This window comes from Panthera tigris, chromosome D2 (genome assembly GCF_018350195.1).
Source record: "Panthera tigris isolate Pti1 chromosome D2, P.tigris_Pti1_mat1.1, whole genome shotgun sequence".
NCBI classification, from domain to species: domain Eukaryota; kingdom Metazoa; phylum Chordata; class Mammalia; order Carnivora; family Felidae; genus Panthera; species Panthera tigris.
Genome location: NC_056670.1, coordinates 70,880,933 through 71,925,015, shown reverse-complemented (window position 1 = coordinate 71,925,015; position 1,044,083 = coordinate 70,880,933). Strand labels below are relative to the sequence as shown.

Genomic DNA, 1,044,083 nt, shown 5'->3' with positions numbered 1-1,044,083 from the left:
CAGGCTCACCCTGATTGAAAGCCACTGTTGGAAACTCACCCTAATAGCTCACATATGCATGCCAGGAGGAATCAGGCTCTGCGTAGGGCCATGCCTCATCCTTATTTTACATCTTCCATATACAATTTTGTATTTGAAGGATAGGATTGGTGGGTTCTGTAGATACTATCCTAGGTGTATTGAATGATTTGTGTCAACTTGGAAATAGTAAGTATTTTGATAAAAAGTAAAGACCAGAGTAGGTTCTTTTCTCTATTTCCAGCATCTAGCTCAGTACCTGGCAAGGAAAATTGCCTTTTCACTGCAGGAAGCTGGGTTTTATCCTTGGGCATTATAACATTGTGATCGTGGTTGCTCCCAATATCACTCCCCGGTGTCCCTGGGGAGGTTATAATCTCTGGCACCTTAGCACCAGGACTTTTTTCATTTTAATTTTTTAACGTTTATTTATTTTTGAGAGACAGAGCACAAGCAGGGGTAGGGGGGGCAGACAGAGAGGGAGACACAGAATCCAAAGCAGGCTCCAGGCTCTGAGCTGTCAGCACAGAGCCCAACACGGGGCTCGAACCCATGAACCTGACACTGTGACCTGAGCTGAAGTTGGACGCTTAACCAACTGAACCACCCAGACACCCTGTCACTACCAGGACTTTTTAAGGCAAGATACTCAAGCACAAAACACAGTAATTAACTTCAACAGAGTGATTTGCTTCAGTCCAACTTGCAGTCCACTGAAGAGCAAGAAAACCTTGCTGCTTAGAGGATAGAAGCCTGGGTTTTGCTGGAGACTCTGCAATTTTGTGATTTTTCACTCAACTGGCTTTTCCTACTCCCTTGTCTCTTGGGCCTACTTTCAGATGACCAGGTTTAGAAGGTTTCCAGCAGCTCCACAGTTTGGATACAAAGTTTATGAGCATTTGGAGGTGGGCCTGGTGTTTTAGAGGTATGACAAAACCCCAGATTCCAACATTCCCCCTGGCTTTGGCTTTCTCAAGCGCCGAGCAGAAACCCACAGGTTCATTCACAGGGAAAGGAACCTGGCTGGGGTGGGCCTCTGGGGAAGGACAGGACTCGGAGGACCCCTGAATCATAGCAGAAATGGAGAGGGAAATGTGCTCTGGGGACATCAGGTTTCCTTCCCCAGCCGGTTAGCATTCTAATCACCTTCTCAATACAACCAGGTCCCCAGGATGCAGGTGATAGAAATTTTAGGAGCTGGAACAAGAAATGACTAATAAAACCCTGAGAGAAATGCCAAGAAAGTGAATAAAAACTGTGACAGGAACAAGATACAAAGCTGCTTGCATTTGGCGATATAAATAAAGCATAAACAAAAACACAGTGATGTGAAAGATACGAGCAGGAGTATCCATAAAAGTCACATAAACTGGCACTGCTCGCTGCTCTGATGGCTTTTATCCCCGTGAAGATTCCCCCATCCAGGCTGCTATGCAAAGAATTCACCATGTTTAAAAGATAAGGGGAGCATTTGGCCTGAGAACACCTTGGATGGGTATATAAATAGGGGTGATCTTTTTTAGAAAACCATTTGACAACGTGTATCATAATTTAAAATCCATATCCCCTTTGAGCCAGCAATTCCACTGAAAGGGATTTACCCTGCATCCTTACACAACATGCCAAGGTCTATGCAAAAGGATTTCTGTCGCAGAGTAATTTGGAGAGGCAAAATCCTTGAAACAACCTGAACGTCGATCAACAGCGAGCTGGTTAAAGAACTTATGGTGCATCCAGACAAGGGAATATTGAGCAACTGTTTGTAAAAAGTAGATGTACATGCACTGAAATTGGAAGTGGTTTATGGTATATTAAGTGAAAAGGCAGGGAACACAACAAAGAAAAATATGGCACTACTCGTATCCATTTTAGAAATGTAGATTAGATGATAGATAATAGATGAAAGATGATAGATAGATAGATAGATAGATAATTGATAGATGATATATAGCTAAACAGACAATAGAAAGATGGATGGATAGATGGATGAATAGGTGATGGATGGATGGATGGATGGACGAATGGATGGACAGATGGATGAATTCTACCTAGATATAGGTTTTACCATGTTTGTGTACTATTTTTACCAGTTGTTTTTTAAAGAATAAAATATAAAGGAAAGATGAACTGTGTAGCTGTTTGGAACCCCATTCAGGGTTTGGCCCCTGCTCTTTGGAGGAAAGGGGCAGGTGCATCCCTGATTCAGGGCACCCCCAGCACCAGAATTTCTCCCTTCATCCAGCGAAGCCCCACACAGCTTAAGAGGCAGTGAGTGACTGCCCCACAGAACCTCTTTCCAGACGAATCGCTGCAGTTTGGAGAAGAAGTACCTTATAGGCACTGTGCATACCATGTGTGCGGGAGGGTTGTTAATAATTCCTCACTTTGTGTTTAGCGATATGAGGTGAGTTATCTCTATGTAGACAGGGATAACCCAGCCCAAAGGGAGGCTGGGTCAGCTCTTTTGGTGACAGGAGCGTCAAGGCTTAGCTTGTGGGCAGGTGCCCACGGAAGGCTCATGGTAACAATGGCCCAGTAATAAACACCATTGGTTACTGAGCGTCCACCATGCACCCCTTCCCCCAGCACCGGGATGGATGGACCCTGTGCACGTGATCTCATTCAGGCCTCACAACCACTCCAAGATGGAATTAATCTAGTTTTGCAACTGAAGAGACTGAAAAGATGGAGACTCGGAGAGAGCAAGTGACTAATGCAAAGTCACATCGCCAAGGGAGGCAGAGTGGGACTCGGGGTCAGTTTCAGGATCCCAGTGTCTCTTTAAGCTGTTCTCTGCCCTCAAGCTTTGTAAGGGGACCATCTTCTGGTCTCTGGGCAGGAAAGCTCACAGGTACTCCCCACATCCCCATTTCATTTCCCTCCAGCCACGCTTGGGGCCATGTCATGAGAGCAGCCCAAGCTGACACATTGCGGCATGAGCTTGTCTTCAAAAGATAATTAGATTACCTCCCTCACCTTAAGGAAAAGAACAGAAGATTAAAAAAGAAATATGACAAGCCATCTGAGCACCCGGACTGCTCCCCCGAGAATCACACTTCCATTTCAGTCCCTCATTCTAGACACGAAACCAATTAAAGTAGTTGTAAGGTACACAGTTAACACCAAGTGACAAAAGCCTGCCTAAATGTTTGAAAGATCTAATTTGCCCACGAACTGTGCCCAGAACAGTATAGCTGGCCTCTTCTTGTCCAATTTTGGAAGTGCCTGGCCCAGTTCCAACTTCAGGGACGCCCAGTCACCCTACTCGGATTCCCTGCCGTGACTTGCTGGGCATCTTCTGTCTTTGGAATGATGACAGCAGACGATGGGAGCTCTGGCCACTGGGGAGGTGGTGGGGGACAAGGGCCAGATCCCTGGCAGGGTGGCTGGCTCAGGGAAATCATTTAGTCCCTGCCTTGCCCTAAATTTTGAAGCTTTCCTGCTTCTGCCCAGGCCTAGAAAACATGGAGACATGGGAAGGAGAGCATATGGCCAAGGCAGCCCTCATCTCAGGGTCTCACACTACTGCAAGCAGTTGTGGTGGTCTCATCTCAGACTGGGGCACCTGCTTTTCAGGGAACACAGGCTCCATTCCTTAATTTGCAAGGCTTTCATTCCAGCTTCAGGAAGGGATCTTCAGAAAATAGTACGCAAATGGAACAGAAATGTACAGCAGGCAGTAAGAAAAAGGTGGTTCCTACCAGACACTTTCTCATCCAAGTTTGGTTCTCTTCTCAGTCCATTAAAAAGGAATCCCTGACACCATCTGTCGTCCGTAAGAACCCAGTATCCGAATAGGAAGGCAACTACAATCTGATCTAAAGCTTATCTGTTTCTGTTCTTCCAAAATGTTTCTGTCCCTGAAGGATCCGTCCAGTACTCAGATAACATCTCCTTACCTTAGAAGGTTTCTCAGCTTGCAGAGCACCTGCTCCTTTGATGCTGCCCCTGGTGGGTGGAGACCTCGTTGCTTATCCCCATTTTGTGGATGCAGCAGGGCAGGCTTGGAAAGAGACCTTTATCCGGTCAGGTCAGCAGCCTGGGAGACGGTACAGCCCTCACTCCAGCTCCCCCAGTGCACCCCCCCATCATGTGACTTTCTCCCCCAGCTTCCTTTCGGCCTCTTCTGGCATCTCCGCTCACTGAGGAATTGCAAACTATTTTAATTGACTATCAGCTTTTGCTGAGTACATCTGTAGACTCGATTCTTCTATTCCACTGAGTTTTTCAAGGCATTTTTTACAGGGTATTAAGTGTTCTTTGAATAACCCCTTCTGTGTTTAGGGGATAGCCAACTTCAGATACTCATCCCTAAGCTGCCGACCGATCTTGCTACATGCAGTTCACTTGCCCATAAGCCTCAGCGTGGGGGATGAACAATGGAGCGCAGAGATGGGATGATGGGAAAATGCTTCCGGGTTGCAAACCAAGGTATGGGGGCAGGGGCAACAAAGGAGGTGTCAGCACTGCCCTCTGGTGGACCAGGTGGCCTCTAGGTGCCTGGTGAGCTGGCCTTGCCTGCCCCGCAGGGAGCCTCACATTCAGCTCTCCTTGCCCACGGGACTCACTCAGAACCCGTAAAGCCCAGCTCACCCAGGCACCATCTGGGGCCTCCAGACCTTCCCAGCCCCCCTCCATTGAGTGCATTCCTAATGTGGTCCCTGCTTGCTCCTTGCCTTTTCTCATTTCCAGTAGAAAATCTATGCTTCCCCTGGGCCCCTCATTCCTCTGTGTAACACAGAGCATCACTTTCAATCTTCCCAGCAGACCAGGAGGCAGGTGCTACTCTCCCAATTTGGCCAATGAGAAAAGAGACTCACAGGTTAAGTAACTTGGAAAAGCCGCACAGATCAGAGGGGCCCCCAGAATCCGAACCCGGGCAGCCTGACTGGAGGGTGTGCCCTGTCACCTCAGTGTTACCCGGTAACCACATGGTTCCAGAAGAGGCTTCCTGCGAATCATACCCTTTTCCAAAGCCACAGAGGGATTCGATCTTTAAGGAAACCTGAGGTTTTAAATTGGTAATCCTCTTGTAATGCGAAGAACTAAAGTAGGTGTCTGGATTTTTTTTTTTTTTTTCTTAATTTGGGATTTACTGGCAGTGAAACAGAATTGTCCTTGAGGCAATCATCGTTGGCGACATTTTAATGAGTTCTGGCGGCAGATTTTGCCTGTGTGTGTCGCGCGTAGGTCCCCGCCCAGGAAGGCTCATTGAGCTTACACAGTAGCCCTAGAGCATTTATGAAGGCAAACAAATAAAGTATGACGGTGACAAGTGCTCTCAGTTTCCTTGTCTGTAAAACAAGGATGAGAAGGACATCGACCTCACCGGGTGATTCTGAGGATGACGTCAGCTAATTCAGGTGAGGTGCTTACAGTGCGGGCACACAGCAGAGCCCTAAAGAAATATATGGTGACATTACTCTGGAGTAAATGGGGTGCCATGATGAATGGGACTGGGTTCACCCAGCTTTAATCTGGGTGACCGGAGGAAGTGTCTCCTAGGAGGCCTCCTCAGATATAAAGCCTACATGTTAAGAAGGCACCACCAGTGGGGAGAGAGAGCACTCCAGACAGGAACAGTGATGGGAAGGGGGATGGTGCATTGGAAAGAGAAAAATCGGCCCAGCAGACCATCACAGAGGGACTGGGGAGAGAGACGGGAGCCTGGAGAGATGCTGGGACCCTGTGGATGCTGTCGGCAGGTGGGCACCATCTCGCATGTGGCAAGCAAAGAGGCAGAGAGAACACAACCCATGCAAGGGGCAGTGGGGCAGGGTCTGGGGTGTCAGACTGCGTGGAGACGAGTGGGAGGGTTGGGGAGGGAGAACCAATGGGGCTCGTTGGTGCCTAGAAGTGAAAGGTGCACAAGCAGGACCCCCAGGCTGGGCTTAAGTAGTCAGGGGAGCAATGACCCCTTTACAGGAGGGAGCAGAGTTTCCAAGAGGGTGGAGAGGAAAAGATCCAAAATTCTCTCCTTAAGCATAGGATGCACACAAACCCCGTCACCAGCCTCCACTCTTGCATTCACATTTCCTTGCCTGTATCCCACTAGCCAGCCGGCCTGTGCCTTCCCTTGTATCCACCTTTCCCCTCTGTTCCTGCTGCCTCCCACAATGGGCTGTCACCTGCCTCGAGCCTCCAGCCTCTTCCCCTTTAGTTCTCCTGAACTCCACTATCACCAGACTCTGACTGCAAGTTACCTCCCAAATTTCTGTCCTACTTTCTCTCCACACGGAGAAGCAGCCCTATTCACTGCCTTCTCTCCACCCACCTCCCACGTTCACCCATTGCCATTGCTTACTCACCTGCAGCTCCCCTCTGGGAACCCCTTCCAAGTCACCCCAGCTCACAGTGGGTTCTTTGTCTTTGGGCACGCACAGCTCTCTAGCTCACCTCACTCGCTCCCCTGTTCATACAGGGGAGCCTCCCTGACCTTGCACTGTCACTTTGCGCATAAGCCTCCCTGACCCAGTAAGGATTTAAATGCCCCCCAAAAGGGAAGACAGTCTCCCCTTCAATCCCCAATGGATGGCAAAAGAAAGAAACTCCAGGGACAAAGTTTCCTGACCTCTCCAAGCCTCTGTTTCCCCAACTGTCAAAGGGTATAAATAATAGAACCTAGCTCAGGGGGTTGCTCTCAAGTTCCTATGTTGGCAACGGTCGCTGCCATTAAAAGAATGACCATACAGACTGATGGTGGCACTGACTATGAAACGGAATATGGTGCTAGGACCCAGACTTGGTGCGTAGTGGGGAACCGAGCCCACACAGCTTGTTTCTGAAAGACTGGATGAACCCAGGCTCCTTCCCTCCCCTCTAAATAAATTCACTGGAGGCCTGCCATGTGATGGACATGATATTTGGGAATCAAAGGAATATAACCCCCGTCCCGTGGAAGCTTCTGCACTTTTCTTGCTCCCCTCTGCCCAGGTCCTGAAGTTTGCAGACTTCACATGGGCAGAAGGTACCTCATTCACACGAGGGAGGCCAGTCCATTAGATCTGCATTTGGGACACAGAGCAGAGTCTATGGCATCCAAAGGGACACTTACTTAGTTCTTATAAATGGGATTGGGGCGCCTGGGTGGCTCAATCGGTTAAGCATCCGACTTCCGCTCAGGTAATGATCTCACGGTTCCTGAGTTCAAGACCCTCATCAGGTTCTATCCTGACAGCTGGGAGCCCGGAGCCTGCTTCGGATTCTGTGTCTTCCTCTCTCTCCGCCCCCTCCCCCTCTCATGTTCTGTCTCTCTCTCTCAAAAATAAATAAACACTAAAAAATTGTAAATAATAAAAAAATGAATAGGATTAAAATTCTTCCGGGTTATAATGCCTTCTAACCCCCCACACATGTATCCTTCTAGACCCCACACATGTATCTGGTTAGGAAAGAGTAAAGTCTTCAAGGACTTCAAGGACTATCTCCCCACCACACACTAAATTGTTTGGAGACAGGCTGCATGTTTACCCAGCCAGTTGGACAACATTCCTCCAGCACTTGATAGAAAAGAGCCATTTCTGCATCGACTCACATTCTGTCACTTAATTGTCATTGTATAGGAGTTCATTAACGTTCCCTTAATTTGTTGTGAAGCGTTAAAAGGCTTTCAGATCTAGTCAAACTCAAAACTAGTTTATTTGCCTTTTATGATGGTTGAAATGATGTGCACTGTAAAAAACCTTATGTTCAACATTCAGTGATATTAATTTCACTTGACTTCATGACTTAAGGTCAAATGCGTTAATCAAGGCTGCCATCATTAGCACAGTTTCCTTTTCTATTAAGCGATTATGATCACTTACTATTAATGAGTCGTGAAGTTTTAATAAATTTTTGCTGGTGTGAAATTGCAAAACAGTAATTATGACACATACTGTATGGATGGCTTGTTCTACGACGTAAATTTGGCCCAATGTTGGTAAAAACACAAAAGAACATTAAGTAATTAATTAGTTGCCGCCATGGGACCAAAATAAGCCTTTAACCATGAAGATAAATGGAGGAAAAATGAAAAGCCTTTGTTGTTCCCAGTGAATTGTTACACCGCAGGAGCAGGCACTCAAAAAGACCTGATCCCCCCAAAATGACATCTTCGCTTAAACCAGAGGACAAATAACTTTGCAAGAATTTTTTGCTTTGAAGTCAATATTTCTGGCGTGGGGCTGATTGCACAATAGCGTGGGGCAAAGGAGGTTTTCGAAACTGAATATTGTTGCAGACAGACTGATGGAAATGGAACCGAAGGATTACTATCTCCAGGCTGGGAGAGGTCCTGTGAGCCTAGGATAGACCTAGAGGCAAAGATTTAACACGGATGTCTGGAGTTCTCTGTGGGGCATGCATGGATGATCATGTTGAAATGCGGATGCCTGGGCCCTGCCCCCAGAGATGTTGGGTCAGTAGGTCTGAAGTGGGGTGCAGGCATCTGCATACATTCAGGATTATTCTGATAGAAGTGGTTGCCAGCCCACACTCTGAGAAATAATGATCTAGAAGCCCCAGGCCACAGCTCTCAAAGCTACACAGGAGTCAAAATGCCAACTGAGCAAATGTTCAAGTGTATGAGGCTCCATATTAAGCATTAGAGTGTAAATGTTCTAGATTGTTTATAACCAGGTAAGAAAGGTATGGTATGTATATAGATAACAAATCTATCACCATCTAAGATTTTCTGAACCCTTGCTTATAATATGCCAGGCACAGAGCTGAGTATTTTACATGCACAATTGGATTTGACATCACGGCAACCCCATTTTATAGATATGTGTTGAGAGAAATCATTGAGGGGGCTTGTAGGCTGGTTGGCGTGTGAACTGGACCCGACAAGTGGAGGGTTGCACCCACTCCCCCGTCTTTGGAATGGGCCTTCCCCTTGCCTTCCTCATTCCCAGAAGCTGCCCCAGGGATACAGCCTGGAAATAGTGGTGTAGTGTTGAGGCCATCTGGTCAGAACCCAGTTAAAACCTCCGTATAAACTTTTAAGAATTGGCAGGCAGGTGTGGAGACAAGTTGCCTTGCAGCTACCCAGAATAATCCTTGTAGGTATGCTGCCTACCCATCTGGAATAGCTTGCCTCTCCTTGGTCTCTCCTTCACCTCTGTGTATGGGGCCAGTTTGTGACACTGAGACACAGAGAGCAAGTAACTTGCCCACACTCACATGGCCGACAATGGGACATGGGCTGGGACATGGGCTCCGTTATGCAGGTAGCAGGTAGTGACTGAACACGTTTTGGCAGGGGAAGAACACAGCCAGGGGCAGACATCAGGGTTTGGGGGCAAAGCCAGGAGAGCCCTTTAGGAGGTAGTTTCAGTTGTCCTTCAAACTGCTCCCTGGAGTGCTGGAGACTTTGGTGAGTTTGGGGTCAATGCTGAAGTAAAGGGATCGGCAGTTCCTTGTCCTGTCACCCTCTCCTCCACGCTCCCCATCCTCACGTATGTATAGGCCACTGGAGAATGCTGTCATGTAACAAAATGTTTGAAAATCCCTGGTATGGGGATGCAGGCAAAGGGGCAGTGGGTAGAAGTGTAGGCTCAGAGACAGTCTGAGAAATGGGACCACGTGCTTAACCTGCTGGCAGAGAGTGTTGGTAGAAAAGTACATCTGGAGGTGGGAGATGTCGTATTTGTTTGGAATCACCTGTGGCCAGTGATTCCTCTAGAAGGCAAGGCAGCCAACCAGTCCCCGAGTGTGGCTGAGAAGGACCTGAGGGTTTGCCATGCCGGGGATGGCAAACACCTGTCTCCAGCCCTGGGACGTGCTCACTGTTGCCCTGCCCACTTCACGGAAGAGGTTCACTGAGTTCGAGTACCGCCACAAGGATCTCAGCTACCCTCATGCAGCACCTACCGCACGCCAGATACCAGCCCAGTACTTTCGGTATCTACTCCTCAGGACAGCCCATGAAGAAGGCATGATTATTTCCCTCATTTTACAGATGAGGCTAATTAATGCATCTTACTCTTAAGTGAGCATCTTGGGAAGTGAGATTCCAAAGCTCGCGTTCTTTCCTCTCTACCTGTGATGACATCGTTAAGACTCAAACCATCTTAGGAACTTAACAACAAAAGATAGGGCAGCATCAGTTACACAGTGTAAACTGGACAGATGGGACCTGCCAGTTATGCTAATTTACAACCCAGCTGGGCCATTCAGGCACTTCTCAAAGCCTGCCACTGCTTGGGGTCACCCCTCCTGCAAGGACAAGCAGGCTGTCTAAACACAAGAATGATGAAAAGGATCCAGAAAACTGAAGTCCAGGGAAGGGATACAGACTCTGGCGGAAAAGGCACAAGGCATTTCCTATTACCACCAAGTATCTTACCACACTGGGTCACTTGTCGAGGAACTGTTTCCTTCCCCTTAACCACTGCATATGCCATTGTGAAGCCATGAATCTTGCAAGAATTTTCTGCAGAGTTCTTCACTAACAAGTCTCAGACCTCACAACCAGGGCCACAGGATCCCTGCCCCTCAGATGCCCATCTGAAAGCTCATCCAGATTTGCCAAGGACAGTGTGAGAACCAACCCCCAGCTGGCAAACGCTGCTGTCTGTGTTCCTTACAAATAAGGTCATTTCCCTTATTCTTGGCAAGACGAGTGTCATCCGGTCTTTACTTCATTAAGTTTTCTTCAATCTTTAACCACACAGGAGGCAAAACTGAGAAATGACTTGCAGACAAAATGGTGCCAACATGGAAACAAAAATAATGAGGTTATAATCTACAAATAGCTCCAAGGAAACATATTTGCAAAGAGAGAGGGGCCGAGATGGCCCATTGCCTAAATTCCAGGGTAAGACCACGATGGGAGGGTTACCCCTCTCTGGCAGAGGTCGCAGAAAAGCTTGGTTCAAGTGCATAAGAATTCACCACCTATGGGCTACACTAGAATGGCCCCTGGCTTCACTTTAAATGGCAAAAACGACAGTTAAAAGCTAATTTTTATTGAGCACTAACTATGCACCAAGAACTCATCTAAGGGCTTCTGAAGACATTTTCTCTAAATAAGAAGAAAATAAGAGGTTGATGTAGGTATCCCCACTTTACAGAATGGCCCAGAAAGGTCATTTCCCCCTGTGGACACAAAACAGCAAATGGCAGAGCCTAGATCCCAACACAGTCTGACTGCAGGAGCCAGCCTCTTCCTACACTGTCACCAGAGGGCTGCTACCAAGGATGTAACCTTTTCAGCAATGAGTGTCCTGACCAGGAAACATCTGAAGGAAGGGAAGGCGGGGAGGTAGCATGCAGGCAGAGCAGTCTGCGGTGGAGGCCGAGGCAGGATGCATCTAGGCAGATCAAAATCTTTAGGCTTTGGAGCCCAGGTGACCAGCGAGGTCCAGGTTGATCCATTTTTCTCAGAACCAGACACTGTGCAACTCTCAACCGCATAGCCTCTGTTGGGTTGATCACTTCTGGAAGTCTCCAAGAGTGGCACAACATTAAATAACAATGGTTCTCTTTGAGTGGCAGGACTGTGGGCAATTTCTCTCTCCTTTAATATAAATTTTAAATGTTCAAAGTTGAGCAACTAGTTCATACAATTAAAAGAATATCAAACTCTACTTTAAAAATATATATTAACCTATTAACTTATTAGCTACGATAAAGACACCCTAGGAAGGTAAGACTTTGCTACCAACATGCATTACTGAACAACTTGTGAAAGGGAGTCCCTAAGTAGATCACCCCCACCCCAGCCTGGCACATACATTCAGGAGTTTCTGAATTCTCTTTCGCCTACTTTCCTATCCTACTTCTCTATCTACTGTCTTTCTTCCTTCCTTATTTATTTACTTCATGCTTGCTTGGTTCTAAGAAGAACCAAGCTTACGTACAATTTAGTCAGATAAAAATTTGAAATGGTGAGAAAAAAAAGAGGCAACAGGAAACAAAGGTTGGGACAGGGCACACATGCCATCCAAATCCTGGCCATTCTCTCAACTGGTCTGTAACACTGACAATAGTAAAGAAAGGAACACTAATTACACTGACACTGATGGTTAGCACTCATGAGGTCAAAAGAAACCCAGGAGAACAACCATTCCTGAAACTATGATACAAAAGCATTTGCTCCAGTGTCCCTCAGAAAGATGAGCCTCTGTGATGCAACAGTGATGGATGTCCTCATCCATGCCACCATGATCCCTCAGCAGTATGGGGATTTCTCCAACAGACACAGTCCAAAGACAGCATCCCAACATGCTTTCTAGAAAATGCAATTCTACTAGGTCTTGCAAGTAGGTCCAGGACCCCTCCTCACCAATGTCTGAGTTAATCCCAATTTTAGGGTATCGTGAGCAGTGGTGGCCAGACCCCAAGGTCCTGAAGGTTGCCTCCAGGGTCTCACCAATGTTTATTTGAAATTTTACTTTTAACGTATTTTAAATATCATAACTATGTAATCAAACCACCTATAAGCAAATGTGTTGTAAAACAAATTTTAACATTTTGGAAAACCACTGAATGGGTGAGCCATGCTGCTGAGTTGATGGGCTCTACCGCAGTCCTAACAATGAAGTCTCGCCATTCACGTTTCATTGAAAAGTGTCCTGAGAAGGCCCGGTAAGCCACCGAAGACAAAAATATTTCCAACTGTGCCCACTTATCCGCGTGATTCAAGACACTCTTAAACCCACAGGAACACAAACTAATACAAGCACAAATTAGGTGGTGGGGGCGGGGGTAGACGAGTCTTCAACTCTCTCCCAGAACTGCTAATTTCAGTTTGGGATTCATGAAAACAACCTCACTGACTGGGAATATGCGGTCCATGTGCATGTGGTACTCTGGATCATGGTGTAGAAAAAGGACATTAGTGGAAAACCTGGAAAAATCTAAATCAAGTCTGCAGTTTAATTCGTTGCATTGTAAGAATATTAATTTAATAGTTTTGAAGAATTAACTGTAGTCACATAAGGTACTAACAGAGTAACTGGTTGATAAGCATACTTCTCTATATACTGTCTTTGCGTCTCTTTTGCAAACCTAAAATGATGTCAGAATAAAGAGTTTAATTTTTTTAATAATCTAAATGTTTTCATGTGTTAACGTTATTAAAAAACATATTGTACATTTAAGTTAAAATAATTACATAAATACATAAAAATGTCATGTGAATCCATTTTATATATTGATGGTCCGTGCAAAATTTCATTTGAAGAGAGGAATCTGTTTATATTAGAGTTTAACATTCTTGTTCCTCTTTCCAAACAGTTTAGTCTAAAAGCTATTATATGGGACTGAACAAGGTGTGTGACCACACCAATGAGATGGGGAGAGCCACAGTGGTCCAGGACGTGGGCAAGGTGCCAGAGACCAACAGGAGTAAAGAGGACACCCATGCTGGGGAGTGGCTTTGTGCATGGTGTTGGATGGCCAACAGGGAAGAAAGGTCATGTAACACAGGTGTCAGCACCTGAGAAGAGTGAGCAGTGCTTCATGTGCAGAAGTGGCCCAGCATGGGAACCATTGCTCAAGAGAGGTGAGAAAGGCACAGGAACAAACCCTAATATAGGTGAGATAGGGGGGTGCAACCTGGCATGGGGAAGCAAAACCATGGGGAAGGCTTCAGCACAGGAGATAATTCTGCATTGGGGGTCAGACCCTAAGCAGGATGAGTAGGGCAACCCCACTGGAGGTCTTTCCTATACGAGGGCACCACGGCACGGGTGCTGTAGCATCAGCGGGGTGAGGAGGGAGGCCATCTTGGGGGGTGCAGTGGCCAGCAGTGACAAGAGATGTTTGTAGTTTACTGGTCAAATTGCTGTATTAAGGATAACATGAGTCACGTTTCTCACTGTGAGAGTTACAAATAGAGAAAGGGGGAGATTAGAATGAACTTTGTGGCATTGAATTGGAATTGGAAGTATTGGTGGGAGCCCATGGTTTTCAACATATAGATACTGAAATAAATATAGGTGTAAGTGGTGTATGTCTGCATACATATGATCCCTTGATCTGCCCATAAGAAGGACTGGAAACAGTGACATCCCCAAAAGCACTGAACACAGATCCTCACCAGATATTGGTTTTAAACACGATTCTCTACTAAAAGAAAGCAGCACCTGGGTGGCTCAGTTAGTTAAGTGTCTCACTTCGGTTCAGGTCCTGATCTCATGGTTTGTGGGTTTGAGCCCCTCGTTGGGCTCTGTGTTGACAGCTCAGAGCCTGGAGCCTGCTTCGGATTCTGTGTCTCCCTCTCTCTGCTCATGGTCTGTCTCTTTCTGTCTCTCAACAATAAGTAAATGCTAAAAATTCTAAATAAATAAATAAATAAATAAATAAATAAGTAAATAAATAAAGGCAGTGCTCCTTGGATAAATAGCTGATTCTAGACTGTAGACAAGATAAGCCTGGAATAGCTTGTGTCAGAAAGCAAGGAAATACACAAAGAATGATGGAGACATGTCAAATGAAGGGGAAATTATTGGTCACTCTGGGGACATTTTTGAATATAGAAATATATAAACTAAAATAAAATAGGAAGCCATGGGTCAATATTGATACAACTGAATGAATGAACTGAAATTCTGATGAGGAATGGGATGTTTGCATTGTCTCAAAGAACCTCCCATAAAGTACTTATTAATTTGAATGGGTGAAGATGTAACATTGCAGTGAGGAAGCTTGACAGATACATCCTTAATCTAACGGTTAGAGTTAACATCATCAGAAATGGGATGAGTCAACACTGGGGTGCCACCTGTTAGGAGGGATGGGAAGAACCTGTGGCACTTCTGTGACATTCCTGCTGGAGATGCATAGCCTACTAATCATGAGGAAACATCAGATAAACCCCAATTAAGACATGTTCTACAAAATACCTGACTTGTACTCTTCAAAAATTTCATGGTCATAAAAGTTTAGGAAAGCCTAAGGAAAAAGACACCAACAGATAGCACAACAAAAATGCAACATGTGATCCTGAACTGGATCTCTTTGCTACCAGAGATGATTCATGAAGTTTGAGTCAAGTCTGAGGATTAGATCGTAGTGATATAGCAATGCTGACTTCCTGGTTTTGGGGTTGTGTTATAATAATGTGGAATAATGCTTCCTATGTGTAGGAAATATACCAAAAAATTATCTAGGGCTGATGAGGTATCACATCAGCCGTTCACTTTCAAGTACATCTGGACAGAACAAGTTATTCTACGAATAAGTTTGTGCTGGTCAAACTTTTTGGTAGGTTTGAAATTGTTTCACAAAAAGTTTTGAAAATCACTGGTGTAACAGAATAGAGGGGCCAGATATCAAGGTTCCAGACGCAGAAGACGAGGTCACTTCATCCCCACTCAGAGCCAATCAAAGAGATACTTGCAGAGCCAAGATTTTCCGTGGAGCATACCCTGAAACATCTAGTACGGACAAATAAGGATTGATGCCTGCAAGATTCACACCATACAGCATTACTGTATGATGTTATCTTAGAATGTTTTTGCAGTAGGAAAACCAAACACCTACCTCATCCATAAACAAGCACCACTGAAAGATCCAGGGGATGCAACGCTAGGTCCCACCTATATGAGCTCGTTACCAAAATTAATGCCAAGATAAGTGAACAAGGTAAGCTGCTGAAGTGGTTTATTAGCTATACAAGAGTTCTTAATCAGTTTTGATTCTGGTGACAATTAAATAGCAGGGCCAGTTGTTCATGAGACTAGTTAGATGACATCATCTGGATCGGTTATTCTAGGTAAGTCCCAAGTATGGTGAATGGCATAGAGTAAATACCACTGTTGTCATGCTCATGCTCGTTGTGATCATTATTATTGTTGTTCTTGGCCACTCCCAGACCATAAAAGCAAACTACCTCCATAGTATAACTTTCTATTCCTCATTGCAGGCATACTCCAAGCTCATTCAAAAGTGGTATCCATCTAATCACTGAAGAACAACTTAAAAAGGATGTGGATGCCAGAAATTGTTTCACTGATGCTGGGAATTATTAACTGATCAGCTCAGCAACCATTTGTACAGAGACTGTGATTTGCTCAGTGGTATCCCAGCGCATGTTCTGGGCAAGCCTCAATAACCGGGGACTACATTAAGTTCACACATGTCGCTCTATAATTGGTTCCAGACAGAGCGTCAAAGGCAAAGCAAAGGCCTGTAAACAGCAATCTAATAGTGCTCCTGGTTTATTTCTCCATCTGTGACTCCTGCAAAACACTGACCTAAAAAATTCAGGCTAGCTGCCTATTGTGGATAGAACAGATATAATTTTAAATGGCGTGCCCAATAAACTAATTGATCTGCTACTAGGGAAATAAAAAAAAAAGTTAACTCGATAATTATTGCCAGCAAAATAACAAACTAGGTACCTTGACCAATTTTCCCACTGATAATAGCTAAAGATGTCAGCAAAAATATATTCTGAACACCTTTTTTTAAAAAAAAGATTTTTCTAATGTTTAGTTTTGAGAGAGTGCAGGTGCACGCGAGTGGGGTGGGGCAGAGTGAGAGAGGGAGAGAGAGAAACTGAGGCAGGCTCTGTGCTGCCTGCACAAAGCCCCACTGGGGCTTGAACCCACTAACTGTGAGATCATGACCTAAGCTGAAGTTGGATGCTCAACTAAGTGAGCCACCCCTGTGAATGCTTCTAAAGTGCACTGATGAACCTGCAGAAAATAATGATCATGAAGGTAAAAACAAACAAACAAAACTAAAGTAAAGGTGTAAAGGTATGAGTCAAGCAGCAAACTAAATAGCTTTTACCCTGGGAGCATTTGCGAAATCAGGTATATTTCAGTGCTTCACAGGGCACCAAAGACAAATTGCAGGGTCCACCTGGGAGGAAGGGAATCGAACAGAGGACCATAACTAATAAAGCCAGATCCCATGAGTTGAACTTTAAGTGTAAAAGTGAATTAAAATAACTCCACTACTTCCTTACTACCAGTGGGACAACTGTAAATGTTATCTCTCTAGAACATTGGAACAGAGGGAAAGAGGAAAATATCCCTGAGAATCGATACTCACAAGTTGGCCCTCACTCAGCTTTTCAGCCAGAATCCTTATGGCCTGGAGTCTGAAAATCCTCAAACCTACAATTTAAGTGATCCTAAATTAACAGCAATCCCAGGCATCCAGCAGAAACTAAATGAAATCCTCCCTGGAGAAAGTCACTTTCATCCCAGAGATAAAGAATTCCCACATAGAAAGTTCCAAGGAAATGAGCAACTCATTTGCTGAGCACACAAGGAAACGAGAGAACAAAAGTAAGAATTGGCAAAGACAAAATATCAGTAACAATGACTTCAGATACTGAAATGATCAGAGATGGAACATAAAATGATTATGATCATAGAAATTAAAAATAAGTTCAAATAGAAGCAGAGACATGGAAACTGTAAAAAATGACTAGGAAGATACAGCAGAAAAGAAAGGTAGTGAAGAAATTATTCAAATTACAGACCATAAATAACAAAGACCTCAAGAAATGTATGAACAAGACATTAAGAAACTGGGAACACAGATTAAAAGGTTTAATATATGTTCAAACTGGTGGGTCTCAACCAGGGGAAGTTTTGACCTCCAGGGGACATTTGGTGATGTCTGGAGACACTTTCTGTGGTCACAACTGGCAGAAGACAGAGTGTATGTGCCACTGTCGTCTGGTGGATAGAGGCCAGGGATGCTGCTAAACACCCTACAATGTTTTTGGACAGCCCTGCACAACAAAGAATTGTGGTAATAGGACTGACTTTGAGAAATCTGGGTCTTTGTGAGGTTCTAGAATTAGAATATAGAGGGAATGAGGCAAAAGTAATAACTAAAGAGGTAAAAGAAACCAATCCCAATGAATCATCCCCAAAAATGTATAAAAAGAAACACACAGATATTAAACTTTAATACACCAAAGAGAAAGAGCAAATATTTAAAAAGCCAGAGTACATTAGGGTTCATTATACCATTTTGTATTCTTAGAAATTTTCCAAATTGTCTTAATTCATTTGGTTTGTTGGAACAAAATATCACACACTGGGTGGCTTATAACAACAGTAGTTTATTTCTCACAGTTCTGAAGTTTGGAAATCTGAGATCATGGATGCCAGCCTGGTCACATAAGGGTTCTCTCCCAGCTACAGAGTTTTCCTTGTGTCCTCACATGGTGGAAGGAGTAAGCAGGTTCTCTGGGGCCTCTTTCTAATGGTACTAATCGTGAGGGCTCCACCTTATGACCTAAGCACCTCCCATACGCCCTGCCTCCTAACACCATCACACTGGGTACTGGGATTTCAACATAGGAGTTTTGAAGGAATGCAAACATTCAGACCATAGCCCATTAAAAAGTGATTTTTAAAAAAGACAAGCCAGAGATGAGACAAGCCACCTTCAAAAAATTGATAGCTAATTTCTCAATAGAAACAAATGGAAACTAGAAGGCAATGATATGCCATCTTTAATGTGCTGAGAGAAAAATTACCGTCAACCTAGAATTTTATACTTAGTGAATATATCTTTCAAGAGCAAGGGAAAGTCACTTTCAGATGAACAAAAATTGAGTTTTCTAAATATAGACCTTCAATAAAGGAAACTCTGAAGGATGTACTTGAGGCAGAACAAAAGGGGATTCACATGACACATTTGAGATTAAAGGAGGAATAATGGAAAGAGTGTGTTTGCATTGAAGCATTGATTGACCAAGATGATAGTGATGATGATCGTGATGATGATGATGAGAGGAGGAGGAGGAGGAGGAGGAATTTAACCTAGAAGGTTAAATTCTAACCAGATGTCTACTGGACAAAAATTGGTATAGTCGTATTATTAGTTGATAAAATAGATTTTGAGACAAAAACATTACTTGGGACCAAGATCTTTAAAACGGTAAAAATAAGACACACAATAGTGATACTGTTTTAAATGTACATGCATCATATCCTCACAGTGTGATATAAATATTGACAGATTACAAGGATAGGTAGATATATTTCTAACCATTTAGAATATTTTGACATATCTTTCAGCACCTGAGAGATTACACAGGCAAACGTTCAGCAAGAATAAAGAGTATCTGAACATGATCAACAAATCTGGTCTAATGGCCATATATAGAACACTGCGCCAGACCAATGCATAATACTTATTCCTTCCAAATACACATCGAACATTTAATAATGTCACCACGTACTCAGCCATAAATAGGGTGACGTACATTCTGGTTACGAAGACAACACTCACATATACTTCTTGTCTTAACGTCTATCCAGTTTAGCATTTATCCTAAACAAAATTGTCCCTGTTTGTACATTGAAGTATATGATTCAATGTATATGGCTAGAATTAGCTGTAAGGCAGGTATCAAACATTTCTAATAACGGTGATCATAGAAAGCATGTTTTCTCCATAAATACATTTAAGTTGGAAGAAATCACAAGAGAAGTTAGAAAACACTCTAAGATGAATGAAAAGGAAAACACAGCATACCAAAAGTTATGGAATGCAGCTAAAGCAGTGCTTTGAGGACTTTTACAGCTATAAATGTCTACAATTTAAAAAGGAGAACGACCTCAAATCAATAAGCTAATCTTCTACCTTCAGGCACCGAGTGAAGAAGAGCCAAATAAGCAGACAGCAAACACAAGGAAAAAAAATAATTAAGATTAGAGTGAAAATCAATGAAATGCTATGGAGTTATTTATCTGTTTAAAATATTTCAGTGGCTTCTCAATGTTTTTAGGATGAAACCTGAATTTCTAGGTCATTCAAGCCTCTTCACATCTGACCTTTGCTGACCTCATCAACATCATCTCTTATCACTTTCCATCCTGAGACCCATCCTGACACCCAGTGATTCATAAGCAATTTCCTGATGATGTATGCCATAAGTGTAATAGTTAGGAATAATCTCTGGAGAGGCGTGCCTGGATGGTTCAGTCAATGAAGCGACCGACTCTTGATTTCAGTTCACGGTCATGAGACTGAGCCCCGTGTCGGGCTCCGCACTGAACACGGAAACTGCTTAAGATTCTCTCTTTCCCTGTCTCTCTGCCCCTCCCCCTCTTGTCGCATGCTCTCTCTCTCTCTCTCTCTCTCTCTCTCAAAATAAATAAACATTAAAAAAAAAGAATAATCTCTGGAGAAATGGGGAATGATTACCAATGAGTATAACATTTCTTTTTGCGGTGAGAAAAATGTTCCATAAGTCATTGTGATGATATTTGCACAACTTTGTTAATATGCTAAGAATCATTGAATTATATACACTATAAATGGGTGAATTGTATATGAGTTCTATCTCCATAAATCTGTCACAATTAAGATTAAATTTAAAAAATACTAAAAGACCCTATTCAGAGGGTAATAAAACAAGTCACAGAATATTTACATCAAATATAACTGACAGAGAAATAGTGCACAGAATATGAAAAGGATTCCTACAAATAGGTAACAAAAAGACAAGAAGTCCAATAGAAAAATATGGGGAAAAAAACCTTTTACAGCAGTAGCCCATAACCATACAAGAAGATGATTAAGTTCATTTGTAATCAGAGAACTTCACAGTAAAAGCCTGGGGAAATATCACTATAACCCACTGGACAGTCAAATATGTGTAAGTTTGACAATACTAAAGCTTGTTAAGGTTGGAGTCCATCAGGACAAAACATATCAGTGGAGACAATATAAATATTTTGGAAAATATTTTGGCACGGTCTAATAAAATCAATCAATCTTCATGTTGGATTGACTTTTTTATATGATTCCTCTTATCACTAGTAGCATTTTTTTGTGTGTGGTTCAAAGTCACCTTTTTCTGATATTAGTATAGCAACCGAGGTTTTTTTATTGTTGCTATTTGCGTGATATCTCTTTTCCATTTATTTTCAATCTCTTTACATCTTTGAATTTAAAATATATCTCGTATAGATAGCAAATAGTTGGATATATATATATATATATATATACATATACATATATATATATACGTGTATATATACACGTATATAGTCAGGCTTCTGACTTGGACAGCAGCAATTCCTTAGGATGGATATATATATATATATATATATATATATATATATATACATATACATATATATATATACGTGTATATATATATATGTATATGTATATATATATATATATATATCCATCCTAAGGAATTGCTGCTGTCCAAGTCAGAAGCCATAGGCCACTCATGTGACAGTTGAGCCATGACAGTGGTTGCTCTGAATTGAGACATGCTGTAATTGTGAATTATTCAACAGATTTCAAAGACAAAATATGGGGGAAAGATAACGTGAAATATCTCATTAGGAGTGTTTAATTAGCTACATATTGAAATGATAATATTTTGGATATATTGGGTGAACCATTAAGATTAATTTTATCTTTTTGCCTTTTTAATATGGCTGCTGGAAAATTTAAAATTACAGATGTGATCTTATATTTCAATTGGATAGTGCTGCCCTTAAAGACTTTTTTTTAAAGATTTTTTAAAAAGTAATCTCTACACCCAACATAGGGCTTGAACTCACAACCCCAAGATCAAGAGTCACATGTTGTATCTACTGAGCCAGCTGGGTGCCCTTCTTAGAGAAACTCTTGTATATGTCTGTCAAGAGACACGTAAAAGAATATTCATAGTAGCATTATTCCCTCTAGCAAAACAAAGCCATAAAAGCTTAGAATAACCCAAAGACCCTTTGACAGTGGAATGAATAAATAAGTTGTAGTATAAACAGAGGAAGAATATATAGGGGTGAAAATAAAAGATCTATAGCTACGTGCATGAATCTCAAAATCCATTCTAACTGAAAGTAGCAAGTCCCAGAATAATTTAGATCATATATCATATCATATCATATCATATCATATCTAATGATTTCTTTGACTTAAAGGTTCAAAATAAACATAGGTGATAAAACACCTATGCAAACAGGGAGAGACACACTAAGGCAAAGGGAAGTTTCTTAACCTGGGTGGTAGCACTCAGGTGTTTTTCATTGTTATTGTTTATCTATTCAAGTTCACACCCTCTTATGAAAGTATAAACTATTTCACAATAAAAAGAAAAGAAGAAAAAAAAAATTCTCTTCTGTTAAAAAAGTAGTAAGAGCAACAATATGGCGGACAATACCTGCGAAGTTGGTAAAAAGGAAGTGAGAAAGACTTGGAGGGCTACAGACCTTGCTGAGCTCCAGGGCCTAGGAATCTTACCTGGGCATTCTTTTGAATAATTTGCAAAATAAAAGGCACTATTACTGGGGGCACCTGGGTGGCTCAGTCAGTTAAGCATCTGACTTTGGCTCAGGTCCTGATCTCACGGGTTCACGCTTGCCTTTGATCCCCTCATCAGGCTCTGTGCTGACAGCTCAGAGCCTGGAGCCTGCTTCAGATTCTGGGTCTTCCTCTCTCTGCCCCTCCCTTGCTCATTCTCTCTCTCTCTCTCTCTCTCTCTCTCTCTCCCTCCCTCTCAAAAATAAATAAACATCAAAAATTTTTTAACAAGGCTCTCACCAATTCTAAAGCAATAAGTGGACTTTGGTTTATAAAGTTACGAACAAGCCTCCCAGGTACCATTCAGGATCTGGGTCAATACAACTCTGGCAATGGGTTCAAATCATCTGACTGTGCCCCAGAAAGCTCTCTCATGACCAGTTCCGACTGCCAAAGTCAGCCTTCCCGTGAGGGTTAATTTCACTTAAGTTCTTTGAGAGAATGAGAAATAATCAGCTTTGAAGCTTTTGATGAACTTTAAATTTCAGTGAGATCCTGATAGCACCTCTGATTTTCACTTCATTTGTCATAATGGAAACTTGTCACACTTGTTGGGTTTTGTTCCTTTGCTTGTTTTTGTTTTCTGGGCTACTTGAAAACCTTGTGAAAGTAGATACAAATGAGGGGATGCAGTTTTTCTGGGAAACTTGGCAGAGAGAACTGGTTTTAGATCATCCGCTGCCATTGCTACGTGATGACACAGGAAACTTTTCAAATGTCAGAGATAGTTCTAGATGGTTCTGTACTAGGAACAGGGAAACCATCAAGGGTGAAGGTGCTTGATCGATTCCTTCTCTGTCTCCTATCCTCCTGATATGCTCTGGTCCAGTTACAGCAAGGATTAAAATGAGAGAAAACAAGCATTTCCAATCCATCCTTTAAATTCTAAGATGGCAGACAGTAAAGGGGGTGTGGTTGACAATAATGTGGAGAGCTCTCCCCTAGAAATTGTCCTACTATAGTGCAAAGAAATGTCTTTCATAGAACACAAAGATATCTACAACAAAACTCATAACATTTTTTTTAAAAAAGAAACTTGTTTCATAGGAAGCCCAGCAGTATCAGTAATAGAATGATCCACCTCCCCTTGTATTTTGGATATCCCAAGACAAAAGGAGCTGAAACTCCTATCCTCCCCGTGTTGTCCAGGGGGAATTTAGACGATAGCTCTAGAAAAGTCTTTTTCTGTCCATGTGCAGTCCCCTTAAAATTGAAGCCCAGCCAGGAAGGTGGCAACAATGATTCTAGCAAATGAAGCTATGGTTATTGTTTTTTTGCACATTTTAGAAAAAAAGGTTATACATCACTCCTGTGGAATAAGCCATGGGAACTTTGAAACCAAACAACTTTCAAGGTGCCTTGTTTCAAAAACAAGAGCTTTTCACTGCCCTAATGAAAAACATTCTAGATTATCCATTTGTCCATTCACCCACGGATCCATCCATCGATCCATCTACCAATCTATCCATTCATCCATACACTCGTCTATCTACCTATATATTTACCCATCCTTCTACCCATCTACTCACGCAAAAAATATTTATTGAACACCTAGTGTGCCAATTGAGTTTTAGGTGTTGGGAATACAGTGATGAACAACACAGGTTTTTGACCCCTTGGAACTAACATCCCAAAGGGGGAAAGAATGGGTAGGGACACAATCAGATACATGAGTAAACAAACAAACAAAAAAGATAAATAAGACTATGATAAATACTATGTGGAATCTTAAAATAGGGTGTGGTGATAGAGAAATGAGGGGGCTACTTTAGCTCGTATGCCTTCCCTGATGAGGTAATATTTAAACTGAGACCAGAGTGACAAGAAGTTCTGGAGGAAGGGTATTCTAGGCAAGCAAAACAACTTGTGCCAAGATCCAAAGCTTGGCCGTGGTGTGCTCAAGAAACAGAAGGATGGCCAGTGCAGGTGGAGCGGAGTGGGTGGTGGGCCAAATAAAGTCCCAGCCTCCAACCCCTGATCTTTAGAATCTGCACCACATTCAAGGACTAAAGGAAAGAACCTGCTTCACCTCCTTCTGAGATCCTTTGTGCCTGACCTGGGGCACATGGGGAAGACGGTGGCTGGGCCAGAGTAGAACCACATAGTCCACAGGGATGAGCCAGCAGCACCAGCTGGAGACCCCAAAAGTCTCCTTCTCCTGATCTCAGCAGAGGAGTTAGCCACACAGGGTGCATTTTGGGAAGCATCTGACTCTCCTTTAAGAGGAGGTCCCATTGGGCAGGTTTGGGTTTCCATTGGTGAATCCGTCACCATGGTCGGTTGAAATAATTACCACCATACAGCACAAGGTTAGATTTGAGGATTTCTGGGAAAACTGCCTCCTCTGCACAGCCCTTCCCTAATAACTGTCCTCCCAATGACTAACCATAACTCCCATTTGGGCATGTGCTATGTGCCCTGAACTGCCCTAAGCAACTTACAATATTAACTCATGTAATCCTCAAAACAACCCCAGGAGCTAGACACTATTCCTATCCCCATCTACATGTGAAGAAACTGAGGCATGGAGAGGTGAAGTAGCATGTCCACAGCTAAGGAGTGGTGAATATGACATCTAAACCCCGACACAGTGATATTTTTCTATTTCATTTTGCGTTTTTAGGTTGTTTTCCCTCGGGCGTTTTGCGTTTGTTTTGTTTTAAACTTAGAGATATTCTTAAAGACTAATATATTACCTTGGTACCTTTGGGGACTGTTGCTTTTTCCCACTCCAACCAGGGCCGTATCAATCCAGGACGGCCAGGCTGAGTGTAGCAAGGGAGCCCTGGCGGGGTCAGTAGCATCTTGACCTGGACTGAGCCAGAGAACGAGTGTAAAATTCTGTGTTTGCGGGGCAGGCAGAGGCCGTAAGGGCTGTATCCGTTCTGAGCTTCGAAGGCTAAGGGCAGGCCCAGCATGCGCATAGGGTTTGATGGGGTAGGTTGATTACAGCAATGGCCCCAATTTTCCACGCCTCCCTATACACATTCCCATTGGAAGAAGAGTTTGCAGTAACTCCCTCAAGAAATGCCATCTACTTCTCCACCCTGGAATCAGGACTGGCCTTATGACATGCTTTGCCCACAACAGAACACAGTGGGAGTGATCTGCCAGGGCGGCCGGTTCTGAGTCCAGGTTTCGGGAGGCCTCGAGCACTTCCCCACTGTCTCAGAACCATGCCACCGCCGTGTGCACAAACGCAACCAGCAGATGAGAGGTCATGTGAGCGGAGCCTCCTTGTCTCAGCTGAGGCCATCCCAGACAGCAAGCCTCACTCAGCTGGTCTGGTAGCTCACTGCGTGCATGAACCAGCCAAGACCAGGAGAGCCATCCAGTTGAGACCAGCCCAAATTACCAACCCCTAGTATTGTGACCCATATAAATGGTGGCTGTTTCCAGCCACCAAGCACGGAGTGGGTCGTAACCCAGCAACAGCTATTTGATATGGTGGGTGAGAAGCAAAGCAGGGAAGTGGATAAACGCAGCAGCATGGCAGGAAGCTCGGGCCAGGCTGAGTGCAAGCAGAAAAGGCATGCGCTGAGGCCCTGGAGGAGACTGGGAAGCCGGACCCTGCTGCTGTGGGTACTGCCGAGGTGCAAGGAAAAACCCCAGGGTCTGGGAGCCACTTGTCTTAACTGGACGGATGGACTTCAGGAACCTGAGAGCCTCTCCGAGATGCACCAAACCAGCTCTTGTGCTGGTCAGTAGCCTTCAGGAAATAGAGCACTTAGGGCTGCAAAGGGAGGAGGATATGGACAGGGTGCCCCGAGGGGGAGGTGGTCAGGCTCCCCAGATGTGCCTGTGCAGCTGGCTGAGACTCAACCCCCTGGCCACAGGCTCAGATCAGATCCAAACCCTGGGCAGACGGCCTGCGGAACGTCTCTGCTAAGTGGAGGCTGCAGAGAGCCAGGGACACCACCAGCCACTCATCTGGGGGCACTTTTCCTGCAATTAGTGGAATGAGAAAGTGCTCCTACCAATCAGAGGATCAAGAAAGAGGTTTGCACTTTGCAGGTGCTTTTCTGAAGTGCCATCTGTTGCCGCTGGTCTCCCCTATCAGGGGCTCAGTGTTCCAACCAAAAAGGATTATAAAAAAGAACTCGAATGGAATTGAACTGGTAACATATTTACGATCGAATGCAGGCAGCGGGCTGGGCCTGTCAGGAGCAACAGGAAGAGGTAGTGACCAGGGGTAGTGCTTAGGAGCAGGTGGCAAGACCGCCCTTTTGTTTTTTGGTCCCTGGTGAACAGTTGTCCCCAGTGAACAGTTGCCAGAGGGGTGAGGAGGGCGGGGTTTGCCAGCTTCCCCTGGGAACCAGCCTCAGCATCCCAGTCCTCCAGAATCCCCCCGTGGGCAGCTGGTCCTGTCGGGGTTCCCCCATCATAACACCACCTCCTCCCAGACATCAAAAACCCAAATCCATCCAGTTTGGGGGGGGGGGTGGCAGCACAGAGGAAACTCACCCTGTGCAAGTTAAGCTGTCACTTTCAGCATCGGACCAGTCATGGGGCATCTGCTGAGGGCGGTGCTCAGGGTCGGGGAGCATCAGGTGTGATCCCTGCTTATGAAGGACTCACCTGAATGAAGGCAGGCTTAGCAGCTGCTGCCCCTGTGATCCTCACTCTCAGAGAGCCCCAGGGAAGAGATGCCTCTACATCCCAGTCTGGCTGCCCAACTCCAGGAGCAAAGACCAGGCAGAAGACCAGGGGACTTCTCTGTCTTTCTCCTTTACCCCCTCGTGGCCCATTCTCTCAAGATCTGAAAACTGGCACAAGGGTCATCACTTTTTATCAGTAAAAATGGCCTGAGTACAACCTACTCATTTCCAGCAAATTACACTCCAGGGAAGCTGGTCTGGTGACTTCTTCCCTTGGAGAAGCTTCCAGAAACATCCGGAAAACGCCGGGATAAGGCTCTCAGGGTGGACAGAGGCAATGGGTGACTCCAGAGGCCTGGGGAAGTCTGTTATAGTAGCTGCTTCTCAAACCAGGAATCACCTGGCATGCTTGTTAAAAAGCAGACTCTGATCCACTTGGTCTGAGGTGAGGCCTGAGAATCTGCATCTCTGACAAGCTCTAGGGGAGGCCAGTGCTGTTGCTCTGTGGACCACATTAGGGCAAGTGCTTCTCAGATCTAGGCCACAGATTTGTCTGGGGAACTTCTTTTTTCTTTTTTTTACAAAACAGCTTTATTATTTTTTTTTTAATTTTTTTTTTTTACGTTTATTTATTTTTGAGACAGAGAGAGACAGATCATGAACGGGGGAGGGGCAGAGAGAGAGGGAGACACAGAATCGGAAGCAGGCTCCAGGCTCCAGGCTCCGAGCCATCAGCCCAGAGCCCAACATGGGGCTCGAACTCACGGACCGCGAGATCGTGACCTGGGCTGAAGTCGGACGCTCAACCGACTGAGCCACCCAGGCGCCCCCAAAACAGCTTTACTGAGACATAATTCATATTCTATATAATCCAACCCATTGAAAGTGTACAACTCTGTGTTTTTTGGGTATATTCAGAGTTGTGCCATCACCAAAATTAATTTCAGAACATTTTCATAGCTCCAAAAAGAAGCCCCATACCCATTAGCAGTCATGCCCCAGTCTCTCCCCAGTCCTAGGCCACTACTAATCTACTTTCTGTCTCCATAGATTTGCCTTTTCTGGGCATTTTACATAGAAGGAATCGTTCAATGTGAGCCCTTTGTGTCTGGCTTCTTGCATGTAACATGTACTCAAAGGTCATCCATATGGTAACATGCATCAACTGCTTTCATTTTTATGGCCAAATAATAGTCCATTGTATGGATACACAACATTTTCCTTACCCATTTAGCAGTTTATGGGCATTTGTGTTGTTTCCATTGTTTGGTGATTGTGTGTGTATAATGCTGTTGTGAGCACTCATGTCCAAGTTTTTATGTGAATGTGTGTGTGTGTTTTCTTTCTTTTTTGAATTGTAATTTAGGACTAGAATTGCTAGAATATGATAATTTTGTATTTAACATTTTAAGAACTTTCACACTGTTTTCCAAGGTAGCCGCTTATTTTTACATTCCCACCAGCAACAAATGACAATTCCAATTTCTCTAACAGCTTTAGCAAAACTTATTATTAATATCTATCTTTTTGATTATAGCCATCCTAGTGGGTATGAGGCATCTCTTTGTTATTTTAACTTACATTTCCCTGATGGCTACCTAGGTAGCTTTTAAAAAATACTTATTTATTATCTGGGGCACCTGGGTGGCTCAGTAGGTTCAGCGTCCGACTTTGGCTTAGGTCTTGATCTCACAGTTCATGTGTTCGAGCCCTGCACCGAGTTCTGTGCTGACAGCTCAGAACCTGGAGACTGTTTCAGATTCTGTCTCTCTCTCTCTCTCTCTCTCTCTCTCTCTGTCTCTCTCTGTCCCTCCCCCACTTGTGCACTCTCTGTCAAAAATAAAGAAATAAACATTAAGAAATGCTTATTTATTATTCGTATCCTGACCAATTGAATCAAAACATCTGGTTATGGGGCCCAAGGGAATCAGTATCTTTTTAAACTCCCTAGGTGTTCTCTTGTGGTTCATATTTGAAAATAAATTAGATCTTGGGTTAGGGTTATCCAGAGAAACATACCTAACAAGCTCTATAGAGATAGAAATAGAAATAGCTCTATCTGGATGGATGGATACATAGACAGGCATAGAGAGAGATTTATTTTAAAGAATTTGCTCCCACGATTGCAGAGGGTAAATCGGGAAGGGAAGAGTTGAAAATCCAGTTCAAAGGCAGTCTGCTGACAGAATTCACTCTGCTTAGGGAAGATCAGTCTTTTTGTGTTAAGACTTTCAACTGATTGGATAAGGCCCCCCAACGTTATGGAAAGTAATGTTTTACTCAAAGTCTACCAATATAAATGCTCATCTCATTCAAAAAAGCCTTCACAGACACATCTAGCATCATATTTGGTCAAATATCTGAGCACTATGTCCTCGCCAAGTTGACATATGAAGTTAACCATCTCATTTCTTATTCTGCAATATTGACTAATGACCTCCTGTCAACTGCCCCAGGCCCTGGGGATCCTGAAGTGAAAACACGGTTTCTGCCCACAGGGAGGTCACAGTATAGAACAGGGACACGCACAGTGTCTACCTCATAGGAGGATCGTGAGGTACAAAGGACAAAATGGCACTATGGCCGCCAGCATCGTGTTGCTCAATGCGATAGGCACTGGTGCCCAGGTCAGCATCTGCACATTAAGACTCAAAGAATAGCAGTACCAGGTGGCATTTTCCTAGGTGTTAGGAATAGTCTTATTTTCAGAGCAATTTCATACACTAAGCCATGGCCACAACCGCCCCCTGGTGCAGTGTGAGAAGCCCTCACCCAAGAGAGATTTACTGCCATAAAAATATTGCCCTGCTGGCCAGGAAAGCCACAGTGCCTGCTGCGCCCATCAGCGGCCCTCTGCCCACAGCCACACACACCAATCTAAGCAAGATTATTAAAACATAAATCCCCATCTCTTGTCTCCCTCTCATTGGGCTGAAGCATCACCATGTTCATTAGTGGGAAATGTGAGGTTATATAATCTAATTTTTATAACTCTCCAAGGATAGTGTGGGTCATACATTAGGCTGAGATTTCAACCTTTAAAGATAAGGGGAATGTCATTTTTATTAAAAAGGACCACAAAGCATAATGAGAATGATTACCCCAAATAGGCAAAATAACCCAGAATCCACAGAAAGGAGTGTTTACAATTCTTTCTAATACTCCGGTCTCTGAAGCAGGAGCACAAATTAAGTAGCTCAAGGGCATTTTCCAGGACTGCCCAAACTGCCCCCAGTCTGGACACACAGATCAGAGCGGGGCCTGGGGGTGGTCTGGAGCCTTGGATCCTGATGCCTGGCTGGTGGGGGGGCGGCTCACTGCTATCTGCACTCCTTGCCTGGGCATGCATGCATGGCTCTGGAAGGAAGTGGGGCCAGGGAAGGGCAGACAAGCATGGCTGTCGCGACACCCCCGCCCCCACCAGGGAAGACAGGGGCGTGCTCCATGGAACATTCAGCATGAGAAGCCTGTGTGATTCTCAAGAGGTGTCTGCTCCAGACCTCCAGGTAGAGGTACTAGCCATTCCCTCCTGCCCCCAGCTACCCCTCTGAGCCCCTGTGAGGTGCTGGGGCAAATGGCAGTGCTCCCAGAATGAAGGTGCCATAGGGTCAGAAGTACCCCCATACACATGGACTCTGAAGCACCAACAAAAGTCATCAGCATCTGGTCAGTCCGCCCGTATGTTTAAGGGATCCCAGGATAGGGTTAATGGCACATTAATTGTGTACAGAAGTGGTAAACCCATCAGTGACGAGATGTTCTTAACCTACACAGTTCCAAGAGATTGAAGAAAGCACTTAAGAATCAAAAGCTTTTACCTGTGAACGGAATACAGATCACTGGTTTCCCTGGCAATCTCAGCCACGAGGGGCCTCAGGATGTAGTAAGCTCTCATACCTGGGCTGCTTCCCTCTTTGACTTTTCCTGTGCCCAGCCCTCACACCCGCAGGCATGGACTGGGAATTCATGAACTTGAAGTCTGACTATTCCTCCACCATCCCACTGCCCTACCTTCACCTCTGTCTCCTGCCTACCCATCTTTAAAGATGTCTTACCCTGCAGGTGAAGCCTTTTCCTGCATGGTCCTCATTGCCTGCCCTTCCCCCTCTCTCACTTTCCCACAGCTCTCCCTGTGGTGTGAGGGTGCTGGGTGCCCATGGCCGGCCTTCATGGCCAGATGCTATGCCACCGAGGGAAGCCACCCAGGCCCCCAGCACAGTGCCCAGCATCCCCGAGCAGGTCTCAGTCATGGTCTGTAGGTTGATTTTACCAGAATCCATCTCACTTGCATGAAAGAGAAGCAAGGAAATGAGCTAAGCACCATAAAACTCAAGTTCCCATGTGTCCAACCGTGCTGGAGACAGTAACAACCTGCCTGCTCTACATCTCAGGAAGAAGTTCAAGGCCCAGGGAGAAGGAGAAGCAATGGATGGCTGAGGACTGACAAGTCGGTCTCAGGGTCTACCCCCAACTCCTCTCTCTCATACCCCAGGGTTGCTCAGGCAGGAAGTCCTGCCTCAGCTAATCAAAATCTTTCTTGTTGCAGTTTAAGCCAATTTCCTGGGCAGCGTGATGCACTTTTCATCAAGGACACATGGGTGGCAATTATCTTTGAGAGTGGCTATTACAGGCAGGCTTAGCAGATGACAGCCTTTTAAGTTTTCAGAAGTGTGTGTGTCTTTATTCCATGCCATATGGACTTCCTGCTCTCTTGTTCTGCATATTTAAAACCACATCTTTGAGAATATCTATTTGAAATGTAAGTAATCCATTGGAATGGTCAGGACATCAAGTAAAACCACGTATGCAACTTTGAACAGTGCCCCACCAAGGCTTAAGCAAAGGTGACCTATGCATCACACTCGGAGCAGACCTGACTGGGGCTTTCTCAAGAATGTTGCGGACCTTCACTTCACTTCTCAAACGCCATAAAGCCTAAACTCCAGAGGTGTCTCATGAAATACAGAAACAGAGGTTTATAACCAGGTTATTCTAATTTTGAAAGTATGTTTCCTTCAGCATTTGAATAATAAATCCTTTTTATTAAGTTGATTTATTTATTTTGAGAGAGAGAGAGAGAAATAGAGAGAGAGAGCAAGTGGCAGAAGAGGGGCAGAGAGAGAGGGAGAGAGAATCCCAAGCAGGCTCCATGCTGTCAGCACAGAACCTGACACGGGGCTTGAACCCATGAACCATGAGACTATGACCTGAGCCGAAACCAAGAGTTGGCTTAATTAACTGAGGCACCCAGGAGCCCCTGAATAATAAGCTCTAAGTACAATTTAAAAAGTCACTGAAGAGAATGTTGTAGAGGGAATTTTGGTAACTCTTTTTCCCAGGATAGCTCCGGGCCCTGAACCAAGACTCTGTGGAAATAAATATTAATGGAGATTCTGGTGTTAAGCAAAACCTTGTGTTATCTTTGCAAAATATCCACAGTGAAACCAAACATCCAAGAAAAAAAATTCTCAATGCTTTAACACTGATCTGGATGGAGGACTGAAGCTTAAATTAGAAGTATTTCCCCCATCGCTCATTTGTGTAGGAGACATGTCTTCTGTCTGGGTGGTCTGCTTTAGGATGACATTAATTTTTTTTTATAATATGTACTTATGGGAACCTCCTCTCTTCCTATCACTCTCCACTTCTCATTAGTGCTGGGTAAGAGTAAAATACTCAAGTTTTAAAATACCCCTTTGAGGCAGGAGGGACAGAGAGCCCTGCTGATCTCTGCTTACAATTCAAAACAAGAAAGTGTTGACATCTCAAAATAAGTTTTGGGGGTTCACCAGTGCAGGCTTCCCAGGACAAGGTGGTCTCTTGCAAAAGCTGGGGCCCCGGCAGGGAAGATGGCATAGTTGTCACCCAGAGTAAGGGAAGGTCTCCTCAAGGTCAGAGAAAAATGACATGAATTGTCTTGGTGGGGGTGGGGAGTGGCTTTGGGACCTCAGTTCTGGGACTCATGAGTTCTGAATGTTTCCTGAATGAAGAACTGGAAACATCTAACTGCGCTTCCGTGAATGACTGACCTGTTTCCCCAATGGTTCCATGGAACAAAACGCCCATGGAACAGCAGCAGAAAGCAAACCAATCCTGGGCAGAAAACCATTGAGATTCTCAAAGGGGATGGGAGAAAGAACAGAAAGTGGTTATTTTTCTAATGGGGCAAGAAAGTATTTTCCATCCAGTTACAATTATTCAAACAAAACTCCTAATTGTTATTAAAAATCAAAGGAATCATTGATCTCTTGGGAGACACCATGGCCAATTCCAGATCTGAACAAATGGGTTTGGCCTTTGTCAGTTCAATAGATATGTGTTTAATTTTAGTGACAATTTTTTCTAAAAAAACTATGTATATTGTCTGGATTTTTCCTTTGAATTTTCAATAAAATTTTTCTCTCTTTGGGATGAGTGGCAAGTCCAGAAATATTAGAAGCAGGAATTCATTTCAAACCCTGGACATGGAAAACAAGATATTTTACTTGTGTCAGGTTTCTAATAGCGAACTCGGTCTGTTAGAACAAATAGAAAAATATTTAAATCAAAATCATTTTATACTAAAATATTCCATTATTCCCTCTCAGCCTCCACCCCCTTTCACTTTACTTTATTGTCTTTATTATAAGAAGCACAAGAAGAAATAAGACGCGGAGGCAAGAAATCCTGGCTCGAGAGAGACAATTGCACTTCCAAGCACAGGAGTTGATCATCCTTTCTTCCTATCATGCTGTTCAAACTCATATTGGTCTTTCTAATTTTAACAGCAAAAGTCAGCTTGGAAAGAATGATCTTCTGCATACTTTCACAATATGTTAACAATTCCAACAGTGAGGAGTCAACCGTTACGGCATACATCATAATCACGGAAACTGCATTAAGAGGAGATAATTATGAATGGAAAAAATATATATTATTTGTGTCTATTAGCAGCTCTGGATGATGGGAATAAGGCCCTGCTCATGAGAACACATGTTCGGTAATTGAGATCTCATTTTGAAGATTAATTGTCCAGTGACAGCTGTCTGAGGCACACTCTCTTGTCACTGACAGAAAACGTCTCCTCTGCGTCTGTCCTTCCAGAGTCCTGGGTGATGGGCCAACAAACAGTAGAGCAAAACCTAAGGGCCCAGGATCACAGTTTTTCAGGAGGCTTTGGTCATGGTTCTTCCTCAAATAGAACATTGCTTCCTCAGAAACTCACTTCCCCACCAGGCTCTTAGGGCAGTGTCCCCCACGAAGGTGCCTTGTGATCCAAATGGTAGACAAGATCATTTTAGGTGAGACAAATGTGAATTTCATTGTAACATAATCACCATGTAGTTAGTTTCTTGCATATTACTAAAAATACAGTTAGCACATCCAAACATAATTTCAGACGTAAGATAACTTAGAACAAAGCAAAGTAACAAAAGTCAGTCTATTTAGCTAAATTTGCAGGTCAACAATAAGTACATGATGGCACGGATATTGCTGAGACAGAGCAGGAGACGTGAAAGTGGCTTGCAAATGACTAAGGTCTGGAAAAAATTGCTGTGAAATTTTGTTTCTCCCCAGATACACAAGACAGAAGCCCCGGCTCCTTTCACTGGGGGAGAGGGCTGGGATGGGAGACGGTGTTTAGACTGCATGTGTCTAATACTCAGATCGAATTCAGATACGTCAGTGGTCTCTTGTGGGCTTAAGAGAACACCCCTTAGCATTTGCAGCGTTGTCAACATGCAGCTCTCAAAATTACACCCAGACTTTGGTTTTGGCACAGAGATGAGATTAGGAGAAGCAAAACAATGAGTGCGTCTTTGAATTCTATGCTGTAAAAGTCCCCCGAAGCCCTACTTCCAGGAATCCTGCTCTCCTGGATCCAGAGACTCGATCTATTATAAGTGCCACGATGTGCAACAGATGCAACAACTGAACTGTAGAGGGCCAAGCCCTGGTTTAAGCCTTTGACCCGGACCACCTCATTCTGACCTCCCTCACTCCTGAGAAGGCATCATTATTTCCACTTTGAAGCTGTAGAAACTGAGGCACAGAAAACTAACCACTTGCACATAGAGGAATCTAGATTTGAACTCAAGTACAAAGCCAGCCTTCTTACCCCTTACAATTGCTACATTGCCTCAAACATGTCTATCACTCAATGCTCGTCCATTGTCAGGTGTCCTGAAATGTGGAAACTCCCAGTGAGGCCCCTGACCAGTCAGCCTCGAACATAGAGGCTGCTGACATACCCCTCGACCGATTGTCCCATCTCCTGAAGGCTGTGTCTCTAGTCGATCAACCACTTTCCAGAAAGAAGTGAAAATACTGTCCAAAAGTGAGATGGTTACAGGCACGCATGGGTGGCTCACTCAGTTGGGCATCTGACTTTGGCTCAGGTCGTGATCTCATGGCTCCTCAGTTTGAGTCGAGCTTGAGCCAAGTTCAAGCCCCTCATATGGGGTTCACTGCTGTCAGAGCCTGCTTCAGATCCTCTCTCCCCTTCTCTCTCTGCCCCTCCCTGCCTCAAAAATAAATAAAGGAAAAAAGAACAGCCATTCTCAAAAAAGTGAGATGTTGCAGAAAACAAATAGGTAATTGTTTTCTCTTTTTATTTAAATTTCTTGTAATAAATTTAATGTCGGATAATAGTATAATAAAACAATTCTGACCACTGTGTCTCATCTTGATCAGGGAAACAAAATACCTTTAGCCTTTCCTTTTGTTTTTGTTTTGTGTGTGTGTGTGTGTGTGTGTGTGTGTGTGTGTGTTTAAACTTGATCTTCTCCCCCAGGCTCCATCACTTCAAGATCAGATATGCCTTTTGAGAAAACATGATTGAAGAGAGTCTCCACCTCATTTCTCAGCTTTCCTCGGCTTTTCCCAGAGAGAGTACCTGTTAGAATGCACAGAGGTGATTTTTCAAATCTACTGTCAAATTGCCTATGAAAAGGACGCTTCTTCTCAAGGTCAAATTAGTCTTTGAAGAATATTTGGGATCACTGAAGGAAAATGACGTTTAGGCATCCTAAAGATAGGTGATAGAAAAAGAACTCAAATCCCTTCTTAGAGTTATGAGAATTAATCACATGCTAAACTTAGGTAATGAGAAAAATATGTACTGTGCAGAGAGAGACACACGCTATCTGCGATGGGCTGGCAGCCGGGCCCTGAGCTGGTTCTGTGCTGGAACCAATGCTGGTTAATGCCAAGTTTATGACATGCACGTGCAGAAGCTGATCGACCAAAGGCCCTGTGTGTATGTGTTTCCAGGTTCCAATAGACCGTGTTAAGGTAGATTGCGGGAAACACACATATACTTACCATGGGAACAAGACAGAAAGCTGTCACAATGAAACACTAGAAGCTCAAATGTCCTTCTCCTGGTTTAAACAAAGGCATGAAAGGATCAAAATAAAATCATACTGTCTATGTGGTTCCAACAGCTTGGGAAAGAACTCCCCAAAACTCATCTCAAATTTAGCTTGAAATTCATCTAGCTTTTGACATTGGCATTATCTCCCATTTTCTTCCTTGTTCTCTTCCATTCTCTGCGTGCCAGATAATCACCAAACAATGGCAACCCCAGAATGACCCCAGTCACCTTGAAATCTGGGTTATGGGAAGCAACCACAAGGATGGGTCCCAGGGAAGGGCACAGCCAAGCTCACGGCTCTGATGCTTTTTATTAGGGCAACTGGCTAACACCCTATAGACCTGTCATTGAAGGCCCCATTCCCATTCAGGACAGTAACAATTGCTGACATCCACATTCTGGAAAATCCATGAACTAAGAATATTTGCAAAGCCCGAACTAACTTCTTATCAAACTGCCTTTCTAGTGGCTGATATGTAATGAGAGCCATCCCATCCACTTCAGTAATAACCTACGTTGACTGAGCATTTGCCGTGTGCCCAGTACTGTGCTAACAACTCTGCTATATTGTCTTATTTCTTCCTTGCAGTGGTAAAGACGTCCATTTCACGGATGAGGAGGTTGAGGGTGAGACTTGCTAGGAGACACAAAGGTGGATCAGGCCTAGGACTCTGCAGGGTAGCAACCTCAGAGCTCACGTTATCAATCCTGGCTAGTCCAAGTCCACCTGAAGCTGGGCCCTGGGGGTGGCCAGAGACAACTACCACTTGCTACACAAATCCTTTAGGAAGGGCCCACCCTGAGGACAGATCTGCCCTGAAAAATGCACTTTCTTATTCACGAGTTCCACAAACATATGAGCATCTCCCATGAACCAGACCCTGTTCCGGACACTCAAGATACAGCAGTGAACAAAAGAGGCAGACTCTATGATACCAAGGAGTTCTAGTGAAAGGCAACAGACAGACAAAGAAGAAAATAATATGTTCAGAGGTGAATGATAAAGAAGAAGAAGGCCAAGTGAGGGGTAGTGTTAGTTCACAGAAAGTGGTCAGGGAAGTCCTTTCTGATGAGGTGACCCTAAGCGGGGACCTGAGGGGAGTGAGGGAGGGAAATGTGCAGATAACTGAAAGCAGAACATTCCAGACAATGGGAACAATGACTGTTCCCAATGAGCTTCCGAGAGCAGTATGCTCGCAGGAACATCCGGGAAGGGAAGGATGCTGGGGTCAGGGAGGCAAGGCAGTGGGATTCTATGACCACTTGCTCACTTAAACGCATGCTGAACACCCACTGTGAGCTTCAGGGCCAGGAGAGAAACACAGAGAGGCAATCCTAGCCTTCAAGAGGTCCCAAGCCCACTGGTGACTTAGGACGCAGAAAGTTGAAAGAATTATTTTGGGAACAAGAGAGAACAAGTGCAAAATGAACTATAAAGGGAATTAAGAGGAATCAGGAGAGATCCTTGTGGCCCAGGAGCATCTGAGAAGGTCTGAAAAGAAGGGGAAATGTTCCTTGACCTTGACGGGTGGCAGGATTCAGATAGGTAGAGAAAAGGGGGACGTTTTATTCAGCACACAGCACAGTGCCAGGCACGTAGAAGACACTCGGTGACTATCGGTTGCACAGACTGAATAAATTAATGAACGAACAGGGAAGCGGTGAGAGATAAAACAGGAAGGCTAATTGGGGTCAGACTTTAAAAAGACTTGAATGCCACCCTGTGTTCTATAAAGAATTAGGGCATTTCTGTTCATTTCAACCTTACAAACAATTATTAATACATTGTATAAATTGTAATCTTTTTTCTCATAGTCACCAGTGTCAGAACACATTGTATAGGCAGCTAGAGCTAAAAAGAAATCCAGCACATGAGTTTAAAATTTTTCTTTCAGTGACTTTGGCCCAACTGTCCTTAATAAGACTGGGCTATAAAAGCTTGTGATCAGATTGCACTTTCCACAAAAGAAATGGGAGGCCATGCAGCACCCAGATCTTGTGAAAAAGAAACTCAAAAATTCATAGATAATTGCCTCGGTAACCCCAGATTCTTACTAATGTTAGGGATGCATGCCAATATAAATTTAAAGCACTGATAAGCCTGTTTCTTGGGATACGTCTGCAGTATTTTTAACACAATCCCTTGTTGCACCAAAGCACTTGAAGGAGACTAGTAAATTACATCACATTGGTTGGGGGAAAACAATCTTTTTTTTGTTGTGGACAAAGTCTCAGGGTAGGTGAGCTGTTCATTTTCCCCTCAAGAAGCAGGGCAGCACGCAAACTTCAGAAATGGACCATCCGCATCCAACTGTCAGGAGAATCAGTTTTGATGCGAAATTGCAACCTGGACTGAAGACCAATATCTTGCATGCCATATTAAATAAAACATCACATAAAGCTTGGAAGCCGTAGGAGAGAGAGAAAAAAAAGTCCGAAAAAATTTAGCAGAGTCACAGATGCCAGTTAAACCTAAGACAGAAGATGACTTCCCAAGATACTGTATTATGGCCTCTTGCCTCTGAAACTGCGTAAACAACACAAGGCATCGAGCTACCCTAGAGTTAGGAACTGTTCTAGGAAAAAAAAAAAAAAGGATTTGTTTATTTGATCAACAGAACTCTCTAAAAGCATCGTCTGTGCTGCGAGAGGTAATTCACAATCAACATCCCTTGGCACCGTTGCTGAATTTATTTAAAATGAAAAAAAAAAAATCGACCACGTTTTGCCAGTTGTTCTGAGAAAACAAGGCCAAGTTCAGCATCTCAGGCTTGCAAGGTGGGGGTGACAACGACACCACGGAGAAAGAAAGGCCAAGTGCAGAACACTAGCTCTCAGCTTTCCTCGTACATGCATCACAGAGCAGTTGCCTCTCCTGCCCTTCCTGTAAGTCTAAATGCACACACCACACTTCAACATGGACTTGGATGGGGGAGAGGTGAGAAGGTTTTCTAGCCTCATACCGTGTGTACACATCCTTTCACCTAAGCAGCCACCAAAGGTGTGGGCACCTCTTCCTCCTTGTTCTGCTTCTGCCTCCACCAATGGTAAGAGGTCACCTAGAAGTAAAGATCTCCCAGCTCACAGAAAGCTTGGCCTGCCTGGGAAAGGTTTAGTAGATTCTTTTTTTTTTTTTTTAAGTATGCAAAAGCCAATAAATGAGTGCCTCCCTGAACCTCCTCAGGGCAATGACTCAAGCCCCAAACCTGAAGAGACAAATTTGATGAATGTTCAGGAGATTAGTGCAGGGACTGCTGTGATCGATCCCCCAGAACCACACGTCATTTGGGATGGAAATGGGCATGTTTCCTGTGCTCTGATGAGGACTTTATCTTCTCAGGTCCAGGAAGAGGAAGAAAAGCTCCACTGATCTCTCTGGTGACTGCATTATTAAAACTTTCTATCTCCCACCATTCCATTTCTTTCTCACTGTCTAGTGACCTTTTTTATTGGATGGTGACAAGAGAGCCTCGTTGCCTTGAACTTCTGATCCATTGCCTTGATTTAGTATTCTATTTGCTCAAAAACATATCTATTGCTCAGAACCTCTGGCAATATGCTGGAAATACATATGGGGAAAATATGACTCTTATCAGCTTAAGTGCTTTGTTTAAAAAATAGCCCAAAGCATTATCTAGCAGAAAATATCAGACATCACACGCAATGTGTTATATCCCAAGAGAAAAGGTCAAGAAAGTGGGAAGGTGGCCAGGTATGGGGCTGCTGTGTTTCCAAGAACACTGGAAAGCTTCAAATACTATGGGTTCCAGCTTGAAGACAAGGTTCTTGCCAGACATATGGGTAAAGGATATATGGGACATAAGGATGTCCCAATTCTTCGTCTTTGATACAGCTGCCCCATTTATATATTTGCTTTGATGAATTATAATAATGGCTCTGAATGGTATAAGAGTGCTTGCAACATATATTTATAGCAAGCTAATTTATTCATCAGATGATCTCCAGGGAAGAGGGCTTGACTGATGGTGTATAAATCTGTGCATGTGAGCAAGCAGTTCCCCTCTACCCCCTCTAATGGCAAACAAACATGCCATTTCCATTGCTGATGTATGGAGTCAGAAGTTCCAGGTCGGCAAATACATCTTGAAAAGTCCAGCTCTTCCTAAGAATGTTTGCTGTGGAACCTAAAACTTGGAAGTGTGTGATTTTTCTAGACAGTTCTGTTGAACTTCTGGTGACCTCAGGGAGAAAGGCAGTGGGTCAGGATCATCATAACATCTGGGGCTGAGGGAACTGTGATCTTCAGGGGCAGCCAATTAGGAAATGAAACCAAAGAATCAAAACTCCTGGATGTTGTCAAGCCTCTGTTTAACATCAGCTCTGACAAGCATGACTCAAGTCCTTAAATGCCTGTGGTAGGAGGTGCTATGAAAACAGCTTTGTGGCTTTTATCCCTGCCCTCTTGGTGATTATAGCGTTAGAGGAAAACCTACTGAGGTTTTCACTGGGGTTTTATTTTTCTCTGAATTAAGATTTGGCAAAGAGCTAGGGAAGGACTTTTTCCAAGATCTTTCTAATCCTAGAAAACCTAAATTTAGCACTTGAAAAATGTTTGCTGGTCAACTATAAAAATCATCTTAAAATTTAAGAAGCAAACACTAGTCAATAAAAAGAAGGGCATTTCTGGCAAAAAAGAAAAAGAAAATAGCAACTATTTCAGATTCGAGGCAAGTCCACAAGTCATATATAAGGTCAAAGAAGAAAGAAAGACATTCATTTCAAGCAGTAGGAGTTCTAAAAATGTTGGCATGAAAGCAACAACCACAAGTACCAGTGGTACTACACAAACTGATCATGGTCCAGGGTTTATAGCAGATCTGCACTCCGTTTAGAGTCCTGGATAACATCTGGGATGTTGACCTGGAATTCCCTGTCTAGGTTGGAAGCCATTATTGAGGATGTTCCTCTGACAGGTAAGGGTCCCAGAGGAGACGGACCTGAGACCAGAGGTTCTCCTGGCCTTTCCACTGAAGTTGCAGCTAAATCTAAATAAGACAAGTCCTTTAGAGAAAAAGAACACCAGATATAAGGACCGCTTCATAAAGTAGGTGCATTCTAGGTTCTGCACTGAAAGGTAGAGTTCAGTTCCCCTATCCTGAATCCAGCAGAAGACCATGGAAGTGACATTGGGCCATTTCTGAGCCTAGGCTTTAAGAGGACTGACAGCCCAGATTCTTTCCTCCTGGAATACGTGTTTGGGGGACACTGAGCCACCAAGCACAGAGTATGGCTACCTTGCTGGAGAGAGCACACGGAGAGGCTATGCAGAGAACGACACTTTCAGACTACATGGAGAGGGAGAGACACTCAGCCATCCCAGCCTTCCAGTTGGCCTTCAGACAAATCCAGTCCCATTTTACTATCACCATCTGAGAGACTCAAGTAATACCAGCAAAAACTTCCAGGTTGAAGCCACACAACCCACTGAACTGTGAGATATAATAAAATGCTTGCGGTTTTAAACTGCTATGTTTTGGAGTAATTTGTTACATAACAATGGATAACTGAAACACAAGGGCATCTGAGTGTTGTTATTTTCACCCATTCATTGAACAAGTCATTTGTTTGTCCATTTGACAAATTTGCTGAGAATCTGCAACATAGTAGGCACTCTGCTGGTCGCTGGAGAATCAGCAGGAACAAGACGTGCCTGGTTGCTGCTCCCTTGGAGCCCCCAGTGTAGCAGCAGAGATTTCCAGGGCCATCAAGCTAGCAACTGTCACCATGTTGGGTGCCTTACAGGGTAAAAGCTAGGATGCTGTGGAAGGAGACGAAATATCCAACACCAAATATAAAATCCACAATGTCTGGTATCTAGTCAAAAATTAAAAGCTACGAAGGAACAACACCCAAAGAAGAGAAAAATCAGTAATAGAAACAAACTTAAGAAGGATACAAATGATAGAATTAATAGGCAAGAATATTAAAACATTTATAACTATATTCCATAACAAGGAGACACATGGAATATATGTTTAAAAGAAGACTCAGATCAAGCTTGTAAGATGTAAAATACAATGAGATGGAAAATACATTGGATGCTACTAATAGAAGGTAAGTTAGGGCAAAGAAAAAACCGTAAACTTGAAGACAGAGAAAGAAAAAATAATCAAAATGAATCCGTGAGAGAGAAAAAAGACTAAAAGCAACAAAACAACAAAAAAACCACAATGATCCATGGGACAGCATCCAATCCTCTGCATAGGGAGGAGGTAGCAGATAAAATATTTGAAAATATAGCCAATGTTTTTCCAAATTTGATGAAAACTAGAAATCCATGGATCCAAGAATTCAAGGAAACTGAAGTACAAGAAATATAAATACCATATATGTGTATATGTATATATGCTTATATCTTATACACATATTAATATATTATATATATATAATATATTAATATGTATTAGGTTGCTTAAAGTAAGATTGAAACAAAATCTTAAAACGAAATAGAGAAAACCGTGTATATTATGTATAGAGGAATAGACATAAGAAAGACAGCAAATTGCTTGCCAGAAGTAATGCAAGCTAGAAAACAGTGGATTGACATCATTCAAGTCTTGGAGAATGGGAGACTGAGAATCTCAACCTAGAATTCTATAGCTAGCAAAAACATCTTTCAAAACCAAAGATAAGAAGCTAAGTCAGGTTTTATCTCACAATTTCTGGTTTCAAAACTGTTTTTCTCTTACCGGAGTTGAGGAAATGAGCTGGGAAAGGCAACCTGTCAATTCTCCTCAAATTGGTCTATAGGTTTCATGCAATCCTATCCAGTGAAAATCTCAACAACCTTGTATTTTTTTTTTTTTTTTGTCCAGAATTGACAGGGTGATTCTAAAATGTATATGGGAAAGCAAAGTACCTAGAAAAGCCAAAACAAATTTGAATAAGAAAAACAAAGTTGGAAGGCTCACACTAAATGATCTTAAGACTTACTATAAGGCCACAGTGATCACAGCATATGGTATTGGTGCAAGATAGACATATAAGTCAATGTAATAGAAGGGTCCAGAAATAGATTTACTTAAGTCTTTTTGACTCTGACCAAGTTTCCAAGGTAGTGCAGAAGGTATAATCCTTTAAACAAATGGTGCCAGGAGAGCTGGATTGTTAATAAATAAATAACTGAATAAAGCTAAAAGAGAAAACTTGATTGAAAAAAAAGACCTTAACCCTTACCTCATGCCATACCCCAAAATTAATTTAAAATGGATGAGAGACCTAAATGCAAATGTTTAAACTATAACAATTTTAGAAGAAAAATTAGAAAAAAACATGTAAGTCATCTTGGATTTTACAAAGATATACAAATTTATTTTCTTTTATTTTTTATTTTAGAGAGAGTGCATGCAAGCAGGGGTGAGGGGCAGAGGGAGAGAGAGAGAATCTTAAGCAAGATCCATACTCAGCGTGGAGTCCAATGCAGGGCTCGATCCCATGACCCTGGAATCATGACCTGAACCGAAATCAAGAGTCAGACGCTCAACTGACTGAGCCACCCAGGCGCCCCAAGATTTCTTAAACAGGACTCAAAAAGTACAAACTTCAAAGGAACAAAATACATAAATTGGACTCCATCAAATCTAAAGTGTCTTTAAAGGACACTATTATGAAATCAAAAATGCAAGCTGCAGCATGGGAGAAAATATTTGTAAAACATATTCTAAAAAGAACTTGTTGGTAAATTATATTAAAAACTCTTACAACTTAAAAGTAAGAACAAAAACAAGTTACCTCATCTGAGAATATCTACAGATGGCAAGTAAGCTCACGGAGAGATGCTCAACATCGTTAGTCTTTAGGGAAATATAAATTAAAACCATGTCGATAGACCAATGTACAGCAACTGGAATTATTAGAATTACAAAGCCTAACCAAAGCAAGCCGTAGCCAGGAGGTGGATAAACTATAACTCTCACGCTGCCCTTAGGAATGTAAAATAAAATCACACAACCACGTCGGAGAAGAGTTTGACAGTTTCTTTAAAATTTAAGTATATAGATACCACATAACCCAGTCGCTCCACTCTTAGGTATTTGCTCAAGAGAAATGGAAGTGTGTATTTCCATAAAGACCTATAAATTAACATTTATAGCAGCTTTATTTGTAATAGCCAAAAACTAGAAATAAAGCAAATGTCCATCAAATTTGGGTATATCTATGCAATAGAATAATACCATTAATAAAGAGGAAGGAACTACTGATATACACAAAAACATAGATGAATCTCAAAATAATTTTGCTGATCTAAAGACAAAAATATCAATTATAGGCTAGAGTATTCTACCCATGTAAAATTCTAGAAATGTGTACATTATACCACTACATTCAATCCATGCTGCCTCTTTGGAAAGCAACTTGGCAATATGTATAAAAATTCAAATGCACCTAGTCTTTAACCTGGCAACTCTACAGATAAAATTTATATTAGAAATAGTATAAAAATAGTAGTATACAAACAACCTAATTTAATTTTTTTATTATGTTTATTTACTTTTGACAGAGAGAGAGACAGAGCATGAGCGAGGGAGGGGCAGAGAGAGCGGGAGACACAGAATCTAAAACAGGCTCCAGGCTCTGAGCTGTCAGCACAGAGCCCAACGCAGGGTTCGAACTCACAGACCTCGAGATCATGACCTGAGCTGAAGTCGGACACTCAACCAACTGAGCCACCCAGGTGCCCCAAACAACCTAATTTAAAAATGAGCAAAGACCGGGGTGCCTGGCTGGCTCAGTCGGTTGAGCATTTGACTTCAGCTCAGGTCATGATCTCGTGTTCCATGAGTTCAGTTCAAGCCCCATGTCAGGCTCTGTGCTGACAACTCAGAGCCTGGAGCCTGTTTCCGATTCTGTGTCTCCCTCTCACTCTCTGCACCTCCCCGCTTGTGCTCTGTCTCTAATATAAATAAACGTTAAAAATAAATAAATAAAATAAAATAAAATAAAATAAAATAAAAATGAGCAAAGGCCAAGCTTGGGTAGATACTTATCCAAAGAAGATATACAGAAGGACAATTAGCATATGAAAGGATGCTCCACATCACTAATCATTAGGGAAATGCAAATGAAAACAGCAAGAAGATATGACTTCACTTCCATTAAGATGGCTATTATTAAAAAACAAAACAAAACAAAACTAAACTAAAATAGGGGGCACCTGGGTGGCTCAGTTGGTTGAGCGTCCAACTCTTGGTTTTGGCTCAGGTCCTGATCTTTCAGTTTCATGGGTTCAAGCCCCACATCAGGCTCCCCGACAGTGTGGAACCTGCCTGGGATTCTCTCTCTCTCCCTCTCTCTCTGCCCCTCCCCGCTAACATTGTCTATGTCTATCTCAAATAAGTAAATAAACTTAAAATAAAATAAATTTTAGAAAATTAAAAAAAACTAAAATAAAACACAAAACAGAAAATAACAAGTATTGGCGAGGATATAGAGAAATTGTAAGCCGTGTGCAATCGCTGTGGAAAGTAGCATGGTAGCTCCCCCAAAACGAAACAGAATCACTAAATGAGTTACCAATTCCATTTCTGGGTATACACCCAAAAGAATGGCAAACAAGGACTCAGACAGATGTTTGTACAGCCGTGTTCACGGCAGCATTATTCCCGGTAGCCAAAAGGTGGAAACAGCACAAATGTTCATCGATGGATGAATGGATAAACAAAATATGGTTTAAATATGCAATGGAATATTACTGAGCCTTAAAAAAGGAAAGAAATGGGGACATATGGTACAACATGAATGAGCCTTGAGGACATTGTTTTAAGAGAAATAAACCAGTCATAGTAAGACAAATACATATGATTCCACTTATATGAGGTACCTAAAGTAGTTACATTCATAAAGCCAGAACATAGAGGCAGAAGCTGGAGTGGGGAATGGGCAATGTTTAATGGGCACAGTGGTTCAGTTTTACAGCAAGAAAAAATTCTGGAGATGGTTGGGGATGATGTTCGCACAACCATGAGAACGTGCTAAATGCCACTGAACTGCACACTTAAAAATGGTTAAACAGTTTTTACACTATAAATATTATCACAATGAGAAAAGAAAAAAAATTACTAGTGTCAGATATTCTTTGCAGTGTTACGTGTGATAACAAAAGACCAGAATAACTGAAGTGCCTGTGAATTTGGGGCTGGTAAAAAAAATTATAGCACATTAAAGAAAATGCAGCCGTTAAAAATAATTAGATGGCTCTCTATGTATTGATGGAAAATGATCTCCAAACCTTATTTGTAACATGAAAACAGCAGCAACAACAACAGCAACAAGAGAACAGTGTGTGCTCTCACCTGTCTAAATAAAAAAGGGGGCTGGTGGTATAGATGCACACCCAACACACGCGTAGTTGCATGTGCAATTCTGTATTTCTAGAAGGCTACATCAGGAACTGGCAGACAGTTGCCTCTGGGAAGGGTGGGGGAAACACATCTTCATTGTCTGAGTTTTCACCATGCTCCAGCGCAGTTGTTTTTGCTTGTTTGTTTGTTTTGTTTTTTAATTTTTTTTCATAAGGGTTAGTTAAAGAGAAAATCACTTGCGCATTACGTTTCATCCTTGCGCAGATCCTGGGAACTGCGCCCCCACACTTAGCTCCTCCCTCTAGTGATTTTCCCCACACGCTCTGCGCCCGCTTTTTCCAGTGTGCCCCCAGAAGACAATAGACCCTTTCCCACCCTCCACAGCTTCTGCTCAGATCTGCCTTCTTCAGAGATCACTTTTCTCTTCTTCCTCTGGCTGCTACACCTCCCGGTGGTGATGGCTGCGGTGTCCACACTTCCCCGCCTGCCAATCACTTCTCGGCTTTCAGAAGTCTGGCTTCTGCTGTCTCCATTTCCCCATTCTGTCATCCCTCCAAGCCCCTGGCCTCTGCCGCCTTCTTGCCAAACCCAAAGGCTTTACTCAGGACTCCTTTCCTCGCCGACTTCTTGGCCACATACAGTAAAAACCACATCTCTGTTGGTGAAATTATCTTTTTCCCTCACTGGCTGTATGCACCACGCGTCTGGGAGCTGTTTGGGTTTGGAGTATCTTCATCACCACCCTGTACCTTCAGCACCAGCTCGATGCTTTGCATACAGCAGGCACTCAACTAATACCCTAACACCCGCTGAAGGAACCAAGCCCTCCTCCCCTCTTCTCACTTCTCCACCTGCTCCTTTTCCTCTCGCAGAGCATCGCTAACTGTGGATGTTCCTCAATGCCCAGGCTGTGCCTTTCTGCCCTTCGCTGTGTCAGCACATCCGCACCGCTTTCCGGTTCAGCCAATGCCATCCCGCCCCACGCGCTGCTCTCCGCCTCCACCTCCAGTGTTTGGTAGAAGCCACTCCTTGGGTGTCTCCTCTTTGCAGGAATTTTTGATTGTTAATCCTCACTTACTCCTCTATCCGGATGGCTCTGCCTGTAAAAGTTGCTGGCGAGGGTGTCTGGATGGCTCAGTCCCTTAAACATTTAAATATAAATAAATTTATTATATTTAAATAAATTTTAAAAACTTAAAAAAAAAAAGTTGCTGTCTCTTCTTCACCCTCCTTGCCCCGCTCCTGCTTTCCAGAGACTGGCCTCAGCTGCTCAGATCCAGTGTCCCGCCCAGATCTCCAAGTGGCCCCCTCACATCCTTCACAGGGCCATCAGATTCATATTTTAAAACAGACCTCTTTCTCAACCACAGCTAGAAATTAAGCTACTCACTTTAAAATGGTTAGTTTTGGGGCGCCTGGGTGGCTCAGTCGGTTAAGCGTCCGACTTCGGCTCAGGTCATGGTCTCACGGTCCGTGGGTTCGAGCCCCGTCGGGCTCTGTGCTGACAGCTCATAGCTTGGATCCTGCTTCAGATTCTGTGTCTCCCTCTCTCTCTGACCCTCCCCCATTCATGCTCTGTCTCTCTCTGTCTCAAAAATAAATAAACATTAAAGAAATTAAAAAAAAAATGGTTAGTTTTACATTATGTCAATTTCGCTTCGAGTTAAAAAATTCCAATTACTGAACTGGTTGTAATATCTTCCTGGTTCCCTCATTAATTAATGAGTTAAATAAAATCTTCACCACACATGTATTTTAAAAAATTAAGCTATTTTACCCTCATGTAACCTGCTTAAATACCATAAATGGTTCCCCACAGCTGTCATGAAAAATGTCCATATGAGCTTGGCGTTCAACATCGTGAGATGTCCATTAGAGCTTTCTGCAGTGATGGGAATGCTCTATAACGGCACTGTCCAATACAGCAGCCACTAGACATGGGTGACAGTTGAGCATTGGCAATGTGGCTAGTGCAAGCAAGGAACTAAAATTTTAACTTACTTAGTTTAAATTACTCTGGACTTACCTTTATATGGCCACATATGGCTGCTGACTACCACAGTGGACAGCACAGACCTGGAATCTGGTGGGCGCTGGCCTTTCCATTTCTCCTACTTGCCCCCAGTGTGAAGCCCTTTTTCTAGACAGGTTGGTCTCTTTTGGGTGGGTTATATCACTGAAGATCTCCATTCTGTGTTTCTCCCCTTCCTCAGACCGCCCTTCCTACTCTCCTCTATGTTTCAAAGCCTATCCATCACCCTGATCCACTCCTTACTCCCCTTCTCCCAGGTTTACTGTCCAGTCAACAGCACTTTCCCTCTTCTTTGTAAAGGTTATTTATTTTGAGAGATAGAGAGAGAGCATGGATGTGCATGGACGGGGGAGGGGCAGAGAGAGAGCATCCCAGGCAGAGCCTGGGAACCTGCCAGCATAAAGCCCTATACAGGGCTTGATCTCATGAACCGTGAGATCATGACCTGAGCCAAAATCAAGAGGTGGACACTTAACAGACTGAGCCACCCAGGTGCCCGACAGTCTTCACGTTTCTTTCCAATGAGATATTTTCCTTTTCAGTTTAAACCCCAAAATTTGTTTCACATGCCCCACTGATCACGGCATCGGGCAGGACGCACAAATGACAAACACAACCCAAGGCAAATTTGTGCATCAAGCCTGGAGAGTGAGAAGCCATGCTTGGGGTAATGAGAAATGCAAGCATTTGGGAGGAAAACACAGTCTTCTGTACGCTGGAATTGGTAAGTCTGTGCTTATATTTGAACCAGCTCAAAAGCAGAGACTGAAAGATGCATAGTACAATGAGGTAAAATCTGAGGTGGAAAAACATAAGGACAGAGTGATACACACAGAGTCTGAGAATATGGACATGGCCTTGGAAAGCCATCAGACTTCCATCATGAAATCTGTTCTCCTTTTAACCACTTATGTTGAAAATCTGCTAGTGTTTTAGTGATGAAGAGTTAGAAATTAACTAGGACTTCAGTAAATATTACAACCACTACTGTTACCACTACTTATTATTTGTTTATTTTTAATTTACATCCAAGTTAATTAGCATATAGTGCAAAAATGATTTCAGGAGTAGAATCCAGGATTCATCTCCTATATATAAGACCCAGTACTCATCCCAACAAGTGTCCTCCTTAATGCCCCTTGCCCATTTAGCCCATCTTCCCACCCAACACCCCACCAGCAACCCTCAGTTTGTTCTCTGTATTTGTCTCTTATGTTTTGTCCCCCTCCCTGTTTTTATATTATTTTTGCTCCCCTTCCCTTATGTTCATCTGTTTTGTATTTTAAATTCCACATATGAGTGAAGTCATATGATATTTGTCTTTGCCTGACTGACTTATTTCACTTATCATAAAACATTCTAGTTCCATCCATGTTGTTGCAAATGGCAAGATTTCATTCTTTTTGATCACCGAGTAATATTCATATCTATCTATCTATCTATCTATCTCACATCTTCTTTATCCATTCATCTATCGATGGACGTTTGGGCTCTTTCCATCCTTTGGCTATTGTCGATAGTGCTGCTATAAACATCGGGGTGCATGTGCCCCTCAAAACAGCACACCTGTATCCTTTGGATAAATACCTACTAATGCAACTGCTGGGTCATTTGGTAGTTCTATTTTTAACTTTTTGAGCAACCTCCATACTGTTTTCCAAAGAGACTGCACCAGATTGCATTCCTGCCAGCAGTGCAAAAGGGTTTCCCTTTCTCCACATCCTCGCCAACATCATTTGTTTCCTGAGTTGTTAATTTTAGCTATTCTGTCAGGTGTGAAGTGGTATCTCAATGTAGTTTTGATTTGTATTTCTCTGATGCGTGATGTTGAGCATCTTTTCATGTGTCTGTTTGCGATCTGGGTGTCTTCTTTGGAAAAGTGTCAGTTTGTGTCTTCTGCCCATTTCTTCACTGGCGTATTTTTGTTTTGGGTGTTGAGTTTGATAAGTTCTTTATAGAGTTTGGATACTAACCCTTTAGCTGATATGTCATTTGCAAATATCTTCTACTCTGTCAGTTGCCCTTTAGTTTTGTTGATTGTTTGCTTCCCTGTGCAGAAGCTTTTTATCTTGATGAGGTCCCAAGAGTTCATTTTTGCTTTTGTCTCCGGAAACATGTTGAGTAAAAAGTTGCTGTGGCCGAGGTCAAAGAGGTTTTTGCCTGCTTTATCCTCTGGAATTTTGATGGCTTCCTGTCTTATATTTAGGTCTTTCATCCATTTGGAGTTTATTTTTGTGGATGGTGTAAGAAAGTGGTCCAGGTTCATTCTTTTGCATGTCGCTGTCTAGTTTTCCCGGCACCATTTGATGAAGAGACTGTCTTCATTCCATTGGATATTCTTTCCTGCTTTGTCGAAGATTAGTTGGCCATACGTTTGTGGGTCCATTTCTGGATTCTCTGTTCTGTTCCATTGATCTGAGTGTCTGTTTCTGTGCCAGTACTATATGTCTTGATGATTACAGCTTTGGAATACAGCTTGAAGTCCGGAATTATGATGCCTCCAGCTTTGGTTTTCTTTTTCAGGATTGCTTTAGCTGTCTGGGGTCTTTTCTGCTTCCATACAGAATTTAGGATTGTTTGTTCTAGCTCTGTGAGCAACGTTGGTATAATTTTGATAGGGATTGCATTGAATATATGTAGATTTCTTTGGGTAGTATCGACATTTTAACAATATTCTTCCACGAGCATGGAATATTTTTCCATTTTTTTGTGTGTCTTCTTCCATTTCTTTCATAAGCTTTCTATTGTTTTCAGTGCATACATTTTTCACCTCTTCGGTTAGGTTTATTCCAAACTATTTTATGGTTTTGGTACAATTGTAAATGGGATCCATTCCTTGATTTCTCTTCCTTCTGCTTCATTATTGGTGTATAGAAATGCAACCGATTTCTGTGCACGGATTTTATATCCTGAGACTTTGCTGAATTCATGGATCAGTTCTAGCAATGTTTTGGTGGAATCTTTTGGGCTTTTCACATAGAGTATCATGTCATCTGCAAAGAGTGAAAGTTTGGCTTCCCCCCTGCCAATGCGGATGCCTTTTATTTCTTTGTGTTGTTTGACTGGTGAGGCTAGGACTTTCAACACTATGTTGAATAACAGTTGTTGCCACTACTTCTACTGTTACTGCTAATAATAATGAGGACAAGGAACAGGAGGAGGAAATACACTGAGAATAGCAGTTGTAGTAAATATCCTGATTGACTATGGTACATGTAGAATTTTTCCTCCACAGTGTGGTCTCGGTTGTTCTCGGCTAATTTGTTGGCTGTCTTTATGAAGTCCCCAGTGAAAGAACATTTCGATGCGCTGTTACAGATAAGTATCTGAACTGAGCAGTCCCTGCCTGACTTTGCAGTCAAAGTTATAGTGCCTGGATCAGATAAAAGCATGAGAGCAGTCAATTCCCCCACAGAACTGTGTCTTAACAAAGCTTATTTCTCTCAGGATAAGTGTAACTCACAGGCTTAAAAGCAAGCGGCCCTGGAGGGTAACGGGTCAGTCTCATAGTCAGAGATGGAGGAAAAGGGGAAGGGCATAACCGTTTCCACCTTGCACAACTATTATGAGGATTAGAGAAAATGCGTGTAACTGCTTGGCATGTGGTGAAAGCTTAACAAATGGTGGAGATAATGACAATGAAGATTATAGGGATTTGGCAATGGAGTGCTAAGGGCCTTTGTGGCCCGTGTCCCTGCAGAAGTGAACTCTGGCTTTGAGGAATTTTGCCAAGCCTATCTCACGGACGCAGGGCCACGGTCCTGGGACCAGGGACCGAGCTAGAAAAAACCCTCTTCTCACCCACAGGTTGCAAGTAGGTGCTGTTGCAGATGGAGACACGGAGGCCAGATCAGGCTTGTGATGCAGTTAGAGGCCACACGGGTGAATGGAAAATTAATTCAAAGAAAAACAAAAGGAATGTAAGTACTGTGAAAAATATGACCCCTCAGGGTAGGCTCCTGTTAGAGGGACACACACACACACACACACACACACAGAGCTACGTACATATGCACACATATGTATATGTGTATGTTGATTATATCATGATGATTAATCGCAATACTCCTTCCTTCTTCCCCCAAAAAGGAAATTCATTTCTTCTAGCTTGGTTATCGATTTTTGAAGAGGGCAGAGTGACAAAGGGACTGCCTGATCAGACCTGAAGTGACCAGAAATGTGGTATGGGTAGCAAATGCATGAGTCGGAAAGGAAGAAAGCTATGCCCCAGCTGAATGTAGCAGTTGGAACTTTCTTTGCCAACAGCCAACAGGAAGCAGCAGAGCCCCATGTAACCTCCTCCTCCTTCTCTCCTGTCCTTCAGGTCTTGAGAATCATGACCCCTGAGCGGATGTACATTGCACCTGTTAGCACTGCCTGTAGCAGAAACTGATGCTAGACTCCTTTTACACTTCTGACCAACCCAGGAGAGCTACTGCCTTGGGGTGCCAGGCCCCGTACCAGGGACTCCTGTCAACTGCCTTATGAGGTGGGTGTCACTGTTGTTTTCATCTTCAAGATGAGGCAAACTGAGGTTCAACCATTTGTCAAAGGCAGTAGCTGCTGAGTGACACAGCCAGGACAGCTGGCATGGAGGTCCCCACTTGTCCTGCTGTGCTGTGCTACATGAGAGGAGTGCCTCCGAGGGCTGTTGCCGTATGGACTAGGTCCTCTGCCTCAACTTAAACGGCCATGCTACCCTCTGGCCGTGCAGCCCTGGTCTGCTAGGAAGTTGGCTTAAGGAAGGGGATATGGGAGAGAGAAGGGGAGTGTCCTGCCTCAGTTTCTCTGCCTCTGGAGATGCCAATGCTTCCCAAGCAGTCTACAGGTTCCTCTGTCCTTAGTTACTCTGTGGAACACATTTTGTATCCTGTTGCCTCTGGGAAACTTTCTTAGCAATTCTAGTCCCCAACCACCATCACCCTATGAATTTCTTCCTAGTAATTCAGTACGGGGACGTGGTGTCTACTTCCCATGTTGACTCGGCACAGTCCTCCTTAAACCATCATGTGGCTGTTCCCGAAAAGCTACTGGGTACTAAGCGAGTAAAAAGCCTGCTGACTTAGACCTGCATCAACCAACATGTTAGCCACCGGAGAGAGATAGTTGGCTGTTGAGCACTTCAAATGTGGCCAGGCTGAATTGAAACGTGCCTTAAGTATCAAACATACTGGATGTCACAGCCTTAGTCCTAAAAAAAGACCATAAAGTTACTTGTCAGTAATTTGTTTATATCTATTCCACGTGGAAATAATACTTTTAATATCTTGTGCCAAATGAAATACACGATTAAGTATAATTTCACTTATTTCTTTTTTACTGCTTTTCATGTAGCTGCTAAAACATTTATGCAGTTGATCTTTGGACAATACGTGTTTGAACTGCACCAATACAGTACTGTCAATGTATTTTCTCTTCCTTATGATTTTCTTAATAACATTTTCTTTCCTCTAGCTACTTTACTGTAAGAACACAGCATATAATACACAAAACATACAAAATGTGTGCTAATTGTGTGTGTTTTCAGTAAGGTTTCCAATCAGTAGTAGGCAATTAGTCGTTAAGTGCTTGGGGGGGTCAAAAATTACATATAAATTTCTGACCGTGTGAGGGTCGGTGCCCCTAACCCATGCATCGGTCAAGGGTCAACTGTAATTTCATATGTAGCTTACATTACTTTTCAACTGGACAGCTCTGACTTTAGCCGTGGCATCTCCCGCAGCTCCTGTCTCTCCTATCCATTCCAGGCAAGCATCTGAAGACTTGATTCTGTTATCATTGGTGCCCCCCCCCCCAAATCTTACCCCCAGGGCACAGCCTGCCCTAACCCAAAGCACCTTCCAGGGGCAGCTCCAGGTACATTTGGCTTAGCTGTTTCCCTCTCAGCATAGGAGACCAGAGGGGAGTCAGGAACAGGGCGGCATTGGGTTAAAAAACCCCAGAAGAATCCACAGAACTCTGGTACGAACTTTGCCTCCAAAGGAGTTTTGAATAATGAACAGGGGAAATAAAAACTCAATTTGCAAAAATAAAAAAAAAAGGAGTGAGAGAAATTAAACTAAATTGAAAAAAATAACTTCCCGGGGCTGACAAACACCAGAGGAGAATTTTCGAAAACATATTATTTTAGTTTCAGGCGTTTACCAGATAGATTGATTTGGTGATAAGGGGCTCCGAAAGCTATTTTCTTGGCTTCAGCAGAAGTTAACCACCTCAGAATGCCTCAGTATTTAGCTCTGCAGCTGACAGCAAACATGTCGGGGAAAAGCAAGATAAATGAACGAACATACTGGATCAGAGCCCCCAGCAATCTGCACAGCTCTATCCCTCGTGGCCCTGATTAACACCAAGGCCAGTTTAGAAATCTCACATTGTTTTTCTGGGAGCAGGACAGCAGCCAAAGTTCAGTGACATGGAACCTGTCGTCAATAGCCCCACAAACGGGCAGGAAAGTTTTAATTGGGTTTTTAGCCAGGCAGACAAAAAAGGAAGGAAGGGCTTTTTTTTCTTTTTTCTTTTTCTTTCCCAAATCTTTTCCTATAAGCTCCTTTCAGCCGCCAGGCCCCAACCCCCAAAACACACATGCTCACGGTTGTCACTCACTTTTGCTCTGGGTAGAAAGCAAAGCAAAATCGTTTATTTATGTTCCTTACCATGAGACCTAGCAAATGACACACTTATAAACATTTGTTCTTGCAGGGAAAAAGAGAAACCTAATTTCTTTTGTGACACTTGTACAACCCCACTGTGTTTGGATATTTTTCTGAGACGAGCAATAAAAGCTCTGTCTTCAAAGGCGGCTTTGTTCTTGCCTTTTCTTGAAATAAAGGTGCTCTCAAAAACATGTCTAGAAAATGCTCATGAATTCCAAATGGCACTTAGGTTCTGGCTCCCCTCCCCCTGCCCAGTCTGCCAGGGTAAATTGCTAATTTCCCGTCAGATCCCAAACCCCAGATATGTAATATTGCTTTTCTAGCCATTAGGGAGAGGGAAATGCCTTTTATTAAAGACTGGAAGATCGGAGTGACAGGTTGGAGGGTCTTGACGGGATTCACAAGTCTGAGTGTGTCCCTGGCCCTGGTTGTTTGGCTTGTGCAGTACAGTTATCATTCTGACCTCTGTCGTACTTTGAGAATATATCAGAACAAAATTCCCTCTGCTTACTTCTTCATCAATCAACAAACCTGTATAGAGGGGGGCTGTGTGCCCTGCTTCTAGAAGAAGACACTGAATAAGCCAGCCAGTTCCTGAGGTGGGCAGGGCTATGGAAAGCTCCACCCCTGGGGCTCAGTGGTTGAACCTGAAAAGCAAGGGCTCCCAGCCTCTGTGGATTCAAGGAACAATGACTCTTGGGATAAGGGATGTTGCTGTGTGAAATACTTAAGCACCGTCTCCGCCATTAGCCCATGGGTGGGCTTTAATCTCTTGTTGAAAATCAAAATACACTCAGTGAGCCATAAATTTGGAAGACAGCAAAACGAAATGGTCACGTGTATAGTGTTTAGAGCCAGAAAGACCTGGGGTCAAATCCCAGCTCTTTCAATTACTGCCCACATGACCTTGAGTCATTTATTAACTTCTCTGTGCCCAACTGTCCTCCCCTGTAAAATGAAAATAATAGCACCTGTGATTATGGTGCTGTGGCATTGATATCCGACAGAAATATACTGAGAGCCCCAAGTTCAAGCCAGGTATGTAATTCAGAATTTTCCAGCAGTAACATACAAAACATAAAAAGGAAACAGGTAAAATTATTTCCTAGCTTTAATTACGTCTTTTGTTTTGCTACCCTGAAGCTCAAATTGTTTCCTATGGTCTACCACAAGAATTCTTTTATAATACCAGAATTCCTTTTCCAAACAGCTTCATGTAGAATCCCAGTATGTGTTAGAATCGGGCCCTGAAGCATCAGCCTTGTGCTGTTAGTAGGAATTTCCCCTTAGGTGCTGACCCTCTCCATGTTTTTAGCCATAGGAGGGGGAAGAAGGGGGAAGCGGAGATACAGGATTAGGTTAACAACAAATACCAGGGCACCCTCCATCATTTTCTCTGAAAGCAGCCCTGCACTACTATATCAGTGTCCTAGGGCCACCATAATAATGACCACAAACCAAGTGACTTCAACAATATGTTTATTGTCTCATTTCTGAGGCTCAAAGTCTGGAGTTCAAGGGCCATCTTCCCCCAGAAAGCTTTAGAGAAGGATCTGCTCCAGGCCTCCCTCCTAGCTTCTGGCAGTTCCTTGGCTTTTGTGGACATAATAGCCTCCACATGGCTTTCTCTTTATGTGCATGTCTATTTCTGTGTCCGTATTCCCCTTTTTTATGAGGACACCAATCACACTGGATTAGGGCCCACCCTACTAACCTCATCTTAACTTGTTTACCTTTTATCTCCAAATTAGGTCAGTTCTGAATTACTATAGATTAGGAATCCCACATACCCTTTTTGGGAGACACGGTTTACCCAGAGCATGAACCCAGACGCATCTTTGCTGCGTCCCCCAGCCCCAGCTAACTCCCACCATCGCCGAATTCCTCTGTAGTTTGTAGCTTCTTATAGCTCTGGCTTGAATCTCAAATGTCTCCATTGCAGAAGAGGGTCTTGTCTTTATATTTCCATAATTAAAGTCCCCAGTTAGATGTTTTTCCCAAAGCAAAGAAGCCATTCACCCCAAAGGAATTTTGACATCACCATTTCTTTCCAGATTATCAGTCTGGGTTTTGAAAAGGCAGGCTGAGTGTTCTTGGTTGCTTCTTAGCTTCAGCCCAATAAGATTTCAAAGATGTTAGGGTCTTCTTTTCCGCTTAGGTAGCCTGCAACATTAATATAAATTTTATTTCATAAGTCCAAATGATTAAACATTTATGAATACAATGAAGTCAGTCAATGAGAATAATGAGGCTGTTTTGACGAACATAAAGATTTGAAATCGGGGTTTATGGAAGAAAATGGCAATCTTCTATCAGCCTCAGCATGTAATTTACTTCTGTATTTGATTTAAGTTGCATAAAAGGGAGAAAATCTTGATTCATATCAGTAAAACTGACACCCTTTGCAGCTTAGAGCACATGTCGCAATCTTAGACGAGTCTTCAATTAAACAGCTACAGTCAGACTTTTATTCAGACCCAGAATTGATTGGGTTAGCACATGTTAACCCACTGGAGGTCGGCAACGTGTGAAAATGTAGCGTAAACCAAATTTGTGTGTGCCGATGTAATTGTATTACCGTTTAGAATATGTAATTTGGAAAATTAAATTTAAATTATTTACAGAGCTCCTGGAGCACTTGTGTAGCACCCTGGGGCTCCTTGGAAGAACATAATTAGGAAATCTCTGACCTCCGCAGCCAGGTCTAAGCTCACCTGCATTTCACTTTCTCCTCCAACCCTATCTGCCTTTGCTCCCCAAACGGGCACTTCCAGCTTTGGGGGCTGATTCCTCAGGGCCCCTAGATAAGGGTTTTTCGGGTGCTCTGTTTAGGCTGCTCTCCTGCTGGAGTCTCAGCTCTCCCCTGACTCGAGTCCTGTCCATTCTTCAGGTTCAAGTCCATCCACTCACCTTCTACCCACCCACTTTTACTTGTTGGGGTCGGGCATCTGCTGGAAACTGCCGAGTACAGTGTGGCTGTAAAGATGAGCAGACCACAAGGCTGTCCACCCTGTGGTGTCCCCAGAAGCATGAGCAGGGAGATGGGAAGAGCAGGCATTGGAATGCAGTAAGGCTGCAGCTTAAGGAGGAAGGTACAGGTCCCTGCAGGACCACAGAGGAGCAAGGATCTCGTTCAGAGGTCTCCAGCACCCCTCGATTCTATAGAATAAAACTTCAGGTTGCCTCCAGTTTTTCACTTTGCTGTTTATGAATTTGTTCACAGGTTTTAGCTTTATTTTATCCTCCTATCCCCTCCACCCTAATGTCTTCGGGGGCAGAGCTTCAAACACCTTTGCATGTACAAGGGTAGGCTCAAAAATGTTCAGAAAATACTTGTTGGCTGATGTTGCTGATCAGTAGGATAAACAAGAAGATAAGCGTGGGTAGGATCAGAGAAGGAGACTATTGTAGGCAAAAGGAATGGCACTGGGGTGCCCAGAAGTCTCTATGGTATAGAACAGAAGGTCACACTGGCCCTCCCAGTGTGGCATCTTGTAGGGACACATCTGGTAGTGCTTGGAGCCCTGACTCCAGTGATGGTGTACCCTTGTTCTGGTAGTTTTTATTCTCTCCCACTTCCTTGAGTTCAAAAGTAAGATTTTGTACCCTTATAACAGATGTGGCTGGCCAGCCCAGAGTCAGTGCTGTTCTGGTAGATGATTAACAGAAGCCTGATTTATAGCACTTGCCAATTTCTTTGGTGTAAATGCTCTTGTCGTAGTTGGGTTTCCAGCTGCCACTGTGATGTCACTGGACAGGTTGTCGGGAAGAGATGCACACCATCCGCCCATGTGAGCTGGCCCAAGCACAGAACTCTTTGGAGTCAATGGACAGGCAAGGGCTTGCATTCAAGAAGGCTTCCGTAATCAGACAGGACATTCTGTCTTTGATTAATTTCAAATGCGGTCAAAAATAGAATATGCAAGAGCTTATTCACAGTACAAGACAGAAAGATTGTATAATGCCTCCCTTCCTTCTGTCTGTTTTGATGAGTAAATAATGACGGACTAGTTTACAGATGAGACAGATCAAAACCAAGAACAAGATGCTGTGCTTTGCAGGACTCTGTGAAGGTCCCATCTCCCAAGGGTCTCATTACATTTGAATTCCAGAAGCAAAGGCCCTTTTAGGATCCTTTACAATGCAGACCAGCTTGTAGAGCGTGGAGCTTGCACAAGTGCAGGTTTCAGCCCCATCCCAACCCCATGCTCAGATCCCAATCCAACAGATCAGCAGTGAGGCCCATGAATGAGCACTAAACTTTAAACCAACGATTCTACAGAAAGACTTCGGGGAGAGGTGTGAGAATGTTCACGCAATAGCCAGCTATGGGCCAGTCTATGTTCTGAGTGTGAGGAAAGAGGGGCAAACAAATCAGATGCAGAATTTAAAATTTATTAGAGGGAAGGTATATTAAAACCTATGGGCTTCCACTTTCCCACTCACCGCACACTCACCCCTATTCTAGCCCTATCCCACCCACTCTTATTAGGGGATCCTTCCTCCCCAGATGCCAGCTGAATCTGCCTTTCCAAGGACCAGAGGACTGGCCTTGGCACATGTAGCTCATTGGAGTTAAGCCCCAGTCCAGGGATGTGCTCAGCCCATTGACCCCGCCATCATCTTGCTGTGGGAGTCAGAGAAAACAGGGACCACACATTCCAGATTCCCAGTAGTTTTCAGAGACACACGCCTTGGAAAGGAGTAGGCTTTGTCAATACACAGCCATCCATCAGGGAGGAAACTCTCATAGAAAGACACTGCCACATCAATGTCCCAATGTCCCACCTTTGACAAGGCCAGTGCAGCTCTTTTATGAGCCACATCGTTTTCCCTTTTCAAGGTCACCAGTTCCCCCTCACTGAGAGTAGCTTAATGGGCTGAAGAGAAATCAAAGGTGGAGGTCTCCAGTGTATAAAAACTGCACGTCAATAACAGTTGTTGCTTTGACTGATGAGCCCGCCTCCAAACATAATGATTAAAAGTGACTTCCATGAAATAGTTATTCAAACTTCTCTTTCAATCCCTGAGCCATTGTCTGCATTGATTTTGAAATGCAAATGGTGGACCTTATTGTTCTGTGTCCAAACATCCTCCTTGGAAAGCCGTTCCTGCCATGGAGGAAGAGCCAATCCTCTGAAGTACGTGCATTTGAAGCCCATCTGCTGGAGTCCTCCTCTGACAGGCACCTCAGGCGTAGACACTCCTAATTTGTCTCTGTCTTCGCCACTGCGTGCCCCCAAATCCATGAATGGGATTCTTTGCTTGCCTCCTGCAATTAATCTCCGCCTCATTGGGAGAAAAACTCCAGCCAGCAACAATGCAGTTTGTGTATCTGCAGGTAGCAGACATCACACCTATTACAAGTGGAGGTGCTGATCCATTGTCCCATCACGAACCCCCTCGGGTTTCTAAAACAAGATCCCTGGCTGAGCAAACAACTGAGCCTGCGCCCTGCAACTGGGCCACCAGGGTTAGTGAGCAATGCACCTGGTGACTCTGGACAAAGCGTCCAGTGGCATCTCATGGCTTGTGGAATCTGTCAAAGCAGGACAGATGGGGCGTAGGTCGAGTGAGGGTGGGGACGAGAAGATGGCTTTTCAAAATATGGGTGTTCGTTGCCTGAGGCCAAACCCACGCAAACTGGTTTTTGGAGGAAATTTAAAACAGAGCCTTTAGAGAAAGTGTTCACCTCCCTAAAACTCCTCTGGGCCTGCCGCTTTGGGTACCTACTCTACCTCTCTGGAAGCTCTTGCTCAGCCTTTTTCTGAAGACTCTTCTATTACTGTTTCAGTAGGGCAGTCTCCTTTAAACCGGATGTACAAACAACGTTCTGTATCGAATTCAGAGTAGGCAAGTCTGTCACTTATGTTGGAGGCTCGCAAGCCCCATTAGCATCTTACACACTCTGGGAGGATCGGTTGACTTCCAGACGTTTATTCTGTGCCTCCAATTCCCTTCAGCCCCAGATGACTGGCTCAAGACAATCATGCTAATTCCACCCCCCGCCCCTTGCTACTGACTGGTTCAGGAGTAGGTTTGTAGCCTCACTCAATCCAACAAAATTTGAGGGAAAGAGAAACGTTAGGAAGAAACAGCTTCCTTCCTCCATTCAGCAAAGGCATCCAAGCCCTCGCCCAAGTGAACCAAGTTAGCCCTGTTACAGAACCCTTTCTCGAGTATGCATTTTCAGTTCCGGTGTCTCTCCTGAGCTCCAGCCCCCCCATTTCCAGGTGCTTGAGGGAATCCCAGCTTCGTGCCACAGAAAAGCCATGGCTGGCATTCAGGAGGACCATTGTCCCCAACCCTAAAATTGTTCCACAAGACTCATGGTTGGATTCCATTTTTGCCACCAAATTGGACTACCGACACTGAGCCTACAGCCCCTAAAACCGCTAGCTGCTCCTTCTGTCTGTCATCTCTGTTGGTCGTTGTCATCACTATTCCTTCAGGAAGGTCCTATAAATCCTTCCAGGAAAAGTTTCCTTCTTTGCAGGCTAGAAACCCAGGGTTTGCTGTCCATTTTTGTTTTTTCCTTTATTCTCCCACATCCAACAAGTTATCCAACCGACACCCTCCCTCATAACCCAGTCATGCTTCTGCCCCTACCTGTGGGCTCTGCTTCCTTGAGAATAAGGAAGACAATTATAACAGCCCCAGATTTGGGGTGCTTTGGGCAATCTCTTTCCTCTGAAATTATCTACTATGTGGATACATTTTCTAAAAGCACTGATCTGACCCCCTCTGTCTGCCATGAAAAGGTAACTCGCTGCCTTTGGAATAATTCCAAACTTTGTTCATGGACCTGCATTATCTAGCACTGAACTTAAATTCCAGCTAAGTAACTTGCTCTACTCCCATTTTCCTGATGCAGCCTCTACAGATGGATGCATCCACTCCTCTGGACTGGGTTGAATAGTATCCCTCCAGAATCCATTTTACCAAAAACCTCAGAATGCGACCTTATTTGGAAATAGGGTCTTTGTAGATGTAAGTAGTTCAGATGAAGTCATACTGGATAAGAACGGGCCCCAATCGAATGATCGGTGTCCTTATAAGAAGGCCACGGGAGACACTGATATAGACCGAGGGAAGACAGTCATGTGAAGATGGAGACAGAAACCAGAGCCGTGTTGCCACAAGCCATGAGACACCCAGGATTGCTGGTTACCACCAGAAGCTAGAATGGGCAAGGAAGGAGCTTCTCCTGGAGACTTCAGAGGGAGAAGGACCTTGCTGCTCCCTTGATATCAGATTTCTAGCTTCCCGAACTATGAGGCTAATGTTCCAGGCTAAATTTCTAGTATAAGCCAGTCAGTCTGTGGCACTTTCTCACGGCAGCCCTTGGAAAGCAACAGAGAGCCTCTCCACAAACCACTTGGTGTTGTCAGACCTGCATGCTTTGGTCCATGTCTCTGGAAAGCCCTTCTCTCCCCTCTTGTCCTTCGACATGTATATGTTTCTCAAGAATCAACTGAAGTATCACCACAGTCATACATGGTCTAGAAGTTCTCTCCCCATTTCCTCATGTATGCCTTGCACGATGGCTTGCCAACTGTCTCCCCACAGACTGGGACCCAGATGCCTCCAACTGGGGGCTCTTCCACCACCTGGTATGACAGGTGCATGGCCTGTGGCAGGATCTCAAATGTAAGAGAAAGACAAACAAATGAATGAGGGTCTAATATGCTCCCTGATAAACAGGTTGTGCTGAGCCTCTTTTTGTGGGAAAAGGTAGGAAGGTAGGAAGGGCTATGCCTATCTGGTCACTCATCCAGGTGAACTTTAAGATAATGTTTTCAAACACTTAAAAAAACATACAGGCAGACCTCACAAGAACCCAAGTCTTAACACTATTTGTTCAATTCTCTAAACAGCTTTATTGACGTATAATTGACATATAACAAACTGTGCATGTTTAACATATACAATTTGATGTTATGACGTTTGTATACACCCATGACACTATCACCGTAGTCAAGAGAATGAACGTACATACCACCTCGAAAAGTTTTCTTGTGTCAGTTTTTTAAGTTCTGGTAAAATGCGCCTGACATCAAATTTACCATTTTAACCATTTTTAAGTTTACCGTTTAGTGGCATTAAGTACACTATCATATTGTTTTGCAAATATCATCTCGACGCACATCCAGAATTTTCTCATCTTGTAAAACTGAATCGCTGTATCTATTAAATAACTTCCCATTTTCCTCCTTTCCTAGATCCTGGCATCCACCATTCCACTATCTGTTTGAAACCTGTTCCCACTCTTGGGACCTCATGTCAGTGGAACCATACAGTATTTGTCTTTTGATGACTGGCTTATTACACTTAACATAATGTGCTCAAGGTTCATCCACTTTGTAACAGGTGTCAGCATTTCCTTCCTTCCAAGGCTGCATAATATTTTATTGGATGTATATAGCATCTCACATTGAATCTATTTTTTAATTTGGGAATAATTGACATTTTAACAATATTGAATCTTCTTCTCTGTTAACAAAATATCTCTCTCCCTATATTTAGAATGTCTTTATTTTCTCTCAGCAATGTCTGGAGTTTCAGTAAAAAGCCTCGCACACCTTTTTGTTAGATTAATCCCTAACTTTCACCTTTTTGATGCTATCTATCATAAATTGCATTTTTGTTTCAATTCTCAATTGTTTGCTTCTAGTAATTAAAACTATAATTGACTTTCTTATATTGATCTTGCCTCTTGCAAACTTACTATACTCACTTATTAGCGTAGGTTTTTCTTTTGGTAGATGCCTTATGCAGACCATCATGTTGACTATGAATAAAAAGGGTTCTATTCATTTATTTTCAATCTGGATAGATTTCATTCCTTTTTCTTGCATTATTGCACTGGCTAGGACCTTCCAGTATTGAATAGATGTGATGAGGGCAGATATCTTTGCGTTTGTCCAGATGTTAGAGGCAAATCAATCAGTCTGTCACCATTTAGTATGATGTTAACTGCATGTTTTCCATAGATGCCTTTCTCTTCCTAGTTTGCCGACATCTTTTATAAGGAACGAATACTGGATTTTGTCAAATGCTTTTTATTACCTTTTGAGAGGATTATATAGCTGTGCTTTTTTTAGTTTGTTAATATGAATTAAATTGATTGCTTTTCAAATGTTAAACCAATCTTGTATTTCTGGTGTGAGCCCCACTTGTTATGATGCATGGTTTTTTGATACATTGTTTGACTCTATACACTAAAATTTTGTTAAGAATTTTTACATATGTGTTCATGAGGGGTATTGGTCTGTAGTTCCACTGCAATGTCTTTGGCTAGTTTTAGTATCAAAGTAATGCTGGTCTAGAACGATTTGGGAAGTATTCCTTCCTTTTCCATTATCTGGAAGCGTTTGGGTAGAATTGATATCATTTGTTCCTTAAATGTTTGGTTATAATTCACCAGTAAAGCCTGGGTCTGGAGTTTTTTTTTTGTTTGTTTGTTTGTTGTTTTTTAAGGAAACATTTTAAATTAATTTAAAATTTAAATAAACTCAATTTAGGGTTATTCAGGCTACCTATTTCTTCTTGAGTGAACTTATTAATTTTCAACCTTCATGGAATTTGTTTGTTCATCCAAGGTGTTATATTTATTGGCATATGTTTGTTCATATTATACCCTTATTATTCTTGTGATACCTGTAGAATCACAGATATGTGGTAAAATCACATACCTCTCATTAATTAATTATTCATTTAACCAGAGGTTTATTGATTCTACTGATGTTCTCAAAGACCTGGATTTTGGTTTCATTGTCTTTATTATTTGTTTCCTGTGCCATCGATTTACACTCTGATCTCTATTATTTCATTCATTTTGCTTATTTTTTGGTTTAATTTGCTTTCTTGCTCTTAATCTGGAAACAGAGGTCATTTAATTTAGGCTTTCTTCTTTTATGGTGTCTAATGCTAAAAATAACCCTATAATACTGTGTTAGCTGCATTCCACAAATGTTGATGTGTTGTATTTTCTTTTTCATTCAGCTCAAAGCATTTTCTAATTTCCTTTTTGACCTTTTCTTTGACCATATGATATGTATGCAGTAGTGTATTATTTAGTTTTCAAATAGTTGGGGATTTTCAAATATCTTTCTGTAATTGATTTCTAAGTTAATTCCACGGTGGTCAGAGAAATACTTCATGTGACTTCAATCCTTTTGCATTTATTGAGACTATTTCATAACCAGAATATAATCAATCTCGGTAAATGTTCCATGCATACTTGCAAAGTATGTGCATTTTCCTGTTTGGGGGTAGAATGTTCTACAAATGCCAATTAAGTCAAGTTGGGTGATACTGTTCAAGTGTTTCATATCCTTATTGATTTTCCTTTCTTCTTCTTCTTTCAATTATTGAGAGAGGTCTGATGAAATCTCTGAACATAATTGTGGATGTATCTGTTTCTCTCTGTAGTTCTTTGTGGGTATGGGTGTGTGGAGGTCACAAGGTTGAGTACTGCCCCGCCAAGGGTGGAGAATAAAAGACCATGGTTGACCATGGCAGGGAAGGGCAGCAGCTAGAGACACTATGGGAGTGCGGGGTGCAAAGAGGAGCCACCTCCCAGTGTCAAAGACAGCAGTGATGTTTTAGGAAGAAAGATGCTCAGTTGGGCTAAACTCTGGGCTAAATGCTTTCCTATTCCTCTAACACATCGGTTCCCAGAGGAGGCTATACATCAGAATCAACTGAGGGCTTATTAACACAGACTTCTGGGCCCCACTAACAGGGTTTCTCACTGCGTAGGCTTGCCGTGAGGCCCAAGAATTTGGATTTCTAACAAGTTCTTCGGTGATGCTCATGGTGCTGGCCCAGACCACAGTTTGGGAAGCACCGATCTAATGCAGCACGCTTTGCCTTCGCTTTGGGCCTTGCACCTGCTCTCCCTTTGCCTTGAGCCCTCCTTTCCCCCCACAGCCTTGCCACCCAGCCCTGGTTACCATTTCATCAGCTTCCCTGAATCTCCACATCCAGATTAGTTGCTTCCTCCAGATGCTCCTAAAACCTCTTGTACGTCTCCACGTCGCATTATGTAGTGATTGCCTGTAACCTCTCATCTTGTCCTCCCTCTGGACTGCTGGGCCCCTGGAACAAAGTCTCTGTCTGGCTTGTTCACCATTGTCCTTCTAGAGCAGAATGTACACTCAAACATTCACTGGGCAAGTAGTGTCTAATTCCTTGAAGTCTTGAGTGGCCACAGTAGCCCCTCACCTGGGCTTTCCAGAAATTCTGTGAACTGAATAGCAATTACAGTGTTGACATTCAAGAGATCTGGAAGTGGGACCAGAGTCTCCTGAGATCATTATTCCTTCTTTGGGTGTTGGATTTGGGCAAGGGGTCCATGGAACAAGGTTGGGATGTTGGGGGCAATAGTCTCAAACGCACCTGCGCTCTTTGGAACTTCTTCCCCGAATGCACGCATCGCACATCACGGTACGCTGTGGGTCCCTCTCAGAGGAGCTGTTTTTGTCATTTCTTACCCCTCAGGGAAGTGTCTGCTTTGTGTTGGCACCACCTGCCAGTCTAAAGACGGATGATCAAAGTTTACCCTTGATGGATAGCTGCCCCCCGATGAAGTGGCACATGATCTGCAGAGGGATCTTCTATAGGAAATGTGACAAATGGTGACAGACGAGGAAGGGAAGCTTCACTTCTGCTTCCAGAGACACCAGCTCTGATGAAACTTTCTGTGGCAGGTGAAAAATAGTCCACCACATGAGATCCAAAGGAAAGAAAACGCCCTGTGCAAATAGCAAAATTAATAACACTATGCACTTGGACGACTTTGCACTTCTCAAAGATTGCTTCCATTTCCTTTTTATAATTACCAGTAAGATAGAATAGGTACTATCGTTCCCATTTCTCCCATGGGTAAACCAAGGCTAGAAGAGGTTAAATGTCACCCCCCAAAATCACATGGTACATTAGGGCGGAGCCAGGGTTACAGCCTGTCATTTGTTTTCGCATCCTGTTCTCCTTCTGTCCACTAATGGACAGTGGGGTGGGAAAAATGCAGTCATTTATTTTACTATAAAGCAGACAAAAAAACAAAAAGGCTGACTGGTAAGAAAGATTTGTTGGTCCACACGCTTTAGTCTCAAGGCTGATTTATGGGAGAAGAACATCATGGGAAAGCATTTGTTTGGCGCTGGGAATTAAAAGGAAGTGTGGTTTTTGTCATTTCAGGTGCACCGCTTGCCACGTTACCCAGCGAGCCGGAGGTGAGCTGCGTGGTAGGCAGGTAGTCTCCACCGCGTGCCTTTGATGTGGCAAGCACCAAAGCTTTTCTCCTCATGCAAAGGGCCTTGCTGAAGCTGTTCACCCCCTCCCAGACTGCAATGCCACGTGCAGCGCTTTAGGGGACAAAGCTGGGGTCCATGTACCAGCCTCAGGCCAATTAAGCCGAAAAGAAATTCTCAGGCTGCCAGAGCAGCGATTATACTTGAAGTGCCATGGGCCCCGACCTGCGGTGGAAAGCCTGCTGGACGCACCCCAGTAATTGGGCTGGTGCACTGGCTCTGTGTCCGAGGCTCTCCTAATGACCAGCGGTGCCGGCCGTTTGCTTGGGAGCATTTAAAACGTGAAAGCACTAGAAAATGCAGTCATTGAGCCCACAAGCCAGGCTCCCCTGGAGGCCGTATGCTGGGCACACACTGTGGATTTTTCAACTAGGTTCAGAGATGTAAAGGTCAAAGAAGCCAGAATTATTAAAGCCAGGCCTGAGAAGTCCTCAAATGTGAAGAGTAACCTTAGATTAGGTGGGAAAAAAAATCATGGGTTTTTCAAGAAAACACAAGCTCAGCACGGAAGAGGAAACAATTATTCATAAAACCCACAGGTTGCAAATGCATGACCTCTCACCCCACCGGAGAGAGGTTCCAAATGGCTAATAGCTTCAGGGTGATTAACTTGTGTTAGATTAACTTCGCGATAGAAATGGATCAAATCCACACAGTTTAGAGGTTACAGAATCATTCTTTCCCACCAACGTATTTTCATAAGCAGCAGAAGTAAGAAAATGCGACCTAAGAAGACAACTTCGTGTTTTGGATTCCATCAATGTTTCCTGAGTGCCTACTATGTGTTGATGAGGAATGTGCCCACTTCTGGGAAGAAGCAAGTTCCCAGGAGTTACCATCTCAGACCGGACGTGCCCTGAGCAAGCGTCTTGATGTAGAGACCCTGACAGTCATTATTTTCACCAATTGGCCTCAACCAAAGGACACATGTTAAACTTTGCAGGCGGCTCCTCCCTCTGAGCCTATCAAGTCTGAGGTGGGGACCAGGCAAGTGTGGTGTTAAAAAGCTCCCAGCTGATTCTGCCAGACAATAGTCTCATTCGTCCAGAGGTGCAAACTGAAGAAGCCTAGACTGGGGAGGGACATGACTAGAGTAAACTAGTGCAGCACGGCTGGGGTGTAGATTTCATAGCACCCGGATCCCACACCAATACACTTTCTCCTGCACCTTACGACCGTTAAACAACATAAGGCAGACTCTGATGCCCACAGAACTGAGCCCCGGCGATAGATGGGGAGAATTCCAGCCGGGCGACCTAAGAAAGTATCTTGGCGGAGGTCAGATCTGAGCTGGGCCTTGACGCATGGGCAGTGGTATTAACAAGGCTATTACAACTAGCAACACCTGCCCCTCCAGCCCCTGGCGGTACTGTGTCCCTACCAACACTCTGCCAGGCAGCTCCCTTCCCTCCTGCTCTGGTTACAGAGGGCATATCTTCTTAACATAACAGCAACTTCTGGAAGAGAAGGAACAACCATTCAACTGGAAAATGGGCAACATACATAACCAGACAGTTCACAGAGAAAGAAATACAAACGACCTGTATACCAATGAGAAGCTGCTCAACCTCATGCATAAAAGAAAGAAATTAAAATCATGCCAGAGATACTATGTCTTCCCCGAGAGAGCAGAAAAAATACAAAACCTTGATAATAGTTGAGAAACCCTGCAGCAAAATGGGCATTGTCAAAATGGGTAGTGCAAAATGGTGTGATCTCTGTGCAAGGCAATCTGGTAACACCTATCAAAATTATAAATGTAACTTTATCAACAATCCCACCTCTGCGTCCATCGCCTTCCTTTACTCCCACACAAAACCACAAAACCAAACTCACATAAATACAGTCAAGGTTGGTCTAGGAAGCATTATCTGTAGTCATAAAAGACTGGAAACGGCTACATAGAGAATAAATAAACAATGGTCCATTCACCCAATGGATCTATCACACGCTAACATAAAATCAAGAACCTGTACTCACATTGGGACATCTCCGCTCCAGGATATATTTTAAGACATCTCCAGGATATACTGTATGAAACAATGTATAAAGTATGCTACCTTTTATGCAAAAAAAGGAGACAAATAGCATATTTGTATTTGATTGGATTTTATGAAGAAAGAATGCATGAATTCTCAATAAATTAATACAAGTGAATGTGGATGTGGCCAGTGAGGTGTGACAGGCAAGAATGGCTGTGAGCAAAATTTGCCTGTGTATCCCTCCCATCAGACTTGGGACACCTGGGTGGCTCAGTTGGTTGAAAGTCCGAATATTTTGGCTCAGGTCGTGATCCAAGGGTCGTGGGATGGAGTCCCACATTGGGCTCCGTACTGAGCATGGAGACTGCATGATACCCCCTGATCTGCATGATACCCCCTGCCCTCACACACGCTTGGCCTCCCCATCATCAACATCCCCACTAGAGTGGGACATTTGTTACAACTAATGAACCTACATGACACATCATCGTCACTCAGAGTTCACAGTTTACCTCAAGGTTCATTCTATAGGTGTTGTGTGTTCTAGGAGTTTAGACAAATGTTATGACATGTATCCATCATTATAGTATTGCACGGAGTAGTTTCACTGCCCCCCAAATCCTCTGTGCTCTGCTTATTCATTCCCACCCCCCTCGCTGGCAATCACCGATCTTTTTACTGTCTTTACAATTTTGCCTTTTCCAGAATGTCTTAGAGTTGCAATCGTATTGTATTTAGCCTTTTCAGATTAGCTTCTTTCATCCAGTTATATGCATTTAAGTTTCCTTTATGTCTTTTCATGGTTTGATAGCTCATTTCTTTTTAGTGCCTACTACTATCCCATTGTCTGGATGTGCCACAGTTTATCCATTCACCTACTAACGGATATCTTCATTGCTTCTAAGTTTTGGCAATTATGAACCAAGTTGCTATAAATGTTCGTGCACAGGTTTTTGTGTGGACTTAAGTTTTCCTTTTGATTTTTGAATGTGAGTATATTATGGTCTTTTAAAAATGATTTTAAAATGTTTTTTTTCTCACATTCAGCCCAAATGTACACCTGTGCCCTGTGATTTCTGTACTTGCCCCAACTCTAGGCCCAACCACCGCACAAAATTGGCCTTTGAAACCTTGGGGGCAGAGATTGGGAGTGTTGTTTAGATCCCTTTGGAAAGTCTTCACCCTCCCCAACTCAAGGGAAAAAGGCCCTTTCTTTGCCCACTGTGCGTGCTCAGGGGAACCTCAGTGTTCACATCCCCTTGCCTTTATAATTCTGCCTTGGACCCCATACCTCGTACCGGTAATTAAAGTGTCACCCTGAAAAAATAAAACACATAAAATAAAATAAAATAAAATAAAAGCACCTTGAGAGCTAACGTTTGGGGGCCACTCACAGCATCCCCTCATATTATCTTCGCTGCAGTCCTGTGATGCAAGCATCACCCCATTTTAGAAGAGCAGATTGAAGCTGAGAGAGAGCCTTCATTCATCTGAGGATACATAGCCAACTCAGCCCGGACTTGGGGCTCTGGGGATGCCGCCTCTCCTCTCATGCGGTAACTTACGACCATCCTGCGTTGAAATGAACGATAGGAGTAAAAAGGAAGAGCAGGCAGCGAGCAAGGGCTGCCATTGACCTTTGCGCTAACCAGCAACACATCTTACTTCATATATTCCTTAGGACAAACGTTAACAGTAGGCATTGTCTTCTTTGAACAACGGGGCACACAGGATCAGAGAGGTTATGAAACATCCCTGGTGGTCACAGGCTAGTGAGAACAGAACTGGAATTCCAGCTGGGGTCTGACTCCAACGCTGCCTGGGCACGAGACCCAGTCTGACCCAGTGCCTGCCATTCCGGGGTTTCTGATTTCTAACTCCAGCTCACTATTATGACAATGGGATTATGAGCCTTTCTGGAAGTGGCATCCACAGCCCCTGCCTGTGCCACGGTCCCCGCACCTGGTGAATCCTCAGCCTCTGGTGGGCATTCCGGGGTCTTTACCCCTGCCTGCTGCCTCTCAATTGCCACTTTTTTTCACTACCTCACTGTCAAAGAGGGAGTGAAGGGGGACACCACATCCAGCTATGTATCATGTCTGGGGCAAGGGAAGGCTGGGTTGCAGGTGCCGCTCGCATGTAAACTTCCTCTCCCCTGCATGTGGTAGCAGCAGCGGGACTGGCCCCTTGCCAGGGGAACCCTGGGACAGAACTGGGGGCTCTAGACACTGCAGATGGTCTGTGCCCCCACAGCTGTTGAATGCGACACAAGGTGTCCTTGTTTCATTGTATAAAGTATGCTTGACGTTAACGTGCCTCGTAATGAGAATGCCAGGGCCCCAGGCAGCGCTCATGCAGGCAGAGGGAGCGTTTCTTCTTTTCTCTTCCCATTTACCGCAGATGTTCTAAATCCCCCTGGACACACTAAGGCTGAAAACCAGAAGGGGGATAATGCAAGTCTTCCCCCGGCTCAGGGACTGGCAAAGCCGGAGCTACAGCGCAGACTCCAGGCTCACGAGCACAGAAAGAACCTGAGGACAGAGTCAGCTTTAAGAAACCAAGCTCAAGAAAAAGCCAGAGTCGAGTAAAAACTGCATCTGTTAGGAGAATTCATGGGGAAAGAAAAAAAAAAGTCTTTACAGGAATAAACATGATTTTTTATTAAAACTCAAAACTTGCCGAGTGTGTGGAGCTTGCTGTCTGACTGTCGTCCGTGGGGAATTTGAAGTTCTGGGGGAAAATAACACACCGAGGAAAAAGTGCTGGATCAGGGAAACGTGGCGCAGAAGCAGCGGAGGCCCAGGAGGCTGGTCATTACCGTTGCAGGAGATGGAAGGTGTCAGGGCTCAGAATATCCGGGGAAGCTCCAGGGGGAAACCTCAGACAGAGAAAGATAGCAGGGGATCCCTTCCTCTGCAAGCACCTCTCCCCTCTGTCCTGCAGTGCTCTGTCTGTAGCTTAGTAGCCGAGTGGGCAAGGGTTCATTCCCCCAGTCAGCACTGTGTGAGATGAGGCCAGCCACGTCCAGGAGCTCACTGTCCCCAGGTGCCCTCGCAGCCGGGGTCAGACTCCATGCTGGACACTCAGTGATCCTGAGCGAGCCCCTGTTTCCTGGGCTCTTAAGATGCTTTGCAAGAAGTCTTTGCTGGGCAGATGAGAAGAGAAAACGTGAAGGCCTTGGGCCTAACACCTGCACATTCCGGAAATTCAGTCTCCATCAGTTCATTTGTACATGCATTCATTGTCAATAACTTAACTGTCTTTATTTCTCCTCCAGAAAAAAAAAAAAACAAAACTTGGAGTATATCCTGTGCATAGCGTTGCTAAACGACAGAAGTTTAATGAAATAAGTGGAACAAACGAAACAAACCGTATACAAAACTCTTCCCGCCAAAACACAACCAAAAGTCTTAGGCAACAGGTGTAGTTGCTCCAAACGTTGCGATTCTGCCCAATTCTTTTGCAATTTCAATCTGCCTTTGTGTGTCCGGTGCTGCCCAATGGGGTCCACACCCTGTGAGTCGCCCCTCTGGTCGTGATGGGGGAAATGGGAAGAGCCTGCTGCATCACCTACCGCTGGCGGAGTGGAGACCCCAAATCCACAGCCCATTCCCCAGGGGAAAACCTCAGACAGCGAGACAGAGAGATTGCAGGGGCTCCTCTGAGCCTCAGGTCTCTTGGAGCTGTTATCTCATGGGACAAATCCAGGGTGGGGGGTAGGCTCTCCCTCCTTCCCTGTGGCACCTGCTTAACTCATTCTTTCCAATCACATCCAGCAGCTGGGCTTTGAACACAGAGAAGGTGAAAGGGATCCCATTGCAAAAGGATCAGAGCCCTGTTAAGTAGCATCTTCAAATCTTTGTTCGCAGATCATTAAACACTTAATCTGGGGTGAAATGGGGGTGTTCTAAACCACTGCTGATGAGGCAACCATCGGACTTTTTTTTTTTTTTTAAGAAAATAAATCTGACGCCGTAGTGACAAAATAAAAACCCCTCACAAAGGGAGATGCAGATATTAAAAGTTGTATTCTGTTGTTTGTTTTTATTTATTTTGTTTTTTGATTTAGGGTGGACACCTCTAGGGACCCGGGGCCTCCCCATCGGGTTTCCTGGGGCTCGGGCTCTGGCGAGACCATGGTTGAGCCCCCACTTCATCCCGGTCTAGGCCACCTGCTCTTTTGCTTCTGTGAGTCCAATTTCTGAAACTTGACTTCCAGCAGGTCCGTGAGCTGACATGCACTCAGAGCCACTTCAGACCAAGGGTTTACAAATCCCTTTTCCCTCGGAAAAGATATCGTCTGAGGAGCTTTCCAAAATTGGCACCATTTGGGACAGTGTGATATTTAGTCTAACAGGCCTCCCTACTCATGAGGCAGTTTCTAAAAGTAGACGAGATTCTGGCTGCCTCTGCAAGAGTCTGCTCCTGCAGGCTTTCTTTTCCTAGGTTCCATGTTCTTCCACAACAAGCAAGACCCTTAGAAGAACTGCAAGCTGCCAAGCTTTCACCCTGCCCCTCCCGCCAGTTGGCCCAAATTCCCTGACCTTCTCTCTATATGGGGGGGGAGGGGGGCGGGTGGCTTAGATGGGTCAGGGGAGCAGGGAGCCAAGAAAGCAGGGAGACCTGAAGAGGCAGAAGGGTGGGTCCCCCTCCCCCAGCAGAGACCAGGAAACATGTCAGATCCCCAGGTCCGACTGCCAAGCACCTCCTTGGGCTATAATTTCTGACTGACTAGAAGGAAATGGGCCACGGGCTCACACTGAGGGCTGCAGCTTGCTGTCGTTGGTCAACAAACATTTTTGGAGCATCTATTAGCATCGCCCCAGGTACTGGGAATCCACTGGGGCACAGAGACCCTGTCGTGATGGAAGGACACAGTGAATACACAAGCTGGGAAAAGAAAAAAAGACCACCAAGAGAGGCTATTTATTCAGAGTTTGTTACAACAAGTCAGCCATGTCACTTGTTTGGCAGGGCCTGGGAGGCCGGCAGAGTGGGACAGCTTTATAGTGGTCAAGGTGGGGGCTTCCTGTGGGCCCTGACTGGAGGCTGCTAGCCTGGAGAAGCTGGAGGCAGCTTACTAGAAGTGGGGCATCCTGTGCGACTGGGTAAGGGAGCATATTCGGCTTTCTTAGGTGGTCCTGAGTTGGGGGGGTGCAGAAATCAGAGAGAACTGCGTGCACTGAGCATGTCCAGACCTCATTGGACAGGCTGCTACAGAGGTGGTAGGTCAGAGTCTTACTGTCATATGTGTCTGGCCGTTGAGTATGTTCAGTCTCACAAACCACCACGACCCTGTGCGTGGCTGGTGAAAATGTAGAATGGTACAACCTCTCTGGAGAAGGGTTTTCCAGATTCTTACAAAGTTTAAACATACACTTACCACATGACTCAGCAATCCCTCTCCTAGGTTTTTACCCCCACAATGAGAACTTACATGTATACGGACACTTGATCACGAGTGATTAGAGCAGCTGTAATCAATCACATTCACCCCAAACTAGAGACCATCCAAATAGTCTTAATCGGGAATGGATAAACAAACCGTCATCTAGCCACACAATAGAATGGTAGGCAGCAATAAAAAGGAAATGAACTATGAGATCCAACACCATGAATGAATCTCACATACATTATGCAAAGGGAAAGAAGCCACATGCTACATGATTCTATTTATGCGACATTCTGGAAAAGGCAAGCCTAAGAGGACAGAAAACAGAGGGGTGGTGGTGATGGAATTATTCTGTATCTTGATTGTGACTATAATACTTCCTGTTTTTGTCAACACTCACAGATCTGTATCTGAAAAGGAGGGGGTCTCACTTTTTCTAGATTATATCAGAAAAACAGAAAAATGAGATGTTATCACTGCTATGAAGAAAAACAAAGCAGGGTAAGGGGAGAGAAAGAGGGAGATGTGGGGATACACTTTAGGTGGGCCATCAGGGAAGTCAGAGGAGGTGACGTGTTTTGTTTTGTTTTTTTTTTAATGTTTATTTATGTTTGGGGGGGGACAGAGTGTGAGTGGGGGAGGGGCAGAGAAAGAAGGAGACACAGAATCTGAATCAGGCTCCAGGCTCTGAGCTGTCAGCACAGAGCCTGATGTGGGTCTGGAACCCATAAACCATGAGATCATGACCTGAGCCGAAGTTGGACGCTTAACCAGTTGAGCTACCCAGGGGCCCCAAACTTTAGATTTTAATTTTTTTTTTTTCAACGTTTTTTATTTATTTTTGGGACAGAGAGAGACAGAGCATGAATAGGGGAGGGGCAGAGAGAGAGGGAGACACAGAATCGGAAACAGGCTCCAGGCTCCGAGCCATCAGCCCAGAGCCCGACGCGGGGCTCGAACTCGCGGACCGCGAGATCATGACCTGGCTGAAGTCGGACGCTTAACTGACTGCGCCACCCAGGCGCCCCAAGATTTTAAATAGCCTGGTGAGCATCAGATGGCTTTGAGCCAGACTCACATGATGCCACTTACACGTGCAAAGGTCTGTCCCGGGTATGTTGTGGAGACCGGAGGGCCACACCCAGGAGTGCGGCGGGACCAGCTAGGTGGTGGCAGGTGACAGTGGCTGGGACCAGGCTGGTGGCGGTGGAGGGCCTGAGGATGGCTGGATTGGGGGCATCGGGGGCGGCAGAGGCAGGATTTGCTGATTGGTTCTCTGTGATTTGTGAAGCAATGTGAGAGAAGGAGGGTGTGAGGTGAGGTAATTAAATGGCATGGGAGGGGGGTGGGGAGAGGGGCCTAGTGAGCCCTGATGCCTCAGGGACTTTGCCTGCGGATCTCAGGCTCTGGCGTCTCCAGCCTCAGTCCTTTCAAAGCCGCAAAGGAAGCTTCCACCCGCTGTCTCAAGGTCTCCACCTGCACCCGCCACCTACCACTCTCTCCTGAGACACGAGAGGGTCTCCCAGGCCTGGACTCGCAGACCAACCTCTGCCAAGTCCACGTCTGCTGTCTTGTCCCCTCAGGGCCCCCGCCCTGGCCTGTTGCTGTCTCCCTCTCCTTCATCCTTCCTGCCTGCATTCTTTCCATTTAAAATGTCCATCTCAACTTAGGCCGTTCCCGATTCTACCTTGCAAGGTAGATTGCGCGTGAAGGGCGGCCCACCCTTCCTCACCCCCTGAAAAGCTCCAGAGTAGCATGAAATTGAGCACCCGGGCACCTCTGGTTGAGAGTCTATCCCTTCCTGTTATTGTCACACCATTTCCTGGGCTCAGGCTCACATCTCTGACCCCCTGGTGCCGGGCTCCTGATGGGTCCTCCGTTCTTCCCTTCTCCACCCCCTCCCCCACTCTATCAGGATACTCTTTGCCACACTTTCACCTACAGTCAGAGCCTTCCTTATAAACCCTGAAGGCCCTTAGCACTTGCAGGATGAAAGGATTGATCTTTCTCTCTTTCTGGCCCCGGGTGACTATGAGATTTATCGTCCAAAACAGGACACTTCTGAGCAGAGGGGATGCTTGGACAACAGCAAACACTGGTAGCCACAAGCACCTGATTCTGGCCTCATCTGCAGTCGTGTCTTCTCTCCACCCCAGTCACGATCCCCCCCCAGGGTGGAAGGCACTGGCATCGGACCGGCCAGACCCCAGACCAGTGTAGGGCCTGTGGGTCATGCTTCTCCTTTGGTCTGAAAGGGCCTTTCTCCTCCCCAGATAAACTTAACCCTGCTTCTCCTTCCAACCTGGCTGTCCCCTCACATATCTGGGAACGTTGGCTGGAGAGTTGCCGGGGTGCCCTCCAAAACCTACTCCCCCTGGTTCTGCACTAATGAAAGCTCTGGCCCTCGACTCCTGCCAGACAAGGCTGCCACCTTGAACAATTCCTTAAGATTTGACACGTCAGTTGTCACGCCCACAATATGGGTGTAACAATGCCTTCCACATCCAGGCTGTCGAGGGCATCAGATGACATCAGGCACGTAGACTATGCAGAGCTGTGTGTAGTGAACAGAGCACGCAGATACTTGTCCTGATTATTTTCTCACACTGCACTGCACACATTACATCATAAAAAGTTTAAAGCCTTGGTTTTTCCCTCTCTACAACTCTTGGTACGATCCTGGCCCCTTAGTGGGTGCCCAGCAATCATTTGAACGACGGATGACACGGGACGAGGGCAGCAGTGAAGACAGGGTTCCTTGCTGGCTGGCTCAGAAGCAGTCGAGTGTCAGGTGGGATAATTGGCTGTTCTTTCTCCAGGGGGTCAGGGAGGAACCAGAATCCCAGGAAGGTCCAAGAGAAGCGGTAACTTATTAGAAGGAGTCCTGGATAATAACTCCATTTGTAGGGTGACCCCTTGAGCTTTTCTTACAACAGTTGCATTGGGTATGCTGTGAGCTCATTAATTGGACACTCATGTCACTGGTCTTTGATGATTGAATATTTCCCCCATCTTTTAGAGCATCTTCTTTATGTGTTTAAATCCCACCAAATGCCACACTTCACTGCTCTTCATCAGCCTTTTCCAGTACGCCTGCTCTCGGCAGGAAACGTGCACTTTCCCACCAACCTGCTGCCCATCATTCCCCCCCCCCCCACACACACCCTGTGTTCTAACAGGTTACAAGGGACTTAGTGGATGAGGGCAGAGTCCTCTCCTTACCCATCCCAAGTCTTCACGGACTGCGTGACCCCCTAATCCAAGGGAGGTGAGAAAGGGAGAACATGTAGGACTCTAAAATAGAAGCAAAAGCTGTTTGCTATTTTGCTAAAGCTGGAACAAGGGGGCCTCTTTTGTGGAGGATAAAAGACTAAAAATCAATGACAGGTTGTCTGAAGATTCACGTTTCATCTTATCTCAAGAAACAACAACAACAACAACAAAACCCCACATAGGAAACAGTTATTCCAGTCTTTATCAGATTTAGTTCAAAGATGTCACTCACGTTGGTAGTCAAGTGGTATAGGCTATTTATTTGAAGGATACTTGATAATCCATTTGTTTATTGATCGAGTTAAGCAAGTGTATATAAACCCTGTCTCCTTGGAAGTAAAAGAGGTCTTACCATTATGTGATAGAGAAGCTCTGTATGGGTTAAAAAGAATTCTGTTGATATATAAAAAAGAGAGAAAGCTGAACAAAACCAAGCACTTCCTAAGCTTGCAATCAATTCAGGAGAATCCAGAAATTTATGTCAAAATGATGGTCTGCAAAAAGAGGAAGTCTTTCTCCTGAAACGCAGAAGTGGAGAGAAATGAGCCAAAGAGCCTGGAAGCAGGGTGGAGGTGGGGGGAGCTCAAGAGAGACTTCCCCCCATTTTTCCTACTGGATGCCTACAGACACGAATTCCTGTGAGGAGCCTGAATAGCGTTGGAGGCTCAACCATAGAGCAGGCAAAGTAAATGTTATTCTGTGTGAAGGAGGAAGCATGCTGGAGAAAAGCCACTGGAGCCTTCTAAAGGGTCAGGTATTTTAGCCAACGGTGAATTTCTGGTTGCTTGAAAAACTTTTGGAAAACAAGCTACCCATGGACAAAGTTGTAAGTCGGTTCCTTTGAGACCTGAGCAAAGAATCTTATACTCAAGTCTGTGTAACTTTTAATGGTTAGTCACATCACCAAAGGCAGCAGGCTCTCTCAGAAGACAACCATTCAAAAAGCTTTTCTCTAATGTTGCTTTATCTTCCACCACTGGCCATCTGGGGCTTTCTGAAATTTCCTGTTTGGCTCCAATGGTCGTAGTAGTGGTTACTGCAGCCACCAGGCAAAGGAGCAGGGCTTGCACAAGGCATTAAAGCCCAGAAGTTCAACGAGGCAATACCATGAAATGCTTTTCTGTGCCCTCCTGACATGGTACCTCTGCTGAGGTGACAAGACAATGCTGGGCTACCAATCACCAGCAAGATCACAGCTCTCTAAGGAGGGACCTTCAAAATATATGCAGACCTCCACCTTTCACCCCCCAGACTGTTCCACCCTGGTCCGAGCAACACCCATACCTCTCAGGCCATCCCCGAATCTTCTTCCTGGTTTCTTTGTGTCAATCCTTGCCGTCTCTGAGTCTGTACTTAACACAGCAAGCCGGAGCAATTCCCTTAAAACTTACTTCACAACTGAAACGGACAGTGTAACTTAGGATGTCACTTCAAAAGGTGGACATATGTCCCCCAGAAAACATCTATGAGAATGTTCATAGCAGCACTATTTGGAAGCGTCGGAATGAGCCACGAGCAATAGAATAGAGCAACACATCATAGTCCGTCCACACATGACACAGCAGGAAGAACAAAGCATCTACAATCACTCCCACTCACAGATGAATGTCACCAACAAGTCTGAGCAGAAGAAGCCAGACACAAGAGAGAACAAACCTCATCATCCACCTAGATGGAGTTTGAAAGGAGACCAAACTCGTCCATGTGCTGGAGGTCAAAAAAGAAATTACCCCCGGGTGTGAGGCTATAGAATAGCAGGAGGGAGAAGTCACAAGGCAAGCTTGGAGGATTCTGGAATGTAGTTCTCCATCTGGTTCTGGCTAAAGAGGATACTCTCTTGGAGAACTTTCATTGAGCTGTACCCTTATGAGGATATATATATATATATATATATAATCTCGATAAAGTATAAAACCTTTGAGATAATTATATAACATAAGATTTAAAAATAGTTATGAAGATAATGAAAACTGTAGCCGCTCATATGCAATGGCTGTAGAATATTTGGTGCAAATTTTGAGTGCTTTGAATCTGTATATGTGAAACAAGTACTTTTTAAATTAAAACAGTTCAGGGTTGTAAAAGAACATTGGCACTGAGAGTGTGAGCTAGGATGTCATGGGAAGTGACTCAAAAAGAGGGCTGAAAGCTGCCATCAGAGCGGAAGAAGGGTAGGGATAGAAGCAGGGAAGGAATTTGCTTTCTTTTACAGAAACAACAGTTCCAGCCAAGGAGATGCCAAATAGGTGCTTGATCTGGGGGCCCCTTGCTAGGTGTGTCTCACTTGGTAGCCTTTACAGGAGCCCATTTGAGCTGGATTGGAGCTAAGGACCTGTGCAGAAGCCCCCCTGAGTTTTCCTGAAGTTACTTTAGGTCATTACTATACTAAGATCTCTTCCTATGGGCGAACTGTTCTCCATCTTTGAATATATACGTATGCATACATATGTATATGTCTGTTGACATGCTAGACATTTGCAATTGAACAAAAAGGCCATATGCCAGCTCCCTGCTCCCGCTCCCCTAATATTCAGAATAAAAGCACCCATGGGAGACAGTGCTTTGGGAACTATTTCTCCGTCTCCTTAGTTGTGACAAGTAATTAGTTCTTTGCTTTCAATACTTCCTTGGGTCATGTTCAGTTTGATGCACCTTAAATAGCAAACCCCTTGAGTACGGTGACAGTAACACAATTGCTGCATGATTATTTTTGGTACGTGTTTAGTCTTTTTATTCTACATGATCTTTTTCAATGTTTATTTATTCACTTTGAGAGAGAGCGCACACGCGTGCACATGTGTGCAAGTTGGGGAGGGGCACAGAGAGAGGGAAAGAGAGAATCCCAATGCAGGGCTCGATCCCATGAACTGTGAGATCATGACCTGAGCTGGAATCAAGACCTGGACGCTTAACAGACTGAGCCGCCCAGACGCACCTCTACATAATATTTTTAATGGCAGTTTTTGAGTCCAACAGTTTTACTAGAGTTGATAAATATCACTGATAGAGTGGAAAGCAAGTCATATGGAGTCGCTGCTATGTTCAAGACCTTCCAAGGGTTCCGTGTCACTCAGAGTCAAGTCAAAGTGTCACTGGGCCCATTCAGCTTTGCCTGATGTGGCCTGTCTTACTCTCTTGACTATTCACTGGGTTCCACATGCACTGGCCTCCTCCATTAAGCCAGGCACACTTTTACCGCAGGGCCCTTAGGCTGGCTGCCTCTCTTCCTGGACGTTCTTCTTCCAGATTTAGGCAGGCCTTCCTTCCTTACTTTTTTTTTTTTTTTGATTTCTGCGTAAATGCTAACTTCTCAGTGAGTCCCTTCTTGCCACCAGCCCTCTCCACTCCCCCATTTGTTTTTCTCTATAGCCCCTGTCACTATTATTACACTATATTAATTACTTACTTATATTTATGGTCTGTCTCCTTCCACTAGAATATAAGCTCTACGAATGAAGAGATTTTTGCCTCTTCTGCTCACTACTATACCCTCAGTTCCTAGGAAAGGACTTGGCACATGGTAGACATTCAATGAACATGCCTCGCAAGAATGGGTGAAGGGATTGACAGATATTCAGAACACCTTTGAGTCCAATATGGCATGCAGCAAAGTAGTCATTTGTGTGACATATTCGTCAACAAAACTGGGCTGTAGGAATTCCTCAAGCCAAGTTAGAAACAGATTGGAACTAATGAAAGGGGGAAGATGTGTATTTCCCTGCATATACCTTGATCTCAGTCTCCCAGAGTTCTTATTTTGGGTACCTTAGGTCACTCCTTCATTCATACAAAACAATACTGGAGTCCCACTATGTGCAAGGCACTGTGATGGGTGCTGAATCCCAGCTAACTGAGCACCTGGATGAAAGGCGCTCACTGATGGATGATGATAATCATTATTAAGGCTTATATACTACTCTGGCATTATCTCATAACATCATCACAAAAACCATTGGAAAGACCAGTACCTCCTGATTTTCTATCCTCATTTTACAAAGAGTTATAGAAGGTTAAGTGACCTGCCTACTGTCACATGGCTAGGAAATGGCAGAATAGGAGTTTGAGTCAACCAGCTGGACTCTGGCTTGTCCTTAACTATGACTCCCTGCTCTCTGTGGAGAAAGGTGGCTTCGGCTGAGTTCTGTAAGCCTCTCAAGGAGCTCTGGGGAAGACTGATGTGGACACAGCTGACCGTTGTAGTACAAGGTCAAATCCAATCATGTAGACACACAGACCCAAAAACCAAAGCCTTCGTCATGGGGATATGGTTGGAAGATGCATTGCGGAGGCTTTTGAGGGAACCTCAAAAGACCAACAGCATTTCAGCAGCAGGGCAGGGAAGTCAGGGGGGGTCGGTGCAGAATTAAGGAGGAAAGAGCTTAAGCAGGTAGGACACATATGTGACAACCCCAGGTGAAAGCAACCCAAGGAGCTTTCCTGACATCAGCCCCCCCCCAGCATGAGTACAATAATAAAGGCTTTTCCAGAGACTGTGATATTGTTGTGAAAAGGGCCTGGAGCATAGTAGGTATTCAGTAAATGTCAACTTTCCTTCTTAGGATGCCCCAAGATGGCGGATCAGACAAAGGAGACAGAAACGGAATGTGGTATTTCTCCTAAGCAGTCCTGGCTGATGAATACTTTGGACTGACTGCTTTTATTCAAGGCGAGAGTCACAATTTCTCCTTGTTGAGTGCTATGGTCTGAATGTTCATGTCCCCTCAAAATTTATATACTGATATCCTAACCCAAAAGATGATGGTGGTAGGAGGTGGGGCCTTTGGGAGGTGATTGGCTCATGAGGGTGAAGCCCTTGTGATTGGGATTAGGGTCCTTATAAAAGATAAGCAAGTTAGAGCAGATAGTGAGCTAGTCCCTCCCACCACATGAAGTCACACTAAAAAGATGACTATCTGGGAAGCCCACCCTCACCAAATACTGAATCCACTGGTGCCAGGATCTCGGAATTACCAGCCTCCAGAACTATGAGAAATATATTTCTGTTGTTTCTAAGATACCCAGTTTATCGTATTTTGTTACAGCAACCAGAACAGATGAAGATGTTGGGGTTAAACCCACTTTAGCGCAATTAGAGAATAAGAGTGTGTAGGAACTAACACCGACCCCTGCTGTCCCCAGTACTCGCATCTTGCAGAGGAGAACATGGGAGGAGAGGTAACTGATCCCTAATCACACAGCTACTTGCTCACCAGCAGTAACTGATTCGCAGTCACAGAACTCGCTGCTGGTGCGCTGAGGAACACAGCAAGGCTAGCTCATGGGTGTGAAAATCACGTCCAGCACAGTGAGGGCAAAGTCATTTGAGGAGATGATGAAAGGCAGTCCGGCACCAAAGGATATCTCTAGAGTCAATGCCTCCCCACCTCTTTACCGATGTGGGTTGGGCAGTCAGAGTCCCATGGGACACGTCTGGCTCCTTCACTTGAAAATGGCACTTCATGGGTTTCTAGGTTCTGTGTTGGAAGCTGTGGTTATACTAGATATTACTGTGCATCTCATCCTGTGCGTTTACGATTTTCCGTGTTTCCTCCATTTAGTCAGGCTGTTCAGTGTCCTAGAGCGCACTGTTTCCTGATTATGCCTCATTTCAAATTTATTTCTCAACCATCATCTGCCAGACTGAATCCCAGTCTCTGGAGAGGCAGTCCTGGGGGACGGTGGGGGGTGGGGGAGTGAGGCATATCCAATGTCCCAAGGGTGTCTAGTGTTTCATCTCCTTACATTCACTGTTGTGGGTGACTTTGTTAGCTTTTGCTGAAGCAGCATTCTGGGGACGGAGATGAGAAGAGCCTGGCTCAGGAAGGGCTTAAGTACCACCAAACAGAAGGAGAACTTGTCCTGAGCAAAGAAGGTGGAAACGGCTGAGGGAGGAGAAGGCGGTGAAGTACTGAGTGGCTGAGGGCAGTGTCCCTGAAAGATAGGACAAAGAAAGTGTCTTGAAAAAAAGGTTTAAAAAACAAAGGATAAAGCAGGTGGAGTGGGGGGGGGGCGGTGCGGGGAGAAGGCCCAAGGCTTTGCCATCAGGCAGACCTGGGTGTGAATCCTGTTCCACTCATTAGCCATTGGCCTTTGGAGTAACTTAACATGTCAGGGGTTTCATTTTCTTGTTCATACAAAGAAGCCAGTGAGAATGTCAGCAGAATGAGTGGGTGATCAGGGCCTGTCCGTAGTAGGATCTCCACTGGCTTGACTGCCCCCTCCCTTGTTCAAGTAAAGAGTACCATTTACCACGCTTGAGTCTATCAGGCTGGAAGTCAGATTGCCCAGAAAATGCTTCAGTTCTCTGAAGCCTGTTGAGTAATTATCTCACAGGCTATGTCAGAGCAAATGATTGTTGCCAGTCCCAATTTCCAAAGATGTAAAACAAGGATGCATTAGAGGTCCCACTTGATGCAAGAAGCCTTCTTACACTACTAGATATTATAGAATAACAAGTAAACTAGTTTGTGAGTTAGATTCTGAACCAGCTCCTTGGGGTAACTTCCCCAGCTGCTGAGCTGGTGAATCCTGTCAGCTGATCCCAAGACCACTTAATAATAACAGCCAATGCCTTCACAGCACTAACCATGTGCCAGGCACTGTCCTAAATACCTTATGCATATTACTCACTCACTCATCTGCAAAATGCCTTGAAGTAGATAGGGTTATTATTTCTGCCTTGCAGATGAAAACACTGAGGCACAGAGGGGTCAAATGATTTGCCCAGGACCAATCCAAGATATGGGTCGAGGTTACTAGGCTCCAGAGCCTGTATGTTTAGCCTCTTTGCTATGCTACCTCACTATGCATCAAGAGCACAGGTCAGGTGAGCCAGATTGGATGCATCACCAAGGTCTGCACAGTGCTCCAGATTTCTGTGCCACCTGGGACTGCCCAGGATGCTCCCAATGCCAAGGAACAAGCCACCCAGACCCTCTTCTCTATTCCAGAGAGAATGGTAGTCTGAAACTGATTGCCATTTTCCCTGCTCCCTCCAGGGCCTCTTACCCCGCACCCGCTTCCTCCATAAGCTGTCCCCTTTGCCAAAGCATTTTTATGGCTGTGTTTCCAGAGAAGGAACCTGAGGCAGAGGGAAAATGGTTGGCAAGCCTTAAACTTGTTCTAAGTTGGCACTTCCTGCCTTCTAACTCAGGTCTTTTATGGATCCTATATTCAGTATACTTCTAAGTTTATTTGGCAAGGCAGTTGAGTACAAGCCACACATCCTTGGGTAGACGAGCAAAGCTCCACTTCCTCTTCCGTAAGCTGAGAATAATAGCAGCCACATCACAGGTAATTGGTGGGATTGAATGGAGGAAGGTACTATTCATCACATTTCTGGAACAATGGCATCATAACAAGTACTTAATAAATGTTAGTCCCCTTTGGGTGGCTATTTCCTTGTATCACGAATATTTTTAGGAACACATAAACCACATCCAGTGAGTTCACAGGCTGAATGAAACCACTCAGAGGAAGCCGTCATCTGTGCAGATCAGCTCCACTGGGGAGGACAGAGAAGGAAGTAAAAGCAGATGAAATGCATCCAACCAACTTCTCTCCCGACAGGGAGCTGAAATCTAGAGCTTAAGGTAACTTTTAAGTTCATTGTAGGTGAAATAAACTTAGAATATTGGCTATATTACTTCCTAAACCACATCCCTAAATGTGTAAAATGGGTTAACTATTCTTTTCTAGTTCAACATATTTTTTCTCAAGCTTCCATTCCAACTGTGGTAGAATTTTAGGCAAGTTAAGAAAAGGCAGCTACTTGAATTTTCTGTTAGGGTTTCTAGTCATTTCAGTCCCTCCTGCCATGTCCCTCATGCACTTTTGTGGGGTGGAGTGATGGGTGTGTCTTGCCCATGTGGAAGGTGCTCCCTGTCGCCCACCACCTCTGTATGTGCTGACATCTCTGGTGATGGCCATCACCACCATAGATGCTTTGACCATCAGCATGTATCCCCACCAGTATCTGCTGAGATAGCTGGTCCTCCACTGGCCTTGGACTTGCATGACCCACAATCTGCTGCCAGTGGCCAAGACCTTCCACATGTGTGAACATGCGCTCCACACCATTACTTTTAATCTAGAAGGGAAAGGGCTTCAACTCTATGTCTAGTTGTTTCTTCTATAGCTTCTCTCTGTCTTCCAGGTAGGCATCTATCATGGCCCCTCTCCACGGCTAGGGACGGCTAAGGGCAGGGGCCCATTGGCTAAATATTCTGTCAAACCTGTTGAGCACTAGACCCTGGGCCATAGGAGTCTCAAAATCCAGAACTGTATACTAATGTATTTTCTTTTTGTATTTCACTTGATTCTTCTTTCTTTGGGGGCCAAGAGCCAAGGTCTACTTTTCTTGATGATCTGTTTTATTTAGGAAGATGCACCACAAGATGATGCCAACAGAGGGATTTCAAGGACAAAGCCCAGAAAACAAAAACAAAAATGGAACCCCATCCACTGAATGTCACATATGAGTCCTTTTTATTGATAAAAAATTATACCATAAGGCTCAGCAATGGCTGCAAGGGGGCCGGCACTGAAAAGTAAGCTGTCTCTTTCTAAACAAAGGAGCCAGGCCTGGGGAGAGAGGCTCTGTGCCCAGCAGAACCTGCAGTGGACAAGATGGCTCCTGAGCACCACGACTTCCGGCAGTGGAATGGTGGCCAAGGTGGGCCCCGTGTTATTAGCGACACTTAGCCGCACAGGGAGTTTGGAAGCAGACAGACTTCAGGGCTGAGAGCTCATTTCTGAGAAAATGCTGGGCTTGCAAGATTGTGACAGCCTCTTCCCCCTCCTTGCCAGCAGTGAAAACAGTGATTCCTCACATTAGTCTGCCTCACTTCAGACCCTCATCCGTCTCCATCCCAATGGCCTGAGATGAACACTGTCCAAAGAGCTTCTTTAAAAGCCTCCCGCAGCACAGACGTGCCAACGCAAGGAGAGGCTCCTTCTCCCTGCTGGAGGTCAGGCCCCACCGTCTGCAAGATTGTGGCTGCCCCCACAGGCCTGTGGCCTCTGCCCATCGGGTCCCGGCTCTGCGTGAGACCTCCCTGTCCCTTCCAAGTCTTTTCCAGATCCATCTCATGCATCTACACGGCTGCTAATGGCCACCCTTTATTCATTTCAGTGGCATGTTTAGTCTCCTCACAGCCTTAGCTTTTGACCTTTCTCAGTCTTTATTGTCCTGTCAAATGGTTTTGGTGGAGATGAGTGCAATTTACTGGGCTCACTATAGAATGCAATGGGCTTTTTTTCTACTCTCTGAGCTGCCAAGATGTGTGTGTGTATTGAGGGTGTGGGGGAGAGGGGTGCGGCTAATCTTTGGCCCTCCTTCCCTCTCTTCCTTCCACCTGCTGCTGGGGGCAAGATGATGATGGTGACCAAGGACCTGAATCTATGATAGGCAGGTAATTTGCCTCTCTAGGCTTCCTAGAGTCTAATTTCTTATCCTGACCCAACCAGGATCTTATTTTAACAGTATGTGAGTGTGTTGTAAAAATTAATCTGTAATCCCATCTGTAAGCTACACTAAAATACTGAAAAGGTAACATGTCTGGATTTAAAGGGCATGACAGGGGCTGTGAGAGGAGTATCCACTTCCTGTGGCTGCTAGAACTACCACAAACTAGTGGCCTGAAACGGCAGGAGTGTATTTTTTTTTACAGCTCTGGAGGCCAGAAGCCCAGAAATGAGTCTTCTAGGGTAAAGTCCAGTTGTTGGCAGTGCAGCTTCTTTCCAGAAGCTCTAGAGGGGGATCTGTTCCTTGCCTGTCCCAGCTCTGGTGTTTGCTGGTCGTTCTTAGTGAGCAGTGGCATCACATCACTCCTTGCTTCTGCTGCCAGGTCACCTTTCTCTGAAGTCAACCCTCCCTTTGCCTTACTCTTATCAGGACACTTGTGATTACATTTAGGGTCCAGCTGGATAATCCAGATCACCTTCCCATCTCAAAATCCTTGCCTTCATCAAATCTGTAAAGTCTCTTTTGCCTGATAACACACACAGGTTTCAGGGATTAGGACTTGGATCTCTTTGGGAGTCATTATTCAGCCTACCTTGAGACCGCTTTGAGCTTGGACCCTACTCAGGAAGTGATCCTTCCTGCCAAAGAGAAGTGGGATGACACATGTACCATTTGCCTGAGCACTCGAGGAGAATATTGACATGATCCAGAAGACAAGGAAGAGAGCTGCAGGGCCACTCCAGTGGACCAACCCATTTGCTGGGTTAGCATGTAACGTTATCAGACAGCATTTTGCAGAGCTTTTTGGAGAGAAAGTGATAGTCACCAAAAAAGTGATGACAATCCCAGTATAAGAGATGAAGGAGTACAAGATTGTGGTAGACATTAATGGTTGCCTACCCAAAAGCCATTCCCACCTTTCTTGCTAGCATAATCCCGATTTTCCTAAGTTGCAACGTACCCAGCTTCAGTGGGATACCCAGCTTCAGTGAATCATCATTGGTCTCAAGTTGGAGCATCTCACAATTCCACGTCCACCTGACCACCAGGGGGGCTCTTGTTAAATGCCGAGTCAGACTCAGGAGGTCTGGGGTGGGTCTGAGACTCTGCAATTCTAACTAGCTCCCCAAAGCTATGGATGTGCTTCCCTTTGGATCCACCTGGAGTAGAGAGGGTCTAAACCAATCACAGCAATCACGTTCCTTGCCAAGGATTGGTTCAGAGTAATTATGTGACCCAGTCTTAGCCAGAGAAAGCTAAGAGAAGATGTGCTGAAGGGCAGAGAGAGATAAGAGAATTGTAAAGAGAACACAAAATATTCTGCCTAAAATTGCCCCTTTTCTTCCCATTTCCTGCTGTGTGAAATGCCATATGCAGAGGTGAGGTCCTGAGCTGTAGCAGCTATCTTATGACCACGAGGGATGCACTTGAAGGTAAAAGCGTATTCACTGAGGAGGGGGAGGAGAGGAACGCCTTTGGGCCATCAAAACAGACTTGTACTGACAGATTTTCTTGCTACATGAGACATGAACTCCTGATGGTTTAATCCACTGGTATTCAAGTTGTCTATTATTTGTAGTTGAATACACCTGACTGATGTAAAACAAACCCAGGATCCTCAGAAGGAACCAACACAACAGGGACAAAGCACAGAGAACTGGAGTCCAGATGCAACCACCAGAAGGAAACTAAGGACCCCCAGTTCTTCATAGTAAGGAGCAACTTTAAATAGCCATCTGAGCCCCACTGCGTGGCACCTCATTGCTGTGCATCTCCGTGCAGACTTCCTATATGGTAAGTGTGCCTATTATTCTCAGCCTGAGTTTGTAACAGAGTCTCAAGAATCCTTTCACTATCTTCTTTCATTATAAGTCACAAATTCAAAATTCTCTTTAAGTATAATGATACCTGAATTGGGTAAATCCTACCTGTAATAATTAGGATTCTGATGCTGACACTGAACTGCTAAACCACTTAAGTCTCACTTCCTCCTTTTATCTGAAAGATCTAAAAGCCCTGTTTTAGATACTTCGTGCGTGTCCTTCTCGGTATGCTTAGTCTGGATAACACCACATCTCATGCACCCACTTTGCACGTCAGCCAGTGCCCCCTTGGCCCCATGCATCACAGCAATCAACCACAGGATTAATTAATCCTGAGTGTGACTTAAGCCACTTTAAAGAAAATCCCAGGCAAAAAGATATAAATACCTATTTTTCCTGTTGAATTGTTTCAATTCCCTCATTGATAGCAGACTTAATTATGCAATACCTTAGAAATACACAAACATCTGCAATTTTATTTCTAAGCGTATATGAAAGACAAAGATATCCATGTCCTGTGTGGTTTCAGGAGCATAATGGCTTTTCTTGACTTTGGGGTGGGGGCGGTGGTGAGAAGGGAGAAAGAATGAAGAAGGAAAAATTAACTCCTTTATTCAGATGATAATGGGACTTGAAATATGTCAAACAACTGAAGGAGAAGACCTGGGACGTTTCATAATGGCGTTTTTAAGTTCTATCCTGATTTTTCTTTTAAGAAACAAACCACCTCGTTCAGGATACGGGTAAAGTATGCCTGTAGCACTGATTAGCTACATAACTTTGAATCTAGAAGGTTACCAATTTGTCTGACAACCCCCCTCCCATCCAACACCGTCCTTCTATTTTCTGAGTCAGCACACTCACTCTTGGAGGAGCCTGCATCTTGCAGAGCTGTCGTTTCTATCAAACACAATGCCCTCAGGGTTTATGCTCATCATTAAAGAAAAGGAAAAAAAAACAAACTTGTTAGAGTATTAGCTGGGCCCAGTGCAGCGCCGTTAAATTAATTTTTAGAGCTGTATCTAGGTCATACATCTGCATGTTGCATATAAACACTCCAGCTAGTTACCTAGTACTTGCTTCTTTCTAAACTGTTAGGGCCACGCTTGACGGAGAATTTCCATTTATTTTGGCCCTGAATAGAGACTGATAGTTCCCCTTCAATAGAACCATGGGATAATTGCCATGTTCTTTCTGAAAGTCGGCTGCCACAAAAATATTTCCAATGATCTTTTTAGGAGACTTAAAAAAACATTAACATTCCTGTTGCTGTTAACTAGCAGTTCTTTATATAGAATCTTTTGATGCCCAAATAATTTATTAATTCTCTACATTGCATTTTATCTTCTGAGTAGAAAGAATGTATTTCATAAGGTCCCCTTAGAGGCAACGAAGCTTCGACACACAGCTCAAACAGCGAAGTCACAATCCACTGTCCTTTGGGTAGAAATTAAGCTTCAAGGAAAAAATAAGAATTCAGTGTTTGGATGGTGGGGAATAAAGAATATTTGAAGAACGTACGGTTCAAAGGATCTCCATGAGAAAAGATTAAGAAAATGGGCAAGAAGGCTGCTGTACCCATTTATCTCAATATGCTACCCTGAGAATTCAAGTGTAACCAAAGCAGTCCAGAATCAGCGAATGAAAACTTTGACCCTACAGGGGTCAAATGCCTATGAAGATTTGTGTGCCATTTTAGGACATGTGTTTCTTGGGGAGCTGGGGTAACCTGATGGGTTCTAACAGCCTTTTTCGAGCTGATTTCTTAAAAATCGAAGGCAGAGCAACCCAGGTAAGCACAGTAGCATTGTCACCGCGTAAGAATCAGGGAGAACCAGCCAGCATGTCCTGAGATGGGTCTACACCAGACACATGAGAAACTGAGACTGAGGAAAAGAGAAGGAACTTGACTAGTCTCATGAACATGCTCCAGTTAAAGGGTGCTGTGTGTCACTTTCTGTTATTGAGGAACCTGTGTGTAAAGAAATTGTGTAAAGAAAAGATTTCCCAACTTAGACTGTACTTATGGTAACAGGACTAGAGATCTAGGAAAGGATTGGAGTGCCCTGTCATGTGATTTGATCTGATGCAAATTGGGATCGCTCATCATAACCTGTGTTTTATTCTACTGGAGCTTAGAATCTCGAACACAGCTTGGTAAACGAGGGTGCAAGACAGAATATTGCACTTAAGATTGCTTCGTAAAAGGTATGGGGGAAGCGGGGGAGAGCGGTGTGCGTAACACTGTCCAAATTAAGTAGTAACATGGACAAGACACTGCAAGGGCTCTGACCAACTTTCTGATGACTTTTTGCACTGGGCTTAGAGAAGCATTCCAACTTCAGTCTGGAGATTTATAAGTCCAAGCAAAGTGGGATACTGACAATATGATCACATCAAGATGTAACTTGTAATTGCAAAGTCACTTTCGATTAGATCACTAGCACTTTTGTGACCCAATGATATGACATGATTAGGTCTGAAGCCAGCCCATGAACACGCAGGACGATTGTGTGATTAACTAGGCTGACTCACGAGCACAACAGGTCACCGGCATCTGAAAGTCTGAGATCGCCTGAAGCAGGGTGGAGCAGAGCTCATTTTCTTTACATGGGAGAACCATGATAACTTCAAAAGATTAGATTGCTCATTAGAATAGGAGATATGTCCCTTCAGTTAGAAGTGTTTCTGTCAGATAGTATGGTAAGGGAACGATGGCCGGAGTTTCTGACTTCATTCTTCCTGCCATTGTCTTGTTGTGAGTTAGTCCCCCGGCAGGTTTGGGGGAGCAGCACACTGTGCTAGATTCTTTCCCAAATCTGCCACTTGAGCTTAGTCAGGTTGATGCTGTAAGCCTCAGTTTTCTCATCTGTAAAACAGGGATTCCAATATTCCTTTCTTACTGATTGTAGGAGAATTAAGTAACATGCATCGTGCCTGGCACATAGTAGGTGCTATTAACTATTTGAACTTTCAGAAGATGTATTTCAAAACAGGATCATCTTCAAGCATTAAATTCCATGGCCACTAATTAATATGAGGGCAAATGTAAATACAATTAAATAACCATTTTATACTTAAACATCAGAAGCTAGTTCCCTACCCCCAAACTGCCTTATGATATGGGGGTCAGAAAAAACCCACAGTATTGACAGAGTCAATGAAAATCGCAATTGAACTTATCACAGTATGTCTGGTAATTATACGGCTGAGAGACACATGAGCTAATTCATTTGCCCACCAACACAATTATGGCCCATGTCAGAAACTGCTAAGCAAATGAGGTCAGCCTATGCAGTGGGTGTCCCAGACCGAGGCTTCAGGAATGGGCTTCCCTCCAAAGTCTCTATAGACAATTTTAGTAACACTATGAAAAATAGTTCTAAAGGAGAAGAATTGGGTCTCTAAGTAGAGTTCCCCCAAACTTGTCTGTTGAGTTAATTGGAGCCCTTATTAAAAACACAGATTCCAGACACAACCCCAGATCACGCTTCTTATCGGCAGGGGTGGAAAACATGGCATCTTGGTCTTTTCACAAGCCGGGTTGGCTTCTGGCAGTGCCCATTAGCACAGGTATACTAGATCGTTATTTCCATTCAAAAGTTTGTTTTCAAATGTTTGTAACTCCAGCAAAGCCCTCCAGGGAATTTCCATGAATTAAAATGAATGTCCGAATGTCATCCCCTTGACCAAGTCCAGCACTCAGTCCCTGCCCAACTGGTCTGGAAATTCACCCAGAAGCCACTTCACACACACACACGAGGCCTGCCTGCTTCCTGGCAGACAACTTGTGAAAAAATACAGGAGGAGTGCATCATTGCTCAGGGCTGCATTCAAACCATAGCCATCTCATTCTGTTTTGTTTGTTTATAACCAGAGTTCTCAAAATGGGGTCACCAGCCTCCGCCTCAGCATCACCCAAGAACTTCTTAGAAATGAAAATTCTTGAGCCCCGTTCCAGACCTATTGTATCAGAAGTTCTAGGAATGGGCCCCAGCAATCCATTTTAACAAGCCCTCCAGGTGATTCTGATTTATTCTAAAGTTTGAGAACCACTAGTTTCCAAAAAAAAAAAAAAAAAAAAAAAAGTTCATTTTCCCACTTATTTCAATACAGTGAACCAATAAGTATTTAACTAGAGAGGCCTCTCGAGCATTTCTTGCGATTTTTTCTATATTCAGTTAGAGGAAGGAGAAAAACCAAACCAACCTCATTTCCACATGATTGACATTCCTGCAAAGTAGCCTTGATTTAAAGACATCAGAATCAGATGATCGGAAACTGATCATTGGGGAAAAAAGCCAGGTTTCTGACTTCACCCCTTTGAACATTTACTTTCATAAGAGACGGTCACCTGCTGAAGTCATCTTTTCCACAAACTGAGGTCTAATCATTACTGTAATGCCTTTTCAAGGTGCAACGGCTGCATAGATTATAAGTGTTTCATGTACATGATGCAATTTGATTCAGTAGCTCAGATTATGAATGGCCACTCAGGATAGTTGTCCAAGAGGTGAGAGGAAAGTCTTAAGCCTGATACTCATTCAGAACATATCTTCCATTGCTCTTTTGTATAGATCTGTAAATATACTCTTACATATACGTAGTCTACATTTACAAGTATATATAATAAATAAGAGTGTAAGATATATGTATAAATACATTCTATATTGAAAGAGAAATGAAAGTTGTATATAAGTAGGCTTTAAACGGGAGACATCCATTACACATGCCCACACAAATACATATATATTTATAAGGAAAATAGTGATCTGTAATACAACAAACTCTATTTAATAAGTCTCTCGCATTGGTTTATAAAATGTAAAAGAACATAGTTAAATGAACAGGAATTGAAAACGCATGATGGATATGTCCCTCATAGCATTTAAATCTCTTCCACTTGATTAAAAATTCCTAGTTCCTCTTCACTGAATTGTTTAGAGTTTTTGAGCAGCCTCTGCCCTGATTAAAACAAATTAGCATCAAAGATCCCCTGTTGAATGAGAAATCATTAATTGAGAAACATGCAATGCTCCTTAATTACCTTTAGAACAGCAAGAGAACAAATAATCTCAGGTTCCAGAGGGGCCTGCCCGCTCTGCGCTGCGGACTCATTTCGTGTAGCTGCTGGAATAAAACTCAAGTTGCAAACACTATTGGGGAATATCAATGCAAGCTTCAGTAAACACACTGTAGATTGTTTATCTAAAATAAAAATATATAGATAACGACTAACAGGAAGAGAGGAACATGTTTTCGTTTCTCATTTGGTTGAGAGCTTTAAAAGTGTTCTTACATATGCCAATATTGATTGAGAAACGATGTGAGCTGTTCTTTCCGATATAAATTTTAATGCTTTGTGTAAAATATTTTATTTACGTAATCACCTGATAAAATTTCAGATACTTCCTCTCTACAGATGAGTAGCTTTATCATTTAACACTGGAGCCGAAAGCACCAAAGTATTAAACGTCACAAAATCCAGCTACAAATGGAAATTCAAACCACGATATGGCAGCTTGTTCATTCATTCCTTTGTACACAGATACAACAATGACAATAGTTTCTTCAGGTCCGTGAAATATGATGTATACCTCCACTTTCGAAATCTAGAAACCATTGAATAATAACCCATGGAAATAGCATTAGGAAATCAAGTGTTATCGTAATGTAGAGAATATCACCAAAGGCGTATACACAGGGCCATGTACACAGTCTTCTGATATGACAGTGGTTTGTATGGGACTGGATCTAGGCTCTGAAAACTTTCTCACAAGTGCCCTGGAAGGAAGGAAGCAGTGTCCTCCTCTTCCTACATTGGGTAAATAAAGCATGTTGAGGCTTGGTCATTCAGCTAAGGATAGGATCTTGCTTTTATTCTAGTTTTCCCAGGTCTCCACTTTAACCACTAGATCATATGTCCTCAACAGTCTTTGGAAAAAAAAAAAAATGACAAAATGGATTCAGTTACTTCCATTTCCTTGGATATTTTTGGTTCATTTATAGTTTATACAGACTGGCTCATGTAACATAAAACACAAAACACCCAAACTGTGCTGCCATTTGAGATTGATATTAATGTGGGTAAGACCCAATTTGGGAAATTTGCACTTAATTTTTAGTGACGTGAAGTGACTTGTTTTATGACTGAAATAAAACTTTATACCAACAGTCATAATAGGTCTCAAACTTAGTAGAAGTTATTAATCATTATTCTTTGTCCTATACTCTACATCAAGATCATAAACTTGACATTGCCATAATTTTTGCAAATATATAAATAATCCCTTAGAGATTAAATTATAAGGGCGATTATCCAGACTACATTAAGAATATGTATACAAAGTAATTTGCATAAGAAGAGGAAGAAAAGAAGAAAGAAGAAGAAGAAGAAGACGATGGCGGAGGAGGAAGGGGAGGAGGGGGAGGAGAGGAAGAAGAAGAAGACTATCATTAACTGTATTAATGCAGTATGGAAGGATATAAACATGGTTGTAATGTTTTGATAAAGTAGGAAAATTGTCATTGTTTTTCCCCAAGGGGTTTTGATGAAGGAATATTCTTTCTTTGGACATTGAACTTTAGGACAAATAGTTCATAATACACTAATGTGCAAAATGTAACCGGTTTATATATATTGCCAAAATAAGAATGACTAATAGAAAGTCTACCACACGGGATCCTCGATATGGTTTAGAAAAGGAAAGCCTTGTCACTGAACATTGCACGTTATATGTAAAAACAAACAACACATCCCTATATGCCTTTACGAATATCTAGTTTGTAGAGCTCATCGTAGGCATTGCCTTCAGAGAAACAACATGATGCCACTGGGTAACTTTCCTTTACAGAAAGGGAAACAAAGCCAACACTGAATTTTTGCACAAGGTCAAATTGGAGCTGACACTTCAGAAATCAGCAAGGAGTGGACATCTCATACTCAGAATTTGTTCCCTCTTCTGAAGAGTTCATCTGCACATAAATGTTGGGGAGATCGTAATCTTTCATTCCCACAAGGCAACAAGCCTCAGATGGACCCAGGGTTCTGACAGGAGGAGGGAATAGTCTTGATACGTAGAATATCCTGTTTGCCATCATCTATTTGTGTTGCAAGGCAGTCCATTTTGGGTTGAAATCACATTGTTTTAAGCTGAGCTGGTCTTTTTATTGGTATCCTTCCAGGCGGCCTTCCTTTTAAGTGCCATCGTATTTCAAACAAGCTGATCTGAAGGAAAAGACAACGGCTGTCAGCGTGTATCGTCACAAGGGAACAAAGATGCACAAGCTCTATTTTAGGTTATGTATTTATGTTTAAAGCATGGATACAGGTATGAGATGTTCGTTTACTTCTGGGGAAAAAGAGCTGACCAGTCAGTGAAGGGTGAGGAAAAATGTGTCACGATGGGACAGAAAATCTAACACAATCTGTTAGTATTTGCTGTAGAATTACCATTTAAAGGTGAGGAGGGTAATATGTGAAATACATAGGAGACATTGTAAAAAAAAGAAAAAAACAAACATCCTGATGCACAAATCTGAATCACCAGGTAACACATACCATACCATTGGATTCTATTGCAATTTGGTTATTTGGGAACTTTGGCACATGTATGTAATTTAGTGTTACCAAAAAGAATTCAAAGGAAAATCATTGCTTGTGACTTTCCTGAATTTAACCTGAACCTTTTCATAGTAAAAGTTGAACACATTTAATTCTGATCTACTTCCATTTCAACATAAACCTATCACAATATCTAGCTGAGGTAGGTGAACAGTTTTATCCCAGTTTACTTATAAATGGTTTAGACAACTGGCCCAAGGCGTTAAAAAAAAAAGAGTAGTGATTTGAGTTTACATTAAAACTCGAATGTGTCCCCGCATGGGACTAAGATAACTCGTAACTGGGAAGCACAAAATTTAAGATATCTCTCAGCGACAGGGGCTATAGATGCACAAAGAACTGTTACAAGAATTTGCTCACTAATGCTATTTTCTAGGCGGATTTTCAGGAGCAGGATCTCCTATCTGACCATACACAGAGCCGGTTTAAAGAAGCTTATGCTTAAACAGCTATCTTGCCTGAGTGAAAATTTCACTTCTGCCAAAAATAAGACTGGTGAAACCTTTTGATGGTTAGTAGAAGACAGAGTCTCTGCAGTGATCTTTGAGAGGTTTGCATTCTTGTTCAGTTAGGACTGCTCTACAACGAATCCTAAAGGAGGCAGAATTATTTCCTCGAGGAAGGATGGGAGCCCCGGGAAGCACAGAGGTCTGAAGGCGACCGGAGTTAGGGGTGGGGGGGAGGGTGGGGGCACGATGCAGTTTACAAAAGCTTATCCAAAATTATAACGTGGCCTCATATCTGGAAAGCAAAATAGTAATACTTGCTGTTTTCACTTGTAGGGCTGGACAAAGTCAAGTGCAACAAAAACTTGGCTGCCCTGGTTATGACAGACACCATAATGCTAAACGAACAGAGAAGTCCATTGGATGTGGAGAGGGAGAAAGGGCTTGGGTTATTGCTGAAAGGGTGCCCGCCCCTCACTTCAACCACTCACAGGTGACTTCTTACAGGAAACTTCTTCAGGGCAGAGAAAGATCAGTTTTGAGCTGAAATCTTCACGTCTCCTGATAGCCACTGACTTACCATCAAAAAAAAAAAAAAGCTGAAGAAGACCATGCTCAAGGCTCAGCTGTTCAGAGAAGCTGCTACTTTTTGTTGTAAAAGAAAGAAGCTCCAGGGTCCCCTCTGTTATACCCACTTTGGGCATATCTTCATCCGGGCCTATATCAAAGCTTCTCTCTTTTTTTCTAAAGCTTCTGGGAGATGCTAGCCAGGTTGGGCATGTTTCTCAGTCCTCTTCCTTGATCTGACTCCTGGGAGGTGTGATGGAGGGCTGCCTGTGAGGAGACCACCATTCCATCCTCTAGGGCACAAGAGGGGCCCGAGACCCTGAGCCCAAGAGGGGTCACAGACCCTGGGTCCAACTGTGGCTGCTGCAGAGAGAGATCCTTGGCAGCCTCTTCTGAGTAACTCAGGACTGAGGTCCAGCAGGGCAGTGGCCCTAATGTAAAGTGAGGACCCAGATGGCAACATGGGGACGAAACCCAAAGCCTGCCAAAGAGCAAGCAGATTTCTTAGAACACTGCCGAGCTAGGCCACAGCTGTACCAGTTTCAGAACCAGGATGGTTACTGTAAGAACGATTTTTGTAAACACAGAACACATGGCCGGGGCGGAGACCCACAGTCATAGCTGGAACTCTGGCCGCTCGCTCTCAACCTCTTGTGGGTTTTGCTCCCATTCTCAGCAACATTCAAAGTGTTCCGCATGCCATTCAAAGACGACGTGTAGAAAAGGTCAATGAAAATCAGGAGAAGAGGGGAAAGAGAGAAAAATGTATTTGGAATGGGGAATTCAATAACACAAATTTTATAACCAAGTCTTAGATGACAGAGGGGCATTTTCAGGTGTTGAAAGCTTTTTCCTGTTGTGATTTTGGAAGGGTAAAAATAAAAATAACAAAACCGTAGTTAGCAGTGGGGGCTGGAAGATCCAGTGTTTTTATTTCAGTAATTAAACTCTTGATTAATAATAGCACACTGCAGCATAAAATGTTGGCTTTTTAAAGCAGGTTTGAACTTTTACACAATCTGTTTTAACATTGGCATGCACATGTGTATACATATATACTGATATGGTTATAAGTCTTAATTTTAAAAATTTGATAAAACTACACTGTTAAATGTACACTATACTGAAAACACTGCTGTCACACCAACCAGATGGCTTGTATTCCCTGGAAAATTATTGAAAGCATTTTGAACTAGAGTGATAACTTCGTTATTTAAAGAAATTCTTCTAACTGTAGATAAAGGCAACTCTTTGGCCCAGTGCAGTGTTTTCCTAATTCGCCTAATGGTAAGAATCACTGAGGTGCTTATTAAGCATATGAATCTCCAGGGTCTAATCCAGTCCTTCTGAGTCTTAATCTCTTGAGGCAAAAGTAGGAATCTGTACGAACCCGGGTAGTTCTTATGATCAAGTGAGTTCCAAAGTCACTCTAGTAACATGACAAACGGGCTTTGGAAGTGGATTTTTCCTTAAGTGTATGCGGGAGAATTAGTTCGTCTGATCCGTTTTCATTTTTCCAAACCTTTTATATAAAACACTCTTCAAATCATAGTTTTATGCTTAGTGATAAAAAGAGGTACGATGTATGCCAACCAAAGGTAAGGATTGGTTTCTTCTTGCCTAATTTGAATGTGAAAGTGACAATGATTGTTCCTGTCTAAATGCTCTATTAAAGCTATATATATTTTGGAAGAGCCAAAGCCTCTAATGACTCAAATATCAAAGTAGTTTTTTTTTGGAAATCTCTATATCCTCGAAATATAGGAACTTGCTCGAGATTTTTATGCAACTTTCACCCGCAAAACCCTACTTGACTTTCAGTTATGGTAAAAAGATGGATGAAAAATTAATAGATGGATTCATAAAATGGTTGAAAACCAGTGGCCTGGTGGCCCCGTGATGGTCCATCCCAGCTACTCAGCGTGGAGGGCCTGCTGTGGGAGTTTGATGCCTATTACCTTCTGGGCTCACAGTGGGTCGGCAAGGTGGGCACCACCTTCCCTCACAGATGGAATGTCTGAGGCTTCTGAAGAGCAAAACTTGCCCAGCACGACACAGCTCAAAGCTGATGCCAGCATCTGTTCTTGGGCCCGTCCGCCAGTCTATACTCTAAATGACTGCAACAGGACTCCAGCTGTACAGTCACGTCTATATGACAGAACTTCCCTCCCTGCACCACCCCCCCAAATGAAATATTGGGAAGTACAGCAAGTATTGATTCCACACTGAAATATGTCCTATTTGAAGTCTTCCGACTGAACATAACACAATAGTATGTGGCATACTCTTTCCTTCTCCGTGTATTACTAAAACAAATTTCCATTTAAAAGCAATTAGGAAACCCCAATCCTCTTAAAATTTATTACATCAATCTGTAAGCACATGCATCCCTTTAAACAAGAATTCTCTGGTTGTCCAAATATCGTCCCCAGGTAAATTTTAAAAATGCTGTTCTATTTAACAAAACCTTTTTCCTCCTTGGAAGAAGAAGAAATCCTAAAATCTAAAGGACCCTTCAAAGTTATTCTAAATGGAAAGGTACCAAATTCCATTAAGATAAAGTTTTGAAGAGAATCAGTTATTTAAGTATAAACTTCTAGAAGAGTATCTGCATCTCCTTGTGAATTGATTTTAAAAAGTTAAAAAAAAAAAAGGGAGCATCTAAATTTAAAGTGTTTGGGATGTGGGGACAAAAAAATTGTGACACAAATACAAAGTGATAATCCCTAAGGTCTTTTCAATCCACTTTACCTGAGGGTGAAGAATTTTGCTGCCAGTAAAAAGCTTTGATACGTCGAGAAGATATTGTAAAAGTAGTCACGGAGGTAGCAATATTTGGCCCAGAAAGATATAGTATGACTTTAACTTCACATTGCATTATGTCCCGTAACTCTCTAAAATTCAAATTTTCAAGTTTTAGGAACCCAGTGGGATTGGAGGTGGATACAGCTTGGCAATTCTTTCTTTGTAACACTGTTTGCTTGGCCTCTCTAAATGGACAGCTGAAATAGATTTTATATATGTTTTTGTGTTTTGTTACATAAGCTTTCTCTCATACAACTCTTAGAGAATTAAACAAATCGGGCATTTTATTTTTAAATGATTATATTTTTGTAGTCACCAGTTTTGTCAATTTATTTTTCCAGGAGAAAAAGCAACATTTAAAGGGTCCAAAAAGAAGCTAATAAAATTACTTGATCGTTTTTCTAGGAGACGTTTACAAACTTTCCTTGCCTTTTTTTTTTTTTTTTTTTTGAGAGATAAAATATCACAGGGAGGCAAAAACAACCAGCTTCACTGCCACCCCCTCTCCCAAAAAAACCCACAGGCTATAGATAAAATTACTCTAAGAATTAGTCTTATTTTTAACGCATAGAAAATAGCAAAATTATCATGCCAACATAAAGAATATATACTATAATTCATAAATGTCTAATTATCAAAACAGTGATAGGCATGGTTAGATGCAACCTAGCAATCTTATATACGATGCAACTACCTATTGTATGGTCATTCCTGTTATATATTACATTCGATCCTCATCAAATTAAGCTGACTATGTATAATGGTATTATGAAATAAACATTGAATATCACAATAGGGTCATATTCTGCTACTGTACAACCACAGCATGCAAGTAACTATGCATTAGCTGTAAACAGTAAAGTGTCATTACCTTCCAGAAATCCAAAGAACATGAAAAGTACATATATAGTACTAAACATCAATTATGTGTAAATGGCTTTCATATTGAACAAAACTATGTTGTATAAAGCAGCTTTGGGTCTCTCTGTCACTGCTTTCTACACATATCTTGTAGTCACCCTGACTACAGTTAAGAAACTGTTAATTCCAAACAAGGTCTGGTTAATGCTACTGAGTTCTGGTGAACGAGAGTCAAAATTAGGACACAAATAAATCTATGTTCCAGTGTGAAGGCTGTTCTATACCATTTTTGCTTTCTGCCATAACTCACATGTTTGAATCATGAAGAATATGCTAAATGTGGGCATTGATGAACTTATTTTTTAAACTAGAAACTTGCTCTCATGACACCAATGTGTTTATGTTAGAAACAAGAATACTGTAGATGCTGGCCAACAAATGCTTGTCCCTACTTGTAGTCTAAGTGAATAGTTGGCAAGAAGGACCCTGGATCATGTGAAAACTTTGGAGGGGTCACCTCTAAAATACTTCCATAATATTTGTAAAAGGTAGATAAAATCGAGCAGCTAGGAGAGGAAGGCCAACCAAAGCTGATCCATTCTTACAAAAATGCAGATGAATCATTTAGGTCTGATCCAATGACTCCTAAGCAATTAAAAAAAAATTACCATACTAGAGCTGAAGCTTGCACACTGTAAAATAACTATTTCAGCTCTCTTCAGGTTTGGTATTACAGGGTTTTTGGCAGGAGGGAAAAAATTGATTGCTGGACAGGCTTTTCCATGCTCTATCAGCTCTGATAATGAGTGAGGCAGTTGGCGTGGATGACAGGAATGTCCTTTTCACTTGGAATTCTAATAAAACCTCCTGTGAAGTTGCATTTACCATCCATCCAAATGGTCTCATTTTGGTCTGTGTTCCCGTTAGGTGGGAAACTGTCCCATTCTCAAACTGAGTGCGGACATGATATGGTCATGTGGAATATTTAAATACATTACCTACATCCCGCTAAATCAAAATCTTGCTTTTACATTTACAGTGAGATAAAACAGCATTTAAAGCCATTGCGATTTGTTCATTTCCTGTTCATATAGAAGTGATTTAAGTTTGCTTATGAGGCAAAAATTGTACAATTCTCATCACTCAGGCATTATAAAATGTCTTTCTTTAAAGTCCTAGGATATAAACAGTTTGGTTTATAGGAATCACATATTTTCCATCTGCATTAAGAAACAATATACATCTTTTTCTGGAGTATTTAAATGTTATCTATGATAAGCCTAGGAGAGTCGTAAAAACTGACTTTGTCGCCCCTCAGTACTGTTACTTTCATAAAAGTCACGGACATTCTCTGGCCACTTGAGTCATCGCCCATTTGGAGGGAAGTGTACTTGAGCTCTGGAACCGTACACAGGTTTGCCTCCATAAAAACTGAGGCCATAGACCAGCCTGAATGGAAGTCATTTACAAAATCAAACATGTCGGAATATCCAGGAGTAGTTTCTGTTTCTCAGACACAAGTTCCTTGACGTGTTGAGAGGTGGTGTTTTCGATTTCGGACTCCTGAAGTCTTGTCTTTACTGTCGGAAGGCTTCTGTTGTGAAATATCTATTAGGGCACTGGCAATTGCGAGGCCTGGAAGAAAAGGTGAAAATCAGTCAACTACGTGGCTAGACCTTTCCGGGATAGTGACAGTGGTGTCTTAGCACCCTATTTTCATTGTTTTATATTTAGTCATCAAATATTTAGCTGTTTATTGGAAGTTATTACGTACCGTGCCCTTCACTTAAAATGTTCTTCAACTTAGACACATGAACTTCACACATGAAGAAGAACAACGATCTAACAAAGTTAACTGACTTTGACTTTGGATAATTAAATTCAGTATGTGACAAAGATATCACAAGCAGCCATGGATGTAACTCCACACCTTAATTCCCGTGTCTGAACAAAGTTTGTACTAGATGTACAAAGAATTTTCAGTGTTACTGTTGTTTTTGTGTGTGTAGAATAAAAACCATTGTGCTAAGATTTTTTTTTTTAATTTTGAGCAGTTTTAGGTTTAAAGAAAAATTGAGCCAGTATTGATACATGACTATCAACCAGTCTATAGTTTACATTAGGATTTGCTTTTTGTATTGTACATTCTATGGGTTTTGACAGATGCATAATGTCATGTATTCACCATTTCAGTATCATACAGAATAATTTCACTACCCTAAAAATCCCCTGTGCTTTACCAGTTTATCTCTCTCTTTCCCCTGAGCCTCTGGTAATCACTAACCTTTTTTAAATGTCTCTATCGTTTTGCCTTTTCTGGGGTATCATATAGTTTCAATCATATCTTTTCTGGTTCAATGGCTCATTTTTTTTTTTATCACTGAATAATATTCATTCATCCATACATTGTATGATGTATACATTCATGGATGTATACATCATACATGAATGTATACGTTCATCCATACATTGTATGGATGTACCATGGTTTGTTTACCCAAGATGAAGGACATCTTGACTGCTTCCAATTTTTGGCAAATATAAATAAAGCAGCCATGAATACCTATGTGCAATTTTTTTATGTAGACGTAAGTTAACAATTCATAAATACCTAGGAGCATGATCATTGGATCACATGGTAAGCCTGGCTTGTAGCTTTGAAAGAAACTTCCTGTTTTCCAAAGTGGCTCTGCCATTTTGTATTCCCACCACCAATGAATGAGAGTTCTTATTGTACTACATCTCTGTCAGCATTTGGTATTGTTGGTGTTTGGGATTTTGGCCATTCTCATAGGTGTAACTGTATCTCATGGTTGTTTTAATTTTCAATTCTGTAAAAACATATGCTGTTAAGCATTTTTTTCATATGCTTATTTGTCAGATGCAAGTTTTTTTGGTGAGGTATCTGTTCAGATCTTTTGCCCAGTTTTAATGGAGCTTTTTGTTTTCCTATTGTTGAGTTTTAAGATTTCATTTATATTTTAGAGAGCAGCAATTCATCATATATGTGTTTTGCAAATATTTTCTCCAGATCTGTGGCCTGTCGTTCATTCTCTTTTTTTTCAAGTGCTTTTAAGAAGAAAGCACCCAGGCAGAGTTAAGTTATGCACAAGCAGACATGGAAGAGACAACTTGATATTTTGTACACATAAGAAAAAAATCTTGAGTGTGATCAGCAGACTATTAACACAAAAGTAAGTCTCTAGCTATCACAGGTAATTGAAAGAATTCTGTTTTGTGACATCATTTAGTCTACTGATTGAGGAGAACATTTGGTAATGTGTTGATGGATAGTAAATGCCTTCTAAACTTGTAAGAGCAATGGCTCCACCAGATACCCTGGTTTATCATAGCTACGCATGAATCATTTTTGTTTCTGTTGAGTCCCATATAATTCTTGAGTAAAACAAAATGTGCCAAGTCACCATACTAACCCAAGAGAACAGGCTGCTTGCTTTAAAGAGGTCACTAAAGGACTTTTGGTTCATTTTCCTGTCTCCAGGGTCTTGAAGACCTGACACTGAGTAGAGCTGAACCAAACCCTGAGCCCTCACAGGCATCTCCTCTATGTGATGCTCTTAGAGAAAGGCCTCACTTTGGATCTTAAGCTATGTAAGATGTCACTGAATTATTTTACTCCTTGTGGGTCAGTCTATTCTAGGTAAGCCTCAACTCTGACCAGGCAAGGATAGAACTCCAGAGGCTTATGAACGGAAAGAAATGCCAAGGGAAACAGACACTGTAAGGGGAGGGTCCACTAGCCTAGGGCAGTATTGCAGAAGTCAAAGGAGGACAGGGTTCAAGGAGTCTGCAGAGGGACCAAATGGGCCAGCAGGGAGGCTGGATGTGGAGACCATTCGAGTTCCTCAAGGAAGATGTTGACGATCTTTGAGTCATGTCCATACCTAACTGAGGAAGGGAGTCCACAAGTTAAGCGGGGAGTGGGGTGAGAGGAAATGTGGCAGTGCATGGAAGAGTCCCATGCTCAAGCCATTTGGCAATAAGGGAACTGGTGCACAGGGGAAGCAACAGGTCAGATGAAATCTGTGTGACTACGTAGAACTATCTGAGTACATATATATTTTTAAATGTTTATTTATTTAGAGAGAGAGAGAGAGAGCATGCATGCAAGTGGGGGAGGAGAAGAGAGAGAGAGAGAGACAGAGGGAGGGAGGGAGAGAGAATCCCAAGCAGGCTCCACACTGTCAGCATGGAGCCTGATGTGGGGCTCGATCTCATGAACTGTGAGATCATGACCTGAGCCAAAATCAAGAGTCGGATGCTCAACTGACCGAGTCACCCAGGCGCCCCTGCATATATTTTTTGAAGGGGAAAAAGAGTTTTAGGTACTTTCGAAAACAGAAGAGAAGGTATTTGTAGAGAAGGAGAAATTAATGGTGCTGGGGAGGGAAGGGACTAAAAAGTTACAGTGATCACGGGCTAGGCTGACAATCTCAGATATTTACTTTTCCAGGGTTGCTGTTAAAGAACCTGCTCTTTCAGGATAATAAACAATTACTCAAATTTCTTAGAGGTAATGCAAGTTCAAAGGTTCAAAGTTTAAATAAAAATCGCTTTCTTGACCTGGGAAGAGCCCAGATGGACTTCTGAAGTGGCCAACAAAGACGTTTTAACCACTTATTCTGCTGTAGGAAATAGTTATTTTGTTATTTCTTCAGGAGAGGAAGCTGAAGCACATGTTTTCTTTTAAAAAAAGAAATCACGGAGCAGGGTTGTGCTAACTGAAAGTTCGGTTCAGGCAGACCTGAAGTTTCTGCAGATCTCTTGGCACACTTCGGTCATAATTCACAACCTTCTGTTATTTCATTCCTGGCACCATCTTATCCAGAGACAGCCAAATATGACAAAGAATGTATGTCTCCTTTAATGTAGACAGAGACCACTTAGGCTAATTTCAATGATCACAGCATCTCAATAGGAAATCGTGTTATTCATTAAACCACTGCGTGACCCAGTCCAAAAGAGCCCTGAAAAACAATACTTTTCCATTTACACGTGGCTGCAAACGTTGCTTCCTTACAGAAGATACATTCCAGGAGAGAAGTAAACAGCGTGAGTTGCCAAAACAGGAAATTCTATGCTAATCCGAAACTGTCACTGTACCTTTGTATTTCAGGGTATTTGCAGTCCAAAGCCTAATTAAAGTAGTGTCTCTCATAAATATCCTGGGTTTGCTAATGATTTGTAAGCTTGGAAACACATTCAGCTGGAAATAATAAATCATAAGCCATGTTTCAGTCCTTAAGTTACAAATAAAATTGCAAATCATGCTTATTTTTAATTTGACAAATTTTTGTTCTTTCCTATGAAAATGGAACAATCAACTGCATTTACAGATCCTGCATAAATGGCAATGTGTATGCAAGAAACCTTGGACTCCTGGAGGCAGTGACGTTTGAGCGTCCACCACATGTGCTCACAGAGGACACTCTGAGGGCCACCGCCCAGCTCTCATCCTCCTGATGGGCCAAACGATGTTTTCGTTCAGATGTAAGCTTGAGTCCTTTACAGGACTACACAGCTTGTGGCACACCATGAGTTATTCCTTTTTATAATACTGTAATTTAATTCTGAACAGCATAATAATCATAATAACTGCATGCATATATGTTTAAGTGTCGAATTATTGGGGATAGGTGTTTATTACTGATTTTGCATTTCTGCGTATTTTAATATATGGAGAACTCTAAAATAACAACAACCACCCAGAAATTGCTACATCCTCATTCAACCTACAGGAGGCCCTGGACACAAGAGTAAACAAGAGAAACAAGGTTCCAGTGTTCCTGAGGTTTCTAGTGTGTGGAAGATGCTTTAAAAGAAGATAAAGTTCTATCATTGCCCTTCAATATACTTTATTGTAGGGAATTTTTTTTAATGTTTATTTTTGAGAGAGAGAGGGAGTCACAGAATCTGAAGCAGGCTCCAGGTTCTGAGCTATCAGCACAGAGTCTGATGCAGGGCTCGAACCCACGGACCGCGAGATCATGACCTGAGAAGTCCGACACTTAACCGGCTGAGCCACCCAGGCGCACCTGTAGGGCATCTTAATTGATTAAAAAAAAAAAGTCAGTCGCTCTTTAAAAAAAAAACAACAAAAACAATATGACTCCTCCCCGCATGTAACATGTACGTGCTGGTGAGAGACTGAACATATAAATAGGCAATGGCCAGACCGTAAAATAAAAACAGAACTCTGGCCCTCAAACCGCAGCAACCTGCTCATCAAAGCACACCCTTATCTGCAACAACTGGGCCAGGAAGCCACCCCGCCATGTGATGGCAAGTCAGACCCCTATGTCTAGTAACAATCTAGGAAGTCAAACAATTACCCCTATAACAACGGGCCCCACCTACCCAACTTGATTAATAACTCACAACTTCCCTAATTTTTGTCCCTGCTTCCAAATAAGGACCAATCAGAAAAAGGCAACTATGCACCTCTAACCAATCACATAGCACATCCGTTTCCAGGTAACCTGCCTCCGGCTTTCCGGTGCCCATTGCTTCCCATCAGGGCACACTTGAAGCCTTCTCTTTTTTCCACCATAAAAGGTTCCCATTTGCCTATTTTTAAGGGTCTGCCGAAATGCAAGCGAGCAATGGTGGATGACTGACTCCCTTCCTGTAGCGAGTTCTGAGTAAATAGCCTCACTTGTTATTTGGTTGGTCTTGGCCTGTTTTCACGCTGGTGATGAAGAGACAAAAAGGTAGCTTGAGATCTTTCCTGGATTTTTTTTTTTTTAACAAGCATCAATAAAACAACAACAACTTAAAAATAAGTTATCCATGTTGCCCTTCGAGGCAAACACTTTCTCCCGTTTAGATTCCCCTGGGAATTTTTTTTCCCCCCCAGGGAGAGGTTTTCTGGTGATGCCCTCTCGCTCCCGGTGCCATAGGAGGAAGCCCATCCTGCAGTGGGATGCGATGCAGTGGCACAGGCTGCCTGCGGTTTGCGTTCCATTAAAATCAGGTCACTCCAGAAGATCATTTTTCAAAACGTCACACAAATCATCTGATGAAATCCACTTATTGTGTTCTCTAGACCTAGCACAGTTCCTTGTTATCAAAGCAATACAATTAACTGGGGGAACAATTCATTATTTTAGACTGGTGGTCTAAAGGAATTTCATTTACCATGTCAAGATGATGCACAGACACTGCAGGCTAGCAGAATTTACATCAAAATATGCCCATAGACTCAATAAAAATGCTGGGGTTTAAATATTTATTATAAACTTTACCTTTTTGCACTTTGAGTTCTTAAACACCAGACACTATGACATTTAGATTATTTAAATATGAATGATAAACCTCATAAGAAAGAAGGTACCATCTTCTGTTTCCTGTCCCGTTTGCTATGGCCTTGTGGTTTTTCAAACTAGCTCCTGCTAACGTGGAACGTCACCCGTGGCTGCTCTGGATGACAGGGCAGGGCAAGCTATGAAGGAGGCAGACTCCTTTGGGGCCATGTAGATTTCCCTCAGAACAGGGGCACAAGTTAGTAGTTACTGGTTTGGATGCCAAGAGCTACCACAGATATTTGGTAAATAAGCAGAAGATATACCCAAATCAGACCTTTCCTCGGACTCTCAGAGAAAAACAATAACAAAGACTCTTTTTTCTATAATTAAGAATTATGTCTCTCAATAAACACGTGCAGACATGCCCTACAAAGAAAGCAATACAAATGACTAACAGCTAAATATTTAAATGGTAAATATATCTTTTCAAGCCACTAAATTTGCAATGAAAACCACCAAGGAGAAACATCAGGCAGGAATCGAGTTGTCTTTAGTAAAACTCTAGTTTTTCCTGATGGAAGGGAAATGGTATTAGTAGACTCCAGCAGTGACAATCTAATCATAAAATTACCGATGTGTGTTTTTTTACAATTATGCAGAACAATTAATAAGTACAGTAATAAACTACTGCACATCAAGTGAAATTGCCTTGGAAAGAACATTCTCACTTTATACACAAACATAGCACTTCCATTTTACGTTTGAACAAAGCCTCAGAAAAGTCATTCATTTTGAAACGTTCTCCTCCCAAGTCTGTGTAAAAGCAGGCACCCCTATATATTTTAATTTTCCAGGAAAACAGCTTCATTAGGCGTGAAAGGTTAATTGCAGGTTTAAGTGGAGCTCAGGGAATGGTGCAAGGTCTGCAGTGAATTGCACAGTCTGCTTCGGGATGACCTAAATGAGTGCTGTAAACTGTTTGCCCTGCTGAAATGTTTTACTACCTCATTTACTATCTGTCTTCTTTTACGGCTTGTATTTGTAGTTCTTCTAAACCTTTAATGGCTACAGTTTTATTTCACTGTAATCAGATTTAAATGGAAATACCATGCTGGGATGTTTAAATGTTTTCCCTCTGATTGTATACAGCTACATGCTACTGATCAGAGTCTTGGCTATCCTTCACGTGATTAAGAAAGTGACTTTGGGAAACTTTGATGTTGCATTGACTCTAGCTATTGTGCAGACTTAATTTAACATTCGGCGTGGCCACCCTTGCCAAGATGCAAGTAGGGCTGGATGCATAATTAGAAAATATGCATTTCCACTTTAATTGATCTGTTGGAAGGCCAGTGCAACTGAAGTCATTATTAGGCAAAACTCCAAAGGTTACACTGTTGAACCAAAACTGAAACACTTCCAGTACTGAAAACATTGGAATGACAAATGGAATGACAAATGGACTAGTCATATTTGTCAGAAGAGTTTAAAGAAATGTTTCCCTTCACCTACTAAAAACCAATGGCAACTAGGGATGTCAATACTTAAAGACAAATTGTTAACTACATTCTGGTTATACGATTTTGTTTGGCCTTTAGCACATCATAATGTTGTAAACTTTCATTTAAAGACACTTGGTACAAGTTTTACGAAATGTAATCCTACTGCTAACACCACAGATGCCACCTTCTAGAACATTGCCAAGCATTCCCTAAATTGTTTATGGACTGTTTCCTGATTGGTAAGAGTATGCTGAGTAAATCATGGACGTTATTGTCTCAAGTCATTGTGTAATGCAAATCCTCATGCTTCTCAACAAGTAAAGCTTCTTTTAGATCTTATCAGTTCAAATTTTAATTACCTAGTAAAAATCTTATTCATTCATTTAAAATATTTTGTGATTTTTTTTTTAGAGGCACAAACATTATAAGCATCAGCCTTGCAGCTACCCTTCCACGTTGTTAAGTAATTTTAAGTACTTTCCAACTGAGAATTCCCTCATCCCAAGCCAACTGGGGAAATATTTTCTAGCAATTTCTTCCTTCAATTAAAAAAAATCTGATATATGATAATTCTTAATTTTAAGCCCCAATCATCTTCAAATTAATTAAAGTGCTTACTGATCACTGGAAAAATCAAACTATGGCAGTTTTGTAATAATGGCAATATTTTATTTTCCACTAGGGAGAGACATTGAATTTTAGCGTTTCTGGTAGTAAAATGTCATTGTTTCCTTTAAATTAAATGAGATTATATGTGAAAATACTTTATAAAGTGTTATAAAAAGATAGTTAATAATTTCAATAGTAAATCAGCTACTACTACTACTAGCAAGAAATCACAATCAAATTGCAAATGTCCAAAAACTCCAAAGTATCAAGAAAGTGTTTGAAGAGCAAATCACTTCATTCAACTATAATTTCTTGAGTGCCTACTATATGCCAGGCAATGCTCTGAGTCTCTAAGAATTTAGCAATTGATGAGACAGAAAATACATAGAAGATTCTACATTCCATGGAGCTTCCATTATAGGGGATCAAACTCATGTATTTTTTTTTGACTGAGCTATTGCAAAGATTAAATGTGAAGGGCTTAGGAAAGTGCCTGGCACATAAGATCTCAAAAATGTCAATCATCATCATCATCATCATCATCATCAAGTGAGAAGTTTGAAGTCAACTAGGAAGCAGTTGACAAAACACTGGGAACCCAAGACTTTGTTGGGTGTCTGGGTGGCTCAGCCGGTTGGGCATTTGACTTGATTTGGACTCAGGTCATGATTTCATGGTTTGGGATGCTCTTTCTCCTTCTTTCTCTGCCCCTCCCTCATTCATGTTTGCTCTCTCTCAAAATAAATAAATAAACAAATAAATAAATAAATAAATAAATAAATAAATATTTTAAAAAAAGGCTTTGCCTCTATACATTAATAGCATTCACTCACTCATTCATTCATTCAACAACTAGTATGTTTACTGTGTGGAATGCCAAATAAAGAACAAAATTTGATGGAAAGGTGGACTCAAAGACTCACAGATAGCATCAGTATAGAACAACATTGCCAGTGAGGTGGTACTATGTTTAGTCCTCAAACCAGAATTATTCTGATACCTTGGAAAATAAAATTGAGAATTTGCTCATAGATGTAGAGATGACTTATATGTGTGGCCCATTCATCAGAGAATAGGATAACGATTGAAAATGATAATGGCAAAATAGAGGAATGACAACACTGAATAGTGAAAGCATTGTTTACATTAATATTGCTTGCATTATTTGACATACTACTAACAATGAACTTCTCCCTACTTTTTAGAGTTAATAAATGCTTTTAAATTGAGTATCTAGGTTGTTTCTCAAGACTATTCTGCTGAAGTGTGTCCAGAAGCTCTTTGTTTAAAAAAAACGTTTATTTATTTTGAGAGAGAGAGAGAGAGAGAGAGAGCAAGTACATGAACCGAGGAGGGGCAGAGGGAAAGAGAAAAAGAGAGAATCCCAAGCAGGTTCTGCACTGTCAGTGTAGAGCCAGATGCACAGCTTGATCTCACATGACATCATGCCCTGGGGCCAAAATCAAGAGTTGGATGCTTAGCCAACTGAGCCACCCAGGTGTCCCAGAAACTTCTTTTTATCTATGCTTCCCCAATGGCCCAAATGAGGCATAGAGCGATGAAGTGACTAGTTCAGGCTCACACAGTTAGTGGTAGTAGTGGGACCTGAGACCAAGCCTCCCAATTCTTTGACTTGAATTCTACTCAGTTTATACCATTAGAAGGAAATTTCTACTTTAGTATAAATGAGTAATGGTTTTGAACCAAATGGGGAGAAAAAAACCCAATTCAAAAATTGCTAGGGGTGTGAAATCAGTTAAGATCAAAGGCTTTAATTAATGCTGATGGTAATAAAAATAATAATAAAAAAAAAACCCTATTCTGTTAACATTGACTGAATGCTTACTCTATGCCAGGCATTGCCCTCAGCACATGATGTGCATTGTTTTACCCATTTATGTAGATAGGAGTGGATGACAACACAGGTTAAATCAATAAACATGTGTTGAGGGTATATTACAGCTAGTGTGGTTGAGGGTGGTTGTCAAAGAGTCATTATCAAACAGCATCAAGCTCGGCAAGCAAGAGCTCCCACATTTGCTAATAATCACACTGAGACAAATTCTATGAAGTAGGCCCAAGGCATGAGGGGAAAAAAGTCAAGAGGAGACTTCCTGGGGGGCGGGGTGGGGGGGGAGATCAAAGATTCCCAGGGGAGGTGGTTTCTGAGTTGAGGTTTGAAAGACAAGAAAGAACTACTCACAAGAAGAGCACAGGCATGAGCAGTGTGGTGTATTCTGGCTGGAGGGAACTAGAACTTCACCAGCATGGAGAGCAAGGGCATTTGCAACTTCAGGACATTTGCTACGAGTGTACCCCAGGTTCAAAAGGGAGACTAGTGAGAAAGAAGGGAGTGGGAAGCATAAGGGGGTCCGTGAGACAGCCCTAGGTACCAAACTTGGAAACGGATGTTTAATCTGCAAGACATAAAAAGCCTTGAAATGATTTTAAGGCGTGGAGAGGCATAGCCAGATCGTTACTTCAAAGAGACACCCCTCGCGGTAGCACAGACGATGGGAGGTGGGGACAAGGCTATGATTATTGAAACCAGACAGGAAAATGGCAGTAGAGAGAGAGATAAAGAATGAACAGGACAGATGTTTTAGGAGAGACTAATATGGGAGATGAAAATAGGGAGGAATCTAGAACAACGCCCAGCTTTCTGGCTTGAGGGAGAGCGTGGCCAGTGCATACTTGAGTGGCCAAGTGCACACCAATTCTACTTACTGGTATATGAAGGAGGAACAGTATATCCAAGGAAGGTGGTGGCTAATTTGTTCAGTTCTAGACATACCGAGATTGGATGACCCGTGGGACACCATAGTGGAGATATCTAGCTAGAAATGCAGGTGGGAAGCTCAGGAATAAAGTCTAGCCCTGAGATACCCAGGGCTTTTACACGGATGGCATCTTAAGACTTTGTTAGTATAGGTAACAGCTGTTACAATCAAGCCTCAAATATCAGTGGGTTAACACGATAGTTCATTTCTCACTATGTAAAATCCAATCCTGAGGTGTCAGGACACATGTGGGGGAAGGAGGAGGTAGTGAATGCAGCAACTGCTCTTTGTAGTTACTCAGGGACCAAGGCTGATGGGGATTCTGCCATCTTCAGTCAGGGGTTTCCATGGTTGCCTTGAGCATTGACATCTAGGTGGCAGGTGGGAGACAAGACGGTAGGAAAGCTCATGACACTCTGCCTCAATGCCATTTGCAAGTACTATTCCCCAGGGAGGGAGGTGCAGATCCCTCCCACCGGGGTGGATAAGTCTGCCCGTGGTAGAAAGAACGGGATAAGAAGGAGGGGGGACCGAGAGGAGAGCACTGGCAATGGAGGAGAGGAGCCCATGAGAAGACAGTATATCCGGAGAGGTAAGAGGAAGGCAGGACAGAGACTGTCCACAGACTCTGTAAGAAAACTAGTCAGAGACTAGTTATAACCTGTGGATGCTGTTTCTGTTTGCAACAAATAGCCAAAAACTTCCATGACAACGATAAGCCAGCTGAGTTTGTGGCTTCCAAGCCTTTCTTGATCTGAAATTCAGAATGTCCCTTGGGAGGTTTCTCTTGGAAGGAAGTGGGAGTAGGTGGTTCCTAAGGTCACTCAGGCTCTACAAATTTATGACTGCAGCTGCCTTTCTTCAGCGGGCCAACAGCAAGGACCCAGACACCACTGCGAGCCCCCTCTGTCGTACATGTTCTTGAGTGGCAGCAGAGTAGGATACCACGAGCATCACTGTGAAGTCAGGGGACTGGATGGGTCCAAGGACTTCCTTGCCGGAAACGTGCATCTGTTCTGGCTGGTTAAGGACCTTTGAAGGAGTGGGCACACTTCTACCAGAGTGAGAACCTCACCAGTACTGGCAGGTATGGTTTGTACTGACCATTGGGTGTGGCTTCTATGATGCCAATAACACTAATCAAGGAACTGGCTCTAAGTTTCATATCAGGGAGGTCAGGAGAATGGGCAGTGTCCAAGACCAGGTGGGATTAACCTGCCCAGAAATCTCTGGGCAACCGAACAGATTTCGTTTTAAATTTGGTTTTTTAACCCTTTATGTTATAATACAATTTTGTATTTTAACCCTGCCTACCTCCAAGACTGGGAGCACCTTAAATATAAGAGCTATGTTTTTACGCATCTTTATATCCCAATGCGTCGTCTAAAATCGGTAATCAATAAATAAGACTTGAATGAGGATTAAAGGATGTCTCGCGGTGCTGTGTGCTGCTAAGGAAGTGAATTCTGATCAGAAGTCTCGGTGTTGTTTTACCTTAAAGGCAGTCAGAAGTATAGGCTGGCCTCTTTAGGTTTCTCCAATCCTTACGCTTAGTCGCAAAGAAGACAGTGAGTGGAGCATGGGTAAAATGCAGGGCAGGGAGGGACCACTGCGGCACCAGTGTAACTATAAATAATCTCTTGTCCGAGAAGGTGACCCAGCGGAGAGTGTCCCGCATGGTGCCACCTTGCTCCCCTTAAGGCCTGACGTGCTTATGCCCAAACAGTGAGAGCCCCACTAGTGAGCATCTTGCTCAGTACCTTGGTCAACACTGTCTATACACGGGCTTTAATATCTGTGGCTGTGGGTACAGTAGTGATGAAAAATTGAAACAGCTACCACACTTGCTTGGCAGCAAAGCATCAGCAATTCCTTTCTCCCTGAATGTCTTTGGAGACACTGAGTATTTTTAAATCAACTCTGGAAGTCCTATCCAAAGCTTCTTTCAGGTCTTGAATGAACCACTTCCCAAAAGGAAAAATCAGTTTACCTTTCATGTTCTGATCTCTCTTTCTCTGGAGATCCGTGCAAAGTCAGAGTCAACACAAAAACACAAATCTTTTTTTTTTTTTTTTTTTTGAGCTCAGATACCTATTTATAAGAAACTAGATTATAATTGTCAGTCAAGGTTAAACAGTGTTGGGTGGTGTTTTGAATCACGCTGCTTTCCGTAGCATTTATATAAGAATACATGAGAGTACAGTAGATAGACTCAAATTTAAAATATCACATAACACATATATACCACAATGAGTATTAAAAGACAAGCTATCAACTAAAAACATATGAAGTTTAGTATTGTCCAAGGTGATGTTTCTACTCCTCTAAGTTCACAGCATCAATTTAATGCCTTCTATACAAAACTCTCAGATCATTGCAAAAATGGGAGGGAAAAAACTAGATACAATTATGCAAATCTCCACTTTCAGCCATTTTGATAAAACGGAAGAGAAAAAATGCTATATAGAATCATGATTTTTCCATTAATATTATTATAAATTGCTCAGACCTTACCAAAAGTTATTACAGATAACTTAATGGCCAAAGGCATTTTAACAAAAACAGATGTGTCGCAGCCAAATTGATCCTTGATAAATCTCTTTTGCTGAAGGAAAAGGCAATGTAGTTGGACAGTGTACTTCCCAAAACAGACTCCAAACCACTCCTCTGGTGTTTGCCAAGTGATCCAAGACCCCAGATAGTGCACATTCTCTCCAGCAATTCAAAACAGGGACTTTGGGGAAGTAGTTTGTTTAAATGACCTCCTTTAATCTATCAGAAGTTAGTATAAAAGAAATCTTCATTCTCTGAAGCAATTTTGAGAATCTGACTGAGCATGTCCCATAAATGCTGACCCTTCTGAGTGAAAAAAGTGTCATTTTGTCCCACTTTGCCTTTGGAAACAATCAAAGTGTCCTCTGAGCTACTGTAAATTGAGAAGTGTCACAAAGAGTCAGCACTAGTGGGAACCTTTCAAACTCTACAGGCAGGTAAATCATAGAGGGAGCTGACTTGAGAATGATCTGGAACTTTCTGATGATGTATCCAGGGGGATAAACATTTCCCTGCATTCATTCCGAGGTATCTGCAGACACGGAGAGAATTCCCATATATTGTTCCACAATCCCTGACTACAGTTTCCTAAATGACTCGCCAAGTGTATTTGTAGAAGGGCTATCTGCTAACCACAGGTTCTTCACAGGGTGGCAGTGAAATGGGTTAAGAGATGGATGGAGACAGAAATTCTTATTCATACATGTCATTGAAGAAGGGCCACTAGCAACAGAATCGGAATGTCATTTGTGAGAAGAGATGGAAGGCTTTGCCTTCTTTATTAGGCATATTCACTTTGGATTATATCTCCCTACTTTCAGTAAGTGCCTTAGCTGGCAGGAAGATGAAGAAACTTGCTTTCAGGTCAATAAAGGAAATCTCTTATGATCAATGGTTGATTAGAGCAGGATCTTCTGAGCAGCAGACTCTGGGCTGCATTCTGTAAAGGATTTTCAAATTAGTCTTACTCTGAGGTCTGGGCAAGGGGCCAGTTCACCATCCAGCTGCCGCTGACTTTCAGCCCAGTGGTTGATGAGTTCCCATAATTAGAGGGAAAAAAAGATTTTTAATAAAGAAAAGAAACTTACATTTTAGGGGAATTAAATCTAAGAAAGTATTAAAGTATAGCAGAAGTATGGTACTATGAGGTTTTAAAAAGTATATCTATTTCAAGACACATAGATGAATGGAACAGGATAGAGAGCCCAGAAATAAACCCATGCATATATGGCCAATTAATCTATGACAAAGGAGGCAAGAATATACAATGGGAAAAGACAGTCTCTTTAATTAATGGTGCTGGGAAAACTGGATAGCTACATGTGAAAAATGAAAGTGGACCACTTTCTTACATCATACAAAAAAATAAACTAAAAATGGAATAGACATCTAAATGTTGAGACTTGAAACCATAAAAATCCTAAAAGAAAATAGGGGCAGTAATCTCTTGGTCATTGGCCTTAGTAACATATTTATGGCTATGTTCCCTCAGGTAAGGGGAACAAAAGAAAAAAAAATATTGGGACTACACCAAAATGAAAAGGTTTTGCCCAGCAAAGGAAACCATCAACAAAACATAAAGGTAACCTACTGAATGAGAGATGTTTGCAAATGTTATATCTGATATGGGGTAATACCCAAAATACATAAAGAACTCACACAATTCAACACCAACCAAACAAACAAAAACCAACCAAACAAACAAAATCAAATGAAACAAAACAAAACAAAACAAAACAACAAAAACAAATAATCTGAATAAAAATGGGCAAAGGACACAAACAGGCATTTTTCCAAAGAAGATGGCCAACAGACACATGAAAAGACACTCAATATCACTCATCATCAGGGAAATGCAAATCAAAACCACAATGAGATATCACCTCACACCAATCAGAGCGCTAATATCAAAAGGACAAGAAACAACAAATGTTGGTGAGGATGTGGAGAAAAGGGGATCCTTGTGCACTATTGGTAGGAATGTAAGTTGGTGCAGCTAGTATGGAAAACAGTATGGAGGTTCCTCAAAAAATTAAAATAGAAATATCATATGCTCCAGCAATCACAATTCTGGGATTATTTACCCAAGGGAAAGTAAAACACTAATCTAAAAATATATATGCACCCCTATGTTTATTGCAGTGTTATTTACAATACTCAAGATATGGAAACAATGTAAGTATTCATTGATAAATAAATGGATAAAGATGATATGAATATATATACTGGACTATTGGAATATAGTGGAAAATTAGTGAGCCATAGAAAAAGAATGAGATCTTGCCACTTGTGACAACATGGATGGACCTAGACAGTGGTAATACATTAAGTGAAATAAGTCAGACAGAGAAAGAAAAATACCTCATGGTTTCACTTCATGTGGAATCTAAAAAACCAAAACAAACAAACAAACAAACAAACAAACAATACCAGAAACAGACTCATAAAGACAGAGAACAATCCGGTGGTTTCCAGAGGGGGAGGGAATGGTGGGGAGAGGTAAAATAGATGAAGGGGATTAAGAGGTACAATTTTCCAGTTATAAAATAACTGGAAGATAAAAAAAAAAAATGTTGAAAAAAAATTAAAAAAAAAAAAAATGGGGCGCCTGGGTGGCGCAGTCGGTTAAGTGTCCGACTTCAGCCAGGTCACGATCTCGCAGTCTGTGAGTTCGAGCCCCGCGTCAGGCTCTGGGCTGATGGCTCGGAGCCTGGAGCCTGCTTCTGATTCTGTGTCTCCCTCTCTCTCTGCCCCTCCCCCGTTCATGCTCTGTCTCTCTCTCTGTCCCAAAAATAAAAAAAAAAAAATGTTGATAAAATAACTGGAAGACACAAGGATGAAAAATATAGCATAGAGAATGTAATAAATATTACTGTAACAACGTTGTACGGTGACAAATGGTAACCACACCTATTGTGGTGAGCACTAATATCTAGAATCCTCAAATCACTATGTTGTACATGTGAAACTAATACAACATTGTATGCCAACTATATTTTCATAATAAAAATTTTAAAGATATTCACACACACGTGCAGAATATATATATATATATATATATATATATATATATATATACACACACACACACACATGCATAATCAGATTTGGTTTTATATTCCTTACTCTGAACCCCCACTTATTAAAGTTGGAGAACACAGGTTATAATTTTTATTTACAATGGTATTCATGACTTGTCCATAAACAATGTAAAGGAGATTTTGAAAGGCCAACTATAAATGACTTATTTATAACTGATTAAGTACATTAAATCCCCCCTGCTTTTACAATTTTTATTATTTTTTTGTAGAAGACTATCTTTTAAAAATGTTTATTTATTTATTTTGAGAGAGAGCAAGAGAGCACACACAAGTGGGGGAGGGGCCTAGAGAGAGAGGGACAGAGAGAATCCCAAGCTGACTCAGCACAGAGCCAGATTCAGGGCTCCAGAGTAGTTCTAAGAACTAATCTGGGATGAAGTAGATTATTTAGTTATTTTAACTACTTTGGGAAAAGGCTGGTTTAGAAGAAGGAAATGGCACAGGATGCCACCTGAAGTTATTTATTTATTTATTTATTTATTTATTTATTTATTTATTTAGAGAGCATGCACGGGAGTAAGGGAGGAGGCAGAGGGATAGAGAGGGAGAATCTGGTTTTTTAAAGCTTATTTATCTATTTTGAGAGAGAGAGAGAGGGAGAGGGAGAGAACAAGCTGGAGAGAGGCAGAGAGAGAGAAGGGAGAAGGGGACAGAGGATCTGAAGCAAGCTCTGTGCTGACAACAGAGAGCCCAAGACGGGGCTTGAACTCACAAGCCGTGAGATCATGACCTGAGTCGAAATTGGATGTTAAACTGACTGAGCCACTCAGGAACCCTGAGAGAGAGAGAACGTTAAATGGGCTGCATACTCAGTGCAGAGGCTGAGTAGGGCTTGATCCCACGATCCTGACCGGAGCTGAAATCAAGAGTCAGACACTCAACTGACTGAGCCACCCAGGATCCCTGCACTTGAAGATAATTTTAAAATATGGAGCACTGGTATTAAAGTGTGAAATGGACATAGTTAATTAACCACAGTCACATCCCCTGGATCCAGGTACATGAGGAGGTATTTCCTTAACTTCTGAAAATGACCAATATTTTAATACGAAAGGCTCTATCCCATATTCTATGAAAGGATTTTAGAAAATACCACAAACTTCACAAGATACTCCTTTACAGGTTATTTAACCTTCCTCAAACATTTATATTAGACTGACATTTGAAAAGAGAAAAAATGTTTTTTTATATACAAAAGCAGTCTGTTCAACTTTCCATCTTTAACATATTGACATGCGTTTTGTTCTCGTATTACTCAAAATTAGCTTTGAGATAAAAGTTCATATTAATTATCCCATAATGTAGTCTAATCACTGCTGACATTTTGAAAGATGTGAAGGCAGCCAAGATATACTTAAAAAGTGGGTGAAAATATTACATGTGTTCATCACAGGAAGCCGATGATGCTTCTCCATGAGTTCATTTCCTCTTAAAGTAAAACCCAACCATGATGGCTAGCGCAAGCTGGGTACAACGACGGATGGTCTGACCTACTCAGACATGGGCTCCTTCCTACTTGGTACTTCTCTGGTTCCTAGATGAGGAGCCAGAAAGATTTGGATGTATTTCAGCTTTAATCTCAGTGTCCTATCGATTCTTATCACTTCAGTGTGACATAAAAATAAGACAGAATGTGTCAAAGTTTTACATTTTAGATTTCCCTTTCTCAATGTAAATGATTAGCTCTAGAATTAGTGAACATTAAGTCTAATCTGACATTGCCTTTTGAATTTAGTAAATGTCGCAAACTTTAATATAAAAAAAAGGTACTTTTACTATTTCACACAAAATTCCTAAATCCCGGTACAAAATATATGTAATCAAACTTAGCATTAACAAAATTTTCCTTTTTAAAAATGTGAGTATGAATTAGCCCCTATAGTTTATTTAGTCGATTCAAAAGTTGAAATTTCTCCTTGTTGAAGTGAGTGAAAATCAAACACAAATGCAGTTATGATATAAATGCAAAGGACAATACTGATTTTGATTCTCTCATGTAATTCTGGTAAGTATTCTACCAAATGGGGTTCCCAGGATAGTTATGTTAAAGAAGAACACAATGATTTAGTAAGTTTGGTGATGCCTTTGCTTCTTAAAATCCTATTGAAGTGAATTTAGACTTTGTTTATAATTATGAAAGAATCAAGCTTACAGGCCATATTTCTAAAATCATTCTTAAAATCTGATCCTACCAGTACAGATGCTTTCCACACACACACACAAACACAAACATATCTGTATGAAGTTATAGATTAAGTCCAAAGGACCAACAAATTGCAAAATATTGTACTAAATTTATACCGGTACTCTGTATTATCCATATGAACAGAAGCAAGATACTCCCTTATTCTAAAAACAAAAAACAAAACAAAACAAAACACACACACAACTTTTTTACTTCTGCTTTTGATGAGAAATTCAAACAAGGAAAAAGGTAAGACAGTGATCATCAGAAACTGAATTTGGGGCCCTTGGTTTGGGATAATTAACTAATCAATATACAATTCTCCTTCTGGAGGACACATAGGACCAGACATTTATTAAAGAACTTCTCAGAGTTTTATACAAGGTAATTAATACAGGCTTCAATATAGAAAATTACTTTTTAATGACTTTCTGTTCAAGTTACATGAATTTTATGTAAGGAAATCTTATGAAGTCTAAGATTTTCTTTCCATCCAAGTTATTAAAATTTGTATTTGAATATAGTCCCTTTCATTAACATTAAATCAGTTAGATTTAATTTATGAAAAAGGACTGCTAAGTTTCACAATAGTTGGTGAAGCTTTAATTTGCATTCATGAAAAAACACAATAAATTAATTTGCTACTTGGAAAGAATTTGACAAATGCATTAATCATGAAGAAACTGAATTCGGTTTTCTTTACTCTTTCTCACAAAGATAGATGTAAGATAAGAGACTACCGATTTAACCTTCTTTCGGCAAAATGAGATGTAATGATAAAACAGGGATAGTCATAGAACCAGAGAATTTCAGACATGGAAGGAATCTTAGAAATTCCCTGGTTTAACAACTGGGGAAAGAACAATTCAGTATCCCCAACTCTCCGTGGGGCGGAGTAGTGAGGAGGGATTATTTTCATTTTTTCCATTGGAAACCACCAAAAAGTTCGAGTTATTCAAGGACTAATTTTGCTTTACTGTGGCTTCAGTTTCCCCTGAACCATGCCACTTCTTGTCCCTGTGGTTTTGAGACTGTAGTTTGAGCTCAGAGATGATGCTGAATCGTAACACGAAACACTTATTACAGAATTTAGATTTTTAAGCAATAGCATGAAAATAGCACTGAAACTATTCCTGACACCTACATGGTGCACTGATTCTTTTGACAAGTCAATGAAATACTGTCAAATACATTTTCAAGTTTGTATCACTGTGAAAAGGTTTGTATAAAGAAGCATTCAACAGCAGTATATTGTATTGCAAATATTTCTCTAATTTGGCTATTTGTCTTTTTACTTGGTTGTATGTTTTCTCCTAGCGTCAAACTTGCTTTCATATGTAGTTCAAGTTATAGATCATCTTTATGACTCCTATGGTTTTCAAATGTTTATTTATTTATCTTGGTGGGGGGGGGGAAGGGCAGAAAGACGGGGAGAGAGAGAATCCCAAGCAGGCTCCGCTCTGTCAGTGCAGAGCCCAACATGTGCTCAATCTCACAAATCTTGAGATCATGACTTGAGCTGAAATCAAAAGTTGTACGCTCAACTGACTGAGCCACCCAGGCGCCCCTATGACTCCTGTGTTTATGTGCTGCTTGCAAGAGGCTTCCCTATTTAGACCACAATAAGGTATTTCTATGTTGCCTTCTATTGCTTTTTAATTTAAATTTTGGTATTATTAAGAAAATACAAAAGAAGTTACTGAAGGCAACAGCAATCACAATATTCTTAGCGAATGTTGAAACCCCATCAATCACTTTGAATGAAATGCAATTCTAATTTTTGATCTACTACATACGTTTTATACATGTGGATATATATATATATATATATATATATATATCTGTATGTATACAGATACATATATATATATATATATATATATCTGTATGTATACAGATACATATATATATATATATATCTGTATGTATACAGATACATTAATTGCTGAGTTGCATGAAGATGTGCATATAATAATTTAAATAATTTAAATCATGGGACCACTTCACCATCATTAGAAGGATTTCAATCCTTAAGTAAAGGCTCTGAACAAAAAAGACTCCAAGTGCCTACAGAATGATCTTAACAAAATACTAAATAGCTCTTTGTAATTCACATGTTGCGTTGAATTGTGGAAATTATTCACATTCTCCCTTTACTGCGGGGTAAACAAACACAGATTATCTTAAAGATAGGAAGAAAATAACCCACGTGTCCACTTATTACACACGGCTTGTATTCCTTGTGCTAAAATCTCTAAATTAGTTTTACTCTGTTGAGTCTTTGTGTCTGTAGAAGTAAATCTAATTTTTTCTTCTCTTAACTTACAACTCTTTTTCTAGATCTTATTCTTCACATGAAAGAGACTGCTTTACTTCTTATTTTCTTATTAATTCTTGAATTTTAAAATCTGTTCTTCATATATTGAAAAAAAGAAAAAAAATAAATAACATTATATCAAAAGCATACTTTTAAACATCCAAAAAATAAATAAATAAAATCTGTTCTTATACTACCACATATGCCAGTATGGAGAAGAATATTTTTGCTAGAGATAATCTTTACAGACTATTAAGAAAGAATATTATCTAGGTTACTTATTTATATATGTAAAGGGGTCATGTTATTTTATCTTAAAGTATACTTAATTTCGATGGGCTATTTACCTTCAGAAAATTTTGATGACGTGAAATTTTAGCTAAATGGTTACAGACAGACAAACCACTCCTGATTTTGGTTTATTTAGTAAAACATATAACTCCCAGTTGACACATTATGGTGTTTCTCTAAAAAATAAGGATTAAAATAAAAATATTTTCCCAAAGACAGGCAATGCTAAACTGCTTATGTATATCCACAGACTTTTTCCATTTCAAGTAAATGTTAGTGCCAACATATTGGCGAGCTCGTGAGACTGGGTTCGGAGAAGTTTCAGGCTCTCGTCCAGCACCAACTTGACCTACAGCCTTGTGTAGTGAGTCTGGCCGTAGCTCAATCAGCTAAGCAAATCTGCACCCCTCTACTCTAGGTGAGTCAAAATCACTGGGGTAGGGAAGCCGTCTAGTGTTTAAGAAACACTTTTCATTCAGAAGTTTGAAACACAGAAAGTTTTGGTTAACCCTGAATTTCGACAATATTCATTTAACCTGTTTTTATTTTACAATACGTGAAAATACAGAGTTATAGAAAGGTTATTACATTGAGGATAATTCCATTTCAAAATGAGGGGATTCGCCAATATACTATACTGACACCACTTAGGAAATCAGACACTGCATGAGGATTATTCATGTTCTCTTTCTTCTGGTATCGCTACTCGGTACACATAGGTGGCACTTGTCACTTGGGGCTTTTTAACCATAAGGGACAGCGTCGGCTAGGAGGTAAATGAGGGATGTCTTCTCAAACCGCAATTCAGGGAAACCTGGAGACCTAGTAGGAGGCGTGAAAGAACTAAAGATCCTTAACTTAAAACATGTTGTCATTGGAGTCTCTTACCTCATCCTTTAAAAAGAAAAGGTTGCTAGTTTCTAAAGTTTTCTTTTTTATCTTTTAATACATATTAGTTTGCAGATAAACTTTTGAGAAAAAAATACCGCACAGTTATGATACACACACATCTCCTTTAGGCTGTGTGTCATCATTTTTTCTCTTCTTTTTGTCGTTTGTTCTTTCTCTGCTTTTTAAAATAACGCCTTTCAGGGGCTCCTGGGTGGCTTGGTCGGTTAAGCGTCTGACTTCAGCTCAGGTCATGATCTCATGGTCCTTGAGTTCGAGCCCCGCGTTGGGCTCTGTGCTGACAGCTCAGAGCCTGGAGCCTGTTTCAGATTCTGTGTCTCCCTCTCTCTGACCCTCCCCCGTTCATGCTCTGTCTCTCTCTGTCTCAAAAATAAATAAACGTTAAAAAAAAATTTAAAATAATGCCTTTCATTCCTGGTTTCCATTACTTTAAAAAGCAGGTGGTGTGATGGCTGGTATTTGACATTCTTGATTAAATAATTGCATTATCTAAACCATCTTCTAAGTTTTCGGGGACCTCCTTTTGTGAAACCACAAAGATGTCTGCTAAAATTTCTCTAAAGCTATCTTACTGTGTGAGCAACTTCGACAGCCATACCATTATGTGATAGTGTGGAACACAGGGAATTTCAGATAGTTTCAATAACCATTTCTGTGATTGTGCTATTCTTCTCGTTTTCGTTCACAGGCAATTTATCTTTAAATATTCCCTGTATATACATCATTTATAGAAAGAAGTACTGATATTTTGATACCTCTTATCATACTCATTTTTTCTCTTAGAACTTTTTTCAGTTGCAATTTTAGTGACATTCTATAAAATATTGAGTCTATATGACTTCTTTTTATGATATTGACTAAAAGACTTCCCTCTTTTATTAATGCTTTCTTCTAAGGTTACAAAGGTGTTTTTTTAAAAAGCATAATGATTTTTTGAGGAACCTCCACACTGTTTTCCAGAGCGGCTGCACCAGTTTGCATTCCCACCAACAGTGCAAGAGGGTTCCCGTTTCTCCACATCCTCTCCGGCATCTATGGTCTCCCGATTTGTTCACTTTAGCCACTCTGACTGGCATGAGGTGGTATCTCAGTGTGGTTTTGATTTGTATTTCCCTGATGAGGAGCGACGTTGAGCATCTTTTCATGTGCCTATTGGCCATCCGGATGTCTTCTTTAGAGAAGTGTCTATTCATGTTTTCTGCCCATTTCTTCACTGGATTATTTGTTTTTCGGGTGTGGAGTTTGGTGAGTTTTTATAGATTTTGGATACTAGCCCTTTGTCTGATATGTCATTTGCAAATATCTTTTCCCATTCCGTTGCCTTTTAGTTTTGATTGTTTCCTTTGCAGTGCAGAAGCTTTTTATCTTCATGAGGTCCCAATAGTTCATTTTTGCTTTTAATTCCCTTGCCTTTGGAGATGTGTCAAGTAAGAAATTACTGCAGCTGAGGTCAGAGAGGTTTTTTTCCTGCTTTTTCCTCTAGGGTTTTGATGGTTTCCTGTCTCACATTCAGGTCCTTTATCCATTTTGAGTTTATTTTTGTGAATGGTGTAAGAAAGTGGTCTAGTTTCATTCTTCTGCATATTGCTGTCCAGTTCTCCCAGCACCATTTGTTAAAGAGACTGTTTTTTTTTTTTTTTTCCATTGGATATTCTCTCCTGCTTGGTCAAAGATTAGTTGGCCATACTTTTATGGGTCCAATTCTGGAGTCTCTATTCTATTCCATTGGTCTGTGTGTTTGTTTTTGTGCCCATACCATGTTGTCTTGATGATTACAGCTTTGTAGTAGAGGCTAAAGTCTGGGATTGTGATGCCTCCCGCTTTGGTCTTCTTCAAAATTACTTTGGCTATTCGGGGCCTTTTGTGGTTCCATATGAATTTTAGGATTGCTTGTTCTAGTTTCGAGAAGAATGCTGGTGCAATTTTGATTGGGATTGCATTGAATGTGTAGATAGCTTTGGGTAGTATTGACATTTTAACAAGATTTATTCTTCCAATCCATGAGCATGGAATGTTTTCCCATTTCTTTATATCTTCTTCAATTTCCTTCATAAACTATCTATAGTTTTCAGCATACAGATCTTTTACATCTTTAGTTGGATTTATTCCTAGGTATTTTATGATTCTTGGTGCAATTGTGAATGGGATCAGTTTCTTTATTTGTCTTTCTGTTGCTTCATTATTAGTGTATAAGAATGCAACTGACTTCTGTACATTAATTTTGTATCCTGTGACTTTGCTGAATTCATGTATCAGTTCTGGCAGACTTTTGGTGGAGTCTATCAGGTTTTCCATGTATAATATCATGTCATCTGCAAAAAGTGAAAGTTTGACTTCATCTTTGCCAATTTTGATGCCTTTGATTTCCTTTTGTTTTCTGACTGCTGATGCTAGAACTTCCAACACTATGTTAAATAACAGCAGTGAGGGTGAACATCCCTGTCGTGTTCCTGATCTCAGGGGGAAACCTCTCAGTTTTTCCCCGTTGTGGATGGTATTAGCTGTGGGCTTTTCATAAATGGCTTTTATGATGTTTAAGTATGTTCCTTCTATCCCAGCTTTCTCGAGGTTTTTTATTAAGAAAGAATGCTGAATTTTGTGAAATGCTTTTTCTGCATCAGTTGACAGGATCAGTTCTACCCTATGACCCAGCAATAGCACTGCTAGGAATTTACCCAAGGGATACAGAAGTGCTGATACATAGGGGCACTTGTACCCCAATGTTTATAGCAGCACTTTCAACAATAGCCAAATGATGGAAAGAGCCTAAATGTCCATCAATTGATGAATGGATAAAGAAATTGTGGTTTATATACACAATGGAATACTACTTGGCAATGAGAAAGAATGAAATACGGCCTTTTGTAACAACGTGGATGGAACTGGAGAGTGTTATGCTAAGTGAAATAAGTCATACAGAGAAAGACAGATACCATGTTTTCACTCTTATGTGGATCCTGAGAAACTTAACAGAAGACCATGGGGGAGGGGAGGAGGGAAGAAAGTTAGAGAGGGAGGAAGACAAACCATAAGAGACTCTTAAGTACTAAGAACGAACTGAGGGTTGATGGGGGGTGGGAGGGAGGGAAGGGTGGGTGATGGGCACTGAGGAGGGCACCTGTTGGGATGAGCACCAGGTGTTGTATGGAAACCAATGTGACAATAAATTTCATATTTTAAAAAAAGCCTAATTAAAATTAATCCAGATTTTGGTTAACAATGCGAGATCACTTTAAAGGACAGCTTAAATCCATTCCATGCACTTTGGGGCTGCTCTGTCCCCTTCTAAGGGTTCTCCTTGGGCATCTCTAGCAAATGAATCTCCTGCCAGACCTGGCTAGCTGGGTTCTTGTGTTCCTCTCAGACTCTGGGTGTCTGTAAGGCAGGTAAACAAATAGATGACTCCCCAGCAGGGGATAGCTGGGTGTCTCAGAATTACAGTCTTAATATTACCCCCTCTTGCTCACAGTCCGGTTCTTCCCATTTCTTTGGAGGTGCTTGGGATAACTTCAGCTTTTGCTGGCTTGAGCTCCATGGGCAGCAGCACTGACTGAGGTGAGGGCAGAACACATTTTGGCCCACTTCCACAAGTGTGCTGGAGTCAGAATGAGGTTCTACCCACTAATGAGCACAGAGGAGAGATCAGAAGACAGCATGCACCCAAACACACCGACTGTCAACAACTGCAACCCGGTAGTTGTCTCTGCATGGAGAAGAGGGAGGTGGACGGTAGAGTCCATGATGTCTTGGCAAGAAAGTGCAAATCCCAAGGGGCACATGTACCCCAAAGTTTATAGCAGCACTTTCAACAATAGCCAAATTATGGAAAGAGCCTAAATATCCATCAACTGATGAATGGATAAAGAAATTGTGGTTTATATACACAATGGAATACCACATGGCAATGAGAAAGAATGAAATCTGGCCATTTGCAGCAACGTGGATGGAACTGGAAGGTATTATGCTAAGTGAAATAAGTCAGTCAGAGAAAGACAGATACCACATGTTTTCACACTTATGTGGATCCTGAGAAACTTAACAGAAGACCATGGGGGAGGGGAAAGGGGGAAAAATTATAGAGAGTGAAGGAGGCCTACCGCAACAGACTCTTAAATACTGAGAACAAGCTGAAGGTTGACGGGGGGTGGGGGAGAGGGGAAACTGGGTGATGAGCATTGAGGAGGGCACCTATTGGGATAAGCACTGGGTGTTGTATGGAAACCAATTGGAAAATAAATTATGCTTAATATATAAAAAAAAAAAAAGAAAGTGCAAATCCCAGGTGCAGGGTCTTTCATTGTAGCTTTTTATAACCTGTTGTGGCATAAAGGACAGTTACTCTCTGCATCACAGGTGTAACTGAAAATGCTATTCCATACTGAAAAATCTGGAGATCCCTAAGCTTCCTAATAATTTTAACATACTACTTCCAAGTTCAGAACTGACTGAAGCTTTGTCTCTACTCTTAAGCTAAACGGTACCTTGTATCTCATTGGTTTCTCTGTTATTTTAAATCAGGACTATTGTTTAGGTTTTAGAATCAAGCTGGCATCCTATCTCGCAGACCTGAGAGGAAGAAACACACTGATTTGCCTTTATCGAATGGATCAAAACATGCACTATCACTTACCATGACATGTGTCATTATCACACACCCACAATGGGCCAGGTACTATCCCGAACATTTTAAAACATTAACTCTCACCCTTCCAAAAATCTTCAACATAGTTGTTATTACCTTATTGTACAGATGGGAAAACAATCTTGAAAAGAGTAAGAGGTTACTAACTCACAGCAAATGGTAGAATCAGAATGAATCCAGGTCTGTCACCCTCCTCTGCCACACTGTCTCTTAATATGTCTGTAACGATCGAGAACAGTGGTTCTCCACGTGTGAGGCTTGCATACGGCTATATTATGAGCAGTCAGATACTGTTACCTATTTGTAGAATCACCAAGCATTCTTCAGGTATAAATGTAGACTAATGTGAGTGTCTTATTGGTGACTTAATGTATGAAGATCACTGTTGCCATGAGGTGGTTTCGAACACTCTAGAAAGGTTCTAAAGAAAAAAGTATAATCTATCAACTTACACAGTAGTTCTATTTCTGGAAAACTCAGTATATATTAAAAGCATTAAAAATGAGTTCAATGTGAAACAAGTTCTAAGTTCAGATAGCAGCTTTTTTTCATAAGTGACCAGCAAGGCACTCACTTTATGGTGGTAAGGGGGATAGGATGATTCTTCACTGTGTGATACTGTCCCATGCTTCACAGGGCATCTAAAGCCACTGCTAGCTCCTTTAAAGCGGCCACAATCATTATGAAAACCCAGAAGGTTCTGCCAATTTCTGAAAAAAAAAGTTTACAGGATAGTATTGCCCCCACCAGAATCACTGTTGTTAACTGCACCTTTGGCTCAGACATGGAAAACACTTGTGGTGGACCAAAGCTGATTCTCCCTTTTCAAGGCCTATCAAAAAATGTGGAATTCTCACCTAAATCTTTGTAAGACTTTTTTTTATGTCAGGTTAGTACATTACTCTGTTTAGTCATTGTATTAGGTATCAATAATATAACAAATTACCCCCAAAATTATATGTTTAAAATAGCAAGCATTTATTCATCTCACAGTTTCTGTGAATCAAAAGTTGGGAGTAGCTTGGATGAGCTCAAAGCATCTCCTGTGGTTGCACCTACGACGTTGGCCACAGCGACAATCACCTGAAGGCCTGACTGGGAATTGCGGACCCACTCAAAACTCACGCACGTGGCTATCAGCGGGAGGCCCCAGTTCCTTCTTGGCTGCTGACCAGAGGCCTCTATTTCTCACCACACGGGCCTCTCTATGGCGAGTGTCCTCATGACTGGCAGCTGGCTTTTCTCACAGCAAGTGATCCAAGGGAAAGAATGAGGAAAAGCGGATGTGTCTTTTGTACCAGTATCGGAAGCTGCACCCTGTCACTTCTGTTATTATTCTGTTAGAAGGGAGTCACTGAGTCCAGACCATGCCCAGGGGTAGGAGATTAGGCTCCACCTTTTGAAGGGAAGAGTGTCCGAAAGTTTGTGAACATACTTTAAAGCCACCATGGTCCGGGCGCCTGGGTGGCTCAGTCGGTTAAGCATCCGACTTTGGCTCAGGTCACGATCTCGTGGTCCGTGAGTTTGAGCCCCGCGTCGGGCTCTGTGCTGACTGCTCAGAGCCTGGAGCCTGTTTCAGATTCTGTGTCTCCCTCACTCTCTGGCCCTCCCTCATTCTTGCTATGTCTCTCTCTGTCTCAAAAGTAAACAAACGTTAAAAATAAATAAATAAATAAATAAATAAATAAATAAATAAAACCACCATGGTCATCAAAGCAAGGGACAAGCTGTCCCTGCTTGTAATACAAAAAACCTAGAGACTAACAGAATTCCTGGGAATCCAATCTAAGCTGGGCACGGGAGTGACAGGAAACAGTGTGAGAATGGCAGTCAGTGGGTCTAGGTTTGAGGTGACTTAGGAAGGATGGGGTGGCACTGAATGAGAACGGCATACTGAGGGACACGGGCAGGTGAACAGACTCTTAGGGCAACTGTAAGTTTCATTTGTTCATCATTTCTGTCTCTGTATCTCTATCTCTCATCTATAGCCCAGAACTCCAATACCTGCATCACCATTTTATCTGAAGGAAAATAGACAAAATTTCACTGGATCTTTAAGTGTTTGCGCTTTTCGATGACAGACTTAGCAGACAATCATTAGACATGTGGAAAGGTTTCAGTATGCCTTCTGTACCTATCACTGGAGCACTCTGAGCTGAGCTCATAATGAGTAGAGCTGTATTAGAACATTCTCCATTCTGGTGCACTTCCTCCAGGCTGAGTGAACCCATCATTTCTTATCAAGTATGTTCTATTTAGCATTTCAGCCAGCTTTCCAACTTAGCTAACTTTCGGGTTCTCTTGTTTACTACTTACTTGTGTTCCCAAGTAGAATCTGAACATCTCATTTGCATAAGTGCAATCTGTTGACCCCGTATCTTTCGAAGATCTGCATGCAAAAACTCAGGGCAATGCTGAATGCCAACTGGAAGGGTGGGAATATTTCCTCCTCCCAGGGAGTCACTTCTGTGAAGTTCTGCTGAGGAAGGGGCATTGGAGCCACTCACTGTCAGGTTCCTATGTTTGCTAATTATCAGGAAACATATCGTACACTCAAACTGTGAAGGAATTTGCAGATTCCTACTGCAGATCAGAGATACAAAACCCGTAGGGAACATGTTTCCTCTGCCTATCCAAATTCAGCTCATCTATCCCTCAAGACCCAGCCTAAGACCAAGCTCTTCTGGTTTACCATCAACTTCACTAAAATTTCTCTCCTGAACTTATTTATTTACTTACTTACTTCTACATCTCTCCTGAACTTCTTGAGTACCTGAAGCCGGCATTACATAATTTGATCCCTGATGGTTATATTGTTTATTATTGTTTTATCAGCTAAGGCTGAGGTAGTTCCTGACCCCTAAACCCCATTACACCTCTACGATAGAAATACTCCTGTGTTAATTTTTAAAAATCCAGTTATTTCTTAAAATTTATTGGGGGGTAATTGCCTTTACATTATTTAAACTTTTCCTAAGAATTTCATAACTGTATATTCTACAAGGAATGGAGCTAGCCCTACTCGTTGTTCTATAGAACACCTTAGAAGTCAAGAAAAAGACACTGGAAAAGAAATTGCTGTAAGCTAGGACAGATGTCACTCAAATCTCAGATTCTGTATTTTATAGCAAGGCAAGAAACATTTTTAAAAAGATTTAAAAATGATAGTAATGATTATTTCTGGAACGTATTATTTACTATTTTAACAATTATTAGAAATAGGATTTCATATAAGAAAAGTCAATCAACCAAAGAATACCTGTTTGTGATAAATATAATAACAGTGATTTTTGTTGCCCCCACTTATTTTGTTGATACTTGTTTTCATGGAGAATACCAGGTGAGCAAACCTGAAATAATAGTCAAGCTCTGCAGAAAATTTTCATTTTAGCATTATTATGAACAGAATATGATTATCATAACTCTTTGGTGAGCTATTTCACAGGGTCTTTGTTCCGTATGAAATAGCACTGGAGAAAAATAAACAGGAGTTTTGTATTTAAAATATTAAACACATATGGACTCTTTACTCCACAGAAAATCTATAATACATTTCAATAACCCTTCTCATTGAAAACAAAACAAAACAAACAGAAAAACGAAAACCACTATATACTGAGCTGGCTTTTTGCATACTTTATTATCATATCTACTCTACACACACTCTAGAAAGTGGGAATTATGGCCTCACCTTCCAGAAGAAGAAACTTAGCATCCCAGAGACTGCCCAAGGTCTCATAGCTCCTAAGCTTGAAGGCAGACTTAGAATGCATCCTACAATATTCCTTTACCATGCTGCAAGGTGACGGCTTTGCCACATATGGGGTACATATTATCTTCACTTGTGTTGCAAAAGTGCAAACTTGGGAGCTCAATTTCTGTTACACACCTGGAGACAATTACTGATGGGGACCAGTCCTGACCTCGGTCCTACAAAGCATTATAAATACTTAACCAAAAGGAAAAAAAGGTGTTGGAGCATGAAGGCAAGGTATCTTAAAGTGTGGAAGGAATACCTCTCTGGGTCAAAGAAAGAGCAAAGAGAAGATTCTGAGCTCCCAGGGCTATCCACTGTCCTGCATCAAGAAGTCTCTCAAAGACACAGGCTCGTTGGGGAGCTGGGATGTCTGGCAGTCCACATCACCTGGATCTCTTCCCCACAGGAATTTTCAAGACTTTCATGAGTTCTAATACAAATGGAATTATGGAATGGAGATTGTTAGGGAATAGGATTTGCTTTACAGAAATGTACAACGCAGCCAAATGCTGTACCACACAGTCCATAAGGTTAGGGAGAGCTGAAATCACAATGCTGTGCTCACCGTCTGTGCAAGTTCCGTTGCTTTGAATGTTATATTTGCAACCATTTTTCCTCTTGCACTATGCTGGTGCATGACCAATGGACTGAGACTATTTCAAACAAAAGGTCTCTGAGGGCAGAGACTGTGCCGACTAACTTGCTGTATGCAGCACTGGTCAGAGCCCAATAGGCATTCTAGGAATTTATAATGTTATTTGGGGTTGGTAATTATGATTAGGCTATAGCTTGAATCTAAAACAATTCAGCAGTAAAATCGGGACTGAAATGTGAGGTCACTGCCTCCCAGCAGTCACATCAAATTACTGGTGCATGAGTTTGACACTGAGATTTTAGGGAAGGAGACTGCCCTTTAAAAGGGTCCATTCAAACTGGAAAGCCTTCTGGACAAACGAGGGAGAAGGAACTGACTCACTAATATGCCTGCAAACATTTTAAGACTGTACTTTAAATGATGCTCTGCTTTGAACAGATAATTGGCCCAATTCTTCCCTTTCTCTGTGTCTGTAACTCCCATTGAAATCAATGAGAATTGCATATTCAAAAGGATGGGAGAACAAAGTTGCAGGTTGAATTAATGGGATAAAAGACTGCAGATCTCTTAAAGCTTGTGCAATTAAATTGTGGCCTCACACAATTCTCTAGGGTCACCAGCAATTTGCTGGCCTAGGAAAGCCAGCTGACTTGGTTTTCGGAGGTGTCACAAGTTATAGAATGTGTTTTCTTAGACATCAGCACGTGATCCTTCTCAGCCCCAAATCTACCTCCTCACTCTAATCTCTCTGTAGGACCTGATACCTGGACATGTGGGGTTTCACCCACAGGCCCTAATCACCAGCCAAGATCATCAGTCAATGGGCAAAATATCCAGTTAAAATTCATGCAAACTAAGCACATGTGGATATCTTATTTTTCTATAAAAATATTTGTCTATGCATTATTTATATCCATGTTCATTATCTGTTGTCTTTCCCAACTAGAATGAAAGCACCAGCTGGCAAGAACTTTTTTCTTATTTATCATTATTTTCTTAGCACTTGACCTGGTTGTAATTGTCAAATATTTTTAATCGTCCAAACACTTACAGGCGTATTTGATTAGATACTCATAAAGCCACAAGCACAATGTTTGTCTGTAAACACTGCAATTGTATGAAATGCAGTATTTGTATGTCAACATTTCTCCTTAAGGGGAAAGAAGGCATTTACTAACTGCCTACTCTATGCTAGTTTGTCCACAAATATTCTTTTTTTTTTTTTTTCAACGAATTGTCACGACAGTGGGGCAGGACAGTGGGGCAGGATTTTTGTATTTATGGCATAAACACAGACACGGAAGCTCCGTGAAATTAAGTAATTTCCCAAAGGACACAGAACAAGGACGTGGCAGAGCTGAGGTCTGAATCCTCTTCTGACCCCTCACCTTAGAAAGGCCATACTTATCTCTCCATCTCACATTTTAACATTTGCAAAGTAAGGAAAGGAAAAGTATTTATAAAACGGAAAGGGTCTAAACCAGTCAACAGTAAGAATGGATGATGACCACGTGGCCGCCAGTGTGGAGAAGGACGAGCAGGTGTACAGATAAGCTGATGGAGCAAAGGGACAGGGAGGAGAAGACCCAAGACTAGCTGTCCAGCAGAAACCCGTGCCACACCCAAGGCCGTGCCCCTCACTCGCTCGCTCGCTGACGGCATGACCACTCTGGTTGCGTACATGGGTGACACAAACAACATATTTCCATCTGCTTTGACTCATTTGTGGCCTATTTGCCACCATCCCCCCAATCCCTGCTCTTTGGTCACACCACCTCCGAATTCCAGCCCTTCCACCTGTTTTATGGACCATATTTCTTCTTCTCCATCGCATGGCCTGGATCTCCTGACACACCATGAAGGGTTTTCAAATGGTAACCATTCCCAATTTGCCTCAAAACCTACTTCAGAGTATGGGTCCACGGTTTGGGGATCACAGTTTAGGGGTATCCATGAACAGTCTGGACATCCAGAAAGGTTTTGCACCAGTTCCGTAACGTCATCTATGCTTTCTGCACAGGCTGACATCTTCCTGGGCTCTGCAGGCTGCTTCGACCCCCCCTTAACCAGGCCACGCTGGAGAGTGGAGCCCTGTTGTGTAAGTGGAAGATGAAAGCTGTCTAGGAGTTAGGGGCGGTAGTAATAACAAAACCGACCATTTACTGTTGATTCTGTGCCAGGTGTTACTTTGGCCAAGCCTGTGACCTGGACTTTTCATTTAATCTCCCCACCACCCCAGTGAGGCAGAGCTGCTGCCCCCATTCGGTGGCTCAGGGAACTGTGGCTTCATAGCAGTCCAGCACCTCGACTAAGGTTTACAACTGGTATGTGACAAAGCTGGGATTTGAACCAGGTATCCTGACCCCAAGCTGGCGTCCTTCACCCCAGCAGCGCCCTGCAAGGCCCTCAGTGAGGTTGCAGCCAGCTCTGGGAGCTGGCACAGGAGAGGGTGATCAAAAGATTCAGGACTGTTTGCGGAGGGCATCGCGTAATTAGGCAATTAGGATCGTGTTCAAGGTACTGACGACAACTGGGGAAAAAATGAAAATTAGGAATCAGTTAAAATATTACTTACATGCATACTTCAACTTAGCCTGGAAAGTACTTTCAGTTTATTCTCTGTCCCACTAATAATTTTTTCTCTCGAGTGCCTGTGTTCTGTGCCAACAGGAGCCAGCTGCCTTCCCACCAGGCAGTTTTAATACGGACCGCCTCACAGTTCTCCTGCTGAGGTAGAAGCAGGGGCCGCTGGCAGGAACTGGGGGAGCTGGACAGCCGAGTGACGTTGCCCAGGTGACATGGCTGAGTCAGTGGCAGCATCCTGGGCAGCCGGCCCTCGGCCCAGGGTTCTTGCCCTGCAGAGCTCGCTCTCCCAGGTGTGGAGAAGGGCCCTTCACCGTTGCCAGAGTATGAGAACATTTACCTTCTTTCGAGATTTCAGGTGAACGAATTTTGACATTTGACAACCTGACATTTCTCCTGCCATTAAACATTCTTTGCATTATTATGATATAACACATAGCTATATGATAATTTCTGTAAGTTTTTCTTACTGTTGCTTATTTAAGTTCCTAATTTTCTACTATTATACATAATGTTGGTTTGCCCATCTCTGCTTTCGATTATGTGACCAAATTTCAGATTGCTTGTCTCAAGTAGATTCTTAAAAATGAAATTACTAAATGCAAGAATATGAACCATTTTCAAGCTCTTGGTACATAGTCCCAATTTATTTTATGGCAAGACTTAAACTGCACCTGTGTTTAGAATGTGCCTATTTCATCATATAAACTTATATATTTAATTTTTCACTAATTTGACAGGTGAGGACTGCCATTTTAATATCTTTTTATTAGCTACTAGCCTGTAGCCTTTTCATATATTTTCTTTGTTATTAGTCTCTTTATCAATTGCTTTTTTGTATATTTTGTCCCTTTTTGTATTGATGTTAGGTTTTCCTTATTTGTGCGAGCTTCCCTTATAATAACCAATGTTTTATCATATTTGTTGGTAATATTTCCCTAGGTTCCCCCTTGCTTAGCTGCCGCTTGATGTCTTTATTGACAATAAAAACATCAAGGACTGGGGTGTCACTCTCTCCCATGGTTCCTCTAACCAGGCTCCTTCTGTCACCCCACTGGATGAGAAGCTGTTTAAGTCAGAGACATGGGATTAAATCACGTGACAGTCTTATGGTAGCACATGAGGTGGGTGATAAGACAGTACATAAAGGAAGAATATCATACAGAAGGTGTGCAGACATAGGAAATGAATCACAGATTATGACTTTCCGGGCTTCAAATTTTCCAACCGAGCATGGAACAGTTGCTGAAATACAGGCAGCTCAACTAAGGAGTAAGGGGGAGAAACACAGGTGGTGTGGGGGGGAAAGCAAGTCAGCAGCGCCTGGAGGGGAACGGTTCCTCATCTACCTGTGTCTCCCGTGTGCTCTTCTTAGCGTTGGGCCCCATCAGCTGTCTGCTAAGGGCTCCTTGGAGGGTGTGCAGGTGCATGACCACACCCTCCTCTCCAGACCACCACCCACTGGCTCTGCTACTTTGGACAAGTCCGTTGTCTTGGTTGAGCCTCCCTGTCACCATCTTTACAGTGGGTATTGCACTGGCTGTGGCCAAGATCCAGTGAAATAATTTAAATGAAACAACCTGTGAACTATACAGCAAAAAGGAGCTGTAATTCAGAATTTTCATGGAAGTTTTGTTGTTATTCAGTATCTTAAAGGAAACATTCATTGACAAGCAATATAAGAAGCCATGTATTTTTTTCAGATGGTAGTTTTGGTTTCTTTTGATTCTTCCTGTCCCTCCTGCTCCCTGCCCCATGATATATGTTTAGATGTCCCTAAAACACAGGCACTAGAGTTACTTATCCTGATTTCTGTGGTTGCCAGCAGAACCTGCTGAACAAAATGTTTCGCTGAAAAATCTGCAGGAAAATTCTGTCATACACACATGCATCCCGTTTAATACACGAAAGGTGAGCATATAATATTAATTAATGACCTTTCTTTGCCGTGTGTGTTGGGGTGTGCTGGTCATTAGGAAGGGCTTCACAAATATGATGCTGACTACTGGCAATGTGCAGGAACCGCCTGGTGTGCAAGCAGGGAAGGTAAAAGGGTGGTGTGGCCAGAAGAGCATGTAGGACATTCTCGGGGTGCGAAAGGGCATGGCGTGGGTCCTGGATGGCTTCTCTGAGAGGCAGAGATGGCTGCTACGGAAAACGACCTGTCAAAAATTCAGCTACCCAGAACCATCAAATTGAGCACTCTTAACATGGCTCTTAAAAGTAAGAGTCTGTGTAAAGGGTATAAGGACAAAGAATGAAGCCGACAATGTAGTAACAACAACCTCTTTGCTCTGTTCTCAAGGTCCTGATCCCTCTGTAGAATATTCCTGCGGTTTAGGCATTCTTCCTCCATGTGAAAGTGACTTGTGGAGGATGAAAAGTCACCTTGGGTTGTCTTTGGCTGCTTTTCTTGCAGGTAAGTGGTGCTAAGGCATAAGGCGAATAAGAAAAAGTATCCTTCAGGGAAACCAAACCCTGCCCAGAGGCGACACCCCTCGCAGTCTCCATCCCCACCCCTCCCCAAATCAGGTTGCAACATCCCAAGAAGAAGCTGCCTTTCCATTTATTTACTTACTTCTAGTGCCCAACTGGGTGAAGCAGGAACTCAGTTATCCTAGGTGGTACCATCTACTTGATTTAGGGCAGATAAGACTCAGCAATGCTTAAAACATCTCTCTGGCCAGGAATCACTGACGGCCCCCCCCCCCAACCCAGAGTTAGCTCTGATTAGCTGTGCATTCGAAACTGAAACGTACATTTTATCTGAATTTAAACACATTCATTACTCTTCTCTTTTTTCAAGGCAAGATTATCATTGTAATATCTTAGAAAATCCTTCTAACAATGATTGACACTTGCTCTCCCTGACCCCATCTCTCTTCCTATCTATCAAAGTGAAAGTGAGAGAGAGAGAGAGAGAGAGAGAGAGAGAAAGAGAGAGAGAACTTCAAGAACATCCTCTCTTTGGCATATTGGGGCATCACAAGCAGATGGGATTTGTGGGAGTGTCGTTGCAGTGGAAGCAATGGAAGTGGAAGCTGGAAAGTGAGGGTGGGATCAGAGTTTCAAGAACCTCTATGCTGAAGAGTTTGGCCTTTATTCTGTAGGCCTTTGTCTTAGGTAGCCTGGTGGCTGATATAGAAATCAAATGTGTTTTAATAAAAGACCAAGATGAAACACTGGTTCCTGAGTGTGGTTTGAAATGAAAAGGCTGCTGTTCACATTTTATATCTAAGGAAACCGAGGCACAGAGATTAAGGCATTTGCTGAGGATATCACAGCTAGGAGGCAGATCTGACCCTGGCTGCATTGAGTTTTCCTCCCGTGATGCCTCCCATGTTTGGCTGACAGAAAATCAGGAAAAAGAGGATGGGGGCCAGGGCAAGGAGAGGCAGAGAACAAGCTCACTATTAGTCACATGTATCATCCATTCATACTATGTCTTGAAAGGATTCCTCCCATGGGGCAATTTTCTAAACAACAACAAATATTTCTGAATATGGGAAAGGAAAAATATCAGTATGGATATGCAAAGGTCTGACACAGGAATCTGCCAACACGGCTCCCCGCTGGCCCTCGGCAAGGGTCTGTCTCACCGGGTGGTATTACCAAGAGAATAAAAGGAAAAGAGTGACTCATACAACTTCCCTACCATTCGGCTTAAGGGGAAAGGGATGAGTAGGAAGAGAGGCAGCAGCAACTTTAGAGGTGGGATTAAGGTGCGTGAGCCATAGCAGGAAAATAGCAAGAGGAACCGGGCTAGCCTCTGAGAGTCACTCAAAGCAGAAAACTAAGTATTTGTCCAGGAAGCATCTACTCACTCAGAGTTTGCCAAGTGCTTGTGGGGTAGACAGAATAATGTTTCCTCACCAAAGATGCCCACGCCCATGTCTTAATCCCTGCAATCTATCTTACATGGCAAAGGGACTTTATAGATGTGACAAAATTTAGGACTTGGCAGTGGGGTGACAATCCTGGATTATCTGGGTGGCCCAGTATCATCACGAAGTTCCTTCAAAGGGGAAGAGGAAGGCAGAAGAGTTGATCTGAGTGGTGTAATGTGAGAAAGACTCCAGCAGACGTTGCTGGCTTTGAAGACAGAGGCGGAAGGCCACACACTGGGGAATGCCAGCAACTTCTATAGAAACTAGAAAAGGCAAGGAAACCGATTCTCCATCCTAGAACCTCCTGAAGGAATGCAGCCCTTCAGACCCATACTAGACTTCTGACTTCCCAAACTGTAAGATAATAAATCTGTGTCTTTGTAGGCCACCTAGTCTGTGGCAGCATTAGGAGGCTAGAGTCTCCTACATGCTCAGGACTGTCCTAGGTGCAGGCAGGGAATCATGGGATAGCTAAAATAATGCAAATGAGGGGCGCCTGGGTGGCTCAGTTGGTTAAGCCTCCGACTTCAGCTCAGGTCATGAGCTTGCAGTCTGTGAGTTCGAGCCCCGCGTCGGGCCCTGTGCTGACAGCTCGGAGCCTGGAACTGCTTCGGATTCTGTGTCTCCCTCTCTCTCTCTGCCCCTCCCCTGCTCACACTCTGTCTCTCTCTCTCAAAAATAAATAATAAATATTTAAAAAAATTAAATAATGCAAATGGACTCAGGGCTCTGGGATATGGATTCACAGCCTCAGAGTTTTCTGGGCCCTAGATGTGCCATCATCCTCCAGGAGATTATGATCCATGGATGACAAGAGAGTTCGTCAGTCATTCCCAGCTCCCCAGCTCCCAACTCAAGCACTTTCCTGTCTTCCAAATAATGTCATTCTCTGCTGCTTCTTTTCTTTAAAAAAATTTTTTTTAATATTTATTTATTTTTAAGAGAGAGAGAGAGAGAGAGAGAGAGACAGAGCATGAGTGGGGAAGGGAGCAGAGAGAGAGGGAGACACAGAATCCAAAGCAGGCTCCAGGCTCTGAGCTGTCCCAGGGTTCGAACCTATGAACCACAAGATCATGACCTGAGCTGAAGTCAGAGGCTTAACCGACTGAGCCACCCAGGCGCCCCTCTCTGCTACTTCTTACAGGAAATATTCTCAGAATTACAAATTCAGAAAATGGAAAAGGAGGAAAAATTCAAGCATTTGTACGGTAATAGGAAAAAATAACAATTTTTAAAAAATGGTTTCTTATGAAACTTACAAATAAGGCTGCATGCCTTCTTTGCCCCACTCACTGTGGCTCCCTGTATACAGAGAAGCAGGCAGCTTGCTGGGTAGTGTGTCAAAACCTGAAATTAAGTGAGTCATAAAAGGACCACTTGAAAACCTTCATAGACCCCTCTATGGGTCTTATCAAACACAGTAAAATGTACTCACATGAAATATATTTTTTTTACAAAATATTTGAAAAGTTTTGCATGATTTTTATTTTTAAAATATTTACTACAAGTACCTTATATAACATATGATTGGCTATGATTATTTAGGAATGATCCTGCTTAGGAATCCTAATGAAATGAGCAAATTAAACCTACAGGTTGTTTGTAAGTACACTGACATATTTATGAGTACTAAATTTTACAATTAATAAAGTTGACACTATACTTTCTTGATATTTCTTTTTTTTTTAATTTTTTTAACGCTTATTCATTTTTGAGGGACAGAGAGAGACAGAGCATGAGCGGGGAAGGGGCAGAGAGAGGAGACACAGAATCCGAAACAGGCTCCAGGCTCTGAGCTGTCAGCACAGAGCCTGACACGGGGCTCGAACTCACAAACTGCGAGATCCTGACTTGAGCCGAAGTCAGATGCTCAACTGACTGAGCCACCCAGGCGGCCCTCTTGATATTTCTTAATTTCAGTTTTGTAGTTTTCTTGCTTTAGAAGAAAATTTTTGTTTTGTTCCTTAAACATTTTCACAGGCCCAAGGCACTGTGCTCATAGCACTAATGGACAAAATGATCCTGAAGATTAACACCACACTTACAACTATAACTGCACCTTTTATTTTTTAATTAATTTATTTAAATTCAAGTTAGTTAACATATAGTGTAGTATTGATTTTGAGAGTAAACCCAATGATTCATCACTTATATAGAATACCCAGTGCACATCTGAACAAGTGCCCTCTTTAATGCCCATCACCTGTTTGGCCCATCCCCCAACCCACCTCCCCTCCGCAACCCTCAGTTTGTTCTCTGTATTTAAGTGTCTCTTATGGTTTGTCTCCCTTGGTTTTTATCTTATGTTTCCTTCCCTTCCCCTATGTTCATCTGTTGTGTTTCTTAAATCCCACATACGAGTGAGACCATATGATATTTGTCTTTCTCTGACTGATTTATTTTGCTTAGCATAATACACGCTAGTTCCATCCATGTTGCTGCAGATGGCAAGATTTCATTCTTTTTGGTCTCTGAGTAATACTCCATTGTGATATACCACATCTTCCTTATCCATTCATCAGTCGAGGGATAATTCGGCTCTTTGCATAATTTGGATATTGTCGATAGTGCTGCTATAAACACTGGGGGGCATGTGTCCCTTCGACAGCACACCTGTATCCTTTGGATAAATACCTAGTGGTATAATTTGTGGGTCATTGTGTAGTTCTACTTTTAATTTTTTGAGGAACCTCCATACTGTTTTCCTGAGTGGCTGCACCAGTTTGCATTCCCACCAACAATGTGTAAGGGTTCCGTTTTCTCCTCATCCTTGTCAACATCTGTTGTTTCCTGAGTTCTTAATTTTAGCCATTCTGACAGATGTGAGGTGGTATCTCGTTGTGATTTTGATTTGTATTTCCTTGATGATGAGCGATGTTGAGCATTTTTTCATGTGTCTCTTAGCCATCTAGATGTCTTCTTTGGAAAAGTGTCTATTCATGTCTTCTGCCCATTTCTTCACTGGATTTTTTGGGGGGAGTGTTGAGTTTGACAGGTTTTTTATAGATTTTGGAGACTAACCCTTTATCTGATATGTCATTTGCAAATATCTTCTCCCATTCTGTCAGTTGCCCTTTAGTTTTGTTGATTGTTTCCTTCACTGTGCAGTAGCTTTTTATCTTGATGAGGTCCCAGTAGTTCATTTCTGCTTTTGTTTCCCTTGCCTCCAGAGACATGTCTAGTAAGTAGCTGCTGTGGCTGAGGTCAAAGAGGTTGCTGCCTGTTTTCTCCTCTAGGATTTTGATGGGTTCACGCCTTATGTTTAGGTCTTTCATCCATTTTGAGTTTATTTTTGTGTATGGTGTAAGAAAGTGGTCCAGGTTCATTCTTCTGCATGTCACTGTCCAGTTCTCCCAGAACCATTTGCTGAAGAGACTGTCTTCATTCCATTGGATATTCTTTCCTGCTTTGTCGAAGGTTAGTTGGCCATACACTTGTGGGTCCATTTCTGGATTCTCTATTCTGTTCCATTGATCTGTGTGTCTGTTTTTGTGCCAGTACTATATGTCTTGAGGATTACAGCTTTGTAATATAGCTTGAAGCCCAGGATTGTGATGCCTCTAGCTTTGGTTTTCTTTTTCAGGATTGCTTTGGCTATTTGGGGTCTTTTCTGGTTCCATACATATTTTAGGATTATTTGTTCTAGCTCTGTGAGGAATGCTGGTGTTGTTTTGATAGGGATCGCATTGAATATGTAGATTGCTTTGGGTAGTATCAACATTTTAACAATATTCGTTCTTCTAATCCAGGGGTATGGAATGTTTTTCCATTTCTTTGTATCTTCCTCAATATCTGTCATAAGCTTTCTATAGTTTTCAGCATACAGATCTTTTACCTGTTTGGTTGGGTTTATTCCTAGGTATCTTAAGGTTTTTGGTGCAATGGAAATGGGATCGAGTCTTGATTTCTCTTTCTGCTGCTTCATTATTGGTGTATAGAAATGCAACCAATTTCTATACATTGACATTACATCCATGAATGTATCTTTTATAACGTACACACACCAAGCGGCAAGAATTAAGGTTACTATGGAAACTACAATACAAATTCTAGCACTAAATTATTACTAATTCAATCAGCCTACTACTGCAACTCCCTTTTCAGTGATAAGATTATCGTTTTCATTTAGGGGGGGGCACCACACTGAAGGATCAAGGGAGTGGACTTTGAAGCCACTGGGCTCCAGTTCTGAGCTATCCTGCTTTTTAGCCGTGTGACTTGGGCCAAGTCGCTTAAGCCCGCTAAGCCTCAGATTCCCCATCTGTAAAATGGAGATGATAACAGCGGCTACCTCAGGAGATTCTGAGGATTAAGTGGGTTGATATTTACAAGGCATTTAGAAAAACGACTGGTACCTAAGTTCCACATATGCATTTTTTTCTGAGTTAAAAAAAGGTATTGGGGCACCAGTCAGCTGAGTGCCCGACTTCACCTCAGGTCTTGATCTCACTGCTTGTGAGTTCGAGCCCTGTGCTGGCTCTGTGCTGACAGCTCAGAGCCTGGAGCCTGTTTCAGATTCTGTGTCTCCGTCTCTCTCTGCTCCTCCCCCATTTGTGCTCTCTCTCTCTCTCTCTCTCGCTTTCTCTCTCTCTCTCTCTCTCTTTCTCTCTCAAAAATAAATAAATATTTGGGGCACCTGAGTGGCTCAGTCAGTTGGGCGTCTGACTTCGGCTCAGGTCATGATCTCGCACTCCGTGAGTTCAAGCCCTGCGTCGGGCTCTGCACTAAGCCTGGAGCCTGCTTCAGATTCTGTCTCCCTCTCTCTCTGCCCCTCCCCTGCTTGCACTGTGTCTCTCTCTCTCTCAAAAATAAAATAAAAACATTAAAACAATTTAAAAAAATAAACATTAAAAAAAATTTTCAAAAGGTATTATTCAGAACGTACTCTGTTCAACTGTCCAGCCCCAGCGTGAAGATGAATACTAGGGCACAACCCCTATCCTTCCGGCATTTAATTATATAGTAGGAAGCATGTGCTGGAGCACAGGTATGAACAAAGGAATCTGAAAATTCATAGGAAAGTTGTTATTTTAATAATGAAAACTGTTTTACCCAGTTATAATTGAAATTATTTAAAACAATTTAAGGATCTCCAAATATGGAAGATAAGATTAATCACAACATAATAGTGCTGTCCTATGTAGTCCACTGTCGTTGCTTTGTGTAAAGGCATACAGACTGCCTGCTCTGGCCCAGGGGCTTTTAAGAGTTTCTTATTTAACTCTTTGAACCTCGCAACAAACTTTGAGATGTGTATAATCACTCTCGTTTTACAAAAGAATTACCAGAGTCTCAAATATGCTAAGGCAGAAAGGAATTTGAATCCAGATAAAACTCTCAGGCTCAAGGCCAATTTTACTATTGCTGAATCAGATTTCAAACTTCATTTGTATGAACCTGACTTTAAAAAACTGTACATTGTTGGGGTGCCTGGGTGGCTCAGTCCGACTTTGGCTCAGGTCGTGATATTGCCGGTTCGTGAGTTCGGCCTGGTGTCGGACTCTGTGCTGACAGCTCAGAGCCTGGAGCCTGCTTGGGATTCTACCCCCTCTCTCTGCCCCTCCCCTACTCACACCTCCGTCTCTCTCTCTCAAAAGTAAATAAACATTAAAAAAAAAATCGCACATTGTTAAATGCATCACTTTACTAGTATAAATTTAAGTTATGTTTATAACTTTTTTAACAGCTACAGTTATAACAGTAAACATTTACTTGTCATAAAGTCAATCTGTGAAAATAATGTGGCTATCGTGATGAACATAAAAAACTTGAAACGAGAGGTTATGGATGATGGCCACAGTCATACTGGTCTCAGAGTCTGATTTATTTGTTTTTCTCTTTGTTGCATAGTTTTTAGAAAATCCTGCATCACATAGTTGTAAATTGGAACAGATTTTTAACAGGTCACCTTGTAACTAGGCTATTCTTCAACTAAGGCAATATAGAAGCTTGAATGACATGAGTGGGAATTAATTTCTATTAAATTCTGTTTTTATTACAATTATTTATCAAGCCCCTTCTATATGTCAGGCATGGTGCTAGATGCCAAGGATTCCATGGTGCACATGACAGACACAGTTCTTGGCCTCAGGATAAGTGCTTTAAATGGGTCAAGAACACTTATTGGAGTGGAACATTTACACAGACGGATTTTTCTCCATAAATATAAATAAATATATAGGGTCTAATTAACCTCTCATGGAGAGATTTTTCCCAGTAGAATTGATACTGACAGGCCATCGATTCTGGGCATCAGACATGGACTGACTAGCCTCATTGGAGGAGTAAAACCAAGATTTTCTCCATCTACTTTCCTTCGCTCACTTACCATTGAATCTCTACTATGGTTTTGGTGACCCTGAGTATTGGGATAATTACTTTAGGGGCTGGGGACCAGCTCCTTTTCTAGGTTGGGTAGGTGTGAGGCCAGGGTTGTAATAATCTTGAGGTTCCTATGAATTTTTTGGACTCTTTGAAAATTAGTCTGCAATTTATGAAATACTGAGAAAACTTCATCCACTCCAGTGATGGATGGTCCAGGATGAAGCTGCTAAGGAAACCCTAACTCCCCCTCGGTATCCAGAACACCACTGAGCAGCCACTGAGCAATATAAGAAACTGGAGAGAATAAGCTTTGGACTTAAAAACAAAAAATTAATTCTCTAAGACAAAGAGAACCTAAGATTGCAGACTTTATTTTCTTTGGACTTGAAGTAATTAAATACTCGGACTTAAAATTTTCTCCAGGGATTTCAAAATGGTAGTGGGTTTATATTCCAACCTTCAGGCATCTTCATGCTGGCAGTCTATTGTCAAAGTATCTTGAATGTGTTTGATCTCGATGAACCTGTTATGTGTTCTCTTGGAAACATGGCTATAGGTAATGGATTTTCAGCCTTGGCTACAGCATAGCCTTGGAGCTAGTTTAACTGATATATGGTTCTCATCAACTTCAGGGGGAAAAAAATCTACACTGTCCGTCAGTGATCCCATAATAATTCCCGAAGGAGCAGTTGTTGGCATTGGGAGAATGGCCAGCAGGAACAGAACTGTCCTGATAGTTTGCTGATATCCTCCCCGGAGGGCAATGACCACACTGCAAGTGAGAAAACCAATATCTGGGTGTGGTGGCCTAGAAAGGTGCTGGTCAGACCTCCTGTGCTGCCTGCCGGCTCTGGCTGCCACCGGCCCCGGGTCCAACACCATGTACTTTGATGCCAGATTCTTCCCAGGTTGTTCCCAGCCGTTGCTGAGCACGGTGGGAGCACCAGTGCAGCCCCATTCCTGTCTGATGAGGGACTTCTCTAACAGGTGAAGGGCTTCAGGACTTTCCTGTCGGCCCATCCAAACTTTAGAAATCACACTTCCTCCGTGTATCCTTCACAGGCATTTCCCTGAAAAGAGACCTTGCACATCTAATCCCATCTGGGCGTCGCCTCCTCAGAGGACTTGAAGGAACACACTGAGGAATGTTAGGAGATAGAAGGAATTTTTACAATAAGGTTTATTCATTTATTTTTGAGAGAGAAAGAGCGAGAGAGAGCACCCATGAGTGGGGGAGGGGCAGAGAGCGAGGGAGAGAGAGAGAGAAAACCCCAAGCAGGTTCTGCGCAGCCAGAACCATGAGATCCCATGAATCGTGAGATCCCACGAACCATGAGATCATGACCTGAGCGGAAATCAAGAGTTGGCCACTCAATCGACTGAGCCACCCAGGCGCCCCAGAATGAAAGCATTTTTAAAGTGTCACGAAACATTCAAAGAAAATGCTTAGGAGACCTCCCACTTGCCATCGTCACTTCCCCTTGTACCAGGTTCCACTGGATGCGTGACACAAACCGTGTCATGATACCCAGTAAGGAAAATACAGAAACCGTGTCATAATACCAAGAATGGGGAAAAACACGGTTTTGCTGTGAGAAGAAAATAAAGATGATTCTTCAGGGAATTCTGACCAGAGCAGATCAAGGTTGAACTGGATCCCAAGACAAAAGGAAGGACATTAAAGGTGATGAACAGGATGGGGATGCCATCACATTTTAAGCTAAAAAAGGAGCTCTAGCTAAACAGTTGGATCTCTTGGCTCCAAAGAAAGTTGCAGGTGATGCTCTGCGGCAGGGAATTTGTCACAGTTAAGAAAGGACACAATTAAAGTAGGAGATATCTCAGAAGAATTTTCCAGGTCAGTATGAATAGTAACAATGTTCCGGAGATCGTGCAAGGCAGCCATGGGAAGGGACAGACTGGAGGCAGAAAACACACCGTTGAGCCTGGTTTGTGCGGTAAACGAAAGGCCAGGCCGAGGAAACCGAGGGCAGACGGAGAGACACCAAGGAGGCGGCTGTTACTCAGCGGACTGTTTATATTTTTGAAGCACGTTTTCAAAGGTTAAAATCTAAGCTGCACTCCACATCCACCTGATAAAAAATGAATGCGTGAGTGTTTTTCAAGAAAAGATGATCGCGCTTTAAATAATTTAACTCCTAAACAATTAATCAAAAAATGAAATGATAGAAAGGAAACATTCACAAATTGTGTCAGGTCATGTTAGTCTAATTTAAAACTTTCATAAGGTACGCGAGAGGCCCAAGGGGATCACAGATTCAGAGGCTACGCTGAAGTCAGAATCAGTTCCCAGATTTTGATAGATTTCAGGCAAGATGTTTCAAAAGATAAGCTTGACACGGACAACCCGTTTCCCTTGAAAATTAAGCTTCTGTGTACAGAGTTCTTCAGGTAACCAATTTCTACTTTCACCTCTGCCTCCAGAAGCAGGTCTCACAGGACTCCACTTCAGCTAAAATCTGTCAAATCCCCTGACTGCTTTTCATTACTGAATTCCTTCTGCAGGTTCTGCCATTTGTGTTAAAATAACAAATTCACATCTGATTGATTTGTGAAGGAAGGAACTGCCTCAGAATTATTCACTGATTTTCTTTAATATACAAACAAGCAGAAAGCGTAGGGGGAAAACACATTTGTGAATTGAGCTGTTTGCTTTTGTAGCTTTTGTAGTGAAAAATATGGAGACGTTCCTTCCAGAGTCTGCTTTTTTTTCCTCTTTCTAATAAGAGGAGGAGGACGGCAACCGGCCCGACAAGCCACTCATCTCCATGCAAGTGTTTCCCTTCCATTAATGTTAATGGAAGTCACTCTTGTGTATCAGGGGGAGAATAGACCCCTTTGTCTTTTTAATTGGTCCTATAAAACAATAAATGAATGCACTGTGTGAGTTCTATCTGGAAATAAATTCTGGCCATCCATACTATGCTGCTTTAAATTTTTTTTTTTTTTAAGAGAAGATAATATGTAGCTTCCTGGTTGGACACTAGCTAGGAACCAAATACATAAAAAAGTACATCAAGATTAAAGGGATAATAGGTAATTTTGCTCTTTAGGAAGATGATGTTACTGAGTGTGTCTGCAGAGCATGGGGCAGAATACAAAGCACAAAGCGCCTGTTAAGTTGAAGCAATTGCAACCGCAATTTAATGGAGGACAAGAAAGCAATTAACAGCGTAGAGTCATTGATGAGAAGGATAGACCTCGAGATTACAATCTTATTAAAACAAAGGCCGGTACAACTTGATTATAATGAGTTAAGTTGAAAGATCTCCAAAACAATCTCCGCGTGCAGATGTGGAAAAGCAAACATAATTTACCCAGTTATCATACTTTGGGCCCATACGCTGCTGATAGTGTTGGGATCTTTCACAGATCAGTATCTCAAACAAACTGGACAGAAGTCGCCTCCAGGACTCAGTTCTGCAGGACGACGATGAGAGACCAAGGGGCCTTCTCTCTGTCACTACTACCTGGTCGAAAATGATGGTTCAAAGCGTGATGATTTTTAGCAGGGACGTTAGGAAGCTTTCTGGAATAGCAAGTTTCTTGAGGGGCAGGAGGTGGCTTTTTTTTTCTTTCTTTTTTTTTTAATTCTTTCCCTCTCTGTCCTTTATATAACATTGCAGGTCAGTGTAAAGTAAGCAGTGGTTTGAGATGAACTGAGCTGTAATCTTCTGACACTTCCCTTGCCGATTCAATATTTTAAGATAAATATCGTACAAGAACAGTGAGAAATGAGGCACCAGAATAAATGATGAAAAAAAACCCTGCCTAAAATCCTGTGATGGGATTTAAGGCAGGCTGCCCCCAAATATGCTACTTTGACATATTGATTACTTTGAATTAAAGTTACTTAAGAAACAGTCAGAACAAGAAGGACACTCTGACCCTCCTCTGTCCCCTGGAAATCAGGAAATGCATTCTCCGTGTGCGGGTACCCTCCCTGCACTTGTAGGGTAGAAGGCATCCTTATCACCAGACACCTAGAAGGCTGTAGAAAGAAATCTTGTTACTTCATTAATTTGCTACCCCAAGCCCAAAATGTGTCTTGTCAAATCTTCACAAATTTACTGTTTTTCTAAAAGATATAAAAGCTGCCTGCTTTGGTCACTTCTTTGAGTCTCATATTTTTATGAGCTCCTGTATGTGCAAAATTAAATTTTTCTCCTGTAATCTGTTTTGTGTCAATTTAATTATTATACCAGCCAAAGAACTGAGAAGAGAAGAAAGGAAAAAAATTTCCTCCCCTACACCTGCAACTGATGAAGTTAACATTTTGGTTCGTCAACCCCTCGGAGTTGATACAAAAATCTTTCTTAAGTAGGCTCTGAAGAACAAGTTAAATAGTTCTTTTCACTCAAATATGCCCCATCTTTTTAATTAACATAGACTTGAGTGAGGCTCAAATTTTCCATCAATTTTTAAAGACTAATTTTATATTTTACACGCCATTTAATAAACTCTCTATGCATATTTTATAAATGGAAACATATCTGCTTCTATTTTTAATGGGACCATTCCATGTGTCCATGTTAGACAAACTGTTGTGTCAAATAAAGAAAAATGTAGCCTAGAAAGAGATGATCTTTATTCACAAAACTTTACATAGTAGGACCAAAATATCAATGCACTCTTACTAACTTTAATTAAAGTCACTTATCAATTTACAGTCCCTCCAGTGTAGGGGAGTCCACTTCCTTGTCGTTATTTACACTGACAAACTTCCTAATTCTTGCCAATCAGGTGATGCGAAATTGCATTCTTTTGTAGCTCTCATTTGGATTTCATTGATAGCTAGTAAAATTGAGCACTATTCACGCTCAATATTTGTTCACCATTAATATTTCCTCTTCTGTGACGTGACTGTTAAATCTTTTGACCTTTGTTCAGTGCATTGTCTTTCTGTGGTTGATTTGTAGGTATTCTTTATATATTTTGGATTATCTTCCTTTATTTAATATAGCTAAAGCAGTATAATGCAGTGTTGAAGCAGTTGAAAGAACAGATTTTAGAGCCAGTCTGCCTGGGTTCAAATTCCAGATCTACCACTTACTGTGGGAACTTGAGCAAGTTTCCTAACCTCTCTGTGCCTTGGCACTATCTATAAATGAGGACGATAATACTACTTGTATCACAGGGTAGTTGTGAAAATAAAATTCATTCATATTTGTAAAGTACTGAGTATCGTATCTGGCACACCGTAAGCATTCAAGGATTACTAAATATCATTATTTGCCAGTTACAGGTTTTTAAAATATCTCCTGTTTGGTAGTTTATATTTTTATATTTCAATGACGTCTTTCAATGAACAGAAGTTCTCTAATGTAGATGAATTAATTTTTTTTCCATTTTTTGAGCTTTTATTTCGAGCTTTTATATCTTCCAAACTCATTAAAATCTTTTGTAGGATGTCTTCTAAATGCTTTGTATTGTCTTTTATATTAAAAATTTTAAGACATGTAGCATTGATTTTGAGCTATGATGTGAGGTAGGTGTCCAATTTCATTTTTTATATGGAGAGCCAATTTTTCAACACCGTTTCTTGGCATCCCCTCCTTTCCCACTTGTCCACGATGCCAACTTTGTCATGAATCAAGTTTCTGGATATGTGTAGACTCTCAGCATTGTTTTAAAATTGGTTCATATACCCGCACTGGGCCAATACCCCATTGTCTTAATTACTATAGCTTCATAATAATTCTTGAAATCCTGAGAAGCAAATCTCTACAGTTTGATTTTCTTTGGGAGTGCCTTAACTAGTTTTGGCTCTACAATCAAAAAAATTTTTCATTGTTTTTTTTTAACATTTATTCATTTTTTAGAGACAGAGGGAGGCAGAGCATGAGCAGGGGAGCAGCAGAGAAAGAGGGAGACAAAGAATCCAAAGCAGGCTCCAGGCTCTGAGCTGTCAGCACAGAGCCCGACATGGGGCTCGAATCCATGAATCATGAGGTCATGACCTGAGCTGAAGTTGGAAGCCTAACGAACTGAGCCACCCAAGCGCCCACTACAATCAAATTTTTATGAGAACATAGATATTTACATTTGTCGGGAGTGGGGAATTCTCTTAATGGAATTATTTTATAATATTCTATGTGGCATTTGAGTTTTTTCAACCACCAATCAGGTAAAACTGTGATTTTCTTTTTACAAAAATGATTTGTTTGGTAAAAAATACAGGAAAATACAAAAACGAAAGTAAAAATTGTCCTACATCCCACATCTCAAGGTATTCACCATTAACAGTTTTTATATTCCTTCCAGACTTTTCTTTAATACATATACCTATATATGGAGGTATATTTATTTACAATTTTTACATAAAAACGTTTCATCCTATGCATTCTGTTTTGTTGCTTGCTTTTCTTTTCACTCAACAACACATTGTAAAGATATTTCCATGTCAATGAAAGTTGTCATAATTTTAAATAGTCAGTTTTGCTGTAATAACATGCCCCACAGTTCAGTGCTTTATAAATAAAAATATTTATTTTTTGTGTACATGGCACGTCTGAGGTTGGGGGTCACCTCCTATGGCTCTGCTTCACATGTTGCCTCATTTCAGGATCCAAGCGGCCCCTATTTAGGACAGAGGCAGAGGGAAAGATCAGGTGAAGACATGTATTGGCACTTAAAGCCTCTTGCACACAGTGCGTTTGGTCTGAATGAGACATGTGGCTGAGTTTGACATTACTGGGGGAGGGCAGGACACTACTCCCACAGGACGCACCGCTAAGCACAGCAGAGGAGGGGTTACAGAGCCCTTTTTCAAAGAAGGGAAAGCAGATGTGGGAACGATCTACCACAATGATGATTATATAGTATTCCATTGTTATCAATCAGATGGTGCAAATTGGTTTTATAAGTCAAATTTGGCATGCATACATATGACCCACATAGTGTTTTCTTTTACAATTAGATTTAAAATCCAATTTCAAACTCCTCTTTTAGAAAAATTGGAAATCTTGCAGCCTGGCTCAGCATTATTTCATGGCAACAAATAGTTAGAGCTGAGGGTGGCTATCCCCTTGATAGTAAATGCTCTTCATTATCTACAGACCCCATCCCTTTCTATTGTCTTATCTCTGACCCACATCCCTCATTTAACTATTATCATGATCTATCTTAGGAATTTAAGTTTTTTATATTTGCCTAGATGAACTGTATTCCCTTCTCGTTAACATGTAGGATATTTCTAACTTTTCATTATTACATAAAAAGCTGAAATCAACAGTCTTGAATCTACCTTTGAATACTCAAATATCTAATTCTGAAGAGAGATTGATAAAGTACATTCTACATTTTGTTAAATGTTGCCAAACTATCCCTCCAACAACGCACGAGCATGCCCCTTTCTTTGAAAACTGCCACAGACGTTGCCTATGATGTTGTTTCCTCTTTGCTTACCTAATAGGTCGTAAATGATCATTTATTATAGTCACAACTTGCATTGTTTAACTATTAGCAAAGTTGAATATGTTTTAATATTCTCACAGGCTATTCCTATTTCTTTCAGTGGTATGAATGCATGCCAATTGCCTGTTCATTTCCTTCACCTACTTTCCTAGTGGCACAATTATTTTTAAAAATTAACTAACCAGGACTCTTTATTTTAGGAATATTGACTCTGTTATAAATGTCCCGAAGTTTGACAGTGGGTTTTAGTCTTTCACTGTGGTTTTGGTTACAGAATTTATGTGTCAATATTACATTCACAGCCATTAGTCTTTTTCTTTGTGGGTCTTCCGAATTAAGTTTGAAAAATTTTTACTTATATTGTAATATTATGTATATACATGTGTCTTTTCATAGTATGTTATTTTACCCACCTGGAACTTATTTTCATGTGAGGAGTGATAACTCGAATACATATTTTTTTAAATACTACGTGGCCAGCTGTCCTGATACCGCCATTGAAAAATAATCCTTCCTCTACTTATTTGATATTCTTTACTTAACATGGCACTAAATTACCACACATATTTGGGAATATTTCTGTATTCTTTATTCTACTGGTTTCTGTATTCAGTCAAGCCCCATACTGTTTTAATTCATACAGCTTTACGTTTTAATATCTAGAGTAATTTTTCCTTTTCCATTATGATAATCATTACTTTCTCTAGACTTTTACTAGATCTTTTATATCATTATCATTTTAAATAAATGTAGAACCATTTTGTCAAGGTATCCTTTTGCTTTGCTTTCTTTGTCATATTTTGCATTATGGTTATACTTGCTTCAGAAAAAGTTGACTTATTTCTCTATGCTCTGAAATAGTTTAATTAACATTGCTATTGTTTATTTCTTGAAGGCTTAAAACAATGTTCCTATGAAACCATGTGGATCTAGCATATTTTAGGGGTTATCTTTAAAATAGCTTTCTGAAGTTATTTTGTGATTTTTGGTCAATGTAAGCTTTCCAACTTGTGGGTCACGAGTTTCTCTATAATTTAAAAGCACAGTACAGGCAGACAATAATCAACAAGTATATGTTACATATTAGGAAGACAATAAACTATCGGGCCCATACATAATGGGCAATATGGCTTTTTTTTTTTCAATCCGTTGATGTGTGAGGGGAATGAATTAGGGAAATAGGGTTCAACGACTATGAAAATGACAGTGATGGTGACAACGATACAGGGAAAATGAACTGCGCTCCTAGATGCACCCTATTTTCTCCTTTTATATTCTGTTTCTTGGTTTATGGCATCCTTACTCACCTGGTTGATCGAGTTAGCAAACATCAAGCCATCTTTCTGCCTTTACTCACGCTCTTTCCTCTGTCTGGTAACATCTGCACTTCCTATTTGATCCACCTGACAACTTTCTCACATCTTTCTAGACCTACTTCAAGCAGCACCTCCTCTTTGAAGGCCTGTATGATCCCTCTTCTGTATATCACCTTTGGTTACAAGTAGGTGTTCCTTCTTTTTGTCTGTGTCACTTTGTGGGCAACTCAATTAAGAGTACTTACCATACTTTATTGTAGTTACTTGTCTAAATGTCTGTCTTCTTCATAGGACGTTAACATCTTTGAGCAGAGTCTAGCTCTTGTTCACCTTCTATTTGCCTGGTATTTGGCCACGTCTAGTACGTAGTAGATGTTCACTAAGTGTCTGCTGAGTGCACAAAGCAGGGTGGCTTTCCTGGGGTGGGAGGGGGGTGGCGGAGGCAGGAGAGATTTCACTGGGCCTTTCTCAGATGGACGAACCACAGGCCAAAAGGGGGAGGAAGTGACCATTAGCTCTTTCTGGAGTGTCCCAGAGCTGCAAATAATGCATTCACATTAGAACAGAAGGATGAGCATAGACTGTCTGTAACATGCTGCTGGGACAGTAGCGTTTTGGCAGCTGGGAATGTACTGTGCTAGAGAAATACTGAATTACAACAAGTACCTCTGTGTGATTCGGCTGTATCCGCAGTGGACCAGTGTGGCATTGTTCCTTCAGTGCACACAACCCCTTTAACCTCTGTGCCTCTTGTTTAATTTCGGGTCATGCAAATTTCTAATCATTTGTGCCAGGGTAATGAAGGTAAAAATGCTCCTTTTATTTCATTTTTTTTTTCAGAAATGATCTTTGGAGGAACCCAGAGAACATTAAGAGTATAACAGCAATTCAAAATAAGAGGCTTCAGATGAAATTGTTTTAATTACGTAGCCCACTTTGGCATACTTCAGTTTTGATCATTATTTTGGATCTCATGCACACGGCAATTTGAGTTTTACTTAAGAAAACAAGTAAACTAGAATTACCACACACAGCTTGTGAGTGAAACCACAGTTACAACTGCGCTATTAGGAGTTGTCTAATTGACCTAGAGGTATAGTAATTAACTACCAGGGGATAAACTAAAAGCTGATTTTGTAGGCTCCAAGTGTTTCCACACAGGCCCCACATGTTATTTCAGTCTGCCAGAAGCAAAAGTCATTATGGTTGCCTTTGTATAAACAGAAGGAGGCGGATAGTTGTGGTGGATTTTAAAAGAAATGATATTGCCACTCTCACTGTCCAGGAGTGTTATGTGGTACGCCAGAGACACCCCACGAATTTGCTGTTAACTTTAACAAAGAGGATAAATATTTCCCTTATAAGACCGCATTCTTAACCATTATAACAATGCAACCGTGGTCAATATGCTGGTAGCTCCCTCAAAAACTAATTTTCCTTGGGGTATTTTAGAGAGTGCCAGAACATTTATATCACAATCCCAGCATTTTGCAGCGGCCTGGTAAATTCTTTGTAATTTTAGAAAAGGAATAAATATTCCCTCGGTACTATACCTTACGTCCACTGTACCTGTCTGTAGCCAATTTCAAATCTCTCAGATTTTTGTGGAGGTGAGACGAAGTACAGCTTACTGGATAAACAGTGACAAGGCCAGCAAGGTCCTGAACAAAGCTCGGTGTGACTTCCCAAAGAACGGCAAGATGAAGGGAAAGCAACATGATGCCAAACTTGTGTTTCAGTCATTAATTTCATGGCCTCTAAAGTAGAGAAAGCCAGCCATCATCTCAGTCCCATTTCTCCAACTACTCGGGACAGTGGGCCATCTACAACTCCTGCTGGTGCATCTTCAAACATTATGCTAATTAGCTTCATTGATTCGGTATCAATTATGTTCAAGGCACGAGGCTTTATATGTAACACAGGAGTCAGCTCGGGGCTTCCTTGCCCCCTAAAGTCTTGTTCAGAGTCCCCTCTATTCTTCTTGCCTCTTTGCTCACCCTGTGGAAGTATACAGTCCTCCCAAAGACTGTGGTTCATTCTTGAATATGAGACTATGGTGGTCTTTTGAATTTCCTTGAATTCTGGCTTCCTTGAGAAACTTTCCTCTGTCCTGTTGACCCAGGCATGGAACACAAGTCCTTCTTTGATTAACACCAAAAAAAATACCCACATCGAGCATTTGTGATCCAAGAGGCATCACAAATATTAGTTTTGGAGGGGGTTCCTAAGGAAGGAGTCACATTTCAAACCATGCCAGCTGCCTGTCCCATTGCTGGCTTTGCCCCTCCCACCTACCTTCCTGGTTGCTCAGCCCCTGCCTTCTAAATCTCCTGTGGGAGCAGCCAGGTCTCTGTGCTCTAAATGCAGGGCAACTCCGCTCCCTCAGGCCTGTTCCCAAAGCGCTTATGCTAATCCATCAACATGCTCAGCAGAACACTGTCTTCCAATTGGACAGTATTCACCCTTCCCAGAAGAACATTGACATATAAAGAAGAAAAACAACTTTTGCTCTATAATCTACATTTAATTTTTCTACCCAATCATCTTTTAATTAGCTATCATTGTTTCAATTTTATAGAAGGGATAGATAGTGCTTACGGAGTTAAATATATTGCTAAAAGTTAGAGTTTACAAAGCCAGAAACCAGCTCTTTTCTTCGGCACCACACCCTTTCGTGAAGTCCTTCCCACCTGTAGACTTCTTTCTCTCCACCTCCCCTGGCTGCCGGATGGTCCAGATAATCACAGTCACCGTGTCCTATGCCCATCTCCCCCCATCTCATGCTTATCATCTTAAAATTCATCTTCTAACCTCACCCATATAGTGAAACTCTGAATTGCATGTTCAGCAGAGGCTCCTGAGTTGACAAATCAGTGGTCTTTCCATATTCTTCATTCTTCTATTCTTGAGGCATTAGGCACAATTGAGCACATTCTTCTTGAAACCCTTTCTCTCTGGGTTTCCAAGACCTACATGTCCACATATCCAACAGCCATTTTTTTTTTCAAGCAACTGGTCTTGATTCAATGTTTCTAAAACATTAATTTTAATAGAAACCATTTTTTGAGTGAACATTTTATCAGTATAAGGAGCATTTAATTAGATCACTTAATTATAATATAGTACAAATATAATTAGAGTTACAATTACAAGCACAAGGGCATAAACTCAATCCCTCTTCTTTCCCAGTTGTACGAGTTTCCTCTAAGTACTTCCCGATGAGGAAAGATTTCTATCAGACTGCAAATCCATTGTAGAATATGCAGTGCTACGACTTATTAATATGGGTGGCTTGAGGGGGCTTTCAGTCTTCTGTAATCTCTATCTGCTTCCTCCCCAAATAAGTAGACAGTACAGTTTAGATGTTATACTTGCTAAGCCCGCTTTCAAAGAGTTCATAGTCTGACAAGATGGATATCATCAGCATGAAACATTGCTAGCCTAGAATCCAACTATTTTTATTATGAGGCAACAAGAAAAGCAGTATTACTTTGAATGACTCTGTATTACATAAAAGTTTTTAACAGTTTCTGTACATATTGAAATCACTGGCGGCTAAATAGGACAGAAAATGTAATGCTAGATATAAATAGTATGAGGAAAAATTAAGGAATTTTTATATCATGATTTTGGAAACTGTAAACCTCCTCTTATTGGGTAAATGATCTTTTATATGAAGATAAACCCTACTCCTGCAGGAGGGAATGGTCACTGGCTGTGTTTGCACTGTCAAGCAAGTTTCTTTAAAAAAAAAGCCATAAAATTTTGCTTTAGTGAAAACTACCATTGAATGCCTTGCAACTTAAGAAATATGCTTCTGAGAGAAAAAAATGCGCCCCGATTCTAGAACACTCAGGGTAAGTATAGCAGAAGAAAACAAACTAACAAAAAACTATTTGATAGGGTTTCAACAGACTCGGTAGACTTGTCCCTATTCACACTCGCATGCGTCTTATTTCCCAGGGTTTTGCTGTCAACCCATATCAGGATGGGGTTGTTTTTCCTACCCTGCCTCAATCCTTCAAGGAGTAAATGTGTGTGCCTCTGCACCACATCTTTGTAATAAGTTGATGGATTAACAATAAGGAATAATAATAAAGTCCCATTTAACCATAGCATACTGTAGACCAGGTAAAACTATCTGATCAACACAACACAGCAGTATAAGTTTTACTAAGAAAAAACAAAGTTCTGGGGCGCCTGGGTGGCGCAGTCGGTTAAGCGTCCGACTTCAGCCAGGTCATGATCTCGCGGTCCGTGAGTTCAAGCCCCGCGTCAGGCTCTGGGCTGTTGGCTCGGAGCCTGGAGCCTGTTTCCGATTCTGTGTCTCCCTCTCTCTCTGACCCTCCCCCGTTCATGCTCTGTCTCTCTCTGTCCCAAAAATAAATAAAAAAACGTTGAAAAAAAATTTAAAAAAAAAAAAAAAGAAAAAACAAAGTTCTACTGGCTTACCTAACAAAGTTAAATGAATCTCATTCAGATAACCTAACTGCCAAAACAAAAGAAAACGGAAGCTATCATTTCTCATGATATTTGAAAGTTACTGTCTATTTTAAGGACAAAAATTCTCTACAAGGAACTAAGTGAGTTATAGTATTTGGAGGAGATGAATTTGAAAGAGAAGAAAGTGAGGGATAAATATCTAATCAATAGACCCAAGGATAGAGGAGTAACTGGTAAGAGATCCAAGTTAATTCGCTGTGAAACTTAATCATTTGCTCCAAACGTGGCACATAATTCTATGTGCCATTTAATTTGACATACTGTCCACATGAAGATTCTGCATGAAAATAATTACATATCCCCTCATGCATTTGCCGAACTCCACATTTCAGAAGACAGAGACAAAGCCATCAAGCCCAGTCCTAATTCTGTTCTTAGACAAAGTTCACAAGCTCAGGCAGTTTAAAGATAACAACTGGACTTCCCACCTCTCCTGGCTTCCAGGACACCACCCCTTACATTCTTTGCATCATTCCCCTTCTTCTTTTTTTTTTTTTTAAATTAAGTTTATTTATTTATTTTGAGAGAGAGAAAAAGAGTGCGAGCAGAGGGAGGGGCAGAGAGAGAGGGAAGAGAGAGAATCCCAAGCAGGCTCTATGCTGTCACCATGTGCCCGACATGACATGGGGGCTGACCTCACAATCACGACCTGAGCCAAAATCAAGAGTCAGACGCTTAACCAATGGAGCCACCCAGGCGCCCCGGTGAATTTTCCCTTCTATAAATGTCCTCACTATCAATTCTCTTCCTTGCCCACCCATATTTTGAACATAAAAAATGGATGCCCGTTTCACATATTGCAAGATTTCATTTACCATTAGAAGAATATGTTGAAAACACGACGAACGTATGATTGTTTTTAAATTTTTGCCCAGGGAAGGTAGAAGACATTTTCCAAAAGAAAATGCCCATCAACCCCGTGGGCTGGAGGTGCCCTCATGCCCACACATCTTGATTTGCACCTTTAAAGCCAAACAGGATTTTCTCTTGCATTTCATGAGTTCCCAGTTGGCATCAGCAGTAAAGAGTACCATCTGAGAGAAACTGACTGACCTCCAACCTGACAACGATAAATGTAGTATCCAAACTGAATAGTCTCATCAGAAACATCTTTCAACACTAATTTGACACAGAGGCAAATAGGCCATTGAGCAAATCTGTAAACCAAAGGTGTCAGATACTAAAAGGTACCATTAGGCTGATAAAAATATCCCCGCATATGAGTAGGCATATTATGGGGCTATATTTCCTGGCACCTAAAGTTTATTGGCTCTTTCTCCAAACCTGACAGTGTCCTTCACGAACTATCAAACATATCATAACACAAGCTATGAAAGAAAATAAAAAGTGTACATTTCTTTAATCTTTTCCGGTAGCAGGTAAACGTAGCACCTTTGGAAAAAAATAATGTGAAATAACAAGAAACAGCAATTTTCAAAAAGATGACTGAGGAAAAAAATCTTATTTTATAGGCACTGTGAGTCACACAAAGACCCTCGATGCACTACCATTACGGGAAATTTTAACAAAGATACCATGAAAATAGGTGATGAATGAGGGTGACAGAGAAAGATTCATACTACCAAGTGCTCAATCAGATGTCTTTGTGTTGGTGAAATAGCTTTAAAAATTAACTGTGTTCTGGCTGGTGAAAAATGGAATCCTTCAACTTCCCAACCTGGACGTAATCAGTTTCTACATTCTTCACGCTACAGAGGCCGCCACTTTTCCCGTGTGCTTTCGTGGCCACAACCGACAGCGATACGGGAGCAGAAAAAATGATAAAAGGGCTGACGAGGGCTTCTCTGGCTCTCCTGTGATGAATACCTTCATGATTCACTGTTCTGACTGTACATAAAGCCAAAAGCTGGTCTTACTTATGCAAACATAGATGAGTGTGCATATCAAAGAAAAAAAGGACAAGACACTTTGTGGCCGTGGTCTGTCTCATCTGGAAACCACCCCCACGCCCCCCACCCAAATAAAACAGACACACCAGAAACATACTATCCAAAACACACTGACCAATTATGAGAATATCACCTTGGCTTTAGAATATGTAACTCAAATACAGATACTTATGTTCTTTAGAATGTCCCTACAGTCTTGGCAAAATTCTACAAACAATCCTTCAGAATCTACTATCCACGTTAGGTCTGGAGGTTACAACGGGCAGATTAATTCCACTACTTATCGGTACTCCTTCTCAGGGTGGATAAATATTCAGCTATTTCCCAAACTCTGCAGTATGACATCGTGGTTGAGTAGGTTTTGGAGTCAGACACGTCAGGGGCACCAGAGTGGCTCTGTCAGTCAAGCGTCTGACTTCAGCTCAGGTCATGATCTCACGGTTTGTGGGTTCAAGCCCTGTGTTGGGCTCTGTCCTGACAGCTCAGAGCCTGGAACCTGTTTTGGGTTCTGTGTCTCCCTCTTTCTATCTGCCCCTCCCCCAATGACACGCTCCCTCTCTCTCCCTCTCTTGCAAAAATAAATAAAAATTAAAAAAAATTTTAGAGCCAGACACATCTGAGCTCACCTCCAGAGGCAGTTAATTGTGAGCTATGTGGTCTAGAACAAGACACATCAGCTCGGAGATAAGAATGGCTCCCCTGCAGAATTGCTGAAAGAATTACTGTGTGACAGTGTATATACGGCACCTTGTGCACTCTCTAGCACATAAATATCATCCTGAAAAGCTTCATTTATATCATCACAGCAGAGGAAGCCACAGTATTTCATAAAAAACTGACTTTTTGTGGGGGGAGAGGGACTCAGCTTGCTGTGCAGGTTAGCTAGCACGGCCCAAATGCGTGTCAGTCCTGGAAACAAAGAGCGATGGGTTATGAAAGAAACGTCTGCTAATTTTGTTCCATATCTGCCGTTCTGCTTCTCTCTGGTTTTATCTACGCCTCCATTTTTATCTTCTGAAATCTCTACTTATTCGTTTAATCAACCATTTGTGTTCATTTGTATTAATTGCCAAACATGTGAGATGTCAAACTCGTCCCTGTTCTGTAAAGGTGGCTAGGACTTAGATCCTGTCCTCTTTGGGGAGTTTATGGCTTGGTAGAGATGACTAGTTTTCACTCACATCTGGTTCTACATATCTTCCTGGCATGTGGGAAGGCTCTACTCCATTGTCCCATCCATTTAGGAGGGGTCACATTACTAGTTCTAATAGAAGTGACATGACATTCGTGGGCTACGACACCCTTGTAAGCCATATGTTAGGAAAATAGCATAATAAGATGAAGGAAACCCAATCCTCGGGTTACTGGATAGAGAACTGCTTCAGTCAGTTCATCGGATGGGATGTGAGTGAAATTTTATCTGTTATTTATTTTTTGAGTGACTAGTGGTTACTTATACCAATTAGTACACACAGAGAAAAAATGCAGAGTAATTACTGTAGAAGGTAATAAATATCGTATCAGAGCATTTGAAGAGCACTTCAGCTGTGAAGACCACACATAGGAGATGCCATTTTAGTCCAATCTGAAAAACAGGTGTCACTTAGCTATCTGACAACAGGGAAGAAAGGAATTTGACAGGGCAGAACTACTCACGAACCAAGGTGGAGAGGTAAGAACCTATAGGGCTTCCTGATTCTCCACCGGGCCACGAGCTAGGCTACAAAGCATGAGAGGACATGCGTGGTCGCTGTCCTAGTGGAGCTGGCGGCCTCATGAGGGAGTCAGACATTCATCAAAGAATTTCAAAAAAATGAATGTTGAGTTACAGCTGTGACAAATAGGCAGACAAATAAGTGGTGTGATGAGATCACAGAATAAGAGGAGCAGATTGAAATAGAGGCCAGAGAAGGTTCCCTGAGGAAGAAGTGACTGAGCTAAGACCTAAGGGAGAACAGGAGTTCACTACATGAATTATGTTGGTGGCAAGAGAGCAAGGTGTGAGGGGACAGGCATCTCAGGGAACCTGGCCTGGGACAAGCGTGGGGAGGCAGGCAGGGGCAGATCTCACGTGACCACATTGTGGATTTTCACCTTTGTCATGAGAGCAATGGAAAGTCATCGAGATATCTTAAACAAGATGACGATGAAATCCAGTATGGGTATCCAAAGGATACTCTTCTCCACAAACTATTGTGGAAAATAAATTGTGAGAGTCAAATCAGGGAAGTCAGTTAGGAGGATATTGGGAAATGTTCAGGTAACAGACAAGGGGCACTTGAGCAAGGATGGTGGCAGTGGGGACAGAGGATGGACAGAAGAGGAGGGATGTGAGAGATGGAGAACTTGGTGACAAATTAGATAAGGGGATAACATAGAGGAAGGTTTCTCATTTGCATGATATAGCGGCTGGCGATGCCATTCGTTGAAGTGAGGTAAGGTAGATAAAGAACTAGATTTGGTGAAAAAAGTTATGAGTTCTATCTTGAATAGGTTGAGTTTGAGGTGTCTTGGGGACAGCCAAGAGGAAATGGCAGAGAAACAGCTCGATCTCTGGGCCTGGTTTGTAGAATAGCGCGTCTCAAATCTGGATATGCCCACAGTCACCTGGGGACGTGGTTATAATGCAGATTCTTACTCGGTAGGAGAGGGGTCCGTGATTCTGCATTTTTAACATATTCACAAGTGATGCCAATGCCACTGATCTACAGATCACACTTTAAGTAGCAAAAGTTGAGGACAAGTCTGGTTGGAGCTAAAACTTATGAGAAACTATAATGAAAGCCTTGGGTGTGGATGGGAGGGCTTCAAGTCCAGAGTGGTAGGAGATCAGGGTCCAGAAATGAGCCTTAAGTGACACTAACTTTTAATGGCTGGATAGAGGTGTATAAGCCTGCAAAGAAGGCAAGTGGGATAGACAGAAAGATAGAGGAAAACCAGAAAATTATACAAGGGAGGTCAAGGTAGGAGAGTATTTTAGGCAAGAGGGAACAAGACTGTTTTGGCATAGGATGGGGCCAGAAGGTAGGCTGGAGTGGACATGAGGAGAAGGTAGGGAGATGGGGTCAGGGCGCACAGTAAATTCTTCAGAGAAACTTGATGTGAAGAGGATAAGAGATGAAGCGGCTGTGGGTGGCAAATGGGGGGTCCTGCGCTTTTTGTTTTGAATGCCGTATCCTTAAGCAAATTCCCTGTTCTGGAGCTTCCGCTGAATCCCTACTTCATTGCGAGTCCTTCCCTGATTCCCTGCAGACTCAGGCCCTCCTGTCACAGCACACCGTGCATGTACCCGTCACATAATAACCCTGCTCCATAGCAGCGGTTCTCAAAGTATGGTCCGCAGACCCCTAGGGTCCTTGAGGCTCTTTGGCGGGGGGCGGGGCAGGGTCACAAGGTGAAAACACTTTTCACAATATTAAGACATTCTTTGCCAAAATAACACTAAGATATCGTTTGCCTTTTTTGGTCGGGTAATGGTACGAAAGGCATGTTGGGTACAACTGTTGGAGTTTCCGCCTGAATCGAGGCAGGGCCACCAAAGTGGAATAGCAGCCAGGTGTTCTCCGTTTGCGACACTCTCCCAGCAAAAACTAATACAGTTTGGCATGAAAATGTTTTAATCCATTAAATCTTGACCGTTGTGGACATGTCCTTTAAATATTCCGTGGGACGAAATGCGGAGCACGCGTAAGGCACTCTGTCCTGTACCACAACGTGACAGGCGTCTCAGGGAAGGCACTTCCAAGACTGTTAGAATGGCCAGCTGAACTAGCTGCACTTTCTCTTACGGGAAGCCATTTTTTTCTCTTACACCAAGGACTGACAAATTATGGTTGTTCAGACTCAGGTATATGGCAGACATTTTCTCAGAAATGAACAAAGTAAGGCCGTCACTTTAAGGAAAACAACGGACAGTATGGGTGGCCAGTGATAAAAAATATAAGCTTCAAAGTGAAAATAAGAATTACGGCATTTGAAAATGTCTCCATTTTCTCATAGAGCACATAGCAATACTATAACCCATAAAAACAAAAGCTCTCTGGGTCTCTAATCATTTCCAGAAGTGAAAACAAATGTTTGAGAACAGCTGTCCTATGTCATCACCTTCCTTTTAGTGGGCAGGCTCCTACAGGGCAGAGACGAGTCCTTCCCATCTTTGAAGGCCCAGTGGCAAAGTGTGATGCCTGCACAGAGTGAACACTCAATAAGTCTTTGGCAGACTCAAATGAGTGGACTACTGCAGAAAATATTCGAAATGAAGGTGAAACTAACGGGAGAAAAAGTAACTTGGATCTGTACTCAAATTTGACAGAAACCTCAAAAGCCTGAGCATGTTTACAAATTTGACGGTAATTTTATGTCCAGGAAATTTCCCGAAGGAAGTAATTTATTCTAAGGCTACGCATAGAGATGTAGCTATGAGAACAGTACAACCCATACTGAGAAAATATATGGATCCGCTTTAAAAGAAAAGTTCTTACAGAACCCCCATGTTAAATTATTTTTACCATGTAACTTAAACGTGTGAAAATATGAATTACACAGGAACTCTTTATGCTTATAGCTCTTAAGCTATACCACCCAAACAAATTTAAAACAAATCTGTGCGTTAAATACAATACTTACAAACAAATAAATTTCAAACCAACAGCATTAATTTAGGGTGCCTGATATTTATTTGAACCTGGATTACTGCTTGCTGTGCAAATATGGTATCAACTTTTGGATTTCTTTTTTTAGTCTGATGTATCTATGCTACTGCCACGTGATGACATTCCTGCCACCACTTTCCTCTGTTTGAGCTTCATTTGTTTGGCACAGTATGAAGTCTTTTGGTTTCTCATGGTGGGTCATTTGTGCACGAAGTTGACCTTCACCAGTTCTTATCTGTCCACCATGGCTCCAGTACACTGTGAATACAGAGGCAGACTCAGGCACTGAGATTGTCCCAGGTAATTATTTAGAATAGATGGTCTAGAATATGCTCATGGAAACACAATGTTTAAAAATCCTTTTAGAGAACGCTTACACAGGGAAGAGTAAAATAGTGATGATTAATGATGAAAAAGTGGAAATAACCCAAATGTCCATTAAAAATGATTAAGTAATTTAGGATCCATCAATATTACAGAATATTATGGGATCATGGTCAATATGATGAGAAATAATATTTCATTAGAATAGTCATAATACACAGCTTAAAAAAAAGCAGGTTATGGAGCGCCTGGGTGGCTCAGCTGGTTAAGCACCTGACTTTGACTCAGGTCATGATCTCACGGTTCGTGAGTTTGAGCCCAGCGTCGGGCTCTGTGCTGACAGCTCAGAGCCCGGAGCCTGCTTTGGATTCTGTGTCTCCCTCTCTCTCTGCCCCTCCCCAACTCGTGCTCTCTCTCTCTTTCTGAAAAGTAAACATTGAAAAAAAGCAGCTTACAATATTTTATATCATTTATATTTTATATCTGGAGGGACAGGGAGGGAGGGAGAAGGAAAGATTCCTCTAGAAAAGAGGCTGGAAGAACAGAAAGTTAATATTAATATGGTATTGTAAGTGATTTCTATTTTCTTCTGTGTATTTTTTCAATGTTCCAAAAACTTGCTACAGTGAATGTGTATTAGCATTTAAAATCAGATACAAAGTGTTACTCTTTAAAAAGAATTCTTATACAAAGCACTTGACACAAAACTACTGGACTTAATAGCTTAGAGACAGGTCATATTTAGTAAGATAACTTCTGAGTACTTGTTATTCGATGTGAACCTAGAAAAACAAAACAAAACAAAACAAAACAGTGAGAATTGATTGGTGCAATTCATGCCTAGTGGTGAAGTGAACTGCAGAGGACGTCTTCCTGAGAGTGGGGCAGTATTATCACAGTCCCACCTCCAAGGAGCTAACAATATTATTATTAATTCTTGTCATACTATACGATCTCTGTGAGAACAATGGAATTTAAAATGAGACGTGATTCTTTGAGTCTGTTTATTATTATTATTTTTTTTGGAGAAGGCACAAATTTTACATAAGTACTCTCTACTTATACAGTCACTGTTCATCATTTAATTATATAGTTAATGCCATGGATTACAATAGTGAGTGCGCAAAGATGTAATTATAGGATAAGTACCTGGTAATTTCTATTCTCTAAAGTGAAGACTGAATGCTAATTAGCTTTAAGCATATTACAGTAGGTGTAATTATCAGGTAATCTTTGGGAATGTGTACCTTTTGGATCAGCACTTATTAAGAAAATCCCATGTAGTTACTGAGGAATGTCATAAAAAGCTGCAGACCTTTGTGCACTGATAAAAAAGAATAATTAGAGACGCTGATTCCACTGTCACCTTATTGGTATTCCTATATCCCCGCTGCTCCCTTGTATTTCGGTCTGTCTAAATGCTCAATTATTCAATATTCCCAGCTACCTGGGAAACCTGGCAAAGCTGAACATGCGATGCACATCTAAGTACAAAAGGCCCGAAGAAGAAGCCAAGTCCAGCAAATAGAGCCCCTCTTCGGCGGTTTTTGCATTTAAATATGAAATCCTAACCAAGTGTCCAGGTGGCGAAAATTTTTGCTTCAGCAGCTGCCGCACCGACTCAGGAATTCAAAAGCAGAAGCCCAACAGATGAACGATTCCCCGTAATATTATCTCTGCAACATGCAATTTGTTCTCAATGATAATTAGATATTTAGAGAGAGCCATAATCAGGAAGAAGCGGCTTAATGCTTTTTGTGGTGGCGGCTGTTTGCAGAGAATCTCCCGACAGCCGGGGGATCCACTGTGGGAGCGACGTGATTCTGTCATTGGAGAGTGCTGGCTCTACAGAGAGAGACGGCCGACACGTTCTGTGCTGTGAAATAAAACCATCCTAAATTCGAACCTTTCTAGAGTTAATTGGTGTGTGTCATAGCTCCCATCCTTGAAAATAGGCCAGGATTCTGTTTGTAAGTGCTTCATAGCACGGATTATCAAAAGAAATATTGGGCCTGATATAAAAAGCAATGAGGTAAAATACAGTTTCAAACGTGTTTTGGAAGGATGACGGCTAACACAGCCAGGTAAAGGTAAGGTCCAGATGGAAAGTGCTATTTTCTTTTGCTTGTTTATGACGGCTGGTTCCCTTTTGCCTCGGCTCTAGAATTGCCACTATCAGAGCTCATATCTCAGTGTGCATTGTTTTTCCTGGTATTTTATTTACAGAATCAACTACCAGGTTCCTTTCTACGAACAGAGTGGACATCAAGCTACTGGAAAACGTCATTCCTGACGCTGACCTCAAACGCCCCACCGCAGGCTGAGTGAAGAGAACAAGAAGATTGTTCTGTACATCTGAAGGGTGCAAGCTATTTCCCAACAGGGCAGAGACCCTCGCCCCAGCGGGATCGTTCATCTCCAGAGTCATAGTTCTCTCTATACCCAAATCCCAGAAGACTCTTTCCTGCTCTCTCCTCTCCAGCGGTAACTACTAAACTGACTATCGCCACTGATGAGTTGTCATTAAAAAAGCAACTTGATGTAAATGCAATCATGTAATACATACTCTGTTCTGGCTGGCTTCTTTCGCTTGACCTTACCTAAGGGAGATTCTTCTGCAGTGCAGCGTGTAGAGATAGTTTATTCCTCTGTTGTGTACTAGTCCTGTGTGGGAATAGACGACACGCTCCTGTTGGTGGCCGTTTGGGCTGTGCTCAGCATTTAGCTATTATAACTACGCTGCTATGAGCATTCATGTTCATGCCCTTTGGTATTCATTTATACCCATTTCTGTTGGGTTTATACCTAAAGATATAATGGGCCTGCTGACTCCTAACAGTTGTAACTCACTCGTACGCATGCGAGCTTTGTTTTTCTAGAAGAGAGTTTTGTTAAGGAATGGGTCTGAGACGGACTGAGAAGTGAGAAAGGAAACGACACCTCTTTTTCCTCTGGGGCTTGTGGGCTGGATGTGAGTCCGTGTGCAGGAGGGGTAAAGGGTGCTTGCACATTTCAATGGGTGTGAAGAGAGGCGTCCAGGAACCAGACGGTGCATGACCACCACCTGCACAAAGTGAGCTCAGGTCTTTTGCCTCAGTAGGAGTTTGGGATTATCAAGAGGTTGCAGCCTTGGACAGCTACGGGCATCTGCTCCCCTGATAGGCCATGACATTGGAAGGCATTTAAAGACTTCACGGGCAAGGGACAGGAACAAGGGACAGCTGGAGTCAGAGGGTTCAAACAACACCGAAGTCACATGGTAACTGTGGTTCATTCATTTGGGGACTTCCAGAAATAACTAGCAGCCCACTGGGGGGCGGGAAACGTTAATGGCTCTCTATCTGGCAAGGGTTGAAGTATTTGTAGACATCTGGTTAATTATAAAACCAGCCGACACTCAAAGGGCTTAGTGCTATTAGCGGCAAAAACCCAACAGCCAGTGGGGGGATAGATGCCACTCCATTCCCCACTCTGCTTCTCACTCCAATGCAGACCCCTCTCTCCCCAAAACTCTCTCTCTCTACCCCTCTGTGACAAAACCAGCAAGCAGTTTTAACCCTGCCTAGAAGGACTCTGAAAGGCTTCACAGAGGAGATGACAGTGATGTATGGCCCTGAAGAGTGATAGGATTTTTTCTTATCGGCTGAAGGCACATCAGGTGAAGGTATACGGCACCTGCTGGGAACCCAGAAAGTTGAAGCGGGAGTCAGAGCCTGAGCGGTGTTTTTCAGACCACTTATTTAGTTTGTAAACGCTGCCCCAGTCTGAATGGGGAGAACCTGAGGGCTAGCTTTATCCCCAGGCTGGCCTCACCTCCAGCTTGTCTGGGCACCCTGCCAGCACTACAGTGTATGTGCGTATTTGCTGAGCTCTGTTTTTATCCAAGACCTTTGGTGGCTCACGTTTCCCACCTCCTAAACCCCTTCCCCAGAGACAACACCTGCTTGTGAATGCTAGGTGCTGAGCCTGTATCATCTACCAGTTTCCGTTTGTGCCCAGGACCTTGGTTGTGCGGGTCTCAATCCAGTGGGGTTGGGGATGGGACCTGAGAGCTAGAAAACGAGTCTGGGAAGAAACTGAGGGCTGCTAGGAGGAGAGGTTTGAATTCTACCTCATCAGAAATGGCTAGCCCTCAAAGACCTGTAAGTGAGAGGACAGGCTGCATGTGTCCGAGGATGTCACATCTAGCCCCGGTGTGGCAGAGGGACGAGTGAGGCAGGGGGGCCGTGTGGAGGCCTGGAGAAGCTGCTGAGTTGTAGCCCAAGGCCAGGGCAAGGTGATGGGATTTACAGCAGATACACCTGGGGAGCTAGCACTCAGCTGAGGCCAAAATATTTCAGCTGTGTGATCATCAGTTTCCACATGTATACAACAGACGCAATGGATGAGAAAGTTAGCCTGGAGTGAGTCAAGGAGTTATCCAGTACCTGGCTTTGTAAACTACAGAAACAGTCTAGGGAATCAGGGGCCAGATCAATACCACCGTTTGACCACATGCAGAGGTTGACGAGGGTTGAGAATGACTCGGATACTTGGGTTAGGCAAACAGAGAGAACACAAGAAAGAAAGATTTGGGAGAAAAAGCTACTGAGTTAAGTGCTGGCCTCAGCGCATCTGAGACCTGGGCATCGGCACCCAGGCAGAGACCACGCAATCTTCAGGGCGCTGCGAATGTCTGTGTCCACTGTCCACGGACAAGGACGGCTGGGGAGGGACACCTGGGTGGCTCAGTAGGTTAAGTGTCCAACTTTGGCTCAGGTCATGATCTCACGGTGTGTGAGTTCAAGTCCCACGTCAAGCTCCGTGCTGACAGCCCAGAGCCTGGAGCCTACTTCAGATTCTGTGTCTCCCTCTCTCTCTGCCCCTCCCCTGCTCCCTCTGTCTGTTTCTCTCTCTAAAATAAATAAAAATTAGAAAAAAAAAAAACTAATTAAAAAGAACCCTTGGGGAAGTGTGAGCTGAGACACAGCTCATGCTCCGAGGGCCAAGCCCTGAACTCTGGGGCGGATGTGCATTTGCCGAGAGGCAGTACGGAGCCTGTGGTGGCCCTGGCAAAAGGATACTCCCGTCCACAGGTGAGAAGTGAGCAGGGTAGGCCGGGGGCAGTGCTCAGACGTGGGACAGCCCAAGCCTCGCACCAGCCAGGCATCACCCTCAGCGCAAAACTCAGGAAGCCCTTGGTAGAGGGAGCCCCTGAAGCTCCTGAAAAGAAGGACAGGCCCTGAGGACACAAGTCCCAGGCAGCCCCACAAACACACGGGTAGGGAGCCCCCGCATCTCTGATTAATAGTCGAGGGGCATCAGGTGATTCAGATACTCAGAGAATATCTGAGTGGGAAGGGGCCTCATAACTACCCATCCAAAACTTGTTCTTTTTGTTTTCCCCCGGGGGGAAAAAAACCCAACACCACCCTCATCTTGTGATTAAGTGCTTGCTGGTCTCTTCTAAGGCAGGCCTTTCACTACTGTGCATAATAAATACTTGGGAGCACAAAGGGCGTCACTACACTCAAGTGCACAAGATAGTTAGGGTGAAAATTCAGTACCACTCAGGCTGGTGACAGGGACACAGCTGGCCTCTAGGCATTTTACCACATTAATCACAAGCTTCTGGGTCCTTCCAGGTCCGTGCCCATTTTAATGATCACTGGTCTTCTCTAGTCAGAGCCCGAGGTTCCTCGCTTTTCTCCTTAGACCACCCGTTCCCAGCCTGTGTCCCAGATCCCTGGGTCCTTCCAAAAGAGGGCTTTCTAGTGTGAGCTACAGATGTACCTCCTGGGCTGGTAGGGGCAGCCAGCCTAGGTAAAGCACTCTGCTTGAGGCCTGGAGCAAGATGATGATCCTGAAATAATTTTGGCTCCTGGTCCAGCATATAAGCTGCTTCCTGTCCGAGGCAGTCGGACAATTATTTGCAGATACTTGTTAGCGTCGCCTCTGGTGTTGGCTTTTACCATCTGGCGAATTTTGATTTCTAGCTTCTGAAGTTTTCTGGCTCCTGAATTCAGTTTTTATTGCTCCATTGTGACCTCAGGCTTCTCCACACTATTCTTTCGACCATTTCCTATCCGTCACCCACAGCCTCTTCTTGGCTCCCCAACTTACACGTGCCCACGAGGGTGTGCAATCTCAGTTTCAGTCTGAAAATGTTCTCCTTGCAGCCCCTTGAACCACAGTTGGGCCAGAATATCTAGTATTCCTCTCAAAAAACAAACAAAAAAAAGCCTCATGGTGATTATTTTTTATTTAAAATTTATCTACTATCTATTTCCAGAAACAGATTTAAAGTCGCTAAATAAGGGTGCCTGGGTGGCTCAGTTGGTTAAGCATCCAACTTCTGGCTCAGGTCATGATCTCACAGCTCATGAGTTCGAGCCCTGCATGGGGCTCTGTGCTGACAGCTCAGAGCCTGGAGCCTGCTTCGGATTCTATGTCTCCCTCTCTCTCTCTGTCCTTCCCCCACTTGTTCTCTCTCTCTCTCTCTCTCTCTCTCTCTCTGTCTCTCAAAAATAAATAAACATTAAGAAAAATAAAAAAAATAAAGTGGCTAAGTAACTATTATTTTATTCTTAGTTCTAGTCATCACAGTTAGGGTCTTCTGCAGTTGATCTGTTTTCTATTCCTTTCAAAGTCCCTAATTTCTTTCCTCTCAATTCTCTCTGCCCTATTATGTAACCTCACTGAGTTCACACCCGCTTTTTTGCTGAAAGAAATCTGCCCTCTGCCTACACCTCCTGCAGAAGGCCCTCCTTGCATTGTGGCTTTGCAGCGCGGTGCTAAGAGCACTGACTGGTAGCTAGTCTGGGTTCCTGACGCTGTGTGATCTTGGATAAGGTACTTTACCTTGGCTTCCCTATCTATACAATTTCAGCAGTAAGTGTGTGGCTTATCCCGTGGGGTTGCTGTAATGTTGAAGTGAGTATGTGAACACATGTATATGAGCGTTTTTAATGATATCTGGCACAGAATAAGTAACATATATGTGACAGCTATTATAATTTTTCTCTTCCTTCTATTATTTTTATGCCTAAAACTCCACATTTTCATGTTCTCTCATCCCTACCACTGAAATCTTCCAATCGTTCCATCAAACGATTAATATCTGAGGAGTTAGAAGAGAAATTTTTCTACATGTGCAGGTCATGTTGTTGTACCAAGGAGCTACCTGTATCACTCATGTATACACAACACAGGGGCACGAGTATTAAATGGAATGGGTATTAACACGACACATACATTATGCATCAGGGAGCGGAGAATCTAGAAACTGGAGAGCCATAATATAATGTCAAATGGGACCTTCTTACTCTCTGTATAAATGAAGCACATCTTGGACGGTAAAAAAGAAAAGAAAATGGCTTGTAAGGTATAAGTTCCCTGCCCCAGATTAATCTGTCCGAACTGGAGACACACTGATCTAATTATCTGATACTCTGCAAGTTTAGACCCCTTTGGCAGGTTCAAAGCATTTGGCTAACATGAGAGAGAGAGAGAGAAAAAGAGAGAGAGAGAGAGAGAGAGAGAGAGAGAGAGAGTGAGAGAGAGAATTTGTGTGTGTGTGTGTGTGTGTGTGTGTGTGTGTGTGTGTGTGTATTTCTTATAGTTCTCTATTTCCTGGGAGAAGAGTTTTCAGTGGCACTTTCTCCTGCCTAAACCATGGCAATAAATAAGTTGTGTTTCTCATTGCAAAGATCAAACCGTGCAACATCTGGTTGGTGGGAATGATGCTTTGTGTCTGTGGTGCGTGGCTAGTGCGTTGAGGCTGGCCAGCACCATCTGAAGTAGATTTAGTGGGGATGCTGTCCTGCATAGCGGACACTGCCTGTTTTTCTGCACATCTGACCGCAAGTTAAACGATTTTCAGGCTAGGCCGGCAGAGCCCCAAAGAGGTTTGCCAAGAGAGCGGTGAGGAGGAAGGGAAGGGCGGGTTTCTCGCCCTGTTCCATTTCTACCAGACCAGCTCCACTTTTATCTGGTAGGATTCCTCCAAAGATCTCTCTTGGAGAAAGGATACTGTCACACCCTTTGAATCCTATCTTTCAGAGTAGCTGTAAGTATCCAAAATATGGGAATGGGTGTCGATTTTCCTGGCTGCACACCTAGGACCTAGCACAGTACTTAGGGTTTTGCCTATATTTAGTAAACACTTTCAAGTAAGTAAACAAAATGGTAAAATCTACTTGCCCAGGAAAAATCAGTGCTAAGTCCCCAAGAGGTTGAACGAATAGCGCTTTTGCAGATAATGCTGTAATTGGTTGAAATATTTAAGGTTAACCATGTAAATTTTTTTTTTTTACTATTTATATTTGGTAGGATTTAAATATTCTCAAACAATGCTTTTATTCCTAAAGTCCAAATAAAATAACTGCATCCGGGTATTACTGTAAGGGAACTATTCGAACACCAGTGCACTTTACTGCCTTGTCACTAACCTAAACCTGACAAAACTGTTTGTACAAATAGGGACTGTTTGGATTGGTCCACCCTGTACTCCCAAATTCTGAAGGAAGAGCCGAGGGCGGGGGGCGGGGGGGGGGCTTCAGTAACCTCCCCACAGACATTGTTGATTTGAGAAAGTTCACAGTCTTCCCACCGTGATCTCCAGAACAGTTTCTAGGGTCTGACCAGACTTAGGGACGTCTAGGTCTGTACAGGCAGCTTCTTTTCCAGCCATGTGTATTGGCTACAGATCTTTTTTTCAGGCTACATTCTGAAAAGAAGTGATCTCTTTATTCACATTAATAGCAAATAAAATGACTACCATTCTGCCTAAAGTGAAGTATAATGCAAGTACCATTCTAGCTTCAATCAGATAGATGCCTTCTTCTCAATTTTGTTCTCATGCTTCTAAGAAAGCCGGAAAAATATTCTATGGTAATAGCAGCTCAGAGCAGCTCTATTACGGTATACCAGTTACTCATTTTAGTTTGCAATTGCTTATAAAGCACAAAAGTTGTATGGTTCTTGGCGTGGATCCATAAGGCAGAAAATTTACAGTGCTGTGCTTCTAATTGTCCTTTTAAAAACTCCTTTTAAAAACTCCTTTTAAAGGGAATATCATTCTAGATAAATTGTTTAGCTGAAATGCTAGGAATGTTTTAAACAGAAAAAATGTTTCCTTTCCCGGAACTGTCAGAACAGTTTCTAATTAAAACATGGTAGGCTTATAGCTAAGAGAATATTCAGAGAGCAAGAGGTTAGAATTCAGTTTACTGATCACTTAAAAACACAAATTACAAAAAAAATGCTTTAAAATTATTTTTTAATGTATACTATCTTTTCAATTAGTTAACTATGCTTATCGCTGTCAAATCTCCATAATGATACAGCAATCATTCATTCATACAATCTTAATAGAACACAGACTGAATTCTATCTTTAAATGAGTGAATTTACATACTAGTCCCTTGACCCTTCCCCAATCTGGAGATTTCATTTCTAAGAGCCTCAAAAATATGAAGCATGATTACAAATCAAGAAAAAAGTAGGAAAGAAGATGGCAGAGTAGGAGGATCCTAAGCTCAACCTCATCCCCCGAATACAACAAGACTCACGTCAACCTGAAGACCGGCAGAATAAACTCCACAACTAAATGTACAGAAGAAGCCACATGGAAGAGGGTAGGAAGGGCGGGGATGCAGTTGGCAAGCAAAGGGACTTGTGGGACTGTCTGTGGGAGGGACAGACACTGGGGCACAGAGAGGGGAGAGAAACAGACCCCTACATCCATAAGCCCACACGGGGAGGATGAATCCTCATAACATTTGGCTTTGAAAACCAGAGGGCCTAATTTGGTGAGTTCGTACAACCAGTCGTATTCAAAACCTGGAATTTAAAAAAATCAGCAGGGTTGGCTCTGAGGGAGCTGGGAGGGCAAGAGGAGTTTGAGTCCCTGCCCTCAAGGAGACAGCACAATAAACAGCCCCCAAAGACACAGCACAGAAGCAGCTGTGTGAAAGGAGCCTGGGGCATAAGGGAGGGATGATTATTTACCAAAGGGACAGAAATTGCTAGGGAACTCCTCTGGAAACAAAGGAACTGGCAGGCACCATTTCTGTCCCCTGTGCTGCCGTGTAAACACATAACCGGCGGCAGGAACTTGCGACCTAACTTGCTTGCTGGCACTGCTGCCCTGCTCCCTGTGCTATGCTTCCACCAGTCCATCCAGACAGACGGCCTGCCTCAGGCCAGGTGCCCCTCCCACCGAGGACTGGGGCACACAAAGCCTGCTAGCCCTGCTTCCTACGGCACCATGCCCTGTGCTGTGCTTCAGCAGATCCACTCTCGCTAACACTCTCTTGGCCAGAGCCCACACAGGGCAGCGTGGCAGTGAGCAAGCAGCCCCTGTAGTGGCCAGCACCACCCCAAAGTGACTCCTGCACCAGAAACAGGGAAAGATAATGACACACACCAGTCAGTCACAGGCCCCAGTGGGCTGGAGGAGACAAGTGTTCTGACTGCAGGCCCTGCCCACCAAGGAAAGCTTCTCAGGGGACACACAAGGAAAGTGCCCTGAAGTTTGGTGCTACTGCATCTCTGGAAAATGCCTCAAGCCCAAGGCATCTCCAGACTGGCCCAATAACATCACAGGGACCATACACTGCTCACAAAAGGCAAAGAGAGCCATTGCAGATAACTGGACTGAAGGAAAAGGTGGCTCAGCCACAACAGCAGGGTGCACACAACATACAAAGGAGACATCCCTGAAGCACCAAGTTCTGATGAACAGGAGACACTGTACAGTACAGGACCTCTTCTTCGTAAGGCCATTATTTTCTTTTTTTTAATTTTTTTTTAAATGTTTATTTATTTTTGACAGAGAGAGAGAGACAGAACATGAGCAGGGGAGGGGCAGAGAGAGAGGGAGACACAGAATCCAAGCAGGCTCCAGGCTCTGAGCCATCAGCACAGAGCCCGATGCGGGGCTCGAACTCAGACTGTGAGATCCTGACCTGAGCTGAAGTCAGACGCTCAACTGACTGTGCCACCCAGGTGCCCCAAGGCCATTACTTTCAAGTGCAGGAGACATAGCTGTCTTTCCTAACACACAGAAACAGAGAGTTAGACAAAATGGGGAGATAGAGGAATGTGTCTCAAATGAAAGAACAGGACAAAATTACAGCAAGAGACCTAAGTGAAATGGACATAAGTAATATGCCTAATAGAGAATTCAAAGTAATGGTCATAAATATAATCACTGGACTTGAGAAAAGAGTGGAGACATCAGCAAGACCCTTAACAATGAGATAAAAAAGAAACAATCAGAGATGAAGAACAGAATAAATGAAAATAAAAATACAATAGCTGGAATAAATACTAGATCAGACAAAGCAGAGGAACAAATTAGTGACCTGGAGGACAGAATAACAGAGAGTAATCAAGCTGAGCAGGTGAGAGAAAAAATAATTATGCAACATGAGAATTTACTTAGGGAACTCAGCAACTCTATCAAGTGTAATAACATTAGCCTTATAGAGACTCCAGAAGAAGAGAAAGAAAAGGGGTGGAAAGTTTATTTGAAGAAATAATAGCTGAAAACTTCCTAAATCTGGGAAATGAAGCAGAAACCAGGTGCAGGAGGCACAGAGATCTACCAACAAAATGAACTGAAGGAAGTCCACACCCAAGACACATAGTAATTAAGAGGGAAAAAAGTAGTGATAAAGAGAGAAATTTAAAAGCATCAAGAGAAAAGAAAGCAGTTATATACAAAGGAAACTCCATAAGGCTATCAGCTGATTTTTCATCAGAAACTTTCAGGCCAGACAGGAGTGGCATGATTAATTCAAAGTGCTAAAAGGAAAAAATCTATAGCCAGTACTCTATCCATCAAGGTTATCATTCAGAATAGAAGAAGAGATAGAGTTTCCCAGACAAACAAAAGTTAAAGGAATTCATGACCACTAAACGGTCCCCACAGGAAGGGGACTCTATAAGTGGAATGGAAAGACCATAAGAGAGAGTAAGGAAAGTAGGAAACACAAAAGCAGTAAAAATAATTATATCTGTCAAAATCAGTCAGGAGACTCACACGATAAAAGGATGTAAATTTTAACACCATTTACCTAAAATCAGAGGAGGAGAGGAGTAAAGAATGGGCTCAAATTTAAGTGACCATCAACTTAATATACACTGGTATATACAGAAGACGGTATACACAAACTGAATGGTAAACACAACTCAAAAACCAGAAGTAGATATGCAAAAATAAACAAAAGGGAATCCAAGTATATCACTAAAGAAAGTCAACTAATCATGAGAAAAGAGAACAAGAGAAAAAAGGAATGGTGAAAAACTACAAAACAAGTAACAAAATGGCAATAAATACATATCTATCAGCAATTACTCTGAATGAAATTGGACCAAATGCTCCAATCAAAAGACATAGGGTGACAGAACAGATTAAAAAAAAAAAGACTCATCTATATGCTGTTTACAAGAGACTTATTTCACACATAAAGACACATGCAGATTGAATGTGAAGGTATGGAGAATCATTTATCATGCAAATGGATGTGAAGAGAAAGCTAGGGTAGCAATACTTATATTGGACAAAATAGACTTTAAAATAAAGACTGTAACAATATGGGGCACCTGGGTGTCTCAGTCGGTTAAGCGTCCAACTATTGATTTCAGCTCAGGTCATGATCTCACAGTTTTTGAGATTCAGCCCTGCATCAAGCTGTGTGTTGACAATGCGGAGCCTGCTTGGGATTCTCTCTTTCCCTCTCTCTCTGTTCCTCCCTCACTCTTGTGCTCTCTAAATAAATAAATAAACTTAAAAAAAAGACTGTAACAAGAGAAAAAGAAGGACACTACATAATCAAAAGAGGGACAATCCAACAAGAAGATATAACAATTTTAAATATTTATTCACCCAAAATGGAAGCACTCAAATACCTAAAGCAGTTAATAATAAACATTAAAGAAGCAATCGATAGTAATAGTAGGGGATTTTGACATCACACTTACATCAATGGATAGATCATCTGACCAGAAAATCAACAAGGAAACAGTGGCTTTGAATGAACACTGGACCAGATGGATTTAGCAGATATAGTCAGAATATCCATCCTAAAACAGCAGTATACACATTCTTTTTAAGTGTACATGTAACATTCTCTAGAATAGATTACATGTTAGGCCACAAAACAAGTCTTAACAAATTCAAAGAGTGGAGCCATACCATGAATTTTTTCTGGCCACAACACTATGAAGCTAGAAATCAACCAAAAGAAAAACCCTAGGAAGAGCACAAATACATGGAGGCTAAATAACATACTACTAAACAATGAATGGGTCAACCAAGAAATCAAAGAAGAAACAAAAAATACATGGAGGTAAATGAAAATAGAAACACAATGGTCCAAAATCTTTGGGATGCAGCAAAAACTATTCTAAGAGGGAAGTTTACAGCAATATAGCCCTACCTCAAGAAGCGCATGTGTGTGCACGCACACACACACACACACACACACCCCTAAGAAACACCTCAAATAAACAACCTGGCCTTACATCTAAAGGAACCAGGAAAAAAAGAACAAATAAAACCCCAAGCCACTAGAAGGAAATAAATAATAAAGACTTAGAACAGAAATAAATGGAATAGGAACTACAAAAACAAACAAAACAAAACAAAACAAAACAAAAATCAAAACAGTAGAACAGATCGATAAAACCAGGTGCTGCTGATTTGAAAAGGTCAACAAAATTGATAAACCTTTAGCCAGACCCCTTGAAAAAAAGGGAGAGAGGATTCAAACAAAATCAGGAATGAAATAGGAGAAATAATAAGTGAATATTACAGAAATACAAAGGATTATAAGAGAATATTATGAAAAATTATACACCACCAAGTGGGACACCCCAGAAGAAATGTTAAATTCCTAGAAGCATACAACAACACAAAACTGAACCAGGGGAAATAGGAAATTTCAACAGATCAATTCCCAGCAATGAAATTGAATCAGAAACAAAAAACAAAAACAAAAAACAAACAAGAAAACCATCTCCCAACACCAAAAGTCCAGAACCAGATGAATTCTACCAAATATTTAAAGAAGGGTTAATACCCATTCTTCTGAAACCATTCCAAAAAAATAGAAGAGGAAGGAACACTTCCACATTCATTCTATAAAGCATGCATTACCTTGATACCAAAACTAGTTAAAGATACTGCAAACAAAGAGAACTATTGGCCAAAGCTTTGATGAACATAGACACAAAAATCCTCAACAAAATATTAGTAAACTAAGTCCAACAATACCTTAAAAAAATCTTCACCATGATCAAGTGAGATTTATTTCTGGATACAAGGGTGGTTCAGTATTTGCAAATCAATCTTCGTGATACATCACATCCATAGAAGAAAGGATAAAAACCATATGATCATTTCAATGGATGCAGAAAAAGCATTTGACAAAGTACAACATCCATTCATGATAAAATCTCTCAACAAAATAGGTTCAGAGGGAACACACCTCAACATAATAAAGGCCATATATGAAAAACCTACCACTGACATCATACTCAATGGGAAAAAAATGAGAACTTTCCCTCTAAGATCAGGAACAAGACAAGAATGTCCACTCTTACCACTTTTATTCAACATAGTAACGGAAGTCCTAGCCACAGCAATCAGACAAGAAAAAGCAATAAAAGACATCCAAACTGGTGAGGAAGAACTAAAACTTTCACTATTTGCAGATGACATGATACTCTATATAGAAAACCCTAAATAACTCAACCAACAAACTACTAGAACTGATAAATGAATTCAGTAAGGTCACAGGATACACACAATATACAGAAATCCATTGTGTTTCTATATGAATAATGAAGCAACAGAAAGAGAAATAAGAACGCAATCCCATTTACAATCACACCAAAAATATTAAAATACCCAGGAATAAACTTAACCAAAGGGGTGAAAGACCCGTACTTTGAAGACTATAAAACATTGATGATAGAAATTGGAGATGACACAAACAAATGGAAAGATATTCCATGCTCATGGATTGTGAGAACAAATATTGTTCAAATGCCCATACCACCCAAAGCAATCTAAAGATTTAATGCAATCCTTATCAAAATGCCAACAGTGTTTTTCACAGAACTAAAACAAATGATCATAAAGTTTATATGGAACCACAAAAGATCCCAAATAGCCAATACAGTCTTGAAAAAGAAAAACAAAGCTGGAGGTATCACAATTCCAGATTTCAAGTTATACTACAAAGCTGTAGTAATCAAAGCAGTATGGTACTGGCACAAACATAGACACATAGATCAACAGAACAGGATAGAAAGTCCAGGAACAAACCCATGATTATATGGTCAATGAATCTTCAATGAAAGGCAAGAATATGCAATGGGAAAAAAAGACAGTCTTTTCAACAAACAGTGTTGGGAAAACTAGGACAGCTACATGCAAAAAAAAAAAAAAAGTGGATCATTTTATTACACCATACACAAAAATAAACTCAAAATGGATTAAAGACCTAAATATAAGACCTGAAACCATAAAAATCCTAGAAGAGAATGCAGGCAATAATTTCTCTGACATCAGCCATAGCAACATCTTTATAATTAGGTCTCCTGAGGCAAGGAAAATAAAAGTAAAAATAAACTATTGGTACTACATCAACATAAAAAGCTTCTGCACAGTGAAGGAAATAACCAGCAAAACTAAAAGATAACCTACTGAATGGGAGAAGATATTTGCAAATGACATATGCAATAAAGGGCTTGTATCCAAAATATATAAAAAACATCTACAATCAATAGCCAAAAACCAAATAATCCAATTAACAATGGGCAGAAGTCATGAACAGACATTTGTCTAAAGAAGACATACAGACGGCAACAGACACATGAAAATATCTCATCACTCATCAGCAGGAAAATGCAAATCAACACTACAATGGTACATCACCTCATACCTGCCAGAATGGCGAAAATCAAAAACACAGGAAACAAGTGTTGGCAAGGATGTGGAGAAAAGGGAACCCTTGTGCCCTGGGGATGGGAATGCAAACTGGTGTAGCCACTGTAGAAAACAGTATGGAGTTTCCTCAAAAATTTACAAGTAGAACTACCATGTGATCCAGTAATGGCACAACTAGGTACTTACCCAAAGAGTACAAAAACACTAATTGGAAAGGATACATGCTCCTCCTGTATATTGCAGCATTATTTACAATGGCCAAATCATGGAAGTACCCAATTGTCCATCGTTAGATGAATGGATAAAGAAAATGTGGTACATACACAATGGAACATTATTTCGCCATAAAAAAGAATGAAATTTTGTCATTTGCAACAACATGGATGGGGTTAGAGGCTATAATTCTGAGTGGAATCAGTCAATTATAGAAATACAAATGCCATATGATTTCACTCATATGTGGAATTTAAGAAATAAAACAAGTGAACAAAGGGGAAAAAGGAGAGACCAACCAAGGAACAGACTCGTAAGTAGAAAGAACAAACCGATGGTTACCAGAGGTGAAGTGGATGGGGGGGATGGGTGAAATAGGTGACGGGGATTAAAGAGTACAATTATCATGATGAGCACTGAGCAGTGTATGGAATTTTTGAATCCCTATATTGTACACCTGAAATTAACAAAACATTGTATGCTAACTATACTGGAATTAAAATCAAAATATAAAATTTCAAAAAAGTGGAAAAGACTCAGATAAGCTTCTGAGTCACAAAGAAAATGTCAGTTATAAATTTCATGCATTTTACTAGGTATGTAGGTATGTTCATGCTTTTAACCAAATAAATAAGAGCCAAAAAAAAATAGCAAAAGCATTGGTGAGATCTGAAGGAAGAGTACATATCGCCTGTTAGGCACTGAATTAAGCATGTTATGGACATTATCTCTTTTGAGCCTTACACTATTCCTAAGAAATACTATTATCCCCATTTTACAGAATAAAAAACTAAATCTAACAAAGGCTAAGTGTCTTTTCAGGCTAAAATACCTAGGAAGTGATCTACCCATATCTGACTACAAATCTGATATTCTGACCATTAAAAACCACACTGCCCTTTCCGTTTAGTTTGTGCCTGTAGGTTCTGGGCTGGGTAATATGAGGACCTCACACATCGTGGTTCACTAGCTTATACTTAACATCTATTGCATTTTACTTTGTATCCAAAATACTCAGTTTTGGTTTTCTACTTTGCCTTTCAGTGTCCCTATGACTTGAATGTTGTGCTAAACCAAGCTTGGTCTTTAATGGTTGGTTTTATCGAGGCCTTGAGCTGAGATAAACTCTCCATCAGTGAGCTCAAGTCTCTTGACTAGATCTCAACTCATGCTGCCACATCTTTGGAATGCCAACAGCCAGCCCTCTAGCCTCCTGTGAATCACTGGCCTCACTTCTGCCCCAAATCTCTTTCTTCCAGTCGTTGGCTAATTCCTGGTCACCCTGCAAAGTTTCCACTGCAGTGTCATGTACTCAGGGAGGCCATCTCTGACTGTGAAATCTAAATGAGGAACCCTTATTATGCTCTCTCATACCATTCTGTATTTACTTCAGTGCAATTATCACAATTTTTTAATGTTCAATTATTTATTTTATTATAATGTTCATTTATTGAGGCGGGGCTCGATCTCACAAACCGTGAGATAATGACCTGAGCTGAAATCAAGAATTGCAAGCTTAACCGATTGAGCCATCCAGGTGCCCCCAATTATCACAATGTTTAATTAGGTATGTATTTGTGTGGTTATTTTTTTGATGTCTGTCACCCACACCAAACCGTAAGCTCCATAAGAGCAGGGACCATGTCTGTTTGTTTGCCCTGAACTAATACCTAGTAAGTGCTCACTACTTATAAATGAAACAAACTATGCAAAACTCTTAGCACATAATAGGTGCTCAATACACAGTAGTAATATGGTTTTATGAATGTTTGAAATTTCCTTAGATCCTTGGATATTTACCTTTGTTCCACATTTTTGTCTCAAGGACTAATATCTTGGTGTAGAGGGATTTCTCTTGAAATCCCTTTCCTGACTGTTCTTAGAAAAACTGACCCTGAACTGGTTCCTCCATTTGTCCCTCAGGATGACCTAACCGCAAGATGCTATCTGACCATCTAGTCTCTCTCCCTCCCCAAACTGAGTAATGATAGTAAGTTTCAATTGTACGAATGTTCGATTTATATAGATTATATAATATTTAATGATTCCTTGCTTGCTAGGATCTTCAGAGTAATTCCAACAGCACGACAACTTTATCCAATTGAAAAAGAGTTCTCAAATTGACTTACGTTAAGAACTTTCCTATTAACATAAAAATCTCTTTAATGAGTTCACTAGCAGAGATGTATAATGCTGAGATGTACAAAAAAATAAATGATTTATTAGTCAACATAATTCAATTTTGTCACCAAGTCCTATCAATTCCTATTTTGCCATAACTCTCACATTTACCAGATATTCTCCTTTTCTACCACTATCTGGGCCCTTACTTGCTTGGATTACTGTAATTTTTTCCTAATTGTCTTCAACTTCTAGTCTTAATTGTGTACATCCGAGTTTGTATAAACTACAGCAAAGCTAATTTTCTTAAAATCCTTCATTTTAATATCAGTCCTTGTTCAGCAACATAATAGTTTTCCAATTCCCACCAGATCAAATTCAAGTGCCTCTGGGGAGTGAGGGCCCTCTGTCCATCTGTCTTAGCAACCCTCCAGTTTCACATCACTCTAACGTCTGACTCTTCTTTGCTCATGAGTCCTTTGGCTTAGATGGAATTTCTCCTTCTATATTATCTGCCCAAGTCCTGCCCATCACTTGAAGATCTCAAGTTCTTCTGACTCTATTTAACTTTTAGTGTATTAGTCTGCCAAGGCTGCCATAACAAAATATCACAGACTGAGTAGTTTAAAAAACAGACCACAGTTCTGGAGACTAGAAATCCAAGATCACGGTGTCAGCAAATTTGGTTTCTCCTGAGGATTCTCTCCTTGGCTTGCACATAGCTGTCTTCTCGCTGTGTCCTCGTATGGCCTTTCCTCTGTGTGTGTACATTCCGGGTGTCTCTTCCTCTTCTTACAAGGAAACCAGTCCTATACAGTTAAGGTCCCATCCGTGACCTCATTTAACCTTAATTACCTCTTTAAAGGCTCTATCTCTAAATATAGTCACATTGCGGGGCTCAGAGCTACAACATACAGATTTGGGGGAATATGATTCACTCCATAACATTTAGGAAGTATTTTTTCTCTCTCATTGTTATCTTTTGTAGAAATGGAAGTTTTATATATTTATTTATTGTCTGCCCAAGGAAATTGTAGTCTCCTTCAGGAAAGTAATTATCAAAATTTTCATTTCTAAAGTTTGTGCATTAGTATTACAGTAATTTCCTTCTCCAATAGTGCCTAGTACTTGAGAAATGGACTCTGCAGAAACACCTGTAAAGCTAAACATCTTTATTTCTTAAGCCAGTAATGGAAGGCAACCTAAAATAAGGCAGGGACCTGAGTGCCAATAGAGAATGCTATCTGCTTCGATTAGTACTGGTCAGTGTGAGAATGGAAACTTCAGCTGAAGGGTAGGTCAATCGGGAAGGTAATCTTCAAAGTGGAAGAACTCAGCCCAGCAAGTACAAGGCGCCTCTGGCTGTGGACCCTGCATTTTAAGAGGCCAGAGAGTAAAGAAAGACAAGATGTGGAGGAGGAGGTCACTGACAGGCAGAAGGGCAACAGATCTTCTCCAGCACGTTGTCAGAAAGCAATCACACCTGCCACCAGGTTGAAGAGTGTGGTGAGCTGCGTAGGAGATAAGGGGATGGGAAAGATACGAGAGAGGAGAATGATGGTACCACCTTTGGGCATTAATTTGTGCTTTCATTTTGGTTCTCCCAGACCTATTGCTTCCGGAAATTCCACTACATATTCAGAACCTTTCTTTTAGCTGTTCTAGCAGTTATTTGTATCTGGGTTAATATCCTTAACTGATCAATAGAATTACTGAAGACTTTCTTAAAGAATCCTCAACATCATTTTTTCCTACCTGAACACTAAAATTAATTAATAGTGTGAAATAGTCCACAGGTGTTCTGAAACTAGTCTTTGAATAAACGAAAAGTTGCCAGTGTACTTTACTAATGGGTAATCAGTGGCGTAGAACCCAGAAAAAAAGCTTTGGAGCAGCAAAGTGTTTTTTTCTTCCGGCTCAAAGGGTCCTCACACTCCTCTTTTTTTCCAACCAGAAACTAGGTTAATTCATAGAATTTCAGACCTGAGTAAGTTAGGGGAAGTATCTTATGGGTGGACTAGGGTGGTAATGAGAGAAAGGCCATAGCTCTTAAAGTCATAAAGTATACATTTTCTCACTCTAAACAGGAGCTTTTTTGATCCTACTCAAATTCACCTTGGATGGATTTAGTAGGATAGAAAATACTCCCGGAGACCCTCCTGCCTCATATTTGCTTCTCTGGGATCCAAGTCGAGGTTCCTGGTCATCCTTGGCTTGGCAATAGTTTTCTCTCATTGTGGCATCACCAGCGACTTACAAAACAGTTTCTCTGCTGACAGCACAAACAGTACTGTAGGAAGGTCACAGACAAGCAAACAGGTAGACAGACAAAGGCATATCTTTCTGAAACCAGCCTTTTTTGGCACGTAGGTCTCAACTGATTATGCTCAGCTGTTACACGGCCATTCTCTCCCATTTCAGGGTACTTATCTTATAATGAGGAAAACAATGAAAGGACACTGAAATATGATCGGAAGGACCTCTTTAAATGGCCAATAAATAGTGCGTATAGCTAGATTTTAAGGAAGAGCAGCTAGGCTGTAATCTTCAAAGATTCCCAGAAAATCCAGGCTTCCCAGAAATTTAGCCTGATTTACATAAACAAATCAAGGAAATGTTTTCCTCATGGATTCTTCATTATTTCTCTGACAAATGCTAGAGAAAATTGGCAAGCTGAAGCATCTGCCTGATTCACGGTTGCTCTTTCTCTGGAGCTCCTGCAGTCAGGATATAACAGTATCTCCAGGAAACTGCAAATATTCACTTTATTTCAATTAGTTTTCTCCACACAGTCCACTGCCTCTTCAGCCAGCGCAGAAAACATGACTTTTAGTATTGCTTAAGCTGCTTGACTTGTGAGATAAGCACTGAACTCCTACCTAGTCATTCCCTAGGAAGATTGGGTTCTTTGTGTCTTATCAGTTTACCTGCTGGTATTTATTTAACACCATTTGTGATGAGCTCTCACTTTTTTATGTTCATTTGAATTTTGACTTGATATTAATTTATCTTTATCTTCTGATTAACACAGTTCTACTTTTGTGACCTAGAGTCACATTTTTCTTTGAACAGGCTCTTCGAAATACGAAACTCAGAATTATATAGTACCCACTTTTGAATAAGACTTTGAAGCTGGCAGAGTCCCTATTAGGCTTTTGAACTCGTAACAAGAGAAAGCTCTGACATCTTTCTGTCAACATTTTCCTGAACCACAAATTGCTCATGCATTAGAAATTCTCCAGAAATGACATAAAAAGGCTATGTAGCAAATGTATTCTCGTAGCGCAGGTCTGCAAGTCAGGGTAATTTCAGAATATACCACATAAGCTGAAAAGATGGCAGATGCAAGAATTGGATTTAACCATAGATGATAACCCAATTTTCTCCATAGGGCTGTAACTCAATAAGTCTTTAATGGCTTCTTAGATAAACAGATGGATGTCATCAAAAGGCACAGGATGATAAATCTGATTGGTGTCTGAATAATTTGCACTGCTTTATCCCCAAAACAAGTAGGAAGAGAAAAATGGGAAAACCCACCCTTAAGCCCCAGCATGGGAGTTTAAATTATTTGATTAGAAACACTTGTATTTTCCCAGTGGCATAATATTGAAAACAACCAGAATGGCAAAGTCTAGGAAGTGCAATATATCTTTTTAATTAGGGCTCTTCTTTTGAAGACTTATACTGTTTAGTTGAGCTGTGTTTATTCTTATTTAGTCGACTCAGTTTATTTTCATACGGATTCCCAAAAATATTCAATTAAAGTCCTTTGAAAGATTATGACTTTCAATTATCTGTGATGGCTTAGAGTTTATACACTCTTAAATCCATGGTCCAATTTCTGCTGGTCAAGCAGTTCCTGATTCTTTGAACGGTCCCCTTACTTGGATGCTTTTCTCATTTAGTTCACTTGTTCATCAGGATCATTCAGTGGAATTAGATTTCAAACGGTTCATGGTTGGAAGCCCAACCCGCGCACGTGTGCACACACACACACACACACACACACACACACACACACACGTCTCTCTCTCTATATAGAATATGTATATATATGTATAGAGTATGTATATATACGTATATACACTTTATGTATATATAAAGAATCTGACCGAGAATCTGACAGATATATAGATAGATAGATAGATAGATAGATAGATATAAAGAATCTGACCAAGCCTTTCCAGGACTGGGACTGTCAAATTTCTAAACACACATGTATAATCTCCGTGAGATTTGTGCAGAGGAATCTAGGAGAAAGGAAATATGCCTTTTGTTGTCACTGCCATTGTTACATTTGGGTTATGAGATTTTGGGACAATGTCATGGTTTTTAAGAATTACTTTAGGAAACTCTTTACCTTGGACAAGGTAGAAGGCTAACTTTTTAAAATGTCCGATGATAAAGTACACAGTTCCTTTCATGTTAGAGAGAAAAGTATCAGATGGGGTGATGATGCTAATGGTTTTTGTCTCTAGTATGAGATACTGCTTTTAATATTTCTGAGAGATGCAGAAGTTTACTCAGTAGAGTTCCGATTAAAAAAAAAACAACTTTCAAAGACAGAACCACAATATTCCTGGGAACCTACTTGAAAAAAATGTTTTCCTTTTATCCACAGAGTCCAAGCAAGTGCTTTAAAATATTTTTATAAACTTCATCTGTTGAAGTTAATTCTTAGCAACTTGAAATAGTAGATTCCTATGTAGCATTTACTATGGGCATTTACTAAGTAGTAAGTTCATAGTACTTTACATGTATTAGCCTATTTACTCTTCATGGCAATCCTAAGGGAAAGAACTGTTAGTATCCCCAGTTTAAAGATGAGAAAATTAAGGCACAGATATATTGAGTAACCAGCCCAGGATCACGCAGCTACCAAATGGTAGAGAAAGAATTAAACCTTAGGCAGTCTGGCTCCACAGACTGTGTTCTTGACCATCTTAATGTTTTACTGTCTTTCATAAAAACCTTGATTGATATATAAAGATATTCATGATTATCAGTAATCAAGTAGAGATGGATTGGTCAGGCCTCACTGAATGTGGAGATAATAGTCTCTGCTTTGGAATCTGATAACTCAGTTATGCAAGTTTGGGAGCTCAAAGAGCACTCCACCAGGAACAGTCTCAGATGACCAGTGCTCACCTTGAATACTTTCAGGATACAGATGGGGTGTAAATTAACAAAACACTTACTTCTGAATATACTAGATATATACTGGCAACCTTATTACCACTTCTTCACGTGCTAATGGGTGTTCTTGTCTTGATTTCGGACAAGATTATGGATTCTACTATACTTTTCTTCTACTAGGCCTCTGTGGATGCTTCTGGTTTGCTGAGCGCAGGGACCTGTCACTAGTCAATTGCGATTAATCCCTTTATTGTGAAATCTGACTATCTCCCTATGTCCCATGAGTATTGTCATTAGGGAGGGGATGTGGCCATAATTTACTACAAAGGGTTTTCATGATGTTCAAAATGCCTCAGTTGACTAAATTTAAATTGGTAACATTTTCCTGAGAAGCAACTTAACAATATGTATTAAAAACCTAAAAAAAAAAAAAAAGGTTCATAGTTACTTGTTTCAGAGCTGGTATTGTATACTAAAAAGTATCAGAGATGTGGACAAAAGTTTTACATAAGAATCTTTATCACAGCATGATTTACAACACCAAAAAAAGGGGGGGGGGCGGGGAGAAGCAGCAGCCTAGGAACAACATAAATAGCCAAGAAGAGGAGAATAATTAAGTTTATGACACATCCATAAAATGCAATATTATGCAGTCATTAAAATTATGTTTCTGAAGAATTTTTAATGACACAGAGAAATACTCATTATATAACATTCAGCAGAAAAACAGAATACAGAGCTTCCTTTAAAAAATGATGCTTCTTGGGGTGCCTGGGTGGCTCAGCCAGTTGAGCCACCGACCTCGGTTCAGGTCATGATCTCGCGGTTCCTGAGTTCGAGCACTGTGTCAGGCTCTGTGCTGACAGCTCAGAGCCTGAAGCCTGCTTCGATTCTCTGTCTCCCTCTCTCTGCCCCTACCCCGCTCATGCTAATAAATAAATACACATTTAAAAAATGTAAAAAAACCAAGATGCTCCTTAAGTAATATATATATATATATATATATATATATATATATATATATATATTTTTTTTTTTTTTTAACCTACAAGTCAAAATATACCTAAGTATACCTAAAATACACCTAAAGTCCTGAGAGGAAATATGTCTTTTGTTCGTTATCTCTGATTTATAAGATTTTGCTTTCTCTTTTCTCAATTTTTTAAAATGGAAATTAACTGTATAATCATAAAACTGGCCGATAAAACAACTACCCAAGAGCTTCAGGGAGAAGAGTTGGCAGACATTTGTGTGTGTGATAGTTGTGAGAGGTGGGAGGAGGTGGGCAGCAGAAGAGAGATGAGGCCTCCCTTTCTGGAAGAAATATCCCAGTTCCCCTGCTCCTTTCTCCATCTCCCTAGTCCTCAGCACCTGTGTGCAAGAGAGTGTGCGTTCATACGTGCACACACATATGCCAACACCTGGGTACCAATCTCAGGTAGCTCTTTCCCACAAAGGTTGGGGAATCCTGGCTACTAGAAGTATAAACAGTCAAATCATCTCAGTGCATATTTTTAAGCAGATTGCTCTGAAGCCTGACTCTGATAATGCTCCCATAATGGGGCTTTCAATTCTACAGGTTGAAACTAGGCTGGAGTATCCTTAGGCATACCTTCACAGACATTTGCAATGCATTATACAGATTGTGACACTCATTGGCTTTTCCTCTTTTTTTTTTTTTTTTTTACTTAACACCAAGTTTCTGTATACCTTCTGCCTTCTATTTAGTGAAATAAAATGATATTAAAATATGGAAACATTGACTCAATAAATGCTCACCTGCTTCCTCCCTCTGCCATGACTACTCAAATCCTTGTTTTGGAAAAAACATGAACCAAGATGAGTAGAATTGGGACATTTGAGGAGTGGAAGAGGAGGGCCATTCTTGTCTGAGGGCACAGTTTAAGCAAAGGCCTACAGAGCTGGGAACATCGGGCTGTGCATGACAAATAGTGAGTATTCTCTTCCTGTGAGTGAAGGGTCTGCAGGTGGTGGTAGGTTAAGAAAGTTGACTTGAGGTCAGATCACAGAGGCTCCTGGTAACATTAGGATGATTCCAAATATCAAAGCTACCACTCAACAGAATAAAGATTTACCACCAAGTATATTAAAGAGAATATACTATGTGCTTTGAGAGCAATTTGAAAGAAGAAACCAAAACTTATTTTGAGCAATATCAATAGGGTGTGAAACCAACTAGCCTGGGAGATAGGAGACTTGGGGTCCCATGCTGGTTCTGCCAATAATCAGCTATGTGACATTGGGCAAAGCTTACACCTTTAGGGCTTCTGTTTTCGTATGTATAAAAATATAGGGATAGAACATATGAATGCATGCATTCATTTACTCAGTATGGACCTGTTGTGTCAGCCACTGTACTGGACCCAGAGAACACTGTGATAAGGAAAGATGGTCTTTGCTTGCATGGAGCTCAAGTCTAGCTAGGGAGGCAGACGGATAAATAATGTTTAGTGTAATGAGTGGTTTAGGAATATATACTCGAATAAGTATATTTAACCTTCCGAGGTAATAGCCTTGAAGGGGGCAGCAAGCAATACAGTGTATAAGCTCTAGTTTGTTTGTATAAAAATCAATCATGCAGTGGCAACATTCCAAATACTAAAAGGAAATTAAGATCTGGAAATTATTACAGTGAGAACCTGTGTAGTCTCATTCTGTGGATATGTTTAAAAATATGAGATGGAGACTGCACAAGGCAGGGGGCTGAACAAGATGAACTCTAGTTGTCTGATCCTGTTATGCTAATGATCATGAGATTGAAAGAGAGGAAAGATGGCCAGTGCAGGGAGCAAAAAACCAATCAGGAACCCTAGGCAGCCTACCAGGCTGTCGCTTCCAGTAAGTGGGCTTTGACCTTGTCTCCTACCATTCTTTTGCTAATAAAGATGGTGTGAAAAAATGGAAGCTTCCTCTGATTGTAAGACATTAGAGATGTTAATGCTTAAGCAGTTAGCTACTTGCTTGAAATTCCGAGATGTGTTATCAAGATGACTTTGAAGCCAACAGGTGACACGTGGAATTCTGCTGTTCTAAGAAAATGTAACAGTGGAATTCACTTTTATTCAACAGCTAACATTTGCAATTAGAATTTCTGGTGATCTTTACAGCGCCAGGTTAACATAGTAATAATTTTAAATACACAAATATGTTTTAATTTTTTAAAAGAATATATTTTTAAAGGAAAAAAAAACATATATATATTTTTTTCCTATGTGAAAATATAGGGATTTCAGAAAGGCAGTTATATTAATCTTTGTGGTCAGAACTCAGGGTTACTATGGTAAAGGTTTGGATTTATTTTTTTCATTAGCATTTTATCGATTGGACCAATTAGTCCGAGCAAGCCTGAAATTCCCAGGATTTCCCAAACTGACATCTGTGCCTTTCTTAAGCTGCTGGTGACACATATGATGTAAATTTACCAATTACCAGACACAGCGATGGACGCGCATCAGCAGCAGCGAAGCCTTGGGTTTGAATCTGAAGTGCTCTGGGACAAAAGATAAAATAATGTTTGATCTCTGAATCACTCTTTAAAATCCCTTCTTTCTTTCTGCTCTACTTTTATTTCTTTTTCAAATCACAAAATAGAGTAAATTAGATGTAAGCTTAACACATTTCATGTAAGTGCCTTTTTCCCTTCGTACTTTTCCATGCTGTTTCTAATATTTTCCTGCCAGGGAAACATTACAGTATAGGGATTAAAGGCACACACGTTAGAGTCAGAAAAAAAAAAAAAAGTGGGGAGGGGGGCTGAAATCCTGAATCTATCAGCTATTACAAGTTTTTGAACCTCAGTTTTTCTTGCTTGCTAAATACAAATAGTAGGATCTAACTTACAGGGTTATTATAATATTAAATGAGGCAATACAAAAATATTACAGCAACCGACTCATAGTAAATACCCAATAAATCCTATATTTTGTGAGTGTGTGTGTGTGTGTGTGTGTGTGTAGTAGTGTGTGTGTATCTTTGCTCATTTTTGGACATTTGAACATCCTGCTGAATATATTTTCTAAACTGAGAAACATCAATAAAGAAAATAATATTTCCATTAGGGGCTCACCCCCTACATGTTCAGTACAACATGTCTGGGTCAACATATTTAAGAATATTTTTAATAGAAAGAGCTTCTTAGCTTTTTCATGGTCTTGGGATTATTAATTTCTTTACACATTTTCAAATTTTTAACAAAAACATATGGTAAAACATTGTCAGTGTAAATAATTAAGTAAATGTGTGTCATCTTGTTTTAAGCTTTTATTAGCCTTGCTTTTCAGGTTGTGTTAGAGGCCCTGCACTTTCTGGAGTGCCTGGGTAGCTCAGCTGCTTAAGTGTCTTGATTTTTGATTTCAGCTCAGGTCATGATCTCATGGTTCATGAGTTCGAGCCCTGCATTGGGTTCCTCGCTGACAATGTGGAGCCTGATCTGCTCAGGATTCTCTCTCTTCCTCTCTCTCTCTGCCCCTCCCTTGTGTTTGCTCTCCCTCTGTCACAAAATAAATACATAAACTTAAGAAAAAGGAGTCCTACATTTTCTAATTCATACACTAAATATGATTTAAAGATGAAAGGCAGAATGAGAAAAAAAATCCACAAACTACAGCATTCCAATAGACAAAATAAAAATGAACATGTAGTTCAGGAATCAAGGGAGAAATTCAAGAGGATAGCACCAAGGCATTCATAAGATTTGCTCATTTTCAGTGTCTTTAATATGTAAACAAGTGGCCTGGCAGAGGTGGCCACAGAGACTTCAACAATAAAATGGCTGAGCATATGGGTCACAGAGACCAGGATTTAAAATAGCTCTACAACTTGCTTACTCCAAATCCTAAGCAAGTAGAATATTTTCAGCAAGTAAAATAACCTTTCTGAAGCTTGGTTTCTTTAGCTGTAAAACAGAGATAATTTCTCCCATGGGTTATAGTAAGAAAATTAAATGGTTTAATATACATAAAGCACCTGGGATAGTGGCTATACATGACAGATGCTCAGTAAATTGTGGCTATATCTGATGTTGTTATTTTGAGTTAAGATATATGTTTTTATTTGTATGTTAACATATCACGTAATAATGGCTGGATGGTTTTTCACCAAGTTTGGAGGCGTGTTTGGGATGGTAGGCCTAAATATATACTAAGGTGTATCTAAGGTTTATCTAAGTATATCTAAGTATACCTAAATATAAGCTAAGGTATATCTAAGTATATCTCAGTGGTATATTTAAGGTTCACCTTGGAAACTCTGAGGAAGAGCTTCAAAGACTGTGACAGTCATTCCCCTGAGCAGCTGAAACTGAGACACAGAAAGTCCATGTGGTTGCTGACTGTGGGAGACCACAAACACAGAAAACAGTGCTTTCAAAATTTGAGCCCCAAACTCAAGTCACCAGGACAGATACCCAAATTGCAACAGCAGCATGTAATATAGCTTGTAGTCTATGATCCATATGCAGAAGAGTCCTGAAAAATACCTTTTATTAACTTTTCACTTTGAAATAATTTTAGACTTACAGAAAAGTTACAAAGGAGCACAGAGTTCTCATTTGCCTTTTACCTGGCTTCCCCTGATACGATTTTATACCATCACAGTAGAATTATCAAACCAGAAAATAAACATTAATATAATACTATTGAGTCATCTACAGGCCTTACTTGAATTTCACAAGTTTTCCCACTAATGTTTTATTTCTGCTCCAGGTTTTAATTCAGGATCTGATTGCATGTAGATGTCATTAGCCTCTAATTAATGTTAATACCTCAGTCCTTCTTTGTCTTTCATGACCTTAACACTTTTGAAGAGTTTTTGTCAGTGTGTTTTGTAGACTGTTCCTCAATTTGGATTTGTTCTGATCTTTTCTTATAATTACATTGGTCTCATGCACTTAACAAGAACAGAAGTGATGTTTGGTCTTCTAGGGCAACATATCAGGGGTGTACAATTCCTTTATGTTTTATTACTGGTGATATTATAACCTTGATCATTTGGATAAGGTCATGTCTGCTACATTTTCTACTGTAAACTTATTATTTCCCCCCTTGTAATTAATAAATGTCTTGTGGGAGGATACTTTGAGGCTTTGCGAATGTGCTATTTTACACTACATTTTCTCCCATTAATTTTAGAGCCCATCAATGGTTCTTGCCTGCAATAATTACTACTGTGGTATTTGTCTAAGATGACTTTTCCATTTCGCTTATTCTTTATATAATCACTAACTAGAATTCTACTGTGAGGAAGAGCTGCCCTTTCTCTGCCACTTATTAATTTATTCAATTTTATATCTATGTTAGTATGGACGCATAGACATTTAATTTATTCTTTCAGTCGTAGTCCAATATGCTATATGTACTTATATGGATATACATATCCAATATGTATATGTATTTATTCTGTTAATATTGTTCCAGCTTTGGGATATGGTTGCTCCTTCAGGTCGGCGCCTGTGTCTTTTCAACATCTTTTCAAGATTTTTTGAAAATTTACTTTTGAACACTGGAGCCGTAAAATGTCCCGAGCCCCTCTTGCATTTTCCTTTCCCCCTTGGAGTCAACCATTTCTCCAAAAATATCTCACTCTTTTTACTGGAGAATGCTGTTAAGAAACCAAGATATGAGTACTAAGAGTGTTCATTGCTACCGAGGTTACCTTTGCTTCCAGGCCTCTCAGAGGACATGTACACTAACCAGCCCCCCATCTGTATTTCCACATATATCTGCATGTATGTGAATAAGTTCTTGCTTCTAATTCCAGTCTAGGACCATAGAACTCATCCTACTCTGCTCACTTTCCTCATAGGGGTATCTTCTTTTTCTCTGACAATGAGAAACCCAGTTCTCATTATCCACAATGCAGTTTACCTATTTGTTCAACTCTAGCAGAGACGTAAAGTAGTGTCAGCGTTGCTAACCCACGCCCCTCCCATTTCCAAAGACTCAAATGTGCTAACTATAATACGATGTTTACACATAGCTATGTTTGCTTTTAGCCTTACAGTATACGGTCACAACATTACTTTGCAAAGTTACTTAGGCTGCTTTTTTCTTTCCTATCCATTCAGTGCAGGTATGCTATTCACTTGAAATACATTTAGGTTCAGTTTTTATGGATTGCATTCCATTTTAGGTTCCCCACATCCTGATTTTATTTCTTTATGTATGACCAAATATGGGTATGTGAAACACTACAATGTTTCTAGCAGTATATAAAAAGGTATACTCAAACAAGCATCACTCCCCGCCTCATTCCTGATTCGATTCCCCCATTTTCATATTCCATTTCCACCCCACTCCCTTTAGGTAAGCCATCTCACTTATCTTTCTTGTAATCTTCTGCAAAATTGAGTAGATATCTGTATATATTTTTTTAAATTTCCTTATTTCTTATATGAAAGACATATTCTTCTATATTCTAGATATTCCTTTGCACTTTATGTTTCTCACTTATTAATATATCCTGGAAATAATTTCTTACCAGTTCATAGAGATATTCCTCATCTTTTTTCTTAATGTTTATTTACTCACTTTGAGAGAGAGTGTGTGTGCAAGTGAAGGGAGAGGAAGAGAGAGAGGGAGACAGAGAATCCCAAGCAGGCTCTGTGCTGACAGCACAGAGCCCAACGTGAGGCCTGATCCCACAGCCGTTGAGATCACGACCTGAGCCGAAATCAAGCACTGGACACTCGACTGACTGAGCAACCCAGGTGCCCCCTCATCTTATATTTACAGATGCACTGTACTCCATTTGTGGATAAACCATAATTTATTTTATTACTTCCCTCTGTGTGCTCATTTAAGTTGTCTCCCATATCATGTGATTACAAACAATGCTGAAATGAATAGCCATGCCCATATATTTTCATATTTCTGGAGGTATATTTTAGGGTCTATTCCTATGAGTGGAATCTCTGGGTCAAAAGAGGGCAAGTGTATTTACTGGCAAATTCCCCTCCAACAGGACTGCTCCAGTTTGCACTGTCACCAGCAATGTGTTGTCGTACTTTTTAAATTTTCACCAACATGATAGGTGAGAAATGATATCTCAGTATGTTTTAATTTGAGTTTCTTAGAAATACTTGTAATGCAGATGGAAAAGGAAGTTGAGGGAAAGCTCAGATGGGCAGAAAAGAGCTGTACAAAGAGCTGAAATGGCATTTGGAGTGCCCTGACAAGAGTATAAGTCACCTAAGAAGACTACGGAACACGGATGATTCTGATGTGTTGGAGAAAGTGAAAAACACTAATAACGCAAAGACGAAAGTGACTCCTGGAATATAAAGCGAAATAGAACATGATCTGGAATGCACTAAGCATAAGACAGGTTTAAAAAGACTGACTTGTTTTTGCATGTAAGGGAAAAGGCTGGTAACAAATATTAAAATAGAGAGATTCAAAACTTTTGAAAAAATCTCAATCTTAAAACAACAGCTATAAAAGGATGATGGTCTAAGCAGCAGAAGCAAGGTCTGGTGACTCATGCCTAGACCACTAAGACAAGGAGTACAGACTCAGATCCTGCTTATATCACCCAAAATGAAGAGAACACTTTGAAACACTCATTTTTAAGAAAAGAGAAGAGGATGGTCTCAGAAATGGTCAAACAATGATCTTAGAAATGACCAAATCATCACAGTGATTTTTATGTATGGAAAAAAAATATCAAAAGACCCAAAGAATCCTGTTAAATGTAGAAAAAAATCACATATTGCAAAATGACTAAAATGACTTGTGACAAATTGTCCTTTAGAATGGGGCTGACACAATAGTCCTAGTCAGCAACGAAGGATCCATTGTTTTAACCTCAGTGCAATTTTTTATTCTATTTCATAAGCCAAAAATTAGGCCAGAAATTAGGGAGGGTTTTTTTTTTCATTTTTAAAAACTGACAAACATATAGAACTAATTTATAGTAAGGTATCTATTAAAAGTACATGGGAAAAATGCTGTTGAAAATATGAAATCACAGCTAGCTTAAGAGCCAGACTCGGGGAAGTTAGCACCAGTAAGGACAGATGAGTAAGAGAAAGGAGTAAAATAATTAAGTACACGTATTGAGTTTCTATTACGTTCTAGGCACCACTTAGGCCCTGGAGATATAACGATAAATAAGGGGGTAAAACCCTTGCCCTTAGCTTCTCTGGGTAAAACAGAGACACTGTAATAAAAATGTGATAGTAGTAAATAAAAACCAAAGGAGTGAACTGAGGATGGAAACAAGTTTCACAGAGGAGGTGACCCCTGAAGTGACATTCTCTTGTTGGAAAGGAAGGTGTAAGTGTTGTGTGTTGGAGGGCAGTCCAGGCAGAGGGACTAGAACATGCATAGGACAGGGGTGTGGTGTGTCCATAATTTCAGAGTGTATTTTAAAAATCACTTTGGAATCCAGCAGTGTGAAGTATTTTATATCTCCCTAAAATCCCATATTTGCAGATAACACAAACAGGGCATAGGGCATGAGAATGGAGCTTAAAATAATGGGATAAACTTCAAAAATGACCTTGAAACATCAGAGACATTAACTGAAATGAACTGGTCCCTTTTCTTGTGCAAGGAAAACAGTAGGTATAAATACAAAATGCAGAATGGCAGAAAGGGTCTGAAGAGCCAGAGTCGTCCTATTGAACTGCGTGGGGGAAGTAACCAGCAGGACAGGGCAGCTGGTTTTAAAAGAGATGTCAGCACCGAGACAATGAGACTGAAGCCAGAGAAAGCCCCCTGGGTTCTAGAATGGTGGGCTCCAAGAAGTCTCTTCAGGTGAACTTCAGTTTCCTCATCTTTCAAACAAAGGGACAGAACCACCTTTAGAATCTCTTTCTATTCCATGATTATTGAGTCAATGATACTTGGGAAGGTTGAAGTACATTCTCAGAGCCACGAGGTGACCCAAGCTGGAAGACACAGGCTGGACAGCACAGACAGAAGGACTGGGAGCAGGTGTTGAGCCTGACCTGGGAGGTGATTTCAAAACTGCCTTCTACCACGTGATGGATTATTATGAGGAGCACTATCAGCTGTTCTCTATTTCTGGAAGGATGAGAACAACAACAAAAAAAGAGAACAGAAGAAAATGGGATCAAATCGCAGTGAAGCCAGTTAAATAACAGAACGAATTAGTCCCAGAAATTATGGGCATGCCTTTTGGAAAAGTCTTTAGAAACTGTCTGTCCAAGATGATTGTGGGCAGGGTCACCAGCTGTGGCCACAAGCAGTTGGATGAGCCAGATGTCATTTCAGTGCCCTTCCTATCTCTGTGTTTTTGCAATTGTATAATAGTATGCATAAATAGAGTAATACCAAATTACCCCATTTATACATTTTATGTATCTATTAATATGGACAACAGTTTCCTTTACATTTTACCAGTAAAGTTTTGAATACAAATGTGATGCAACTTCTCCCCATCACAGCTCTACATTCAGGGCTAATTGCCTCCCAGAACACTTAAGGAGTCATTTTTCATTAAGATGGTGAGCAAGGGGGAAGCAGATGGCAGAGTCATGTTATTGATCTGATGATCTTTGCCTGGTTTGTTGAATAAGTGGAACTGAATGTATGGTCACTGCATCCAGACTTCTAGGGCCTTCAAGGTTCAGTTCAAATTGTGTCAGACAGCAGGTTCATGGGGCAAGAATTCGCTTATTCCTCCAAAGCTTCTGAGATCATTCTGGGGACCGAGTAGAACTCCTCAAACTCCTTCTTTGGAGTCTTACTCTTAAGGAAGAGGATGAGCTCTCTCTTAAGTTTTGCCAGTGCTTTATCTGCATGGCCATCTGATTGGATGCCCGTTAGTTATGGATGTCCATCAGTTATGGATATAGACCTAACTCACATGGGCTACGTTCATCTGCAAACAATAATGTGGATAAAAGGAGGCAAATTATATACTTTTCAGAGGGCCATTAACTCTTTCCCTAAAAGTCCTTAGAGAAAGATGGTTCTGGCCTTAAGTAGTTAATGTTGTTATAATCAGTGTTTACCTTTTGTAGAATTACAACACTGCTTCCTTGGGTACTTGCTCCTTCCTGGGCTTTTCATTAAGAATGAAGGATTTTTCACACCCAACGATGCCTTTGGTAGGTTCTGTGACACGATTTTACAGTAAATGGTAGCAGATTAAATAAGCTATCAGTGTAACATGGAATTTTTTTTTAAATTTTTTTAACGTTTTTATTTATTTTTGAGACAGAGAGAGACAGAGCGTGAGCAGGGGAGGGGCAGAGAGAGAGGGAGACACAGAATCGGAAGCAGGCTCCAGGCTCCGAGCTGTCAGCACAGAGCCCGACGCGGGGCTCGAACCCACAGACCGCGAGATCGTGACCTGAGCCGAAGTCGGACGCTCAACCGACTGAGCCACCCAGGCGCCCCTGGAATTTTTATCAAAACTTGAATACACTCCTTCCAAATGGATTTGCTAAGGAACCACTGGCCCTTTGAAGTGGTCACCAGAAAAATGTTTATATGAAAAGAAGAAATTCCCAAGGCCCTTGACCCACATTTTCTTAGCATTTTATCAGTCTGCTAGTAAGCAGACATATTTTCTCAAGCCCTTTAATTTTCCTTTTTGGATCTAGGGAATTCATTTCTGTCTGCCATTTCTGGGCCTTGGTGGCAAAAGGTGTGCAATGCTGCTTCCTGGCAACAAGGGGATTATTATTGTTATCTCTTCTTGTCAGGTTTTACACTGTGGCATAATAAACAGGAGGGAGGGCTAAATTTTCTCCCTCCATGGGAGATCCGTAGACCTTGGTTCCAGTCCCCATTGAACTATGAACTAGACAAATCTAAGTCCAATTTCTGAAGTTCCAAAAATTCTAAAATTCTCTGACACTCCGGATTACCCATCTATCCTTACAGGATACACCTTAGCAGGAGGTGACCTTCTGCTAAATTCCCCTACATGTATGTAATAAAGCAGGACTACTTAATTCATGGCCAACTGAAAGTGAAATATCTTACTAATTGGAAGATTAAATCAGCTATCAGTGTAACATGGTGTCAGCCATCATAATACTAGGGGGCTGATTTAGGCTTTAGATTTTATTCATACCCACAAATTCTTATTTCATTTTGTTGCTTTGAAGACGGCTTACTGATTCCAGACAAATCTTGATTTTTTCCCTTTGGCTTTGTAAGTTGATTTGTTGAGTTGCTTACTTTTTTTCTATTTTTCTCTTTGACCACAGTATTTATTTGCCAATCAATTGTAGAAATACCTGAACAGAGTGGCAGGTGAAGAAAAGAAAAAGCAAAGAAAAATATGTTGGCCACTCTTTCAGTGCTGGAGGTCTCATTTTTCATATCCATAAATTCTGAGTTTTCATGTGAGTTTGTTTCTATCCTAAAAGTGTTTGAATTAACTTCTAGAGGGAGTGTTTTACTCACTTTACAGTATTTTTAATTAGCCATGTTCACTATTCTTCAAGTTTCTTGTCCTATTCTTTTTTCTTTGTTGCCTTGGCACATTAGTCAACTTCTCTCTGTTAACGATGGCACAAAGAAAAAAATTAAAATCTCAAATGGAAGGATCGTGGCCATGTCACTTCACAGAGACACTAGGCAGTGAAAGAAAAAGCTTATACTATCCCAAAAAGGACAGAGCTAATGGTATTTGACCATAACCACCCCCACTCCTCACTATCCACATGGAAAAAAAAATTTGGGAAGAACCTTATGGTGTGAGATTTTCTGGTTTTAAATTCTGGCTTGCGGCACCTGGGTGGCTCAGTGGGTTAAGTGTCCAACTCTTGATTTTGCCTCAGGTCATGATCTCATGTGGGGATCGCATTGGGCTCTGCACTGACAGCACCGAGGGATTCTCTGTCTCCCTCCTTCTCTGCCCCTCCCCTGCTCATGCTCACCCTCCCTCCCTCCCTCTCAAAAATAAATAAATAAACATTAAAAAACTAAATTCTGGCTCAATAAGTTATTGGCTATGTGGTTGTAGGAAGGTGACTTAACTTCCCCCTGCCCCATAGGTTTATTTTTCTCATCTTTGAAAGAAAAGTGATGATATACTTTACTGGGTGATGATAATTCAAAGAATCGTAATGAACATAGAACAGATTCAAAACAAATGGTACGTGTTAATAATAACACCTACAACAGCAATTGATACTTTTTATTTTCCATATACATTTTGTAAGGTTATGTGTCCTAACTATAATATGTAGACAATATTCTATAAGATTCAGAGTTCTTTTTCTGGTCATAAAGGGTGGAACCTAGTTGTGCTCTTTTAAGCTTAAATAAAATGTAAAAATTATTACACAAGAAAGAAATCAACATTCAAATAATAAAAATAGAATAAGTTTATGATAGGTTTAGTATATGCTACATTGGAAATATAAATTGCCTTATTTTTTGTATCATTTTCCCTAATATTCGGATTTTCCTTGAAACTTAAATCTAAGCAAATAAGTTTTAATATATATTTTTCTTTTTTAAGTTTATTTATTTTGAGAGAGAGAGAGAGAGAGAGAGAGAGAGCGAGCCACCCAGGTGCCTCAAAAGATATTTTCCATCAAAGGTACAATGCTGAGCTTGATTTTAGTCTCTAAGACATGTACTTGAATCCTACATGAATCATAAATACATAAAATCCAGTCTATCAAAAATTATGGGCCTGAAAGTAAAATTATAACCAGTAAATTTTACATTTGTAGCACATATATATATATATATATATATATATATATACACACACACATATACATATACATATATACATATACACATATACACATATACATATATATATACATATATATATATATATATATATATATATATATATATTCTCCACATTTTTTTGGTGAAGTTCTATCATTTAAAGGTAATTAAATTTTATTAATCAGTTAAGTATTTATCAAGCAACTACTAAGTACCAAGAACTTATTAGCTGCTGGGGATTCAAAGACAAAATAAGACATAGCCCCTGCCCACAGAGAGCTTACTACCTGGGGAGAAAGTGAAGAAAAGTTCACAACACCCTAGTGACACCCACTAGGAGGCAGTGAAGAACTGAACCAGGAAATTCCAAGGGATTTCAAGGAGAGTGATGTCATGTTTGCATGGAGGGAACCAAAGTCTTCGTGGTAGAGGAACTGGCTTTCTGAACTGGGTTTTGGAAACTGGCAGCTGAGCAGGAGAGGGCATTTCAAGCACAAGGAACAACGGTGAGTGGGACGGACAACACACACGCTCACGGAATCATAGGGAGAAACATACACGTGGAATTCCAAGCCGGGCAAAAATCATGAAGACATACCATGTGGTCATCTCCCTTATTTTACAGATGGGAAAACAGAGGGTCCAAGAAGTTAAAAATGACAACTCAAGGGCCCCCGGCTCGCCGGTGGGGCTGTGCAGCTAGGCTCTGGCAAGGTGGAGGAGGACCTCACACCCCAGGGTAAATGTCTGGACTCACTTGAACAGGCAATGAAAAGTCGGCAAAGGTTTACAAGGAAGACGGTGATGTGATTAGAATCGTGCTCTCTTTTGGCAGGAGTCCAGTGAGAGGCGCCAGTGCCCAGAAGAAAACTGGAGACAGGAAGAACGGCCAGAAGGAGACGGATGTTCTATCTGCCACAGGGGCAAAATCTAAAAGAGCTTCATGATTATTTGGATGTAAAATGGGAGAAAGAGACAAGAAGGAAAGCAACTCTGGGATTTCAAACTTGAGCCACTCTGAAGCAACGAACTTCACAGTAACAGTGGGGGAGTAGGTGGTGGTAACAGGGAGAGGGGGAAGGGGGAGAGCAGCAGATTCAGGTTGCGATGCTAGTGTTCAACAGGTGAGCAGTGTTGGCTGGAGACCCAGGGTCGGTCAGGAATTAGCTCCCCTGGGAGTGACGAGGGCACAACCCTCGAGGGACAGGATGGAGCCGGATGAGAAGTTGGCTAAAGGATCAAACCTGGGGGATGCCCACCTATATTTAGAAGCAGATGAGGCAGACCAAGAACAGAGGGGTGCTCTACGTCCATTATCTGTAAGTAAATTCTACGTGGGTACCTGAGATAGGCCGCAGAACACCAGTGGGGAGCGTTTCCAGAAGCTGAGGAGGCAAGGTGGGGACTATTCAGCTGTCGAGCAGGACAGAGACATGGCGGCATGAGAACCGAGGAAAGAGCATCTGAATGATCACCATTTTGTTACTCCCTTACAATGACATTAAGCTTAGCAACTGTAGATCAGTATTATTTCAACTCTCTTTCACAGCACTGTCTCCTGGTCCATAGCACCTAACACAATTTGTAATTATGGATTCATTGGCATGATTGTGTATTTCACATTTATCTCCATATAGGCTGTAACCTTTATGGGGACAGAAATTCTGTTTGGTTCACTACCATAAACCCAGTGCCTGGCATGTAGCAGATACTTCTAAATATTCTCAAATGAATAGAAGATAAAATTATTTCCTATTATTGATTTGTGGGCCTTTTTAAAAACAGGTATGTTTTTGACCCAGAGTCATATTTATTAACAATAATCTCAGATGTTTAGCTGTTGCCTGGGCTCTCTGTCTAATTTTATAGTTTATTTTGCGATGCAATACCCATTTTTCTGTTTTCTTCTTTACGAAGATATATATGGTGGATATACATAATACTTGGATTTGAGGTTAAAAGGTAACTACCACGATTTTTTTTTTATAATGAAGTCTTGATATGGCTCAGTAGTTTTATTTCCTTTTCCAGCCACCAATACCAGAGAGAGTGCTAACATTAGATCAGCAGGTGTGTTTCTACAAGTGTGAAGATACACTGGCAAAGTTATGGAAGGAAAACAGAGAGGCTTAAGGAACAGGAAAACCCAGAGGCCTTTGGAAAATGTGAATGAGCTTTAAAAACTGGCTTCAGAGGAAAGAGTACCACACTGAGAACCTGCAGACCTGCAGTCTGTTCCCAAACCATCTCTGGGAAGGTAGACGACCTTCTGCCTCTCACTGGTGCTGTGACATCCCTTTTGCTTACTTCTACAGTGGGGCGATAGGAACTATCTCCATCTTCCAAACATGCTGAGAAGACTGAAAACTAGCCTTCATTAATAACACTATTAAGATATTTTTAAAATTTAAGAATCAGAGAGAATTCTTTTAGTCACTAACCAGAAATATATAGAAATATAGTTTCTTCACTGGTCCTGAGCAGCTGGAAAGGTAAGTTAAGGTACACGTTATCTGCCCTTCCTACACCAAGCTGGTAGACTTAGCATAATCTGTAGTAGAATTTTATAAGAGGATCGGTGTGGGATGCATCCTAGGAATTTACCTCCACGCCATCATTTTATACACAGGAAAATAGGACCCGGAGACTACTACAAAATTTGCCCACGGACACACAGCTAGTCGGTGGCAGAGTTGGATCTAGATCTCAGGACTTGCGACTCAAGTCCATAGCTCACATATACGAGCTGAAGTTTTTTTCCGTTAATGGCAAGCCCCTCACTGCTATCACATACACTGAATCACAACAATTTGGCATGGTATGCACATCGCTGCACTTTACAAAGTTCTGGAGTTAAATCACCAAGAAAGAGAAATCTATCCTTCTTCTCTCCTTAAGCTCAATGCTTATAGAACCTGCCAGGTCCTTTCTCTTCAACTCTGTATATAAAGCTTTTCAGGAAAAGGAATCTCTGGAGTACTCTTGTATGACTGTCCAGAGAAGCACTGTGATGAGGGAGAGTCCCCCATGCTGAGGATGCACATGGTCCTGGATGTGAGTTCTGGCTCATTCTCTCACTAGATGTAGGACCCAGGACTAGTCATTTGATCTCTTTTGAGTTTCAAGGTTTTTTTGTTTTTTTTTTTTGTTTTTTTGTTTTTTTGTCTGTAAAAGTGGGATAATAATAGCTATTTTTCAGAATCATTAAGAGGGTTAAACTAATGACTGTATGGAAAGCACCTGATATAATGCTCAGAACTACTAGTTTGCTTTCTTCTACCTCTTTTTATTTTTATTTTTAATGTTTATTTATTTTGAGAGAGAGAGAGAGCACAAGTAGGGGAGGGGCGGAGACAGAGAAGAAGAGGGAGAATCCCGAGCAGGCTCTGTGCTGTCAGCACGGAGCCCAATGTGAGGCTCAATCCCACAAACTGTGAGCTCATGACCTGAGCTGAAATCAAGAGTTGGACACTTAAATGACTGAGCCACCCAGGTGCCCCGACCTACCTCTTTTTCATTCAATTAAACCAAGGTCTCTTTTTGTCATCATTACCCATGGCACTGTGAGTTGACTATCATTTTAAACATTATACAATATTTCTAGATTTTTCAAAATAATCTGGTCATCCTGCCAAAAGTTCTAAGCCTAAAGAAAAAAAAATCAAAACCTTAGACGTTGCACTGTCTTCTTTTTGGTAATGCTAGCCTCCATCAAATATGAGGCAAGTTCAGGGCAAAATTCTACTTTGAGTTGAAACACATAGCTCCTTTTTGGCAGTGGACATCTGTGCCCCTGAGATTTCTTAATCCAGTGAGAAGAGTTAATCTGCTTGTTATTAGTGAGAATCCATAAACGATGAAATCCATAATCTCCCATCACAAAGTGATGGCAATCATTATCACTTTCAATTTATGCTTTTGAAGAGCTGTATTTACTTTGTCCACATTTCATCTTAATGTGACTCCAAAACTCCTGGGGACCTTGCTGTGTCCCAGGTGACTGGAGTCATGCTTGGTTGTTCAGTGTCATGCAGCATTTACCTGATGTGCCCTGTTTTCATGGGGATGTCAGTGTTTCAACCTCTACTGATGACACTGTGCAAATGTCAACCCCAGAAATCCCACGTGAACCCAAAGAGTGTGGCATGGTTGGCAGCAGTCTCTCTCACACACACACAAAATACAGTCATGAAGCAGCAGGTTTACGGGGGTGGGGGAGCTGGGAACCTAATTAGTCCAGCTCCAGGAATGCCAAAAAGCCTATTTAATATGTTTTGCTTTTACTCTTCTAAGCCACCAAGAGGGAGAATTGCTCACAAACACCTAAATTCATTACATTAAAAAATATTTAGTACATGGGGTAAGCTGAAGGATGAATCTGCAGTTTTCCTTTTGACCGCTGTTACGATGAAAGCCATGGAAAGGACCTCACACATTTTAGATACTTATTACTTGCTAGGAATTACTGACACGCTTTCTGGTGGAAGGAGAATAAAGTCCAACGATAATGCCATATGCTAAAAAAAATTACTAGCTGCTACTTTAAAGAGATGGCTAAAACCTAGCACCTGTGTGTTTCTGAATCATTTATTTGTCAGTACTGAAGTTCAGTTTCGGGGAGAAAACCACCATGCTCCTGGGATGCCTCCACCATCTCCTTGTCCCCAAACTTATCCTTGTCTTAAGTGCCTTTATTCTTGGTAAGGAAGAGTGCATTATGAAAAGTGTCACTCAACATTTCAAAAGCTACATTTCAAAAGGGGCTGGTCAAACATTTTGAGAATGTGCTAAGTACTGCAAGAGAACTTAAAATCTAATGAGTAAGACTAATTAATCATTGAATACATTTGCTAATATTTGGAGACATAAATCTCCCAATAGCCAGGGGAAGGCTCCCGGCGCCCTGTCCTTCACATAGTGGGGATGGGTCGGGAGTCTGTCCATAAAGCTCCCCCTCTACCACTATTCTCGTCAAAGGTATGTACGAACTGCTTTCCACGTGTGCGGCACTGTGACCAGCACGGGCACATAGATGGACTTTCTGTAAAGATATGAGATAAGCCCAACTCTCGGAATGAGATAACCAACGTCACCATTTCCTTTCCAAGAGCCGATATGGTTCCCCAAAAATCATTGGCATGCACATCCTCTCAAATATTGGATTATATTTTGTTACATTTTAATTGGCTGTGTACACACCAAGTATCTTGATGAAGAGCGAAAAAAATAAATAATTTAGTTTGTATATTGGTATCGGTATTTGCTTTGTTCAGGGAAAACTGAGATGTGAACATTAGAAAACCCTCTACAGACACTGACTGTGTTTTTTTTTTAGGGGGGAGGGGTTTGTTTTGCTTGTTTGGTTGGTCGGTTGGTTGCAGTGAAGTCAGGAGTTTTTATTTTAGTTTCCCAACATCTTACCATAAAAACTTTCAAACCTATAGCAAAGTGGAAAGAGAGAATTTTAACAACTGCATTCCCACCACCTAGATTCTACCATTCACATTTACTTTCCTTGCTTTATAATGTATCTGTCCATCTACCCATCCTACTACCCACTCATCAATACTATGTTTTTGATGCATTTCAAAGTAGACTGCAGAGACAGCAGAGAATACTGTATTTTGAAGTAGACTCAGAGTATACCTACTCTTATAAAAATAGCTGGAAAACATTTGTTAGCTTTTTTTTTTTAAACAAAGAACAAATGCATCCTGAATTATGCACACAGATACCCAACATAGCTCAAACTACAGGCTCTGTAAAAAGTATGGTAAGTTAACTCAAGGTTTTGTCTACTGACTGGTTTCAACTCTGCAGACATTTTTAGTACTCCTCAAATGTTGGGCTCTGTGAAGACATGGGCTGTGGATTATAGAGAAATAAGTTCTCTGCTAACAGATCATCAGGGAAAATTACCTAGAAGGTTAGCAATAAGTATGTTTTGGTTCTTTAGCTTTATACTCTAGTAGTTTCCTAATTATTCCTTGAATGTAGAAATAAAGAGATTTCTATATCTCAATTCCTTCATTTACAAAGTGTGTTTTATACATATTGCATGGGCTTGTCCTGAGGATCAAATGTGAAAAATAAGAAAATACTTTGTAAAGAGTAGAGAACTATGCACATCTAAAATGGCATTAGCGTTAGTAATCATAACGCATCGTAACAGAACACAGCTAAGGAAATGGCCCACACTGCTACCTGGTTCTTTCACATCAATCAAAAAGATCTCAAAGGTTAAAAGGACAGAGTATTGGCAGTTGCCTTCACTCTGCCCATCAGTACGTCATCTTGTCAAGGATTTAGAAGAACCTTGGTGTATATCACACGAACTTGTTTTCATTAGCAAAGTGTTTGTTTTGGAAATCATCCCAGCCTTAAAACAATGCTTCCATTAGCTGGGCATGGTACCTATAATTATTCATCTTATCTGACCAGTGCCAAACTATTCTTCCTGCATCCCATTTACATTTACCATGGCGGTTCTGAAAGAAGTGCAAGACGTTCCCTTGGTGTATGACAAAGTACAGAGCATGCTTATTTCTTTCAATGAACATCTACAAATAAGCTTTGGGTGAAAATCCCTGCAACAAGGTATCATCAGATGCCACAAACGACAATGCTAGAGGTGATGGAAACCCTCTGTCCCCACATGGGAAAATTCTGTTACATGAACATCTGAAGTTTACAGGGTATAAAGTAGTGTAGCTTCCATTTTTGTGCCAGGGTGGATACAAATCAAGAAAGGAGCAAGGTCAAAGCTAGCTAGGGAACCAAGAAAAGAAAAAATAAGCAGGGCGGTGAGTTCAACATCAATTACTGTTATTGAGACCTTGCCAGATCTCTGGCACTTTATACTTCAGGGGAATTGAAAAGAAAGACTGATTTGAAATTACCTTAACCCTCAAAAAGCATCCATTTCCTAAGTGTTGGAGAGAGCAAATAATCAGGAGATTGAAAAACTTCACATTGTAAGTAAATGGAATAGAATATGTAAAAAGAGAGAAATAGCACGGTTTGTTATTTAATCACAAGTTACACTCAACATTCTGCATATTTACAATACGGACAACATCACAGCGAAGAGAAGAACTCCCAGAGGACACATACAGTTACCCCCATTTTCAAAATATGCTTTTCATGTAAGAAAAGGAGATTCAGAAGCAAAGGCTGACTGTGCCATCGGATGGGGAGGATTCCCTGGCCCATGAGCTCCAGCTGTCTGGTGCTGATAACAAGGACACATATTCATTGTATGTGATATGAAGCTAGCACCCTCCGACATGGCTACACATTCCAAACATGCAAGTACTTCCTTAATTTGGTTCCATATTTATGAAGCAAACTTCTAATCATGTTTATAACTTTGTATCCTATATGACACACATACTGGGAAAAAAGAAGCTGCCCCGAAGTCAAAAATTTGTTTGCCATGCTAATGAGATTTCTCACTGTAGTTACAACAACAAATTGGGGTGTGTGTGTGTGAACACACATATCCGTGTATATTACACACGAACATACACATGTATTTTACACGTATTTTTAAGAGAAATCCTGGCAAATCTGAATTTATAGCAATGTAGATTTCTAGATCTTTTGGAAAAGTTTGTATTCTAATAAATTCGGCCATGCTTTAAATTAGAACCACGTAAATATCCTCACTGTGCTATGTGGTAGTATTGTTTATTTCTTCTGTTTAGTCCGCATGTTTTGCTCAATTGCTGGTGGTTCCACTCATCTTACCTGACTGTCCAGGAGGAGGGGCACCTGATGATCCTCGCGGCAGACAAAGAAACACAGTCAGAACAGCAGCTCTGTTCCCAGCACACGGTTCAATGGCTATCGGTTTAGGTGCCCCCTGAAAAAGAAAACAGAATTTTAAACTTGCCTAATTGATAGAACATTGCTGTTTTACTTTTCTCCTACCTCTATTTCAGTGTTTTAAACTGTACCCTCCTAGTGGATGGGGATATACAGTGTCTCATTTTTTAATAGTTCAACTGAATATTTTATTGTAGTAATACCTAGTGTTTTCATAGCAGTGGTCATTAGCAGTTAGAGGGTATTTTTTCTTGGGAGGAGGTTAAATATTGGTGCATATTTTTGAAAAGTATTCTTTATTCTATTTTTAGCATGTTATTTTTATTTACTTTTTTTTTTTTTGAGAGAGAGAGAGAGAGCGTGTGCACAAGCAGGGGAGGGACAGAGGAAGGTGGGGGGAGAAATTAGGAGTTGGATGTTTAACCGACTGAGCCACACAGGCTCCTCTGTTTTTTGTTTTTTGTTTTAATTTAATAGACTTCAAAAAAATTTTTTTTAATGTTTTTACTTATTTTTGAAGGAGAGAGAATGACAGAGCATGAGCCAGGGAGGAGCAGAGACAGAGGGAGACACAGAATCTGAAGCAGGCTCCAGGCTCTAAGCTGTCAGCACACAGCCCCATGCGGGGCTTGAACTCACAAACTGTGAGATCATGACCTGAGCTGAAGCCATACGCTTAACCCACTGAGCCACCCAGGTGCCCCTAATAGACTTTATTATTTAGAGCAGTTCTAGGTTTGCAGTAAAAGTGAGAGGAAGATACAAGATTTCCCATATACACCTTGCCCTAACATATGCATAGCCTCCCCATCATCAACAGCCCCCACCCGAATGGTATATTTGCTATAACTTATGAACCTACATTGACACATCATACTCACCAGGGGTCTATAGTTTATATTAGGGTTTACTGTTGTGTTAGACCATAGTCCAGGAGTCTGACATGTATCCGCCATTATGGTATCATACAGAGTATATTCACTGCCTAAAAATCCTCTGTCCTCTACATATTCATCCCTTCCTCTCTACTCCAAACCCTGGAAACCACTGATCTTTTTACTGTATCCATAGTTTTGCCTCTCCCAGAATGTCATATGGTTCAAATCATATCGAATTTAGCCTTTTCAGGTTGACTTCTTTCACGTGGGAATATGCATGTTAAGGTTCTTCCATGTATTTTCATGCCTTGGTAGCTCATACCTTTTCAGTGTCAAATAACATTTCATTGTCTGGATATACTACAGTTTATTTATTCATTTGCCTTCTGAAGGACATCTTGGCTGCTTCCAAATTTCCGAAAATAAAAATTAGGCTACTATAAACATCCACGTGGAGGCTTTTGTGTGAACATAAGTTTTCATCTCCACTGGGTAAATATCAAGGAGTGTGATTGCTGGATCAACTAATAGGAACATGATCATTAGTTCTTTAAGAAACCATCAACTATCTTCCAAAGTGACTGCACCATTTTGTATTATCACCAACAGTGAATAAGAGCTCCTCTGGTTCTATATTTTCACCAGCATTTGGTGGTGTCAGTGTTCTGGATTTTGGCTATTCTAATGGGTGTGCTGTGGCATCTTGTGGCTTTAATTTGAATTTTTTCTGATAATATATGATATGAAACATCTTTTCATATTCTTATTTGCTATCTATATATCTCCTTTGGCGAGGCATCTGTTAAGGTCTTCACACATTTTTAATTGGGTTATTTGTTTCTTTTTATTGAATGTTAAGAGTTCTTGATATACTTTAGAAATAGACCTTTATCAGATGTCTCTTTTGCAAATATTTTCTTCCAGTCTGTAGTTTATCTTTCCATTCTCTTGATATTATCTTCTGAAGAGCAGAAGTTTTTTACTTTGATGAATTCCAGCTCAGTAATTATTTCTATCACAGACTGTGATTTTGGTGTTGTATCTAAAACGTCATCGTCATATCCCAGGTCATCCAGATTTCCTTCTATGTTATCGTTTAGGACTTTTATAGCTTTGCAATTTACATTTAGGTGTATGATCCATTTGGAGTTAACTTCTGTGAAGGGTATAAGGTATGTGTCTATTTTCAATTTGTTTTTCTTTTTGCATGTGGATGTCCAGTTGTTCTAGAACCATTTGATCAAAAGGCTATCTTTACTTCCTTGCATTGCATTTGCTCCTTTGATAAAGATCAATTGACTATATTTATGTGGGTCTATTTCTGGATCCTCTTCTGTTCCATTGATCTAATTGCCTCTTCTTTCACCAATACTATACTGTTTTGATTACTGTAGGTTTATTGTAAGTCTTGAAGTTGGATAGTGTCAGTCTTCTAACTTCAATACTATTTGGCTATTCTGGGTATTTTCCTTCTCCATATAAAATTTGGAGTCAGTCTGTATATATTCACAAAATAACCTGCTGGCATTTTGATTGGGATTGCTTTGAATCTACAGATTAGGTTGGGGAGAACTGCCATCTTGGCAATATCGATTATTCATATCCACGAACACAGAATATCTTTACTTTTATTTAGCTTTTTTATTATTTTGTTCATTAGAGTTCTGTAGTCTTCCTCATGCAGATCTTATATGTATTTTGTTAGATTTATATCTAAGTATTTCATTTTGAGAGGCAGTAGTATAAATGCTACTGTCTCTTTAATTTTAAAGTCTATTTGTTCACTACTGGTATGTAGGCAAGGAAGTGACATGTATATTAACCTTGTATTTTGCAACCTTGTTATAATTGCTTATCATTCCAGGAGTGTTTTTGTTGATTCTTTTGGATTTTCTACATAGGCAATCATGTCATATGAGAATAAAGACAGCTTCATTTCTTTCTCCTCCATATGTATACCTTTAATTTCCTTTTCTTATCATATTGCTTTAGCTACAGCTTCCAGTACAATGTTGAAAAGGAGTGGTGAGAAGGGGACATCCTTGCCTTGTACTTGATCTTAGTGGGAATGCTTCAAGTTTCTCACCATTAAGCATGATGTTAGCTGTATGTTTTTTGTAGATATTCTTCATCAAGTTGAGGAAGCTACCCTCTATTCTTAGTTTACTGAGTTATTATAGTTCAGATAGGCTAAATGCTTGATTATTTCCCCTTATTTATTAATTTTCAGAATAAGTACTTGTTAGCATTCTCCAAACATGACAATTTATATTATAATTATAAATTTATAACTTTTAACATTTCTGATGTGTTTCAATTGATAGCAGTTACAATTTTGTCATTACTAGTTTTGTTAATTGTTCAAATTGTACTATCTTTGAACAATGAGAATGTCTTCAAATTGGTTCCTGAGTTCTTCTGACATGACCACAAATGCCTTTGATAGCTTCCCTGTCTTTTACCTGTCCCAGACCTGCAGTCAGACGTTTGTCTAAGGAACCTTGCTGGGAAATGGTATTAATCCCAGACAAAAGAGGTCTCTATTGCTACTGGGTTGGTTATTGTTCTAGGAAGTTTTGGGCAATAGAGCTCAGGGTCAAAAACTGGGTTCCCAAAGAAGCAGATTCCCTGGGAGACAGAGTTAAGAAGCAGAGGTTCTTATGGTTGAAAAAAAAAGGTGGAAGGAAAAGGAAGGAAGCCTCATTAGACAGAGGGAAAAGGCTGAACTGAGATGCAGGCCCAGGAGGAGACCTGGAGCTAGAATCTTTCAACAACTGGGTTGGGCCAAGTGGGCCAGGCCTTTATACCCCCCCCCCCTTCAAAGATTAGTTACTACTTATCATTGCCCCATGATCATGACCTTGGACAAGGTGTTTCTCTGTGTCACGGTAATCCCAGAAAGGACTGACAGCTGAAGACATCCAACAGAATTCCCAGAAGCTGGGCATCATGTCTTCAGTGAAGGTGGATTTGTGTAAAATATCAATGCGCCCTCCAGACTCAGAAATTTTTTTAAAGAGGAAAGATATACCATGGATTCATAATGAAACTGCCAATTCAAATTTAATCTGTTTTATTTAAACTTCTTTGAGTGTTTGTATCTCTTTTCTTTTATGTCGGAAATCTTGGTATCTAATAATATTGGTAATTACTTTTATGCTACAATACAATTTAAATATAGGATTATATATTACATCTGACAATACAATTAATTAAAATTGACTTCTCTGTAGATTTTATTTATTTATTTTGTCTTAAGTGCATATATGCCACATCTCACTAAGGACATACAGTCAAATACTGCATGTTTCAAATCACTTGAAATAGGTCCTCTCTGTGTGGTTTTGCCACTGATTCCATCCCAACTTAGGTAAGTTTGTGAATTCAGAAGCCGAGTTTGGTGGGATTGCCCCCCTTTCCATTTTTATTTAATATTGCTTTATACTTTTAAGACATTGATATGGTTCCAGGTTAGATCTGGAAAATAAAATACACTTAGAGAGGTCTACTATCTGCTCTCATTCCCATCATGCTGTTCCCTTTTTAGCAAGTGAGTTTTTGTGTGCATGTAAGTTCTCAAATCCTTGGAGTGTATATCAAGGAGTATGACCGCTGGATTGCATGGTGCCATGTTTCATTTTAACACCCAATCCTGGCACGAAAGAGATGTGCTGTAGGCCTACATTTGAATAAATAAATGCACTTCACTCCATTTGACAGGTAGTCTGTGAGCCACCAAGTTATGCAATTTTTGTTGCTTTCTCACAGTTGTTTCCTGTCACCAATGATGTACTATACCACACAGTTTGTCTAATTAAATTATCACAATCCAAAATGTTTTCTTGGCACATCTTTAATATCACTTCAGTGAAATATGTATGTCATAATCACCAGCTGATGCACTTGTATAAATAATATAACCTTAAAGATAGAGTAAATGAATCTATAATGATTATAGTAGTAATAGCTAGTATTGTATTAAGTACTTACTATGGATTAAGTATTCAAAGTTCTTTACACATATCAACTTGTTTAAATCTGACAACTGTGTAAGATGAGAACGCTGACGCAAGGCGAAAAACACTTGCTCAAGTGTATGTAACCAGGAAGTAGCAGGGCTGAGATTTATATTCAGGCAGGCTGCCTCCTGAGTCCATCATTTGAACCACACAGTGTAGTTTATCATATGTGCGCCATGTACAAACATGTACCCACACACGTGTGTGTACACACACGTGCAAGCACACACATATGTGAACACACATACTCCGTGCACACACGTCCAGTGGACACAAGCATGCACGAAGAATTCGGGTTTAAATACAATGTCACCTTTTAAACAGTGAGAATACCATTTTAGCATGGCAAAGGTGAGTTTGGCCATTTCACTGAAAAGAAAATGACAGATGAGACCCTGCTGATATGTCAAAGCAACATCTATGCATAAAGGCAAAATTAGATAGAAGAAAAAAAGTACCACTGGTTTAATTATTAGAACAAGTGATTTGTTTAGTTTTTGTTGATCACATTTGAAATCTTCAGAAGAAATACAGACATTCACCAAGAATATTTTAGAATACTGCCGTTTTCAGAAAGTTTAACGAGGCATTAAAGATAAAATATGTCCCCTTTCATGTAAAACTTAGACTGAAATTTCTGGTGACAACAGTTTTATGTGGTTATAAAGGATTTCTCCTTTATAGCAACATAAATCTCATGTTTTAAAATTATCCTCATACAGATACATTTTGGGAGGTTTCAATATAAAGGTGAAAGTGGTCCTGATGGAAGAAGTAAAGGGCATAAAAATCTTCCAGGAATATGCTGTAAGCCATGTTGCAATACTTGTATCAAGTTGCATGATCTACGCTTTTACAGTTTAAAGCTTACATTTAATTTAACAGACTTATTTTTGAAAATGTTAAGTCAAAATCAGCATAAGTACATAGATATTCTCCAATGATGCAAATATTTAGAGAATAGGCTTGTCATATTCCAAGGCTAACAGAAAAATACTATGAATGTTTTGAGCCATATTTCCAGGCTTCTGAAATTTATTCTAATTTAATAAATGCAAAGTATATGTAAAGGTCAATTGGTTAAAATATACTAAGAGGAAAAAAATGAATTCAGGTTTAAATAATGGGGACAGATCAGAAATATTAAAATCCCCTTTAACATACACCCCTTTAATATACCTAAGAAATAATTTATCCTTTTCTACCATCAGGCAAGGCTTTCTTTTTTGTTTTGTTTTTAAGGTCTCAATGCAATAATTGGAACTATTCAAAATATCCAAATTTATGTTAAAATACTGTATTAAAAATATTAGAAGAAAAAAATTTTATGATTACAACAAGATAAAACAACAAACAAAAATAGTTGAGAAACAGTGGCTCTTGGTTTAGGGCATTTAGAAAAACAAGAAACAATTTGAGAGCACATCAATTGATTGTGTTGTCAGGCTACTTTTATACTGGAAGAAAAGGTTGAACCATCAAGCGCTAATGTGAAATGCACCAACTGGGAGAAGAATTAGTAAAAAATAAATTTCAGGTGGAAAATGGCTTAATTATTTAACATCAGAGACTCAGCAACAAATAGTGTAGTAAAATATCTTGACCACGGAAAAGGAATTCTGCTTGTATGAAAAGCCTCTTGTGTAAAAGTGTCCTTATAATAATTCCCCACTCTTAATTCTCCTAGTGTTGTAGAGAAAACAGTCAGAAATTTCTTTATATTGATAAACTACATTAAAAGAGCTTATAATTCTATTTGCAAATCAAATTGGCTTACAGCTTTTTATTTCTGGCCACAACATTTTCATAAAAGGATAGCAGCAAAAAAACATTAATTATTCATTATATTAAAAATATTAGTGATTAGCACAGCTCTTTGAGACTTCCGCCAAGAATTCACATATCTCCAAAGAATTTGTGACAAATCTCACTCTCAATAAAGAATTTTAAAGGAAAAAACCGCCTTATAGCACTTGAATTTTGCAACAGAAATTAGCAAAACACCACAAATGATATTTCTGATACCTTGAGGTTTGCCAGTTGTTTAGCGATAGATACATAACCATGAATCAAAATCATTTCACAATGACATAACATGTTTACTGAACTGTGTAATTTATCATGCATTTTCCATGGCTGCCTTTGAAAAAGATAAGGCATGGGTTTGCTTGCCCATAGCACTCAGACACTGTGATTTACTTCCAGACATTTTCATATTTGTTGTACCGCAAGAAGCTGGTTTTAGACCGTGCCAGAAAATATCACTGACAGTTATATAATTAGCAGTCCTTGTTTATTAAGGACACAGCACTTTTAGAGTGAAAAAGACTTGTTTTGTTCGCTCTGGTGTTTTTGAAACTATTGTATTCATATTTTCAAGTTCTTGTTTTTGGAGGCAACAATTCTCTGTTATCTCTTCCCATTTTCCAGCTATGGAAAACAAGCAAGTTACCAGAGAAGCTTCTGGAATCATAAGGATTTTCAAGATGACAGTGCTTAAAATTCACAATGATAGAAATGTTCTGTAAGTGAGGCCATTATTTGAACCCAGGAAATAGCCAGGGAAACTGCTGCTCCAAGAATCACTGGATGTTTGGAAGATACCAATGGGCAAAATGGGCTACTTACTTGCTCCTTCCTCCATTGGCCCTCTCAAAGAGTGAGCAAATGAGTGAGTGATTCACTTCTAGACATCATAATGAAGCTGCATCACTGGAAACCCTAACCCCAGCAGCTGAGGATTTAACAGAATTACTTGAGGTCCGTGGACTAGTCTTTACAATGTAAGCAGGGTTTGGTCTAATACTCTAGGCCTCAAAAGATCAAAAAAAAAAAAAACACAGAAAAGAAAAAATGTGTTATTCCTTTCTCAGAAACGTTCACTAGTTTCAAAGTAAGGTGGCAAACTCAAAATCCTTCAAGGCTCAGGTGGGTAATTTAATAATAGCTAACATTTAAGTGCTCATAATATGCTTTGTGCTAGGCTACACGCTTCCGTGAGTTTAATCCTACCCCTTGAGACAGGAACTATCCCCATTTGAAATTATGAAACTGCAGCTCTGAGTGTAAGGAACATAATGAAGGTGGTAGACCTAAAGAAGACCTAAAAGACGAAACCATGACTTGGAACTAAGTAGCCTATCTTCTGAGCATGTATGCCTAACCACAATGCACAATGCCTATAGTAGGTAAGAAGACTGTCTAAACTTCTAGAATAAGAAAACAAGTAGTGGTGGGTACTAGAGTGAACTAAAAAGTATAAGAGTTGTTTTGGGGCGCCTGGGTGGCACAGTCGGTTGGGCGTCCGACTTCAGCCAGGTCACCATCTCGCGGTCCGTGAGTTCGAGCCCCGCGTCGGGCTCTGGGCTGATGGCTCGGAGCCTGGAGCCTGCTTCCGATTCTGTGTCTCCCTCTCTCTCTGCCCCTCCCCCGTTCATGCTCTGTCTCTCTCTGTCCCAAAAAAAAAAAAAAAAAAAAAAAAGTATAAGAGTTGTTTAAAGACGCCAAATCTCAAAATCGTTGCTGTCCAAAGAACACATCTATGGGTCAAAATGGTTTCATGACTTCAATCGCTCTGCGATTGCTGTAACATGGAGTCCAAAGTGGCATTTTGGGATTGCCACGCTCTTGTGTCTACCCACTCATCAAACACCATCTTTTATTCTCCACAAGCTCTGCATTTTTGTCAATGTAAGTGTTCACTGCTCAACAACTGTGCCCAGGGTTTCCAGAATCTGTGCCTTCTGCACTTATAATATCCCTACTGTCTAGGAGATCCTTCCTATATGCCTTCAATTTTTCTGAAATCATTCATCCCTTGAAGCCAACTCATCCATGAATCTTTCCTTGGTCTGAGGTATTGAGTCTCTCCGTCTTTAGTTCTTTAATGGTACCTTTTCTGGCCCTCTTCACTTTCCATCTTGAATGATGCTTGCGTAAATACCCTGTCATCCCACTGGAACAATCTCTTTGAGGAGGGGCCCAGTTTCTTATTTATCTCTACTGCCTCTGTACTCACTTGCTCTCTTTGAAAGGTGCCTGTGCCACCTTTGGGGACTTAAGTCTCCCAATATTTTACTCTTTTATTGATGTATATACTGTATGTCTCTTTTAGCTTCCTGCTCTAAAAAGCCAGATATCATCTTGGATACCTCTTTACCTTACCTATAGTATCTACTGGAGTACATGTTTCACATGGTGAGTAGAGTGAATCAAACAATAAATGAAATTGCACATGGTAGGCATGACTCAGTTTCTCTAAATTATGGATAGTGAAGGGTTAATAAAACACCGAAAAATAATATTAGCTAACATTTGTTGAGTACTCACTAGGTTTCAAGTGCTATGCTAAGCATTTTACATGCATTATTGTGTTATTTTGTTTCATAAGATGAAGAAATTGAAACTCAGAGAGGTCAGATAATATTCTCAGGGCGATACAGTGAGGGAGGGGCAGAGCCAGGATTGAAACTCCCATCTGTCTGATTCTAGTATCTTGGTTTTTAACGACCGCATGATACTGCTAAAAATACAGCCTAAGAAGACAAAGAACTTCTCATTCTTTCAGCTTGGCTATTAATAGTAGGAATGAACTTAAGATATCAGTAATAAAAATTATATGCATATACCTGCCTCGTTCCTGACCAGGGTTCAGAACACTTGAGTTCTTGGACCAACTCTGCTACTATGTAGTTGTGTGCTCCTGGGCATGTTTGAAGTCAATTTCCCCGCGTGACAAATGAACACGTTAGGTTATATGATTTTTAGGGTCCCTTTAACATTCTTCGGCTATGATTTATGGACAATTTCCAGAATGTGTGATGTACCAATATCTAATACTTAGTCTAAGTACAGTGAAATTTGAAATTTCCAATCATTAGTAATTTTTTTCTTGTTCAGTTACTTTAAATGACACATCTAATTTTTAAAACACATTATTACACCATATGATGAATACATCACATAAGACTAAATGGCCACCATTGCATGCCAAAAAAGCAATTAGAAAATTGAATCAAGGAATTAAGGATTAATGTGGGTATGTTATACCTGTCAGCAGCAATAAGTGTTTTGACAAGGATAGAATAAAGTCTGACAGTATGCACAAATACTGATCTGATATATGAGTGAAATATTAAAAATGCAAACAACTGCACATTAATCACTCGAACATTTCCCTACTAAACCACTTTTAATGCTGTTCTTATCAGAATCCATCTATAAATAAAAATGAGTCTTTTCAACAGCATGCACAACTTGGTATTTGCAGTTTAATGAGTGTTTATATTGATATGAAATTTAGTTTTTAGTCACTTTAGTAAAATAGAATTAATTTACTGAGCATAGAATTAAGTCAGCCTGGCAGCCTGGCTCACAGCTAATCAAGTGCGTTGATTCCATAGGATCAACAAATACCAAGACTCTAGTTTTGGAGCACAGATTCTCTGATTCCATTGTTTACACTTGGGGAAAATGAAAGTGAAAATCATATTCTTTATTTACTATTTGCTTTGCATGAAATGATAAGGGGAAAAACACATTAGCTTGCTTTACTCACTAAGAGAAGAATTCATATTAATAAAAGAAATTAAGTTGATGGACACTGTCAAAACCAGGGTTAAACTGCATTAGAAGCAAATTCAAAGAGAATAAAGTATTACATGTGGGAATAGGGAAAGGAATAAAACATAATATTCACAGAATCAGTATGCTGCTCTTGAGATTCCAAAGGATTCCAATTGTAAGCTTAATTTTCATACTGTATCCAATACATTTTTTCTTTGTTGAAATGCCTCTGTATTCAATCTCTGCTCAAAATCTCTTACTACACACACACACACACACACACACACACACACACACACACACACAGTTTATATCCATAGTATAATACCTGGTTTAACTGAGTTTTGCTGTTATTTTAATCGTGTGGCACTGACTTGGTGCTGATAGCAGTGGTTTTACTATTTATTTTTAAATAGGTAGTTAGGTCCCAGAAAACGAAAATATTCTCTCATTTGGAGATCTTATATAATCATGCTTTGCCCTGAGTTAGTCAAGAAATACGAAGGTTAATAGCAAGTGACTTTAAACATACTATCTTTAAAAAGTTGATTCCTGATAGTATTTTTTAAAAGTTGAAATAGATTATTTATTAAATAACTGCCACAATTGGAGTTTAACAACCTGTACTTTTCTCCAGTGCAAAAAGCAACCTACCCACCACACTTCATATATTAATCTCAAATTGGGACCATTCCTTCAGACCTCAAAAGGTACTAAGTGTGAGAGACAAATGTGCCTGCCAAATCAAGTGACTTCCCATCTGGCTTAAGCCCAGCCTTTGTGCCCTGGTTCAGGCCATTCCATCCACCTAGACTGCTCCATCTACCATTTCCGCAAGATCTGACTCAAAACTCATCTGCAGGAAGCCATCCCAGGTCATCCCAAGCCACATCAAGACCTCCTCACTCTACACTATCTCAGTAATGACGAGTTAGCCATTTTTCCTATCATAACCATTGGAGGGAAGTATAATGTAGTGGTTAAGAGAACAACCTTAAGCGATCACTGCCTGGCTCAACGTCCTGCTCTCTCATCCATTCAAGTGTGACCTTGATCAACTCACAGCCTCTCTCTGTGCCTCAAGTTTCTCATCTGGAAAATGGAGTTAACTATACCTTCGTAGTGTTGTTATAAAGATTAAAAAAGACAATAGAGCAGAGATAATATGTTTTCCACCTCTATTAATGGTTTGAAATAGATTTATTAAGAAATTCAGTCTCTAGAAGAGAATTTTCTTGGTGGCTTATTGGGGGGTGGGGGGAGATCTGATCTCAATGACAAACTTCCCACACATGTCACATCAACACTGCTACTGAAAATCTGCCTATTTTTCCCATTTGTGTTCCCTGTTTTTTTTTTTTTCAAGGTGTCTGATCCGTGAGCATTCTGTGCTTCACAGAGTAGACCTACCCTGGCACCTAAGACTGTGCTGTTCAATAAGTATTTCATGGATGGGGCACCTGGGTGGCTCAGTTGGGTAGGTGTCCAACTTTGGCTCAGGTCATGATCTCGCAGTTCAGGAGTTGGAGGCCTACATTGGGCTCTACGCTGATAGCTCAGAGCCTGGAGCCTGCTTTGGATTCTGCGTCTCCCTCTCTCTTTGTCTCTCTCTCTCTCTCTCTCTCTCTCTCTCTCTCTCTCAAAAATAAACCAAAAAAAAATTAAATAAATATTTCATGGATAAGTGGGTCTTTGTTTTTTCTTTCCAAATTGTGTACAAGGTAAATCTCTAAATTTAGTGGCAAAGGTTACAAATAGAAGGTCAATCTATAGCAGATAGATATAAACCAGCAGGAAAGTTGGATAATCAAGATCTTAGTATTACCTACAGGCTGGCCCATTCCCAAACACATTACATCATTAATGGAAAATGTGACCTTAGCCATGCAACTAAGGATCAATTCAATATACAATGTAAACGTGTTAGGCCCCCTACTGGCAAGTGGGGGGAGAGTGCTACAAAGCCCCAGTACCTGCCCTGATGGGGCTTCCTTCAGAGCCATCAAGCTGTCTGCAACTATGACTAAGAGCTAAACCTGCTCACAGAGGTATTCACAAACCCCTGGGGGTGCGAGAGGAGGGAGGGGAGAAGCTACGTGTAGTTCTCCTGGAGAAGGATTTCATCTGATGGAGGATGACTAAGGAGTGCATTAGGAGAATGAGGAAGGATGGAACTTTCTGGCAGAAGGAAAAACACGAATGCAGAGGTGTAAAGGCACATAGCTCATTTGAGAAATTGCTAGTTTACTCTGAATACAGCCTAGGAAATATTAGGTACGCGGAGATGAGAAGACACCAGACAGGAACACTGGGGCCCTCCATGAAACAGGTCCCTCATCAACCCCTTAGCACACTTCCTGGCGGGGAGGACTGAGATCATCACCACTTGCCATGAAAGGCATGCTTGGATGCTCAGATGGAACCTGACATGTGCAGCATGTAGTGGGTCTCCGTGCAACCTTCATTAACATATGGTGCAAATCAACCCAAATGGATACTGGCGAACGTTTCTCCATCAGGAACTCACAGTGCTATTTTCTTAAACTATTGGTCAAGTCTGTTTTACTGAGTGAACATTAAATTAAAACATTTATTCCTGAAACTTCAATCATAAAACTAAATCAAGAAGCACTGTGAAAGCTAACTGTCAGCAGAAAGAATGAAAGTGCAGACATGGCAATATTCTTAATGAGGAATCAAATGTTAATAGATCCAGCATAATAAATGACTTTCTACTATGATTATTAAACCAATCACAGCCTATTATAAGTACAAAAGCATGGACAAAATTCTGAATGAAAGAGCTTACTTGACTAGTTACAAAAACATGTATGTAATTACAATACAGTAAAACCTACCTGGATTTCTTAGACAATGAGTCATTCTAGCTGACAGAGTTTTCCCAGAAAGCTGAACATTAACCCTATAAGGACCAAGAGTTTACTCTTTTAGGGTATTTTTTTTGTAAGTGTGAAATTGCTTAAAATAAATATCCATTTCTCTGCTTTTCAACCAGACTAGAATAGACTAAACACAATTTAACATGGTCTTGATGTTCCATGATCACATTTGGAAAGCAGTTTTCACAATATGCTGAAGATATATGGAGTTGCAAATGTATGGATGAATATGTACATCATAGCTACAGCACTAGGGATTTCTTTTCCTCTTCTTTCTTCTCTTTTTTCCTAAAAACTTACCAACACTAGCTTCCTTTTTGCTTATTTGCCTCTACAGAAGAAAATGACTCATTGTCGAAGAAATCCAGGTAGGTTTTACGGTATTGTAATTACATACATGCTTTCATAACAAGTCAATAAGCTCTTTCATTCAGAATTTTGTCCATGATTTTGTTACTTATAATAGGCTGTGACTGGTTTAATAATCATAGTAGAAAGTCATTTATTATGCTGGATCTACCCATCTGCCAGCAAGTAACACAACCATTTTTCTGTAAAACTCATGCATGAGGCAAACATTGAAGTGAACTTCTTCTCCATGAGTTTTCTCATCCTCACCAATATCTTTTACCCCGTTGCTATCCGTGTGCCATGACCAATCGGGCATTACTCAAAGCACTGACGAATTTCTACATCACCGATCCCACGGACCTCTTGACAGTTTGTAACAATCCTCCTCTGTCCCTTTTAAGTTTGTGGTCAGAGTAGCCTTTCTAATTTCAATAATTTTGAAAATAATGTTCAGGAGTAATCTTAGTATAAAGTCTAGACCTATTCATTAGGCCCAGATGACTTAACCTCATGTAAAGTACACTTGGGTTCAAATCTTATGGGATCTTAGGCAAACGATTTACCTTTCCTATGCCTCAGGTTCTTTATACGGAGAATAGAGTTTATAACACTAATTCTGCAAGGTTACTCTGAGGATTATAAAGGACAATATATGAATAAGGCATTTAGCATAGTACCTAGAAAAAAACAGGTGTTTAAATTTTTATCTTAGGTCAAATGATTTGCAAACACAATTTCTTTTTAAGTCAAATCCAACATAATATCAGCGATGTTATCTGTTCCACCTTAATACCTCCCTTCCCCTCGGTTTTAATGATTCATGGCAGTGTAGTAAGGGAGGTTAATGTGTCCAGATCTTTTCTTATCTTTCCCTGCTGGGCACTTTCATTCGCTCAGACTTAGTTCCAAAGTATGGAACCAGTGCCTGTACATTAAAGTTGGAATGAAGCTCCAAGTTTGCAGGGAAGATGGTAATTGATCAGCCCAAGTGGTAGAAAATTCAGGGGGGGGGGAAGCTATTAAAAAGATAAATATTACAGTGAAACCTTTTGGCTTATACAGCAAAGAAAAAACTACCTTACAGACAGATAAGTTCCTACATGCGCTTGTATTGTCTTTCTGTGGCCTGGGAAGCTTCTTTGTCCCCCAGCTCTCTCACCATTATTTGCTAGATTAAAATTCCCTTAATTTTATAATCAAAAGGGCTCAGAGGGGGAAAAATGAAAGTGGAAAGTACTCAGAGGATGCTTTTGGCAGAACCATGGAATACTCAGTCATCCTGGTCATTCTCAGGGTCTCTGGAAACCATGGGACAGGCTGGCTGTCCCGCCTGTGACCTGAGATATGTAGACTCCTTATATGACCAAACTAGATATATTTGTATCACATTCCTTTTGGCCTCTCCTGTAAATGATTTGCTTGTGTGAACTCCACTACTTCATCAGAGCTTGCTTTAGAAAACGAAGTGTGTAGAAGTGAATCAAATATCTCTCCAATCTTTTTTTTCCCCAAAGCTCCTTTTTCAGTATGACTAAAAATTAATGGTCAGAGTCTGTGTAATGATCCTTCCTCTGGTTTTACTCATGCTGCTCCCTCTTGGTCCTACTAATTATCTGATTGATTAAACTTTTGAGGAGCCTTCTGTCACTGGGCGTAGCCCACTGCACACATCTGGCTCACTACGTTTTCTTTATAAAGGACAGCAGGTTAATTAAAAGATTCATAGGACAAATAAAAGTGCCAAGAGGGAAGGAAACCCAGTTTATTTCCTCACATGCCCTCTGTAGCAGGTGGAATGGTACTCCTCAAATGTTGACGCCCACCTAGAACCTCAGCATGTGACCGTATCTGAGAATAGGGCCTTTGCAGATGTAATTAGTTAAGGGGAAGTCATACGGGATTAGGGTGGGCACAACGTCCTTACAGAAAGAGAAGAGACTATACAGAGGTGAAAACTCCACGTGGAGACCAGAAGCAGAGATTGGAGTGATACAGCTACAAGCCAGGAGATGCCAAGGTTTGTCGGTAGCCACCGGAAGCAAGAAAGAGTCTTGGAACAGCTTCTCCTTCTCACGGCCTCTTGAAGCAACCAACCCCTGCCCAAACCTTCACTTCAGACTTCTGGCCTCCAGACCGTGAGAGGATAAATGTCTGTCATTTTAAGCCACCAAGTTTGTGGTACTTTGTTATGGCGGCAGTAGGGAACCAACAGTCTCCCTGGTCACAATCTGACCTCTAACAGACGGTATGCCATCTTTTTCTGTTTTAGAAATGATCATGAAGTACAATACTGAAATTGTGACTAATACCAATCCCTCAGGGCACTTCTCCTATTTTGAGGTCATTCAAGCTACTTTCGCTTGACAAATAAGCCACATATCACATAGCATGGCAAGCGTCATTGGGAAAATTCACTTAGTTATGGTAGTTTGTGATCATCATAAAATTGATGACATTCGTAAAACTGGAAATACTCATAATATAACTGCTCCTTAGACTGTAGACATAGTGTATGTTGTATGTCAGGTTTCCTAGGAAACATATTCTGAGACTCTGAGATTTGTGTGCAGGAAGTGTATTTGGAAGAACCTTCAGGAACATCCGTGTGGGGTGATGGAAGTAGAGATGTGAAGAGGGAGATGTTAATCTGTGCTGAGTGGGGTGGTCCTTTAGAGTTGTATCAGATTGAGGCAAGAGGCCAAGTCCTCAAACACCACTATGGATACAGGCTGTCCCCAGGAATGCGGCATAATGCTGGGTGAGGCAGCTCCTTTCTGCAGAGGGCCATTTCTGGAGAGGGACCCTCAGCTGTGAGCTGAGAGAGTAATGGGCTATGTCCTGAAGGGAGGGTCGGGGCAGTACATCTCAGCCTTGACATAGTATTCATTGTTCTAATAAAAAATGTCCTTGTTACCCAAGAAAGTGACTTTGGCCACATCCGCATATAATATGTTATGGTATAGGTAAGGTTATTAGATGTGCACGCTTTTGTTTTTCATGGGGTTTTGCAAGCTGCTGTATTACTGTCATCACTAATCTTTCCATAAGAATTCTTGCTCTTCAGGCCCATGGCTTTCCTCTCTAATTTTTCCTATCTTGCCTAGCAACTCTGATGGTTATTTTTCCCTTCAGAAAAGGGCAAAAATTATTATCTCAGTGCTAACTCCATGGCTAGGTCAATAATCTAAAGAACTGAGTAAGCATTGCTCACCCTTCACACTTAGTTTTCAAATGACTCAATGTATCTTATTTTTTGTTAAGTCATGAAGCTTCCAGAGAAAGAGGTCATCCTTATTTTGCATGCAGGCACAGTGGAAGATGAGAAATTAATTAATATTACTGAGGTTTTATAAGGTGTCAAAACGAATGGCAGAGAAAATACCAATTTCTTCTGTTGGCCTGCTAAGTCACATGCTCTTTCAGTAAACTGCAAATTTATATGGCTTTTCTCTAATAATAATAATAATAATAATAAGGAGGAGGAGGAGGAGGAGGAAGAGGAGGAGAATGACAACTATTATTCCTTGAGCCCTAATTATTTATTGAGACTCTCTTGGGCAGAGGGAGTAGGTGAACTAAAAAGCAGTTACTGGAGATTGTGCTAAATATATGCTCCAAATATTAGCAACGTTACAGATTTTTTGAACCCAGAAAATGATTAAGTCATATTTGGTTGTAAAATCTATTGCTACAAATAAACTAAACCCTTTGGGAGGAATATTTCCATCAATACTTCTATATAAAGGTTGCCTCTATCACAGTAAGTCAAGAAGATACATACCAGGGTAGAATTCCTAAGCTTGAGGATGGATACCTGATAGAAGGAACTAGGGTGAGCTATGAGGTAACAAAACTGTAGTACTACAGTGCAGATATCCAATTAGAGAGAAAATTAAGATGATGCTTCCTAATACATATTCCAAACCTAACACCAACTACAGGACTGCTGGCAGTCTCATTCTGTTCAGAGCTAGTAGAAATTGATGATATTACATAAGTAGTTGACAGCTTCATTTCTTAGGGTAAAAAAATAAAGAAGCAGATACTCTGCTCTGGTTCTGACTAGTATAGAACTGAATAGTAATGCAACAAGAAATTTCAAGAGCATAACCATGCTCTGTTAGAATTTAAAATACTGTACAAAATAATTCATTCATCCTAAGATCCTTTCTCTTAAAGTTCATTTATTTGTTTTGATAGAGACAGACAGAGAGAGACAGAGACAGAGTGAGAGTAAGTGAGTTCTGGAGCAGGGGAGGGGAAGAGAGAGGGGGAGAGAGAGAATCCCAAGCAGGCTCCACATTGTCAGCACAGAGCCTGACACAGGGCTTGATCTCATGAACTGCGACATCATGACCTGTGCCGAAACCAAGAGTCAGATGCTTAACCAACTGAGCCAGCCAGAAGTCCCCATCTTACAGATACTTTTTAAGCACATACTTTGAATAGGACTGTTTAAGGCCCTAGGCATACAGCAGTGAAGAAGACAGATAGGATTTTTCCCTTCATGGAGTAAATGGATGATTAAAAAACAAATAAATAGGGGTGTCTGTAGATCATAGAGCCTGCTTAAGATTCTCTGTCTCTCCCTCTCCCCTGCTCTCTCTCTCTCTCTCCCTCTCTCTGTCTCTCTCTCTCTCTCTGTCTAAGGAAGGCCTCTTAGAGGAGGTGAAATGTAAGTGTGACCTGAATGAAGTTAGGGGTGAAGCTATGTGAAGAGCTAAAAGCCAAGGAGAAGTAGCATTAAAGGCAAAGGTCCCAGGGCAGAGGGGGAATGGTGCATTCAGGCACCAGCAAGAAGACCAGCAAACAGACATGGGCAATGAAGGATTTGTCAAAGGATTGTGGTCAAAATGTTAAAACACAGATTTTTGTGGTGGGTTTCCTCCACCCTCTTTTTGCTGCTCGGGTGCAGGACCAGAGTAGACAGAGAACTGGGCGAATTGTCCTTAACCAAGGCTAGAGGAAGGATGAGAGGGTGAGAGGAGATAGGAGCAAGGGAGAGGAGGCAAGGCTGCTCAGTGGATACGAGGAAATATAAGGTAGGGGAAGGAGAAAATTACAATGATGAGGGAGGGTTCACAACTAAAAACGAAGTAAGGTTTATGGACTGGAGGTCCCAGTGGAGATCAAAGACTCTTCAAAATAGAGGTTATAGTAGAGTAAGAGAGCTGGAACTACAGAGGGTAGGGGTCAGAGAACAGGACATAGGAAATCAAGTGTTTGTAGAGAAGCACATGCCCTGCTCTCAGGCCGGGTGGCATCAGGGCCATGAAAACACCAGCTGAGAGAACTGCAGGGGAAGTAGGTTCCTCAGGAAACAGCCAGGTTTCCATTAGAGCAAGAATGGAATTATTCCAATTGGTTGAAATATTCCAATTGGTTGAAAAGGCTGAAACTATTGGGGCTTACCTAATGACTCTGTGAGCTCCTGTACACAAAGTGGAGGACTTTGAGGGGCAAGGGAGAAGTGCACAATTAGGTCATAAAACGAGAGGCACGGAGTGTTACAGACTCAGAGAAGTATACTCAGGAAAGTGAGTTTCTAAAAGTTCAGGAAAAATATCAGTGTACTCCCAGCACTGAAGATTCTAAAATAATATGGCTCAGGGGACAGGATGGTTTAAGATATGTAATCTGAAATAATAAAAAAAGGATAAAGAAGAAATTTTGTGTAGTTTCTAACGGATGGCAATAAGCCAGTGTCAGACTCAACATGGCATCCAATGTTATCCAATGTCGTCCAGCGTAAGACTCAACAGGCCAATGGGGGAGAAAGTTCTTTGAGTAAGGCATGGAAGGACGGGATAGACAGCGGTCTCCTGAGATCCACTGATTTAACTCCAGATAGCAAAAAAGGTCACTTACAGGCATATCCATTATGGTGTGTAAGGGAAGTACTCCCACAGTTGGGGAGGGCACAGACACGAAAGATTGTTTTTGTTTGTTTGTTTGTTTGTTTGTTTTGAGAGAGAGAGAGAGAGAGAGAGAGAGAGAGAGAGAGCAGGGGCAAGGGAGAGGAGAGAGAGAGAATCTTACACAGGCTCCACACTCAGCACAAAGCCAGATGTGGGGTTTAGTCCCACAATACTGGAATCACGACCTGGGCTGATATCCAGAGTCGGACATGCAACCAATGGAGCCACCCAGGAGCTCCAAGATCATTTTCTAGGAAATATTTGCTTCCTTGCATTTCTTCACCAAGAATCATCCAGATAATAAATAGAAGTGGTAAAGGGTAGGTCACTGCTGCTAATGAGACAGAGTTTTCCCACTACAGCTTTAAATGACAACACATTATAGATAAGAATTCAGAGCAATTGGAACAGAGGAGTAAATGTTAGTAGGCACAGCCTCTGATTCAATGCTACCTAGATTCAATTCTTAACTCTACCCCTTAGTGTGTAAACTTGGGTGCATTTCTTAACTCTCTGCTTAGTTTCCTCATCTGTAAAATGGCAATAATTATTGCCTATTTAACCTACTTCATCAGGTTAACATAAGCTGATACTTTTTTTAACGGTTTTATTTATTTATCTTGAAAACAGGTGAGGAGCAGAGAGAGGGAGAGAGAGAATCCCAAGCAGGCCCCAAGCAAGGGACAGAGTCCGAAATGGGGCTCAATCTCATGAACTGTGAGATCACGACCTGAGTTGAAATCAAGAGTCTTATGCTTAACTGACTGAGCCGCCCAGGTGCCCCAAAAAGCTGATACTTTTAAAGCATTTAGGACACTACTTGGCACAGGGCAAGTGTTCAGTAAATGCTAGTATCATTTTTTTGTTTTGTTACTTTTCAGTGGTCTAACTTAACCATACATTTTTACTATAAAAATAACTAATTCTTATAATTCAGCCTAAATTACCCAATTTATTTTATTTTATTTTATTTTTTTGAAGTTCATGTATTTATTTTTGAGAGAGAGAGAGAGAGAGAGCGAGCAGGGAAGGGGCAGAGAGAGAGGGAAAGAGAGAGAATCCCAAGCAGGCTTTGTACTATTACCATGGAGCCCAACATAGGGCTCGAACTCATGAACTGTGTGATCATGACCTGAGCCAAAACTAACAGTTGCACACCCAACCAACTGAGCTACCCAAGTGCTCCGAAATCTTCTAATTTATGGTGGAACATTCCAGTGTTATAAGTGGCTCTGTTGTGACACAGACTTTGAGGACCTTCCTGCAGGTACGCTGTACTATGAAAAGCCAAACTGAGTTTGAATTCTTACAGACCATGTGACTTTAGGCCCAAGTGTCTTCAGCTGTAAAAAGGGAGTAATAATAGTGCCAATAACTCACAGGGTTTTTGCACTGAGTAAACGAGATAGCTTATCTTTAAGTACTCGGTATATTGTGTGGCATTAACGTAAGCATTCAATAAATGGAAGCTATATTATTATTGAGCCCTTTTTTTTCTTCTTAATTAGAGGTACCTTTAACTTTCCTGCTTACTATATTCAAATACCATAAATACCTAGTTTGCTATTTCTATTCCCTTTTTTTTTCTCCTTTCCTACATGCCCTGAATTTTTTTTTAACGCACTAAAATAAAATACTGCATCATGAAAATACCTGTGATGGTCATTTTCGATTTAGAATGGTAATTTCTTTCTCAACCATAGATCTTTGTCTGTTGGGACTATAATTCATGTTGCTGTCAGAGCTGGGGCAGGGGCAGCCAGGGGTCAGTCAGAGACAAAATTCAGATGGCAAGCATTTGAAGAAGCAAGGACAGCATAAGTAAAGAGTTAGAGGATGGATAGTTGGCTAGGGGTTTGGAAGTGATATACATGATGATGGCAGCCATTTTTGAGTGCTCACAGCTTCTCTTGCCCATGCAATGTAAGTGGAAGTGTTGGGACTTGAACCCAGGTCTGTCACGATTCTGTTGCCTGGCTCTTTCCCCCTTCTCCATCTCATCTAGAAGTTCAAAGTCCAAGGCTGAGATCCCAGAGATTCTATGACATTTGAAGAAATGGGACAAGAATAAAAAGAATGTCAAGTTATGAAGAATGTAGAAAGAACCTTCAACTTCTATCCCTCCGTCGGCACTGTCCTCTGGTTCCTGGTGACAGGAGCCAATCTTCCCAACTGTGTTGGTGGAGGCAAGAAGCCACTGGCAGCCCCTCACCAAGATGAGGCTCATCCGGCAGAAGCCATCAGCACCAACCGATTGTGAGAAAATCCTATATGCTTCTCTATTTTACAATGGCTCACAGACAGCTCTCTGAGTACAGTTTTATTTTCAAAAGGACCATGCCCCCTTTCCACAGAACGTAAACACTTTTAAAAACAGAAATATAAACTAATTTCTCCAATTATAGCAAACACAGCCCTCAAATTTTCCATGACGTTAGCCTTTTCTCCCTTTATTTGACTCATAAAAGGGAAGTTAGGACCTATTAATCTCTGTAAATAGCTCTATATTTTCTGAGATCACCTCAGAAAAAGACTATTTGAATAAGATGAAATTACCGTTTGTCAGAGAATTTAATCATATTATTTTCTTGGTGTTCCTTGTGAAGTTGCTTAATGCTTTTGGTTAATAGCAGGTGGTTATAGTGATTTCAAAGTGTCTCTTTCCATAACAATCTCTACTCACCCCTTTTTAAGCATCTAATAGTTGACAAAACTCTTTAAAATCTCACTTGACTCTTATAGCTACTCTGTGGGGTGGCTAGAGGAGAATTTACTATCCAAAGGGGCTTTGAGAGATAAGACACATTATGTGGGAGGGTGCAAGCAGTGGACGTATAAGTAACGTCTCCTGGACTCTTCCTAGTACAGATTCACACCTTCCAAACTGATCTGCTTTCCACACCCTGCTCTACCCCAACCCAACGTCCTTTCTATTGGAGGAATTTTCTTACGATATCATGTGATCTCTGTGATGCGTCGGCCCATCCATTTGTACTCATCTATGAGATACCTGTTCCTATTTATTAAACAATAGTGACAAATAAAATCTGTTGAAAAAACTGTAGATCTCACGTTCTCTCTCCTCTAACAATTCTGTACCCTATTGTAAATATGAAAGATGTAATTTTGAGAGGTCAAAGGGAGACACACATAAAGGAAGGAGGGCAAGGAGCCCTATGAAGGGAGAGGACCACAAACTGGCATCCTTTGTCGTCCTACTTTTTCTCCAGTTGCAAGCAGTTAGTAATGGCACTTACGGAAGCCTCCTAGGGGCTATCCAACCACAGGAAGAAAAGGGAAACAAACAAGCAAACATCAACAAAGAAGCCAATCCGGGTATGTTTCTTAGCGAAAAAGGGAAAGGTGAGGGTATTTATTTTAAGAAAATGGCTTTTCTTGATAGTTTTCACAAAATATGCATGTGGAAAATCTGTGCGGGGATAAGGGAAGGGAGGGAGCAGCAGACAGATAGAGTATGTGGCCAAGTATATATGAACTCACAGCCATGGAATAAGAAGGCAAGTACTGAACTGTGTTTTACAGTTTCCCATCTGCATATTTTCATATGAATTAGAGAAAAGTCACTCAGGCGGTGAGGACTGATGGACAGAAATTACCTGACATCTTAAGAGCTGTCAAGAAGCCATTTTAGAAATTGTTTTCCATGAAAATGCCCAGGAAGCTCTGGTGGAGGAAAAGTTCAATTCTGGAAGCTTCTCCAGTGTGTTTCCAAGAGCTTCTGGTTCCATCTGAAACCATCACTGTAAAACAGTCCCACCTCGGTAACTTTTATTTGAAAAGCAATAGATTGCCAGATACTGCAATACTTCCTGGGTCTGCACCTATCTTACTTGGAGTTTAGGAATTTGTGAGGACAAACCTGATTTGAACTCTCATCATCACAACTCATTCCACTCAAGCAGATGGTCAGACTAAAATTTCTAACGCTTATTGCTGCAAAGTCTTGGTAACAAGACAGTCATTCAATAAATGTTTATTGAGCATAGCCTATGTGCAAGATACTGTAGCCACGCCAGATTTCTTATTACTCAGTGTGCTGTGCCATATAATGAGAGGGTTGGTCTTGCTGAATTCCTAATGAAGAGATGCCTCAGATCTTACATCAACCACTTCCAACAACATAAGGAGCAAACAAGAATTTATTCTGGTTGTAGCTCTTATCTCTACACATTCTTAGGCCGTTTGGCCAGATGGATTTGTTTTTGCTAAAAAACCTTTTGCTTGTTCATCTGTATATCCACGTTTCAGATATGTATTGAGAGGGGACAATCCACTGGGCATGACACATGTCCAGCTAGAGCTGCAGGCCCTGCAGAATTAGGGCAGGAGAATTCCTCAGTAACGATGGATTATCTTGTTGCAGGCGTACTCATGAAGTTATAGTAGCCAACACTTACTGCACTTGCTATAAAATAGGGTCAGCCCTTATATTAAGTGTTTTACCCAATGCAGACCAAGATGAATTCCTATCATGTAACTAAAATTATGGAGCATTCATCATGGAAAGTTCAGAAGAAGTGGCGCTGGGGTGGCATCACTGTATGTGGGGAAATGCCTAAGGAACTATTCCCAGGGTAATCTGACAAGAGGCTGAACTATTAAGAGTATGTCTTCTAGGGCCATCTAGTGTTGAGTGTTTTTCTGCTTTAGCTCTTAGTCCCCAAAACCAGGAAGGAAAAGAAAATATCCCCTGGTTCTGCAGGCCTGACGGGGAATGTCTTGGTGCCATAAGATATGGGGTCTTGGGACAGGTATCCTATTTTAGCTTGAAAGAATATGCTAGCTCAGGAAGGTGGGCATAATATACACCAGGGAGCACGGTGCTGCTCTGTTCTCATTGCAAGCAGCTGTACTTTCTAAATTGATTTTTTTTTTTAATTTTTAAAAAGGAAACTCACTGAAATCTCCTGAAGAAGAGACTGCTAATGTGGAAATCAACATAAACTTGATCATATGACATATATAAACCTTCCTAAAACTCCTCTCTATCCACTTGTGTGTGTCTCTTTCTGCTGGTTCCTATTAAATCCCCACCCGGGGCGGGGGCGGGGGGGGACTGATCTCCTCCTGACCCCTCTGATGCCCTCAACTCAGGTCTACCAAAATTTTTCCTTTCTTTCCCCTAGAGGAGGGAAAACATGTAGAGATAAAGTACCATCTTGCTGTAGGTCTGGTCATTCCTTGCATTTTTTTCCCCTCAAATTCTGTGTGGCACATCACTCTCGTGCTCAAAATACTTTATAAATTGTCACCTTTTGCTTCTGGTCCTCACGTGGTATTTACGGACGAAAATTCTACAGATAGGAAGCCTGAAGAAAGGATGATTGTAAAATAATGCCATGTGCAGAAGTCAGGACTCCAGTTTAAATCCAAGGTCTTCTCCCCGAAACATGCGGTCAACATGTATCGATCTTGTGGTTTCTAATTACATTAGGAATTTGGAGAGGGCCAGTAATGTGACATCACATTTTTTAAAACAAGAATTTAGGAACGCCCTTTTAAATTCATTTGAAATCTCTCCGACGTCTCCAATAGAGACTGATAAGTGCACACGAATTTCACTACTTGCACAGACTGGATTGGGGTGGAGCCTAGCCGCCACTTAATGGCCTAATGTCAAGTTCAGATTTGCAGATAACTCCCCCCACAAACGGACTGGTGAAACAGTAATAAAATTTAGGGAGATAAACATGATGACTACCATCTGAGCTTGTCCAAAGAATGCAGGGATGCAAAACATGAAAAAAACCCTGAGAAGTTCGAAAGCAGCCTCTGGCGAAAATAGGTAGACAGCTGCCACCGTGCTCTGCATCAGGGTAGGGGCAAACTCCGGAACTGCAGCTACCCAGCTATTCGAACCTTTCACTGCAATTGAAATGTCCTTTAGAGTAAAATAATTGACAAGCCATGAAGAATCTCCGCTTTATTTCCTTGATTTCCATTTTCCACAGCGCCTTTCCACACAGCCTTAACAGCTGCGCACAGTCTGCTGTCCTGAGCCGCGGGCCAGGCTTAGTGTTTCTTGAAGCATTCATTCCATTCCGCACGCGTTAGGGCCTTTGTTACCATCTCTGCCCTCCACTCCACTGGGGCTGCTGTGGATCTCTGCGGTCCGCTTCTCTCGGGTGCCGAGGGAGAATCGGCTCTGGGGGTACTGCCTTCGGAGGCAGCCCCATGGGAACATTCTTTAGCCATGATTTCATTGTGACCACTGCTTGAGGCTAGGCTGGGTCTCATGTTTGACCACCTGCATGCTCACTGAATCCAGGGTAGTTCCTCGTGTCAGGGTTTGACAACTGTCTTTGCTCTTATGTCATCTCTTACCTATGCCAACATGTGGCACATGGAAGCCATTCTGTTGACAAGGGAGCTCTCATCCCTTCTCTGATTTAATGTCTATCCTAGGCAGCAGTTTGGTACAGCTGTTAGGATGTTGTGAGAATTCTTTTGTCCATAAGAAAAGTGAAACCCACACCACATTGTGCAATATGTTCATGATGTGGTCATTCCTTTGGATAATCGTCAACAATAACATCAACCAATACCCTGCCTCTGACCTCAGCAGGCTCCGGACTGATGCAACAAAACATAGGAACTACAGTCTCTGAGACCGCTTGAGGCCTGCCAGCATTCTTCACTGAACTGGTATGTGTGTGCTCAAATAACACATTAATTGTAGGCACTAATCAAGCATATTTTAAATTGTGAAATCCCAGAGCACGGGCCAATGTTACGAGTTTTCTATTCCGAGACAGTTCACAGGAGGGTAGCCTCTACGATCGGCAGCCTGAGCTACAACACTTGATTTTCTCCCTCATGGGTTTAGTTGTTTACGCCTTCAATAAATCAATGCCTTGGAGTCATGCTATCAGATTTTAGACTTTGGGCGTCCGTCTAAGGCAGGGATATTGTCTTCTGGAGCTCTGACTTTGGGCATGTTAACATCCTATCACACAGCACAAGAGTGGGACAGACACGATGCCTACTTCTCTACCCAGTTTCACCTATGAATCTGTCAATGGGTATGTTCAGTTTGATAAAGTATAGCTCCATGATGTATGATACCTGAATAGAGGAAGCCAGTGTCCAGCAACTCGAGAGAAATTCGGAAACAAACAGATCTGCAAAAAACGGGATAGTATATTGGTTGATCTGTTTCTCACGATGCAGTGGGGCTACAATCATGGCTAGCATGATCGTCTATGGTTTCCCCAGGAAACAGCAATCCAAGAAGCTAGTTTTTATTAGATGTGTGTATTTCATGTTAGTTCAACCTCAAAAAAGGCTTCAAGATGTTTAAAAATAAACCGAAAGCTAAATCAATAAAAGTTAAAACCTCGTGTTCACAATACTAATTTCTGTGTATAGCCCTTGCTTATTCAGAAAACTTACTTTTTAATGTTTATTTATTTATTCTGAGAGAGAAAGAGAGAAAGAGAGAGAGAATCCCAAGCAGGCTCCATGCTGTCAGTGCAAAGCCCAATGCAGGGCTCAATCTCACCAACCGTGAGATCATGACCTGAGCTGAAGTCAAGAGTGAGATGCTTAACTGACTGGGCTTAACCAACAGGCGCCCCAAGCAAACTTACTGAACAGTGTCTGTGGGCTAGACACTGAGCACTGAGCTTGCCAGGTGGAAAGTCTTTCACAGAGCAAATGATGCCTAAGGAAGTGGCCGTGCACAGCATGGCTAACCGTTCAAGGACTAACTGCTAGGGCCAGGGACCTTCCCTGAGAAAGTAACATTTGGCTCGAGGGCTGAGTCTTAATTTATATCAGTGTGTGTGATGCCTGAGAGAGCTAGGTATGAAGCCTGACAGGATTAAAACACAGGAGTCATAAATAAGAAAAAGGTGAGAGAGAAGGTTGGAAAGGCAGAGTGTGGACAGGTATCAAAAAGACTTCTATGCCAGTTGTAGGCCAAGGATTTAAAACTTTAAATAGGTTTTAGGTCCTTGAAACCATGGTTGGGCAGCGCTGGGGGTGAAAGGTAAGGAAGATTTGGGGGCACGGGTATACCAGGTTAAGAATGCCAAACATATAGGGGCGCCTGGGTGGCTCAGTCGGTTGGGCGTCCGACTTCGGCTCAGGTCATGATCTCGTGGTTCGTGAGTTCAAGTGCCGCGTCGGGCTCTGTGCTGACAGCTCAGAGCCTGGAGCCTATTTCGGATTCTGTGTCTCCCTCTCTCTCTGCCCCTCCCCTGCTTGTGCACTGTCTCTCTCTGTCTCTCAAAAATGAATAAATGTTAAAAAAAAGAATGCCAAATACATAATATAGAAAGTTTACTATATGCTAGATACATTTCTGAACACATTCCGTGTATAACATATTTAATCTCTATGACCACCAATGAGGTAGATGCTTTTCCCCTTAGAAAATGAGGAAACTGGGGCCCAGAGAAGTGAGACGGGGTGACAAAACTATTACGTGGTAGAGCCGGAACAGTGTAACTGCAGAACGCACACTCCTTAGCACAACCCTGCACTGCCTCTCAGAGGAGGCTCTGGAAGATGAGCTCTAGAGACTAAGAATAAACTGCAGAGAGAAAGCACTGAAACCAGAGCTCTTTGCCTCTGACAGACTGCAGTAAGCAGATGTGATATAGTTCAGGCTTATCTGCAATCATTAGGAAAACAAAACAAAACAAAACTTTTAGAAGTCAGTTGTTAACTCAGGAAAATCCAAAACCTTGACATGTATTGCAGAAACCACTCGGTGATTTTTTTCCAAAAGATGGCTCTATCTGCTTTCTGGATCGTGACGAAGGAAGCATTATAGGTCTGGGGCGCTCAGGTAATGGGGCTCCCTGTAAGGAACGCTGTGGAAAGATGGAGACACACACAGCTGGAGGAATCAATCAATATATTCTACGGTAACAAAAACTTACTAATCAGTGCTAGAGTGAATCTGATGGGCATGAAGATGACATTTACTTGATGATTCGTGGAATTTCCGTCATTGTTAAATCCATAGTGATTTTCAGAGTGAGGATCAGAGAGAGACTGAATCTTACCCATGCCCAAAAAGGGATTTACATCAACGAAAACCAGAGTGGCCTCTACTGGGCCTTGTCCTGGAGGCCACCCATGCATGTGGATTGGGGCTATAGAATCAGAGTAGAGTTAGGGCATCTTCTGGTTCCATCTCCTTGTAAACAACTTCACCCCCCACCCCATCCCCCACCCCACCAAGTCCTATCCCTCCACTTTAAACAGAGGCTAGGATTTTGAGAAATGTATTTCCTGGAAAGAGAATTCTGCCTTACAGATGAAAGAAGAGGAGAAAGCTGTTTCTGAGATGAGGTGTGTGGTGGCAAGGACCAGCGACTCGAGTGGGAGAACATGACAGAGTCCGCACACCTCAAGCAACTGCATCTGGGCTTGGTATTTTATAAAATAAAATTTGATTTGGCATATAAAGGACATGGGTGTGGCTGCTATTGAGAGAGACAAAGACGGAGACAGAGGGACAAAAACAACGTCTCAGAAGTATAAAAGAAAGGGCTTGAACTAGGTAAAATGTTGTAAAAACGGTGACCAGGGATGAGTTCTAGAGAGGTACAGGTGGTATAATGTCCAGACCTAAAGAATTACTTGAATAAATTGTATTAGTGGTGAGGGAAACAGAAGAGTCAAAAAAACCTCTTAATTTACTGAGCACACATTTTGAATGTCTGTATTTATTAAGAACTAGAGATACAGACCTGGGTGGAAAAGTTTTCTGACCTCATAGTGAAAATATTCTAGGTAGGCAGTGATGCTATTAACTACAAAAAAGAGTATAATTGGTGGGGGGGGGGAGGTCTTAAGAAAAGATATTAAAGCTGATGAGGTGAATTTTCAACGTGTTGAGTTTGAAGTGACACAAAGGCCTGCGGGTGGAGAGGTCAAGCAAGTTGTTGGGCTTGCAGATCAAGGGAACTGACATCACAGGCAAGTAGAAGGTGGTCGAAGTCTAAAAAGCAGGTACGTTTACCTACAGAAAACAGGTAGAGAAAAGGGGGACTAGGAAGGAAGCCTGAGTAACAACACCATTTAACATAAAGGAAGTGCATCCAGCAAAAGATGTGATGGAGAGGTATGAAAAGATCAATAAAACTTGAGACTGAATGAAGTTATGAAATTAAAGAGAAGAGAGTTTTGTTTTCTGTAATTGCTGCTCTCTTTGGATTCTTCACTGGATGATAAACTCTTCCCAATGACTAGCACAGCATCGGGCCCAAGAGTGGTCCTTAAGATCTATTTTTGAATTAATATCTATTAATAGATGAGTAACCGGCAACACAACATGCTTCAGCCATGTCAAGTAAGCCAAGGACTAGGAAGTATCTACTGCGTTTGCCGGTTAGGAGGTTCTTAGCAATGTGAGGAAAGAACAGTTTAAGGAGCCGGAAAGAAAGAAACATAATAAATAACACCAGCTTTTAAAATGTTAGAAAAATAGGAGTGCCTGGGTGGCTTAGTTGGTTAAGCATCCAACTTTGGCTCAGGTCATGATCTCACGGTTCACGGGTTTGAGCCCGGCATCGGGTTCCGAGGTGACAGCTCAGAGCCTGCAACCTGCTTCGGATTCTGTGTCTCCCCCTCTCTCTCTGCCCCTCTCCTGCTCACGCTCTGTCTCTCTCTGTCTCTCAAAAATAAATAAACATTAAAAATTAAAATAAAAAATAAAATGAAATGTTAGAAAGGTAAAAAACAACCATTAGGGAGGGTATAGCAAACATAATTTCCAGGCACTAATACTTTTTTCTTTTTCAAACCACAGTTTAACTAAAATGGAATTGCATTAATTGGCTGATTGCTGGACTGATAGGAAAATAGAATATAAAATAAAATAATTACAATAAAAGTATTAAAAAACACAGGGTGTTCATCAATATAATGAACGATAAATCATATTTACATCCTAAATAACACAATAAAGCAAAGAAGCTCCAATTGTTGCTTAATCTGAAACTAGTTTAGAAACATAACAACCAAGAGTTGCTTATAATGTGGCTTCATGGACCCAATGGACATTTATTCCATAAAGCTTCAGCATCTCCATGTCTCTGGTTCTTACCCACAGAAACTGAAACTAATGAGGATTGGCTGATTACCACCACCCCCACCCCCACCCCCCCAAAAAAAAGAAAAGAAAGAAAAAAGAATCAAATAAATCCTGGACTTTAGCTTGGTCTTAAGAAGATTTGTTTCTAAACAAGCACTTAAAAGCCCTGGAAAGCAATAAAATGAAAGGCAATTTGCACAGACTAATGGAGCAGCTAAAGGAGGAGGGAGTGGAGAATGGGTACTGTGTAATGGAGGAAAAGTTTTGTTTTGAAATTTTGTTGTAAAATAGTCTCTCCCTGATGATAAAACCTTAGCTAATGACATCTAGACTTTTCTGTTGGAGCCACGATAACTTCAAGTTTGTACAACTGAACGCTAAAACAGGAAACAACGTGACATAAAATATAAGTCATATACTAAAATTTTGTATTTGAGCAAGTAGCCTATGTCACAGGGCTAAATATCTCCCAATCAAAACCAAAATAAAACAATAGCAACAACAACAATAACAACAACAAAAAAACCCACAACACTTTTTATGAGCCATTTAGCTTAGACACTTAATGCTAAGTGCTATTTCAGCTCATGAAACATCTTGACAGTTTTTCTCTTTTCCTTCTTGTTTAAGAGGTGGTTTTATTTTTCTATTTAAACAGAAAAGGTAGAAGAAGAAAACCTAAGATTAATAAGGTCTACCTCAACACGATCACTCTTCGATATTTATCAGTAGGTACACACATGCGGCTAACTCTTTTTTCATATCCTTCTAGCCTAGGTGTACGTGTCTGTCTTTATTAGACTGTAAATAACTTTGAGGTCAAGGGCTGTGTATCACTCACTTTTGCCTGAGCTCTAGCACTATATTTTATACTTAGTGCTTAATAAATACTGGTTAGATAAACAGATGATTATCTTTCAGGTGCCTTCAGATAATTTAGTCTCATGGAATCCACACTAGGAGACTAAATCATGTTTATTATTGCCTCATAAATAATATATATATATATATATTTATGATAAATGTATATTATATTTATAAATTATATATATATATAATTTTATTTTTTTTTTCTGAAAACGTATAACATAGTAATAGTCCAGGGTAATTATATTTACTCCTCAATTCGGAGTCAAAGAAAAACCTTATATTTTTGGTTTTTTAAGTTAGACGAGGAGGTGGAACTTAAACAAGTAGACATTGAAATGAAGACCTGAATATTCTACACGGGTAGTAGTATGATACACAGCATCTAAAAGTGGACTATGAGCTCCTCTTTTCCAATCTGACCTGGGATTTGTGTTTAGAGAATCAATTTCCTTGCAAATTATCCAACAATGTAGTAGGTAAAGGAAAAGTTAGTTAAAGGAAAAGAGTTTCTATTTGACGTAACAGGGAAATAAAATTTGGGGAATACCTGCCATAACCCGCATGTAACTCTACACGATTCTATTATAATTGCCAACAAAAGAGTTGAGAGATATACTATAGATGGAAGTTGCTCATTTCCCTCCCTCTACTCTTCACATGAGTGTGTATGATGTAGATGAAAGAGAACATACATTACAGCTAGAAATATGTGGATGTGAAACACTTATTCATTTATTATTTTTTTTATTTAAGGTGTGCAATATGATGATTTGATATACAGGGTGGAATGATTACTACCATCAAGGTAATTAAGATAATTTATACACGTAGTGAACTTTTTTTTTCAGTATGTGTGATGAGAGCACCTGAAATAGACTCTCTTAGGAAATTTCATATTCAATACAGTATTATTACCTACAGCCATCGTGCTGTACATTAGACCGCTTAACTTATTCATTCTGCATAACTATAGCTTTTTACACTTTAACCATAATCTTCCCATTTTTTACCACCTCCTCCCCACCCCTGATAACCATCATTCTACAATCTGCTTCCATGCACTTGACTTTTTATTCCAGATAAAAATTCTTACCATGTGTATCCCAGCATCTGGCATACAGAAGATGCTCACTAAGTATTTGACGAATGACTGGATGAAGAAATGAATGATAGAATAGGTCTGATTCTTACGCCATTGTTTTAATGGATTTCCCACTGTTTATCATCATTCACGCGGGGCAACAGTCAAAAGAACCTAGTGGTACCATGTAGCCAGGGTCCCCTGGTAGAACAAAGTGGCACATTGTGACAAACTACAATTGGCAGATCAGGTTGTGCGACCACAGGTACAAAGAATCTAAGCAATTTGGCAGGTAGAGCTAGATGTGAAGGGATTAAATTTTGTGCTCAATGAATTACAGGGATAACAAGAATGTTTCTCGTTTCGGAACCACTGTCGCATTGAAGAGGGGTTTCTTTTTGCTTAAAATTGTCTTAGTTAACCCCAAGATTGTAATTCACTGAACCTACTTCTAGAGACTGTTCCCAGAGAACAGAATTAGTCCCATGCTGCATATGGGACAATGCTAAAGGTTCATGGAATCAGCTTGGCTTCCTATTTATTCTGCTCTTACCCAGCATCTGAGATTGAAATATGATTTTTTGAAAGATTTATAAGGCAGGAGGAAATCACTGAGAGATAAAATGTACATCTATTCAGAATGCTACCACTTTCTCATTTTCCAGCCTTTCTGAAATAAATGTGAGTCTAGAGGCTTCTCCCACTATGTTCACTTATTCTTGGCACACATATGTATACACACATTTTTACTTTGCTAAATCCTTCCGGATAGGGGGACAAAGAGAAAAAAATTAGGCTAAAGAAAAAAATCTCTGTTCGGAAATCACCCTCCACTTAAACATATTGACCTAAAGATAGTAGGCTGTTTTGCAACTAAATTACTAAGTCTTTTGGATATTTATCAAGGTTCACATAATCTATAATTTAAGAAAAGCACTAAAGAAAACACAATTAAAAAATCATGAATTCAGAGTACTCTATTAGATGTAGAGACATATCATATATACATATATATACATCTCACATACATACCAGTGAGTGTCTGCATCTGTGGTGAGGTAATTCAATAGCAACTTTATTTTTAGACACTTAAAATGAAAATGCACAAACAGTAATTTCATTACTTTCAAGTAATAAAACTGCACTTCTCTACAATTCAGGATTCTCACAATTTAGGAGGAGGTACTCATCCCCCAGTCTCAGCTCATGAGTCTTTATTACATTCAATTTGATGTGAGATTAAGATAAGCCTGAAAGTATAGAAATGGATCACGGATTGCATACTACCAAGGGACTGATATTTTGGCATTTGTGGGTTTGTTTAATGGCTACTGCCTATTAATATCAGAATTATGTATGCAGATAATTTTGGAAATGTGTTCCTCACATTTTTTTTTCTAACCTGATCATGTAAGTGAATTGTAATTAATATGTGTACCATGGTTTGCATTTGGAAATTTTTTTTCCCCACACGATTATGGGATCTAAATAGCACAATAATTTTTAATAGATTAAGAAATTTAGGCACACAGAGGCTGGAGAGCTCACCTGTGATTTCATATCTACCTGGTGTAAGAGCTAGAACTCACACCTGGGTCTCATGACTAACTCCTGTGTGCTTTCTGACTAAGCTGCACCTTTAGGTGGGCATCGTAAAGATGAGAATAACTTTGTCTAAAACTATGCGAGAGCAGCATCCTTCTCTTCTTTGTGCCTTAAGCTCTTGGCCAAAGCCTTTTCTGAGTCCTGAGGGTTAAGGCTCTGTAGCAACTTCAAGGGCGTTTTAAACAACACTGTGCACAATCACACTGAAGTAAGAAAATACTCAGTCTACCTAGTCTAGATAGTCAAATGCTCTTTTTAACCCTTGAATTTTAACATGACTAGTAGCTCACTATCAAATATGTGGACATCTTGGAATGCTTCTTGCAAAATAGGGACTTATTTTTAAAAATTAAACTCTGTATTTTAATTTTAATAAGATCTTTTGGGGGTGCCAGGGTGGTTCAGTTGATTGAGCATCCAACTTTGGCTCAGGTCATGATCTCACAGTTCGTGGGTTTGAGCCCCATGTCAGGCTCTGTGCTGACAGCACAGAGCCTTGAGCCTGTTATGGGTTCTGTGTCTCCCTCTCTCTCTCCCCCTCTGCCACTCATGCTGTCTCTATCTCTCATAAATAAATAAATATTAAAATACATTTAAAAAAACCAAAAGATCTTTTCGGTAAAATAAGATAAGTAAAATGGTTAAAATGAGTATAGATAATGTATTTTTTTTTTCATTAAAAAAAGGAACCACTCTAACATTCTGATCTTCAGCCAATGGCAAGTTCTGAAAAATCTCTTTGGAAATAAACTTTTCAAATTAAAAAATATATATATTTGGGGGGAGGTAACTTACTTACACACTAAATCAACATCACAATATTTTCCCCACTATGGCTGATATTATGATGACACAAGTAGAATTTTTAAAGGTATTAACTGATTCACTAATTGTACATTCACATTTGCTCCAAAAATTAAGGTATAGGAATATTTAGAAGGCTGAATTAGATCATTCAGTTAATTGATCTTATATTTATGTGCTGTTCAGGGAGTAAGCTGGGTTTTCACTTATTGTATTCAGGTTTTTTTTTTAATAGGATACAATTTTCTATCTTTTACACAAAATAAGACATAACTTTAGCTTCCTACCACCAACATAATGAAAATGAGATTCACCATTATGGGTCACATGAAAAAAATAAATAACTCTTATAAGATTCTCCTTTACAGATTGCACTTGGTTGTCAAAGAATTTTTTTTTTGGAGGTGCAAGATGTTCTAAGAATGTTTGATTAAAGGGAGTAAGAAAAAAAATAAACTTGAAAATGCCTGCTATAATTATGTTTTCTATAAACAGATAAACCACATTTCTTGCCAATACTTATTACCACAATTTGTCCTGTAGGGAGTTTTTTAAAAAAACTACATATTGTTCTTGAGACATTTATTATTTAGTACCATTTTACAATTGCTGCTATCTTGATGTATTAATGGTGATGAATTTTGTTGTAGAAATTTGAAAAATCAATTTAGAAAAGGTTATTTAAATGTTTCATAATAATCTAATACAAAAAGAATGCTGTTTCATAAGGGTACCAAGCCTGACCAGCAGCTATCCTATTGCAATAGCATAAAATCAGATTTTGGTGCTTTGCCAGTGATACAATTCAGACCGCTATTAGTGAAAAACAACAGCAATAAATTTTCAGCAACTCAGCTGCAGTTTTCTAGACATAATACACGTGCTTTTTTATTTTGATAAAAACAAATTAGCTAAAAGAGAAACTTCCTTTGGCTCTCACTTGCTAAAAAAACAAAAACAAAAACAAAAACAAAAAACAAAACAAAACAAAAAAAACAAAAACAAAAAAACAAACAACAAAAAACACACAATGATATAAAAATGCCTGACTACACTGTAGTTAAACAGATTATATGTAAGGAAAAGACATCCTTGCAGAGATGTTAGGGGACCCTCTCGTTAGTTTGAATGAGATAATATTGGGCAGGATGGGCAAAAGAATTCTGTAGAAGTACTCCAAAATGAGATTCCAAGAATATGATAGAATGATAGACTCTAATGGCCATCTGGCTAGGGGGTTCTCTTTCTGAAGAAGAAGACATTCTCATTCATTCTAGCATACTCCTCTACAGAGCTTAAATTAAACAACTAATGCTAATAGAGCACAATCTAGGGTAGGTGAAGCAAAGGTAAATAGGGTAATGCACTTACCCCAGGCTTGAAATAAAAGAAAAGCTTCTTAGAGGAATACAATCTTTGCCACAGTCTGAAGGATGAGCAAGACTTGGTTAAGAAAGGTTGAGATCTAAACAAGGACCTTGTAAACAAATAAGATAATAGATTTTAACCCAACCACATTGATAATTCCATTAAACTTAAATGGTCTAGATAAATGAATTGAAAGTTGGCACTAGCATCTTGGATTAAAAAAAGCAATACTTAATTGTAGGTGTCTACAAGGGACTCATTTTAAATATAAACACAAAAGAAAAGGATTAAAAGTATGCAACCACTAATTAAAAGAAAGCTGGACTGACAATATTAATAGCAGAAAGAGTAAATCTCAGGCCAAAAAAAAAAAATTGCCAGGAAAAGGGAATAACATTATATAATGATAAAAAATAAATTAATCAAGATAACCTAATAATCCTAAATGTGTACAGGCTTAATAACACAATTTCAAAACACATGAAGCAAAAACGGATAGAACTTAAAGGAGCAATAGACAAGATCATAATAACAGTTGGATATTTTCATACTTCTCTCTGAAAGAACCAGAACAAAGGACAGGCCAGTAAGAATATAGAACTAAGAATGTAGAAGACTTGAGTAATATTATCAATGAAGTTAACCTAATTGACAATCTAGAAGTCCACACAAGAGAAAAATATACATTCTATTTAAGTGTATATGGGTCATTCACCAAGCTAGATCATATTCTGAGCCATAAAAGATATATCAACAAATTTAAAAGGATGGGAATCAAACCAAAATAATCTCTGACCACAGTATTAAACTAGAAATAAATCACAGAAAGATATCTGAAAAATCCCCAAATACTTGAAAATTAAACAACTTTCCTTTAAATAATACAAAATTCAAAGAGTAATTCACAAGGAAATCTAGAAAGTGTTTTAAACTGAATTAAAATGAAAATACAACATAATACAATTTTGTGCAATGTAGCCAAAGGAGTGTTTAGGGGGAAATTTATACCTTCAGATGCTTATACTAAGAAGAAAGTTCTCAAATCAATGAGCCAAACTTCCTTCTCAAGACACTAGGAAATAAATAGTAAACCCAATCAGATAGTAAGAAATAGTAAAGATACAAGTATCAATAACATACAAAACAGAAAAATGAAAGGAAAAATCCATAAAACCTAAAGCTGTTTCTTGGAAAATATCAATAAATTTGATACATCTGTAGCCAGACTGTTCAGGGAGAAGTGAAAATATATATCAGGAATGAGAAAGAAGATATTATTAAAGATGCCACAGATACAAAAAAAAAAGAGAGAGAGAGAGAGAGAATATTGAAAAGATAATATAGGAATGCCAATTAATTTGAAAACTTAGATGAAATGACAAATTCCTAGAAAAACACAAACTATCAAAACTCACTAAAGAAGAACATCCCTGTATCTATTAAAGAAATATATTCTATTAAAGAATTAGTTAAAACCATCCCACAAAAAAATCCCAGGGATCAGATGGCTATACTTGATCATTTTTAGCAAACATTTGAGGATGATATAATAACAATTAATACAAACTCTTCCATAAAATAGATGAGGAGGAAACATGTCCTTAATCATTTTTTAAAAACCCAGCATTACTCTGATATCACACAAAGCCTCGACAGATAATAAAAATTAAAGATCAACATACCTAATGAACATAGAGGCATAAAAAAAACCTTTATGACAAATAGCAAATTGAATTCAGCCATATATAAAAAAGATAGTAAGTCATGACTAAGTGAAGACAATCAAAGGCAATGTTAGTTTGACACTAGAAAATCAATCAACTTAACTTACCATATCAAAAATCTAAAAAAGCAAAACCATAAGATTATCTTAAAAATTCAGAAAACCATTGTCAAAAGTCAGCATCTAATCCAGACAAAAATTGTCACCAAATAAAGGAGATTTCCTAAGCCTAGTAAAGAACATTTTAGAAAATCTAAATTTAACATCATACTTAATGGTTGGTAAAAGACTGAGTATTTTTTTCCTAATACTTGAGATAAAGCAAAGATACTGGCTGGCAACATTTCAACTCAACGGTGTATGAGAAGTCCTAGCCAAAGCAATAAGGCAAGTAAAAGACATAATAGGCATACAGATGGGAGAGGAAGGTTTCAAATTATTTGCAAATGACATGACTTTCTACATAGAAAATCCTAAGGAATCTATAAAAAATCTTTTGAGGTTGATAACTTGAGTTTAGCAGGATCATAAAATAAAAGGTCAATATAAAAAAAATAACTGTGTTTCAGTATTCAATGGCCACAAACATTTGGGAACTAAGATGAAAAAGTACCATTTACCATAGCATCAAAAAACGGAATAGGTACAAATTTAACAAAATATTTCCCTATGAAACATTGCTAACATAAGTTAAAGAAAACTTAAACAAATGAAGAGCTATTACCCTGTTTACAGATTAGAAGACACAAGACTGTTAAGATGTCAATTCTTTCCATATTAATCCATAGATTAAACCTAATTCCAATCATAAGCCCAACTGGTTTTTGGTGTTTTTTGTTTGTTTGTTTGTTTTTGTTTTTGAGAAATTGTAAAATTTACTTGGGAATGCAAAAGACCTAGAATAGTCAAAACAAATTTGAAAAAGAAGTACAGATTTTAGGATTCACTCTACTTTATTCTAAGATTTATTATAAAGCCACAATAATAAAGACATTGATGGTACAGACTAGAATCAATAAATTGAACCACCTTTACAGTCATATATATATATATATATATATATATATATATATATATATATATATATAAATTGAACCACACATACATAGTTTGGTGACAAAGCAGCCAGTGTAATAAAGTGGGGGGGGGGGCAAGGAAAGTGCTGGAATGATTAGGTATCCATATGGAAAATAACAACAACAGACACTTAGGCCCTTACCGCACACTATATGAAGCAAAACCAAAATAAACCCAACAAAACAAAACCTCAAAGTGCAAAATGGATCTATATATAGGAGCTAAAGCATAACATTTCTAGAAAGAAACACAAGAAAATCTTTGTGACTTTGAGTTAGATAAAGATTTATTTTTTTTAATGTTTATGTATTTATTTTGAGAGAGAGACAGAGACAGAAGCAGAGAGAAAAGAGAGAGAATCCCAAGCTGGCTTCACACTGTTAGTGCAGAGCCAAAAAGGGCTCCATTTCACAAACTGTGAGATCATGACCTGAGCCAAAATCAAGAGTCAGACACTGAACCGACTGAGCCACCCAGGGGCCCCAGATGAAGATTTCTTAATTTGATATCAAAAGCATGATCCATCAAAAGAAAAGAAAAGAAACTGCACACCATCAAAATTAAAAACATCTACTCTCCAAAAGACACCTGGCAGTTTCTCAGGAAATTAAATATATATTTATTATATAATCTACCAGTAGAGCATCACTCTTAGGTATATAACCAAGAGAAATGAAAATATGTGTCTACAAAAAAGATCTGCACACAGATGGCCACAGCAGATATATACATAATAGCTTCAACTGGTAACAAGACAAAAGTCCAGAAACTGATAAACAGATACATTATGAAATGTCCACACTGAGGAATTCTATTTACTTACAACAAAAAGGAAATACTTCTCCCTGGCACTGGTTTAAATGTGCTACACCGAAAGACATCAGTTTGAAGATTTTTGCAAATGTCATTACCACCATTATAACAACAAATTAGCAACATTTTCCAAACAATGTCCTTCTCAAGTGTAGCCCATTTAAACCAGTGTTAGGAAGAAAAAAAATAAACAGATGAATGTGTTAGCATATATATTTTAGTCATTTTAACATTTGTTTCAGATACTCATTATTATTACTTCATAAAAAGTAATAGTTTAGGGGCGCTTGGGCGGCTCAGTCGGTTGGGCAGCCAACTTCACTCAGGTCATGATCTCACAGATTGTGGGTTCGAGCCCTGCATCGGGCTCTGTGTTGACAGCTCAGAGCCTGGAGCCTGCTTCGGATTCTGTGCCTACCCTTCGCTCTGCCCCTTCCCACTCACGTTCTATCTCTCTCCTTCAAGAGTAAATAAACATTAAAATTTTTTTTAAAGTAATAGTTTAATAATTCATACAGCAAAGATAAATCATATAAGATGGGATGATAAAAGGTATTACTCCTCCAACCTCTCCCCTCCCAGAAAAACCCTCAAAACTAGGGAGCCTATAAATGTAAGAGAAACCTTTAATTAACTTGGGAAATTAAAAGCAACTTTTATAAGGCAATCCTAGTAACAAGACATGCTCAGATGAGCACATAAGCACATAATAAAAAAGAACAAGAAGCTATTTCAGGTATGTCATTGACTAGGCATTTACATGCAGTTCAAATGAAGCTCAAACTAAAATTTGTTAATGCTATTAACTAGATAAACAATATAGTCTTAATTCCGAATTTTATTATGTTTTTATTTAAACTGCAATACATATTGATTGTAGACTGAGCAGAAGCGTAACTATGAAAAGGCAACCACACTCAGAAAAGCCTGCCGCCCTTACCAATGTGATTGAGTTTCAGTTCTAAATACTGGTAATTAAAGGACCCAGCTGCTGTGTTTCTTTGTGTATTCTGGTCAATTGGCCATATTCTTCCAATTTTTTTTCAAGAATTTTTGGAATCTCAGCAAGAGGAATTCATTTACTGGAAAAAATTATTAGACACTTTGAATTTGGTACCCATGAAACCGACTTAAGAATTATGTATGAACAACTAGGGACACCCTTTGGATTCCTAGGTGAATCACTTAAAAGCTGGAAAAATTAGCTGAAAGATTTAGAAAAACAAAACAAACATTGGGAATATTTTAAAAACTTAAAGTTTTCTTCTAAAGATTTGGCTCCAGTAGTTGTAGGAAGAGACAGTTAAATTAGAAGGTGATTTTTTAAAAAATATTCAGTATCGAAGAAAAAAATGCTGAGTGCAGTCAAATGAAATGCATACTATGTACCTGGTACCATAAAGATTAACTCATTCAAGACTTACATCAACCCTGTGAAATTTGTTTTCTAAACAAAAAAGAGGTATACAGAGTTAGGTAAATCACCCACATTATCAATGCTAGAAACAGCAGAGGCAGAATTCAAACTCAGGTAGTCTGTTTCTAGGATCTATGTTCTTAAATATTAACCTATATCATTTAGTACAATTTTATATCTTAATCAATTAAATAATGTCTTTTATATGAAAGTCGACCACTTTTGAATGGCCCTGTTTCTTTGTCAAATTTGCCTTAAGAATTAAAAAACTTCATAGAATTAAACAACAACAACTGTGCAGCTTAATTTATTCTGATGAATTTTAGCGACTTGTAACTGTAGCATGTATTTATTCTTGCTGGCCATCCCCCCCCTTTCATTTTATTAATTTCCTACAGGAAATTGCAAGTTAATAGAAAAAGCAGCACTGGAACGTCCTCACATCCTATAGTTATTAATTAAAGCAAAATCTGGTTCAGTAATTTTGGATACTAAAAATATAGAGTTAAACAAAGCTGACTGCCTCTTGAAATGAAATTTCAACTTCAATAGTCTGTCTAAAAAATTTATGCATTAAAATCCACATCTTCCCTTAAAGAAATTCTCCACAAAATTTTTAGTGAATAAAGCAACTCAATCTCTGACCGTTCCTCTCCAAGACTTCAGAAGTGAAAGGAATCCGAGAAACCCGAAATAAATTATTCAAGTTCAAATAAGTTTCTTTTAAAGGCAGTTAGTCACATCATTCTACTATATTCCCATCTACAGGTTATTACCCACAATCAATAAAGCAAGAAACTGCATAAACTATCTTATTAATTTTATATAATGGTTAGTAAACTTTAAAATACTGTACTATAAAACTTTTAAATGTTTCGGATGGTTTTAGATTACACTGGATAATCTATCGTTTTATGTAGCATAAAGTGTTAGGTAAGTGGATATCATGCTGGGGAAATGCATATAATTTCTGAATGTGAAAATCCATTCCATTGTCGAGTTTTCTTACACAATATAAGGTTATTATTGGGTTGATTTTTAGAATCTAGGTCTTTCAAACCCTCGAACTGACAAACACACCAGCTATGTCTTCAAGCCACAGGTTGCCTGCATGCACATGCACCCCCCTCCTGCTGCTGAAGAAACCAGGATCCTGTCCAGTTAAAGTTGGTTGCCGGTTCCATCAGAATAGATCGAAACGAACTCCTTGATAGTCCCTCAACACACCTCAAGCAAAGCACAGGTAAGAAGGCGATGCCGCAGTGGAGGGAAGTAGATGGAAAAACTAGTGGGGAGCAAATGTTTGATTTAGAACGGCTAGAACACGAGTGGTACGTAACTGCAGATTATCTAACCTTTGTTTTATGCATTTATGAAAATCACCTTAAGAATCGTAAGCGGTCAACAACAAGAACTGCCCTGTGGAAGTAGGTAACTTCAAGACATAAAGAGAAGAATCATGACACTGTTAAAAAAATACATTATCGGGGCGCCTGGGTGGCTCGGTCGGTTGAGCGTCCGACTTCGGCTCAGGTCACGATCTCGCGGTTCGCGAGTTCGAGCCCCGCGTCGGGCTCTGGGCTGATGGCTCAGAGCCTGGAGCCTGCTTCCGATTCTGTGTCTCCCTCTCTCTCTGCCCCTCCCCCGTTCATGCTGTGTCTCTCTCTGTCTCAAAAATAAATAAACGTTGAAAAAAAAAATTAAAAAAAAATACATTATCTTGAATCTACTACAAGTTGCTTTCACAGGAGAATGAAGCATCCAAAAATACGTTCAGATGCCCTCTTCTGGGATTGAGAGAGCTTCCTATAGTCAAAGGACAGACTGACAAGATTGTACATAAGGCAGGCCATCGTGGACTGCTGGGCTGAATAACAAAGGAACATCCTTTTCTACCATTTGTGGGAAGATAGGGAATGTCTGAGAGTGGAATGTGTATGTCCTTGAAGAAAAATCCTAGATTTGCACATTTTTTTCCTAAGAGGCATACAGCCCTGACCTCCATATTCACCCACCTGACCCACATATAAACATATGGTTTGCAAATTATTCTTTAAATATAACCTATACTTGGATAGACTGACCTATAAACTACCTTAGTGTTACACTAACCTTCTTTAATATGAATTCAGATATGTTCTCAAGGAGTTGTAGAAAATAAATTCTTTGCATATTATATAATATTCTCAAGTTGACTCTCCTGTAATTTTAGTATGTTTCTTACTGGCGGGATATGTAGGAGGGAAGAAACCACATCCACTGCATAATATAACAACACTCTAAAACTCCTGGCTTTCATCTTAGGGTTCCTGTGCCTTTGATGTTTGTAGCATGCATGGATTCAAGTATTTTTTATGTCCTAGGAACATGTTAGTCAGGTGAACAATCAAGACAAATAAGTTTGAAAGTGCATAAAGGAAGAGCCTTATCTAGGGAATAGTAGAAAAACCTGGATTTGAGTCCTAGACACCTTTTTAGTTGCTGTGAGTCTTGGACAAGCCATTTAACTTTCTAACCTTAGTTTTTTTGTTTTTGTTTTTGTTCTTACCTTTCTAAAATAATGATAACAATGGTTCCTGTCAGAATTTTAAAAGATAGGGGTGCCTGGGTGGCTCAGTCAAGGGTCTGTGAAGGGTCTCAGTGAAGGGTCTGACTCTTGATTATGGCTCAGGTCATGATCTCGTGGTCCATGAGATGGAGCCCCATGTTAGGCTGTGATGACAGAGCAGAGGCTGCTTACGGATTCTCTCTCTCCCTGGCCCTACCCTGCTCGTGCTCTCTCTCACTCTCTCTCTTTCCCTCAAAATAAATAAGCAATAAAAAAGTTTTTAAAGATAATTATGTGACGTGCCATTCTAGTCTTTTCAGGCTGCTACAACAAACTGAATGGCTTAAACAATGGACATTTATTTCTCCAAAAATTCTGGAGGCTAGAAGTCTAAAATCAGCATGGTCAGGTTGTTGGTGAATTTCTCCCTGTGTCTTCACACAGTCCAGAGAGATCATCTCTCTCCTGTCTCTTCCTTTTTTTAAAAGTTTATTTATTTATTTTGAGAGAGAGAGAGAAGGTGTGAGTGGGGGAGGAGCAGAGAGAGAGAGAGACAGAGAGAGAGAGAGAGAGAGAATTCCAAGCAGGCTCTCCACCATCAGTGCAGAGCCCGATGTGGGGCTCGAACTTACAAACCGTGAGATCATGACCTGAGCTAAAGTCACTGGCTTAACCCACTGAGCCACCCAGGCACTCCTCCTGTCTCTTCTTTTAAGAACACTTCACCTTTGTGACCTAATGACTTCCCAAAGGCTCCACCTTCAAATATCATCACAATGGGGATTAGGGCTCCAACTTAAGAATGGATGGGGATGTGCATAAACATTCAGTCCACAGCACATCCTCGTCACAGTACCGGGCATATAATTAAAACAAATTAAATTGCAGCTATATGAACCTGACACTTTCATTTAAAATGCATATCGATTATTAATTAGAAAAAAAGTATTCCACGGTGCATCCACATCTTATCATATTTGTACCTATTGGCAAGGCAGCAACCCTAAGTCCCAAGGAGATGTCCATAACCACAAAGAAACACAAGGTATAAAACTGCAGAAAAAGGTCTATACAGAAATCTCCTTGGGATTCAATCTGTAGTAAAGATTGTGCTTAATCAAAAAGATACACAGAAAGCCCATTAATTTAAAATGTAAAAAAACACTAGAAAAAAAAAATCATGCCAGAATAAAGCCCCTTCCATACTTGTAATGGAAAGTATACACAAGGGGGGACTAAAAATAGAAGGTGATTCTGTCTGTTCTTATTAACAGTTTACATAGTGATGTTTTATCAGCAAGGTCATAGAAAATCATAAATGTAGTCTGTGCAAAAACGTAGTCCTTGCTCATATTTCAACAGTGGGTTAATTTACTTCTTTCTTTAATGACTCTTGGTAGATTCATGTCATTGCAATATATGTATCCTTTGGGGGAAAAATGATGCACCATTTAAAAATATTAACATATAAATTTCATTGTAAGAGGATTAGGACCCAAGTAATCCTGCCAAATTAATTTAGGTAAGTATACCAGGTAAATAAATCAGCATCTTTTTACTTCTAGAAAGCACTCCAAGCAATTTCAAGTCATTAAAAATACTTTCAGCTGCAACATTTTGCCTTTTAGTGCAGTCTTAATGGTTACATGACAGCATTTCTACCACTAGCTGCATTGCTTTTATGTCCTGAGAGCACAGCATTTTAGAAAACTACAGAGAAAACTAAAATCAGGACTAATTTTTGAAAAAGTCTTCTAAAATTGTTAAATCAAAAATGACATAATAGTTGTAAGCTCCTGTAAATTCTAATTTTATACATTCTTTTTGCTAACCATTCAATGGGAGATGAGCCTTTCCCCAAAAGACTTATACAACTGGCAACAAATTGCAAAAAAGTAAGGAATCCCTGGATAGCATTTTAGAAAAGTTTTACCAATTTTCTGAGTTGCTGATTTATGAACTAGCTTTATAGGCTTGTGACTTAATTTCTCTTAAGTCAACCAATGTCTCATATAGATGAATGTCATTATGTTTCATCTCTATTTAGATTAAAAGCCAAGTCCCACAAGGCAAGAATAGTCAATTATTTTCATTTTATAATGCTATTATGAAATACTGCTGTTTTTTTTTAACGTACTTCTGGAGAATGAGACTGGTGCACCAACATATTTTAAAGTGAATTTCAGGTGTCGGAATGCCAGAAAGAAAATAATGTAATCTCAAAACGTAACTTCAAATGAAGTGTATTTACAATGATTTTGTGTTTTCTCTACTAAGTTTCCTCTAACAAATATGATTCTTTTTTCCCATTTCTGTGCTTACTACTGTAAACTTCTGACAATTAGTTTTTTTTTTTTTTCAAGAAAAGTATGATGAGTTTATAGATTCCATAGGATAAAGATTAGAAGCTTCTCTTCCTGGACAGACTTAGACTTTTAGTTCCATTTCATAAGTCTGAGAGGAATGGCTTCAAACTTCCATGTTGAATGGTGACTCCCTCAACAAAATTGGCTTTTTAAAAGCCTGTTCATAAGACAAAGCTGAGTTCACTGCTTACCATCACAAGAGAGACCTCTTCCTTAACATAGTTTTAGATACCTTCCAGAGAGGGGAGGGCAAGTTGGGATATTTAAGAGGTTTTCTTTGGGTGGAGTGAGGGTGCAGGTTCTGGTTTGAGGCAGGTCCTTCATCAGGGGAGGACCTGATTGGGGTTGGCTAACATAATAATTGACGATAGGTGGACACACAGGTGAAGGGTTCAAAGTGAATCTTGGAGATTAACCAGTCATCTGATGCTATTTACTGAAAGTCGAGGAGTTTAATATTCCTTTAAGTGGATTTTCAAAAAGTTCCTAAAAGGAACAAGAGTGTTATTTGCAAATTTTATCTTTCTGGGCAAGTGTTTCTTGGATGGTAAAATCATGTTGATGAAGACAGAACAGTAAAGTCATATTAATGAAGCAACTGAAAAGTAGCCATATTAATGCAAACACAAAGCTGTGCAGACACAGATATTTTAGTTCTTAACCAGTGTAGTCCATGAACAAGATCGTCCATCCACAGGGGCGCCTGGGTGGCTCAGTCGGTTAAGCCTCCGACTTCAGCTCAGGTCATGATCTCACAGTCTGTGAGTTCAAGCCCCGCGTCGGGCTCCATGCTGACAGCTCGGAGCCCAGAGCCTGCTTCGGATTCTGTGTCTTCCTCTCTCTCTGCCCCTCCCCTGCTCATGCTCTGTCTCTCCCTGTCTCAAAAATAAATAAAAAAGAAAAAGAAAAGATCCTCCATCCACACATTAAATAATTTACGAGTTTAGAAAGTGAACAGTGGTTAACCATGATTTGCATTTCAAATATAATAATATTCCAACACTCTTATTGCAAATAAAGGGCAGAATGATTAAACACAACTGGAAGTACAATAATAAACTGAAATTTCAGAACCTTCTGCACCCACATTTTATTTCCCTCTTTCTCTTCCTGATCTTTACTCTTGTTCTCTCATTTGTTCTCTTCAAGGTGAAGTACCCTACCTAATCTTAAGGTTTTATAAGTTGCCATAAGGACTGTAGTCCCTAAAGGATGTGTATTTTCTCACGGTCAAAAGAGGCAATCATTTAAAGTCAGACAAGAATTAACTAGCCTACCATTACCAGAGGTCTGAGACATTAACTAATGGAAAACACGGGCATTAAAACAAGAGAGAAAGGGCTTTCCATCGCCAGAAGTAAGGACCAGACTAAGGTGAGATAGATGTTGGAAAGCCTTTGGTTTGGGTGCAGATAATGAGCAGAAAAGCAAAAAGTCTTCCATCTAGATCAAGAGCTGGAAACAGGGGTTGAACTTGCCTCTGAGGCAGGTATGGTTCAGCAAAAGGCCTTTCACTTGCATAGTTAAAGAAAATAAAAGTCATTTTCTTAGTTCAGAGCAATAACACAATGAAATAAATGGTTTAAACAATAGACATTTATTTCTCATAGCTCTGAAGGCTGGGAAGTCTGAGATCAGGTGTCAGCATGGTTGGGTTCTGGTGAGAACTTTCTTGTCAGCTTGCAGGAGTTGGCTTGCACTGCCTTCTTGCAGTGCCCTCACATGGAAGGGTACAGAGGGGTAGGCCTCTCTGATCTCTGGTTTCTTCTTCTAAGGGCAGTAATCCCACCATAAGGACCTCACCCTCATGACCTCATCTAAACCTAATTACCTCCCAAAGGTCACACCTACTAATAACATCACATGACGGGTTAGGGTTTCAACAGTGGGGAAACACATTCAGTCCATGACAGTCATAGGAGTCTCTGGTGTAAGAGATGAACAGAGAAGTAACAGAAATAAAGGACAAAGTTGAAGCTTGTCTCTCCTGAACAGAATCAGACTTCTGGGGCTAAGGAAACAGAGGTGGCAACATATATCATTACTTTTCTTCTTTAAGAATGTCTTTCTCCTTCTTCTCTTTGTCTTCCTTTCTCTACTCCCCCCCCCCCCCCAGTCTCTTTCCTTCTTTTACCAGTGAAATTATGAAGAATATGGCAAAAGAGTCAGACAGGCTTCGATTCTTACTTAGGTCTGCCACTCACCTAGTTGTACAATCTTGGGCCAGCTTTTTCTTTCTTCTCTTAGCATCATATTCTTTAACAACAGAATAAAAACATCAGTACCTACTATCTTACAGGTTACTAGAAGGTTTAGAGATAAAGCATGTAACCTGGCTGATACAGTATCTGATTTTAAAAAATGGTAAGCAAGTAGAACCTTGCTTAATACAATCAGTGGTATCTTCTATAGTCTGAATGTATGTGTCTCCCTCCAAATTGATATGTTGAGAGTTCTGACTCCCAATGTGATGATATTAAGATGTGAGGGGTAGAGTCCTCATCATGAGGATTAATGACTTTATAAAAGAGACCCCAGAGATCTCTCTTGCTTCTTCTGTCATATGAGAAGATGACTGTCTATGAACCAGGATGTGGGCCCTCACCACACGTGGAATCAGCCTGTGCCTTGATTTTGGACTTCCCAGGTACCAGAATGGTAAGAAATAAATTTCTGTCGTTTATAAGCCATTCAGTCTATGGTATTCTGTTAGAGCTGCCGAAATAAACCAAGACAGTGTTCAAAAAACTGAGCTGTGTATAACTTGAGGTTGTGTTGTTACAAGATCAACTCAATGACCGAGGTGAACTAGTGCCACAGGTCATCTGGGAGTTCAGTGTCTGCTTGATCCGAATTCCACCTACTCTGGGCTGAAGTTTGGTGCCACCTAGTGGTAATAGCTCTAGCTAAACAATTGATGAGGACAATGGGACTTTCCAGATAGCAGCAGTGACTCCAGGACTCTCCCGGTTACTTGATACATAATTTATTAGCCTGATGCAGAGAGACTGGACTGGGAGAATACTGGGGACCTACTCCCACCTCCTTGCTTCCTGAGATAGGATCACTAAGTTTTCTCTGTCCAGCATCATCTTAGACTCCATGTTCCTACTCTTTCCTGAGGATCTTTGAGGAAAGGGATCAGGTAGAGGACAAGAACCACTTACCAATCATCCGGTGTTTGAATTCAAGTTATTCTTATTTGTATTACTGCTAGGTGCATTATTGCAGGATCACTGCTCTAAAGGTGATAGTAATTGTATTAATATTAAATTAACAAAATGTATTAAACACAAGGTACCTGCAAAGCAAACAGGTATTACATAAAGATGAATAAGACAGAATCTCTGACCTTAAGAAAGCTTACTATCCAGTAGTCAGATAGATATTTGAATAAAATTGAAGCCAGGTAAGTACAGGCATACTTTGGAGATATTGTGGATTTATTTCCAGACCATCATACTGAAGTGAATACTGCAAAAAAAAGTGAATATTATAATAAAGTAAATCAAATATATATTTTTTGTTGTTTTCCAGCATATATAAAAGTTATGTTTAGGGGAACCTAGGTGTCTCAGTCAGTTAAGTGTCTGACTTGATTTCAGCTCAGGTCTTGATCTCACAGTTTGTGGTTTCAAGCCCCTCATCGAGCTCTGTGCTGACAGTGCGGAGTCTGCTTGGGGTTTTCTCTCTCCCCTCTCTCTCTGCCCCTACCTGCTCATTCTCTCTCTCTGTCAAAATAAGAAAATTTAAAAAACTTTAAAAAACATTACGTTTATAGTGTATTAGAGTCTATTAAGTATGCAATAGCAAAATATCTATAAAACAAGGTACATATATTGATTAAAAATACTAATTATTGCCAAAACATGCTAACCGTCATCTGAGTCTTCAGAGAGTCATAATCTCATTGCTGGTGGAGAGTCTGGCCTTGATGTTTGATAGTTCATGACTGATCAGGGTGGTTTTATTTGAAGGTTGGGGTGTCTGTGGCAATTTCTTAAGGTAAGACTGCAGTTTGCCACATTGATTGACTCTTTAGGAAGGGTTTCTCTGTATTTTGTGATGCTGGTTGTGATGCATTATACTCACAGTAGAACTTGTTTCAAAAGTGGGGTCAATCCTCTCAAACCCTGAAGCTGCTTTATCAACTAAGTTGATGTAATATTCTAAATCCTTTGTTTTCATTTCAACAATTTTCACAGAATCTTCACCAGAAGTAGATTCCATTTCAAGAAACTACTTTCTTTGCTCATCCGTAAGATGCAACTCATCAAGCATTAAAGTTTTATCATGATATTTCAGCAATGCAGTCCCATCTTCAGGCTCTACTTCTAATCCTACCTAGTTCTCTTGCTGTTTCCACCACATCTGCAATTACTTTCTCCACTGAAGTTCTCAACCCCTTAAAGTCATCCATGAGGGTTTCAATCAACTTTTACAAATGTCTATTAATGTTGATATTTTGACCTCTTCTCATGAATCATGAATGTCCTCAGTGGTATCTCGAATGGTGAATCCCTTCCAGAAGGTTTTCAATTCACATTGCCCAGATCATCAAAAGAAGCATTGTCTATGGCAGCTATAGACTTATAAAATGTATTTCTTAATGAGACTTGAAAGTCAAAATTATTCGTTTATCCATGGGCTAATACCACTGGATGTTGTGTTAGTAGGCATGAAAACAACATTAATCTCATTGTACATCTCCATCAGAGCTCTTGGTACATTGCCAATTTACATTGGCAATGAACAGTAATATTTTCAATAAATCTATTTTTTCTGAGCAGTAGGTTTCAATAGTAGGCTTAAGATACTCAGTAAACCATCTTGTAAACAGATCCAGGCTTTGTTGTTCCATTTATAGAGCACAGGCAGAGTATATTTAGCCTAATTCTTAAGGATTCTAGGTTTTAAAATGGTAAATGAGCATTAGCTTTAACTTAAAGTCACCAGGTATATGAGCCCCTACCAAGAAAGTCAGCCTGCCTTTTGAAGATTTGAGGCTAGGCATTGACTTCTCCTCTATAGCTATGAGAGTCCCAGATGGTGTCTTCTTCCAATATAAGGCTGTTTCATTTACATAGAAAGTCTATCATTTATTGTAGGCACCTTCATTAATTATCTTAGCTGGATCTTCTGGAGAACTCGCTGCATTTTCGGCATCAGCGCCTGCTGCTTCACTTTGCATTTTTAGGTTACAGAGATAGCTTCCTTCCTTAAGCCTCAAGAAGCAACCTCTCCAAGCTTCCAACTTTTCTTCTACATCTTCCTCACCTCTCTGGGCCTTCATAAAATGAGAGAGAGTTAAGGCCTTGCTCTGAATTAGGCTTTGGCTTACGCAAATGTTGGAGCGGATTTGAACTTCTACCCAGCCCACTAAAACTTCTATCATATCAGCAATAAGGCTATTTCTCCTTCTCATCATTTATGTGTTCACTGGAGCAGCACTTTTAATTTCCTTCAAGAACTCTCCCTTTGCATTCACAACTTGGCTAACTGTTTGACACAAGAGGCCTAGCTTTGGGCCTGTCTCTGCTTTTGATAGGCTTTCCTCACTAGACTTAATCATTTCTCACTTTTGATTTCAAGTGAGAGACGTGCAACTCTTCCTTTCACTTGAACACTTAGAGGACATAGTTGGGTTATTAACTGGTCTAATTTCAATATTGTTGTGTCTCAGGGAATAGGGAAGTCCAAAGGGAGGGACAGAAATGGGAACAGCCAGTTGATGGAGTTGTCAGAACACACACATTTATGCATCTTATATGCATGCAGTTCAAGGCACTCCGAAACAATTATAATGGTTACATCCAAGATCACTGATCAAAGATGATCATAATACTATAAAAAAGTTTGAAATACCGTAAGAGTTACCACAATGTGGGACACAGACACAAATGAGCAAATGCTATTGGAAAAATGGTGCCTATAGTGAAGGGTTGTACGTCAAGTCTACAGGCACCATTTTTCCAATAGCATTTGCTCATTTGTGTCTCTGTGTTAGCAGCATCAGCGAAGAATAATAACGTGAAGCACAGTAAAACAAGGTATGCCTGTAGTTCATTCTAACTGCATAAGTCAGGAAACATTTCAGGTAGAGGGTAGCATTGGATCTGAGGTTTTAATGATAAGTAAGTTTTCAGTAGTGGAGGCTGAAAGAATATATTCTAGAATGAGTAAAAGCAGGGAGGTGTCAATGTGCAGGTGATGTTCCATACAGGAAATAACCAGATCCTCTTATGGTATTTTTAGAGATAACATATGGTTCCAACTTCCATATTTTGGTATGATGAGTGAAAACCACATGGTTGGGTTTCTGAGAGGACACGGTCAGCTGTGTAAGGAAGATGGGCAGCAAAGTGGGGTAGGCAGAGAGATTTCCAGCGGGGGGTTAGATGCCTCTTGGGACAGGTGACAGATGGCAGGAATCTCACCTGGGATAGCTAAGTTCGGAATGGAGATGGAATGGATTTCAGAAACAAGGTCAGTGGTGTGGAGGAAGGGAAAGGATGAGGGGGAAAAGTGAGAGATGACCTGGAAAAGTTCACTTGATAAATGGAAGTATTTGTAGCATTGACTGAAGAGAATTTGCATTGGTTCTTCCTCCTGCCAGCAGCAGTCCTGCCCCAGATGTCCACATGGTTGGCTCCCTCATGGCCAGGTCTTTGCTTGAGTGCCACCTTACTGGCACTTCTTAACCTCTTCATTTTAAGTTGCGACCCATCTTCCTCCCCTACAATGAATACTTCAAACCCCTTTTTTGTTTTACTTACTTACTGTCATAAGACTTATCACTATCTAACTGATACTACACACACACACACAGACACATTCACATGCATTTTTACTTGAGTCTTCCACTGTGATAGAAGTTTCATGCCGCAGGGAATTTTTTGCCTGTTTTGTTCACTCTAGTGTCCCCAGTGTCAGTCCAGCGACTGGTACAGCACATGGAGGCCAAGTGTGTCTACATCCCACACCCCCTCCTGCCACTAATGTACCTCCTGGAGCCTATAAAGATCTGCATGTGCCTAATGAGTATTCCAAGTGTATGATTAAATAGAAAACACAAAACATCATACATGTCAAAGGAGAGATGACAGAAGAAAGGAAAAGTGTTACATTTTAGTGAGAATGAACAAATGAATGAACAAATTCCCCAGGAATGATACAAACAAATAAAAGCTTGTTCCTGCCAATAGCAAGAACTAAATGAAAGTCAATATTGAAACAGGACTACAAGTCAGAATAAACCATCAGTTTTTGTTATTCCTATGTAATGCTTCATTCCAGACATCATTTATTTCAATTTTCTTTCACTGTGTTGTTTCTTGGATTAGTTGTAAGACTGAGCATATACAGAAGCTAATCCAGTTATCTGTATTATGAAAATGAAGGAAATAGGTATAATTCTGATCACTTATGACTTGTGCTACTAAATAAGAATAAAGCTGTGTATCTAACATTGCTGCTGTTAAATGTATGATTTCAAAATAAATCAACAGATATAGTTCAAATTATCGACAAATTGCATATAGAAGTTTCAACCTCTGTGAGAAAAGTTCATTTTGTTGTACTTTTCCAGAAACACCCTTTGGAGGACATGGGCAAAACCACTTAAGATTCACCTTCCTCTCTATAATAATGCTCAGAAGATTTTACTGAGATCATCGATAATGGCTAAAGCCTGGAGTTGTAGAAGTTCTCAGTGTTCAACTTGGATAAGGGTGATTTAACAAGCATTTATTGAGTTCCTACTTCTATGTGTCGGACACTTTGTTAAGAGCAGAGAATTAAAGGATGTAAAAAGTATGGTCCCTTCTCCCACAGACTGTAGTCTAACAGGTGAGAAAGACCTGTCAGGTTAAAATATAATGTGAGCTTTTCCCCTCCCGCTTTCTGAACAATTCAATCCTAAAGCCAGCAGGTGGGGGCAGAGCAAGGAAGGTGTCCATAGCAGGGGCACAAAGTAAGTCACAGTGTGCTAGAACAGGCTGTCAGAGCCCCAGTGAAGAGAAGGTGTCTGTGAAGGAGGGCAGATGTGGATGGGAACTTGAGTGTGGTGAGGTGGGCATCCAAGTGAACGTGGCCTGGGCCATCCCAAGCAGAGTGATGAAGGCATGTCCACAGAAGATGCAGCCTAGCATGTGGTATCAGTACCCCCAGAAGGGTGCAGAGGGAATGGCCAAGCATGGGGATTTTGGTCCTGAGTGGGGCAAGAAGTGTGTCCATGGTGGGTAGGGAGGGAGGTCATGGACTTGGAGTCCTGGTACACAGGCAGAGTGAGGACGGAATCCATGTGGGGAAGGGACCAACCCAGCATGGGGTGCTGGAGACTGTTTTGGGGGAGAAGGGATTCTGCACTAAGGAGGAAATGGCCACTAAGATGGGAGACTGGCTATATAAAAGGGATTGTTATTTGTAAAAAGTAAACATATTAAGGATAACGGAAAACAGGTTCATTGTCTGGTTAGACAAAGGGGTTATAACTATGGAAAGAGCATTAAACCCTATGGTACTGAATTAGAATTACAGCCATTAGTATAAACTCATGGTTTTTAATACGGAGGGAAATGAATATACATGTAAATATATATATATACATGCACATATTTTTTCTAGTTCTGTCCACCCAGACAAAGAGGTCTGGGAGCAGCAATACCTCAACAACATGGGCATCTCTGATACCAGATCTTGACTTCTACCTACCATTCTCCACCTCAAGGAATGAGGACTTCATGGAGAAATGACCGGGACACGGAAAGAATGAGATGAGACCAGAACAGCTTGTGCCAGAAGACAAGGGAGTACTCCAAGAATACGGAGGCTCATCAGAAGAACACAGAAGCCATCCTAAACAGTCTCTTGATGCTCAGATTCCAGGCAATTTGAGCATCAGAGTCATCATAGTAATGGGTTATTATTCAGTGAATACAATTGGAAGCTGTGTTACATGAGTAAGTAAATAATAAATGGAAAGTCTGATGGAGAATGTGAAATGCATATAGTTTCAGAGTCCCTTCCATAAAATACTTATTAGTTCTAAAAAGAAAAAGAGTAACTGTATATTGGAGAAGCCCTGGAGATACCACCTTAATAATTAAAGTGAACATCATCAGTAATGGAACAAATTACAATTGTGCACATCTTGATGGGATGCAATGAGAAGAATATGGGATCACTTCTGTAATATTGCTGCTAAAGATTACATTACCTGAATGTAATCATGAATGAGGAAACGTGAGAAAATCCAAATTGAGGGACATTCTATAATCCACTATAAAATAATTCTTCAAAGTGTCAAGCTCATAAGAGTTAGGGGAAGACTGAGAAACTATTTTAGACTGAGAAAGACCAGACACAATATATGATCCTAGACTGGATTCTCTTGCTATAATTTTGCCGTAAACGATGAAGACATTGGTGAAACCCGAATGGGGTCTGAGGATTAGATGCTGCTAATACAGTGATGTGAATTTCTCCATATTGATGACTGCACTGTGGTTATGCAGGAAAATGCTCTTTTTTTTTTTTTTTCAGGAAACATACACTGAAGTATTGAAAGGATTTCAGGTGGCAATTTACTCTCAGGTGGTGCAAGAAAACAGGTTCTTTTGACATGTAAATTTTATTTATTTTATTTATTGATTTATTTTATTTACTTATTACATGTAAATGAATTATTTATTTATTTTTTGTTTTTTAAAGCATAATGTGCCACAGGGCCTGAGCTTTCTTGCACATCCGGAATAGAGCAAACTCTAATCCCAAATTCAAGTGCCCTGCCTTCTTCAGGACTAGCATCGTAAACTATTTGTACATACTTGCCTAGTTGGTCAACATTGGCTCTAAGCCAGTATTATAACCAATGTCATTATGATTTTTTTCTTGTCTTCCATCAATAGGGCTTTTTTTCCTAATTACCTTTACTGAGATACAATTCACATACCATAAAGCCCACTCTTTCAAAGTGCAAGTGCACAGCTCAGTGGTTTTTAGTATATTCAAAGTTGTGCAACCATCATTACTGTCTAATTTTAGGACATTTTTACCGTGTCTCTCCAAATCCCATGCCCATTAGCAGTCATTCCTCATCTCCACCATTACTATTTTATTTTTAAAATTTAGAAGGGTACTTGTGATGAGCACTGGGTGTTGCAATATAAGTGATAAATCACTAAATTCTACTTGTGAGACCAATATTATGCTATGTTACCTAACTAGAATTTCAATTAAAAACTTGAAATAAAGATACACAAATAAAACTTATTTCACTTTCTACTTGTGCAGAATATAGTGGTACATAGTAGGTAATCAATCAATATTTGATGAATGAATTGCCAGCAATTCAATACATCTGTTAATGATTGGCATCTTTATAGTTATTTCCCATTTGCTCATTTCGATATTTACTTTTTTAAAAAGTGGTCCTCAAGCATCTTATACTAATATAAATTAAGTTTTCGGGGCACCTGGGTGGCTTAGTCGGTTGAGCGTCTGACTTCGGCTCAGGTCATGATCTCACGGTTTCCGGGTTCGAGCCCCACATCAGGCTCTGTGCTGACAGCTCAGAGCCTGGAACCTGCTTCTGATTCTGTGTCTCCCTCTCTCTGACCCTCCCCCGTTCATGCTCTGTCTCTCTCTGTCTCAAAAATAAACGTTAAAAAAAATTTTTTTTAAGGAAGGTATTTCCTCTGACAACCTTATGACAAAAAAGTAGTGAAACACAGGATATTCATAACCATACAATTAGTTGTTTTATAAACTATGTTTAATTTTCATTGAAGACTCACCAACACCTTCCTTTCATGAACAATTCAGTGTAGAACCCTTGAAAAAGGTCAAATCATTATGTTGTGGTAATGGTGAAAAAATGTTTCAGCCTCCACTTTAAAGTAGCTCCTTAAAATTTTAGTACTTATATAGATACAATCATTTATAGAATTGCATTCTTACAAAAACTACTTATTTATAAATGGTTGTCAGTAATATGTCTCTCAAAGATCTGGATTAAATTTCTACAGAAAATAGATACTATCCTTAGAAAGAAATTTCTCAAACTGAAAAAAGACACTTTGATTGTATTATTTGAAGTAAAGTTCTGTGTGTGTATGTTTCAGCCTGTTTAAACTTCAGTTTATTAAGCAGAGGTTATAATAATCTCAACCATCCCTTAAAAATCTGTGTTTTGAATGAAGAAAGAAATGCAAAAATACTCAAGCTAATAAAGAAGAAAACTAAACCAAAACATTACATTTTTTTTTCTTATAGAACTTTCAATATTTCTCCTTTACCAAAGAAGCTCCTGGACTTTGTACAGATAATCTATCGCTCCACAACTTTTGTTTCCAGGAATACGCATCCAATGGAGAGAGAAGGCAGAACACTGATAAATGCCTCAAGGAAGTAAATTCAGATGTATACTGTTACACTTACCATATGCTGCTCTGGATAGGTAAAATGGCAATATGAAGATTTAGATGCTACATGTAATTTATGTTGATAGTGTAGTGATTGCTGAATTTAAGAATTCATTTCAGGGGCCAGTGACACAGTGATTGCTGCTATTGTAGAACTCAGATTACAGATGAGTGATCCATCTAATTCTAACAACATTAAAAGAAAGTGAGAACTGTTCTCTAGACTGTACAGTATACAAAAGAAAGGTGGACATTGTTCAGCTGAAAACTCTGTGAAGAGAATAATGGCTAACTTAAGCAGATGAAGACCAAGGACGCTTGTAAACAGGCAGAGGTCCCAATGGTGATAAAGTTTCATTCCCATCACCTCTGATTACACATTTTGATTGTATACGAAATGATTGGGCACATTATCAAAACAAAATGAGATCATCTGTGAAGCAGTATGCCTGCTAGAATCTTTGGGGTAAATCGAAATGGAAATTATGGCTTGTACATGTGATAAGCCAAAGCAAAGCAAAATCACTCTGAGGACTGGGCCAGAGAACAAAGAGAACTTGGCTATCAGGATAAGCCTTGGAATGGGTAACAAATATCAAACTCTATAACTGTTTAAGTTTGTTTCAGGCATGAAAGAAATGAAAGAAATTACATGTCATGTGTCCAATATCTGGCATTTGAAATCCGAGGGGTGAGTTACTTTCAGTAAAATTACATTACTTTGGTCAGTTGATTCTGACCTAAGTCAAAAGGGAATATTGTCCTGTTAAGGGAGTTAGGAAAGAATCTGAAAATCTAGCAAGGGTAAAATATCAGAGGCTGAAATGACTGCTAAGGTAGGGAAGAAAATCTGGGAGGGGGTGGAAGGTTGGGGTGAGGTAGATGAAGCGAAGAAAGCTGGTGAAGAAAGAGGCAGGTTGGTTGGGCTAAGAATGGATCTGAGGGTGCTTCAGAATAGGTCTAGAAATCCATTTGTACAAAGAATGCCAGGGATCTTAATCTATTGTTTTCACTATAATAAATAAGTAAATTATGTATTATTAGGACTAATGCATACATAGCTATAATAATAAAGAAATGAAATTATTGTTGCACTATATGCTAACTAATTTGGATGTAAATCAAAAAATAAATAAATAAATAAATAAATAAATAAAAGAAGTTAAAAAAATGCCCCATCCTGCAGTGAAATAGAAGATGAAAATTGTAAAACCCCTAACTTACTCATAATAAGCACTCAATAAATAGTGGAAATTATTGTGGGAAAAAAAATGTAAGGGAAGGTTATCAAAAAAGTCGGGATAGTGGCTACCTCCAGGGAGAACACAGGGAGCTTCTCATCTCTCATCTGGGTGGTGGTTTGTTTATCCAGGTGTCTTCTCTAAACTTACATGTGTTTTATACACTCTCCCGTACGAATGACATTCTTCACAAAGGAAACGAGAAAAAGCACACGGAAGATGATGAGTGTTATATTATAGAGAAAAACAAAGCAGGGAGGGGAGGTGATGAGGAGTGTGTGGGCATAAGGAACGGGAAAATACAATTTTAGGTAGGCAGACTTGGCAAGGTCTCACTGAAAAGGTGACATTTCCTGAAGCCGATGAAGGAGTCCATTATGTGGATCTCTGCGGACGGCGAAGGATCTCCAGGAAGAGGCGACAGGAAGTTAAAAGGGCCTGAGACAGGAACATGTCACAACATATTTTCCCTAAAATGACCATGGTTGCTAGTAATCAACTGACAGATTCTTAGACTTCATTGATGTCTTTGACTCCTTAGGGTAGCTTCATGTAAATCACACAGAAACGTGTTCCCTTGGGGCATGGCCAGAGTAAGAGAAAATGTGTCCAGCTGAAAACCCCCAACACTCCTTCCTTTAATACTAATGAAGTTTCTACATGAAGCATGAAATATATACAGGTGAGAAATAGCGTAAAGAAAATAGGTGTCTTTTAATTTTTTCCTCATTTTAAGCTTATTAAAATAAAGTAGGAGAAGATAGGGGAAAGAGAATACAGCTAGAAAAGTAAATGAAATATTACCTTAAGCACAAAATTTCTAAATACACATCCAGATTAGGTCTCTCTGACACCAACATATTCAGTTTAAAAAAAAAAAGTCAAGTTACAAGTTTTTACAGCTAAATGAGACATAGTATCTCGTTCTCCCGAGCTCCCTCTTTCCACCCTTACCCCAGTTTGAATAACGTACCTCTGGTTGAATATACCTTTAACTGAGCTATTGTTTTGCCACTGTTTAAGACCAGATAGCTAACAAGACTGTTTTAGACCACATTTTAAGCAAGGTCTGCTTATTCTTTATCTGTCGTGTAATTAATGCCTTTAATCCTTCTGTATTATCCTTCAGTCATTGCTAATTTAAAAAATAACCCCTTGGTTATGTATTTATTTTGGATATTCTTTTCCAGATTTTAATCCTCAATTGTGTTGCAGTGTTTAAATTGTTCAACCGTAATAGCGGATTTGCATTTGTTTTGACTTTTACTTCAAGGTAAATTTTCTTCCACCGTCCTAGACATTTTGCCCTGGTTCACAAGGCAGGGAAGTAGAAGGCTGGGACCGGCAAGAGGAATGATGGGAAAATAGAGGGTAGGGCAAAGAAATTTAAAAATAGGAAAAAAAAAAAAAGACAAAGGCATTTTTCCAAGTTAAACCATTAATTCTTGGGGCACACGTCTTATTTTTGGAAATGCCGACTTTAGGCTCCTTGGCTCTTTCAGGCAGCTATATGTGCACAACCCCCATTGCCAAGGCCTTTTAGCAGTAAGTAGTACCAGGTGCTGTGGGAGGAGCTCCTGATGGTGGTATCACCAGCTTCTCCACTATAATTTGTGCTGGGGCACAAATTACCGTGGAATCGGTTGTTTACAATTGGGTAACAAAGAACAAAGAGTGCAATCAGAAGCTCAACGGGGCATAAAACCCACAGGGATTTCAACAACAAAACCTGCTAACTACAGGAAGCTTTCTGCTCAAGGTGGATTTGCCATAACATGTGAGCGAAGTTCTCTGTTAAGTGAAGAGCTGGCCAGGTGCAGTTGAAGAACAACCAAAACCAAAATGATGTTCCTCACAGAACCCTTTATGTTACAACATGTGAAAAGCAGATGCTGATAACACATGATCAAAACTCACTATTCCAGATTGCGTTCACAATATATTAGTTCCAGAAATGAAAGACCTTTGAAGGTCATAGCACGCCTGATACATATAAGTTCAGGCGCACGTTTTTTGTTTGTTTGTTTGTTTGTTTGTTTTTTGACAAGTTATTATTGGTAATAGGAAAACTGCCCCAAAGGCAGCCCTTTGCCAGAGGTACAAAGGTTCTGGCAGTCCCTTGGAAAAGGTGGCTTATAGATAGTTCCTGTTTGTTTTACTGTCTCTCATTAAGATACTGCCAGATGCATTAAGTCTCCTATCACTTTCCAGAGACTGGTTTTCTGCCCAGTAGACACTGGTACCATCTTGGTGGGTACAATTTTCATTCTTGTAATTAGTTGTGGGCACTACTAATTGCTTTTCTAATTACCTGCTTGAGAATGCCAATTATCTCCTTGCCCCCACATCAGCATGTGCAATTGGCTAATTAGACCTTCAAGTAGGCAACTAGAAATATAATTAGCCATTTGAGAGAATGATTAGTTGTACTCAATTTTGCACCCATGAAGGAAGGAAGCTTTGGTTTAATTTGTAGTTTATAATGTGAAATAAAAACTGAACAGAACTTGAGGCTTTTTAAAGGAATATGAAGGTTTACAGAACAAGGAAATCTGAAATATACTATTCAGATAGGGAAAGATGTGCCTCTTTTTAAAATGTTTTTTTGGGGTGCCTGGGTGGCTCAGCCGGTTAAGCGTCCGACTTCGGCTCAGGTCATGATCTCACAGTTCGTGAGTTCAAGCCCCATGTCAGGCTCTGTGCTGACAGCTCAGAGCCTGGAGCCTGCTTCAGATTCTGTGTCTCCCTCTCTCTCTGGCCCTTCTCAGCTTGCACTCTGTTTCTCTCTCTCTCAAAAATAGATAAACATTAAAAAAATGTAAAAAAAAAAGGAAGACATCACTGAAATGGTCTCCCAATTTAAGGAACAATTCTATATGTAAGTTCAGAGTTCATTTTGACTGCCAGATCAGGTATCACACCTAAGGTCAAAGGAAAGACGCGCTACTCAACACACAGTATCAACTCAAAGGATGTGCTTACTCCATAGATCTACGGAGAAACATGATTACTATATATAAATCTAGTAAGTAATCCTGCTTTTGATGGGGTATGGTGTTTGTCATATCTTCCAAGGGAAAATGTTATATGCCTGTATTCGTTTTCTGAGGTAGCTATAACAAGCAACCCAAATTTGATGATTTAAAACAACAGAAATTTATTCTCTCAGAGTTCTGGAGACCAGAAGTCCAAACTCAGTTTCCCTGAGCTGAAATCAAGGTGTTGGCAAGACGAGGGGCTTTAGGGGAGAATATGCCCCTTCCCTCTTCCAGCTTCTGGCATCCCTTGCCTTGTGTCTGTTTTTCTCCAATTTATGCCTTGGTGGTCACGTTGCCTTTTCCTCTTCTGGTGTCAAATCTCCTTCTCCATTTTCCATTCAGACATGTGATCACATTCAGGGTCCACAAAGATAACCCAGGATACTCTCTCATCCCTAGATCCTGAACCTAATCACTTGTGAAAGGCTCGTTTCCCAAATAAGATTCACAGGTTTCTGGGAGTAGGATGCAAATATTTGGAAGTGGTGGGTAGGGGAATGGTTTTAGCCTACAACAATACCTAAATGAACCAATACCTAAATGTGCCAGAGCACATTTTCATCAAGAACTTCAAGAAACAACACTCTAGTTTATAACTAGTATGAGACAGAATTTCTAAATATAATACCTGTAGTACATGGATTGCTTTGAAGGTAAGACAAGTAAAATCTAACAAGGGTATTAGAGAAAGTGGGGGCGTCCCTAAAACAAAAAGAAGGATATTGTTAAACAGGTTTCAAATGATACAATAGACATATATTTTCTAAGAGCCAAATAAGTGAAGAATAACATTCTTGGAATTAGCCGCATCACGTGAAAACAATTAAAGCTATGAGCATCAATCTTAGTAGCCTGAATGGGTAAAGTTCACTATATATTGATGCTGTAAATCTCCACTCTCAAGAGCTTAGAAAGTACCATGAATTTATAGTCTTAGATATCATTCTTTTCTTTTTTTTTTTAACGTTTATTTATTTTTCAGACAGAGAGAGACACAGCATGAACAGGGGAAGGGCAGAGAGAGAGGGAAACACAGAATCGGAAGCAGGCTCCAGGCTCCGAGCCATCAGCTCAGAGGCCGACGCGGGGCACGAACCCGCGGACCGCGAGATCGTGACCTGAGCCGAAGTCGGACGCTTAACCGACTGAGCCACCCAGGCGCCCTGATATCATTCTTTTCTTAAAGAATGACCTCCAGTTACAAACAAGGTACAAGACTATTGAATACAAAGACACTTTCAAAATCACTAGCAACTTACACATTGACTTTGCCATTGATTGATATGTTAAAGTAACAAATCCCAGGCTGGGTAACCATGGCAGACCATGTATTAAATATCAACTCATAGAATCAGTTAAAGAACCCTTGATATTTTCAACTTGAACAAGTAACTAACCATGAACAAAAACAAAGATTATTATTTAACCACAATGAGTAGGAGACATATTAATCCAGTGAATTAAAAAGAATGTTTCACTGTTTCTGACCTCGCCTTAGCAAAATTCCCATCTCCAGATAAACATAGTGTTCAGATTTCTGAAGACATTCCCAACAGTTCATCTGTCAGTTTAAAGATTTAACATTTAAGAAACACAGTGTGAAAAGAAACAGGGGATTAGAATGCAGACAGTAGGTCAGATGAATAAACTGCCACCATAGCAACTTAGTATTAGCATGGCCAACCAAAAGAGAGGAGAATCGGGATCTATTATGAGCCTGTAATGAGTTGAATAGTGTCCCTCCAAAGTCCACGTCCACCAAGAACCTCAGGATGTGACCTTATTTGGAAAGAGGGTCTTCGCAGATGCAGTTAGTGAAAATGAGTTCATATTGGATTAGGGTGAGATCTAAAACCAATGAATGGTGTTGTTAAAAGCCATACGAAGACACACAGGGAAGAAAGAAGTTCATGTGATGAAATGGAGAAGATTGTTGGAAGCCACCAGAAGCTAGGAGATAAGCAAGCAAGGATTCTTCTCTAGAGCTTTGAGAGGGAGCCTGGTTCTGCTGGCACTTTTATTTTGGACTTCTGGCCTCCAGAATTATGATAAATAAAGATTACATTTCTTTTGTCTTTAGCGATCCAGTCTATGGTAATTTGTATGGCAGCCCTAGGAAACTGATACAGATTTTGGCACCAGGAAGGGAGGTGCTTCTATATAACACACATCTAAAAATCTGCAAATGATTTTGGTATTGTGTAATGGGTAGAAGCTGGAAAAAATTGGGGGCACTTGATATAAAGAGACCAGATTTCCTTGAAAAGACTGTTGGTAGAAATACAGATACTAAGTGTGATTCTCATGAGAGCTCAGAAAGAAGTGAGGGGAGCTTTAGAGGAGGCTTCTATTATCTTAGAGCATAACATATATTGCCATTAACAGAATGTTGCTAGAAATCTGAATACTGAATGTGAGGTCTCAGATGGAAATAAGGAGTATGTTGTTGGAAACTGGAAGAAAGGCAAAGTGTGGAAGGTATGCCTGTTTCCTTCTTGCTGCATATAGTAAAATGGGAGAAGAAAGAGATAAATTAGGGCACAAACTGTGATAAACAAAAAGGAACCAGAACTTAATGATTTGGAAAATTCTCAGCCTATCTGGATAGCAAAAGCTGAGAAAGCATGCTCTGTAGAGAGCACAAATGTTGTAGCTGGACCACATTTTGTTGAAATTAGATGTCTGATTCATGGATCCAATCAACCAATCTTGGCAGAAGCCAGCAGAGACGGGATTGATGGGGCTATCTCGGAAAGATGTGTGGAGGCCCTCCCATGTGATGGGGTGAACTTCCTGTATTGCACAGGAAACTAACAAGATCTTTGAGAAACTTTTACTAACAGAAACACTGCCAGCTTAGACTGAAAAGTATGGAGATGGGAAGAAATGAAGAATGACTCTGAGGGCAGAGCCCATAGATGCAGATGCCAGAAGGGGTGACCATGGGTCCCAAAGATAGAGCAGTGAGCCAATGAATATTATTCTCAGGCCTTGAAATCTAGTAGAACTTGGTTTGCTGGATTTCAGATGTTTTTGGACTAATGCTCCATTTATTTCTTCCATTTTCTTCCTTTCAGAATGCGACTACATATCTATGCCTGCCCCCCACCCCCCACTATATTCTGCAATTAGATAATTTGTTTTCTGATTTCACAAATCCACAAGTAGAGAGGGATTTTGCCTTAAGATGGATCATACCCACCTATATCTGATATACATGCTGATTTCTGAACCTTTTCAGGTTGATATTTAGATAAGAACTTGGATTTAAAGTTAATGCTGGAATGAGTTAAAACTTTTGGGGATGTTGACATGGGTTGAATGTATATTTCACATAGGATTTTATGAATTTGGGGGGAACCACAGAGTAATTGCACTGGGTTGAACAGTGTCCCCCCAAAACCTCAGAATGTGACTTTAGCTTGGAAAGAGGGTCTTTACAGATATAATTAGTTAAGAGGAGATATACTGGGTTAAGATGTGGTCCTTATTAAATCCAGTGACTGGTATCATTGTAAGAAGGCCATGTGAAGACCAAGGCAGAAACAGAGTGATGTCAAAGAACAACAAACATTCCTGGCAACCACCAGGAGCTAGAAAAAAGGAATTAAAAATTTTCTCTTTCAGAAACCCCAGAAGGAATAAATTCTTCTGGATTCCAGAGCTGTTAGAATACATTTCTGTTGTTTGAAGTCACCTAGTTTGTGGTAATTTGTCATGGTAGTCCTAGGAAACTAACACAGAGCCCATCTTGCAACTGACATATATCTTACTTGTTTGACAATCCTGAGTGTAGGACCGTCTCCTGTAAGAAGTCTTGTCTGAGTCTACTGCTCCATGCACCTTGGGCATACCTTTATCAGAGGACTCAGCGTGCTGTGTTGACATTATCTCTTTATATGATATTTCCTCCACAGTGGTCTATGGGTTTGAGGGAAGGGCTCAAGTCTTTCACTATTTGTATCCCCAACATTTCAAACTACACCTGGCACAAATAAAATGCTTAACAATCCTGGTAGCTAATAGGTGCTATGTGTTTATATAGTCTCAGAAGTTCCACAACCATTGCCTAAAGTTCCCAACCATTGACTTTACAGAAAAGGAAACTAAGGTTCAGAGAGGTTAATCTCTTGGTTGAGCTCACAAAGCAAATAAATGACAAAACTAGCTCTTCAACACAGTTCTGACTCTAAATCACTGTATACTTCTCTGTCATTATCACCTGAGCTGAGGAATTCCTGCTTCCCACCTGTAATTCACTTACAAGACTTAGAGTAACTGCTCTATGAGCTGAAATACATTTGTATCTGAATGTTAAAACCCAAAGATAACCCAAAGGTTGTCTTGATATCTTACATATGTAGGTTCTTTACAATTTATATATATTTTAACATTTATGATTGTATTTAATAATCTGAACAAATTTAGGAATTATTGTCCTATTTTTCAAAATGAGCCTGCTGAGGTGAATGGATGTTAAATCATATGTTCACGGTTATTAAGCTAGTAAGTCTAAGGAACTTGAAACTCTACCTCTGTCTCTAAATCTGAACTCTTTTTATTAGATCACAACTGGACTTCATATCTCTACCAGTCTCATGTAGAACTTTAAGTGCGTTTATCTTTCTCTTTATTATATGCCATCCACACACGCTTAACCATGTGACTGTGTGTTTGTGTCTGTGTGTGTGCATGTGTGCGTATTTAGTATCCTAGTGGCAATGGGAATCCAGAGACTCTAATTTTCCATCCTATTCATTAAGTATTGACAGGGGCTAACAATGCATTACCATCTCCATGAAGCTGTTACTTTTATTTTTTACTTTCAGGAGAAATATGAATCCGTGCTGAACAATATCAAGCAGATCACCAAACATTTTTGTACCCTCAAATGTAGTATCTTTTTTTTAAAAGGACAGGTCCTATACACTGATTAATAAAATTACCTCTAACAAATATATTTGATCAATTAACATGCCAGAATTCTCCTGAACTCATCATCATTATTCTGTCCACTGAAAACTATGTGTCACAGGGGCACTTGGGTAGCTCAGTTGGTTAACTGTCCGACTTCAGCGCAGGTCATGATTTCACAGTTTGTGAGTTCAAGCCCCACGTCAGGCTCTGTGCTGACAGCTCTGAGCCTGTAGCTTGCTACAGATTCTGTGTCTCTCTCTCTCAGTTCCCCATCACCTCTCCCTGTTTGCACTCCATTTCCCTCTCTCTCTCTCAAAAATAAACAAACATTAAAACAATAAAACTAACATGTCACAAAAATATTTGCCCCAATAGCAACATCCTGGGAACTCTCTATGTAGTTATAGTCCTATTTTTATGGCTACTCTTATGTTAAAAGTCACCATTTAAGAACACTTCATTGTCAAGGGTATTGTTAACTTGTAGGCTGAAAATATGAAGATCAGAGAGGTAGAATGATATTTCTAAAGTGCCTGTAGAATGGCCATGGAATCAGTAATAAGACTTCCAATTTCAACTTCACAGCCCTTTGCTCTTTTCCAAGCACTGAAGAGTCATTCTATAGGATGGGCACAGTCATTTTATAATTGGCCGTGTGAGTGGAATCAGATGCTGTGAGATGACCTCAACAATTAACAAATAGAAAACTGTGACATATCAACATTTCTTTTCACCATTATTATTTGAACTGGAAAAATAATCACAATATATTAGGGGTAAAATAATGTTAACTGAACCTAAAGGAGTAGTAATTTCCCTGTTTATTCTTTTGATCCAAAATTTAATATGGGCACTTTGAAAACATCCTTTGATGCACCTACTGAAATTCTCTAAGAAGTATGGTTAAATAAACCATAAAGTCTAGATGTTATGTCCAGGTTCTATGGCATATATCTTCCTTACACACCACTGTGTATAAATCAGTATGAGGGCACTTAAACTCAGACATTTGCAGCCCTTCCATTTTTAGAACCAAAGTGATATTAACTCTTTTTTTAGCCCTTTCTTGGGGTCATGAATCATCATTTGACACACATATCTTAAGTTATCTAAATATATCCGTGGATCCATGCAATTGTCATTTAGGGCAGAAAGGCAACAGAATAAAAAAAAATGTTGTGGATAAAGAGTCAGCTATCAGCTGACTATAACTACCAACTTAAATTTGAACAGTGGAAAAAGACTTTTTTTTTTTTTTAAGGGACTTAAATTGACACCATTTTCCTACCACCACTTTTATACAAAGAGCTAGCAAAGAACATTGAGGATGATCCAGTAAAGAAAATTTTTGCGGGGAAGCAGAAAAGGGGACTTTTCTTTGCTATGAGAAATGAAGTCAAGGTAGAGAGCAAGAGTAGAGTAAATGACTCTTTTAAAGGGGGCATTGTCAGAAGAGAATTCAGAACAACAATAATACTGACTAAAAACAGGTAGAGTTTTTATTATCACTAAATTTTTAGGAAATTCTAACAATGTGAATCTCCCACCACACCGCACTTTGGTACACTTCTCCTGTCCCTGTGCTCCTGAAGTTGAACTGGTTGCAAGATTATGTCCTTTTATCCTTGGAGACAGCTCTTTCTATGTCCCTAGCCTCAGGCTCTCATCGCCTTATGGTCATTTTGCACCTAGAGTTTTCTTCTTCCAATTCATCCTATACAAGCCACCAGGGTAAAAACAAACAAGTTCTGAATATTTCATTCCTCAGCTCATAATCCTTTAATAGCTCTCTATTGCCAACAGAATAAAGTTCAAAACTTAGCTTGTTATTCAAGGCCTTGGTGGCCTCCCTCCCTTTGTACCACCTTTCTCTCCATATGATTTCCAGAAAGAACCATATACTCCACTTCATGTATACGCTCTACTTCTGTGACTTAGTTCACTACTATTCTTCTCCTTACTCTTTCACTGCATCTCTGTCCACATTCTACTCATTCCTCTTCAAAGAGCAACTCACTATTACCTCCTGCATGAGTATCTCCCTTATGTCAACTGCAAGAAAACTCTTCTCTGAGTTTGCCTAGCATTTCGTCTTTCATTTATGGTGTTTGCTATTTTATACTTTGTATATCACGGATTTTTTTTCTTAGCTCTTCTTATAGACTCCAACCAGCCTGGAATACACTTGGCATTTAACAGTTCTACTTATTGTCACTTACAAACTCCTTGGAGTTAGGGCCAAATCTCACTCATATTAGCCATCAGCAACTATCCCAATTCTTTACATGAACTAGACTCTAAATACCTCTTGAAATGAAGGAAGTGTATAGTATTCAGCTACTCATCTTGTGATTGTTGTTGAATACTCTATTCTTGTTTGTCCCTCCTGTCCATGATTCCCTAGGAAAGACCTGCCTGAACAATACTATCTATTCAATTGCATTTAGTCTCCCATCAAAACCACGTTCTCAAGAAGTTTCCTTCATGTTCCAAAGGGTTTAAATAGGCCCAGAATCCCCAAAATTTTTACTTCAAAGCTATTATGATTTTTTCCCTTTTCTGAATTCTCAGCACATATTATTTATATTATTCATTCAGTTCTTAATCATATAGTTCTTTGTTACATGCCTTATATTTTTAACTCATGCATTGTTCTTTTTCCCAAGGGCTAGATATTTCTTCCTAACCACAATGAAATTCTTTTGTGGATGGGGGCCTTGTATTAAGCTCCATTTTCCCTCCCCGGCAGCTAACACAGGGCTAATTCCCACCCCCACCCCCACCCCCGAATGAATGGTTTTGCTGCAAACATGTTGGCTAGAACTTTATACTAAATATCTCCTTCCTTCTTGTCAGTAAACTACAGTTAAATTTAAGTTTGTTAAAATTAATCTTGAAATACATCACATACCATGGAATTTGTGTCAACTAATTTTCCTTAATCTTACAGGATTATTCTGAATTTGGAGATTATAGAAACTAAATTATTTACTTAGCAAGAACTTTACATTTCTTGATATAACATTAAAGTCATAATTCCCTTGCTAAAATTAATCTTTTGAATTTAGAAATATTTTTAAGGGAAATTAGGATATATAAATTATTTTTATTTTGTTATTCAGTTAATAGTAGACATAAAAACTAGTAACAATTTGAAAAAACAATAACTTGTGCTCTTTGTTTACTGGGGTCAGACATTTCATATTATATTTAATTCCTACACATACAATAGGTGGTACATACATTATACGCTTGTTACAGATGATAAAAATGAGACCTTAGTGTTTCACTTAACATGGCCAGGGTCACATAGACACTATGTGTAAAAATAGGTATTCTACTCTTAGTATGACTATAAATCCTGTGTTCAAGTCTGTAGGTTGACTGCCTTTCCAACCAGAAAAAAAGGATCGTTCCCCTTCTCTACTGATAAATGCTTTTCCCGACAACAATTCATTATGCAAATATTCATGCATGCAGAAGGGTTGGAAGGATAGTGTAGTAACCACTATATGTATACCTGTCATTCCAATTCTACAAATCTTAACCTTTTGCTCTATTTGCTTTATCACAACTTTATCACCGATCTGTCCATTTGTCAATCTATCAGTCCATTTCTTCGGAGACATTTCAAATAAGTTACGGACATCAACAGATTTCATTGCTAAAACTTTCAGTATGAATTATTAATCAACGTTCATGCTTATTCTGAGGAGAGTTTTAGTTCAATCAAATGGCACTTAATCAGAGAGGCTTTCAAACACTTCTTAGAAACTTTTTTTGGGTGGCAATTCAAATCTTCAAACTTTCTCTACCATATCGGTCAAAATAGAAATGTGATGTGGAAATGCTGGTTCTCATGTTTGTTTAAATGAGGCAAGCATTCAACTACCTACATCAATTTTAAGCTGGTAGGTCAAGTTTGAAAATGATAGCCCCTTTATGTTGTCTCTAGTTCCTTTGATATACATACATATTTTTTAAAAAAATGTCAGTGATGTCTATGATATCTCCTGTGGCAGTTATAATTCAAGATCGTAAATAATAAAACAATTCATATGCTCTAAAGTTTTCCTAGCTCTCTGACAATTATGCACATATGCACATTATCCCATAGTTACGACACTGCTGTGATAACTTATTTGCTTGATGATATTTGCCAATGAAGTCATATCACTCTCTTAAGGAATCCTGAGAGTTATCTTGGAGTTAGTTTTGTGATGGTGATAAACAAAAGCGATCCACATATTCAGAAAAGTTCATCCTCAGTGCTGACTCCTATCAGGACCTGGGTTTTTGGTAGTATCTATCAGATCATGAAGACAATTGTGCAGGTAGCTATGAGAGACTGGTATTTTTCTAAAATGCTCGTTTTGTTGTTGTTGTTGTTGTTGTTGTTCATTAGGATTCCTGGATAACTGACCTGATCCAGGGTTCCTGCTCTGCCACTAATGCCCACTGGGATGGGGCATTTCCCAGTTGTTATGCTCACTTAAAGTTACAGTGGGCAAGTCCTTAATTACTTTTTTAATAAGATGGACCACAGAAGACAGTCCCATCAGTATTCACTGAGTAGCTCAGATTAGAATGTTCTGAGTTTTGTTCATTCTCCATCCCTAATCTTTCTCTTCTATACTCTTGCCATTTCAGAAAAAGTTACAGAAAACAAAACAAAAGAAAGTGTCCTTTAGAGTATTAGTTCTCAGTGATTAGAGATTCTAACAGTGGTTAGAGACTCAACAGCTCTGATTATAGACCAGCTTATTAAACGGAAGAATTCAGGGTCTTCTTGAGATTAGCTAAATGAAAGTATCAGAGGGGACTGGGCCTGAGAATCTTCATTTTAACAAGCATTTCTCTGGATCTGATACAATTCTAATTTGAGAACCACTGATTAAAACAGACTTCTCCTACTGAGAAAAATCTTAGACGTAAACCCTAGTTATAATGTAATACAAATATAGACAATCGAATGATTTGCTGGTCAAATCTCATTTGAACAAAATCCAGAGGATAGTGAAGCTGTTTGGAAGTGTTTGAATTCTGTTCTTCCTGAAATTTCTAGTTTATAAAAAGTGACTTTACCTCTATGGAATAAATTTTCTTTCTATATCTAAAAGTGCTCTTATTTCAATGTGAGAAACATACCGCACTTTCATACATACTTAATTGTTAAAAAATTCCTAAAGAGTTGTTTTTGTCACATACTTATAATGATTTAGTTTAGTTTTGTTTTGCTTTTACTTTTTCTGGTAGGTACCAGAGAAGTTTCTGGCAAAAGCCATCATGAGATGAAAAGGACTACAAACAGTAATTTCTATTTGATGGTAAAAGAAAAAGGCGTAATGTGATCCTTTATTATCTGTAATATAAACAGCATCCAGTGTGGTACCTTCATTAAAAGTGAATATTTGGGGTGCCTGGGTGGTTCAGTTGGTTGAGCATCTGACTTCGACTCAGGTCATGATCTCATGGTTTGTGAGTTCAAGCACCACATGGGGCTCTGTGCTGATAGCTCAGAGCCTGGAGCCTGCTTCAGATTCTGTGTCTCCCTCTCTCTCTGCCCTCCCCTGCTCATGCTCCATGTCTGTCTGTCTGTCTGTCTCTCTCTCTCCCTAAAAAATAAAAAAAAAAGTGAATATTTAATCAGTGGACAAATTCAACTATTTTGTTCAAAGTACTGCTAGAATCCACGGAGGACTGCACAGAAATGTAAGACTTCTTAACAGCCTTTCAGAGTATTACAGTGTTTTGAGAGAGGTATGATGTGGTTATCAAGAAATATAAAATCAAGAAGTTTATGTGTTCTAGCAGTGGTACATGGAAGTGTGGGAGATGGAGTTGCCCTGAATAAGAAAGAATGGGTTCATACAAGTTTGAACTCAGTCTTTAGAATGAAGACTTTTAGGAGAATAAGAAAAAACCAAGGCTGAGCAAGAGCATGGCACAGAGGCACATCCGGGTTTAATATGGTTAAGAACAGAGGTTTGGCCTGGAATCGCAGAGGGACATGAGGTTGAACAGAGTAAATGGTACTTGATTTCAGAGGCATTTAAATGCCAGACTAAGGAGTCTGAGTTTTACTAGACTGTTCTGTCAAGATTAACATATGCCTTATATAATTGGCAGCAAGGATCTACTTTGAAGTAAGGTCTTGATATCTGATTTTGGTACTGAACTTCCTAGATAACATACTATTTGCTCTTGAACTATCCCATTTATTTTAAAGATGCATTATCTTGAATTCATGACTAAGCTTGGTAACTGACTCCATCACATACTAATTGCCTATGCCATCAAGAAAGCATAAAGCCTATTAATACTCTTTAAATGTTACCTCTAGGGGCGCCTGGGTGGCTCAGTCGGTTAAGAGTCCAACTTCGGCTCAGGTCATGATCTCGCGGTCTGTGGGTTCGAGCCCTGCGTCGGGCTCTGTGCTGACAGCTCAGAGCCTGGAGCCTGTTTCAGATTCTGTGTCTCCCTCTTCCTATGACCCTCCCCTGTTCATGCTCTCTCTCTCTCTCTGTCTCAAAAATAAATAAATGTTAAAAAATTTTTTTTAAATGTTACCTCTAGCATACTAAAGTTCCTTCAATAAAAGAGTATTTGACTTTTTTTGTAGTTTTACTGTCTCCTCTCTTCTAAGCACTTTGCCTTAAACAAATAATTATACTGATTCTTCCAGATTTCTTACACATTTTGAAGTCTACATACTACATTTGTCTTTTTTAGGTTCAAACATCATAGCTTTTCATATTTTGTTACAGACCCTTGGCCTCATGTTTATTCTGTTATATTGGATTATGACTGGAAGCCTATAAAATCTGTAAAAGCTTCATTTTAGAAAAATAATCCAACACTATAATATGATACTTAGTGTAAACATTTTCTGAGTGAAGAGAAAATATTATCAATACTGTTTCCTAAAGTCAAAGTGACCTATTGGTAGTGGAACACTTTGTATACAATGCACAGAAAGAAAAAGAGTACTATTTTATATAAGTGTTTTATTTTAAAAAGATAATATAATAATAGTCTTTAAAAAAAACCAGTCAAGTATTACAAAGACGATTCAATATTTTTAAACTAAACTATTCACATTCACTTGCTAGTAACTTGACAAGCTATGGTTGTATGTTTTTGAAGGGAAAATTTAGAGAGCAAGTATTTTAGAAGTATGTATTTAGAACTGCCTTAGACATAATGTAGTGATTCAATACATATTACTTAAAAAGAGTTTTAATGATTAACTCCGATCACAAACAGGATTTACAATTATTTTCTAAATTATAACATTAAAAATTAACAGATTATTCAAAACCTCAATGCCATTCATTTCTCAACTCCTGTCTAATGACTATTAGTCAACATTATAAAAATGTCATTATTTCATGTAACATCTTTGATGCCTGTGGGATGGGGCTGGGAGGAATAAAAGAAAGCCTCACATCAAAGAATGGCCTCATTTACTATAATCACAACTGAGTAAAATATTAAAAAGTCAGAAGAGTTATCAGTGACACCTGATCTTGAAAAAACAAAATAAGGAAAAAACAATCCTGGGGCATTCTGTCAGTGGTGGGATTAATGTAATATTAATTATAGTAAAGTGTCAACCAAAGATTAAGAGATAGAACTTAACAGAGGAATCAAAAAGCAGCCTACTGCTGGACTAAATTCAAAATAGATACTAGAAAGGAAAATTGGCTTAGATAGAAGTTTACTGAAAATTGAATAGGAATGTGAAACATATTCTACCAAGAGGTGAAACCATCCCTAGCTTTCATTAATCTCCTTTAGGATTTGGCATAGCCAGGTAACTTTCATGCACATTCCAATCTCAAACCTGGGGCTGGAAAAATGGCTGGATGTTCTACATGAGCGCTTATCTGGGGGATATTCTAGGGAGCAATCCTTGAATTTATGTACTTGGGTGGTTCGTGAGTTAGGAATGGTAAATGGGTACTAGGCTCTTGAATCTCAGGCTTACAGGTAAGGGCTGAGGGTCCAAACTTCAAATAATAAGGTAGGAACTCATGAAAGCTATACATTCCCAAAGAACGTCAGGCAAATAAGGAAAGATATGTAGGCAGATAAGATAGGTCAGTCATACAGAATAAAAAGAGTTACACTTAGTGATTTCTAAAGCCACCCATTAGCTTAAAAAGAACTTGGGTAAAATTTTGTATTAGTGTTGAGAATTCACAAGTCAGTATTTGAATATCTTTAATGAAATGTTTTTATGAACCTGGCTTAGAGTTCACCATTTCTCCTATTATAATGAATAAAATGAAGACTGACTTCATGGGCATATGGCCTGTGCAGTTACACAGGGCCCTGTGTTTGGGAGGGCCCCAAGCCTGGTTAAATGCTCTGCTGAAATTCTTGAAATTCTCCATCTTGAAATTCTTCATAATTTTGTACCAAAAGTTTCGGTATATTCATTTTGCACCATACATTATGTACTTGGTGTTAAATACAATCAGTTATGACTGGGTTATATATCAGTACCAAGAGAAAATAAACCAAATACATTTAGCAAAATGGGGTGTTGGCTACAGTAATCCTTTATAAACACTTTTCTCTTCTGATCCCATCTTCCCAAAGTAATTTTCTTGTGTTCTCCTTGTACTACGTTTGGATGGGAAAGTACCTGATATTGGAAGATTTTAACCCTTCTGGGCATATGAATTTTAAAGGGACCTGATGAAAAAGCCTACTGAAGAAGGAATGAATTGCTAATGATGGACATTTAGGTAAATGTTTTTGGTGATGGATTTTTCTCCGCTTTTCATTTTACACAAAATATGCACTTGATTTACTCTTAACGCCTGAGCAGAGAAAAAGAGTCATTTACTCTACTCTTGCTCTCTACCTTGACTTCATTTCTCATAGCAAAGAAAAGTCCCCTTTTCTGCTTCCCCACAAAAATTTTCTTTACTGGATCATCCTCAATGTTCTTTGCTAGCTCTTTGTATAAAAGTGGTGGTAGGAAAATGGTGCCTCCTCAGTATAATACCAACTGAAGCTGCCTATTGGTTGTGGCTGGTTTTTAACCTCAGTCACAAGCCACAATTTCCAAGACAATTTCCCTTTATGCTCTTTTACACCACCCCCAAATCTCCCCTCTCACAGCATAATGAATCTCAATGCAGCTGAATCATGCAGGTCTGATTTAGCCTGCAAAAATGTCAGTCAAAGCAAGCAAGATGTACTCTTTGGCCTTGAGTGCTCTAAGCTGCTATGAATCATAGGTTTAGTTTTTGCCAAATGAAAAGCAATTTCACTTGCAAAAAAATATCTGTGGGGATACTTATGGCTTTTAACTCATAGGGAAAATGTATTAAAATTGTCTAGGGGAAGAGATTGTGCGTGTGTGTGTGTGTGTGTGTGTGTGCGCGTGTGTACGTGTATGTGTGTGAACCTTTTATGAAACCAGAAAAAAAGAACCAGAATTTACTGCATTTGCTTTCAGTTAAAATCTTCTCATTTTTTCAGCTTCAACTAACAGGTGTTAACCATTAGACTAATAAATTGCTTCTACAAATGGACCATATCAATGAGTTAGATTATTTAATAAGGTTCAAATTTTTGTAAGGGAGCAACTCAGATTTCGTTAGGAAGACTTTCTCTGAAATTAATTGCCAAAATATTGAGCAGTATGATATTTTCTCTAACTCCTACTTATAATCACCAGGCATTGTATAAAAATGGCTTTGTCAATACTGCATTCTCTAACTTGGAATTTCTGTTCTTAGGAAAGAAAAAATTTACAAAAAACAAAATTGTTAACCTTCTTTTTCACCTTGGAATCCAATACCATAAATTGCAAGCTCTGTTCTGTTAGTATGGCACTTCATCTTTAGCCACAGAACACCTATAATGGTCAAAGGAGCCTTCATTTCTTACGAGAACTGTCTATCCTGACTTTTAAAGTGCAACTTAAGACATTGTTCAATATGTTCAGTCTATACTAGCCTTCAGCTAATCCAAGACTCCTCTAAACAATGGTTATCTAGTACGGTGGCAGCCCCATTAAGCTGTCTGAAACATCGCTTCTTATTTTTTCCCCCAAGATTGTTCTTGTTATGAACAATTTTTGTAGCACCGAGAAAAAATTGTGAAGGAGTAAGCATTTCAGATAACATTTCAGATTAGGCTATTATAGTAAAATTGAACATCCCAATCAAGTCATTGGGCTTCTAAACTGATTTACTACATCTATGATCTTTTATGGTTTTAACTATCTGGAAAAGACAGAAAACTAGAACTGATTTCTCTCCTGAAAATATACTCAAGGAAGGAAAGCATGGAAAAGGGTAAAGCTGGTATATTAGATTCACAATCTGCTGAAAACATAATAAAAGAGGGCATTTTCTAAAAATGCTGAGAGATGATGTGACCTAACAAGATTAGGAGACAGACTGTAAGCAAGAAGCCTTTGAATGCTTGTGTTGGCTGTGTCTATCTTTGGGAAAATTATTTAATCCTGGTTATTCTTATATTTCTTTCTTTGTAAATTGGGGGTGTAGTTTCTCACCACAGTGCTGAAGTAATAATATCTGACAAATAATGGATCTTTTCTGCTACTGAATGTAATTTAATTTCTACACGATCCAGCTTCTTAAAAAAGTTAATATCATATGTTCCATAAGATCAAAATGTTGAATTTTTTTAAAGTTTGTTATTTTTTTAGGAGAAACATTTTTAATACACTTTATTTACCTTGCAGTAGATATACACTTTTTAAAGGTAGGGCACATATTTTTAAAACACTTGACTTGTAAATCAAAAACTTTTTCTGAACTGCTTTACATTATATTTTTTATATTTCATACCTACAAAGCACATAGGCATATTTTTTTATTTTTAAATTTTTTAATGTTAATTTATTTTTTTGAGAGACAGAGCATGAGCGGGGGAGGGGCAGAGAGAGAGGGAGACACAGAATCCAAAGCAGGCGCCAGGCTCTAAGTTGTCAGCACAGAGCCAGACACGGGGCTCAAACTCACGGACCGCGAGATCATGACCTGAGCGGAAGCCCAACGTTTAACTAACTGAGCCACCCAGGTGCCCCAAAGCACACAGGCATATTAAGAAAACCCATCAATAAATTCTTTAAAAGACTAAGATTAACAATACAAACTCCAAGACATGTTCAGTGGTTTTATTAATGCTTTATTCAAACTAATTGATGTCACCAGAAAAACCTCTAAGTTTTTTTTTTCTCAAATTCTTGAAGCTCACCATTTTAAACAGAAATATATTTTCTGTAGACCGCAGCTTGCTTATTTTTATAATACCAGAGTTTGTTTTATTGACTTCAAATATGTAATTTTCTCAGCTTCAATTATTGCATGTGTGAGTAATAGACATTTAATTGCTAATTTGTTGGAAGATCTATGCCTCAGTATGCTTTTGACATACTTCAACTTGAAGAGGACTGATATTTATTTTAAGTAAGTTTACTCAGTTAACTTTCTCACTGATCTGTTAAAACTATTTTCTTTATGAAAAACAGCTTAGAAAGTATTGACTATAAAAAATGAGACAATTCCATATCATTGATTACATATCTTCAGCGTTTTACTGCCATGCTCTAGTTACCTCTAATTTTCATTGCTTTTAATATGCCATTTTTACTTGCAGCATTATTTTGAAGATTTTATGAACTTATGGGATTTGGGGTTAAAATGATAATTTAATATAAATATTGCTATCAATGTGTTCATTAGATGGCATAAATTTTTAGACTTCCTTATAAAGGTTTTCCTTTAAACATTTTAGTTAAAAAAATTAAAAAAACGGGGCACCTGGGTGGCTCTCAGTTGGCTGAGAGCCCGACTTTGGCTCAGGTCATGATCTTGCGGTTCGTGAGTTCAAGCCCCACATCGGGCTCTGTACTGACAGCTCAGAGCCTGGAGCCTGCTTCGGATTCTGTGTCTCCCTCTCTCTGTGCTCCCCCCCTGCTCATGCTCTGTCTCTCCCTCTCTCTCAAAACTAAATAAACATTAAAAAATTTAAAAAAATTAAAAAAAAACACTTTCAGGTCAGTACAACCTAGATCCAGGTTTTGTGGAACCTGAAATTTTTGGAGTTTTGGAAACTCTCTTTAAGAGAAAGAATATAAATGAAGAATACAGTATTAAATGCCAGTCTTTAGAAGGGTCCTGTGCATATGAGGGGTCTTCATGCTTAAGCTTCATTATCTTTGAAGTCAACCCACTTCTGGGGCAATAGCTGTTCGACTCTTCCATATTTTTCTAAGACATACAAAGAAACCTAGAACATCAGGCACTATGGTTAGTAGTAAAAATAGGAGTGATAACAGCTACTGCCTAAAAAGTGCTTATAAAATGAACTAGGCAAGGAAAGTCCTTTATATGTACGATCTCACCAAATCCTCAGAACCACCCTGTGACCCTGCTATTTTTTACTTTTGTTTTATTGATGAGGAAACTGAGCTCAGATAAATTTAGTAATGTGGCATAAATCAACCAACCATCAGGTGATAGATCTGGAATATGAAACCAGGTGTGAGTATCTCCAAGTTCAGAGATAATGAGGACTAATTGAACCAGAGAACCCTTTCTTTCTTTTCTTGTTGTTTGTATGAAATCTGATTAATATCATTCATAAGTCTATTACTTCTAAATCCTTCCACAAAAGGGCATTACAAATCTTCAGTTTACTGCAAACATATCTCTGAAAGAAGAGTGAACCCTAATGTTAAAGCTGTAATACAAATGTTTACTTACTGGCACTATAGTATAAAGCAAAATGAAGAATATCTTATTTAAATAAAACAAGGATTGTTATCTTTGCTTTATCATTATTTTGTTTATTTATTTACTTACTCATTTTATTATTTACTATTCCCTGGAGAATATATTCAACACATTTTTTTCCTGTATATGCCTATAGCCAATTTTCTAGGCTCATTTAAAAACAAATGCAAATCAAAAAAAATTTAATGTTTATTTATTTTTAAGAATGAGAAAGAGAGTGTGGGGGTGGGGCAGAGAGAAAGGAGGACACAGGATCTGCAGCAGGCTCTAAGCTGGCAGCACAGAGCCCAAGGTGAGACTGGAACTCACAAACCGTGAAATCATGACCTGACCTGAAGTTGGACACTTAACCAACTGAGCCACCCACGTAGCCCAATGCAAATTTTTTAAAAATAATGAAAGCTATGTTTTGCTCAGGAATACTAATGTATACATACCATATACATTGTTTTACAGGAGATACTAGTTTGCCAAACTTCAGTAGCAAAACACCAAGTTGTGAGTTTGGCATCGTCTAGCTCCGCGGTTTCTCGATGCCCTGGGGAACCTGGTAGTTAGTAATGTTGAGAAACACCTTGTTGCTGCCACTTCTCTTCTTACAGGTGACTCTATTGTGATAGAACATTCAAGTCTTTAAGATGCAAGGCCTGGCAGGGGCGCCTGGGTGGCTCAGTCGGTTAAACATCTGACCACAGCTCAGGTCATGATCTCACAGTTTATGGGTTCGAGCTGTGCAGGGGGCTCTGTGCTGAGAGCTCAGAGCCTGGAGCCTGCTTCAGGTTCGGTCTCCGTCTCTCTGCCCCCTCCCCATTCGCACTCTGTCTCTTTCTCTCTCTCAAAAATATATAAACATTAAAAAAAAAAAGATGCAAGTCCTGGCAAAAAGCCTCCCACAAATCCACTGGATATCACTATGCTCTGTTTGATAAATTCTGTTGCCTCTTCAATTATATTGTTGATTTCAAGTGCTGTCTTATTTGCTTGTTTCTTAATCTGTCTTTGGCTTTGTTTATATCTTTTCAACTCTCTTCCAGTCAGTCTGCATGTAACCCCTGTGACTGGCAACCTGAAGAAGAAGATAGCTGGCACCTACTGTGGTTGCTGCAAGTTTTCCAACTTTTCTAGAACAAAAATCCCTCACAGCAGCCAGTCAGTCCACCCTTTACAACCTGAGTGGCTACTGAGTATTCTTCTACCATAGGTCCAGAACTGCAGCCAAACATTTGATCCCACCAATTGTGTCTTCCCACAAACTCAGTTAAATAGGACACTTTTTGAGACTCCTCATTGCTTTCATGCTCTTGGCGAGGGGGTTTCCGGTCGCCATGATACCTCCGAGGCCAGCTCTGAAGGTGATCCCACCCTCCCCCCTCTCCCCACTACTTTCCTCTTTTCTTTTTCCCCATAGAAATCCCACTTTAAAGTCCAATATAAATCACAAGTAGAAAAATATAGCCTCTTGAGAAGATGCAGTTAGGGTTGTCCCTCTGACCATCTGCTAGAAACAGCATGATACTTTACGACAATGTCTAAACAGCATGATACTTTACGACAATGTTAGTACTGAGCACTAACTAGGTGTCAGACCCCATGCCAAGTGCATTTCGTCCTTCCAGCAACTGATAACGTGAGTGTCAATATATTCATGTAACAGAGGAGAACCAAACATACATCTGTTTGATCCCTTCAATCTACTGTAAGAAAGACAATCGCAAAATTTTTCAAAAGCACTTTCTCCTCAACCCTAAGCCCTTAGTATTGTTGGCATCTGAATAAATTTCAACTACAAAAAGTTTGGAAACTGAAAATATGCACTGTTTAGCAATGCTGCGTCTTCAGATTTGACAAACTTATGGGAAAAACTTGCACGATAACAAAGAAACCCATGGGGCGCCTGAGTGGCTCAATCGGTTGAGTGACCAACTTCAGCTCAAGTCCTGATCTCACGGTTGGTGGGTTCGAGCCCCGCGTCAGGCTCTGTGCTGACAGTTCGGAGTCTGGAGCCTGTTTTGGATTCTGTGTCTCCCTCTCTCTCTCTGCCCCTCCCCCACTCATGCTCTGTCTCTGTCTCAGAAATAAACATTAAAAAAAATTCTATAAAAAACAAAGAAACCCGCACAGTTTCTAGTTCTAGTGCAGGAGGGGTTGGCCACCATCATTACTTTGACAACTCTGAAACTGAAAACCAGCATAAATGTCCATGGTTGAAGTAGTTATTTTCCCCATTTAATAGCTCTGAATATTTTCAACTGTATTACGGTTGACAATGTATCACTTTGGTTAATTCCTTTGCTATTATTTGCATCTAATTTAATGGAGACAAGTCATTAAATAATACTTGTTTTTTCATACATTTGTATTTTTTACTTAAAAAAGGCAATTTCAATGTTTTCATTAGTAAGAACAGAAAAGGATGAAAAATGACTTAAGACATAGAACTTGATAAAAGTAATTTATGTAACAACCTTCCGTGGAAAACAAAATACTCTGTTTTCTTGCTAATTCTCACAAGAGCACAATTTTTATGATGAGTCCAAACTTAATAGAATAATGTTACTACTCCCTAATTTTTTAATTAAATGAAATAATTATAAACTGTACAATAAAAGTTAGCTAAACTAACAAACTAAAATCTTCCTTTAAAGTGCATTTATGAGGAAGAGAGAGCCGCTTGATAATGTGAAGAGAACAGGATGTGTATATTTACAATATTCGTGGCTCAGAGTTGCTGCTGACAAGAAAAAAACTGTAGTGGTACATATTCTACTGTAACCAAGGGAACAGTCAGTGGATGAATGGTCAAAAAAAAATGGGACACTCATTTGCTCCTTGGAATGAGAAAGTGTAATTAAAGGACATAAAAATTGCACAGTAGCTTGCAATAGGGCCTTGATATCCTGTCTTCCTAATTCTAATAGTAATGTAGATAAGCGTATCTTATCAAGTCATAAAATAGTAAATCCTAAAGCAAGAAAGATAAAGGGGTTCCCAGCATCTCCAGAAAAACACGGTATAATGTTAATACTAGCCAAAGTGCTTGCTATTTATCAACTATTAGCTATGATTTATATGTATATACATGTTCTCATAACACTTAGAAACATAGATATTATTCTCCTGTTACATATGAAGACCAATGAGGCTAAAAGAGAACAGGCAATTTATTTAAATCATGGAGCCAAAATTGGCAGAGGTGGGATGAAAATCATAGGCTTTGCAGAAAAGGAATAAGAAACATTTTGATATTCAAAATACCGATCAAACAATTATTAACCATGTACCTTTAGCATTTTTACTGGCACTTAGAACTTTTTGGTTAAGAGGAGAAAAACGAAATAATTACAATATCCACAAGAATGTTTAAGCCACTCAATGTCAAAACTACAATGACTTCAAAGGGTGGTTCTGGGATTAGGTACCAAGATAACAAAATTCTTAGAAAGTGAGTCTGATGTGCAGCCAGGATTGAGATCCTCTGTGACATACTAAGTGAAACTGGCCAATAAGAACACGAATTAAATGATAAGAAGATCAGAGTAGGGTGAAATATCAAGGTACAAAAAATATGGAGGAGTAATGATAATGATACAGGCCTTGAAAGATAGGGCTGGTTGGTAGGTGAAAGAACAGATGAAGAGAACTGTAGGGCAGAGAACATGATGAAGAAAAGCATAGGTGCAAGAATGGGCCTGGTGCAATGAAAGGAAAAGTAGTTAGGAGATCTAATTGGTGAGGGTAATAAGGAGAGCTAGTAAAAAATAACTTGTATTTGATGTGGTAGCCAATAGGCGGCTCTCATAAGCTTAAAAATCAGTGGGAGGGAACGGAAAAGGGGGTGCTCTATCATAATAAGTCTGCTCATGACATGTGGGATCAGTAAAACGGGGAACAAGCAAGGTAGATGACTACAGAGTTCCAACCCTTAAGACTAGATTAATAACAGCATTGACAAAAATGGAGCTGTTGAAAAGGAGAGTCAGTGGGGGGGGAAGATAATGGTGCTTATTTCATGTTCACTGAATGAATCAATGACTGATGAGTCTGTCTGGGACTTGCTCAGTTATGAAGAAAATTGTACTGTAGTGATTTAAGACTACAGAGCTGGAGCAAAGGTATGGTAAGGTACAAAGTGCCTATGTTTAATAAATAAATGAGTGAGAACAGTCAGAAGGGATTTACTGAAGCACTGAGAAGTGATAAACTCTCGAGACACTATGAGTCATAAGATAAAGCAGTGGGTCATAAAACCTTCATAATAATTATCCTAAGCCTTGCAATTGTGAAAAGCTTCACAATCTAAAAAAAAAATAATTGTTCAGTGATGTAGAGAGAGCAAATGTTATTACCCATAATTTTCATACAAGTAAATTGCAGCTCAGAGTTTATGTGACTTCCCCAAGGTAATACCACTAGTAATTAGGAAAACCTGCACTCAAGTCCAAGTGTTTTGACTCCAAATTTTGTTCATTAATTAAGGCCAATTTACATAATTCTAGAGAAGATTCAGTCCATGAAGTCATAATGGTCTGAAGAAAGGATTTGTAAAACTTAGATATTTTAATGAAGAAAAATAAGGGCACATAACATTTTTTCCCCAATGATTCTAGATTTCATATATTCACTCTCTTTCTCTCAATAACGGAAAATCAAACTTACCTTCATCACTGCAGCATACAACACCAGGGATTCATTATACCAAAGTTCTATTAAAATGTGACTTAATATGGGAGCTTAAACTATGAGGTAGTAGCTTTCACCATCAGATTTCAAAGAGCAAAATGTTTAGAGTATTGGCAAGGCTGTAGGAAAGAGTCACTGTCATAATTGTTGGTGGGAGTCGCAGATAGTATAACACACGAGAGCAGTGTTTTTAACAAAGAACATTTGCAATGTCTGGAAACATTTTTGGTTGTCACATCTAATGGCAAGTGATGGTTAGAGGCTGGAGATGTTGCTCAACAGTGTACAATGCACAGCCCTCCACAACAAAGAATTATCAGGCTCAAAATGTCAACAGTGCTGAGGCTGAGATACCCTGCTGTATAAAGATCAATTTGGCAATCTTTGCCAAAATTATAAATGTATATTCCTCTTGGCCTAGAAATTTTACTTCTACTATTTTTTCCTACATATACTTATACCTGTGCCAATCCATTCATTCAACAAATATTCATTGAATGCTTCCTCTAGGAACTAGGATTATATTAGGGAACAAACCCAAGAAAAGTCTTTGCTTTTTGGAGCTAGCGTGCTCATGCAGGGTGGGTGTGGGAATTGAAGATGAAACAAGTAAGGAAAACACATAGCATCTTCGAGGATGATAAGATCTTTAGGGGAGGCAAAGGAAGGTTAATAAGACCTGCACAATAATATTTACTGCAACATGGTTTCAAATAGCTAAATATTAGGAAAAGCCTAATTGTACATTAGTGGGGGACTAGTTAAATAAATTATGGTGCTATGGAACACTATGCAGCCATTAAAAAAGTAGTTCCATAAGCATTAATATGTAATTATCTAGCAAAGTGAAGAACACTGCATCTATAAAGAAGGGAGCCCTGATATTAGCACCTGTATGAAATATCTCTATAAAGAAATACAAAAATCCTGGGGCGCCTGGGTGGTTCCATCAGTTAAGCGCCTGACTTTGGCTCAGGTCATGATCTCACCATTTGTGAGTTCGAGCCCCCTCTGACAGCTCAGAGCCTGGAGCCTGCTTCAGATTCTGTATCTCCATCTCTCTCTGCCCCTGCCCCTCTCACACTGTGTCTCTCTCTCAAAAATAAAATGAAGACCTTAAAAAAAATTTTAAGGAATACAAAAATCCTGAAAATACTTGTTACATATAGGATGATGAATAGGTAGGTAGCTAGGGGATCAAGGTGGGAGAATGGTTTAATTCTTTTTACTATATCCTCTTCTGTATCTTTTGATTTTTGAATACGAATGCTATATAATAGGCATTTAATACCTAGCAAAATAATTCAAAATTTTTTCTAAAAGTATCTTTATGCTATAGAATGTTTAAAAAATATACAAACTTATGTATATGTGTATATATAAACAGAGAGAGAGATAGAGATTCATGCATATATTATCTATCCTTCCATACACACACACACACACACACACACACACACACACACTCTACACACGAGTGCATTTTCTTAATTTATTAAAAATACAACATGAATCAAAGGTTTACTTAGAAATCACCTTTGTCCTGGATAAGGGTGGGAAAAGAGTCCCTGAATCCTTTCCTGCCTAGCATATAAAATTCACAAGCACGGGAATCTTGTCTGTTTTTTTCCGTGTTGAATAACTAGTGCCTAGAACAATGCCTGGCATAGATGGAAATCAAATGTTTGCTGACATAATGAATAAATGAATGAATACATAGCCTTACTTTACGCCTACTTCTTTTTTCATCAACTGATAGACTCCTAATACCTTTCTCTGCTTTCAGTCTTTTTCTTTCAATTTATTCCCCATAACGCCACCAGAGGGATTTATCCAGAATACAAATTTGTTGTGCTTTAAAATCTTCTCCAGTTCCCCACTGCCACAGGAGTAAGACTCTCTGTAACATCCACTGCTCCCTTCCCTGCCTCTCACCATCTTTCTTGAAGTCCATTTGCAGCTAGGCTAACTATTCCCTTCTCCCACTTGACTACTTTCTGGAATGTTCTCTCTCCTGTAGGAGAACTCTTACTTTTTTCTTTCCCCCAAGCTCTTGTCTCAAATATTGAGACAATTTTGAAACAAGAACAAGATTAGTTCTCATTGAGACAATTACTCCACTTCTCCTATAATCATAATTAGTTTCTCCTTTCTCTCTGTTCCCACAGAATATGTACATCCCTATATTTTTAAGTCACACAGTCAAGTGTCTATCTCTCCCTCAACAGACAATGAGTGCCTAAGGGGTGAGGCCTAAATTTTATCCATCCTTGCATAGGCAACCTTACCATAATGGCAGGCCTATGATAATTGTTCAATAAGGATTCTTTAATAATTAATGAACACATTAATTATTGGATAAATCTTAACCTTTGATGCAAACTGCATATAGTAATAGGTTTAAAACATATCCACAAAGCAAAACAAAATAACCTTAATAAGAATTAGAGTACATTGTATTTATTACATTATAATTTTTGTGATAACATGTACAAATTATTTACACTCTCACAATCTACCTGAAATTTTATCCAATTTTACACAAATGCCATAAAAAAAAGTAAAGAGCATATTTTAATATAATCCCTATATAATTTAAGCATTAGTGTTTCTATAGACCTAATTTTTATTTAAGTTCAGAAGGACTATTTTGAGAATTTGAACAAAAGTGGGTAAAGATACTTAAAAATTTTTTTTAAATGTTTATTTATTATTAAGAGACAGAGAGAGACAGAGCATGAGCATGGGAGGGGCAGAGAGAGAAGGAGACACAAAATCCGAAGCAGGCTCCAGGCTCTGAGGTGTCAGCACAGAGCCTGACGTGGGGCTCAAACTCACAAACTGCAAGATCATGACCTGAGCTGACGTCGGATGCTTAAACGACTGACCCACCCAGGTGCCCCAAAAGTGGGTAAAGGTATTTAAACACAATTTGAAAATTATAAGCTTATGGATATTTCCACAAGATGGCAAGATAGAAAAATCCTGAACGCACCTCCTCCCACAGACACATCAAATCTCTGCTACAAATAGATCAATTACCTCTGAAAAAGATCTGAAACTAGATGAATGGCTTCTTCAACAACAAAGGATAAAAGACCACACCAACAAGGGAGGAGAGGCAGAGACATAATCTCACCACTTCTTTCTACTCCCCTGCATCTCACCAGCCCCCCCACTTCTCCCAGAGGAGTGAGGGGTGGCTGCCCTACAACAGGAACCCCAACTGCTGTGATCTGCACTGGAGAGACAAGCCCCCAAAACTTCTGGCTTAGAAAACCATCAGGGCTGACGTCCAAGGGACCCAAAATATGATCGGAAACTGAAATCTCCCAAGACCCAGGGATTTAATAAGCACCTAGACTAGGGATGCCTGGGTGGCTCAGTCGGTTAAGTATCTGACTGTTGATCTGGGCTCAAGTCATGATCATGGTTCATGAGTTGAAGCACTGCCATCAGGCTCTGCACTGACAGTATGGAACCTGCTTGGGATATTCTCTCTCTCTCTCTCTCTCTCTCTCTCTCTCTCTCTCTCTCTCCGCCCCCCCCCTTACCCCACTTGTGCTCTCTGTCAAACGAAATAAATGAAAACTTAAAAAGTAAAACAATTAAAATCAAAAGCACCTACACTAAATATGCAGATTCATCTGCCAATTTAAAAGAATATGCAGGTAGGACAGGGGACAGTTGAATCTCTCCCTGGAGTTGGAAGGGCTGAGAGACAACATTTTTTTTAACTCTTCTACCCTACTGGGGGGTAGCAGAGTGGGCAAGCTCAGACCTGACCCACCTTGCTAAGGCAAGTGCGGGTGAGAGGTCATGGCACTATTCTGCTGCCTTGCTGAAACACTCCCCTACTCCTGGCTGGGGCTGGCAAGTGCCAATGGTCGCAGCACTCTCCTGCTTCTGAGATGAAACTGGTGACCGTGGGCACTTGTGACACTTCTCCACTCCCTGGCTGGGGTTGCTAGCAAGAGCAGTCAGGGCATTCTCCCACTCCCAGCCTAAAGCCAGCACCACACACTGACAAGACACTCTCCCACTGCACTACGGAAGCCCCCGTGTGCCCGGAGTCAAGACGTTTTCCCACTGCCTTTCTATTGCTGCTGAGTGGGCCCCACCCCTTATAGATTTCAGCTGCCTCGCTAAAACCAGTGGGTGCTCACAATCCATACAGGGGATGCCTCTCGATCACCTAGGCCTAGTGGCTAAGGTGCTGGTGTTCTTGAGCTCCACAGGGATGTAACAGTTGAAAGAGAGTTCTTGGCATGCACCCCCCCTCCCCTCCCCGGCACTGCACAGGTTAACAGGCTGAAACACAACCACAGTCTTCTTGTGAAAAAAGGCCTATTTACTTAGTCTGGAGCTTCAGCCTAAGGGGCAGGCTTCATGTTTTCCACCCATCTAGAGGCTAAGGGAGGTGCTTAGTGAGAACATAAACAGAGAGACACCATCCTTAAACATCCCACTGGCCTCATTACAGCTTGACAAAACCTCCCCCAAAAGGAGCTGATACATTCTTCTGGAGGCCAGAATCTTGCAACGGTCACCCAGAAGAGACTTCCAGATCTCCTGGTCTGCAGACCAGCAGGGATTAAAATTGCAGCCCACAGGACTATATATATTTGCATACTTTAAAAGCTGCTGCCTGAGTGTCTGGTTTCCATCAGCCTGAAACTAGATGCTAATTGAGATTCCTCCCCATGGAAGGACGGACAGGTCTTAGCACACCCTCGACAACAAGAACATATCAAGAATAAATTAGGCAGTTTAGACAATCACAAAGTTTCAAGAGACAACCACGAGCGAAAACAAGGTTGAACTACAAGGTTTATCACCTGCACAAGGCTACTCCTTGAAGACTGAGAGGTAGCTATTTCAACTAATACATAAAAACAAATACAGAGTCCAGCAAAATGAGGAAACAGGAGTATTTTCCAAACAAAATAATAAGACAAAATCTCAGAAGAAGGCTTTAGTCATATTGAGATAAATAACCTACCTGATAAAGAATTCAAAGTAATGGTCATAATGATGCTCACTGAACTCATGAGAAGAATGGGTGAATATAGTAAAAACTTCAACAAAGAGCCAGAAAATATAAGTACCAAAAAGAACTCACAAAGCTGAATAATACAATAACTGAACTGAAAAATATATCCAGTAGACTGGATGAAGCAGAACAGATCAGCAAGCTGGAAGACAAAGCAATGGAACCTACTTAGACAAAGCAGCAAAAAGAAAAATAATTTTTAAAAATGAAGATAAGTTATGGCACCTATGGAACAACAAGTAGAATAACGTTCATGTTATAGGTGTCCCAGAAGGGGAAAAAGAGTAAAAGGGGCAGGCAACTTATTTGAAGAAATAATGGCTGAAAATGTCTCCAGTCCAGAGAAGGAAACAGATATCTGGGTACAGGAAGGTGAGAGAGTTAAAAATAAGGTAAACCTAGAGATTCACACCAAGACACATTATAATTAAAATGGTAAAAGTTAAAAAGAGAATCTTAAAAGCAGCAAAAGGAAAACAAATTGTTACATACAAGGGAAACCCCATAAGACTACCAGCAGATTTCTCAGAATAAACTTTACAGTCCAGAAGAGAGTGGCATGACAAATGCAAAAGTACTGAAAAGTAAAAAACTTTGAAACAAGACTATGGTATCCATAAGGTTATCATGTGTAATTAAAAAGAAGAAAAAGAGTTTTCTAAACAAGCAAAAGTTTATCACTAGTAAACCAACCTCTTACTTCTTGTAAGAACAGTAAAGATGTATCTTTCAGCTGTAAAGAAATGGCACTTCTTAATAAGAAAACATAGAAAAGAAATAATCTCACTGAAAAAGGTAAATTTACAGTAAAGGTAGTGGATAGATTATTTATAAGTGTACTATAATGATTAAAAGACAAAAGTAGTAAAATTAAATAAAACCATAATGATTAGCTAAGGAATACATAAAATAAAAATATCTAAACTGTGAGATCAAAAACATAAAATGTTAGGGGGTATTTGGAATGTGCTCGACTTTAAGTTGCTATTAACTAAAAATAGACTGTTATAAACATAGCATGATATATGTAAACATCACAGTACCAGAAAGCAAAAACTTATAGTAAATACAGAAGAAAATGAGAAAGGAATCTAAACATAACAATAAAGAGAGTCATCAAACTACAGGGAAGAGAAAAAAAGAAGAAGAAAGAAACAGAGAGGAACTAAAAAAAAAAATCCCAGAAAACAATCAACAAAATGGCAATAAGTATATTCCAATCAATAATCTCCTTAAATGTATAGGGTATTAATACTCCAATCAAAAGGTATAGAGTGGCTAAATGGATAAAAAATACAATACACATCCATATGCTACTTACAAGAGACTCACTTTAGAAGAACACACACAAACTGAGAGTGAAGGGATGAAAAAAGCTATTCCATGCAAATGGAAACATAAACAAAGCTGGTGTTGCTATATTCATATCAATAAAATAGACCTTAAAATAAACACTTTAATAAAAGACAAAGAGGGGCACTATATAATAATAATGGGGTCAATCCAGCAAGACATAATATCTATAAGTAGGTATGCACCCAATATAGGAATACCAAATTACACAAAGCAAATATTAATAGATGTAAAGGGAGAAATTAAGAGCACTATAATAATATTAGGGGACTTTAGCACCTCACTTACATCTGGATAAATCATTCATCCAGAAAATCAATAAGGAAACACCAGCCTTAAGCAATACATTAGACCAGATGAAGTTAGTAGATATATATAGAACATTCCACCCCAAAACAGCACAATACACATTCTTCTCAAGTGCACATGAAACATTCTCCAGGGTAGATCACATTTAGGCAACAAAACAAGTAAGTCTCAATAAATTTAAGAAGACCGAAATCACATCAAACATCTTTTCCAACCACAACAGTATAAAATTAGAAAACAATTACAAGAAAAAACACATGAAATAATGACAAATATGTGGAGATCAAATAACATGTTACTGTGCAACTCTAGGGTCAAAAAAATCAAAGGAAAACATTTAAAATAATCTAGAGACAAAAGAAAACACAAACACAACATGCCAAAATCTATGGAATGCACCAAACACGGTTCTAAGAGGAAAGTTGATAGCAACACAGGCCTGCCTCAAGAAACAAGAGAGATATCAAATAAACAATTTAACTTTTATGCCTAAAGGAACTAGAAAAAGAAGAATAAGTCCAAAGTGAATAGAAGAAAGGAAATAATAAAGATCAAGAGCAAACAAATGAAATAGAGACTAAAAAGATGATAGAAAAGATCAACAAAACTAAGAGCTGGCTGTTTTAAAAGATAAACAAAATTGACAAACCTTTATCTAGTCTCACCAAAAAAAGAGGGTTCAAATAAATAAAATCAGAAATTAAAGAGTAGAAGATACAACTGATACCACAAAAATACAAAAGATTATAAGAGAATACTATGAACAATTTTATACAGTAACAATTTGGACAACCTAGAAGAAATGGATAAATTTCTAGAAACATAATATTCCAATACTAAATCATGAAGAAGGAAAAGATCTGAATAGGTTGATTACTAATAAAAAAAATTGAATCACTAATCAAAAACCTCCCAACAAATGGAAGTCCAGGACCAGATGGCTTCACTGGTGAACCTTACCAGACATTCAAAAAGATTTAATACCTATCCTTTTCAAACCCTTCCTAATAATTGAAGAGAAGGGAATGCTTCCCAACTCATTTTACAAGGCCAGCAATTCCTTGATGTCAAATACAGACAGGGACACCAACAGACAAATAAACAAACAAAACAAAACAAACAAAAAAACCCTATAGGCTCATATCCTTGATGAACATACATGTAAAATTCCTCAACAAAATATTAGAAAACTGAAATCATCAACACATTAAAAGGATATACACCATAATCAAGTGAGATTTATTCCAGGGATGTAAGGATAATTCAACATCTTCAAATCTATCAACCTGATATACCACATTAACAAAATGAAAAATAAAAATTATGTGATCATCTCAATAGACTTTTGAAAAGAAAGCATTTGACAAAATTCAACATACATTTATGATTTAAAACAATAACGAAGTGGGTACAGAGGTAATGTACCTCAACATAACAAAACCATCTATGACAAACTCACAGCTGATATTATACTCAACAGTGAAAAGCTGTAAGCTTTTCCTCTAAAATCAGGAACAAGACTAGGGTGCACACTTTCACCACTTTTATTCAACATAGTATCTTAAGTCCCAACCAGAGCAATCAGTTAAAAAAAAAAAGGCATCCAAATTTAAAGGAAGAAGAAAAATGTCCCTTTTTTTTTTTGCAAATGACATGATTCTATAAATACATAATCATAAAGATTCCATCAAAAATTATTAGAATTAATAAATAAATTCAGTAAAGCTCCAGGATACAAAATTGTTATGCAAAAGTCTGTGGTGTTTCTATACACTAATATGAACTATCAGAAAGAGAAATCAAGAAAACAATCTGGTAAATAATCACATGAAAGAGAAAAATACCTAGGAATAAAAGGCCAAAGAGATAAAAGATCTGGACACTGAAAACTATGACATTAATGAAAGAAATTGAAGATGACACAAATAAGTGGAAAGATATTGTAAGCTAATTGATTACAAGAATCAATATTGCTAAAATATCCAAACCACCCAAAGCAATCTACAGATTCAATGCAATTCCTGTCAAAACTCCAATGGCATTTCTCACAGAACTAGAAAAAATAATTCTAAAATTTATATAAAACCACCAAAGACCCTGAATGGCCAAAAAAATCTTGAGAAAGAAGAACAAAGCTGTACGTATCACAATTCCTGATTTGAAACTGTATTACAAGGTTATAGTAATCAAAACGGTATGGTATTATCATAAAAACAGACATATAGATTAATGGGACAGAATAAAGAATCCAGAAATAAACCCACACATATATCATCAATATATGTCAAAAGAGCCAAGAATATATAATGAGGAAAGGGTACTATTTTCAATAAATAGTACTTGGAAAACTGGAGAGGTACATACAAATGAATGAAACTGGACACCGTCTTACACCATATATAAAAATTAACTCAAAATGGGTTAAATCCTTGAATGTAAGGCCTAAAACCATAAAACTTCTAGAAAAAAAACATAGGAGGTAAGTTCCTTGACAATGGTGTTAGCAGTGTTTTTTTAGATATGACTTCAAAGGCAAGGGAAACAAAAGCAAAAATAAACAAATGAGAGTACATCAAACTAAAAAGCTTCTGTGGAATGAAAGAAACCATCAACAAAATGAAAAGGCAAGTTACTGATGAGAGAGGATTTTTGGAAAGCATGTATCCAGCAAGGAGTTAATATATCCAAAATGTATAAGGAACTCCTACAGTTCAATAACAAAAAAAACAAACAATCCAACTTAAAAATGGACAGAGGACTGAAAAAGACATTTTTTCCAAAGACATACAGATAGCCAACAGGCACATGAAAAGATGTTCAACAATACTAATCACCAGGGAAATGAAAATCAAAACCACAATGAGGTATCATTTTATGCCTGTCAGAATGGCTATAGTTAAAAAAAAAAAAGTGTTGTCGATAATACAGAGAAAAGGAAATCCTTGTACACTGTGGTGAGAATGTAAATTTGAGCAGCCAGTATGGAAAACAGTTTCTCAAAAAAAATTAAAAATAGAACTAGTATATGATCCAGCAATTCTACTAATGGGTGTCTGTCTGAATAAAACAAAGCCACTAAATCAAAAAGATGTATGTACCTTAATGTTCACTGCATCATTAGTTACAATAGCCAAGATATGGAAACAGCCCAAGTGTCCATCAATGGATAAATGGATAAAGAAACTGCCATAGTTTATCTATCTATCTAGATAGATAGAGAGGTAGATAGATATAATATAGATATATAGATGTAGATAGATACACATGTATAGATACAGATATAATTCATACACACACACACACACACACATATATGCAATTCTTATCCAAAGTCCAATGGAATTTCTCAAAGAACTAGAACAAATAATTCTAAAATTTATATAAAACCATGAAAGACCCCAAATGGCCAAAACATTCTCAAGAAAGAAGAACAAACTTGGAAGTATCCCACTCCCTGATTTCATATATATACAAACATATATATGTATGTATTCATATATAACTTAACACTTAACTAATATAAACCTAGAGGGTTTTATGCTATTAAATAAGTCAGATAAAGGCTAATTCTGCATGATTTCATTTCACTTATACGTGGAATCTGAAAAACTAAAGAAATAAATAAACAAAACAAAATAAGACCCAGACTCATAAAGAATGAGAACAGATTGGTGGTTGCGAGATGGAGTGGGTTTGTGGGGATGAAATGAGTGAAAGTAATCAAGAAGTACAAACTTCCAGTTATAAAATATATAGGTCACGGAGATATACAACATGGGGAATATAGTCTATAGTATTATAACAGTTTTGTGTAGTGACAGATGATAAGTAGACTTATTGTGGTGATCATTTCACAATGTATACAAATGTCAAATCACTATGCTGTACACCTGTAATAATATTGTATATAAATTATATCTCAAAGCAGTAAAATGGAAGTAGTAAAATATTAGTGTACAGTTTTAAAAAACTGAACATTGATGTAAATACCACCCAATTCAAGAAATAGAACATTGCCAGGATCCCAGAAGATCCCATGTGTCCTTTCCCATCTTAACCTCTTCCCCTTTTTGTTTTTTTAATTTTTTTTAACGTTTATTTATTTTTGAGACAGAGAGAGAGAGCATGAATGGGGGAGGGGCAGAGAGAGAGGGAGACACAGAATCCGAAGCAGGCTCCAGGCTCTGAGCCATCAGCCCAGAGCCCGATGCGGGGCTCGAACTCACAAACCGGGAGATCGTGACCTGAGGTGAAGTCGGATGCTTAACCGACTGAGCCACCCAGGCGCCCCCCTCTTCCCCTTTTTGATGAGAACACTATCTACTTAGGGAAACAGTTTCTTGCTTTTCTTCATATAATTTTTATAGTTCATTCATTTTCATTGTTATAAAGTATTCTACCAAATGTTTACACAGGAATATATCCATTCCACTGTTGATAGGTATTTGGGTTGTTTGAATCACTTCCTGTTTAGGACTATTATAAACGAGGCAGTTATGAACATCTCCCTGTACATATGAGCACTCATTTCCCTAAATGAAAGTTTCCTAAAATTTGTTAAATTTTTCCAGATCATTCTTTGATGTAGGTGAGGAGGGGACTGTCTTATGTGTTGCAGGATGTTTAACAGCATCCATGGCTTTCACTCACTAGATGCCAGTGGCATGCTCACCATTGTGAAAGCCGAGAATGTCTCCAGATGTTCCCAAATGTTACTTAAGAGGCAAAATTGTCCCAGTTAAGAATCACCATTCCAAGGTAAATAATGAGGAGCAGAATTGCTGGTTTGTGTATTTTTAGATTTGCTACATAGGGCCAAACTGTTCTCCAAAGTACTTGCAGCAGAAGTAACATCAAGGATTTAGCATAATAAGGAGTTCCAAGTATTGGTCCTTTGTAAGACATGGTCTCTCTAGCAAGAATTAAGCTGATAAAAATGGACAGAGTCAACTTTTTTGAAACTCTGGAATCTAATTGAAAACTGTGTCTATCAAGGAGTGCTTAATGAAGAAAGAAGCCATTGAATTTTGGTAAGAAGCATTGTATGGTTTTTGGTTACCTGACTAACATTCTCTACTCCTGTGGACAATGGCCGGTGTTCCTGGTGCTAGGAAAAGCAATATAGACCTTGTTCTCTAAAACTGATCAGCTGACTCCCTAAGGAGTCACACAGAGACTGTCAACACAGAGACTGACCTTCATTTTGCCCCTCTATGTGGAATGGTTTCTGGGTGACATCTGATGGAAACATTTAAAGATATATGCTACCCATTGTTGCCTGGGGCATGGAATAAAGGATGAGGCAAACAGCAGACAGACCCAAAAAGCCTAAGTACGAGGAGGCTGAGGAAGGAAGATTCTTGGGAGAACTGTGAAGAGCTCTGAAGTATTGCAGGAGAAGCTGGAGTGCAACGTGCATGACTAGGTTTGGACCCATGCTCAGAAAAGACTTTTGTCTTTTGAGACAAAATTAAAAAGGCAGGAGGTGAAGGCTAAGGCAGAGTTGTAGGTAGCTTGGCTTAAGCACTGAAAAAGTATCCTAGCTCAGAGCCAATATGCAAAGACCAAGGGGGTTGTTTTTTTGTTTTTTCTCTTTTATTTATTTATTTATTTATTTATTTATTTATTTAATATGTAATTTATTGTCAAATTGGTTTCCATACAACACCCAGTGCTCATCCCAACAGGTGCCCTCCTCAATGCCCATCACCCACTTTCCCCTCCCTCCTATCCCCCGTCAACCCTCAGTATATTCTCAGTTTTTAAGAGTCTCTTATGGTTTGCCTCCCTTCCTCTCTTTTTTTTTCTTCCCCTCCCCCATGGTCTTCTGTTAAGTTTCTCAGGATCCACCTAAGAGTGAAAACATATGGTATCTGTCTTTCTCTGTATGACTTATTTCATTTAGCATAACACTCTCCACTTCCATCCACGTTGCTACAAAAGGCCATATTTTATTCTTTCTCGTTGCCAAGTCGTATTCCATTGTGTATATAAACCACAATTTCTTTATCCATTTATCTGTTGATGGGACATTTAGGCTCTTTCCATAATTTGGTTATTGTTGAAAGTGCTGCTATAAACATTGGGGTACAAGTGCCCCTGTGCATCAGCACTCCTTGGGTAAATTCCTAGCAGTGCTATTGCTTGGTCATAGGGTAGACCTATCTTTAATTTTTTGAGGAACCTCCACACTGTTTTCCAGAGCGGCTGCACCAGTTTACATTCCCACCAACTGAGTGGTGACTACTGAGATAACAGTACAGAGACTTCAGTGAGCATACATGACAAGGAATAAAAACTTTGTAAAACTAGTTTGGAGAAGCCACTAAACATATGGACAATAGCAGCCCTTAGCAATCAACAACAGAAAGCCCTATGGAGAGAGAGCAAATCTATAGGATAGGGTAGATTAGTGATTATTTAGGGCCAGGGGAGTTAAGGAGGGACCACAAAGATGATAGCTAAAGGGTACAAAGTTTCTTTTTAAGTGGACTAAACGGTCTAAAACTGGCTGTGGTAATGACCACACATATCTGTGAATATCTAAAAACCATTGAACTGCACAGTTTAAATTAGTGAAATGCATGGTATGTGAATTATATCTCAATAATGCTGTTTTAAAAATAAATGAATAAAAATAAAAATTATAAGCTGTCATTTTCTAAGTCAGTAAAGAAATTAGAAAATAAAGTGGTTACAGAATGATTTGAATGATTAACTGCTTAAATTTAAATGTTTTCCTGTTGTTAGAACCTGTCAATATAAATTATTGATAGTTACTTTCTACAGTATGGAGTAATTTTTTAATTATACTTTTCTATAGTATTTTTGAGATGCTTGTCTTTAGATGGGATGTAAAAGCACCCTTTTCCCCCAACTCATGTTTTAATCAAGAGAAATTGAGTAAATAGTAAATTTCAGTCCCCCAAGCTGATCCTAAATAAAGAATTTATAAGTCCTGACTTGTTTTCTCAGATACTGAGTTCTATACCACTGTGTCATTTGTTTTCACATTAAGTGACTATCCTATCAATGAATCCTTAACCTTGAACTTTCATTATTACTTACAAAGTACTAGATTTTCTGCAATTAATATGTCTCATCTATATATTTTCAACGACATCATGGATGAGGTCACACAAATCTTAGCAAATCTGCCAAAAGACCAAGCAGACTTTGTGAAGAAGTCAGCAGTGTGGTCTCAGTCAGGTTGAGTACAACTCTCAGACCTAATGATATATCTACTGAGAGTTTTAAAAATAGGAGGGAAGAAGAAAATTGAGGGTTTTTTGTTTTGTTTGTTTTGTTTTTTAAATTCCTTTTTCCGAAACGCAAGGGTCCTTCTTGCTGAGAGGTTGGGGCATTTCAACTGCCAGGTGTCTTACACAAAGTAGGTGCTCAAAAAAAATTTCAGCGAATAAATGAATGTTGCTGATTTCTTCATACAAAACTTGGATACTCTTTCATTACTGTGATCTTACATACTTAAAAGATAATGCTTTGATGGAAGAGAGAGAAAACAGCCTTCTGGGCAAGCTTCCTTGAAATCTCCATCCCCTTAGGAAAGGGAAAACAAGAGGGAAAGAAATGTTCACTATTGAGCTCATTCTTTTTTCTAGGTATTGTGCTAGGTATTTTCCCAATTTTGGCTCATTTAATTATCATGACAATCCTGAGGTAGCCATTCCTGTGTCTGTTTTAGTTTAAGGAAGCAAAGCACAAAGAACTGAATTAACCTACCAACACAAACATAAGAGAAAAGAGGTGGGATTTATAGCAAAGCCTGTCTGACTCCAAAGCTTATTCTAATACGCCACTCTTTTCTTAAAACAAAAACACAACAAGCAGCAAGCAGCAGCAACAACAACAACAAAAACTGTGCTTTTATTTTGTCTATCTCTTTCTAAGTCACTTCAATTCTTTTTTGAAAATCGGACACAAAACAACAACAACAACAACAACAACAACAATTTTTGTCAAAAAGGACAATGCTCTTCATTCTCATTAGCCCAAATGAAGAATTGTCAGCAGTATTTAACAGGGTAAAATTATTTATGGTTTTTGTGTTTTATCAACACACACATCTATATACATACATACATAGAGGTAGAGATCACCAGGTACTACATCCTTTTTCCTAAGTCAAGTCACATACTACCAATGAATGCATGTTTCTGCTTATCTCACCCAAGTCTGTGTGTCTTCACCACCCTTCAAATTGTTCTGTTAGGACACGGCAAAAGGTACCCACAAAACAGGCAAACTAACAAAGTATAATTATGGTCTTCTTTAATATATATTTTAATATTACTTGAGGCCAATTTCAAGCACTTCAAATAATCTATTATTATAACAAAGGTTTTTCTAATAAATACAGCCTTTTGCTATCATTTTCAGCTTTCTTTTGATAATGTGAATTGATTTTTTTAAAAGAGCTCCAAACGCACGGTCTTTGAAACTCTATCTCAAATAGGTCAGAGTCTTACTTCCCTAGTTGTGCTGTACGGCATGAAAGGCTGCCTGTGTTTTCTCATGATTTTACTCCTTGGGGGACCGCCCATGGATCATTTCTCTTAGTAAAAAAAGAATCCATTGACTGAGCCTATCCTAAAGCTAACAAACTGAGCTTTCCAGGGGGAAACAACAGCAAATTGAGTACAGCTATTGACCAGCCATCTGTAGTTAAAAATACAACAAACTATACCTTGTCCAATTTATTCTTGAATTACTGGTCATTTTCATGCTCTGCTGGCATTACTTACTACTTGATAACCTTTCAGACAAGTGGAACAAAAAATTCCAGCTACTATCTTCTGTTTTTGTTATCTTGCATCCAATATATAAGACATGCATTTGCTTTATGCATAGATAGCAAGAAACTGTAATGTTATGTATAATAGATACCTGTTTTGTTATGAAAGAAAGGTGTTTAAAATTGAATAGTTTCATTATACTAATGATGACACAACATTTATATTTATCTTTTTTAATCAAGCGTAATAGGATAACAGAAAATGATATGCACTAAAAAGTAATAAACATAAATTACAAATCATTTTATTTTATTTTATGAGGAGAGAGAGAGAGAGAGAGAGAGAGAGAGAGAGAGAGAGAAAGTGTGGGCAAACAGGGGAGGGACAGAGGGAGAGAGAGAGAATTTTAAGCAGGCTCCACACCCATTGTGGGGCCCAATGCAGTGCTTGATCTCATGACCGTGAGATCATGACCTGGGCCAAAATCAAGAGTCAGACTCTTAACCAAGTGAGCCACCCAGGCTCCTAATTTATTCAGTACTTGAAAAGCTTCTAGACATATTATTTAGGTATGTTGGAAATTAGTTTGGAATTATTTTAATTTAAAATTCAACATCAAGGGTGCCTCGGTTGGTTAAGCCTCGGGAGTCTTGATTTCGGCTCAGGTCATGATCTCACGGTTCTGGGTTGAGACCTCCATCTGGCTCTGTGCTGACAGCGTGGAGCCTGCCTGAGGTTCTCTCTCTCCCTCTCTGCCCCTCCCCCACTTGCACATATGCACTCTCTCTCTTTCAAAATAAATAAACATTAAAAAATAAAATTCAGTGGAAAAATATAAAAAAATATTTTTCATTCATATACTGCTTTTTAGGAAGAAAATGTCATGTAATTATTTTCAAAAATCTATGAGATGATATTAAATGTACTAGAGCTAAAATAAAAGTAAATGTTTTCCTCCAAAAATTTACTTAATATTTGTAAAATAAAAAAAAAATGAAAACCAAAACACAAACATATTTAGTACAAATTTGGCCTTTTTTTGATAAAAAGAATAGGGTGATGAGCAATGTTTGTGGAAAGCATTAACTGAATAAATCATATGTGATAGGTAATGGAAAACATCTCATATATATTCACATTTATTATGACTAAAATTCACATTTTTATTTCTTTAAAGTTTTATCAGAACAATTTCATATGTTCACAATTAGAAAATCCTATTTACTTAAAGTTACTGACTATATCATAAAATGCCTTAGAAATCACTCTCTTTACTTTTTGTATATAAAACATAACATACTAATCAGAACATACCTAATTAGAACTTTGCTAGGCTAACATTTAGGGCAATGGTTCTCACTGGTTTTCACTTGCTCTCACTCATTCATTCTTACAAATGTCCTCTGTGTCCTGATTCACATTTTCTGCATGTGGATGTCCAGTTGTTCCAGCACCATTTATTGAAAAGACTATCTTTGGGGCGCCTGGGTGGCTCAGTCGGTTGAGTGTCCGACTTCGGCTCAGGTCATGATTTCATGGTTCGTGGGTTCGAGCCCCACCTTGGGCTCTGTACTGACAGCTCAGAGCCTGGAGCCTGCTTCGGATTCTGTGTCTTCTTCTCTCTCTGTTCCTCCCCTGCTCTCGCTCTGTATCTCTCTCACTCTCTCAAAACTAAAGATTAAAAAAAATTTTTTTGAAAAGACTATCTTTGCTGCATTGCATTGCCTTTGCTCCTTCGTTAAAGATCAATTGACTATATTTATGTGGGTCTATTTCTGGACTCTCTATTACATTCCACAGATACAATTGTGTATTCTTTTGCCAATTATACAATGTCTTCGTTACTGTAGCTTTGTAGTAAGTCTTGGAGTTGGGTAGTTTCAGGCCTCCAACTTTGTTCTTCAATATTCTGTTGGTTATTCTGGGTCTTTTGCCTCTCCACACAAAGAATCAGAATAATCAGTCTGTCAATATCTATAAAATAACCTCCTGGAATTTTGATTGGGATTGCTTTTAACCTATAGATCAAGTCGGGAAGAACTGACATCTTAACGTATTGATTCTTCCTATCCATGGACACAGAATATCTTTCCATTTACTTCTTTTTTTTTAATTTTGTTCCTCAGAGTTTTATAGTATCCCTCATGCAGATCTTGTACATATTTTGTTAGATTTATACCTAAGTATTTCATTTTGAGCAGCAGTAGTGTAAATAGTATTGTATCTTTTATTTCAAATTCCACTTATTCATTGCTGGTATATAGGAAAGCACCTGACTTTTGTACATTAACCTTGCATCTTTAAATCTGGCTATAATTGTTTATCATTCTAGGAATATTTTTGTTGATTCTTTTGAATATTCCGCACAGACAATCATGTCATGTGTGAAGATAGTTTCATTTCTTTCTTCCCAATCTGTATACCTTTATTTCCTTTTCTTGTCATATTGCATTGCTACAACTTCCAGTACAATGTTGAAAATGGGTAGTGATAAGGGGACCTCCCTACCTTGTACTTATTCTTAGTGGGAATGCTTCAAGTTTCTCACCATTAAGCATTATGTTAGCTGTAGGTTTTTTGCAGTATTCTTCATCAAGTTGACGAAGTTGTTCTTAATTTACTGAGAGTTTTTATGTAAGTTGTACAGGTAAAATAGTCTAACACTTATTTCCCTTTACTTCCCAATTTCAAAAAATTACTTGCTAGCATTCTCCAAACATGATGATTTTTATTATCCTTATAAATGCACAACTTTTAACATTTCTGATGTGTTTCAATTAGTCATAGTAATACTTTTTGTTAATATTAGTTAATTTTTCAAATTTTACTCTCTTTGAACTATGAGAATGTCTTCAGATTGGCTCCTCAGTTCTTCCAATGACAAAAAAGCCTTTGATGGCTTCTTTGTGTTTTGCTTGTCCCAGACCTGTAATCAGACATTTATCTAAGGATGCCTGATGGGGAATGGTATTTAGAGATCTCATTCTGGATATAAGAGGTATATATTGCTACTGGGTTGGTCACTGTCCTAGGAAATTTTAGGTAACACAGCTCAGTGTCATATATTTATTCCCAGAGAGGCAGACTCTCTGGAAGATGGAGTTCTTATGAACTTAAAAAAACAAAACAAAAAAAAAAAAAAAGAAAGGGAAAGTAAGGAATTGGATAGAGGGAAAGGGATAAACTGTGATGCAGACCCATGTGGAGATCTGCAGCAAGAATAGTTTTTCAATAATCAAGTTGGACCAAAGGGTCAGGTCTTTATACCTCTTCAAGGATCAGTTCCTTTATACTTGTTGCCCTGGGAAGCATCAGGACCTTGGGCAAGGCAGCTCTGTTTTTATGGTAATCCCTGAAAAAGCTGATATCTGAGGGTAGTCAACAGCATTCCAAGAAGCAGGGCAACGCATCTTCAATAAAGGGGGATCTGTGTAAAATATCAATGCGCCCTCCCTACAGAGAATTTTTTAAAGATAAAAAATATACCATGAATTCATGGTGATATTACCAACTGAAATTAAGTTTTTTTACTTAACTTCTTTGAGTTTTTTAAAATCTTTATTCTCTTACATTAAAAATCTTGATACCTAATGACATTGATAATTACTTTTATGCTACAGTATAATTTAAATATAAATTATACATTCTATCTGAAAATACAATTAATAAAAATTTATTTGTTTTTTTTTTTGTCAAAAGAGTATATCCCCACTAAGGATATATAATAAGGCTGTACATTAAAAAAATCACTTGAAATAGTTCTGTCTGTGTGATTTTGCCACTGACTCAATCTCTATTTAAGTCAATGGGGGTGGGGTGGGCTCTTTCTCATTTTTATTTAATTATGCTTTGTAATTTTAAGACATTTTTATGGTTCCAGGGTCAGATCTACAAAACAAAGTACACTTCAGTATACTATCCATCCTTGTTCCCTTCACGCTATTCCCTTTTCCTCCCTATCAATAACCAGCAAACATACATACATGCCCTTTAATTTTTAAAAGAAAACATGTGTGCATTTATATATACTTATATTCTCCTCCTTATTAGCTAAATAGTAAGATACTAAATATACATCTATTCTACCTTGCTACTTGCACTTAACAATATTGCCTGAGATCATTTCATAGGAAAATATGGGAACACTATTTTTAATGACTGAATAGTACAATGTTGTATCACACTTAATTCAACCACTCCACTATTGATGGATATATGGACTGTTACCAGTCATTTTTGCTATTACAAATAGTGCTGCAATAGCTTCCTGCATATTTTTTCATGTTTTTGACAGTGGCAGAGAAGGGTTTGCAAGATCGAAGGGTAAGTATATACATATAAATATAGCAAAATTATCCTCCAAAGCCACTATACAATTTCCATACCCCAAAAGATATGAAAGTGCCTGTTTGCTCACAACCTTCCTCTTAGAGAACTGTATTTATTGGCTATTGATACAGTAACAAGTTACTACAAATGTAGTAGATTAAAATAATATAAATTTATTACCTTATGGTTCTGGAAATCAGAAGTCAAAAAATAAGTCTCACTGGGCTAAAATCAAGATGTCAGCAGGACTGTATCCCTTCCAGAGGCTCCAGAGAATTTGTTTCCTTGTCTTTTCCATTTCAAGAACTCTCCACATTCCTTGCTTTGTGGTCTCTTTCTGTTTTGAAAGCCAGAAATCACCTCTCTGACCTTTCTTTCCCTCATCCCATTCCTCTGACTGACTCTGTTGCCTCTTCTTTCACTAATAAGGTAAAGATCTTTGTAATTACATTAAGTCTGTTTGGATAATCCAGAGTCATCTTCGAATCTCCTAATCCTCAATTTGATCATATCTACAAAGTCCCTTTTGCCATGTGACGCTGGGAATTATGATGTAGACACCTTCGGAGTCAATATTCTACCTACCACAAGTATGTTGTCAATCTTTCAGATTTTTTACAATCTTACTGACAATCAATGATGATCTCAGTTCATTTTAATAACATTTTTTATTATGAGTAAATTTGAACATATCTTCCCACGTTCTGTGCCTTCTGAATTTTTTTCCCCTGTGAGCTGTTTATATCTTTTGCCCGTTTTTTGTAGAGTTGTTGGATTTTTATTTCCCTTTCATTTTTTTATTTTTATTTCTGTATTCTGAGAGAGAGGGAGAGGGAACATGTACACATGAGCAGGGAAGGGGCAGAGAGAGAAGGAGAGAGAGAATCTCATGCAGGCTCCAGACTCTCATGCAAGCTCCAGAGCTTGACGTGGGGTTCAGACTCATGAGCTGTAAGATCATGACCTGAGCCAAAATCAAGAGTTGGATGCTTAACTGACTGAGTCAACCAGGAGCCCCTCCCTTTAATTTTAAAAGTTCTTTATGTTCTAGGTATATCAGCCCTCTGTCCATGATATAAACTTCAAATATTTTCACATATTTTATTTTACCTTTTAAGATTGGGGGCCATGGACAATTTTTAATATTTCTTATAAAGTCACTTTATTAATCTTTTCCTTTGTTGCTTCTATATTTTGAGTCATAGGAAATTTTTGGCCACTCTGAGGCTATAGAGCAATTCACCTTTGTTTTTTTTCTAGTAATATATGCCATTTACTGAGAAGCCCATTTTTCCACACTGATTCATATGCGCCACTTTCTATATGCTAAATTTCCATAGATCTATATCTATATTTTTAATTCTATTTTTTATCTTTCTTTCTATTATATCTCTTCCCAATATAATAATTACTTGTACTTGGAAAACAGTCCACCAACAACAAGTCAATTAAAATCAATGACTGAAATTAGAGTATTAGTATTATTACTCACTTTTATTTCCCTAGTGTCTGTCAGTGTTTCTTGCACCATGATGATAATCAATAAATCATTACTTTAAATGTATCAATGAAAATCTTGGACAGTAAGTCTGTTAGAATACTGTATGTTTGGATAGCAAACATGTTTGAGTTTGCCATCTAGATGCAGCAAACCTTATCTGACCCAACAAAAACTGAATGATGGGCAGAGAGGGTATTTCTGACCTGTATTATATAAATGAGGAACTTAAAGCTCAGAAACGTCTAAGTTACTTTCTGGAGGTCACGTACACATAAGTAAAAAGTAGAACTAAAACTGAAATTAAGTTTTCTGACTTCAAACTTAATGTTCTTAGTGTTGGAGGTAAAATGATTACACTATTGGTCTTGATTTCATTCCTCTTTATTTCTCTTTCAATTCTAAAAAAACATTCATCTGAGAGATGTACATGTTACTAAGGTCTAAAACCGATTAATAATGAGCTGAACAAGCTATTCTCCACCAAAAGGAATGCATGAGAGCTGAAATACCATTTTCAAAATCTCAGTCTTAAACATCATTTTAAGAGGGATAATACTAATTACAAGTCTGAAGGTGATAATTTGGTTTAAAAAACATAGTTTTTTATTCAACACTGCAACTGTTTATCTGTCTTTTACCATTTCTATACTTCACTTTTTTATTGTGTATGAAGACTAATTTTTATATATATGAATCTATATGTTAAGATTGTTTTTAACAGGACAAAAATAAGTGATCAAGAAGAAAAACAGCTTTCCTTATTTTGGAATTGTTGGTTCATTGTTTCCAGTGATAAAGAAGGAAAGAAAATAAAATAAGTATGATAAAAAACAGATATGAAATATTAAGAATATGGTCGAAATCCACTATGTTCTTACATTTAAAAAGTGTAAGATCTGTTAAGCAAAGTTTCTCCACTAATATGGTACTATATTTTAGTTTGTTACACAACATATTAACTAGCTGATTAATTTAAGAACATCGACTTTGCCTTTGAGATCTGTGGTTCACCTTGAAAGATTTTCTGTAATATTTGTAATTTAAATCAGTTTCATTTTTTATTATATTTAAAATCATCATAGATGCTAATAAATTACCTTATACATTTTATTGTTACTCTATAATTCTATCATTTAAATATGTATTATGTAAGCTAAAATATATTTGCATTTAATAAATGAACATTCTGAATCTAGATGGAATGCTCATTTCCAGAATTAAGGTTCCTAAGGGATAAAATGAAATTTCTGCTTGTGGAAGCTAAACATAATGCTGTATAATCGATTGGTTCACTTAAAGGCATCGGCCATGCTCCCTGTGATGATAGATTAAGTAAATATGAGAGTCGACAGCGCAAACATTATGAGTATTTTACAGCATATTGTAGTAAGGACTATGAAAATTGGTCCTGCTCTAGAGCAAGCAATATGGGTGGAAATGCTTTATTAGAAATATATTTATAAGGGAATTGAGAAAAAATGCTTATATTAATTATATAATTGTTAAATAAATGGTGATATATGGGGTGAATTAAAACCAAAAGAACCTAGGCTTTTCCAGAAGCAGAAAAGAGTTCCAAACCTCTAAAAATAGCCAAAATTATCATATAGGCTTATTCTTTATGCAAAGAAAAATCTGCATTTGCACATGAAATGTGAAAATTCAAAGTGAACAAGAAGAAACTATAATCCCTAACAATTTACAACAGGAAGACAAAAATGATGCAGCCGATGACTAACACTAAACACTAAGTGGATTATAAATCAGATGAGCAGGATGCCCTCTTATCCTTCCTTAATTGTATAAAACAGCCTTGAAGCTTCAGGATAGGGAACTGTGCTGCCAGGCAGCTTGCCTAGGCATAGGATTCTGTGTTAAACCACACCAGGAGCACCTTGATAACACTGTACTGTCCACAACTCACAGGTTTGACCAACAAAGTTAGTAGGACAGCTAGCATAGGAGTGCTTGCAGGTTTAGGGGCGAGCTATCAGTAAACAGATAAAATAAATAGCTATCAATGGAGACTTTTTTCTTCTGATCTTACTGTATACTGTGCATACAGAGATATGCACAAGTCCCTTCTTTCTCTACCACTGTAAAGTCAAAAACAAGGGCATGTGTAATACAACACATACAATGATACCGCACTTGAGTCATATTTATTACATGTCTTGGTTAAAATCAGACCCCCCAGTAACCACTGGATGATCTTCAAGTAATTTGAATCTATTCCCAACGTTACCACTGAGTTACTGATCCAGTTTTCACACCTGCAAGACCAACATCTTGATTCTCTTTCTTATGTTAACAAAGATGAGGTAAGAACACGTAAGATGAAATGCTTTCGACTATTTGGGAAAATGAAGCACTACAGACATGGAAGGTATTCGAACTGCAGCTGAAAGATCCACAGGATCATCATCCGAATACCAGTCTGGGAAATGAATAAAAACGAATTTGAACCCAAGGCTGTTATCAGTGGAGGACGACATGACACAGTAAGAAAAGGCTATAGGCTGTATTTTCTTTCCTTTCTATCTGTGATAACTATGTTCCTTATCAAAGTGAATACCAACTCCTACTTCTCATTAAGGCTGTCATGTTTTTCACAGTCTCATCTGCCTTATAATTGAAATTCTTATTTTAACAGCATTATCTTAATGTTATTGCTAGCTATGGAATGTCTTGTGAAGAGAGCAACATTAAAGTTAATTTGGCCCTACATCTTTGGTAATGGATACTGTCTGGAACATAATAAACTACAGAGACTCATACTTGGACTGAAATATGTCAAGGTTACTTCCCCAATTATTGTAGTTAGTCATAGGTGGTCCCTAACATGGTTGCTTATCATGCCTCACATCTGACTAATCTCACATTGCTCACGGTCTTTTTTGTTAGAGTGGCAAAAATCAGGATTCCTAATGATGTGAAGTTCCTTTTTCTTTTTTATTCTTAATTAAAATGGGTTATGTACTTCATTTGAGAAATGAAGAAATGAGAAAAATTAGATCGGTACTATAATAGGAATTAGGAAAGTATCCTAGGATTATACTCAATGTATAATTTTAAAAATATAATATACTAAGTAAAAAAATACATCAAATGGCCTATATTGTTAACTTTAGTAGCACCTTTAATTAAGCAAAATCTGCAGTTGTTTTAATTTGAGGTCTATACAACGCTATTAAAGAAACTATATATACAATATGCCAATGAAACAAAACAATTTCACTTAATGAGTTTTTATTTCTATTCACGTATGGTGATTTCCCATTGCTTATTGAATAAATGCCTGTAATAATATAACTAGCAAATACTTTACATATAAATAGGTCAAACCAAAAAAAAAAAAAACTAGTAAAACCTTAGAGATAAATACTAGAAATTAATTTTTAAAATTTAAACATTTTAAACAGTTATTTTTAATGCTAATATGATAAATCAAGAACTCAGAGATTAAATTAAAATTTAATCTTTGGTGCCTGGGATTCGGCTTCAAAATAATCACTAGTGGGGTTTGGGGGAAGAGAGGATAGAGCTGAAACAAGATCGGCCATGAGTCACCACTTGCTAATGCTAAGCGATATGATTCATTTTTCTATTTCTCTGTATGCTTAATTTTTTTATTATAAGTGTTAAAAATTAATCTTCGATATTAATATTTTATTTTGTATTTAATAGAGTTATTTCACTAAAGAGGGCCTCACAGGAAGCTAGAAAAATACAACTATTTTACAAAGCTATTTTTCTCAAAGTCACTTTCTGAATTCTTGTTTTATAGGCACATATTAGATATACCCTGCTTCCTGTCTTTTATTTCAGAATATCCCTCGTTAATGTCTATGCATCTATACGTCTATGGAAAAATAAACATTTACAGATATGCACCCCTACAAATGGGTAGGCAGGCCTCATCTATACGGAAAGAAATTTAGGTCTCCTTAAAATCAAATACAACAGTGACATACCACCACACACCTATTAGAATAAAAAAAATACAAAATAAAATCAACAATACCTGGTGCTGATAAAGATGCAGAGCATTGGGAACTTTTATACACTCCTGACAGGAACACAAATGGTACAGCCACTTTTGAAAATAATTAAATTTAAATATACTTTTGCCATATGACCCACAATTTTGCTGATATTTACCCAGGAAAAATAAAAACGTATTTCCATAGATAGAGCTGTATGCAAGTGTTAATGATAGCTTTATTCACAATAGCCCCATATTGGAAATAATCTAAATTATTTCTAATATAATATAATATAATATAATAATTTAATATAATCACCATCCCTTGGTGATTGGATAAACCAATTGTAGCGCATCCATATAATGGAATGCTACTTGGCAACAGAACAGATTACTGACACCTAAAATGACATGGATAGATCTTGAAGGCATGTGAAAGAAGCCAGATACCAAAGGCTACATAGTACATGTTTCCATTTATATGACTTTCTGGAAAAGGCAAAACCACAGCAACAAATCAGACCAGTGGTTGGCAGGGCTTTGGGGTAGAAGGATGGTACCAACTACAGAAGGGCATGAGGGAACTTTCTGTGGTGGTGAACACATTCTAATTTATTTTTTATTTTATTTTATTTTTTATTTTTTAATATATGAAATTTACTGTCAAATTGGTTTCCATACAACACCCAGTGCTCATCCCAAAAGGTGCCCTCCTCAATACCCATCACCCACCCTGCCCTCCCTCCCACCCCCCATCAACCCTCAGTTTGTTCTCAGTTTTTAACAGTCTCTTATGCTTTGGCTCTCTCCCACTCTAACCTCTTTTTTTTTTTTTTTTCTTTTCTTTCCTTCCCCTCCCCCATGGGTTTCTGTTATGTTTCTCAGGATCCACATAAGAGTGAAACCATATGGTATCTGTCTTTCTCTGTATGGCTTATTTCACTTAGCATCACACTCTCCAGTTCCATCCAACACATTCTAATTTAGATAGACGTGGTCTCAACATGGCTGTAAACATTTGTTAGAGCTGATGGAGTATGGATGAGGCTTTTGATTTTTATAATATACCTTTCTGTATTTTCCAAAGTTTCCATAATTAGAATTTTTGAATTTTCTAATCAGAAAGAAACTAACATTATTTAAAAAGTAATAATGTGTGTTATGACAACTATACTGCCTTGACGATTCAAGAATACATAGGATAGGAATTTCTAGACCACTGACTGTAGCATAAACATTTTCGTGTTGTCTGCAATGTCTCACATTGTGCACTGTACATTTTCAAAATTTTAAATTATTTATTAATTTTGCTGAATGAATGAGGCTATCAAAATTTAATGTACTTTGTTAAAATGTACTTCATTAACAGTTATATGGAACTGCTTGAAATTCAGTTTATATAAGATAAAATTATTTTATTTTTTAAATGTACTTTCTAAAAATTCCCAAAAGCATACACAAAGAAGTCATAATATATCATTTCAAAAAGAGAATCAAGGGCCACATATATATTACATACCTTAAAAATGCAATAATTTTGAAAAAGTGAATATTATAGCAAGAAACTATAAGACAAAAAATTACGTTGTGCTTGTGTAGGGGTACTGGGTAGGCATATGGCAATTCTCTGTGCTGTCCTCTTAATTTTGCTATGAACCCAAAACTGCTCTAAAAATATATTTTTAAAAGTATGTAGGTTTAGTAATACTCAGTATTTATTCACATAGAGTACATAATAATTTACATTTCCTTTTCCCCAGGACAAAAATATGTGTATATAAAATATGGATATGTATACAACATAGTGGTTAAACAACATTTTCCACTGTGGTTACCAAAAGATGTTTTGCCTGTTCATTCAAAATCATCTTTTCTTTTTTTTAATTTATTTTTTATTTTATTTTATTTTTTAATATGAAATTTATTGTCAAACTGGTTTCCATACAACACCTAGTGCTCATCCCAACAGGTGTCCTCCTCAATACCACCACCCACCCATCCCTCCTTCCCACCCCCCATAAACCCTCAGTTTGTTCTCAGTTTTTAGGAGTCTCTTATGTTTTGGCTCCCTCCATCTCTAACCATTTTTCAAAATCATCATCTTTTCTAAACAAAGTGTTTGATTTTTTTTTAAGGGTGGTATATTGTTTGTGTGTTTCTGTGTATTAAAGTAAAAGAAGTTGTAAAACAACTGAGTATTTAGAACACAGGTCTACCTAATTGAGAACAATGACTAAATAAGGCAAAATCAAGCAGTCCCAACTATTTTACAACTCAAATTTCTTTAAGATCTTAAACACTGAATTACTCCCACACCCCTAATTAAACTGTTATTCACGAGAGTAGAGTCTGTGCTCCTATATTCATTTCTGCATTCTCAAAGCTTGACACAGTAGAAGAAACACAGTAAACGTTAGATTAGCAAGAAAATAATGAATTAACAAATTAATCTCGGCTCTCTATTCCTTGAGCTATCCATATTGCCAGACACAGAATTTTGCCTTCACCATCGCCTTCTTACTCCCACTCACATCTAATTTAAAAGGGGTTCTCATACTAAAATCCCAGAATCCCTCACAAACTTGATTCTCTATTCACTTTGCCAGTATCTGACTCTGAGTGAACCCCACCCTTCTTTCCTCACTTCTGATTCTAGCTTTAAGGTCATTATAAGACAAAGTCATTGTCCTTATTGCATATGCTAAGTTCCTTTGGGTTTTTCTTGCTGCTCAGCAATCCTTTTTTTCATCTTAAGATACTGTATTTCATTCATTTCTTTCCTTATTCATACATCTCTTCTCTCCCTCCTCCTCCTTCTTTTTCTCTTCCTCCTTCTTCTCCTTCTTTCTCCTTTGCCTCTCTTTCTCCTTCTTCATCTATTTCTTCTCCTCTTCTTTCCCCCCCTCCTCCTCCTTCTTTACACTATTAGAATTAGTCACATTCTACCAAATAGGCAAGTTCTTACAGGATAAGGGAATTACAGAAACAAAAATAGAGGCAAGGATGTTGGGAGAGGATCAGGTTGTTTGAGTGAGATAACAAGAAATGATTGGATAGAAAGGAACAGACTGGATTGCTGTAGGTTATGGTACCTTATGCAAAGGAGTTTGAATTTTTACCATAAGAGATGATTCCTTGGAGAATTTTGAGCAGGGGGACATAAGCAGATTTGTACCCTAAAAAGATCACTTTGGTAGCACTGTGGAAAAAAGGCTGGAAGAGGGAGGCAGAGAAAGGCAGAGAGACCAATAAAGAGAGACACACAATACATTCAGGAAAAAGGTTTTGAAGGTTTGAAATTACAGCAGTAGCAGTAGGATGAAGTGATGATTTAAAATCTATTTTGGGTGTACAACTGACAGGGCTCCATGACTGATAGATGAAGAATAGGGTAGGACAAATCTTGGATAACTCCCAGTTTTCTGTCTTCACTTGCTATCGAGCCTCTCGTATAAGTGTTCTAAATCTCTTCTATTATTCTTTTTTTTAATGTTTATTTATTTATTTTTGAGAGAGAGAAAGCAAGCAAGTGGGGGAGGGACAGAAAGAGAGGAAGACTGAGAATCCCAAGCAGGCTCTGCTCTGACATTGCAGAGCCCTATGTGGGGCTCAAACCCACAAACTGCAAGATATAACCAAGAGTTGGCTGCCCAACTGACTTAGCCACCTGGACACCCCATTATCCTTAAATCTCACACTTATACCCATAGCGTACTCTCTGCAGGTGACCTTACTTCCAACATTACCACACATGCACACAAAAGATCATCATCAAAGGTAAACTTCTATCACATGAAACTGCTCAAATTCCCTTTAGTCTTTACTCACCATTTTCTTATCTCTCCCAAATAATTCTCTTACTTGTTTCTTTGATCCTCTCTCTGCTTTCACTTCTCCTCTGTGCTAACATACATTTTCCCCCCTTCAATAATTCTCCTAGAGGAACTTTCTCTTGGATCTGCCAGTTTCTTAAATTACCATCTCAACTCCTTCCTTCCTTTCAACATTATCAATGTGAAAATGGTAGTCTAGCCTTGTTGCATCCACTTTCTCATCTTCAACCAGCCTTTTTTGTCTGGTTTCTGCCATTCATTTGACTTTCTCAATAGTCACCAATGACTGCATAATTACCAGATTTCACCTCCCCTCCTCAGTTCCCACATTCTTTGACTGCGTATGAAATGGGTGGCATCTTTTCTCACTTCATCCCTTCTGGCATACCTTCTTTTTTTCAATTTGCGTCTTTCTCAAGCTGTCATTTGATACTTTGTTTCCTTCAATATGCCTCCAGCATTTTAATTATAGCAGTTTTCCTACACTCTGTCTTTGATTCTCTTTTCCCTTCTCACTCCCATTACTTCAAGTGTGTATGAAGAATTCCCAGCATTCTGACCTTTCCCTTTGTCCCAGTCTCGATTTCCATATTCAATTCATTGTTTAGTTCTATAAATTCTGCTTCTTCACAGTTTTCAATATATTTACTTTACATTTTGACAGCAACTAGTTAGGGGCTTAACTTGCTCACATGTTTCTCGTTCTCAGTCATTCTTCAAAACCAGTGATGCTACAAAATGCTCCCAGTATCATTTCTCTAAAATCAATCAGAAAATTCTGCTCAAAAATCTTGTGTGATCCTTGCCATCTCATTTAAATTGACTTTCATAATATCTTCTATCTTGATTCCCACAATTCCTTCTCCAGCAAGCTAATCCTGCCTTCCTACTGCTGCACACACATACAACACTCTTTCCTGTGTCTGCCTTTTGCTCTTACTGGTCCTGCAGTGTGGCGGTCTTTTTGCTCTTCACATTTCAAACCTACTCTTGTCTCTGTTTATTGACATTTTATCTACTTTCAAAGGCCAAGATCTTCCACCATAATCGCTCATGAAACATTTATCAACGTCCTGAGTTTTGAATTCTTTTTTTCCCTATTCTTTGTGTCTATTTTTCTTTTGGCATTAATCACACTGTATTTTTTATTAGACACATTTTTACATGTCTTATATTTCCTTTTGGTCTGTAAATTTCTGGAAGATAGAGACAATGGCTTTCCATATCCCTCTCCCTTACTGCTTTGCAGCAGTTAAGTTTGGTCAACATTTGTTGAACCAGTTTTTCACAGAATAGAGATTTTCTTTCTAAGATAAATTTTCCATCAGGAAATAGGGAAAAATGAAATAATGTTAATTTTGCTTTTGTTTTCTAAGATGCATTGGAGATAAAAAAAAAAGACCTTAAGAAATAATGACTCCTTCTCCATGAAAAATTGCACATACACCTTACCTATATGATATTTAGTCTGCCCATTTTTATATGACATAAATGGTTAATGCACAACCTTTCTTCATACACTAAAAATTAAAAGGGGCTTACAATAAACATGAACAAAATTATAAGGTTTAAGTATCAACAAAGGTGTTTTGTATGAATAGTATAGAATTATGGCCTTGTGTAAAAGGAAAATGTATATTAAGATTTGATGTAAGTTTTCAGATTTAATATCCTAAATTTTTACCTAGTTGCTATTTTATTTTCTAAGAAAGCAAAGTGTGAAAACGTGTACTTGGCCAAAGTATAACATTATTAGTTTCTCTGATTCTACATACAAAATATCTAGCACTACACTTCTAATATCTGAGATATCACTTTATGAGATTTCCATTTGATTTAACAGCATTTTATAGAGTTCTTACAGTCAGTTATTCCCTTGAGGATATAAACCTCATCAGATTATCTATCAATGGAAAGGAAGAGGAAATAAAGGTTAAATTAGTAACTGATTTTACATGAAATGTAAGCAAAAAATGTATTACAGAAACATAAATTTAACGTAATAAAAACTGTCATGGGGAACTACATCCTAATAAAATATTTAAAGAAAACTAAGAAAACAACCATTGCATACTTCCAGACACAAAAAAGTGCTTGAAGGTGACCTAAAAAGTTAGAATAAGGAGACAAAAGCATTATAATAAGCTTTTTGTTGTTATGAGTAATCAGTATTAAGATATTAATATTAGTTTTATGTTACTCATTAAACATTAATAGTTTAACATATATATTATAGTGAGTATTAAAAGTCTTTGACAGTACTCAAAAATACCGTACTGTGCATCACAGATTGTGGAATATTTTTGTTTGCAGTATATGTAATCTGCCCAATCTATTGAGCACATTTTTTTTAATGGGTCCAATGTTTTATGTAAGAGTAGGTGAAGGATGAGAATGGGGTTGGAAATTCAGTCTTTTTTACTCAGAGCTGGAAGACCACCCCCCAAGAATTGCTAAACTGCACTCACAACTTTCTAATAAATTATATTACAGCCTCACTTTGCATAGCCACTTCTAACTTGAAGGACTGCTCTATATAAATAATTTATGCTAGTATTGCTTTAACTGTGATATGACCATACCCTTGAGTGGTGTATTGCTCTGCTGAATGATAGCTAATATGAATACAGGGGCTCAGGGTTATAAGACTTTGTATTGGCCAATGTTTCTGTTTATCATATCAGCCACTAAGAGGTGAAAATGCATACCCTTTTGTTGTTGTTGTTCATCTTTACATTCTTCTCCATCATAGTTTATATTCATTTTAAATGATTAAGATGGGGCACCTGGGTGGCTCAGTCAGTTAAGCATCTGACTTTGGCTCAGGTCATGATCTCGCAGTCTATGAGTTCGAGCTCCGCGTTCGGGCTCTGTGCTGACAGCTCGGAGCCTGGAGTCTGCTTTGGATTCTGTGTCTCCCTCTCTCTCTGCCAGCTCACAGTGTCTCTCTCTCTCTCTCCCTCTCAAAAATAAATAAACATAAAAAAATTTTAAAAATCATTTTAAATGATTAAGAGAAGACAACCATAAAGTTTTAATGTCTCAACAAAAACTTTCATTTACAAATTTTTAATTTTGAAAATATATGAGAAATGTAAATGTATATACATTTAGCTTTGAACTCACTGAATTCTGTATGAAATACACTAGCAGTACTTTACTTATACATAGTTTACCTAGGGCATTTATAAAGCTATTTACTAAAAATTGTAAACAAATAACTTTTTCATGATTAAATAAATTCTGTCTTCTGATCATATTAAATTAGGACCATGCAGATTCCAATAATTTAAGTGTATATTCATACCATGTTGTTAGGCTCTATTCATATCATGTTAATTCTGAAGAATCACCTTCAAATCTTAATTCATGCTCCATTCATTCATGAAATTCAGGACATTCTGTTATGATTCCAAATCTTGTATTTCTAAAACAATTTTTGAAAACATCATCTGCTAAATGGTCTTGGTGATGAAAGGTCTTTCATAATTTTACAATAAAGATATAGGCAATTTGAAAAGACAACTGGGAATCCAGATCCTTCCATACTTTAAGAACTAAAGCTGTGCCTATAAAAATCTCCTATTTATTTTAAATATTTTTCTTGAAATAAGAAATACTCTATCTTCTAAAGCATTTGTTATGAGGAATATGAGAAGATGTGACCTTAACTCAGTTTCTTTCTATCACGAACTGAAAATAATCTCCCTCTTTAAGGTACGTGGCTCCTGGGACCTAAGAGTGACTACGTGCAAATAGGGCTTGTGGCCTGTAGAAGTTTTGGCTCAGGAAACTTGTGCCAGATGTTGCCCTCTTCGGACTGGGAAAGTTCATAGAAACGAGGATAAGGATTTTACAGATGTTTGGTCTGTAAAGATCTATAAAACACCGAGAGGAAAGTCCATATACTTCCTAAAAGAATACGCTTGGATTGTCCGGCCCTCCAAGGGCTAAAAAAAATAGCATAATCAGTGGTAGGAGTCCTTCCTGTTCCTGAGCCTTAGAAGTACAAGAAGGTCAATAAGGAATTGGTGGCTTGACTGCTTCTATACCACCAGCCCATGAACAAGTAGTGAGACCTCAGAGGTTGACAAAACTGGAGTCTCAAAATGATGACCTTTTAAAATAACAAGCGAATGACAGGGAAAGAGCCATCCAAACAAAGAGAACCTCTGTCCGGTAAAACAGAGCTGCTACAGAAGACAAACCGCCATGTTGAGTAAGGTCTTCCCACCCTAAAATAACCAAATTCTTAATACTTTTTAACGCATTCCTGACATTACAGGCAGTAAGGGAGTTGTCCAAGGCAACCAGTCAAAACTGGAAAGGAGAGTAGTAGAGCAGCAAGCAAAGGATAAAGCGGGGCGGCCCTGAGGACAAATGCTAATCTAAGTAACCCAAAAGATAAGAAAGCTGAGCTTGAGATTCCTGCACTACGCCAGGGACCCTGGGAGAAGTGGGTAAAGAATTATGGCAAGCCCTCGGTTTCTGGCAGAAGCAATCTTCTTTGGAGGAAAGCATTCTTTATTTAGGCCAATAGAAAACCCCAGATTAAGATCCAACAAAGAGGAGCTCACAAAGACCGCCAAATACACAAGGAAATATGCCAGAATGGGTGAGAGCCAACAGAAATAAGCAATAGATTTAGGTTTCCAAGGATTTCAGAGAGTGGAATGATCAGATATAAAATAAAAATAATTATGTTTGGAATGACATATGATATAATAAAAACTAGCAAGAAAAGAGACTTTCAAAAACTGCTAAGCATCTTCAAAAAAGAACAAAACAGAACTTTTAAAAATGAAAAAAAAGAAGGTATTGAAAGTAATACAATGGATAGGGCAGAAAGCAAGTTATATATTGCCTAACAAAAAAATGTGTGAGTTGGAATAAGGCCCTGAGGAAGTAAGTCAAAAGAAACACAGAGAAGGTGATGGAAAAAACACCTGAGAGGTTAAGAGATATTGCAGATAGGATGAGAAAGGCCAACATGCATATAATCAGAATCTTGTTGGGAGAACAGAGAAAATGAGGGAGAAGAAAATTCAAAGGGATAATAAGTGTGAATTTTTAGAAGTAAACAAAGATTTGAATCCTCAGACATAGAAACACAAAATATGCCAAGTGGCATAAATACAAGTAAATTCATGTTAGGAAAATCATGGTAAAACTGCAGAATACCAGAGACAAAAGCCATTGGAAAGATGGGCTAGATTAGCTGCAAAGGAATGGTAACAATACTGTTAGAAGACTTCTCAGTTGTGACATTGGAAGCCAAATGCGAGAACAATTTTCAAATAAACGAAATGTGCAAGTATGTCCCTCCCATTGCAAATCAACTAGATGCTTGACAAGGTATATTTTTAAAACATTTCTTAGAGTGTAAGTAATTAGGGAAAACTGAAAAGGGGAGCAGTAAGCAGCAAACTAAACGATTTTATTATCAAACGACATGTGGTAAAGGAATTTCTAAAGGCAAGTCATGGGACAAAGCAAACATTTTGGAAGCAAGCTCTGAATGCAAAGAAAAACAGTGAGAAAAGAAATTGTAAATATGTTAGTAAATTTAAACACATATTGATCATGTAAAGCAACAACGTCAATAATAATGTTTAATTCAACTAGTGACAAACTCAGAACTACAAAAAAACTGCGTCACATAAGATTCAAACTGTTTTTAGGTTCCTACATTGTTTGCAAAGAAGTAGAAGTGTTCATTAATTTCAGACTGTAATTATGCCTGTTAAAAATTGAAGAGAAATTACTATAAAAAGAGCAAGAGTGTATAACATAAAATTGGTTAAAGAAAAAAAATTGAGGAAATTTGAGGAGAAAGTTGAGAAATACTGATTTTTTTTAAAAAACAATCGTCAATTCAAAAGAAGGCCAGCAAAAAAGGGGACATAATAGAAAAGTCAGGAGAAACAGGAAGCAAGGGTAATGTCTGAAAATATTACTAAGACAGTCTGATTAATAGAAAAAAATAGAGAAAATATAAAGTTCTAATAGCAATATCAGAAGGGAAAATATTTATAACAGAAAATATACATTTAATATATTTGGTATAAATAAGAAACAAAGAATGTTCCAATACAAAAATGAAGAAAAAACTGAAAGCTCTTCTAACATCTTCAAATTTTCTGTAATTGATATAGAAAATCTTGCATAACCAGAGTACCATCAATAAATGCTATTAAAATAAAGGAATACATGGGGTGCCTGGGTGGCTCAGTCGGTTGAGCATCCAACTTCGACTCAGGTCCTGATCTCATGGTTGGTGGGTTCAAGCCCCACGTTGGGCTCTGTGCTGACAGCTCGGAGCCTGGAGCCAGCTTCGGATTCTGTGTCTCCCTCTCCCTCTGCCCCCCCCCCTCAAAAATAAATAAATATAAAAAAATTTAAAAAAATAAAGGAGGACAAGGAAATACTGGTCAATGAAATGAATGAGGAGAAATAAAATGGTCAAAGACAATACGAAAATATTCACTCTCACTACTAATAAGATGTCTGATGAAGAAAAGACAACATTTCATGTATCAAAAATTAACAAGACTGTTTTTAGAAATGCTTTTAAAATAATTTTTGACACCGGTGCTAGAAAACCAGAATTCTCATACTTTACTAAAAGTAGTACAAATAGGGGCAATTTTGGAAAGTAAATAAGCAGTGTATCTCAAGATCCACAAAAGGTTATAATTTTTGACCTAATAGGTTTTCTTCTACAGATTAGGATCAAGAGTTGTGTACAAGAATTAATTACAGTCTTATTTATAATAATGTGAAATTGGAATCAAGCTAATTGAAAATAAAATAGGGAAATAAATTATGTTATGCCAGAAAATAATTAATACAACATTTTAAACACAAACCTAGAAGTAAAAAATGTTCACCAAATGAGAAAAACAGAATGTAAAATCAAATATAGAATATACTTTCAATTTTGTAAAAATACGTATGTGCAAAAGGAAAATGTTACTGGGAGGAAATAAAAGTTCTGTCAGTGAGTATTTATGGATAGTGAGATTATGGAAGATTTCAATTTTAACTTTGATTATTTTTGCACTACTTTTTCCACAGTGAGGATTTATTACTTACATAATTAAAGAATCATGGTCAATGTTAACAAAATAATTAAAATTCAAATATCACAAGATGGTTATGACACTTCCAAAAGCGAAAACCCAGGGAAAAGAAAATAAATCACTGACGCCAACCATAGGAACTACTGTCCAGGAAGATGGCGGGCAGGAATGAAATGCCAGAGGGGCTGGCCACTGGCTGTGCCCAGCAACTCATGCTTCTCTGTGGTGAAGCCAGCAGTGCTCTTACCATACAGCTGCTCATTTGTCTGGCCTGGACAATGTGCCTGTCACCTTGGACAAGAGGTTTCTTACATCGTGTACTAGGCTAACTGTCTCAATTCTTCATGACTGTCCGAGTCCCTGGAATCAAAGAATACTACAAAAACCTCAAGTAACTCCATGTTTTGCAAGAAAATATTCCACTGATAACGTTAGGGCCTAAGATGTGTTCCCAGCTTGAACTAATATCAGCATGTTTAAAGAATGGGATAAGAGAGAAACTTTGGGGCCAATCTGAGATTCAGATCCCAGTTCTTGCTCTACTGGTGAACGAATATGTGGTTTCGAACAAAGGTCTTAAGCTCACAGAGCCTCAGTTTGCTCACTTATACCTGATTCTGGTAAACAGAACAAATGAAATTGCTGTGCCTTTTTCCTTAGATTAATGTAAGGCTTAGATTAATGTAAGAAAGTGTATGTAAACAAATGTTGAAGAAAAGAATCTTAAACTCAATTGAAACATTTCAATTTTTCCCATGACCTAGGAAGATCAAGATGAAGCCCCTTACTTTGGCACCATGAATCCTCATTTCTATTGTCTGGAAAGCTCTCTCTAGTACATGCTTGATGAATACCTAAGTGCTAATGTTACAGAATACACCCCACTGGTCATCTACATTATCAAAAATTGAAATGTAGATAAATTAATTACAGTGGGTTAAGAGGTAACAGAGCAGCCCATAATATGTACAATATGAACAGGGTTTTTATTCCCTAAAATGGAAATGATGACCAGAAACATTCATCTTAAATAACTGGCAAAATTTCAAACCTGAATATATGTGAAGTTAGTATGAGTCTAAAAATTGGGAAAAACTAGCCCACATTTTGTACTTCCATTAGACTGATACTATCATTAATTCCTTGTTAAAAAAAAAGGGGGGGGCAGTGCATGCCATCAGAGAAAGGACAGTACAGAATGCTATGCACGAAGAACAACTCATATATCCCACCCTGCTAGATATAACTATTATTAAGAATTTACTCTTTTCCATGTTTATCGAAATTAGATCACAATGTATATACTACTGTGTAACATATAATAAGTTAACAAATCCTTTATTGCTGGCCAGGAAGTGGTTTTGTTTTTCAGTGTTATAAGTGGCAGCATGAGAATAATTGGCTAAAAAAATAATTAGAAATGAAAATAGAAACAAAGAATAATATCCCAGCAAAACTGCCAATTATACTTAAGGACTCATACAAGTTTATACTCCCAGCAAAAACAAAACAAAACAAAACAAAACATGAGTAAGAAATGTACATTTTTAACATCCTCATCACTTCAGTCAAAGGGTTGTATGTTCACTTGCTGGTCATCCAATTGTTTGCTGTGCTCTTAGTCTGACACCAGAGCTAACAAAGCCAGCCAGTCTAAGTCACTTAAAGGGCGATAGATGCTTTTGCCTCCATTTCCCATGGTTTCTATCAGTTGATAAAGAAAGGCACATATTTTGTTGCTTGAGAGACTAAGACAGAATGCCATTATGTATCTCAATGAATAAATACAGCAGCCTCAGAAGTTCTAGAATGATTACAGTGCCATTTGAAAAGATAAAATAATTTTCTTGTTCTGAAATTTTTTGATGTATAATTGACAACACTATATTAGTTTCAAGTGTAAAATATAATGAGCCAATGTGATGATATTTGTATATATTGCAAAATGATCACCATAATAAGTCTAGTTAACATCTGTCACCATACGTATACAATTTTTTTCTTGTGATGAGAACTTTTAAGACTTGTTCTCCTAGCAACCTTCAAACATACAATACAGTATTATTTTTTTAATGTTTATTTATTTTGAGAGAGAGGGGTATGAGGGAGAAAGAAAGAGAGAGATTGAGAGAGAGAGAGAGAGAGAGAGAGAGAGAGAGAGAGAGAGAGAGAGAATCCCAAGCAGGGATTCTATCAGCACACAGCCTAATGTGGGGGTCAATCTCATGAACCGTGAGACCATGACATGAGCCCTAGCAAGAGCTTAATCAACTCTGAGCCACCCAGACACCCCAAATATACAATATATTATTACTAACTATGGTCATCATGCAGTACATTGCATTCATATGGCTTATTTATTTTATAACTAGAAGTTTGTATCTTTGATTCCCTTCACCCATTTTGCACAGTCCCTGACCCTTGGCTCTGGGAATCACCAGTCTGTTCTCTGTGTCTTATGAGCTTGCCTTTTCTTTCTTCCTTTTCTTTCTTTTTTTCCTTTCCTTTCCTTTCCTTTCCTTTCCTTTCCTTTCCTTTCCTTTCCTTTCCTTTCCTTCCTTCATTTCTTCCCTCCTTTCCTTTCCTTCCCTCTCTCTTTTCTTTTTCTTTCTTTCTTTCTTTCTTTCTTTCTTTCTTTCTTTCTTTCTTTCTTTTTCTTTCTTTCTTTCTTTCTCTTTCTTTCTTTCTTTCTTTCTTTCTTTCTTTCTTTCTTTCTTGTTTAGATTCCACCTATACATCAGATCATATGGTATTTGCCTTTCTCTTTTTGACTTATTTCACTTACCATAATGCCCTCAAAGTCCATCCATGTGTTTGCAAATGGCAAAATTTCATTCTTTTTTTAGTTTTTTAAAAATATTTTTAATGTTATTTATTTTTGAGAGAGAGAGAGAGAAAGAAAGAGAGTGGAGGAGGGGCGGGGGGTGGGGGAGACACAGAATCCAAAGCAGGCTACAGGCTCTGAGCTGTCAGCACAGAATATATATATTCCATATATATATATAATTCCATATATATGTAATTCCATATATATATAATTCCATATATATATACTCTCACTTCTTATTTATCCACTCATCTATCAATGCACACTTATGTTGTTTCCATATCTTGGCTATTGTAAATAATGTGGTAATAAATATGGAACTGCAGATATATTTTTGAATTAGTGTTTTCATTTTCCTTTGATAAATGCCCAGAAGTAGAACTGCTGGATCGTATGGTAGTTCTATTTTTAATTTTTTAAAGGAAACTCCATACAGTTCTCCACAATGGCTATACCAATTTACATTCCCACCAACAATCCATTAGAGTTCCTCTCAATACTTATCTTTGCCAACATTTATTATTTCTTATCTTTTTGATAACTGAGCATCTGTTCATATACCTGCTGGCCATCTCTGTGTTTTCTCTAGAAACATCTATTCAGATCCTCTGCCTATGTTTTAATCTGTTTTTTTCTGTTAAGTTGTATGAGTTCCATATAAACATTGAATATTAACCCCTTATCAGATATATGATTTGCAGTCAGCCTTTAGATGTTTATTTAATTAGAAGCCTGGCCCTCAGGCTGCAGCTATGATGATAAACTAATAGGCCTCTTTCACAGAAAGACTGAGCCCCTGAGTTTGTTGCCTCTTGCTGTGGCCTGGGGATGGTAGCTATTTAAGAAGTCTTAAATAGCTACCTTTGGTTACAATCCTGTAGGACTTGTGAATATATGCCCCACTGGTCACCAGAGCCAAGCAATGAAGAGGTGTCCCCTGGTGGCAGCTGCAACACTCAGGGCACCAGACAAGGATATAAACTCCATTCCAGAAGATACCAGCAAGCTGGAGCAAGGAAGAGGGAGAACGCAAAGATAATGTCCACCAGCCCGCATTACTTGAGAACCTCTGTAGCGGCTGTAAGTGCACCAAACCAGAAGCCTGCCCCTCAGGCACAGCTCCACTGGTCTTCAAAGCCAGATGCTTTGGGGGCTCATCTCCCAGGAAATGGTCTTAAAAGTTGGTATGCCTGATGTGAAGTACAAACCCTTCACCCCTCAGGGAGAAGCTCTGGGTTTTTAGTTCTCTCCTGAGTGTGAGTGTCGGGGTGGGGTTTATTTTGAGACTGTGTCTCGCCTTTTCCTACCTGCTTCAATGTGGTTTTCCTCCCATTCACTTGATCTAAAGGGGTTGCTCCACCAATTTTTAGGATTTTTTTTTTGAGAAAAGTGTTCCATATATAGATGTGGAATCAGTGTGTCTGTAGGAGGAGGTAGTAAGTGCAGGATCTTTCCACGTTTCCATCTTGAGCCAGAACTGAAAAATCATTTTTTTATCTCTCTATTTAGACTTTACGATCATGTCACTGGAAAGACTTTCAAAATGAGAACATTATACGAATAGCAACCTTAAAAACGTAGTCCAGAAGGTGATCACTTCTGGACTCATCCCTTCAACTGCTACCGCCCTGGTCTTGCCACCATAATCTAATAGCAATCTACTGCTATTAGATTCCTACAGTAGCCTACTAACAAGTCTCTGTCCTTATATCCTGCCCCAGTAGCAGGAACTATAGGATGATTTACATCACCCCTCAGTTACTGTGTCAGTTTCCTGATGGTTGCCAATGTGAAAACCTGCATTTTTTTTTTTGCCTGAGGGCTTTCTCTGGGCTCCTAAGAAGTAGTCCTCAAACAGTAACTAAAAGGAGTTGGGGAATAAATACTCAGCCCCATTGCATCTGGTGTCCATAGTCTGATGTGTGATTCCCAAGGATATTAACTTCTGGTTGTTCATAGTGGTATTGGCTGCCTTCTATTTCCTTTTTCATGGTTCTATTCCCTACCAGCGTATTCTTCAATCCCAGGTGAACAAATTCGTCTTGGTGTCTGTTTGTCAGGGAACTGTATGAAGACATCTCTCTCAAACTTTTCTCAACCCAAAGGGCAGAGTGATCCTTTTTAAAACCATCAAATTATGTCAGTCTTCTTGCACAACCCTGCGATTGGAAATGGCTCTTCTCTTCACTCAGAACTCAATGTCAAAGTCTTTATAAAGATCTGCAAGGCCCTGTTACCATCTGCCTAGACCCCATGCTTACTATTCCATGAACTTGACAGGCACGCACCACCCTAGGGTTCTTCCTAAGCCTGGAACACTGTTTTCCCTGGGAAACTGCTGCCTGCTTAACTCCTTCCCCTCTTTCAAGATTGGCTCAGATCTCACCTTCAAAATGAAGTCACCTTGACTGCCACCTTCTTCAATATAGCACACTCTCCTCCATATGGACCACAAAGCATTCTCAAAACCCTTATCTTGCTTTATTTTTCCTTTTCCCATTGCACTTACCAACTTCTTAACATATTAAATAATTTTCTATCCCCTGCTATAATATAAACATGAGGACAGAGTTCTTTGTTGTATTCTCTGATGTTTCCCAAGCACTTAGAACAGTGCCCGACACATAGGAAGCGTTCCATGAAAATCTGCTGACCAATTACCATAAATTTTCATGTTATTGCTGGGCGGAGAAAAAATGACACATGTATACTGTAGGTCACACTATTACTGCAAAAATAATCCTCTTTTTAAGATAAGTTTAAAACCAACTAGCACATTGTGTTTCCATAAAAATTAATACCTAAGTGCATTTATTAAATTTTAACACTGTATTTTAATTTGTCACTATAATATGGCAAAATATAATGATTCATATTTGCTAATAGATAATTTAGAGTGTGATTATTCTTGCTACATATATATTTTTTCAGGTTTGACACCTAGGGCTTTATACAAAAGTCTTGTAAGGATTCAACACTCCTCACTCATTAAAAATATAATCAATATATATGTAAAAAATTTTAGGAACACATCTATTTCATAGAATAGGCCATTTGGTATACTGTAGTACACAATTACCTGTAGATGTATCAAAAGTAATTCATTTCATATTGTATCTTACATTTTCCCCTGACTCTACAGATGTGGAACTTAGTGGCACATGAGTCAAATTTAATTTAAAAGAAATCCATTTCTTAACTTACTACATTATGAACACTCAAAAAATATTTACAGAACAGTAATAGCCAGCTAACCTATGGCTTTGTGTTGAGTTTAAACACCAAATTTTAAGAAAACCCAGCAGAGAAATTTTAAAATTACTTTGATTTTTAGGTTTAAATAAAATCCTTAATGTAATTTCAGGGCCTAAGCTTTGGAATTCACTGTGTAAGCAAATCAATAAGCCACACTGTACTGTTACACACATATATATATAAAAAGAGATTTGGAGCAGTTTTCAGTGTACTATAAAAATGGAAAACAAATCTCACATATATATGCATATGTATATGTATACATTTAAGATAGATAACTTCCAGTTAATAGTGTTACAAAATGCTTAGCAAAGGAGAAAATAAAATAAAATGTTAAACATTCTAATTCTATTGTTATTATTTTCTAAAGTAAGTCAGAGGAAGATATTAATGGCCGCTCAGATTTACTTCTGATGTTTAATTTTTTACAGGAAGAAATAAACAAACAATTTAATTTCTAAAAGAATCTACTTAAAACAATTTTTTTAGCTTGCAATTTTTTTAGATCTATGTTGCTGATTTGTTTGAGATGGTTAGACATATACAGCTATAGGGAATTTCGAATATCAGAAATCATAATTATTTACCAAGAGGGAAGAAATCTGATTTTGAATTTAGTATTTGAGGCATGGAGCATGAAGGTACTCAATTTACAAAACTACCACCTTAATAAAGTAAATGTTACATATTACATATTCCCCCAAATTGATCTACAGATTCAACACAAGTCCTATCAAAACACTAGTGGGCTTCACTGCAGCAATTGACAAACTAATCCTAAAATTAATGTGGAAATTCAAGGGACCCAGAAGAACCAAAACAATAGTCAAAAAGAACAAAGTTGGGAGACTCATATTTTCCAATTCCCAAACTTACTACAAAGCTACAGTAACCAAGATAGTGTGGTACTATCATGCGATAGATCTATCAAACATTGGAATAGTATTGAGTGTCCAGAAACAAATCCCCACATCTATGTTCCACTGATTTTCAACAAAGGTCCCAAGATCACAAATGGGGGAAAGAAATTCTTTTCAACAAATAATAAAAAATCACCATGTGTTCCAGCAATTCCATTCTTAATTACATACCCAAGAGAAATGAAACTTGCATGTAAACAATCATGATAGCATTTTTCAGAATATCTAAAAAGTGGAAACAACCCAATTATCTATCAACTGACAAATGTATAAACAAAATGTGCTATATCCATATGATAGAATAGTATTTCACAATAAAAAGGAAAGAAGTCCTGATCACATGTCACAACATGAATGAACCTTAAAAAATTTATGCTAAGGGAAAGAAGCCAGTCCAGGAAAACACATGCTGTTTCCATTTGTATGAAATGAAATGAAAATATAGATTAGGAAAATCTATAAAGACAAAAAGTAGATTAGCGCCTGGGGCTGAGGGAGAGTGCTGGGGGAGATAGGGGAAGTGACTGCTGAACCGTACAGGATTTGTCTTGGGGATGATGAAAATATTCTAGAATTGATTTAGTGATGGTTACACAACTCTGTATATACTAAAACCCACCAAGTTGTACAATGTAATGGGATGAATCGTATGGTACATTTCCTTAAAGCTGTTTCCAAAAAAACCAAATAATGTTACATATTAATAAGTAAAACTTGATTCCCAGATACAAAGGGCCTGCAAAATGAGAATTAGCACGTAAATATTTTTCTTCTCTGACATTTCATTGAAAACAAGTGGTACAAAAGAAATAGAGGCATGCCAACTATTTATATAACTAAGTAATAAAATGAGAAAAATAACAAGACTCCCAACATTAGTAGAATGCTTTAAAGGATACAAAGCACTTGCACACATCGTCCTGCAGCCAACAAATCATAAACCAGAATGAGTCAGTTGTCTCTTCCCCTGAGTTTAAACACAGTGATCACATATAAGGAATAGGGATGATGCCAGTGGTCAGAACATACTCAGCAATGTTCTTGAAGAAACAGTTGGAAAGGTAGGTGGTTAGGCCTCTCGTGGGAAGTAAATGGTGGCCTGCACTAGGAGAGGCCCCACTATCCGCAGTTGTCTGGATAGGTGATGCCTATGTCACCTTTTGGGGGGAGCAGAAAAGCAACAGAAACCAGCCCAGTGTCAGCTCAAGGCTGCAAACTAATGATAGAGTAGCTTTAGAGGTCATCTGGGGGCGGGGGGCAGAATCCCAGAGCCATACATGTTGGAGACGGGACAACCCCTAGGCATTCACTTCTCCCTCCTCAACTGAGTACCTGCGATTACATCAGAGAAAGGCTACCATCTGAGGGGGATAATGTTTGGAAAGGAGGTATTTGAAAGTTCTCTCTTAGTAAAAAGGACATCCATGGCAAATGAGCAGTGGTGACTGAACCCAGGTTATACACTACGGACAGCTGGCTCATACCCAACCACTAAATTGCTTGAAAGAGCACAATGGAGAGTCAAGAATTTTATCCCTCTTCCTAAATGGATCTTAGTACCTAAAGTAAAATAGGTGTACATAGAAAAAAAAAAAAAAAAAGGATACCTCTGAAGAGTGTAAGCACAAGGAAAGAAGGAACAACATTTAAATAAAATATAATGAATGGTTTCAGAAAGATAAGGGAGGGTATTCGAAATATGAAACATCAACAAGCAGTTATGAAGAAAAAAACAGCTGCAGCTATTAACAACAAAATATATCATTGGTGATAGGAAGGCAATGAATGGGCGAAATAGCAGAAAGGATACATCTAAAGACGATGTGGAATGGCAGGTGGCGGAATGCTCCGAGAGGCATCGAGAAGAAATAAAAGAGTACAAATAATGAGAAAAAGTTCAGAAATATAGATGATAGAAGAAGTATCAAGAGCATCTAATAGCAATTCCAGGACAGATTATGGTAAGAAATATTTAAAGAAACAGTAACCAAAGATTAGTCAGAATTACATAAAATTATAGGCCTGCAGATTCAAAGGGGCACAGATTGCCAAATAGGAGGATATGGACACACATCAGAGAGAGATTTAAAAACATTAAGAAACAAGAGAAAATTATGAAAGATTGAAGAAAAAGAAATGGAGACCATTTACAAAGGACAAAGAATCAAACTGACATCAGACTTGGGACAAAAGAGTTATGCCTCTGAAGTTTTGAAGAAGAGAACTTTGAATTTTATATCCAATTAAACTGTTATTTACATGTGGGGACAAAATAAGCATATTGGTAGGCATCTGAAGTCTCAAAGATTATGCCACATAAAAATTCTCTTTAAAGCATCTCTTAGAGGGGGCGCCTGGATGGCTCAGTTGATTGAGCTACCGACTTCAGCTCAGGTCATGATCTCAAGGTTTGTGAGTTCAAGCCCTGCATCGGGCTCTGTGTTGACAGCTCAGAGCCTGGAGCCTGCTTCACATTCTGTGTCTCCCTCTCTCTCTGCTCCTCCGCCACTCATGTTCTGTCTCCCTCTGCCTCAGATTAAATAAACATTAAAAATTTTTTTAAATAAATGAAGAATCTCTTGGAGGATTTACTATAGTGAAATATAAAGGAATGTATGAGTAAGCAAGTAGATATAAAGAGTAAAGAAGGGTGAAGATCGTTCATCGTTACTTAAACATGCCACACTAAAAAAAGTACACCCAGAATATCTGGATTAAAATCTCCAAACAGTATTAACATAGGTAGGAGGAACAGAGGGAGTTGAGAGCACGCTCATGTATTAATTTTGTTTGAGACAGGCAGGGCAGGAATGTGTATTAATACACTTTTAGTGATAGGGAAAATAACCACCACTATGAATCTTGGTAAGTAACGGGTCACCATCAGAAACACAGAAATAGAATATGTAACACTCTGTTTAGTGGAAGGAAATCAATTTATCCAAAAGACACGTGGAAAAAGAGAAGGGTAGTAACTACAAGAACAATGTGTACACACAGACACACAATGGAGTAGCTAAAACAAACGTTGGGAGAACAGTAATTATTTTCAGTGTAAATAGATTCAGGCAGTTAATCAAAAGACAGACTCACAGAATGAGTGGCAAAATAAAAAGTTAATGGTCATTTCTGCAAGGGATAGGTAATAAAACAAAAGGAAACAGACTGGAAATAAAAGAATAAAAGAAGGACTAGTAACTAGTCCTCTAGTAACTAGAAGGACTAGCAAACAGAAACTAAAAGAAAGGAGAGGTAGAAATTTTAAATAAAATTTAATGCTAAAAATGACAATGATAAAGAAGGAAATTAAATTTGGAAAAAATAAAACAAAGAAATGGAATGATTATGAACACACACACCTAACGATACATGGTTGAGCGCTAGTAAGCAGAAACTGACACACTCTGGTGGCGCATATGTATGTTAATTACATTTATTTTGTAAGTTTGTGTTTTCTGGTTCTTTGATTGGTCCTTTTCCTCTGTGGACTATGTATGTATTATTTACATTCATTTTTCTCTTGTGACTTGTGTTTTAGAATGTTTTTTAACAGATGAGGAGAAAGAAGTTGGATTCAAATAGTTGAGTTTACTATTTGTTAAGAGATTTTGTCCTAAGGTGTGCGAGGCAAAGGGCCAGCATGAAATTAGAGCACTTACTGTAACTTGCGTTTAATCATTCTCTCTTCTAATTTCTGCCCAAGTAACAATGGAAGATACACATATAAATTTCTTAATGTTCTAAGCTTCCATTGCCACATGTGATCTAGAAGAGTAAAAACTCAAGTACACAACAGCTAAAAAAATTTTCACAGAGAAATGTCCTCTAAAAACCAGCTCTTTGTATAACATCTACAAGGTCTGATTCAGTTGTTTAATTTATTTCCAAAATAACCAAAATGCTATAGACAGAATCAATTATATTTCTTCCTGGGTTTTCGGAGGAGTCTATTTTTATATCCCTTGCTTTCCTTGAAGAAAAGCATGATTTGAAAATAGCAACATGAAATTAGTCACATAATGGCACTTTTCAAAAAAGGGAATACAATTTTCAACCCTACGGCGCTTCTTAATGTTCCTGTGTAAACACCTTACCATATGTGAAATATAAATAAAAAATAATCAGCATACAACTCCATTACTAGGCCTCAAAATGCTTTGATTAGTCATTAACCATAAATCATAATCTGTGGATTTTTCCTCTCTGGGGGCTATTATTTTCAGAAAATGTTCCATGCGTTATTTCAGGAATCCAGTTCTACATTTACTTGCACATAATGATTTCTCCTTCACCACACTCCATTTCTGCATTTGCAATAAAAGAATATACTAATACAGCCATTGCTACAAATAAAAGCATTCACAATATTCTACAATTCTCAACATTCAAAAAGGAGACTATGTAATTAAAATGCAACTCAACTCCACCCACCGTTTATAGTCAACTTCATTAATAAAGATAAATGTGAATTGTTAACGAAAAGGTGTTGGGCACTCCAAGGACTAAATATAGGTGCTTTGTTTCTTCCATCATACCTGGATCTTAAATTCCTTCAGCTCCTATCTGTCAGAGAAAGGCTGCCAGGTGAGCAGTCTGTCACTCTTGCCTAAGCTAATAGATTCTCCAGTGGCTTCTGTTACAGCTCGTGTCATACCATTAAAACTATGTGCCTTGGAAGTGGCATAACATATGTAGCTGAATCTTGTCAACTCGACATAATCAGACTGTATTTGGCTGCACAAGCAGATGCAGATTAGAGAAGCGACATAAATATGCAAATCACAGTGGTCTTCTCTGCACCACCGGTCCTACCTCCACTGGCCCTCGCAGATACTCCGTTTGTTCAGCTCCTACTTCCAGTGCTACATCAACAGACGCAAAGGGACGGCTGGCCATCTGCTGTCGTTCTCGAAGCAGTTGCTGGAGGGGGGTAAAAATGATTTGTTTAAAATAGGCTTAAAGATACATGAGATTCAACAATATCTGGTTCCATTTTGAACAAATGGTACTCAAAATTTAGGAATCATCTGATACACAGACCTACAGCTAGATCCCAAAAATGAAAATTTGTTTTCTCCCCAGGGCCTGGGTCATAAATCCGCAGAGGCTTTAAACGTATGGGACCTGCAGAGAGAACTTTCCCCCTGACCTCTCTCCCACAGACCTAATGAAATGTACTCAAACGCATTTTGAAAACTCCAGCTGAGGGGTTCTACTTCAGCAAGAAGTGCTACTGTGATGATGGCTATGCCAAGGTTTCCTACTCCAAGTAATGCAGCTTTTGTCTTAGCTGAAAGCAAATAACAGTAAAAATATTTAAGAAAAGATAACAAAAAGTTTCGAAATGTATTAACAGAGATTGAAGAAACATCTTCCTACAAAGGCTAAGTGTGAGAAGTCATCGAGACGCCCGGTCAACTGCAATGGAATCAACACGAATTGCCAATGACAGTATTTATAACTTGATTCAAACCCTCCATGTTCATTATTTAAAGTGAGGAATGGTTGGCAGTTTGCAAAAATTTTGTGCCAAGGTGTCTAAACCACGCCCAGATATTTGCTTCTTTTTCCTTGTGCCTACTCTGGGCTTTACCCAAAAGCTAAAACCAATAAACTAGTAAGTCTCAGCCAACTACCGAGCTAATTTATATTTCTGCCTTTCCTTGTAATTATAATATTCATTAAGTCCTGATAAGAAAAAAATTGATGACCAGCAGTAGATATTGCAAATCTTGCCCTTCTCATTCTACACAGCTAATAAAATTATTATTAAATATTAAAAGTGGATGAGCGATGCAATTAAATACTCTTTCAAATGAGAAGAAAATCCTATCACTGAAAAAGGCAAAATCCTTGAACACAATGAATAGCTTCATTATTCACAGAGATTTTTAAAGATTCACTGGCATTAACTTAAAACATTAACAAATGGTATTTGAATGTAAATGTATGTCGCACTGTGATGCATCATTCATTAAATTCCCTTTAAAAGATGAAGGAACAAAAGCCAATACCTTATGGCAGTTTATTATTTAACATTTTTGTTTTAACACTTATAACCTAGCAGTGACAGTGTTCATGAAGTGAGCATCTAAAATATAGGCGGCGCCTTGGTGGCTCAGTAAGTTAAGCATCCAACTTTGGCTCATGTCATGATCTGGCAGTTCATGAGTTCAAGCCCCGCGTCTGGCTCTGTGCTGACAGCTCAGAGCCTACAGCCTGCTCTGGATTCTGTCTCCCTCTCTCTCTGCCCCTCCCCTGCTGACGCTCTGTCTCTGTCTCTGTCTCTCTCGCAAAATTAAATAAACATTAAAAAATTTTAATAAATAAAATAAAATACAATTTAAGGCCTTGTTTTGTTATTATTAAAAAGAGAACATCTGCATGCCAATATTGATGGAACAGGAAAAATGCAATTATTACTGAGTAATAATTTATGTTCTTAGAATATACTTAAAATTAATGAAGACAATTAAACTTATACTCAAAGTAAAAAGTAAATGATCTAAGCTACCAAATTATTCACTTAATATAACCTAAAAAGGTATTATTAAATATGCAGCTGCTGGAAAATAGTCTTGTTTGTGCCTCTTGTAGGATTGGCCAATAGATCTGAACATTTTATCTATACAAAATGCAAACATAATACTACTTCAAATGCCAAGGGGCACTAAGTGTAGAAGACACCATGCTCTTTGTCTCGCCAATAAAAATATACATGCAGATGCACACAGAGATACGGACACACACATATGCAAATACACAAACTACTTTTCTGATGGTAATGGACAAAAAGCCTTGAGAAAACTGTAACTTTTAGTTGGGGTTTGAACACAATTTTCTTTCTTTCTCTTTTTTAATGTTTATTTATTTATTTTTGAGAGTGAGAAAGAGAGCATGCACAAGCTGGGGGGGGGCAAGGGGGGGGGAGAGAGAGAGAGAGAGAGAGAGAGAGAGAGAGAGAGAGAGAGAGAGAATCCCAAGCAGGCTCTGTGCTGTCGGCTCAGAGCCCAACCTGGGGCTTGAACTCACACACCGTGAGATCATGACCTGGACTGAAATCAAGAGTCAGGTGCTTAACCGACTGAGCCACCCAGGGACTCCTGAACACAATTTTCTAACTTTGTATTACAAAGTTTCTTCATCTGTACTAGTTCTCCTCAGAACACAAACCACATGCCATATAATTAAGAGAGTTTTAAGAAAATGAACAGCTTCTGTTACTTTAGCTTACCTTTTCCCTACTTCTAAAAGTAAAAGGTCTACAAAATATAGTCAATGAATATGTAATACCACAAATTATAATTTAAATCTATAAATATCCCAAATTCACTATCTTTGACAAAAAATAGACTTCTCTGGACTATAACGTATTGTTGTGACCCCCCAACACTCATACTAAAGAAAAAATCAGTGAGTATTACTTTTGTTCACTTAAAAAAATTAGAATACAAAGGTATTTTTAAAGATTCCAATCTGTCTTCAGAGCTTTGAATTTCCATCACTTTTTAAAAGTTGAATGTTTCCATCACTTTTTAAAAGTTCTGCTTTGCAAAGCAGAAGAAAAACATTGTTCTTGCTCAAGACCATAACACTATAGTTGGTAAAAGAAGACATGATAAAAAAAATTAGGAGGTGCCTGGGTAGCTCAGTCGGTTAAGCCCCCAACTTCGGCTCAGGCCATGATCTCAACAGTTTGTGAGTTCAAGCTCATGTCGGGCTCTGTGCTGACAGCTCAGAGTGAGGATCTGCTTCAGATTCTGTGTCTCCCTCTCTCTCTGCCCCTCCTCGCTTCTCTCTCTCTCTCAAAAATAAATACATGTTAAAAATTTTTTTTAAAAATAATTAGGGCACAAAATAGCATAAAGGATACACATAGGGAATTAGCCAAATGAATTCTCTCTGGGCCACTTAGCAGAGGACTAGTTCCAGGACTCTGGTTGACATACTCAGTTTCTGACTTCAGAAAGTGAATGCAAATATTCTGATTGAAACTCAGGAAAGGTAAATCATTGCTCATGAAACACTCTTGCTTGGATGTGATGGCTCTACAATAATGAAGTGGAATAAAGTGAGATTCTCTTTGCTACTAAGTTCTGGTCTCAGCCATACCCTTATCAATGTCCTCCTTCTTGCCAGCTAACATCCGTATGCGTTCCTTCTTGAATTGAGTCCCCTCTGTGTCAGAGCAAAGAAGATGTAAACAGCATGCTCACAACATAAACTTTGTCAAGATTTAGCACAGATGCTGACAGGAAATATAACAGGGCTCTGGAGTTAGAAGGACCTGTGTCTGAATGCCAGCCTTTCCACTTATTAGCTGTTGGAGCTTAACCAAATTATTTAGACTCCTCTAAGCCTCAATTTTGCTCATCTGTATAGCTGGGCTATTAATAGTGCCTATATCTACACTGATACCTCAGAGGACTCGTTTTGAACCCAGCTTCTCCATCCACAAACTCTTGGACCATAATAAAACTACTTGGACATTTCTAACACTTACTATTTCTCTCCACAAAATGGGAATAACAATCATATCATAATTCACCGAAGAGCTAACGCACCGGGACCACTTGACACAGAGGCTGGTATGCTGAGAACGCTCAGTAGGTGTTCTTTGGTGCAATTATTATGTTAAATGTCAAGCGCTGATTTTGTCTTTGAAGATGGCACACTACCACAGGCCGGTTTTCTTCAGTGCTCATGACACATTCTGCTACTCCCTTTTAACAAATGTTGCAAATTTATGAGACAGTTGGAAAACGTAAAATGAACTTAGATTTGGGACTACTTTCTGCTATTGTGACAAAGAATGCCAAAAACTCGACCCAAAAGTTAGGAGGAAATGTAGAGTCCTTTCTTAAGAACTTTTGAAAAATAATTAATTTATTTTGTGATTGTGATTTTTATATAAAATGAAGTTTAACATTTTGTACATCAATAAGAAGCCATAAAACAGATGATCTGTTTTATAACTAATCTGCTATCGCCAATTATTCAGCAGAAAGATAAAGCCAAAATAACAAATTGACCATAATACATTAGATTATAATCATGCTGCCATAAACACTGTTGTGAAGAAAATTTAAAAATGAAAGAGATGCTCTTAGTGTCATGTTTGTTGCCTATAATAACTGTTTTATTATTCAAAATGTCTTATAAAACAAACCATGAAATTAAAAATAATGTGAAAATCCTGGTTTAAATATGGCAGTCAAGAACAGTCCCTGATTCTATCTAATGTAGATCTAATTTTTCCATTCAATACTACTATTTCAAATACTGCATCATTTTTCAAAGTTCATATTAACCACCTTTCCAACCATTCCAAAGGCATACAACTCTCTAGTTGATTTTAGGATAATAATCCTTAAACACTACACAAACAAAAAAGTAACTGTCCCCAATTTTCTTCATGTCCCCCTCCTATGTCTAGGTTCTATCTATCTTTTTTCCCCACTTCCAAAAGTCCTTCTATCCTTCCCCAAGTTTGAATTGATCATCCCATCTATGAATTATTTACTATTTTAATATGTATTATATGTTTAGGCTTTTCTGAAATCTTCTATAAGGAAAAAAAATCTATTTTATTTGTTTTTCTATTTCCCACAGCATTTGGTTGGTAGTCAATAGTATTTGATTAATGAACATGAATGAGTAACTTAGAGTATGAAAACATGTATCATCCAAATGTGAGTGAAGGCAAGTTATGATAAAACTAATTTTAATTATGATTAAGCCTTTAAAAGCATATGTCCCCTGATATTCTAGAATTTATGTCTTATCCTCCAAAGTAAGTAGATATTTATTTTTTTAGAATGGGACAATTTTGTGGATCCAACAAATAAATACCAGGTTTCATATTTTTACTTTATTGCAAATATGAAAAAAATGGCCATAAAGACATCATAATGCATTTATATTTTTAATAGCAGTTCTATTCCTAAGATTTTGGAAAGGCATAAAAGGAGCAGTCAGAATGATTTAATCATTACTCCTGAGCTTGTATACTAAAATAACAAAGTATTTGAATTAGAGATTAAGCAACATTTCATGAAAAAGAGTATTTCTGTTATTAATACAAACACATTTAACATAAAGCGATATAAGCGAACAATCAATTTTGTTCTTTTGCTGTTAGGATGGTACAATGCAATAAAGAGAAGTCACAATATCTTTTTTATCCTTAAATTAGGAAAGCATGATATTCTTTAATTTTATACAATTGAATCTACAAGGCATAAGCCTCAAACTGTTATTCAGAATATTGGGAATCTTTTGCTTCTAAGTCTTCCAGTCTAAAGTTGGTATGAGTACTTCCTGGGAGTGAGTGGCCTGGCATAACATCTTTGTTCAGGTTACTTCAATTACTTTTTTCTAGGCCTCTCCAATCTTTGACCTACTGGGACTATGTTACTCTTGAAATAGTTGTTTACTTAAAAATAAAAATTTTCTGGGACGCCTGGGTGGCTCAGTCGGTTAAGCATCCAATTTCGGCTCAGGTCATGATCTTGTGGCTTGTGAGTTCCAGCCCTGTGTAGGGCTCTGTGCTAACAGCTCAGGGCCTGGAGCCTGCTTCGGATTCTGTGTCTCGCTCTCTCTCTGTATCCCCCCCCCACCACCATGCTCTGTCTCTCGATAATAAATAAATGTTAAAAAAACTAAAAAAAAAAATAAGTAAAAATTTTCTAAGAGCTTTTTCACAAGTATTCACCTAGTTTATTCAAAATATTCACTTCCAGTGATTTTTGAAACTTCTTTGTCAACTGGTATTTTTGCAAATTTGTATTAACTTGCAAAATAAACTTCAGTGACTCTTCAGAAGGGATTTTGTCATTTAGCAGATTCTACTACACCTTAAGTTTATTCAATTTTATTCATTATTTTAAGACAAATATCATCAGTTGTCAAATGGCCATGGCAGATTTTCCAGGTAGGTTGTTTAGGTACACAGGGTTGTTTGGGCAATAATGTGCCAAAAATGAAACCTACCTATCATGAAGCCTGTGACCAGAGGAAGAAGAAAGCAAAAGTGGAAAATGTTTCTAAATCTTCCAAAATATAAAGTTTAATATTACCTCTAAAATGCTAATAGGTTATACGCAAGCTTATAAATATATATTTTATGAATGTCAATGCCTATGTGAAAGTGTATATGTGAATATACATGAAATTATACATATGGTAATTCAAAGTAAATATGTTATAACTCACATTCAAATTAAAGCTAAAACTCTATATAAAAGGCCAAGATAAGGCTTAAATAATACCAGCAAATGAAGGTCTTTGTTGTCATTGGATAACACTTAGAATATAATTGGTATGACTGAAGCATAGTCTTCATAGATTCTGAAAAGGACCTTAGATCTGAAAAGGACCTTATGGAGATTCTTCAACCTGTAGACCACAGACTTTTAAAGGATGAATAGATGAGTACCAGAAAATCTATGCACTAATAGATAATATTTTTCTTCAAAAAAGTTTTTTTTGTAATTTCAGTTGATTCAATAATTTAACTTATTGCTGTCTTTAGAAGCTAATGGCCCCTCATCAGAACCAGAATGTAATTCCACTATTTTCTTAAATTCTTTCAACAGACAAATCTCTCAACATTTATTAGTGCTTAAAAATAAAACAGAATAAATACTGAAAACAAGACTACTTTAGGATTCTCTATGTATCCTTATTTGTTAGATAAGAACTTGAAATATATCCTAAAAGCAGAATGGGTTCAAACATTCAAACAACTATTTCTAACGTTTCCTTTTATTTCTTCATCTAGCATAGTGGTTCTCAAACTTTGGTGTTTACGAGGTTGTACGTGCAACATCACCTATATACTCTGTACTGAATGATTCTGTCTCTACATCAGCCTTACATACTGATTTAAACAGCTTCCGTGTAGAATAACTCTCGTGCAACTCTAAAAATTGTCAATATGATCAAGAGCAGAGTGGCACAAAGCATATGGCCCAATAGTATCACCATCATTTGCATATAATAAGGTCTTAAAAGCTCTCTACTGACAGGAATTAAAGAAAATCTATCTCACATTTACAAGTAGCAGCATTCATGTATAGACTGTCTTGATTTAGGTTAAATTAGGCAATGCGAAAGAAAAGAAAGTATAATAGATCTTCCTTATTCTTATGTATTCATGGTTATGCATTCTTAATTAAACATCATGGGAGCCAAAGCTGTATTTCTTACAGGGCACAATTCTTCCCAATTGAAGATGAAGCCAAGAAAATAGAGCACCTGACAACTGCCTCTCTCTCTCTCTCTCTCTCTCTCTCTCCCTCTCTCTCTCTCTCTCTCTACACACACACACACACACACACACACACACACACACACACACACACGTCACTGTAAATCTGTAGGGAAAGTAGGTTTAATCTAAAAGGGTTAGACCTTTACAAAATTTTATTTTTTCTTACTACAAAAGCTATATCTTTTTTTAAGTTTATTTATTTATTTGGAAAGAGAGAGACAGAGAGCATGAGCATGGGAGGGGAAGAAAGACTCGCAAGCAGGCTCCACTCTGTCAGCACAGAGCCTGGTGTGGGGCTCGAACTCAGAAACTGCGAGATCATGACCTGAGCTGAAATTAAGAGTCTGAGCCTCAACCAACTGAGACACCCAGGCACCCCTATGTCTTAAACATTCACAAGGTTGCTTATCAAATCAGTTAAGCTTTGTATCATTGGAAAGACCTTGGTAGAATCATTCTGGTTAGAAAGATCAAGCTTGTTTGTGGTATGGAGAAAACAAAGAAAAGCAAAACAATATTTCTATCAAATTATCGCATCCACTTCAGAAACTGCTAATATTGCTAACATTTCTTTCAATATTTTGAAATAAGTTAGGATAGAATTGGTAGCTTCCTCATTTCTCTTTTTAAATGAAATGCTAACACGTCCCAGCAGAGCCAATCCCTGGTTTTCATCAATGTGCGTGTGCCTGTTGACTGTTAATTATGAATTCCACCTTGTGAACACTTTCTCAAAAGAAAATCATTTGTATCTAGTAATAATAGTTAATTGTCTATGCCAAACTTTGATAATGCAGATGATATACCTGCGTGTATTTCTTTTTATCTTAGAGTTGGCAACATATTTCATTTAATTCACCAATGAAAAAAGAAGTATGACTGCATGTCATCTCTTCATGCATCAGCAATAAGAAAATAATTCTCAGGAAAGTCTTCCTGCCTTGTCAAGAAATTTCATTAAGGAACAAAAGCAGATTCTGAAGTTCTTTTTTACTTGGCATTCCAAAAGATCAATCTTAAAGGATTTAAACTAAATTTGGGGCAGAAATTTTTACTTCCCTCCCCTCCTCTTTCTTTCTCTCTCTCTCCCTTCCTCCCTTTCCTCCCTCCCTCCCTCCATTCCTTCCTTCCTTCCTCCTTCCTTTCTTTCTCTCTGTATTTGTAAAAGCCCATTCTTAGAACCATTTGATAGAGCGTTCTTTCATATCTTTATCTACTTGGTGAATAAGTTTGGCTATGATCATTCATTCATTGAAAAAAAATTGTACTGAGTTCCTACTGTGTAGCAAACACTTTTTGGGGGAATGCTTATGTAAGAGGTAACTCTTCCGGTTCTCTTCAGTAAGGTTTTACATGCTATTAAAAAATATTAGGGACTCTTCTAGACCATCTACCAGGAGACTGGTGGCAGACAAATGGGGAACATTCTGATGTTGGATGAAGTACTTATGTAACCTGGATTTAAAAGCCACAAAGTCTCATGTATTTCTTGGTGAGCAAAAACTGTAAGATATGTCAAGATGTTGCAGAATATTGAAGATTACTAAAGGAACTTCTAAAATTCGGATTCTTAATCCTCTCTTTGTGACATAGATGGCATCACTGATTTAGACTTTGCCGAAGATGACCTCCCTTCCGAATGAAAGAAGTCATGCAGAATGTATTTATCTAGAAGAGTCAAAACCTCAGCTATTGCTTGATACCATGCTTATTGCCAAATCTAAAGATTACTCTAAGGGCGCCTGGGTGGCTCAGTTGGTTAAGCATCCGACTTCGGCTCAGGTCACGATCTCACGGTTCGTGGGTTTGAGCCCCGCGTCGGGCTCTGTGCTGACAGCTCGGAGCCTGGAGCCTGCTTCGGATTCTGTGTCTCCCTCTCTCTCTGCTCCTCCCCCACTCAGGTTCTGTTTCTCTGTCTCTCAAAACTAAATAAACATTTAAAAAAATAAAAAAAAAGATTACTCTAGGCACTTAAAAATCATTACAGTATGTAGAAGTCTTGTTTGTTCAATAGATACTTAAACAGATAAAAATTACAAAAAAATTCATTGCAGAAAACATACAATGGTAAGGGCAAAGGGAGAGCAGAAGGAGAAAGTGCTTTAGGTATGGGGACAGGTCTCCTAAGAAATGCCAGTTAACCTGAAACCTTGAATATTCAGTCAGGGTACGAATGGATTGCCAAGAGCTCAGTAGTTTAAAATAGAAAAGTGTATTTCCTGCTCACACAAAATCCTCTACAGGGATAGGTAACTCCCCATCTGGTAATTCAGCCATATAGACTGATCCGACCTTGAGGTTCTGCATCTCAGCCCAAGGATTCCTTGAGTCTAAGAGGCTAGTGAATCCTGTATGCACTTTTCAGTGCCTCAGACCAGAAATGACAGGCATCACTTTCCATAAATAGTCACATGGCCCACCCTCACTACACAGAGGCCAGAGAATGTAGGGGAACAGTGGAGAATTAAGTGAATGGGACAAAGGAAGCCAGAAAATATCATTTCAGGCAGAAGGAACAGCAATTGCAAAGTTCCAGAGGCAAGTCTTAATTAAGTTAAGAAACAGAAAGAAGGCTGAGTCTTATTTAAGCAAGGTGGCAAGGAGCAGAATGGCCAAAGGATAATTTTGGCTTTATCAAGGTTCAGAGAAATTGAAGGAACATATGTAAATCATCAGACACCATAGGATCTAAAGAAATCATATTTATTATTTTTTGAAACATCATTTCTTTTTGTATTGCCCATTCTTATGGTGTTAGCAGTGGCTTAGAACAAACAGGCAAAAAAAAAAAAAAAAAGATTTTACCATCCTCAAATATAATTATTTAAGACATAACCCAAAAAACAGAAACAGCAGTTAATCTCAAATACAATGAACCCAGCTCTCCCAATAAGTACCAAAAGGTCAATTTTGTATGTAACCTTCTTTAATACAAAAGGCCAGGTGGTTGTAATTTATCTGAGCAAATCAAAATGAGCAAAAGGATGAGTACTGAAAAGGTCATTTAAAAGCTAGATCCCCAGAATGGATATTTAATACATATTACTTCTCAAAGAGCAAAAATGGGAAACTGGATAATTTCAAATTTTGAAACTTGCGCTAGAAAAAAATCTTCCCCACATAGAAATATCCTCACAGTCATAACTGTGGAATATATTATTTCCCCAAGTTAGAAGTCTAAGTTGTCAGAGAAATGCTTGTCCTGCTTTTCAGAGGAAGAACAAATGAATGCCTCTGACATCCAAGACATGCACAATATGATCAAGTCAACCTTGACAAGTGGAAATATAAAAGCAGCTGATTACAAAAGAAACGACACATTGACTCCGGCCTGTGTGCCTGTAATTTATGACTGGAGGCTCTGGTTACAATAAAGCTCAGATCAATCCTTCAGGAGTGTTTCCCCCCTCTTAAGAATTAATTTACTAAAGAAGTAATTTTTCCTCCCTGATTCTGGGAATCAATACAAAGCTCAAGACTCATTTTGGAACCACAACATGTTAGCTTCTGGGTTCAGAAATTCTAAATGCAATGTAATCCAGTTAGCTTTTACATTTAGTGTATAAGGAGTTCATGTTGAACATTTAAGTACTTTGTGACAATAATTTCAAAGTTCTACAAGACACTTAAATCTTCCTGGAGACATAAGTGACTCAAACACTGGCATTTTCCCCTTAATCGATATGTTAAAAATATTTTTTTCCTTTAAGGAAAATGTGATTATTTTGCTATTAGCAAATGGAGCCATTTTCAAAAGTTCAATATTGAGAAACTGTAAAAATGACTTTTCTGCGAAATGTTTCTTTGTGCAATAAGACATCTGTTAAATATAATGTTTTATTTTTCTTAAAAAAGTTTTATTAAAAATCTGTTTAATGTGTAATTTTGAGAAAGTGAGAGGGCTGTGGGCGTGTGTGAGCAAGGGAGGGGCAGAGAGAGAGAGAGAGGAAGACAGAGAATCCGAAGCAGGCTCCAAGCTATTAGCACAAAGTCCATCATGGGGCTCAGGAACCGTGAGATCATGACCTGAGCTGAAGCCGGACACTCAGTGTTTTAAATATGGAAAGATACCTATTTTGTTCATGGACTAATCAGTATCATAGGTTGATAGGCAGATACCTGTTTTTAATCTTTTGTGAAAGGGGATATGATATAAATATTTTTAAAAACTAATGTAAATCAATTGAATTTTTCAATGTGAAGGGCAGTTTGATGCAGCACAGATTACTCATGACTGAAATAAATTGTCTTTCTTACGTACTTGGAATGGTATGTTAAACCACAAAAATCGAAAGGTAACAAAATCAGTGGTCATAGCAGACTCACTGAAATAACTCATTTTCAGAGTTGGAAGGAATCCTAGAGGTTACCTGGTCCACTACCCCATGAAAGCAGGGCCAAAAGTGCTTTAACTTTTCTGATAGATGATCAACTAGCATCCTTAAATATATCTAGCAAAAGAATCACTTTTTAGCAAGGCAGTATTTTTCCCCCAAAGGTTTCTAACACAGAAAGTTCATTATACAGAACAAAAACTTAACATTCTTGGGATCTTTTTGGATCATTAAAGTTAAATAGAATACTTTTAATCTCACTAAAATTCCTTTAAATATATATTATATATTTGAAATTTTCTTACATGTTCAGATTAAACAATTCCAATATCTTCAATTTTGCATTCATTATTCATGCAACAAACATTATGGAAAACTTCGATGTTCTGGGAAGAAGGCCAGGGACTGGCATTTAAGAGATACGAGAAATAGTGCTGTCCTCGAGGAGATTACTCATAGTCTCATAAAAAGGACAAAATTGTTTCTCATTTAACACGGTTTTCAGCATTTCATTTTTCCATCTTCTTCTTCAAATGTAAAATGAACATAATATTTTGGACGTGACCTGACTAGTGGAGAACGTGGTGCAAATACTTTTCTTAATGTGTTCTAAATTAAAATGCATTTTAAAACATTTTTTTTGTTTTATTTTAACTTTTTTTCTTTTTAGAATTGCTCTGTTGTTGGACCCAATCAACAATTTCAGGGCTCTCTCACACGATCTTTGGTTAAAACAAGTCTTCTGACTCACAATTTCTACAAGTGAGTTTTTTAATCTAAATTTAGAACGTCATAGTGTATATCTTTAATCGTTCATGCTTTAGTGCTGCTATTATCATTTTTAACCCATTTTTCCTTGAGTGCAGGATCATCTTTGATCTTTTGAATGTTCAACTCACATAACTAACAGCTATCCCCATATTACCATTTGTGTTGAGTCTCAACTCGGCTCTCTGAGCAGGTCAGCACGATTTGCTGGCAAAGAGAACAATCAAAACAGTGAGTTGCCTCACTTGCCAGTAATCCAAGGTAAATCATACTGGATTTGATGATTTTATGAGATTTGATTTGATGAGAATGGCTTTCACTTTTTATGTCCCAGAGTTTCCTCCATATAGGGATGTCAAAAGATAGAACAGATAAGGTGTATGGATTTAGAAACATCTGGTTTAATTTCATAGCCCATATCCACCTATCTACTCTGGGAGAAAATAGATGTATGATACCTAAGAAGCCCCCTAGCTGGAACACACCCCCTTTTATTTTCAAAGCTTGTGAAATCATCCTCTTCCCACTGTAAAGATTTATCCAAAACATATCCTCCCTTGACCTTCCCACGAAGTACAGCTTTTTGTATCATATGTGGTTGGATCCTAACTTTTGTACTTTGTATACATATTGTGTATGAGGAGTGGGTCCCAAACGTGGGGCACTGAGAGAAGTGCTTGTCTCCTTCAGTCTCAGCCAGTCCCTCACCAAGGATGACTAACCAGCTTTCTTGGCTCATTCAATCTCATGGTCCAAGAATGCTACCAAGAACATGATTACTTCTTCCTATATATCTTACCTGCTTCGCCTATTGACTGGTACATCTTTTCCTGAATTTATTGGCTTATGGCATATTCCTACTAATAAAACATAGCTAACCATATAATTATTTTGCCTGTACAAAAGACATTTTAATTCTCACCAAATATATTCTATATACTTAATAACATAAATTCTCTTTTTATATTTCCTTCTACCAATTTGTTTATAAATCTCTAAATTTTATAATCATGCTATTTATTTCTTGATTGATGAAAATTTTAAATTGACCAGGGAACATAAATGAACACTTTATTACCTTATTAGGAGTCCTTTCTTTAAAAATGGATACTTATCGGGGCGCCTGGGTGGCTTAGTCGGTTAAGTGGCCGACTTCAGCTCAGATCATGATCTCACGGTCCGTGAGTTCGAGCCCCGCGTTGGGCTCTGTGCTGACAGCTCAGAGTCTGGAGCCTGTTTCAGATTCTATGTCTCCCTCTCTCTGACCCTCCCTCGTTCATGCTCTGTCTCTCTCTGTCTCAAAAATAAATAAATGTTAAAAAAAATTTTAAAAAAGGATACTTATCTAGCATTCAACAAAGAATCTATTCAGCTTCTGGGGTCTCTGATAAGGTTTCCCATAAGTAGCCCTTTCTCATCTACTTGGGATTTTAAACAAGTTAAAAAATAAAAAGTGGAAATAAAGGACATAATATCATCTTTATTAATGATGATATTTATTTCACCTAAATTTGCATATTAAATAAGTCACTCTGCTTCCTTAAGGGCAGCACAAGTGTTAAGGGAACCAAACAGAAAAAGGTGCAGATCACTGGACTTCAGCTATGGCTATGGCCTTCAGGTGCAATTTACTATTCAGGTGTGCCTCTCCCTAAGCAGGTGAGGTGAGACAATGATTTAATTGTACAGACAAGAAATGCCTTTAGAAATTGACGGGCAGAAGAATATTTGCTGTTATTAAGCTACAAAGAAGTCAAGTCCCATGTACATATTATAGAACCTAAGTGAGTTTTAAATGGTTAGTGTTGGGGTGCCTGGGTGGCTCAGTCGGCTAAGCATCCAACTTCAACTCAGGTCATGATTTCACGGTTTGTGGGTTCAAGCCGCACATCAGGCTCTGTGCTGACCGCTCAGAGCCTGGAGCCTGCTTTGGATTCTGTGTCTCCATCTCTCTCTCTGCCCCTGGCTTGCTCACGCTCCCTCTCTCTCAAAAATAAATAAATGTTGAAAACAAAAATTAAAAAAATAAAATATATGGCTAATGTTAGGCCTAGGGAGCCAACACTAGTTACTTTGCCTAAAATTCCATTCTGTACTTCTTTCCTAACCATTTCATTTAAAATGTCAGTCACTGACTCACACAGACCCACACCCACCCCCCCCAACACACACACACACACACACTGCTACTACCCCTCTTCCTTGCTTTCTTTTTCTCCACAGCATTCTCTACCGTCTGCCATGCTATGCCTTCTGCTTATTATCTTAGAGATTGTCTCCCCATTGAGAGTACAGTAGGGTTTTATCTATGTTAAAATTTCAGCATCAAAATGTATTTGGTATCTGGCAGATGTTCACTAAATATTTGTTGAATTAAGGAATTAACTTAGGACCAAGGAGGAATCTATGGATGCATCTTAGAGGTATGCAGTATGAATACAGGCTGAAGGTCTCTCTTCAACATGTGGTCTCAGGTTGTCTCTCATAACATAAGAGAGACAAAATTTTCCTCAGAAGCAAGGCCATACTGATATGCAGTGGCAACAGTCACAATGAAATACGATGACCCGCCTGTTCATCATGCTCACTCGGCATGCCAAAACAGGCATTCTCAGCTTGGTACTGAGGTGAATGGAAACGAAGAGGTTTTTGAATATACAGTCTAGGGGAAAAAGGTACTTGAATAAGGTGCTTGGGGTTGATACCATTACAAATTTCCAAACTTTACAAGAAGGTAACACTGTCTCTTTCATGGATGAGTATGCATTAATACCACATTAACATTTGCTTACAGATTTCTTGCACTTAAACTCACAGGTCATGGATTTTCAACAACTTGTATAGACTTTTAAATTCAGATACCAGTGAGTCTCTGCTGTGTTCTATTTATCTTTTCATTCATTCATTCATTCATTCATTCATTCATTCATTCATATAGAAAGAGACAGAGACAGCAGGAGAGGGGAGAGAGAAAGGGAGAGAGGGAATTCCAAGCAGGCTCTGTGCTGCTAGCACAGAGCCTGATGCGGGGCTTGAATTCTCAAAACCACAAGTTCATGACCTGAGCAGAAACCAAGAGTCGGACGCTTAACTGACTGAGCCACCCGGGTGCCCTTCTGCTATGGTTTTTGACATCACTAAGATCTAGGTTTGGGCAATGTAATTTCACTTGAGATAATTTCAGTAGGGTCTGAGGATTGGTCTACTTTCTTAATTTGGTAATTGTGGGGCCAGTGCTGTGAAAATGTTCTGTGTGTTACTAAGGATTTGTATTCTTTGAAAGTAAGGCCTATGAAAGACTTGCTACGGAGCTAATATGACTGTACTGACTGTGAAGAACAATGCATCCTGGTGAGATACAGACAATCCCAACTCTACCTGTGAATGCAGAATTCTTCTGGCTAAGAGTACAAAGAATATTGAAGGATAGTTTTTGGAGTTTATTTGAAGAATTTTTAACTCACAAAGGCAAAATAATTTTACTTTGGGCTTTACTTATGGTTTTAACTTGAAAACAAATATAATCTTTTAAACTTTAATAATTTTCCCCTAGAAGTTTGCTAAAGTAAGGTTAATATTCAATTCAGGGCATTTCTACATTGTTGGAATTTTATTACTGATGTACCATTATGCATTTTAGTATTTAACGCAATTTAGTATTTAATTTAGTATTTAGTATTTAATGAGTTATTTAATGTGGTCATATAAATAGTTAGACATAATTTGGGATGGAGAATAGACTGCACACAAGTTTCCAGGACTTCCACTGAAGTTGATTTGATACATATACTGTTCTAACCCATTTCAGAGCTTTCTGGATATGAAATCAAAACTGACCACCATGGGTCCCAGGAGAATACTCAAAGAATCAGTGATTGGAATTGGCACCCTTTCTCCTGAAGGTGGGCACAGAGCTGTCTTGACAAATTGCTGATCTATTACCCCAGGGTATATAAACTCTCCCAAGGTTGACCATCATAGTTGAAGTGGCTTATTCTATTGATGAATTGCAGTATGTTCAACTTAAGTCTGCCTCTCTTCCCCTTAGAAACTAATCTGCCTACAGATGATGTGAATTATACTCTGATTTTTCATCTTATAACTTATTATCTGGGAAGATCCCCATGGAGCAAACCATGCCCTAGTCTAGCATTATCCATGACAGGTGACTAAATTTGAAGTTCAGAATTAGCAAGCTCACCAGGTTTATATACCTAATGCCATTTAATTGTTCAAGTTCATATTTGCTTAGAATCCAGGTAGAGAAGGGAATGCTAATAATTGGTCCTCACCCTAGAAACCACCAACAATAATTACACTATTACCCAGTGTCCATTTTTCTATCTATTTCCAAAGAATATCTGCTACTGTTAAATTCTTTGCTGAAGTCAAGATATATCATATCTGAAGACTATCTTTACTGTATCAGCCAAGTCATCCTAACAGAAAAGAAAAACAGTTCAGTTTTGAAGTCTTAACTCTCCTGTAGCTTTAGATTTTCTAACCCTATTGTTTTTACATAATAAGTGAATGAATAAATATTAATTAGGATATCTTATTTTAGCTTCTCTTGCCATTTGATCAAATACAGCTTTTCTTTAAACATTTTGAAATCTATCTCGCTAAAATGTGAGATATGTATATGCTTACCTCCTGTATTCCTTTTCCTGAATGTTATATAGTCTAAAATGACATGATCAATTTTCTTTTTCTCAGGACTTCCACACTCCCGACATGGTTGGTAGTTTCTTTCACTGTTCTTCCTACCTTCTAAGAGCTGTCAGCAAAGCAACTCAAGAATTGATCATATCTTCAGTTTTCTGAGGCATGTGCCTTTTAGCAGATGTCCAGACAGTTTCTATTCCCCTACAATTACTCTATCTTGATACAGTGCCAGTTTTGTAATCTGTCTTGGGACAAAGACAATTTATCACAGGTCATGCAATTATGACTGCACACACTTTCAGCTCAAGGGATATATTTTGGAATTAATTCAAGTGCAGTACTCATTAGAACCACTATCTCTAAAATGTAAAAATCTTATTCATGTGCCCCTTTTCCATTTACTACCCCCTTTCATTGATACTATCTTGGCTCACAAACACCAACCTTCCATCTCAGGTCTATAACAGAACCAAAATAAACAGCTTACTGACAAACTACATGCTTCAAAGCTTCTAAATTTTACCCAAGTCTTTGAATGCTTTCAATAATATTTTATCTTCTCTCTTAATATTAGGTGAGTGACTTCCTTTGGTGAAAAAGTGCCAAATCATTTTCAATCATAAGACAACTGGAGAGCTCTCTGCACAATGCAAGACACTTTGCTAAGGGTGTAGAGAATAGCAAGAAAGAGGAGAGAGAGCTTGTCTTCTAGATTTATATTATCCTTAGGAAATTGAGATTTAAATAGTGAAATGTTAACTTACAATAGAAGATTTTAATGATAAAACAAATCAAAAATGTAAATTTGTGATTACTTGTCAAGTGGGTGGCATAAACAAATACTATGATCTCAGAAAAAGCCAGTATCTCCATGGACTGGACTGGTACTTAAGGCATCAAGAAGTCTGTGAGGCACAGCTGATACTTAAAGGGTGTGTATAGAATTTGAATGAACCATATTATGATAATTAAACAATAATTTGGGTCAGAATAATTCATTTCACTATTATGTTGTATGAGGTGAAAGGAGTCTTTTATCCTTCTTCTTCACACTACAAGTCCCTGCATACTATTCCTGCTCATCTGTCAAACACTATGCATTGTTTCTGTTTCCTGCTTTCTTTCTCTTGGAATCTCCCAAACTATGTCAACTTTGATTTCCATAAATCTTTTTCCACCCTGCCTTTTCTATTCCTTTTCAGTTATACGTTTTTTCCCTTCAAGTACATAGGAATAAGTTTGTGATACCAAGATTTGAAAAACATAACTACATTTGCATCAATCATTCTGTTACATAACTTTCCTCAACATACATTGCAGTAGTTAGTACTTGGACACGCATGGTATTCAAATGCGTGACGTGCCAACAAATACCAATAGAATTCTACTATTGATTTGAACGTTTTAGGCCTTGTTAATTAAGAAATCACCTTCTATCCATAAACAATTTGAAGGGCAACTTGGTCAAGAGTCAAAGAAATACATAGATTATTGGAGACTAAATGAACTTTTATAAATACTATTAAAATAGACCTCAAGATTTAATTGGTCTCCGCAACTTTTCAAACAACTCTTTTCTCCATCAGTAATAAAAGTAACAAAACACAACAAAAATTATTACTCAATCCTCTGAATGCCATAGTTTTCAACAAAACACATGCATGTTTCCTTTCTGAGAATCCAAGTAAAAATTTATAACTTATTTTCCTGTATCATTGTCTACTTGCTTCAAAAAAAGTGAGATCAATTACTAAGCAAATGTTATACCAATGTATGTCTGTTGACCCCCCCCAAAAAAATGAGAGACCAAAACCATATATTAATTCAAGTTAGAAGCTACTGTAAGCTCATCAGTCTAAGTAATATGTACCACAAACATTAGAAAATACAGAGCCAATAAGAGTTTAAATGCTGCCCCTTAGCAATTCTCTTGCTAACATTTCAGCTTGAACTTACAATAACACTTAGGATAATTTACTGTATACTGCTGACTTAAAACATTTAATTGGAAATGATGCAAACATACCTTCAGAGAATAATGTATCAGATTTGGCAAGATCTGCTTTAGTGCAAACAAAAGGAGAGGAAGAACAAGTATAATGTCATTGGACATGATGCCCTCTTTCTATAAAAAGGTCTCTTAGCCCTTTCTAATTAATAGTATTAAAAAGTAAAAAAAAGTTTATGAATTTTCAAATGGATTTTTATTATTATCTATTGATATATCTTTTTATTAAAACAATAATTCCCTTTAGAAATACTATACTTTGAAAATAATTGTGTCTTCACGAGAAGTTTGCGAGGTCAGGCTCCAATTTTCTCAGGGAACAGTAAGTCACAAAGTATATATAGGACTTGCTAAAAAGGGACAAAACAACTGTAGTTTAGAGATCTACTTCTATTCTCCTTGTCTTTCCACTTCAGTAGTGACAACTCTGATCTATGCAAAATTAGAAGCTAGAGACAGAGAACCCACAGCAAATTGATAAAAGAGTATTCGCAGTTCTACCCTGTACTTCCTGCCATCTTTAGAAATTATAGTTATCCTACTAAATGTTTGTCTTTCCTCAAAATAGTACAGCATGATGAATGATGACTTTTATACCAATTTTATTATATATATAATCAAAATAATTTGAAGGAAGAAATGCATAAGAACTTGAAAACAAGAAAACATCAAGGAATATTTCTAGCTAATTAGCAAGATTAACGAAGAACTTCAGTAATTATATTAAAAGATTGCAATTGGTTGGCTTTTTTGGAAAGCTATTTGCTAATAGATATCACGAACAGAAAAACTGCATATATCTTTTGACCCAGTAATTCCACTTTATGATTCTCTGTTAATGAAATAATCAGAGACACGAGCAAAGTTTACAAAATCCTACCTAAGTATAGTTTATAATAATGGAAAATTGGAGAGTGTTTGGTTAAATAAACTGGAATCTCAAAAAGGTAAAATATTACATGACCATTAAAATTATATTTTCAAAGAATTTTTAATGATATTGGAAGATGAAAAGGACATAATCACATGAAAATCAGGATAATATACACACACATGTATAAAATCATATGTGAAATTACATATGATTAAAATAAGGTTGGGAATATATTTACTTTGGGTTGGGGGATGAAGGGAGATGGAATGAGTGGGAACAATACAAATAGTCTGATATTTTGCATGAAGTACAAAAGGTAAAGATCATTGTAAAGTATAATCCTAATTATATCTATATTCATATCATCTATATTGATGCCCATACCTACATCTTTATGACTAAGAGGAAACACAAGAACGTTTTATCTTTAGGGATGCCTAGGTGGCTCAGTCAGTTAAGTGTCTATTTTTTTTTAATGTTTATTTTTGAGAGAGAGACAGTGTGAGCAGGGGAGGGGCAGAGAGAGAGAGGGAGACACAGAATCCGAAGCAGGCTCCAGGCTCTGAGCTGTCAGCACAGAGCCCGAGGCAGGGCTCAAACCCATGAACCGTGAGATCACGACCTGAGCCAAAGTCAGAAGCTTCTGACTCTTGATTTCAGCTCAGTTCATGATCTCAGGGCTTGTGGGATGGAGCACTGCGCTGGGCTCTGCACTGGAAGCATGGAGCTTGCTTAGGATTCTCTCTTTCCCTCTCTCTCTCTGCCCCTCCCATGCTCTCATTCTCTCTCAGTCTCTCAAAATAAATGAATAAACATTTAAACAACAAAAACAACAGAAAGCTTTATCTTTAGAACATGAATTTTAATTCATTTAAATTTATATTTTCCCAGCTTCTCTATAGAACTTCTAAAACAAAGAAAAAGGAGAATATCCATCATTCTTTTTATGCCTCTGAATTGTTTAAACTGTTGCCACAAGTATGTATGATTTGAAAAACAAAACCAATAAAGTAATAAAGTAGTAACTTTTGGTATTTTAGAAAGCTGGTGTATTTGTGCCTATTATTTATGATTCATGTTACAGGACACTACAGGATAAAAGTGGCAAGGAGTAGTACTTGCCTGAGATAAAAGTATTAATGAAACAAGTTTTAGGAGAAATCCTGTATGTAAATAATTACAATTAAGATAAATCACAGTCAGTAGTCAATTATTTATCTTAACTGGTACTATATATACTCTTAATAAAATTTAGGAAACTTACAAGGAGCTACTGGAAGCTAATAGAGCATTAGAAGAATCTTATGTTAACAGGAAACACAACTGCTGATTTAGAACTGGGGTAGTAGTTACCGGTCTCAGAAGTCACTGAAGTAGCTCAGAGGACAATTTTTGAAATCTGATTTCTGTGTAGTTACTTTCATCAGAAATGATCTGGATAATAAAAGTTTAATGATCCAAAGCTGCATGGTAGTATACCTGACTTTAAATTGATATATTTAACTATTTAGACTTCAAAATTAGATTAGATTAGGATTAGGACTACCGTGACATAATTTGCCATCTGGTGGTCAGTGACATACAAATCGGATGCCTTCACTTAATGTTTCGGTGTCAGAATTTTGAAGTGGGCCTAAAATGTGAAGATAATATTGGTACTAAACACATTCATGGATACAACTGAAGTCATGACAGAGAAGATTATTGCGTGATTTGGCAGATAACAGCTGTGGTAGGCTGAGTAATGGCCTCCCGTGACATCCAGGTCCTAACCCCCGGAATCTCTGAGGGCTATTATATATGGCAAAAGGGAGTCTGCAGATGTGATTAGATCAAGGATTTTAAGATGGAGATGTTATCCTGGATTAACGAGAAGGACCCTACGTGCAATCACAGTGTTTGTTAAGAGGAAAGCAGAGAAACATTTGACTACAGAAGAGGCAAAGACAAGGAAACTTCTAAAGCAAGAGGAGACACTGCAGGCTTTGAAGATGGAAGAAAGGGGCCAGGAGCTAAGGAGTGCAAGCAATGTAGCTTTAAAAGTTGGAAAAGGCAAAAACAAACAAAAAAAACCCTTTTCTCCTAGACTCTTTGGAAGGGGTGTGCCCTGACACCTTGATTTTGGCACAGTGAAACTGATTTCCAGCTCTTGACCTCCAGAATTGTATGGGGATAAAAGCGTGTTGTTTTCACCAGAGTTGTAGTAATTTGTTGTAGCATTCATTGGAAATCAATACAATAGCCAAGTGGAAGAAGGCCTGAGGTGGAGCATTACAAACCCTTGAAGAAGAGGTATGGGAAATTAACATTCTGCACTGACTGGTCCTAAATATGACCATATCTGTCAATACACAATACATTATTACTCAAACTAATTTTTTCAAGCCCGAAAAAGTTGTCAAAATTGTTCAGAAAGAAACCAAATAGAATGCACACAGAAACTCTTTTCTGTCCCTAATCCCTGTGACTTGACTAGGTAAATTAGAAGAACAGAAGAGTAAATGCCTTTTATTCTACAGGTGTTTTTAGGCTCTTCCTTAAAGTGTGGCAGAAATCTTAAAATATGTGCACATTTCACTAAACGGTGTAATGTAATATAAAATATTTAAAATGTTAAATATTAACCAAAGCAAGGAGCTACCCTGTGAAGGACAGATTTAGAGTAAAATGAAGCTTGAGATAAAATTCAATAAATTCAACATAATGAAAAGATACCACTGGTCTGACACATAATATGCAGTATATTCCTTTCCTTTATATTTTTATCAATACCTTATGATTTTAACCAATCCTGTTTTCTAGGAAGTAAAGAAGAAAATGTGTACATGTAATGCTAAAAATAAAAATGTCTATTAGTATTTGAATGACAGTAATGTATACTTCCGCTCGAAAAATAGAAGTGTACAGAGTTAGGTTTTTAGTTTTTAGGATTCAGAGGGAAACAGGTAGTCCGATGGTCACAGTTATAGTGAAGTACAAGGGAAACACAAATGCATGTATTAAAGATCATCGGTTTAGTTCAATAAGTATTTACTGACTACAGACAGATCCTGGGGACTATGCTAGACAGTGAGAAAAGAAAGATATGACTCTATCTTTAGAACATGTAATTTATGCCATGAAAGAGAAATCCATAACCAGCTATGGTAGCAAAAGAGATGGGTCATTTAACTCATACTAGAAGTAAGTGAATGGTGGGCTAGGAAGGCTCCCAGATGAATTTTGAAATCAGAGAAGAAAACAGAGATAGGAGGGTTAAGCGGAGAAGGAAGGAGGATAAAGAGAGAGAGAGAAGAAGAAAGATGAGAACACATTAAGCAGAAAGGCTAGAATAGGAAACATACAGGCAAAGAATAAAATAAAAATAAAATATAAAATATAAAATAAAATAAAATAAAATAAAATAAAATAAAATACCATGGAACAGTCAATCCTTTGCTTTCCTTAGAACATAAGGGAATTCAGTGGAAATGAAGTTAGACAGGTAGGCAAGCCTTTGAAGCCCATGTCACAAAAAGTGCTATGTAGGAGATGAGGAATCTAGGTATATTAACTTTTGTTTTTTAACTTAAAAGTTTTAGTGCAAGACACAAAAACTTTATTGTTCATAAGTTATAATATCCTGGCTAATATTTTTCCTTAAAAATTAAATCATGAAGGGTGCCTGGGTGGCTCAGTCACTTAAGCATCTGACTTTGACTCAGGTCATAATCTCACGGTTTGTGAGTTCGGGCACCGCATCGGGCTCTGTGCTGACAGTTCAAAGCCTGGAGCCTGCTTCCAATTCTGTGTCTCTGTCTCTCTCTGCCCCTCCCCTGCTCGTGCTCTCTCGCTCTCTCTCTCTCTCACTCAAATAAACATTAAAAAATAAAGAAAGTTTATTTTATTTTTTTAATTTTTTTAATGTTTATTTATTTTTGAGACAGAGGGAGAAAAATAAGTTTATTTTAAAATGTCTTGACATATATACAAAGGATGTATGCAAGCATATACCTGTACGTATAATATACATATATTGTATATATTACATATACATATATGTAGGATGCATATACATATACAATATTTAAGTATGTTATATACACATGCATGTTTATCTATAAGTTAATGTGTACATTACATATACCCATTAGGTTAATAGCATAATATTATGAACACTCATGAACCCATCACCCAATTCAAGAACTAGGCCATTACTAAAACTTCCATCCTCCTATGTGTTCCTTTCCTATTTCATTCCTCTGCTTCCCCACTCTAAAAGTAACCATCACTGTAAACACGTTTGGTTCTTTTGATGTTTATAAAAATGTCCTCTAGCTACGAATAATACTTTACAGCTTGCTTTTTTCACTGAAGCTTATGTTTCTAGCATTCATCCATGTTGTTGTGCGAGGCTATAAATTATTTATTTATTTATTTATTATTTTAATGTTTATTTTTTGAGAGTGAGACAGAGTGTGAGTAGGGGAGGAGCAGAGAGAGAGGGAGACACAGAATCCAAAGCAGGCTCCAGGCTCTGAGATGTCAGCCCAGAGCCCGATGCAGGGCTCAAACCCACGAATCGTGAGATTATGACCTGAGCTGAAGTTGGACTCTTAACCGACTGAGCCATTCAGGTGCCCCGATAATTTATTTATTTTATTCCCAGTGATTTGCACTAATATAGATACTGGCTCTTCTGTGTAAATTTTAAAATTATCTTTTAGGTTTTATAAAAACCTGTTGCAATGAAAATTTCATTAAATCTATGGATCAATTTGAGTGGAATTGATAACTTCACTATATGGCATTCTTCTATCCATGAAGATATTTCCATTTAGTTGGATCTTCATTAATGTTTCTTAATACAGCTTCATAAAATTGTATTATTTTATAACTTTATATTTTTCTACATAAAAATTTACATATCTGTTAAAATTGTTCTTAAAAGGCTATTTTTATTGCTACTGTAAATGATATTTTTAAAAAATCACATTTGCTGTTTGTAGCATTTTATATATATAAAATTTTTATTTTGTGTATTTAGTGTACTTCTGATCACTTGCTATCTTGTACAATAATTTACATAATTTAAAACAATTTACAACAATTATTCCATATATTCATTTAGGTTTTCAATGTAAACAATTATACAATCTATAAATAATGAAAAATGTATTTATTTGTTTGTGATCTATGTAACTTTTACTTTTTTAGATAATTGCTCTGGCTAAAGGCACGAGTATAGTTTTAAATAGAAGTGGGGATAGAGGGTATCCTTCCCTTGTTTATGATTTTAAAAGCTGTGCTTTGTACATTTCTCCACTGCATTCCACGTTTGCTGTATGCTGGACTTCTACAGATACTTTTTATAAGTTAAAGAAATTTCTTTGTATTCCTAGTTTGCTATTATTTTTTAAATCATGAATGATGTCGAATTTTCTACTGCGATGATCCAATGATTCTCTTCTATAAATAAAATAAACACCAATATTCAGAAGCTGGACAGTGGACAAATAATGGGAAGGATTAATCACACAGTTGGTTAAAGAATGGAGGCTGCATGAAGTTACAAGCACTAAAGGAGGGAGAGCTCTCAAACAGTACGTGTTCAAATGTAGCAGACATATTTTGCTTCTGATTTTTGTCTCTGACCTTTAACAGCCCGTTTGACTTGATCACAGTGCTTTTTATTCTTCTTGATATTGTCCTGCCCTGATATCAGCAACATTATTTTTTAATGCATTTGCTTGATTGAGTTCAGGCACCAGTGTTTTTGAACTGAGTTTGGCAAGGGGTTTTCATTTCTTAAGAATTCACTTTACTCCATAATTCTCTTTATTGTCCCTTTAATTTTATTGGCATGAAATTGTTCTTTTTTTTAAAAGCTTGTTTATTTTTAGAGAGACACACACACACAGAGACCTTGAACAAAGGAGGGGCAGAGAGAGAGATACACACACAGAATCCAAAGCAGGCTCCAGGCCCTGAGCTGTCAGCACAGAGCCAGATGTGGGGCTCAGACTCAGGAACCGTGAGATTCTGACCTGAGCCAACGCAGTGCTTAACCGACTGAGCCACCCAGGTGCCCTGGCACCAAACTGTTCTTACACAGTTGTCCTGATAACCTAGAAGTTAATAGGAAGAATTTGGCTCTCTTCTCTCAATAGTGATCTTTCACAAACAGGAAGCTAAAATTTCATTAGTCTGTAGCTGACTACTGCTCAAGAGATCACTGATCAGCCCATCAATGGCACTGGATAGTTCTTACTGGAAAGCACTCTTCTTGTAGTCCATGTGACTTAAGATCAGTATAATTCTTCATTAACAAGACAAAACAAAACAAAACAAAAACAAAATACAAACAAGCAAACAAAAACCAAAAAGAAGGCAAATAACTGCACAAATGAGCCTGTGGTTTGGATGTGCAATTCTTTTCACATCGGGCAGCTTGTGTGATATTTCTGTTTGTTATTTTTTTTCTTTAAAATTTTTTTTATTATTTTTTTTTAACATTTACTCATCTTTGAGAGACAGAGAGAGGCAGAGCATGAGTGGGGAAGGGGCAGAGAGAGGGAGACACAGAATCCGAAGCAGGCTCCAGGCTCTGAGCTGTCAGCAAAGAGCCCGACATGGGGCTTGAACTCATGAACTGCAAGATCATGACCTGAGCCGAAGTCAGACACTCAACTGACTGAGCCACCCAGGCACCCCCTTTTTTTTGGTTAAAATTTTATTTTTAACTTGTCACTGAGTATACCTCAGTCTATCATGAGATTGCCACTGTTTGATCAATGATTATGAAAGAGCTTCACTATCACAATTCAATGCCTTTGAACTGCCAACTTTAATGATCAGCAGCCTTAGTGTAGCCCCTGACACTTCTGCCAAATAGTAAAAGGTATGAGAGTACTGTTTGAGAAAATCTCGATCTTCTTCTTGTTCCTCTCTGTAGCTATCCTACACAGATTGTGTAAGCACAAAGCACTGATCTGTGGATGTGCACTGCTGGTGGTCATTTTCGCATACATTCACCCCTGGAAAAAGCACTGAATGGAATAGTGCTAATAATGGTAATTTCTGGATAGTTGCTGTTTTGCCTTCTTATGCTGCTACTGGATAGTCAGAAACATCTATAGCACCTTTCCAATTCTACTGAACTCTATCAGCATGCCATATGCTAGGAAGGCTCATCATGCTGAGATGTCTATATGATCTCTCCTCTTGTAAATTTTGTCATGTGTTCTGCTTCAAGGGCATTCAGATTCACAAGATCTCATGAAGATCCTGGGAACAGAAGTCCAGTATTTTACTTGGACTTTTTTATTTGATTTATTCCTTAGAGAATAACTTGATTGTTTTTCATACGTCACAGCATTGGATTAATCACCTGGGTATTAAGTTGGTAAACTCTACATCTCCCCTCCCTCCTCTCTTGGGTAACATTTCTCTTCTCTTTTTTTTTCAAAGGATTACTGCGGTAGTATATTTAAGCTGGGTCCATTTCTCTGATTGTTGTAAAGTATCTGTGAAAGTATCCATAAAGAGTTAATTCTTGTTTCTCTACCACTACAATTAGTTGTTGAACATCAATGTGACAAAGAGCATAAATCAAAACACTTTGTCTGAAAGTTTAAGCTCTACTCAGTGTGATTCAAAGAGGAAAAGTGGGGCAATTTAGAGTTCATCAATTATATCACATTAAATTAGCCTCTATCATTGACTTGGCTCGACAGCCTTCATCTATTTTAATTTACAACAAAAAGGACAGCCAAGTACAGGATAGTAGCAATGACATGGTCAAAGGGAGGCTTTGTCTTCTTAGTTATAAAAAAAATGCTTTGCTTTGGTACCATTAAAATGTTATTCAAGGTCTTTAACTCAACAAAATTTAAGATAGTACAAAATATGGTGCATCCCATAATACATTCACAAACACTGATTTGTAGTGCAATTCTATAACTAACACACTAAAATTTTTAATTAATTTTTGAAATGTATGATATTCTTACGTTCTTATAAAGTACAAACTCCAACTGTGATACGCTGTTAACACGGCAGAATATAACCAGTTCTTTATTCACCATTCTATTCCTTCAGAGATACATATTTCTCATATAATAGAAACAATATTACGTACATCATTGGTGAGGTATCAACCTACACATGACACCAAACAGGAATACTAAAACATTTTTTTTTCAGTTAATTGGAATCGAGGAAAATGTAAAAAAGAGCCAAGGCAGCTTGTGCGGATTTGTCATGAAGTTCTTGCCTTTGAAGTCGAATAATAAAGGCAGATACATGAGGTGGACATGATCATGTTAACTAACGACTCCCGGAGGTGAAGAAAGAGAATATGGAGCGTAGTAAGATGTACCTTTATGCTTGGTAGAAAAGAAAACCAGGGAAGGGATAATTACAATCCCAGAAAGACTATAAGATGTTAAGCCTTTGCATATTTAAAAATGGTATACTGATTTAATAAACAGTAAGTGAACAACCTATTATACACCTACTACTGTGTTAGGTGCTGGAGCTACAAAGGCAAAAAAGACACAATTCCTGCCTTTTAAGAAATTTTGGGAAATTATTGTGACATTCATTCTTCGACTATTATTGTGCTCCTACTAGATGCTGGATATATCAGGTCAAGTAATTTCTTCTTTTATGACTTTTCTCACTACCAACACACAAATATGTAAATTTTTAAACTTAATTTAATATCATTAATCTTTTCTTTGTTTATATTATAAAAATTATAGAAATTATGATATAGGTTTTACATACATATATAGGGTTATCAATACCATATATATGTATTCGACGGAATGTAGATTAAAATACAAATCACATTTATACATTGTGGTTTTATTTAGTTTTTTTTGTTGTTGGTGTTAGTGTTGGAGTTTCTTTTCTTTTTTGCAGCTTATTGAAATATTATTGACAGAAATTGTATATATTTAAGTAATATGCTTTGATACATGTATACATTGTGAAATGGTTACCACAATCGAGCTACTTAACGTATCTATCTATACCTAATTTGCAATAACATGGATGAAATTGTAGGGCATTATGCTAGTGAAGTAAAACCAGACACAGAAAAACAAATATTAGATGATCTCTCTCACAGGCAGAATCTAAAAAGAAAAAAGTCAAAGTCACAGTCACACTGAGTAGAATGGTAGTTACCAGACACTGGAGAAGGTAAAGGGACAAACTTTTAGTTATAAGATGAATAAGTTCTGAAGGCCTAATGTCTCAGCATAGTGACTATTGTTAATAATAATGTAGTGCATACTTGAAATTTGGTAAGAGAATAGATTTTGAGTGTTCTCACTATAAAAAATGGGTTTTACTTTCTTACTGCCTTTCACTTTAAGCAAGATATGTTTCATATTTCCTTCCTAAAAACTTTATCCATGGGGCGCCTGGGTGGCTCAGTCGGTTAAGCGTCCGACTTCAGCTCAGGTCACGATCTCACAGTCCGTGAGTTCGAGCCCCGCGTTGGGCTCTGGGCTGATGGCTCAGAGCCTGGAGCCTGCTTCGGATTCTGTGTCTCCCTCTCTCTCTGCCCCTCCCCCGTTCATGCTCTGTCTCTCTCTCTCTCTCAAAAATAAATAAACGTTAAAAAAAAATTAAAAAAAAAAAAACTTTATCCAAATTAGTTCCACAATGTTAGAACACACAGTGTCTATGAAATTAATGTTATCTATTCAAAATATACTTTCATATATTAAGACATTTTAATCTCTGTATATATCTATATGAAATTTATTAATATAAATGTGTACATATTTACAAATATAACCAATCATAAGAGAAGGTTCAGGTTTGTTGTTGTGTAGACATGACAAATCACTAAACCTACTTTTCAGCTTTGGATTTTTGGCTGAAAAATGGAGATCGAATAGAATACTACCCACCTAGGAGTTTTTTATGAAGAGCAAATGAGTTAATGGAGTTTCCCAAATTCATATTATTCCAGCACTGCCTTTGTAATTTTTATCATTCCCTAATGCCACCTGTGCTATTATTTACCTAGCCTTTGATTTTTCTTTCTTTATTTCGAGAGAGAGAAAGAGAAAGAGAGAGAGCCTGCATCTGGGTGGGAGAGGGGCAGAGAAAGAGGGAGAGAGAAAATCCCAAGCAGACTCTGTGCTGTGAGCAAGGAGCCTGATGTGGTGCTCAATTTCAGGAAACAGTGAGATCATGACCTGAGCCTAAATCAAGAGTCAGAAGCTTAACCGACTGAGCCACTCAGGTGCCCCTCTCTAGCCTTTTAAAATAAATTTACTCAGGGGAAGGAAAAAAAAAAAAAAAAGAGGTTAGAGTGGGAGAGAGCCAAAGCATAAGAGACTGTTAAAAACTGAGAACAAACTGAGGGTTGATGGGGGGTGGGAGGGAGGGGAGGGTGGGGGATGGGTATTGAGGAGGGCACCTTTTGGGATGAGCACTGGGTGTTGTATGGAAACCAATTTGACAATAAATTTCATATATTAAAAATAAAATAAAATAAAATAAATGTACTCAGCTTTTTACTAAGTAAATTTATTTCAAAATAAAACTAGCACCAAAATGAGGCTTCTCCTTGGGATTTCAAAGATAAAAAAAAAACAAAAAAAAAACCAAACTTACAAATGAACATATAATTCAGTATTATTTAATGCCAGGTGCTTATGTATCACCTAAAACTGTATTGGCCACCACTTAAAATCATATTTCCGATTAGTGGTGGCCTGGTTTCCATACTAGCAATACCTAGCTAATATATTTCAATAATTTAGATTATAAGCACAATACAAATCGAAGACATTACCGTTAAGTGGTCACCCAACTGTATGATATTCATAAAAATATTTAACCAGTCCTACTACTAGAGTTCCATAAAACTTCATTCTTTTTTATCTTACAACTGAATATTAATTATTAGGGTGTTAAATATGATGAAGAAGAAACTAAATACATTCATCGTATATTATTAATAATTATGCTATCTGTTTAACAGATGTATGTCATTTATCAGGGTTTGAGAGAATGAACTCTAGGCTAACTTCAATGGAGAGAAAATAGTTAGGAAAGTTAAGTGTTACACGCTCAGAAAAGTGGCAAAGGCCAAATTAAATTAGGGAGAGATTGTAGAGAGAAGACAGAGTAGTGACGAAGCAAGCATCCTCTTCAACTACTTTAAAATTTTTCTTTTGGGGGTGCCTGGGTGGCTCAGTCAGTTAAGGGTCTGACTTCAGCTCAGGACATGATCTCCTGGTTTGTGGGTTCAAGCCCCACACCAGGCTCTGTGCTGACAGCTCAGAGCTCAGAGCCCGGAGTCTGCTTCGGATTCTGTGTCTTCCTCTCTCTCTCTCTGCCCCTCTCTTGCTCCTGCTTTGTCTCTCTCTCTCAAAAATGAATAAAGTTAAAAACAATTTTTTTTATTTTATTTTTGACCTGATCTTTGACCACAATAGGATGTGTGAGTGTGGGCATGTGTTTCCTAGACTGCACTTTATTGGCAGAGATATGGGGTGGGGGAAATGGGAGGGTTAAAGCTGGCAAGGCTCTGGCCCCTTCTCTCTGTTCCCCCTTCCCCCCAAATAGCAATTTTTTCTTGTATTTATTTTACATTTAGTTGTGTGAGTAATTTAGTTCAGACAAAGGATACCGAAGGTAACAAAGAATGTGAAAACCAATGTTCTATTGAAAAGCTGTAAACCAGCCATTGGATAAATAGATTTTTCTGGTCCAATAGCTTTGCTAAATCTCAGCCAATGTTCACTCACATGAAATAGTGATTCATTTATAGCTATTAGAGTATTGGTAATAACCTGACTTTAAGTCCACTTTCACTTCTGTCTGTAATAGGACATTAAAAAAGAAATAGGTGTAAAAAACATTTTGAAATAAGTAGTTACCTCTCCGCTACTTAAATAAGTCACAAAAGTATTGCTATATTTCATAAAAAGAAAGGTTGGTGATATACCTTATTTGAATAAAATCTTCCCTTTTTACTCTGCTACGTATAAAAAAATCCAACTAATTTAAGAAAGAATTTTCCACAGAAATTGCTCCTCAGTACATAAATGTATCAAATTCCAATGGTTTTGCTAAGTGCCTTTTTAAGAATATGGTAGTTTGGAAGCAATAATGTCTATATTTTAAGAGGTACATTGCATTTAAAAGAGGCTATGGAAAAACAAAGACTCGCTTTACTCATAGATTATATCTATGGTCAAATGATAATGGCTTAAGCATTATGCATAAACTGAACAACGAGTCAAAATATTGTTTTCTAAAATATCAACCTTTTCTGCAACTATTATTTTGTTTCATAACCATCCTTTGAATATTATTTATGATGGATCTCACAAAACTAAAAAATCCATTCTACAAATTTCTTATGAAACTATTTTTTAAAAGTGTTTTAACAATCTAACATCTGAGGTCAAAGAAAGCTCCCTGAGGCCCTTTGGTTCATAAGGGTAATAGAATGGCCTTCACATATCCAGTACGACATGTGCTTAGGGTTCATGGCTCTTGACTACGGCTTTGTGCACTGGCAACACCATATGGTAATTTACTCTGCAAGTTCTTGCACTGTCTTGCTTACTGACAATTACTCCTGAACTTCTGGAAGAACAGTTCTGGTTGCAATGAGATTCTTAAAGCAATGAGGTCCCATTGGGCACCTATCAGTTTCACATATTAACAAGTTTTCAGCTATCTGTTATTAGACAAAACTTTGTTTTACTGTGGTTGAGGGCAATCGTGTTTTCTGTAACTGTTCAGGAATTAGGAACTTAAAACATATTATTTTATTCCACTCTAGGGAAGAGTCTCAGAAAATTATGAATCAAAAAGGCTTCATTAGTGACGTTCAGAATTTCATATATATCATTCAGTAAGATGCTTGGCTAAGTTGTGCTCCTTATGTAGAGTTTCTTTCAATTCTGTAGCAGATCCAGTGAAAACTAGAAGATAATTTGGATATCAAGCCTATGAATGTGAAACTGGTTTTAAATGACTCACTTGTAAGTAACTTCACAATTAATCTCATATTTGACATGTGCTGCTTAGGTCACTTGGCTTAAAATATATGCATTTTATAAACATTCATCAAGCACCTACTAAAGTGTCAAGAAAGCATCAAAGAAGATACTAAGGATGAGAGGTAAATAAGACAGAGTCCCTGCCATGCATACTTTTCATCCCAGTAACAAAATTTTGTTATTGCTGCAAAAATACAGATGAGGATTCACGGCATTCCTCCCAAACCCTTCTAATCTCTTATCAGGAAAAGGGCAAAGCTTTCATATTTAGGAAAATGTAACTGAGGTTTCTAATCTGAGATACACCCAGAAACATTCAGACCAGAATGCTCTAAAACAAAGGCTATAAAGGAGGAATGTGTTTGTATAAAGGAATCATTTGTACTACTGTATTTTTCCTCAGTAGGAGATTCTCTGTCTTCATCCATTCAAACATGTGGTTGTAGGTTTTTTTTACCTATGGTGTGGCATGACATTAATAACTCAAAATTACCACAATAACACTTTCTTCTGAGAAAACAGAACAAGTGCTATTCAAATTAAAGGAAATGCTAAGGGGCACCTGGTTGGCTCAGTAGTTAAGCATCAGACTTTGGTTCAGGTCATGATCTCATGGTTGGTGAGGTTGAGCCCCGTGTCAGGCTCTCTGCTGTCAGCATGCAACCCACTTCAGATCCTCTGTCCCCCTCTCCGTCTCTGCCCCTCCCCTGCTTGCTCCTTCTCTCTCAAAAATAAACATTGAAAAAATAATTTAAAAAACAAAGGAAATGCTAAACTTCTTTTAAAAAAGTTACTTAATTATTGTTTTTCTCCTTGTGATGCCTTACAAGAATAGCAGAAAGAGTAAATAATAAACACCATGCCAATTACCCTAAACTCCTGGAAATAAGTAACATAAAGTAACTCAATGTGAAACAAAAAGAAAAATTATCTTCATATTTCACAATTATTTATTTCTATTTGCAACAAAACTATGTAGACTTTCGTCATTGTGCAATTGGTATATAGAAAAGTTTTGCTCTAAGAAATGTAGAGAAAGTAAGGAAGGAAAACTTGATAATTAAATTAAGTGCAAAATATAATAGTTCCATAAATTGTTTTCTTGGACTGAACAAAAGCATCAAAAGCCTAATCTAATGTAAAAATAAATACAGGTCTTTAAAAATAACCAAATAATTATGGTGATGTTCAATGACAGTATTCAATTCATTGCAGAAAATCAGAATATTTTGTATTTACATACAATAGCAATTTTACATGTCTACAAAGACTATCTGACTTTCAGGTACTATATCAGCCACAAACATAAGCTTTTTTTACTTTAAAAGTGATTTTGACATATGATAAATCGTCTAAATTCAGGGTTTCCAGCAGTTTGGATTCAGACCTGTGATAATGATAGTAATTTTAGCTGGTTATGGGATGCTTATTACATTCCAGTACTGTTCTAGGAATCTTGATGTATTATCTAATTTTGTTTTAATAACAACCCATGAGATGATTATTATTGTGTTATTCCCATTCTACAGATGAGAAAAATGACGCATCAGAGAGGTTGAATGACTTGCCCTAAATCACATAGGCAGTGAATGGCAGAGCTGATATTTGAAATGAAGTTTAAAAGAAGTTTGGGTCACTGACGTAGGTGTTCAAAATTCTTTCTTTTGCTATGAAGGATATTTTTAAAACCCCCAAATATCACTATCTTTACTATAACTTAATATATCTTAATCACAACATAATTAGAAAGAGCATAACATTTCACTGGAATTCATTTAGCCTTATGAAAAACTTTAAAAACTATCCTTATTTTTCTAGTTATAGAGTAAAAATATAGTCATAGGACAGTACCCATCTGTGAATTCATGACTGGAAACCACTGATGCACTCCAAGTAAGTAGTCCTATCGATTGATAGTTATCCATTTATCATGTGTGGAAATTATTGTAAAAAAATATTGTAGAATATGCTGTATTCTACAATAGCAGCTACAAATCAATTAAATTACTGAGAAAAAATGAGGAAGAGAACTAAGTACCATTATATGCTAGACACTGACACAAAGAGTATCCAATTTACCCAACAACTCTGAAATGAACATACTGACATTCCCATTTTTATAGATGAGAAAATGAAGATTCAGGGAGGTCAGATCATTAACCCAAGGTCACTGATACAGTACATAGAAGAGTTTTTCTTAGGGAAGTTTTATTCAGAAGTTCATATTTAATTTAAATTATTCTTTCTTATGAATAACACTCAATTCTATTTGAATGAAGGCTAGTAATATTATTATTTCTTCATGTAGATATGCTGGCCCAAAAGATTAAAAAAATAACCTTGGAGGTATAAAATTGGGGAAAAATGAAAACAAAAGCTATGTAATTTTTTGAAATGTTTACTTGCAGTAGCATTATACACAGGCATAGGCAACACAAAATCCTTACAGTGAGTCATTAGAAAAAGAGAAAAACGTTCCCTGCTGTGCTTCGTATTCAAGTTGTACCATGTCTTTAAAATGCACTGATTTTCAAGGGCCCAAGATAAATTATTTTCTTAGAAATATCTTATTAAGTACATAAATATTTTATAAAATACAGTAAAGAAACAATATATTGCCAAGCAGTAGGAAGTTTAAATTAAAACCCTTTAGTCAATAAAAATATGTTTTACAGCAATTACCAAGTTTCAAAAAACCCTTTCCATTCAATTTAACCATAATGTAAAAATTAATGTAGGTTAACAATAATATATAAACAGGGCACAACTACCATGAACAGTATATTGATACTATTCTTGGAATAGTTTTTAACACATTATTAGACAAAAAGTATGTATCAAATATCTAGTTACCTCTCTCAGAATCTAAGTGGGTTAAGCCACATAGTGGCCAATGAAAATTTTCTTGGGCGAGACTTATTTATATGCTATTTCTATGTTATATGTTTTATCAATGTTTTTGAAATCTATAGTAAGTCTTTTCAGAATATTGCTGCTTATACAAATTTCCACCTAGAAATTTGGTTACTAGGTTTTACAATTCTCTGTGATTCATTTGAATTACAATTATTTGTAGTCTCTGGATACTGGAGGTAAATCTGAGTTGAATTTTCCAGCATTACCACTTATCCATTGCATAATCTTATTCGAGTATTTTTATTGGTAAATTACCTAATTAGTGGGGTTGTTGTGAGGTTAGATAAGTAAATATGTCAAAGAGTGTTTAATGTATTAGGCATGCAAAAATTGCTAACTCTATTTTTTTCCATATATCTTGCTTCTTTGTAAGGTTCTTTTCAATATGAAAGAACATTCATATTCATTGTCAGAGGATGTTCGCAAAAATTATAGGTATAGTTTGGAAATAAAAATTGCCTACGGATAATGAAGTTAGGTCTCCAAGAGGTTAAAGGACAACAAATTTGAGACCAGGAAAAGCTTCTTTCTTTTCATGATAATAATTATATAAATGACAGTGCCTTTTCTTTTGCTTTGTCTTCTAGCACAGAGTCAAATCTAACATTTAGTATCTGCACCAATGTTGGTCAGAATTCCATGAAATAATGGGAAAATATTGTAACATGGAATCATGTGTGTGTTGGTAAGGTATGTTTAAACTTTTGTTCATTTATTTTACAGGCACTTAAGTGATGCTAATATGTACCTAATGATAACCCTATGAGAAAAGAACTATGATTGTTTCCACATTCATTTTTTTACAGAGGAGGAAGTGGTCTCCTGAGAAGATTCATAACTTGCTAAGGATTACATAGCTAGTCAAAGGCAGAGTAAGGTTTCAAATCTGAGTGATCTCCTTCCAGAGTCTGTGCTTTTGGTCTCTATTCTAATAATGACTCTGTTGTGATATTTAAGAAAAATGTAGTTCCTATTTTATAGATGCTTTCAAGAAACAGTGTGACTTAGAAGTCTAAAACCGCCAACTGTTCTGCTCTGTCGATGGAAGATTTCCACTGGTGTAGGCATGAGAACATGAAGGTAGTGAATTAGCTAGCTTGTCTTATATAATAATAATCTTCACCACTATACCTATTGTTGTATATCGAGTGCTTACTACGTAATAGGTACATTTCTAAGCATTTTGCAAGTAACTTCTCGATTCTCACAACAACATATGAAGTACTATTATTCTTTTTCTATTCAACACATTAGGAAACAAAGACATAGAATCATAAAGTAACCTGCCTACATTTACACAGTGATTAACTCGTGGAGCTGGTCCTGTATTTAATTTATCCGTCTAGCTATCAAAGAGAACAGAAAGAAAAACCTAAGAGTCTTTTATTCTCACAGTTGGAGTAAGAAAGTGTTAGACACAGAGTCTTAGACCTAAAAAATATCATTGCAACAATGAAATGCTGCATACAAAGTTCACACTCTGTCTGGTCATGAATCCTTCAGTCTTAACCAGTGTATTACATTTCAGGACCAATTTATGGTAAGGCTCCCTGAGACCAGAAATACCTATATTTCTTTTAAATGTCACCTTTACCCTTACAAAGGGAAAAGAGTTACCAATACAAACTAGAGCAGTGGTTCTCAAAGGGGTGGTGGGTAGAGAGGTGATAATAACATAAAAGTTTTTTAAAGGTACATTCACCTAGGTAAACATATTGAACGGGTGACAGGAGGGTAGGGGAAAGAGTAGGAAAAAGGTCTGTGCAACTTGAAAAATTCCCCTTTGTTGACTGTGACATGGCAACCGTTGAATTGAAATCTACCAACAAAAACTCTCAAGATGGTTCAATTCAGTGATCCAGTATAAACACCTTCTATCACACAGAGGGAGGCAGTATATGGCAGTAATTGAGAATGTGACCCCTAGACTCAGACTGCTTGGTTAGAATACCAGTCCTGCTCTTGTGTGACCTTGAATCAGTTGCTGAAACTTATTGCCATAATTTTACTACCTCATAGAATTATTACGAGAAATAAATGAGATAATGGACGTAAAAATCCTTAGCATGGTACTTCGATGAATAACATTATTATTATAGTTTTTCTAATGTTTATTTTGTATTAATACTAATCTATTAACTTTAGGTCTTAGCCTATAACTAACAAATGGCATAAAGGATCAAGCAAATCTAACCTCTTTAATAATCCTATTAATTGACATTCAAAGCTATATACTGAATACTTCAATTCTGTATGTGAGAAAGGTGGATTCATCATAATCCTTTTGCTAGAACTTGTGGAATCTCATTACATGTCTGGAAAGAAGTATATAATGTAAATTTTTATAATTCACAAAGGCTCATCATTCATGGACTGCCATTGAGTCAGAGAACCACACTTGACTTCAAATATGGATATATTAGAAGTATAAATCATTTCTTCTGAAACACACAAAAAAATACTAGCTCAGACAAGTGGTCTCTCTAGGGCAGCATTCAGCCCAATATACACCCAAAGTATCTGCCTGTTGGAGGTTATGGTATACAAATAACTGCCTTTTGAAGGATACTGAAGTGTATTACCACTTGTTTTCTATAATTTACATTTTATATACAGAGCTACTATTTTGCACACATCTCTTTCTTGAACCTACTTTATAATCTTTTCCCATATCACTCCTTAAAGAGTTTAATAAGTGTATTATTAACCCACTGAAAGAGACTTTATCTGAAAAAATATATTGCAAGGTTACAGAGACGAATTCCTAGTAGCCCTGAAATTACAAATTTGGCAAATGCATGGATCCTTCAATTTATCTATATTTTTCATAACTTCATATACCTTAATAATTTTTCTCTGTAGGAGAAACTGAAATGCTTATCAAATATCTCATATTCCTTCTATTTCCTAGACATCTTCCAATTAGGCAGGGCCATGTAACTAATTCTAATGATCGGTGAGTGGAATTGACATCTATTCTGGGCCAAAGCAAAGATGTAAATTCTCCATGCACTCTTTCCACCTGTTCTGATTGACCAGCGAGCCTCTAGAGGTTGATCTGTTAGCCGAGGTCTCTGAGTGACTATGTGGAAGAGAAATCCCTTGCTGATCACCTTTGGACACAACACAAGTTTGAGAAATATGCCTTTGCTGTTTAAAGTGTGAGATTTCAAGGTTAATTTACTATCACGGTAGGATTATAAAGCCTATCTTGACTAATCCAGAAATTGGTACCAGGGGTAGGGCGCTGCTGTAGCAAAACCCTAAAATATGTGGCATTGGATAGTAGTCAGGTTATAAGAAAACTGATACTGGAAGTTGAACAGATAGCAAGCCATGCTATCCAGTGAAAAAACATTTGGTTAGATGTGTCTTTGATAACTTGGGAAATAAATCATGTACCTAGTAAGTTTAAGTTTTAAGGGAAAAAATGAGAATATGGCATTAGTAGAATATGTTGACTTGCATTTGGCTAGGTATTAAAGAAAGCCCTTTAATCAGGAAAGAATTAATCAATTTGCAGAGACATAAAATGCAACAGAGTCCAAAGATTTGAGGCCTTGAAGTATTGGAAAACTAACTGCTGTAGACCTTAAACAGTAAGAAATACAACTGGGAAAGACTGAGTGACAAATGCCCATTAAAATTTAATCTTGTGTCAAAGATCACATTAAAGGCAAAGCGTTGGGCCCATTTTAAAACTGAGTTGGTTTTGATATTATTATCGATCATATATTTGATCATATTATTGAGTTGATTATGATACCTCAAGATAAATTTCAGCTTTGGGTGATGCATCTTAAAATATTTCAGCTAGATAAAATAACTCAAAGCTAAGATCAGACGGAAAACCTTGCCTTTTTACAAAAATCAGATATTCTCAATGCAGCCCACTCAGTCGAGAGAGTGAGATACGGGGAAAGAAAAAAAAAGCAATGTTCCAGATCTGAGAATGATGTCTCTTAAGAAAAACTGTGGGCAGGATTACTGGTACATGGAACTCACTGTAATCAAATAGAGAAGAAGCCCCATGAATTTCGGAGAGAGTTGTACTGCCAGAGGAACCACAAACCTGAAATAAAAACTAACATTACTGCTCAAGACTTAAAATTACGCTTTGGTTTTTAACTTTCTTTAAGAAGGAAGTAGAAAGAAAAAGCTTCATAGCCCCAAGGGTATATTCTATAACCTCTGTTTCAGAGATGGCCAAGGAGTCTAATAGGAAGGGGTACCTTCCTGCGGGTCCATCTAGAGACTATGAGGAACAATAGCCAGTCAGGCTCCCTCACCTTCACAGTCACTACACAGTGAGTTTTCAGAAAGCTTACAGACATGTACCTGCTGCTGGCCTTTTATTCTTTGCATTTTTGGATGGGAGTGTTTACTTTGCTTACCCTGTCTCTCTTCTACTATCTGTTGATTATGGAGTACCTGTTAATTCCCTTAATCTATTTCACTCACCCCCTACCTGCCTCACCTCCGTTATTATATTTTATATCATGGCTATTTACTGTTACATAAATGAGCCAAAGATGCTCTCGGTATATGAGCCCCTAGGTTGTTTATTTCTTCACAATTTATTTCTTATTCTCTGTGAGTTTCCTTGTCATCTTGCCCCTCTGGTAGAGGCCCCCAAGTAGTAGTTTTTAGACAGTCGACTATCTTGAGGGACGTCCCCTGAATGCAAACTTGTCACAGCATTACCCAAATAAAGCTTGTGTGTGCTGCTGGCACCTTGTGATCCTATCTTTATCCTTGACAGTCCCTAAATCCCTGGGATTCCCTAGACTTACTTTCATAGCATTTATGCCATGAGCCTAATTATGCATATTAATGATCCTTTATCAACTTATTTTCTTTTATCCACTCATGCATGAATGTATTTATTCAACAGGTATTATCCAAATGCCTGTGATATGTAAAACACTACGCTGGGTTTTGAGACAATGAAGATAAATCGAGCATGATCAATTCTCATGGAGGCTTATATATGCCAGTAAGGCAGCCACATACAAAAACAACTAACTACAGCAATGGAATAAGTACCACAGAAAATGTATGTAACAGAAACTAAACAGTTCATTTATCTTTTGTTTCTACTTTCTTTAACTGAAATGTTGGTTATAGATATAATAGAAAAAAAGCAGGAAGCTGGAAATGAGTTCAGTATGTGCACATATCTGACATGGATGTTCTTCATGAGTACCTCCCTTCAGCAGTTGCTAAAAGTTATTTAACATCCCACTCTGCTTATCTACCCTTTTTCTTTCCCCCCATTTCCCCTGATTATCCCTTTTATTAATTCCTTCTCTCTCTTCTATATGTTCCTCTCCCCTTGACTTGTGTTTCTTTTTCTTTTTTAATCCATTCATCCACATTTATTCAAAACTTTTCTGCCAAGCAGAAGTGGCAAAAAAGGCTCTCCTTCCTAGGAGATTACAATATAGCATATACTGAGTATAGAATATAGAAGCCGACCACATAGTTACAGCATAGAGTGAAAAGGACTTTAACAGAACTACATTCTGGGTCAGGGATGGCAAATAGGTTTCCTATCCTGTACTGTCCCTAATCAATTAGTGGTGGCTGCCTGGAGCACTACAGTTGACCCTTGGATGATACAGGGGTCAAGTGTACCAACCTCCTACACAGTAAAAATTCTACACATAGCTTTTGACTCCCCCAAATTTAACTACTAATAGACTGCTACTGATAGGAAGCCTTATCTATAACATAGTTGATTAATACATATTTTGTATGTTTTGCATACACATACTGTATTCTTACAATAAAGTGATTTAGAGAAAACTGTCATTAAGAAATTCGTAAGGAAGAGAAAATACATTTACAGTAAGGTACTGTAAAAAATCTGCATACAAGTGGACTCACACAGTCTAACCCATGTTGTTCAAGGTCAACTGTATTTTAATTCAACTTTGATTAATATACAGTGTTATGGGGCGCCTGGGTGGCTCATTCGGTTGAGCGTCCGACTTTGGCTCAGGTCATGATCTCAAGGTCTGTGAGTTCAGGCCCCGCGTCGGGCTCTGTGCTGACAGCTCAGAGCCTGGAGCCTGTTTCAGATTCTGTGTCTCCCTCTCTCTCTGACCCTTCCCCGTTCATGCTCTGTCTCTCTCTGTCTCAAAAAAATAAATAAAGGTTAAAAAAATTTTTAAAAAATATACAGTGTTATATGAGTTTCAGGTGTCGAATATGATGATTCAACCATTCTAAACATTACTCAGTGCTCATCACAGTAAGTGTACCTTTAAATCCTCTGCACGTATTTCACTCACATCCCCTCATCCATTTTCCCTCTGGCAACTACCAGTTTGTTCTCTATAGTTAAGACTGTTTTTTGGTGTGTCCCCCTTTCTTCTTTGTTGATTTATTTCCTAAATTCTACATATGAGTGAAATGATAAGATTTTCTTTTTTCTCTGATTGATTTATTTCACTTAGCATTATATCCTCTAGGTCCATCCTGGTTGCTACAAGTGGCAAGATGTTATTCATTTTATGACTGAGTAACACTGCAGGGTGTGTGTGCGTGCGCACGTGTGTGCACACATATGCATGTGTGTGTACATGACCTCTTCTTTATCCATTCATCTATGGATGGGCACTTAGCTTCCATATCTTGGCTATTGTAAATAATACTTCAATAAACATACGGGTACATGTATCGTTTTGAATTACTGTTTGCATTTTCTTTGGATAACTACTCAGTAGTGGTGGAATTATTAGATCATAAGGTATTTCTATTTTTAATTTTAAGTTTATTTATTTTTGGAATTGAGAGCGCATAAGTAGGGGAAGGGCAGAAAGAGGAGACAGAGAAGCAGGTTCTGCGCTGTCCGCTCAGAGCCTGATGTGGGGCTTGAACTCAGGAACCAGATCATGACCTGAGCTGAAGTCAAGAGTCGGATGTTTAAACTACTGAGCCACCCAGGTGCCCCTCCATTTTTAATTTTTTGAGGAACCGCCATACTGTTTTCCACAGTGGCTGCACCAGCTTGGATGTTGAGCCTCTTTGAATGTGTCTATTGGCTACCTGTATATCCTCTTTGGAAAAATGTCTATTCAGGTCTTCTGCCCATTTTTTAATTCAATTATTTGTCTTTTATTATTTTTTTTGGTGTTGAGTTGTATATGTCCTGTATGTATTCTGGATACTAATCCTTTATTGGATACATCATTTGTGAATTTCAAATTCTTCTTCTATTCAGTAGGTTATCTTTCTGTTTTGTTGATGGTTTCCTTCACAGTGCAAATGCTTTTTATTTTGGTATAGCACCAATAGTTTAATTTTCCTTTTATCTCCCTTGCCAAAGGAGATATCTAGAAAAATGCTCCTATGGCTGATGTTAAAGAGATTACTGCCTATATCATCTTCTAGGAATTTCATGGTTTCAGGTCTCATATCAATGTCTTTAATCCATTTTTAGTTTATTTTTGTGTATGATGTAAGAAAGTGGCCTAGTTCATTCTTATGCGTGTAGCTGTCCAGCTTTCCCAATACCATTTGTTGAAGAGACTCTTTTCTTATCGTGTATTCTTGCCTCCTTTATCATAGATTAATTGACTGAAACAGTGTGGGTTTGTCTTTTTTTATTTAAAAAAAATTTTTTTTAACGTTTATTTATTTTTGAGACAGAGAGAGACAGAGCATGAACGGGGGAGGGTCAGAGAGAGAGGGAGACACAGAATCTGAAACAGGCTCCAGGCTCTGAGCGGTCAGCACAGAGCCCGACGCGGGGCTCGAACTCACGGACGGCGAGATCATGACCTGAGCCGAAGTAGGCCGCTTAACTGACTGAGCCACCCAGGCGCCCCTATTTGTCTTTTTTTAAAGACTTTGTTTTTTAGAGAAGCTTTAGGCTCATAGAAAAGTTGAGGGAATGGTACAGAGATTTCATATAGTCTCTGTCTCCATCCTACATATCCTCTTACATTATCAATATCTCCCACCAGAGTGGTACATTTGTTACAACTTATGGACCTACACTGACACATCATAACACCTTTCCTTTAAAAAATATATCTGACATGATATAAACTAGCACATTATAAGCTAGAACATTCAGGGTTGTGTTCTCATTTCATGCTTATTGAATTATAAATAGGTATAAATACAGCTATATATAGAGATAGAGACAGATATCTCCATTATTCACTCCAGGTCATATATAATTATCTATCATACCCTCCTTGTCTGCAAAGTGAAGTTGCAGAAAAAGTAGAATTATTTAGTTAACTTATAAATAATTTTACATAAATTAGCATAAACTATTAACTCAAACTATTTCTCAATAAATATATACTTCTACAGAAATATTGTTGACTATCTCTTTAATAGATTAACCTGTGTTCTACCCTAACAAAACGTACAGCACCTTTGAAATGATTTTCTGTTCCAGCCATGATTACTTGGAAAACTTACTTTCTTTAGCTTTTGTAACAACAGTACATCACAACAACCTTTCTTTATTGTTACTGTGGATGGCTTCACATGCCAGAGTAAATTTCATCTAAGTTAAGAATTATCCTTAGGAAACTAATTAAATGCTCTGTTAACTTGTTGTTATCGGTTAACAATCACTGAAATGGCTATTGCATTTTCTTTCCAGAAAGACTGATTTAAAAAATTTTGCCCCAAGTTATTTGGGAACAACTACTTAGGTTTTAGAATTTCCTTCCTTGCTTAGAACACTGCCAAGGATGCTGGCTCTGGAGACAGATAGGCTGGGATCCTGACTCATAGTTTATCAGCTTACTAGCTTTTTAACCTTGGGCAAGTTATTTAACCCTTCTGTGACAGGGTTTCTTCATCTATAAGATGGTGATAGCACTAACTTATCTCATAAGGTTTTTATGAGAATTAAATCGAGTAGTATATGTAAAGCACTTACAAAGCCGACTGGCACATAGCAAACACAAGTGTGATAGTACAGCATTATTAATGACATCTAGCCAGGTGTATAACCACAGTAGGTATGGGAATAGAAGTCCTTCGACCTGCATTTTCCCATTCTTAATTTCTGTAATGAAAATATCTGTGGTGAATAAAATGAACAGTGAACCTTGGAAGTTAATATGTCTAGAGTAACATCTGTTAAAAGTACGTTACTGTGTGTTTCCAGAGGAACAAGAACATAAGGCAAGATAGAATCTCTTAAATAGTCTGTTTGGCTTAAGCAAATAAATAACATAGCCCAGGACACAAAATGAGACTTTCAGTCTGAAACTAACGAACATTGCATTGTCTTTGGTCCATGCCAAATATCAACATATTTTAATTTCCAAATTTGTTTGAATTTTGAAGTCAGGGTAGAACATCTATGTAGCTAAGTGAATTTTCTCATCACTCTACAAAAATCTATACTTAGAGGTGAAATTTGTTGATTTAAAAGCATTAATATTAAATCATTAAAAATGATTAAATTTATACAATAAGTTTAGATTTCTGGATATTATATTTTATAGGATTACTATGTTAGTAAAGCAGGCTGACATTTCGAGACTTTCTTCTGCATTTGGATAAGAGTTTTCATACTCTAGTCCTCACTTTATAAAAGTAATAATGTTGAGGCACAGTAGCTGGAATCCCTTTTTTGTATACTCTGGTTATATCACATTTTCTCTTACATTTCTAAAATCCATGATGCATTCATGAACACATGACACAGGTAAAGTCAAGGTGCTGTGTTCCACTCCGTTTAACTCAATAAATACTTACTGAATGCTCATTGCATGGAAGATTTCATTCCAAGTGATATGTAGGATATAGAAGTAGATAAGTAGTCCTGTTCTTAAAGAACTCACAGTAGAGTGGGGAGGGAGTACAAAGAAATGGGCACAAATTATCACTGAGGCTTAACAGAAAAATGTATCATAGTTGGTGAGGTGGTTAGGAAATATGTCATGAAGATGTAATATTTAAATTAGGCTATAAAGAGTGGGTTGGATTTTGATGAACAGAGGTAATCTTAGGCTATTTTAGGCAAAATTAATAGCATATGCAAAATCCTAACAGTTTAGAAATAGAGGCCACTTTTCAGGAAAATGAGATTTCTGGTGTGGTGGGAATATGTAACAGAAAATAATACAGGTGTGATAAGTTAAGGTCATATTGCAAAAGCCTTGCATTCCAGGTTAAATGATTGAGGCTTTCAAAGATTTCTTCTGAATAAAGGGTGCAGGAGGCAAGTAAGCTATTAAGTATTTACAAGAAGTTCACCATAAGACACGAGGCTGCTTGAGAATCAGGACTACGTCTTACTCATCTCTGAATTTCCAGCACTTAGATGGCACGTGGTAAAAGCTCAGTAAGTGTAATGAATGAGTGATTAAATAAACTGGAATAATGAGAAATGAAGAAAGTATATTACTCAAGAAGAGGTTTGTCTACTTCACACAGTGATTCAAGGATCCAGGCTACTTAAATGTCAACTGATACATCACTGTTTATTCATACCTGATCTTCTCTGCTATGGCCAGGTAATGACATTTATCATTGTTGCTCACAGCCTACGTTTTAGGTTTAATAACTTGGCCCTAGTTAACTGTAAGGGGCCTAAGAAATTTGGGAGAACACATGGAATATTTAGTGAACATTACTGTCTCTGCCACAATGCATCATTCTGGTCACCAAATATCACTTTGTTTTCTTCTTTGCACATACAGAATTTCACTCACAGGTACCTGGATCTAGGTTGGAATGACTTGGAACTGGGCTCAGGTTGGTATGTATTTCAACTGGAGTGCCTGAATGTGACTTCTTCATGTGGGCTGGACTTATAACAGCATAGCACCTCCCAAAATGTTTCCAAAAGGAAACATTTGAAAACAAGCATCCATACAGCAAGTGTTCCAGGAGAACAGGACACCAAGGAAGAAGCTGCAGGCCTTTTGTGATCTAGCCTTGCAAGGCACACACATCATTTCTACTGCAGTCTCATGGTAATAAGTAAGTTGCTAAGTCCAGTCCACATTCAAGGGAGAAGAATAAGATTCCACCTGTTGATAAGGGAGTAGCAAGGTCAACTGCAGAAGAGCATTGACTTAAGAGATACGGTGGCCACCACTGGAAAATAAAGCCTGTCACAAATGTTAGTGCTGGTTATATTCATTTGGTTTACTTTTACCTTAGCTAGAATAGTTGCATATAGTTCTTGATCTTAACGTAACTATACTTGACTTAAAAACCAGTGGTACATATAAATGGCTCCCCTACCATTCCATTTCCTTTATCACTGTTTCCTAGAAAATGCTGTGGCCACGGAGACTTCCATGCCTGTCTGGGATTGCAGTCCAACAGCCTTTGCATGCCAATGATTACTGTAATTGCTTCTGTTTCTGAGATTCCCAAGAACCATGGGCCAAGAGTGTTCCAGCTCCCACTACTCATTCTGGGGTAAGGAAATGTCATATGCTTTTCAACTTGATTCTTGATATACATTTTTTCCAGGAATATCAGGTTCTAATGAGTCACTAGTACTACAATTTTTACTCATTTTAAATTATTTAAAATGAAAAGTACAGCATAGGGAATATAGTCAATGATATTGCAATAATGCGTGGTGACAGACGATGACTACACTTATTGTGGAGAGCACTGAGTACTGTGCAAAATTGTTGAATTAGTATTTTGTAGACTAATATAACATTGTATGTTAATTATACATCAAGGGAAATTATGCCAAAAGAGATGTTCTTATAAACAAACTCCATTTATACATTTCATCTAAGAAAGATGCATTACAAATTTAAAAACTAAGTTATAATTAAAACTTGGCATCTTGTGTATACTTCTATCATCAACTAGAATATAACTTCTATGAGAGCAGGAAATGTCTATTGCTCATTGCTATATTTCTAGGATCTAGTTCAAAGCTTGGTATATAATGGGAAGCAAAAAATATGTGTTAGAATAAGTGAATCATTGTACTTATTATATGTAACATTCTATATTTGTAGTGGGTTTTAAGTATTTGAGAGAAAGTTTCAATCTCTTAATACTTTTTATTGCTTAGAACAGTTATGTCTTGTGTTAATATTTATTAAAATTATTAAATATCTCAAATATGATCACATAATGATAAATGTACATGAGAAAGAAACACAAATTAACCTCTAGGTCCCTGTAAGATAAATTAAAGTCAAGCGCATTTGATATGGAGGTGAAAGTGGAGGTGGAAATAGGAAATAAGACATCTGATATTAGTTAAAATATAGCTCATTCATATATATGTGTAGTTTCATCACAGAAAGTTTTCTATCCTTGGAACCAAGAGCTGATATCGAAATTGGAAGGAGACAAAAAAAAAAAAAAAAAAAAAAAAAGCAGTGAGCTATATGATGTGTCCTATTGTGGGCTTTGCATCCCACAGTTTTAAGGGTCTCAGTTTTAAGTGCCTGGTGTTGAGTGCTTATTTTGAGAAGACTTATGCAAGTTAGGAAGGCAAGTGGACCTAACCTGGGCTCGTTGTGAACAGTACTCAATTGTTGGCTCCTCTGTCTTTTTCTCTAAAAGATCTAAGTGCCCCTTTAGTGCAGCCATTGTTTTTAATTCTGTTTTTCCAGACATGACTCAATGTTTAACCCAAGCAGATCTCCAAAGGTATCGGCCAAATGATAAAAACAATGCAAACATATGTACATATCCTTACACAGACACATAGCCTTACAATATAACTCAAGTTATTTATTCAACACATTGTTATGGACAAGATACTAATCTACACAAAACAAATGTATATAAAGATAGAATGAGGTTATCATATATCCATAATTACATAGCTATTAAAATAGAAACTGAATATTCATCCATAATTGCATATAATCATAAAATATGTATTATAAAAATATTTAATTATATGGGAAAATGCTGATAATATAATCATAAAAATAGCAAAATACTAAATCACACTCATAGCATGATCCTAAATTTGGTAAGGTAAAAAACCATGATATTTACTAGGATCACCAAAAATACTGGCTAAATGAATAAAAGAATACATATATACATACAAATCCTTACATACTTACCCTTACTAATAACTAAGTTATTCATTTTGTGACAATTAGAATAAAAAGATATGCTCTAAAATTTTAGTACTGGCTGCCTCTGGAACTATGGGTGATGAAGATTTCATTTTTAAGCAGTTTTATTTTCTAAATTTTCAAAAATGAATATGCATTACCCTTATAATCAGGAATAAGTAAATGAAAAAGGTGTTATGGTGTAGAGAGATGACATGGTATTAATTCTCAAGGAATATATGATTGAGTAGGGTAATGATATACACATAAAATATTTTACTAAATTTTTTTTTAATTCAAGTATAATTAACATACTATGTGGTGAGTACCACAAGAGACAGAGGTGTGATTTTTATAGGGGTTTAGGGAAGTGGGATCACTTATTATATTTGGGATGATTAAGAGAGACTTTTTGTATCTAAAACTAATATACGATTATCTGTCAACTCTACTTCAATTAAAAAAGAAAGAAAGCCTTCTTGGAAGAGGCAGCATTGTATTCAAACCCTGAAAAGTAGATTGTGACAGTACTGTGAGAAGCATAGAAAGTCTTCAAATTCTTCATCAGAAGTTTTTAATTTGGGGTATTCATTTTGTTTAACATTTGAAAGACATTTTAGTTTTGGTTTCATAGCTATATAAGGACAGCAATTTATATCAAATTTCATGTTTTTATATATAGAAGTAAGAATAAAATAGGAATCTAAGTCAACCACAAGGTTGGTGAGATTTCTTTTTTTAATGACATTTAAAGGTAGGCCATTATATTACTCAAGTTTGAAACTACTGTTTCAAATAAGCATCTTTCACTCTGACTTTTCTTGTACCATTCCAACTACCTGCTAGGCATCTCCATTAGAATGTCCCATAACACTTCAATGTCTACCTGCTTCACTCAACGCTAGGAAACAGTTAACACAAATTTCTGGAGCACCTTTCAGTCAGTAAAGAGATCATATTTGCTGTTTTTTTCCCCCAAATCAGAAAAACAAAATATCAACGGAAAATGGGAGTGAAGTGAAAAGCGGCAGGATTTGGCAATAAAGTAAAGTTGCTGAAACTGGGTGTGGTATGAGTAGTCGAAAAAGATACTAAAACATCATAAATTGAACAAATAAGACTACTTCATTTACTATGAAGTCAAAACTTCAACATATATGAAGATTCAGAGAGGGATTTCTTTTCTCTTTTTCTGTCTTCTTCCCACCACCCCCTGCTGCAAAAGGAGATAGGAACACTGGATCAAACATAATTAAACACATACAAAAATTGGCCAATATAACTAATTCAGTAAGTTGGAGACAATAATAACAAATGACTATTTTTTGTTGTTGTTATTTATCAGTAATCACTGTCTTACGTAAAATGAAATCTGCAGTAAGAAAAGTTATTGTTTTGGAAATCTAAGAAGTTGAAATTCTTAACTTCTCAATGTTCAGCTTAAAATTTTTTTTAATTATATCATTGCTCTGGGTTATTTTTATCCTTTAATCATTTTCTTTGTTCCAGTCCAATATGTTCCCTTTTTACATACTATATTCCAAAATGCTATAATTTAAGGTTTGATTTATGAGATTACAAATACAGAATTAATGGGAGATGCTTCTACTAGTAATTACTAAAATAGGCTGTGTTCTTCCCAAAGGAACATAGTGAGTTGGAAAAAGAATAGGCTTTTGGAGTCAATCTCATCTGAAATTTGAGTTCTGCAACTTTCCGGGCTGTGGTCTGGGGGATATCATGTAACCACTGCACCCCCTTTGCTCGTCTTTAAAATGAGGATATCAGGGGAGCCTGGGTGGCTCAGTCGGTTAAGTGTCCGACTTCAGCTCAGGTCATGATCTCACAGTTTGTGAGTTCAAGCCCCACATCGGGCTCTGTGCTGACAGCTCAGAGCCTGGAGCCTGCTTCCGATTCTGTGTCTCCCCTTCTCTCTACCCCTTCCCTGCTCATGCTCTGTGTCTCTCTGTCTCTCAATAATAAATAAATGTTAAAAAAATTGTTTTAAATGAGGATATCAACATTTACCATGTTTCAAGTTATTGTTAACATCAGATGATATAAAAACACCTAGAATAATTCCTGGTTGTCACACTCATACATGGTAGTAGTTTTTATTATCAAAGGAATAATACATATCATCTAATTATATTGTTTTTGGTCTGTCAATCTTTGACTTGTGTCAATCATTGACTCTAGAGTAGAGGTTGTGACCAATAACACTTATTATTCAAAAACTGTATTTAAAGTTAACATTATGTAAAAATCTAGTGGCATTATGGCATTATGTGTTTTTTAAAAGTTAAGTCGGTATGTGAAATTTACTGGACCATCTTGTCCTCTTACCCCTATGGCTACCCTCAGCATAATATCACATCCAAAAATAACTTCAAGTACCCATAAATCCAACTCAAAAAACTTGCAGTAAAGTATCAAAGTTCAGTGACAGTTTCTTTGGGATAAGAAGAAAGAGTTGTATTACTTAAAAACAAACTTCATAAATAATTTTCTTTAAACGTTTTGTTCCAAAGGACCACTGTCCCAATCACTCCTTCTCTCCCCACAGAGTCAGTGGTCTTCTGTTCTCTCCCCTCCCCACACTCAACTACCCATGCTCTCATCTTTGTCTTTAGCCAACATTCTGATGAGGAAAACAATGGATCTTTTTTAGGTAGCTTGGGAAGCAGAAGTATGAATACTTTCCTTGGTACATAGCTCCACAAGTAGACCAGAAGGATCTTGGGGACAAGGATCGTTTTTGTAACTCTATCAAAAGTGTAGCACAATACTTGTCAAAATAATGTGGATATTACTCCTTTTTCTTACATAGCACTCAGTTAATTGCTAATTGATTTATATGATGAGCATCTATCTATCAGATGCTTATCTATTTTTATGATGAGCAACTAACAACTCCACCATGATGAATAAGGATGAAAAGGAGAAATGATGGAAATCTGCTAATTTTGTCATGTATTAATAATTCTTAGAAAAACATTGGATAGGCGATTCCTCAAGAGCTTTTGAACAAAAATAAGGTTTCTAAATAGTCTTTTGGACACCATCAATCTGCCCTCTAGCAGGATTAAGAAACTATCACTCTGCCAAATGCAGCCAGTGCTTTACCATCACACAGTTCTGAGAGTTGCTCTCCCACTCTAAGAATTGGCTAGAAATCATTACTGTCCCTCTCCCTAAGCATGAACATCAGCATGTTCTGCAGTTCCCTAACCTAACTTCTACATAATGGATATTAAAAATTAGTTTAATCCTTAACCTCTTCATCAGGGTAGAGGTAGAGTGGCTTCTAACTAAAATTAACATTAATACTGCTTTTTATTTGCATGATATTTTTAGTATCCAAAATGTTTTTGCACTAATTCTCATATTTGATTTTTTACAATAATCACAGAGTTAACTACTAAAGAAACTGTAAATAACAAAGGTAAGAGATCGACTCAGGATCACACACGTGTAAATGGCAGAGCCAGGGCCAGAACTCACATGTTCTGCCTTCTACTTCATTGGTCATTTTACCATACCTTTTTGCCTCACTCCAGAAATGGAAGGGCACACTTCCTCTCCTTCTTAAAGAAACATATTGTGTTGATAGTACTGCTATAAACATTGGGGTACATGTGTCCCTATGAATCAGCACTCCTGTATCCTTTGGATAAATTCCTAGTTGTGCTATTGCTGGGTCATAGGGTAATTCTATTCTTAATTTTTTTGAGGAACCTCCACACTGTTTTCCAGAGTGGCTGGACCAGTTTGCATTCCCACCAACAGTGCAAGAAGATTACCCTTTCTCCACACCCTCACTAACATCTGTTACTTCCTGAGTTGCTGACTTTAGCCTTTCTGACTGGTGTGAGGTATGGAAAGAGCCCAAATGTCCATTAACTGATGAATGGATAAAGAAGATGTGGTATATATACACGATGAAATACTACTTGGCAATGAGAAAGAATGAAATCCTGCCATTTGCCACAACGTGGATGGAATATGCTAAGTGAAATAAGTCAGCCAGAGAAAGACAGATATCGTATGTTTTCACTCATATGTGGAAGTTGAGAAACTTAACAGAAGACCATAGGGGAAGGGAAAGAAAAAAAAAGTTACAAACAGAGAGGCAGACAAACTATAAGAAACTCTTAAATACAGAGAACAAACAGGGTTGATAGGGGTGGGGAGCGGGCAGCAGGGAAAATGGGTGATGGGCATGAAGAAGGGCACTTGCTGGGATGACCCCTAGGTGTTGTATGTGAGTAAAGAACCATGGGAATCTACTCCCAAAGCCAAGAGCACATTATGGACACTGTATGTTAACTAACTTGACAATATATTATATAAAAGAAAAAAAATATATATGTACCTTTACAAGGACTTAATTTCTCATCAAGGTAAGAAACAGAAACTATCATCTATTAACATGCTTAAAGAGTAATATATCTATGGCACCCACAAAATGAGGTGATTTTAAAGAGATTGCTTGTTAATTATTAGCAAAGACAACACTTTGTTTTCTCTGGTTAGGATGGTGTTAGTCTCTGCAAGTGGAAACATTATTCAAACAAATTACTATTAAATTCCCAATATCTAACACATTGTGAAACAGCATGAGACATTTCATGTACAAACAAAAATACAACTTAAAATATCAAATAATGGCAAAGGAATCCACTGAATTATTTTTCAATGTAGGAAAATTGAAATAAATTAACAAAAAATGATTGAAACTAATTACGCTCATTGATTGAAGCAAAGTTGTTTTCATTTTTTTCAATAGCAAAATGGTAGCACACACAGAGAGTTTACTATGTGACCTCCACAGTTTTAAGCACCCTACATATATTAACACTTAATCCTCATAAAAACACCATGAGGTTATCCTAGTATTCCAATTTTTAAAGATGAAGAAACTGAAGTATAGAAAGGGGAAGTAATAGTCACAAAGTTAAAAAGCAAGTAAAAGAACTGAGATTAAAAACCCAGGATGGTTGGCTTCGGAATCTGAGTTTTTAACTTTTATATTAGCATAATCCTTCTCAAACTATTTTTTGCATATGTCAAATATGAAAACTTCCAGGAGTATAATATATTTTTAAGTCAAAGAAAAAGGAACTGACAAGTTATGAAATCGGAGGACTGTTAACACCTCTAAGTAATAACACCTCTTCTTGTTCTCAGTTTTTATATTCAGCTGGGAATTCAGCTGAAAAACACAACAATGTATACATGAAGTTCAGAAACATAATTATGTATGGAAATTGAATACTTGAAATTTTACCAATGCTGCAGAAGGAAGAGCATTTAATCAAAATCTCCCGACTTGAATATCAATTTTACCTGGTATATCACTGAAATACTTTTGTGCTCCAGTGAAAATATAGATGATCTATTGCTTGGCAGAATGTGTCTGGCCTATTGTTACAAAGTTATGCTTTACTGGAAAGCTTTTGCACTTGTATTAGGTCAATAAAAGAGTCACTGTAGTTCACAAGGAAGAGATTCCCTCATGAAAAGAAATGATGGGAATATGTTAGGAACACAATGAACCGGAACACAGAATGTCAGTTACAAAAGTGATACATGTTGCAAAGTTAGCATTTACCTTATGGTAAGTCATAACAAATTTCTTAGAACTGCAACGAAATACCTTGGTGATATGATCTCAATAAAGAAATCTAGTATTCCTTTATCTAGATAGACTCAAATTCGGTTACATCCCCATCAATAAACATCATATTTTCTTCAGACTACTATTACATTCTGCCAGCAGTATGAACAAGAAACAAAAATTCTGACTTTCAATGACATGACATAAACATCATTAAGTAGGTTAGTACAAATGCTTCTTTAACTCTCGGGTAGAGGTCCAATTTAATTAAGGTTGCTTAAGACTTTTTCTTTCTTTAATCAGAATCAAAAACAAATTTTAAAGGAATACAATATAACGTCAAATATTTATAAATTAATCATTTGAAAATCCATTTTTAGGTAAATTCAGAAGGGATAGCCTTCTTCCATTATGAATAGGAAGTTAGTTCAAAAACCTCTAACACAATTATTACCAAGACATCAGTATGTATGAGGGAAATATTGAAATTTTTTTGAAACTCCTGGGTTCTTTAAAAAAAATTATTTTTTAATATTTATTTATTTTTGAGAGACAGAGAAAGACAGAGCATGAGCAAGGGAGAGGTGGAGAGAGAGGGAGACACAGAATCCGAAGCAGGCTCTAGGCTCTGAGCTGTCAGCACAGAGCCCGATGTGGGGCTTGAACCCACAAGCCGTGACATCATGACCCAAGCTGAAGTCGGACGCTTTACCGACTGAGCCACCAAGGTGCCCCAACTAATTTTTAATAAATGTGCTGAACAGGATTGTGAAAGAAAAAGAACTCTCCACTTGGTTAATCTGAATAAAGTTTACAAAAGGAAGTTGGGGGAAAATAAAAAGGACAATTGACTAAGAGGTGGACAGTGTAAGAAATTCAGAAGGTATCATTTAGTACCTTGGGATTAGTAAGAACTGGGGAGCCACACCACCCCTGGGCTTGGAGAGATAAAGGGAATAAGTGGTTATTGGGAAACAAAGAGAGCCTTTGTAAAAAGTCCCTTGAAAAGATCTGGGACTTGTATGTGGGTATGGGTGCCAGCTCTTACCATCTCTGTGTATGCAGGCTGCTTCTCTAATCCAGAGTTTCCCCTCTGCTTCTCTAATCCAGAGAAACCCCTCAGAGTTTCATAAGTTGATCTGACCAATAAGATGCAGTGGCTTTAATGTACTAGTTCCAGACCTTGCCTTAAGAGGTGTAAAAACTTCTGTGTGTGACCTCTTGAGCTCCTGATCCATCATGTAAAGACACCTGACTACCTTACTTGAAAGAGAGGACCAATTACTCCCAGCTGTTCTAGCCACTACAGCTGAGGTACCAGACATGTTCTGGCTCCAGATGACCTCCCAAGTGAATGCAGTCACATAAGTCATCTCAGCCAACACAACATGGAAAAGAGGAACTTCCCAGAGAGAATCCAGAAAATCCACAGAATTGTGAAAGAAAAAATTATTGTTTTAAGTCATTAGAATTTGGGATTATTTGTTATACAACAGTAGGCGTCAGATATAGCTTGGGTTGTAGAATACAGTCAGCCTGTAGAACCTTGCAAGGAGGGAACTGGTGACATAAATACCTTGATCTCAGACTTTGCATGAAACCTACTGGAAAAAAAGAGAGCCAGGAATTCCACCGCCACAGTACCTATAAGCCAGCTTTAGGGAAGAGAGCGGGATGGGAAGGGATGAAGAGTGGACCTGAAGGAGCATAAAGAATACATCCAGAACACCCACCAAAATATCCATATTCAAATACTCAAAGTATTCATCTCCAGTCCCTCAACTGCATGTATTTAAGATATTGCTCAAAATACTTTTGCACAATGAACTTTCCTGTAGAGCCTACAGCAAAGTTCTTGGAATATCTTTCGTGTTGGTAAATATTTTTACCCTTTAAACGTGTATGTGAATATTGCATATATTTAAAAGCTCTAGAGACAAGACTTGTAAAGAAGGTAGATGGTCAATCTAGGTAAGTACTGTTCAATAGAACTTGCTGTGATGATGGAATTATCCTGTATTTGCACGTTTAATACAATAGCTACTAATGACATGTGGCTATTGAGCACTTGACATGAGGTTAGTGTGACTAAGAAACTAGGTTTTTAATTCTCTTCAATTTTAATTAAACACAAATTAAGTAGCATTATGTGACTAGTGGCTACCATATTGGATAGCTGAGATCTCTTTATCTTTTAATGGAAGAAAACATGAGGTATAGCTATAAACAGCAAGGCTGGTTCTTTATGTAAATCACCAATTATTATTGAAGGTATTTCTAAATAATAAGTTTGAGTTATATTTTAATTGCAGAATGACAGAATTTCAGAATTACAGAAATACAGCTTTCTAAAGCAACCAACACAACTTTCACTAAACCAGAGTAATGGGAGTTAAGGAAGCCATGAATAATCCAAAAACACAGTAAAAACAGTCTGGTCAAAATTTGGTTTAAAGTGAATTGAATGCAAATTTTATAAACTACTCATGACATGTAATATGTAGACAGTGCCCAGCTTCCCCAGCTGTGCAGGATGCTACTCAAGAGGCCTTCTTTTTTCTCACTCTACCCAAGTACTGAGGTGATCTATAGAACTAAGGGGCTAAGAGAAGCTTGGAACACAGCAGTCAAGTTCACAATTCACAAAAAGAATGCAGATACAACTAAAGATTTCACATACTCCTTCAGGAAATCTGCCCATGAGCCACTGGGGATGCTTCATCTGTGGGTCCGGCCCACTGGCCCACAGATACCACCAGCACTTCGTGTGCCTCTCCTACACAACATCACATGGCTATACCCATGGGTAACAAGTTCAAACCTTTGCAGATGGATAAGGAGCATACACAGAGCTGGCCCAACACTGCTGGATTGGAAGGAAGTCCCCATTTTAAGCATTTCACAGCAATGCACTAAGGAAAGCACACAGGAGGCTCTGAGCACCAGACCTGACTTTGTAGTATCAAGAGGAAGCACACGATCTTAAGTTTAATAATTCTTCTCTGCCCCACCCCCATGAGGGAACAGGAAAGTGGAGGGAGGACATCCATAAGAAGGTCCTGAGAAAGCATCAAAATCCCTGGTTGGACTGACTGGTAAAGGTGTTTCTCTCCAGAAACTAGTCACTAAAGACTAGAGGAGGGGACTATTTCTGCAAACTCAAAGAAAGCAACAAAAGACTGTAAGGAACATGAAATATCAAAGGAGCATGACACCACCAAAGGAACACAGTAATTTTCCGGAACTAAATGCAAAAATAAAATGGAGATCTACAAACTGCCTGACAAAGAATTAAAAATAACTATCTTAAGGAAGTCCAGCAAGCTACAAGAGAACACAGATAAATGATATCAAAACAAAACAAAACAAAACAATGTGCAGGCAAAAAGAGAAGTTCAACAGAGAGAAAGAAATCATAAAAAAGAACCAAACAGAGGCTTTGGAGCTGAAGAATACATTGAATAAGATTAAAAAAAATGCAAGAGGGAGAGCATCAATATCAGACTTGGTCAAGGAGAAGGGAGACTCTGTGAACACCAAGAGATACCATGTGAGTCCAGTCAGAAGAGTTTCTGTGGGGGGGCATCTTCATCTGTTCAGGCTGCTATAACAAAATACCATGAACTTGGTGGCTTATAAACAACAAACTTTTATTTCTCACAGTTCTAGAAGCTGGGACGTGCAAGATCAAGGCAGGCAGATTCAGAGACTGGTGAAAGCCTGGTTCCTAGATGGGATGTTTCTCCCTGTAACTTCATATGGCAGAAGGAAGAGGTAAGCTAGCTCTCTAGGGTTTCTTTTATAAGGCCTCTACCCTCATGGCCTAAGTACTTCCCAAAGGCCCCACCTCTTAACGCCAGGAGCACTGATTATGACAATCCAAACTATAACCTGAGGTTACCAGGTTACACCCCCTAGGGGTCAAAATCGCACCCCCACCCCATTGTGAGCCATTTCTGTAAAGCAAGATATTATATAGGATACATATGTAATAATGTATTATAGTATTAACATACAAATAATAATTATACAATATTATTATAATTATATATATGTATATAATACACAAAGGACAAATAATTATTTTTCAAACAAATATTGCTAATTTCACATTAAAATGTACCTGAATGTAAATTACTGCTCTATGGAAAAACACTGTTTTCTTATGAGTTCCTCAAAAAGTGTCTAACGGTCAGAGAATAGCCAAATAGTACAATAGAATTTGACTCTGTATTCCCAATTCAAAATGCTGTATCTAAGAAGCCTAGTTATATGTACTAAAGTTTAATCTATTCTTTTAAAATTATAAACATATATTTTGTATAAAATTTTTAAAAATAAAGTACAGAATGGAGTCATCTTTTTCTCCAAAAGTAACAATGTTAAGAGTTTCTTGTGTATTTTCCTCCAAATGTTGCAGTATATACTAAGGTGTGTGTGTGTTGTGTGTGTGTGTGTGTGTGTGTGTGTGTGTGTGTATGTACACACACACACACACACACTTTTAAGGCCAAAAAGTACTGGCTGAGAGTAATGAGATGGAGTTCTGGCTTGGTTAATTATTAACTGGTTGGGTACTCTTGGGTAGGTCACCTATTTTCTCCATGCCTGTTTCCTCTAGCAAAATAAGTTTTTACTAGAAGATCTTTAAGTACCCTCACAATTTTAGTAATACATGATGCTGTAATATGTTTCTAATAGAAATAATGCCTCAATTGCTCTTCCCAACTTTGTCCCTCACCCCACATCAGCAGCCATTAGCTTCTTGATAACCTTTACTTTAATGTTGGCCACCAAAACAGATCTATTATTTCTAGAGATGTTTTCGCATCTGTTCTTCAGATTCAGTAGTCAAATGACTAAGCACAGATAACATTTCTGGGATAGTGTCCCTAACCTGAACCAATTTACCCATAGCTTTAAAATTAAATAAACAAAAATTCAGAATTTAGTATCTAATAATATATACTTTAAAATGCAGAAACAGTAAGAAGTGGAGTAGCCTGACACAGGGCAAGGTGACCTTGATCCTGGAGTCTTCATCATGCATACGATTACAGTGAGGTAAATAAAAAAGTAAGGAATAAAATACTTCTAAGTGGTTTGGATTCTAACTGTAGAGGTGGAAGGGAGGAAAAAAACGCATATCTTTTTCTACATCTAATAATAAACCTCAAAATGTGAAGAGAACAAAATTTTATATCAAATTTTTCATATGGTTATTTTCATATATTGGAAAGTGATTGTAAACCTTGAAGATAAAAATAGTCTAACTCGAAAAATGCACAACTATTTTATGTCTGAATTTTTTTACTGCAAACATTAAATTGTTTCAAAGCTGTATGCTTATTTATACATGATGACAGGACATAAAAAGTTAATAAGCAAAATAATGACTCACTACCTTGAAAAAAAATATTTTTCCGTGTGTGTGTGTGCGTCTGCGCGTGTGTGTGTTTATTCTCATAGAAAATTAGAAATAGAAATTATCCAAAACCTACATACTATCCTCATAAATTCTAATTGCTCAGGGGCGCCTGGGTGGCTCAGTCGGTTAAGCGGCCGACTTCGGCTCAGGTCATGATCTCGCGGTCCGTGAGTTCGAGCCCCGCGTCGGGCTCTGTGCCGACAGCTCAGAGCCTGGAGCCTGTTTCAGATTCTGTGTCTCCCTCTCTCTGACCTTCCCCCGTTCATGCTCTGTCTCTCTCTGTCTCAAAAATAAATAAACGTTAAAAAAAAAAAGAATTAAAAAAAATAAATTCTAATTGCTCATATCTAATAGCACAGCAAGAAAAATGACATTTGGGATTTTAAATGATGTGATGATTCACTGTCTCTCTGTGCCATGCCTTTGTCATGGGGAAGCTGTTCCTGCTACTAAAAGACAAGTGCGTGGTATTTTTCTCAATCTTGGGAGACCAGCATGTTACTGACTGTGAGGCTTGCTATAGATTAGTATAGGGAGTCAGCAAGTTAGACACTGAAGGGGGTAAGCACCTAGTCACACCTTCAGTGGAGAACACTGGTAAAGGGACAAGAAAGGGGAGCTTAATGAGAATACAAGCCAGGGAAGGATGCTACGGTAAAAAGACTGCCTTTCGATAGGAATATGGTAGAGCAGATCCTCCAGCATGAAAGTGAGGTAAGGCAGGAGTTGTAGGGAAATGGTATCAGCCAAGCAGAGAGACTGTCAATTAGCCAAGACATGTGCCAGGACTCTCAAGAAACTTCCTTGGCGACATCAGAGAAATATATGGGGCCATCGTGTTAAAAGTACCTTCAGAACCAGGAAATGCTTGGTCGTATTCAGTTTTAGAGGAACCTAATCCTAAAGTACATGTACCTCAGCAAGTCCGTTTTGTGTATTCGAATCAATTGAAATATTTTATATCCATTACATGTTTAGTTCTAATTTCCAAAAAGCTCTCCTAAGGACATATGCCACTGAACTCTTTTTTTAAACTCATATAAGTTTTACCCTCTCTAAAAACATATTTTTGTATATTATACCACTATATAATAATATATACCATACAATTTGTTCTATGCCATCACTAATTGTTTTATTTATGTATATCACTCTTTTCTAGTTAAACTTAATATTCTTTAAGAGTGGGTAGCTTGTTATACATTTTGAAACCCATAATCCTAGGGCTGTTCTAGGCATACTAATAGGTACTATATAAATATTATTTTAATGCATTTAAAAATTAAATATAGCCAATTATATTATGCATCTATAAATATTATACTTAAAGTATAAGTAAAATGCTACAAGTTGCCAAGATTATAATATTTATAAGACAGCACACCTTGATGGTCAAAAACACAGGCTTTCAAGTCAGACTAACCTAGATCTGAATCATGTTCTGTGTAGTTACTAGCTTACGACTAAATTAAGTTATCTAAACTCTCTGAACCTTAGTCTACTCATTGGTAAAATGTAAATAATAATAGTATATAGGGTTGTTGTATAAATTAAAGGAGATAATATATGTAAAACACTTGGCACAGGCCTGACATATACTAACAAGGCAACAAGGAGACAACCAGTTTTAAAAATTACACGAAATTTTAGTTTACATTATAATAAAAATTTGAATCACTTCCAGAAGAGACAGTATATATTTCTTCACTTAACATTTCCCATGTTTAACATTATTTAATTTAACACAAATTAATCTAATTTTCTTCAGTTAATGTCATGGATATATCAACTGTTCTAATTTTCTCAAAAATAAGATTTTCAGTAAAATGATTTGTCTCATGTAGAGCATCCTTTTTTATGATATATGAAGATCAATTTTCCATCAAGTCGACAATTCTACCCTTGGAATGATTACGCAGCTGGAATTCACCTTGTATCATTTAAAAGATAACAATTTTTGATGTTTTGAAACTCTATTAGGAGGGATAACATCTAAATTCATAAAGTAGATTGTATTCCCAAATAAGTACTTTACCCCCAAATCCTCAAAAGATAAAGTATTTTTAAGAGGATGTGATTATTCAACACGCTTCAGAGAATCACAATAAGCTGCATGCAGCTGATCAAAGAATACACATGACACCTGCACCAAGTCACATCCCACTCCCACCAATATAATTAGGGGAGAGTTCATTTTAATTGAGCCATCTAGCCCAGCTCCATGAACTATATTATGATTTATTATTACAGAATCTAGATTACATCTGACCATTTATTAAATTTGAAATTTTAGTATGACAGAAAACCATGTGGCTGGTATACAGTCTAATCTAATGTAAACAGACTTGAGTCTCCTGAAATAGGATCAATCAATAAAAAAGAACAGGTGAGCTACAGGGCCAGGAAAACAAAGGCTGTCTGCACATAATCATCTTACTCTTACTACTGGAGCCTGAATATAGGAAGAAGTCTTGCTCACCTATCTTACAGATATTACTGTAGAAGTAATGTAGGTTCTTCAATTTGTATTTTATTAAATTTCACCGTATTGATTTACCTCATTTCTCACGTTTATTACTTTTTAAAATTTAGTGCGTGGTAGAGGAATGCTAAAATTATATACTTAATGCTAATTCAAAATTATTAAAAACATTACTTAACATCTGAGATAGATAACTTAAAATGTTTCTATACATACAATATACAAGGAACAGAAGTTTGACAATTTTTGAAGGTGGGATATAAAGAAAATTTTGGCACAGAATCTTGGAAGAGTTCTGAGGTAAATTAACTCTTTCAGCAGGCTTCTTTCAGCTGAACTTCTTTCAGCAGTTCCTTCTATCCTTCAACTAAAATATAGAAGATTCAGATGCCTGGCTGGCTCAGTCTATTAAGTGTCCAACTTTGGCTCAGGTCATGATTTTGCAGTTTGTGAGTTTGAGCTCCTTGTCAGCTTCTGTGATGACAGCTCAGAGCCTGAAGCCAGCTTTGGATTCTGTCTCCCTCTCTCTCTGACCCTCCTCTGCTTGTATGTGTTCTCTCTCTCTCTCTCTCTCTCTCTCTCTCTCTCTCTCGCAATTATTTATAAATAAATAAACATTTAAAAATAAATAAATAAATAAATAAAATATAGAAGATCCTAGTTTCTCTAGGTAATAATTTATGTGCTGACAATACAAAGAAATGTACATAGCTTCTGCCTCTGAACAGCTGGTAGGACAGAACAATAAAAATTACCAATATTGTTCCTCTCCTACCTTCCCATAACCTGAATCTACTGATTATTCTCCTTTCCCTAAATCTACTCTCTACTGTGTATTTCTATTAGCATTTAAACCTCTTTAAGATACATCCATTAATGTATATACATGCACACAAACTTATATGTGCCCTTACATATGTACCTGCAAACACATAATCCATGTCCCTGAGTCACCACCATATCCACCAAACTACAGCTGCATCTTCGCCTTTGCAGGGAAAAAAAAAAGGATTTGAAAAATACTTCTCTAGGGGCGCCCGAGTGGCTCATTCAGTTAAGCGCCTGACTCTTGATTTAGGCTCTCAGGTCACCGTCTCCCGGTTTGTGAATTTAAGCCCTACATCAGTCGGGCTCTTCACTGATAGCACAGAGCCTGCTTGGGATTCTCTCTCTCTTCTCTCTCTCAAAATAAATAAATAAACATTAAAAAAAATACTTGTCTACCATTTGCAACTACGTGGATGGAACTGGAGGGTATTATGCTAAGTGAAATTAGTCAGAGAAAGACAAAAATCATATGACTTGACTCATATGAGTACTTTAAGAGACAAAACAGATGAACATAAGGGAAGGGAAACAAAAATAATATAAAAACAGGGAGGGGGACAAAACAGAAGAGACTCATAAATATGGAGAACAAACTGAGGGTTACAGGAAGGGTTGTGGCAGGGGGGATGGGCACTAAGGGGCACTAAGGAATGGGTAAGGGGCACTATGGAATCTGCTCCTGAAATCATTGTTGTACTATATGCTAACTAATTTGGATGTAAATTGAAAAAAAATAAATAAATAAAACAAGTTAAAATTAAAAAAAATATTTAAAAAACAAAGAAAAAAGAAATATAAAAATAAAATGATAGAAAACTTATATAAGGCAATACTGTCAAAAATAAATAGAAATAAAAAAATACTTTTCTATACTTATTCCCTTAACTTTCTCACATCTTACTTCTCTAATATGGCTTCCATCCTCACCTCTCCACCAAAATCTCCTTGGCCAAAGTTTCTTTGTCAACTTGTTGGTTTCTTTCTCTGAGGCGTTCTTAGTCCCTACTTCGTCTTCTCAAAGCACTCTTACAATGTCCTTTCCTTACCATGTGACACAATGATGCCCTAATTTGCCTCCTTGGCGGCCCCATCTTAATCTCCTGCACTTCAATGCTCACCTTATACTGAGGACTTCTAAAATCATATTACCAATCCTCATCTCTCCCATAAAATATTATTGTTCCCTAATGGGGTTATAACATAAGTGAATATGTGTAGGTGTGCGTGTTCATATATACATACAACTTGAAAATGAGAAAACCCACATGCAAGGAAGGAATATTTAGCAGTACGAGTACATATGGTCAGGCTTATCTTCCCACTTAGTGAATGGTCCAAGGAGGAATTTGGGAGGAGTTTTTACAGTAGACAAAGGATAAAATCCTAAGGTGAAGGACTTTAGTTATAAGTAAAAGAAAATGTAGTAAGTCTGACAACTCAAAGTGTTCTTATTCCTTCTCCTGACATGATCATTATTGCAGTAAATAAACTGTGTTTTCATTAATTCACAGTGCATCATCATTTGAAGTTTTAAGCATTAATATATGGAAAGCGCTCAAGTTGATTTGGATTATTAGCAATTTGCAGCAGTTTGCTGCCTTAATTTGTCTCCCTTTTCTTGCTGCCACCTATGTGGGTTGGACTTGCCCAAACGGTGTAAAATTAAGCCTCAAAATAATAACATGTAAATCAAAGAAAGTATTTACAAAATTCAGAAAATGTAGTTCCTATAGAATTAGATAATCATCTTGGATTCCACTTTATCCCTAAAATTGTTAGAGCACCTCAAACTTTCTTCATGCCAATACTTAAAGAAACAAAGCAAAAATTAAATAATTTATTCATTAATAAGTATTTAAAAAATTTGGAAACATGTGGTGGTTGCCAGAATGAGAAAAGTAAAACTCATAATCCACTTTTCTTTAAGCTGTATAACAGAGACATTTTCAACACCCCTTAACAGCTTTCAATAAAATAAAATAATAGCCTTGATAATGTATTTTTATACTGATTATTCATGAAGTAGAAACTAAAGTATGTTAACTACTACGTCTTGTGTAAAGCTATCACTATGTTCTGATTATCTATTGCAGGTTAACAAATTATACTAATACTTGATTCAGAATTTTTTGAATGACTGGATGGCCAGATGACTCAGTCAGTTAAGTATCCAACTTCGGCTCAAGTCATGATCTCATGGTTTGAGTTCGAGCCCTGCGTTATGCTCTGTGCTGAAGGTTCAGAGTCTGGAGCCTGCTTTGAATTCTGTCTCCCTCTTTCTCTGCCCCTCCCCCGCTTGTGCTCTGTCTCTCTCTGTCTCTCTCTCTCTCTCTCAAAAATAAATAAACATTAAAACAATGTTTTTCTCAAAATGGCTTCAGTCATACATCTGGTATCTTAGTGTTTCTTAGTGCCTCTCTAGCTCTCTCCCTCCTTTCCTTCATTCCTTTCTTCCTCCTGTCTTCCTTTCTCCCAATCTCTCCTTTTTTCCTCGTCCCCTCCCCCCCATCCTTTTAACTACATGTTCTGAGCTTCTCACAGCTTGGTGGTCTCAAAGAAGACAGACTTGCTGGCTTACTCTGAGCAAATACCCTAAGAGTAAGTGTTCTAAGAGATAAGAAGTGAAAGCTGCTAATCTTTTAAGGCCTGGGTCTAGAACCTAGCATAGTGTCACATGCACTATGTACTACTGGGGAAGACCATTGTAGGGTCCACCCAGATTCAAGGGAAGGGCATAAAATGCCACCTTCCTTTTGAGTAATAACAAAGAATTTGTAGTCTTCTTAAATCTACGACACCTTGTTTGAAGCAATCATGAAAATTATTCTATTTCCTGTCAGTAATGCTCATACTCAGCTAACAATGAATACCAACTACACATAAAGAATGATGCTAAGAGATATGTAAAACAGTCTCTTACTTCAAGGAATTAATATTTGCACTCAAAAAAAAAAAAAAGGAAAATGCAAGTAAAAGTAGTTACTAGTTACTAGTTAAATAACTAGTTTCCAGGTAACATTTTAAACTAGCTAAGGAGAAAAGGAGACTAACAGCAGTGAGAAAAGACTTGTTAGAAATTCACAAATTCTCATTCTGTCTACAACAGCAACACCAAACTCTCCCATGTGTAAATAACTGAAAAACATTCCCTATTTTGACAAATTTTCAATAGTTAATAGAATGTTATTAGCCTGCATATATTATATTCGATTCTGAGGAGACATTTTCAGAGACAAATAGGACGATTTCATTGTCTCCCCCCCCAAAAAACCCAGAGATGATCATATTTATTAGGATTCAAGATACAGTACCTAAACCCAGAAATGATGCATATAAAAAGATGTGATCCCAGGCACACGTAAGATTGCATTAACAGGTGGACGTCGTGAATGATAAACGATAAATAAACATTTATTGAGTGCCTGCTATGTGCCAAGGCATTATACTGTATTGTTTTGGGGTATAAAGGTTAAAGAAATCATCATCTTTGCAAACAAGGAGCTCAGTTTGGTGGAGAGAGCTGAGTAAACATGCAATTCTGTGACAGTAGGACAAGTCCCACAATGGGGGTAAGGACAGGCTGCTACAGGGCGAAGGTGAAATGCTTAGCTCAGAGTGAGGGCTGATATGTCTGGGAAGGCCCTCTGGAGGACAATGATAACTTGCCAGCTGAAAGTCCATCGGAAGGATGATACTGCTGTGACTGTTTGAGAATGAAGGAGGCCAGTTCTGAGTGATGAAGGAATTAGCAAACATCTTTAACAGAGAGGCAAAGATGATTAACAGGTATGGAAAAGAAAAATCATGTTGGATTCAGGGCAAAGCAAGCGTGGCTTTTTGTGGGACTTTGGGGAGAATCTGGGCAGAAAGACATAGTGAAAGATAAACCTGGGGGAGAAAACTATGATCACATCACTTAGTGCCTTTTCTTAGATGCTGAAGAATGTGGAGGGACTCTTGGATAAAATGAATGAACATAATTTCAGAAGGCTACTTACACATGCACAGCCACATATATAAAAGCATATTTGTAAACAGCCAGTAAATATTTGAAAATGCACATATTAGAGCTCAAAAATAAAAGCATGTGAAAGCTTTTAAACATAATGTCATAAATCTGAAGGGTTTTATTTATAAGCCAAATGTGTTTTTTCAATTGCTGGCATTTATTAGATCGCCTGTTGATTTACTGGTTATAGTTTTAGTGTTGTAATTATTTTATGCAGTGACAAGCATGAACTATTACTTAAAGAGGGACTAATATAAAAGATTCTGCCTAATTTTTAACTAGAAACTATATAACTACTCTCTCTCTCTCTCTCTCTCTCTCTCTCTATATATATATATATATATATATATAATTTATTTATTTATTTATTTATTTATTTATTTATTTATTTATTTATGAGAGAGAGAGAGCGAGCACGCATGAGCGGGGCAGGGGCAGAGGGAGACAGAATCTTAAGCAGGCTCCACACCCGGCATGGGGCTTGATCTTACAACCATGAAATCATGATCTGTGCTTAAATCAAGCATCAGACGTTTAACTGATGGAGCCACCCAGGAGCCCATAACTACAATATTAAAATTGGGAATAATAGACTTACCATTTTACTAAATGGAAATTTACATGCACTATAAACTTCTAATCATTCATCTATCATAAATGACCAATAATGATTTAGAAAATAAGACATACTCAGAAAAAAAGTCCATCTCTATCAAAATAAAATTTAGACAAATAGCAAACATTTCCTAACTAGTAGTTTTTAAAATATTTTTTAAGTTTATCCATTATTTTTGGGGTGCCTGGGTGGCTCAGTCGGTTAAGCGTCTGAATTTGGCTCAGGTTATGATCTCGTGGTTTATCAGTTCAAGCCCCATGTCAGGCCCTGTGATCCCAGAGTCTGGTTCAGATTCTGTCTCCCCCTCTCTCTGCCCCTCCCCTGATCACACTCTGTCTCTCTCTCACACAAAAATAAATAAATATTGGGGTACCTGGGTGGCTGAGTCGGCTGAGCATCCGACTTCAGCTCAGGCCATGATCTCGCGGTCCATGAGTTTGAGCCCCTTGTCGGGCTCTGTGCTGACAGCTTGGAGCCTGGAGCCTGCTTCAGATCCTGCGTCTCCCTCTCTCTCTGCCCCTCCCCTGCTCATGCTCTGTCTCTCTCTGTCTCAAAAATAAACAATCATTAAAAAATAAATAAATAAAAATTATATAAATAAATAAGATAAAATAAAGTTTATCCATTATTTTTGAGACAGAGAGAGAGAGACAGAGTGCATGCGAGGAGGGAGACATGGAACATGAAGCAGGCTCCAGGCTCTGAGCTCTCAGCAAGCACAGAGCCCAATTCAGGGCTTGAACTCATGAACCGCGAGACCATGACCTGAGCCGAAGTTGGACGCTTAATCTAGCAAGCCACCCAGGTGCCTCTCTTAGCTAGTGGTTTTTAAGTTAATAACACAAAATGACATAGTCAGTTATTATATAACAATGTAGCCATTACAAACAAACATTTAATCTTTCATGTGCACTATGCAGAATAGTATGCTCTTAAAATGTATGCAGAATAGTATGCTCTCATTCTATTAAGATGCTTTGAGACTACGTGAGACCCTGAGTATACTGATTCATTAAGGTTTTGCCCTTAAAAAAAATTAATGACATTTTATCATCAATTAACAGGAATGGCTACCTATATATGTGTTTCCATTATTCATGTTCTCCTAAAAATTTTCTCTATTCTGCAAGCCCTCTGTCCATGTTCACTTGCACTGGCCAGGTATATTTCACATATCAATGGGAAAAATATGTTACTGAGGTACTACAGAAAAAATGTACATCAGAACCTATTATAATTGGTAGTGTAGGAATTTTCTAGGCATCTGGCTTTTGGCTCTTATCACATTCAGTGAACTCTTTTCTAGTAATTAAAAGTGATGAATGATTTTACCACTTCAAATATAGAAAGGGAAAAATACAAAACAAAAAGTTCCCACTCTCCTTAAACTGTATTAGTCTAAAGGTAAAACAACGATCTGGTAGGTACTTTTGGATAGAGAAATGCTATCTCTACAGCTATGAAAATATGCAAAATTATATGAAAGGTTAAACTGCAAAGAGTAATTCTTTACTAACAGTTATTTAGGATTCTACCATGTGGCATAAATTTATTAAAATCTATAATCAAATTTATTAACAAGATGGCCCTAAGTACGCAGAAAAAATAAATTCCTGTAACTTGTTTTATAAAATCCTTTAAACAAGAAAACCATAGTTTTCTTCATAATTACAATGGGAGATAACTACAGTGTTTATTCTAGTATATATTCTTGGATCATTTGGTTCATCAACGTTAAATTCTACATGAGGTATTTATATACTGTTGCCATATAAGAGGGAAATGATTCAGCATGAACCAACCATTGGTAAATGATGAGAACCAGAAAACTCTTCCAAAGCAAATACAGCAAATTGGTCAAAGGTACTATTCAATCATTTTATGAGCCCTAATGGAAGCACATTTAAAAAACCCTAGCAGGATGCTAATGTAAAGGTCTTCCATCTAATTTCTCATAATCTTTATTTCATAAAACCTTGGTCATCATTTCAAACATACCTTTTCTTTTCATTCATGCCAACTTTGGGAATATTGATCTTCCCCTAGTTTATAAACTGGAGGGTGGCCCATAGCTGAAGTAAGGGCTTGCGGTTAAGTGCTTTTCCATGGCAAACCAAGAAAACACTTGAACTGACTCTCATTCTGCCTGGAACTAAGTGCACTTACTGAGGCACATGTGGATGTTCTTAGCATAAGTGCCACAAGGTCACGTTAAAATGTATGCAGGGTTATAAAATAGGAGACTTACTAGCAATTGGTCCAAAAGCCTACTGCAGAGAGAAATTATTCAGATTGAAATAGCTAAATAATGGCAGAAATGGGGCCAAGTTAATAAAGAAAAACACATAAAACAGCACTCTATATTAAGCTCTTTTTCTTATGAGGCATCATTCAGAGCTTTTAAGATGGCCAATTTAAGTATGCTGTTGAATATTTATTGGTTAAAGAAAGAAAAATTGTAGAAAATATTAAAAAGAAAACAAAATAACAATACAATCCTATTACATTATAACTTCCTCTTTGGTTTCTTTAAATTTTTTTTTAAATCCATGTGTTAATTTTTGTATTCAAGCAAATATACGTCTGTGTGCATGTATGTGAGCTCTATTTGGAGTCACTTGCTTGTTTTGCTTACCTATTTCATCAGTATCAAATTATCTCCCAGACTTGTTACCTCTTTAATCATTAATAATAAATATCTATTAAGTATATTACATTCAAGCAGTAACGTGATTTAAAGAAAATAATCTCGTCACATCAATAAAACTTTATTTACATATAAATCATGATAAGGCAAGACAAGACAAAGCCTCCAAGACTAAAACAAAGAGCATATAGACTGAACTACCAAAATGTTTGGACTATAATGTCCAATTGCATTAGCTCTGCATATGCTAAGGTTTCAAAGTCTTTGAACATATTGGGAAGAAGGTCATTGAACTGATTTATTCTGCGTGTGCACAGCTTAAGTACTATAATAATGAAATCACGTTCGCTTGGAAGAAAATTGTCCAGTGTTAAGTTGCCAACGGCCATGTTAATAAGGCTTTGTACCTAACTTGGCTGATAGAAGCTCCCAGCTCAAATGCTATTAATTTATTTAGTAATTCTAAAACTCACAAGTGAAAGGAGGAGAAGAGATACTTTCCAAAGAAACATAGATAATTCAGGTCTATTGTTGTTCTTCATAACAATGGAGCTTTTAGTTCTATTCTCTAATTTACTGTCACTTTATCACTTTTATCTTCCACTTTAAGTCTGTTTCTTTTATTGGACTATCTATTCAGCTGATAATTCATTTAGACTTTTGAAGTTCTATGCCATAAAAATTCCATTTAACTGCTTCCTAAATAGTGGCTAATCTGTACAAATTTTAAATTTGACCTTAATGGAACAGCTTATTCCTGAAGTTATTAGGACATTGGAAAACAGATCATGTCCTTAAAAGTATACTTATTTTAAAGTTTTTTAATCATTCACAAAATGAATTTTGCACAGATATTTGCAAAGTGTCTCCTTTTGCAATAAAATGCAGTGTCATTTTCCCATCTGAATTCCTTCCACACAGTTCAGAATCTCACTCAAGCATCAGATGAGGTGTCAAAGTGCTTTGTTAACAAACTTATTTTCCAGATGTGGATAGAGCAGGGACAGACGGCCCAAATGCTCTAACATACCTAACAATTCAATTACAGTTATCTTATGGTGCCATCACATATTTTTTCTTCAACAATCAAACAACCTCAGCTGGAAACCTCTAGCAATAACATAAATAAAGGACCATCTGGCTAGAATAATTAAGGAAGGCTGGAAATAAAACATTAATTAGTGCAGTATTTCAAACGACCTTCAGAGGCCTTATTATGAAATTATATCCAAACAGGTAATCATTTATTTCATGTTACTGTTAAATTTAACTAGGCATGAATAAATACAAATACCAATTTTTACTCTTTCAGTGAGGACTCTTGCCTTAAAACGATGATGACATTATATTTCATTTAAATTCAAGCAATGAATAAACAAGTGAAAAAAAATGACACCATGAACTTTAAAAATTTACATAACTCAATTTTCATCAAATTTTAACATCAAAAGGACCTTGGAGATCATAAGATCTCCTCAATTTACAGGTGAGGAAACACAGGCTCACAGAGATTAAATGATCTTCCCAAGGTCACACACCTAAAGAAAAGTAGAGACAAGAGGCAAACCCAGACCTGATCCTCCTTCCAGAAATACTCTTTGCACTGACTATGAGCACTTATATGCAAATACTCAACACAAAGCGTGGTGACTGCTATTTTGCCACTTCACTGAATTAAAACAAAATTTCACAAAATGCACTAATGTACAAAATTGTAAGGCCACACAATGAGACAATATCTAAAGTGATAAATGATCCGGAAAGAGTCCGTGCCGGAGACGATTTGCTGTCCATCAATGGATAACACTACTCTTTTAAGGTAGTTTATTACAATTTCATCCTAATGAAATGCATCAGATGTATATGTGTATCACTGCAAGGCCATGGTTTTTAAGAAGTAGGTGTGCCTCCTCTTGTCTATTTACCATTCTCCGCACTGGAATACCTAAGGAATGAGGGAGTCACGGATGAAAGGGATGAAAGGGAAAAAGCTCCTTGATCCACACGATGGGGGGAAATAGCTTACTGGCAGGAATAGCTGCATTCGACTGGTCCAAGAGAGAGAAATAAATTCTTTTGGTCACTAAAATTAGCATTACTACGTTATCTAACTAATGAAGGGTCCAACACTGACTAGATGGACACTAATTTTCATGTAACAGCAGCCTTTATTATAAAATGCCAAAGTATAGTTTGAAAGGAAGACTAGAAAGAAATAAAGGAACGTGAGAAAAGAATTATACCTACTTCTTAAAATCAGTATAACTTTAAGCCCTTTCAATACCGATCATCCATTTTATACATTTTTTCCGTAACTTCTGATTTTTCTTGGCTTCAATGCATATATAATGCAAGTTTTAAAAGTTTGAAAAAAAAAAACAACAAAGAAGGACAGGATGGACTGTAGCATAATCTAGACAAAAGACCATGGGATCTGAAGGCAGAGATCTGGTTTCAAGTACTAATTTTGCCTTGAGATGCCCAGGTCTATCTTCACCGTCTTCACTCTTGAGCTCTCTACTTCAAACACAGTTGGGTTGGGGTGGCGGGAAATGAGTGGGGCCTCAAGAACAGTTCAATAACAACTCCAGGCGAACTCCACCCTAAATCACTGCCAGAGACAAACAGAGGAATTAAAACCACTAGATAAACATTCAGAGTATGTTTCTCATGTCTGCCGTTGTCAAGCCTCCCAGCAGGCATACTATGGATCCACATGATAGGACGCAGGTCTTTTCATCTCAGTGTCTGTGGCAAGAACCCAGTTTAGTTAAATGCCAAAATTCTTAGCAAACCCTGTGGTGCGTGTATGTGCATTTAAAAAGGGAAATCTCTGAAAGGATATGCATGAAACTAAGAAAACTGGAAACTGTTAGGAATGGGGTAGAACTGTGGGGGACAAAGTACAGGGGAGAAGGGAAAATTTTCAGCTTTATGTTTTTATGGCTTTCTTCAAGAGAGTGTATTTAAAATTTTTTTTTAACGTTTATTTATTTTTGAGACAGAGAGAGACAGAGCATGAACAGGGGAGGGTCATAGAGAGAGGGAGACACAGAATCCGAAGCAGGCTCCAGGCTCTGAGCGGTCAGCACAGAGCCCGACGCGGGGCTCGAACTCACAGACCGCGAGATCATGACCTGAGCCGAAGTCGGCCGCTTAACCGACTGAGCCACCCAGGCGCCCCAAGAGAGTGTATGTAAATTGAAAGAATGTCTTGGGGCTCCTGGGTAGCTCAGTAGGTTAAGCGTCTGTTCTTGATTTCGGCGCAGGTCATGATTTCACGGTTGTGGGTTGGAGCCCTCCACCAGGCTCTGCGCTGACAGTGAGAAGCTTGCTTGGGATTCTCTCTCTCCCTCCCTCTCTCTCTGCCCCTCCCCCACTTGCACGCACATGCACACACAGACATGCACACACTCCTCTTGTAAAATAAAGTTTAAAAATATTTTAAAAAATCAAAAGAATGCATTTTTTCCCTCTCATGAGTAAGTCACAGGTTTAAATACAGAGGTATCCTACATGAAAGTTTTTCATTTAAGTCATAAAATCTCGTTTAAGTGTGAATGGACTAGACAAGCTGGATATATACCTTCTTGTTGTTGAACACACACAAAAAAACAGTGATGAAACTCAACTAAGTGCATTTCGGAGTCTCTTAAAAGAATAAACTATTCAGCCTGTCCATTAGGCTTGAGTGACGAGGCAAAATCTTGATATCTCAGATAATGTCCCTGACCATCTATTCTCTAAATTCAATGGAGAAATAATGTCAGAAGTGGTTATATTTGATTCTGTCTTGCAAATGACTAGTTCAGAGAGGTGAGTGCTTCACCAGAAATTTTAGATTAAATTCAAGATATTTGAAATGATTTTAAGCATAAGCCTACTAGCACAAAGTTTCCTCAAATAATCATGCATGGCAAATGCAGAAATACTAAATATACTTCCCATTTATTTTTTGCTAATAACATGCCAATATGTTGTTTCTAAGCACCTTACGCATAGTTCTCTAAGTGCCATGAAACCTTTAGTAAGGTACCAGATGAAGAGAGACGTTGAGGTGTATTAATAGTTAACATTTATTTCGTATATATCTTGGATTAAATTTTACATTTACTCAGTTTTTAAAAAAATTTTTCACAGCATTGTGAAACAGATACTATGCAAATTTCCACTTAACAGCTATCAAATCTTAACAGCAGTAAATGGTTAAACAAGAACATGAATCCAGGTCTGCATACATTTCTGTACACCACAGGATGAAATTTAGGTTGGAATAAGGCCTGAATAAGAAACTTATTAGCTGTGTGACCTGGAGCAAGTTCCTTCCTCTCTGGGACTCATTTTCTTCATCTGCAGAAATGAACTGAAAATGCCTACCTACATATTGTTGTGGGAATTAAATGTGAGAATGTAGCAGTGTTTGGTGTAGTGGGTGGCCCATGGGTATATTTAGTTGAGGTATGGTTGCTTGTTGTCACAAAGGGATCAAACAACAGACTGATTTTTTTAAATTATTTTTAAAATTTATTTATTTATATTTGAGACAGAGAGAGACAGAGCATGAGCAGGAGAGGGGCAGGGAGAGAGGGAGACACAGAATCTGAAGCAGGCTCCAGGCTCTGAGCTGTCAGCACAGAGCCCCATGCAGGCCTCAAACTCATGGAGTGTGAGATCATGACCTGAACTGAAGTCAGAGGCTCAACTGACTGAGCCACCCAGGCTCCCCACAACAGACTGATTAAAGAACAAAGGAGTATATCTATGTATCATAAAACAATCCTAATGTCATTTATTCAGAGGCAGAGCAGCTCTGCTCCTCCTGGTCAAGCAGGATACCATTTTCCTTGAAAGTCACTGGTCTTTCACTTTCTAAAGCAATGGTTCTCAAATATTTTGGTGTCAGGACTTTTTCCCTTCTTAAAATATATTGTGGATCCCATGGAGCTTTTGTTTTTGTGGATTATTGCTATCAAAACCTAGCACATTAGAAATAAAAATTGAACATTTGAGAAAATTATAAATTCATTTAGAATAGCAACAGTGCATTTTTATAAAAAATTATATTTAGCAGAACTAAAAATTTGGGAGAAGAGTTGCATGGTTTCGTCTGTTTGCAAATCTCTTTAATAGCTGGCTTAACAGAGGCATGAAAAAAATATCTGGCTTAATAGAGGATGATTGAATTCTCATATATGCTTCTGCTTTCATTGTGTTATGACACACATTTTGGTTGAAATACGTGAAGAAAATCCAGATGTACATAGATATGCAGTTGGAAATAGGAATAAGCATATTATTTATTTTTATTAAACAGAAGACATGGATCAGGTTTTACTTTTTAAAAGTTCTGAAGTATAACTTACACATTGTAAAATTCACCTTTTATTACAGTTTTATGAGTTTTGGATGTGGATATATCACACTTTGTTCATTTACCAGGGGATAAGCCTTTGAATTATTTCCAGGTTTTCAAGTTTATGAATAAAGCCACTGTCAATGTTCACATACAACTTCTGTGTGCACATAAGTTCTTGTTTCTTTTGGATAAATATGAAGGACTGGGATTGTTATGACGTACGGTGTATATTTGTTGAACTATGTAAAAGCTGCCTGTGTTTTTCCAAAGTGACGTTACAACTTTATGTTTCCAAAGCGGTGTTTGGAAGTTCCAGTTGTTTTGCATCCTCCTCTGATTTTCTCCTTGATTTTTAGTATGTGTGTGTGTAGTAAGTCCTAGTAATACAGTAATAGCAGTGGTACCATATTGCTGTTTTAAGTTGCACTAAGACTAATGATAGTGAGAATCTTTCCAGGCATGTATGGGGCACCTATGCATTGTCCTTGCTGAAATGTATGTGCAAATCTTTTGCATATTTTAAAATTGTACTGTTTGTTTTCTTGTATGTTGAGGATTTTTTTGTATAGATGTAAGATGTAAGTTCTTTTAGATTTTAGTTCTAGATATAAGTTCTTGGTCATATATGTGCTTTGCAATTATTTTCTACGGTTTGTTTTTCATATTCATTTAGTAAGTCCAAATTACCAGTGTTTCTTAAATCATAATTTTGACATAATATCTAAAAAATCTTTGCCTAACTTAGATCACAAAGATTTTTCTCTTTCCTTTTACGTATTTTATGATTTTAGTTTTCAAATTTGAGTTTATAATCAAATTTAAGTGAATTTTTGCATATTAATGCGAAGTATGAATTGAGGTTTATTTAATTTTTTGCATATTGATATCAAATTGTTCCAATACTATTTGATAAAGAAAGGGTCTACTCATTCTGTATTGAAATACTTTTTAATCTTGGTTGAAAACTGACTGACTTGGTTGAAAACATATATCCATATGTCGATATACTTTTTTGTCAGTTATCTACACTATCCTCTCACCAATGATTACTGTATTTTAGAGGAGGATTTTTCAATCTCATCATTACTGATATTTTGGGCTGGATAATTCTTTTGTTTGGGGTTATACGGTGCATTGTAAATGTTTATCAGTCTCTCTAGCCTCTATCCTTTCAATACCACTAGCAGCCTCTTAGTTATTAGAGCCAAAATGTCCCGAGACTATTGCCAAATGTTCCCGGGAGTGCAAAATAATCCCCCGTTAAGAACAATCTCTTCAGAATAAGCCTTGAAGCCAAGTGTTGTGAATCCTCCAAATTGGTTCTTTCTCAAAATTGTTTAGGCTATTACAGTTCCTTTGCATTTCACATAAATTTTAAAATCAGCTCTCAACTGATATTGAAAATATACTCAAATGTTTTTCAGGATTATGTTAAAGATCATGATTTTGTTATTTTGTTATAAAGATCAAGATTATGTTATAGATCAATTTGAGGACTACTGAAACCTTAACAATATTGATTCTTCCCAGCCACGAAAAAAGTGTATTTCTCCATTTACTGAGATCTTCTTTGATTTCTTTCATCAGGTTTCATGGTCTTCAGCACATATTTTGTTAAATATTACCTAAATATTTCATGTTTTTTGGAGATATTATAAATGTCACTCATATTTATTTCAATTTCTCATTGTTCATTGACAGTATATAGAAATGCTTCTGTTTTTTTGTATTGGTTTTGTATCCTCTCTCCTTGCAAAACTCACTGATATTGAAACCATTAAGTATTATATTACGTAATGTTCTTGTTTTTTTTTATAGGTTTTTACTTTTATTGATTTATAATTGATATACAAAAAAGTACACATATTTAATGTATACATTGTGGTGTGTCTGGACATAGGCATATATCCATAATACCATCACCACAATCAAGGTATTCAACATATCCATCATCTCTAATAATTTCCTTGTATTTGTGTGTGTGTGTGTGTGTGTGTGTGTGTGTGTGTGTGTGTGTGTTTTGGTAAGAACACTTCACTTGAGATCTACATATTTTAAAGTGTACAATATCACATTTAAAAATGTGGATACTATGTTGTGCAGTACATCCGTAGAAATTATTTATCTTGCATAACAGAAACTTTATACTGTTTGAAAAACAATTCCACAGTTTTTCCTCTTCCAAGCTCCTAGCAACCACCATTCTACTCTCTTCTTCTATGAGTTTGACAATTTAAGATACTGCATGTAAGTGGAATTATGTAGTATTTGTCATTTTATAATTGGTGTATTTCACTTAGCATAATGTCCTTTAGTTACCTTCATGTTGTCGTAAATGGCAGAATTTCTTTGTTTTTCTAAAGCTGAATAATATTTCCTTTTATGTGTAATACCACATTTTCTTTATCCATTCATCCATCAGTGGATACTGGGTCACTTCCATATCCTGGCTATTGTGAATAATGCTATAATGAACCTGGGGGTGCAGATATCTCTTTTTCCTTCAGCTATATACCAGAAATGGGAATGTTGTATCATACAGTAGTTCTATTTTTAATTTTTTAAGAAACCTCCATATTGTTTTCCAAAGTGGCTGCACCATTCTACTTCCGCACCAACAGAATACAACGGTTCCCATTTCTTTACCTTCTTGCCAACACTTGTTATCACTTGTCTTTTTGATAATAGTCATCTTAACAGATTTGAGGTGGTTATTTTATTGTGGCTTTGATTTGTATTTTCCCGGGGATTAGTGATTGTGAGCAACTTTTCATGTACCTGTTGGCCATCTGGATGTCTTCTTTGGAAAAATGTTTATTCAGGACCTTTGCCCATATTTTAATCAGACATTTTTGGTAATGAATTGTAAGAGTTTCTGATATACTTTAGATATCTACCCCGTACCATGTAGATATTTTGCAAATACTTCTTCCTATTCTGTAGGTTATTTTTCATTTTGTTGATTGTTTCCTTTGCTGTGTAGAAACTTTTTAGTTTGATGTACTCTCACTTGTTTTTCATTTTGTTGCTTGTGCTTTAGGTGGCATATCCAAAAATTCATTGCCAAGACCAATGTCAGGGAGTTTTTCTCTCATGTTTGCTTGTAGGACTTTTTATAGGTTCATGTCTTATATTTAAGTCTTAAATCCATTTTGAACTAATTTTTGTGAGTGTTGTAATATAGGGGTCCAATTTCATTCCTTTTCATGTGGATATCAATTTTTCCAATATCATTCATTAAAGAGACTATTCTTTCTACATTGTGTGTTTGGCATCCTTGTCAAAGATTAGTTGATCCTATACAGCATGAGTTTATTTCTGGGCTGTTTATTCTGCTGACAAATCTCCAAAATAAGTATATTCCAGCCTCTGAAATTCCAGCCCAGAAGATAAACACACAGTTTATCAAATGGTTATATGATCAAGTTGAACTCAGATTTCAAAAGGAGGCTGTATGTATCATATGGGCAAAAATTAAAAAAAGCTTTATATTCATTTTGTAATTATTCACAGAAAAAATTATCGTTTCTACTGACTTTTCAGTAGATTCTGTTACATTTTAATACACATGTTTCTCAAGTAATTACTTTGGTACATCTTCTAGAACAATGTAAAATAACAACAGTTGTAAGTACAGTTGACTCAACGCAGGTTTGATTTGTGCAGGTCCATTTATTTGGAGATTTTTTTTTATAAATGCAGTACTATAAATGTGTTCTCTCTTCTTTATGATTTCCTTAATAAGAATTCCTTTTCTGTAGTTTACTTTACTATAAGAATATAGCACATAATACATACAACATACAAAATATGAGTTGACTCTTTGTGTTACCAATAAGTCTTCCAGCCAGTAGTAGGCTATTAGTAGTTAAGTTTTGGGGAGTCAAATATATACACTGATCTTCCACTGTGCAGGGGGTTGGTACCCCTAACCCCTGAATTGTTTAAAGATCAAGATCAACTGTAACTGCATTTTGTTCCTATCTTTACAAAGCACACTTTTCAGCATCTCATCACATTTCATTGTATGTGAGTATGCTTTAAATAATGTCAATGTGAAAGTACAAAGGGGAGTCAGTGAAGAAAGAAATTCAAATTCAATTCTAAAGTCTATGGGAAAACAACCAAACCTAAAGTGTTGAAAATGGAAATCCTTACCGTTCTCTTGATCTTACAGGGAAAGCATTAACTCCTTCACCATTAAGTGTGATGCTAACCATAGTTTTTTTTGCAGATGTTCTTTATTAGGCTGAGGTAATTCCCTTCTATTCCCAAATTACTGATAGTTGGGTTTTTTTTTAACTCAAAATGGGTATTGAATTTTGCGAAATGCTTTTTCTCATCAGTTCATATAAATATATGATATTTCTTCTTTAGTAAGTTCAACTGGTAGATTATACAGTTTGATTTTCAAATGATGAACCAGCATTGTATGTCTGCAATAAATCCCATTTCCTCATGGTATATAATTATTTTTATACTGATGAATTCAGTTTTCTAATATTTTGTTACAGATTTTCTAAGTTCATGAGAGGTATGGGTCTGTAATTTTCTTTTTTTGTAATATCTTTGGTTTTGGTATGAGAGTAATAAACTAAAATGAGCTAGGAAGTATTCTCTCCTCTTGTAATTTTGAAAAAAAGATTATGTAAAAGTTTTGTTAATTCTTCTTTAAATGTTTGGTATAATTTTCCATTGAAACCAATTGGGCATAGAGATTAATTTTCAAGAATCACTTAAACTTATAAATTCAGTTTATTTAATGGTTGTTTATAGGGCTATTCAGATTATCTATTTCATCTTGGTTGAGTTTGGTAATTTGTTAGTTAGAGGAATTGATCCATTTCATCTAAGTTAAATTTATGGGCATGAAGCTGTCCATTATATTCCCTAAACAGAAACAGAATCTGTAGTGATAACCTCTATTTTATTTCTGATATCATTTGTATCTTCTCGCCATTTTTCCTAGATTCTCTCTTTCAAGTTAGATTCTAAAGATTTACTAATTCTATTGATTTTTTAAGAACCAGCTATAATAGATTTTCATTTGTTTTCCTATGTTAAGTTTCCTTGATTTGTTTTATCTTTACTCTTTGCTTCTTTCTGCCTGATTTGTGTTTATTTTCTTACTCTTTTTTTTTCTAGTTTCATTACGTAGGAACTTAGACTGATTTGAGACCCTTCTTTCTAACATAAGCATTTAGTGTTATAAATTTCTCTCTCAACACTGCTTTAGCTACATCCCAAATATTTTGATATGTTGTGCTGTTATTTTCATTCAGTTCTAAGCATTTTTTTCTTTGAGACTTCCTCTTTGGCTCACAGATTATTTAAAAGTGTGTAGTGTAATTTCAACATGTTGAAAGAATTTTTTTTCTTTAGTTTTTTCTTGTCTTTCTGTTATTGATTTCTAGTTTGATTTCATTATGGTCAGAATATGTATTCTGTATGATTTCTCTTTAACTTGTTAAGTTATTTTTGTGGTCTAGGATAATTTCTATCTTAGTCAATGTCCCATGGGCATTTGAAAAATGGGTGTATTCTGTTGTTGTTGGAAAGAGTATTCTTACACGTTAATTTCCTCTTGTAAATTGATGGTGTTATTCAAACCTTCTATATCCTTGGTGATTTTTATACTAGTAGTTACATCAATTGCTGGGGTAAGGGGGATGTACAAGTCCCCAAGTATAAGTGGAATTTGTTATTTTTCCTTTTAGTTCTATCAGGTTTTGCCTCATGTTATTTGAAGACCTGTTGTTTCATACACACACACTTAGGATTATTATGTCTTCCTGGTGGATTGATCCCTTTATCATTGTATAATGTCCCTCTTTGTCTCTAGTAATTTCCTTTCCTTTCAAGTCTACTTCGTCAGATAGTAACATTCTACTGTTTTTGATTAATATTTGCATGACATATTTTTTCTACCCTTTTACTTTCAACCTACTTATGTAGATGAATATGAAGTTGGTTTTTTGCAGGCAATATAGAGTTTTGTTTTTTTCACTCCGCCAGTCTCCATCCTTTGATTGTTTATATTAATTATTAATGTGTTAGCATTTAAGGCTGAATTCTACTACTTATTTTCTGTTTGCTTTCATTGGTTTTCTTTCCTCTCTTTCTCTTTTCTTGCCTTCCTTTAAGTTATATGAACATATTTAGGGAATCTGGCTTGATTTATTTATGGTGTTTTGAGTATATCTCTTTGTGTAGTCTTCATAGTGGTTGCTCTGGGTATTATTATATACATATGTGACTTAAAATAGTCCACTGGAATCAGCATTTTACCACTTGGAGTGAAGTGTGGAACCTCACTTCCAATTTTTACCTTTACCTTCCTTTTACCTTTACTTTTAAATATCATTAAATATCCCCACTTTTTAAATATTCAGGCTGCATTATAATTTTAGTTTAAATCATCACAGATTTATAAATCTCATGGAAAAACAGATAGTCTATGATGTATGCCTATATTTTGACTCTATTGATCCTTCTTCCTGATGCCCCAAATTTCTTGCCTTTATCATTTCCTTTCAGTTTGAAGAACTTTCATTACACAACTCTTAAATGGAGGTCTGTAGGACACAGATGTTTTAGTTTTCTTTCATCTGAGAATGCCTGATTTCCCCTTCATCACTGAAGGTTAGATCCTCCAAATATAGAATCCACAGTTGAAAGCTCTTTTCTTTCATCACTTAATATTGTGCCACTTCTTTCAGGCTTTCACGGTTTCAGAAGAGAAATTCACTGACACACAAACTGGCATTGTACATGTAGTACATTATCTCTCTCTAACTTCAATTTTCTATGTCTTCATTTTTTTAAATTAAATTATTATGTTTCTCGGTAGGAATATTTTTCGGTATATCCCACTGGGGTTCAGTTTCCTGGATCTGTAGATTTGTGTCCATTGCCAAGTTTGGTAAGTTCTCAGCTATTATTTCTTCAAATACTATTTCAGCCCACTCTTTCTCCACGCCTCCCGAATCTCAGATGACAGGAATATTTGCCCGTTAGTTCTTATACCACAAGTTCCCAGTGTTCTGTTCACAATTTGAGTCCGTTTTCTCTTCTGAAAGAATTCTCTTATTCTGTCCTCAAGTTCAACAATCCTAGTCTATTATTGAGTCTATCCAGCAAGGGTTTTTAAAAATTTCTGTTACTAAATTTTTAGGTTATATATATATTATAAATTATATATATATATATATAGATAGATAGATATAGATACATACGCACACACACATATATATATACATATATATATAATATATGTATATTAAATATATATTTACTGAAATAACAGTTTTACTAATATATAAGTGACATAAGAAATTCATTCTCTTAAAGTATCAGAATTAGTGGCTTTAAGTTTATTCACAGAGTTTTACAATTATCACTGCTATCGATTCCAGAATGTTTTCATCACCTTCAAAAAATGCCCCATACTGATTAGCAGTCCTCCCCCATTCCCTATGCCCTCCAGTCTCTGGAAACCACTATTTTCTGTCCTTATGAATTTGCCTATTTGGATATTTCACATAAATGGAATCATACAAGGGCACCTGGGTAGCTCGGTAGGTTAAGCAGCTGACTCTTGATTTCAGCTCAGGTATGATCTCAGTGTGTGGGATCAAGCCCTGCTTGAGCCATCGGGCTCCACAATGATGGTGCAGAACCTGCTTGGGATTCTTACCTTCTCTCTCTGCCCCTCCCCTGTTCACTTTCTCTCTCTCAGAATAAATAAGTAAACATTAAAATAACAATAAATAAATGGAATTATACACTATGTGGCCTCCTGTGTCTCACTTCTCTCACTTAAGATAATGTTTTCAAGGTTCATCCATGTTATAGCATTTATTAATACTTCATTTTTTATTACCATCCATTGTATGGATGTACCACATTTTGTTTTTTCATTCCACAATTGAGAGACATTTGGGTTGTTTCCATTTTTTGGCTATTGCAAATAATGCTGTTATGAACATTTGTGAACAAGTTTTGTGTGGGAATATTTTAAAAATTCTCTTGAAGATATATATGTAGGAGTGAAATTGCTTGGTTACACAGTAATTCTATGTTTAACTTTTTCAGGCAAAACCAAACTATTTTCCAAAGATGTTTCACAATTTTACATTCCCACAAGCAATTTTTGGAGGTTTAATTGTTCCACATCTTCAGCGAAACTTGTCTGTCTTTTAGATTAAAGGTAAACTTGCGGGTATGAAATGTCTTACTGTGGTTTTGATTTGCAGTTTTCTAACCACTGAAGATGTTAAGCAACTTTTTAGATACTTATTAGCCATTTTTGTATCTTCTTTGGGAACATATCAGTTCAAATCATTTGCCTATTTTCTGTACTTAAATTTATTTTTTTATTATTGAGTTGAATGAACTCTGTATTTTGAGTACACATCCCTGATTTATCAGATGTCTGTTTTGCAAATATTTTCTCCCATTCTGCAGGCTGTCTTTTTACTTTCTTCATGGTGTTTCTTGAAGCATGGAAGTTTTTCATTCATGAGATCCCATTTATGTACTTTTTTCCTTTATTGTTGTGATTTTTGAGTGATCTATGAAAACACTGCCAAATCCAAGGTCATGAATATCTACCCCTATGTTGTCTTCTAAGAATTTTATAGTAAGCTAGTCATAAAAAGACAAACATCATATGATTTCACTCATATGTGGAATTTAAGAAACAAAACAGATGAACATAGGGGAAAGGAAGGAAAAATAAGGTGAAATAAGAGAGGGAGGCAAACCATAACATAAGAGACTCTTAAATACAGACAAAAAAATGGGGTTCCTGAAGGGGAGGTGGGGGAGGGGATAGGCTAAATGCGTGATGCGTATTAACGACGGTACTTGCTGGGATGAGCTGGGATGTAAGTGATCAATCACTGGGCTCTATTCCTGAAACCAATAACACTGTAGTTAACTAACTAGAATTTAAATAAATTAATTTTAAAAAAGTATTTTATAGTTTTGGTTTTTACATGTAAGTGTATGATCTATTTTGAGTTAATTTTTGTATATGGTATGGGGTAGAGTGTTCAACTTCATAATTTTGCATGCGTACTTCAAGTTATCCCAGCACCATTTGTTATAAAGACTATTCATTCTTTCCTCCACGGAATTGTCTTGGCATCCTTGACAGAAACTGATCAGCCACAACTATTAAGGTTTGTTCTGGACTTTCAATTCTATTCCACTAATCTATATTTACATTTTTTTTTTTGTGCCAGAACCACATTGCTTTATTGCTGCAGCTTACAATACATTTTGAAATCAGTAAGTGTAAGTCTTCCAGCTTTGTTCTTTTGAAGAGTGGTTTTGCAATTGTAGGTCTCTTGCATTTCCATATGAATTTTAGGGTCATCTTTTTAACATCTATAAGGAAGGCAGCTATGATTTGGATAGGAAATGTATGAAATCTACAGACCAATTGGGGAGTATTGCCATCTAGCAACAGTAAGTCTTCTAATTCATAAACATAAGGTATCTTATCAGTGTATTAAGTTTTGCAATTATTTTGTTAAATTTGTTCCTAAGTATTTTATTCTATTCTATGCTTTTATAAGTGGAATTGCATTTAATTTGCTATAGATTATTCATTCCTAGTGTATAGATATACAATTGGTTTCTGTATACTGATTTTTTGTAACATTTTTTTTTTTTGCTCAACTTTCCTACTTTTTCAATTCTTAAAAAGAATTTGTACTTCATTGTTGAAAATTTTTATGATGGCTGCTTTAAAGTCCTTATTTGAAAATTCCAACATCTCATTCATCTATGTTGGCATCAGTTGATTACCTTTTTTCATATACATTGTGCTTTGCTTGGTTCTTGATAAAAAGGGTGATTTTATTATTGCGTGCTGGACATTTGTTCTATTATGTTAAAAGACTCTGGATTCTATTAAACATCTTATGTTAGCAGACATTAACTCTGTTTAGTTTTAGTACTCAGATCTTACCATACTTTTGTAGGCTGTGGTTCTACTAGCATTTTTTCAGGGCCTTAGCAAACTTATTTCGGTCTGTATGGAAAATTTGGTGCTTCTGGGGCTCCCAGGTAGCTAATAATTGTGTTACCTGAGGAGGTGGAAGGGATTTCCCAGGCCTGCCCTTAAGATGCCTCTGTTAGATAAGGACAAGGTGAGATCCCACTATTGGTGTCTCTAAGCTGCCTCCATGTCTTTGGCATGAGGGAGGAGAGTCTTAGACCCTAGAGGACAAAGAAGCTTCTAGGACTGGTCTCCTTGTTATGACTAAGTTCCTTCTGCTATTCGCCTGACCACACCAAATACATGTTTTAAATGTTATTGAAGCAGAAAGTACAACAAAATCTAAAAGTCGTAAGTATACAGTTCAATTGGTTTTTAAAAATTAGATATGTCTGTATAAATAGGATCCAGAATAAGAAATCCTGTTACTAGCAGCATTCTGGGAGGCCCTCTTATACCACTCCCAGTAAATACTACCCCTCACATGCATAGCTACTAACCTGACATATTGGTTAGTTTTGTATTTTTTAAACTTCAAGTAAACTGAATCAGATAGTATTTATTTTTTTTATTTCTGGTCTTTTATTTCCCCACTGGTAGCCACTATGCTTCTGAGATTCATCTACATTGTTACATGCAATTGTAGCAGGTCACAGAGTTTCTTTCCTGTGTGTGCCACCTAGGGTATAAACCATCATTGACTTTTAAAACATTCCAATTGCTGATAAGCATTTGAATATATCAACTTCTGGCTATTACTAACAATGCTATTATGAACATTCTTACATGTGTTTTTAGTGAACTGATACATGCATTCCTACTGGGTACCTAGGAATAAAATGGATCAGTCATAAGGTAAACATACGCATACGCTTAGTTTTAAGGGATATCGCCAAATGGTTATCTAAAGGGGTTCTATCAATTTACAGTCTTTATAGTATTGAATAAGAATTTCAATCGCTACACATCTTTGACAACACCTGAAATTGTCTCTTTTTCATTTTAGCACTTAGTACTGATGCAGTGTTATCTCATTGCAGCTTTATATTGCACTTCTCTAATGACTAATGAATTTTAAATTTTTACATATGCTTATTGGGTATTTGGATGTCCTCTTTTATGAAGTGTCTGTTCAAACCTTTATACTTTTTTTCTACTGGTTTGTCTATCTTCTTTTATTGGTTTGTAAAACTGGTCTTTATTAGTAGGAGTTATTTGCCAGATTTATGCATTGAAACTATTTATTCCCACTCTGTAGCTCTCTGAAACTAAGAGATTGCATCTACTTCTTAAATACTTGAGCACAATGTTTACTTGCATGTAGTAAAAATATACATATAACTTGAAATCTTTCATATTAAGCATTTCTTCTAACTTTTATTCAAATAGTTAAAGATGACAATTATCTAAAATACAATTTTATCAAATCTTTTGGCATATGTAGCTACATTAGGCTTAATGCATTACTAAATTACACGGATTTTTGACATCTTATTTGCTTCCTGTCCGGTGGTCAATTAAACTCATTGTTCCAGTATGAATTTTATCAGTCATAAAATATGTTACCTTTTACAAGAATCTAAGACTATCAAAATCCAAATATATGTATCACTATTCTTTCAACCATTCTGGAAACAGGTCGGTGGTTAATACATTTGATTGAATTCAAGTGCCATTATATACACTAATGAATTGCTACTGTGTAGCACGAAATGGAAAATTCATTTCATTGTAGTGACTTAGAAAATGGTAAGGATAATTTGCCAAAGATAATAAAAGTGCGTAATAATCATGGTGTGTGTGTGTGTGTGTGTGTATATATATATATATATATATATATATATATATATATATATATGTATATATTATATTTGAAGTGATTTAAAATGTTTTAATGGATAAAATTAATCAATTGACTTTTTTTCATAGCTACTAATTTTCAGATCCTGGTATTATTAATATTTTATTAGCAAGATATTACATATAACACTTAACTTTTCTCCCCTTCTTTTCTCTACTATAGTAATGATGACAGATTTGAGGATAATAAAAAATAAAGATAATAAATAAAAATTTATTTATAAGTTAAAAAATCTTTACTCACAGGTAATGCCAAATATGGACTTTGCCTCATGCCTACCATGGGAAATTTAAAAAGTCCCACTTTCTAAGGCATCACTAGTATCAAATTACTTCATAATATCCATGTTTGATTATTTCTGGAAAGTATAAAGGACTTGTTGCTAAAAGTGCTAATGAGTAAAAACAATTATTAACTCATGTTTGCAATATTTACAACTTTTAATATGCATATGTCACACACTCAAATAGGATAGCTTCAGGCACCAATGACAATGAATCATTATTAATTCTATTTGTCTTGGAAACAATTAGAAACAAATGCAAGTAGCCATGTGTTAGTATTACTGTCTGGACTTATTTTTGAATCAAAATCTGTGGCTAAAACATTTCAACTCATGCCTTTGAAATGACTCTAAACTCTTACACAAGAAAAGAATAAGCTTGTTTCCTTATAGTATAAATCCACACATCAAATTCAAACACACAGAAAGAAACTGTCACAGGTGAATCCCAGCAACCAAATCTACAAACCTGTAGTGATAAAAAATACTTACATTAGTATAGACAGAACCAAGACTCACACATCTTCTGTATTTCATGACAGAAGTGGTTTTCCCATTAGAGATATGTGCATTTTTGTAATGAATAATGGACAAGAAGACTATCTCTCAAAAATTTTAGCTTAGGATTTATATTTATATTATTGACTCAGGATTTTAAAGCTTGGTTTTATATTATTCATGCATTATGACAAAAAATTGTGTGCATATGTGATAATATCACTCTTCTCTACCTACTAGAATTTTCTAGTATGATAAATAACAAATAATGGAGTGTATCCCATCACCAGATGCATATTCTCTTTATATTAATGGTTGAGAACTCTAATGGTTTTGATACCAAAAAAACACAACTCAAAGTTGAGTAAAATAAGAGAGAGATGGTTTATGTCCTATGACAAATAGGTTCTTTAAAAATTATAAAACCCTTATGTAAGGAAAAAAATCATCATATTTCTGGTCTCTCTGTTTACTTTGAATATAATACATAAGGAGTTCTTATTTATAGACAACTTGCTTATTCACTGTAGATCATAAAAAAATAAATAAGCATTCATCTTTTTCTTTCTTTCTTATCCTGGTTATAAAGATATTGTGCTTCTTCTGTAGTAACAGTGGATTCACACAATCCTACACTTCTGACCTCATAAGCCTGGTAGTATTATTTATTACTTCACATTTAGATAACTGGATGGTTACTTACCTATATGATCTCCTTACCTCCACCTACTCTCTAAAAGTCTCTTACCCCGTGGGTTTATTTAACACTGTTAACTGGGAACAGTGAATTTTAGACAGATACAAGGCCACACAATTAAAGACCACATTTCCCATCATCTTCTGCAGCTAGTACTTTAAATTTTGAACAGAGTAATGAATGCAACTACCAATACATACTCTTTAAAAATTAATTTGAAAAACTTCTAACTTCTCATTTCTCATGGTCCACATGGGCTAGAATGAAAGATTGTGGCACCTGAGAGCCAGTTTTGGAATATAAATAAGGACAACACTCTAGATCACAGCACAGAATGAAAATGAACCTCAGTTCCTGGATGAGCTTGTGGAACACAGTTGCCCGACTGCCCTGAGCCACTCACCAGCCCTGGGATACCATGGTAGACATATACCCGTCTACCATATTGTTTATTTGAGGTCTCCGTTGCAGCACTTAGCCTTTAATCGAAAATAATATAAATAATCTCAATTATATAAATTATATGTGTATGCTATGAGAAATTAAGATGTGTTTAACTATAGTTTTGTGATATATTTGTATAATACATGATGCATACATTAATGAGACAAATAAAAATTTGTCACACAGTTAGTATGTGACTAAGTTAGTATCTGAACCCAAACAGTCAGTCTGGCTCCATATGACAGAGTCTTAAAATATTTGTAAAGATAAACATAGTAACCAATGGAATAGAAATGAGAGTCCAGAGATAAACCCATACATCTATGGCCAATTGATTTGGGGACCAGGACCATTCAATGAGGGGGAAAAAAATAGTATGTCTTTGAGAAATGGTACTAGAGAAACTTGACAAAAAATTTTAAAAAGGAAAAAAAATAAAAAAGGAGTCAAATCCCTACTTCACACTATATACAAAAATTAACTCACAGTGGATCAATGACTTGAATATGAAAGCTAAGACCATAAAACTCTTAGAAGAAAACATAGGGGTAAAATTTTATCACCTTGGATTTGGCAATAAATTTTCAGATATGACACCCAAAGTACAAAGAACAAAAGGAAAAAAATACGCAAATTAGATTTCATCAAAATTTAACACTTTTATGCATCAAAGATGATTTGCATAAAGTGAAAAGTCAATATATGGGAGAAAATATTTGCAAATAATACATATACTAAGAGTCTAGTATCCTGAATATATTACAACAACAAAAAGACAAATCGCCAAAATGCTTATAAAAAGCATTTTTCATGATTAGGGATGCAAACCCAAATCACAATACCCACTTCATACCCACAAGGATAATTACAAAGTTAAAAAAGTGGGAAAAAAACAAATGGCAAAAATGTGAGAAAACTGGAAACTTTATACTTTGCTGATGAGGATATAAAATGGTTCATTTTGGACTACAGAAAACATGTTGGTGGTTCCTCAAAAAATTAAACATAAAATAAACTATATTAACCAGAAATTCTACTCCTAGGAATATACCCAAAATAATTGAAAACTGGTACTCAAACAAATAAATACACATACACTAATGTTCACAGAAGCACTCTTCACAATAGCCCAAAGGTAGAAAGAGTCCAAATATCCATTAATGGATAAACAATTTTTGGTATACACGCACCATGGAGTACTGACACATGCTACACTATGAATAAACTTTAAAATACTGTGCCAGATGCAAAAGGTCACCTGTATGGTACCATTTATATGAAATATTGATAACAGGTAAATCTATAGAGACCTCTTAGATTGGTTGTTGCCAGGTATCCAGAAGGGGGAGAGGAGCACGGGAGCAACGATGTAATGGATACAGAATTTTATTTTGTGGTGATGAAAAAGTTTCGGAACTAGGGAAAGGTGATGATTGCACATCACTGTGAACGTTCTAACTGACAATGAACCGTTTACTTTAAAATGTTTAATTTTGTTTTCTGGATTTCACTTCATTCAAAAAATGCTTTACAAAATGGACTTGCTTATTTGCTTAATTATATTTCTATCATCAAACCATGAAATACGGAATTTACATGGGGGCAGGAAACATGTTAAACATAGGATTTGGAAATATTTATATGCCAAGGGATTTTCAAGAGTGCCTAATCAAGAGGAAACCATATTTACTGATGATTTCTGATGAGGAAATGACTCTTTCACAGGTGCTGGATGATAGATTCCCTCTTATTCATATGTAAGACCAAAATAATGCCATAAATTAATTTAGAGAAAATATATTTATGTTATATCTATCTATAAATCAGTAATAAAGTATCTTTCTCTGTGACAAATTGCTTATTTTTCTTTCATATTGGACTTAATTTAGTTTGTGTACTATGAGAAACTGATTTGCAAATTTATTACTAATATCAAATACGAATAAGATGAAAAAAAGATGTATGAAGAACAAGTTAAAATAATTTAATTTGCTGCCTGTCTAAGGTAACATATTAAACACTATCCAAGGACTACTTAGAAAATCTATAGTTTTATCTCATTATTGTAACAGAACCAAAAATGCCAAACATAAACCAGAACATATTGAAACATTACAAAAACTAATTCATGAACAGATGCTTAAGCAATATAGAGACCAAAAATAAATTACTTGAGCCAAATTACTGTTAACTCTAAGTACGATAATTACCAGGACAGCTGATGTTTCAAATGAACCTATGCTGCGTTGGCCAATGGGCAATTTATAAAATATAATTATTGTTAACCATTTTTCCCCACTCTAAAACAACTGACACAGGAAAACAATTTGTCCCATAATTTATAGTTTATATATGTCATCGTGTTTAAGAATTTTCTTTAGTTACAATTAACATATTCTTAACAAAACTAGTGTATCTGTGTGTGTGTGTGTGTGTGTGTGTGTGTGTGTGTGTGTAAATGATGATATATATCCAACCTATTTAAGAAGGGTTTATTACCATTGGGTATCTTATTTCAAGTCAGCGTGAGTCTCAGATGGCATGACCACATACCAACTAGTAGGAATTGTATATAATAAGCTATTTGCTCTGCAGGGTAGACTGGGGAAAATTCAGGAGATAAGACAGAAGGTGTGGGGATCAGTGGAGTAAGGATGCACAGTCAAGCATCATCTTTATACTAACACAGGGGCAAGTTTGGACTGCTTGAGAGGCTTTGATTTAGGGGCACTGAAGTTTCCTCAGGGGAAAGAAGAGACTGTTCATTGAGGTAGAAAATATGTACGGGTAAAGGGTCATCTATGTCTCCCTCAGCACTGTCCTTGATTAAATTGCTCTCAGAAACAAGAATGGAGTCCTGGGGACTCAGGGACACGGCAGTTATCCTCCAGGTTCAATTGTGGTACACAAATGGGAAAATACCACAAATTATAAAGTAAATGAAGAATGATATACTATTAACCCAATAAGCGAAACTTTCTTAGTTACACATTGCATACATGATTACTTCAAGTAGACCCCAATTCCAACATCAGAATGTGCTACTTCCTTTAGATAATGTTACATTTTTGTAAGACTGAATTTTCAGCGGCTGCTACGATAACAAGCAAGAGATCAATGAAACCACTACATGAAAATCATGGTATCACATAAAAATCAATACAGAGCAGTGAATGTGTGTAGCACAATCTGATTCCAAGATTTGAGAAGCTGTGCGGTGTCCAGCAGCCACATACATTTGAGTCGTAAGTGACAAAAGTTATAGAAGAATGAAATAAAAGATGATTTTTTCTTTTAATTTGTGTGCATTTTTAAAGCAACTAGTAAGTCATTAGGTTACAAATGCTTGTTGAACTGTTTGAATCTAACCATTTAAAATAAAACTGCTAGGTAACTTCTTTGGGCCTAACTGTGGAAAAGGGACTGATACTGTAAAGGTACTAGAACACAAAAAGTTATGGAGCTTTATGTTTGGAAAATGTAGCTCTCCTGAAAGTTTCCTAAAACAAAGAAACAAAAAAAACTACTTGACAATGAAACCCAGTCCATGAAGAGGGAAATCAAAAGAGTCAGCTGTGGTGAAAAGATTGGTAGTGTGGATCATATCCTAGGAATTCACAGAACAGAGAGTGAATTCAACCCTAGGAATTCATATTCAACCCTAGGAATTCACAGAACAGAAAGTGAATCTTACAAATTAGGACAATCTAAGAAATAGATAATTAACAAAATTGGGAGGGTGGGGAAGGGGAGACATAGAGTGCAGATGAAAGCACTAATATTCTTTTTTATCAAAACATGTAATCAAAATATTCTCTAAAGCTAAAAACATGCAGTTTAAAAATCCATTTGCATCTAAATTCTCAGCATTTTTCATGACTTCTATTTTAATCCTAGAGGAATATTTTAGGTATTAATACCTCTTATGGAAATAACTTTTTTTTATACTCAAGAATTATTTTGGTTTCACTTTAGTTTCCATTTCTTCTACTGAATTAAAGTCAAATGAAATAAAATTATTTTCATAAACGTGGCACCTATATTTACCATCTTTCTTCTTGCCTGTTGTCCTTCCTTCCTTTCATCCCTCATTTTTCTACATATAGAAAATTGCCTGGAAAGTTACTTCCACCATGTTGTGGATGATGACTTCTAGACAGAGATATTTGGATTATTTTTTCTGTCACTCTTACACTTTTTAAAAAATATTTTCAATAAGTATGTATAATTTTTTTAGCAATAATAATGATTTCTCTTAATCAAAAAAAGGGAACAAACAAACAAAGTAAATATGTCAAGATATTAATCTCACTTCATTCTGGGTGGTGGGAATATGAATGATTATTTGCTTCTATGTAATTTATTATATATATTTTTTAATGGCCAAAACAAAAAATTCAGGCAATTCCAAATTTCTATCAGCTCAAGAAATTTGTATTGACAATTCCCCTATTTTCAAATTCATCTACACAACTTCTAGCTAAATTCCCATCATCAGTATACGTGGCTATGGAAGGCATTTGGCTTGAAGAACAAAAATGTACTTTTTCAAATATATTAATATTTTTCTCATTAAATGCAATGTCCACTAAAACTAAAATATCACATAGACCAATCTTACGAGTCCCATGATCTTACTATATTTCTGCCATTTACATTTATGCTGTGATGAGGAAAACAACTATTTTCAATTGCTGCCCAGGCATTTTACAGTCTAATATCCCTGCTCACACCCCGAGTCTGGACACTCAGACAACGATCTAAGCTTAGAATTCATTCCCACCCCAAGTTCCCACTTTGCTTTTTCCAGGGCACCTTTTAAAATAACCACTCATAACTGAGCCCATGGAAAGTTAGTAACCTCCACCCCAACCACCCTATAAATAATAGGTACTTGCCACCCTATTCTGTGTCTCCTCATCGATTGTGACCAGGGAAGGAAGACTATCCCTCCCTGGGCTCACCGTGGCCCACTCACCCCTTACCCCACCCCCACTCTTTCTGGGATCTATAGTAACAAATCTTGTGCCTTTACTTCCTTTGTGTGGATGTAACTGAAACTGTGCCTTCAGATAAAAATGACTGTGGGATTTTTCACGCCCCCAAAGTAGAAGTTCAGATGCTGGGGAACCACCTCCCAACCGGCTTATGCCTCCACATTTCGGCAGGTAACAATCTGCATATTCTTAACTTAATACATCAGCTCTACTTGCTCAATACGTCTGTTTACTGTCATAATTGAATTTATTTTTTATTTTCTGTTTCTTTCTCCTTTTTAGTCTCATTTGAATTAATAAATTCCTCTCCCTCCCCCCACCCTACAATTTCATTTTTCTCTACTGGTTTAGAAAAAAATGAATTTTATTATTTTATTGGTTAAGCTAGATATTTTGACATGTGCGTTTAAGTTTAATGTAATGGATTTCTTTTTTGCCTTGTGAACTTTGTAAGGCCTCAGAATTCTTCAATATGGGTCAACCTCCCTCCTTGCAAATATATTATTGTTGTCGAGTATTTTAGCTATACTTCTTAAAAAGTATTTTTTTTAGTTTTAGATGTTTAAGTAATTAATTTAAATTTATGTATATTAAAATATTTTTTAATTTTTCATTTTAAATTTGAGTTTTAAAACAGGTACATATTCTATGAATTTTAATACATGTATAATACATGTATCGATGTACATACATGTATGTACATACATACATGTATGTACATACATGTACATCGATACATGTATAGATAGTTTTAACACAATCAGAATATAGAACATTCTATTCCCTGAAAAACTCCCTGTGCTTCCCCTTTGGGTTCATAGTCTCCCTGACACTTCCCTCAATATTGATGTGTTCTCCATTACTGTAATTTTTTTAACTCATAATAAATGCTATTGTCATATGTATGTCATTTTCTCCCTTCGAATTATATTTCACTGTGTGGATTTACCAGTTTGTTGATCCATTATCCATTGATTAGTTGAAAGAAACTTGTGTTGTTTCTCATACAGGTAGATTGTGAATAGAGGTCCCATAAACATGCCTTGCATAGGTTTTTGTATAAATATGTTTTCAGTTCTTTAGAGTAAATGCCTAGAAGATTACTAGATCATATGGTAAGTGTATGCTTTGTATAGTTAGCAATTCTTCAGATATACCCACATACTACATTTTTATGCATATCAGACCTTCTCCCTTCTATCTTTTATTTTCCCTCAAGTTTACAGCCTTTAGAATTTCAAATGGTGAATAATCTGTTGGTGTCAAACTCTCTCAGACTTTAAATATGTCTACTTCTCTTTCATTTTAGAAAGATATTTTCACTGGGTAAAGAGTTTTAATTTTAAATTAATTTATTTATCAGTTCTACAAGTTCTTTTTGCTTATATTTCACATCTGCTATGTTACTTTTTATAGTTTTCTGTTATTTCCAGATTTTTTCAAACTCCTTTCCATTTCTTTCAATATAGTAAGCATGGCTATCTTGTAGTATATATCCAATCAGTATTTTAAATCTTCAGTTCTGTTCTACTTATCTACCATTTCTTGTGGTTCTTCCTGATGATATTTTACTTACTATGTGTTTGGTAATTTTTGGTTGTGTGCTGTTTATTTGCCTTTAAACAAAAATGCTGGGAAATCCTTTGAAGTTGGATGAGATATGATCCTTCATAGATTTCCTTATTCTCCTGCCAGAAGGTAGATTTAACTAAACTCAGGGTTCAAAATATTTTGGGATCATGCAGGTAATCAAGGGAGAGTTTATGGTCACAAAATGGCAGTGTTGCAGACTGACTTCCAATTCACACTTACCATGAATGTGCCTCTCTTTGAAGTCCCACTGTAATATGGTGACCATTTTCTATCAGAGTCCCAGTCCTGGGTGGGGCTTTTCTTTGTTCTCCCTTATACTTTGAGGTCAACAAACTAGAAGTCAAGTTCACATTTACGGACAAAGGTCAACAAGGCAAAACTTCTGCAGTACTCCTCTTACTTCTCAATTCTCCCTTTCCCTAGATTTTTGGCTTCTCATTACTATCTGTCAACTTGACTCATTGATGCTTTCAGGAAATTAAAAAAATTTTTCGAGTGTTTTAGAATCCAGTAAAAAGGCTGATCTTAGTAAACTCTCCTTTAAACAGAAGTACCCATGTTACAGGTCCTAATTTTTTAGATAAAATATCCTAAATTATAAAATATGATTCAAATAGTATTAATCAAACTAATATCAATAAAAACTCTTTATGTCTATATGCATTAGATGATAACTGATGGTATTTTAATACTTCACACTATTTAGCTATTTATTTTTGCAAATGTTTATTTTTGAGAGAGAGAGAGAGGAGGAGGGAGAGAGAGCACGAGCAGGGAGAGGCAGAGAGAAAGCGAGAGAGAGAGAGAATCCCAAGCAGACTCTGCATTGTCAGCACAGAGCCCCACACGGAGCTTGATCCCATGAGATCATGACCTGAGCTGAAATCAAGAGTCAGATGTTTAACAGGTGGAGACACTCAGGTGCCCCACTACTTAGCTATTTAAATTGTGTTTTTTGAAATCAATAAAAGGGATGGTATAAATATGATACTTTTTGCCTAATTACAAAAATATTTACAGTAGAGAGATGCCTTGGTGGCTCAGTTGGTTAAGCATCCAGCTTTGGCTCAGGTCTCATGATCTCACGGTTCATGAGTTCAAACCCCACGTTGGGCTCTGTTCTGACAGCACAGAGCCTGGAGCCTGCTTTTGATTCTGTGTCTCCCTCTCTCTCTTTGCCCCACTCCCATTTGTACTGTCTCTCTTTCTCAATAAACATCAAAAAAAATTTTTAAGACTTTTGAAAATATTTACATTAGAATACGGAGAATCTCTTGAAAGACAATAGACTAAAATCCTTCATGAGTAGACTTAACTTAGTAAGACATAAGCTAAATCTATTGAACTATACAGTCCTAAAAGTAATCATCTATCAATTTATGCTTTCTAATATGTCTTCTTCTGTTTAGCTGTAAATGCTTTATCTTGATGATATCTAACAAATAATATATGAATATAATCTAATCAACTTGATATATATATCAAGTAAAAATTTCTCTCCCAATGTAATGCACATATTTATAAACCCAAAAATGCTACCTATAATTAGAAATAAAATTATTTTTCCAACGTTCTTATTATTTTCTTTCTTTATGTTACTCATATTAATCTGCTTATTTAACAACTCAATCTCATGGACAATTAAACGATACTCACAGAGGTATACAAATGTCCAATCCAATCAGTTCCACCTTATTAAGCTCTTTTTCATTATTTCATTGTATCATGAAGTAATTAATAAAAAAAAAGTCCTTTGAAAACTACTGGGTTGTTGGAGAGGATTTACTTTTTGATATATTATCTACATATTTGAAAATTTTAAACGAAGGCAAATTATTATATTTGTTATTATCTTTTCATGGTAATCTCATTAACTCAAAATTTTGTAGTAGAAAGTTTTCATTCTTTCATTTTGAATACTACTTAAGTATATAATCAAAATTGATGATGTTTAGTTGAACTTTGTTAAAAATAGAATTAACCTTGAATTCCATAATTTTGGCATGCCATTCTCTTTAATAATATTTGCTAATAAAATAACTTATTAGATAAGACAACAACTGTTCTAAGAACTTTACCTGTAGCAATTTATTGTTCACAAGAACCCCATGATGTAGGTACTTTTATTTTCTTTAATTCACAGATGAGAAAACTGAGGCACAGGGAAGTTTAATAACATGACTATTATACCCTCCACCTCTGTTCAGTGTAACAAACGTTTGACTATCAGATTGACCCCATTGTGACTTATATTGAGGGTGCCAAAATTTGAGATTCAATCCCTTGCTTTTCTCCAACCCACCCCACTTTGCTCATTTCCCTCTTTTTATGCATTGTTCCAAAAAATGATGAGGATAAACAAAACATTCACTCTCGAGGTTAGTAGGTACAATAAAATACATCTGTGTATACTCCTAAACACAGGAAATAATCTCTCTTTTAAAATGTGAGTTCCTAAAGGACTGACACAATTTTTTTTTTAGGATTGACACAATTTTGATGATGATTATAAAACAGTGATTCACAATACAAAGATTGATTCAGTTATTTTTTAACTGTCAATTACATTCTTAACTTATAATTATAGCTATATTATGTCAACTCAGAAGTTGGGGTAAGATTACCTGTGGATGCAACTTCTGACAGGTCAGAGAAGAGTTTCTTTGGATTTAACTGTGGTCTGAAACAGCACTCTCTGTAAGACACGTTATGGCCATTCTACTGGCAGATACACTGTGCCCCACATCATATCAACAGGGTGCAAGGAAATTAAGGAAGCAGTGATGCTTGTGGAGAAGACCACCTAATTTTGATAGAGTGAGGCCTTTACAGCCTTATTAAAAGCATATACCTTTTTAAAATAACTCAGAATTTACACCAAACATAATACATATAAATTGTTATTCCCTTTTAATATCATTAAAATAACATTAATTTAATGTGTATATTTGAATATATCTAATCACAATTTGAGATTTCTATATCAAATAGAAAAACAATCTTGAAAAAGAACAAAGCTGGAGGTATCATAATCCCAGATTTTAAGGTATCCTACAAAGCTGCAGTAATCAAAACAATATGGTACTGGCACAAAAACAGACACACAGATCAATGGAACAGAATGCAGAGCCCAGAATAAACCCACAATTTTATGGTCAATTAATCTTTCACAAAGCAGGAAAGAATATCAATGAGAAAAAAGATAGTTTTTTTCAGCAAATGGTGTTGCAAAAGAATGAAACTGGACCACTTTCTTACGCCATACACAAAAATAAATTCAAAATTGATGAAAAACCTAAATGTGAGATCTGAAACCATAAAAATTCTAGAAGATAACAAAAGCAGTAATTTCTCTGACATCAGCTATGTCTCCTGAGGCAAGGGAAACAAAAATAAACATGAACTATTGAGACTACATCAAAATAAAAAGCTTCTGCACAGTGAAGTAAATAATCAACAAAATTAAAGGCATCCTACTGCATAGGAAAAGATATTTGCAAATGACATGTCCAATAAAATATCCCACATATATAAAGAACTGCTACAACACCCAAAAAGCAAACAACACAATTTAAAAAATGGGCAGAAGACATGAACAAATATTTCTCCAAAGAAGACATACAGATGGCCAACAGACATATGAAAAATGTTCAACATCGCTCATCAAGGAAATGCAAATCAAAACTACAATGAGATATCACCTCACACCTGTCATAATAGCTAAAATCAAAAAACACAAGAAACAAGTGTTGACAAGGATGTAGAGAGGAAGGAAACCTTGTACACTGTTGCTGGGGATGCAAACTGGTGCAGCCACTGTTGAAAACAGTATGGAGGTTCCTCAAAAAGTTAAAAATAGAATTACCATATGATCTGGTAATTCCAATACTGAGTTTTTATCCAAAGAGTATAAATTCAAAAAGATATATGCAACCCTATGTTTATTGCAGCATTATTTATAATAGCCAAAATATGGAAGCAGCCCATGTGTTCAATGATAGATGAATGGATAAAAAAAGATATGGTATAGATAGATAGATAGATATATAGATAGATAGATAGATAGATAGATAGATAGATAGATATACACAATGGAATATTATTCGCTCATACAAAACATGAAACCTTCCCATTACCAACAATATGGATGGACCTAGAGGATATTATGCTAAATGAAATAAGTCACTCAGAGAAAGACATATACTACATGATTTCACTCATATGTGGAATTTAAGAGACCAAACAAACAAAGAAGAAAAGAAACAAACAGAAAAACAGACTCTTAAATATAAAGAACAAACTATTGGTTACCAGAAGGGTAAGGTTAGGGATGGTCAAAATAGGTGAAGGGGATTTACACTTACAGTGATGAGAACTGAATAATATTTAAAATTGTTGAACCACTATACTTTGCCCCTGAAACTAATATAACTAATTATTTATACTGGAATTAAAAAAACAAATGGATATATAGATATACATAGATATATATAAATATATAGATACATATATCTGCTAGCCATAAATTATGTTATATTAATAATATAAGTACTTATATGCACTTATACATAATCAGTAAACTCAGGTTATACATTAAAAATTGAAAAATACCTAGTAACAATTACCATTTTATGCACAGTGTATCAAACAAAAAGTTGAAGCAATTTTTCAATCTTATTTACTGAGCTTTTAAACTGCTGAGGAACCATTACTGCCAATCAAAAGTTCAAATCATATTCTTTTGAAAGTGAAAGCTGAGAAAAACTAACATGTATAGATTTAACCTGTAGGCATTCTTGCTGAACCTAATTCTTTGAAGAACTTAGGTTTCCACAATAGCAAAATAACTTCAAACTTCCCACAATGGCCAGTAGTATATATTTTTGATATAACAACAGTAACAGTAGCATATATTTTTGATATAATATGTATTTGTACTTTATAGACCTTTAATAATAAAGTATTTAGTTACTGCCCATACATCATAATTAAAATGGCTGAAAATTTGAATGCATGCTTTTAGCAATAACTGTGAATCCACTGTCACATATTTGGGCTACTACAGTCTATGTTTATAATAAACTTTTGTCCAAAAGTATCTGCATGAGTACAGAGTGTTCATGATCCTTGTTATTTGACTTAAAGAGAGCTTTCAAAATGAAAACTCTGACACAGAATTTCACAGTTCAGATCTGCTTTTCAAATTGCCTCTGGGAACTACTTCTACTGATCTTAAGGACTTGTGAACAGCAGAGTTCAGATTCTGAATTATATGTTTTACTCTCAAAATCATCATTGCAGAAGGGTAGTTACAAGTAATGGAAATTGATTGATGCATTTAACATTGCTAATAATACAAAATTTAAGATTTACAAGGCCCGCTTTGATAAATACCATTGGAAAGTGTAAATTTCAATGTAAACTGAGTCTTGAAAAAGTCTAAAAATGCGATGGGGAAAAATTAAAGACCATTTATGACATACAGGTAGACTGTAATTGGAAAGACAGCTGATGTTAAACCAACAGCATATACTGGTTCCCATTAAACCAGTAAAATGAAACTATTCCAGGCAAACATTTGTAATCAACAAGTAATCTACTCAGTGAAATGAGACCAACTACAGTAAATGAAAATCTACAAACAATGGCATCTCTTATCTGAGCAAATGTTTCCCTTGGAAAATGGTTCTATGGATATATGAAGATGGAATAGGGTTGGCAAAGAGTCCCTGACGTTTTTTGAGTAAAGAAATGACATTGAAAAAGTGGTGATTAAGAAAGATTAAACCAGAAGCAGTGAATATTTAATTGCAGAGGTGGTAACTTTGTAATTCTATAAAAGCACATTGTAATATTTATACCAGTGCTATATGATCTTCAGATTGTCAATACATATAAACAAATAAGAATGGAATGGAGGGAAGGATACTAAAATTGGAGTCAAAAGCTTAACTTTAAGTTTAATCTGTATGAATTTAGTATTAACTGAACTCAATCTGTAATATGGGGGTAATATTTTCTGAAGTATCTACCACATAGAACTGCTATCAGGATGAAAATAAATGTTGCCTGTGAAGAAAAGATGAAAACTTTAAAGAATTATATGAATAAGGGAGGATTACTGAATAAACAGAATGAACATATGGCTGTCATATAACAATTATTGTATAACATAACTTTTATATTTTTTTTTTAATTTTTTTTTAACATTTATTTATTTTTGAGACAGAGAGAGACAGAGCATGAATGGGGGAGGGTCACAGAGAGAGGGAGACACAGAATCTGAAACAGGCTCCAGGCTCTGAGCTGTCAGCACAGAGCCCGATACGGGGCTCGAACCCACGGACCGTGAGATCATGACCTGAGCCGAAGTCGGACGCTTAACCGACCGAGCCACCCAGGCGCCCTGATAACTTTTATATTTCTTAAAACCACCAACAGGAGAGAATTTCAACAGAGAAATCTAGAATTTTACCAATTCTGCCTCCAGTTGTATCTTCATAGATAGCAACAAAAACAAAAAATGACAATGCTACTTACTTATTTTAAAAGATAAATTGAGAAGGCATAGTTGATTATGTAAAATAAAATTAAAGGTTAAAAATGACAAGTCCTTCTTTAAGTTGTAACATACATTTGCCTCAAAATTTTGAAAGTACCTAATAAACATCAGGAAATAGGCCAAAATGGAAAATACATTGATTAATAAACAAATTGTTACAAAATACAGTTGAATCTCATTATTTTGACCTTGAGTAAGAAGGCACCAGGAAATATCATTACTGCATTAATATATTTAGCAGTGCAGGAAGACAATGTCCCTCATACTTTGTCATGCACCACTGAACTGTAACAATGCTGACAGTTAGAGAGCCTGTCTCCAAACATTATGACACCATCTTAGTGACAGATAAAGAAGAAAGCTGAATACTGTCATTGTTTCATATTTACTACCACAGGCATAGCTAGAAAATATAAAAATAAGTTAATTTAAGGTATTTGGATAAAATCTTTAATTCTGGCACTTTAGGGAAAAAGGAGGTGGATGCATTTGTTTAGTCTTTTACCATCAGCAATTTACCTTCAGGTCTTCTGTATTAATACTATCATAGGCACATCTATTTGAAAAATAGTGTTCAGTAGCCTTGCTCTATTACAAAGCAATTCATGACAAAGGCCTTTTGCAACGGCAATAATATTTGCATAATAATTGCAAGCACAGAGAAAAAAAAAAAGCTTGAAATGCTACAACCATATTCCAGGAGTTTTCTTTTTCATAAATTAAATTTTCCCAAAAGCACTTCAAAAAGTCAATATTTTATTTCTGAAATTCGTTACTTAAACATTCATTTTTAATGGAATGTAACAGACTCTTGTCGTACCTTGAAAATGAAAAGTAGATAAGAACACTTCTTAATGAATTTTTTTGATTGAATATATTGAACAGGAAGGGATATGTTTTCAGTGTAGCACTAAATTAAGCATGCAGTTCCCATTAACGGTTTGGCAGCTGTGCATTTAATTCTACGAGTACCATGCTGAAAATGTACATTCCTAGAATCAAATATGCAAAGCCTAATCTGTATAACTGCTATCTGAACTTTTGCCTCTCAATTAAAGGGTCTGTGAAAAAAAATATTTCTGAAAAACACAACATCATACATTTGCAAAACGACAATCAAAATCATCTCTAATACATTTCAATTTATTCCAGAACACTCAATGTTCAGAGAATGGATCTTGGACTTCAACACATGGGGATAAGATAAACTCAGATAAAAATATCATCAGTTAACTTCTTTTACACTTTTTTGTTCAAGCCATTATGTATTTAAATTTCTTGCTAGTGTAGTAGAGATCATAACACTCAAATTTTTATTTAGGAAAGCTGAGTTATATAATAACTCATTCTGTAGGGATTAAGATAAAAATAACTTAGAAATAGCTACCACAATATAAAAGGACTGAATATTTTGATGAACGAGATCCATTGATATTTCGCCTGTGTATTTTGTACATTCGTGTGAGTATACATATTAAAATACATAATATATATTAAAAGGTACCTTTAAAAATGTTTTTAAGTTTATTTATTTTGAAAGAGACAGAGAGAGTGGGAGCAGAGAGGGGCAGAGAGAGAGGGAGAATGCTAATCGGGATCTGTGCCCTGTCAGCACAGAGCCCAACATGGGGCCCAAGCTCACGACATGACCTGAGCCTAAATCAAGAGGCAGATTAACCAACTAAGACACCCAGACACCCCAAAAGGTACATTTTTTTAAAAAATTTATATATTTATTTTGAGAGAGAGAGAGAGAGAAAATGTGAGCAGGGGAAGGGCAATAGAGAGAGGGAGAGAGAGAATTCCAAGCAGGCTCTACCCTATCAGCGCAGAGCCCTGAGGCGAGCTTGACCCTATGAACTGTGAGGTCATGACCTGAGCTGAAATCAAGAGTCCGAGGCTTAAATGCCTGACACACCCAGGCACCTCTGTGTTAAAAGATATCTTAAAATATCTTTTAAATCTGGGTGGCTCAGGCTCTTAAGCCTCCCACTCTTGACTTTGGCTCAGGTCATGACCTCATGGTTTGCTGGAGCCTCGTGTCAGGCTCCACAGTGTTAGCATGGAGCCTGCTTGGGATTCTCTCTCTCCCTCTCTCTGCCCTTCCCCTGCTTGCACTCTCTCTTCTCTCTCAAAACAGACATTAAAAAAAAAAAATCTCTTAATTATTCACTGCTCTACCATTAAAGTTCTCTGAAATGTAAAGCTAAATGTTTTTAATCTATATAAAGGTGCATCATTAAATTATTCTCTTTCTAACTGTAGTTACACAGTGGTGTTCCTATTATTAGTAGTTATCTTTGTACATCCCTGTAGAGATAGGCCTAATCCATCATCAAGACCTAGCACATTATTTATAAGTAAGTAAGGCAAATTACTACCATCAAATGGAGACGGAAACCAACAAGCCAGTTTATTTCCAGGGATCAGGCTATGCTTCCTGGTGAATAAAACATGATAGCAATATTCGACCTAGACAATCTCTGTGAGCCAAGACAGTATAAAGAGATAATAACTGTAGTAAATAAACATTTAAATTGATACATGACTATAAAGTTGCATAAAATGGTACTAAATATACATATTTGGTGAATAGTTGTCATGAATACTTAGCCATCCCCTAACATGGAGCCCATATTACATGGAAAATGTTAATTTTTTACAACGTAATATATTAAAATAGCTCAAAATTTTACATTTCTTTATTACATAGACTCTTTGTACACACAGCTCACAATTTAGGAGAAGTATCTTTGAATCATTTAGAAATCAAATGGAAATACAATAATTTTTTAAATAAATAAATTAATTAAGATTTCCACATCTGGCTTTAATAGAAAACAGATTTATGCTCCTGCCAAAAACAATTTGAAAAATGAATAGAATGTATGGAAGAATTGCTTCTGCATATTGGAAAATAGGCACAATAGCACTATTATTCCTGGAAAAAAGAGAAGCAAAAAAATACGCCAACATTTGCCGGGTTTTCTGTCTGCCAGCTTCTCTAATCTATGAAGCAGAAAAGATATCCTAAGTGAGAGCTGACCTAGGAGCAAACGCTCCAAGTTCTGAGTGGGACTCCATATATACGACACATAAAAATGGCTCCAAATATCTCTTTCCATTCCCCCTGAACACCAGAAGGGCCAGGGCCAGGAGTGAACTAGGATATTCTGAAGAGTGAAATGGGCACAATTCACCTCTAGTTAATTTGTCATTTTGGATTAAGTCTATGTTCCTATTCTTACCATTTTTTAATACAAGGTGGAAATCTGAATTTTTCTGTAAAGTTTAATTTTTAAAACACTATTTAGGCCAACAAAAAGTGTTTGCAGGCTTATTATATGTACACACGTCTAGGCTGCAAGTTCAGTTACATGAGTACATTTCATCCTAATACAGAAATCGGACCATAATATTGATGAGGATATCTTTGTTTGGAGAACTTGCACTTGTGATGAGCGCCAGGTGTGTAAGTTAAGTGTTGAATCCCTAAGCTGTACACCTGGAATTAATACTACACTGTCTGTTAACTACTGGAATTTAAAATAAAACTTCAAAAAAAGAACATGCATAAATAACATGTTTTAGATCATGTTTTCAAAATATTTTTAATATTTTATAACAAAATTTAAACATGGTTAAACCACATTTGTATTTAATTACTATTCTAATTCACATGATAGTTGAGTATATTTTTTAGTAAAACTAAAATACCTTTTCTGAAATTTTGTTATAAAAAGGACAGATAGGTATAAAGATAAAAATCACTCTACATTGCATTCACTTCACCTTATTTTTAAGCCATTCAAAGAAGTAAGAATTCTTATAACTATGGCTATATTAGTATTTAACTAGTTTTGAAATCCATGTTTGAATATTATTTGTGTTCTAGGACTTCTGTGATTCACTAGCTTAATTTTCTAGCAAACACAGAAGAAAACCAGGATCTTATTTTAACATAATATAATGATCAGGGCGCCTGGGTGGCTCAGTCGGTTAAGCGTCCGACTTCGGCTCAGGTCATGATCTCACGGTTCGTGGGTTCGAGCCCCGCGTCGGGCTCTGTGCTGACAGCTCAGAGCCTGGAGCCTGTTTCAGATTCTGTGTCTCCTTCTCTCTCTGCCCCTTCCCTGCTCACGCTTTGTCTCTGTCTCAAAAATAAATAAACATTAAAATTTTTTTAAAAAATAATTTAATGATCCTTTAGTAAAATATTTTGATTATATTTACCCCCCAAAATAGACCATTAACTTATTTTCAAAGTAAGATTACATTTGCCTTTGTGTTTGCTGGAAAATTCTTCCTCAATAGAAAAGATGAAATTCTTATTTTCCTTATTTTACCAAAATGACTTAAGGCTCTCAGTTAAGCTAGTGAATCACAGAAGCCCTAAAACATATTATATAAATATATTAACATATTAACCAAATATTTCAATGCTAAATCAACTTAATTACACAGTTTAATTTAGTTTAAAGAGATCATTTATACAGATAATTTAAGCTAAATTAAACTGATTTAGGGTTGAATAGGATATGGTTGTTTTTATAAAATTTTGCTATTATTGTTCATATTTATTGTCAACTAAATAGACAAATAAATAAATGTAAACATTATATATCAGTTATGGTGTATAATAAATTTAACTTGATTTTAAGATACCAACAGTGTGATCCTATAGACAAAGAATGTTTGATCTGAGATATAGTATTTCACATATTAAACTTTATTTTTTTATTTTTTTAAAATTTTTTTAACATTTATTTATTTTTGAGACAGAGAGAGAGCATGAACAGGGGAGGGTCAGAGAAAGAGGGAGACACAGAATCTGAAACAGGCTCCAGGCTCTGAGCTGCCAGCACAGAGCCCGACACAGGGCTCGAACCACGGACCGTGAGATCATGACCTGAGCCGAAGTCGGACGCTTAACCAACTGAGCCACCCAGGCGTCCCTCAAATATTAAACTTTAGAAATAATATTTTAAACTGATATTAAAAATAAATGGGTTAATAATAATAACTAATAATTTCATACTACCTTAAATCTTGACAAAGTAATTTTTCACATACAATCTTGTTTCTCATGTTAAATGTCAATTCATCTGACATTCACAGGTCTACAGGACTGTCTTAGCTTTAGCTTTTACCCAATTCCAACCAAACCACTCTGCAAAAACATCTTCAATGTAAGTTAAGTAAATCTGCCCACTCACTGAACATGATTACTGTTTCTACTCCTTTGTATTACCCCATTTTCTCTACTATAAAATGTTCCATGAAATCACTAAGACATAAAAAAGCATAAAGACCTTCCTTTCCACTAATTACTCATTTTATTTATCTGTGAATGTCACTGTGTTTATAAGCATGAGTTGAAAAAAGTATGTGGATATATATTTAAATGATAACCTATGCCTTTTGACTGCAATAAGAATAATGAGGCAATTCATGTGTGACTCATTTCCAAATACAAACACAATATAAACTATTATCACTGTTACTAATAGCACTTATTACAACTCATAACTGTTTTCTAGTTATAAGATCACAGAGAGAAAAAAATGAAGGATGACTTAAAGACAGTGTTACCATTAGAATTGTGTTGCAGTATTTATGATTGGTGATTGTCACATATCAGTGAAATTCTCAGCCCATTCAAGTAGGTTCACAAAAAATATACCGACATTTTGATTTCAAATTCTAATTATCAATCATTAGTGTTCCATTATAATTAATTATAATCTTTCAACTTGAGGGCAAATTGTAACATTTCAATTGAAGAATAAATCAACTCATAAAATGCTGAGTCATAAAAAATCTGAACAGCTATATTGCTATTTTCATGTCTAAAAAGAATGAAATGAATAAAATGTTATCATGATGGCTGAATCTTAAAGGAAAAATAGCTTTACCTACTTAATAAAATGAGTAGGAGTGTAATATATAAATGCTCATGGGAAAAAAACCTGTTTACTTCTTTTTGCAAAAAATTGAGCTCTTAACTACTGCTTTAACAATTTTCATAACATATTAACCAAATAACAACTTAAATTCAAAAATGAATAAAATACTGGATGAAAGACAGTATAGCAGTTTTTAATAGCTATTTTGATTAGAAATGTAATACCACATATCACATGGAGTTCTAAATTCAAAGTAAAAACATTTCATTTATACTCGATGTTTTCCAGTTATAAATGATTATTTTATAGATGATGTCAGTGTCTCATAATGACCCCTTTTAAACTTAAGAAAGAAAGAAAGAAAGAAAGAAAGAAAGAAAGAAAGAAAGAAAGAAAGAAAGAAAGAAAAACGGGAGAAAAATTCAACACCCAGAGTAACCATAGATGATTTCAGTGAAAAAATCAGAATAGTCACTGTTTTGCAGCAGATTGTGACTGAGAGGGAGCTCTACCTTCTCAGTCTGAGGGGACGTTCCATGGCACTTCTTTGCCCTTCATAAATGTAGATGGAAGTGCTTACACAGGAGTGTTCATTCTGTGAACAAGCTATATGCTTCCTATTTGCTTACTGTTCTGTATGCAAACTGTACCTCAACAGAAAGATGCATAAAGAACTAATAAAGAAAGATTTAAAAAGAAAAATCAAAGGAAGAATTGCTAAGCACCCGTTACCAGAGAACTGAAAAGGGGAGATGACCGAAGGATAAATTCTCAGAACTCTGCTCTGATTTGGACCCATAAATCGCCTGGTGACCCCTTCAGGGACCTGGAGGATTTCATAGAAATAGGGTTACTGAAGAATCACTTCCTTATCCTAAAGTCCCTGGTGACAAAATGCAAATTAAGACCCATCCTGATTCACACTACACAAGCCTCTTCATCTAACCCAAAGGTGAAATTTCCCCAGAGGGGAAAATAAAATGGGCTGAAAATCTGCTAAAATTTAGCTTAAAATGTATATAAAAATATATCAGTAAAATAATATGTAACATTTAAGGGTGAATATGAAATATTAAGTAATATTTTATTTATAAGATTTAATTCATATATGATATCATGTAGTATTTAGAATCGTGAAGCATTTATTGCTTTCAAATATCAAGGATGGGCTAAGTGATTCTTCCTCTTCTAGAAAGATTATAAATCATTCATAGTTATATGAAAGTACAAGTTTTATTCCTTCTAAGTCAACAAAAGTAAATATGAATGATATTACAGCTGATATAAATAGATTAAAAACAAAGATATCTGGAATCTTATTGACTAAATTATATGTTTCAGAATGTATTTCATAGCAAGGTATGAAAACTCATCTCTCGGGTCATTTAAATAGATTAAATTTAATATTTATACAGACATTTTAGCAGCCAAATGTAGTTTGTTTTATGCAAATGCAAGGCAATTAACCCCTTGATTTGAACTATTCATAAATACTCTTATTAGAACTATGAAATAAAGATTCTGACTCCATTTTTTTCTGTGTAATGTTTGGCTGCTAACAGTTTTTTAATTCATTATTGAAGCATAATTGACATACAGTGTTATATTAGTTTCAGGTTTATAACATATTGATTCAACAATTCTATACATTACTCAATGTTAAGCATAGTAAATATAGTCACCACCTATGACCATACAATGTTATTACAATATTATTGACTATATTCCCTATGCTGTATTTTCATCTCCCTGACTAAATTATTTTATAACTGGAAGTTTGTACTTCTTAATCTTCTTGTATTTGCCCACTCCCTCCTCCATTCCCCTCCCCTCCATCAACCACCAGTCTGTTCACTGTACTTAAGACTCTGGGTTTTTTGTTTATGTTGTTTTGTTTTGTTTTAAATTGTACGTATAAATGAAATCATATGGTACTTGCTTATTTTCTGTTGAATTTATTTCACTTAGCATCATAACCTCCAGGTCAATCCATGTAAGACAACCTAGTGAATGGGAGATGTATGCAAATGATTTATTCGATAAGGAGTTAATATTCAAAATATATGAAGAACTTAACAACTCAACACCAAAAAAAAAAAAAAAATCTAACAAATGGGCAGAGGACCTGAATAGACATTTTGCCAAAGGAAAAAAAAAAAACACCACTAACTTGAAAAGATATATGTACACCTATGTTTATTGCAGCATTATTTGTAGTAGCCAAGATATAGAAGTAACCTAAAGATCCAGCAATAGATAAATGGATAAAGAAGATGCGGCGTGTGTGTGTGTGTGTGTGTGTGTGTATACATATATACATATATACATTTTTGCATATATGTATATATATGTGTATGTATGTGTATATGTATATGTGTATATACATACATACATATACACATACATACACTATGCAATATAACTCAGCCCTAAAGAAGAATGAAATCTCGCCATTTGTGACAACATGGAAAGTATATATATTTTTTGAGCAAAATAATCACATACTACCTGGAGAAAAGGTAAGACAATAAATTAAATCTTCACTATTAAACAAGATAACAATAAGTGTGAGCAAAATATTTATTTTAGAGGACAAAATTACCCATTTAACAACAATCTCAGAATAATATAAAAAAGTGCTAACACTAATTTTGGTTCGATGAAAATTTTAGATATAATTGATAAAACTCTATCATGAAAATATAGAAGTACCGGGAATGTTTATTATATGTTGTTGATTAAAAAATAATATAAATTTCCACATATACAATGATCCAAACAATAAATTAGATATATATGTAAATAGACATTTGTGGTGAGGTGATAGGATTATGATGATTTGTTTTGTGGTGTTTTCAAATTTTACTTTAATATTCTCTTTTAATAAAAAGTAATTTTTTTTTTAATTTTTTTTTTAACGTTTATTTATTTTGGGGACAGAGAGAGACAGAGCATGAACGGGGGAGGAGCAGAGAGAGAGGGAGACACAGAATCGGAAACAGGCTCCAGGCTCTGAGCCATCAGCCCAGAGCCCGACGCGGGGCTCGAACTCACGGACCGCGAGATCGTGACCTGAGCCGAAGTCGGCCGCTCAACCGACTGAGCCACCCAGGCGCCCCTAAAAAGTAATTTCAAAATTAGAACCTGATACGTGGTTTACCATCTTAGTGTAAACAGATATAACACTAAAATAAATCTGTTAGTAATCTGCTAAAATCAAAAGTTTAGAATCATTTGATTTTATGCAACACTGTCTAGAATAAAAATAAAATTCAGATCAATTTTGTGTCCCCAAACCAAGCTCTTTGCTCAGTGAAAGTTATGGACCGGCACACATCCAAATATTTGTAATATTCTAAAATGGCATATGGATGGGTTAAATAGGCAGTGGAGATTATTCGGTATACTTGCTGTGATGAGCACCAAGTGTTGTATGGAAGGGTTGAATCACTACATTGCACATCTGAAACTAACGTCACACTATATGTTAACTGGATTGTATAAATAAATATACAAACTTACACACTAAATTAATTAACTTTAAAAGTGGCATATGAGTTAATGTTTCTTAATGGGATTCAGACAAACGATAAAATGAAGCCATACTGTGTTTGAGTTAGAAGTTAAACAATTTTCAAGAACATTGTTTTTTCAGATCCCAATAATTTAGTCGCTTTCAATGTTTACCATAAATATATCAGCCCATATTTGAAATAAACGTTTAACTCCACAATAGAAAAGGGATTACTTTTCCTATAAAACTATCAAATGTAGCAGTAAGCCACACAGATATTCTGAAACAGTTAAAAATCTTCTTAGATACTATCATTTTTTTCTTCTTTTTAAAGTTTTCATTTAAAGTTTTCATTTAAAGTAACATATAGTGCAATATTAGTTTCAGGTGTACAATATACTGATTCAACACTTCCATACAATGCCCTGTGCTCATCACAAATGCGCTCCTAAATCTCCATTCCTATTTTACCCATCCCTCCACCCACGTCCCCTCTGGTAACCACCAGTTGGTTTTCTATAATTAAACCTCTCTTTTTTTCCCCCTTTGCTTGTTTGTTTTGTTTCTTAAATTCCACATATGAGTGAAATCATATGGTATTTGTCTTTCTCTGACTGACTTATTTCGCTTAGTATGATACTCTCTAGCTCCATCCACATCATAGCAAATGGCAAGATTTTGTTCTTTTTTATGGCCGGGTAGTATTTCGTCATGTATATAGACCACATCTCCTTTATCCTTTCATCAGTTGATGGACATTGATTATTTATTTTCTTAAAAACTGAGAGTTGCTCACTGATACAAAGGAAAAAGGACCGTGTTTTCTTTCTTTCAATAGCAGATAGAATTATTGATCATAAATACTCATCTTGCCACCCACTTCTCCCCTCATGTGTCCTAGAAGCCATCTTCCCCTCCTGTTAATTTTGAGCTTGATGATGTTGCTTGCTTTGGTCAGTGAAAGGGCGGTACCATGATATATGCAATGTCCTGATGGAACTTTGAATGCAATTGCATGGTTTGGCTTGACATCTCTGTTCTTACTACCATCTGCCAAAAGAAGCATGTCCTTTCAGATATGTGAGTGCTCCTGTCACAAAAGACTTAGGATGAAAAGAATGTGGAAGAGACCCACACTTAATCTGCAGCCTGGAGCAGGACCACAGCTCACAGCCATAACCGTTATATAACATGAGTGGTTTTTGTTAGCTACTATGATTTGAGAGTTGTTACTATTTAAAAAAAAAGAATGATGTAAAAAAAAGTGGTATCTAGAAGCAGGTGCTGTTACATTAAACTAAAATATGTGGCACTGACTTAAAAGGCTAACAGGTAGATAAGAAGTCAGTATTATTGGAGGCTAGAAATAGGCAATCCTTGTTATACGGTGGAAGCACTTGGTAAATCTATATCTTTTGCATGGTAACAAACTATTTCATGTAAAATCAACATGTGGTGGTGGACAACCAGTTTTCAAAGTACAATACTACTAATGTGAACTAGTTATTATTGATAAAAATTATAAGTTAATATAATATAAAATTGAGCTCAAAAAAGGACTGTTTTGTTTTCAGGAAAAGATGAAAGAAAAAAATTGAGAGGTCAGAAATTCAGTGACATGGCATGCCTTTATTAAAGTCTCTGGTTGGAAAAGATTGTCCCCAGTAAATCCATTCACTTGGACAAAATGTCTAAGGTAAGACATACCAAAGAAAATGCATAAGCTCAAAGAAGTAGCTGTATTTAGATAGATGATAGATAGATAGATAGATAGATAGATAGATAGATAGATAGACAGACAGACATCAGATACTGGCATTTCCTGTAAAGAACTATGAGTAGGCACACGAAGCTGACTGTAATCAAATAAACAGGCAGTAGTAACAATTAAAACAGATGTTTCTGAGGTCTTTGTGGAATCACGAGTACCACCATTCTGGATGAAAAGAGACTATGACTGCTGGAGAAATGAAAAGACCGTATTTAAAATTATTCAACAATAAATAGAAATGAAGTAGTGATATATGCCACAACATTGATGAATGCTGAAAATACTATGCTAAGGGAAAGACACCAGTCACAAGGACCGCATATTGTATGATTTCATTTACATGAAATGTCCAGAATGGGAAAATCCATAGAGATAGATAGTACAGGTGATGCTTAGGACTTGGTAGAAAAAGGAAGTGAGAAAAATGGGGAGTGACTGCTAACGAATATGGTTTTTTGGGGGGAGAGGTGATATAAATGTGCTAAAATTACAGTGACAGCTACATTGTGAATATATAAAAACCACTAAAATCTATGCTTTAATTGGGTGGAATGTATAGTGTGTGAATTATATTTAAAGAAAGTAGTTAGAAAAAAAAGGACCATCTTTGGAGGCCCACCTTCCAGGAAGGCGATAGGCTGAGAAAACTTCTCAATGTCAGGAAACAATGCTCCTTGAATATTTTCATGCATCTGCACAATCAAGGCTTTTGGAAAAAAAAATATATTACTGGCAACCTTGGTTAAAGGGTGACTGAACACTAAACAAATCTTAGAAGCTAAAAAAGGAGACCTCCAAGAAGATTTAGGACTATCCCCCTCAGAGATCTTCATTTATAATCCAGAGCAAAAGTACCTCTCTCCATATCTGGAGGGGAAGGTCACATGTGCCAGCTGGTCTACAGAAGCTCCAACATTCATAATTTCTCTTGTGTTACAAACCCCACTGCATATGCAAAATACATCAGGTTTTCTCTGTGCTGCCTTGTGGAAAAATGAGGCATAGGGGGACAGGATACAGCATCTGTGTGAACGGTCTGTCTCTGAACCACTGTGTGTGTGTGTGTGGGGGGGGGGCACATATATACAAATATATATGTATGTACATGTATACACATACCTATATACATATGCATGCATATGTGTATATATGTATACATATATGTATATGTATATAGGTCTGTGAGTGTGTATAGGTATATGCGTATCTGTGCAAGTACAGTAACATTAAATCCTTCACAGTTTCAGACTCAATACTCAGGCTCTCAAGAAGGTAGATTCGGCAATACCCTCTTCAGATAAGACCAAGCAAGGTAATGAAAACGCAGAGATTTCCCAGAGGATAGAACCAAGAGCTGGGAACAATGAACTAGAGAATTGCTCCCAGAAAACATAAGCAAAGATAGCTTACTCATAGAAGGGGGATGGTAAAACACTGAACCAATAACAGTTTAGAAATGCTGTGTTCAGAGACTGCTGTTATGACTTCCGTCCTTTCCAGTGGAAGTGCTTATTACGGTTACCTTGTCCCACTTCACCACTGATGGTTGAATGTGGAGGGAGACGGGGCTAGGGAACAGGCATTTTTACTTCAACGTTATTAAACAATTAGATGAGACATTTGAGTTTCTTCCTGGAGGAGGTAGCCGGGCAGTGAGTGAATTTTATATATAAAAAGAAGGGAAGTTTGTATGTGTGAGAACGTGTACTGTACAAGATTTGATTATCGTTCCCAAATATCCTCTTGTCCTTTCCCCACTCCATTCCCCATTTTTCTTTTTATATCTGCTTACTGACTGGATAGGCAATGAATTTATAACACAGATAATGGAAAGCACAGATAAATAAATAAACAATAATAAGGCAAACAAAGGTGAATACACACAAAGAAAGCAAAGTGCTAAAGCAAAGAACTGAATATCAGGATACAAATAGGGTGAAACTGAAGAGAAAGCCTGTTGGACGTGATGAACAAAAGTACAGTCCATGTGCCAGGAAAAGCCTACTAATCTTGTTAGGATATGCATTCATTTAAGATTACTCTCTGCATCTCTGTCCAAAAGAAGCACTTAGACCTTTTTGATTTTTGTGGCCTATGGCAATAAATGATTGCAGTCGTTTAACAATCAGACCCTTTATAATTCAGATTTATTCTTACGGCTGGTAGAGTCAATACTTTCAATTTAACTAGCACAACAATGAATTCATTTATTTTGCTACAGTATATTCTCAACTGTGAATTTCACAGTGCTAGAGTAAGCTGCTCCATTAGGGCACTTTTACAGGGAACCAACACTGAGCTGTGTCAGCTATAATTTAGCTTCACACAGAAAATGATAAAAGCAGCAAAGGAGATGGCCCATTGCCAAATGGAGTGTCGGCTAAAACTTCCTGACTGTGGACTCCTGACCTTCCTGCTGGAAGGTTAACAGGCTCATCGCTCATCAATACCCTCTCTGACATTTTTGATTCAAAAGGCTTTGGGAAAAATTATGTGTTACATAAGCAAATTCAATTCAAAACAATGTCACTCAAATTTAAAATCAAAATTAATGACAGCTGTTAAATCTCTGTCAAAAATATATTGCCAAAAAGATAGCCACAAGTGTGTATAGATTAACTGGGCCCAGGAAATATCTTCTCCCAAACATTCAAATAATAAAGAAGAGAAGGAAACTTCATTTGTCTTTCTGAAAGTATTTGAAAGTGGTCTCTATACAAAAAGAATTTAAGACCAGCTGTGTGAGGTCTGGAGCTCTTACACAATTACTGTCAAAGGGCTAAATAATGAAATTATAGTCCCTATGACAATTCAAAGTGTTTTCTTCATTAAGGAAATGAAAATCCAATGACAAAGCAAGGATATAATGATAAAAGACTGTGAATAAATATGATAATCCCTATACTGGTCTAGGTAGCCCTTTTGAAAGATGGTTAGGGCTGTTTGCCCAAGATTATTGCTAAAAGAGTAATTGATTTTAAATAGATCATTCAAATATTCCTCCAGCTTCATACAACTAATAACCACTGCACACAATTCTTTGACATTATTAGAAGATTTTAGCTTATACTTTATATAGATCATAAGCATGTTGATAATTTTTAAATATATTTTATTTTTATGTTATAGTCATGGGCTAATTTTATCCTACATTATTCATTTTTCCCAGTATCCAACATCACAACTCTTAGAGTATCTTAGAGATACTTTTTTTTATTATTTGTCATTTCCCATGACCATTACTGTTCAATTTACTATCAGCTGGAATGATAGAGTCATAATTCCTCAACACTCAATATTAATGGTCTAATCATCTGCAAAAATCCTCTACATGGAAAGTACTAAAAATGTAAGGAAATCACTTTTAGTGGGTTTAAGCCTACCTGAATTCTACATCTAGGATGTTTGTAAAAATATAGTTGGGGCAATGAGATGTCATTAACACGCAAAAAAGAAAAAAAACAGGTTTCTAACACTTTGAAAAACACTAAGAGGAATTGAAAATGGCTATGTGATCAACAATGAAAAGAGAGTAAAACACATTATAAAACATGTGGAAAAACACTCCAGATGTCAAAATTAAACATTCAGACATTCAGATAATAATAAATGCAACAATGTACACAGAATTTGCTTCTCAACCTAATCGTAGGTAGGGCAAAATTCTTAGACTTTTCTCTACTTCACTGCAAATGAACATGAGCATTCTTTAATGCAATGCATTCTGGTTTTAAAGGTTTTACTATACACATAATTGCTCAGATCTCAGTTCTAGCTTAGTAAACAAAATGACTTCAAAGTACGTGGCCCATTAACAATATACATTTTCTAAAATGCAACATTAAGTAGAAAAAGATGAGTATATATTATATACTTTGCCTAAATCTCAAAATCTGGTGTTTTAAAATAGTATATTTTATAAATTCTTGAGATAGGGTATATTTAAGCAATTTTCATTAAAACAAAGAGTTTATCAGGTTCAAGAAAAAAGCAGCAATGTTTATTATAATTCTATTTTTAAATGGCATCTATAAATTATACTGAATTATTCCCTTTAAAATTAAGCACCAGACCTACAGTGCTATATATTGTTTTGAAATATTATCATAAGTTCCCACAAGTTATGGCCACTTCAAAATGATTTATATCTGCTTATTTAGGAATTTAATTTAGAAATGCTTCTAAGTATCTACAAAAAATAGATTATGTCTAAAATGAATAAGCAAGGAAGAGAGAGATAGACATTTTTGTCTTATCAAGCACCCCACTATGAGTAGAAAAGTTATTTGTCAAGAACAGGGTTGAGAAACTTTAACTGGCTTTGATGTACGCATGGGCCAGGGAGTTTCTGGGGCTACTGGAAATCTTCATACAAAAATCAACTGAAAAACATTTGGTGTCCAAAATAATATAGAATTTGAATGTAATTGAGATAGAAGAACATGATATAATGCATTTATCAAGGAATTTCAGCTATATGTTCTGAAAGGTTACAGAAAAAATATAAAAGATTGAGAAGATCTGTTATTAAAATGCTCTTGATAGTGGTAAACCAGACTCTTGATAGAAGTTCATAAAAACAATGTAAATTTGAAAGAACTTACATCAGTGAAATAATACTGGCAACTATAAGCATTTTTCCTGAAAAACATAAAAGCAAGGCATCCACATACTGCATGTATACATGGATATTATAGACATATATGGAGGCTACAGTTTCTTATCAAAAGTAGGAGAAATGGCATCATTTTTTTGTCAGGAATAATTCAGATAATATATATTCTTACATATGGCTTTAAATGATTTATCTAATTCTGTTTCCATTTTTCTTCCTTGCCTGTCATAACTTCTATAATCAGACACAAAGTATTTTTTTGCTTCATCTTTCAACTTACACATCCACACTGGATTCTTCAGTATTTTGAAAACAATGGGTACTTTCATATCTTGCAGTATTTTCCAAGGGCGTTTCCTCTACCCATATTGACATGGAAAAGCATCCTAACCAATTTCTCCATTGAATAAATGTGTGCTTCTGGATAGTTCAAATACTACCACTTTGGTCAGGCCTATTTGTAATCTTCCACATGGTGGTGAATTTTAGTACACTTTGCATGTGCCCACTTCTTTGAGTGTATTTCATCACTGAACTGTGAAGTCCCCAAAGACACTGTGACCCCTACTCATAAAACAATTCCTAGCAAACAACATCCAGTCTTAGGTCTTAAGAAGCTTTTTTATGGCAACGTTTACAAATGTATATATTCAGTCCAGACCTCTTTCTGGAAACCCAGACTTGTATACCCAACTGACTTTCTGTCCAGTTTCCTATATGACCTCTCCCCTTGAAGGCCTCTATCAGGTATCTGAAACTTAACAAGACTAATTAGTGTTTTTGATTGCTGCCTAATTTTTTCTGTCCTAGTTGTTATCATTTCAGGTTGTGGTACCACCATGTACCCAGTTGTTGAAGACAAAACCATAGGTCATTTAGTGAAACCCAGTCTATCTCTTTCCATCACCCATTATATCCAATCTTTCAAGTACTACATACTCTGCCTCTAAAAAAAATTCTAAATTTATCTCTGTCTCTCTATCTCCACTACCATCTACTTAGTTCAAAATCATTATCATCTCTTCATGGATTAGTACTCTAGCTACTAAATTGGTCTCCCTACTTCAACTACCCACACAGTAGCCAAAGCTATCTGATTTTCTTTTAACAATTGAACTGCAATACAATATACATACCATAAAATTCACCATAATGTAGAATCCAATGGGTTTTAGTATATTTGGAGAGTTGTGCAACCATCACCACGTCATCTAATATTAGAACATTTCCATTGCACCAAAAGCAATCTCCTGCCTGTTTGCAGTCAATCTTAATTCCTACATCCAACACTAGGTATCCATTAGATGGATAATTGGATCATTTCCACTTTTTTTTTTGACAACTACGAATAGTGCTGCTATAAATATTCACACACACACACACACACACACACACACACACACACACATCTTTGTGTGGACATTTTTTTCACTTCCCTTGGGCAGATACCTAGGAATGGAATTGCTGGGTCATGTGGTAACTATTTTGAGAAAATGACAAACTATTTTCCAAAACAGCCCCACCACTTTAAACTCCCATCAACAAGGCATGAGACTGCCAATTTCTCCACATCTTTGCCAACACTTACTATTTTTTAAAAAGTAATGAGGGGCAGAGTCAGAGACAGGGGGAGAGAATCCCAAGCATGCTCTGGGCTAGCGCTGCAGAGTCTGACACAGGCCTCATGCCCATCACCTGGAAGATCATGATGTGAGTCGAAATCAAGAGTCGTGCGCTGAACTGACTGAGCCACCCAGGTGCCCCTTATCTGTCTTTTTTATGGTACCATCCCAGTGGTTATGAAATGTCACCTCATCGTGTGGCTGTGTGTACACATTTACTATTTTTTTCATTGTGGCAAGATATATACACACCAGAATTTGCCATCGTTAACTATTTTAAGCATATATTTCAATGGCAGTAATTACATTCACAATGTTGTGTGACAATCACTCTTTCCCAATATTTCTTATCACTCCAGATAGAGGCTCCATACCATTTTAGCAACAAGTTCCACGCCCAGCCCCCAGTCTCATTGTGGTTTTGGCTTGCATTTCCCTGATGGTGTTAATGTGGAGCATCTTTTAAAATGCTCAGAGGTCATTCATATTTGTTCTTTGGAGAAATGTCCAAATACTTTGCCCATTTCTAAAATGGGTTATTTATCTCATTATTAAGCTATAAAGGTTCTTTATATATTTTAGACACTATATCCTCATCAAATATGAGATTTACAAATATTTTCTTTCATTCTGTGGGTTGCCTTTTTGGTTTCTTGATAGTGTCTTTTAAAGTGCAAATTTCTAAAAAAAAAAAGTGCAAAATTTCTTCATTTTGATGGACTCCAATTTATTACTTTTTTTCTTTTGTCACTTGAGCTTTTGGCGACATACCTAAAAAATCACTTGCCTAACCCAAGGTAATTAAGATTTATTCTTCCGTTTTCTTCAAAGAGTTTTACAGTTTTAGCTCTTACATTAATGTCCAAGATGCATTTTTAGTTAAATTTTTGCATTGTAAGGATCCAAATTTATCCTCTTACATCTGGATATGCAGCTGTCCCAGCACAATTTGTTGAAAAGACATTTGTCCACAAATGAATTGTCTTGGCACCTCTGTCAAAACACAATGGACTATAAATGTAAGAGTGTATTTCGCAACTCGCGGTTCTATTCCCCTGATGTATATAGGCCTATATCATTTTATGACAGCACCACACTATTTTGATAACTGTAGCTTAGTAGTAAGTTTTCAAATCAGGCAATGTATGTCCTTGAACTTATTCTTTTCAAGACTATTGTGGTTCCTTTGCATTTTAAGATCAACTTGCCAATTTCTTCAGTAAGCTAGGATTCTGTTATGGATTGTATTGAATCTATAGATTACTCTGGGGAGTATAAAGCAATCTTTTAAAAGCCTAAATCATATTGTAAAATTCATGCATAAAACCTAAAGACTTCCTAGCTTACTAAAAGGAAACCCAAATTTACTAAATTAATACATTCAATAGGACACTCTAAATTCATCTGGGAGAGTGAGATAAATATTCATTAAGAAAGTGACAGTTGAACTGTGATCTGAAAGATGAATAATCATTGACAGATGAGAAAAAGAAGAAACCAGACTAAGGTCAACATTTCTGGTGGAGAGAACAGCATTTGTAAAGACCTTGAAGACTCCTTGATTAGTCTTCCTTGGGATTTATCAGTTTGGTTAATTCTTTTAAAGAATCAACTTACAGATTCATTGATCTCCTTACCGTATTTTCTTTTTTTTTTTAAGTTTACTTTTATTTATATTAGAGAGTGAGACAGACAGGAGCCAGGGAGGGACAGAGAGAGAAGGAGAGAAAGAATCCCCAGCAGGCTCTATGCTATCAATGCAAAGACCGATGTGGAGCTTGATCTCATGAACCATGAGATCATGACCTGAGCCAAGATCACCCACCAGTCAGAAGCTCAACCAACTGAGTGACCCAGGTGTCCCTTGTATTTTATTTTCCAGTTCATTAATTCCTGCTTTTATTTTTATTATTTATTCCATTCCTTCCATTACTTTTTTAATTTCATTCCATCCATTTTACTTGGCTTTAATTTATCCTTTTCCTAATTTTTGATATGGACACTTCATATCACTGATTTCAGCCTTTTACCTTTTTTTTTAATGTTTATTTATTTATTTTGAGTGAGAAAGTGTGTGGGGGAGGGGCAGAGGAACAGAAAGAGAGAATCCCAAACAAGTCCATTCTGCCAGTGAGAAGCCCAACCGGGGCTTGAACTCATGAACTGTTGAAATCATGACCTGAGCTGAAATCAAGAGTTGGACACTTAACCACCCAGGTGCCCCAAACCTTTTATCTCTTCTGATGTAAGCATTTAAAACTACCAATTTCTTGGTAAGCACTACTTTAGCTGCATGGCACAAAATGTTAATATGTTGTATTTTATTTACCATTTGATCCAAAATATTCTTTAATTTTTATTATAATGTTATCTAGGACCCATAGGTTATTTACAGATTCCTTAATTTCTAAATATATAGCAATTCCTATTTAAAGTCCTGTTATTTAACTCTAGCTTAATTTCACCTTGTAAAATAACAGATTCTTTAGGAGTTTATATGTATATATCATATTATAAAAATAATTTAATAATCTAGATCACATAGATAATTCTCACAGATAGAAAATCTAAACTAACAATTTCCACAGAAGTAGTTAACAAAATGTCAGAGTTAGCCCTCTAAAAGGCAAATCCAGTGATTTTCACAAAGAAGTCTACCAAATTTTAAGCAACAGAAATTCCAATGGTATTTACACTACAGTGCAGAAAACTAGGAGGAATACTTCCAAATCTTATTTGTGAAGTGAGAAGCATATTAATACTAAAGGCTGAAAAAGATTACATACACAAAAAGGAAAACTATCGATCAATATCACTTTAGATATTGATGCAAAGCTCTAATTTAAATAGGCAAACAGATTCCAGCAACACATTAAAATAATAATTTATTAAGATCATGGGGATTTATTAAAACACTATAGGGATGATTAAATAACAAATATATTATTACTATACAACATACTGCTTGATTTAAGAATAAAATGACATATTTCCCCAGATATTAAAAAGGCATTTGATGTAAATTCAACATAAATTCTTAATAAAAACATTCAATAGAATGCAAATGTAACTTGCTATCAGGGCGCCTGGGTAGCTCAGTCCATTAAGCATCCCACTCTTGATTTGGGCTCAGGTCATGATCTCACGGTTCATGGGATTGAGCCCCGCCTTGAGCTCTGCACTAACAGTGTGGGACCTGCTTTAGATTCTCTCTCTCCCTCTCTCTATGCCCCTCCCCTCCTCTCTCTCGCTCTCTCTGTCTCTAAGATAAATAAATACACATTTTAAAAAAAGAAATATAATTTAACTGATTCCATGGATAAATAGATTAATCAATCAAGGCAAAAGCATTTTACTTAATGGAAATCACTGAAGACATTTCCACCAAAGTCAGAAACAAGACAAGGGTGTCCACTATCACCATTACTACTAATAACACTAGCCAGTATAATTAGACACAAGAAATAAATCTGAAGTATAATTATTAGAAGAAGAAGAAATAAACCTATTTATTTAGTTAATGTAACTGTATGTCTGAAAAATCCATAAATACGAACCAAAATACTATTCCAAACAATAAGAGAATACAGTACAGCATACAGTATGTTAAAGTAATAAATATAAATCAATGATCTTTATATGTGTTTATGTCTCTGCACTTGATCTTAGCCAAAAGGCTGAGAAGCGATGTGTCTGTATGTCTCTGTATATGTGTGTCTGTGTTTATAAACTTGAAGAAGAATATAAAAAACCTATTTGAAAGAAGCTTGAAAACATTACTTAAAGACACAAAAGTAGATGGTAAGATACTATATTCTTGATTAGGAAGACTGAAAATCAAGGGAGCCAAACCATAAGAGACTCTTAAAACCTGAGAATAAACTGAGCGTTGACGGGGGGGGGGGGTAGGAGGGAGGGGAAAGTGGGTGATGGGCATTGAGGAGGGCACCTGTTGGGATGAGCACTGGATGTTGTATGGAAACCAATTTGGCAATAAATTTCATATTTAAAAAAAAAGGAAGACTGAAAATCATAAAGACAATAGTTCTATCTGAATTTATAATTTTAATTCAATGTCAGTATGTACACCATAGTCTTTTTTTCCTCCAGAATATGACAAACTGTTTATAAAATCTATTTCTAAAAATAATTCTGTAAGGATACACAATAAAATTATGAAAACAAAGAATTATAGCTAGCCTACCAGAGTGAAACTATATTATTTATTACATATAAATTTATAACAAGTGGTAGTGGTGTCTGGACAGAGCTATGAAAGCAAACAGAAAGCACAGGAATTATAGGACTTTAGAATGTGGTAACAAGAACATCTCAAAATATGAAGGGAAAAAAGAACTTATCAGCAGATGGTGACAGAATAAGCCTAATGGCCATCAGAGAAAAGATAAATTTAGATAGAATATTTTAATATGTGATAGATTAAAGATGTTCAGAAATTTATCATTTCTTCCATAATACGGTGGGACAATCTATTTCTTAATACCTTTGAATCTAGGCTGATCCTATCATTGCTTCTGCCCATATAATACAGTGAAGGTGCTGTTGTAGAAATAACAGACGTAGCCTTTAAGAGGAATTGCAGCTGCCACTTCCTCCCTCTCAAAGCTCAGCTACCATACTGGCCACGACAAGGCTCACATGGAGCCTTGGAGGAAAACTGAATCTCTTCGCCAACAGCCCCTGCTGAGCTCTTAGCCAATGGCCCAGTCTGTCATTAAAGTCTTCTTTTAAGAGGATTCTCCATCCCATGTTGGAGCTGCTTCACCTGATGTGCTATCTTGCTGCTATCTCTCCCTCTCTCTCCCGAGCCCTGCCCACATTATAAGCAAACAAATGATTTTTCTTCTGTTAAGCCACTAAGATTTGAGGTGATGTGAAACGATTTACTGGCTTAAAGCAACAATGCATTATCTCTCACAATTCTTTGTGTTTAGTGGGAAGGTATGCTCAGTGTCCGTTGGTGGGTTAGTGTGCTGAGATGGCCGTAGTCAACTGCAGACTCAACCGAGAGCCCACCTGGGACGGAAGGTCCAGCACACCTGGATCCCCTTTCTCTTCTGGAGACATCATGGAGACGTGACAACCTCAGTTGAGGCTACCGTCTGCTGGTGCTGGTTCTCCTTGAAATGGGCCTCTCAGCTGGGGCTGCCTTATAACATGGTGGTTGGGTACTCAGGAATGCTTAAATAGTAAGCTTCCAAGATAAAAAAAAAAACTGCCAGTTTAATTAAGGACTAGGTCTCAAACTGACAAAGCATCACTTCAAACATATTTCATTAGTCAACAGAGTGAGAGCCCCAGTCCAGAGTCAGTATTGAAAGAGATTAAACAGGGTATGAGTATCTGGATACATGGGACATTGGTGGTTACCAAAGTATAAGCCTACACAAAATGTTTTTTAAAAAGCCATAACATTTCTAGAAGAAAACATGGAAAATTCCTTTATAATCTACGACTCAAATTCTAGAAGCCAAAAAGAGAAATTTGAGCAATCTGACGTTAAAAATGAATAACATCTTCGGGGCGCCTGGGTGGCTCAGTCAGTTAAGCGGCTGACTTCGGCTCAGGTCATGATTTCGTGGTCCGTGAGTTCGAACCCCGCGTCGGGCTCTGTGCGGACAGCTCAGAGCCTGGAGCCTGTTTCAGATTCTGTGTCTCCCTCTCTCTGACCCTCCCCTGTTCATGCTCTGTCTCTCTCTGTCTCAAAAATAAATAAAAGTTAAAAAAAAATGAATAACATCTTCATATTTAAAAAAGAAGGTAAAGAATCAATAACAAGCTGAGAAAAAAAAAGATTCCAACTCATACCAGAGAGAAAAGGCTAATCTCCCTAAGTATAAAGAGTTTCTAGAAATAAATAATAAAAAATGAACAAGCTAATAGAGAACATGAACGGTTTGTGGAAAAGGAAAACCCAATGGCTCTTAAACATAAGAAAATATTATTGACCTTATTGAAGGAGTACAAGTTAGAACGACTATGAAATACCATTTCTCACTTCTCTACTGGCAAAACTCCAAAGTTTGACAACATACTCTTCATGCAGTTGGTGGGAAATACAGTGGTAAAACCATACTTTCTGGTAAAAGCTATAAAAATTACAAATGTGATTATCATTAAGCCAGCAATCTCTTCTGGAATTTATACTGTAGGTTTTGTCTGCAAGGCATAAAAAATGACCTATGCACAAAGTTGCAAAGACAGGAACATATAGCAAGTATCCATTTATAGGAGCCAAATTAAACCAGGCTACCATCACACTATGAAATCTTATGTACCTGTAAAAAAAAAAAAAAAAAAGGATAAAGAAGGCCTGCAATTCAAAGACATTCAGGTTATGTTGTTAAATGACAAGAGTGATGTGTAGCTGAGAATGCATATCATATTTCTGTACTCTAAGATAGGAATGTATTCACGACTCACATTTCTGGCATTGTGATGCACTTCATAATCAAGGTCATGTTACATTTTAATTGCGAGAATTTTTTTCTTACTTGGGGATACATTAAAAATGTGTATATTACATTGCATGATGTCTCAGGTTTTAAAACAATATGAAAATACATTTTGTCCAAGAAATGAGACAAATAGGATGATATATTTGCATTTGTTGATATTTGCATAAAAAAATAGGACCCATAAGAAACAGAGCTCTATGGGAACAGGGGGTAAGTGAGTAGACAAAGTTATAATTAGATGTGAAACTTCTCAATTTATATATTTTCAATTTATTCTAATTTTTTTTTTCAAATGAGACTATATCAGAACCCATTGTTCCCCACTTCCCCAGGGGTTAACCACAATGTATTGAATATATTATACAAACCTTAACTTTAATTTTACTATTAGGACATAAGAATGAACTTTGTGCAGCTCCTAAGTTTGAGTCCATTGGTGTGTGCTAGAGGACAGGTTTCCACTTTTAAGTCTTTTAATTCCAGTATAGATAACATACAATGTTATATTAGTTTCAAGTGTTCAATATAGTGATTCACAAATTCTATACATTATCCAGTGCTCATCATAAGTGTACTCTTAATCCCCTTCATCTATTTCAGCCATTCCCCCACCCACCTCCCCTCTGGTAACCATCAGTTTGTTCTCTATAGTTAACAGTCTGTTTTTTGGTTTCTCTCTCCCTCTTTTTTCTTTGCTCATCTGTTTTGCTTCTTAAATTGCACATATGAGTGAAACCATACGGTATTTGTCTTTCTCTGACTTTTTTTGTTTAGCATTATACTCTCTAGCTCCATCCAAGTTAGTGCAAATGGCAAAATTTCATTCTGTTTTATGGTTGAATAATATTCCATTTGTATATATATCATATCTTCTTTATCCATTCATCTATCAGTGGACATTTAGGCTGCATCCACACTTTGGCTATCATAACTAATGCTGCAATAAACATAGTGGTGCATGTATCCCTTTGTATCCCTTTGAATTAGTGTTTTTATATTTTGGGGGTAAACACCCAGTAGTGCAATTCGTGGATCATAGAGTAGTTTTATTTTTAACTTTTTGAGGAACTTCCATACTTTATTCTACAGTGGTTGCACCAGATTGCATTTCTCCCAAGTGCAAGAGGGGTCCTTTTTCACCACAACCTTGCCAACACTTGTTATTTCTTGTGCTTTTGATTTTAGACATCTGACAGGTGTGAGGTGGTATCTCATTGTGGTTTTGATTTGCATTTCCCTGATGATGAGTGATGTTGAGCATATTTTCATGTGTCTGTTGGCCATCTGTATGTCTTCTTTGGAGAAATGTCTGTTCATATCTTCTGCTCATTTTTAAAATGGATTATTTGATTTTTGGCTGTTGAGTTTTAGAAGTTCTTCACAAATTTTGGAGATATGTGCTGCATATCTTTATCAGATATCTCATTTGCAAAATCCCCTCCCATGCACTAGGTTGCCTTTTAGTTTTGTTTTTTCCTTCACTGTGTAGAAGGTTTTTATTTTGATGTAGTCTCAATAGTTTTGTTTGTTTTTTCTTTTTACATTTATACATATCTAGAAAAACCATGCAATAGCCGATGTCAGAGAAATCACTGTGTTCTCTTCTAGAATTTTTATGGTTTCAGGTCTCACATTTAAGTCTTTAATCCATTTTGAATTCATTTTTGTATATAGTGTAAGAAAGTGGTCCAGTTTCATTCTTTTGCATGTTGCTGTCCAGTTTTCCCAACACCATTTGTTGAATAGACTTTTTCTCATTGATATTCTTTCCTGCTTTGTCATAAATTAATTGACCATATAATTGTTAATTTATTTCTGGGTTTTCTATTCTGTTCCATTGATCTATGTGTCTATTTTTGTGGCAGTTCCATACTGTTTTGATTCTGACAGCTCTGTAATATAACTTGAATTCTGGAATTGTGATACATTTAGCTTTTTTTGTTTTGTTTTGTTTTGTTTTGTTTGTTTTCTCTTTGAAGATTGCTTTGGCTATTCAGGGTCTTTAGTGGTTCCACACAAATTTTAGGACTGCTTGTTTTAGTTCTGTGAAAAATGCTGTTGGTATTTAGATTTGGATTGCATTAAACGTGTAGATTGCTTTGGGTGATACAGACGTTTTAGCAATATTTGTTCTTGCAATCCACAAGCATGGGAGGTCTTTTTGTTTCTTTGTGTCATCTCCAATTTCTTCCATCAATGTTTTATACTTTTCAGAGTACAGGCTTTCACCTCTTTGGTTAAGTTTACTCCCAGGTATTTTATTCTTTTGGTGCAATTATAAACGAGATTGTTTTCTTACTTTCTCTTTCTGCTGCTTCATTATTAGTACATAGGACTGCAACAGATTTCTGCACACTGATTTTGTATCTTGCAACTTTACTGAATTTATCAGTCTAGTCTTCCGGGTTTTCTATTATAGTATTGTGTCATCTGCAAATAGTGAAGTTTTACTTCTTCCTCACCAATTTGGATGCCTTTCTTTCTTTCTGTTGTCTGACTGCTGTGGTTAGGACTTCCAGTACTATGTTGAATAAAAGTAATGAGAGTGAACATCCTTGTCTTGTTCCTGACCTTAGTGGAAGAACTCTTGCATTTCCCCACTGAAGATGATAGCTGTGGGTTTTTCATATATGGCCTTCATTATGTTGAGGTATATTTCCTCTACACCTAGTCTGTTGAGGGTTTTTTATCATGTATGTATGTTGTACTTTGTCAAATGCCTTTTCTCCAACTATTGAAATGATCATGTGGTTTTATCCTTTCTATTAATGATGTGATGTTTCATGTGGATTGGTTTATAATACTGAACCACCCCCTGCATCTCAGGAATAAATCCCCCTAGATCACGGTGAATGATTTTTTTTTAATGTGCTGTTGGATTTGATTTGCTAGTATTTTGTTAAGGATTTTTGCATCTATGTTCATCAGAAATATGATGTTCTCTTTTTTTCTGGTGTCTTTATCTGGTTTTGGATCAGAATAATGCTGGCCACCTAGAATAAATTTGGAAGTTTTCCTTCCTTTTCTATTTTTTGGAAAAGTTTGAGAAGAATAGGTATTAACTCTTTTTTTTTTAATTTTTTAAATATTTATTTATTTTTGAGACAGAGAGCAGAGCATGAACGGGGGAGGGGCAGAGAGAGAGAGGGAGACACAGAATCTGAAGCAGGCTCCAGGCTCTGAGCCATCAGCCCAGAGCCCAACGCGGGGCTCGAAAATCACGGACCGCAAAATCGTGACCTGAGCTGAAGTCGGACGCTTAACCAAATGAGCCCAGGCGCCCCAACTCTTTTTTAAATGTTTGGTGGAAATTACCTGTGAAGCCATCTCGTACTGGACTTTTGTTTGGGAGTTTTTAAATTACTGATTCTATTTCATTGCTGGTAATCAGTGTGTGCAAATGTTCTGTTTCTTACTGATTCCATTTTGTGAGGTTATATGTTTCTAGGAATTTATCCTTTTCTTCTCGGTTGTCTAATTTGTTGGCATATGATATTTCATAATATTCTTTTACAAATGTTTGTATTACTATGGTAATTTTGATTTATTCATGGGTCCATTCATTGTTTAGTAGCCTGTTGTTTAACCTTCACGATTTTGTGCTCTTTCCAGATTTTTTCTTGTGGTCTAGTTTCATAGTATTGTGGTTAGAAAAGATGAGTGGTATGACTTCAATCTTTTTTTTTTTTTAATTTTTTTAATGTTTTTATTTTATTTATTTTTGAGACAGAGAGAGACAGATCATGAGCAGGGGAGGGGCAGAGAGAGAGGGAGACACAGAATCTGAAGCTGTCAGCACAGAGCCCGATGCAGGGCTCGAACTCCTGGACTGTGAGATCATGACCTGAGCCGAAGTCGGACACCTAACCGACTGAGCCACCCAGGCGCCCCTGACTTCAATCTTTTTTAATATGTTGAGACTTGTTTTGTAGCCTAACATGTGATCCATCAGAAGACTGTTCCATGTCCAGTTGAAAAGAATGTGTATTCTACTGTTTTAAGATGGAATGTTCTGAATATATCTGTTAAATCTATCTGGGCCAGTGTGTCATTCAAAGCCATTGTATCCTTGTTGATTTTCTGTCTGGATGATCTGTCCGTTGATGTAAGTGGGGTGTTAAAATTCCCTATTATTATTGTATTGCTGTCAATTAGTTCCTTTATGCTTGTTATTAATTGTTTTATATATTTGGGTGCTTTATGTTGGGTGCATAAATGTTTACAATTATTAGATCTTCTTGTTGGATTGTCCCCTTTATTGTTATATTGTGTCCTTCTTCGTCTCTTTTAACAATCTTTGTTTTAAAGTCTATTTTGTCCAACATAAGTATCGCTACCTCAGCTTTTTTTTGACATCCATTTGCATGTTAAATGTTTCTTGATCCCCTTGCTTTCAATCTGCAAGCATCTTTAGATCTGAAATGAGTCTCTTTCTTATAGGCAGCATATAGATGGGTCTTGTTTTTGTTTGTTTGTTTGTTTGTTTGTTTTTATTCAGTCTGTCACCTTATGTCTTTTGATTGTAGCATTCAGTCCATTTACATTCACAGTAATTACTGATAGATATGTATTTATTACCATTTTGTTTCTTATTTTGTGGTTGTTTTTTGTAGTTTTTTCTCTGACCTTTCTTCTCTTACTGTCTTTCATGGTTTGCCAGCTTTCTTTAGTGTTATAATTAGATTCCCTTCTCTTTATTCTTTGCGTATCTATTACTGGTTTTTGATTTGTGGTTACCATTTGGTTAGCATATAACATCTTCATATAGCAGTCTATATAAAGTTGATGTCCACTTAACCATTGAATCTATTCTTTACTCCTCTCCCCCACTCCATGTTTTAGGTATTTAGTGTTATATATATATATATACATACACATACATACATACACACACACACACACACACACACACACACACACACACACACTAACGTTTATTTATTTTTGAGAGCAGAGCATGAGTGGGGGAGGGGCAGAGAGAGAGGGAGACACAGAATCCAAAGCAGGCTCCAGGCTCCAAGCTGTCAGCACAGAGCCTGATGTGGGACTCAAACGCACGAATGATGAGATCATAACCTGGGCTGAAGTTGGATACTTAACCAACTGAGCCATCCAGGCACCCATGGTGTCATATTTTCTTATCTTCTTATTTTGTGAGTTCCTTGACTGATTTTTACAGATTTATTTATTTTTACTGATTTTGTGTTCCCTACTTTTCTGTGTTAAGAGTCTCACTAATGTCCTCCACAATTTTCTCAAGTCCAGTGAGTATCTTTATAAGATCATTACTTTAAACTCACTCTCAGGCATATTACTTATCTCCATTTTGCTTAGGTCTCTTGCTATGATATTGTTCTTTCATTTGAGACATATTCCTCTGTCTCCTCATTTTGCCTATCATGTGTCTGTTTCTGTGTGTTAGGAAAATCAGCTATGTCTCTTCCTGTTTAAAGTAATGGGTGGGGCACACATTTTTAACAAGGTGGCACTGGTCCTCTTCTACAAGGGATGTGCAGCGACTCCCAAGAGAGAGACCTGTGTAGTTGAGGTTGCTGCATAAGTGCATAGGCAGGGAATGTAGTTTTAACAAAGTGCGTTTGTTCTCAGCAAGAGGTCGGAGACACAGCAAGTTTTTGCTGGTCTTTTGGGGGACAGTATCTGCAGCACCCAGATGGATACAGACCTGAATGCAGGGGGTAGAGTGCTATATAAGCAAGTTAGGTAGTGAATGCACTGGTTTTAGCAAGTGGCCACGTGATCATGCTGGGGGGCAGGGGAGAGAAATGGTGCCAGCCAGCTGCCTTTGATCCTGACGAAGTCCTTCAGGGAACTCTAAGATTAGTAACTAATTCTCCCTCCAGTGCGCCCCAGGCACCTTTCAAACTGCTGCTTCTAAGCTATATTTTTGCGGGCTGTTTGTTGTGCTGCCTCTTTAAAGCGTGGAGACTCAGCTTCCTCTCACTACCTGTCTACTTCTTCCACTCTGGGCTCTCTCAGAGCTGAGCCTGCTGATTTTTAAAGTTCCTGACTTTAAGTCCCTTGGGTTGTTAGAACTCAGGAAATTCAGCCCCTGATTTTCAAAGCCAAATGCTATGGGGTTTTCTCTTTCACATGCAGGCTCCCCAGTCTGACAGTCTGTTTCTTAGCACTCTCCACGCCTGAGGCTCCCACCCTCCAGTGGACAGTACCATGGGGATTAGTTCTCCGCCCACTCTCTGGCCTCCATAACCTCTTTGATGCTGCTTCTTCTCTACCTATAGTTGTGCAGTTTGTTCTGCCAGTCTTAGAGTCATTTTACTGGGCTATCTGCACTAATGTGAGTATTATCTAGTTATACCCATGGGAGGAGGTAGGTTTAGGGTCCTCCTACTCTGCCATCTTCCCCAGAAGTCTATTTTGTTCTATTTTTGAACTATGTGACTGTATTACTTATCTAAAAATTAAATGTAATTAAAAACTTGCACAGTAAAATCAATTTAAAAATATTGTTCAGAAGAGTCTACATTTGCTTTTTTCCTACCACATCATATTCTTGCTAAGATAAAATCTGAGTTTGGGCCAAATATTCAACACTTGCTGAGGCCTTTATATTTAAGATCTGAATTCTGGCCAGGAAATTTAGGGTAATATCCAGTCCTTGTAGATATGATCAATGTCTTTATGGTCAATACTAACTGAAAATATTATTACCAAAGTGTTATTTCTAGAATTTAAAATCTTTAATACAATAAAAGCTAGAACATGACTTTAGTAACTGGATATCATATATTGAACAGATATGGTTTATTTTGCTCAATGCTCCTGTACTCGGATTGTTAAGTTCACATTCATTATTAAAATTTTTGGCATTGAAAAAAAAAAAGGTGAAGCTAATTAGAATTTGTTCTATTTCTTGTAAACTTCAATATCAAGAAGGACTTAGCATAACATTCTTTTTCCTCTAGCTGAAATAACACATATCACCAAGATTTAATAGCCTGCAAAAAATATGCCGGCCACTTACTATGTATGACAATAACCTCTGCCAGACGTGAGTCTATGTACCACACACATAAAAAGTTATTCCACTGTTATCATTAACTGCCAGCTTTGAGCATCAAAGTCACCTTCATTTGAAATCAAACATTTATCTTAAGAAAAATAAAAAGTAATTCTAGGCACAATAATGAGGCATATTAAGTAGAGTAACAGCTAGATAAAGGATGATAGTACTGAAGCTAGCCACCAAATATTTCACTCATCAGGTAGCAAGACTGCAAAGGTTCTATGAAGGTTAAACAAAAGGAATCACAGACATTGTGGTTGTTACTTGTTATGTATGCATTATTCTCCTTGCAAGAACTTTCTGGAGAATTTATTTGGTTTCACTGTCCTAATGAAACTTACTGTTATTAAAATACCTTCTAGTTATTCACTAATGAGCAGGTAATTTGCTAATTAGGGGATGTAAAAAATGAGTAAGTCTTAACAAAATAAGGAAAAACTATGTTCTTACACTGATCTAAAATTACACCTTAACATAGAATTTGAACCGGTATATGATTATACTTTTAAATTAAAAATAGGTGAAAACTATCAACAGTGACATCAAAGTGAAATGAATCTTAAAAATTTTTGATGTTTTAATAGGTTATTGGCATACAAGCCATCCCTGTCTGATTCATCTGATATACACTTTCAATTACTATCTATTTTTCTTTATAAAATAGATCCATCAAAATTACATGGAAAACAAATTTAATTAGACAAATCCTAATTATGAATTAATCTCTAAAACAAAATGAGATGTTTTCATCTGGAAAAATATTACCCCAATACATCTAAAAGATGTATTAAAACACAGTAATCTACTTTACCATAAATACTAAAGAAAAAACAAGGTAGCAGTCTTAAAAAAAAAGCATTAACTCTAATTTGTGAAATATTAAGATTATACAGCTATGACCCAAGATATTAATATTCTAAACAATCGTCATCCACCCACATAATTTTCTAGCCACCACAAGATTCTACACTCAATGTTAAAAACCTATGAACTTTTCAGTTAAAAAAAAAATCTTTTTAATATTTATTTATTTTTTATAGAGAGACAGAGCACAAGTGGGGGAGGGGCAGAGAGACAGAGGGAGACAGAATCTAAAGCAGGCTCCAGTCTCTGAGCTGTCAACACAGAGCCCAATGTGGGGCTAGAACTCAGGAGCTATGGGATCATGACCTGAGCTGTCCTCAGACGCTTAACAAACTAAGGCACCCAGGAATCCCAAATTTTTCAGCTGTAAATGGAAGACAACCCAATACTGGGTAGTTGCTAAGCAATATATGTTAAGCAAATAAGGTGTTCTGGGCAAATACATTTTGCACAACCTAGCTGACAGGCAAGTACACGATTTACCGTGTCTTCTCCAAAACTGGATTTCAGCTGCCAGTAATTGGAGTCAGGAACTAGTGTGAATTAATTGGTTAATAATGCATTGAGGCCCTCACTTCTGAGGAAGCCTCCAAGGGTCTATGTTAGAGTCCCTAAGCAGGATTCCTGCACAATCAGCCTTATCTACTTACCTTAGTGTATTTTATGACCTTATTTTTTTAATGTTATACCTTGACATGAACTAGGCTATTATGGCAAAAAAATAGCATTATTTCTAAATATAGCATATATATTTACAAATGCAGTGCTCTAAATACTTTGATATTTTTTGCTTGTTTCAACTGATTGATAAAATAATCTATAGTAATCCATAAAGGTTATAATTTAGCTTCCTTATAAATTCCATTCAGACTCCTCAAATAGTAGACTCAATGGTATCATTTAGAACACAACTACCCTAAAATAATGGTACATTTTAATTAGATTTTGCATTTCAAAGCATTTTCTATATAGAAAACAATTTTATGTAACTTGTATCAATACTCTAAGATAAAAGAATAGCCAAAGGTTATATGCAAATTATTAATTATCTAAAGGAAGCAAAACTGATTTACTGCTTAATTCATGTTAGTTCATCTGTTAGGCAAATAACAATTCTGGAAGTAAAAATAAATTGTCTATTTGAGATAAAGGTTTTATATTTGATGATATAATATACAACCAGCTTCTGAGAATGGTGTATATCTCTCATTTTGAGTAGGAAACTATGGGCCTTATGTAGAATTGTTTAAACAATCATGTATGGTTTTTGAAAGTCAAAGACACTATTCTAGTAATAAACCTCACTAGAGTTCACAATGTCAGAACTTCAGGATGTATTAAGAAGAAATACGTTAATATCTTTAGTGAGGCACTTTAAAAGAAATAGACAACGTATGATCTTGGTAACCCACATTTTACTGAAATTCATGTTCTTTTACAGTAACTTGGCATTTATTTTTATTTTTTTAATTCCAGTATAATTCATAGACAGTGTTATATTAGCTTCAGGTGTACAATACAGTGATTCAACAATTCAATACATTACTCAGTGCTCATTATCATAAGTGAATTCATAATCCCCTTCAACTATTTTATCCATCCCCTAACCCCCTTCCTTTTGATAACCACCAGTTTGTTCTCTATACTTAAGAATCTAGTTTATTTGTCTCTTTATTCATTTATTTACTTGTTTCTTAAATTCTATATGACTGAAACCTCTCTAAGATTATGATTTATCTTGCTGTGTCTTAAAAATTCTTACTAAAATACTCAGTAATTTTTCATCTAAGACTATTGTAAGTTTCAACAAGAGCCATGAGTTTTTGAGAGGCACTCCACTGCAGTGCAGTTTTAAGAATTATTTCGTGGGGCGCTTGAATGGCACAGTTGGTTAAGCGTCCAACTTCAGTCCAGGTCATGATCTCACGGTTCATAGGTTCGAGCCCCGCGTCAGGCTCTGTGCTGACAGCTCAGAGCCTGGAGCTTGCTTCAGATTCTGTGTCTCCTTCTCTCTCTGCCCCTCCCCTGCATGCACTCTGTCTCTTGGTCTCCCAAAAATAAGTAAACATTTAAAAAACATTTTTAAAGATATCTCAGAATTACATAGCTAAAGTTGTATCCTGGAATTCTTACAAAAATCTCTTTGAAAGAATATTCTAAATGTATGACTGCACTGTGGAAGTAAATAGAACAGAAAAAAGATCCAAAAAAGTCAAAATGTGATGTATCATATAAAAGTGAATTTATACATATGAAATGTTTAATTAAGAATTATAAGAATGTATTAGACTTTAAAAGTTATGCCAAAATCTGCCAAACAGGGTGTATATGATATGCTACCACTAGAGGAAGTGATGTGGAAAAAAATGTATGTTCACATTTACTGGTGTATGTTATCAAATAACTTCAAGAGAATACACACACACACACACACACACAACTTGTTAACATTGATTCTAAGGAGGAGAAAAATGAGTGACTACGTAACAGGGATACACATTTTAAATTATGAAACACAGATATGTCATATGTTAAAAATAGATATTAAGACATAATGCAAACAAGTAAAAGGAACAAAATTGATGCTTAATTTGATAGCAGTCTGCCATGTTTACTTCCAATAGGGTGGAGAATGACTTCTAAAAATCTCTTCCACCACTAGAATAAAATGTTATGATATCAAATTACCTGGGAAATGGCAAACGTGTGTCTACAAAAGGAGGAAAAAAATCAAGCCTGTCCCTAGCTACTCAAGGAACAGGAACAAATTGGCCACACAAAAATGAGTTTATAGGGGCCATGAGAACAGTAATACTATTATAACAGTAAAACTGTTATAATATAACAGAATTCAGACTCAGAATAATATACTGAAATGACCAACATTTGCAATATTAGATATTCATAAATGAATCTAATACCATGTTCATTCAATATACTCTAATGGTAGTTCACCTTAAATATCACATTTAAAGTACATGAATCATTTCACTGAATAATAAACCACAATAAACTACAAGTTTACTGATACCAAAAAAACTTAAGAAAATGAATACAAGGTACCATGTGGCAAGAATGCCAGGTAATTTCTAGATAATGATAGTATGTATCAAGTGCCAATTTAAGGCTATGTTCTAGTACAGCTGTGACTCAAGAAGTCACTATATTCTGCTCACACTTGAGTAGTATTCTAGAGTAGAATTGAGTAGTATTCTCCTTCCATTTATTTATTCAATTACTTGTTTATATTGGTATGGAGTCGCTGACATTTATTTTATCCTTTGGGTTATAGTACAATACTACTTGGTTTATTTTATTGCTCAAATTGTTCCAGTTTTGGTCACCGGGAGCTGTCTCTAGTGGCTCCTGTGTCCCTTTGACATATGCCCGTCATTGTGGCACGCGCGCGTGTGTGTGTGTGTGTGTGTGTGTGTGTGCACAAACGTGTATGTGTTTGAGGACTGTGTTACCTTTTAGCATTACAAAACTCAGCTTATGTAGTTCCTGCTCCAGTTCTCCAATCAGCCAGTTCTCCAAATAGCCCTGGTTCCTTTTATTTGAAAGTTGTATTAGAAAGCAAGATTGATGTAAATGATGAACCACTAAATCCTACTCCTCTAACTATATGTTAACCAAATAGAATTTAAATAAAAACTTGAAAAAACAAACAAAATGAGAAAGCTCAATTGGGCACTAGATATGCATGTTGCAGAGAGGTTGTTGACATACCTAGTGGGAAATTTAAAATTTTCTATGCAATATTTTTGTTTTTTATAGGTCCATTCAAACTTTCTATTTCTTCTTGAATCAGTGGTGACAGTTTACGCCTTCTGGGGATTTTCCATTTCATCTAAATTCTTCAGTTTGTTGGGATACAGATGTTCGTAATGTACCCTTAGAATTCCTTTTATTTCTGAAAGGTCAGTAATAATATCTCTTCTTTTACCCTTGATGTTAGTAATTTGAATCTTCTTTTATTCTTGATCAGTCTATCTATTTTGCCAATTTATTGATCTTGTCAAAGAACCAACTTTTGTTTTCACTGATTTTCTCCGTTGTTTTCCTGGTCTCTCTTTCACTAATTTGTCCTCTAACCTTACTATTTCCTTCCTTTTCTCCTTCCTGTACATTTAATTTGTTCTTCTTTTCCCAGTTTCTTAAGGTGGAAGGTTAGGATAAAGAGTGTATCAGGCTAAATGAAATAAGTCAGTCAGAGAAAGACAAATATCATATGATTTCACGTACATGTGGAGTTTAAGAAACAAAACAAACGAGCCTGGGGGAAAAAGAGAAAGGCAAACCAAGAAACAGATTCTTAACTATAGAGTTAGCCATATTGTACACCTGAAACTAATGTTACACTGTATGTTAGCTAACTGGAATTTCAATAAAACCTTAAAACTTAAGGTTAACTTAAAACTTATTGACTTAAGATAATTTTTTTCTTTCAAATAATGTCATGTACAGCTATATATTTACTACTGAACACTCTTTACATCATATACATTTTGGTGTACTGTGTTTTCATTTTCATTCATCTCTAAGTATTTTTAAATTTCAGCCAGTTTTTCTTCAAATATTTTTTTGTTCCTTACTTCTTGCCTTGTGGTCCTCTTATTATGCATATTTTGCTGCACTTACTGGTATTCTGTATTTCTCTGAGGCGCTATTTATTTTCCTTCATTCTTTTTTTTTCCTCTGGCCTTATTTCATAATCTCTATTGCTCTATTTTCAAGCTTGTGAATTCTTTCTTCTGCCAGTTCAAATCTATTATTGAGCCTCTTGAGTAAGTTTTTTATTGTGGTTTTGTACTTCTCAATTTCTGATTTTCCATTAGCTTCTCCTTTTTTTATAATTTCTTTCTCTTTACTGATATTATCTGTTTTTATGAGGTATTTCTATCCTATCTTCCTGTCCTTCTTTAATCATGGTTTCCTTTAGTTCTTTGGGCATATTTACAACAGCTGCTCTGAGGTCTCGGTCTGTTACTTCTGACAGCTGGGTCCTCTCGCAAGTTCTGCTGCGTGCTATTTGTCCTGTATATGCACCACAGTCCCCTTTCTTTGAATGTTCCATAATTTTGTGTTGAAAAACACATTTTAGGTCATAAACTGTGACAATTCTGTGTAGTGATTCTCTTCCCTCCCCCACATAAGTTTTGTTCTAATATGCCTATTTGTTTAGTGACTTGGTGGGGCTATTTTAGTGAAGTCTATTTTCTCTGCAGTGTAGCCTATGATGTTCTTCAGAGGGTGCAGCTTTGGGGATATACACTGTCATGTGGGATGACTGTTTTTTATCAGGGCTCTCTTTGCGAGATCTTTCTGTGAAGCCACGTGCCTGCTTTGGTTATCACACCCAGCTGTTAGCCTCAACTGATTACTCTATTGTTTTTGATAATGCTCTGAGGTTTAAATTGCTCCCTAAACTGATTCAATTAATTTTGTGTCCATTGTAGGGGTAATATTTGAAACTAGCGTTTTACATTTTTTACAACCCCAGGAGAGATCTTCTTAACTTTCGCTGTCACTGGACTTTTCTGGTAAACTTCTAGCAGATTTATGGTGGGGCTCTCAGACTCATCTGCATTGCTTCCCAACACTGTGTCCGTTTTATTCAAGGAAGCCATTAGAGTTGAAGTTCTCCATAGTTTATTTCAAACTTCTTCGGCTGAATAAAATTAAACTCTGTTCTCTTTTGCGCAGTGTTTCCTCAGCTTCCTGGGGCTCACATTCACTTAGTTTTTCTCCAACTTCACAGTATTCTTTGCTGATTTTGTCTTCTGATTTCTCGAGTATCTTAGCTCATGCTGCTACCACAAAATACCATAAACTGAATGACTCAACTAGGATACATTTATTTCTTACAGTTATAGAGGCTAGGAAGCCCAAGATCGAGGTGATGGCAGATGTGGTTGTTGGAGGGCCATATTCCTGGCTTTCTGACAACTACCGTCTTGCTGTGTGCTCATATGAGTATCCTTTGTGTATTGTCATAGAGAAAGAACCCTTTCTCTGTTCCTTTTCATAATGGGCACTATTTCTATCTGAGAGTATCAACATCACATAAGTCCAAGTGCCTCCAAAAGGTCTCTCTTCCAAATACCATAACATTGGGGTTTAGGGCCTCAACATATGAATTTGGGAGAGGACATATTCAATCTGTAACATTAAGTTTGAATACCTGAGGGCTTAATCCTCCTCTTTTGGTGTTACCACCAGTCCCATGTCTTTAAGTACCATTGGTGTACTGAAACTCCCAAATTTATCTCTCCTGCTCACACCTTTTCCTCATGCCAGAGCCAACTCCTGATTCCTTGACTTATCTAATTGGATGAACAATAAATGTCTCAAACGTAACATGTAAAAACTGCCTTCCTTTCCCCAAACCAATTTTACTTTCAATCAACTTCATTTCAATTGATGGCAATTTTACATTTACAGTTGTTCAGGGAAAACCTTCTAGTCATGCTTGGTTTATATTCTTCTGAAGTCATGACTGGTTTAATTCTTCCTCACACCTCCCCATCTAACCAATCATGTTATCTTCAAAACATACCCAAAATCTGATCACTTCTTGCTCCGTTGCCACCTCTTGATTTGAGCAATCATCATCTCTCATCAGGTAGGCTAGTAACCTCTTTACTAGTTTCCCTATGTCCACAGTTGTTTATCTTAGTCTAGTCTCAACACAACAGCAGAATTCTCAGTTTCAAGTCATATCTTTTAAACGCAAATCACTTAACTTCTCTGTTGAAAACCCTTCAAAGGTTTTCCATCTCTCTAAGAGTAAACGCCAAAGTAGAGTTCCAATGCCAATAGTGCATATCAGAATCTATTGTAGACTTTAAAAATAGACTCATAAAGCTGAGCTTTATAGAATTCTGATTTATAGGTCTGGAGGGGGTGAAACAGTGGAGTGGCTCTCAAGGATATATAAATGTAATTTCTTAAGATCAACAGGTGTTTCTAAAGGCCCTACTGAATTGAGAACAACTGTGTTAGAGTGTAGGTACATGGAGGAGAAGAATCCAAGATATACAGGAGTTGCTGTTACTAATATTAATGCATAATGTAACGTTAATCATTATTTATATTACATATCAATAACAGCTAACATTTGTTGAGTTCTGGTAAGGAAAAAGGCAGTACGCTGAGCACTTAGCATGCATTAACTCAGTTAGTACTAAAAACCTTACAAAGCAGGCCCTACCGCATTTTGATTCTAAGACACATTTGTTTTCCCATCTAAGCATCTCTGAAACATGTGTCTTACAGCCACTGAAATCATATAATCACTACTGGCCAGATGGCAGTTATGATATATATGTCATTGCCTGCACAGACACAAACTTGATTATTCAGTCAATGATACTATATGAAACAAAACATTTTTACCTGAATCAAAAAGTGATTTATATAACAAAATTGAACCATGACTGTAAACAAGTTTTAGTAATACCTCACCAATTTATTTTGTTTCTACTTTCCTTTCAATGTATATATGTGAATGATACGTAATAAAATCTCTAAGTAATTCTGTAAGAGCCCTTTCAATAAGTACAAAATAAATGCAGTGAGAGAGTACTGTGTGGTAGTTTAATTGTCACTGTTTTTTCCTTCTAACTGGTACATTAAATAAGGTTGATTGATTGTGTCATATTAGATAAGAATAGATGAAATACAGCATATTCCTCCTACAATAAACGGATTCATAGGCTATATTATAAGTGGTCAATTATAACTATCAACGGTAAATCGAACCTGTTCAAACTCAGGCTATCTTTAAAGTTCTTTGCATGGCTCTGAGAGCTTGAGTTTGGAATCTGACGGACTTGATTAAAAATCAGAGCTCTTTCATTTACTAGTTATAAGCTTTGATAATAGTACACAACTCCCCTCAAATTCCTTATACAGCTAAAGGGGAAATAATATATATCTTGTAACGGGAGGATTAAATACTATTTTTGTTAAATGCCCAATTCCAAAATGTTAGATTGTGCCCTCTACTTTCCTGAAATTTATATATTTGTTTGCGTACAATTATGAAATAACATAATCATTCTTTTTACCAAATACCAATCCCACAACCTGGAGACAATCTTGGCAATTCTCTCAAAATCTCTATGAACTCAATGCATGTGTGTGTGTTTGTGTGTGTGTGATTTGAAATCGGAACATTATAAAACTTTATTAGCATTTCCTAGTGAATAGCATATTCTTAAAATCTGTAGCTTTTCAAGAACTGTGACGGTTCTTGTTTGTTTACTGCTATATTCCTCTAAAAATGTGTTTGGAACAAGAGTTGTTGATTCAATAAATATTTGTTGAATGAAGGAATGAGGTTTGATTTTAAACACATACCTACCTACCTCCTTCTTAGTTTTCAGTTACATAATATCCCATTATTAGAAAATAGAATTATTTCAAGAAGCTTTTTGAATGACATGAAATTGTTGATATACAAAAAACCCTCTATAAATATTTTTGTATGAATATAATTTGAAAAAGTAGGCAGGCTTATATTTTTAGAATATATTTCTATAAATCTATTTAACAAATAGAGCTAACAAATAGATCTTGACTTAACAAGTCAAGAGTTTTTCCTTTAATTTTGAAAGGTAATACCCAAATTAAAAATTATGTATTTTTGTTTGCCCAGTAAAACCACCACTTGTTTTGAAAACAAATCAACATTTAACTTTGGAGAATTATTTCTTTCTCTCTCTCTCTCTCTCTCTCTCAGTCCATGTGAATTTTGTGACATTAAACCCACCCCTCAAAAAAAAAAACCCCACCCTTCAGCTCCAGGGTGAGTGTTTGTTTGTACTGGAAACAGGGTTGCCAGATTGAGCAAATAAAAACATAGAATGTTCAGTTAAATTTGAATTTTAGAAGAACAATGAATTTTTTTAGTATAAAATCACATACCTATACATATACATTGGAGACATATATAAACAGATACAAGTGTGTATATTAGATATATAAGATTTTATGATGAATTAGATTAAAATTTATTGACAGAAATTCAAAATTCTTGGCCATTTCTTAATCTGCATAAATAACTGAGTCTAAATTAGAGATAATAACATATAACAAATAAAAATGATAATTTTAGGCAATTTTTGTATTGCATTAATAAATGTATTGTACAATGCTAAAAATGTTTACCTTATTTTTTTAGAAATTAATTCTATGTACAGTTCTGCAACAGTTTATACTTAGTTCCATACTAATCCCACTTCCAGAAAACTGTTTAATATACCATATCTCCCCCGATGGATGGCACCACAACAAAGTGAAGTGTTCCTTTGAAATTGTGAGATTGTGTACACATATGTGTGAGTATCTTACTGAAAATTTGAAAACTATGAATTCCCTAAAAAAAATAGGGTCTATGACCTTTTGTTTATATCAGCAGTATTTATCAATCTGTCTGGAATATTGCAAGAGATTAATACATCTTTGCTGAACTGAACAAAATGAAAGCACTGTATCTACAATAAGACTTTCGGCAACAGGTATACAGGGCATGAATCAGTTAACTGTCAAGTCATAGGCTCCCATACATATCTGACTTCTCAACTCAAGTTATTTTTATGTAGACTTAGGCTAATTTTTAAACTACGACAATATAAATAGGCATGATGAACATCTGTAATTTCTAGTCTTGTAGGATCAAGTAGAAAAAAATCAAAGCACAGGAATCATTATATTTTGAAATTCAAAAAGAGAAAATGAGAAAAAATAAGTTAATGCCAAGGCCATTAAATGAAAAGAAAGACATTTATTTGAGCGCATGATTTATGTTTAAAAAAAAAACCTTGCTTTTTTGATAAAAGAATATGTTTTATGGAATCTTTATCTAGATATTAAAATGTCTAACATTATATAAAATACAGATTCTTAAAGTACTAACAAATCCTGTAAGAAGTAACATATATAACCTAGTCAATTAATTTTAATTTCTCCACCCAAAATAACATTTTCTCATTACTCTCCATGTAAACTCAGTTAAGTATAACTTAATGATATTATTATTTCTTCTATTTTTGTGCCCCAAAACAATTAGATATTGAAGGAAAGACAATGCATTTACCTCTAGAAAAGTAGTTTGTTACTCAGAGGTACTAGAATCCTACTTCTGGGTTTTAGTTTATTTTTAACTCAAATTTCAGGTTTATAATGCTAAATTCAAATCTAGGTTTTATGCAGTATGATGAAATGTGAAAGAAAGTAGTACATCATGAACACAAGGTCAGTCACTCAGTGGACAATGTCTTATCCTAGGCAATGTTTTTTATTGATTTTTAAGCATTAGAAGAGCATATTTGACTATGAAAGATAAGCAAATAATGTGGTAAAGCTCCATATCAATATATCTTTAAAACTTTTAAAGAGCTATAAGTTTAAGAGAATTAAAGAAGGAAAGTTTTTTTAAAAAAGAAGGAAAAGTTGCTGATACAGGAAATATCACTCAAATACACAGACCTACCTGTAATGTGAAGTTGATTAGAATTAACTTTACATTTGCCTATGGGATCTATTATTCTATGGATTTTACAGTTAGACTTTAACTGAGGCAAACTACAATTACGCTACTCACAATACATTGGAAAAAATGTTTCCAACTGAAAAAAATTATTGCAAATGTTAAGATATGCAAGATATTTTCACTCATGTTAATCAAATATAAGATTAAATATCTCCTCTTTTTTTAAACATTTTTTTAACATTTATTTATTTTTGAGACGGAGAGAGACAGAGCATGAACGGGGGAGCATCAGAGGGAGAGGGAGACACAGAATCTGAAACAGACTCCAGGCTCTGAGCTGTCAGCACAGAGCCCGACGCGGGGCTTGAACTCACAGACTAGGAGATCATGACCTGAGCTGAAATCAGAAGCTTAATTGACTGAGCCACCCAGGCACCCCAAGATTAAATATCTTCAATGCAAGGAGTAATTATAATGTTTTGACAGGTTTCTGCCTTATGATACCTATTAAATACTCAAATTTCACTTTAAAAATGAAGATTATTAATCATAGCAATATTTCAAGAGACTCCATTTAACATATACTTGTTCCTAATAAATACTTATATAATGTAATGAATATTTATCTAAAACTGAATGTACCATTGAAACTAAATGTTTCAATACCTCTGTAATAAGCATAAGCTATAAAAAACCGAACTCATCCTTCTACTGTATTATAACATTTACACGGATCAATATCCACTTATTGTTTCTATTCATTAACATGGCACCCCACCCACATAAAAATGTTCATATCCTTAATAAGGTTATCATAGAAATGAATGTGAAGTTGTTAAATGAAAAGATAAATTAAAATGAAGTCCTTTGTAGTTGTGTTTTTGTGTTTTTTAGAGTCCCTGAATTGTCAGGAGTGTTATTCAAAAAGTATTACATTAATAATAAGTTTCTGTTATTGAAATTATACCACAAAAACAGTATAGATGTGTTTATGAGAAGCCAAAGCTTCAAATTGTTTTTTTTAAAAAGCAACATGTCAGGTTGAATTAAACTATATTAAAATAATCCAACGATATTTTGTTTTATTTTTATTTTTAATTTTTTTAATGTTCATTTATTTTGGGGAGAGAGCATGACCAGGGGAGGGGCATAGTGAGAGGGAGACAGAGAATCCAAAGAAGGCTCTTAACTGTCAGTGCAAAGCCCAACAAGGGGCTTGAACCCAAGAACCATGAGATCATGACCTGAGCCGAAGTTGGATGCTCAACTGACTGAGCCACCCAGGTGCCCCAAGATATTTTCATTTTAAACCAGTACTAATATTTTGAAAGGCAAGTAGTGTATAATTCCTCTAATAATATCACAGAAATATTCAGAAGAGAGACTCCTTCAAATAATTTTCATTTACTGTTACAAATAAATTGCCATTGCACTAATTAATCATAGTCCTCTGAGGCTTACAACAGTTGATGTCTTAATGTTTCAGAGAAAGTGACATATCCACATACAGGAAACATACTGGGGTCTTTCCCTTTTGAGACTATTAGAATTAACCTAATAGTTAAAACTGAATAGAGATAGGATCAAATAAAAATACATTTTTAACTTCATCCAAATAAAGTCTATAAATGGGGTTAGAATATTAGTTACAACTAGTGCAGTTAAAAGTCTTTGGGCCTCTAAGACCAAAATGACAACCTTCTAATAATATAAAATTATTATCTAATAACAGATCTGTTAGTCATCAAAATGGTATCTTTGTGCATCAACATGTAAATGGTTTCTAAGACATTTAGAATTCTCTATTTAAAGGATCTAATAAGAATTAAATTTGAGAAAACACCTCAATACTTTTAACATATGATATTGTAAACATCACATGACATCTCAACAAGATGAATCTTGTATCTTGGTAGAGGCAGCAATTAAATTATTATTATAAGACTCACTACCCAGATGAGTTCTAGAAAAAGGGCTATTATATTGAGGGAATATCAAGAGGACAGGATAATATTAAGAAGGACAGATGAGAACTGGCCCAGTGATCTCTAATCTTCCTATTTCTCCCTTGTTCTTTCCATGTGTAATATATATTCTGAAAGATATTGACTGAGGGTTGATGGGGGGGTGGGAAGGAGGGGAGGGTGGGTGATGGGTATTGAGGAGGACACCTGTTGGGATGAGCACTGGGTGTTGTATGGAAACCAATTTGACAATAAATTTCACATTAAAAAAATTAAAAATAAAGAAAAATAAAATTAAAAAAAAGATCCTTTTCAACTGGATTACTTTTATCGTAGGGTCATGCCAAGTATGTTCTCATTGATGTTGCCTTGACCATTTACAGAAAATCAGAGAGACAGAAATGAACAGATGTATAATTTATTTCTGGGAAGAGGGTTATCAAGTTTGCAAACATATTATAGTTAGGTTCTGAATTTTAATGGATGTTTGAAAACTAAGGAATAATTAAGAAGAATTCATGGCATTGACTAATTATATAACTTAGAATATTCTGGATTAGCTTCAAATCTTCACATATATTATTTTGTATGTGGGGAAAAGATGGTAAGCAATTATACCACTGTATTATATTATTGCACAAAATTATACATATAAAAATATACTGACAAATGCAACAAGTACAGCACTAATAAAACTAACAACAGCATACCCATATTAATACTAATAGACTATAACACTAATAAAAAGAGAAACTTGCTTTTTCATTATATAAGTGTAAAACAATAAACCTATTTCACATTTATGCTCCTCAGATTACTATATTTCTTTGTTTCTTTCAACTAATATACACAAAGATAAAAAAACTGTCTAATATATTTGTATCATTAGTTGTTCTGCAAGAGCATTACTGTTTTTATTGACTTTAGGATTACAGGGAACACATATGATTAATTCTGACACAGAAAGTATCAAATTGAGGTACACTTCAAACATACTAGAATTATGAGATAATCATGAAATAGTAAAGATTTGATTCCTTAAAAAAAAATCTAGGAGATAAAAACCAAAAATATTTATCACTGAGAATTTTCTTTTAAATTGCACCAGAGATCCTTCTAAAAGTAAACAGTTTTTATAACTACTTAAAGAAACTGCAAGTTGCTTAATAAATAGTATTAATATATATATATATTCAATATGAATTCTAACACTATTTACAATAACTGTTTGTAACTAACCAATCTTTCTACAGAGACTGACTTAAAATGAGAGTGGTAAAGTTTGCTGTAAAGCTTAAAAATTCTAGATTGATTTGTTCAATCTTAATAAGTAAAGTTGATTTGAAACTCTGTATTTAAGAGGCATATACTAATTAAGTCACAGTGATTCACATTTACTCAAATCTTTAAACCAAAGATAAGGTAACATTACTGGTACCTCTCTCCGTCGAGAAGCCCAACATGTTTGTTTGATCTTCCATACCACTGCAGCCACCAGCAATAGGGATAAAAAACAACTGGAAAATAAAATACAAATAATTTTTGCTTAAAACATTAGAAACATGTAATGAAATACAAAAGAATACACAGAGAATTTAAAAGTAAATAGAACTAACCACTCCACGTTGGTAAATAAAGCAAAAGTGGATAAATTAGCAATGTTTAAAATGCTCTCAAGTAAAATCAAAGCATACAGTAATTATTTATATTCCTTGTTATACAGTGTAGTCAATCTTTAAGATTTTTTCTGACAGAAGGAGTATAAATTTATAACTGTTAGTCTTATGAAGCAACAGAAATCAATTTAAAATTGCTATTGAGTCATAAAAGCTTGCAACTTTATAAATTTACATTTCAAACAGGTTCATTCACTTTATCTGTATTAGCAACTATTTTAGATATGAGCATATTCCAGTGGTTTTCAATTGAAGACAATTTTGCTCCCTGTTTACCCCTAGGGCAATCTGGCAATGTCCGGAGACATGTGATAATCACAACATTGATAGGGGTACAACTTGGCATCAGATAAGTAGAGATTTGAATTTGAATACTGCTAAACACCCTGCAATGCACGGAACTGTCCCCAACAGCAAGGAGTTATCCAGTCCAAGTTGTCAGTAGTGCTGAAGTTGAGAAACTCTGGCCCATGCTAAAGTTTACACTAAGAAATAATTCAGTCACAGTGTTTATAGGTACGGCTTATACATATTAGGTACAATATAGCCATAAGCTATGAAAATGTGGGATACTTTGTTAACAGTGGTTTGAGACTGGCAAATCTCAAAATAACAGAATTATGTGAGTCTGATTAATCGGTTCCAACCATGTAGCACTGTTTTCTCTCCCTTTGCTCTGCGATCGAACGTTATGCTGTGAAAACACCCAGAGATGAGTAGACCCGGACCACTACAAATTCACTGGTTACAGGTCACTACAAAAAACCTTATCTTCATCCTTAATTGATAATCCTTGTATTCTTCAACTGATTCACTCATAAGCTGTGTAAATCTTAACATTTTCTACTTTTGTTAATTCCATAATATATTTTTTTTCTCCCTGTTTCACTTGAAGAGAAGATCTTAGAATATTCTTCAAGGATGATAACAAAGGCAATTCTAGCACCTATCCTTTGAGTGCTGAACACATTCCTGATACTGTGCTAAATACATCACATTGATGCTTGGATTTAGTTTTATAAGAACACTTCTGGATGGAATATATGATTCCTATTTTTAAAAAGAAAACCCCAATGCTCAGAAAGTTCAAAATAAATTACTTATAGTCCCAAAGGAAATAAGTGGTAGAGTCAAAATTCAAATCCACCTATGTACGCCTCAGACTCTCTCCTCCCCATCTGTTAAGCAACTCTGATCTTGCACACAATCTCATAAGAGTTGTATTTCCATTTCCATTCTCTAATCTGTTATCCAGTATCAAATAAAGTGGATAAAAAAAGAAAAAGAGAAAAAAGCCTGTGATCCTAATCTTTTTAACCACTGAAGTGCCTTTTGGTCTTAGTAATTATCTTGTCCCTAATATTTATACCCTCTGTTTCATCTTAATTTTAATTTCCACAAGTGCGCAAGTCCCATATCTCCTGAAAAAAAAAAAAAAAAACAAACCAACTACCCTATTTTATTGACCCTATCATTTCCTCTAGTTTATTATGTGATCAAGGTAGGCACCTCTATGTCAATTTCCTCATAACCTAGTCTTATTTAACTCCTTGTAATCTGGCATCTGCCTTATATACTAATAAAGTTGTTACTATTAATAATGATTAATATTTATAAAATAGTCAACATTCTAAAGAATACTTTCCTCAAGGTGGCTTTCTAAAAATGAAATAAATAAACTGGTCTCTTCTCTATTAACTGACTTTCACTTCTCAATTGACAACACTAGCCACCCATTCTTTAAAACTTGTTCTTAATACTTTATTTTCTGTTTTAAAGTTTTTATTTAAATTCCAGGTCCTTAACATACAGTGTAATATTAGTTTCAGGTGTACAATTTATTGATTCAATACTTACATACAACAGCCGGTGCTCATCACAAGTGCCCTCCTTCATACCTATCACCTATTTAACCCACCCACCCCCACCCCCCTCCCCTCTGGTAACGCTCAGTTTGTTCTCCATAGTAAAGTCTGTTTCTTGGTTTGCCTGTCTCTTTTTTCCCCTATGATTATTTGTTTTGTTTCTTAAATTCCACATGAGAGAAATCATATGGTATTTGTCTTTCTCTGAGTTATTTCCTTAGCATAATACTCTCTCGCTCCATATATATACTTACTCAACATCTTATTTATCCATTCATCTACTCGATGGAAATTTGGGCTCTTTCCATAATTTGGCTATTGTAAATAATGCTGCTACAAATATTGGGGTGCTTACATGTCTTCAAATTAGTATTTTTGTATTCTTTGGGCAAATACCTAGTAATGCAATTGCTGGATCACGGGGCAGTTCTATTTTCAACTTCCAGTTTGCATTCCCATCAACAGCGTAAGAGGATTCCCCTTTCTCCACATCCTCACCAACATCTATTATTTCTTATGTTGTTAATTTTAACTATCCTGACTGGTACGAGGGGGCATTTTGTTGTGGTTTTGATTTGTATTTCCCTGATGATGATCATGTTAAGCATCTTTTCATGTGTCTGTTGGCCATGTGTATATCTTCTTTAGAAAATGTCTATTCATGTCTTCCCATTTTTAATTAGATGTGTTTTTTGGATATTGAATTCTATCAGATCTTTATATATTTTAGATACTCTTTTCCAGATATGTCATTTGCAAATATCTTTTCCCATTCCATAGGTTGCCTTTTAGTTTTATTGATTGTTTCCTTCACTGCACAGAAGCTTCTTATTTTGATAAAGTCCCAACAGTTTATTTTTGCCTTTGTTTCCCTTTCCTAAGGAGACATATCTAATAAGAAATTGCTATAGCCAATGTCAAAGAGGCTACTGCTGTGTCATCCTCTAGAACTTTTATGGTTTCCTGTCTCACATTTAGATCTTTCATCCATTTCAAATTTATATTTGTGCTTGTGTGTGAAAGTGGTTCAGTTTCATTTTTCTGCCTGTTGCTGTCCACTTTTCCCAACACTATTTGTTGAAGAGACTCTTTTTTTTTTTCCCTCAGATATTCTTTCCTCCTTTGTCAAAGATGAATTGACCATAAAGTTGCAAGTTGATTTTTGGATTTTCTATTCTGTTCCATTGATCTACGTGTCTGTTTTTGTCGCAATACCGTACTATCTTAATCAAACTAGAGCGTTGTAATATAACTTGAATTCCAGAATTGTGATGCCTACAGCTTTGCTTTTCCTTTTCAAGGTTGCTTTGGCTATTCGGGGTCTTTTGTGCTTCCATACAAATTTCAGGATTGTTGTTCTAACTTTGCGAAAAATGCTGTTGGTATTTTGATAGGGATTGCATTAAATATATAGATTGCTTTGGGTAATATAGCCATTTTACCAATATTTGTTCTTCTAATCCATGAGCATGGAATGTTTTCAATTTCTTTGTGTCATCTTAAATTTCTTTCATCAGTGTTTTATAGTTTTCAGAGTATAGGTTTATTACCTCTTTAATTAGGTTTATTCCTAGATATCCTATGGTTTTTGATGCAATTGTAAATAGGATTGATTCCTTGATTTCTCTTTCTGCTGCTTTATTACTGGTATATAGAAATACAACAGATTTCTGCATGTTGATTTTGTATCCTGCAATTTCACTGAATTTATCAGTTCTAGCAATTTTTTGGTGGGGACCTTCAGTTTTTCTACATACAGTATCATGTCATCTGCAAATAGTGAAAGTTTTAATTCTTCCTTGTTGATTAGGATGCTTTTTATTTCTTTTTGTTGTCTGACTGCTGTGGCTAGGACTTACAGTACTATGTTGGATAAAAATGGCGAGAGTCGATATCTTTGTCTTGTTCCTGACCTTCATGGAAGAACTCTCAATATTTCCTTGTTGAGGATGATATTAGCTGTGGGCTTTTTATATGTGGCCTTTATTATGTTGAGGTGTGTTCCCTTTAGCCCTACTTTGTTGAAGGATTTCATCAAGAATGGATGCTGTATTTTGTGAAATGCTTTGTCTGCATATTGAAAGGATCATACAGGGTTCTTATCCTTTCTTTTATCAATGCGTTGTATCACACTGATTGATTTGCAAATATCGAACCACCCTTGCGGCCCAGGAATAAATCCTGCTTGATGGTGGTGAATGATTCTTTTAATACACTGTTGGATTCGGTTTGGTAGCATTTTATTGAGAATTTCTGCATCCATTTCATCAGGGATATTAGCCTGTAATTTTATTTTTTAATGGAATCTTTGTCTGGTTTTATATCAAGATAATGTTGGCTTCATAGAATGAATTTGGAAGTTTTCCTTTCTTTTCTATTTTTTGGACTAGTTTGAGAAGAATAGGTATGAGCTCTTCTTTAAATGTTTGGTAAAATTTGCCTGTGAAGCCATCTGGCCTTGACTTTTGTTTGTTGGGAGATATTTAATTCAATTTTTTTTTTTTTTTTTTTTTTTTTTGCTGGTTATTGGTCTGTTCAAGTTTTCTATTTCTTCCTGTTTCAATTTTGGTAGTTTATATGTTTCTAGGAATTTATTCTTTTTCTCCGGGTTGTCCAATTTTTTGGCATATAATTTTTCACAATATTCTCTCATAATTGTTTGTATTTCTGTGGTGTTGTTTGTTATTTCTCCTGTCTCATTTGTGAGTTTATTTATTTGGGTCTTTTTTCTTTTTGATAAATCTTGCTAGGGGGTTATCGATTTTATTAATTTTTTTGAAGAAATTATCTTATTGGTTTCCCTTCATCCTTCCTGACATAGTACAGGGTCAGTGAAAGTTGGCTGCATTCCAGGTTTCCTCTTTTAAATTATGGACATTCCCTAAAAGCCAGTTTACATCATGCTGTTGTTACCTTCTCTTGCTCTCAGAAAGCGCAAGCTCAGTTATCCTCATGGCCTCAGCTATAACCTTAATTGGAATGATTTCCAAACCTTTATCATTAGACCTGCCCAAATGAAAGCATCTTGTCACTAAAGGTGAACTAACATTTATTTCAGATGCCCTCCCAGGAAAGAAATTCCCAGCAAACTCTGTAATCCAGCCCCTAATCACTCATCAAAGCTGAGAAGCCGCTGACTCACAAGCATTCTATTTTTAGCTAGCTCAAACTAGAAAAATGTTCTTCTATTAAGCTCTTTCTAACTTTTATCAATCAATGCTGCTTCTGCCTTCTGGGTTATATGTTAAAACTTCTTTATATATTTGAAGAAGCCTACAGGATTCCTTCTAGTTCACTAGTTCTCAGTCAGAAAAGTTTTGTACTCCAGAAGATATTTGGTAGTGTCTGGAGACATTTTGGTTTCACCATTTGGTGGACATCTAGTGGGATGCTGGTAAATGCCTTACAAAACACAAGTCACCCCCCTCCCCCATAACAGAGATTTTCCCATCTTAATATTCCAATAGTGCCATGAAATCCTGTTCTAGTCTGAATTATTGCCATTGTTGTATCCCAGATTAACACTGTAACTGTTAAAATGTGGTAGTAAAAAGTAAAGACTAAGAATCCATTTATCTGAATTTGAGTCCTTTAACATGAGATATATCACCTCCAATATACTGTGCCCAATCTGAACTCATGAATAAAATTCATAATAATAAAAGACACAAACATCCATTGAGTAATATGTACCAAGTACGGTTATGTGTTTTACATGGATTATTCAATTACCACAATCACACATGATATACCATGTATACTGTTATGAACTTATTTAAAGATAAGAGAGCTAAGTCATAGAGACTCTAAATAAGTTGCCTAAGTTACAAAAGTCTTAAATTGCAAGTTCTCCCTTTCTCCCAACTTCTTTTGATTCACCATTTCTTTTCAGCTAAAATGTAAAAACACATTCAACTTCAGAATCCCTGTGCCAAGGGGCGTCTGGGTGGCTCAGTCAGTTAAGCCTCCAATTTTGGATCAGATCCTAATCTCACAGCTCAGCCTCTGAGTTCGAGCCCCGCCTCAGGCTCTGTACTGACAGGTCAGAGACTGGAAACTGCTTAGGATTCTGAGTCTCTGTCTCTCTTTGCACACCCCCACTCCCACCCCCATCCCACTCACACTCTGTGTGTGTCTCTCTCTCTCGAAAATAAACATGAAAAAAATAATAAAACCAAGATGATGTCAACAAATAGGCAAAACAATAAAGTTTTCACAAAATTTTAATAATCTCCAATAAATATTAGAAACCTAGCGAAATATACCTCAGTCCCTGGCATATAGTAGTTGTCATTAAGTTTTTGTTAAATGAATGAAATTCATTCTTCAATAGATTGAAAAATCTGTAATTGTTTCTGATATTAGATGTCCTATTTGGCATTTTAATCCCTATAGCAAGGAAATATTTACAAATATTTTTTTTTTATTTCTAATAAACCAAACTGCAAATAAAAGTTATAGTCCCTTTTTTAAGGGACCATAAAAACAAAGATTCTTGACAGATTTACCCAGCATTGTTGAAAACTCATTCTTTCATGACTATCAGAAAATGCTAGTCCATACTGACAATCCTGGAAACCTTTAGAATGACAAAATTTCCATCAGTCTTCATTACTTGATAGAGCAGTGCCCTGCACACCGCCCTGTTCTTTCCACTGGTTTCCTTATGCCCAATGGATGCTCAGTGAGCGAGAAATAAACTTTTATTAAATCATGTGACTAAGATTTCTGGGTTTATCTGGTCTAATTAGCTTTTCCCTAATATCTCTTTTAACTCAAAGGTCTTAATGGGTAACATCAAGTATTAGCATCCCTTAATCTACTATGTGGCACTTTGGTCAGAGAAAAACTAGTTTCACTGCTTTCTTTCACATCTTCTTTTTTCTTTCATATTATACAATAGCTCGTACTGCTCCTTAGTATAGATATGGGTTGGGGGGGCACGCAGGAATAATTGGGCATTCACTTCTTAATAAAGTCTGCTGTATAATAATGCCAGAAGATCTGAAAGGTTCAACACCCTTTAGTAAAATCCTCCTAATGGAAATAGAAAAAAAAAAAAAAACAGAAATGAAAAGAAATATAAAAAGGCAAGTACATGAGCTACAGGAATAAAAAAGAGAAGCGTAGGAACTTAGGGAGAAATATTTCAATAATTTGATTTTAACCTTCATAAAATGGTCATTATGGAAAGGATTCTTAATATGAAAAACCATGGAACTCATTAGGTATTCTCATTTAGTGAAAATTAAAAAGAATTCAATAAATGTAACACAGTGTGGTATAAGGTTATATTGTAAAGCAGGTTTCTAGTGACAAAGAAATATCCTCTGGTGGTAATCTAGTTGGCCAAATGCAAAAAGAGATAATATTGTCACTATTTTATAGCAATTTGAGGTTAATTGATCATAAAATTCAAGTCTTAAATACATATTTTAAAAGATGGTTTGGGCATATTAATCTTTTATTCCACTGAAAAATGCTACAAACTAGGGAATTGTTTTGAAATATAGAAACATATTATTTTAAAAAGTAGTTTACCTCCTAATAACTGCTATTCCAGAAAATATCTTTCAAGGGTTTTAAAAATACCTTCCTAACACTTGAAAGATGTTTTTTTCTTATCAACTAAAATATTAACAAAGTAAATTGCTAACTTAGAATGCAATAAAAACTCCATATTTAAAAAATTATTTGTTTTAGTTATTAGATTGGCAAAGATGAAAAATCAACAAGGTCTAGTGGGTAAAGGTGGAAAAACAATGTGTTCATTGCAATAAATTGTTACGAATTTTCTGAGGATTGTTAAGCAAGAGTTAATTATACCTTAGGATGCATTGTCAGCTAAGATGATTTCAAAGGCAAGAGACAGAAATCTAACACAAAATGGTATAAACAATATCAGGACTAAATGGATTTTATACTTCCTGCTATGAAAATAAATTGTGTTCTCCCAAGATTCCTATGCTGAAGTCCAACATCCAATGTGACTATATTTTAGAGATAAGTAATTTAGGAGGTAATCAGGTTAAATGAGGTCATTAGGGTAGGGTCCTGATTCAACAGTATTTTGTTTTCAATTTTCTTTAAATTAAAAAAAAATGATGCTTATTTATTTATTATTTATTTTTTTTTTTAAGAAAGAGAGCAAGCCAGGGAGGGGCAGAGAAAGAAAGGGAGAGAGAAATCCCAAGCATGTTCCATGCTATCAGCCCAGAGCCCCCACGCAGGGCTTGAACCAACGAACTGTGAAATCATGACCTGAGCAGAAATTGAGTTGAATGGTCAACCAACTGAGCCACCCAGGTGCCCTAGGATTAGTGTTCTTATAAGAAGATACCCAGAGAGCTTGCTTTTTCCTTTTTTTGTTCTTCTCTTCTCTTTTCCTTTTCTTTTATCTTTCTCTCTCCCCCTCTCTCTCTCTTCCTCCTTCTCAACCCCTCCCAGCCTTCCTCTCCCTCTTCTTCCATTGTGCACACACTGAAGAAAGGCCATGTGAGCACACAGTGAGAAAGTGGCCATTGGTAAGCCAAGAGGAAGCCTACATCAGAAACCAACCACTCCAGCACCCTGATCTTGGACTCCTCAGCCCCCCGGACTGTGAGATAATAAATTTCTGTGGTTTAAGTCACTAGTCTGTGTAGTATTTTGTATGGCAGCATGAGCAGAGGCAGATTTGGGTACCAGGAAGTGGGTGCTGCTTGTAACAAATGTCTATAAATGTGGAAGCAGCCCTGGAACTGAGTAATGGGTAGAGGCTGGGGGAAATCTGAGGAGCATGCGAGAAAAAGCCTTGATTTCTATGAAGAGACTGTTGGAAGAAATGGATGATGTTAAAAGCAGTTCTGGAGAGAGCTCAGAAAGAATCAAGTACAGCTAGAGAGAAGGTCTCTCTTCTTAGAGAATGCATAAATGATCACAAACAGAATGTTGATATACATACATACAGATGTTAAAGACCATTCTGGTAAAGTCTCAGATAGAAATAAGCAACATGTTAATAGGAACTGGAGGAAAGGCCATCCTTGTTATAAAGTGGCAAAGAACTTAGCTGAATTGTGTTCCAGTGTTTTGTGGAAGGTAGAATTTACAAGCTATAAAATTGGATATTAGCAGAGAATACTTCTGAGCAGAGTATTGAAGACAGAGCTTTGGATCTCCTCATGGCTTATAGCTAAATGCAAGAAGAGAGATGAGTTGGAGAAGGAACTGTCTAGAAAAAAAGGAACAAGAACTTGGAGGTTTGGAAAATTCTCAGCTTAAACCATATTGCAAAATCTGAAAAATCATGTTCTGAAGATAACATTAAAGGGTGTAGCTGAGCAACCATTTATAAAAAAGAGATCATGGGTATGATTCAGGGACTTAATCAGCCATCTCAGCAGAACCAGGAATAGAGATGAGATTTTACCAGCAGAGACACTGTGAATGTGAACTGAAGGGGGCAGAGAAAACAAAAGGGAATGAAAGAAGGGTGTCAGGCTTCTTGGATTCTACAGATTGGGACCATGGAGCTATTTATTCAGTTGGGAATGTGCTTTACCCTTTAAGAAAAGGGAGTGATCCTAAAGTTAAGTAAGAGATCATCAGGGCAAGACTGGTTGGTTGTTCCTTAATCTTCAAGGGTGGGACCTCTGTGGGGACCAAGATGCCACCACCTAGGGATAAAGGGGGATAAAGCTGCAGCACAGTGCTGCAGGGGCAGGGCCACCTCACAATGCTAAGAAGGGCGGGGCCACTCCGTAGAGCTGTGTGGTGACACTGTCACCCCAGTGTATCTGGACGAAGGGCACTGAACCAGAGGATTATTCTCAAATCTTTGACATTTGGTGGAATTTGCCTTGCTAGGTTTTAGACTTGCTTGGGACCAGTTCCCCCTTTCTTCTTCAGATATCTCCCTTAAGAATTGAGAATGCCGACCCAACCATGGTATTTTGGAATCATATAAATTGTCTGGTTTTACTGGTTCACAGGTAGAGAAAATATTGCCTCAGGATGAATTGTATCCTAAATCTCATCCATATCTGATATACATGGTATTTACATGAGGCTTCAGACTTTAAAACTTTAGAGCTGATGTAGGAATGAGTTAAGGCTTTTGAGATTGTTGGGATGGAGTGGATGTATTTCGCATGCAAAAAGGACATGATTGTGGGAGGCCACAGGCAGAATATAACGGATGAATTGTATTCCTCCAAAATTCATATGTTGAAACCCTAAACCTGAAAGTGATTATATTTGAAAATAGGGACTTTGGGTTGTAACTGAGGCTAAATGAGGTCATAAGGGAGGAATCCTGAACCAACAGAATTAGTGTCCTTATAAAAAGAGACCCCAGAGAGCTGGCATTTTCTCTCCATCTCCTTGCATTGAGGAGAAGCGATGTGAACGCACAGCAAGAACGCAGCCGTCTGCAAACCAAGAATTCTCACACCAGAAACCAACAATACTCGCACTCAAATCTTGGACTTCCCAGCCAGCAGGACTGTAGGATTTATAAATTTCTGGTGTTAAAGCCACTCTGTCTGCGGTACGGCAGCCAAGCCGACTAAGACACTCCTCAAGGTCAGAAGGAAAAAAATAACTGCCAGGTTTGGACTGATCGGCACGCTGGCTACATTGCTCTCTGATTCTCCGAACTCTACACTCTACTGTGCATCAGCTCTGGCCTCAGGCCCGTTTCCCTCTTAGGAATACAAACGGATGCAGGAATTCCAGGACTCCCATTACATACCATTCGTTACACATGGCTACTCTTCACCTATCACATGCCTATTGAAGTTAGGCACTAACTGGCTTTAGGCCACCTGTGAAGCTAGTGAGGGATCAATCCCACTCAAATAAATTCATTGCTGTATACCCATAAGGAAGGAGTTAAATGAAGGCTGAGAAATAATCCATAAAATATACTTTAGATGTCATTTATGTAAAATTCATAGGAAAATACCCAAATGAACTCCCTCCAAACTGCTAACAGATTTACAAATTTACAGAGCATCTTTGATAAATCCTTCCTTGAAATAGTTTACATAAGGTAGGGAGAAACAACATCTCGTAAGGAAGATCCTCCTGGTTAACTCCTCCTGTTACAAATAATCTACCTGGATAATACCTTAATCTCCCAAACTTACAACAGAAATTGATTAATGGTCAATGTATACAAATGCTCTTTTCTGCACCCAATTTTTATTTAAAGCACACCTTAATGAAATCATGTGGTTAGGGTAAATGTTTTAATTATAAGATTTCCTTAATATTTTAAAAGTAGGAAATGCTCTTCTTAAAAAAAAAACTTTTCTAGACCATCAGTTCTAGTTTTCTAGAACATAACATACCCAGAAATATCACAAGCACACAGCTCAGTGAATTATCACAAAGGTAATATACCCATGTAACCAACATCCCAATAAAACAATAGTAATTTACCCATTCCTTCCTCCTCAAAGGTAGCTCTCATGCTGATTTTTAATACCGTAGTTTGGTTCTACCTATTTCTGAACTTCATACAAATGAAATCCTACAGTATTTGTTCTTTTGTTTCTGGCTTCCTTTGTTCAACACTATTGTTTGGAGTGACATCTATATTGTTCTTGTAGGATTAGTTTGGTTTTTTTCTGTTACCCCATATTTTTTCCTTTATACGGCTATATTCTCCATTCCGTTATTTTTGGGTATTTGAGATATTCTCAGGTTTTGGCTATTTAAAACACACTGCTATAGCTATTTTTGCATGGCTTTTGATGGAATGGAATTGTGGGACCACACAGTATGTGTGAATTCCACTTCAGGGTGCAGTGTCAGCTTGTTTTCAGTTGTTGCCCCAGTTCCTAGACTATCAAAAGTGTGGAGAGTGCCAGCACCCTCTCCAACATTTGGTTCTTGTTTTTGCTTTGCTTTGTTTTTTGTTTGTTTGTTTATTTGTTTCTTTTAGCCACTGTAATAGGTATATGGGAAGTAGAATTATACTGTGGTTTTAATTTGTATTCCCTGATGAAAATTAGGTTGAGCAATAAACGTTGGCATTCCTTGTCTTGCTAACAAAACTTACGAATGGTCCACTTCCGTCACAGCCCTCTCTACTTGCTGAGTTTGTATTCTACTGGGAATGTTGATACTCCCTATAACAATACTTTGTTTCAGCCCATCTGTAGGCTGTGGTTACAACGCACTGGAAGCTCAGAAGCATTTTCAGGGCTGTTTGAGTCTGTCCTTCAGGTTCAGTCTGGGGCCTAAACCCACTTCTAACCACCAGCTCGGTCTCAGATTCTTTGGTATGCTAATTCGGATCATAGCCTCATAAGTCCCAGAAATTCATAAACAACTTAGGGGATGGCTTTTTTTCTTTCTGTTATTTCCCAGATCCTTTCTGGTTCCCTGGGCTCCACTTTTTATCCTCTGCTCAGAAACTGCCCAGTTCTGTGATGGTGCCACATTCTGTGCTAGGAGGACAGAGAAAAGGAAAATTAGCAATGGCGTTTGTCTTGGCCCTCTTGTGACCACAACTCTACCTTATATTAAGGAAGATTCCTCTCCCTCCGAGATTTGGCTCTTCCAGCTTCTCATTCCTAGCCATTTTTGCTGCAGCCAATGTTACTCCTGCAAGGCTGCTTGGGATCGGGGGTGAGTGAATTAAGGACAAAGAGGAAAAAATGGAAGGGGGTTCTCCACTACTCACTCTGAGCTTTAAGTGTTTCCTTTGCAGGGGCATCTGGGTGATTCAGTGGGTTAAACATTGGACTCTTGACTTTGCTTCAGGTCATGATCTCACAGTTTTTGGGTTTGAGCCCACGTTGGGGCTGACAGCACAGAGCCTCCCTGGGATCCTCTTTCTCCCTGTCTCTCTGGCCCTCCACACCCCCTTCTCAAAATAAATAAATAAACTTAAAAGCGTTTCCTTTTCTACACCGTAACTCAGAACTAGGGGATATTTCCAGAATGTTTCTTGTCTAGATCTCAGTAGTCACTCTGAGTTTTCAGCCTGCATTTAGTTTCAAGTCAGGGGATACCAAAGGAAAGTAACAGTAAATTCCCAAACAGTTCAGGGGCACTTTCAATTCTGGTCTTCTCTGATCTTCCTGCTGATACTTACTTTTCAGAATTATCAAATAGCTGCCCCTAGATTTTATCCAGGTTTTACAGTAGAAATCAGTGGGAGATTTAAAAAAAGATGGATATTTACAGCCTTCAACTTAAAGTCACTAGCTATATTAGCCTTAAGAAGAGAGTCAGCCTGTCCTTTGAATCTTTGAAGCCAGGCATTGATTAACTTATTCTTTCCAGCTATGAAAGTCCTAGATGGCATCTTCTACCAATCTAAGGCTGTTTCATCTACACTGAAAATCTGTTGTTTAGTGTAGCCACCTTTGTTACCTATCTTAGCTAGATCTTCTGGATAATTTGCTGCAGCTTCTACATCATACTTAGTGGTGAAAGATTAAAAGCTTTTCCTCTAAAATCAGGAAGAAGATACCTGCTTCTGCCACATCTATTCAATGTGGTAGTGGATAGAGCAATTGACAAGAAAAAGAAATAAAAGGCACCCAAATTGGAAAAGAAGAAATAAAATTATATGTTTGCAAATAATAGGACCTTATATGTAGGAAACCCTAAAAGTTCTACAAACACAAAAAAACTTAGAATTAATAAATAAATGCAGCAAAGTAGCAGGACACAAAGTCAACATAAAAATGTGCTGAAGTTCTATACACTAATTTCTGAAAAGAAATTAATTAAACACCTCCATTTACAATAGCATCAAAAAGGATAAAATACTTGGGAATTAATCAAGGAAGTGAAAGACTTGTACAATAAAAACTACAAAATATTGCTGAAAATATATTAAAGACAAGTAAACAGAAAGACATTTCACATTCATGGATTTGAAGACTCAATACCTTCAAGATTTGACACTATCCAAAGCAATCTACACATACAGTACAATCCCTATCAAAATCCCAACAACTTTTTTTTTTTCAGAAATGAAAAATTCATCCTAAAATTCATATGGAACCTCAAGAACCATAGATAGCAAAGAAAAAAATAGACAAAAAGGAAAAAAAATCTTGAAAAAAGAACAAAGTTGGAGGAGTCATACTTCTTGACTTCAAAACTTACAACAAAACTATAATAATCAAACCAGCATTTGACTATAGGCCAATGGAATACAATAAAAAGCTCGGAAATAAACCTCCGTATATCAGATAAAATACTCTTGTGACAAGAGCGCAAAGACCATTCTATGAAGATGGGACCATCTTTCAACAAATGATGTTGAGAAAACTGCATTGAAATCAAATGCAAAAGACTAGTTAGACCCTTACCTAATACCACACACACAAAAAATGAATGCAAAATGGATCAATGACCTGAACACAATAGCTAAAACTATAAAACTCTTAGAAGAAAATATAGGACAAAAGCTGTACGACATTGGTTTGGCAATGATTGGATATGACACCAAAGACATAGACAACAATAGAAAAAATAGACAAAATGGACTTCATAATAAAAACTTCTATTCACCAACAGAAACTATCAATAGAGTGAAAAGTAAGATACGTAGTAGGAGGAGATAATTGAAAATCATATATCTAATTAATTATCAGAGATTAATATCCAGGATGTATAAAGAGCTCCCACCATTCAACAAACAACAACAACAAAATAAACAAAACAAAGAACCTGATTCAAAAATGGGCAAAATATTTGAATAGACATTTTTTTACAAAGAAGATATACAAATGGCAAGCACACAAAAGCATGCTAAACATTACTAATCATTAGGGAAATGCAAATCAAAACTGCAATAAGATACTACCTCACACACATTAGATGGCTACCATCAAAAACAAACATAAAAAATTATAAGTGCTGGTAAGAATACAGAAAAATTGGAACCCCTGTGCACGGTTGGTAAGATTTTAAAATGGTACAACTGCTGTGGAAAATGGGAAGAAGGTTCCTCAAAAAATTAAAAACATAAAGGAACAGAAAGCAAGGTCTTGAGTACATATTTGTACACTCATGATCATAGCATCATTATTCACAATAGCTAAAAGACAGAAACAGCTCAAGTGTCCATCAGCAGATGAATGGTATATACATACAATGGAATATTATTCAGCCTTGGAAAGGAAGGAAATTCTGATAGTTGTTACAATAGGGATGAATCTTGAGAACATAATGCTAAGAGAAATAAACCAGTAACAAAAAGATTAATACTACATGATACCACTTATATAATGTACTGGAGTAGTCAAAAATCACAGAGACAGAAGGCTAAATGGTAACTGTCAGGGGTTGAAGGAAAGGAGATGGGAAATTATTATTTAATGGCATAGAGTTTCAGTTTTGTAAGATAAAAAGAGTTCTGGAGATGGAAAATGGTTATAGCTGCATAATAATATAAATGTACTTAATATCACTAAACTGTTCACTTAAAAATGGTTAAGATGGCAAATTTTATGTGTATTTTATCCTAATAAAAAATTGAGAGAAAAACAATAATTCATAAAAAATTAATAATTCTAGATTGTCTGCCCCTAAAACCATAATATTAAAATGAAAAAATATGAATACAAAGTTGACAAATATGTACAAGTAACAGAGTGAAATAGCACTAAATCTCACTTAATAATATGTAGATGGAACGTGAACATTGAAAAAGAACATATGGGAAAAAATACTAAGTTCTATTCTAATGGGCATCTATAATATACTGACTCCAATGATCTGAAAAACTCCATTATTATCAAGCAGGTGGAACATTTACCAATGTTGATCATATCTTTGACAACAGAAAAAAATTGAAGAAATACAGAAGTATCATAAAGGTCTTTCACTGATTGAAGAAAAGCCAGTAAAAAAGACACACTGAAAAAATCCTACACATTTGGAAATTCAAAGACAGACTTCTAAATAATTCATGTGGAAATCATAAAAGAAATTAGAAAATACTTTGAATTACAGTTAATAAAAGTGCTATATATTAAACTCCATGGAATGCAGCTGAAACAGAATATTTTTTAAAAGTGGTACACCTAAATGCATATATTAGAACCATATAACTAGAAATTAATAAGCTTGATTACATGTTTAAATCAAAAATTTGGAAAAATAATACAGCAACTCCATAAAAGTAGAAGAAACATAAGCAGAAAACAATGAAAATAATGAATTAGAAAACAATAAAATATGGAACAAAGCCATGAAATGTGGTTTTTAAAAGGACTCCCAACACTGTCAAAGTTCTTAATGGCTTATCAAGAAAAAAATGAAATGGAAAAAGAGGCAAAATTCACAATGAAAAGGGAGACATAATTCTAACATAAGTTCTGGAATATTAATATAGGAAAATATATGCCAATAAATTCTGAAAATAAAGTGGACAATTTCCTTAAACAAAATTATCAACTACGTCAAGAAAAAATAGAAAACCTGAGATGTAAATACTAATGAAATTTCATGAGAAACTGCAAAATCTAAAATTCAAAGCATACAAAAACAAATTTAAAAACCTTACCAAAATTCATATGGTTTTACAGGGCAGTTCTACCAAACCTTCAAGTAACAGACAAATCTATTGTGCCAACTATTAAAATGTGCCTCCCTGATCCCTGACTACAAAGAGCACAATTAATCAAAGGCCCCCACCATCTTTAGTCAAAGGCTGATACTGGGAGAGGCAGAACTCCTCTGATGAGTGATTTGGCTTGCAGAGTGCACTGAAATCTCAGGCTCTTTCACTCAACTACCTTTTCTTCCTGTTCCACTTCACAAAGGTCAGTTCAGCATTGTGGTCTAGAAGATCCGTCACCTTCTCCCCTGCTCTTTCCTCTGCAGGAGTTTCCCCTAATGCATTTACTGTATATTTAATCCCATCTTGGGTCTGCTTCTCTGAAGATTTATCTGGGTAATCAGGAGGTAAAAAGGGGATTTGGAACTGTCTCCCTTCTTCCTTGGCAGGCTAAAAGAACATCATCAATGTTAGTAGGGTGGTTGAAAGAATGCTTCCATTGCTAAAGCTTTCACCAGTGGGAATGTAGGGAAACATCTTCAAAAGAGTGTGGGTTGGCTGATTGCTGCTATGTTGTATTAATACGCGCAGTGTGATAATGAGAGACTGAAGGCCATTAACAAATATTAGTAACTAAATATAAAAGCTAGAGAGTCTCTTTTATAGCTTTAAATGAAGCCCTTTTCTTTGACATTGGAAAAGCCAGTATGGATGATCAGCAGGATAATGATCTGGTTGTTAGAGTTGCAGAGCCCCAGAGATGATCGAATGTTCAGCCAGAACAGTTATCTCATGCAAAGACAAGGGCCATGGTTGGGAAAACCTAGCCCTTAAAATATGGGATAGGAATATTTAGAATGATATATCTCAATGAGGGCTTCTAAGGAAACTTCTGTTGTTCTACATCTCCCTTCCCTGGTAACAGAGACAATAACTACATCCCTACCAAGCTGCCATCACCTCCTCTCCTGTTTGCCAGACAGATAACTAGAGTATAATGACAGCATAATACATCTTGGCCTGATAAGAAAGGGAAGGTATTATATACTTGAAAGAGCTATAAGAATAACCTAGAATGTCCTGGCAGGAACGAGGGGAGCGTGATGGGAACTGGATTTTGGTGGTGTCTAATCAAGAGAGATGGCAGGTAAGACTGGACAAGCAAGAATTCATGAATTTGGGGATATATTCTCAGGACCACAGGAGATATAATACCCCACTGAGGACTCTTGAGGATGGAGTGACTCTTAGAAGCCTGGAAAAAACAATGGCCAATTGAAAGTGTAATGGAAACACCTGAGTTGCCCAAGCAGATGGATGAGAAAGGAACAAAGAAGTTGACAGAGGAAATGTTCTAGAATGGACATATTATGTAAGACCAGAAGAACTACTAGTAGACTGTGTTCCATAGGGCACACCACTCACCAAGGCTATTACAGAAGGAATACAATGATGAGGGAACATCTGCTTCACTAAGAAGTTCAGTGGTGGCTTTCTTCTACAGACTAGAGCTGACATCAGGAGAGGCAGTCTTGGGGTAGGCATTAAGTAATGGGGACCCAAAGTAAAAGATGCCAGGTGTCAGGGAATCCATGGCCCACAATTACCATAATAGTCAGTAAGTCTGTTGGAGCAGCCAAGGGGGTTAGCCCACAAAGAGCTGGGAAGATGATTAAGAATGTATGGTCTCCTCAGGGGAAAACTAGGTGGACAGCCAACACTGGTGCTATTTAACATTTAGTTTTATTTTAAGCAAGAATGAAGAAACAACAGGCTAAGAATTGTTGCCCCAATAGAAAAATCATGACCCTCTGCTCAGTTTCCAGATGAGCTAATTTACAAATCCAGAACCCCATGGAGAGAACAGGTGGCTGGGTCCATAGAAGAAAGGACATCTTGAAACATCTTGAAAAGTGTATAAAATGATCCTCAAAGGGACCTTTGTATGATCTTTCTATTTGTGTATATTTGGGTATACAATTACATACAGGCATATACATGGTTACATATATAATTCACGAGGAATAAACAGATATTTTGATTACTATTAGACATAGGTTGAGAGATGATACTCTAGATACTCAAGGACTAAAATGTCAAGATGGCCCCTTGTTAGATTTGGGGTGTCTTTAGGGGTCATGTAATAAATTCTGGCTAACTTCTGGCTCACAGTGGGCCAACTGTGTCTATGGATCCACCCAGCAATAATTTCCTCAGTTTTAAAATATATAATTAGAACGTAGGTTAGAGTAACCTCTACATTGTGTCCCTGGTCTGGGAGGTATTATCTATCAGAGTGGGAAAGACTGAGTGGCAACCTTTAAAACTACTCTCCATCTGGTTAAGATGGTAAATCAATAGCATTATATCATCCCAGTGGGATAGTGAAAATATGCACCATCATTAAAATTCCAAATGGTGCAGGGGCAGTATATCAGTATATCAGTATATCTAAATGGTACAGGGGCCTACTACATCTCCATTGAATTTACCAGGCTTAACTTCTTTTACAATAAATAACTTAGACTTTTCAGATTCACAAAGACTTTTCTCTTTCAGATACCAGAAAAAAACACTTATTCTTAAAATAATGCCTTTCAGTTTTCTAATCCTTCATTATGTTATACTACAGACTTTCACAACAACAAAATCCTTTAATTCTATATAAGAAAGGACTGAGATTTCCACCTACTAACTAAGACCTACTTATGATAGTATAGAAAGCTAAGATCAGAGCCAGGCTATGCCTATAAATGATCTCCCTACTACTTGCCCAATTATACTTACCATCAGAACTATGCCTAACATAAAGGTAAAAACTGAAAGAGTTTGAGAACTGGCCTCCATAGAATCATGGCTAAACTGAAAAGCTGGCACATTCACCTCTGCTATTTCAGTAACTCAGTTAGAAACAGCAATAGCAATAACAACGGCCTGATTGAGGATTTGAAGATTGTCCAGAAATGCTGACCTGTTGAAAGCTCTCTTTTAAAATTTAGCAGTGGCCTTATTTAAAAAAAAAAAAAAAAAAAAAAAAACCTTTAAAATATTCTGTCCATGTTTTTTCTTAACAATAAGATTTTAAAACTAATTTACATTTCACTACTGAAAGAAATTTAAATGACAAAAAAACACATCAAGTATATTTTATCTCACACAACAGTTAGAATATTTTATTTCACTTTGCCCATGATGACAACATAATAAATAGGATCATCTCTAAGACATGGTACACATTAACACTAGCCTTATTTTACTTAATAAAAAGGCTATTGAACTTAAATATGCATACAAATTCAAAAGCTTAAAATAAAACCCTAAACACTTAAATAATTTACATATAATCAACTTTGTGAATTTTTATACAGAGCTGAACTTTTCTGTATATTTCTATTCACGCCCTTCTGCATGGAAAAAGTTTTATTTTGATGCAGTAAATAATGCTTGTTTGATTATAACTTCTAATACTTTCCCAAAACACACTGTAACTTAGTTAATAGCCCTAAAATCCTTTTATACTCAGAAATACAAAGTCATAAAACATTCAATATATTTAAGACACTTTCTTATTTCATTTTTTAAGGGGAAAATTTTAAGTAGGCACACATGTTAGTGATAAATATGTTTATACTGTTAAATTCTCGAAATTACAACTTTTAAAGGGACATAGACAAACATGATTGTTTTCAGGGCAAAGTGACCGATGTAGCAAAGGTTTTGACAACAGAACTGGATACATAGGGAATATGTAAATTGGAAAAAAGAGCTTAGAAAACTGAAGGGCTATAAATGCAGAAGAGAGATTAGACTTGCTATGTGTTGGACCGTATGGATGAATGAGAAGTGGTATTATGGGGAGACAGATTTCATCTCAATTACAAAGGACAATTAGTTATCTGAAGATAGAAAATGTTATCTCAGGAGATGATGCATTTTCGTCATTAAAGGCATTTGGGCATAAGCTGGATGAGGGGTTGGGCAAATTATGTCCGCAGGCAGAATTCAGCCCACCAGCTGCTTTTGTAATAAAGGTTTATTGGAACAGAGCCACTCCCATTTGTTTCCTTATTGGCTATGTCAGTTTAGTACTGTAGCAGAATGTTTGCATCCATGCAACAGAGACAGTACAGCCCACAAATCCTGAAATATTTACTATCTGGCCCTTCCCTATGGGAAAGGCTTTAGGAATTTAAGTATTGGAGGGGTGTCTGGATGAGATAACCAATAATGGTTACTCTGGCATTTAAGAAAGTGCTTAGCATATCAACCATATCAAGGATCTGGTTGTACAGGTTTCACTGCATAAGGCAGTCCAGCCAACTTGGTGAGTAGAGTCAAAATTCATACTGCACTTGGTAAAGTTGTATGCCATAATGTAGGGCTATGTCTGCCAAAATTGTCTAATTTGCATGAAGGCACCCAGCGCACCAGCACAACCTGTACATATAATAATCATATTAACAAAAGCAATATCCCTTCCTCTACAGATGATCTAAGATGCCATAACACAGATATCCTATCACTGACTCAATTTTTCTCCCAATCCAAGGTTTCTTTATTTACATCCCGTGGAATTAATAATAGATGTTCCCCAAAAAGAGTTTTCACATTTTATGAAGTGCTACAAGCTCTACCTTCTTTTTAGAAAGATACGTAGCAAATTAGCACATTAAAATCTCTAAGGAAAAAAAAAAATCTTGCAATGTCAGAAGTAATGTCACTTACAAACTAAAAGAGCCATATTTTCCAAACTTGTTTAATCATGGAAACGTTTTTATGAACTTACTGTTAATATCTCAAATAACTAATATTTTAGGGATGATGCTCTATTCAAAGTTGTATTTAGTATTTCCAGATTAGAAGCTCATTGAGGACAGAAAATGTACTCTCTACAGATTTTTAGCACATTGCTAAGCACATATGATAATTACCTGACAAATAATTGAATTAACAGTAGGAGATGTACCTAATCAATATGGTGACTATGCTGCTAATTTCATTAATTAAAGTAGGCTTTAATTACTTATGTGACAGGAACACAAAGTTATCTTCTTTCCACTGATTCCATTAGCATTTATATAGTCCAACAGCAAAATAATCTTGAAAAGTACATTTCAAGTATGGTTCTTCTGCTCTGTTACATATTTAACTATATGAAGCTATTCAAGACACATCATTGATGTTTTAAGGTTAAAGACTTGATAAATTACCAAACAGGTTGATAGAACATTATCAGAATACAGGTTTAATAAATTCGAAGTCAGTAAAAGCAAATTACCTGAAGAAGGTGACAAAAAACTGCACAAGATCCATGATTGTGTTGTGTTGTGAGAATGCAATCTGCAAGATCAAAATAAAAGAAAGTTTGAAACTTAATCTATGTTGTTCTCCAATATCTGTGGTGAGTTTCATGGCATTTGTAAATAGAGTATTTTTAAATCGTCAAAAGAGTTGTATCATTATATTATAAATCATATATGCTGAAATCAAAACTTCATCTAGAACATCCAATAAAGTCAACAACCGACAATGATGGCCTTTACATAGGCTATTACATTAAATGATTTTAGAAAACTATTATGAAATTACTTCAAGAATGTATGCTAAGTTTCATGTGCAATTCTGATATTAAATGTGCATAACTAAATAATGTAAATGAGTTTCTACATTTAATAATGATCACAGTTTGTATCAGTACAGGTAATAATTGCTTATAAGCCAAAAAAATAAATTTCAACTCTGTTAAGGATATGGAGAATTTATCTTTATGTATATATTTATATGTATATATACATACAAAGACACACACATATATATTTTAAGTTTATTTATTTTGAGAGACAGCATGTAGGGGAGGAGCAGAGAGAGAGGAAGAAAGAAAATCCTAAGCAGGCTCCATGTTCTCAGCACAGAACCTGACATGGGGCTTAAGCTCACACACAGTGAGATCATGACCTGAGCCAAAATCGAGTCGGATACTTAAGCCACTGCGTCACCCAGGCGCCCCCCTCCCATATATTTTTGTCAAGACAAGCTATATGTGTGCATACAACTATTTTGTCATATTCTACTCAGAGAATAATATATGTCACTTCATTTTATAATTTCATGTTATTAAGAAATGAATTTTGAGGGGTGCCTGGGTGGCTTAGTCAGTTAAGCTTCTGACTCTTGATTTTGGCTCAGGTCATGATCTCATAGTTTCGTGACTTCAAGCCTGGAGTCGGGCTCTGTGCTGACAGTGTAGACCCTGCTTGGGATTCTCCCTGTCTCTCTGCCCCTCCCCTGCTTGCACTGTCTCTGTCTCTCTTAAACAACTAACATAAAAAAAAATAAAAATAAGAAAGAAATGAATTTTGAGAGGGGAAACTAGTCAATAAACTGAAGTTGTTCTACATTTCTGCTAACATAGATTATACTGTAACACAATTCTCAGGAAGTACTGTATAGTGTATTAGTCAATAATGCAGTATCTAAATGGAGAATTTCTGATTTTGAAATCTACCTTTCCACTTACTAGGTGTAAATATTTTGGAAAACTAACTTATTTGTGTCTCAGCTGTCCCATATGTGAAAGGTCAAAATAAAAGTACCTACTTCATAGTGCTAGAGGAAAGATTAACTGAATTAATAAAAATAAAATTCTTGCCATAATATCTGCTACGTAGCAGGTATAATAAATATTATTATACTTTTACATCATGTATAGAAGAGATGGTCAACATAAATGAATTTTCCAAGACAGCTGAATCTAAACCATCAAGGTACTGAAATCTTTTTCCTTTAATAATCTTTTATGAAAATCATTCAAAACCATGGCAGTGAATTTTCACTTCCAGTAAAAATGGAGTAAAAGGGATATCTTTACTTCCTTAAACAACTAGAAAACTATACAAAGTTTTTGAAAATAAATTTTAGACATTGGACAAAAGGCAGAGGAAGATATAATCCATCAGGTAAAGGACTACAAAAGAGATGAGCCTTACAATTATCCAGCTTTCAGTGCAAAGAAATAACACCAAGGAATTTAAATGGCAATCTAAATAAGGAGTATCAGTATTTCTTATATAAAATAAAGAATTATAGTCAGTTGAGAAGATGGTTAAATTTGTGGTGTATACAAGATGTTTTAAATATAGTGGCATTCATTTCCAAAAAACTTCTAAGCATTTGAAGAATTACAAAGCACTTATACAGAGACTGAGGAAAGATAATTGCTGTAGGAGATTGGTTATAGGTGAAAATGTCTTAAAAAATTTAAGAAAAAATATTTTTTAATGGAAAAATTACAAATGAATTTTCTTCCCAGGTGACTGTCCGTAAGAGTAAGTTGGGAACGGATCTTGCCCTTTCTGGGCCTGCATTATTAAGTACCTTGGAACAAAAATATTTTTAAGACAAGTAAACAAAACACTAATACACATGAAAATATCTACAATATTCTACATTTTCCCAAAGAATGTCTGACTAAATAAAGTAGGAGTTAAAGGAAGGACCTACAAGTTATAATCATGAACTAAAGCACTAAAACATTTCAAAACTTCAACTATATTATCTACCTATACCTATTAATATAAAAGAAGAAAAAGCTTTCACAAGAAATATGACTAATATTTTGACTCCAGCTTGTCTGTAGAGGATAATCTGGGATTCCACTAGCAGGGTGATGAGATGCCTAGACTTGCCAAATTAACACATTTTCCAATATGCCAAAACAATAGCTGCATTTCTTCACAAATTAGGTGACAGTGTAATGCTTGAACATGAAGTAAAGTACTGAAGTAAAGACCCTGACCAACTTTTGTTACAGACCACACTCTACTACCTTTCACAATGAGGAGCATAACGATGGGATAAAGAATTGATGGCGGAGGTCTGTGTCAGAAAGTGTATGTGAAATACAAACTGCCTTAAAAACAGAAGCAAGAGAGACCCTAAAGTAACATATCTGTTAACATAAATGCACCCAAGAGGAAATGCAGACTTGGCAGAAGCAATCTCTGTACTCAGCGTATCATCGGGGTGCTTTTGCCTCAAGTTGAAAGTATCCCGTATCGTCTGTTCAAAAGGGAAGTCAGCATTACCAAGCACTGTGCAAATCTTTTAAAAGGTTGCTCCCCCTGAGACTTTCTACAGGAAATTCTACAGGACACAGCCTGCGGAAAACACTGTCAGACAGCTCGCACGTAGCCAAAGGCTTAATAATGACATTGGACCGATTTTAGAAATGGAAGGCAGATCCAAGGAGCATTTGATATCATTGGTGAACAAAGCCAAGCAGACACTAATTCAAGCAGATTCCCTCATATGAGGTGCCAATTTATTCATCCATCGCATATTTCACTTAGTATCTACTACATTCTGAAAACCACACCAAGTCCTTGGATGCATCAGTGAAAAATAACATCAAAATTCTTAATGGTGTTGGTGAGGGAGGACAAAAACAGTAATAATAAACTACATAGTGTATTAGAACTTGGTTAAGTGCTAATGGGGGGGAAAAACATTAAAAGTATCCTGTATTTTGGTAACATAGCATGTCAACTATACTTCAGTTTTAGAACATATCCTATTTTTTATACTAACGTATATAAGACAAGAAATCACTCCTTGGTGTGTAGAAGTGTGCAAAAGTGCTGGGAAGCGACAGGAGGAAAGGGAGGGGTAGCAGAAAAATATGAAACACAGCATTAGGTTCAGATGCATCTTGCTGTCCTGGGTTTTTCTCTATCTAGAACAGAATCCAGCAGCTCCAGGATCCTTTCAATGAACCTGGAAGGCCCACAGGGAAAGGAATAAGGATAAACAGAGGGAGAACCATTCTAAGTGAAGCTGAGCAACAGATCTTCACGCGGCTGACTCTGTATCATCCAGATAAGACCCCAAATATCACACTTCTCTCAAACACTCTCTGAAGTAGGTGCCGTCCCCCTTACTCCATATCTTGTGTGAACTTATTTCTTCTATACTTCAATCTGAAACTATCTTATTTTACAAGTTATGATCATTAATTAAATCATTAGTTAAAATGTCTTTCTCCACTAAAACGTAAGCTCTGTGAGAATAGCAGCCTTGTTCATCTTGTTCATAACCCTGTTCCAGTACCTAGAACAGCATTTGGTACCTAGCAAGCACTTAATAAAACTTTGCTGAAAAAATGAATACATTTAATAGCAAAATTTAACAAAAGAGTATTCTTAGGACTTCATATAGTCTTAAGATCCATGAGAGGAAGCTGGTACAGATGTTATTCTGAAAAACATTTTTAAAGTTTTTATTCATTTAAATTTCTTTCATAAATCAGTGTTCATACAGATTATAATTGCCTACTAATTACAGATCATAAAATACTATTTTTACTTATAAAATTGACATTTATTATAAAGTTCAGGAGTTTTGTAAAATGTGATCCTTGGATAAAAATTTTTCTTTATTTTTAATCAAAGAAAAATTTTATAAGATCTACCATTTACAATTTTAGCTACAATATTTTAGAACCAAGATATCAAAAATGATTTCTTGCTATGTATTTTTACCTCAGCTTCTTAATTTCAACAGTAAACATCTTTAACTATTCTTAACTATGTTGGTTTCTATACATTTCTCTCAGGTGAATTAGATCAGACTACAATCTCCTTATCCAATATAGGTTGCATTACATGAAAAATTATTTTTTAAACCAAAAAAAAAAAATTAGGCTGCCTTAAAAGAGTGATCATTTAGCCAATTTTATTTAAAAAACAGTGAGTCAAATCAATAACAGTAACAACACCCTAAATTTGTAGTGTCCCTGAGAGTATATCTCCTGAGGATACAGAATATTTCTGACCCTAAATTCTATAATGGTCTAATTGGAAAGATTTCTATTGGTTGATGCCATTGCTAGAACATGGCCCTTTGAAGATAATCAGTATGTTCTATTTTGGTTCTGTGGTCATTCCCATGAAAAATATGACAAGTTTATTCAAGGTGCATTTAACGTTAGTTTTAAACTTTAGCCAGCATAAATGCACCACCGAAATTCCTTTTTCTATAAGGATGTTATTTAAGATATCTAATAATTATTCAAAGAAATTTAATCAAAATTAAGAGATTAATTATGGGAAAATGGGAAAATCTCATAATATCTTAATTTTTCTCATGTTTTTAAAAAGCCTCCAAACAATTTAGTGACATGCTAAGAAACAGAGTTAGCTGAAACTATGGCAACAATGATGATAATATATTTTGATCATTTGATCTTACATTGAAAATTCATATTGAAAACATGTCTAAAATCTAAAATTTGAATTTAAGATATGCAATATTTTTCATTAACTAATAATAATGATCAACATTTTGAGTTTATGATTTGATGAAGAAAGCTGCATTAAATGCCTTTGGATACAGAAGGAGATTAATAGCTTGATATTTACCACAAATGTCAGAATTTGTAAGAGAGAAAAAAATGTTAACTTGAAGGACAAAATAGTGTGTTTGTGCAAAATGTCAGCCTGCCATAAATAAACTCTGATATAATATGGGATAAACAAAAATGAAAATATAAAGGGATGTGCTGAAATTATCAAGTTCATCTAACAAACTGAAATTAAAAGAGCAGTTCTTCAAACTATTATTTGGATCACAGTCTTTCAAAATGCTGACATAAAAGCATACTTACATAATGGAAGTTAGTCACCGAGTCATGTCAACGACAAGCTATGTTTCAGGCAAGCAATTCAAGATCTTGAGTTTTTATTTAATCAATTTTTTCAAGTAAATAAAAGCAGACTAGGGTTTAAATTAGCTATTACTGGATAAAACCAACTATGACAATCTATTCCAGATCAGCATAAACTTCCTACCGATAATTAGCACTCTCCTTATTAATATAATATGTACCATTCCTTATAAAGTAATGTTTCAAAATACAGGGTTAAATGTAAAATGAATGTAATAAAACCTATTTCTGGATAAAAATATGTGGGATGAACATACAGACAAGTCTGTCTAAATATTACACATATTGATCTGATTATAAATTCTTGAATATTGTTTATAAAATTTAATGGGTTTAATTCTTTTTTTTTAAATTTTTTTTAACGTTTATTTATTTTTGAGACAGAGAGAGACAGAGCATGAACGGGGGAGGGGCAGAGAGAGAGGGAGACACAGAATGGGAAGCAGGCTCCAGGCTCTGAGCCATCAGCCCAGAGCCCGACGCGGGGCTCGAACTCACGGACCGTGAGATCGTGACCTGAGCTGAAGTCGGATGCTTAACCGACTGAGCCACCCAGGCGCCCCAGTTTAATTCTTTTTAAAGCAAATTAATTATCTTTCCTCCTGGCATGAATGCAAAAACTTACCTGGTTTCTCTGTCTTTACATCATACCCCTCTGGTCACTCCTCACCTAGCCGACAAAATGCTCTTTTTAAAAATGAAAAAGGTTTCTGTAATCCCCCTCTTCACAGTTCCACACTCCCCTAACTAATACTGACATCATTATTAACCACAGTCCATAATGTATTCAGATGTCCTTTCTCTACTCCAGGATCACATCCAGGATACCAGATAACATTTAGTCATTCGTTATGTCTCCTTTGGGTCCTCTTGGCTATGACAGTTTCTCAGACTTTCTTTCTTTTTTATTATTTTCACAGTTTTGAGGAGTAATAGTAAGGCATTTGGTAGAATGCACATCAAGCAGCATTTGTAAAGTGTTTTTCTTATGATTAGACTGAGGTTATGGGTTTTTGAAACGAAGAGCACAGAGATTAAGTGCAATTTTTGTCACTTCATACCAAAGGTATAGACTATCAGTGTGACTTATTTCTGCTGATGGTAACCTTGGTGACCTGGCTGAAACAGTGTTTGTCAAGTTTTGGTTTCTCTCTGTAAAATTACTCTTTTTTACTACTTTCCCATATTGTACTCTTTGGAAGGAAGTTCTTATGTACATTTAAGTGGGAAATTATAGGCTACCTTCTTTGGTACATGCTATCTACATAAACTATTTGGAAACATTGAGTTTGACCATTTATTTATTTAATGATTTATTTATATCACTATGGACTCGTGTATATCTATTTTTACTTTGCAGTATGATCCAATATTACCTTACTTTGTTGTTGAAACTGTTCCAGCTTTAGCCATTGTGAGTTCTTTCATTTGGTTCTTGTGTCCTTTTGACATATTCCCATAGTTGTGTGTTTTGTTTTCTGTTTTAATGCTTCCTTACTTTCTAGCAGTACAAGATACTCCAGGATCACCTGTGTATTTGCTACACTAAGTCCTTGAATCAACTATTTCTTCCAAGGAGTTTCTTTACATGAGGATGGTATCAGAAACCAAACCCTAGGCAGTAGGTTTGCTTGTTGCTACTATGTTGTCATTGTCTCTAGGCTGAGCCCACAGAACAAGGAAATATGTGTGTGCGTGCTAACCTGTGTATATACACACATATTTATAAATAGTTCTATACATATAAGCATCTGTATCTATATGAAGCTAACCATGAGTTCATACTGATGTCTGTACATGTTTTTAAGATGGCTTTCATCAGACAGAGGAATATTCCATATATTCCATATATATTCCATATACAGTAAAACCTTGGATTGCAAGTAACTTGTTCTGTGTTTCGCAAGATGAGCAAACATTTCTAATAAATTTTAACTTGATAAATGAGCCATGTCTTGCAGTATGAGTAATACGTGATGCCAAACATCACATGATCACAATTGAGCCAATGGTACTTCCCCCCCCCCCCTCTTTCTCTCTCTCTCTCTCTCATTCACTGCAAGATTATGGGTGATTGTCTCCCATGCTCAGATGCTTGGTCTCAGGCCATGGTGTTTGGCAGAAGTCAGTGATTTTTCAGAACATTGGAAAATGCCCACAACTGGCATTACTGTATTTTTTGTCACTTCAAAGCACCTACGGACAGGCCTTTGCTTTTCCATACAAGAGTAAGCTTAGGAATGCTTTGCTTAATTGTAGGTCAGGCTGCCTGCAGATATAGACCCTTTCCTCTGCTGCCTTATTGCCAGTTATGTTAAATACAGTATATGACAAGAGTTTATTAATATTGTACTGTAGTCAGTATACAATAGCCCCCAAGCCGAAATGGTTGAAAATAAGCACAGTAAGAAGAAGGAGATAATTACGATGGAAGTAAAGAAGGAAATCATCAAGAAGTACCAGTGAGGTATGAGAGTGGCCAAAAGTGCAAGATTCTATAAGTCTACGTCTGCATTACGTCTGTGGAGGAGGAAGAGGAAAAGGCAGAAGAATCCCTCACTGCAAATGAGATTATGGAGATGTGTAAAATGTGGGAAACAGTGCCAAATTTTGTAGAAAAGCACACCCCAGTAAGGCTGTGGCAGTGCAAGCAATGAATGTATTTCATGACAATCCAGTATCACGTTTCCGTGAAATCCTCAAAAGGAGGCAAAGGCAAGTGTCCTTGGATAGGTTCCTTGTTAAATCTTCATGAAAAGAAAAAGATGCCACTGAGCCAATAGATAGCAGTGATGCTGATAGTGAAAGTCGTCCTACACAATAACTTCCTCTCTCTTGTCTCCCTCACACCAGCCACAAAGGTTTTCAAAGGTGAATGCAGGTTAATTTGTTTATTTTTCTTTATATTTTGTATTTTCTTTATTATTTTATACTATACTATAGTATTGTAATCATTTTTATATGAATATTTTTAGGTTGTGGAATGAATCATTATTTCTTATGGGGAAATTCGCTTTGATATACAAGTGCTTTGGATTACAAGAATGTTTCCAGAATGAATTATGCTCACAAACCAAGGTTTTACTGTATGTTCCATATATATTATAATATGTTATATTATATTATATATATTACATTAATATATAACTAATAGCATATATATACATACATATATATACACACACATATACCTATACATACATACACAGAGAGAGAGGCTGGTTCTTCTAAAAGATCAATAAAGTTAGTAAGTCTCTAGTCAGATCAAGAAAAAAGAGAGAAGTCACAAATTACCAACATCGGTAATGAAAGATGGGACATTATTATAGACCCTACAGAAAAGGATAAGATAATTTTTCAAATAAATTAATGCCCATAAATTAAATATCCTTGACAAAGTGGAAAACTTCATTGCAATACATGAAATATTATAGCTCCCTTAAGAAAAAATAAATAACTTAAATAGTATTATAACTATTAAGCATATTAAATTTCTCATTTAAAACCTTTAAACAACAAAACCAAAACACCAAATAACCAACTATAGGCATATGATTTCATTGGAAAATTCTAAATATTTAAGTAAGAAGTAGCATCATATCTACAAATCTTTTAGAACATAGACAAGGAGATAACACTTTTATTAACATTTATTTTATGAAACCAGCATTACCCTGATAACAAAACCAAACGTAAGAAAAAAATCTAGACAGAAATATCTTTCATTAATATGATAGAAGAATAAAATCCTCAATAAATATCAGCAAACTGAACCCAGCAATATATAAAAAGGATAATAAATCAATGCCAACTGTGGTATATCCCAGAAATGCAAACCCAGTTCAAATTTCAAAATTAATCAATGTAGTTTACCAAGCCTAAAGACTAAAAGTGAATTACCAAAAAATCATTCTAATAGATGCAGAAAAAGTATCTGAAAGAATTCAACATCAGTCTTAATTCAAAAAAAACTCAGTAAAATAAGTGTACAAGAAAACTACTCTAAAGAACTTTTGAAAACCCTTTAGCTAACATAGTATGCAATGGTGAAGGATGGAATGCTTTCCTTTTGGCATTGGCAACAAAGCAAGAATGTCTGCTTTCACAACTTCTCAATACCACACTGAACCTCTTACCAGTGTGATAAAACAAGAAAAAAATTTTGGAAAGAACTGTAAAGGAAGAAATAATATTCTATTTTCAGACAGCATGATTTTTAATCCCCCAAACTAATATAAATAATAAACGAATTTAATAACTTCATGGAATACAAAATCTATTGCATTGCTACATATGAAAAATAAACCATTGAAAATAAATAACAGTATCAAAAACTGTGAAATTACTTAAGTCTGATAAAATATATGCAAAAACATATGTTGAATATTATAAAATACTAACAAAAGAAATCAAATTAGACCTAGGTAAATAGAGATATACTGTAGTCATGAATTAGAAGACTCAATAGAATTATGATGTCAATTCTGACATATAAATTTCATGCAATCATAATCAAAATCTCAGAAGAATTTCTTACAGAAATTAAAAGAAAAGGAGATTCTAGTATTATATGGAAAGGCAAAGAAAGCAGAATAGCCAAAACAATTTTGAAAACAAGAACAAAACTGAAAGACTCACACTATCTGATTCAATAGTTACAAAAAAGCTATTGTAATCAAGGCAATATGAACTGATGAAAAGATAGACACATATCTGAATGGAAAAGATAATCTAGAAATAAATGCACACAAACAGAATCAACTGATTTTTGACAAAGTTTCTAAGGCTATTCAACAAAGAAAAGAATACTGTTTCTGTTTAATAAATAGCGCTGAAACTATTAGACATCCAAATATAAAAAGTAAATGTCAGCCCATACATTGAAACATATAAAGCAATTCAAAATGAATCATAGACCTTAATGTAAAAATTAGTATTATAAAATAAAATCTTAAAAATTATAAAATTGCAGGAGAAAAATCCTTTTTAACTGCTTTAGGCAGGGATTTCTTAGATATAACACCAAAAACATGATCCACTTAAAAAGAGAAACTTATAAATTGGATTTTACTAAAATTAAAAATTTCTGTTCTTTGAAAGAGTGTTAAAAGAACAAAAAAAACCCCAAAAAAACAAAAAACAAACAAACAAACAAAAACCCAAGAAATAATCTGGGAAGAAATATTGCAACACATCTGACAAAGGACTTGTATCCAGAATATATAAAGAACTCTCAAAACAGTAGAAACAGTTAACACATTAGTCTTCAGGAAAAATCAAATTAAAAACAAACTACCATTCACATAGAATAGCTAAAATCAAAACAACAAAATTGACAACACCAGGTACTGTTGAAGATAGAAGCAACTAGAATGCTAATCCATTAGCAATGGAAATGCAGAATTGTGCAACCATTTTGGTAAACAGTTTGGCAGTTTCTACAAAAGTAAACATACAATTACAATATGACCTAGCTGTCCTACATATAGATAAAATGAGAACATACACTCACAAAAAAAAACATGTATGTGAAAATTTATAGTTGTTTAATTAATAATTGCCCCAAACTGGACAGAGCCCCAAAATTCATCAACTGGTGAGTGGATAAATAAATTATTATATATCCATCCATGGTATACTATTCAATGATAAAAAGGAATAAAATGTTTACCCAGACATCAACTTGAGTAATCTCAAATATACTGTAAAACAAATATATGCTATTTAATTCCATGATATGAAAATTAGAGAAAGGCAAATCTATAATGACAGAAAGTAGACCAGTTTCCTACTAGGGTCTGGGGCCACTGAGAAATGATTAACGGAAATGGTATGCAAAGAAACTTTTTGGTTGATGAAACTTTGATATCTTGATTGTAGTGGAGATTACATGATTGTGTATATTTGCCAAATCCATAAAACCATGCACTTCAAATGAATACATTTGACTGTGTGTAAATTATGACTTAATAAAGGCAAAATTTTTAGAAATACTACTGAAATAGGACTATAAGTCTATATACCATGTGATGCAAATTTTATGACATTTTATAAAAGGTAAAAGACCTTAGCTAACCTATTCCATGGTATTGTTGCCACAGCATTAATTTTGTGGCCAAGTAGCTCATGCGGCCCTAAACTGACATTAGTCCCTCTTGTAAGCGTGAGCTGTACATAAGGGCCGACAGAGTCATAACTAAATGTAAGTTCCTATATGACTTCCTCATTGGCCTTTGTGATAAACAGTCTCCCTCTGCCTCGCAGGACCTTTTCGTTGTACTCCCCTTAGACAAGACCCCCCACAAAACCTTCCAAAACCCTTCCGTATAGTTTTGAGTTGACCAGTCCAGCCTTAGCCTGGGAACCTCAAAGCACTCCACTCATGGACTCTAACAAAGGTCTGTGCCCCAGGTTCTGCCGCTCCTACTGCCTGCACCCTGCCTTGACCTTTGCACGTGGCCCCTCAAGGCATGTCATGCATTTACTCCAGGACCTGTACTAAACTTCCCTATTTCAGTTCCCTGATGGTCTTTTTTTGAACTAAGCTCATCATCTTACACTCCAGGGCTCCACTTAATAAATGGTCTTTTTAATAAAGTCATAACACAAAATTATAAGGACAGAAAATAGATCAGTGGTTTTCAAGGTTAGTAGTGACAAGAAAGACTGACTATAAATATGCTATACGAGGGACATTTGAAGAGTGATGGAAATATTCCATAACTTGCTTGTGGTGATGGTTACATAACCGTATGTGTTAAAACAACTAAAATGGACACCAAAATGATGATATGCAGATTTTAAAAGTGATAAAAATTTTATAAAGCCATCTTATATCAAATATTATGTCATATTTTACATCATATTATTAGTTACATCAATAAATGTGAATGTCCTTAACTCGTCTATTTGAGAAAAATATTTCCAAATTGTTCCACAAAGCAGGATCCAACTAAATGCTATAAAAATATATATACCTAAAATAAAATGATTTAATATGGCTACAAGTGAAGAGATTAAGAAAAGTTTATCAAACATATGAAAACAATAAAGAAAGCATAGAAAGAGATAATATTAGACAAAGTGTAAGTCAAGCCAAGAAGCACTAAACTTGAAAAAGAAGGGCACTTTTAAATATTAAAACCAGAATTCATAGCGGGATGTAATACTCATATTTGAAGACATGATATTACTAATAATCATAGCAATGGATCAAATAACATAACACTCTATGACGAAACACCACAGGAGAAGAGAGGAAACATAGATAGAAAATACTAATTAAAGAGAACTTAATTCAACAACAATATGGCAAACAATATTCTGATTACAATGCATTGACTTGAAATTACAAATACACAAAACAAAGAGCCTCTGACATATGGAAAAAAAATTTTTTTTAACTTTCTGGTAGTCAAGTCTAAGTAGGAGAGGGAAAACAAATCAAAATTATATGATTTCTCAAAAATAATGAAAAAACATGAAAATAAAGGAATCTATGATGTATTTAAAGCAGTGATACTATAATTAGAAAAATTAAAGAGTTAAAATAAGTGAAAACCTCTGCTGTAAAAAGCATAAGAGGAACCACAGAGTAAACCAAAAGATAGCCAAGGAAAAATAAAAAGAAATCATAAAGCTAAAACTAAACATTAATGATGCAAAAATAGAACAAGACACCTAATTAAATCAAAATCCTACTTATGAAAACAACAAAAGGGGAAAACTGTAAGGTAAATTCATCAAAACAAATGGAAAAAGTAAAAATATACAGTAAAATAAATGAAAAGGAAAAAATAACCACTGAAAGAGAAGAATATTAAAAAAATACAGTTTAGGACGCCTGGGTGGCTCAGTAGGCAGGGCATCCGACTTCCGATCAGGTCACGATCTCACGGTTCGTGAGTTCAAGCCCCATGTCAGGCTCTGTGCTGACAGCTCAGAACCTGGAGCCTGCTTCAGATTCTGTATCTCCTCTCTCTCTACCCCTTCCCCGCTCACACTCTGTCTCTGTCTGTCTCCAAGGTAGATAAACATTAAAGACAGATTTTTAAAAAAAGAATACAGTTTAATCTGTAGACCTCCAAACAGAAAAAAATTCATTATCCTATTAAATATACAGTGCATAACCAGACTAGACTCCATAGAAGAAATAGAAAAAGTGTCAGCACAAATTTACCAAAATAAAATGAATCCATAAAAAGATTTTTATCACTATATTATTTTTTAAACTTCAAATTTCCAATAATATACAATGAAAGTACATAATCTAATGAAAAATTATTATAGTATTAAGATTGCAAAGAAAGAAAATTGTTTGCTCTACAATATATAAAAATCACAGCAGTTTATAAAATCAAATTTTCTTATAATGACAAATATCTAAAAATATCTATGGGGTCATATGGATATTAAAAGAACTACTAAAAGAAATACAATATTAAAAACTAACATTAAATTTTTTTAAAGAGTTTAATTAAACTTCAAAGAAAAATTAATGACTTTTTAAAAATAACTTCTATAGGGGTGCTTAGGTGGCTCAGTTGGTTAAGCATCCCACTGGCTCAGGTCATGATCTCACAGTTAGTTCATGGGTTTGACCTCCACGTCGGGCTCTGTGCTAACAACTCAGAGCCTGGAACCTGCTTTGGATTCTGTTTCTCCTTCTCTCTCTGCCCCTCTCCCACTCATGCTCTGTCTGTCTGGCTGTCTCTCTCTCTCTCTCTCAGAAATAAATAAACATTAAAAAAAATAACTTTTACAAAAAAGTTGAACTTCTTGGATTTATTTTACAAATGGAAAGATTAAAGATTCTTTACAAGACATTTTCTTTGAAAACCGTATTTTACATTTAGGCCATCTTATCCAATTCAAACAATTTTACTGCTTATAAAGAATAGTATTAGTTGTAATATCTATTTTTTTAAATTGTATTTATTTTGGGAGAGGCAGTGACAGCACGAGTGGGGGAGGGGCAGAGAGCGAGGGAGAGAGAGACTCCCAAGCGGGCTCTACACAATGTGGAGCTCAAACCCAGGAAGCCATGAGATCAGGACTTGAGCCAAAACCAAGTCCCACTACTACCCAACTGAGCCACCCAGGTGCCCCAATGAGGAATAATTTACATGAGGAGTTAACTAACTTTTTCTGTAAAGGGACAGATAGTAAATACTTTCAGCTTTGTGAATAATACGGTCACTGTTTTTAGTACTCAACTCTGAAATTATAGTGTCAACTTGATATATCTTCCTGCTCCGAACTCCAGAATATCTATACTTATCACAACCAATTTTATTTTGTAGCTGTTATAAATCTTTCCATTTCTCTCTATAAAAATATTTAAGTATTATTTTATATATTCCTCAATTTATAATTTCTGATTAGTATAATTAATATATTAGGTAATGAATAAAATTAGTTAACAATTTCCAATACCACTTCTTGAAATTATGCCAACGTAGGCTTAACGACAAAGATTTGAAGCTTTAAAAATAGGAAAACATATGTTTGAAAATATGTGATAAATTCCTCAAGCCTACAACTATTTGGAAAACAACAACAAATAGCAACAACAACAATAATAATAACAGGAGGAAGAGATATAAAATAATGTGTCCTAGGGGTAATTTGAGAAAAAATTACATGCCTATATCAGCACATTTGTACTATAACCCTTACTTTTCAAACCATATGCATAAAACTTACTCTTTTTCTTTAATATCTACTTATCCAATAGCTTTCCACCTTATGTTTTCAAATGACTAATATTATATGTTCAAAAATGCTAATACACTGTGATAAAAATTTACAGACATCAGCATTAGTATTCTGTTCTTTTCTATTTTGTTCTGTATAAGTTAACCATTATTAGGAAGGGGATATACCTACTCTACTATGGAAATTAGAATTGCAAATTGAAGAATGATTCCTAACATCATTCTCATAAAAAAAAATCAAAACTAAATTATGACATCAGTTTGCAGATTGACTTAATAGTAAATTACCAAATCCCATTTACTCAGAAACAGGTAATTTAGATTCAATCTAATTTAATTTAATTTAAGTGGTGATGTATAAGTGTTGATGAGTAGCACTATTGTAAGAGAATACAAAGTACTTAAGCTCAGTGCACTCTTTTTGTTTTTCAAGTTATTAGCACTGCAGTTATAGTAGTAATTTTTTCCCTTTTTTTTATTATCAAGATTCAACTGCATGGCATTACAAGTCATAAAGAAGAACTGTTACCAAAATAAAATCTCACTTAGGAACTGATGCAAATCAACTCAGTAGCATGATTCCTAGCATTTCAAAAGAAAAAAAAAATTGTGCTTAATTATTATTTATCTATCATATTTATCATATATTTATCATATTTATCATATCTTTTTTATCATATAACATTGCTGCTATACATGTCACAGTCACAAAATTTTTAAGGATATTTGACCGTTAAAGTGGTTGGCAATCTAAAGTATAAAATACTCCATTGAAGACAATGAAAAAATTTTTTAACACTAGAATGATTTACATTAAATTGAAACAGCCTTCTTAAATATATAAATTAACCAAATAATACATTAAAATGGCAGAGGCTCCCAATGGCCAAATTAAAATCGGAATAATTGTGTACAAATAGTCACCTACTGAAAATTTCCTACTCTGGTAAATGTGTTATGATCTGACAGAAAAAATAAATCATTGTCTTGATTTCTAGAATTCCAGAAGTATAAGATTTACGATGCTATATAAGAATTAAACTTTTATAATACATATAACTCAATAATACCATGTAAAAGAAAAAAGTTTGGTACAAAACTTAAGAAAAATAAAAATCCTCAAGAAAAATGTTGAGGACACTTTCATAAACATTAAAAAAAAAAATCACTGGGCCGGTAGATTTTGGCAGTAACAATGTTTTCAGAATGAGAGGTCATAATTTGTCCTTTAACTTAGCAATTATGACATTCTTTACCCAAATAAAGACTTTATACCACAAGGACTGCTTGTTTGTCATACAATTCACACTAAAATATTTTAAAGAATAATAAACTAATTTATTAAAATTTTTAAAAATTTAATGGTATTATTGAGGAAAAGGACAAGAGATGGGTAAAAAACAAAAACACATTTGATATTACAACTTGCAATAAAATATACATTATTAAAAAGAGAAAAGTACAACTATTTTAATAAAAATGTAATACAAATACTATTATTTCAGTCAGGATCTTTACATAGTAAAATAAGTTTATTTTTTTTAAGTTTATTTATTTATGTTGAGAAAGAGAGATTGAGGAAAAGAGAGAACACCAAGCAGCCTCTACACTGTCAGTGCAGTGCCCAACACGGGGCTAGAGGTAAGGAACAATGGTATCGTGACCTGAGCCGAAGTTGGACGCCTAACCAACAGATCACAAAGCACCCCTATAATAAAATCAGTTTAAACAATTCTGTACTTACTTTTATTTTCACCCCATGTCTAAAGATAGATCCACATTTGTAATATTTTACATAGATATATGTAATATTCCATATTCATTGATAACATCCAGTTCATTAATTGTCAAAAAGAATTTGAAATCATTTACTTCTATATCCTCAAAATGCATTAAACTCTTTTTATTTCATGAATTCTCACTTTCCAAAAAATCTGCCTATTTAAAACAAGTATGCAAGTGACAATAGTTTGAAAGTCCCTAATAAGAAACTTTTCACATAATTACCATTTTGTTGGCATCATTATGGTGAGAACATTAATTACTCTCAGAGCAACTTTCAAGTACATAACAGTGTATTGTTAACTACAGTCACCACCATGTACATTAGCTTCCTGGGATTTACTCATCCTACAACTGAAAGTTTATACCCTTTGACCAATATGCCTTCATTTCCAGCACCCCTCAACTCCTCAGCCCCTGGCAACCACCACTCTACTCAGTTTCTATGAGTTCAATATTTTTTGACTCTATGTATAAACAAAATCATACATTTGTATTTCTCTGACTGATCCATCTCACTTAGCATAATGCCTTCAAGGTCCTTCCATGTTGTAGCCAATGGCAGAATTTCCTTCTTTGTCATGGTTGGATAGTATTCCACTGTATATACAGGCATACCACAGTTTCTTCATCCATTCCTCTGTAGATGGACACTAGGTGGTTTCCATTTGTTGGCTACTGTAAATGATGCTGCAATGAACATGACATGCAGCTATCTCTTCAGATATACACCCAGAAACGAAACTGCTGAATCATTTGGTCGTTCTATTTTAAAGTCTTGAGGAACTTCCATACTGTTGTACATGGTAGTTATATTAATTTACATTCCCACCAACAATGCATCCTCACCAGCATTTGTTCTCTCTTATCTTTTTGATAACAGGTGGGAGTTGATATCTCATTATGGCTTTGATTTGCATTTCCCTGTTGATAAGTGGTAGAGAGTACCAAACAGTTGCCTATTTGTTAGTCTTCTTTGGAAAACTGTCTATTCAGTTCTGAACTGGTTGTTTGGAGTTTTTTTGTCAGTTTGTTTGTTTTTTGTTTTTACTAGTGCCTTGTAGGAGTATATTTTGGATATTAATCCCTTATCAGATATGTGATTTGCAAATATGTTCTCCATTCTGTAGGTGACCTCTTCATCTTGTTGATGGTTTCTTTTGCTATGCAGGAGCTTTTAAGTTTGATTTTCAGGGGCCCTGGCAGTCAGCTAAGTCTCTCAGTTTTGAAGAAATGTTTCAGATGTGAAAGTTGCTATGAAAGAAATTAATGTTCTTATCATAACAACACTAAAATGGTAAATATCTGGGGTAAAGAATGTGCTAACTAACCTTGTTTTCATAAACATTTTGTAATATATACGTGTACTAACACATTATACTGTACACCTTAAATTTACACATGTCAATTATATCTTAATAATGCTGGGGAGAAAGCTGACAAACAAGACAAAACAATCCATTTCTCTGTTTTTGTTTGCAACAAGGTACAGCTACCTTCAGAATAATGTCTGTTGTTTTGTCCACCACTTTTCCCAAAGTACTAATGGAATCGGATGATAGCCAGAAAAAAGGACATAGAATGGTGTGGTCAGAAAAGAATGCTCTATGTGACAAGCTGAAATGTAAGTCTAACTCATCTCATTTTCTACTCATATGAGAACATTTTAACATTTTAAAATTAGGTAATTTTCAGTGTTTTTATCATTTAAATTCAACCCCCTAAAAAAGAAACTTTTCATAAATCAGACATACATCAATTACTACATTCTGAAACCTTTTTAATGTTTTATTTATTTTTGAAAGAGAGAGAGACAGAATCCAAAAGAGAATCCAAAACAGGCTCCAGACTCTAGCTGTCAACACAGAGCCCGACGTGGGGCTCAAACCCACGGACTGTGAGATCATGACCTGAGCCGAAGTTGGACGCTCAACTGACTGCGCCACCCAGGCGCCCCATTAATTACTTCATTCTAATAATTAAATGGTATAAAAATTTCTTCATCAATTTAACAATGTAAAATCTTATAGTGTGACTGTAAGACTATTGAATCATTAAGTATTAGAGATAATCAGAAAGCCACATGTATCTTCTTTACAATATTTATGACTATAATAGAGCCTTTACTCAGTTTTGGAAGTGGAATACTCACCATTAAGCCTGGCAAACCATTCTTTGGACAACTCTATTCATCAGAAATTTTGCCTTAAACTGCATTATATTTCTCTATAACATCTACTGATTGATTTTAGTTCTATTTTCTAGGATTCCATAGAAATTCTATTCCATGTAAAAGTTCACTTCATCAATTCTTCTTCACATGATATAATTTCCATCTGTAGTTTACCTTTTCTGGATGTATCCTAGTTTATTAATGTCCCTATTACTGTGAGGCAACCAGGACCGGATGTCTTCCATATGCTTACACTACGATGAAATCAAGCAGGTTTTTGTGACTAGATCACGAACTATATTTTTGGGTATGTTACTGTTGGAAATGCCTATTATGTATCAAATGGGCAGATAAGAAAGTTGCTTGTTATGCACATCTAGTGTTTGTAAAAAAAAAAAAAAAAAAAAGGCCTGGGTTTAGGTATAAATTTAGAAATAATAGTTATCTAGTGACCTGAAGATTTCCATCTGAGAAATTTTCAACATCGCTCCACCAGAGTCATTTGGTGACCATTTCCCATATCCAGTGCTTTTCAGAACAGCCATCAGCCCTAGGCCTGAAGATTTGCCAAGAATTTCAAATTATCTTCCAAAGCTTATTTTAAAAATATAATAGAAATGAGCAATGTCAAAGGAGAATGAAAAAACTCCATTTGGGCTGAGCATTTCATAATGTATATAAATGTTAAATCACAAATCACTATGTTGTGACCCAAAACAAATACAATACTGAATGTCAACTATACTTCAATTATACATGAATAAGTAAATAAATCATATTTAGCAATAAAAGATATAAAATATAGAATATATAGATATATGAATAGAACAAATTGGCACACTGGAAAACCAGATGGAGGAGGAAGAAGTAGAGATAAAAAAACAGAAAATTTAAAAGAAAAGCTAAGAGATAGGGAGAGGGAAATAAAAATTTGATCTGATATTAATATCAATATTATTAATATATAATATTAAGAATCTCAGAATGGCAAAGAAAAATGGACTGGAAGAAGTATTTGAAAGCACAATGGAGATACATTTCCTTGAATTAAAAAAAAAAGATGAATGGCTGAAAATCTCACATCTAGACATATTAAAGTAAAATGAAAGGAGATCAAATAAAAAAAAGTTAAGTTTATTTATTTTGAGAGAGATGAGAGAGCGCAAGCAGGGCAGGGGCAGAGAGAGAGAGAGAGAGAGAGAGAGAGAGAGAGAATATCCCAACTAGGCTCTGTGCTATCAGCACAGAATCTGACTTGGGGATCGATATCACTAACCATGAGATCATGACCTGAGCCAAAATCAAGAGTTGGATGTTGAACCAACTGAGCCACCCAGGCACCCCTAAAACAAAAAAATTCTTAAGGGAGAGAAGAGATGAAGTTTCAAAAAGAGTATATCACATAGTAATAAGAATCAGAATGACACAGCATTTTCAATATTTAAATCTGAGATGACATCTTATTAATAAAATATATAGCCTATAACCTGGCAAGAAATTACTTTATAACTTCTTCACATGTAAAGGCCTTTTCAGTTTCAGATGACTGCTTTTATTGACAATCAAAAGCTTTTCAGGCAAACAACATTAATTATAGCTAATACTGACTAAGCATTTACTATAAATGTTGTATGACATGTATTATCTTTTTAATCTGTGAAACTACCCTAAGACAGTGTATTAGGCAGAACTGTATAATGGCCCACAAGATTCCCAGTCTCCAACGTACACGCCCTGTATATCCCTTCCCTGGAACTCATGAAAATGATGGAAAAGGTCACTCCCTTGATTAGAAAAATATAGTGGCCTTCTCCTACTGCTCCTGAACTTTAAAAGTTCCCTTTTCTGCTCTGTAGGCAAGAAGTAGAGATTTCTATTGCAACTCACTTTCTCTGCACCACAGTGCTCACTTCCGGGGTTGGGGCTGTCTTGAGTTCAGGTCAGGGAATTCCAGCGGGGAAAACGGTAATCTCACCAGTTCAGTTGTCTTTAAATTCTAATACTCTTCTTTCATCCGCCTATTGATGATTACTTTTCAGAGACCCCAAATGGCTATCTCATGCACTCTGGCCAGATATTTTGGGTTGTGTTTGGTGGGAGAAAAATGTTGCCATGCATTTACACCACCGTACATCTTTCCCGAAATAGGAATGCTTCCAAGGACTGGTCCAGTAAACTGCCTTTTATTAGTTTTTATTAAAACTACCCTATGACTAGGTTTTATTAAAAGTTCCTCATGTACTTCAGAACTGTGCCAATTATGTCATTGTTGTATGATATGTTCTGTCACACGTACATATCGACACACAAACACAAATGTGTTGTGTAGAACCTTTATCTTAGTGAAATGATACTAATATGGTTTATTCCTCATATTCTATTAACTAGTGAGAGTTAAAATTGGGTAAAATCTCTGCAATGAATTTGTCTATACACACACACACACACACACATGCATGCACAAACACAGACAAATGCCATAGATTTCATAGACATCTTTAAGTCATTAAAGAGTGAAATAGCATGGGATTAAGGATGATTCAAACAACGCAGAAGATAGAACTGCAGACAGAGAAGTATTCATGTTAAGAGAAAATTACATGGAAAGAAGCATTTATAGTGGCTAGAAGAAAGAACACCTGAATAGATTACTAATTTAAATATGAAATTTCCAATACCTTTACATCAATAAAACCATGGGTACTATACTGTCTACTAGGCTGAAATCATTTGTATTTCTTTTTTTTTTTAATTTTTTAATGTTTTATTTATTTTTGAGAGAGAGGGAGACAGAGTGCGAGCGGGGAAAGGGCAGAGAGAGAGGGAGGCACAGAATCCGAAGCAGGCTCCAGGCTCCGAGCTGACAGCACAGAGCCCAACGTGGGGCTCGAACTCACAAACCGAGAGATCATGACCTGAGCTGAAATCGATGCTTAACCAACTGGGCCACCCAGGCGCCCCAAAGCATTTGTATTCTATTGGAGAAAATTCATTTGCACTACTGTTGGACAAGAATTTTTTGCAATGCTATCATAAGACAAAACTCATTTGCATCTCTACTGGATCTTTTATAGGTATAACTATCAATCATTTAAAAACTATACATTATTTCAAAGAAAAGCAAATCAATCAAAGTTACACACCCTAGAGAGTCAGATAAACCCTTGGGGAATATTCTATATAACACCTCGCATAATACTGATAAGTTAGACAATAATCATTTTTGCCTATTTCCAAGTTTTCTACAATCTTCCCTAAACACCTCCTTTCAAGTCATAAATAATCTCCAGAAAGTATTCTTGGTCCCCAAAGGGTTGATTTCATGGTGTTTTCACAGCAAGAATTGTTAATCAACATAAATACAATCTTGTAGGCTCATCAGCAAATCGAAAGTCCTTTGTTATTAAGCTACTACTAAGTCAAGAAAATTAATTTCTGTAAATCAAAAAGAAAAAGGTCTTCATATATCAATTAGAAAACGGAATATTACAAATACCACAATATTCTCATACAAATAACGCCACACTTTGAGTTTTCTCACCAGTTCATGTGGTCCTACATAATTATAATTCCATTGGATTGTGGAACAGTAATGTTTCCATTAGCTTATACATGTTGAAACTACATATTGTACATAAATAAAGGACTGTGTCATCTTCCAGTGGATCCACTACTTCTTTATCATCACACAGCATCCCTCTAGCTCTAATAACGCATCTTGCTTTAAACTTGACTTTGCCTGATTAATAGTGCTCTTTTTTCATAAGGTTTATATAGAACACTTTTGGCATACTTATACTTTCAACCATTTGAATTATTGTATTTAAAGTAAGTCTATTTTAAGCAGGTTTTTTTTTTCAATCCTATGTGACTGTTTTAGGCTCTTACTTGGTAAACATCATCCACAGAAAATTAATGCGATTACTAATGTAGTTGACTTTATACTTCTCATCTATTTACTTTTTATTTGAACCACCTTTATGTAACTTTTTCTTTCATACTTCTTTGTGAGCTCATGAAATGTTTTTATTAGTCAATTTAACTCCCTGATCAACTTGTTAGTTCATTCTTTGTTTTATTCTTCTTCAGATTTACACTAGAAATAAAAAAAATTAAAGATTCTTAAAAATTTACTACTTTTTACCATTTCACTGATACTGCTAGACTACTCTAGTTATAGTTAGCCCTACTGCTGTTTTTTATTGACAAAAATTTTAATGTTTGTTTATTTTTGAGAGAGAGAGACAGAGACAGAGAGAGAGACATGGAGAGAGGGAGACACAGAATCCAAAGCAGACTCCAGGCTCTGAGCTGTCAGCAAAGAATCTGACGCAGGGCTCAAACTCACAAACCATGAGATCATTACCTGAGCAAAATCGGGCTCTTAACCAACTGACCCACCCAGGTGTCCCATAACCCTATTGCTCTTTGAATGATTGTTATCATGTATTTTTTGTTCTACACATATTTTAAACTTTATGAGCTATTTTTATATCAGTATTCACTGAAGTTTACCTATTCGGTTATTCTTCATTTACCATCATATTTCTACGTATATATCTGAGATCTCTTTCCTTTGGCCTAAGGTCCTCTATGTGGTACTTCTTTTGGCATCAATCTATTGTCAGTAAAATCCTGAAAATGTCTATATTTGACCTTGACTTGGAAAATATTTTTCTAGTCTATAGCTGGCAGAGATTTTCCTTCAGTGCATTAAGATGTCATTCATTATCTCCTGGCTAATGGTTTCTTTTTTTTTATTTATTTATTTATTTATTTATTTATTTATTTATTTTTACATTTATTTATTTTTGAGACAGAGAGAGACAGAGCATAAATGGGGGAGGGTCAGAGAGAGAGGGAGACACAGAATCTGAAACAGGCTCCAGACTCTGAGCTGTCAGCACAGAGCCTGACGCGGGGCTCGAACTCACAGAAAATGGTTTCTATTTAGAAGTCACCTGTCAGTACTGGGACAAGAAGACTGGACTGACCATGACATACTCACAGAGATGGGAGGAGGGAAAGTGGAAACATGCAAGTCCTCTTATGTTCTAGGCGCAAAACTCACACACCCTACCTCAGCCTCAATGCAAGAAACTGTAAAATCACACAAAATAAAAAAGGTGTGATTGCCAGAAAAGGTAAAGAATTTTGGGCAATAATGTAATCCACCACAACTACATTCTAATTTCTCTCTTCCTCTGGTCTAATCTGTGAAACCCATATATTAAGAAACTAATTCTGTTGATTTGATTTTTAATCCTTTTTTTCCATTTGATTCTTATTATTAAAGATATATTTCCTTAATGAAATTCTCATTTTTGGTAACATTTTTCCCCAAAGATATTAATCATAGATATTTTAAAACTGATGAACTCTTGTTCACCATTGGGATCTTTTTCTCTAGTCTTTTCTTTTTACTCTTGGACTTGATCTTTTATTCCCATCTCTCCTAATGACCAGGAACTTTTAATCCTTCACTTGACACCATACATCAAAAATGGCAGATGCAGTGGATGTTAGTTACTTTCAGAAAGGTTCTTCTCTTTTTCAGAAAAGTAAGGAAGGACTGATTACCTTGATCAAATCAGGGAATGAAATAATTTGAGGCTATCTGCTGTGACCTTACTTATAGGACTCAGCACTTAAGGTGACACAACTCAAAGCCTAGAGCCTCTGCCAGTGTCTCGTCATTCACCTCAGCAGGAAGAAGAGGATTGGGTCTGCAATCCAATTCTCACCTCCCAGCACCAGGAATAGGAGCCTGCTACTTGTGCACTGCCCCTATCCCTGCGGAATTCACATCCCAGTGTATGACAGAATCTTCTTATACCAGCTAAATGTATCTACAACGGACAGCTTTCTCTGGCCATGGAATTGTGTTAAGCTGATACATACACATAGCAAAAAGATACAGCAAATTGTGGTATAAAAACATCATTAGTGCTTATTCATAGAAAAGTGAACCAAAATCCTAATACATGTTTATATTTGCCTCAGTTTGCCCTTTTTGAAACATCAACTCCTTGACATTTACCACGTTTTTCAGTATAATCTTTTCCACGTTTACTTATTTTTGAGAGAGAGAAAGAGACAGAGCACGAGAGGGGTGGAGGCAGAAAGAGAGGGAGACACAGAATCCGAAGCAGGCTCCAGGCTCTGAGCTGTCAGCACAGAGCCTGATGTGAAGTTCAAACTCAAACTGTTAGATCATGACCTGAGCTGAAGTCGGACGTTTCACCAACTGAGCCACCCAGGTGCCCCTATACAGTATAATCTTTAATTGAAATTTTTATTGACATAATTATAGATTCACTTGCTGTTGTAAGAAATAATACAGGGAAAGGCCTTCTACATTTTGCTCAGTTTGCCCTCAAAGTAATATTTTGCAAACTATGGTATAAGACTCTAGAGATTAACATTTATCCTACTCATTTTTCCCTGATTTTACTTGTACTCATTTATGTATTAAGTTCCACACAATTTTATCACATGTGTAGCTTCATACATCCAGCGCCAGTCAACATACTGAATATTTCCAACATTACAAGCATTCCTGGTGATTCCATTTAAAATTCATATCTCCCTCTCTCCCACCCATGCTTCATCTCCCACCACAGTCCTACTCCTAGGCATCCATTGGCTTGTTCTCCATTCCTAAATATTGTCATTTAAAAATATTAACCAAATAGTATCATACAATATGTAACTTACTGTGACTGGCTTTTTATCACTCAGCAAAATTTCTGATTCACCCAGAGTGTTACATGAATCAATAGTTTGGTCCTTTTTATTGCTGAGAAGTATTGATTACATGAGATATATGTACCACGGGTTGCTTGACTATTCTGCTGACAGATGACTGCATTTTGGGGCTATTACAAATAAAGGTGCTGTGAACATTTGTGTACAGGTGTGTAAACGTTAAGTTTTCATTTCTTGGGGATAAATGTCCAAGAGTACAATGGCTATAGTATTAAAATTCCGTATTTAGTTTAATAAGAAACTAACGCATTATCTTCCCGAGAAACTCTCCATCTTATATCGCCATAAGCAAGGTAAGAGTGATCCACTTTCTCCATACCCTTGAATGCATTTGGTAAATCACGTTTTTTTTTTTTTTTTTTTTTTAGCCGTTCTCATTAATTAGTGTAGTATAAACCTACTGATATTTAATTGTGCTTTTAATTTTCATTTCCCTGATAGTTAATGATTTTGAACCTCTCTTAATATGCCCATTTGGCAAGTTTATCTCATTGCTTCATGTCTTTGCCAATTTTCTAATCAGCATGTTTGGTTCCTTTAAGGCTGAATACTGAGACTTCCTCATATATTCCACATAGAAGTCTCTTCTTGGAAATGTGATTTATAAATATATTTTCCCAGTGTATAGTTTCTATTTTAATCTTGATATGGGCCATTGCAGGGCAAGTTTATAATATTAATGAACTCCAATTTATCATGCTTTCCTTTAATAAATCAGGCCTTTGGTGTCAAGTCTAAGAATCCTTTGCTCAGCCCTACATCCTGAAGACTGTTCTCTTATTTTTTTCTAGAATTTGTGTAGCTCTCAGTTTACATTTTGGTATATGCTTCATTTAGAGTTGACTTTTGTGCAAGGTGTAAGGTTTGGGTTCTGCTGCATTGTTTGCCTATATATATGTTCAGTTGTTGCACTACCATTTGCTGAAAAGACTACCCTTTTCCAATGAAATACTTTTGCCCCATTGTAAAAAATCAGTCAAATATATTTTTGTGGATCTATTTCTGGGTCCATCAATCCTATACTCTCTCGATTGCTGTACTATGTAATAAGACAATATAAGAAAGAGTAATTTCTATGATTATTATACTTAATGTAGTAAGACAATATGAGAAAGAGTAATTCTTCCCTCTTTATTTTTCTTTGTCTAATTTTATTAGCTATTCTATGGCCTGTACCCTTCCATATAAATTTTAGAATAAGCTTGCCTATATCTACAAAATGTCTTCCAAGGATTTTGATAGGAATTTCATTGTACCTATAATCAATTTGGAAAGAATTAGTGTAGTTGTTATGATGAATCTTCCAATCCATGAATATCTCTCCATTTATTCAGGTCTTCCTTGATATCTTTCATCATTTTATAATTTTCAGCATGCAGATCCTGTGCATGTTTTATTAAATGTATACTCAATTTCATTTTCTCTCCTTCTCTTCGAAGCAACTATAAATAGTACTGTTTTTAATTTGAATTTCCAGATATTCATTGACAACGTATAAAGATATACTATTAGAGTGTTTTCTTTATCAAGTTGAGGAAATTCCCCTCTATACCAAACTTGCTGGGAGAGTTCTTTGTATCTTTTTTTTCAGATTCTTTTAATTAAGAGCAACATGTTACAAAACAGGCCAGCAGGTTCATCAGAGAGAACACAGGAAAAAGAGATAATAAAAGCCTACCTGAGTTTGAGAAAAAATAACAACGAGCCCCCCAACTACCAAACTACTCAGGCCTAAATTTAATTGGATCAGAACTGTGGAGCAATTAATGCCCTGGGGTACCGCTGAACACAACAGAGGAATCAGGGGCAAATTAGGGCTGACTAGCAGATGGTTGTGATACCAAATGTAGCACAGAGCTTAACAGAGAGATCAGGGAGGGAGACAATCAAAGAGAACAATGTTAAACCTCATGGGGAGTGTGCCCATGCCAAAGGCTACACCCTTTGAGGAATATCGCCACAGGCTTCCCATTGCAGAATAGACTTCACTAAAATAGTCTAGTAAGGTCAAATAAATAAACACACAACAAAGGAAAATCAGTAACGAAAGCTGACACAATAAATATCCTAAAATGTACAGCATTCAACAAGAACAACAAAGTACAAAACATGTAAAGAAACAGAAAAGTGTAACCCATACACAGAATAAAAAACAGGAAATAAAAGCTGCTTATGAGAGGGCTCAGATATTGGTTTTAACAAAAATATCAGAGACGTTATTATAAATATAAGCAAATAGCTAAAGAAGGCCATGGTGAAAGAGGTAAAAAAAAAAGATGTGATGACAATTTTTCATGAAATAAAGACTACCAATAGATAGAAATTATATAAAAAGAATATAATGGCAATTCTAAAGTTAAAAATAAAATAAATGAAAATTTCACCAACAAAGTTCAACAGTAGATTTGAACAACAAAAAAATAATACAAAATAAAAAACGAACTCCCAACATGTAGTTCAATAGATATTATGCGATGTTAAGTACAGAGAGAAAATAATGAAGGAAAATGGAAGGAACTTCAGAAAAATGTAGATTATTAAGTATACCAACACAAGTATGATGGGTTACCAGAAAGACAGGAGAGAGAAAGCAGCAGAAAAAAATATTTGAAGAATAATGGCTGAAAACTTCCCAAATTTGATGAAATACATTTATATATGTATATATATATATATATATATACATACACACCCAAGAAGTGTATATATATACACACACACACACCCAAGAAGTTAAATAAACTCCAAGGGGTATAAACACAAAGAGAATCTCAATAGGAAACATTACAGTAAACATTCTGAAAGACAGAGACAAAAGTCTTGAAAGCAGCAAGAGAAATATGTGTTGGAATAAGGGATCTTAATAAGATTAACATATGACTTCATATCCAAAACAATGGAGGCTGTAAGACAGTGGGATGCCAAGTTTAGAATACTTAAAGGAAAAAATAGTCAACCAAGAATCTTGTATCTAGTCAACTTTTTTTTTAATGAAGGCAAAATAGACATTTTTAGATACATGAAAACGTAGAGAGGATGTTGCTAGCAGACCCACTTTACTAGAAATACTAAAGTAATTTCTTCAGGTTAAAAGAAATTGACTCCAGCCAGCAATTCAAATGAAAAAACAAAAAGCACCAGTAAAGGGAATTATGTACATAAGTATATATAAAATACAGTATAGCTAAATATTTCTCCTGTCTTAAGTGATTTAAAAAGCAGTTGTATAAGACTATATATATAATTATAATGTTATGCCTATAACTTATGGAAATGTAATTTACTTGACAATACAAGAAAATGGGTGAAAATCTGTATTGGAGTAAGAAAACGATATCAGATGGTAACTCGAATCCTCAAGAATAAAGAGAACCAGAAATAAGAAGGTTAATATAAGAAACTCTATAAGCATACACTTGTTCTCCTTTCATGGCTCAGCTTTTTTAAGAGACAAAATTATATAAAGTAATAACTATAACAACATATTGGGTTTGTAACATACACGAATGATATAATAGGCATAATAACTATAGCAGAAAAGGAGGGAATATGGAATAGAGCCATATAACAGGAGAATTTCTATATCTCACTGGAATTAAGTTAATTCAAATCTGAGGTAGGTCTGGCAAGTTAAGGTATATATGGTAAGCCCTAAAACAACAACTCAAAAATAAAAAATTTACTGACAAAACAATTAAAGGAATCAAAATGCTACGAAAGAAAATAGTGACTTAATGCAAAAGAAAACAGTAAAGGAGAAACAGAGGAACAAAAATGGTGAGACATACAAAAAAACAGTAACTGAAATGGTAGACATAAATTCAATACATCACAACCTTAAATATCCATTCAAAAGGCAGAGATTGCAGGCACCTGGGTGGCTCATTCAGTTAAGCGCCCAACTTCAGCTCAGGTCATGATCTCCTGGTTCATGAGTTTGAGCCTGTGCTGACAGCTCAGAACCTGGAGCCTGCTTCGGATTCTGTGTTTCCCTCTCTCTCTGCCCCTTCCCCACTCATGCTCTGTCTCTGTCTCTCAAAAATAAATCAGTGTTAACAACATTTTAAAGAAAAAAAAAGGCAGAGATTGCAAGGCTTTCTCTGGTGGCTCAGTGGGTTCAGCATCTGACCCTTGGTTTTGGCTCAGGTCACGATCTCACAGCTTCATGGGTCCAAGCCCCATATCAGGCTCTGCACTGGCACCATGGAGCCTACTTGGGTTTCTCTCTCTCTCCCTCTCTCTCTTCTCCTCCCCAACTTGCAATGCCTGTGTCTCTCTGAAAATAAATAAATAAACTTAAAAAAAAGAGGCAGAGATTGTGAGACCGGATTTGAAAAACAAAAATATACAAAACAAACTGTGACTCTGACTACATGCTGCCTACATGAGATACACTGTAGATCAAACAAATATAAAAGGTTGAAAGTAAAAACAAAAATAGGAAAAGACGTATCATGCAAAAAACAATTACACAGGAGCTGAATGGATATACTAAATAATCGACAAACAGCAAAGAAATAATATCTTGTTACATGGCTTACTAACAAGAGAAACTTCTGTGTGGGAAAAATATTCCAAGAATTATTTTATATACCAAGCAATGCTTCTAAATCACTACAACACATCTCTTTTGACACTGGTCACCACTATAATCAAATACTATTAGATGAAATGCAGGAGAACAGGTGTTCCCTAAATTTCAATTTGATAGAGACTTTCATATTGGTATTCCTAAAATAGAACAAAGGAAAAAGTGAGCCAGAGACTTCATAATCCTCAACATTCTAGCTTAAAGGGAAGGATAGCAGAAGAACACTTCATTAGACGTTTAATAAAAATAGGCTACACAGTATGTGTGGTGACTTGGATTAGTTTTCAGCAACTAAAACTATGGCTCCCTTTGGCCATGACTGGAATATATTTTCCCACCATGTATACTGGGTGCGGCCTCTCTGACTTGCTTTGGCCAATGTAGTATATGGATCGAGATTTAAAAGTATTTGCCCTGTTTATCTGGTCTTATGTGATCCACTCTTAGGAGACCACTTCCTCAGGACCCACTACCTCTTCATCTGGGCACCAGAATGAACATGCACGGAGTAGACACAAACCCAAGCCATAGTCTTAAACTTGAATCAGAGACATCCAGTGGAGCTAAACCTAAATCAGATGTACTACAGTGTAATTGCAGACTCAGAAGGATAAAAATAAGTGCATATTACAAGCTGAGAAAGAGAAGTAAAAATCAAGTTGATAAAAACTGAGAAGAAACTGAGGGTTGTTGGGGGGTGGGAGAGAGGGGAAAGTGGGTGACGGGCATTGAGGAGGGCACCTGTTGGGATGAGCACTGGGTGTTGTATGGAAACCAATTTGACAATAAATTTCATATTAAAAAAAATCAAGTTGAAAAGGAAAACGAAAGAAAGCACAGATTAAAGCTTAGAGGAGAGAAAAAGCATAATACTTTCAAAGAATTGAAGGAATTATAGTATTACTAGATTGTGGAACTCAGAGGAAAGTCTGGTAAGATGTGGCTAAACACATGGACAGGACTAACTTTTGCAGCTGCTTAGAAGCCATTTTAAGCAGTTTGAACTTGATCATAGGGTTATGAGATGCCTTTGAAGGTTTTTAGAAGTAGGTATAAACTGATTCAATTTGCATATTAGAAATATAATACTGGTTACAGCATGATATATACAATCAATGTAATATAATGATTGAAGGAAAACAATATTTAGGACAAGAGAAATAGGTGCTGCCTTTAATGGAGTCACTGGACATTTCAAAGAAAAAATTGGAATACTGTCAATGCAATTAGTTGAATGTGTGTGTTGTATGTCTGTACACTAAAGAATAGATTGAGGCCAACAATCCAAGCCCAAGTCTGTGGTTCAAGCAAAAGTGGGTGGGTGTCTGAGACAAGCAGCAATGGATAATAAGATGTACGAGATATACTGGAACATACATGCAATGCCTGAACTGGTAACACTGATATATAAATAATCTGTACATAAGTGACCATTGAAACTATATGGTAAATGAAACCAAAACAGAAGATTTGTTGTCTAAGAGCAGAATATCTCAAATGTCACCCTAAGGAACACAGGGATCTAAGGGATGATAGAAGGAAATACTTAAAAAATAAATAAAATTGGGTGAGAAAGGAGGAAGGAAAATTAGGAGAATGTAGTGACATGGAAAGAAAGAAGAGACAGTGTTCTAAAAACAGGATCAAATAATGCTGCTGACAGGTCAATTAAGACTGGAGCAAGAAGGGATACCTGGGTGGCTCAGTCGGTTAAGCATTCGACTTTGGCTCAGACCATGATCTCATGGTCCATGAGTTCGAGCCCTGTGTTGGGCCCTGTGCTGACAGCTCAGAGCCTGGAGCCTGCTTTGGATTCTGTGTCTCACTCTCTCTCTGCCCCTCCCCCACTTGCACTCTGTCTCTCTCTCACACACAAATAAATAAACATTAAAAAAAAAGACTGAAGCAAGAAGCTGAAAATTTAGGTCTATAAGTTTTCTATGTCCTATGCCTCAGTAGTTGCAAAGGAGCAATATGAGTAGAAATCAGATCACAGTACAGTAAGAAATAAATTTTAAATTACAAATTGACAATGTGGATTGCAATAATACATTTCTTCCTAATATGTAGTATAGTGCCTCAACATACTAGGCATACAATTAATATTTATTGACTTGAATAAAAGTAAAGAAAGAAAAACAGACATTTTATTATTTCTTCCATTTTTTCAAGTTTTTATTTAAATTCCAGTTAGTTAACATACAGTGTCATATTACTTTCAGGTATAGAATTTAGTGAATGTACATTATATACAACACCCTGTGCTCATCACAAGAGCCCTCCTTAATCCCCATCACCTTTTTAACTCATCCTCCCACCGACCTCCCCTCCGGTCACCATCAGATTGTTCTCTATAGTTAAGACTTTGTTTCTTGGTTTTCTTCTCTTTTGAAAAACATTTCAATTCAGAAATACTCCTAGGAAAATATTTCCTCTCTTTGGTAGGCATTTTGAAATGCTTTGGATTATTTAAACAGATCTACCAAATTATGTGCAAAATAACAAAAAACTGAAGTTGAAACATCCTCTTTGGGAATAGGTCAATAGTGATCTTGAGGATGATAGTCTTATTAATTTTTTTGGCTGGCAATTCAGAATATACAAAATTCCTTTTTTAAATGTCAGATTTAAAAAAATAAATAAAAATTATAATAAATACAACTTAGATTTAATTTTCAGAAAAATTCTTCACAGTCCAAGGCTTCAGCCAGATGATCATCAGAATTTTCTTTCTAAAATGCACATTTCATAATTAACTCTGCAAATACTTTATCATTTTGTTCCAAGAAAATTTTTCTGCCACATTTCCTCTGTACTAACAGCCACACTTGTATACCCAACACCACCACCCTGATCACCGAACACCATCACGTTGCTATCATACAACCTGTTTTCCAACCATTAAAAATCAATGTGCTCCCTGATGAAAATTACTTAATCATAACTTTGAAAACCCATTCTTCTTATCTAGAATTCCCTCTCATGTAATATCCCTTTTCTGAACTCCTAGTTATCCTTCAAAACCTTGCTTCAACATAACTCTTACTAAGAACTTTTCCTGCTTTAATATCATCTCTGTAAAAATCACAGAGAAGGAAATATAATCTAGAACTCTCCAACTCATAAATATCTTTCACATCCATATCAGTGACAAATGGCTGATACAACAAATGGCTCAGAGAACATTTTATGACCTAAACAAAACCAAAATATGCCCCTGGACTCTATATAAAGATACTAAGAGAGTCTTTTCCCTTTCATCTCTGGGATAGCTAAATTTGGATGCTATAAATGCAACCAAAATAGAATACAACACAGTCAACATACATTGTGAAACTCAGTCAATTCAATAATCATTTATATAACACAGTATAAAGGATGCCAAGGGATATAGTTTTATATATAGTATCGTCATCTACAAATAGTGAAAGCTTTACTTCTTCTTTGCCGATTTAGATGCCTTTTATTTCTTTCTATTGTCTGATTGCTGTGGCTTGGACATCCAATACTATGTTGGGTAACAGTGATGAAAGTAGACATCCTTGTCTTGTTCCTGACCTTAGGGGGAAAGCTCTCAGTTTTTTCCCATTAACGATAAGGGTAGCTATGGGCTTTTCGTTTATGGCCTTTATTACATTGAGGAACATTCCCTCTAAACCTACTTTGTTGAGAGTATTTCTCATGAATGGATGTTAAGAGATGCAGTTTTGGGAAATACAATCAGAGGTGAAATTGGGTTCCTGGAAGTTCCCAAAGGCATTTCCTCTGGATGCCCTGTTTTCTAAGCCTACAATGTCCCTTGTTTTACTTTAAAGGTAATTTAAAGCTGTATTTCGATATCTACAACTGAAAGAATGCTTATTAATATATTCTGTGAACTACATAAGGGTAGAGACTACATTGTATCCTATTCTATTCACTAGCAAAATGTCTTATATATGATTGAAACTTAGAAATGGCTTGAAAGTGTAGCCAAAATTTTATACAAATGTTCAACAGCTGCCATTTCTGTAAGTACTACTTTATAAGTTTTTCACTTATAAAGTTAAATAAATTTTTATAAGTTTTTCACTGACTCAAAACACAGAAGCTACTTTAATAAGCAACAACCATTACTATGTCTTTTTATTTTGTTCATTATACAGTTCATAACATATAGAGTTCTATTATCATACAAGTAAGGTTCATCCTTTAATAACAAGATTAGACTCAAGTTGGATCAACCTAAATGAAGTATTTTTCTACTTTCCTGCATATCATTAAAAACTTCTCCTTATTCAAGTATTACCTTTTAAATTGATCTGTTCAATCTATTCAAATATATGTGCAAACATTACTACTTAAAGTGCTTAAAAGAATTGTGATGGAAAAAACTGCCACATAAAATTATGAAAATACTATTGATATTAATTCATGCAAAATCTATGTGAAATGTTTGGCTTACATGAAAAGATATTTTGTTATGCAAACAACAAATAATTAAATATTAAACTCTTCATACATCTTTTATGTTTTAGCATGTAAGAATTCAAAGAATTAAATTGCAGACAGAAAGGCTAAAGTAACCTGAAGTGCTTTCTTTTAACTATATTCACAATGTTCTCTCCCTATACAGTAACCCTATTGATACAAGTATTAAAATAAATTAAGTAAAAGTGATCATAAAAGTTAAGTGTTACTTTATCTCAAAAACAATGTTTGCTTGTTAGAAATATCACTGATACAATTCTGTGAAAAGAAAACAGTGATATTTATTTTTAGAAATTTCTTGGTATCTCATGGTTATATGGATATTTTTCAATAGAAATTAGTTTTTTTGCACTTTTTTTATTTCAGCCACTTTTCAAAATAACTGCTTCCATTGAGTGTAGTTTGTAAATATTTATGAACAATTTTATCTACGGATTGTAAATTTTCTCATAACTTGCAGCTTGGAATCCACAGTAGTATGTACTTTTGAAATCTAAAATACATAGACGTATGTCTACAACCTGACTATCATTTACCTACAGTTACTTGGAAGCTTAAATCTAAGCTACTAAATAAAACATGTTACAAACAAAAACATAAAACCACATATACAGTAACTATATATAGTCATAGTAATATATATAGTTATATATGTTGTATATATAGTGACTATATAGAATTATAGTAACATATATAGTTACTATATATGTGGTTCACTCATTTGGTGAACAAACCTATGGACAGTATATTTATTCATATTTACATAATTTATTCATAATTTATTCATAATTACATGTAGAATATCTACCTCCTTCCAAAATGGAGGGAATAAATTTATCCTTCTGCAAAAACAACAAGTAAAATAAATAAAACATATGAAACGATATCAAGCAGTGTAGGACAGTAATTCCTGAGTGGAGAAAAAAAATGAGGTGAGCATTTAAATGTCACAGATTATTGTGATTTTGAGGCTGCATCAAAAGGACAGTGAACACATGTGTATCCCAGAAATTTTCTGGAGTTGAGGAGATAAAACTGACAATCTGCAGAGGCCAAGGTAGCTAGAGTTTATAGGAAAGTATACTAGAGAAGACAGAACTTCCTAGAGTGCTATGGAGATTTTCTGAGGATCCCCTTGAGTCGTCAGGTGAAGATTACTTACTGACAAAGAAACTATCCAACATTGGGGAAAAATCCATCTGAAAGGAACAGAGAAAATAATTCTCAAAACTCACACAGAGTTGGGAATATTTCATGGTCCTGAGAGTCAGAGTGGAAAACCTTATAATTCATACATCATAAAATACAGTACCCAAAAGAACAGAGCCTCAGTAATGAAAAATTAACACCAGGTTAAGTGCTGCTTTGTTCCTACCTAACAAAAGTAAGCCTTGTAAAGACATTTTTTACAAGAAAATTAGCTCCATCCCAAAACAAAGCTAAAATTTATTTAACAAAATAGATACATACCTACCACCCAAAAAGGTAAAATTCAGAATGTTTCGTATCTAATCAAAATATGACCCATAAGGAGCAGGAAAATAAAACAACAGAAAAGAAACTCAGAAGAGATACAAATTATAGAATTTGTAGATAATTTATAGAAGAGTTATAATAACCATATTCCATTTATTAAAGAAGGCAGAAAAAGAACAGAGTATGTTAAATAGAGGCATGGAAGATATTTTCTAAAAAACCTTATCAGAATTCTCAAGCTAAAAAATATAATATCTGAGATGAAATATACACTGAATGTGATTAATATGAAATTGGACACTATAAAAAAGATTAATAAATTTCAATTACAGGAAAAGAAAATATCCCAAATGAAACACAAAGAGAAAAAAAAAGAATGAATAAAAAACAGAAACAGAGCATTAGGAAGCCAAGGAACAATTTCAAGCAGTCTGATATACATACAATTGCAATTCCCAAAGGAGAAGAAAGGCGTAGTGGAAAAAAACAATTGAGAAATATGGTTTTCCAAATCTGGTGATGAGTATAATTTTATTTGTATATAAAATTCAGTAAAACCCATCCACAAGAAACAAGAAGAAACCAAACTTCTGTACACCATTATCAAATTGGCCAAAAAGAGTGAAAAAGAGAAAAAAAAATGCAGAGAGAGGAAAAAAAACCATCACATACAAAGAATAAGGTTAAGAGCAGATTTCTCATTAAGAACAATGCAAGCCAATGGACACTGGAGAAACATCTTTGAAAGGAAAGAAAGAAAAAAGCTACAGTTTAGAATTCTTCAACCCCCCCCAAAAGTGAAATAAAGACATTTTCAGAATACACAATGATATAATTCATTGTCAGCAGATCTACACTGAGTGTGTAAGTCCTTGAGCCCCTTAGACAGCAGGAAAATGATACAAGATAGAAATCAGATTCTACAAAAAGGAAAGAGGAAAGATGAATTTTTTTATTGTTTTTTTAATTTTTTTTAATGTTTATTTTTGAGAGAGAGGGCACACACACACACACACACACACACACACACACACGCACACGCACAAAAGGGGGAGGGGCAGAAAGAGAGGAGGACAGAGGATCCAAAATGGGCTCTGTGACCACAGTGAGCCCAAAGCAGGGCTTGAGCTCAGGAACTGAGAGATCGTGACCTGAGCCAAAGTTGGATGCTCACACGACTGAGCCACCCAGGCACCCCTTAAGTTTAATACATTAAAAAAATTGAGTGATGTAACACTACCTGTAAGTAAACAATGAAAAATTTAAGAAGTACAGTAAAACCTTGGATTGTAAGTAACTTGTTTTGCAAGTGCTCCGCAAGACAGACAAACATTTCTAATAAATTTCAACTTGATAAATGAGTGATGTCTTGCAATATGAATAGTACGTGATGCCGAACATCATATGATCATAACTATGCCAATGGTTATGAAATCTGCTTTGATACATGAGTGCTTTGGATTACAAGCATGTTTCTGAAATGAATTATGCTCACAAACCAAGGTTTTACAGTATATGAATAAAATAACACAATATGGAACTGTAGCTATAAGCCAACAGACAGAATAAAATGAAATCATAAAAAAATGCTCAATTTAAAAAGGCAGAAAAAGAACAAGGAATAAAGACCAAAAGAAAAATAATAAACAAATAATAAGATTTAAATCAAAAGATATAAATATAAGTATGTCACATGTACATGGTTTAAGATTGGAGAAACTCCATGCTGTCTAAAAGATACCCACTTTAAATATAAAAGCAAAAATAGATTAAAATAAAAGGATGAAAAATGATACAGCATGCTATAGCTTACTAGAGAGGGAGTCAAGAGGGAGGAGTAGTAGGACGATGCTATGCTTGCTTCATCCCTTGAACACAGCTAGATAAATATCAAATCATTCTGAACACCCAAGAAATCGATCTTAGGACTAAGAAAAAAAATGGAAGTATGAGATGCGAAGATGTGATCTGGGGCCCACAAGAATTGTGTGTGCTATGGAGGAGAAGGAGCCCTGATCACAGAGAGAGGAGAGAGGGCGAGAGACAGCAGAGTACAGGGGACTGCACAAGAAAAATACTTTCCCAAAACCACCGACCAGGAAAACAAGAGGAGCTAATTATCATGAATTTTTAAAACCAGTGAAACTCAAAGACTGAAGTTTTAGAAGCCCATGCCATGGCCGGTGTGGAGCCTGGCAGGCACAGGAGTGCTCCTGTGGAGGAGGGCAGAGGCCCTAGTGGGGACAGAGCAGTCTGAGGATCCCCTGGGTCACACCTGGAGAGATGGTTTCCCTTCCTGGAGTGCATTTGGGAGAGGTAACACTAACTCTCAGAAGACAAAAGAGCCATTGGGCAATACTGCACTGCCCCATTCCTTAGCATAGGAGAAGAGACACCTGCTGAGGGCTGTTAGCCTGGACACCAGCCTGGTCTGACCCTTCCCCCAAGGAACAGTGTGGGTCACCAACACACCAGATCCCTAGAATTTGGAGTTTGGAAACTCAGCCAGTGTGGCTGTGGTAAACACAGGTGCACTGCACTGCTGGGCAGGCAGACAGCCGAACACAGGGTGAAAGCGGGAATCTAAGGGAGGCATGGGACACATGAGGGGAGACTGTTCATTGTTCTGAGGACTTCCTGGACAGTGGCCGATGCAAACTCCCCTTTCCAATGACGAGCACACAGGCTGGCGACATTTTTCTCCCTTGCCCATTAGTACAAACTGACTTTAGTGAGCAGAACAGTGCCCACAGCAGAGGCCTAAGCTGCTTAGCCCAAGTTCCACCCTGCTGTGCTCTGCAGGTACGTCTATACTAGGACAAGTGTGCCTGAGAGCCAGAAAAGAAGTGGGTCCCTGCCCCAGAAGACCCACAAAAACCTCCTGCGTGGACCAAGTCTACTGACCGTAGAGGGCTGCAAAGCCAAAACACAACAGCAGAGCACACACAGCATACACCACAAACTTCCTGAAGCACCAGACCTGGAAAGCATATGACCTAATAAAGTCATTACTCTCAGAAACAAAAAACATATGAGGCTTTCCTGACACAAAGAAGACAGAGACCTAAACAAAACGCCAAGATGGAGGAATTCATCCTAAAAGAAAGAACCAGAAAAGGTCACAGCCAGGAATCTAATTGAAATAATAGATGTAAGTAATATCCCTGATCAAGAATTTATTTTTTTATTATTTTTTTGAAATGTTTATTTTTGAGAGAGAAAGAGCACTAGTGGAGGAGGGGCAGAGGGAGGTAGAGAGAGAATCTGAAGCAGGCTTTGCACTGTCAGCGCAAAGCCTGACTTGGGGTTCAAATGAACAAATCATGAGATCATGACCTAAGCTGAAGTCAAACACTCAACCAACTGAGCAATCCAGGTGCCCCCTGATCAGGAATTTAAAACAACAATCATAAGGATCCTAGTTGGACTTAAGAAAAGCATAGAAGACATCAGGCAGTCCCTTACGCAGAGATAAAAGACCTAACAGCTAGTCTTGCTGAAAATAAAAAATGTTGTAACCAAGAAGCAAAACCAATTGGTTCTAGTGAACACAAGGGCAGAAGAAACAGAAGAATTTATAAATATCATAGAAGGTAAAATTATAGAAAATAATGAAGCTGAAAAGAAGAGGGAAAGAAAAATATTGGATCACAAAAGTAGACATAGGGAACTCAACAACTCCATAAAGCATAGTAACATTCATATCATATGAGCCTCAGAGAAAAAGAGAAGGGGAAAGGGGGCAGAAGGTTTATTTGAGCAGTACAAAAAGACTGAGATCATACCATGCATATTTTCAGACTCCAACGCTCTGAAATTTGAAGTCAACCAGAAAAAAGCCTGCTTGATATTCTCTCTCCCTCTCTCTCTGCCCCCCACCCCACTTGCTTGTCTCTCTTTCTTTCTCTCTCTCAAAATAATAAACTTAAAAAAAGGAAATTAGACAGTTTTCACCTTAAGAAACAAGAAAAGAGGAACAATTTACTCAAAGTAAGCAAAAGAAAGGGAATAAAGAGTAGAAATTAATGAAATTAAAAAAATAGAGAAAATAAATGAAACCATCTGTTCCCTTAAAAAAAATCAATGAAAGTGACAACTCTCTAGCCAAACTGACAAAGGGGAAAAAAATAGAGAGAGGAGAAACAAATTATGAATATCAGAAATGAGAGTGATGACATCACTAAATAACATGTGAATATTATTAATCTTTTGCCAATAAATTCTACAAATTAAATCAAATGGGAGAAATACAACTGGGAGACACAAATCGATAGAGCTCACTCCAAAAGAAATAACCAGAAAAGCTCTAAATCTATTAAAGAAATTGGATTTTTAGTTAAAACCTTCCCACAAAGAAAGGTGTATTAGTCCAAATACATTGTGTTGAATTCTACCACAAATTTAAGAAAAAATAATAATAACAATTACACACAGATATTTCAGTAAATTACAGAGGAAGTAATATTTCCCATTCATTTTATAAGACCAGCAGTACAATGATACAAAGTCAAACAACATTACAAGAATAGAAAGCTATAGACTAATAGCCCTCATAAATATAGGTATAAAAATTCTTAACAAAATTTTAAAAAAGCAAATACAATGATGCATGACAAAATAAATGACCAAGCGGAGCTTATCCCTATATAACAAGATTGATTAAACATTCAAAAGTGGATTGGATTCAAAAGTGGATTTCAATTCTATTAGCAAATATATACTAAATAAAATAATCTTACTATTTTATATTTAATAATTAAAGTTTATTATAGTCCCAAAAAACACACATACTCATATGCTTTAATATGACATATTCCTCAGAACTAATGCAATGACTTTATTAATCATAGAGTAGGAATTCAGCTCTACTCATTTTGACCATCACAACTGGACTCTAAATTTTATTATTTAGGGAGAGTGGAATATTTCAACTTTATTACACATTCAGGTTTGGCTCCTAGAATATATTACTAGTATGTTCTCAAATGAAAATCCAATTTAAAAAGTTAATATTTAGTCATTAAATATTCATTAAAATTCTATAGTAACTATGTAATTTGCTTAAAAATGAAATAATTAGATAACCAAGACATGAAGAACATAAAAAAAAATTAAAAATGTAACAATTGTATCAATTTTAATTACTACTTAATAAGGTTAATAGATGAGCCCTTTGGTTGCCTTTGAACATAATTTCAATTGGCCAAGGGAAATCTGATTCATATTTCTGTATAAATCTTAGAAAATATAATGATATATCTAACATCATCAATGTCAAAATTTTTTAAAACTATATGGAAATATTTCCAGCATTTTTGGACTATAACAGTGTTGAAATAAATCACCATACAATGAAGAAATAAGTTTATCAAATAATTCCCATTACTGAGTAGTAATTTATAATATTTCTTGAATAGTTAAGTAATTTCCTTAATTTAGACGTTAAATTAGCCTTAAAAGTAAAGACAATTTTCTCATAAATATATGACTTTTAAAAATACTGTGTTCCCACAAATCACATAGAAAGTAATATTAAAAAATAATAATAATCCAGTTAAGAAATGGGCAGAAGACATGAGTAGATATTTTTCCAAAGAAAACATACAAATGGCCAACACACACATGAAAAGTTGTTCAACATCACTCATCATCAGGGATATATAAGTTAAAACCGTGATGAGATAACCTCCTCACACCTGTCAGAATGGCTAAAATTAACAACACAGGAAACAACAAATGTTGGTTAGGATGCAGAGAAAGGGGGAACCCATTAACACTGTTGGTGGGAATGCAAACTAATGCAGCCAATCTGGAGAACAATATGGAGGCTCCTCAAATAGTTAAAAATAGAACTGCCCTATGATACATCAATTCACTACTGGTATTTATCAAAAGGATACAAAAATACCGATTCAAAGGGACACATGTACTCTGATGTTTATAGCAGCATTTTCAATAATAGCCAAAGTATGGAAAGAGCCCAAATGTCCATCAACTGATGAATGGATAAATAAGATGTAGTATATATGCATGTATGTACGTACACATACACACACACACACACACACACACACACACACACACACACACAGGAATATTACTCAGCCATCAAAATGAAAGAAATCTTGCTATTTGCAACAACATGGATGGAGCTAGAGTGTATTATGCTAAGCAAAGTAAGTAAGTCAGAGAAAAGATAAATACCATATTATTTCACTCATGTGGAATATAATAGATGAAAAGATGTACATGGGTGGGGGAGAAGAAAGAGAGAGGCAGACCATAAAACAGACTCTTAACTATACAGAACTGAGGTATAGTTCTGTATACCTCAGAATATACCTCCCTCCATGGAGGGAGGTGGGTGGGCTACATGAGTGATGGGTATTAAAGAGGGCACTCGTGACGAATCACTAGATTCTACTCCTGAAGCCAATATTATACTGTATATTAACTAACTAGAATTTGAATAAAAACTTGAAACCTAAAACTAAAACCCGTACAAACATTTTCAGTCACAGATCATAAACTGTCATTAATATAAAAGGGGAAAGAATAATCTATAATTTTTTTGAGAGAAGAATATGTGTGGATGTGTGCATGTATGTGAACAGGGGAGGGACAGAGGGAGAGGGAGAGGGAGAGAGAGAATCTTAAGCAGGTTCCACGCCCAGCACAGAGCCTGACATGGGGCTCGATCTCACCACCATGAAATCATGACCTGAGCTGAAATCAGGAGTTGGACACTTAACCAACTGAGTTACCCAGGTACACCATGTAAATTTTAAAAGTTTTTAAAACATAATAACCTAGCACAGAGCTTGATATGTATGAGATATTCCAAAAAATAATCTGAATTCCATCTAATCAAATAACCAATCATAAAAGAATCAGTATATGAACAAATTCCAACATTACAACATACAGGCTTTTCTTTCATAAAAGCATAAATTAAGAGCACAAACCCTGAATATTTCAAGATAGAAAGAACTTCCTAAATGTTTTCCTAGCAATAAATCTAAAGCCTTTTGCAGCCTATCACTAAACACAATAAAAACTGAAATATACAAAGTGAAAGATAAAAAGAAAGAAATATGTACATATATAGCATTAAGAAATCAATAGTGAGAGGCAGTGAATCTTAAAGAACTGTTAAGTTGCTTACCTTAAATTTTTAATGAAAGTTTAAATAATGTTCAGTATATAATAAAGCAAAAATGAGATTCTAAAGACAGCAAATAATTTTAAGTAGAGTTGTAGGAAGAGAGTATCTAACCCTCAGGTGAAATACACACTTAATCAAAAAACCCAATCTAATTATTTCAAGTGTTGATGCATTTTTTTAAATGTTTATTCATTTATGAGAGAGACAGAAAAGAGCGTGAGGGGGGAGGGGCAGAGACAGAGGGAGACACAGAGTCCGAAGCAGGCTCCAGGCTCTGAGTTGTCAGCACAGAGCGCCACACAGGGCTTGAACCCATGAACCCGTTAGATCATGACTCGAGCTGAAGTCGGACGCTTAACCGACTGAGCCACCGAGGCGACCCTTGATGCATTTGTAGAATATGATTTCACTGAAAAATTTGTACACCGATTGATTCAATATCATAAGTATGAATTATTTTTATAAACATTCAACGTACCCTTTTTTATCAAGGGTGCATACATTTTTCATGTTTTTTGAGAAATAAAAATCTTATCCATATCATTACTTTGAACAAAAGTAGCACTGTTTTTGTAAAAAAAAAAATATTCAATGGTCATTATGTTAAATACTATTAACACTTACCTGTATTTTAATAGGCCAGGAAAAGTTGCTGACATACACATAGAATGTAATGTTAGGATTGCTTCTGAAGTTAAATTTTTCATAGGAAAAACTATCTCTGTATTCCTTTATATTAGTCTTGGACACTATAGGAGTCTCCTCCCCAGATATTGTTCCAGCTAAAATGTAAATAATAAAATCAAACTGTAAATTTTCATATTAGGAAAAAAGGATATTTTAACTTAAAAATAGATATTTACTTAATTTTTATAACTACACTTATAAAAACAATTATCAAAATAAACTTCTTTAGTATTTACAGTGACAAAGGAGAAATAAGATTAATCATAAATGTAATGGAAACAGTATAAAATTATTTTTTTAAATGATACCACTGATTAAGTAAGTGCTATGGACAAGGCACTGGTGAAGAAACTTTCTATTCTTCTCTGATAACAATTTTACCCCCAAGGCATTCCATCTCTTTTTTCAAATTTAAACCTGAGCCTCAGAAAGATTAAAACACTTGCCTTAATTTTCTAGCTACTGAATTGGTAAATTTCTCTTTGGAACTCACGTATCCATTAGCCCCAGACACTGAATTCTTTCTATTCACTACTCCACAGAGCCTCTCAAAACAAATCAGGACATATTTCACATGTCTCAGTCCAATTAAAACATAGAAAAGAAATCAATTTATTTGTCTTAACCACAAATTGAACCATCACTACTTTGAATAAATTGAAACGAGGCTATAATTTAAAACATGGGATAAATGTTCAATTAGTTAAACACATATTGCATACTCAATAAATATTTACTGAAATTAACCAAATGGAACAAAGCATTTCCAACAATCTTACCAAGCCCTCTACTTTAACAAACTGTAAAAATATTTAGAATTAGTATACTGGGCAACTGAATTAATTTCTAACTCATCACCTATTCCAAAAGCACCTGGGTTGCTGTTTTAAAAAGCAGGTTTCATGAACCCATCTCCCAATCTGATAAATCAAAATTTCCGAGATTTGGTTTTGGGAATCTGAAAGTTACAAGTAATTTCTTGCATGATAAAATCATCATTCTAATCTAATTGTAGAGGTTTGTATATTTTTGTTGACAGATTTTAGAACACTTTTGGAGTCAGTTTATTATGCCAAAGTAATTTTCAAATTAGTAATCCAAGTTTTCATGAATTCTTAATTAATGAAGCTCACAGTCCCAAGATTTTACTATAAGGTGGACACCATTGTAGCAAAATGTGTATATATTTGCCCAAACTTCTCATTTTTTTAACACATGTAATATAGGTTCTAGAATTGCAAAGACTATCTCACTCTTGAATTCTATGTCTCCATGCTTCTACATATTAAAAGAGCATAATGACCTAAGAATACATATATTTTCTTTCTTTCTGTTTTTAGTAGGCTCCGTGCACAGTGTGGAGCCATAGTATGGGGCTAGAACTCACGACCCTGAGATCAAGAGCCCAAGAGCTGAATGCCCAACTGTCTGGACACCCGGGCACCCCAGAATCCACATGTTTTCTTTAAAGAGGATTCCAACACATTGTGCAACAGTATAGCTTTGATACAGAAAATAAAAATCAATAGAATTTCTTAGTATGTAAATACAAAAAAAAGTGAGCATACTTTTTCATAATCCAACAGACAGTTTGTATTTCATCTTGGTTCTATTTTTTAAAAGTCTAAATTTTCAAGTTCTAAAACTTATTACAGAAGACATATTAAGGAGAGGGTTTTTTTAACCCTTTCTCAGCACCAAAGCTGACAAAGGTGTTGGTATATTTCTAAGTTTGAAAGGAATAAAAACCTATTAATTCATCAACATGCACAGAATTTGTCTTATATCAATATTAAGGTTAATAATTAAATTTATAGCTTCATGATAGTGAGTCAAATAATTGAAATCACAGTCCCAATCATTAAAGAAGTACTCTATCTGAATTAAAACCATAGCAATTCATAACAATGTCTTTTTAAAAAATTAAGTGGTGTATAATATTTGTTACCCATCTAATTTAATTGAATAAGGGACAAAGTTAAAATAATGAAACTTTATTAATAATGCTACTTATTACTTGTACCTGAACCAGCACAATTATTATGACATATATATTTTAATTTCAATTTTTTGAATTAACAAAAAAAAGATCATGTTAGAACATCTTCCATATACAAACAAATGTAAAAGATGTGACAACAAAATTCTCTTACCTGTTGAACCAACTGACCATGTAATGTTGAGATTAAAGTTGTTTGATGCATTAATCGAAATATCCAAATTTTTGTTTGACTACCAAGAAAGAAAATATTAGGGTTACAAAAATCAAACTACACTAAATAACGTTTTATGTTTTAATTATGCCCATGCTACAATTCACAGACTGGATACATTTTGTCAGTATTCAACCAAGTGTAGATGTCAATTACACCATTTTAATGAAAAAATATAGGTGATAAATTCAAAGGTAGTTTAAAGTTTCCATTTATCTTCTCTACTATAATCTAGCCTTCTGTCTGTAAGCCAGGGGAGCTGTAATTCATTGTTTGTATTTTGATTCTCTTGCTTACCTGTAGTTAATATGTAAACGGTACAGGTTTTAATTAGTCCAAAGTAATTTTACACCAATGTAAGATTGTTGTTTTATTGAAAAACTTTTTGTTAGGTATTTATTGTATTACTACACACTGGTTTTTTACACTTTTTTTGTTTATTTTCTTTTTGAAAGAGAGACAGAGTGTGAGTGGGGTAGGAGCAGAGAGAGAGGGAGACACAAAATCTGAAACAGGCTCCAGGCTCTGAGCTGTCAGCACAGAGCCTGTCATGGGGCTAGAACTCATGAGCCATGAGATCATGACCTGAGCCAAGGTCAGACACTCAACCAGCTGAGCCACCCAGGCGTCCCTTATACACACCTTTTGTAGTGAAAAAAACAAAAAACAAAAAAACATAAATTACATAAACTAGAACTTTCAGGTAAAAATGGATTAAATTAAATCTGTTGTCAAAATGTAGGAAATGAATCAATAATTAAGGCATCTATTTATTATTATCTTTTATTTAGGATAAGTAGGAAGCCCTGACCACATATTAATTTCACTAACTGTTCCAAGTTGAGTATATCTTTAACTATGAATTATATTTATAAAATTACGTATAATGATATTACAAGCATTCTTAGAGGCAACTCTCATGCTTAGTTTAGCACCCTACAGTTTCAAAGAAAATGTGTCTGAGCTATTGGCTTCTACTAGACAAGACAGTAGATATAAAACAGAAAGCTGTGACATTTGGAACCAGTTGATATTTTCAGGAAACTGAAAAAGGAGAGGATGGTCAAGAGAGAAGCAAACTAAAATTATGCCTAATCTGGACCTACACATGTGATACTATGGATCATATTGTGGAAAAATGGTATTCACATTCCAGATGTTCCAAGTATAATAAAATTTCTCATGTCTTCAAAGAAGTACGTAAGTTTGTAATCGCTATTAAACATTCAAGAGGCCAATGGTAAAAAATGAAATTCTGATGCACACTACAACATGGCTGAACCTTGGAAATATTAGGCTAAGTGAAATAAGCCAGACACAAAAGGACAGATATTGTATGGTTGTACATGTGATGTACTTAGAATATACAAATTCAGAGACAGAAAGTAGAATAAAGGGACTGTGGCCAAGGGAAGAAATGAGGAATTATTGCTTAATGGATACAGAAATTCTGTTTGGAATGATAAAAAAAAAATTGATGATAGATAGTGGTGATGGGTTGCACAACACTGTAATTGTACTTAATGCCACCGAATGGTATACCTAAAAATGATTAAAATTATAAATTTTATTTTATGTATATTTTACAATGAAAAAGAAGTCAATGGTGATTACGGTGCATTTATAAAATCTTTCTTATTACAGTGAACAATGGGGTTTCTGACATTTCTAATGTCTTGGTTAAAAAAAACACAAGATAAGTAAAAAGAGGGTTATACTTAAAACATTATACTTTAAAATTCTTATTTAAAAGTCAAAATGTTAAATGTATTCCAAAGAATATAGACACGTCTTAAAATCTAAAGAATAAGGCATAACATTAAATGAACTGTTCTACTTTTTGAGAAGAGACCCTACTTTACTGTAAAAGAAAAATTTAAGAAATTATATTATTTGTTGGCAAGTCCAATAAAATACTTTAGAGAAGCTAGCAAATGGCAAGATATATTTTGAGGTTTCATCTATTTAAAAAAACTATTAAAATATATGATATGGACTTAAAAGATAGATTAAGATATAATTAAAAAACAGCAAAACAAAGTGACATTAGTAAGATGGTGAAATAGGAAGTCACAGCCCTTATCCTCCATAAAAACACCGATTTAACAATGTTGTATGGGCCAAAATAACTTTATGAAAGAATCAAAAGCTAGTTAAAAAGTTCCAGTACCAAAGATTAATATAAAATGAAGAATAGCCACCTTATAATCAGTAAGAAGAACAATTTCACTTTACCCATTTCAGCCTCTGCCCCAAGGCGGCACTCAGCATTATAGAGAACACCTTGGCTTTGACTTCTCCCACAGGGAAGAGAGAGAATGTAGCATATATCCAACATCCCTGGCCTTTCATTGCACTGCCTAAAGGATCTGTTTCTGATTTACCTCACCCAGAGCACTAAGAGAACAAGCATAGTTTGGACATCTGACAGTAGCTAAAAATAAAGAAAGTAAGTGGGTGGCTTACTGCTGCTGGCATGGCTCCTCAAGATTAGGAGAAGGTGCACAACCTTGAGACTTCTCCTCCAGAAAGGAAGAGAATGGAATGTGCATCCAACACCATGAATTTTCTGTGTACCGCCCAAGGGGAAAAAGGCAGGCAGCTCACTACAGCCAGAATTGCTCTGTGAAACTGAGAGAAGGCGTGTAACCCTAAGACTACTCCGCTTCGAAGAAAAGGAAAAGTTGTGGAACATGATTAATCACAGAAAAGGTTTCTGATGCTCCCAGTATCTTCTAGCTGGGCTAACTGATGGTCTTTCCCTTTGAAGCCAGTCAATAAAGACTGGGAAAAGTAGTTGTTTCTTCAAAAGCACAGACACCAGTGCAAAGCTACAAGGGAAATTAAGTATGGGAGAAATATGACATAACCAAAGGAACAAAATAAATCTCCAGTAACTGACCCTAAAGAAATGGAGATCTAGAATTGTCTGCCAAATGATTCAAAATAATTGTATTAAAGAAGTAATAAGGAAGGAATAAGAGACCAAAGAAAGATAATCAAATGAAACCAAGGAAACAATATATGAACAAAATGTCAATGCAACAGACAGGGACAGAACTATAAAAAGGAACCACAGAAATTCTGGAGCAGAAGAATACAATAAATTAACTGAAAAATTCAATATATAGTTTTAATGACAAACTTGACCAAGTAGAAGAAAGAATCCATGAACTCAAATCATCTGAAGTTAACTAGCCAAAGGAACGAAAAGAAAAGAGAAAGAAAAAGAGTGAAGAAAGCCTAATGGACTTATGGAATACAATCAAGCAAAAAAAATTATATATATATATATATATTACATATATAATATAACTAATATATATATATATATATATATATATATATATATATATATATAATATAGATCTTAGAGAAGAGAAAGAAAGGGGCAGAAATTTATTTATTTAAAGAAATAATGGCCTAAAATGTCCCAAATCTAAGAAGTACAAACATCTAGATTCATGAAGCTGAAGAAAACAAAAGGAAGATGAACATAAAGAAATCAAATAAAATTGTTAAAAGTCAAAGACAGGATTTTGAAAGCAAGAAAGAGTAAAGTTACTTATCATATACAAAGAAGCCCTATTAAAAGTTTTGAAAGAAAAAATGTACCAAAGAGGAATACTATTCCTGGTAACACTGTCCTTAAAAAAACTTGAGACATGAAGACTTTCCCAGAGAAACAGAAATTGAGGGAGCTCATCATAACTAGATCTGATTTATAAAAAAAATGTTAATTGTTATAAGATCAATAACAGAGTGGAGAGAGGGGATAGACAGGTTAAGAGTATAGAGTTTTGGCATGTGGTTGAAGTTAAGTTTCACCAGCTTAAAACACTGTTTTTATTTATTTATTTGTTTTTTAGGTTTTATTTTTTCATATTTGAGAGAGGGAGAAAGAGAAAGAGAGACAGAGACAGAGTATGAGTGGGGGAGGAGCAGAGAGAAAGACACACAGAATCTGAAGCAGGCTCCAGGATCTGAGCTGTCAGCACAGAGCCCAACATGGGGCTTGAACTTATGACCAGCGAGATCATGACCTGAGCTGAAGTCGGATGCCTATCCGACTGAGCCGCCCAGCCGCCCTAAAACAGTTATAACTATATGTAAAATTCATGATAACTACAAAGAAAATGCATACATAAGATGCACAAAAGAAAAGGAGCAAGAAATCAAAGCATACAAAGCATATCACTACAAAAAAAAAACAATAAAAAACAAAGCCTTCAAGAGTGAAAAAAGGAACAACACACACACACATACACACACACACTAACTATAAGACAGACAACAATTAACAAAATGGAAATAGTAAGTCCTCTCCTATCAATAATTACTTTAAACATAAATCTATTAACCTCCCCAATCAAAAGATATAAAGTAGACAGGTGGATTAAAAAAAACAATACCCAACACTATGCTGTCTAAAAGAGACTCATTTAAGATTTATAGACACTTATGGACTAAAAGTGAGGGGATGGGAAAGGATATTCCATGCAAATAAGAAACAAGAGAGGGAAGAGTTAGCTATACTTATATAAGACAAAACAGACTATAAGTAAAAAACTTTAGCAAGAGACAAACAAGGACACTGTATAATGATAAATGGGTCAATTCATCAGAAAGGTATAACTATAATAAATTGTATATATATATATATATATATATATATATATATATATATATATATACATATACACACACACACACACACACACACACACACACACACATACCCACTATGATAGCACCTAAATATAGAAACGAACATAGATACAACTTAAGGGGACAACAGATGGAACAGAATAATAGTAAGAGGCTCCAATAACATCCTTTCAACAGTGGATAGAAAGAGAAAATCAGTAAGGAGAAAGTGGAGTCAAACAACACTCAGAACATGTACTTAACAGAGACAGAAATATAATTCCACAAAGAGCAGCGGAATACATATTCTGTTCATGTATACATGGGATAGTCTCCAAAATATATCACATTAGGTCACAAAAAAACTCTTAACAAATCTAAGATGACTGAAAATGTATCAATTATCTTTTCTGACCACAAGGGAATTAAACTAGGAATCAACAGCAGGAGAAAAATTGGTAGTTCAAAAACATGTAGAAATTAAATAAAACATTTCTGAACTAATGGATCAAAAAAAGAAATCAAAATGTAGTGTGTGTGTGTGTGTGTGTGTATATACATATATACAAATGTGTGTGTGTGTGTGTATATATATATATATATATATATATATATATATATATAATGGGGTATTACATGGCAATCAAAAAGAACAAAACCTTGCCATTTGCAAGTACGTGGATAGAACTAGAGGTTACTATGCAAAGCGAATTCAGAGAAAGACACATATCATATGATTTCACTGATATGTGTAATTTAAGATACAAAACAGGTGAACATAAGGGAAGGGAAGCAAAAGTAATATACAAACAGGTAGGGGACAAAACATAAGAAATTCACTTAAATATAGAGACCTGAGGGTTGCTAGAGAGGTTGTGGGTGGGGGGAGATGGGCTTAAATAGGTAAGGGGCATTAAGCAAGACACTCGTTGGGATGAGCACTGGATATTATACATAGGGGATGAATCATTGGAATCTACTCCCTATATGCTAACTACCTGGATGTAAATTAAAAAATGAAAAATAAATAAAAATAAAAATAAAAACAATTAAAAAAATAAATTTATATAGAATCATAAAAGACCCCCAAAGCTAAAACAGTCCTGAGAAAGAAGAACAAAACTGTAAGCATTAAGTATCCTGATTTCAAAATATATTAGAAAGCTATGGTAATTAAAAATAGGGTACTGGCATAAAAACAGACATATGGTCCAACATAATAAATAGAAAGCCCAGAAATACACCCACACATACATGGTAAAGTAATCGTCAATGAGGATGCCAAAAATATACAATGAAGAAAAGGACAGTCTCTTCAACAAATGGTGTTGGGAAAACTGGATATCCCCATAGAGAGAATGAAATTGTATCCTAACTATCTTAGTGCACTAGGGCTGTGATAACAAAAATACCACAGACTAGCACATGGGCAGTGACTACAAACAGAAGAATTATATTTCTCACACAAGTGGAGGCTGGGAATCCCAAGATAAAGGTGCTGGAAAAGTTGGTGTCTGTTGAGGCCAACTTCATAGTACATAGACAACCCTCTTCTCACTGTGCCCTCACATGGCAAAAGGAGGTGAGGGAACTCTTTAGGGCCTCTTTTGTGAGGGTACCAATCCCATTTATGAGGGCTCCACCCTCATGACCTAGTTACCTCCCACATGTCTCATTTCTAAATAGCATTACATTGAGCATTAGGATTTAACACATGATTTGGGGGCTGGAGGCGGGGGGGGGGGACACAAACATTCAGTCTAGAGCACTTATCTTACACCATATACAGAAAACAACTCAAAGTAGATTAAAGAGACTACGTAGGAAAATGATGTCAGAGTAGGAGGACCCTAAGCTTGTTTCTTCCCACGAACACAACTAGATAACTATCAAATCATCATAAATACCCCAGAAATCAACCTGAAGACTGACATAACAAACGTCCCAACTAAAGGGAGAGAAGAGGTCACATCAAAGAAAGTAGGAAGTGTGGAGATGTGGTTTAGGGGAGAAAGGGATAGCAGGTGCTATAGAGGGGAGGAAGCTGTGGTCATGGAGAAGAGTGAGAGAGAGAGAGGAACATGCAGGAGAACACACAAGGAGAACATTTCTACAAAGCTATTGCCTTGGAAAATGAGAGAGGCTGAATTTCATGAGTTCTTACAACTACTGGGGCTTAAAGTCTAGAGTTTTAAAGGTCACTGGGCTTGGTGGGGATGGGCCCAAAGGCCACTTGGCTGCTCCTTGAAAGAAAGCAGGCAAACAATCCAGGGAAAATCAGCATAGAAACAGTGATCTGAAGAACACCTGGGGAATACAGCAGGAGGATTATTCTGTCTTCATGGATCTCATCTCTAACAGGCAGTGTTTATGGAGACACTTCTCCAGGAACAAAGGAACTGGCCATTTCCCTTCATTGCCCCTCAGTAGAATCACAGAGCAACCTGAGGGAAGCACCCACACTGGCTGTCTAACTTGCTTATACCAAGTCCCACACCCCTGCACTCTGACAGGACTGACCTTCTCAGTCAAGCTTGCCTCAGTCCCAGTGAAGCAGGCCCCTTCTCGAAGACCAGCACAAACCCCCTACCCACACCATGTCTCCCGATTAGAGTTCTGCAGGGCCTCAGTTCTGGTGGAGATGGTGTCAGGTCTCTTTTCACCTAGCTAAAACTTGCCACATTCAGACCAGGGACCAAATACTTTCCACAGCAGGCAACAAGAGCCTCTACAAAAACAACTGGCCTAAAGGATATAACAGCCAAAACACAATAGCAGAGGACATTCAGCACACATCAGAAAAACTTCCTGAAGCCTCACACTCTGGACACTACATGACCTGTTATTCATAAGCCATTACTTTAAGGAGGAAGAGACCTAAGTTTCTTTTCTAACACAGAGAAGAAGGCAGAGACTTATACAAAAGGCCAAGATGGAGGAACTCATCGCAAATGAAAAAACAAGATAAGGTCATAGGCAGAGATCCAAGTGAAACAGGTATAAGTAACATGCTTGATGGAAACTTTAAAGCAATAATCATAAGGACACTCACTGGGATTGAGAAAAGTATAGAAGATATTAGTGAGACCCTTACCACAGAGATAAAAGAGTTAAAAAAAGAATCAATCTGAGATGGAGAGATTGGTAACAGGCTTGATGCAATGAATAGCAGATTGGAAGAAACAGAAGAATGATTAGTGACCTAGAAGACAAAATATTAGAAAATGAAGCTGAACAAAAGAAAGAAGTATGCAACATGAAAGTAGACTTAAGGAACTCAGTGACTGCATCAAACATATTAACATTAGTGTTACATAAGTCCCAAAACAAGAAGAGAGAGAAAAGGGGGGCAGAAAAATTACTTGAATAAATAATTGCTCAAACTTCCCTAATCTGAGGAAGGAAACAGACATCCAGATCCAGGAAGCACAGAGAACTTCCATAAAAATCAACAAAAGCAGGCCATACAAGACATACAAGACATACTGTAATTAATTTTACAAAATATAGTGATAAATAAAAATCTTAAGAGCAGCAAGACAAAAGACGTCCTTAACTTAGAAGGGAAGATCCATAAGGCTGGCTGGAAATTTCTCAACAGAAACTTGGCAAGACAGAAGGGAGTGGCATGATATGTTCAAAGTGCTGAATGGGAGAAATCTACAGGCAAGAATTCTCTAGGTCGTAAGGCTTTCACTTAAAAGAGAAGAAAAGATAAGGAGTTTCCAAGATGAAAACTAAAGGAGTTAGTAACCACTAAACAAGCCCTGCAAGAAATATTAAAGGGGCCTCTATGAATGGAAAGGAAAGACCAAAAGTGACAAAGACAAGAAAGAGTTAGAGAAAATCTCCAGAAACAACAACAAAAAAAGTAATAAAATTGCAATAAATACATTTCTGTCAATAATCATTTTGAATGTAAATGAAAAAGATATTGATGGATATTATTTTTTTATTCATTCTGCTGCCTAGAGGGGACTAATTTTAGACCTAAAGACACATGCAGATTTAAGGTGAGGGGTTGGAGAAACATTTATCACGGAAGAAGGTGTCAAAGGAAAGCCAGAGTAGCAATACTTATATTGGACGAACTAGACATTACAACAAAGACTGTAACAAGAGACAATGAAGGACACCATACAACCATAAAGAGGAGAATCCAACAAGAAAATATAACAACTTTAAATATTTATGCACCCAACATGAAAGCACCCAAATATTAAAAAAACTATTAATAACAAATCTAAAGGAAATAATATATAATAATACAATAATATTATAGGACTTTAACACCCCACTTATACCAATGGACAAATCATCTAAACAGAAAATCAACAAGGAAAAAATGGCTTCGAATGACACACAAAACAGAACATTCCATCATAAAATAATAAAACATACATTCTTTTCAAGTGCACATGGAACATTCTCCAGAATAGATCACATACTAGGTCACAAAACAGGCCTCAACAAATATAAAAAGACTGAAATCATACCATGTATCTTTCCTGAACATAATGCTATGAAGCTAGAAGTCAACCCTAAGAAAAAAATTGAAAAAAGCACAAATACATGGAGATTAAACAACATGCTACCAAACAATGAATGGGTCAAAGAAGAAATCAAAGGAGAAATTTTAACATACATGGAAACAAATGAAAATGAAAACAGAATGGTCTAAAACCTTTGGAATGCAGCAAAAGTGGTCCTAAGAGGTAAGCTTATAGCAATACAGGCCTGCCTCAAGGAGAAAGTAAAATCTCAAAGAAAAAACCTAATCTTATACCTAAAGGAGGCAGAAAAGGCACAAATGAAGGTGAAGCAGCAGCAGAAGGGAAATAATAAAGATTAGAGCAGAAATAAATGATATAGAAACTAAAAACCAATAGAACATATCCATGAAACTAGGAGCTGGTTCTTTGAAAGAATTAATAAAATTGGTAAATCCCTAGTGAGATATATCAAAAAGAAAAGAGAAAAAAAAACCCAAATAAATAAATCACAAATGAGAGAAGAGAAATAACAACCAACACCACAGAAATTCAAACAATTATAAGATAATAATATGAAAAACAAATTGGACAAACTAGAAGAAACTGATAAAATCCAGAAACATATAAACTATCAAAACTCAAACAGAAAGGAATAGAAAATGTGAAGAGACCAACAATCAGCAAAGAAGCTAAGTCAGTAATCAAATACCTCCCATCAAATAAAAGTCCAAGAACAGATGGTGAAGTCTACTAAACACTTAAAAGAGTTAATACCTACTCTTCACAAAATATTCCAAAAATAGAAAAGGAGGAAAACCTTCCAAATTCATTTTATGAGGCCAGCATTACCCTGATACCAAAACCAGATAAAGACAAAAGAGAGAACAACAGGCCAATATCTCTAATGAACAGAGATGTAAAAAGTCTCAATAAAATACTAGAAAACTGAATCCAACAATACATTCAAACAATCATTCACCATGATCACATGGGATTTACTCCTGGGTTTCAAGGGTGGTTGAATATTTGCAAATCAATCAATGTGATACAAGACATTAATAATGCAAAGGATAAAAATCATATGATTATTTCAATAGATGCAGAGAAAAACATTTGACAAAGTACAATATCCATTCATTATAAAAAGCCCTCAAAAAGTATGTTTAAATGGAATATACCTCAACATAATAAAGGCTACATATGAAAAATCCATAGCTAATATCCTCCTCAATGGAGAAAAACAGGCCTTTTCCTCTACAGCCGGGAACAAGACATAGGTACATCTCACCACTCTTTTTTAACAAAGAACTCGAAGTCCTAGCCACAGCAATCAGACAACAAAGAAATAAAAGTCACCCAAATCAGCAAGGAAGAAGTAAAACTCACAACTTGCAGATGACATGATACTGTACATAGAAAGCCTTCAAGATTCCACCAAAAAAAATTGCTAGAACTGATAAATAAATTCAGTAAAGTTGCAGGATACAAAATCAATATACAGAAATCTGTTGTATTTCTATACATCAATAAGGAAGCAAGCAGAAAGAGAAATCAAGGAATTGATCCCATTTACAAATGCACCAAAACCATAAAATACCTAGGAATAAACCTAAGCAAAGAAGTAAAAGGTTTGTACTCCAAAAACTATAGAACACTTATGAAAGAAACTAAAGATGACACAAAGAAATGGAGAAATGCTCCATGCTGATGGATTAGAAGAACAATTGTCGTTGAAACGTCTATACTACCCAAACCAGTATACACATTTAATGCAATCCTTATCAAAATGCCACCAGCGTTTTTCACAGGACTAGAACAAACAATCCTAAAATGTGTATGGAACCACAAAGACCCCTAAAAATTTTGAAAAAGCAAAGCAAAGCTGGAGGCCACAATTCCACACTTCAAGTTATATTACAAAGCTGTAATCATCAAGACAGTATGGTACTGGCACAAAAACAGAAACACAGATAAATGAAACAAAATAGAAAACTCAGAAATGAACTCACATTTATATGGTCAACTATTCTTCGCAAAGCAGGAAAGATTATCCAGTGGAAAAAAGTCTCTTCAGCAAATGGTGAAGGGAAAACTGGATAGGATAGCCACATGCAGAAGAACAAAATTGGACCACTTTTCTACACCATATACAAAAATAAGTTCAAAATGGATAAAAGACCTAAATCTGAGACAGGGAACTATTACAATCCTAGAGGAGAGCACAGGAAGTATTCTCTTTGACATCAGCACTAGCAACTTTTACTAGGTATGTCTCCTTACCAAAGGGAAACAAAAGCAAAAATAAACTATTGGGACTTGATCAAGATAAAAAGCTTCTGCACAGCAAAGGAAAGAATCAACAAAACTAAAAGGCAACCTACTGCAATGGGAGAAGATATTTGCAAATGACACATCTGATAAAGGATTAGAATCCAAAACTTATAAAGAACTTATCAAAGTCAACACTCCAAAATTAATAATCCAGTTAAAAAAACAGGCAGAAGAAATGAATAGACATTTTTCCAAAGAAGACATAGATGACCAACAGACACCCGAAAAAATGCTCAGCATCATTCACCATCAGGGAAATACAAGTCAAACCATGATGAGATACCTCCTCACACCTGTCAGAATGGCTAAAATTAACAACACAGGAAAGAACAGATGTTTGTGAGGCTCCAGAGAAAGGGGAACTCTTACAATCTTGGTAGGAATTCAAACTGATACAGCCACTCTGGAAAACAGGATGGAGGTTTCTCAAAAAGTTAAAAATAGAACTACCTTATGATCGAGCAATTGCACTACTAGGTATTTACCAAAAGGATACAAAAATTCCGATTCAAAGGGATACATGAACCCTGATATTTACAGCAGCATTATCAACAATAGCCAAAGTATGTTAAGAGCCTAGATGTCCACTGACTGATGAAGGGATAAGGTAGATGTGGTATACCTATACAATGAAATATCACTCAGTCATCAAAAAGAATGAAATCTTGCCATTTGCAACAACATGGTTGGAGCTACAGTGTATTATGCAAAATAAAATAACTCAGAGAAAAACAAACACCATATGATTTCACTCATGTGGAATTTAAAAAACAAAACAGATAAACATGGGGGGGAAGAGAGAGAGGCAAACCAGAAAACAGACTCTTAATTATGGAGAACAATCTTAGGGTTGCTGTAGGGGAGGTGGGTAGGGGGATGGCTTAAATGGTGGTGGGTATTAAAGAGGGCACTTATTGTCATGAGCACTGGGCGTTCTATTTAAGTGATGAATTGCTAAATTCAAGTCTGAAACTAACATTACACTGTATGTTAAATAATTGGAATTTAAATAAAAATGAAAATGGACACAGGAACTGAATAGACTTTAAAAAAAATTTTTTTGGGTATAGCTGACAATGTTACATTAGTGTCTGTGTATAAACGTGCATATACTGTTTCAACATCTCTATGCTAACCACAAGTGCGGCTACCATCTGTCACCATACAACATTATTATAATGTCATTGACTGTATTCCCCCTGTTGTACCTTTGATTCCTGTGACTTATTCTAATGAAGACATACTGATGACCACAGAAGGCTGCCCAACATCACTTTTTATCACAGAAATGCTAATCAAAACCATAATGAGATATCATCTCACACTGGTTCAAATGACTATTACCAAGAAGACAAGAAATAACAAGTGTTGGCAAGGTTGTGGCAAAAAGGAGACTCTTACGCACTGTTGGTGGAAATGTAAATTAGTGCAGACACTATGGAAAAGAATATGGAAGTTCCTGAAAAAATTAAAAATAAAACTACCATATGATCCATCAATTCCACTTTTGAGTATTTATCTAAAAAGAAAACAAAAATGATTTATAATACCCAATTTATGGAATGTATATAAGTGTCCATCAATGGATGAATGGACAAAAAAGTTGTGGTATAAATACACAAGGGAATAGTATTTTGCGATAAAAAATATTTTGCTATTTGCATCATGGATGTAACTGGAGAGTATTATGCTAGATGAAATAAGTCAGAGAAAGACAAATACCGTAAGATCTCACTTATATGTGTGATCCAAACAAAACAAAACCAAACCCTGATCTTAGAGATACAGAGAAGAGACTGGTGATTGCCTGAGGTGGGGTGGAAGGGTGGGTGGGGGAATAAGGAATTACTATTCAACAGATGAAAGTTTCAGTTATGCAAGAAGAATAAGTTCTATTGTACAACATAGCATCTACAGTTTACATTACTGTATGTGAACTCTTAAAAACTTTTAGGAGAGTAGATCTCATGTTAATGTTCTAACCACATTAAATAAAAAAGAATGATTCAAATATTTCACCAACATCTTCACTTTTCTAACATCTTCATTTGAAAGAGTTATTTTCAGTTTCAAAAGAACTAAAAGTCCACCAAAGTAAACCAAATGGCTGATATTCCCATTCCTTTGACTTTTTAACTATATTAGGTCTCAGATGGATGGGAATGTATGTGTTACTTTCAAACAAACTTAGAGCCTTTTCCTCTGATTACTGATAATTATTCTTTCATAAAGTTAAACTTCATCAAGTTTTAAAATTATAACACTGATGCAGTAAATTGATTGAAAAAAGTACTCCATTATGCTAAGTGAGATAAGTCCAACAGAGAAAGACAAATACTTGTAAGAATATCATTTATATGTGTAATCTAGAAAAGCCAAACTCATAAAACCCCTTGGGGCTGGGGCTTGGGGAAATTGGGCAGATGTTGTTTAAGGATAAAAACTTATAACCAGTAGATGAGTAAGTCCTGGAGATCAAATGCACTGCATAGTTATTACAGACAATACTATATAATATACTTAAAAGTTACTAAAATTAAATTTGAATTAGTCCCACCACAAAAAAGAAATGATAATTATGTAACATAATAGAGGTGTTAGCTAATGCTATTATGGTAATATTGCAATATATAAATGTATCAAAGCAACATATTATACACTTTAAACTTATACAATGTAGTATGTCAATTGCATCTCAATAAAAATGATAAAAAAGAAGCCAGTATTCATCTAACTTAGATAAACCAGTAGATTTGTTTAACAGATGAGGAAAATCTACTACTGTGTAACAATATATAAGAAAAGGAACATATTTAATATAACATGTTTTTAATGCCTGGGTTTTATTTTCAAATAAGGCTACCCTGAGTTTGAGAGCATAATTACATGCACAAACACTGTTATAAGACTGAAAAAATAATAAAAATGTATAATTTAAATTGTAGGACTTTGCAGAATCTGAAATATTAAACTCACAAACTCCCTAGATTACAAGGATACGTAAGTTTTATGAAAAGAAAAAATTAACAGGATTAGTCTTTCTTCAAAAGCCCTGTAGTATGATAATTCTGAGATGCAGTTAAAATTACAATAAAAATGACAAAAAATTTATAGCCCTAGATAGTAATATAATAATTATAAAAGTTAAATTATTTTCTCACCTGTTCTGGGTTCGCTATGAAGTTTATGGCAGTATGGTGGCGATCATCTTCCTGTAATAAGCTGAAGGTAAACTGATAGTCAATCAAAAGGCTATCTGTGGGGAAAAAAAATACAATCCTGATATGCACTTTTACAAACTATTTGATAAACAAAAGTTAGGTGAAAACATACTGCATATCAGTATTAAAAATTATTCTCATTAATTATTAGTGGCCCACTCAAGATTGACAAAATAGAATTCTTTGTCATCGAGCAACAAAAAGCAAAATACAGATATGGAAGAAGTCCTAATTCTTTAAAAATTATATGTATTACTTCTGTTGTCATTACAAAAGTTCTACAAACACAACAGACATTCTGGAAACTACACAAAAGTAAAAAATAAACTAAAAGTCAACCATAACCTTACAACTAGAGAAAAATATAGGCAACATTTTGGTGCATTTTATTCCATTCAAAATTTTGTAGATAGAAAAACAGACAGGAAGACATTTTGGTACCCTACTTTCAAAAAGTCAAAATTTTTTGAAAACATGAACTTTAAATGATAAAGAATATTTCATCACATACTAAAATGCATTTATTTGTTCCTTTATTATTATGGTAATTTTTATCTTTAGCATTTTTAAAATGTCCCTATGATAAACATCATTCTACAGAAGTGACTCATTAACAATTGACAAAAAGAAATCGGAGTAAACAATTATTAATTTTGTTCATATATAATGTTGAAACCAAGGTGAAACATTTGAATGTTATAATATATATCATGAGTAGCTTCATAGGCTATATAGGAGTGAAGAATTACTCATTAATGTTAAACTGCGACCTTTACAAAAACATTTCAAATTATTTTACAGACGACTTCTATGTTCTGGATATATATCTTTCACGTTATGCCCTCAGCCATTACACACTATTAAAATAAAAAGTAAAGACAGGTATAATATCACTGAAATTATTGTTAAAATTATCAAGGCATCATTCTTCATGTTGTTTACTATATACTTTATAAGGTCCACCTCATGTATTACCTGTACAATTTACTGTAAGGCAACACTTCGTCCTTCTCAGAATTTATATGAGATAATGAGAATTATGCAAAAGGTCATATTTCCAATTTTCACCGTACTGCCAGAAACTATAGCAGCAAATTCAATAGGCCAGTGTGTTCTAGGCACAGGGAACACAACAATAAATAAAAATTTCTGCCCTCGTGAAACTTACATATTTTATTGGATGGACATTAGAAATCAGTAAATAACCTAAGTATATAGTATAACAGATGCCAATGAGCGTTTTCAAGAAAAATAAACTAGCATAAAGGAAAGAAATTGCTGTTGGGGTAGGGGTATGGTTGCAATTTTGAGAAGGAACACTTAAAGATCGAAGATAATAGGAATATAAGCCATGGAGTTTACTGACGAAAATACAATCCAGACAGAGGAAATGAATACAAAAACCTAACAACAAACAACAAACCCCAGAAGTCTTAATTAGGATTCTTGTAAAGAAGCTGTGGCAAGACGCAGCCAAGAAGTGATGGTGGCGAGGGTGACAGCAGTGGAGGTCACAAGAAGAGGTCAGTCACTAGGAATGTATTTGGTAGGTACAACACACAGGTTTAGTTGAATAACCGGATGTAGCATTTGAAAAAAAGAAAGGTAAAGTTTTTTGATCCAAGAGCATACAAAATGAGAGCATTAACTGAGACGAGTAAGAAGACTAGGTTTTATTTGGGGGGAGTCGGAGGAAAAATATGAGCTTAGTTTTGAAAATGGGAAGGTTGAGATACTTACTGAATTTCTACGTGATCAGCTGAATTGAGCTCAACAGTTTGTTTCAGAGAGGACAAGTTGGAAATTATCAACATTTTAGATGAGATTTGATACAATGAAGCCAGGAAATCAACAGTTAAAGAGCAGAATTGCAAGGGATAAGCCCTGAGGCACACCAATGCAAATAATCAGATCCTCAGGAGGAGCCAACAAAGGAGGCTGAGAGAGCAAGCTATGAGATAGGAATAAAACCAGAACTTAGTGTCTTTTTGTTTAAAAAAGAGAATAGTGTTCACCCCCGTCAGTTGCAGTGGGCAGGGGTTGAGAGAACTGCAATATTGAGGACAGGTAATATCTATTCAAAATGAAGGAAAAATACGACTGAGGAAATGTAAACACTTCAAAACTAATTTCAAGAATTTGCATAATTATACGTGTGTGTGTGTGTGTGTGTGTGTGTGTGTGTGTGTGTAAATTTTTTTTTTTGGGGGGGGGGGCTTGAAACTAAGTATTGAGAAGTCAAGAGTAGATAGCTCCTTGGAAGTAAGGACTGGGGCACTGGACACCTACGTAGCTATAAGCAGAGGCTGAAATGCCCCAAGCGCACAGACTTTCTTCTGCTTTTATAGACTCTAGCCTGTGCCACAATCGTGCCCAATCGAATTCTTTGCCAGGCATTCAACTTTGATTTTACTATTCTCATTTACTGGAGTTGGAAGTACAAGGCAAGTATAATGTACATTATATATGGTAATGATCATTCCTAATGTCAGCTGGGCTAAAAAAAATAAGTCTGAATCCTGGAACGAACCTAGTAGGAGTATCAGTCGATTCAAGTGACTAATAAGAGTACCTATCAGTGAATGATAATTACTAATTTTTTTAAAAAAAATTTTAAGTAGGCTTCATGCCCAGCACAGAGCCCAAGACAGAACTTGAACTCACGACCCTGAGATCAAGACCTGAGCTGAGATCAAGAGTCGGACACTTAACCGACTGAGCCACCTAGGTGCTCCCAAAATGTTCCTTTTAAAGCTGCTTAAACCAAAGTCTTCCAGAAACCAAGTGTGCAATTTTCTACTTAACTAGGAGATGACCTACTTCTACCCCCACCAGTTTTAGTCATTTTGCTGGTATATTTTTAGGGGGGGGGTTACAAATGAGTAATTACCTGGCACTTAAAACATGTATCTTAATGCTGAAATTTACTCTGAAATTCTTAGCTAAATACAGTACAGGACATAAAACACTAACATTTAAAATGTGTACCACGTTTATGCAAATGTACATAATCTGAAAAGAAGTTTTTATATTGCTTTAATGAACCACTTCATTATGGTATACAAAATAAGAAGTCCCCTTCCCTTTCTTTCCCTTCCTTGCCCTTCCCTTATTCTTGAACTACTATGCAAAGGGCTGCATTCTGGTAATTCTTTCCTTCAGGTTTATTTTTATTTTAATATATATTTTTAAGTGAAAAAAAGGAAGTCCTGTTTGATTATGAATCAACTCAATTTGTTGCATTATCCATAGATACAGAGTAATGATGAACTAGCAGGAGGGCTAAGTGTGAACAAGAGAGGTGAGAGAATTAATTTTTTTTTTTAACCCAATATAGTTAACATACAGTGTTAAATTAGTTTCAGGTGTACAATACAGTGATTCAAAAGTTCTACACATTCTCAGTGCTCCCCAAGTTAAGTGTACTGTTAACGCCCTTAACCTATTCCATCCATCCCCCCACCCACCTCCCCTTGTTCTCTATAGTTAAGAGTCTGGTTTTTGGTTTGTCTCCTTTCTTTTTTTTTAGTCTCTTTTTATTTTTCCTTTGTTCATTTGTTTTGCTTTGTTTTCTCCAATTCCATATATGAGTGAAATCATATGGCATTTGTCTTCCTCTGGCTGACTTATTTCACTTAGCATTATACTCTCTGGATCCATTCATGTTATTGCAAAAGGCAAGATTTCTTTCCTTTTTATGGCTGAATTAATATTCCAGTGTATACATATACCACATTGTCTTTATGCATTCATCTATTGATGGACACTTGGGCTGCTTCCATACTTTGGCTATTGTAAGTAATGCTGCAATAAACATAGGAGTGCATATATCTTTTTTAATTAGTGTTTTCATATTCTTTGGCTAAATACCCAGAAATGGAATTACTGGATCATATGGTAGTTCTATTTTTATTTTTTGATGAACCTCCATACTGTTTTCCACATTGGCTAACACTTTGCATTCCCACCAACAGTGTTAAGAGGGTTCCCCTTTCTCTACATCCTTGACAACACCTGTTGTTTATTGTGCTGTTGATTTTAGCCATTCTGAAGGGTGTGAGGTGATATCTCACTGTGGTTTTGATTTGCATTTCTCTGCTCATGAATGATGTTAAGCATCTTTTCATGTGTCTATCGGCCATCTGTATGTCTTCCTTATAGAAATGTCTGTTCATGTCTTCTGCCCTTTTTAAATTAGATTATTTGCTTTTTAGGTGTTGAGTTGTGTAAGTTCTTTATATACTTTGCTTCTCCCATTCACTAGGTTGTCTTCTAGGGAGAACAACTTCTTAAATTAGGAGAAATTGCATGTTTTTATACTGATTGGCATAAATACAAATTTATAAGAAAGGGAAAAATTGATGAGACAGGAGAGAGAGGAGAAAGTTTAGAATGATGTCCTTGGGTAGGTAAAAGGCAATGAGCTCAGAACTCATGGCCCAGTGGTGCATTCCCTAGGTTTGTGGAGTATGGTTTGTTTGCTGTTTTTGCTTCCTATATATCCCCACCTCAGTGCTAGAGCATCTGCAATCTGGAAACATCAACAAACCATATATATATATATATACACATATATATGGTTTTATAAATATATATAAATATTATATATTATATAATATACATTTTATAAATATATAAATATAAATATATAAATAATATATAAATATATAAACATATATTTATAAATATATAATATGTATATTATATATTTATAAATATATTATATATTATACAATATATATTATTATATATTATACAATATATAAATATATAAATAAATATATACAAATATAATATATATTTATAAACCATATTCATCCTGCACTAAGGTGAGCAGAGTTGGAGCCTGTATTGCTGCAAGAAATATAGCAAAGAGTTAAGTTTTACTAAACCTCAGTAGCATTCACAACTTTCAAATGATATTATATATACTGTGAAAGTATATATAATATATATACATGAAAGTACATGCACTATACTTTGAAGTGTAATTGAAATTTCATAATTAAAAAAATATAAACTGCATACTGCATGTTCAAATATATTAGATTAGAAACAATTATCTGAAAACTTTGTGGATTGAAAAAACAAGAGGGATATATTTCACAACTTTAAGAAATCATACACACTGTATAAATCAATCCTCTGATTTCACAGACTGAACCCTGAAGTTTGGAACACCTATAAAGAATACAGCTAGCTTTTAAATATCTTGGCTAACGGGGCGCCTGGGTGGCTCAGTCAGTTGAGCGTCCGACTTCGGATCAGGTCATGATCTCACCGTCTGTGAGTTCGAGCCCCACGTCAGGCTCTGTGCTGACAGCTCAGAGCCTGGAGCCTGTTTCAGATTCTGTGTCTCCCTCTCTCTGACCCTCCCCCGTTCATGCTCTCTCTCTCTCTGTCTCAAAAATAAATAAAACATTTAAAATAAATAAATAAATAAATATCTTGGCTAACAAGCAGCAATCTGTGATAATTCCAGGAAAATCAGAAGTTCTCAATTAATTTCCCAATTGTATCTAAAAATGAAGTCTACAAACAGAAGTAAAACAGATGCAAAAACAGTCATTCTTCTTTATTATCTCTTTCACTTTTTGTATAAACTTGATAGGCCTTAAAGTGAATATGATCCTAACTGTATAGATAAGGAAGTGAAAACAAAGAGAAAAAAGTTGACATCTTTGATTTTGTTAGTTTGACTAGCATCGTGAGAAGAGAAACATATCATTTTATCACTATAGATTAGGTATATGTAATAATTTAACATGAGTAGCTGTCTAGTCATTTAAAATATCTATTCAGTATGCATCAAAAAAAGGGAAAATCTAAAAAAATGCAACAAATGACAGATGGAGGAAATAACAATGAAGACTACAATAAAAAGGAGCTAAAATATTAAAACTGTAAAAAAACCAATAAAGTAATAAAATAACAGTAAAATTAAACAGAATAATAGAATCAGAAGATAAAATAATTAAAATAACATAAAATTGAATCAGTGCCATATAGGTCAAATCTGAAAAAGCCTCCCAGAGAAGAGATGAAAATCACTCAAAAAGAATAATAGGCATAGAAATTTTGAGTATATGCATGACTAATGTTGTTAAAGCAGACACTGTAACAAATTGGAAAAAGCATAAATAATATACACATATTATATACATATATATTAAATATACGATAGAAAAGACCTGTTGAAGACTAAAACCTAAATATTGAAATACCTGACATAAAAGATAAAAAGAATCCAGCATTATTCATAACAGCCCCAAAATAAAAACAACCCAAATGTCCCTCAGTTGGTGAATGGTAATCAAAATGAATTATGTCCATGCAAAGGAATACTATTTTGCCATAGAAAGGAATGAAGTAGTGATCCTTGTTTAACGTGAATGAATCTTAAAACATTATGATAAAAATAAAAGATGCCAGTCACAAAAGGCCACATATTCTACAATATATATATAACATATATATATAATATATATAATATATATATTTGTTTACTCTGCTATATATAATATATATTATATATATATATATATATATATATATATATATATATATATATAATAACAATCCATAGAGATAGAAAACAAATCCATAGAGATAGAAAGAAGATTTGTTAGGGTTTGGGGGAAGGAAGAATGAGGAGTGACTGTTAATATGTACTGGGTTTCTCTTAGGAGTGGTGAAAATGTTCTAAAATTAGATCATGGTGATGGTCACACAACTTTCTGAATATACTAAAAACCACTTTTGTGTACACCTTAAAAAGAATAAGAGTTGAGTATCTGAATTATATCTCAATAAAGCTGTTATTTAAAAAATACTACTGACATGTGGGCACATCCCTGTGGGCATGTGCACACATTATACATACACACACATTCACACAGACAAATGAGTTATTTACAAAGGATGATAAGTTAAGATGCCAAGTTTTCTAAAGTAACAATATATGTCAAAAGGCAAGAAACTGGACCAGTTATTTATAGAATATGTATATTCAACCATGCTGTCTACACAGAAAAGCAACATAGTGATAAATTTCAGGCAAGCAAATGTCCTAAAAGCACATGATCTATATATTATTCTCCTGAAAAAAAAATTACTCCTGCCCATTCTAAAACGAAGAGACAAATACAAATAAGGAAGCAGCATAACAAAAAGGTCTGGCAGTGAATAGATGACCAATTTCAAGTTAGAATAAAAGAAGAAAACAAAATTATCTTTTTATGGCTAAGATCAGATTGTTTACCAGGAAATATAAAACTAACTATAAGTTAACTATAAGTTTAACATGTGGCCAGATATAATATAAAAATATAAGCACCTACAACTCTTATTTGGGGGCTATTTTAGTAGATTGGTGATTATGCCTACCTCTCCACCAAAAAAACAAAAAACAAAACAAAACAAAACAAAACAAAACAAAAAACACACTTCATTAACAATTACACAATTAGCTTAATATCTAAGATCTCCAGACTTTTTTAAAATCCTTAATTTTGCTTATAACAAAGCTGTCCTGGGAGTATAGTGTTTACATCCTATAAGTCTTTTTGAAAATTGAACACAAAAAACCTGATACATAATTAAAGTACATATGGAAATTGAATTCTAGAATCATGTCATGAGGGATAATAACAGAAAGACAATGAGGCAGGTGAAAATGTAGTAAGTGGATAAAATATTAAATGGAGTGCACAAGATTTCCGTGAAAGGCAGCAACAAGGAGAGGTGGAATACTGCTTCAGAGGAGATGAAATTCTTGAACAGGTAAAGAAAAGCAATTATTTGTCAATGTCAAAGGGACCAAGGCAGATACTATTCCCATGCCTAATCAACATTACGAAAGAAAAAACATTCAGATCTTCCCTTGGAGAACAGCAAGGTTTCAGGGCACAGTAAGTTTCAATTAAAGCAAGACGGTGGAGTTCCATAATACTCTCTAGAGTACTATGCTAAGCTAAAGAACTCAGAGAAAAACAAACACCATATGATTTTATTTGTATGTGCAATTTAAAACACAAAACACATGACCAAAGTGAAAAAAAGAGAGGCAAACCAAGAAACAGACTCTTCACTACAGAGAACTATAGTTACCAGAAGGGAGGTGGGTGGGAGGATGGGTTAAATAGGTGACAGGAATTAAGGAGTACACTTGTGATGAGCACCAGGTGTTGTACAGAAGTGCTGAATCACTATATTGCACACCTGAAACCAGTATTACACTGTATGTTAACTAACTGGAATTTAACTAAAAGCTTTAAAAATAAGATAGTAGATATATATATATAGATAGATAGATAGATACACACACACACACATACACACACATACACTTGGTGACTTAATTTAAGAAATACTTTTTTAAAAAAGGAAAGAAAGAACAACACCCCAGAACCAAATGAGCATATGTAGCTCCCATATTTTGTTTTCTAAATACCATTCTCCAATATAAAAAACCATGGCTTCCTGGAAAAATGGTTGATTCCAGGGTAAGGGCAGGAAAAGTACAAGGTGAGTCTGAAATATCTTGCAGTGCAAGAAAATAAGAAAGCACTCAGAAAATGATGGAGTCATGCCAGAAGGAAGCAGGAGACAATTTGAAGTATTCCCAATAGCCAAATCTAGGAAACAGCTATAAAATAATAGTAATTTATTATAAGTCATAAAATACATATCCATAAGGCAATACTGATATAAACAAATAACTGAATAAACAAATAACTGAGAGAAAAGGAACAGCTCTTCCTTATTGCAGAAGAAATGAATGCAGAAGAAATAACACAACAGAAAAATCACCATTTGGCAAGCACATTGATAGTAATTCTTTCAGGTTAAGAATTGTCAATGCATGGTAAAAATAGTGGGTGATAGTATAATGAGAAATAGGATATTTACCTAATTTCAAAAAATTTCCTCATAAAGTACTCATTAAATACGAAAAAACAAAAACAAAAACCAGTAGCTCTAGAGTGAACAAAGTGGTACAAAGTGGTACAGTTGATTAACAACTTATCAAAGATAACAGCATCAGTGATGGGAAAAACTGGTATCATATGCTTCCTGACAGGATTCACTGAGAAAGACACATCACTTCTGTGCTATCCTTAGTAAAAATGCATAACCTGAATTTAATCATGAAAAAACATCAAATACTATAAATATGTGTCCAACACCTTCCGAGGGTCAAGATCATAAAGAAATATTTGCAAATATTTGTAAACCTGTAATTACTTCACATTAAAAATTTAAAAGAACTTTTTAAAAAGCTGCATATATGTCTCAAGTTTCATCCATGACACATATTTCAGGATTTCCATTCATCTGTCAATGGAAATTTAAGCTGTTTTTATGTGCTGGCTATTCTGAATAGTGGTGCAATGAACACTAGAGTGCTATTATCTCTTTGAGATCCTGATTTTAATTCTTTTAGATAAACACCCAGAAGTAAAGCTGCTGGAGTTAAATGAAATAAACCAATCACAGGAGGATAAATACTGCATAATTCTATTTGTATAATGTATCTAAAATAGTCAAACTTATAAATCAGAGAGTAGCACGGTGGTTGCCAGGAACCAAAGGAGGGGGGCAGCAGAGAATGGCTAAAGAAAAGACATAAAGTGTCAAATACGCAAGGTAAAAAAGTTCTAGAGATTTGCTCTGCAGCATTGTCCCTACAATTACCAGTACTGTGTTGTACACTTAAATTATTTTTAAGAGGGTAGACTTCATGTTAAAAATAAAACATAAAATTTAATTTTTAAACTGTCAATACAAAAAAAAGAATAAAATTATCTGAAAACTATGGTACACTGATAGTTACAAGAGAGCAAAAAAATGGCATAAAGATATTTTAAGGATAAATTAAAAATTAATGAATAATAAAGAATAATTTTGAGAAGTATTTCCTTTGTGATCTGATGTTTGGAGAAGAAATAAATACACAAAATGTGTGTATTAGTTTCTTACTGCTGCTGTAACAAATAACAACAAATTCAGTGGCTTAAAACAACGTGAATTTATTCTCATAGTTCTGGAAGTCTGAAGTCCAAATGAAACTTACATAGTAAAACAAAGTTAGGAGTGGTTTGTTCTGGAAGCACTCAATAAAAATTCACTTCCTTGCCTTTTCCAGCTTCTAAAAATTGTTCATTCCTTAGCTCATGGCTCTGTCCTCTTTCCAACCTCTTTTTTCCCATGATCCCATCTCCCAGTGCTGTAGTCAAATATCCCTCTGCCTCCCTCTTGTAAGAATGCTTGTAATTACACTGGGTCCACAAGAATGCTCTCCCCATATCAAGATCGTCAAGTTAATCAAATCTGCAAATTCATGTTTACCATTTAAAGTAAAATATTCATAAATTTTAGGGATTAGGATATGTACATCTTTGCGGAAGGAAGGCTGAATAATGCCTTCCTTTATTTACTTATCTATGTACATAAATAAATGACTGGGGAAATATCCAATGCGATGTTAGCAATAACTTTCTCCGGGTAAAAGAATTATTAGCAATTTTAATTTGTCTTGTTTCTTTTCTAGAATGAACGTGCATTACTACCATAATTGGGCCAAAAAAAAAGGAGATTTTTAAAAGTGGTGCTCAGAGGACATTTTTCTTTTGATCTTTGATCTTTAACATGTTTTTCAAATGATTTACACTTAAGGATTAGGTAATTAGATTTATATGGCTATATATCTGTCTAAAAATGGCATATCTCATTTCTAATTCACTTCGTAGGTATAGGACAAAAAAACATGTAAAATAATCTATCTCTCTTGCTAATCTTCTATGACTAGAGCAAACCAAGGGTTGAATTCCAACATGCAGTAGCCAATTTTTTTTAGATAGTTCAGTCAGTACTGGACTAGCAGTCATGGACCAAAAAAAAAAAAAAACTGGCTGCTATTTACTGGGAAGAATTAATAACATGTTACATACAAAATTAAGGTCATGAATAAAGCACAGCATCAAAAAAAGGAGTTATGCAAACAGAATATCAAGAGGAAAGCCTTGAATATGTACAAAATACTTAAAGAGGTCAGATATTACAGCAAATTAATGATTAATTGGAAACGATGACTAAAAATTTAAATGCTGCAACAAAAGATCTTTTGAAAGAGATCTTGAACTATAAAGAAAGCTTCTGAGGACATCACATATGTGAGGTGATGAAAAGCAAATATTGAGTATTTGTTTTAGTTTTTCAACAAAAGCTGCATGAACTATTGTATTTTCTGAGAAGATAATAACCAGTGGAAAAATCATCAAAATGTATATTAGAAAATCTATATAATCTGAGATGCAGGAAGGCAGACATCAGGTTCACAAATGAAAGTGATCTTGACTTGTGTATATCGATGATACTGTTCATACAAATTTCAGCTCAGAATAATTATTATATAAATGTTGAATTGTTTCAGAAATTTTTAATTTGGATATTCTGAGAAAGAAACTGAAGCGTTATTATTTGCTTTCTCATCAATTCATACTGTGTTTCACTTTTAATGGAGCATTCTCCACAGTATCTGAGGAGATGTGAACTGCAATCAGCCATTCACCGACTGGGTTATGTTATGTAGGTTAACTAACCTTAGTGAAATATGATGCTTCAATGGGTATATAAAACTGCCTATCTTATAGGATTATTCTATGGGTTAAACATAAATATGCTAGTGTGTATTTGGCTTAGAAAAGACCATCTCATAAAATGAAGGCATTCAATCAATGTTATTTCTATTTCCTTATTCACCATATTGGCTCTGAATGAATTCTAAAAACTTCCAAAATATCAAACAGATTCTCATATGTATATTTATATATAACTACATATTTATTCATAAATATATGTTCATGATCTTATATATTTGGTTCTATGTAGTTTCACTGTAAGCATCTTTGCCACAATCATATTTGTTGCGTAATTGGCCATAATGCAGATTTGCCATAAAAGATAAAAAAAAAAATAACAGGTGACAGTTTGGTTTGACAGTCTTTTTTTTTTTTTTTTTTTGGTTTTCTCACCTGGTGACAGTTTCGTTTCATTTCTCCATTGATTCAGTGCTCCCATTTTAAATCTTAGCCCTCATAATGGTCTATACATTGAGCCTGCGATTTCCACAGGACTTGGGAAAACTATCAACGGATATGTGACAAGACGGCGAGAACAAGTAACAGTGTAGAACACTTTCACAGCACAATATAAAGCCCAGTTACCAATGTGCATCCCAGTATTTAGAAACTGATATCTCTCTTAATGAAGGAAAAATTTTAGCAAAAAGAGAAAAGATGTGATACTAAATGAGGAAACAAGTCAACAAGCAAAAAAAAAAAGTATGAAAAGCATGAACAAAAGACTTTGAAAACAAGTACTTAAGGACAACCAGCAAAATAAAATCTGTTATTTATACAGTATTGCCATGAATCTGCATACATTTTAAATGTGTTCAAATATTTTATGTTTCACAATAATTTTTAATTTTCTTAAAAATTTTCATGTTTCATTATGCCCTTTTTAATTAATGTCCCTCTTGGTTTTTTTTGTGATTTTACCTTTTATAACAAAATTGACTTACAGCCAATTAGTTATATGGTGAAAATGTTTGCAGCAAAGATGCTTATGATGGAAATATTGGACACATATATTTAGCCACCCTGAGGGTTTGATAAAAGGATGCACCTAGACTTTGACAAAAATATCAAGGATCCAAATATGAGTTTTTAAAATGTTTATTTATTTATTTTGAGAGTATGTGAGTGGAGGAGGGGTTGAGAGAGAGAGAGAGAGAGAATCCAAGCAAGCTCCACACACAGCCCAGAGCCCGACACGGGGCTCGATCTCATGACCATGAGATCATGACCTAAACCGAAATCAAGAGTTGGACTCAACCGACTAAGCCACCCAGGCGCCTCGAACATCCAAATACATTTTAAACAGTATCGTTTGTATAAATACCTGTATTTGCCAACTTTGACAACTATTTAGTAAATGATAAAATTTGTGTGAATATAAGTTCAAATATATTCACAGTCTCAGTGGTTCATACTTTACATGTAGCACCAGAAACGGGCCTCAGAAAACGAGCTAAAATGGCTTCTTTCATGTGCTATTGCCCTCATCAAGCTGACACATTGCAAGCAGACTGATTATCTTAAAATTAAAATTTAATATTTTAGTCTCCTCCTAACACCCTGCAATGGCTCCCATTTTTCTTACAATAAAGGTCCAAATCCTCTCATGTTCTATATAGCACCACATAATTTAGATCCTGCCAATCTCACATACTTCATCTCCTGCCTCTCTTCACCTAGTTCGGTGTGTTTCTCACAGGCCATGTTCTTTCCAACCACAACCTTTGTGCTTGCTGCCCCACTGATTCTACATCCCCCACCTCCCAACCCCACATTCGCACATCCACACCACCCTTCTATGCAGTCATCTTCACATCAAAGCTCCATCATGCTCTTGCCTGACCCAGTCCTATTCCCTGTCCCACAAATTAGGTCAGGTTCTCTTGTAATATATTTCTGAAGCCTCTACAATTCTCATTCAGAGTTCTTATGACAATCACATATCTAGGCAATTGTATAACAGATATAAGACCTATTTTCCCTACAGCTTTATAAGCATCAATGGAGCAGAACCCATTTTGTTCACCATAATATCCCCAGAGTCCACCAAAGTACTCAATAAATATATGTTCAATTAATAAACAAAACTGAGTCAATTCCAATAATGAACTCTCTCACCAAGCTATAACAGTGTAACTCTTCAGTAAATAAATTAAGGAGAAAAAAAAAATGTCACTCTTGTGAATAATGAAATAATGAAATAATAATAAATTGTTCTCTACAAGAAAAACATTCAATAAATACTAGTTTTTCTTTGCTTGCTGAACAGTATTATCCATGCTTAAAATTATTAAGATTTTCTATTGAGCTTGGAACATTTAGAATAATTCCAAAGGTAAAATCTGAAAGTTGAACATTTGCTAGATATGAGAGAAAAAAACACAGATACTTTGTTGTTACTCACAGTCTGAAAATGACTGATTCTGTGGCCCTGAATATACACTTAAACTCATTAGGTCTTATTTTTTTCATTAATGAAAAAAAGAAGATTGATGATGATTACCAATGCTTATACATCACTGATTCTAATGTAGGGGCCTTCATATAATGTGGCGCGACTTCTTCAGAAGCCAACTTTCTTTGCTTCATAGTATCTTTAAGCAGCTGAACTATTATTCATTACTCTGTAATGACATATGGGAATCTGCGTAGATTTTATTTGAGGCAAATGTTCCATAGACTATGAGAAAAAACAAATCTTGAGACTCATTTTTATTCAAACGAATGCCTGATGCTTAAAGTTAATATAGATTTGTACTACTTTATGTAAATACATTTAAAAATTAATGTAAATTAGGGACACCTGGGGGGCTCGGTTGGTTAAAGCGTCTGACTCTTGACTTCAGCTCACGTCATGATCTCACAGCTGGTGGGATTGAGCAGCACAGAGCCTGCTTGGGATTCTCTCTCTCCCTCTTCCCCTCCTGGCTCACTGGAGCTGTGCACATGCTTTATCTCTCTCTCTCAAAGTAAATAAATAAACTTAAAAACTAAAAAAGTCAATAAATAAATGTAAAGCCACTTTTACTTGATTACCTATAATATCTCCGAACATTTTTGGTCAAATAAAAATAGTTGCCTATATAGCCACAATATATGCATATTCACTTATGTGTTGATAATTTATATATGTTCTATCATTATGTATTTAGTTAAAGCCTGCCTAAAAGATACAGAGTTTCATAAGTATGGGTTCCAACAAGAGAAGGTCCTAAGCCCACACACTTACATTCTATTGAATAAAGAAAACCTATGTTTACATAAACAATTAACAAGAGAGATAATTTCATACTGTGTGTTAGGATGAGGGCAAAAATGGTTTTGTGAGTCCATCTTAGGTAGGAGTGGAATAGTGGCTAAAGTATCTGAGGCAGAAAAATGGTAAATGCAAAAGCCATGATCTAAGGTTTAGGATGATCTAAAGTTTAGGATAATTAAAAACAAACAGATTGAGCCATTAAGAACTTTTATAAAAATAACATTACTGCCATAAAAACTGCCCAATGTTCAGGAATCTAATCCTGGACTCTACTTTGTTCACCGATTCCTATGCCAATATGGGAACCAGTACTGTTAAAGTTATATTATGTCTGGAACGATCAAGTGGGCATTTCTCACTATTTTTCTTTTTCATAATTTCACTGTGTATTCTAAAAGTGTATTATTTAAAATAAAATTAAGGTAATTAATTTTAATGTATATCCTTCAAAAAACTGAACTGAATAAAATTCTAATTGGAAATTCATAATTAACCAAAATCAATTTGGTTAAATACGATATTTTCAAATGAATACTTCTTATTTAAAAAGACAGTATAGATTTTTAAATGTTTAGATCCTCTTTTTATTTCCTTCAATAGATTGTTCTATTTTATTCATATAAAAACATGTGAGATAATTTTATTACTAATTTTCGTTACTCTAGTTTTATTACCTGTGATCAAGAGTATGGACTATAGACCCAGAATGCTGGATGGAAACTGGCTTTGTCATTTCCTGGCTCTGTGATTTTATAAAAATAAACTCTCTCTACCTCTGTTCCCTCAAACAAAAAAATGTTGATAACTAGCATACCCTTCTCATTTGAAGATTAAAAAAGCTAATAAATATAAAAAGCTTACACTAGCCTGGTACAGTAAATGCTTAATAAATGTTAACTGGTGATATCATTATTTTAAAGTCAGGTGGTTGTTTTCAGGTGGTTGGACAAAAACTGTTTTATTTAATAAATAATGCTAAATAATGAGGTAGATATCAATGAGAAAAAAGTTGTTTGCCATAATATTATATACATTATAAGCTTTTATGTACAATCATTCTCATGACATGATGTATTTAGAAAGGCATGCAGTGCCTTCATTTGCCCATTCAGCATCTTTATAAATAAGGAGCTATTAACCCTTGCTTAAGGCAGACAGAGCCCCACACCGGGTTATGTGGCTTAGTAAGAAAGATAAGTACAGGATACCAGCGCCCACTCTCTCTTGTAGCTAGGAACCTTTGCAGAGGGCACAGGCTGCACAACTCCCCTTGGGAGCGCTGGTGGCAGCTTTTCAGGCATTTTTATTGATTCCTTAAACTTTATTTCTACAGTGAGTCTGTATTAGTTACATGACTAGAAAATTTAACAGTTTCATTACAAAAGATTTGCCAAATACATTTTTCATCTCTCTTCTAGATTAATTGAATAGAAAAATTTTCTCATCAGCTATTTTTAACTTTTTCATAATTGTGCTATACTGCCCTTCATTTTAAAATATGTTAAAATATTAAATAATTCTGAAATAAACATCTAAAAATTACTGGGATATAAGCTTAAAGAAATTTAACAGAAACACTGATGAATCACAGAATAAAGGTTAAAATCCAACCATGTGGTTAATTTATGTTTTCTCTGATAATCCTCAATCCATCATGTCTTCAGTCTGTGAAATGAAAGACTTTAGATTCTCTGTGTTTATCTAGGTCACTTCCCTATTTGCAGATGGACCATCTAGATCCTACTGAAATAGCTGTTTGATGTATTGATCTATTGATCAATGGCTAAAAAGTTATAGAAAACACTAACAAAATACATTATATTTAATTTAAAATGGGAAAATTCCTTTATTCCCATTTTAGAACAAAACACAAAATAATCATGTTAAGTATAAGGTTAATTCAAGATTTAATTTCATTGTTTATATGACATAGCATTTTAGAAAATTAAATTGAGATTGATACTCATAATTTAAAGCTATACTAACATTTATTAGAGTTATCTCTCATATATCAAACAAAGAAAAAATTCAAATCCTTAAATAATATGCTTATAACTAATCTTTCAGTACAAACCATAAACACTAATAAACACTAAATATATCAATAATAACCTACAGAGTTTACAGTGGTATAAATGGATACATATTTAATTATTTTAGTAATATAAACTAACATGAGATGTGATGAGTGGCAGAAGCAAGCACTGAATGTGACAGTAATTAAATTCCTTACTCCTTTTAAAAGAGAGAATGTATTATTATGATCACAAAATTGTATCCTGAACTCTAAAGAGCAACAGAATTCAAAATAAAACAGTAATTTTTCAAAAATTAAAAGGTGAAATAAGCCAAAATATTTTTCGTTTTAAACTGAACTTTAAAAAAAAAAAAAAAACAACTAAGGTCTTCCTCCTTAGTAGAGAGGCAAATATCCACACCTGTCACATGGGAGACCGGGGTTGAGCACCTGAGTGGCTCAGTCGATTAAGTGTCCAACTCTACATTTCCCACTCGGGTCATGATCTCATGGTCGTGATATCCAGCCACGTGTGGAGCTCCCCTCTGGGCATGGAGCCTGCTTGGGATTCTCTCAGTCCCTCTCTCTTTACCTCTCCCTTACTTACATATATGCGCACCTGCTCTCTCTTGCTCTCTCTCTCTCTCTCTCTCTCTCAAAAATAAAGTGTTAAAAAAAAAAAAAGACTACTAAGAGCAGGGGCACCCAGGTGGCTCAGTCAGTTGAGCATCCTACTCTTGATTTCAGCTCAGGTCAAGATCTCATGGGGAGATCGAGCCCCAGTGATGGGCATTGCGCAGAAAGCGCAGAGCCTGCTTCGGATTCTCTCTCTCCACCTCTGTCTGCCCCACTCCTGTTCATATTCTCTCTCTCTCTCTCTCTCTCTCTCTCTCTCTCTCTGTCAAAAATAAATAAACTTTAAATAAATAAATAAACAAACAAACAAACCTACTAAGACTGTCTAAAGGATACAACTGCTGGTATATTACTTTCAATTAAGTTAACACCACATTGCACTCAATTGCTTTAAGCCACAGTGTGGGCCTGCATTTTAAATTTCACTCTGATCTTTAAAATCAGTATAGTTTCCATTAACACTATTACAAGAACTACTGACCTTTTCTTTAAACACCATTTCTTTCAAATGTTATTAAGCTTTAAGGGTCTTCTAACAAGTGACAAGGCTGCCATCTAGTGCTTTATGACTATTCCTTTCACATTTTTAAGAAAGTTAGAATCCTACATAATCGAAAGATGAGCTATCCAATACTTGGTGACCACTATTCACATGTGGCTATTGAGTAATTGAAATGTGACTGATTTGAATTGAGACTGCAATAATTATAGAATTCAAATTGTATTTCAGACGTAGTTTGAAAAAAACACTAAAGACAAAAACCTCATTGATGATTTTTATACTGGTACATGTTAAACTGACATCTCAGATATGTTGAGTTAAATAAAGTAGACTATTAAAATTCATTTTACCTGGGGGTGCCTCAGTGACTCTGTTGGTTAAGCGTCCTACTCTTGATTTCGCTCAGGTCATAGTCTCATGGATGGTGAGAGTGAGCCCCGAGTGGGGCTCTGAACTGACAGCACAGAGCCTGCTTGGGATTCTCTCTCTCCCCTCTCTCTCTGCTCGTCCAACACACGCATCCTCTCTCTCAAAATGAATAAACTTAAAAAAATTAATTTCACCTGTTTCCTTTAACTTTTTTAATGTAGCTACTAGAAAATTTAAGGGGCTCCTGGGTGGCTCAGTCAATTAAGAGACCGACTTCAGCTCAGGTCATGATCTTCCAGTTAGTGGGTTTGAGCTCCACATCGGCCTCTCTTTAGTCAGCACAGAGCCCTCTTTGGATCTTCTGTCTCCCTCTCTCCCTGCCCCTCCCCTGCCTTGCACACACACACTCTCTCTCTCTCAAAATAAATAAGCATTAAATTTTTTAAAATTACATATATGGCTCATATTATATTTATATTGGATAGCATTGATCTAGAAGAAAAATTATCTTAGTCATAAAAAACAATTTGAGCATCAGTAAGGTTAATAATTGAAAATGGATTTAAACATATTAAATATGTATGAGTCCATAAGTTTATCATGAAGAGAAACCTCGTCATGTTTGAGAGATACTGAATAATTCTTTACTTTGAAAACTGGTAAGTAAAAACAACTAATATTACATTTATCATGCATTTCCTATATGAACTGTATCAATGAGTAACCATATAACTGATGAGAGGAAATTTATTTTTAGAGAAGTTTTCTAATCAAGAAATAAAGAAGGTATTGAAATATCACTTTTGCAACACCTAATCAATTACAATCTAAACACTGATCATCAGTGTCTGCTAAGAACTACGTGGGAAATAATGTTAATAAGGAACAATAACAATTAGAGGCACCTGGGTGGCTCAATCAGTTGAATGGCTGACTTCAGCTCAGGTCATGATCTCAGAGTTCATGAGTTCGGGTCCCGTGTCAGGCTCTGTACTGACAGCTTGGAGCCTGGAGCCTGCTTTGTATTCTGTGTCTTCCTCTCTCTTTGCCCCCCCTCCCGGCTCTCTTTCTCTCTCTCTCTCAAATAAATAAATAAACATTAAGAACTTTTTAAAGAAACAATAACAATTAAAAAGTATATAAAAAAGAAATTACTAAATGACAAGACCCCAAAATTTTCTTTGAATTCAGCCAACCTTTAAAGTTCACTTAATATTTAACTATTTCTGTTTTAAAAGGGGTCATCAATCTACTCAAATTCATTTTTAAAAGCTATTACCATAATTACATAATACGAAAATGGAAAATAAAAACTAAAAACTTACAGTCAAACATCATTTCATTAGAAAAAAAAGTACAATGATAGTCTATATTCATTTATACTGAAAATAATCCTAAATAGAACATGAACAACTAATATTTAGCAGTGTTCCAAAAAACAATATTCCATGCCTATGTTTGGTTTATCCCAGAATTAAAAGATATTTAACATTAGGAAATTTACTAATACAACTTCACACATAATAAGGTAAAGGAAAAAGTCATTCATAATAAAATCTTATAGAACACTAATGTGGATAACTTTTTTAACTTGCTAAAGGAAATGTTCCATAAATTATTTCAAACTCTCTACTTGATGGTCCTGCCTACTACCATCACTTTGACTCAGCACTTAGAGATCACAAGTGTCCCAGTAAGGGGTTAAAAAAACTTTAAAGATATAAGTATTATCAGCGGAGCTTTCTTTTGCTTACATTTTCATAGTAAATGTTTTTCCACCCCTTCACATTCAATTTTTATGTGTCTTTAGGTCTGAATTAAGTCTCTTGTAAGCAACATAAAGATGGGCCTTTCTTTTTTATCCATTTAGTCACCCTATGTCTTGACTGGAGCATTTAAGTCCATTTCCATTTAAAGTAATTATTAATAAGTATGTACTTATTGCCAATTTGTTACTTGTTTTATGATTGTTTTTGTCTTCTTCTCTGTTCACCTCTTGTCTTACTCTCTTCCCTATGGTTTAAAGTTTTCTTTAGTGTTATGCTTGGATTCCTTTCCCTTTACTTTCTGTGTATCTATTATAGGTTTTGACTTGTGGTTACCATTAAGTTCACATGTAACATCTTATGCATACAGCAGTCTATATTAAGTTGATGGTTGCTTAAGTTTGAACCTATTCTAAAAACACTAAATTTTTACTACCCTCCCACATTTTATGTATATGGCATCATAATTTACATCTTTTTCTTTCGTGAATCCCTTGACTGGTTTTTGTAAATATAATTGATTTTTCAGTTCCTGTGCTTTAATATCCATATTGGTTTCATAAGTGATTGATCTACTACATTTATTATAGGTTTATATTTACCTGTAAATTTTTTTCTTTCATAATCTTACTCTAGATTATGACCTTTTCCTTCCACTTGAAGAATATCCTTTAATATTTCTTGTAAGGATGGTTTAGAGGGGATGAACTCCTTTAGCTTTTCTTAGAGAAACTCTTACTTGTTTTTGTTTGTTTTGTTTGTTTTTTGTTTTTGTTTAGAAAAATTTCTTTCTACTCTGAATGACAGCTTTGATAGATAGAGCATTCTTGGTTGCAGCTTTTTTCCTTTCAACATTTAGACTATACCATGCTACTCCCTCTGGCCTGCAAAGTTTCTGCTGAAAAACCAGCTGATAGCCTTATGGGGTTTCCCCTGTATGTAGCTGTTCTTTCTTGATTTTTTTAAATCTTTTTGTCACTTAATCATTATGCATTTTACTTTGGACCTCTGTGGGTTAATTTTGGGGGTAAGACTATTTATGTTGAACAAAATAGACTTTAAACAAATACTAACAAGAGAGAAAGAAGGACACTACATACTCATAGAGAGAACAATCCAAAAAGAGGATATACCAATTGTAAATATCTACACACCCAACATGGGAGCACTTAAATACCTAAAGCAAATATTAACAGAAATAAAGGAAGAAATTAATAGTAATACAATAATAGTGGGGGGGGGGATTTTAACACCCTACTCACACCAATGGATGGGTCATCAAGACAGAAAATCAGTAACAGTGGCTTTGAATGATTGATTGAACCATAAAGTCCTAATAGATAAATTCAGAACACTCCATCCAAAAAAAACAAAAACAAAAACAAAAAGAATACACATTGTTTTCAAGTGTACATGGAATATTATCCAGAATAGATCACATATTAGACCACAAAACAAGTGTCAATAAATCAAAAAATATTGAAATCACATCATGCATCTTTCCAAACACAAGGGTATGAGACTAGAAATTAATCACAAGAAAAAATCTGGATAGAAAAGAAATACATGGAGGCTAAACAACATCCAACTAAACAATGAATGGATCAACCAAGAAGTCAAATAGGAAATAAAAAATACAAAGAGACAAATAAAAATGAAAATACAATGATCCAAAACCTTGGGATACAGCAAAAGCTGTTCTAAGAGGGAAGTTTATAGTAATACAGGCTAACTTCAAGAAAAAAAAAATCTCAAATAAGCAACCTAACTTTGCTAGAAAAAGAACAAACAAAACTAAACCAGAAGGAAGGAAATGAAATGATTAGAGCAGAAATAAATTTAAAAAGGCTAAACAACAGAAAATATCAATGAAAAATCAGGAGCTGGTTCTTTGAAAAGGTAAACAAAATTAATAAACCTTTAGCAGACTCATCAAGGCACATAAATAAAATCAGAAAAGAGAAAGAGGAGAAATAACAACCAATACCACAGAAATACAAAGGATTATAACAGAATATTATGAAAAATTATAGCCAATAAATTGGACAACCTGGAAGAAATACATTCCTAGAAACATATAACCTTCCAAAACTGAATCAAGAAGAAATAGAAAATTTGAATAGAGTGATTACTAGCAAAGAAATTGAGTCAGTAATCAAAAAACTCTGAAGAAATCTTGATAGAGGGAATAAAACTGTCTTTATTTGCATATAATATAATTAACTGCATTAAAAACCAAACAAATCTGTAAACAATAAGAACTAATGAGTTCATTAAAGTTTATGAATATTAGATTAGTGTATTAAAATGAATTTAATGTTTATATATCAAATATAAGTAGACAATGTAATTTTATTTAAGTTTATTTATTTATTTTGAGAAAGGGAGAGAGAGAGAGAGAATGGGAGGGGCAGAGAGGGAATCCAAGCAGGCTCTGTACTGTCAGTGCAGAGCCCAGTGCTGGGCTCAAACTCATGAAAAGCAAGATCATGACCTGAGCCAAAATCAAGAGTTGGACACTTAACTGTCTGAGCCACCCAGATGTCCTGAAAATGTAATTTTAAGATACTATTTAAATGGCAACAAAATTATTAGGAAATTTAGTATTTTACACATCTAACAAAACATGTTCAAGACAAGGACACAGGAAATTGAGCTCAACATTATCAGCCATAAGAGAAATACAAATTAAAGACACAAGATACTACTACATATACTCTACAATAGCTATAATCAAAAAAACAGTATTAAGTGTTGAGGATATGGAATCACTGAAGCATTTATAAATTTTGGGAAGTTAAAATTATATAGCCATACTGTAAAATCATTTGGCAGTTACTTAAAAAGTCAAACATAAGTTTATCACATGACCCAGCAATTTCACTTATAGGAATCTACCCAAGGATAATAAACTTACATATCTACACAAAGACTGTGTGAATGATATCAATATTTTTCATAACAATCAAAGGCTAGACACAATCCCAATGCCCATCTACTAATAAACAACAAAAAAAAATGGTATATCTACATGTTGTAGCATTTATTCCTTTTATAAACTAAAACTGCTATATTAAAGTAAAATACAAGGGGCGACTGAGTGGCTCAGTCGGTTAAGCATCCAACTTCAGCTCAGGTCATGATCTCGCAGTTTGTGGGTTCGAGCACCACATCAGGCTCTGTGTTGACAGCTCAGAGCCTGGAGCCTGCTTCGGATTCTATGTCTCCCTCTCTCTCTCTGCCCCTCCCCTGCTCATGCTCTGTCTCTCTTTCTCTCAAAAAGTAAATAATAAAATATTAAAAATATATATATTTTTAAGTAAAATACAAATACCTTGTGATCATCTCAATTGATGCAGAAAAAATATATGACATAAACAAAACACCCATTCCTAACAATAGTCCTCAGCAGAGCAGGACTAGAAGAGAACTTCCTCTAGCTGATAAAGGCATCTAGGAAAAACCTCCATCATACTTAATAGTGAAAGACTGCATCTTTTCTCTCTGAAATCAACAACACAACTAGAATATTCCCATGCTCATCACATCTTGTCACATGGTACCAGACATAATAATCAATGCAATAATGCAAAAAATAAAAAAAAAATTTAAAAATAATTAATTAATTAAAGGTAGCCAGAAAGAAAAAGAAGAAATCAAATTCTATTAATTGCAAAGCACATTACAGTCTGCATCAAAAATATAATGGAATCTACCAAAAAGGCTCTAGAACTAACAGGGAAGTTTAGCAAAGCTGAAGGATAAAAATCACCACAAAAATCAATTGTAGTTGTATACATCAGACACAATTAAAAATCACATTTTAAAAAAACAATATTTACAGCAGCATTAAAAGTATAAAATATGTAGGGATAAATCTGACAAAAACCATGACAGATCTGCACAGTGAAAAATAAAAATATTGCTGAGAATAAATTAAAAAATAATTAAGTTTAAAAAAGAGATACACTAGGTTCATGTGTCAGAAGACTCACTATAGTTAAGAATGGATTCTCCCCAAACTGATCTATAAGCCAAACACAATCTCAATCCAAATTCTAGTATGTATTTTGGCAAAATTTACCAAGCAGATTCTAAAATTCACATGTAACCACAAAAGAAATGGAGTCAAGTCTGAAATAGGTTTGAAATAGAAGGATGAAGTCAGAAAATAAATGATACATAATTTCAAGACTTATTACGAAACTACAGTAGTTGTAACAGTACTATTTTGGCACAAAAGCAGGCAAATTAATTAACAGAACACAATAGAGATCCCAGAAATAGTCTTTAAAGTCTTATCCACATATATGGGCAACTGATTTTAAACAAAAGTTTAAACCAAAACAAAACTGCAAAAGCAATTAATTGGTTAAAATAAAGTCTTTAAAGAAACAGTGCTAGAACATTTAGATATCCACATGAAGAAAAAAAAATCCATCTCTTGATATATATACAATTATTAACTCAAAATAGACTGTATCTTAAGTAGAAAACATAAAAATACAAAACTTCTAGAAGAAAAAGGAGAAAATCTTTGTGATCTTAGGTCAAGCTAAGATTTCTCAAAAGAACAAACTGATAAATTGAAGTTTATCATAATTAAAAATCCTCTTCAAAAAAAAATAAAAACTTCTCTTCAAAAAAAAAAACACTTCTAATAGAGTGAAAAAACAAGGCACAAACTAAAAAAATAATTTGTAAATCATATATCAAATAAAATATTTGCATCTGGAATACATAAAGTACTCTTAAAACTCAATGATATAACAATCCGATTTTTAAAAGAGGACAACAGATTTAAACACACTTCACCAAATAAAATATACATATGGCAAATAATCATATGAACAAATGCTTAATATCATCACTCATTAAAGAAATGTAAATAAAATGAGAATTAGATACTCCTGCACACCTGTTGGAACGACTAAAACTAAAAAGACTAACTATATGAAAGATTTGAAGAACTGAAATGAAATTCTTACACTGCTGGTGGAAATGCAAAAAGGTACAATCATTTGAAAAACTCTTTGCTTGCTACTTAACAAGTTAAACATACATCCGCCATGTAATCACTACCCAGTGATAGTATATCATTTAGTAAATAATCAGCACAGCTTTTTAGTGATGACCAAAAACGCCCCCTAAAAAAATCTATCACAAAATTCTATTTGTTCAAAATTTAATCAAATTGAAAAGATTACATTAAATCCAGCTGAGTTTACTCAAGTCCTATGTTTGTTTCCATTTTCAGAATAAGATCTATTGCTATGTTACTCTTCAAAAGTAGAAAAAAATGCACCAAACACAAAGGCAAAAAGACTGCCTTTCCTAGGAGTTGTACTATATTTAAGAAACAGAAATGGTAACATATTAATGACAACATCGGAACGCAAGGTGAATTTTGTTATCTGCAAAATCATCTAAAACTAATTTTATAAATTATTTAAAAATGAAAAAAATACAGATACTTACAATAACATGTGCCTCTAAGTGGATTACCAACATAGCGATTTTCAGAATCACACCTGTAGGGACAATAAACTCATTTACTACTGATCCACAAAATTCAAAAGCTCCGTATCTTTCTTCCAGCAAGAAAGTAATTAAACTCCACATTAAAACATCTTTAAAAACTATTACATTAATCGAAGTTTTAACAACAAATCTTCACAGTAAATAACGTAGAAAGCCAATATTTGAGCATGAGTCAAGAAAAGAAACAGTGAAGACAAATAAATACCCATGCAAGATGAGAAAAGGGAATGTCACACAAGGCAGATGGGTTAAGACTAGAGTTTGGGGATATGTAATCTTCCTTAATAATGAGAAGAAACTGAAAGTCTTGATAAAGATATGGTGACAATTTTAGGTAAAGGAAGAAAATTGTGGAAATTCATAAATCTACACCACTTTCTTACTTTTGGTATTCTTGGAAATTAATATAGTTTCCCCCAATTTCTACATAATGAATCTGTATTTTAAAACAGATCTCCTCAATTGTGTATCAAAGAAAAGGTTTTTATTCTAAATCATCCAACCCTAAATTAAGAAGCTCAAACTCTGAACTTACATAAACATATTATAAAAAATGGAAGAACATAAGAGCATTCTGAATCATGAATTCTAATTTAAATTCTTCACAATTATGGTTAATTACAGCAGTGGGGGAAGATCATAAGTATTTTCAAAATTTCTGAAGTTCACATTTCTATATCCCTGTTTCTAGAATTCAGTAAAAATGACAGTTAGTGCCTAACAGAGATACACCTTGATTTTATATAATGTTTCTTCTTGAAACACCCTCCAAAATAAATTATTATAAAATGGTATATACACCAGGCTAACTGAAATCAGTGACTTAATATTTAAAGTATATATAAAAGTTTAAAAGATGAGAAAGATGTTTTCAAAATATCTTTAGTTCTTTTTTTAAATGTTTGTTTATTTTTGAGAGAGAGAGAGTGCACACACACAAGTGCAGTAAAGGGCAGAGAGAGGGAGAAAGAATCCCGAGCCGCATCCACACTGTCAGCACAAAGCCAGATGCGGGGGCTCGATCTCAGGAACCAGATCATGACCTGAGTCAAAATCAAGAGTAGGATTTTTAACTGACTGAGCCACCCAGGCACCCCCAAAAAACGTCTTTAGTTTTAATAGTTAATCAGAGCAGAGGAATAATTTTAATACATACTTTTTAATTAATGAAAGGCCAACAATTGAGAATAATAAGCTAAATAATCAAGTTACATTCTGAATGCATTTTTCACCCATGTGTCACTAGTTTTTTTATTTATACATAGAACTGAATAAAAGAGTAAATCTTTATTTACACTGACTACAAAATTAAAGTAGAAATATAACAGTCCTATACACCACTCACTTTATTCTCTGTGAAACAAAGAAAGTTTGGGGGTTAGGTTTCCTTTGACTTCCCCAAAAGCAATTTCAAAATGTGTGATATATAGTAGTTTTCTAGCAAGAAAATGATCACACTCATTGTTGCTGGGTTAAGCACTTCAGGTTCTCTACTATTTCTATACTCTTATTCCTTCCTTTAGGCTCACCTCCATAAATTCCATCACTTTGTACCCAGTATATACATATCCTAAAGGATTGATTTACAATACTGTTATAATTCTTTTGTCTGTCACAAAAAAATAAATTTGACTTGCTGCAAATGTTCTCAATAGTACGTTCAGAACAGGAATATATTCAATATAATAGTGTCTGCATTGCTAGGCATGATATTCCCTCTGCATCTCATTTGTTTAAATAGATGGCTTTCAAAGTACCACAGCAATCTAAAATAACTAACTTTAATAAATGTAAGGATTTCTGGTACTTTTTAATTGATCTATATGTTGACTTTAAGAGCTCCAGATACAAACCTATCTTCCCATATGGAAGTTTATGGTTTTTATTTTTTCAATAATACTGTTATTCAAATTATTTAACCTTCAACATAATATAATTTTTATAAAGGAATGGTTAAAATTTTATTTTCTCCAAACCATAAATTTTCTCAGGAGAATGAAATTACATGCTCTTCTTTAGGAAGCGATTTTTGCTAGCTTTCATTTTCTCAAATGAAGAGTTTTAACATAAATAAGGAATTAGCACCACCTCATTAAAAATTAAGCTGAGAGGCTTTAGAGAGTTCTTGAAGGTATCTAATATAAGAATTACATTCTCTTTTAAGTTTTCAAACTCAAAAAAGCAAAGTAGAATCACATATTGTCTTACATTCTTTATATTAATAAGTACTGAATTTTGATCGTATTTTTGCAATGTGTAATTATGAGTTGAATTTAAACAACAATTTTTGAAAGTTTGATTTCAGCTGTCATTTAAAAAAACTACAAATGGCTACAAATAGCTAAGGAAATCAATAGATCCAAGGGAAACATAATGGAACTTTGGCATAAAACTCAGTCTGCAAAACACAAAAGCAGGCACAAATATATGCAAACGCATTCTTTAATTTTCATAGGGACATCTCAACATCATCAGGATGGCAGTTAATTTGAAAGATAATGTTCAATTTTATCTAATAAAAATTCCAATAAGCTTTAAAGGAGCCAGAAAAATTGATCTTAATGTTCACATGCATAAGTAAATATATAATAGCCCAAGTAATCATTGATAGATGAATGGATAAAAATATGGTATATACAATAGAATATTATTCAGCCATAAAGAATGAAATCTTGCCATTTTCAACAACATGGATACCTACAGAGTATAATGCTAAGTGAGATAAATCAGTCAGAAAAAGACAAATACCATATAATTCACCCATAAGTGGAATTTAAAAAAAAAAAAAAAACAAGCAAAGGAAAATGAGAGAGAGAGAGAGAGAGAGAGAGAGAGAGAAACCAAGAAATAGACTCTTCAACTATAGAGAACAAACTGATGGTTACCAGAGGGTAAGTGAGTGGGGGGATGGGTGAAATAAGTGATGGGGAGTAAAGAGCAAATTTATCATAATGAGCACTGAGTAATATATAGAATGGTTGAATCGCTGTATCATGTACCTGAAACTAATATAACACTGTATGTTAACTATCCTGGAATTAAATTTTAAAACAATAAAAAAAGAAAAAAAGAAAATAAATGAAGAGCTTTTAGGGAAACTAGACTTCAAAGATACTAAAATATATTCAAGGTCTGTACAATTCAAATAGCGTAGTATCACTGCATCAGTAGAAAGACCAAAGGTACAAAATAGAAATTAAGAAATAGGCTCAACTATCATATACTAAAAATCTAGTATATGATAAAAGTGGTATTTTAAATTATTGGGGTAAGCTCTTTTTAATAAATGGTATTCAGATAACTGGATAGCCATTTGGAAAAATACAAAATCAGATTCAATCCTCACACCCTACCCATAAAAAAAAAAAAAAACTCTAAATGGATCAGACATCTGAGCATATAAAATAAACTTTAAACATATTAGAAGACAAGACTGCATGGTAACATACGTATGCTGAAAGGTGTGGTAAAATAAATGCCATTAGTAAACTCAAAAGATGTAATAAATTGGGAGAAAATACTGACAACATATGTGACATAAAAGGGCTAAAATCCCTAATTTATAAAAAAAAAAAAAAACTCTTTAAAAAAGGGAAGAACTAACAATCCCATAGAAAAACTGGCAACATACATAAATAGGCAACTCACAAAAAGTGCTATAAAAATGGTTCTTAACTATATGAAAAGATGTTCAACTTCACTTATAATCAGGGAAATATGAGCTAAAGCTAGAACAAGATACCATTTCTCCTCGATCAGATTGTCAAAATTTCAAAAGCATAACCATATGCTCTGCTTAGGAGACTGGGCCAACAGTGCTCCCTTACACTTATGACCTGCTGGGAATACAAAATGAATAAATCCCTATGGAAGAGAAGTTAGCAATACCTAAAAAATCTACATGAGTATTTATTCTTCAACCCAGAAATCCCACTTATAGGAACTTTGGAAGTAAACATCCAAAAATATGAAAATATATGGCCAAAAGTTTATTCACTACATCATTTATAATCACAAAATATTGGAAATTATCTAAACATCCTTGTGCACAAGATTTGTTAAAGAAACCACAGTACATAAACCCAATGGAACACTATACATCTGTAAACAAAACCAAACAAAAAAATGATGAAGATTTTAATGATCTAATACAGATACAAATCTACAGTATGTCCCCTTTTGTGTAAGAAGGAAAAGAATGAATGTCTATGCCTGTGTGTGTGTGTGTGTGTGTGTATACACACAGATATACATACATGAAATATATATATGTATATCATAGGGAGCATAAACTGGAAAACAATGAAGTTGTTTACCAGAGGAGAAAAGAGGAAATGGGAACTAATCTCTTTATTTTTAAATACTTTTCTCTTTTGAAAGAATGTCAATGTTCAACATATTCCAAAATATATATATTAAAACAATAAGAATGGGAAGGCGGAAAAAAACAACAACAACCACCTAAAACAGAAAGTAAACTAAAAGAAATGAACCTAATAAATTTCAAGTGAATACTACATAACCATCCTGAAGGGAAAAGGAGGAGGGGAAGGAGGGAAATAGGAGGAGAGAGGTGTGGAGGAACAGAAAACAAAGAAGAAAGAAAAGAGACCATTCCAAATAACTTGTTAACACAGTATCTGACTATATATTCTCAATCCTGGGCAGAGTAAGGTGGAAAATTCAAACTTTTAAATCTATTCAGGTTTGCTTATTAAAGTGATATAGACAAATCAATTCTGAAAGTATTTCTTGAATTACAGAATTGAGCAAATAAGGAATGTGTTAATGTCATTGGAAGCCACTGTTTTCACTAATGGAGGAGACGTACGATTATGAAACTGGAGAAGGTCCAAAAGAACACTGGAGGGATGTACTGGAATTGGAAGCTTGGGTATGAAGTAATGCTTTCTAACATATATACATGTGTGTGTGTGTGCATGCACATGTACACATGTATATGTATATATGTATTTATGTGTATTTATTTGTATATATAAATAAATTACTATTTCCCAGTTCTGTTTATTGAACAGGTCACTAAGTTAAGGCACCTCAGTAGCAAAGAGCATATCTAGCACTGAGAGCTCTGCAAAAATATTTTGTAAATGGCTGATCCAAGGCAGAACAGGTGTAAGATGAGCCTGGAACATCTTCTTATAACAGAAAGTAAGGAAGTATTCACAAAATGATGATGGGTATGTGTCACAAAAACACAAGTGAGCTTGAAGTAGCTCCCACTGGCCAACTCTGGAACAACATGAATGCTAAATAATTAGGTATAACAATGAATTATAAACCACTGGGGAAAACAGGAACTCATGAGTTCATGCCAATAATAAATAGATAAATAATTGGTGGACAAGGAAGAGCTCTTGCTAATAGAATTGGAGAAACAGACTGGTAAGTGTAGAGGAAGTATGAGATTTGTTTGTAATCATCATAGTAAAGACAGAGACCAGGCATGAATAAACCATTTTTCCTTAAAAGTATGTCATATCCTATAAGACGAATCTGTCTCATGTCTAACTCACTCAAAAAAAGACAAAGGAGAGAAAAAGAAAAAAATTCAGGTCTACTTGTCATATCTCTAATCAAAATCCAAGATTCTGCATTCTAATAGCACAATCAACACTCATGGAAAAATATATTCATTATAAGGGATGAAATGAATAAAATCTCAAATAAATATATAAATGTATACATGTATAAATTTATAAATGTATGTATAAATGTATCACTTATACCTAATGCTGAGCTATGCAAATGATGATCTTCCCATCTCATTTCCCACATATCAAAATCAGTTGGTATAACCATTGATATGAATCTCTTGTAAATATAATCAGCTGATACATTGAAATGTTTGGCACAGCCATTATAGATTTTCATGTAACCTGTATAATAATGTGATTAAGAATCAAGATTATCATAATCTATCTACTGCATTTCAGACCTCATACATAAATGTAATTAAAAAATCAGAATGGAGTACCTCACAATTATTTTTTTAATATAATTTACTGTCAAATTGACCAACATACAGTGTGTAAAGTGTGCTCTTGGTTTCAACAAAAAGAGAGGGAAATATTACAAAGAAAATTCTAAATTCTTTCTTCCTAAAATTTTATATATATGAATGTGAAATAATCAGATTAAGAAAAATGTTTTAAACTATGTTTTATTCTGTAACAAACCATTGTGTTACATAACACCATCTTTTTTTCAGGAAAGTCTTAATTTGCATTGTTGAAATTATTTTACTCATTCAAGAAAGTCTTTTCTCATCTCAAAGATTGAGATGCCCTTCATAGTTTGAAAACACTAAAAGTGAGTAATGTGTGTATTATATATTTAATACACAAATATGTAATTCAAGTACATTACATAAAAGCACAATTGTTTATATTTGCACTAGTTATCTATTGCTAAGTAGCAAATCACAAAACTTTACTTTAATCAGCACATATTTATTATTTCACAGTTTCTGTGGGTCAGGAGTCTGAACATAGAGCATAGTTGGGCTCTCTGATTCTGAGACTAAGTTGTCAGGAGCTGGGGTTCACTGTATAGCTGGGGTTTGCTAGGGTTTGTTTGCTAGGGTTGGGCTCTCATCAGAAGTTTGAGTGGGCTTGGGCTTGCTTCTAAGCTTCCTCAGGCGGTTGGCAGAATTTCTTTCTTTGTGGCTACAGAACTAAAGGCCTTGGTTTCTTGCTTATTATTGGGTGGAGACCAGTGGCTATGGCCCTACAGCTCCTAGATGATGCCTTCAACTGCACTTACTTCTTCAAAGCCAGCCAAGAAGGGAGAAACTCTCTAGAGAAAAACTTCTGGTAGGACACAGACTTAAAGCGTATGCATAGAAGTGACCCACCATAATTACCGAAGTGATATACCCTTACCCTTGCCATATTTTCTGGTTTAGAAGTCACAGATCCTGTCCATACTCAAGGAAAGGGGATTAAATAATAGTTTGACTACCAGAAGGCAGAGATCATTGACAGTCATCTTACACATAAAATTTATTACTACAAAGTGTTTCAATATATTTATTTGAGATATGAAAATGTACTAATCTACTTCACATAATATATAGAGAAATTAAATGATTTGAACAAGTTCTAATTCAGATTATAGGAGGTAAAATGAATGTGAAAGGAAAAGTATAGATATAAATAATAATTCTTAAACATATTACATTGCACTATATAAATGATATTAATATTTCTAATATGTAGGCTGAGTAATATTTTTAAAAGTCAGAATCTTTCTGTATAAAGATTAGACACAAATATTGAAAGCCTTCAGAAGTACTCTGAACGGTTTAATTAAAAACATAACTTCAAAGTATTCTGTGTCTGAAGCAAAGGGATAATCATCCTCTATTCCCAGTAAGCAAACTAAGCAAATGGCAAGACCTTTTAAGAAAACAGTTTCAGGCTGAAATCTTTATTAGGACTTTGAAAGGGCAAATATTGTCACTACATGTCACCTAAATATTGGCTATCATTTCGTGAATTATCACACAATATTATAAATATAGCCTTTTTAAAAAACAAAATATAAAATAATTCCACATTTCTAAGTGTTAAAATATAGCATTTCATTTTGTCCCTATTGATTTAAATACTTAAATACACATACATATACATCTTACCAAAGAGATATACTCTTTCTACTCAGGAACTAAAAACACAGAAGGGGAACATCTAATTGCCACAATTCTGAAATATCACAACAGATGATTTAAAACAGCTGGGAATCTGATAATAAATTTGCATTTTCATGAGAAATTATAAAAAGTACACATAAGATAAAACACACTTGCTTTTGTTTTGTTTTTCCTCTAAAAAATCGATAAAATCACATAAATATGAACAAAAATATGATATAAGGGAGTATCATAGTATCAACATTAATAACATATTTCTAAGACAATTTATCTTTAAAAAAATCAGAAATAGAGTTAGGGTAAATCCTTAAATAGTACAGGTTCTAAAGTTATAGGTTCTAAAGTTATAAGGCTGTTTATGTATTTCAGAGGCCAATAATGATAAACAGAATCAGGTAAGTTGAAGATAACTACAAAAGGTGGATTTTACTTCTTAATGTCTAAAACATTGGAGAGCAAAAGAGGGAAAACTTGCCAGGCCTGGATACAGACAAGAATAGAATCCCAGGATCATTTGGTGACAGTATTTTGTCCCTGATTATGGATGGGGACAGTATTTCATAGGAAAAGGGGTCAGAGTCTAGGCCCACCAAAGGCTGCTGAGCTAATCCCAAAGAGTAACCTTAGGAATTTGAGCGATGTAAGGCCTTCCAGAGACTGCAGATCTACCTTGAATCAACCTTATCTCTGAAAATAATTAAGGTTCTACTGCCCTCATGCACATAGCAGAATTAAATTCTCATGGGAAAAGATTTCATCCAAGTTCTCAATCTATGATTAGATTCTGCAAATATGGCATCACGGACAAAATTTAAAATAACCAGGCACTGAAACAGCTAAGAAAATAAGAAGAGGAGCTACCAAAAACAAATGATGATGACACAGAGATATGGAAATTGAGCTGTTATCAGGGAAAAGACACAGGCCTTAAAATAATTATCTTTATTATAATGGAAGAGATAACAGAAAAGATTAGAAATTTGCAGAAAAAAATGGAAACTATAAAAGACAATTAGAAACTATAATAGATAGTTTTAAGAATTTAGTCTGAAAAAGTGGGAACTATAAAATGAAAATGCAATAACCAAAATTAAGAGCTGAATGGATAAGATTAACAGCAAATTAGACACAGTAGAAAAGAGAAAAGTGAACTGAAAAACTGGTCAGGAGACAGAGGAAAAACATGAAAGAGACATAAAAGATATGGTGTTACTAGACTCCAAAAACAGAAGGTAGAAAAGAGAGAAGAAGCAAGATTTGAAGAGTTCTGGTTGAACTTTCTAAAACTACTGAAATGATAAATGAAAAAAATATATATATAGATATGAAAAATTAATTATATCATAGTGAGACGGATAAAAAGGGAATTTTTTTAGAAACCAAAGAATAAATTAGACATAAGAAGAATTCAGAAATCTGAATAGGTTACATTCTTTTAAAAATGAATAGATTATATCATATTTTAAAGAAATAATTAAAACCTTTCCACATAGAAAAATCTAGAGCCAACTGACCACCTCAGGGATATTACCTAATAATGGAGAAGACAAGGAAGTTTTAAATAGTACTCCCCCAAATCACTGACAAAATGGAGAAGATTGATGTTTCAGATTATATTAAAATTAAGAACTTCTCTTCATAAAAGACATAAAAAAACAGTGTGAAAATCCAAACCATAAAGTGGTATTTGCCACACATATCGCCAACAAAAGACATGCATCAAGAATGTATAAAATATTATTACAAATTATTAAGAAAAAGAATCCAGTAGAAAAACAAAAATCACAAGAAATTTGAAAGACCACAATTTCATAAAAGAGAAAATTCAATTGGTGATTATACATAAAATATTTTAAAGATTAAACACATAAATCTTTGAGAACTAAAGAACTTTTTTAGTTCTTACGAAAATCCAAATTCAGACTGCCACAACAGAATCCTTAAAACTAAAATGTCTTATAATATCAAGTACTGTCAAAAGTGTAGACATTAAGAAAACTTATACAGCCCTAGAAGGAGTATAATTTGATGAAACAATTTTACAAAAGAGTTAATTCTCTAAAATTGAAAAATCCTCCAAAATCCTCTAAATTTGCACACAACAAAATTGTATGCAGTTGTGAACCAGGAGATATATATGAGAATAGTAAGTGCATTAGAGGTTTGGGTTTTTTTTTTTAAGGTTTATTTATTTTTTGAGAGAGAGAGAGAACAAGGGAGGGGCAGACAAAGAAAGACAGACAGACAGACAGAGGCTTCGATGTGGGGCTCAAATTCACGAAAGGTGAGATCATATCCTGAGCTGAAATCAAGAGTTGATTGCTTAACCGACTGAGCCACCCAGGTGCCCCCTAAGTGTATTAGTTTTAATGGCTAAAAACAAAACAAAACAAAACAAAAACCATATTATCAAAGAAGAGATAAGAGAATGAGTAAATAAAGTGTGGTATAATAATGCAACAAAATACTCTACCACGTTGAAATGGATCAAATTACCGCTACATGGATGCAACAACTTGGATGACTATCAAAACGTGTTGAGTGAAAGACATGACACAAAACAAGACATGGATGCAGACATTGAAGAAAATATTTGCAAAAGATATATCTGATAAAGTATTGTTATCCAAAATATATGAAGAACTGTTAAAACTCAACAATAAGAAAACAACCTAATTAAAAAACGGGCCAAATATACCTCACCAAAAAATGATATCCAAATAAGATATAGTAAATAAGCATACAAAAACATTCTGCACATCATATGTAATCAGGGAAATGCAAACTAACACGAGATACCACTACACGCCAGTTAGAATGGGCAAAATCCAGAACACTGACAGTAACAGATGCTCACAGGTATGACGATGTGGAGCAACAGGAACGCTCAGTCAATGCTGATGGAAATGTAAAATGGCACTGCCACTTTCAGAGATGTTTTGGCAGCTTCTTACAAACTTAACATACTGACAACATAGAATCCAGCCATGGTTCTCCTTGGTAGTGACCCAAAGAAGCTGAGAACTTATGTCCAGACAAAAGTGCACATGAATGTTTACAGAGACTTTACTCATAATTTCCAAAATTTGGAGGCAATCAAGGTATCCTTCAGTAGATTGAGTGGACAAATAGTGTGGTACATTTAAAGAAATATTATTCAGTGCTGAAAAGACAAGAGTTACCATGCCATCAAAAGACATGGAAGAAACTTAAATGCATATCACACCAAGTGAAAGAAGCCAATCTGAAAGGTTACACACTGTATGATTCCATCTGCATAACATTCTGTAAAAGACAAAACTATGGAGACGGTAAAAAGATCACTGTATGCCAGGAGTTAGGGGAAAGAGATGAGTAAGAGAGAGAGGCACAGGGAATTTTTAGGGCAGTGAAACTACTCTGATACTATAGTAGTGGATGCAAGTCATTTATACATTTGCCAAAGTCCACAGAATGTGCAAGACCAAGAGTGAACCCTAATGTATGTAAACTCTGGACTTTGGGTTTTAATGTGTTAATGTAGGTTCATAAATTATATCAAATGTACCACTCTGGTGAAAAGTATTGATAATGGAGAAAGCTATGCATGTATGAGGTAATGAGTATATAGGAAATGTTTACACTTTCTGTTCAATATTTTGGGAACCAAAACTGCTCTAAAAACTAAAGTCCATTAAAAAAATCCAGATTTACAAGTCAATGAAAAGATTTTTTAAAAAATACAAATTCAATGTCTTTAAAATTAAGAAAAAAACTATAAATAATTACTGGATCAAAATAAAATAAAAATTACTGATAAATTAGAAAGCATTTCACATCGGGGCATCTGGGTGGCTCAGTGGGTTAAGTGTCCCACTTCAGCTCAGGTCATGATCTCACGATCTGTGAGTTCGAGCCCCATATCCCTGCTTTGGATTCTTTGTCTCCCCCTCTCTCTATCCCTACCCCACTCATGCTTTCTCTCTCGTTCTCGCTCTCTCAAAAATACATACACATTTAAAAAAAATTTTTTTAAAGAAACTATTTCACATTAAAAATATATAAACTGAAGAGTGATTAATCTGAAACTTAGTACAGTCAGAGCGCAAGTTTCTTCAGAATAAAATCAACCTCTACATTATGTAATTCTTTTCCTAAAAGAAAAACAGTATTAATAATTTTTGTTATCTGAAGAACAAGTTTAATTAACTACTACATACTTTACATTAAAATTGGAATTTAAAAAGTAGAATAACGTATAGCTCACAAATACTATTTATACATTTTCCAACAAATTCTCAATAGAGGAAATAATTTTTTTCAATCCAGAAATAGTGTCTCAAATCTCATTTGCCAATTATCCTTAATAAAAAAAAAAGATGTGTATAAAATAGGTAAAAAGCACTGGCTTTTTAGTTATAAAAACCTAGATGGAAATTCTATTCTAACACGGATTAAATTGTGACTTTGGACAAACTAACTTTTGTGAGTTTCTGTGTTCTTAATAGTAAAATTGGGATAATAATACTATCTACTTTACAGAATTATTGGAAGAATTAAATACAAGTACCTAGCCCAGAGACAGTTCAATATATGTTAGCTGCAATGACGATGACAGCAATGACAGCAATGAAGAGTAAAAACATTTAAAAAAATTAACAGATATTATATTTGCACCTACAAACGTCAAAGCAAGACAGAAAGATAATTATCTGAGATAGAGATTACACTGAAATATTTTCAATCATCTATCTTTTTTCCTAGAAGTAAGAATGCTAGACTGGGGCCACCAGAAATGAATCGAACATACATAGCAGTGCAGAGCAGTAATTCATCATTTTTTAAAAATATGTATTTATTTATTTTGAGAGCGAGAGAGAAAGAGAGAGAGCAGGGGAGGGGCAGAGAAAGAGAGAGAGAGGGAGAGAGAATCTCAAGCAGGCTCCACACTGTCAGCGCAAAGCCCTACACAGGGCTCAATCTCAAGAACCGTGAGAAATCATGACCTGAGCCAAAATCAAGGGTTGGATGCTTAACCAACTGAGCCACCAACGCATTCCTAGCAGTAATTCTTCATCTTAAAGCATACATGCATTTGAAATGCATCCATATTTTGATAAAACATCTACATGTACACCAGATATATTCTCCACATTAAAATGTGGAAATTTACTGTAATTAATTTCTTCATAGAAGGTTAAGTTGAAACATACTAGAAGGTATTCATTTCATTCTCTGATACTTTGAGATAATTTTTAATAATAAATATAGAAGACTGACCAAAATAAATCGAAAGCTTATAGTATATTTTCTTTCTTTGGTATTTGTTTCTTTTTGTAATTGTTTTCGATTTATAATTAGTATATCCTACACCTTAATTTGATGCTCTGCTCCTACTGCATACTTCTTTTATACCAACACCCCAACAATACTGTACATATTGAGCCCTATTCTGACCATCTGGAATTAAAACCACTTAATTTTTTTATGCCTTATGTCAATGCAACAATCAAACTCGAGATCAAGGACTATGCTGAAGTCTTCTAAGAGACAGCCTTCAATGAGAATAACTCCTATAAAAGGGATAGAAGAGTGTACAAAAGCTTTAAGAGACGAACAGGGATAAGCAAATGAACCCAAACACCTCACAGACAATTCACTAAACTAATACCACAAGTCACATTTAATGAATAGGTCATTTAAGGTAATTCAATCGAAAGTGCTGGAATTAAGGATGCCAAGCAAGATGCCAAGGGAATAGTAATTACTCACGGAAGGGTAGGCTTACTCCTATAAAAAACTACCTTAAAATCTCAGCAATTTTACACAATAAAACTTTGATTGTAGCTTAAGGCACAATCCAGTGTAGAAGGGGTGCAGTTGGGGAAGATGTCTGGCTGCAGGGAGTCCTCCAGGACCAGTACTATTCCTGCACTCTGCCATCATTCGGGTCCTCATCTTCCTCCGTCCACTGAACTACTGGATGGGGAAAAGAGGATGCATGACACAAGAGCTTCTTAGGGGAGAGGCCTGGAGTAATGGACACTGGTCAAATGTTTATTGGTCAGAACCCAATTACATGACCTCCAGCCTAACCAATAGTAACTAGGAAACAGAACCTAGTTGTGTTTAGATTGACAACTAAATGAAATTCTATCTAGTACAGTTCTGGGGGCTTAGAAAGGACTTAATGGCAAAGATAATAGATTTGGAAGTATGTCCCTAAACATCAGAAGTTTTAAATTCAGGAAGACATACTCCAGAAGAACTCAAACATTTCCATGACATAGAGTTGTTTTTACTCAAGGTGGACTTTTTACCAGGAGAGCACCTTCCTGGGGAGCTGGGAGGTGAATAATACCAAATCTGTCTTCACATTGGGCAAGCTTAAACTGAATTGGTAACCTGCTTTCTCAACTGATATTCTGAGATTTATGCCCTTACGGTCTCTCACTCGAATAGATGTTTTTGAAATAAAGCAAGCATAGGTGTTCCTCAAATATCTTACATCTTAGCTATCAAGGCTGCTTGGTTCATCAGCACAAATAAACCATTAGCCCTATCTGTAGTTGTGACTACAGTGGGCAAAAATGAGCGAGAAAAATTTAATGATATTTAGTGTTAGTATTTGAAGATTATATTCATCAGATGTTTATCCACTTGTGTTTATGAAGCTGGTAACCATATGCAAATTAGATACAGTGCAACACAGTACAAAAAGGTAGGTTGTACAGCATATGACTCCTTCATGTATATTAGGGCACAGTGATGAAACAGGTATTATATTTCCCCATTCCCAATATAGAAGACTTTTAAAAATGACAAGAGAAATTGGAGAAAACAAAAGTCCCAAGTTATATTCATTTATATTTGTTTTTAAAGCCCCTGCTTTGTGCTAGAAATTAGTTTAGAATAGAAGGCACAAGTTTGTGATCTTCCTAAAATGGAAAAGGCATTGGCATTATCCTCTGCCTCCCTCCCATTAAAAAAAAAGAAAGAAAAGGAAAGGAAAGGAAAGGAAAGGAAAGAAAAGAAAAGAAAAGAAAAGAAAAGAAAAGAAAAGAAAAGAAAAGAAAAGAAAAGACCAGATATAATGAAACAGAAACAAAATGGAAAAATGGTTAATAATCTTAGATATTCTTGGCCTAAAGGTAAACTAGGGAGGAAAAAAGTACTCAGGAAGACTATCCTCCCAACGCCATATATGTCAAAGTGCATCAAGGACTATTATTTCACAGTCACCTATAATACTTGCAATAAAGCAAATTTTTGGTCCTCAGCCTAGAATTTAAATCACCATATTCCTGAAGATTTCTTTTTCACACTAATTTTGAGAACCAGTGTCATCAGCCTAACATAAGTTGCTATGAAAAAGCTATAATCAGCAAAGAGAAAAGACTATAAGGAAAAAGATATTCATTTATTAATTAATTTACTAAATTAAAAGATTTTGTTTAGTAATAGTGTCATTATCTCAGATAATTATAATTCCAAATGTCTTTGAGAAATTTAATCTTCAGTTTATTGTGGATAAAAAGTAAAATATGATTCTGGATCAACGCATCAATTTTGATTACTCTAACAACACAACATTTAACAGCACTATCATATGTATAATTATATAATAACAGTACTAATATATATAATTTTCTCCAGAAGTCAGCAAATTGCTCTAAGATCTTATGTGCAATAAATGAAACAACAAAAGTTCTTTGGCTAAAGAAAAACACAAATTGATTAGGTAAGTGGTTCTCAATGGAGGTAAATGTAAGGGTAGCAATTACTTATCTCCATAATTATGGATTCTAATGGAACTTACTAAAAGGGCCAAAAGGGATGCCAAGGATAGCAGACATACTGAATGTACAAGGCAACTCCATTGATCCAAATCCCACATACCTTTTGAACAACATGGCAAATGAACAAGTTTTTGTTCATAATTATCTGAGCCTAGAACTTAAGTCCATTTTACATATAAACTCAGAGTAGCTTTTGCATGTTTACAACATACACTGAATCTTCTAGAAATGCAACTACCGCATAAGTTGAAAACACATGCTCTACAATTCTGATCAGAATTTAACAAAAATGTGTTCATGAATTCAGAAAACTTCATCACCAATAGCTATGCTGTATATGGCAACCACAACACGCATCTCTGAGCACACCGTGTGTCTACAGAGTATCTGAGACTCCTTTTAATAGACTAACAACTACATATTACTAGTATCAACTTATTAACAGCCCTGTAATTCATTAACAAAGTTATTAAAATTATATTATTTATATCATATATATATTCTTAAAAATCTGTAGAACTACAATACAAAATCTTTGCGGTAGAAATTACATATTAAAATTATTTACCCATGAGTTGTCAATTATTTTTCAGCGCTTAAAATGTTCCCAGATGCCTACAATCCAATTCTTCTGGCTCTTATATTACTGTATCTATTTCCATCCTATCATGTATTTCCTATTATCTATGAAATGATCTGGTTTCCAAACTCTTAAAATATCAAAAACTGAATGTATGCCTTAACATGTGGTGGTGTTACAGAAAATACATTTCCTATGACATTTCATCATAATTTTGTCGATATTTTAACCACTCAAAGATCCAGCTCCTATTTGAAATATAATACTTCCTCATTATTTCCATTTCATGTTTTAGCATGAGATCTCTAATTTCTGATTTAGCATCTTCATTGGGACCAGAGTGGATGAAAGGAGTTTCAGGGACTTCCTCCACATGGCCGTGTCTAATTTAATGGCTCTTTTTCCACAGGTCAGAAAGCTAATATGAGGGGTCCACAAGAGGCTGCATATATCCATCCAATTATGCAGTAGGGACAGGGAAAATGATCAGAGTCTGCAGACCTAATATAATCAATTAAACAGATTTATACCAAAATTCCATTTTTAACCTAGTCTCCATAAGTTTCCACTTTAACAAAGGACCTGTGACTCTTCATCTCTAAATGCCAGGAGCACTCCCTAATTTTCAAGATAATTAATTATGAAAATCCATAACCTTCTGAAGAATATTATTTCATTACCATTGAGAATCATTGACCTAATAAATTAATGTTTTCCTTTGCCCAGCCAAAATACTCTGAGCTTCACATTTACTGTGTACAAGACTTAAGAACACTTTATTGACTTGTTAGAATTTAGATATTTCCTGGTAATTGGAAGTAGATTAGAAGTCTAATTTAGGGTCAGTCCAGAAATGTGTTTTTTGTTTGTTTCTTTTCTTCGCATGTAGTTAAGATGAAATTTGTCAATAGTGTCTTCGGATATATTAACATGACTTCGTAAGATACATAGTAACAATACTGAAAAGATTTTTAAGTGAATAAATTAATGATATGTTGGCAATCACTATGAGTTCAAATACCTTATTCAAAAGCCCTTCAGAAGTATCTGTATTCCCTTTTCCAGTGACCAATAATCTACTAAATGGCTTGAGGTCCCATTGGAGAAACTGGAGGAATATTTATTGTGTATATTGATGAGATAGTATGGGTGCTTTCTCAACTTTATTTGATGGGTGCTGGGAACCAGAGATTCAGATCTGAATCATAAAAAAAGGGTGAAGAATCACAATTTTCCATTGAACAGCTGACATCAACTTTCTGCTTATTGGTTCACGGTTTGTTTGTTTTCCTTCTGTTAATGTAAGTCAAACAATAATCTAGTTGGCTGTCAATTTAGCTCATCCGTCAGAACTCACTTGGGCAATACCACAAATTCCTGCCAACCAACATGCCCTGTTGGCCTCTTGGTCTTGTTAACTGTTAAGGTAATTATATCTACATTTAAGGAAAGGTGCAACCACCTGGCCTTTACTATTCTGGATTCCTGACATACCCACTGACACTAGGGAGCCCAGCTGAATGGAAACATTTTCTATTTTCTACTATGGCCTACAGAGAACAGCTACCACTGAGTTTCACAGACTCCAGAGCTTCCCTTACTCTTTATTGTCTTCATGAAGGAAGTGTTCTGGACGACCTCCAAGAAAATAAAATCCATTAATGGGCTATCTGATATATGTAATTTATGTATTCCAATGCATCCAACTTACTGAGTTTTCTGACTCCAATACTCAAAATTTCTTCAAGATAGTTCTAGCATCCCCCAACCTATGGTCTAGAGGCAATCAGCATGCCCACATTTTAAAGAGCCATCAGCAACTACCGGTATATCAAGAAGACATGAAATCCTGAATCATAGGAGCACATCAGTAAATTCTCCCTTCTCCCGTCTTATATTTCATGCCCCTTGGCCCAATACCCTCCAGGTCCACTCTCATTCATATATGCACTGCTGATTCCTGCCTCTGCATATTTCTCAGGCTCTGCAACTTTTTCAGTGAATATCTCTTACCTATCTACAGCAGAGAATGTGTCTTCCCAGTCATGCTACTTTGAGACTTGACACTTCTTACTGATTTGGAGACAATAAGTGGAGGCAGGGTGCACTCTGGAGGAGGTCAAACAACTTTTTATAAAGCATAAATATCAGGTCAGGTGAAATCTTTGCATTGTTGCCAGGGAGAGGGAAGCTACCCTACTCTAAAAAATGACAGAGGATGACTTCTAGCCAGGAGTCTTCAAGGGAATGAATCTAGGATTCAGGGTTCTGAGGTCATACTTATAAGTGTCCCTGATGTACACCTGAAACTCCCACTCCTTGTCATCAGGCAGTGACTGGCATGGATGAACTGTCACAGTTGACCTTTCAGTTTCATTTAGAGCCAGCCAACCTTATAATTAAATCCTGGGCATAAGTTTCAACATACTCTGTTCTCTAGCTGTAGAAGGTAAGGGTCTTTAAATGTTGTCATGAAGGCCTTCTGATGTTCGCAGTATGCCCTGAGTTGATGGAAGGCTTCTTCTTTAAGGCTTTATGGCAGTTGACAAGAGCCAGCCAAGTCCACAATCATAGTTAGCTATCCCCCCATAACTTCCTGGTGTTAAAGTTTCTGCACAAACTCACACTTCTTCAACCTATACCTTACCCTATCAAACACAGTTAATATTCTCAATAATTATATTATAGCACAATAGGATAACCACTATCCCACTTACCATTATTGCATTACAGTGCTTATTGCCATCTGGTAAGTCACCCAACTACAACATCCCATGCTGAAGGTCTGTTGCCAGGAGCCACTTCCAGAGCAACTGCCTTAGTTGGAATTACCTCAGTAGCAGATGCTGAAGATAAGAGCTTGGATATGGGTGCTGGCCAGTTATCTGAGGAAGCATTGGTGACATAGTGGGAAATGTAGAACAAACTCTCTCCCCTCACTGGTTGAGGATGACACGTATTGGCATAAACTGCCTTACCCTTCCTGGTTGCACTGGGCAGAAATGAGTAGCTTTGGAACTAAAAGAGGAACAAAGACTCTCATACTTTAGTGGAATACCGGAAAAGTACAGGAAACTGTCCACTATAGCTTTGATGAAACCATGACAGCCAAGGGAGGTGGCAAGATACATCATAAGTATCTGCCACAACATTTTATCAAAACTTCTTTCACTTATTTTTATTTTATTAAAGAATATTATTTCCCACTGAAGAACACCAATTTCTTTCACACGGGATTTTTAGAAGGCTGAAGAAATAAAACAAGTTTACTACTGACTTCTTTACACTATTACATTGAAAAGTGAGAATTTCACAGTATCAAGTTGTATTTCACAGAATCAAATACGTGTTACCTTCACATGTAAAACTGAGAAATTTTTCAAAAATAATATGTTGTGTTTTCTTTGAAGTCTGCATGTTGCTCCTCAAAAGTACACAATTTTCATAGAGAATACCACCTCACTCATTACATATTTATCTTATAGTTCATATCTCCATTATACTCATGTTATAAGTTACCATTTCTCAGTTCCAAACTGTGTTTTAGGCCAGAGCCAGAATGAGAACTTACGTTACCCTGTCAAGATAAATAATGTCGTGCCCCTTTAAATGAGTGTTTTGACCTCATTACTGTAGCCCTGGCATCTGTGTCTGCCACTCCCTTTCCCCCAGCTTACACCACAGGAAATGCATTCTTAAAATTGCCTCCATTTTGTTCCTTTAGCAACTGGTGGGCTTCACTGGGGGAGAGGGGATACTCTAAAAAGGGTCTGGACCCCTATCAATTCCTGTGGCCCGCAGGAGCTCTGCTCTCCAACAGTGCAAACCTGAGCAGCCATTTATCAACTACCTCAGCTCAGCTCAGCCCTCCTAAGTTTCCAGTTGGTTTCACTCCAGGTAACCCAGAGTTCCAGTCCCCTCTCTCCCTGAAAGCTCCTGTTTCTCTCTACTTTTTTGGCCATTTGGTTACCCTGTGATCTCAGTTCTCCAATGATTTCCAGCAAGCTCATGGATTTTCAGTTTGCCTAGCTCTTTTTTCTTTCACTGTAAAGGTGGGACTGATGGGTACTATTTCCAGCTCTCTATGTCCTTAAGCAAAAATCGGAAGTGCTATAATCACTTCCATTTTCACTTCTTTCTTTGCTTTACTGATGTAGTTTCCCCTTCTGTTCACTGTATTCTATACCCAGAACATTCTACCTCCTCCTTCAAGTTTCAGCTCAAGTATCCTCTTCTCAAACTTACCTAATCCCTCCAGGGTAAATTAATCCCTCCCTTTTCAGTACTCCTTCAACACTTTCTTCATTCCATTCCATTAAATAAGCTTACTGAACCCTTACATTGTGGTACTGATGATACGGTCCCCAAAGAATGTCATTCTAGCAAAGGATACAGGCAAGTACACAGATAATGCAAGGAACAAATTAGCACATAGCAAAAGAACCAATTTCAGTTTGAGGAGGTTATGAAAAATACACAAGAAGATGTGATGTCCAACTACATACTTAGAGCCAAAAAGAAATTATCCTGTGAAGAGGGAGAGGTTCACAAGCACTTCCAATCACTAATACAATAAATTAGTACATTATATTTTGGCTAGTGTCTCCATTGTTAGCCCGAAACATACTTTAAGCAAAAACTGTGTTATTCATCTTCATTAATAGTACAAGCACTCATTTAATAATTATTTAGTGATTTGAATGGCTAGCTTTGCTTCCTAACAAGAGTCTCATTTTCAATATATGCACACTGTAGAAAATAATTGCTTTAAGAATGATGATCCTATTTTCATTGCCCCACACTCCAAAGCCAAATAAATAAAATGAAGAAAAAATAATGAACATAATTCTATCTACAAAGACCATCTAAAAAATACTATACTAATTAACATTCCAATTTTTCCCTGCTTATAAAAATCATAAATAATAACTAGGGCAAAATGTACTTTCATCATTCAGAACTATATAATTTATTTTTTTTACTATTTCATACATATGCCAAACCCTGTAACTCTGTATTTCTAAGCTTATAATCCCATGAGTTCCATGAATTAAAACACTGCTCTCTCTAATCTGGAAACAAAAGTATCTTACTACAGTACCACATCACATAAGAGATAATTATTATAAATGATTGTACCATTTATACAAAACTACAGTACAAATTTAAATTGTCAGTTTTAATTGATGGAATACTGGAATCTCAGAACAAAAATAAAATGTTTATTGTTTATGACCAGAACCTGATATATATTTCATGGAGGGGGAGAGTGAAACAAGAAGCAATGCAAAATAAAAATATAAGGCTCTTGTTAAAATTTTATTAAGAATTTCAAGATGGTGAAAGCAATGCATTAACCCAAGCATGATGCCCTTCTAAGCATGAAGCCCTGTGCAAATGCACAGACCAAGAAGGTGGCCTGCTTATGAACACTAATATTCAGCAAAATATTAGAAGTATCTGCTATATTAGAACACAGAACTCTGACTTAATTTCCAATGGTACTGAGACCAAAACAGCCTTCCTTAATAGGAATTTCCCTAAGATCTTATACTTTCACCTCCTTTTTAAGAGACTGTGGAGAAGGAATAAAATATGGTTGTGCTCACCTTCTCTGAACTTAAAAACCTATGATACCCAAATGCCTAGTCAAAGACATGATCATCTACCTTGAAATGTTTAAAATAATTCTACAGCAAATAGCATATTTGCTTTAAATAAAAACAAACAAAATGATCATTTTCCATGGTTAACAGGTCTTTGGATATAAAAGTTTTAGAAAATCTTTTATTAGTTTTTTTCATAATTCTATACTTATTAGAGTTTATGATTTGTGTCAAATACATTTATATCTATAATAAGTAAGTATATACAATTCAGAACCATAAAAATTATTTTAATATTATATGATATATTTAAATAAGAAAAAAAGAAAGTTTAAATAACATCAAACAGCTGCTTTTTAGGGTTAATTTTGGGCAAGGGGAGAATAAATCTTGAGAAGAACAACTAAATTATAATATATGTGCTGCTGAAATGAGCACTAACAACTAAATTATAAAAAGACAAAAATCATTCATAAAACTACTAAAAGCAGAGTAACAAGAGTGGGTTCATGTCTAGTACAACGGAAAAAGAAGAAAAGTATAAGAACAACTTGAAAGTCTTAAATGACTACAATTTTAATTAACAATGACAGATTCAAAAGAAAGGCAAAAAACATTTGATTGGAGTTATTTATTTCATAAGATATGGAGGAAAATTATAAAAATAAAATTCAAATTTGATATATGTGTTTTCCAAAAATTTAAGAGTATTTCTTTTTTTAGAAAGATACTAAAGACAGAGGCAGCTGGGTGGCTCGTCAGTTAAACGTCCAACTTCAGCTCTGGTCATGATCTCACAGTCCATGAGTTTGAGCCCAACGTCAGGCTCTGTACTGACAGCTCAGAGTCTGGAACCTGCTTCAGATTCTGTGTCTCCCTCTCTCTCTGCCCCTCCCCCACTCACACTCTGTCTCTCAAAAATAAATAAATGTTAAAAAAAAAAAAAAAAAGAAAGATACCAAAGGCAAACATATTCTATGGGTTCTATTTTAAAGGCTCTGAAAAAAGGCCATCTTAAAAGGCTTAATTTTGGGGGTGCCTGGGTGGTTCAGTTAGTTGAGCATCTGACTTCGTCCCAGGTCATGATCTCACAGCTTGTGAGTTCCAGCCCCGCATCAGGCTCTGTGCAGACAGCTCAGAGCCTGGAGCCTGCTTCGGATTCCATGTCTCCCTCTCTTTCTGCCCCTCCCCTGTTCACACTCTGTGTCTCTCAAAAAATAAACATTAAAAAAATTTAAAAGCTTTATTTTTCATGAGAATTGATAAAATGCAACTGAACTTAGTTGCATTAATAAATAAACTTAGTTTACAATAATATTGGCTGCTTAACTAGTGTAACACTAAACTTAAAAAAGAAAACCTAAACAGTTAGTTTACAGCAGAAATTCAATCCACAAAAGTTTTAAAAATTCATTTTTACTTACAATTGACACTGATCACCTTTTATTCCTTTAGTTGTGCAGAAACATTTTCCTGTGTGCATATGACAAATGTTGGCATGGCCACTGCATGTACAAGCTGTAAGTCAAAACAAAAATAACACTTAATATTCTCCCTCAAAAATTTGTATCACATTTCCGGGTATTATTTTTATCTTATTTTTATACTGTGTATTTTCTCCCTGCCACCCAAAAACTAGGGTTACCACATAAGTTATCTTTAACTAAAGGCAAGTAAATTCACTTATTTAAAAATTTTGTGAAACTCTTTAAAGTCTTTGGGGCATCCTGAAGTTTAGTATGGATACACATATTATTGTATTCTTCTTTTGGGTTCCTTTCCACTTCTGATTTGCTACAACTATTTGATGAAATGAATTTCAAAGAGTACAAGAGTTTTGGAGTCAAACAGCTTGGCATTAAAATGTACATCTATAATCACCAGCTATGTGACCTTGGGCAATTTATTTAACTTCTCTATGCTTCAGTTGCTTCATCTGCAAAAAAAAATGACAGTAATACTTAGTTCTTAATTGGATGTTATATGTAAGTGATGGATCACTAAATTCTACTATATATTATACAGTATACTATATGTTAACTAACTAGAATTTGTGATAAAAAATTGAAACAATAAGTAAATAAATAAATAAAAATACTTAGCTCTTAGTAGGGATGTGAAAATTAAATGAGATCATGTGTTTTTATTTTTATTTTTTTAATATGAAATTTATTGTCAAATTGATTTCCATAGAACACCCAGTGCTCATCCCAACAGGTGCCCTCCTTAATACCCATCACCCACCATCCCCTCCTTCCCATCCCCCATCAACCCTCAGTTTATTCTCAGTTTTTAAGAGTCTCTTGAGAGAAATTTATTGTCAAATTGATTTCCATAGAACACCCAGTGCTCATCCCAACAGGTGCCCTCCTTAATACCCATCACCCACCCTCCCCTCCTTCCCATCCCCCATCAACCCTCAGTTTATTCTCAGTTTTTAAGAGTCTCTTATGGTTTGGCTCCCTCCCTCTCTAACTTTTTTTTTCCTTCCCCTCCCCCCATGGTCTTCTGTTAAGTTTCTCAGGATCCACATGTGTTTTTAAATATCTAACACAAATCAAGCACCTAATATATGCAGCTATTACTTCTACTGCTATTATCACTGCCAATGATATAATAAAAATAGTTCTATACCGTGTCAAAAAAGCATGCCTGTTTATTGCCCCCAAACCATCTTAATAAGCTTCTCAGATCATTCTCAGTTTTAGTATTCCAGAATATTAACTGAAACATTCCATGGTGTAATAGTTACACAGTCAATTTGGCTCAGGTGAACTCATTTCATCTTACTCTGCATTCCTTATGAAAGAGTAGCATTCCCATTATTTGGAACACCAACTTCATATTTAATCGTGTCCAACATCCAATTGATTGGTAGGTTCTAGTTTCTGCATGCACAGTCCCTCTTGTATCTGATCCCTCCTTTTCCTTGTGACAGCCACTAATTGGTAGTATACTATTGTCATTCACCTCTTACTGACACCAATACAATCCCATATCTGGTCTTTCTACCTGGGCTACAACTCATTGCCAATCCTGAAATATAGTCTAAAGAGACAAGGCCAACCAAGTCACTAGCCCTTTCAAAGACTTTCAATGAGAACTACGCCGTTCCTACACACCTCCATCTAGTTACATCACTCTCTTGATGAAAATGAAACAATGTAGTCTTTTCCTGATTCAGATATACATATATAAATCAGTTAATGAGTCACTGGTTTTGATCAAAGTATAAAATATTCTAGAACACTGTGCACCTTTCTAATTGCTTATGATTATCTGCTTTCATGATTAATATAAAGTAAATACACCCAACCCTACCCTAGTTTTGGTACTAGGTAGATTTTTAAGAACTTGGGGTTGTTTTTGTTTTGTTGCTTGTTTTTTGCTAGAAGAGATTTCCACAGAAAAGGGTGATTGCTTCCTCTTAAAGAATATTTAAATAAATCAGCATAATTTTCCTTTAAGTTTGTAGAATTAACTATGGAAACACAACATGTGAGAATCACAAAAAATGAATGACAATGGGTAGTATTGCAAGGAATAAAGAAAACTATCAACAAGCAATAATGGGTCCCTAAGAAGTATTGATTACATCTAACTTCAGAAATAGTAAATGAATGTACCATGATATCTTAGTATTAAATTGCAGAGTTTCAAATTGTTTTATATCCAGAACTTTACTAAAAATAATGATACACATTAATATTTTAAAACTCAGATAAACCTTTTATTTACCCTTTATGGCAGAACTGGATAAGAGTTATGTTTGCAGAGTTTCTTAAAAGAATTATCATTGTATAGTAGCTTTAATAATTCCTGAGACCAAAAAAAAAAAATTGTGTTAAAGTACCTTTTAATGTAAGCTCATTTTGAGAGAATTCCCTTGTGGTTCTGTACTTCAGGCTAAAATGGCACAAATGTATTCTAAATTCAATTTTTTAAGATTTATACTTCATGACACTGTTGAAATTATTCTGTTGTCAGCATTTGAGGTTATCTTTTTATGCTGAATAAGCACCTATGAAACCATCATACGGTGGCCTTTTGTTTGGCAAATTTTATATGATGATGATTTTATAGCCCAGACATACACTAGAGGGACATTATGTGGTCACATGTTATTTCTCTTCCTCTACAGTATAAAGCTGAAATATCAACTTATAAGCAAAACTGAACAAGAAGAATAGAAAAAAAGGTGTGATATGGGTTATTCCAACAAGTTGTACATGAGGAATATACTTTGAAACATGAAACTGAAAAGCAGTAGTCATTGGAAGTACTTGTTGCAAAGTCAGTTTATGTGCCTGAGTAACTTTCATAGTTATATCGTTACTATCTGTGGAATACCTATAGTAAGAATTTATGGAAGTTTGGAAATAATGCCCATTTAATATCCTTTGTATAATTCCAGCATATTATACTTGATTTTTAGTAGAGATGCTATATATTAGATTTTAAAGTAGTAAGAATTCTGGCAAAGGCAAACGTTCAAATAGCTAACCTAAAGTTCTATTCTTCAAGCTTACATTTTTATTTATAACAACAAACTTATGTATGAAAAGGGAAAACAGAATATAGTGGTTTCTTTTTGATATAAACATGAAATGTTGATACCAATAATACCTTAGCAATCTGATTTTCTCACTAAAAATGCAAGAATTACAACTTTGCCATGTACCTGTTGTTGAGACAGTGTGATCAGTGTGATTTTTTTTTTTTACTGAAATAATGAAAGGTCTCATTTTTTAAGTTTTTTTATGTTTATTTATTTTTGAGAGAGAGACAGAGCATGAGCAGGGAAGGGGCAGACAGCGAGAGAGACACAGATTCCGAAGCAGGCTCTAGGCTCTGAGCTGTCAGCACAGAGCCCGACGCAGGGCTTGAACTCATGGACTGCGAGATCATGACCTGAGCCGAAGTTGGACACTTAACCAACTGAGCCACACAGGTACCCCTAGATAGATCTCATAATTAAAAACAGACCATCTAACTTACAGAAATTACTTTGTTTAGTTAGGATATTTGACATCTGTACTTGCCTAAATAAAAAGTTGTAAAACTCAGTTATTTAGTCCTAGATCCAATATTTACTAAATGCTCTTGGGTGTAAGGCATTGCTCTAGAACTGTAATTGGATGGGAAACAAGAATCTAGAACTAAGTAACTGGAACCTTCAGGCAAATGGCACTGTATCAAGGATTTCAGTTATAGATTGAAAAGTCATAAAGTGCCAGGCTGTAAGATTTTTATTTTATATTCCAAAGCTAACATTTTCAAAAATGGAAAGAGAAATGCTAACATCTATTCTAACTGTATCCCTGAGGCCCATTTCCAATTCTGTATGGGCCATAAGCTAAGACTGTGTTTTACATTTTTAAAAGATTATGACGAGAAGGAGGTGAAGGTGGCGATAAAGGAGGGAAGGAGGAGGCGAAGGAGGAGGCAGCAACAGCAGCAACCGTATCTGGTCTACAAAAAACCAAATTTACTATTTAACACTTTAGAGAGAGAAAAAAAAGCCAATCCCTAATCTGTACAGTCTGGACTCACATAATTTGTCAGTTTTCCCGAAACCACATTTAAAACCACTTGTTTTTGTTTTCCTAATAGAAGAGAACCCTCTCCCATTTAAAACAATTAAAATTTTTCACCAAAATGAATTTTAACTCAACTCTTCTGGAATTGCATTCTCAATACCCTGTGTTTAGTTCTATAAAAGAGTAACTTTAGTCTTGTTTCATTTTCTTTGATAAAAGAAAATGAGTCATACTTTATTTTCTTACTCTAGCCGGCTATATTTCTTGACCATTGCTAATGACTGCTTAAAGTATTTAAACCCTTTGTAATTGATTTCTTATATTTTATTTATTTAATCTAGTTTTTATTCAACTAAAAAATGAACAAATGGGCTATAAATGAGGCAAGAATGACACATTAGAACATATTCACAAAGCAAACATGAATATCAAAAGAAATACCAGTTTTGTTCCCTCATTGTCCTACCACCAAAAATTACTACTTGCCTCAAGTTCAAATTCTTAAATTCCAATTGACTGAATTTTTAAAAAATATCTCTTTTGGGGGGTGCCTGCACGGCTTAGTCAGTTAAGTGTCTGACTCTTGGTTTCGGCTCAGGTCAAGATTTCATGGTTTCATGGGTTTGAGCCCCGCATCAGGCTCTGTACTGACAGTGCGGAGCCTACTTGGGATTCTCCCTCTCTCCCTCTCTCTGCCCCTCTCTTATTCACACTGTCTCTCTCTCAAAAGTGATTAAAAAAATTTTTTTAAATATCTATTTTTGAATCTGTATTGTTTTCAGTGAAGTTACTTTAAAAGATGCTTTGAATACTTATTAATTGATGAATCACATAATCTGAAAAAACATTAAGTATTCATTATGTTATAAATATAAAACATGAAGTAGGTTAATAACAATACCAATATTTTGTATCTATACATGACTATATATTTCTGAGGTACTTTCACACATATTAATTACCTCTTTAATCTTTCACCATTCATGTTATTATACACATTTGACATAGGAACGGCTTCAAAGAAAAAACAAAACAAGCAAACAAACAAAAACATAGCCATGCTTATACATCAGTAAGTACCAAAGTTAAGAATTATATTCTGGGATTCCTTAAACTTCTTATCAGAAAATATATGTTTGTGTGTGATGAATTTATGTACATATAGACAACATGTAGCCTACTGACCACATATGTTGTTAATTTCAAATATGATTTACAATGTACTTTTTAAAGTTCAAAAGCTTAAATCACTATATTGTACACTTGAAACTTATTTAATACTGTAAGATAACTGTACTTAAAATAAAATAAAATGTAATAGAAATAAAAAGTGTTTAAAGCTGAAACTAACCGCACATATTTTACACACACAAACCAACCGTCACACAATCAATAATTGCCTGTGCAGTAAATACACACTAAAACTATTAGTTTTACAAGGTTGACTCATCATTTGCAGATTCATTAGTATACATATTAATAAATCTAAAGAGAGGGGCGCCTGGGTGGCGCAGTCGGTTAAGTGTCTGACTTCAGCCAGGTCACGATCTCGCGGTCTGTGAGTTCGAGCCCCGCGTCAGGCTCTGGGCTGATGGCTCGGAGCCTGTTTCCAATTCTGTGTCTCCCTCTCTCTCTGCCCCTCCCCCGTTCATGCTCTGTCTCTCTCTGTCCCAAAAATAAAAAAAATAAAAATAAAAAAAAAAATAAATAAATAAATCTAAAGAGAAAAAAAAATTGTCACTCTAGACACTAAAAATTCTGACAAAAATAAATGTTCATTCCTGATAGAATATTAAAGAAAACAGGAACGAGATGATACTTCTTAGGTAACTATATACATCTACAGACATTATATACAAAAATAACCAATATCTTGCTTAATAAGGAAACAATGGAAGCATTTTTTCTGCTAAGAACAGGAACAAAGCAAGACTACCCAGTAACTCTTTTACTACTAATATTGTACTAGAGATATTAGCCAGTGTAATTATACAAGAAAAATTAATTGATACTTAAGAACTAGAAAGAAAAAGTTAAACTATCTCCACCTGGAAATGATACAGTATCAATCCCAGAGAAGCAGTAGTAACACAAACTAAAACATTAAACAATCCAGTAAGGTAACATAATTAAGTAACATACTGAAATCAATAACCTTCTAATAATAAAAAACAGGTAACAGATAGAAAATTAGTTTATAATTGGAATGAAGAAGATAAAATATTTGGGAATAAATTTTAAAAAAATATATGCAAAATCCATTGTAGGCATAAAAGTAGTTGTGAATAAATAAAAAAAAAATTGTTGCTCTTGAAAAAAAAAAAAAGCAACCAACATCACAAAGATGTCAGTTCTGTTTGAATTAATTCATGAATCTTACATCTCAATAAAAATACCACATTTTGATGGGAATTAATTGATAATAATCATCATATAAAAAATAAACATGCAAGAATAGCCAGGAAAACACTAAAAAAGCTTAAAAAAAAAAAACAGCCTACTAGACATTAAAACATTTATAAGCTCTCTATAATTAAAACACTGAGATAATGGCACATCAATGGAGAAACAGCTCAGCAGAGTACAGTAGAAAATCCATAAATAGAACCAAATACATATGAAACTTTAGTATATAAAAAGTGTGTATATTAAATCATGGATCAAAATGATTTTTTTAAAATAAATGTCACTGGGACAATGGATAGAAAAAGGTTACATTATATTTTTTAATTTTTAAAATTAATTAATTAATTAATTAATTAATTTTTAAAATTAATTAATTAATTAATTAATTTATTAATTTATTAATTTTGAGAGACCGAGGGAGAGAAAACCCCAAGCAGGCTCCGCGCTGTCGACATGGAGCCACAAGGGACAAACCGTGAGATTATGACCTGAGCTGAAATCAAGAGTCGGTAGCTTAACTGACTGAGCCACCCCAGGCACCCCCAAAAAAGGTAACCTTAGATCCATACTTCACACCATACACAAAATTAAACCCCAAAAGCATCAGTGACCTAAATGTAAAAAAGTAAAACTATACAAGTAAGCCAAGAATATACAGGTAACTTAGATAACTAGGATGTAAAAAAAAAAGTATTCTAACTCTAATTCTAAGAGTGATAATTTTGGGGCACCTGGGTGGCTCAGTCGGTTGAGCATCCAACTTCAGCTCAGGTCATGATCTCAAGGTTTATGGGTTTGAGCCCCATGTCAGGCTCTGTGCTGACAGCTTGGAGCCTGGAGCTGGCTTCAGATGCTGTGCCTCCCTCTCTCTCTGTGCCCCTTCCCCACTTGGGTTCTCTCTCTCTCTCTAAAATAAACATTCAAAACAACATTAAAATAAAATAAGTGATAATTTTGATGACATTAAAATATAAAGACTTCAGCATGGCAAAATAAATAATAATCACCATAAGCAAGGTCAAAAGACAGACCAACTTAGAGAAAATTATTCAACAGATAGATAATATTCCTAATAAGTAAAGAACTCTTGTCAAATTGAGGAAAAAATATGAAAATATCCCCAAAGAGAATTGAACAAATACACAGACAATTAACATAAAATATAAAAATGGTCCTTAGATACATAAAGAGAAGTTTAACTTCACCCATAAGAGAACTAAAAATTAAAACGCTAACTTACTAATTTTCACCTATCAGACAAAAGTTGAAAAGTATAAAAATATATTCTGTTCACAAATCTATGTGGAAATAGGTACTCTTATACACTGCTAGTGGGAATGCAGACTGGTACAATCATTGCTAGCAACACTGTGTATGTTTTTATCTCTTAACTTAGCATGCTCCCTTTGAGGAATTTATCCTGATGAAACACCTCTTATAGTACAGAAATATCTATGCACACAAAAGTTTCCGCTACCATTACTGACATTTGAAATTATTAGAATTCGCCTAAATATTCAGAGTTAGGAGAATAGTTGAATAAACTGTGGTATATTCTCAAAATGCAGTACTAGGTAGCTATAAAAAGAATGAGGAAGATCTCTGTAAGTAACATGGAATGATTTCCAAAGTATGTTATTATATGACAAAAAAAGTACAATAGACATGTTACCCTTTGTGTAAAAAAATAAGAAAATGTGCATGTTTCTGCATATTTAATTTAAAAAACATAGGGAGAATAAACCAGAGAATGGTTTGAGACAGGTTGTTTACAAGGCATGAATAAGAATGTCATGGAAAGAATTGGGGGGGGGGAGGAGGTAGGGAGGAAAATGACTTTTTGTACATTCCTGACTTTGGGGACCATGTAAATGTTTCACATACTCAAAAAAGAAAATAACATCAATGATACTGATGGGGTCCAGGCTAAAGCTAACTAAACACAGATATAAATGAATGACCCTTACTCAGATGACTAACAACCACACTGAAGGAGGGAAAAAGAATGAACACAAGTACTTTTTTTTTTTTTAACTTTTACTTGTTTTTGTGACAGAGAGCACACATTGCAGGGGAGGGGCAGAAAAAGAAAGGACAGAGGATCTGAAGCAAGGCTCCACACTGACAGTAGTGAGCCGCTTCAGGGCTCAAACCCACAAACTGTGATATTATGACCTGAGTTGAAGTCGGACACTCAATAGCCTGAGCCACCCAGGTGCCCCAAACACAAGTAATTTTTAAACACAGTTAGAGATTATATGTCCTCACACTGGAGACAAAATAAATAAATAAATGCTAACCTCCAATTAATATTCTTCCTTTTCACAGAGGTATGGGTTACAACTCTGGAAATACCTTCTGTACATTCTAAGACTGAAGAAATTAAAAAAATATATGCTGTGGATAATGAAAGTTGGATTAAAAATTTGGAAAGTAGGAAGAATAGAATGAACCCTGTAGTAAGGGACAGAAAATTAGGTATTAGAGTAAACTCATGGATTTTAATATAAAATACAAATAGAGGTAAAAATGTGTACCAGTGTGTGTAGTTATGTATAAGAATATATATATGTCTATGGGTAGACACACATATATGCACGTATGTACACAGATATTTATTCTCTAGTTCTGTCTGTTGAGATGATCCAAAAATAAAGATGTCTTTGTAGCAAAGAGCCCACTAACAGAAACAGGGCAGCTTAAGAAATGCCAGTTGCCAGTCAGGGCAGGAATATTACAAGACCTAAAACACAAGAAAATGCTCAAAGAATGATAAAGTGTTCACTGACAGATATATGAAAAATAGATAATGATACAAAGAGATAGATCATAGATAGATAAGATATACAAACTAAAGAAGAGAAAGCTTTTCACTGTAAAATCAAGCCAAATAGTCAGTACAGAAAACTGATGAATGAGAAAATCATTTGGTAAAAATCATAAAACTAATAGGTGAAAGTTTAAGAACTAATACAATACTCACAGTCCTAAAGTATCTCCTAAAAGATAGTTTTTTCATGACAGGATAAAAAGGTAACTTTACAGTGCATAAATCTAGCAGACAACACTTTATCCAAACGTTCATACTGAACATTACCATTAACGGAACGATGATAGCATGTGGCTCATGATATGGTGAAAACAATTTAGCATAACTTCAGTGGTATTCCTGCCCAAAGTGTGTAATCAGAATATAATCATAAAGACATGTCAAACAAAGCCATACTGTAGCACATTCTACACACACTACTAGGCTGTATTCCTAAACAATGTCAACATCACTAGATAAAAAGAAAGGCTCAAAAAATGTTCCAGATTCAAGAAGTGTAAAGAGACATATAAATGAATACAACCAGTAATCTTGGATTTTCTTTTTCTCTAAAGAACAATGCTGGGGGTGCCTGGGTGGCTCAGTCAGTTAAGCGTCCGACTTCAGCTCAGGTCATGATCTCGCGGTCCGTGAGTTTGAGCCCCGCGTCGGGCTCTGTGCTGACAGCTCAGAGCCTGGAGCCTGTTTCAGATTCTGTGTCTCCCTCTCTCTCTGGCCCTCCCCTGTTCATGCTCTGTCTCTCTCTGTCTCAAAAATAAATAAACGTTAAAAAAATTAAAAAAAAAAAAAAAGAACAATGCTGGAACAAATGGTGGAATCTAAGTAAGGTCTACATTTAATAACAATATGCACCAATGTTCATTTCCTGATTTCTGTAACTATAAGGTTACAGAATTTCTAGTTTTTAGAAAATATCACTAAAGTATTTAAGGGATAAAGGCCTATCAAGTCTTCAATGATTAACTGAGACACCAAGAAGAGGGAAGAGACTGTGTATTTACTTGCAACTTTTGTATTAAATTATGTCAAAACAAAAAAAGTTAAATAGACCTTTTCAATTTTGAAAAGATTAAACATTTATACACCTCCCAAAAATAAAATACAGGCTTATGCTTTTGACCTGTAGGTAAATAAACAACATTATGTTTAATAACTTTGAGGTGTTCTTGTTTCTCCACAAGTTATTAAGGGTGTTGTTTTGTTTTGTTTTGTTTCCATTTTGAGAAGGGATGCTGTTAGCAATATGTGAAATAAGCGATTTCATTTCTCAAGAAAACACTAGACCTTACCATTTCAAGAAAAAAAATCTTCCTCTGTGGATAATTCCCCAAATGTCTTCTATTACCGATAATATACCCAAATGCTTTCTTTTACTGAATGAAAGAACTAGCTGTTGACAGATAGAAGAATATGAAAAATATACTTTTAAAATACAAATTATATGATAAAGTGAAATAGATAATATTTGGAAGTTAGCTGCTAACATTTATAGGACAATACATTCTGTTAAAATGACCTGAAAATTAATACATCAATGAGGAGAAATGTGGTCGGTAAGTTTGAAAAGTGAAACACAGAGATTCTATTTATCTTTTCTAGAAAAACTAGAAATAGAAGAAAATTATATAAATTGCACTTTCTTCCTTATCTAAACTTTATATAACTTCTTTTTTCAGTACTTAACAAAAAAACTTATATATAAAATATTGACTTACTGCTCAATAAGTTATGAGTAAAGAATAAAACATTATCTATAATTATTAAAACCAGTCTTCATTCCCAGCAAAATAAAATATACATGTGGAACCAAAATTGCTTCATTGTTCCCTCTATTAATGAAAAACAAAAGAGCTTTCTTTTTTTTTTAAGTTTATTTATTTTTGAGAGAGAGACAGAGTGTGAGTGGGGGAGGCACAGAGACAGAGACAGACAGACAGACAGACAGACAGACTCTAAAGCAGGCTCCAAGCTCTGAGCTGTCAGCACAGAGCCCAACGCAGGGCTCGAACTCATGGACTGCAAGATCATGATCTGAGATGAAGTCAGACGCTTAACCAACTGAGCCACCCAGGCATCTCTATAGCTTTCTTTCTCTTTTTTTTTTTTTAAAGAAAAATCAGCTTGCAAATAACAGTAAGCTACTTTTTTACCTCTTGCTGTAATGAAAATATTGGTTGAAACTAGAAAGTTACTTAGCTAGGAAATTTGAATTATTTTTCTTATAGATTATGTGCAAATGAGTAAAATAGAAAACACAAATATTGTATTTTCCTAGTAACACTCATATAACAAAATGCTAACTATAAACCAAGCACAGTACTACCACCTATGGAATGAGGATACAAACACAATATAAGAAATTAAAAACATATAAGACAAACTTTTCTCAAGTCTGCATACTACTTAGAAAAACAAGTAAACAATGACTTACAAAAACACTGATGCCTATCACCATGGAGGTACCAACACTGCCTGAAGCTAGGAGAAATATTACAAAACATTTTCAGGCTGAAATTTCCAGAGATGAGATCTGGAAAATGACTTGGGGAGTTCAGAGGTACAGCAATGTCCAGGGAAGTAAACGTAGCTCAAATGGGTAAAGAGCTGGGTTTGAATGAACGAGTGGCTGGGCCTGAGGTAAAAAGGTACAATATTATGAATGTCCTGGCCATAAAATAAAAGAATAATCAAAAGAGGGGCACCTGAGTGGCTCAGTCAGCTAAACATCCAACTCTTGATTTTAGCTCAGGTCATGATCTCAGGATTCCTGGGTTTGAGCCCTGCTTGGGGCTCTGGCCTGACAGCACAGAGCCTGCTCGTGATTCTCTCTCCCCCTTTCTCTCTGCCCCTCCCCTGCTCGCTCTCTCTCTCTCTCTCTCTCTCTCTCTCTCTCAAATAAATAAATAAATAAATAAATAAATAAATAAATAAATAAGAAAAGAATAATTAAAAGAAAGAGAGGCTGATCTGTTGGGAAACTATTAGAATAGCCTAGGCTAAAATACAGGCACAACTGGATATTACTGTGGCTTTGAAATGGATAAGACTTGACCACTGATTATAGCTAAGATTCAACAAGATATGAGAGCATACAGGTTTGGAGTAGAAGAATGAGGTAGTTCACATTTGAATTCTGGTTCTAGCACCTGTAGGCATAACCTTTAACATGGTACTTAGGCCTATATTCTTGGTCTACTCACCTGAAAAATGAATATAATAGTATATACTTTATAAAATGCTTAGGATGAAACATAAAAATTTAGGCAAAGTTCCTAGCAATATTTCTGGCATAAATAAACTATTAACTATTAGTTATATATATTATGGACTATTATTATATATTTATTAATAGATTATTATACATTATAATTTATTAATACATTTATTGTATTAACTATTATATACTTTTAACGTAATGCTTGGAGTTTAACTGACAAAGAAAATTTTAGTGTCATTAACTAAAATGTGGAAATACAGAAAAAGAGAAGTAAAGATGTGAGGGAATATGAGAAACAAGATAGAATGTGAAACAAGAAAAATTATTTTAGGGCACAGCATAAAAGGCATTATAAATCTTACTAAGTAGTTTTTAATTTATTTCTCACTTTGTATGCAATGAAAGATTTATGAAATGGTAATAAAATTACTGAATGTTCTTAGGAAGAAAATTATGTCTTTGCTTCCCTTCTTATAAAGGAAATATAAAGGTAGATTACAAATGGAGACATTGTACAGAGGGTATAGAAATTGTAGACAGGTTATGGGGCGCCTGGGTGGCTCAGTCGGTTAAGCGTCTGACTTCGGCTCAGGTCATGATCTCGCGGTCCGTGAGTTCAAGCCCCGCGTTGGGCTCTGTGCTGACAGCTCAGAGCCTGGAGCCTGTTTCAGATTCTGTGTCTCCCTCTCTCTGACCCTCCCCTGTTCATGCTCTGTCTCTCCCTGTCTCAAAAATAAATAAAAAGTTAAAAAAAAAATTAAAAAAAAAAAAAAGAAATTGTAGACAGGTTATTCATTCATTCATTCATTCAGCAAACATTTAATAAGAAGTTATTCCATTTCAGCTAACCTGTAACATCCAACAGCAAAAGAAGAGAGGAATCGTGTGGGCCTAATGGGTATTATCAACAAGTAAGATGGGGATGAAGGGAGAAGAGTTTTAAACAACAAAGTCACTGAATTCAGTTTTTTGAATGAATTAATATGAACAGTAGTGGCCTTGTACACAACGTTTAACAGGAAACCAAAAAACACGTTAAAATTGTTTATTAACATAAATACACAATAAAATGTTTATATACTTCTTTAAATCCTAAAAATACAGATTATTATTCTTATAAAATCAGTAGATGAGCCCACAGAGAAAAAGCAAGATAAAAGGTATAGATAAAATTATTTGCAATTAAGAGAAAAGCAAATATTTGCATCCATATTCTATGGTATATAAAAATGGACCTTGAGAGAAAAGGTATGCCTTGTTAATAATATATTAGAAGGATTTTAATATGGTTATGAAATACAGAAAATACTTATGCTGATGCTTTCCTACACCTGTTCTAGGCATTTCTAATACATAATTAACTTGTCCACCATCACTAACTAGTGTTTGTGCATTATCTGAGCAATGAAAAAGTATGTATCCAAATTGGCATTTAGTATAATTTTGCTTTTTAACACATCCATAAAAATCAGAATAAAACCAAATACATGCTTAGAGTTTCTTAGAGTAACCTCTAATTTTCTAGAGTATACTAAATAAATGGTTGGCGTTTCAGAATAGGAGGAATACGCTCCATTTTAAATCTACCTTTTAGTGTTCACCCTAGGCCTGCCATTTGAAGCAAGTAAGAATTCCTTAACATTTGTATGATAGTATAAGGGCCATTTTTACTGTTAAATTAAATTATGATATCTAACATCACTTTTTAAACAACCAAAGAGTACCAGGTCCTCATAACACAAAATCTCATGCTTGATAAGGGGGCTAAGGATTACATTGCATGAAATTAAAGAGAAATATTACACACTTAAAATAAAATAATGGCTTCTACCTAGTCGCAAATAGGTAAGTGTTGTACTTGTAAATTTAAAATCATTCAGTAGTTTTTAAAATTCCATGAGATACATTAGTGACACATTAATGATACATTAGTGATACATTAGTGATACATTCGTGCTAATGAAAAGAAAGCATGCAAGTGACACACTTCGTTGCTAAAAACATGTAACTAGAGGTGGAAATATTCTATATCATCAGGCCTAGAACCTTAAATAACACTACCAAATGCCAGAAGTTGGCATGAAGATTAAGTTTAAGTTAGGATAGGTGGAAAGTAGAAGTTTGTGCCAATAAAAAATAGGAAAGGAGATCTTGAGGAAACAAGGTACAAAAGTAAGCCAAGCAAAGCTCCTCAACACTCAAAAGTTCAGTGACTATGTCTCCAGCAGTTTCATGAGGCTTAGCCCACAGACATCTGGACTGGAAAAGGCATCTGGGGCACCTGGGTGGCTCAGTCTGTTGGATATGTGATTCTTGACTTCGGCTCAGGTCATGATCTCATGATTCATGAGATTCAGCTTCGTGTCTGGCTCTGTGCTGACAGCACGGAGCCTGCTTGGGACTCTCTCTCTCTGCCCCTCCTCTGCCCTGCACCTGTTCATGCAGTAGCACACACACACGTGTTCTCTTTCATTCATTCTCTCTCTCTCTCTCTCTCTCTCTCTCTCTCTCTCTCTCTCTCTCTCTCTCTCTCCCCCCCCCCTTCCCTCCCTCTCTCAAGTAAATAAACTTTAAAGAAAAGGCATCTAACAGAAGGAAGTAGTAAGCTGCACCTTCTACTAACCCACAATCAAGGTCATTCTGAAATTACCAGACTTAATGTCGGGTCTAACTACTTTTCATGTACTCAGTTCTTGCCCTTTTGATTCCTTTTATGAGGATAGATAAAAAGAGCTCAGAATGATGAAGTAGATAAAAGATGATGAAGTAGATAAAAGAGTTATGAGTATTTGAAGTTAGAGGAAAACTTTGACCAGAAAAACAAAACATTTCAAAATAATTAGTAGAGAAAGAAGACAAACTAGCTAAAATATTGCAGAAGCTATGAAATAAAGGTTCTTTTTAATCATTCAATTTAAACAGGTAGCTCCACATAGTTTAAAAAGCCTTTCTTGGTTTTCTTAATGTGTTTAAAGTTATCTAAAAAACGTTATTCTGAAAAAAATATTAAAAAAATTTTTTAATGTTTATTTATTTTTGAGACAGAGAAAGAGTGTGAGGGGGTAAGGGGCAGACAGAGGGAGACACAGAATCTGAAGCAGGCTCCAGGCTCCGAGCTGTCAGCACAGAGCCCGACACGGGGCTTGAACTCACAAAGCATGAGGTCATGACCTGAGCTGAAGTCGAATACCCAACTGACTGAGCCAGCCATGTGCCCCACTGAAGAAAATATTTAATCAAAGTAAAACCTCATACCTATACCATATACTAAATATCTACATCTAATTATATAATTATTCATTTAATGACCTCTCTTTGGGATATTTAAGTCTCAGGTTGGCCTTTATAATCATGTATACTAAGAAAATACAAGTTTTGACTTTTTTGTGTCAAAATAATTAACAGAAATAAGATTTACATGTCAAGCGATTTTCATTTATCTGCAGTTTTAGATTATTCAGGTCAATGTTCCCAGTTTGAGAGTATTAAACTTCTTACACTTATTTCAAGAAACGCTCAAGTTCATTTGGTTATAAACTTTCAGCTCCTATAAACACCTGTAATATGTGAGAAGGGTTTGAAATTAAAAAATCTCCCATCATACTCAAGAGAAAGAAGAGTTCATTCATATTCCTTTTTACTACCCTCTAGGCTCAGAGGATAGTTGTGTCATAATCCAGTGTATTTATTGAAATATTATATACTTCTGTAACAGTCAGTTATGGGCAGATATCCACAATCTATCACAAAGAAAAACGTAAGTTGTATTCATAAGAAACAAAGGTAAAAATAGAACTGTCACTATGTTGACAGACTCTTTTTTTTCCAAAATTGGAAAATAATAAGAGTTTCTTTATCACATTAAAAATAAAAACATATGTAGGAAGAAAAATAAATCAGCAGTGTTTATTATTCAAAAGCCTATGAAAAGAACAACAAAATGAACTAAAAGACATAATTTAATAAATATTAGACTTTGCCAAAACCAATTATGAATGCAATGATAAATAATCTTATTGATAATACCAACTAATTCCATTAAACATCCTGCAAAAAATTAACCAAAAACAGTAAAAGCTAGATGAAGAAAACTCTTGATCATACATGACTGCAACTTTTAAAATGCTTACATTTCATGATTTGGAGAGGATTTTTTGTTCTTATAATACATCTTTTTATGAATACTCAAAACAAGTACACATAAATATTTTAAAACATTTTAGGGATTGACAGCATTATAGTTCAGTTGTCTCACATTGAGAACAAGGTATAATGAAAGCATGCAACTAATGATAAAACACGTTAACACTGAAATTTATAAACTGAACTCAGCTCCAAAGGGCCTACCCAGATCCTTCCGACAGAATTAGTCTTTTTCTCCGTTTCTATCATTCAAACTCTTCATAACACTATTATAGCACCCACACGATGTATAGAAATTTAAGTCCTAACACAGGGTTTTGCATATAGTTAAGTACTCAATAATAGTATGGGAATTCAGGGGTAATCCCTCATTGGAAATTCAGTGTGTTAAGTGTTGAGCCATTGTAGTATACTAAGCCATCCTATTCAATGAAGCATTCACTTATTTTCATTTACTAAAATTCATGAGTCAGATTGGAGATTATATGACAAAAATAATGCTGTTCCAAAAGTCTAAACTATACATTCTTCTTAACATACTTAAGCCTACTGGTGTTATCAACTGTAATAATAAGAATAATAGTAATAATTGCAATAATAGCATTCTAGAGTTAACATTTGCCAGAAACACATATTATATCCTATGTAAAGTATCTCATTTAAGCCTCACAATAAATTAAATTAGTCACACTATTTTTAGGTGAAGAAACTGAGACAATAAGAGGTTAAATAATTATCCAAGATACAGTGCCATTGCCTGGATATGGACCCAAGTAGTAGGATTCCAAAGCCCAAGCTCTTTACAATATTACACACTTCCATAGTTACAAAGACTGATAGATGATAGATAAATGATAGATCACACACACATACACACATACAAACATACATAGATGAAAGGAAAGAAAGAAGGATGGAAGTAAATGGCAGGCAGCCCTAGAGCAAATTTGCATCAGAGAATCTTCCTGGACATCGATGAGAAACAAAGTAATTTTAATAAACCATTTTTAAAGTGTTTTGGTTTATTTCAAGCTTTTAATTTCCATTTAGTTAACATAGTTAACATAGAAAGTAATAGTACTTTCAGAAGTAGAATAAAGTGATTCATCACTTACATATGATACCGAGTGCTCATCCCAACAAATGCCCTCCCTAACACCCACCACCCATTTAGCCCATCCCCCACCCAGCTCCCCTCCAGTAACCCTCAGTTTGTTCTCTATAGTTACGAGTCTTTATTATGGTCTGCCTCTCTATTTCCTTTTTTATCCCTATGTACGTCTGTTCCATTTCTTAAATTTCACATATGAGTGAAATCATATGGTATTTGTGTCTTTCTCTGATTTATCTCACTTATCATAGTTCTCTCTAGCTCCATCCATGTTGTTACAAATGGCAAGATTTCATCCTTTTTTTGAAACTTTTTAATGTTTATTTATTTTTGAGAGAGAGAACGAGGGAGAAAGGGGCAGAGAGAAAGGGAGACACAGAACCAAAGCAGGCTCCAGGCTCTGAGCTGTCAGCACAGAGCCCGACGCGGGGCTCAAACTCACAAATCCCAAGATCATGACCTGAGCCGAAGTCGGGCGCTTAACCAGCTGAGCCATCCAGGTCTTCCAAGATGTCATTATTTTGATGACTGAGTAATATTCCATTGTGCATACACACCACCTCTTCTTTATCCACTCATCAGTCAATGGACGTTTGGGTTCTTTCCCTACCTTCACTATTGTTGATAATGCTTCTGTAAACATCAGGGTGCATGTGTCCCTTTGAATCAGTATTTTTGTATCCTCTGGGTAAATACCTAGTAGTGTAATTGCTGGATTGTAGCGTAGTTCTATTTTTAACTTTTTGAGGCAACTCCATACTGTTCTCCAGAGTGGCTGCACCAGTTTGCATTCCCATCAGCAGTGCAAGAGGGTTCCCCTTCATCCACATCCTCACCAACACCTGTCGTTTCTCGTGTTGTTAATGTCGGCCATTCTGACCAGTATTAATAAAACCACTTTGAAGAGTTAATTATAATAAAAGAATAGCTATAAATGTGCCATAGGCTAAGAGCAATCTGAGGAAAATCTACAAGTGCATTTATATAATATTGGCAACAATGTTAAATTGACTTTAGTAGACTGAATTTAAAAAATAATATCTGAATCTGCAGTACTTCTAAAGCCTTACCATTCAAACATAAATCTACTTCCTTCTTTCTCTTAATGTCATCAGAACCTTGAATTTTAATAAATGCATCTACTAATGAAAAATGAACTTTTTCAATAAGGTGAATAGAGAAATAGCAATAAATTTACACTTCCCATTTTTTTATAAATTGATTTTAGCCTTGGCTGCATTAAAAATAATTCACCAGATGTGACATATTGTTGATTTAGTTTGATAGCTAATGTGGCCCTAAAAAATAAAAATGACTTTCATATATTACATCACCATAGAGAAGTCATAGACAGCAAAATATTATCTTGCCAACTTTAAGAAACAAGGAAACTATAAGGAATTATTTACAGCTTCATAAACTATCAAAGAATGTGCAATAGTGAATAAGATAGGCATTTGTCTTTCATTCCCTTTAATTTTCCATTGCATTGTGCCTCAGCTTGCCAGATGTGTAATGTCAGTAACGAAAATTAACACGGAATAACTGAACTTAGTCTTAAACCTAGCACAGAAGTATCATCCCCAAAGGGGAACATACTTGTAAAAGCACTTAGGCCTACTGGAGTGATAAAACTTGCCATTCTAATTTAAAATATTTTGTAGCTAATACAGTTATTCAAATGCTCCTTTTGCCTATGTTGGCAAAAAACTAACACTTTGGTAATCCTCATGCCATTGCATGGGCCAATGAATTCTTCGAAATGCACCCAAAACACAAGCAACAAAAAAATAAACATATAAACCGGACTTCATCAAAATTGAAAACTTTTGTGTTCCAGAGGACAGTATAAAGAAAGTACAAAGACAACCCGCTGAATGGAAAAACATATTTGCAAATCATGTATCTGATAAGGGCTTCATATCTAGAATATACAAAAAACCTTTATAATTCAATGACAACATCAAACAACCCAAATAAAAAAGGGCAAAGGACTTGAACAGACATTTCTTCAAAGCTACAGAAATGGCCTATAAGCACATGAAAAGACACAGGATTTTGAACAAGTATTTGTACACCTATGTTCATCCCAGCATTCAGCACAATACCAAAGGGTGGAAGCAACTCAGGGCTCCATCAGTGGATGAAGGGATAAACAAAATGCATGTATGCGCACAACAGAACATCCTTAGGCCTTGAGGAGAGAGGATATTGTGACACATGCGACAACATGGAATACTGTGGATGCCACGTGTTTCAAACTACCTACAGCACTCAAATCCATAGTGGCAAAAAGTAAAATGGTGCCAAAAGCTGGGGTGAGGGTAATGCAGAATTATTATTTAATAATTATAGAGTTTGCATTTTGCAAGATGAAAAAAGTTCAGGAGTTGGATGGTAATGACTCTCTTAAAACAATATAAATGCACTTATTGCCTCTGTGCTACAAACACAAAAATAGTAAAATGGTAAATTTTATGTTATGTATATTTTACCACAATTTAAAAAATGAATTGTTCTTAAATGGGCAAAGGACTGGAATAGAAATTTTCCAGAGAAAATCTACAATGACTATCAACCACATGAAAAGATACTTAACATCACTAGTCATTAAGGAAATGCAAATCAAAACTATAAAGGGATATCATTTCATACCTACTAGAAGGATCAAATTTCTTTAAAATATGGAAAATAACAAGTGTTGGCATGGATGTGGAGAAATTGGAATCTTTGACATTTCTGGTGAAAATACAGAATGATGCAGCCACTATGGAAAACAACTTGAACAATTGGGCACTTTTACAAAAAGTTAAACATAGAATTACCACATGACCCCACAATTCCTCTCCTGGTTTATACACAAAAGAACTGAAAACCAGTATTCAACAAAGACTCGGCAATAAGGTTCACAGCAGCATTATTCGCAATATGCAAGCAGTGTTAAAACTTCTAGAGAGTCTTCATCTTTCCACAGCCAATAATGGAGGCTTTTCTGTGGGTGCTTTATGGGCAATCTCCATTAGAAATAATGGATTAAAAATGTAAGGGACAAGGACCAATCTAGATATAAAAAAGGATTACTATGGGGGCACCTGGGTGGCTCAGTCAGTTGAGCATCCAACTTTGACTCAGGTCATGATCTCAGCATTCCCGAGTTTGAGCTCTGTGGTGACAGCTCAGAGCCTGGAGTCTGTTTCAGATTCTGTGTCTCCCTCTCTGTCTCTGCCCCTCCTCCACTCATATTTTAATAAAAAAAGGATTACTATAAAATTATAATTTAAAAGGAAACTTAAAAGAACACTTAAAAATTCTCTGGCATGGGGTGCCTGGGTGGCTCAGTCAGTTGAGCGTCCAACTTAGGCTCAGATCATGATCTCATGGCTCATGGGTTCGAGCCCCACCCCGGGGTCCTTGTGACAGCTCAGAGCCTAGAGCCTGCTTGGAATTCTGTGCCTCCTTCTCTCTCTGCCCCTCCCCTTCTTGCTGTCTCTCTCTCACTCTCAAAAATAAACATTAAAATTTTTTTTAATTCTCTGCAAAATAAGAGGAAAAAGCAGCAGGATAGAGGGGAAGATAGAGAAAAGTAGAGTTTAGTAAACAAAAAAAAAAAATGTGATGAGAATAGCACTTAAAATGCTCCTTTAATGTCCTTCAATTCCTATTACATGACCTCTATTACATGTGATCTCATTCGATCTTTATCATCTGCCTTTTGCATATGAAAAAAAGGAGGCACTAAGGTTAAGTGGCCACGGCCAGACACGTAAACAGTGGCAGAGAGGGATTTCAGCCCAGGATTGATTGCAAACACAAAAATCTTACCTGATATAAGGCATACACAAAACCTTTAATTGTTTCTTATTTCTAAAGTCTAAACAATAATTTACTATTATTAAAAAACAATCAGGGATGCCTGGGTGACTCAGTTGGTTAAGCATCCAACTTCGGCTCCGGTCACGATCTTGTGGTTCTTGAGTTCGAGCCCTACATTGGGCTCTGTGCTGACAGCTCAGAGCCTGAAGCCTGCTTCAGATTCTGTGTCTCCCTCTCTCTGTGCCCCTCCCCCGCTCACACTCTGTCTCTGTCTCTCTCTCTTTCTCTCTCCCAAACATAAATAAATATTTAAAAAATAAAAATAGATATAGAAAACAATCAGCAGTGATTGTGAATAGTGAGGTTATAGGTGATTTTTAATGTATCTGCATTTGCTAAATTTCCTATAATAAACATGTATTCATTTTGAAATAAGAAAAATACTTTTTAAAGTAAGTATACCACAAAACTGTTATAGCTCATATCGTCTCTAATGAATAAATACTACTTTCCAAAAATATTTAAGCTTCATGGGAAAAATTTTCCTTAATAAAATGTATTTTCCACAATAAGATAGCATTTTCCACAAGAGGTTCGTCTTTCTCAACTTTCATTTCTGTCGTACAAATACACAAGTAAGGGAAAAACTACTTACCTGTGCACTGTCCTCCGTTAGTCGGATCTCCGTAATAACCTGGCATGCAATCTTGACACTGGTTTCCTGTGGTGAGATTTTTACACTGTTCACACACGTTATTATTGACGCAAGTGCTATGTCCATTACACTGGCAAGCTAAAGAAAAGAGTAAAAATATTACAAATATCTGCATCACAATAGCAAGTATAATAGCTATCAAGACAAAGAATTTATTTTACAAATTTGAATGATAGCAAAGTCCAAAGGACATTTCCCAAGTTTTATTTTTATTATGTATAACATATGTGGCTCAAATATTAAAGCAGGACAATTTATATGGTAAATTCTTTGTTAAAATTTTGTCCAATGCTCTATAATATGTAGGGGCAAGCAATAGAGTAAAACATAAAAGTTATAGCCAAAAAGAATACTTTTTAACTATTCCTTAAAGATTCGTGTATTATGTGTATTAAGTTATATAAGCACAAGACTGAATAATATAGCTTTGATAAAGAATATTGAAAATGCATCTTATTATATTTACACATAACAACAAAGGATCAATAAATACAGAAAACTTTGAGACTATATACGTCCTTACTTGAAAAAAATACGTGTAGAATTATCAAAAAATAGCACTTTTAAATTAATTTACACAAATGTTTCTCTTCTTTGGATAAGAAAAGCTTCAAGGCTTACTAAAAATTCTATTTGTGAACTAAAAAGAATCACATTTAAAGCCTGACTCTTTATGTCTTCATAATATAAAATTTAATAGGTTTTAATATTAATTTTACAACAGAATCCAAAAATTTCAGATGAGAGATCAAGTTCATATATGAAAGCTCACACCTTTGGTGCTTATTTGGGGCATAATGACTTGGTTTGGTAACTGCTTGCCCAAACACCATCATCACTGCCACCCTCATAATCATCTTCATCATTATTACAACTAAGATAACCTTTATTTGAGGTTTCCCTTACTTTGACCAGGGAAGCCAATGTTCAGTCAACCAATTGTTTGTGGCTAGCATCTATTCTAGTTGGTCAGTGCACATACTAGACCTGTTTTAAAATATAGAAATACCACCCCATTGCCACATAGTATAGCAGGTGGTTTACATGAATTATATCATTTAATCCTCACAATGATTCTATGTGGAAAGCACTACAGCAGAGGACCATTTCTAAGATAAGCAAGCCTGGGTAAAGCAACCACCCAAAGTCACGCAGATAATTAATGCCAGAAACAAACACACAATCAGGAAGTATGAATCAAAAGACCAGACATTAAATACCACCTCTTGTGTGTAGAAAATTTGAAAGTGAGAGGGAAATCCTGAGAGACTAGCATAAGGTTATCAACAAGTGTTAACCTCAAAGGATAAAGAAATGCACTGGCAAAAACAGTGAAAACCAAATACCTATACCTTACAGAAATTTTCAGAAGCATAACTCTACTATAACACAGGATAGAAATAACACAAAGTCATCACGGGAAAATGCTAAATAATCATCATCCTCTTTATAAAATTGAGGAAAGGATAAGTTTTCACATTTTCTATTACATTATGAAACAATGACAAGGAAATTTAGGAAAAAAAGTTCATGATAATTTAAGTGCAATCAAAACACAAAACATTATGTTTAGAATGCTCAAAATTTTGTTTTAAAATGTATAAATATGCCTATGGAAAAATTAATTGTGGTTATTTTAATTTAATAAGATTTTTCTGCATCATCAATTTTCTATAATAAATTCCTACTACTTCTATAATAAGAAACAATGTTAAGAACTTTAACTTTTTAACATTTGTTTTAAAAGATAAGTTGTTTCATAGAAAGTTTATTATGTGACACTACTAATTAATTCACTCAGGTAAAAACAAAATTTATTGAGTGCCTACTACATGCAAAGCATTACCTAAAAAAGTTAAAATGAGAAATGGGTTACTGTAAGTATTTTATGAATCTCCTGGCTGCATTTTTTCGTGAGAAAAACAAATGCTTTAACTTCTGAATAAGATGTTTAAATTCAGCAATCACATCTAACATCACCCCTTCAGATTACCACTAAGATAATAAGGAAACTTGACAGCAATGACAGGAATTTGGGTATTGTGACAATGACACAAATAAAACCAGGAAGTAGTAAACTACAATACCTCTGGAAATTAAAAGGGGACCCCTGGTGTAATGCTAGTCACTGTCCCTTCTTGAAAATGAGCATTTCAGAAGGCAGTTCTGGGGCAATCATGAAGCATATTAGTGGCATGATGCCATACAACTGGTAGAAAGTGTGATACAGGAAAATCTAATGTTTTAGGTAATGAATACACCCCCCCCCCCCCGGAAAGCTGGTTCAATTTAGACCTAACTGCTGGCAAAATTTCCAAGAGAGGGGACGGGGAAGGAATGGTCATTGTTACAGCTTATACTAGCACAGTAGCAATGGCAAAAGAGAAAGCATGTTACGGAAAGCAGAATCCAGGCACAATGGCTGTATCAAACATAGACAAGAAAAGGATACACAATAAGCCTATGATTATGTTTGATTCCCACTAGCATCAGGGTGCTGGAACAGTGAGTAATATAAGCTTACATCTAACAGTTCTTCCAGGATACATTGTTACTTGAAAGGTTCTAATAACAACCTGCTTGTGGAACATGAATAAAACTAAAGAGAAGCTATCCACACTGTTTTGTCTAAATTTTAAAACAAACCCAGATGGTTCTGTATCTATTGATAAGCAAACACACACAAAAAAATGAAAATAAAACATTATGGAAAAGTCAGCATTTGATATGCAAATAAAGTACATAGTTTTGAAAAATATGTGCTATAAAACAGATGTAACACATTTAAAATATCTGCTTGACATTCTCAATAAAATTCAAAAGATATATACACAGAAAATCAAGGCTAAAATTTACTGAAACATTTTTTAACACATATCCTATCTTAAACCAAAAGGGATTATCAGATGCTAGAAATAAAGCTGAGATTCAAACAAGATCCAAAGAAAGAATTTTGAGGTAGCAACTGAATTTCACTATACACAGAATAGACAAGCAAGAATAAGGAGGCATGGGTTTGAAAACCCAGCATGGCCAGGTGATACAATCTTGCATCCTCAAGGAAGAGAGCGAAACTGAACCACGGGTCATGATTTTGCAGTTCGTGGGTTCGAGCCTTTCAACAGGCTCTGTGCTGACAGCTCAGAGCCTGGAGCCTGCTTTGCATTCTGTGTCTCCCTCTCTCTGGCCCTCCCCCAGCTCACAAAAATAATAAACTTTAAAAAAAAGAATGATAAACTTTTTCAAAAAAGAAAAAAGAAAAGAAAAACCTTGAAGGGGTGCCTGGGTGGCTCAGTCAGTCGAGCATCCGACTTTTGGCTCAGGTCATGATCATGGTTCGTGGTATCGAGCTGCGGCATTGTACTGACAGCACGGAGCCTGCTTGGGATTCTCGCACCCTCTCTCTCTGCTCCTCTCCACTCACTCACAGTTAAATACATGTTCTCTCTCCCTCTCTCTCTCCTAAAATAAATGAATAAACTTAAAAAAAAAGAAAATCAGGAAGGAAGAGGTGATATACCACTGACAAAGGGAAGGAAAGAAGAATTATAAGGGAACATTATAAACAACTGTATGCCAGTCAATTAGAAAACCTAGATAAAATGGACAACTTTTGGGAATGATACTAACAACAAGACTGACTTAAGAAGAAGTAGAAAAGATGCATAAACTCTAACAATGAACAGAATGAGTGAGGTACAGGCTTGTAGTCACAGAATGAATAAGTCACAAGGATGAAAGGTGCAGCATAGAGAATACATTCAATGGTGCTGTATGACAGCCAATGGCAGCTACACTCCTGGGAAACACAGCATAACGTACAGAGTTGTTGAGTCACTATACTGTGCACCTGAAGCTACTGCAACATTTTATGTCAACTACACTCCAATAAAAACAAACAAACAAACAAACAAACAAACAAGTCAGCAATCAACAAAGTACCAGCAAAATATAGCTCACGATCAGCTGGCTTCACTCGTGAATTCTACCAAATGGTTAAAGAATAATCAATATTAATTATTCAAGAATATTTCCACAATAGAGAAGCAAAGAAAAAACGTCTTGTTTCTCTGAGACGACCACTAACCCAATACAAAGACCAAAGTCATCACAAAAAAGATGACAGTCCAACAGCACTTATGTTTATAGGTGTAAAATCCTTAAGACACAGTAGCAAAATGAGTCCACTAGCATATAAAAAGGATTATTTATCATGACCAAACAGAACTTATCCCAGGATTGGGATAAACCCGTTTCTTTGAACAACTAGGAAACAATCAAATATACACCATACTAATGGAGAAAGAGGAGAAAAAAACCAACATGATCATCTCAATACATGGAAAATACTCAACAAACTAGGAAAAGAAAGGAATTGCATCAAACTGTAAAGAACATATATGAAACGTACATAGCTAACATCATATTTAATGGTGAAAGACTGAAAGCTTTCCTTTTAAGATCAGGAACAAGACAAAAATGCCCTCTCTTGTCACTTCTATTCAACATTGTCCTGGAGGTTCTGGAAAGGGCAATTAGGCAGAAAAAGAAACAAAAGGCATTTAGATTTTAAGAAAATGTTTACAACTAACTCAATTTGCAGGTGACATGATCTTACATATAGCAAACTAAGAGGGATCCACACAAAAAATATTTGAGCTAATAAACAAATTCAGCAATATTGTAGAATAAAAGATCAATTATAGGGAAATCAGCTTCATTGTATTTTTATACACTTACAATGAACAACCCAAAAATAAAATTAAGAAAACAATTCTACTGACAATAGCACTAGGAAGAATAAAGTACTTAGGAGTATACTTAAATACAAAAATAGAGGACTTGTACTTTGAAAACTACAAAACATTGTTGAAAGAAATTAATGGAAAGACTTCTATTCACAGATTATTAGGCTTAATATTAAGATAGCAAATCATCCAATTGATTTCCAAACTAAATGCAGCATCTATCAAATTCCAAACACATTTTTTTTTTGGAAGAGACAAGAAGATCCTAAAATTTGTAGGAGTTACAACAAATACCAACTAGCCAAAATGATCTTGGGAAAAAAAAAAAGAACCAAGTTAGAGGACCGCTTACTCGTCCCAATTTCAAGACGTACTACAGGGGCGCCTGGGTGGCGCAGTCGGTTAAGCGTCCGACTTCAGCCAGGTCACGATCTCGCGGTCTGTGAGTTCGAGCCCCGCGTCAGGCTCTGGGCTGATGGCTCGGAGCCTGGAGCCTGTTTCCGATTCTGTGTCTCCCTCTCTCTCTGCCCCTCCCCCGTTCATGCTCTGTCTCTCTGTCCCAAAAAAATAAAATAAAAAACGTTGAAAAAAAATATTAAAAAAAAAAAAAAGACGTACTACAGAGTTACAGCAATCAAACCAGTGTAGTATTAGCATAAAGAGAGACACAGCAATAAAGAAAATAGAATTAGGTCCACAAACAATCCCATACATCTATAATTTACTGATTTTCAACAAGGGTGACAAGACCATTAAATGGAGAAAGAACAGTCTTTTCAACCAATGATGTTGGGATAACTTGATAACAACATGCAAAAGATAAAATTTGGACTTGTACCTCATAACATATACAAAAATTAACTCTAGGGGCACCTGGGTGGCTCAGTCTGTTAAGCGTCTGATTGTCAATTTCAGTTCAGTTCATGATCTCACCGTACATGAGATAAAACACTGCATCAGGCTCTGTGCTGATGGTACAGAGCTTGCTTGGGATTTTCTTTCTCCCTCACTCTCTGTCCCTCCCCCGCTTGTGCTCACTCGCTCTCTCTCTCAAAATAAATAAATAATTTTTTTTTTAAATTAACTCAAAACAGATCAACGATCTGAGTGTAAGAGCTAAAATGATAAAAATGTTATAAGAAAATATGTGTAAATCTTCATGATTTTGAATTAGACAAGAGTTCTTTACATATGAGACCAAAAGCAGGAGTAACCAATAGAAAAAAAGCAGATATATTGGATACCACCAAAATAAGAAACCTTTGTTCCTTAAAAAACACCATCAAGAAAGTGAAGAGACAGGGGCGCCTGGGTGGCTCAGTCCGTTAAGCTCTGGCTTCAGCTCAGGTCATGATCTCACAGTTCATGAGTTAGAGCCCCACAATTGGCTCTGTGCTGACAGTTCAGAGTCTAGAGCCCCTTCGGGTTCTACATCTCCCTCTCTCTCTATGCTTCCCCTATTCATGCTCTGTCTCTCCCTCCTTCAAAAATAAATAAATATTTTTTTAAAAAATTTTAAGTGAAGAGACATTCTACAGAATAGGAGAAAATATTTAAGGATCATATCTCCAATAACCCTGAACACATAAATAACTCTAAAAATACTATTATTTAAGATATCACCTCATGCCAGTCAGAGTGGCTAAAATGAACAAATCAGGAGACTATAGGTCCTGGAGAGGATGTGGAGAAATGGAAACCCTCTTGCACTGTTGGTGGGAGTGCAAACTGGCGCAGCCACTCTGGAAAACAGTGTGGAGGTTCCTTAAAATATTAAAAATAGATCTACCCTATGACCCAGCAATAACACTGCTAGGAATTTACCCAAGGGATACAGGAGTGCTGATGCATAGGGGCACTTGTACCCCAATGTTTACAGCAGTGCTTTCAACAATAGCCCAAATATGGAAAGAGCCTAAATGCCCATCAACTGATGAATGGATAAAGAAATTGTGGTTTATATACACAATGGAATACTACTTGGCAATGAGAAAGAATGAAACATGGCCTTTTGTAGCAATGTGGATGGAAGTGGAGAGTGTGATGCTAAGTGAAATAAGTCATACAAAGAAAGACAAAAACCATATGTTTTCACTCTTATGTGGATCCTAAGAAACTTAACAGAAGACCATGGGGGAGGGGAAGGGGGAAAAAATGTTACAGAGAGGGAAGGAGGCAAACCATTAGAGACTCTTAAAACCGATAATAAACTGAGGGTTGATGGGGGGTGGGAGGGAGGGGAAAGTGGGTGATGGGCATTGAAGAGGGCACCTGTTGGAATGAGCACTGGGTGTTGTAGGGAAACTAACTTGGCAATAAATTTCATATTAAAAAAAAAATAACACGGGCAAAGTATTTGGGTAGATAGTTTCCAAAGAAGATAAATGAATGCTAATGAGCAAATGAAAAGAGCATCATTAGTCATAAGGGAAATGCAAATCAAACCCACAATGAGGGGCTTGGTTGGTCAAGTTGTCAGACTCTTGATTTCAGCTCAAGTCATGATCTCATGGTTCTGAGTTCGAGCCCTGCATTGGGTTCTGCAGTGACAGTGCCGAGACTGCTTGGGATCTTCTCTCTCTGCCCTTGCCACACTCACATTCTATCTCTATCTCTATCAAAAAATAAACAAACTTTGGGGCACCTGGGTGGCTCAGTCGGTTAAGCGGCCGACTTCGGCTCAGGTCATGATTTCACGGTCCGTGAGTTCGAGCCCCGCGTCGGGCTCTGTGCTGACAGCTCAGAGCCTGGAGCCTGTTTCAGATTCTGTGTCTCCCTCTCTCTGACCCTCCCCTGTTCATGCTCTGTCTCTCCCTGTCTCAAAAATAAATAAAACATTTAAAAAAAAATAAAAATAAACAAACTTAAAAAACACAATGAGCTAACACTTAATATCCACTAGGATAGTAATAATCAAAATAATGGACAAAAACCAGTGTTGGTGAGGGTAAAATAATTAGAACCCACAAATATTGCTAGTGGTAATGTAAAAATCTGGTGCAGTATCTCTAGAAAACAGCCTGGCAGTTCCTCAAAAGTTTAAATACAGATTTATCATATGACTAAACATTCCACTCCCACATATATACCAAAAAAAATTAAAACATGCCTATATGAAAATATTCACATCAGCATTATTCATAACAGCAGAAGATTGGAAATAAGCCAAAGATCCATCAACTGATGAATGCACAACGTGTGGTATCCATAACTGAGTATTATTCAGCCATAAATAGAAGCAAAGGACTAACAATATATGCTACCATATGAATGAACCTTAAAAACATTATGCTAAGTCAGAGAAGCCAGTCTCAAGCGCCCAAGGATTGTATGACTGCATTTAAGTATCCAGAATAGACAAATTCATAGAGAAATAAAGTGTATTAGTGGTTTTTGGGTGCTGGGGGAAGGAAGAATAGGAAGAAACTATTAAAGGGTATGGGGTTTTGTTTTGGGGCAAATTATTCTGGAACTATATGATGATGATAGATACACACCTACTGATTATACTACAAACCATTTAACATGAAGGATTTTATGCCATATGAGTCATATTTTAAGAAACAAACAAACAAACATACAGGGGCATCTGAGTGGTTCAGCTGGCTAAGCATCTGACTTCAGCTCAGGTCATGATCTCACAGTTCATGAGTTCAAGCCCTGCATCGGGCTCTGTGCTAACAAACAACTCAGAGCCTGCAGCCTGTTTCAGATTCTGTATCTCCCTCGGTATCTCCCCCCACCTCTCATGCTTTGTCTCCCTCTGTCTCTCAAAAATAAATAAATGTTTAAAAAAAATTTTAAAGAAACAAACATACATAAAAGTTAGAACTAATTAGATGAGATGAAAAATAACTGACATAAATTCTTCTCATGTCTGTATGTGCAAACTTCATAACATTACTTTATCCTTGCTCTCATCAAAAAAGTGGGATTTTCCCAACCTTTGATCATGCATTGGCATCAAGACTTCCTTAAAACAACAGAATGTAGAAGTGATGGTATACAAATTCTAAGCTTAGGCCTCAAGAGACATACAAACTCTGCACTCTCCTTCTTAGAATTCTAAGAATACCACGTACAGAAGCAGTCTACAAAACTGGAAGATGACAGGACAGCAGAGACAGTCATTCATAGCTGATGACCCCTAGAGCAACCAGCCAGCTCAGACTCCTAGCGATGTGAGGGAAACATTTTGAAAACATCCAAAACAAATCAGGTGGTCAGATAACTGTAGTCACATTAAACACACACACATACACACACATACACAAACACACGCACAAACACACATACACAACCAGAAGAGACTTACAGAAGAACTGCGTAGCAGAATTCAACAAGAAAATAAGATGCAAAACCATGAATAAAATGGTTTAATTTTATTTAATACTGTGAGCTTGGGGTATTATGTTAAATAATAATAAATAATTAAAACATAAGCTGAACAGAAAAATGGAAACATCTAAACAAAGAATTAGTGAATTGAAACACAGGTCAAAGGAGACACAAGAATATAAAATACAGAGAACACATTAAGAAAAATTATGGACATAGTGAAAAAGCCTAACATAAGTAAAGCAAACTCCTGGAAATAGAAGACAGAGTGACACAATGGGACAGGTGGCAATATTTGAAGAGATAATGGCTGAAAACTTTACAAAAACGATGGAAAAAAATCAAGCTAGGAATAAGTAACCCATATAATTTGCAATCACAATGAAAAATAAAATTGATACTTAGATACATCATATTAAAATTACTGACATTCAAAAACTAAGAAAAAAATCTATTTTAAAAAGCCAGAGATAGGGAAAAAAACATACTGTTTTCAAAAGGGAAACAATAAGACTAATAGAAGAATTCTTAAGAGAAACAGTGGAAGCCAGAAGAAAAGGAAATTATACTTTCAAATTATTGAAAAAAAATTCTGTCAACTTAGAATGTTATTTCCAATAAAAATATCCTTCAGATATAAAGACATGCAATTACACAATAAAAACGTTTTCAGGCATATGAAAACCAACATATTTTATAGCCACAATTGAGAAACATAGTATTTATAAATGTTAAATAAAGTTCATCCAGCTAAAGAAATATTATAACAGAAGTCAAGTCAGATCTATAGGAAAAAAAGATGAGAGAAAATGAACACTACATGGGTAAGTAAAAGAATTTTTTTCTTATCATGATTTCTTTATAAGAAAATCATCTGTTTAAAGCCAAAAATAATGTATTGTGTGGTTAATAACATACATAGAAGTAAAATATATGGCAATAATTACACAAAGGACAGGAAAAGAGCAAATGGAATTACACTATTGTAATATTCTTACCTTATACATGAAGTAGTATAATATTGATTCAAGGTAGACTGTGATAAGATAAAGATGACTATTACAATCACTACAGCAGTCACTAAAAAAAACACAAAAGAAGTATAGCTAAAAATCCAATAAAAGTGATAAAAGTGGACTTTAAAAACACTCAATTAATCCAAAAAAAGGCAAAGGGAAGAACAACAGAAGAAAAAATAAAGTAAATTTTAAAAACAAATACCATGACGGTAAGACTTAAACTCAATTATACCAGTATTATATTAAATATAAATGGACTAAATACTCTGATAAAAGGCAGAGATCTTCAGTCTACATTTTTAAAAAAATAAAAGAGCAAGCAAGACCTATATGTTGTTTATCAGAGATTCATTACTGTAAATAAAAACAGACAGATAGAAGACTTCCACTTCTGCCCATCAAGCATTAACCACTCTAGGAATTGACCTCCAGTTGTAAACAACAAGAAAATGAAACAATATATGAAACAACTACTTTCAAATAACAGGCAGCTCAGGAATGGCATCTGAGCCTATGAGTCTATGACTCCCCTGGCTTGCTACCTGGAGGCAGTTTTAAGGATGGAGCCCAGGGAAGCAAACGCAAACAAAGCCCAGAGAGCTCATTTGGTGGAGAAAACAGAGGTCAAACTTTGGGGAGGCCATGTAAGAATTTGGGTGACAAAATATGAGAGAAAAGAGAGATACACACATCAATCTACTGAGGGGTTTCTTAAATTTTTGCCTGAATAATGACAGAACACAGAGTATGAAATTCCATGAAGCTAGAGAAAGAATAACCAGAAAACAATAAGTCAAATAATGCCAGTAGTTCATGTAGGACTGGACTAGTTTGTATTCCAAACAGTTAGAGTGGAGAGACCTTATGATACAAAGAGCACTCTACAGAGACCACAGAAAGGCACTTAGTAGTGGAAATAAATTAACACTGAATTTAGGGTTGCTATATACAGGACCTTACAAATACCTTAAAGACAATTTTTGAACTGATCGTACAGATCTTAAATAACATAATTGCACGCCAGAATAAAGTATAACACACTAAAAGAAATACAACAAAATCAAATAATAAAACTGTAAAAATTCAGTGTCTAGAATACCACGAAAAATTACCAAGCTGAGACATTGGTTCCATAGTCAGAAAAAAAAATTAATACAACAAACAAACAAGAAAACATCGCACACCATAGAATGAGCAGAGAATGATTTTTAGAACAGCTATTAAGAGTATGCTTTACGTGCTCAAGAATATAGAGGAAAACATGAACATAAAAAAGGAGAGAAATGGAAAATATAAAAATGACAAACACAATTTTAAAAGATGGAAAATAAAATATGCAAAATAAAAAATAAATTCAATGAAAAAAAATCTTTCAACAATTGGTGCTGGGACCGCTGGATAGACACATGCTAAAGAATTAAATTGGATCCCTATCTCCTATCTCATACCACACACAAAAATTAACTCAAAGTGGGTCAAAAACCTAAATGTAATAACTAAAACTATTAAATTCTTAGAAGAAAATCTTTGAGACCTTATATAATGCATGGTTTCCCAGATATGACACCAAAGGCAAAAAAAAGAAACAAAATAGAGAGTACATGATCAAAATTTAAAATTTTTGTACAACAAAGGACACTCTCAAGGAAATGAAAGGACAACTGACAGAGTAGAAAATATATCTGCAAATCAATCTTTGATAAGGGGCTTGTATTCACCGTATATAAAGAACTCTTACAGTTCAATAATAAAAAGATAAATAGCCCAATTAAACAATGAGCAGAGAATATTATACACATTTCTCAGAAGAAGAAACAGAAGTGGCCAATAGGCACATGAAAAGATGTTCAAGAGCATATCACACTAAGTAACTGCATATCAAAACTGCAATGAGATACCACTTCACACACACCAGGATCATCATAATTAAAATGACACGAAATAACCAGTGTCGGCAAAGATATGGAGTAAATGGAATTCCTCATCCACTGTTGTGGGAATGTAAAATAATGTAGCAGCTTCAAAAGAGTCTGGAAGTTCCTCAAAAGGTTAGTTGTAGTCACTGTTCAACCCAAAGCAGTTGAATCTAGTAAAGATATTCCATTCCCAAAGTAATGAAAATAGGTTCACACATAAATTTTTACATTAACATTCATAGAAGCATTATTCAAAAATCCCCTAATTGTAAACACACAAATGTCCATCAAGTGATAATTAGATAAACAAAATTTTACCAAATATTATGTGGTAATACAAAGAAATAAAGTACTGCTACAAGCTGCAACATGGATAAACCTTCAAAACATTTCACATTATGGAATGGGAAAGAAGCCAGTCACAAAAGACTACAACTGTATGGCTCAATTTATTTAAACTGTCCAGAATAGGCACATTCAAAGAGATATAAAGAGTAGTGGTTGCTTACAACTGACAAGAGTAGATGGGGTTTAACAGTCAGTGACTGCTAATAAGTAATAAGCTTTCTTTTGAAGATGACAAAATTCCTTTTAAATTGATTTGTGGTGATGACTGAGTAACTCTGTGAATATACCAAAAAACCACTGAGTTACACTCTTTAAATGGATAAACTGTATGGTATGCTGGATAATCTTAGGTGTCAGTGAAGCTAGGTTACAGAACCCAGTATTTAATCACACTAATGGCTCCCTCTTGAGTGTGGTAGAGATCTGTACATATGATGGAACAGTCATGAATTTAATCTGATTAGGTTATGTTACATGGCACAGGTGACTTCAAGAAAGGAAAATCATCCTGGATAATCCCAATCAGAAGATCCCTTAAAAGGAATTGGCCTCTACTTGAAGAGATTCAAAGTGAGAGATACCATTTGAGCTTGTGAGACTCTACATTGCTAGTTTGGGAAAGGGAGGGGGACATGTGGGAAAGAATGTGAGCATTCATTAGAAGCTGAAGTGGTTACTAGCCACTGAAAGAACTGGCACGTTAGTTATACAACTGCAAGGAACTGAATTTCAAGAAGAACCTGAATGAGGTTGGAAGCAAATTCTTCTCTATGGCTTCCAAAAAAAGACTCAGCCTGACCCACACCTTGATTTCAGCCTTCGAGACCTCAAGCAGAGAAGCCAGCCAGGCCATGTCCAGCACCTGACATATAGAAGTTTGAGCTACAACAGGATATTGTTTAAGCCTCTATCTATGTTTGTGGTAATTTGTTATGCTGCAATACAAAACTAATACACTCTCCCAAAAAAATGCAATGAGAGAAAAAAGAACAAACTGAGAGTGTGGCAGCTGCTTCTGTCAAAGTAGAAAGTGGTAACCTACAGTATCTGAAAACTAAAAGAAGAGCCTTGTCATACATTGCTGAACTTTCATCTATTTGAAAGTCTGTTATTAGGTGGAAATGTTTAGGAATGTTATGTCCTCTTGATGAATTCAACTTTTTATCTTTATGAAGTGATCCTTATTCTAGGTATTATTTTTTGCTTTAAAATATATTTGTATCCAGGGTGCCTGGGTGGCTCAGTCAGTTAAGTCTCCAACTTCAGCTCAGGTCATGATCTCACCATCTAAGAGTTCAGGTCCCACGTCAGGCTCTGAGCTAACAGCTCAGAGCCTAGAGCCTGCTTCGGATTCTGTCTCTCTCTCTCTCTCTCTCTCTCTCTCTCTCTCTCTGCCCCTTCCCAGCTTGCGCTCTGCCTCTCTCTCAAAAACAGAATAAAAACATAAAAAAATGTTTTTAACCTATTTTTCTGATATTGTAGCCAACTCAGCTTTCTCTTGATTTGTGTTATCATACTATTTCTATTTCCATTCTTTAACTTTTAAAATAACTGTGTCTTTGTATTTTAAATACAAAGTGAAACAACATAGCATATAGTTGGGTCTTGCTTTTTTAGCTAATACGAAAATCCTAGCCTTTTTATTGAAGCTATTGGATCATTTATATTTAGCGTGATTACTGAAATGACTGAGGTTAAATCTATCATTTTGCCACTAGTTAACTATTTGTCCTACCTATTATGCATAGCTCTTTTTCCTTGTTTTGCTTTCTTTTGGACTATTTCATCTACTTTCTTGGCTTACTGCCTATGATTCTCTGTCATTTTAGTAGTTGTTTGAGGGTTTCGAATATACATCTACAAATTATCACAGTCTATATTCAAGCAATATACCACTTCACATATCATATAAAAATTCTACAACAGGATACGTCCATTATTCTTCTGTTGACCTTTAAGCTATTACAGTCATAATTTTCTTCTACATAAAAATTAAACTCCTAATACACTGTTGTCATTTTTGCCTTAAAATTTTTATTGCCTTTTTTAGATATGGAAATTTTAAGAAAAAAAGTCTTTACCCAGATTATTACCACGTCCTTTGTTCCTCATTCCTTTGTGTAAATCAGACTTATATCTGGAAGTTATCCTTCTGGCTGAAGGACTTGATTTAACATTTCTTATACACCAAATTCATTGGTAATAAATTCTTATGATTTTTGTAATTTTGAAATAATTTTTATTTTACCCTCATTTTTGAAAGATACTATCATTAAGTAAACAATTCTAAGTTTTTTCTTTTGCTATTTTAAAGACGTTCCACTTCTCTTGCTCCACTGTTTTTTGTTTGTTTGTTCTTCTGATGAAAAATATGATATCAGACTTACTTTGTTCCTTTCCTCTGTCCATACTGAATCATATTTCTCTGGGCTGCTTTAATCTTTTTATCACTGGTTTAAGCAGTTTTATTATTATGGTTATTGGTATAGATTTACCCACATTTTCTGTGTTTAACATTTATTGACATTCTTGCCTCTTTGGATTTAGTTTTTATCAAATTTGGAAAAATTATGGCCATTATTTCTTGTGATTTTTCTAAGCCCTCTCTCTCTCACCTCCTTCAGAGGATCCAATTATTGGGCCTAATATGACAACAATATTAGGCCTCTTAATCCAGGGCTCACTGATGTGCTGTTCATTTTATTTCAGTTATTCTTCCTTCTGTGCTTCATTTTGGGTACTTCCTCTTGCTTGTCTTTGCATACACCAATCTTAACTTTCACACATCTAATCTGGTATCAATCGCATTCATTTTTCATCTCAGTATTTTTTATCTCTATAAATTCTACGTTTTTGTTTTTGTTTTCTGTGACTCTAACATGCGCAAAATTTCAGTTTTTAGAGGTGCTTGGGTGGCTCATTCGATTAAGCATCTGACTTTGCTTTCGGCACAGGTCACAAACTCACATTTTGTGGGTTTGTGACCTGCATCAGGCTCTGCACTGACTGTGCAAGGCCTACTTGGAATTCTCCCTCTCCTCTCTCTCTGGCCCTCCCCTGCTCATGTGCAATCTCTCTCTCTCTCAAATAAACAAACTTTAAAAATTTTAGTTTTTAATATACGAAATATCTTTATAATCATTGTTTCAATATCCTTGTCTACTCTTAGCATATATTTAACTTCTATGTTGGTTTCAATTGAGTGATTTTTCTTCCTCATTGTGAGTCAAGGTTCTCCTGATTCTCTGCATACATGCATATTGGAAGCCTGACATTGTGAATTTTAAGTATTACATTTTGGGTGCTGGAAACTTTTTGTATTCCTAAAATATTCTTCAGCTTTGTTCTGGAATTTGGCTAAATTAATTGAAAACAGTTTGATCCTCCTGGCTATGTTACACAGGACCATAGCAAGATTTAGTCTTGTGCTAATTTTGCCGTATTAAGTTAAGCAAAATCCTTCTAAGTACTCTACCTGATGCCCAGTGATTAATGCCCAAGCAATTCCCTGCCCTGTGTGTGATTTGGTGACTATTCCATTCAAGTAATTCTTTCTGCAGACTCAAGTAGTTTTCTACAGTGTCGCACTTATTTTTTAGCTTGATATTCAGGGAGTATCCTTCTGCAGTTTTCCACAGTTCTCCCTCCCTCTCTCTCTTTCTCTTTCTCTCTCTCTCTGCAGGTCTCTCTTCTTTGGTTCTCTTCCCAGGAAATCTAGCCACCGTGGCCTTCCCTCCCCACATTCCCAGCCCCATTTCTCCAACTCACGGTAACCACCAAACTCTACCTGTGTCCCCTGACTGCACTGCTTCATGCAAACTTTCTTCAGGCACTCACCAAGGATAAGTGGGGCTCACCTGATGTGTTTTCTCTCTGAGGGATCACTGGCTTTTGCTGCTTGTCCAGAATCTTCATAAGTGTTCTTCATCCATTTTGTCCCATTTCTTAATTGTTTCAGGTGGGGGCAGTTAAATTGAGTCATCTTTAGAGTAACCAATCTTCCCACTTTGCTAAGGACTGTCCTGGTATTAGTACTGAAAGTCCCATATCTTAGGAAAGCCCTCAGTCCTGGATACATATCAGAACTGCTGGTCACCCTACTCACTGTTACTCCATTTCTGCTTGATGATAAAGTTTCTTTTTTATTTTAAAACCATATTTAAAAAACGACTTGGAAAAAGTCACAGAAGCTTATAACATATTTAAAAGTGATAAGGCTCTTACACTACTGAGAAGTAGAGTATCATTCAAATGAATACTGTGACAAGTTAAAGATTAATAGAAAACCTAGAGCAAACATAAAAAGAAGATAATCTAGTCAACAGACCAATAAATAAAACAAAGCATAAAATATGTTCAATTAATTTAAAGGAAGGCAGAAAAGAGGTAAACAGAACCTAAGAACAGATGGGAATAGAAAAAACAAGTAACCAGATGGAAATTTAAGATAAAAACATTTAATTTCAAGCATCCAAACACAGTAATTTAACAGCAGAAACTATCAAATTGTACTAAAAATAAAGAGCCTAACAATGTGTTGTCCATAAGAAACATACTGTAAATATAACATACATACATAAAGTAAAAATATGAAAATAAAGTATCACAAAAACACTACTCAAAACTAGTTAGAGAAAATTTTATAAGATCAAATGCTTATATTAGGTAAAAAACATCAACTCAATTATTTAAGCTTCAACTTTATATAACTGGAAGAAAAGCAACATAAACTATGAGTATGCAAAAAGAAGGAAAAATTAAGGAAGACCAGAAATTAATGAATTCTTAAATGGACAACAGAGGAAAATCAAAATAACAAAAAGCTATTTGTAGGATCAATGAAAACTGACAAACCTCAAGACAGACTGATCAAGAGAGAAAACACAAATTATCAATATTTAGAATTAAAGAGGCTATCATTAAAGATCCTCTAGAGTAAAAGGATAATAACAATTATTATGAACATCTTTCTGTCAATAACATCTTAAATGAAATGAATAAATTCCTTGAAAGACAGACTACTAAACGCACTCAAAAAAAGTTACTGAACCTGAAAAGCCTCATACCTACTAAAAAAGAAAAGAATTTGTAGTTAAAATTCCTCTCCCAAAGAAAACTCCAGGCCCAGAGGTCCACCAAATATTTAAGAAATAATGCCAGTCAGTTCTACATAAACTCTTCCAGAAAACAGAAGAGGAAAAAGTATTTCTCAACTCTCGAGACTGATACCAAACCAGACACTACGAAAACTACAGGAAAATATTGTCATCAATATTAATGAAAAAATGCTTAACAAAATTTAAACAAATTGAACCCAGCAATATAGTAAAAGGTAACACACCGTAAGTGGAATTTATCCCAAAAATGCAAGATTGGCTTGGCACTTGAAACTCAATCAGTATGATCAATGATATTAACAACTAATACAAAAAATAATTATATGATCATCTCACAGATGTATGCCTTTGGAAGAATTACACATCACTTCATGATTTATTTTTTTTTAATTTTTTTAATGTTTATTTATTTTTGAGAGAGAGAGAGAGAGAGAGAGAGAGAGAGAGAGGGAGAGAGAGAGAGAGAGACAGAACATGAGCAGGGAAGGGGGAAGAGAAAGAGACACACACAGAATCCGAAGCAGGCTCCAGGCTCTGAGCTGTCAGCACAGAGCCCAATGCAGGGCTCGAACTCACAGACCATGAGGTCATGACCTGAACTGAAGTCGGACGCTTAACTGACTGAACCACCCAGGCGCCCCCACATCAGTTCATGATTGAAAGAAAGAAAGAAAGAAAGAAAGAAAGAAAGAAAGAAAGAAAGAAAGAAAGAAAGAAAACCTCAACTAACTAGAATAGAAGGGAAGCTTCTCAATCTGGTAAAGACATTTATAAAATGTCAATAGCTAACATTATACTTAAAGGCTAAGTACACTGCAATTGAGACAACTGTCCACTCTCACTAATTCAATCCCATGTTGCACTGTAGGGCCTAGACAGTGCAATAAGGAAAGAACAAAAATAATATGCATGATTTGGAAAGGAAAAAAAGAATACTGTGTTTATTAAAAAGCAACTCAAAGAAAATCCTAAAGAATCTATATGAAGAGTACCAGAATGAACAAAAGAAGTCACCAAGGTCACATAGTACAGGGGCAACATAGCACCAAAAAAATGCATTTCTATAAAATTGCAAAATCATTAGAAAATTCTGTGTATAAAATTCCATTTTATCCACCTTGAAGAAACAATGTAGAACTTTTGGTAACTGAAAACAATGAAGGCTGCCTAGGTCTACATCTCCTAATACATCCTTCAGAAAAAAAAAAAAGTACAAGCAGAGAAAAAAAAAATCCAAAAACTACACCTTCATCATAATCTGACAATAGAAAAAAAAATCCATGGAAGCAATCTCATATGCTCCCACCCCATTGCAAGATTTTGTGGTGAGAAAGTACTCACCAAGATAAAAAAGAAGAGAGAAGATGGAAGCTTGAAACAAGTTTAAAGTTGATATAAAATCTCCCTTGGAAAGATTAAGTCTATCCTAAGTATGAAAATACCAAGATAGTGTCACTGTAAATGAGCACCATACATAGAAAAGGACCCAGGGACACTTGGCTCGCTCAGTTGGTAGAATGTGCAATTCTTGATCTAAGGGATATAGGTTAAAGCCCCACATTGTGTGTAGAGATTACTTAAAAGAAAAAAATCTTTAAAAAAAAAAAAAGTACTTAAAAAGCAGGGATAATTTGAAGTAGGAGTCTTGAGTATAACTTCGGGGAGAAAAAGGGTAGTAAATAAAAGATGTGCCTTTTGGCAACCAGGTGGTTAAGGGATAAATAAAGTGGAAAAGTTAACTTCTTTCAAGACAAAAAAAGCCACAAATTCAGGACATACAATTCTTACCTTGGCCACCAAAACTTTGCTTTTCTAACAGAAGAGCGCTCCATAAAACTAGAAATCTTATAAACTATGCCAATGCCAGAAAAATGAAGAAAATATTAATGAATCTATGCAGTTATTAAAAACACAGAAAACAAAACAAAAATCAGAAAACCAGATCCAACATACATTAACTACTGAAAATTCCCCTGAAAAATATAACCAGGAAGCAGGAAACCATGACAGCTCTCCAAACAGAATAAATATAGTCAAACCAGCATTTATTTGAAGAGTAGCAAAAACTACCTTAAATCAGAAATTCAATGAAGAATTGACATGGGCATAAAGAAGGAAGAAATGAAATAAGAGTTGACTCAACTAAGGAAAAGAATAAAAACAAACAAACTCAGAAGTAGGCACTGAATTATAAGATGCCCAAGGGAAAACAGACTCTCTTGACAATTTAAAGAGGCATTAGAGCAAGTCAGAAAACAACCAAGAAAGTGAAAAGGTGATTGAGAGAGAAATTAAGAGGGTCAGAAATGAAGAACTGGACATCTGCATGGCTCAGTCGGCTGGGCAGCAAACTCCTGATTTTAGCTCAGGTCATGATCTCACAGTCTTGGGATAAGGCCCACAGTTGGGATCTGAACTGAGCACAGAGGCTGTTTGGGATTCTCTCCCTTCTTCTCTCTCTGCCCCTCCCCTATGTGTGCTCTCTTCCTCTCTCATGTGGCTCATGTGTGCTCTCTTCCTCTCTCAAAATAAATAAATAACCTTAAAAAAATGGAGAATATTTAAAACTATAATCCAAGAAAATTTTCTAGAAATAAAATAATTCCTTAGTGCCTCCTTCAAGTCACTAGCTGCTGTCCCCGAAAGTAACCACTTCCCTGATCTCTCATAAAATAACTTTGCCTCTTTTTGAATGTTACATAAACTAAGATAGAGTGTCTTGTTTTGTGTCTGGCTTCTTTCTCTCCACACCATATATGTGAGAGCCGCCATAGTGTCCCATGTGGTTACACGTAAATCATTCTCATGCTGTATGCTCCATTGTGCATAATATCAATTTCTTTATTCATACAGCTGCTGATGAACATTTGGATGAGTTCCAGGTTGGAACTATTAAAACTATGCTGTGTGAACATTCCTATGAGTGTCTTGCAAGTGAACATTTGCTTTATATTGGGTTACTGAGCCTAAACCAGGGGTCAGCAAACATTTTCTGTAAAGGACCAAATAGTATTTTAGACAGTGTGGGCACATATAGACTCTGGAAGAGATTCATCCCTTCTTTCTTTTGTTTCTTCCCTTCCTACATTCCTTCATTACTTACTTACTTCCTCTTCCTCCGTCTCCTTCTCTTTTTCAACCTTTTATAAAGGTGAAATCATTCTTGTTCACAGGCTATGTAGAAACAAGCCATAGGCTAAATTTGGCAGTATTTGGTAAACTTTGGTAAATTTGGTAAACTATAGTTTACCAGCCACTGGCCTACACACAGAATCCTTGATTCATTGGGGATGCATTTATTCAGCTTTGACAGATATTTCCAAAGTGTTTTCCAAGTGTTATGCCATTTAGACTTTCAAAAAGCAGTATATAAGATTTCCATTTGTTCTATATCATTGTTAACAATTAAAATTATATATATTTTTTATTTTATACATTCTGGTGGATAATTAGTGGTATCATTTTGTGGTTTTCATTTGCATTCCCCTCAAGACCAAAAAGGTTAAACACCTTTTCCATTGTTTATTGGTGTTTTAAATATCCTCTTTTGTGATGTTCAACTATCTTGCCCATTTTTTGTTTGTACTGTTTCTTTTTGTTACTGATTTATAATAAATCTCAATTTGAGATAAGAGGTTTTATTAGATAATTAGACTTATAAATAACTTCAATTCAGAGGCTTCCATTCCTCAATTTCTAAAGGTTTTATTATGAATGGAATTTCTTAATATAGTACAATTTATCTTATTTCCCTCTTTGGTTAATCTTTTGAGTCCTGTATCCTGTTTAAGAAGTGACTATTTGGGGGGATTACCATGGCAGAGTAGTTGTAGAACCCTATGCTTGCTTCGTCCCTCAAACACAGCTAGATAAACGTTAAATCACTCTGAACACCCAAGAAATCGATCTGAAGACTGAGAGAACAAACCAGACAGCTAGGAGAAGGAGAGAGGAGGTCACATTGTGGAAGGTAGGAGGTATAGACATGTGATTTTGGGGAGAAAAGAGTCATGGGTGCTGTGGAAGGGAAGTAGTCCAGATCACAGAGAAAGGGGAAAGAGAGAGACAGAGAGAGAGACAGAGAGAGAGACAGAGAGAGAGAGAACGCACAGTGCACAGAGGATCACAAGAACACTTCCCAAAAAGCACCGACTGGGAAAATGAGAGGGGATGATTATTGTGAGTTTTTGCAACCAGCAGAGCTCAAAGACTGAAGTGTTAGAAGACTGCACCATGGCTGCACGTGTGGAGTCCCGCAGGCGCAGCAGTATTTCCATGGAGAAGGAGGGGAGAGGCCCAGGAGCAGACAGCATGATCTGAGGATTCCCTGGGCCGCATTGGGAGACACAGTTCCTCTTACTGGAGTTCAACTGGGAGAGGTGGCACTACCTCTGGGGAAACAAGAGAGTCAGCAGGCTCCCACTGCACTATTCTCTTCTTTACCATAGGGGCAGAGATGCTTGCTGAGGGCAGCTAAACTGGATGCTTGATCTTTGCTGCACCTGACTCTAAACTCCAAGATCCTGTGCATTCGTGCAACTCCCATCTGGGACAAACCCTCCCCCAGGATCAGCACGAGTCGGCACTGTGCTGGATCCCTAAAGTGTGGAGTTTTGAAACTCAGCTGGCGTGCCTGAGATAAAACACAGGCGCACTGTGTGGCCAGGCAAGCAAACAGGTGGGACGCAGACAGGGTGAAGGCAGGGATCTGACGAAAGCCTGGGGCACAGGAGGGGAGATTCTTTCCTCTTCTGTGAGGGCTTCCCAGACAGCAGCAGGCGCAAACTGTTCTATCCAGGTATGAGAGAGAGGGCTGGTGCCTTTCTTCTCCCCCGCCCATCAGCAAGAACAGATGTCAGTGAGCTGCACAGCTGCACAGTGGAGGGCTGAGCCGCTTACACTTAGCCCGCCCCACCACGCTCTGCAGGTGCTTCTTTACTAAAGGGCAAGTGTGCCTGAGACTCAGAGCATCAGGGCCCTGGCCAAGACCAAAACTCTCCCACATGCACCAAGTGTACTGACCGTACAGTGCTACAATGCTTCAGCTCTGGTGGAAATAAGATCAGGGCCCTTTTAACAAGCAGACCAAAGCACACCTAGTTAAAACTCACCATATGCTAGACAAAGTCCAAATGCTACCCACAGCAAGTTAAGGAGAAACTCTGCAGAGGGATGACCTTAAGGAAAGGGCAACTTTTATCTTTATTATTTATTCCATTCCATCCTTTATTTTTTAATTTCACTCCATCTATTTTATTTGGCTTTAATTTTATGCTTTTCCTAACCTTTGACATGGATACTTACATCACAGTATTCAGCCTTTCATCTTTTGTGATGTAAGCATTTAAAACTACCAATTTCTTGGTAAGCACTGCTTCAGCTGCATGGCACAAAATTTTAATATATTACATCATTTTAATTATCACTCGATCCAAAATGTTTTTTTAATTGTTATTATGTTATCTAGGACCCATGGGTTATTAGAACAGATTCCTTAATTTCTAAATATATAGAAATTCCTATTTATACTCCTGTTATTTAGCTCTAAGTCAATTTCACTTAGGTAGGACAACAAATTCTTTATGAGTTTATACACACTTATCATATTATGCAAAGAATTTTAATGATCTAGACAGTATAGAGAATTCTCATAGATAGCCAGTTTAACATAATAATTTCCACAGAAGTAGTTAAGAAATTATAGCCATATTTATATAAGACTATCTAGATTTCAAATCAAAGACTGTAACAAGAGATGAAAAAGGGCACTATATAATAATAAAGGATCTATCCAACAAGAAGACCTAATAATTGTAAATATATATGCCCCCAACTTGATAGCACCCAAATATATAAATTAATGAAAAACATTAAGAAATTCATTGACAATAATACAATAATAGGTGGGGGCTTTAACGCCACACAAACAGCAATGGACATTATCTAAGCAGAAAATCAACAAGGAAACAATGGCTTTGAATGACACCTTGGACCAGATGGACTTAACAGATATATTCAGGACATTTCATCCTAAAGCAGCAGAATATGCATTTTTTGAGTGCACATGGGACCCTGTCCAGAACAGATCACATACTGGGTCACAAATCAGGCCTCAAAAAATACAAAAAACTGAGATCATATCATGCATATTTTTACACCACAATGCTATGAAACTTGAAGTCAACCACAAAAAAAAAAAAAAAATTGGAAAGCCCTCAAATAACTGGAGGTTAAAGAACATCGTACTAAAGAACGAATGGGTTAACCACGAAATTATAGAAGAAATCTTTTAAGAAATGGAAACAAATGAAAACACGATGGTTCAAAACCTTTGGGATGCAGCAAAGGCAGCCATAAGAGGGAAGTATATAGCAATACAGGACTACTTCAAAAAGAAAAATCTCAACTATACAACCTAACTTTACACCTAAAGGAGCTATAAAAAGAACAGCAAATGAAGCCTAAAGCCAGCAGAAGAAGGGAAACAATAAAGATACAGAAAATAATAAAGATATAGAATAAATGAGATAGAAACAAAATAAAAACAAAACAAAAAAACAGATCAATGAAAGTACAAGTGGGTTCTTTGAAAGAATTAATGAAATTGGCAAACCTCTAGCCAGACTTATCAAAAAGAAAAGAGAAAGAACCCAAATAGATAAAATCATGAATGAGAGGAGAGATCAAAACCAAAACCACAGAAATATAAACACATAAGGTAATTTATGAAAAATTATATGGTAATAAATTGGGTAATCTTGAAGAAATGGATAAATTCCTAGAAACAACATATAAACTACCAAAACTGGAACAGACCAATAATCAGCAAACAAACTGAATAATCAAAAATCTCCCAGCAAACAAAAGTCCAGGGCCAGATGTCTTCCTAGGTGAATTTTACCAAACATTTAAAGAAGAGTTAATACCTGTTCTTAACAAACTGTTCCAAATAATAGCAATGGAAGGAAACTTCCAAACTCATTCTCGAGGCCAGCACTATCTTGATTCCAAAACCAGACAAAGACCCCACTAAAAAAGAGAATTACAGGCCAATAGACCTGATAAACACGGATGCAAAAATTCTCAACAACATACTAGCAAATCAAATCCAACAGTACATTAAAAGAATTATTCACCACAATCAAATAGGATTTTATGCCTGTGCTGCACGGATGGTTCAATATTCATAAATCAACCAATGTGATACACCACATAATAAAAGAAAGGATCAGAACCATATGATCCTTTCAATAAATGCAGGGAAAGCATTTGACAAAGTACACTTTCCAATTTTGATAAAAATCCTCAACAAAGTAGGGATCGAGGGTACATACCTCAATATCATAAAGACCATATATTAAAGTCCCATAGCTAATATGCTGAATGAGGAGAAACTGAGAGCTTTCCTCTAAGGTCAGGAACAAGATGGGGATGTCAACTCTCAGCGTTATTTAACACAGTACTAGACAGCCATAGCAACTTCTTACTAGACATGTTTCCAGAGACAAGGAAAACAAAAGCAAAGGCAAACTACTGGGATTTCAAGATAAAAAAGGTTCTTTACAGAGAAGGAAACAATAAACAAAACTAAAAGGCAACCAATGGAAGGGGAAAAGAAACTTTCAAATGATATATCAGATAAAGGATTAGTATCCAAAATCTATAAAGAACTTACAAACTCAACACCCAAGAAACAAATAATCCAGTGAAGAAATGGGCAGAGGACATGAATAGATACTTTTCCAAAGAAGACATACAGATGGCTAATAGACACATGCAAAAATGCTCAAATCACTCGTCATCAGAGGAATACAAATCAAAATCACAATGAAATACCACCTCATCCCTGTCAGAATGGCTAAAATTAACAACGCCAGAAACAACAGATGTTGGCAAGGATGAGGAGAAAGGGGAACCCTCTTACACTGTTTTTGGGAATGCAAACTGATACAGCCTCTCTGGAAAACAGTATGGACGTTCCTCAAAAAGTTAAAAATAGAACTACCTTGTGAACCAGCAACTGTACTACTAAGTATTTATCCAAAGGAAACAAAAATATTGGTTCAAAGGGGCACATGTACCCAGATATTTATAACAGCACTATCAACAATAGCCTAACTATGGAAAGAGCCCAAATGTCAACTGACTGATGAATGGATAAAGATGTAATACACATACACACATACACACACACACACACACACACACACACACTCACAATAGAATATCACTCAGGCACCAAAAAGAATGAAATCTTGCCATTTGCAATGACATGGATGGAGCTAGAGTGTATTATGCTAAGTGAAATAAGTCATCAGAGAAAGACAAAGATCATGATTTCACTCATATGTGGAATTTAAGAAACAAAATAGAAGGGGAAGGGAAGAAAAAATAAAATAAGATAAAAACATAGAGGGAGGCAAACCATAAGAGACACTTAAAGATAGAGAACAAACTGAGGTTTGATGGAGGGTGGTGGGTAGCTGAATGGGCATTAGAGAGGGCACTTGTTAGAATGAACACTGTTCTTGTGTCTAGGGGATGAATCATTAAATTCTGTTCCTGAAACAAATATTACCCTGTATGTTAGCTAACTACAATTTAAATAAAAACTTGAAACACTATGAAAAAAAAAAACTGAGAAATTACTACCAAAGCTTTAAAGCTACACAAATACCCTGTTTCTCCGTATCGTTTTACTCCCAAATTTCAACATAAATGGATTATCTTACAGCTAGTATTACTGTGGGTTTCTAATAGTGATTTTTTTTTAATTTTTCTCACTCCTTCTACATTTATTATTTAGAATTCTTCTGTAAGGAATTTTGTTCATTCTCACCCATTTATTACTTATTAAATCAATTTAAATCAGTTTAGATTCATGGATATTATTCTGTTGAGTTGTAACCCAATACAATCATTACTTTTTGTTCAAACTTCATTCCCCTGAGAATTATTTTAGGTTGGTACTGTGTCTCTTTGGCATGATCATGATCCCCTCTTCTTTTTTTTTTAAGCTCTTTCTTACTTTGGGGCACCAAACAATGCTCCAGGATCATCATGTATTCTCCCAATCCAGGCCCTAGAATTAACCATTTCTCCATAGAGCCCTGGTTCCTCTCATTGGAAAACAGTATTTATTTACTTATTTTCATTTTTTTTAATTTTTTTAATATGAAATTTACTGTCAAATTGGTTTCCATACAACACCCAGTGCTCATCCCAACAGGTGCCCTCCTCAATACCCACCACCCATCAACCCTCAGTTTGTTCTCAGTTTTTAGGAGTCTCTTACTGGAAAACAGTATTTAAAAACCAAGATATAGGCACTATATGTGTTTTTGCTTCTCGGATGTCATGGCTTCTAGACCGTCTTGACAAACAGAACTAGAAAATACATGTATACCCTAAACTATGTATACACACATATATCTATATTTACCTCTTTGTGTGTGTGTGTGTGTGTATATATATATATATATATATATATATATATATATATATACACACACACACCTCTTTGTATATATATTAAAATAAACATGAATTCATGCTGTTAGCTCAGACCCTAATCCAATACCACAGGGTTCTTTGTAGTCTTCACTCCTTGCTTATTTTTAATTTCTTTTTCTGACAGTGGAAAACTTGGCTTACATTAAAATACAAGTTATTTTCCAAACCTAGTAAACACATAAAGTATTGTTAGAATTGTTAACCTATACCACATGATAAGCAAATTTACTAATCAGATTACAATTTTATGTACAGTTTTTTTTTTCTTTAGCTTTATGGTATTAAGTCAAAACACTGTTTTCCAAAGTTACTTAGGTAAGCCCTTTTTCTTTCCTATTTTTGATGATGTTATGGCTTTTTTAATATAGTTAAATTTACTTGTCACAATTTTACTTTACACCCTAGGGTCTCCTGACATTCTAGGTGACTTTTCTTTTTAATTTGCATTCAGGAAAGTTCACTCTTTGTGGTGTAAAACATGGGTTTTAACAAATGCATGGATTCATGTATCAACCTACACATTGTCAGAAAGAACAGTTCTATAACACAAAAACTCCACTTTGAGGCCCCCTCGAAATTAATCCTTACCTTTACTACTTCTGGCAAATAACTGATCTGTTTTCCATCCCCACAGTTCTGCCTGTTCCAGATCATTTTATAAATGAAATTATACAACTTGTAGCCTTTGGGTCTGGTTTCTTTCACTAAGCAAAAAGCATTTAAGATTTAATCATGTTGTTTCACAAACCAGTATTTGTTCTTTTTTGCTTTTCACATATTTCAAAGTTTATGTAGCAGGTATTGTTGCACTCTGCACCACATTCCCTCAGTCCATCTGGTTTCAGTACAGCACACTGTCGGTGACTCACCTAAAGCAAGTTCTGCAATATCTCTACTTTTCACCAGCCAGGGCAAGCTAGTAACCAGACTGTTGGCACAGCTCCGAAGCACAGTACCTCCAAAGGCATCACCCAACCAATGAAGGATGAGAAGCCACATCTAAGTGCACCACCTTCCAGTCCCTCAGCAGGTTAACTCTGAGGAGCATTCTACATGGTCCTCGTAGGTCCCTAGAGGGTGTCAGTCCAAATTTCCGAGTATAGTATCCAGATTAGTAATTATTGGTATTATTAGTATTATTAGTATTATTGGTTTTTCTCCCTTCTTTAAAACTCTCTCTTCCCTCAACTGTGCTTCCTAGGTTCACTTCCCAAATTTCGCTTATCTATTTCGCTTATCCTTGTGTTAGGATGTCACCTGTTCTAAGACACTTTCCCCAGATATCCCTATGACTCATTCTCTCATCTATATGAAGTATTTATTGCTACTTCTCAGTGAGCTCTTTTCTCACCACCTTCTTAAATTGCAAGCCTTATTCCCCTTCCTTACTTTAGTTAATGGCATTTTATTTATTTAACAGCACTTAACCTCATATATGCATGTGTATAGAATTAATTTCATTAATTTCAACTAGGCTCTGTGGATGGAATAATTTTAGTCTAATTTGTTAATAATTGTGTCTCTAGCACTTAAAATGCCCCTTGGAACATAGTAGGCACTCAATAAAAATATATTGAATAAGTAATCTTTCAAGAAGGTTGTTTTTATTTAGCATAAGAGACTTCCTATGGAAAAAAACCTGAAAACTATTAACTTTCAAAATCGTATGGTATTCATAATGAGGCCAGCTGATTCCATCACAAATGTTATTTAAAACATTCTCACACTTAGCACAAAGTTTGCCTGGATCTTCTGAGTTGCCTCTGAATTCTAAGATACCATACAACTATGAACAATGAAAGACTATATATTACAAGGTAGAAAACGGGCATGAGTCCAGTTTTCATATGAAGCCAAATATATTGTGCCAAACATAGTGTGTAGAATGCCATCTACACAACAGCGATGGATATAGGGAAGAATATTTTTTTATCGGTGAAATTTGAGTCCCATTATGTTTTTCTAAGTATTTATTATAAGAAAGACAAAATCATTCTTGGTTTCCAAACTGAAATTATACTGATCACATTTTTATTACCTGGACACTGGATAAAGGACCACTCATAGTTCTTTTCTTTAGGACAAAGACTGGAATCAAGAACCATCTCATTACTGTGCATTCCAACAAGCTTCATTGGTCCTCGCGAAGATCCTTCAATGCAGTGTCCTCTTCCTGTGTTACTAGGATCATTGCACCAGCCACATCCAGGCTGTTCCAAACAATGCCCACAGGTTCTCAATCCGGAACAATTTTGAGCTGCATGACAGGAACATTAACAAATATGTTATATGACTTTATATTCAAATAGAATTTTAAGCTAATGGAAAAATAAGTATGATCTGAAATAAAGAATATGAAAAGTTGTCTGTAGCTAATGTAAACACTTTTTGTAATAATACCAAAGAGTCAGCAGTTACTTAAAGCAAATAAAACATACATCATGAACAAAGAGGAGATAAATGAACAAATAGGTGAAAAAGGGTGTGTGGTAACCATGACATGGAGAAAAACGAAGTCAGTACTTCAAGATTCCTGAGAACTTTGCCTCAAAGCGGATCCAGGGGCCTACAGACCACATTTACCATTGTCTGTGATGTAGAGCCATGTTAGCTGTTCTTGTTGTGCCTAGTAAAGGCCTTCAAGGAAAAACTCTGCATCTGCCTGTGACTGTCCAGTGTAAAGGCTGCCTGCCCATTCCCTGAGATAGCTGAGCCCCATTTGTACTGCCTTTCACTAACAATGTTCTTCCCAAGGGTCCAAGATACTAGCATTTACCTAATCAATCTCACCTAAAGAGTCAAACTGGATGGGAACATGGCCACCAGATCCCTACCTCAGCCAGGCAACAAGAAAAGGCTTTACTGATTTTCAGGGCTGCATAATATCCCTCCAAGATTCAAAGGTTGAGCTGAAGCTCAAACTTTTTGTTTACATTATGAATAATCTATAATATTCAGCAATGTTATGAATATTGTGATATCTTTTCCAAGGATGAACATATTATAGTTTGGCATTATATATACCACAGCTACTATGTGATGTTTTAAAATTTTAATTCACAGAGTATCCTATATTGGGCTGAGACTTTCTTTCATTACTTTTATTGACATTTTGCTAGAAAAGGCATTCTTTGTCCTGGGAATCATTTATCTATAGACGACGGTGACAGAGGTACAAGACATCATGAATGATGTTTCTTCTAGCCACATGCTAGAAAAAAACTAGAGGGGGGAAGTGGTAATTTCTCATAAACCAAATTCCATTGTTAAGGTGGTAATAACTTAATTTCCACTCAGTGTTTTGTTATTACTGGAAACGAAAAATGTTCCTCAGATTGCTGCAAACAAGAATGGCAGAAGCTTCTCAGTGAACATCAGGAACTCAATACAGTGAACCGCGTACGGATAATAGAATATTGGTTAAAGAATTCATCAATTATAATATGATTTGTTATTAAGAATTTTTGGCATGCTGAGCATTTCAGATTGGATATAAGAACGGGAAAATAAGTACTGTCTCCTCTATTTCTTTAATAATAATTTAAAAAGGAAGAACACTGAACCATTGACTACAACTGGATAATGTTATTTTTGTAAACAAATAATCCATTAGCATGAACATGCTTCCTTTTAAAATTTACATTTTTTCGGCAACACACGATGCTAAATGGTACATCACTTAAAAGATCCTTAGATAACTGAACATTTCATATATTACCATACCCCTTTAGCTTTCATGCGTTGAAATATTTCTCTTATATATATGATTGTAGCTACCCCACAGTATTGTTGACTGGGTTATTCTAATTGTCTTCTGGTTTCTAATTGTCTTATATAAAGTTGCTACAAAACCAACAGGAAATAATGAAAAATATAAAATTAGGTATGTTATCTTGACATTCCAATTATTTACCATCATGTGATGATTTGAAGTAGATCTCTACTAGGTTTCACCCAGAATAAATCTAGTTTTATATTTATGGTCTATAGAAAGTAAATTTTATTTTAGGACTTTCTTTTTAAGGATATATAACCAACAAAATGGCTTGAAGAAGCATTACATACAAAGTAAATCTAAACTATTCTCAAATACAACATTCCTGTTAATGCTTTCCAAACAGCTGGGGAAATCTTAGATGAAAGAAGGCTCAGTTTCTTGTACTGGCTGATTGACAAACTAGTAATCTTCTAATTCCGTTTATTTATTTGATTTTAGGCTTTAATAACAGGTTACAAAATGTCATGCTCAGAGCAACATTTTATTCTCTTAGATTTTATTTTACATATGAAACTAGTGCATAAGGTAATGTTGGTTTTCCTTTTACTCAAGAGTACAACAAAGCAACAGGCATTGCTGAAAGATGAACAGGAAAATCCATCTCTAGTATTTAATAATGATTCAAATACTGACAAAAACTAATGTTTTTTAGACAATAATACAGGAAAGATTTTGTAGGCTATGCTATTTTTCCAAGTTATGAATAGTAGCAAGACTGTGTGTAAACTACAAGTAATTAGAGCAATCATTTTTATTTTATTTATTTTGGGCTTTTTGAAAAATTAAGTTGTAAAACATTCAATATGGTTTTTGAAATGTGTAAGAATTTTAAAAATCAATCTGTAAGAAATTATGCCATCAGATGATTACTGGAGACTTCTGGTTTCTGATCCTGCATGTCATGGATTCAGAAGTTACCACTCCATCCAAACAAAAAGCAAAAAGCAGCACAAAATGAAAAGTCAACAACTGGTCTTAGATCTGTCAGAGGAGGTCACAGGGAAAATCACTGCGGAAAATTGGAGAGACAGAGAGGAGGATACAGAGAATTGTAATATACCAAATTTGAAACTTCTACGGGAACAGTGCCAGGGGAAGGAACTACAGAAGCTCACTGTGGGCAACTCTGAGAGTTAAAATTCCCAGAAGGACCCAGTCATGGGGCATTCACACACTTCTGTGAGTTTTACTTCCAAGAGCTCCCAGTGAACATCAAAGAAAAACCTTCTGCTTCCAGCAGGCGAAGGTATTTTGAAATATGCCAGAGTTTTCTGTTCTTAACAAGGCCAGGAAAAACTATGTAACAGAGCCTAAACTACTGAGGTTTTTATCAGAGCCTAACTGACCTGTTAAAGAGAAATATCCAACTCTAGCCTGCTCTGGACTTCCACATGGGAAAAGAGATACACAAATACAGCTCCCTCTGACCATCATGTACCACCTGAGAAAGGGGAAAAAAACTGAGGTGTACCGGTGAAGTCCACAATATGAGGCACAATTTCACAAGAAAACTAAGACCTAATCATATATAGAAGACTTCTGCTCCTTCCATACTCTACAACTGCAATGCTAAAAGCCAATCCATTTACAGCAGTTTCTTCTACCCATAAATCATATCTGGCTATCAAGAAAAAAATTACAAGCATACCAAAAGACAAAAAAACAATGTGAAGGGGTGCCTTCATGACTTAGTCAGTTAAACGTCCGACTTCGACTCAAGTCATGATTTCACAACTATGGGTTCGAGCCCCACATAGGATTCTGTGCTGACAGCTCGGAGCCTGGAGTCTGCTTTGGATTCTGTGTCTCCCTCTCTCTCTGCCCCTACCCTGCTCATGCTCTCTTTCTCAAAAATAAATAAACATTAAAACAAAAATGTGAGAAGACAGAACAAGCATCAGATCAGAAATGGCAGGAATGTTGGAATTATCAGGCCAGGAATTTAAAACAACTATGTTTAATATGCTAAAGGTTCTAATGGATAAAGTATCCATTATGCAAGAACAGATGAGCACTGCAAGCAAAACTATAAACCTCCCAGAAATAATATACAAGATCAAGATGACCTTGAGTTTGGTGATATTTTAGTTATGACACCAAAGGCACAATCCATGAAAAAAAATTGATAAACTAGACTTCATTAAAATTTAAACTCAAATTTAAAATTTCTTCTTTGCAAAGATATTGTCAAGAGAATGAAAGTACAAGCTATACACTGTAAGAAAATATTTAGAAAAGACACATCTAATAAAGGACTGTTATCTAAAATACATAAAGAACTCTTAAAACTCAATAATAAGAAAATAAACAACCCAAGTTGAAAATGGACAAAAGACCTAAACAGACACCTCACCAAAGATACAGAGGCAAGAATGAAAAAATGCTCCACATCATATGTCAAGAGAAATGCAAACTAAAACAACAATGAGATACCACTGCATACCTATTAGAATGGCCAAAATCCAAAACACTGACAACACCAAATGCTGGTAAATATGTAGAATGCAAAGGAACAGAAACATCCATTGCTGGTGGGAATGCAAAATACAACCCCTTTGAAAGTCAGTTCGATGGTTTCTTAGAAAACTAAACATTTAACATTAAAGTTCAGCAATAACACTTTTCCGATATTTACCCAAATGAACTGAAAATTTATGTCCACATAAAAACCTGCACATGGATGTTTATTGCACCTTTGTTCACAATTGTCACAACTTTCCAAAAGCAACCAAGATTTCTTTTAGTAGTGAGTAGACAAACTGTGGTACAACCAGACAATGAATACTAGTCAATAAGCTACCAAGCCATGAAAAGACATGAAGGAAATTTAAATGCATATTACTAAGTGAAAGCAACTAATCTGAGAAGCTACATACTGTATGATTCCAACCATATGACATTCTGGAAAAGGCAAAACTATGGGGACAGTAAAATATTAGTGATTTCCAGGTATTAGGGTAGACAGAAGGATGACTAGGCAGAGCTCAGAGGATTTTTAGGCAGTGAAACTGCTGTATATGATACTATAATGATGGAATCATGCCATTATACAACTGTCAAACCCCACAGAATGTAGCACACCAAGAATGGAGCCTAATGTAAACTCTGGACTTTGAGCAACAGTGATGTGCCAATGTAGGCTCATCGCCTGTAGCAAATGTACCGCTCTGGTAGGGGATGTTGTCAGTGGGGGAATTAAGCACATGTGGGGGCAGAGGACATATGGGAACTCTCTATATCTTCCTCTCAAAATTTCTGTGAACCTAAAACTGATATAAAAAATAAATTGTAATCAATTTTTAAAAGATTACTTTCCCTAACTTCCATAAAAAAAAAGTGTTTAAATTGAACATGTATATAAACCTGCCAAATACTGAAAGAAAGAAATACAGATTTGTCAGATGTGTACTATATTCTCATGTTTCCTATTATTCCATTTTCACTGTATCAATTTAATTACATTTTATTTGAACATTTATATATTAAGAACTAAATCCTCTCTTATTGCTTTAAATAATCTCCTTGAAGTTCATTTTCACAAATAGAATAACAAATATTTTAAGATAAATATATCAATTATTAATAATTGCAGTTATTAACAAAGCTTTCTCAGAAAACATTAGGCAAAATGTGTCTGAAGACACATATTTCTTTCTTCAAATTGTGAATTTTAAGTAATAATATGACAATAGTATAACTGAAAAACACTAGGGAATATTATAAAACCCATATTTGTTTCTCATTAGCAAAGAACAGTTTCCTTCAAGTTCCATTTACTAGGAAACCTCAAATACCACTGAAACAAATTTCTGAAAGCAACATAAAATTTATACCATTTCTAATATAGTTTTATTTATAACTATAAGAATGCTTTTACTACTGTTAAATGTTTAGTGAAGGACTAGACAAATGTACTAAAAAACAATAATATAAATCCATTACATATAATACTAAAAAGATATAAAGTTAAATGTAAAAATATGACAAAAAAATTGCCCATAAGCTGACATATTTGCAAAACAATAACACTCAGCTACTTTTAGCACTCAGATTTTGAGCAAGGATCTGTATTCCCAATCTCTATTTTATTTCCTGGCATTTCCTCATTGCTCATTAAACGTCTGCTGGTTAAAACCAGGGAAAAGAAAGACATAATAGAGAAGGAGTTTGTTTCTCACAAGGAGTAGATTACTACAACGTCCAAAAGATACAGGGTCTCCTTGAAGCAAAGTACAATGCCCTTCTTCCCACATGAATAAAGGGCATATAATTTACAGGTCTGTGGAACAAACATAACTGTTACTGGACATCAGCTGCACAAATGGGTTTCGGATGGCCAAAGAGAAGGCAAGGCTGACAACAGACCCAACGGTGAAAGACAAGACCCAAGGAAAAGAAAATTCCAGCAGGCTAGACTGCTCAAGAACAAGTACACAAAGTTGAAAATAAAATTCTCAACAAATCAAAATCAAGAAAACAAAGAGTCAAAAACAAAAGATATAAAAGCAGAACTTGACAACTGATCTAACACCCCTAGCAGACAACCCTACCAACAGCAGTTATTGTAATCAAGTTCATCAGTGGTGAAGGTGCAATTCATTACCTGTGTTTAAGTAGTTAATCATGTTTTATTTACCTTCTCAAAAAATGCAGTTACAGTTTTTATAGTGGAACTACAAGGTTCTCAAAAGCATTACTTTAAATAAATACAAATCCCCAAAGAAAAAACCAGGAAGAAGAATCTGAATCATAACAAACAACGAGATGGAAAAAAACAAGTGAATTTAAGACATACTGAGATTTATCTAGAAATTCCAACAACTGTTTTAAGATTTCTAAAAAGAGTAAATAGGAAAAAAACAATCTAATGATTAAAAACCATTTTTAGCACATAAAGAAAGTACTCATCAGATTCAAAGAGCCAATGGGAATCTATTTTTAAAATCCAACTTAATTAATGGAAAACTGAATTGAAATGAGTTGTAAAATTTGGAATGCCAAGGATAAAGGGAAAAAATCTTAAAATCTTATATTTCTCAAAGAATTTCTTTAAAAAGAGGCTCCAAAAATTAATGAAAATCAAATTCACATGAAAATTCTCACTCACAACACCAAATGCTACAAGGTCTAAGGAAAGAATTACTTAGAACTACATATCCACCCACTTTATCATTCACATGAACATAAAAAATACACTTTAGACATGAAAAAACTCAAAAACATTACTAGCCATAAATTTATTTGGAAAGAATTACTGAAGACTGTTCTCCAAAAGGTAAATAAATGAGAAAGAAGATATGGAATACAAGAAAGATTTGTGAGCAAAGAAGAGAACTTAGATTTTTTCCTTTTTTTTAATTTAAATTTTAGTTAACATACAATGCAGTATTGGTTTCAGGAGTAAAATTCAGTGATTCACCACTTTCGTACAACACCCAGTGCTCATCACCACAAGTGCACTCCTTGGTACCTCTCACCCATCTAATCCATCTCCCACTCACCTCCCTCCTTCAACCCATAGTTTGTTCTCTATAATTAAGAGGCCCTCGTGGTTTGTTTCCCTCTCTTCTCTCCACCCCCTTCCCATATATTCATTTGTTTATTAAATTCCACATATGAATGAAATCATATGCTATTTGTCTTTCTCTGACTGACTTATTTCGCTTAGCATAAAACATTCTAGCCCCATCTACATCATTGCAAATGGCAAGATTTCATTCTTCTTGATTACTGAGTAATATTCCTGTGTGTGTGTGTGTGTGTGTGTGTGTGTGTGTGTATAGTATATTGTATACAGCTCAAAAATACAGTAATTGTACATAATTACTTTATGGTAATTAAACCTATATATAGATTTACTTTATATTGTATATAATATATATACAGTAATTGTATTTTTGAGCTGCTATATATATATATAACATATATATACATTATGTGTATGTATGTGTGTGTGTGTATACACACACACACACACACACACACACACACACACACAAACTTCTTTACCCATTCATAGTCAGTGGACATTTGGGATCTCTCCATAACTTGGCTATTGTTGATAATGCTGCTGTAAACATTGGGTTGCATGTACCTGCTTTGAATCTGTATTTTTGTATCCTTTGGGTAAATAGCTAAGAGTACAATTGCTGGACCATAGGGAAGTCCTATTCTTAGTTTTTTTGAGGAACCTCCATACTATTCTCCAGAATAGATATACCAGTTTGCATTCCCAACTACAGTGCAGGAGAATTCTCCTTTCTCTGCATCCTTGCCAACACCTGTTGTTTTTTGTATTGCTAATTTTAGCCATTCTACCAGGTGTGAGGTGGTATCTGATTGTGGTTTTGATTTGTATTTCTCTAACGATGAGTGATGTTGAGCATCTTTTCATGTGTCTGTTGACCATCTGGATGTTGGCCATGTGTCTGTTGCCTGTCTTCTTTGGAAAATTGTCTCTTCATGTCTTCTGCCCATTTCTTAACTGAGTTATTTATTTTTTGGATGTTGAGTTTAAGAAGTTCTTTATAGATTTGGGGTACTAATCCTAAATTATCAGATATGTCATTTGCAAATATCTTCTACCATTCTGTAGGCTGCCTTTTAGTTTTATTGTTTCCTTTGCTGTGCAGAAGCTTCTTATCTTGATGAAGTCCCAATAGTTCATGTCTTTTGTTTCCCTTGCCTTCAGTGACATGTCTAAGTAAGAAGTTGCTCCAGCCATGGTCAAAGAGGTTTCTGCCTGTGTTCTCATCTAGGATTTTTATGGTTTCCTGTCTCACATTTAAGTCTTTCATCCATATTGAATTTATCTTTGTGAATGGTGTAAGAGAGTGGTCCAGTTTTTCCAACACAGTTTGTTGAAGAGAAGATCTTTTTTCCATTGGATATTCTTTCCTGCTTTGTTGAAGATTAGTTAACCATAACGTTGTGGGTCCATCTCTGGGTTGTCTATGCTGTTCCATTGATCTATGTGCCTTTTTTTAAAATTTTTTAATGTTTATTTTGTTTTTGATAGAGAGAGAGAGACAGAGCATGAGCAGGGGAGGGGCAGAGACAGAGGGAGAGACAGAATCTGAAACAGGCTCCAGGCACTGAGCTGTCAGCACAGAGCCCGACACAGGGCTTGAACCCACAAAATGCAAGATCATGACCTGAGATGAAGTCAGATGCTTAACCGACTGAGCCACCCAGGAGCCCCTCTACGTGTCTATTTTTGTGCCAATACCACATTGTCTTGATGACTACAGCTTTGTAACACAGCTTGAAATCCAGATTCATGATCCCTCTAGTTTTCTTTTTTTTTTTCAGGACTACTTTGGCTATTTGGGGTCTTTTGTAGTGATATACATATTTTAAGACTGTTTAGCTCTGTGGAAAATGCCGTTGGTATTTTGATAGGGACTGGATTAAATGTGTAGATTGCTTTGGGTAGTACAGACATTTTAACAATGTCTGTTCTTCTAGTCCATGAGCATGGAATGCTTTTCGATTTCTTAGTACCCTCTCAATTTCTTCCATAAGTGTTCTATAGTTTTCAGAGTGTAGATCTTTTACCTCCTTAGTTAGGTTTATTCCTAGGTATCTTATTGTTTTTGGTACAATTACAAATGGAACTGATTCCTTGATTTCTTTTTCTGCTGCTTCATTATTAGTATATACAAATGCAACAGATTTTTGCATTTTGATTTTATATCCTGCGACTGCTGGATTCACGTATTAGTTTTAGCCATATTTGGGTGGAATCTTTTGGGTTTTCTACATATAGCATCATTTCCTCTGCAAATAGTGAAAGTTGGACTTCTTCTTGGCCAATTTGGATCTCTTTATTTCTTTTTGTTGTCTAATTTCCAAGGCTAAGACTTCCAGTACTATGTTAAATAGTAATGGTGAGAGTGGACATCCTTGTCTTGTTCCTGACCATAGGGAAAGGCTCTCAGTTTTTCCCCACTGAGAATATTATAATTCATATATGGCCTTTATGATGTTGAGGTATATTCTACCTCTCCCTACTTTGTTGAGGATTTTTATCAAAATTAGATGCTATACGTTATCAACGGTTTTTTCTGCATCTATTGAGAGGATCATATGGTTCTTATCCTTTCTTTTATTAATGTGATATGTCATGTTGATTTATTTGTGAATATTGAACCACCTGTGCAGCCTAAGAATGAATTTCACGTGATCATGGTGAATAATTCTTTTAAGGTACTGTTGAATTTGATTTGCTAATAGCTTGTTGAGAATTTTTGCATCCATATTCATCAGGGATATTGGCCTTTAATTCTTTGTAGTGAGATCTTTGTCTGGTTTGGAATCAAGGTAATGCTGGCTTCGTAGAATGAGTTTGGAAGTCTTCCTTCTATTTCTATTTTTTGGAACAGTTTGAGAAGAATAGGTATTAACTCCCCTTTAAAATGTTTGCTAGACTTTCCCTCTGAAGCCATCTGGTCCATGACCCTTGTTTATTGGGAGATTTTTGATTACTGATGCAATTTCTTTGCTGGTTATGGGTCTGTTCCAGTTTTCTATTTTTCCTGTTTCAGTTTTAGTACTGTGTGTTTTTAGGAATTTATCCATTTCTTCCAAATTGCCCAGTTTGTTGGCATGTAATTTTTCGTAATATTTGCTTATAACTGTTTATATATCTGTGGTGTTGATTTTGATCTCTCCTCTTTCATTTGTGATTTTATCTATTTGGGTCCCTTCTCTTTTCTTTTTGAGAAGTCTGACTAGGGGTTTATCAATTTGGTTAATTCTTTCAAAGAACCAGCTCTTACATTCATTGATTTTTTTAAATAAAGGATTTCCAGATGAATATATACTTGAACTCCAACTTTTTTAAGGTGATTCTGCAACTAACTGTGCTTGTGGAATGGGGACTCGTGGGCACCTGCAGAGCATATTATTCTCGAAAAAAATTATAAAGTCTGGATCAGTCACAGGAGGTACAGACCCCAATTAGTAGGGCATGAATGAATGGATTCAACATTGAAAAGCAGCTGGAAGCAATGGAAGTAAAAATAATCCTTCCTACCTTCTTATTACAAATCTGAACAGACTAATTAATTCATGTCCCTGTTGGAAAGGCATTTTTTGATGAGCTCCAGTTTCAGAGGTAGACTGTGGAAAGATAAACCATATTTTTTGCTAGCAAAGAGCTGAGACCAGTAGCTTCTACATCTTCCCAATCCAAAACAAAAACAAAAACACAAAAGTTGCATGTGACCTCAGATGCCTAGAAGGACACCAAGTGCTATCAGTAATGTTGTGCAATCCCCTTGGCAGCAGCATCCTGATGAAATTTGTCTTTGCAAGAAAGGCCGCTCATAACCACACAGTACCCATATCGTACATTCAGTCAAGTGCATCCTCCCCCTACAGTCCTTACAAAACATGAAACCAGCAAGGGGCAAGATCTTCTCCTGAAGTAAACCCACAACAAGTCCAGCACTGCCCTGCTGACATGACTCTCCATGTGATGCCAAGACTGCATCCTTCATTTATAGTAGATGTACTACCCCTGATATGCTTGATATTCTCGCCAAAAAATGCTTAACTTAAATCTAATCACGAGAAAAGAATTAGACAAATCCAAGTTGGGCCACTTACAAAACAACTGCTATAGATTCTTTAAAACTATCACAGTCGTGTAAGCCATGGGAACTGTACTAGATTAACGAACACTACAGAAGCACAACAAAGCAGTATGTGATCCTTGAAGTAGCAAGCACTTCCGAGAAGTGTTATGCTACCTGCAACACAGACTCAGAGTTAGGGAGACCACAAACAAGGCAAAATGTAAATATACAGGATAAAATAATTAGTAGATTTCAAAATGACAGTATAACTTAAGTGTGGGGTTTAGACCACCAAAAGGTTTGAAAACAGTTAACTGTAACACTTTTTTCGCATCTTTTGAAAACTTCTTCAAATGTTCAATTTATGATGCCTTTAAATGAAAAAGTCACTCTGGATAAATACTTACGAGAGCAGGTGGCAGTTTGCCACTCCAGACACTGTCCGTATGGGAAAGAAATGATATAAGCATTGGAGTCAACACATCGTCTCGTGCTACTGCACCACATACACTCCATGCCATTGCTTGTACAGTTGGAGCAGGACGTCCTTAGAGAACACGGCTTTTTGCATGGCCTTGCATTTTGATTTGGACTAACTGGAATAAACCAACAAATATAATTAGTTTATTTGTTAACTGTATTTTATTTTATTTTTTTTAATTTTGTTTTTAACATTTATTCATTTTTTTGAGACAGAGAGAGACAGAGCATGAACGGGGGAAGGTCAGAGAGAGAGGGAGACACAGAATCCGAAACAGGCTCCAGGCTCTGAGCTGTCAGCACAGAGCCCGACGCGGGGCTCGAACTCACAGACCGCGAGATCATGACCTGAGCCGAAGTCGGACGTCCAACCGACTGAGCCACCCAGGAGCCCCTGTTAACTGTCTTTTAACACAAGTAGATGGGTTTCATTTGTTTTGCTGTTTAGGGAATGTTTCAAGTAAGCCAAGTGTGGGATAAAAATTATAGCCAAAAATACATGATAAGGTGAATGAAAATAAAGATGAGACGTCATCTCATCTACTTAGTAAATTTATTATCAAATTTGAACACTGTAGTTCTTTGGGAAATTTCAATCCTTTATAAAGTACATAAAATTATATAATTTAAAACCTTATAAACAGAAATGTAGCCCATGACCTGGTTTTCTAGCTTTGGCTAAACACAACATCCACGATCATTACTTACTTTCTTGTTACAATTTTTTCCCATAAACATTTCATATCTTATCAAAACAAATGCCCTGTCAGTGAACATGTCTCTGATATAAACAAACAATTAAAATAAAACAATATACTATAAAATCTTTACATGAAATATAATATACCTATTACGATAAATTTTTTTTTTAATATTACCAAGGATGTGAAGGAACTAGAAGCCTGCACATTGCTGGTGGGAATGTAAAATGATACAACTTTTATGACAAATGGTATGGCAATTCCTCAAAAAATTAAGCACAGAATTCCCATATGATATAGCAATTCCACCTCTGGCTATATGCCCAAAAGATGTGAAACTGGAACTGGAAAAGATATGTGAACACCCATGTCCACAGCATCAGTACTCACAAGAGCAAAAGTAAAAGTAACTCAAGTTTATGCTGACAGATGAATGAATAAACAAAATTTGTATGTACATATAATGGATAATTATTCGCCCTAAAAATGGAATGAAATTCTAACATATGCTACAATACGGATGAACCTTGAAGACATTATGCTAAGGAACGTAAGCTAGCCATAAAAGTTCATACACTTTATGATTCCACTTATATGAGGTACCTAGATTAGTCAAACTCATAGAAACAGAAAATAGAAGGTGGCTGTCAGGGGCTGAGGGAGGGAGGTACAGAGAGGTATTTTTTAATAGATACAGAGTTTGGGAAGATGAGAAAGTTCTGGAGATGCTTGGTGTTAACTGAGGCACTTACCAACACTGAACTCTACATTTAAAAATGGTAAAAATGGTAAATTTTATGTTATGTATATTTTACACAATAAAAACATTTAAAAAGAGAAAACAATATTCCTTCTCACTTAACAAAAATCCATTCCAAGACAAATACCATATGATTTCACTCAGATGTAGAATTTAAGAAACAAAACAAATAAGCAAAGGGAGAAAAAGAGAGAGAGAGAGAGAGAGAGAGAGAGAGAGAGAGAGAGATGCAAATCAAAAAACAGCCTTTAATTATAGAGAACAAATGGATGGTTACCAGAGGAAATGGGGGGGGGGTGGGTTCAATAGGTGATGGGGATTAAGGAGCGCACTTGTGATGAGCACAGGGTGATGTATGGAACTATTGAATCACTATATCGTACATTTGAAACTAATGTAACACTGCACGTTAACTGGAATTAAAATAAGAAAAAAATAATATACACTTCTAGCATTTTATACTGGCTAATAAACCAAATAAAAACTTATAACACAATAAGTACAGGTTTGGAGTTTGAATTCCATAGCCAATATAAAAAAAATTAAAGGTCTATCACCACAAAATGACATATAATGCAAAAAAAAAAAAAAAAAAAACCCATATAACAGAAAAGTTCCTTTTTACTTGCCAAATGAAATAGATCTGTAAGATGAAAATAATTTGAAATAGTTGTTATTCTTAAAAACAAAACTTTCGGGCGCCTGGGTGGGCAGTCGGTTAAGCGTCCGACTTCAGCCAGGTCACGATCTCGCCGTCCGTGAGTTCGAGCCCCGCGTCAGGCTCTGGGCTGATGGCTCGGAGCCTGGAGCCTGTTTCCGATTCTGTGTCTCCCTCTCTCTCTGCCCCTCCCCCGTTCATGCTCTGTCTCTCTCTGTCCCAAAAATAAATTAAAAAAAAAAAAAAAAACTTTCTTCCAAACACTATTATTATAATAGACATAAACAAAATTATAATAGATTCTTACTAGACTGCAAGAAACTATAACCATAAATTCATAATCTCCCTATTTCAACCAAGAAATAAAAATTGTATAAAATAATAAAATTTTGTTATTTCCACCAGTGAATGCTGAGGTCACTAAGACTAAATGGGGAATGTGGATCAAGATAAAATTTACCAAAAAATCAGGAAATCAACATCATAAAAAGATGGTGAGGGGCACCTGCGTGGCTCAGTCGATTAAGTGTCCAACTGGGCTCACAGGTCATGATCTCACAGTTCATAAGTACGAGCCCCGCTTTAGGCTCAGATCCTCTGCCTCCCTCTCTCTACTCCCCTTCTCAAAAATAAGTAAACATTAAAAAAAAAATTAAAGATGGTGAAAGTTACTTCAGGCTTCTAGGCTATCACACATGGAAGACGAGTTAGAAACATAATATTTTTAAAGAAATCTTAGTTTACCACTTACCAACAGGCTTTTCACAAACAAGGCCATCTGCCATAGATGTACAAGGATTAGCTTTTAGGCCTGCCACTGCAGCCTTTTCTAGATAGGCACAGAACCCAGAATCATTTGGTTCACCAGGAAGCCACTGTAGTGTTGTATTTGTAAAAGGAGACATGTCTTCCCATCCCCAGTAGGATATATTGATCTTGCGCAAGCCTACCCAAGGTGATACTTTCTGTAAACAACAACAAAAAGAACATGAAAAAACAAGTTGCATATAAAAATGCCACCATTTTCCTCAGCAAATGGTTCATCATCATTAAAAATTACATCTAAAAACATATAGAACTGCTTTTCTAATGACCAAGGGTAATTAACAATTCCAGCACATTTTGGAGAATGATCTAGAAAGAGCCCCATTTTTAAAACGTAGATTTTGTGCTCAAGCTACATGACTGGGGTCAATTATTTAGCCCTTGTGAACCTCAGTTCCCTCTTCTACAAAATGAAAAAATACGTGTCTGATATAAATACCTACCTGATAAGGCAAGATCACTACAAAATTAACATACTGCTGCAGCTACTGCTGTTACTGCTACTGCTGCCATTACTGCTCCTACTGTTGCCAATTTAATCAGTCATGGAGGTAAGACTCTAAAGCCAAGTTGCCATTACATGCACAGTGAGAAAACAGGAAACAAAGCTAACAAACTATATGTAGAGGTGAGTGGAAACTTCGTAACATGTTCACAAAAGAACTCAGAAGAATAACGCCTCTCTCCTGGCTTAGATTCTACTGGTACATCAGGACTTTCATGTAATTTTAGATGAAGTTATGGGTCAGTAGGAACCAACCAGGCACTGGGGTTCACTACAGCACACTTGGAGCTAGGGTCAGCAGCAAAGTCATGTGCTCACTTCACTCTCCTTCCCCTTTGCAGAAGTTATCTCTCACCATGCTTCACTGCCCTGCATGGGCTTGGGGGTGGGATGATGAAGGTAATGTGAAACTGTCCTTTCTGATTTCTGTGCTTCTCCCAGGTGCTAGAATCTCTTACCGAGATTCCCTAGTTCTTGTAAAGGTATTTTTGTATATGAATGGTTCAAACCAATGTTCTATGGGGGGACAAGTGCTGGGAATTTCCATTCTGTCATCTTGCTGACATTATTCCTAAACACTTATACCTTAATATACATAATATATTTATTTTCTAAGTTACTAAGTTAATAATATTATATTACAGTGTGAGGTGACTTCAAAACTCCACATCATCCTTTTTACACTGTGGACTGTCAGGGTAGATAAAAATATGTATCTGCATTTGAGTGTTTAACAATATACAAATAAGATGTAGATATATAGATATAGATAGATATAAATATATAGATATCTCCCGTGTTTACTCTAAATATGCTGTATAAATGGTCCTAGAGAACTTATAAAGATAGCTACAGACCTAGAAATTTTCAAAGTGTATAAACATAATAAATTTCACATAGTAAATACTCAACAAATTATTTCTCAGATACAATTAAAATATCCTATGCATATTCATTATGACAGTCAATCTCATACCACCTAGTAGAGTACTCCACACATAGTAGGTAGCCAATAAATGTTGCTAACCAAAGTTCATCAGAACAGGTATGGTTATTTTCCACCATCCAATTGCTGAGACAGAGATAGTATTTAATAAATGTTTCTAATTATAAAAATACACATGCTACTTTGTCTTGCGATCACCATAGATTTCACACATTATTCTGAAAGATATTTTGATAACAAAAAAGCTATGACATTTTTACAGTTCTTGATAATAACAGTAGGAGTCAATCCAGCACAGATATTTCAGATTAATGATTGTGCTTCACGTTACAGCGACTCTGTCTACATTTCCAACTATCTGTAGGAAAGACAAGTCATTTAAAGTAAAATATTACTCCGTAACTCATCATGGTAAGAATCTGAGAGGAGGAGGAAAGAAACAGAAAAATGAAGCCGTTGATAAAACATTGAAAGTAACTATTACCCAGTAAATGAACTGGACAGGCAGTTGAAAATAGAAGACAAATTATAACATTATGAAAATTTACTAAAGGACATTATAAATCACTGCAACATTTCATTAGCCATTTCCGATAAGCAAATGATTATTTGACCGAGAATATTTCTTTAAATTGCCTGAATTTGTCTGTCTTTATTTGCCAAGGGAGGGTTATCTAAGTGTATACAAGTGGAATGACTCAGGATATAACTCATTTTACATAAAAGTATGCTTAATGGAATGTCAACTCGCAGAAGCTTCTACCTTTGCAATGCTGCTAAAGCTCAGCTTTCTAATGAAACAAAACCTTCTTCTATTCTAGAGCACACTAGTCCACAAACTCTCAAATCTATGTTCACCACACAGCCAAAATAACTGTTAGTACAATCTTTATGATTTATAGCAACAAGCAAGAAAATTGAGGAACACAAGAAACCTTGAAATGAGCAACTTCTGAACTTGCACATTTCAAGACTGTAGTGTAAAAACTAAAAATACTACATTTTAAACAAGGAAAAAAAGCAACAGAGCTCTAATGAGGAATACTAGGACTTCCTAAAACTCAAAGACTGTGGATCTACCACTAATAAGCTCTTTATAAGCGACACAATACAGAACTAATTTCCAAACGTTATTTGTAATTGTCCCCCAATGTTGTGATTAAAGAAATAAAGCCCCTGGTATCACAAGAATATAACAGATCTTAATTTATGTTATATGCTCCATACAATTTTTAAAAAATTTACACATATACCTTTTCACATTTTTCTAAAATATTTTTTTTTAACTAATTGGTGTCTCTCTTACACGAAACCATATACATCTTACCTTCAGAACATTAGGCTGGTAGCTCTTAAACCAAAGAAAAGAAAAAAAAAAAAAAAAAACATAGGTGTTTCTCTTGCCTCCTTAGAAATATCTTCATGTGCTGGCCAACTCAACACCCTCCAGAAGTTAGCTAGGGCATTACTCTAGGAAACTCCTTAAGACCACATCACTAATTAGACATACACTCTCTTTCTTCATATATCCCATGTGCAACTATCATTATAATTATCACAATACAGTATAATTGTGTTTGTCTTCCTCACCAGTAAAATCTTTGAGAACAGTGATGGTCTTTTAATTTCTATTCTCAGCAAGCCGTAGATTGCCAAGTACATTGAAGGTGCTCAATAAACATGTACTAAATGAATGAATACTGGCCCATTCTTCACAGAAAAACAGCTACAATTCACACAAAAATGATTTCACATATCAATCTGCATACAAATTTGGTAAGTTTTTTCTTTATTCTATTAATATCAAGCATATGATAAATGACAGCTAACAAATATACTGTGATATCCATTTCAAAATTTTGAATATTTATAAAAACCAGTGACATAATTTAACCATTTTATTAAAGCGTGGAGCAGGGCTTTGGCTCAACAATTAGAAACTCACATTAATAAGTTAAATCATCTGGTATTGATACTCATAAGAAGTATACATTCTGATATCACCAAAAATGTAGGCAGTAACAGTAAAGTGATGTCCATAAAAAAATTTCAAAAGTGAGTGTCCTTAAGTCCCCTTAATTTTTTGTAACATTTATGAAAACTGTTCTTATATCATGCTTTAAACACCAGATATATATTCCTCTGTTATGAGTAAAAATAAAATCAGTTACCCGTTCTTCACCATAAATCAGGAATGATCTGAAGAGATTAAAGGTCCTAATACAACTATACAGGGCGGTGGGGCCAGCGTGGCAAGGAGAATTTGTCATTCACCATGGAAAAATTAAAATACTCTGGGGCATATCCTTTTCCACAATTAATATAAGTATTAACTATTCATCAAATAAATTCATTTAGATACCTACGAATTCTAAATAATGATTTCTAGAAATAGTAGTAACAGCAGCAGTCCAAACAGTGATACCAAAATAACAACCCTTAAAATGCAAACAATAATGATAATTACTGTAAACACTCAATAAAATTTATACTCTTTATATGCATTATCTCACTTTTTTTTTCACAATAAACATGCAAAGTAGCTATGATTATTACCCCTGTTACAGGGTTGGAGAGATTAACTTGCTACTAAGTTTTAAAGATAAGCAGTATGTCCAATTCCATGCTCTACATCACTTTGATAATACTGTCCTCAATGCTTCTTTAAAATCAGCTATACCAAGAAAACATTATGTATTTCTATGGCAAGTAATTGGTAACATTTGCTCTAAAATAGTTTCAAGCCAAAATTGTCTCCTCTGTCCTATATGGAGTGGAGTTCTGGAGTATCAATAGAGTATTTGTCCAAATAAAAGCCATAATTGAAGGTCAAAATAAAGTTGTTGAAATCTGGTGTAATACAGTTTCACACATTCGTAACAGATGTATTAGAGACATACATCCATTATTTGTATAGAAATTATGCCACTTTGTGCATTATTTACCATAGGGTGTGTATGTATATGTGTGTATATATTTATCTTCAACAGTAGGCCAAAACTAATACAAGTTTCAGATTTAAGGTATATATTATTGTTTAGTCTTACCACTTACTTGATCTCTTTTGAGTTCTAATTTTATTTTTGAAACAAAATGCAGAAAGCTTCTATGATGCTATGACAGTTTATACTAGCATATTTCAATTAAGCACATGAACTAAATAAAGTTTCTCATAACTAGATTTAGTAAATTATTTCCAAATCTCCTTACATAATCTACTCTTAAGAGTTGACTATATTTTAATATCCCAAGAGTAAAAAATAAATACTGTGAATTCCTATTAGAAATGTCTTATAAAATAATATCTTGATACAATTTTCAAAGAAATACTCAATTTTTTACAGAAATATCTTCCATAAAACTCCCTGAAATATTGAAACTGTTTCTAGGTGTTGTATGTTCCAATATCTTCCACATACTTTACAAACTGGTTTTTGTCCTGCTAACCTTTATTACATTATTTCAAGCAAATCTACACCTAGAAAATCACATAATTCAAAAACCCAACTCACAACACACATACACATTCACCGAAAAATACATATAACCAATGTGTTGGGTCTAGTGTTTTAATTATAAGGGACATCTCAAATTATGAAGTAATTACGCTTCAGAACAAATTCTTAAATTTTATGCACATGTATTTTAAGTGTATTTATTCATATGAAATGACTTCTTGGTAAGAAATGCAGTGGTTTACTGTGTAAAACCAAGATGTGTAATCTAGAAAACTTTATTCCCAAATACATATACAGAATAAGTCCACTGCTAATTGATTTTTGCAGTCAGTTTCACTTTTACCTCCAAAATTTAGTAAAAATAATTTATTTAGAAGCAAAAAGAATGAACCATTGCTAGTAAGTATAGGACTTTCTGCATATTTCCATAATATAAACAAGAGTTATTACCTGTTGTGTATACTTCTGTATTTCATCCAGAACAAATTCTACTTCTTTTGAGGTTGTTAATGAAGCAAGATTTCCACTAAGATTATAGCAATAAAGTTTTGCATTGTCATAGCTTTCTCTACTGGAATTGATTCTAAGACAAGCATCACCAATATGATTCCATCCTTCTCCACAAAGATGAGCTAGTCAAAAAAAATTATATCTTATTTTTAGATTATCAAAAAGCATTTATATTTTTCAGTTATTTTAGAATTCTAAATACAATTTCTATATTTGTTTAAACAACTTTTAATGATAAAAATTTTAAATATATCAATATAATTTAAAAAACAAAACTTATCTAATAGTTTGGTGGAAAAGAAGAACAGAAGATCCTAATTTTTTTCTTTAATTCTTAAGCACAATATAAGCTATAGCTCTATAATATCTGTTAAAATGTGTTGACTGTTTGCAGGGTTTTTTAGTGTACTGGCATACGGTATGTTAACTAGTAAAATCACTACTGTATTTACATCCCCGGGTCCAGCTTACATTACACAAGATCACTTTAAAGAAAAATAACCAGCATATAACAAGCAAATTCAAAGTTATTCCTCTTTTCCAAATCTAATTTCCACAGTTCAGGTATACTATTTTAATATAAGTTGGGTTCTTTGATTCTTTAATTATAAGTGTGGAGAGAGAAGTATCATTTATGTTTAATAAAGAAGCTATAATCTTTGCTTTTTATTTATTTATTTTTAATGTTTATTTATTTTTGAGAGAGAGAGACAGAATGTGAGCGAGCAAGGGGCAGAGAAAGAGGGAGACACAGAATCCGAAGCAGGCTCCATGCTCTGAGCTGTCAGCACAGATCCCCCAACACGGGGCTCGAACTCAAACCGCGAGATTGTGACCCGAGCTGAAGTCAGATGCTTAACTGACTGAGCCACCCAGGCGTCCCATAATCTTTGCTTTTCGATGTTTATTTTTAAACAGGTATGCAGGTCTTTCTAACATTTAAACACACTATTTAATAATAGTGGTTGATCCTTATAATACAAGTTGAACTTAAAAGAGTGCCTATTGTCTAAACCATATTTATAAACACATTATAAAGTTATGCTCTAGCATAACTAATTAAGACTGAAGTGCTTCATTAAAACACTGATCTATAAAATTTGACTACATTTTAGTTTCCATACCATATTACATTTATCAGTGCCTTCCGCCCTTTCAGCTTTAGATGGATTAGTACAAATTTTATGGAATTGTTCTAAAGCTGCAATTCTCAAACATTTGGTCTCAAGACCCCCCCTTTTTTTTCTTAAAAATTATTGAGGACCTCACAGATCTTTTCTGTAGGGATTTTTTATCTATTGGCTTTGATCATATTAAAAATTAAAACTGACCATTTAAAAATATATGTATCTATTCACCTAAAATTGGAATTTAAAAATGCATTACAAACATAGTCTTCCATCTCTTGGGGTGTTTTTGCCTTTATGCTATACACAGGCCCAAAGGACATGTATCATCAAATTCTCTCCCTGAGGGACAGCAGCCGACAGTTTAGGACAATGGCATGAAAAAAATTAAGATGGCCCGATGAATGAATAGAGGGATGGATAGACAGAGCAGGGATAAAGCAGAGCAAAATGTTCATTGTAGAATCTAGGGTAAGGGTAATGGGTTGGTGTCCTCTCTACCATTCTTTCCAGTTTTCTATATGTTTGAAGATTTTCATAATAAAATATTGGGAGATAATCATTTCAACTTAAAATAGTGTATTTTATTTTACAAGAATTAGAGTATCCGAAACAAACAAAAATTAAAAATAGTGTAGCTGCTGTATATTTTTGCAAATCTCTTTAATGTTGGTTTAATACAAGACAATTGTATTCTCATATCTACTTCTCCAATCTATTAGAATCATGCCTTTAGAAAACTCCAGAGTAAACCCATGACAGAATGAGAATTTAAAAAGCAAATAATATTTTAGTATTACTAGTTTTGACCTCATGGACCCTCTCAAAGAGTCCATAAACAGGGGCCTCCTGTTCTTTAATAACTGCTGTCTTACTGAATTGGGTACCATGAACAGTACCTAGAACACAGTAATCTCTCAATAAACTATAATTGTCATTTAATAAGATTGTTTATAATACTTTTATTTTCTTTTTCAGGCTACACCTATAGCACTTGTCTTCTGGAATCCAAAGTACCTAATTACTTCAAGGAAGCAGTGCAAAAGCTTTGTTCAGTTATGGCTTTTTTTTTTTTTACCTTACTGAATCAAGGAAGGATTTAAATTTCTTTTGCATGTCTCCTTTTGTGACAAATACCTAGGTGAAAAATCATACAAATGGACACAAATACATGTGTCTTTGAGACTAAACTGAAGTATATGGCTGACCCAAATGTTTTTATGATTTAGGCTTTTATAGTATTGAGCATCAACTCAGCTTCAGAGTTAAATGAGAAGCAGTAAATTTTTAAAATGCGTTTAGTGAGATAAATGCAAATTTCCGAGTTTATATGAGATCAATGAAAAAATGCAATTCACAAATGTTCCTAGAAAAGTGCAACAGGGGGCGCCTGGGCTGCTCAGTCAAATGTCCGACTTTGGCTCAGGTCATGATCTCACAGTCGAGTTCAAGCCCCATGTCAGGCTCTGTGCTGACAGCTCAGAGCCTGGAGCCTGCTGCAAATTCTGTGTACTCTCTCGCTCTGCCCTTCCCCCACTCATCCCTGTCACTGTCTCTCAAGAATAAATAAACGTTTAAAAAAAATTTTTTTTAAAGTGCAACAGTATAGACAGCGTCCTCTATTTACAGCATTCACTTCCTTGAGACCAGCATAGGGAAAAACAAACTATACCTAGTTGGTTGCTTAGTAAATATGAACGTAGAACACAGGAAGTTAGTTTATAATGCATTTTATATTGTATTTGTTGTATGGCATTTATTATTCTCCACAGAAATAGCCTGGCCAAGTGGAGCCCTTATACCAAATCAAAATTCTTTCCTGGGCAATGTGTAGATAACCACTTATTTTTCCAAACTTCCACTGGCAATCAAATTCTCTTCTTCTTAAAGCAATATTCCTTTAAACATATACATTTATCTGTGTTGTCAGCACAGAGACCAAGATGGGGCTTGAACTCACGAACCGTGATTATGACCTGACCAAAATCAAGAGTCGGACACTTAACTGACTAAGTCACCCAGTTGCCCCTTGTGTCCAAGATTTTTAAAACAACATTGTAAGTATTATTACTGATCTACATGTTGATTTTAGCATTTAACACTCAGATATCAATGTTACTTTCAAGTTTAATATCACCTCACTATTGCTTCTCAAAACCTAGCAGTTCATTAATATTCTCTAATTTTTTCAAAGTGAACACACACATGCGTGTATCCCGTTTAAAAACTTTAAACGTCAGTATATAAACAAAACCTAAAATTTACATAAACATTCTAGAATCTTAATGGTACTTTTGAAGGCAATCTATTTTTTTTATTTTATTACATGAACTTCCAAGCATGACATAAATCCTATGATGGAATTTTCAAGGACGTTTTAGAATTACCTAAGTTAGAAATTTTTCTCTGAAAAATATAACAAAACAATCAAAAACCATGGAATATAGAAAAGCAAAACACTGAACTGAAATAAAACACCCAGTTAATAGTTACACCTGCCATTTACAAACCATGCAACTTTGAACAAGTCCCTAAACAATGTATGTCTCACTTACCTGTATAACGAGAAGATGGAACTGGTTTAAGTATCTATATTACTTTTTGATTTTCTAATTTTATCTTTTATATTTAAAAGGAAGAGTACTCAGGGTTTACTAAGAAGAATGATACGTGTAAAAAATAAATTAAAATTGCTTTTTTTAATGGACTTTGCTCTGGTTTATATAACTTAGATTCTCATTAAATCATATAAAACTTATTATAAATGTTATAATTGATAATAAAAAGTAGTAAAAATAGTTCCCAGAATTTCAAAGATAAGAAGCAAAGCAAATAGATCAAATGTTAACATTTATTAAAATCTGGATATTAGCCTGAGTGCTTATTATTTTCTATATTTTTAGGACAGAATTTTTTTAAATTAAAAAAGGATTCTGATCAAGTCAATAGTATTATTATAATAAATAGAGAAATTATGAACATCTTAGAAGAACTGGAAGGAAACATACAAATTATTTTTATGGAAACAATGCTATTATTACTCCAATATTATCATTTATTTGAGACTGGAAAGTCTTAGTAAATGCTCTTTACTATAATGGTATTCATCTGTAGGCTATAAAATTCATTTACCGGACTGAAATCTTTACCTGGTAAAGCCTGGCATTCTTGCTGTCGCTGATCCCACTGGCAATTCAAGTTTAGCGAACAGCTTTTACAGCTGGTAAGTTTGTTACAAATCTGCTCATTTCTCACATGACATTTGGTATAGTTTTTCACGGACTAGAAAGTTAAGAGATAAAGCATGTTATTTTTTACCTCTGTATAGCAATGATTTTTAAATATCAATGTATATATAAATCACCACGTGAATTTTAAAGTTCAGATTTCTGGGGTGCCTGGGTGGCTCAGTCGGTTAAGCGTCCGACTTCGGCTGGGGTCATGATCTCACAGTTTGTGGGTTCAAGCCCCGCGTCGGGCTCTGTGCTGACAGCTCAGAGCCTGGAGCCTGCTTTGGATTCTGTCTCCCTCACTCTCTGCCCCTCCCCCGCTCATGCTCTGTCTCTGTCTCTGTCTCTCTCTCTCTCAAAAATAAACATTAAAAAAATAAAAATTTTAAGTTCAGATTTCTAACCCCAAATCCAACTCTACTGAATCAGAATCTCTCTTACTCATTTCTTTAAACTATAACTGCTGGAACTAGAATATATGCTTATTGGAAATAATTTACAATTTCCACAATCTGAAACAGAAACCACCAAATGAAAACCTACTCTATTAAAACTGATAACAAGCTTCCAATTCAATAAATAAGGTCAATGCAGAGTCATTTTTCTTAATGAGCACATGGAACAAAATTCTAGTTGTAATGAAACTATCATGCAATAAGTAGAAATGATAAGTAGTAAAAATTGAAGAGATGATAAACATAAAGTATTTTCTCAATAACTCAAACTAATGTTACTCTCACAGACACTAAATAATAATTTTGGTCAACTGACATTTCTCCTGTATCTGTCATGTTTCTTTTAAGGTGACTGCAAAGAAGCTGAAGTTACACTTTGATCAATCCTACTATACAGCGTAATCATATGTCAACTAAATCCCAGTATGAAGAGATTAAAGATTAAAGGTCAAAAAAGAAAAAAATGGGCAACATAGGAACTCTGCAGGTAGTTCCCTACACACACCAAGATTCAGATACTTCACATGATAGTATTAATATGATAAAAATTTTTGGCTCAATTCTTTCCATGACTCTTGAGAAAAACCACAAAGGACTTTAATGCTGCATCTGTGCTCCACTTCAATCTTCATACATACACACACACACACACACACACACACACACACACACACACATAAATACTCACCTCAAGCTTTCTAATGTAACAGAGCTAAATATTTCTTTTCAGTCAATAAAGTTAACAGTTAAAATTTACTCATAACTATCCCACATATAAAAATGGTTAAAGCAGGGTGCCTGGGTGGCATAGTCTGTTAAGGGTCAGCCTCTTTTGCTTTCGGCTCAGGTCATGATCTCATAGGTTCATGAGATCCAGCCCTGTACTAGGCTCTGTACTGACAGCACAGAGCCTGCTTGGGATTCTCTCTCCCTCTCTCTCTGCCTCTCCCCAGCTCATTCTCATTCTCTCTCTCTCTCTCTCTCTCTCTCTCTCTCTGTCTCTGTCTCTCTCTCTCTCTGTGTCTCTCAAACAAATAAACTTTAAAAATGGTTGAAGCAACTTTTATCATCTTAGACAATTTAAATGTCACCCACCAAACATTTATTTATAAACTAGAGTCATTTCCCATGCAAAATACATTGCAGTCACCTCCATTCCAGAGGTGTTAATTTCTGTAGAGCAAATTACATATACTATAAGGTAACAGATAAAAAGTAACTAAATAGTAATTAATGTTCAGCTTTATTCATCCTAAGAAAATCAGAGAAGATATTTTTTATGTTTTTAATGTTTTTATTTATTTTTGAGAGAGTCTGAGTGGAGGAGGGGCAGAGAGAGAGGGAGACAGAGGATCTGAAGCGGGATCCGGCACCCAGGGCAGCAAGGACAATGTGGGGCTCTAACTCACAAACCAGGAGATCATGACCCAAAGTGAAGTCCAATACTCAACTGACTGAGCCACCCAGGTGCCCATATTTTTTTAAAATCTCACATTATTTAACCACCACATTTTCATTCAGAACATATATACTTTTTATTGTTACTTTTTCTAATTCGTAGATTTGTTTTCATATGGAATATAAATCTTAGCACTATTCTATATGATAATTAGAGTATAGTCCGAAACATTTTTCAGCTAATTGAAAAGAAAAACAATTACTTGAATCATCTGGTAAACAGAATAACCTATAAAAATGACAGAATGACGGAACAACTGAATAAAAGGAAGAATAACTATTTCAGGCCAGTCTTCAGACTAACAATGGCATCGTTAGAGTCACCTTCCAAATAACTGCTCTTCATTACAAACAGTATATTCATCTGCTGACACTGAACCAATATAATAGATGAAATCACACACGGGGCCAATTTAATCAATGATGAAAGAAAGCTGACTGTTATTCTGAAACATGGCTGGTATTTTTTGGCCTAACGAACCAGATAAACAGTCAGGATATTTGAGCTGTTAGTGCACAAAGTATGCAAGATGAAGTAAATACGACTAAATAATGAAATAGGGTATCAACGGACATCATTACACTAAAATCTCACAGACCTTTCTGTAACCATTAGCATTTGGTTTAGCTTAATCACCAGACCTCTTTATAAAACCGTCTAAAAGACGTTACATCAAAGTCTAAATTACAAGTGAGTGCCATCTGCTCACTTATACTATTACATTCAGTGCTTTCCTTATTAACATAGCATTATAAAAAATAAAATATAAACTAAAAGGTCACTCTATGAAAAGACTACTTGATAGCAATTTGCATAACACAATTTTTGAGATCGTGTATTTTCATTTAGCATAAATGTCTAAACACAATGTCGAAACCCAGGGCTGTCCAACAAAGCTTGAAACACAATATGCTTGCAATTTTTATTTAATAACATTCTCCATTTTAGTCCCTTATTCCCATACTTTATTTTACTTAACTCCTATATCCACATTACTCACTAAAATAACCCCCATTAGATGAATATTAATACAAATATAAAAAATAATTCAAATTTTCAAAGCAGAGTCATACCATACTAACATTAAAACTCAAATAAAATTGAAGTATATCTGTTATCAAACCAACTTATATTCCTGGTAAGTATATACCAACACAATATGTATGAAAAAAAGGTTTCAGTCAGGTAAGTCAATAACTGAAAAGTTTCCTCCATTTTAATTTTTGAATGTTATTTTAGAATAGAATCATAAAGCAAATATTTTGAAATATGACTATATACTGAGGAAAATTTTTTGATGATACAATAAAAATTTCTCACTTAGTTTTCAAACTCCCTTTTCTTCACCTTTTACGTCTGCATGCTATCTTAAAAAACAGGTCAATACTTTTGGTGATTAATAAAAATTCAGAAAAAGAAGTATGTTATATTTAGTTGAAAATTTGTAAGCACATTATATAGTTGTTTTAGCTGTAGCCCAGTAAGAGAATCTTTAGTCCTACCACACACAGTTTTTAATCCCTTAATCTTATACTTGTTAATACTTTTAAAAATTTTTCTTTCAATTTGTTGACGTCTTCTTCAAAACTTGGGACATTTTGATTCTACCCACTTAAAAGGTTAATTTCTGCTGCTTTTAATCCATTTTCATCTACCAAAAACGTTAATTTTATAATTTTTTCCAGTTGTCTACCAAAGTACGGTTTCTCAAACTCATCACTATTGACACTTTGAGCCAGGTAATTATTTTCGGTGGGAGAGTTCATGCATTACAGAATGTTAACAGCAACCCTTGACTCTATTAGATGCCACTTGTGACAACCAAAAATGTCTACACACGTTGCCAAATATCCCTTAAGGCACAAACTGCCTCTGGTTGAGGACCACTGACCTAAAGACAGGTAAAAGGCAACTACCCTTGTCAACCTCAGGTTAAACTTAAACACAAAGCATGTAAACAAAACATCAGACCACACCACTCTTGTGCACGTGCATGTCTGACAAGAATCCTATGGAAATAATTTTTATACTCATATACTTATTTTTATACTTATTACCTATATGATCCTACGTCGATCAACACAGAAGACTACATTTATAATTACAGTCTTTTTTTAATTTTTATTTATTTTGCAGGGGGAGGTGGGGCAGAGAGAGATGGAAACAAAGGATCTGAGGCGGGCTCCGTGCTGACAGCAGAGAGCCCAACACGGGGCTCAAACCCACAAACCATGATCATGACCTGAGCTGAAGTCGGACGCTTCACCGACTGAGCCACCCAGGTGCCCCTATAGTTTATTTTTAAAAGACATAGGAGGAAGTAAAAGTTCCTGAAATCAAAACAGAATCTGACAAATTTTAGCAAGAAACTAGAGTCGATTTACAACATAGCACAGCAGTGGTTCCCTACACACTTCCTAAGTGTGTTGATGTGCAAAGTGCTTTCGGTACCAAATGGTAGGCTAATGATTAGAAATTAGAAATGGTAAGAAATGATGAGAAAGCAGCCATGGTAGCTACATCACCATTTACCCCTAAATACTAACCACACTGCAGTTACTGTTTGCTGAAATACACTTCTTCTCGTCACACCACTGGCACCCGTTTGTATTGGCAGTGCAGCTGGCACAATCCGCGTATCTGTAACATCTGTCATCAGGAGGAGCTGCGACGCAAATGGGAGACGAACACATCAGGATGAGAAAGGAAACGTCACACTTCGCGATTCACACATTTTTAATGTTTAAGAATCACTAAGGGGGCGCCTGGGTGGCGCAGTCGGTTGGGCGTCCGACTTCAGCCAGGTCACGATCTCGCGGTCTGTGAGTTCGAGCCCCGCGTCAGGCTCTGGGCTGATGGCTCGGAGCCTGGAGCCTGTTTCCGATTCTGTGTCTCCCTCTCTCTCTGCCCCTCCCCCGTTCATGCTCTGTCTCTCTCTGTCCCAAAAATAAATAAAAAACGTTGAAAAAAAAAATTTAAAAAAAAAAAAAAAAAAAAGAATCACTAAGACTTTTTACAACATAAACATGGCCATCACCATCAAAATAACTTCTTCGACATGAAGGTAACTCTGTAGTTTAATTGTATTTACAAGTTTTGAGATACCTGCCACTCTCATTTTAATTATTCAATCCACCAAGATCCTACAGCCATTTAAAATTTATCCATTATGGAGGAGGAAAAAGACTTACAGGTATTTTACTAGAAAAAAGCATTACTAACATTTAAAAGAAACATTATAATAAATACACATTGTTTATCATTCTTCATAAAGATATTTAGAGACATCTGAGTTATCACAGACTGACAAAACTTTCTAATGTATTATAAAATACATAGCTAATTATAGCAAGAAAAAATGCATAAAACCCCACCCATCTGAAGAAAACTGGACAATTTTTATCCAAATCATTTATTCATAAATATTTACTAGTAATGTTTTGCATTTTATTTATTTATTCAATAGTTTATAAAAAGTATTAAACTAAAACATTAGTCATCAAAATTCTAGAAAATCTTTGAGATCTGTGGTTGGCTTGGCAATATTAAAGAAGAAAAAAACTACCAAATACAGAATAAATTATTTCACTTTATTTCTTAGAAACACAGTATTTTAATTTTTTTTAATGTTTGTTCATTTTTTGAGACAGAGAGAGCGTAAGAGGAGGAGGGGCAGAGAGAGAGGGAGACACAGAATCTGAAGCAGGCTCCAGGCTCTGAGCTGTCAACACAGAGCCCGACACAGGGCTTGAACCCAGAAACTATGAGATCATGACCTGAGCTGAAGTCGACGCTTAACTGACTGAGCTACATAGGCACCCCAATAACACAATATTTCTTAGAGTATACTTTATTTATTTTTTAATGTTTATTTATTTTTGAGAGAGAGAGAGAGAGAGAGAGAGAGAGAGAGACAGATCATGAGCAGGGAGGGTCAGAGAGAAATGGAGACACAGAATCTGAAGTAGGCTCCAAGCTCTGAACTGTCAGCACAGAGCCAGACACGGGGCTCGAACTCACAACTGCGAGATCATGACCTGAGCCAAAGTCAAGAGCCAGATGCTTAACTGGTTGGAGCTACCCAGGCACCCCAGTTTTCAGCATTTTAAGGTACATGAACTCGACAAGAAGCATGGTGGGGAAGATGGGCACCTATGTAACTAACTCCAACACTAGCCTGAGAGCTGTGTTAAGGCAGCAATGTAAAGGAAGTCCAGGTGGGCAAAGGGAAGGGAAATGTTTATCCCACTGAAACAATTCATGAAGGAGGTTGACATTTTTTTTTAATATTTATTCATCTTTGAAAGACAGAGACAGAGCATGAGTGGGGGAGCGGCAGAGAGAGAAGGAGACACAGAATCCAAAGCAGGCTCCAGGCTCTGAGCTGTCGGCACAGAGCCCGACCTGGGGCTCGAGCTCACGAACTGTGAGATCATGACCTGAGCCAAAGTTGGACGTTTAACTGACTGAGCCAGCCAGGTGGCCCAGAAAGAGTATACTTTAAAACATTTTTTACTTATATAGTTAAATAGTACATACATATATATGACCAGGTTACTCATAAAATTTTATATGTGTAATAATACATATAGAATTAAAAAGAGAAATCTAAAAAGGGCTAATAAAAAAAATTAAATTATTAAGCATTGCTACATTCAAACATGAAAATTCTTAATTAAAGGACTATGAAATTTCTAAAAGCTATAGATAATTTTTTTGGAAATAGAAATTATCTTTTTTTTTGTTTGTTTTTATAATTTATTTTATTTTTTTAAATTTACATCCAAGTTAGCATATAGTGCAACAATGATTTCAGGAGTAGATTCCTTAATGCCCCTTACCCATTTAGCCCATCTGGTTGTTCTCTATATTTAAGAGTCTCTTATGTTTCCAACCCCCTCTCCATTTTAAGTTATAAGTAATGCTTATAAGCAAAATGCATTACAACTTCTAGCCAAGTAAAGAAGCTTTATGCCAGAGGGGAGGGGAAAAAAAAAACTTTACCTGTTTTAGGAGGGCATTTTGCTCTAAGGATATTATTAGTATTCCCAGATTCCCAAGATTCACAGTGATTTTTATTCCAAATACATTTTATTCCTGGACCAGCATTCTTACAAAGTTCTTCATCTCTGAAAGCCTTGCAGTTTGGAGGCTTGTAAACAAGGATATCATTAAGGAGTACACTAGAAAATCCTCCAAATATATACATGGACCTATTAAAAAAACAGAATATTAAAGAAACAATATTAAGAAAACTCTAATGAATTAGTTTCAAAAATAAATTTAAGTATACATTTTGCATTTCATCAAGGAAGCAATTTTTTTAGAAACAGAAAGTGCTATACATGGATAAGATACGCTTTAGAACTGCTATCTAGAATTATAATTTTTGAATACTGACAATGAATTTAGATATTAGGTACAGAGTCTTTCTTACAGTGTTTTACCATCCTCTTTTAAAATAGTAGGACCAAAAAAAAAAAAGAAAAAAAAATAAATAAATAAAATAGTAGGACCAAGAGTAAAACAATCAAAAAGATATTCAAAATTTTAATTTGGAAAGGAAAATCCAGACAATTATTAAATTAATTCAACTACCAGTGACAAAGAAGTTTGACATGCCTTCAAAAGAGCATAATTTTAACTTCAATTAATTTAATTTCAATATTATTAACATAATAAATAGAAAAAGATCAGAAAATACTTCAGTAGTATCTTTTATTACTTAGAAAGTAAAATAAAAGTCAATATAACACAATATTTCAACAAAGAAGGGTGGGGTGTTATGTGTAAACTCTGAATTTCATTTGCTACTATTCTGAAAGCTAACTGATACCAATTACAGAGTTTCATTGTGGTTAACTTCTACCTGCTTTTAGTATCATATTGAAGAAGTTTTACAAAATTAGAGTAAGGTGGTGATAAAATGAACTTACAAGAATGTCATTATGAATTACAAATTTTAAGCTAATGAATGAGCTGGCATAGTTTCCTGCCACATTACCAAATTTTGCTATAGAAATAGAAAAATAATACTAACCTAAAGGAAGAAAGTAACTTAATGCTCGTCCCATCCCAAATCTCAAGGGATATAAAGATAGTAAATCCCAGAGAGATAAAGGGACTTGTCAAAAATCATGCATTTAATGACAGAACTAAAATGAGAATCTAATTCTTCTCCCTTTCCTTGTCAAAAGTCATGCATTTAATGACAGAACTAAAATGAGAACCTAATTCTTCACCCTTTCCTTGCTCTCCTTGTTAGAAATATGGGGCTATCCTTTCTATCATTTTAGTTTGATCTTTTTAAAAGAAGTCATTCTTTGTCTGATCTCTACTAAAAGGAAAGAAGGCAGGATGAATTTTTTAAAAGTATCTGAAGTTTTATCTCAGCACTCTTTCTTCGCTCCCCTTTCTCTTAAATATATTTGAACACAAAGGAATAAAGGATATGGTTAACAAACCAAAATGTATTCCATGGTAGACTAGGGATACCTAATGCCATTAAGTACAAATAATATTTCCTTTTAAATAGTAACAGAATATGAGGATAGTACGACTGATAAATATATGCCTTTTACCCATTAATGACAACTGCAGAGTGTCCAAATCTGTTGACATCTCTATGAAGATTTGGTTTCGGTAATATTTTCCATTCATCACAAGCTAGAAAAAAAGAGAATGGCAAAAAAAAAATGAAATAAAACAATAAATTAAGACAAATACTATAAAATAATCATTGGTCAAATTAAAGACACAATAATTACAATTAGGAAGCCTTTCATCAATTTGCCATGACCTACAATTTAGTATCATAACTCAACTAACATCATTCCTTAAGTAAAAATAACTTCTACATAAAATTCCCACAAATAAATTTAAGTGTATGAGAACAGCAAAATTGAAAGGAAAGAATGAGGTTAACTTTACATTGGAGGATAATTCCAAAGACATATCTTCATTAAACAAACAGAGGTTCATATAGTAAATTACATGAATTGTCAATACTAAATAAACCTATTAGAAAGTTAAATTACTAAATCAAATTGTATATGCATGCTTATTACAAAATTAAATGAAATATATAATATTCAGTGAAATGCCTAAAAACAGAATCATCAAAAGAAAATATTTAAATCATTTCAACCATCTGATATTTCAAAATAATAGTGTTCATTTTATGTAAAATAAAGTAACTTTTGTTGCAAAAAAGAATAGAAAAAAAACCTAAATAATTCATGAGCTATATAAAAAATATGGGAAAACGGTTAAAGAAAACTGTGTATTATTTCAATATAACCTAGCCTCAAGCTAACATAGCTTTTGAGATGTTAAGTGATTCAGTTTTCAGTGACATTCTCGGGACAGTGTTTTAGATTTCATCTTCTTAGACATGACATATCTAAAGGCAGACATTGATATTTAATAAAAGTACATACATGTAAAAGCTTTTAAAAACAAATTTTATTTTTAGGTAGTATAGAAGCCTTTTTGGAACAAGAAAATAAAATACAGTTAGTTGTAAAAGTTAAAGTTGTAATAAATTGTTTTCCTATTTATGTAGTTATGTCTATAACACTAGGAATAAAAGAATAATTCGGTTTCATTTTAATGTTACTACTAATTAAGATCAAAGAAGTTAGAAAAAACAAAATCAAAGTTTAGAAAATGAAACTAGAAGACTAAGAGCAATAACATACATCTTGAATTTTATGTCCCAAAGTCTATTCCAAAGAACATAAATCCTCCCCACAAAAGAGGGTATTCTTTAGTTTGTATAATCTGTCTTTAGTTCACAGAATACATCTGCCTATTATATACTCTCAAAAGACAAAGTAGACATACAGAAGTCTAGCTATACCTAACACAGTGTTTTCCCAATATTATATCCACAGAAGCACTTTTCATGTAATACTTTTCACATTAATATTCCCAAGAGCCAATGCTCTCGATATCACATTTTGGGAAATACTATTAAAGAGGCCTATATATAGGATTAATAGTCTGCCAAGTTTGCATGTTCATTTAAGAAGAGTGCTTACATGTGTATAGTACTATAAAACTTCCAAAGTGCATTCATATACATAATTTTAAAATTATCTTTATCAGAATCCAGTGAAGTTGACTGAGCAAGTATTATAAGTTGGAAATGAAAAATTACATCTAGGAAAAGTTAAGCAATTTGCTTAAGGCCCAGCTGATTACCTCTGATTTTCTATAAATTATGTCTATAAATACTTGATATTTAAAAGTGTACTTGTAGCAAATTCTGAAAGATTGTTCCCATTTGGAAAGAAACGGTGACCTGTAAAATGCACAGGCTTTGAGAAAAAAAGAGATGGAAATGTTAGAGACAGATAGATTTCAATAATTCCACCCAACCCCAACACTCGCGCACACACACACAGACACACATACACACACAGCAAGTGATTTACAAATTGTATTATTTGTAGAATTCCAACAACAGAATTAGAAACCTGAATATGCTTCAAAGAAATGAAACAAAAAAGAGATCAAAGAGAAAGACTGCCAGATACTAGTTTGTAACAAAAATCTTCAAAGAAGAATCTTTAAGATCATTTGGAAGCATCTGGAGTCTAGAAAATAGTGACCCAACAATCTGAGCTTACCTATATCTAAAGGATAAGTAGAGGCGCCTATGTGGCTCAGTTGGTTAAGCATCTGACTTTGGCTCAGGTCATGATCTCGTGGTTGTGAGTTCAAGCCCCCTGTGGGGGCTTTGCACTGACACCTCAGAGCCTGGAGCCTGCTTCAGATTCTGTGTCTCCCTCTCTTTCTGCCTCTCCATCCCTCCCTCCTTCCTCCTCCTTCTTCTTCATTTTAACCATGCCATGGCATTCCATATTATGATTATACCAAAACACATTTGTCCTTTAAAGGTCATATAGACTTTTTCTTTTTCAGATTTTTTCCTACCACAAGTCATGTTGGTTTTGGCTCATTGTTACACAAGTTTTCTTTTGCACGTTTTGAGAGTTTCTCCAGGTAGACTTCTAAAAGGAAAATTACTAAGTTTAAACAAAGACACAAGTGCAATTTTACTAGGTTTTGCCAATTTACTCCCCAAAGTAGGTGCACTGACTCAAATTCACACCAGCAGTGCATGGTGGCTCTTCTTATCACATTTTTTTCCGTTATGTATCTCTCTCAGACTTTTAAATTTTTACCAGATAATGGTTTCATTTCTTTTCTAGTTACTGGTGAGATGGAGCATCTTTTCTTTCACATTAGTAGGTCATTTGTTTTCACTCTTCTATAAAATCACTGTTCAAGCCTTTGCCCATTTTTCTATTTGAGTTTTGTTCTGGGCTTTTTAATAAATATTTTATTTTTAAATCATCTCTATACCCAGCATGGGGCTCGAGCTTATAACCCCAAGATCAAGAGATGCATGCTCTTCCAACTAAGCCAGCTCAGGTGCCCCAAGATTTTTGTTTTTTTAATAATTTTAACAATTCTTTATTAAATGTTCTAAATATAAATCCTTTGTTGATTATATGCACTAATATATACTCTCCTCTGGCTGTGATTCGCCTTTCCATGTAGTTTATGGAGTCTGATTTTACAAAAGTTTATATATAAACTAGGTCAAATTTACCATTTCTTCATGATTTATTCTTTTTATTCTTAACTCAAGATTTTACAGATAATCTCCAATTTTCTTCTAAAGGTTGGATGCACAGTTTGTCTTTTACCATTTTGATCTTCAATCCATTTGGAATTTATTTTCGAATATATTCCAGGGATCTAGTTTAATTTTTCCCACATATCATATTTCCCAGATCTTCCTATGTATTAACATATACCAATCTTCCCAGAACCATTATTTTAACATTTACGCCTGACCCACTAATTTGTGACTTACCTAGTTTCTGTACTGCTATGTTATGTTCTTATTTTGCTTGTTTTTAACCAAAGATATGAATATGCAAATGATAAAGGTCAAATAATCCCACAAGGTTTATCACAAAAACTCTCATGCTCATATCTTCCCAATGTCTACTCCTGAATCACAGAGGTAAGCACTTTGAATTCTAAATAAAAAACTAGACAATACGTTTTTATATTTATCTTCTTATTCTAAATGGCATACTTGGTTCTTAATTTCAGATAAACTGACTTTCTTCTTAGAAAGATGAAGATTTAACTCTTATGCAGACAAACACATACATACATCCCACTCCCTCCATCCTCCTCGCATACTTAACATTTTATTTAGACCAATATTCAGGATTTATTACATATTATTCACAGATGAGCCATGCAGCATATTATAATTACATTTTATTCTTAAACAACCTTTTATTTTCCCTGCAAATTATTTTTTTTGGCTTAGGTTTCTATATATCTGCTGCTAATTCATCCTCAACTCTTTCCTAGATGTGTATACGTTTTTGCAATATTTCCTAATACACCAAGCTACCTAGCAGTTTCATTTACTTTTTGAAGACATCCCTACTAAAACTCCATCTTTCTTCTCCAATTCAAACTTATCTACAGGGCTGCTGCATCATCCTAATGATTCTCTGCACATTTCCTCTCTATTAACTCTATTTCTTGAATTTGAATTTTTATCAATTGTTATGTTTGTTTAATCAAATTCATCAATAGGAGACATCATTCTATAGCTTCCAGAGAAAGTGTACATCGGAAATAAATTTTTGAGATGCTATAATTCTGAAAGTGATTTTATTCCACTGTAATACTTATTATTTGATTGTGCTTGGAACTCTAACTTGGAAAGCATTTTCAGATTTTGAAGGTATTATTCTCCTATCATCGGGCTTTTGGTTTTGCTTTTGTAAGACCCTATACCACTGAGTCCCACAACTTATTAGGACTATTTCTTTTCTCTGTATATAAGCTTTTAGGATCTTCTTTCAATCTCCACTTTTTATGATGGGTTTTGCTGTCAGTATGTTCTGGGGCTTCATGAAATCTTTCATTCTGAAAACTCATGGACTTGGAGCCTGGATATTTTTCTTGAATTATTCATTTGATAATTTCCTTCTCATCCAAAATTTTGTTTTTTATTTTTGCCACCCCCAATTAATCAGACAGCAAGTTTTCTGGAATAATCATTTAAATTTTTTATCTTTTATCCTATCTTACATCTGTCCTTTGTTCATAATACTTTTGGAACACTCTCCATTTTATCTTAAAATCTGTAAATTTGTTACACTAATTTTAATTTCAAAAGTCCATTTTTTGTTTTCTGAATGATCTATTTTTAAAAGTCACATTTTTACTTCATAAATGTAACATCTTCTGTCCATAAAGATTGAAGTTATAATATCCTTCCAGTATTGTATCAATTTCCTTTGATTTACTTTTTCTTATTTGTTTGATATTTTCATCAGATTTAACAGCATTTTGCAAATGTCTAAGTGATAACTCACTGCCCTTCCAAATTGAAGAGTGAAGCAAAACAAAACTGGAAATTTTGTGCTTGGCCAAGACATATTGTTGACTGCTGGAATAGTTTTTGTTTGTTTATTGACATATAACTAATATACAACACTAAGTTTAAAGTGTACAACATAATGACTTGACATATGTGTATATATATATAGAGAGAGAGAGAGAGTGAAATGATTAAACAGTTAGTTTATTAAACATCTATCATCTCACATAGATACCAAAAAAAAGGTATTTTCTTTCCTTAAGAACTCTTAAGATTTACTCTCTTAACAACTTTCATATATGAAAAAGGACTTACATATATATATATATATGTGTATATATATATATGTATACATATATATATATATACACATATATATATATATACACAGATATATATATATATATTACATATATATATAAGGACTTTGCACAAGTGGGACCATTTCAGTTGAATACCTCCAAAGGTCAGTTTTTGTACATGCTTTCTCTTGGCTTGACAGACTCTTTAAGGTAAATCCTCCAATTTCCTGCCCAGAAACTATAAACCTGGCTAACAGTATTCTGGGCCCAAGTAGAAGAAAGAAACTAGAGGTTTCATTCATAAGCATGTATATTTTCACTTAATCCCGCTGTTTGCAAAATAGTACTGACACCTTCAGCTATGGTCTGGTACTGGGATCACCATCCACAGAAAGTAATACCTTCTCTTTCAGCAGAGTAGAGGAGGAGCAGATACCCATCTGCACAAGTTGAGGAAGAGGATCTGGAGATTTAACAGCCAGTTGTATAGGTTTTTTGGGTTTGGGGGTCTTTTTTTATGTTTATTTATTTTTGAGAGAGAGACAGAGAGTGAGCAGGGGAGGGGCAGAGAGAGAGGGAGACACAGAATCCGAAGCAGGCTCCAGGCTCTGAGTTGTCAGCACAAGCCCAAGGAGGGATCGAACCCCCCAACCTCAAGAGCGTTACGAGGCGAAGTAAGATGCTCAACCAGTTGAGCCACCCAGGTACCCCGTATAGGTTTTTAATCAAACTTTCTGTTTCAGGCCCACAAGCATACCCCATTTTCAGAAACACTGAAAACTAAAAAAAAAAAAAAAAAAAAAAAAAAAAAAAGATATACCATATGAGAGATAACTCCAACTCCAATCCCAAAGATATGGAAAGAGTACTGGGAGCTTGTCCAAGACTATGAAACAGTGCGATTTAACTGACCGGACCACATATCTACTGATCAAATCACATAAATGGGCAAGGTTCAAAACTCAAAAGCATGTGGCTTCCAGTTTTATCCACTGAATTTCTTCTTATTAAGGTAATACTTGCTTGCATATTTAAAAAGTGAACATCTCAATTTACTAACCATGCTAAAGATTAGGGAGTTGTCTTCTGACTGTTCTCTAAACCATATTTTTTTCATAAGAGTGTATCTTGAAAAATAGAACCAAGAGTAAAAGATTAATTAACTTGGGTATTTCAATCTAAAGGAAGGAAGACGAAGAATTCATCAAATGCTCTTAACTAAGAATAGAAAAAATATGTAAAATTTGGGTTAATAGATTTAGATAAGACTGAGGAAAAAGGATCATCACTAGTTTAAGCAATCCAACTTAGATGTAATGAAGACCCAATAACACAACAAAAAATATATATAAATAATATAAATAATATATACATAAATATATATAAATAAATATATAATAATATAAATATATTAATAATATATATAATAAATATATTATATTGACTTATATTTATTTATAAAATAAATAATAAATATATTATAAATAAATAAATATATATATAAATATATATAAATACGGATATAAAACTGAATAAGACTGAATTCCTGCCCTCAAAGAATAACAATAGGACATGATAAGTATTAACAGACATATATAAAGAGTGCCAAGGGAGCCCCCTCCAAAGAAAAGAAAAGCACATAGTTGCTTCTAATAGTTAACTGTTTTTAAAAGTGACTATGATAACATTATATAAAATTCACTGAAGAATACATAAAACCTTTATAGTGTTTTTAAATGGGTAAAATTTCATACAATAAATGGTCATGACCTTTTACTTAATAAAAATAATATGCTAAATGCTTATCAACGCTATGTAATATTTAATTCTGAAAACAACTCTTAGGAGTAAATATTTTTGTCACCATGTCATAAAGAAACAGTCTGTAGATTTGGTAACTTCCTTAAAGTCATTAAATGGCAAAGTCAGTATTCAAAACCAGATCTTAATTACTGCATTATACTGCCTCACTACATCATCAAAATATCCTTTTTAATATAAACATTACTTTCATTAAAGTAAAATAAAACAATAGTTTTAAAGTACACAAGTCCCTGAAGAAGAGAACCAATACAGTACAGTATTAATATTTTAATTATACATGAGAATAATTAAATCAGACTAATAATAATGAAACATAATTCTACTTGGAGAAGTTTGTTGCCTTTTAGCATATATGGTAGTAAAAGGTGAAGGCTTTATTTATTACTATCTGCAAGACATCACTTTCATTTTTAACAAAAGTTATACACATTGGTGTTATTTAACAAATCCAGTACTCTTCCTTCAGGCCCATTGTAAAATTAAAGTCCCACACTTCCTAGAAGTTGGATGTGATAATATGACTTGCCTTAGCCAACAAAATGCAAGTTAAAGTGACACTTTTATTTCTGGATGGAACCACTGAATTACGAATGAAAGACAAATCAGTTTCATCCTGGATCCCTAAGTGATGACAATAAGCTAGTCTCTCCTGCCAACCAACACTAGCCACGTATCATGAGTGAAAAATTAACTTTCATTGGTCTTAATCTTCTGAAAGTTACAGATCTATGGCGGGCATGGATATGAGATACCTAGATCATTCAAGGAAGGAACTCTTATCTGTGTTGCTGGGACTGCTGTCAGTGAACAGTCATCAGCTGCAAGCTACTTCAGCAATTGCCTTAGCTACCTTTGGGCCACTTCACTCAAGATCTCATCAATTCAAGGATGACCCACATGCAATTGATGATCAACGTGGGTCTTTAAAAGGTCCTGTCACTTTATCCCAACATACAACAACTACGACCAACAATTTTACTTCCAGAGATCCTTGTGTGGTTGACTACGGTTATCTGTCTAGCATCAAAACTCAACTTTACCCTTTGTCAAATCCTGCCTTCTCCCCCTACCTCTTCCAAGGCATTGATCTTAAGGGTTCTCTCAATGAACATCATGAATACTAAACTCTATCTCAGAGTCTGCTTCCCAAAGAACCCAAACTATGATAGTTGGTACCTGGAGTGATGTAAGAAAAGCAGAAAATAAAATTTTATTTTTTTATGTTTATGAGCTAAATCACATACTACCAGGCTACCAATGAAAAACCCATCACCGGTGATAGGTGTAACACAAAAAGCCATTGGCACAAGATGGCCATACCATAATTTACCATGCCAGTGGTAAATAAGGAAGGTATGCCAAACAAAAGAATACTCTAGCAAGTGTGAAGTATTAGATGTTTGAAAACAGTTAACTACTAATACACTAAAATTGCATGTCTACTGTGTAGCCCTGCTGAGCTCTAGAAAGAGATCACAAAAGGCTGGGAAAGCCAGAGGGCCTCCTTAGTACTATAAACCATTTATAGAGGCTGCCAAATATAGAAGGTCTGCAAATTAAAGAAGGTTTAATTTCAAAGTCAAGGCCCTGCGAGGAAAAGAATAAGGCCCTGACTCATGGGATGGGGACATCTGAATTGACACTTCTGAGAATCTACCCAGATTTTAATTTCCTGAATCATCTGAGACTTCAAATGTGGTCCACTCTACCCTACGTTCATAGATAGTACTCAGCCTTGCTTGAACACAATGCAGGCTTCTCTCCAGCAAGACGTGTGCTCCAGCTCAGAATCTGTTCACACCTTCCCTATTGGTCACTGAGCCAAAAATCTCGGCTTAGCATAATTCAGCCAAATACATACTGCAACTGCTATGGAAAGAAAGGGACTATGCCCCAAAGTATCTGTAAGACCTAGACAGCAAATATTGGCCGAAGTTGGGGAAATACACATACTACTAGGTAGTAAGTGGAGATCGATCAAAGAGGCCAGAACCTTATATTGGATCAGGGAGAGTTTACTGATTTAAAAGCACTCTCCCAAGATGCAGGATTTATGACTTAACAAGGACCCTAGGAGATGGTGTGAGCTTACCATTAAAATAACCCTTGAAAGGCAACCTACAGAATTATTATATATCTGACCATATATCTTATCATATATCTGATAAGGTGTTAACGTACAAAAATATACAAAGAATTCATAGAATTCAGTAGCAAAAAGAAACCTGATTTAAAAATGGACAGAGGAACTCAACAGATATTTTTCCAAAGACGACATTCAAATGGCCAACAAGTACATGAAAAGGTGCCCAATACCACTGATTATCAGGGAAAAGCAAATCAGAACCGCAATAAGCTATCATGCATGTCACACATGTTAGAATGGCTGTCACCAAAAGGACTAAAGATATCACATGTTGATAAGAACATGAAGAAAAGGAGACCCTGTGCATTGTTGGTGGGGATGTTAATTTGTACTGTCACTGTTCCTCAAACAGGAAGTTCCTCAAAATATTAAAAATAAAACTACCATATGATCCAGGAATCCACTTATGAGTATATCCAAAGAAAAAACAGGATCTCAAAGAGATATCTGCACTCCCATGTTCACTGCAGCATTATTCACAGTAGCCAAGTATGGAAACAATAAAAGTGTTCATGAATGGATAAAGAAGATGTGGCGTATCTATACATTTATGTATGTGTGTATATATATGTGTGTGTCTGTGTGTGTGTATATATATATGTATATATATATATTTGCATATGTGTGTATACACATACAAAATGTGTATTCTATACAAAATGGAATACTATTCTGCCATAAGAAAGAAATTCTGCCCTGAAATTGTGCTAAATGAAATAAGTCAGATAGAGAAAGACAAATACTACATGGTATTTTTCTTTACATGTGGAATCTAAAAAAAAAAAGTCAAGCTCATGAAAACGGAGTTAAAAAGTGTCTGCCAGGGACTGGGGGATAGGAGAAATGAGGAGAGGTTGGTAATAGGATATAAACTTTCAGTTATAAAATGAACCAAGTATGAGGATTTGATGTATAACATGGTTACTATAGTTGATAGCACAGTATTATATAACTGAAATTTGCTGAAAGAATAAAACTTACTCTAGAAAGTATGCCAAATTAAAAAAATAAAAAGAAAAGAAAAAATCTGTGAGCTTCTGGATGCACTAATTAAACTACATAGGAGGATTGGCATTGACGAGGGCACCTGTTGGGATAAGCACTGAGTGCTGTATGGCAACCAATTTGACAATAAATTACATATAAAAATAAATATATAAATATGATATAAATATAAATTCAGAGTTTGGGGAAAAAACAAGAACTCATTTTTAAAAAATAAACAAAATTGGGGCGCCTGGGTGGCTCGGTCGGTTAAGCGTCCGACTTCGGCTCAGGTCATGATCTCACGGTCCATGAGTTCGAGCCCCACGTCAGGCTCTGTGCTGGCAGCTCAGAGCCTGGAGCCTGTTTCGGATTCTGTGTCTCCCTCTCTCTCTGCCCCTCCCCTGTTCATGCTCTGTCTCTCTCTGTCTCAAAAATAAATAAACGTTAAAATTTAAATAAATAAATAAATAAATAAATAAATAAAAATAAAAAATAAAAAATAAACAAAATGTGAAATTAAAAAAAAAACTACATAGGAGGAATCCTTTCAAATGTATATGTATACCAAATCATTACAGTGTACACGTTGTATATCTTACAATTTTATTTGCCAATTATATCTCAAAAAAGCTAAAAAAGAAAAAGAAGATTCCTAGAAACATGAAAAAATACAGCCCTTGCTAAGTAAAATCAAAATGCTAGAACTGCCATAGAAACAAGTAAAGGCAAGGGACAAAAAGTCCATAAACGTGGGCATTCTTAGTCCATATACTAAGTCATGCCAGAAAATCTACCAAGTCATTTTATTTATGGAAAGAGACAGCAGGTATGCCATTTGCCAAAGCCATGAGGAATGGAATGGAGAAAGGGACACTAGAATCAGTAAGAATGTGCTGGCTCTCCTCCACAGGCCAAAGCTGATGGTAGGAGAAACCACAACAGAAATGAACTCACTGATGGAGACAATAGGACAATAGAGCCCAACCGGTGACACTTAACCATCAAAATCCAATCCCCATAGAGGGCAATATTTGTAGTAAGCTGCAAAGTTGGGAGTGTCGGTCAAGACTAACTTATTGAAAATTATGAAGATATTTAATACAATGCAGCATCCCTAGAAGCAAAATAGGCAGCCAGACAGTAGGACAGTAGGACACTACTACCTAACTTATATCAACAGAAGAAATCAAGGATGGATGATCAGGAGGGATGATCAGGAGGCTGATGGTAGATGCTGCAATAAAATGTCACAACTTATTGCTAAGTTTCTGGAGTTGAGCTATTTTTGAAGTCCAGATTTGATATATTTAAAATCCTGGTACCTAAAAGGAACAACCCTATGATACTACAGCAAGTGTTCATGGTAATAATTCCCCTATTTCTTCATCAAAGGCACCCATGGTCATTTCTTTGAGTAAACTTAACCTAGGGGAAAAGGCAACACAAACATTTCAAGTACTTTTGGACACAGGTCTGAGTTAGCACTGACACCCATAGATATAAAGTGTCATCAGGGCCTCTCTTTATAATAGGGATATATGGCAATGAGATAATTAATGATATCCTGGCCAAGGTCCTGTTCAAAATGAGTCACTACATCTGCAGGCCTGTGCAGTGGTCATGCCCTGCATGTTTCTGGCAAATGGCACAACACTGACATTGGGTCCTTGATTATCACAGTGGAAAAGATCAAGTGGAAACTTCTGAAACAACTACCCCCTGGATAATATATCTTAAACTAATGTTACATTCCAGGGAGTGTGGGTGGCAGGAATTAGTATTACCCTCAAGAATCTAAAGAATGCAGGGATAATGGACCCCATCAAATCTCCATTCAAATCACCAGTCTAGGCTCCACAAACTAAACAAAGCCTGGAAAATGACAAGAGCCTACTAGTAACTAGTAGCCCAAATTGCAGGCACTATGCAAAATGCGTCTCTTTGCAAAATGGCCATTTTTAGCAAATGTGTTCTTTGCTAACACTATCAAAAAAAGGATTAAAAACAGTTTGCCTTTATATGGAATAGAAAATAGTATACATTCACAATTTTGCCTCAGGATCAGTCTCCCTCCTTTTGTCATAACACGGTCAGAATACATTTGGTCCTACTGGACATCTTTCAGAACGTTACATTGTTCCACTACCTTAATGACATCATTCTAACTGTGCCAGATAAGTAGGAATGACTAAGACAATGGAGGCCTTGTTAAGACATATATGCTTCAAGGGGTGGGAGATAAAATCTATAAAGATTCAGATTTCATATTAGTAAAATATTTAGGGATCCAGTGGTCAAGAACATTCTAAGACAGCTCATCTGAACTGAAAGACCAATTACTACATCTTGCAACTCCCAAGAAAGGCAGAAAACAAACCATCTGGTAGGTCTCTTTGGATTCTGAAGGTAGCGTATTTCAGTCCTGGAAATACTACTCCAACCCACATACTGAAGAACATGAAAGGCTGCCAGCTGTGAGTACATGCTAGGGTAGGGAACAGCTCTGCTATAGGTTCACCTACACAGGTACACAGCCCTGAAGTTAAGGTTGCATGACCCAATACAATTATGGCTATTGGTGGTGGCACTGTTGGAAAAAGTAGCACATGAAAATACAGAAAGTTCCAGTGAACAAATCCCAATGCAGACCCCATACACATGTCAAAGGCCATGCCATCCATGGTGGAAAAGTTTATACTCTTATTTCTGCCACATTATTTGGCCCTGGTAGAGATGGAGTCGGTGACATGGGTTATCAAGTGACCATGTGTTCAGAGTTTCATATCATGAGCTGGCTCTTTTACCAAGAATAGTAAGAACATAAAAATGGAAGTGGCACCCAAGAGCAAGCATGAGCAAAATCACGATGCACAAACAATGTGCATGAACCGGTAGCTCAGACCCCATTTTACCTACAAGTGTTACACCAACACCTGTTATCTTACAACCGTGGTCATATGAAGAATCCTCTATGCCCAGATACCAAGAGGAGAAAAATGCAAATATTTCAGCCTGATATGTGAGCACAAGTCAAAAGTAGACATCACATAGACAGCCTCACTTCGGAGTGGCCTCGAAAAACAGTGAAAAAGGAAAAAACCTCCCAAGTGGGCAGGCCTTTGAGGCAGTGTGTTCATCCACACCGTATCCAAAGAGAAATGGCCCAAAAGCAGTAAACAGTGGCCTAGCTGACAGGTCAGCAGCCCAGAAAAAAATATCGAAAGATCAGAAAGAAGGAGGGTCTGGAGTGAACATGAGCATGGATATATTTGAATGAGCACAAAATGTAAAGAACTCTGTGACATAAATTAAAGGCATCAGAGAGCATCTAACATGGAAGAGACAATAAACAATAGACAAACAACTAATGCAGCTAACATCAGTTAGTCTCCGTTACAGAACACCTCAGTGCTAGCATACTAGCATAAATACACTAGCCATGGTAGAGAGATGGAGGTCATGGAGAAAGGCAATTGCCTTGGCTCCTCTAAACAAAGCTGATCTTGCAGACGTTACTGGCAAATATCCATCCTGACAGCAAGATATCAACTCTGGGCTCTAGATAAAACCATTCCCCAAGAACACCAACTATATATATACTTAGCGACAAGTTGACTACATTGGGACCCTTCCACCCTAGTTGAACCAACAATTCATTATGACAAGAAGAGATAAATATTCTGAGTATCAGTTTGCTTTCCCAACCACATGGTCTTAACCTGAAAATTATGAAGTGTTTGATCAAGCAGCATGGGATCCTATGTTATCAGGAGACACACTACAGCAAACAAAGTACAGGAATGAGGTCATAACCATGTGATACATGGTCATACAACACAATGTGATGGGTTTTTGGATAGGCACAATTGAAGCACCAGGATGCAGGATAAACCTTGGAATTAAGCAACTTTAAATGGTCCTCTGTCCCCAGTAGGAAGAATACAGAGGTCCAGGAACCCAAAGAGTGAAAGCCACTCCTAGTGGCCTCACTTTCACTGATACAGTTGAGTAGCTTGTGCTTCTTATTCTGGAAATCTGGACTCTGCAGGATTAGAGATTTTATTCCCCAAAGGAGAAATACTCTGGCAGGGGCCACAGCAATATCCCATTGAACTACAAGCTATAGTGCCACTTTGGTATTTCAGGGTCCTTGTGTCAAGGGACCAGAAAGCAGGCAAAAAAGGAGTCATCATATTGGTAAGGATAATTGGCTTTGATTGTCAAAGGGAAGTAGGACCGAGGTTACAAAATGAGGGCAGGGGAATAGGTTTCATACACAGGTGATCCACTTAGGTGTTTTGTGGTATCCTCTCACCAAGGGTGATGGTAAATGGGTAAGTTCAATACCCACAGTAGAAGACATATGATGATCAAGGACTCAAAGACCCAAGGGTAAGGGTCCGGGACAAGACACAGAGATCAGAAGAGATTCCAACTGAGGATAAGGGATATTTAGAAAGAATACTGCAGGGGGACATGACGAATATCAATTGTAGCCCTGAGACCAGCTGCAGAAGCCAAAGCAATAATCTAAGTCTCCCTGTTAAGAATTGGTCACTGAAATGGTAGAGGAGCTCAAGGAATGAAATATATATTGGCAAATATATTTGAAAGTAAACTGAGTAGCTCAAAGAATGAACTGTGATGAAAAGTCCTAATAAAGGACAACACTGATGGACATTTCAACTCCAGAGTTCCCCTGGGATTGGATGTGGCCTTCGCTTAAAGTCTGCTTGACTTTTCCTTCTGTCTAATCCTGCTTCAGCCTCCTCCTTTTCATAGCTGTTCATCCCAATGACCTAATAAGCACCCTGAACACTAAACTCAGTCTCTGAATGTGCTTTCCAGAGAACCCAAACTGGCAGGACTGTTTGTTGCCACAGTATAACCTAACCTATACTGACTGATACAATACAGTAAATGTGAGGTTTCCTCTGCCGTTTCTTAAAATTGCTGGCAAGTCATTTTAATTCATAAAACCATGTAGGAATAACCGGATTTAACTTTCAAGCTTATGAAAAGCTTGTTGAGGTAAGCAACTTTCGCACTTATAGACATTTTCATGTTTGCTGATGTTTGCCCAACACGCCAGGACTTGTCAAGAGAATGAGAAAAGAAACAGATAGAAGCAGTTGTTACAAACAGACTCTCTACTTATCCCTTCCAGCTTCCTCAATAACTACAAAACAGAAAGTTCAGCTGTATGAATTCTGTTGCTGATTTTTCACATTCTTGATCAGGATTCACAATAAAACACACATTGGTTTTCTTGTAGGATGTAGAAGTTCTCAAATGCCTTAAAGCTCAATGTTTAATTAATATAATTTGTTTACATGTACTCTATTCCCATTCTTACACTGTAAAGTCTGTTATATTATTAATCTGACTACAATCTATAACTGTTATGTCTTACCAAGACAGTGTATTTCCAGAGCACTCAGGTCATTATCACTTTATAAACAGTTCAAGTCTACACAAATGAAAGCAAAACCCACATGGCTACTGACATCATGAAAACTGACAGAAATACTATTCCATGCCAACAGAGAAGCCATACAGGACTAACAACCAAAGTAAAATATACTCTCTAGAATATAGATATAAAAAAACTTATACTGCAAGGTACTAAATATTTATTTACAAACTATACGCTCAATACACAGAAGATCAAGAAATTAGAGTTATCAGTCTCTCAAACCCGCATTTCAGCAGTCAGAACACTGTACTACTGGAATTATCTACCTATGAGAGGCCACATACTTACATTAAGAACTTATGCTGAAATTCAGAGACTGGTTTATTTTATCAATGATGCATAATATATTACAGGTGGAAAATGAATATTCATTAGCTAATTTTCCTATATATATTCATGCTTTTCATGAAAATATGTATCTGTAATACTTTAAGAACACATCTTAAAGATTATTTTAATAATCCACTTGAAATGCCAGTTGAAAAGTCAGTATTCATATTACTAAAAAGAACACACAGATTGTGTATACAAGACTCAAAACTAGATGGATATGGGGTAAAACTTCTATTAATGGTTTGTATACTTTTATAATAGAAAATATTGTAGAAAAATTATAATAGAAAATATTGCCAAAAATGTTTTCCCACCTGCCCCTTAAACGATGGTGCTTCACTGGGTTTTTCCCCCATAGGTCAAAACTCCTCTTAATGTTGTAAAAGGTGCACACTTTTCCTAGGTTATCTAATTCATACCCACAGTTTCACTCAGGATTTCGTCCCCTGACATTCACTCAATAACCATGTATTTAGTTTCTTATTCTCTGTCAGGAAAAGTGCGTATCACTATTTGACTCTCAATCTTAATTGAAATGATTTTATGGTTTTAATATACATTGATATTTCCTGTTGACTTCCATAAATAGTCTTGATGTAATAAATGATATTTATAGATTCCTTGATAATGAATCATACATGAATTCCTAGAATAACTACTATTTGGTCATAATTTAATATACTTTTGAAACACTGTTGAGTTCTATTTGCTAACAATTTCTTTTAAATTTTGATTCTATATTCATGACTGCTTTCCCCCTGCCTTTCTTCCCCTGGGATTTTGTTAAGGCATTTGAAAACTTCTGTTCAACTTTATATTTATTACAAGAATCTTTATTCAGCAATTTTTGCATTTAAAATAATCTCTCAGAATGCTAGTAGATCTGGTAAGAGAAATGGAGATTTATTGTTCATTATTCCTTTCTTTCTCCTTGATTTTCTATCCAGAGGTCGTTACTTTCTGATTAATTTGTTGGAGAGGGGAGGCACAATAAAATTCAAATAGACTTTACAATTCTGATTAGCTCTAAATCTCCTAACAAAACTAATTTTGAGTGTCTTGCTACATTAACAAATATTATATCCCTTTTTCCCAATTAAAGATCATTCAAATTTTTTTCTTGTTAAATCAGGGAAAAAGTCAGTATCAAATTATAGGGTAGATTCAAAAGAAATCTGAACTTAGGCTTGGGTTCAAATTCTGAATATACAATCTTATGACCTATGTGAGTTTGGGTTTAAACATGCTAAATTAGTTTCTTCTCTATCAATGAACACAGTAATATATACTACACAGATGTTATTAGGTGTTATCAGCATTATATTATAAAGCATTTGTTAAGTGCCAAGTACCATAGGAAACATTTGACAAATATTCTCCCTTTTCTCAAAATGAAGTCACTTCTTCCTTTACTTACTGGACTCTTTCTTAAAAAGAAGAAGCTACTATTTCCTCTATGTAATAGTAAATTATAGAAAGAAAAAGAACCCCTTGAGCAAAAAATACAGTAAAGTTAAATACAGTAGTTGGCTAAATTCAGTGAAAAAAATGTGTGAATAATTCTAAGAGGTTTTCTGATGGACAAAGAGATTCTTTCAGGTGGCCAGGCAAAGCATGCTGCTTTCACCAAGAAGAGCCCTAAGAACTTAACAAACGCCATAGAGAGATGTTGATTAGCAAAGATATGAATAAAATAACTTCCAGAAAATGAAAATAGCTTTAAACATAAAGATCAAGCAAGTTGGAATTTTTATCGTTTTGCTGAAGTGTTCAAAAAATTAAATAATTATAGGGGCGCCTGGGTGGCTCAGTTGGTTAAGCGTCCGACTTCAGCTCAGGTCATGATCTCATGGTTGGTGAGTTCAAGCCCTGTGTCGGGCTCTGTGCTGACAGCTCAGAGCCTGGAGCCTGCTTCAGATTCTGTGTCTCCCTCTCTCTCTGCTCCTACCCCACTCACGCTCTGTCTCTCAAAGATGAATAAATGTTTAAAAAAAATTTTTAATAGATGTTTTAATTTAAGTATGATTTTTAATGAAATTATAGGTCTTATAAAATTATACCCATTGTACACTCACATACACACGCACACACACTCTACAGGGGTGTACAAAAATATGCATGCTATGCTGTGTAAACTAGTCAAGTGATTTTTAAGCGTACAGTGAATTATAACTTTAGTGTGCTTTAACTATGTGGTTAACTATATACATTTTCACACATTACCAAATAAAATATTACTTCTGCAAATATGAAATTACTTTTCAGTTTTGTTTACTGAGTTTGTTTTTAAATAATTATGTACAAAGAAATTAACATCATAAGTGAAACTGCCACGCTCAAAAAAATTATTTTTAAAACTCTTATTATTGGAGCACCTGGCTGGCTCACTCAGTAGAGCACATGACTCCTGATCTCAGGGTTGTGAGTTAAAGCCACACACTGGATGTAGAGCTTACTTTAAAAAAAATAAATAACAGCGGCGCCTGGGTGGCTCAGTCGGTTGAGCATCCGACTTCGGCTCAGGTCATGATCTCACAGTTTGTGGGTTCAAGCCCCGCATCAGGCTCTGTGCTGACTGCTTGCTCAGAGCCTGGAGCCTGCTTCAGATTCTGTCTCCTTCTCTCTCTGCCCCTCCTCCGCTCACGCTTTGTCTCACTCTGTTTCTCAAAAATAAATAAAATGTAAAAAAAAAAAAAAAATTAAAAAAAATAATAAAAATAAATAAATAAATAAAATAACATTTTGAAAACTCTTATTATTTTAATCTGATTTAAAGTTTCAGCTTCAGTTTCAGTATATCTGCTTTCTGCAAGATATATTTCTAATAGAAATCCTACTCCCTCTCCTATTCTGAAATAATCTAACCTAGGAAATCACATTTTTATGTTTCTACTATCTTTTTGAGAAAAAAATATGATCAGTGTATCTCTGAGTTGTCCTTCATCTTGTTTCAGAATTCTATACATTTTCTTAACCGCTGGGTAAATTTTCTTATTGAAGAATAACAACTACCATTTGTAATTAAAAGCATCACAATTATATGTTAGGCCTACCAAAAATTCTTGTAATAGCTATTCATATGATGATTCTGAAATATTATCTCAAAATCCAGTTCGATTTCAAGGTATGTTTCAATTCATGACAAGCTCCCACTTACAAGTGTTGAAATCCCCAGTCAAACCACCTACTGACACTTTACAGATGTGAAAAACAAACTAACAAACAACCTGATGCCTTTTTCCTACTGACCCCAGAAGACTAACTAGTAGGATAATGTGGACTCTGTACAGCCAAAGAGTTTCAAAGTACAAATGTCTAGTAACATGAGATCAACATGAGGCATGTTTTTCTATGACATCTTTAGCAGAAGGTTATCTTTACCACAAAGATCATTTTTACCATGAATAAGGTGTCATGGTGGCTTTCTGAAAGCAATAATAATACCACTAACAATAATAAAAAAAACAAAGTTATCTGACTTCAAGCTACATTTACAGACTAGAACATTAGGTAATATTATCATTCTACATGTTATAATTAATTCAGTCCCACTCACCAGCCCTGGGTCTATTCCCAGTTGCACTTGGGTTACTTATTTTTAAAATATAGATGCCCAGTGCCTGATCTAAGAGAACCTGATTATAGAGATCTAGGGGGTTTTTTTCCCTACAGCCTTCAAAGGGGATGCCAAGGTACAGCCATCTTAAAAAGTTAGTGTCATGTGCCTTCCATATCTATCGTCTATAATATAACGAGAATTGTAAAGGCAAGGTTATATCCTCAAAGATGAACAATATTCACTTTATAAAAATTACTGTGGCAGTAAGATTGAAATAGTACTTTTTGGAGCAATGAAAAATTAAATGGCACAAATATTCCTATTTATTTAAACATCACAAAATGCAAAGCAATCAATTAACTCCTCAAGGCATTCCAGGTAAATATGACATAAAAGTCCAAGGGTAATATGCTAAAGAGAAAATTTAGGAACATGACTTTTTTTCAAAACACATCTATTTTCCAGTTGGTTCATTACACAATGGTTGTATTTTATTTCCACAAAAAAATATACTCTATAAGGAAAAACAATTGTTCTGGAATACATTTTCTGAAATATAAAAAAAAATATTTTTTCCAGGAAAATATTTCAGGCTTTGATGCCACAAACCCAAGAGAATAATAACAGATTTGGGGGGAGAACTTTACTGGGAACTGCACAAAAATAATCAAATGAGATAAAACAAAATACTTTTGTCCTATGTTGAATTATATGGTTGCTTTACATTTTTGTTGTTAATGTTGTTAATGCTTTGTTAATTGTTACTGTTATGTTAAAATATAATACTGTTTAAAATGTTGTTCTTCCTTCCATTTGAACAATTTGCTTGAAAAATGAAACTGATATCTGCTTCTATCATTCTACAGCATTAAGAAATATTATTGGGGCGCCTGGGTGGCGCAGTCGGTTAAGCGTCCGGCTTCAGCCAGGTCACGATCTCGCGGATCTCGCGGTCTGTGAGTTCGAGCCCCGCGTCAGGCTCTGGGCTGATGGCTCGGAGCCTGGAGCCTGTTTCCGATTCTGTGTCTCCCTCTCTCTCTGCCCCTCCCCCGTTCATGCTCTGTCTCTCTCTGTCCCAAAAATAAATAAAAAACGTTGAAAAAAAAAAAAAAAAATTAAAAAGAAATATTATTAAACATAGGTGTCTGATAATTTGTTGCCAAAATTAAGAGCATACAATGGACCAAAAAAAAAAAAAAAAAAAAAAAAAACCAGCATCATGTGGTAGTCAAGCGGTACGACTACAGCAAGTTACAAAAGCTATACGTACCACTTGCTGCCTGCATGGCTTTGGGTAAATTCCCTTTTCTCTCATCTGCTTAATATTCTGGAAACCAATATATTAACACCTTGTTACAAAGTTACTAGAGAGGTTAAGATGTTGTGTGCAAAGCCCTTAGCATAGTATCTAATTCTTACAAACACTTAACAAATAATTAGAATAATGATAATCTGATCTCTCTCCCTCTCTCTCTCTCTCTCCCCCCTCTCCCTTTGTCTCTCCCGCCTCTCTGAAACTAACACCTCTAATGTTTTTCACCTAGGTAAGCTGTTTTGATACATAAAATCTAAAATATAATAATCTTGAACAATATGGAAGAAATAAAAATAATTTCTCAATACGTCAGCTACAAAATAGCTCAACATTAATTTCTTCATTAAAGTAGAGACATTAGGTGGAAATTCCCTAAAGAATCTTCTTGAAAGTTTCAAAATGTCAATTCATAGATTTTTAACAATGACAACAAAACTCTACACTTTTCTAGGATTTTTATTCGTAAAAGGGAAACAAACCATCTACTTCCAAGGAAATAAGCTTGCTGTCTCATCACCACAGCCAAAACAATATGTGGACGGTCCCAGCCTGGCAATGACAGATCATAATAAGGAGCCTAGATTCACTACGTCATTTAATCCATTTTTCGGGATCTCAGCACTGATTTACAAGCCTTCTAAAAGCCAAGACGATCCAATTTTGATCATAAATCATCACTTCAAATTATTAGTCCAAAAAGGTAAATATTTAATTATTTAGAATCTAAAAATCCTAAAGGCAGTGGATTCTTTTTAATAATTAATCACAGAAAGATACACACATAGTTTAGAGTTAAAAAGCATGTTTATTTTTATCAGTAGGAATATCCTTCCAAATGCATAGTATAAAATCAAATCTCATATTAATAGGTATAACTTCTTTATATGCCACCACTTGAAATAATTTTTCAAAGTAGACTATGTATCTTTATGATCTTCAAGAGCAAAAGAAACCTCTTAAATCTATAAAATGTGTTATTCTTTGGTCTCTTAATTTATCAGAATGTTTCTTAATAGCTTAAAATTGGTTTATTACATTATACCACCAATTAAAAGAGCTCTGAACTACGGCTAAACATATTTTAAATATCAACTAGGCTTTATCTATAAAATGATACACAGAAATGTTTTCACTATAATAGTCTACTGGGTAGCTAAATTTAGTATTTCAAAAAATACATTCATTTAATATTTAGAAATTGATAGGACTACAGATAGCATAATTAAAATCAAGTGAACTGTAAAATGCACTGTATTTCTGGTTCTCTGGAAAAGATTCTTATTTAGATACTTTACTTTCATTCCTAGGTATGTTCTGGGTTTCCATCTTGTCCCCAGATCTTACTTCTTTAGCTCTACTGTGTCTAGACTTCTATCGTCTTCCTACACCAAGTAACTATATCTGGTGTGTTTGATTTAAATGCATCTTTGCTCATACCCACTAACTCTAGAATGCTTGCATTCCTACTATTTGTAATTTATATAACTTGACAGTGCTCCATTATCTACCTATTATCAAAACTAATATGGCAACAATCAAACTCAACAGACTGATAAATTGCTCACATAGGGATACATTACACAAAGCCTTCAAAAAGGACATTCAAACCTAGAATGTCTGTTCTCCTGGAATTTATCTCTGAATTTATCTCTAAAATGACATATACACATGCGATTGATTAATATTATTTGAGAATCTCTACATGACAAATTGCTGATATTTCCTACTATGTACAATCCTAACAGATACATACCTATGTCATATGCCAGGAAATCGGCAGAAAAACATTTTGCACCGTTACTCAAGGAAGTGTCATTATGGGTATTTCCTCCAAAAATAAGCATAGCTCCATTGATAAGAACAGCTGAATGAAGATATCTGGCAAACCCACTTTCTTTCAAAATAGTCCTACAGGATAAAATTTAAAAATGTATTACACAGGATAAAAAGACCTCCCTGATTATATATATTATATAAAGGGTCTAACTTGCATATAGAATTTTCCTTAGAATTGTGAAAATAACATGCTTTATTTTTTAATAACTCATAAATGGCCTCTAAATTTCAATATTTTTGAAGTCTTTTGAGATGCACAGTATCTTAAAATGCTTTGAGGAAACAACAATATTAAACATAGTTGTTCATGATTTTATAGTAATGTATATTATGAACTTTTATTTCATTTATAAAAGTAGGAAACAAGTGTCCTTAAAACTAGAGGACCAAAGTACCACCAATTTTAAATACCAAAGTAAATAGAATGTTGAATATAGTAAATTTACTCTCAATTGTATTCAGTTAAAACTAATAATTCATATGGATCTCATAATATATTATCTAAGTTCTTAAATATAACATGCATAAAAGTGCACATAAGTCTAAAATTCAATGAATTTTCACAAGATGAACACAACTAAGTAAACACTACTGAGATATATTTTTAAAAGAATATTACCACTATTCTGATTCTTCTGTGGCTCCACACAAATTTTAGGATTGTCTGTTATATTTGTATTTTTTTCTTTGTACTTTATAAAGTAAAATCATATACATAGTACTCATTTGTGTGTACATTCCTTTGCTCAAGATCGTTTTTGAGATATATCCATATTGTTGTGTAAAATCATGTGTATTTTTAGAAACATTAAATTAATATAAATGTTCAAGGAAAAATTAACTAAGAGAAAGTACTATAAACATATGCTCACAATTATATTTCACTTTAATGTATCGCTGTATAATAAAGCTGCAAGACATATGAGTCAATACCTTGTAAGTTTTCTAAAATAAAAAGCACTACTACTAAAAAAGAATCAAAATGTAAACCTAGTACATATAGTATAGTAAGTAAGGTACAAATACTATATATATCTCAAAAACCTATAGCAATTAACGGCTAAAGAATATGGAGCTGACTTCCAGAATGGCAATATGAGAAGTTCCACAAACCGTATCGGAAAAGAACTATAATTGGCAAAAGTTACAAAAACGACATTTAAGTTCTCAGAAAAATTTAGCAAAAAGCAAAAAAAAAATTTTTTTTTAGTTTATTTATTAAGCAATCTGTATACCCAACATGGCGCTTGAACTCACAACCCTGAGATCGAGCTGCATGCTCTTCCATTGGGTGGGCCAGGCACCCTACAACCAATAAATATTTACTCAATTTCAGTATCTACTAAATTTCAATAAGAACAGCAGCAGTCCATGATATTTGACCCGTTATCTGCTGTCATCCTTCCCTGTGTCTGCACCCTCCCTCTGCAGTTCAACGATAAATAAGTTGAACCCCAGGTGGGTAAAGATAATAACAGAGAGAGCTCCTTCTCCAGGCCATGGATATCTAACCAGGAACAGCAGGCAGACAATACTGCTCATGGCCCCCAGCTCTGGTGGTAGAAACTCCATTCAAGGAAAAAGCAGGAGAGGTCTGAATGCTCATCCTCTTCCTAGCCCTCATTCGTTAGTGCAAGCTATACATCAGGCCTAGGAGGCTAAGAGGGCCAGTAACTCTTTACCCCACATCAGTCACAGGGCAGAAGTTACATGAAAGCTGAGAAGAGCAAAGGCCACCATCCCCATCCAGTGCCCTGCACATAACACAGTGTTATCACTCCAGAAAAGATAAGCCACTGACCCACCTACAATTCGAAAGTACTGGCACTGAGTCTCACCCTGCCCCACACCAGGGAGAGGCAGACTAAGAAAAAGAGTGCCACAGCTCTCCCAAGGGAACTGAGTTTATTTGTAACAAGAGGGGGGAAACTCCGAGCCTAAAGGGCACTCAAAAAAACAACGGAGGTTTTGGTCATAAGCAACTGAGACAGCCAGCAACTCCATGAGAACAGTAAGCTCAAACGTAGAACAGACAGAAGTTCACCAGAGAGAAGCAGGGGAAAAGACAGCTAAGAAGAGCCCTACGAGGGTCAGAATCCCTAAGACTGGCCTCATAAAGACTGCCCCTGAAAAGGGATGGACACTGAATTCAAACAGACTGTGAAGCAATTAATGCCCCAGAGCATTGTTGAGAATACTACAGCAATCAGTCAACAGTTAGTGGTGACAAGCAGGTGGGTGTAATACACTCAGCTCACCAGAGAGGTCAGAAGGAAAAGTCCAAGAGAACCCTGCTAAAACTACCCTCACCCAGGGGTGATTTGGGGCACCCCAGGCTGCCTCCTGGGAGGAGCAGCATCAGAGGATCCACTGGAGGAAGAAAAAGACTTCACTGAAACAGTTCAGCAAAGTCACTAAACAAACAACAGTTGCAGAAAAGGAGAAAAATCAGGACCCAGAGTTGCTATATTATGTAAAATGTTCAGCTTTCAGGAGAAATTATAACATGCGATGAAATAAGAGAGCAACCTATACACACAGAAAAATCAGGCAACAGAATTGCTTTTGAGGCCCCAGAAGTCCGATGAAGCAAAAGGTCTTCAAAGCAGCTATTACAAGTATGTTCAGTCTTAAAGACATCAAGATTTAAAGAAGTAAGGGAAAATATGGCAATGCCTTATCAAATATAAAACAACAAAGATACAGAAATCACCAAAAAGTTCAAAAGTGTAATAATTAAAATTTTTAAATTTATGGGAGAGGTAAACAGTAAATTTCAGCAAGCAGAAGAAAAAAAAAATCACTGAAGTAGAAAGTAGGAAAAAGAGATTCAGGAATCTGAAGAACAGAGATGAAAATGAAGAGCCTGTAAGAAATGTGGAGTGCCATTAAGGGCCACAACATGCATTTACTGAGAACACTAATGCAGAGGAGAGAGTGGTAAAAATTTTTCAGAAATAATGTCTGACAACTTCCTAAATTTGATGAAAAACACTAACATACACATCCAAAACACTCAATGAAATCCAAGTAGGAAAAAACACAGAAAGAACCACACTCAGACATAAAACAGTAAAAATGTTGAAGACCACAAAGAAAGAGAAAATCATAAAAGCATCAAGAGGAAGATGATGCTTTTGCATACAAGAGAAACGCAACAGGACATACAGCCAACTTGGGATTGGAAACGATAACATACGCAAACGTATGCAGTGTGCTGAATGAAAAAAATGTGAAAAAACAGGACCTACGTAGGATGATGGAGTAAGAGTTTTCTGACCTCATCCTCCCACAAAAACAGATTTTTATCAGCTCATGTAGAGACAAGAGCACCTTTGTGGGAGCCCAGAAGTCCAGAGAGAAGTCTCAGGACCACTTAGAGCAAAACTTCCAAGAATAGGAGGACGCAAGAGAGTAAGAACAGTTTCACATTACCACATCACACCCCCCCCACCTCAAGGCAGAAACAGCACTCCCAGGAGAAACCCCTTCAACTTACAATTACTCCCACAGGGGCAATGACAGCATAGTATGTGTCTAGCTGCCACAGCCAAGTGGGATTATGCCCAACAAGACCACTTCCTTCTCACCCCATCCAGAACTATGAGAGGACTGGCAGAGGAAGAAAAAGGGCACTCACAGTGACTAGGGCACAAAACTCAGCGAAGAGCTAAGGTTTCTACTAATCACCTCATGAACTCTACCAAGAGGCCCATCCATGAACTTCTTATGATACATCACCTGCAAACATACCTCAAATAGCACAGACATGTCCCCAGCGATCCATAATTCCCTCCCCCACGTGGCACACGTGACTTCTGCACATGGCTCATGAGTACACACAGCTGGCTCAACCCTGTTGCACGGGAAGAAGATGCATAACCCTGAACACTTCAAGCACTTCCCAAGGGGAAAAAAATGGGAGGCCCTCAACACTGGGCTTGGTTTTGCAGAATGGAGAAAATATAATATCCAAAATATATAAAAACTCATATAACTCAACAGAAAAAAAAAAAGAACAATCCAATTAAACAATAGACAAATGATGTTGAATAGATGTTTTTCCAAAGAAGACACACAGACTGCCATCACATAAATGAAAAAGTGCTCAACATCCCTAATCATCATGGCAATGCAAATAAAGCCAAAATGAGATATCACCTCACACCTATTAGAATGGCTATAACCAAAAGATAAGAAATAACAACTGTTGCTGAGGCTGTGGAGTAAAAGGTGGGAAAGTAAATTGGAATAATCAACTGGAAAACTGTATAGAGCTTCCTCAAACAGTTAAAACCAGAACTACCAAGAGCTACCATACAATCCAGAATTCCCACTTCAGGGTGTATGTCCAAAGGAAATGAAATCAGTATCTCAGAAATCAGTATCTCAACGATATAGCTGCATTCTCATGGTCACTGAAGCATTATTCATAGTAGCCAAGATATGGAAATAACCTAAGTGTCCACCAGTAAGTAAATGAAGAAAATGTAATATATATATATATATACACACACACACACACACACACACACACACACACACACACATACATACATAATGTTAGTCAGCAATGAAAATGTATACATATATTCAGCCTTTTAAAAGCAGGAAATCCTGCCATTTACAACAACATGGATGAATCTGGAGAATACTTTTTAATGTTTATTTATTTTTTGAGAGAGAGAATATGAGCAGGAGAGGGCAGAGAGAAAGGAGACAGTGGCTTCAAAGTAGGCTCTGCACAGATAGCGGAGATCCTGATGTGGGGCTTGAATTCTCAAACCACAGGATCATGACCTGAGCTGAAATGGGACACTTCACCAACTGAGCCACCCAGGTGCCCCTGAATCTGGAGAGTATTATGCCAGGTGAAATAAAGACAAATACTGCATGATCTCACCTATATGTGGAATCTAAAAAGAAGTCAAGCTCAAAAAAGCAGAGTAGACTGGTGGTTTACAAGAGCTGGGGGACCCAGTGTTGGAGGGGGGGTGGGGAGGGTCAAGATATACGTCAAAGCATTCAATATTTCAGTTATGCAAGATAAATAAGCTCTGAAGATCTAATATACAGCATGGTTACTCTAGTTAATAAGACTATATTGTATACTTGAAATTTGCTAAGACAGTGCATTGTAAGCATTCTTACCATACACACAAAAAAACAGGAACTATGTAAGATGATGGTATGTTAATTAGCTTGACTATGATAATCGTTTCACGTGTATATATATCTAAACATCACATATACACAATACATGATTTTTATCTGCCAATTATACCTCAAGAAATCTGGAAAACAATGTCAACCAAGAATCTTATATTTATAAAATTACCTCTCAAAAATGAACAGAATGAAGACATTACAAGATGAACAAAAATTAACACATTTTTGGGGAGAAAATCCTCCTCACAATATACTAAAGGAAGTTGTTCAGTTTTGGGTCAGGTATATCAATCCAGAGTGCTAGAAAGGAAAAACAATCGTTATAAAACAACACATATACAAGTGCATTGCTGGACCTAAAACATATAGAAATGTAATATATTTGACAATAACAGCAAAGTGACAGAGGGAAGCAAAACTCCGTTGAAGAAAATGATGCCAAATAGTAATATAAATCAACAAGAACAAATGAAAAAGAAACACAAAAAAGTATTTAATACAAGTTTACATAAGAAATATATACTTGCTCTTCCTTATACTCTATTTCCTTGAGATACAAAAGTATATAAAATTAGTATAATAACAATATATTGTTGAGTTTGTAACATATATAGATTATATATATATATACATATATACATATACACATATATATAGTTATCATACCACAAAAAAAAGACGAAAAAGAGAATAGAGTTCTAAAAAAGAAACATTTTTATATTCCCCTGCAGTTGAGTTAGTAGAAGTCTGAAGTATATTCTGATAAGATATATATGATAAGCCCTACACCAACACTAAACACTAAACAAACACTAAACACTAAACTAAAAAGTTGTTTAATGGTTAACAACCATTAAAGAATTAAAATGTTACACTAGAAAATATCTAATAGGAAGAGCAATAAAAAAGAGTAACAAAAAGCATTATTATCCACAATAACAAATGAGATATTTAAGAAAGAGTAAAATGGCAGATAATTCAAATATATCAAAAATAACATTAAATTGAAGCTATTAAAATATACAAATAAAAGGCAGAGATTGTGAGACAGGATTAAAAAAAAAACAGGTGCCAACTATATGCTCTCCAAGAGACATACTTTAGATTGAAAGGTGCAAATATATTGAAAGAAAAAGGATAGAAAAATATTCTATGCAGACAATAAACATAAGAAAGCTGTAGTAGCTATAACATCAAACAAAACAGACATTAAAACAAAAACGTTCCTAGACTTCAATAGCAATATTTCATAGTGATAAAAGGACCATTCCATCACAAAGGTCTAGCAATTATGAACACATATGACTTTACAACAGAACACCCCCAAAATGGGGCAAAATGGACATAATAGAAGAAACAGATAAGTCAATAATAACAGTAGCAACCTTCAATACTAACTTTCAAAAATGAATTGAACTATATGATAAACAAGGAAATACATCTGACTAGTACGAACCTTACAGACATTATGAGGAACACCACAGCCAACACCACCAATATACACAGTTACCTGTGTAGGTAACATTCTCTAAGACAGACTATATACTAGGTCATAAAATAAACCTCAATAAATTTAAAAAGATTAATATACAAAGTATGCCCTCTAACTACAATGGAATGAAATTAAAAATAAGTAATAGAAAGTTATTTGAGACACAATGACCGAATTATGGAAGTAGCACAAGGGTCCATTAACTGAAGAACGAATAAAGAAGATGTGGGGTGTAGTTGTGTGCATGCGTGCGTGTGCGTATGATGGACTATTACTCAGCCATAGAAAAGAATGAAATCTTGCCATTTGCAATGACATGGATGGAGCTGGAAAGTATAATGCTAAGTGAAATAAGTCAGTCAGAGAAAGGAAAATACCATATGATTTCATTCATATGTGGAATTTAAGAAACAAAACAAGCAGGGCCCCTGGGTGGCTCAGTCAGTTGAGCGTCCAACTTCAGCTGACATGACCTCACGGTTCGTGAGTGCGTCTGACTCTGTGCTGATAGCTTGGAGCCTGAAGCCTGCTTCAGAGTCTGTGTCTCCCTCTCTCTCTGCCCCTCCCTTATTCGTGCTGTCTCTCTCTGTCTCTCTCTGTCTCTGTCTCTCTCTTTCTCTCTTTCTCTCTCTTTCTCTCAAAAATAAACACTTAAAACATTAAAAAAAAAAAACAAGCAAAGGAAAAAAAGAGAAACAAACCAAGAAAGACTCATTCTTTTTAATGTTTTTTTGTCCATTTTGAAAGAGAAAATGTGAAAGCAGGGAAGAGGCAGAGAGAGAGGAGAGAGACAATCCCAACCAGGCTCCGTGCTGCTAACTGTAGCCCCAACGTGGGCTCAACCTCACAAACTAGGAGATCATGACCCAAGCCCAAACCAAGAGTTGGAGACCTAACCAACTGAGCCACCAAGGTACCCCAAGAAACAGACTATTAACTATAGAAAACAAACTGAGAACATACATAGAATAAACAAACCAGAGGGGAGGTGGATGGGGGGGATGAGTGAAACAGGTGATGGGGATGAAGGGGTGCACTTGTGATGAGCAGCGGGTGATGTATGTAAGTTTTGAATCACTGTATTGTACACCTGAAACTAAAATTACACTGTATGTTAACTATAATGGAATTAAAATAATTAAAACAAAAAGAAAGTTATTTGAGAAAAATCATAAATATGTGGAAATGAAACACTCCAAAATAATAAGTGGGTCAAAGAAAAAATCATAAGCATATTAGAAAATACTTTGAGATGAATGAAAATGAAGACAAGACAAAGATAGAAGACACCAAAAGCAATACTTTAGAGGGAAATCTATATTTATAGACACGTGTATTTAAAGACAAAATGAGAATTCAATAGTTCAACTTATACCCTAAGAGACTGGATAAAAGGGCAAATCAAAAGCCCATAGCAAAAAAGAATTAAAAAAACAAATAAAGATTGGAACAGGAAAGAATATAATGTAGACTGGAAACACAATAGAGAGAATCAATGAAGCGAAAAGTTTTTTCTTTTAAAAGACCAAAAAATTGACAAACTCTTAGGTATACTAAACAAGAATAAAAAGAGAAAAACTCAAATTATTAAAATCAAGATAGTAAGAAGGCACATATCAATCTGACAGAAATAAGTCAGCCTATAATCCAATACTAAACAACTACATACAAACAACAATATGAAATAAACAAAGTCCTAGGAAGATACAAACTACCCAAACTGAGATAAGAAACAGAAAATCTGAATAGACCTGTAACAAATAAAGAGACCAAGGAAATTTGAAAAAAAAAAAAAAGGTGGGGGAAGGCCTGATGGCTTCACTGGTGAATTTTAGCAAGTATTTAAAGAAGAATAATGTGAATTGTTCATAAATTTTTCAAAAATATAAAATAGGATGGTACACTACTCATCTCATTCTATGAGAAAGTAGGAATCTTATACCTAAACCAACAATATCACAAGAAAACTACAGACTAATATTCTTTTAGAAAAGAGACACAAAAATCCTAAACAAAATACTAGCAAATCAAAACCAGTAACATATAAAAAGAATTATACACCATGACCAAGTGGAGATTATCCCAAGAGTGCGTAATTGGCTTGACATCTGAAAATCAATGTAACACACAATATTAATAGAATACAGAAAAAAAACTAAATGATAATCTCAAAAGATACAGGAGAAGTTATTTACAAAACCTAACAGCCATGCATGATAACAGCAGCCAACAAAACAGGGATAGAAGGGAAATTCCTCAACCTGATAAAGGCCAAATGGTATTCCACCCCAAAAGATATATCCACGTTTTAATCCTTAGAACGTATGAATGTTACCTTATTTGGAGAAAGTGTCTTTGCAAATGTATTAAATAAAGCATCTTGAGCAGAGGAGATCATTCCAGATTATGCAGCTAACCTTAATCCAATGACGTGTCCTTATAAAAGACACACAAAAAAAAGAGGAGGAGGTAATACAACTTGGAGGCAGACAATGGAACATTTCCTCCACAACTCCAGAAATACTGACAGCTAACAAAAACTGAAAGAGGAAAGGAATTTCCCTAGCACCTCTTGAGGGCGCATGCCTCTGTTCACACTTTGATTTTAGACTTCTGGCCTCCAGATCCGTGAAAGAATACGTGTGTGTGTGTGTGTGTGTGTGTGTGTGTGTGTGTGTGTGTGTGCGTGCACGTGTGTGTATGTGTGTGTGTGTGTGCTAATTTGTTACAGCAACCATAGAAATCTAATATAAGTGATATCTATTTAAGAAAAAAAAGTAAGAGCAGCTGACATGATACTTAATGGTTAAAGGCTAAAATTTTCCCCCTAAGATCAGGAACAAGACAAAGACGTCTGTTCTTGCCAATTCTATTCAACATTCTACTACACATTATAGAAAGGGAAATAGGCAAGAAAGTGAAATAAAAGGTATCCAAACTAGAAAGGAAGAAGTAAAGCTCTTGCTAGTTGCAGATGACATGATCTTGTATACAGAAGTTTTAATGAATCCACAAAAAATTATTAGAAATAATAAATGAGTTTAACAAATTTTTAGGGTAAAGGAAAAATATACAAAACTCAATTGAATTTCTGCACACTAGGAATGCAAAATTGTAAAATAAAAATAATCAACACTCAATTTACCATGGTATCAAAAAGAATAAAATATTTAGGAATAAATTTAACAAAGTATAACACCTATACTGTAAAAACTAAAAACCAAAAACCTCTTTGATCTTGCCTGCAGCAACTTCTTACTCAACACGTCTGTGGAGGCAAGAGAAACAAAAGCAAAAATGAACTACTGGGACCTCATCAAAATAAAAAGCTTCTGCACAGCAAAGGAAACAATCAGCAAAACTAAAAGGCAACCGACAGACTGGGAGAAGATATTTGCAAACAACATATCAGATAAGGGGTCAGTATCCAAAATCTATAAAGAACTTATCAAACTCAACACCCAAAAAACAAATAATCCAGTGAAGAAATGGGCAAAAGACATGAATAGACACTTCTCCAAGGAAGACCTCCAGATGGCCAACCAACACATGAAAAAACGCTCAACATGACTCATCATCAGGGAAATACAAATCAAAACCACAATGAGATACCACCTTACACCCGTCAGAATGGCTAACATTAACAACTCAGGCAACAACAGATGTTGGTGAGGATGCAGAGAAAGAGGATCTCTTTTGCATTGTTGGTGGCAATGTAAGTTGGTGCAGCCACTCTGGAAAACAGTATGGAGGTTCCTCGAAAAACTAAAAATAGAACCACCCGACAACCCACCAATTGCACTACTAGGCATTTATCTATGGGATACAGGTGTGCTGTTTCGAAGGGACACATGCACCCCCATGTTTATAGCAGCACTATCAACAATAGCCAAAGTATGGAAAGAGCCCAAATGTCCATCGGTGGATGAATGGATAAAGAAGAGGTGGTATATATATACAATGGAGTATATATACTCCAACAACAGAGTATTACTCGACAATCAAAAAGAATGAAACCTTGCCATTTGCAACTATGTGGATAGAACTGGAGGGTATTATGCTAAGTGAAATTAGTCAGAGAAAGACAAAAATCATGTGACTTCACTCATGTAAGGACTTTAAGAGACAAAACAGATGAACATAAGGTAAGGGGAGCAAAAATAATATAAAAACAGGGAGGGGGACAAAACAGAAGAGACTCATAAATATGAAGAACAAACTGAGGGTTACTAGAGGAGTCGTGGGAGGGGGGATGGGCTAAATGGGTAAGGGGCATTAAGGAATCCCCTGAAATCAATGTTTCACTATATGCTAACTAATTTGGATGTAAATTTTTAAAAATTAAAAAATAAAATTAAAAAATAAATAAATAAAAATTAAAAAAGGTTGAGGAAGGAAATTAAAGATGGCCCAAATAAATGGAAGGATAGCCTGTTTTCATGAATTGGAAAAAAAATATTGTTAAGATAGCCATACTCTCCAAATTGGTCTACAAATTCATCTCACTCCCTATAAAAATCCCAGCTGGAGTTTTTGTTTTGTTTTGTTTAAAATTGACAGACTGATCTTAAAATTCATATGGAAATTCAAGGAACCATAATAGCCAATTGAAAGAAAAGGAAATTCAAATAAAGGAAAGAATACTCTTTCAAATAGTGCTGGGACAAGTGGACATCTACAAGGAGAAAAAAAAAGCTCCTCTCTCACAATATAGACAATAATTAACTCAGAATGGATAAAAGGCCTAAATGTAAGAACTCAAATATAAAACTCTTAGAAGAAAACACAGAAGTAATTATTCCTGGAGTTGGGTTAGACAACAGATTCTTAGACATGACACCAAAAGTGTAAGTGACAAAATACACAATAAACTGGATGTCATGAAAATTAAAAAATTTTTGAGTTTCAAAGGACACTGTAAACTAAGTGAAAAATAACACACATAATGGGAGAAATATTTTCAATTCACATATTTAATAAAGGACTTACATCTAGAAAATATAAAGACTTCCTAACACAAAGTAAGTAATGGGAAAGGATCCTAATAGTCATTTCTCCAAGAGAGAAATGTAAATAGCCAATGAGCACATGAAAAGATGCTCAATATGAATAGCTATTATAGCAACACAAATCAAAACTACAATGAGATACTACTGCCCACAAGAGTGGCAGTAATCAAAATGCTTGACAATAACAAGTGTTGACAAGGATGCGGAGAAACTGGAATCCTCATACACTTCTGATGGGAATGTAAAACGGTGCACCCACTTTGGAAAACAGTCTGGCAGTTCCTCAAAAGTTTAAACATAGAGTAACTATAGAGCTTGCAAATCCACTCCTAGATATATACCCAAAAGAAATGAAAAACCTCTCCACAAAAACTTGTACATAAATGTTCACAGAAGTATTCTTAACAATAGCTAAAAAGCAGAAACAACCCAAATTTCCAACAGCTGATATATATACATAAATAAAATGTGGTATATCCATACAATGGAAAATATTTTGACAAAGAAAAGGAGTTAAATACTGATTCATGTTACCTTATGAATAAACCTTGAGATCATGCTTTTTCTTATGCTTAAAGAAGTCCATTATAAAAAAAAAAACTCACACACACATTTTGTGTCATCTCATTTATAGGCCCAGAAGACAAATTTATAGAAACAGAAAGAAGAATAGTGCTTACCTAAAGCTGTGATTTTGAGGGGAAATGAGGAGTCACTGATAATACGTATAGGGTTTCCTTTTGCAGGTATAAAATGGTTCTAAAATTGTGATGATTGGTCAACTCAGTGAATACACTAAAAGCCACTGAATTGTATACTTTATTTTTTTATGTTTATTTATTTAATTTGAGAGAGGGAGAGAGAGAGAGAGAGCATGAGCAGGGTGAGGACCAGAGAGGAGAGAGAGAATCCCAAGCAGGCTCTGCACTGTCAGTGCAGAGCCCAACATGGGGCTCAATCCCATGAAATCATGACCTAAGCTGAAATCATGAGTCAGACACTCAACTGACTGAGCCACCCAGGTGCCCCCAAACCATTGAACTGTTTACTTTAAATGGGTGGATTTTATGGTATATGAATTACATCTCACTAAGGCTATATTAAAAGAAAATATTGGGGTTTTGTAATAAGTTACCATAGATGGCTTCACCTAGAAATTTTGACTCCCATTCTCTCCTAAGCCTTTCTGGTTACAAAAGACATCTATAGATTTAAAATTATACCACTGTCAAATATAGAGGATTTTAAAGTTGAATGTTTTAAACAAATAGAGCATATTTTCCTTTTAAAAACTAGTGGTCTATCATTGCTTTTTACAAAATAAATACTATATAGTAAATAATAAAGGAAATGCATGGATCAAGGAAAAAATATTCAGCTACCATAGAGAAACTTAAGCTGAAAATAGTTTTAATGTATGTAATGATTAAGCAGATAGGATTTATCCACATATGCAAGGATGATTAAATATTTGAAGGTCAAGTGATGTAATCTATCCCATCAGTAGGATAAAGAATAATAATCCTTTGTTCATATCAACAGATACAGAAAAATAATTTGACGAAATCCAATATCGATTCATGATAAAAACTCTCAGCAAACTAAGAATAGAGGGGAATTTCCTCATCTTGATAGAGAACATCTACAAAAAAAATCATTCTTAATGGTGAGAAACTAGATTCTTTCCTTCTAAGAAAAGTAACAAGGCAAAACCACCCCTATTCAACACTACACTGAAAGTTCTAGCCAATGCAATATGATAAGAAAAGGAAATTAAAGATATACAAAATGGAAACAAATAAGACAGTCTGCTCACTGGTGACATAATTATCTATGTAGAAAATCCCAAAGAATCAACAAGAAAATTCCTGGTATAGCAAGGCTGAGGATACAAAGTTAATAAATCAAAATCCATTACTTTCTTATATACCAGCAATGAACAATGAATACTTGATATTAAAGACACACATTATTCATATTAGCACCAAAAAAATAAAATAGGTATAAATCTAACAAAATATATATAAGAGCTATATGAGAAAAATTACAAAATTCCAATGAAAGAAATCAGAGTTATCTTTTGATCTAGGTTTCTCATTGTCAGAAGGGATCTACAAATATGAAAGAGAGGAAAGCAAGAATAATGTGATGTTGTACAGCATCATTATGCAATTTAGACAGACAGATGCATAGAGATACAGATGTACACATATATCTATAAATAAGATACAAATATGTACATTTGCATATTTCCTGGCTCTATCTTCTGAGATGATCTGTAAATACATCAAAAAGCAATAAACAAGCCAGTGCCCTAATGTTGGTTTCTAAACAATATTCTTCACTAAAAAATGTGGATTCCTTGAGGAAATTACTTATTCCAGCAAGGAATTAACAAGACGTGCATGGAATTTTTTGGCATGTGTGCCAGAAAGTGGATGAGTGCACAAAGAACAATGGGGACATGTCTAAAGGGGGACAGTAGCCACACTAAAAGAAGCTCATACAGCCCAAATCTGGGACAGTTTGAGCAATAAAATAGAGAAGAAGAGCAATAGATTATAAAACATTGGATAAAATAAAAATTGGTCAATTCATACAATTCTTTAGGTGAAGAAAAAATCAGGGGGAATTTAGAAGGAATAATAAAACAAGATATCACCATTCAGTAACCATGATAGTAATAACTTTCACACATGAATGTTCAGTGGATGCTAAAATTATTAGGTAAAAGTTTTTAATAAAAAACAGAATACTTACATAATCTAAAAGTATCTCTCCTCAGGTGTTTATTAATTTATAAAGGAAAAACTGTGTCTTTACAGTTGAGAAAACTGGAACCATTTTAACCACTTTAACCAATATATAAAATTACCCTCTACAGGAATGTTCATAGCAGCCTCATTCATGATATCCTAAAGTGAAAACAACCCAAATGTACATCAACTCATGAGTGGATAAACAATATGTGCTATATTCATGCAATGAAATATTATTCAGCTATACAAAACAGTGCAGTATTCAAACATATCACAGCATGGAGGAACTCTGAAAACATTATGCAAAGTAAAATAAAACAGACACAAAAAGCCACGTATTGTATATTACCTTTATATGAATATCACAAATAGGCCAATCTAGAGACAGAAAGTAGATCAATGGTTTCTAAGAGATGAAAAGAGAGTGTTTAGGGAGGTATGTGATTTCTTCTGAGGTGACAGAAATACTCTGGTATTAGTAATGATGGTTGTAAAACATGAATACACCAAAAACCCTTAGTTATACATTTTTAAAATGGTTAAAATGGAAAATTTTATGGTATACAAATTATATCTCAATAAAAATTATTTTTCAAAAAAAACCTTAGAATGACACATTTTGGTGCCTGAAACTAATCCTAAGGAATCATCCCAAATTGGGTACATTCTTCAAAATAAAGACTGAAATTGTCCCAGATTTAAAAAGACTACAAAGGCATTACAACTAAACTCTGTGTTGGATATTGGATATGATCCTAAGTCAGGAAACGATACCCAAACCTGGCAAAAAAGAACATCAAAATCTAAAAAGGACAGTATAGGAAGGGAAAACCACAGACAATTTCACATATGAACATAAATGCAAAATTTATTAAGAAAGCAAATTCAGCAATAACAAAGTGCTATCTTTTTAATAAAAGATAATAGGTCAATTAGAAATGTTAAATAAAATCTACAAGTTAGATTAGTAAATTCCATTAATTTTATTTCCTTGTTTTTCAAGGAATGTCCTTGTTTTTCAGTAAATACATATAAAAATATTTAGGTTTAAAGTGGCATCATGTCAGCAACTCACTCTTAGTTAAGAAAAAATAATAAATGATAGATAAATAGATGGATAGGTAGATAGTTGTAGACAGTGGTTAAAAATAATTAAAAGAAACATAATTACAGATGCTGCTGATATTAGAGAGTCTAAGAGAACATAATGAACACCATTATAACAATTTAACTGAAGACACTGATTTCTTGGATTAATTCCTGAAAATATATGTCATCAAAACATATTCAAGAATAAAAACTTATTCAAGAATAAAAATACCATCTAAATAGGTTTATAACCATTACATATACTGAATTTTGTAGTTAAAATTATATGCGCAAAATTGTTTTTGAACACTTGACTTAGAGATTATTACCATAAAATATTAAGGAAAAAATAGTTCCAGCCTTATAAATACTGTTTCAAAGTATTAAAAGGAACACTACTCAAATCATTTTACAAGCCCCACATAACCTTACCACAAAGAGCTGACAAGAATATTCAAGAAAACCACAAGCTAATCTCGCATATTAACATCAATAAAAAAATACTTATCAACATATTAGCAAACCAAAAAACAAGTAACACATTTTGACTAAATGAGAACCCAAATTTGGGGCTAATTTTAGGATAATAATAACATAATTAAAATAACTTCCCACAGTAAATTATTTAGTAGAAAAATCAGATAATCATCCCAAAAAAATACCTTTGATAAATATCCATCCATTCATGACAAAATAAACCCTTAGCAAACCAGAAAAAAAAAGGGATCGTTCTTAAAAACATCTACAAAACCCACAGTGAACATCATCCTTACTGAGAAACACCGAAAGTATTTCATCAAAGCTCAGAACTAATATTGGATGCTTGTTAATTTCTATTCAACACTGAACTAGAGGTTGCTGCTGAAATAAGGTAAGAAAAATAAAAAGCTGTAAGACCCAGAAAGGAAGAAACAAAACTACCATTATTTGTATATGATCTGGTCATTATAAAAAACTAAAAAAATCTATATATAAGTTATTAAAATACAGCAAGTTGTTAGACATAAAAGTAATATAAAAAACTGCATCTCCATATATCAGCCCAAAAAGAAATGAAGAGATAATGTCCTGGTTGAACAGCGCCCCCTCAAAATTCATGTCCACATTGAACCTCGGAATGAGAACTTATTTGGAAATAGGGTCTTTGTAGATGTAATTATCTAAGTAAAATGAGGTCTCACAAGATTAGAGTGGGCCCTAAATTCAATGATTGATGTCCTTATAAGAAGGCCATGTGAAAACACATACACACACAAACAGGAAGAAGGTAATGTGAAGACAGAGGCAGAAATTAGACTGATGAGAGCAGTTACCACTAAAGAACACTTAAGATCGCCCATAGTTACCAGATTCTGGAAAAGGCAAGAAAGGATTCTTCCTCAGAATCTTTGGAGGAAGTGTGGCCCAGCTGGCACCTTGATTTCAGACTTCTAGCCTATAGAATTGTGAGAGGATAAATTTCTGTTGTTGTTAGCCATCAGATTTGTGGTAATTTGTTATGCCAGCCTTAGAAAACTAACAGAGATATCATTTTTAAAAAGTATAAAAAATATCAAACACCTAACAATAATTCTATACAAAAGTTATTACTATTACAGACCATTAAAGGAATGGACTTTTCATTTCTGAGACAACTGAATATCCACATTTTTTAAAAATGGATCACTACCCAGTTGGATTAAAAACTAAATATGAGAGGCAAAACTACAAAATGTTGGTAGGAAATATAGAAAAAATTGAAGTAGGAAAGCATTTGTGAAAGACACAAAATACAACCCATAAAAGAAAAGATTAATCATTTCCATATTAAAATTAAAAGTTCTATTCATCAAACAACATCATAAAAAGAGCAGAATGAAAATCCACCATCTGGGAGAGAACAGGTTTGCAAAGTATACAGATAACAAAGGATTAATAGCAAGAAGAAGGATACACAAAACAACTAAAATGAAAAAATGGGCAGAAGAGTATATGGACAATAAACATGAAAAGATGTTCCACCTTATTAGTAATTAGGGAAATGCAAATTAAAACTAAGTGCGGCATCATGCCATACCCATCATATTGACCAAGTTTGTTTTAAAAATCAAACAACACCAGATTTTGGAGAGACTGTAGAGGACTAGATATTTCCTTTCACGACTAGTGGGAATATAAATTAGTAAAATGATGTTGGAGTATAGTTGGGTAAAATCGAATATGATACTGCTTATGACCAAGCATTTATAATACTAAGGAATTAGCTCAGAGAAACCTATATATGAAACAAAAGACTAAATAAGAACATATATAATTGTTCATAATACCAAAACTTGGTATATTCCAAATACCATCCACAGTAGAACAGAAAATATAAAAAGGATCTACATATATCTAGCACTGAGCTTCTAATCTTCCTCTACACCAAACCTACTCCTCCTCCAAAATTCATCATCTCCATTAATGACAACTCCATGCTTGCAGGTTGAGGCCAAAAGCCTAATTCATCTTTCACTTATTCTCTCTTCCACTCTATTTCCAATCCCTTTGTCTATCCAATCTCTCTTGGCTCTACCTTGAAAATATATTCAGAATCCAACCAGCCCTCAAAACTAGCCTCCTTCATCCCAGATGCTATCACCTATTTCTTAGATTATTCTTAAATTATTCAGTGTTCCCAATTACCACTTGAAGGTCATCATCACTTCACCCAACCCATTCTAAAATTACCCAGTCCAGCTATTCCAAATGATAAGCATATACCCATTTCAGGGTTTTTAAACTAGCTTTCAACTTGTTCCTCAGATTCTGGCATGGTTCCCTCCCTAACCTCTTTCAGGTCTGTACTCACATACGGTCTTTGTGATGTCTTCTCTTACTACCTTATTTAAATTCAGCAACCTAAAACTCCTTATCCTCTTTCATCATGCTTTCTGTTTCCTCCATAGCACTTATTACCATTTAAATACATTTTATTTCCATTTTTATTATCTACTCCCCCCTGTTAAAATACATATCCAACACATTTGATTTTTTAAAAGGTGTCTGAGGAAAGCATACAATGCTTAACAATAGATGCAAAATTCAAAAGCAGACAAACCAAATGAATGGTTTGCTTGCCAATACATATTTAAAAAAAAAAACACAGTGGAAAGCAAGGAAACAATTAACACAATATTATGAATAATGGTTATTGCTTTCAGGGATAATGAAAGGAATGCTATCATGGTGACACACATGAGGTCTTCTGGGAGTACTGCAATGTCGTCTTAGCTCAGGTAGACAAGATGTTTACTTCATCATTGTTCTAAAACTACCTGTGAATGCTTTCCAATAGTCTTTTGTCCATATGCAGTCTTTCCCAGTTTTTCAAAGAGCACTAGGAAAAAGATAAGTACTACACATCCCAAAATTACCTTAAAAAGTAGAGCTATAGAGATAAGTATTTCTTCAAATTATCCATATGAGATTTTAACCATATTTTCCAAAATTCCAGATCCCATAACATATCATGATGTTTATAAAAACAATAATCTTTTTTGCCTACATATTTTGTTCATTTCAATAAATCTGCTCTATTACTTCTTTACACATCTGTGTATTTCCATCACTTCCCACATATTCACGAACCATAAAATTTTAAAATATCTGTCTTCCATCTTAAAATTATTCCCAACACAGTACTTGATACAGAGTCAACAATTTTTGTTGAAAAGATTTCAGACACTCATCATGCAGAGAAATAAGCCAGGATGAAGACCACGAATATCATGTTTGTCGGTAGTTACTCACATGTGTTAACTAACAACGTATTTATAAAATTGTCCTGCATCACTTTCCAAAACTTCTGATGGCTAAAATTTTAGACAAATCACAAAAACTCAATAATTTAATAAAATCGCTTTGAATACTTCAATGTAAAAATAACTCCCATTATATCAAATTTAAGAAGCTAAAAGAACTCATTTTATGTAACCAGATGTAGCATCATTATAAAAACACATTTTAAGTAAATGTAATTTCAAAGATTTTTTTAAAGTACAGAATTAATATAGTACCACAGAAGTATTATCATTAGACTCACTACTTAACTTTATAATTTTTCTAGAAGTATAACTGAAATCTGTTTTCTTTCACTTGAAAAAAAAATTACTTAGTGGATTGTTACAACTATAAATTGTAAATGATAATGTTTAATATGTCCCTATGTGTTAAAACTTATTGTGCCTTTTCACAGGTTAAAAGAACACAGCAGTAGAGGAAAGCACCTAAATAAAAGTCAAGAAAATCTGAGGCTTCTGCTATCACAAAAAAACCTCCTACTGTAAGCTCTACAAACATGTAAGTGCAAAGAATGTTATGAGATCTCTTATTTAACAAGGCTAAGAAATCAAGACCACAAGGGCTCTAGTACCCAAAATCATGACAGCAAAGTTGAAATCTCTTAAATGATAATACCAATTAATAAAACACCCTAACACTATAAAAGGAGTCTTTTTTGAGAAATGGGAATTCCTATAAATACAGGATGCTTGTTCTCTTATCCTTTAAATGTAAAAAAAAAAAAAAAAAAGGATTCAACTAGTCCTGAAGTAGGTGGGTAGCAGCAATGGCCTTGGGTGTCTCTGAACTTTTATGTCTCAATCCTTTTCTAACAATGGCAAAATAATGTATTTTGGTAACTATACATTAAAACTCACCCTTCTTTCATTATTACAAATTCTCATAAACCATTAGATTATAATAGTAAAACTGTGAGGTCAAATCACAGATTTCTATTTTTTAAATAAACTTTTATTAAACACAAAATATATATATCATACATATTATATTACACAAATTGTAAGGATATAGTTCAATGACTTATCACAAAGTGAACACATACGTGTAACCACTTTAGAAGCTTCCCTGTTGCTCATCCCAATCACTACTCCATTCTGCTTAGCCTAGACAAGACAATCCCTATCGTAACTTCTAAAACCATAGATTAGTATTTCCTGGTGCTAAACTTCACTTAAATGGAAACATATCATATTCTTTTGATTCTGACTTCTTTTGGTCAACATTATTTTGGTGAGATACAACTGCATGGATGCACAGAGATGATTCTTTCATTTTCATTATTGCATAGCATTCCATTGTAAGAATATATCTTCTCCATTGGAAATGATGACAGATAGTTCACTCGTTTCCGATTATTGATTATTACAAATAATGCTGTCATGAGTATCCTATATGACTATAGTGCAAACACATATGCATTTGTCAGATATATAACTAGAATAACTATTTCAACAGATTCATACATTCTATACATGAGTGTGAGTGTATTGAAATTTAGCATAAACTGTCAAAAGTTAGTGCCTCTACCAGTTTCGACACACTTGATATTAGCAGTTTTATAAATTTTAGCCACTTAAGCGGATATGGGGTGGTACTTCAATGTTGTCTTGAATTGTTCTAGTGACTAATAAGGTTGAGCAAAATATGTATTTTGGCCATTTGAATATCCATTTTCGTGAAGTACCCCTTCAAGACTCTTACACATTTTCTATTATCTGAAATTTTATTGATTCTTAGTACTTACCTACTTCTCTGACTTCTCTTTCAAGGAGCCAGTCCTTTTTGTTTGGCTTTATGTGTTGCAAATACCTCCCCCAATGCAACCTGCCCTTTCACCTTATTTTTAGATATTTTTAGATGTATATAGTTCAGTTTATCATTTCTCATTAACAGTATCTAATTGTATCTTAAAAGTCTTTTTTGTCAATGATATAAAGATATTTGCCCGTGTCATCTTCTATAATGCTTATCACTTTACCTTCCATATTTATATCTACCACTGATGTCAAACTGATTTTTGTGTCTGGTATAAAGTAGGGCCTGTTACTCATTTTTTCAATTGTATATCTTATTGGCCCACAATAATTTATCACAAAAACATCTCTGTAGTTCAACTTTCTTATAAATTAAATGTCCATAAATGTGTAGGTCTGTCTGTGGAATTCCTACTTGCCACATCGGTCTACTTCTTTATCTTTGCAACAACATTTAAATACTATAGCTTCAAAATCAAGAGATTTGGTAGAGAAGTCTTCTAGCTCTGTCCTTCTTACTTTGTTTCAGCTATGGTGGGTTGTTTGCATTTTCAGATAAATTTTAGAATATGCATGTCTATTTCTAAATATGTGTGTATGTGTGTATATATATATATATATATATATATATATATATATGGCTGTAATTTTGTTTGGGATTACATTAAATTTACATATCAATTTGAGAAAACAGACATATCTACAATATTCGATTTTTCAATCAATTATAATATATCCTTTATTTAAGTCTTATATATTTCTCACAATAAGGTTTTATAATTTTTGTGTAAAGTTCCTGAATACATTTCATTGCATTTATTCTGTAGGTGTTAACGCTCTTATGGTAACATAAATTGTACTGCTTTTAAGTTACTGTTTTCAAATAACCAACTTTGTTAATTTTTTTAGCTATACAGATCATCTTCATCACATGTTTCTTTTCTATTTCATTAATTTATATTCTTATCTCGTATTCTCTTCCTTTTTCCTATCTTTATTTACTTTATCCTTCTTTTGGGATTAATCTGTCCTTTTTCAATTTCTCAAGATTATGTTTACAACACCGATTTTCAGGCTTTTAAAAAATATTTTCTAATAAATGCATTTAAAGTTATAAATGTCCCTCTTGGTGACACCATACACATTTTGATCTGTCATCATTCAGTACAAAATATTTTCTAATTTTTAATATAGTTTCTTTAACCAATTAGTTTTAATAAATTTATTAGGGGTTTCTTAGTAACTTTTGTGTTCATTTCAATTACTTTGTAGGGTCTGAATTTTTTTAAATTTGTTGAGACTTACATTAAAACCCGCCATATGGTATATTTTGGAAAATGTTCCATATGTACTTGAAAAACACTGTATATTCTGCAGTCATAAGATAATATGCTCTCAAATATCAAAGAACACAAATTTATTCATTCAGCTGTTGAAATCTTATATATCTTTACTGTTTTTTGTGTTTTTGTTTTTTGTCTCCTTATGCTGAGTTACCAAGGTAAAGGCATTAAAAATATCTCAGTATGACTTGTCCCTTTTATTCTGTCAAATTTTGCTTTAACACAGTATTATAAAGTACATACAATTCACTGTTATATCTTCCAGGTAAATGCCTGATTTAAATTCTTATCTGTCTGATATTAATAAAGCTACACCAACTTTCTTTTGTTTACCAATTGTGTGTCTTTTTTCCATTCTTTTACTTTCAATTTTTCTAAATATTTATATACTTTGTATCTTTTCTATGCAGCATGGGCTAGGTTTTGTTTTATACCAAGTCCAAAAATCCTTACCTTCTGGTTGAAATATTTAGTCTCTCACATTTAGTATAATTTGCAATATTTATTTCCTTACACTTAGTGTAATTACTGACTTGCATTTAGTATAATATATAGAGTTAAATACATCATCCTCTTACTTCCTTTATATGTGTCTCAACTGTACTTTGTTTTTTTCCATTCTTTTTTTGTCTTCTTCCAAATCCAGTAACTAGTATTCTCATTTTCCCTTCTATTAGTTTGTTAGATATGAAGTTTTACTTTTATTTTTGTTAATGATTACAATATAAATCTTTAGTTATTGTCTACTATAAATTAGTTCTTTTATCCATTCCCACTTATTACAAAAACCTCAATACTTTGAACACCACTTACCCTTCTCCCTCACTTATGTTTTGTTATTATCATGCATTTAAGTTTTTATATCCATTTAAGCCTCTATTTTGATTACAGTTTAATTTAATGAATAACCACTTCAATTTACTCTTAATTCCTCTATTCCTTCTAGTATCTGGGATCATTTTCTTCTACTTCAATATCATTTCCTTTATTTAGTACTTCCTTTATTGCAGGAAAATACTGCCAAGTTCTTTTGATTCTTGTTTTTCTGAAAATATCCTTATTTTGCTTTCATTTTTCAAGGAAATTTTACTGGGTGCAAAATTTTAGGCTGATGATTATCTTCTTTCAGCAATTTGAAGACACTGTGTCTTCTAGATTTCATTTTTTGAGTTAAGAAATCAGTTGTCAGTCTTAATATTGTTCCTTTAAAGAGAATATGAGTTTTTTTCCCCTTTGACTGCTTTTAAATTTTTCTCTTTATGTTTGGATTTTCATCAGTTTTACCGTGATATTTCTAAATATAAATTTCTTTGTAGCTATTCCCCTTGGTACTCATAGAATTTTTTCTATTTGTGGCTTGATGTTCTTTATCACTTTTGAAAATTCTCAGTCATTAAGACTTTAAATAGTGCTATACATTATTTTCTCTTTTTCTTCCTCTTGACTCCAATTACATACATGTTAGATCATTTCTACAAGTCCCTTAAATTTCCTTCCTTATTTTATTTTTCATTCTTCTCTTTATTTCAGCATGGGTATTTCTTTCCAACCTATCTTCCATTTCATTAATTCCCTCCTCAGCTGTATCTAAGCTGTTGTCAAACCCATCTAAGGAATTCTTCATTCATTTAATATATTATTCATTTCTATAAACCTCATGTGATTCTTTAGTAAAAGTTTCTACTTGTCTCCTAATGTCTTCTACCTTTTATTTTAAAGTTTCTGTCTGAAAACAGCATTATCCTCTAGCTATGATACTAATGGCTGTTTCATATCTTGTCTTTTTCTAAACCTTATCATTTTTTTTTTATTTTGTCAGATATTGCATGTTGTTTTAAGAAATAATTTGAGGCTCTATACAATATTATCTTCCTCAAGAGAGGATTTACTTTTGTTCTGTCAGCTACTTAGTCTCTAGACAGGTCACCATAATCTAATGATTTAAAGTGGACTTATCCACTCTAGTAGGTTTAGAATTTCAGGGACTAAACCAAGTCTTTAAGTATGTAGTAGAGCCCATCTTCCTTAGCACATTTGGAAATCCAATTTTGATCCTCCATATTAATTGGCAAAAGCTCTGCTCAGTTTCTTAGACAGCTTTCTAAAGAGACAATAGATGCACAAAATCCCAATCTTACCTCCCTTGACATAGATGTTGACCCACAAATTCTCACTGCCTTGATAATTCTCAGATGCCTAAAAAGATGTAATTCCTAATTTTTCTCAGTGGAAATAATATTCCAAAATAATCCATTTCACCAATGAAAAAGAACTCCAAACACACATTTACCATCACTTCAACAAAGCAGCCTATCTACTAAACCATATCCACTAAAAAATGACACCAGTTCTGGGTGATAAAAACTTAAAATCAATCTGTACAATGCACATATTTGCTCTCACATATATATACTAAAGTATGTATCAGGCTTATTCATCAATGATATAATTTAAAAAATGTTTTAGATATATAATTGACAAATAAACCTGATATATACTTTAATCAATATATGAGGGCAAATTTAAAATTAATCTAACAAGTATCAAAACTTTAAGAATGCTAAAAACATTAAGAATAACAGAAAAATATTTTAGCGCTCACCAATATTTTTTAAAAACAAAGAATAAAAGTAAAACATTAAAGTATTGTGTGTATCTATAATATATTTATAATAAGGTGTTGAAAATAATTTACAAATTATTTTAGTAAATTCTCTTAAAGGTACTCAGTGTTATTTGTGCATATACTAATATTGCCAAGATTGATAATTACGTTCTTCCATGTAGAAGTTCATTATGGAAATTTTCAGGAAGGGAAACATGTAAAACTCTGAGCAAACTCCATTTGAGTGGTGAGCAACAAGTAACACTCACTTGACTTCATTCAAAGAATAACCATGGCTCACTTTTCTATTTACATCTATTAATATGCTTTGCTGAACATTGCTATAGCCATTATTATTACTGGAAATTATGATGCCTCTTTCTGCAGAAGCAGTTATCTTTTCCTGTTTGGTATGATACAGTAGCTGGAACATATGCAAAAATATGTTAAGCAGATTGATAATGCCTTAATCACTAAATCACAATTCCTCTTGCTATCAGAGCAAAAATACAAAGAGGAAAAGTTGGAAATGTTAAAATAGAAAGTAAAATGCAATGTATAACTTATATAAAAGAAAAAAGTGATTTATTGGTTTTATTATTCATAAAAATATAAAGAATAACAATGTATTGATTAGACAAAAAAATAATAAAAATTAATAAAATAATCCAAAGGAAGTCTTACCTTTTTTTTTTTTAATTCCACCTTTCTTTTTCAAAAGAAAAAAATTAGAATATATGTTTGAAAGTGATGGGGGTAGAAAACAAGTCAAAATTTGGTGAAAAATTATATTTCATTCAAATACATATGTAATTTCACGATGAAAGTTTAAATGAATGTGTAGTGTCTAAAAACAACAGAGTCATTTCCCAGGTTTTACAAATGTAAATATTTGAAAACAACAAAAGTCCTATTTTTTTTTCATGTTTATTTATCACTGAGAGAGAAACAGAGCCTGGGGGAGGGGCAGAGAGCGAGGGAGACACAGAACCCAAAGTAGGCTGCAGGCTCCCAGCTGTCAGCACAGATGCTGGGCTCGGACTCAGGAACCATGAGATCATGACCGGAGTCAAAGTTGGATGCTCCACCCGACTGAGCCACCCTGGCGCCCCAAAAATTCTATTTTAAAACTCATATACATAGAAAAAATAATAACTGAAAAATTAATGAACAGTATTTCCAACATAAAGAGAACATTATGGTTATAAATAGACAATATACTAAACAGGAAACTCAAGTGGCAAATGAACACATAAAAAGATGCTTAGTCACTGTAGTAATCTCGGTATGCACAATAAGTATCCATGAGATAGCATTCACATCCATTGCATGTGTAAAAGAAAAATCGTCTCACAATTACCAAATGTTGGTAGTGATATGAAGAAACAGGTACATTCACACCTAGCTGGTGAAAGTATCCATTAACACAGTGACTTGGAGTGCAATTAGGCAACATTTGGTAAAGTTGCTGTGAATATGCTCAGACTCAACAATTTCACTTTTAACTATCTATACACACACACACACACACACACACACACACACACACACACACACACCCTACAGAAACTCTTGCATATCTGCATAATAAAACCAGTATAAGATGTACAATGTAACACTGTTTGTAACAACAATCTACCTAAATGCACAAGCTCTGCATGTCATAGGAAATTAGATGATGAAACTGAAGAAATGCTTTTAAAATTTGCAAATGACATTAAAATATGAATGCAAAGAAGAAAAAAATCACAGGGCAGATATCAAAGCTCAATGTTACATTGGTAAGCAAACTTGCTCATCTGAATTGAACATATCAGTCCTTGTAAGTAATGCATACAGAATTAGCATATCTATGTAATCAGGAAACATTTTAAAGTCAATCGTTTAAAGTGAAAATGACTACATAGAAAATGTGTTATTTCATACCTTTGCTATACAAGAGAATTTCATTAGTTGAAATAAACAGGGAAAAAGAACAAGAATGCTTCCCTGAAAATATTTAATAAACGCTACTACTATACAAATATAAAATGTAACAGTGACAAAGTTTCTCACCATACTTTTACCCAATCTACTCACCAAGTCTTAGTGTTAACTTCATACTTATAAAGATCATCCACCAATCCATATTTATTGCCTGGTAATGCTTTATAGCCTCCGTGAACATAAATGGATTTTGTTATTTCATCATACACACTGGTATGGCCATATCCACCTTGAACAATAGCTCCTTTAGTTTCTGGGACAAGCCACGTGTTTGATGCTGTAAGAGAATGAAGGTAAATCATGAACTTCAAGGAGTATTTAAAAATATAACTACTATATCACCAAACTACCAAGTAAATTCTAATACCACATTTTTATAAGTAAATTAAATATAACCAAATATTCATTTACTCCAAAAACAATTATTAAACATATGCTAGTTACTATGTTAAGCGCTAGAGATCAAAGTTGAGTAAGGCTGGTCTTTCTGTAGAAGAAACTCTGAAATATTGAAAATGCCAAATTTTTGGATGTACAATAGAAAAAGGAAAACTATTCGCACATTTATTTCTGTATTTGTAAATAACCCTGAGAAAAAGACTAACAGTTTATGAAAGCCTACTATGTGACAAGCTCTGAATTAGTCACTGATGTAACAAAAATTTAAAAAGATATGATCCCCACCCTTAAACGATTTTTAGCTATGTAATGGCCTACCATGTCTTGGTTATGAGCCCCACTCTCCCTTCTACAGACTCTTCTGTATTGCTGATGAAAACCTAAACAATAAATTTCCAAGACATCCTTGATAGCTGTATTAACTGATAGGTTCCACCAAGGGGCGTACTGGTGAGAGATTAGAAGGCAAAAATAACAAAGACATTCTGCCTTCATCCGTAGCAGCAGGAACACGCAGATGACTAGAGAGGATAACAGCAGTGGTGACTTTATAGCCATAGCAGCAGGGGTAGTTCCTGCTCAAGGGCAGCGGTGACGCCTAGAGTAGCTTAGTGACAAATGTGGTAGGTATGTAGCAGCTTCCAGATTTTGGATGATCCCGCTCCCTTTGGTGTCTCTAATACTCTTGTAATTAACTCACCGTATTAAATCCCATTCTGGTTGCTATATCTAAAAGCACTTATTTCTAACTGCAAATTCACTGATGCAAGCATCAATCATATATACAAGGCATGCTTTTAAGAATATGCAGATAAACAAAACACAGATCCTTGGCCTTAGATAATTTTAGATTACAAAGAGCAACTATATAGAAATCTGTCATTGGTCTTTAGGTATTCACCCAGACCACACTTCTATCTTCCCTCTAACTGGCCATCTAAACTTTGGCATTGTAGGGGCGCCTGAGTGGCTCTGTCGGATAAGCTTCTGACTTCAGCTCAGGTCATGATCTCGCAGTTCACGCGTTCGAGCCCCACATCCGGCTCTGTGCTGACAGTCAGAGCTTGGAGCCTCCTTTGGATTCTGTGACTCCTTCTCTCTGCCCCTCCCTGACTCACATTCTAACTCTCTCTCTCTCTCAAAAGTAAATAAACATTAAAAAAAAATTTTTTGTAACTTTGGCACTGTAGACAGCTCAACTGAAAATACTCAAATCAAGTAATATAAAATAAAGATGATCTTAAAAATCATTTACTTTTACATAATTCTAAGGTAGTGAAGAAAGTGATACTTCAATGGTCATAAAATTTAGAAATATCAAAAAGGAGTCACTAAGCCCATTTTAATTGATAAAACAAAACACATAAAAAAAATCAGAGTATATTTGTAACTAATGAGTATTACATTTTGGAGGTAATTTCAAAAATATGACATTAATAATAACTTATCAAAAATAACTTGAAAAATACTCTTTAACCACTATTAAAGCTCTACTCCTACAGTCCAATTGAAGGTTTCCATATTTTTATTCATTCTCTTTTTAATAAAGATAAACATTCTTCTTACCAAAAAATAATGTAGAAATAGAGGTCTTTAATGTAAAAGTGAATATGACCTTCTCTCCCAGCCTACTATCTAGAGATATTTTTCACAATTTGTTATGTTCAGACCACTTTCAGGCTGTAATTCTAAATATTTTATTACACACATACAAAACACATTTAAATTACAAATATGTGTATACAGACCTATAAATACTTGTACCAAAAAAATCATGCTATTTTACAACTATTTTTTCAACTATTTTTTCACTTAAAGCAACTGGCGCAATTCTTCTATGACCCATTTATTATTTTTCAACAGTTAAATTCCACTCTATTAATGATACATAACTTATTTAAATAACTCTACACTATGACCCATTTGGGTTTCAATTTGTTCCTAGAAACAATAATGCAACAAACAACCCTGCAATCAACTGGAGCATCGTTATCTAATAAAACACATACTGTGTCTCAAGAAGTACCTCATTATTTCATGTAATAATAACCCTTTGAAAGGTTTATTATTGCTTTCTCTTCTTTACAGCTGAGGAATTTTAGAGTTAGAAAAACTAAGTACCACACCCCACTAAGTACAACAAGCAGACTCTGGAAACAGTGCACAAGACAACCAAAGGAGAAATCTGAAAAGTGTAAAGGTAGACTGGTTAGGGACTCCAGGACTAGAAGACAAGTGTCTCCTCACCCGTCAACAGAAGAAGGCTATGCAGGCCCCACATTTCTCAATTCCCCAACCTAGCAATAAAAAGGTGACTCAGGTAGGCTTATTCCTCCTCAAAACTGAGGTCCTATGGACAATCCTAGACGACCCTAGCAGCAACAGCAAGAGGGACCCAGAAAACACTGTTTAAAAAAAGCAAACAGAGAGGGGCGCCTGGGTGGTGCAGTCAGTTAAGCGTCCGACTTCAGCTCAGGTCACAATCTCGCGGTCTGCGAGTTCGAGCCCCGCGTCGGGCTCTGGGCTGATGGCTCAGAGCCTGGAGCCTGCTTCCGATTCTGTGTCTCCCTCTCTCTCTGCCCCTCCCCCATACATGCTCTGTCTCTCTCTGTCTCAAAAATAAATAAACGTTAAAAAAAATTAAAAAAAAAATAAGCAAACAGAGAAAGAGTTCCTTTTCCCCACCAGATCGAGACTGGAAAGGGAAATCCCACAAGACCTGAAGGATAAACCTAAACAGAGTGACTGCCTGCTAAAACAGAAAGAAGATTTAAATGGGACCCAAAGACTCCCAATAGCAAAATATCCAGGATACAATAATAAAAAAAAAAAATCACTTGTCATACTGAGGACCAATAAAATCACAACTTTAATGAAAAGAAAACAAGTGACAGTAACACTGAGATGTTGAAATTACTTGACACGAATTTTTAAGTAGCCATGATAAAAACATTCCAACAAGCAATACATGTTCTTTTGAAACAAACAACAAATCTCAGCAGAAAGAAAGAATAGAAAGAATAGAAAGAATAGAAAGAAAGAAAGAAAGAAAGAAAGAAAGAAAGAAAGAAAGAAAGAAAGAAAAAAGAAAGGAAAGAAACTTAAGGAAAAAAAGAAAAATGCAGTAACAAACAGAAACTCTATGTACAGGCTCAATATTAAAGTGGAGCTAACAGAAGACAGGGGATCCGTAAATTTGAGGACAAATCAATGAAACAAATCTGAATAAAAGAGAAAATCAACTGAAAAAAAGTTAACAAAATCTCAGAAACATTTTTGGAACAATAACAATTGATTCAACATTCACATCACTGGAATCCCAAAAGAGGAAAAGAGAACATAACTGAAAGAGTATTTGAAGAAACAATAACCAAAAACATCTAAATTTTGTACGAGACATGAACGTACAGATTCAAGAACCTTAGAGACGTCCAAATAAACAGAAGAAACCCACACCACGGCACATCATAAGAAAACTTATAAAAACTAAAGATGAAGACAAAAAGATCTTGAAAGCAGCCAGAGAGAAATGACACATTACTTACAGGGGTACATCAATGAGAATAACTCTGGATTTTTCATCTAAAACTATAAAGGCCTGAAGGGAGCAGCACATTTTTCAAATGCTGAAAAATAAGAACTGTCAGGCATGAATTCTATTCCAGCAAAATGATCCTTCAGGAATTAAATGGAAAAAAAAATACTCTATGAAAAGAAAGAAAACTAAAAATTGTTGAAATGCGGCCCTCTCCTTAAAGGATGGTTAAAGGAAAATTTTTTAAACAGGAATGAAATAATAAAAGAAGGAATGTCAGAGCATCAGGAAAGAAAAATAGAGCAGAAATATGATTACACACAATAGACTATGCTTCTCCTCTGCAAGGTTTATAAATCATGCCTGATAAAGGAAAAAAATATAATATCATCTAATATGAAAGGCAATGATGCTTAAAAGTGGAGAAGGTAAGGGGATGTGAAAGCAAACAAGGTTTCCACACTTCAAGTGAAGTGGTAAAATGTTGATACTGTTACTAGACTCTGATAAGTCACATATGCATTGTTTAACACCCAGATCAACCCCTAAGAAAACTACACAAAGAAATACATTCAAGAATACTATAAGTAAATCAAGGGAGCACCTGGGTGGCTCAGTTGGTTAAGCTTCCGACTCTTGATCTCGGCTCAGGTCATGATCTCATGGTTCGTGGGATAGAGCCCTGCGTCAGGCTCTATGCTAACAACACAGAGCCTGCTTGGGATTCTCTCTCTTCCTCTCTCTCTCTCTCTCTGCCCCTCCCCCACTCATGCTTGCTCACTCGCTCTCTGTCTCAAAATACATAAATTAACTTCAAAAAAAAGAATACTATAGGGGAGCCTGGGTGGCTCAGTCGGTTAAGCGTCCGACTTCAGCTCAGGTCACGATCTCGTGGTCCGCGGGTTCGACCCCCGCGTCAGGCTCTGGGCTGATGGCTCAGAGCCTGGAGCCTGCTTCCGAGTCTGTGTTTCCCTCTATCTCTGCCCCTCCCCCGTTCATGCTGTGTCTCTCTCTGAAAAATAAATAAACGTTAAAAAAAAATTAAAAAAAAAAAGAATACTATAAATAAATCAAGATGGAATTCTAAAAATTTTTCAAGTAATCCATTAGAAACAAGAGAAACAGAAGCATAAGAAACAGCAGAGAGAAAATAAACAATAACACAGACCGAGGCACTAATGTATCAAAATTACTTTAAATGTAAATGATCCATTTACATAAAATCCTAGAAGTAACCTAATTATAGAAACGGAGGACAGATGAGTGATTATCAAGGGTTAGAGACGGGAAGGGAGTGGGGGTGGAAGAGTTGTGGGTATGGCTTAAAAGGGCAATGTGAGGGGCACTTGGGTGACTCAGCTGAGTGACCCACTCTCAATTTTGGCTCAGGTCATGATCCCAGGGTTGGCACTGAGCCCCTCCTAGCTGAATATTGAGCCTGCCTGGGATTCTCTCTCTCTCCCTCTCCCCCAACCTCTTCTGCTCATACGCGCTCTCTATATAAAATAAAAAATAAAATTAAAAGCGCAATGTGAAGGAGTCTTGTGTGATATAGCTATTCTACACCTTGACTGCAGTGGTGGATACGTGAAACAATGTACAATAAGACTGCACAGAACGAAACCCATACCCACACAGGCGCACACAAATAAATACAAATGAAACAGGAAATCTGGAATAAGATCAGTGAATTGTATCAGTGTCAATATTCAGTTTGCAATATTGTAATACATTTTTTAAAATGTTCCCACTTTGGAAAACTCAATGAAGGGTACATTGGATCACTCTTGTAAGTGTATGTGAATCTACAGTGATCTCAAAATAAAAAGTTTAATTTAAAAATGTATATTCCCCTTATGAGTAACGGGAAGTTCATCATGAAATACAGTATTTCACTCAACTACTTGTTAAACACTTTTTTAAAAAATTAAAAGTGTGGAGCGCCTGGTTCAGTCGGTTAAGCGTCTGACTTCGGCTCAGGTCATGATCTTGCAGTTATTGGGTTCAAGCCCCCTGTCAGGCTCTGTGCTGACAGCTCGGAACCTGGAACCTACTTCAGATCCTGTATCTCCCCCTCTCTCTCTGCCCCTCTCCCACTCACGCTCTGTTTCTGTCTCAAAAATGAATAAACATAAAATAAGTTTTTAAAAAAATTAATAGTGTAACACCTATGATACAGGTCTAACACCAATATCTGTATTCTAAATATTACGGCAGTTTTTCTCAAGGTTTGGTCACTAGCAATTCAATTAAGGAACCTACAGGTGGTACGGTAGTTTCAAATGAAAAATTAAGGAAATAATTTTTTCTTGTACTCGAAATGTAAAATTAACTATGATTCACATTTTCATTATATTTGTATTATTTTTGCATTTGGAAATGTGCACATACTCAGGGAACCAATTTTTCTTAGTAAACATTCCAAGTAAAAATATTGGTCATCTCAGAAAAAGTATTTTCTTATCATTTGTATGTTATTATTTGTATATGCATGAATTTTGCTTTTAACTTAGTAATGTGCTCCACCATATTCCCAATTTATAAAGAGTAGTTCATTAAAGAGAAAAGATAATGATGAAAACAGGTATGTGAATAAATGAAATAACTCCTAATAATACTATAAATGCCAGAAGCAAAAATGAATTTGTAGGTGAGGTAGCTACACATAGAGAAGGCTGAAGAAATCTGCAGAAAGATTCGCTCAAATCCTAAATTGAGTACTGATCTGCATATGCATAAAAGAAAACTACTTAAAGCCCATGTAAAGAACAACAACAACAACAAAAGACTAGCAGGCTGAATAACTCTTGGGTTCTCACACAGGGCTGGGAACAGTTGTGTTAGCAGACAGAAGAAAGACCTCACACAACAGGAGGCCTTAGGTAGAGTACAAAAAGGGCTGTAATACTGGAATAAGTTAGTCGTAAACTCAAAGTTGCTCTGGGTCCTAACAAACCTCAGAAGCAATCCCCCAAAATGCCTATACTATCCCAGATAACTGCATGTGAGTACAAAATCCAACATTCTTTCAAGCCACAACAAAATCCAGCAGCCAACGTGATAAAAATATACCATGTTTGGAATACATTTTAAAATTAACAAGCATACAGGGCAAAGAAAATATGACCCACAACGAGAAGGAAAATCAGTCAATAGAAGGTGACCCAGAAATAGCACAGAAGATAAAATCAGCAGAAACGAATGTTTTAAAAGCCATTGTAAATACATTCAAATATGTTCAGTAATGTTACAGAAAACATGAACATGGTAAGAAAGAAATGGTAGATAAAAAAAGACTCAAACAGAACTCCTGAAAATGGAAAAGATAATATCTGAATGAAAAATACATTGAGTAGAATTAACACAAGATTTGACGCTTTAGAAGAAAAGAACAGTGAACTTAAGATACAGAAACAAGAGCTATCCAAAATGAAACAACATGAACAAACAAAACATCCTAAAAAACAATGAACAGACTATCAGGGACCTTCTGAAAATATTAAAGAAGTCTAATCTAAGTGCAATAAGAGTTCCAGAAACGTGGTAGGTGGTGGGTGGACAGAAATAAAATTTAAATAAGTAATTTCTCAAATTCAGTTAAATCCATAAATCCACAAAACCAAGAACATTAATGAAATACAAACAGAAAGAAAGAAAGAAAGAAAGAAAGAAAGAAAGAAAGAAAGAAAGAAAGAAAGAAAGAAACCTACACCAAGGACTGGCATGAAGTAATATAGATGAACAAGCTAAAGAACAAAAATAAGAATTACAACTGACCTCTTATCAGAAAGAATGTTAAGTCAGAAGACAATCAAACTGCAGATTTTTAAACTAAGAAGGAAAAATAAGACTGTCAATCTAGAATTCTCTACCAAAACCAAAAATAACTATCAAAGTAGAATTCTCTACCCAACAAAATATTTTCCAAAAATGAAACTGAAACAAAACTTTCTCAGACAAAAAAAAAAAAAAAAAAGCAGAAGTGTAACACCACAGACTTGCCCATGATATGACAAAGGAAGTTCTTTAAGCTGGAAGACAATAACAGCTAATACCAGACAGAATCTGGATTTACATAGATGAACGTAGAGTGTAGGAAAGCTGGATATGTAGATAAATACAAGACATAATTTCTCATTTCTTGTCTCCCTAAAATGATAACTTACTTACAAAACAAAAAGCACAATTTACTATGCTGTTCATAATATATGAGATATAATATTAGCACAAAGGAAAAGAGGAGAAATGCAGGAAATCCTGAGGTTCTAACACTAAATATGAAATGGAAGAATATTAAAGGTAGAATCTGATAAGCTAAAGACATGTACTTAGACCAATCCCAACAAAAATAAAACAAAAAATGTACAGTTAACAAATTGATAGTCCTACAGATTCAAGAAGTTGAGCAAATCACAAACAAAATTGAAAGAAACCCACACCTAAACACATCACAATTAGGCTGCTGAAAACTGAAGATAAACAAAACACCTCAGAAGAGGTTAAAGAAAAACAAGTTCAAACAACTGTGATTTTTACCCTAAAAAATGACGGAGGCCAGAAAGAAGAGCCCAACACTTTCTAAAGTGCTGACAAATAACTGTAACTCAGAATTCTATGACAGGCAAAACTATCTTTCAGGGATGACTGTGAAATACAGAGATTCTCAGATATAGAAAAAACAGGATAATCCATATCCAGCAGGCCCGCTCTAAAAAAAAATGTTAAAAGAAGCTGTTAACAGAAGACAACTTGGAATGAAGGCAGATAATGTATTATAGGGATCTAAAAATTATAATTGTAAAAATTATGACCAATAACTAAACATTTAAATGTATGAAGCAAAAACTGATAGAACTAAAAAATTAAATAGTTAAATCCACAATCATAAATGGAGATTTCTACATTAGTCTTTCAGTAACTAAGGAAAATTACTAAGACTTGAACAACTCCACCCACCATCACAAAACTGGCATTTATAGAACACCCCGACCACTGCAGCAAAATACACACACATCCTTTTTAACTGACACTTGACATTCACCAAGACAGACCATATTCTCAGCCAGAAGATAAGACTCACAAAAATGTTAATAGCAAAACATACAGTCTCTGACAAGAACTATATTAAACAAAAAATAATGACAAGAAATATACCTGAAAAATCTTCATGTATTTGGATTAAACTAAATACTACTAATCAACCCAAAGAGAAGCCAAAGAAAAAAATCACACAAAAAAATCAGAAAGCACTTTGAATTAAGGGGAAACAAGAATACTTTTGAAAATATGCAGGATACTGCTTAAGCAGTCAGTCCTTCTCATGGGTGGTTCCTTGACAACAGCAAATGGAATTACCTAGAAACCTTTTAAAAAATGGAAGTTTGCTGGCACCAATCCTCACATAATGAATAAGAAAATCAGGGGTTAGGAGAGAGCAATCTATTGTAACAACCATCCAAGTGATTCTTACGTATATTAAAGTTTGAAACTATTGGATAAAAAAGAAATTTATAGCAATAAACACATATATTTAAAAGGAAGAAAAAAGGTCTTTATCAATTCAATGCTCTAATCTTCCACCTTAAAAAGGTAGTAAAACAGAAGGAATAAAACCCAAATAAGAAAAGAAATATAAAAATAAAGCACTAATCAATAAAAATAGAAAACAGGAAAGAAAAGCTACTTCTTTGAAAAGATCAATAAAGTTGTTTAACTTATTAATCTTTAGTCAACCTGACAAGAGAAGACACAAATTATTCATATCAGATATAAGAAAGATATCACTACACAGTTTACAAATATTAAAAAGAATAATAAGAATATAAATTAATGGCTTTATGCAAACAAATTTACCATCTCAATGATATGGACAAACTTCCAAAATAAACTACCAAGGCTCGTTCACAAAAAAATGGGTAACTTGAGTATCTCTAACATTAAAGAAAATAAATGTTATAGTCAAAATCTTTTTGACAAAGAAGGCTCATGAGCCAGACAGTTTCACTGGTGAGTTCCATCAAACATTTGAGAAAGAAATAATACCAATTCTACACAAACTCTTATTATAAAAAATAGAATGGAATGAAACACTCCCCAAATCACTATCATTACCCAGACTGCAAAATCAGACAAAGACATTATAAAAACAGAAAACTAGTCCAATATCTCTGATGAGCATAAACATAAAAATCCTTAATATTTTTAGCAAATCAATTCTAGCAATATATGAAAAGGATAATATATTATGACCAATAGGGTTTGCCCACAAATGCAATAGTTGTTTAACATCTGAAAGTCAGTGTTATTCACTATATTAAGAAATAAAAAAATATATAATAAAAGGACAAATGATCTTCCCAACAGATGCAGAAAAATTATTTGACAAAATTTAACATCATCGATGAAATAGACTCGGCAAACTAGATTTCCTTGACCTGATAAGAAGCATCTAGAAAGCATACCACTAACATAATAATTAAGACTGGAACTTTCCCTCCTAAAATAGGAAAAAAGGCAGGATTATCTGCTTCCACTACTCCTACTCAGCACTGTACCAGAGATACTGCCACTGAAAAAATACAAAGAAAATAAGTAAAAGGTATACAAGTTGAAAAGGAAGAATTTACTAGCATGATTTTAACACATGATTCTCTATGCAGATAATAAAAAAAGCTACCAGGATTAATAAATGTGTTAAGCAAAGTTGCGAAATACCAGTTCAATATGAAAAATCAATTGCTTTTCTATATACTAGCAATCAACAATTGTAAGTTGAAATTTTAAAAGCCATTTACAGGCAAACATGATAATCACTACACTACACAAATACCTGCAAAATGCCATTTACAATAACATAAAAATATTAAATACTTACATATAAATTTAGCAAACTGTGTGCAACACACTGAAAATCATAATACATTGCTGAAAATGTTAAAGACCTAAATAGTACTGAAATACACTGTGTCCATGACTTAGAAGAATCAATACTGTTAGACTCAATTTTCCCCTCTATATGTAACTCAACCTCAATTAAAATCCCTACAAACTTTTTTAAAAGAAATTGACAAGCCGATTCTAAATTTTATAATGGTAATGTAGAGTACACAGAATAGACCAAACTTTTTGAAAATAGAAAAAAGGACAGAGGACTTATACTGCCTGATTTATAAATCTACCATAATCAATAAAGTGTGTTTGTAGAGTAAATATAATGTACATCATTGGATCAAAAAAGAGTCCAAAATTAAAACATATATACAAATGACATTTACCAAGGTAATTCAATGGAGAAAGGAAAATCTTTTCAACAAATGTTATTGGAGAATTAGGATATTAAAAAAAAAACACTCAGTCCTTACTTCATATCATATATGAAAATTAATTCAAACAGATGAAAGATCTGAGGATAAGAGCCAAAACTATAAACAGCTAATAGAAAGTGCAAGAGAAAAACCTTTGTGACCTTGACAAAGATCTATTAGCTAGAACACAAAAACCACAAAGCATAAAAAATTGACAATTATATTTTATCCAAATTTAAAATCTCTGCTTTTTAAAAGACACTATAAAGAAGAAATGCATATATTTTTTAAAAAACAACTTTAAAAAAGGAAAACCTGAAAGACAATGAATTATACACATCAATATAAAGAAAGGGAAAAAGCTTAACAAATCAAAATATATTAAAAGGAAATCATAAAAAAAAATAAGAATTGAATGAATATGCAAAACAAATCATTAACCTCAAAAGCTGGTACTTTGAAAAGTATTAAGATTCATTATCCTCTGCAGAATCTGCCTCAAGACAAAAAGAAAGAAGGCTGAAATAAGCCAATATTAGTAATTTAAAGGAGGCATAGCTATAAAATATTCTAAACTTCACTAACAGCATATTATGAAGAACTGTAGGTCAATACACTTGAAGATTTAGATAAAATAGACAAATTCTGAGACAATAATCGAATGCTAATTCTGACAAGAAGAGAGAAAAAAACCTGAGTAGATTTATAACTATTAGATTAATTGAATATCTTGTTTTAAAACCTTGCCACAAGGGAATTAAAAGCAAAAATGAACTACTGGGACCTTATGAAGATAAAAACTTCTGCACAGCAAAGGAAACAACCAACAAAACTAAAAGGCAACCAACGGAATGGGAAAAGATATTTGCAAATGATGTATCAGACAAAGGGGTAGTATCCAAAATCTATAAAGAGCTCACCAAACTCCACACCCGAAAAACAAATAACCCAGTGAAGAAATGGGCAGAAAACATGAATAGACACTTCTCTAAAGAAGACATCCAGATGGCCAACAGGCACATAAAAAGATGCTCAATGTCACTCCTCATCAGGGAAATACAAATCAAAACCACACTCAGATATCACCTCATGCCAGTCAGAGTGGCCAAAATGAACAAATCGGGAGACTATAGATGCTGGAGAGGATGTGGAGAAACGGGAACCCTCTTGCAATGTTGGTAGGAATGCAAATTGGTGCAGCCACTCTGGAAAACAGTGTGGAGGTTCCTCAAAAAATTAAAAATAGACCTATCCTATGACCCAGCAATAGCACTGCTAGGAATTTACCCAAGGGATACAGGAGTACTGATGCATAGAGGCACTTGTACCCCAATGTTTATAGCAGCACTCTCAACAATAGCCAAATTATGGAAAGAGCCTAAATGTCCATCAATTGATGAATGGATAAAGAAATTGTGGTTTATATACACAATGGAGTAATACATGGCAATGAGAAAGAATGAAATATGGCCCTTTGTAGCAACGTGGATGGAACTGGAGAGTGTGATGCTAAGTGAAATAAGCCATACAGAGAAAGACAGATACCATATGGTTTCACTCTTATGTGGATCCTGAGAAACTTAACAGAAACCCATGGGGGAGGGGAAGGAAAAAAAAAGGGGGGGAGGTTAGAGTGGAAGAGAGCCAAAGCATAAGAGACTCTTAAAAACTGAGAACAAACTAAGGATTGATAGGGGGTGGGAGGGAGGGGAGGGTGGGTGATGGGTATTGAGGAGGGCACCTTTTGGGATGAGCACTGGGTGTTGTATGGAAACCAATTTGACAATAAACTTCATATATTGAAAAGAAAAAAATAATAAAAATAAATAAATAAAACCTTGCCACAAAGAAAACTCCAGACCCAGATGACTTCACCAATTTCTACCAAACATTTTTGGGAAAAGTAGTAACAACTGAAAGTCTTCCAGATAATAGAAACAAAATTATACACCAGGCAGCAAATCCAGCAAAACAGAAACGGTTTCTCAAAAAGTTATCTGTAGAAGAGATTACATACAGCTTTACTCTAAAACCCTAGAGGTCTGCACTGCAATTCTCAAAAAAATAAAAACAAAACCAGATAATTAGTAATTATCTAACATGAGGAAGTTTCCAGTCAGTGTTCAAATTCCTACTTATTTTATAAGGTTTTTTTAAGTTTGTTTGGAAGCAGGATCCAAATGAGATCCACACACTTCAGTTGTCTGATATGTCTATTAAATCTCTTTTAATCTGCACAGTCTCCATCTTTTTTTTTAATTGCCAATGGTTTACTCTTCCACATTTTTTGTAAATTTCTAGGATGAAGGCAAAGAAGTTGTACTTTAATATTAAATGACCACTGACCCAATAAAAGGACAAGAGAAGTTAAGTCTTTAGATACCAGAATTATGAATCAATAGTAATGATGGGCTGGAACTCTTTTAATAATAAATGTCAGGCCCTTCACAGAGTTACCACCGTTAAATAAACAAGTATAGGATGGAGTATACCTCCCTTCACAGTAATTGTATACAAAACAAAAAAAAATAATGAACTAAGTAAAAGTTTTGTTTTCTTTAGGCTGTTAAGTCATCACAGTAATATCAGTATAAAATAAAATATATCTAGGGGAAGTAATCGTCTCACATTAGATAAGACACCATGCTCTGTAAGCTCTGTTAACTCTGAATAGGTTATTACAAAGTGTAATTTGTCCAGAGAGAGTGCTAAAGATAACAAAAGGTCAACTAAGATACTGTGTATTTTATAATTATATAATCCAATCTCCCCGTTTACTAGCTGGGTGTGCACTGGCCACTTGTGTGAGACATCTGTGCCTCAGTTCCCTTACTTATAGAACTTGAAAAGAGTAGTTTATATTTACATGTTCACTTTGAGTTAACTTTGAGTTAACATGTGTTACCACCACCACCTAGCACAGAGTACAGCCTCAGAAAATGTTAGCCGCTATTCTCATTACTACAGAATAGTCTTTAAATCATTAATATCTGTGTTCATTTAAGGCATTAACAAAAGATATGAATGGAAACCCTGTTCACCTTCAGGGAAGACCGAAGGAAGTAGAGATGCTTGTCTGAAGAATAGAAGGTAAGTGGAAAGTAAGATATCTCAAAACATCTGCAGGGCCAATATGTGGAAGCATGAGTAATTTGCACCTGTACAGTTCTATACAGTCATGAAAAATCAAGTACAAATTTATAAGATGTGCATATGTCTTCTAAATATAAATAGAATTTTTAAAAAATATACAATACAGTGGCTGCCTTGTAAGGGACCAAGATCTCCATCAGTGAAAGAACCTTAAACAGAAAAAGACCTGAATTTTCTGAGTCTTGAATACACATGTAGTGAAATTTAATGTAACCAATGCATATTTTAAGATACAGAATATTCATATAGCGTTTAAACAGTTTTAAAAACATATGATGTAATAATTTCACTTACCAAAACTGAGTCTTTTTATTGTGATATATTCTGAAACATTTAGAAAACATGAAAATATATATATAATCTGAGCAGCAGCCTCTGTCATACAGACTAAGCAATTTATTAAAGCAATATTTTACTTATTACATTGAAACTATTTCACTTTATCTAATTAGTCCTGAAAAGTTCTTCACAAATGAAATTCCGTATCAAATGCCAAACCTAATTTAAGACAGTAAAAGTACACATTTTATGATTCCTATGATTGAATTACTTTTAAAGGAGAGATTTCCTCTATTAAAAATCCCTAATTTCCACCACCTGATACATCTGTCCTATAGATCTGTATTTTCAGACACTAGTGTGCTGAAAAGCAATATCCAATTTACACCACCAAATTTTGAAAAACACGTGATGTTAAGAGCTGAAGAGAAAGTAACATATCACTATCCTTACAGAGAAAAAAAACTAAAAATGTCGTATCTCTTGGTTTTTAAATCAAAAGGAAAAAAGTTAAAATGGCATTAATAATGGCTTCCCAACTACACCTTCCAAATTCCAAAAGCATGAAAAATACTAAAGCAAAACATTAATATTATACTAACCTTGAGATTCACATTGAGATTCTTAGAAAGTTTATGAGGTATTGCTAACCTAAAGTGAAATAAATTTCCCTCAGGACTAACCCAGAATAGCTTTATGGTCCAAGTTAGTAAAACCATCCACATAAGTCCCCTCTGAGATTTACAGATTCCCTAAAAGCCATAATTCTAAGCATAGCAGAAAGGACAAACTGACGTTTCCTTCACTGCCAGAGGAAGTTCAGAGGAACTCTTTGTAATCATCACTTCAAATACATACCCTATATAAACAAATATGAAAAAATACACATCCACTCCTTGTAGCCTATTTTTAGCATTTTATTTGGAAATAATTTCAAGGGTACAAACAAGTTCCAAGAGTAGTCAAAGATTTCCCATATACCCATTTCTCAGATTCATTAATTGTTAATGCTTTGTTCCATTTTATTATTCTCCTTCTCCCTCCCTCTCTACACACACACACACACACACACACACACACACACACACACACATGCATTCGGGCACACACAAGCACAATAACTGTATACATCATTCCTCTTACCCCTATATATTTTGGTGTATATTTTAATAACAAAGACTTTCTTTTTACATAACCATATTACAGCTATTAATATCAAGAAATTCAACATTTATAGAATGCTTTAATACACATAAATATTTCAGTTTGTAAATTGAGCCAATAATGCCCTTCATAGCATTTTTTCATCCGGCACAGATACAGTCAGAAGTCACCTACCATATTCAGTTGTCATGTTTCTGTTTTTTTTAGAGAGAGAGAGAGAGAGAGAGAGAGCATGTATGTGAGTGGCAGGAGAGAGGGGCAGAAGGAGAGAGAATCCAAAGCAGGCTTCACACCCAGCGTGGAGCCTGCTGCAGGATTTGATTCTGTGACCCTGGGATCATGACCTGAGCTGAAACCAGAGTTGAACACTCAACTGACTGAGACACCCAGGCACCCCAGTTGCCATGTTTCTTAAGCCTCCTTTACTCTGGAACAATTTTTCAGCCTTTGTCTCTCGTGACATCGACATTTTTGAAGAATAAAACTCTTCCCCTTTTTAAAGACAAAGTTCCTCATTTGAGGTTTGTATGATACTGCTTAATGATTAGACTCAGGTTTGCAGTCCTGTGACCCATAGACCAAATAATAGCTAGCGGCTCATATTTGTAAATAAATATTTTTGGTACACAGGCATATTTATTCATTTACATATTATCTATGGCTTGCTTTCAAATTCCACTGGCAGAACTGAGTGGATGAAACAGAGACTGTATAATCTACAAAGCCCAAAATATTTACTGTCTGAACCTGCACAGATGAAGTTTGCCAAGCCTTACTATAAGTGATGTTGCTCTCGGCAGCTATCATATCCAGAGGGACACAATGTGTGATTTCCCATGGTTTGTGATGTGAATTTTGATCATTCAGACAAAGAACTATTCTTTCCTGTAACCTATAAACAATCTGTGGGAAAGACATTTTAATATCATGCATATCTCATCAAAAATCTGTCCCTACCCCCACAGACTTAACATCTATTGAGGATTCTTTCCCAAACCAATTTTTACTACAGTTACGCAAAATGATGATTTTTCAATTCCAGCAATGCCAGTCAGCATTCTGTGTAAGAAACAGGTTTCGCCCCCTCCTCTGTCCGTTGGTGTGTCCATTATCTGTATAAGTTCACAAATTCCTATTGTTTCAAGTTTATAATTTACTACTTTCCTAAATTATTTTGATGCTCAAAGTATCCCAGATTTTACCAAACCCCTTCAAGCTGATTCCTATGTTCTTTTGACAGGACCTATCATTTTCGTGAGCACTTCCTTAATTTGATATAATAAGATATACCAAGTTCATCTTTTTTTTTCCTGCCACAACCCTAGAAAGAGCCATTTCTCCAAGGAGCCCTGCTTTCTCTTCTTGGTAATGTTATTAGAAACTGGATCTGAGAATATGGATGATCATTGTGCTCACTACCAAGGGGGTGTCTTGGCTTCGAGGCCCTTTCAGAAGAACCTACATCTGGAACTGTGAGCCTGCCTGCCCATTTGTCTGTCTGTCTACCTGCCTAATCACAAACTCTCACTGATACCTCCAATTCCAATCCACCAGGCAGGATTATTCCTTGCCTTCTCCATTTCATATTTGTACCTCCTGCTTTCTACCTTGAGAACTTTAGCTCACATTTTCTCATTTTTTTTTCAATCTGGCAATACACCAAAAATAATGTAGTACTGCTTCACCCAAACCTTCAAAGAACAAACCTAAAAAATCTGCTTGCACTTCTTCCCAAATAATGAGAACGTGTAACCAGATGCTGTGTTAAAAAGGCACGTGGATTAGTTCTGCTCTCCTGCTTTCAGTGTGATTGTGTTATTCATCTGAAACATGGTTGAGTTTTGTTTCAGTTTGCATTGTCCTGGAGTTTTCTTCCTTGTTGATTTTTTTTAAGCAGATAATCAATATGCTTCTAAAAATCAAAACTACTGAGAAGGATACTTTCACTTCCTACCCTTCCCACACCACTCTCCCCCATCTTCTGTAGGTAACCAACATCACTGTGTTCTAGTTTATCCTTCCAGTGTTCATTTCTGCTCATATAGGCAGGCATAAAAATATTTTCTGGAGGCGCCTGGGTGGCTCAGTCGGTTAAGTGTCCAAATCTTGCTTTCAGTTCAGGTCATGATCTCACGGTTTCATGAGTTAGAGCCCCACATCTGGCTCTGGGCTGGCAGCACGGAGACTGCTTGGGATTCTCTCTCTCCCCCTCTCTCCCCACTTGCGCTCTCTCTCTCTCAAAATAAAGAGATAAAGGATATTTTCTGATTTCCCCTACATTTCTCCACAAAAAGTAGCATGTGATATACACTTTTTTGCACTTGGTCACTTAACATATCCTGTAAATAAATCACTCCATATGATTTCAAAGAGTTCTTCATTCTTTTCGGCAACTGCATAGTATACCACAAATGTGGATGCACCATGCTTTCTTTATACGCCACTCTGTTATGTTTGCACTGAAGGAGTTTCCAAATAATGTCACAAGGAATAACTTTGTCCAAACCAAATTTTTTTAAATGTATTTTTGCATTTCTGGAGATACAACTGAAGCATGAATTCCTTGAAATGGAATTGGTATGCATTTTGTTAGATAAATAGGTGGGGGTTTGTTCCTACATTAGTGACTTTCAAGAATGGTTTATAGTTTTCTCTAAAGAAAGTTGAACATTTCTTGTCAAAAAAAATATGCACCTAAGTGATTTAGCTTCATTTTAGCTATTCCAAATGTATTTTCTCTTCCGTAGGTCTTCTAATTGCCTATTGTGTATAGCATACATGAAAAATATTGATTTTTGCATATTAATTTTATAACCTGTTACCTTGCTGAATTCTTTCATTGTTTTATTATTTCAGTTAGTCCTATTACTGTGTAAGGTTTTTCAGGAATTCTATTATCACCTGCAAATAGTTTAAGTTCTCCTTATCGAATTCCTATTCCTCTAATTGTTTCCTCTACTACCTCCAGAAAAATGTTCAATAGTTATGAAGACTTTGCGCACCCTTGTTTTGGTCTGGACCTTAACACAAATGCCTTTTTCTCCATATAAGATGCTGGCTTTGGGATTGAAATAGATAACATTTATTGTGTTCAAACATCCACTTCAATTTGTCATGGGTTTTAATTAGGAATGGGATTGTTTAGCATGGTCACTAGACCTACATTGTGAATTTTATTAATGCATTTCTCGAAAGTGAATCATCCTTGGAATCCTAATTATATATTCCACTTGATTATGGTGTATTATTTTCTTGGTGTGCAATGAAGTTCACTCATTTTAAGATTTTTTGTAGTGATACCTAAGAGAAAGCATTTTAATTCATTCTGAGTCATATAGGTCTATAATCTTCTATTTCTAAGATAACTGTATCAGGTTAAGTGGCGATGTTAAATTTCCTTTCTACAACAAATTTGTAAGTTTTCCTTCCTTTTCTAGTGCCTAAAACAATTTATGAGCACTGCTAAACTTAACCTATAACATCATCTAGGCCTGTTGATTTCTCTATTTTTTTTCCTATGGAAATTCATCTATATAAACTTTCTATCTCTACTGGGTTCAATTTTAGAAAACTGTTATTTTCTAAGAAATTATCCATTTCTTCTAAATTTTCAAATTTATTTGCATAGATGTAAAAAGTAGTCCTCTTTTTTTTTTTAATTTCCTCTTGGGGCACTAAGGTGGCTCAGAGGTCCGTTAAGTACCCAACTCTTGATTTGGGCTCAGGTCATTATCTTGCAGTTCCTGAGCTCCAGCCCTGTGTCAGGCTCTGTGTTGACAGTGCGGACCCAGCTTGGAATCCACTCTCTGTCTGCCCCCTCCCTGCTCTCTCTCTCAAAATAAATAAATAAACTTAAAAAAAAATCTTTACCAATATTATTTTCCCCTTGTCATTTCTTATTTTGTATATTTGCGGTTTCTCCCTAGTGGTTTATTTAATTATTTTTAAAAATAGAATTATAATCTATTAAATTGATTTATTGTCTTTCTGTTCTTACATCAATAATTTCTGATTTTATTTTTATTATTTGCTTTCTTGTACGTGTGTGTGTGTGTGTGTGTGTGTGTGTGTGTGTAGTTTGTTCTATTTTCTGCTTTTTGAGTTGGGACTGTGGTTCCCCTATTTTCATTCATATTAATAGAGTTGTTTAATGCTATAAATATTCCTCTGATAACTGTATAAATTTATCTCATAGACTCCTATATGTATTGATTTTACTGCCATTATTTTTCAGCAATTTTGTAACTAAAGCTTATATCTCCCCTTTCAACTATTAGAAAGGTTTTATTTAATATTCCCACTTTTGGGAATCTACTCATTTTCTTTTCATCCTAATATATGATCAACTCATTTTTTGTGAGTTTTCCAAAAGCACTTGAGAAGATAACATCGTCCATAATCAGGCTGTGTTTTTTGACATATAATCTTAACACCGCTTTATTGATTACGTTGTTTAGATTTTTTTTTTTTACCTTGTCTTACTTTCTGTCTTGTCGTAAAAAGTAATGTTTGAACTGTTTTGTAAAGACATTGGTGCTATCTACTTCTCTTTGCATTGCCTGTAGTTTCTGCTTTAAATAGCTGGCTGCTGGGCTATTGGGTACATAGATATTCTTCTATTACATATTATATCTTCATGTTGAATTGTGGTTTTTAATATAATAAGGTATTCTTGACTCATAATATTTTGATGGCCTGAATTCTACTTCCTCTGACATTAGGATCACAACCCTGCTATCTCATTGAATCCAATTATTGTGTTCAATAAAAGCTAAGAGCAGGCTCCAATGATGGTGCCTCCAGTTTTCTTTTATGCCTTCTTTATATGCAATAAAACACTCTGGGCACTGCAATAAGAAAGCTGAAAGTGACCATACATTTCATCCTAGCATCTCCCTTCCAAGCAACTTGTTTTCTTATTAGTTTTTTTTAGCATGGTTGGTAATAACTGATGAGCAATTAATTAATTTCTAGGATGATGAAACAGCAAAGTGTTTCAAAACGTAATAAAAATAAACACTAAGATCCTACAGTATATCTTAGATTTGTAAAAGCATCCAATAGATCCATCTGGTAATTGCACACAGAATATTTTATTCTATATTTTTTAAGTAAGTAAATGTTCTCTTTGTTCTCCCGAAGACTTCTAAAAAAGAATGGCATTTACGAAATAACAGTCTTCACAGAATGTTGGGTCTGCCCAAAAAAACAAAATTGGGACCAATCAACCTAAATGCAGACCAAGTTAAACAGCATCCTTTGACTCTTACAGGAGTCTAGGTTCTTTCTCTGCTTTCCCTTTTGCCTCACCCTCCTCCCATTTTTAGTTGCATTCTTTCTCGTTGGAAGGAAGACATAATATCTGCATATTAGTTGTCGCCTGACACCCCTACTGGTGTTTCAGTCTTAGCTCTAAAATTAAATACATGAAACTTTCTCCACCAGTCTTTTACCTGAAGTGTTCCCATTCATCTCTTTGTTAGATGAAGCTTATTCTCTAGGAGAGGGGTTGACAAATTACAGTCCACAGGCTAAATCCAGCCCAACAACTGTTTCTGTAAATCAAGTTTTATTGGAATACAGCCACACTCATTCATTTATGTATGTTACACCACTGCATGCGTACAGCTTCAATAGCAGAATGGAGTAGCGACAACAGAGATTGTGTGGCATACAAAGCCTAAATTGTTTACAATCTATGTACCTTTACAAAAAAGTCTGCACATTTCTACTCTACTACATTTCTCAGGTAAGGGCACAAATACACATAATCACCTGAGTTTTTCCATGTTCAAACAGTTTTTTCTATAACCTTCACACTTGAAGGACAGTTTGGCAAGATATAAAACCCTTAACCTACACTTATTTCCTTGACTTTCTTGAAAAATTTGCTCCTTGGTTGCCTTGATTTGTATGTTGCGTTTGAAAAATCTAATACTAAGCTAATCTCTTATCCTTATAAGATATTTTATCTTTCTGCCTGAAAATCCTGAGGATTTATCTTTTAATATATGGTATTTTTATCAAGGTGTCTCAAAATTGTTGCTGTGGATGAATTTAACCAGATACCCAACCCAAAAGCTCATAAACAGGAGAATGGATAAAGGAATGATGATAGAGTCATATAATGAAACACAGAATGCAAAGGCATTAAGTACAGTAATACGCAAAAACATAGATGAATCTTGGTAATACAGTGGTGAATGAAATAGAAGAAAGCCTCAGAAAACTGTATAAATATTATTTCCTTTTTTTTTTAAAGAAATAAGGACTCTCCTTTTTTCATTTTTTTTTTTAATGTTTATTTATTTACTTTTGAGAGGCAGAGACAGAGCACAAGCTGGGGAGGGACAGAGAGAGAGGGAGACACAGAATCCTCAGCAGGCTCCAAGCTCCAGCACAGAGCCGGACGCAGGGCTCAAACCCACAGATCGTGAGATCATGACCCGAGCCGAGGTCGGACGCCCAACCGACTGAGCCACCCAGGCACCCCAAAATATTATTTCCTTTTTACAAAACTCTAAACCAAGGAAGCAAAACAATATGCAATATAAGTATACATGTATAAAAAGCTATTTTTAAGAACAAATCCATAAAAAGAAATTCTAGATTTTGGAATAGTGGAGAAGCAGAAAACTTTTTAAAAATTCAGTAATTTTTTAAGGAATATGATTATAATGTGAAAACTTGAAGGACTATAAGAAATGGTTATGTTTTTTAATAAATATCCTCTTATTGGGGCACCTGGGTGGCTCAGGTGGCTAAGCGTCCGACTTCAGCTCAGGTCACGATCTCACAGTTCGTGAGTTCGAGCCCAATGTTGGGCTCTGTGCTGCCACCTGAAACCCTGGAGCCTCCTTCGGATTCTGTGTCTCCCTCTCTCTCTGCCCCTCCCCTGCTCATGCTCTGTCTCTCTGTGTCTCAAAAATAAATAAAAACATTAAAAAAATTTTTTTTAAGCTCGGCTAATAGACTTTAAATAACAGTAAGGAAATACATAGATACAACTTTTAAAGAGTATGTGTTCAAAACCCTATTCATTCATCCAAATACTTACCAAGCACTTAATACCTGGCACTTTACTGGAAAGCACACATAAAGAGAGGCGTACGGCAGGATTCCTGCTCTAAAATTAACTTCTCAGAAGCATGTAAGTACAAATATAAAGCAGTATATATGTCACATTCATTTATAAACAAAGAGAGGAATTTAGAGGAAAATTAAACCACTTCCAAAAAATGAAAAATGCAGTGAATATAGCTGTGGAATAAGAGTCTCTTCACCATTATACATATATAAAGGCCACCTTCACATTGTTACTTAAAAGTCTAGGGAGCATTTACTGCAAGCCAATCTCTTCATTACGCATTTTCCTGACTTTTCCAATAATTCTGTGCATAAAGCTTGCTGGTTACTGTCACTGTCACTCCTGACAGCTCAACATCACTTTTAGAAGCTGTGCTCCAGGGCGTCCTCATGGAAAATTTTCTGCCAGATCTACTTGTGTGTGGCCCACATAAGCTATTTTCTCAAGTATTCTATTGTTATACATCTATGCACAATTTTCATATAAAAGACACCACCCTGAGTGAAACGTATCTTCAGCTAAAGGGTGGATTGTTTTTGGAGACACAAACCACAGGACTCATCAACTAACAAGAAGTTTAAAAGTTAAAGAAGGAAATTTCAAAGATGAAGTGTTAATTTGAAAACTCCATCACTCCTGTGGTTTTTGGCTTTACTAGTGGACACTTTCATGGACACCTTCTCATGCTGGCATTACTTCTCAACTCCTCAAACAGTGTTACTTGCGTTTTCCCAAATAAAACTCTTTCACCTGAATCCTTGTTTAACAGTCTGCTTCCAGGAAAACCCAAGTTTAAAAAGATCCTGTATTTCCTGCCTTCCTGCTAACTTCTTTGCTCCCCTTTACAAGTAAATTTCCTTGAAAGAGTTGACTTCGCCTATTGTTTCCAGTTCCACTCTCCCTCCCTCCTAAATCCAATCCAGTCAGGCTTTTACTACCCTCCCCTCACTGCATAAAAAGTGTTCTTGGCAAAATCACCTATCACCTGCACAGTACTAAAGTTAATGGCCAATCCTTAGAAATCATTTTCCTTGAGCCATCAGCAGAGTAACATTTGGCAAGGTTGATTACTTTTCTGTAATAATCTTTTTGGCTTCTAGTTCACAACACCATTTTTCCTTGCTCATTTTCTTCTCCTTCTTATGGAACACCATAGGGCCCAATCCTTTTCTTCTTTCTATCTATACCCATTTCCTTAGTGATCTGATCCAGTCTCGTGCCTTTAAATACCATCTACATTCTACGAGTTCCCAACTTTACATCTCCAGCCCAGATCTCTCTGTAGTCTACTTTAATGTCTAATGGATATCTCACTTATATATAACATATCCAAACTAAACTCCTGACCTTCAAACCACCTTCACCTCAAACCTGCTTCACAATCTTCTACATTCATTACGGCATTCATCTTTCCAGCTGCTCAGACCAAAAACATTGGAATCATCCTTGTCTCTTTCCTCTCTTTGATCTCAGACTTTACATCCAAACCCTCAGCAAATACTATTATTTCTACTTTTAAAACATATAGATCAAATTAACTAATTCTCATCATCTCCAGTACTACCACCCTGATCTAAGCCACCTCACTGCTCACATTACTGTAACAACTCCCTCACTGGCCTCCTTGCTTCTGTCTTTCCTCCCTAGAGTTTATTTTCAACACAGACAAAATGATGCAAGACAAAATGATGCATTTAAAAGTATGCCATTGCTCTGCTCAAAATCTTGCAATGTCTCTCCATTTAACTCAAGAAAAAAACAAAGGCAAGGCAAAAACCCAAAAATCTTGCTTCCTAATTACTTCTCTAACCCCCTCTGTTCATTTTCACTTTCTATACTCTCTTCTCCAGTCTCTTTACTGTTCCTTAGACATGCTCTGCGTGTTCTTGCCTTTACACTAGCGGCTCCTGCTTCCAGAGAACACTCTTCCCCCAGATATCCACAGAGCAAAATCCTTCACTTCCTTCAATTCTTTGCTTAAAACTCATGTTTTCAGTGAGATCTACCCTGGCCTTCCTATTTTGTAACCACCTCCCACCCTCAGTATCCTCAATCCCCTGATCCTGCTCTATTTTTATAAAACTTACTATCTTCAAACACATCATAAGCATCCATGCCTATAGTATTTACTTTTTATTGTCTGCATCATCCTGCTCGAAATAAGTTCAAGCAGAGGTAAGGGAAAATACCTGATTCATCACTTGTTGATATGCATTATTGCATATGTCTGAAACCAAGTGGAAACAAAATCTGCTCCTATAAACTACAACATCAACCCAATGTCTAGAGGTGTTCCTTAGCTCAAAACTCCAAAAAAGTCTTAAAATAGCAGTGATAATACCTACAGTCTCAGCAGTTTAAAAATATCCTCTAGTATCTTAGATTTTTTAATGCTAATCTATAATGATCCAATTCAGGTAATTAAAGATAAATTAAGTAAATGGTCTCTTCGTTCTAAATTATATTACAAAACTCTCAAAGAAGAGTCACAGTACTAAGCACAAAACCAGAAATATGTTGTAATCATTTGCAATATTATTAAAAGTTGAATAAGGGTTGTTCTGAAGTATGTTAACTGGGAGTTTTTTCTGTTTTTAAAATTTCTACATAAAGATGAGATTAAAATGCTTAAAAGTATATTTCAGTGGCACCTGGATAACTCGGTCAGTTAAGCATCCAACTTCAGCTCAGATCATGATCTCACAGTTCATAGGTTCGAGCCCTGCATCAGGTTCTGTGCTGACAGCTCAGAGCCTGGAGCCTGCTTCAGATTCTGTGTCTTTCTCTCTCTCTCTCTGCCCCTCTCAAAAACAAATAAATTTAAAAAAAAAATTTAGGGGCACCTAGGTGGCTCAGTCAGTTAAGCGTCCAACTTCAGCTCAGGCCATGATCTCGTGGTTCGTGAGTTCAAGCCCCACATCGGGCTCTGTGCTGACAGCTCGGAGCCTGAAGCCTGCTTCAGATTCTGTGTCTCCCTCTCTCTCTGCCCCTCCCCCACTCACATTCTGTCTCTGTCTCTGTCTCTCTCTCTCAAAAATAAATAAACATTAAAAATTTTTTTAATTTAAAGAGAGTATATTTCTGAGCAAATTTTTATCTAGCAAAATACCCTCTTTTTGGTAAATACTCTGCTTAATGTCAGCTTTGTTTTCAGTTACCCTCACCACAATGCTGGTTAAAGAGATAGTCCCATCTTTAACACAAACATATTTTTTTCCTTGGTTTTCTAGAAGCTTTAAATTTGTAAGGAGAGTCAGAGAAAATCCAACCTACATTTGGGTGCCTGATGCCATTAAAATCAGTCGGGAAAACAGAGCCTAAACTGACATCACAGTAGTAGTAATTCCCACTTAAGATCTGAAAAAAACAAAAATAAAAATAAAAATTCTCTCTGTGGAAATAAGTATTCACTTATAACTAAGATGATGAATTATCCCATTATTTATGTTCAAAGTAGCCATACTTTAATACAGTATCACTCCCTAAAGTAGCACTTTTCTATGACATATAGAACAATTATTCTAACATCTTTAAACTAAACTTACCCATTGTTTTTATATTCTTTTATTTGTAAGTACTTTTCAAAGTGAAAGTACTTAGATTATTTTTTGGTGCCACATACTTTCAATAAGCGATGAATTCAAAATGCATAGGGTAAAGTAATACATTAATTTTATTGTTATTATTAAGATATAATTTTTACAGAAAAGTTGATGAGTTTTACTTTGTACTTAATTCACAGAACTGCTCATAATTCATCTATTATTCTTATAATACTCATAAATCATGTATTCCTCCCATATCCATCTTATACTATATTTATAAGTGTGCCTGACAGGTAATGCAATTAATAAAACAAAAATCAAACCAAAAGTACCCTGTGGAAAAATTTACTTATAAATAGTATTTTTGTTATAGACTAAACCAAAAGAACCCTAATAGTTAAAATTTTACCAAAACTACAAGTGAAATTTTTAATCAAACTCTTCCAAATGAAAACAAAAACCTACCAGCCAATGAATTTATCCATTAACAACCTATATCAACATTTACCACACACAGAAGATTAGAATAAATCTGACGTGCCTTCTTACTTATCTCCCTGGAAAGTATAATCACCACTATGTCTCATAGCTGAATGAATTTATTGTTAAATAAGGGGAAGTATGAAAAAAATAATGTATTCTATGAACTGCAAAGTATACTCAGTAGGGAGGCAGAGTACGGAAGACATGTACCAACTGGGTAATCTAGGAATTTGGTTTTAATGGCTGATACTAAAGGTAAGCCCAGGTAATTACCGAATCAGAGGTTCTACATAAAATCAGGGTTATATCCTCAATGAAAAGAGATCTTTCAGATCTCTGAAAGAGAGATTTAAAGAAAAATTGACAGGGGCACCCAGGAGGCTCATTTGGCTCATTAAGCATCCGGCTCTTGACTTTGGCTCAGGTCCTGATCTCACAGTTCATGAGTTCGAGCCCCGCATCGGGCTCTGAGCTGACAGTGCAGAACCTGTAGGAATTCTCTCTCTCTTTCTGCCCCTCCCCTACTTGTGTGCTCTGTCTCTATCTCTCTCAAAATAAATAAACTAAAAAAAAAAAGTTTTTAATTAAAAAAATTAATTTAAAAAAGTGGGATTTTTAAAAATGTTTTTATTTATTTTTGAGATAGACAGAGCGTGAGTGGGGGAGGAGGAGAGAGAGAGAGACATAGAATCCAAAGCAAGGTCCAGGCTCTGAGCTGTCAGCACAGAGCCCAACACAGGGCTCGAACCTGCAAACCATGAGATCATGACCTGAGCCGAAGTCGGACGCTTAACTGACTGAGCCACCCAGGTGCCCCAAAAAAGTGTTTTTTTTTTCAAATCTGCTCTGCAGAGGCAGCCAGAAAATGTCTATTTCAGCCTTGATTCTATGTGAAAAATAAAAACAGCTTCCCTTGGACACTTTTGGTCCTAAACTAGACATCGTGTCACTCTGGGCATGAATTCACCCTACACATAAGGTCCCAAAAAAAATGCATGCCAAAATTTTAATTTAATTTGGACCAAGGTCAATAGGTCCCCAGAAGCACACATTCTCTCTAGAGCAGGGGTGGGCAATCTAAGACCCAAGGGAGCCCAATCTGGAACAAAGCCATGCTCCTTTGTGTATGTGTTGTCTGTGGCTGCTTTCATGCTTTAACAGAATTGCCTAGTTGTGATAAAGACCATATGGCCCACAAGCCTAAAATATTTACTATCTGGCCCTTTACAGAAAAGACTAAGACCCTAGTATAAAATACTGATAATAAGGTCAAATGTATTTAAAACAAAACAAGATGAATTAAAACAGTGGAAAACAGTAGCCTGTAAACCAGAGGTTGATCAAAGGGTAAAAGTACTGGTTAACTTCAGATTCATTTTTTAAAACTTTAAAAATCAAAACCTCTGGATCAAGTAGAAGTACAGTGATAGTTTAAGTCTGAAACTTCCCATTATCCTCAGAGAAGGTGTATAAAAAAATAAGGAAAACATGAAAGTGAAAGAAAAAGAAAATTAAAAATCCAGAGAAACCATGAATGAAAGAAAGAAAACTACAAATCAGGTGTGAATATGCAAAAAGCAAGTGAAACCAAGAGAGTCACATGGAAGAGGTCACACGCATGCAGAAGAGAAACACAGGGTGTGGACGAAGCCTACTGGTGGCAGACCTCAAAAATTACCACGCTCCTTCCCACCAAAAATTGCCTTGACTCTCCCTAAACATAAAAAGAGCCATAACTAAAAACAAGAAGACAACAGAGTGACACAAAATGTACAAAAACCAGATGGAATCACAAAGCAAAATCCAACTTTTTCTCGTACACAAGAGATACATTTAAAACAAAGTGGTTCTGAAAGGTTGACAAGAATGAAAGGAAGGGCAAAAGTTTACCAGGAAAAGGCTAAAGCCCTTCCCGCAAAAAACAAGAGCCATGAAATTAATATCACACAAGGTAGAAACCAAGTCAAAAACAGTAAACAAGCGATTTATAATATTACAAGATACAACTTGCAACTTTCATAAAGCATAAATTCCAGAATATACAAGGAGAAATAGGCAAAAATAAACTAACATTTTTAGACTTTAATTCAATTTTCAGAGCATGACAGATAAAGTACAAAAAAAAAAAAGGAAGGAAGGAATCTAAGTTCCAAACATATAAATGATATAGATTAGATACAGATATAGATATATCAAATGCCATACCTTGATATTATAAGATTTACCTCCTTTTCAAGTGCCTATAAAATTTGAAAACTAGCCCACAAAAAAAAATCTCAATAAATTACAAAAAGTAGAAACAACACTTAACAACATTCCCTGAATACCATAATGAAACCAAAAGTTAATAACAAAATCAAAAACCAAAACAAGCTTTCTGCATAGAAAATTTGTAACTCTTGCTTAAACAACTCTTAGGCTCCTCTAAAAAATGCAATGATAGCACATCCGTTTCAATGCCACCATGAGCTGTTATGGCAATAATGTGTTACACAGCAGTTTATTCAATGCAGCATTGCTTATTAACCATTACACTCCAAAATGTTCCCATCAGCAGACATTCTCTTTAGATTTCTCCTATTTTCACAGTAAAATAAGAGGTAAAGTCATCAGCTGAGGCTAATCATGGAGAAGGGAGTGACTGGAAGTTTGAAGAGAGGGAAATGTATGACATAGTCAACTTGGAGAGTTGGAGGAGAGACTGATTATGAACTTAAAGCTGGCTAATGTTAGAAGTACAGGTAAGAGAGTGATAGTGAAAATCTGATAGGTTTGATGGACTAAAGGCTCTATTAAGGCTGGAGAACTGTCAGACTTTGGGTACTAGAAGGAGTAAGCTGGAAAGACCAGTGGCATTTTAGAGGAAGATATCTAAAATAGAAATTATGGGATTCACTGAGGTATAGGTCAAGAGTACGACAAAGGGAGAGTGTGATTCAACCAGGATGGAAAACAAGATTTCTGAAAGACAGATTTAAAAAAAAAAAAAAAAAGTTGACAGGGGCACCCAGGAGGCTCATTTGGCTCATTAAGCATCCGGCTCTTGACTTTGGCTCAGGTCATGATCTCACAGTTCATCAGTTCGAGCCCCGCATCGGGCTCTGAGCTGACAGTGTGGAACCTGCTAGGAATTCTCTGTCTCTGTCTCTCTCCATCTCTTTCTGCCCCTCCCCTACTTGTGTGCTCTGTCTCTATCTCTCTCAAAATAAATAAATAAACTAAAAAATTTTTTTTAATTAATTAATTAAAAAATTATTTTTAAAACTGAGAGTCTAAGTATTAGAAGTATTTAAGTGGATACTGAAATCAGAAAAATATTTGGCTAGGGGCACCTGAGTGGCTCAGTCAGTTAAGCATTCCACTTCGGCTCAGGTCATGATCTCACAGTTCATTAGTTCAAGCCCTGCATTGGAGCCTGCTTCAGATTCTGTTTCTCCCCTCTGCCCCTTTCCCACGCGCTCTCTCTCTCTCTCCTCTCAAAAATAAATAAAAACATTAAAAAATTTTAAAATAAAAAGAAAATTATTTGGCTAATGTATGCAGGACATAATGATAATGAGCCACAAGCTGTATTTTTTGAGGAATACAACACAGTGATCTGAGGAGTGAACAGAGTGAAGAAGAAGTAACAGGTGGCACAGTCTGATGCGAAGCTGAGTGGTTTAGAAGAGGAAGGAGTTTAAAGAGAGTAAAATGGCACCAAGGAGTAAGAAGGATACATAATCATTCTCCACCCAACTGCAGTGGGGGACATATAAACAGACCACCTGAGAAAGGACTGCAGGGGGAGAGACAAGAGTATTTGCAAAGGGAGGCTTCTTCTGAGCACATTAAGGGCTCTCTTGTTGATTTGCAAGCGAGATTTCTCATTAACATTACACAAGGACTCTAAATAGTTGGATATAGTTGTCTATAGACAAAAGAGCCAAAAACTTGAGTTCATAATACTGACCAGAGCTAGAAATGGAATATGTTCTTCAAACAGGGATCATAAAGTATTTGTAGGCAATTTTTTTAATCTTATAAGAGTCTGAAAATGTCACAGAGAATTCAAAAAAATAATAAAGTACCAGAAAAACAAAGGAGAGTACAAAAAGTCATAGGTAGATCACTTCAGTCACCTTCACCTACCAGATAATGATCTCTTATAAAAGCCAACAGATTATCCTCGGGAAGCTTACTTTAAAAGAATAATACACAGATAGAGATATTGCAGTAAGATTAGAAACAGAACTCTGAAAAATAAAAATCCTGAAATCATGGACTGCATAGTAAAGAGACTAGGTTAGTTTTAGTTCTTACTCATAAGTAAAATCCAAAGAAATAGCACCATCTGTTGGAACTTCTCATATTTATAAATATTCTCAATTCTTGAAAAATGAGGGACTGGTATGTAACATTTCTCCACTTTAGGCTAAGAAGATAAATATTAAAAAACCAAAGCTAACACAAAATGAAAAGGTTTATATTAAAAAGTTTTCAATCTTAGCTAATAATTCTGATTTCAAATAACTCACTATTTGGCTAAATTCATATGAAGATTTTATTAAAGATAAAAATATTGCCAACTAATAAAGAAAAGTATATAGTTGCATTTTCAAAGTAACTCACAGATATGGTATTCCTGTATGCTGCTTGTATAACCATATATTGCAGAATATCCAAATATTACGATCATGACAACATCTCTAGTATCCAGCTCCATAATGTGAGCTGAATGTCCCTCCACAGCGTACTGCTGACCATGTCCAAGAACAGTAGGGGTTTTTGTACTCCATGACTGACTATGTATGTTAAAAACCCATAATTCATCTGTGACATTGCCATCATTTGTTTCAATTCTGCCTCCATACATAAAGATGTTTTCCTGTAAATTAAAAAAACATGTATTAATAAACAAAATAGTCATACCTCAGCAATATATATTAATTAAAAATAAAGGCTCAACTTAAACTTTAGTAATCCTAACTCACAACACGTATAAAGTACAGTTCTTATTTATAAAAAGTCAAATGAGAATCAATGTTTTTATTTACAAGAAGAAGGGGCAATGCTTTTACTTACAAGAAGAAGGGGGAAAAAAACCTACATTTTCAAAAAGTTATCTTAAGATACTTTATTTAAAACAGCTATATTATATAGTCAAATTAACCATGTATAATTATCTTAGTTGTTGAGTCCCTAGTTCTTCAAATTTTACCATCTATGTGTATTGCTTTGTGCTACTGTCATTCACTGTTTTCATCAAGTACTGTCCAAAAAGGAAGATCACACTATGATCTGGTAGGTCCACTATGTGGAGCCCATTATTGTTACTTCTCATGGCTATGGACAGATACTTTATAGCACTTATAAATTATACAAATAAATTCAACCACCTATGATTGAAATGAGTGACACACAAATGATATACAACATTACTATTTCCATAACCTAGGAACATAAAGGAATTTCATCAACCTAATAAAGAGCATCTAAGAAAAATACACAGCTAATATTAATACTTAATGGTGAAAGACTGATGCTTTCCCACTAAGGTCAGGAACAAGACAAAGATGCCCAATTTGCCACTTATATTCAACACTGCAGTGGAGGTATTAGCCAAAGCAAAGAAACAAAAAAAATGAACAAAGGCATCCACATTGGAAAAGAAGTAAAATATTTCTGTTCATACATTATATGAACTTGTATACAGACAATCCTAATAAATAAAAAATAATAATTAGAAAAAAATGTTAGAGCTAATAAATGAATTCAGTAACACTGCAGAATACAAAATCAACGTACAAAAAAAAATCTATTATATTTATATACGCTTTATATGAACAATCCAGGGGCGCCTGGGTGGCTCGGTCGGTTAAGCAACCAACTTCAGCTCAGGTCATTATGTCACGGTTTACAAGTTCAAGCCCTGGTTGGGCTCTGTGCGGACAGCTCAGAGCCTGGAGCCTGCTTCAGTTTCTGTGTCTCCCTCTTTCTGTGTTCCCCCTCCCCCCACTCATGTTCTGTCTCTCTCTCAAAAATAAAAAAAATAAAAAAACATTAAAAATATTTTTTTAAAAATTGTGATTGATAAAAATTTGTCTTAGTAAATAAATCATAAACATTTTTAAAAAATGAACAATCCAGAACTGAAACTATGTAAACAATTCCATTTACAAAAGCATCAAAAAGAAAATACTTAGAAATAAATTTAACAAAAGAAATTACAAACTTATTTTTACAGATTTTATCTTGAAGTAATCTCTATACCCAGTGTGGGGCTCGAACTCACAACCCGAAGATCAAGAGTCACACACTCCACTGACTGAGCCAGGCAGGCACCTTAAAAGAAATTACAAATTTAAACTCTGAGGGGCGCCTGGGTAGCTCAGTTGGTTGAGTGACCGACTTTGGCTCAGGTCATGATCTCACGGGTCCGTGAGTTTGAGCCCCACGTTGGGCTCTGTGCTGCCAGCTCGGAGCCTGGAGCCTGCTTCTGATTCTGTGTCTCCCTCTCTCTCTGTCCCTCCCCAACGCATGCTCTGTCTCTCTCTGTCTCAGAAAATAAACATTAAAAAAAAATTGTTTTTAAAAAGAAAACAAACAAATTTAAACTCTGAAAGCTACAAAGCATTGTTGAAAATAATCTTTAAAGATCTAAATGAATGGGAAGATATCTCATGTTCATAGATCAAAAACTTAATGTAGTTAAGATGGCAATCTACACATTCAGTGCAATCTTTACCGAAATCCTGGAGGGCTTCTTTGTAGAAACTGACAAGTTGATTCCAAAAGTCACATGCAATTGCAAAGAACCCAAAATATCCAAACAATCTTAAAAAAGAAGGGGTGCCTCGGTTAAGCGTCTGACTTCAGCTCAGGTCATGATCTCACAGCTAGTGGGTTCAAGCCCTGCACCAGGCTCTGAGCTGTCAGCATTTCCCTCTCTCTCTGATCCTGTCTCTCCCTCTCTCTCTCTCTCTCTACTCCTCCCCTACTTGCACTGTCTCTCAAAAAATGAATAAACGTTTAAAAAAAAAACTTTTTTAAAGAATATAATTGGAGGACTCACACTTTTTGATTTCAAAACTTACTATGAAGGAAAAGTAATCAAGACAGTATGCTACAGGCATAAAGTCAGGCATATAAGTCAATAGAAATGAGAGTCCAGAAATAAATCCATACATCTAAAGTCAAGTGATGCTTGGCAAGAGGGCCAATACCATTCAGGGAGAAAGAATAGCCTCTTCAACAAATGGTATAAAGAGAAATAGTCAACATGAAAAAGAGCGAACTTGAACCCTTACTGCATACCATGTACAAAACCTAACTCAAAATGGATCAAAAAAAAAAAAAAAAAAAGACATAAATGTAAGCGCCAAACCATAAAACTCTTGAAAGAAACATGAGGTAAATCTTCATAACCTTGGATTTGGTAAATGGATTCTTAAATATAACAACAAAACACAAGCAACCAAAGTTAAACAATAATAAATTGGATTTCATAAAAATTAAAAAACTTTTAGGTTTCAAAAGACACTGCTCACAAAGGAAAAATATCTGCAAATGATGTATCTGATAAGGAACTTGCACCTAGAATATATAAATAACTCTCACTTCTCAATAATAAAAAAACAAATAACGCAATTAAAAATGGGCAAAGGACCTGAATATACATTTCTCCACAGACCACACAAATAGGCAATAAGCACACGAAAAGATGACCCACATCATTAGTCAACAGAGAAACAGAAATCAAAACAAAACGAGACACCACTTCACAATGACGAGGATGGCCATGATCAAAATGGTATCAAATAACCAGTGTTAGCAAGGATGTGGAATAACTGGAACCTTCATATATGGCTAGTAGAAACGTAAAATGATACAGCCACGTTGGAAAACAGTTTGGCAATTCCTCAAAAAATTAAATAGAGAGTTATTATTTGGCCCAGCAATTCCCAAGCCTATGTATATACCCAAGAGAAATACAAGCATATGTCCACACAAAAACTTATCCATGACTATTCACAGCAGCATTATCATAACAGCCACACGAGGTGAAAACAACCCAAATGCCCATCAATTGATAAATGAAAAACCCAAATGTAGTATACTCATAAAACAGAATATTATTTAGCCATAAAAATGAAATATGGATACGTGCTACAACATGCTTGTCATAAACCATATAATATACAATTTCATTTATACGCAATGTCCAGAACACAGAAACTTATAGAGACAGGAAGTAAATTCATGATTGCTTAAAGCTGGGAAGATGAGGAGCTTTGGGGTGATAGCTAAAGATTACAAGTTTCTTTGTAAGGTAATGAAAATGTTCTAAAACAGAAGATACAATTTTGCAATTTTATGCATATCTGCAAAAGATTGTTGTGTAACTCTGAATAGACTAAAAACCATTCAACTATATACTTTAGATGAGCGAACTGTATGGTATATCAATTAGATCTCAAAAGCTGTTACCGAAAATATGAAATAAATCAAAAACTAAAATTAAAAAACAAAATTAAAAGAAAAAAGCATTTATATTACACACATATATACACTTAGTTTTTATTTTATCTTTAAAACATGCACATGCAAAAAAAAAAAAAAAAAGAGTAGCAATTTATTCTTTACATTGCTTCTGTAAATTTCCTTAACTAAGCACAGAAAATAGGTCAGTTCTCATTTGAAAGTCCTAGTCACACACCACAAAATACATAAATCTTTTTTTGTTCAAAACAAAAACCAGTTAAGTAGCCTATCATTTTAATCATACTAAATTCATGAATTACACGAATACATAAAATAACTGAGTACAATGCAATCCCTATCAAAATCTCAATGACATTTTTGGAGAAATAGAATAATCTAAAAATTCATACGGAATCTTAAGTGACCCTGAAGAAGCAAAACAAACATGCAAAACAAGACCAAACGTGGAGGTCTCATACTTCCTCATTTCAAAACTTACTATAAAACTACAGTAGTTAAAATAATGTAATATTGGCAAAAACACAGACACAAATCAAAAGAATAGAGAGGCCAAAAATACACCCTTGCACATATGATGAAATGATTGTCAACAAAGGTAGGTGCCAAGACCATTCAGTGAGGAAAAGATAGTCAGTCTTTTTAACAAATGGAGCTGGGAAAACAGAATATTTACATACAAAAGAATGAAAGTGAACTCTTACCTAACGCTACAAACAACTCAAAATCGATTAAAGACCTAAATATAAAAACTAAAACTTTAGAAACTCTTAAAAGATAACATAGGGAAAAGTCTTCCTGACATTGGATTTGACAACGATTTCTTGGATATGACACCAAAAGCCCAGAGAACAAAAGAAATAGATTGAAACTGAACTATGCTAAATTAATTGAACTATGCTAAAATTAAAAACTTTTGTGTATCAAAGAACATACCAACAAAATGAAAAGACTGCCCACAGAATGGGAGAAAATATTTGCAAATCATTGCTCTGAGGAAGGAGTTAATATCTAGGATATATAAAGAACACCTACAGCAACACTTCACACTTTGATGACTACTATCAAAAAAACAAAACAAAACAAATAACAAGTGTGACAAGGATGTGGAGGAAATAGAATCCTGTGCACTGCTGGTGAAAATGTAAAGTGGTAAAGCTGCTATGGAAAACAATATGGCAATTTCCTCAAAAAATTTAAAATACAATTATAATATAGTTCAGCAACTCCTCTTCTGGCTATCTACCAAAAGAATTTAAAGCAGGAACTTAAACAGACAGTTATACATCCATGTTCACAGCAGCACTGTTCACGAGAGGCAAAAAGGTGAAAGCAACGTAAGGGTCTATCGGTGGATGAATGGATAAACAAAATGTGGTATATCCATGCAATGGAATATTATTTAGGCTTAAAAAAGAAGGATATTCTAACAAATACTACATGGATGAACCTTGAGGACATTATGCTAAGTGAAATAAGCCAGTCAAAAGACAAACACTGTATGATTCCACTTACATGAGGTACCTAGAATAGTCAAATTCACAAAGACAAAAGATAGAACAGTGGTTGCCAAGGGCTGGGGAAGAAGGAGATGGGGAGTAACTATTTAATGAGTATTATAGTATCAGTTTTGCAAGATGAAAAAAGGTCTGGAAATAATGGTGATAACGATTGTACAACAATTTAAACGTACTTAATACCACCGAAACATTTTTAAATGGTTAAAATGGTAAATTTTATATTATGTGTACTTTACTACAATTTTTAAAAAGTGATTAACATGATGACTAGGTATAAAGCAACATACAAAAACTCAACCTTCATTTCTTCTCAGGTTTAATAAAGAATTGTACTAAAATCTATTTTTTTACTAAAATACTATATGAGTTTGAGACGTTGCAAGTTACTGTGATCCACCATCTATTGTTCTCATTAAGTATTTGAAGTAAACGTGAGATTTAGTAGTTTTTTTCTCTAAGGTGAACTCTAAAAACAAAACAAAAAAAAAGGAATGACTAGAATTTAAAAAGCAGGATCCTTACCTGATGTAAAGCAAGAGAGTGTCCATATCTCTGGAGAGGACCCCTTGACAGACTTCCTACATTCCATATACTACTTTCTAAATTGTAACTAAAAGTGAAAAAAGAAAATTATTTTATAAGCTAAGATTCATTTCTGGTTTTTTAATTTGCATATGTTTTTCTCACTTATATTCAAGTATTCATTAAATTCAAAAACAATTATAACTAATAAACTTATAATTTCATGTACCATATTAGAAATTTTTAATAAAGACTCATTCAAGATATACATATGGTAAATTAGAATTCAATCACCTAAATGTGTAATATACATTAACTTGACTAAGCTATTTATTACTGGAATTAATTTGTTCAGTTACCTTTAACAGTTTCAACCGATTAGCCTAAACAATAAGTGAGCTATTCTGCATTTTTAATTTGTTTTTAAAGCCAGCTTTTTCTTTTGAAAATAAAAGAAAATTCTCTCCATATATACAATGGCCATTTGCTTTATTCCTTTTTATTCTTTTACACACTCTAAGCTTAGCATTATATAAATTAATTAAGAAGTATTATTTCTATGCCAAAAATAACTTGTTCACAGATCACTTTTTGAAATATAATGAATCTAATAAGATAGAAGCTTCTCTAAAAATAAGGTACTTATTGGATTACAGGATACAAACAGAAAATTAATTATTTATGCTACTGGTCTAAAAATATAGATATGAAAAGAGACGTTCCAAACTATGAATCTTAAATACTTATCTAACAGAACTCCAGTTGTCATCATCATGCTTTACACTCCTATTTCCTCAATTTGCCAAAACGTAAAAAACAAAGCACCCAGCTAAGAAGTGACTAGAACAATGTTTAAGAAGCTCCCTGTCAATTATTATTTCCCCTCTTCTCTGTCTTCCTTCAACTCATCAGAAAAGGTAAGGGAGCTCCCTTCACAAAAAAAAAAAAAAAAAAAAAAAAAAAGTCAACCAAAAATTGTCTTCAGGATTGTTTAACTTATATCCTACCTTGGAGTTATAAAACACATGTGTACGGCATGAATGAGGAAATCAATCAGAACATATCTTCCACAGACTCATACCTACATCCACCTACCTACCATATCTGTACCCAACACACTTGTTTTCCACTAAGTGACCATAAATTAGGGCTCAGCAAACTATTTAGATGAAGGGCCAGATGGTAAATATTTTAGGCTTTGTGTACCCCACTACATTCGTCTTCATTTCTTTTCTATAACTCCTTACAAATGCAAAAACCATTGTTAGCATCTAGGTCCTAGGCCCCTACTTGGCAGTCGGCTGGTACCTGCTATCAACAAACTAAATTTGTGTTTCTGGGGCACTAGATCCCACAACACTCTAGTAGTTCTCCCATCTCTTTCCTATATCACCATTTTCTGGTCTTACTAGATAATTCCCATCAATATAAAAACATGGTGTTACTTTTCCCCACTTATAAAAAAATTTTTTCTCTTGAAAAGAGAAAAGAGAAAGACTACCCTGTCAGGCTATCACTCCATTTCTTTACTGCCCCATTTCTTCCTTGTCCCTCCCTACACCTCTCTCTACTCTCTCTTCAACTAACTCCAATCAAGCTTTTAAAAACACTGCTCCAGCAAAACCGTTTTTGTTAAAATCAACTTCCTCATGCCAAATCCCTGCCCACTTCTCAGTCTTCCATTTTCCTGGACCCAGTTAATCATTAGCATTTGACACTGCCAATCAAACCTTCCTCTTCATCTACTGTCTTCAAAGACATCACACCGTTGGTTTTCCTACCTCACTGGCCACTCGTTTCAGTCTCCTCTGATGGTTTCTCCTCTTTTCCCCTGATCTCCTAGTGATATGGTGCCTCAGGCTCAGTTCTTGGTCCTCTTCTCCACCTAAAATTCATTCCCTTGATGATTTCATCCTAACTCAAGCTCCGTTCCTACTCTTCCTCCCAATCCCAGTATATTCATGACTAGACACAGTGACTCTTAAATATAGGTCAAAGCATGCTCATACATTCCCATGACTCCCCAAAAGATCTACAATACCCTACATAATCTCTCCCCCCCCCCTCCATTATCCCTGTAATTTCATGCTTCCGTCTCATGCACTCGGTGAAAGTCAAATGGGCCTCCTTGCTGCTGCTTGAACTAAGTAGCTCCCACATTAAGGCTTTTGTCTGGCTCTTTCCCTGCCTCCAGATAACTGCACTGACAATGCCTAACCTCCTTCAAGTCTGTTCAATTATCACCTTTCCCGTGATGCCTACCTTGACAACTACATTTATAACTGTAGCTCTCTCCTCTTAGGCACTCGTGATTTGCTTATCCTATTTATCTTGCTATCTCTATATATGTGCATACATATAATTTACTTACAGTGTACTTACCTATTATGGTAATTATATATTTTTTCTAATTGCTTGTCATTCCTCACTAACTCCATAAAGATAAGGACATTTATTACGTCCACTGATTTGTCCCAAGTATCAAGCAAAGAGTAAATATTAACAAGTTTGCTATGCCCATAAATACATGTCAATTCTCACAAATGTCAATGTATATACATTCTATAAAACATTCTAATTTAATACACTAATATAGAACTTTTATATTACTGAACAATTTCATCTTAAAATGTAACATCTATATCTCATTAAATTCTACAGGAGATAAATCGACTTACGACTGACATTATCACTTCAAAAACTTACCTACCTACTCCCCTACTTTTTTATAAGTGGGGAAAAATCCTTACCTACAATTGAACTACATTCAGAATAATAAAAATATTCTCAAACTTATGAAAACAGTGATAAGGTCACTTCTAATCTAACACCTCACAGCTTAGTACAAAACTAAACACTGTAAGCAAAAGAGCCAGGTTACAGACAAAATAAAAAGTTAAACTATCTGATTCAAATGGGAAATATGTAAGTTTAGGAGAGTATCAAGTAATATTCATCACCTAACTTTAAATATGCTATTAAACTTGTACAGAACACAAACTCTTAAGATTCCGATGTTTCCTTGACAATTATACTGTGTTCACAACTCTCCTTTGCAAATATCACAATTTAATTCAAAGTTTTACTTTATTTTCATAGGCTTTTTATTTTCATTAATCATAGTTAATTTACTCCTCGTTTCCACATTTAAATCTTACTATTTCTTCAGGTTCTTTGCATATCTTAACAACTCATTTAATCCCCCCAACTCTCCTTCAATTATTTCTATAATATTTTATCCTTCACATATTGTGATACATAATTCTAATTCTTCACTTAAATATTTACCTATAACTCTTCCTTTCTTTTCTCTCCAGAATTTACTTTATGTTATACTTTAATTTCAATCATAGTCAACCATAGTCATAGTTTTAAAGCAGTGTCCTCCTAAACTCAGACTTTTTTATAACCCCCAAATTAACAAGGTTAATATTTTCAGTGCCTAGGGCTGCCAGATAAAATATAGGATGCTCAGTTAAATCTGAATTTCAGATAAGCAACCAACAATTTTTTAGTATGACTCATGCAATATTTGGGACAAAAACAAAAATACATATTTTAAAAATTATATATATATTGCATATTGCAAAGGGCCTACATATAATAACAAATTATTCATTGTTTATCTGAAATTCAAGTTTAACTAGGTGTCCTGTATATTTCTCTGCTGAATCTGGCAACCCAACTGGGTACACACTACTATGCTATACTGTCCAAGGTCAGTTTGATTGACTGGTTGATGCCCAAGTTGTACCAGTAATAACTATTACAAGTATCACCCTTGAAAACATTGATAATCAAATTATTCTATTTCCTCTTTTATTCTATTAATAGATGGTCAATAAAATATAATCACCAGCTGAAAAAAATCAGATAAACCTGCTATCATGTGATTCCTCTCATACCATCTAATCATGCAGAGGATAATCTCTATTGAGCCAACAGTAAATGAATGATATATTTTATAATACTGGCACTGTTTTTCCCAAAAGCTTCTAAGGTAAATGCAAAGTAAAATTTCAGGTAAATTAAAATTTACAGAACAAACTGAAAGCATTTTTATACAAGCAATTACGCTTCATTCTCAAAAAATAAAAGGTGACAGGATTCATAATATCTAATACAGGCATGGTCCCCTACTTATTTGAAGTTAATATTTTCATACTCAGAATTTGTTAAAAGGACTCTCTAGAGAGGTAATGAAATTTCAATACAAATAATTAACTATATGCACAATGGCAAATAATTAACTATGGATATATTGAGTTCATATATTCTCAAATCAGTCCCATGTAGCAAACAGATACTAGCACTAATATGACCACTTATAAATTTGGACAGCAATAAAATATTTAGGATAGGCCTTATTACCAAAAAGAACTGGCTTAAAAAAAAAAACAGATTATGAACATTTGAAAAAAAAAAAAAACTTACTTCAGGACCATTTGAAAAGAACTGTAGTTAAAAGTATATCCACCAATCACCCACATAAATTTCCCATATAAAACTGCTTTATGGGAAGCCCGACCTACAGAAGGACTGAAGGGTTTAACATTTGGTAGAATCCAGTAAGATTCAGTAGAAGGAACATTCAAAGAACAATCAGGACCTATTAAAAAAAAAATCAAACACAATGCATTAAACAAAGATCTTAGATTATAGAAACAGAATATATGGATTAAGAGAATTTAAGAAATCAATGCTCATGATACTGATGAATATAATATGCATGACAAATGGTCTGAAATATAAGTTACAGGAAAAATTCTAAGAGCAAATGTAATGCCTACAGGTGAAAAAAATTCACATACCAGACATACATACCATAGCCTGAAAGAATCATTTAAATACTATAAAATCTCATATTTACTTTATTTTTGCTAGAATATTAGACTGCAAAACAATGTACTCAAATCCCAGTTTGGTAACTGACTGCAAGTGTGACCTTGGACAGGTCTGTTTACCTCTCCTGTCATCAATCCTTCATCTATAAAGATGAAACAGAAATAACAGTCTATTCCCTAAAGGTTATTACAAATATCTAATTTTTTAAAAGACTGTAGAAATGAAAGCATTTATAATGTGTAAACCATTAAACAAATATAAAAATAAAAATTATATTTTCTTTGTATTTTTATTAAGAACAACCAAAATTTGTATCAGGGAGACTTAATATCCTCAAACAGAAAAAAATATTATGCATAGTAAAATAAAAACTATTAATAAGTGCAGGGTAAATTAAATACTTTAAGTTGAAAATACTGCCTTTACCTATCCATATTCATGATATTACTCATGAGTCTTAATTTCCTCATCTGTAAAATGTAGACTAGCCTAGATCAGGTTTCCCAAACTTAAGTAATGGAAGGAATGCTCCTAAAGGAAATATATTTTCACCAAACTTAGAGGAGTTCATAAATCATTTTAATTCTAATGAAACTAAAATACACTCAAACAAAAGTAGATATAAACTCTATTTGAAGTTCTTTTGTAAATATAAAACCAACAAAAATTTATAAATTATATACAAAAAAATTTATAAAACCAATAAAATTTATGTCTACCTAATAAGATGGGTGACATTGTTTTGCTCAAAGTAAATCATCGGTCCCAAGTTGAAAATGATATAATTATAGCACCTTTTTAAAAAAATGTTTATTTATTTTTAAGAGCACAAGCGGGGGAGATACAGAGAGATGGGAGACAGAGGGTCCTCCGAAACAGACTGTACTGACAGCAGAGAGCACGACATGGGGTTCAAACTCATGAACCATGAGATCATGACCTGAGCTGAAGTCAGACACTCAACTGACAGAGCCACCCAGGCGCCCCTATTACAGTACCTTTTTAACATAACTTTAGCATACCTGTATTATTTTGACATAATTCTCCCATCACTTTTTTTCCTTTACCTTTTATAAATCTTAAGTTCATACAATATGGCATTTTATCATGGTCGCAAAAGCATCAAAACCCTTCAGCGATATTCTTTTTAGCCTATAATAAGTGATACTACTTCGTCCCAATCAGTAGTCCACAGGAATGCTGACACTGCAATCAAGTGACATTTTTACTCAATTATGAGATCAATCTCTTGCCTTAAATTTGTTAATACCAAAAAGTTTTAGGTTATCTTGAACCACAAATTTTTTAAACTTCCAAACAGAACCTAATTTGAGAAACATTAGCCTATACAGTTTCCTATTTGTGCACTCACCCCATGCATTCATTTATTCATCTTCAAAGCCCTTTTCATTTTTTAAGATTTTGGTTTTTGTTTTTATTTATTTATTTTGGGAAAGAGAGAACACGTGAGAGGGGCAGAAACAGAGAGAGGGAAAGAGAAAGAATCCCAAGCAGGCTCCACACTGTCAGTGCAGAGCCCCATGCAGGGCTCAAACTCATGAACTGTGAAATCATGACCTGAGCCCAAACCAAGAATTAGAAGCTTAACCAACTGAGCCACTCCAGCACCCCTCATCTTCAAAGTACTTTTCAATGCTCACGTGCTAGGAGTGTATTTTTCAGGTACAAACTAAGTAGCAGTCTAGATTATCTCTTTGATAATGACATAATCTTTTAATGAGATACAGAAAACGTTACTATTTCTGAGTGCAAAGACCATGAACTATTCCTTGGTAATTCAAGAAATTTAAGGAACACACTGCCGTCAAAAACATTTTTTAAGTCCAATTCTAAATCACTTAGAATTCATTTAATTCAGGTTGGCAAACAACAACCTGTGAGCAAAATCCAGCCCCATACTGTTTTTGCAAATAAAGTTTTATTAGAACATATCATGCTCAGGGCTCCTGCATGGCTCAGCTGGTTGGGCGACCGACTCTTGAGAGCGGCTGAGGTCATGTTCTCACACCGTCCGGGTCCGTGTGTATAAGCCCGGCATCAGGCTCCGCACTGACAGCACACAGCCTGTTTGAGATTCTCTCTCCTTCTCTCTCTGTCCCTCCCCGACCCACTCTCTCTCTCAAAAAAATAAATGAACTTAGAAAAAAAAAAAAAAAAAGAACATAGCATGCTCATCCATTTAAGTGTCATCTATGACGGCTTTTGCACTAGTAAAGTTGAGTACTTACAACACAGATCACGTGGCCTGCAAAGCTAAAAACTGCAGAAAAGGTTGCCAGTCTCTAATGAGATCATATGGACATTATATATCAATAATGTATCCACCGGTACGAATTTTTATATCTTGTTTTCTCAAAAAGGAAACATAATTTTTTAAAAATCACGTAAGTCAGAAATAATAAAGCAAATAGGGTAAAATGTTAACAATAGATGAATTTGGGAAAAGGGCACTTGGACACTTTTTTGTATTATTCTTATTCTTGCAACTTTTCCATAAATTTGAAATTCTCTCTAGTATATGTGCTGCCGAAGCGAGCACAAAATTCTTTCTAAATAAAAACTTAAAAACAGTCTCTACCACCTAAAGGCACAGAGTTGGGAGCAGCAAACAATACCCAGGTATTACTTGGCAAAGGTTCTGATAAAGAATAACAGCAGGTAAAATTCTTAAGAGAGTCAGGAATACATTTAAAGCAATCATATGTTTATGAAAACTGCACTAAAGCAAAATATTTCAGAGCAGGTTTGTGGCAGGCTGACTAATGGCCCCTAAAGATATCGAGGTCCTAATCACTGGAACCTGTGAATGTTCCCTTATCTGGCAAAAGGGACTTGGAAGATATGATTAAATTAGGAATCTTGAGCTAGGCAGTTTGTCCTGGATTATCTAAGCAGGCTCTAAATATAATCACAAGTGTCCTTACAAGACAGAAGCTCTGAATACAGAAGAAGAAAACAATGTGACCACTGAAGCCAGATGCTGTGCTGCAAGCTCTGAAGATGGAGGAAGGGAGCTGGAAAAGTCAAGGAAACAGACTTTTTCCTAGAGCCTCTAGGAGGCATGTGACCCTGTCAACGCAGAGACTTTAGCCCAGTGAAACTGATTCCAGGCTTCTTACCTCAGAACGGCAAGAGATTAGTAAGTGTGCATTATTTTAAGACATGAGGTTTATGGTAATTTGTTACAGCTCGTACATGAAACTAATACCAATAACTTTATTTATTTATTTATTTATTTATTATAGAAAAGAGTTTTTAATTTTACTCAGTTATCTAAAATATCTGATTTTCTACACAAAATAGCAGTCAAAATTCTTCCTATCTTTGTTACTACCATATCTTATGTAACTTCTAGCAATTATTGGAAGTAATGGCCCATAGCCAAATTCTATTGATTATTTTGATCTAAATTAGTAAGCTTATAAATAGAATGAGATTTATGAATATGGCTTAAAAGTTTAAGGAAGTTAGATGTCTTAATTTGTAGCTTTCTGCATTCGATAGTAAAATGATTTAAAATGTAAATTTATAAAATGAATACTAATTTAAAACACAAATAACTATGAAGAAACACAAATAACAACTTTATACACACAAACGGCTTCAGCATCCATTAAAAATCTAATGGTGATATTTACAATTTAAGGCCTTCCAAGACTCCCTTTTTTATAAAAATATATCCATAAAAAATTCTCTATCTACCACTTCCCAACGTGATCCCTTATGCAACCTCACTGCATCAACTCTCCCTGCCTAACCCGTCTCTATCAATATGGGAATCTCCTCGAGGTAAACACATCTCAGCTGTCTTGAAAAGAAAGTAATAAACTAATTCACATTACAGTAGGGATTTTATAAAGATTTAATATGCTACCACTCCTCCAGGTTATATGTCATTTAATAATCCATAGAGCATAAATGAATTTCTAATGCTGTAACTTTAGGCATCAGTAGCAGGCTGCTGAGAGATTTTTGAGGGGGAAAGGCTATTCTGTCATCATAGGGGGTAGAATCCCTATCTCTGATCTCTCCCAAATGTGTATCTCCAGCCCCACAATTTCCTCTTGAATCCCAGACTCTAAGGCAAACTCCCTCCATGACATCTTCACTTGGATGTCTAATAATCATCTCAAATTTAACATGTCCACAATTCATTCTTCCCTCTCAAATCGGCTCCTTCACCAGTGTTTTACCATCTTAGTAAACGGCACTCCCACTTACGGCCCTGCTCGGGGCAAACACCATGGAGCTATTCTTGAGTTCTCTCTTCCCCCCACACTCCATATCCATCCATCGACAAATCCTGGACTTACTTCACCAGGTGTGCAGGTGTACAGCCTTTCCAATTAGTATAATATGGAGATGTTTCAATCTAAGTAGATGCTGCCTCAAGTACCCAGCCTTCCCTTCGCGTTCCCCTAGTCCCTGTGCTGAGATGATCAACACTTCTCTACTTAACAACTAAAGGAATGATGCTTGGCTCAGCATGGCTCATCCAGGATCTTGCTTCAGACCCAAAAGCAATACCATTTTGACTGGCTGGTGACAAAGTGTCTGTACACCTTACCCGTTACAAATGTCTTTAAATTCTGTCACTCCGCCTACAGACCAACTACCAATTCCTTCATTTACAACTACCGCCCTAGTCCGAGCCCCCGTGTACTCACCTGGACTATTTGGAACAGCAGTCTCCAAATCGGTCTCCTTATTTCCATTCTGGTTCCCTTCCTACACATTCAACTCTCCACAGCACAACCAGAATGATTAAAATATAAATCCACTTCTATCATTTTCCTACTCAAAATCCTTCAATGGTTTCCCATCATACTTCAAATAAAATAAAAAGTCCCTAACATGGCCTACAACCCCTATATGACTGGCCTCAGTATACACTTACTGAATGAATGAATGAAAATAACCTAAGAGCTAAAAAAAAAAGATTAAAAGCATGAGCTATGGGGCACCTGGGTGGCTCAGTGGGTTAAGCATCCAACCCTCGGTTTCGGCTTAGGTCATCATCTCGCAATTCATGGGTTCAAGCCTCATATCAAGCTCCACATTGTCAGTGCCTGTATGGGATTCTCTCCCACTCCCTTTCTCTTTGCCACTCCCCTGCTTTCTCTCTCAAAATAAACTGAAAATATTAAAAATTAAAAAAAAGCATGAGCTATGAAGTAAAACTTAGCTTTCCAACTTATTAGGTATGAAACCCTGGACAAGTTACTTAACTTCTTCAAGCTTCAGTTTAACCAGGGAGACTATACCTGAAAGAGCCTGGGTTTCTGAGAAGATAAAGAGAGATTATACTTGACATTCAATAGTACACTAGAAGCATCCCAATAGCAATCCTATTCTTATTAAGTCAATCCCCTCATTCTATTAAGAAAACTAAGTATAATTCAGGCAAATCAAGTTAATGAAGCCTAGTGTTGTTAGATACTATAAATATATGTGTCAAAAAAAGGAAAATTACAAGTAAAAAGTCCCTATAATCCCAAGTAAATCAAACAGAGAAATAATTACAAAAACAAAACCTAGAATAAAGAACTACAAGGTTTTTAAAGTTTTTCCAAAGTATTCCATACTACCAAATTATATTCTTTCTTCCTTTCCAAAGTATTTGAATTATTTTGCACTGGAAAACTTTTTCTAAAGGAATCTATCTCTGATTTTATACTGGAAACCAATACAAAAAATATATATTTGTTTTACACAAATGAATTTTATAAAATAACTTTGTTTCCACAAAGAAAGATAAAATTTTAAAGTCTTCAGGTGCATGAAACAGCAACTCCCCAAAGATCACCCAAATTTATGAACAGAATTATATACTATTTTTGACATTACTAGAAAACCTGTAATTATTATGTACAAAGATTCAGAGAGAAAAACATAACAGTAAAATTTACCTCCCCCGGTAAGGAGGGAGATGAGTTGTTCCTTACTGATTAATAACTTAATAGCAGTCTTTGATTTCTAAAAACAAGAATTACTTTGAGTAGAGATTCTCTATATCATTTAAGTCCAGAAAGGAAACGAAAAAGTCATAAAGTAAGGGATTTTCAGGGGAAAAAGTAGTCTTGCTCTAGAATTTTGGGCTTCTTCTTGATATACTTTTAGCTCATACTTTTAACTCATATTTAATCTAAGCCATCATGAAAAAAACATTTTACCATTAAGGCGATACATATTTAAAGGGCCAAATTATATTTCTTTTCTTTTTTCAGTTCTCAATTTAAAACATTAAATAAATGCTGCTAACTTTGAACTATATCAAATGCAGATTAAGCCAAATTTCTATCAATAACTATACTGCAAATACCACTTTTGGCATTTTAAATAAAGCTAATAATAGAAATATTGTATACAAACATATATAATGCCCTTTAAAAGTATGTCTAGTGTAGTATATCAACTAGATTTCTTTAGTTATAAGCCAAAGAAACTAGTGTTGGCTAGCTTAAGGAAAATGGGAATTACTGGAGAAATTCAGAAAATTTCAAAATGAAGCTAAAAAATCAAGTTTAGAATAGGCAGGTATCTGGATTTATCATCCCATGAAGACTACTCTCACTAAATGAAAGTCAATTTCTCAAAAAGAAACTGGATTGCTAATAGAAAAGGGAAAATATGCTGAGAAGGGAGATTTTAAGAGAGGTGTATGTAACTTACTGTAATCATTCCAGAAATAATTTTATGACTTAGTATGTGTACTGAATCTGAAGTTTCTCCAACAAAAGGCAAAACAAGATAACAGTGCAAGAGTCCAATCTTCCAACATCACTGAAAAATCTGATTTTGTTTCAGTACACCAAGTATTCTAAACATTTTCTAGACCCATAAAACCAATCTCCAAAGGCCAGGCATGAATTTTAGGGCATTTTAAATGTCTACAAGCTGTTCTGACAATATTTTAATTTTGTAGGACAATTAATCGTGTGAGTGGTAATCATTACATTACTGTGGTTCCAAGAATATCTGGTTCTCACAATTTAGGTCAATGATGCTATTATAATATAGAAAGGAACCGTCCTGTTAACAAAGAACAGTGAGGGGTGGGGCGGGGGAGAGGGGAAAATGGGAGATGTGCATTGAGGAGGGCACTTACTGGGATGAGCATGGGGTGTTGTATGTAAGCGATGAATCACGGGAATCTACCCCCAAAACCAAGAGCACACTGTATACACTGTATATTAGCCAACTTGACAATAAGTTATATTTAAAAATGAATAAATAAATAAAAATTAAAATTAAAAAAACAAAGAACAGTAGTTTCCAACTTATTTATTATTTTGAGTTGTGGAAGGCCTAAAACAAAGTTTTACAGACTTTGGTTCTGAGCAGTTGAAAATGACTAATACAGAATTAGCTAGCATTGAAAACAGGACTTGTTTATTCTACTTGTCTAAGTCACAGACAATAACATAAGTGGATGTAAGTTTTTCAACATCAGGTAAACTTCTATAAGGCAGAAACCTATATGTTTAGCACAGAATATCCCATGAACTGTGTCGTGACTCATAGCTCAGTCTGTTCTATTCTCTTTCATACTCATCTTCCTGGTGATCTCATCTGATTTCATGGCTTTAAGTATCATCAGTAGTTTCCAATTTACTATTTTAAGCCCCAAATTTATAGCTACAGTACAGACCTCCTCCCCAAACCCCAACTGCCTCTTCAACATCTTCCCATAGATGCCTAAAAGACACCTCAAACTCCACATACGAAATCAAACTAATTTTCCTCCTAAAATCTTCTTCATATCAGTTGATGACAACTCCACCTTACTCTACGGTCAAAAAAATCTTAAAGTCACTCTGACTCTTTTCATTCTTTTACCCCCTCCCATATCCAATTCATCAGCAAATCTTATTAACCCTGCTTTAAAATTACATTCAGTATTCATGCCATTCTTATCCCCTCCACTGCCTGCCCCCAGTACCATCACCTCTCATCTATATTATAATAGTAACCTATTAACTGGTACTCTGCTTCCAGTCTATTCTCAATTAGAAGTCAAGTTATATCAATCTTCTGCTCAAAATTCTTCAGTGGCTGGCTCCCCATTTCACTTAAGGTAAAAGTCAAAATCCTTACAATGCCTCTCAACACTAAGACATAGCTGATCTGGCTCCATTCTTCACATATCTCCATCACTCCAACAACCCCTGAGCCCCATATCCCCAAGTCACCTCCCTTTGTTCTGTAATTTCTCTAAGCTCATATCTGACTGATCTCTCCCTCAGTAATTCAATTCCAGGCACACCGGCCTTTTTGCTGGTCCTCAAACCCAATGAGCGTGTTAAGTTAGAAACTTAGTGCCTTTGTACTGACTACTCCCTCTGACTGGAATGTTCTTCTAAATATCTATGTAGCTAATTCCCTCATTTTAATCAAGTCTTTGCTCAAATGTGACCTTCTCAGTAAAGCCTAACCTGACCACTCTACTTTAAATTGTAATTCCCATTCCAAAACCAGAGACCCCACTAAAAAGAACTACAGACCAATTTCCCTGATGAACATGGATGCAAAAATCCTCAACAAGATATTAGCCAACCGGATCCAACAATACATTAAAAAAATTATTCACCACGACCAAGTGGGATTTATACCTGGGAGGCAGGGCTGGTTCAATATCCGCAAAACAATTAATGTGACTGAACACATCAATAAAAGAAAGGACAAGAACGATAGGATCGCATCGTCTCAACAGATGCAGAGAAAGCATCTGACAAAATACAGCACCCTTTCTTGATAAAAACCCTCAAGAAAGTAGGGATAGAAGGAGCATACCTTGAGATCATAAAAGCCATGTATGAACAACCCAACGCTAATATCATCCTCAATGGGGAAAAACTGAAAGCTTTCCCCCTAAGGTCAGGAACAAGACAGGGATATCCACTCTCGCCACTGTTATTCTACACAGTATTGGAAGTCTTAGCCTCTGCAATCAGACAACACAAAAAAGTAAAAGGCATCCAAATCGGCCAGGAGGAGGTCAAACTTTCACTCTTTGCAGATGACATGATACTCTATATGGAAAACCCAAAAGATTCACCAAAAAACTGCTAGAACTGATTCGTGAATTCAGCAAAGTTGCAGGATATAAAATCAACGCACAGAAATCAGTTGCATTCCTATACACCAACAATGAAGCGTCAAAAAGAGAAATCAAGGAATCAATCCCATTTACAGTTGCACCAAAAACCACAAAATACCTAGGAATGAATCTAACCAAAGAGGTGAAAAATCTACATGCTGAAAACTATAGAAAGCTTATGAAAGAAATTGAAGAAGACACAAAAAAATGGAAAAAGATTCCATGCTCTTGGATAGGAAGAACAAATATTGTTAAAATGTCGATACTACCCAAAGCAATCTACATATTCAATGAGACCCCTATCAAAATAACACCAACATTCTTCACAGAGCTAGAACAAATAATCCTAAAATTTGTATGGAACCAGAAAAGACCCCGAACAGCCAGAGCAATCTTGAAAAAGAAAACCAAAGCTGGAGGCATCACAATCCCGGACTTCAAGCTATACTACAAAGCTGTAATCATCAAGACAATATGGTACTGGCACAAGAACAGACACTTAGATCAATGGAACAGAATAGAGAACCTAGAAATGGACCCATAAACATATGCCCAATTAATCTTTGACAAAGCAGGAAAGAATATCCAATGGAATAAAGACAGTCTCTTCAGAAGGTGGTACTGGGAAAACTGGACAGCAACATGCAGAAGAATGAACCTGGACCACTTTCTTACACCACACACAAAAATAAACTCAAAATGGATGAAAGACCTAAATGTAAGACAAGAGCCATCAAAATCCTCGAGGAGAAAGCAGGCAGGCAAAAACCTCTTTGATCTTGCCTGCAGCAACTTCTTACTCAACTGGGACCTCATCAAAATAAAAAGCTTCTGCACAGCAAAGGAAACAATCAGCAAAACTAAAAGGCAACCGACAGAATGGGAGAAGATATTTGCAAACAACATATCAGATAAAGGGTTAGTATCCAAAATCTATAAAGAACTTATCAAACTCAACACTGAAAAAAACAAATAATCCAGTGAAGAAATGGGCAAAAGACATGAATAGACACTTCTCCGAAGAAGACATCCAGATGGCCAACCGACACATGAAAAAATGCTCAACATCACTCATCATCAGGGGAATACAAATCAAAACCACAATGAGATACCACCTTACACCTGTCAGAATGGCTAACATTAACAACTCAGGCAACAACAGATGTTGGCGAGGATGCGGAGAAAGAGGATCTCTTTTGCATTGTTGGTGGGAATGCAAGCTGGTGCAGCCACTCTGGATCACTCTGTGATCTGTCTCTCCTAGCTTGAAATGTCAGCTCCACAAGGATCCTTGTCTTCTTTGTTCCACGACGTATCCTTAAGACATAGAATAGTGCCTAGCACTTAGAAGCTCAAAAAAATTTTGTTACATAAATGAATTAGTTAATAAATCTTGTTATATATATATTCTCAGTGCTACCTTTGCTTTTATTGACTTGCAAAAAATAGAATCTGTTGATTTTGCAAGTGGGAAGAATGAACTAAAAGAATTTAATCTAGTACACTATCACTAAAGTTAAATAAAGTAGAGAGATCTTGTTTATTATTATTAAATTTAAAGGCAAATGTAAGCTATGCTGTGAATTTCTTCAAGGTGCACCTATACTTTCATATTACTCATATACTATCCTAAAGTAACTGAGCATATCCTAGTATGTTACATGACTAACCCAGAAAAAAAAAACTCCACAATAAAATGTTCATGAGTTTAAAATATTTTATATTTTTCTAAAACAAAATTATCAAATTTTTACAAGTTGAACAAAGCCATGTAGTTTAAGTGTATGTTCTGGTAGTCAATACCGCCACCCACTGGCAAATGCTAAAATCTAAAGCCAAAGGATTGCAGTAAATAGAATCCAAGAACCACATGCTCAAATTCAGTTGTTGTTAATATTTAAAATTACTTTTTATAAATCAAGTAAATTACATAACTTATTGTATTACTAGTCTTCTAAAACATTCATACTTGAATGTCCACATATCATTAAACTAACAAACTAATACATTTCTAATTCATTCATTCAGCCAACAACAAAAACCTTGAATGCCTACTACATGTCAAGCTCTATAATATGTACTGGGGGACACGCAAAGGTGATCTAAACATAATCATTTTTCACTTCATGGAGCTTACACTCCAATAGGAAAGAAAATCAAAACATCACACAAACATAAATGAGATAAATGCTATAAATTAAAAAGGTAGAGTTCTATGAAAACATATAACAGGAGTATCTGACCTGGTCTTAGAAGGTTAATGGGGTGAGGTGTCCTAGCATGAAGTTCTAAAATAAGAAAGGCCTTGAAATACTAAGGGACAAAGAAGCATGAAAGAAACTGAAAGAAGTCCAAATAGAGTATGACTTTAAATAAAGAATCAGAGGCATTATAAAAAACTATCAAATTACATGATTTATATATTTAGATATTATCTTTTAATCAAAAATTTAAAGGCTTAAAACAACAAACTCCAATCCTTACATTAGAACTATGTCTGAACTGAACTGAAAAAGAATATTGAAAACATAAAGAATATCCTAAAAAACATTTAAAAGGCTGGAACAATAGGATTAAGGAGGACATTGTGGAATAGGAAAGGAACATCACAGGAACAATTTTTTTTAATTTTTTTTTTACGTTTATTTATTTTTGAGGGGCGCCTGGGTGGCTCAGTCGATTAAGCAGCCGACTTCGGCTCAGGTCATGATATCGCAGTCCGTGAGTTCGAGCCCCGCGTGGGGCTCTGTGCTGACAGCTCAGAGCCTGGAGCCTGTTTCAGATTCTGCGTCTCCCTCTCTCTGACCCTCCCCCGTTCATGCTCTGTCTCTCTCTGTCTCAAAAATAAATAAACGTTAAAAAAAAATATTTATTTTTGAGAGGCAACAGAGACAGAGCATGAGCTGGGGAGAAGCAGAGAGAGAGGGAGGCACAGAATCTGAAGCAGGCTCCAGGTTCTGAGCTGTCAGCACAGAACCTGACACAGGGCTCGAACCCACAAACCACAAGATCATGACCTGAGCTGAAGTCAGACGCTTAACCAACTGAGCCATCCAAGCACCCCAGTTGGTTTTTTTTAATGCTTATTTTTCAGAGAGAGTGTGCAGGGGTGCAGGGGAGAGGGAGGGACACAGAGTGCAGGGTGGGGACAGAGGATCTGAAGCGGGCTCCTACTGACAGCAGAGAGCCCAATGTGGGGCTCAAACTCACAAACCATGAGATCATGACCTGAGCCGAAGCTGAACACTCAACCGACTGAGCCACCCAGGCACCCTGGGAACAACTTTTAAATGGTTAAGTAATGGTCTTATATACAAAGATGGTGACCTATTTTTCATCTCTATAAAACAGGGGGGAAAATGTCTTGCGTAGTGTATTAGGAAAAAAAGACGGTAAAGCCTGCGGGTTTATCTTTTTAACCTGTCTACTCCCACCATCTATTCCACGTTGCAAAGCTTCTCTGAACAGACATAAGAGAACAACTCAGCACATTCCTTGTCACTTATGGCAACAATCTACACTTAAAAACATTTTACTTGGACTTTTTATTTGTTTGAGAGACTCCAATCATTTCAACCCCCCCTTCCTGTTTGGGGAAATCTTTCATTGTGTGAATTTTGTTCAGACACAGGATCCCTTCACACTACACAAATCAGAAAAGTTAAATTCTCTATTTATGTATCTCCAGGTAGCCAAGGTATGAGTAAGACCCAGCATTAGCCAAACAGATGTTAATAAACAGGACTTGAAATCTTCACAAGTGATACAAAGATGTGAGAACAATTTAGAATTCTTTCTATCCATGCCTGAAGCATGCAGTGTCCACAGTAAGTATATGCCAGTGGTGGGATCCCAGGGTCCCGTGGAGCGACAGGAATATCTTAAACTTTCCTGCGGCTTCAACTTTCAGGTAGCTGTGAACCTACCCACCTAGCCTTCTGCTGTACCTACCTCTTTCCAACCAAGGTTTTTCTAGCCTTTCATCTTTTTTCAGACCTATTCAGTATCCATCTGTATTAGTTAGGGCACAAAATAGGAAAACCAAAAATAAGTTGCTTAAATAAGCTGAAAGTTATGGGCACCTGGGTGACTCATTCAGTTAAGCATCCACCTTCGGTTCAGGTCATGATCTCACGGTTTGTGGGTTCAGGCCCTGCATCGGGCTCTGTGCTGACAGCTCAGAGCCTGGAGTCTGCTTCAGATTCTGTATCTCCCTTTCTCTGTGACCCTCCCCTGCTCACGCTCTGTCTGTCTGTCTGTCTCTCTGTCTCTCAAAAATAAACAATAAAAGAAATTAAAACAATAAAATAAAATAAGCTGAAAGTTAATTTCTCCCTCACGAAATACTCCAGAGGCAAATGGGCGAGTAATACCGGTTACTAAACTCATTGCCACCTACCACCGTTTGAAAAGACCTCAATAATCTAAAAGTTCCACACAGCACTTCCACTTCTGTCCTACTGACCTGAACTTAGTACAACAGCCATACTAGCTGCAAGGAAGGCTGAGAAATGTGGTACGTAGCTGGAAGACCATGGGCTGAGCTAAAAACTTGGTGAATTCCATTACTAAAAAGAATGGAAGAATGAATTCTGGGAAACATGGTCTCTGCCATAACTTTCCAGTAACTGCCTTTTCTGCTGGAGTAAGCCAGAACTGTTTCTGCTTATAATCAAAGACTTCCAGTGATCCAGATTTTGTTTAATTTATGGAAAAGAGAGAAACCTGGAGCCACTCTAATGAGGGAGTTGATGGACTGGGGGGAGTGGGGGGGCTCAGGAACACCACACCTTGGAGACTGCCTTGAAAATTAACGTTCTACTGCATTCTCTACATATGAACATACACTCAATTTGTTGTATCGTGATTTTGATGTCTTTTAAAAATTCCTCATCTGTCCCAATGTTTAGAAACCATCTTAAAAGAAAACTGCTTTTTAAAGTTGCCTTTTCCTCTACTGTGACTTAGTAAGACTTAAACATACATTTTATTAAGTGAAAATCGTCACAAAAGCAGGTGAGCCCTCGAGGCCCCTACCCCTTAAGTAATCTATCTAATATGTACATATCACCTTTGACAACCATATATTATGACAAAATTATGCAATATACCACAAACTTGTGTGCTCTTCAACATGCTACCTAGCATTTTCTATATTCTTCATTATTTGAGCTTTTGGTTTTTAGAAGTGCCTTCTACAGGAAAGGGGGCAGGTGGGGGGAGGGGTGGCGGACAGTTGACACTGACAGCGCCATCTACTGTTAAAACAGACTCTGTGTAGGGGCACCTGGGTGGCTCATTTGGTTAGGCGACCAACTTCAGCTCAGGTCATGATCTCACAGTTCATGAGTTCGAGCCCTGTGTCGGGCTCTGCGCTGACAGCTCAGAGCCTGGAGCCTGCTTCAGATTCTGTGTCTCCCCCTCTCTCTACCCCTCCCCTGCTCACACTCTGTGTCACTCTGTCTCTCAATAATAAATAAATACATTAAAAAATTAAAAAAAAGAAACAGACTCTATTTGGAAAAATTCCTCAAAAAGTAAAAAGATTATAGTAGATGATTAAGAAAGAAAGAAGAGAAAGTTAAGGGAAGGAAAAGTATGGTGACAGCTCAGCAGAAAAGTCTTAGGAGGTGCACATAAAAAACTAAGTTAGAAAATAAGGAGCCATGAAGACCAAGTGGGATAAGCACTAAAGAAATGTTAGGAAGGGAATCAAAGACTTGACATACGCTGGGCTTTCCCTCTGCATTTTTCCTCTTTATAAAATGTTTCTAAACCAACATTTTTTTTTTTTGTATACTAGCACAGAACCGAATAGTAAAATTAACCAACATAAAAGGATAAAATGGGGGTAGCGATAATCTGTTATTTTTAACCCAAAGAATTCCAACTACAAATTACAAAAAAAACTGCCAGAGTTTGAATCTCACGGATTGCCTCCTCAGCTCTCATTTTTAAATTTCACATTCTTTGATCATTACCCAGATGTCCTAGAAACAAATCTCTCTCTCTCTCTCATTTTCCCCTCAACGATTCCTCCCCTTTCTATATATCTGAAATAGAAACAATACTTTTCCCCAAACAGTTTCTGGTATTAATCGCAGATACTTTCAGCTATGCTTCCTTAAATACAGAATCAAGGATCAGGTCTGAAACTCAAAGGAACCAATCTGCACATCATCTGTCTTGAAAAAAGGCCAATATCGGGGCGGTTGGTTGGGCGTCCGACTTCGGCTCAGGTCATGATCTCATAGTTTGTGAGTTCGAGACCTGCGTCGGGCTCTGTGCTGACAGGCTGTAGCCTGGGGCCTGCTTTGGATTCTGTGTCTCCTACTCTCTTTGCTCCCCCACTCATGTTCTGTCTCTGTCTCAAAAATAAACATTTAAAAAATTTAGAAAAAAAAGAAAAAAAGCACAGTATCACTTTCACTAAGCACTCTACCCTCAAAAGATTCACATCAGTTCAGAGATTGATTCATTAACTATTAAGGATAGTGGTATAAAAATGTATCTGATTTCTGCACAACATTTTATAATTATAAAAAAGGCACATATAAAAACATATGTGTGTATGTGTATATACACACATACACTATTCATATTATAACTTTGCTTTAAAAGTGAAAATGCCCAGTATGTGCTACCCCATTTCATTTGCTCACAGACATATGTTAAGAGGCAGGGATGTTTTTTGACTTGAGGCACTACTGACAAGAATAATAATATGTGAAATGCCAACAAAAGCCAGAAAAGTAAAAGATAACATTTGAACCAGATATTACACACTCCCAGAAAACAAAGTATTTTAAAGGACTGATAAAAAAAAAGTAAAGAATAAAAAAAGGACAGAGATGTTCACAGAGAATAGTGCACAAATGCATTCCTCTTTTGCTTTCAAAACTGCTGAAATGAGATGGAGACTGACAGCAGTTGAAGGTCACTGTGACAAATCCTATGTGTCTCAGCTATTCTTATTCTAGATTTCTCAGGCCTTAATTTAAATATATTCCTGACGTACCATTCTCTCCACAGAAATGGACATTATTTTACTTTCAAGATTAAAATTTTTAAAAAATGGTGTACCAAGACAATTTTTAGGACAAGAAAGATCACAGATTATTAAAAGAGCCATTTAATAAAGTACATGCTCCATGATTACAGGACAGAGAGAAATCTGTATCTGTCACAATAATCAAATTCAATTCAATAAGAAATCACTGATATTTTGTGCCAGAGTAATTTTTTTAATGAGATAACATAGGTTTAAGATGGGCATGATTTAATAAGAATTGCTCTAAATGAGGACTCAGAATACTCAGTAACATTTTTTAAAAAATTCATCTAAATACTGATGAATACAACTACATAAGGAGCACGTTCTCTTCGGCTTTTCAGTTAGATCTGACAGGAATTGCTGCTACACCATGCTGTAACAACACATGATCCCGTGACTGGATTACTTATTTGAGTCAAAGTTCTCTCAATCAACAGGATTAATATGCTGGAACAAAGTAAATACAATTAGTACAAAGCAAGCTCTGGACAGGTCAATGTATGGATAACTGGACGTGTCTCTTCTTTTAATTTCACAATGACAAAATTTATGATTTTATACCCCAATATTTAAGTAAGCTAAAACACTTCAATGGAGTCTAAAATTAGTATTTAATCATAGCTATTTATAAAAACTATTTAGAAATTCTTCCCCAGGAATCTTACTTTTACAATAAGCAGTTGAAACCCTTCATCTTCTTTTAAACACTCTTTAAAAATATCGCTCTTTTAGAAAAACAGCCACAAGAGGTCAGTCTTTCCTAAGAAATAAGTTAAGTGCACTACCAGGCAAGATGCACATGTTTGCAGTACACTGTGTTTACCCATCAGAAGTCAAATTTGAATGCCCACACATTATATGCAGTCAGGTCACCAAATCTTTCCGGATTCAACAAAAAATTACGGAAGATGGTATTGATCACACACCCACAATTTAAAAAGCTCGCCATGTATAACTTCATCTGATTCTCAAAACAGGGTGTAGACAAAATCTTTACCAATGCTACTTGTGAAGAAACAAACTCACTAAGAAGTTGATCGCTCATTTGAGAATTCTAAAAATAAATACGTGAGATCGGGGTGTGCCAACTACAGCAAAACAAACAAATGTAAAATTTCTTTTCACCTTATTAGATAGATACGTGAGTCGATGTTTCAAAAGCCATCACGCCACACATGCTTACCTTGCCAGCTATCATTGCAGACACACAGCTTTTCTCCTGTTAGGTCACAGTAACCATGATCCGGACTGCCGCAGTTGGCTTTACAGTAAGGAATGTCACAGGCTTCACCCTTCCAGTATTTGTCGCATTCACAGTACACTTGACTCGGAACAGAGACACTAGTGGTACACTTCCCGTGACCAGAGCAATTGTTAGGACAAGAATTGATTCTGTAAAATATAATTCATATATATTCAAATTCAAGGTAATTTAAAAATAATTTTGGTTGATATTTTGTAAACTTTTTCTATTTAACGCAATTATGCTCTATTACTCTCTTTAATGCTCTATTGAACACAATTTCACCATGTGACTTCGGTTCTTTACTCTGTACCCTTTTGTCCTTAATGCAATTCAGTTCATATTTCTTTGCAATTGGGGCGCCTGAGTGGCTCAGTCGGTTAAGCATCCGACCAGCTCAGGTCATAATCTCACAGTTCATGAGTTCAAGCCCTCCATCAGCCTCTGTGCTGACAGCTCTCAGAGCCTGAAGCCTGCTTCGGATTCTGTGCCTCCCCCTGTCTCTGCCCCTCCCTGCTAGCATGCACTAACTCTCACTCTCTCTCTCTCTCAAAAAATAAATAATAAACATTTTTTAAAAATTTAAATATTTATTTGCAATTTACGTTAATTAACTCAATGAGTTTACTTTGCTACTAAGACTCCAAACTTCCAAGGACTACATACTCAACATTTGCAGAATCTATGCAGTTCCAAGCACAATGTTTCATAAAGTACTGAAATGTTTTGAATATACAATTTTACAGAAAAAATTAAATTCAGGAATACCTGAAACTACATGAAAAGCCAAGATATAACCTGGTTATATAATAATATTTAAATAGCATGCTATCACCTATACACTGTCATAAAAAAAAGGATGTTAATAAAATTTTATTTTCAAGCTGTTTAACCAATTATATCCTACTCTAAATTTATTCTTCCTTGCATACATACTTGAGACAAAAGAATCCTGCAACAACTTGCTGATTTTAAATTTTAACATTCTGAAGACATTTAGAGTATCTTATTCATGGTGGAAAATTCTCTGGCTATATTCTACATTCCTGAAGAAAAGGGGTTAAAAAGTCTATGAAGTTCCCCTATGGCCATTCCTGTGAAAGCATCTGGAAGCATCTCTGGCTCCTTCACTTCACCCCTGGGACTTCCAGATGTAAAAACTTATCAAGTGTCAGCCACATAATAGATTCTTAATACAAATTACTTTTCTATTTAAATGACGAGACAGTGGTATTATCCACTTACCTTATCTTAAGCCTCAATTTCCTCACACATAAAATGGGGAAAATACCCATTTCGCGGAATTGTTGTAAAGAGAATCAAAAAACATAATGTACATAAAGTATCCAGCACAGCCCTGGAAAGCAGAAGGGCTACACAAACTTAGTTTACAAACCCATCTTCGAATTAGCAGTAAAATTCCTTCAAGCACAGACATGGATGAAGACTCCCTCCAATCCCACACACCTACTGCTACAAGTAAAGTTACACTTGTTTGTAGTTGTTTACTTAATCATTTACCAACAATTTTAAATTTCATAAATAAATGTCAACCAAACTTACCACTGTAATGTCCTGAGACTCAGAAATTATCCTAATGTGAGCTTAGCCAGTACTTTGAGGCATATTAAGATTTTGTGTCACTTAGGAAGAGATCTCGCAATTCTGAAATTTAACATACTAGCCTGCTCCTCATATAGAAGACATAATAAATTCATATAAACACAATAAATTCTTGGAAGTTGAATTATAACAACCATTATGATATGAAATTTTTTAAAAAATACTTACGAATAAAAAATGTTGAAACCAGTTAGATTATATGCAGCATCACTAAAAAAATGTAACAGTGCATAGCCAGATGTTGTAACGACTTCAGGCACAGTTTCATTTCCCCTGATTTCAGGGACTATCAAACCACTGTAAGAGAGCAAAATTGAACGCTGTATATATTAATATATATAGGGCTACGAACCACATAAAACTTACTCAAAAATATTCTTGTTATCACCACTAAATATCTGTAACAGGATAAGCAACTAGAAGGGTTAAGTCGAAAACAAGGTGCTATCCATTTTTCACCCATTTAGCCCTCCTACCGCTGCCAGTGAATGAACATTGCTTTCATACCATCATACTCCTTTTCTTCCTTCACACCATTTGGACGGCAATGGCCCATTTCTCCCTTTTATCCTGCTGTCCATCCAACTGTTACAGTACTAGAGGGTGGTCTCTTAACTCACGTATAAACCTTCACTTAATTCACCTCTGCTTTTTCCCTGTGGTTGCAAATTCTGATGAAGCCAGAAGGAACACTCCACACTAGCTAAGTGATTACAATGACATTCTCATTAAACTTGTATACTTCCAGTATACTAATCTAGGTATTTTAGGTCATCTAAAAATATACACTATTTATATTTTTTCAAAATTTGCATACTTATCAAATTATATTAATATTCCAAAAGACACTTAAGCCCATATGCACACAAAAGAAAACAGTGGGGGCAGGGGAGGGGGGTGGTGCAGCAGATATAAATGTGTAAGAGTTCTGAGTTGGTAACCAGGTAGTAACTGGTACTTTTCCCTTTTTAAATCTCCTCGTTGAAGAGGAAAAATTATGTATCTTCATTTACTTACACCATGCTACCCTCTTAAATCTGTGAAAACATGCAATATGAGAAAAGAAGCTACTAACAACAAGTGACACTACTCGAAAAAGCCCACATTCTTTTAGGCACTGTTAAATTTATGTGTAGGCATCACCCAGGACCTGAACTACTCATTCAAATCATATTTGACAGAACAAAGTGATATGGAATAGTCAAATAATGTATTTTATATACTCTCCAAGCAAACAAAAAGTAATCAAATCTTAATGCTTTTCTAATTATTACTGCATCTACTAACTAATGTTTATGAAGAAACAAAACCTTTTTAAAAGACTGTCAAGGGCCGCCTGGGTGGCTCAGTCAGTTAAGCGGCCGACTTCGGCTCAGGTCACGATCTCACAGTCTGTGAGTTCGAGCCCCGTGTCGGGCTCTGTGCTGACAGCTCAGAGCCTGGTGCCTATTTCAGATTCTGTGTCTCCCTCTCTCTGACCCTCCCCCGTTCATGTTCTGTCTCTCTCTGTCTCAAAAATAAATAAACGTTAAAAAAAATTTTTTTTAATAAAAAAAAATAAAAGACTGTCAAAAGATTTCAAATTCTATAATACCAGTCTTACATATATTTTTCAATGTAGTGAGATTACATCAAAGTGAGTACATTACTAGAAATAATATTAACAGATATAATTAATCTCTCTGAAACAAGGAACAGAATTGTTTACTTGGTTACTTATTTATAAGTCCTTTTTTTAAAAAAAAGAATTATTTAAAGAACAAAAGTACTTTATATAAAGTCTTTATTTTTAAAAATAAACTGTAAAAAAGAGGGTTTCCACATCGTGCATGACACATCAGGCAATTTGGACCAACTAACCCTCTCACTGAAGTCATCTCGAAAAATGACAACATACAAACAAAAATATGTTTGAAGGTACTGGAGAATGAAGAAGATGGTGAGCCCAGTTATCAGGGCCATTTCTCCTTAAGGACATTTGCTGATTTCAAAGTCAGAGATGAGGTTTGAATGGCTAAAAAACTGGGTTGCTTTAGACAAATAAGAAAGCAAAAAGTGGAACCCAGGGTCCTCGCTCTGACCTGGGGCCCCAAAGACTATGAGTAAAAGTGAACTAGTAAAAGATAGGCCCTCCAGGGCCTGCCAGTGTTCCCATGTACACTCTACAGGAATATATTATCTTTCTAGGCCCCAAATTATTACTACATATGATTTTACAAACATGACATCCAGTGCACAATAAAAAATAATACTTCTCTATTACAATCCACTCTCCACATTCTAAAAAGTCTTGCCTATAGAATAAAGTGCAGTTTCCTTAGTGTGGTATACAAAAAAGCACTACAGTGATTAAGGGATTATAAAACCTGAGTTTATATTCTGACTATATTACTAGCCAGGCAACTTTGAGGCACTCAGTGAATCTCTTTGTGCCTCAATTCCACATTTATAAATGGAGAACTTATGAACTCCATGGCAATAATAATCCCTAACTAAAGGGTTATTATGAGGATTAAATGAGTAAATATATACAAAGAACTCTTGCATACTGCCTGGCACATGATAAGCATTCAGTAGATGTACCAATTACTGTTCATTGGGTAATCTGGCTCCTACCAATCCCTTCTCATTTCCTATGATCAAATTACTCATAAGTACTTATATTAGCCCAAAATACAATGCTCTTTAATAAGTCTATGCCTTTGTACATGTTTTTCTCTACCAAGAACGTCCTATCACACCCCCATACTTTGCCTACCATTCTTGTACTCATGATGAAATTCACCATGAAGAATTAGTTACTTCTTCTAAAATCATACAGCACTCTTTTCATAACCTGATTATAATGCTCTTTGTGTCGGTAAAAAAAAAAAAAAAAAAAAAAAAATCTGTGTGCATGCCACCACCGGTGCCTAACTGCTGTGTACTGATGTAGCCTCCAAATCCTTGGAATTTCCCAAGTGATAGGAGCAGTTCTGTTATGCATGGGGAATTCTGCTCATTTATGCTAATGAGTGACTCAGGATGGGAGCTGGCCACACCATAAAGACTAACGATGCAATTAAAGTGTTGGGGCCTTGAGCCACAATAAATCAATCAAACTTCCAGAGAGAGGAGGGGGACTAGAGACATGGTTCGACCCTGTGGCCAATGTTTCAATCAATCATGCCTGCATAATGAAACCCCAACAAAAACTCTGGATACCTGTAGCTCAGGTGATCTTCCTGGATAGTGATGGGAAGGCAACATATCCCAAAGACAAAGTTGTGTTTACGATCCTCTCAGACCTCATTCTATACATCTCTTCATTTGGCTGGTCCTGATTTTTATCCTTTATCATAAAACTATAATAGATACAGTGTTTTCCTGAGTTCTGTGAGTCATTCTACTGAATTATTGAACCTCTAGAAGTGATGGGCACCCTTAAATCTACAGCCAGCTGGTCAGAAGTGCGCATGACCTGGGGACCTCTGAACCTGCAGCTGGTATCTCAACTAAGGACAGTTCTATGAAGGGCTATGCACTCAATCTATGAAGTCTGGCCCAACTCCAGGTACCTGGTATGTGAAGTCACTGCAATAGCCTAATCTTAATCCTTACTATATCCTCCAGGCTTATGATAGTCTCTGGAATTAAGTTATCAAATGTTTATTGAATAATATATACTTATAAAATTAGAATAATTCAAACACTTAGACTCTGTGTTACAGGCTTTTAGGTCAGGAGATGGTCATGTTCTAATCCTGGCTCCACCATCTATTAGAAGTAAAACAACTTCTCTGAGTCTCAATTTTCTCAACTATAAAATGGGGATATTAGTACCTCTTCCACAGATCCTTGTGAGAATTTGATGACATTTAAACTGCCTAGTACATTGATTAGCATCAAGTGGATACTCAATAAACAACTTGCAACATCTTTCAATCTCCTTCAAGATAGCCAATAGGAACACTTGCCAATGAAAAGTCAATGGCTCCATCTTCAAAGTCATAGAGTAAATCCCAACCTACTAATTAGCTTACCAAAGTTTCCTTTAGTATCAAAAAAACATTGGTAAGAGTGTTAATGGATCACTGTCAATTAATGCAAAGTCATTATAACTACTAGGAAAACAAACGGAAAGGCACACATCTAAATGATGGTCAGTCTACAATGACATAAAAATAATGATAGCTGACTAAAACCTAAATTGATCAAAATTAATGTATGAACCCAGAATCTTATCTAATTGTTACAATAAATTATCCTACAATAGAATTACTCACATGACTACTCCATTTTCTTTTTTTATGTATCTCTTTCTCTTTATTGGAAAACTGTGTATCAAATGAATGGTTGTTTTGGGTTTTTTTTTAAATATAATTTATGGTCAAATTGGCTTCCATTCAACACGCAGTGCTCATCCCAACAAGTGCCCTCCTCAATACCCACTTTCCCCTCTCCCCCAGCCCCCATCAACCCTCAGTTTGTTCTCGGTATTTAAGAGTTTCTTATGGTTTGCCTCTCTCCTTCTCTGTTTGTAACGTTTTTTTCCCCCTTCCCTTCCCCCATGGTCTTCTGTTAAGTTTCTCAAGATCCACATATGAGTGAAAACATATGGTATCTCTTTCTCTGAACTCCATTTTCTATGTATTGTCCTTGGACGAAAGGGCTACTTATGGCAACCCTTTAAATAACTTTCAAACAACTGAAAAATTAAATTCTGAAAGCATTTAGAGCAAAAGCAGTATTACAGACTGTATCTAAGACCCTAAAGCATCACTGTGAAATATTCATTCAGAAATACAAGTCCTTACATGTCTATGCAAAAAATAATAGTTCACATTCCTCGTAAACAGAATATTTGCAACATAAATAGTAAAAATAAAATTTTTAAAAATTTGAAGGGAAAAATAAGCGTGTATAATTTATTTAAAATTTTTCAAATGACAGATCATGTAAGCAACACTATGGAAATAACCAATACAAGGAATAACAGCAATTGTGGTCAACAATCATGTTAGTTAAATTACACACAAAAGCAACATTACATGATCCTAATTTTTCCTGTGCCTAATATATTTTCTCCTATTCATAAAACATTTTAGAATAATTCGTACATACATACATAGAAAAGACTTTTAAATTGATATTGAAAATGCTGTAACTTTAAAATTAAGTCTGACTACCTAACAATAAATATTTTGGAACAATCAAAATTCCCAAATTTCGGGGCTCCTGGGTGGCTCAGTTGGTTAAGCGTCCGACTTCGGCGCAGGTCATGATCTCACAGTCCGTGAGTTCGAGCCCCACGTCGGGCTCTGTGCTGACAGCTCAGAGCCTGGAGCCTGCTTCACATTCTGTGTTTCCCTCTCTCTCTCTGCCCCTTTCCTGCTCATGCTCTCTCTCTGTCTCAAAAATAAACATTAAAAAAAAATTTTTTTTAATTCCCAAATTCTGAGAAATGAAAGAAACACACTCTTTATTAAAACATTCCATAAAGTATAATTTGACCTTCTGTACAGAATTGAAAATTTCTCATTTCACTATAATAAATAGACAACTATAAAAAATATATACATTTGTCTATTATTTCTTTGTTAACTAGAACTCACATTAATCTCTACAACAGGTAGTTCTGAAAACATATTCAAATTGCTTTAAAAGAATAAACTATATGTAGGAGAATAAAGGATACTTAACAAGAATTTCTGAGAGTACTTATTGATCTTTCCTAAATCAACATTTATACTGTTATATACATCTAAGTTGACACAGTATGCAACACTGTATTATAATCACCTTTGAAATTTAGCAATCAATATCTCTGCTGGACTTTTTAAAGCACAGAGCGGTATATTTAAAATTCAAAAATTTTAGTTACTTTTCTACAACTATAGGCTCATCAATTAAACAGAATTACTCACCTAAGAACAGCTATCAAAGGTGCATATATTGAATCTCCATCGTAAACATACATATGATCCCAGCTACATTCTGTTGCAAAATGATTGAATCTTAATCTTAACACTGCATTTGGACTGAAAAAAAATTATTAAAATATGTTTAAATTAATATGCAATATTCAAAGCACAGTCCGAAAAAATTTTTAACAGAATACTGTATAAGAAAACCTATTTACAGAAAACTTTCTACGCATTCTTAAGTCACCAGCATCAAAAAAGACTGATAGTCACATCTAAATTGTAAAAATGAGGGCCACCTGGCTGGCTCAGTCAAAAGAGCATGTGACTCTTGATCTCAGGGTCATGAGTTCAAGCCCCATGTGGGGTGTAGAGATTATAAATAAATAAATAGCAAAAATGACATACAACTTCAAAATCTATTAATAGGCTGTATATATAAATCACCATTTTCTGAAAATTTAGTCAGCAGTAAATGTTCTATGTCTTGATTAAAGTGGACATTACATAGATTACATTATTGAAACTTTATTGAACTGTACACTTAATATACATTTTATTGTATGCAAATTACAGTTAAATAAAGCTGATTTCTAAAATTCAACACTCAAAAAGTAGCGACTCATTTCTACACAGTCCTTATTAACTAAAGGCCCCAACCAATATAGTCTTGAAATTTTAATCAAAAGGTCTTGATATACTATTAACAAATGAACAAAATGAAAAGAGAAGGGCGGGGGGGTGTCTGTCTGGCTCAGTTAGTAGAGCATGTGACCCTTGAGTTTGGGGTAATGAGTTCAAGCCCAACACTGGGCTTACTTAAGAAACAAGAAACAAACAAGTAAAACACAAACAAAATGAGAACATAGATGCACAAAGAATAACTTTTAAGTTCTAAAAACTTTCTAAGTAACCCTCCCCCCAAAAAAACATTTTCCAAATCATAAAATGGTTCAAAAATAACTTCTATCAATTCATTTATGATCTATTCACAGTATGTTTAAATAGATCAATTCAATCTCAAGCCCAATTACTGAAAAACACTATAAAAGGATAATTAACTCTCTCCTACAAAATGTTCTTTTTTTATCTTCTATTTAAAACATATATATAACTATTTTATAACTAAAATGCTGACTAGTATGAACCAATGGCATAATTCAGCATGGAATATTTTTATACTTTCTATGGCATCTTCAAACTCCGTAAGATGTTTAAAGCAAGCCAAAATGCCTACTCAATTTACTGCCACACTAACATAACTCAAAAATAAAATATATGTAACAAACTACTATCACAAGTAAAGGGGTACTATAATTTATATTAAATGTGATATCTAAAAGTTGTAAATCTCATTTAAAAATATCATGAGTAATGACTGAATAAACTATAAGCAATAGCATGAACTATAAAACTACAAAATTACACTATAAGATAATGCTTTAACATTTATATGATCACCTTCTTTATCATTTAAGAATAAAATAAATTAATTCAAATTATATACTTACTAGCCTTCAATTAGCCATGTACATTTAGTTTTATATTTATAGTTAATTGGACCATCTGTTAAATATCCAGAAGGTTCGGTTAACCTAGAAAACAAAATCATGAAAACAAGTACCTTAAAGTAACTTTAAGACATAGAGTAGCATAAGAAAATTAAAAAGACATCAAATCAAAGAAACAGGATGTAGCATTTTCTAACACGGAAAAATTATTTACAAATTAGGAAAATTTCCAAATTGCCATACATCTCTCTACATCTTAAAAGAATTTATTTTGTATTTCTTTAAACCGTGACATACTTGGTTTTATTTTACACAGTAAAAACACACCTGAGCCTGGGTGGCTTGTCACTTAAATGTCCAACTTCAGCTCAGGTCATGATCTCACGGTTTGTGAGTTCAAGCCCCACATGAGGCTCTCTGCTGTCAGCGCAGAGCCCGCTTCAGATCCTCTGTCCCCCTCTCTGCCCCACCCCACTCACATTCTCTCTCTCCAAAATAAATATTTTTTAAAAAACACACACACTGCAAGACTGAATATTGTGCTGATGGGTTTAATCTGGATGCAACATAGATGAAGTTAAATTGCATCTGTACACAAATAAGGTGGAGGCAAAAGACCTTGGAAGGTCAAACACACTTTAAAAGATGCAGTTCAATGAACCAGAGCAATTGTGTTTTGTACACACCAGCTTCAGAGTCCCACTGTTAGCTGTATTTGCTTTTGGCTTTTGTTTTTGTAGTTCTCACTCATTCTCAAGTAGTAAGTTACTTATTTATTTATCTGTTCTAATCTAAGTAAACACACAATATTATACTAGTTTCAGGTGTACAAATCAGTGATTTAAAAAGTCTATACACTATGCTATGTTCACCATAAGAATAGCTACCATCTGTCACTGAATTTGTTTCCCACGTACCAGGACTGCTGATGTAACTATCTTCTATTTATAATTATCCTCTATTTAAAACATAAAAAAGAAAAAGACCATTAGAAACATGTCCGTTTTCGGGGCGCCGGGGTGGCTCAGTGGGCTGAGTGTCCCAACTCTTGATTTCAGCTCAAGTCATGGTCCCAGGGTTGTGGGATGGAGACCCATGTTGGGCTCCACACCAAGCATGGAGCCTGCCTAAGATTCTCACTCTCTCTCCCTCTGTCCTTCTCCACCTCTGCCTCTTTCCCCAATTCATACTCTCTGTCTAAAAATTTTTTTTTAATTTTTTTAAGAAAAATTTCAGTTTTCAGAATTTAAAAATATTTAAAACAAGATCTCAGTTCTACTTCATTGGTACCTCCTTAGCTCCAATCCAATTGTTTCATCCACAAAAGACCATATTTTAAATAATTAAGATATCTTCCCATTTAGCCTTTATATATTTACATATACAAACATATACATATACACACAAGGGCTTATCAGTCTTTATCACATACATAAACACATATATCACACATAATATACACATATGCACATAGATCTCAGTGTCATTATCTAGTTTTAGATAAATTAAATTTTCCTTATAGTATAAAGTCTCAAATACACTAGGGGAAAAAACAAAAACAAAAACAAAAAGCTTCATTTACCTAAATCATGGTTGACAGAAATGTCAGTCAAAAAAAGAATGTTATTTGTAAGTCTTTCATAATCCCTGCAAATTACTTTAGGTAATAAAGGGGCTATTTTATACTTGGAAAAGGTTTTCAAGAACAAATTCCAATATTCTCAAATTAATGTAATAATAAATTGAGCCATTTATTGACACGTTTCCATGTGTCAGGATCCACTGGAAGCGCCTAATGTGCTACCTCATTTAAAAATCTCAAAAACCTTATGAGGTTGTAATTAGTAATCCCATACTACAGATGAGAAAACTGAGGCACAATTTAAAGAACAGGTTAAAAAACTTGTCCTAATTTTTCACTTTCAACAATACCAGATAAGGTAATTCAGACAAACCCTGTATTGTAAACAGCTTTAAAAAGCTAAGGAATAATTTTAAAATCTTAAAAGCATCTTATAAGTAGCAAAATGGTAGCATCTACCAACCCAAGACCCAAAAGTTGCAAATTCTTTAAAAGGAGGCAAGCATTCAGAGCTGTTTTTGCTCTGGAGAGACTTGTCTATCAAGAAGACAGCATCAGGACGTTGAGTGCTTTTGGCAGCCTGATAGAGGGAGGGAGATAAAATTGAAGGCAAAGGCTCACAAAAGGTAAAGGCTCAAACAATATGGCACTTGGAATTGAGACACAATGACCTGTTACTAGGGTAAGAGTGTATCAGAAATAAACCAGCCACAACATGGACTGCAGCCTAGCTATGAGTCAACTGGGTGTTAGAAAACCCCAAGACTTACAATTGGCTTCAGGTGATACTGGAACCGACAGTATGTCAAAGCTCCTAACAGAAGATACAAAATTACTCTCCAAAGAAAGGTAACGTTATTCTAGGCCTCACATTATTCCTTCCAATAATTTTTCAAATAAAATGTCCAGCATGATTAAAGATAATACGACATATGAAGACGCAAGACAGCAAAATAAGAACCAACAGACAACAGGAAGAGACCCGAAGATATTTCAATTACAGAGATGATCAGATGTGTCCTATAAAACAAATATGCTTTACCAAATTCAAAAAGACAAAAGGACAAGATTTAAAATTTTGGCAGTTAATTGAAAACTATAAGAAGTAATTCTGATGCACAGGTTTACAGCACATTCAAACACAGCTAAAACAGGGTGAGAGATCTACAAGACAGGCCCATAAAAAATATCTAAACTACAGCAGGATGACCGAGAATTCAACCCACTGGCTTTGCGTCATTCCACCAGGTGAAACTCCCAACATGTTGAGATTCTAGGTGAGAGCAGGGGAAACAAAAATAAGGACTGGAAGAACAAAACCACAGATATCAATTATCATCTTGTAACAAATCATAGAAACAAAGATCATAACAGCTTTACATAGTTTCTATTTGCTTGTCATGTGCAGATCTTCTCTCCTTCCCATGTTTATTTTACATACAAGTTGTAAGTTAACTTGACAATTTAGACTTTAGATAATGGCATATTCAGTATGACTATGACCAGATATGAAGAGTAATTAATACAACCAATCATAGATCATAGATACAATGGTTCTTGGAACTGTGTATTTCCTCATTTGGAACAAAGGGTGAGAACTTCAGCTGAAGACGTGTATCTTCTTAGAAATACAGTGTTGCTTGGTTGTTGGAGAATTCATATATGTTTAAAAAAATTTTTTTAACATTTATTCATTTTTGAGAGACAGAGAAAGACAGAGCATGAGCGGGGAAGGGGTAGAGAAAGGGAGACACAGAATCTGAAACAGGCTCCAGGCTCTGAGCTGTCAGCAGAGCCCGATGCAGAGCTCGAGCTCACAAACTGCGAGATTCTGACCTGAGCCGAAGTCGGGCGCTCAACTAACTGATCCACCCAGGCGCCCCAATGTTTAGAAGGAAGGATAAAGAAGATGAATAATCAAAGGGTAGACTGTTCAACTATCCATTGCCTCTCACCTCAAAATCCACACTGCCTATGTGAAAATGGATCTGGGTCCTTTAAATATTTTTTCTTTGTCAGATGGCATGATGTTAAGTTGGCATACTTTGTCAACAGAGTGCACTAGAGAGATCGCAGGAGGAAAGAGTTTTGCTTAGTGGTTCCAATGTACTTCCTCACCAAGCTCCTGCAGCTTGGTTTCTCCGGGACTAGGCTCCTATAGTATGCAATGGCCAGCAACCCAGCCACCAACAGCCTCTCCCAGCACCTCCCCTCAGACAATTCTGCAGCAGAGTGCCTTCAGTGAGACACTGCCCCATAAACAGCACACCCCATCTTCCAATAAGATAAACATAACAAATTCCCAAGGGCAGATAACAAGTAATTTCTACCAGGGCAGCATTACAGCAACTGCACCATTCAGTGAGCCACAGCCATGCCCTCCCAACAAGGTCTGGATCTCAGACCAGGAGGTGGGGTGCTCTTAAGTGTTCCTTATCAACCATAAGGATAGTAGTGGCTGCTCCTTATATCCACTATTTCTACATTCTTTGGAATTCCCATTACTTCTTACTAGCCAATCTCTCATTATTCCAATCCCTATTACAGTCAAATATTCTTTTCATTAAACTTCTCCTGTTAAAATTACTGTGATTCTCTTTTCTGATTAGACCCAAACCAATCAACCAAAATAATATTTAGACCCAAAATAATATTTAGCCCCAAAATAATCAAGGATAGGCAAAATAAAATCCCAGTATCACACCACTATGCACACAACAAAATGGCCAAAATTAAAAAGAATAATACCAAATACTGGCAAAGATGTGGAAAAAAAAGAGTTGTCATGGGAATAAATTACAATTTCACAAAGTCATTTGGTATTACGTTGCATAGTTGAAAACGGACATACCTTATGAAGTAGCTGACAGTGTCTGTGCTACCCCCATATCCTCTCGGACCCCCTCACTATTTCCACACATTCCAACCTAACTTCCTCAGATGAGCACCTGCATCTTTGCTGGAGGCTCCCCTCTGGCTGCTGGAACCCACACTTCCTCTGCATATGCTGAGCTGAAAGTGCCTATCTATAAATCAGCATCCTCCGAGGGGCAGCCCCTAGCCAATGAATGATTTGGTAAGGGTACCCCCAAGCTTCCTTACCTCTTTGTTGGGATAATACTGAAGTACATTCCCCCTCCCCCAGTACTTCCTTGTGGGATTAAATGCTAGTCACCCACTGTGGTAGCTGACTTGGTAACATACTTCTAACTGGCTACTTTTCTCTTCTCTACTACTCTGTCAACACCCCTGCATCTCCCAAGTATACTAGATGTGCTTGATTCTCAGCGTAAAAGCAGATACTTCTGCTTCAGGGTGGCGGAGGGGAGGGTGACCAAACTAACAGTTACCACCAGGAAGCAGATCTTCGGGACAGGATTCTGGGGTTGGATCACTCACTGGGCAGATGGCAGAGTGGCAACAACTCCTGGCAAGCTACAGCATCACAATGACTAAGACTTCCACTTGTTCAGTGGAAGGTTATGCACTGACAACAGGCTAATGCAACAGCTCTAATATTTGAGAAGTACAGTAGCAAGGGTAATCACAAGGACTGTGGCATTAGATGATTGCTATAAAAGGTCACTGATGTGCGAAAGGAAGTCAATTGCAGCAGAGTGCCTCTAGTGAGACACCTGGCAATGAACAGTTTTCCCAGCATCGGGTAAGGCTCAGTTCATCATCAACCAATCCAGCTTTAGGTAGAGTGTAAAGCCAGGAGACTCTCATATTTAAAGGCAATTTCTACTCCTGAAGCCAGAAAGAAGATCAAGCTGAAAAACAGGCCCAGGATCAGATTGTGAGACCAGCAGAATTACAGAAAAAGTCTAATTCGCTGCCATGGCAAAACTCCAGTGTTAGGAGAGTGCCCCTAAGAGGAAGTAAAACCCAAAGACCTAGGAAGGTGTCATATGGGTAGATGCACATGAGAACCTTGAGCCTCCAAAGTCCTTCAGAAGCCAGAGTTGATGGTAAGAAAAATAAATTCCCACCTTCTTCGTATGACCACTTGTTCTTAAGCCATGCCAACAAGTAACAACAGAATTGAATTAAATCAATTTAATCAATAACAACTGGCTACAGTAATCATGCATCCAAAAACCATGAAATTAGCAGCAGTCCCATAGAGTGACCACACAAAAAAAAGATAAATTTAAAATCCCCAAATAGTTGCAAATTAAGTAACAGACCTCTCAGTCAACAAGACAATTAGAAAATATTTTTAAGTGAATAATATTAAAACCACAACATATCAAATTTTATGAGATGAAGCTAAGCCAGCATTTAGAGAGAAATTTTAGCTCTTGATGTTAGAAAACTGAAAATCAATTATCCAAGGTTACACAGCTCAAGAAGCTATAAAAAGAACAGTAAATTAAACCAAAAGAAAGTATGAAGTACGGCTCAGTTGGTTAAGTGTCCCACTTCGGCTCAGGTCATGATCTCACGGCTTGTGAGTTTGAGCCCCGCGTCAGGCTCTGTGCTCACAGCTCAGAGCCTGGAGCCCGCTTTGGATTCTGTGTCTCCCTCTCTCTCTCTGCCCCTCCCAGCTCATGTTCTGGCTCTCTCTCTCCTTCAAAGATAAATAAACAGGAGAGGAGAGGAGAGGAGAGGAGAGGAGAGGAGGGGAGAGGAGAGGAGGGGAGGGGAGGGGAGGGGAGGGGAGGGGAGGGGAGGGGAGGGGAGGGGAGGGGAGGGGAGGGGAGGGGAGGGGAGGGGAGGGAGGGGAGGGGAGGAGGGGAGGGGGGGAGGGGGGGAGGGGGGGAGGGGGGGAGGGGAGGGGGGGGAGGGGGGGAGGGGAGGGGGGGGGGGGGGGAGGGGAGGGGGGGAGGGGAGGGGAGGAGAGGAGAGGAGAGGAGAGGAGGGGAGGGGAGGGGAGGGGAGGGGAGGGAAGAGGGAGGGGAGGGAAGAGGGAGGGGAGGGAAGAGGGAGGGAGAAAGAACAGAAAAGAAAAGAAAAGAAAAGAAAAGAAAAGAAAAGAAAAGAAAAGAAAAGAAAAGAAAAGAAAAGAAAAGAAAAGAAAAGAAAAAAGAAAAAAGGAAATATGAAGAGGAGAATAATAACAGAAATCTCTTAAATAGAAAAGTCATATAATAAAGAAAATTAACATAACTAAAAGCTGGCTTCATGAAGGCTAATAAAATTAATAACCCCCTAGCAAAACTTACCAAGAAAAAAATATGAATTACATTATCAAAAAGGAAAAGAGAAACATCACTACTGATGCTACGAAATAAATAAATAAATAAGACATTAAGAACAGCTCCTACCAATACATTTAACATTTTCGATGAAAGGAATAATTCCTTAAATAGTACAACTTGACAAAACCAACAGAAGAAGAAATTAAAATTACAAATATCCTTCATGCAAAAAACCCAAACAAAATATAACCAAATTTAATCTAGCACTATATAGTAAGAATAAATTTAACAGTATTGCCAACAGAAGCATGTGTAAAAATTTGGAGGCTCATGAAACAGCACTGCTATGTTGGGGAGCTGAAAGTCATTCAGTGAATCAGTGGGGAATGTGTGATGCTGAGACTGTACAGGGTGATCCAGATGACAATGGTATAACAATAGAGAGGAGAGACTTAACAGTTACTATGATTGGTTCAAGGAGAGAAAGTATAAATTTAATTGCATTTTTCCCGTGAGCAGCTAAGTTTACTTAATATTTTTGCATTTAATTCACAAAATCATTTGCTGATACAGTATGAAAATCATCCCATGCCTAGCATGAAACCCTTTCAGAGCAAAACAAACAAAAACAAAAAGACAGCTATACAGAAGGCAATCCTCAAAAACACTGAAAGGCAAATATGACAACCCCTGCTGCATGAGGCAAAAGTTTACAGAGGAAGCAAACAACAGATCTACAAAGAGCCTGGAAGGAAAATCTGGAGAGAGATTCTTTGAACAATTAGGATATTGAAAAACTATCCAGTATGTGGGCCTAAACGGGAATCTGGGAAGCCACATGCATCCCCAGGGAAAAACTACATGCTCAAAAAAGACCTAAGACGACTCTACATTATCACCTCTGGCTACTTTTTAGACTGAAAGCCAGAAGGAAATGAAGGCTAAGGCAGAGGCATAAACAATGGAGCTAAACACTGGAGGAATGCCCCACAAGAGTTAATCTGCAAAGACTAGGAGAGTTCTTTATTTTGCCCTTGGCTTCATGCATTCAGGGAAATCTTTGTCACTAGATGACCACAAACTAAAAGAACAAAATCCTTAGAGAGCATACCCAACAAAGAATACAGTCATTACAGAAGTAGTTTAGAAAAATCCCTAACTACAACCCACATAAGCAAAAGAAAAAACAAACCCTGAGAGAGAAGACTCTGATTTCCAGAATTATCACATTACAATAATAAAAAATTACCAAGCATGCAAAGAAATAAAGTATGGCCATTCACAGAGGTTAGCAGAAATTGTCCCCATGGAAACAGACACTGAACTTGCTACTTCTAATGTTTCTACAATACATTCTAAGTTTCAAACAACTAACTTATTTTTTAAAACTTTGTGGCATGACTCTTCTTGAATTGAGTGCCATACTGACATGTTAATCTAGATCAGAGCTCCACACACTACTGGCCTATTGCCTGTCTGTGTAAGTGAAGATGTACTGGAATTCAGCTACACCCATTTGTTCACATATGTCTAAGACTGCTAACATGTTGCAAGAGCAGGGTTGAGTAGTGGCAACAGAAACCATCTAGCCTGCAAAGCCTAAAATATCGACTATCTGGCCTTTTACAGAAAAAACATTGCCAATATCGGTCTAGATGCCTGTCACATGCCCATATGCCTTCAAATGTCTCATCTAGCTACAACTGCCCAATCTAGAGTCCCTGATCAAATAAACATGCTGTGCTATTTAAAATACAGGAATGGCCACTACTGAGTGCAGGAAAGCCAGCACAAACATTAAACAAAACTAAAATTGAATCAATTGGAATTATTGTCCTCTATCCTGGCTGTGAATGCAAAATTTGATCAAAACATTATAAAAATAAGAGAAATTCAGTAGTTGTAATACTACAAAGTCTCTGAGACAATAAATCCTGTTTAATTAAAAAAAAAAATGGTTTTAGTGCTGGCAACAACCACTAAAGGAATAAGGAATAGTCAAATACACTTGGGGAGTCTATATGCAGAGTCACCTTTGCAAGCCATCCTTTTTTAGTTTTTTTATATTTCTGTGTTTGTTTGTTTGTTTATTTTGAGACAGAGAGAGCATGAGTGAGTGTGGGAGGAGCAGAGAGAGAGAGGGAGAGAGAGAATCCCAAGCAGGCTCCACACTATCACAGCACAGAGCCTAACATGGGGCCCGATTCCATAAACTGTGAGATCATGACCTGAGGCGCAATCAAGAGTCCAACACTTAACTGAGCCACCCAGGCACCCCTGGAAGTTTTTTATAAAACAATGTTTTTAGTTAAAATACTGTTTAACAGTTTATTAATTCCTTTTTAAGCAAAATGAAGAGTGGGCTCCTGGTGGCTTTTTAATCTCACGGTTTGTGAGATTGAGCCCCACATTGGGCTCTGTGCTGACAGCACAAAGCCTGCTTGGCACATTCTCTCTCTGTCCCTCTGCCCCTCTCCACCCCCACTCCTGCTCATTCATACCCTCTCTCTCTGCCCCTGCCCCACTCGTGCACACTCTCTCTCAAAATAAATAAACATAAAAAAAAAGAATTGAAAAACAATGTTTTAAACAAAATAAAGAGTACTTCTAGGTTATATTCATTGGTATTAGCTCTTTTCCTTTCCGCATGGTGATACATTATTGTATTACACAGCTGAGCTTGCATGTGTTGTAGTTTCCTCACCAGTGCACTGTGCACCCTCCACTCTTAAGTCTGTATTCTCCATCCACCTGACCCCTAATAAAAAGGCAGGTGACCTCATCTGCTAGAGCAGTAGTCTTCACACTTTAATTACATGCTCCCCTGTCAGTAAAAATTTTTATCACATAACTCAAATATATGTATATTTACATTTAAATAAACACGTACTATTTAAAATATTGTGTACTATAAAGTATAAATTTTTAAACTCAAAATTAAAAATAACACTATTAGAAGTCCTAATATTTTCTTCCCACACTCCAGTAAGTCGTCTTAGAGACCACCCCACTTTAGAGAACGCTGATTTGAATAAACCGTATTCTGGCCACATAAGTATTCCACCATAGAAGTGCACTAACCAAGCCAACTATAATAGTTGACTGGCATCAGCACGCACTAACTAAAATTCCTCTACAGACTGGCCTCAGTGATAACAAACAGTATATCTTAGATGTGCTTAGCTCTCACATCTGATAGGACAGAACTACCCATAATACACTCTCTGCATGATTTGAGGTGAAAAATAATTGACTTCTGGTAGAATGCCACAGTTAAGACCGTCACCATGTCTCCTCCAGCAAATAAAACCTTTTACTATGATCCTTCAAAATAACTGTATTCCCATTGCAAATCTTTCCCAGTCTCAACCAGGATTCAAATAGTTGCCAAGGCAAAACAGTGCCTTTAGGATGAATCTTACTAAGACCACATCAAAATAGCTTTCAGTGTTTTAACCTTTCAGCTATTGTGTGTCAATACTCATCTGTAGATAAGTTGTATTGGAATTGACGGAAGCCATTCTGGGTACTCAAAAGTCTTTCATTCAAATACTTAAACATCTGGGGGCACCTGGGTGGCTTGGTCGGTTAAGCGTCCGACTTCGGCTCAGGTCATGATCTCACGGTCCGTGAGTTCAAGCCCCGCGTCGGGCTCTGTGCTGACAGCTCAGAGCCTGGAGCCTGCTTCCGATTCTGTGTCTCCCTCTCTCTCTGACCCTCCCCAATTCATGCTCTGTCTCTCTCTGTCTCAAAAATAAATAAACGTTAAAAAAAATTAAAAAAAAATACTTAAACATCTGTGGGCCAAATACTATAATTAGGCATTTACTTCAAGATTTCTGGCCATGTTAAATATGGCTAATGTCAAGTTGACTTCATGCATACTGAGCACGGAAGCTACACAAATGAGAACAAGAAATTAAGTTACCAGGCAAGATACTTCATTTTTGAAAAGATCTGATTCAGTTGTACTCATTTATTTTCTACTGATTGTAAGAGAGAGAATGTATTATTCACTCCTCATGTTTCCATGCGGAGGGATTTTAATTAGAGTGAAACTCCTGGCCTCTCTGCCCACACCTCACTCCTTCCTTCCTCCTCAGTGGAGAAGACATGGCTTCGGACTGGAAAAGTAAGGAGAAAAAACTGAGTATGAAAGACTGAGTCAACTCCAGGCTGAGAGGGTGCATTATGCCTACTTTCTTCCATGCAATATAAGGGTCTTGCCCAGAAACATGGACCCTCAGTTGCTGAACTCTGCCTGTGGGCAAATTTAATTTTGAAGTGAACTATTAGATAATCCATTATGGCCATACATGAAATTCATGTTCTCCATATCTGCACTGATAAAGCTGATATTTTAACCATTATCTATCTGACTTTTCAGCCTATCTCTCAACAAATTCTGAACTCTAAAATTTTAATAATTATATTCCCAAATATGAGAATTCTAGCTCATCAATGCATTTTTCCTCAGCATTGCCTTAAGTCACTGAGATGACTATACAGTGCAAGCATTTTTTAGTCATAGTCTCTTGCACATAGTATTATTCTTTTCAAATTCATCTACTATCTATAATAAGGACAACCTCTTCCCCTTCTGGCTAAACTGACTTCACATCTACTAATTATTCTGAAATCTTAAGCTGTCTATATTTTTCCTATTCACTTTTAGGTACCATATGGTTGAGGTAAAGGTAAAATAGTATTATCTTACTACTGGCTCAAGTAGTATTTCAGAATGAAATGAATGGTATGAATAGAATCGTGTAGGTCAAACAGAGCCAAGTGGATCAGACAGCTAAAATTTCACAGCATCTTCTTTTCAAGGATCCAAATATTAATTAGTACTTATGTCAACCATTCAGAGTGTTAATTCCCATCATTCATGGCAGACCAAAGACAAGGAGGAAAGGGAAGTACACAAAGTATGAATCAACCTGCATTATTATTGTTGTTAAAAATAATAAAACTCAATAGACCACCATACTTAAGGAATTAATTTAATTTTCTGGTTAACTGAATAATATGATTAACTGAAACTCAACCAGAATACCTTTTTCAATGATTTGTTGCTAAATATGTTCCTGAATTTTTTTTAATTGCTGTGTTACCAAATTACCACAAACTTAGAAACCTCAAAAACATCCATTTATTACTTCACAGGTCAGAAGCCCCTGTTGACTCAAATGAATACTAGCTGAGCTGGGCTCTTATCTGGAAGCTTTTGAAAAGAATCCACTTCTAAATGCATTCAGCTTGTTGACAGAATTCAGTTCCTTGAGGTTATAGGGCTGAGATTCCCATTTCCTTGACAACTATTGGCCAGGGGGTACTCTTAGCTCCTAGAGACTCCTCTCCAGTCATTTAGACATGGTCCCCTCCATCTTCCAACCAGAAGGGTATGTCAAATCGTCCTTGTGCCTCCAATCTTTGACTTCCCCTTCTACCAGCAACCTGAGAAAACTGCTTTTAAGGGGTTCATGTGACTTGATTAAAACTACTCAAATAATCTCCCTTTTGCCATATAACATAAATCGTGACAGTAACACCAGGGGGCAAAGGTCATCTTAAAATTATGCCTACCAAACTTCCTATATTATTAAATTTTTGGAAACATAACTGCTTTCATAACTCAAGATGAGTTAAATACCTCAGAAACATCATTATGAAAGTTAATTTTTATACATCCAAAGTTTAAGATTAGTTTGATTTAATCCTGACTACATAAGACACCCTGGAAATTATTTTTTTAAGTCACAGATAAAAATTAATTTACATCGTTTGACTTTCTCCCCAAGTGGACTGAAGAAAAATATATACACATAGTCATTCACTGATTCAAAACTATTTATTGAATGTGGCAATATTCTTGGCATGGGGGATAAAACAGTGAACTTAAAAGGTTCCTAGAAAGTAGACTAGTGGTGATCTAGTGCTGGGGAGTGGGGAAGAGAATGGGGAGTGACTGCTCTTGGGTACAGGTTTATTTTATGGAATGATAAAATGTTCCAAAATTACTATTACAGTTTCACAACTGTAAGTATAGTTTAAAAAACATTAAATCATGTACTTTAAACTGGCAAAGTTTGTAGTATATAAGTTATATCTTGATAAAGCTGTTAATATAAAAAGTGAAAAAAACACAGGGAAAATTCTGTCTCTGCCCTTCTGGACATTACATTCCAGGACAACGCTGTCCAGCAGGACTTCCTGCAATGATAGAAAAATTCTACATATTTACCATTCAACATGGTAGCCACTCAGCACATGTGGCTATCGAGCACCTGAAATATAGTCAGTGCAACAAAGGAACTGAACCTTTAAAATTTAATTTTAACTAATGGCTATATGTGGCTAGTAACTTCCATAGTGGACATGATTACAGAAAGAGGAAAGACAATACACAAATAGCAAATAAATGGGTAAAGTGATAAAACACATAGAATGGGGAAGAAGACAGCACTCTCCAGCACTCTGATATATATCTACAGAAATATGTCAGGTGTATATATGTATATAAACATACGTGAACATAGTGTCTGTATGTGTCTACATGTGATATACATGTAAATACTTAGATATGAGCAATTAAAAGTAGGAAGAATTTTTTATCCTTCTATAATCTTCCTAAGTTATTGTAAAAAATAAATTTAAAAACTACTTTTGAGATCATTCCACAAGTTGAAAAAAATACTTTTTAAATTGTACATATACAGCAACCATTATTTGAGTTTCTTTCCTATAATAGTGATTCTTACCATTTTGAGATCTGAGATCACTTTTGAGAATCTTTTAAAAGCTAACCACACCCTGATTACAAAAATTCATATAAATATTTTGTATAAAAATCTGAGGATTCACCAACCACTCACAGCCCATCTGAGAACCAGACATCAAAAGCTCCTATTACTATACACATTCAAATAATCAACAAGCTTGGAGACAAAATATTATTATATCATAGAGAACTGTTTGATAAGCTTAGACTTTTGGCATCCCTGTCTACTATAAAACACACCCATTCATATTAACTTTGTAAAGAACAAGTTAAGAACTATGAATAACATTCTCTTTTCACTGAAAAAGGAAAAAGACATGACTGAGAAACTGAAAGAAATAGGCAAAACTTTAGAAAAGCTACAAGAATCTCAATTTGGTCCTGTAAAGAGTATGTAACTCAACCTCCCTAAGCCTCAGTTTCCTTGTGTGTAAAACAGTTATAACAATATGACTTATTTCACAAAATTGTTTTAAAAATGCAATGACATAAAATTTATCAAGTGTTCAGTAAAGCAGCAAGACAAATCCATGTAAATTTCATGGCACACTGGCAGAAATAGGTCTCAAACCCATTATCTATCAGTTTGGTACCACTCATGATCTTAGGTAACCGCTATGCTACCCAGAAATTGAGAAGATCATGAGTTTATAATTAAGGAGAAACTTACTGAATTGTAAAAGATGACTTGATATGGATAAAGAGCCAGACAGACATGATTTGGCAATTCACCTGTCACTTAGTAGCTATCAGACTTTGCATACATAATTACTTCAGGTCTTTCATTCTCTGTTCCCACTGTAAAATGAGAACAGCAGTATCTACCTCACAGGATTTTCATCAGCCATAACACACACACACACACACACACACACACACACGTATACATATATACATACATATAAAGGTTTTCCATCACATTATAGTACTTTTCCCCTAAACTCATAATTTAAGCTTGAAATGCTAGTTTAATTGCTGTCAATATTATTCTTATATGAAATAAAACAATAAATTGAATTCTCTTGAAAAAATTCATTATTAGCATAATTATATTGTCAAAAAGTCCAAATGAAGCCTGACATTAAACTTAACATATCAAAACACGGAAAATGCTCTTAAATGTTCTGTTTTTTTATGGACACAGAGAATCAACTTGAATGTTTCTAATTTACACAGTGCTTTTTTTAAAAAAAAAAAAAAACACGCTTATATTTTACCTATAAAAATAGTAAGTACCTTCCCCTCCCCACTGGGAGAGAAAGCGGAGGTGGGGTCCCTTTAGTGAGACCTGCCCTGCACTAAACCAATACCAGCAAAGAAGCAGCACCCCTGCACCTCATCACTGGAGTTTGGACCATCCCCACCCTGCACTAAGCACATGCTGGCAGAGTCAGCACCCCCTACCCTCCTAACTAGAAAACAGAAACAGATTACAAAGAGGAAGATGGTGAAAAACGAGATCTTTCAAATCTTCTGTATGAAGTCCTGGGTACACTCTCAGGTAGCCCATACATGAAACAGATCTGAATCAACAAAACAAAAACTTTTAGAATTTAACCATGGTATGGAATATCATCCGTATCTCAGAATGGCAGCAGATGAGTAAGGCAGAACAGAATAGTACAACCAAGGCTCTGGAAACTAAACTGGCATTCAAATCTCAGCACAAAAATGGATCATCGCACTCCTAGGTACATACTCAAGAGAAATAAAAACACACATCCACACAAAAATTTGGTACAAAAAATTCATGGCAGCATTATTCATAATGGTCAAAAGGTAGAAACAACTCAAATGTCCAACAACTGATGACTGGATTAACAAAATGTAGAATGTCAATACAATAGAGTATTATTCAGCAATAAAAAAAAATGGACACATGCTACATGAATGACACTTCAAAACATGCTAAGTGAAAAAAGCCCATGACAAAAGACTGGAATCACTACATTGATTCCATTTATACAACATGTCCACAGAAGGCAAGTTCACAGAGACAGAAAGTAAATTAGTGGCTATCCAGATTAGTGGAGTTGGCAGGAAGGGGAAATATGGAATGAGTGCTGATGAAAATGGGGTTTCTTTAAGGGGTGATATAAAAAAGTTCTAAAATTAGATAATGGTAATGGTTGCATCACTCTCCAAATATCCTAAAAACAAATGAACCATTTAAAAATATGAATAGTATGGCATATAAATTACAACTCAATAACTGTTATATAAATAATAAAAAGTGAAGGTCATGTATGCTGAACCAAAACAAGTTGAAGGCCTCCTACAGCAGAACATTTAGTGTATGCAGAATCTCATGCACAATACTCAAAATATCCAGGATATAATCCAAAATTACTTGCCATACCAAGAAACAAGAAAATCTCAACTCATTTGAAAAAAAGATGATCAGAGGTACCATCACTGATATGGCAAAGATGCTGAAAATTGTCTGCGAAGAATCTTAAAGCAGGTATCAGAAAAACGGCACAAGCAGCTGCAGACACTTTCAAAACAAATATAAAAATAGAAGTCTCAAGCAAAGAAACAGAAGACATAAAGAATGAAATGGAAAATGTAATCGTTGGGGGCGGGGGGTGCAGCCCCTGGGTGACTCAGTCAGTTAAGTGTCCAACTCTTGATTTCAGCTCAGGTCATGATCTCACAGTTCGAGATCAAGCCCTGCATTTGGCTCTGCACTGATGGCACGAAGCCTGCTTGGGATTCTGTCTCTCTCTCCTTGCCCTTCCCCTGCTTGTGCATGTTCTCTCAAAATAAATAAATAAACTTTTAGAAAAAGAAAATATAATAAATGAAACTTTCTATACCAACTCACAAGATGGGCCCAATAGCAGAATGAAGATGATAGAGGAAACAATCAGGGAACGTATAGATAAATAAAAGTTATCCAACCTGAACAGAAAGGAAACAGTCTGAACAGAACTTCAGTGACCAAGAAGTCAATAAGAAAAGATGTAACATCTGTTTCTTTGGCGTCACAGGAAAGAAGAAAGAGTGTGGAAATGAAAAAAATACTTGAAGAAATGATAACAAAAATTTTACAAATTCTGAAAAATATATAAAGATACAGAGCAAGAAGCAGAGCAAATAACAAGATAAACTTAAAAAATTGACACCCATACACATCATAATCAAATTTCTGAAAACTGAAGACGAAAAAAGAAAGCCAGAGGAAAATTACACATTAGCTGCAGAACAACCATTTGAATGACAACAGATTCCTCATCAGAAACCTTGGAGTCACTGTTTTAAATACTTTAGCTCTCAAAAAAGAGATATGACCAAATTTGTGTTCTATAAAGCAAACTCTGCAGCAAGAAAGAAGAGATTAGCAAGGGAAAAATTAGAAGCAAAGAGATCAGTTAAAGAGCTACTGTAACAACCCAGTAGAGAAAAATTCAGGATTTAACTAAAACAACGGCCATAGAGATGAAAAGGATGACAAACCTTGAGAATGGCAGCATCACATACGTGTACAGATGGACTTACGGGAAAAACTGTCTTTGCGGCACCTGGCTGGCTCAGTCGATTGGGTATCCGACTTTGGCTCAGGTCATGATCTCACAGTTTGTGAGTTTGGGCCCCACGTCGGGCTCTGTGCTGATAGCTCAGAGCCTGGAGCCTGCTTCCAATTCTGTGTGTGTGTCTCTCTCTGCCCACCCCACCCCCACCCCCCGCTTGTGTTCTGTCTCTCAAAAATAAATAAATGTAAAAAAAAAAATTTTTTTTTAATAAACTGTCTTTCCAGCAAGAATGACTGGGTGGTGCCCCTGCAAACCAGAGTATGGAAGCTGTCACAAGGAAGAGAAAGCTGAAGACAGAAATACCCTAATTCTGTGTATGAACCCACACAAGATTCAGGCTTAATCTGAGCAGCTCATATGAGGAACAGACCCAAGAGCAGCTTACTAAAGTTTCTCAGAACTGAATTAAAACTTAAAACACTGCACAAGTCTCAGACTAATCCATGAATGCCATGTGTACATTCAGATCCAAAAGCTTTGAAAACAGAACTGAGATTAGAACGACTGTCCTCAGAATGCATGACAAAGAATTAGCTATTAGAACCCTATGGCTTAATAAAATTAACAAGTAAATAGATCAATAAATCAACATTCCCCAGAACATAACAAGATCCATAACCTATACAGCATAATATTCACGATGCCAAGAATAAATCCAAAAATCACTGAGCATGCAAAGAACTAGGAAAATGTAAACAATTCTCAAGGGAAAAGATAATGGATGTCAATCCTGAGACGATCCAAACATTTGCATCATCAGACAGACATTAACTATTATAACTAGACTCCACAAGGCAAAAGTAAGGACACTAAAATAAAATCAAAAGAGAAAAATTCTCAACGGGGAAATATAAATCATAAAAAAGAACAAAATAGAAATGCTAAGACTGAAAAATACATGTTAAATTTTTAAAAGTGACTGGATGGGTTCAAAAGCAAAATGGAGATGAGAGAAGCAACAGTCAGTGAAGTTAATAATAGTTCAAAAGAAACAATACAATCCAAAAAAAGAGAAAAGTTTAAAAAAAAAAAAATCAGAACCTCAACAAACTGTGGAGCTAAATCAAAAACCTAACATTAGTGTCACTGAGGTCCCAGAAAAAGAAACAAGATTACTGAAAAAATATGTTAAAAAAATAATTTTTTAAAATCCCATTTTGGTGAAACACATAAATATAAATTTAAGAAGCTGAACAAACCCTACCCACAGTAAATTTAAAGAAAGCTACATTGAGATACATCATAATCTGAACTACTTAAAACAAAAAATGTAGAAAAATCTTGAAAGCAGCTAGAGAAAAATGACATTATACATAAAACAAAAGCAATTAGAACCACTGCAGACTTCCCACCAGAAAACATGGAAGGCCAGAAAAGAATTGAGCAACGTATTTAAAGAGGGGCGCTTGGCTGGCTCAGTCAGTAGAGCGTGCAACTCTTAATCTCGGGGTGGTGAGTTTGAGCCCCATGTTAGCTGTAGACATTACTTAAAAATAAAAAATCTTTAAAATAAATAAAAAATAAAATGCTGAAAGGAAAGAACTGACCACCTAGAATTCTATACCTGCAAAAACATCCCTCACAAAAGAGGTCAATATAAAGGTATTATTTTAGGCCAAAAAAATTTTTAAGAAAATACATCAGCAACAGTCATGTTTGAAAAGAAATACAAACAAGACAAAAAAAAAAGAAAAAGAAAAAGAAAAAAGAAAAGAAAAGAAAAGAAAGAAAATAAAAGTGGTTCATACTAAAGGAAAATGACCCTAAGAGGAAATTTCTATCTAGAGATAAGCAAAAAGCAAAAGAGCGAGCAGATATCCAAGAAAATATAAAGGACAACATTTCCCCTCAAGTTCTTTATAATATGTATATTGCTGAAAGCAAAATTTACAATTTTATCTAATGAGGTTTGCCATACAAGCACATTTGATGTATATGACAATTATAGCAAAGGTGAGTGGGGATGGATAAGTGGACAAACATGGTTCTAAAACTTAATTTTACCTGAAGTAAAATAATTCTAACTCTGGATAGATTACAAAAAGGTAGGTATGCATATTGTAGTCACTAGCATACTAGCATAACCACTGAAAAACAATACAAAGACATAAAAAGTGATTATTTGGATTGAAATATATATATATTATTTATATATATATATAACATATATATTATATATATATAACATATATATTATATATATATTATATATATATTATATATATATATATAAAAAATAGAGTGGCTATTAATATCAAAGTAGACTTCAAAGCAGAAACAATTACCAAAGAGGCAGGAAATGATAGTATGATGAATGGATCAGTTCACCAAAAAAACATAGCAGTTCTAATTGTATACGCACCCACCAAAAAAGCTTCAAAACAAAAACAAAACTAACAGAAGTGAAAGGAAACAGATCCATAATTACTGTTGGAGACTTCAACAGTCTTCTTTCAGTGACCAACAGAACCAGACAGAATATCTAGGAAGGATATACATGTCTAAACAATATCAACAACCAACTTGACCCAGCTGACATTTCTATAACATTCCACTCAAGAGAATTATTTTCAACTGCACATATTAATATTCACCACAATACACCATATTTTTTCCAGACACAAGTCTTAACAAATTTATAAGGACTGATATCATACAAGGTATGTTCTTTGAACATAATGGAATTTAACTAGAAATAAGTAACAGAAAAACTTTTGATAAATCCTCAAATATCTGAAAATTTAAAAAATTGCTCACATAAGCCAAAAAAGATGTCTAAAGGAAAACTGGAAAATATATTGAACTGAATAAAAACGAAAGCACTACATAACAATATGTGAGATGCAGCTAAAGCAGTGCTTAGAAGAACACATATAGCATTAAAATGCTTTTATTAGAAAGGGAAAAAACCTTTCAAATTAACAATCTAAGCTTTTCATCTTAGGAAATTAGAATAAGAAAAGCAAATTAAAACCAAAGGAAGCAGCATTCAATGAAACTGAAAACAACAAAAGAAAAAAATAGTGGAAATCAATGAAACCAAACATATTCTTTGAAAAGATCATTAATATCAATAATTATATAGACAGACTAAGCAAGAAAAAAGAAAATGTAAACTACCAGTATCAGAAATAGAAGAAATATTACTAAAGACTCCACAGACTCTAAAAGGATAATAAGGGAGTATTATACACAATTTTAAGCCCACAAATTTGAAAACTTAGATGAAATGGTCAATCTAAGACAACCTACTAAAACTCATTCAAAAAGAAATCAATGAAATGAATGTCCCTACATCTATTTTAAAATCTCAATTCAGGGGTGCCTGGGTGGCTCAGTCGGTTAAACATCCGACTCTTGATTTCATCTCAGGTCATGATCTGACAGTTCACGAATTCAAGCCCGAAGACAGGCTCTGGACTGATAGTGCTGAACCTTCTTGGGATTCTCTCTCCCTCTCTGTCCCTCCCCCCTTCTCTCTCTCTCAAAAATCAATAAATAAACTTTTTAAAAAATTGAAATCATAGTTGCAAGCCTTTCCACAGAAAATCTCAGGTCCAGCTGGCATCACTGATGAATTTCACCAACATTTGAGAAAAAAGTAATACTAGTCCTACATAAATTCTTCCAGAAAACAGAAAAGGGGGCAATTTCTAATTCATTTTATAGGGCTACCATTATCATAAGAAAAGCCATTAAAGAAAATTACAAAGCAGTATCTTTTGAGAATACAGAAGCAAAAATCCTCAACAAAACAGCAAATCAAATACACCAATATACAAAAATTACAATATATTGTGACCAAGTGGGGTTTATCCCATAAATTATATTTATATAATTATAAAGGAAGAAGTAAAATGGTCTCCATGCACAGATAACCTAATTGTCTATGTAGAAAATTCCAAGGAATCTATATAAGAAAAGCTACTAAAACTAAGTGGGTTTAGCAACATTGCAGGATACAAAGTCAACATCATTCATCATCAGAGACACACAAAGCAAAACCACAATGAGATACCACCTCACACCTGTCAGAACGGCTAAAATTAACAATTCAGGAAAAAACAGGTGTTGGCAAGGATGCAGAGAAAAAGGAGTCCTTTTGTACTGTTGGTGGGAATGCAAACTGGTGCAGCCACTCCGGAAAAGAGTATGGAAATTTCTCAAAAAATTAAAAATAGAAATACACTAAGGACTAGCAATTGCACTACTAGATATTTACACAAAGGATAGAAAAATGCTAATTCAAAGGGGCACATGAACCCCAATGTTTATACCAGTGCTATCAACAATAGCCAAATTGGGACACCTGGGTGGCTCAGTCAGTTAAGCGTCCAACTTCGGCTCAGGTCATGATCTCAGTTCATGAGTTCAAGCCCGGAATCAGGCTCTCTGCTGTCAGTACTTTGCCCACTTCAGATCCTCTGTCTCCCTCTCTCTTTCTCTGCCTCTGCCTCTCATTCTCTCTCTCAAAAAATAAATAAACATTTACAAAACAGCCAAATTATAGAAAATGCCCAATGTCCATCAATCGATGAATGAATAAAAAAGATATGGTATGTATGTATGTATGTATGCATATATGTGTGTGTACACATACACTATGGAATACTACTCGGCAATCAAAAAGAATGAAATCCTGCCATTTGCAACAACATGGATCAAACTAGAGTGTATTATGCTAAGTGAAATAAGTCAGGCAGAGAAAGACAACTATCATATGATTTCACTCATATGTGGAATTTAAGAAACACAGATGAACATAGGGGAAGAGAAGGAAAAATAAGATAAAAACAGAGAGGGAGGCAAACCATAAGAGACCCTTAAATACAGAGAAACAAACTGAGGGTTGCTGGAGGGATGTTGAGTGGGGGGATGGCTAAATGGGTGATGGGCATTAAGGAGGGCACTTGTTGGGATAAACAATGGGTGTTAAATGTAAGTGATGAATCACTGGTTCCTACTACTGAAACCAATATTATACTGTATGTTAACTAACTTGAATTTAAATAAAATTTTAAAAACTCAATTGTATTCCCACATAATAAAAATGATCAAATGGAAACAAACTGAAAGAAATAACATCAATTACAATAGCATCAAAGAACACAAACTATTTGGGTATAAATCTAACAAAATACATGTAGGATCTATACCTAATAACTACAAAACAGTGATGCAAGAAATAAATGAACACCTAAATAAATGAAGAAATATATCATGTTGGTGGACTGGAGAAGCCAGTATTGTTTAGATGTCAGTTCTTCCCAAAATGATCCCAAGTCAACAAAATCCCACTCAGTAGGATTTTTTTTTTGAATTGACAAACTGATTCTAATATGTGGAAAAGCAAATAACTGAAAAGCTAGATGAGTTTTCAAAAATAAAAAGTTATAGGAATCTCACTATCTAATTTCAAGAATTACTGTAAAGCAACAATAGTCAAAAAAAGAGAGAGACTCTCAAAAGGACACATACACATGGATCAAAGGAACAGAACATAGTCAAGAAACAGATACAGACATAGAGATACCCAATTGATTTTTAACAAAGGTACAAAGGCATCAATGAAAAAAGGATCATCTTTTCAACAGTCATCTCATAATGAAAAAGGGGTCAATTTATCAAAAGGAATTCTATGCACTTAATAACAGAGCTTCAAAATACATGAGGCAAAACAGGTAAGACTACAGGGGTAAAAAAGATAAATGCAAAATTATAACTGAAGATTTTAATACCACTCTCCCAATAACTGATAGAAATAGGCAGAAAATCAAAGGTTTCAGAAAACTTGAACAAAACTGTGAATCAACTCAATCTCCTGAAATGTATAGAACGTTCCACCCATCATACACATTCTTTTCACATGCACAAGGAATGTTTACCATGATGGACAATATTCTGGAAAATAAATCTTAACAAATGCTAGTTACACAGTCATATATATACATATATTACTTAAATTGAACTTGTAGTTATGTATGTTAAATCAAATGAAGGCAACATCAAATGAAAGCAATATAATTCATAATACCAACAAATAGAAAAATGATATGATCACCTCAATAGATGCAGAAAAAGTATTCAACACAATCCAATATCCATCCCAATAAAAACTCTCAGCAAACTAGGAACAGAAAAAAGCATCCTCAATGCAATAAAAGAGATTTACAAAAAATTCACAGATAACATCATATTAATGGTTACAGATTAAATATTGTCCCCCTAAATCAAGAATGACATACAGTTGACCCCTGCCATCACATGTATAGATCACTGCAATGGAGATTCTAGGCAGTGAAATAAGGCAAGAAAATAAAAGGCATCCAGATTGCAAACAAAGGAGTAAAGGTATCTTTATTTGCAAACAACATAATCATCTATTCAAAATATCATAAGGAATCTATAGACATCTACTACAACTAATGAGCTTAGTAAGAATGAAAGACACAAGATTAACTTTAGAAAAACCAGTTGTGGGGCGCCTGGGTGGCTCAGTCGGTTAAACGGCCGACTTCGGCTCAGGTCATGATCTCACGGTCCGTGGGTTCGAGCCCCGCGTCAGGCTCTGTGCTGAAAGCTCAGAGCCTGGAGCCTGTTTCAGATTCTGTGTCTCCCTCTCTCTGACCCTCCCCCATTCATGCTCTGTCTCTCTCTGTCTCAAAAATAAATGTTAAAAAAAAAAATTTTTTTTAAAAACCAGTTGTATTTCCATATAATAGCAACAATCAGAAATTAAAAGTAAAAATATTATAGTTTATAACAGCATCCAAAAATGTGAAATATTTACGGAAAAACTGACAAGTGTTGTAAGAACTGTTCAGTAAAAATTTTTAAATTTTTCTGAGAGATTAAAGAAGACCTAAATAAAAGGAGAGATATACCATGTTCATGAGTCAGAAAAAATATTAATAAGAGGTCAATTGTCCCCCCAAACTGGTCTATAACTTCAACACAATCCCAAGTAAAATCTCTGCAGACTTTTTTGGAGAAATTGGCAAGATGATTCTGAAATTCATAAGGAAATTAAAAGAACCTGGAATAGCCAAAATAATTGAAAAAAGGACAAAATTGAAGGACTTAATATTTGCTGAGTTCAAGACTTATAAAGCTACAATAACCAAGATATCATTGTCTTGACATACAAACAGACAAAGAGATCAATGGAACAGAGTAGAATCCACAAATAAGCACACAAATATATGAACAACTGGTTTTGGCCAAGATATAAAGCTACTTATCAGAGAAAGGATAGTCTTCTTAAAATGGTCCCGGAACAACTGAATTTCTATATGTAAAAAAAGAAAGAAAGAAAGAATTGAGATCCCCACCTCTCACCATATGCAGAAATTAACTCAAACTATAAATGTAAAGTCTAAAACTACAAAACTTCTAGAAAAAAATTCAAGAGGAATTATAAGCTAGGCAAAGGTCTCGTAGATATAACACCAAAAATGTAACGCCTAAAAGAAAGAAATGAATTTATCAAATTTAAAGCTTGTGTTCTTTGGAGCACCTGGGTGGCTCAGTCAGTTAAGCATCTGACTTTGGCTGAGGTCATGATCTCATGGCTCGTGGGTTTGAGCCCCTCATCAGGCTCCGCACTAACAGCTCAGAGCCTGGAGCCTGCTTCAGATTGTGTCTCTCCTCCCCCACTTGTGTTTTCTCTCTTTTTCTCTCTCCCTCTCCCTCTCTCCCCCCTCAAAAATAAGTAAGTTAACATTTTTTTAAAAAATGGTTAACACTTTTGTTCTTTGAAAACAAATTCTCTGTTCAGAGAATAAAAAGACAACCCCCAGCCAAGAAGAAAAACATTTGCAAATGATATATCTGATATGGAATATCCAGAATGTGAAAAAAACTCATAAAAATCAGTAACAAAAATGTTTTTAAATGTGCAAGTTTTGAACAGATACCTCTCCAAAGAAGATATACAGATGGCAAGTAAGCACATGACAAGATGCTCAACACCATTAGTCATTAGAAAAATGCAAATTAAACCACAATGACATATCACTACATACAAATTAGAACTGCCAAAATTTAAAAGACTGACCACACCAAGTGTTGGTGAGAATGTGAATTAAATAGAAGATTCCTACACTGCTGGTGGGAATGTAAATAATAGAACCACTCTGGAAAACAGTTTGTCAGTTTGTTGAAAAGGTAAACATGTATCTGCTATGTGAACCGGTCATTCCATTCTTCAGTGTTTACCCAAGACCAATGAAAGCATATGTCCGTATAAAGACTTCTGCATAAAAGATTATACCAACTTTATACAGAATAGCCAAAAACTAGAAACAACCTACACGCCCTTCTGTGGGTGAAAAACAAATTGTGGTATATCCATACATCGGAATACTACTCAGCAATTAAAAGGAATAAACTTCTGATACACCATTAATGAATCTCAAAATAAATAAGCTGTGTGAATGAAGCCAGACAAAAAGGAATAATACACAATGTATAATTTCACTTATATAAAATTCTAAAAAATCCATCAAGTCTATAGTGACAGAAAGCAGCTCAGTAATTGCCTAGGGATAGGGAGAAGCAGCAGGAAGGAGAGAGAAGGATTACGAAGGGGCACATGGAACTTTTGGGTGTGATGGATATTTTTATGATTATGATTATGGTGATAGTTTCAGAGACAAAACTTTTTAAATTTTATAATTTATTGCATGTCAACTATACCTCAATAAAGGTCTTAAAATAATGGAAAAACTTATAATTCCAATTAAATAAGGAAAAAGACTGCTGTAAGAGTGTATAATAAGGGGGCACAGTTTGACAAGTCAGAAAAGCCTCCTTCAGGTACTAATGTAAGCTAAGATTTGAAAGATGTCTAGTAATCAGCCAACCAAAGACCAGACAGGAAAGAGAATAAAGACAAGTACAGAAAGAAAGAAAAAAAAACAAAAAAAAAACAAAAAACAGGAGCAGAGTCAAATCTGCAGACAGGTGGTCTTGAAAACCATGCTACTACAAATAACTTACTTTATCAATTTAGGATCTTAGAAATATTCTATTTAGACTGTTTTAAATTTATACTGTGTAACTGTATGTTTTAATAATATAAAGAACCCATGTATATAAATTACATATTATAATCTTAGTTTAAAATAAAGAAGACTGTTGGGGCGCCTGGGTGGCTCAGTCGGTTAAGTGGCCAACTTCGGCCCAGGTCATGATCTCACGGTCCATGAGTTCGAGCCCCGCGTCGGGCTCTGTGCTGACAGCTCAGAGCCTGGAGCCTGTTTCAGATTCTGTGTCTCCCTCTCTCTGACCCTCCCCTGTTCATGCTTTGTCTCTCTCTGTCTCAAAAATAAATAAACGTTAAAAAAAATAAATAAAATAAAATAAAATAAAATAAAATAAAATAAAATAAAATAAAGACTGTTACCAGAAAGGAAGGGGGGTTGGGCTGGGAATTAAGGAGTACACTTACTGCAATGTGCACTGGGTGTTGTATGAACTGTTGAATCACTATATTGTATACCTGAAACTATTATTACACTGTATGGTAACTAACTGCAACTTAAATAAAAACTTAAAAAAAACTTATGGGTGAAAGCATTAAAAAATTAAAGGAAGGAAGGAAAGGAAAGAAGGAGGGAGAAAGAGGTCAGAGAGTATTGGGTGCACCTTCAGCGTTACTGACAGTTTCTCTACTATTAATAAAAAAGATTCCAAATATGTGTTTAAAAGTAGTTAAGAAAACATATTTACATAATTAACCCTGCCCCTTTCTGTTCATAACAGCAAAGAAATTCTTAACAGTATATCTTCATTTTGCTGTCACCAGAAATAGAATACTTCTATTATAAATATGAGAATTTCAGTATCCACATTTGACTAACCTAAGAGTTTAAAAAAAAAAAATCTATGTACAGTGGGCACCTGGGTGGCTCAGTCAGTTAAGCATCCAAATCTTGATTTCGACGCAGGTAATGATCTCACAATTCGTGAGATGGAGCCCCATGTCGGGCTCTGCACTGACAGCACAGAGCCTGCTTGGGATTCTTTCTCTTTCTCTCTCTCTCTCTCTCTCTCTCTCTCTCTCTCTCTCTCCCCCTCTCTCTCTCTCTCTGTCCCTTCCCCTCGCTCACTCTGTCTCCCTCCCTTTCTCAAAATAAATAAAAATTTTCTATAAATATGTACACATTAAACATATAAGATGTAATAGATTTTAGAAAAATACCCAATAAATGTGTTTTAATAAATTTACATTTAGAAATTGTTCTTAATATAATGAAATATTTTCCAATCTCAGAGCATTAATTTAGGTTTTATATAGAAATTAGAAGTCATAGGCCCCTAAGTCACATTAACAAGAAAATGTCCAGGTCTGATCACAAAATATAAATTTATATAAATATAAATCTCAGCTATTCTACAGAAATAATTCCAAAGAACTGGTTTCTAAAAGAGAATGCCATTCATTTTGGTAAAGTTTGCAGCAAATTGTTTTCTGAACTAATGTTCTACTAAGCTACTCAAGTAACTATTACTCAAATTAGCATATATCATATCCTTATGTTTCAAATTGGCACTGTCCTGATTCTCAGTCCTAAACATTTCAGCCTAGCTTTAGTCAAAGATCAGTATTCATTTCATTATACCTATGTGAGAAATCGCTTGTAATTCTGTTTTATTCTATTCAAATGGAAACAGATAAAAGACTACAATCAATGCTTAAAGAACTAAAGTAGCACTTTTGATACATTTGCTTCTGTACTCCACCCCCTCCCCCAACATTAATCTTTCATTCTAAAGAACCATTTGAGGAATACTCTCATTCTCAGTAAAATCCCTACAGTAGGAAAAAAAAAAAAAACACCTAAGTTATCATGAAATCAGCCAATTAATTTTGACACCTGCTTACCAAGATTGATCATTTTTGATATGTTTTCTAGGTTGCTATCCTTCAGTTTAGTAAAAGATTTTCAAGATAATTAACGAAGTGAGAATTTCCAGTTAAAGTCTTTCCCACTACATTATTACTTCAAATGCTGAATAAAATAAGCCACCAAACTTCAAACAAACCTTTCTTAGCTTAGCATATACTCCACCAGGAAGAATTCCCGTCTTCTAAATTGATTCTTCCCTTTAACATTAACTACCACGTTTTACCCCTAAGAGTATACATAAAACAGAGTAGTGCCAGTTGTATTTATCTAATTAATAGCTTGTATTCCACAGAGAAATGAAAAAGTACTTACCACTACAGTACAATGAATCATATAACGACTTCCAAAGAATTTATTTATATTCAATGATTAGTTCAGGGTTTGTTAATTAACTGTATTAAAGAAACTATTCCTTACTCACTAACATATGATGTTTGTGAACATCATCTCCCCATGTTATTTAAGCTGGTTTAACTTGATCTGTGACCTTGCCTACTAACTGGGACATCTGCTAGCAAGGCTACAGGCTACAGACCTAGCTGATTAACAAGTTCCACTACTATAAAATGTATATAGAAGCTTCTCAGCACTACAGCAATCTTTGTCCTCTTTAGGTAAATGGAGCAAATCCACCCACACAAAGGCCAAAATCCCTAAATCACATATGAATCAAGCAATCTTCCTATCTATTAATAGAAAGATGTAAAAAATTGATGCAGCTTTTTTCATTTTTGGCTGCCAGTTTATATGTTCAAGATTCTTGGTAGATATAAAGGCTGGCTGAAATTGTCATAGCCCAAGTTTAAAAACACTTAAGTTAAAAAAAAAAAAAAAAACAACATTATGAACAAGCACAATTCAATAAGACATCTTTCCTTATCTTGAAACACTTTTTAAAACTTTTAATTAGCACCTCTTCCCAATTAAAAAAGTACCAAACAAAACTATACATTATACTAATTTGTGAAAGTAAGAAGTGAGAAAACATTTCAACCTATTGCCACAAATGAATGTCATAAAGCTTCATTTTGAGATTTCACTTCCAAAAGCCTGCTGTAAATTTAAATAATAGGATCTACCTAAAATTAAAGTATCCTTTAAAAAAAAATAGTTTCACAAGAGCTTTAAGGAACACTGTTTTAACTAGCAACAGTTAAAAAAAAAAAAAAAAAAGGAAAATATGCTATATTTAAAACTCCCAGGACATTTTCCTAATAAAATAAAACAAAACTCCCAGGGCATTTTCCTATAACACATTAATAAGGTGGACAATATTCCTAGCTCTGCCTTAGAGACGGAGACATTTCACTCAGATTTTGCTATCATCCTGACAATAAGTATCAGTAATCTACACAGTGTTATTTCAGAGCCACAAAACAGCCAGCAAACTTCACAGTAACCATCTAAGTCTAAGAAGTTGCCTTACTTAAAGGCCTGTTACCTGCAGATTGTCAGGTGGCTACCCTAATGGCCTCAAGTATCTTGCTACTCCCCCGCACTCACCCATTTCTTTCCCTATCAGGCAGGAACGTAAAATTTATCCACCAATAGGGGGAATGTGTCTTTACTATTGTAACGCAAACTCTTTAGGGCCTTGAGCTTCAGGAAAAAAGACGATGATGCTCTCACAGGACAGCTGATAGTGAAACAAACAGTTGGAAAAATCCATTACCTTCCCTATATTAAAGAGTCCAGATATTTCCCATTTTATGTAACCCAAAGTCACTCTTGTATTCTCAATTAAAACTGTCCTAGCAAATTCAACATAATATATTGGCTATAAGTGAACATTCTAGAGTTAAACTAGCTGATTCGGAATCATAATTCGGCCCTTACTACTGTGCAATCCTGGGCAAATTACTTAAACCCGTTGCCTCCAGTTATCTCTGTGAATCCGGCATAATAATTCTAGCAACTCACAGAGTTGTTGTGAGGAACAAACGAGATAATCCACGTCAGGCGCTTAACAGTGTTTGGCACAGAGTAACCCCATCATAAACTCTTTATTACTAAATAAACTAAAATGTTATCAACGGCTACCTCTAGAGAGAGCAGTAGGATGGGAGTAGAGGGACGTACTGGTAGACCATAACTTTTAACCTTTACATTTCTGCATTGATTGATTGTTTTGCATCGTCCAAGTATTTCAGGAGTTACTTGCACATTTTTCCATTAAAAACTAGTGACCTAACAAAACGGTGTTTGGCACCATAACTGAGTACGGAAATGCTGATGAGCAGGGGACCAGAAGTCGCTGCGGACATCTGGACCACGGAGACAGCTTCGAGTGCCCAGAGGTCGGGGCTCCGCGCGGAGCCCAGCGCCCCGAGGGCTCCAGGGCTGCAGAGGGAGGCGAGGACCCCGCTCGCGGCGCGCGCCGCGGGTGGCGCCCAGCCGGGGGACCCGGGGCCGCCTGAGAACACGGGGAGGGGGGCGAAGGATGGGAGGGAGCGCGACCGGTGCGGGGCAGGGCTGAGATGCGGAGTCCGGCGAAGGCACTTACTTGAACCTGCCCTGGCAGTGCTGGCACTGGTCCCCCACCCAGCCCGGGTCGCAGAGGCAGGTGGAGTTGACACAGCGGCCCGAGAAGCAGGAGCCGGTCCTCTCGCACGGCTTGGACTGGGACACCTGCGCGTAGAGGGCCAGGTAGAGGAAGCCATAGCACAGCAGCCAGCTGTTCCCGTCCAGCAGCCAGGAGGAGGCGCCACCACCACCGCCGCCGCCGCCGCCGCCGCCCGCCGGCCGAGCCCTCCACAGCCCCGGGGCCGCCGGCTGCGGGGGGCCAATGCGGGCCCGGCCCCCCGGCTCCATCTTCCCCGGGGCCCCTGCCCGGCGGGGCTGCGCTCGCGGGCGCGGACAGCGACGCTCCAGGAGGGGAAATCCGGCCGGAGAAAACCGCGCCGCCGCCGCCGCCGCCGCTTCTCCTCCTCCCCCTCACCGGCGCCTGCCCCAGTCCCGCTCCCCGGTCAGGAGGGACAGATGCCAGTCGCTGTCGCCTCCGTTCGGCTCCCTCCAGTCGCACTGGAGCATCGCCTCTCGGTCTCCTGACCTTGTCCTCGGCGAGCCAAGCCCACTGCCGCCGCGCCCCGGGCCGGGCCGGAGGCGGAGAGCGGGCGGCGCGGGCGGCGAGGAGCGCTCCGGAGGGGACCTGCGGGAGGGGGAGGGGACCCCGCGCGCGGCCCCGCCTCGCCCGCGGCTCGCGCCAACTGCCTCGGCTCCAGCCCCGCGCGCCCGGTAGGGCGGGGGCCCGCGGGAGCCCCGAGGTGGGCGCGCCCAACGCGGGAGGGGGATCCGGGCAGCGGGGCTCAGCGCCGCACCGCCGGGCCGGCGGCCGGCGGCCCCCCAGCAGCCATCTTCTCCCCCCGTGCCGTCAGCCGGCCACCGGGGCTGCGGCTGGAGCCCGCGGTGCCTTGGACCGCCCGCCCCCGCTCGCGCGTGCCCACGCTCCCCCCCACCCCCCACGGACCCAGAGCTGTGGTCTCGCCCCGCCCTGACAGGGACCGGGGACTCCCCCGCGCGCGCCCACCCGGCGCGGCCCGCGAGCTGCGGGGAGACTGGCCCCCCAGGTGCGGCCCGCGTGCCCTTCCCCTCCGTGCGCTGGGGGAGCCGGGGGGGGGGGGACCCGGCCCCACTCGCGCCACGCGCGCCCTGAGCCCCAGGAACGAAAAAGCAGCTCGGCCGGCTTCGCAGCTTCAGCAAAAAGAAGCCCTTCCCGTCGGCCGGCTACAGCTGCAAAAGTGCAGCGCTCTTCCCCCCGCGTTTCCCCTTCCTCCGCCCATCCTCCTGCCTATTTCTTCTTTTTTTCTTAGAAAAACTCCCAACAACACACAAAGAGCTGAGCATGTGCAGCAGGCAGAAGGCTTAAAGGCACCGCAGTCCCACGCGCTGTGGGGTCCGCAGGAACTGGGAGGGGCGGGGGCTAGGGGCCGGCGAGGGTCGCGGAGCCGCTGCCGCGGAGGGACTTCTCAGAGGGGGAGCCATTTCTTCCACGGACACGGTGACTCCCCCGCCCCCAACAAAGAGCGGCGAGGCTCTGAGCCCTGGGCGCGCCACCCCTGCCCCGTGCTGCCTCGGAACCCCAGGTATCTCCTTTTCTGCTTGTCAGTGTTTCCTCCTCCATCTGGGACAATACTGTGCCTTGAAAAATATTGCAATATCGGGGCTTCCCCCCCCCCCCCTTCAGAAGGGAAGAGATGATGCCCAGAAAAGAGCCGTTTTCCTCTCTCAGCGACCGTCTTTCCTCGTTTAGGTGACTTTCCAAGATTTGATAGCGTATGCTGAAATTTTTGCTTTGTACTTTCGTGCCTTCTCTAAACAGCCTATTTCAAACCCTTGAGAAAGGAAGCCGAACCCAAAATTGCAGCCATGTATACTCGAGTTACAAGCAATGAAACGGGATCCCCACCAACGAAGAGTAGACAGTATGAAAAAGAATTTGAAATCTACCAAAGGCATTTCTGACAGCAAAAGGAGAAAAAGTTTTAGTTTGGAACCACACAGTCATATTGTTAAAATTCAACTCATGTTTATTTCGGGCGTAATGTACCCACATCATCTCTTTTAATCTTTTATCCCCACTGCGCAGAGGAAATCCTCCATTAACCCCATTTTGCGGATGAGGATAGAGAGACTCAGAAAGGTTGAAAGGTTTGTCAATGGCAGGTTGGGGGTAAGTAATGAATGGAGCTTTAAATGCAAGGCCTCTGATTTCCATCAGTCCTGTGTCTTTTTTCCACTAGTTACCGGGCTATTTCTATTAGCAAATGCTTTGTTCTACTTTGGTGAATAAAATGCTAGTGTTGGCTTGGTTTACAAATGCCTCAGCAGTGACTTAAGAAGGGAAAACGAACGTCCAGAAAAAGGTGGCTCTCTTAAAGGAAAAAAGGAAAACCATGACTTTCATTAATGCAACAGACAAATCACAATTCCCCCATAACATCAGTACTAGAAATGTCATCCTCAAACCTGAAAACGAGGACAGCCCCTTCTTCCTTTCACATCTTTTCTATATCAGGATGCTCCTTAGAGACTACTTGAAATGAAGGCAGAAGGGGAGGAGAACATTCTGGAAAAAAAAAATTTGAAAGGAGGATATCATCTGGATCACACCTTTTAAATTCCATGACTGTAAAATCCAGAACTCTTTCTAGTAGTGGCCATACATGAACAATCTCTGCTGCCTTCTCCATTCTTCTCTCATGCCAGCCAAAGTTTAAAGGGAGCCACGTCTTTCTCACAGCTAATGTAGAGTAGCTTTCAGAAATGTGGAAGGTGGCCAAGTTCTTAAAACAGTCAGTGAGTGCGAAGGTAATTGAAAAGGTACACTGGAGAGCCCCTTTAACAAGAGACATCACTGCTCAGCCACATACTGACTGTGGCCTATATTCGAGCAAAGGATTTGCCCATTAAAAATATGTATCTTTTAATCTTGTAACCACTGTAATCATCTCAGTACCTCATGTTAACACTGAAGAACCTTCAGCCCCACAGGCTTCCTCTCAACTTTGCCTTTAGAATCAAGCTGAATATACTAAATCTATATAAAATTACTGTCACAAGGATCTCACAGGATCACCACTTGCCCTATATCCTTTTTTTTTTCCCTTTCATGCTGTTTTTGTCAACATTTACCGAGTAACTACTATGAATTTAAGGAAAAGAAAACAAAGATGAATAAACCATGAGGTCTACCCCTGGACAAGCTTATCTGTTATCTGTTAGGCTCAGTAGATTAGGAGTTCCTTATACAGGGGAGGGTCACATATTTTACAAATAACAGACACAGAATACTTAAATGATTTACAACAGTCACACAAAAAGTCAGTGATAAAGCTTGCCTAGAATCTAGACTAATGTTTCAGTGTCTTCTGTGATCAAGAAATTTTAAAATTCCAACATGATGTTACATCTTTTTTCTAAAAGAGTAGAGTCAGCATCCTGGTAGTGCTATCCGACACTATAATAATTCATGGTATTGGTAATTGCAGTCATAAATCCAGCAGAAAGGTGAAAATTTCCTGCAAAGAGGTAGTGGAGGGAAAATCAGTTTTACTGAAGTAGGATGAAACTGTTAAGATTGGAATTATCTATTACAATTTCTCCAAGGGAAAAGATAAGAAAAATATATTTGTTTTCTCCACAATTAACCTTATACCAGGACCTTTAGATATTTGGGGAATGTGTGTCATTTCCATTCATACTATTTAACAATAGTACCATAAGGTGATGGGCAAAAGCTAAGATTTCACGCTGCTAAACTGAAAGAAATTCAAACGATTTTTTAAGAACAAGAGAAATGACAGTTCCACTGATCTTTTGATTGCGACTCAAAAAGTGAAAGATCCTATTTGGACTAATGAACCAAAGCAGCCCCTTCTCGGTTGCTTGACGAAAGAATGATCTCTATTGTTCACCGTTTGGCCCATACGAGGCTTCTGAAGGCAGCCAAGATAATGAGAGCTACATCAAGATAGCCTAGCCTCAAGAGGCAGAAGTGCATTTGCTCAAAGGGATCCTTAATGTAATTGGAACAGTATTTTTAAGACACTGATAGAGCATGCGTGGTCTGTGGCCCTAGACAATAAAGGAAAAATCAACTTCAGGTACTCACAAAAAAGTATTGATGGTATTAAAAATATTTGCGTGACTATGTGCCACAAACCCACCCTCATCCCCACCAAAATCTAACACTCGGCTTTTTTTCTTGGATTCTGTCAGTTTCTTTTGCTGTCACACTTGCAAACACACACATACACTCTGATCCTGCCAATTTTTTCTACTTAACACATTTCAAACATATTGTTATAAGTAAATCCAAGGAAATAATTCCAAAGAATCTAAATTGACAATGCTGGGCTGATACATTTTTTTAACTAGGAAATAAAATGAACATACTCCAAATTTCATCCTCAATATTCAGACTTATTGCCCCCAAAAAAGTTTAATGCCAGTAGTCAGTTGCACAAATTTGCCTTTCATGAAATTTAATTCAATAAAAATAAGGGCTAGGACTTCCTGTTAAACATAGTAGACTAAGAATGTGGATTTATCTCTGCTCCAAACTCTACCAACTTGACAAGAAAAAAAGTTTTTTAAAGAATTTTAAAGGTATAAACTCAATAACAGAGAAAATGAGAGAAGAACCAATTAGTTGACATGTCGATGCATTTGGAAATGTCATGCATTGGAAAGAGGAAAGGGAATGGAGAAGTGACAACTATAACATTTATACTTACTGAGATAAATAACAAAAATAAAATAAAAATAAAAATAAGCCTGGAGAGCCCAGGACTCATAGACAAGAAGTACTATGGAAGGTCGAGGTGGGGCTCAAGGATGAAAACACGGAGAATAGTTGAGGACAATATAAGGACCCATGGTCCCCTTCCTCACCCCAAGCTGCCAGAGACATTCCCAGACCCAACCCTGACAGGAAGTTAAATCTCTTAAGAAAGTGAATCTCAGAGGATCTAGACTTAGAGCACCAGCTGTAATGGAAGGAGAGAGTGAGGTACAGATGAAAATGGAGAAATTAGGTGAAATCTGTACAATGAATAGTGGATTTCCCTACCACCTTTTCCTACCTGTTCTCAGAACAATGGAATAACCCCCAGGCAGAAAATTGAAAGATATTTATCTGCAGAAACTGAATAGTCCTAGAGAAAATATACTTTAATTTGGGATCTCTAAACCAAATGGTCCCCAGCCAATGAAGAGTCAATTTTTCATGGCTCTCTCTTAAATACAGACAGTAAGAATTCATTAGACATAAAAGATAGAAACCAAAACAAATGGAAAAGGAAATTAAAGGAACACAGTCAAATGATAAGGGAAGATTTGTGCAATCATAAAATCAGAACTGGATCCTCTTTAATAAGCAAAAGGACATTCCAGAACAAAATATTCAAAAAAATTAAAATGCAATAAAAATCTTGGAAAATAAAGTCTAGGAAATCTCCTAGAAATTAGAATAAAAAGACAAAGTTTCTCTTCTTATCAAGGAGGAAAAAACTAAAGGAAAAGGGGATTCATTAATGATTATGCTCAACAGACACTATCTTTAATTAGGAATTTATAATACTGTACATTTATGAATGTGATAGTACATTAATGCACAACTCCTTGTAGAAGATAAAATTTTTTTTTTATTTTTTTTAATGTTTATTTTTGAAGGAGAGAGAGACAGAGTGTGAATGGGGGAGGGGCGGAGAGAGAGGGAGACACAGAACCTGAAGCAGGCTCCAGGCTCTGAGCTGTCAGCACAGAACCTGACACGGGGCTCAAACTCACAAACCATGAGATCATGACCTGAGCCAAAGTTGGACGCTTAACCACTGAGCCACCCAGGCACCCCGAAGATAAAATTTGTTTGTATCAACTTCTTCAACATAAGATTTCCCAGAACTGAACTTAACCTCCATATGAAAAACCCACTGTAGCCTAAAACATTGAATTTAAAAGACTCACAAATGGAAAAAAAGGCAAAGGCAATGGATTGAAAGTAAGAATAGCATTGAAATTCTCAACAGCAAAACTAGATGCTAAAAGTAAGTAGAGATAGAAGGGAAATTACTGTCAACCTGGAATTCTATACCCAGCCAAACTATAGATCAAGTATAAGGACGAAGACATTTTCAGACATGCAGAGCCTTGTAAAATGTATCTTGTAGGGTACCCTTCTTTAGAAAATTCCTGGAGAATGGTGTAAAGGGAGAAGAGACTGAACATAAGAGAATTGTAAGGAGTCATCCTGGAATGAATGGCAGCTGTGCCCCAAGGCAACAGAGCAACCAGTCCAACCTGAAACAGAGGGCTGGGGAGGGAGGTATCTAGGAAAATAATAGATGTGACTGCTTGGAATTGTTTGAGCTTTTGGAAAAAACACTAGTAATATGTGATGGATCTTGGAGTATTTGGGAGAAAAATGGAATAAGCACACAGAAAACCAAGTAAATGAACAAAATGAAGCAATTGTCAACTAAGGAAAAAAAGGAAACCTGTACAAGATAGTTTATCAGTAAATAATATTTACATTGTCATAATTATATAAACACTATTGATTTGCCAAGAATGTATAATATGTCTATATTAAAAAGGTGGGAGAAGGGTAAAGATGGGTAGGGCTAAATCCTTAATGACTTAAGAAATAATTCATGTCCAAAATTAATAAATCTAGAAATAGTACTGTAAGTATACTACACTGATGAGTGAACGCTGCTTTGTCTTAGGAAATAAGGAACAGGGGCAAGAGATGAAACATTTTATTAAAAGGCTTTTAGTACTCTTTGAAAATTAAAATTTACTTCTAAAAAAATAATAAGTTAAAATGTGTGTTCATAAAAAATCTCAAAGATAGCATATGGCCTAAGACAAGAACCTGGGTTTCATTTCTAATTCTGCCTCCTATATACTGATTACTCCTGCATTACCCATTAACCTCTATGCCTCAGTTTCCCCACCTATAACATGGGAAAATCGAAGTACCCATCAGTGTCCATTTCAGAGTGCAGATGAGGGTCTAAAAAGAAACTATGAAAGGACATGATAAATGGCAAAGCACTATACAAATTTTCATATTTAATGTTCATCAAAAATTACTCTTCGAAACAGAATTAATTCTAATTCTATGTGAGAGGAAGGATTATTGAAAGAGATTTAGGCTGCTACAACACACAAATACAAAAACACAAAGAAACAGGCAGAGCTATTAGAGAGCCTTATTATTTTGAAGATGGATCTAGTCCATTTTACAAATGAGATACAGGTATCCAGAAAATTGAAGTGTCTTATCCAAACTCACACAGTGGTAGAGCTGAGTCTAAAACCCTAGCTCTTCTGAAATGCAGTGCATTTTTCTAGTTTTATTTGTCCTATAACCCATAGTTCAGGCTAATAGGAGACATATAGAGGTTAATTTATCATCCATGCTTAGCTCCAGGAAGGTCTTCCAAAGCTCTGTAAAGTGACTTGCCCAACATCACACAAGTTAGTGACAGCAGAAGCAAATCTAACCCAAACAAAGGACAGACAGCCAAAAAATGAACCCTGGACCCAAAACTTGGAACCAAATGAAAGTTTAGTAGCAGAGCTAAAGGTATACATTGAAAGCTCGGAGTCTGCAATATAAAAATTATCAATTAATATCCGTTAGCTGGCTGAATAAAGTTCCTGCCTGAGTATGGAGAAAAAAGCTAAAAAGGAAATAGGCATAGTTTTAAAAAAAATGCCATTAGACAAGCCAAGCCAGGAGCAAAATTCCTCTTGAAAATGGAAATGTAAGAATTTGATGTACTGAATGGGAGGAGAATGTAAGAAAGAAGAAAACAAAGGAAAGAAAGGCATGGCCCATGACTGAAGGCATGGCAACCTGTGTCATGAAGGGATGCCTCCGTTTGGAACTCTCCAACCTGTTGCAAGACACCGACTAGGCTCCCTATCCTCTCCTCACTGGGGTATCATTGAAAGGAATGAGGGCGTCTAGAAGATAAAAAGATCAGGGACCTTTTCTCTACTCTATACCAAGGAAATCATTGGCTGTCATTTTCCTTCATGAGAAGAGAGAACAAAACTCTTTTTAAAATACAGTTCCGTCAATAAAAATGAACAAAAGTCCAATTTGAATCAGGTAACAAAAAAGAAAATATCACACTCTTATTTTCAGAAGTCATGATTTTTCCCCAATAGGTAAGTCTACTGTCTCAAGATGACTCTAATATTAGTAGTCACTGTACTATGCTGTAGCATGCATCGTACATCCAAACAAACCAACTTTACATGGGGTCATGTACCCAAAAAAAGTGTCATTGAACATAGAGAGGTACATGTGTTTGTGAGTAGCAGAAAGGATTCTTCTAGTTGTGAAAAAATACAGCTGCTATAATCACACTCCTAAGGCATCGCCCAGATAGATAAACCAGGTAGAATTTCTCTAAACCTTTAGTGAAGTTAAGGTTTGTTTCATGTTCCCTCTGTTTGAAGAAAAAGTAAGTCACAGTAAGAAAAACAGGAAGTACTCAAAAAACAAAAGCTCCCAAGCAAAATAAACAATTCATAAGAATAACATACTAGCTTTTTAGAAAGCTGCTTGGGGTCCTGACACAGGAAAATATGTTTATGTTTACAAGGAAAAGAGCATGAAAGAGAATTATGAACCGTCTGATCAGGAGAGACGAGGCCACCAGGATGCAGCTAGGGCTTCCTGAATAGAGCTCAGAGACAAAGAATTGCACAACAGCACACATATAAAAAAAGAAAAATATCTGACAAATGATAGCCAGGCCCCACAAATCCCGATAACATGACATTCTACTTATTAAAAACATCAGTCTGGGAAGACTCCAGGCACAGTCATTTTGAAAATGTACACAAGTAAATTAAAACCAGTCTTACGATTCTTCTTATTGTAAGTCCCTCTCCCATGTCCCTCTGCGAAGCTGATGTGAAATTTTAAATGAAATGAAAAAAAGTCAACATGAACATCACTGATTTTAAGCAAGACCCCCAAGTTTTCCATTTCTTAAATTAGAATGTAGTCTGAAAGTCTTTCTGCACATGAAGAGGACATCTGTTTTTCTAGGAAAGCTGGTTCTTCAGTAAACAGCAAAAATGTTATATCCACAACTAGAAAGCATGTGCAAGAGTTTTGTTTATTAAATTATCTAAACCACTTGATAGCAGACATTTTTTAAAATACTTTATGGCCATGTTCTTTCTCACTGGACACAGTCTTTTTGTTTAGGAAGGTAGTACAAGACAGTCCCAGCAGAACAGGACACAGAGCCAGGAGACCCAGTCTCCACAACTAAACAATATATGCCTCACTCACCCTCGGTTCCTTCTTTTGTAAAATAGCAAGAATTGTCCCCCCCCCCCCACAAATGTTGGGGGAAGAATTATAATTCCATATGAGGTAAATGTTAAAGTTATTTTTCAAACTGTGAAGCTCTACTTGACGGTACCTGCTTCTATTTGATGGTACCTGTTCCTGAAGAACACTGCTGTAGGACCAAGTAGGATCCTGTGATGCTAGGACCAAGTAGGAGGCACAGAGCAAGCTTAGTAATTCCTCTGCACCTTGATGCCCGTTACCAGTTGGTCAGGTGGCAACAACTTCACGGCCCATTGCCTTAGGCACGATGAGGTAAGTGACCAATGTGTGGGGTGACCGCAGCAACCACTGGAAGCTCAAGAGAATGAAATACACAACCCTCGCACTCTGAATAAAACTTGGAACTCCAGCTCAGAGGATTTGTCCTTTAACTTAAGGATTTGGGGCCACTTGTTATATTGCAAATGCCTGAGAAGGGCTAACACATTTAATTTGTACCAGTCATTAACACCTTAACATGAATGACTTTGTATCTATTTCCTGAGAATAGTTTTGATAGATAAGGAATATAAGAAAAGCATAAAGATATATCACCTTCAGGGAGCCTGGGTGGCTCAGTTGGTTAAGCATCCAACTTTGGCCCAGGTCATGATCTCACGGTTTGTGGGTTCAGGCCCCACGTCTGGCTCTGGGCTGACAGCTCAGAGCCTGGAGCCTGCTTTGGATTCTGTGTCTCCCTCTCTCTCTCTCTGCCCCTCCCCCGCTTGCACTCTGTCTTTCTCTCTCTCTCTCTCTTTCAAAAATGAATAACATTACAGGGGCGCCTGGGTGGCTCAGTCGGTTCAGCATCCGACTTCAACTCAGGTCACGATCTCGCGGTCGGTGAGTTGGAGCCCTGCGTCGGGCTCTGGGCTGACGGCTCGGAGCCTGGAGCCTGCTTCGGATTCTGTGTCTCCCTCTCTCTCTGCCCCTCCCCCGTTCATGCTCTGTCTCTCTCTGTCTCAAAAATAAATAAACGTTAAAAAAATTTAAAAAAATAAATAGCATTACAAAAAACATCTTTAAATAAATAAATAAAGATATATCACCTCCATTGCCATCCCCATCAACCTCTTCCCCCTAACCAAAGCACACACAGCACACACATAATATGAACATTCTTTGACTACTACCTGGCCTGTTTAAAGGAAAATGAATCTGAGAAGTCCTAACGCTCTTTAATGATTATAGTAGAGTATAATGTCCATGGAGAAAATGTTTATATTTTTCAAAGAAGGCCAACAAGGGAACAAACACAACGGAATTAAAACTGATGGTGGGATTTTAGAGCAGCTGTAGGATGAAAGATTCGACATGTACCTCAAGTCAATCATGGTGGACAGCTTGCAAGTGGAGATTGGACTACACTGGGATTTTAGCATCTCTGACTATACAATGAATAAATTTAAGGGTAGAATTAGAATGAAAAGTCAGGTCTTCCCTCGGAAGCACCCTCCCCAAACTCCCGTCTGGCAGGAATCATGAGCAACAGTCCCGACAATTTTTAATGGCTAAGAGGATGCTGAAGGAAATGTCTATCTCTGAGATTACCCCAAGTCTCTTCTGCATAAAAATTAACATCATTACTGACAGATGCTTGGCTCAACTGATCTTCTTTTAAACATGCAGACTAGTCAAAACGAAATACTTATTAGAGAAAGATTGGAAAGGGTGAAACTGGAAATGATCACTCAAAATAAAAAAAAAATCAACCTCATTAAAAGGGGAAAAAATATGGGTGATTCTGAGCTAGCCAGACACCAAAAATATGTACGAATAAACAGCAAAGCAGCAATATTGTGTTGGTATTGATGCCTTTGAGGGTGCAGTAACTCAAGGGAAACCACCAAAGAAATCAGTGCCAACCCTTTACATGCTCACAAGGCTTGTAGATGCCCCACAGTCCCAGCGGGTCTACAGTGTTATATCAGGTGGGAACATTTCCTCCGGCTTATGATCAGTGTATGCCCTAAAGCCTCAGGACTTCCTAGTGTTCATTATTTTTATTCTAACTCTGTTGCTGTAACCGCTAGCCTCATTCATATGAATGCCTAATCTTTCTGAATCATCTTAAACTATCTGTAGCAATTATCCCATGATTAAGTTTCTAAAGTTAATTGTTAAGTTAAAAAAAAAGACTCATTAGTTTAAATTTTTTCAGCTTTTTCATTTTATCAAGTGTCCTCTCAGTCCTGAATTATTAGAAAATATAAATTAAAACGTTCAATTATCTTTCTCTTTAACCTTTATTATTTTATAGCTCTTATCAGATTTCTGTTATTTTTTTCCCCAACTAAAAAGTCATTCACCCCTGGGTTTAGCTTACTACACTGGCTATAATTATTTTAGTTGACTTTGTCTAAATTATTTCTTATCCAGCTCAGTCATTTTTTAGATGAAGAAGATAAATGGAACAGGCCATTCAAAATTAGAATGTGCACTTTGTAAAAAAAAAAAAAAAGAACATAAATTTATCACAATATTTTCTACAAACCTTTTTATCCAGGATAGTTTCTTATTATCAGTAGTCACTGCTCTTTAAGCTGTATTCTTTGAACTATTTGCAATGGTGTCTACATATTTTCCAAAGGGTTAGACCTAACTCAATACCTATAAATATATTGTTTAAATTATTTCTTTCTGCGATGCATTAGAATCATAGAATCTCAAGGTAAATTTCTCCCTTTGGTATGTTCATCTATATGGTTAAGTAAAATGTTTAGGTGTCTACACATTTCCATGATTGTGGATTTTAAATAATCCACTATCCTTTTCCATCCACACTAGATAATTATGAGAGATAAGCCCTTAACTCCTTCTGAGGAAAATTACCCTCTCTATATCCTCCACTGATAAAGCCTACTTAGGCAGCAATGTTTTGTGCACATGATTCTGCTCTCCTCTGCCACAGATAATTAGCACAGAGGCACATGCCAAACTGGGGACAGCCAATCCTTAGGCTCACCACAGATATACAAGGTGACTTGGCACAAAAGCTCTAATCAAACAGGGATGAGCTGGGGCAATCAAATTCTCACTTTTGGGAATTTGAATTAGGAAATATAGAAAGAATTAAGCAATCAAGAGCAGGAACTAAAGTTGAAAATTTGAGATTGTGAGATGACTGAAGAGCAAAGGAGCCAAAAAGGTAGAACCCAATTTATGAGAAGGTTGAAATTATGAGGAAGAAAAAAAACCATAAATGGCAACTGTGATAAAGGGAAATGATAAGAATATAAGATGAAGAGAAAAAAAGGTAGTTTACTTGTGGCATAACAGATTTTGATTCCTTTTCTTGGATTTTTAAAATGTCAGAATTTTGCATGGAAACTCCTGGATGAGCAAATGATGTCTTGAGCTTAGAAAGAATATTTCAAGGGGTACCTGGGTAGCTCAGTCATTAAGCCTCTGACTTCAGCTCAGGTCATGATCTCATGTTTCCTGAGTTCAAGCCCTGCATCAGGCTCTCTGCAGTCAGTGCAGAGCCCGCTTTGAATCCTCTGTCTCCGTCTCTCTCTGCCCCTCCCCCCCTTTCAAAAATAAATAACCATTTAAATTTTTTTTTTAAAAAAAAGAAAGAAAGAAAGACTATTTCAAGGGTTGCCTGGGTTGCTCTGTCAATTGAGCATCTGACTCTTGATCCCAGGGTTCAAGATCCCATTGGGCTCTGCATTGATAGCATGGAAACTACTTAGGATTCTCTTCCTCTCTTCCTCTCTCTCTCTCTCTTTCTCTCCCCCCCCTTTCTCTCTGCCACTCTCCCCCACTTGCACTCTCTCTCTCTCTCTCTCTCTAAAATAATAAAAAAAAAGAAAGAATATTTCAATTTTTTGCAATTTGATTTTACACAGGTGAGTATTTAGTCATGCCAGGGTCCTTTTCAATACATTCTACCTAATAGTTCTAATTTTTTATGCCATATAAAAACATGTTTGCCAAAAATGCCTAGTATAAGTAGCATTCTTTTTTTTTTTAATTTTTTTTCCAACGTTTTTTATTTATTTTTGGGACAGAGAGAGACAGAGCATGAATGGGGGAGGGGCAGAGAAAGAGGGAGACACAGAATCGGAAACAGGCTCCAGGCTCCGAGCCATCGGCCCAGAGCCTGATGCGGGGCTCGAACTCACGGGGCTCGAACTCACGGGGCTCGAACTCACGGACCGCGAGATCGTGACCTGGCTGAAGTCGGACGCTTAACCGACTGCGCCACCCAGGCGCCCCTAAGTAGCATTCTTTAAATGCAACTTAAGTCCATGCATTTTAGGGTCTTAATAAACACAGTGTACTTACCAGTGATTCTTTGATTTTGCTACTTACCTTCAGCTCTTTGCTTCTTGGTCACACCGCTAGTGAGGGGCATTCGATATAATTTAGAAAGAATATTGGAGTATCTAGCTGATTGATAGTCCATTTTGGCCTCAGTATCTAAGATCTTTGCTTCTTTGTCCACACAGAGAACATCGTCCAGCCATGTAGAAGCTGTGTCAGGACTTGCCTAAAGGTAACATTTTAGATCAAATTCAACAAACAAGAATCTTTTTGTTATGTTAAAAATAGAGATAACCGGAACTTTTCCAATAAATTTTATAAAAATCTCCAGATGTGAACTTCACTTCAGAAGACAGTCTGTACCTAATTTTAAGGGATTTGATTTGTTTTGCTTGTTTTACCGTAGAAACAAATTTCCCCTGGCAATCAGGGCTGATATTTCCTTAAACTATTTTTTTCTTAATTTTTCCTGTGAAGGGAAAACTATTTTAATTGGCATTTATCACAAGACAGAATAAGAATCATTTCAGTTCTAAAATTTTGGAAGAAACATTTCCCATCTGTTTCAATAACCCAACCGGCTAATTATATTGCCAAGAATAATTTGTCACAAACAGAAAGACCATTCTTTGGAGAAAAAGTCTTACCGTTCTATCTTACATCACATACTGATTGATGAGCAATTTATAGAAAACTTATGATACTAACTGATGGCATGGATTTATATCATGAATTAGATTCCAAAAGGAATCACAGAAGGCTGGTTAATAATTTACATTGCTTTAAAAATGGGATGGAGTCTCTTGGTTGGTTCAAATTATATCAGAGAAGTTGCATACATTAGCCATATCCTGCTTTTAAAGTGTCGTCCTCTGGAATATGAATGGATTAACCTAACAAGGAGGAGGTAGAATGCCAGCAGTATGTCTGCAATACCATCACCTCCATGATTTCAACACTGCAAATGGGCATAGTGTGTGGCCGTGAAGATTGTGGGCTGTATGCTAGATGGCCTATGCTTGAATACCAGCTTGAGCACTAGCTTGCTTGGCAAATTATTGGTGCCTTGATTTGCTCATCTCTAAGATGGGCATATTAATAATAGTAGTAACTATCTCATCGAGCTGTTGAGAACTAAATTAACTAAAATTTAAAGCTCAATGAATAATAGCTATTAATGTTAACATTATTACTATTACTGTTGGTTACTGTGAATAGTGTTATTATATCCCTTTGGGTATTAAGAGTTTCCTGGTCTCCGAGATTTCCAAGAAAAGTAAATTCTCCCTGGAAAGAGCCACTCCTTGAGCTTTAATTCTCAGGGTGGTTTGCAGCTCTGACTGCACATTAGAATCACCTGGAAACTTAAGGGGGGGGGGGGGGGGGGGGAAGCAATGCCCAGGATTCACCAGGAAGAGATTCAAAGTTAACAGGTCTTGAATACGGCCCATGCACCATTTTTTCAAGTTCCCTAGGAGTTTCCTAATGTACATCCAGGGTTGAGGACAACTGGCTTCTTGACCTTAGCAAGCACAGCTAAAGGTGAGCAGGTAGCAAACCTTAGGAAAAAGCAGCCCAGTACCAGAAAGGCAAACAGGAAGGAAGTGCTGAGGACAAGCAGAGCAAGAGCAAAGAGCAGTTGAAGAGAGAGGCCCTCTCAGTGTTGCCCCGGAGAAGCCATGCTAAAGGGCTTGCCTCTTAGAGCTCATCCTAGCCTAGCAATTTCTTGAGGTGACCCTAAGGTTAGCCTTAACAACCAAATCTCCTGCTGACCTCTACCCCTCCCTCTGCCTCCAACTGCACACCTGACTTTCACCTTTTGGTGCCCCCACCTAAAAATTATCAGAACAATTTGTAAATCCCAACAAGGAGCCCCATTTATTTAGTGATAACTTATACCTCAGACAGATGGAGTGTAGTTTCTCCGATGAATGGTTTCAGCTCAAGGGACTCTTAACCACTAAATAGATGTGTTTATTTTTTTTTAATTTTTTTTAATCTTTAATTTTGAGAGAGAGAGAAAGAGAAAGTGTGAGTGGGGGAGAGACAGAGAGAGAGAGGGAGACACAGCATCTGAAGCAGTCTCCAGGCTCTGAGCTGTCAGCACAGAGCCTGACGTGGGGCTTGAACTCACAAACTGTGAGATCATGACCTGAGCCAAAGTCTGACGCTTAACCGACTGAGCCACCCAGGCACCCCTAGATGTGTTTATTCTTTTGAAAGAATGAGAGGCTCTAAACCTTGGGGATGAGCTAGGTTGTTGTTGTTCTTCTTGTTTTGTAATAGCCTCAAAAGCTTACTTACTCACTTTACTCTGAACCTAAAAGAGACCAGGAGGGGAGGACGATAAGGATAATACCCACATTCAAGGAGTCAGAGAAATGGGCCAGGCAGAAGGAGTAGGGAAAAAGTCTCACATTTCTGATGCCTTATAAAATCCTGAAATTCTGAGGGATCTTACCCTTTAATTTCTGCCTTCACGTTCATTACAGAAACATTGCACATGTTCCTTAGAGAAAATTTCAAAACACAGAAAAAGTGCAAAAAATGACTCCTGATACTCTTTTCTTTCCTTTAAGTTCTGCATGTAAAGAGTGAAAGTCTACCCTCCTCCCTCTCTCCAAAGATAAACTCTTACCCAAAATGTTTTATATTTATGTGCTTCCTGAACACGTCTTAGCATTATCTTACGTTTCCGTGACTGTCCTCAGCACTTTATGGGAATTCTCTCATGTAATCCCTACAATATACCTCAGAGGTAGATACTCTTAGTATCTCCCTCCCCCTACCTACATTTTAGAGATGAGAAAAACAAGCTTCAGAGAATTTGCACAAATTCATCTCTCATTTATTGACTCAAGAACTATTTATTGAGTCCCTACTCAGTGCCAAGGTTTATACCTAGGAATAAGGGATATAGCAGTGAACCAGCCAGACATACCCATAATGCACCTCTTATCTCCTCTGCTGGTGACATCCAAGTGTAAACCACCACCATCTCTCTCCTACATTGTTGTAATAGCTTCTTACAGTCTTCCCACTTGTACCTTTGTTCCTCTGCATTGTATTCTAAACACAGTGATTACGTCATTCCCCCACTCAAACACCTTTGGTGACTGTCCATGTCACTCAGATAAAAACTGAAGCCCTTACCATAGTCAGTGAGACTCTAAGTGATCAGTGCCTCCCGTCACCTCTTCTGCCACCTCTTCCCTGTGTGGTCTGCTCTACTTACCTTGCTCCTTTCTCAGGGCTTCCAGGGCCTTTGCACTCCCAGTTCCCTCAGCTCCAGGCTTACCCTTACCCTGCACACCCACATGGCTTACTTCCACACCCCCTTAAAGACTTGGCTCAAATACCACCTATTCAATGGAACCTTCAATGATCAACATATTTATAACTTCAATACCTGCTCCACCCCATGCTTCTCCATTTTGTTTTTCCTTTATATGTACACCATATAATTTTATTTTGCTTCTTTTTTCTCTTTAAGGAGAAGTTTTATGAAAGTGGGCATTTTTTTCCTGTTTCCAGCATTGCTGTATGTAGAAAGGCTATTCTGCTCTTTGTAACATTTATTTATTTAACACACACTTAGTGTTTAATACGGACCAGGCACTGTTCTAACAAAGCCAATTCATTAATATTCTTCTACAAATATCGGTTCATTGAATAATCACAATGATTCTCTATAAGGTAGGCATTATTATGATCTCTTTTATTTCCCCTTGTGTGATTCTTTTTTTAAGCGTGTGTGTGTTTGTTTTAGAGAGAGAGAGCACATGCGAGCAGGGGAGAGGGGAAGAGGGAGAGAGAGAGAGAGAGAGACAATTTTTTTGAGAGAGAGAAGAGAGAGAAAGAGAGAGCAAGGGAGGGGCAGAGAGAGAGGAAGAGAGAATTCCAAGCAGGCTCTGTACTGTCTGGGCAGAGCCTGATGCAGGATTCAAACTCACAAACTGTGAGATCATGATCTGAGCTGAAACCAAAGTCAGATGCTCAACTGACTGAGCCACCCAGGCGCCCCTAAGTGTTTATTTAAAGTCCAGTTAGTTCGCATATAGTGTAATATTAGTTTCAGGTATACAATTTAGTAATTCAACACTTACATACAACACCCAGGGCTCATCACAACAAGTGCTCTATCTAATGCCCATCACCTACTTAATGAATAGCCTGATCCACTTCCCCTCTGGTCACTATCAGTTTATTCTCTACAGCTAAGAGTCAGTTTCCTGGTTTTCCTTGCTCTCTTTTCCCTTTGCTCATTTGTTTTATTTTTTAGATTCCACATATAAGTGAAATCACATTGTATTTGTTTTTCTCTGACTAAATTCACTTAGCATAATACTCTAATACTCTAGATCTATCCACACCTCATTGCAAATGGCAAGATTTTATTCTTTTTTATGGCTGAGTAATATGCATTGTGTGTGTGTGTGTGTGTGTGTGTGTGTGTGTGTGTGTGTATAAACATTTTCTTTATCCATTCATCAGTTGATGGACATTGAGCTCTCTCCATAATTTGGTTATTGCTGGCAATGCTGCTATAAACATAGGGGTGTATGTATCCCTTCGAATTAGTATTTTTGTATTTATTGGGTAAATATCTAGTAGTGCAATTGGTGGGTCATAGAGTAGCTCTATTTTTAACTTTTTGAGGAACCTCCATACCGTTTTCCAGAGTGGCTGTCCCAGTTTGCATTCCGGCCAACAGTGCAAGAGAGTTCCCCTTTCTCCATATCCTTGACAACATCTGTCGTTTCTTGAGTTGTTAGCCATTCTGAAAGGTATGAGGTGACATCTCGTTGTGGTTTTGATTTGTATTTCCCTGATGATGAGTGATGTTGAGCATCTTCTCATGTGTCTGTTGACCATCAGAATGTCTTCTTTGGAAAAATGTCTATTCATGTCTTCTGCCCATTTTTTAACTGGACTATATGCTTTTTGAGTGTTGAGTTCTGTAAGTTCTTTATCTATTTTGGATACTAACCCTTTATCAGATATGTCATTTGCAAATATCTTCTCCCATTCTGCACGTTGCCTTTTAGTTTTGTTGATTGTTTCCTTCACTGTGCAGAAGCATTTTATTTTGAAGACAGCCCAGTAGATTATTTAAACTATCCCTATTTTAAAGATGAGGAATCAGTGGCTCAGAAAGTTTACTTTAACTTGCTTAAGGTCACACAGAGAGAAGAGCCAGGATGAGGATTTGAATCCATGTGGTCTGGTGTCAGGGTCCATGCCGTTACCCACTCTACCATGCTGCCTCATCTTCAGACCCTCTTTAGTGCACACCAATTGTCATTGATGACATTGAGACACGGACGATTTCCTTCATTGCTACAGTGACTCTGTTCTCTGAACTCAAAATATGAATTTACAACTCCCTCTGTTAAACCTAAAGGATAATTAATGAGCAAATGAAAATACATATTAACACCTTAACTTTTTCTGAAGAGTGCATTAAATGAAATACAGATTATTTTTTTATACTTGCAGGTAAGGTTACAGGGTGGATGGGATTTCCTCTTTCACCAACAACTCTCATTTCTGAAGCAAAGTAAACTTAGGTTCATAACTTTAAGTGTTTATGCTTTATGTCCAATGTAAAAAGTACAGCATTAGGCTTCAGCAGTTGCCTTCGCAATGAAGTTGGAAGCAGTCTTCAGTGATATGGGGCAGGAACGGAAGATTACACTTCATGCCCAAGAACTGAATGAGGCACTTCAGTGATGATACAGATTGTTCCGAGAGCTTTCTATTTAAGCAACATGGCACTGTTCAGGAGATACATACTGGATCATATTTCACTTCCTATAATATTTTGAGATAAGCCAAGGCTAATGAGCATATAAACAAGGTTTAGGTCCATCAGCTGTGAAATCTTCCTTTGTTGCTACCAGATACTTTTCTTTTTAATAGAGAACTTTCAGTTGCTGATTGTGACAAAAAATACATTTAAGAAATATACAATAAATTGGCAGTACAAGACAAATTGATATACTGCTTTTCTTCCGAAGTTTCATTTGTTATAGAAGCTATATTAACATATGTAAAAGGAAACTGTTAAAATTTTTTTTAAAAAATCACCCATCACCAAGTAATATTCCATTATAGATATATACATATATATGTGTGTATATATAATACACACATATATATGTATATATATATATATATACACACACTATATATAATATTTTTGTTATCCATTCATCAGTCAGTAGACACCTGGGCTCTTTGTCTAATTTGGCTATTGATAATACTGCTGTAAACATTGGGGTCATGTGCCCCTTTGAATCACATTTTGTATCCTTTACTTGACAATCAAAAAGAATTAAATCTTACCATTTGCAACAACATAGATGGAACTAGAATGTATTATGCTAACTAGGTCAAAGAAAAACAAATATCATATGATTTCACTCATATTTGGGATTTAAGAAACAAAACAGATGAACATAGGTGAAGGGAGGGAAAGACAAGATAAAAACAGAGAAGGAGGCAAACCATAAAAGACTCTTAAGTACAGAGAACAAACTGAGGGTTGCTGGAGGGGTGTTGAGTGGGGGAATGGGCTAAATGGGTGATGGGCTTTAAGGAGGGCACTTGTTGGGATGAGCATTGGGTGTTATATGTAATTGATGAATCACTAAATTCAATTCCTGAACTCATTATTATACTACATGTTAACTAACTTGGATTTACATAAAATTTTTAAAAAACCATCCATAACCATACTATCAAAGCACAATAGCTCTCATTTTAATCTATTTCTGTCTAGTCTTTGTATAGGCTCACTCTTTAAAAAATTTCAACAAATTTTTATTTCAAGGAAAAATTGGATCATTCATTATAGTTCAGTTACGTTACATTCTTTGTAGGAACCCTTTTAAATAGAGAAAACTTGATACGCTGAAATCACGCATGGTGGAGCTGGAAGGAGACTTGAAGATGATGTGGTTCAGCCCTTGCATCTTAGCAGTGGCTGTATTGTTGGTTTTGACAGTCTTAATAGTTAGTTATAATAGATGCTGCCTAATGTTCAACATTAGGAATGTGTGCTAGGTACATCCCATTGCTTCTGTTCTTCCTGGCCATCGCACAAAAGAGAGGGTAGAAACAGTTTGTGTCTGAATCCTGTAATATGGAAACAATGATAGCACTAAGCTCCTAGGGTTATAGAAAGGATTAATTGACGTAGCCTATATAAATCACTCGGCACAGCACCTAGCTATTTTCATCATCATCACCTATTTTTCACATGAAGAAACCAAGGTTCAGAAAGGCTAAATGACTTGGTCATATGTTTTGTGTGCTTTAGTTTCTCACCCAGCTGCCTGAGTAGCACCAAGGATAGTGTTTCATAAGTATGCATACTTCAAAATCACCTACTGTCCATGACAGAAATTCACTCTCCTGGGCCCTTCCCCAAACTGACTCAACTAGATGCTGGCTGTAGAGAACAGGAACGTGCATTTTAGAAGCTCACTTGGTACTTCTGTGCACTAAATTTTAAAACTACTGATGCTCAACTTTTCAAACTCATCAGCCAAGTTTCTGGGCTCTAACCCAAGTTTCCCAACCTGTGAAATGGGAATGACATTACTCACCCCCCCCCCAACCTGGTTGGGAGAATTAAAATAGCATATTTTATAGGAAAGTGCTTTGTAAACTGCAAAAGCATGATTGTTTCTCTTCATCTCAGTCAGGCCCTTGCCAAATAAGGAAGAACAATGTCCAATATTTCCAAATTAAGAGCACCGTTACAGATACAGTTTGTGCTTGGCTTAATCAGATAGTCAATGAAATTGTACTCCATTTGTTTTTTTCTCATTATTTAACCTTAGCCCTAAACATATATACACTGTTCTGAAGATTTCATGTCATCCCTTTCCATCCCCCACTGTCATGGTCTTCTCAAACAAAAATTGGAAATTGCCACAATTGATGTTTAATACTATTCACTCTGTTCTTTCCTTGCCTGCTCTGGTAGGATTACAGTTCCAGTTACGAGAAAGCCTGCAGTTTGCTTTGTGCTCCTTGTTTTATATCCTGAGCTATTAAAGTGTGTCTGACATTTTCTTTTCCAGGTCTGTGATTATGAGTTAAATCAGCACATAATCAAACCAGCCCATTTGGCTAATCTCCCTCTTAATAGAGTAGCTTTTAGGGAAAAGAATATGAGCAGCATGTAAAGGAAAAAGAAAAAGCCCCAAAGCCACGAGAATATAGACTGATGTGTGAGTTCTGGGAAGGACCCAAATCAAGTGGCAATAAGGATGAGCCCCAGTGAGAAACAGCATGAGTTGTTTCCTTCCTACTCTGTCCCATGGAGCCAGCCTCTCCATGGAAATTCCTCACAAAGAGAATGGAAAAATTTTAGCTAGAAGAATGTGGGGTTTCATCTGCCTGAAAGAAAATGTTCAGGCCATCTAGTCTCAGGATGTCTGCTTTCCCAGATCCATATACTATAATATCAGTGGACATCTGCTGTTTTCTGTTTGACTAGTTTCTACTTTGCTCCATTCCTGTGAGTCTTGTGCAGAGACCAATCCTAGTTCTGAATTTCTTGATGAGAAGACCAGGAGTAGACGTGTAACTCAGGTATAGTCAATACAATTTCTGCCCGGGGATTCTGTTTAAAATTTGAAGCTGGAGGGGAAGAAGCTTTGCGTATTTGGCCACAGAGCTGCAAAGAGGAGACTTAAGAGATAATGTTGGTTATTATCACTACCATGGAGAGAAAGTTTGTTTGTAGAAAGAGAGAATAGGGTCTTGTAGAATTCAGGCAAATTGGGAGTGAGAGGGTCAACCCTGCTTCCTGGTCTCTGCAGTTCCCCGGTACCCTTCTGAAAAGTTATCTTATGGCTTAAACTAGTCTAAGTTAGCTTTCTGTTCCTTGCAAACCAAAGAGTTTTCACTAAACGCTACTGTGCCTTGCCCCAGTTCCTTCTTATCTTCTCACACAGCACCTGAATACACAGCATTCCTCATTTCCAGAATCCAAATCTGTAGGGAGTTATCTCTACAAGTTTCTCATCTCAGCGAACCATTCTTTTGGGAAGTAGCACAAAAATGCTAGTAAACTAATTCCCTTGAGATAGTTCATGACTAATCCTGGCTTAATGTGCTACTTTTCCCACATTATCAAGCATCTTAATGCTATTACTACTACTGCTAATAATTACAACAACAATAACTACTATCCATTGTGTTGGGTACTGTGCTAAGCACATATGTGTGTTAACTCATTTAATACTTACAACAACTCTAAATATTGATTTTATAGGTAAGGAAACTGGAATGTTGAGAGGGCAGTGGGAAAGGAAAAGGAGGAGACTCTTAACAACAACAAAAAATAATAATCCCCAATAGTATAATTTCAGTAACTATAGTTAGGGATTATCTGCCCACCCATCCTTAAACCTATGTGACCACCCAATATTCTGTAGCATAACCAGTCAGGGGTACAGAAGAGGCAGAGCTGGGCAAGGAGCCCCATATTTTCTTTTTATTTAGAGACCTAATGCCTAAGAGAGGCCAGAGTTCAGCATTTACTGGACAGAAAAAAAAGGGTATGTACTATCTGTTCAAAACAAGCAAGGAACAGGCTGGAAGCCAAGGAACCCTGGCCAGAAGAGACCAGAGCAAGAGAATATTCATCATAAACTATCATCCACACAGTGAACACATGGTTGAATAATTCCCCAGAGGAAAGGGATCAATGACATTGGGAACGTGGTTCAGAAAGTTAAGCCAGTGTTTTCTAGCCAAGACCCTTACAAGATTGAACCTTGCCAAGCTTAGGAGCAGGACAAGCTCTACCTAAAAGTTTCTTTTACCCCATTCCTCCCTTCCTCCCTCTCACACTCTCTCCCTCCCTTCCTCCCTCCCTCCCTCTCTTTTTCCCTTTCCGTCCTTTGTGAGACAGAAAGGCAGCTTGTCTTTCCTTTCTTTAATAGACTTTTAGTGAGCCTCTACCCATATTACAAGATCCCTGCCTTTGGGGAAATTATAATTCACAGGAAAACCAGACAAGAAAACTAGCAGTAACAAAAGAATATGGAACGTGTGGTGATATAGTAGAAAGAACATAGATTTAGCTCAGAATTAGGACTCTGCCTCCCACTGTAGGTATGATCTTGGGCCAGTTATTTCACTGTATGTGCCTGCATTTCCACACCTGTGAAATGAGGATAAGAATCATATTTATTTAGGGACACCTGGTGGCTCAGTCGGTTAAGCCTCCAGCTCTTGGTTTCAGCTCAGGTCATGATCTCACAGCCCAGGAGTTTGAGCCCTGCACCGGGCACCATGCTGACAGTGCAGAGGCTGCTTGGGACCTTGCTCTCCCTCTCTCTCTGCCCCGTCTCTGCTTGCTCCGTCTCTCAAAATAAATAAATAAACTTAAAAATTTTTTAAATAATCACATCTATTTAATGTGGTCGTTGGGGTGATTAAATGAGGTATATAGTCCATGTAAAACACTTGGCATGGTATCTGGCAAATACTAAATATTCAATATATGTTTCTGCTACTTCTTTGCAAATGTTTGTCCTGAAAATGCGAACTGATGAGGCAACCTCCCCCTTGTTTCTGATTTCATTCAACAAGCATTATTAACAGCCTACTCAGAATACAGCATCTTGGTAGGCAATTTAGGAAATGAAAAAAATAAAGAATATAAGACCCAGTCCCTGTCATCAAGCAATTTGTAAACTAGCAAAATAACAAATAGATGCATAGGAAACTGTGTATATTCAAATGTCAACGTGTGTGATTCAAACAATAAATATCCCTAGAGAACTAGAGTGGTCAGGAAATGTTCCATGGGAGGAGTGGACCTAGAACTGGGTTTTGAAAGAGAGATGATATGTGGTGAGCAGAATGAAGGTATCTAAGGTGGGAGAGATAGCATGAGTGAGTACTGTTCTGGGAAAGTGGAACAACCGGGCTAGGGTCTTCTTCCCTTTGGGAACCAGTAAATCCGAAGGTTGGAAAGGTTTATGAGGTTTTGTACACCAGGCTGGGGAGTGGAACTTAATCCTGAATTCAGTGAGTAGCATGAAGGTTTTTATGCTAGAGAAAGGTACAAGTTGAGAGCTGTTTTAGGAGTATGAGTGGCTCCATGTATGCTGAGTAGATTGCTGGGGACCAATTTCCAAGGGAATGGAAGTAGGAAGACCAGTTTGGTAACCACAACTGTCTACACTTGGGGCAATGGAACCTGAATAGGGCAATGGAACCTATAGGAAGTTGACTGTAACAGACACTTTTCTAACTGTTTCTTTTTAAAATTGTGGTAAAACACATACCACATAAATTTACCATCTTAAGCATTTTTAAGCATATAGTTTAGTAGTGTTAAAAACATTCACATTGGTGTACAGCCAATCTCCAGAACTTTTTCAACTTGAAAAACAGAAACTATACCCATTAAACAACTCCCCATTGCCCCCGTCCCCACAGCCTTTGGAAACCACCAATTTACTTTCTGTATGACAGCCATTTCTATCACTTAGAACCCTTTTGGTTTCAAGAGCAAAAGACCTTAAGCTAACATGCAAAAGGGCAGGAAGGGATTTATTATAGATTTACAAAAGAAGATCATAATGCTCCTGGACAGGAATGCATCTGGGTCTCTGAACTGACTGGAATCTAACCAGAAAGGTGTCAGGCTTCTCTAAATTCATGTCTGCTTCCCTCTGCTATTCCATTCTCTCTGTGCAGGCTGGCTGCCTCTGCGTCTCTCTCCACTTGGTAGAATATTGCCTCCCTACAGCCTGAATTCATATGTTACAGTTCTAGCCACACGCAGAGACTAAAATGGCTGTTTCTGAATCTCAATTTGAAATTCCAGAGAGACGGAGAGAAGGAGATAAAAAGAGAGAATTTGATTGGCCCAGTAGTAGCAATTGTCTATCACTGTTCCAATCAGCTACTACCTCTGAAAGAGTTGTATCATACAAATATGGCTGCTAGAGCTGATTTCAAGAGAGGACAGTGGTCTTTGGGAACTGGGCAGACACTCTAAGAGGTGTCTATTATACATGTCAAAAAAATAATTTAAATGGCTTGGCAACTGACTGTTGGAATTTTGTGGCATAGAAGTGGCTGGGGAGATTGGGCAGGAGTAAAAGAATTGCTGCCTTAAGGAGCTCACAACTTTATTGGGCGGACAAGTTGCATAAGAAACATTCAACCCAGAGCGGACTGCAAAAAAGTCACCCATTTTGTAAAGTAGCCATTGTTGCTACCCCTTCCAGCAGTACTGATAGAATCTCATACATTGAACATTACTGGACTAGGAAAGGAAGCTAAAATTTATAATTTACTTATAAATTAATATAATTTACATCCTTCCACAAGAAACAGGAGAGAGAGCACCTTCATCTCTGGGGTTATTGCAAAAGGAGGGTGGACACATCTGAGGCTACAGCCTAAAGGTTGAGAGTCATTAGTACTGATGAGACTGCCTCCAAGGTCAGAGTAGTTTCCTCGGCCTTTTTGTAGCCAGGCTTCCTGGGGAGATTTCTGCAAAGACACAATATGTTCTTAACACCAAGGAGAAAAAAGACAAAAATGAGAAGGCGGAGTTCAGAGAAGACCCAAAATTAAAAATAAAATTCAAATCAAATCAGTCTCTGATACATCCTGAGAACCTCCCACAAACCATTCCAGACTTCATTATCAGCAGATTGGTGACTCCAGCTGCACTTAAATGCAATAAACAGAACTAAATACAGGATTCAAAAGGATAAAATGATTTAGTCACAAAGCTACTGGAGGTTTCCTTTCTTCAAAATATTTAAGCTCTAGCTTCTTTAAATTTAATTTTACCTGAAAATTTCAAGAGACCAGTTGAATTCTCAGAGATTACATATTCTGTTTTAGATGAAAGCTGAGTAGTTCAGTGAATTATATTTCAACTCATTTCTCTAGACATCAGTTACCAGAAACCCTTTTAATGAAAGCTTTGAGGACTGTCTGTCCATTATGCTGCTAAGGAGCCTGAGTCAGCAAGCTCATTCAGATTTAAAAATTTAACTGGCCCTCATCCAACCTTTAATCAAAAGCTAATGCACTTTTCTAACCTAAGTCTTCTGCATTCACTGTCTAGAGAGGATGTTGGATAAAACCAGTCTAGGGAAATAGGTGCTTCAGTATGTAAAGTGCAATCACAGTTGTTTTGTAGTAATATTGTGTGAATGTGTGCACATGTGTGTAGTTGTTCTTAAAAGGAATGACCTAGAGAAGTCCTGACTGTCATCGAGTGTTAAGGTGCCTTTCTCAGGTCAGTCTTGCCACACATGTTTTTTCTCCTGCACAGGGAATGGAGGAGGACACACACCTTCCTCATGCCTGTTTCCCAGAATCTGTGGACAGAATTAACAATTGAATGGACTTGAGTAATGTCAGGAAGGATATAGACCCTGCAAAAATCTAAGTTCCTTTCCTAGAACATCTTTGCAATAAGGCTGAGCATTGACTGAAGGGCAAGAAGTTGAATATGTAATTCCCCGAGCTGAAACTGATCACAAATGAGAGAAAAATTAGCAGTGTTGGGGCCTTGGACAGCTTTAAATGAACTGGAAAATGTAACTACTAGATCGAACCCTGGCAGAATGACTTCCCCCCAAATGGAAGAGGTGTTCTAACAGAGGGATTGTTTTTTATTCCCTTTCATTCACTGAAAGACTAAAACACAATCTAGATTGCTTTTAAGAGCAAGCTTGTGCCTTTCTCTCAGGATCTGTGCCAGGTGAGATTTTTATGGCCATGTCACCATTCTACATAGACACAAAAGGCCAAAGAAGTCATCACTGCCCACTTGAGTCACGACAGCACTCACCATAGAGAAAAAAAACATTTTATTATAGACTCTTGAGACCTGATTGAAGAAATACTGTCTTTTGTCTTATTTTTATATTGGGCAAAGTCAGTCTGTTTTTTTAATTGCATGGATTGTATTTTTTTTGTTCCTTAGCTAATGACTTCTCTGTTAACAAGTGTGTATAGAAACTGACAGATGAGTTTATTTCAGCCAATCCAGTGAATTCTTTACATATGTAGATAAAAGATCTTGGTATCATAGTACTCAATATCCCTTCAAATGTAAGCCAAGAGCCATAACACATACAAAGCATTTGCACTTGAGAAGCACAGCTCTCGTTAATAGATATGTATTAACAAAGTCAAGTGTTGCATGAGAGGGAATTGTGTGTGAATGACTTATAGGAAAATTGTACAAATTATCAGTGGATTCAAAATAATTAGGGGCCTTGTAAAAAGCAAGGTTTATCTGAAGAACTCAGCTTTCTCATTTCTCTCTCATCCTCTATCACAAGCTTTGGGGCTCCAGCAGTAGATGCTTTCTGGGACTGTCAGACACAGCCTTTCCTGGGGAGAATCAGCAGAAAACACAGCTGACTTCTGAGGGAAGGAAGGCTGGCCACACAAAAGAGCTGGCTTCACTTCTGAGGCTGCATTCCATGAGATCATCTCCATGGACATGATAGACCTAGTGGTGTTAATTTCAGTGCTGTGCCCTAAGCAAACCTTCTGGAGAATACATTAAGTGCCCCAAATACAGCTCTCTAGAACATCCCATATTTGGACCTCCTTACATTCCAGGGGCAGCCTGGCTGGTATTGGTTTCAGTGGGAAAATGCTTTAGTTCCAAGGTGTGAATAAATTTTACAACATGTCAAAAACAATCTATTTCTAGAATGTCTATTGTGAACCATACCTTTTCGTTTCTAGGAATGTTTGACCCAAGCTAGGGCGACAGGGCACCAGGAAAATGGCCCGTTTGGAGGAGGGGAATATTGGCCCAGTGGCTACAGTTGATCAGGTTTAGGATAATCTGAAGACTTTGTCTTCCAGGATGAAAACAAAAGCAAAGTTAGGTTGTCCATGCAAAAAAAAGCCATCAGTCACAGGGGTCAGGAAAGGAGGGAGATCACTGGAATGAAGGAATAGGGAAGGAACAGAACCACACGAGGAGACCAGCTTGAGAACAACCTTGTAGAAGCTTTTCACAGGGCATCTGTAGCCTCAGGTACACCCAGTGAGTGAGCTGTTCAAGGTAAGCACCAGGCTCATGATACAAGCATAGCACTGACTTGTATAGTCTCCATGTTCTTTTCCCCACTGCTTGAAAGCATTTGCAAAATTTAGAAAGTCATCAAAGGAAACCATTTTTTAAATGGTTGGTGGTCTTATCTTTACCTGCTCGGCCCTCCCCCCACCCTAACACACACCCCTTCCTCTAATAAGACCTCTGAGGCAGGCAGTCAACTCAGACTGGATTAATTCTAGTATCCCATTCCCTTGTTCCTGAGGGTCCACCTACCCTGCCATATTTGTGATAAGGTTTCATAAGCCAGTGTATTTTCCTTTTTGACTCTGGTTGGTTTGCAATCAAAGAATTCTGAATAACATACATGATAATCTAGTTTTTACTCTTCTTTGTTTTCTCTCCTACAAAGAAAGATGTGCTTATCATGAATACACGCCAGAATACTCTATATTTATACCGGTATTATTTAATAAAATAATGGTTTTTATCTAATCTGACCCCTTTACTCCTTTACTATAGGGACTTAGTCCCCATGGAAAGCGTGGAGTCGGTACTCAGGGAAAGGAGCTGATCAAGCAATAACCCTCCCTCCACATACACTCTGCTCTTTGCCATAGGCCATCAGAAGGCCGAGGATGTGATACCAGGACAGGATTGCGTTTGCCTCCCTGGGTCCTCTTATAGTTGCTGTGGGGATAGAACCATAGCTACAGGTAAAGCAAAATGCTTTCTATGGTACCCCCGTGGAGACATTTGATGTGACTGGGAAGTAGCTGGAAGTAAAGAAGAAGACAATGGAGTAATCACCCAATCAATCTCTATTGTGGACTTCCGTTGTGAAAGGCACCACTAGGTACTGTATGGCATCGATAAGTGGAGATAACATGGTCCAATACCCTTAAGAAGACTAGATTCCATTTGGGGAGACAAGACATACACACAAATAACAATTACCCAATAAAAGGAAACAGCTACTAAAAATCAGTAGGTAGATTAGACAGGAAAAGCTGGAGAAGTTTGGAAGCAAGGCAGATCATTGCAAGCTGGTGTTTTATTAGTCCTCCAGTTACAAGGAGACTTTGGCCAACTCAAGCCAAAATAGGAATATAGTGAAAGGGCAATTCACAGGACTGAAGAAAGAGCTGACCCACAGACCTCTGAAAAGACAGGAACTAGCAAAGCCCCAGAAAACCTCCTTCATGGTCATCATAATGGTGTAGACGAGGGGTAAGGGCCTGGACCAGCAGGGAGGCAGTAAGAAGGAAAAGGCGACAAGGAGAAAGACGGTTAAAAGGCCTATCCTCTAAACCTGATAGAATATGTACTGATCACTCTTGGAGACTGGAAAGAGACAGTTGATCAGATATGAGATTCAGGGATCTAAGAAACTGGGGAAAGATTTGTGTATATGAAGAGCAAAAATATCATAGCAGAATCTCAGCCATAACTAACGATTCTCCAGACTTGGACTTTAACCACTTAAGAACCAAGACTAAATTTATAAAATCAACTGTCTGGAAAGTGCTTCTGCACAGAGAAATCCGACTCAGCAATCAGTATGCAGAAGGAAATGTTTGGCCTCATGGCTTTATTGAGCACTATTGACAGGACCAGGCATCCATGACAGCTAATCACAAAATTCCAATTAGCTCTTTTCTCCTAATGCCCTTATATGGGGCTTCTGCCCAAATGAGGCTGGCACACACTAGGACCTGGAGGGAACCCCACAGAGACACAGTGACCAAGTGGTCGAAGTGGTAGGAAAGGGTTACATCAGACAGCAAACAGTGCAAGAGTGCTGACAATGAATTGTATTTTATAGAAGAGGAACACATTTTATTTTTTAAATGAATAATGTGAAGGGAGTCTTATGGCCACATGGTGATAAATTAAGGAGTGGGTGTGGAATTACAAAGTTGACAAAATTGTATGTAGCAGCCACAGATGGCTCCCTTCAGCTCAGCCACGTGGGAGGCAGATAGAATTGAGGAACGACTCCCCATGGTCTTTGTTTTCCTATTACCAAAAAAGATTCTTCACTACTCAGGGAAACCTTATTCTCCCAAACCTCATCTTTCCATACCCCCATAAAGATTCCCAGGAGAGTAAACCTTGGGGGTCTTGCCCTCTTTTCGTCACACCACCTCACTACCTTTTCTAGGACAAACGATATGATTATTTACTTAGGAAGGAGGACCTGACCATGTGGGCTCAGTGCCATTCATGCTTGCGTTTTGGAGTAGCCTGTCTTCAGCCAACTTTCTCCTCCACTGCCAGCCACTAAGAGTTTGCTCTATGGGAGAGATGTGAAGGGTCCAGCTCAGATGGCGAGGGGTGAGTAAATCTATCTCCTGATTCAGTCATGAAGTATTAGGAAGCCCATTGTGGCCACACACTTAAATCACACCCCCAATCCAGCTGACATTTCATCCTCATCTGTTGGGCTTGGGTATGTATCTCAAATGCTTTAGAACTCAGGCAGAAAGAGAGGAATGGGTATCCCAAAGCCCCAGTATTCTTTATGACCTCTTAACAGAGATCAGAGATATTTATCCATAGGGTTCACTACTCTAAGTCATCATGCTAATACTTCGCATTTGTATGGCATGTTCTCACATTATCTCTATGTGTTTCATAAAGTCCTATGAGGTAGGTAGAGTAGGTATTATTATTTTAGTTTTATAGTTTAGAAAACTAATTTTCAAGCAAGTTGAGTGGATTTTCCAAGGGTATCCACTTACTGTGTGGTGGGGTCAGGAGTCCAACTTGGCTTTTTGACCCCAAGTTCTATAGGAACAGATGGCTAGATGCAGTTTTGTAACATAGGGTTAAGGGCCACATGGATTTGGGTTCTAGCCCCAGTACACCCTCTGGGGAAGTTAATCAAGTTCTCAAAGTCTTCTTTTCCTTACCTACAAGATAGGGATAAGAGTAGGGTCATTTTGAGGATTTCGTGGAATAATGCAAAGCCACTAGCAAAGTGTATATTAAATATTCAGTGAAAGTCAGCTTTTTATTACCGATTTAAGACAACTGAACACACAATCTGTTGACTAGCCTAGGTTTGGTATAAATTAACCTCAAATGACTATTTGTCCATAACTCCATAAGATCTTATGAACAACCAGTGAAATTATTTTAAAGTTAAAATGAAGTTATTTCAAAGTTAAGGCACTCTGTTCCTATATCAAGTACTTTCAACATATCATCTATTACAAGGTCCTTCTGAACGGAGAAGCAGGTTTTTAGTAATGCTTTCTGTAATATATAAAATGCAAATTCACATAATCCTCTTAAAAACATTTGAGCAATTTATGTTAAGAATCAGAAAAATGTTCATATCTTTGACTAAGTAATTACACTTCTGGGAAATTATTTAAAATATACAAAACCCCATTATACACACATGAGCACACACACACAAAGATGTTTATCACAGAAATATCCAGAATGGTAAAAATAACCAAAATGTCTAGCAACAAGTCTATCATTTAGAGTTCCTTGTTTGCAAAAAAACAGATGCAATTCTGTCTCCATCAAAAGAGAACATTGGAAAGATTGGGTAGTTCCTCAAATCAATAGCATCAGGAAAGATGGGAACCAGGATAACTACAGGAATCTTAGTGGAATGGTCTCATGGACAGTCTTTCTTGGGGGTACTGTATTTGAATGAGCCAGCATCAGTCACTTTCTGTTTATCAACCAAACTTTGAGTGGGGTGATGCCATGCTTAGGACTCTGTCTTAAGCAGAGGATATGGAAGTCATGTCTGACTGGCCTGGCTTGAGTCATCTGCTTGTCCCTTAGTGAGACAAAATGCAAAATGCAAACACTGTGATCAGCAGTCTCATCCAGATCCCTTACTAAGGGGGAGTGGCATTTCCTGAAAGGAAAGACTGATGCTGAGCTGGAAGAACAACAGATGTCTTCTATTATGGCAGAATGGCCAAATAAATTATTATGTACCAATTGGAGAGTGTTCTATTATCTTAAAAATATAACTACAGAGATGATATAAAATGTTTACAGTGTAGTTTTAAAGAAAAAGACAGGAGATTTAAATACATGAGTAGATGTACTGTGGTAACTACAAAGGAAAAAAATGTTGGAAAAAGATCAGAAGGAAATTTACCAAGGTCCTTGTGAATGGCTGTGTTTTCTGTCTGATCTAGACCCACCATAGGGCTAAACCATCTGAGAGGGAAGGAGGAACATTAGCCATTCACCCTGAGAAGCTGAATCAGGTCATAGCACTTGAACCAGAAACAAAGCCAAGAGTCAAGGGCTGAGAACAGGCTGAAGGTGAGGCAGCAGGAGGGTCAGTGGCTTTGGTCTGATTAGTACTGAGCTGCCTAGACTTCCCTCTTGTGGGGGGTCTTGATGCAAAGAAAAGGCACAGATGTGAAGGAGATAGGGAGAACGAAAGTAGGTGATTTTCTGCCCCCCTCCTTCTTTTAAACCTCTTATGATGATTTAAAATTTGTATGTGAGGGGAGCTCGGGTGGTTCAGTTGGTTGAGCGTCCAACTTTGGCTCAGGTCATGATCTCATGGTTCGTGAGTTTGGGCCCCGCATTGGGCTCTGTGCTGACAGCTCAGAGCCTAGAGCCTGCCTCCAATTCTGTGTCTCCCTCTTTCTCAGCTCCTCCCCCGCTGGTGCTCTGTCTCTCTCTCTTTCTCAAAAATAAATAGATAAACATAAAAAAAATAAAAAAATAATAAAATTTTTATGTGAATGAGAATGAATAAAAAACACATTTTAGTTTTAAATTGTTGACTCGTTCTATTTATTCTCTTCTTAAATACCTACTGTGGCAGTACCTCTATTAGCCCAGTGAAGGAAGCCTTAAATTTGGAATGTGCAAAGTCTATTATACTCAACTGTTGTCAATATTCCTGAATTGTAAAATTTTAGTTGTTTGACTTATGAGTTACCTAGCTTTATCGGAATCTCAAAATGTAATCTCTCTATTCTTCTATAACTTAATGATCCAAGAGGAAATTTTGCTTATGCTTAAATGTAATGACTTCACAATTGTTTCTCTTGTAGGTTTGGTAATATGTTTGTTTTTATAACTCCCCAAAGATTCAGGGATAAAAACATTGCCTAGAGCTTTCTTTAAATCTACAATTTTTCCCTTGATAATATGAGGACAAGGAAACTGTGAATAGCAAATTACTTTTCTTAAAGAGAATGGCTTCTTTGCAAAACAAAGTAAAAACTAGCGGGCTTTAGAATTTGATATGCCTGGTTGGGGATATGGCAACCCCCTTTTATCTCTATGTAATAACAATAACAATAATAATAATAATAATAATAAGGCATTGGTCCTGGTGTCATGCAAAGAAATTTCAAAGTTTCCGAGAGCAAAAACTACTGAGGAGAGAAACTATTCATAGTTAGGTACAGGTTTTTGAGGACCTTGAAAAAGAAGTTAAAAAAATATATACACATGTATATAATATACCATTTTCTGGCTGCTGATGTTCATATTTTGAAATACACATTCTGCAGGGCAGGAGAAAAGAGCCCTGAATTTTGCAGAAAGATTGCCAACCTTATCATACAGAGCTATTTAACACTTTCATGAGAAAAGGATGCACCATAAGTCAAATGAGCTAATGAAGTCATATCATGAAACTTCCTTTGATTTAAAACTGTATCCTCTATTCTTTGAAATGTCCTTCAGCCACAGATTTTTTTTTCTTCAAAAAAAAATTTCAGAATGTAAGGAGAATATCAAGAAACACAGGTTATGGGAGAGGAAGGAAGCCTGAGTATGCACAGAATCTTTGGCAGGGCTGAGAACATCTTGAGAAGAACCACACACTTTAATCTTCAAGACTGTCATCTTTTCATGATGAAAGCTTAAAATCTTAAAATCCAAACCAAAAGGTTCCAAGGAAAATTAATTTGTTAAATTAGAAGGAAAAAAAAACCACAGCTTGTCATTTGAAATAATGAATGCCATAATTCAGTGCTTACACGATGTGTCTTAGACTTGAATATGCAAATATACCCATTGGGTTTTGAATTGGGCTTTTATGCTTGCTGAGCTCTCCTCTCTAAAAAGGAATGGAAAAAATACAAGACAGCCTTTTTTTCACCCCTCTGCACAAGCTATGGTACACAAGCCTGCATATGGAACCGCTGCATTAAACAAGTCCACAAAGGCTCCGGCTACCCTTTTAACATCTGCTCTAGGACCTCATTCTTCTGCTGTCACTGCATGAACACTCAGGCAAGCCCCCGTCTTTTCTGGATGCTCTTAGTAATGAAAAGAATTCTCGGGGCACTTGGGTGGCTCAGTCAGTTAAGCACCTGACTTTGCTCAGGTCATGATCTCGCGGTTTGTGGGTTCGAGCCCCATAACGGGCTCTGTGCTGACAGCTGGGAGCCTGAAGCCTCTTTGGATTCTGTGTTTCCCTCTCTCTCTGACCATCACCCACTCATGCTCTGTGTGTGTGTGTGTCTCTCTCTCTCAAAAATAAACATTAAAAAGTTTTTTAATAAAAAAAAGAATTATCACCTCAAGCTACAAAACATGGTCTTAGCAGTTTAATAATTAAATATCCAGTCCCAATATGTAAGTTCTTTCAAATGAAATAACACTATATTTCAATTTAAAAGGAACACTTCCTTTCCTCCCCTAGCTCGGGCCTGTGGCAAGGGAGAACCTGACGTTGCAGAAGGAGGGGAAGCTTCTGGACTTGTTTCCCACCCAGGGTTTTTTCCTCCTCTCTAGCCCAACTGGCCGTCCCCAGAGCTAGAGGACAAGAAGGAAGAGGTAAGGGGAGCAGGAAAGTTCTTACTTGCCAGATATCCTGGAGGGATTTAGTATCTAAGTTTTCTAAAACTCGGCATGTGTTTAGAGCTGACTGCTCTTGTGTGTATATGGGGCGGACGGTCGTCATTGATAGAGACTCCCCCACTCCCCCTCAGTGGGAATCTCTCCCATGTCCTTCTCCTCACGAGGAGAATGAATCCAGGTTCCCAACTGGTTGCTTACACTTCCTTCAGCACTGAAGCGACCTCCGTTTTCTCTGATTTCTTCCAGGGGCACCTCTCAGGCAAGACCTAAAGCAACACTGTGCAGGCAACCTGACTCCACCACCAAAGCAGCCAGCCAAACTGTCTCTCCCCCGTTTGCTGAGAGTCAGTCTAGAGGATGATGCCCCCCAGGCAACAGTTTTCCAACTATGGGCTCTGGAAGTGGTTTTCCTGAGGACCCTGGCCAACTGTGTGTAAAGGGAAAGGCAATCCTCCCCTAGCCTATCTCCATCAGGGGAGGGGCAGGATTGATTCATAGCAAACCAACACCCCTCTCCAAAAATGTTCTTCGTGATTTCCAACTTCCACCTCGCATATTCTTATCAAGGGTGAATTACCTCAGAACTGTAAAACTGATTTTCCCCACCTCTCCCCAAACCCTCCCCACACCTCTTTTTTTAATCCTGTATGGTGGCCTGTCATTCATTTGAAATCAGATATACTTATTGTCTTCAATCAACAAAACTCCTCTTTTAACATCTTCTATCAACGTTCACAAGAATGTTCTAGTCCAATCCTAAGATTTCAGAGAATGAAGATATGTGTCAGGCATTAGAGGCTCCAGATTTTCATAAAAGTTACAGATTCTCAGTGTAACCCAAAGGTAATACAAACGTGAGTGATTATAAATTCAAGAACGGAAAGAAACATATCAGAAAGGCAATGCCCACAGCTACTTATGTTTCTGTTATTGTCCTGTTAAGCAAATCAGTATCAAAGAAAATATGTTGAGAACACATTAGCTACAGAAATTATTTACTTTTATCAAATAGCCATTGTGTTCATGCCTGTTCATCTTCTTAACACTATATTTGCCGCCTCCCCAGAGACAGCCTAGTCAATTACATGGTCTTCCTTTCACACTTACGTCAAGGCCAAGAGTAAACTGTTCCAAGCACAATGCAACAGCCTGTTTCTTTTGAAGCAAATAAAATAGGGCCATCATTTTCAATCTTGTCTTTTTTTTTTTTTTTCCTGAAATGTGACAGGATAAGAATTAGGCTAAAGAGAGAAGCATGAAGAAACATTTTCTTCCAAGAGGCTGAACAGCACTATCTTAACAATACACTTCCTGATGGGTAAGCAGTGAGTTCTTTTGTTTACTAAAATACCTCAATCAATTTTTCTTTTAATGACTTTCATCACCACTACCTACATAGTGCTGAAGGACATTTCAGCCCTGAATCGTATCTTTCTTCATGTTCTTCATTGTTCAGAACAAGCACACATCCGTGGTCATGTGATATTCCTTATTAGCTGTAACTGAAGCTTAACGGATATAATTAATGGATTATTGCAACCCTCTCTTTAATTCCTTGGTTCCTTTTATTCTTAAAGAGATGAATTCTAATAGTGGCATTATCAGATTCTAAATACAGTAGAGACAGATTAGAAGTAGGAAATGCCCCTTATGACTTACCATGTGGCTTATTGTAGTAATAGAATAAATGTCCGTCCAGAGGGACATTGTTAAATTTTTAGCACTTCCCCCTTGAATATCCTTGGAAACTAGAAATCTTGTTTCCAATATCCTCCTAAGCCCCTTCCTAGCTGTGTGAGATTGGCTACTCACTTGTTCTCTCAATAATGTCATCTGCAAAATTACCCCAGCAAGAAATGTCCAGCCTAGATAATTTCTTAAGTCAATTATGCCTCTCCAGACTTTAACCTTTAATGCTACATTGTATTCATAGCCTTCATCTAGGGCTTAACAAAATGTATGGTACAATTATGGGTGATTTTTATTTTATTTCTTTATTTAGCTACTATTTTCTAAGGTTTCCATAATGAACAGGAATTATAATCGTAATAAGAAAAAAAGTTATTAAAAAAGAATAAAAGAAAAATTAAAAATTGACAAATAAACATTTGGGTGTCTTATAAATCCCTAAACCTCACCCAGTTGTATTTTAAAATTCAAAACAGGGTGCTTGGCTGTCTCAGTCGGTGGAGCATCCAACTCTCGATTTTGGGGTCGTGAGTTCAAGCCCCACGTTGGGTGTAGCGATTATTTAAAAAATAAAATAATTAATTAAAAACAATAAAATAAAATTCAAAACAACTTGATGTGTAAAGATTACCAAGATTTATTTAAGAAATGTAATCACAAGAGTCCAGATAGAGCACTGTATCAGACTTTAATAACATTTGTGGAATTTCTATACATGGAAAAGGCACATGAGCAAAAAACAAACAAAAAGGGAAGACAAATCACATTCTATCCTGGTTCCTGGCGCACCAGACTGTGATGAGCAAATGCGGGCTCCACTCAGTTTGATTTAACCAACATTTATTGAGTCCAAGGCATTGTAAAATGAAGAGGAATGAGAAGACTACGGTACAGTAGAAGGGATAGATGTTTAAACAACTCCCAGACTAGTCAAACTGGCAAATATGCTAAGCAGAGACAGAAATGAGACCCTGGAAAATACTGGTTAATTCTGACTCGGATCAAAGGCTTTGTATGCTCTGCTAAGGAGTTTATATTCTAGGGTGGTCTGTGCTCTGTGTTCTTGAACAAATTATTTAGCCTCTCTGGCCATCTGTTTTCCCAGATGAAAACTAAAAAAAAAATTGGATTTTTAAATTTCTAGTCATATCAGTTGTAAAATTCCAGGAGTCCACGATTTTATGGTATGACAATGATGAGGATCCTTTATCTTCTGCTATCTGCTTCTTTTACCTTGTTTTTCTATTTCCCTGACGACTCACTGCTGTCGTCATGCTCTGTAACTAAATCCAGTCTGGGGTTATACGTCTTCCTCTCTTTGCATTTCTTCGTGCCTAGTAAACTATGGAAGCGCCCAAGGTGCAGGCAGAAAATGCAGTGTTTGACTTGGGTGTGTACAATCAAGCAAATCTGGATCACAGCTCCCCCTTCTTCATCATTTCTCTTTAAGGATTATTGATTAAGTATTAGATGGGGCATGAGGCAAATTTAAAAACTTGTTAAATTGGCTGCTTTTCTAATTAACTAGCTTTGGCTATCATTCTAATTTAAAGGCATACAGAGTGCTCATATTTTTCTTTTTAGTCATAGTGATTTTTCAAGTTTCTGTGAATTTTACATGTTAACCTTGAAGCCACATGCTTTTCTGACATTCTTTGAATTCCTTAAATAGATCTGGGGGGTTGGATTCAGGGCTGGCTTTTATGAGTATTACACTCTCAGCAAATAACAGCCACTTTGCTTTGTTTTTTAAAGAGCATTATTATTGGATCCATTCAAAGGGAAAAAAAGCATGTAGCCTGCATTTGATGATCCACTCAAGACAAATATAAGAACAAGTTATATATGTATATGAAGCCATCTTCCTGTTATTTATTAAAATACATGTAAAAGTAATGTTTTAACTTATTCATCCATTTAATTAAAAAAATATGTATCGAGCTTCTGCTAGGTGAAAGGCAAAACATCATTAAACAAAATGACCCATCCTTTCATGTGAATTGATTCTTTTCTTGTGACATTAAAATGACTCAGTCCTTTTAGAATTCTCCAGAAACTGCTGGGACACGAAGCTGTTGGATGAATCCTAAAGCTGAAGGGACAACAACCGACCAGAATGTAAAAGAGAAAAGGAAACATAAGCAAGATTTCTCAAATTCGGAACTATCGGCATCCAGGACTGGAGAATTCTTTGTGGTTGGGGACTGTCCCGCACTTTGTAAGATGTTTAACAGCATCCCTGGCCTCCACCTACGAGATGCCTGTAGCACGGCCCTCCCACCCCCCTCCCCAGTTGTGACCATCAGAAATGTTTCCAAACAGTGCCTCTGTTGCCTGGAGTCAAATTCAGTGGTTAAGAACCACAGAGCTAGAATGATGCTCTCTGATAATGTGCTACTCACAAAAATTTATTTTTTTTGCTTCTTAGAGATAATAGCAAAACCCATGCACCTCCATCTATGTATATTTAGATTTCACATAAGGCAAATTCCATTCCTGCACCTCTGACTCTGTCACCAAAGGTAATAATAATGGGAAGGCCCTTAATGAAAGGGACTGAAAGGGTGGCTACTGGCCCGAAAGTCAGGATTGGAACTTAGTTTTCCTAAATGGGAGTGAATTTCTACCAGTATAGCCACACTGTCTGGTGCAGTATCTCCCATGACTATCGTGGTATGAGTGGCATAGGGGACTACAATGTGGTGCCCCCGGCAACGTAAAGCTACAAGTGTCTTGGGAGTTAAATTCAGAAATTAGTATTTTTAAAAAAATTTTTTTAACGTTTATTTATTTTTGAGACAGAGAGAGACAGAGCATGAACGGGGAAGGGTCAGAGAGAGGGAGACACAGAATCTGAAGCAGGCTGCAGGCTCTGAGCTGTCAGCACAGAGCCCGACGCGGGGCTCGAACTCACGAACCGTGAGATGGTGACCTGAGCCGAAGTCGGACGCTTAACCGACTGAGCCACCCAGGCGCCCCCAGAAATTAGTATTTTTGTGTGTTGAGTGGAGACGTGCAAAGAAACTTCAAGGAGTGGTTGTCACACTTGCAGTGTGTACAGAAATCGCCAGTAGCTCGGTGAAAATACAGACTCCTGTGCCCCACTGGCTGAGAATCTGACTTAGCGGATGCAGGGAAGGTCTCCGTATCTGCATTTTCAAGACATGTCCAAATGATCCTGATGCACACGGTAACCTGAGTGGAGGCACTGCCTATGTTAAGAAAGGGCAAGTTCATCATGCCAAGAAAGGAGAGGCCCTGGGCAAAGTGGACAGTGCCCACGTAAGGTCCAAAGGAGAGGATGACCCTGCCAAGGACTCAGCTTGTCCCGCCCTTAAGGCAGCCAGTGTCCCAGTTGTGAAGGATGTTCTGTGTCATCTTGGCCTAATGTCACTAAACATTCAAAATGCATAACGAGCTCCTCTTGCCCTCCCTGGGGTATGTCCCTAGGGTATGTGGCAATTCTCCTTGCTATAAATTAATAAATGAATATTCTGATTGCGTGTGTGTGTGTGTGTGTGTGTGTGTGTGTGTGTATACACAGTATGTAAGCCTGGGTAATAAGAGTTCTTCCCAGAGAAATGGTTCTATTGACATGCTGACAAATCTGTTTCTAAGTCTGGAGTCAAAACTTGAACTTGTAAATTAACAAAGGTAAGACCAGTGGTGTGTTGGCAAATTTTTGACAGATGGCTCTCCAGAAAAAGGAAAAAAGAAAACAGAAAAGAAAGCCTGGATTTGTAGCATTGGGCCATCTCCGTGGTGTAAATACACGTCCACCATGAGTGATTTCGAGCTACTGGCCCAATGTCAGTCTATGTGGAGTTGAGGAGACAGCACAGAATTTAAAAGTATTATTGCCATACGTATGCAAGAAGTGTGAATAATCTCAAGGAAGAGACAGCAAAATAACTATGAAAGAAGAGTGTGGAATCACTCTTTGTTTTTAGTTTATTTAATTATTTATTACCTTTGTTTTTATTTAATTTATTTAATTTATTACCTTTGTTTTTAGTTTATTTAATAATGTTGTAAGTTTATTTATATACATTAATTTTAAATAAGGGCTGTTTGGGGCACCTGGGTGGCTCAGTCGGTTAAGCGGCCGACTTCGGCTCAGGTCATGGATCTCGCGGTCCGTGAGTTCGAGCCCCGCGTCGGGCTCTGTGCTGACAGCTCGGAGCCTGGAGCCTGTTTCAGATTCTGTGTCTCCCTCTCGCTGACCCTCCCCCGTTCATGCTCTGTCTCTCTCTGTCTCAAAAATAAATAAACATTAAAAAAATTTTTTTTAATAAATAAATAAATAAATAAATAAATAAATAAATAAGGGCTGTTTTTAACAACCAATTTACAAAGTTCCTGAAAGCTTAACCATTGGCCTTCATGAGCTGGTACAGGCTGGCTCCAGAAAAACGCCGGGAGACCAATCTGTATGGACTAGTTTCGGTGAACAGATCACCCTCCCTGGATGGCAACCCAGGACCATTCATCTCTCGGATGTGTCTAATCCTTTTATAGTGTACAAAGAGCTGTCACACACATAATTTCAACTGGTTTTTGCTACCACTTTGCGAACGGAGTAGAACGGATATTTCCCTCATTTTACAAACGAAGAAACTATGTGGAGAACAGCTTAATCACTTGCTCCCACTTAACCAGCCGGCATATGGAGGAGCAGAGAAACAAGGAAACTACGATTTTATCGAATGTCAGCCTCAGACCGGACATCAGCATCTTATTTAATCCTCCAAGCAAACCTATAATGGAGACATCAGTGGGCAGATTTTAAATATGAGAAAATTGAACTCAGCGAAATTATGGAACTTATTCAAGGTCGCACCTCTAGTAAGTCTAAGTCAGGACCAACTACACGGTACTTCTTAAACTCTACTGCACATCAGAATCCCATGAGAGCCTGCAGATCTCATGGCCCATACTCAGGGATTCTGATTCAGTAGGTTTAGGGTCAGACCCAAGAGTTTGTATTTCTAGCAAGCTCCCTGGGAAGGGACCCATGATACCAGGCTGGACTGCTGTTGGAATAGCCCTAAGCTGTTCTGTGAGCCAATTAAGTGCTTCCAAGGAACCCAGGCGTCCTGACTTCTACTCCTGTCTTCTGTCCACTGCCATCCATTGCAATAGTTTCTTCTAACCTCTAAACTAGCCAAAGGATGATACTGTGTATATATTTGTAATTATTACATATAATAATGTTCTCATTTATAATAATTAACATATATTTTCTCCAAACCAATAGAGAAACATGTAGTGGTTCTGAGCTTTTGTATAGACTGATTACATAGAAAAAAATTTTTTTAATTTAATACTTATTTTTGAGAGAGAGAGAGAGAAGAGAGAGTGTGAGTGGGGGAGGGACAGAGAGAGAGGGAGACACAGAATCCAAAGCAGGCTCCAGGCTCCAAGCTGTCAGCACAGAGCCCAACGCGGGGCTCAAACCCACGAACTGTGAAATGATGACCTGAGCTGAAGTCAGACGCTTAACTGACTGAGCCACCCGGGCACCCCTAGAAAATTTAATGGTCATGAAAACTGTTGTATGAAAATATTTTAGCTTTTGTAAAGACTGATTATATAGAAAATTTAATGCTCATGAAAACTGTTGTATGAAAATATTTTAGAAATCTTCCATGGGGGGTTATTACTAAGGTTCTGGACAATCCTAAAAATACAAAAAATTAAGTCAAAATTTGTCAATAGTCCATGTAAGAAAAAAATGACACCTGTATTGCAGAACCGCTGGAATCCTATATGGCAAAATATAGGATTGTTGCATTTTCAAATTTCCATTTTGCATCAGGGAAAACTGACTTCTTACTCCGCTGATCTTTATACTTGGAAGATCTGCAGCAAAGCAATACTTAATGATAACATTAATTATAATATTTATAAGACATCTTTCCATAAGGCTCTCAAATAACTGCAGTCATGTCATCTTTTTCTCAGTGTGGGCTCAAGATAGAGACGGGATTATCACTCCATCTTTGAGATGATAAGCCAGCAGTTCTCCACAGACCTTAGGTGTCTTGCTGAAGGTCATCCGCAGACTTAGCAGTAAAGAGACAATCAGAACCTAGGCCCTGGGAATCTCAGCTCAGGATAGTCCCAGTTATACAACCACTTTTTCATTTAACAGATGAAAAGTGTCTGCACAGAGGGTCAGGGAAAGGGTAAGCACCCAACAGTGAAACTCAAGCCAACCAGCCCGGTTACTTGGTAACAGCCTAGGTAAAAGGACAAGAGGGAAGGAGTCAAACTATTGTCTAAAATTAAACTATTGGTTTGAATCACTCAGTTCTCTTTATTTCCCATTACCATAGAAAAATATGAGTTGGCATTTATTCTTCATAGCTTATCAAATCTGACCTGGGAGAACCTCTTATAGCTTCTGAAAATTGATGTTTTATTAAAATAGCTTCAGTTCAATGTATTATATTTGTACATGAACAGTTAGGAGGCAATTCATTTTCAAATAATAAGGGACCCATGAGCGCTTACTCAATTAACATTGTAATTTAATTATCTTCTATTGCAATAGATGAGTGGGGGAAATCTATTTAAGTTTTTATCCCACTCCCACTATTCTTCCCTTTGCCATCCTCTTAAAATACCAAATATTCCTGGTGAACATTCATTTTGCCCTGCTCAAGGGTGGTGCATCAACTTACTGTATCTCCCCAGAATGTTCATTTCACGGATGACTGAAAATAGTGACAGTGCTTTACCCCTTCCAAATGATGAGCGGCTTTATGAGTTGAGGAACTTGAATTCTTTTTATGGTTCAGATCTCCGTTGTTATTAGAAAGCATGAATAACATCCAGAGCGTTCCAAAGTCCAGGCTTTACTTGGGGGCAAGTCTTCCCTATTTATCAGGAGCCCAGGCCAGTCCCTGTAGGCCCAGGAAGAGGCTGGAATCACACCCACAGGTGCAGCATTGGATCTGAATTTGGGAGGAGGCAGAGTTCTCTGGCTACAGTGAAAATCTTATTTCTTCCCCCTCCTCTCATCCCCTTGACACTGAATTAGTTCAGGCCCCTCTCATATTTAAAACATGCCACGTGCCTCGTACATTCCGGGGCCATCGACTTCTCTCAAATGTGATTGTTCTTGCTAGTGCGTGCGGTCTTTTAAAACCACTGAGCTTCTCTCCTTTCTAACCAACTTCCCTCTGCTCCAACACAAATGTCTCCAGGGTTCTACCCTGCTTAAAAGCCTTCAATGACTCTCTCCTAGTTCCATGGATGCTTCCCAAAGTGCATTAGAATCACCTGGGTTGCTTTTTATACAATTGCAGATTAGCAGGCTCCACCTGAAACCTAGTCTATCAGGCCCTTTAGGAGCCAGGCCTGAGCATTTGAATGAGAACAAGTTATACAGGACAAGCTCATCCACTCTATTAATGATTTGAGGCTTACCTGTGGGATAAAGTCCATACCTTTGCATGATTTTTAATACCCCCCTAAAACTTGGCTCGTCTATCTTTCCAGTCTCACTTCCTGCCACACAGATTCATTGATACTACCTTATGAGGAAAAAAAAACCGTGCAAGACTTTGAAATGAGAAAAAAATCCGGGGCGTCTTGTCCAGCCTAGTCTCTGGGTTAGCTGTACCTCTCATTGTCTTTGAGCTATTTTACAACTCTGTTTGTTGTGTGAAATTGACAATGACGCAAATAATTCCTGCCCATAGAAATGCAACTGAATTGTATCAGAAGAATATAGCTGACGATCACTCTATGGATAAACCAGTTTTGCATCTATCTGTAAGCTCATTTCAACATTTCTCGTTGCCTATTGGCACGGCTCTTTGAATCTTCATTCGAACCGGTTGTCACATCTCCCTGTTTCCTTCATTACTTGAATAAAATCTCTGACATGCATTCATTTCGTATTTGCACAAGGTCATGATTTTACCTTTAAAAGAATTATCCTTTAATATCCTAAACATGCTATAGTATCTCCAGTGTCTCTGTGGTGTTTTGGTTTCCTCTGTGCCTCCCCTACCACTCTCTCTCCTCCCTACCCGTGAGTTTCTCGAGTGAAGTCCCTCGCACCCTTCAAGGCTTCACAAAAGTGGTCAAGCATCAGTGTCTCTATCAAACGTTCAGCCCAACCCCTTCATTCATCCATCTCCAACGGGGCAAATGAGTTCAGCTCCTTGTTCCCACCTTGTTAGAGCATTTCTCACATCAGATTCCAGGTGATACTTGTAGGAACTGCTCAAAGACCAAGGGCACAGTTACGCCCACTCCTCTACTCAACCCCTCTGGACTTCAGTTGCCTTATCCAAGAAATGGGGATAATAACAGCACTGACTTCACAGGACCGTTGTCAGGATTAAATGAGTTGATCCATGGAAACGCTTAGAGTGCTACCTGGTATATTGTCAGTTTTGAACAAATGTTAGTTATCACCTTTTGTATACTTTTCTAATTAATTGCTTTAGATCCCCCTTGTCTTAGGTGGCGGAAACTGCTCACTGTCCACGAAATCTGCTTCCTGGGACTACATTTCTCAGCCCCCCCCGTTCTAGGTATCAGATATGGTATATGTACATGTCACATGTGGCCCACAAAAATTCCCACGTGCTCCTCCAAGCCATCCTCTTTCACGTGGGCTGCAGTCGAGACATCAATGACCAGAATAACCTTGGAAACCACATGTCAAAAATGCACATGTGCTGTCAGCCGGGTTCCTGAATGACTGCCTGAAGCAGCACTCGCCCTTCCTCTCTCCATCGTCAACACCCCCCAGAGAGTGTAATACATTCCTCTGTAAGCTTTCCTTCTCCCCAGAGCTTTAGGGCTTTGCTGAGCACGAAGATGGCTCTATTTTCTTCCAACACCAAATGAAAATGAAAGCTATTTGGGCCACCATTTCCCCAAGATGTCACAGTCCTTCTCCTGATGCCCTTTTATTGTTCTGCTCCTGCCTTTTCTAGCCTAGAGGAAGGCACAAATGCAGTGGTTTTCTACCGGAGGAGAGCCCTTTCTGTCAGGGCCAACCTCAGCCAAGGATATGCTGCACTTGTTCCAAAGTTACAGCTCTTAGTGATTAGCTCTTGTGGTTCATGCACAGAGCCAGGGGCATCTGGGCTCCAAGTGTGGATGTCATTTCAGTGTCTGCCACCTGCCAGAACCAGATATACTGGGTCTCCTTTACCTGGATAACCTTTACCTGGCACCCAAAAACTGAGGCAGTTTTTGGAAGCCCAGAAAATACATCTCTTTACACTTTTCTTGAGGCCTACTCATTTATATAAGGAAGAGTAGCCAATTACCTGGCTTGTCCTTGAACCAAGCAATCTGTATTCTTGGATGATGGAGAAGCTGGGATTTTTGGTTCAGCCTTCGGTGAGCACTGTGGTTGGAAGCTGTCGTCACCAGCAGCCTATTATATCATTACTGTCTCTTAAGCAATAAAAGCAATGCATGGGATTTGGAGAAGAAAACACAATTACTGTGTTTACAAGGGCCCAAAGAGCGTAGCTATCCCTCTACTCTTTTACTGTTTTTTGCTTCCTACCCACTCCCTTATGATAATTGTGAGGACTAGATGTGATTACACAGTAAAGCACTTTGATCATCCCCTGGGCCCGTGGCGAACACTCAGGAGATGTCACCTTCCATCATGGTCCTGGGAGTATAGCCATGACCTACAGTCCCTCTCTTCACCATTGTCAGAACGAGAACACTGACCAATGTGCAGGGGACATTCTCAAAAGTCTGTGCAGAAAGAAATGTCTCAGCCTTCGGGGGTTCCTCTATTCCCTGCAATACGTCCCTGTGAACGTTCCCCAAGTTATCTCAGAGAAGTTACCAAGGGGGTAAAGCACTTACTAAGGGAGAGATCCTTTCTGTGAGGGTCACTGCAGCTAGCCTGACCTCCACCTACAGTTTCCCCCTCTTCCCTTCGGGTGGCCCTGCCCATGGGTGCTCTTCACCCCGCCTTCCTCTCTCCCTCAGAAGCTCTGAGTGTGGGGGAGAGGAGAGAAGGCTGCGCTCCTGCCAGCCCTTGGCAGGAATCTATTTTGTTCCATTTGGAGCGCCGTTTCCACCAGGCCCTTGGGCTATGCAAAGATAAAGGCATAAAGCGTCGTCTCCACAATTTAGAGCAAGGTCGGTCAGCACGGTTTTCATCAGAATGAAGTTTCTTTCCAAGAGGTAAAGAAGCAACTCTATTATTGCTGGCAGTGACCGTGTGTGCGTGGGCGCATGTGTGTGCGTGCGATGAAGAGACTGAGGCAGGCAGGTGTGGGGGGAGGGAAGGAATACACGAGTGCTCCCTGCAATGAATGCAGAAAATTTAAGCACACTTCCACGATCCAGTTCTAGACCTAAACACCCTGTGATGAGAAGTCAGACTTTCTGTGTTGTGGCTTTTTTTTCTCCCCCCTCGGTGAGCATTTTATTTCCTCAGTCTGCTGGGCAGTTACTTAGAGAGCACTTTCCAAAGAGGATGAGGCAACACAGTAAACACCCCAAGGGACTGCTCTGTTCAAACCTAAATCAAAAGTCATTAACACTGTCTGAAGGCCCTTTGGCCGTCTTGGCGAAAGCTGTTCAGAGCCAGAGCGACCCCCTCCTCGGCTGCTGACAGCTCCGGGCCGTATTGACCCGGGACTGTGTAACTGCCATTCTAGGTGGCCAGGTAGATCCTGTGCCACACTGCCACCCCTGGAGAGCCACAGATTCAGAGGCCACCCAGTCTGGAGAGGACCCAAGGCCTGACGTGCCCACGCTGGGAGAGTGCAATGGAAGAGTTGGCTATTCCGGAATATAAGATTGCCTGGGCATCACGCATATTGGGCCCCCAAAATGTCGACTTGAAATCTTTCTTCGATGCAGCAATAGGTAAGGATAGGTGAACAAATACTCTTGCTCTCTGCACGAGGTAATACAGTTAAAATAAATGTAGCAACTCAGAATGGACCAAAAATGATCTCTCTGGAGGAACAGGTCTACTCTCGACTACTGAGTTAGGACCAGAGAAAAGGCCCCCAGGTGGCTGGCACATGGTAATCAGGAGAAGGGGGATAAGACAGAAGGGGAACACAGGCAGAGATATAAGGGAGAGATAGGGGGAGCCGGGGCAAGCGAGGTCCCGACCACGGCAAGAATGGATTGAAGGTACACGAGCACCATGTAGAGAAGAACTTTCCAACAGTTGGAGCCGTCCAGATGGCACGGGGCTGCTCTGGCAGAGAAGAGCCCGGCCACCACGGTTCGTGTCCGCTGGTCTCAAAATGTGGTGCTCAGTCCCTCCCTCCAGCCTGAGTGGCTCTTTTCAGATCAGCACGCCTCCGATGTTCTCCTCTGGAGGCCGTGGAGGAAAAAGTTGGCTAGAGCAGGGCTGCAGACAGAGCCATCCCCAGCTGGCCGCTGAGACTGCCCTGTAGCAGAGGGGAGAAGTTTCCAGAGGGGATGTAACGACGTAGAAGGTTCCAGCGTTAGAAAGGAAGATGACCTTTACTACCTTTGCTATTCCTGACAGAGTTCATGAGATCTGTGTGAACACATTACAAAGTATAACACGTCCTGGCACTAGTGGGCATTTAGGGGAACCTGTCTTCAGGAAGATTCAGGATGTGGATAAGAGGGAAAGCAAATTTATTTTTTTCCGGTAGTATTTAAGCAAGATATTTTTATTGTAATCTATCTTTCTTTTTACGCCGACAAAATATCTCTGAGAAGTGTTTGGAATGCCTGGTATCTTTTTTTAAAATGTATTTATTTATTTTGAGAGAGAGAGACCGACCATGGGCAAGAGAGGGGCAGAGAGAGGAGAGGGAGAGAATCGCAAGTAGGCTTCACACTACCGTGCAGAGCCCCATGAGCGATTTGAACTCATGAACCACGAGATCGAGACCTGAGCCAAAACCAAGAGTCAGACACTTAACCGACGGAGCCACCCAGGCACCCAGGCTCAGTATCTCTTTACCCATTGCTTCAGCATTTTGGACCCTGGGAGATGTCATGAAATATCTGAGGCCATCCATCCATTCATCATCTAAGGAGAGGAGGTGTGATAACCGCTATGCCGTGAGTCCCTTTTCAAGCCAGAAACAGTTTTCACTTCTGCTACCATTACAATCCCTATCTAGGAAAGCTAGCCTTTCAGAACGAGCATTTTGAAGAACCACTCACCTTAAGCACTGACACCCCGCAGAATTCTTTTTGGCAAACGCAGAGCCCTTGTCACAGGTCAATTTTTGTGGGCAAATCCATCTTGTCCCCACCGCCGTGAACCACCAGAGCTGAGCGCATCTGGCTTTGGTAACTTGTTCCCCTAAGTGCAGACGGGTAGGATTTTGTCTCCTTATTTATAGAATTAAAGAAATGACATTCGTCTCATAATAAAAATATTAGAGTTTTTTTTTTAATCCCGGCTCCTAAAACTACGGAAGAGTTAGAGAAGGAAGCCACTAGTGGCCCCACCTGACCATACAGCACAGACACAGTGCTGCTTTGGAGACTGTCCTTGCACCTTTCCGGGTTCTCACTGCCTATTCCAGAAGAGGCTCTCGTAAGCAGAAATCCCAGGAAGAGACCTTCCGACACGAGGCCTTAGAATCTCCTTCTTCTCTCATGTTAGATACGCCAGGTAAGAGATGGGATGCGGTCAGAGTCATTCTATGTGATGATGTTCAAAGCCTGGTCCACAGATCACCTGCATCGGAATCATGGCGGGTGGCGCTGGGGAGACGCTTATTTGAAGGGAAGTTTCCTGGACTCTAGTCCAATGTGGAAAGTGAGAATCTCTCAGGATGGAACCCAAGAATTCGCTTTATTCGATAAGTTATGCATGTGATTTTTAGATATACTAAAGATTGAGAAACACTGGTATTGCTTTTCTTGGATGGGCTTTTAATCTCTTTTTAGTCAAGAAATTAAAATAATGGCAGACAGTGCTTACTCTGTGTTCATCATTGTTCTAAATACTTCTATTTATATAAATATTAACTTGACCCTTACAAAACTTTATGGCACAAGTCTATTATAATCCCCATTTTATAAGAATGGACTGAAGCACAGAGAGGTTAAGTAACTTGCTCAGTATCACACAGCCAGGATTCAAGCCCAGGCAGAGTCTGGTTTCAGAGTCTACACTTTTAACTCTAGACCAGGCTATTTTATACCTTGGTTTCCTATAATATGACCGCATCCCCACCATGTCCCATCCATCTGGAAAACACCTCTTCTTTCAAAACTAACTTAGCATTTTTGCCTTTGGGAATCGTCTCCTCATGCCCTTGAGGCAGAGAACTTCCTTGCACCGTGTGCGAAAGGACAGATGGGGGCACAGGCAAGTAGCAAAGAGGCAATCTTGCCTCTGGGCCTTACCCCTGACGTGTGACATTACTCCTTGTTAGTATTGGCATTAAAGCCACAGTTTTTAGGTTGTTAAAAGTGACCCTACCTCACAACATTCACTGGCACTGAGTTTGCCTGTCAACAAGACTATGAAAACCCATGCCAGATTTCCTAGGCCTGAAGTGAAAATTCCCTTCATTTACTGATCAGAGCAACTCGGTGTGAAAGGCTGACTCTTGTTTGTTGAATGAATGAATGAATGAATGAATGAATGGCTGCATGCATGCTGTATATGACCATGTGTCATTTTCTGGTATCTCATCAGTGCCCTGGGGGAACAAGTCTCCTGTCCTTATCACACCTCCTTTCCCTCCAAACCCGAGGTCTTGCTTTGCTATGGAGGGTCATGACCTTTCCTTGGCAATTAGAAACGTGCTGACCCACATAACAATGCCTCATATGATCTAGTGCTTTAACCTGGAGTAGACTGCAAATCCTTCTGAATTGTCTGATCCATCCCACAAGAGCTGGGACTCGGGTATTATTATCATTGTCATTGTGTATGCGGAAGCAGAACTGCGGGGAGGTTAATGACTCACCCAAGGTCACCACACATGAGCCGCTCAGCCAACCTCAGAAGCACCTTCTTGACCCACAGCCTTGCCCTTCCATCCACGGTCCTTCCCGCTCTCTTTGACTCCTGCCATTTGCTTCGCAAACACCTGCAAGCTCTGGTCACTTGTGCGTTTCCTGGTATCTGCTACCCTCTCGCTCCCAACGAGTCCATTTGCAGTGTGACAGTCACTCCATCAGCCTCTCAAAGCAGGAGCGTTTGAAAGGAGGGCCGCTATTTTCCATGAGTACAATTATTTATGTGCACAAATAATTGTGCACATAATTGGCTAATGGAGAGTGCGATCGGCCACATGTGGGCATAATTAGCCACTTGCCCCTCATTTGGAGGGTATAATTATCAAAGCAGGCAATTTTATATCTGTGGGTAATTGTACATGCAGAAGAGAATGGCGCATAGGAAATCCGTTCCTTAATTACTTTTCATGTTGCTATTTCCAGAAAAGCATTCTAAGATAAAGGTAACTTTCTGCTTTCACTTGCCTGTTGGGATCAACTGTCAGATCTCGTTGTGACGAGGAGGCAGAGAGCAGGGCATAGGAAAGAATAAGCCAGGATTTTGTGTACCAAGCTGAAGTCTGAAGCTTCCTCGCCAGAAAAACCCCAGCAGCCAATTACCCTGGACATTACACTGAGGCCCACCTAGTGGTCAGCCATCTGCCTACGCAGACAATACAGCTCAGTTTTTATCCTTCTCCATTATTGTGTATCATTTTTGCTTTAGCAGTTTTAATGTTTTCCTCACTTTGTGGTTTTATCTTCTCAGAAACGCCAGTTGGCTTGGCACAGTAAGTGATTTTGTTCGCTGCTGGAAGTGGGTCATTTAAAAATGCTTTAACAATACCTTTAACTAGTCATTCATCTGGGGATGTACATAGAATAATAAATTGAGAACACGGCTCTTTGTGGTTTTTCCAAGACGTTAGATGACAGAGATTTTAAAGTCTCTGCTGTGCCCCCTGCATTCTGGTTTCAACAGCTCTGCAAAACTTTCCCACTCTCCCACTCAATCACACAAAAATACACTTGCTAACAGCAGATCCTAAAAATACATGTCACATGCAAGCACAAGGGAAATTATTTCTTAACATGAATTGACTCTTTAGGAATATGCAAGCTGAGGGATTTTTGAAAAAGAAACTCCAAATCTCCTACCACAGTAGATCTTTCGTCTCCGTCAGAGTGTTATCTTTCAGGGGGAGGGGGCTGGTAGGCACTGTGATTGGGGGACAGGCTTTTTGGCGTTAGAAAGACGTGGGTTCCAAGCATGGCTCTTGCCACTTGCCAGATACATGGACTTGGATAAATTGTTTAAAATTTCGGACTCTGTGTCCTCATCTGTAAAGTGGGTTGTTCTGAATATTAAAAAGAAGGCAGGCAAAGTACTTAACGTAATTCTGGGCACGCTGTAAGGGCTCAAGTAAGTGCCACCGACTATGACTGTTAAGAGCCTCATCTTTTAATCTATAACAACATCCCTTGTCTGTACCAGTAACACGACACTACATTTCCTGTGCACAGGCCTTATCTCCCTGCCAAATGGATGGGAATGTTGTCTTATACACCTTTTTAAAAAATGTTTATTTATTTTTAGGCAAAGAGAGACAGCACATGTGTGAGCAGGAGAGGTGCAGGGAGAGAGGGAGAGAGAGAATCCCAAGCAGCCTCCTGTCACACAGAGCCCAACATGGGGCTGGGTGTCACAAACTGGGAGATGGTGACCCGAGCTGACATCAAGAGTTGGACGCTTAACCGACTGAGCCACCCGGGTGCCCTTCTACACCCTTATAATCCACACAGCATCATGCCCATGGTAGATGCTCAGTAACTAGCAATGGAGGATGGCCCATAACATCTCACTCTGACCTCCACTGACCTTGAGCACAATGCCACACTGCCTTTTACGGCTGCGGGACCTAGATCATAAACTCTATACTCCGCCCCTTTCTCCACAGTCACCCTCCTTAGACTGAGGGCTCCTTCTAATCTCTGTGTTCGCCTCTTCAGCTGCATGACCTCTGCTGTCACTCTACGTCAGACACTCTTTAGACTTCATTATCCCTTAGACCTGGTACACCCCAGGATCTTGAGTTTCCTTTGACCTTGTTGATTTCACCTTCCCTACCTTCTACCTTGTGGGGCCCAAGTGTGCACACCTCTTCCCAGCTCTGTTTTCCGTGCCTTCACGTTGATAGCTTGAAACCAGTTGCTGTGGGAATATTCATACCACATAATAAGCAGATGCTACAAATCACGATTTCCCCTCACCCGAGGAGAGCCAGTGGTTAACCGGTGCACAGTATAACATTGCATGTGCTTACATGTATCTACACTATAACCTCTAAGCCCTTCTCACCATTGTCCATCACCCCCCATTGCTTACCTTCCTACCTCGTACTCCAGAGTCATCTCTTCTGATCCCCGTAACACTGCCCTTCCATGCCGAGTCCTCTGACGGTCTGCTCATTCCCTTTCTAGACTCTACTTGTGGGCAGCTCAAATGTTCTCCTCTGATCCCATTCATTCCTCTGGTTACCCACCTCTCATTAACTCCTAATGTGCTCCCCTCGGCTGACATTCTTAACCTTCAGGTCCTGATGCCTGTACAATAGGCAGTGTTTTAAATATGGTAGACACTGTATTTATTGTCCTGACATGCACATTATCTCCTTAAGAGAGGAGAGAAACACAGAGAAAGACCGAGAGAGGTCACCCGCAGGTCCTCTAATGGCTGGCCCATTGGTCCCTTTAGAATTTTTTAACCCAGGCTTAGCACTAATGTAACCCTTCAGGCAGGGACTTTCATGTGGCATTTGATGCTTTTTTCACTCACTTCAGAATGGAGTCCTTACTTTTGCATCATCGCACATCCCGAACGTGTGTCAGCCTTGAAGTGTTTACCAAAACAGATATAGCTCTTCCCTGAAAGAGGAAAATCATCAATATTGCCTTTTTTAAAGATTACAAATCTGCAGGGAGGCCCTTACCCCCAGAATAGTGTTGCTCAAGCTTGTTGATACTGAGCCCACAACTGATGCTCAGTGTTCCTCCAGAACATTCACTGAACCTGGGCCTGGGCCAGAGGTGGGGGTGGGGAGAAGAAAGGTTATGGAGAGGTAGGAGGAAGAAAGATAGGGCATGAGAAAGAATTATTACGAAGGGCATCGTGCCCTGCTCTCTGGGACTGCTCCACACATGGCTAAGTGAGAGAGCAAACTGAGCTGGGTCCATTTGGCCGGCACAGTCCTCTTGAGGGATTTTATACAAAAATCGAGATTGCCGGCTTTTCCTGAGAAATCTTCAGTGTTGCCTCTGCCAGTCCTGCGTTTCTGCACGGGGACACAATTGGCTGGGAATGAGTAGCAGCTGCCCCTTTAAAACAAGCATGTGCTCGCCAGCTGGAAACTGCCCACAGGCCCCACCTGCCCACCCACCCTCCCCCACCAACCCCAAATTGTTTTACATCCAGCCAAAATCACTCATTTCTGTGGTCAGCTGGGCCTCTGCAGGCACTTGAGTTTGTTATTTCTAGCCCAAAGAAAGCCCTGGAGCTTCCCTATGTTTTAAAAATTTCCCAAAGTTATGTTTTATAGGCTATGGTAGAATCTTAGTATTTTACTCACCTCTGAACCTCCATGGTGCCTTATCCAAAGTAGATGCTCAGTTAACTAGAATGACGTACTCACGGAGTTAAATAGATTGAACATCTAGATAGCCTTGCTGGAACTCAGGCTGCTGGGGCATGAGCTACACAATGTCACTGGTAACAGTTTAGGCTTTGGTCTCCAGGCAGTTGAAGTCCCCTCCGGATGTTTGTAGAGGATGCATAGGCCTATTGAAGAACAGAAGTTAGAACCAGCTAGGGAAGCTCCTTTTATTGGACAAATTTATTATTGGATCAAGGTTTCAGTGCTTAATAAAAGGACCAGAGCACTAAACAGCCATTTAATCCTTAGCTTGCCACGTGGGCCTCTGTTTCCTCTCTAGAGAAGCAGGACTTGGTGGTAGAGTGAACAGGCTACATGATTCCATCCGGGCTTCTTCCGGAAGAGGCGGCCGCAAACTAGAGTTAATCCCAGCACCTTCACAGCCAATGTCTTTATCATTAGACTTGTTATGGACTTTAAAATAATTTTTTTAAATCTCTAAATTCCAATGAAAATAATCAACTTTGCATCCCTGATGGGGAAGAAGCGACAGACTGTGAACCCAATGTTTTCTCACTCTCCTGACCTGTTCTTGATAACACCTGGCTTGGGTTGCCCTGAGCTTGATGACTACTCATCTTCCTGAGCCCTTCCCCACAGCCCAGACGTGGTGGAAGCAAAAAAAAAAAAAAAAAAAACCCAAAATACAAAAACAAAAAAACAACTCCCGCAAGAAATTAACGAAGACCTCTGTTACCCTGCCCCTGAAGCATCTGCCTGTCCTCAAAGTCACGCACTAGCTCTCCTTCTAATCAGAGCGGAACAAAATGGGTGCCTTTCCTTTTTGGAAGAAAATTAAAAACCAAGAAACTGTTTCTCTCCCTTTTGATGGAACCTGACACCATGGTGCCTATGAACCGTCTCCTGTACTGAAATGAAGGAAAAAGAAAACACCAAGGTGCTAATTGAATTCAAACCCCCTCCTCTCCCCGAAGCCACAAAAACAGAACTAACAAAGCAGTTTCAGTTTGGAGCACCTAAATAACCCAAAGGGACCCCTTCTCAAATGAAGCTCCTTTTTATACATCTGACAGTGCTGCCCATCAAACTTGATGCTCTGTGTTTCTACAGAGGAATTTCTCCAAAAAGGAAGCAAGAATATTATTTTCACAAATAATTTAGCATAGTACCACGGATATAAAATCTGTGAGGGCTTAATTACAATTGCCAGAAACACATCAAGTCAAAATAGGTGAACACAGACAACTTTCTTAGATGAAGACAGGTGTGACACATTTCAAAGCTCTTGAATCACAAAGAAAACCTGTGCATGAGTTTAAATTCATTAAATAGTTGTAATAGAAAATGATAACTCTTAAATAAATCTTCACTTGCAGCTACTACTTGTCAAGTACCTATTCCATACCAGATGCTATTCTTGACATTTTTTGGAAGTTTATTCCTCGCTGCAAGCCGTCAGCATTGCACCGTATACACGGAGAAACCCACTGAGGCAAAGTCATTAAAGGTCATTCGGCAAGCGGCAGCACTGGGAGTTGGATCAGGTCTAACCAATCCTAAAACTTATGCTTTAAATGATAGAAAGCATTTATAATGATGAATTTGGGCAAAGGAGCACAGCTTTGACCACATCCCACAAATTTCAAAGTTTTCTGTTCTTGTTACTTTCTAAATTGTCTGTTAAAGGTTTTGCTTCTCCCTTTTCGGACATATGTTTTAAAGTCTTCACTTTTTCTTCAATGTATGGCTAAAAGTTGTTACACTGTGAGATCATTAGCTTATTTTGTTTACCATATCTGTCTTGATGATTTCCTCCTACTTGTGAATACTGGCTGTCAAAAATCTACCCTCCTTAGACATTCTGTCATTTTTGTTTCATTTGGGACCAGAGAATTAATGGATGGGACTAGCTAATTAAGAGATGGTGAAAGGGTGTGAGGTTTAAACAGACTAAGCAATAAAGAGAACAGGTGTTTGTGAGAGTACAGAGTGTGCAAAATAAAATAAGCGATTTTAGAGGAAGTAGCAAGGCAAAGTTTTAAGAGTTTCCAGGCTTTCTGGTAGCCCTTAACAGCTGTTTATAAAAATACCAATGCATCCTATTTATTTCATTCATGTGCCTAATTGTGCAAAACAATATCATACTTCTCCAATATAACACCTAACAAGTCCCATATCAAACTCTTGAAAGAACAATTGATTAAAGTCAATGATCTTTATTTCCATGACCATTGATAAGAACGCTATTGCTGAATTGTACTTTCTCTATATATTCTCTTTATATTTGTATGTTCACTTCTCTCTCTGCTTACCCAGTGAGCAACTTAAGGAAAGCTACTGTGTTTACCTATCTTCATGTCTCCTGAGCCTACCACAAGGCCTGACACAGAGTTGACACAGTAACTTCTCATTGAATGAATATGGGCATTGCCCGGAAATCCCTAGGGACCACTGGACTGGATCCCAGGAACTAGTTTTGGCTCAGGTCCAGCACAAGTTTTCCAAGCCCTCTGAATACCAAGTATAAAGCTTCGATGTTCCCCAGCCTGGAGATGGGTCAATTTCCCTAGCCCTGGCCAACCCACTTCCAGCTTCTTCCTCTTCCCCACAATGTCCTCGCAAACCCCAGGTACAAAGAGTATGAATTATGATACCAACTATTCAGCTACCCTGAAGACATCCTAGTTGAAGGGATGCTTGGACACGGAGTAGGGTACAAAGTGAGACACATGAAGGGAAAACTGGAGAGGTAGATGGGGCAGTCAATTAAAAAAAGCAAATTCCCTTTGATTTGCTAATGAGCTTGGAGGTCACTGGCAAAACTTTGCCATATAATTTAGGAGATGAGAAAATGGAGACGGAGAGCACACAGATTTACTAAAAAACTTTGGTACAAAGAACACGTGTAAAAAAGGATACTAACTAGTGGCAAAACCTGGGTCAAGGAAGATTTTGGTGTTTTGGCTTTTGTTTTTAATGTTTACTTACTTTTGAGGGGGGAAGGGGGACAGGTAGAGAGACAGGGACAAGAATCCGAAGTGGGCTCTGTGCTGACAGCAGAGAGCCTGACATAGGGCTTGAACACAGGGGACCCTGAGATCACGACCTGAGCCGAAGGTCTGATGCTTAACCAACTGAGCCACCCAGGGGCCCTTGGCTTTTGTTTTAAATGCTTGGTAACGCAGTAGACAAAATCTGGAGCAAAGCGTAGAGCCCCTCACCCTCAGAACCCACACTGAAGGGAGACCATAATAATTTAAAAAGTGATCTGAAGTCAGCCATGACATAACCTTCAAAGATTACAAGAAACCAGGAGGAGAAGCAAGGGCCTTGGAGAATGTGACTGTACAGCTAAATGTCATTTTGACAGCTTCTTTCTTGGAGGTACTCTTAAGATTATTTGAGTTGTCATTTTCTCTAGGAAGACTTCACTTTAATTATACAAATATTGAATATTTTTCAAGACAAAAATGGTAAAGAATTTGCTTTGAAGTCTTTAGCCTTCAAACACTATTACGTGAAACCCTCATTGGAAAAACAGTGAGGAATATGGAAATAAGTGCAATCCAGCCTCATAAATGAGGAACTGTGAATGTTAATGGTGCAGTTTTACCAGGAACCTTTTAAAGGGCCAACAACGGAGAGGCTTTGTTATTTCAAATATCACAGATCTGAGGGCTCCCTAAGGGAAGTAGTGATAAATATTGGTAAAATGCCTATAAAGACAGCAGGGCGAAAATAAGCCAGAAGTTTGAGTTGGCCATTTATAAAAGCTGCATAACCTTTCGTTTAATTGCCTCTTCGCAGCAAACCCGAAATAAAATCTGAATGCAGAATGTGCTGGTTACCCCGGGTTTTAAAGTGTGATTGCTTTGTTCTCAGCCTGGGGACAAATTAAACCGTGGTCTGCGAGGGCCAGTGTGTCTGTGTGCAGGGCTGGGGGTACAGGGTGGAGGGGAGTCCGGAGAGGGGCAGCTGAATGGGGAGCAGTCTGGAATCGTGGCAAAAGCAAGACACGCATAGAAAACCAAGCTCTTCCGGTTTGCAGCTGGGGCTCCTGCGCAAGTTACCAGACCTTCCTGAGCCTCACTTTCCACATCTGTAAAATGGCTGCATTAATATCTGACTTTGAGATCTATAGTTATTAGGAATAAAAGACATAACTCATGAATTCAATAAGTACTTATTGAATACTATGGGTCAGGCTCCGGTCTAGGCTCTGGGACACAGCAGTAAACCAACCAGGGTGACATTTTAGTGCAGGAAGAGAGACAGCATAGAAAATAAAAGTCGGGTAAGTGGCATGTGAGGTGAGGAAGGGGTAAAGGAGGGTTGAATTGATCAGACATGCCTCAACAGTATCTCCCGTCCCACAGGCTCTTGTTACAGCGTGACTTTGACCCTTATCCAATTTAGAGATGGGTTCTTTGTTTCCTTCCCATGAAACTAGAGAGCTTTGCGATTTCCACCAATAGAACGTGCAGCCGCGACGCTGTGTCAATTCCAAGGCTAGATCTTAGGAGACCTAGCTCCCGTCTCACTTGCTGGAATGCTCACCTGTGAGGCCTCAGCCACCATATAAACAGCCCACTGCCCTGAGGCCACCAAGCTGAGAGGTAGTTCAAATGAGCCCACATGGAGAGTTCATAGGGAGGCACCCGAGACCATGAAGAAAGACACGATCAGCCCCAGCTGCTTGAACCCTGCATTGTTCCAGGTCTAGCCACCAGCTGACTACGACCAGACGAGAGAGAGATCCAGAAGCCAGAAGCCCTTGCAGAATTCCTGAACCTCAGAGACCATGAGAAATAAAATGTTGGTTGAGGTTTTCACCCACTAAGTTTTGGGGGAGATTTGTCACACAGCAACAAGGTCAGCGGAGCCATGGAGAAGCAGAACAGGACAATTTTACACAAGAGAGAGAGAAGACTTCACTGAGACATTGAATCAGTGAATTAGGGGAGTGAGGGAGTGAACTAAGATATCTGGGGTGCCCGTGTGCCTGGTGTCTTCAAGGAACAGCAAGCGACCTGATGGTCACCGGAGCAAGGAAGGGGAGGAGCCGGGACCAGCAGTCGAGGTCAAAGACCAGATGGTCTAGGGTCTTGCAGGCCATTGTGAAGGCCAGTTTTTACTGTAAGTTCAGAAGCTCTTGGATGGTTTTGAGGAGAGCAATGACAGGATATGATTTATGTCTTAATAGAAACGCCCTAGATGCTCTGCTAAAATTAGAACCTTGATTATTACTTTCATTACAACATCTCTATAAAAAGCAAAGGTCGGCTCAGTAAGGTGAAGTAATTTATCCTAAGTCACTAAGCTACGAGTGGCAGAGATGGGATGCAAACCCACATGGTCTTTTCCAAGAGACCTCTTCCTAAGGGAATGAGTCGTACAAAACAACACCCTACCGCAACTTCAGGGCTGGAAGGTGCCGTTTCCCGGTGCTTCTCACGCTTGTGCCTCTTTTAGTGGAGGATGTAAAGCGTGGTAGTTACGAACTTGGGACCCTGGAGCCACATGGTGTTCAAGTTCTGCCTTTACCACTTGTCAGCTATGTGGCATTGGGTGTGTCACAACTTTCCGTGCCTCAATTTCCCCATCTATAAAATGAGGACGACGCACCGTAATGTTAACTAACTGGAGTTTCACTAAACACTGAAAAAAGAAAAAATTAAAGGAGGACCCACCTGAAGAGATCGGGCAAGGGTTAGCGGACCAGCATGCCAGGCGCTTCGCCCAGTGTCTGGCATAAAAAGTGCTTAACCGTGTCTCACTGGCCATAAGCACAGGCATCCAGAGGCTCCCCAAGTTCTGCCTCCCTCGACTTTACCTTAGAAAATCACCATCCTGCCCTCAAATCCCTGTCTCCCGCCAACCCCCCCCCCCATTCTCATTCCTTATTGGCTCAACAACACCTTCCCTCACATTATGTTTGGTAGAACTTCCAATCTCATGCTCTATGTCTGTGGGGAAGTAGGTTCTACTCACATAAATGGGTCTGAAACAAAGCTTAGGGTGGAAAGCCTCCACCACGGGGTGAAAATGCCCGAGGTGAGCTAGCGAGATAGCGGAAGGGGATCACGAGTAACTTGAGATACCACCGGCAGGAAATTACTTTCCATCTGACGCCAATATCACAAACTCCACTCGCCCCCCCCCGGACCCTTTGCTTCTTACACACACAAGCTGATGATTACCATCTGATGGTTTTCCCCACGTTCACGTGTGTAAGATCTCGTTTTCTTCCCGTTCACCACGTGGGTAATATCTTTTGAGCCCGATAAATACGGAGACGAAAGGCCTGCTCGGGGCTCTTGTCTCCTCCCGGCTGTTAGGCTCTCTCGTGTCAAGTCCTGTATCCGCTCGCTCGGTGGACAAGAGAGAGCTCCAGACTCCTGGTCTGTGACGTATGTCCTAAGGAGCTCCACTTTTTCAGAACGCTGTGGTTTTTGGCTCCTCTCTGTTACTGCTCTCTCAAAGTCCCTGTAGGGGAAGAAGACTTTAGGGGAACTTGCTTTTCTCTACCCCCTCCAAGCTCTGCTTCCACTTCTGTTCTGGGGGTAACAACCGCTCTTGGGTGTCCTACCCATCCCCCACTCTCCTCTGCTTCTGGAACCTTTTCTCCTCTTCCTGGGTGATTCTAGACCCAGGCTCCTGGCCTCTGCCCCTGGTGGTACTCTGGAGGATTTCCGAGATCCTTGCTAATCGTCTTCCCCACGCTCTGGCTCCTAGCGGGCCGAACTCTCTATTTTTCACCATTTTTATCTTGGCCTCCTGCCAGTCGCTTCACCCCCACGATGATCGTATTGCTCTCGTTGCTTCTCCGAGCTGCTTCATCTCTGTGACTGTGCTAGTCTGTTCCAGCTGTTGTAACAACACATCCGCTGGATGGCTTCTATGCAAAAGAAACTTCTTTCTCCCCGTTCTGGAGGCCAAAAACTCTAAGATCGAGGTACCTGCAAATCTCATGCCAGATGAGAGGCCCCTTCCTGGTTCATGGAAGATGGCCTTCCTGCTGTGGCCTTATGTGGCAGGAGGGGTGTTCTCTTAGTGTTCTGTAAGGTGCTAATCTACTCATGAAGGCTCTTCCCTCCTGTCCTAACCACCTCTCCAGTGTCCCACCCCCAAATACCGCCACTCTGGGGATTAGATTTCAGCATCCGAATTTGGGAGGGATGTAGTCTATAGCAACCGTCGCTGGGGTGGAGGGAGGAACACTGGCATTGTTGCCTACGGACTTGAGCAGCTCACTTGCCCTTTCTGAGCCTTCCCTGAAGCCAGGAGCCAGGACATTTTTTGGGGAGCTTAAGTCCTAGCTCAACGTCTGACCTTGAGCAAACCATCTAAGCTTTCTGAGCTTTATTTATCTTTAAATTGCAGTGGTTGGAGGAGAAGGGTCTCCGATGGTTCCTACAACCATGAAAACTTTATGTTCTCTAGGATTGAAATTCTGTCTTTGATTCCTGCTCCTCCTTCCTGGTCTCCTACTTCCTCACCTCGACTGGAGCAGTTTTGATTTCTTGTTTTTTTTTTTTTTGTTTTGTTTTTTCTTCTCATCATGGCTCAGTTTTCACCTTTGGTCTTTCGACATCCTCCCTATTCCCTGGGCTGAACCCTTGTTAGCCCACTTAAAATTACCCTTTCCCCAGCTGCTTTTGTTCTTGTTAGGACCTTAACGGCTAAAACCCTCAGCCGTTTCTCCTCCAACACCGCTCTGAATGCTCCTTTACAATCTAGCTCAGGGGTACCTCGCTGGAAGCCGCTCTGGACCCCCTTCTCCCACTACCTTCTTTCCATCTCTGTCCCTTCCTCTGTTTTATCTCCATCCTTGCTCTCATGCCAGGAGATAGTCTATAATAACTTTGAAACCCAGGATGCTGTAGTGAGTTCTGAGTCCCAGCTCCTTGGTGAATGGCTGTTCCTTGAATGAAGAGATCCCAGCACAAGAGAGATATGACAAGAGTACATGTGCCGTTAGGACCGGTGCTGCTAGGATTGCATTCTAAAGAAAGACCAAACTTAGAATCTCTGTCCCCTCATTTTTTCTTTAAGCTTATTTGGAGAGAGGGAAGGGCAGAAAGAGTGAGACAGAACGCCAAGCAGGCTTTGTGCTGTCAGTGTGGAGCCACATGCGGGGCTTGAGCTCCCAAACTACAAGATCATGACCTGAGCCAAAATCAAGAGTCAGATGCTCAACTGACTGAGTACCCAGGCACCCCATCTCAATCCTCACCTTGTAAAAGGCCCATTAATGGGACCTCTCCTTTAGAACACCTAACCAGGGGATCATGTTCTGTATTTCTAGTGTTGAATTCACCCTTGCTCCTAGATGAGCCCCTTTTGTGACTCTTATTTTTCAGGAAGTGTTATCTTCTGAAGGCTCATACCTGGGAACCAGCTTTGCCTTCTGTCACTCACTGTCTTTGTCTCATGTTGTGTCCTCCCTCCTGGACTTCCCTACTGGATTTCTACTCGGTCCCTGATTCTCCTCACACCTGAATACACCTTACAGATTAATCTTCTGAAAGTTCAATCCTGATTGTGTCAATTTTCTTAAGTCTTTGCTGCCTGATAAATGATACTTAAACTCCTCTGACTCTCATTTAAGCCTTGCATGATCTCATTCTAATCTCCCTTTCTTAGATCGATGGTCCATCAGTGGAAGGAAAAAAATACTATCTTCAAAGTTGTGGGTCTTCAGCTGACTCTTAAAAGATGGCTAGAATTCAGCTTGGTCTGGTGGTCAGAGCTACGACATAAATGTGAAGATTTTTTTCTAAAGAAAAATATTTTTGAGAGCGAGAGAGCAAACAAGGGGCAGAGAGGGAGACCCAGAATCCAAAGCAGGTTCTAGGCTCCGCGCTGTGAGCACAGAGCCCAAAGTGGGGCTCGAGCCCACGAGCTGTAAGACCATGACCTGACCTGAAGTCGGACGCCTAACCCACTGAGCCACCCAGGTGCCCCTAGATGTGAAGATTCTTAATCACGTTTCTGTCATTTACCATTTGAGTAAACTGGACAGCCACTTCACGTCTCTAAATCTTAATTTTCTTAATTAAAAACCAGAGTTCTGACAATTTTCCTAGATTCTTTTGGAACCGAAAAGCAGAGAAAAGCTCCCATGTGATATGGGAGCACAAAGTCCTTGCCTTCATGTAGCTAACTTATTTGGTCAAAATCTAGTATGATCTACTTTGTTCACTTTTTTTTGTCTTCTAAGAGATTCTGTACAGGAAGTAACAATCTCCTTGGAGAAGATCTTTTTGTCTTGTTAATGAGTTTCCTGGGTGGTTCTGTAGCTTACAAAACTGCAGGCAAGTAGGGGCCTGTTATCTTAGGCTAAGGTCTTATAACCTGGTATTTTGCCTCTTGTTACAAGAGTTGCCTCCAGCTATGCAGGACTTTGGGAAGGGGAGGTGTACTTATTTGCGAACAAATAAAGGATCTGCTATGGGGGTACACGGTGTCCCTCCCAAAGAGGTGTTCAAGTCCTAACTCCCAGAACCTCGGAATGAGAGTTTACTTGGAAATCAGGTCATTGCAGATGTAATTAGTTAAGAGGTGGCCATCCTGGAGTATGGTGGGCCTTCAATCAAATATGTCTGGTGTCCTTATAAGACACAAGGGGGGAGGGGCGCCTGGGTGGCTCAGTCGGTTAAGCGTCCGGCTTCGGCTCAGGTCATGATCTCGCGGTCCCTGAGTTCGAGCCCCACGTCGGGCTCTGTGCTGACAGCTCAGAGCCTGGAGCCTGTTTCGGATCCTGTGTCTCCCTCTCTCTGACCCTCCCCTGTTCATGCTCTGTCTCTCCCTGTCTCAAAAATAAATAAAACGTTAAAAAAAAAATTAAAAAAAGACACAAGGAGAGACCATCATGAGCTGGAGGCAGAGGTTGAAGTATTACAATCCAAGGGGTTCTAAGGATTTCCAGCAACCCCCAGAAGCTAGGATGAGGCAAGGATGGATTCGTCTCTACGGACTTCAGAGAGCATAGCCCTGCCAACACCTGGTTTTGGACTTCCAGCCCCCAGAATGGTGGGAGAATAAATGTCCGTGTTTGAAGCCACCTGGTTCTTGGTATTTTGTTACAGCAAACCTGGGAAATTAATACAGGGACGGACCTTCTAAAAGTAAAAGAACTTCACCTCTGCTCCCCAAGATTTTCTGTAGTTAATAAAAGTAAAAATATCCCTGAAATAAAATACAGTGAAGAAGTGTGTCACGAACTGTGGTCCACCATCCCACTGGCCTGGAGGAGGGCTCTGGTGCCACATGTGGTCTAGGCTGGAAACTCCTATAGTTCCAGCCATTTCTGCATAGTGTGGGTACTTTGCGGGGGGGGGGGCGCTGACCATGGGTATGGGAACTAAAAAGGATGGTTTCCCAGGAGTAACAATCAACTAGTTTTCTCTAGAACTCTACCAGATGCTGATGGCTAGAATTCATTCTAATTGTTCGATGCCCATGCTTTACCAATACTTAAATATCTGGATATCCTACTTGCTGTAACCGGTAAGTTAAACATGGGACACAAATGGCAGTCTGAGCAAGAAACTGGCTTGGCCAAGGTACCCCTATAGAGTGCACAAAGGTCCACAGATTGACCCAGAAGGAGTTTGTGGAAGTGACCTCCTGCAGGTGACAACAGTTCCAATCTTTGTCTCCCTGATATTTGGAAACACAATTGACACCATACAGACCAAGTAATCAATCTCCTGGGTTGGGGAAAAGGCAGTTCTGAAGAAGATCCTGCACTTCCTACTGATGAGGGAAAGTGGAATTTAAGCAATTAATTAGACTAAAATCCCTTTTATATTTCTATCTGTTCTGCAAGTTGAAAAAGTAGGTCATAATGGCAAACAGAATACAGTGAACAACAAAACTATCTACTCGCTTGGCTCTGAAGGATGAAGTGTTCCAGGAATAACAGAAGAGAAGGTCTATTATTGGAAGGTTTAAAAGCGATTTTTTTTTTTTTCCTGAGACCTGTAGTCCAGTTTGTTGAACCAAATCTCTGAATGGACTTCAAACAAAATCTCTCTTCGACAGAAGTGAAGCTATTACTCAAAATCAACCAAGAGCAAAAGAGCTGCATTACAGCAATGGAAGTTGGTCAGCTGTTTCCATGCAGAACTGAATTCAGAAAAATACTCATTTTCTCAGCAATAGCTTGTCATTAGCTATAAGTTCTGCCTGGAAAAAGTCAAGTGATGCTACCACTGCCACACGACATGGATATAAAATGCAGTAACCACTCCTCCGCAAGCGAAAGCGACAAGCCAGCAAAAAGGGATTGAAAGAGTCATTTGCATCCCCCGAGTACTCAAGATTGGCATGACGGCGCTTAGCTCTTCGTGCCACCTGCTTCAGCTGGGTTGCTGGTGGCATCTGCTGAGAGTATTAGCATTGTGGATTTTCTGTGTTAAAGTGGGAGCTGTGTGTGTACATAATGATATACACTCAGTAAGTGCCGAAAGAACACTAACTGTTGATGTTATGGAGTGTACAAAAGGGGCTATTACAATTCTAAGGATGGTAGGGAACAAAGATGACTGTCCCATGCACAAAAAGATTATAACTTTGGGGAGAGTGACAAAACACGAAGGGTCACAAGCTGGGAATCAGAATCCTATAACGAGCAGCTCACAGTTTATGCTGTATTTCTGTGCTATGTATCCTGTGGACGTCGTTGACGATCTGTGTTTCAGTGTGTTTCCTTCTACCTCCAGGGATACTGGAAGGGTTAACAAGTTCATGTCTCCTTGGAAATTCATCAAAACTAAGGTGCAAAGAAAGTGAACTAAACACGAAGCAAAGGATTATTACTTACCCTTTTTACCTTCTTGGGGAGTACTGAATAAGAAAGCATGCTTTTCCTACATATTTGCCCTTTTCATCATTCTTCTTTTCTCCTTGTCCCTTTTACATGGATACTCCAAAAAACTGTATATTTTTTTTCTCCTTTTCGATAGGAACCCCTAGATCCTTTTAGGGCAAGACTGTAGGAAAACAGATTTGTTCGTCTATTCAACAAATGCCTACCCATTGCTTTCTATACATAAGTTACTATGTTAGCTACTGTGGCAGATAGAAAGTTCTTCAGAACATCCTCAATGAATTAAACAAAAAACTTCAAAAAAAAAATACATTGGGGATGCCTGGGTGGCTCAGTTGGTTAAGCGTTCGACTTTGGCTCAGGTCATGATCTCGCAGTTCGTGAGTTCCAGCCTCGTGTCGGGCTGTGTGCTGACAGCTCAGAGCCTGGAGCCTGCTTTGGATTCTGTCTCCCTCTGTCTCTACCCCTTACCCGCTCACACTGTGTCTCTCTGTCTCTCAAAAATAAACACTAAAATTTTAGAACATCCTCTTTGTCTTCAAGAGGCAAAACCCCTTCGGGGTGTATAAGGCATGAATACAAATAACGAAATCAAGCAAGTATTGTACTAAGAGCCCAGAAGATTCATGCAACCAAGTTCATAGACTTTCAGAAAAAGGAAAGCTCTTGAAATTTGAGCTAGCTTTTAAAAGTTGACTATAGAAATCGACATAAAAAGATGAGTCCATAGGAAGATTCTACCTTTTGCAGAAAAACCTAATGGCATGAGCAAAGACTTGGAGGGGATGGGGTACTTGATTTCTGGTGGTGACAGCCAGTAGTCTAGTCTGGTTAAAAAGTGGGTTGCCTGTAGTTGGCAAGTAGCATATTAGGCGGGAAAGACATTTAAGGTTTGCTAGAAGAGGGCATTAGGTGTAAGGCCAAGCCCGAAACCGTACTTTTAAAACCTATTTTTTACTGGGGTGTGTGGGTGGCTCAGTTGGGTAAGGGCCGACTTCGGCCCAGGTCACAATCTCACGGTTCACGCGTTCGAGCCCCATGCCCGCTGTGTGCCGACAGCTCAGAGCCTCTAGCCTGCTTCAGATTCTGTGCCTCCCCCCCCCCCCCACTCTCTCTGCCCCTCAGCCACTCACGTGCTCATGCTCAAAAAAAAAAAAATCTATATTTTACAAAATTATTATGAAATGATAGCCAAGCTACTCTGGCTGACGGGTTTCCTTTCACTACACTCTCACAAGTTGGTGCCTTTTAAGGAGCTTCATGGAACCCATAGGGCTCTACAGAGTGCCCTGTATTTTCTAGCAGGCCAAGGGCAGCTATTAAATGTTTGCAAGCACGGAGATGACACAATTAGAATAGAATGTTCTGAATAGATACCTGGCACACTTTTGAATTAATTGGCAGGGTCACACAAGACAACAAAAGAAAAATGTGCTGGCAGAATGGCCTATAGTAAGCACTCAATAAACACTTGCTGAATGAATGAGTGATAATAGCAGAGAAAGACCTAGAGAGAGAGAGTGTTTGTCAGGGAATAATTGATAGCATTTGCTGATTGTTTAGCGAGACCAGGGAGAAGTCAGAGGTGAGGCAGATTCTGGGAGACAATGACCTTTAGGGGATGGGAGGAAAGAGGGAAACTAAAGATGATGCAGTGGCTGAAGAGGAAAGGATCATTTTTATAGCCTAGAAACCAAGTGAGAGGCTTTAAAGGAGGAAATGACCAACACAGTCAAATGCTCCAAGAGCAGAAGATGAACCCGGGAAAGGTCACTCTACTTGGTGACCCTGAGAGAAGTTTTAAATAGTCTGGTTATCCTGGATTAAGGAATAAAAGGATGGGGAAGAAGTGGAAATAATGACCGAGGCCAGGCCTTCGAGAATTCCAGCAATGAATGGAATAAGGGAATCCGACAGTAACTAGACGGTAAGAAGCTATGTTCTTTGCTTTTTAAAGCCTGGGAGAATCCTGAGCATGTTTATAGGCAAAGAGGAAAGAGTTGATGGAGGGGAAACTGATGATGAAGAACATCATAGTCATGTTAAATTTTCTGAGTGATTGAAGCCATACTTTTCGAAGTTGGAGATACAGTTAGCGAAAACAGAGTGGCTGAAATGTGAACATAAGTCTTATAATTGGACAATTATTGCATATGAGGCTGCAGCTTAAGAAATCCCATGAAATATGCTTTACCTGGAAAAACGCTCCTGTGCACCCAATTAGTCATCTGGCAGGAGAGTAAGCAGCAGATCTTTCGGTTGGCACAGAAAACAGAGATGTTTACTACCTTAAAACACTGTTATGAGCCATCATAACATTAGGCTGTTCGTACAGGCGCTTGACAATATTGAGCTGTAACGCTTCAAGGAAACAATGCTAACATCCTCAGACTCTGCATAGAGCAGATTAAAACTCCGTCCTAGCCAAGAAGAGCCTAACAGACATGAAAATCAAACGTAATATGGAGTCTTGTGGCTTCCTGGAGCAGAAAAAGGTTAGGTTAAAAACTAAGAAAATCCAAGTAAAAGATATGCTTTAATTAACAATCATGTGTCGGAATTGGTTCATTAATTGTAACAAATGTACCACACTAATAAGCTAATAATGGTGGACCTTGGGTGTGGGGTATATGGGAACTCTCTGTACTGTTTTCTCAATTTTTCTGTAACTCTAAAACTGTTCTTAAAAAAAAAAAAAAAAAAAAAAAAAAATTCAGTCCTAACTGCAGAGCCTAGAAACCACATCTTAACTCTTTTTATTCTGTAAGACATTAGAGCATAAATGCACAAGCCTCCTGGAGAATGAAGTTTTATTACACGTAAATACATGTGACCAAAGTATGTTCGTCCTTTCTCTGCCTTGAGGCTTTCTTATTAAAGTGAGATCTGATCACGCTTTCTGGCTTGGCTATTGCAAAGCAGAGTCGGATTTGTGGCCCACCTTTGCCAACACTGATGGCACGTGTATGCACTTATTAGGGCAGCGACTGAGAACGTGGACTCTGGTTCAATGCTTAGGTTCAAATCCCACCTCCACCATATTTTCGCTAGGAAATCAGGCCGGTTGGCTCAGCCTTTCTGGGTCTGTTCCTCATCTGTAAAAATGACATGATCATAGAGTCAGGAGGGGTGGGAGGAAGGGGGGTGGGGGGTACAAATTGAAATTTTTTTTTTTTTAAAGAATCAAACTGTTACAGACCTAGGATACAATTTCATTGAAGGGAGTAAGGGAAGTTGGCCCATGTAACTTAGTCTTAGAGAATCTACTCACATCTAAGGACTACAGGAGCTCACAGAAGCACTGGACTGTAGTTAATAAAGTTGTTTCCCATGAGCGTACACGTTATCATTCTGATACCACTTACCTGTGTACTGGGATTGAGCAAAAAAGCAAATAGATGATGGGTAGTGGTTTAAAAAAAAAAAAAAACCACAAAAAACAAAATAGAAACAAGTACAACGTGAGTCCTTTCTTCATCCTATGCCCAAAACAGAAGAGGAAACAAGATCTGGTTGTTCCGACATCACATTCTGCTATAATTTTTGTTTTCATATTTGATCTTCTCTCCCTGCGTGTAGTATTCTCTGCTTAATCTACTGAATTAATTTGTACTCCTCAAAAACAAAAACTGCCTGCCTCCGAGGTTGCTATGAGGGGTAAAAGAGGTAATATATGTAAAGTGCTTAGGACAGGTACTTGGTAAGAGCTCAGCAAATGTTAACCATTAACTTGTGATATTTTGTGGATTAGTCTTATGCTTTGCTTTATGCGTTTCCCAGCCCTCATTTTGCCTGTGCCCCAATGTCCTCATTTATTTACTCTTCGTTCCCTTTATTCTATCCTTTTGTATGTTTCACTAGGCCTCTTTGAGTCTTTAACCATGTTAATCTTCCCTCAGTTAATTGATCATCGATTGTGGAACTATTGATACTTTGCTTATTAGTGATTTTCCCCAGTATTTTTATTGAGGTAAAATAGACATGACCTAAAGTGTGCTTAATCTCTTTCAACTGTCCAGCTCAGTGGTCATGAGTCCATTCACACTGTTGTGCAATCAATGCCGTTTCTAGAAGTCATTCAGCCGTAAAGCTGCGACTCATACCTGATAAATAACACCCTATTCTCCTCTCCCCTCGGCCCCTGGCGACCACCATTCTACTCTCTGTCTCTGATTTTGACGATTCTAAGTTCCTCAAGTAAGTAGAATCCCACAGTATTTGTCTTTTGTGACTGGCTGATTTCACTGGCTCATGTCATCAAGTTTCAGTCACGTCAAATGTCAGAATGGTCTTATTTTTGAAGGCTGAGTAGTATTCCATTGAAAGTATAACCACATTTCCTTTGTCTCTTCATCTGTCAGTGGGCCCTTGGATTGCATTCACGTTTTAGCTACTGTGAATAATGGCGCTACAATTGTGGGCGTGCAGATGCGTATAATAGTTCTATTTTCAGTTTTGGGGGGAAATACTGTACTGTTTCCCATAGCAGCTCTACCATTTTACATTCCCATCAATAGTGAAGAAGAGCTCAGATTCCTTTTTTCTTCACTTTTTTAATTTAATTTTTCAAATATAAATTTTTGCCAAACTGGCTAACATACAGTGTGCTCTTGGTTTTGGGGGTAAATTCCTGTGATTCATTGCTTCCATAAAACACCCAGTGCTCATCCCAACAAGTGTCCTCCTCCACGCCCATCACCCATTTTCCCCTCTTCCTCCCCTCTTCCTCCCCTCTTCCTCCCCTCTTCCTCCCCTCTTCCTCCCCTCTTCCTCCCCTCTTCCTCCCCTCTTCCTCCCCTCTTCCTCCCCTCTTCCTCCCCTCTTCCTCCCCTCTTCCTCCCCTCTTCCTCCCCTCTTCCTCCCCTCTTCCTCCCCTCTTCCTCCCCTCTTCCTCCCCTCTTCCTCCCCTCTTCCTCCCCTCTTCCTCCCCTCTTCCTCCCCTCTTCCTCCCCTCTTCCTCCCCTCTTCCTCCCCTCTTCCTCCCCTCTTCCTCCCCTCTTCCTCCCCTCTTCCTCCCCTCTTCCTCCCCTCTTCCCTCTTCCTCCCCTCTTCCTCCCCTCTTCCTCCCCTCTTCCTCCCCTCTTCCTCCCCTCTTCCTCCCCTCTTCCTCCCCTCTTCCTCCCCTCTTCCTCCCCTCTTCCTCCCCTCTTCCTCCCCTCTTCCTCCCCTCTTCCTCCCCTCTTCCTCCCCTCTTCCTCCCCTCTTCCTCCCCTCTTCCTCCCCTCTTCCTCCCCTCTTCCTCCCCTCTTCCTCCCCTCTTCCTCCCCTCTTCCTCCCCTCTTCCTCCCCTCTTCCTCCCCTCTTCCTCCCCTCTTCCTCCCCTCTTCCTCCCCTCTTCCTCCCCTCTTCCTCCCCTCTTCCTCCCCTCTTCCTCCCCTCTTCCTCCCCTCTTCCTCCCCTCTTCCTCCCCTCTTCCTCCCCTCTTCCTCCCCTCTTCCTCCCCTCTTCCTCCCCTCTTCCTCCCCTCTTCCTCCCCTCTTCCTCCCCTCTTCCTCCCCTCTTCCTCCCCTCTTCCTCCCCTCTTCCTCCCCTCTTCCTCCCCTCTTCCTCCCCTCTTCCTCCCCTCTTCCTCCCCTCTTCCTCCCCTCTTCCTCCCCTCTTCCTCCCCTCTTCCTCCCCTCTTCCTCCCCTCTTCCTCCCCTCTTCCTCCCCTCTTCCTCCCCTCTTCCTCCCCTCTTCCTCCCCTCTTCCTCCCCTCTTCCTCCCCTCTTCCTCCCCTCTTCCTCCCCTCTTCCTCCCCTCTTCCTCCCCTCTTCCTCCCCTCTTCCTCCCCTCTTCCTCCCCTCTTCCTCCCCTCTTCCTCCCCTCTTCCTCCCCTCTTCCTCCCCTCTTCCTCCCCTCTTCCTCCCCTCTTCCTCCCCTCTTCCTCCCCTCTTCCTCCCCTCTTCCTCCCCTCTTCCTCCCCTCTTCCTCCCCTCTTCCTCCCCTCTTCCTCCCCTCTTCCTCCCCTCTTCCTCCCCTCTTCCTCCCCTCTTCCTCCCCTCTTCCTCCCCTCTTCCTCCCCTCTTCCTCCCCTCTTCCTCCCCTCTTCCTCCCCTCTTCCTCCCCTCTTCCTCCCCTCTTCCTCCCCTCTTCCTCCCCTCTTCCTCCCCTCTTCCTCCCCTCTTCCTCCCCTCTTCCTCCCCTCTTCCTCCCCTCTTCCTCCCCTCTTCCTCCCCTCTTCCTCCCCTCTTCCTCCCCTCTTCCTCCCCTCTTCCTCCCCTCTTCCTCCCCTCTTCCTCCCCTCTTCCTCCCCTCTTCCTCCCCTCTTCCTCCCCTCTTCCTCCCCTCTTCCTCCCCTCTTCCTCCCCTCTTCCTCCCCTCTTCCTCCCCTCTTCCTCCCCTCTTCCCCTGCCACTGCACTGGAAGTTTGTTCTCTGTATTTCAGAGTCTCCTATGGTTTGCCTCCCTCCCTCTCTGTAACTTTTCTCCTTCCCCTCCCCCATGGTCTTCGGTTAAGTTTCTCAAGTTCCACATATGAGTGAAGACATGAGATCTGTCTTTCTCTGACAAGAGAACCAATTTCTGCATGTCCTCACCCACACTTATTTTCTGCTTTTGCTTTTTTTATAGTATACATCCTAATTTGTACGTGATTAGTATCTCATTGCAGTTATGATTCGCTTTTCCCAAATGGAGTCCTGGTGAGCATCACGTCATATGCATACTGACCATTTGTATGCCTTCTTTGGAGAAATGTCTGGTCCTTCCTTTACTCATTTTTGAATTGGGTTACTTGGTTTTTTGTTGACTTTTAGGAGTTCTCTATATATTCTAGATGTTAATCCCTTATTAAACACCTGATTTGCAAACATTTTCTCTCATTCTGTGGGTTGACTTCTTAATCTGTTGATAGTCTTTTGAGGCACAAAACTTTTAAATTCTCATGAAGTCCAGTTTTTCTTTTGTTGCCTGTGCCTGTGTTGTCATGTCTAAGAAATCATTATCAAATTACTAGTAGTAATTTTTTTGAGATTTTATTTTTAAGTAATCTCTACACCCAACATGGGGCTCAAACTCACAACCCTGAGGTCCAGAGTTGTACATGTCACCGACTGAGCCAGGTGCCTCTAAATAGCAATATTTGAAACACAAAAGTACAAATGTTACATATATGACTGGTGTTAGGATATAGTCTTGTGCCTTGACATTTAGGGCTGAATTCTAATATAACTTGAAAATGTGTATGTACGTATTTTTTTTCTAAGAAACTAAAATCAGTCTGTTGAATAAAATAGTTGACTTCAATCAAAATTCCCAGTATAAACCACATCTGTTGGTTCAATAAATAAATTTAATCACAAAAGTCTCCAAGAAGGTGTACTTCTACTAACTTTGTGCTCATGGATGCCAGAATTGGCTCAACTTTAACTGTGACTGCTATGCAAAGAACTACCAATCTCTTGATGCTTTAGGTGTAAGGTTTAGTTTTCATGGACCAAAAGGACAGGTCCACTTACTTTTTTTTTTTAAATCTGAAGGGCTCCTACATTGAATGGAAGGGTTGAGTTAATCATTTGATAAGCCAAGTCCCAAAGTAATGTTTTAGGGAGTCAATGCAGAATTCATTAAAAATAAAATTACTTAAAAAATATGCTGTGGAAAAATGGGTCTGTTTGACAGTTCTGCATCTTATTTTTTAAGTTTGTTTTGAGAGAAAGAGTGTGCATGCAAGGGAGAGGGGAAGGGGGGTGTGTGGAGAGAGAATCCCAAGCAGGCTTCATGTTGTCAGTGCAGAGCCCGAGTCGGGATTCAAACCCATGAACCGTGAGACCATAACCTGAGCCAAAATTAAGAGTCAAATGCTTAACCAACTGAACCACCCAAGCATCTTGACAGTTCTGCATCTTTATTTGGTTAGTGGCATGGTTGATTCCAGCAAATATTCTAAAAAATTGTTTTCAATATATTTAGTAAAATCAGAAATCTTTTATCCATCTCTATTTAGTATAAGAACTGAGGCAGGGAATAAGCTTATTTCCCAGTGACCAGCCGATTCTCTCAATACCAATTAGTGCATGATCAATTTTCCCCCACTGGGTTTGCCATGTTACCGTTATTTTACATTAAATTACTTTATGCATATGAGTCTGTTCCTGGACTTGATGTCTGCCTCACGGTCTGTTGGCATACTTCACCAGTTCTGATTTAATTACTGTTGCTTCATAATATGCTTTAATATTTTGTAGTTTCCATTACAGAAATTTGATTTAATGTTTCTTAGGATTTGGGTCCTTTGGTGTATAACACTGGGAAGGATTTAGAAGGGTGGAGAAGGTTCAGGAATACATTTTTAACTTATTATTTTTTTTAATTTTTAATGTTTATTTTTGAGAGACCCAGGATGTGAGGGAGAGGGGCAGAGAGAGAGGGAGACACAGGATCTGAAGCAGGCTCCAGGCTCTGAGTTGTCAACCCAGAGCCCAACGTGGGGCTCCAACTCACAAACCAAGAGATCATGACCTGAGTTGGTCAGACGCTTAACCAAATGAGCCCCCCAGATGCCCCCATTTTAAACTTCTTCTAGCACAAAGCATCTCTTTAATAGAGTGGTTTTATTCTTTTTTTTTTTTTTAATAAGACAGTGTGATTTTGGAGAATAAGTGGTAAGAAATCCTGAGTGTTCTACCAGTGAACTGCCTGCTTGCTCTTTTTCTATTTCTGTCTTCATAGTGTCTTGATAATATTAAAGTTGAACCTAAAACTCTTAATACTTTGGAGGAGATGGGCAGCCACTCCAGGTGGGTTCAGCACCTGCCCTGGTTTTATATATCTTTGAATCTCCCCTTAACTGTATTCACAGCTCTGATTAGTCAGAAAGGATCAGAGAAGATCTCTCTGTAAATTTTATTCCATATAAATATACATGAATACAAACAATACCTATTTTCTCTGATGTTGCTTTTCAAAAAATGTCATCTACATATTGTTTCCCTCTTTCCTCTTTTCCCCCCTTTATTCTCCCTGTCCGTTTTTAATTAAGAACTAGGTATCTTGGGGCACCTGGGTGGCTCAGTCAGTTAAGCGTCCAACTCTTGCCTTCAGCTCAGGTCATGATCTCATGGTTTGTGAGATCGAACCCTGTGTTGGGCTCTGTGCTGACTGCATACAGCCTGCTTGAGATTCTCTCACCCCCCTCCCCTCTTTCTCTGTCCTTCCCCACTCATGCTTGTGTTCTCTCTCTCTCTCTCTCTCTCTCTCTCTCTCTCTCTCTCTCAAAATAAACTTAAAGAACCTAGGTATCTTTTCATTGCTGTTAGTATCTACCTAATTTCATTAATTTTTATGATCAATTTTTAGCTTTTACTTCATACAGTAAAAGGTAAGTGGTTTCCATGACTTTCCATTTCTGACAGAGAAGAGAGAGAGGCAGAAATCCTAGCATAATCAAGATAGGCTCTGAAGGTACAGACCCCAAAAAGAGGGGAGGGAGGGAGGGAAGGAAGGAATGAAAGAAGGAAAGTATGTACTTATGCCTTTCCTGTTAAGCTGGTTGCCAGGAGAGGTGTCAAATCGTTTCAGGTGTCAGAGTCTATCTGCTGCAGAAAGAAGACGAATTTTCCATCTGCTGTCTCCCTTTTGCTAGGAAAGATCTTTGTCTTAAGGATGACTTTCCAGTATACTTCGTGCTCCAAACTGTGATTGTAAGAAAGAGAAGGAGAAAAGTGGCTGGAAAAGATGGAAATATCCATGGGCCCCTGGAGTCAGAAGGCCTTCTCAAGAAAACTGTCCTGTTGTAACCCATGGGTCCTTCCAATGATCCAGTCTCTGAGTAGGTGATGGTGACAGTCCTTTCCTAGGAGCCCAGTTCCATGTTGGTATAACTGCTCTGCAGAGAAGATCTGACAACTGTAGGTCACTAAAGGGGGTGAGGGCTGCAATGTCAATGAGCGGATGGGGAAGAGCTGCTTAGAGAACCAGAGGATCTCACCTAGGGTTTTTCCATCAGCTGGTAGCTCAAAGACCGCTTTCTACAGGAAGGTTCCTCCATCCCCATGTGCATCAAGCTTCAGCAGGCATGTCTTCTCCATCTGTCCTGTGTTTCATGGGCACGGCTATGTCTGTTTCACCTCAGGACCTTTTGGAACCTGGATCTAGTGACTCTCTCATCCATTTCTCAGGTCCACTGGGGCCCCTTTCCCATCCAAGTACTAACCACACCCGACCCTGCTTAGCTTCCAAGATCAGACGAAGTCTGGCATGCTCTGGGTGGTGTGGCCAGAGACCGGGGCCTCTCCTAATTTTTGCTGGTTGGGTACATGCTATCTTACTGCACTGCATACAGTGAATTGCCTTCAGCAAGAGAGGAGTAGTCAGCCTGCAGTGTAAAGTATTATAAAAGATCAAAACGGTGAACAGTTTGTTACTGGCATGCAGTCAAAAGAGAAGACCTATTAGAAAAAGAATCCGTTAGAAGCGCTTTATTAGACCAGCCAATTAGACCTACAAGGTAAGAAGAGACCAGAAGCTTGATGACAAGAAGTGAAGACTAGTCGATACGAATTAGACACTCTAAATCCTGAGTTAGAAAAATGAATAATTTGAAAGAAACACAATATCGGCTGTACTGAACATTTTTTGCAGAAATAAAAAAGGAACCAGAGAATGTTCCAAAGATAGGCCATTGTTGAAAATCTTACTTAACTGTACTCTTGGAAAATGAATAAATAGAAATGGAGGCTTGAGACACAAAATTAGAAGATCTGAGAAAACCTAATCCAATGCTTCTCTAAAGGAAATGTCAACACCGAAGCAAAACAAAAACAAACAACTCTCCTTGTAATGGGTCTTGGAATGTGTTCATGGAGTATGATTTAGGAGTTTCACTGGCTACAGTACTATGGTGCAACTGTTGACAAAAAAAAGTTCTAAAAGGAACAAGAGCAGATTTACTCTACCAGATTCCTGCAGGCATAGAGACACAAAGGCCAGCCTGTATCCACACAGGATAGAAAAGGAATCAACGTTTGCATATTTGTGACCCATTGAGCTCCCAGCCTCTTTGGTTTGGTTAGGCAGTGCTCCCTGACACAGCCCAGCATCTCTCCATCCCCCCTGGGCCGCTGAAGATGTGGCTTCTGCCCTGAAACTCAGTTTCTCTAAATTCCTGTTGGAACCAGGAAGCTGGGGCCTGGGCGGAGCACACAATGTTCAAGAGGCACCAAAGCCACACTTGGTCTTCCAGAAAATTTTGCTTCCAAGAGAAGGGACCTAGATGCCCACTGCCGTGGAACTCCCTGGTCTTTGGGTACTAGCTGATTGCAAAGAATCATTTGCTCTTTGACCCAAAGGAGCATGACTGAATAAAGACAAAGATCTATAACCGCACTATTATGTAGATAATACAAGTTTACACAATTCCTAAGACTACGTGGAAATAAATAAATACACAAATGTTGGACCAGTTACCTGGCGGGGGACAAGGTGGCAAGGGGAACAGACAGTGGGAGGACAGGAATGAGGAATAAACGCGTGAAACCAGACCAGGGACTGGAAAACCTAACGATGTAAAATGTGCCATGAACTGAGGAGTGCAATTAACTCAACTTCCTGCATCTGAGGTTAAAAATGAAAAGATAATAATAGTTATTAATACTCCTAGATCTTCCACATCCTTTCAACTGTGAAATATTGGAATACCCTTCAGATGGCACCCTTCTTGAACTTGCTCAGGCAGGGGAGCATTTCCCTCCGGCTTTCTGGGTGATTTAACACATCAGGGAACGAGTAGATCAAAAGGCACGGTGCTCTCCTGTGTAGCCATTCTGGACTTCAGAGCTAAATTGCGAAGTCGGTTCTGCACATGTGATTTCATCTATGAAATTAGGGCAAGGTGGGAAACTGACACAGAAAAATGATTTATTATATTACTATCCCTCATGAGTAGAGGGTCACGTGCCTCTTTTTTTGCCCATTAGTTTAAGGCACAATTAACGTGGCTATTATCACATCCCTTCAAAAGCCCCCCCACCACCACCTCTGGTCCAGGGTCTGTGGGAGCCGTGCACCTCGCCCACCTGCAGGGACAGCGTGAGTGACCGTGGCATCTTGATGCTGCAAACTTTTGCAGTTAGCTAGCTCCGTGCTGACACAGCAGAAGGCCATGGATCGAGAAATGTTTGGATTTCAAAGGTAACGGAAAGAGGCTGGAAAACAACTACTGGCCAAGCCTGAGAGGTTTGGTGGAGGCAGGTGCTGAGCTCCACTTTTCTGCTGCCAGCTGAAAATGAGCCTGCCTTCAGGGCAGCGTTCTCTCTTCCTTCCTCAAGGTTACCTGCATGTCTAACGATGGGCTCTCTCGGGAAAGCAAGAAAATGGATACGGGGGTTTAGGTGCGTTGTCGTTCCATCACGCGTTGTGGGACTGAAAATGTATCCCGCCGCCACCACCACCACCACCAAGTTTTCTGCTTGTAAGTTTTCCTGGCACTGCACCAGACCCTCTGGTACTGGTACTGAGCTGAACAGGCACTTGGCAGCTCCCGGAGGGATCCTGCTCTGCTGCATCCGACACGAGGCCGCGCTCTCCTTGGACCAGACCTCTCCCCTCCAGCGCTTTGCCTACAAAGTCCTGTCCCCATTCATCTCTCTCCGTCTCTGCCAGCCGCTGCCTTTAACAGCTCATTCTGCTCAACTTTCTCCTCCTATCGGCCGCATCACAGATACTCGTGTGTGTGTGTGTGTGTGTGTGTGTGCGGTCAGTCTGTGTATACAGATATGTCAGAATCTGAGAGAGGGCGTACAATTTGAAACCAAAGAGCACTTTGTCCCATGGCCTTGATTTCAGTCACAATATTTAATGACTTAGATTAGAAAGAACATTCAAGGGAGGATATAAAGTCTTGTGCTCATCAAAGGGGATGAAAATTTTTAGAAAGTCTAAGAAACCTGTGTCTAATCTGTATATAATAATTGTAAGGGTTTAGCTCCCCACCAGGGATAAGCTTCCCGCCTCTGCTATTGGTGTTTCTCCGTGTCTCCTGCACTCTTCCTTTCTGATTTACCTGCTCGGACTGCTTTCATTTTTACTTCCATGTGAACACATCCTAATTCTGTGGTCCAGAGGTGTGCACACGCTCTCTGCTGGCGGATGCCATGGTCTTCTGTGAGCATCGGTCTCCTAATTAAGAGCACGGGCTCTGGAGTCAGGCGGTGTGGGGTTTGAATCGTAGCTCTGCACTAGTCAGCTGGTGGAACCTTAGGCAAACGGCTCCATTTCTGGGCCTCCGTGTCCTCATCTGTAAGATGGGGCGATGGTACTGAACTTACAGGGTTTCTCTGAAACTTAAATGGGAGTAACACTGTGCCAGACATGTAGGAACTGCCCACTAAGGATTTGTTGGTTTTCTTTTTTTTTTTTAACTTAATGTTTTATTTGAGAGAGAGCGTGTGCGTGCGCACAAGTGGGGGAGGGGGGGCCGAGAAAGAGAATCTCAAGCAGCCTCCATACTTACCATGGAGCTGGACGCAGGGCTCGATCCCACAACTCTAGGATCACGACCTGAGCCCAAAATCAAGAGTTGGATGCTCAACTGACTGAGCCACCCAGGTGCCCCAGATTTATTGGTTTTCTGGTCTCTTTTGTGCACACCCAACAAATATTACAAATAACTTTGGGGGTTTTCAAGATTACTAACAAACTCCAGCTCTCCAGGAGCAATGACTGCCTCTCTGCTGGTCTTACTCATTCCCTCAGCAGCACTGACCGGTCCCTCCTTGAAGTACTTTACCCCTCGATCCTCGAGATCCCATGGTCACTGGGCTTTCCTCCTACTACATTGGACTGACGTGGAATGACTAAGGACTCCAAAGCTGTCTAGCTTCTCCATCTATGCATGGAGATGACCTAGATGCTGACCTGATCCCATCCCTTGGTTGTAAACACCTGTCATACACAAGTATCTCAGCGCTTCCACCCCCATATCTCTCTTGACAGGAGTCAGAGGAGTCTGACTATCAAGTCGTGAATATCTAACGCTTCACTTCTCAAGCAAGCATATGCACAACAGCGTCTCACTCTCCTCTGCACTTTCACGCCTGTTTCTCCCCCAGTCCCTCCTCTGCCAGTTGTGCAGAGAACAGACTTGTGCAAGAGAGAGAAGGGAACCCACGGCAGGCGTGCAGTCAAGACAGGTGTGGAGCTTGGACTGAGTTGTGCCATGGAAAGATGACCAACAGGAATGTCCCCAGATTGTCCCAGCAGGTGACGGAGCCAGCAGGAAGGTCACCCTGGAGCCAGGTGCCAAAACTCAATGCCCGTGACACAGGCAAGGTTAAGAGAGAAAGGCAGAGCACGTGAAAGACTGTTAAGACAAAACAACAGGGAAGGTCCTGGGCATCCAAAAGAACATGTGTTTGGCTGTCTACCGTTGAATAGGTGTGTGAGAAAGCAGTCTCTTTTCATAAGGAGATTTTAGAGAAGCCACGTTACAGTGAACGTGAATAGAATATAGCAGGAAGTCGTCCTCACAGATCCTTACAGCCAGATGTGATTTCCCACGTCTCTAAACTCCATGGTACCACATACATACAGATCCCTCTTAAGATGTTTCTTTTTTTTTCTTTCTTTCCTTGTAGTAATCTCTATACCCAACATGGGGCTTGAACTCGAGATTGACTCACGTGCTCTTCCAAATGAGTCAAGCAGGTGTCCGCAAAATGTTTTGAAATCATAAGATATTTCAAACATGCAGAAAATTATTATAGACTAATGTTATAAATATGTTTATTCCTACACCCACCTTTAATGTATGTCCTTTGTTAATGGTATGTTCTACGTCCTAATCGTGTTTTTATTCACCTTATTTCCTTGTATTATAGAAAAAATACTGTGAGGGAAGGGGTCACTCTCCCCTTTGTATCTTAGAAGCATCTTACATCGTGACTTACAGTAGGTCCCCTTAATATTTGCTGAACTGAAAGGTTCCATGTGTTCTGGCAAGGTCTCAGAAACCTTCAGGAAAAAGGAACGTGTGGCAAGCAGCATATCCCATTCTTACGGATTTGAGGAGCTGCAGCTATTTTAAGGTATATTAATTCAGAAGGAATTACTGTAAGTGAAAACGGGACAGGAGCTGCGTCTCGTGGCAAAGAACAGTGAAAACCTACTTCATTTGCGGACATCCTTGGCTAATGTTTCTGACTCTAGAATCAAAGCCATAGGCAACCCAAATCCCAGCTCTCCCAGTGGGCAGTCAATTTCTGTGCCCTTGTACATACTAAGTGCATTTTATTTCTTAAGAAAGATGTTTAGCCAATAACCATAATCTACCATCAGCTGGAGCAGGTTTATCAGACAATGTTTACACCCTCTGTTAAGTCCCAGTTGCTTTGTCTTCTGTCCTAACATGCCTCTTACCTGCCACAAATCCAGAAAGCATAGCATTGCCTGATGTATTAGAATTCCCACCAGATCAGAGGCTCCTGGGTGGTTCAGTCCGTTAAGCATCTGACTTTGGCTCAGGTCATGATCTCACAGCTTGTGAGTTCAAGCCCCACGTCAGGCTCTGTGCTGACGGCTCAGAGCCTTTAGCCTGCTTGGGATTCTGTGTCTCCGTGTCTCTCTCTCTCTCTCTCTCTCTCTCTCTCTCAAAAATAAACGAAGAAATTTTTAACTAAAAAATATATAAAAATAAAGAATTCCTACCATATCAGTCTTTGAAACAGAGCTACATCAATGACTTACCAGAACTTAGGATTCCCAAAAGAATTTGCTATAGATTATGGTAAATGAGACTTTTAATGGTAGTGGTGAACTTCCCAGTTAGGATGACAATGGCATCCAGTTTGTCCTGGATGGTCCCAGTTTATGCCTGTTGTAGATCAAGTAACATCTCCTAATTATCTAGCGTTCCCCTCTCAATCTCTGGGTTTAGATGATAAGGTATACAGTCACCCTATTAATCTCCCCACCTAAATTTTTCACATCACCTGACTGCCCCATGTGGATGAACTTCCTTTTTTTTTTTTTTTCCATTTATCCAGTGTCCTGACAAATGGATTAAATAAAATCCTTTGCTTTGTTATAGAGAGCCACACTAGACCTCACAAAAACAAGTCTCTGTTTTTGACAAGCTTTCTGAACATAACACAAACTAAAATAAATCCATTCACCCAGCTGTTACCATCCCAAATTGTGCTGATAACACAGCTGCCTTTCCATGGGGAGAGAGTAAACCGTCAAAAACAATAGGAACTAAAACTTAAATTACATAGTAAAAATGTTCAACATTTAAAGTCAAGGACTCTGCTTACTGAATTTAAGTCAAAACCAGCTTAAATTTTAAAAACAACAAAAATCCAGGATGGCTTTTTATTAGACACAAGCTCTCTCCCTCTTTCATTGGCATCAGTTCCGAAAAAGGAAAAAGGATGATACAACATTAGAATAATATGTAGTTATAACTATATCTTCAGCCCAGCGATTTCAGTCCAATTTCCAGCAGTAATGTTCATTAGAATCAAACATTTCCTAGATGGTTTAAAAACACAATGAATATCTGGCACTTTGGGAGCTTATGTGAATACAGCTTTAACTTATTTTCAAAGAAAAATGAGATTTAACATTAAGAAAAAAAAATAAAGCAATGTCCCCAAAGCTTCTTAAAAAAAATAAAAGGAAACTCAACTTGCTGTACACATTAAATAATTCAAATCAATGATCCTTTTAAGCCCTTAGCAATGCATGAACCAATGGGGGCAAGCAATCTAATACTTCACGCATTTAGGGGATTGCATTAGAAAGACTTTTAGTGTGTCTCTGCTTTTATAAATGCAAATGTATGCAGAGCAGACAGACGGGGATCTGTACAATTTAGCAATGATCAAAACTTGTAATTTTTGAAAATGGGACAGATGTCCAGACTAGTTTTATTAAGATGCTTCTTATTGAAGAAGAAACCAAACAAACAATCCAATTCCGCCGCCTCCTTAAAAAGGAAACAAACAAACGATGCTGCCACAAATTAGAATAAGTTACATATCGTCTTGTTTCTTTCATACTACAGACAGGAAAGCAGCCTGCATAAGAAGTAAATAGTCAGTATATATGTGCTGAATAAATAAATGCCTCTTTATTCACTCAAACTTGTTGAGTGCCCACCATCTTCTCCTATGTGGAACATACTAGCTCCCAAGTTTTATCTGATGATAATGAGCACCTAGACTGTATCAGGCACTGGAGAAATAGAGATGAAAACATAGCATGTACTCTCAAAAGGCCCATTTGGGGCTGGGGGGACAGGAAAATGTATGATTAAAATGGGGTGCTAAGTATAGTAATGAGCGTATATAGGAGGTGCCATGGGAACCGAGATGGGGATCGGTTAATTCGGACTGGATGGTCAAAAAAGACTTCATTACAATAAACTCTAACTTGAGTCTTAAAAAATTGCTGGGTGGACAAGGGAAATAGCCATGTTCTGGGCAGAAATTAAGTACAAAGACACGGAGAGGCGACTGGGAGAGGGGGAGGCGTTGAGGCTGCAGGCATTGAATCAGCCCTTCATCGAAGAATGTCTACAGGCCAGGCAAGGTATGCGGTACCTGGGAAATAGTAAAAAAAAATAAAATAAGATACAGTCCTTGTCCTGCTTTATTCTGTGAGTGCTAAGAGTTTAAACAGAGGAATGACCCAATCAGCTGTGTTTCAGAACCACCACTCTGGGGGCAAGGTGGAGGATAAAGGCATAAGAGACTGGAGCTGAGGAAACCCAATGATAGCTACTTCAATAGCTCCAGGAAGAAATGATAAGGGCCCCGGCCAAGATAATGACCCTGGGATGCAGAAAGGATGTCTGGTCATGGGATAGACTCTACCAAATACGTCTGCCATTCAGCCTCTGCGTCATTTTCAGACAGCCCCAGTGGTTACAGGGTCCATGTTTACACCGAGCTGGAATCAGCCTCACTCCAACTGCCATTTGTTGGCCTACTTGTGCACTGTGGAAAAATTCAGACACGACAGGTCCTCAAATACTGGGTCTGTGTTCATGCTTGATTGCCACCAGTGAAATTCAGATAAAATATTTATATTCCTCTACAAACAAAAGAGCAGAGTGAGGGCACACATTCCAAAAGCATCCTAAATCTCTGGCCCTAAACATTCATATCTGCCTAGAGAAGCCACAGGAGAGAAGATGGTTTTTTTTAATCTTTTTTTTTTAAATTTCCATTTCATAGATGATTGCTAGGTTTTGAAAACTTTCACTTTACCTTATGAATTACCCCTCTTTTTGTTTTTCAAATTCAACAAACGAAAGGCAAAGTGTTTCTTCATTCAAGAGGATAAGATTCGGTCATCCCAAGGCATGTAGACCTCTACTCAAGAGCCACTATTTTCTGTGAACAAGAGACAGAAGAGGTCGGTTGCTAATGGTTCAACAATCCAGCTCTCTGTTCTTGCATCTTAGAAATTCTACCTCCTGAAGCTACAACCAGAGGCCTACAATTCTAACAATTTTCTTGGATTTACTACCTACCGTTTCAGAGTCCTTCAGTCCACTCAGTCCGCAATGCCAGAGCAAGATGGTGGACACACTTACCCCTATGTTGCAGGCCTTGGTCAACCAGAAGTCTGCCTGCCTGTGTGGCAGGAAGGCCTTTCTATTAAAGGAGGCCAGGGGTTCATACACTACACATTTTCTTATTACTATTGCTGTGGTTATACAATAGTACTACACCTGACTAAATGAACAACGATCCTCTGACGTCATGTAATAGCTAGAAGTCGTCCTAAGACTTGAGATTTCTATTGTTTCTCTATGGAAAGGCTATGCCACAGATAGCCTTCATCGATTATCAAACAATTTGCCTTTATACTTAAATTTTCATCCTATTGCGTATCATAATCATGTATCACGCTAAATAATCTTCCTTTTTAATGTTTACACACCAGATATTTGTATACATTTAGCTTGTTTTGCCTTCGTCTTTGCTTGGCTGAGCTGTACATATCTAATGCTTTTAGTCTTTCCTTATTAATCAATGCCATCAGCCTCTTAATCATTTCGGAGCTTGGCTTTGAACTTCGTCCAGCTGGTTTCCATAAGCCTAGTAATGAGTAGCCCAGAACCAGATGCAGCGTTCCAAGAGCAGTGTCGCCCAAATCAAACCACTCCCCATTTCTTCTCTGAATGCTCAGTCCCAAACCACAAGGGCCTTATTTTCTGTCATATTAGAACAGAAACAAATGTCTTATTTTCTGCTTTTGTGCCCAGTTATTTTTTGGCATTACTGCATGTGTTTCATTCCTCCCACTAAACATCTGTGCTTCAGATCACTTTTCTCCAGATGTAATAGACACAGTATTTTGGAACCAGAAGAGTACAGAGACCCAGCTCTGCCACGCTGGCGATGTGACCCTTGGCAAGTCACCTAGTGTTCAACGCGACTCCAAGTTCTTCACCTAAATGACAAGTAAAGACTGAGCCTTCCTACTTCACAGGACTGTTGGAGGGTCAAATACGACGACAGAAATGCAAAAGATTTATTGACTTTAATGGCATGTATGTGTATGTGTGTGTAGATATATCTACACATATTTAGTAAGCTTTAGTACACTTAATATACAAGAGGTAAACATCTACATTCTCTAACAACTTTTTCTGCTTGCACCAATGGCCTATTGCACCATTTAATAATCTGTGTTGCCAGGAGTTCTTTGTTTCAACTCCGTTCTTCCTATCAAAACAATATCTTATAAAGCATGGTTGAAATGTATATTTTGAACCATATGCCATGAGAATTTCAGGTTTATCCTTCCCTTACGTATCAATCAGGTATATGGCATTTGCTTGTTTTCTATTTACTAAGTTCTAAGAGTCATACTAAACACTTAACCTGAATGACCCAATTGAGACTTCACAAGTCTACGAAGCAGACACTATTAATATCCCCACTTTACAAATGAGGCAACGGGAGCTCAGAAGTTAATTAACTTGCCTAAGGTTAATAGTTGGCGAAAAGCAGTAGAGCTTGGAAGAGCTACGACATCAGAGCCCATGTTCCCTACCCTGAGCATGACTTAATATTTCAAATAATAATCGGGAATCTTTAACCATAGATTAAATTCAACAAACCTACTATGTGCCAAACACTGGAGAGAAATGAGGAGGCGTGGTTCTTTCTAGGAGGCTCTTTGGTTAGGGGAGAACTATTAGTGGTTTCAAAAGGAACAAAGCACAATAGCTGTTGTTAGCACAGATGCCTCTACCGATTACCCGGCACCCAAGAAAATGCTACTCTTCTACACAAATTCAGATTCGTTCCCTTTAGATACAGTATTTGATGGCTATTGCTAATCATCTTGTCCTCCAATTCCCTAGCCCTCAACTACCTAATAAATCACTGAATAAGGTCAATTTTCCTTTAAACTGTCCCTTTGAACATAGATTAGCTGATGATACTTTAGTTTGGAGTTTTTTATTGTCTCAGTCCTGAATCCGTGCACCCAATTCCATTCAAACTGGGCTGTCTGCTTCCTGTTTCAACCTCTTCAGCTCTTGCCACACATCACTACCAGAGTAATCTCCTTAAAATAAAGCACCCATGTAAACCAGTCCCTCCTCTGGAGCTTTACTCATTTCTGGCTTCCAAAGTTCCAAATGACCTAATGCCAGTCTGCCTTTCCGACCACATCTTAATGCAACTGCTCTTCTCCACCTGGACCTTCTCTTTCCTGACTGAATAGGCCTGGTACACTGCCCTCTTGGCTGGAACTACTCCCCCCTCCTTTCTTAATGCTTTGAATATTATCTACTGTTCAAGGCCCTCCCCCTCGATGCACCTATCGTCATCGCTAGATAGGTGATTTCCCTCCTCTGTTCTCATTTGGAGATCAACAGATGTTTGCAAAACTAATCATTGCTCCACGAAACATCATTAGCACTTTTTGGCAAATACCAATACTCATGGGTATCAGTATTGGACCATACTCCTCTTTTTATATGTAGGAAGTAAGTGAACTAAGTGAGTGAAAACCTCTTAAAGGCTTGGACTATATCTTCAAGACTTCTTTTGTATGCTATATATGGTTTTCCCATGCAAAAGTAGTCATGAATATTTGACAATTGACATATTTAAATTGTATAAAATAAAATCACCTATTCGTCACCTTTAGGTTCATATGGTCAATTCTGTGAACCAAAAGATTATTAATGACTTAAGATACCTAGTCTCTAAGTTCTGTTCTGACTAATGCATTAATTTGGAGTTGAGAAAAGTTACTTTCTACGCTCTAATTTTCTCACCTATACTGGAAGAATCAAAAGTCATATGATTTCAAAGCACCTTAAACACATGAATGCTAATTTATGAAATGCTCTGCCATGAGTCAATGGATCAACATATTTTCTAAGGATATAAAATTAACTATAACATTAGAGTTTTGCAACTCAGGTAAGCTCATCAAAGCAGGTAAGAGGAAAACAGCTGAAATTGTAATAAATTCTTGAAGGCCAAGAATGACAATTTAGGAATTTGGAGAGTTCCAGACAGAAAGGAAGTCTCTTTCTTGTTCTTTCCCATGGGTCTCCACTTGGTGCATGTAAGAAAGATTGAGGGCAGGGCAGGAGTCCTGAGAGAGACCCTGTGGGGTAGCACACAGGCACAAAACCCACCCACTACATGAACCCTTCCCTTATAAGAGGAAAAACCATAAACTTTGAGGGGAGAAAAAAGAGGCCCAAGCAAAGATCCATTGCCTTTGGTAGAAGGGCAGAAGCAAAAGCTGCCTGCCACTGCAGGAAGGGTAAAAAAATGAGCTTGGCTCAGGATCCTGCACTGATACAAAGTGGAGATCTGTTACTACTGGGAAAGGGCAGAATTGCTAAACAACAACAACACACACACAAAAACAAAAACCAAGAAACAAAACCCCCAAAAAACCCACTCCTGAAGTCCAAGAGCACAAGACTGAGGCTGGATGAGAGAACCAAGAAATCCCTCCTTGAAGCCCACCGAGTAACCAGCAACAGCAATTCACCCCTGGGAGAGGTGAAAAAGCATAGGTCACACTCCTTCTGTGGCATAGGTATGAAGGACTTGTTGAAATGTGAGCATGCAGGGAAAAACTGAGAAAAATCATCCCACAGTTCACGACTCCACTAAACACAGTGGCAGCAGCTTACTCACTTCTATAGCGATTAGAAGTCTGGTACATTAATGGTAAGAATAACAACAAACCCAAACCTATTTCAACCATTGATTAGACTGCCCTAATGTCACACACTAATGGCTGGATAGAAGATGTGTGCCCATTTCCAGATGTAAATACTATTTACCTCAGTCCACTTTATGCACAGTATTTGGCATTGAATCAAGAACTATGAAACACACACACAAGAAAAGAAAAAGACTTTGACGAAACAATGAGCAGAACTAGACTAAGGTATGACCCAGATGGTGGCACTAACAGGCAAAGACTTTAAAATAACTGTAATATGTTAATGGACTCAGTGGAAAAGGTAGACAACGTGTATGAACAGAAAGGGAATTTCGGTAGAGAGATAAAAACCAGAAAAAAAGGAACTGAATCAAAATGTTAGAATTAAAAACACGCTATCAGAGATGAATTTAATAGGTGTATCTATACACTGGACTGAGGAAAGAATCAGTGAACTTCAAGACAGGTCACTAGAAGTTACCCAAACTGAAATCTAAATGAAAAACAACAACAACAACAACAGAGCATCCAATAGCGACATGCCAATCTTACTTAAATGGTTGAATATAATAATAGTTTGAGTCCCAGGAGAAAAAAGAGAGCATGGAGTAGAATAAATATCTGAAAAGAAAATGGCTGAGAATTTTCCAAAACTGATGAAAGAAAACAAACTAAAATGCAAGAAATTCAGAAGCCCCCAAAAGGGTAAATACAAAGAAAAATACACCTAGATACGTCAGGGTCAAACTGCTAAAAATAAAAAATAAAACCTTGTAGACAACAGAGAAACTATACAGTTCAGAAGATCATTAAATGACACAATTTAAGTGCTGAATGAAAAAAATGTTAACCAACCTAGATTTATATACCCAGCAAAAATATCTTCCAAAAATGAAGATGAAATAAACATTTTTCAGACAAAAGCTGAGAGAATTCATTGCTCTTAGACCTGTGCTAAAAATATATTAAAGGAATTTACTCAGGAGGAAGGAGTATGATAGCAGAAAGAAATTTGGTTCTGCATAAGAAAAATGAAGAACACCAGGACATAGATAAATATACTTTTTTTTTTTTTTTTTTTTTTTACAATTTTTAATCTTAAAGATAACTGTCAGACTAAAGCAGTGGTCAGCAAGCTACAGTATGAGGGTAAATATATTTTATTGGAACATAATTCATTTATGTGTATTGTCTGTGGCTGCTTTCGTGCTAGTGGCAAAGGTGAATAGCTGCAAGAGAGAGAAACCATACGCCTGCAAACTCTAAAATATTTACAATTGACTTTTACAGAAAAGGTTTGCTGAACCATGGTCTAAAGAGATAAAGTAAAAACAAAGAACAACAAAATCCCAACACATTATAGGGTTTATATGTTAAAGTAAGATATATGAAAACAGCACAAAAGACTGGAGATAAGAAATGGAAATATACTATTATAAGGTGTCTACATGATAGATGAGGTGGTACAATGAAGGGAATTTGTGATAAGTTGAAGACGTGTATCATAAATCCTACATCAAACACTAAGGCATCTTTTAAAAGAGGCAGAAGTAGCAAGCCAAAATTGAGATAGAATAAGATATAATGGAATACTAAAAAAAAAAATACCCAAAGCTGAAAGCTAATAAAGTGCCCGTCATTCAGTACAATGAATAAAGGGCGGTATATTCACACAATGGAATACTAAACAATAAGGAGAATAAATAGCCTACAACCATAGGCAACCAGATGGCAGAATCTCACAAATGTAATTTTGAGCAAAAGAAGCCAGACATCAGGTGAGAATGCAAACTGGTGCAGCCACTCTGGAAAATAGTGTGGAGGGTCCTCAAAAAATTAAAAATAGAACTACCCTACAACCCACCAATTGCACTACTAGGTATTTATCCAAAGGATACAGGTGTACTGTTTTGAAGGGGGCACATGCACCCCAATGTTTATAGCAGTACTATCAACAATAGCCAAAGTATGGAAAGAGCCCAAATGTCCATCAATGGATGAATGAATAAAGATGTGGTATCTATATACAATGGAGTATTACTTGGCAAGCAAAAATAATGAAATCTTGCCATTTGCAACAACATGGATGGAACTAGAGTGTATTATGCTAAGCAAAATAAGTCAGAGAAAGACAAATACATGACTTCACTCATGAGGAATTTAAGATACAAAACAGATGAAGGTAAGGGAAGGGAAGCAAAAATAATACAAAAACGGAGGGGTACAAAACAGAAGAGACTCTTAAATATAGAGAACAAACAGAGGGTTGCTGGAGGGGTTGTGGGAGGGGGGATGGGCTAAAATGGGTAAGGGGCATTATGGAATCTACTCCTGAAATCATTGTTGCACAATATGCTAACTTGGAAGTAAATTAAAAAATCCATATAAAAAGCCAGACATCAGAGTATATATTGCATGCTTCTGTATATATAAAGCACAAAAGAAAATTAATAATTTATAATGTTAGAAGTGATTACCCTTGGTGGTAGGTTGGGGGTCAGTGGCTAGTGACTGGAAGAGAACTTCAGGCGGCTTCTGGTGGGCTAGTAATGTTCAGTTTCTTGATTTGGTCGCCGGTTACACGTGTGCTTGCCTTGTGAAAATTCATCAGGCTATACATTTATGATATGTGCAATTTTCTGTATAGATATTTTCAGCGAAAGTAAAAAAAAATACTATTTAAGCTGTATTTAAATATATATATTTAAACTAAAATCTGATGAAAGAACAAGACGGCACACGAGGGATTTTGAAAAAAATATTCTAGAAATTTTCTAAAAATACAATAATCATTAAAATGAATATATTGTTAAGCAGTAAACTGAAATAGCAGAAGGGATTCATTACATGCGAAAGATTCAAGGAAATTCCCCATGCTACAGCACGGAGGGCAGAGAGAGAAAATATGAAAGAGTAATTAGACACATAAAACAAAATGAGAAGATGGGACGTAAATCTAATACAACTGGATGGAAGAAATGCACTATTCAAAGTGACAAAGGAAGAGAATTTAATGAACAACACAAATTCAGGTTATGAGTTTCTGAAGAAATGCACATTTATTTTGTACTCAGAAGCCTACTATTTTAGAGATGGAAAAGTTCTTAGAGATGGACTGGTCCGCCCCCTTTGTTTCAAAGATAAGAAAACTGGGGCCCTGAAAGATTGACTTGCCTGGATCAAAAAGCTGATTAATAGTGGAGACAGAAACTATCTTAATGTTATATTTTAAGAGTCATGGGTAAGGGGCGCCTGGGTGGCTCAGTCGGTTGGGTGTCCGACTTCGGCTCAGGTCACGATCTCGCGGTCCGTGAGTTCGAGCCCCGCGTCCGGCTCTGGGCTGATGGCTCAGAGCCTGGAGCCTGTTTCCGATTCTGTGTCTCCCTCTCTCTGCCCCTCCCCCGTTCATGCTCTGTCTCTCTCTGTCTCAAAAATAAATAAACGTTAAAAAAAAAAAATTTTTAAAAAAAAGAGTCATGGGTAAGAAGAACAAAATAGTAAATTCTGACTTCAACTTTCCTGCTGGTATCACCATTTATAACAGCAATCTGAAATATTCCTGTTCATCAAGAGAATTGAACTCAAGTTGAAAATATGAGGCATTATTGATTCAAATGCCATGTAGTAAGTGTTTAACAAATGATACTTAATGATTAGGCCAGGCTAGGGCTGCCCACACATACTGTAAGGAAATAGTGTCGGGACAAGTCTTCTCAAGATTTGACTACAAGGCCATCATAACGATTTCAATACATAAGCTATCTATTATATTCCTCTCTTTAAATTCTTTCCAACATTTTAGAGTGCCTTTTCAATGACATTTTCTCTATTATATACATAATGACAGAAGGTAAATTACTTTCTTCCTTTGAAATAGAACTCACAATCTAAATGAACCTCTAAGTGCCCATTTTAAGTCTGACACAAATTTCAAACTGGTCAGAGAAGTATAAAATGCACTGAAGACCTGATATATAAAGCACTATTTTTTTTTTTTTTTACAAAATTAATCATTTCTGATGATGGATCAGTAGCTTGTATTCAAGTATTTAAGAGGAAAAGATCTAGTCAGCATAAGAAAATGTGAGCTTAGCCCTTATTCAAATTTTATGATTTTGAATTAGAAAATCTGTATTACTTTTAATGCTCATAAATTTCAAAATCATACATAAAATAATCCTATGACCACCTGTGATGACTTTTAAGATGAAAATATTTTTCAGAAATACAAAAAAATCTAAAGTGGAGAAAGTAATTTGGTATGTTCCAGGTTGAAACATTTTCAGGAAGAAGTTCTTACAAGTAAAACAACTTTACCATGTCATTAAATTTAGGCCTAGAATTACATAATGAAAAAAACAAAACAATCAGTACTTAAATTCATTTTCTCCTGAGAGTCTAGTATTTATCGATGAGTTTGGAACTTTTCAGAGCATTTTGATCAGTTTCAGCTGTGTATGAGTTAAGAATACTTTAAAGTTAAAATAATTTTAACTATTCATATATTCATAAATCTGACCACTATAAGAGGGGAACAGTTATTAACATTCGTAAATCTAGTTAGCAAAAATGAAAAATGAAATGAAAATAATTAAAAAGACAACAGACCACGAAAATACTGGCTACCAAGTATTTACTGCAGAAATAACTCATACAAATGTATAAAGAAACCATTAAGACATTTACTTATATAAATGAACAAAGTATATGAAAAAGTCACACAAAAGCAAATTAAGAGCAGTTTTGAACTCTTATACTTACTACCTTAGCAACAACATATAAAACATCCACCCAAAGCTGTAAACTTTTAATGAACGGAGATACTTAAATGGTGCCAGTGTAAAATGTTATAACTCTTTGGGAAGCAATAAGGCAAACATACGAAGAGCCATAAAAGTGTTCTTATTCTGCCAATAATCCCACTCCCAGGAATTGATCCTAGTAAAACTGAAAATAACTTCAGAGTTCAAGAATTACGATAATGGTTTAAATAAACTGAATATGAAGTAATATGATTAAAATAATAATTATCAAAAGTAAATACAAAGAATCTCAGAACATGAAATGAAAAAACAGTCGATTAGAAAATTTAGGTGTCTTAAGACTGTAATTATGTAAACCAAAAAAGGGAAAATGGTAATACAAAATTAAAGTTCTGAAGTCCCTGCATCAGGATGGTGAGGATTGTGGGTAATTTTTCTATTTGAAGAAAATTTTGCCAATGTTTTCAATATTAAGAAAAAGATATATAATCTCTACTCTTCTCCACCAGTAAATTTATACATGGCAATTTTTAAGTTGAGAAATAGAGCAGAAATGCCCCAACTGTTTCCTAAATCCTAAATTTTCCTCTATTTGGACCTTAACTGGCAATGCCTGATGACCTATCACCTGGGCCACCCCAGCAGACAGAGGCAGACTCCACTTCTGAGTGGGACAAACTGCGGGGCACAAGATAAGTAAAGTTGTAAACTTACAAATTTGTGTGTTTGGTATTTTATGTTAATGCATTGAGATAGCAAACTCTTTTCCTTACAGTTTTGTGTGTCAGAATTACTTTTAATATTTTCATTTAAGATACCTTGCCAATGTGATAAAACGCTCCATATATAAAAAGCTATATATGCTTTATAAATTTTCGTACTGAATTTATATTAGTTAACTACAAATAAAATCCCATGACTTTACAGATTTAAAATTTTTGGAGATTGCAAACAGGCAACTACTTTTAAAAGAGAGGCAATCCATAAAAATCTAGAAACATCTGATTTATGAAATTTTAAACTATTCTTCCTTTAGAAACTATATTTATCTGAATAAACGAAGCAGAATTTGGACATTCTAAAGACTGGCCACATAATATATTGCTTTCCCATAACAAAAATATGAAGGACTCGTTATATGTGAAACGTACCATTTTGTGACTACATTTCCAAAATTATGTTAAAAAGGGTTAGGGAACTTTCAGTAAGCTATTTGAATGAAAATGTTGGAGAATAACTTTTAAAATATTTAGAGCAGAAGGGATTAGCTAGACATGTACGGTAGCTATCTCGACGTCTATAAATATAATTTGAAAGAGCAAACTAAAGAAAAAAAAAACCGTATCACAGGGATTAATGCCCTGTAGAGGTATAAATAAATACTAAAAAATAGACAAAAGAAATTTTAAACTGAAGACACATTCCTTGGCTTACTTTTTAAAAAATTATGCTATTTAGTAACTTGGTACAGGGCGGTTGATTGTATGGATGAAATCACCAGGAAAAGATCACGTAGCTGCCAAGTATAAGCCACGGGGCTGTCCTTTGCGCTCATGGTAGACGTGAATCTAACTAAATATTTAGTCTTCTTACATTCTGTTAGTGGTAGCAGCAACAATTTGGTTTATTTACAAATATTTATTATAAAAGTTTATCTGTTTCCAAGAGCTAAACAAACATAGCTATTACCAGGTTAAGTACAAGTCTTGTCAAATAAATGTTAATAACTGTAAACTCCAAAATGTAAGTTAAATAATGGTCTTTTCAAACGTAAGAACTTCAATATAATAGAGCCACTAGGAAGCCAAAATAAAGTCAAAGTTACATTCAGTCTTGTGACACCAAAGAAACATATAGCTTGTATTTCTTTTTCTTTGATTAGAAAAAGACTCTGAAGAAAGATTCAAATCAGAAGGTTGATTTTCCTGAATCCAACTGAACAACATAACATCCTAAAACAACATTTCACAGTGAGGCAAAGAACTGAATAAGTCACTGCAAAGCTATTTATAATGTAGAGCAGATAAATTGTACACCAGAGAAACTGTCAATGATGGACATTTTTCTTCATGCGAAAAAAAAATCATGCGGGAAGAAAAAAAGAACAGTTGTTCATCTCTTGCATGTAGCTTGCCATTCTGTACACAGGACTCAAATGTCAACCAAGAAATGACGACAACCCCAAGCCAATCTTAAGAGGCCTTAATTATATCCTCTTCTCCCTTTGTCTCATTTAGGGTTATATATTCACAGCTCAAAACTTGTTCATTAGACTCCTCAGGTTTTGACTTTTTAAGTGCCAGCTCTGCCGGGAGAAGAGACGAGCAATGTTCCAGAGACTGGGCGATGTCATCAATTGTCCACTTGTCTTCAGGAAGGGCATGCTCTTCTAGTGTAAATGGGCCCTGCTTGGTTCGGGTCAGCTCTAGGACGTTGGCACAGGAAGACAGTTCTACGGAAACAAAAGGCGAAAAGAAAATCCACAGGGTCAACGATTCAGTAGTCCACAGTCATCATAATTTTTCAAATGACAGAACACCTCGGATTCAAACCTCTCAAAACCACCCCAAATGTAAAACTGTAATAAGCTAATCTAAGAACCGAGAGCCTTGACAAATGACGAAGTAGCAAAATGGTATTTAGTAACTCACCTTATAAACTGCTTCAAAGGCCACAAGGAACTTACACAGACTGTTCTTACTTAACTGTGAAGCAAACCCAGGAGGGAACTATTAATCTCATCTGCAGATGAGGTAACCTGACCTGTCCGGTGCCACAACCGCCAGGAAATGGCAGGGCCAGGACTGCAACTTTCTAGCTGTTTGTAGGACTATGCCTTCCAGTTTCTAAAAAAAAATGTTACTTGCATCAATGAAAGTAACTTTGAGACGGATCCATCTTTTTATCTTATCCCATTTGAGTTAAAATCTTTCATACTTGCAATTATGTTGGCTCTTGCCTTCATTATTCCCATCTTCATTTTCTGCTCCTCTCTCTCTCTTTGTCTCCTGTTGTTACAAGCATCTCACTGCAGCTGCTGATGCTGATAATTGTATGCCATAAACCTACAATGCTTTTGAAGCTGAAGGCAGCAAGGGTACAGTTCCCTAAGGCCGGCACTCAGAGATATGAAAAATAGAAAATTCCCTCTTCCCGTCAAAAGCGAGTATTACTCTCTAAATGATAATTCATAATTCATCTTTATGCTTACCTTTGCCAATGTCACTGACCAAGCTTCTGATATAAAAACCTCCTCCACATTCAACATCTGGAATGTTAACAGTGACATGGTAAATTGCTAACCTCCCATGAAATCCACTTTACATAGAAATGATGCCCCTAAACAAATGTAAAAATGCACTATGCAAACAATCGAGTGATAAAATATTTATGTGCTAAAACATAAATTATTCATCCAATAGCATATGTGTTTGTGAGATTGAAAAGTCAGAGTGTGGAGAGAGCAAACAGCAGAAACTCATGAACACATTTTTAAAAAACTGGCAAGTCACACCACGTAATTCCTTTAGCCTTGTTCCTTTAATAGGTTTTAAATAGTGAGGAGTCTCAGCTTTGATATTATGAGCTGGACGTTTAAAAAAACATTTTCAGATTTTTACACCTTTTCCAGTTAGTCGGTTTTAAATAGGTGGGACATCTCAGCTTCGCTATCAGAAACTGTAGATTTTTAAGATATTGTCAGATGGGCACACTCAAAAAATACAACAAAAACCCCGTATCAGGGATAGTAATTATGTTTGGGAAAATATACTACATGGAGAGCTCAGTCTATGTAAATGTTCTCTTGGAAATATTCCTGAAGAAGTCATAAAATAACTAAAATTACACAATGTTCCAGAGTGACTGCATATGTAAACATCTTCACAGTAGATTATGTGCTTATTGGTTAAGAGCAGGGCTCCGGATTATTTTCATTCGTCCACAAGACATCCTGAATTTCCACACAAAGGACTACATTCCTGGTGCTTATAGTCTTATCCTACAAAGAAAGCCACTTGAGGGAATTAATCAAAACTCACTACCTGGGGATTTTCTTTTTTCTTCCCCATCGGCTCAAGGTTGGGAACCACAGCTGAGATTAAAAAACGAGCACGAGGATCAAAGTAGGTATATAATCACTCTTGCACTATATTTGACGTTGGTGAAAAGACACTCTTTTGGCCTATTACAAAATAAGTGAACGTAATAACTATTTACAACTAAAATGCAATCAGAAAAATTCAAGCTTCTCCTCCTTTCATAGATAATATCTACCGTGCCGACCCAGCTGCTTTGTTTTCATGGAATGAGGTATTTTTTAGTATATTTTTCTCATTATTTGTCAAATATTTTAAAATCAGGAAACTAAAGAAGTGACTTCATTTTTTTAACTGTACAAAAACCACATTCTATAGGAACTTAATACACCTTAAATAGTATGTCAAAGCAATAGAATATAGGGAAAAAAAAGTTTTGGGAAATTATTTCTCAAGGGAATCCTAGTTAGTAGTCACTGTGAAATTAAGAAAGAGCAGGATCAGTTTAAGGAAGCCTGAGAATTCAGAAGAACCACAGCTTTCAATTCTTCACAGCTCATAGATGTTCGTGGCTTCAGCTACTACTTTCTGCAACTAAGAGATCATCAAATTCCCAAACAATAGAGACAAACGTTTTGGTTTTTAAATTTATTTCAAATATAAATTGTAGATACATTCAAATTGATAACCTGAATTAAAATGTACCCCATGTGTAAGCAAATACTTGTGCCTTACCCATTGTCTCCACATTGTCAAGATCTTTAGCAGTAACTTGCAGGTAACAAAGAAGGGGGAGAAATAATGACTCTACCCTTAGAATTTCTTGTCCAAAAACTAAAAATGCTTTAAAAGGACAAATTAAATTTTAAAGCTGAATGTACACTACCAGGTACTAGCCAAAATGGCGGAACACCCATCCATAAGAGAGTAAAAACACAAGATATAAAATTTTGAAAGTGTATATCCCTTACCTACTCTTTGCCATTAGAGATCGAAGGTATGTTATTTCCAACTTTATAATATAATAGGTATATTACAATACAGAGATATTTATATTATTATATATAAGATAATAAGAAAAGCATTTAGGAGAGCATTTCTGAACTTCCATGTAGCTATCAGTATGTTCGTCAAATGTGTTTTCGAAAAGGTATTAACAAATGCTAACCTTACCTAAATTCAAGTTTAAAAAAATCTCCAATATCCTAGGGATCCATTAAACTACACGAAAGCAGCTGAATGCGAGATAAAAGTACACGTAACTACACGTGATTTCAAGTCTTTCCACCTTACCTAGTGTGAAAAATGGTGGCTGGAATTTCTCAAGGGAGAGACTGTACACCGTAACTGGCCTGGCAGGTTTCGCTTCTACTATTTCACCTCTCTTCATCAAGGTTGAAAGTCTCTGTCCGTCTTTCTTTAATGCAGAATAGCTTGCAAGATGAGGGAGAGAGACAGGGCGTGAAGGAGAGAGAAAAGGTTAAGAAAGAATGAGAGAGCATAACTCCAGATCACAGCATGGAAAGAAAGGATGCCGAGCGGCACTTAAATGGAAAATCTCTCTGACAGGCGGACTCCTTTTTTCCTTCCAATCTGTTCCATGATGGTGCCAGAGATGGAATTCCTAAATCTCTTTGAAGCGAAAGCTTAATCTGGCACCCAATGAACAATATTGTCAATTTTACCCTTCCACCTTCTCTGTGGAGGTGATCTATACAAATGTTCGTTCACTGGTCCGGGTTCTGGGTCAAGGACACCGGGACAAGGCCTCTGGTCACAATGGTCTCAACTATGTTTCCTTGAAACAATTTCCATTACAATAATATTCATTTTCACATACGAGTTGTCAAAACATTTCAAAATGCAAAGAAGCAGATAATCTACTTAACAGATCTTAGCTTTGTGTGATAAAATTTTATTAGACTACGAAATCCTTGGAACAGTCCCGGGAAGAAATTTCTAAAACTGCTCTTAAAATAAATTAAACATACTTATATTTTATTTATAACAATAATGATCAAAAATAGCATTTATCCATATCCTACAAAATTTTTAAAACTTCCATTTGAAGCAAAATTATGAAGACCCATTTCCCTGTTAGATATTTCAGCGTTCTTAAAAAAAAATCAAGATTTTAAAATAAAAAGTACTAAATGCTAAAAGAACTGTCAGTAACTTTGCCTGACACATAACGATACAGCCATTTTTTTAAAATAAAAAGCAATTTGCTTGAAATGGTAATGTGCACAAAAGATATGGTTAAGTGGTAAATCAATATTCTTATACTTTTAATAAATTATAACTTTCATCTGTCTCATTTGTTGCTGAGAATTGTGAAGCATAAGATTCTGGGCCCACAGGAAATGGTCCCGATGCCCGAAAAAAAGTACCCACTGGACTACGAATCACAGCTCTGACAGCGGCACTGCACAGGACCGGGCCCCTCGCAGCAGTTCGGGGAAAACTGACCTCTCTGCGCTCCAGACCTGCCCTGAGGCGTGTGGGTGCAAATCACAGAAGCCCATCACCACTGGAACGGCATAGATGTCAGGCCGTGGCAGCGTCCAGGGCCAGAGGAGACGGCATCGCGCCGCCCCAGAGAGTGCCGGAAGCTCTGCAAGCTGCCTAAGTCAGGCCCACCTCTACTGGAGAAGACGCTGTGTCAGATCAAAACATGCTTCACCATACACAGAAGGAAGCCGTTTTGTTTGGTTTTTTTCTCATTAAAGTGATGTTAAACACTGAAAAATAAAAATTAAACATTTCTTCAAATTCAGTAAGTGAACTTACAGGGGAGGTACCTGCATTATATTCCCAGTAAATTTCTGCAGAATGCCTTCAATATCTTCTTGTGTTATTTTATCTGCCAAAAAATGAAAAAGGTAACAAACAACTACAGAATATGTGCTATTTTCATAGCATTGAACGCTCTGAAATTTCAATTAAATTTTTAAAAAATTTTTTTAATGTTTATTTATTTTTGAGAGAGAGACAGAGCACGAGCAGGGAAGGGGCAGAGGAGAGGGGCAGACACAGAATCCGAAGCCGGCTCCAGGCTCTGAGCTGTCAGCACAGAGCCCAACGCAGCTCAAACCCACAAGCTGTGAGCTTATAAGCTGAGCCGAAGTCAGGTGCTTAACTGAGCCACTCAGGAGCCCCTCAATTAAAAATTTTCTATCAACACATATTTGTAGGCCAAATTCTACCGTGTTGAGATGAATAACATACACATTAATGAGATAAGAGGGGGAGAAAGTCTTATACTGTCTAATATTAAGACTAAATTTCCTTTGCTTCAGTTTTTTCTCCAATAAATGACTCCATCATCTTATATGCATTTAGCTGGTGCTTACTACAGCCTTTAGAAAAGCTGAGAAAAATGGAGGATTAGCTATAGAAAAGGTACCACAGCATTAAAAAATGAGGGGATCGGAAAACAAGTAGAAAAATTCATATAAGTTTTTTTTTTTTTTTAAATAACTGAAGTATAATTGGCATACAATGCTAATATTAGCTTCAGGTGTGCAATGCAGCGATCTGACATATACATTACGCAGTGCTCGCCACGGCAAGTCGTAATGAGCAAAATAGGTGAAGGGTATTAAGAAATACAAGCTTCCAGTTATGAAATAAGTAAATTATGGGAATGAAATGTACAGCATAGAGAATATAGTCAATAATACTGTGGTAACTTCGTATCATGACAGATGGTAAGCATTGTTGTGCACCTGAAACTAATGTAACACTGAATGTCAACTAAAAAATCAATTTAAAAGTTTAATTTAAAAAAAAATATGCTTAAGTTATCTAAGTTTCTCCAGGCATCAAATACTGTAAATAATGTACACAGTATTGAAGATTATTTTTTTCAAGATTAAAAAAAAAATTTTTTTTTTTAATGTTTATTTTTGAGAGAGAGACAGAGACAGAGACAGCATGAGTGGGGGAGGGGCAGAGAGAGAGAGGGAGAACACAGAATCAGAAACAGGCTTCAGGCTCTGCGCTGTCAGCACAGAGCCTGAAGCGGGGCTCGAACCCAAGAACTGCAAGATCATGACCTGAGCTGAAGTCGGATGCTTAACGGACTGAGTCACCCAGGTGCCCCCAGCATTGAAGATTATTAAGTAGCAACCACATCAAAAAGTTTACCTGCTAGTTCTACGGTGGCATAAAACTGACACACTTCCATTCAGTTCTGTCCCCAAGAAAACTTGTATTTGTCTCCTTCCCTCCTTTCACTGTTTTTGGAATTTCTCTGTTCTTTTTCATCAAACACTCTTAGGAGTCTGACTTTTGCCTCAAAATAAGCCAGTGCGAAAAGACAATATACACAGCAAGGATACCATGATTATTAAGCATTTTTTAACAATGATTTTAGAAAATTTGAATGAAGACATACAAGTTTTCGGTACGTTACTTAATCATGTTTCCAGCCTTTAATACTCTTTCACACAAAATATTAACTGTATTAGCTATAAAATATTACTATAATATTAAAGTATAGTTCTATAATTTTAACAAATGAAAACTATAACACATTGAAACTCAGTATTTGGGATTTTCATATTTATAGATGACTATGTATATTTCATATTCAATAATTATAGAAATAGTCTATAACTTGTTTAGGTCACAGTGAATGGAAAGAAATAACAGCGCTTCTTTTTCACTTTGTAGGACATTTATTTCAACTTTTTATTCTAATACATAGTTACATTTGATTTTACAAAATAACATTAAGCAAAACCTAATTAATGTGCCTTGAATTATCACTGTATCACCAGAAAAAAATTAAAGAACAGCACGGAATACTGTGCCCAGGTTTCAATATCAACACAGCGAGACAGTCTTAACCTCGTGTGACCTTGAGTCTCAAGTCAAACAAAAGACCAGAATCTACTAGACTCAAACAGAGAAGAGCCACAGAACTCAAAAGAATTTCTCCAACACCTGACAGTCCAAAAAGACAGTTCTCAGATGGGTATTCTGTTCATACTGGTTTTCAAACAGATGTAGCTCATGATAGGATAAGGATTTTCCCATGAGAAATTTTTGCTCTACCGCAACATTGAAACAATCACTGGTGCCACCTTAGTGATGCAACGCTTTCAAGTCTAGGCGGCCAATGCTACCACCAAGCACGGCTGCTGAAGAAGTGTCACTGCTGATACCACTGCAGAGCAAATCCCAACGTACTGTTAAGTCCATGGCTTAGCCACACATTTTCAAAATAAGTCTAAATGAAACTGAAACGGCTCTCTACTTCTGCTAGGCTGGCCTCTTTCCTAACATTCCTGTGAATGTATACTCCTTTTCCTGCTTCAGTTGTTGTCTTTTACTCACACTCCCCAACATAAGATGACAAGACGTGTTCTTTGTCATTGCTTCTGCCAGGGTCTCTTTCTCTGACTTAACATCTCAGGCATTTTAGGTTTGTGCTGTTCATTCTGCAGTTAACCATACACAATTTGTAAATGTTACCTACTATACATAGGCGGGTATTATCTCACCAATTAAATTCCAAGGCCCTTAAAGGCAAAGGCAGCTTTTCTTCTTATATAAGGTACACAATTACAGTGGCACTCAAGACATTCTTGCTGAATCAGCTGAGGAATAATAGAATCTCAAGGTCAAAAGGACATTTAAAAGTCACCCCCCAAAAAAAAAAAAAAAAAAGGGGCGCCTGGGTGGCTCAGTCAGTTGAGCGTCCAACTTCGGCTCAGGTCACGATCTTGCGGTCCGCGAGTTCGAGCCCCGCGTCAGGCTCTGGGCTGATGGCTCAGAGCCTGGAGCCTGCTTCCGATTCTGTGTCTCCCTCTCTCTCTGCCCCTCCCCCATTTATGCTCTGTCTCTCTCTGTCTCAAAAATAAATAAATGTTAAAAAATAAAAAATAAATAAATAAATAAAAGTCACCCAGGCCAATGATTCTTCTGAAGTTTGAATCACCAGACAGAAGGTCTATGCAGCAAGTTGTTTTACAATAAAGGTGAATATACTATTTTAGAATAAAATAAGTATTTTTTTATCATATGATTATTATGTTCACTACGTGAGTATGTAGTGAAGCATGCTGGCTATCTCTAAATCTTGCCATTAGTCCAATCCAAATAATAATTATTAACAATAAAGACTCTACCTCCAAAGGATTTAAAAAGAAATGGAGAATAAAATCTCTAAAGCAATTATATCCAATAACTATCCAAGAAATACATTTGGTAAAAGAAGATGGGTATGATAAAAGTGTCATAGGACTTGGGTAATTATTCTTTGTTTATAATCTTCAATGTGCCAGCAGTATTCATTTGAAAATAATATATTATTTTTAATGTTTATTTTTGAGAGAGATACAGAGCATGAGCAGGAGAGGGGCAGAGAGAGAGAGGGAGACACTGAATCCGAAGCAGGCACCAGGCTCTGAGCTGTCAGCACAGAGCCTGAAGCAGGGCTCAAACTCACAAACTGTGAGATCATGACCTGAGCTGATGTCCGACACTTAATCAACTGAGCCACTTACGTACACCTGAAATTAATATTTTCTTTTTTTGAGACAGAGACAGTGAGCAAGTGGGGGAGGGGCAGAGAGAGAATCCCAAGCAGGCTCCACGCTGGGCATGAAGCCCGATGTCGGGCTTGATCCCACCATTGTGAGATCATGATCATGAGCCAATATCAAGAGTCAGACACTTAAACAACCTAGCCACCCAGGTGCCCCTGAAATTAATTTTAAAAAGTCATTCTCATAAAATTAACATATGTAAGATCATATCACATTATTTGCTTAAAATCTGTTGACTCTACCAGTGAACTTACAACATAATAGTCGATACTTAACTGAACTATGGATTTAAAAACAATATTCGACCATGACAGAGTAACTGTTACTGGATGAGTCCTACCACTATAAACTGTTTAATTGGGAAAATACATAATACACAATTGTTTTCAAACCTTAGACAACAGACAGCTAGGACTATCATCCCTGAGAGAAGAGAAAGAAACAGGCAGGGTCTTTCTGAGGATCACTTGTTTTGCTTGGAGGTACTTTCTGAACTGTGATGTAAGGAAGGGAATCCCAAAAGAGCACTGTAATCTTGCTACTGGAGGCAGCTAGACAGACCTGAGCAGGAGGGGAGAAAGGAGGACGGCAGGTAGGAAACTGCCAGGGACCACCCAGTCTCCGCCCAGACACCGCATCATCTCGCGTAGACCAAGCTCTTTTGCTACCCTTCTGGAGTGTACTCTCCCTTTGCTAAATAAAACCTTTGTTTAATTCTCTACGGAGTCTCTCAACTGAATTCTTTCCTTCAAGAAGACAAGAACCAAGGAATTTTACAATCCACCAGCCAGTAACAATCTCACTGAATAAAAATCAGAATTTGGGGAAGCAGCAGCAGCTGGAACTTGGGAGAACCAAACAGAGAAGGAGATGTCTACAGGGGTCCACTCGAGCCCAGCTCAATTCCAAGCTGCACATAAGACAGACGCCAGAAAATTAACCAAAGAACTGCCACCAAAGCTCTTGCAAGCTCTTATAAGGTTGGATGAATTCCAACCATCCAGAAGGAAGAAACTTGGCTGAACACACAGGGAATGTGACAGGGACCCCAGAGAAGCCGTGTCTGAGCAGTAGAACTAATGGAGACCTGGAAAAATGTCTACTTCAGATCCACACTGACAAGGAATCTACACAAAAGTGACTCAAATTAGTGAGGTTAGCAAGGGCAAATGACATAAGACCAATATTTAAAAATTAACTCCATTTCTCTATACTAAGAATGAACTATCAGAAACTGAAATTTTTAAAACTCAACTTATAATAGCATTAAAAAATATGGAGTATTTAGGGATTTCATATACAAAAGAAGTGAAAGATCTACATACTGAAAACTACAAAAATATGTCTGATATCATTTCAAAATTAAAAGGTCATAAAGGAATGTTATAAACAACTCTATACCAATAAGTTTGAAAATTTAGGTGAAATGGACAAATTCCTAGGGAAAACATTATCTAGAATGACACAAGAAATAAAAAAAATACTAAATTTTATATTTAGAAAAGAAATCCAATCCATGATTAAAACCTTCCTAACAAAGAAAACCCCATATGTCTACCAATAAATTCTACCAAACATTTGAAAAAGAAATGATGCCAACCTTACACAAATTCTAGAGAATAAGAGAATACCACCCCCCCAACCTATTTTATGAAGTCAGCATAACTCTGATATTAAAACCAGTCAAGGATATTAACAGGAAGGAAAAACAGAAGGTAATCTCATTCATAGACAAAAATGCAAAAATCCTAAACTAAATATTAGCAAACTAAATCCAACAATTTATATAAAGGATAACAGATCATGATCAATTTGGGCTTACTCTAGAAATGTAAAGTTAGTTTAATGTTTGAGTAAGGAGAAAAATCAACAGCTAAAGACATAGTATTTGATAAAATTCAATGTGTGCTCATGATATAAAAAATAAATAAATAAAACAGTTGGGGTGCCTAACTGGCTCAGTCAGCAGAGCATGTGACTCTTGATCACAGGATTGTTGCGTTCAGGCCTCACACTGGACATAGAGCTTATTTAAAACAAACAAACAGAAGCACCTGGGTGGCTCAGTCGGATAAGCATCCGACTTCGGCTCAGGTCATAATCTCATGATTGGTGGGTTCGATCCCCTCGTCCAACTCTGTGCTGACAGCTCGGAGCCTAGAGCCTGCTTCAGATTCTGTGTCTCCCTCTCTCTCTCTGCCCCTCCCCCTCTGGAGCTCTAGCTCTCTCTCTCTCTCTCAAAAATAAATAAAACCTTAAAAAAACTGTTTAAATAAAAAAATAAAAAACAGTAAGTTAGGTACAGAAAGTAACTTTCTTACTTTGAGAAGAAAGCTATAAAAAACCTATAGGGAAAATCTATAAAAAATCAGATACACTTGCTCTTTCAGATATCAAGATCTAGTCTAAAACCATAGTAATTAAGATAGTTCAGTGTTAGCACAAGAATAGACAGACCCGTGTGACAAAATGGATTCCAAACAAACCCATTATCTATAAAGTGCGTGACGGTGACCAAAGAGGCAATGCAGTAGGGAAAAGTGCTGGGCCATACAGGAATATGCATACAAGGGGGGGGGGGGGGGGGAGGTGGATTATAGATGTAATGTGAAAGGCAAAACAATAAAGCTTCTGGAATACAGGAAAATATCTTCATGCTTTTGGGGGAGGAATTTTTTTTTTTTTAAGTGGGTACCAAAAGGACTGGACTAATCACAAAGGGAAAGACTTAATAAAGTAAACTAAACTTAAGCTAAAAACTTCTGTTTGCCATGACACAATCAAGAGAGGTAGAAAATATGCCACAGGGTAGGAAAAACACACGTAACAAAAGAAGAACACATACCCAGAGTATACAAAGATCTCATACAAATTCAATTTTTAAAAAGGCAACTCAATACAGAAAGAAAAAAAAAAAAAAAAACCCAAAAAGCAAATGGGCAAGAGACCTGAACAATACACAAAAGAATATGGCTAAGAAGCCAAAACACATGATAAAATGCTGAATCCCATTAGTAATCAAATGAAATAAAACTACACACTCATCAGAATGGCCAACATTAAAAACATTGCTAATGCCATGTGTTGCCCAGGATGTAGAGCAAGTGAAACTCCATTTATTGGTGATAAAAATCCAAAGTTACAAAATTACTTTGAAAATTGTCGATAATTTCCAGTACAGGAGGATTGCCCTATGACCCAGCAATTCCACTTGGGTGTATTTCCAAGAGAAATGAGTACGAGTCCACCAACAAACAGGTACAAAATACACATAGCAGCTTTATTCATAAAGTCCAAATGTCAACAGAAGAATGTTATATATGGAATGCGGCTCGAAAGGAGTTTCTAGGAATCTTCTATTTCTTGCCTGGTAGCTGCATTGAGGTTTGCTTCGTGATACTTCACTGAGCTGTAAATTTAAGTTTCGCTCACTTTTCTTTATTTGTGTAATATTTTATAATAAAAAGGTTTAAATACAAACAAAAGGCACCACAAGATGACTGATACCTATCTACACAGCAGCCGTACTAGAGAGTGTGCCCTAGTTGTTTAAATTGCAATCTGAGATCCAATTCAACTCCTCGGCTTCCTCCAGGAAGTGTGGGCAGCAAACCACAGTCCGAGAGGAGCCACTCCCATGAGACACATTAGCTACACACACTGGAAAAGACCTTGTAACATCCTATCTTGGGACCTAGGGGTTGCAGTGTTTAGAACAGAGGATTAGCATGAGACACCACTTTCCTTTCACCTTTCTTGCCTCCCAATAAAAAAGCCACAAGAGAGAGAAACCTATTCTCACAGGAGCAGTCAGGCCTTCCCAGAAGCTTGGCTCACATCTAAGATAGCCTGGGAAGCCATGGTCCTCACGCCCTGAGCTCATTGAAGAGCAGATCAACACAATGAAGCCAAGTGTCCGCAGGCCAGCAATTGTGCCCCAGACTTAATACCTGGATGGGGATAAGAAAAGAGCAGCACAAGGTAGGAGGATGCTCTGCCTTTTGTGCGACTCGGCTGCCGTCTTGCCGTCCTCTATTGCCTGCCTTATTTATCCGTACACTGTGCTTTATTCTATATGCCACACGTTGTCCTAGACACCAAGAATATAGTGAGGACCAAAAGAGCTAGGTCTCAGCCCCACAGTTTCGGGATTAACACGCAAATGTGTATTTACAAACAGTCAAAAGCTATTTAGGGATAAAGGAAGGTGCGTGAAAGAACAGAAGGGCCCTATTATTAATATGGTTTGAGCTTTGAGTCTACTGAGCCACACTTGTTTTCTTATTCTTCTGAGCGAACTTTCAGGTATCTGAAACAACAGCTAAAAACAGCATTTGTCTAGATAGAACAAAAATGACTTAAGAGCATTCATTTGCCATTTACTGCATACTGCCTTAGTTACCTGACCTATATGTCAGCTGTTCTCAAAAGTCAATTAAAAACTGCATTTTTATTGTTACAGTGATGTGGGAGGGTGGCAACATCAGCGGCATTTAATATTCGAGGACCAGGGATGCTGGATGTCTCACAACATGCAGGACAGGTAGCACGATGAATTGTTCTGTGTACTACATAACTTCTGGACGTCGGCCAGATAGTCACGTGGGTGAAAACCTGTTTAGAATCGCCTGAGGCTAGAATCTAAGACCATTTTCCATTTAAACACAAAAGTTCTCCATAGGACACAAGTTCCTAAAGGACACAGCCTAGGTCTCATTTACCTTCCCCTTGGTACCTGTTTAAGTAGATGACAAACATTTGCTAATTTATTTAAATCACAAAGAAAACTCATGTCAATAAGCAAACCCGATGAGCTGTCATTTTTTCTGGGACTACAAATACTATTCAATAAACTACAGGGAGGTCTCCCTTTCAGGGCCTGAAGAAAGTTACTTAGTTTTTCCATGACTTAGTTCAACATATAATCAGATGATTTTAACAAACTAAGTTTTCTTTAAAGTAAGTAAGGTTACAAACTGCACAATACAAAGAAGAGTTTAACTCCAAAATGCTTAAGGGCAGGAAGAAAGGGTATGTTTAAGTACAGCTAACTCTTGAACAACACAGGGGTTAGGGTTATGGAACCTGCATGAAGTGAAAAACCTACGTATAACTTCTGACTCCCCCAAAACTTAGCTACTAATAGCCTGTTGACTGAAAGCCTTGCCAATAATATAAACGAATGATTAACATGTATTTTGTATATTATATATTATATTATATATAGCTTATAGTAAGCTAGAATGTTTCTAAGGAAATCATAATGAAAACATGTACAGTACTGTACTGTATTTATTTTAAAAAATCATTTATAGGGGTGCCTGGGTGCCTCAGCTGTTTGAGCATCCAACTCTTGATTTCAGCTCAGGTCATGATCCCGAAGGATTGTGGGATTGAGCCCCACATCAGACTCTGTGCTGAGTGTGGAGCTTGCTTAAGATTCTCTCTCTCCCTCTATCCCGCTCTTACACTTTCTCTCTCTCTCTCTCTCTCTCTAATACATAAATATATATCTATGTATGAATGGACCCACACAAGACAAACCTGTGCTATTCAAGGGTCAACTGTATTTTCATCACCTTGGTCCTATTCTAGTATCCCCTACTCAATGAACTGCTCCATCACATGACCAGCTTTAAAACCTAGAAACCTAGGTCATGGTTGACAACGTCCTCCCCTTCACTACCCCATCCCATCAAGAAGTCTTATCAATTTTACCTTCTCACCATTTTTATGATTATATAGGTATTTTATATACTCTGGAAATCTCTGACATCATCCTATTGCCCTGTGCTTTTTTAAAAGCTTTCTGGTTGAAAATTATGGTTGGGTTTCCATTAAGTGAGGGTCTGCTATTTCCTAATAATTTCAAGGAGAACTCAACATCCGTTTCTTTAAAAAATCAACATAAATCAGTGATTTGTCTTTTGATTATGTTGCTTGATTTATCAAGTAGGATCCTAAGTTATATATAAATCTTATCAGGACAAGTGAAGCTACTATGACCAAGGAGAAGGTTGGCCTAAGCACTGGGGCAATACATAATATACAGTAAGTGCATTCAACACAAAACACAGGACAGCCAGATGGCTAAATTAAGAAGGGGTAACATTAAACACAAGCAGAAAACAAAACAAAAAAAACAAACAAACCCAACACAGCAGAAAGCCTACAAATAATTCACGACTGATGACATTGTAATGTAGGTGAACGGACTGTACAAAACGTCAAGGGCTGCATTACGAATAGCGCTGCACTCTGAGAGTTGCTAGGAAACCATCTCACTTATCTATCCTTACTTAAAGGAGGAAAAGAAGGAATGGTAGAAAAATTAAGGTGGGCCCCAGTGAGTTGTGTTTTACTTCCAGAGAAATAGCTTTCCCTCTGTCATATTGTCTTATATGCTGCAAAAGCACAGGAACACAATTAGTCGTAAAGCACTGAACTTGGTGCATTTCAAAAGCTAAGAAATAACTGCAAAATAAATAAATAAGCCATGGGAAGGCACAGGTAAAATCTAACAAGATCGTGTCTCCGCTTTTTCGTTTACTAGGGAAAATGTCCTAATTCCTAGCCATAAATCGTTTTTTGGCAAGAGAATTATTTGGCAGAATTCTGAACACTAAAGGAAACTGATTATAGGAAAAGAGGCAATTATGACAAATGATAAATCTTTATAAACAAACCCATACCAAATAAGCAACAATGTGATCAAAACTGTCAATTTTATTAACCCAAAGAAATGTACTAAAAGCTATCATAATCACTGGTAATATCAGGTAAGAGATTTATTTTTAAAACTCTGAATTCACAGGGGCACCTGGGTGGCTCAGTCGGTTAAGTGTCTGACTGCGGCTCAGGTCATGATCTCATGCTTTGTGAGTTCAAGCCCCACATCAGGCTCTGTGCTGACAGCTCAGAGCCTGGAGCCTGCTTTGGATTCTGTGTGTGTGTCTCTCTCTCTCTCTCTGCCCCTCCCCTGCTCACACACTGTATCTCTCTCTCTTAAAAATAAACATTTAAAAAAAAAATTCTGGATTCACAGAAACTTTGTCTAAACGTGAACGAACAAAGAGGACTACTACGTTAGACGAACATCATACCGTAAGGCTTTTCTTCTGTTACTTTGCCAGTGGAATCTAGCGTGTCAGTAGCTTTCCCCAGCTCCCCAATGGCGGTGTACCTCTAGAGGAAAAGAAGCAAGGGAGAAAAATAGGTCATCAGGTAGAGAAAAACTTACGCATGTCTTAAAGCTTTATACAGAATTTTACTAATCCTACCAACTTGAGACAAAATAAAGGCAAAAATAAGCGACTGCAGCTGTGTTGTTAATTTGTGACATGTGGGAAGCACTTATGTAAACTGAGGAGTGCTCACGAACTTCCCACACCAGCCCACACGACACAGAAGAGCCGGATTTTACTGACAATTATGGCTCATAAACATACGCTTGTTGCAAACCAATTTCTAAGACCAGTTCTGGGAACTGGGAAGTTTTGATTCTGGGAGAAAAATTTCAGATATACCTATGAGTAGAGAGAATGGGACAATGGCATGGCCAATGGTATGTGGCCATCAGAAGACTCAACAATTCTACCACACATACAATTAAAATTAATTTTAAAATACATCCATTTACTACTTCTTACAGGAAATACGAAGACTAATCTTAGTAACTTGGTTAGATGTTTAAACAAAAGCTAAATATGCAGAAAGTGAGCCAAACTACTACAGCAGAGCTGGTGTCCTTAATATTACATGCGTATTCTTAATAAAGAGAAATAGCTGCTTCTCAAGCTCTCTGAAAGGAAAAAAGTCACATCTAAGAACTGATCGTTCACAGTTAACTGAGGACTATTTTCCTTCTCACCTCAGGGCACATTTGTATTACATACTGTTTATACTACTTTCTTTTGGTCAAATTCAAGTTTTATTTGGAACATCTCATGAAGCAGTGAGAAAAATGCCAGGAATATAATTCCCACTGAAATGATTCTGTAGTTATGTGGACAACTGTTTAAAGAGGAAGCTCAAAGTACTTTGTAGAAATATAAGTTTATTAATGACACGTTTATTATGTTAGCAAAGGAACCAGAGACAAAAATGAGAAAAATATTAGAACTTCAAATTCCCATGAACAAGCATTTTATACCAGTCTAAGTTGCCCGTGGATGAAATCGCCTTCTATTACATAGCTCAAAATAATTTTTTCAAACAATGTAATATAGGAGGGAATGTTCTAATGCATTTGAATGAACTTTTTAAAAATTTCAGAGAAAGACAAATACCCTGTGATTTCACTCATATGTGAAAACAAAACAAACACGGGAAAAAAAAAGAGACAAAGTGAAAAACAGACTCTTAAATATAGAGAACAAACTGGTGGTTACCAGAGGGAAGGTGGGGGCGGGTATGGGAGAAACAGATAAAGGGCATCAAGAGTACATTTATCATGATGAGCAGAGAGATGTACACGATTGTTGAATCACTGTGTCGTATACCTGAAACTAATATAACACTGGATGCTAACCACACTAGAATTAAAATAAAATTTTAACAGTTCAAAAAAAAACGTTTCATTAGTATCGACAAAAATTAGTTTCTTGTAACTAAACAAACAGTCTCATCACCCGAGATGCTCCACTCCTGCTTCCATATTTTGCAACAGTCAACCTGGATTAAGCAAACCATGGAGAGAAGTATATACAGCAAGGTGAATGGGAAGAGTGTGGACTCAAAGGGTTGAATCCTGATGCCATCACAAAAAGTAGATTAAGTGAGCCTTTCATGCTGGAGCCTTGTTTTCCTGATCTTAGAATGGCGATGGTAATAGTACCTCAGGAGGGCAGAGTTTAGAACAGCACCTGGCCACGGTAAGCAACGGAAAACAATACTATTACCATCATTATTATTTAACAAAGAAAAAGAGCAAGAGATACAAAATGATTCACAGTAACAGTGGTTCGAGTGACTCATCTGGTTATAGTGAGTTCCCATAAGAAACAGGAAAGCAAGAAAATGCTCTGATTTTTGCCTTAATCATCTGTCTGGTTGCATAAGAAAAACAGTGCAATCTATATACATCACTAGAAATCATCGCTGTTTTCTGGTTTTCCTTGAACCTTGAAACTTTTTGCATTATTCTATGTAACAAGTTTTAACCCGGCACCTTTTAATTCTGGAACATGCCTTCCAAGTATGCAATGCTCATTCTAGTCTCTGAGCTCCAGGGGTTCTTGGCACATGCAATTTCCCTAGCCTTGAGCTTCCTCTCTTCTCCAGCAATCAAACCCTAAACCCTGTTATCTTTCAAAGCCACTATTAATTTATCTCAACTTCCAATCGCTCACCTGGCAGCAGAGCTAAGAGTAGGTGTTCAATACATAACAATGGAGGCCTATATCAAGCCCACATTGTGTATTCATTCATTCACTAGTGTATTCATTCATTGAATCATGTTTAAGGATTGTGAATGTACCAAATATTCTCCTAAGTGCCTGTGAGAGATACAAAGATATACATTGAGCCTTATCTTCCCCAATTACAAACTGTTAGCTTGGATTTTGCAATGCTGTTCTGTTGTGTTTCTCACTAGATGGAAACATGGTAGCAGCTTAATAAAAAAGTTGTTGATAGAATTATATACATGCTGGAGAAGGTCTTATCTGTGCAATTCACATTTCACCACAGTTTTGGACATCCACATGGTACCTGCCAAGTTTCAAACCCTTTCAGGTTCTGCAGTTACACTGAATCTGGCTACATGTTGGATTCTTCTAAAGGGAAATATTACTTAAACCAGTAATTCTCCAACACTGTGGTTTTAGAACCCTTATAAACATTTGGAAGTTACTGAGAAACCCTGGTGCAAGTGTTGTTTTCATATGAGTTCTATCTGTTGATACTGACTGTATTAGAAATTAAAGCTCAACAACGTTTAAAACACTAAAATACATGCACACATTCCATTAACTATCAGACCCATGCTACCATCAGGTAACCTCTGAAAAACCACAATACACCTGTGTGATGGCAAAGCTATGAGAACGGTTTTGACTTCAACAGACCACCCCCCTCAGAAGTCCCCGGAACACAGTTGGTGAACTGCTCATCTAAATCATAGGTGTTTTCTAGTTTTCCCTTGTCTTGGCATCTAGTGATAATTATCTTTTAATTCTAGTCAATGGTCCACAAGCTACTTAGTAAAATCCACCCGGACAGTTAAGCCTCCTAGTGAAACAAAACCTTACCACCAAGAAGATATGGGTTAGAAGAAAAAAACAAAAAAAACCACAAAAAAACATGGCAAGGTAGATATATAATGCTACCATTTTATCCTGTGGGATCTAAAGTATTTCTATTCACTGGCCTAAATTCGACACAGACACAGGATGCATACCTGGGAATTCTGAAATCTATTAATAGATACGTTACAACATAATTTGACTACACGAAAATGGAGGTCCTGTGCAATTTTTAAAGAGGTTTCCACTGAACTGTGTGCTCTTTGAGATTCATGGTTTCTCATTGATACTAGCACTACTCTCCTCTCTCCTTCACCCCTCTTCGAGCTCCCTGAACCCCCCAGCAAGGCACTAGCTAGACAGCTTAAGAGCTAACCGGCTTCTGTACTCTTCAGAAGAAAGGAAACTGTTTTTGTATTACAGAAAGATAATCATTTCCATCTCAACTAGGCAACTGCTTTTTTTGAGGCTTATTTTGAAAGCTTGTGATTCGAAGTTTCATGAACAAACAAAGGAATATTATTTACGATGAGGAAGAACATTTTTTTTTTTAAATCTACCAAACCAACAACATGTGACTTTGAATGTCTTCATTAAAAAGGAGTAGCTCTTCATAGATCCTAAGTGGAAGCCCTTCAAATTTTCAATATAGTACTTACGGAATATATGAATATTAATAGAGTGTAAAGACAAGGTACAAATTGGGACCATGCTCTGGAGAAAATGAGGGAAATGCACGAGTCCTGGAAAGTTGGCTTATGTTTCATAGGAGCAATAGTGACATCACAGTTCAGAGTTGACATTGGTTAACCTAAAAATGCCACTGTATACTTGGGGAAAGTTACTCTCCTTTGAACACATCCAGGGTGGAAAAGTTTGGATACCCCAATAATAATACTTATTTAATTGTTGGAGGGATACAAAGCTGCTTTCTGAGACAACACTGGCTTTGCCTACAGGTACCACTTCAGTTTATCTCCACAGTGATAGGAAAATAGTCTTACCTCTGGATAATGCCAGTTAGTCTTTAAATGGCACCAGTGATTTCAAAATAGGACAGCAACCCTTCCACCTGCTCATGTGGTTTCTAAAGCACATATATGAGTAACTGACTTTAATTAGCAATACAGGATGCTAATAAAGGTAATACTGCAAAACCTCATCAAAGTCCGTTACTTCAAAGTACATCTGCTACCCAGCTTCTGCTCAACGATTGGCTCAAAGAAAGTATAATTTAGGGAAGCTAGCAGAGGGACCATGCACGCGGCCTTCTAGGCCTTCTACGCACTTAGATCAAGTGAGGCCAAAAGGACACATGAGTCTAACCTCTCTCAGAATCATTTTACCTAAGTTACATTTTATATAGATCCACTTCGACATCTGCTGTAAAACTATATTTGAGAACCATGGTCTGTCATGCGATATCCCTCACAGTAAGAAATTTCTTTCTCACTTTAATGCCCAGAGCTGGAAGCTGATGCTGCTTCTTTCTGATGAGTGCCACGTTTTGCCTAGGCTACCAGAAATCAAAGATAAGGAAAAGGAATGAAATTAACTGTACTCAAGGTCTCCAACAGAACTTGCTCAGATAAAATAAATGTCAGTGTCTATGGGACATATAGTTAGAAATCCAACAGGACTGGAACTCAGGAGAGAGATTTGGGGATTCGTGAAATACTTGGGAATAGTAATATTAATGACCCTTGAATAACAAGGGTTTGAACTGCATGGGTCCACTTACATGCAATTTTTCACAATACAGTTCTGTAAATGTATTTTCTCTCCCTTATGGTTTTCTCAATACCATTTTCTTTTCTCTAGCTTACTTTGTATATGTATTTTATACTGTATTATTAAAGTATGTATTAATCAACTGTTTATGACATCACTAACGCTTATTAATAAGTTAAAATTTTAGGGAGTCAAAGTTATATGGTGATTTCTGACTGTGTACGGGATCAGTGCCCCTAACCCCCACATTTTTCAAGGGCCAACTATAATAGGATTTATCGATCAACTTCTGTATGCAATGCATTATTTGGAAAACCAACAGGCTCTGGATACACACTAGACATGTAATCCAAAAGAGCATGCAGTGAAAACAAAAAAGGACTCAAGAGAAACATGATCATTGGCAAAGCAAAGAGCACCATAAGATAGGAGAGGAAGCAATGAAGAACACAGAGAGGGACCCTTAAATCTGACACTGATCTGAACTGGAAGGAATGCAAGAAAGAAACTGGGTGGTCTGAATGGTCTCTGGCCTTCAAAGAATGGGAGCAAAATAATCTGATGGCATAGAGGTTTTATTTAAAAGGTCAGCACTCCACCCATTAAATGAGAGTAGCTGTATGAAGTGGCACTATGTTGAAATGGATTCGAAGGACGTGCCTCAGTTCAGCAGGGAAGAGTGTTAGGCCACGTTCACTTAACAGTATCTCTGATCGTGACTGGATGGCGAGGGGAGGATGTACTGTGATCGGCTGTCATGTGAACATCGAGTATCTGCCATCCAAGAACCAAGTAATTCTACTCTTGAGGTAACTCCACCCTACCCCTACCGGAAGTCTAATTTTTCTAGTAGCGTTGTGATGTGAATAAAATTCATCGTAAAAGTAGGAAGTGGAGAAAGAGAAAACATTGGGTCAAACTGTAGGTCCGTGCCTAGCTAGGCACAATCTGCGGGCACCAATTATTTCTAATGAAGTAGAAGGACAAATATCAAGAGGACATCATACATAGAGGTACGGCTGTTGGATGAAACTCTTGTTTTTTATACATGTATGTGTATAGAGGGCCACGATGTAGAATGAATTTCTTACTATGGGTCTTGGAAAAAAAAAAGTTTAAAAGCCATCTCTGGAATTGCTTCCAGTGATACAGACAAAATCTATTTTTAAAAAATGTATTCATGGAGCACCTGGGTGGCTCAGCCGGTTGGGCTTCCGACTTCAGCTCAGGTCATGATCTTACAGCTTGTGAGTCCAAGCCCCGCGTCAGGCTCTGTGCTGACAGCTCAGAGTCTGGAGCCTGCTTTGGATTCTATGTCTCCCTCTCTCTTTGCCCCTACCCCGCTTGTGCACTCTCTCTCTCTCTCTCTCTCTCTCGAAAATAAACATTAAAAAATTTTTTAATTTATTAACAATTTTTAACTACTTTTGATAAAAAAATGTAATATTCCATGTAATTAAATTTAAATGACTTATTTTTTAACAGATACATAACCTAAAATTAAAAGTATAAAAAAACAAATAGCTAATAAGATAATAATGCCTATTTTTGAAATGTGAAGCACCCAAGAGCTAGGTTTCTGTAATAAGATGCACCTGGGATTTTCTATTTGGGATACAGTCATCTGAGGATCAGCGATTTCACTGTATGACATTCTGCTTTCTAAGCTGAATACCAAAATGGTTTGTGATAAATAAAGCTTAAACCAGAGCCAACGATGTATTTATATTTCCGGTCATATTTCTAGAAATATGCCTGGAATTTATATGTAAAACCTTTCAATACTGTGTTGTATTTGTAGTTTCCAGAGGAGGGGAGAGGTGAATAATGAATATTTGAAAAAGAACAAATCCTTAATGCAAACCTATCTTTTTTATTATTATAAAAGTGAATTCTTCATTGTAAAGATTTGGGAAAATACTAAATAAAGTGAAAAAAGAAAAGAAAAATCATCCATAATCCTGTACCAAAGTAACCACTTAGATATTGAAGAAACAAATATTAAGCAAACGGCAAAACCCTGTATCAGAAACAAATTCTAGACTTCATGTGGAGGTATTTAAGCACAAAGGTACAAATTTAGCAGAACAGTCAAACTCTGCCATTGCAACACAATTTTGGTATTCTGTGATTTTTCAACACCAACATTTTAAAGGTTACACAGCAAGCCACACTGTAATGTTTATACTTATCTAGGGTATTAAGATCCTTTCCAACTGAAAGATACAGGTTTCTATTCCAGTTGATAACTAAAAAGGGGCTATCAAAGACCGTGTGTTTTCCAGGGCTTTTATTTTAAGAAAAGCTTACTTAGGCCGCTGCCACTCAAAGTGTGTCTACGATGAGGTAAGTTCAGAAAACGAGGCTGCTGAGAAACGTACTTAGCAATCTGACGTTGCTATAACATTTAAATTATATTTTACAAAAGTCATCAATTAGTCTGCAACAAACTGGAAGCTTTTTTTTAAAACAGTCTTTGACCATTATAGATATTTTAAGAAGCAATTGTGACAAATTCACCTTACCAACTATTAAATAAAAAGTTAGTCTAGGGACTTGCCGAAATTCTTCTCCACCTAGCAGCTTATTAATCTTCCCTCCAAAGGCATTTTCACTGGTCCTTAGCCCCAATTATTATAACCAGCACCTCACTGCTAATTAGGACACAGATACTATTGTCTCTTTTAGAGCTGGAAGAGACATGTAGAGGGGATCAAATCATTCTTCCTAATGAAAAACTGAGAGGCTCTGAGAGATAATCCCTTTGACACGTTGACTCCTGTTTCAATGCTCCTTCTGCCCTGAGGTTTCGGGTTTTGCGTGAGGATTCTCACTGAATGCCTGAAGCAACACACAGATTTACAGCTTTTCCTGCCCCTGCATAACGCTTCCTCTCTCTCCCATCAAATGCCTCAAAATGTGCTTTTGGATTTAGTCAAGGTAACTCTCACAGATGAATGATGTAACTTATCATCCTAAAGAAGCCTCACTTTTCTTTAGTAAACATTTTCTAACCATTAAACGAAGCAAGTCTTTTGTTGAAAAGTGCATGGGAGGGGCGCCTGGGTGGCTCAGTCGGTTAAGCATCCGACTTCGGCTCAGGTCATGATCTCACAGTCCAGTCCGTGAGTTCGAGCCCCGCGTCGGGCTCTGTGCTGACAGCTCAGAGCCTGGAGCCCGCTTCGGATTCTGTGTCTCCCTTTCTCTCTGCCCCTCCCCTGCTCATGCTCTCTCTCTGTCTCAAAAATAAATAAAAACATTAAAAAAAAATTAAAAAAAAAAAGTGCATGGGTTACAAAATGGTATTGTTTCTATAAAAATTCCAAGGTTAAAAAAAAAACCCTGCCAATAGAAGTTAGGATCCGTAAGTTCTCTTGCATCTAAGAAACAGATTTATATAAAAAGTATAATTTTTAAAATTTATAGGCACTGAAGAATTTTTGCTTCTATAAATCAATTTGCTTTTCAATTAAGAACTTCCAATTTATAGGGGTGCCTGGGTGACTCAGTTGGTTAGGCATCCAACTTCAGCTCAAGTCACGATCTCAGTTTGTGAGTTCGAGCCCCACATTGGGCTCTGTGCTGACAGCTCGGAGCCTAGAGCCTGCTTTGGATTCTGTGTCTCTCTCTCTCTCTGCCGCCTCTGCCCCCACCCCACCCCTGCCTCGCTCGCACTCTGTCTCTCTCTCAAAAAATATACAAACATTGAAAAAAAAAAAAGAATTTCCAATTTATAGTCTCAACATTTCGAATCTCAGATATCACGACATGTAATTAATGTTTAGGAATGACACCTATAAATGCACACAGTTTATTTTTTAATTGATCAAAATCCAAAACATAGGTCATTAAAAACGTTCAAGAAAAAAGAAAAACAAAAGTTTTCCAGTATTCTTACCTTGGACCCTGACAACATACTGGTCAACATTTTTGTTCCCCTTCCGATTCCAACCACTATAAACCAAAGAAAGAAATATTATGACACTCTATTCTGAAAACTAGGTTTTTAAAATATCTCTATATTTTGGTCATAATTTCTTGGCACGTATAATAAAAAGTTGGAGGGAACATCTATTTAGCATAATTAGAGGGCTCCTCTTACTCCAATCAGTTTAACCTGTCATGCAACTTAGACATTCTGAAGACACTATGGGAGACACACGTTTTTCCTCTCAAAGTGTTAAACGTGAGAGAAGACTCAACCTAGACAATTAGATAATGAAGTTTTAGAAGAATCTCCAAAGACTCACTGGAATTTTATATGGGCATCAGTGAAAAATACATGGCACAATTTAACCACGGTATATAAAAGCCTTTTGACAGAGTTCATTACCAAGCAAACCAAAAGCCATCATCATAGCTAATGAACCATTTAGAGATGATTCGTGTCCAGTAGTATACAATCAAGAAAACAGAAACATCACAGATCAACCAAACACAAAAAAGAATACAGGGTAAAATGAGAGCTTGCAGAACGTATATTCATATAGACCATCTATTAAGTACAACAATGGCCCACCTATCTCTTCAATTTCAAACATTATTTACCCTTATGACAACACATTTCACCAGGTGAGAATGGGAGTTTACGATGATTTCTGCACTTAAGAGCAAGAAGCTTTTGTAAGAATTGAAGTATTTCTCATTAATGGATGTGATTTTGTAAAAGAACACAATATAAACACCACAATTCAGAATTACAAGAAAAAAACAAGGAGAAATGCCTGGCAAGCTGAAAGAATTATTATGAATATTTACAGTGGATATCATTCATTGAGTTTACCATGTATCAAATTCCACTCTAAATGCTTCCATTTGTTAGCTCATTTAATCCTTATAACAATGCTAAAAAATAATACAATTATCCCTATTTTATAGATGAGGAAACTCAGAGAGAGACTCTAAGAACGTTGCCTAGAATCTCACAACTAGTAAATAGTAGAGTTAAAATTCGGATCAGACGCTCTAACAGCGGACCCCCTTCCTTTTCATCCTTCTGCTACCTGACTCATCTAGACTTTCTTCCCACTGTCATGAGCCTGAATTAGCCTAAACCAATACCAGTCTGTTCTACATTCTATCCCTTTCTCTTCCAATTCATACCATTTCATAACCACTTCCAATAACCTGTACTGCACACTACAAAGCCCCCCCAAAAATACTCAATTGGGTCCCAACGTCTACGGTACCAACACTTTTTTATTCAAAATTCATCCTTCGAAACCTAGCTCAAGTCTCAACCCCTCTACAAAATCATTCCAAACCCTCTCTAAGCTTCTTCGGTAGAATCGTACTAGTTCAAAGACTAAGATAAAAAACTGTATGCCTTTAGTATCTGCTGTTGAGCACACTGCTCTCCAGATGACAGCTGCTGCCGTCCAGGCACAAACTTTGTAAAATAACAACAAAGATCCAGCGCACGGGGTGGCTCAGTTGGTTAAGCATCCAACTTCGGCTCAGGTCATGATCTCAGGGCTCTTGAGTACGAGCCCCACATCGGGCTTTCTGCTGTCGACACAGAGCCCACTTCCGATCCTCAGTCCCCCTCTCTCTGCCCCTCCCCCACTCATTCTCTCTCTCAAAAATAAATAAACATTAATAATAGTAACAACAAAGATCCAATCCAATTTTGTTCCATTCAAGGATCCCCAGTCAATATTTCTGGGGCAGCTACTATGTACTATGTACACAGTCCCAAGAACAACACTTTGATGAAACAGAACATTTCCTGACTTTGAGAGAGTTTATACTACCTTAATGGGGAAAATAGAATACAGGTAGGAGAAATTGCAAGTGCTCAAAAAAAATGGTGCATAATGAGTGAATAACACTAAACAGCAGTATGATAATACATGATTAAGAGTCAAAATGAACGCAGCATAACTGCTGTAGAAGGTCAAGGAAGGGAATACTCTGAACTGCTAAAGAGGCCAGATAATGCTTCTTTCAAGCATTTCAAACAGTTTGAGTTGCCTTGAAGGATGTTTAGAATTTGAACATACAGAGAAGAGAGAAGTACATTCTAAAAAAGGAACAAACTGCACACATTCTCAGACACAAGGATGAGCACAGTGGCTTTATCAACCACAGTGCAGGTGTCTTAGCGTAGGCTGACATGTTTGACTTTACCATGGTTGAAACGCTGATGTCTGCTAGTTCAGTGATCCAGAATGATGGAATTTGAAACAAGAAGGCATCTTAGAGTTATCCAGCTTAACCTTCTTCTCATTTTATACCCAAGAAAACCAAGGTCCACAAGACCTTTGTGATTACACTGGGTCCACCTGGATATTCCAAGATAATCTCTTTACCTTAAAGTTAGCTCATTAGCAACATTAATTCCATCTGCAATTTTCATGCCCCCTTGTGATAGAACCTAACATATTCATAGATTCTGAAGATTATGACATGGGCATATTTAGGGAGTCATTATTCTATTTACCACAGGATTTTTGAGAATCTTGCAAGCCTTCTTTATAGAATTATGTGTCATATATACTATATATAACATAGGTTAACAGAATTATAAACCTAAATTTCAGGTTATATCTCAAATTGTCAGCTAAATTCTTAAATCTGTACCGTTAATATTACAAAGGAAAAAAAAACAGCAAAAAACAGTCTATATGTTGAAAGTAAAAGTACATTTTTTCACACAGGTTCAGTTTTGTTTAAAAAACCTTTTATAAAGCACTTTACAGAGTACAGCATATATCATTATGTTATGAATATTTTGTATGATATTTCCATAAATCTGTTGAGAGTTATGGTAGATGTTACCCCTTTCAAGAGATAAACAAATGGAGATTCAGAGAGATTATAGGTTTTCCCGGGGTATGTGTACTTAGTAAATAAAGCAGCTAGTTCACAGACTCATGATTAGAACCCAGTGTTTATTCTACCATATAACAAAAATCAACTTCTAACAGTCTCCAGAACTACTAGTTTAGACAATGAATATCCTTTATTCTGTGACTAAATACCTACATTTTTTAAACTTTATTCCTCATTGGGAACTACAGGCATTAGAAGAAAAATTAATAAATTTGACACATGTACAGATTATATCATCATATAAATCCCTGGATGATCAAATATAAATTAAGCCTCCAGACAGGAAATTAATTCCAATGCAACTTCTTCCACTCACACAAATCTCAGCCAAATACCTGTCCTTCATAATTCTAAAATGGAAATTTCAACAAGATCCCTTAGCTTAGGGTAAAAACTAAACTTATTTATTCACTGCCTTGAATGTCATCATCTTCTGCATACCAGTGAGTAAAAACCACCAGAAACTAATACAATTGGTCCATTCATAAATACACAGCAGACCTTATCCTGTCTCTTCTTATATTTTGGTGCTGTGCCTTGGAAAACAATAGAACAGAATGGTTACAGCAAATAGGCTTCAACTCATGGAGTGCTGAACTCATTAAGAACTGAGAAGCCAGTTGTAGGACCAATCGCTAAGAATGCGGTGACTGATCAGTAATCCTGCAACAGGATGGGAGAAGGAGGGCCAGCCAGGTATCTGCCATGCCGGGTTAGGGCAGAAGCTTTGGAGCTGAGCACATCTGAGTCGAAATCCTGACTCTGCCAAAAACCATGACCATGCATGACTTCTCTGTGTTTTCATTTCTTCGTCTGTAAAATGACAAATAATAACATCTACCTTATAGGACTACAATAGGATTAAAGTATATAATTTATGAATGTCCTAAGCTGAAGACTTTACACATAGTAAGTTGTTCAATAAATGATTATCATTAGCTATGGCAAGAAACAGTAACTGTCAGAAATTGCCTATTCAAGTTCTCTAATTCAGGAAAATGGATTTCCTAGTGTTTTAAAAATCTATTTAAACCTTCAGTAAAGATATTTTTGCCAATGTGAATGAAATAAAAACTGTAAGTTTTGAAAGTGCAAACTCCTACATTGTTTCTAACTTTCTTGAAAAATAGAATTTTCTTCACCAATTTTATTCTTTTCTCCTAAATAAGCATTCATTTCCTTTGGATAGCTTAGATTGGGTTTATTGTTTGTGTCTAATCTTTTAGCTCTAATAAAATGGATTGGACACTGGTTTATAAACCAGCAGGCACAACCCATTAGTGTATTGTGAAATCAATGTAGTGGATTACCAACATTTTAAAAAATGAAACAATATGGCACAAAAACAGATACTCAGATCAATGAAACAGAGTAGAGAACCCAGAAATGGACCCACAAACGTATGGCCAACTAATCTGTGACAAAGCAGGAAAGAATATCCAGTGGAATAAAGACAGTCTCTTCAGCAAGAGGTGCTGGGAAAACTGGACAGCGACATGCAGAAGAATGAACCTGGACCACTTTCTTACACCGCACACAAAAATAAACTCAAAATGGATGACAGACCTAAATGTAAGACAGGAAGCCATCAAATCCTCGAGGAGAAAGCAGGCAAAAACCTCTTTGATCTTGGCTGCAGCAACTTCTTACTCAACACGTCTCCGGAGGCAAGGGAAACAAAAGCAAAAATGAACTATCTGGACCTCATCAAAATAAAAAGCTCTGCACAGCAAAGGAAACAATCAGCAAAACTAAAAGGCAACCGACAGAATGGGAGAAGATATTTGCAAACGACACATCAGATAAAGGGTTAGTATCCAAAATCTATAAAGAACTTATCAAACTCAACACCCAAAAAACAAATAATCCAGGGAAGAAATGGGCAAAAGACATGGATAGGCACTTTTCCAAAGAAGACATCCAGATGGCCAACCAACACATGAAAAAAATGTTCAACATCACTCATCATCAGGGAAATACAAATCAAAAACCACAATGAGATACCACCTTACCCCTGTCAGAATGGCTAACATCAACAACTCAGGCAACAACAGATGTCGGCAAGAATGTGGAGAAAGGGGAACTCTTTTGCATTGCTGGTGGAATGCAAGCTGGCACAGCCACTCTGGAAAACAGTATGGAGGTTCCTCAAAAAATTAAAACTAGAACTACCCTACGACCCAGCAATTACACTGCTAGGTATTTACCCAAGGGATACAGGTATGCTGTTTCGAAGGGACACACGCATCCCAATGTTTATAGCAGCACTATCAACAATAGCCAAACTATGGAAAGAGTCCAAATGTCCATTGATGGATGAGTGGATAAAGAAGATGTGGTATGTGCGTGTGTGTGTATACACACACACACACACACACACACACACACAATGGAGTATCACTCGGCAAGCAAAAAGAATGAAATCTTGCCATTTGCAACTATGTGGATGAAACTAGAAGGTATTATGCTAAGTGCAATTGGTCAGAGAAAGACAAATATCATATGACTTCACTCACATGAGGACTTTAAGACACAGAACAGATGAACATAAGGGAAGGGAAGCAAAAATAATATAAAAACAGGGAGTGGGACAAAACATAAGGGACTCTTAAATATGGAGAACAGAGGGTTACTGGAGGGGTTGTGGGAGGGGGAATGGGCTAAATGGGTAAGGGGCATTAAGGAATCTACTCCTGAAATCATTATTGCACTATATGCTAATTTTGATGTAAATTTAAAAAATAAAATTAAAATAGAGATTCAACAACCTCAAAAAAAAAAAAAAAAAGAAACAATAAAATACAAAACACGAGACCACGTAAAAAGTAAGTACTGTCCTATTGAAGTTTTTTTGTAGGATGTAGGGATAGGAATCCTAACTTATATATTTTTGTGACTATGGACATAGTTATACAAAAAGTTTGTACCACATAAACTATGTGGATACACACTTTAGCAGTCCGTGAAGGTAAACTTTAGAACCTCTACCAGAGGCATAATAAATAAATAAATAGGGATAAATTATTTTTCTCCCGTCAATCAATTCTACCAATCTGCCTCAACAAACAATAAAATGCTCACTATATCTCCAAAAGAAAGTGTGACTTCCTCTCAGGAACCATAAGGCTCACTTTCTCAAGAGAGCTGTACTCTGAGATTAAATGTGATATAGGCAGAAAAAAGAGCCAAATGTCTTATCAGGAATCCCCATGACCACACCCCATGTTGGAAGATCCATACATGGCTAAGACTTACAATGTAACATAGTAACGTTACACGGCAGGATCAAATGGGAGAAGGACACCAGAGAAATTCATGCATCGGTTTCCTTATTCTCTCTTCCTCCTATGAGCGGGACACTTGAGCATGCTCCTTCCTCCAAAATGTAAACAGCATGTAATTCTGTTAAACAAAATGTAAACAGTAACATGTGTGCGATGTTCCCACTCAGGGAAGCCTGCTGGAAACTCAGCACCCAAAGTTCTTATTGGAGGGGATGAGAGGGATGGTTACTCAGGCACATCTGCCTGAGCGGAAGGACAAAATTCCAGACTCCTAAAAGGAAAGCAGGTGTTCAACATAAACCGCACTGTTCACACCAACAACCGAGGGACAGCAAGCACCCTTATCAGATAGAGAAGGGAGGGAACACTCTCAAAATCCAAGTTCCCAGATGCCTTCCAAGGGCAAGCCTTGTGAGCAGGCCTTTCTAAACACAGCGATTTCAGACCTGCTATGTTACATGTTAGCTCTTCTTCACAGATGCAACACCCTTTTTCAAAGTCCCATCCACACACAAAAGTGGCTATTTCTAAAAGTTTCTAACAGTGTGTACCAGTTCAGAGCTTCTTTAGAAGACGGCATTATAAATCCAGTAGGTCTAAAATACTCCAAAGCAGACTGGAAATGGCACAGCTTTAGTCAATCTTATCTGTTCTTAACCAATATTTCCTTCTTCCTTTTTTCTTTAAGTTTATTTATTTTGAGAGAGAGAGAGAAAGCACATGTGCACACGAGAAGGGGCAGAGAGGGAGAGAAAGAATGACAAGCAGGTCCCCTACTGTCAGCGCAGAGCCCACACGGAGGCTTGGTCTCATGAACCATGAGATTATAACCTGAGCTGAAAATCGAGAGTTGGATGCTTAACTGACGGAGCCATCCAGGCACTCCAATATTTCCTTCTGTAATAAGTGATAGTTACATCAAACTTCCATTCACATCTCTTACCCAGAACTCCTCGGGCAGCACTGTCTAGTGTCCCTCCATGTCCAATTTTCAAAGTCTGCTTTTTCCTTTTGGCCCATTCTGGAGACGGCATTCCAGCTTCTATGAAAGTAATTGAGATGAGAAAGAGCAATTAGCAAGAAAAATGAAATAGAATCTCTATAATAAGGGGTGAGGGTAGATGGAACCCTCAAAACAAAAGTACTACAGAAACTTAACAGATTAAGATGATAACATTACTAGCAAAGAACATACTTAAAAATGTACAGACACTCCCTAAATTACAAAGAAACAGTATCCCAAAATTAGTTGTTTAGAATCTAGAATTCATTTTCGAAGGGAAAAAAATTTTTTTTAACATGAGCAAAGATCCAGGCTAACGCTGAAACACCTAGTAAATTCCTAGTAATAGTGAGCTGTTGGAGAATGATGAAAAGAAGTTAGTTTTTACATAGGCAGCTAGTTTTACAAGTCCTCAATTTCATTTCTAATTCTCTCTTGTTTCCTGGTATTCTTTGCTGGTGCCCCCAGTTACCTAATGTCGGGAGTACCTCTCACACGGCTACTTCTAAGAATGCTAAGTTCCCAAAGTCTCTTCATTGCTCTTTGCTCCAAATCAAAATCCTCACTATTCCTTCAAGAAGCTAATCTCAACAAAAGGTTATGTGGGAAGTGGGTAACAGTTAGGTTGCCTCTCAACCTCTGAAGCATTGAGACTTAAGAAAATGCCAACCCGGCCCCTCTCATCCTCCTAGTGTAAAGATACATTGAAATCATGTTATCTGACAGTGCTTTGGAAACCACAAGACACTCTGACAATAAATTATTATTATTAGCAGCAGTATTATTGTTATATATATCAACATATTGATAGACTATTGGCTACTAAAGTTCAAATGAGAAAGGGCAGGAGCAGAACAGCTCGATTGATCTCCATCTCCCAAACTCATCAAACTTCCCTTATAACCACTGACACCAAGAAGATAAAAAAGAGAGCCAAAGAAAATGGAAAGAGGGAACAGACAAAGGAAAAGGAGGGAAGCTGAACAATAATGGATAAGCCAGATTAGATGGCCAAAAGATGTGCTGGGCTGCTCAGCCTGACCACGTAATTACAGACCACAGTGTGTTAGAACACAGTCCTAAGGCCCCTCTCTGATTATATCACCATGTTTGGAAAGGCATGGCTGCTGCTGTAACACAAACCCATAAGCCTAGGTCCAGGTTTCGAACCCTTCACCTTTCACTCGTAATGCATTATGGATTTCTCATCTGTAAGTTTATAGAAAACTTTTGGAGAACTCTTTGGATTTTTCAACTTGACACTCCTTCGAGTAAGAAGGCCCCCAAGTTTGCTTCTTCCCTTTGTGTCCAAATTTGCCTCTTTCAAGTTCAGAGACACACCACCTCTATTGGAATTTTGTTCACCTTATTGGTAACATTTATGGAAGAATATTTGTTAAGGTCTTTCCCAATGTTTTGGGCCTTGAAGGATTCAGATAGACAAAGAAGAGGAAGGACTTTAGTATAATATGAATCACTATAGGGAAAGGCCAGAAATGTTAATAGAGGCTATTTCCATTAACGGTGGTCTAAATGAGCGAGTGTCAAACCTGGCTAGCATCAGAATGTGGTGCCTTGGAATCTGTGTCTTTTAGAATCTTACCAGGTAATTCTGACAGCCAGTTACAATGGCATTTGGGAAAGCCTGGTCTAGCTAACATAAATACAGAATAGACCAATCAAAGCAACACAGAAATGGAGTAATGAGAATGTCTGCACCCGAGTGACAGGCTTCTGGAAGATAGCCCCCGCAGTCTTGAAACAATGTTTTAACCAAGTTTCAACAAGAAACTTCAGTGGCTTGGAGGCAGATTCACCAGAAGGCAGGGGTATGGCTTTGATCATATGAAAATCTGTCTGAGTCACAGTGTAGCTAACAAATCAGGCCAAATGAAAGCAATTCTGTGAGGGAAACAACCCTATGATGACACCACAAAGCTTGCTCTTGATGCATTTCCTTCCTTCAACATTCCCTGTTGTAAGACCCATTCTTACAGGTAACAAAGTGCAAGGAAAGTGGAACAAAAGAACGAGTAGATAGAACACGGCAATTAAACATCCGCAAGAGTGTACCTACTGCCATTAAACATCTGAATCTGGATTGTGTCCATTGTAATTAACAAATTCCTATAAGAATAATGTTTTTGCATCAAAAAAAAAAAAGTATAATAAACTTTGCCAAGGGACTCTAAACAATGTTAAGAAGAAAGTTCCCCGTGTGGAAAGACAGGCCAGAGCCAAATTCAGGACAGCCTTGAATTTGCCAAATAGTTTTATCACCAAAGGCTGCAGGAATGTCTATGCTTTGAGCACAGCTAAGAGAAAAGAGTATCTTTCACCTTCACTTCTCTATAGGCTAGCATAGATCTGGCTTAATGTAGGTGTCCAATAAATCTAAGGTTCCTGGATGCCACTGTCTGAAATAATCTACTGGGCTGATGAACTGAGAGATCCTGCAGGCTTTTCTGATATTCCCTCAGTGCGCGTGAACAAAAAGAATGCTCTTAAGTTATGGTGTTCCTCAAAACGCGGTCCGCAGACTACCTACAACAGAATCACCTGGAACAACACTTTAAAAACGGTTTCCTGAAAATACCCCAGAACCTCAAAATCACAACCTCTGGGGTTCAGGAATCTGCATTTGTACAAGGGACTCCAAATAATTCCTATGCCCACTATGTGAAAACCACTGCATTAAAGCCTTGGTTAATTAAGTGATATATGCATCTCCAAACCATTTTTAAGAATGCAACTTTGGGGGTAGAGAGCCAGTTCTGCCTTCAGGAGAGGTTCATCAACGTGAACCAAAGAAAAGGCTCCTGGGCGATCAGATTACAGAATATTGGCCGGCCTGCCCAAGGGAAGAGATGTGTTTGTGTAAGTGTGGGGTTTTTGTGTTTTCTTTTTTGTTCTTCCCTTGAGAACGACAACTGCCAACTAGGCTACAGGAGTTCACGTCAGGGCAAGTCCAAGCTCGAGATGCCCCAGATGTCTGTCCAGGGCTAATTCAGTGGTCATCCTACCCTTTACCCTCCTTTTATTTCTTGAGGCACAAACGCGCAAAAAAAAAAAAAGCCCATTGGCTCTCTACGGCTTCCGCTCTCGCGACGATCGCCTCAGCCTGGTCCCCACCCGGGCTGCGGTACCTGCTAGCAGCTTCTCCTTCAGCCGATTCAGCAGCTCGGCTGAAGTGGGCCCTTTGGGCTTGTGCACGGCGAACACGCCGCTCAGGGACAGCAGCTTAGTAGCCAAAGCGGCCTTGGAGGCCGTGGCTTCGGATCCGGTCCTGGCGGCGGTCGCAACCGCCGCGGCTGCAGCCGTCGCTGATGAGGTGGCGGCCGTTGCTGCGGCTGTTCCTGCAGTTTCAGGGACCCGGGCCGTGTCTGTTTCCAAAGATGACGATACCACCGCCGCCTCAGCAGCTGCCATACTTTGTCAACCCAGACCAGTTTTGTAGCTGGAGTCGCACGCTAATGACGCAACAGGAGTGCGCCCGACGTCCCTCCATCTTTCCCATACTTCGAAGCTGTGCTGACGGGAGGGGCAGTCGCAAGGGCATGTGGGAATTGTAGTCCATGGCCTTTTGCTGCAGGCTGGGGGTAGCTGCGCCTTCCCGGGGCTCTCATGGAGTATTTTTTCTCCTGTACTCCTATGTGTCTCTTAGGTCGGGTTAGTTCAGAGCTGCAGGTGTGCTTTGGAGTTCCAGTCCCAAACTGCTAAGCCCAAACACAAAGTCTGTGTATATATTCGGCGGGCAATCTCTTTGCATCCCACCTGCCCAGAACTAGTAAGAGGACCCAGCTTCCAAGAAAAGAAATCTTAAAATACTGTTTTTGCTGCAGTTTGTGAAGAATCATGGCTCCTTGGGATCACTGCTTCATTCGATGTATGGTGCTCTAGGATTCACGATTCAGAATTAAAATACACCTAAATGTAAGCTGTATTAAAGAAAGGAAACTATTCACCTGTTCACTGTTGTATCCCCAGTGCCTCACACAGAGTAGGCACTTAACTGAATATTCGTGAATGAATAAATGGATACGAGTTCTTCAAATTCCCAAAAGAAACTTCTAGGCCAAGCCAGTGCTAAATCACTTGGGCTTATTTTGGTGCCCTCCTGTCCACCTTGCCCCTTATCACCCCCACTGTAATTCGTAATAATTTTAAGATTTTTAATACTAACTCTTCTGTGGATTGCATCCCTTACTAATACACTGCTTAGATATCAAAAGGCATTATGGCAATTCATAAAATTAAACTTTACTTTTGATTTGAGACTTTCTCTCTGAAAGTTATTTACATATCCATCAAAATGCAGGAACGTTGTTCTGATCCTGGCACAAGGCAGAGTGGAGAAAAATTCTTCATTCTTCTTCTGCTTCAGATACATTAAATGGTATTATGAGTATTGTGAAACATAAAATTTGGCTCTGTTGTTTCCCCAAGTTTCACATTAATTTCCTTTAGTTTCTCCAAGTTTCTTTACAGCCACCCTTTCTCCTCATCATCCTCTTATACCATAAAACCTAGTATACTGGGTCACATGGGTGACTCAGTGGGTTAAGCATCTGATTTTGGCTCAGGTCATGATCTCACGGTTTGAGAGTTTGAGCCCCGTGTCAGGCTCTGTGCTGACAGCTCAGAGCCTGGAGCCTGCTTCAAATTCTGTGTCTCCCTCTCTCTCTGCCCCTCCCCCACTCATGTTCTCTCCCCCCCACCCCCGCCCCCGACCTCTCTTAAAAATAAATAAGAACCTAGTATACTAATAATACCTCGTTGCTACTGAAAATTAGCAATTATGGAACTTGCCCCATTTACTCAACAAGTAATGAAAGAACAATGTTTCAAATAAAGTATTTATTTCTATTGTCATCCTTCCCCATTTCAATCACGAGAATCTCTTAAATCTTTGGGGTACACAACAATGCAAATGTACTTAATGCCGCGGAAATGTACACTTACAAATGGTTAAAGTGGGAAAGTTTCTGTTATGTATGTTATGCCACAAATAGAAAGGCCAAAAAGATCTTTGGGGAGTTTTTGCAAGGTGGAAAGCTGAATTGGAAGTGAGAGTCACTCTTATGGTCTATTCAAAAGCCGAAACTGGGGGCGCCTGGGTGGCGCAGTCGGTTAAGCGTCCGACTTCAGCCAGGTCACGATCTCGCGGTCCGTGAGTTCGAGCCCCGCGTCAGGCTCTGGGCTGATGGCTCGGAGCCTGGAGCCTGTTTCCGATTCTGTGTCTCCCTCTCTCTGACCCTCCCCCGTTCATGCTCTGTCTCTCTCTGTCCCAAAAATAAATAAATAACGTTGAAAAAAAAATTAAAAACAAAAAAACAAAAAAAAAAAACAAAAGCCGAAACTGCATGAAAACATGCCTGGGGGTGCCTTGGAGGCCTGAAGAGAATAGAGAGAAACTGAATGCTTTACAGGTCCCATGATTACCCGACTGGATACTTGAGCCTGCTTCAAGAGTTTTCCTTTTCCAGAAAGATGCCACAACTTCAGAAGGGTTAACTACACCCAGGGAGCAAAGCTTCCTTTAACCTCAGCACAGATTTCTGTACTCTCCTCTTGGCAAGAAGCAGAGAGTCAGGGACTTGAAGAGAAAGTATAAAGCAGAATTGAACAATAACAACTTGGAGATTACAGAGCCTTTCCCCAGTGGTCTAGACATGAGTAAGCTTCCCTAATTCTTTTGTGCCTCCAGGGTGGAGAGAGTGGAGGGAGGACAGAAATAGAGGTGAAAAATAATGCTTCCATTGGAATTTTCCACAATGCCAGTGCAGAATCAGAGTTAATTTGATTAAAGGAAAACAGAAAAGTGGACATTTCTTGCACATTTTATTTCTGGAATGCTAGGGAACAGCACAATTAATTCTATTCTGCTATCAAATCTGTGTCCTTGTCATCAGAAGCATCGAGCTCTAATCTTCTGAGGTAACCAACATCTCCCACATTGGGGAAGCCTTGAATTTACAAGTTATGTTACTTAATATGGGTGTGAGTTAGGATCCTTTAGGTGGGAGAGACAGAAACTGATCCAGTTTAAAGTTTATCAAAAGGCTTTTAGAAAAAGGATTTATAGTATACAGGGACATTATGCAGAACCTGAAAAGTTCTCTCTCAGGTTCTCTCTCTCCACCCACATTCTCTTTTTCTGCCTCTCTCTTGTGTCTTCATGCTTCTTTTTGCTTCTACGAGGCTTTGGGTTTTTTCTACTCCTCATTCCACAGTCTTAGTTTAAACCATCCTGTTTTTATCTAATTCCAGAAACTTCCTGGATGAAGTCCCTCCTGGCCACCTACAGAACATAGTGCTTCTCTCACTCTGTGCCTCACTCTTCCCTTGTTCACGTTCCTGCTTAATTTTTCTCATAGCACGTTTCATGCGACATACCAAATATTTACTTATTGTGTTTAATGTCTTATTTCCTCCAACAGAACGTAAGCTCCATGAGGAATTTTCTGTATGTTTTTTTCATTGCTGTGTCTCCAGAGCCTGGAATAGTGTCGCACATGGCACTCAATAAATCGTTGTTGAATAACTGAATGAATACACGTGGTAGCTCCAGCAGAAACCAGGGGAGTGAGCGCCAGTTTCCAGAAAAGTAGAGTGTTGGACACATAAAATAGCTTACCTCGAGTGTAAAACGAGCGTAGCTTACCTCGATGCTTTTATCTCCATTTTTGCGTGTGTATGGAACTGATGCAAAGAGAGAATACAATCACTCCATGCTATTTCATAAGACCCTAACTTTCTAAACCAGCTTCTATGCTGCCCTCAACCCAGTCACCTCTCCAAGGATTGTTAAATAATGGGACTTAAAAATTGGTAACACTTTCAGGTTCGATTCTAAATCTCCCACGGGCTCCACCACGGTTGCCCTTCTTGGGACACTTCTTGGATCCTTACCATAGGCATGTATGCCTGGGAAGGCTGTTCTTTGCAAAGACTTCTCCAGTTGTTCACCTGTACAAGTTCCTGTAGATAGCAGAATCATAGAAAAATAGTGCTTGATGAGAACTTCTAGACCATATAGTGCAAGACCCTCATTAAAAAACTGAAACACAGGGGCGCCTGGGTGGCTCAGTCAGTTGAGTGTCCGACTTCTGCTCAGGTCATGATCTCACAGTTCGTGGGTTTGAGCCCCACATCAGGCTCTGTGCTGCCGCTTGCTCAGAGCCTAGAGCGTGTTTCAGATTCTGTGTCTCCCTCTCTCTCTGCCCCTCCCCCACTCACACTCACACTTTGTCTCACTCTGTTTCTCAAAAATAAGTAAATGTAAAAAAATAAAAATAAAAACTGAAACACAAAAGGGTGTTCCTGGCAACCAAAAAGAGAAAGCCAGAGATGCTCCAATCCATATCATGGCCTTGAGAAAGGCATATTTTTTTTAAAAGTTCAGGAAACAGATGGGCATGTCTCATAGCATGAGATTTGAGAGACCTGGAAAACTCACCAAACACACACACACACACAACTTCTGCCATTTCAAATTATCCTACTAGAGAAGAAAATTATCCTAATAAGGAAGGTAATTAAAGAAACCAGTGGTTGACTGGACTCTGCTGTGAACTGAGGTATCTAAAGGAAATATATTTGTGGTTTCTTTGGAGGTAGAATTCTAAAACACAGTTTTATTTTCTAAAATATTTTCATAAATATTTTAATGTTTTAATTTTGATCATAAGTTTCTTTAATAATTAAGGAAAAATAGTAGTAATAATTTGAAATTTTTAATTAAGCAAAGAATTTTTTTAAAGAAGGAGCAGATAATAAAAGACTAATACTCAACAGTATCAAAAACGTGCAGGAAGGAGTAAGGCCAGAAAAGTCCAAACGATTTGGGAAGAGAAGAAAGGAAGGAAGGAAGGAAGGAAGGAAGGAAGGAAGGAAGGAAGGAAGGAAGGTTGAAAGAAAACAAGAAGCTTTTAGAGAAGATCAAGAAAGTTGCATGAAAATGGGAGAAGTCAGCAACTGATAAGAGGAGAATGATGTTCCTGAGAGCTGAAGAGTTTGGAAGAAGACATTTCCACACTAGTTGAGGTTAGATCTCCTAGTCCAGAAATTATATCTTGGGGTCAGTTTGCAAAAGAGATTGCTTAAGAGAACTAACTTTTGTTGACTATACTTTTGCTATGGGCTGGCACTTTACATTTTCCTGGAATTTCTATAGTAATTCTTAAGGGATGCTTATGGAGAAAATAGAGTACTGATGAGGAAAATAAAACTAAATGAGGTTAAATCATTTGACCAAGGGTATATAGCTAGTATAGCATAAATGAATGTGTGTGTGTGTTGGGGGGGTGGGTCCCTAAGACCAACCTCAGAATGGATTCTCTGGAAGGACTCACAGAATTCAGGAAAACTGTAATACTCATGGTCATGGTATATTACAGTGAAAGGATATAGATCAAAATCAGCAAAAGTAAAAGACACTTGAGATGAAGTCACCAGGAGAAACCAGGCACAAGCTTCTAGTTACCATCTCCTAGTAGGGGGCACAAGGACAACACTTAATTCTCCCAGTAATAAAATGTGACAACATGTGTGAAGTGTTGCCCCTCAGGGAAGTTCCTCTGAGCCTTTGTATCCAGGGTTTTAATTGGGGATCTCTCATATAGACATATAGTACCTGCATGACAGACCTCAGCTACACAGTCTCCAAGCCCCCAGAAATCCAACTGATACCATGTGGCCCAGGGCCTCAGGCATACAAGAATAGGCGATCACCCTAAGTTGTCTTGTTAGCATAAACAATCTTGTCCAACTGGTATGGTGTAGTCCAAGACCTCAGGCATACTAAAATATTCTTGTCAGGCTGGATATGCCAAGGGTGAGGGGTTATCTCCCTGGAACCAGTCAAGGACTAGTTTTTTCTTTGGAATGTGCAGAATTAGCATAATAATTCACGTAACCCAGATGGAACTCATGTAATGACTCTGAGACAATGAGGTGATTGAGGCTCAAAAAGAGTAAGCAGTTTGCCAAAGTTCCAATAACCAATAAGTGTCAGTTAGAGTTAGTAGAATCCAGGTTTGCCTGACTCCAAAGTTCATAATCTTAACCAGTATTCAGTAACCACTAACCAGTCTATAGAGGCTGGAGAACTAAGCTGAATTTAAATGATTTTTATAGAGGTGAACATTAAATTCTAGATGTTAAAAACTAATTTTCAGGGACGGGCCAGAGAACACATGGCTTTGAATCAACCTGAATGAACAAATTTGGGAAATTTCTGTCCACACTGAGTCTTACATGAGTGCAATATAAACTTTACATGGATATAAAATAGCCATGTAAGACACACAATCTTGGAAGCAATAACAGAATTATTATGTCTAGAATGACGGAGGTGTCATGGGTCCTGATAACATGGCCAACTCTGGGCAACACTTCATACTCCAGATCTTTCCCTGTCTCAGAGGTTTCTTGTCCTCTCTCTTCTCAGTTCCATAATAAGGTAATCTGATGAACTATCCCTAGGAAGGTCTGATGTTGAATCAAATAAAAGTACCACTTATCTAGGTGAAAACATTTAACTATCAGAAATTTTAATCTAATATTCACACCTGATAATTGTTAATTATTTGCATTTCAGCAAAGGAATCCAAGAGACAACAGTCTAGATTAGGAAAGGGAAAAACTCACAAACATGAAACATTCTTGATGTTTGCCAATCACACCATACCCAACCTACATTTTCCTGACAGCTCATTCCATTAAGCTATACCAATACCTCTTTGTAGCATTGTCAACTCATGTCCATTCAAATAAACTAACGTTCCCATCTCAGCTGACTCACTTGGCAGTAAAAGCTAGTTCACCTGCCAGTGCATTAGCTGGCTCCTAGGACCTCTCCATCAAGAAAGTATATTTTCACAGGAATAAGCAAAGGAAAACGGCAGGCCCCCTCTCCCCCAGTGTAGCAGTTCAAGTTAAACAATTGTGAAAAAATTTAAGGGCAAAGAGATGAAAAAGAGGGGACATGATACAGAAAGACTCAAGATGATGGGAATATTTTACAATGTTTAAAATAAAAGTACTTGACTTTTGTGTGTGTGTGTGTGCTTTTTAGGTCCATAAAGAGATCCCAATAATTACTCCTGAACTCTCAGAACATTCACTCAAGGGACATAATTGATTCCTACAATGTACACAGTCATCAAGGTACATTAAGGATATTTAATAAATTCTAAATTAAACCAATATACACAATTATAAATATTGAATTTGTATTAAATGGCATTAAAATATAAATATAGTCTAATGTAAACAAAATATATGTGATTATACATGTTAGGTAAATTACAAACACAATAGAATAGACTACTCTAGGATTGGCCAAATGCTATCTTTAATGCTGCCAAAGTAACACAGTGGATTTGATCATTTTTATGTTTCTTCACCTTCATGTGTTCATCCATTTGTAAAACAAATGTTTGTTATGCATTTGCTCTGTGACGGGCACGTGAAATAACGTTCATATTGACCACTGGTGCAAATAAAGTCATTTATAAACACATGGAGAAAGTATTATCAGTATCAGCTTTTAAGTAGGCTCTGAGGGTTTGGAATATTTAAAACCATTCTATATTCACATTCCAAAGATAATGTACAAATTGTCTTCATTGATTAATCTGTGCTATCATAAGCTGGGGAAATGTCATTCTGTAATTTCAGTTTTCTTTAAACATTTAATAATGGTCTCCACTTGAGGACGATTTTAAGGCTGGACTCAGAGGTGATGAATGTTTCCCATTAACAGGTTGAATGAAGAACCGCTTATTTAGCCTGGACTATGCTTAGAAGCTATCAGAGGAAGAAGGATTTATGCCCCCCGCCCCCCGTCATTTGTTATCTGAAAACTCCCGAAGGCTTCAACCTTTCCTATTACTACTTAATTGAATTTGGAAAATCATAATCTTCCTTTTAAATATTTTACAGGTTTTTAAATGTATGATTGATTTTTTTTTCTTTTTTGCCTGAAGAATGTTTGGATATATTCCTCCTAATCTGTGATTAACATCTATTCCACAATTTAAAAAACATCTGAATGTTTTGGCTAAGTTAGAAAATAAAAATATGTTCTCCTTTTGGAGCCAAGGCATATCTGTCTAAGTTTCTTGGTTATGCAGATATGCTTTGGCTCCAGAAATTTCTTGATTCTTGTGGTTAGTCTTAGGTAGGGACAAACATTTCAGAAAAAGTAAAACTTCAGTAGGAAATTCTAAAAGTACTTTTACTATTTGACATTGAATTACATATAATATACTAGGCATTCATTACTCCATAAACTTTACCATAGGAATCTCAAGGGGCGCCTGGGTGGCTCAGTCCATTAAGTGGCCGACCTCGGCTCAGGTCATGATCTCATGGTCCATGAGTTCGAGCCCCGCGTCGGGCTCTGTGCTGACAGCTCAGAACCTGGAGCCTGTTTCAGATTCTGTGTCTCCCTCTCTCTGACCCTCCCCCGTTCATGCTCTGTCTCTCTCTGTCTCAAAAATAAATAAACGCTAAAAAAAATTTTTTAAATAAAAAATTAAAAAATTTAAAAAAAGGAACCTCAAGAATAAGTTCTGACCTTCATCTACATCTTATACCAACAATAAATGTTATTTTTTTTCTTTTTTTTTTTTTTTTCTATTCTACCTCCCTACTTTGAACAAGTACTAATTAACCATGAACACCCTGGTCATTCTCTCCAAAAATAAAATTTACTTCTACTTTTAAACATTTCTGAAAGGAAAGAGGACAATTCTCAGTTCAGTTAAGGTCATACTCAATGTTGCTGGGCTTTGATCTGTTTCTTAAGCTGTAACGTGGGAACCTAGTTAATACCTGGTTTGTGAATTGACCATGACACCTTGTCAGTGGTTGAATTGACTCAGTTTAGCTTATCCTGCTAAAGGTTATTTCCCACCTGTAGGGGAGGAAAAAGTTTTCCTTGATCCTATAGGGTTCCTGGCTGGATCTGAAAATTAAACTGACAGAGTAACAGGAAAAAAGCTTATAAATGGTACTGAATTTTTACATGTACACAGAGATCTTCACCAGAGAAGGAATACCTGAAGAAGTGGTCATAGCAGGAAGCTTTTATACCTTTTAGACAAAGAAACAATAACTTTGTGAAAAATTGACAAGACAAAGGGATTTGGTAGTGGTAGTAAATAATGAAGAAATAACTAGAAAGATAAGGCTTAGTTTAAGAGGGTTTGTTTGTACAGATTTCTCAGCCCCAAATTCTCTGTCTCTAGTGATAAGAATGTCTTCCTTCCTCTTGGTTCAGTGAGGGTACTTTTCACACGGGAGATTTATCTCTGGCTTTCAGGGAAAGAGAATGAGCAGGGGAAGGTCAGAGTGACCTTTCTGCAGCTGCCATTTTCTCAAATTTCTTCAGCTTAAGATATTCAATATGCCAAGGTGCCATATTTTGGGGTAGCATATCCTGAACCCCATCGTAGCCAACAAATTTATCTTTGATAATAAATAACTATTCCAGGGGGAACATCTCCCCCTCCCCCTCCTCCTCCCTATATGTGTGTGTGTGTGTGTGTGTGTGTATAATTTGAAAAAATGAATTGAAATAATGAAATCCTCCTATCTATAGTATACAATACATATTCCATGTTTCATCAGGAAGCTGGGGTACTTACAGTGTTCGTAAAGTTGCCAGTCTGCGTGATTCATCAAACAGATGACCAAACTCATATATGAAACTGTAGCCTTGCTTCATTTCAGAGTCTAAAACAAGCCAGTGTGTTTTATTAAACGTATGTATCTAATATTTACATATATCCTAAACGTAAATTCTATTTTCTGAAATTACTATGAAGGCATACTCAGTAGACACTGTAGCATATGACAGATGGGGGTGCCAGGTAACAATTTTTAGATGTGGTGTCATTTTATTAAGAGATACTTTCTCTTCTGATAAACGGCACTGAAAGCTGCTATGAGACTTTTCCTTTCCTCATCTCCCCCACCGCACGGAGCTTGTCAGTGCACCTTTGTAACCTGCCTGAAGAGAATTCTAATCTGCACTGTGACTTTGCCCGCCATTACTCTTCCCCCCATTTTAGGGGTCTGAAAGGAGAAATCCCTAGAGCCTGTTTTCCCCTGGCCCCTGAGTCATCCCGTTAGCTTCCTTAGTCATGGTAAAAGAGCAGTCCTGTGCGCTCACTGCTGGTCTCTGGGGGCAGGGAAGCCACGCAACAACTCCATAGCTCAGATTTTTCCATAAAGGATTCACGCTTGTCGCCGGCCAGCGGAAAATCAACCCTATCAACTTCGGTGAAGGTGTCACTAGACGCAGAAGATGTTTTCATGGCCAGGACACTGCTCTGAAAATAAGGAAGTGACACATGCAATTGAAGTCCTCAATATATTATCATCCGGGGTGTGGGGAGAGATTTCTTTTAAAAGCTTTCATAAAATACCATTTTCTGCCAGCAGCAGCATTTTATCACCAGTTGCAATAACCAAATCCTTAAATGCATGGCTTCCCTTCAAAGTCATGAATAAGCCAATTCTGGTTCCTGGGTACATAAATTGTCCAGGATGTCCCTTCCAAGTACCAAATTATATGTCTATATTCTGCCCACGGAAGAGCCCTGAGATCATCTTACAGCCGTGTATTATTCCCTGAAATACTCCACCGACGTGGGATGAAGAACACAACTGCGAATCCACCTCGTATGTCAATGGTACCACTTCAATGCGTCCTCCACGTCTGTCACTAAGTCCCCTGATCCAAATTGCTGGAAGGTTCACCGATATGCCCACACTTAATTCTTTTTTCCCCAAGAAATGGGAGTTAAAACTCCGAAGAGACTTTTTACCTCATGGGTCACTGGTCACTAATTGTTCCAGTCAACATTCATCAAGCAGCTCCTGAAAACCCCCTTTGTTCCAGGCACCTGCGAGAGGAGTTTGGGGACAGACATGCTCCTGAGGGGCCTGATCCCGCCAGATGCCACAACGGCAGGTGCAGTAGTCAGCTAGCGGTTTACAGTGCAGGAAGGAGAAAAGATCTATTCTGGGCTTCCTAGTGGTATGTCTGGAAAATCACACTGATAGGTTATTAATGGCATTTAAATTTTACATACTTATATTCACAGTGACCTAACCCAGTGCTTCTCAAACTATGTGTGGTGAAGGACCAGTGTTTTTTTTAATGGCCAATTTATGCAGAATAAGACTTTGTTAAAATACAATAAAAATGCAGTACTAGGAAAGATAAATGTTTTTTTAAAATCCCAAAATAGGGGCGCCTGGGTGGCTCGGTCGGTTAAGCGTCCGACTTCGGCTCAGGTCATGATCTCACGGTCCGTGAGTTCGAGCCCCGCGTCAGGCTCTGTGCTGACAGCTCAGAGCCTGGAGCCTGCTTCCGATTCTGTGTCTCCCTCTCTCTCTGACCCTCCCCCATTCATGCTCTGTCTCTCTCTGTCTCAAAAATAAATAAACGTTAAAAAAAAATTAAAAATCCCAAAATAGAATGCTACATTGTATTATCATCCTCATTACTGTATATTACTATGTATTATTATATGATTATTAGTAGTACTCTCTCAAGTTGCTATAAAAGTTCCTAAACGCTTACTCCCAATTTCTGTATTTATCTCATCACAGACTGATAATACATAGTTCACCTGCCGGTGCTGGTCTGTAAGTCAGGCTTTTAAGTAGCACTGATCTAAATCATAGCCTTTGTGCTTTAAATACCCTTACACGCTTTCGGTGTATGCCTTTACGAATTGTAATCAAACTGTGATGCAAACATTTTCAGAGAAATCTTTCTGCAGAAGAGGGAAGATCACATACTTGTTAGTGCAATGGTAAATATCCCCCAACCCCCTCCCTAGGAAGAGAATATTATTGTGCAATAAACATTGGCCTCGGATCTGAACAGACCCGGTTTGAATCCCAGATCAGTCATGTATTAGCTGTGTGAACTTGGCGAGCTAATTAACCATGCTGAGCTTTTGTTCCTATCTGTAAAATGGGCTTGTCAAATGACTCCCTCTCAAGATGGTGAAGATTACATGCAGTGATATATAAAACACACCTGGAATGAAGTAAATGTGCCATAGAGGGAGTTATCATTATTACGAATGGTCGCCCACGAAACCGGGAGCTCCTCTAAGCAGGTTGTGGGGGGAAAAGAAAAACACATCTCTTCTTTGTATATGCCTCAGTAGCTATCTCAATACCCGACAATAAATGCTTATGGGCGTAAATAAAAAGGAAGAAGAGGAGGTGAGTATAAAGGAGGGAAGGAAAAGAAGAAAACAGAAAGCAAAGGAGTAAGACACCGTCAGCAGTAGCAGATCAAGATTTCTCTCCCTTTAATGAGTTTCAGAAGGTGCTTTATTATAACTTGCAGAAATTGGAATGGATGAGACATAAATTCCTTGGTTTGCAGCCAGTGAGGGTTCAAAGGAGGGTCACTATCTTTCATTTGGCATCAGATACCCACTCTGGCTAATCCACAGTGCAATCATTGAGCAAGCTATCAGTCAGTGGGTACTTACTGAGCAACGTACCCAGCATTACACTAGGCATGCAGAACAGGAAGGGGAGTGACTTTGGAACACATCTACTTAATTGGGGAGAAAAAGACGATGTGACTTGGTATCATCTTGAAAACTGGAAATTAACCATAGCTTCAAAAAGAGACCTACTTCGCCCCTTTTTGTGTGTGAACAAATACAAAGAAGGTGTATCAGTGGTTTCTAATGTGTAACTGGAGTTGCGTGTCGTTATTCAGAAGGTTGATGTAGAGGCGGGGAGCCTGCCTCACAGACAGAAATGGCAGTGTGGGCTAAGTGAAGTTATTTATAACTGCCACGGTTCAGGATTGCTGATGGAGACTGCAGAGCACTTTCTTTTTGCAGATGACGTCACTTATTTTGGTGTGTGTTCTTGGAACGTGGTCTTTTCTAAATGGTTGTTAACTGGCCGCAGCTGTTATAGGAAATGATATTGGTCTTTGGCCTTTTGTGATTACAGTAATAAAACCTGTAACTGGATATTAGTGTTCAGTGATTTATTTTAAGACTACAGCCTTTTCTTTGCTCCTCTTTTGTAGGGAGGAACTACATTTTAGTCTGCCCGAGAAGGAATCACCATTTTCAATATTCCCTAGAATTATATACCACAATGTCTTTTTTTTTTCTTGCACTTCACACACACACACGTACACACACACACACACATTTCCGTGATTGTTTTAACTACTTAACGTGGTACGTCCAGTAAGAATAAGATTTTAGTTTTTACCGAAGCTAACGTAAAATATTCACCTGTCATCAATACTGCCATGTTCTATGCTGTAAGAATACTTAATATGGTATTTACTTCTCTGGATAGAATTGATAATGGCCTCTTTTCTCTGAAGTGATTCTCTTTTATTTCAAGGGATGGGTAAAGGGAAATATACAGGCTTACCAGGTCACTAAAGAATTCGTCTCCATTCCTACAAGAAATTCTCATTTTCATCCTGTTGAGTTTAGGAAGTTCTTTAGTTGCCTTAAACTTTGATTTTTAAAACATTAATTCTTCAATTGAATAATTTTTTCCTCAATTAAATCCGAGAGGATAAGTCCTAGAAGCTGATAAGTGAAATAAAGGCCTTAATAAAGGTCTTTTCCCCTTCAATGAATTAAACGTCTGTAAGCATCAAAATTCTGTGTGTATAATTAGTAATGTACAATGTAATGCCTCATCTTGAATACCCACATCCTTCAAGCCTGTTACAACGAGAGAACAGGCAGAGCCTGACTCCAGAAGAATCAGATTGCCCAGGGGAAAATGATGAAATACATTTTACAGCCTTTTGATTTCTTCCTAACTCAGTGGGTCTTTGATTCCTGGTTTAAATTTATAAGATTTATTATCATTCTACTTGCAATAAAAATATGTTCATTTTTCAAGTGGCAATAGTCTAATTAAGAGTTGAGGAAGAAATTACTGTAACACAATGGAATCTGGAGCTTTAAGAGCTTTCAAAAAATCACCCGTATAAACAACTGGCTAGTTAGGGTCGATGATGGATCTTCTTTTGTTCTGGCAAGATATGAGGGAGAAAAATGATTCCTATAGTTATCTTCCTTTGTCAGTGATAAACAAAGATGGAGATTAAGACCTATCCTGGCATGTATACGCGCCATTCATAGTGAGAGTCATTTATGCGAACCCTGGAGCAGGATCTAGCTGCCAGTTGAAGCTGTGATGATCCCTAGCTGGGTCCCTTAAATCACCTAAGGAAGCAGTGTTTAACACTGTCTCCCAGTTTTTAATGATATCTGGAGACACCCAGATCACACCCTCTGGATTTGTCTCCAGTGATCCTCTCCTGACTTTCGGTCCTGATTTAAGTCTTCAAAAATGAGAGGCACTCAAGTTGATTTCATATTGTGTGTCAGAAGATCCAAGCTATTTCTCTTTATTGCCTTCTACCTCTCTGAGACAAGGGCCTGGCTGTTTCATTGTCTCAATAAGTTGAATACTTAAAGGGTATATTTTCATGTATATTTTTAAGTTTGTTTATTTTTTTGAAAGAGAGAGAGAGAGAATGCATGAGCAGGGGAGGGGCGGAGGGAGATGGAGAGACAGAGAATCCCAGGCAGGCTCTGTTGTGTCAGTGAGGATCCTGACACGGGGCTTGATCTGATGAACTGTGAGATCATGACCTGAGCTGAAATCAAGACACTTGACTGACCGGGCCACCCAGGTGCACCTCTCTTCATACATTTTGTTTCTTTATAAGCTCAGTGCAAGGCCCTGGAGAATGGAGGAGTTGAAGGCTTTTGAGTTTCCCTCCACTGCAGCCTGCCCCTTGGCCCTTCAGGGTTAGGACCCTTGCTCTTGAACGTCTCCTCATTCCCTATCAAACTTTTCTTTGGATCCTCATGTAGACTAAGGTTCACATTACTGTTAACAACCTAAAGCGATGGTTCTTAACCCACAGTGCACATCAGAATCACGTGGGGAGGAAAAAGTCATGTGGCTGGTTCTACTCCAGACTTAGTGAATCAGTATTGCTAGGAATGGAAACAGACATTTTTATTTTTTAAAAGACTCTAAGTATTCCTGATTAAGAATTACTGACCTTCCACTGAATCTGCATTTTAATAGGTTCAAAACCTGCAACTAAAGCCACTCTGATCGACTAGAGAATTTTAAGCAGCCGTGGAAAGGAAATGCAGAAAGCCGAGAATTCCCAGGACATATGGGTGGAGGACGTTGGCTCCAAATTCCTTGTTTATAACAACTACGTTTTTTGAACAATAAAAATGTTTTTATGAAGTCTTTTTTCTGACTAAAAACTGCATGTTTTTTATAGGAAACATGAAAAGATTATAAGGAAGAAAATTAAAACTGTAAGACAGAAAACTTTTAACATTTTGGCTTATTTCCTTCCATTTTTAGGCAATTATTTGTATTTTTTGTTTATTTATTTATTTATTTTAGAGAGAGTGAGCTGGGGAGAGGGGCAGAGGGAGAGACAGAATCTTCAGCAGGCTCCAAACTCAGTTCGGAGCCCAATGCGGGGCTGGATCCTGCCTGAGCTGAAATCCAGAGGTGAATGCTTAACCTACTGAGCCACCCAGGCACGCTCTCTATTTTTTTATTTTTATTTTTTTTTTAAATCGGCCTTAGCTTTTTCATTTTCTTTCCTGCCAGTAAGCACTCATTTTGATCTATGAATATAGAGTCTATATCTGATCATTTCTCTCTCTTTACTCTCTCTCTCTCACGCGCGCGCGCGCACACACACACACACACACACACACACACACACAGTGCCTAACATCGTGTCTCTACTGTTTTATGCACTCGATAAATACGTTTGGACTGAATGTATTCGGTGACCCAGTTTTGGACTCCTTTCTGGGCATTCACAGAAACACAGTAACAAGTATTATAAGGATCTATCTCTATTCCTTGCTTTCTCAATTAGCTCCAAAAGAAAATGTTTTTTTACGATAGTTGTGTAAAAAATATATAATCAAATTATTAAATTCAATTTGAGTGGCTCTCTGATCTTTCAAAATAACTGGCAATTTCTTAATTTGAAAAAAATCTGTCTGCCAAAAAAACCCCTTCTGCTTCTCAATTTCTTTCAGAAAATTTCACTTTTAACGCCATCCAGCAGCTGCAACATTAGGATTAGGCTTGGTTGCCTATTAGTAATCCCAAATAATAATGGGTTAAACAAAAAATCCAAAGCTAAATAGTCCAATACCAGCATGGCATTTCTGTGGTCAGTTTCTTCCTTCTCCTCTATCATTTGTATGTGTCTTTCATCCTTAAACAGTCTGCCCAGGGAAGGGGGGGCACCTGGGTGGCTCAGTCCGTCGAGCATCAGGCTTCGGCTTAGGTCATGATCTTGCGGTTCGTGAGTTCAAGCCCCGCATTGGGCCTTGCTGCTGTCCAGCATAGAGCCCGCTTCTGATCCTCTGTTACCCTCTCTCTGCCTCTCCCCCGCTTGCACTCTCTCAAAAATAAATAAACATTAAAAAAAATTTTTACCCGGTCAAGTTTGGCTATTAGAGTACCACCCTTTACATCCATATTCCTGGCAAGGAGAAAAGGGGAAAAGAGAGCATCTGGACTGAGTTAGTGCCCGTTAGGGAGCAATCCTAGAAGACACACCCATCAACTTCAGTTTACATCTCAGATAAGCCCTAGCTTCAAGGGAAGCTGGGAAATGTGGTCAGCTGCTACTAAGAATACAATCCCAGTTCTGTTAATAAGAAACAATGGACAGCAGATATTGTAGAAGCAGCTAGCCCATAAGAGACCACAGCAAACTCTTTTATGCCATTCAACAGTCAAGGTGCAAATCACAAAACACCTGTCAAGAAGGAACCTACACAGTAAATGGCAACCTACAAATTTAGGATGGTTCAGAGTTGTTTCAGAAGCTCAAGGATGTTATCAAGGTCTGGGCACCTTCCAACTTTCTGCTACGCCATTCAAAAAGATATCAGCAATGTCTTTCTCTCTGTGGCCAAAAACATGGCTGCATTGTGTCTTCCCATTACAACATCCAAACCCTCGAAAGGGCAAGTTTTCATCTGTGTCCCTTCAGGGAAGAAACCTCCCAGCTAACTGGGCATCACATGCCCATGTTTACACCAATCATTAGCGGGAGTAATAAAATTACAGCAGGCTTACAGTAATGAATCAGTGATTCCCTCCTGGGGCTGAGTATGCGGGAAGGTAAATATTTGAACAAAACCAGGGCTCAGCTACCAAGGAAGAAAGGAAGTAGTCAAGGTGGTAGGGAGACTGGCTTTTGGAGAGAGAACTATTCATGCCTGCCACACTTATTCTATGTTTTATAAAACACGGATTTACAATTATTCTGAGTTATACATACTTAGGAAATTCCATGATACCTCATTTATTACTTAATTAGCATTTTCTTTCAAAAGGGCAAAACACAAGCCTGAGATCAGACAATGAATCATTAAACATTAACACACAGGCACAGATTTCTCTTTCTATAGTTGGATGAAAATAAAAGGAAAGGTACCTTTTGATGGGTAGTATCAGGACTCAATTAAGCGTTATACTTTTAGCATTGCAATGGCACTGGGGAAAAGAAAAAAGTCCCAATTATTCTACACTTCAAATAATCATCAAATGATTTGCATTTCGCCCACATAGATGAAAAAATATTTTTGTTGGATGTTCCACTTAAACTGCTAAGGACATTAACTGATCAATGTAAAATTTTCCTTTATTTTCCCCCCAAATAATAGCATTGTTTGTGTGCTCCCGTGTATGTGTCCCCACCTCTGTTGTTCCAAATAAAGAAACCCAGGCTTGTATGTTGACGGTTTGAATTTCCTTAGCTCTAAAAGGAAATATTTGACTTGAATTCTCGAAACGTAGGCCCATAACCGCTATGTTCCTGGGGGGCAATGGTACCTGCCTCTCACACGTGTGGCCAATGAGAGTAAAAACAACTCACTGAGAAACACTTTGAAAAAAGTTCCTTTGCTCTTTGGGCCTACTGTTCTGCTGGGAATGAGGAAATTATCCGAGTCATCTTTTAACCTGGAAGTTGAAAGCCACTCACTGAAGATTGCAGAGCAGAAATAAAGGAGGTGCTTCGGTTCCTGGGAACTCCCTGGAACATCCATGCCAGCTCTGGGCTGCCTCCATCTAAAATTCTACGTGAGAAATTAACCTTTATCTTTTAACATTGTGTTTGGGTCCCTGATGTCAGCAAAAGCATTAACACGTCTCAACCAATTCATATAACTGTCACGACCACTTTGTAAGTATTATTATGACTGATCTCACCTTTTTTTCATGATGAGGGACTGATAAATCACGGGCTCAAAATTAAAACACAGTTTTGTCTGGCTCTAAAGTACATACGTTCTGGTCAGCCAAGCTAAGATGGTCTATCAGTTTAGGCGGGGATGGAGTGGGGGAGGTGCAGTCGAAAACACCAGGGAAAGAACCAGGTCACCAGAAATCAGAGGAAAGAATCCTTGAGGGTGGATGTGTGTGTGCACGGTAGTAACAAGGCCCAAGAAATATACTCATGCTGATGAGCTCTGCCTCATCTGCTTTTTAGTCCTGATCATTGCACTGGAGGTATTTCTGGGCCAGAAACCTGAAGTCAAAATAAAACATATACCGAACAGTGAGATCCCTAACTGAGTTAATGTAGATGCCCATCCTGATGAGTCAAATCCCGGAGAAGAAATTTTGATCTGAATTAAGTAGTTTAATTGTCTGTGAAATCAAAGTTGGCCAAATAATTGCAAGTCAATCCTCTCATTTCATGCTGTGTGGAACCTCCCACTCCGATTGGAAAGGTGCTATTCGTCTGCTTAGAGTTCTCTGCCTGTATGCAACAGGTGTGCCTCCTCTCACTAGTTTGGGGGACGAATGCCAGGGGACATTTGGCAATGTCTGGAGTCATTTTTGGTTGTCGCAAACGAGCGATGTTACTGGCATCTAGTGGAGAGAGGTCAGGAATGCTGCTAAACATCAAGTCTCAGGACTGCGCCCTACCACAGAGAATTATCCAAGCCAAAATGTCAATAGCGTTGCCCTTGAGAAACCACGCTGTAGTCAAACAATACTTAGTGAGGGGAGAACTAGGCACTTAGACCTGTTAATGACAGTCCAATCAGTGATTTCTGGCTCCAAAGTAATATTTAAACCTGGCCTCTTGATTCATCAAATTAAGCAGGTAATTGATCATACTCTACTGGGTGTTCCCCATTGTAGATGCAGCCAAAAAGTGTAGCTGATAGGCTCCTAAAATCCTTCATCCTTTATGTTTCAAGTCTTCATGTTTACTGGAAGGTCATTAAGTTGCTTTGCTTTTGAAGTCCATTTATTACTTCTAAATCTAGTGCGGTCTATTTAGTCTTTCTTAATGCTGTCTAGTGAAACATTAATGAGGAGCTCAGGCATAGTCATAGAATTTGTCTGATTACCTCATTTATTTTTAATGAGCTTGCTACTTACACTTCAGGATAACCTAACAGAAATTGGATAATGTAATTCTCTCTAGGTGGAGTGGCCCTAAATTTGGCTCTAAATTATTAATCATGTACGCTGAGGACATTAAAGAGTCTTTTGCCCATAAATTTACCTAAACCTTTGACTACGTAATTCTATCAATATATTCTCTTCCCAGAAATGTCATTTAGCCAATTATTGTGGCTGAAAACATTCAATTTCCTTCAAAGCGAAACCCTCGGAATTCAAAATCTGAGAAATTGAACTTCATCGTGAGGTCCAAAGTTGAGCCCACTGTTAAGCATTATAATCACATCAGTTTCTTAAGAAGAAAAGTGAATCGGTATTTTAAATATCAATCTGTGGCTTCTAGAATTGAAGTAATATCTTTAATTCAAGATCATCTAAGCTTGTTATACGTGGTTTTAAAATTCTCAACTTATGGATTTGGGCACAAAGTTTCATTAATATTCTACCAGTTTTATGTCTATTGAGTAATCTAAGTCCCATGGTAGCAATGATTATAAGATTACTCAGCCAGTAAAAGTTTACTTGATAACTGGAGACATCTCAGTACAAAATAGATGAAATCAGTTGTCCCTATCGATACACCCAAAACTTCTGTATCCCAGCCCTTTTCTAAGAACGGTACTATTTCTTTCCAACAGAGCAAGAGTAATAATGAAAATCAGACTGCAAATGTTACAAAGACTCCTACCTGTATAATCCTCTCTACCAATCCTAACTACCCCATCCTGAAACAATTTGTGCGAGCTAGAAATCAATTCAGGCTGTGTTCATGTGTTTATCCTAGAATCCTCACAAAACATGACAAAAGAAACCTTCTACTGAATGAATCAACCTCAGCTCGTCAACACGAGAGTACAGTGAGGATGACAAACCCTTCCCACCAACATTTCTCTCAGCCCAAACCACTTGGTTTGACTGAGAGCTGCAGGGATAATGTTGTGGCGAGTGTATCTACCCTGCAGCGTGACTTTAGTGGAAACACCACAAATAGGGCAGTCATGCCGGTCATTTTGATCATGGAGATTAAAGTGTTAGGGGTCCAGCGGGCTAATTAGTCTTATTCTTTTGCTGAATCAGTTCAGAAATATACCCAGAAGTCAAATGAAGATCAAAATATGAAATTTACTGCTAGTAAAGCTGGACCAAAATAAGCTGCTTGCACCTGTGACAAAGTCAGACTTCCCATTCTTTCCTGAGCTGCACACTGAGGGAGGACCCTCTGCAAGGCAAGGTTTGTCATCTGAGGTTAAGAGTGCACATCATTGGGGCTCCTGGCTGGCTCAGCCAGTTGAGCATGTGACTCTTGATCTCAGGGTTATGGGTTCGAGCCCCACATTGGAAGTACCTATCTTTAGACAGGCTAGTTGAGAAAAGATGGCTGTCCATAGCTCAACACTCTTCTACAGATCCCACTGTGGAAAGAGCCAGAAAAAGAAGGAAGACAGAAGCTTCTATCCAAAACTTCCATGAGCCATGGCTGGAGAGCCAGGACAAGGAGAAAATGATCCCCAACTACCCAAAAATCCATTGCTTTGCAAAAACGAGGGGCTAAATTTTTCAGTTTTTAGTAGTCTTTAGGTATAGAATCAGAAATTGTCTTTATCCTTAAAACAGACTTTGCTTTTAAGATCATATGAAGTACACTATTCAATTCATGGCTTAGACAGTGTTGGATGAAACATTTCATTTCATCAACCAGTGCATCTTTGTGTGTGGAAATGACCAGATTATATTAACTTCAATTATTGAGTAAATCTCCAGTGTCTCTTTGATGATAAGGTTAAGATTAGATACTTACAGTGTGGTCCCCATCACAAGAAAAAACATTTTGTAGCTATGTATGGTGATGGATGTTTACTAGACTATTGTGGTGACCACTTTGTAACATATACAAATATTGAATCACTATGTTGTACACCTGAAACTAATAAAATGCTGGATGTTAACTGCACCTCAATTTAAAAAAAAAAAAAAGCTTGGTAAAGAAAGCTTGGAAATAATTTTGAACAGTGGGTTTTCTTATTAATTTTTTTAATGTTCATTTATTTTTGAGAGAAAGAGAGAGCGAGAACAAGAGCAAGAGCATGAGCAGGGAAGGGGCAGAGAGAGAGGGAGACACAGAATCCCAAGCAGGCTCCAGGCTCTGAGCTGTCAGCACAGAGCCTGACGCAGGGCTCGAACTCACCAACTGTGAGACCGTGGCCTGAGCCAAAGTCAGACGCTTCACCGACCGACCCACCCAGGTGCCCCATGAACTCACATTGCACTTTAGAATCACCTGGTGAACGTTAAAAGGTAAACATGAATGGCAGTCCCCATTCCCAGAGGTTTTCATCAAATTGGTCTAAAGTGTGGCTCAGACATCAGTACTCGAAAGTCGCCAGCAGGGTCTCCAAATCTGTAAAGGACTCTGTCCTGGCAGATGCCATCCCAAGCCAGGTGTCCAGGGTGGCTCAGGCTGTGTTCTCTATCCCAACCCCTCAGCAGGGTATTTTTGATCAGTATAAAACTGCCTGAGCATTCACGCTGGCCCTGCTCCTGAGGCCCTCCCTGCTCCATAGATGCGGAATGTAGAACCCTGAGTTGACTATGTCTGGAAAAACGGAAAGGGAACTGAACTGAGTATGGCCATAAAGACACGGATGAGAAGCAGCAAATCCGGGGAGCTGGCCTGAGTCTGTTCACTTACAAACTCTTTAACCTCAGAGACTTCTGCTCTCTGGGATTCTGTGCCCTCCTTTGTGATGAAGTATAACATGACTATGTTGAGTCTCTGTTTCAGCTATGGGAACTCTAGAGCTCGTTTTGTTCAGTCTAATGCAAGTACTCATATAGAGACTGTATTAGATTAACAACTAGCTTTCTAACTCCAAAAGAGGGGCTAAAAGCAACCCTTCCCCTGAAATAAGTGGCTTTTTACCCAGAGACACGTTCACAGAGCAAGGGTAAAGCAAAGCAAACTTTATCATTGACTCTCATCCTTCCGAACCCAGTGAGGAAGAAAGGAGAGGATCCCCGACCAAATATGGAGGTTTAAGGCGTACAGAATCTCACCACTCCTGGCAGGACTGGGGGGCATGCCCACGGTGGAGAAGCGAATGTGGGGGCTGTTCTACTGAGTCAGGATCCACGGGGAGACTAGCTCCTTTGCTCAAGAACGGAATTTCCTTCCTTTGGTAGATCTCAGTAAACATAGAACTGGTAACCAGGCTTTCAGCTTTAGCCACCAGGTCTCAAAACTTAGCACGTGTCAGAATGACTTAGAGAAAGTGCTAAAACCCAGATCACAGGTCTCTGCACTACCCTGTGCCTTCCCCGAGAGTTTCTGATTTATTAGGTCTGAGATGGGGCTTAAGAATTTACTGCTTCTGCTGGTCTGGGGAGCACACTCTGAGAACCACTGCTTCAGGCCCTCTTAGAGCCACTAGGCTCTCATTTCTACAAGGCAGTTACAATGCCTTTGGGCCACTGTTACCCTCTGAAAACTTCTGAATCCACTTGTGGTTTGTTTTTGGTTTTGTTTTTGGTGTGTGTGTGTGTGTGTGTGTGTGTGTGTGTGTGTGTGTTTGTGTGTGTGTGTGAAAGATATTTCCGAACTTGAGATTTCATCAGGATTTTTGTATAATATTCTTGTTAACCACAGACAAATCTGTTACTCCCTGAAGCTACAAATACAAAATATTCCCCCACACACACACCACTTGACCTTTTATTTGACAGATTAATATCACCGATAAAGATCACATGGAGATTTGCCTCTACATATCTTTTTTGATAGTTTTAAAAGTTCCATATGGTGACTATTAGTAAATATGCCCTTTTCTCCACCTGTAGCCAAGAGACTATTTAACTTTTTTTTTTTTACTACTACAAATAACACCTCAATGAATACTATTTAAGTATAATATTTTCGGCCAGAATTTTGGATTGCAAATACAGCTACTGTCCTACTGAGTGGAACTATCGTTCATGCACCGTATTAGCCTGGGTTCTCCGGAGAAACAGAACCAATAGGATATAAAGGGAGATTTAGGAAGAGGAAATGGTACATGCAATTACGGAGACTGAGAAGTCCCACCATCTGCCATCTGTAAGCTGCAGACCCAGGAAAGCCGGAGCGGTAATTCAATCTGAGTTTGAAGGCTTGAGAATCAGGGGAGCTGATGATGTAAATCCCAGGCAGAGGATGAGATGAGATGTCTCAGCTGCAGAAATGAAGCAGAAAATAAAAAGGGGGGGGGGGAATCCTCCTTCCTCTGACTTTTGTTATTTTCAGGTCTTCCCCAGACTGGATGATCCCCAGCCACATTAGGGAGGCCATCTACTTCACTGAGTTTACCAATCCAAATACTAATCTCATCCAGAAACACTCTTGTAAACATGTCCAGAGATAATGTTTAACCAGATATCTGGGCATCCTCTGATCCAGTCACATAGACACACAAAATTAACTACCATATTCACATTAAAAAAAAAAATTCCTCAGGGCTCCTGGGTGGCTCAGTCAGTGAAGTGTCTGACTTCAGCTCAGGTCATGGTCTCGTGGTTCGTGAGTTCGAGTCCCACATCGGGCTCCACTCTGACAGCTCAGAGCCTGGAGCCTGCTTTGGATTCTGTGTCTTCCTCTCTCTCGGCAACTCCCCTGGTCATATTCTGTCTCTCTCTCTCAAAAATAAATAATAAACATTAAAGAAAAAAATCCTCTTCCCAGAAAATTGTTCTAACTATCCCCTCAACTTCCAGTCCTGGGGCCTTTTTGGATCACAGCTGTACTAAGTATTCATTCAAACAATAGTTATTGGACACAAACTCTAGTTTTGTGCCAGATGCTGGAGATATAGTGGTAAACAGGACTGATTATGGTCTCTAATTTTATGGAGCTTACATTTTTGAGAGAGACAAAGAAGAGAGAGGTGTATGGGTATGGAGGAGGGGAGATAGCAAGTAATTGCAAGTTCTAGTACCTACTGTGAAAGAAAAAATGAGGAGCTAAGATGATGATTAATAGACACGAGTGGTCACCAAGAAAGGCCTCTGCAAGCTAGGTGACTAGCTAGCCATGTTACCGTAGGTAGAAGATTCCAGCTTAAAAAAAAATTGCAAGTGCAAAGGCCCCGTGGTGGGAAAGAGTTCTAGGTAGAGAAACTGAAAGGAGAACAGTGCGGATAGAACCAAGCAACAGTGAGCAGAGAGAGGCAGGATACAATAGTAAAAATTTGGTAAGCCATTGTAAATATTGGGGTTTTATTCTCAGTGAATGGATGGTTTTAAGCAGGGGAATTATATAATCAGTTTTTTGTTTTAAGAAGATCACCTTTGCAAGTGGATCAATCAGTTAAGTGTCTGACTTTGGCTCAGGTCATAATCTCACAGCTCATGAGTTCGAGCCCCACACTGGGCTCTGTGCTGACAGCTTGAAGCCTGGGGCCTGCTTCAGATTCTCTGTCTCCCTCTCTCTCTGCTGCTCCCCCACTCATGCTCTGCCTCTCTCTCTCAAAAATAAACATAAAAAATTTTTTTTAAAAAGATCACTTTTACTATTGAGTGAAGAACGGATTAGAGAAGGAAGACTGAAAGTGGGGAGACCAATTAGAAGGTTGTTGTGTTGTCCAGGCAAATGATGGTGCATTGGAACTGGTGAATAAAGGACAGAGATGTGGTAAAGGAAAGGCATTTGGTGCTAATCGATCCAGGATTTCCTAATACGTGAAGATGAGAAAGTGAACAAAAGGGAAAAATGGAGGACAATACCTAGATTTCTGGCTTAAGAAATGGAGTAGTTTTGTGAGTTCCAGCTCTGGGTAAGACTTGAGCAGTGAGGGCAAGGTTGCCCATGAGGCAAGTGAAGGGATGATTCCTGTGTGCTTTTCCAGGAGGCCTTCTCAGGAAGCGGGCAAGGGGGTGACCGTGAGACCAAACCCTGCTTTCTCTCTCAGATTTCTTTCCCTTGGAACTCTTCTCCCCAAACCAGGCTACAGGATGCAACGGTCTTCCCACTTGCCTGAATCTCAGGCCCACAGCTCCTCCCATTTACTCTTTCTTGCTACTCTGTGGCTCTTAAGGATTTCCCTGCTAATCACACACACACAAGAGAGATCTTAAGAACTTTCAAATTCCAATTCCTCGTTCCCTTTTTCCAGCCAGTCTTGGTAAATGGAAGCCCAGATGGGTTCCTTGCTCTGAGATTTTACTTCTCAGAGAGGACTTCACCAACTTCTCCTCTTGTCCTCCAAGTTCTCCTTGGACCCAGCCCTGGGTTTGATAGACTGTTTCCTCCTGGCATGCTTCACTTCACACACCATGGGCTCCTGAAGCCATTAGTATCTGGTTCTTAAACGTGCGTATTATTTCCTAGGACTGCCATAGCAAGTTACCACAAATTGGGTGGCATTACAACAAGGAAACTTCCTCTCTGATGGTTCTAGAAGTTCAAAATCAAGGGGTCAGCAGGGCAGTGTTCCCTGTGAAGTTTCTGGGGAGGGATCCTTCTTTGTGTCTTCCAGCTCCCGATGTTCCTTGCTTGTGATAACATCACTGCAGTTTTTGCCTCAGTATTCACATGGAAGTCTTCCCTCTGCATCCGAATGCCTGTGTCCAAATTTTCCTCTACTTCTAAGAACGCCAGCCATGTGGGATTAAGGGACCACCCTATTCCAATACTGCCTGATTTTAACTTAATATCTGCAATGACCCTATTTCCAACTAAGATCACATTTTGAGGTACTGGGGGGGGGGTAGGGCTTCAACGTATCTTGGGGGGGGCACAATTCAACCCATAACAGGATGCAACTTATGTTTCTTATGGTCACAGACTGCGTGACATCTATCTCTAGAATTTTCCTACCTGCCACTCATGGCAAACCACCGTGGGCTGTCCCATTGAGCCATTTCTTCCATACAAGCCTGATAGTGTCAGAAACCACATGGATATCCAGAAGTGACGTGCCCGTATCGCTGGCTCCACACTATCATATAATCAGGGCACCTGCTTCTACATTTTTAACATGAACAATAATCATTAGACATGCTGATTGTTTTGTCGGCCTGATCAATGCATCCTTCCCCATGTACGCAAGCTGCTGCATGGGAAATTGAGTCATCACACACTTTTTGGAAAGAATGGAATAAGCTGGATGGTGGAGGTTGGGAGGCAGAATTTATAATTTGCATATTTGGTGGCATCCACCCGGGACTACAATAAGAAGGCAATTAGAAGGGCTCCATCTACAATCAGTGCTTAGATGACACAGCTAGTCTTACCTCTGACAAGTGACTTCTACTTCCTTGGCTGACAAAACCCTCCCCTGTCCCCATTATTTAAATACATATTAATATTTTCTGTATGATTAATGTCCATTCTTACTGCCTTGGGAACCATTTGGTCCCCAGTTAAGATACTCACTAATCTCTCCACTGATCCATTAGGAGTTCATTTATAGTTTCACTGTGAGAAGGCAACTTTATTCCCAAGGTTGTAAGGGACACGATGACAGTCACACCAAAGAGATTTTGTTTTTCTTCCGTGTCTTTGCCTTCACAAGAGCAGGGAAAGTGTACTCAGATGCGGCAGAGGGAAGGAAGGCAAAGGGCCCAGCAAAGGAGCTACCTTGTACAACATACTGCAAACCCTCAGGAATGTGGGGGCTAAAAGGAAGACTCTAAGGAAATGAGAGGCAAGGAAGAGTGAGACGAGAGTGGAGGCAGACGTCAACTTTGCAACTTTCCTGTAGAGCAAATTCTGGCAGTATCTTCCCACCCTTTACAAAGAGCAACCAGTGAAAACTGAAATGGCAACACTATGGTTTTTTTTTCCCTGAGCCCTTGTAAGACTGGGCTCAGTTTGAGATGGAATATTAATGGCAAAAGGCTCAATATCTCATTACCAATCCCCATGGGCTTATAGTCCCCAGAAAAGATAAATATTTGAATAGATGATAATGTGTATGATAATTTGTAGTCAGCTTGCCACATGCATTTTCATTGAGTCTTTTATTTTAAACTAGTGGTTCTGAGTGAGATTTGCAATAATTAAAATCATACATATTCTGAATTCTGAGCTCAAGATTTGATGATCATGAAGCCCACACCAGCTTTCAAAAAGAGCAGCCTTCATATTGATTTACCCAGGACAGACAACACAATGTCTAGATTCTTTCCCTTTTTTCTTTCAGTTCATTGAGTAAAAATAGATTGAGGCTTACACCGGTTTCCTCAAAATTTTGTTTGAAGGCGAACCTGAGGTCACCTTAATAGCTATCAAAACCCTTCTTATTGTCAAGCTTGGGAAACTTTCCTCAATTTTCTGTTTGAAATTCTGTCTTTGGGAGAACTTTAACCTCCTTCTGACTTCTCATTAGCTTGTCTTCAATGACAAGAGTTCAGTGGGAAGTGAAAACAGTCGGGAGAGGTTGCCTGGGGCACACAGGTTGCAAAAGTAATGGGACTCCTTTCATGTCGTCTCCTGAAGCAATTCCAAGGATTAATATTGTTGTCTTTAAAGTATGCTTTGGAACCAAGTCTCCCAAAGAAGGTATTGATATATACAAGCAGACACAATTCCCAGATGAGCCATTGGTTGATTTATGCTGATCCATGCATCTACACTGTCACAGATTTGTTTTCAATGACAACTCTTACAAGATGAGTCATTCTTCCATGGGCTCTTCATAGACAGCCTGTTACAGATCCTTCCAAATCCCTGCAGTTAGTGCATTCAAGAGTCAAGTACTTTTCCATGAGGTGGGGAAATGGTTCTCAAGTCGAAAGGAAATCTTCCATTCATTTGGACATGAGTACGGATGGTTGGCCAAAGATGCTTTGTCTCAAAAGTCTCCACTGCAAAAGTTCTTTGCTCTATTTTCACATTACTAAAAGACCCAGCCAATTGATTATTTTTTAAATAAAAAAGAAGTCTGTTCTCAAATATAAATGTATTTATCCTTTGACTCATTCAACAAATATTTACATTGTACCTACTATGTGTCAAGAAAAGGTGCTAGGTTTAAAGTAGGTTTAAAGATACAAACAAGCCCGGTCATTTCCAATAGTGATAGGTTTTGTAGAAAAAAAGAAATGAGTAGGATAATTGGATGTTAACTGGGAAAAGAAGCTTTATATAGAGTGATCATAGAAGGCCTCCCTGGGGAGGTGACATTTTGCCGAAACCTGAAAGATGAGAAGGAGACGGTCATGAGAAGTGAGAGAAAACTATTCCAGGCAGTGGGACCGTCAAGAACAAAGATCATGAAGCCAGAAAGAAGTGAAACTTTTAGAACATAAAGGAGCCAGCTTGCCTGGCTGAAGGTTAGTGAGGATTGAGAATTCTGGGAATTGACGGTGGGAGACCTAGTAGAGTATGGTCAAGACTGTGGAGTTTTGTAAGGCAATGAGGAGCCATTGGACAGATTTCAATCATGTGAGTCATGGGGTCTCATTGATAGGTGACCCATTCAATAAATTTACCCATTGACCAAAACCTTGTTTTAAAAAATTATTTATAGGGGCGCCTGGGTGGCTCAGTTGGTGAAGCATCCAACTTTGGCTCAGGTCACGATCTCACAGTTTGTGGGGTCGAGCCCCGCATCGGGCTGTATGCTGACAGCTCAGAGCCTGGAGCCTGCTTCCGATTCTGTGTCTCCCTCTCTCTGCTCTTCCCACGCTCATGCTCTGTCTTTCTCTCTCGCTTCTTCAAAAATAAATAAACATTAGACAAAATAAAAAATTATTTATAAAAATTAGAGCAATACATAGTGGAATTTATCAGCCCAGTTTTGCAGCATCTCAAATTGGATGTGATAGTTTTAACAGTTTTTGAAGATTTCTTGAAGTGTTGGTTGACTGGTTCTGTTTTGTCTCCATAGCAACGTGTTACAGAATGGTCAGCTGGTCAACCACCCCTGATGTATACAGTGGTTTAGTCTTCAAGAATCCATTTAATATCAAAAATTACCCGTAGCTGACCTTTCAACATTGTTTTATGCTTACATTGATTTCTAGTTCTTTTTAATGTCATTTTCAAAGTATAATTTTGTTTTTCTAATGTTTTTGCACGTTTAAGATACTTTCTCCATTATTTCAAGTAACAGATCAGTGTTTGGTAAATTCAACTATTTGTAGCTTGAAATTATTATGTTATGTGATTGCTGTTGTCACTTCCTGGTTTATTTCTCATTTTTAGACTTTTTAGGATTTTTAACCCCTTTTTAAATTCTTCCTTTACAACTTCAGGTTTATTTTTAAGGTAACTCAAGTTTGAAGTATTAATCATACAGTACATTATGCTAACTCCTTCTAGGCATTCTTTCCACTTAGTTAAATAATTTTCTTCTTACCACATTGAGTCTTTCTGCAACTGCTACCAAGTCAATGTATATAATACCTTGCGGCTAGAAATAAAACTTTGAGCATTTAATATATGACACGATTGTATCATCCACTTCTAATTCATTTGGAATACACTTTAATTTTTTTAATTTTTTTAATGTTTATTTTTGAGATAGAGAGAGGGAGGGAGAGAGAGAGAGAGAGAGAGAGAGAGAGAGAGAAACAGAGTGCGAGCAAGGGAGGGAGGGCAAAGGGAAAGGGAGACACAGAGTCTGAAGCAGGCTCCAGGCTCTGAGCTGTCAGCACAGAACCCGATGCAGGACCCAAACCCACAAACCGTGAGATCTTGACCTGGGCAACATCAGACGCTCAACTGAGCCACCTAGGAGCCCCTGGAATACACTTTAATCTAATGTTAATTTAATCTTGGAGAAGTAAGAAATAATGTTGAAAAAAAATTTTTTATAATGTTAAGATGTTATTAACAATGTGTAATGTGCTATCATTGCTATCTTTGTTTTTTTATTTTCAAGTTTATTTATTTGAAAGAGAGAGAGAGAGAGGACAGGGGAGGGGCAGAAAGAGGGAGAAAGAGAATCCCAAGCAGGCTCTGAGCAGCACAGAGCCCAATGTGGGGCTCTAACTCACAAACTGTGAGATCATGACCTGAGCTGAAAGCAAGAGTTGGACACAACCAAATGAGCCACCCAGGTGCCCCAATATTGAAAAAATGTTAAGTTTTTTTGATCAGTAAATTCAATGCATTTAAAGGTGTTTATTTGGTAAATTGTCATTGAGCGTATTGGATTTCTGTGAACCAGCATTTGGCAGATGGATTTTCAGATAATTCACCCAGAAGTGGTTCAATTTCCATTAAAGAAGAAAGAACACTGACATAAATGTTGAAAATGTATATTGAATTCAAGTCTCTGCCTTTTGAGAAAAATACAACCTGCTTAGAGAAATAAATGGGTAATTTTTAAAGCTTCCAATGACCAAAGTTGCAAAAACTTTTGAAGTCCACTCCCAGCCAGGCATCTTTTATGTATGGTTTTAAGCGTTCATAAAATGTCGTGTTTTCCACTAGACTTTCAGGGCAGACTTTTCAAATGCTCACCTTTCACGAAGAATCCTTTTCTAGTGTGAAAACTCAATTACTAAGGACAACAGATGGCTCCAGTCCAACAGAGACATGCATTTATGAGCGCTTCTCGTGAAATGTCTTCCTGGATTTTTTTCTCCAACGAAGTTCCTGGTATACTGCCGGATGATTACCCAAAATGCTGTTACAATTGTGGTATTTTATGATTTAAAAGTAATTTAAAAATCAATCCTCTTTGCCATTTACTTTAGGAGACACTCACTTACTTTGTATTGTTTTGAAATGTGGTCAAACGAAAGAAGCTCTCCCTGGCCCTCGGCGCCCTCCAAGTCGGAGGTTATTCTTTCCTCTCACTTAAGTTCCATTTTAGGAGAATGGCAAATATTTTTGGTATGTCTTTGCTTTTTTTCCCTTTTTCCCTCCCTTTCTGAAGCGGTGCGGAGAAGCTGCTTCTGAAGTTTTGTCTGCCTTCTATTCTGCATCTTGCTCAAATCTTTCTCTCTTTTCTTGTGCTTTATTTTACTTTTCCACACTGCTCGGAGGGCCCGTACAACTTAAAGTGAGTATCTTTTAAGAGAAGAATGAGCAGTATCAGTTCTGCCGAAGAAGCAAATGTGCCTCAAATCTTAGCATCCTTCCTCCCCCCAGGAAAAAACAGAATGACAAACATCTGAGTTAGAGATACTTCTGCTTGGAAGACCAACGTTTCCATTAAACGGGTAACTTCAAAATTTTTTAAGTGAATGAGGACACTGGTCCAGTGGTAACCTGAATAATGGCCTCCCTAAAGGTGTCCATGTTCTAATCCCTGGAATCTGTGAATTTGAACCTTACATGGCAAAGGGATCTTGCAGGTGTGATGAAGTTAAGAAGTTGGAGATGGGGAAGTTACCCTGGAATAATCTGGGGAAGCCCAACGCTCACAAGTGTCCTTAGAAAAGGGAGGTCAAAGTCAAAGGAGATATGGGGGTGTCTGACTGGCTTAGTTGGTAGAGCATGTGACACTTGATCTCGGGGTCATGAGTTTGAGCCCCATGTTAGGTGTAGAGACTACTCAAGAGAGGAGCTATGAGGATGAAAGGAGAGGCTGGAATGATGACATTTCTGGAAAGGGGTCATGAGCCAAGGACTGTGGGTGGATTTTAGTAAATGAAAGAGGCGAGGAAGCAGATTCTCCTCCTAGAGCCTCCAGATGGAGGTAGCCCTTTACCCTCAGGAAGAGCCTCAGATGGTCAGGATTCTCTACCTGATGAAATTCTATCTTCATTCTATCAGAGTCTGAGACCTCAATATGCCTGCTTTTTGTTAGTTTGGTTCTAGAGTTTTCCATTAACCTTTACTACCGAGCATGGAAGTATCGAGAGGAATTCTAGAGAATCTTCTGGGTTCCAGACAGTCCTTCTCACCCACACTGCATAGCAGCAACCCAATTTCCCCTTGGCAATTGGGGTCAGTCATTCAGCCAGTGGAGCGATGTGTCTATCCACTATTTGGCCCAGTGACACACAGAGACCTGAGAGGCTAGGAGGCAGTCTCATCTTCCAGCATGGCAGTGAAGGGCGGATTTGGAGCTGAGAGATAATAACAAATTGACAAATGGCATGATTATCTCTGTTTTTCAAATGAGAGAAGGTTTGATTGATGTGCCCCATGTCACCTGCTAATAAAAGGCAGGGTCCCAGGTCCTCAGACCTCAGTTCTGAATGTTCCTTTCTGTTCTGCTCTTTTAGGTATGGTAGTTCAGGCAGACTGGATCAAACACCAGACCTAGGTCTGAATTCTAACACTTTCTCACGGTGAGACCTTGGGCAACTCACTTACATATTCAGAGCCTCTGTTTTCTCAGCTGTAAAGCCAGGATAATGGTCCCCAACTCACAGTATTGGAAGGAGAATTGAATGAGTTAACGGTCAGTGAAAGCACTATGTAAATTCTGGCAGATTTTACAAAGGTAGAGTATCGTTATAAGGCATTGTACAGACCCTCCGTTTACTGCTCACCCTCTGAAGATTTTGATTAGTTCCATAGCACTTCATAGTTTATGAAGAATGACCTCTGTTATGGGGAGTTCCTGCCACCCTGGCAGCAAATGGGGGTAAATTCTAAAATCGGCAGGAAACCTAGAGCAAGTGGGCATAGTCTGGTGTGGAAGAAACTGAGAGAGTTCTTTGTACTAGTGGTCTCTGAATCTCAATTATTTTTGCCAAATATTTCTTTCAAGTCATTTGGGCAAGCGGCTCACTGCCTTTTCCTATTTTATGAAACCTAAGAACCTCATTAAGTCAAACTATCAGTGATGCGTTGTCAGCAGGAAGAAAATGGGGAAAACCCTCTTTCAGTGTTTGATCATGGAAACCTTTCTAACAAACCCAAGACAAACACATTCTCCTCCCACTGCCTATTCATACGAGATTAACTATTGTGCCTGTTCACAATATTCAATCATCATTTCTTACCCATTTAAGAGCTGCTTGCATGAATTAGGAGATGGAGACCAGCAGGCTCTGGCGAATCTTTCCACATTCTCAGCACCAGACATATGGCTTAATTAAATGCAATTAGGACATTGACACGGTTTTTATTAAGAAGCTAAAGCTCTCTTCCTCCAAAAATAAAGAAAAAGATAGTAGGAGAATTACAATTTATTTTGCACTCTCTAATACTGCTGCCGTTTTTTTTAAATTGTTCCACATTTCATTGATCATGATCCCCAGTCCTGTGTCTAACAAACCCTTACACTTCTCTTCTTGCCTTCACTTGCTACAATGATGGCCCACACTAATAACAAGTGGCTGAACGTGTCAAAAGGGAAAAGCATAATTTCAGATGCTAGTGCAATTTATGAAAATGTCCCTTACCCAATGGCTTTCAGGGAAGGGTTACGTCATTAAAGTGGGACACTCTCTTAGTACCTGAGTGCCTAATTTGGTGTCCAGGGCAGAAGCACATAATGCATATTTGTTGAATGTAGGCCTTTATATTCATAACATGGCTTGCTTCCTCAATGAAAGAATCTTATCCAAAGGACTCATAAGGAGGTCCTAAACTTTCCAGATGGCGTTTAAAATTAACTGCTTTAGTGCTAAACCAAGATGTTATTTCTGAAACAATCTTCCTCCCTCACTGTGAAAAGTGATAAAAGGTCATTGTAGATTTTTTGGACAATAAAAGAAAAAACAGAAAGAAGATAAAAATTACCCATAGTCTCATGACACAGATATAATCACTTTTAATATTTTGGTGTGCTTTCTTTCTAGCTCTTCTCTCTCTCTCTCTCCCTCTCTGTGCCTCTGATTGGAATCATACAATACACAGTTTTGTATTCAGCTTTTCCGCATAATATATTTTGAACAGTTTTACTTGCCATCATAGAGTCTTTGAAAATAAAATTTGTAATGAATGCATTAAGCATGGAATGACATTCCATCATCTGTTTGTATATATGTGTGTGTGTGTGTGTGTGTGTGTGTGTGTGTGTGTGTGCTCCCTCAGTGTGAATATACACACAGACACGCATGTGCATGTGCACACACATACACACAGTTGAATTGACTTCTATAGTAAGGTACACACACACAAAACACGGCACGATACAAAGCTGAATTTGTTGCCTACTGCAGTAAGGGACAAATATGCCAGCCAGCCACAATCTCGAGGATCATAACAGACTGACGACTTCATACAGGGTTTCGGGGGAAATGTGGAGTTCAGGGATTGGCAGATTTTCAGGAGCATAAATAGGGTGACATCAGCTCCAGAAAGTGTCTATTCTAGGGAGACTACTGTTGATTGGTTGGTAATAAGAAGCATAGTTATTGACCTAACGTCGTTCCTGATTGGCTGACTGGGATGCAAGAGACGGTTGCTTATTGGTTGGTTTGCCAGAGCACGTTCGCCTAACAGGTTGCGTTGAATCATAGAAGGGATTTAAAATAGCGTATAGCAGTACTTGTTACCATGCGTACAGAACAGTAAGCACTTTTCTAGGGATATGAGATATATTTGTATTCTCAATACCGTAATTTGTTTAATCATTTTCTTATTGTGGAATAATTGTGATAACTGTATGATTTACAATTTTCTTACTCTTACAAATAACGCTGCCGTGACCACCCTAACCAGTCTTTGAGCACACCTCTGGTTATTTTCTTCGGAAAGATTCCTAGAAGTGGATTGTTGATTCCACAGAAGATTTTTTTTAAAACAATCTTAATATTTATTTATTTTTGAGAGCAAGAGAGACAGAGCGTGAGGGGGGGGGGAGAGAGAGAGAGAGAGAGAGAGAGAGAGAGAGAGAGAGAGAGAGAGGATCTGAAGCAGACTCCAGGCTCCGATCTGTCAAGGTGCCGAACTGTCAGGGCATAGCCCCAGGCAGGGCTCCAACTCACAAACCTCGAGATCATGACCTGAGCCGAAGTCCCAGGCTTAACCAACTGAGCCACCTAGGCACCTCAGCAGATTTTTTTTTTTTTTTTTAATTTATGGGGCACCTGGGTGGCTCAGTTGGTTAAGCAGGAGACTTCAGCTCAGGTCATGATCTCCTGGTCTGTGGGTTCGAGCCCCGGGTCAGTCTCTGTGCTGACAGCTCAGAGCCTGGACCCTGCTTCCGATTCTGTGTCTCCCTCTCTCTCTCTCTCTGCCCCACCCCCTGCTTGTGCTCTGTCTCTCTTGCTCTCAAAAATAAATAAACATAATTTTTAAAAAATTTTTATAGTAGTAATACAGGCTCATTATAGAACATTTAGAAAATATAAATGCATAAAAAGAAGGAAATTAAAATCATCTGTAAGCCACCCACCTCCCCACCATATCATCAGTGTTTAATGTTTAGTGCTTACCCTTCTAGTCCATTTTCTGTGCCTCTGTAGAAGTATACAAACAAACACAAATAAGAATCCTGGTAGTTTTTTTCAGTTTCTTTCTTCACCTAATTAGTTGTCCTGGATATCTTTCCTTGCCATCCATACTAGAGTCTGATTTAATGGCCAAAAAAATACTGTGTGTATCTGTATCTGTATGTAGTACAATTTCTTTACCTTTTATTTATTGTTGTATACTCAGGTCTCCGTTTCTCTTTCTTGGTGTTCATACCTGCCTGCCTATCTTCCTGCTTTTCTTTTTATTTTATTATAATTAATATTATGATGTATACTTTAATGCTATGACTTACTGCACGTATTTGTAACTAAATGTTTGCGTATATCTCTGTGTATTGTCTTAAGATAGAGTCATAGAAGTTGAATTTCTTTTTTTTTTAATGTTATTTATTTATTTTGAGAGAGAGAGAGAAAGAGAGAGCACAAGCAGAGGAGGGGGAGAGAGAGAGAATCCCAAGCAGACTCCACACCCTCAGTGCAGAGCCCGACTCGGAACTTGAAGTCGCAAACCACAAGATCACGACCTGGGACAAAACCAAGAGTTGGACGCTTAGCCAACTGAGCCACCTAGGCACCTTATGGAAGTTGAATTTCTGAGTCAAGTAGTAGGGCAAAGTTTTAAGACTTTGCATAAACATGTCACCGTCCCTGGGGAGTGGGGCACACACAATCGATAGCAGCTCGGTCACTAAAGATTTCAACTGTGGTGACCTGGAAAAATGTCCTGGTAGAAGGAACGAATTTTGAGGGTGACTGATGAGGTGACGGGTTTGGAGGCACTTTCTCAGCACGTGGGATTTAACGCCCGTGCAAGGTGTTTTATTTTTCTCTCACAACTTCTGTGATGCTCACAACACTTCTGACACTAGGTGTGTAGGTTTTCGGCACAAAGCGATTCTGTGACACCAGCTGGGTGTCCTATAAGTCAATGTGGTTCTGACACTATCTACCTGGAGTTAGCATCAGATCCCACAAGACTGCCCCCCTTCGGACAGCAACCACCAGGTCGCAGGTTGTCACAGGTACTTCTGACTGGTTGGCATTCAATTAGAGTTCCCGTGACCTTTTCCTGGGTTCAATAATTTGCTGGGCTGGCTCACAGCACTCAAGGAAATACTTACATCTACTGGTTTAGTATATAATAAAAGGTATGATAAAGGATACAGATGAACAGACAGATAAAGAGATACATCGGGCAAGGTTTGGAAGCTTCCTGAGCACAGGAACTTATGTCCCTGGGGTGTTGGAATGTCCCTTCCAGCACGTAGATGTGTTCACCAACTTGGAAGCTCTCTGAAGCCAGTGCTTTTGGGATTTTATGGAGGCTTCAGCATGTAGGCATGATCGATCATTTATTCAATCTCCAGCCTCTCTCCCCTTCCTGGAGGATGGGGCCGGGGGGGGGGGGGGGGGGTGGAGGGAGTGGGGGGAGGCGGGCGGGAGACAGGGGGCTCCAAGTTCCAAGCTAGTCATGGCTTGAATTTTCTGGTGACCAGCCCCCCTTAAGTTATTCAGGAACCCAGCATGAGTTGCCTCATTATAACAAAAGATGCTCCTATCCCCCAGGAAATTCCAAGGGACTTAGGCACTCTATACCAGGAACCGAAGATAAAGACCAAATACTAGGATGAAAGATGTTCCTAATGCTGTTATTACTTAGGAAATTCCAAGGGTTTGAGGAGCTCTGCCAGGAGCTGAGGGCAGAGACCAATATATATATTTTTCTGTTATTTCACAACACCTAGCAAGAACCTCAGGGGATGGGTCAAACCCAGGGACGGGTGGTTCTTGGAAGCCTGGCAAAAGCAATGACCAACACTCAGAATGTGGAAATGCCAGAGCTGCCCTAACCAATGCTTGAAGAAGGAAGGAATGCTAAGGGACAGAGGCTAAAAGAAGAAGGCATGGCAGAATGGCTGCTAAGTGTAAGGCTAGCGGACTCCCCCGCCGAGTGTAATCCTCAGAGGGCCAGAGGACATGCCATTTACCCAGAGAGCCAGAGGACGTCCCATTTACCAAACTCGTTAGGAATGTGCCAATGAGGGGACATGAGCATTGCTAACAAGTTCAGTGGTGGTGCTTCTCAGATGGTGGAAAAGATGGTCTCCAAGTTGGGCTTATAATATTCATAGGGGTGATGGGGCCCCTGGAGCTATTTAGGCTAAGTGGTAGCACTTATCCACCGGAAACTACGCCATAATTACTGTCATGACTAGTGATGTAGAAGGGGCGGCCAAGGTGGCTGGAATGTAAGGAATTGTGGAAATAACTAATAGGGCATGGCATCTATAGGTATTTTATTTAAAATAAAAAGGAAGCCAACAAGGGTGGTGTTTAACATCCATAACCAAAAAAAAAAAAAAAAAAAAAAAAGCAAGAAGAGGGGGATAGTATAAGACAGTAGAAGAAAGGATCTATCTCCTGTCTCCTCATCAGAACTCAGTATTATTTTTAAATGGTATTTGCCAATAATTCAGGTGTGTTTTACTAAGGATTATGCAAATAAAGGCAGAGAGCAAGGCTTCTTCTGTAACATTGAGCATTAATTGCCCCTTTTTCCTCAGAGCTCTCCTTTGCTGATTCTTCGTGTCCAAATCATTCGTCCGAAATGAGCTTTGTTGGTCTCATCCATTATCCACGCCCACAGCTCTGTATCAGCAGTGGTATGTGTGGGCTCATAAATTTTGGAATCTGACAGAGCAATCCAAAATCTATGGCCAGATTACCCCCATGCTCTCCATGCCACCAGTCTCAGCACTTCATCTCTCTCAGCTTCCCCAAACACAATTCCAGAACTTCTGGTAAGTCATAGAGATTTTACTGAATGCTTTGTAAGGAAATGCAAGGAATGGTTACATGACAAACCATCGAGCAAAATGTCATCAGAGTCCCAGCCTTCATGATTTGAAACCTGCTTATGTAGGCTTAATTTTTTCTGCTCTCCATCCTGAACGGTATCTTGGAGCCACTTGTGGTTTTTTGGAGTGTCTACGCTCTAGCTTTCTTCTCTTTCCTCTTGCTATGCTCTCCTTTTCCAATCTGGATAAGTCCTACTTGTCCTTTAGAAGTCATCTTAGGGGCACCTGGGTGGTTCAGTTGGTTAAGCGTTCCAACTTTGGCTCAGGTCATGATCTCACAGTTCATGAGTTTGAACCCTGCATCAGGCTCTATGTTGTCAGCACAGAGCCCGCTTCAGAACCTCCGTCTCTTGCTCTCTCTGCCCCACCCCAGCTTTTTTGCTCTCTCTCTCTCAAAAATAAATAAACGTTAAAAATAAATAAATAAAATAATCCTCTAAAAAAAAGAAGTCATCTTAGATTTTACTTCTTCTGCGGAGCCTCCCTCTCCCTCTGAGTCTAGGTTAGGTACCTTTCTGTATGTTCCTCCCACAATATCCTCTGCTCACACCCGGTATCAGTCAGATTCCCTGCAGGAAACAAATGTACACTTGAAGAGCTAAGGAATCCAACAAGGGATGATAAAGCCACCCGTAAGCTCCTACCCTTCAGCCTGAAGGAGAAAAGGGAGGAAATGGTGTTACAGGTGCCCCGGCAAGAGCTGGGCCATGGGAGAGTAGTCACCCAACAGAAGTTACAGCCACAGAGGGTCATAACGCTGCCAGAACTGAGGTCAGGCAGTGCTGGGTGGCCGGAGAATAAATATACTATCTTCTGTCTCCTTCCATAGGCTGTACCTAAAAAGAAGTCAGAGGGCAACAAAGCCTGGGTCCGTTTCCTGGGACATTGGGTTTGACGGAGAGGTATAGAGAATAGGTGGGAAATAGGTAACAGCCAAATAGTGCTGCTGTCGTCCTCCATCACATGTTGTTGTATTTGCTGAGTTGCTGATTTTAGCTCCTTGAAGTCAGGTGTTGCATTCCCAGGTCCTAGTACTGTGCCCCATATATGTAAACGCTCAATAAATACTTAGCTCATTCAGTACACTTATTAGGTCATGTACTACACATGATTAATTCTCATATTAATCTCCATCGCCTAAAGTATGGAGAGAGGAATGAAGCTACCATTTCTGAGATAATTAATGAGAGGCAGTGTAGGGCATGGCTGAGAGCCCAGACTTTGGAGGCACACTGCCTGGGTTCAGGTCTGGCTTCTGCGTTGTAACTGGGCAGACTTGGGCAAGTTTTCTGCCTTTTGGTGCCTCAGTTTCCATTATAGAAATGGAAGTACTATTAGACCTACTTCATAGGTTTTTTTTTTTAATCCCTTCATAGGGATTAAATGATTTAATACACATGAAATACTTGGAACAGTATCAGTAAGCCAGCAGATGTGCATAGTAAGCATCGTGAAAATGTAAGGTGCTTATTAGTAATGAAATTATAATGCAAACATGTAAAATGTTGTAATTATTGGTATTGTTTTCTATGGCTGTAATTGTGGTCCATCTTGAAAAGGAACTGCTTTTCTAGTATTGAGGTGCTTCTGGACCTTTTGGCCAGTGTTCACGCAGTCTAGTAATAGTGGCAATGTGCATATATATAAAAGTATCTATTTAAGCTCGTGTCCTCAAAAGGACAGTGCTGTGAAAAGTTTACAGAAAATGGCTCCATGGTTTCCATCTGTGAGGCAAAGCCAGCAGCTGCAGAAAATGCATGGAATTATGGCCTTTGGGCCAGACAGCCTTATGAGTATTCAAAGCCCATCCCCACCTTCCCTACTAGAGCTATATAATCTTAAGAACATCCTTTCCTTCTCTGGTCCTTGGTGTCCAATGGACATAGAATAGCAAATAGCAGGGTCACCACTTTGTAGAGTTACTCAAAGACGAAGCGAGATAGAGTTAACACGTTATGCCATATTTGATCTATGACAGACAATAAATGTTTCCTTTCTTTCTTTATGAGAAAATGGTAAAGGACACTTTACAGATAAAAAGAAAATAAAAAATAAGAATAATCCGTCAATACGTATCTCCTAAATGTCTGCTGTCATGGATTCAAAGTGTGCCGCTGGGGTCGGAAAGCCAGGACTGCCACTGTGAAAGCTGGGTGGCCTTCGGTGAGCTGCTCAACCTCTCTGTGTTTCAGTTTCCTCATCTGTATTGTGGGGATAATAACAGTATCCATGTCCTAGAGCTGTTTTGAAATGTAAACAATTTATAATACGCAAAGTGAGTAGAATAATGCCTAGCATCCCTAAGCACTTAGTAAGTGTTGTCTGTTCCTTCTATTATTGTTGTTGTTATGATTTGATCAAAGCACTAAATTAATCACTAGAGGAGATACTAAGACAATACCACTGGTAATCAAGATTATTGTCTTTGACCTGAGAAGCCCCTCTCGTGGAACCACGTCCATGCTCCCTTTCATGTTGCCAGGAAGGTTTTCTTTGACAACCACTAATGACAGGTAAACTGCCAGGATAAACAAAGCCCTGAGATACCCCATGCACCATGGTAGCAAAACCCGATGCCTTCTCTACACTCTTTTTTGCCACAGGCTGTATGCAGGCCATAGTTGAGGGAGAGATTGGGTCTTGCAATCCCCACAGCTATAGAAGAGAAAAATGGGGGAGGATTATTCCTGAAGGGGCTTCCGAAAGTGCATCAACACCATCGGTGTAAGGGCAACACAACAGGGCTAATTAAGTGGCATGAACAACATGGGGAATATGAACAAAGTGCACAGTAATTAGATCTGAGGCAAGATGGCAGCACAGCTGTTTGATTCTACCTTGGCTTCGTTGGCATAAAAATGTTTCGTGTCAAAGCGCTGGCACGACAACACCAACATCATTAATTAATATTGACTAAGCGTCCAGAGGCTGTTAGGTATTGCACAGCAAGAACAATTCCTGGCGTTAAGGTGAAAAGAGAATAGAGAAAGGTCACCATCTTGTCATGTCGACTTCTCCCAGGAAGGTGGGCAGTATGGGAAGCCAACGGACTCATTTACGGGTATTCTTACAGGGAAATGGAAACAAGCATCAAAAAGATGATAACCACAGCAACATTTATTGAGCTCTTGCCATGTGTCAACTGTCCTAGCACTTTCCACACACCGAGTCATTTAATCAGGTGGCTAATCCTCATTTCCTAATGAACAGAGAAATGGCACTAACATCTATTAAGCTCAGTAAGTCTCTGGCACTGTGCTAGGTTTTTTTAAATATACTCTCACTAGGGGCGCCTGGGTGGCGCAGTCGGTTAAGCGTCCGACTTCAGCCAGGTCACGATCTCGCGGTCCGTGAGTTCGAGCCCCGCGTCAGGCTCTGGGCTGATGGCTCGGAGCCTGGAGCCTGCTTCCGATTCTGTGTCTCCCTCTCTCTCTGACCCTCCCCCGTTCATGCTCTGTCTCTCTCTGTCCCAAAAATAAAAATAAAAAACGTTGAAAAAAAAATTAAAAAAAAAAATATATACTCTCACTAAATCTTTAAATGGCCTTTTTTCCTTTTCAGCTGAAGGAAAGCACGTCTAGAGAGTTTATATTATTTGCTAAGGTCTCAGCACTAATAAGTAACCGATTAGTGGTTCAAATTCAGTTGTGTCTCACCCCAAAGAGTCATGCTCTTCCTTACCACACTGTGTTCTTCTGATAACATTGTGGAACAAGCCCCAAAGTTTAAACAGTAGACCCCTATAGTTGACATTAACTTTTTTTGTCTAGAGAATACCTCCTTTTTCCTGAGAAGGGCTCGTTCTAACCATGTGGGAGTCACCATTTTTATTCAGAGCCTACCTTCTTGACCTTCCTCATCATACCAGGAATCTTCCTGAAAATTGGCTTTTTTCTTAGGGGAACTCAAGTTGAGTTTCTGACACTCGCAACCTAATGTATTCCAATTCCTTCCCCACTGCAATTTTAATGATGGGGTAGGGCATTAATTCATTCTTGGAATATTACACAGTAAGATGAACGTATTAATCTGTACATGATACAACCATAATCAGATAGATCTCTGTGTGTGACGGAAACCAATCTTTACACTATATAGTCACACGTTTCAGGGGGAAGTATAAGTGGACCTGTAGAATAAGAAAATCTATTGTGTAGTCCGTCAAGCTGGGATGGAATATTCCTTTTATTTTTATCCAGTTCAGACCAATCAGATGCCTTATCTTTACTACTCACAAAGAGAGGCATAATCAACAATTGCTTACACAGAGAGTAAATCCCTAGGGCTGTAGGGGGTGCATTTTGGGGGGAGAATGTTCTAAAAAGCATGATGTCTTTGAAGCCAAGGCATTACGTCGTAGATAAGAAGATAAGATACACAGATATGAAAAGATGAGAACGGGCACAATTAGTAGAGACACCCTACAGCTTAGCAATTGGTTGGCGGTGTTCCAACTGTCCCTTGGGAAATAAACTGTGTGAAATTTGGACTATTTCCCCATAGGAAGAATGTTAAAGAAGGTCCTGCTGTTTCAAGTAGCGTCTGCAAAAAAATGACTTAACCCTGTAATATCACAAAATGATCCCAAATCCTTAGCCTGCAAGGCCTTCCCCAGTCTGGATCCTACTCTCCCTTCCAATCTCTCGGCTCTCTCCCTTACTTTGTCCACCAAGTACATCACGCTGACCTTCTTCGTGCCTCCAATGCTCTGCTCCGCTACAAGCTTCACGCTCCCGAGTCCTTCCCTTGGATCATTCCTTCCTGCCCCATCTTTATCTCACACCTTCCTTATCCCTTAGTCATCCTTCTGAATCTAGCTATAAATGTGACTTTGGCCTTCAGACCGAACCTTCCCTCTAAATACTACTGCAGCACCCCCGGCATGTCTTTTGTACTCCTTACTGCACGAGTAGGAATTTACTTCGTGTCTGTGTCCTCTCGCAGAGCCCGCGTCCTCATCTGTATGTTGGAAGTGTGTATCGTGTGAGGCTGGTAAGAGGATAGAAGGAAATAAGGCAAGTGAAGAGCGTGGCACATAGTAGGCTCTCCCACCCCGTGAGCTCCTCCTGTCCTGTGAAAGGAACAGCAATGCGGAAGCTGGGTTCTGTCTCCCCCTTTGCTGAGAGGTGCGTGGCTGAGTGGCTGCTGGAGTTTTCCTGGCTCCCTGAAGCTGGCGAGCGATTGCTACCCGGCTGAGGCTGCTCAGAAAAAGCCCACGAGCATCCCTTCTGTTCACGGGTGGGCAGACATGTGCACACAGCAGCGTGCAGTGCTGATTCCAGCCGGCGAGGCCTGGCTCGCTGCTTACGTTCGGGCCAGACAGGAAGAGCCGTAAACAGCCTCAGTAAGCCAAAAGACGTTACAAACAAATACACAAAAATACACACCCAGACACACACACGTGTGTGCTCACAAATACGATTCAATGACTAGGTCTTAACTGTTTCGGAAACCGACTGGCCACTGGGCTTTTAAGTAAACCTACAAATAAAACAGGTCATGTTTGGTTTTTCCAGGAGACAGAGAGAGAGAGAGAGAGAGAGAGAGAGAGGATGTGACCGTCTCTGTGTGTGTACATGTGTATGTATGTGTGTATCCAACTGTGTGTATGTATGTGTCTGTTGCTCTGTGTGTGTGTGTGTGTGTGTGTGTGTGTGTGTGTGTCTAGCAGAGCTGTGAGATGCATCTGGGGAGGACCACTGGGCAGCATCTGGGGAGGACCACTGGGCTGGCCATTCTCGAAATCTACTGATCTTCCTCCTTCTTTCTGCTGAAGCTCTGTGGAGCACAAGGCGCTGCCACGCTAAATTAGTGGTTCTGTAAACCCAGCCTCCGTGGCTAAACAGCTGGGACAAAAATCTTTGAAGTCTCCTACATCCTGGCAGGCTTCTCTATAATATTTATGGGACGGAGGCAACATGGGAAGCCCACAGGCTTGCAGATCTGGGACGAAAGCCGAGGATGAGGCTACCGCTGGCCAACTGGATAATGTTGGGCAAATCTCTTAACTTCTCCGACTCTCCTTTCTTCATCCATAGAAAGTAGCTTAAAAATCCCTATCAAGCTCATAAGATGATGGTGAGGAGCCACGATAGGATCGGTGTCTCAGCCCCTGGGAGAGTGAGAGACAGGAATTATTTTGCAAGTACTGTTCCAGTTTATCTTCCTTACCCTCGAAGGCTTCTGGAAAGCTCTTTAGAGGCTGTGACCTAGTAATCAACTGTATTTATTTGTTGGGAAGCTTCTGTAAATCAGAGTCATAGTAAGGGACTCAGCTAAGGAAGCATTTCCGCTCACTGGGAGAATGAGGTTCAGGCCCAGGAAGGGGCACTGGGAGGCTAAGGGGGAATTTCAGGCACCTTCAGCTCCCTAAACACTCACATCAGTTCAGGCACAATGATTGTTTGAAGTCCCTAAGCCACCCTCCAGCAAATCCGTAACATTCAGCGGGTCAGCAGTTTGCAATTGTTTCCAGGGATTTCTGTTATTTTTATACTTGAAAGTTTCCTCTGGTCTCCGGAAGAATGGAATTTCCATATAGTAATTGAGGTGGCCTCGTACAGTCGTCAGGTCCCTGTTGCAGGGACTGCAAAGAAAGAAAGACAGATTGACAAAGGGGAGTGTAGGAGCAAAGGAAGCTTTTGTCTGGTCTCTGAAACAGAACCTCTTATAGTGATTCCCTAATGCCTGATGCCCCACATGCAGAATCACCGGAGAACTTAAAACACAGGTACCTGGACCCCTTGCAGGATACACTGAATCCGAGAATGGGCCCAGGATTCTGCGTTCTTAACAAGCCCTTCAGGCGATTCAATTGCCCAGTAGGGCCAAAAAAACAGCAGGTGAGAGCTTTCCCTTGGATGTTTTGTGCTCGAAGGACCCTTGGCGACTGCTTGGGGTAATCCAGGGCTAGATCCACAGGGGGCCCGGCAAGATGAGTGTTTGGCCTCCTTCAAGCCAATGTTTTAGAAATATTGCATTCAACACCTGATTAGAGGAGAGAAGCCTGGTGTTAAATGGAGAAGACTTTCCCCTGCTGCCTGTAGCAAATCTGCTCTTGTCCCAAACTGGCAAATTTTGCTCAGCAACCACATATTGTATGTTTCCTTTTATATGAAGTGTCCAGAATAGACAAATCCATACAGACAGGAAGTAGATTTGTGACTGCCTAGGGCTAGGGGTTGGGGTTAGGGGAGTTGGGGGTGATGGCTAAGGGAAGTGGGGTTTCTTTCCGGGATAATGAAAATGTTATAAAGCTGTGGAAATGGACTCACAGCCCTGTGACCATACTGAAAGTCACTGAATTTTATGCTTTAAGTGGATGAACTACATCTTGAGAAAACTATTGAAAAACAAAATTTTACTCAGAGAGACCAAAACCCCACAAGTTAACCATGCCTCCTGCTCCTTGCAAGGCAGGTGAGCAACCATCTCTGGATATTGGGGGGAGGGGGGGAGACTCCATTCCAGAGTTTCAATAAATCTCCTGTGGGGCCCAGATATCTGGGCAACTGTGTCTGATGATTCTCATGTAGGGAGTGTACCCACAGGTATTTGGGAATCACTACCAAATGCTCTAACTCAGAGATGTATTTTCCCATACCATTACCTTTCTAGAAAAGTGTTAGTGCTCCAGTGTGTGTGTGTGTGTGTGTGTGTGTGTGTGTGTGTGTGTGTTACCATTCCATAAACAGTCACCTATGCTTTAGTCTGGAGCTAGTCTTTTACAGATGAGGTCAGTTCACCTCTATAACATGATTTGGGGGTTTGCCTAAGCCAAATCCCGGGGAAGGAGATAAGATGGGAATGAAGAACAGGTCGCTACATAATTATGAACTACTTGAGATTTCCTGGCATTATGGAAATCATGAGAGCATTGACTGTCTGGCTTTAAATTCTGGTCTACACTTCTCTAAAGAAGACATCCGGATGGCCAACAGGCACATGAAAAGATGCTCAACGTCGCTCCTCATCAGGGAAATACAAATCAAAACCACACTCAGATATCACCTCACGCCAGTCAGAGTGGCCAAAATGAACAAATCAGGAGACTACAGATGCTGGAGAGGATGTGGAGAAACGGGAACCCTCTTGCACTGTTGGTGGGAATGCAAATTGGTGCAGCCACTCTGGAAAACAGTGTGGAGGTTCCTCAAAAAATTAAAAATAGACCTACCCGATGACCCAGCAATAGCACTGCTAGGAATTTACCCAAGGGATACAGGAATACTGATGCACAGGGGCACTTGTACCCCAATGTTTATAGCAGCACTCTCAACAATAGCCAAATGATGGAAAGAGCCCAAATGTCCATCAACTGATGAATGGATAAAGAAATTGTGGTTTATATACACAATGGAGTACTACGTGGCAATGAGAAAGAATGAAATATGGCCCTTTGTAGCAACATGGATGGAACTGGAGAGTGTGATGCTAAGTGAAATAAGCCATACAGAGAAAGACAGATACCATATGTTTTCACTCTTATGTGGATCCTGAGAAACTTAACAGAAACCCATGGGGGAGGGGAAGGGAAAAAAAAAAAAAAGAGGTTAGAGTGGGAGAGAGCCAAAGCATAAGAGACTCTTAAAAACTGAGAACAAACTGAGGGTTGATGGGGGGTGGGAGGGAGGAGAGGGTGGGTGATGGGTATTGAGGAGGGCACCTTTTGGGATGAGCACTGGGTGTTGTATGGAAACCAATTTGACAATAAATTTCATATATTGAAATAATAAATTAAAAAATAAATAAAAAATAAAATAAATAAATTCTGGTCTACCTTTAATAACTGTTACCTCTCTCAACCAAGAGGTTTGGAATATTGGTGCCTTGCCCATAGAATGATTCTGAAGAGGGGTGCCTGGGTGGTGCAGTCGGTTAAGCATCTGACTCTTGATCTCGGTTCAGGTCACGATCTCACAGCTCGCGAGTTCAAGCCCCGCATTGGGCTCTGTGCTGTTGATGCAGAGCCTGCTTGGGATTCTGTCTCTCCTTCTCTCTGCCCCTCCCCTGCCCGTTCTCTCTCTCTCTCTCTCTCTCTCTCTCTCTCTCTGTCTCAAAATAAATAAATAAACTTAAAAAAAATTCAAATGATTCTGAAGAGCAAATGACATAATAAATGTATATAACAGGGCACAAAATATCTGTTCAGTAAAAAGTAGCAAATGTTACTGTTTCTTAACTTCTCATTTCATACGCCTTATGTTTCCTCATTTGGATTTTAACTCCTTTGAGGATAGTCCTTTGATCCCCACATAGTTCCTATTGTAGTTTACATAGTTCCTATATAAACCTACTATATAGTTTTATATATTCCTATTATGAGCAAAAGACAAGAGAGTCAAAGAGGAAGGACAGGTTATAGAGGACACCCCTGAGCCACTTGTCCTGGCTCTCCTTTCCGAAGGGTTACCCTGACCCCATCATCCATCTAGAAGGTTATAGAAGTGGGTTTCCAGCAGCTCTCATAACAGTGTGCCCCACCCCCCCCGCCAACCACCAACTGTAATTGGTTGGACAAAGTGGGGACACTCAATCCACACTTGGCCAATGAGTCCCTGTCCTGGGAATTTGCAGCTGGGACCAAAGGACTCCAGTCAGTGTCTCTGGGGAAGAGAATATGTAAACCTATGATAGTAGGCAGCTATTTTCTGCTAGAAGCATAAAAACAAGGTATGGGCATAACACAAACACTCTCGTCTTCCACCGCAATTGCGTGATTTGCCGTGTCTTCATCCATACAGTGTGATTCCGGGCAACAATTCACAATGCTTGGAAAGAATTTTTTAAAGCGTGGGAACATGTTTATATTAGAATGTAAAGGTGAAAAAGGATAAAACTAAATTTCGTAGCCCTCACAGCTTTAAAAAATAATACATGTGCATAAAATACTGGAAATACCTACAAACGTCCATAGGGAGAGTGGGGTTCTGAATGATTTTATTTATTTCTTAATACTTTCTGACGTTTCAGGTTAAGTCTACATCATAGAGGGGAAGAGCGAATGTCAATTCTTCTTCCCCTTTCTCTTTAAAAAAACTTAAGCTCTTCTGGCCTCATTTCTATCAGAATCCTAGCTTTTGTGGTATCTGGTAAACTAATTTGCACATAGGTGTTAATAACTTATTAGCTCTCTAAGGGTGTTATTGAAAATGGCCTTCCAGGGGGTACCCGGGTGACTCAGTCGGTTGAGAGTCTTGACTTCCTTCAGCTCAGGTCATGATCTCATGGTTCTTGAGTTCCAGCCCCACGTTGGCATCACTGGTGTCAGCACAGAGCCTATTTTGGATCCTTTGTCCTCCTCTCTCTGCCCCTCTCTGACTCACACTTGCTCGCTCTCTGTCAAAAAATGAATAAACTTATATTAAAAAAAGAAAAAGAATATGGGCTTCCAGAGGCAAGAGGACTTCATGCAGAAGTTCTCAACCACCGGTTCCTTCCAGGGCTCGGCTAAGCAGGTCTACCTCTAAAGTCAAATATCAGTAGTGATTTCCTAATGTGTGGAAGGAAACATGACAATTTTCTAAAGTTAAAATTTTTTCCCATAGAGTTTCCCGCGACGCCTACTACCAATGTCTCAACCAGAATCTCTTAGAACGAAGAGGAGAATGACTGAGGATTTAAAATATGCAAATGCCCTTGCTCCATCTTTCAGAGATTCTGATTTAATTGGCCTTTTGTGGGCTCCAGATAGCTATGTTTTATAACCTTTTTAGGAGATTCTAATCGTCAGGCAGGTTTGGGAACCGCTAACTGAATATCTAGTTGAATGCAAAATTCTATATTCAATTGTTTCGCTGTCTGAAGCTTCATATCCATATTTGTTAGGGTGTCAGAAGAAGCTTCGTGGTTTTCAAAAGCCCTACTAACTGAATGAATTGGGAACTCAGGCTGGAACCCACCCCCTGGGCTGTGCCTTTCCTGGTGGTGAGAGACTGTTTGGAGACATCGCCCTCCAGTGGCAGCACTTGGTAACTGTTTAGCCAGGCCTGGGTTCACCCTTCCTTCCCATTGATTCTATCTCCAGGAACAGGCCCAAAGGTGGCTCTGAACCTTGCCCGGCACAGCCTCCCATCAGGTCTACGTCCTTTCAGCCCATGACTGGCAGGGTGGGGGCCTGCTTTTTGCAAGCTCCCTTGAGTTAGTAATATGTTTGACTCTTTCTGACATGTCAGCCCCAGACTTGGAACCGTTAAAACCTGGGACAAAGTTTCCAGATTGGTCCTTAAGGGTCGGGATTAGCAGTTGCAGAAGAAAGCTGCAGAGTTGCTCTATGCAGAGCTGAGCTAGAACTATTCCTGTAACTTTATAGGAAAAAAAAAATCACATCAACAGTTGTAGGGCATGGGAAGGAGGAAAAATGTAAATATTTAACAAAACGAACTCTTTAGAATGTTCAGTTTAGTTCTTTCCCTAGCGTGGGCTGGAAGTGCAAGGTAGTTGGGGTGCACTGGAGGGAGGGGACAGCTGAGGAGAGGAAGTGTCACCACGATGGACAAGGACAATGGTCCAGGTTGCACACCTGGGTCCCGAAGCTAGCGGGGGGGGGGGGGGGGGAGGAGATTAACCTGTGTGACAAAAACTTTATTACTAGAATCGCCCACAAAGCTTGTCCAGAAGCCTTCTGAAAGGTCCATGCCTCCAGTTATGACTCAATTGGCCTAGGGATCTAAGGGGACTTTGAGAAGCAGTAGAGGGTTCCAGGCCTGGTGCCACAATGTTACTCCCTCACTGAGTCCTTACAACAACCCTCGGAGGTAGATGGTACCATTCCCATTTTAGGGATGAGGACGCTGAGGCCCAGGGAGGTGGCATTAGGTGCCTGAAGCCTCCTAGCTGGGGCAGCGATGAAGCCAGGACGGGGTTGGGAGCGGGAGGAAGCAGATTACAGGAAGAAGTCACAAGAACAAGCCAAATCCTTAACTACTAGACTTCGTGCCAAATGTCAGCGCAGGACCAAGGTGCGACCTGCAAGCTGGGGCCACAGAACTCCTTGGGGACTCTCTACTTTCCTTGAGGACAGGCCTAAGGCCTGGGGTGAGGCCACCCCTAGGTTGGTGGGAAGAAAAAGCTGGGGTTGAGTTGGGGATGGGAGAGGGAGGAGCGGAAGGTAGAGAGGAAGGGGAGGAGGCAGGGCCCAGAAACCAGGTACTGCAGAAATAACCTGGGGGAGACCAAGCTCTGGCAAGCTGAGAGGAGGGGGCCTGGGGTCTCCCCCGCCTTCTCCCGCAGTCCTCTCTCCTCCAGCTCCTCAGCTCCCTTCTTTCTTCCGGATCTTTTCATGTTCCTTTCTTCTCCCACATCCTTTCTTCTTGTTTCTTCTCTTCGCCACAGAGGAGGGGTTTTATCTTCCCTCACAGATCCAAGGCCTGTCCGCACAGCGTGTCCTCACAGGATGTAAGGGGAGAACAATCAATCGTTTAAGTAAAGAAAAACATCAAAATCAGTGCTGTCTGCATTCAAAGCCTGCACCTGCCCTCCTCCCCCTGGTGCGCCCAGCCCCGGCCTGGCCCCAGGCCCCCTCAGGCGGCACCCTCCCCCCAGAGCTGAGATCATCGTGGCCTCCAAGAGCTGCCTACAATTCCCTGCGGCAACAGCACTTATCAGTGCCTCATGTTTAATGCAAGCGAGCTTCTGAGACAGAAAAGCTTTCAAGATACAGTTTAAGATACATAAATGCTGCCCTTTCCCCGAACAAACACAAGTATACAAACCGAGGTGGGTTTTCTTATTTTACAATAATTGTGTTCTCATCTGTACAGATTTAAGCAAACCGGTTCTGTCAGAAGAATGGAAAAAATCCATATACACATGAGCCCCTGTGGCCTAGAGAGGCCGCGGTCGCTTCCGTTTTTTTGTCTCCCAGAAGTTTTAAAATGAAGGAATGCCAAGAGAAGGTCGTAAAAATTGTAGTGGGTTGCGAACGGTTATCATTAGCAGTTTAACGTTTTTAACACAAAAGATATCAGGTAATCTAACTGTCGTGGTTACAGGCCAATTGCAGGATTTGTATAAAGTAATAATTCATAGTGCACCACAGGAAATGGGATACAGGTGTAAAGGTGTGTTCTGAAAAACTTCTTTTGATCCTGTCAGTTTAGGATTCCTTTGGAAACAACCTAACTCTAAAATCGAAATCTTTTGTTGCAGCCATGTTTGTGCTGATAATGTCGGTGACTGTTGGGGGTGTCTGTGCGCTTAACATAAACACTCTCGTCCCCCAACGAATTCTGCTCTTCTCACCGTGTCACCCATTCTGAACAGTTCTGTCAGTATATCAATGTCCTCGAGCCTGTCTTAAGAACGTTCGGGTTGGAAGGGCTTTACGAATACCAAGCAACCAGTCCCACAGACTTTCCTAGGCTATTTGACCCCGGGGCACCATGGCACGTCAGTGCAATTGCTGCAGAACTCAATTTTTTTAATGGCCCTGGTGCTCCGTGCAGAAACTCTTGATTCCAGGATTGGGGCAGGAAACGCATGAGATGAGCTTGGGGCCCCTTGCAGTGCCAGGAAGTAAGAACATGTTCAAAGACAGAGGAGGGCGCCTGGGTGGCTCCATGGGTTGAGCATCTGACTTCAGCTCGGGTCATGATCTCACGGTCCAAGAGTCCGGGCCTCACATGGGGCTGGCTGTTGTCAGTGCAGAGCCTGCTTGGGATCCTCTGTCTCCCCTCTCTCTCTGCTCCTCCCCTGCTCGTTCTCACTCACTCTCTCTCTCTCTCTCTCTCTCTCTCAAAAATAAATAAACATTAAAACAAACAAACAGAGGGATGCCTGAGTGGCTCAGTCAGTTGAGTCTCTGATTCTTGATTTCTGCTCAGTTTATGATCTCTGGGTTGTGGGATTCAGCCCAGTGTCAGGCTCTGGGCTGAGCACGGAGCCTGCTTGGGATTCTCTCTTTCTTTCTCTCTCTGTCCCTCCTCTGCTCACATGTGCGCGCTCTCTCTCTCTCTCTCTTAAAAAGAAACAAACAAACCAAAAAACAAACAGAAGCCCTTTCCTTGTTGGGATATGTCAAAGGGGCATAGAAGCCAACTGAAAAAGCTCCCAATGGCCAGTCTGGAACAATTTAGGCCACAAAACCAATGAAGCTGTATTGGATTATAACCCAAAGTATAAACTAAATATCCAAGAGTTGATGTTGATAGAAACACTTGAATAAATAAATGGAAGATGGGGATACAAATTTTCCTTAGGGAATAATTCCAAATCATTTACCACAGCCTCTCCAGCCTCAAGAAGATAGAGTATAACTCCCCAGTTCTTAAGTATGGGCTCTGGGGGTACCTGGCTGGCTCAATCAGTGGAACACAGCACTCTTGATGTCGGGGTCATGAGTTCGAGCCCCACACTGGGGGGTAGAGTTTACTTTAAAAAAGAAAAGTATGGGCTCTGCATAGTGACTTGCTTCCAAAGAGGACAGTATGGGATGAGGTGGGGTGTAACTTTACTGGGAACTTTATTGGGAGTCCAACGAAGATAAAAGAGAACATTCGATCAGACCAAATGTGCGGACTTGGATATACTTCTCTGAATCTGGATTTAATGTGTTAGTTCACCTGGTTGGAAGTGGCCCTGGGGGTTTTCTTGGTTGATTCAATGAAATATATACTCATGAGTGGCCTACAGCCAATGAGTTGAGATGCCATAGTTTCCTGGTATAATGAAGAGAACGACTACAAAGATGTAGGGAGATAGGAATGTGGATTTATGTGGGGCATGAATACCCAACCATATCTCCTGATAGGGTCCAGGTCACAATGTCCTCACCAAAGGATTAAGAAAGATATTAATGAGGGATCCTTGAAAGTTCTGTGGAGACTATCCTCCCTAGGCTGGGGTTAATAATGGAAGAAGCTTCCACTGAGATGGGTCCTGTCAGGAAAATAGAAACTATGTCATAGGCATTTCATCAGAGGGAATTTATTTTTTTTTTAATTTTTTCTAATGTTTATTTTTTGAGAGAGAGACAGAGATAGAGTGTGAGAGGGGGAAGGGGCAGAGAGAGAGGGAGACACAGAATCCGAAGCGGGCTCCAGGCTCTGAGCTCTCAGCACAGAGCCCTACACGGGGTTGGAACTCACAAACCGTGAGATCATGAACTGAGCTGAATTCAGATGCTTAACAGACTGAGCCACCCAGGCCCAGGGTCATTTACTGAGTTCACCCAGAAATACTAACCCACGAAGCAGGAACCCGGGGCTGAGATAGCAAAAGGAAGAATCAGGGGTTACAGACCTGGCAGTGTGAAGGAAGCTCTGGCAAGCTGGGGCCGAGGCCCCCCACCAGAGGGTTGCCATGCTGCCTCTGGGAGAGCTTAAAGACTACACAGGCTTGGGGGCGCCTGGGGGGTGCCTGGGTGGCACAACCGGTTAAGCGTCTGACTCTTGATCTCAGCTCAGGTCTTGATCTCACAGTTCATGGGTTCGAGTCCCACATTGGGCTCTGAGTTGATGACACAGAGCCTGCTTGGGATTCTGTCTCTTCTTCTCTCTGCCTCTTCCCTGCTTGTGCGTGCTCTCTCTCAAAATAAATAAATACACTTTAAAAAACTTAAAAAAGGGGCGCCTGGGTACCTTAGTCGGTTGAGCGTCCGACTTCGGCTCAGGTCACGATCTCTCAGTCTGTGAGTTCAAGCCCCACATTGGGCTCTGTGCTGACAGCTCGGAGCCTGGAGCCTGCTTCGGATTCTGTGTCTCCCTCTCTCTCTTCCCCTCCCTCGTTCATGCTCTGCCTGTCTCTCTGTCAAAAATAAATAAACATTAAAAAAAATTTTTTTTAACTTAAAAAAATAAAAAAGAATACAGAGGCTGAGACCAGCTGCTCCAAACCTAGTGCTGAGGAGACAGGTGAAAAGCAGCAAGCCGACTCAAAGAAAGAAATTCCTCCTCCCCTCCTCCTGTGTCCCCTTCTCACTATAGAAACTCATAGCAACCAAACCTAGTAGAAAGCCAGCTAGTAAAGGAGAAATCTGGCTTGTGGGATCCTAGCCCAGCATCATAAAACAGAATTTAGAAGAGTCGATTTGGAACTGGGGGGCGATGGCTCGATAACCTGCACAGAAGTTGCCTTATCCCCTCTACTTTAAAAAGCAATCCTCTCAAAGAGAGGTGCTTTCTTGAAATTCCCCCCTCTTGCCATAGCCAGACAGGATTTTAGTAAACATCGGTTGAGTTTCACGGATGATGTTACTGTAATCCTGGGACAAACAATCCATTTTGGACCTCAGACCTCAACATTTATGAACATAGTACTCGATGAATGTTTTCTGTGTCTAGCTAGAACGTTTTTTCCACTCGAAGCAGGATCGTTTGGGAAAGTCAGGAGGGCAGAGCTCTGTGTTTGTGTAAGTGGAGTAGTTCTTGCTGTCCATGGCCTGATGAATATAAGTAATGCCTGTGAAATACTTTCTTCTTTTTTAATCATGGTAACAGGCAGGGATCAGCTTCCATGGTGATGTGGGGATTTCTGAAGCGTTTGCAGATAAAAAAAAATATAGTACAGAATCTGAGAAACTTGGAAAGTCTTTCCAAATATAATCTGGAAACCAGTAGAAAAAGTCAGCATTTACAGCTGTCCAACATCTTTCTTAACCAAAAAAAGGT

At 37.5% G+C, this 1,044,083-nt stretch overlaps 2 protein-coding genes, 1 long non-coding RNA gene, 1 other non-coding gene and 1 pseudogene across 8 annotated transcripts; 1 reads left to right on the top strand and 4 right to left on the bottom strand.

Moving 5' to 3' along the window:
• Positions 1-101,194: 101,194 nt before the first annotated feature.
• ATRNL1 (attractin like 1) lies at positions 101,195-858,831 on the bottom strand. 5 transcript variants are annotated; one of them, XM_042960329.1, is made up of 29 exons: positions 858,509-858,831; positions 828,050-828,133; positions 826,542-826,655; positions 820,804-820,932; positions 818,953-819,161; positions 801,184-801,358; positions 796,750-796,837; positions 790,838-791,093; positions 759,371-759,554; positions 732,167-732,321; positions 709,625-709,709; positions 708,048-708,256; positions 705,590-705,708; positions 701,049-701,181; positions 696,713-696,894; positions 691,280-691,493; positions 688,337-688,525; positions 676,609-676,827; positions 647,512-647,649; positions 625,221-625,314; positions 602,098-602,150; positions 576,369-576,463; positions 561,677-561,755; positions 559,461-559,618; positions 515,254-515,315; positions 493,358-493,436; positions 344,617-344,724; positions 212,066-212,180; positions 101,195-103,402 (listed from the first exon to the last, which is right to left on the bottom strand). In XM_042960329.1, the coding sequence occupies exons 1-29, from the start codon at positions 858,814-858,816 to the stop codon at positions 103,278-103,280; spliced, it is 4,158 nt and encodes a 1,385-aa protein (XP_042816263.1). In that variant the 5' UTR covers positions 858,817-858,831; the 3' UTR covers positions 101,195-103,277. The 5 variants fall into 5 exon arrangements, with proteins under 5 accessions (XP_042816263.1, XP_042816264.1, XP_042816265.1 ...); XM_042960330.1 differs by lacking the exons at positions 101,195-103,402; positions 858,509-858,831 and adding exons at positions 194,057-194,136; positions 831,587-831,688; XM_042960331.1 differs by lacking the exons at positions 101,195-103,402; positions 858,509-858,831 and adding exons at positions 195,908-195,975; positions 831,587-831,688.
• Positions 292,777-329,934, bottom strand: LOC102967319 (annotated as a pseudogene).
• TRNAR-UCG lies at positions 313,555-313,639 on the top strand. The gene has a single exon. It is a non-coding gene; the product is annotated as a tRNA-Arg (tRNA).
• A 53,018-nt stretch (positions 858,832-911,849) lies between the features above and the next one.
• LOC122232015 lies at positions 911,850-919,698 on the bottom strand. The gene is made up of 4 exons (XR_006209329.1): positions 919,558-919,698; positions 913,313-913,521; positions 912,542-912,611; positions 911,850-911,898 (listed from the first exon to the last, which is right to left on the bottom strand). It is a non-coding gene; the product is annotated as an uncharacterized LOC122232015 (long non-coding RNA).
• Positions 919,699-951,995: 32,297 nt separating this feature from the next.
• On the bottom strand, positions 951,996-989,252 carry TRUB1 (TruB pseudouridine synthase family member 1). The gene is made up of 8 exons (XM_007084844.3): positions 988,933-989,252; positions 985,727-985,825; positions 978,564-978,619; positions 969,794-969,875; positions 958,924-958,996; positions 957,427-957,566; positions 955,308-955,364; positions 951,996-954,548 (listed from the first exon to the last, which is right to left on the bottom strand). Exons 1-8 carry the CDS (start codon positions 989,213-989,215, stop codon positions 954,289-954,291), a joined length of 1,050 nt encoding a protein of 349 aa, XP_007084906.1. The 5' UTR covers positions 989,216-989,252; the 3' UTR covers positions 951,996-954,288.
• Between the last annotated feature and the right edge of the window lie 54,831 nt (positions 989,253-1,044,083).

Bases quoted from the DNA above. Each gene is read 5' to 3' on its own strand.
- TRUB1 (XM_007084844.3), bottom strand. From the start codon at position 989,215: ATGGCAGCTGCTGAGGCGGCGGTGGTATCGTCATCTTTGGAAACAGAC. The intron at 958,997-969,793 runs GTATGATGTTCG...ATTTTTTGGCAG, and splicing joins AACAGAAGAAAAGCCTTACG to ATAAAATAACACAAGAAGAT. The intron at 957,567-958,923 runs GTAAGTTCACTT...TCATCTTGCAAG, and splicing joins ATAATGCAGGTACCTCCCCT to CTATTCTGCATTAAAGAAAG.
- ATRNL1 (XM_042960329.1), bottom strand. From the start codon at position 858,816: ATGGAGCCGGGGGGCCGGGCCCGCATTGGCCCCCCGCAGCCGGCGGCC. The intron at 708,257-709,624 runs GTAAAAGGCATA...TTTTTTTAATAG, and splicing joins TCTGCAGTTGTCATTAATGG to GTCCATGTATATATTTGGAG. The intron at 647,650-676,608 runs GTAATAAAAATG...TCTTTTCTTTAG, and splicing joins GTCCTTTATCCAGTGTCCAG to CTTGCCAGTGTAATGGACAT.